Source organism: Triturus cristatus, chromosome 2_1 (assembly GCF_964204655.1).
Source record: "Triturus cristatus chromosome 2_1, aTriCri1.1, whole genome shotgun sequence".
In the NCBI taxonomy this organism is placed as follows: Eukaryota; Metazoa; Chordata; class Amphibia; order Caudata; family Salamandridae; genus Triturus; species Triturus cristatus.
Genome location: NC_140581.1, coordinates 1157123240 through 1158276672, shown reverse-complemented (window position 1 = coordinate 1158276672; position 1153433 = coordinate 1157123240). Strand labels below are relative to the sequence as shown.

Here is a 1153433-nt window from a genome sequence, read left to right as displayed (position 1 = left end):
AGATTGTTTGGTGACAGGATGACCTTGCCGCATTCACCCGTAGGCGACAAAGAGTTGGTCAGTTTTACGAATGGCAGCAGTTCTTTGAAGATAAAATTTGAGACATCTCTTGACATCCAAAGAATGAAGTGACTTTTCTGCAAAAGTTTGAGGATTAGGAAAAAATGTTTTTAAAACAACCAGCTGATTGAGGTGGAAATCAGATGGCACCTTAGGGATATAGGCCGGATTGGTGCGAAGCAGAACAGAGTCTTTAGTAAATTGAAGAAAAGGTGGGTTAATGGTAAATGCTTGCAAGTCACTGACCCGGCGTGAGGATGTAAGCGCCAGGAGAAGAGAAGTCTTCCAGGTGACATGTTTGAGGCTGACCTTATGTATTGGCTCGAATGGCGATTTCATGAGCTGCGCCAATACCATGTTTAGATGCCAAGGAGGAGGAGGCCGACGTATCGGAGGAAACATACGAAAAAGTCCTTTGAAGAATTGTTTCATTACTCTTGACGAGTAAAGGGAGTTCGAGCCATCTTGGCGGAATCGTGAGATTGCCGCTAAAAAGACTTTAAGGGTAGCATATGACAGGCCTGATTTTGCTAGGTGCAAAAAGAAAGGTAGTAGTTGTTCAGGCTTAGAATGGATAGGATGAATTTTGGCATCACTGCACCATGAACAAAAGCGTTTCCATTTGAGTTTGTAAGTCTTTACAGTAGAGGAAGCTCTAGCCTTTGCCAATACTTCTCTGCACTCCAAAGGGATGTCCATATTCACAAATTCAAAGTGCTCAGGTTCCAAGCTGCTAAGTGTAGAGACGCAGGATCGGGATGGCAAATTTGACCATGTTCCATGGTCAAGAGATTCGGAAGAGGACGAAGCATGATTGGTTCGCACTGAGACAGTAGCAGCAGCTCCGTGAACCATATTTGTCGAGGCCATCGGGGGGCTATTAGGATGAGCCGACAGGGTTTTCTCCTCATTATCCGTAAGACCTTGGGGACTAGAGGAATCGGTGGAAAGGCGTAAGCATACATTTTGGACCAGTTCATCAAAAAGGCATTCCCGCATGACTTTGGTTGGGGAAGCCAACTTGCGTAGAACTGGCATTTCCGGTTCAGATAGGTTGCGAAGAGATCCAGATTCGGGGGACCCCATAGCTGGAATATGCGATCCAGAATGGGTTGGTGCAATTCCCATTCGTGATTGGTCGTGGAGGATCGGCTTAGGGAATCCGCAAGGACGTTGGACGCTGCCGGAACATGGACTGCAGTGAGGGCGATGTGGTGTTGAATCGCCCACTTCCAAATCTTTTGGGCCTGAAGGGACAACAGAACGGACCTCGTGCCTCCTTGCTTGTTGATATAGTGTATGCACGTTGTGTTGTCAGTCGTGATCAATACCGTGCTTCCGTAAATGATGCTTCGGAAAGCTTTCAGAGCCAGAAAGATGGCCAGTAATTCTAACAGGTTGATGTGTCTTGTCTTTTGATGAACAGACCACCTGCCTTTCACAGTAAGACCCTGCAGGTGAGCGCCCCAACCTTCGAGAGAGGCGTCGGTGGTAAGGGTGAATTGTGGAGGGTCCGCCAGAAAAGGACGCCACGAGGAGACATGTTCTTCGTGAGTCCACCATAAAAGAGCCCTTTTTGAGGCGATGAGTGACTCTGACTAGGTCGTTGAAATTGCCTGAGACCTGAGCCCATTGCTTGTCCAGTTCTTCTTGGACAGGTCTAATCTTCAGGCGGCAGTGAGGGACTAGAGGAATGCAGGACGACAACATCCCTAGGAAACACTTCAACTGTCGGACAGAAACAAACTCTTTTAGATGGATAGAGGCCGCTAGATTGCGAAGACGTTGTCGTTCGTGCGACACAAAAGCTTTCCCTAGAGTTGTATACAGAATGGCTCCCAAGAACAGTCTGCTTTGAGCTGGGTGCAACTGAGATTTGTCTAAGTTGAGCGTGAGGCCCAGAGATTGGAACAGGGAGCTGCAGACCAGAGTTTGCGTTGACGCCAGTTCGAAGGACTTTGCCTTTAGAAGGCAGTCGTCTAGGTAGGGAAAGATTTGAATTCCCTGAAGGCGAAGGTAAGCTGCCACCGGTGCAAGGACTTTTGTGAACACTCGGGGAGCAGAACGAAGGCCGAATGGCAGGACTTTGAATTGCAAATCCCGTCCGGCAACCCTGAATCGGAGGAACTTTCTGTGTCTTGGCAATATGGGAAGATGAAAGTAAGCATCTTGGAGATCTAGCGTTGTCATGAATTCTCCGTGAGAGAGAAAAGGAAGGACCTCTTGTAGGGACAACATACGAAAAGTTTGTCTCTTTATATATTTGTTCAGGGCTCTCAAATCCAAAATGGGACGCCATTCTCCCGACTTCTTCTGAATAAGGAAGAACCTTGAGTAGAACCCCCTGCCTTTCTGTAGTTTTGGCACCACTTCGATCGCGCCCTCTCTCTATGATATGTTTAGCTGAATCAAAAGCTCTTTCAAATGTGCAGGAGGGGGACCTGCGCACAAGATCGAGAGCCCATTGATCTGTGGTGATTTGCGACCATTTGAAGAAGAAGCGGGAGATTCGACCTCCAAATTTTGGAGGAGTCCGTGAGTGAGGGTAAGGAGAGTCATGGTTTCTTTGAGGAATCCTTTCCTCTGTAGGAAGATTTGCCTCTGTATTGTCTGTAATTGGAGGAATTTTGCTGCCGATAAGATTGTTGGTTTTGCGAGGAATAGCGGCCTTGTCCTTGCCTGTACTGGTTGGAATTGCCTCGAAAGGAAGAAGAGGAACCACGACCTCTTGCGCCCCGAAATGGCTGTTTTTTGAATTGTAAAGACCCTAGAGCACGAGCTGTGTCAGTGTCCTTCTTGATTGCTTGAAGGGCATCATCTATATGCTGGCCGAAAAGGGATTCGCCGTCGTATGGCATGTCCAGGAACTTCGTTTGCACCTCTTGACGAAAGGACGTGGCCCGTAACCAGCCCTGACGCCGGAGGACTGCAGCGCCAGCCAAAAGAAGGAAGCCAGAAGAGGACACATCAATGGCGCAGTCTATAATTTCCGAAGAAATTCTTTCTCCCTCTTGGAGAATCTTCAAAGCCTCTTGTCTGGATGATTCGGGAATAAGATTGATCAGAGATGAAATGTCCGACCACATTTGGCGATCGTAGCGGCCTAAGATCGCCAAAGAATTGGCTGCTCGTACCGTTGCCGCCGCCATAGTGGAAAATTTTTTCCCTATACCATCCAGCCTTCGACCTTCGCGATCTGGAGGTGCCGACAAAGGAGATGAAGGATTTCTGGATCGGCGTTGGGCTGCCTGAGTGATGATGGAATCACGCTTTGTTTGCGAAGTCAAACAGGCAGGAGAATTTGGAGGAGCCTTGTACTTTGTCGATTCTAGGAAGGATGGCTGGAATCGAATTAGGGGTTTGCATTAATTTAAGGCCCTCTTGCCATAGGAAATCAATGATTGGAATGCAGCGGACCTGCTTTTGAGGTTGGTCCTTAAAGTCATATAAGAAACAATCCTCCTCTCTAGTTTTCATAGGGAGGTGAAATCTCTTAGCTGCTCTCTCCAGGAGCAAATGGAATCCACCAACGTCAACTGGGGGAGAATCCAAAGGAGCGGGATTAGCGGGAGAAGGAGTTTGGATCTGATAGTTGTCGGAAAGGAGGGAAGCATCATCCAGCTCACCTTCCTCTTTGTCAGCGTCATCATCCTGTTCCTTGATAACATCTTCAAGCGTGATAAGAGGAACCCCAAGACATTGTTCACTAGTCACCGGCGTCGGTGTGACTCCTGGTTCTCTATGAAACACAGATTGTTGGTGTCTGCGGTGTTGGAGTGGTATGCCCAGACAGTGGAAAACGGCGATTATAATCATCGAGCATATATTGCAAATTGGAAATCAGACTTAAAGGCAATTGTGCCATAGAAGGTTGCGGAAGTGGATGCGTGTCATAAGACGAGAAATCATCTTGTTGCAAATCCTCCTCATCATCTGTGTCCTGACATTTAATTAAGAGCTCGGAAGGACTGCGAGCAGCCCGAAATCTGTCATCCTCATATTCATCATTGTCAGATGAGAACAGTAACTCAGGAGGTTGCACAGGTGGTTTGAGTGGCATTAGGGTCTCCAGAGATGATTGCCGTTGTTGAAGTAGAGAGGTTGAAGCGTCTAAGGGTAGCAAATCCAGAATTGGAGCTGTAGCCGTCGTTGCTGAAATTCGCCGTTGAACTGCCGTCGACGACAAAGCCACCGCCGACTACGAAGCCACCGCCGACAACGAAGCCACCGCCGACGACGAAGCACCCCTCGACGTTGAAACACCCTTCGACGACGAAGCACTCGTCGACGACGTCTGCTTCTTCTTATGCTTGATACTCGTCGACGACGAAGTTAAAGGCAACGTCGACGAGATGGGTCTCACCCTCACAGATACCAGCGTCGACGGTGAAGACGCCGACGACATGATCATTGCTGGCTTCAGAGACAGATGCCGATGTCGTCGATGTAGGTGCGATGACGGCAGCTCTCGTCGACGGAGGAAGGCTTGATGAACTAGTCGACGAGAGAGGCAGTTTTTGAGGTAAAAACTGCGTAGACTGAGTCTTAGACGCCTGAGAATCAGATCTCAGGGGCGTCAAGGAAACAGAGAGACTCCTGTGGGGGGGAATCGCCCCTCTTGAAGTTGAAGGTTCTCCATGATGTTTCTTCACCATCTTAGGTCGAGGAGAAACTTTTTGAGAGTCAGAAGACCTCTTCAAAGAGGGAGCAGTTTGGATGGAAGACACACTTTCCACATCAGAAACAGGATTTTCTGAAGTCTTCAGCTTCTGTAGCCACAGAAGGAGACGCCCTTCTCTGTCCTTCAAAGTTTTCTGTGAGAAGGTTCTACAAATTTTACAGTCCTTTACCAAATGTTCAGGATACAAACAATAAATACATTTTTTGTGAGGATCTTCAGAATGAAGTCTCAGTTTACAACAGCTCCCACAAGGTCTGAAGAGGGATTTCTTGGTTGAAGACATCCTAGACTCAATCTTCTGTGAAATATGAGATGAAAAAACTGAGCAAGCTCAGGGAGACTCCCTTCACACGACGTGCGGTAGAAAATCTGAGAGCCTGAGTCTCTGGGGAGAGGGTTCTAGAGGGTGCGGACACCTGATTGGCTGGATTTGACCTAGAACAAAACGACAGTGATATGTTATAGAAGGGACAAGTTGTCTATCCATGAAAACTCTATGGTTTTTTCTTTCCTGTAGGCCTAATAGGCTTATGTTATTACTACATTGCTTGGTTATGTACCGTGGGACTCCCACTTCGACGACGGGGAATATTCAAGCATGTGAATCTATGAAAGACACCCCAATACTGGAGAAGTCGATTTCGGGTGCTGTAGGTGCCTTATGCCGCGTAGATCTTGTAGGGCCTGGAGGAGCCGATCGGAGTTGCGTCCGATCGGCCATGATAGTTGGCCACGCCCCATTTTTTTTGCTTTTTTTACACAGTGTTGGGTACTGTTGACTTATTTGTCAAGTTACTTGTATAACCAAGGATTATGGCTAGTCTCAGAATGACTGCTCAGCAGTCTGTTGGGATGCTTTTCGTGTATTCTTCTGACCATGATTATGAGTCCGACACTGTATCTGAGGCAGAGGAGGAAGGCCGGGATTCTGGTAGAGAATTTTCTGTCCAAGAGGAATCGTCTAATGATGAAGCTACTCTCAGTGTGGATGAAGCTACTCTCCGTGCAAATTAAGTACCCATTTTAGAGGAGGACACTGATTTGCCAATAGTGCAGCAAGAGGCATCTGGATTGCAGCCTGGGGCTGCAAGGCTTCCCATTGGAAGTGCTGGACTCTGGGTTGACCCAAAAGTGGTGCAGCTGGTGCTGCCCGTCTTTAGTGGTGTTGTAGCATGTAGAGTGAATTGTTAACACTTCTTGACTGTAAATTTCTTTCAGTTGTTTATGGACGATGCATTTTTGGCTGAGATTGTTGAGCAGACCAATTTGTATGCTGAACAGTATTTGAGGGATACCAGTGCCAGACTTAGGCCCCACTCGAGAGCTACCGGGTGGACTCCCACAAATCTGGATGAGCTTAAGAAGTTCTTGGGTTTAACTTTTTTGATGGGCCTGATTAGGAAGCCATCACTGTCTTCATATTTGTCTAATAATCCCTTGATGGCAACAGCTATATTTCCTGAAACCATGAGTTGCAATCGGTATTTGCTTCTTCAGACGTTGCATTTTGTTGATCATGCTTTTGCGTTGCCCTGAGATCACCCTGATTGTGACAGTCTTTTTAAGGTTAGGCCTGTCCTCGATCACTGTGTTGATAATGTTTTAATGTGCCCGGGGAAGAAAAAGCTGTGGATGAGTCTTGGGTCCTGTTTAAGGGCCTATTGGTTTTTAGGCAGTACATTCCTAGCAAGAGGGCACTTTATGGAATTAAGATGTATATGCTGTCTGAAAGTAGTACTGGATATGTCTATAATTTCAGGGTCTACACTGGTAGGAATTCCAGTATTGACCCCCCTGGTTGTCCGTCCACTTTCAGAGTTAGAGAAAATTGTGTGGGAACTGGGTAGAGGAATTTTTTAACAAAGATCACCATTTATATGTAGATAACTTTCACACTTGTGTGCCATTGTTCTAGGAATTGTTCAAAGTGGACACTGTTGCTTGTGGCACAATCTGCTCTAACCGTAAAAGTTACCCAAAAGAGCTGGTTTGTAAAAAACAAAAGCTTGTGAAGGGGACAGCGCAGTGCCTTGTGTAGTGATGAGCTTCTAGCTGTGAAAATTATCTGACAGGAGAAATGTCTATATGCTGACTACCATCCATGATGAAAGTACTTAACCTGTGACTGTTTGGGTCAGATTGCTAAAGTGCGCAAACCTGTGTGCATTTTAGACTACAATAAGAACATGGGTGGTGTAGATAGAGTAGATCAGAGGTTGGAATCTTACACTGCTGTTCGTAAGGCATACGTTTGGTATAATAAGTTGGATATCCATTTATTCCATTTAGCAAGCTACAATGCCTTTGTTGTATTTAAGGGTCGCTCTCCAGAGTCAAAGGTGACAATTGTTCAGTTTCAGCAGTCTTTGATAGGCAGCCTTGATTTACTGGAACAGGCAGGAGTTCCTAGAGAAGCAGTGGTGAAGGATGTGGCTAGATTGAAAGATTGCCACTTTCCTGATCTCCTTCCTCCCACGGTCTCAAAAGAATATTCCGATAAAAAATGTAGAGTCTGTACCCGAAGAGGTGTGCGGAAGGAGTCATAGGTACTACCCCTATTGTCCATCTAAACCTGGCTTCTTTGTGCCCACATGTTTTAAATTGTACATCACACAGCTGAGTTTTTGGTTGCAACAGTGAGCATAAAAATAAACTGACTGGTCTGTATCGTTTTGTATTTTTTGTTCAGATTTTATGATTGGCATAAGTGTGATGTATTTAGTTAGAGCTGTTGTGCTTATAGTTATAGATTTGTCTCTATTTCCACTTGGTTTGTGTTTTTTTTGTGCATAAAATATGTGATGGAGGTGTGTGTGGACTGACACTTGGCTGGCGGTGTGCGTGGACTAGCGGTTGGCTAGCAGTGTGCGTAGAATGGAACTTGACTGGCGGTGGGTGTGGACTGGCGCTGGGCTGGCGGTGTGCCTGGAATGGCGCTTGGCTGACGGTGTGCGTGGAGTGGCGCTTGGCTGGCGGTGTGCGTGGAGTGGCGCTTGGCTGGCGGTGTGCGTGGAGTGGCGCTTGGCTGGCGGTGTGCGTGGAGTGGCGCTTGGCTGGCGGTGTGCGTGGAGTGGCGCTTGGCTGGCGGTGTGCGTGGAGTGGCGCTTGGCTGGCGGTGTGCGTGGAGTGGCGCTTGGCTGGCGGTGTGCGTGGAGTGGCGCTTGGCTGGCGGATTGCGTGGTGTGGGCTTGCTGCTGGTCAATACACATACTGCTAGACAAACGTCAGTCCGCACACTCCATCAGCTGGTATGGATGCTCTGTCAGGCAGGTGGGCGCATGAAAGTGATGGGTCCTTGAGTGGCGCTGTCTGTTGATGCAAGTGTTTTAATGTGCCGGGGCCCACGGCTGGCAGTGTGAATGGTCTTGTATGTGTCCCGAATGAAAGGTATGTGAATGGCCTGTAAAGAGGTGCCTTGTCGTGGCTTTACAGTTTACGAGCTGCAAGTCATTGGTTCAGGTTTTTAATCTTTGAACTATTAACAGTGCACTTCCTTTGAGAAATCTCTTCTTACTAACATTTTAGATACTGAACCATCACCTAACCTCATGCCAAATCCAATCAGTATGTGTGTGTACTTCATAAATAGTTGGTTGTGAAGTATGGTTTCATTTTCTGGCTTTCTCTGCCAGGGTATACATTGTCTTTAGGGAAAATCTACCAAATTTGCGATATTTTCATGAAGTAGAAACCCAGGAGAGTACAGGGTGGTTTCCCTTTCGTGGATTCCAACAAGTGCCCTTGACAGGAAATGGCCCAAAACATATTGTGGAGGCATCAAAAATGATCACTCACAAAACGATCTGGTTTTGCAAGGGAGTCGCCTGCGTTTTTGGCCCTGGGCTCAGCAGCCATAAAGGGAAAACTACCAAACCCAGACATTTCTGAAAACTAGACACCTGGGGGAGTCCAAGGATGTGTGGCTTGCGTGGATTCCCAAACTTATCCCCACCCAGAATCCCCAGCAAACCTCAAATTTGGCTGAAAAAAAAAAATCTAATTTCTCACATTCCGAGAGGGGGTGTGGGGGGTTTAATTGCTGTGCCGGCACAAATTTCCTACCACCTAGCATTCCCCTTCGTCTTCAGAATAAAATTATACCTTACTTTAGGGGGTGTCCAATGCAAAGTCAAACTAAAACGTCTATAAACTAAATTACAGTGCTTCAAACTCGCTGTGCTATACCCTCAATCTATGTTTTTTACCTTTCCCAGTCACAGGGCCTTGGCCCACCCATACAAGCGAAGTATCATTTTACTCGAGAGAACAAGGGGAATGCTGGGTGGTATGAAATTTGTGACAGCACAGCAATTCCCTCCAGAAATAAGAAAATAGGATTCACTTGGCAAAATTTGAGGTTTGCTGGGGATTCTGGGTTGGAAAACATTGGGGAATCCACACATCCTTCGACCACCCCCCCCCTTGGTAGGTTTCCCTTTATGGCTGCAGAGCTTGGGGCCAAAAACGCAGGTGACCCCCTTGCAAAACCAGGTCGTTTTGTGAATGATCATTTTTGATGCCTCCACAATACGTTTTGTGCCATTTCCTGTCGCAGGCACTAGGCCTACCCACACAAGTGAGGTAGCATTTATACAGAGTGACTTAGGGGAAACACAGTATAGTAGAACAAGTGTTATTACCAATTCACTTTCTGCCTTCCAAATGTAAGACAATTTGTAAAAAAAAAAGATAAGAAAAAAAATTTTATTTTGAAAAAGGACCTCCAATTCACATGCTTGTATGGGAACTGTTGGAGATGGCCCTTTTTGCAGGGTTATCCCTAAACGTTTTGCTTTTTCCTGACCTGCTGTTGGTTTTAGGACTCTGGGCACTTAACCACAGCTGATCACTGCTAAAGTGCATATGCTCTCTGTGTAATTTGGTGTTTCCATGATTGCTTATTTGATTTGCTTGTCAGTCCCTAGTAAAGGGCACTGAGTGGGCCAGGGCCTGTAAATCAAATGCTTCTAGTGGGCCTGCAGCACTGATTGTGCCACCCACATGAGCAGCCCTGAAAAGGTAACTCAAACCTGCCACTGCAGAGTCTGCGCGCAGTTTGTAACTGCCATGTCGACTTGGCAAGTGTACCCACTTGCCAGGCCCTAACCTTCCCTTTTCTTACATGTCAGTCACCCCTAAAGTAAGTCCAAGGTACCCCTGTGGGCAGTGTGCAGTGCATGTGAAAGGTAGGACATGCCCTGGTGTGTGTGGCATATCAGGATAGTGAATTACTGCCAATTGTGCAGGGCTACCTGTTCCCATAGGACAAAATAGAGAGTTTGTTTATAACATCTTGTAAACATAACTGGCCCTGGGATCTAAGTAGACAAATAAAGTTTAGTATGCCTGAAGTCAGATTCTAAAAAAGCATCTTTGAGTGAAGGTAATTCTTACATTCTGTGTTTGAAAATACCACTTTTAGAAAGTAGGTATTTTCTTGCTCAGCCATCCAGTAGACCTCTGCTGGGGTTGTGGATGGACTGTCTGGCTTTTGGATGACAGGGGCTGGGGAGGAGCCGTGGCTCCAGATAGTCTAGGTGGGCCAGAAAAGGGCTGAATAGACCTGGGCTGCATTAAGAGTAGGGGGGAGGAGATTTCCTTTCACCTGAATGGGCCTAGTCTGCCTCTGACAATGCTGTCTCCACCTCCTGACAGAAAGCTAAACCAGAGAGGACAGAACTGGTTCTGGTTGGGCACAGACACTCTCTGCCTGAGAGAAGACACATGATTTTGGGCTATAAAATGTGGGTCCCAAACCCTTAAACTTTACAACTCTTTAGGACCAAGAAGACTGCCAAAAAAAAAAAAGAGCTGGAGAAGCTGTGAGGAGAAACTACCACTTTGCTGTGTGCTTTGCTGTGTTGAACTGCAGTGGCTGCTTCTGTCTTGGACAGTGAAGGGACTGGACTGGACTTTCTGCAATCTACTCTTGTGAGTTTCTCCAAGGGCTTGAGGTAGAGCTTGCCCCCGTTCAAGAAGTCTCAGTAACAGCAAAGACGTCCAAGTCCTTCTGCCCTCAGCACTGGGGACTGTCTGTTTTGTGCTGCAACAGAAGAAAAAGCAACCCAACGCCGTCTACGACGCCGCTGCCGACTCAGTGTCCTGAAGGCACCGCAGAGGGCACCGCCGCAACATCACACCACTACCCTGGTCTCACCAACGACGCCTGCTGATGCCACCACGAGCTGCTGCTTGCACAGCGACCTATGGGCTCCGCACTGCTTCATGATGGCACCTTGGTATCCCCGATGCCGCCGCTCCACACCGACAGATGCCGCTGCCTGCACCGTGGTTCGAGGACACCGCTGGTAAAGTTACAGGATGCACCGCCCTCATCCCGCACCGCAGCCTTGGCCTACCGACGCCAGTGCCATCGACTCCAGTTCGTCGGCCGACAACAGCACTTCAGCAATGAAGACGATGTCGCTTGCACCGTGACCTGCCAGCACCGCGACGAGCACTGCATCACTTTGCACCGTGACCCTGGTCTCACAGACGATGCCATCTGATGCCGCCACCGAGCCGCTGCTCGCACTGCGACCTGAGGGCATCGCACACCGAACCACTACACTTCGCACCGCAGCACCAGACGCCAGCGCTCCTGACTTCAAGTGCAAGGAGTTCAATCTGCAAAGCGTACGACTTCAAGGGTCCGACGACTCCTGCATCGACCTCCGGAACAGACGCCTGAGCACGCCGTGCCTTCAGAATCTCAACGAGAGGTTGCTGACGCCCTGCATTTCAAAAGGTACTGTTTTGCGGGTCTTCCAGACACCATAGCTGGCCCATGACACCGCGGTCAGCCAGAACTGTTTGGATTTGTTTGTTCACGACATTGTGATAGACCCAGAAAGAGTCATCGACTTCAAGTAATTGTTTTCCAAGGTTATTTTGATAACTGAAGATGTCTAAGCACTGTATTGTGGATTTTTATCATTTTTGGTCTTGTCTTAAGTATATAAAAATATTGGATATTTTTCTAAACTGGTGTGGTGTCCTTTTGTACTGCTTACACTGTATTACTGTTGGTTATGGTCAAATGCTTTACACACTGCCTCCAAGATAAGCCTGACTGCTCGAGCCAAGCTACCAAGGGGGTGAGCAGTGAGCAGGGGTTATTTTAGGAGAGTAACTCCCTTATCCTGACTAAAAGGAAGGGTCCTTACTTGGACAAAGGTACCTACCTCTGCCAACTAGAGACCCCCATTTCAAACAGGTACCCACAAATTTTGAGATGTGCAAATAACCACTGCTTCTAAACTCTATATTTTATTCCCATTTCAGAAATATATAGGTTTCCTTGGTACCTATTTTTGACTCTTTATATTTTTTTTTTGATAAACTAGTTTTTATTAGTTTACTTGATACAACAGAAAAACAGTGAGCCTGTCTAACTGTCAACATACAATAGCACCACTTGAGAGCTCGCCACCCCTCCGCCCCCCTCCCGGACACCCCCCCCACCCTCCCGCCCGGACCACTTGTCTATAATACATTGCCTAACCACTTCCCCCAGACCCTTCGGTACTTTTTGTGACAGCCCCGCGCCTGGTATAAAGTCCGCTCCTGTGCCGCACACCAGTCCACCCCCGCGCTCCACCTGGCCAAACTAGGCAGTTGTGTTTGTTTCCAGGCCGCTGCAATATCCCTTTTTGCCACCATTAACGCTGTTGTGAGAAACAGTTTCTCAGCTCGTGTGCCGTCTAGGCCGTCAGTGATGCCCAGTAGGGTGTGCTTAGGGTCATGGGGCACCTCCCACCCCAAGACCTCCGTGAGGTCGGCTTCTATGTCCCTCCAGTATCCCCCCAGCTCTGGGCAAGACCACACCATATGGATGAAATCGGCCGGGTCTAAGCCACAGCGGGGGCAGGCGGCGTCGGTTGAGAGGCCCGCACGGCACAGGCGGGCCGGCGTGAGGTAGGCCGTGTGGAGGTAGTAAATTTGAATAAGCCTCAGTTTGGCGGCGGCCGTCACCAGCCTGGGGGCCATAAGGGCGTCCCGCCAATCGCTCTCGTCCAGAGGACCCACCCACTCCTCCCAGCGCTCCTTCAGCCCTTCCCCGGGGGCGGGGGTATTGTTAATGAGAGAGCGATATATCCTGGATATACCCCCCTCCCCAGGTTACCCAGCACAACCTGAGCCTCCGGGGGGCTGTGGTCCGGCAGCCTAATGTCCAGCGGAGTGTACGTGTGTATAGCGTGTCGCAGTTGGAGGTACCGATAAAATTGGGATGAATGGAGGGAGAAGCGCGCCTGCAGTTCCGAGTACGAGCACATGCGTCCCCCTCGCCAAACATCTCCCAGCTGTGAGATGCCGAGCAAATCCCAGGACTTAAAGCCCTCCAGCCCCGCAACATCACGCAACCACGTCCCGTGCCAGAGGGGGGTAGCGCGAGTCAGCTTCCCAGTCCACTGGGTGTGGCGGAGCGCCGCTCACCAAGCCAGGAATATCGCCTTGGTGATGTCCGGGCAGGAGGTGGGCGCCGTACATGCGATCCTGAATACTGGAGAAACCCAGGTCTTCCAATTCCACTCTGTAGGCCGGATCAGACCATCCCCCCCCCGAACCAATCATGAAGGACCAGAAGGCGGGTGGCCAAGTAGTAAAGATAAAGGTTGGTCATGCCGAGCCCCCCATCAAAGGTGGGCAGGCGACATATGGACAGGGCCAACCGTGGCCTGCCCCCACCGCAGAGAAATCTGGTGGCCATCCCATCCAGTTTGCAAAACCACGGCCTTGGAAAGGACACAGGCGTGTTTTGCAATACATAAAGGAACCGGGGGAGAATCATCATCTTGTAGAGCGCCACCCTCCCCAGCGGATTGAGCGGGAGGGATTGCCAGCGCGCCAGATCCGCTTTGGCTTTTTTGACCAGGGGGGTAACGTTGAGTGCCCAGCTCAATTCCGGGAGAAGGGAGACCCAGATGCCCAGGTATTTAAAGGACAACCGGCGGAGGGGGAATAGTGTCCTGCCAGTCAAAACACTCCCGGGAGGGGTGCAGAGGCACAAGGACCGATTTTCGCGAGTTCAAACGGAGGCCAGAGGCGCGAGCAAAGCGGCCCAAGATGTGGAGTGCACGGGGACCCGAGCGCGCCGGGTCACCAAGATACAATAGGACGTCATCGGCGTAGAGGGCGATTTTGTCTGCCGCGAGGCCCGGCCATTCCCAGCCCCGAAGGAGTGGGTCCGCTCGGATCAGGGCAGCAAGGGGCTCCATGGCTAGCGCAAAGAGGAGGGGCGAGAGTGGACACCCCTGCCGCGTACCCCGGCCGATCCGAAACGGCCTCGACAGTGCCCCGTTAACCAACACCCTGGCGCGGGGACGCGCATAAAAGACCCGCACCATTGCAACAAACTTGGGGCCGTAACCCATGTGAGACAGGACATCGAACAGGTAGGGCCACCCCACCGAGTCGAAGGCTTTCTCGAAATCGGCAAGCAGGAGGGCGAGATAAGGAGATATGCGATGACGGTGCGCCAAGGCCACATGAAGGCGACGGAGACAGTGGCGAGTGCCTCAGTCCGGCATGAAGCCGCACTGGTCCGGGTGCACCGAGCACGACAAAAAGGGCCGGAACCGCTGGGCCAGGACCGCTGCGTAAAGCTTGATATCGGTGTTGATAAGGGAGATAGGTCGATAGGCCGACCTGTCAGTGGGCGGCGGTGTGGACTTGGGCAGAACCACAATCGTGGCTATGTCAGCCTCCGGAGGGAAGGAGCCTCTCTTGACCGCCTCCGCATAGAGGGCACCCAACCTTGGGACCAGATGGTCCCTGTAGGTGGCATAAAACTCCTGGGGGAAGCCGTCCGGGCCTGGGGTCTTCCCGGCGGACGTGCGCCCTATCGCGTCCCCGATCTCCTCAGGAGAAATGGGGCCCTCCAGACTCTCCCAATCACCCGACCGAAGTCGGGGAAGTCGTACGTCGCTAGCGGCAAGCAGGGAGGCCAGGGACAGGTCCGACGCCCGGGCTTGGTACAGCTGGGAATAGTACTGAGCAAAGGCATCTGCTATAGCCACGGAGGAAGACTGGAGCGCGCCACCGGAGTCGGTAACCGCCGAGATGATGCGCAACGCCCTGGGGTAAGTGGCCAACCGATGCAGAAGTGCACCATTCTTATCGCCCCATCCGTATACCCTCGCCACTGAGGAGTGCCAGAGGAGCTTGGCTGCGTCCAGCGACCGTTGGCGAATCTCCTCACGCAGGAGTCGCAGCTGCCGGGTCTCGGCCGGATCACCAGAGTCGGAAATAGTTTGTTCAAGGCGCAGCGCCCGGGCCTCACAGACGGTAAGCTGCCGCAACTGCGTCTGGCGATGCTTTACCACATGCGCCTTCGCGGCTCCCCTAACTGTGGCCTTGCAAGCCTCCCAAAGGGTACCCGCCGAGGAGACCGACCCGTCATTGTCACCAAAGTAATGCACCAATGCGGACCCCACCTCCTTACGGAGCGTCCCGTCCTGGAGGAACCATGCGTTGAAGCGCCACATCTGGCGGGCCGCACGGGGCGGGGGGCCCAGGCCTAGCAGGAGCGGAGAATGATCAGATATCCCCCTAGGGAGGATGCGAATGTCCTGGATGCCTACACAGTCGGCGGGGGGGACAAAGATTGCGTCAATGCGTGCGTGGGTGTGATGTGCAGCCGACGTGTGTGTATATTGCCGCGCGTGCGGGTGCCAGATCCGCCATATGTCGCACAGGCCCTGTGCCTCCGCCCAACTCGCCAGTTGCCTCGCCCACGGCGAGGGAGTCTGAGACCGGACCCGAGGAGTCTAGCTGTGGGGCAGAAACAGCATTGAAATCTCCCCCAATAACGATAGTGCCCAGCGGAAGAGTCGCCAGCCAGGACGCGACCTGAGATAATGTTGGAGACAGCCCGGAGGGCGGCGCGTAAAGCGACAAGAGGTGGAGCGGCCGGCCCTCAAGCAGGCCGCTAACGGTGATCCCCCTCCCGTGGGGGTCATGTATCACCAGAGTCGACAAAAAAGGGAGTGAACGGCGCATCAGGACGGCGACCCCCCCGCGACCCGCGCGAGAACCCGGAATGCCACACCCGGTCATACCCGAAGAGCGCCAGAAAGGGACATTTCTCGCCGAGCAGATGGGTTTCCTGAAGTAGGAGCACGTCCGCTCCCGCGCGCTGGGCATATTTAAGGACGGCGGTGCGCTTAAGCCTGTCTAGCAGTCCGTTCACATTCCAGGACAGGATGCGCACCTGGAGCTAGGTCATCCATGACGGCAGCGGGAAGGGAACGCACCGGGGACGAGACAGCCAGGGGACGCCGGGAAGGCACCCCATGACGCGGGTCTGTGTAAGAGTGGGCAAGGAGCACGCGGGCCCGGGGGACCACGGACCCCACGTTAGGGGAAGGCAGCGGACGGCGGCAGAAGGTGAGCGACGGCGGAGCGCGCATGTGTGGCTGCATGAAGTGGTGAGACGACACGCGCGGTGTGGTGCAGCATGAGAGGCTCAGTGAAAAACAAACCCAAACCAAAAAGAACATTCTCACAAGGAGGAACAACCAACAACCCCCAAACCCCAACCCTACACTTCAAGAACAGAAGCATCTGTCGCCCGAACATAACCAACAGTCACAAGACCCCAAGCTTGGTCGCTCGGGTATAAAGAGCGAGGTGGACCCCTCCTGGAGTACGGATTCCAATGTCTTGTCCTAGGCTGCTACAGGGGAGTGCGAGACTGGAGAGCCCCCCACCCCCACCACCAGGCAAGGTCGCCGCCCCCCCCTGGATATGGGAATCAAACAAAGTCATATAGTGGGGCTGCGGGAGAGGTCTGACAGGTCAATGTGTGCGTTAAGAGGGGTAAGAGACCCCTCCGGCCCAGGCGACAGTCGGTGCCGGGACCCCCCAGCCGCTTGAGAGGAGGCACCGGACGAGGCAGAGGAGTCCCTCACCAGTCCGCCAGAGACGCTCGCGGATCGGGTCTTGACCACGGCCGCGTCGTTGCAGGGAGCGCGTGCGCTTCCTGCGCCGCGGTAGCTGGGGCCCAACCGCGATGCGGTCCCGGGGTCCAGTGGTGGCCGACACCACACCGGGTTGGCGCAGAGGTCGTTCCTCGGTAAGCCAGGCCCAGGCTGCCCTGGGGGTGTCGAAGAACAGTGTCTTACCCTGGAAGACGATGCGCAGGCGGGCCGGGAACTGGAGCTGGTACTGGAGGCCCAGGGAGCGCAGCTTTTGCTTAACCTCCGTGTAGGAGCGGCGTTGTTCATGGACCTCCCGGGTGTAGTCCGGGAAGATCATGATGGTGTGATTCTTGAAAGTCAAAGGGCCGCTCACCCGCGCCTCCCGCAGGATAGCGTCTCGATCCCTAAAATTGAGGATCCGAAGAATAAAGGGGCGCGGGGTGGCTCCCACCGGAGGTTTGGCCGCCAGCGACCGGTGCGCCCTCTCCACCACGAACCAGGTAGACAAGCCGACCGCCGGCATCCAGGACTTAAACCATGCTTCTAGGAAGTCGTCCGCTCGGCCTGACTCGACCCCCTCCGGAAAGCCCACCAGGCGAAGGTTGTTGCGGCGGGCGCGATTTTCGGCATCCTCCGCCCGTCTATGCAGTTCTTTGGAGTGGGTCGTGAGCTCCCGTACCTGGTCCTGTAGGAGGCGAATGTCATCCTCCGCCGTGGAGATCCGGGACTCAGTTTCCGTGATGAGGGTCGTGGCATTGCGGAGGTCTTGCCGCAGGAGAGTAACGTCCACCTTCACTTCCCCCAACCATCCCCTCCAAAGAGGTGCGGGAGGCATCGATGGCCTGGAGGATGGTAGCCAAGTCCTTATTCTGGGGCGGCGCCTCCCCCCCCGCCTGCGCCCGGCGGTTCCGATTTCGCAAAGCGGTCAATCTTCGTCTGATGGGACGCCGCCGGCGGCCTGGGGCCTTTTTCCTTGCCCATATTGGGCCCAGGGAGCACGTCCTGTCCCCGTCAATGGAGGGCGCCGAATGCGACCCAGGTTTCACCCGCCAGATCAGGGCCAAGGCGCCACCGCCCCGCTGCAGGCCCCTCACTGTTGGCAGCGCCCGATGGGCCACCAGCCGAGTCGCAGCACACGGGCCGCTGAACTGCCGCCTCCCGCCCCCGTTGGCAGGGCCGACCCAGTCGATGGGGGAGCACCGCAGCCCCCCCGGTTCAAGGCCAGCAGCTGGTCTCCCCTTCGGCGCAGGGGTCAGAGGGAGCCCCCGTCAGCCCAAACACAGCGCCGTGGGTGACCGCGCCGGGCCAGATGTCCAAGGGGCAAGAAAAAGGGGGGGGGCAACACGATCCAGGCACTGGCGCCGAACAGGAGCAGTCCGGCGCGGCGTCTCCACAAGCCGCCACTAAGGATGTCCGGTTGATGGGAGGGGGGCAATACCTCTCAGGCACTGGCGTAGGGCAAGAGCAGTCCGGCCCAGCGTCCCTCACAGGCCGTCGCCGTGGGTGGCAGGCTGATGTTGTGGCCTCACGCCCGGAGGCCGGCCCCAGGGTCAAGCAGGACAGCGCAGCCTCGGGGATCCCCCCAACAGCAGCGGATCCCCCGTCGGGCTCCCGAGTCTGGAGGGCCAGTAGGAAGCCGCTTCACAGGTGGCGCCAGTCCGTGGGCTGCAGCGCAGGAAGGGAGCGATCGCCTCAGGTGGGTCTGCGCAGCTCGGGCCGATCCGCCCGTCGGACAGGCTCCACCGCCGAGAACCCAGGGAGCACCCCGTGTCACCTCCGGGGGGGCGCTCAGCCTCCGCCGCCCCCCCCCCCCCCCCCCCAACTCACCCGAGGCTGAAGACGGGCACCGGCTCCACGCCACCGGCGCCCCCAACCACAGGCCGGCCGCCGGCAGCCTCGCGGCCTTTACCCCTCGTGCTGCGCCGCGGGCGCTGGTAGAAGGCACCACCGGGCGAGGAACCAGCCGGGCGCGTCCCGTTCAGCGGCGCCGCTTCCGAACAGCGTATCTCGGTCCCCACGGCTCCGATCCAGCCAGAATTTGCATCGAGGGTAGGGTGGCAGTCCAGCACCAGTCGACAGAGCGCAGCCAGGACAGCTAGATCGGACGCCGGGCAGATGTGAGGGGTCCACCATCCAGGAGCCTCACCGCGGTGCGGCCATCTTGGCTAGCGCCACCTAGCGCTCCTGACTCTTTATATTTTACCAAACAAATTACTATATATACGGTACACAATGAAAAACCATTGCAAGACGCAGCTCCGTTATTGGCTCTGGGTTCCTAGGGTTGTTAGTGAACCTACAAGGGAGGGGTGAGAGGCCTGGCAGCGAAGGGGTTAAGAGCTGCAGTTCTAAATAGAAAAATGGATACGGAATGGATAGCTCTCACTCTGGTGGGGAACTATGGCTACCTTAAAGGGATGCTAAACTACTTTCCCCACCCAGGACAACCATTGGTTTGGAAACAGAAATTAGATGGTGTACGTGCTACCTTCAATGTACAAGTTGGACATTAGTAGCTTCATACAAAGGTGGCTTGATTAGCACAACTGTTGTGGAGTTTGATGGGCTCCACCATTCACCCATTCTTGTACATGTGAAACACAGGCACACATACGCCCTTCATGCATGTGCCAGACATCATGGAAGTAAAGGACCCCAGTTATGCATGACTGCAGAGATTTTGAATGGAGGGAACCAGGAGGCTATCTTGCCACAGGTGTACGGGTAAAAACATCTACGCAAAGCCCCCCCATCCCGGCTACTGAGTTTAGTGCTACTACGGTCACTCACTAGAAAGGGTGAAATGAAATGTGAGTGCCACTTCAACATCAAAGTGCGGCTCTGATATCTTAAAAGATAAAGAGGAGGATCTCCAGCAGCTGCATGATTTTCAATTCATTTTGGGACCGGGGGGGGGGGGGGGGGGGGGGGGGGGGGACACACTCACCAGGCTACCCAGAAAAGGTACAGCAGAAGGGCGACTGTTCAAGACACATGCAGAACTTTCATTCCAACATTCACCCTTTCAACACACAAAAGGCACTGGTGACTGTTTCAAATGCAGTACTTCAAGGGATGGGGGCCCTTTTCGTATTTCGGTAATCACAGTTCTGTTTTATAAGGACAAGCTCTTCAATCACAGTTTGCAGTCCTCCAGGAGAACTATGGCCATAGCACCATTTTGAGAGCAAAAGATATGTATGCCCAATTCGCACCAGTGGAAACTTAGGCATGATGCACAGCACATGGACACTATTCGCCTTAGCGAAGGCTGGAAATAGAGGTCATTGCCCTAACATCTCTTCCTGGTATTTCTACCTATGCTTCTTACTCGAGGCACTCATTCCATCCACAAATAACATGTAAAACCATAAACCTTCCTTGACAGCGTGTTCTTCAATTGGATCTCCAGCAGTTTGCAGCTTAAGGTATAGGAGAACGTATCAGTTGCAATCGCATGTTAAGGAAATCTGTTTTCCAAAGTCCAGTTAGGGTAAACTATGCATTTGTGTAAAGTAGGAAGGAATTTGATTTTGTTGACGTCCTCCAGTAACTAACAGAAATGGCACATAAATGCAAGAAATAAAATATACAAATTAAGCCACAAAGTTAAAAACTCACCTCATACATTTTTCCAATACTTCCTTTACAAATTGTGGTTTCGGCCTATCAAGGTCCTGAGTGACGCAATCTGACCTGCAAGACAAATACAATTCCAACTGTACTTTGTATTTTAAAGAAGAAAGGTTAACCTTGACCTGGAACCGTAACTGGCACATCACATTACTACTCATTATATAACTAGCTATTTAAGTGACAGAATGTAGGAAATATCCACTTATGATTTACATTTAAAAGGCAAAAAGAGCCCCCACACTTATTTAACTGCTAAACGTATGTAGCAGATACAACTAGTCAAGTTTTATGGTTGCATGGAAACCACCACAACTACTTTTCCTACGGATAAGTGGTGCTTGGGCAACATAAGGCTAAAGTAATCACCACTAAATAGAACAGAAGATACCACAATAAAGGCAGAATTTGATTTGTCAAAAGCAGTCTACACTTTGGGGTCTCAAATGCACCTTGGAAAATCTCTGCTGTTCATCTGTGACTTTATTCCAGTTTAGATCGATTTATTTGCTCCAATGAATTTAAAAATTCCAGCAGGCCCAAAAAAAGTGCATCATTTTTCTTTTAAGTGTCATCAGTATTGAGCTCTGATGCTTTAATAACACCCAAACTGATTGCTGGTAGGGCATGAACAATTTATCCAACGTCCTTTGGGAAGACAATCTACGCTTAGTTCCAATAAATGGAGTATCTTGCATTTATGATATGTGGAATATGTATTGATGCTTTTTGTTAATGTGTCAATCACATTCTGGCTGAATGGTAGGGACCCGATACATGCAGTGTGGTGGTTTCTCTTTGGAAAGGCTACTTTTGTCCAAGGTAGGCATGCAAGCCTGCAGCCGTTTTATCCATACCATTCCTGAAGCCTGCTCTACATGCAATTTTTTCTATTTGCTTGACTAGGTTCTTCTCAAAGGGAATTGGACCCATTCATTAGGTCTCGGCTGGACAGTGCATGCGCAGTCTCAAAGAGACGAGTTTACAATTCAGTGGGCTTCAGCCAGTCCATAGATTTATCCTTCGTTCCAGTTTGTCCAGAGCATAAATGCGTCATGTCTTCATATGTTTGGCCCTCTTCCAGAGCATGGACTAAGTACTTGTGTTTATCTGCTGCTTCCGTTTTAGGAGCTACTTTTTTCTTTGAGCACTCCACACGAGTGCTCATGTTTTCACTTGCTCTGTCTACTCCAATTCTCTTGAACTCTGTTGCTTCTTTTTCTTCACAGATCGGTTTTATTTATTCACCTCCTCACCCGCCCTTGAGCCGTTTCTCCATTTTGCAACTTGCTTATGGTGTTTCATTATTAAAAAAAGAACTGAAATAGAAACAGACATTCCAAAATTGTTATAAGGATGCTTCACAATGTATGCTGTTTATCAAGCCAGGAGGCACCCACATGTCTTTAACAGTTTCATTTTCACTTTCTCAGTTTACCCACCGCAACCCTTTCACTTAAACATAATGCCAGCTTCTGCCAGATGAGTTGCAACAGAGCACACTACAGCTCAAGCAGATAAAAACAGGTCTGCTGTTGGAGGCTGACCATGCACCCGGGTATTGACCAAGCCAAGGAGGAGCTGTGGGAGCGGGACTCGGGCAGTTCATGCTCAGGCACTTTCTTTCAGTTTCTTTAAGAGCTGCTCCTGGTGTACTCTTGCCCAAATATTTTATTTCACCCATACTGTTTTCTTCATTATTGCGCATTAAATCGCTTTCTAATATGGGAGTTCAGAAAACAGCGCAGGCTGGACATCGCGCTGAACAGCAGCTGTGCTGCTATTCAATGTGGTTAAATACATTGACTTGAGGAGACCTATTGGCTCTGCCAATGCTTGTTTTTCCTCTGTTGTTGCCAGGTTCCCAGGTAACAGGAATAGATGCAGGGCAGAGATCATTCCAAACTTGTGCGACCAGCCTCATGCTTCAGGGCTCAGAAAAAGGTGGACATCAGGAGGATGCAATTTTCCAGCATTGGTAGAGCGTTTGAACTTTTAAATGAGGCAAACCTGGTTGACTCTGGCTACCATTCTTACCCACCAGAAGATGATAACTACCCACTTGCATCTTGACCTATTATTCAATAGGCAGCCTGGACACCAGGGAGCCCTGCACACCTCACCAGGTGTGGAACCTCAACTGGGTTGCTAGTGTTCCTGTAGACTGGGCCCAAGTCTTGGAATCCTGCATGCTGCTTTACTGCTGTGAACCGAGGAAATATAAAGAGATAACCTGCTGGCAGTGTGATGGAGCAGGACATGTGACAGAAGGTACGGCGACCCTTTCAGAGGTGCAGGTGATAACATCCTGCCTGCTGTGGGGATGTGTGATCATCCACAATGGCTTCCTCGTGGGTGAACATGGTGTGTGAACAGTGATCTAGCCATCGCTTGGCTGCAGGAAAAGTGTGAGCATTCAGGTGAGGCAACCACCACCCCCCCCCCTCCCCCCCTTCCCACAATCATCTGATGAAATGAACATCTGTGGTGTAGGACTTATGGCTGAGAAAACGTTTAGCTCTCACTTATTACAACAATGAGAGGACAGCTGGCTGGATTAAGCAACAACTTATTGCAAAACGGTAACAGGAATGACCACATGAGTTGCAGATTTAACAACGAGCTCAGCACTAGCCATTATGACCGACCTCTTCCCAAGGAACCCTTAATCCCCATGGTATACCACACTGTTATAGGTGACCTGCCAAGGAAGACTGACTAATAAACCTAGTTGTTGCTATTATCCAAATTAATCACATTCAATTTACGGACCTCCACAGGATAAAAGGTTTAGTTATCCCTGCTGTGCTACAAACCTAGAGATCGCTCCATGAGTTAAATTGTGTGCCTATCGATATTCTGACTCAAAGCACTGGTCATGTACGAGTAGCTGTCTAATTGCTATATTTGTTATGCAGAACCAGGTTCTCGCTTGGCCACATTTTGCGATATTAGGCAAGTAAACTAAACTCTGGTGCCATTATTTCCTCATGTGTAAGCTTTGGTAACAGATGCTTATTCTTGTAAAACAATTTATGGGTTTATACTTTTGCGCATCATTAACAACGTGGAATATACATTTGCCTCACAATTTCACATCTGCAGACTGAATTAACACAATTGCTTATTTTTAGTACCTTAATAGTTTTACATTTGCGATACAAAAATACTGTAACAGGACCAAGAACAGAGGTCAAACATTTGCATGTCGGGTTTCCATTGTATAAGGTTTGATCTCGTTGTGAACACACAATAATCTAGATCACATACATTATTATTTGAGGGTTTCAAGCCCCACTTTAGCTTCACTTTCAATATAGGGCCCCAAAATATGGAGCCCAAGGGATCGAAATCCTTTTGTCACTCCGCTGGCCTTGCGCAGCAGTTTTTCCATCTCTGCACACAATGATCAATGCCCCTGGTCAATTTATCCAAGGGTGGGGCCCCAGCCTCCCTCCAATGTCAGGCTAGATCTCTCCTTGCAACCAGGCGGCCCATTTCCACAAGTGTGCAGAAAGCACAAGGCCCCTTCCCATAATGCCCAGCAGGGCAAGAGTGGAGGGTGAGCCAGAAGACTTTCCTCTTCTACTATGGATGCTGTCAGATGTTTTCCTAGTTTTGCTACCCCATTGGGGCTAGGAATATTTTCTGACTTTTAGATACTCTGCATAACACTGTACAGGAGAGGTTTCATGGCACTCACTAACATTTTTTAATTTTGTAAGAAAACCTTTTAACATTTCATTGAGCTAGAAATCAGTTATTGATTGAGCTTAATCAAGTTTAATAAATTGTATTTTGATTGATTTTGATTCTTTGGGTGGTGCTTTTACACAGGGACACATTGGCTCATGAAACTGAGCTGTGACATGGTCTCCGATTCAGTAACTGAGCGAGGTTTGACTTCGGAAAATTTTGGGGTATCCTTTTGTTCCCAAATAACCCCCAGCTACTAAACAATACATTTACATTTTATTGTAAAGAAAACCTACATAAAGTGGATACGTGAGTGCGAGGGATGGCAGGTAATAACGTCAGTGTTTATTTTCACTAATAAACAATACTGGTAATAGCATGAGAACAACAAGGGCACACACCTCTTCTGTAACCACTCCACCTACAGCTTCCTGCAACCAAACCAAAACATATCCACACATTCAACCTTCACTAATAATGTGCATTATCACACACCTCTACACATAGTAACAGAAAAAACCTGCATCAGAGAAAAAAACACGATAGTAATTACTTACTCCATAATATAATCCTGAAATTTAGACAGCATTTGCCTATGTTCCAGGCTGCACCCTGGATTCACACCACCTGAACTTTATTCATTATCCCCCAAAGTAAAAGAAGACTGAGTCATCATCATCCCTCACAATTGAACTTGCAATTTCATTTCCCTCACCAGTACTATTCCTTTCTCTAGTTCCACCTTTAATTGGTACCATTCCTTACTTCAGGCTTTAATACACCTAAAAACGCACTGGCATCATCCTTCTCGACCACATGGATGGTGGCATCCATTGTGCAATCCATCCATCCACATGGATGGTGGCACCCATTGTGCAAGAAGGCAGCTTCGCACCCTATCTTTCATTGATACTCAGGTGAGAGTCAACAATTTCCCTTCTTTCACCTTTACTGAACTGCTATAAGCATTGATCACTCTGGCAAAGGAATCCATGTGATATGATCAGGTCAGACTATTGCTTAAAAACGTACCACATCTCCAGTTATCTCTGACCTTACTACACTTCCCTCACACCATCTGTGTACTTCTTCATATGCTCTACACTTCAACTGCCTCCCTTATTGTCTGGTAGTCAACCATACCATCTTTCCCGCACTTCCTCTTCAATTAGCAAGGGAATCAGATTTGAACCTGGCTTCCCACCTCTTAGCACAAACAGATACATTTGTCACTGCATTCGGAGCTGCCCTGCATGTAACATTCCTTGAAAGCGGTTTCTCCAAACTATTCCACAGTTAAGGCCACCAGCTGGATGCACTGGTCTACCACCCTGTAAAACCTCTCAACCTCTGTTGAATTCCAGATTGTTAATGCCCTATATGATATAAATCAAACACTTTCTTCCTAAGCCCAAATGGCGTGATAAACTTGTGTCCTAGAGAAAGAATCCCATTTCCCAAAAGGTCGTCCTTCTTGAAATGTATGGCATGCTGTTAACCCCACTCTTAGCACCGTCCATTCTTCTGGCCACCCTATATTAATGTAATGTGCAACAGTTTTGATTACAAAATCTGTCTCCTTCAGACCTTCCTGGGACATGCTAAATCTTACTAAAATGCTTGTAATTTGGCTGGCACTCAAGCCTACCCTACAGTCATAGACCTACGCCCACTTGGTGATAGCATATCAATCAGTGGTTTGTGGACCAACCTTCAGAGTAAATATTCTAACACAAAGTAAACATTCTATAATCTTCTATTGCCAAACGCACAAGTAATTCTCTTTCTATAATTGACTAACTTCTCTGACATATGTAATGACCTGCAGTCATATGGTACCACCTACTCTTTACCATCCTCACCTGCATCAAAACCGCTCCTATCAAACCATTGCTAGAACTTACACTTACAAAACACTCCTTGCCAAATACAAAATATTTCAAACATGAAGCATTCAGTATTTCTCTACTTGGGCTAACTAAATGTTTCCCCTTGAGCTACCCTGCAGTTGAACTTTGCACACGTTAAGTAATACCTTCAGGGGTTCAATTTTAGATGTACAGTTCTCAACAAAATTAGAGTAAAGCCCTGCCAATACGAAATAAGATCAACTGTTCCTTTGTTTCTCGTGGTGGCACTTCCACATGACAGACGATGTAGTGACCTAAAAACTCTAGCTTTTGACAACAACTTGCATTCGTCCAATTGCAAAATTGGACCCAAGACAGCTCTCAAGATGCAATCACGCCCCTGACCTCTTGCACAAAATCACAACTAGTGGCACCCAAACTAAATATTCTACTGGCTCAATTATCTTCCTTCTGCATAAGTCTTCCATACGCTATGGGGTATATTTCTTACCTGAAGACTCACTAATAAGCATGCTCCTCTATTGTTATGCTAAGCTTTAATCCGTTAAACTCTAAATTCTACACTGAAACTCGTCTTTACCCATCCCTTAACCTTGACACAAAATCACCTCCTTTTCCCTATTTATGTTCTACTGTTTCAGTACGACAAATCTTTCTAGTCACAAAATATACAGGTGGAATTGCCCCATAATCTAGTGTGATCCCTAGTTCTTTATGCACAACACCAAAATGGACTCTCCCCTCTCTGAAATGCACACATTCCCTTTGGTTCTCCTTACTGAAATATTCAGCACTTCCCAAAATAGCATAATGAGCCAATCCTCTATTAATTCCCCATAGGCACACATCCGCAGAATGCAATATTCTCGCCTTCCACAATCTAATTCCAATGATCCTTCTTAAAATTGTGTTCTTGGCAACCATTACTCCCACCTTCTCCCCATCCATATTAATATTGCATGAAGACAGACCACCTTTTTGCCTACTATTGCGGTCTCCAATGTCCTGTACCATATTATGGGCCGCTTCATGATTAAACTATTCAGCCTCCACTGAGATTAAATCAACTTTGGTTGATGCACTCTTAAAAACTCTAATGAAGTGTCCTTTTCTTTGTACTTACTACAGTTTCGGTCAATGCAGGGAACCCCTTGAATTATCCATGTGCTATTGATTTCCACTCATGTAACAGTGAACAGGATTCCTCCTTGCCCCTCACTTGCTTACATATTCCCTGTTAGACACTGTTGGGTTTCTTGAATATAGCATTTACCTCAGCACCTGCTTCATCTTTTCTTGAACAAATCGCTCCAATTGTTCTTACCCTTAGCTGATACGGATTGTGTCATTTAGCTTCAGTTGAGATCCCACCCACAGATGTTACTGCACTTTCTTACGATTAGTAGTCATTAATTTGGTCATGATGCACCTGTTTGTAATTTAGATGTTTAAAATAGCACATCGCAGTTAACGACCTTAAAACTTCCACATTCACTGCTTTCATATTCTCCTTGTTAGCTTGAATAAAATGTATAATTTTTCATAACAGTTTTCCCTTTCTTTCCTTACTTACATCTGCCTTGAGGCAAATCGATTAACATATTGATGGTCCTGGGATCTCTAAAGGAGAACGATTCCTTTTCTCTTTAAGGTCAACCCCTCAAGCCATGTTTCTATTATGCGTTTACTTTGGAGTGTACAATCTAATCATTGGAGTACCAAGATACACCTAAAATACAAATTTCCTAACGCATGGGTGGTTCACAGATGTTTGTAAAAAGCGTGGTGGGGATATATTGCTCAACAGTCTACTAATATAAATAGCAATGATAAAAAAATAAATTAAATTACAAAGAGTAGGGATGATTGTCCCTGTAGGTTAAAGAAACTACAGGAGTAATGTAGGCTAAGCCTTCTATAACAATCAACTTGCTCTCCAATACCATGTACAGAATTTGAAATTGATGGCGCCCCCACATCAATCAGCAAAACTATGGCTTTAATGTCAGGCTAGACATGAAGAGATAGCCCTTGCTCTATTTCATAGTATCTCACAGCCGTTGCAGTTTCGTATGGAAGCCTAATCTGGATAAGAATTCCTTTTATGGCAACAAATGATCAACAGTAGACCATCTCAGAACCTAGATAACTATGTATGACTGACTAGGTCATCATAATGCAAGGGAAGATGACATCAGCAAGGACAGACATCAAAACCGTATGAATTCGGTTTTATTCTGCTGCATCAATACCCAAGCATTACCAAAACCGGTCATCTCCTAAGGAGCCAGACGGGCAGTGTGAGGAGGGGAAGCTCTGCAAGAAGTATGCCTGTGACCAGGACTCAAGGCCAAGACTTGCAAGTCTCCCTGCTGGGTGATGGGACATCACCTAGGAAATTCAAGACCACCTGCACTTGCCTACAAGAGCGTGACTTGTGAGGAAGAGGAGAGCACTGGACGGAGCGAGGTCCAGTGGGGAGCCCTGTTGAGTGGACTCCTTGTGCAAGGTGGGAGGAAAGGCTGCTGCAGCAATAGGGCCTTTGCCCATGTGCAGGACTGAGGTGGCGACGCTTGTACGCCAAGAGAGGGCCGCCATTAGGCTAGGGAGAATGAATATGCTACTTACCAGTATGCATCTGTTCTTGGCATGTAGGGCTGCTGACATTCATATCTGTGCATAGATCGCCGCCTAGTGTTGGGTCCGGATGTTTGCACGTTGTTGTCCTGGAAGAGTCTTCGAAGTATCCTTGGATAGGTGACTCCTCCCCTGGACTACAGTGCGCATGGGCATCCTCTCCATCCTCAGATTGTTTTTCGCCATTGTGGCAGTGATGGAGTAGATACAGAAAGTGATGACCATGCTTGCAATAATTCTGAGAGCTGCAGCTGCGACAGGCGCCGGGGAGGAGGGAGGGCGATATGAATGTCAGCAGCCCTACATGCCAAGAACAGATGCATACTGGTAAGTAGCATATTCAGTTCGAGGCATGTGGGCTGCTGAATTCATATCTGTGCATAGAATACATAGCAGTGCCCTCTATTGGCGGCGGCTACCCGTGCCAGCTGCAGCGGTCTGAAAAAGTGTTTTGAGAACAGCCTGTCCTACAGCTGCCTGCTGTTTTGACTGCACATCTACGCAATAGTGTTTTGTAAATGTGTGTGTAGTGGACCATGTGGCTGCTCTGCATATATCATGCAGGGGAATGTTTCCTAGGAAGGCCATGGAAGCCCCCAACTTGCGTGTTGAGTGGGCTCGTGGTGGAATAGTTAATGTGCGTTTTGCCTTTTGATAACAGATTTGAATACACTTAACTATCCATCTGGCTATCCCTGCTTTGGAGATGGCGTTACCTTTGTGGTGTGGGGCAAAGGCAACGAACAGTTGTTTTGTCTTCCTGAAGGGTTTAGTCCTGTCGATGTAGTACATGAGGGCCCTCCGTACATCTAGTGTATGTAATGCCCTCTCTGCAACAGTTTGTGGGTTTTGGAAGAAAACGGGCAGTTCAATAGTCTGGTTCATGTGGAACTGCGATATTACCTTGGGCATGAATTTGGGGTTGGTACGTAGTACGACCCTGTTGGCGTGAACCTGAATAAATGGCTCTTGAACGGTTAGTGCCTGGAGTTCACTAACTCTTCTTAGGGAAGTGATCGCTACCAGGAAGGCTACTTTCCAGGTAAGGAATTGAATCTCGCATGAGTGTAGAGGTTCAAAGGGTGGACCCATCAGGCGTGTGAGGACCAAGTTGAGGTTCCACATTGGAGCCGGTGGGTGACTAGGTGGAATGACTCGTTTGAGTCCTTCCAAGAATGCTTTGATGGCAGGCACTCTGAAGAGAGAGAGGTGCTGCCTGGTTTGCAGATAGGCTGATATTGCGGTCAAATGGACCCGTATAGAGGTGTACGCCAGATTGCATCGGTATAGGTGTAAGAGGTAACATATGATGTTGTGGATGGATGCGTCCAGCGGGTTAATGTCATTATTACCGCAATAAATGACGAACCGTTTCCATTTGGCTGCATAGCAAGCTCTTGTAGTGGGTCTCCTGGCCTCCTTGATGATGTCCATACAGTCAGGTGGCAGATTGAGATAGCCAAACTCTAGGACTTCAGGAGCCAGATCGCCAGGTTCAGCTGTTGCGGATCTGGGTGCTGAACCTCTCCATGGTTCTGCGTCAAATGCGCGGGTTTGATCCGCAGCCTTTGATGCGGTACCACGGAAAGTTCGAGGAAGGTGGTGTACCACGGCTGGCGTGCCCACGTGGGAGCAACTAGGACGAGTGTCAGGGAGTGTTGTCGGAGTTTGCGAGCCACCAGCGGTATCAACGGTGCTGGAGGAAAAGCGTACGCAAATTTGCCGGACCAGTTCATCCATATCGCATTGCCCTGCGACTGCGGGTGTGGGAATCTGGCGGCGAAGCTTTGGCATTTTGCGTTTTCGCTTGTCGCGAATAGGTCTATTTCTGGGTGACCCCACTGCTGGAAGTACGGTTGGAGTACCGATGGGTGTAACTCCCACTCGTGCATCTGGTGGCTGTGTCTGCTGAGCAGATCCGCCATCTGGTTGTCCTTGCCGGGGAGGTGTTCCGCCATGAGGAACATGTTCCTCTGAATGGCCCACTTCCACATGCTCTGAGCCAGATGAGACAACTGTGGAGAGTGTGTCCCTCCCTGCTTCTGTATGTAGTACATTGCGGTCATGTTGTCCGTCCGGATCAACACGACCTTGTTGCACAGATGTACTTTGAAAGCCTTCATGGCCAGGAAGATTGCCATCAGTTCCAGAAGGTTGATGTGCATCTTCTTCTGTTGTGTCGTCCATAGTCCCTGCACTGTGTAGTGGAGTACATGAGCTCCCCATCCCTGGAGAGACGCGTCCGCTGTCAGTACTATTTGTGGAACAGGCTCTTGGAACGGTCGGCCCTTGCAAAGGTTTTGTGGATTCCACCAATGCAGAGAGTTGTATGCCCGACCGCTCACCAACACTAGGTCTTTCAACTGTCCTTGAGCCTGATTCCACTGACGTGCTAGGCACTCCTGAAGTGGGCGCATATGTAATCTCGCGTGCGGGACTATGAAGATGCAGGAGGCCATCATGCCTATCAACTGCATAAACACTCGCGCTGGAAGCGAGTGGTTGGGTCTGAACTTGGAGATCAGCGCTTGTATGCCGTTGATCCTCACTAAATTTGGCTGAGCTGTGGCCGCCAGAGTGTCTATAGTCGCACCTAGGTACTGTTGTACGTGTGCGGGCTGGAGATGAGACTTTGGGTAATTTAGTGAGAATCCCAGACTGTGAAGAAGGTGAATGGTACGGGACACGTGGCTTGCACATTGCTGGGCCGATCTCGCTTGAACGAGCCAGTCGTCTAGGTAGGGGTAGACGTGTATGTGCTGTCTCCGTAAATGTGCCGCCACCGTAGCTAGGCACTTTGTGAAAACCCTGGGCGCTGTTGTCACGCCGAAGGGAAGGACTTTGAACTGATAGTGCTGCCCCTGAACAGTGAACCTGAGGTATTTTTTGTGTGAGGGGTGGATGGGTATGTGAAAATACGCATCCTTGAGGTCCAGTGATGCTAGGAAGTCTCCCTGCTGGAGAAGCGGAAGGACTTGCTGTAGAGTGAGCATGTGAAAGTGCTCCGAAAGAATGTACTGGTTCAGGGGTCTCAGGTCTAATATAGGCCTGAGCGACCCGTCCTTTTTTGGAATTAAGAAGTAGAGGGAGTAAACCCCCGTGCCCCGCTCGTGGACGGGTACGACCTCGATAGCGCCTTTTAGAAGCATACTTTCTACCTCTTGCTGTAAGAGCGTCAAGTGCTCTGAAGACATAGGACGGTTTCTTGGTGGTATTGTGGGTGGAGTGGAAGTTAACTCCAGACAGTAACCGTATTTTATAATATCTTTGACCCACCTGTCCGTGGTGATGGAGTTCCACGTGGACAGGAACCGTTGTAGCCTTCCCCCGACAGGTGTTATGTGGTCGGGAGGAAGGGAGAGGGCGTCACTGCTTGTTCTTGGGGGAGGACCTGGTGTTGCCGTAGCCACGTCCTCTGCCCTTGGTACTGGAGCCACGATAGCCACCTCGGGTGTTCTTATCGTAGGTGGTCTGCGTATTACCCTTGTTATATGTTTGTTGTGACCCCTGTCCTCTGCCTGCTCCCTTGTTTCCGGGGCGACGAAAGGAGCCGCTCCGAAAGGACTGAGTTTGTAGGGCGCCCATGGACTTTGCAGTGTCCGTGTCCTTTTTTATCTTCTCGAGGGTGGCGTCAACCTCAGGCCCGAACAAAAAGTCGGGGTTGACAGGCTGATTAAGGATATTGTTTTGTACCTCAGGCTTGAATCCTGAGATACGTAGCCAGGCGTGACGTCGTAGGATGACGCTAGTGTTGATGGCCCTGGCAGCCGTGTCAGCAGCGTCTAGTGCACATTTGATGGCAGCATTTGTGAGTAGCTGTCCCTCTCTGATAAGGATTTCTGCACCTTCTTTGTAGGGGTCAGGGAGGTGTTGAAGGAGTTGCTCCATTGTGTCATAGTGCGCCCTATCGTAGCGAGCGAGGAGCGCTTGAGTGTTAGCTATGCGCCATATGCTTGCAGCTTGTGCGGCAACTCGCTTGCCGGAGGTCTCCAGCACCTTGGACTCCTTGTCCGGGGGAGGAGCGTCACCCGTTGTCTGCGAGTGTGCCCTCTTGCGGGCATTCGCCACAACGATGGAGTCGAGTGGTAATTGTCCTCTGATGTAAGTAGGATCCCCAGGTGCTGATCTGTATTTCTTATCGATCCTGGGGTTTATCACTCGTGCCCTGGTGGGTTCCCTGAAAATGTCAGTGGCTGGCTTAAGGACCCCCTTCAACATTGGCAGAGTCTTTACATGTCTTTCTGAGGATGCAAAGGTGTCCATTAGAAAGTCATCTTCGATGATATCAGAGTGAAGCTGTACATCATGGTTGTTCGCCGCCCGTTCAATCAGAGCGTTGAACGCCGCAGTATCCTCTGTGGGTGACGTTTTTGCCCCATATAGTTGTGGGTCCTGTGCATCAAGAGGTGCACTGGGGTCTGCAGGGTCGCCCCAAGTTTGGTCAGGGTCCTGCTGGTCATCAGGGTCCGTGTCCACATGGTAGGGGACTTGTTCACCCATGTAGTCCTCCAATGCATCCGTGTCGGAGCGTGTGGGGGAGGCCCGGTGTGGATCCTGGTAGGGTGAATGAAAGGGTTCATACAGGAGAGGTTCTGTGTCCACAGGCAGCTTCCTCTTTAGCGGGATCCTGAAAGGTTCCAATGGCGGTTCCGAAGTTATCCTTCGGTCGTGGAGAATCATCCTGCCAGTGTCGGCGTCGATGACGCGTGACGGTGACGGCTCGACAGGCGTAACCGCAGTTTTGGTGGCCTGTGTCCTGAGTTGAAACGCCTTCGGGATTGTGGATGGAGGCAAGCCGAAGGTAATGCTGGTCGGCACCGACGAAACCGCTGGATCGATCGAACCCGACTGGTCCTGGAGGGCAGCCTTGGTTTTGCAGCCTGGCATTGCGCCAGGCCGTACTCGGGGCGCCTTAGAGGTCGTGGCCCCCGCCAGGGTCGTCGAGGCGGCTGCAGATATCTTCTGCGCCCGTGGTGCATCGAGCCGAGGTGCGGAGATCACCGTCGACGTCTTCGACACGTGAGGTTTCGGTGTCGTCGAGGGGGTGCTGCGAGGCGTAGCAGGCGGGACGGCCCTCGGTGTCGGTGGCGTCGACGCCGGTAACCGAGCAGGTTTTTCGGCGCCGATGGCCTTCTTCCGTTTGTCGACTCCCATGTCGCCCGTCTCGAGTTCGGCACCGAAGTCCCCCTTGGTGCGGTCGGTGCCGACACGGTGCGCCGGCGTCGAAGGTGTTGAAGGCCTCGATCCGACTAGCGCCACTTTCAGTTTCGGTTTCGTAGGAACCTGAGCAGCTTTCGGTTTCGGTTTCGTGGAAGGGAAACCAGCTGGCTTAAGCGGTAATGGCTGCCGCTGAACGTCCGAGGCCGGGCCCGAGGGCGGGGCCGAAGGACTGCGTGATAGGTCTCGGGTAAGGCCCGAAGGCGATCCCTCGACCGGAGCCATAGTCTGTGGCACTGGTGAATTCTCGGTTTGAACAGGTAGGCCTTGTTCATCATCGGAGCTACTCTCTTCGGCCCCTAAGGCCTCCTCGTCGTCTCCTACCTCGGTGTCGTCTTCACCTCTGTGGAAGAGTGACTCGTCGGCCTCGTCCGATCCGGGTTCTTGGTCGGAAACGGGACTGGAGGGTAAGACTTCTACTTCTTCGACGTCGTCCGCGTCGTCGAAGATGTCAGCTGGGGCCGGTGCCGCGTGCTGCGCTTCGAGCCTCGCCGCTCGACGATTCCGCAGAGTCTTCTTTGAACGGAACCGGGCACAGGCCATACATGTCGACTCGTCGTGGTCCGGCGAAAGGCATTTGTTGCACACCGGATGGACGTCGATGTGTGGGTACTTCGCATTACATACCGGACACCTTTTGAATGGCGTCCTCGATTCCATCGTCGAAGTAGTTGATGGACAGGTAAATGCGAACAAAGTCGGTGCTGGAAGTTAGTAAACTAACAGAGAGTATCGAAAACCGATCGATAAACAGTACCGACGCGAACTAAAGGCCTCGACAAAATTTTTTCCTAACTTGAGCTAAGATAGCACATCCGAACCCAATGGCGGAAAAAAACAATCTGAGGATGGAGAGGATGCCCATGCGCACTGTAGTCCAGGGGAGGAGTCACCTATCCAAGGATACTTCGAAGACTCTTCCAGGACAACAACGTGCAAACATCCGGACCCAACACTAGGCGGCGATCTATGCACAGATATGAATTCAGCAGCCCACATGCCTCGAACATATAATTCTGTGCGGTAAGGGGCAAAGCCTGCAAAGTAACTGAGGCGACTCATATCCTAGGAGGGGCCACAGTGGAACAGACTGCCGTGCTTTTAAGGGCTGAAGGAATACTCGTGCAGTGCTGATTGAACCAGACCACGTAGACTGCGAGGTGTGGTGACCTGTAGGTCATCAGGAGCAACGAGGACTGTGACTGTTCCGACTCCGTTTATCAAGTGAGGACTCTGTGGTAGCATCATCACCCAAGCTCAGGGTCGAGAACTAGAGCATCAAAATAACAACCCCCCCCCATCCCCCCACGTGAGCATGGAAACACTTACCAAGCAGGTGGAGTGCAGGAAACCTCTGATCACTGCTGAAGTACAACAGCGAGGGGGAGCGTGCCTGCCATGTGCAGCGACTGAGTGCACGTGCAGTCAACTCACCTGATCAGGAACTGCGCTCCAGTGAGCGCCCACGGGCAGGGTGCACTCCAGGACTCTGCACACTTGATTCCTACCAAAGCGGGTAAGACTTCTTTTGGGCCTATCGGCTCCTGCAGAACTTGCTGCTGAGAGCACCGATGTATTATGACACTTTTGACTTGAATGTAAGAATCAGAGTGGGGACATGGACTGTTAATATGGCATTCTGTGGATGTTGTCAACCGGGAATGGGGAATGACTACTATCGCTAAAGCAAGGAGTGAGTGGAACATGGTACTGCCATTGAAACACTAAAGCCTCAACCTCAAGGGGAATTGTTTTACTGTTTGTAAAAGTCATATTTCCTTAGCGATAGAAATAAAATAATTCTCTATTTGCATAAGTGAGTATTTGGATAGAAAACTGCTGGTGTGTGCATTTTCAGTTGCAAGCCTGTATTCACTAATCTTCATCTACCCCTCCGCCAGAGGAAGCCTTGGACTGCTTCAACACGTGTACCACTAAGTCACGTGCAGAAGGGGTACCAGCCACAGTTGCTCAGAATCCATAGTGGGCCGGGCCCTGAAGTAAAAAGCCTGAAACCCCACTGTTGGCCTAGTAGTTCCTGCGTGCCCAATGGCCATCTGAAAGGGGTTTTGACAGATATATATGGCTTACTATTCTGATTCAAATATGTGAATATTTGAAAGAATTGGTTACTTCCTGAAGGTCCAGTTCTCCACGTCGGAACCTTTCACATATGCCCATGCGACACTCCCCGTTCCCCATTCAGAAGCCCATTTATTGCACACTCTTCACACTAGTGCTTTGAAATCTGAGCTGTGGTGGCCTCTAAAGGGAGTAGAGAGATGACGCTTCCACCTCACTGGCTGACGTTTGGTTTGCTTCAAATGAGCTGCATGTGCTACTAAACAAGCACTGCTATTCAGGCCTCTGGCAAATGTAACACTATTTACTGCTATTTAAATATACCACGGATTCCCAGCCCGACTATGGGGAATGATTCAAGCACACAAATCAAATAACCAATGTTGGAGAACAACTTTTAAACCTTACATAATGAATATATGGCATTGAATGTCATTCGTATAGATGTGCTAGGCTGAGTTTGCACAACAAATTAAAGGCGATATTGCAATTTACAAAACATTTAGTGATTCATTAACTGAGTATTAAAAGGATTTTATATTGATAAGTAAAAATAAAAATAAGTTTCTTCTTCTATAAATATGTCAAGTAATCACTTACCAATCTTCCCAGCTCCAGCGAAATTGGAAGTTACTCAGATGGTGAGAAAACCAGTTAACCAACCTTAAAATAAAAAAATTGACAATTTTTAACAGTTTACTAAACCAAATAATCAAACATGTTTAACATACCAGAAAGCAATAAGGGATCATAAGTGCTATAGTAAAGTTCCACACTGAAACATGGCCACAATATGGAGAAAGAGTACTACTGAGCCAATCCACCAGAATAGTCCAGGATGAAAGGAGGAGAAATTAGCGAAATTCCAATTTGGGTTCTTAAGGAACAAAACTGAATTACACCATAAACTTTACAATAACACAGAAAACAAAGAATAACAACTAATTATTACACTTACTTTATGGAAATTCGAAATTGTGTTAAAGCAAAGGCATGTGAAGATAATTCATTTTGCTGTCTCAGTTCAACAACTAATTAAGCAAAAAGTTGTGCTAAAGAAATAGAAGATGTACTTATAAAGGTAAATATTTCTTGGGAGCTGTACAGTAAACCTATATATAGTTTTAAATATCACTCCGCATTTTGGAAGGACAATATTTTATCCACGATATGCTGGTAGAATACATTAGAATCTGAGGACTTCACAATCTTGCTAGGGGTAATTTAGGCCTCACAAGGTTATGGTAAGTGCTATATAAACACTGGTACAATACAATGGGCACACTAATGTGGGAAACATCCTTTACAACGACTGCGTTACAACGCAGTCCATTACCCCGCATTTGTTTATTCCGCGAAATCTTTTACAACACAGAGCTTTACACCGCAAACCAATACAACGCATTCCCCATTCCAACGCCCCGGTGGAGTTAGAATAGTAAATTGCATTGTAATAGACAATGCGTTGTAATGGACTGCGGTGTAAAGCTCTGCATTGTAAAAGATTTCGGGGAGTAAAAAACGTGGGGTAATGGCACACATTATAAATGCGTGCAGTGTAAAGGGTCATATTCCACTAATGTAGACCTCTGGCCGCAGGTCTCCTAGTCGCTTCAGGCACAGAATAAATATAGTCCGAGTGATGGTAGTAGCTTAAAACTTGCCTAAACACAATGGGATGGGATCAGATCTGGAAGCTGCCAACTGAATGCACCAAGCGTGTATGGAAAGAAAGGAAAAACAATTCCATGACTCTTCCCATGAATGCCATATGAGATGGCAGCATCCAGGAATGTACCCTGACTCTCCGTATCAAAAACTGTGCAGATATCCAGCAGAAAGAGCAAACCTGTGAGACAACCATCTGCAAACACTGCATTTAGAAAAATCACAATGTGTCAGACGGTGTACTTAAAATATTCCTACATTTCACCCATCTTTCACTAGGTCGTAGAAGTCAACCTGCTAGCTTATACTCAGGCGCCTAAATCTAGGAAACTTCTTAATAATTTTCCTTGAGAAACGGAAGAACAAGATTTCACAGTACGGGTCTTGTGCCCTGACAAAAATAGGATAGAAAATATAAACTGAAGCAGGGCAAAAGGACGAGTTATGTCACAAAGGGAGTGCCCTCTGGCAAATAGACCAATAGGCATTCAGTCAGCCTAGAACAAACACGCCGTAGAACATGCTATGCAGTGGCAGTAGGGATCCAAACACCCAAATATCAGGCCTTGTTTAAGTTTTTATTAATTGAACTCTCATGGAGTAACTAGGGATATTTTCTCCAAAAAGTGCATGATTAGCATGCGACACCACTGACTGCAGAACAATGAAACTGGCACAGCAAACCTCAGTCCGAAATATGGCATCAGGCAGACCTATGAAATCTCAACAACAGTGGAAAGCTATGGGGATGAATCTTGACCTACGGTATCGTTCTAACAATGAAATAATCACTTATCATTGTGTGTCTGACTGTATGTATAGCCAGCAGGTCAGCGAATGTATTCACAATCTCAATGTAAAAGGTACATTTAACATTTTATTCTTCATCAGGTTATGTCTTTATATAATTGACAAACAACCTCACATATATAGAAACACACACTGTACCCCATATAAAAATTCCATAAAGAAAATGTGGTTCCTTGTCCCTCGTTCTAAGCCTTTAAACCGGGGGGTTGGGATCTGCATGCAGGAAGGCAGAGTCAGAAGGACAAGTTGTAATGGGAAATAAAAGAATACACAGATGGCATAAGCCAAAAACATGGTCAACAGTTTTTTTGTCTGTTATGAAGCCACAGATGGGCACAGTGGACCTTGACAGGCTGTTAGGATCTTTAAGACACCTCTAGCCAAGACCTGGTGACTGAACCCTTGGACAGAGAGAAAGTAAGAGAGTGAAAGAGTAGTTATCGTTAAATAAAATCCTCACAGGTGAAGAATTACATTGAACTCAATCTGTCTTTTGGAAACTGCAAATTAACCCCTTCTGTGCCACGCCCTTTACCCCTCCTGTGCCGGGCGTTTTATTAGTGGGTGGGGTTCATGACGAGATAGTCTCGTCATGGGCACCGCGCGACCGTGCTCCATGACGAGACTATCTCGTCATGGGCACTGAAGAGGTTAAAGGCGCATGCTAAATGATCGAGAACAAAATTATTTTAAACCCAGTAGAATTCCTCTTTTCCCGTAATGAAATAATGCATTAGGTTACCTGTCAACAGCGGTTATGTTCATTGTGTCCATCCGCATGTACATCATCTCTGTTGCTTGTGCAAGCTGAAAAGATCACTTAAGGAAAACATGCCAGCAAGGGTAATAAAACAATTGTTAATAACACATTGTCGTAGGAGTGAGGGCCAAAAGACAAATACAAAGAAAAGTTGCGAATTCAAACAGACTGGAGTCTCAAAGGTATGGGTGACAAAAGCAACAATAGTAGTACTGAAGCAAGGGAGTAAGGACAGATAATGTGTAAAAATGTTTTTATTAGAACCTAATATTACAAATCTTCAGACACCATTTTATTCAAACCTGAACTGTGACAACTGTAGTGTCTAAATATAACAGACGGCTCATATAATGCTCACATCCCCATTTAAAATCGGACCAGCTTTTCCAAGAGCAAACGCCAGCCCTTTACTATTTCATTCATCATTGTTACTTCTAGAATTCCCTGAAGGGTTTTCGGTAACATCAAAAGTAAGTCCGTCATGGAGGATGAGGGTGAGGCTGACAGGACCGAATCCTGGAGACTGTTTCTCTCAGGGATAGCTTGGCTTCCTGTACTTGGAGTCCTGCTCGGTTGCGTTTTTTAGCCCATTTAAATTTTGCAGTACTTGGTGGTATGAGGCCCCACAGACGAAACTTAGACCCTGACTTTCATTTCCCAATTGCCCTGCATTCTCCGAAGTTTGCAAAGAAAAATGTTTTGGGGATGATGAAAGACGTGGTGCTGCTATTTGTAAGTCTTGGTTCAAGATGGAATGGTTTATTGACAGGGGATCCTCCATTTCTTCTTCTAGAGAGACTCCCATTCCTTTCTCTGTCCGGTGCTCTTCCTCAGTTTCCAGGTTTATTGCGTTCTCAGTCCAGTGCTCCTTCTCCGTTTCCAAGTTTATTATAGGTTGCTCTGCGATTTTATAGTGTTTCCCTACAAAGTCCTTTATGGATTTAGTGACTTCAGTGCTACCTTTCAGGTTAGGTATTGAGGTGCTACCATTTTGGGCTTGCAGATCTTGTTTAGTTGCTCTTTTATTTTTCCTCTTCTTTCGTAACTCCTTACTATTATCCTCGGGGTAGGCCTGGCTTTCCTGGTTCTCTTCCAGTGTCCTTGACCCCTCCCGTAACTCACTCCTCCCTGGGCTTTCTTCGAAAGCTTCCTTGCGTAGTTTTTGCTTCCTTTTCGGGGCCATCGTCCTTTTAATTTCAAAGCTACTTGGCTCAGATATTGCTTTGGGGCGTAATTCTGCCTTTGCCCCCTGCAATTATCCCCTGTATACTGCCAATTTACAGTTTTAAAGATGCCTAGATAGATCAGCGATGTCCCAAAAGCTCCGAACCGCCCGCACCAGGTGTTAGGGATAATCTGATACAGAGGATCTGTCACCTCACCTCTGGTGACGGAGGTTGACGGAGGGCCAAGTGGGGAGCCGAGCCGGTCCTGGCTCCCCTTCTGCGGCTTTGGCAGTGTTTCGGCGTTTTGCCACGTTCACGCTCACCACCGCGTTCACGCTCACCTACCGTGGGAAAACTAGAGCCTGCACGGTGGTTCAGTGGCTTGGAAGTGGTTTAGGAGGGGTGGACTGATTGAGTACAGCCTCTAGGGGAGAGGGGGAGGGGGGGGGCAGGAAAGCACGGGACCGGCCGGGCAGGGGGGCCAGGAAAGCACGGGACCGGCCGGGCAGAGGGCAGAAGGCCGACCTATGCCACAATCTTGATGGTTGCTGCCTTCTCTTGGGGCCAACCGCTAGTAACCCTCTCCCACCTCTCCCTGCACCTGCCCCTGTGTTGAGGAGACATGCGGGTGTATGGCCCCCACCGCTTTCACTGCTCCCGCTGGGCACAAGGGCCCCCCAGGGGGCCAGGGGGCCGACCGCCTCTACAGGGACTGGTGCAGGAGCCGGGTACAGGCTGGTCCCCAGCTCACCGGTTCGCTGTTGGTATGCGGCTGTGGTGAGGGCGGCTGCTTACGGTGGCGGCTGCTGCAGGCGCCGCGACTTCGGCTCAGATGGGGCTCCGCAGGTTCCGGCAGATTAGCGGCTAGCGGTGGCGGTTAGCAGCCAACCACCGTTACAGCTCTGCTCCTGCTCCCGCTCCTTGCTGCTTCAAAGCGTGTTGCAAAACGTGGACTGGACTCTCGGGGCATTCAGTGAGGAAGCCGTTTACAGGCGGGACTGCTGGGGAGAAGCAGTGTAGAGCTCTACTGTTCACCCTAGAGAAACACCACTAGCAGCAGATGGAACGCTTACAACACACACACAAACACTATACGAGCACTAGAAAGCCGAAGAGGAACTGTAGGAGTCGGGTACACTAACTTGGAGAAAGATTCAAGAACTAGGGGGGCTGGTGAGACGGGGGGACTATTTTGCATCTGAGCAGATGCATGGATTTAGCTGCAAGTCCCACTCTGAACAACGTTCCGAAGACCATATTAGAAGTTTATACCAGTAACAGATTGGAGCTTAAGTATTGGTTCATTTCCTAGCAAACTGAAAATGCTACCTTCATCTCATGAAAACAAGACACTTGGTCTGATGACGTTACATATAGGAAATATCATACACTTTGACACTATTATTGTCTAGAAAAGTAGATGATTATTAGTACATCCCTGCTATGCTGGAGTTTAGCATTGATAGTTAAGACAGGTGGTAGTAACATTATAGAGACTTATGGTCCAATTACAGCTGGGAATTGGAAAGAACTTAGATTTGGGATGGTTTAAGCGTAATTCATTTGAGCTTCGTGGATTTCTTTATATACAGGTAACCTGCATGACAAGATTTTCTTCAGAAGCGAAAACAGATTTGCCTATGACACAGATGATATACGTATTTTTAATTGAATGTGGTCACATTCAAATGAAAAAAAGCAGTTAAATGCGTGTGCATTGAAATGCTTTATGGCACTTATTAACTCACTGGGGGTTGCTTTCACAGACCTATGTGCACTATTGATTAAAAATAATAACCTCAAATGTATATTCTTCAGACTCTAAAAAGGTATTATTTTACCCTTAAAATCTGTTCTTAATCAGTTGACTCAGGGACTAATCTACTGAAGCACCCAAGTTTGAGCTGAAGGTCATAGCCTCAAATGTCTGACCCTTTCAGAAGCGTTCAAATTGTAGCCCCTTGAGTTACACTAATAAGCATCTTCTAATTGTGAATCGTGACTAGTTATAGATTGGAAGGAGGTGTGTTATGGATGTGCACACTATAAAATACAACCATTATGTCACACAAACCTAGGCCAAAGCAAGGTTTGAAGCACAAAGCTTTTTTGGGATTAAATAGAATACTTAAAACTATTCATTGATATAGTTATAATTTACAAAAGAAGGTAATTTGTCATACCTGTATTAAAATACAATTATAAAGAGTAAAAAAAAAAAAAAAAAAAAAAAAACTCGATCAGAACTTTAAATGAAAGCTTTTCAGCTACTCTGCACTAAATGGATTATGCTACTTACCCTGTAAGCATCTGTTCTTGGCACGTTGTGCTGTAGATTCACATGATGTGCATAAGTCCGTCATCTAGTGTTGGGCTCGGATGATTACAAGTCGTTTTTGTTCCAAGAAGTTTTTTTCTAGTCACGAGGCGGTGTGACTCCTCCTCTTGGTAATACTGTGCATGGTCATCAACTCCATTGCCGGATTGTTTTGTCGCAGATAGGTGAGAATTGAGTTGTACTATCAGTAACGTGATGTAAAATATGTAAACTGCAACCTACACAGGGCTTTTTTTCAGAGGAGGGAGGCACATGGGAATCTACAGCACTACATGCCAAGAACAGATGCTTACAGGAAAAGTACCAATCCGTTTGAGGTACGTGTGCTGTAAATACCCATGCTGTGCACAGACTGTAAAACAGTGCCTCTCCCTAGGTAGTGTTAATCCTGTAGGGGTTGCATCTGTTGGAAAAATAGTTTTTAATACAGCCTGGCCAACACTTGTCTTTTAAATGGCAAATACGTCCACAAATTAGTGTTTTGTAAATGTGTGTGGAGTACACCATGTTACTGCTTTGCAAATATCAGCAATTGGTATGTTCCCTAAAATGCCATAGAAGCCCTTATTTTGGAAGTAGAGTGAGCTTTAGGAGGAAAAGGTAAAAGCCTTTTAGCTTTAGCATAACAAGTTTGGGTACATTTCACTATCCATCTAGAAATCCCAGATTTGGAAATTGCATTTCCCATTTGAGAAGGTATGAAAACAATAAATAAATCTTTAGTCTTTCTGAATATTTTAGTCATGTCGATATAATACATGAAAGCTCTTTCAACATCTAAAGTATGTAAACTCTTCCTGCAACGGATTCAGGTTTCAGAAAGAAGACAGGTAACGCGATTGATTAATATGAAAACTGGACGCAACCTTTGGAAGAAATTTGGGGTATGTCCTAAGCGCTACTTTGTCTTTATGAAACTGGAAGAATGGCTCTTCTAAGGTTAATGCCTGAACTTCACTGACTCTTCGAAGTTAAGTGATAGCTATTAAAAGGCAACCAATCAAGAGAAATATTGCAGTTGGAAAGAGTGCAATGGCTCAAATGGAGGCCCCAAAGGTCTTGTTAGTACAATGTTTAAGCTCAATGCTGGTGCAGGTGGAAGCTATGGAGGTATGATTATTTTAAGTCCTTCCACAAAAGGCTCAATAACAGGTATTTAAATAAGGACAAGTGCTGTCTATTTTGCAAATATGCTGCAATAATTGCCAGGTGTAATCGCACTTAAGTATAAGATAACCCTGTGGTCTGCAAATGCAAAAAGTATCATATGCACTTGTGCATTTAGGGGTTTAACTGCATGTTGCTTGCTGATAGTATATAACCAATATTTTCTATTTAGCCACATAACATTGTCTTTTGCTAGGTTTGCGAGCTTCTATAACAATATCCATACATCTTAGTGTACCTTTTTTTCTGTGTGAGAAGGTCCGGGTTGAGGTGAAGATTCTCTTGTGGGACAAGATAACCATGGTTGGCGAGCCCAAGTTGGTGCTACTCGTATCACTGTAAGGGATGTTTGCCTGAGCTTTCTGACCCCTTATGGAAGTAGTGGGAGAGGAGGAAAGGCGTATGCAAATATCCCTGACCAGTTCCTCTATAGAGCATTGACTTTGGATTGGTGGTGTGGGTACCCGCTTGCAAAGTTTAGGCATTTTACGTTTTCTGGGGTTTCGAAAAGACCCATTTGTGGAAAACCCCATCTTTGAAAGTATGGTAGGAGGGCTTTGGGGTGGAGTTCCCATTCGTGGACTTGTTGCTGCGTCTTGCTTAGGAGATCCGCAAATTGATTGCTTCTTCCTAGAACATGTTCTGCCAGGAGATTAATGTTGTGATGTATCGCTAATCTCCATATTTTCTGTGCTAAACATGATAATTGGAGAGAATGCCCCCCGCCCTGTTTTTGTATACAATACATTGTTGTCATATCGTCTGTTCAAATTAGGACAACTTTGTATTGTAGATGAGGTAGGAATGCTTTCACTGCTAGGTGAACAGCTTACAGAACTAGGTAATTTATATGGAGACCATTGTTTTAGGGGCCCCTTAATGCCTGAATCGTAAGATTATGGAGATGAGCTCCCCAACCTATAAGGGAAGCATCTGCTGTCAGAATTATTTGGGAAACAGGGTCTTAAAACGACCACCCTTTGGATACATTCTGTAGATTCCACCACTACAGAGAATGAGGAGTGCAGTTGTCTACCAACATTAGATCCCGAAGGCGACCCTTTGACTGTGAGAGATATTCCTGAAGAGGTCTCAAGTGTAGTCTGGAATGTGGAACTATTGAAGTACAACATACCACCATGCCTAAAATTCTCATGAATATTTTCAGAGATTTGAGCTCCAGTTTTGAATTGTTGGATCAATGTTACAATGTTGTTTATTCGGTCTGCATTTTGATATGCCAAGGATAATTGTGAGTTGAGCATGGTCCCTAGATATAGATATAGAGTTGTATTGTGGAAAGTTGTAGATGTGACACTTGTATGATGATGGTGAACCCCAACTGATACAGTAAGGTTAGAGTTTGTTGTGTATGCTGTTTGCACAGATTGAGATTGTTTGCTTTTATCAGCCAGTCGTCGAGATATGGAAATATATGTATGTTTTGTCTGCACAGATGTGCTGCAACTACTGCTAGACATTTTGTGAATACCTTTGGAGTACCGGCAATTCCAAAGGAAAGAACTTTGATTTGGTAGTGGTGTCCCTGAAATAAAAATCTTAGATATTTTTTGTGTGCAGGATGGATGGGTATATGGAAGTAGGCATACTATTTATCTAGGGCTGTCATGAAATCGCCTTTTTGTAGTAATGGAATGAATTCTGGAAGGGTGAACATATGAAGTGTGCCAATAGGATGTAATGATTAAGTGGTCTGAGGTCAAGAATGGGTAGTAAAGTTACATCTTTTATGGGAATGAAGAAGCATAATGAATATACCTGTTACTCGATACTGTTTTTTGGGACTTGTTCTATTGGTCCTTTTATTAATAGAGCTGATATTTCCTGTTGTTGGAGATTGATGTTTTATTGATAATTTGTGTTTGCTAGGTGAAATATTTGGAGGAGTTGTAATAAGCCCCAGACAGTAACCATGTTGGGTTATAAACAACAACCATTGATCTGTTGTGATTGATCTCCATGTGGATAGAAAGTTTTGAAGACTACCCCGACCGTTGTTAAATGCTTGTGGGGAAAATGTTAAGAAGTCATTGTTTGGTAGTTGTGATGGGATTACCGGTATTATTCCAGCGATCTCTTCTTTTAAAATTGTTATGCCTGTTTGAGTCCCTGTAAAAAGTTTTGGCAGTAGAGGTTTGTCCTTGATTTTTATATGCTGGCCCGGTGTTGTCTGAGGAGGCAGATCTTGCAATTTATTTATAGCTGGTAGCTAAGAAATTAACCACGAAAAGTAGGTGTTTGAGCCCCCATTAATTTTGTGACCTCCATGTCTTTATTCGTTTTCAATGGCTGTGTCCACTTGAGGGCCGAAAAGATGCTCCTTATCAAATGGTGGATTAAAAATGCCCTGTTGCACTTCAGGTTGAAACCCTGAGACACGGAGCTATGCATGTCTACGTAATAGTAGACTGCTGTTTGTACCTCTAGCCGCTGTGTCTGGGGAACAGAGTGGACATTTTATTGGGTTATTTCTAATAAGCATTTCCTTATTTACAATTTCCTGCCCCCTTTTCCTGTGCTCTTCTGGGAGATGCTGGAGGAGCCCCTCCATTTCATCCTAGTGAGCTCTATTAAAGCGAGCTAACAGAGCCTGGCTGTTGGCTATACGCCACTGATTTGCTGATTGGGCAGCGACAAGTTTCTCAGAGGCATCAATTAACTTAGAAGGTGCATCTTCTGTTTAGGAATTTGCTATTTTTCTAGCATTAGATACTACTAGAGAGTCAGGAATTACCTGACCGCTAATGTATATAGGCTCAGAGGGAGCAGCTTTACATTTTTTGTCAATGTGTGGTGTTATCCCAGCTTTTATCTAAACAAGAGGAACCAGGAGCTTTTGATTAGGTCCAGCACACATACTCTCTTTATAAGATAGTTAAATAGTTCATAGGCAGTTCCTTTCTAAGGAACTGCACACCACCATATTTAGTTATCCTAGCTTTGACAGGATCTTAAAAAATGCCCTCTGCATGACGTAGCACACCCTTAAGGAGTGGTAGATATTGTGCCCCACCCTTTGAGGATTAGACTGGGTTTCCAAAAGGAAATCTTTCTCTATAGTATCTTTATACAAAGGTACTTGATGGAAAGCTGCTGCCTTTACTATTAAATCTTGGTATGCAGAGGCATCGTCAGGTGGTGATGCCCTTGTGGGAAAAGATCAGGGTCTGTATCTTCCTGTGACTCAATATCCTATTTATCCCAAGCATCCCCGGAGTGTATTTCTGGTGGCATGTCATCATCCTCCTCTATAATGGGTGGGCGATGGGATATATTTCCTACCTCAGATAGTTAGGGTGAGTGAGGTAGTCGGGTCGATGGTGGGGGAGGTGGTGGAAGTGAAATAGGAATGTGTACAGGACTAGTGACCACATCCCTTTTTCTAGGGAGGCTGTAAAGGAACATCTAAGGCCTCTTGAAATAATTGTTTCTTAGAAGGAGGCTTTACTGGCTGAAGAATTAATTTGTTTATTCCAGGCTGAATTTGGAGGTTGTTTTGCCTGAGATAGAGCCGTTCATGCATTATGTCTGAAATTGGTTCGGGTGGAGATTTCGATCCATAGGTGAAACATTTAGGAGGCGGGCGATATTTTGTTTTATGGTGCTATTGTACTTAGTTCAGAAGCACTATGCTTTTACTTTGGTACCGAAACAGATTACTGAGGGGTTGTGGGCCTCGATTAGGAGGAAGTGGAGGTCACTGCTGAAGGCCGAACTTTCAGAGAAGAGCCCAAGTGAGGGCCTTCTGAGTCCGTTTTTCGGTGTGCAACAAGGCATTTTTGCAGTGGCAGACCAGAAGCAGACTTTTCGGACAGTGCCGATGTTTTGGGCTCTGGATCAGGGGTAAATGTATTCACTGTCCGATGCTTCTGTGCCGGCTGGAGGATAGCCAAGTTTTGTTCGAAGTCAGACTCTGACTCATATACCGACAGGGATTTCTCTTGTGCAGCCAATGCTTCTTCCTCATCCTGTTGTCGACTGAAAATATCTGGTACATCGTCCACTTGTTTCCGATAAATCTCTTAGCATATGGCACGTCGCTCTAAGAGTTTTCTTCTATCGAAATGACCATGCTTCACAGCTTTCCTAGCAAGAGGGATAGATTACAGACTGAATGCTGGTAGGTATGAGGATATTTAGAATGACTGTTAGGACAGAAATGGAACCGTGTGCGTTCCATTAGCAGGTCATTCTCTGATAAAGACTTTGAAGTGAAAGAGGTCCGGCAGGGCGTGGGCTGTAGGTGAGTCGAAAACCCACTACGCAGAAGGGCAATAGCTCGGAACGGAAATGTAACTACAGGCTCAAGATAATACCGTCCAGTGAAAGAACTAGCTAACTGAAGCGAGCCTGAAAGCATCTCGAACCGGAGCGCGAGAGATTACATAAGAACCAGTTGGCAGAAAAAAAAAAAAAAAAAAATCAATCTGGCAATGGAGTCTATGACCACGAGCATTATTACCAAGAAAAGGAAGCAAACTTCTTGGAGCAAAAATAACATGTAAAGATCTGAGCTAAACACTAGTTAGCTGAGTTATGCACATGTAACTGAAGCACCCATGCCTCAAACAATGTTTCAGAAGATGAGCACTCAGGGAAGGTGACCGCATACCTAACATGAACTGCTAGGCAAATACACACTTTGAGAGAATGAGAAATTCAACCAAGGCATATCCTCCCCTTAAAAACAATACCCACAAAAAATGCCCATGTTCTTATTAAAAGATTTTGATGTACCCTACAGGAATCCTAAAAGATCCTGGAAAAATCGCCATACCCACAACTTATCATGGCATGCTTCATCATTGGTGATTTCCCACACCTCAATAGGTAAATATCACCCTTGTGGAATTAACCATTGCTAGGAATTCTTAAATAAATCAAAGCTGGATTACAGCAGGGACACACGCAAGTAGTAAAATATCTTGCAGTATACCCAAGGAGATATCCTTTAGTGTTGGGTACCCCAGATAGAATTAATTTGCCATATACTAATGATATCAGATAAGGTACTAGGACTAGTATATCTGGCAATTCAGGCCAGCATGTTTCAACTGTTAAGAAAGCCTTTAAAAGTCTTCAGCCTTTATCAGGGCTCTTATAATCCCTGCCTACCTACACACGCATACTAGGCACCAATAATGAAGCATAAAAGTCTGGAAATTAGACAGAAATTAGTGACCATCAGTCACAGTACCTTTTCCTGTGGCATCACCTGGATTCCTTAATTTATCACCCCAACAAGCTCAAGATTGAGAATTGTAGTTAATTTTGGCATCTAATTTTATGTATCACGGGTAATCTAGTACACAAGTCACCACTAAGATCCTGTTGCTCTTCAACATGCTACGGCAGTTTGATATTGATGAAAGCACCAGACACGTGCACAGTTTCAGAAACAGACAAACAAAAGGGATCCATGACAATTAGCTGGCGCAACCTTTCCAAATCGACTGCCGGCAACCTGCTGGGCTTACAAGTCATACCTTTGAAAAATAAGGAAATGGAAACAATTCACCCACATAAATGTAATTTACTGAGCAGCATACATCAGAAAAACGTTCCCAAATGATGGAAATGGGATAAGAAAGATAGAAATTCTGATACAGTGAGGTCTACAGACTAATGACATTCACATTTGTCCAAGGAAAATCCATAAAATGGATACAACTTGTGGCAAGGATCCAGGCTGCAGTTTGCAGAGCTCAATAAGTAGAGTTGTGTACATCACATCAATATGAGGTGGTAATGGAAGTTGAAACAACTCTGCAAAGATGACCTGCAAAAGAAAAAGTGAGAAGTAAATGCATAAACAAAAGGTTAAATCAAGTAATGGCTCTGGACAGCTTGTGCTGCCGCTTGTCAGGCCAAAACCAATTCAGTTAGAGATGGAGAATGAGTGAAAAACAACACGAGCAAGCAAGACAGCCAAGTGCAGAGGGGGAAGAAAGCAAGCACAGAGTTGGGCAGTGGGACACAAAGAGAGAAAGAAAAAGAAAAAGGATAAGGGGTTAAAGCTGGGAGGGGAGGATGAAAGGGGGGTTAGGAGGGAGAGGCAGTAATATGGAGATGGAATAGAAGTGAACAGAAGAGATACGAGGACCGAGAGAAAGAGGTGAGGCTGGTAGAGAGAGTTGGAGGGCCACAGACAGGAGAGGAACCAAGAGGTATGGAGTGGTGGGGCAGAAAAGAAAGAAAGGCGGAGCAGGGCTAACCGAGGGGAAGAGGGACAGAGAGAAAGCAAGAGGGGGTGGGAGGGAGAAAGGAGGCAAAAAGAGAAAAAGAGTCTGAGAGAGGGCGCCTAAAGATGGGGTCCGAGATAAGAAGCACAGAGGTGCAAAGAGGGAGGCAGGGATCAGATAGAGAAAAAGATAGAGTGTGAGAGAGGAAAGAGTAAAGATAGAATGTGCGCTATGGATAGGAGGCGAGCAGACAAGCAAGAAAAAGCACTCCGGTGAGCAAGAGATCAGGCAGGATGGAGGAAAAAGCAGTGAATCAATTAGTAGAGCATGGCATACTCAGTCATATGCAAATCACCACTGCCAAACCAGCAAGACTGGGGCACAATTGGTCAAAATCTGTTTTGCAACAATTTTCCATCAGGCGAACACACTGCTACCATACAAGGAAACGTTACTTACAATCCTAAATCTGGATTGTAGGAATCCTTACTTAACTCTTAAACATGAAATATTCCTGGGGGGCGCTAGAGTGCGCGCAAGCAGAATGGCCGCACTTATGTGAGGCTCCTGCTGCCTGGACAGGAAATCCTTCACTTATCCTGGTTATACCGCTGATCCTCCGATGGAACCTATATTCGAGCGCTGCCTGAACTGTCCCGCGGCTTTAGTGAAAGTTTGATGGTCCTGCAACCTGCTGCGCCAGAGTTATCGAAGGCACAAGATTGAGCGGGCGCGGAGCTAAGTGACGGCGGAACGCGAGGCCCGCAGGGACGATCTACGCTGGACCGCTGCGCACCACGAGGCAGGTGGGCCCTGACGGGAATCGGCTGCTGCAGCGCCCTGTGACATTGAGGAGCGGATCGCGGGGGCATTGTGCGACTGGGGTTCCCCCCCCCCCCTCCACTCCGAAGGGCACGACCCTGCTGGGAGGCACGGAACGAAGCAGCCTGCGACCTGCGCTGTGGTGAGCCGTCGGCGGCACAGGGCTGTCGAGCGTGCCGCCGGACACGGGTCCGCTGGACTTTTTGAGGCTGGGCTGAGTTGCAGGATGCCGTCACGCTGTGGGGTGAGGAGCCGAATGCGATTGTCTGCCTGAGGCCAAGCGATTAGCGGGAGGCCCCCCCCCCCCTCCCTACCTGCACGGACGGACCAGGAGCACGGGTACCTGGGAGGACTGGCGGCGGAGTCGGAGCCTTTGGTCAACGCCCATAGTGTTTCGGGGGTCCCGCTGGCTCAAGGGGCCAGTGGGTGGCGGCTCAGCCTGCATCGGCGCAGCGTGACTGTCCGGAGGAGCGGGGGCTCCATTTGAGCGGCTGAGAACTGGTGTGCCTTCCCGCTGCTGGATACCAAGAGTGAGGTTGTGCGAGCCCGCCTCCAGGGAAATACCGGGCGGTGGAACTGCGCCGGGGGTGGTGAGTGCTGCATTCGGGGGGCTCCCCCCCCTCCCCCGTGACTTTCTGCTTGAGGTGCCGCTTAGATGCCCTGGTGCAGCTCCCCTTGCTAATCTCTGCTGTCGATCGGAGGGTACTGGAGATTTGGGCATTCCCCCCCCCCCCCCCCCCCCGCTGCCCTGCTGCCTTGATTGCTGCGGTGGTGACGGGGAGACGATCAGTGTGGGACCGCGGTTTGCCCTTTGCCGCCACGCTTCCTCCTGGTGCCTATGGTCTGAGACGGCTGGCAACTCACTCTTGATGACCGTGATGAAGATCTACCTCCCTGCTTGTGATCTCTCCTTGGAAGTGCAGGTGTGATCCGTCCCATCACTTGGTGCTTGTTGCTGCGATCACGGTGGGCTGCAGTCGGGACCGCTGGCTCCTTCCATTTCCAAAAGGACCGTGGGATCCCCCCCCTTGCTGGCTGCTGTGGGTAAGTGCGCATCAGCCGAGATGGGTAAACAAGATAGTCGGCAGCCTAAACTCACGTTTGAGGCCCCAGCGGTGAAAAAGGGAGTGCGGGGTCCGCAGGAGGCGGGGGGCTCTCAAGGCCTGCCCGAGGCTGCCGCGAGTTCGGGCTCCAAGGCAGCGGACCTACAACAGATAATGCAGGAGATGCGTCAGGGCTTTGCTACCGTGGTGGATAAAGTTGATCGGCTGTCGTCCAGAATGGACGCCTTCGCACATAAACTGGATGTGCATGACAAACGCATTACGGAGGCAGAGGACCGAATATCTGATCATGATGACACTGCGGGCGCACATTCCACGCTGCTTTCACGAATGGACAATGTCTTAAAAGTTATCGCTGCGAAGAATGAGGAGTTAGAGGCCCGCAGCCGCCGCAACAACATTCGTGTGGTGGGTGTGCCGGAGTCCACCAACACGGGGCGCATGGAAGAGTATGTGGAAAAGATCCTCCTTGCATCCGTTGGGCCGGAGGCGTTCTCTAAGCAGTTCATTGTCGAGAGAGCACCGCTCTCTTGGACCACGGCCCAAACCCGGTGCCCCACCGCGGCCCATCATTGCGCGGCTCTTAAATTATCGAGATCGGGATGCAGCGTTGCGAGCTGCGCGCACGAACCAGACGCTCTACTGTGATGGTGTCCGCTTCACCGTCTATCCGGACTTCACGCCTGTCGTTCAGGACCAACGGCGTAAATTCTTAGAGGTCAAGAAGAAGCTGTGCCCTGCAAATTGATTATGCGTTGCTATATCCGGCAAAACTGAGAGTCACCCACCAAGCTAAGCAACACTTCTTTACAAATCCGCAACAAGTGGAGGATTTTTTGAAGGGTCTAAAGACTAAGCGGGCTGAGCGCTACGTTGGGGAAGAGGAAGAGCTTGAGGATGGACACTAATCACTGGGACACGGCTTCCTGATGCGAGGACTCCGAGCTATGGCGCTGCGATACTGTTCTTGCGGGAACCCACCAGGTGGACACATGGCGGTGATGGCGCCAAACTAACCGAACACATCATCAGTTGGATATAGGACAGTGGTTGGTAATGTACTCCAGGCACCACCCCCCCCCTTTTTTCTTTCCTCCCTTAAATGTGGTGGGAGATGGGAGATGGAGGGTGGATACGGGCGCACTCTGGAGGACTCCTGTGGGGTGTACCCCAGCGACTAGGTTGACAATGCTGCTTTTGTTGAGCTGGATGTTGGGCATTCTGGGAGGGGGGTGGGGAAGGGGTACTGGCAAGTTGGGGATGCTTCAGTGGGTGGGGGGGAGGGGTGGGTGTTGTTACGAGGACTATGTTCTTCACTGTTACCTCCTTAATTTCCGGGGCCACTGTACCCGGACAGTTAGATGTGCGTTGCTCGAGACTTATGTTGGGGGAACTGTTAGTTGTTGCTTACTGCGCCTGCGCTTGGATGAGGAGGATCATCGGTGGGGTGGGGAGAGATGGTAGAGGGCAGGATCTAGGCCCAACCTGGGCCGCGGCTCTGGCCTTCTGGGGGAGGGTGATATGCCTGGAGGTGGCCCCGGAGGTAGTGGGCGCGGCCCCCTCTACTGAGCTGGATAGCGCTGCTCGTCTGTGTCTAGCGGATCTGCTGTTGAGATGATCATACGAACCAAGTTAAGGACGTTTTGGTTGGGGGGGGGGGGGGGGGGGGGAAATGAGACTATTTAAAAATGTTTTCATGAAGTTGGGCGCGACTGCTACTACAGGGCTGCTACTATCAGATTCTGTGAGACTGTCTGTTGGAGAGGCGTGGGGAGGATTTCTTTTGATGCATGTCGTGCACGCCATTCACCACGTTAGTTCTGACAGGCATGTTTCTAAGGCAGAAGGACACACAGCACGTGGCTATTGTAATGTATGGGTAACACAGGTGTCGGGCATGAACACTCCGGTGAAAGATTTGGCAACTTCCTTGCTGTCGTACTGGGCCCCTTTCCACTTTCGCCATGGCTAGGGTAGACTCGGATTTAAATATAATGACCTGGAATGTTAGAGGCCTGGGAGACCCGCGAAAAAGGAGACAGATCCTCTCTTATCTTGACCGCCATACCATACACATAGCCTTTCTCCAGGAGACTCATTTTAGGCCGCAGGCTACTCACGCTTTTGCCACCAGGTGGGCGAAATATACAGTGTTTTCTTCCTACTCTTCATACTCTAGAGGAGTGGCAATACTGGTTAAAAACGGGACCCCCTTCGTTTTGGCCGTTACTCAGAGCGACGCCCGAGGACGGTATTGTTTGATGTGGGGTAGGCTAGGACATATGGCAGTAACCCTGGTCTGTTGCTATGGCCCCAACATAGACGACCCGCATTTCTTTACAGAGCTCACTGCGGCCATCATAGGCGTGGGGCCGCAGCGCCTCATCTGGGGAGGGGATTTTAATATTACGCTAGATCCAACTAGGGACAGGTCGCACCCGGCCCCACACCACTATACCAAGGCCCGGGCGAACTTGCTAGAGACTATAACCGAGCATAACTTGATCGACACGTGGAGATCCCTCCATGCTGTGGATCGGGAGGGCACACATTTCACGGCGCAAGCACGCTCCTGGGCCCGGCTTGACTATGTTCTTATACCTCCTCACTTTTATACGGCGCTGGATCTCGCGCACCATCTCCCAAGAACGTACTCTGACCATTCGCCTGTACGTATCACACTACGGGCCACGGACTTGGGCCCCCCCCTTAACCGCCTGGCGCTTGCAGCCCACGATGCTGATCGATACGGTGTTTCAGGAGGAATTACGGGAAGAAGGTCTGGATTTCTTTAAGCGCAACAAAGACTCCGTTAACGATGTAGAAACAATATGGGATGCATTTAAGGTGACTTTGAGGGGCATATGCATCGCCAAAGGGTCCGGTGTACTGAAGAGTATACTATCACGATTGCGAACGCTGGAGGCTGATCTTCGGGCGCTTGAGACATCATTGGCAAGCAACCCTAGCGACGGTACACTGGCGTGTATCCGCGAAAAAGTGACGGAATATTCTATCGAGGCAGCTAGGGAGGCGAAGTATAGGGGAAAGCACTGGATTGCCCGCCGCAATGGCGAGGGCGAACGGCCCGGGAAGGCCTTAGCGGCGACGATACGACTGACGCGGCCTCCTAACACTATCTTGGAAATTGAAGACATTGACGGCACAGTATATAGAGATACCGCGCAAATTCTTAATGCGTTCGTAACGCACTATCGGCACTTTTATACGTCGACTAGGTCCGGAGATCTCCAATTGCAAGACTACCTGGAGGAGGTGTCCCTTGGATGGCTCAGTGATGCGCATAGAGCATTTCTTAGCTCTCCTTTTGAGTTAGACGATGTACGCGAGGCTATTATGCAAATGCGTTCAGGCAAGGCCACGGGCCTAGATGGCATACCGATAGAGTTCTATAAGACATACATTGATTTTATGGCGCCGGTCCTCCGTGAGGTTTATGAAGATGCCCTTGAGGTGGGCCATTTGCCACCTTCCATGCGCATGGCCCTCATTACGTCCCTCCTTAAACCAGGTAAAGATGCAGAGAGATGTGACTCTTATCGGCCTCTTTCATTGCTTAACTGCGATGTAAAAATACTTGCAAAGTTGATTGCTACCCGTATTAATCTGCTACTCCCTAACCTGATATTGCCCGACCAAGCTGGGTTTGTGCCCGGCAGGGTGACGTCCCACAACCTGCGCACTTTCTTCTCGATCCTCAACTCGGTACATGAGGACCTGCCAATGGCTGCTGTCTTCCTCGACGCCTCGAAAGCCTTTGATTCGTTAGAATGGGATTATGTATTTCAGGTGCTGGAACGAATGGGTTTTCCAGGCATTTTTATCTCTTGGATTAGACTGCTGTATACCAATCCTTGTGCCAAGGCGCTGATAAATGGCAAACTTTCCGCGACGTTTCCCATCACCAGAGGCACTAGACAGGGTTGCCCCCTGTCACCCCTACTATTCGCGATAGCCATGGAGCCCCTTGCAGCCAAGTTACGCCAGCATCATAAAGACAAGGCGCTAAGATGTTTTCAGAGGCAGATATTGATATCTATGTATGCAGACATTACTTTGTATATACGGGACCCCCGGGATAACCTTGGGCCGATACTTAGGGAATTCATTCGATTTGGCATGCTCTCCGGCATTCAGATCAACTGGAGCAAATCCCGGGTTTTCCCTCTCACGACCTCTACTGTACGGTTTGACTTGGAGTACCCTCTTGCCTGGTGCGAAGGGGACTTTAAGTATTTAGGCATCCACATAGAAAGAGACAAGGAGGAACTAATACGGGCCAATTATGGCACAACGATGACTCGCATTACTGATTGCATAACTAGGTGGATTACGCTTCCCCTGTCAATGGCTGGACGTACGTCATTGATTAAAATGGTAATACTGCCTAAACTACTGTACCTATTCTTGAACATCCCCTTTTGCCCAGGTAGTTTCTTCTTTCGACGGCTACGATCGGAGCTCATTCGACTGGCTTGGGGCGGGAAGACACCCCGTCTAAAGTGGGAGGTCCTCACTAGGCCATATCATCAAGGCGGGTTTGGCGTCCCTGATTTTGAGTTGTACTTTCAGGCAGCGCAGGCACACTATGCCTATTTCTGGATACGGCAGCCTCGATATATGCCCCAACTAGCGGCTGAGCACTGGCTGGCGAATCCGGTCCCTATAGAAGGAGCCTTGTACACCCCAATGCGTGGGAAAGACATGGCGCCTACGACCGTGACGAGTACGGTGACTGCGTGGAATCGAATAGTGGACAAATTAGGGATGGCAATGCTGTACGCACCACTTTTGCCCCTTGTTTACCATCCCAACATGCTGTTGTTGCAGGAAGCAGGGTTTCGGAAATTAGTGCATACTATCCGCGTCACGACATGGGGGGACTTGTATCATGCTGGTAGATTCCGCTCTATGGAGCACCTATACGAGGCTATCCAACTCACTCCCCTTGACGTCTTTCTGTATCTTAGGCTCCGACAAGGAATTAGGGCACTAACGCCTGACTTTCCGCAGGAGCCACCGGAGGTGACACCACTACAGCGTACTTTATGGGTCAGTCGGCTCGCTTGTGGATGCTCCGCCGCTTGCGGCCCGGGCTAGATGGGACCTAGAATTGCAAGACCCACTGACGGACAAGCAATGGGAATTCTGCCTTCAGCAGACAGAGCGGATTTCCTCTAGTAGTCGGTTTAGAATAATACATTATAAGTACATCCACAGACTATATTACACTCCTGCCCGGCTGTGCAAATATAGACTCCGTGAGGATGACAGATGCGATAGATGCCATGCCCCTGGGGCAGATTTTCTCCACCTGGCGTGGGACTGTGCGGCGGTACGCCAATACTGGGACCAAGTGTTCACGGCACTTTCGGAGATGATTAATTCAGTGGTGGCGCCCTCCCCGGTCCTTGCCCTCCTGGGATACGTAGAGCCCATACAAGCTGCACACCGCAAATTCCTTGCACTTGCCTTCTTACTTGCGAAAAGACGAGTTGCCTGTCGGTGGGGCAGAGGCCGGGCCCCTAAATTTAAAGATTGGATGCGAGATCTTATTTACTGTCAAGAACAAATTAATACATATTCTGAACTCTTGCCAACTGCATCGCGACCGGCAGATGTTTGGGCTCCGCTGCACTGCTACCTGTTGAAGGGGGGTGGTCCTGGGGACGGTGGATCGCCCTTATAACCGGGACCTAGCATTTCCTTCATGAAGTACTGATCCTTTATTTAAAGGAGAGTTGGCCGTGGAGTGGGGCTCCAGGGCCGATGCGTGACGGGGAATTTCGCCCTTGCGAGCAGGGCATGCCGGACACCTGTTGTTGAGCCTTGGGGGGCCGGGTGGGGTGCTCCTCCGGGGACGAGGTGGAAGGCGGTAAGCGCCATAGTACTATTGGAATTAATGTCTAATCCTGCTAAGCTGACAGATTTGTGCTGTTCGGGCCAGATATGTGTTATTTATTCTCTGCCTTCTCTTGTATTGCTTCTGACTGTGCTGTGTACCCATTGCTGCATCTTGGCTTATTGCTGTGTATACGCTCAAATACTTTCAAAATAAATGTTCAAAAAAAAAAAAAAAATTAAGTATTCCTGCTCAAGTGTGGCGGCCCCAGACCACTCTTATTATCATAGTCAATCTTTAATCAAAGTCCGTAGTCTGGTGATAACTTCATAATGTCCAGGATAGGCCAGCTATTGTGCATTTTTCTTCTATTTACACTTCGAGGAGTAAAAGCATTTACACAGGCCTGTGCAGGAAAACGTGCTAGCTATGCACTAGGAGTGGAGAGGCATAGACTTTCTGCATTACCAACCCTTCTGTGAAGAACGTCCTCACTTTACTCCAGATAAGAAATCAGCCCCAGTCTCCCCTCATTTAATGGGACCTTGTTCAGGAAGAACCCCTGCACCAGTTGAACATCTGCACCAATACTGTGGAGCTGCTGGAATGGTTTCCTTTGCACTTTTGTAAACCCTGCTTGAGAAGTCACCATCTCATAATGTGTAAGTATTTGACTGTCTCTAAATAGAGGCCCCTGGGAATCCTGGACCATGAAACTGGAAGAATGAAACTTTGAACATGGCCTGACAAGTAAAACGTGGCTGCAACCCCTGCATTGACAGGGTCAGATATGTTCACTGCTTAAAGCCCAGAAAATGGCCCCTCAAGTTAATGCACCTACTGTAACGATATGCATGTAACCACTATTGTCAAGTGTCAAATTGACTCCACTTTAGGACTGCAGCTATTTTAATGTCCAACCTATTTTTTAGGATTGTAGTAAACTCTCCGATGTGTACAAGAAGCTGAAGAATTTTATGCTCTGTTTGAGTAATTTGCATTTTCTTTGATGCAGCCTCAAATTGTTGTCTTTACAGCTCTGAAGAACAAGTTACTAACCTTCGGTAACGATGTATCTGTAAGAAACATTAGTTAGTTAGATTCCTCACCTCAGAATATCCCCAGGCGTCAGACTGGATCCGGAAGATTTTTCGTCAGCAATACCCCTTGCGCGTCGCTAGGCGTCGTCTGTGGCTCCGCGTCCGTCGTCGGCGTCGTGCGCCGGGATGACGTCGTCGGAGTACTTAGACGCCGCCCTCGCGCGCTGACGTCAGTTCTTGTACATAGCCTTCCGCGCCAGGAACGCAGAGCCATGCAAAGACTGACACTGGTGCCAAAAATAAAATCTAGGGGCCTGAAAGGACAACCTTAACCCTAGATGTCAGTTCGCAGAACGGGGAGGATGGGTGGGTCGGTGAGGAATCTAACTAACTAATGTTTCTTACAGATACATCGTTACCGAAGGTTAGTAACTTGTTCATCTGAAAGAAACACGTTAGTTAGATTCCTCACCTCAGAATAGATACCCAAGCAATACCATCCCCGGTGGTGGGTCTGCGAACCAAGATCACACCAGAAAGTCCTGGAGGACAGAACGGCCAAAGAAGCCATCCCTCCGGACTTGGCTGTCAAGGCAGTAATGCCTGGCAAACGTGTGTAGCGAAGCCCACGTCGCCGCCTGACAGATGTCCTGCAAAGGGACTCCCCGTCCCAAGGCAGTAGTAGCCGCCGTGGCCCGAGTAGAATGGGCGCGCAGCCCAACAGGAGGGTCCTTTTGAGCCAAGGAATAGCAGATTTTTATACACAAAACGACCCACCGAGAGATGGTTCGTTTGTGCACAGCTTTCCCCTTCTTAGCGCCCACGTACCCAACAAAAAGCTGGTCGTCCACCCGGAACTGTTTTGTGCGGTCCAGATAAAAGGAGAGCGCACGTTTTGGGTCCAGACGGTGGAGCCTCTCTTCCTCCTTGGAAGGATGCGGAGGCGGAAAGAAGGTGGGCAAGGTGACAGACTGCCCAAGGTGAAATGGAGTCACCACTTTAGGAAGAAAGGAGGGACGAGGCCGAAGGACAACCTTGTCCGGATGAACAGATAGAAAAGGAGGCTTTGAAGATAAAGCCTGGAGCTCACTCACCCGTCTAGCCGAGGTGATGGCTACCAGAAAAGCAGTCTTTAGAGTTAGAAGACGAAGAGGGCAATTGTGAAGAGGCTCGAAGGGAGCGCACATCAGGAATGTCAAAACCAGATTCAAGTCCCACTGAGGCATTACAAAAGGGACAGGAGGGAACGTGTGTGTAATGCCTTTGAGAAAGCGTGTAACCACAGGGGACTTGAAAAGAGAAGGCTGATCAGGAAGCCGCAAGAAGGCGGAGATGGCAGCAAGATAACCTTTCAGGGTGCCCAGGGCAGAGCCCTGCCGGGCCAGAGAAAGAAGAAAGAGGAGAACCTCAGAAAGAGGGGCGGAAAGGGGATCCACAGCCTTTGCTGTGCACCATGCCACAAATTTGTTCCACCGGCAGGCGTATACCGACTTTGTGGAGGGACGCCTGGCTGCCAGAATGATATCACAGACTTCAGGAGGCAAGTCAAATGGCATCAACTGCCGCCGCTCAATCTCCACGCATGGAGGTGGAGGCTGGACAGGTTCGGGTGGAGGACCGTCCCCTGCTGCTGCGACAGAAGATCCTCCCGAAGGGGCAGACGTATCGGGGGATCGGTCAACAGACTGAGTAGCTCGGGATACCAGTATCTTCGTGCCCAATCCGGAGCCACCAAGATGACTTGGGCCCGGTCGCGCCTGATCTTCTTCAGCACTCTGGGCAGAAGTGGTATAGGCGGAAAGGCGTACAACAGACCGCAACTCCACTCGTGACGAAAAGCGTCGCCGAGCGAGTGCCGCCTTGGAAATTCCAACGCGCAGAACTGCTGACATTGCGCGTTCTCTTCGGTGGCGAATAGATCTAACCAAGGCTCTCCCCACTGCTGAAAGAGGCCTTGCACCACTTCGGAGTTCAGACGCCATTCGTGATCCATCATGCACCGGCGGCTGAGTTCGTCTGCTCTGGCGTTCAGAGAGCCCGCCAGATGTTGAACCACCAGGGTGACGCCCTGGTGTTCCAGCCATGTCCGGAGGCGCAGAGCCTGACAAAGGGTCCACGACCCCACCCCGCCCTGTTTGTTGCAGTACCACATGGCGGTGGTGTTGTCCGTGAACACCTGCACGACACTTCCCCTGACAGAGGGAAGGAAGGCTTTCAGTGCAAGCCGGATCGCTCTCAACTCCAACAGGTTGATGTGGAGACGAGACTCCGCCGGAGACCAGAGGCCTCTGATCTCCGCCTCTCCCATATGGCCACCCCATCCCAGGAGGGACGCATCCGTCACTACGACATGCGCCGGTTGGGGAAGGGAGAGGCTCTTGCCCTTGACCCACTCGCGGTCCGTGAGCCACCACTGCAACTGCTGTGCAGTACCCTCCGAGATCAAGACATGGTCGGACAGGTTGCCGTGATGCTGGGCCCACTGAAACTTCAGGTCCCACTGCAGAGCCCGCATGCGCCGCCTGGCGTGATGCACTAGTAGGATGCAGGAGGCCATCAGCCCCAGAAGCCGCAACACTAGCCTGACCGAAACCCGGGATAGAGGCCGAAAGATGGGAATCAGGGCCTGTATATCCCGGACCCGCTGTTCCGGAGGATGGACCCGGAACTGCGCCGAATCGAGAACCGCTCCGATGAAGAGGAGCTTCTGAGAGGGACTCAAGTGTGACTTCGGCACGTTGATGGAAAACCCCAGCAAATGCAGGAGATCCGCCGTAGTCTGGAGGTGGGAGACGACTGCCTGGGGCGAGCCCGCCTTCAACAACCAGTCGTCGAGATAGGGGAAGACTGGGACCCCTGATCTGCGCAGATGAGCTGCGACCACCGCCATCACTTTCGTGAACACCCGAGGGGCACTGGTGAGGCCGAAGGGGAGCACGGTAAACTGAAAGTGCTCTTGGCCCACCGTGAACCGCAGGTAACGCCGGTGGGCCGGCAGGACGGGGATATGGAAATATGCGTCCTGCAAGTCCAACGCTACCATCCAGTCTCCAGGGTCTAGGGCAGCTAAAACCTGAGCCAACGTTAGCATCTTGAACCTTTCCTTTCGGAGGAAGGCATTGACGTTCCGGAGGTCCAAGATAGGGCGCAGGCCCCCCTTGCCCTTCTTGGGAACCAGAAAGTAGTGGGAATAACAACCACGACCTACTTCTGGACTCGGAACGCGCTCGACGGCCCCCTTGGCCAAGAGAGCCGAAACTTCCTCGCGGAGAAGATCCAAATGATCCCCCGAGATACGGTGGTGCTGTGGTGGCATGGCTGGAGGGGTCGTCTCGAAGGGGAGGGAGTAGCCCCTTCGGACGAGTTGCAGCACCCACCTGTCCGATGTTATGGACCGCCAGTGGAGCAGGTGATGGCGAACTCTGCCGCCCACTGGCGTGGTATGGGCCTGAAAGCTCGGACTAGGAAGGCTTTGAGGCGGATGCTGCCGGGGTGGATGTGGGCTGACCACGTCGTCCTCCATTTCCGCCACGGCGGAAGCCACGTCCGCGACCGCGCGCAGGTTGGTTCTGCGGCTGGTGGCTTTGCGGACGTGAGGAGGCGCCCCTTCCTTGGCCACGAAAGGAGCGAAAAGCGGAGGTGTGCGCCCGCGGAGCCGAGAGGCCCAAGGACTTGGCCGTAGCCCGGGAGTCCTTAAAACGGTTCAGCGCACTGTCCGCCTTCTCACCAAACAGGCGAGTGCCATCAAAGGGCATGTCCAGGAGGGTGTTCTGGACATCCCCGAAAAATGACGTGGACCGCATCCAGGCGTGGCGGCGGAGCGCCACCGTGGTGGAAATCGCCCGACCTAGCGAGTCCGTGGTGTCAAGCCCACATCTTATGGCGTGCCGTGCTGCATCCCTCCCATCGGCCAAAGCCTGGGTAAGACGCGTCCGGACCTCCTCCGGACACAGGGGCAGCACGTCCTCCACCGTATCCCACAGGGAATGGGAATAACGGTCCAAGAGACAGGCGGTATTTAAGGACCGCAGGCCCAAACTAAGGGACGAGAACAGTTTCTTGCCAAACTGCTCGAGTCTCTTGGAATCCCGGTCCGGCGGAGCGGTCGGGAAGGAGGACTGGGAAGTAGAGGCCTGGATAACCAGACTCTCGGGGGTGGGGTGTTGGGACAGGAAACTGGGGTCGCCCGGAGCAGGGCGGTGGCGCCTGGCAACGTTCCTATCCACAGGAGGAACTGTGGAGGGCTTGGACCAGGTGCCCTGCAGAACGTCAGTGAGGGCCTCGTTGAACGGCAGCAGAGGCTCAGTGGAGCTTGCTGAGGTTTGAAGCACCTCAGTGAGGATGTTGGTCCTCACAGCCACGGCAGGCAACTCGAGCCCAAGGGCCTCAGCCGCCTTGCGCAGCACCACAGAAAATGCTGCACCCTCCTCCGAAGCCACGGTCGGAGGAGAAGTGAATCCAGCGTCTGGCGAGGTGTCCAGTCCGCTGGCCTCCCCCAGTTCATCTGCCCAGTCCTGAGAAAGCTGTGACTGAACAGCCAGAGGGTCCTCGAACCCCTCCCAGTCGCCCCCTTCTTCCGATTCCTGATAAACAGGAGGAATGATCGGAACCGGACTGTAGAGATGGTAGGTCTCAAGCGGCGTCGGATGGGGCGTCGGCGGACGCCGTGCCGGCGTCGGGTCCGGATGAGGGCTAAACCGGGGCATCGGCGTCACAGGCGTCGGCGTCGGTGGCGCCGGTGACGGCGTCGGTGGTTCAGGCGTCGGCGCCGGTGGAGGAGTGACAAGGTCAACCGGCGTCGACTGGGGCCCAGGCAAGGGCCCCGCGGGGACCTGCGGCGTCGAGACCGGAGTCGTCGACGGCGCCGGGGCCGGAGCCGCCGGCACGCGAGGTCGCCCAGTCGAGTCCGCGGGGCCCGAAGGCGCGCCAGCGGGCGTCGACGGCGGGGCCAGGCTCCTCATGGCCGAGAGGAAGGCACTGATCTCCGCCGGCGCCGCGTCAGCCCCAGGGACCGGAAGGTATGGGGGCGGACGCGGCACCTGCGGCTCCGCCGGAGCCGCGGGGGTGGAACCACTTGGACCCTCGGCCGAGTCGCGCGACCGGCGAGGGGAGTCCGAAGAGCGATGTCGCCGCTTCGACTTCTTAGAGTGTTTAGACTTACCCGACGACTTGGAGCCCGACGAGCGATGGTGGCGTCGGCTAGGGCTCCGCGAGCGATCCTTGGACCTCCTCCTGGACCGGGATCGCGCACGACGCGGAGCCGAGTGGCGAAGCTCCAGAAGCTTGCGGGACCGCTCCCGCCTAGCCTTCGAAGTCAGGGCCTGACAGTCGTTGCACGACTCCGCGTCGTGGTCGAGGCCTAAGCAGTAGAGGCACCGGCGGTGGTGATCGGTCACCGACATCAGTCGATGACAATCTTCACAAGCCTTGAACCCAGGCATCCTACCGGCACCAGATGTCGACAGACAAGGATCAAAAATGATCAAAAAGATTTAGTCAAAAAAGACTAAAAGGGGTAGCTCTCCCGGATCTGCGCTTACTGGCGCGGAAAAAAGAAGAACTGACGTCAGCGCGCGAGGGCGGCGTCTAAGTACTCCGACGACGTCATCCCGGCGCACGACGCCGACGACGGACGCGGAGCCACAGACGACGCCTAGCGACGCGCAAGGGGTATTGCTGACGAAAAATCTTCCGGATCCAGTCTGACGCCTGGGGATATTCTGAGGTGAGGAATCTAACTAACGTGTTTCTTTCAGATGTACTGCTTACAGCCTTCGAAGTGGCCTAGTGTCTTAATAGGATTACCACTGCTAACATTCAGCACTCATGAGGTCCACCAGCATTTCCCCACGGACATCATACAAAACTTTGTCTGCCTGGGAGAGACACCCAAAAGCTCATCCATATGTAAACAGGTTTGATAGCTGATATGATGTGCTACTCCTGCTTTATATGCTGCAGATGTCTCAGGTCTATGCCTGTGAAAACTGCTCTCGGATATTTGGATTATTCAATTAATGTGAATTGGACATTAGCTTCTCAATTACACCCTCTTACTCAAGCTTTTTGCTTTTGTATCCACTTCTAACCAAATATGGAAGAGAATGCAGAGAGGTCTTGAGGGTCTCAGCGAACACTGAAGCGGTAGTTATTTGAGGGTGAGACATCCTACATCTGTGAAGAGATTGGAATTTTTCCAGGATATCAATCAGGTCACTCAAGAATATGATGGGTACAAGATGGATTAAGTTGTAGTGCTTTAATTGTAATTTGAAGTGTTCCTGACCCAGTCTCAAATTAGAAGGCTGTGACCTCATTCTTGCCATGTAGGAATGCTGACTCAAAAATGGTTAACAGTGGACATATCTGCATGAGCAGATATGCCCCTGCGTTGGACAGTTCAATTAATGCCAGCACAAGTAACCAATGAAGCCATTTTAAGTACATGTGCTGGACACTGGTCAAAAATGAGCTCCTCAGCTAGATGGCTTCACTGGAACCAAATTCCTGTGATGAATTTATTAATACATGCACCCAGATGGCAACTTAGTGGTGCATCTTGAAAACCTACAAACTACTAGTGATCTGGCCGACTGCTTCTGACCAGCCTGCCATGACAGACGAGTCATAAATTTGAGAGCCCACGCTCTCAGCTCAGGAACAAAGCCTGCACTGGCAGGAGGCATTTACACCCCCTCCAACAGAACGAGCCATCAGTTAGAATTCCAAGGCAGAAAGCTTCAAAGAGCCCACCGCTTTGGTATGCAAACCTGCCTTCCCTTAGAGGTGAGAGGATGCCACCACCTTTGACCAGGGACCATTTGGCACCTGGATAGGCAGGTACATTTGTAGTGGGGCAAGCAGTCTTAGGCCTAACACAGAGGAATGCAAGACATTTATTACACACACACACATGAACAATAAAGGAGACACGACTCAAGGAGGAGATTCAGACCAATTTTATAAAATGATACTTTGTACTTTAAGATCCAGGTCTTTGTAATAAGGTAAGTAAGTTTTTAAATAAAAATACTTTTCACTCTCAAAACACAACACTTAGAAACTGTTTCACGCTGTTCAATGTTATCCAATGGGGGAAACAATATAGTGATTAAGCAGGTGAGTATCGAACTTACAGTTCCAGTCTTCAGAGCCAAAAGTGAGCAAGGGCCAGGGGTCAGAAAAATACCAAGACTGCACCACCAGCTGCTTAGGGGCGACCGGGTGCAGAGTTCAAAATCAGAGTTCGACCCAATGCTTTCCAATAGAGACAGGGGTGCCTGGAGCCACACTGCTTGCAGGTAAGTAAATCGGTTGCAGGAGCCAAGCTTTGGGGGTTAGCATAAGCACAAGGGGGGTTCGGGGCACAAGGCAATACCAAACATTCACCTCCAGCAGCACAGGGACGGCCGGGTGCACATTAGACGTTGGGCGCCCAATGCTTTTCAATGAGGCTTTTCCGGACGGCAAAGAGGCTGCAGGCGTGGCACAGGAGGTAGCAGGAGGAAGACCAACGATAGCAGAGGTAAGTTGGAATGTAGGGGGGTGTAGGAAGCTGGCTCTGTATATACTATACCAAAATGAGTATAGTGCACAGAGTCCAGTGGAACCCCAAGGGTAGGCAGAGGTATAAGTAGATAGCACCTTGCTCTATTTGTGGTAGTGTGGGTGAGCAGTAATGCTTAATCCGAGGGTAGTGGTAAGCATTTGTTGCACACGCTCAATCAGTAATTGATGTCACACTCAAAGACTGAACTTAGACCAATTTTGTTTGTATAAAAATATCAAGTTATTTTATTTCTAGAAACAAGCCAAGCCCGGCAAAGGTTAAGTGAAATAAATGCTTTGCAAAATCTTAAGCAGGTTCAAATGCAATTGATTGAAATACAGGTAAGTTAAAATGTCTAACTTTCAGGTTACTTTTTAAGTTACTTTTTTCTACTCGGTGTGATATGCCTAGACATCACACTGACATTTCCTAGAGAAAATGGTAAGTAAAATCAGTTTTACACAGTTGTAGTTTTTCAGGATTTCATACAAATCAACTACACACTTAGAACATTTTTCAAGGGAAAAAAAGTCAATGTATTTATGGAGAGAAATAAAGTCATCGGTTAACTGGTAAGTACTCAGTCTTTGGGGTTGAGTTTCTGGGGTTAAAACAAGGGTTCCCCCAGGGTCAAAGATGCACTCTCAAAGCACACTCAGCAGCACTAGGGCGCCCGGGTGCAGAGTGCCGAGGCTCAATGTTATCCAATGGGGGATATGGGGCCTCCGGTCGGTGGCTGCTCATGAGCAGGCCACAGTGTTGTGCGAGCAGAGCTCCTGGACTTTAGCTCAGGGCAAAGGGGGATCCAGTTTAGCACAAAAAGGTACACCCACAGCGGCACAGAGGCAGCCGGGTGCAGGGTGACATCAGGGAGTCCTAGAGGGGTCAACCATGGTGGACTAACTCTGGAGCACTGGGAGACCTCGCTGGGACCGGTGGGCCACTCAAACTCAGGCCGTAGACCGGTGCAGTGGTGGTTCCAGGCGTCGGGTTTCTTTGTCCACAGCAGGCTCAGAGTCTGTCTTGGGAGTTTTCTTTTGAACAGAGCTGCTGTTCACAGGAGATCCGGTCTTTGTTGAAGGCAGTCAGTCCTCCCAAGGGTCTAGTAGGTTGCTGGCTGCAGGACAGGTCGACTTTCGGGGCAGGATCTCTGGAAACTGCAGACGGGCAGGGGCCAAGTCAGTTCTTCTCGGCAGTCTCCTCTGCTGGGCGTCTTCTTATGTCCTTCTTTGGTTGCAGGAATCTGCCTTCTTGGTTCAGGGCTGGCCCCTAAATACTGTATTTAGGGGGCGGTTTAGGGGTCTCTAGGTCAGTAGCCAATGGGCTACTGAGCTTAGGATGACGACACCCTTTGTGTGCTCACCCCACATGGGGGAGTGGGCACAATCCTTAATCCTGATTGGGGAGTGCCTGCCATCTGTAAAATAGCGGGCACTGAAGAGTGGGCTTCACCTCGCCTTCCCCCCCCTGAGGGGTGGGGTTGGTAGAGACGGGCACATCTTCGGGGCTGGCTAATTTTTTCCACCTGTCTTCCCGCCTAAAAGGAGGAGAGACAGGAAGGGGGCCTGCTCCTGATAGCAGGAGAGGCTGGGAGGGGGGCGCATTACAAAGGCGGCAAGGTCTTTGAAGCACCCCTGCCACAGATGGCTCTTCCTGGCCTGGGGGAGGTGTGAACACCTTTGCCCAGGAAAGGCTTTGTTTCTGGGCTCAGGGATCGAAGGCTCCCACCCTATGGGTCCAGAAACATGTCTTGTGGTGGCAGGCAGTTGTGTACCAGTCAGGGAACTCACCACCGGCTGGTTGTTTTTCAGGGGGCATCTCCAAGATGCCCTTCGAGTGCATTTTTCATTTAATGGCACACTGGCATCAGTGTGGGTTTAATGTGCTGAGAAATTTGATACCAAACTTCCCAGTTTTCAGTAAAGCAATTATGGTGCTGTGGAGTTCATAACGACAAACTCCGAGCAACATTTACTCTTTAAGTCAATACTGCACTTACAATGTCTAATAATTGGTCTAGACAATGTAGGGGTACAGGGCTCATGCACCAGTACCCTCACAACTTGTATAGTGCACCCAGCTAGAGGGGTGGCTAACCTATGCCAGGGCAGTGGGTATTAGGCATGGCACACAGGCATGTGTGCCATGTTGACTTCACTTTGTTCTGCACCAAAACATGCAGCCTGCAATGCCAGTGAGTGTGTGTAAAGGTATAGGGCTTCTAAGGGTGGCACAATAAGTGCTGTAGCCTTTAGAGTCCTTCCCTGGCCACAGTGCCCTGGGTACCCATGGTACCTTTTACAAGGGACTGACATGTGACCAGAGGTGGTACCAAGATGGCCGACCGGTGAGGAGCTCCGGCCGGGGGCTCCCGGCCAGGCATAGGCTTTCTGGCTTAAATCCCCGGATTTCCACCATCCTCTGGGTATCAACCTACTCACCCGAGGTCCTGTTCTAATCTGCGGTCCTTGATGCTCCAATCTTTCGATTGTGAGCCAGAGATTCGAGAGAAACGCGTTTTGAGGCTTCCTCCCATGGAGTCTAGAGCAACGAAGGCCGATGCCCGGTGGAGCCGCCCAGTCAGCTATAGGAGAGTCTGACCCAGGTATCTCGCCACACCAGACACCTACCCAGCCGGGCATCTGGAACAGCTCCCCTCATCTCCGCTGCTAGTCTTCCTCTTCCCCGCCTTCTCTCTGAAGTCCCTGGCGACCAATAATCGGCGGAACACATTGCAGCACTGCCGGTGCCTCTTTGATCTCTCTGGATGGCCGCAGTGGAGCCGGACGGATGTTCTCCCCTCCTGGCTCTCCCCCTGCCTCCGGGCTCGATTGCCGATGCCCTTCCCTACTGTTAGCCCGCCTACCTCGCCTCCGCAAGACAACTGGGACGATTTGCAGTAACCCCCCCCCACGATTTGGGAGTTTAGCGGAGGTAAGACATTTCGGCACTGCTTTACGTGGCTATCTGAGCCTGTCACTCTTCCGTCCGTGCCGGAGAGGCACCCATTCTTATTCCAACTTTGCTGCCTCCTGTTCTCTGCTGCCCTGGCGCCTGCAACAGTTTTCCCTTCCCCGGTGGACAATGGATCGGACACTGCTGCCCCGACCTTTTGCACGTGGACGGCATGGCTGTGACTCGAAATTCGACTGCCCTCCCCCTCCTGACTATCTGGCTCCTTTCCCCATCTAGTTCCTCTCCGTGAAATCAGCTCTTGTTTTCTTTTGGACTTAGCCCCCTTGGCTTCTGGACTTGGACTCTTATGCGCCCGGCCATTTTGGGACTATCTTCTACTGCCACTCCTGTCCTTAAATGCCATCTTAGCAATCTTTGTCCTTTCCTCCGTCCCCGCTGGTCTCCTGCTGGGCGACTTCGATAGTCTCTCTTTTTCCACGGACCTGCTCCTCGTTTTATTGATATCTCTGGTCCCTTTTCGGTTTTTGTTTCCCTCTCATTTTCCTGTCCTTATCTGCTTTCCTTACCCTTCCCTTTCTGTTCTCCCCCTTTTTCTTTCTTTGCCTCTTAGGTTGGTCTGGTCTCTGATTATCTTCCACTTTTACTGTTATACCTCTGTTGTACGTTGCCTCATCATGTGTCATCTTATTGCCATCCGCGAGTATTCTCATGTCCTTAACACTTGTTTTTTTACTGTGTAACATTGTGTAATCGTATTGTAACCCTGTGTAACTTGCTTCGTGCTGATACTCTTGTAAAGCGCTCGGATACCTCGGGTCTAGCCAGCGCTATATAAAACTCAAATAAATAAAATAAATAAAAAGTGCCAATTGGGTACAAGGTACAGTTTTGGGAATGAACACAGGCCCTGGGAACCGGATTGCCAGGGACCCAGGGAACATCAAGTCAAGGTGCATCAGTAGTCTGGCAAAAAGTGTGTGTTTGGGGGGGGGGGGGGGAAGGTTTTACTGCAACAGAAACCCAGCTTCCTACAGGGGGTTGTAGAGGCACATTCTGTTCCGCTCACCAAGGCCCTTGGGCGTTGGGTGCAGGGGTTCCTTCAGACGTCGGAATCTTTTTAACGGAGCCGGTCGCAATCAGGGGGAGCCTCTGGATTCACACTGCAGTGCAGTCGTGGACGACGGGAGAGGTCAGCCAATGCTGGACACACTGTCAGGATCACCGGGAAGACTTCACTGCACAGGTGAGCCACTCGGGCCGTGGGCATCAGGTGCAGAGTGGGCTGAGGACCTGGATCCGATATCTTTGGAGTCTGTTTCTTCTGGACATGGCCGCTGTCCTCGGGAGACTGGAGTCTTCATTAAAGGCAACAGTCCTCCCAGGGGCTTTGGAGGTCGTTGTTGCAAGACAGGTCAAAGGGTCGTCAATGCTGGAGACAGGCTGTTAGGGTTACTTCTTTCTTCTTAGGTCATTGCAGATCTGAGGGTCAGGTTTGGGGGAGCCCCTCTGAATACTAAATTTAAGAGACGTTTTAGGGAAGTAGCAGGTAGGGCCAATAGGCACCATAAGTGAGGTGGCTACAACCTCTATTATGCCACCCTCCTGTGGGAGGGAGCATAGGCCTAGCCATGATTGGAGGAGTCCCCCCATCTTCAAGATGAAGGGGACTGAAAAGCGTGCTTCACCGCGCTGCCCCCCACCTTAGGGACGGGGCTGGCAGAGGTGGGCACACATTCCATCTTTTAATTTTCCAGCAGGTTTTCCCACCCAAGGTAGAGGTTTAGCAGCAGAGACTGGGGGTCACATTACAAAGGCGGCAAGCTTTTGAAGCTTCTACTCTTCAAGCACTGGCCCATCCTGGAGGAAGAGGCAGGACACCTCTGCTCAGGATGTTCATCGTTTCTGGTCCCAGAGAGCAGGGGCTCTCTACCCAGGGGTCAGGAAACATGCCTGGTGCTGGCTGGCTGCCTACAGCTCGTCAAAGACCACACCACGGTTGGTAGGTACTCAGGGGGCACCTCTGAGGTGCCCTCTGGGTACATTGTACAATAATTGAAAGGAGTAGTTTGGTACCAAACACTCCTATATTCAGTGACGCCATCATGATGTAGTGGAACAAGAGTTGTCGATTTCCCCCAGCCCATGTACTCTCTATGGCTTCCCTGACACTTGCAATATCAGGAAATGGTGCCCAATATATTAGGGGCATATCTGCTCATACAGATATGCCCTCGACTGTAGTATAGTGCACCCTGCCTTAGGACTATGAGGCCTGCTAGAGTTGTGATTTAAATATGCTGCCAGGTAGTGTTAGTTGGCATGGCACCCAAGCAGGGTACCCTGTTGACTTAGTTGCTTCCTCCCACACAGGGGCATGCAGGCTGCAAAGGCAGTGGCATGGTCCCAGTGTGGGGGTCCCAAGACAACCTCTTCAGCTCTCAGGCTCTAGGTAACCAGAGTACCATTTACTAGGGACTTACAGGTGGCAGAAGTACCAATTGGGCTTTTGTTTTAGGAAAGCAGCACCAGCACAGGGCACCTGCTTGGTTGGGACCCTGTGCACTACATTTGAAACTGCTTCAAAACCAGGTAAAACGTGGAGGGCTAACCATGCAAAAGAGCCACTTTCTCAGTCACTAACATTAAAAGTCTGCCATCTTGGTGATGGCAGAATTAGGAACGTTGACAGGGTTATGCCCAAATTACATAGGAAGTGGTCATATAGGAGGCACAGTTACCCCAGGGGTAAGTAGTCAATTGGTTACTACCCTCCCATCCCTACATCTAATATTTAGGGAACACACTGAAAGAAGGAGGAAACTGAAGAACCGCACAAGACAGAACAGAGGACAAGTGACTGACTTGATGTCAACCCTGCCAGCCTGCCTGCTGTCCCCAACCATTGTGCCGAAGGCAGCTCTTCCTGCAGCTGCCTGTGCCTCTAAAAGTCTGGGCGGACTCCCAGCCTTCACCCCAAGACCCAGGAACTCCTGTGGAGTAGCGGAGTTGTTGCCCCTGCATTCTGCAGGCACCCCAGAAGAGCTGCGAGGATTCTGGACCGCCGAAAACCAGACACCGGAAAGCACCACTGCACCCATGCCCCCTGCCAGAGCTAAGTGGGCCAAAGTTGCCAGCGTGCTCTCCAGAGCCCCCAGATTCAAAGCCCACCTTGGGTTTGCCAACTGTGGACTGCCTGATCCCCGCCTGCAGCCTCTTTGAACAAGCCCACCTCTACTGCGAGTGTCTCCAGTGACAAAAACCGAACACCTCTGCACCCGGCCCGAGGAGAAGAGGACCAAAGGGTATCCCCACATCCCTGAATATCGTAAGACCTTCCCCCCCCCCCAGTTGCTTGCAGCCTCTTTTTGACAGGACAGATCCCCATTGACTTCAACAGGGCACCCAATGCTGTATTGTAGCTCTGCACCCGGCGGCCCAAGTGCTGCACGAGGTGACCTGTTGGTGCTTGCTTGGACCCTGCTCCATACTTACCGTAAGAAGATTGGTCATGTAAGTCAATGTAAAGTACTGGTATGCAGTATATGCCTTTCGAACCATGGAATAACATTACCGCTTCATAAATTGCACGAAGTGTCGACTTTTGAACACTGTAAATATTTCTAACTCAAAACATACTTATGTGATTTTGATGAGCTGGATGCCTAAATTTATATAAAGATGCGTGTTTTTATAAATTGCTGGGAATCACCTTATGGAGTTGTGTACATTATTAATTGACTGTGTATGCAGCAGATGTCTAAAACTTCTCTCTGATAAGCCAAAGGCTGCTCGCCCACACTACCTGCTAAGAGAGCACCTTGACGTTGCTAGAGCAAGCCCCTGTTCACTTATAAGGGATACCTGGACTCTTTGCACAGTACAACTCTTTTTGGCACACTATTTAAAGAGCCAGCTTCCTACAAGGGGCATGTGCTGCGCACCTCATAAAAATGTATCTTGGTCATTTTGGGCTTCAGCAAAATATCACTGGCCATTACATCTATGCAGAGGCTGAAGTAGACGGGATCTATGAGGAACCACAAGTCCATGCTTGTTAATTTAACAAGAACAGTTTGCACACTTTGTTATTGTTTTTTTAGCCAGAGGAACCTCATATGCCCATATTTTTGATGCATTTTAACTGCTCCATCTAGGTCAATTTGTGATAATTTCCAGCACCTGTTTTAGACTCTTTAGCTGTGGTGGTCTTCGGACTTGTTTTGCTTGCTCTACATCACAAGGATGACCAAGACCTCCACGGTGCCACTGTCATTCGAACTCAAGGAATACTCTTTAGCATATTCTTCACCACCCCTGCATGTTTAGGCCTGGCCTCAATCAAGACAATGTCAAGCTGAATGTTCGGCAAACCCTGGCAGGGTGATTTACTTTCCCACACAAAGACTCCTGCCACCTGACTTGGCAAAACAGAAGATGAGAAAGCCACTCCTGCAGTAACCACATTAAGAAATTCCATGCAGAGCCCATGCCCTAATTAACGTATTCTATGCACCAGCCATCACAGCTTTGTGATCATTTCAATTGAATTGGGTCTATAGTGACCAGAGGTTCTTTCTCGATCGTCTGGAAGATGGATCAGATTGGAATGTGTGTTGCGCCTGTGGGCAAGATGTAACCCCTACCAGGTCAGACATGCTAAAGAGGATTATACCTCGCATGGATGAATCTCTGCCGACAGGTTCTTATCGACCTGAACCTCAATATCTTCTGGACATGCTTGTTTTTTAACCAGATTCAGTGGCTTGGCTGTAATGGTATATGTACATTTTGATTTGAATTAAACTACTTTGCTTGCCTGAGCACAAAATATTAATCATCAGTGTTGAGTTCAAGGCTAAAATGACACTGCGCGGTGCTCACAATGTTTTAGACACTGCCAGAGACGGAGGGAAGACTTTGCTGCTGGTTCTATTTCCCTAGAGAACAAAAACTAATTTGCTAGTCTAGCTGCCCATAACTTATATTTGAGCCCCAGGAGTGATGGGCCATATGCAGCTGAATAGGCTGAAGATGAGGAGGTGATGTGGGTGACGTGGAGTAAGAGACAAAGTGCGTGTGGAAGTGTGTGTATGGAAAGACAGAGTGTATGTTTGTGTGTGGGACAGATTGACTTTAGGTAGCTCAGCCAGGATTACAATGCTGTAGTACATATAGGAAATGTCTAGGGATTGGACTGCTAGCTGCATGTCAAACGGTTTGAGTTTCCTTAATTTGTTGAGTTGGTGATTGGCTACTCTGGTTGTTGCACTAATGTGGTCTAGCATATTTAGGGGTTTGTCCAAAGTCAGGCCTAAATATTTAGTAGAGTCCATAATGTGAGAGGCGCTGTTAGCTGTTTGAGTCAGTCTTGAATGGGGGCAGAGTGCTTTTGGGGAGCAATCAGGAGGAATTCAGTCTTGAGCGTATTTAGCATCAGGTGATTGTGAGTTAGCCAGTGCTGAGTTTACAAAAGAGCAGAGTGAAGAGTTTTGATATCATCGGGTGAAGAGATTTTCAAGTATAGTTGAGTATCATCAGCATACATGTGATACTGTATGTTCGAGCAGTTCAGAATTTAAGTGAGGGGTGGTTCCATGAATACGTTGAAGAGTGAGCGAGAGTGCGGTTCCTTGAGACACTCTAATTGATACCAGTGTACTGTTAGATAAGGAATGGTTGACTTTGAATCTTTGCGTTCTGTTTTTTTTTTTAATTAAACAAACTTTATTGGTGTCCACAAAATTACAACTTCCGTCATCATCAATACACTGCATAACAAGGTAATATCGACAGATGCTCCAAAGAGGCTTCAATCTAGTAAACCGCAAGACAGGTCTCTACAGATTACCAATGGACCAATCTAGCACGCGGCACCTGGGAGTAGACCATTTGTTGCAGCATCCCCCGTCCTGACATGTGGCCTCAGCTATCATGCCACTCCCCTCCCAGCCAGCAGTTCCTCAGGCAGTCCACTTCCGTGGAAGTGAGGAACCGCACCATACTAGTCTCGAAGAGCCACAATGTGTGGGTGCAACCCCGTGGGTCAACCAGTATCTTCAGTATTTACAATCGATGCCTCAGTGAATTTGCTATCTCCAAACCAATTTGAAAAACAATTACCCCCCTCCCACCTCCCAACCGAGTCCCCCAACCCAACCGCCCCCCCCCGTTGCCGGGTCACTGCAACACAAGGGTCGCTTCCCTACGCACTCACTCGGGGTCTTCGACGATCTCCCTCTCTCGACCTGGGGTCTATCTTTGCGTTCTGTTATGTAAGAATGCGCCAACCCAAGCTAACACTGGGCCGGATAACCCCATCCTATTTTCAAGGAAATCGATTAAGTTGTCATTTTTGACTGTGTCGACTGCTGAGGAGAGATCAAGAAGTATTAGTAAGCAGGGTTCTTTCTGGTCAAGTAAAATCAAGGCGCCATCTACAATGTGTGTTAAGGCGGTTTCAGTAATATGACCAGATTTAAAATCCGACTGGAATTGGTCCAGGAGAATAAACTATTCTATATGGTTACAGAGTTGTGTGTGAACGCATTTTTCTAGTAGTTTGGTTAAAGTCATGCTATTAGAAATAGGGCAGAAGTTGTTAGGATCAGATAAGACTGCACTAGGTTTCTTAGGGAGGAGTTGTAAGGTAGTAAAAGGGAGTGAATGTCAGCCTCCATTAGAAGATCAGTAAACCTATGGGGCCTGGATAGGTGGTTGGCATGTCGCCGTAATTTCCACTGTAAGCTCGAGTTTACTATGGACGAAGATCTATTCCGGCTGTGTTCAGCCAGCCATTGCAGGATGACAAGATGGGGTGGGTTTAGGGGTGGTTTTTAGGTTCTGGAGTTTCTCCAACTTCATACAGAAGTGTAACCAGTTCTAAAGGCCCTCTTTCACTGATTGAAGATCTTGTTTTAGGTCTGCCAGTTTATCATCAATGGATGGAGGGCTTAGAGGGAGGGTGGGTGATTATGGGGAGAACAGTGCATGGGCATCTTTAGAAGAGGGAGTGGAGGTATGCAATATGCATTCCTCAGCAGTAGGATGGCAAGTAATACGTGACGCAACAGGAAGTGAGGGGTGCCTAGTGGGCGGTGCACTGGAGTAGGATAGAGGCAGAGGAGCAGGAAGATGAGTATGCTTGGAATCAGCTATAGGTCTCTTATGCATAAGGGTGGAAGAAGCCCAAGGGTTCGGGCACGAGATGGATAAGTAAGGGGTCAAATGGGGAGGAGTCAAGGGGCAGGATGAAGAGGTAGGGGATGCAGTATGGGGATTTAACTTTAAAACCGGAACCATCAAATTGAAGGGATGTCTCAGTATGATCAGCCGGTCAGGGAAGGCAAGCACAGACCCTTCCTGTCGCTCACTAATGTTCGATGCCCCAACATTTATGTGCAGGCCTGAGGCAAGACCTAAGACTGGTGGAATTAAACATGGACCGGCCAATATCAATCGGGGCTGCTGTGCCGCAGCAGAAAGCAAGCTTGATCCAGCCTCCTTGGTGGGGTAGGAATTGTGGATCTTTGAGCCCCACAGCCGCGCCAGTCACCTGTATCCGGGCGGCAGCCTTGCGCCAGCAATGTGCTGTTGCGCCAGCACAGCCCCGGGCAACTGAAAGGTTTTGCTTACAGAGTGCAGCTGGTACAAAAGTCGGCTGTCAGCAGCAGCCCCTCCCCTGCACAAATCCATGAGGGCGAGCTCCGCACACCCACAACGATCAAGCGGGCAGCAACGCAGCAGACCGAGGCAAGCGTTCAGTCAACCAAGCCCACTCGGTCAGCAGAAGGGTAAAGGGAAGGAAGACCCGTGAGTCTGCAGGGCGCTACAAATCCAGCGGTTGCCTACAGAGTTGGGGCCACCAGTAATCCGCAACGAATCAGGAGAGTGAAGGCAGACCCATGATTCGATCCGCAGCAGGCGCAGACTCAAGAATTGTCAGCAGAGCTGGGGCCAACCGTCGCACGGATCCAGAAGGATTCTGTGCGGTCAGGGATCCAGACGGTGACCTCGAGAAAGCTCTTCCTCCGATGGTGACCTCAGGACAGCTCTTCTTCCGAGTGATCCTGGTGAGTAATCCAGAGTGATCCTGGGTGAGTAGAGGTCAGATTCAAACAATGTGATTCGCTCTGGTAGTCCCGTTAAAAAGGTTTACGTTGCAGAGTAGTTAATGCAAAAAACTCAGGATACCGGCCAAAGGCGTTCCGGTCCCCTCAGGGCTTGGAAGCTGAAGAAGTTCCTCAAAGAACACCCCCTTCACTGGGACTATGCCACTGCCCAGGCAGCTTGCATACGTCTGCGAGGTAGAAAACAACAGAGTGGCAAAATCCAACAAGTGTGTGATCAGAGCTGGAGGACCCAGTGGGCCGTGGAGAGGAGAGTTAGCACGCGTTGTGGGCACACAGACCTTGACGCATCTATCTGGCATCAACATCTGCAGAGAGCCATGGCAAACTAGTGACCACTGGGAGCTGCAGCAGGTAGAGTGTAGGAAGCTGGATTTTTATGTGGTAGTGCCAACGTAAAGGCACACCAGGCAAAAAGTACAGACGACCTATATTGGCTTAAAGGGCTAAAATTCATAATCCCAAGTGCTCTCTTTGTGGTAGTGTGGTTGAGCATTTTAGGCTTAACAGAGGGACGTGTCAAGCATTTTTTGTACACACGGTCAATAAATGAGACGCACTCAAGAGGAAACTCGAGACCAATTTAGAAAAATAAAAATTTTACACAATCTAAGACACCAAGATTTTTGGAAGCAGGTAAGCACTTTCAGAGTTATAGATTTTTGCAGTTCTAGAATAATACAGCCAAATAACGGTTATGAGGTATGAGCACCAAAAAAAAAGGTTTCAAAATGGTTTGCATCCTTCCGTTTTGTGGCTGCTTACAGGCAGGCCACTTGGTTGTGGGAACAAAGGTCCTGGACTTTAGCTCAGGGCAAATGAGGAAAAAGTAGCACCAAAGTTTCACCCTCAGCGGTACTAGAGTGCAGGGTGCTGTTTCGATGTTGGGTGCCCTGTTTTCAATGGGGAACCTCCGGTTTGCAAAGGCACCTCAGGCTTGGGGATGAAGGTCTCCTGAGGGTGCGACCACCAATTCAAAAGGTAAGTTGGGAAGTTAGGGGTTGGTTAGGCACCATTGGTTTGGCCACCCAAGGCTGTGGGGGTGCAGGGGTACTTTTGGGGTCAGATCCTATTACCAGCTCCTGGTCGCGGTTTGGGGGACCTTCTGAATTTAGGCTGCAGGTGTTGGCTGGAGGCTTGTCAGGGGTCGCCAGATCTCGAGTCAGGATCGCCGGGGTGACCTTGTGGTTTTTGCCCACTCGGGCCTTGGACGGCAGGTGCAGAGTGGGGTGATTCGCGGTGTCCGGCCGGAGCCAGAGGATGCAGGTGAACAAATCCGGTGTTTATGGGAGACAAAGTCTTTTTGGTTGAAGGCAGGCAGGTCATCTGGTGTTTTCAGGGTTGCTGGCTGCAGGACACACCGTGATTTCGCAGGAGTAGGTTCGAGGTGGAGACAGGCCGGTAGGGCTGGGGCCAAGTCAGTGGGCACGTTCCTCTTGTTAGCTGCCGCACGGCTGTTCCGTCCTTCTCCTTGTAATTTCTTCTTGTCTGAGGAAGCAAGGTTCAGGGGTGCCCCTAAATACTAGATTTAGGGTCGTTACAGGTAGGTAAAAGGCAGGGACCAACGGGTCCCTTCCCTGGGGTGGGTACACCCCCTATTATGCCACCCTCCAGTGGGAGGGGGGCATGAGCCTGTCCCTGGTTGGCCGAGTCCCCTCCATCTGCAAGATGGCAGGGACTGGGACTTGTGCTTCACCTCGCCTCCCCACCTCAGGGGTGGAGTTGGCAGAGGTGGGCACACCTCTCTTCCTCACTTGTTTTTCCCACCGGTTCTCCCACCCACAGTGTGGGTCAGAACCAGTGGGGACCAGTTGCTGAGAGCAGCAAGTGGCCTGGGGAAGCTCACAAAGGCGGCAATCCTTTGAAGGTTCCCCTTCGTGAACCCTGCTCATCCTGGGGGAGGAGGCTTGGCACCTCGTCCCAGCATGTACATTGTTTCAGGCCCCAGAGAGCAGCAGGCTCTCGACCCAGGGGTCCAGAAACATTTCTGATGGTGGCAGCTGAAAGCAGCCACTCAGCCTGGACACTCGTAGGTTAGTTTTCAGGGGGCATCTCCAAGATGTCCTCTGTATGCATTTTTCATGAAATCCCACACTGGCATCAGTGTGGGTTTAATGTGCTGAGATGTTTGATACCAAACTTCTGAGTTGTCAGTGTAGCCATTATGGGGCTGTGGAGTTCGTAATGACAAACTCCTAGCACCATATACTCCTAATGGCAGCACTGCACTTACAATGTCTAGCAATGGCATTAGACACTGTAGGGGTACAGGGCTCATGCACCTGTACCCTCACCACTGGTATAGTGCACCCAGCTAGAGGGGCGACTGATCTATGCCAGGGCAGTGGGTTGCAGGCATGGCACACAGATGTGTGCCATGTCGACTCTTCACTTTGTTGTGCACCAAAACACGCAGCCTGCAAAAGCAGAGTGTGAGTGGAAGGGTACAGGATCTCCAAGGGTGGCACAGTAAGTGCTGCAGCCCTTAGAGGCCTTCTCTGGTTCCAGTGCCCTGGGTACCTGTGGTACCATTTACCAGGGGCTGACCTGTGGCCAGAGATGCCAATTAGGTTTAGGCTTCAATGCTGTTTTAGGGAAAGAGCATAGGCCCTGGGTACCCGATTAGCAGGAGCCCAGGGCACACTCAGTCAAAGAACATCAGCAATTCAACAAAAAGTTGGGGCAACCATGCAGGAAGAGGGCTCTCTCACAGGCCCCAGTTCACTTTCAGTCAAAAAACGTCAGTACTTGGGCACAAAGTGAGGGTGACCACGTCAAAAAGGGGCCCTTTCCTACACAAGACGCACCCCCCCCACCTCTCGCCCCCAAACGACAGGGAATGAGACGAACCTTTCCCAAGAGTCTTCATTGTAGAACCTGGAAAGGCCATATGCACTGGCATGGTTCTTTAAACCAATTGGCATTTTAGTGAACTGAGAATCTCCATCTGGGGTGGAGAATGCAGATTTTTCTTTTGCTCCTGGGGTCTTACCAATCAGCCAGTACCATGAGGTTAAAAAATACTGAGAAATGTGGTTGCCTCTATCCATCAATGAGCTCGCCAGCCCTTGGAATGGGGTGGGCAACTGTCTTGGTGACAGCATAGAGACCTCTATAGTCCACACAAATCTTGACCTCTGGTTTACCTTCCTCGAAATGAGGTTTGGAGACTAAGACCACTGGGCTGGCCAAGATACTTTTCAGCATCTTGCTGACTTCAGCTCTGAAGCCTTTTGACTTGATCAGACTGTCTGTACCTAGGCTGTCCCCAGTGTCCACATCATGTGTACACCAGGTTGTCTGACCAGGGGTTTAAAAAAAAAAAAAAAAAAAAAAAGGAAAAAGGTACTACCCCAGCACTCAAATCATAAACTTCGGCGGACTGTAAATATTGCACCTCACTCCTTGTTTCACCAAATCAAGGTCCCATGCACTGCAATTCCTGTACCCGCCGTTGTTTGGTACAGCTGCCCAGCAGAAGGATAATATTCAAAATGGAATGGTGCACAAGGGAAGTGTTCTCCTCCAAATAATTGTTGACAGTATTGATAAATATTACTTTTTCTTTCTTTAAATACTGTCTGAACAATTATTTGGAGGAAATCACTTTCCCAGTGCACCATTCCATTTTGAATATTACTGCGCCAGAACTGGCCTGTAGCCAGTATACTGTTGGGCAGTGAGAGTGTCTGAGAAGCCAACTCCTTCAATAGACCCATCCATAGGGTTGTTGGCGAGGTGGTCAAAGAGAGGTTCACTCTTCTTCCTGACCTTCCTCAGTGACCACCAGCATGGTATTTCATAGCCCTCTCATGGAAAGCGTTTTAAGCAGTTGACATGGATGACTGAGGTCTCCCGCAACTGCCTGGCCAACCTGGTAGGCAACCTCTCATTTCCTCTCTAGGATAGGGTATGGGCATTTGTCCTGGAGGGCCCTGGGTGCCACAGGCTCCAAAACCCATACCTTCTGCCCTGGCTGAAACTCAAACCAGTGCAGACTTTTGATCAAACCATTGCTTCTGGAACTCTTGGTTTGCCTCAAGGTTTTTGGTTGCTTTACCCATGTACTCAGACATCCTTGAACGTAGGACAAGCACATAGTCCACGATATCCAACTTGGGCTCTTCTCTTTGAGAGATCTCTCCCAGCCTTCCTTAGCTAGACAAAGTGGTCCCCTCATAGGATGACCCAAGAGAAGTTCAAAGGTTCTCAAGCCCACTGCCTTCTGTGGCTCTTCTCTGTAGACAAAAAGCAGGCGTGGCAAAAGGACATCCCATCTCCTGAGTTTTTCCAGGGAGTCCCATGATCATACCTTTCATGGTCATGTCTTACCTCTCAACCAGACCATTGTTTGTGAGTAATATGGGGTAAAGAATTTATAAGTCACACCACATTCATTCCACATTGCCTTTAGGTAAGCAGACATGAAGTTAATACCTCGGTCTGAAGCCACCTCCTTAGGGAAAGTCACTAGTAAAAATACTCAAGCTGGCTCAGGAAACTACGGGAGCAGTGACACTCCCAAGGGGAACTGCCTCAGGATACTTGCTGGCATGATACACTACCACCAGAATAAATATGTTCCTTGATGCTGTTTGTTGGTCCCCTTGACCCTCAATGTTACTCCCTACCCTTTCAAAGGGAAACCCAACTACTGATAGTGGGATTAAGGGGGCCTTTGATTTGCTACTCACCTTGCCACTGGTTTCACAGGTAACATAGGAGCTGCAGAATCCCTTCACTTTGAGACATACGTGGCCAGTAGAAGTGGGTGACTAACCTATTCAAAGTCTTAGTCTGGTCAAGATGCCCAGCTGGGGGATGTCATGTGCTAAGGTAAGACAACTCTGTACTGTTGAGGCACTACCACTTTTAGTGGCATCAGGTTAGGGGTCTCTTGCATCTGCATAGAAGTCCCTCCTTCCAATACGTCCTGTGGAAGCTGATGACATCTCCCTTTTCCGCACCTTGTCTCAGGCTCTCAAGAGTGGGACAGGTCCTTGTCCCTGGCAAAGATCTTCCCTAGAGGGTCCTCCTGGGCCAAGGAGCTCTGCTGTGTAAGGCCCAAGTTGTTGGAGCTCGGTTCCCTAAAAGGGCTGACAGGTCTTTTTACTGAGGAGAGTGTCTCACTAGAAGCTGGTTCCCCAGCCTTCTTTCCTTTCCTCTTGGAGGATTGGGCAATTATTCCAGGCTCCAATATTTTTTTTCACCCTGGGCTTAGTTTTGTGCTCTAGTTTTCACACACACCCATTCATGTATTTCCAGCATGGCTTCTCGGGTTCTCATCTCTACCTCAGCGCACAAGTCTACAGAACTCCATTGATATGTGGCTTTTATCTGTAGTTGTCCAGGTTACTGAGCCCGACAGGGTATGCCCAGACGTGCGTCCCTTGCTCACTTTGCCAATGGATTCAAGGTAGCCTGGCTGATGAGGGCTGTTAGCCCGAAACCGGTCCCAGGATGTTTGTTTCCGGTCCAGGGAAGACATGGCTTGGCAGTTCGGGCTGGACTGTTCCCATGAGGCACAGGGTCAAAACTGATTTGCATATAGCTGTGTCTGAACTGGGGTGGCAAAGTGAGCTAAAGAATGCGGATGGATTCAACCCAGAACTGTGACTGGGGGTGAGTGTTTGAACAGTTTCAACACTCCGTCCATCAGCTTTGTGTTTACTGGGCCAGAAAGCCAGGAAAGCTATACCCACCCCGCAGAGACTAAAGTACATACAATGGGCTCTCTGATCTCGTCAGGGCACACCAAGGATCCCAGCTGGAGACTCAACTCCTGTGGGTGCTGCACTAGTCGGAGCCTTTTTGGGGCAAGAAGAGTCCCTAGTTCGGTGTCCATTCTGCTTACAGTTAAAACAACAAGCCTTTTTGGGATCCCAGTTTTTACCCTGGTACCTACCCTTTGATAGGGAAAAATCTCTGGGGCCACTCTCCCGAACAGGCTTTTGGGGCCTTTAGAAGGTTCTCTGGGTTTCCCCTTTGTGTTCCACATCTTTTCTTTGGGGAGGATTTGTAACCCCTTTCTTCTGGTCACCGCCACCATGGATCTTTCTGGACACCCTCTTTTTGACCCAGTGGTCAGCTTACTTCCCCAACTCTTGGAGAAGAGATCAAAAGTACACTAACTACTGATGCAATTTTACCAAAGTACAATTACCTAACAAGTGTTCCTTCATAATCAAATTATAAAGCCCATCATAGTCTTGCACCTTGCTACCTTTTAACGAGCCACCTAGCGTTTTGACTGAAGTTAACAAAATCAAACCAGGACTGACTCGAGGTTTTGCGAGTTTACCTGAATTTAATTCTGTACTCCTCAGTGGCGAAACCAACGCCCTCAATCAAGATATCCTTCATGATGTCATAAGACTAAACATCTACCTCAAGTGTCAGGAGTCCGTCCTTGCACTTTCTTGAGAATAGCTCCAAGAGTAGAGAGATCCAGTGTCTCTGGTGTAACTTCATCATCTTACAAGCCCTCTCAAAGGCTGTAAACCACTTTATGATATCACCCTCAACATATTTGGGAACACTCCCTTTGGACATTTTGGGATCAAAAGTTTCCTCTCTCTCCATATTTTGTTTGTTGCTGCCACCATTCATGAGTGCTAGACCCATCTCAGCCCTTTCTTTCCAAAGCCACAATTTTGGTTTCAAGGTCTGCGCTTCTGGCCTGTCTCTCAAGAATTGCTTCTTAATCATCATCTAACTTTTCTTTGAGACTCATTGTCATTGCCCCACTCCAGAGTCTGTGTTCACATCGAGGTAGTAGTGCTTCGTGAATGTGTGTCTACTCCTCAAGGTGGCTGCAAAACAGATGTCTTGTAGGGCTACACCAGCGTATAATGCTGCAGTCATAGCCATGCTCCTGGAGGAATACGCCCTCACTCTTCCCTAGAGCAGACGTTTGGCTTGTCTGTGGCAGAAGGTAATTTAGGTGGAGAGCCAACATAATATCCCAGGTTTGGACAGGGTTTCATCTCTTCCTGGCTGGCCAAAACAGTTGGTCTGATGAATGCTTGTCCTTTGTTTCGTCAATATAAAATCGAATACATCTGCGTACATCTAGCAAATGTATAGATTTTTCTGCTGACATATTCAGATTTAGGAAGAATTAACATATTATGATGGGTGGTTTCAAAAAGAAGTCAGTAGGGGCTTTTGATATGAATGCAGGGTTGGCCTGCAATATTGACTTTGTCCCCTGTACATTAGAGAAACAGTTCTTTTACAGTTAATGCCTGCATCTGTCCTACCTGCCTTGCCGATGAAATTGCTATGAAAAGCACAGTCTTGTAGGACATTAATTTTAGCTGTGCCTTGTGGATCAGCTCAAAGTAGTGGGTAGAATTAGCCAATTTCAAGACATTGATGAGTTCCCATGAGACTTGCGGTTCCATAGATCTAAAAAGTCCTTGTAAGGAAAAGCCACTTTTTGAATGTTCACCCCAACAATTCTGGACAGATGATGCTGGTTTTTCGACTGGGAGTGCACCCAGGCCTTTCAACCAGACCTCGGTGCCAGCGTTCTAACCCATTACAAAGTATATGTTGATTTGGCTATCCCCAATTGGCAGTGACTGACTTACTTGTAAGTCCCTAGTTTATGGTACCAAGGATACACAGGGCATGAAAGGCAGACTTTCCACCCAGGGCAGTAGCACTGATTGTGCCACCTTGTGTGTGACAGTACACAATGACTCCCAGCCTACCACTGCAGTCTGAAAGGACAGTTTTAAAACGGCTAGTTCGACTTTGTCATTTGGACCAATGGCAAAGCCCCCACTTCCATTAACAATATATTCAAGTCTCCCTTAAGTAAAGCTTACCTAGCCCTAAGGCAGGGAGCTGTAAATTATTATTAGGTTGGACATGTATAGTGCTGCTAATCCAGTGGCTAGTGACAACATCATCCACCACTTTCTGGGCATAAATATGGCACCCTGAACCTCAGATCAGGATGGAACTGGTAAAAACTAGCAAAGAAGGCCTGCCATGCTGACCCCTAGACTTGGCAAAGTGAGGCTGCACTGTGGGCTGGACAGCATCTGCCGAACCTTGGGCTAGCGAAGAGAGGATTGTGCCTGTGGCTTCTGCTTGGGGCAAGTCGCTCGCAAGCTCCAGACCAGAGAAGTGACTCCAACACCCCCTAGAACCAGCACCAGGGCCAGGGCCATCAAATCTAAAGTAGCCCAGCTCAGAAATTCAGCAGCCATTTCTTGAGAATGGACGCTGACCGCCACTGGGCGCCCCAAGAGACCGATCCTCTACGGGCAAAAGCTGAACCAGAGTCTGCTGGACCCAGGAGTACATTCGGAGTTCTGATGGGTCGCACAAGAGGGACACCAGTCTCCACAAAAGGATACCGCTGGGACTGCTGTGGACAAAGACTGGTACCCCAGCAGCAGCTGACCATCTACTGGCTCAAAGAGGAATTCAAGGAACTTTGACCCTTGGCTAAAATCACCCTGAACCATGTATCCAGGAGTAACCGCCAAGACATCCCCAGTCGACTGCACAGCACCCAGATTCCTCTTGACCATCCTTTACCTCCTGCATTCCTAGCATAAGGACCACTCCATTGAAGTCTATGGCGATTGTGCTGTAAAGAACTGGAGAACGCTTTGGTGGCTAAGTAACTGTCCAAATACTCCTTAATGGGCCCTCTGACCTTCTCCAAGTCGGATTTGGTAGCCCCAATCGGACCGGAGTAGCCGAACAGTTTCCATACTTTAGGTTATTAATGTAGGTTTGCGGTTGAACTGAGACTTACATTTTCGTTAAAAATCTATATCTCCGGAACCTTCTAGTGGATTTTGCTCATCTTGGTCTGTAAAAATTAAAACTTTAAAAAAAAATTATTATTAACAGGGGTCAGATTTTTTTCATGTCGATTGACTTTATTTTGCTGTTTGGTACGGTTAAATGCTTTACACTAGTTCCTTTCTTTAAGCACTGCTGCTCGAAGCCACAGATACCGAGGTTTTTCAAATAAGCCTGACTGGTTCCAAGACAGTTTGAGAATGAGCTATACGGCAAGATTGCACAACCATACAATATAACACACCCAAATCCTCACAGTCCTTTCATAAACTTTATTATTCTTTAGGAGTTTCTTCTGTTCTTCTAAATCTAGCTATGTCCCGCAGATGGACTCTTACTGAAGAGTATTTGAAACTACTTTAGGCTAGTCCTAACAAACATAGAAGTACCTGGTGAGGCATCATATAGTGTGAAATCCTTTGTTTTTGCACCACACACAAAAGCACTTCCACTTGGTGTTGTAGGTCTTCATGGTGGCTGGTGCCTGTGCCGCAATGTTTTACATTTCATTGGCAGATCCAAGTGACTGAACTCCAAGTGGTCAAAGTACCATGCTGTCAGGCTTGGCGACTTTAGGTCGTACTGGAGTAGCTCCCCATTCACCCAGGAGTGCAGTTTTGAGTGCGATTTTCAGTGGTGTCACCACAAGTGGAGAGCACTGCACAAGTTCGCTGTACAAGTACTGGTGTGGACCACTGGAGCAATACGAAAGAATCCGGGTACAGTGATCGGACTTCGGCCGTCCTCAAAACCCTGGGGATATGGTGGAAAGGTGTATGCAAAGACATTGATTCATTTGAGCAAAAATGCATTGCCTATTGTACCCAGCTGCCAAAATTTGCTGCTGTAGCACCAGCATTTCTTGTAGCTCTGGGTGGGGAACAAATCTAGTGTAGGGTGACTCTAGGTTAGGATGTAGTCGAATTGCTTTGGATGGAGTACACATTTGTGGCAGACTGACAGTGTTCGGCTGAGCACGGTCAGTGGCGCCCCAGCACATGATTAGCAAAAATATCAACTTAGTGAAAAATGGCCAAGTCCCTAAGCTGTTGCGCCTCTTGAGAGGGGTCGGGACCTTGTTCTACCTTGCTTGGCGATGTAAAACAATGACATTGTATTGTCCATCCTGATAATAATCGGTTGACCTGCCAGTCTTGGACGGAACAGTTGTAGGCCCAGTCATATGGTCCAAAGCTCCAGTACAGAGAGTAGCATCTTCCCTGCATCTGACCAGACACCTCTTAACAGCTCTTGTCGACAGTTCTTGCATTTGAGCAATCCAGCTGCCAATGGATGCATCTGTTGTGAGCATCACTATGTCCGATAGAGGATGGAAAGAGGCTTGATTTAAGATTTGTGGGAATCTACACCATAGTACCACCTGCTTCAGTCGTCTTGTAACGTGTACCGTGTTGTTTCATGAGCAGTCTGTTTCCATGGATTATGCTGCTCTTGTTGGTATGGTCTCATTCGGAGCCTGCAAAGAGTTTAAGACTTATGTAGGAAGATATCAGGCCCAGCAGAGACTTGTACCGCCTGAACGGGACTGACTTTCTGGTAGAGAAGTCCTTTGTCATGATTTGGAGCTTCCTTGCTTTGTCCTCTAAGGGAAAAGCCTTTCCCAATTGCATGTCTAGTATTGCTCCCTGGAACTGAAGTTTATGCTTTAGTTCGATAAAGGATATGTTGATGTTCAGTGTCAGTGCTAAGGTGTGAAACAGACTGATGCAGGCGGAATCTTCGCTTTGACACTTTTTCATCTAATTTCAAAATGCTATTAGGAGTAATAGAGTTAGTCAAATGTACTATGTTTAATTTGGTTGCATAAGAAAATGAAAATTGTTGCCTAAATGGGCATGTTTGCTTGTTGTGTATATATATTTTTTACATATGGCTGTATTTAATAATGTATTACAGCATCCACCAAATGAGAGGAGATATTCTACCGTATAAAAATAGAGAATTCCATCAAGCAGAAAATCTACCCGTTAAAGACTGATGCCAGAAACATTGAGAATATCAAGGATGCAAACAGCAGAATACTTCTAAAATTACATTTGGAAAGCAGCATGTAACAGCAGTTTGATGACTAATAGAAAAAATATAATTTGATTAAATATTGCTTCCTAGAAGAAAAGTAGCAAGCAAACCATATTCTGATACACTTTGAAGAAAGAAAAGCAAACAAAAGCTTTAGATTTCTTGAATAGGTCAATTCAAATTATTGTTTTCACCAGATCAGATAAAGTGTTACAAATATAATGGATGTTTAATACATACCTCGACTATATGATAGTTCAATGGAATCTTATTCTTCCCTGGATAACTCAGTAATTGTGCAGCACTAGAAAGAAAAATGGTACAAAAGGGTTTAATACGGATAAACGCAGAAGTTACTTACTTTCGGTAACGATATATCTGTAAGAAACATTAGTAGCGATAGATTCCTTACCTTAGAATTACCCCCAGGCGTCAGACTGGATCCGGAAAGTTTTGTTCAGTAGTACCCCTGCGCGTAGGTAGGCGTCGTCGTGCGGCTCCGCGTGCGTCATTGGCTTAGTTGTCGCCGAGATGACGTCGCTGGAGCTACTCAGATGCGCGCCGACATCAGTTCTGTACAGTTTTCGCGCCAGGAACGCAGAGCCATGCAAGATACTGACCACTGGTGCCTTGAAACTAGGGCCCTGAAAGGGAAGACCTTAACCCTAGAAATCAGTTCGCAGAACGGGGAGGATGGGTTGGTCGGTAAGGAATCTATCACTACTAATGTTTCTTACGGATTTATCGTTACCAAAGGCAAGTAACTTGTGCATCTGAAAGAAACACGTAGTGATAGATTCCTTACCTTAGAATAGATACCCGAGCAATACCAAGCCCGGTGGTGGATCTGTAAACTAACACCACACCAGGAAGTCCTGGAGAACAGAACAGCCAAAGAAGCAGTCTTTCCGGACTTCGCTATCCAGGCAGTAATGTTTGGTAAACGTGTGCAGCGAGGCCCACTTAGCTGCCTGACAGATGTCATGCAAGGGAACTCCCCGTCCCAAAGCAGTAGTGGTTGCCGTCGCCCTGGTAGAATGGGCATGTAGCCCCACCGGAGGCTCCTTTTTAGCCAAAGAATAACAAGCCTTAATGCACAGAACGACCCACCTAGAGATGGTCCGCTTGTGCACGGCCCGGCCTTTCTTGGCGCCCACGTAGCCAACAAAGAGCTGGTCATCCACCCGGAACTGTTGTGTGTGGTTGAGGTAGAATGAGAGCGCATGTTTTGGGTGGAGACGGCGGAGCCTCTTCTTCTTTTGAGGGATGCGGAGGCGGAAAGAAGGTAGGCAAAGTGATGGTCTGCCCGATGTGAAAGGCAGGGACAACCTTTGGCAGAAAAGATGGACAAATCCTTAGAACAACTTTGTCTGGATGGACAGAGAGAAAAGGAGGTTTAGAAGAAAGACTGGAGCTCACTCACTCTTCTGGCAGAGGTGATAGCCACCAGGAAAGCGGTCTTTAAAGTAAGAAGACGAAGAGGACAGTTGTGAAGTGGCTCAAAGGGAGCCCACATCAGATATGTCAGAACCAGATTCAAGTCCCACTGAGGCATTATGAAAGGAACAGGAGGGAAAAGAGGAATAATGCCCTTTAAGAATCTATTTACAACAGGGGACTTGAAAATGGTTAGGCTGATCTGGAAGCAGTAAAAAGGCTGAAATGGCCGAGAGATAGCCCTTGATAGTGCCCAGAGCAGAGCCCTGCCGGGCCAAAGAAAGGAGAGACAGAAGGACCTCTGAAAGAGGGGTAGAAAGGGGATCCACAGCCTTTCCTGTGCACCATGCCACAAATTGATTCCACCTGCAGCCGTAAACTGTTTTAGTGGAGGGACACCTGGCTGCCAAGATTACATCACATACTTCAGGAGGCAGGTCAAAAGATGTCAACTCCCGCTGCTCAATCTCCACGCAAGGAGGTGGAGGCTGGACAGGTTTGGGTGGAGGACCGTCCCCTGCTGCTGCGACAGAAGATCCTCCCGAAGAGGCAGAAGGATCGGGGGATCGATCGCCATGCTTAGTAGCTCGGGATACCAGTATCTTCGTGCCCAATCCAGAGCCACAAGGATGACTTGGGCACGGTCGCGCCGAATCTTCTTCTGCCCAGAGTGCTGAAGTAGTATAGGCGGAAAGGCATACAACAGACTGCAACTCCACTCACGACGAAAAGCATTGCAGAGAGAGTGCCACCTTGGAAATTCCAACGCGCAGAACTGATGACATTGAGCGTTCTCTTCGGTGGCGAATAGATCTAACAAAGGCTCTCCCCAGTCGGATCGGGGGATCAATAGCCATGCAGAGTAGCTCGGGATACCATACTCTTGGAGCCCAGGCCGGAGCCACAAGAAGGACTTGGGCCCGGTTGCGCTTGATCTTCTTTAGCACTCTGGGTAGAAGTGGTATAGGCGGAAAGGGGTATAGTAGACTGCAACTCCACTTGCGACAAAAGGCATCGCCTAGCGAGTGCCACCTTGGAAATTCCAACGCGCAGAACTGATGACATTGCGCGTTCTCTTCGGTGGCGAATAGCTTGAACCAAGGCTCTCCCCACTGCTGAAAGAGACCTTGCGCCACATCAGAGTGCAGACGCTATTCGTGATCAATCATGCACCTGCGGGTGAGCTCGTCTGCCCTGGCGTTCAAAGAACCTGCCAGGTGTTGCACCACCAGGGAAATGCCCTGATGTTCCAGCCATGTCCAGAGGTGCAGAGCCTATTGACATAGGGTCCATGACCCCACCCCGCCCTGTTTGTTGCAGTACCACATGGCGGTGGTGTTGTCTGTGAACACCTGCCCTACTCTCCCCTTGACAGAGGAAAGGAATGCCTTCAGTGCAAGTCGGATCGCCCGAAGCTCCAGAAGGTTGATATGGAGCCGGGACTCCGCCAGAGACCAGAGGCCTCTGATCTCCGCCTCTCCCATGTGGCCGCCCCATCCCAGAAGGGACACGTCCGTTACAACTGAGTGGTCCAGTTGGGGAAGGGAGAGGGATCTGCAATTGACCCAATCGCAATTCGTGAGCCACCACTGCAATTGTCGTGCAGTGCCCTCCGAGATCTGGACGTGATTAGACAGGTTGCCCTGATGCTGTGCCCACTGGAACTTCAGGTCCCACTGCAGAGCCTGCATATGCCATGTGGCATGATCCACTAACAGGATGCAGGAGGCTATCCGGCCCAGTAGCCTGAGGGTCAGCCTGACCTAAACCCGGGATAGAGGCTGAAAGATCGGAATCATAGCCTGAATATCCCAGACTCGCGGCTCGGGAGAATAAACCCGAAACTGCGCCGAGTCCAGAACCGCTCCGATGAAGAGGAGCTTCTGAGAGGGAATTCAGTGCGACTTCGGCACGTTGATGGAGAACCCCTGCGAATGCAGGAGGTCGGCCGTAGTCTGGAGGTCGGAGACGACTGCCTGGGCCAAGCCCGCCTTCAACAACCAGTCGTCGAGATAGGGGAAGACTGGCACCCCTGATCTGTGCAGATGAGCTGCGACCACCGCCATCACTTTCGTGAACACCCGAGGAGGGCTGGTAAGGCCAAAAAGGAGCACGGCAAATTGAAAGTGCTTGTGGCCTACCGTGAACCGCAGATAACGCCGGTGGGCCAGCAGGACGGGGATATGAAAGAAAGCGTCCTGCAAGTCCAATGCTACCATCCAGTCTTGCGGGTCTAGGGAAGACCAGACCTGAGCAAGAGTGAGCATCTTAAACTTCTCCTTCCGGAGAAAGCGACTGACGTTCCGAAGGTCTAAGATAGGACGCCGTGTCTGGTTCAGGGCTGAAACTGGGGTCGACGTCTGCGGTGGCACCGGACGACGTCGGAGGTGGTGCCAGAGGAGGGGGTCGACACCGGTGGAGGGGTTATGAGGTCAACCGGTGTCACCCAGGATCTGAGCCTGGATCCAGGGGGTCCTGCGGTGCCGGAGCCACCGGCGAGCACAGGGCAGGACCCCCAGTCATTCCTGCGGGGGCCGTAGGCGCACAACAGAGGCCAGACGGCCCAAAAAATCTGGTATGGCAGCAAGAAACTAGCACCTGAGCAGGCTTCGCCGACGGACCCGGAAAGGGCTGGTAGGCCGGCGAAGCCGCGGGGGTGGCACCACCCGCAGCCTCAGCCGCAAGGGGAAGCAGAGGAGCAACGACGCTTCTTCGACTTCTTTTTGGAATGCTTCGACCTACCTGACCCAGAGTGCGAAGACTTGGATCCAGAGAAACAATGGTGACGGCTTCGCGACCGGTCCCTTGACCGCCCACGGGACCAGGACCTTGAGTGGCACGGAGCCGACTGCCGGACTTGCACCAACTTTCGGGACCGCTCCCGCAAAGTCTTTGGCGCCATGGCCCGGCAGTCGGGGCACGACTTGGAGTCGTGGTCGTGCCCCAAGCAGTAGAGACACACGTTGTGTAGGTCCGTCACCGACATCATGAGGTAACAGTCTCCACAGTTCTTAAAGCCGGGCATCCCTACGACACCAGGAGTCGAGCGACTCGAAAAAAGTGAGACAAAAGGCCTCGAAAAAACTGAGTCAAAAAGTGACTGGGGTAACTTGCTCTTCCCGGATCTGCGCTTGCTGGCGCGGAAAAAGAAAGAATTGACTTCAGCGCGCGTGGGCGCGTCTAAGTAGCTCCAGCGACTTCATCTCTGCGACAACGATGCCAACGACGCACGCAAAGCCTGGGGGTAATTCTAAGGTAAGGAATCTATCACTACGTGTTTCTTTCAAATAGTAGACACAAGAGGTGCTTAAAGCCATGCAAAAGAAGTCTTTCAAGAATTCTATTAATAGGTCTACACCCATTTTCAAATCAAAGTTAAGAACTGAAGAGCAAGTCAAAGTATAATCAGACAGTTGCTACCTTCCATAAGATGAACTAAGCAGGAAGAAGCTGGCACTGGTATCCCTGCGCAATTTCCATCTCCACGCACTTGAGGGGGAAGCACCTTCTCAGCGCACACTCACAACATCTAGTATCTTTTGTTCTGGGAGACAGGCTCTCTCCAAGTCACTGACTGGCTTCAGGGACAAAGCAGATTAGTCTGTTTGGCCACAATGCTTTCACGGTTAGAGCCAAAAGACCCAGATAGGGCTGGGAGTGCAATATAATTCCCATAAGAACAAGTTACTTACCTTCGGTAACGATGTATCTGTAAGAAACATTAGTTAGTTAGATTCCTCACCTTAGAATATCCCCAGGCGTCAGGCTGGATCCGGAAGATTTTTCGTCAGCAATACCCCTTGCACGTCGCTAGGCGTCGTCTGCGGCTCGGCGTCCGTCGTCGGAGTCGTGCGCCGGAATGACGTCGGAGTACTTAGACGCCGCCCTCGCGCGCTGACGGTACATAGCTTTCCGCGCCAGGAACGCAGAGCCATGCAAGAGACCGACACTGGTGCCAAAAAAATCTAGGGCCCTGAAAGGGATAGCCTTAACCCTAGATGTCAGTTCGCAGAACGGGGAGGATGGGTGGGTCGGTGAGGAATCTAACTAACTAATGTTTCTTACAGATACATCGTTACCGAAGGTAAGTAACTTGTTCATCTGAAAGAAACAAGTTAGTTCGATTCCTCACCTTAGAATAGATACCCAAGCAATACCAACCCCGGTGGTCGGTCTGCGAACCAAGATCACACCAGAAAGTCCTGGAGGATAGAACGGCCAAAGAAGCCATCCCTCCGGACTTGGCTGTCTAGGCAATAATGCCTGGCAAACGTGTGCAGCGAAGCCCACGTCGCCGCCTGACAGATGTCCTGCAAAGGGACTCCCCGTCCCAAAGCAGTAGTAGCCGCCGTGGCCCGAGTAGAATGGGCTCGCAGCCCAACAGGAGGGTCCTTTTTTGCCAAGGAATAACAGATTTTTATACACAAAACTACCCACCCGGAGATGGTCCGTTTGTGCACAGCTTTTCCCTTCTTTGCACCCACGTAGCCAACGAAAAGCTGGTCGTCCACTCGGAACTGTTTTGTGCGGTCCAAATAAAAGGAGAGCGCACGTTTTGGGTCCAGACGGTGGAACCGCTCTTCCTCTTTGGAAGGATGCGGAAAGAAGGTGGGCAAGGTGACATATTGCCCAAGATGAAAGGGGGTCACCACTTTCGGTAGAAAGGAAGGACGAGGCTTAAGGACAACCTTGTCCGGATGAACAGATAGAAAAGGAGGCTTGGACGATAGAGCCTGGAGCTCACTCACCCGTCTAGCCGAGGTGATGGCTACCAGGGAAGCAGTCTTAAGAGTCAGAAGACGAAGAGGACAATTGTGAAGAGGCTCAAAGGGAGCGCACATCAGGAATGTTAAGACAAGATTCAAGTCCCACTGAGGCATTACGAAAGGGACAGGAGGGAACGTGTGAGTAATGCCTTTAAGAAAGCGTGACACTACAGGGGACTTGAAAAGAGAGGGCTGATCAGGAAGCCGTAAGAAGGCAGAGAGGGCAGCAAGATAACCTTTCAAGGTGCCCAGGGCAGAGCCCTGCCGGGCCAAAGAAAGAAGAAAGAGGAGAACCTCAGAAAGAGGGGCGGAAAGGGGATCCACAGCCTTTGCTGTGCACCATGCCACAAATTTGTTCCACCGGCAGGCGTATACCGTCTTCGTGGAGCGACGCCTGGCTGCCAGAATGACATCACAGACTTCAGGAGGCAAGTCAAATGGCACCAACTGCCGCCGCTCAATCTACACGCATGGAGGTGGAGGCTGGACAGGTTCGGGTGGAGGACCGTCCCCTGCTGCTGCGGCAGAAGATCCTACCGAAGGGGCAGACGTATCGGAGGATCGGTCAACATACTGAGTAGCTCGGGATACCAGTATCTTAGTGCCCAATCCGGAGCCACTAAGATGACTTGGGCCCGGTCGCGCCTGATCTTCTTCAGCACTCTGGGCAGAAGTGGTATAGGCCGAAAGGCGTACAACAGACCGCAACTCCACTCGCGACGAAAAGCGTCGCTGAGCGAGTGCCGCCTTGGAAATTCCAACGCGCAGAACTGCTGACATTGCGCGTTCTCGTCGGTGGCGAATAGATCTAACCAAGGCTCTCCCCACTGCTGAAAGAGACCTTGCGCCACCTCGGAGTTCAGACGCCATTCGTGATCCATCATGCACCGGCGGCTGAGTTAGTCTGCTCTGGCGTTCAGAGAGCCCGCCAGATGTTGAAACACCAGGGTGATGCCCTGGTGTTCCAGCCATGGCCAGAGGCGCAGAGCCTCCTGACAAAGGGTCCATGAACCAACCCCGCCCTGTTTGTTGCAATACCACATGGCGGTGGTGTTGTCCGTGAACACCTGCACGACACTTCCCCGGACAGAGGGAAGGAAAGCTTTCAGTGCAAGTCGGATCGCTCTCAGCTCCAACAAGTTGATGTGGAGGAGAGACTCCGCCGGAGACCAGAGGCCTCTGATCTCCGCCTCTCCCTTATGGCCACCCCATCCCAGGAGGGACGCATCTGCCACTACGACATGCTCCGGTAGGGGTAGGGAGAGGCTCCTGCCCGTGACCCAATCGCGGTCCGTGAGCCACCACTGCAACTGCTGTGCAGTGCCCTCCAAGATCAAGACATGGTCGGACAGGTTGCCGTGATGCTGGGCCCACTGAAACTTCAGGTCCCACTGCAGAGCCCGCATGCGCCGCCTGGCGTGATGCACTAGTAGGATGCAGGAGGCCATCAGCCCCAGAAGCCGCAACACTAGCCTGACCGAAACCCAGGATAGAGGCCGAAAGATGGGAATCGGGGCCTGTATATCCCAGACCCGCTGTTCCGGTGGATGAACCCGGAACTGCGCCGAATCGAGAACCACTCCGATGAAGAGGAGCTTCCGAGAGGGGCTCAGGTGTGACTTCGGCACGTTGATGGAAAACCCTAGCAAATGCAGGAGATCCGCCGTAGTCTGGAGGTGGGAGACGACTGTCTGGGGCGAGCCCGCCTTCAACAACCAGTCGTCGAGATAGGGGAAGACTGGAACCCCTGATCTGCGCAGATGAGCTGCGACCACCGCCATCACTTTCGTGAACACCCGAGGGGCACTGGCAAGGCCGAAGGGGAGCACGGTGAACTGAAAGTGGTCCTGACCCACCGTGAACCGCAGGTAACGCCGGTGGGCCGGCAGGACGGGGATATGGAAATATGCGTCCTGCAAGTCAAACGCTACCATCCAGTCTCCAGGGTCTAGGGCAGCTAGAACCTGAGCCAAAGTCAACATTTTGAACCTTTCCTTCCTGAGGAAGGCATTGACGTTCCTGAGGTCCAAGATAGGGCGTAGGCCTCCTTTGCCCTTCTTGGGAACCAGAAAGTAGTGGGAGTAACAACCACGACCTACTTCTGGGCTCGGAACGCGCTCGACGGCCTCCTTGGCCAAGAGGGCCAAAACTTACTCTTGTAGAAGATTCAAATGATCCTCCGAGATATGGTGGTGCTGCGGTGGCATGGCTGGAGGGGTCGTCTCGAAGGGGAGGGAATAGCCCCTTCAGACGATTTGCAGCACCCACCTGTCCGAAGTAATGGTACGCCAGTGGAGCAGGTGATGGCGAACCCGGCCTCCCACTGGCGAGGAATGGGCCTGAAAGCTCGGACTAGGAAGGCTTTGAGGCGGATGCTGCCGGGGTGGATGTGGACTGACCGCGTCGTCCTCCAGTACCGCCTCGGCGGAAACCACGTCCGCGACAGCGTGCAGGCTGGTTCTGCGGTCGGTGGCTAGGCGGACGTGAGGAGGTGCCCCTTCCTTGGCCACGAAAGGAGCGAAAAGCGGAAGTTTGTGGCCGCGGGCCGAGAGGCCCAAGGACGTGGCTGTAGCCCGGGAGTCCTTGAAGCGAGCCAGCGCACTGTCCGCTTTCTCACCAAAAAGGCGAGCGCCATCAAAAGGCATGTCCATGAGTGTGCTCTGGACATCCCCTGAAGAGGACGTGGACCGCAGCCAGGCGTGACGTCGAAGCGCCACCGTGGTAGAAATCACCCTACCCAGCGAGTCCGTAGTGTCGAGTCCACATCGGATTGCATGGCGCGCTGCATCTCTCCCATCGGCCAGAGCCGAGGAAAGCCGTGCGCGGGCCTCCTCCGGGCACAGTGGCAGCACGTCCTCCACCGTATCGCACAGAGAGTGGGAATAACGGTCCAAGAGACAGGTGGTGTTCAAAGACCGCAGGCCCAAACTGAGCGAGGAGAACAGCTTCTTACCGAACTGTTCCAGTCTCTTGGAATCCCGGTCCGGAGGAGCGGACGGGAAAGAGGATTGGGAGGTAGAGGCCTGGATAACCAGACTCTCGGGGGTGGGGTGTTGGGACAGAAAACTGGGGTCGCCTGGAGCAGGGCGGTGGCGCCTGGCAACGTTCCTATCCACAGGAGGGACTGTGGAGGGCTTGGACCAGGTGCCCTGCAGAACGTCAGTGAGGGCCTCATTGAATTGCAGCAGAGGCTCAGTGGAGCATGCGGCAGACTGAAGCACCTCAGTGAGGATGTTAGTCCTCACAGCCACGGCAGGCAGCTCAAGCCCAAGGGCCGCGGCCGCCTTGCGCAGCACCACAAAAAAAGCTGCACCCTCCTCCGAAGCCACAGTCGGAGGAGAGATGAATCCAGTGTCCGATGAGGTATCTAATCCACTGGCCTCCCCCAGTTCATCTGCCCAGTCCTGAGAAAGTTGCCCCTGAAGGGCCATAGGGTCCTCAGACCCCTCCCATTCGCCCCCGTCATCCGATTCCTGGTAAACAGGAGGAATGATCAGAGCCGGTCGATAGACAATATGTGTCTCTAGCGGCGTCGGATGCGGCGTCGGGCGGCGCCGCATCGGCGTCGGGACCGGACAGGGGCTGAACCGGGGATCGACGTCGACCGGAGTCTGCGTCGGGGGTGGTACCGGTGTCGTCGGCGTAACGAGGTCGACCGGCGTCGACGGGGGGCCCAGGCTCGGGCCCCTCGGGGGACCTGCGGGGCCGGGGCCGGAGCCTCCAACAGCGCCGGGGCCGGAGCCGCCAACGGCGCCGGGGCCGGAGCCGCCGGCACGCGAGGTCGCCCAGTCGAGTCCGCGGGGCCCGAAGGCGCGCCAGCGGGCGTCGACGGCGGGGCCAGGCTCCTCATGGCAGAGAGGAAGGCACTGACCTCCGCCGGCGTCGCGTCAGTCCCAGGGAGCGGCGGGTATGGAGACTTGCGCGGCGCCTGCGGCTCCCGCGGAGCCGCGGCGGTGGAACCACCCGGACCCTCGGCCGAGTCGCGCGACCGGCGAGGGGAGTCCGAAGAGCGGTGTCGCCTCTTGGAGTGCTTCGACTTACCCGAAGACTTCGAGCCAGACGAGCGACGATGTCAAGTGCGGCTCCGCGACAGATCCTTGGACCTCCTCCTGGACCGGGATCGAGAGGGGCGAGGAGCCGAGTGGCGAAGCTCGAGAAGCTTGCGGGACCGCTCCCGCCTAGCTTTCGAGGTCAGGGCCATACAATCGGAGCACGACTCCGCGTCGTGGTCGAGGCCCAAGCAGTACAGGCACCGGCGGTGATGATCGGTCACCGACATCAGTCGGTGACAGACGTCGCAGGCCTTGAAACCAGGCATCCTACCGGCACCAGGGTCGAGAAGTGTCGGAAAAGTTAGTCAAAAATTGACTAAAGTGGTATAGGCGGAAAAGCGTACAACAGACCGCAACTCCACTCGTGACGAAAGGCGTCCCCGAGCGAGTGCCGCCTTAGAAACTCCAACGCGCAGAACTGCGGACATTGCGCGTTCTCTTCGGTGGCGAATAGATCTAACCAAGGCTCTCCCCACTGCCGAAAGAGGCCTTGCGCTACGTCCGAGTTTAGACGCCATTCGTGATCCATCATGCACCGGCGGCTGAGTTAGTCTGCTCTGGCGTTCAGAAAGCCCGCCAGATGTTGAACCACCAGGGTGATGCCCTGGTGTTCCAGCCATGTCCAGAGGCGCAGAGCCTCCTGACAAACGGTCCACGACCCCACCCCGCCCCGTTTGTTGCAATACCACATGGCGGTGGTGTTGTCCGTGAACACCTGCACTACACTTCCCCGGACAACGGGAAGGAATGCCTTCAGTGCAAGTCGGATCGCTCTCCGCTCCAAAAGGTTGATATGGAGCAGAGTATCCGCCGGAGACCAGAGTTTTCTGATCTACGTCTCCCCCATGTGGCCCCCCATCCCAGGAGGGACACATCCGTCACTACTACGTGCTCCGGTTGGGGTAGGGAGAGGGATCTGCCGCTGACCCAATCGCGGTTTGTGAGCCACCACTGCAACTGCTTCGCAGTGCCCTCCGAGATCAAGACCTGGTCGGACAGATTGCCATGATGCTAGGCCCACTGAAACTTCAGGTCCCCCTGCAGAGCCCGCATTCGCCACCTGGCGTAATGCACCAACAGGATGCAGGAGGCCATCAGCCCCAGAAGTTGCAGCACCAACCTGGCCGAAACCCAGGATAGAGCCAGAAAGATGGGAATCTGAGCCTGAATATCCCGGACCCGCTGCTCTGGAGGATAGGCCCGGAACTGCGTCGAATCTAGAACCGCTCCGATGAAGAGGAGCTTCTGGGAGGGTCTAAGGTGTGACTTCGAGAACCCAGCAAATGCAGGAGGTCGGCCGTAGTCTGGAGGTAGGAAGACGACTGCCTGGGGCGAGCCCGCCTTCAACAGCCAGTCGTCGAGATAGGGGAAGACTGGAACCCCTGATCTGCGCAGATGAGCTGCGACCACCGCCATCACTTTCGTGAACACCCGAAGGGCACTGGTGAGGCCGAAGGGGAGCACGGTGAATTGAAAATGCTCCTGATCCACCGTGAACCGCAGGTAACGCCGGTGGGCCGGCAGGACAGGGATATGAAAATAAGCGTCCTGCAAGTCCAACGCTACCATCCAGTCTCCCGGATCTAGGGCAGCCAGACCCTGAGCTAAGGTGAGCATCTTGAACCGGAGGTCCAAGATAGGGCGTAGGCCCCCTTTGCCTTTCTTGGGAACCAGAAAGTAGTGGGAATAGCAACCACGACCTACTTCTGGACCAGGAACGCGCTCGACGGCCTCTTTGGCCAAGAGGGCCGTAACTTCTTCCCAGAGAAAATTCAAGTGATCCCCCGACATGCGGTGGTACTGTGGTGGCATGGCTGGAGGGGTCGTCTTGAAGGGGAGGGAGTAGCCCCTTCGGACTATTTGCAGCACCCACCTGTCTGACGTGATGGAACGCCAGTGGAGCAGGTGATGGCGTACTCTGCCGCCCACTGGCGTGGAATGGGCCTGAAAGCTCAGACTAGGAGGGCTTTGAGGCGGATGCTGCCGGGGTGTTCGTGGACTGGCCGGCACGTTGTCCTCCAGTACCGCCTCGGCAGAATCCACATCCACGACCGCGTGCAGGTTGGTTCTGCGGCCAGTGGCTAGGCGGACGTGAGGAGGCACCCCTTCCTTGGCCACAAAAGGGACGAAAGGTGGAAGTTTGCGGCCGCAGGGCCGAGAGACCCAAGGACTTGGCTGTAGCCCGGAAGTCCTTGAAACGAGCCAGCGCACTATCCGCCTTCTCGCCAAAATGGCGAGTGCCATCAAAGGGCATATCCATGAGGGTACTCTGGACATCCCCCCGAGAAAGACGTGGACCGTAGCCAGGCGTGGCGACGAAGCGACACCGTGGTCGAAATTGCCCGCCCCAGCGAGTCCGTGGTGTCTGGTCCACACCGTATGGCATGCCGTGCTGCATCTCGCCCATCAGCAAGCGCCTGGGTGAGCCGTGACCGGGCCTCCTCCGGACACAGGGGCAGCACGTCCTCCACCGCATCCCACAGAGAGTGGGAATAACAGTCCAAGAGGCAAGCGGTATTCAAGGACCGCAGACCCAAACTCAGGGAAGAGAATAGTTTCTTTCCGAACTGTTCCAGCCTCTTGGATTCCCGATCCAGAGGAGCGGACGGGAAGGAGGATTGGGAAGTAGAGTCCTGAATAACCAGACTCTCGGGAGTGGGGTGTTGGGACAGAAAACTGGGGTCGCCCGGAGCAGGGCGATGGCACCGGGCCACGTTCCGATCCACAGGAGGTACTGTGGAGGGCTTGGACCAGGTGCCCTGCAGAACGTCTACGAGTGCCTCATTGAACTGCAGCAGAGGCTCTGTGGAGCTTGCCGACGGTTGAAGAACTTCTGTGAGGACGTTCGTCTTCACGGCCACAGCAGGCAACTCCAGCCCAAGGGCAATCGGCCGCATTGCGCAGCACCACTGAAAAAGCTGCACCTTCCTCCGAGGCCACAGTCAGAGGTGAGATGAAACGAGCATCCGGGGAGGTGTCCAGACCACTGGCATCCCCCAGTTCGTCTGCCCAGTCCTGTGAAAGGTCGGCCTGTCTGGCCATAGGGTCCTCAGAGCCCTCCCATTCGCCCCCGTCATCCGATTCCTGATAAACAGGAGGAATAACCGGAGCCGGGCGGTAGATGAAATGCTCATGCATCGGCGTCTGATGCGGCGTCGACCGGCGCCGGGCCCAGACCGGGGCTAAACCGGGGGAACGTAGTCGTCCGGGGACGGCGCCGGGGGTGGAACCGGTGTCGGCGGAGTAGGCGTCGTGAGGTCGACCAGCGCCGGTAGAGATCCAGGCCTGGATCCCTCGGGGACCTGCGGCATCGGGACCGAAGTAGTCGACGGCGCCGGAGCCGCCGGCTCGCGAGGTCGCCCAGTCAAGCCCGCGGGGCCTGAAGGCGGAGCCAGGCCCCTCAAGACTGAGAGGAAGGCGCCGGAGTCGCGTCAGTCCCAGGGACCAGCGGGTATGGAGACGGACGCGGCTCCGACGGAGCCGTGGCGGTGGGACCACCTCGACCGAGTCGCGCAACCGGCGAGGGGGGTCCGAAGAGCGGTGTCACCTCTTGGACTTCGAGCGCTTCGGCTTACCCGAAGACTTCGAGCCCGACGAGCGATGATGGGGACTGCGGCTCCGCGACCGGTCCTTGGACCTCCTCCTGGACCGGGACCGTGAACGGCGCGGAGCCGAGTGCCGAAGCTCGAGAAGCTTACGGGACCGCTCCCGCCTAGCCTTCGAGGTCAAGGCCTGACAATCGAGGCACGACTCCGCATCGTGGTCGGGCCCCAGGCAGTAAGGGCACCAGCGATGGTGGTCCGTCACCGACATCAGTTGATGACAGGAGTCACAGGCCTTAAAACCAGGCATCCTACTGGCACCAGAGTCGAGAGAAGACCAAAAAGAGTCAAAAACGCTTAGTCAAAAAGTGACTAAGGGGTAAGCTCTTCCCGGATCAGCGCTGTCTGGCGCGGAAAAAAGAAGAACTGACGTCAGCGCGCGAGGGCGGCGTCTAAGTACTCCGACGACGTCATTCCAGCGTACGACGCCGACGACAGACGCGGAGCCGCAAGGGGTATTGCTGAAGAAACATCTTTCCGGATCCAGCCTGACGCCTGGGGATATTCTAAGGTGAGGAATCTAACTAACGTGTTTCTTTCCGATATGATTTTTAGACAATATTTTGCTATTTTAAAAGTTAACAGAAAATATTTCATAGAAAACAGTCAATGATTCCCTATGGAAGAAAATTCAAGTTGCAGGTATAGTATGTTCTTGTTACTTTTGTAATCCAGTACTGGGTGCCTAGACTCAGTACTGGGACCTTTATCCAAAACAGGTAAGTAATTAAGTTTTCACAATTTATACGATTTTTAAAGAATATTTAAAGTTTGCAGAAATCGACACTTACAAGAAAATTCACAGAAAAACAGTCAATGGTTTCCTATGGAAGAAAATTGGGTTACTGGTAAGTACGGTTGTGAATATTTTTCAGAGTCAGTGCTGGGTACCAAGATCCAGCACTGGGAGCTCACCTAATTGCAGGTGAGTATTTTCGTTTGTTACTCGGCTAATTTTTGGTGAATATTTTACGTTTTGAAAAGTCCACACTTAGAAGAAATTTCAGGAAAAACCAGTCAATGTTACCCTATGGAGAAAATTGAGTTATCTGCTTTAAGGTAAGTACTCGACTGGCAGAGTTAAGGTTCTAGGCATAGACTCAGGGGTCTCCCAGGGTCAGGTAGGTACAGTTGTTACACCCTCAGCGGCACAGGGGCAGCCGGTTGCAGAGGGAGTTAGGCCCAATGTTATCCTATGGGAGGCAGGGGGGCCTTGGTTGGTGGCTGCTGACTAGCAGGCCACGCGGCTGTGGGAGCTGGGCTCCTGGTCACTTGCTCAGGGCAAATGGGGAAGTAGATAGGTGTAGAGGTTACACTGCCAGGGCCACTCTGGCAGCTGGGTGCAGGGTGCTTTTGAGCCTTCGGGCGCTCAATTCATTTCAATGGGAAAGCTCCGGTTTAGAAAAAGACTGCAAGCTCGGGGACGAAGATTTTTCAGGTGCCACCACCACTTCAAGAGGTAAGTTGGGTAGTTGGAGGATAGGTAGGTACCTCGGAGTTGGGCACAGGGGGACGCGGGGCGCCGGGTGCAGGGGTGCCTTTTGGTGTCGGGAAATCTTACCCTCTGTTGAATGCGGTTGGGGGGGCACCTGGTTCTGAGGCTGCAGGCATCGTCAGGAGCGTCGAGGGAAGTCCTTGGGTGCCGGACTCTGGGTCACATTTGCCATGGGGTTGTCCTCGTGGTCTTTGTTCACTCCGGCACAGGCCAGGCTTGGCGGGTGCAGAGTCTGAAGGGTTTGCGGTTCCGGGCTGATGCCATGGATTAGAAGCAGATTTTGAGTAGAGCCTCTACTCATGGGAGTCCCAGGGGCTTAGAGCCAAAAGGTAGCCAGGTCCTCCGGGGTTTGTGAGGTTGCTGGCCACAAGAGATGCCGGGTTGGAGCAGGATCGAGGGTTGACAGGCCGGTAGGGCTGAGGCCAAAACAGTTGGTGTCTTCCTCCCCCTGTTGCGCCCCCCCCCCTTATCTATACCAAAGCCTGCTGTACCGGGTAATGATCTATTACCGTCTCCAAGTATGCCTTTTAATTCAGGCAAAAGCAAGTTAGTGAAAAGGAAAAGACAAGTAGTTTGAAGCCTAATAGACTGGGATCAGAAGAAGCAAACATTTGCAAGTTACTACTTTATTGGGTGGCCAGGAAAGGTAACCAGAGAACAGAAGATGTGGGACACTGCGCAGATGACAAAAGGAGGAGCTCAACCAGTGGGGCGTTTTTTAGTGAAATACCATACAAAGGACATTTCAGTGCTATCAGTCACCAAACAAGTGGGATAACTGTGGGAGAAAAGGATGTCAAAGAACCCTTCATCACTGATGCCACAAGACGTATCTTAAGTTTTCTTTACGAGTACCAGTGAGAGCAGAGAAGATGCATGAATGCTTACCATGACTTTCTTTCCTTCCAATGCGTTCGAATAATGCAGTGAAGATTTTCTTCTATGACAAATCTTTCAACAGAATGACTCCCAGGCATTACCGGACCCTAAAGAGGTTAAGAAATTAAATTATTTCTGAATATGTTGCTGTATTGTACAAAACAGGACAATTCACCAAATCCTTTATACATCAAGTCAATGAACTTCAATACATCAGTAAGAAACCGGCATATTTAAAGGACAACCTTCGGTTTAATGGAGGGCAGACTGTCTTCATTTAAGCAGATATATTTATCAACTTTCCAGCAAATCAAAAATCTTTATGCTACACTTCCTATTGGAGTAGAGTACGTTCCAATTTGAAAGAACAAGAACACTATACATGTGAGAGATCTGCTAAAAAACAGTAACACAAAGGTTAAAATTGCTCCATCAGTTTAGGTGCTTATACATTTTTTTAAACCAGCATCACTTACCTCAGGTGCGTCTGTATAATCAAACATTCTAAAAATGACTCTAGGCATTGGATATGAAGAACCTTCTGTGTGGGGAGGAGGAGTGAACGGAGGCAAGTTGTGTTGTAGTGCTTCACAAAGGATGCTGTCGAAAGCAAGGTATGGTCTCAGGATGTGCCTTTCCTGCCATCGGTCTTTTTTAAGTTTCTGAATTTGAGCCCAGAGACAATCTAAATACTAAAATATAGAAAATCAACACTTTAGTGGCAGTATAAACTTTAAAAATGATTTAATTTATTTCACTTTTGGTCACTTGATAATATCCTAATGGGGCACAATTGATCAGCAAGGTCGTGAGATACAACCAAAGTCAAAACTCTATTGTGGATAAGGTTTACTTCAAACGACAGATGACATTTTGGGGGATGGGATGAATGGGGGGGGGGGGGGGGGGTGGACAGTTCTCTGCTGCTAATTAGCTTATATGACCAACAGATGCCAGGTACTCAACATAGTACAAAGTTCAAGCCCATTTGCTCATCTTTCATTCAAGTTTGTGTCAGATTTTTATTAACTTCTTGCATCATCTCTCAACACAGGTTACATTAGGAGACCCACCCAAGATCAAGCCAATCCCCTCACAGACTTGCTTATCACTATGCACTTCAAAGTACAACATTTCAACTTGAGTCAAGGAGAACTTCATCCACCGCTATTGAAGGCACTACTCATTCCATGAGGAGGCAACATCCTCTAATGTGGCTTTAACACCCTCACCCTCTACATAAAACAATCATACATAGTCTCCTAGCCCTGTACAGCGCTTCATTGCTTTAGACCTAGGACTGCACTACAGAAATACCAATACACACTTATCCTCCTGCGGGGTATCTTTTACATATTTAGATGCATAGTTCAATAGCTTGCCCCGCATTCTCCTTTAGCCATCAACTTAAAACTCTTTGCCTGCTGTTAGATTTTTGCTGAAGGCATAATGTAGACAGAGTTCGGACGAAACCTACAATTTGTACAACTTGGACATCTCCGAGCACATTACAGCCCTTTTCATTTTACTTTCACAGCACAATAAAGGCTCTCGCCTTAACATTTATTACTGCTGTGCTCTCTAAATCATATTTTATTGCAATTCATTTTTCTCCTCAGAACTCGATTCGACAAATTGACCAGATTTAAGTAAAAATGGTTCAACTTGGTTGCTGAGCTTGCTTCCAGAACATTGCAGGCCATGACATCCACAACACACTGAGTACCGCTAATTATCAGATAATGATGCTGCGCTGACATTTGAATGGGTGCTGAAAACATTTCAACCAAAAGAACTTCAGACTTATTGAAGGTTCCAAGTTCTTGCTAGATGGATAGCCTAAAGAACGAAACTGTTACTTACCAGTAGGAGTAGTTTTGCAGTTTGAAGAGTTTTCTGGATTCACATGCGGGGCATTATTCCGCCATCTAGTGGTTAGGTAAGGAATAGTTTTTTTTGTTTGTTTTTTTTTTTTTCGCTTGGTGCGTCGTTGGCCACCATTTGGTAATAGGTCTCTACCTTGTGTGACATCAGACGGCGCCCCGGAAGTTCCTGTGCGTGGTAGCAATCTTCAGATTCTTTTTTCCCCTTTTTCTCTAGGGTATGTCTTAAATTCATGTTTTCTTTAGATGGTAGTTCTTTGGTTTCAGTTATGTTTTGTCTCACCTGTTAGCATTACTCCTTTGAGGCGAGGTGGGTAGCATGTGAATCCAGAACACTGTTCATGCTGCAACACTACTCTTACTAGTGAGCAATGTCCCCTATAATTTTTTTCCTCTGTGTGCAGCAGTGCATGGTCTCTGTACGCTGCAGCCAAGGTTATGTGCACCTGGAACCCGACCGCGCGTGTAGGTGCAGCAACAAATATCAGTGCACACTGTGTGAGTATTCATGTTAACCGCAGCACCAGTCATGCACTGCAATTAACATGAATACTTTCTCAGAGGCACACAATATGCCCCGCACAGGGCCGGCCTTCGCGCTGGTGGCGCCCTGTATCACAATGTTTATGGGAGCCCCCCCAATGACCACCTTTGCCAGAGATTCTCTCACTATTACCCTTTAACAGTGCAGCTCAAGTATCCATTACCACTCTATCTGCGATGCACTTAATTCGTTTTATAGCACCACTCATACCAGTGTAGGGTGTACTTTAATTGCAAACACATTAAACAGACAATCAAGCATAGGTATGTAAATCAGTCTGTAAGAAATGTTACATATGACAGAGGGCTGCAAGGTAAAGGAGTGACATGTCATTCATACTGGTAGGCAGTATAGTTTGAGTGCTTTGTCTGGAGAAGCACCAACTCTGAATTTATTGCGGCTGTCCCTCAGTCGTAGTTTTCTTAGACGACGGGGCTGCCTTTTGCGCCTTCGTTTCGTGGCCCTTGGTTTCCGACAATTGAGGGTTTTCTTACCTTGTCCGTCTTTTTCTCGGTCACGTTCTTTGCTGTCCGCCTCTTTTTCGGCGTCTGAGGATTTCAACACCTGACCCCCATGACTCGATTAAACAGGTACTCCCTGGTCGTCCTCGTCGCTAGAGAGGTCTAAATACCTCAAAGGCTGTTTCTGGCTTTGCAGCATGGCTAGGTAATAGTCCTCTTTCTGTTTTCGGCGTACCTTGAGTGTCTTCGACACGAACACCGCACAGGCCTCGCAGTCCTTATACTTGTGATCCCTCGTGCGGCAGAGGTTACAAACGTTGTGTGGATCGCGCTGTGGAAACTTCTGGTGGCACTTTGGGCAGAATTTAGAAGCATATTTTCCATGGCCCCTACCTTGCCCTCTGTTGATCCATTTGTGTAGTTGCTCCGTCGGGGTCCCCCGACGAAAAGAAGGTGTCAATCTATGGTTTTTTCACTCCAATTCTGTGATTCCTTCGGGCATTTCGTCCAAATCTTCAGAGTGTCTCCCGTTGCTTCCAGACCCAACAGAGGAAAAAATAATCTGAAGATGGCACAGGAACTTCCAGGGCGCCGTCTGACCTCACACAAGGGATGGATCTAGCATAAAATGGTGGTCAATGATGCCACAAGCGGAAAAATAAAAACGGACTATTCCGGATCCAACCACTAGATGGCAGAATAATGTTCAACATGTAAACCCAGAAGAAAATGCATGCTGCAAAACTTTGTCCAGGGATTAGATTACCATATCCAAAGCAAACATATACCGCAGAAAGACTATTTAAGGGCCAGGTCAATTCTAAACTTGTGTTATCAGTGAAGATCAGGTCGCTCTTCCTAGCTACTAATAAAAGGCTTTCAGAGGTAGAAACATTTTGCTTAACTCCATAACGTTTACATTGGAAGTCTTTTTTCTGGTAACTACGGACTATGGATTTCTAACTCACCAGTGGTGGTGTTCTAAAGGAAGAGTTACTTATCTTCGGTAACGATATATATGGTAAAGACACAGTCTAGCCGCAGATTCCTTAACTTAGAATATCTCCCCAGGCGCCAGACCTGATCCGGAAATTCTTTTTCCCCAGCAATACCTCTGAACGCCGGGAGGCAGCATCGCCCAGCTCCGCCCCAACGTCGTCCACGGAAGTGACGTTAATGGAGCCATATAAGCCCCTCCTGGCTTGCTGACGTCTGTTTTCTACAGGAAATGTTTACGCGCCACAACGCGGAGCCGTGCAAAAAACTGCGGAAGCATAGGAACAGTGTGTGTTAAAAAAAGAACAAAATGATTGAAAAAACACCCAGTACCCAGAGGGACTGAGGGGAGCTCATAGTACTTGCTGCGAGCCAGGTTCAACAAATTGGAAGCCGTGCCACACCTCGAGAGGGGCAACGACTGCGGCAAAAAAGATATGCCAAGCCAGGCACAGCATGTCACCACAGGAGGGAAATTAAAAGAACCGCAATATTGAAGCAACATGCTGCAAGACAAGTGACTAGAAACGAACAACCACTAGAAAGTTCACTACACACCCCCTCCAGAGATTGAAGGACTGTAGCACCAAAGAGAACCCAACTCAACAGATGCCAGAAAAAGGAGGCATAGGTGTGGGCGGTGAGAGGGAAATAAAAACAGAAAAAGAACTCCACGCATGAGGAGCACAGTTGGAACAACATGAGAAGGTAGTAAAAATTATAGACCTGAACCACCTTAAAGCGTGGACGGAGTGGAAAGCCAAATGTCTCGAAAACCAAACCACACCCCCTGCGCCAAAGGAAGGTGCGAGAACACGCCACCAACCAAATACTAGGACGGAGGGGAGTCCAAAGGGCCCCATGCAGAACAACACACCCTACCCCAGAGTGAGGTGCGAGAGCACACCTCCGGAAGACCAAGGCCACCAGAAAGTGGGGTCAGATGCAAAAACGCCCTAAGAAAAGGCCTTCGCAGAGCTGGGAGGATGGGCAGGCGTTAAGGAATCTGTAGCTAGACTGTGTCTCTACCAGATATATCGTTACCGAAGGAAAGTAACTCTTCCATCTGATAGACATCTAGCCGCAGATTCCTTAACTTAGAATAGATACCAAAGCCATACCCCATAAGAGGAGGGTTTGCAAAACAACTACCAAGTTCCAGAAGAACATATACGTCAAGAGGCTGACGAAAGACGGTGGGAACCGCAATGCCAGGGCAACTGACACGAGACCCAGGAAAACTCCGTAAGGAATATGAACAAGGGACGGCAAAGACACCAAAATCCGTTGAAGGACGGTGTGAGACCTCTCTCGTCCAGACAGGCGGAAGGAAATACAGAACTAGAAAGGTCAGTGCCAACGTAAAAAACAATGCAGTGACTCCGTCAAAGAAGGAGCCCAGCACCTGACCGTATGATCCAAGAGTAACAAAGCTCCAAAGAGGCAAAATAACATGACAACGGTAGAGCATACCGCCTGAATATACACCATAGTGGATGTCAAAAATGAAAACGGGACAGTCCGAAGACTGTCCGGTTAAGAACAGGAGCCGCAACAGGTGGCCCATGTGTGTAGAAAAAACATACATCAATTGTGTACTCCCTAGGAAATGTGACAACAGTGGCAGGGCCGAACCCAGAGTCTAGTGCCAACAGAGACATAAGAAGCACCATCGAGCAAAGCGCAGTAGGTAGGTGCAGCCAAACATACCGAAGGTACCACTGTGAGGGGATAACCTGAAAAGCCAGGAACACAGAGGACTCTATCCCGAAGGAGAGAGTGAGCAAGAAGGCCTGAAACTAGGGCATAAAAAGAACCTAGTATGCGAGCACCCCGTGGCATGTAGAACTTACGACAAACACTGAGACAGGAATGTTGCTACACCTACAGGAAGTGACGAAACCCTAAACAGGTGAGTTGTTCAAACGGTACCACTGTACCCGTGTGCGGCATAACAGTCACAAAACGCAGAAAAAGCAACAGTACTCCAAGGGTGAAGAAACCTGGTCTCCCATGAGGCAGGCGGAAACATAGACCAGGATACTGCCAGTAAAGGAGTGAGAGAAGTCACAGACAGAAGCCTGTTGCCAAAAGTCATACACCGCTGTAGACCGACACCATCTACCAACAAAGAGAATGTCGAGAAGAATACATGCACAGTAATGTTACCTAAAGAAGCAACTGTGCCAGAATGGGAGTAAGAACTCACACCCAGAAAAACAGCTGGTAGTGAGCCCATCACCAGTGCAAAAAATTTGAGTAAGAACCCATACCCCGAGAAACAGCCGGTGTGGATCACAGATTCGGTGGCAGAAAGTTATATACAAGAGCTACTCCTTGAAGAACTAAGAATTATGCATAGGGCAGGAGCGAACAAACCGGATCCCCTGTCCTGCAAGAAGCAAGGGACCGGAGACCTGGCTAGGGAAGTGGGGTAGGAGGCAACACACAGCCGAGACAGAACCGGCGGGAACTCCCCTTGCCCTAGGGAAGAACCCAGACAGGGCATGAGTCACAATAAAAGATGTAGAGCACAACCTGTGTGCACCAATATGGCAAGTATTCACAGAATATAGAAGAGACTGTTCTGGAACCTACCCCCCAGGGGCGCATATCAACCTGTAGACAAGCAAGACAGGCACAGCGAGGCTGCAAGAACACGCCAGGATAAAACAGGCGTGACAAAGCCCCAACGAAATAGCTGGGAAGGACTACTCTACTGAGGCGGGGATGTACTACGGATCAACCGTAGACAACCAATCGTAACCCCAATGGACATCGCCAAAGGAGATATCCTACAACGGTAGGTAGAGTCAACGTGCGGCAAAACTTCCTGGGTAAGGAAGAGAAACAATATAACCTCCAACAAATACCCCACATAGGGTAAGGCACAACCCTACAAAAGAAGGGTCCCTCGAGATAAACTCGTAAGCAGAAGCGCAAAAGAAAGGTAAACACAGCTTAACCAGCTGTACCAGAATAAGGAAATAACACGGCTGAACAGCCACACAACCCAGAACATCTGTAACTCACAACGGGTAACAGAAAAGAAAGGGACGGCACCGTCATAAAACAAAAAATCCTCCACAAGGATTAAAACCTGTGAAGACAATCAAGCATAGCCAGGAGGCGCCTGATCGCCGAATGAGCATGGGCGTCAAAAAGAGTGACCCCATCAAATGGTAGATCTCCAAGCCGCTCCTGAACATGCTCTGGGAAAATGCCATCGCGCAACCACGCATGGCGGCGCATGGCAACCGACCCGGCCATAGCCCGACCCACGGAGTCAGTAGTGTCCATGGCAGACCGAACCGAAAATTGCGCCATATCATGGCCATCACCGATCAAGCGGGCCAGATCGGCATGAGAGCTCTCCGGCAAAGAGGGGAGGAGCTGCTCGACAGAGTCCCAAAGGGCAAATGTGGGCTGAGCAAAAACACACTGTGTTGAGGGACAGGAGTCCCGAGCTGGCGGATGCAAACACATCGCGGCCACATGACTCCAACCAGCGAGACTCCCGAGTGGGAGGATGCAATAGAACAGGAGTGTTAGAGAGAGCTGCCTGAATCACAAGTCCTCCAGCCACAGGATGGAGGTTCAACAGGCGGGGTCATCGGGAGCCGGGCGATGGCATTGTGCCACAGCACGATCCACGGGGTCCCCCGAAGAGGGCCTTGCCCACGTCCAGAGAAGGATGTCAAATAATGACTCTGCAAATGGCAACATTGGCTCCATGTCTCCCGCGCCCTGTTGGAGAAGATCCAGCAAAGGCTCCGAAGGTCTAGAGACTGCATCCTCAAAATGGCTGCAGCCCTGACAAATGTCCCACTAGCCTTCGTAGCCCCGCAAGGCGGTGACAGCAAGTCATCAGTAGGTGATGGACGCAAGTTAATACGGGCACCTAATTGAGGCTCAGCAAAAGGAGGAGGCGGCCAATGCCCCACTGGTGCCCGCTCCGAGAGCGTTGAAAGGACTCCGGGGGTGGGGAATCCACTGGGACCACAACCTCCACCAATAAAGCCAGAGATGGTACCGGCGTCGAGCTCCAAAAAGGCCTCGACTGGCTGAGTGGAGCAAGCCCCCGCAACCTCCGAAAAGGCGCCGGCGGTCCGAGTCGAGCCGGCATCGGCGACCTCCGAAAAGGCGCCTGCGGTCCAAGTCGAGCCGGCATCGGCGACCTCCGAAAAGGCGCCGGCGGTCTGAGTCGAGCCGGCATCGGCGACCTCCGAAAAGGCGCCGACGGTCCGAGTCGAGCCGGCGACCTCCGAAAAGGCGCCGACGGTCCGAGTCGAGCCGGCATCGATGGTCTCTGAAAAAGCCCCGACCGGCCGGAGTCGGACCGCCGTCGACTCAACATTCCCCGCGGTGGAAACCTGCGGGGAGAGAGTGCGCCGAAGCGGTGTCATGCACCACGCCGCAGCCACCCCCAGCGACGCCGCTGTGCGACGGTGCTGTGGAAAGGCTAGATGTCGTGGGATGCCCCTCCGGGCCGCGTCCTGACGTTGCGGCGACTCTGGAGTTGGAGTCGGGGCACTCGGTCAGAGCGGATGGTAAACCCACCGGCGGAGTCCTGACCTGAGTCCGTACACCACCCCGGTGGGGCCCAGAGAAGCGAAAGGACTGCAGAGCCCTGCAGTAGTCCTCCATCTGAGGTCGAGTCGCCCCAGCACCCGGAAAAGGGGGGTATGCGGCGTCCGACTCCTGGGGGCCAGAGTCCAGCAAACACCTGGAGCCGCGGGCCCAAACGTGATGTCGACGTGAAGCCGACTACTTCCGCGAATTCAGTTTGTGCTTACCCGAGGTAGGCGATTGATGGCGACGGTCCCGGTACCTGTCCCGAACACAGGAATGTCCTCCTGTGAGGACTGGCGCCGCGTGGACACCTCTGCTGGAGAAGGAGATATGTGTCGCGAGGGGTCCGTTCGGGACATCTGGGTAGACAGCAGCTTCATGCGGCGTTCCCGCAGGGATTGCGGCCGCAGCTGGTGACAAGCGTCGCACTGCACAGAGTCACGGTGCTCGCACAAGCACCACATACAGATTTTGTGAGGGTCCTTCGCGGACATCTGTCGCGTGCAGGACCGGCACGGCTTGAAGCCCGCAGGCATCGAACACACTGTTCCTTGACGCAAAAAGGCAGCGAGGCGGCCTGAAGATAACAAAAATAGGCCAGAGGTATCACTTTCCCAGATCCACGTTAGGACGCGGAAAAGAAGAAAAACTGACGTCAGCACGCCGGGAGGGGCTTATATGGCTCCACTGACGTCACTTCCGTGGACGACGTCAGGAAGGAGCCAGGCAACACCGCCTTCAGGCGAGCAGAGGTATTGCTGGGGAAAAAAGATTTTTCGGATCCAGTCTGACGCCTGGGGAGATATTCTAAGTTAAGGAATCTGCGGCTAGAAGTCTCTATCAGATATCAGACTCGGATAAACCCAATTGGCACACACCGATAGTATAAATATTCAGTTTGTAATCACAAACTTTTCAGTTGAGGTATTCATTTAGATTTTAAACTCCAGGCATCAATTATTATTTCAAATCTTGAACTCCACTAGTCATTTATCTGAATATGTACAGGATATCAATTAGGGTTCCTAGTTGTGACTGAAGGGTGAACATTCCTCCCGGGTGTGCACCACTTCTGCTTTTTCGAACTTGAATAGACTGTTAATTATCAGATGAACGTTGAGGGAATTCCCGTCTTTTATCCTTCTTTTAGCTGTAACCCTAAAATCAGACATTTGGATACCTTCCAGCTCAGTCAGTGTAACAGCACACCAATCAGTTTTGTTCTAAATAGATCATGAATATAAAACGCTTATGTGTAGAGTTACTGGAACCTTACAGAGAATGATGGTCTAGCTCATAATCTCAGCACACAGTAAGATGTAAGCACATCTCATACATTAACAACCTGTAGGTGGCAGCAGAACACAGAACCATCATGATCAAGGCACTCTGGATCGTGACGGAGATATTAAAGATGTCTGATGGAAAGGTAATACATCAGAAGTAGTCCGAACAATAAGTGGGGAAAGAAATTAAGACTGGATATGGAATTCAGAAATGTGTACAATGAAAGACAAGTTTGATGTTTGAGGGTGGTAAATTTAGAAACTAGTAACTACTGCTAGAAAGAAGGAATACGTGGTAGGTGTTTGAAGTTCAGATGTCAGATTCTGAGTAATAGAACCAATGTAAGTTACAGACTGCAGAAAGAAAATACTGTGAGAAAGTGGTTCTGTATATACTGTTCCCTAATGGGTACAGGGTGTACAGAGTCCACAGTCCCCCAGAGGCTGATAGAGGTCAAAGTTAGGTATGACCTTACTCTCAAAAGTGGTAGCTTGGTCGAGCAGTAAGGCAGTGCCAGAGGACAGTGTAAAGCATTTATTGTACACACTCAGTCAGCAAATGGTTTCACACACTCAATAACTGAACTCTAGGCCAATGGTTTATATATATAACATATATGCTTGTTTTATTTTTAGAACCACAAAGGGGGTAAAAATATACTTTCTCAGAATGAGAGGTTGAATATAAATACTTTTGTCTTAAGCAATAAATTTGTGTAAACAGTCACAGTTGGTTGCAATAAACAATCCTATTTCCTAAACATAACAATGCATTGAGCTCAATGGTAAATTCAGGTTATTTGTAATAAATTACTTTTCAGATTCCTTTTGGAATTCCAGATCTGGCTCCTAGAACCAGCCTTGGGTCAGTATTCAGAATCAAGTGATGAAAGTCGACTTAATAACTAATGATTTTTAAATAATATTTAGCTATTTCAAAAGTTAGCACTTAGAAAATATTTCAAAGAAAACATTCAATGGATCTCTATGGCAAGAAATTCAAATTGCAGGTAGAGTACTTTATCGTTACTTTAGTAATCCAGGACTGGGTACCTAGACCCAGGACTGGGGTCCTTATCAAAAACAGGTAAGTAATTTCGTTTGCAGAAATGGTACGATTTTAAAAGAATATTTCAAATTTGCAAAAATAGACACTTAGAAGAAATTTCACAGAAAAGCAGACCATGGTTTCCTATGGGAGAAAAATGAGTTAGAGGTAAGTATAGTTGTGAACACTTTTCAGGGTCAGGGCTGGGCACCAAGATCCAGCACTGGGAGCTCACCTAGGAGCAGGTGAGTAAATTCGTTTTTGTCACTTGGCTGATTTTTGGTGAATTTTTGCAGTTTTGAAAAGTTCACACTTAGAAGATTTTTGAAGAAAAAGCCAGTCAATGTTACCCTATGAGAAAATGAAGTTAGCGGTTTAAGGGTAAGTACTCGACTGGCAGAGTTGAAATTCCGGGCATGGACTCAGGGGTCCCCCAGTGTCAGGTAGGTACAGTTGGTTCACCCTCAGCGGTTTTAGGACGGCCGGGTGCAGAGAGAGTTAGGCCCAATGTTATCCTATGAGGGATGGGGGGCCTTGGTTGGTGGCTGCTGTCTGGCAAGCCACGCGGCTGTGGGAGCTGGGCTACTGGTCACTTACTCAGGGCAAGTGGGTTAGTGTAGAGAGGGCACTGCCAGGGCCACTCGGGCGGCTGGATGCAGGGTGCTTTTGAGCCTTCGGGCGCTTAATGGAAATCAATGGGAATGTTCCGGTTTGGAAAAAGGCTGCAGGCTCGGGGACGAGGATGTTTCAGGTGCCACCACCACTTCGAGAGGTAAGTTGGGTAGTTGTAGGTTAGGTGGGTACCCCGGGATTGGGCACAGGGGGCCGCAGGGCGCCGGGTGCAGGGGTGCCTTTTGACGTCGGGAATCTTACCCTCTGGTTGATCGTGGTTGGGGTGGCACTTGATACTGAGGCTGCAGGCTTCTTCCGGGGTGTCGAGGGGGGTCCTTGGGTGCCGGACTCGGGGTCACAGTCGCCGTGGGGTCGTCCTCAGGGTATTTGTCCACTCCGGCACTGGCCAGGCTTGGCTGGTGCAGAGTGTGTTGGGTCCGCGGTTCCGGGCTGCTGCCAGGGGTTAAAAATCGGTTTCTTGAGTAGAGCCTCTACTCATGGGAGTCCCAGGGGCTTAGAGCCAAAAGGTAGCCAGGTCCTCCGGGGTTGGTGAGGTTGCTGGCCACGAGAGATGCCGCGCTGGTGCAGGTTCGAGAGTCGACAGGCCGGTAGGGCTGGGGCCTAAGCAGTTGGTGTCTTCTTCTCTTTTTAGCAGCTGCAGGGCAGGTCTTTGTTCTTCTTGCTCTTCTTGTAATTTTCTATCTGGAATCTCAGGAAGGAAAGTTCAGGGTGCCCCTAAATACTAGATTTAGGGGCGTTACAGGTAGGTGAAGGCCAGGGACCAATGGGTCCTTGTCCTGGGGTGGGTACACCCCCTATCCTGCCTCTCCTGTGGGAGGGGGGCAGTAGCCTAATCCTGATAGGGTAGGGCCTCCCATCTTCAAGATGGCGAGAGCCCGGAGATGTGCTTCACCTCGCCTCCCCCACCTGAGGGGTGGGGTAGGCAGGCTGGCACATCCCCCGTCCTTGTATGGGGTTTCCGGCCAAGCTTCCCGCCAGAGTGGGGGGTTGCAGTGGCCTGGGGAAACTCCAAATGGCGGCCTGCCTTTGAAGCTTCCCTTTGCTCATCCTGGGGGAGGAGATTTCTCACCTCACCCAGGATGTGCATTGTTGCAGGCCCGGGAGAGCAGGGGCTCTCCCACCCAGGGGTCCAGCAACGTGTCTGCTGTGTGGCAGCTTGGGCAGCCTCAGAGCAGACGTGGATTGTAAGTTAGCTGTAAGGGGGCATCTCTAAGATGCCCTCTGGGGTGCTTAGTACATTAAATCCTACACTGGCATCAGTGTGGGTTCAATGTGCTGAGAAGTTTGATACCAAACTTCCCAGGCTTCAGTGTTGCCAATATGGTGCTGTGGAGCTCGTGTTTGACAAGCTCTCAGCACCATGTACTCTTAAATGACAGCACTGCACTTAGTGCCCAGGAATGGACCCGGGTACTGTAGGGGCACAGGGCTCCTGCTCCTGTGCCCACACCATAGGCGTAATGCACCCAGCTAGAGGGGTGGCTGACATATGCCTTGGCAGTGTAGGTGATGGGCATGGTACACAGTGATGTGTGCCATGTCGACTCTTTGTTTTGTCCTGCACCCAGACACTCAGCCTGCAAGGGCAGTGTGTGTGTAAGGGTACAGGGCCTCTGAGGGTGGCACAATGAGTGCTGCAGCCCTTAGAGGCCTTCCCTGGCCACAAGGCCCTGGGTACCTAGGGTACCATTTACTAGGGGCTGACATGTGGCTAGGGTTTGCCAATTTGGAGTTTGTGTGGTTTAAGGAAGGAACATAGGCCCTGGGCACCTGATTGGCAGGAACCCAGGGTACACTCAATCGAAGTACATTCAGCAATTTAGCAAAAAGTGGGGGCATACCGTGCAAGAAAGATGGCACTTTCTCACAAATACTTCCACCACCTTTAGTACAACATTTAAGTTGAAAATTGTACAAGTGAAAGGGACCAAGGAGAATACAAAGAGGGAAATCGAAGTGACAGCCAAGCATGGTAAAGAAAATCATGTTAAACTTGAATATCAGGTGACGCTTAGTGATCAAAAGCAGAATAAAAAGGTGAGCAAAATGGGACTTTAGGTATATGTTGAATGAAAGAGCAATGGGCAAACCCTGACAGTCCAAATGGTGATTTCAGTTTAATCAGCTTGATGGAAATGAATGGTTACAGCCCAAGCTCTCTAGTCAAAGTACTGAGTATTAAAAGATGAAGTGAGCTGATGAGAATTTTAGCAGCGCAGTTGGTCTTCAGAAGCAGGCATTTTCTAATTAATAGTATGATGGATGGAAATCCATGAATAATAAGATGTCCGAGAACATATGTGTAGAAAGGAATATGCTACTTACCAGTATGCATCTGTTCTTGGCATGTAGAGCTGCAGATATACACACTGTGCATAAATCGCCATCTGGTGTTGGGCCCGGATGTTTGCACTGGATTTTGTTTTGGAAAGTCTTTGGAAGTCACGAGGTATGTGACTCCTCCTTTGGATCATAGTGCGCATGGGCATCGGCTCCATCCTCAGATTGTTTTTCGCCAGCAGGGAAATGATGGAGCTTAATAAGAAAGCAGGAAAGATGCCCATGTGTGGTGTATCTAAGTAAGAGAATACTGGAACAGATAAAGGTACCCGGGTCGGCGTTTGTAGATCTGCAGCTCTACAAGCCAAGAACAGATGCATACTGGTAAGTAGCATATTCCGTTCGAGGCATATGAGCTGCAGATTACACACTGTGCATAGATTGTATAGCAGTATCCCGTCCTAGCGGCGACCACCAGTATCTGTTGCAGTAGTTTGAAATAGTGTTTTGAGTACAGCCTGGCCCACACTAGCCTGTTTAGTTTGCATATCAACACAATAGTGTTTTGTGAATGTGTGCGGTGTACACCATGTAGCTGCTCTGCAGATATCATCTAAAGGAATGTTCCCTAAAAATGCCATTGAAGCCCCTATCCTGCGTGTAGAGTGGGCTTTAGGAGGAAGAGATAATGTACGTTTTGCCTTGTTGTAACAAATCTGTATGCATTTGACAATCCACCTAGCTATCCCAGATTTTGATATGGGGTCGCTTTGTGTGGTAGTGAGAAAGACACGAATAGTTGTTTGGTCTTACGAAAAGGTTTTTTTCTCTATGTAGTAAAGTAGTGCTCTTTTGACATCTAAGGTGTGAAGAGCTCTTCCTGCGACTGTTTGTGGCTGCGAGAAGAATACAGGCAGCTCTACAGATTGATTAAGATGGAAGGGAGAAATTACTTTAGGGAGGAATTTTGGATTAGTGCGAAGAACAACTTTATTAAGATGCATCTGCAGAAAGGGTTCTTGAAGGGTTAGTGCTTGTAGTTCACTAACTCTTCGTAGAGAAGTAATGGCTACGAGGAAAGCAGTTTTCTATGTTAAGAATTGTAGCTCACATTTATGTAGAGGCTCAAATGGAGGCCCAATTAGTCTTGTGAGAACGATGGTTAAATTTCACACAGGGGAAGGCGAAACTCTGGGGGGGAATTATTCTGGCCTCGTGCTCCGGTGAGAGGCAGAGGTTGCACACCTCATGTAAGTCGGTGTGGGGAAACTTCGACCCACACCGAGGACACTTTTTAAATGGCGTCCTTTCTATGAGCCGGAGATGAGGCCTGGGTAGGCCCGAAGGCCTTTGTCGACAACCGGAATCGAAGACTTCGAAGTTGAAGGGTCGCGTGTGGTTGGAAAACGCAATCGAAAGCAATACCGTCGAGAAGGGAAGGATTGCGCACCGAAAGAGAAAACCGTTAACGGTTCTGAACTGGAACGCGAGAACACATCCAAGCCCGATGGCGAAAAAAAACAATCTGTGGATGGAGCCGATGCCCATGCGCACTATGATCCAAAGGAGGAGTCGCATACCTCGTGACTTCCAAAGACTTTCCACGACAAAAACAAGTGCAAACATCGGGCCCAACACCAGATGGCGATCTATGCACAGTGTGTAATCTGCACCTCGAACAGTGGGTTTCTGTTGCAGTACCTTCCCACTTTACCAGATTTCTGATGCACTTTGACTTGATGTGCCCTGGGTCCCTGTCAATCAGGTTCCCATGGCCTGTGTTCTTTCCCAGGACTGTACCTTTGTGCCCCCAATTGGCACCGCTCTAGCCACATGTAAGTACCTTGTAAAAAGTATCAAGGGCACTGTGACCAGGGAAGGCCTCTACTAGCTGCAACACATTCTGCCTCCCTTAGAGGTCCTGTACCTTAACTAACACACACACACACACACACATTAACACACACACTAACACACATGCGTGTTTTGGTGCAGAGAAAAGTGAAGAGTCGACATGGCACACAACTGTGTGCTACGCCTGCTACCCACTGCTTGTGGTATAGTTAAGACACCCCTCTAGCTGGGTGCACTCTACCACTGGTAAGGATTCAGTTGCATGCGCACTGTACCCCTACAGTGTCCAAGTCCATTCTTAGACATTGTAAGTGCAGTAAAGACAGAGTATATGGTCTGGGAGTTTGTCATTAGGAACTCCACAGCACCGTTCTAGCTTTACTGAATTCTGGGAAGTTTGGTATCAAACATCTCAGCATAATAAACCCACACTGATGACAGAGCGGAATTTATTAGAGAATGCACTCAGAGGGCATCAGAGATGTACCCTGAAAAACAACCAGCCTTTGGTGGGTTCCCTTACTGGTAAACACCAGCCTGCCACCACGAGACCCGTACCTGGACCCCTGGGGTGGGAGCCTTCGCTCCCTGGTCCCAGAAACAAAGCCTTTCCTGGGCTGAGGTGGTCACACCTCCCTCAGGTAAGAAGAGCCATTTGTGGCAGGGGAGCTTCAAAGGCCTTGCCACCTTTGTAATGCAGCACCCAGCCACTCCTGCTTTCAGGAGCAGGCCCCCTTCCTGTTTCACCCCTTTTTTGGCTGGAAGACAGGCAGGAAAAAAACAGCTCAGTTGTGCCCACCTCGGTCAACCCCACCCCTCAGGTGGGGGGGAGGAGAGATAAGCCCACTATTCAGTTCCCGGACCTTTCAGATTGCAGGCACTCCACAGTCAATGCAAGAAATTGTGCCCACGTGGAGTGAGCACACCAAGGGTGTCACCACCCTAAGGCCAGTAGCCCATTGGCTACTGACCTTGAGACCCCTAAGCCCCCCCCACCTAAATACAGTATTTAGAGGGCAGCACTGAACACAGAGAGCAGATCTATTCAACCTACAAAGAATGAGGAAAAAAAGACGCCCAGCAGAGGAGACTGCACAGATGGACTGAATTGGCCCCAGCCCTACTAGCCCGTCTGCAGTTTCCAGAGATCATGTGCCAAAAGTCACCTTGTTCTGCAGCCAGCGACCTCCAGAACCCCTGGGAGGACTGACTGCCTTCCACAAAGACCAGATCTCCTGTGAACAGCAGCTCTGTTCAAAAGAATCTCCAAAGCAAGACTCCAAGCCTGCTGAAGACAAAGAAACCTGACGCCTGGAACCACCACTGCACTCGTCGCATACGGCCAGAGTTCGAGTGGCCCACCAGACCCAGTGAGGTTCCCCAGCGCTCCAGAGTCTCAGTCCCCCCAGAAACTCAACCCTCACGACAGTTTACTTGCCTGTAAAACTATAACCCCATTTTTCTCCATAGGATTGCATTGAGAAACTTAAGTGTTGAGGGTGTTTTTTATGGAAGCCTAAGAAACCGTGTTTTGATAAAAGCTGTTTAACTCACCTTTTATCCAGGAAAGGTCCCAGCGTGATATCTAGGTATATCACACGGAGTAGAAAAAGTAATCTGAAAAGTAACTTAAAAAGTAATCACAGGAGGAGCCTAGCGCGCAACCAAGATGGCCGCGTAGGTGCGAGGCTCCCGAGGACCTCTGCGACCTCCTACATTTATCCTGTCTTCCTCCTGATTCGGTTGAGGGGACTGTGTTGGTGAACCTGAGCCGAGGTGGTACCCGTTTTCCGTATTTCAATCGGACCCCGTGTGCCGTGCTGGGCATCGATTGAAGTTTGCGGCCTGCTCCTCTCCTGACCCCGGACTAGAGTTGGGGGGTGATCCAGTGGAGAAGTGAACAACAACGGCGGGACGAGCCTGGCGAGTCGCGTACCCCACACTTTAACTTTCGCTTTTGAGCCCTCTTGCCATTGTCGCGAGTGGGATCACGGCCCTTCTGTGTGTGGTGGTTGCCTCGCTGGGGGACCCTGCCTGCCCTGCGGGGACCTGCTCCGCCTTTCTGAGGTGACCTCTGGGGTCCTTGGCCTCGACTGTTCGCTCTCCGCGGTAGGACTCTTGGGTGTACGGGATACAGGACGATGGCGACGAAGCAGGATGGCGAGAGGCCAAAGGCCAAATCGACCCGGCGTGGCACTGCAACTCAAGCCAACATTATGGATCGCTATACCCTGCCGAAGGGTTCTCCCGGCGGGTCGCATAAGTCCCCTGAGTGCCCCGCAGATGACCCGGATTTGCAGACGGATCTGACTTTGCAGGACATCATGGGCGCCATCGCGGAGATGAAGACCTCGGTGGGTCAACAATTTGATACCCTGGCGTACAAACTCGACGCGGTTCTCATCGATGTTAACCTTGTCAGGACAGATCTTTCCAAGACAAATGACAGGGTGGATTCTTTGGCTCACACCGCGTCGGGCCTCGCGACTGAGGTGGCGGCCCTCCAGACGGAGGTACGTCGGCTCCGGCAGGCCAGTGCGCTCACGGATCGGCGACTGGAGGATTCCGAGAGTCGGGCCCGGAGGAACAACGTTCGCATTATCGGGGTGCCAGAGGGATTGGAGGATTCGGCGGCGGATCTCTTTGTGGAGGATCTGATTTCTAATCGTCTGCAGCCTCGAGGTTTGAGTAAATTCTTTGCGGTGGAGAGGGCCCATAGAGTTCCTGGTGGCAAGCCGAAGGTCGGAGCTCCCCCGCGGCCTCTTATTGCCCGTATCTTCAACTTTCGGGACAGGGATGCGATCTTACAAGCTTCTAGAGAGCAGGGGCCGCTTAAGCTGGAGAACGTGGAGGTGAACTTCTATCCTGACTTTACTCAAGCGGTCCAGAAGCAGAGGCTGGGTTTCATGGGCGTTAAGCGGCGGCTCCGAGATATGAACTTGAAATACGCCATGCTTTTCCCGGCCAGACTGCGCGTGGAGTCCGAGGGTTGCTCTCATTTCTTTGACCGTCCGGAGACGGCTGGGGACTGGTTGGACACTTTGCCTAGGGGACATGATCAAGAGGGTTTGGGGGCCGCGGGAGGAGAGTGCCCACTGGACCGGGCCAGCGGTATTGATACTGGGGCTAATTCCTGATGATGCCACCTTTCGGCTGTGCTCAGGGTTTCTTGACTGTCGTGCTTTGCTCCCCCTCCCGTGGAGGTTGTGGTGTGTCTCGAGGGGGTTCTCTTTCCTCCTCTAGGGAGTCTTTGTGGTTTAGTTCTTGCAGGGGCGACAGGCACACTGCAAGTTGGGGGGGCTGTTTGGGCTCATGCAGGGGTGCAGGGAGGGGGGAGTTTTGTTTGGAATGTTGGGTTGGGTATTGTTTGTTTGTACCACAAGGCAGACATATTGTGTTCTATTCAAGGTGCTCTCTGGGAGGGAACAGATTGGTTTTGGCTGTGATGGGGGGGTAGGGGACTGAGACTTCTTTCCTGGAATGTTAACGGACTGGGGGACAGGATAAAACTGGGGGGTGGTCCTGCAGTTCTTAAAACTGATTTCACCTGTGTTCTTGCAAGAAACACACCTTATTGGTAACTCCTTCTGTGCTATGAATAGGCGGGGCTATCGCCTTGTGGCCCATTCGGGCTTTACCTCTGGTTCGAGGGGTGTGGGCATTATGGTTAAAACCTCGCTCCCGTTGGAGGTTGACGAGGTGCTCCATGATGACAGGGGGCGATATACAGCTCTGGTGGGTAGATGGGAGGGTAAAGTAGTTGTTTTGGTTTCTGTTTATGTCCCACCGGGGTTGCAGACGACTACTTTTGCTGATTTGGGGCACCTTCTTCTTGGGCTGCCGGAGGGTATCTTAGTGGTTGGTGGGGATTTTAATGCTGTGGTCTCCGGAACTGAGGATCGTCACCCACCCAGGGATCTCCCCCGGGCCCAAATTTGGTTGTCTGGCCTCTTAGATACCCTGGGTCTGGTGGATTGTTGGCGGCTAAAACATCCTGCGCAAGTACAATACACCTTTCATTCCGGGGCTCATGGTAGTCTTTCGAGACTTGACTATGTTCTGATGCCAGCGGCACAGGCGGGGAGGGTCGGGGAGGTGCGGCATCTTGCTCGGGGTATTTCAGACCACTCCCCTCTCTTGTTGCACTTTGATATTGTCCCGGGGATGGAGGGGAGGGTGGTCCCGATCAACCCCTGGTACCTGCGTAATCCCGCGATTCGCTCAGATTTGATTAAATCCCTTGAGCAATATTTTGGAGATAATGTGGGATCAGTGTCGTCTGCTGTTTCTTTGTGGGAGGCGTTCAAAACGGTACTCCGGGGGGAGGCCCTGTCCCTCATTTCCCACTCCAAGAGGTGTGAGCGGGAGGAGGTGACCCGTATCGAGTCTGAGATAACTGAGTTGGAGGGGGACCTGGATTGTGGTGTCACGGACGACAAACTGCATGCTCTCAGGATCAAACAAGCGGACTACAAGGCCCTAGTCACCGAGGCGGCCAGGGGCCTGAGTAGGGAGCAGCAGGGGCGACTGTATGATATGGGTGATAAAGCTGGAAAACTGATCGCGTGGCTGGATAAAAAGGAGAGAGCGAGTCGAGTTGTTCCGCTGGTTGAGAGAGTGAAGGGTGTGTATGTTACTGATCCGTGTGAAATTGTTGATTGCTTCGCAGAGTATTTTCGCGGGGTGTATTCCCCGGTATCTTCTCGCTCGGAAGAGGATTCCCGCGACCTGCTTAAAGATATTGCGTTGCCTTCCCTTTCGGAGGAGGATAAATCGTTGATGGACGCGACTCCGACGTCTGAGGAGATCGCTCTGGCCATACGTTCAGTCGCCTCTGGCAAGGCCATGGGTCCTAATGGCCTTCCCATTGAATTGTACAAATTGCGGCCGGATACATTGGCGCCGCATCTTCGTGATATGTTCCTCGCGGCCCGGGCGGCGGGTTCCCTCCCGCTGGACCAGCGTCTAGCCACTATTGTGGTTATTCACAAGGAGGGGAGGCCGCGTGATCGGGTCACTTCTTACAGGCCCATTTCGCTTTTGAATGTGGAACCCAAAATTCTGGCCAAGGTGCTGGCTAATCGGCTGGTCAGCGTGGTGTGCGACCTGATCCATCAGGACCAGTCCGGTTTTATCCCTCATCGCAACACAGCGCTTAACCTGCGGCGTCTGCATGGGGTGCTCTCGAGGGTTCCGTTCATACGTGAGCCAGCCATTTTGGCGTCCCTGGACGCCACTATGGCATTCGACACGCTTGAGTGGCCATATATCTGGGCGACGCTGGAGAAGTTTGGGTTTGGCCCGGGATTCATTGGCTGGGTGAAATTGTTGTATTCCGGACCGCTAGCCCAGGTGGTGGTGAATGGTAGAGTGTCGGCTCCTTTTGAATTGGGTAGGGGCACGCGACAGGGTTGCCCGCTGTCGCCTCTCCTCTTTGCGCTCGCCTTGGAGCCCCTGGCGGAGTGGCTGCGGTGGCACCCTTCGATTCGTGGTCTCCGATGGACTCCTGAGTATGAGGATCGATTCTCTCTACGCGGACGATATTCTTTTGTATCTTGCTTCCCCGCGTGAATCGTTGATTGTGTTAGTGGATGTGCTGAATTCCTTTGGCTGCAACTCAGGCCTAGTCATCAACTGGGCTAAATCCTGTGTATATGTCCTCTCAGGGGAGGCCCCTATCCTCCCGCGGGGTTGTCCTATCCAGGTTGCTCAACAGGGATTTAAGTATCTGGGTATTTTTATTACCCTGGACTCTGCGGCCCGATACACACAGAACCTACTCCCCCCCCGCCAACGTTTGAAGGCGGATGTGGCGCGTTGGAGGCGCTTGCCGCTCTCGGCGCTCAGCCGGGCGGCGCTGTTTAAGATGTCGTTGCCACGGTTTTTATATGCCTTGCAAAACACGATGGATGTCGTTCCGGCTAGTTACTTTCAGGAGGTGGAGGGTCTGCAACGCCAACTGTTTTGGGATGGGAGGCCGCGGATCGCCCTCGCGAAGCTGACGCTCCCGTGGTACGATGGGGGGGTCGCCCTCCCCGACATCAAACGTTATTACTGGGCCTCCCAGCTGGCTGCGATAAACCACGGGCTTTATGGGCCCGCCCTTAATCCGGCTTTTGAAAAGGACAAATTGTTGTTGCCGGGTGGCGACTACAATCGTGCGCTCTACTCTAGATCGCTCGACGCACGTTTGACTGGTCCGACACGGGTCGCGGTACGGGTGTGGCATGCGGCAAACTCGGCGATGGGGTGGAAAGATCGGTTGACCCGGGCGACGCCACTGTATGCCTCTGAACGACTGGGTTGTTTGTGGACGACGAAAGGCTTCGAGAAGTGGGACACGATCGGCATTAGCAGGGTGGGCGATCTTTGGACGAAGGGGGGATTTAAAACGTTTGATGTGCTGAAAGCGGAATACCAGTTGCATGACAGGGAGTACTTCCGGTATGTACAGGTTCGCCACACGTTGTCTTCCGTGTTCCCGGAGGTCGCGTCCATCCCGGAGTGCTCCCCCCTTGGAGGATAGAGTGCTAGATGGGCATGTACCGGATGGCACTATCTCATTGATCTATAAAAAGCTCATCAACCTGGTCGCTTTGCGGGATTGATGCCCGCTCCTCTCCTGGCCCCCCCCCTGCCCCCTTTATCACACGAACATCTGTGTAATTGGCTGAGCTGTCGCTGTTGTCCCCCGCCCATGAGAGAGCAAGTCCCTATTCATGGAGTTCTTTTGCCTGGTATAAGTTTCTTTTTGTTGTTTTTTTTATAAAATAGTTAATAAGAAACCTTTCTGTAGTACTATGTTCAGTTGTGGGCGGCTGTAGCCGTTACGCGTGCAGCTTGCTCCGACTCTTGTGACTACTGTATTATTGTCTTACATTAGCGGCCGGCCCATGCGGTTGTAGGCCCATGACTGTGAATATTCGATGTGTAAATAAAGGTTTTAAAAAAAAAAAAAGCTCATCAACGATCGCTCGGGACTGCTTGCCGCCCTCCGTGAGGCATGGGTCGCTGATGGATTGGAGCTGGACGACGAGGATTGGGCATCTGCGGTGGCCTCCCCGAAAGAGGTGGCCATACCGGCCCGCCTTCGTTTCGTCCAGCTCAAAATACTCCACAGGGTTTACGTTACGGGACCGGGCCTGATGCGCATGGGATACGCGGTGGATGGGATGTGTAAGCGTGGGTGTGGCATGTTAGGGACCTTCCTCCACATTTTGTGGGAATGTCCGGAGGTGTCTCGACTCTGGCATGGTGTGCATGAGGTGTTGCAAGCGGTCACGCATGTTGCGCTGCTCCCCGAGGCTAGGAGGTGTCTGCTGAATGTGTGGGAGGCGACTGATTATACGGTGACGCAAACGTGGTGGGTGACATTGGGATATATGGTGGCCAAGCGTGACATAGCACAATTGTGGGGCTCCCAGAGGTCACCCACGATTTCGGTATGGAAGGAAAATATGGATTGGTGTATGTTCCGAGAAAAGGTTGTGTATGTGGCGAGAGGTAAGCCTGGGAAATGGGTAAAGGTGTGGGGCCCCTGGAACTCCTACCGCGGCGAGATCTGTACCCCGCCACTGACGCCCGACCTGGCGGCGGCCCTGTCTCCCTAGTCTGCACATTCTCTTGATTCTGTGTTACCGTAACCACTTTGTTTCTGCCACTGCCCTTCCCCCCCTCTTATTCTTGTAGGTTGGTAGAGCCCTCCCGAGGGGAGCACATACTGTTGCCTAGATTTTTGCCGCCTTGTGGGTTTGTTTCTCGTTTTTTCATTTAAAATGAAACCGCCATTTGGGATGGTTGGGCAATGTGGCCGCAAATGATTTTTGATCTGTGGGACTTTTTACTGCTTGCTGCTTGTGTTTATGAATATGTTTCATGGTCTCACTGTCTACTAGCGGCCGGCCTGAAGGTTGTAGGCCCATACTTGTATATCTCTTGAAATCTGTAATAAAGGTTTCCAAAAAAAAAGAAAAAAAAAGTTATCACAAAGTAATTGCAAAGTAACTAAAAAGTAATTTCAACTGTTTCTGAACATTTGACCTACCTGTAACTCCATTACATGAGAAAAGTATTATTTTACTTACCTGCACTAAGTCTGGCTTGATTCTAAAAATAAAATGCAACAAAGAAATATTTTTATACAAAACCAATTGGACAGAGTTCAGTCTGTGTGTGTGAAATCATTTCTTGCCGGAGTGTGTACAATAACTGCTTAACATTACCCTCTGATAAAATCTTACTGCCCACCCACACTACCACAAATACAGAGTAAGGTATTATCTACTTTTACCTCTGTAAGCCTTTAGGGATCCACTGGACTGTGCACACTATACCTTACTTTGGTATAGTATATACAGAGCCAGCTTTCAACAATATGCAAACGTTTCTGCTACAAACGTGAACTGCGACTAGGTATCTAAAGCAAATAAACGGAGTCATTAGTGTGAGGGAAGGAGATGGGGGGGGGATTCGGACTGCCAACTAGTCTTAGGCAAAAATATCCAGGACATGTTCTTGAGATATTGAGGGCAAGTAGTACTTTATGCTACAGTATTCTGTGAAATAGAAACCAATAAGTTTGGTAGAAATGTAAATTATGCCAGAAAAGTTTGCAATAATCAAAAATCCACATTAACAATAGCTCATCATTTTCACCTGCAGGAGACCGATTCACCAAGAAAACAAAGCTCATGGAGAAACATGTCCTGCTCGAGACAATTACATATTGGCATCTTGTTGACATTTTGATGTGAAGTATGTACATTGATGTAGAAGTCTTGTGGTGTTCCAAACTAAAAATTCTACTACACTTTTCCGATATAATTTGAATAAATGTTCATGAAATTTTTAAATAGTTTGCAAAACTACCTATTTTTGCACACCCCTAATTGGAAACCGTTTCACTATAGTTCAGCGCCAGGCAGTTTTCAGAAACAAGTCAATGTCTTTGAAAGCTAATAACTGGTTTAACTGATAGCGGTTTTGAAACATATCTTGATTTCACAAGAATCATCTCTACAATAACACTTATGCTCAAGCTCTAAATTCACCATGCAATTGACTACGCAGCCACATTTGATAATTTCAGTCTTGGGGTTGTAGAAAAATACCTATTGTTTCATCATGGGGAATGCATCAAAAAGATAACACAAAAGGGCAAAAAATCCCCAGTGTGTTTCAAACAACAACTGCATCTGATTGTTACCGCGCCGAAAAAAAGTTCTTGCACAATTAGTCGAATAGATTTATAAACACAATTACTCGAAGTTGAAATGAAAAACGACTAAGTCCGTGGGCTCGTCTCGTCATCACCAGTCTCTACCTGAAATCATTCTTTTTTCCATTAACCTCAACATCTGTAGCATATTTCAAAATGGGATTATAAATTGTATTGATTCAACGTGCTATCATAATTCATTCATTAAAAGCAAATTGCCATAGTGGCTCAGTAACATCAACTCTTCAAGTAGATAAACCATTCATAACCAATTACAGCTTCTACTGTAGTTGTAACCTGCTCCACGAGAAGGAAGTAGGAGTTTAAAAAAAGTTACCATAAGGCAAGGAATATACAGCTATTCATCCAATAAAATGTGCCATTTCTTTTAACCAGAATTAATATTTCCACCCCAATCATACAAGGTCACACTAGAGAAGTAAGAAAGAAGACAATGGGCCATTCTACTTCAATATTAACCCCTTGGCTTTAAACCTTGTCCTCCTATGATGCCATGTGCTTTTTGGGGTATTTGGGATACTTCGCCTCCATATCTTTTCCCCCCAAATATGATATCCATGCAAATGTGCATCCTTTTTCCACATCATGGGGATTCTAAGGGTACCCAAGGTTTGTGAATTCCCCTAGGGGGTACCAAGAAAATAGATAAAATATAGCTTTATTTTGGGGGGTTTGCGAATAGAAAGGCTGCGCAAGCAAGTGTCTAGGTTTCCTAAGAAATTGAATCCACGAAAGGTTGATTTTACTAAAATCACAAGCTGCCCCCCAGCAGCCCTCAGCATGTTTCTCCATCTATTATAAATAGAAACCCCAGAGGATAGGGTCCCCGGGGCAAAAATAGGCGGGGGGCAACTCATAGACCACCCTACCCTTTATTTTTTCGTCCCCGACAGATGGGGTACCCTGGGCTTAATAAGGCTCGGGTGGTGGGGGGCATGCTCCCTCCCCTTAGAATTTGGCCCCAGAGGATGGGCCCCTTTTAGGGTTCGGGACAGGGGCCATTCTGATCGCCTCCCCTTTTCATTGGAATTTGGCCACAGGGAATCGGTCCCGGGGGTCAAATAACGATAGAGGAGGCGTGGTACGCCCATCCCCTTAATTATTTAATTTGGTTCCAAGGGATGGGGTCCTAGGGGACAATCAGGCTTGGTAAGGAGGGCTGCAAGGCCTCACTCCCCCTTTTTATTGGTTTTGGCCTCTGATGGGGTCCCCAAGGCCTACTAAGGCTCAAGAAGAGGGGCCATGTGGCCTTTCACTCCCCTTTAAAATAACAGGCCCAGGGAGATGAGTCCCCGTGGCCCATGTATGCTCGGGGAGGAGGGATCACATCGCCCCCCCCCTCCCTTTTATGTATATGTTTTGGCTCCTGCAAGCCAGGCAAGTTCAAGTTCATTTCACGGTTTGAAACTCCTAGAAGGCCCACAAGAAACAAGAATACAAGGTACATATACAGCAAGTTAAAATAGGATCTCAAAACCGGAAGCTCCCTAGCACCCTCAACTGCATTCAATAAATATTCAAAAGATATATATTTTTTAAAGTAAAAAAATTAATGCAGAACTTTTCATTTGGCGGGTTGAGCAATAAATACATGGCGTCAGCAGTTGCACGAGAATCTTAAAACGCGGATTCTCAGTCACTTATGACGATATAACAGCAAGACAGGACATATAAAAACTTGTTTCAAATCCTGGCTTCCATATTTACAAAAGTGGCCTGTGTTTGACATAAAAAATACACAAGAGAACTTAAAGAACTGGGATCTCAAAACAGGATGCGCCCTGTGGCACCATCCAGAGCTATTCAAGACAAGTGCAAAAAAAAGTTTAAAACAGGAATACAAAACATTTCATTTGGAAGTTTGAGAATTAGATATACAGCCTCAGCAGTCGTACACACAGAGAATTCTAAAACGGAGAGTCTCAGCCACTTATGACGATATAGGAGCAAGGCAGGACATATAAAACCGGTTTCAAATCCTGGCTTCCATTTTTACAAAAGTGACATGTGCTTGACGTAGCATACCATTTTGATGTCAAAACATTCAGCAGAACAATATTTAGGGAAATTAGTACCCAGACGCATCAAACCCCATGGGCCATACTCTATGTCAAGTAATGCTGCAGTTTTTCAACAGTGGAGTTCATTGCTGTTTAAGATTATTTTTTGTCCCTCTAAAGGTCAAGATCCAAATGGAGACTTAAGAGAAGCCTGCTTGGGGGCGTGGCCAAGATGGCGACCACAGCAGACGCTCTGTTATGAGGAGGAGGAGGTTGGTGGTGGAGGAGGATGATGTACAGGGCTTGTAGCCTTGCCTTTGGTTTCTTTTTAGGAGGTACAGGTATGTTCAAGTCCTCCTGAAACGTCAACTGCCTTCTAGGAGGAGATGGGGCTATGATTTGCCCTGTGCATTCTTGAATATGGCTCTTCCTCCGTTTAATGTCCATGTTTTCAAGAATTGGCTCGACCTAAAGGCAAAGAAACCAACGAATGCTTCGAGGGTTTGAGATTGGTCAATTTCAGAATCGAGGCTTTAGATTATTTATTTTATGCCACTGAAGGAGATGGAGCAGGCTGCTGCGTCTGGTCCAAAGGCGAGGCCGAGACTAAAGAACGCTCTTAATCCGGTGTTGTCTGTGCCTAAGCAGAAGACTTTAGGTTTAGCTTTAATGGTAGTTTTTGGTGCCAGCCCTGAAGGCGGAGCATCCAAATTCTCTTTTCGGATCGAACCACTACGAGCCGGCAGTGGTTGTCAGACAACCTCTAGAAGTGGAAGGGGCAAGTATTTGGAACACTTTTTCGGATTAAGCAGGGTTCGGGGCACCAGTATTCACGCACTGCTCGAGCGGCAGAGTATATTTGAGCTCTTCCTCTACATCGGGGCCGGAGATCTCTTCAAAGGAAAACACCCCTTCCTCCTTTTCACTCAAAGGCTCTTCCTGGGCGTGCACCTCACCGAAGATGGCAGGAGTATCGTCCTCGCTGAGGCATGACATTTCCAGGGGACGCGCCTTTCGATCACATGGCATGGCACACAGTGAGTATGCCATAGCATGCTTTCACACATGGTTTGCTCCAGGTCAAGCAGCCTGGAATGGCAGTCTTTATGCAATTTGTATGGGGATCCCTTAGAGTGGCATAATACATGCTGCAGCTTTTAGGGACCCTCTTTAGTACCCATGCCCTAGGAACAATTTACTAGGGACTTACAGGGGTGGTAATTTGTGTGCTAATGGTAACACAATTAGACAACTTTACCTTGGTTTTAGGGAAAGACCACTGGGGCCTGGTGCCCATTTTGAGGGATCATACCCATTTCGAGTAAGGAGACTTTTTTTTGTGTTTTTTTTTTTACACTAGGTCACTGCTGCCCAGTCCCTAGAATATAGGACGTTAAAGGTCACCAGCGAAATAAAACACTAATTGCACAGTATACTACAGTGACAAGGAAAACATGGCTAATTGCCAAGCAACATGGCCAGACTGCTGCAGTTTAAACCTGCAGCCTGCCTTGCCAAGATAACCCTTTTGACACGGGAAAACATTTGTTTTATACATTAAGGGCACCCTTAAGGAGGCCTTATAACCCACAAGGTAGTGTGCCTAGTATTTAAAAGTGGGACATGTAAAAATATATTGTTACCATGTCCCTATAGTGACAAGACACCCCCAAAAGCTACTTTCACTGTGGAACACACTGGCTGTCCTAGGAGGAGAACTAGAATGCAGATTAATCGATTATTATTGCGAACTTTGGTTTGGGACAAGCTAGAGAAAATATTCCACTGCTATTTTTCATAGTTATTAAAAATCCAATTCAATTCTTATGTTAGATTTTTTATAAATATTTAGGGAAAGTAACTGTTAGAAAATTACTTTTCCCCTGCTTGTGGTTCCCTTGAGGCTAATTTGCATCAGTCTGCCAGCAGCTGCCATTGCCAGTGCTTGATATTAATGAGGTGTGAAAACTAACTGGTGATAGGCTGGGGTGGAGGAGAGGTATGCAACTCCTGTGAGCCCAGTAAGAGCAGCTGGGAGGGTTCAAGAATCAAATTTACTTAAGATGGACAAGGGTGAGGCTTGCTCATTCGAAGTAAAATGTAAGTGGAGCCTGAGGAAGGGAAGCCTTTGATCTTTGGGCCCTTGGTAGCCGATAAGTCACCAGGACATTAGCAGGGGGAGATGGTTTCAGAATCAGTTTGGTGTAGCTAAGGAGGAGAGGGCAGCACATTTCCCTAAAGAGATTTGTGGCTGGCCCACATGCTCCTTCAGGAGCAGGCGGCCTATATCCTCTTGGATTTCCCTTAGAACACTGCACAAGAGTTTTCAGGAAAGCAAACATAAGCTGAAAACATAGGAAGGGTTGTGCTACAGGAACGTTTTCTTCATTGGTTAAGGAGTGTCCAGGAGTCCAGCCCACAAGTGTGGCATCTCAGCTACAGCTCAAAACAACACTTTCCAGTCCTGTGGAAGACCAAAGAAGGGATGAATTTACTGGATGAAACCTCTGAGGAGACCTGAAGAGGTTCACCTGCCACTTTTACGGAGGACAAAGAAGTGGACTCGAAGGGTTCGAGAAAGCGGTCCAGTGTGGCTCCAAGGACTGGTCCTTTTTACTGGAATAACCAGTTGCAACTGGAAGAGGGCTGCACTCTGCTGGTGGCTTTAGCTGGAGTGAGTCCTAACTCAAGCGCTGTCCCTGAGGTCCTGGAAGCCTTAGTGGTATCTAGAGGGACCCATTTTGAAATCCCTTTAAAGTCTGGACATCACATTTTTTTATTTTTTACTTCTGGACCTCTGGGGACTAACCAATCTAGTCAATCCGCCCATAGCACGACCTCGCAGGGCAAGAAATTCTGGTTGGTCCCACTGAGCTTTTTGTCCCTGAAAATCTTGTTCAGTGGACCTGTGTGACAAGCCTATCTGACTTCAGTGAGACTTTCCAAGATATAGCATGCCCATTTGTCCTGCTGGAGGAATCTGAGCTCCACAAAATGAGATTAAGTCATACAGTAGAAATTTTGACCAATTGAAGGTGCAAAAAGTATCTGCCGGACTTGACTTTCCCGCCCTGAGCTTTTTGTTCTAAAACCAAAGGGTTCAGCAGGCCCTCGCCCAACGCCTACTCGACTTAAAAGGGATTTTTCCGGATACAGCCATGCTGCCTTGCCCCACTGAAGGATTTTGACACCTATTTTAGAAACCAAGTCAGAAAGTAAAACTTTAACAGGGACGAGCCTGCTTGGCATATCCAATACATGCTCCATCGTGGTTGGCCAGAAATCGCACCAAGGTCATGGTTACATGTAAACAGTACTTTCTATTGTCATTTTTGTCTTTTCCTGCCGCTTTTTCTCTTAAATCTTCAGATCTCCGATTCTCCTTACTGTATATTTGCTGATTTGTTATGTTGTTAGATTTTCTATACATTGAAATGGATTTTTATTGTGTTGCGTTTTTTACTTTAACTGTTTTGGTACTTCAAAATGATTACCACATTTTCTTTAAGTTGAGCTCGTCTGCTTTGTGGCCTAATTACCAGAGGTTGAGCTCAGGTTCAAATTACTAAACCTTGAGGAGGAGCTTAGCGCGTGATCAAGATGGCCGCGTGAGCCTAGAGCTCCCGAGACCCTCGCTCCCTCCGGCATCTATCCTGTCTATTATCCTGTACTTGATGCCCGGACTATTGGAGAGGATCTGCTGCTGAGGCGGGACCCGTTGTCCGGGTCGAAATCGCCCACCGGAGACCGAAGTTATACTGCCTGGAAGTTTGGGGCCCAATCCCCGCGCGGTGCCCGGGACTTGCGTTGGCACAGTGCCCGTGCCCTAATTGAACAACAGCGGCCTGGTCGGGGAGGAGTCGTCGGAGGTGGAGGGGTCTTCACTTTCACTTTCGATTTCGCCTTCCAGTCTCCAGGGCGCCCGGGACGGGGCGTGCGCGGCGCCAGCCACTGGTTGCATGCCCATTTACCCTGTACGGGCCAGGAGATTGTCTACACGGCAGATTGAGATGTCGACCAGGTCGGACGCCGAAAAGCTGAAGCCCAAGAACACCAGGCGGGGCACCTCCACCCAGACTAATACCATGGACCGCTATGCCCATCAGAGGGGGTCCCCGGGCGAATCGGGCCCGACGTCGGAGGCCTCGAAGGACGCGGCGTCCCCCTCCACAGAATTAACCCTGCAGGACATCATGGGGGCCATCGAAGGGATGAAGTCCTCGATTGGGCAGCAATTTGAGACCCTGGCACAAAAAGTAGATGCCATATCGATAGATGTCAACCTGGTTCGGGCCGACCTCGGCAAAACTAATGAGCGGGTTCAGTCCTTGGACCTCAAGACTGCCGGCCTCCTGGGCGATGTCTCCGGCCTCCAGCAGGAAGTCCGTACTCTCCGGGCAGCAAATGATCACTTCGCCCGCCGGTTGGAGGACTTCGAAGGCCGTGCTAGGCGCAACAACGTCCGCATCATTGGGGTCCCGGAAAATTCGGAGGAGCAGTCGGTGGACCTGTTCGTGGAGGACCTGGTGGTGAACCATCTGGCACCCAAAGGCCTTAGCAAGTTCTTCACCGTCGAAATAGGCCCATAGAGTTCCTGGCGGGATGTCCCAAGGTGGGGGCCCCACCAAGGCCGATTGTCGCCCGGATCTTTAATTTCAGGGATCGAGATGCCATATTACAAGCATCGAGGATGGCCGGCCCGCTGCCATTCCAGAACACTACTGTAAGCTTTTATCCGGACTTCACTCAGATGGTGCAAAAGCAGCGGCAAGGCTTCATGGCGGTCAAGAGAAGACTGCGTGAGATGGGACTAAAATATGCCATGCTCTTTCCTGCAAGGTTGCGGGTGGTGTTCGAAGAGCGAACTTTCTTTTTTGAGGCACCCGACATGGTCGGAGACTGGTTGGACACTCTTCCCCAAGGGCGGCATGGCGTGGAACGCTCTGGTGGCGCTGATGGTGCTGGTGACGAACATTGACCCGGGACTTAAGTACCACGACTCCGATCCCTCCGGGAGGTTGATAGTCCGGGGGGTGGCGGGGGCGGTAGGGGAGCTTTTCCTCCTCGGGGGTTCTTTCCGTAGACTAGTTTTATAAGGGGCGACAGGCACACTGCAAGTTGGGGGGCACTTTAGAGCTTACGCAGGGGTGCAGGGTGGGGGGTGGGTGGGGTTTGTTGTTGGGGTTGTTGTTGTTTTTGGTTCTGCAAGGCGTCATGATGCAAGCTCCTGTGGTTCGGGTCGGGTTCCACGTGGGTGGTGGTGGTCTCCTTACATGCTGGGATGGGGGGTAGGGGCCTCAAAATACTCAGTTGGAATGTGAATGGCCTGGGGGATCGTATTAAGCGTGGGATTGTACTGCAATTTCTGAAGAGATGTGCCCCTGATATTGTCCTCTTGCAAGAAACGCACTTGATTGGCAACACGTGCCATGCACTCAATCGTAAAGGCTATAAGTTTGTTGCGCATTCCGGATTCACCTCGGGTTCCAGAGGGGCGGGAATACTAGTCAGGTCCTCTCTCCCATTTGAGGTTGACTCTACTACTGTAGACGATAGGGGGCGCTTCGCGGCAGTAGCGGGACGGTGGGAGGGCAGGACGCTGGTCCTGGTGTCGGTTTATGTCCCCCCTGCATTGCAGCCCACTACCCTAGCGGACTTAGAGAGAACATTACTGGGTCTCCCAGAGGGCGTGTTGGTGGTGGGTGGTGACTTTAATGCGGTCGGCTCAGGCCTGCTTGACAGGCACCCGCAGAGGATTTCGGGGGGGGCTCAGAAGTGGCTTCCTGATTTCATAGACACCCTAGGGCTGGTTGATTGTTGGAGAATGTTGCATCCCACACAACGGCAGTACACTTTCCACTCAGGTGCGCATGGCAGTCTCTCCAGAATTGATTATGTCCTTACTTTGGCCGCACACGCTTCTAGTGTCGCTGAGGCCAGGCACATGGCACGAGGTATTTCTGACCATTCTCCGGTGTGGATCTGTATGGATGTTGCCAGAGGAGTGGGTGGTAGGGTGGCCCCAATTAACCCGTGGCATCTCAGAGACCCTGTGACTCGTAGTGCGGTACTTAAGGCGATCGACCGTTATTTTCAAGAAAACCTCGGTTCGGTCACGTCGGCGGTGTCCTTGTGGGAAGCATTCAAAACCGTGATTCGGGGTGAGGCCCTCTCCTTGATTACAGCGGCCAAGCGTCGGAGGGACGCGGAGGTCGCCCAGCTTGAGGCGGAGATCGCAGACCTAGGGCTGGCCCTGGAGGGTGAGGTCACGGAGGAGGCGCTGCACGAATTGAGCCTTAAGCAATCGGAGTACAGGGCCCTCGTGACTGACGCAGCCAAGGCTCTGAGTAGGGAACAGCGGGGCCGTCTGTACGACGTCGGGGACAAGGCCGGGAAATTGATCGCGTGGCTGGACAAGAAGGAGAGGGTCAATCGAGTGGTGCCGGACCTAGTGACGGAGGCTGGCGTCCTGGTCACGGAGCCGGAGGGCATAGTCCAGTGCTTTACGGATTACTTCCGCACGGTCTATACATCCGTGTCGGACAGGCCTGTGGAGGACTCATGTGCACTCCTGCGCGATCTCGCCCTGCCATGCCTCTCCGACGTGGACAGGGACGACCTTGATGGCGACATCACGGTCGATGAGATCGCGGGGGCGATCCGTTCTTTGCGTCCGGGCAAGGCCTCGGGTCCGAATGGCCTGCCCATTGAGCTCTACAAACTCCAGCCGGACAAGATCGCTCCGCATCTACGAGCCATGTTTGTGGAGGCGCGGGCGACGGGTTCCCTCCCGCTCGACCAGCGCCTGGCAACGATCGTGGTCATCCATAAAGATGGCAAGCCTAGAGACAGGTGCAGTTCATACCGGCCGATCTCGCTCCTTAACGCTGAGCCTAAGATCCTTGCTAAAATCCTCGCAAACCGGCTAGTCAGGGTGATCGGTGACCTGATCCACCCCGACCAATCTGGATTCATCCCACATCGGAATACTGCGTTGAATCTCAGGCGCATTCATGGTGTGATCGCAAGGGTCGGGACGATGCGGGAACCGGCCGTGGTGGCGGCGCTCGACGCAACGATGGCATTCGACACGGTTGAGTGGGCATATTTGTGGGCCGCGCTCGCGAAGTTCGGCTTCGGGCCTGGATTTGTGGGTTGGGTGAGGCTCTTATACGAAGGACCTCTCGCCAAAGTTGCGGTTAACGGGAGGGCCTCCAATCCCTTCGACTTGGGAAGGGGTACCAGGCAGGGTTGTCCCCTCTCGCCGCTGTTCGCTCTCGCCCTTGAGCCGCTAGCGGCATGGATACGGTGGCACCCAGACGTGAGGGGGATTCGCTGGTCCCCCGACCACGAGGACCGCATTTCCCTCTATGCCGACGACATTCTGCTCTATCTTACCTCACCCCGGAAGTCCCTTATAGTTGTCTGCGACATCTTGACTTCCTTCGGGAGGAACTCGGGGCTCACCATCAACTGGGGTAAGTCATATCTGTACGCCCTGTGTGGAGACGCTCCGGTTCCCCCGCGGAATTGCCCGATCCAGATCGCCCGGGAGGGCTTTCAGTATCTTGGGATCTATATTTCAGCCGACCCCACGGTGCGGTATGAGCGAAACCTGCTCCCTCCGTTGGCGCGCCTGCGGCGGGACGTGGCAGGCTGGAGGCGGCTGCCGCTTTCCCTCCTCGGTCGTGCGGCGCTCTTTAAAATGATGTCGCTTCCCCGCTTTCTCTACGCCCTGCAGAACACCCAGGAGCTGGTCCCGGCCAGTTACTTTCGGGAGGTTGAGAGTCTACAGCGTTCGCTGCTGTGGGACGGCCGCCCGCGTATAGCGATAGCAAAACTAACTCTCCCTTGGTATGACGGTGGTATCGCGCTTCCCGACATCCGGAGATACTATTGGGCCTCCCAACTGAGCGCAGTCAACCACGGAGTCTACGGTCCTGCGCTTAGCCCCGGCTTCGCTATGGACCGGTGGCTGTTGCGGGGTGGTGGCTACTATAGAGCACTTTATTCAAGGGCCCCAGCTGGATCCCTCACGGGGCCGACCGGGGTGGCGGTGCACGTGTGGAAGGCAGTCACGAACTCCCTGGGGTGGAAGGATAGACTCACACTGGCCACTCCGCTGTTTGACTCGGACATGCTGGGGAAACTCTGGCACTCTAAGGGTTTCGACAAATGGGACCTGATTGGTATCTCCAGGGTGGGGGACATGCTGGCCAAGGGGCGGATTAAGTCGTTTACAGAGCTGCAGACGGAATATGCGCTAGAGGGCACGGAATACTTCCGGTACGCGCAGGTACGTCATGCGCTGCGGTCGGTCCTCGTTGAGGGGGAGAAGGTGCCTGAATCCTCTCCGTTGGAGGACCGGATCTTGGATGGCCATGTGCCAGAGAGCACAATCTCTCTCATTTACAAGAAGCTGGTGAACGTCCGTACCGATCTCCTCCTGGGGGTGCGGGACCAGTGGACTAGAGACGGTCTTGAGCTGGACGATGAGGACTGGCAGTGCGCTGTCTCCTCCCCGAAAGAGGTTGCCATCCCCGCCAGGCTGCGGCTGGTCCAGCTTAAGATACTCCACAGAGTCTATGTCACTGGTCCCCGGTTGGTCCACATGGGTTTCTCCGAGGACGGGCTGTGTAAGAGGGGCTGCGGGATGGTGGGCACCTTTCTGCACATTATATGGGAGTGTGGTGTGATTGCGGAATTGTGGAAGCAGATTCATGTTGTGATGCAGGAGGTCACGGGTATTGTGTTGCACTCAGAGGCGCGGCGCTGTCTCTTGAACGTGTGGGGCCCTACAGACTACGATGCTGCGCAGACTCAATGGGTGACCCTTGGTAATATGGCGGCCAAGCGGGACATTGCACGATTGTGGGGATCCCCTAGCCCGCCCACCCTGGAGGCATGGAAGGATAACATGGACTGGTGCATGTTTCGGGAGAAAACAGTGTATTGTGCACGGGGGAGGCCCAAGAAATGGCACAAGGTGTGGGGGGGGTGGAACCAGTATAGGGGGTACATCTGCCTGCCTCCTGCCGCTGACCCACCTGAGGAGCACCTTTCCCCCTAGCCCCACTTCCGACTTGAGTTTTGCGGATGAAATCTGATAGAAAGTTAGTGCCTCTGCCTCTCCCTCCCCTCCACACTTGAGGGCTGATCTGATGGTGGATATGGGGCCGCCTCTTCGGTGGGATCTGGCGCGAACACATGATGTATATTGCCTTGCTTGTTATGTTTTCCTTAAAAATTGAAACCTTTTTCTCTCCTGCATGACAGCTGTAGAAGACTACATATGTTGATTGACGAGCTGCCGAACCTCCGGGTTGTCGGCTGAATAGCTGTGTATCTGAAATATCCGAATAAAGGTTTTTAAAAAAAAAAAAAAAAAAATTACTAAACCTTGTGTTAGACCTAACAAGTTGGTGACGGTATTACTGGTGATAGACTAGCAACCACCAATTTTATAATTCACTCTTACATTTTCACTTTACAATTATTTACTTTAGCAAAGGTGCAGCGGCTGCCCGGCCATGGATACCAGCTCCTCATATCTTAAGCCCACCCATGAAAACGCATGCAATGGTGTGCACTTAGGGGTACAGACTTCAAGTTTATTTTGCAATATAGCTTTAAAAAACTATTTGTAAATAAGACAAGCCTTGTCAAAGCCAACAGACTTATTGCCTTTGTCAATGTTAGTTTTAACCCAAATCTTTACATGAAAAGAAACACTGCTAGTATCTTCACCAGAGACAATCGCCACATTCCAGAGAAGAGGGTAGGTACAATTGTGAACAGAATATCAAATCATAGACAACAATTTCATATGGCATATGTTTTAAAGTCTCTCCAGGGCTACATGTATAAAATCGATTGCATTCAAGTTCAGGAAATTAAGTTCAAATCCACATGAGAAATTAAACATTTCAGAATCGAGATTTAAACATTACTTAACAGGTCTAAGCATGGTTTACCTCTTCTTGTGGATGGGGTTTATCTGCTGTCCAAACTTGCAACATCGATAAATGTATCTTCTGACGCCTCCTAGAGATGTAACAATAAGTGTAAAATGGACTAGCTAATACATCTTTCATGCCATTTGAGTCTTGACTAATGTGTAAAATAAACAAAAAAATGCTTTTTGTATACAATGCATCTATGAGGAAAACCATTTAATGTGAAAATGGAGTGCAGTTTTGCGATGTAAAACAATTTAACATGCAGTGGAAGTAGTACATAGACGGCGTAACTATGCATATCAGCCAATAGTATGATATAAGAGTAAGACTTCACTGTGCAGACCCAAGTCCAATATAAGTGTACTTTAAATAATTGGTAACAAAATATCAGCAAATCGCTCCACTGTCAAACCAGACCTACAAACAAAATAAGTGTACACCTATCCAAGGTCACACTTGAACAGGCAAGAAATGCAAGGCCCATGATAAACAAGGATATTAATGAAATTAGTGACTTTCATGACTGATAATATAAACCAACAGCACAAACGTCTTGCCATGGAGTAACTACGATCTCATATTTAACTGAATAAAGATGTTCAATGTCATGGCTAAAACAAGCATTTACAATGCAATGGTCTCGGCATTGTTAAAGTTAGAGCTGTTGGCATTGGTCATGACCTTCTTGTATGTTTTTGTTTTTAAAACATTTAAAGAAACGGCATTGTTATTTACAATGTCAATACCTTAATCACTCTCCAATGCGAGACCTATTGCATTTGCACCCGCACACAGAGCCACACACACAGAGCCACCCACACAGAGCCACCCACACATACAGAGCCACACACACAGAGCCACCTACACACACACAGAGCCACCTACACACACACAGAGCCACCTACACACAGGGCCACCTACACACACAGAGCCACTCATAGAGCAACCTACACACAGAGTTACCCCCACCACTCACATAGACCATTCTACACACAGTTACCCCCACACAGAGCCTCCCACACACACACACACACACAGAGCCTCCACACACACACACACACACAGAGCCTCCACACACACACACAGAGCCTCCACACACACACACAGAGCCTCCACACACACACACACACACAGAGCCTCCACACACACACACACACACACACACACACACACACACACACACACATACGCTACAGCCAGGGCTTTAAGAGGGCCAGGTCTCACCAGTGAAGAGCATCTGCAGTTTTTTAAATGGGGCCTCGAAACTGGTCTCTATCGGGCTCTGTTTTGTGCCCTGGCACCAGCGGTCCGTTTTTGTCACAGCAGGCACATTGACGTGCGTGCTCACTTCTCTCTAGTGGAGAAATTAGCTTTAGCGGTGTATCCTTTAAAGATTTCCCTTCTCTCGAAACTCAGGAGCAGCAACATCGTCGTGTTGTCGCCAGGGCTTAAAGTGGAAGCTTTTTCAATATTACATATAATAAGCCATAGTTGCTGCTTATTTATCTTGTGCAACTAAACCACTGACAAAGCCAATAGTCCTTACTTGTTGTAGGTCTGATGCTACTTGTTGTATCATATATCCGGATAAAATGACAGAAACAGCAAAATACAAGCCGGGCGGCATACTATGCTAAGCACAGATTTTCAATTTACGTGTTTAAGCCACGCCCTTAATTATATTTGCCACGCCCCTCTGAGCCCCCTCCCTTTTTCCATCCCACTTAAAGCCCTGGCTACAGCAATTCCGTTATGCAGTGAGAGTAACATAGCAAATGGATTACAACTTACAAGCATCTCTCCCGCCACCTCCGAATGTCTCCCGACCACGGTATTCTTCCACTCCCTTCGCTTCCCGCCTTACTGCCCCAACGCCCAATGTCTGTCCACACCTTCTACCCAAATCCTGAGTTGCAATTTTTTCGGAAAGTCATAAGGTTGAGGTGCGCAGAATGGACAGTGTCACCGGTATGAGTGGTAAAATCAATGTACGGGGAAAGGTGCATTGGACGATGCAATGATGGTCCCAGCAAAGGGGCGGGGGGGGGGGGGGGGGGGAGTTACAAAAATAAATAGCAAAATGTAAACTGCTGTGACAACCATCCTGGGTGGAGGGAGTCTGAGGATAAAGCGACAGCAGTGGGTGAGTAGGGCTTGTATACAAACTTTTTTGAACTGCGTACAATATTCCAATTAAAGTGGAGGGTATGATGAACCTCGACTTGAGCGCTTTCACAAAACCAGCTCCGTCCCGCCAAAATGTCAAACCGTGGGCAGATCTCTCATCGCGAACCCCCCGCCTCCGTCTAATAGGGGCCCTCATTCTTGGTGCAATTAAAAGTAACCGTAGTGGGGCATTTCGTCTCTGTCCGTGCGCTCTTTTCGGCGGTAGTTTTCTTCCTGGTTTGGTGGCACGCGGCACCCAGACAGGCAAAAAAAGCCCCCGCCTGCCCGCAGAAGGATCCGACATGTCCGCGGAATCCGCCGCCCCCACCGCTGACAGCCATGCATATGGCTTTCTCGGCTCCACTTCCGAGAAAACACAATCTAGGCACACGATGTAAGGAGGAAATAAAAGTCTACACGTCTACAGTGTGCTGTACCGGAAGAAACAGATGCACAGACAGCGTAAATAGAATCCAGTAGGGGAACCCCCCCCTAAGAGAGGCGGCCTACACCTCCCCTTTAAGTAAGAACGTCACAGATCACGGCACACGATAGGGTGTCACACTGCAAATAGAACATTTGTTGTCTTTAGAACGTGTAGTTAGTTGTACTTTTCTTCATGCCTTCCAGCGTTTAGATCGCCCGTTATGTATATACCTTTAGATCTCACGCTTGCTGTGTACACTGCCATTGGGACATACGGTTCCGCACATTTAGAACGTCTAAATCCCTTTGCTGCTTTTAGAACAATAGGGAATCGCCCTGAACACCGCCACCTTTCTCCGAGGTCAAGCAGAAATGCCTCAGAGAAACGCAGTGGCGTTTTCGGATTCGGGGGCGTGTTTTTCCTTTCTCTCGCCATTGGCTGGAATGTTTACATTCCAGAGGAGAGAAAGAATCGAAAAAACACGACCCCTAATCCGAAAAAAACGGGGCTTGTTTGGAGAGACAATGCTCTTCTCCAATGACTGACCAGTATTTTAGAGGCCAGCCAATAAAGAAGAGGTAAAAAAAAAAAAAGGGGCGGGTTAAAGCCCCACTCCAAAACATTAAATCTCGGAGCGAGACTGCGCAAGCGCAGCCTTCGAGCAGAGACCTAAAAAGCACGCATTAGCCTACAATACACTTACAAGAAACAAACACAATGGAAATAGATTTTTTTCAAATGAATGTGACGGTCACCTTGAATAGCACTCTATACAAAAACTCTACATACAGACAGATTTATGGCCACAGTAATCTGTATAGTATAAGTGGATTAATCATTCTGGCATTACAAGAATGCAGACTGCATTTTTTTGCCACACAACCTTTTTCTTTCAACTAGGTACTTTTTTCCTTGGCATCCAATATTTTAGGCATAACCAAATGTTATTTATATTGTTCAGCACCTTTGACTTCTTTTGAGGAATTTGGTGAAGTACCTAGTGAAAGGCTTTAGATGTGTGGCTTCGTACTTATGACTGCACTGTAACTTCTGCCCAGGTTACATCAAATAGTGTATTTGATAGTATACACATGGAGAAAAGTCAAAGTTTGGCAGGAGAACATGAAAGGGGTAAAAAAAAAAAAAAAAAAAAATCAAGCTTGGGTTAATGCTCGGTAAACATATGTAGGAAGCCGGCTTTCTATACAGCACACCAAAATGAGGTATACTGTGCAGAGACTCCAGTCAAGCCTTATTGGTTTACAGAGGCAAAAATTATAACCCCCAAATGCACTTGTATGAAGTTGGCCAAGTATATGATATATAATCACTAGGTGGTAATACCATGCACAAAGCAATCCGACAATAGTACTCCCCTTTGACCTTTATTTCTTTATGGAGGTAGAATAAATCTAGTACGGGTTCATACACAGTACATGAACAAGACTACACAGTATCAAAATTCCAATTGAATAATTTATTATTTATTTTGGCTTGTTATGCATGGTCGTTATTTTCCAAAATATTTTAGGATAGCTTAATTATTTGTTTAAAACACATTAGAATTGTATTTTTTTCAATTTTTCTACAAACACTTTTCTTTCTATAAAAAGCAAAGATATTTTAGTTACAATGCATGAACTCTGGACCCCTATTGAAAAAATAAATGTCCACAACACAACACTAAATGATTCACAATCTCACGCATTCATACTAAGCAAGCAAACACAGACAATCGTAACCACTATACATAATATAGTGGTTAGGATTGTTAAAGAAAGAAAAGTGTTTGTAGAAAAAAAGAAAAAAAAATACAATTGGAATTGTAATTCTGCAACTGTGTAGTCTTGTTCATGTACTGTGTATGAACCCATGCTAGATTTATTCTACCTTATAAAGAAATATAGGTCAAAGGGGAGTACTATTGTCGGATTGTTACAATTTTTATTCCCCTCTTTCTCCCTTACCTCATTTACCTTTCCAGAGGGGGCTTCCTTTCTTTGCAAATACCGTGCACAAAGTCCAGGGGTTCCCCAAAAGCGTACACGGTTCAATGTAAAACCCAAAGTGCTTTATTAGTGGTAGTGTGGGCGAGCAGCCTTAGGCCTTACACAGAGGAGTGCAAGACATTTAGTGTACAACAGTGATCAATAATGGACACATGACTCAACAAGGAGACCCAGTCCAATAAAAAAAAAAAAAAAAAAAAAAGATACATTGTTTGTACATTATTTTGAGACCCAGGTCTTCCTAATCCGCTAAGTACGTTTTTAATTAAAAATACTTTTTACTTTGAAAAATCGACACTGAAAAATGTTCACACTGTTCAATGTTATCCTATTGGGAAAATATAGCGGTTAAACAGTAAGTATTCAACTTACAATCTTAGTCTTCAGAGCCCCAAGCACGGGAGAGAGAGGGCCACAAAGCAGCACCAAACATACACCACCAGCGGCACAGGGGTGGCCAGGTGTAGGGTGCAAATTCGACGTTGGGCGCCCAATGCTTTTCAATAAGGATCTTCTTGACGGTAAAGAGGATTCAGGAGTGGCACCCAAGGTTGTAGGAAGAAGTTCGACAGCAGAGGTAGGTTGATATGTAGGGAGTCATAGGGGCATCGCCAATCCCGCTCACCAAGGCCCAGGGGGTTCGGGTGCAGGAGTGCCTTTGGAAGTAGGAGTCTTCATACCGGGGTCATAGGGGGAGCCTCTGGATTCACATTGAAGGCGCTGTCTTGAAGGGCAGGAGAGGTCAGCCAACGCTGGACACAAGTAAAGTCTCCCCGGCGAGCCTGACCTAAACAGGTTACCCACACAGACTCGGGCTGTGGATGTCTAGTTTAGAGTGGGCTAGGGACGCGGATCAGCCTGGCTCCTGAGTCTTTGGAGTGGTTTTCTTCTGGACAGGTCCACTGTCCACAGCAGATTGGAGTCTTCATTGAAGGCAGCAGCCCTCCCAGGGGCTTTGGAGGTCGCTGTTGCAAGACAGGTCGCAATGTCGAAGCTGGAGACAGGCCGGTATGGATGTGGCCAAGGCAGTTATCTTCTGGCTTCGCAGATCTGAGGTCCAGGTCTGGGGGAGCCACCTAAACACTCAATTTAGGAGGAGCTTAAGTGGAGTAGCAGGTAGGGCCAAAGGGCACCTTACCTGGGGTGCATCACCCTCTTATGCCAGCCTCCTGTGGGAGAGGACAGACCTAGCCCTGATTGGAGGGGTCCCCCCATCTTCAAGATGGCAGGGACAGAGTTGTGCTTCACCTCTCATACACCCTCTTAGGGATGGGGTGGCAGAGGTGGGCACACCCATCTTTTTTAATTTTCCAGTCAGTTTTCCAGCCCAAAGTGAGGTGTGTAAACTGGGGGCGGTCATCTGCTGCTGGCAGCAGAAGTCGGGGGTCGTATTACAAAGGCGGCAGGCCTTTGAAGCTTCCCTCTTCAAGCACAGGCCCATCCTGGGGGAGGTGGCGTGGCATGGCACCTCTGCCCAGGATGTGAACGGTTTCTGGTCCGAGAGAGCAGGATCGGTCTACCCAGAGGTCCAGGAACATGTCTGGTGGTGGCTGGCTGCAGACAGCCAGCTAGAGGCCACACCAGGGTTGGCAGGGATTCAGGGGCACTTTCGAGGTGCCCTCTGGGTACATGGTACAGTAAATCCCACACTGGCATCAGTCTGGATTTATTGGAAGGAGTAGCAAACACTCCTATATTCAGTAAAGCCATCATGGTGCTACAGAACTCTAGCTCCCAGCCCATATACTCTCTATGGCTTTACTGGCACTTACAATATTGGGAAATGGTTGAAGGAAAGTGCCCCTTTGTGCATGGTTGCCCCCCCCACCCCAATTTTTGCTTGATGTTGATGCTCTTGGACTAACCAGGGCCTACATTCTTTCCCTATATCTGTACTGTTGCACACCCAATTAGCAACTCTCTGGCCACATGTAAGTCCCTTATAAAAGGTACCATGGGTACCAAGGGAAATGTGACCAGGGACAGACACACACACAGACACACACACAGACAGACAGACAGACACACACAGACAGACAGACACACACAGACAGACAGACACACACAGACAGACACACACAGACAGACAGACACACACACAGACACACACAGACAGACAGACACACACAGACAGAGACACACACAGACAGACAGACACACAGACAGACACACAGACAGACAGACACACAGACACACACACAGACACACACACAGACACACACACAGACACACACACAGACACACACACAGACACACACACAGACACACACACAGACACACACACAGACACACACACAGACACACACACAGACACACACACACACACAGACACACACACAGACAGACACACACACAGACACACACAGACAGACACACAGACAGACACACAGACACACACACAGACACACACACAGACACACACACAGACACACACACAGACACACACACAGACAGACACACACACAGACACACACAGACACACACTGTTATTCTGAGAATAGCGTCCCCACTTTGCACTCCAGTTCAGCCTTACTGCTCACCCACACTACCAAAGAGAGTAAGGTATTATCTACTTTCACCTCTGCCTACCCCGTGGGAATCCACTGGACTCTGTGCACACTATACCTTACATTGGTATTGAATATGCTACTTACCAGTATGCATCTGTTCTTGGCATGTAGGGCTGCTGACATTCATATCTGTGCATAGATCGACGCCTAGTGTTGGGTCCGGATGTTTGCACGTTGTTGTCCTGGAAGAGTCTTGGAAGTATCCTGGGATAGGTGACTCCTCCCCTGGACTACAGTGCGCATGGGCATCCTCTCTATCCTCAGATTGTTTTTCGCCATTGTGGCAGTGATGGAGTAGATACAGAAAGTGATGACCATGCTTACAGTAATTCTGAGAGCTGCAGCTGCTACAGGCGCCGGGGAGGAGGGAGGGCGATATGATTGTCAGCAGCCCTACATGCCAAGAACAGATGCATACTGGTAAGTAGCATATTCAGTTAGAGGCATGTGGGCTGCTGAATTCATATCTGTGCATAGAATACATAGCAGTACCTCCTATTAGCGGCGGCTACCAGTGCCAGCTGCAGCGGTCTGAAAAAGAGTTTTGAGAACAGCCTGTCCTACAGCTGCCTGCTGTTTTGATTGCACATCAACACAATAGTGTTTGGTAAATGTGTGTGTAGTGGACCAGGTGGCTGCTCGACATATATCATGAAAAGGAATGTTTCCTAGGAAAGCCATGGAGGCCCCCAACTTACGTGTTGAGTGGGCTCGTGGGGGAATCGTTAATGTGCGTTTAGCCTTTTGGTAGCAAATTTGAATACATTTAACGATCCATCTGGCTATACCCGCTTTGGAGATAGCGTTACCTTTGTGGTGTGGGGCAAAGGCAACGAAAAGTTGTTTAGTCTTCCTAAAGACCTTAGTCCTGTCGATATAGTACATGAGGGCTCTCTTTACATCTAGTGTATGGAGTGCTCTTTCTGCGACAGTTTGTGGGTTTTGAAAGAAAACAGGCAGTTCAATAGTTTGATTCATGTGGAACTGCGAGATCACTTTGGGCATGAATTTGGGGTTGGTACGTAGTACGACCCTGTTGGCGTGAACCTGTATAAATGGCTCTTGAACGGTTAGTGCCTGGAGTTCACTAACTCTCCTCAAAGTAGTGATTGCTACTAGGAAAGCTACTTTCCAGGTGAAGAATTAAATCTCGCATGAGTGTAGAGGTTCGAAGGGTGGACCCATCAGGCGTGTGAGGACCAAGTTGAGGTTCCACATTGGCGCTGGTGGGTGGCTTGGAGGAATTACTCGTTTGAGTCCTTCCAAGAATGCTTTGATGGCTGGCACTCTGAATAAAGAGAGGTGCTGCCTGTTCTGGAGATAGGCTGATATTGCGGTCAAATGGACACGTATTGAGGTGTATGCCAGATTGCAACGGTATAGGTGTAAGAGGTAACCAATTATGTTTTGGATGGATGCGTCTAGCGGGTTAATGTCATTATTATTGCAATAAATGACGAATCTTTTCCATTTGGCTGCATAGCAAGCCCTGGTAGTGGGTCTCCTGGCCTCCTTAATGATGTCCATACAGTCAGGTGGGAGGTTTAGGTAGCCAAACTCTAGGACTTCAGGAGCCAGATTGCCAGGTTCAGCTGTTGCGGATCTGGGTGCTGAATCTCTCCATGGTTCTGCGTCAAATGCGCGGGTTTGAACCGCAGTCTTTGATGCGGCACCACGGAAAGTTCGAGAAAGGTGGTGTACCATGGCTGGCGTGCCCACGTTGGAGCAACCAGGACGAGTGTCAGTGAGTGTTGTCTGAGTTTGCGTGCCACCAGCGGTATCAGTGGTGCTGGGGGGAAAAGCGTACGCAAATCTGCCGGACCAGTTCATCCATATCGCATTGCCCTGCGACTGCGAATGTGGGAACCTGGCGGCAAAGCTTTGGCATTTTGCGTTTTCGCTTGTGGCGAATAGGTCTATGTCTGGATGACCCCACTGCTGGAAGTACGGTTGGAGTACTGATGGGTGTAACTCCCACTCGTGCATTTGGTGGCTGTGTCTGCTGAGCAGATCCGCCATCTGGTTATCCTTGCCGGGGAGGTGTTCCGCCATGAGGAACATGTTCCTCTGAATGGCCCACTTCCACATGCTCTGAGCCAGATGAGACAACTGTGGAGAGTGTGTTCCTCCCTGCTTCTGTATGTAGTACATGGCGGTCATGTTGTCCGTCCGGATCAACACGACTTTGTTGCACAGGTGTACTTTGAATGCTTTCATAGCCAGGAAGATTGCCATCAGTTCTAGAAGGTTGATGTGCATCTTCTTTTGTTGTGTGGTCCATAGTCCCTGCACTGTGTAATTGAGTACATGAGCTCCCCATCCCTGGAGAGACGCGTCCGCTGTCAGTAGTATCTGTGGAACAGGCTCTTGGAACGGTCGGCCCTTGCAAAGGTTTTTGTGGATTCCACCAATGCAGAGAGTTGTATGCCCGACCGCTCACCAACACTAGGTCTTTTAGTTTGCCTTGAGCCCGATTCCATTGACGTGCTAAGCACTCCTGAAGCCGGCGCATATGTAGTCTCGCGTGTGGGACTATGAAAATGCAGGAGGCCATCATGCCTATCAACTGCATGAACACTTGCGCGGGAAGGGAGTGTTGGGGTTTGAACTTGGAAATCAGCATTTGTATGCTGTTGATTCTCACTAAATTTGGCTGAGCTGTGGCCGCCAGAGTGTCTATGGGCGCACCTAGGTATTGTTGTACGTGTGCGGGTTGGAGATGGGATTTTGGGTAATTTAGTGAGAACCCCAGACTGTGAAGAAGGTGAATGGTGCGGGACATGTGGCTGGCACATTGCTGGGCTGACTTTCCTTGAACAAGCCAGTCGTCGAGGTAGGGGTAGACATGAATGTGTTGCCTCCGTAGATGTGCGGCCACAGTAGCCAGGCACTTTGTGAAAACTCTGGGCGCTGTTGTCACGCCGAAGGGAAGAACCTTGAATTGGTAGTGCTGCCCTTGAATAGTGAACCTGAGATATTTCCTGTGTGATGGGTGAATGGGTATGTGGAAATACGCATCTTTGAGGTCTAGCGTGGCTAGGAAGTCTCCCTGTTTGAGCAGTGGTAGGACTTGTTGCAGGGTGAGCATGTGGAAATGCTCCGAGAGAATGTAGCGGTGGAGGGGTCTCAGGTCTAGTATAGGTCTGAGTGACCCGTCCTTTTTCGGTATTAAAAAATACAGGGAGTACACCCCCGTACCTTGCTCGTGGACGGGTACGACTTCTATTGCGCCTTTTTGTAGCATACTTAGCACTTCCTGCTGTAATAGCGTTAAGTGCTCTGAGGACATAGGACAGTGTTTTGGCGGTATTGTGGGCGGAGTGGAGGTTAATTCTAGGCAGTAACCGTGTTTGATAATATCTTTGACCCACCTGTCCGTGGTGATGGAGTTCCACGTGGACAGGAACCTTTGTAGCCTTTCCCCGACAGGTGTTATGTGGTCGGAAGGGAGAGGGCGTCACGGTTTGTTCTTGGGGGAGGACCTGGTGTTGCCATATCCGCGTCCTCTGCCCTTTGTGCTTGAGCCACGATATCCACCCCGGGTGTTTTTATCGTAGGAACTTTGTGTGTTTCCTTTGTTGTAGGTTTGCTGTGACCCCTGTCCTCTACCTGCTCCTCTATTTCCGGGGCGACGAAAGGAGCCGCTCAGAAAGGTCTGCGTTTGGAGAGCCCCCATGGACTTTGCAGTGTCTGTGTCCTTTTTTATTTTTTCTAGGGTGGTGTCAACCTCTGGCCCGAATAAGTAGTCGGGGTTGACCGGCTGGTTGAGGATGTTATTTTGTACCTCAGGTTTGAATCCGGAGATTCGTAACCAGGCGTGTCGTCGTAACATGACGCTAGTGTTTATGGCTCTGGCAGCTGTATCTGCGGCATCCAGTGCACACTTAATGGATGCGTTCGTGAGGAGTTGTCCCTCCCTGATGAGGATCTCTGCTCCCTCCTTGTATTGGTCAGGGAGATGTTGGAGTAATGTTTCTAATGTGTCATAATGTGCGCGATCGTAGCGAGCTAGGAGCGCCTGAGTATTGGCAATACGCCATATGTTAGCTGCTTGGGCAGCAACCCGTTTGCCGGAGGTCTCTAGCACCTTGGACTCTTTGTCCGGGGAGGAGCATCCCCTGTTGTCTGCGAGTGCGCCCGTTTGCGAGCGTTCGCGACTACTATGGAATCCAGAGGCAATTGGCCTCTAATGTAGGTAGGGTCCCCAGGCGCCGACCTGTATTTCTTGTCGATCCTGGGGTTTATTACTCTTGCCCTGGTGGGTTCTTTGAAAATGTCCTTTGCTGGTTTGAGGACACCTTTCAACATGGGTAGAGTTTTGATATTCCTTTCTGAGGATGCAAAAGTATCCATGAGAAAATCGTCCTCGATGGTGTCAGAATGGAGTTGCACACCATGATTGGCCGCAGCGCGTTCAATGAGGGCGTTGAATGCGGCAGTGTCCTCTGTGGGAGACGTTTTTGCGCCATATAGCTGCGTGTCCTGCGTATCCATAGGTGCACCCGGGTCTACAGGGTCATCCCAAGCCTGGTCAGGGTCCTGTTGGTCTTGAGGGTCCATCTCCCCGGGGTAGGGGACGTGGTCACCCATGTAGTCCTCCAAAATGTCGGTTTCGGAGTGTGTTGGAGAGAAGGACAGTGGATGTTGGTAAGAGGTATGGAGAGGTTCGTAAAGAACTGGTTCCGAATCCACTGGCAGTTTTTCTTTAGCGGGATCCGGTAGGAGTCCAAAGCTGGCTCGGAAGTTATTCTCCTCTTGTGGAGCATCATTCTGCCGGTGTCGGCATCGATGATGTGCGATGGTGACGTCTCCACAGGAGAGCGTTCGGCAGGTGTGATCCTGGTGTGGGTGACACGTGTTCTGATTTCGAACAGTTTTGGGGCCGTGGATGGTGGTAGGCCAAAAGTGATGTTGCCCGGTGCCGGAGAAGCTTTTTGAGCTTTTTTCGGCTCGGAGCCTGACGTGTCCTGGAGGGCTGCCTTGTCTTTGATGCGTTGCAAGGACGCTGCAACTTGCCGCACCTGGAGCCCCGACGGTTCTTTGGCGCCGACCGGTTCTGTAGAGGCGGGCGTGGACTTTGTCGGCGCCACCGGGTCATCGAGTCGAGGAGAGGTAGTAGCTGTCGACGGCGTCGATGAGTGTGCCTTTGGTGCTGCTTTCGAAGCAGTGTGAGACGCAGCAGCCATTTTGACCTTTGTGGCCGGAGCAGATTGTGTCGGTGCCGGGAGCCAAGGCGGTTTGGCGGGACCGATGGTCTTTTTCCGTGTGCCGGCGCCGACGTCGGGTGCTGCAAGCTCGGCACCGAAGTCCCGTTTGGTGCGGTCGGTGCTGACGGGTTTGGCTGGCGTCGAAGGTGTGGTGGGCTTCGATCCGACCAGTGTCACTTTCAGTTTCGGTTTCTGATGAACCAATACGGCTTTCGGTTTCGATGAAGGGAAACCAGTCGTTTTGGGTAGTAATGGCTGCCGCTGAATGTCCGAGGCCGGGCCAGAGGGCGGGGCCGAAGAACCGCGGGATAGGTCTTGGGTAAGGCCCGAAGGCGATCCCTCGACCGGAGCCAGAGACTGACGCACTGGGATATCCTCAGTCTGTACGGGTAGGCCTTGCTCGTCACCGGAGCTACTCTCTTCGGCCCCTAAGGCCTCATTGTAGTCTCCTACCTCGGTGTCGGCTTCGTCTCTGTGAAAGAGTTGTTCTTCGACGTCTTCCGATCCGGAGTCGTGTTCGGAAGCGGGGCTGGAGGGTAGGTTCTCCACTTCTTCGACCTCTTCGTCCTCGGCGCTGAAGATGTTGGTCGGGGCCGGTGCCGCGTGCTGCGCTTCAAGTCTCACTGCTCGTCGATTCCGGAGATCCTTTTTGGATCGGAATCGGGCACAGGCCATACATGTGGACTCGTCGTGGTCCGGTGAAAGGCATTTGTTGCACACCGGGTGGACGTCGACATGGGGATATTTCGCATTGCATACAGGACACCGCTTGAATGGTGTCCTCGATTCCATCGTCGATGTCGGGTAAGATGCGAAAAAGTTGTTTTTGAAGTTAGTAAACTAACAAATAACTATCGATACCGATCGGGAACAGTACCGACGCGAACTAAAGGCCTTTTGCCCTGTAAAAAGTTTTTCCTAACTTGAGTCAAGATAAGCACATCCGAACCCAATGGCGGAAAAAAACTATCTGAGGATGGAGAGGATGCCCATGCGCACTGTAGTCCAGGGGAGGAGTCCCCTATCCCAGGATACTTCGAAGACTCTTCCAGGACAACAACGTGCAAACATCCGGACCCAACACTAGGCGGCGATCTATGCACAGATATGAATTCAGCAGCCCACATGCCTCGAACAGTATATACTGAGCCAGCTTCCTACAATGGTGCCCAATACTGTACGGCAATATCTGCTCATGCAGATACACTCACCTGTAGTATAGTGCTCCCTGCCTTAGGGCTGAGAAGCCTGCTAGAGGGGTGACTTACCTATGCTGTTAAGCAGTGCTAGCTGGCATGGCACACCAGCAGGGTGCCATGTTGACCGTTTTCTCCCTCAAGTGCATGCAGGCTGCAAGGGCAGTGGCATGCTCACAGTGAGGAGGTTTGGGGCTGCCAAGGGATCCTCCATCTCCCAGGCCCTAGGTAACCAGGGTGCCATTTACTAAGGACTTACAGGAGGCCGAAGTACCAAGTGGGGTTTGTTTTAAGGAAAGAACACTAGCACAGGGAAGGACAAATATAGGTTCCTTGTGGAATAAATCTAATACCTTGGTCATACGATTTTAGGGCAGGGTGTCGGAGCCAAAAAGGACTTGTTGGAGGGGCCTTCAGGTCTGCATCTGTTCCTCATGATAAAGACCGCCTATGGTCTTATGGGCTTGATAGAGTATTATGCAAAATGTCTTTACAATTTTGCATGCAATACTGAAGAATTCAAAATGTTGCTGCAGAAGGGGTGCACGTTTGTTTGAAGTGATGAAGGGCATTTGATGTGGTAAGGAAGAACATTTGTAAGGCACATATTCCTGCCCTGTTTGACACTCAACTCAACTCAAATCATTTTTTAACAGTAAATGCCAGTGCATGTGGGTTGGGGGCAGTCTTATCCCAGGTACATGCGGGTACTGAAAAAACATAGCTTTCATCTCGCGCTCTCCAACGGAATGTGAGAGCAAATAGTCTGTCAGAGTGAAGCTCTAGCAGCAGCCTAGTCTTTCGAACAGGTTAGGACCTTTTTAAGGGGGTTTTAACTTTTGCATTTGTGCAGACCATAAACCCTTGGTAAAAGTTTTGAGTCCTGGTGGAACTGGTAAGGGCTCCACAAGGCTGGCTTCTAGACTTCAGCAGTATCAGTACTTTGGAGGAACGCACAGGCTAACTTCCTTTCACACTTCTTTGGAATGTTCGGGGTAAATGGGCATGGTGTTTCTGCTTGGGAAGCGGAAGGGGCTGTGGCTTCAATGTGTGATGTGGAAGAGTGCATTGGTGGTTCGTTTTTGGCTGATGAGTGGTGTAAGTGCATGGATCTGGATTCAGTCCTTAAAAGTGTTGCGCGTATGGTGGTGCATGGTGAGCATAAGGAGAGCACAGTATCTCCTGCGGTGAGACCTCTGGTGAAAATTCAGGATGAGTTGACAGTGACTCAAAAGTTCTCATGATAAATTACAAACTGGTACCACCTGAGGGTTTGAGGCTCAAGGTCATTAAATTTGCCCATGAGGGCCATTTAGGGCAAACCATGACTAAGAAACACGAGAGTCAGAATTTTTGGTGACCAAGTATGGATGATCAGATCACGTCATGGGTGGTGGATTGTGAGGTATGTAGGGAGAGTCAAAAAAGGTTTAAGACTGATGTCCTCACAGCACAAGGAGGATTCTGGCACACCATGGATTACGATATGCTTGGATTTTATCGGACCTATGCACATGCTGGATGATGGAATGAGGAATGCCATTGTGTTGATGGACATACATTCCAAATGGTTGGTTGTCAAATTTATGTCTGATGTAACCACCAGAAGGATGGTGGAGCAGGGTGCGTTTCTGGGGGAAAGATTGCCTTGTGTCATCACTAATAATGGAACCTAACTCACCCAACATGAAATGAAATCTTTTCTAGATAAGTGCGATATCAACCACCATCGCACAGCACTCAACAACCCCCAAGCCAATGGCATGGTGGAGCAGGCCAATCGCTTAGTGATGGGTACCATTTCCTTGGCCCTCCAGAGTGGGAAAGCTGTCCGGGTAATGGTGGAAGATATGGTGAGGGCCCATATCACCACAGCACATTGTGGGACTGGGGTTTCTCCTTTTGAGAAAACGTGCAGGAGTAAGCCAGGCATTAAGTAGACTCCAGCGTAGCGAACAAGTTTTTGTCACAAGAAGAATGGTGGAGAGGAGGTAATGGTCGCGGCAAAGGGATGTGTGCGGGGGACCGGGTCACAATAAGGCATGGGAGACTGTGCAAAGGGTTGTCTACATTTTGGAGCCCATTCAAAGTCAAAGTAGTATTTGACAGTTATGTGCTTTTGGCCAATGGTAACAAGTAGAACAACCGCAAAGTGGCGTTGTACCAAAAAAAAGGGGGGGGGGGGGGGTTGTGGACAGTAAAGTGGCGAGGCATGTTTGTGTCGGGCCGCATGTGTGTCTGAACGAGTTAATGTGTGTAGGAAAGTAGATCTGCTTTTATGGTTCCCACCACTTTTTACCTGGTGTTAATCTGTTTCTGACTAGTCTGACTGGGATCCTGCTAATCAGGACCCCAGTCTCTGTGCTTTGCCCACTAAATTGGCTATGAAACGTACTTAGGTAGACCCCCAGAATAGCTACTGGTGTACTCTTATAAGTCCCTAGTATATGGTACCAAGGTACTCGGGGCACAGGTACACTAGGGGGTCTCCAATGGGCTGAAGCATGTATTATGCCACCCATGAGAGACCACTCAAATTGTGATTCCATGCATGCCATTGCAGCCTGTGTAAGCTGGTGCTAGCACCACTTACGACAGATATAGGTTTCCCTATATCGGAGGTCACTACACTTAAAACCTACAATTCACTACTAAGCAAGCCTTTCAATCCTGAAGGCAGGGTGCTCGGTTAGAAGTGTAACTGTGCCCCTGCATGAGCAGGGAACCCCTACAACCTTCGGAGTCCATTTTCCCGGGTTATAAGTGCATTAGCCATTACGACAGAGTGGCCATGCATTATTACGTGATGACCATCTCTAAACTGGCTGTAACGAACACCATCATATTTGGTATCAAACATGTTGGAATCACACTCCCACACCGTTTATGGTGTGGGAGGTACGATTCCATGCACTGTAAAGCTCCTCCGGGATGCCCTCAGGGCTCCCGGTACCAGTCTTTCAGAACAGGACAGCAAGCTAGTGCGGCTGCCGACCAGAGACATGTTTCTGCCCTCCTGCTGCTTAGCCAAGCATGAGCAGGGGAAGGCAGAACAATAGCTATCCTGTCAGACAGAGGTGTGATCACTTCCCAGACAGGATTTAGTGTATTGGGACAGGGTGGGGGCGCTTGCCGGTGCCACCGAGACTGCTTGAATGGTACATTTGGTGTCCTCTTTGCGTACTCCACTTCAAACCAGTTCAGGGAGCCGTTGGCTCCCGCTCTGGCACAAAACTGGAGAAACGACATGGGAGTATCCTCTCCACAGTCCAGCCCTGCCTCTGGGAGGGACCCCATAATCTTTCCAACCCTTTCCTTAGGGTACTTGAGGGCTTACCTGTGGGTGGGTCGCTAGATTTGCTGTGGGTTAAGATTCAGATCAAGACAACACTTCATCTTCATCAGGCTTGGCACTCTGGACTACTCTGGAGTTTGACTGGACACAGATACTGCAACTGGAAAGACTTCAGCTGCTCCTGGTCTCATTGTCCTGCAAGTCTGCTGCAATGTCTGTGCATGTGCTCAATACAGGATCCTTCCAAGGCCTATGGACATCCAAAACACCTGAAGGAACCTTAAAGTGAAGGAGTCACTTTCCTGCATCTGCAGGCACCCCAACAAACCGGACTGGTCTGCAGCTCCTGGGCTCCCACAGACTGCAAAAGGCTTAGCAACATAGATGGTGGTTCAACAACTCACTCGAGGCCTGCCCTGTCTTCACACCAAGTTCGAGGCCAGTATCCCTTGTCGGAGCCACCGGAACCAAACGCCTGTGCACTGCATCAACTTGCCATTGCCAAGGCTTGTTGGCTCTCTTCAACAGAGATCTTCAGGCTCCAAGAAGCTTTAGCCTCAAGCATCTCCTACGACCAGGATCTTCACCCGCAATGCATCTCTTGCATTGTGGGCCTGCATCTTTGGTGAGCTGCTCGAGGTCCTCTTGCAACCCCTTTGACTCCAGCTTGTGGGTCCTCTGGAGGGTCTTCTTTGATTCCAGTGGGCTCCCCTGATTGCTCGGGCCTACTTCGACTCCCCTGCTTGTGTTGAGTACCTTGGACCTGGCTGGTCCTAACTCTGCACCTTTTTCGCTTGCCATGTTTGCAGTTGCCAAGGTTTGTTGGTGCTCCCGACGGAAACCAACCCTTCAGCTCTAGTCATACGGCGTGGGACAGCTCGTGAACAGCTCCTGGTCTTCAACAGCGTCGCCTGGTCTACACAGCTGCAGCTCCAAGGTCAACTCTCCAGCATCTCCCGACATAAGTGTGCATTCGCCTCTTGTGCTGAAAAGATACACCACGGGGAAACTTCTATGTTCGGCAACTGCCAATCTCATCAAGGTAAATAGGTTCTGCAAGGTTCAACAAGGTGGGCCAGCCTTTTCAGTTAAGGCTGCACAGTTGTGGAACTGCTCTGAGATTGCTCCTTGACCTGTTGAAATTCAGGAAAGCCTTGAAGACCTGGTTGCTCCCCAAATAGATTTGCGGGGCACCATTCTCTGCCATTATCTTCCTTCCAGATAATTAAAGCTCTCAGAGCCAAGACACCAGTCTGGTCACAGTCGCTCTATAAATGCAACAAATAACTTAAATAAGTAAGTAAGTTTAAATGCCCAGTAGCACTGTAACATCTGGAGACCCAAATGTAATGCGACCATTATTACACCAGTTCTCTGTTTAGGGAGACCAGCTGCTTCCAGTGAAAAATTCTCCACGGTACAGGGTGAATAGGAAGCGGGAGGTGATGGCTTACCTTACCCTGATGGCAAAAACAGGATGCTAAAGCTTCCACGGACAACACTGGGTTTGACAACCTTCAATAGGCTCTCCTGTCCATCTAAGTGTTAGAAGTCAACACGCCAGTGCAGACTCCTCAGAATTCTTCTAAATGTCACCAGAATGCCAGATTGTATGGTGATGTAGAGGTTACATCTACTGGTTTTCACGTTGCACCCTGGTCAGTTTGGCTTGATGTCTATGTGGATCCTGCACTGGCTCTTCTCCAGGTTCAACATCACAGATCGCAGAACCATGGCTGGTGTTTGTCAATCGATGCTTCGCGTCACTCAACGCCTTATAATACTTAGAACAGAAGCAGGGTACTGGTGGAAAGCCAAAGCTCAATGAAGCATGCGTCACCTTCAAAAATTGCGAACCCCAGCCAAAATGAGCAAACAGCAAATTGTTTCCTTTTCCCTAGCTTCCTGTGCAAAATTGAAAGGTATGGGGGGGGCAGTCAACAAATGGATATTGTTTCGGTAGTACTAGTCCAGATAATACAAGCTGGCAGTTTGTGGACTTTATTTCCTAGGAACTCCTTAAGTAGCAGATATGTTGTTGCGATTGCTAGTTGTTAAGTGTTATTTCTGCATTTGAAAATTGAGACTTTGAGACCAGCTGAAGGTTAAATTATCTTGGTCAAGACAGCCATTACCAGATTTGTATCAAGCCATCCAATAACGTATGGTGCATGAGACACACTGGACGCGGTTCGTTTTCCATTTACTAGTTTCTTTTTTTTAAGTCAAGTGTTGATAAATGCTTACTAATCTGTTGATTATTACTTTACGTCTATATAGCTCTACACCTTACCATATATTTATTTTCTTCACAACTCTTCCTGGAACTTTAGGACTGCTCACGAATGACATCAAACATCTAGGAACCAAAATCACTAGTGTTCCTTACACTATACAAAAAAACTTCCACTCATTAGCAGAATTGTATGACATGGCAGCTTTACTTCTTTATCCTTTTGACTGCTCTCCCAAATTTCTTTCACACCATTTGTGCTTGTTTGGCTTGGCATAGAAAAGCACTGACGTTATTTATTCTCAGCTTCATGTTTCTAAAACCTGCAGTAATGAATTCTGTAGGTGTACTGCAATTTGAAGTTCAGCACACAAATGTACCAGACCATTCAATTCTTTAATAAAAAACATACAGGTTATCAAAAGAAATGCCATGAAGACTACAGGTGGAATGGATAAAAATAGCGAGAGTAGCCTGTATAAGGGTTTAGCGTTTGAAGAGGTCTCATCCCATCTTACATAGAGTTGAATAGATCAGAGGTACTCTAGAATATTTAAACAAATCAGAACATACTCTACAACTGCATCTTGGATATATTTTAGGACAGCAGCACAAATGTTTTTTTCTAAAAATACCAACAAGGATGCGCCTCTATCAAAACAGAGAGCATGAATTCTTACTTGAGATAGCTTTCAATTAGGGTGAATATACGATCCATTTCCACATCTTTCTTCTCATACAATTCCTTACCAACCCATGGCAAAGATGAAAGAACCGCAAACACATACCAGTCGCAACGAACCTATGGTCAAGATAAAATGTTTTAAGAGTAAGAACATAATTTGCTGCTGGACTACAGAAAAGCAAACAAGTACAATCAAAAAGCATGGAATCAATTTCGGAGAAAAACTCCTGCAATTCAGGTATTTTTTTATTTAAAAATAAGTATTCCAACTTCACTGCTTGGCACGATGGTACAAAAGACTGGTTACCTGAGGTATGTCTTCTTCTTGCGTCACGTTAATGAAGTTTTCAAACATGGCCACCAAGGAAGGTGCAGCAATTACGTGACAATTCACAAGATCTGATAGGAAACGAACCTGTTTTCAAATGAAATAAAAAGAAGGTATCAAATATTTTGTGTGACTATGGGAGAAAGTGGATTTCAGCTATTTGGATCACCCTGGATTTTTCAACAGGATGTACTAATAACATTTGAGTAGCACAAGGAACAAGCATTACCAAAGCCAATATGTAGGATTTCTGTACAATGCATCCACACACACAACATTCATCCACAGATCAAACAAATATGCAGACAATATTTAGACAAACTGATGCAAATACTCAATTTCTAGTTGCACTAATAAACAGAGCAAATGTAATGGTTGCCTCTAGAGAACATTACGCCGCTCTAAAGTTGCTTCAAAGTGAAAGTGTTTATAGGAAGGTGGGACGGCGGAAACAAGTAAAGGGAAGGAGGAAGGAGCCAAGTGAATAGAATGATCTTTAAGAGTTTCTATCTTCTGGGATGGACAGATCTTATTAGTCAACATTATGCATCTGGTTGGCAAGGAGTAGATAGAGAAAGGAGGTTGTAACAGACAGAAGTAGAAATCCATGAGGCAAGAGGCAAACCATGTGATGAATCGGGAACCATCAGGAAAATCATAGTGCAAGAGATTCGAGGCAACAGTAAATCCAGACATTCATACATAGACTGCCCCACACAACAAAGATTCAGGGAGACCGCATACAAGCAAAAATACAGACAGAATGCAGGTTAAGGATGTTGGGTGAATGGGTATCTGCTTGATGTCCACATAATCTTTAGGCTCTTTACTGAGCAAATAAAATGTGTAAAGTTGAAAAAGGATGATGTCAATAGAAATGTAATCATTGGTCTCTTTGCAAAGACCACTTACTGGCTGATTCAATACTTTAGTATCCTGTAGAGGACAATACAATGCTCTCCAAAGCCAATTTTGTCCCTGGCCACCTTGCTACAACCATACGCTAATGGAAATACAAATCAGTATCTTTATTCGTCTTATACTAAATTATGACACTCCGGTTTGCCAAAATGTTACTTGCACACCTAACACCATGCATGCAGTAAGGGCGTTCCCGTTACAAATCATTAGCATTGGTTTATAATAAGCAAACAGACTACAAATCCTGGAATGCAGCACCTGAAGTGAAATTCCATAGCCCTGGAGTAAATGATGAAGCTGGCAACACCACTGTGGTGTGCCATCATGACAATATTTGTATGGACCAAAATATAGCATTTCAGTTTATGCTTTGCTTTCAAATTTAATAAGATTAGGCAACTCAATTGAAAAGCAAAATAGAAGCATGTGCTCAGCATCCAGTACGTTTTTTTCTTGCTCACAACTGGTTTCATGCTGTCCATCTCTAATGGGATGAGGTTTGAACATACAAACCCCCACTTTTCTTACAGTAGATTTTATCCATAAAAGGCGAGACACTATTGAATTTTAAATTTTACAAAATTGAAAGTATGTTTATAATTTTATTCACGCAATCTCCAAAATGAAACATTGTTGCTTTCAACTTAAATTTGCATGCTGCATATACTGGACAAAGAAATTACTTCATGCTTTAAAATCTATGGACAAAAACTCTTTAGTGTATTTTAGCAAACTCTTTTCGCTCTTCACAGGGCTTCATGAATTTTTCCTATGGGCTGGCACTGTAAACAGTATTAAAATCTTGTCTGAAATAACAATGAGGAAATGACAATGTTCAAATGTTAAGTGTGCGTGGGAGGGGCGTGCAAAGAAACCAGTATTACTTACTAAAAATACAGCATCATGGTAATGATTGGCTTTTAAAGACTCTTTCAACTGCCGAATCATGGATTCGACGAATTCGCCTCCAAAGTTGTAGTTTCTTGCATTGAGCAACCCAACCAACGTTGTATAAACAGTCAACTTCTCAGGCAAAATCCGGCCACTGATTGAGAAATAAACGCATAATTAGATTACATCTTAATTATCAGTGAAGGTTCACAGGTTAACCCCAAGTGAATAGTTTGCCCACATCAATCTAAAATAGATTCTGAATTACACCTGTAGGTTAGTATACATAGTACCACTATCATTAGTGTATACACATTCTGCAATCCATTTCACAAATATGAGTTAATGATACAGTATTGCTAAAAATTGTAAGAACTTCATTGTTGGTGGACATCCAATAAGACTATTAAAAATGACGCAGAAAGCAGTTTCTTCCACTGCCTTGAAAACTCGGTTTAATAAACACATCTTGGACAGGTGGAGAGTTAGTTTGCAAAATGTTCAATATTTGTTTAAACTTCAAAACACTTTTACTTGTTTCAATGAAGAATAAATATTTCCTTTACAAAACTGCAGAGCTATCAAACAACATTTAGGAAAGGTTGATAGTCAACTTATTTTAAATAAGTGAGAAATACTGTGCCCCTCTCCACTGCAGAGGTTTCACATTTTGAGCATTCATCAAACTGTTGAGTGTTTTACATACACTGCGCAAAGGATCCTCAAGATCTTGCTCTTGAAGTTTGGTAGATCAGCTTCCAGAACACCAGCAAGACCTTCCAGGTTGCTCTCTAATGAAGAGGTACTCTAAGGGAAAAGAGTAATACAAAATCCCTATGAATGGACATATAATACTAGCCTTACGATGATTTCTCACAAAAGACTGTTAAAGTAGAGTTTGATTAAAGCATTTTTAGAGTTGTGCTTCCTCATCAGATCTTCCTAGGCATACTTCTCTTTTAAAGAGACATAAAACAGCATTTTAAAAGGTTATTCGCAGAAGTACCAAGCTACACAGTAATAGCACTTAGGCTTCCACCTCAAAACAGGCCCTCTTTAAAGTCAAATGGAATTAGAGGTGGAAAATCTTCAGGGTCATGCCAATCCCTAGGAATGTTGCAGCATTGTACTTCAATTGCCTATAAATAGCGTTTACCCCACTGACGGGCCACTGATGCAGAATTAGCTGACCGGTAGTTTGCTAGATCATGTGAGTTGCGTGGATGGGAGAGTGTCGAAATGCAGTGTGACCCATGCAGTAACCATTTTGGCACTCTTATGATTGAAAATCCAAGCGTACAACTGCAATCGTTTCATGGTATTTGTGCATGGAAAGGAATGAAATTGAGTGAGATACCTGCAGATGTTAAAATTGCCTACCATTCTTGAGATGGGAGTAAGTTTCACATCTTGATTTGTTTTGAGTAGCAGAGGAGGAACCTACAGGAATTTGCATGGATAACAGGCAGCCAGGTAAACACTCTGCAGAGTCCATCCAAAAGTCAGATAGAAGCAACATACAGGAACCCACCGGTAGACATGATAAATGTGGTTTACACTGCACGCAGAAGCGACAAGGAATAACCTTCTGGCATGCACTGGTTATTAAAAGTCGTTGTGAATGACTTGAAGATTCGACCCAAAATTAGAAGGGAAGCAACCTGCAGATATGCACTAGATACAGGCAGCCATGGTAATGATCTAAAGAGGCCACTTGGAATGAAGCAGTAACAGACAAGCACAGGAGAAATGCAGCTATGGAAAACGCTTCTTAAAAACTACCAATAACCAATAGAGGATTAACCCAATGACGTGGCCTGGATACAATCACCCAGGGCCCAAAGTGAATGAGTTGGTGAGCAGCTCCACAAACAAATTAAGCATGTGAGGGAAGGCAACAAACAAAATGTAACAAGTCACAAATCAAAAAGGCTTTAGCCTAATGGCCAGCTCTTTAAATTAATGTTACACACTTAACCACCAATAATTAACAGCGGTAGGTTGATTTCAGTATTGGCTCCAAATGCTAGAGTCCACCCAGGAGTGACAGGAGCAACCTACAGAAATGAACTGGAAACAGCGGAGGCGGAGCTTGCCTGGCTTCATGATGGCCGCAAGATAGACAGTAAAGCACTGCAATCTTCTGACCACTGTCTCCCGGTGCCTTCCTGTCACTAAAGATCCTTCAAAATCGGTCCCAGAGATCTTTCTCCCTGGGCGGTGATCCAGCGACGCCATACACAGTGCGGGGACGGCCCTGAGATCGGAGCTTGCAATAGACCGTGTGACACTGTGCTACGGTGAGGGGTCTGCTGATATTGCCCTGGGACTGCTGTAGGATCAGTGGCTGGATCTGCCTCGCCGGTGACTCCCCAGCCACTTGGTGAACTGCGGTGTTTGCCTGGCCTTGCCTGCTAACCTGTTGTTGCCAGGGATACCGTAGGCCTGCCTTCCCTCCAGACCTTGGTTCTGGCAGGGCCGACAGCGGAGGGCTCGGGTCGTGTGAAGGCTGGCGCCGTGGCTCCGGATGCCGGTTCCGTCTTGGGGGTAGCTGCCGGGGCCTGCAAGGCATGCAGCCTCCTCCCCCCCTCCCCCCCGACAGTAAGCTGCCGAGTGTGCGTGCACCTGGGCCGGCTTGTAGTGGGAGCCCCGCAGGGCTCGTGGTGGGAAGGGCCTGGGGTGGTTGCTGCACGCTCCTAATGCCTTGGGAGTTACCCAGCATAACAGTGGCCATTCTCCCTCGGAACGGAGGAGTCATTCCATTTGCTGTCCCCGGCCCCCATTGGGACAACTGAGCGCTGCGGCAGGGCCGAAGGGGTGAAGAGGCGGGGGCTGCCTTGGGTGCTGAAAGGGAGCATAGATCCCCAAAGACTGAGTTTGGTGCGCAGGTGTAGCGCAAAAGTCTCTTCATCTGTGGATATTTTGTGAGCCCAGCGTCTGTTTGGGGAGGCCGTTCTCGGACGCTAGCAGCACTCGCCGCAATGTTGCAGGGCCTGAGGAACACCAACACGGGTAAACCTGAAAAATCCCAAACTAAGCTGCACTTCAAGCCATGCAAATCAAGTAGAAAGATGGAACACGATAAAATGCCTCAGAATCGGGCTCGGAGGTGGAAATCGTGCTCGGAGGTGGGTGATTCACCCTCGTACTACGGCATAAAAGAAATAGTGGCAGCTATGCAAAGAAGTCTGAATAAAATAGATGGAAAAATTGACTCCCTTTCCTTCTGTATGGATAGGATGAAGGATTAAATTGAATGAAAGACTAGACAAGCATACTGAGCGTTTAGACATCGTGGAAAAAAGGGTCTCTGACGCTGAGGCAACCTTGAACTCTGCATCACTCTCCCACACTGTGTTGGACAAACAACTTAGGAGTCTGCAGGCTAAAGTGAAGGACTTGGAAGCCCGCTCAAGGCGGAACTAGTATCCCCAACATGGAGCTTTTTGTGAAACAATTGTTAACAACACTGCTGTGAAGAGACTTTTTCCAATATATTTGTAGTGGAGAGGGCACACCGCTCGCTGGCTTCTATAACCGGTGCCCGGAGTGCCACCACGTCAAATTATAGCGAGGCTCTTGAATTATAGGGATCAAGACAGCGCGCTCCGGAGGGCCCGGAAGCTGCAGGAACTACAATACGAAGGTATAGCTGTCTGGTGGATGAGGACTTACAGATGCAATCGCAGGCTAATAAAACAATTAGCATCTGCTTTGGTCTGGCAAGAGCCCTTCGACGAATTTTACCTCTCCTGCCTAGTGAGGCCAGACCTTCGGTGGTTAGGAGTATAATGCTGGGCAGACTGGACTATTGCAACTCCTTGTATTTGGGTGCTCCCCAATACATCCTGCAGGGGTTGCAAAGAGTCCAGTCCATGGCGGCCAAATTGGCCCTTGAGACAGCGCGGCTCGTCTGCTACTCTGGCTCTCAGGGACCTCCATAGGTTACCCATCACAGACCGGGTTAGCTTCAAGTCGCTATGCATGGTATACAGGGCTCTACACGACATGGGACCAATGGCTCTGCGAGAGAGATTCTCCTGGTATGTGCCCAGTAGATCTCTTCGATCTGCCAGTCAAAGTCTGGTCTCTGTTGGAAGAGTTAGGACGGCTAGGATGGGAGGAAGGGCCTTTGGTATAGCAGCGGCATGTCTGTGGAACAGGCTACCGCAAAACATCAGGCAAGCCAATTCCTTGATGGGCTTCAGGAAGGACCTTAAGACCTGGCTATTTGCCAGGACTATGAAGTAAGCCTCCTGATTAAGAGCTCAGTCATTCTCCACTGTCCCATTTTTATTCATCAGGTCTCTAAGCGCCAGGATACCCGATGGGTGACAGTCGCGCTATATAAGCATTTCATACAATACAATACAATACAACAGGATGTATCCTGCTAAGCTGATAGTTCGTGCAGACGGGAAGCCTCATATGTTCACAGACCCTGCGCAAGTACTGCTGTTCCTTAAGTGCAGAGACGCTGCAAAATCAAAGAAAGGCTCTGCTGGCCCGCAGGTGGGAGGTGTGAAACATACTGCGACAAGAGGAATGAAGTTCCCTCCACATGCTTCTAGGGGGGATCCAGGCGGGACTTGCTGTAAGGGCGGGGCGCATCCAGCCTCGATTCTCATTTGTATTGTTGGGACTACTAGGCCTGGTGATGGCATGCAGGAGACTATATTGCATTCCTCAACATGGCAGTTTGATTAAATTGTTGGAACCTATGTTAATGCGTACCATTCAGTCAACCAACCAACCAACCAACCAACCCCCCCCGGGAGGTCTGTCATGAATAACTGTCAGTAATTTGCTGAAAGATGTGTATAGCATTGGCCGGGTCCTACCTGGGGGAGATACAGAGCGATGGGCGGGGGATTTGAGAGACATTAAGCATGGAACTTTATACGTCATGTTAGTAATGTTGTTGCTTATACAGTCCATAATGCCAGGATGGGGTGAACCTCAAGTCAGGCGACATCTGCCCCGTGGTGTGTACCACAAGGGGTGTGCCTAGAGTTTCTTTTTTTTTGCTTCTTCCATTAAGAGATTGTTTTTCTCTCGCTCTTAGAGTGCATTATGCAGGAGGGAGGGAGGGAGGTTATATCGCCTATTGTGGGAAAGCGGCTCTGTATATACTGTTCCCAAATAGGTACAGGGTGTACAGAGTCCGCAGTCCCCAAGGGTTTGACAGAGGCTAAAGTTAGATATAACCTTACTCTCTAAAGTGGTAGCTTGGTCGAGCAGTAAGGCAGTATCAGAGGACAGTGTAAAGCATTTGTTGTACCCACTCAGTCAGCAAATGGTCTCACACACTCAATAACTGAACTCTAGGCCAATGGTTTATATATAAAAAAATATATGCTTGTTTTATTTTAGAACCAACCATTGGAATTAAAATAAACTCTCTCAGAATGAGATGCTTTATATAAATACTTTTGCAATATGTAATTGACTTTTGTAAACAGTTACAAGTGGTCGCAATAGGCAACACCATTTTAAACACAATAATACATTGAGTTCAATGGAAGTTTCATGTTATTTGCCACAGATTACTTTTAGGATTACTTTTGGAATTCCAGGACTGGATCCTAGATTCAGTCCTGGGTCAGTACTCAGAATCAAGTGGTGCAAGTCGACTTAATTACTGTAATGATTTTTAAACAATATTTAGCTATTTTGAAAGTTGACACTTAGAAAATATTTCAAAGAAAACAGTCAATGATTCCCTATGGAAGAAAATTCAGGTTACAGGTACAGTATGTTCTCGTTACTTTTGTAATCCAGTACTGGGTACCTAGACTCAGTTCTGGGACCTTTATCCAAAACAGGTAAGTAATTACGTTTTCAGATATTATACGATTTTTTAAGAATATTTAAAGATTGCAGAAATCGACACTTAGAAGAAATTTCACAGAAAAACAGTCAATGGTTTCCTATGGAAGAAAATTGAGTTCAGGGTAAGTACAGTTGTAAGTATTTTTCAGAGTCAGTGCTGGGCACCAAGATCCAGCACTGGGAGCTCACCTAAGAGCAGGTGAGTAATTTCGTTACTCGGCTGATTTTTGGTGAATATTTTAGGATTTGAAAAGTCCACAAATTTCAGGAAAAAGCCAGTCAATGTTACCCTATGAGGAAAATAGAGTTTGCGGTTGAAGGGTAAGTACTCGACTGGCAGGGTTGAGGTTCTGGGCATAGACTCAGGGGTCCCCCAGGGTCAGGTAGGTACAGTTGGTTCCCCCTCAGCGGCTCTAGGGCGGCCGGGTGCAGAGAGAGTTAGGCCCAATGTCATCCTATGAGGGATAGGGGGGCCTTGGTTGGTGGCTGCTGACTGGCAAGCCAAGCGGCTGTGGGAGCTGGGCTCCTGGTCACTTACTCAGGGCAAGTGGGGAAGTAGGTAGGTGTAGAGTTTTCACTGCCAGGGCCACTCGGGCAGCTGGGTGCAGAGTGCTTTTGAGCCTTCGGGGGCTCAATTGATTTCAATGGGAAATCTCCGGTTTAGAAAAAGACTGCAAGCTCTGGGACGAGGACTCTTCAGGTGCCGCCACCACCACTTCGAGAGGTAAGTTGGGTAGTTGGAGGATAGGTAGGTACCCCGGGATTGGGCACAGGGGGCCGTGGGGCACCGCGTGCAGGGGTGCCTTTTGGTGTCGGGAAATCTTACCCTATGTTGCTCGCGGTTGGGGGGGGCACCCTGTTTTGAGGCTGCAGGCTTCTTCAGGAGTGTCGAGGGAGGAGGTCCTTGGGTGCCGGACTCTGGGTCAGTCGCCGTGGGGTCGTCCTCAGGGTCTTTGTTCACTCCGGCACTGGCCAGGCTTGGCTGGTGCAGAGTGTGCTGGGTTCGCGGTTCCGGCCTGCTGTCAGGGATTAGAGATAGGTTTTGAGTAGAGCCTCTACTCTTGGGAGTCCCAGGGACTTAGAGCCAAAAGGTAGCCAGGTCCTCCGGGGTTTGTGAGGTTGCTGGCCACAAGAGATGCCAGGTTGGAGCAGGAGCAGGTTCGAGGGTCGACAGGCCGGTAGGGCTGGGGCCAAAGCAGTTGGTGTCTTCCTCTTTTTAGCAGCTGCAGGGCAGGCCTTCTTTCTTCTTGCTCTTCTTTGTAGTTTGGAATCTGGAATCTGGGGAAGAAAGGTTCAGAGTGCCCCTAAATACTAGATTTAGGGGTGTTACAGGTAGGTGAAGGGCAGGGGCCAATGAGTCCCTGTCCTGGGGTGGGTACACCCCCTATCCTGCCTCTCTCCTCTGGGAGGGGGGCAGGAGCCTAGTCCTGATTGGGCAGGGCTTCCCATCTTCAAGATGGCGAGAGCCCGGAGATGTGCTTCACCTCGCCTCCCCCACCTGAGGGGTGGGGTTGGCAGGCTGGCACATCCCCGGTCCTTATTTGGGGTTTCCGGCCAAGCCTTCCGCCAGAGTGGGGGGTTGCAGTGGACTGGGGAAGCTCACAGAGGCGGCATGCCTTTGAAGCTTCCCCCTGCCCATCCTGGGGGAGGAGATTTAGCACCTCGCCCAGGATGTGCATTGTTGCAGACCCAGGAGAGCAGGGGCTCTCATACCCAGGGGTCCAGCAACATGTCTGCTGTGTGGCAGCCTAGGCAGCCTCAGAACAGACATGGACTGTAGGTTTAGGTTTCAGGGGGCCTCTCTAAGATGCCCTCTGTGGTGCTTTGTACATTAAATCACACACTGGCATCAGTGCGGATTTAATGTGCTGAGCAGTTTGATATCAAACTTCTCAGTCTTCAGTGCTGCCATTATGGTGCTGTGGAGTTTGTGTTTGACAAGCTCCCAGCACCATATACTCTTGGCTGGCAGCACTGCACTTACAGGACCCAGGAATGGACCTGGGCACTGTAGGGGCACAGGGTTCCTGCCTCTGTGCCCACACCACTGGCATAGGGCACCCAGCTAGAGGGGTGGCTGATGTATGCCAGGGCAGTGTAGGTTGTGGGCATGGCACACAGGGATGTGTGCCATGTCGACTCTCTGTTTTGTCTTGTATCCAGACACTCAGCCTGCAAGAGCAGTGTGTGTGTGTTAGGGTACAGGGCCTCTAAGGGTGGCACAATGAGTGCTGCAGCCCTTAAGACCTTACCTGGTCACAAGGTCCTGGGTACCTAGGGTACCATTTACCAGGGGCTGACATGTGGCCAGGGTTTGCCAATTTGGGTTTTGGCTGTTAGGCAGTTTTTAGGGAAGGAACACAGGCCCTGGGCACCTGATTGGCAGGAGCCCAGGGCACGACAAGGAAAAGTGCATCAGCTATTAGGCAAAAAAGGGGGAAGGGGTTACTGCAACAGAAACCCACTTTCTTACACCTATGCACAGCTGGGGTTGGCATAGCGTGGGGGGGGGGGTTGGGTTTTTTGAGCTGTAAGACGGGTACATACATTGGCGAAGCTCCTGTCTTGATTGCTGGATTTATTTTAATATGCACATACATCATTTCAGATATAGTCCATGAACGATATGGCAGCCCTGGTGTCGGGTCCTAGTGGGGACAAGAAGGTACGATTTGTAAGATGGAATGAAAGGGGGTTCAACGAACACAGAAAGGTTCGGAAAGTTGAAGTGTACCTGAAGCAGCACTGTTTAGATGTTGCTTTGCTCCAGGAGACGCACATGCCGCGTAATAGTAGCATAAGTACTTCCAAGGCAAGACTTGCGCAGCAGGTTTTACCACCCATGCTAGAGGCGTTTTAACATGGGTTAACCCAAAGTCAGGGTTCACACTACTTCAAGCACAGGTAGATCCTAATGGGAGATGCATCATAGCGAAATGCCAAAAAGAGTCTAGTGCTAAAGCTAGTTAATGTGTACGATCATAATTATGATGACCCACAGTTATCGTTTGTTAGGCACCCGACTAATGCAGGATGTGAAAGCAACTCTACTATTAGGTGGAGACTTTAATTGCATCTTAGACCCTGACAGAGACCGCTCCAAGGGCCCCCCGCGTCGCCCCCAGCTGCACCCAGTGCCATTATTGATTTAATGGAAGATTTAGGCCTGCTTGATGTATGGAGGAGCGTTCGCCAGACACAGGGTGGGGGGAATTTACCCACTACTCTGCTCCTCATGACCCTCATACTCGCATTATTGGCTGATCTCCAGGTGCTTGCTTCCGAGCATTACTAATTGCACCCCACTTGCACATACATACTCAGACCACTCTCCTGTACAACTAGATATTAAGGTGCCCACTAGACAAGCTGCTTCATTTCTCTGGAGATTTCCCCCTTATTCACTGTTGGATCCAGTGTTCGCTGCCGAAATGGCGACATCGATAGATGTCTTTTTCGAAAAGAATGTCGGTTCAGTAGATAGTTTCGCCACTGTCTGGGAGGCTTTTACAGTCTACATTAGAATTTCCATGCATGCAGGAGTGCTCCGGGCCCTGAGGGATAGGTTACCGAAACTTAAACGAGAAATATCAACCCAAGAACACACTTTCCAGGAAACTGGAGATAAAAAATTATTGGGTGATATAAAGGTAGCTCTGAAAGAATTCCAGGAGGCCGCAGACAGTTAAGTGAAACATCTTAGCAAATACACCACGGCTAGAGCTTATGGGGAGGTGGAACGGCCTGGGGCCTTGTTGGTGGCACTGCTGCGACCCAAGAGAGAAGCAGACACGATATTAGAAAGTCACGATGAACAGGGACTCCCTCTTCACAAACACGCAGATAGGTTTAGCAGATACTACACGGAATTATGGCAAAGCAATCTCCAAACTTGAGGATGATATCACAAGATGGCTCAGACTACCTTTTTCCTTGATGGGATGCATTTCTATCATGAAAATGGTTGCCCTGCCTAGATTTTTGTTTTTACTTTTTAACATCCCTATGTTGCTGCCGTGCCACATATTTACCACCTTACTTACACTTATGACAAAAATAGCTTGGACTGGTAAGCAGCTTAGGGTTAAGTAGGATACGCTGACCTTACCTTACTTAGCGGGTGGCCTTGGGGCTCCGGAAATAAAAATATACTATCGTGTAGCACAAGACTTCATCCCGCATACCATCACTCCGCATTTTTCACAACGAAAATGCTATTATTCTGCGATACTATTACCCCGTAAACTTTCACTCCTAATATGACTTTAATATATATATATATATATATATATATATATATATATATATATATATATATAAATAATATGTACTGGCGGTCGCCAGTAGATAGTTATAGTTAGGACCGTGTTTCCATAGGAAATCTCAAAATTCTATTTTGAATAACTTTGGCGCCGGTTGACGAATCTTCGCGAAATTTTCAAAACTAATGGGGCGCTCCGCTCAGCTCCTACCCTGAAAGTCTCGGGGTGATTCGTCAAGCGGGGGCCGAGAAAAAAGGGGGGTCCCAAAACGCGTTTTCCGCATGCATTTTTCCATAGGACCTTTAGTCGAAGGTACAGCCCGAACGGCTGAACAGAATTACTTGAAATTTGGCAGAGAGGTAGTCCTCAGGTCAGGGAAGTGCCTTTTGCAGGTCTGGTGTCAATCTGTTCAGTATTTCCTGAGAAAATAGCATTTAAAAGCATATAAATATCTATACGCGCGCACCGTGCGTGCACGAACGAAATTCTGATTGGTTGTTAGATGTCAGTCAACATTCGAATCGGTCGAAATCAGGACGTGTCGGCCGCCATTTTGTCTCTCGCACTGAAAAGGAAAGGGGGGAAAAAAAGGTGGAAAACGTGAAAAGGGGGCAGGGAAGAGAGTTCCTGACCCCCCAGCCTTTGTCAGGGGGTCACAGAAGGACCCCCATGGGTGAAATAAACTTTTTTTTTTTTTATAAAAATCGCAGGGTGCAGATTTGGTGTCCAAGGGAGACAGCTGAAGACAGCACAGGTCCTCTGCGGTTCATTAGGTTGCTGGCTGCGGGCCACGCTGTTTTCTGAGAGCAGGGTCACTGGAGGAGACTGGCTGGTAGGGCTGGGGTCACGTCAGGTGATGTCCGCTCTACTGCTGCACAGCAATTCGATCCTTTGTAGGTCGTCGAATCTGGAGGGTGAAGGTTCAAGGGAGCCCTTAGATACTAAATATAAGGGAGTTACTGAGGTCAGGGAGCAGTAGCTAATGGCTACTGTCCCCTAGGGTGACCACACATTTCAGGTGCCCCCTCCTTTGGGGAGAGGGGCACATCCCTGTTCATAGTGTGTTTATTCTCCAATTGAGGACGGAGAATTTCTCAGAGATGGATTTACCTCAGCTCCTAGGGATGGGTCAGGCTGAAGTGGACACCCGTACTCTGCTTACTAATTTTCCCACCTGTCCTGCCTCCAGAAGTAGGGCCTGGACGGGGGGTGGGCATCTCCACTAGTTGGAGCTGCCCAAATTAGCACATGACAAGGTGAGAGCCTTTCAGGCTCACCGCCAAGTGTTGCTGTTCTTGCCAGGGTGAGGTGTGAAGCCACCCAGGGCAGGCTTTGTTCCTGGTCTCCGAGAGTACAAAGGCGCTCACCCCATGAGGTCAGAAACCTGTCTGGTGGTGGCTGGCGGGGACCAGTCAGCCAATACACTAGAAGCCAGTTGTTTTTAAGGGGGCATCTATAAGATGCCCTCTGAATGCATCTTATAATAAATACAACACTTGCATCAGGGTGGGTTTATTGTGCTGAAAAGTTTGGTACCAAAACTACCCAGTTTTCAGTACAGCCATCATGGAGTTTTGGGGTTCGTAATGACAAACTCCCAGCCCATGTACTCAAAATGGTTTCACTGCACTAACATGGTCTGTGAATGGCACAGACACTGTAGGGGCACACGTCTCATGCAGTTATGCATTACCCTGTGGGGCCTGCTAGAGGGTGACTTACCCATGCCACAGGCAGTATTGGTGGGCATGGCACACAGGATGTGTGCCATGTCAACTCTTCAGTTTGCTATGCACCAAAACACAGCTTGCAATGGCAGTGCGTGGGTGTTAAGGTGAAGGGTCTCTCAGGGTGGCATAATACATGCTGCAGCCCTTCAGAGGCCATCTCTGGTCACAGGGCCCTTGGTACCAGGGGCACCTTTTACAAGGGACTTGCATGTGGCCCAGAGGTGTGCCAATTGTGGAGAAAAATGTAAAGTTATTGGGAAAAACACTGGTGCTGGGGCCTGGTTATCAGGGTCCCAGCACACACTCAGTCAAGCTGGCATCCGGTATCTGGCAAAATGTTGGGGGGTAACCATACAAGAAGTGTCAACTTCCTACACAACCCTCCCGCCCCCAAAACGAAAGAGGACGACACTAACCTTAATCTAAGTGGAAGAACTTGGAAAGTACATTTGCATTGGCATGGGAAGTCCCAGGTCTGTGTTCCACTGTAAAGACCATTCCATGTAGGAAGATGGACCACCTCAACAGTTTGGGATTTTTACATTTCATTTGCATTAGCCATGTGAGAGGTCTGTGGTCACTTTGGGTTAGGAAGGGAGTCCCTAACCGGTAGGGCCTCAGCTTTTTCAGGGACCTAACCACAGCAAAGGCATCCTTCTCAATGGCACTCCAACGCTGTTTCCTGGGGAGTAGCCTCCAGCTTATAAAAGCAACAGGTTGGTCTTGGCTATCCTCATTGGTCTGTGATAGAACCACTCCTTTCCCTAGCTCAGAGACATCAGTTTGCACAATGAACTGCTTGGAGTAGTCTAGAACTTTGAGAATAGGTGCTGAGCACATTGTCCTTTTCAGGGTGTGAAAAGCCTTTTGACAACTAACTGTTCAGTTCACTTTCTTGGCAGGAAGTTCTGTGAGGGGTCAAGCCAAGGAAGGCCCAGACTTGGGTATGGCTTATTGGAGCCCCTAGTCCAGAACTGTCTGGATCTTGGGTTGCAAAGTTTGCACTTGGCCATCATGTACGAAGTGGCCCTAGTACACAACAGATGCCCTATCTGGCACTTGGAAGCCTTGATAGTTAGGCCTGTAAAACCTTCCCCAGGTGGACCAGGTAACCCTGCCAGGAGAAGCTACAGACAGAAATATCAAGATGTGGTGCACTAAAGGTCTCCAACCCATCAAGGACTTGATTAACCAACCTTTAGACTGCGGTAGGGGCATTCCTTAAACTAAAGGGCCTAAAAGTAAACTGATAATGCTCATCAGGTGTGACGAATGGGGTTTTCTTTTTGGCACCTGGGGCCATGCCAATCTGCCATTACCCTGCAGTCAAGTCAAAGGTGCTGAGAAATTTGGCTGCTCGTAATCTATCAGCTCATCAGCCCTAGGTATGGGGTGAGCATCTGTCTTAGTGACTGAGTCCTATAACACAGAACCTCATCCCTGGGGGTGAGGTTTGGGGACTAAGACCACTAGGCTGGCCCAAAAACTTTCAGAGGGTTCAATAACCCCAGACTCCACCATCTTGCTTACTTCAGCTTTGATGCTCTCCTTAACTTGGTTAGACTGCAGATAGATTTTTGTTTTGACAGGCAAGCTGTCCCCAGTGTTTACATCATGGGTACACCAATGTGTCTGGCCAGGGGTTAAGGAAAAGAGCTCAGCATTCTGTTGCAGGAAATGCCTACAGTCGGTCCGCTTCAGGGTAGTAAGGATTTCTGAATAGAATACTCCATCAACTGACCCATCTTTTGGAATGTACGAGAGGAGATCAGGGAGAGGCTCACTCTCCTGATCCTAATCAGTGACCAACAGCATGGAAACATCAACCCCGTCACAGAAAGGTTTCAGGCGGTTCACATGGATCACCCTCTTATTTATTTATTTTATTACAATGTTTTATAGAGAGCGAACATGACCCACGAGGGTATCCAAGCGTTTTACAATACACTGTTTATAGATAATAGATGATTGGGGTAATATATACATACATTCGCAAATCTGCATTCAATACAAAAGAGGTAGACAGTGGTATATGGATAGCATAGGTGGCCAATAGTCAAAGAATTAAAGTCCGAGGATGTGAATTTGTTCATTAGAAGCATTTTTACTTCTTTTTTGAAGGAGGTAAAGGAAGAGATTCTGCGTACATCTGGAGGTAAGGGTTTCCAAATCTTCGGAGCGATACCTGAACATGCTCTGCAACCAGTTCTCTTTTTGTGGAAGAATTGTGGTTTTAGTAGTAGTGAACTCACTTCGCGACTGTCTGCATCCTCCCGACTGGTCTAGTTTTTGTGCTAAGTAACTTAGGGTGTTGCTATGCAGGGCTTTATGGGTCATGCAGGCGATCTTTAGTTGTATTAGGGTGCCTGTTTAGTGCCCAGGTCTACCATGTACGTGAACTTACTTTTCTTCTCAGAGATAGGGTAAGGGTCACTCAATGTATCCTAGGAGGCCCTTGCTGCCACAGGTTTCAAAACCCACATCTTCAGCACTGGTTGGAACTTCACCAGTGCAGCTTTTTGGTCATACCACAGCTTCTGGAGCTGTTGGTTGGCCTCAAGGTTTTTGGATACCTTTTCTATGTACTCTGCCATCCTGTAACGGAGGGCTAGTACATAGTCCACCACAATTTGTTTAGGTTCATGGAGTGGCCTCTCCTAACCTTCTTACACAAGAGCAAGTGGTCCCCTTACAAGATGGCAAAACAGCGTTCATATGGGGGAAAACCCTACTCCCTTCCGAAGCATCTCCCTGTAAGCACAAAGCAGGCATGGTAAGAGGAAATCCCATTTCCTTTTGGCTTTATCAGGGAACCCCATGATCATGCCTTGCAATGTCTTGCTGAATCTCGCAACAACGCCATTGGTTTGTGAGTGGTAAGTGGTAGTGAAATTGCAGTTCACTCCACACTCATCCCACAAGTGTTTCAGGTATGCAGACATGAAGTTGGTACCTCTGTCTAACACAACCTCCTTCGGGAACCTTACTCTGGTTAAGACACCAATGTGGGCTTTGGCTACTGCAGGGGCTGTAGTAGACCCAAGGGGAAATTGCCTCAGGATACCTGGTAGCAAGATCAACTACTACCAGTATGTATTGGTTTCCTGATGCTGTGGGTTATTCTATTGGACACACTATGTCCACACCAACCCTTTCAATAGGTAACCACAACCACTGGCAGTGGAATTAAGGGGGCCTTTGGGTGTTCACCTGTTTTGCCACTGACCTGACAGGTGACACAGGAGTGGACATGCTCCTTTACTTTTAAGGACATCTGGGGCCAGTAGAAATGACTGGCAAGCCTTTCCCACTTCTTAGTCTGGCCCGGACAGGGGGGAAGGGGATGTCATGGGCAAATGCGAGTAGAAACTCTGTACAGCTGAGGCACTACCACTCTCCTAGTGACCCCAAATTTGGGGTGTCTGGTCTCAGTATACAGGAATGCCTCCTCCCAATAGTTCCTGTGGGGGCCACTGACATCTTTTACTGTGCATCAGCTTGCTGTTGCAGGCCTTCAAGAGTTGGACAGACCTGCTGTTCAAGGCACAACTGTTCCCTAGAAGGTCCCCTTGGCCCAGGAGCTCAACATGGTAAGGTTTAACTCCCATGGGCAGAGTTCCTTCTTGGGGTGAGAAGTCCTCTCCCTGAGTAGGGGTTGTGAGTTTTTTTGGTGTTCAGAAGCTGGTCCCCCAGTATTCTTACCTTATCGAAGGTTGGGCCATTTTTCCAGGCTCCAACACTTTTCACCCTGTGTGTGAGTTTGTGCTCTGGTCTTCATACAAACTATCTCAGGAATTTGCAAAATGGCTGCATGGGTTTTCAGCTCTACTTCAGTCCATGTGGAGGTCTCCAGGTCATTTCCAAGCAGACAGGCGGCTGGCAGTTTTGGAGAGACCGCTGCTTCAGGCCAGTAACCCCACAATCCCTCCACCGGACCCCTTCCAGTCTAATGTCACCATAGCCATGGAATGGTCTGTGGGGACACTGTCAGCGTTGGTGACTTGATAGGTTTTTCCAGTCAGACACTGTCCTGGGAAAACCAGTTATCTTTTACCAGAGTGACACTGGCACCTGTATCCCTCAGGGCTTCTATTCTAGTCCCATTCACTAAAGGGTCCTGTGAGCACTTTAAGTTAGGGGACAAGACAGCCAAAGTGGCCAACTCTCGCTCCCGTTCAGGGATTAAAACAGCTTAGTGTGAACCCGGATTTGCTCTAGGCGCACTGCTGATCCCATCTGGAGATTTGCCACACCAGTGCTAACTGGAGGTGGACTAGGTGCATTCTTGTTAGGACAAGCAGAATCTCCAGTATGGTGTCCTACCTTCCTACAGGTGCGACACCAGGCCTTTAGGGGGATCAAACTGTGTACCCTTATATTCATCATTGAGCTGCGACAAATTCTATGTCAGGACCGGAGGCGAGGATTATGCTATCCTTTCTTCACTTTATTGAATAGCAGCCATTTGTAGATAGTAAACAGACTACTATTCCCACGAACCATAGGGAATAAACAAGCAAAAAGCAATAGAGCTTGTCCATGGCCAGAGTGTCCCATCTTCTGTCCAATCACAGCTCCCCCCCACCCCCCCAGGGCTGACAGACCTCTGTCTCCGTCTACTCTTCCTTCGCTGCTTGCAGCCAAGATAAGTCATGCTTTTTGCCTCTGTGTATGATATTTGCGTTGTATTCGTTATCTGTAATTGTGCCGAGCGGCGATTCCGCTATTGTTATTCTACTTGTGTCTCACGGGGCGCGTTGCGCTGCGAGCTCTGCCTCAAGCGGTTTCCCTCACGGCTTGTGTGTTAGCGGCACACGTGCACCACTGTTTGTGGTGGGCGCACTCTCGCCGAGGTTCCCGCTGTTTTTTCAGATTCTGCGGTGTTTGCTTCTTTTCCTACAGGTTTGTTTTCAGTGTGGTGCCGCAGCTACTCGGCGGCCCGCGTCCAGCCGTGGGAGCGTCTGAGCTCCCTAGCCGCTGTGCATTGGTGCTGCGGTGACGTCTGTCAGCCACCAGAGGGCGCCTGTGTGCACGCTCGCCCGCGGCATGCGTGCCGGTCTCGGCGCATTCAATGCGCTGCAGAGTCCGAAGCCGCATCGTCGTGGGGGGTTTTCCTGGTCTTGCCTGCTCTAGACATTCTTGACCCGGGTCTGTTGTTGCCATTAGGCAGTTATTGATTTACGCCCCCTTGAACGCCCGAAGGTTATTTTCTGGGTCTGTAGTCTGCCATTAGGCAGCCTGTGGCAGTTTTCTGCCCTGGGGGTCAGTACTTTTTAGGCTTCTCAGCATTGAAAACACTCTTGTACATTTCTGAGTCAGTATTACAGAGACACTTGAGCAGCAAAGTCCTCTGACTGGGCTCCCTCGGAGAAGTTTGCCCAATACGTAGCCAGTCGGATCCGCTGCCCCTTGAGCCAGCTACCCGTAATTGTCTTCGGGCAGAGTACCCCCCGTACATCCCTTGAGGGGAAAGTGGCCGTCATGCCCGACATTGACCCTAGAATGGGAACTTTTCTGCAAAAATTTGTCAAAGACCCTAAGAAGGGCATCAACAGGTCTTGGCGGGATTGCCAAGACAAGCTGCTTGATATTTTGGGGCCAGTTACCAAAATACCTGATATGGCCGAGGAGGCTAAGGCCTCGGGTTCCCTGATTTCCCCAGACAATCTTTCCTCATGGGCCCAACTATTAGTGGTGTTTTTGGGAAACGCCAACTGTGCGATATCTGAGCAGCGCAGGTCTCTGCTCATTAAGGTTGATCACAAGTTGGGGGACCTGGCCGACTAGGAGGCGGGCGCCATTGCTCAGCGTGGCCTCTTTGGTGAGCCTTTCATCAAGGAACTCGGGAAGTTTGTCAATACCTTTACCTCCCTCATCAGGGCCCAATCTATCAGGAAGGTGTTTCGCCCTCAGGTTTTCCGAGGGGCCGGACGAGGTAGGGGCCGCTCGTCCGGCCGTCCCAACCAGCAAAGAGGTCAAGGATCCTCCGGGCAGTACCAAGAACAGGCCCGCTTCGGCAACTTTTACCCGACGTGTGGACGACGAGGCAAGAACAGAGGCAGTAGAGGTGGCGGCGCCTCCAGCTCTTGCAGTGAGTGTTCTCCCTTCTTCCCTTCTAAAAGTGGGGGGCCGTCTGGTGAGTTTTTCCCCGGTTTGGACTTCCATCACGGGGGGACGCTTGGCTTTTGCCAACCGTGCGGGGCTTTCACAGAGTTTCATGGGGAACCGCTACAGCCCGTACCACCGCGCGCGCTATGCTTCTCTGCTGGGGAGGCAGAGTTGGTCGACCAAGAGGTTCGTCTCTCCTTCCCAATGAGGCGATTGTAGAGTCTCTACCTCACCCAAGGGGATTTCTCAGCAACCACATCCTGGTGGACAAACCGGATGGGGGTCAGAGGCCGGTCATCAATTTGCGAGAGTTCAACGAGTGGCTAGTTTACGGCCTCTTCAAGATGGAGGGTATCCATCTGCTGCGCGATATTCTTCGCCCCAACGACTGGATGGTGCGCCTCCACCTCAAGGATACTTATCTCGCGATCCCAATCTTCCAACCTCACCGGCGGTTTCTACAGTTTTGTTGGCGGGACAAGGTGTACGAGTTTGCCACTCTTCCGTTCGGCCTGTCCTCCGCCCCTTGGTGTTTCACCAAGGTTCTTCGACCGGTTATCGAGCGCCTCTGTGCCCCGGGCATGCGGCTCATTGTCTACCTCAACGACATCCTCCTGATGGCGCAAGACCCCAGCACCCTCTCTCGTCCCCTCCAGTCGGCGGTCAACCTCCTTCAGAGCCTTGGGTTTGTGATCAACGAATCCAAAACCTTCACAGAAAGTGTTTTTTCTTGGATTTGGACTCCGTGGAGGCCACCCTCAGCCTTCCCTCCCGCAAGTTGACTCATTGTGGGCCTCCTTTCGGCTTCTATACAGGCTATATTTCCTGGTCCGCTCCACTACAGAGCTCTTCAACGGCACAAGACTACGCATCTGCGACGAGGCCGCTCTCATTCCCACAAAGTGAGTCTGTCAACGGATGCCACAGAAGAAATTCACTGGTGGCTCTCAAACATGGAAGCGTGGAATGGTCGAGCCATTTGCGGTTCCGCGCCAGATATTGTTATCGAGTCCGACGCGAGCAGGTCCGGTTGGGGCGCGAGGTGTGGCGACTTCTCCACGGGCAGTGTGTGGTCTCCGCAGGAGCAACGGTTACACATCACCTGTCTGGAGCTGCTGGCGGGGTAGTTTGCGATCCAGTGCTGGACCAAGGATTCGATCCGGTCCGGTATCCTTCTCAAAATGGACATCTCAGCGGTTCGCTATATAAATCATCTCAGAGGCACATGTTCCAAAGCCCTCTCAGACTTGGCGGCACATTTTTGGCAGTATTGCCAGGATCACCAGATCTTAGTGTCTGCAGAGCATCTTCCCGGTCAGGACAACCAAGTAGCAGACTTCCAATCCCATCATTTTCACAACATGAGCCTTTGGAAGCTACATCCGGGGGTGTTTGCGGATCTCAGTATCTGGGGTCCCTTCTCAGTAGACCTTTTTGCATCTCGCTTGGATCACCAGCTTCCCCGATTCTTCAGTTGGAAGCCGGATCCTCTGGCGGAGAAGACAGATGCGTTCCTGCAGAACTGGCAGGAGGAAGCAGGTTATGCCTTGATCACCCGGGTGTCAGCCCAGGTGCGGCGGCAACAAGCGAGCATGGTGCTCATTTCGCCAATTTGGAGGTCGCAAGTTTGGTTTACGGTTCTTCTGGAACTTACGTGGGATTTTCCAATCCCTCTCCCCCTTTTTCCGTCTCTCTTTCTCAGTCCGAACGGAGTTCCTCATCCGCTGATAGAGCAGGGCTCCCTATCCCTGACGGCATGGCGGATTACAGGAGACGATGGGCGCTCCCGGGCCTTTCAGGAGCAGCTGAAAAGTTCATGTCCAAGGCCTGGGCGGACAGTACTGTCAAAAGATATTGTTCCTCTTGTAAACGGTGGTGTTGTTGGTGTCTGCGACAGTGTCGATCCCGTGGCAGCGGATGCAACTTCCATCCTCAATTTTTTGGCTGCGTTAGCGGTGGAGGGCTTAGCCTATAGGACCGTCAATACCTTCCGCTCCGCCATCTCTGCCGGCCACTCCCTCGTGGACGGGTCCCTGGTCGGGGACCGTCCTCTGGTTTGTCACCTCCTTCGGGGCATTCGCCTTTCGCTGGCTCCTGAACCGCGGTATTGCCAGTTATGGGACGTTAACTGGGTCCTGAACCTATTTCTGTCTTGGCAGATTACTTTCTAGGAAGGAGCTTTCCACGAAGTTAGCCATGCTCCTCTGCTTGGTCTCACGCAGACGGGTCTCGGACGTCAGAGCTCTGGACGTGTCTGGTAGAATTTTTTCCCCTGCGGGGGTTACCTTTACTGTCCGTAGGCGCACCAAGTGTGGATATCCTACCCGGCTTTCTCGGACTCCCCGAAGCTATGAGTAGTGGCTTGTCTCAAGGCCTACGAGGAGATGGCAGAAGAATACCGTCCTCCCGGAGAGCGACAGCTCCTCTTTGAGCTAAAGAAGCCCTACAAGGCTGTGTCCTGCCCCACGATTGCCCGTTGGGTTTGTTTTGTGATGCAGGAGGCTGGTATAGACCTCCGTATGTTTGGTGCTCATTCCGCTAGAGGGGCAATGGCCTCAAAAGCATTTACCCTGGGAGCTCGTCTAGAAGACATTCTGAATGCTGCAGACTGGTCTACAGACTCTACCTTTAAGCAGTTTTACTTTAAACCCGTTATTGATATGGCTCATTTGGTTGTGAGCAGGCTTTCAAACGAGCATAATCCTCGCCTCCGGTCCTGACATAGAATGAAAAATGTCCTTGCTATTGTAACGGAAAGTTTCAATTCTATTAAGGACTCGGAGGCGAGGATTATCCCACCCAGGGTACAACTTCCTTGTTGGTCTTCCCTCCCTCATATTGAAGTAAGTAAAGCATTTTCTGTTCCTTGATGTTGACTGCCTTGTGCTTGAACTTAAGTGACTTTTTCCGCAGGTTTGATCCTTAGCTATTTCTGTCGCTCACGCTATGCCTTTGCTCCCTGCAGGCGATTCGAGCAAACAAGATTCATGAAGCGTCTTTGATGGCTGACCGAGCGATGAAAGAGGAAGAGTAGACAAAGACAGAGGACCGTCAGCCCTCGGGGGAACTGTGATTGGACAGAAGATGGGACACTCTGGCCATGGACAAGTTCTATTGATTTTTGCTTGTTTATTCCCTATGGTTCATAGGAATAGTAGTTTGTTCACTATCTACAAATGGCTGCTATTCGATAAAGTAAAGAAAGGATAGCATAATCCTTGCCTCCGAGTCCTTAATAGAATTGAAACTTTCCGTTACGATAGCTAGGAAATTTTTCATTCTAGGGCCCAACCTTCTGAACAGATTTTTTGGGCCTTTAGAAGTCTCTTGGTTTTTATCTTTTGGTGGGGTGGGGGTTGGGGGGGGTGGAGATCACACCCTTTCCCCAGGGAAGGTTTTCTAACCCCTTTCTTTTGGTCTCCCCCAGTGGAAGTTCTGGTCATCCTAGCCTTGACCCAATGGTCTGCATTCTTTCCCCAATTCTTGGGGAGATATTAGATCTAGGTCCACCAGACACTGATGCAACGTTTCGTTTTTGCAATTGCTTAATATGTGTTCTTTCACCATGAGATTATAAAGCCCAAAACATTCATGTACCTCACTTCCAGTTAATCAACCATCTAGTGTTTTGACTGATTAGTCTATGAAGTCAACCCAGGACAGGCTTGGGGTTTTGTGAGCCCCCCTGAATCTAATTCTATACTATTCAGTTGAGAGTCTAAAGCCCTCTAATCAGCGTGCCATTCATAAGGTCATAGGACTCAGCATCTGCCCCAGTGAGGGTCTAAATTCTGTTGCTGCAGTTATCAGAGAATAGCTCCCAAAGTAAGGCTCCCCAGTATGACTGTCACTTTCCTCATTCCACAAGCTCTCTTAAAGGCTGTAAACCATTTAGTGATATCTAAAATAAGTTTACCCCTAGCTGTAGTAAGTTTTACATTTCTAAAAATACTAAAAGGGACTAAACCAAGGTCCTAACAAGACTTTTAAAAACTTTGAAAAATTGTCAAAACAAAAATCAGAATCCAAGTACAATTTAGAAGTTCTGTCACATGATTAGGTATTGGCTGAGTAGTCCAACAAATGCAAAGATGTAGACCCCACCGCTGATCCAATGTAGGAAGCTGGCTCTGTACATACTATACCATAATCTGCATGGAGTCCAGTGAGCCCCAAAGGCATGGCAGAGGTTAAAGTAGATAATACCTTACTCTCAATTTAGTGCTAGCTGGGATGAGCAGTTAGGCTTATCCGAGAGTAGTGTGAATACACTTGGTGTACATACTCATACAAGGCAGAAACACACACTCAAGGACGACTCCAGGCCAAGGTTAGTAAAACAAATCTTACTTTTTTACTTTTTATTTCTAGGAACCAAGTTGAACTCCGTTAAAGACAAGTAGACTTTTGTGCAATACTTTCAATTACTGTCAGTTGGTTTTGTATAGTATCAAACAATAATTTGCATGTGCATGAAAAGCTTTTCAATACAGAAAGATACTTTGTATGCAGGATCACACTTAATACAATTCAATGAGAGACCAATGCAATCCTATGGGAAAAGACAGGTGACTAACTTACAGGTAAGTAAGCGGTTCTCAAGTTCAGTCTCCGGGGTTCGGGTCAACACTTGGCCAGGGTCTGACCAAGGTAGGTACTGCACAACCAGCCGCACTGGGACTGCCAGGTGCAGAGGTCACTGGGCTCAATGTTATCCTATGGAGGCAGGGGGAACCTCAAAGAGTTACCGGTTACAGGCGAGTCCCTGAGGTTCATGGACATGGGTCCTGGGGATTAAGATCAGCACTGGAGGGGCCACCAAAGAGCACAGAGACTGCACGACTAGCGGTGCTGGGGCAGTCTGGTGGAGTGCACAAAGCAGGTGTCGGGCCCTGTTAAAATCAATGGAAAGCCTTGGTAGGGGAGAACGGCTGCAGGCTTAGTTTCGGAGATCGGTCAAGGATTCCCACAACTGGAGAGGTAAGTTGGATAGTGGTGGGATGTCGGGACACCATCTGTTGGGCACACCAAGGCCGGGGGGGCTGCAGGTGCATCTTTCGAGGTAGGGTTCTCACCCCAGATCCGGTCACAGGCGGGGGCACCCTTCAGATTGAGGATGCTGGCGTCGAGGGGGAGGGCAGGAGAGGCCCTCGAACGCTGGATTGCAAGTCAGGATCACCGGGGAGACCTCACTGGGTAGATGGGCCACCTGGACTCAGGCCGTGGGCATCAAGTGCAGAGGGGTGCAAGTGCTGCGGATCCGGCTGGATCCGGAGTCTTTGTGTTGGTTTCTTGGCTGGACAAATCCGGTGTCCATGGGAGACAGGAGTCTTTGTTGAAGACAGCACAGGTCCACCAAGGTTCCTGGGGTTGCTGGCTGTAGGCCACGCTGATTTCTGAGGGCAGGGTCGCTGGCGGAGGAAACAGGCCGGTAAGGCTGGGTTCATGTCAGTTGCCTTCTCCACTGCTGAACGGCTCTTTGGTCGTTCTTCATAGGTCATTGAATTGGAGGGACAAGGTTCAGGGGAGTTCTCTAAATTTAAGGGCGTTACTGTGGTCGGAGGGCAGTAGCCAATGGCTACTGTCCCCTAGGGTGACCACACCCTTTGAGTGCCTCCTCCCTATGGGGAGAGGCGCACATCCCTGTTCTTATTGGGACCAATTCTCCAATTCAAGATGGAGAATTTCTAAGAGAAGGGTTGACCTCAGCTCCTGGCGACACTAGCAGTGTGCCCGGCTGAGTTGGACACTCCTACTCTGCTTACTAATTCTCCCACCTGTCTTGCCACCAAAAGTGGGCCTGGACAGGGGGAATGGGCATCCCTACTAGTAGGAGTTGCCCAAATCAACACACGACAAGGTGAGCGCCTTTGAGGCTCACCGTTAAATGTTGCTGTTCCTGCCAGGGGAAGGTGTAAAGCATCTCCACCCAGAGCAGGCCTTGTTCCTGGCCTCTGAGAGTACAAAGGCTCTCACCCCATGAGGTCAGAATCCTGTCTGGTGGTGACTGGCAGGGATCAGTCAGCCAATACACTAGAACTTGGTTGTTTTTAAGGGGGCACCTTTAAGCTGCATTCTGAATGCATTTTATAATAAGTCCAACACTGTCATCAGTGCAGGTTTATTATACTGAGACGTTTGGTAAACAAAAACTACAGTTTTCAGTAAAGCCATCATGGAGTTGTGGGGTTCCTAATGACAAACTCCAAGCCCATGTACTCAAAACGGCTCACTACACTTACGATGTCTGAAAATAGCACAAACACTGTAGGGGCACATTGCTCATGCAGCTATGCCCTCATCTGTGGTATGGTGCACCATGCCTTAGGGCTGTGAGGTCTGCTAGAGGGGTGACTTACCCATGCCACAGGCAGTGTTGGGGGGGCATGGCACACAGTGAGGTGTGTCATGTCAAGTTTGGTTTGCACCAAGGCATGCAGCCCGCAATGGCAATGTGTGGGTGTTAAAGTGAGGTATCTCAGAGGGTGGGATAATTCATGCTGCAGCCCTTTAGTGGCCCTCTCTGGTCACAGGGCCCTTGGTACCAGTGGTACATTTTACAAGGGACTTACATGTGGCCCAGAGGTGTGCCACTTGTGGAAACAAAGGGACAGTTTTGTGAAAGAACACTGGTGCAGAGGGCTGATTAGCAAGGTCCCAGCACACTCAGTTGAGCTGGCATCAGGTATCTGGCAACAAAGTTCGGGGGAAACCATGCAAAAAGGGGCACTTTCCTACAAGTAGATATTTAGATAAGCAACACATTCTTTAAATACTTTGTCAACACCCTTTTGGTTCTCTGCTCACCATCTATAATTTCTCTTGTATGGTTTACATTTCCAATAGGTCTACAATTTGCTGGATAATGAGGGATAAATTAAAATAAAGAATGTTACCTTCTCTCCCACTCTGCATATCAACGATTCAAGTCTATCTTCAATTTCAACTGGTTCAGATGTTCTTCTCCTTTTGTGTGGCTGCCCACCACCTTAGAAAAGGAACAAACACAAGGTTTAATTAGGTTAAGCAAGCTGTTCAAAATGTATTTAGACTATGGCACTGCACATTTAAACAAGTATTGGCAAAGCCAATAGGTCTCGCCTTTGGCACCGGTTTGCCTTGCCAATGGTTTTTAGTGATGTTGGACACTATGGGTAATCGCAAACATTTTCCTAGTGGCAAAACAGTAGTCTAGTGTGGCCAAGCACCTCATTAATACTAGCTGGGTGGTCGTCATTGGAGAGGTGGATGGAACATGGGTGTAGCTGGTGCAAAGAAGCTACAAGGTATAGATTGTAATTAGGAGATACTTTGAGAGTTTCATTCTATACTACCAATGAAATGATTCTCCTAGTTTGTAGAAGAGACAGTTTTGACAACACTTTGTTATGCTGTATCTCAGTCGCTATACAGCTATCGTACCCTTGCGTAAACCTGGGTTGATTGCTATTTCTACCATTAACAAGGAGAGTGTGTGAAGAAAGCAACTTGATTATTGAACCCAAATTAAATAGAACCTTAGGCCTCACAATTTCTTTGTTCCTTTATTCTCTTATCTGTAAAGAATTAGGAATAGTTAAGAACCAGCTCAGTTAAGCTAGCATGAGCTACAAACATTGAGAAAGACTGCCTGCTTTGTCAAGACTTGGCAATAAGTGTTGCTAATAAAAGCAGCATATTAGGTGGTTCATCTAATTGTTGATATATTCGTGCAAACACTTACATAACTGCTTTTAATTATCACTCTTTATATTCATTTTTGTGGAAAGTCCTCTGAATGTGTCCCTGCTCTGTTTTCAGTGGGTCATATTAACATCAGGTATAATGTTTTGTTGAGATGTGAATTAGAGATAATATAGTAATTTCCATATAGGCTTTACTGGTGGAAGTCTTTTTGGGTAGGTTAGTTAACCCGTAATTCTGATGTAAAACCTGAGAACTGTGCGGCAGATATTTGAGCAAATACTATTAAAGTTCATGTACGCTGCTTCTTCAAAATGTGCAGAGACAACAGGATTGTTAAAAGTGTACCAACAGTACTCACATGCAAATGACATTTCGCAATTGGTATGCACCAGTGGTGCCCTAACAATTTTCATAGGGGGGTTACAATTAATGTTACATTACTCAAGTCAAAGGGATTGTAATGAATATATTAGTCCCACAAGGAACAGAGTAGCAAATGTATTAAGCAAGAGGGAACTAAGAGTGTAGTATGTAGTTGGTGGTATATTTTTGACCACACTGGTGCAAATATAGTATAAAATATGGTGTTGTAGTGCACTATCATTTCCAGATAACATATTCCAATGAAATGCCTACTAAATTTGCAGAGACCTGCAGTTTTATTGATAAAACTATGCAGCGCACAGAGTTTATGAAGGTTTCATTTGCCCATCACTAACGGTATGAATTAATTTTGTTTCTATTAAAATCTGTTCATCACCCTTCAGAAGAGCAAAATATGTGCTTCATTTGCGTTTTCTTCACTGCTAATATATACTGAAATATTTGTACAGTACACTTACAGGCATTTAAATGTGTGCTAGGAAAAAATGGCACCCTCCAGGTCTTTCCTTTTACACTCCCTGTACCCATCAAGATTATCGCGTTGTCCACATTACAAAATCCTCTCATTTTGGAGTCAGAGAAAGAAAATTAAACAATCCCGATTTTAAAAGAAACAGCAATTTGTTAGATGGCTTGACGTTTGACCTCTGTCTTTGAGTGCACACCAAATGGGCCAAAAATAATACCAAAATTCAAAGGGCTTTTTATTTTTCATTTGCCTTTGAACTCCATCATGGTCACAGGCATTACTGACTGATTAACTCTCGTGTATATTCAGCCATGCGAAAAGATAATTCTCAGAGGAAAATAAAACTGAACAAAATGTGGAGAGAGACTTGAAGTGGATTGCTATGAAAGTGGTTTAAATATTGAATCATCCTTGCTGTCAAAAGTGTAGCAATGCACATACGATGTAGGACATCTTTTCAAAGAAATACAGTACATTAATTAGACCCACTGAGCTGCACCAGCTGCTCCCTGAACTGGCATACATGAAGACTCCTGAAAACACAAGCAACCTAAAGGTGTGCCTCGTGATTTAAACAATAAAACAAAAAATTAAGTACTCATGAAAGAATAAAAGGAACCAGTCAAGTAGCTATGCTTCAAATGAGAGACAAAGACATGCTGGTTGGCCTAAACAAAGACAGTGAAAAGAATGCAAGCAAATATAAGTTACAAACCAAAAAGTCAATGACAAGCAATGGGTGGAATCTAGGTAAGTCTAAAGCCTGCCCCCAAGAGGTCTTTAAACCAGACAGCTGCACTTTCTGGCAGTCTTCAAACTTCCCCCACCCCCACCCCCCAAAAAAATAAACGCATAGAATTGTGCAGAACACAAAAAGTGACTGGGTAGAGAAACATGTAACACACCAAATGTCAAGACCATCCCGCACTTGTATAGGGTGACACCATCAAAAAACTACAGCCCGGCAATGACAAACAAAGCATGGTTTGAATAAAAAGCTGAATTTTAATGAGCCTACATAGTTTATCATTAGTTCACTGGGAAAAAAAGTCAGATTTTGAACCCACTTAGAATTTTGTTTTGCCAGTATCTGGGCGCAGAGGACACCATTCCCTGGCAGGCAAATCCAAGTACTTTTTCCAAACAGTCCTAAATGTGCGTAATGGAGCTGGGGCTCAAAGGGGACTATGGAAAAACATGTAGATTTACCCTATTTATCCAGACAACTTAACACCACAAACTCAGTCCCAGGCACTCTGGAGTCCATCAAGGGTGGCCCTTCCTTACAGGCTATCTTCAACCTGCTACTACTGAATCAACAGCAAACATGGGCTAACTTCCAAGCCAAGGGTTTAGCCAATACGCAAAAGAGAATGAATGACTACACCTGATCATTATACAGATAACAAGAACCAAATGAAAGATCTGAAGAAACATTCTGCTGAAGTTATGGACATATCCACATGGATTGCCACATCCTTGGGAGAGTTGCACATACTGCTGATAATATATCTACTAAAATCAAGGTCATCAAAAAAATGCCATTGTGGAGGTACCCTGTGTCTAGTTGAGGTCAAGGAAGAAGAAAAAAAAAAGTCTTTGGCATTAGATCATTTGTCATCGAATTATTTGGACAGACCTTCCCAAAAGAGCATGTGAATGAGACTAGAGTGACGCGAAGAGGGTTTGCCACTTATCAATCAACTACATCCTAGTTTTGATAAATTCTCAGTTTTAGCATGCAGGACCGCGTTGCTCATTCAACTACCTTCCTAAACAGGTAGACACAAGTTGGGGGATAGAGGAGCTGAAACAATAGAAACATTTACATTCCTCTTTAAATTAGATGTTGGTAATGCCAATAAAAAAGGGTTATCACTATAGCACACAACTGAGAACCAATACTTTACAAGGAATGATCGGCTTTGTCAGCTATTATCAGGGAAATAGATATCGTGGTTTCACAGCTCTTTAGCAGGTAATGAAACCAAATAGATGTGCCTCCTCATTTTGTTCTCCACCCCCACCAACTGTATGCTACTTCCTGGTGGCATCCAAATTAGCCTAATACTCGGAGATTGAGAATTATGATCTTGTTGTTTCCAACAGTACCATCATAATGCTCAATTTGAAAGATGAAGGGGTGCACTGGACTTTTGATGGGTCATTACCACCCTGAAAATGGAAAGGATTGCTTCCTTTTAGGAAACAATCATAAAATTCTATGTAACAACTTTGGATCATCCTCATCATCCATCGTAGGTGAAATAAAGAAGACAGAAGGATTTTAAGGGGGCCAGACATGGCACGCATAATAAATAGCACAAAGATAAACAGGAAGAGCCTTTGATGTGCATAGTAAACACAGAAAAAGGATCCACCTCAGAGGCTACTTCTGTCATAGACTGCCTACTTGCATTCTCAGATTTCTTTTTTTTAATTTTTTTTTTTTTATGTCCTCATTCTGCTAATGTACGTATTGGCTATACTCCCATCCTTCTCTGGTAATCCAGGCCAGGTTGGAGTCATCCACTTAAGAAGAAAAGTCGTTTCCACTTACACCCTTCCCTGGAGTGCCCGTAACACGGAAGGGAACCGGACCGACGGCTTAACATTGGCTTAATCATTGGACCTCCGGCTTGGAGTCCAATCCACCAGCGCAACCCATATTTTCTCAACTGCTGGGATCACATATTAGGTCCTGTTTACACACATATATATATATATATATATATATATATATATCACTTTTTGTGCATTCCAGTGAAGTAGGTGGGACATCCGACTTCCATGATTTACAAATCTCCCGTCTTCCTAAAAGAATTACATAGAAAATAAACCTTGCATCTAGTCTACTCATGCCAATGGGATTGTCATGCCAAAGTCCAAAAATCACCAGGCGGGGACTTACCCTCACTAAGATACCTGTGACTTCAGTTAAAAACTTGCATACCTCCGACCAAAACTTCATAATGGCTGGGCATGTTAAAAACATGTGAAAATCATCCCCTGCGGAATCTCTGCATCTTGGGCATTCGTAATGTGACCCCGAGAGTTTTTCTAATCTCGCTAGGGACCAATAGACTCTGTAGGCAGTCAAGAGATGGTTGTATTTTTAAAATAGGCAGGTTTAACAGTCTCTCTAAGCATTGCGAAAGAACCCCTCTCAGATTTATATTCAGCATCTAGTCTCCCCAGAGCCTCTGAATATCCTTGTCCAAGTCATCTTCCGCGTTGACCTAAGTGTGATACCACAAGGCTATCTCCTTCTTAACCGTGCCAGTTTTTATTGCTTGGTCTAACCAGGTATCATCTTCCTCCTCGTTCCAGTCTTGACTCACCCACCACACAGCGAGCTGGTAATACTTGAATCTGGTTAGTTGGCCCCCTGTGATTAGATTCAGAGCTTCCCAACCAACTACCTCAGTTCCCATCTTCAAATCTCCCCAACAAGAGATACCTGCATTCCTTAAGGGGAGGCTGAGTGAGTCATTCAAACACTCCGGGGTCCCCGTTGACTCCCAGATCAGGGCCCTAGATGAATAATAGGGAATTTCTAATTCTTTCCGGATGAGGACCCATACTTTCAAAGCCCCCAATAAGATCTTCAATCTTACTTTTTTGAAAAACTTCGGGTCTCCAAACTTAAACAAAAATTGGTCTTGGCCCTCCCTCAGTTCACCAAGCATTGCCTCAAAAAGGATTCCTATGGCAGAACTATCTACTTTATTTAGGAGCATCCGACCGTTCTTAAAGAAAAAAGCCTGCCCACAAGTCATCAAATCAGCCAGGGCAAGCCCCCCCCCATTTCTCCAGTCTCCTCCTTAATCTTTTCCAAGATATGCGAGAACCTTTGGAGGCCCAGATGAAGCTACCCAACTTTGCTTGAAGTTTAACCATTTCCCTTTTGTCAAAAAATAATGGTATGGAGTTGAAAAGAATTGTAATTTTGGGTAAAATAACCATCTTGATAAGGTTAACCCTACCGTATAAATTTAGAGGGAGATTTGCCCATCTAACCAACAGTCTCCCTACTTCTTGGCTGATCTTTTTCCAGTTCACATTAGTGACTTCCGGCAATTTCTGCGTGACTATAATGCCAAGATAGCGCATGCTCGGTTTTGACTGCAATGGCCGCTTTGGTTGGTTCCATTCCATGATCTCAGTCTTATTTGTATTCACCCTATATCCTGATATCTTCCCAAATACTTCCGCTTTGGTCATTAATATAGGAATGGACAATTGTGGATTTAGGGTATAGAGTAAAAGATCGTCCGCATAGAGAGCTAATTTGATCTCAAAAATTCTATATCTAAAAGGAACGATGTTAGTATCCTTTCTAATCCAAGTTGCAAATGGTTCAATGTACATATTAAACAAAAGCGGGGACAGGGGACACCCCGGTCTTGTTCCACGCAATATATTAAACCACTCAGTTAGCTCTCCGTTTACGAGGCCCCTTGCTCTTGGTGAAGGGTACAAAAGTTGAACGGCCTTTATTATATTAATAGGAAATCCAAATCTCTTTAGGACCTCCCAAAGATATGGCCAGTGGACCCGATCGCCTTAGCGGCATCCACTGCCACGAGCCTTACAGGTAAATTACAAGTTTCCGCAATATCCACTACACCAAGCATTAAGAAAGTTAGCTCGTTGAGCTGCCTCCCAGGAATAAAGCCTCTCTGGTCGTTGTGTATGAGACACTTAATGATCTTAACTATCCTGGTGGCCAAAATCCCTGCGAAAACCTTATAAATCGGTATTCAACAATGAAATGGGCCGATAAGAATAGACCAAGAGAGGGTCCTTATTGGGTTTCAAAATCAATATTACTGTTGCCTCAGCCCAGGTTAAGGGAGGATCTTCCCCATCTCTTAATATTACATTAAAAAGCTCCTTGAGAGTTGGGATCACATTATCCAAGAAGCAAAGGTAAATCTCAATTGGGAGGCCATCCGGCCCAGCGGCCTTCCCTCTGGCCATTTTTAGGTCTCGCCTGAGACAGCGCTTTAGCGCTGCTCTGGCGAGACTTATAGTAAGCACTTTTGGAAGTGCAAACGAGTGCTTTCAGGCCGCCAACTACTGTGCATGTGTGCCGGGCACGCGCACCATTTGGCAGCCTGAAAGCACTCGTTGTCTTTCACTTTCGCGGCCGCTCGGCCGCTTTGATGTTTTATCGTGATCGCGATCACTTTCACATTCGCGGCCGTACGGCCGCTTCCCTTCCTGCTTTAATGCACTGTTAAAGCAGAATCCACGCGTCATAAAGCATGCCCGCCCCCACTCCCCCCTCCTCAGCTTCAGTGCGCTCTTGTTTTTTATGTTGTAGAGTGCATGTGCAGACTGCTCGTGTTGCACTGTCTGCGCTCGCCCATACACCTCCCACTCCGTTTGTTCCACCCCCTCCCTAGGTCCCTGGCGTCTCTCCCGCCGTGCTTTCACGCCCGCTCTGTTTATTCCAACTCCTCTGTGGCCTCTCTTCTGCCGTGATTTCACATCCTCCGAGTCCGGAAAACCATTATTCAGTTGCCGCGAATGCCAGTCTGTTGTGGCACACGCAATGTTCTTTTAATTAATATTGACATTGAGCACTTCTGAGAAGTGCCTGCACCTTTAAATCCTGGCTTGCGTGTAGCTGCTCTGCTTTCACCCCTCCCTTTTTCATTCCGGATGTGTCCAGGCACCCGGAAGCAGCAGCTCCTTGTCCTCCGGGTTGCCGATGAACATGGGGGAACTACTGGTTTAGACCGTGGCGGTGGAGGGGGCTCAGAGTGTTTGACCTACTGCCCCCTCTCGAGCCCTTCCAGCATTCGCCAAGTCATCTCTCCAGTGTGCAAGTCCGAGCACAGAATCCGGGAAAGCTTGGACCGGTTCCCAGCCCTCAAATCACACTCTCTCGAGTTGTATTTCCATCTGAGCTCCTGCGCTTCATGTTTTTGATGCTAACGCAGGGGATTCAGGTGCTTGTGTTACTTCCGCTGGTGCTAAACTGGTAACATGCCGAGTTGTGTACTACCCATTATTTAAGCATGGCCGGATATGCAGTTTGTGTAGCTAGATACACAAGCGGTTAATATAATGCTATTATAATAGGAGAATGGGTTCCCAATTGCACATTATAAAAAGCATGTCACCTCATAGTTCAATGACCATATACAGGCATGATGCTGACGAATGAGTGCTTGGTTAAGGGCATGGAAGTCTGAAGAGATTTACCAAAGTCTTATAAAATGGGTCTGGAAGAACCCAAGCAGTCTGGCTCAGACCTGCAGCCCCTCTCCTGCCCTCGTTTAAACCCCGCTAGTGTCTTCGTAGCGCTGCACAAGAGAACATCCTCGGCTTTCCAAAGTCTGTCACCCACCTCACTGCCATGTGTTTGACTTTTTCTGTACTCCCCCTTGCATTTATATGCCCCTACACACCGTGCTCTTTCTCATCTCCCCTTGACTTACTGCGTACTATTTCAAATATCTCTACTCACCTGTCCTCCACCCCCATCTTTTCATCCCCCTCCCGACCAGCTGCCCCAACCCCTTCCCTCCCACCAGCCTCTGCCCAGACACAGCCTGTTTGCACAGGTATCAAACGGCCATCGTGGCAATAAGTGCGACTGAACCTACCTGAAACTAGATTCCTACAAATACCCGCCACGCCTGGCTCTGCATGCAGTGCCTGGATGGGCGCCTTTCTTAAAGCAGCGCTAAGCATAGCATTTCATATATATGCGCATGTGTGTGTGATGTGTTTGTATATATATTGTACGTATTTACGTCTTTGGGAGTGTGAGGTAAATGCAATTGTGTGTGTGTGTAGTGGTAACGTGTTTAGTTGATGTGTTAGCATTAAGTGTGCATGTGTGTGTAAATGATTTCACTGGAACGAAACCCCGTTCTAATTTTTTCACAGCTGGCGAGGTGCAGAGAGCAGCACTTGGTGTGGGAAATAATTCCATTTGTGCGTCTCTGAACTGGTCGAAAGACCCCGGTCTGGAGTCTAGGCGCTGTGCTTTTTCCACGAGTGCTGCTAACGTCTGAATTTCAGTGCCGAAGATAGAAGGAAACGCGCGGGTCAAAGCCACAGGCCTATGAGATGTTAAACACCGAGATTCTTTCCTAATTTATCGCGAAACAGCGCAGTGACAGCCCCTTGATTCTCTTGCCTTCCTCTTTGTGCCCATTTTACGAGTGCACGGGTCATAGCACTTCTGCGGCAAGCACCCTCCAGCACCTCTGAAAACATACTTCAGCTTGTTGTGTTATTGTGCTGGTACACATTACCAGGCTAGGGTTTGAAATCGGCAATTTAAACATACATTGTGTGATCTTGACAACTGCTAGCAACAGCGGCAAATAAAGTATGGAACTCTCAGGGTTTGAGTTGGAAGTGACTAGTTAAAACTGCAGTCTTAGGCACAGATATCAATTTTTAGAGGCCCGCTCTACCATCCAAAGTTTGGACTCTTAACACCCGCAAACACCTCCCAATAACTTTGCTAAACATAACAGCTTGCGAGGGGGAGAGGATGTGGCCTAACAGCTAGAGCGGGTCGACCTCAAACCTGGGGAATTGGGTTTGGGTCTCGGCAGACACGCTCAACATCCTGTCATTCTGGGCAAATCACCGAATCTCCCCGTGCCTACCAAAAATGAATGTGTCTGTGTTAAACGTAACTAGTGCTCATGCAAAGCGCTCAAGTTTGGAACGGAGTAAACCGGTTCAAGACCCTGCGTCGGCTCCACATTGTGTGATTCTGGGCAAACCGCGTATTCTCCCAGAGCCTACACATATGCATTTGACCTCGTGTGAGTAGTTTGGTGCTCATGTAGAGCGCTCAGAAGCCCTTGGACCGAGTTCTCGCTATATAGAACAGAAAATAATAAATGTAAAGCATAGTCACTGCCTGTTGGATTGACCTTGTCCGTTTACAAACCTGGCCGTACCCTGGCTGGTAAACGGTGACAGCAGGAATGCACCAAGTATCATGACGGTACCAGACCAGAAAGGGGATCTGCAGGCAGCACTCTCGCAGACGCACATCCACAAAATGGTGCCTTACTTGCCTTTTAAACAAGCATTTGCAATGCAAATAGGTCTCGCATTTACGTGAGTAAGCTATTGGCATTGTAAATGACAATGCCTTTTATTTATGTTTTTAAAACGAAAACAAAAATAAAAGGCATTGTCATTTGCAATGTCAATAGCTCAAACTCTCGTAAATGCGAGACCTATTGCATTGCAAATGCTTGTTCTAAACTGCTGTCTGATCTCCTTCTCGGTTATCTCGACTACTAAAGTCGCCTTCTGATCCTCGCTTAGATATGGGAGTTTGATATCCTTAAAGAACCCTTCAATATTGTCTCTCCCTGGGGAGATATCTTCTTTGTACAATTGGCTCATATGTCTAGAGACTTCCAACCCAATTCTAGAATTAGTATCCACTACGTCGCCTGTCGTATGCTCTCTGAGACTTCTTATTTGATTTCGAACTTTATCAGCCATGACTTTCCATGCTAGCAAAGAACCGCTCTTCTTCCCATATGCAAAATGCTGTAATTTGCTGACCTTCCATCTGTCCAATAGTATCTTATCAAGGGCTCCTTGATATTCTGCTTGCAATAATTCTAATTGCTTCGTAAGGGAGGCCACGTTACTGGAGCTCTCAAATGAGGCCTTTTGTACCTCCCGCTCGGACAGCAGTGCCTATGGATCTTAAAAAAGCTTTAAAAGAATCCCATACGATTTGAACTTTTGCAGATCCGTTGTAGGCCTCAAAAAAGATCGCAGCCTCTTCTTTCATTTTAAGTGTAATCCCCTCATCTAGAAGGATTGTCCTGTCCAGGGTCCACCTTATTATACCCCTCTTAGTTTGGAGATTTAGTGATAGGAGGGCAGCCAAATGATCTGAAAGTATGGCAGGTACTGATCTAATAAAAAATAGTCGATCCGTGAATGGTGGCCGTACTTTTTGGTGAAAAAAGTAAAATCCCTCTTATCACCCATCTTGTGTCTCCAGATATCAATTAAGTTTAGCTCATTCATCATGGTTTGGAGTACTGCCATAGTTTTTGATGGGGTAACATATTAAGCTTTGGAGGATCTATCCAAACTTTTATTTAAGACTAAATTAAAATCACCTACAAAAATCACTGGGGTCATCTGGGGCACTAGATGACAACAGACATGATTCAAGTTTGATTAGTGCATCTGGGTTGTCCTCATTGGGCCCGTAATAATTAACAGCAACCACAGAGGTTCCTTGTATTCTTATCTTAGCTATTACCCACCTCCCAGAACAATCTGTCTGATGGCTTTCCAGTACGATACCCATGTTGCTTCTTATAAGAATAGCTACTCCCCTCATATTTCCACTTTGATCTGAACACAAAATATCCTGTACCCAGGCCCATTTTTTAAGAGCGTTTATACATTTGTGTTTCATTAAATGGGTTTCTTGCAATAAAATGACATTGGTCTCAATTTTCTTCAGAAACTCTATTACTCGAGCTAACTTCCTTGTAGACCTCAAACCATTTACATTCCAGGACACAAAGTGTACTAAATTCTTTTTCATCTGTCGATCATTGGAACCCATTTACTGCCTACCTCTTCAGAATTGAACTCATGTTGCGCCACCCTTTGTAAGTCCGCATATCCTAATGAAGACCACCAACCAAATAGCAGAGTAAGGACAATATTTTTTATTTTTCTCCCGAATGCTGCCAACCACCCGTGCCCTCATCCCCAGACCCCCAGGGGAACACCCCCCCCTATCTCCCAGCCAGAAGCCTTCTAGGTCTCACCGTGCGACAAAGAAAGAATCATGAAAGTGAGAAGAGAAACTAAAGAGAAAGGGCATAATAATGTCTATTATATGTACATTAGATACAGATTAGGTGTTTATATATTTTCTTTTGACATACTACTTCCGTATATAAACCATGTGAACATTTTATATACATCTATATACATTTTATGTCGCTATTCTGAGCTTCCCATCAGCTTTAACAAGGCATCGACTTCTACAGGTTCTCTAATTGTATACATTTTATTTCGCCACATTATCTTAAGCATGACAGGAAATTTCATCTGCACCTGGGCCCCCTTGGAGCGTAGTTCACTCATCTTTTCACCCAACGCCCACTGTCTCTGGGCAGTCCTTTTGCCTAGATCAAAGCGAATTTGATGAGTGACGTCCCCGAATTTCAACTGTCAATCTTTCAATGCACGCCCCAACACCAGCTCCTTAATTGAAAAATTTAAGAAAATTACTAGGATCCTTCTTGGAGCCTTCCTCCCTGGATGTAGCCTATAGGGGTCCCTGTGGACCCTTTGAAGTTCTTTTCCCCAATAAATATCGATTTTGTCCGGGAACAGATCTCTCAGTAACTTACATATAAACCTTTTAATGTCCGACCCTTCTGCATTTTCAATGACCCCCTGAATGCGGACAGTGTTTCGCCTCACATGCAGCTCAAGTTTTTCCAGATCCTCTTGTAAGGTTCTATTCTCTTCCTTAAGGCCCACTATTTCCTTAGAGTTCACTACAGTGGTCTCCCCGGTGCCTTCACCTCCTCCTCCTCCAATACTGCCGTATGCAAGGCGATCCCATCGATCTTTTGTTCGAGGATCCCACACTTTCCTTGATTCTCTTTCTGATTCTGCTCAGAGGTTTCGAACTTAAACAACATGTCTTGTCTCAAGCTAAGTAGAAGATCTGTCACCTGGGCCACTAGTGGGACCCCGTCCGGTGGGCTGTGTTCTGGCCTCTGACCTCCTTCAATTTCCGCGGGAGCCTCCCCCGTGAGGCCCCCCCACTTCATGAGTAGATTGTACAGTGGGTGTAGCATTCTCAAATTTCTGACTAGGATCAAAGCACCACAGTATGTTATAAAGATTTTAAATTGGAAGAAAAGATTGGGGACCTTGTTAGTAGCCACTGATTTATCTAGCAGTTTCATTACAAGTGGCATGTTTACTTTTGGTTACTTCTAATCACCATTATGGAGGTTGTTCCTAGTAAGTAGTGAGCAGCATTAATAATACAGAGGGAAAGTTGAGTGATCTCCTTGATATGTATTATTTTAAATTTAGTATAAGCATTACATATCTTGGTCCTTTAAATTCTAGGTCTTCTGACCAAACTGTGACCTACTCACATGGGACTGGCTACCCCCAAAGACAATGTGAGAGCTCACAGAGTGCATTAGGAGCATCCCAACAATAAGGCAGCCAGAAAGGACTTCAAACAACTCAATGAAATGCAGCTAGGAGTACTGGCTTCCCTGTCTTATCAATCATTAATGGAGTACTTAACCAGTTCTGTGCAAAGGACAGCTCTGTGCCGTCCTCTTCACCAGTCATGTGCTAAGGACCGCTCCAGGCCGTCCTTGAAACAGAGGCAGGAAATCCACAGCATCCGAAGCTTGTTTTTGCCCCTTTGAAACGGCGCACTGACAAGTCAGAGAAAATGTAAGTGAAAGGAGCTGATCGGCTCATTTCACTTTATCGGTGAGATCTCAGCCCCAAAGCACAGATTCAGACAGAAGAGGTTATTGGAAAGGGGAGAATCTCCCATTCCCAGCGGTACCTTTCCCTAGTGAATCCCCACTTGGGAATAGCCACAGGATGGCGATCCCCAAGCAATGATCTACCCACTAGATCACCACGGACTATTTTTTGAAGGGATAACTGCCCCCTTGCAATGGGCTAATGTTACCTCCTCACCCAGGCCCACAATGCCCCCCCCCCCCCCGAGGGGGGGCAGGCTGGAGGTTGGAAGGGGGGGGGGGGGGGGGAGGTCCACTAGACACAAGAGATTGCTTTTAGTTTGTTAAATTGATGTAGGTGGCCTTCTCAGGCATCGGGGACCAGTCCACACACCTACCGGAAAATAAGAAATACCAGCAGTCTTTCTGCTCAACGTGCGGGCAGATTGGAAAGGTTTTCTTCCAATCTACCCTCGGCAGGGGAAAGAAAGCCCATTAGACCACCAGGGAATGGTTGGGGGGGCGCGTGCAATGGGCTAGTGCTCCCCCTCCACTCCACCCCCCCCCCCAGTGGTGGGTGAGGTGGGGAGCAGAAAGCTCACTAGACACCGGTTTTCTTATCCACAATGCCCTGCATACCTCTAACTTTGCCTAAAATTCCAGAATCAGCAGGAATCCACAAAATTTGTTTCCCCAGTTGCCCTGATGTAAATGCTATCCCACTTGTGTAACTTAGCCTAGTGTCCCCGACAAGCACAAATCAAACCAAGTTCAATGAGAGTCGCTACGCAAGACTCCCATTGTCCTTGGCCTGTGGCATGAACTAGGCCTAACCACACAAGTGAGTTAGCTTTTATATCAGGACGAGTGGGAGAACTCTGAGTGGTAGGAATGTTTTGGATTTCAGCTGATTCCGGATGTTTACATCACAGAAATGCACAGCAAATGTGCAAGTTTAGGCAAAGTTTGAGGTTTGCAGGGCATTGTGGGTAAGAAAAATGTGTGGGATACCAGCCTGGACTCCCCTGGGTGTCTAGTTTTCAGAACTGTCGGTTTGGAAGATTTCCCAGGGTGGCTCTTGATACCCGGCCCAGAAAATGCTTATACCCCATTGCCAAATCAGATCATTTTTGCGACAGGGAATATTGAGGGCCTCACATTGTATTTGAGCCTTTCTTGCTGCGGGAACTAGGCCTACCAACAAGAGTAAGTAACCACTTTTATCAAAAGACTTGCTGGAATGCTGGAGGAAAGGAGGTTTGTGGCTACCTGCAGTTTCCAAAATTTTCGATCACAGAAAATTGAAGAAAATTGTTTTTTTTAGTCCAAGCTTGAGGTTTGCAATGGGTTCTGGGTAAAACAACTTGGCTAGAGCCACGCATGTCACTCCATCATGGATTCCCCTAGGTGTATAGTTTTGACAAATGTACTAGTTTGCTAGGCTTTCCTAGGAGACTGGCTGAGCTAGAGTCCAAAATCCACACCTACTCACTGTGCAAAAAACAGGTCTGTTTTGCGTGGAAAAATGGGACTTATCCATGTTGTGTTTTGGGCCATTTCTTGTCACATGACTGGTCCAACCCGCACAAGTGAGGTACAATTTTTATCAGAAGACATTTGGGAGCATAGAATAGTGGATATTTATTATTACCAATTGGATTTCGCTGTATTTGTGCCTTCCAAATGTAAGCCAGTGTATAAGAAAGAAGACATTTGAAAAAAATACCCTCTAAATCATATGCTCGTACGGGTACCCACAAATTCAGAGATGTACTGATAAGCACAACTCCTAATTCCATATCTTGTGCCCATTTCAGAGTTGCATAGGTTACTTTGATACCTATTTTCTACTCTACATATTTCCCCCATATGAATTGGTCTATACTCGGTACACAATAAAAAACATCAAGGTACTGTGCAGCTCAGTTTTTGGCTCTGCGCACCCAGTGTTCTTGGAGAACCTATAATCTCTATATATCCCCGCAACCAAAAGGGCCTAGTGAACAAAATGGTACATAGGGGGCTATGAGGAGAGCCAAAATATAGCAACATTTTGGGTAAAGGTGTGCCTTTTGACAATTGTTCATAAAATACACCATCCTATGGGGTACTGTAAGTCAGGCACCACTGTGATGTGACGCACGCTTATTAAATGTTTGTTCAATCATTTAATAACGTAACAAAACGTCGGTCCTAAAATGTGTACTCTTTATTTTTATTAACTGAATTTTAGTCTGTTAATCGTCAACTTAATCCTATTTATATTGGGAACTGACTGAGGCCATTTCTACACACAAGTGAGGTACCATTTTTATCAGGCGATTTAGGGTAACACAGAATTCTAGAGCAACTGTCATTACCTATTTACTTTTGATGCATTTCTGCCTACCAAATGTATGACAATGTGTAAAAAAGAAGTCATTTTGAAAAATTATCTACAATTCTCATGCTAGTATGGGTACTCACAATTTCAGAAATGTGCAGTTATTCACCGTTTCTAAACTCTATATTTTGTTCCAATTTCAGAAATACATAGGTGTCTTTCATACCAATTCTTCCATGTATATATTTTCCCAAATTAATTGCTATATACCCGGTACATAATGAAAAATCATTGCAAGACCCTGCTCAGTTATTGGCTCTGGGTTCGTAGGGGTTCTTGGTGAACCTACAAGTCCTATATATCCCCACAACCAGAAAGGTCCAGCGGATGTAACGGTATAATGCTTTCAAACAGCTGTCACAATTAGAAGTTACAGGTGAAAACGTTGGCACAAATGGCTGTTTTATTTCAACTAATTTTCAATTTTATCTATATTTAACTGTTAGTTTCTATAAAGAAACCTTGAAGGATCTACGCAAATGACCCCTTGCTGAATTTAGAATTGTGTCTACTTTTCTAAAATGTATAGCTTTCCAGGATCCATTATTGATTTCATACCCATTTCTACCATTAACTGAAAGAAGGTTGAAAGCACAAAAAAAATAGGCTATATCCCAGTAAAATGCCCAAACTGTGTAAAAAATGTTGGTTTTCTGACAAAAGTCTGTCAGTCCCTAAAAGCTGGGAAAATGGTGATTTCAGCCCCACAAACCCCTTGTTGATACCATTTGCAGGAAAAAAAAAAACTTTATTTGCAGCACCTTTTTCCAATTTTTCCCCCAAAAAACAAAATTCAGCTGCATTTTGGCTAATTTTTGGGTCCCCTCCAGGGAAATCCACAAACCCTGGGTACCTTTAGAATCCCCATGATGTTGGAAGAAAAGGACGCTAATTTGGCATGGATACCTTATGTGGTCAAAAAGTTAGAGAGGCTTAAGTGTGAACTACCCCAAATAGCCAGAAAAGGGCCCGGACTTGTGGGGGGGGGGGGGGGGGAGCAGTAAGAGCACACTGAATAAAGGAGACCAGACAAAAACACATAAAAGGATCGCTTAAACATTTTAAAAATATATAGAGCTGGGCGACATTGTCTAAAATTCATTCTACACAAGAGTGGCAATACAGATCTCTTCCTTTCCTCCCGATAAACTCTACAAAAGAATACAAAATTTAAATCCGCTTGGTTCTTGATATAGCTCTACATGCAAGGGGATCATCGAATAGATTGGCTTGCTCAACAGAATAAAGACTGTTCTTTATATATTCTAACCATTTAACCTTAGTTACACCATCAAGGTTTAGTGGATCTTTTAATACTTCATGTGTTAGCATTAAATCTTCCCTTCTCCATACCGAGTGCCACAAAAGTGGTGGAGCAATACGGATCAAGTCTGCTATAAAGAGAACATCCAGTTCCAGGGGACAGATATAAGAGGAACAAGCCTTAGGGAGGCCTAGCAAGCGCTTCCAAAAACAGACTTCAGTTTGTTGCAAAACTTAGGTACTGGCAGTTGCCCAGATAGCAGCCCCATAGGTTTTAAAGGAAATTACTTTTGCTTCATAGATATTTTTAATAATTACAACCACTGGCTTTGTTCCCAACCTTTTCGTAAATCTGGACAGTGCCCCTATGCTTCTTTCCATCATAAGCCTCCTGTTATCCACCATAGCTTGCTGGGTGTTTTTACAATCAAAGAGAACCACTAGATAGGAAAATGATTCCACCACTTCCAATTTTCTTTCTCCATTGTTCCATCTTGGGACTTTCCTTGGTCTCTCGCCTGCAACCAGCACAAATTATTTTGTTTCTTAACCACGTGTACGTCTCTATCAGATGCTGAAGTGCTTTGCTAGTCCGAGCCAACAAGACTGCATCATCTGCATAGAGAAGTACTGGCACGGAGTGTAATTAATTAGTGGGATGTCAATTGCAGATGTCACCAAAGCAGATTCCACACTATTGGTGTATAGCAAAAAAAGAAAAGGGGCGAGCACAAATCCCTGTTGGATCTTACAAGCTATCCCAAAGGAGCTAGTAGTTTCACCTGCTCTACCATACTGAACACAGGCCGAGGCACCGGCATACATTCCTCAAATAAAGTCAATAATAGGTTTCTCAATACCGAGCTCTTCCATAATAGACCATAGCTTGGTATGATTTACCAGGTCAAAGGCCACAGACAGGTCCATAAAGGCCATATAAAATTGAGCTCCCTTAACCGCAGTATATTTGGCAATAAGTAAATTTAAATTAAGGCACTGATCAATTGTCCCTTTTCGCTTTCGGAATCCATATTGGGAACGAGATAAAATGTTTTTTTCCTGGGCCAAGATTCGAGCCTGTTTAAAAGTAGACGGCCCATTAATTTCGCAGTGCTATCCAATAATGATATTGGTCTATAATTTATTGCCAGTGATCTATTCCCTTTTTAAAAAATTGGAATACTAATTGTTTTTTTCCAAGAGGAGGGAGAGCCTACCTTGGCTAAAGCGTTGAATACATTCGTAATCAGTGGGGCCCAGAGCTCGAAGTTGGTAAAAAAAATAAGTCAATAGGCACCCCCATCAGGGTCTGGTGCTCTAGAGTGATTAAACAGAGTTTTCAAACCTAGGAGGCAGGCGCGCAGCTTAGTGTTTGAGTAGCTGTGTATGCCGGAAGTAAGAACAGGGAGCGAGCCAGCCGCAGAAATGGAGACCTGACCCGGGGCTCCCGGGGACGGGAAGCGGGGTGTATTGCTGGGAAACGCCCTCCCTCCCCCGTTCCCCACCTATGAACAGACTAGCAGCCTGCTCCTCGACTACAGCCCTGGAGCTGCTGCCTCGCGCAGTGGGCGTCACACACGCGCTGAAGTGACGTTTGAGAAATTCCAAATACTGAGGGCACCAGATAGCAGCGGGGCTGCCGTAAGACCCAGAGTCGGAGAAATTTGAGGCACATCCACAACACGAGCAGTCTGAAGCAACAGCTTAAACCTGGCGATCAGCTCCTGCGCCGGCCAAGAGTCAGCACACAGGTGGGCCGAAAGCCAAAACCTGCGGAGACTTGGCCCACTGGTGCAAGCCCGGGCTCGGCCTGCAGGGGCCTCAGGGATAAGCGCCGTAACCTCAAGATTCACTTTTTTCCATGCGGCTGGGGGACAGCCTCCTCGAGTGTCCGGCACTCTAGCAGCGGGAGGACTGTGCCCTGGGTGCAGTATCCGAGCTGGTTGCTGCAGCAGGTGCGGAGGGCAGGTGTCGCCCGCACTGAACAGCTAGTGCTTGGGCCGGCAGTTCGGAAAGGCGAGACGGCCTCATAACAGAAGGGAGCTGTGGTGGTAGAGGGGAGGCACGAAGATACCCTGCGGGGCGCAGTCATTAGAATCAACTGGGAAGTGTGGAACCCCCTGCACATCTGAAGTGGAACAAGATAGCGGGAGACATAGAAGGTCCCTTGGAAGCCATATCTAGGGGACTCCATCCCCTTATGGCCATCGCGCCAGGAGGAGCCCACGTGACTTCCTTCCGCGCCGGAGGCACCTGAGAGCAGTCTCGGGCTCCCGTTTCCATGCCCGTCGGAGCCTGGAAGAGGCTGGGCTGGGCCATCCCTCTAAGCCCTAGTACCCGAGATCTCCTGAGTGCCGATACTTATTCTACATAAGGCACTGTACCTTTAGTTGTTCTTGGACCATTTGCTGGGGTTACTAAAATGGCCAAAAGGACGGGTATGACTAACCAACCCGGCAAAGGAACTGCAGGGACTCTTGACACATTTCAAACCAGGGCAGAGTCGGTCCTTAACCATGAGATCCATCTAGCAGAACGAAGGCTTTCACTGGGACCTCTTCTTTCCCAAAAGTGCTCCTCCCTAGGCAGTATTACAAGGGTGGATGAAACTTCATATCGTCCCCCAAACATCACCCAGGGATGTGGACTTCCTATAGCCCGACGCCCGGGACATATTATTTGGGGTCAAGGACAACAAGTTTTTATGTGTATTTTGTCCTTGGGACAAGTAGGCCCAGCCCCTTGGCTGCCAGTTTACAGTATCACATTATGGATCAGGGAAAGGCATTGACTGCAGTTAAGGTTGTGTCCATGTGTTAATGCTGTTCAAGCTTGTATTTATGGTTCATTAATACAAAGCCTTTATTATTAGGGTGAGTGCTCTTGGTAAATGTTGTAAGCTCAGACTGCAATACTGACAGTGGTTCCCGTATAAAAAGGTGTTCACACGTTTTCAATGTTTGCCAATATGAGGCAATGTATAATGCTCCCAGAATTATCTCCGATTAGATGCAAATATTTGCAGACGCTTGAAAGCAAGATTGATGATTTTGTTTTCAAAATAAAGTGTTCAGAAAAAAATACAAAAACATTTTCCTAAACTACTGTAAAATTTTAGGTGCCACTACTTTGTAGCATCATTTAGTAAAATGGGTTGATGTATGCTAGTATTTCTCAAAAATATTCATAATGGAAAGTCAGTGTAACCAGTTTTAACAAGACAACCAGTAATGTTTATTTTATTACTCCTAGGTTACCTTGGCCTCCACAACCAGAGTCAAGCAACACCATGAACAGTTCAACGTCTAACCTTCAGATAGCAAACTTAAGAAGGGGCACAGGGGATCATAATCCACCGGGATAGGCAAAACTTAGCGCAGTGATTAATTAGGGTCCCCCGGGCACTGGTCATCAGACGCTTCATCTCCCTCCTGCATCTTCTCCCCTTGTACTAGTTTTGGGGAACGTTCTGAACTTGAGGGAGGGTCAGTATGAATCTGCGGGTCAACTAACAGACAAATAACTACACTGGCTATCTCGTCATATCAAGCTCAGAGGGGGCCTCCCATTGAAAAATCAAATAATCATGGCACGAAGGGTAGGTTGGGTGGGGCCATCGAGGAAATTGCTGGAGGGTGACTTTGTGGTGATTAACTTTAATAACTCATATGCACCAATATATATTTTGGATCAACTACACAGTCGGCCCCCCAAGAGATACGCAGATCAAGAGTCTATCATTGGCTTATTTCTATAACCGCTCCCTACCCTGCCTTCAAATTCCCAGTATGAACCCACTGGGCGGCCCAGTCAGGGATATAACTGAGAGGGATAAGGTTGCAGCGGGGTCAGGAGTATGCACAGCAAACAGGTATGCCCCACTCTTGGATCTAGACCTTTGCGACGGACTAGCCCCTTTCGTATCCAAAGCGCCTCCGTATGAGCACCATTTATCTACTACCACCGCCCTTTCCCCCAGACAGAACGAGCCTGAGGGAAAGTACACTAACCTATTTAAAATAAGCACTTGAAATGTGGCAGGAATCTGCAAAAAGCTAGATAACGTACATTGGCAAAATCATTGTCAGGCAAATGATATCATCTGCTTCCGGGAAACATGGTCCGCGAAACACGTTTTCATTAACGGATACTCCTCTTTTCAAACCATGGCTTCGCCATCAACCGCTGGGAGACCAAAAGGGGGCCTCCTAACTTTAATACCCAATACATAAACATTAAAAATAAGGAAATTCGATGACGGGAGCCCTTTCTTTCACCTCCTTGTTTTTGAGTTTCTGAAAATGGGAATTTGGATATTTTATTTATGTTTTTTAATTGAAATCCATCTAAAACAATTTTTATCCATAAATACATCCATAAAATCCATTAAATATGTGAAAAATAATACAGAGTTGTTGAACAGCACTAATTTACTAAGAGGGAGTGAATCCGAAAATCAGTAGAGATACACAATATAAACATTTAAACCAGTATACAAAAGACAAAGAAAACAATATCCACTGCCAGTCATAAATACAAAATATACAATTGATTAAACCTTGAGTAGCTAAGCATATACCTAAAAAATCCAACGCGTATGTGGGAAATACTAAAACATCCTATATTCAACGATGTAACTGAATTACAAGAGGATATCAAATGTTGCATTATAAATTGAAATCCTGGTATCGTCAGATATAGATATAGATGTCAGACATAGTGAAACCACTTCCTAAAAAAGATACGTTAAATTTTGAGATCTTTAATCAAAATAGGCTGCCCAGAGTCCCCCAATTCGCAATGGATAGGCTTGTTCACTTTTTTTTTTTTTTTTTTTTTTAAACTTACTTCATTTTTCTAACCCATTTATATATATAGATGGAATAAGATCTGATCGGCATCTCTGAAGCAAAAGTGATCTAGCTACAGCCATTGCAATATGCAATAATTTGACAAGCTTGTCTGAAAGATGGAGGTCTGGGTCATAACCAAGTATAATAAACCAAGAATTAGATTCTATTGAAATACTGCATTCGAGTTCCAGATAATAAAAAATATCATTCCAAAAACTCTGAATCAAGGGGCATTGTAATACAATGTGTACCCAATTGGCTGAAGGATGGTCAAGGCAACGGAAACACTGCGCTTATTGGTTGGTATAAATCTTAGATAGAAAAAGTTGAGTTCTATAAAGTAGCCATTTGCTAAAAAATAACATCCTTCGCCAATTGGCTCCCCTTAATGTGCTGAAATTGATATTGCTAACTGCTGACCACATACTCACCGTGATTTCCATCTCCTCATGTTTAGCCCATTTCCTAATGGCCTTCCCCTCCAGATCAATACCTTTTATAGAGGCTAAACGCTTTTTCCATTCACCAGTTTTCTTAAATGCCATGTCTTCTAATAATTCATGTAAAAAGCATTTCCGGTCACTGATCTGGGCCAAATCAAGTTCTCAGGAACTTGCTAAAAATATTGTATGACCCAAGAAGAAGGAAGTCATTTACGATTAAATGGGACATTTCAGCAATGTTCAGCCATCTATCATTCCTTAAAAAAAAAAAACAATCTGAGATTTTCCGGAATCCAGCCTTGGCCCATCTTAGTGTAATTACGGATGGATCTCCAATCCCAGATAGTAAGATAGGGCCAGATAACAGAGTGGAGGAGTTGATTACGGGGATAGAATATCTTCTATAAAAGGCCTACTTTTTATGGAAAAACCACTGTTGACACTTATACCGTACTAATTTAGGCGATTTGACAATTGTTAATGGGCAGTGGATCTGATTTTCCTTGCAAATTAAATTCACACAGTTAATAAAAGACTAGAGTGTAGTTCCGGCTTAAATCTATTGTGCAAAATATGCAAAATAATAATCCCTCAAATTCGGGAGCGCTAATCCTCCATTCTCCAGTTCCTCATATAAAGTGCTAAGTGCAATTCGGGGGACCTTCTTTGCCCAGAGAAAGGCTGTTAACATAGACTATTTTGATAAAAAAAGGAGCTCATTAAAAAACAGGGAATCGCAGAGAAGAAGTAACTGAATAGCGGAAGGACAGACATTTAATCGGACCAAACCTCCCAAGGATGGTTAATGGAAGAGAGCTCCATCGAAGGAATAAATCCTGAACTTTTCGTAGAAGTAGGGCGAAATTTAAATCGTATAAGTCAACGATTTGTGCCAAGAAATAAACACCGAGATACCTCTTCGGTTTTGTATTTAAACAAGAAAGAATATCGGGGTGTAAATTAATACTTGCTCCACCACACCGTATAATTTGTCTTTTTTTTTTTTTTTTTTTTATTAATTTTATATCCACCTAGTGCCTCAAATTCCTCGTAGATCTTAAACGTTTTAGCTTGGTCCTCCTTCTCAGGCTTTATAAGAAGCATGATATCGTCGGCGTATAGTTTCAGTTTCGCCATAGTTGGTAGTGGAGGACAAATATCATTACTGTTCCTGATTGTGATCGCTAATGGCTCAATGAAAAAGGCGAATAGTACCAGAGAGAGAGGGCACCCTTGTCTGGTCCCCTGTTTAACCTTAACCTGGCCAACATCCGAGGTGTTAATGATTACGTTGGCTTCTGCATTCAGGTATTTGATTCACCCTGGTCAAAATGGTTTTATTGCTGGTAGGAAGCTCGGTACAAATACACACTATTTAACGGAAGCATTGGACTATTTTGAGATTCGAAAGATACCTGCTCCTTTTACACACCGAAAAGTCATTTGATTTAGTTGTCCAGGAGACCCTATTTTTTATTCTGCAAAATGTTGGCATACCTCCCAAAATTACTGGGTTGATTCAGAACTTATACCAGGATTTTGGATTTCGATACATTTTTATAATAATAACTTTGGCCCAAAAATGCACATGATCGTAAATGAGGTTAACACCTCAATTGAGGAGATGTCTAAATGCAATAAGCGGGATGAGGTATTTACCATAATTTGGAGGAGAGACTTTAACATCCATCCATGTAAACTTAATCAAAACAAACCATGTGGTTTGGTTGACTTGAAGGGTAATCCTGCCTCCCACTTTGCCCAAAGCACCTATGGTAATTGCCTTAATAGGACCCTATTTAGTAGAAATTTGGCCATTATCAACATGGGGGTACTTCAGTGGGTTCCCCTATGAAAACCTTTACCCGGGAGGCCTACGAGTCAACGATTGATTTTATACTAGTTTAGTCTATGGTCGAAGGTAGTTTTAGTAGTACAGACGCTAATTTTAATAGTGTTAGCAATCATGCTATTTTAGCTGGTATAATAACTCTGAACTCTAGTGAGAAGGCCACGTATTTGGTAGTTGATCGCCCTGTAGTGGCCAAAAAAAATGGTTATCAATTGAAATAATAAAAATCACTCAAACTAGTATGCAAAGGTGTCTGGGCTTATCCATAGCATCCTCAACTCTGGTCCTCTCATTTACGAATCTCTTGATGCATATAAAGGCGGCTGTTACCCATAACAGTAATGGAAAGAGCCCTACCCAAAAGGGATGGTTCTACTCCATCAGCAGCTAAGAAAGCCTTTACCACTGCTCTCAAAACTCAGCCACGTGATCAAACCCAGACGGCCCTACTGCGTACCCAGTTTAAAAATCGGCTAGAAGAAAAAGGGAGAGAACACTAAGGGAGGAAATTTGGGAAAGGCTCGCCCAAGCAATTATGTCAGGAGATAGCAGAGAGTTTTGGGGCATAATCATTCACCTTATTTCAAGACCCACAGGGACCCTTCGCTGGATACAAATGTTGGTGAGGAGGAGTGGATAGAGCACTTTGCTAATATCTTCTCGCCCGCTGAGCCCCCTGTCCTTTCCCCATCTGTCCCTCTGAACAAAAGGAAGGTATTATGATCATTCTCACTCATTGAGGTTAGGAGGGCCCTATTGTCATGCAGAACAGGACGTGCCACTGGTCTGGATGGGGTCCCAATAGACTTCTTCCAAGACAACCACGATCTCTGGGTTCCTTTACTGACCAACGTTTTCAACAACATAGCAATAGTAGGGCCCCCCCTCATGGAAGACAAGCATATTAGTTCCCATCTATAACATCCATTTGCAATGCAATAGGTCTCGCATTTACGCGAGTTTGAGCTGTTGACATTGCAAATAATAATGCCTTTTATTTTCGTTTTTAAAACAGAAATAAAAGGCAGTGTCATTTATAATGCCAATAGCTTAAACTCGTGTAAATGCGAGTCCTATTGCATTGCACATGCTTGTTCTCATTTGCTGGGTGTGCATGTGTATACTGTTAATGTTCCGCAGGCAATATTCTGTTCCTACTCTACTTTTAAAAATTGTAGGGATAGTATTCCTTAAATTAAATGTGAGTGGGCTAAGAAACAGATGGTGCCTGCTTACACTGAAAAACACCCAGCATGTTCCTCATGTTTCCCTTGGTCACGTCTCTTCCATTGCTACCGGTCTGCTCCATCAGCTCTCATGTCGCCCTCATGCTCTATCACCGCAGTCATGACAAACTACTACTGCTTGCCAGCTGCCCTCCTGCTTGCCTCCCCAGTCGTCCCAGGGGTCACCCAAGTTTCCCTTTCAGCACCACTCCCCATAAACCCTGGCTCTTGCCATCTATGTCCTCTTTTCAGGCCTCAATTCTCTCCCTTACAATTCTCGTGTGTCTACCACAGCCGACAGATCTCGCGTTACCCTGGAGTTTCCTGCATGCCCTCTCTAGGACTTGCGATAAAGCTCCTAATGTCCTCCATTTAGGAGGACAGTATTGGGACGCAGTGTAAATATTTATCGACTCACAGGTCCTCAAACAATCATCTGTGCTCTCTTATCGCTCTGGAGTACCTGAAATGGTCTTCCTCAATGTATGTCCTACCTCATATCTGCCTCTCCATGTCTCTACCAATCAGCTGCCCTTGTGCACTTATCACCTCATGTGTCCTGCAATATCTGGTATGTACATATAACCTACCATCCCACCCTTTCTCTCACCCCCATGTCTTTGAACCAATCCTCCATTACTCCCATGCCCTTTATTAGCCGCCTTCTTCACCCCTGTGCACCTACATCAGTTGATCCTCTTCTTGTTTACGGCCTCCTTATCTCCTCATTAGCTCCCAAACATCCTCACCTGCCATCCTCATTCCCTAATGAAATAAAGTGTAATGTTATCATATGTGCATAGGGTATTATTCAGTGTCCTTAGGCAACCCTGCATTAGGCACTACTTCGACTGCATTGGATATTCGTTATATTTAAGAAAACTGGCCCACGTGCACCAAGATGCCCGCATCAAGGAGAAAAGTCAGGGTTGACAAATTTCCTCTGTGCTTCAGGTGTGTACCTAAAATAGATCAGAGTTGCCTCATGGAGGGTGGACTTGGTGGCTGATTATACTGAAAGGGAGGTCCTCTAGACATGTGATAGATAAAAGAAATAATTGGTCTAGTAACCTGGGAGGTTGTAGGCTCTGTTGAGGCGAAGGCGCCATCTCTCATCAACTCCAGATTTTTTCTGTTCTATTATTATTTTTTCTATTACAATTCACTGATTTAATTCCGTTTACTTAAAAAAAAAAAACTCCATTGAGCGGGGTTGAGTGCCAGTTTTGGACATGGTGGGATTGCGCAGTGTCCAGAAGTGTCCATCACAGATGTTATGATGCAATCAGCAAGTTTCCTGGGAGTGGTGCAATCGGAGTTGGCAGAGCCTTGTGTCTGCCTCACAATGAATGTATTCTTTAAACTGGAAGGGTACCACGCCTTCGTGTCCTATTTCTGATCGATATACGAGTGACAGTGCAGCAATTGCTTAGCAATTGCGCATGATGCAACCTCGTTGATTTTCAATCTCAGACTTTCCTCGCCACAATAAATCACGTGGAGTTACCACGCCTGCTGGGTACAGTTAAGCTGCCGCCATACAAATGAGGCCTCGTCTTCGACACCGATATCTCACTGTGTCTTCACCATGTGACGCTTAATGTGATTTGAAAGTTGGAATAACTCGGAGATTATGCTAATAGACACTTCTGACAACAAACCGGGCCATGTGAGCGCGAACATTGCTTACAAATTGTCTGTTACGCAGAACTAATCGGGGAGAACAGTTTACCCAATATTTTGCGCACATGATTATGACCAGCTTTTGACGGGAAGCCATGGCTGAGCTGCATGGAGTGTTTATTAGGTGCTGCTAACCTCGTTAATAATAAAACAGCAAGCGCACCTCTGGCCAGCGTGCGTGTCTGGACACCGATGTGGGAAGCAGGGCCGCTGCTGAGCAGTGTGTGGCTGAATGAAACAAAATAGTGCTCAACGCCTACATATAGAGGACCATGTAGCGCCGCAAGCAAACAATCCAGTTGCAGAAGTAGACAGGGCGGTAACAAAAAAGCCTCATTTGCAATGGGAAGCCAGCGTTTTGCGTAAAACGGGAGGCCAGCCAATGAAAAAGATGGGCATGGCTTCAAACCCACTACAGAAATGTTATCGATTACAAGACGCCTCGCAGAGCGACGAGCGCATGCGCGCTCCAACGCTAAGCGAGACCTAAAAAGAGGGACAAGAGTAGCCCTAAAAATTATAGGCCTATCTCCCATCTGGATACCACTGCTAAACTCATGGGCGGTCTGCTTTTAGCTAGACTAGAGATTTGGGCAGATGATAAGAACATATTAATGCAGGCCCAGTATGGGTTCCAACAGGGTAGAGGAACTGTAGATTAGTGCCTCAACCTTTCACTGATCATTGACACATATACCAGGGCTAAGGGTGGGAAAATCTATCTCGCTTATATGGATATTTCAGCAGCGTTTGACTGAGTTTCCCACCCAAAGCTCTGGTACATCATGGAAGAGATGGGGATCGACCCCCCCCAATAATTGACTTTATCCGGTAATTGTACTTGGAGGCATCAGCATCAGTCAGATATGGAAAAAACAGGGAATGTACCCGCCCTTTTAAGATCTTAAGGGGGGTAAGACAGGGCTGTGTCGTGGCGCCGTTCTTATTTTCCATCTATACGAACCATCTGATCTCCCTGTGTCTGAGTCTATCCAGCTCCCAATTCTGGTGTATGCAGACGACGCAGTCCTTATCGTCAGAACAGGGATAGGGCTGCGTCGTCTAATCACCACTTATGCCGCCTTCATGGACTGTCTTGACATGAAGGTAAACCAGTCAAAATCATTTCTAATTTTTGCCCGGGGGGGGGGGGGGGGGGGGGTGTCCTTATCTTGTGGTACTCTTCGACAAGAACCAAATGTGGTCTAGATTAATTTATGCAAGGGACATGGGAGTGGAAGGTAGACTGGGAGCATTAAAAGCATTCATCTCCAGGATGGGCATGAAACCTTTGCCCACTGTTAAGCATATTTATCAAGCTAAAACGAAATCTGCAGCCACATACAGAGCTGGGGTCTTGCCGAACAACTCCAAATTATTGAAGATAAGTTTTTAAAATCCTTGGTCTCTCTTCCCCAGTCAACATCTAATTATATATTCCCTCTGGAGCAGAGCCTACAATATTACAGACTCAATTAGACTGGCGCCTTTGCTCCTGTGGTTCTCAATTTGGCGAAGGAAAATTCTCCCCTTAACTCAGAATATAATAAAAGATTGTCGTAGCCTAGACAATTATAAGAAAAATCAGATGGATTAACTACGTCGAGCGAGAATTGATAGAGTTGGGTTGAAAGTATTGTTTACAGACCCAATGTCTTCAAGGTTAATGTCTAGGCAAAAACTGGGCGACACTTATGCTGAAAGCCCAGTATACTCGTAGGGAGAATACCCACAGGAAGCAGTCTATTTTGGTTTATCAACCACATTAACCTATCTGGGAAGGTGGATTCCCCTACTTAGAGGAGGTCACAATACAGCACCATAAATTTATATGACTGCGGTTTCGGTTAAATCTGATCCCACTAATGTTGGTGTGTCCATCGAAAACATTTAACCATTCGAACCTGGTTAACTGCCCCTGTGACAAGTCCTCTGCCCAAACAGACCTTCATATACTGTTTTGTAGTCATTATCTTAAAGAAAGGCAAAAGTACATTGTACCGATTTTAGAGAGCCATCACTTTGTTCATGTAGCGTTGCACTATTTGTTCTTTTAAATCATTACCAGACCATCTAGTGTGCTTTTCACTAGCCTCATTTCTATAGGTTTGTAGAAAAATGTGGAAGTCCTTGGGATTATAAAAAATTAAGGGAAATATATATACACACACATACATATACATACACTGAAAAAACCATAGGTTTCACACACGTTATAGTTAGGAATTAGCATTTAAAAAACCTTGCAAATTCACTTACAAAACCATAGGTTTCACACATGTTATAGTTAGGTGGATATTTCACTCGTAAAAAAACCAATGAAATTCCGCCGTTATAGTTAGTTCAGATAACTATAACTCGCGCGCCCGCAATCCACTGCTCATGACGTCACATATTAAATCAATCATGACATGGTCAGTGGCATCACTCATGACATCACTGATGACATCATCCTTGTGATAGAGTGGCGGTCGCGCGAGTTATAGTTATCTGAACTAACTAGAACGGGGGAATTTCATTGGTTTTTTACGAGTGAAATATCCACCTAACTATAACATGTGTGAAACCTATGGTTTAAGTGAATTTGCAAGGTTTTTTAAATGCTAATTCCTAACTATAACGTGTGTGAAACCTATGGTTTTTTCAGTGAATTTGTACGTTTTTTTAAATGCTAATTTATTTATGTATTATTTTTTATATACATTTATTTTACAATAAACTACGTATAAAAAATTTTTGGGGTTTTTCACCGTGCGCGCACGGTGCGCGCACCCCCGCGATTTTTAAAAAAAAGAAAAATTACAAAAATTCTGCCTTCGGGGTCCTTCAGAGACCCCCTGACAAAGGCTAGGGGGTCAGGAACTCTACCCTGCCCCCTTTTCACGGCCACCTTCCTTTTTCACTCTCGCGCTGAAAACAAACAAAATGGCGGCCGACACTTCCGTTAGGGCGCTCGCACGGTGCGCGCTTATAGATATTTATATGCTTTTAAATGCTATTCTCTCAGGAACTACTGAACAGATTGACACCAGACCTGCAAAAGGCACATCCCTGACCTGAGGACTACCTCTCTGCCAAATTTCAAGTAATCTGTTCAGCCGTTCGGGCTGTACCTTCGACTAAAGGTCCTATGGAAAAATGCATGGGGAAAACGCGTTTTGGGACCCCCATTTTTTCTCGCCCCCCACTTGACGAATCACCCCGAGACTTTCAGGGTAGGAGCTGAACGGACCGCCCCATTAGTTTGAAAATTTCGCGAGGATTCGTCAACCGGCGCCAAAGTTATTCAAAATAGAATTTTCAGATTTCCTATGGAAACTCGGTCCTAACTATAACTATCTACTGGCAACCGCCAGTAGATTATATATATACATATCTCACAAAGAACCTCTCTGCTGGAGAAAGGGATGAGCCGCACACATTTCGGTAAATTTAAAAGGGTTTTATTTCATTTTGCAGCGCTGGCGTTTCCTGATGCATTTCGGTCACCATTGACCTTTTTCAAAGGGGGAAGCCACGGCATCTCGAAGGCTAAACAGCACACCAACCATAGTTGCTCCCTAAGATGTTTGCCCCCTAGTGGGCGCCTCAATAGGCTGACTGTCTCTCAAAGCATGTTGGTTTCCGTAGTGCGTGGTTAGCCCCATAATTTTTTCCCTTCAGTGGGCGATGCCGGTATGTTATGCTGCATTCTCACTTTACCGTAACCCCCATACATATACATTTTATCTACTGGCGGGCGCCAGTAGATAGTTATAGTTAGGACCGAGTTTCCATAGGAAATCTGAAAATTCTATTTTGAATAACTTTGGCGCCGGTTGACGAATCCTCGCGAAATTTTCAAAACTAATGGGGCGCTCCGCTCAGCTCCTACCCTGAAAGTCTCGGGGTGATTCGTCAAGCGGGGGCTGAGAAAAAAGGGGGGTCCCAAAACACGTTTTCCCCATAGGACCTTTAGTCGAAGGTACAGCCCGAACGGCTGAACAGAATTACTTGAAATTTGGCAAAGAGGTAGTCCTCAGGTCAGGCATGTGCCTTTTGCATATATGGTGTCAATCTGTTCAGTAGTTCCTGAGAAAATTACAGTTAAAACTACATACATATCTATAAGCGCGCACCGTGCGCGCACCCTAACGTGCGCAATTCTGATTGGTGGTTACATGTCAGTCAACATTCGAATCGGTCGAAATCAGGAAGTGTCGGCCGCCATTTTGTGTGTGACAGTGAAAAAGAAAGGTGGAGAACGTGAAAAGGGGGCAGGGTAGAGAGTTCCTGACCCCCTAGCCTTTGTCAGGGGGACCCTGAAGGACCCCCCAAAAAAAGAAAAAAAAAAAATCGAAAAAAAAAAAAAAAAATCGAAAAAATCGCGGGGTGCGCGCACGGTGAAAAACCTTAAAAAAAAAAAAACATTTTAAACGAGCCATTCCATATTACAGGATACAGTCAATCTATAACTATATACATGCGTAGTTTATTGTAAAATAAATATATAAAAAAATATAATACATAACTTAGCATTTAAAAAAACCTTACAAATTCACTTAAAAAAACCATAGGTTTCACACACGTTATAGTTAGGAATTAGCATTTAAAAAACCTTGCAAATTCACTTAAAAAACCATAGGTTTCACACATGTATATAGTTAACTGGACATTTCACTCGTAAAAAACCATTGAAATTACCCCGTTATAGTTAGTGCAGGCAACTATAGCTCAAGCGACCGCCACTCTTCACAAGGATGATGTCAACAGTGATGCCACTGACCATGTCATGAGTGATGTAATATGTGACGTCATGAGCAGTGGATTGCGGGCGCGCGAGTTATAGTTATCTGAACTAACTATAACGGGGAAATAGTAATAAGGAGTCTTATCTCTTCCAGTGAAAGGCGACGCTCGTTTATTTCGATCTCCTTACTAAGGACATCCGCTGCTCTGACCAACAAGCATTTGCAATGCAATAGGTCTGGCATTTGCGAGAGTTTTAGCTACTGGCATTGAAAATGACAATGCCTTTTATTTCGCAGTTTTGAAAACAAACACATAAATAAAAGGCAGTGTCATTTACAATGCCAATAGTTCAAACTATAGCATTGCAAATGGGTTTTTTTTTGTAGACACAGGAGATTAAGTGATTAAGTGGTTACCCAGCTCTAAAGTCGGCAGCTTTGGCTAGATTTATCCTTCATTCTGCTGGCGAGCTAGATGACACTGGAAGTCAGTTGTGAGCTCTCTACATTTTGAGTCATCAATAAAGGCTCCTACGTTGGTGTATCCTCTGATGTCTCGCCATGTTATTTCTGGGGAGAGCATGCACAGTACTTTGCCAACACTATGTTTTTCTCAATAAAGCTATTTACTGGTTAATGGTGAGGAGTGAATTTTCTTAATTTTTAACTTATGTCAGTAACTAAGCACTGTTAGTTTAGAATTATGTTAATGTTTGTATTTAAGAATACAATGAAAAACCGAATTAAATTGTGTTATTTACGAGCCTCAGATGCCAAGTCCTGCAGGACGGCAACCAATAGAAAGTAAAAACAATCTGGATCTGCAGCCTGCACTCGGGGGTCAACAGGAGAAGCGATGGGCGTGTGCATGAATCGGCTGACATTTTTACCAGCAACCAATGGGAGTCAACATACAGTGAGCCGATCCGAGCCTGTGCAGCCGTGTTGCCACCCCCACCCCAGCTTCCTGCTCTAGACGCTAATCAGGATTTTTAAAAAAATGATAGAAAGTAAAAAAATAAAAAAACAACGATTTGGGTGAGTTGCGCTCAAGATGACACGCGGCTGCCAATTATTTAATGTGAAAGAAAAAAGAGTTGGGCAAGTGGGCACGGCTCATGTTTTTACCAGCAACCAATGGGAGTTAACATACAGTCCGAGAATCCGAGCCTGTGCTGAAGCCATGTCGCCACCCCCACGCCCCACTTCTAGACGCTAATCAGGATTTATAAAAATTGAGCAGCTGGCATGATTGAAAGTTTAAAAAAAGGGAACTATTTGAAAAGTGCAAGGTGACATACCAGTATTTTATGAAACGAGGAGAAGCGACCGAAACATAAGTCGCTGCACAGTGCATTGCCTTTCACCACACTTACTGTGTGTCAAATGAGTGAGTGGTAGAGTCCGTTCTTCAATCCCCTGTAAGGCAGGCTGAGTGTAATTCACACACAGGGCTTGCCTTTAACTTCCCTTTGGCCATCATCCTGTGTAGACGATCGGTCACAAGACAGGTCAGGCGTTAGGGGTCGTGGCCCAGCCCAGCCTCTCCGGGCATGAACAGGCCCTGGCGTGGACCGGCCACGTCCCTGGGCGCGTTCCGCGCCGCAGGCAGGCAAGCAACGCACTTAAAAGCGTTCTCCGCTCACAGGGGGTGACAGGACGCGCAGTCCCCCTGCGCGGTCCTTTAACTGGTGTGGCTTCTCCCCTACTGGGGAAACAAACAAGCGTTGCGTGGCGTTGGCTGCTATAAATTTTGATTTCTACTTTGAAACCATCCTGGGCATCTCCAGTGGATTGAAGAAATGTTGGAGTCTAAATTGTCAGAGATTTAAACAAGAGAACAACGAGATGTAAATTTTATTTGGGAAGTACATTTAGGCACAGAGGACGTTCACCTTTCTAAGACTCTAGGTTTGACTTGTGTTAAATTGTACTGCAAGATGTTAAGGACAAGAAAATAGAAATGTCAACTAGTAATGATGTTAAAATACTATCAACAAAGCAAACGGATCCAAGAAAAATACAAAACTTTGGAACATCAGAGAAGAGGATAACGTGCTCATGAACCTCTTGCTACATCCAGTCTCGCTTTCTTGGCTTACCAAAGCAGCAAAAACAGTAAGGACATTTTTACAACGAAACAATCCATGATTTTCACCAAGAAATAAAAATTGAAAGGAACCGTTTATGGTCTAAATTGCAGTAATTACAACATAATAAAAGGCCCAATGGTACACCAGGTGAAAAGAAAATGCAACTCATCCTCAAGTCAACATGAGATACTAAGTACTGCGTTTACCTCCTCAAATGCTCCTCTTGGAAGACAAAGGAGGATCAAAGAAATAATCACAGAAAACAAATGTACAATCAGAGCCAAAAAACAATAATTCTGGTATGGCTAAACAATTTATAGAAAAAGGACATCTCATGACAACTAAGATTTCAAGTATAGGAAATTGCTCCTCCAGTGAAATACAGAAGCGAGAGACCAAAAGACAGTCTCAATGAGAAATATCAGGGATCAATAACCGCAACACTATGCTTCCAACAGATATGAACCATAAAGTGGAATTGGCATGCTTCCTTTACGAGTTTCTCACAATGGTTTAAATTATCATGACAATTAATCAATCATCTTTTCCGCATAAAATATGCACATATGTGGATTGTAATTTTTTGGGCTCAGCATTCAACTATTCAGGAATGTTTTGGTTTGACATTAGAATAGGTTCTCAATTTTTGACAATGTTTTTTTTTCTTTTTTACCATTGGACAACCGTGCAGTTTCTAATGAATTGTTGAGATGAACCGTTTGTGTTTTTAATGCACAGTTTCTCTTTAAACAAGCACCCTGAGGAAGAGTGAATTGCTCGAATTGTATAGAGGCATTTATTTTTTATACAAAATGTAGAGTAAATGAATTAAAAAAGGTTCACAATATATATTAGAGCAAGTTGACGATTAGCAGAGTGAAATTCAATTACAGCTGGAGGGTGGCAGTCTCTATACTGTATTTGTGGACTTAAGGGCAGCCTTTGACCTGGTTCCACGCGTTAAGCTCTGGGAAGTGCTGGCGAATGTTGGGGTGCCAGCTGATCTTTTGACAATGATCATCCGCCTCCACACTAACACCTATGCTCGTGTGAGGTGTGGTAGGCAGGGTGCTCTGTCAAATAAGATTCCCGTTGACAGAGGGGTAAGACAGGGGTGCGTACTCGCACCAACCCTGTTCTGCCTCTTTGTCAACGGTGTTATTGATCACCTCAACGGGGTCCCCAATTCGGATGTCCCAAAGCTGGCGAGAAGGAGGGTTCCGGCAATCATGTTTGCGGATGATACCCTCCTTCTCTCCAAGTCGCCGATGGGAATCCAGCGCGTGTTGGATGGTTTCGGGGTCTTTTGCAGAGAGCATGGATTGGAGATAAACACTTCAAAGACAAAATTTATGGCCTTCAATCCGCCCCCCAGGTTTCACCGCATCCCACGCATAGGGAATAACATACTTGAACGAGTCAACACCTTTGAATACCTTGGTGTTACCCTTAATGAGGAATTGGGGTGGGTTCCGCACCAGGAGAAAGTAAGGATGAAACTAGTGCAACATGTGGGTGGGATACTAAGGATGGTAGGGAAGAACAGGTCGACCCTCAAACCCATAGGCCCACCCCTCCATATTTACAGGGTGCAAGCCAGAGGAGCTGTCACATATGGTAGTGAATTATGGGGTCATAAAGTCTTGGATAGTCTGACAAAAGAGGAGAATAGATTTCTTAGGTGTCTAGTAGCTCTTCCTCCTAGTACACCCCTAGTGCCTCTAAGACTCGACCTAGGCATTAGACCCCTGGAAGAAGAATTGGCACTTCGCCCCGTGATCTATTGGCGTAGATTGTGGGCGGTGCCCGAACTGATTCATTACAGACAGGGCTTGCAGGAAGTCCTTAGCTTTCCAAACTCGGGGAACATTCCCTGGCTTAAATTTGTAAGGAACAGTCTGGTGGGCCTAGGTCTAGATGCACTTTGGAACGATCCTCAGGATGCCTGCCCCAGGCTCCCTAAAAAAGTTTTAACCAAATTGTATTATAATTCCAAGGCTCCCACGCTTCGACCTTCAAAATCTCTAGGGTCTTTAACGCACCAATTCCTTTATATGAAGAATACCTACAGCTTTGAATCAACCCTTGACAATGTTTACCCTGTAATAATTAGGAAGCTCTATTTGCAATGGAGGCACGGGTCCTTGCCAATTCGTGCACTTACTAGCCTTTGGTCTGTGTCGACACCCAGTATTTGCCCGGCATGCAGAGTAAGCGATGAAACTGAGCTGCATATTATATTTTTTTGTCCGGGCTATACTGAGGCACGCAGAAAATGGATCATTCCCGCTTGTAGGAATCTGGGTTTCACAAGGTGCCACGAAGCATTTAGAATTCTTAAAAGTGAAATGGCTGTTCACATCGTGTTTGCTGTGGCCAAATTTCTGGGGGCTTTATGGCACAAGCGGAAACGGTATTTAAAAATGTCATCATGATTCATCTTGCACTGTGTTAAATGGCACATGATTTTATGTAACCCGTAGATATCTAGTTGTGCGGCTGCACCAATGTTACATTTTTCTTCCCTTTTTTACTACTAATTTTAATTACCTAATGTACGGTTTTTAAATGCTTTTATATTCATTTTATGTACCTTTTATGGAGATTCTCCGAAATAAAGTTTTTCTTGACTTGACTTGAAATTCAATTAATATAATGAAACAGTATATCTTTTCAGGATTAACATTTTATTTTTGAGCGTTTATTGAATGATTTGACAAACTTTAACATAGGAGAGGTGTCATATCATTGTGGTGCATTTTCTACACCCCCATAAACATCCCAGCCTCTTACCATCTGACACCAACCTACATGTGCCTTCTGGTCAATTGCCTAAGAAACAAAAATGCAAATGGACAGGTTACCCACAGCTTACATGAGCACCGTCAGGGTACTTTAGTTGAAAGCAGAGACCCACCGACATTTTCCATTCATTACAATAAACACCAAGAAAGCCCTCAACCAGGCTAGGTAAAGCTTCCTTTTGGCAGCTTTAAATAATACAAGAACTTCTGTCTTGATAATTAAATAAGAACAGGCACTGTACCAATCACCACAAGCAGTTATATCTCTCTAAAGCAACAAACACTGCAGTCTCCATCCAATGTGGCGAAGATCAGAGTTGCCTTGTCTCCCTAACACCACATGGTCCAAACAATCTTATATGGTGCTTCTTTATTCACCTTTGATTCCCTTGGTACAATATTAGTTTTTATGGTTTTTTTCAACGATGTGCTGATAAACTGTGTCCCTAACACGGTTTTGAGTGAAATGGAGAAGCTTGCAATAAAGTCTGGTATGTACTCTGGTTACCAAATACAGGCAGATTACCCTAGTCAAGATCCAAAATATGAATATGTGGTCCCATGATAAGGGAATGTATCTAGCTTTTACAAAGATGTGCTTTTCCCCCAAAGAATTGCGGGCATAGGAAGCCAAGCATTAAACCTTTAACTCCCCTTTAAGTTTGGCGGCATTATATTGCCCAACTTACATTTCTGTTGCAGGGAAGCCACAGCATTCTGCTCCTTATTCACCAGGCCCAAGCCACCTTTCTGTAGTTTCACTAACTTCTTTATTTAAACGTATTTGTATTGCACACACTTCAAAATTGAATTGCTTTTAAACGCAGACGAGCTGAGGGAGAAAGAATGGCGGACATCTCGGAGCATGTCAATATTGTTGTGTCCTATGACGGTAGACAGCAGGAGCCAGGATGTATATTTAAGTCTTCTTTAATTCAGTTTCAGTCCAAGTTACATCAGTCTTGACTCCAGCGAGCCTAGTGTGGTACCAGCCCCACCAGGAGCCGTCTGCCTAGCTGCTCAGCCCATCTCTAACTGCCAACACTCATCCACTCAGACACCCAGGCATTCACGCATCACAGGCACACCAACATTCCATTACCATCTCTCACTCTGGCTGAGCAGCTAGAGGCAGAAGGGCTGGAGTACATGTAAATACAACTTAGTAGGGTATAACAAATATTCAGTTGTTTCCTGAAGGAGAGGAGGTTGTTGGGAGTCCTGCAAGTGAAGGGTGGAGGCGGATGATCATGTGGGGCACCCAAGACGGATCAGCATTGGGCAGTGGATTTAGGAAAGTGGAGGAATTAGCAGTTCGAGGCACGCACGGTCTGTATGGGGCATATATTTATTTTAAATTTTTCATTACAGGTTTGTGGGTGCTGCGCCACTTACGCATTTAAAAGGGAGAGCAAGCTGGTCTGAAGGGAGGCCTGGGAAATTATCTACAGTGGTGTGTTGGGCGTTTTTTTCCTTTCACTCCATGTATCAGACTGACTCTGCCATGCTGTGTTTTTTGGAGTCTGTTTATTTGGTAGGCAGTTGTACAGGGAGATTCAATAGTCCAAGCAAAAGTTAAAGAGAGCTTACCACAACAGTATGGTGCGTTTCAGGAATGAGAGGGAGTCTTTAACAGTTTCAGAGGCTGGAATGCTGGCCTACCCAATGCTCTATCCATTGAGTTTTAAAGCCGAGGTTGGCATCCCAGAGGGGCGGGACAGAACTGTGTATCATCGTATTTTATTACGATTTAATATACCCCCTATACCACCACTAAGTTAGATTTTAAAATGTGTTTAACATTTGTCCTGTATGGCGGGATATGTGGAGAGATTTTGAAACAACCAAGTGTTATAGATTTCTTAGTTAGGTAAATCTGCCAATGCCAGAAAACTGTGTTTTAACTCGCAGATTCAAATCCCAGCAAGACATATCAGCCTCTTCTCCTCAGGCCCAGAAAATGAGTAATACCGATTCAGGTTAATAAAAAAAAATATATGTTATTCAGTACCAAAATGCACAAATGGGATAGTTACACATAGATGTTATGTTATGCCACTGTCAGCGTTACAGCTTGCAAGGACCCAAGAAAAGAGTTGAATCTCAAAAAGTAGCATTTTCACACAACACTATCACTGTGGTTTATAATATAATTGTCTCTGAAAGGTATACATGTGTTAATTACACTAAAACCTTGCAACCCTTATACGATACTTCATGAGAAAAATGTCAAAACTGGTATGTTGTCTTTTGATATGGTTGAAGTCTCTGGGTCACAGAGCTTCGCTGGATGTGTCTTTGACGAATAAAATTTGTTTACAAAAAAAAAAACCTTGCAACCCATATGCCATCCTTCTCTGCAAGGAGGCATCAAAGGACAGCTAAGCAGACAAGACTTAAGCGAGGGTTCTACAGGGGCGTCACCACTGTGTGCCCTCACAGTGCAGTATGTCCTGCAACTATTCAAGCAGGGCACATCACAGCAGTGATGCAGATGCTCCACCTAAATCGCGCCAAACTCCCCTTAGGAAGAGTGGGGAATAGTACACTGGTTTCCCCTTCTACGTTTTTCTTCAGATGTGCCCAGCTACAGCTGCTGCTTGCATCGTTCTTTTAAATAAAATTTTTAGCCTGCTGGTTTACCAAGGAGTGTTAATGATGGATCATATCGCTGATAATGGGCTTATGTACATTTGAAAGCCTAGCTCTCCCCTTTCATCCACTGGGCTGTTTAATTCACAATTGCCTAGAAACAAAGAAGGCAAAAAGTCAAGCGCCAAGTATTATTTTGCATTTCGCAAGTTTGCCAAGTGGCACCACAGCATATGATACCATCAGCCAATCATGGCATATCAAACATCATGCTTCATTGTGGGGTTTTAGTTTCGCTTTTAACACTTTCATTAAGGACTCAAAATCCCACCTTCCAAAGTGCTGTTGGCTAAAATGCCAGAAGCGACTGAAGGTGTTATACATGACATGGAACCACTTGTCACTCATGTTTAAAAAAATTACTAAGTTGTCCAGCCATTTGAAAATCTTGTTTCACACATAAAACCAAAAGTAAATGTGCTTACATTGTCTGAAGCTTCACGCTTTCAATCATATCATAATAAAAGCAAGCACTGGCAATGCAAATCATTTTTCCTTTGTAAACTTTTATACTGAGCTTCACAACACAATGAAGGTAAAACATGAAAAGCAGCAGCGCAACTTCCCTAAAATAAACAAGTGAGGGACAGGTGGCAGTCATGTAAAGAACATCACACTATTCTTTCACACATACAAGACAGGGGCAACAAAGGTAGTACAAAACTAATAGAAGAAACAGACAAACCTCCTATGGAATTACCATATATTCATATACTATTATAACGTGTGTGTGGCTAACTACAAAGGTTTTTCTTGTGCCTCCCTACCACGATTAAAAACATGAGGGTATGCAAAAGGCCCAGCTTCTCTTTTCCCCACATGTTTCAACGTTTGAATATTGCCCCCAAGGCTCAGGCTTTTTCCTCAGTACTATATGTATCTCACTGCATATATTAGGAAACAGTCCATGGATCACAGAGCACCTTAATCCGCGTCAAGAATATGGGGGTTTGGGGAGGGGGTGCAAAATTCCTACGGCCCCACTCCATAAAGAAGTCCTAGAATGCACCATTGGTAGAGCCGTTGACATGTACAGCATGCTTCAAAGGGTGGGCCACTGAAAAATGGCTCGACTACGCTGTCAACCCACATTTGCAGCTGTGAAGAGAATGTGCCTTTAGACCATCTGCCACGCACCCAATCATCTTCTGGCTAATTAGCAGTGGAAAAGGGTAGTGCGAGTGAGGCAGTAAAGGTCACATCCCGTGATTCTTATTAGAATTAATGAACCACACTCCTAAAGGCAATTTCATTAATGGCTAAGAAGACAAGTCAGAGGTATTGTTTCTCCTCTATAAAAGTATATTGATATATGCTGGACAAGATTATGGTCGACCAAACAATATACAAGATAGATTTTTGTAAAATGCACATCCTTAACAGGTATTATTTCATGGTACTCTCAAATGTGAGGACAATGATAAAGGAGAAACCGTGAAGAAAACAAAATTGCTCACAGTGACAACGTTTGGAAAAGCTGGGAAGCCACGAGTTAAACCAAGGTTTTTGGGTCAGGGTACCGCTGCTACGTTTTGCATCCGGTTCTACAAAAGGAAGCTTCTGACTGATCTGAGCATTTTACGTAAGTGCATTCACAACATATTTAGCTTTTTCATAAATTGGGGCAGCAGCAGTGGGAATATTCCTTCATAGGTCTGGTTCACCTTAGGCAGAAAGAGTACAACCTTTTGCAATTACAGAACAGGTAAAATTCGGGCGGCTTTGCTTCCTCACAGAACAGGCATGGCAGTAGGAAAGCAAGCTTTCTTTACTCACAGAAGGACGCAAGTGCAATATTTAATTCCCTACTGAACATATCCAGAAGCGTAAACAAAAGAAAAAAAACTTTCAGCACTCGCAGAATATGTACAGTTAAGGAATGACAGACAAGTAGATTACAGACATCTCTGGAGCAGGTGCTCAAGTCTCAGAGTACTGTATAGGTGGATAAATAAAGGAACATTTGAGTTCTGACACGTCAAGGGAAAAGGGACACCACAGACATTTTCCAGGATTTACCATGGACCATATAATGCAAATGGTGCAGCTGAACCTATAGTGGAAGCATACAAAAATAAACTTTCTCCATCTAACTCGAAGTTATTTCATTTTGAAAAAAAACATGTTCGTTTACAGCTTATTGTTTATATTTTGAATTAGAAATATATGGGGCACCAAAATCTTACGTGTTTAGGGCCTCTAAAGCTCCATATGTAACCCCAGCCTCGGAGCGACACTCGTTCAGTGTTGATGGAGCAGGGGAAATACAAACAGTTTTTGTACCCCCTTCGAATTTAATGACCTCATAACTTTAAAAATACTTACTGTTTGAATGAATGTATTAATAATCAAATACACCTTTAATTAGACACCACACGCGGGGAAACTAACTGGCATTGCAAAAATCTAATTTATTTACAAATGTGAAATTAAGTTAACATAGGTTTGTGATTCGTGTAGAAAGTAGAAGTAAATTTGTATTTCGTTTGTAGTACAATTATATTGTGGCAAAGGATGCAAATGGTAAGTAAAATGGCATTAAATGTCGCTTATGCTAGGTAACACCTAATACGGGTCATTAGAACGGTAGGTGGTAAACAGAAGGGCTTATTTTCTATGTTTAATTTCTGCTATGTTGTTTTCATATTAGTACCGTTCGGGCCTGCTAGGCCTCGCCTGAAAATGGCTGCTGCAGAGATACGTGATTGCGTGCGCAGAATAAAGATGGCCTGCGTGCATGAGCAGAGTAAAAGTTCCAGTCAAGAGTGTATGGCCTATGCCCAGAGTTAGAGATGGCAAGGCCAGTCTGACCTAAAACAAGAGTTGTGCCAAGAGTTCAACATGAATGCACGGGAACGGATGGGAGACTTGAACTCCAGAAGATTAACTAATTCATGACTGCCCAATAATGTTGCAAATATTAGCAAAGTTAAAGAACATTTGGACTTGATGAATCACGAGAACTATTGAATGTATTGATGGTTTGCGGAACCGGTTCGAGCAAGGAGGACGATGAGGTGACCATCACCATCCCTCCAATGGACCAATCAGAATGAATGTAGCCCCTAAAAGGTTTCAATTTTGGTATAGCAAGTTAGTGTAAAGGGTATAAAAGAGTTGGCGCTTACAATGATGTGTTCGTGCACGCTTATTCTACATCGATCTATTCAACACGACACGCTGTCTGTTGAGACGATTTTCCTTTGGATGCTGAAAAAGACTGTCAATTGTGGACTTCGAACGTTGATGGGGAAAAGGAACGAGACCGTTGCGGAATTCTATCCTGGGAGGGAATACGTCCGAGGAGATTAGAGGGACAGTCAGTCAGTATTGGGAACCTATCCTGTGATCTTCGTTTCATGTTCTGGTGAACCATTCTCGTCATCGCCCTAAGGCCAAGGGTAATGAGTATTTTCCGTTTCTATGCAATCTTTACTTAAATGCTTATGAAAAGAATGTTTAGAATATTTGTCTAATAAAACTTTACTTATTCAATTTATTCAATGAATCTAGATAAAATGTCCTGCTAACTCAAAACGGAGTCTGTGGTTATTAGAATTAAAGTTATGATCAATAATTGTTAAATGGTTTTAATTGTGATTGAGCTGGACTTAATCGCCATCAACGGATTCCTACTAGTTGGTCCATCGACCAAAATAACGGAGTACCTTGATGTTTAGAACCGAAAATTCCAAAATCAAATGTATATAATGTGTACAGTTATTAGTTAGGTAAAAGGTTTTAACAAGGTACCCCGTATGTCTTGCAGCTCGTCTTCTTATCACTGATCCAGAAAACTGAGTGAATATGTGTTTCGGTGTCATGGGCCCCACAGAGGAACAAATGGTGTAAGGGTTTTCTCGGTTGGGGTCATAGGGAAAGGTTTTTATAATAGCCGCGCTGAATCAGTGTTAAGAGCCATAACTGAGATATTTGAATGAAAAAAAGAAAAAATCAGCAAGGGGGCGGGGCAGCAGTGAGACCTCTGCAAGCTTAATGGGGTGCAGTGAGTGATCCGCAAGCAAAAGTGGAGGTAAGGAGATGGTGTGGAAGCTACAAACATCCGAAGGGCAGCAAAGGTTTTTGTTGTAGTGTTGCTTTAATGTATTAGAGAAAGACATAGCTTTGGATACGAAGGAGCACGGTGAGGGCTCGGCAAGAAAATGGGGGTAGGTGAGAGGGTTGTGCTAGAAAGGGCAGTAAGGGGTTGACGAGACAGCGAGGGCTCTGCGCCGCAAGAAAAGGAACAAGCGCCTAGTAAGGGGTGCTCTTCAAGTGGTTAGAAGTCCGCTGCTAGAGAAATTTGTCTAACTCCGGACAGCGACCATCGCTATTGAACTCGGTGCTGCTACTCACCGTCACTGTCCTCGGCATGCCGTCTACGGGACATGATCACTGCTCTCAACTGCAGGTATGCGAAAACACAGGAGGTCCGCTGTGGTCTGGTGCTCTCACGTGCAACTGGAAATACCGCGCGCTGCCTTAGCTTACAGCACAAGTCACTCGGAGCGCGCGCAACAGTCAGGCCAGAGCAGGACTCTCCTGGGCAACAAACCCTTCAGCCGCCTCCTGCAGGAGAACACGCCCACTTTCGTTTATTTCCTTCCGGGGTCAGCGTGCGACAGGGCAAAGCATACCGGGATTGACATAAAAGACACATCCCGGATTTATGCAGCCAATATTTTAATAGTAGTCAGTCTTTGCTCTATTTAATGTTGTTGCTGAGATTGGACGACCTCAACGGAATTCGGGGAGATATTTAGTGGCATCACATTTTTTGCACCCGTGTGAATGTTCAGTGAAATATGTAGAACCTTGAGCCCACGTGAATATATTAGCTACAATTTCTACTTTGCACCTTCCGGGTTTCCCCGTTTGTGACACCAATGTCAATATCTTGTGTTTTATGCGGGTGATGTTAGTCCTGTACATTAATAGTTTTTTTGCCTTACTATAAAGTAAGTTAAGAAATCAGCCATCGTTGAATGGGTTAGTGTTCGGTTATAGAGCCAACACCTGTGGCACAAATCGAATCACAAACCGATTGACCATGTGGTAAGGCGCGGAGCAGTATTAGCTCCCCCGCATATAGTAATCAGAAGCGGCAGTTCTCCACGACTTTCACTTTATTCCGTTACGAAAACGACAACTACGTGTATTTTAAGGCGGAAGCACTACATGTAGTGCAACGATTTACATCTTCAGCTTTGATCACCTACGTTTACTCCCCTCATGCCATAGTTTACGAAGCTAAGTGGGGTTTTCCTCTTGCATTGAGTAGCAATCTTGAGTTTGCTGCCAATGTACATCTGCCTTATTTCTAAGATGGCGCCCGCTCTTTCACGCAAATGATGTGCTCCTGAGTCCTGCTTCCATTTCTCCGTCCACTTATGGATTTAAAATGGGAGAAGAACGCAGAGCCGGAGTATTTTTAATCCATCTGGGTTTGGAGAGCTCGCTTTGACAGTTGCTGTAAGGTATGAAAAAGTATGACCGGAATTTAATAAAAACCGAACAGGTACACAGTTGTGTGCGCACATTGTGTACTTTGCTGATGCTCTCGAGGTGTTGGAGTGTTGAAGCCTTGTTTGGGAAAGTATACAAAAAGTGATGGATGAAATGCTTCAATTAATATCAGCCACATGCAGTTACTCGAGGTCGTATCCCAGTCCATCATTATTTTGCCCTCCATGCCACTTCAGTTTGGTCCGAGCGATAAACAGATCAGTCCCAGACGTTGGTCCCATGCTCACTGTGACCAAGCTATACCTGTCTGTTGACTCCAAACAAGGGAAAGGGTCAAAACTGTTTTGCATATGGCTTGGTCCAAACTGACAATATGTGCAAAATAATGATGGACTTGGGTGCGTCCTTTGTAATTTCCATTGGCTATGATAAATTCAAGCATTCCATCCATTCCTTTTTAGGTCAAAGCCTACCAGTTTGCTAAAGACATCGTGGGAACTTTCAGAAATTTGACCTAGGAATGCATTCTGCCTGTTGCTTACCATTGGCTTTGTGGTTTGTAACTCACATTTTCTAGCTTTCTATTTGCTGGCTTTTATTTGCTTTAGGCTGTCCAGATTGAGTTTGTCCCTCCCTTTCCCAAATCTTGCTTACTGTACACTTCCACAAACTTGCTTTCTGTAAGCAGGCATTTAAATCTTGTTCTTATCACATTTGCTTTGCATTCAAAAATCGAGGTCAAAAGTCAGGCTCTCTTTCAGGGAGCTTGGTGTTTATTTTTATTTTTCAGACTTCAAAGTAATAGAATTTCTCAGACAATCCTTCTGACTAGCCATGTCGTTTTTTTGTTGCACACAACAAAGAAGACGAACTGTGCTGATGTTTTAAGAATATTTCAGAATTAATACAAATGAAGCACTTTTTTGTCATTCTGAAGTGTGGTGGAAACAATTTTTGAATACGATCAAAACACATCAATACTGTAGGTGATGACATTTGCACATATTATTTGTGTGCAGTAAAACTGTATTTCCATGCAAATGGAATAGTCATTTAAATTGAAAATGTATTGTCTATAATGGCAGCGTGCTACTACATCATTCATAGTCCACACTAGGCAACTCCACTTTATGCCATTCCACTGTACGCCCTTTCAATCTACGTCCCTCTGCAACACACCATGCCACTCAACTTCACATCATTCCAATCTATGCTACTCACTCCACGCCATTCCAATTTACGCCAACCACTCTACCCAACTCAATCTATCCCACTCCAATGTACCCTCAATCTACCCCACTTCTCTTTGCTACAATCTACCCCAATCTACTTCACTCTACCCCACTCCACCCAATCTACCCTACTCCACTCCAATGTACCCCACCCCAGTTTACTCACCCCACCCCAATCCACCAAACTCCAATCTACCCCACTTCAATTTAGCCCAATCTACCTAACTTAATTCCACTAAGATCTAATCTACCACTCTTCACTGCTGTCTAACCCACTCCACTCTACCGCTGTCTACCCCACACAACTCCAATCTACCCCACTTTAATCTCCCCCACTTTAACCCAATCTACCCCACTCGAATCCATTCTACCCCACTCTAACACAATCTACCAAACTCCACTTCACCCCAATCTACCCCACTCCACACAATCTACCCCATTCCAATTTACCCTTCTCCAATCCAAATTCCAATGCATAGTATCAAACTCCTCTCCAATCTACGCCACCATAAACTACCTCACTCCAATCTACCACACTCCAGTCCACCCTGTCTATCTCATTCCACTCCAATCTACCCCACTTCACTCTACTACTCTGCACTCCGCTGTACCCAAATCTACCTCACTCCAATCTACCCTATTCCACTCAAATATACCCCACTTCACCCCAATCCACCGCACTCCAATCTACCCTACTATAATCTACCCCTCCCCAATCTATCCCACCCCAACCTACCCAACTCCAATCGGCTGTTATGTACTCCACTTCAATCTACTCCACTCAAATCTACCCCACTCTACCCTAATCTACCCCACACCAGCCTACTGCAATCTACTCCATCCCACTCTACCCCACGTCAGTCTACCCCACACCAATCTACCCAATGCTACTTACCCCACTCCAATCTACCCCATTCCATTCCAAATCTATCCTACTCTAATCCACCGAATTTACCCCACTACACTCCACCACAATGTACCCCACTACACTCCCCTCTTGCCCTCTCTTCCCCAATCTCACTCCACTCCAATTTATGCAACCTAATTCCAACCCACTCCACTCTATCCAGTCTACCCACTCCAATCTACCCCACTTTACTCCAGCCAACCACACTTCATTCTACACTACCCAGTCTACCCCACTCCATACTGTTGTGTAGTTCCCACTAATCCCTAGGATCTGCACGTTTGTGGACAGCATAAACTTTGGGTGAGGTGTCTGGACTGACTCCAAGCAGCTACGTAGTATATGTTGGCCTAGAGACCAGCTAGTTCACAGCACCACCATAAGCCCCCCTAACCCAAACAAGGGGCGAAGGGTTTCTGGCAACCACTGAACATGTCAACCCTGACCCCTTAGGGATTGTGGGATACAGATCAGAACCTTTATGCTCAGTCACTTGTGCACTCTTGCCTTCAGAGAAATATACAGAGAATACACAGTGGGACGTTTTCAATATATTTATTGACCCGTTATTCTCGGATAGAATACATGTCCTGCGATAATCCTCCATGATGCTAAGACAGTGTATATATGCATAAACAACAGGAATTAGGGGGGGTCAAAGGGAAAAAGTTTATATACCAGCAAGATGAAGTTTCCCCATATACTGAGTAAACACAGAGGTCATCTCGGGTCTAAGAAGGTAGTGAACACAAAAGACCAAGGCAGGTGAATTGAATCCCCACAGGGATAATCCCGAAAGAGGACTGGAGCCCTCACTCACCAAAAGGTGACATGCTTCATCATCGGGTTCGTTCCTCCAGTGGAAAAACCTAGTTCCAAAGGGGGCTACAACCCCCTCACTAAGAGGGAGGAGTCCAGGGATTTTGTTCAGCGAGGATGAGGCTGTATGTACAAGGAGTAGTGTTCCTTACACTGTGAGTGAGGTGAAAGAGAGCATTGCTAGAGAATCAGTGGTGAGAAAACTAGTGGTGAAGTTAAAACTGGCTAGTGAGTACCAAAAAAGGCTTTACTGTGTAGGTTTCACTGTCAGGATTAAAAAGTGCATAAGGTAGAGTAGTGGAGATTCGACACTACTCTTCGCAATAGGTCGACATGTTTCAGCCCTTGGGATCTATACAAGGATCTGGGCTTTCTTCAGGACCGGGTGAAAGATAAAGCTACTGCTATGGTGTGCTCAAATTGAACAAAATAATAGTGATAATATACCGATGATACAGGTGTTCAGTATTTATTGGGTCCATCCAAATAGTTTGGATGACATCCTCACCTCAACCTGGATACAACTCAGGGAAGGGGGCCCCGCTCTGTCCGTCGGTACCCCGGGGCGGTCAATGAGTTGAGACCGGATCTTTGTATAGAGGGGGTTGTAGCCCCCTTTGGAACTAGGTTTTTCCACTGGAGGAACGAACCCGATGATGAAGCATGTCACCTTTTGGTGAGTGAGGGCTCCAGTCCTCTTTCGGGATTATCCCTGTGGGGATTCAATTCACCTGCCAGTGTATATATGCAGCCATATAATACGAAGTAGTAATCAGGCGTACTCCTACTATGCAATCCCTATGCTGTGTGTGTAGGTGTAGAGCCAAGAATCCCCCAATGATCCAACCCCATTACCTGGTGGGAAAGAATGTAGGACCCCGTCTTGTTCACGAATTGGACACCCCTCACGGAGATGTCAGGCAGCTGCTTGGCGAAGCCACAGCACGCAGCACCTTTCAATGTCAGCAGGAGTGTCTCCTCCCCCAACCTCCGGAAATGCTTTTTTATTTATAATACAAAGCATCCATGCGATGTACACGCAGATTAGCCATGTTATGGATATGTAGTTAGCCCTGTCACCCCATGGATGAAGACAGAATGGCATTTGTACATCGGGCGTAAAGGCCTTGTACTCGATGTTCAAGGCATTATGATAATGTTGCGCGCAGCCAGATGTATAAGCAAACCAATTTGAGAGAAACTAATCGAACACGGGCACGCACGCGAATATGTGTAAAAGGTCACAGCATTAATGTTATTGGACAGAAAGAGGACAATGTAAGAAAATATGCAGCGTTGCTACATAGGCCTGACTCGGGCACATAACATTACTACCACATGCCACTCAAATCTACCCCACTCCAGTCCAATCTAACCCACTCCACCCCACTGCACTACAATCTGCTCCACTACACCCCAAACTACGCTACTCCAGTCTACCCCATTCAATATGCCCACTCCAGTTTAGCCCACTCCACTCCCACCTACTCTACTCCAATCTTCTCCACTTCATTCCAGTCTACCCCACTCCTCTCCAATCTACCCCACTCCAAATTACCTCACTCATATCTTTCTCACTCCAGTCTACTCCACTCAACTCAAATCTTCCCCACTTCACTCCAGTCTACTCCTCCAATTTACCCTCTCCACTTCAGTCTACCCCAATCCACTCCAATCTAGCCCACTCTACTCTGCCCCAATCTACACTGCTCCACTCCAATCTACCCCAGCATTTCCACTCAACTCTACCCCACTCCAATCTACTTCACTCCAAGGTACCTCACTTTATCCCAATCGATCCCACTCCAATGTATCCCACCCCATCCCAATCTACCACATGCCACTCTAATCTACCCCACTCACTTCCAATTTACTCCAATCTAGCCCACTCCAGACTACCCCAATCTACTCCCATTCTATTCCATTCTACCCTGCTATAATCCACCCAATCAACCCCACTCCAATCTACCTGACTCCACTCCAGTCTACCCAACTCCACTTCAGTCTACGCAACTCCAGTCCAATCTACTGCACTCGACTCTACCACACTCCACTCCAATCTACCACAATATATCCCACTCCACTCTGCCCTAATCTACCCTACTCCTATCTACCCTACTCCTATCTACCCCACTCCAATCTACCCCACTCTAATTTACCCCAATCTACTTCACTCCACCCCACTCTAATCTACCCCAATCTACTCCGGTCCAGTCTACCCCACTCCACCCAAGTCTACCCCACTTCACCCTAATCTCCCTCTTCAATCTACCTTGCTAATCAGCCCAACTACCCTCTCCAATCTACCTCACTCCACCCCACTCCAATGTGCCCCAATCCACCCCACTCCACTCTACGTCAATCTGCCCCAGTTTACCCCATTCCATTCCACTCTACCCCACCCCACCCCATACCAGTAACCTTTATCCATACTGAACATCAGACACACTGGCATACAACGTGGCTAATATTCAATGCCAAAGTCAATAACTTTCGCATAGGCAAGACCTTTTGGCTTTGCCTATGCTTGATTGTATACTTTAGTGTGTTGCCTTACGTTTGATGGGAATGCCCAGATGTAGATTCTGTGCACACTGTCTCCTAACTAGACAGAAACCATCCTGGATTGCTTGTGTTCCAGTTCAGGGAGGACCTGGCCTGGCAGTTTGGGCCAGGCTGTTCCCATTGAAGCAGGGTCAAGATTGATTTGCATAAACCTGGGTCCAAACGGAGGTGGCATGGTGTGCAAAATACCAATGGACTGTGATGCGCCCTGAGGCCTGTGGCTGTACACACCGATCCCCGCTTTTACAGTGTCATTATTGAAAAATCTGTTTTCTAATGCACTTTCAATAATAACGTTTACAGACTGACTATTATTCCCCTGGACTTGTATTTTTTTGCAGTTGGATTAAAATCACAACACTCGACACTGAAGTGATTGCCTTCGCTCCGCACACTGTCTTCACAGTAAACATCCTACTGGGAGGTGCAGAGACCCATGAAGTGCCCCCTTCCACACTAGCGTCCATTTTGGGACATTCCTCCGACAATGAACAGAGAAGAGGAGGCAATGGACTCCAGTTTGAGGTTTCCTGATTTGGACCTGGATGCACCGAAGCCCCTGGTGCCAGCCAGCCTTCTGAAAGGAGAACTCGATGCGACAGTGAAAAAGAAGTATGCGTTTGCCAAGAAGAAGGTAACCATCATAGGTGCCAAGTTTTCACATTCGTTATTTTTGACATTTAGATAGTTTCCGTGTATGTATGAGTGACATTCTATTGGTAAATGTGCAACACTTCAAGTGACAATTTCTGACAAGTAAAACCAAACAACGGAGCTTCCAATAGGATGCCACACCACCAGTGACCAGCCGCACTATTAAGTGCCCCTGAGATGATCACGACCCTGGAGTCATATGTTAAGTTCTAATTTTTCTAGTGTCGACCTGACTCACCTGTGCCAAGAGTCGCCCATTGAATGTCTGCCAATCTCAGCCAGAGCATCTTCTTGCTAGGCTGGGGGCCACTGGTCTGAGGCAAAAACGCAGGGTCTTGACTGCCAGGACTGACCTTGGACAGTGCTCCAATAGTAGCTATAGCTGAGAGCTCTGCTAGTGTTCTAGGCTGCCTGCGACTGGGCAGAGCTTTTAAAACTGAAACTTATTTTAACAATGATTTAGCCGAAGCATCAGATCAACTCAGGGACCTAGGCGTAGCTCATTATTGCCTGCGGTAGCAGCAGACGAAAGCATGCTGGCGGCTTCGGTTAAGTTCCTCATACTTCACAGATCTGCCTGCTTGTCGCACTCGTAAGAGCTATAAATGCATGACTGAGCATTTCATTACTGTGAAATTGGCATCAGCACTAAAATGTGTTAGTCTAATTACTGATACGTGGTATTGACAGGACCAAACCATGTCAGACCTGTCTCTGCTCTTTGCTGGGGAACACCATCCTCATGGGGCAGAGCTTGGACTCTTGGACTTTTGGCAAGATCGAGGCACCCAGATGTTAAAAATCGAAATGCATACATTCTACATTCGTAATTTAAATTAACATTGATTTTATTTATAACCGCTGTCATTTCCTAAACCCTGCCAAGGTGAGCAACACAGATCAGCCTCCCATAATATCAGCAAAATGCTGAAATACTTGTAACTGAAGTGTTCCACTTCTGAACTTCCTCTCTTGTTTTCAACCTTGCCTCTGACCAGAGCCACCCAAGACCAATGTTTAAAGACCAGGTTACCAAAGTATCGAGAGTGCAGATAAAATCATAGTGACATCGTGGGTTGTGAACCAGTGTTCTACCTCACTTGTTCCTGGCCACTAAGGATGTCTGATGGAAATGCAGTAAGTGCAGTGGTTTCCTTCTGCACAGTTGGTGGTCCAGCGTTTTTATCCACACATCCAGGGATAAGAGCTGGGTTATATCAGGAATGTACTCGTGTTCCCATCATGGCAGGTCTGACAATTGTGATCTGACTGTCTGGAGGATATATTCTTGAAAGACTGGGCATTTTAATATGTTAGGGGTGGCAAGCCAACTCAATGCTTTTTTTCAGGATGATTTCTCCAACTAAGACAATGTTACCAAATGAACCTAAGTCAGGTTTGGTGGTCCCTGCCTATACTCTATTTTACTAAACCAGGGCTTCTTCGCATTTGACACCCTTGACTAAGACTGCTTTTAACTGTTTCATTAATACATGCAGGAGGGTCTACAAGTAGTACATTTCCAGTTTTCTTACACAAAGGCTTGCTCTATTTTGGAGTTTTTCTAAGTGACCTTTTCTACTAAATACTCGTGCAGCTGCTGATTGGCTGGGTCTGTTCTCTAGCGAAGTGGGGGTGAGAGTGATGGGAGACATTTAGTACTTGTTTTTGGATTGGAAATAGTTTTTGAGGGCATATTTATTTTGACTCTGTTAACAATGTGCCCTTGGCCATGCTGGTTTCTACTGTTAAAATTAAAACGATAAAAAAAATCTTAGTAAATATATGTATAGCCTTGATGGGTAGAAACAGGAAAATATTTTTAAAAAAAACATTTGCAAAACCCAATATATCTGGCCTTGGCAAGTTGGGACAATTTTTATTTTAATTGCATGCATATGCTAAAAGTGAAAAGAAAACAAAAATACCATTTGCCTACAATGTGAAACTATTGTAAAAGTAAATAAACCCTTGCATATAAATATAATTAAACAGTATGTGTGGTTCTAAGTAAGCAGATGTACATCGTACAGTTATAGAAACTCTTTTATTTTAATGCAAATTGCAGGAAAATAGGATTCCCATTGATGTACAGAAAATGCTCTATTTGCTTTGCATTATTTCTACCTGAATCAAGCAAGTATGAAAAAAATATCCCCCACTTTAAATCATGTCACAATTAGCTCAAAATGAGTAGACGAGTAAAGCGAACAGGGCAGATGTTTAGGGATAGCGCCTCTGGTCGATTTCTGACATTCCTTAATTTCCTTCCTTCTCTCCATCATTGCTTCAGTTTTTTTCCCTCTTTTGTTCCATTCTTCTGTCTTTTTCCATCTTGCTTTACTTTTTCTTTCAATTATTCCTGTACTTTTTGCCACTCCTCCCTCCTTCTGTCTTTTCCATCCAACCATTCATCCTTGTGTCTGTTCCATCCATCATCCATCCTTCTCCCCTGTCTTTCATTTTCAACATCATTCCTTCTCTCAATCCTTTTTTGTTTTATTCCCTCCTTTTCCATCCACCCTTCCTTCTCGCCATCCAGTCATTCTTTCCATTGCTCCATATTTTCTCTCTAGTGATGCAGCAGAAACGTTGGGGGATTTTTGTCTGCTCACTTTTCCACACCAACCACTATATAATAATCGGAAACGTAACTCTAATGATGGGCCCATGAATCATTACTACACTGTTAGCAATATCAAAAGGCCCTCTGATGAATCTTCGGTAGAGCTAAAAGGGACTAAATAAAGAAAGACGGAATGCTATTTCTCCATAAGGACCTATAATGAAGAAATATGCTAAACATCGGTCACAACAAACATTATCCAAAAACTTAGTAACTCAATAATAAAGACAAACACTATTCTTTTCTATTAGTTTTCTTGTTATTTCATAAAATGAAAGGTCAAGTACAATATAAAAATTAGAATGTAATTGTTCAGTTTATAAAGTACAAAATAGATTCACAATAATCAATACAATTCATTCATGAAACATCAGCACATCAGGTAAAGAGGAGTGAGAGAGAAAAAGAAACATCAGCGTAACAATTTTTCACTTACGAAATAGAAATACTAATGCACAGCGTGCAATTAATCTGAAAAGCTAACCCCATGGCCGTTAGAGAATAGCAAGAGCAGCACCAACGGCCGACGATGTGCAAAGTCTCTAGAAAGTCTCTTAGGATCAGCAGATATTGCCAGCCAGAGAATCAGTACGGCATGCAGCAACATGAACGCAGGACGAGTCCCCATTCATCTTAACGAGCCAAGGAACTCTTTCCCACAGGAATCTTTATAATACGCTACTTCCTTTCTTCTACTAAAATGTTGCTTTCTCTTTCTTCAGCAAGCCTCTCTATTGATTATTCATAGTGGTATGACAATCTTCCGATAAAGACTACTACTATTTTCTCCACACTCTTTGTCTAAATATTGTATATTATCCAAGAAAGGAAGAGGAAAAGAACCTGGCTACAAATGTATCTGGAATATTATAACAGTTGCATTCACCATCTACATCCCTTGCCTAGAAAGGAAAGAAACCTAGAAGACCTTTATAAACAGGCTAAATATCTACACTCTAAGGAAGCATTTGTCACATTTAAAGGACAGTAACACGGAAAGTACATCCTGACAATACTGAGGCCTACATTAGTTTAGCAAAGCTGAGAATAATTTGTAAAACCAATGCTACTTTCACGAAGAATAAAGCTGTTTCTTTTGTCCTTTATTTTTCTGCAGTTAAGAAGATAGAATAACATTCAGTTAACATTATTCACTTTATTTTAGCTAAGAAAAATCAACTATCGTGCCTTGTGCACCTTTCTCATGTTATACACTCTTGTGTTAAATTAGTAGTTTTGCGTATTGTTATTAAAATACATGCATTAGAGTGGATTTCATTGAGCAGATTTTATTTTCAAAAATCGTGCTCCATCACTAGCCATTCATCATTCCTTCTACCCACCCTTTCCTCCCTCGTCCCTTCTTCGTCCTCTCAATGCTTCTTTCCATCCTTCCATCTGTGCATTTATCAATTCATCTTCTCTCTAGCCCTCTTCATCCTCTCCCCTTATACTGCTAATGACCATATTTATGATCTTCTTAGAGCCCATGGGCATCCAATCAAAGTCAAAAGTGGCATAAATAAAAATATAAATGTTTCATTTTACGCAGAACTGCCAGTGACTCTCTCAAGCAGTTAATGTTGGGGTGGGGGGGGGGGGGGGGCAAACAACACCCCTGCCTTGAAAATATAGTCTAAACACTCAAGTATAACAAAAAAAAGTTAAAGAATGCAAAGGCATGCCAATAAGTCATGTCTCTGATACTAGGGTGCAGGCCTATTGACTTTGCCAATGCTTTTTGTTTTTCCAATGGCCACTGTGGAGTTTTTGTAAGCTTTAGGAAAATATTCATGATGGCTGACGTGCAGGACAAACACATCAGCCATCTTGGAATGGTTTTTCTTTGGCTTTAAGAAAAAAACATTTCAAGATAGCTGCATGTTTTCAGATAACCAACCGACATCTTGGAAGGATTTTAAAGCAAAATAAAAGCTATTCCAAGATGGCTACTGTGCAGGCACACATGCATGGGAAGCCATCTTGGAGTGGTTTGAACACTATTCACAAATTCCCACACACCAATACAGCGGGCAATTGAGTGAGTGAGTTGGAAAGGGCTAGCAGGCTCTAGGGTGTACTTATTAAATAAATAGAGCTGGGACTGTAAAGGAAATGGAGAGCAGAGAGATAAGGGAAAGGGGGGGGCACAATCGGGAACGGAGCATTGCGAGCGGATCGACACTCGGAGGCCCCTATAGACCACTCCCTGGTGGGGGGAGCCGAAGCAACATCCTGGCTGCGCGGGACTGGACCCTCACGGTGCGGACCCCCGATCCCACTAAATGCTGAGACCTGTGTCCCACGAGACACAGTGGAACGCAGGAGCGCATCGGTGACCCGGGTGGCTGGGGCAGACACCCTACAAGCTCGTCGCCGAGGTCGACTGAAACCGACATAGGACGCACTGAGGCTGTACCCGAGGAGCTCACTGCGGCTATCACCGAGGAGGGCTCACCGAGGGGGCCACTGGAGGAGCGCTTATCAGGCCTGTCAATGCTGTCATAGGAGAGACGCCCAAGTAGTCTGTTGCTGACTGTGGTCCCTGGAGGGGCATCCTGTGTGTCTGTCTCTGCTGTTGCCAGAGGAGCGCTCACTGGGGCTGCCACTGGAGGAGCGGCCATTGGATCTGCCGCTATTGACATAGGAGAGGCATCCGGGGAGTCGGTCGCTGACTACGACCATTGGAGGGGCGTTCCCGGTGTCCATCTCGGTTATTACTGGAGGGGGCGCTCACCGGGACTGTCATCGGAGTAGAACCCACTAAGGCCGTCACTGGAGGAGCATTCTCTGTCACTAGAGGTGCGCTCATTGGGACTGTGACCGCTATAATTGTAGAGACACCCAGGGAGTCAGTCACGGCTGTCACCAGAGGAGCGTTTTTTTCTAGGTCTATCTATGCTGGCGCCGGAGGAGCGCTCTCCGAGGATGTCACAGTGGAAGAGGACACGCTGGCTGTCGCGGCTGTTCCCAGTGTAGCGCTGTCTCTGCTTTCATCAGAGAGCTTATTCTGGGTCGGTCCGAGCTGTCACTGAAGGAGCGCGTACTGGGGTCGTCGCCAGGGAAGAGCTCACTGGGGGCCGGCGCTGCTCTTCCCAGCAGAGCGGGCTCCCTGCTTTCACCAGAGAGGCACCCGGAGAATCGATCACTGGTGGCTGTGATTTGAGGAGCGCTCTCTGAGTTGGCTGTCCCGGAGGAGCGTTCACTGAGACTGTAGGTGCTATCACGGAGGGGCAATCCCTGAGACTGACACTGTTATCCCCAGAGACGCAAGGTCACTGTTATCACCGGAAAAGCGCCCAGGGAGTCCGGCACAGACCGCTGTCACTGGAGAAGCATTCTCTCTGTCACCGGAGGAGCGCTACCGCCAGACCTCTATAAGGGGGAACGCGACTCAGGAGTCCACCGGCGAACATAGGCGGAAGACACGACAAACATGGGGCGACCGCGTGCAACGGGCACATCACAGGCCCCAGGACCCCTAAGAAAACCTCCCCGGTCCCCACCACCACACAATCGGAAGAGGAGCCCTCACACTCAAAGTCAATGTCGAACAAACTGGACAAAGTCCTTGCGGCAATTGAACACTCGAGAGTTACCATGGAAACCAAGTTCGGGGAGCTAGCCACAGACCTCAATCTGCTCCGGATACCGGCCCGTAAACCACCACCAGGATCACCGCCGCGTCCATTTCTCTTAAACCTGCTTCACTAGCAGGACAGAGACACCATCCTCCGAGCCGCAAGGCAACAGGGAACGCTCCGAGTAGAGGACAAACAAGTCATGTTATTCCCAGACTACTCACAAGCTGTACAACAGCAAAGGGCCACCTTCCTAGCAGTCAAACCATCCTGCGCCAAAAGAACATCCAATATGCCCTGCTGTTCCCAGCCCGTCTCAAAATCATCCATGACGGAAACACCCACTTTTTCTCAGACGCCGCGGAAGCTAGCAGCTGGGTAGAACAACGGCTCTCACACATGTACAATCCCAGGAAGGCACAGACCTATGGGCCGTCAGGCCGCCAGAGAAGACAACAGAAAAAGGTCACTCTTACACAACAGAACCCGCGGTCAAACTCATCCAAGTCCCAAACTAGCCACGCTTGCAGATTGGATATAGAACTGATCTATGACGGATAGCGGTGGAAGGGACAGACACCCCTGGGCACCACAAAACCCTAGTCAACAGGCGGGCAGCCGCAATGGCAGCGGCTAGCGGAGACGAACGACCACTTCCCCCAAGCAACGAACTAAAGTTAGCACATGAAGTGCAGTTTGGACGTATCGCCTCGAGCGATAGGTCCTGTGAGTTGGGACTGTTTCCCGGTGGTTCACCTTACTTTCCCCCCACTTCACATCCCCCCCCAGTACCCCCAGGGGAGCATATACACGGATTGGAGAAATGTAGTACATGTACAAGTGGCAGATATTCAGACGGGGGGAGGCACGAGGGGCGGAGGGGACACTAAGCCAGGAGAGACACCACCTAGACACCAGAGGACATGACAGGCAAGATCCCTAACACAGATTTGAAAGTCATTACATTAAATGTCAAGGGCATGCACACAGCAAACAAACGATACGCAATCTATGCCTACGCTAAACGACAACAAGCGCATATAGCTCTCCTACAGGAGGATGGCCTACTCAAAAAGTGGAGGGGTTTTATATGTGCCACAACATATTCTGCATTCTCCAGGGGTACCCTGATTTGGATTAGACCTGGGATTCCATTCAGAGAGCAATCAAGAGTAGTAGACAAAGAAGGATGATACTCCCTGATAGCGGGACTACTAGAGGGTAGACCGATCCTGGTCGGAAGCATATATGCCCCCAATGTAGAACAGGAGCTATATTGGAACCGCCTCACTGGAGTGCTAGCGCAATACACAACAATACCGTGGCTGTTGGGAGGAGATTATAACTGTACCCTGGACATCAGCCTGGATAGATCTCATCCCACTCCGGCGCAATCCCTCACACCGAAACAGACAGAACAATTTCGTAATTGGGTGAACCACTAGACACTAGCAGACGCCTGGCGAGAAAAGAACCCAAACGTTAAAATATACTCCTTTCACTCCGCCCCACATAATCTATGGGTGAGGCTAGATAGATTCCTCTGCTCCAAAGTACTACTCCCCCAAATACAACACACTGACTACCTGGGCAGAGTCCTGTCAGACCATGACGCACATACGGTAACCCTCAGGTGGCGACCACCCCACCCCCGTACCCACATGGAAGTTGCCTCGAGAATGCCTCACTGATCTGGTGTTCTGTCACACGCATGGTGACCACATCCGAGAATACTTCGCATTACATACAGGCACAGCCACATCTAGATTGATAGAATGGGACGCGTTTAAGGTCGAAGCCAGGGGACACTGCATTCAACAGATAGTGGGAGTGCGAAAAACACTAGAGCAATCACAGCAAACTGCGGAAACAAGATTCGCGGGCCTAACAAAAAGCATGGATAAAGGGGAAGCTACCCGGAGCAAGTAGCGGCGGCCAGATCAGTTTACGCGGAGACAATGAGAGACCTTCGCAAATATAACTTCCGGATCTGTGCCGCCCGGGTGCATAGGGAGGGAAATAGGGCGGGAACTGTCAGGTCCTCAGATCCTCGGAGACGTACGATGCTCTATGGGGTCCACCTCCTGATAGCTCAAAAGGCCTGATTTAAAATACAGACTCTATCGAGTGATCAGGTGAGGGAAGGAAAGGAAGGGAACAGCAGGGAGGGAGATCTGTAACGACAAAACACATAAGAATCAATATCTATACCCAATCTCTTATGTACTCCTTACAGTGATTAGCCCTCTCGATAATATATAGATATACTGTGCCCCTTTGTACCTGTAAAGAAAAAGAATGTTGACCTTGAGTTTGCAAGAGCCTCTGAGAAGCAAATGGCTTGATCTTGTTCTATAAATGGGAGAGCACAATTAATGCAGGTTCAACACGGCCATAGCAACACTGGTGAGAGTTAGGCAGAAATATATAGACAGACTATTCACAACCAGGGCGTACCTAGCATTCCACAGCCACCGGTTACTGGGGTAAGGAGCTAACTTCCACGGAGCTCAATCAGACCCTGATACACAAAGCGAGAAGTAGAAATGATATTAGCGTTATCCTCTTTGGATTTCGAGGACGCCCAATAGCTTGCCCGCCACTCAAAGAACAATTCTACTGTCACCAAGCCCTCAATGGCATATCCTGGTTTTTTCACTCTCAAAGCAAGTGCACCACCCGGTGCCTTAATCCAAATGCGAGGTAAAGAAAACCAAAAACGAATTCAATGTACATGCTGTCAGAGGTCAGGCGGCATTGAATTCATACAGCCCAATACTCCAGACAGCACACTCTTGTATCAACCAAAGAATTGTTTCCACCACCGTGGAGGGGACCTTTCCGGTCCGAAGAAGGTGGAAGCGTATAGCAAGCCTGCAAAAGTCGAACACGACTTCCTCCAACAGGCTTGCGAGTCGCCGCCTCAGAGCCACAAGAAAGTACCTGGAGTCCCCGTTTATACCAAGGGTAGATTCGAGACAGAATGGAGGAGGTAAACTCCCTCGGAACAGCAGCGTAAAAAAATGTCAGGTAGCGAGGCTACTGGTACCAGATAAAGCACAGGCGCTACCACTTCACACCAAATATCATACAGGACGTTTCCCAAGTGTTATACTGGTGCAACCGCACCCCTACCAGGTCTGACGTTTCCCAAGTGTTATACTGGTGCAACCGCACCCCTACCAGGTCTTGGCGTCTTCGTCCTCTCGACTGAGAATTAGCAGCGCCGCTCATCGGGAACCCGGAAGTATTTCTGGCGTTCCCGGCGAGCGTCCTGACGTCCGCGCTGGCGTCCTAATTGCGGGAATTATGGGAACTGTAGTTTTTACCGACGCGCCGAGACTGATCGAGACGTCAGTGTTCTACGGCGGCCTCGGTGATTCGTGACAGTACATCCCTCCCCCGAAGAACACTGACAGAGGCAAGGTTTCGTAGGGAATCTTTTATGGAAAAGGTTTGTGTATCGTGGTGCGTGTACTCCTGCTGCTGGTTCCCAGGAGTCTTCCTCGGATCCATACCCCTTCCACGCAACCAGATACCACAGCTTACCCCTGTGTATTTTAGAGTCTAAAATACCCCGTACCTCATATTCAGGTTCCTCATTGACCACTACGGGAACTGTTCCCTTCTTAGGGGCTGTTTGGGAAGGCTTCAGGAGTGAGACATGAAAAGCAGGATGGATACGGAGAGAAGAGGGTAAGGCTAGCTTGACCACAACAGGATTGACCAATTTAATCACTCGATAGGGTCCAATATACTTAGGATTAAATATACTGTATCGTTTGGATCTGATATGTCGAGTAGACAACCAAACGTAATCTCCTTTTTATACACCGGACCAGGTCGTCTATGTTTGTCCGCATATGCCTTGTATTTAAGTTTAGCATTGCTTAGTTCTTTTTGTACTTCCTTCAACGTTTTCTGTATACTGGAGATTCTGTCCTGTACTTCGGGTACTACCGTAGTCCCGACTGGCATCACTAGGGGGGTGAACCTTGGATTAAAACCATAGGAGCAAAAAAACGGGGAATGTCTGGTTGAGCTATGCACTGCACTGTTATATGCTGCCTCTGCCACCCATAGTTTGTCCACCCACTCTTCCGTTGTGACGTTTACATAACAGCGGAGGTACTGTTTTAGAGTTTGATTTACCCTCTCAGTTTACCCATCTGTCTGGGGGTGGAAGCTGGTCGAGATGTTTGGGACTATACCTAGCGCTGAGCACCATGCTCTCCAAAAGTTGGCAGTGTATTGGGACCCACTGTCTGACACTATATGTTTTGGCAACCCATGTAACCGCACTATATGAGTCAAAAGTAAGTGGGCCAACGTACTGGCATAGGGTATTGTTTTGCAGGCGACAAAATGGGCCATTTTTGTAAGGTAATCTACCACAACCATTATTGCTGCATGTCCTTTATCCACTGGCATCCCTACAATAAAATCTATGGAAATGTCTTCCCATGGTTGTATGGGAGTAGGCAGAGGGCGCAACAACCCGACTTGTTTAACGTGGCTGGTTTTCATTTGATTACAGACTTCGCATTCTTTTATCCATTTCAGGATGTCAGTTCTTAAAGAAGGCCACCAGAATTGCCTAGAGATCCTGTCAATTGTTTTGGTTACTCCATTGTGCCCGGCACTGGGAAGGGAATGACACCACTCAAATACTCGTTTGCGAAGTGTTATAATAGGTAGTAGTAGTTGCTTACCCCGAATAGGTAAACCATTTTTTACCTTCCACTCTTGGTTCTTCTTTAGCCAGTCTATCCATTTCTCAGTATGGATGTTTTTGGCCACACTCCGTAGAAATGCATCAGTGTAGGTAACTCCAATCAGATTACTCCAAGGTATGATGGCTCTTTTGGGATCAATTGTAGATGACGTTGCGGTGGTTTGCCGTGTCAAGGCATCGGCCTTTTTGTTATCCTTCCCTGGTCTGTATGTCACCACAAAATGGAAGCCAGCAAAAAACAAGGTCCATCGCAATTGTCTGGGAGTGAGGTGTCTAGCAGCAGTCATGAATTGGAGATTCCTGTGATCGGTGTAAACGGTAACAATGTGTCGAGCCCCTTGTAAATGGTGTCTCCAATCTGTGAACGCTTCCTTAATGGCAAGCAGCTCTTTTTCCGCAATGGTGTAATTGCATTCGGCGCTGTTCAGCTTCTTGGACATGAAGGCCACTGGATGTAGCTGTCCCGTTTCCTTATGCCTTTGTGAGAGCACTGCTCCTACCGCGGTATCTGAAGCGTCCGCTTCCACTGTGAATGGTCTCTCAGGATCAGCATGCATAAGGACAGGGGCCGATGCAAAAGCACGTTTCAGAGCATCAAACCCCTCCTGGGCAGAGTCTGTCCACTGGAAGACTGTCTTCTTTCTTAGTAGTTGGGTCAGGGGGGCCGCCAGGTCTGAAAAATGGTCGATGAATCGCCGATAAAAGTTGGCGAATCCAATAAAGCATTGAATATCACGGATGTTCAGGGGACGAGGCCATTCGAGTACCGCCTTCACTTTTCTTTCCGACATTTCCTGTCCTTCAGGTGTCAACATCACTCCTAAGAATTCAACGGAAGTTACGTTGAACTCACACTTGCTGATCTTGCAGTATAAGCTGTGTTTCTGGAGGGTCTTCAAAACAGTCTTTACGTGGTGAGCATGAATCTCTCTGCGCGATGAATAGATCAAGATATCATCTATATATACCACCACGTATTTATCCAAGTATTCCCTCAGTACATCATTCAAGAAGTATTGAAACGCAGCGGGAGCATTGCACAACCCGAAGGGCATAACAAGATATTCATATAAGCCAAATCTGGTCTTAAACGCGGTCTTCCACTCGTCTCCACTTCGCATGCGTACCAAATGGTAGGCCCCTTTTAAATCCAAACGCGTGTAGATTACTGCCTCCTTCACTTGTTCCAGCAATACATTAATTAGGGGCAACGGATATCTATTCTTGGTGGTTACTGCGTTTAAGGAGTGATAGTCCACACACGCGCGGAGCTCGCCGTTGGCCTTCGGGATAAAAAATAAAGGAGAGGCCGCGGGTGATTTGGAATCCCGTATAAATCCTAGCTTTAAGTACTTATCCAAGTACTCCCGCAGGGGCTGTGTTTCTGGTTCGGTCAAAGCATACACTCTACCGGTGGGGACTACGGCACCTGGTTCAAGATCGATTTGGCAGTCGTATGACCGATGTGGGGGTAGAATCTCTGCCTCCTTCTCGTCGAAAACCCCTGCATACTCCTTGTATTCCTCTGGAAGACTCACCTCATGTTCTTCAGCGGTGGCAATGTGGTGGCATCGCGCCAACGATGATGCTGGATTATCATGCTGTTGATTGCAGTGTCTTTCGCAATATTCCGAAGTGAATCGAAGGGTTCTTGCCTCCCAATCCACTAGGGGATTGTGAGTCCGTAGCCAGGGCAGTCCGAGTATCACCCCATATTGAGGGGCTTGGATGATGTTGAAATTCAGACGTTCTACGTGAGTAGTTCCGGTCCTTACCCTGAGGTCACCAGTATGACGACTGAGGGGTCCAGAAGTTAATGGTCTCCCATCGACTGCAAACACGGCTTCTGGTGATTCCTTATCCAGTAATGTGATCCCCATAGCGGCTGCCTGCTGTTGATCCATGAAACAGCCTGTTGCGCCTGAATCTACCATGGCTTGTACTAAGTGCCATCTGTCTTGTATTTCCACGTGTATATCTATATAGAGATGGTTGTGTCTGCTAGCTGAATTGTTGTCAAGAGAAGGGATGACGGCCTGGCTTGAAGGTGCCCCTTCCTTCTTCTTCAAGCTTGATAGTTTTCCGACGGTGGCCCAGTAATGGCTGCCGCTGTCTTTCGGTAATCCTCCCTCGTGGATTTTAAACGAAGAGTACATTCTTTGAGGAAGTGCCCCTTCCTGCCACAGTAGAGGCACAGCCCTTTCTTCCGTCTATAATCGCGCTCCTCTGACGTCAAGGATGCCCGCACTGCTCCTATTTCCATAGGTTCTGGTTTAGACCCAGAGGTACTGTAAGATGGACGAGCCGCTTCTACCCTATATGCAGGTCTATCTCTTTTCTTTTGTTCTCCCTTACGTTCACTCAGCCGATGATCTAATCTTAACACTAACTGAATAAGATCTTCACAAGAGTGAGGTTGCGGGTCGATTTGGGCCAACACATCCTTCATTTCTTCTTTTAGTCCCTGATGAAATATGGCCGCTTGTTTGACTTCAGGCCACTCTGTCTCAGTGACCAAGCGTCGGAAATCATTAAGATATGCTATCAGATCCCTATTACCTTGTTTTAAACTCAACAACTCTCGATCCGCAGAGAGAGTGGCCGCTCGGCGATTGAATGTTCTTTCGAATGCTGCCAGAAACGCCTCCCAGTCATACATCAAGGGGTCGTCCCGTTTAACTAGCGGAACCGCCCATTGTGCTGCATCTCCTATTAAATAAGATATTAAGAAGGCCACCCGGGACTGGTTGGTACCAAAGGCTTTTGGCCTACATGAGAAGTGCAATAATACTTGTGTGAGGAATATCTGAACCTTGCCCGGGTCCCCATTAAATCGTTCTGGAGAGGCTAACGGAATCGGGGTAGGGACTTCCACGACCACCGAAGGGAGAGCCGCCCCAGTAGGATCCCCTATGCTAAAAGGATTACGCTGCATCCGATCTACTTGTGCCTGAAGTGCTGCGGTCTCTACCCTGGACGCGCTTAACTCGCTCTGAACGACGGCCAAGGCGGCCATCACGTCTTCTAAGGTGGCCATGGCACCGTACGTCCGGGAGGATGTGTGAATCTTGGGCTGCTAATTCTGTCAGGTCCTCAGATCCTCGGAGACGTACGATGCTCTATGGGGTTCACCTCCTGATAGCTCAAAAGGCCTGATTTAAAATACAGACTCTATCGAGTGATCAGGTGAGGGAAGGAAAGGAAGGGAACAGCAGGGAGGGAGATCTGTAACGACAAAACACATAAGAATCAATATCTATACCCAATCTCTTATGTGCTCCTTACAGTGATTAGCCCTCTCGATAATATATAGATATACTGTGCCCCTTTGTACCTGTAAAGAAAAAGAATGTTGACCTTGAGTTTGCAAAGAGCCTCTGAGAAGCAAATGGCTTGATCTTGTTCTATAAATGGGAGAGCACAATTAATGCAGGTTCAACACGGCCATAGCAACACTGGTGAGAGTTAGGCAGAAATATATAGACAGACTATTCACAACCAGGGCGTACCTAGCATTCCACAGCCACCGGTTACTGGGGTAAGGAGCTAACTTCCACGGAGCTCAATCAGACCCTGATACACAAAGCGAGAAGTAGAAATGATATTAGCGTTATCCTCTTTGGATTTCGAGGACGCCCAATGGCTTGCCCGCCACTCAAAGAACAATTCTACTGTCACCAAGCCCTCAATGGCATATCCTGGTTTTTTCACTCTCAAAGCAAGTGCACCACCCGGTGCCTTAATCCAAATGCGAGGTAAAGAAAACCAAAAACTAATTCAATGTACGTGCTGTCAGAGGTCAGGCGGCATTGAATTCATACAGCCCAATACTCCAGACAGCACACTCTTGTATCAACCAAATAATTGTTTCCACCACCGTGGAGGGGACCTTTACGGTCCGAAGAAGGTGGAAGCGTATAGCAAGCCTGCAAAAGTCGAACACGACTTCCTCCAACAGGCTTGCGAGTCACCGCCTCAGAGCCACAAGAAAGTACCTGGAGTCCCCGTTTATACCAAGGGTAGATTCGAGACAGAATGGAGGAGGTAAACTCCCTCGGAACAGCAGCGTAAAAAAATGTCAGGTAGCGAGGCTACTGGTACCAGATAAAGCACAGGCGCTACCACTTCACACCAAATATCATACAGGACGTTTCCCAAGTGTTATACTGGTGCAACCGCACCCCTACCAGGTCTTGGCGTCTTCGTCCTCTCGACTGAGAATTAGCAGCGCCGCTCATCGGGAACCCGGAAGTATTTCTGGCGTTCCCGGTGAGCGTCCTGACGTCCGCGCTGGCGTCCTAATTGCGGGAATTATGGGAACTGTAGTTTTTACCGACGCGCCGAGACTGATAGAGACGTCAGTGTTCTACGGCGGCCTCGGTGATTCGTGACAGGAACACTCCTAGCCTGGCTTGCAAAACAAGACGCAGATATGAAACCAATCACCGAACTGGTGGACACGGCGGGCACCCCTAAACAGTCACAAGTGGATATACTACGCATCTTTCACGACTATTACACGGTAGTCTATCGGGCTCCGCCACCGTCCCAGTTCTTCCACTCACTGCCTCTACCCACCATTCCATCAGCGATGGGAAGGCGTTAGAGACAAAGATTAAACCCCCGGAAGTAACCCACGCAATCCGAGCACTGGCACGACGCAAAGCGCCGGGAATGGATGGCTTTCCCCTCGAATACTATACCACCTTCTCAGTCCAGCTGACCCCACAGCTCGTTTCCATGTATGAGGATACGCTACAAAGAGGCGAACTCCCGAGCTCACTTAGGGAATCTACCCTGGTGACCTTCCTCAAACCACATAGAGACCCTACACTCCCGTCCTCATATCGACCAATAACCCTGCTCAATGCAACCTGTAAAAATTTAGGCAAAATGTTGGCGTATCGATATATCCAAGTGCTCCCTCAGTTGATCCACCCTAACCAAAGCGGGTTTCGTCCCAGAATTAACGTTTCACAGAATATACGCAGACTCTTCCATATACAGGATAGAGCGACAGATCGATTCCCCCACGCCCCGCATGCCTAATTTTGGACCTTGAAAAGGCCTTCAATACATTACTATGGCTATACCTATTCGCCGTCCTCCGGAAAATATGTGTCGGACCAACCCTGATGGCATACACGCACCTCCTTTATGGGGGCCTCACAGCTAGGGTTAGAATCGGAAAATACATTTCGACCCCATTCCCGGTGGAGCGTGGGACTAGACAGGGGTGCCTCCTGTCCCCCCTCCTATTTGCCCTGGCAGTGGAGCCCCTGGCTATCCGCTTGCGTCAGGCGGGCGAGGCATGGGGCATTCCAATAGCAGACACAACACATTGCGTATCACTATACGCAGACGATCTTTTGATCTATGTGTGGGACATCATGAGCGACCTGACGCCGATATGGTTAATATTACAAGGCTTTGCAGAGGCCTCTGGCCTCAAAGTTAATTGGGACAAATCCACGATTTATCCACTCAGTCCCCACCTAGCTCCCTCGGAAGTATCGATAGGACTCCAGACACTCGGCTGGAATGCTGCGGCACCCAGGTATTTAGGAGTGAGACTGTATCACTCACCCGAGAACCTTTATGAGGGGAATCACCACAAGACTTTGGCGGGGCTACGTGCGGCGGGCGCCTTCTGGAAGATCTTACCCTTGGCCCCCCATAGGGCGTGTAGCCCTAGCAAAGATGATTATGGTACCCAGACTGCTTTACTCCTTCACTAATCTCCCTGTAATACCACCTCGCTCCTTTTTTCAAGAGCTAGACACATTACTCACAACATTAATATGGGGGGTGGCAGACACAGGGTGGCCTTACGTACACTTTACTGACCCACAACGCAAGGGGGTCTGGGAGCTCCTTCCTTCGAGGCTTATTTCTTAGCAGCTCAACTTCAGTGGCTATCTCATTGGACAGCCGAACGCCACATGGAGGAGACGATCTCCAACAATGGTCGTGTACCTCTTCCTGCCCTCTGGAGAATTCTGATGCCGGGTACCAAACCTATACGTAGCCACCCCCTACAGGTCTCAATAGCCCGCAAATGCATGATGCGTATCCACCATCTGTCAAGATATCAGCCCCTCTACTACCCATTACTCCCATTGGTAGGATTCCCCCAACGGGAGAAATATTACACTTCCAGGGCCCTCCAGATATGGACCGAACACAAAGTGACAGAGGTCGAGTCCCTGTTCGAGGACGGGCAGCTGAGAACATATGCCCAAATGAGGGAATGCTATGACCTTCCACCAGGACAATTCCTGATACACAATTAGTAGATGGCGCCCGACACTGCTGGGATCTCAATGAGGGAGAACCACCGACGCACCCGGTACTACACACTATTCTACGCATGGGTACAGGAAGAAACTTAGTCACCTGGCACTAGAAAGCGATCCAGGAATTGATCACAGCTCCCTTGCATGTCTTACGACAGAAATGGGAGGACAAGATGGAAAAAAGCATTGGGAGTACCCTAAAAAAGTTTCTACGAATGCACGATTCAAGAATATTCAATTCAACATTTTACATCGTGCATACTTAACACCCCACTGACTACACCGTTTTTACCCTGACACACATTTCACATGCCCTAGATGCCAGACTCCTGAGGCGAACTTTAAACATATGTTCTGGGACTGTCGCACGATTCAACCGTATTGGGATAGGGTGCACCAAACACCCCGGGCGACAGTCAAGCTCATGGCCATATCTACATGGGAGGCATGTGCCCTGGGAATCTTCCGCAGGCGGAAGACAGAAAAGGTACAATGACGGTTTGCATCCCTAGCCATTCTCTTAGCGAAGCATGGAATAGCCATGCATTGGAGGACCCCAACAGGACCCCCAGAAGCAGCCCGGATAGGTGCCATGAAAAAATGGGGGGCGGCAGAGGAAGAAACACTGAGAGACGAGGAGGTGAAGGCGATACATAAGCATCCCATCTCTATGGAATGAGCACAACTACTATTTCAATTTATTCAGGAAACGACACCAGAGGAATCACCCCCAGCCACACAATCTTAATCCCAAACTCCACCCTTGTCCCCCATGGCACAAACGCTGACCAACACGTGACAGTCGTTGGACTGTACACTAGGGCACCGCTAGCAAAATAACCCTGTCCTGAACAGACAACACGACACCCTGACTCCTCTCCCCCCTCTACAGACACCACGCCGTACTAACAGTGAACCAGAATCAGCCACATAATAGACCGTTACCACGATACAATCAGACAGCTCTCCACCCGTTCCCCCTAGTTAGCCGGACTGTTCGCATTGGGAATGCAATCATGGACACTACATGAGTGGGTTCACGGGGATAGGGATGGGGACTGAACATCAACCCATACTTCTGGGGCACGTACACAGATACCAAGGAATCTATCGCTGCATGTAAGGTCCAACTGAAGGGTACTCCCCATTTCATCTCGCTGTATCCTACCTGTGCTGCAAATTATATGATCGGATGGTTGTTTTGTGCTGCAATAATATCATCCAATTGCCTGTGCTTACCTATCAACATGTGTTAATAATGAAGAGTAACTATGTACCATGTAATGTAAAACTCCCAATAAAGAAATTTAAACAAAAAAAAGTAGGCACAACAGAAAAAAAATCGTTTATATATTTCAATTCAATTCAATCAAGCTTTATTCGGCAATTAAGTCATAAAAGCACATTTACAAACATTGCATAAAACAATTAATAAATTACCTAAAAAAAAATAAGATTACTATTAAATCTATAAACAACCGTCAAACAAGCTATTTTTTTAAAACAATGGGAAAAAAGCATAATTTGTAGGACCAGCCCGTAAGCACTTATATTACACAAGTATTAACATGGTGTAGCTAAGTGATTACACTACTTTGGTTGCCTTCATATAATAACTACTTCAGGTAAATTTAACTGAGTACAGTTTTGTTTTAGGGGGGGGGAAATTACAGCGTTCCTCAGAGCTTTTGACCTTATGCCCCAGGCCCACCCTAAAAATTTAGCCACGGCTATACAGATCGGGGGTGCGGAATCTGTGCACAGAATGCGAAGGGCTATAGCATATCTCCTGATACCCAGAATTCTACAGATTGGTTTTATCCATATTCCCCAGGGTGCTGCATACATTGGACAGAAAAATAATACATGTCCTACAGTTTCGCATTCTTCAACACATCTATAACATTTGTCGTTCTTGGTTCCTTGTACCCCCCATCTAGAGGTGAATTCTGCAACGGGTAGAGTACCCACCCGTATCTGGAAATATAGTTTACGATCTAAAGATTTTTCAATAGTATCCCAGTACTTCTCTAGGGAAGTATAGGCTTTTAAATCAAGAAAACGGCATGATAGAGGGGTGGAAAAGCCTTGAGAAATTTCCATCTTATAGACCCATTCCCAATTCATTATTTTCAACTTGTCTTTGGATGGGAAAACAGCATTTGCAGGGTCTTTCCAACGTTCAATCAAGCCTATACTACCCAAAAGAGATTTAATCCCATGTAACCAAGTTATTTTGTGGAACCTATCAGATTCTATTATATCCACGAAGCCACTCCTGTAATGGGCAAGTTCGTCTGTACACCATAGCCGACGCCAGTATAGTATTGGACGAAGCTTCACCAGATGTTCAAGTGTTTTTTTGCCAAGGTCCAATAGTAAAGGTCGCAATGGCGTGCTAGAAGGTAGATTTGTGATCTTGCGTAAAAACGCATTTTCTAGTACCTTCAGGCTATTCAAATTACCGAAGCCCCAGAGCTCAGCCCCATAGAGGCATGAGCTCAGGACCTTCGTCCCATAGATTTCTAAAGCTGGAGAGATTGGCTTTGTGAATGAAGTTTTGAATCTAGACAGAAGAGCACCTGATTTTTGTTTGTGTTGTAGCACGGCGCGATCTAACTGGCAGCCCCAGCGCATGTCTTTCTGTAGTGATATGCCCAGGTATGTAAATGAGGTGACCTCCTCCAGGGGTAGCTTATTCATATAAATTTTTCCTTTAAAGGATTTGTGGGCATTAAATGACATGAACTTCGTTTTTCCCGTGTTAACTTCCAAGCCCCTCGCTGTGCAAAATTCTTCAAAACACCCGAGGGCCTTTTGTAGGCCACTTGGGGTCTTGGAAATAATTAACGTGTCATCCGCGAACATGAGGATGGGAATGCGTACTCCTGCCAAGGCCGGCGCGTCGGTGGGGGTCAGTGAGAGATGACCGGCCAGCCCGTTGACAAAGAGCGAGAACAGGGTCGGCGCCAAAACGCACCCCTGCCGCACGCCTCTGCCAACCGGGAAGTCCTCTGTCACCTCCCCCACGCCCCCCCACCGCACCCGGGCAACATTTCCCTCATGTAATCGGATGATCACGGTAAGAAGTTCAGGTGCAATACCCATTTCCCTCAAAACCTGCCAGAGCCTTCTACGTGGTACCAGGTCGAAAGCTGCTTTTAAGTCCACAAACACCGCATAAAGGGCGCCATTCCCCAAAACCACCGTCTTCCAATATAAGTTGACAAAACGGAAAACTTGGTCTATTGTGCTTGTCCGGGATCGGAAACCTGCCTGCATTGGGCTTAAGATATCCCGATCTTCTATCCATGTTTGAATTTCGTGGAGGAACATGCGGCCTATGATCTATATATTTCAAAACAGTTGAAAATGTCACTGTCACTCATTGCTTAAATTGTATCTTGCTAAAATCCTTCCTAAGATTAGATCAACCAGCTCTTTGGATCAGAAACCCAGAAGGAACAAGTAACTCTAATGGTTAAATAGAATGGAACATTTCCTAGCCATCATAAAGAAAGGTTTCAGTCTATTATGGACACGAAGGTGAGGATTATGCTTTAACCTTGTCTTTTATTCCTCCAGCAGCATCATTTAGTAATCACAGAAAAAAATACAACCCCCAAAAACGGTAGGAAAAGTCAACATTCAAAATCAATTGTCATCTTAGCCACTTCTTAGGCCCCCCTCTTTCTTCGTACGACACCCTTTGTGGAATCGACACTTCTTTACTTATTCCATGTTCTGGTCATTTCCTAACATGCACAAGAAAAGTTATAATCAGGGCCATTAGAATTATATGCAGCTTTTTTTTGCATAGTTATGGATTTGCCGCATGTCCCACATAAAACGCCATCTGCTGCTTAATCCGCAGATTTTAACGAAAAAAATGAAGCTGAAGCGGGTCAAAAGTTACTACATACGTGGCAAAATTTGTTCACGTTCAGTGAAAGGCCCTTCGCAAAGGTTAACTGGTCATCTTTCAGTTCCTTATTTCTGCCTTTGGTTGTTTAAGTGGTACTAATGATGTGAAATCTTTGTCAGACTCAGTATTACCATGTCTAATAAGGAACAAGCATTGGCATAGCCAATAGGTCTAGCCTTTGGGACCGTATAAGTTTTTGCCAGAGCTATTGGCTTTACCAATACCTTTAGGCTATGTTGTGGAGCAGTATGGCTTCTGCGCAGCATGTTGAAAAGTTATAATAAAGTGTTATAAGCATTTATATCACCTTATATATAAGCAAGTAGACATTATGTACAACTGATTGACCCTAAAAAAAACATATAGAATGTCTTCTAGTTTGTCCTGGTGCTGAGGTGATGCTGTGCTGATGCTCAGGTGTTGCTGAGTTATACTGACATGGTGCGAAGGTGGTAGTGTGCTTGTGCGGAGCTGGTGCTGAGTGATGCTTTGATGGTGCTGTGCTGGTGCTAAGGTGATGCTGCAATGGTTTTATTACCTTTTGCATGTTTCCAATTTATAAAATGAAGGGTTGCAAAGCAGAGACAAATGATGCTCCGCTTCTACATCATTACGCATAACATGTATTTGTTGAAAGTGGAAAGACCACTTGGGAATTAATTAACATTATTTACTTGGGCCAAATGATGAGTTTCATAGCCTCTGGAGCAAGTTGAATTTATTCAAAATATTCCACAGTCTCTAACCGGGCACTTCATGCACAGCGCAGAGGAGCTCATCCCATTATCGGCCCTGATTGCTGGTGTACACATCCATTCCCATGGGGAGAATTTCATCTTGAGTTTCATAGGCATGTCTCCTATCTCCACGAAAGATGGATTGAGGGTAAATGTAACCTACCCCTGCATTTGCATCTGTCTGCCTAGGCACCGACCAGTGAGCAGTGCTAGGACAGGAAGCTTATTCCAGTGCGCCTCGTTACCCAGTGTCTCAAGCTGCGGGGTGGGGGAGGGGGCCGGGTAGTCGTGGCAGAATTAAGGCTGCAATGTTCACGGTCTACATGAGAAGCAGACCATCGGAGAAGCCCAGCTGAGAGTCTCACATCAAAAGTATAGTTTTGTATAAGGAGTCAGGGTGCATCTTACAGGAAATACGACATGTGTGTTCCTACATGAAAATATCTATAAATCGGTCAAAATGACAGCGCGCAAAACAAGCGTACAGAAAATTGTGTCATGTTTTTAACAAGCAAATGATTTATTATATGCGACTACCAATTGAGTCATTGCAGTTGCCGATAGTAAATAATCTTTCATTTGAATTTATCTTCAACCAAACCTTCTAAAAATATGATTTTTAGTGCAAAGTTTGGAGCCAATCTAACTGATGATGTGAAAGTCTATGTTGTGGATCCATGTTGATGATTGCCAATATTAGGGCTATAACTGCTGTCACAAAGGGCCCGAAAAGCTTTAGTGATGCAAGTAGGAGGCGGAAATCGAACAAGACAAAAGGAAAAGAAAAGCGGAAGAAAAGTGAAGAACCGGCAAGAAAGTGAAAGCGAGTGCGAGGAGGCAAATGTAAACAAGCACGGCCGCACGGCCACGCTAATTGAAAACAGATGACCCCTGCGCGACGCTGCTCGCTCCCGCAAGGTGGATGCCAGCACAAGTACGAGTGCTTGAAAAGAGCTGACCGATTCCAAAAGGTCATCTCCTAGGGCAGCGCATACGCGCTGCCTAAGCGAGACCTAAAAATGAGTGAAGTAATACTATAAAAAAATGTTCCCCATTACTCGGCATAATTTGGCTTTTCTTGGCACGTAATTTAGTGAACCCTCCTGCATCATTTGGTACTCCCTGCTGCATAATTCAAGTGGCCCTGGATATAAAAACTAAATCATAATGCCCTTCAATCCAAGATTCAATATAGTAGCATCATCAAGTAACTTCGTGTTGCACAAGAAACAGAAAAAACATTCCCCTTAAATATGTTACTTGCGATCGAACAGGGAATACAAATGTCCATACCTTACACGAACTCTTAATGTTTCCTTCAGCATAACACTGAGAGTAGGGAGGGTTCCTGATTCAGCCACAACTTGTGGATGGGATAATTGTCTACTCTGTGTCCTTAAAAAGAATTGAGGGGAGGAGCCTAGCCTGCAGCCGAGATGGCCGCCTAGCTCTTCGGCTCCGCCGACCCTTTCGCCCTTCGTCGATATCCTGGCAAGAATCCTGCGCCTCCGAGCCCTACGCTTACCTGCGCCACGTCCCTGACCACGATACTTTGACTCCGGTCGAAAACGGAGCTGCCCCGGCGGAGTTGGGCCCCGGTCTCCATTCCGGCCTTCCAGGCGGTCGCGGCCGGGCCATTGTTTAGTGGGGACGGCCGGCGGCGACAACGATAGCAGCGGCCGCTGTGGAGAGGGAGGAGCCGGTACACCGGACCTGGAGCGCGGCGCTGGGATTCTCACAGCAGCTTTTTTCATGCTCGGCTGCCCAGCGCGCCCCGCTCGCAACATTGTATCCAGCTCCCGTATACTGTATCCCGGCCCAGCTGGGAGAGGGCCGGGATCGCTTCTTTGTTGCAGCCTACAGCAGCGGACGCCATCTTCTGCATCGGAAGCCCTGGTCTCGCCGGTGGGTTTCCCTGCACCACAGATTCCCCTGTCCTTGAAGCCTTCCACGACCGGCTGCTTCCACGTTTCCTGCACCACCGGGGCCCCGCAGAGAGCTTATCACCCTCCAGATACTGATGGTTGGTGAAGGGGGCTTGTTTCCCGGGGCGCTCGATGGTTGCTTGCCTAAGATGGCGGACGCAACAGCACCCTCCATCCTTGATCCACCGCTGGGGCTTCGCGACATCCTGGCAGCACTGGAGGACCTGTGGTTGGCCTTCCGCGACTCTGCCACTGGTTTGGAGGACCGGTTTGATCGGACTTTTTCAGCTGGCCGTGATGATTCTCCAGTGCGGCATGTTAAGCCACATCTTCAGTCGACTGTCGGTGGATCACCCGAGTTGAGGTATGTGGCAGTGACGGGGGGACGTGTCCCAGTGCCCGCTGCGGTACTCCTCGGCTCTGCCCTGGAGGAGTCTGACAATCCTGCTCCCTTGGTATGGCCGGAGCTTGTGCCTCAGCCGCCGTTTTGCCCATCTCCTTTGTCCATTGGTGCCACGTCTCTGAGCGTCCTCCTGGACTTGCTCCCTGTACATCGGCCGGCCGCTACTCTGGGATTTATGCATCGTCCTGCTCCCTGTTGTGCTAGCCACCGCATAGCAGCGGCGCATTCTGTGGTCCTTTACTATCGAGCTTCGCTCCAGTTTGACTTGTCTCTTACCCCTCGATTGCTGCAACGGACTCCATGGTGGCCCATCCCGTCCAGGTTGGCTGTACTGCAATTGGACTCTGTTGGACTGCAGATTCGAAGGGGCCAAGGCTGAGGAAGGGGGTTTTTCTTGTTGCACATTGATACGTATATGGCTGGGACTGGGACTTGTGACTGTTGGAGGTACATGTAGCAGGGTGTTAGGTCGGGGCCTGGGGTTGGGTGACCGCGGGTAACGATTTTGCTTGTATTGAATAGATCCTTGGCCCTCCTCCGATCAACCGTGACTTTCTTTTTCTTTTTCTTCTCTTTCTCTTCTCCTACATTTCGGGTACTCTTTTGGGGCGACAGACACACTGCTAGGGGGGGTAGGCCGTAGCCTCTGCATGCGTGTAGGGTGGGGGGTATATTTCCTTGTTGGTTTTTTTTTTTTTTTTTTTCTATGGGCCTCCTTTTTCTTTCTTTCTTTTCTCTCTTTCTCTTCTCCCTTTCTACTCTTTACCTTTCTCGTTTGTTCTTTCCTTTCTTATTTCTTGGGTCGAGGGGAGGATTGGGAACTTGTGGGTAGTGCTTGGGGATCGTCATGTGATATGCTTCTTTTCTATCCTGATTTTATTGAGTGCGATTGATTACCTTACGGATAATGCTTGCTGACTCTTCTGATGATCGTTGCCCACTATAGTCCTAACTGTATTGCTCTGATTCGGATCCTTTCAGACCTGTTGCTATGGACTTATTTCAAAACTTTATAAAACTTAAACCTCATCATCCTGGCGCTCGGCGGCACAATTGTGTATAACGTAATCTGGTCTATTCGTGCTTGTACTGATATGCTGCTGAATCGTATAATTGCTTGCTGATGTGCCCTTTTTTGTCGAGGCCGGCCTGAGGGTTGTAGGCCCGTATTTGTCTGCACATACTGTTAAATAAAGGTTTTCCAAAAAAAAAAAAAAAAAAAAAAAGAATTGAAACTTTCCTTTGTTAGCTAGGCATTTTCTCATTCTATGCCAGGACTGGTGGTGAGAATTATTCAAGTTTGCATTTTACTTACCACTAAACAGGCTAAATCCACCACTGGTTTTAAATAAAACCTGTTAGAGGGCCAATCATCTGCATTTATGTCCTCTAACCTTGCTCTTACTGAAAACAACTTTGATGCCATAGCCCCCCCTGGTCAAGTGAGATCCAAGCAGGTTGATGGCAATACCTTCTTCATGCAAGATCCAGTGTACCTGCCTGGTAGTGGTAGGGGAGGACACCTGAAAACCTTTTTTTTTTGTTTTTTTTGTTTGAAACCGTTTATTACAGAATCCAAAAGATATACAAAGATGGGCCTACAACCTTCAGGCCGGCTGCTAGCAGACAGAAGGAGCATAGAATACAAACAGTAGAACACACGCTGCGGCAGAAGAGAGATCACAGGAGTTGAAAGAAGCGTTGGCAGCCACACCATCCGGACCCCACACAACGGTTTCATTTTTATATAAATAACGAAGAAACAAGTCCACAAGGCAACCCACAATCGGAAACAATAGCATGTGCTCCCCTGGGGGGGACCCTACCGATCCACAGGAATATCAAGGAGGGGGATAGGTCGGGACGGAGACAAAGTGAACTCAATGCCCAGAACCAGGAAGACAAGCAGGCTAAGGAGACGGGGCCGGAGACGGATCAGGCATCAGCGGCGGGGTACAGATTCCCCCACGGTAGGCGTTCCAGGGGCCCCATACTTTCACCCATTTCCCAGGCTTACCTCTCGCAACATACACCACCTTTTCCCGAAACATACACCAATCCATGTTGTCCTTCCACGCCGAGACAGTCGGTGACCTCTGGGAACCCCACAATTGCGCAATATCACGCTTGGCCACCATATATCCCAGAGTCACCCACCACGTCTGCGGCACTGAGTAGTCGGTTGGCTCCCACACATTCAGGAGACATCTCCTCGCCTCGGGCAGCAGCGGCACATGCGTACCTGCCTGCAAGACCTCGTGCACACCACGCCAGAATCGCGCCACCTCCGGGCATTCCCACAATATATGGAGAAAGGTCCCCAAAGAACCACACCCACGCTTACACAACCCGTCCACAGCATAGCCCATACGCATCAGACTCGGCCCCGTAACATAGACCCTATGGAGTATCTTGAGCTGGACGAACCGAAGGCGAGCCGGTATGGCCCCCTCTTTCGGGGAGGCCACCGCAGACACCCAGTCCTCGTCATCCAGCTCCAATCCATCAGCCCCCCACGCCTCACGAAGGCCAGTCAGCAGTCCCGAGCGATCATTGATGAGTTTTTTGTAAATTAATGAAATCGTGGCGTCCGGTACATGCCCATCTAGTACTCTATCCTCCAGAGGGGAGTACTCCGGGATGGAGGCAACGTCCGGGAATACGGAGCACAACGCATGACGGATCTGCATATATCGAAAGTACTCCCTGTCCTGCAACTGGAATTCCGTCTGCAGCACATCGAACGTTTTGAATCCCCCCCTCGTCCAGAGATCGCCCACCCTGCTGATGCCTATCATGTCCCACTTCTCAAAGCCCTTCGAGGTCCACAGGGAGCCCAGCCTCTCAGATGCGTATAGTGGCGTCGCCCGGGTCAAACGATCCTTCCACCCCATCGCCAAGTTAGCCGCGTGCCACACTCGCACCATGACCCGCGTGGGGCCCGTCAGACGTGCGTCGAGCGAGCTAGAATAAAGCGCCCGATTATAGTCGCCGCCCGGCAGTAACATTTTATCCATCTCAAAGGCCGGGTTTAGAGCGGGCCCGTAAAAGCCGTGATTTATCGCAGCCAGCTGGGAGGCCCAGTAATATCGCTTGATGTCTGGGAGGGCAACCCCCCCATCGTACCACGGGATGTCAGCTTCGCCAGGGCGATACGCGGTCAACCCTCCCAGAACAGGCGGCGCTGCAAACTCTCCACCTCGCGAAAGTAGCGCGCCGGGACAACGTCCATTGTGTTCTGTAAGGCGTACAGGAAACGTGGCAGCGACATCATCTTAAACAAAGCCGCCCGGCCGAGCGGCGAGAGCGGCAAGCGCCTCCAACGCGCGACATCATCCTTCAGGCGCTGGAGGGGGGGAAGCAAGTTCTGTTTATACCGGGCCTCCGCGTCCAGGGTAATGAAGATACCCAGGTACCTAAATCCCCGCGGGGCAATCTGGATAGGACAACCCCGCGGAAGGATAGGAGCCTCCCCAGAGAGGACATACACACAAGATTTAGCCCAATTGATGGCTAGGCCGGAGTTGAGGCCAAATGAGTGCAATACATCAACCAGCACTATCAGCGATTTACGCGGGGAAGCCAGGTACAAAAGAATATCATCAGCGTAAAGAGATACGCGGTCCTCATACTCGGGGGTCCATCGGAGACCACGGATAGAAGGATGCCACCGCAGCCACTCCGCCAGGGGCTCCAAGGCAAGCGCGAAGAGGAGCGGCGATAACGGGCAGCCCTGCCGCGTGCCCCTGGCCAGCTCAAACGGAGCCGACACTCTACCGTTTACAGTCACCTGCGCCAGCGGTCCGGAATACAACAATTTCCCCAACCGATGAATCCCGGGCCAAACCCAAACTTCGCCAGCGTCGCCCAAATATATGGCCACTCAAGTGTGTCAAACGCCATAGTGGCGTCCAGGGACGCCAAAATGGCCGGCTCCCGTATGAACGGGACACGCGCGAGCACCCCATGCAAGCGCCGCAGGTTGAGCGCAGTGTTGCGATGAGGGATAAAACCGGACTGATCCTGGTGAATCAGATCGCACACCACGCCAACCAGCCGATTGGCCAACACTGGCGAGAATTTTGGGTTCCGCATTCAGCAGCGAAATGGGCCTGTAGGACGTGACCCGGTCCCGCGGCCTCCCCTCCTTGTGAATAACCACGATAGTAGCCAGACGCTGGTCTAGCGGGAGGGAACCCGCCGAACGGGCCGCGAGGAACATAGCACGGAGATGCGGCGCCAGCGTATCCGGTCGCAGCTTGTACAATTCGATAGGAAGACCATTAGGACCCATGGCCTTGCTGGAAGCGACCGAACGTATGGCGAGGGCAATTTCCTCAGATGTTGGGGCGGCGTCCAACGACACTCTGTCCTCCTCCAAAAGGGAAGGCAGCGCGATTTCCCTGAGCAGGGCATGGGAATCCTCTTCCGAGCGGGAGGACACCGGGGAATACACCCCACGGAAATATTCAGCGAAGCAATCAACAATTTCTCCCGGTTCAGTGACACACACACCATCCAGTTTCTCAATCGACGGGACAACTCGACTCGCTCTCTCCTTTTTATCCAGCCACGCAATCAATTTCTCAGCCTTATCACCCACATCATACAGTCTCCCCTGTTGCTCTCTACTGAGGCCCCTGGCCGCCTCCGTGACGAGGGCGTTATAGGCCGCCTGCTTGAGTCGGAGAACATGTAACTTGTCATCCGTCATTCCCCATTCTAGGTCACCCTCCAACTCGGTTATCTCAGTTTCAACACGGGTCACCTCCTCCCGCTCGCGCTTCCGGGAATGGGAAATAAGGGACAGGGCCTCCCCCCGGAGTACCGTCTTGAACGCCTCCCACAGAGAGACCGCCGATGACACAGACCCCACATTATCGTCAAAATATCGCGTAAGGGATTTAACCAACTCTGCGCGAATGGTGGGGTCACGCAGGTACCAGGGATTGATCGGGACCACCCTGCCCTCCCCCCTCGGGAGAATGTCGAAGTGCAACAGGAGCGGGGAGTGGTCCGAAATACCCCGCGCCAAATGGCGCACCTCCCCGATCCTCCCCGCATGGGCCGCCGGCACCAGGACATAATCTAGCCTTGAGAGACTGCCATGGGCCCCGGAATGAAAGGTGTACTGTTTCTGTGTAGGGTGTTTCAAAGGCCAACAATCCACCAGCCCCAAGGTATCCAAGAGGCCAGACAACCACGCTTGGGCACGGGGGAGATCCTTAGGGGGGTGACGGTCCTCAATTCCGGAAACCACAGCGTTAAAATCCCCCCCCAACCACTAGAATCCCCTCCGGAAGGCCAAGGAGGAGGCGCCCCAGATCCGCAAAAGTAGTCGTTTGCAGCCCTGGCGGGACATAGACAGAAACAAAAACAATCACTCTGCCCTCCATTCTACCCACCAGAACCGTGTAACGTCCCCTGTCATCATGGAGCACCTCATCAACTTCCAACGGGAGCGAGGTTTTAGCCATAATGCCCACACCCCCTGAACCAGACGTGAAGCCCGAATGGGCCAGAAGGCGGTAGCCCCGTCGATTCATAGCACGAAAGGAGTTGCCAATGAGGTGTGTCTCCTGCAGAAAAACTATATCGGGTGAAATTTGTTTCAGGAACTGCAGGACCACACCCCGTTTTATCCTGTCCCCCAGTCCATTAACATTCCAGGACAATAGACTCAGTCCCCTACCCCCCATCATAGCCGAAAGCGATCAATCGTCCCCCCGAGAGCACTTTAGGAATAGCACAACAATACTTTTGCCTTGTGGTACAAATGAACAAAACCCCACCCCAACCCAACCGCCCCAACAAAACTCCCCCCTCCCTGCACCCCTGCATGAGCCCAGACAGCCCCCCCAACTTGCAGTGTGCCTGTCGCCCCTATATAATTGGAACTAGTTCGACCCCCTAGAGGAGGAAAGAGTACCCCCTCAAGACCCCGCACCGCCTCCAAAGGAGGGAAGACGAGTACAACAAACAAAAGACCCTAAGCTTGGCCGAAAGTGGCAGCATCATCCGGAGTGAGCCCCGGCATCAGTACCTCAGACCCGGTCCGGTGGGCCGTCTCCTCCCGCAGCCCCCCCCCCCCGCCCTCCCGATCATGACCCCCAGACAAAGTGTCCAGCCAGTCCCCGGCCGTTTCAGGACGGTCAAAAAAGTGAGTGCGACCATCCACCTCCACCCGCAGCCTGGCCGGGAAGAGCATGGCGTATTTTAAGTTCATGCCTCGAAGCCGCCGCTTGACGCCCAGGAAACTCAGTCTCTGCTTCTGGACCGCTTGGGTGAAGTCAGGATAAAAGTTCACCTCCATGTTCTCCAGCTTAATCGGCCCTTGCAGTCTGGAAGCTTGCAGAATCGCATCCCTGTCCCGAAAGTTAAAGATACGGGCAATAAGAGGCCGCGGAGGGGCTCCAACCTTCGGTCTGCCCCCGGGAACTCTATGGGCCCTCTCCACGGCAAAGAATTTACTCAGTCCTCGAGGCTGGAGATGGGTAGTGATCAGGTCCTCCACAAAGAGATCCGCCGCCGACTCCTCCTGTCCCTCGGGCACTCCGATGATGCGGATATTATTCCTCCGGGCCCGGCTCTCGGAGTCCTCCAGGCGCCGATCCATGAGCGCACTCGCCTGACGGAGCCGGTGCACCTCCGTTTGAAGGGCCGCCACCTCAGTCGTGAGGCCCGACGCGGTGTGGGCCAAAGAATCGACCCGGTCGTTAGTCTTGGAGAGATCAGCTCTCACAAGGTTGACATCAATGAGGACCGCGTCGATTTTGTGCGCTAAAGTGTCGAACTGCTGGCCCACCGAGGCCTTCATTTCAGCAATGGCGCTCATGACGTCTTGCAGAGACAGATCCGTGGGCAAATCCGGGGCATCCGGGGGGCACTCAGAGGACTTGTGCGATCCTTCGGGAGGGTGTAGCGGTCCATGATGTTGGCCTGATGTGCGGCGCCACGCCGGGTTGACTTGGCCTTTAACCGATCCCCATCCTGCTTTTTGGCCATCGTCGCGGGTCTCACACCCGCACCAGCCACGCAGTGGAGAGCAAGCAATCAAGGCCACGAGCTCCGGGGGGCCACCCCAGGACGGCAGAGCGGGCCGCAGCAGGCAGGCAGGCAGGGTCTCCCAGCGAGGCCACCCCAACACAAAGAGCGCCGTGATCCCACTTGCGAAAACGGCAAGGGGGCGCGAAAGTGAAAGAGAAAGTGTGGGGTACGCGACTCGCCAGGCCCAGCCCGCCGTTGTTGTTCACTTTGCCACTGGGTCGCCCCCAAACGCGAATCCGGGGTCAGGAGAGAAGTAGGCCGCAAATTTCAATCGGTGCTCACTCCGGCACCCGAGGTCCGATTCGAAAACGGGAAACGGGTACCACCTCGGCTCAGGCTCACCGACACAGTCCCCTCAACCGATGCAGGATGAAGACAGGATAAACGTAGGAGGTTGCGGAGGTCCTCGGGAGCCTCGCACCTACGCGGCCATCTTGGTTGCGCGCTAGGCTCCTCCTCCCTGAAAACCTTTTTAATGGAAATGAGAAGTTGTCTTTCACGCTGAGGTCTCAGTATGAAATTATCCTGGAGTATGACATTGGACTTCTACTCAAGTTGAAGGGGACTTCCTCTGGAGTGGACATTCTCTCCGTTAAATTTAAGGCCCTGACATTAGACACTCTTCTTCAGAACAGACATTAGACATTCTATTGCAAAACACCATGCATAGCTACATTGCCAGTTTACTTGACAGTTCCTTCCAAGTCAGATGCTGATTCTGAGGTGAAGAAAAGAAAAATGAATTAAAACTGTATTTATAGCCAGCAGAGTGAAGGATTGTGGACCAAGAGGCAAATAGAGGCAGCTACCCCTTCAGAGTTTTCAGACCATCTGGTGTTCACCCACCTGAGAACCATCTGTTACTGGAAGGTGACTTGCTGCGATGGCAAAGCATAAGGTAGTTACTCCCTTTTAAGCAAGACCGTATGTAGCCAGTTTCAACAGGAATGCTGTAGTATGCCCCAGCTCAAACCCCACGGGAACCAAGTGTCTTCCACCACCAACCGTGCCTTCTGTTCCTAGCTGATCTCTGACCGCTCCTTTTAGATGAGCTACACCACTTTCTCTGATAAACCTTGGATCTTCCAGCAACCCCTGTAACCCACCAGGCCATCAGATGTATACTGCCCTCTTTCACAAGATTGTGAAGGAGACCTCTGGATTCTACAGAATATGACAGCAGAGGGGGAGACAGACTGGAAAATCACATGAAAAGTTCAGTAGAACTTGTTCCTAAACCTGAGATTTCCAAAGAAAAGCGACAGTCACCACTTCAGCCATTTGTTTTCTGACGGGAGCCATCACTCTCATGATCATAGCAAACCGCGGTAACGCATGACCATTGATTCAAAGAGGTCAACTGTAAACAGTCCCCGTGTCTGATCCAGTTTGATGAAAACTTCCTCATGCAGCTACTATAAGCTTGAATCTTCTGTCTGTATATAAATCGCCACATCTTGCTCCCCTGCCAGTTGAGCTGGCTTTCAATTTTGTTACTAGGTCTGGGTCAGTGCAAAAGTGGCTTGGCCATCCCATGCCTCTATATGGACCAGCCACCATTGGCTCTCCTCCTTGGCCTCCTCAGAGAGGGGCACTATCTCTGTATAGGTGAGGCTGCTTCTTTGGTGAAAAGCCTACTGCCTTTGGAGTGGTCTATTGTGGCGTGGACCTGGAAAGATTGCCTGTACCGATGAAGAAAGCAGACCTACAAATCTTTCACTCTGCCTCTGAGGTTTTGAGTCCTTCTTAATCCTTGACAAATTTGTGCTATCTCTTTCGATGCAAATCTGAGGTTAGATTTGACTGAGTTTATGACAAGACTCATTATCAACTTATTTTCTTTGATAACAAAAGCAAATCCTTCCAAGAGTGAGATTGTCTTTGTGAGTTGGCTGGAGAGTGCCCTCAGACATTGATCCATCACTAGGATGTTGTCAGAATCCACTATGAGTTAAATGCTCAGAATGCTTCCACTGTTGGCTTCAGGACCTTAGTGAAGCACTAGGGGCCAATCTGCCATATCTGCTCTGGCCTTGCCAGTGGCCTCTTTTGACTTATTGTTCCAGTTTGGGGCCTTGATAAAAGAAGCGGAGGGATAAGCGCACCTTACCAGGACAGGCCTCGGCGAAAACCTTTTGGCCAAAGACCTTGATAGATGCTTGAGTTTGTTCCAATGAGGTGAAGGAGAAAACACATTTCCCCAATTATTTAATAAAGGAGTAGCTAAAAAGGCCCCCATTGGCTACTGAGTGCACATCAGGGAAGGCTAAGTCAGCTATTTTGGATCCACCTTTATGAGGAGGGATCTAGGAGGCCCTGTGGCTTTGGTGCAGTTTCATACCTACTGTGCCCAACCTGACAAAATCTCTGGGGATATTAGAGGACCAGACTTTCGGGCCTCCTCGGCCATGCCCAGAATTTTAGGAAGTGGTACTGCTAAAACCAATAACTTGTCCTGATAGAAACGCCAGGAGCGATCACTACCCCTTTTAAGGTCCTCAACATACGTAGCTAAGACAGTGGCCATCTTGGTGTTTATTTCTGGTGTTGGAGACCCCTTACCCTCGCGCTGAGATCTTACAGTTTCAGAGAGTAGGTAAATTACACCCGTTTTACAGATTAGGTTCTCTGACAGCTATAGTCATCATCTCTCAAACATAAGTTTTGAAACCTAATTCAAAATATACCTTGGGACTATTATAACATCCATGGTATGTAAAGAACTTTCTGCCAGAGAAGATGGATTGGCGTAGAAATTTGTAGAGAAATTGTTTTGTTTATGTGAAATTCAGAAATCAGTTTACAAAGAAAATAGGGGCCAGCCTTCAAGGAGACCTGGCTGCAATGGAAAAAAGTGAATGGTTGGCTTTGTTACATAGCATACATGTCTGGCTCATACTACAAATTGAATGTTCCAATAATAAGTATTGGCATCACTAGGTATAAATATGTTTTGACCTTGAAAAGATGAAAGGCTGAGCAATCTGTCAGAGTTTGAGTCTATTTGACCCTCTGGACTGCAGATATTTTCAGCAAATGTATTAACCATGATTAATAGCACTCATTCTAAAAAAGTATTTTTTAGAGACTGAGCCCTCACTGTTGTTGAGTGTGCTCTTTCAAGAAGGCGCTCCAACACAAGTAGTAGCATGAATCCTTTGCTAGGAGGCTGCCATCTAGAAAGAAATGAAATAGACTTGAGGAAGTTAAAGAAGGGAAAGCATGAAGTAAGAAGGATGATGGAGGTGAGGAAAGGAGGCCAAGAAAAATAGGAGGTACCAGTGAGGTGAAGGAATGAAGGAGAGGAAGAAGAGTAAGTTAGAGAAGAATTGAAAAAGCATGGGGCTGAGAAAGAAAAAAAGTAAAGCAGTGAACAAATAATTAAAGAGGTGAACAAAGGGAATGGGGGAATATTCAGGGATGGAAGTTATGTAGTAAAGTGGCTAAATTGCTTTTTAGTCTGGCTTCTAATCCTTGTTTGCCAATCTGCTCCTTTTGCGTACTTTGACAAACCTTTTTGGTCCAGATTATCAAATTTGCACTGCTAATACCCATAAATTAATATTCTGTGATTAAGGGAAGTTTGCACTACTGATGCCCATCATGTACCAATTCTGTGACAGGGAAGCTTACACTGCTGATGCCTATATGATTGCTGTTCTGATTATTACAGAGAAAATATTTTTTCTTTGCACAAATTGATTGACATAAACAATGAGTGTGCATTACCTTCTGAAGCACCTTGTACATCATTTAAAACGCATTTTGAGACTTTGTACCTTTCTGAAGTAGCTGTATAATTATCTCAGTAAGGATACATATAGAGCAAACAAAGCCTGTTCAAACGCATATTAAGTTCCTTATTCCCTGGCAAACAAGGCTGTTTGGTATTTTCTTAGTAAAAATTATATATTTCTTTAGAATGTTCCTGAAGAAAACTCTCTCGCCCTCGGTTGAGTCTGAAAAGTATTTTTTGCAAAAATCAGCACTCTGTGAGACACGTAGTGAACCAACAACGGGATCTCTCGACACAGGTAATGGAGACAAGCTCTCTAAAAGAAAGCAAAAATCAAATATGTACCCTAGCACAGATTTTTTCTAGAATCAATCGGATGCCTAAGGCCCTTATTATGATGGTGGTCGGTCAGACTGCCATCGTATCAGGCAGGTGACTGTCCGACAATGAGTCGGCAGTCATACCTGCCTTAGTAGGATAGGACCGCCGTGCAGGCAGTCGTAAAATACTTTTTCTATTGCGACTTGTGCTGCGACCCAGGAAAAGGGCCGCAGCACAAGCCACAGTAGAAAAAAACACTTTGTGCACATCCATGCACTGTTTGCCAGCTACCATGTGGTGCCGGGAACATGGTGCATGGAGGTGTGTGGGGGGCACTACATGTGCCCCCAGGCTTCTTAGAAGGGGCCCCCGGAGACCCTGCTTAGGGTCCCAAAGTCCGTTTCTGTCTGCCTTTTCATGTCTGTCTGACCACCTTGAAATGGCAGTCAGAAAGGGACATCCTAATACCTACGGCGGCGCCTGCGCAGGCACCCCCTCCACTGTAAAGATAGGAGTCCGACCACCGCCCTGACGGGATCTTGGATCCTGTCAGAGGCTGCAGTCTTTCCAACCAACCTGTGCACTCCGACCACCAGTATTATAACCCGGCAGTCGGACTGATGGCCTGAATGGCAGGCAGACCACCACCGATGGCCTGTCGATGGCGATCTGCCCGCAATCCTAATGAGGCCCTAAGTTCTCACCAAGAATATAAGCAGGTGCATTGATGAGATCAGATGAGAAATCGTAGACACTTCATAAGAAGCAATAATGTACACAGCTTTGACTGTGTATGTGGGATACAGTCTTTACAACGCACCTGTTTCCGCACAATACCTTTACTATTCATCCATTACAATGCATATGCCTTTACCACACAAAATGTTACCATACATATGCCTTTACAATAAAAATTTAAGTATTTTGCAGGTAATTGGCAAGGGTATTTTTAGGGTTAGGTTTGGTGAGGGTATTTGGGTGTCAAGGGTACTTTTAGGGTTTAGGGTGGGCAAGGTTATTAGGGGGTCAAGGGTATTTCTAGGGTTCAGGCTGGGTGAGGGTATTTGGGTGGCAAAGGTATTTTGGGAGTTGAGGGGGAGTAAAGGTAATCGTATGGCAGGGGTATTTTTAAGGTTTAGAGAGGGAAGAGGAATTTGGGTGACAATGGTGTATTTTAGGGTTTTGGGTGGGTGAGGGTATTTGGGTGGCAAGGGTATTTTAGGGTTTAAGGTTTAAGCTGGGTGAGTGTATTTCGGTGGCAAGGGTATTTTTAGGGTTTACGGTGGATAGGGGTATTAGGGTGACAAGGGTATTTTCAGGGTTAAGGTGGGGTCGATAAGGTAATATATAAAAATGTTTATGTATGTATGTGTATATACACACGTACATATATAAATATATATCCATGACAGTCCCACTTTACCAACAATGAAAGCAGGCACCAGTAGCCAGGAGTCAATGAAGGTATTTATTAGGCAGAGATGTGCGCTGGACAACGAGTTTCGGTGGACACAGCCACCTTGTTCACATATAAATATATATATATATATACATTGTATATATACATATGCGCACACATATATATATATATATATACACACACACACACACACACACACACATACATATATATACAAACAAATGCTGCTCCCAACTTCCTTAAAACAGCAGCGTTTGTATGGATCTGTAGGACCCCGCCGTGTGAACGCTGTCATAAGAGCTCAGGTAAGAGTGATTTCTGCTCTTTGGACTAGAATATTAATATATGTACATATATATGTTATATAGGCTTCATACCTGCGAAATACTTACATTTTCGTTGTAAAGGCATGTGTGGTAAAGGCATATGTATGGTAACATTTTACGCGGTAAAGGCATGTGTGGTAATGGCATGCGTGGTTCCTTCATACATCTGTGTCTGTTACATTTTTGGAAATCATGTTTTGGGTGCCAAGACACATCTTGTCTCACTTTGAATAGGGCACATCCGATGAGTAGGGTTAGCATGAGAAGAAAAAATGATGGTTAAATAGTACTGTAGTCAAGCATGCACTTTTTAATTTTACAATGTACAAAGCAGAAATAGTACTTTTCTTAGTCAATTCTTTTTCTTTCACAGGGATTTGCTCTGTTTGTCAAAGCCTTACAAAAAACACCAGCATTAATCGATTGCCAAAGTTCAACCGGAGGAAGAGTTCACTGGGAGTGTTGCAGCTTGGTGTTTAGTAACTTGACCAGCATTCACAAGCATGTAGCTGGCCAGCACATGTCTGAAATTCTGTGCCAAACAGCTTCCATTTTAGAGCAGTTTGTCTTAGCCGAAGAACATAAAACTGTTGACCCATCCATTTCACATGATGAGAAAATTGGGAGAGCACCCAGCGACTTCAAAATTCACGATTTGCTGCCAAATACTGCTGATATCAGCGTTGTTGACCTGACGAGGTAAGTGAAAGGGAAACGGTGCTTGAGAATTAATTGCAAATTAACTATTGGGAAATCATGATCTCTTCTATAGCTGGCTAAGATGTGGTATAGTTCTAGAAACTTATTTTGTATTATGGTATGTTATGTTATTTTAGAGGATTTGTATGTGCCTTCTGCCACCAGTATGGCTTTGCAGCATTGTGAGGGTTGGAAACCTCACACTCTGGTTCTAGTCTTCCTCCTCAGGAAAAATTCTGCTTTCCGATTATTGGAGTTTAATCATCAGTAGTGGAAATGTGGTTTGTATGCCACTTATATATGCATGATTTGTTTATATTTGGTTTAGACTGGGCTCCAATGATGTGTTTATGCAGAGATTTGTTATTAATTGTATACATTTTTATTAGATTTTCATTGCACAGAATGGAAAAGTATATTGGCAAACATATAATAAATAGTGGCTTAGATAAAGGTGCAATTTCTAAACTCATTTTCTGCAGTGTATTTAGTTTCATTTTTTAGTTTCCAAATTCCCCCTAGTCCTCCCTCTTTGTACCCACCCCAAAGTAACAGCAACTATGTCAGTTAGTTTAGAACGCATTAAACCTGCAGTGCCAACCACGAGTGGGATGAAGGACACCATCTACCTTGGATGCTTTATTCTGACGTTTTATTTAAGACTCCACAAGTTCAATCACACCACAGTCATTGAAAAGTAAACAGTATAGTATAGTGAACTACTCCCTCCTCGTAGCCGACCAAAGAATTTTTGGGGTCTATATCAAACATATATTGCCGAGCAGACTGAACAGCCTACGGTCCCACTCCCCGATGCTTTGGATGACCCATGATAGAGGCCAACGCAGTAGGATATTGTAGAGGTGGTCTCATCGATCATAAAGTGTGTCTTTAACCTGTGATAGATGGGCCAGCATTCAATATATAAAAACCTGTGATGGAAATGTACAATGATTGTCTTCACTATGACTGATGTTTAGTTAGATAAAAAATGAATTGCACCAATTTTGTTTTTGCAATCGTATAATACTAACGCGTAAATATCCGTGATCTGTATTTTGTAATGATACACTACTTACTGCTTCCAATGACACAGCGTGAAGAGATTGTTTGTCGCAATGTGCAACCAATAAAATAATTTTAAAGAAACGGTTTAGGGATCGCAATCTTGGTGGGAATGAGAGAGAGAGCGGAGGCTTCCTGAAACCTAGTGCAACAGCGGATCCCATATTGCCTCAAAGATATGTATTGGCCTGTCCTTTTCCTAAAGACTCTCTCCATTGCTATTATGTGCCAAAGTCTCGGGTGCCTGAGTGAGAGGAGGAGGATTTTTCTTCATTCAGTGAAGGCAAAGTAATTTTTTCAGCCTTTAAGCAGTTCCACATAAGTTCCAGAAGAGGAGAACGAAAGCACAGTAGAACCAAGGCAACATCTGAATATAAAGGTATTGGCAATATCATTTTCATGGCTACAAAGATTACCACCCAAAATGGTTTGATGTGAGGACGGTTCCACCAAATGTACTTAAAATCTTACAGAACGCCGGAGCCAGTCCAGCATAGCGGGCTTGTTAGTGAGTGTAATTTATTAAGCTTCACTGGGTAGGGATACCAGCAGAACACTATTTGGTAGTTTGCCTCTTTACCTAGCGTACTCCCTGAATTTTGAGTGACGACTTGCAATAACTGCTTCCACTGAGTTTCCTTTACATCTCTACTCAAGATCTTGTTGCATCCCAGTTTATAATGGCAAGGTGTAGTAGAGGGGACAGCCTCAAGTAAGTGGTTTTATGAAGTAGAGCCTATGCTCTTGGAGACATAAGGCGACTTAACACATTTTTTACATTGTTTTAGAGCACTGGTAGCCTCTGCTGTAACAGTAGGACTAGTTGAACATAGTGGAATTGCTCTTTGAAGTTGCATTTGCACACCTCATAGGATAGAACTTTACCCCCCCCCCCTTCCCCCCCCCGGTACACATACCTGATATCGTGAAGTAGCCCTCCTGATCTCATTTATCAACAGTTCCTGGGATCAACGCAGGTGTACAGACAGGCCTATAGTGGATAGGGAGGTGTGGTGAGGAAAAATAAGTCAAATTCAGTTGTTTCGCCAATGTGTACCAGACTGTACATATGGTCTTTATAGGGGTGCTGATATAGGTAGTCAAGTATCTGCCTGTAGGACTTGGCCTTTTTGGCTAAAGTTCCCTAAACGTTTTGCTTTCCCCCTAGACTGTTTTCCTGACATAGAGATGCCAATTTAGATGCTTGGGGTACTTTGCCACTGCTGATCAGTGTCAAAGTACAAGTGTTCCCTATGTAAAATGTAATGGTGATTGGTTGGCCATGATGGTATGTTTGCCTTACTAGTAAAATCCCTAGTGATGTGCACTATGTGTGCCAGGGCTAGTAATGCAAAGGCGTGCGGAGAAGGGAACTCAGGCCTGCAGTGTAGGGCCTGCGTGCAGAGTGCTAAGTTAGCATGTTGTCCTGACAAGTGCAACCACTTGTTAGGCCTGACTTTCCCTTTTACATACACATTGGGCACGCCTGTGGTAGGTCCCAGGTAGCCTCTGGGCAGGGTGCAGTGTAAGTAAAAGGCAGAACATATCCTGAGGTGCGTGCTATGTTCTGACAGTGAAAAACACTCCATTTCGTTTTTCACTGCTGAAAGGCCATCCTGTTTGTTAGCCTAGTTTCCTGTCAGTTTATAATGGAGAGGTGAAGTTTAGTATGTATGAACTCAGTGTCATAACACATCTTTCTGTGAAGGTGGTTTTGTCACTGTGTGTTCAGAAACCACTCTTTTAGAAAGTGGCTGTGTTTTGTGCTCTAGGCATTTCTGTGTGTCTCTGCTGAAATGTGGATTGTTTGTCTGGAACTGAAAGGTGAGAGGAGCTGGGAGAGAACTTGACCCAGGGAGGGGTTGAGATGGCACCAGGCTGCCCTGCATCTGGAGAGTAGGGGGAGGAGAAGCCCGGGAGGTGAAAAGGCCTGGGCTGGTGCTATAAACCAATTCACCCATCTCCTGCTGAGTGATTAAGGATCCAGACCCCCAGTATCAAAGGGAGAGAGGTGACACTGGGAGGGAGACACCCAGAACTGATTTAGGGAGGGGTCAGGGACCCCTGAGCACAAACGAACGTCAAAGACATTAAGGGGTATACCTGAGAGCTGAAGCCCCTGAATGTGGGAATGAAACAGATATGGATTGAGTCTGAAAAGGCTTGGACCCATTCTGTTGTCAAGAGGAACTTCTGCTAAAGAAAGAGCAACTGAAGAGACTGCTGTGGAAAGACCAATCCTTGCTTCGTGATCTGAGGCTGGTCTGCAGTTTGCTGTTCTAACTAAGGGAGAGGCTGTTGGGACGGTGCTTGGAGGCGCTGGATCCCAATGCTTGAACAAGACTGTGCTTTGTGCTGTGTCTTGTAACCCCAAGGGCCCGAGGTGAGCTGGCTCCCTGTTTGGAAATACAGGATCATAAAGGTTTCTGGAGAAGTCCCAAGCAACGCGGTGTGCGTGTGCTTTTGCAGCTTGAGACCCTCAGAAGTTGTGCCTTGTGACCATGGGCACGCAGGAGTAAGCTGAGTATCGGACGCGCTGGGTGTGTGTCGTGGTGCAGGCCAGGGCGTTGGTGAGGAGCGCCTGGTCGTGGTGTGCACGGGTAGACGAAGTGAGACTCGGAGGCTCAGAGTGCGTGTCGTGGTGCAGCCAGGGCGTTAGTGAAGAGCGCCTGTGCATTGTGTGCACCAAAAGAAGAAGTGAGTCTCGGACGCGCAGAGTGCATGTCGTGGTGCAGTCAGGGCGTTAGTGAAGAGCGCCTGGACATCGTGTGCACCGGGAGAAGAGGTGAGACTCGGACACGCAGAGTGCGTGTCGTGGTGCAGCCAGGGCATTGGTGAAGAGCGCCTGGACATCGTGTGCACCAGGAGAAGAGGAGAGACTCGGACGTGCAGGGTGCGTGTCGAGGTGCATCCAGGGCGTTAGTGAAGAGCGCCTGGGCATCGTGTGCACCAAAAGAAGAAGTGAGTCCCGAACGCGCAGTGCGTGTCGTGGTGCAGCCTGGGCGTTAGTGAAGAGCGCCTGGACATTGTGTGCACCGGGAAAAGAGGTGAGACTCGGACGCGCAAGGGTGTGTGTCGAGGTGCAAGCAGGGCTTTGGAGAAGAGCGCCGGGTCGTCGTGAGCACCAGAGAAGAGGCGAGTCTCGGACGCGCAGTGTGCATGTCAAAGTGCAACCCGAGGTGCTGGTGAGGAGTGCCTTGGTAGGGTGTGCACCGAATTTGAAGTAAAGTCTCCACAGCGCTGAGGGCGGATCTCGGTGTTGACTGAGACCGCCGGAAGGAAGGCCAAGTCATTGGGCCCTTGGAGTAAGCCAGACTGGCAGCCCCGGAGGAGCTGAGCTGCCGGTCCGAGTCCGCCGCACCCCGTGACGGAGTTCTAGATCAAGGCCCAAGTCGCTGACGTCGCAGAGGAGAGTGGGGTCGCACCCCCCCAGGTAACGTGGATAATCACCTGTGGTGGGGTGCAGGCCCGGAGGGACACTCTCTCGGCCTCTCGCTTCTGTCAGCTGCGTGAGCCGTTGCTTCAGCTCGGATCTCGGCCCGTGCTGACCCAAGGAGGGGCATACTGAGGCCGGAGTGGGAAGCAGTACTTTTTTGTCATCATTTGAACCTTAACGGGGGCACTGTTAACGGAGCACCTAAAACTATTGTATTACACTCTGCATTATTGTTGCTAACGAACTATCGAACTGTTGTATGACTCCTGACCTCATTTGTGCCTGACGAACTACATGCTTGGTGTGCTACGCACTGCGTTATTTTTCCCTTGCAGATTACCTGATTGTAACGTGGCGCATTGCATTATTTCTTCAGTGCACAGTATCTGATTATAACTTGGCACAGTGTATTATTTCTTCATTGCACCGTACAGGATTGTAGCTTGACGCATTGCTTTGTTTCTTCCTGGTACAGGGCATGCTGGTGGTGATACGCATTGCATTATTCCTTCAATTGCAAAGTACATGACTGTGGCGCCACGTATGGCATTGTTTCTCTGTTGCACAGTACAAGAGAATATCGTTACGCATTGCAGTATTTGTTTCCTTTTGCAACGTGTGTGATTCTAGCAATACGACTTGCCTAACCTTTTGGAAACAGTTAGAAGTGATCTTAACTGTTGGTTAGAAGCACTGGAAAGAATACTAGCCATTCTTATATGTTGATTTTGTATCGTGTGGTCGTATTGTATAATTTCTTATATAAAGATTATACTCATTTTATCAAAACTGGTGTGGAGTCTATTTGTGGTGACATCATTGGGTTACTGTGAGCGTGGTTGCACATACTGTACACTTGTGCCTTGGAGATAAGCCAGGCTGCTCGTGCCAAGCTACTAAGGGGGTGAGCAGGGCTATCTCAGACGGTGTCCTTACTTAGCCTAACGTTGAAGCGAGGGGTCGGGGACTCTCGTCGCCTCCAGCATTTGGTGGCGGCGGTAAGCGATAAGGACCCCCACTTCCAACACTGCCTTGCTTGGGTTTCCAAGCTAGATCCCAGACACCTGTCCCTACTGACCTGTACATGTGAGGCCACAATTTATCGGCCCCTATGGCAGGCCATTTTGAAAGGTCGCATAGCTATACCACTGTGTAATATGTCGGAAAATCGGGTATGGCCAGTGCTCTTTCAAGATTGGGTTGGCACAGGATTTTGTAAGCCAGTTTGACCTGGACTTTTTGCCAAACAAATTTGAGGATTGCCGCCTTAAGTTCAGTAAAGCACCCTGTATGGATCGAAACAGGCAAGTCTGGGAAAAGATGTAAGACTTTGGGAAATACATTAATTTTAACAGTGTGCATCATGCAATATCATGAAAGAAAGAGACATAGCCATCTCTTAAAATTGTTACAAAGGGAGGCAACAGTGGTTGACCTTATATAATTGTGACTGGTTTGGAGTGATGTGAACTCCAGGTATTTAATAGAGCAAGTTGGCCAGCAGAATGGAGTCTTGGTTTTTAACCCTCTATAGAGTTAGTCACATAGAGAATCTGTGGTTTTGTCAGATTAATCTTAAAGCTGATAACTTTTTCAAAATCTAAAGGACCAAAGTTTTGGAATGAATGTGCCTGCTGGTGTTAGAGACAGTAGGGCATCATCTACCAATAATGTTATTTTGTGCATATCTTAGCCAAGAAGGAAGCACCAATAATGTATGTTCAGAGGCATGCTGCAAAGGGCTCAAGGCTTACAGCAAAATTAGTGGTGACAGAAGGCAACCCAGATGTGTATTTGTTTCACTGTTCAAAATGAAAGAGAGCAGTAATCCGTCTTTTAGGCTGACCCTTAAGTAGGCACAATATAGCCCACCACAACTTTGAAGGTTGGCCTGAATCTGACCTTACGGAGTGTTTTAACAGGAAAACTCCTGTCATCCCGGTCAAATGCTTTTTCTGAATCCAACAAGACAAGTACTGTAGGTAGCACCGTCATTCTGGCCTTTTTGACCAGGTGCTCTTTACAGCACATGTTGTCTTATTGTCTGTCCTTGAAGAATCTGTACTGACCTGGTTGTATCAGGTCTGGAAGAAAGGCATCCAGTCTGGTCGCAATATGTTTTGTGAAAGAGAGTCTTAGTGAAAAGCTTGATGTCATCATTAATGGGCACCATAGTCTGTAATAGGAAACGGTTTGGGATTTTTACTTGACATTAGTATCTGGGAGATATTGGTTTCTCCCATTGTGAGTGTTCTTCTGCACCCACTTTTGCAAATCTGTAGAAGAGCTCAGGCATGCCTGGGATTAAGAGATTGGCAAAGTTTTTGTTTTGTTGTAGGGTAAATAAAGATTGCTCACACGAATTCCTGATGAGATGTCTATTTCATCACAAGTAACCCAAGACACAGCCAGCCACAGCCAACAACCAAACTGCCTTATTCAAACCCATAGAATGTGCCTATGTTATAGTGGCTCTTCACATGAACATTCCCCCACACACCATAGGCTACAAATCTCAAGCTTATCATAACACCCCCCCTTCCCAACAAAATACAAGAGCCTTACATGAATCTATATACAACATAATAAAACAAAGACATAAAAAAAACATACTACATAACTGCACACAAGTGATAACAACCACCCAGACACAAGCCCCAAGATAACTTTCTACAGCACTTAAAATCCCAACTAAGGATAAATTCCACCCACACTATCCCAAAACACAATCTCCCAAATAGGGGGGAGGTTTCCTTTACCTGCTCACTCTTTGGACCTGAACCCCATCAGAATCATCATCACCCCTCTCAGGAACTAAATCACACCAACTCCTATGTACGTTCTAAAACTCCTTATCTCCCAAGAGAAGCCGTGCTGATCAATTTTCTTCAACATCAGTTTTCACTTCCACCTCACCCTGTCGTTGATGTAAGGCAACTCTCCTCAGATTCAATGGTTGTCCATTTTCTAACTTGACAGAAATTCCTCTAACTACCCTCACTTTAGAAGATGCACTGAACTTGAAAAATACTTTTCCAATGCAACTAGGTTTAACTTTGACCCAGTCCTCAATAGCAGTGAAATGTCTGTGCTGGTTCCCCACACTCAAATTCTTAAGACAATCCTGATGCAACCATGAAAGCACTAACTCGGTGCCTGGCTGTCTACCATGCATCATTTCAAATGGGGTCTTTGCTGTGCTGGTATTGACCGTGGTGCGGTACGCCCACAGCATGTCTTTAACGGAGCTCTGCAAAGAAAACCCTGCTTTACAGGCCATCTGTATTGTGCCTTTCACCAAGGTGTTGATCCTTTCCACCAGACCATTTCCATAGAAATTGTACAAAGATGTACATACATGCTTTACAACAGCATTGTCCAGGAAAACCCTCATTTCTTCAGAAGTAAGTTGAGTGCTGTTATCCATTACTAAAACAGACAGAATACCTTCCCTTCTGAAAACTTCTCCGAAAATGGATATTGTAGACCTAGTGTTGACATTCCTCATGAAGACCACCTCTTCCCATTTTGATTTGGCATCCATCATCACAGATGCAAATTTCTCCTGTTCCGGAAGAAAAGTAAAAGGGCCAATGAAGTCCAAACAAACTTTCTCCCACACCACACCTGCCTCTGACACACGTTAACCCTCATCCACACCTCTCAGTCCCACTGTCAACCGCTTCTTGGAGTCCTTGTAAATTTTACACTGCTCCACCTAACTTTTTACCTGTCTGTCCATGATCACCCACCAAAATCTTTCACAGACTCTTTTTAGAGTTAACGTCTGACCCAGCTGACCCTCTGTTAGGTTCGGAACTCTTTCTTCTAACCTTTAGGTGTGAAGATGTCTCCCAGTTCTGAATCTTAAGGGTTCTGGACTGTCTGAGGTAGTGGATGACCCTTTCTGGTAGCCACAGTGCTGCTGACAATTCAACTTCAGAGCAGACAGTGCCTTCCACGAAGAAGTCCCCATGAGGAAAAAACCCCAAATGGAAAAACCTCTGATGGAAGCGGTGACTCCAGAATCCAGGCCACGGACATGTCAAGGAGGATAGTCAGCAAGGCTACGACAGACCTGGGAAGAAGAGGAGTATTGCAAAAGAAGGAGCACACAGGAATGAAATACCAAAATGTAGCAAATAATCACCACCAGGAACAAAGAGACACCACCAGGAACAAAGAGACACCAACAGGAGCGAAGAGACACCAACAGGAGTGAAGAGTGTTGCAATGCAAGGAAAATGAGAAATCCAGCCCCTTATATACCCAAGGACAGGAACTGACGCTAAAGGAAAAGGAGAACCACCATCTTGGTTTGGGAAGAAAAAGGAAAAAGGTTAGAAAAACCTCAATTTTGAAATGAATGTTGGAATGGTGAAAGAAAAACTGTTCCCAAGGCATTCTGGGAACCAGCCAGAGGAATTATGGGAAGAAGATACACGAAAATGGCCCCTAACCATGACTGCAGGTAACTCATTGTAAGGTCCCTCCAAGTTTCAGGTGAGCAGAGGGGGCTCATGCTGTATAATGGAAGAAGCTGCTGTTCCAAGAGTGGAACTTCAGTGTTTTAAATTGATAATAGCCACATTAGCAGGCCACTGCCTACACTGGCGGCGTGCCCCAAAAGAAGAGAGAAGTGCTGCAAGGCACGCTTTCGTGCCCAGAAAAGAAACGGCGGACTGCCGGCGTGCCCGGTCTTTAGAAATAGGTGCCGCGAACTGGGTCACAGCCCACGTCAGTGAGGCGGGAGTTGCAGCGTGCTGTGACCCTTTCTGCGGCGCAACACCCTTATGCGCTTAGTGCACTAACTGTGATCTAATCACACCAGGTGGCAAAAATATTTTGCCTCATCACCAGACATTCATCTTGAACAGACAGTTCATTCAGTACTTGATGAAAGGCTTTACCATATCCGGCAACATACTCTCTCTCTCCTCACTTCGCCTTTAATCAACTTCACCACCCTTTAAATAGTGTCAACCTGCTCCATAGCTCTAACCCACTCCTCCTTGGGGACACAACTCTCCAAAACTTCCATGGCATCATTCCCACTTGCTACCACCTCCTCCGTGGCAAATTCTGACACCTCAGCTGCTTAGTCTGGAAGCCTTGACAAACAATCCACAACTCTGTTCTTCCAACCTGGAACATGCTCCAATCTGCAATCATATTCTTGGAACGTAACTGCTAGCTTCGCCAACCTCCCTGAACAATCCTTTGTGCCTTCTGGCCCCGAAACTCTCATCAACAGCTTATGGTCTGTCCATAGAAGGACCGTAGTTCCCCAAATGAAAGTTCTAAAATAACCGGTTGCCCTAGGAGGAGCAATTTTGGCCTCATCGCCAAATTTGTTGTAGGGTAAATAAAGATTGCTCACACAAATCCCTGATAAGACATTTATTTAATCAGAGGTAACACAGGGCACAGCCAGCAACCGAGCTGCCTTTTTCAAACCCATAGAATAATTCCCAAAGCCATATGTCATAATGGCTCTTCACATGAACATTCCCCCACATGACTTAGACTACATATCTCAAGCTCATCGTAACCGTTTTTATATAGGCTCCCAGTGAAGCTGTCGTAGCAGTGCTTAATTTGAGCTGTTGGTTGCAAGTGAGACCCATGGCACTTATTTTTGGGGATTGGCCCTTTGTTTTCCTCATCAGACTGTCACCCATAGGAAGAGAGAGGAAAACACAGAGGGGAAAGAGAGGTGAAGTGAAAGATAAAACAATATTAAATGGAGAAAGGAGAGCTGAGAGATGTAACAGTGCATGCGAGGTATAGGAAGGGAGTGGACCTATATTCTCATTAAAAAAAAAAAACATTTTTATTGTCAACAGCCGTAACAGCCCTGGTGTAGCAGATGTCAACGTTTGAAATATCCAAATAAAACAGTTTAGGATCCGAGAATAACTGAACAAGTACCCAAGGAAATCGGCCCCTTCTTCCACACCCCAACTAATGGCGGGACGTATCTTACCATGCCCTGGCGATATCATGTTTCGCCAATGTAAGGCCAAGGAGTAGTAAATGACGCTTGTACCTGTTGCCCCATATTTCTTCAGTGATATGTAGCATGGCCAGTCGTGGTGAATATGGACTATCCCATCCCAACACTTCCGAAAGGCAAGTGACCACCCCCAGCCAGATTTCGAGAGCGCTGTGCATTGGCACACAGTATGTATGTGTGTGCTGTCTTCGATGAGGAGAGTCACATGTCAGTTCCTCCAGAGCCTGTGTCTAGTGAAATAGACCAAGTGGCGGTATTTAAGTTGTATGAGTCGTAGGCGTGCCGCGATAGCAGCGCCACGCGGGTACTCCAGCGCCACGCCCCAGTCATCATCATCTAGGGGGCCTAGGTCGTTTTGCCAGGCGTCACGTTTTCTGTCCAGTGTGGTGGGGCTATTAGTCACAAGAGTTCGGTATATCCTGGTGATTTTGTTGTTACCTAATTCCCCCATTATGGGGCATATGTATCAAATACCATTGTTGAGATTCTCAAATAGCGATTTTTTTAGGGAATCGCTATTTGAGAATCGCAAAACGGGATTTAATACAAAATTTGGAAATATTTTGCGATTCTTTGTCATTCCTTAATTGTGATTAGCAAATTGCGAATCGCAATTAAGGAATACCTTCCCATTCATTCCTATGGGCTAGGAGGCCCTTATGAATGAATGGGAAGACATTCTCAATTTGCGAATCGCAATTAGAGAATCACAAAATGAGAATGCAATTTCAAGGGTGCCAAGGTGTCAAAAGGACACCCTGTTGCACCCCTGAAATATGTATGTGTACACATGTGGCGCACATACATGCCCTACGGGCATGTATGTGCGCCACATGGCAAAAAAAATGTCAAAAATGGCAAAATGGCAAAAAAAAGTGAATTTTTCAAAGAAATCGCAAATTAGGTTTTTTGCGATTCCTTAATGCCAAATTGCACTTTTTCTGTGCTTCATACATTGCATTTAAAGAATCGCAATTTGCAATTCCTTAAATGCAATCGCAAAATAGAGAATCGCAAATTTTGTGATTCTCTCATTTGCGATGCCCTTTTGGGATGATACATTCCAAAAGGCCTTTTCCCGTTCGCAGACGGGCCGATTCTGAGAATCGGCCCGTTTGCAAACGGGAAAAGGGCTTGATACATATGCCCCAAAGACTTTAGCCTCGATAGGGTTAAATTCGGGTATGTCTTCTTTTCTTCTTTGGTGTGCAATGTAGGGGGAGAATGCATGGCGGAATTGGAGGTATTTATAAAACTGCGTCATATTCTTTTTGAAGCTCCGGGAAGGACTTTAAAGTCTGACAGTGCAGAACTACCCCAACCGTAGATATGCCAATGGCCTCCCGGCCCCCAAAGCCAGACAACATTGATAGCTGTGGTAGAAGGCCGTTGTGCCAAAGGGGAGTCTCCTTTGTCAGTCTACACCACCACCCGATCCTACGCTGGGTTTGCCTCCAAGTCACAAATACCGTCCTAGTTGCTGGCGGCAACATTTTGAGCGTCGGACCCGAATATAGGATCATATGCGATGACATAGTGTCCATAAACCAATGTTCGACCACATAAGCTGGATCTTGTCTGTCCCCATACCCCCAATCATTAAGGATAAGAACGTGTGAAGCAGGTCGGTACTTCCGCGTTGCCACACATGGCGCACAGCATTGGCCACGGGCAGGCTGTTTAGTATTGGACCTCGAAAAGGCCTTCGACTGCCTTGAATGGGGGTATCTGGTGGCAGCGTTGTCGCACTATGGATTAGGCCTCGGTTCCTCCAAATGGCGGCGCTTCTTTATAAGAACCCTGTGGTTCGGGTGAGAACCAGCCCATACATTTCTGATGCAATTCCAGTTGGCCGTGGTACCAGGCAAGGGTGCCCTCTCTCGCCTCTCCTTTTTGCTCTTGCCATAGAGCCTTTAGCGGCCACCCTACGGAAGGTTTTGACAGACGGCATCCCCATGGGCGACGCAACGCACCAGGTCTCCTTATATGTGGATGACCTCCTGGTCTTCATTAAAGATGTGGCGCACATCTCCGGGGACCTGGAGCGAGTCCTAACGGAATTTGCTGCGCTCTCCGGTTTGCGGGTGAACGCGGCCAAATTGTGCCTTTATCCGTTCCGCGCTGGTGCTCTGGATCCCCAGTATCACCTGGGGGGTATGCCTGTCAAGTGGCAGCCGGACACCTTCCGTTACCTGGGCATCCAAGTGTATAGGCAACCAGCTGACCTGGTGGAGGGCAATCTGGGCAGGGCGGTAACGGCGGTCAGAGCCCAGATGCGTTTTTGGGGTGCCCTCCCTCTCGCGGTCACAGGGCGCATTGCCTTAGTCAAAATGGTGGCTCTGCCCAGACTCCTCTACTATTTTGCTAACCTTGCCGGTCTACATCCCGGCATCCTTCTTTGCCACCCTGGAGCGCTCACTTCGGGACTTTGTGTGGGGTACTGCGCGCCACAGAGTGGCGCTATCCAAGTTATACCTTCCTACGGGTCAAGGGGGACTCGCGATGCCGTGCTTTGCGCACTATTACCTAGCAGCGCAGCTGCAGTGGGTGGCCAGGTGGTTGGCCGATAGGGAGAGGGACGATACGGCGTCCGCGGAGCCACCTCTCCCTCTGGCGGATATCATTGCGTCGTTCCACCCGACGGCCAGAGTGGTCAAGCCTGGGCCCCTCCTTGTGGCAGTGGCCTACAAATGCTATCGGCGTGCCCTTTACTTGACTCGGTCGAGTGTCCCTTACGCCCCCGCCATGCCGATTGAGGGTTCCACTAGCGGGCGGAGGATACTACGCTTGGCGGAACTTACAGAATGGCATGCGGTGGATATTTGCACATTGGGGGACCTCTACCGCGATGGTGCGCTTATCCCATTCGCCCAATTGGCGGAGGAGACGGGGTTCCAGTCGGCCAGTTTCTCCGTCACCGCTCGCTGATAACGACATTGACGAGCCGGTGGGGAGCTCTTCAGGAGGAACCGGCACAGCACCTCATGATGCAATACCTACATGTCATGGGACGGGGGAGCCACATGATACGTTGGTTCGCGGCCTCCCTGCGTACACAGGTGGCGACCGACCCGTCTCCATTGCGCCGTAAATGGGAAGTGGACTTGGATCGCCCCATGGCTGACAAGGAATGGAGTAATGCGCTACGGGGGCCAACACGGGTTCCCAGAAACATGCGGTTTCGCCAAATTCAATATTTTATACTACACAGAGCATATCTCACTCCTGACTCTATAAATCGATATTTCCATCGCGCGGATGCAGGCTGCCCGCGCTGCAAGGCTCTGGATGCTGGGCTGGTGCACATGTTGTGGAGCTGTCCGGCGCTAGAATCGTATTGGCGGACGGTGCATGGAGCGTTAAGTAAATGCGCCGGCCCACTGGCGCCGCGAGAGTGGCCGGCTTGCTTGCTGCACCTGTTTCGTAGAACTCCCCCCCCCCCCCCCCCCACGAAGGTTGCCTCTCAATTCTTCGACCTGGGTTTGGTGGTGGCGAAGCGGTTGCTCACCAAGCGCTGGAAGGCAGCTGAGCCCCCCCGAGCGCACGCATGGCAGAGTTCCCTGCTGGTGTGGGCGGGGGCGGAGAGTACGGCCCTTTTGCGGGAGGAAACGCTGGGCCTCAGGCGCACACCTATAGCGAACCAGTGGGGCACACATTTGCAGATCCTGATGCAGCTGGATGGGGACGCCCTGGGGCTCTGTGGGAGACGCGTTGTGGAGGCACTCCCTGAGGAGGGGGGGAGCGGAGGTGTGGCCCGGGGGTCCAGCATGGGTAATGTCGCGGAGGTCCTTGCTGAATCGGGGGCTTGTGGGTAAACTGAAAATTGCCATTAATGGAACTGTTTGTACCAGCGGGTGGGGAGCTGGTAGTGGGGGTCGGGTCGGGGGAGGAACCTTAGGGATCATATGGTAAAAGACCGAACCTGCTGCTGCTGTTATGCTGGGGCCTTTGTTGTTTTGCCTCTTTCTTCTTATTGTTTCATGGAACTGTTTAGATAAGGGTGTTGGTCCGGAGACCCATAGGATTCATCTTACTTAGCACACGGGTGCGGCGCTTGATCCTGTTGTTTACCATGCTCATGGCTGGTGGTGTATCATCAGAGTTGCTGACTCATTGCCTGTAAGGTAATTCATGTGTACTATGTGCTATGTCTATATTAACAAAATGCCAATAAACAGATTTCATAATAAGAAGGTGTGAAGCAGCATGGTATGCCTGGACGTCTGGAGTCGCCATACCGCCGCAGTATGTAGACTGAAAACACGTTCTTAGGGCCACCCGTGCTGAGCTCCCACCCCAGAGGAAGTGGCCGAGGATTGCATTCATTTGTCGAAACCCTCATTACATTTTAAGAAGTTCATTTTCTAGTAGCTCATTTTGGTTATGTATCAGTTTCTTCATGTTAGTCATGATTCCAATTCATTTGCCTCACAAAACCTGCTTTAAATGTGTCCCAAGAATTGGAGTGGTCCACTTCATCCAGGTTATTAATGTGATGGGTCTCTATCTCTCTCTCTTAGGACCGTGTCACTGAGTAACAAAGGATGCAGTATCCATTTTCTGAGTGATTGGGGCTCAGGGCTCCATGTTAAAGACTGTAATTGGTGCATGGTTAGAGATCAGTATCGGACACAAATTAGTGCCACACACAAGATACATTAAGTGTCAGCGAAGCACTATCCGGATCCCCATTACTGGCTTCTGGAATATTAGTTAGTTTTCCAATGCAGGCTAGTCCACGCACAATAAGTCTGTTAAAGTCTCGGCCTTGACCCCGCCCACCCCAGCCAAAGGCTTCTACCATTTCAGGTTTTTGCTGACTGTAAAAGTAGTTATGCTCAATGCCTGGCTATTCGTATATGCCAGAGGAAGTTAAGACTACAGTTACTTGCTGAGGATCTAAATTATTCTTTAAGTACTGACTTTTTGGTTTAGTGTGCTATGTATTGTTGTGGCAAGAGGGACATATATATTGTGATCCAACCCATCAAATTTTGTTATCTATGGAACATTGAGCCAGTAAATGCAAAAGAAATTGAAGTTCACTTTTGAAGGCTGTTTTGATCTGTAATTGACATCTAGAAAAGTTATTACAGATAACAATTATTCTTTTAATTTGATATCAATGTTAATTTTAAATATGCAATAACCACCCGGTTCCTGGTTCTGAAGGGTCAACTTTAGCTATTCTAAAGGTTCATCTTGTAACCATTCTTACATCAATGTTGCCTGATATCTGTTGTACCCTGTTATCCCGGATACTTTGCCACAAAGCGCATTACGCACTGTTCTGAAAAAGGGACACCCTTCTAACAGAATGCTAGGGGCTGGAGGGTCCAACCCCTAGCTTTCTGTTAGAAGGGTGTCAATACTCTGTACAAAAACGACCACAAGTACATATAAACAAACTGAAACCTACTGTATGTCACAAACTGTCACTCTTGAAATATAGGTTCTAGTTCACTTGGGACACCAAGCATATTTTTTGTTATACCTTGCTACACAACATGCATAAAAAGTAAAAAACCTTTGCATTTGTGGTTGTGTATGATTTTGATTCCCCCTCTGACAATCTGTTCCCATGAGCATATGCCATTGCTCTTTGTGATTATCAAATAATATGAATATGGTCCACAGGAACCACTGTTTCTTGTTGTATAATTGATAACCTGGTTTCTTGTGAGTAGGGTGACCCTTGTATTGAACATTCCTGGAATGCTAATCAGCAGGTCATCCAGTGGGAGGGAGTGTGTAGACACTCCACTCAAGTAGGCTTTGTTTCTGACCTTCTAAGGGCATAGTCCCTCACCCTTGAGAGTTAGAAACTTGTCTTTGGTGGCAGGCTGGCGTTAACCAGTCAGTCAGCACACCAGTGGTTGGTAGGGTTTTAGGGGTTACTTCTAAGGTGCCCTCTGTGTGTGTGTATTTATAAATTAAACACCGCAGAAGACACACAGATGATAGACGGAATGCAGAGCAAATCAAACATTCACTCCCAGTCAAGAGATCTGGGTTAAATCCATTGTTCTTTTATTCACCATGCCACCCCAGTTTAGACCCAGCCATGTGCAAATCAGTCTTGACCCTGTTCCTCATGGGAACAGTAATAATAAAAAAAAACAGGGAGTGACCCCACTGACCAAGAGACAGGGTACCACAGGTAAATCAAAAAGAAAAACTTCTCTTGGACCTAATTGTTTATAATAAGATCTTCACACATACCCAATCAACCATATTTTTATTGTATAAACAAGACCTAAATAGGTAAGGACAAGAACAAGGATGTAAACCCAAAATAACAACCACATGTACACAAAGACATAAACTTGTAAATTGTACTACAATCAAAATGTATTAAAAATATAAAAATATATTACAAAATACAATATTCGACAATGGGGAAATGTTAGAATTTAAAAATCACCATGAGAGAAAACAAACTGATATGTGAAACAGTTAAGTTCATCAAATAAAGGTTATTGCCAAACAGGAATCTAATATATTGTCACCATCAGTCTATTAATTCTTATTTGTCTTTTGACATGAGGCAGTTCCTGGATATAACCCAAAACAGGAGTGTGCGTCGACGCGTTTCAGTGGTAAAAGATTATTGCGGTACCACCTTCATCAGGACATTAAAAGATACTTGTTTCTCTCACAACCAGTGTTTACGTATTATTTGTAACACCTAATTAATAACAAGAAAAAAACATACTTAACTTCCAATTACTTCCCTATAATCAGTAATATCAATATTAAACACATTAATCTCAATTTTATTACCTTCACAATAATTACATAATGCATAGTAATACCAATAGGGTAATATTCTTCAAAAAACTAAATGATTCTAATTACAACAATCCTACAATCCATTGTCAATGTGTCAATCTGGCTGTTAATTGGGTTTAATGTCAAAACAAGAAGTTTTTTTGGGAGAATACAATTAATACTAAGGGGGGCGTTAACAACTCATATACTACAATCTAACGCAATATATCAGTCATACTCATACATCATACATACATTATTATACTTTTAAATTAATATGTACTTCCATGTAATACATACCGTTATCACATGGGAAATAAGATGCTAATGACATCACCTATCATATCGCCGATATAATTAAAATAGCGCGTAGCCCACCTACATCCAGCTATATTTTCGAATTCTCAATCGTTTCTGAGATTTTCGGTCTAGTGAGAAAATGGAATCATATATATTAATTGCCAGTTCTTATTTATGAACTAACAGTAAATGGGTAGGTTCATATTCATATTGAAAATATCCACTCACCTTCATATGTTTGAAAATAACTATTAATAAATTTGCCGATTAATTGTCAACAAATTGTTTTAAATGGAGTTACATTGGTAATCGTCACCAAGTGTGTTCCAAAATGGGGCCACGGGTTTCACACCTAAAATAATAATAATTACTTTTCATTATTATATTCCCATTATAGCGAAATCTACACATTTATAAATCTTGCTATAAAAAATCGAAGTGTAAAACACGTACATTATTTATTTTTCATCTATACTAAATGTTATAGTGCCGATCCATACTTTATAAAAAGAACCGTCCACCCCTATGTTCTTATCGTGGCACATTTATATGGTATTTATAAAAAGGTACTGCCCCTAATATAAAGTGCACTACCCTTATATATTAACAATCTTTCCGGATATAGACTAATGCCAAAGCCTTAATCGTTCTGTGAACGTTCAATTAACGTGATACAATTGTATTACTAGATATAGGAAGATATTTCTTCTTAAAAAAACTTTTTTTAATTGTGTCTAGAGAACAACTTCTGCAGAGGCATACATAATGCGGGCCAATACATCGCATGAATTTAAATATCCTCCCACGTTCTATATTGTCCGGTATCACCTGGTACTCCTTTTTAAAAGAACATTTATTCTGAATGAAAGAAAACGGAGGGGAGGAAAACTTCTATACAAGTGTACTAAATACATGCCTCTGGGTGGCGTGGATTTGAATATCATTTCATTTCGCAGTACGGTATGGCTTCCACAATCGAATTTATTTAGCCCCACGTTGGGAACCATTTGATTATAATCAACGTCCTAATGTTACTGTCCAAAAGGACCACAAAATAGTCCATACTTATCCTTAATGTTCAATATAAAGTTCGATACAAACACCTATTTCATTTTGGCATCAAACACATATTTTTATGGGTGAATTTACTGCTTACTCTTGAAAGACAGGACACACTTTAGCTACTTGTACGTACCTTAAAATACGATGCCCAAAGATAACCGCGTGTGATTCAATCCTCTGCTTTGCGTTTTATATCGGTGATGGAGGAGTCAAACGAGCTCTTACTTAACATTTATTTTATACCAAACATTTTCAAAATACAATTCAGCTGGGAGGCTTGCGTGACTACGGAGTTACGTTATTAAGATCGTTTCTTGCTTTTGTTAAAGTGTCCCGTTTCTTAAGGCGGCAACATCTAATACTAAAATACATGTGGGGTCCACTCGAGTTTTTTCGATGTCATTCTAGAAAGAAAAAGAAGGGAATTTTTCATCCAACTAATTACTTATAACTATATCTATTTTTTATTTCTAGTTTCAATAAATTAACCTACAATATCGAGAGAGAATACCAGCTGCCTACACAACAAGCATTTACAATGCAATGGTCTCGGCATTGTTAAAGTTAGAGCTATTGGCATTGCTCATAACCCCCACCACAAATCTTCAACACAACACTTAACCAGCACTCTTAACCCCCTTTATTCTCCCGATGTAGGTAGCAGTAGAACGAAAGCACCAGCTGGCAGTTATATATTAATATGGCACGAACTCGCCCGGAAGTTATTGGAGCGCTTTACATAACCCCGTATTTACATTACACATTCAGGCACGGGGAGATTTGGAGCGCCCCGCATGAGTGCCGGCTACGTTACACATTCAAGCACGGGGAAGGATGTGGACGCGACCCCGAGGGACGAACTCTGGCTTTGTAACGCCCTGAACGTCTCAGGATCGTTTAACAGACACGACAATGAGGACGCAACCACTTGTGAAGGGTTAGTTCTTTTAATGAAGGCAAATAAAATACAAAGAACAAACAAAAGTTATAGTCACTGGAATCCTCCAGGCTAAGTACGTTACCAGCCCACAGCACGGATGGTCCTAACCGTCCTCTGCATATACGCCGATCCCGGCGTATGCCAACAGAGGGCAGAAATGAAATGGCCGACAATGCCAATCGGTAGGCTGTGAGGGGCACGAAGAGTGTTGGGGAGAATCGAGGAGTCAGGGAAACACCCAGCCGGGGTCTCTACCTGAAGGGAGCAGCCGCTCAACCTCTTCCTCAGACTGCACCGGGACGCAGAGTCACCTCCTGGTGATGCGTCACCGATACCCCAATCACAAGCAAGAAGACTGAACCGAGAGCAGCCGCTCGATCGATCCTGTGGACTTCCGAGTCTGTAACGCGGCAAACACCTCCTGGTGTGCGTTACAGCTGGCAGTCCCTGTGTCTCTGGTCGGGCTGGGAGTTACGACTCCAACCAGCAAAAGCGCCACTGCGCTTGGACTCAGCCGAGTCAAAAAGCGAAGCTCAATGGTTGACCGGTAGAGCTTCCGGGTCCTTCACAGGTGACGATGGGGCAAGACACGGCCCAGGGAGTAACGACTCGACCTACCTCTGTTCTTGCCTTACTGGAGCACCACTCCGGAACACTGCTCTTCACGAAGCAGGTACGTCGGTGTAAACACAATATCCGACAGCCTTGTACCTCCCGGTTCCTCCCTTTATAGGGCGTGTTTTCCTTGAGTTATGTAACAGCTCTCCTGTTTACATAAGGGCGTGTTTCCCTTGAGTTATGTAACAGCTCTCCTGTTTACATAAGGGCGTGTTTCCCTTGAGTTATGTAACAGCTCTCCTGTTTACATAAGGGCGTGTTTCCCTTGAGTTATGTAACAGCTCTCCTGTTTACATAAGGGCGTGTTTCCCTTGTATGACAGGAATTCTTGACAGGCTTCCAGCACAAAAGTCGGCAGTCTAGCCGACGGACAAAGTAATGATATAGCGTGAACTCGCCCGGAAGGTATTGGAGCGCTTTACATGGCCCCGTATTTACATTACACATTCAGGCACGGGGAGATTTGGAGCGCCTTACATGGGTGCCGGTTACGCTACACATTCGGGGAAGGATGTGGACGCGACCCTCAACACAACACTTAACCAGCACTCTTAACCCCCTTTATTCTCCCGATGTAGGCAGCAGTAGAACGAAAGCACCAGCTGGCAGAGTTATATATTTATATGGCGCGAACTCGCCCGGAAGGAATTGGAGCGCTTTACATAGCACCGTATTTACCTTACACATTTCGGCACGGGGAGATTTGTAGCGCCTTACATGAGCGCCGGTTACGTCACCCATTCAGGCACGGGGAAGGATGTGGACGCGACTCCGAGGGGTGACCCCGAGGGACGAACTCTGGATTCCAGCACACGGCGAGGCAGAAAACAGGCACACCGGCAGCATCTGAATACAGAGAGGCTTACTCCCAGAAGAAAACAAGCACACCACTGCCTTTCTCCGAGGTGAAAGCAGAAATGCCTCGGAGAAAGGCAGCGGCGTTTTCGGATTCGGGGGTGTGTTTTTCTCGAACAGCACGCCCAGAGAAAAATCGACAAAAAACACGCCCCCGAATCGCAAAGAGACGGGGCTTGTTTGGAGAGACTAACCTCTTCTCCAATGGCTGACCAACATTTAAGAGGCCAGCCAATGGAGAAGAGGAGAGAAGAGGGGCGGGTTCAAGCCCCTCTTCTCCAAGTCATTAAATCTCGCGAGCGAGACTGCGCAAGCGCAGCCTTCGCTAGCCGAGACCTAAAAAGGATGTAGATAAGCCCAAAAAGAAAAATGGGTCAGGATTAAATATGCAGCCACTAACCAAGACTGACAGTGAAATGCTAAGAAATGAACATTCAAAAAAGCATGAAATCCATAGTATCAGTTTATTTTAATATAATAAATCAGGATAATAATCAATAACGGTCAATATTTTCACAAAATAGAGATATATACATCCCACACTAAACAAAAACAATCATACTAGCATTCATTCCCACAGCATACTCATATATTCACAATAAATGTATGAAAAAAGCGAAAATTGGATAACACATAAATTATATATGAACTTTAAATGAGTCACTAGTCGCTGTCTAATATATCCAACAGTGATTGCGTTAACAAACTAGGTGTCCAAGGAGCTTAGTTTTATCTAAGATCAATGTCAGTCAAGGTAGGGTTCAAATACAAAGTAATGGTAAGGGAACCAAATTAAATAAAACGAAGTGCACCAAGGTCAACCTTCACAAAAGTAGAATAAATTAACTACATATAGAGCAAGTTTCATGTATAAAATGACGTATTAAGGATCTAAACATTACCTAGATTGTTGTCTCCTTCATATTTTACCATGAATATTGATATAACAAAATAATAATGAAAAGAAAAAATAAAAAATATATAAAAAATATAAAAAAGAGGCAACAAAAGGGGAAATGAGGATATAACCCTATTGTACTAGTGTAAACAATCTTCTAATGAGAACAAGGAATATCTAACGCTACCGAATAAGGAGGCTGCCGGTACATCACCAATATCAGTAAACATAAGACCTGCCCCAGTCCATTAGTGATGATAATGAAAGTATTTTGTAAATATAACCTCCTGTTCATTATTCAATTAACCTAATCCAGTCCTCCTTTGTATTTAAACCTGTACGGATAGTATTCAATATTAAGATATACCATTGTTCCCGGTTCTTACGTTTCAATGTAAGGTCCCCTGATCTTTTATTACCTTCTATCTTTTCAATAATGAACCACTTAAAATCTGTGATAGTGTGGCCTTCCTTTAAGAAATGACTAACTAGAGGGGCATTTTCTTTTCGATTTTTAATGGCAGATTTGTGTTCTCCTAATCGAATGCGAAGCTCCTTAGATGTTTCACACACATATCCTCGGTTGCATGGACATAGAAGTAAATAAACCAGATTTTTACTCCTGCAATTATTTAATGTTTTTGCGGTCAGAGTGTGTTTATTGTAAACAACCTCCTTTCCCTCTATGCATTGTGCACCCATATTGCAATGACTGCATTTATAGTTACCTATGGCTTGGGTTCCTAGTAATGTCCTTTGATTTATCTTGGGCCCTTCTCTGTATGTATGTACAAGTTCTCTTCGCAAATTATTGTTGCGTTTGAACGCAAATAAAGGCCTATCCAATTTGATGGATTCCGTATCATTAAGGATGCTCCAACTTGAATTTATTATGTTTTTAATTTTGTAGCTTAGGTAGGAGTATTGACTAACAAAAACTAATTTTTGCTTCTCCTCCTGTTTTGATTTATTTGTGCCTCCAACTGTTAACATACATGGGAGATAAGTTTCCTCGGGTAACCTCTCTCCCTTAACTTTATCTTGAGGAACTCAGAACGTTTATAAAAGTCATTTGTAGAAGAGCAATTCCTCCTCAAGCGAAAGAACTGCCCGAATGGAATGTTGTCTCTTTGTGCTTTGGGATGGAAGCTCGAGTAATGTAAAAGAGTGTTTTTATCCGTTGGTTTCGGGAATAACTCAACCTCGAGCTTCCCATTTATCTCTTTAATTTTTAGATCTAAAAAATTTACACTTTGATTGCTGTATTCTGATGTGAATTTCAGATTAATATCTCCCAGATTCAACCATTCCAAGAATTCCTTCAAAAGGTCAACAGTGCCTTCCCAGATAAAAAAGATGTCATCAATGAATCTACTCCACTTCACCACATTCTCGTAAAATGTAGCAGACTCATTGAAGACATGGATCTCCTCAAATTGGCCAACATAGAGGCATGCCAGGCTCGGAGCACAGGCAGCCCCCATGCTGGTCCCCTTGCATTGGAGATATAAATCATTCTTGAAAAGAAATAAATTATGTTTCAATACCAACTTAGAACATGCTAGAATGAAATCAGCATGGGCACCCCTACATACTGTAGGGCCCAGGATGCCACTGATGACTCTAAGTGTGGCATCCTGGGGTATGTTGGTATACAATGCCTCTATGTCCAATGTAACTAGAAGTTGAGTATTGTTGTTGAACTCGCACCCTTCAATGGTAGTTATCATATGCGTTGAGTCCTTAATATAAGATTTTTGTTTCAAAACCAAAGGTTTTAAAAAGGAATCGACATATTTACTCAGTGGTTCGAGTGGAGAGTTAATACAACTCACAATGGGCCTAAGAGCTGGGTTTGTAACATCCTTATGGATCTTTGGCAATCCATATATCGCTGGAATAATTCCTCTATCGTTATTTAGGAACATAAATTCTTTGTTTGATATCCACTCCTGTTGTTTGGCTCTGGAAAGGAGCATTTTAATCTCTCTATTGAGTGAGTGCCACTCATTCATGGAGACCCTTTGGTAATGGTATTCCACCATGAGTAGTTCCATCACCCTTCTGTCATAATCCTGGGTGTCAAATACAACAATACCGCCCCCTTTATCAGCGGGTTTGATTGTTATATTAAAATCATTTTTAAGATCGGAGATAACATTTCTTTGTATATTGATGTTATGCATTATAGGAGGTTGGTGTTCCAAGATGTTATATATTTTTGTCTCTACCACTTGTTCAAATATTCCTACTTTACTGTCTACTTGACCAATATATGGAGTAAAGGTCGATTTAAGTTTAAGACCCGAAATATTGTTTTTTTCTTGATTTTAATTACACTGGTTGTGAGAGAAACAAGTATATTTTAATGTCCTGATGTAGGTGGTACCGCAATAATCTTTTACCACTGAAACGGGTCGACGCACACTCCTGTTTTGGGTTATATCCAGGAACTGCCTCGTGTCAAAAAAACAAATAAGAATGAATAGACTGATGGTGACAATATATTAGATTTCTGTTTGGCAATAACCTTTATTTGATGAACTTAAGTGTTTCACATATCATTTCGTTTTCTCTCATGGTGATTTTTAAATTCTTCGTTTAACATATATCCATTGTCGAATATTGTATTTTGTAATATATTTTTATATTTGTAATAAATTTTGATTGTAGTACAATTTACAAGTTTATGTCTTTGTGTACATGTGGTTGTTATTTTGGGTTTACATCCTTGTTCTTGTCCTTACCTATTTAGGTCTTGTTTATACAATAAAAATATGGTTGATTGGGTATGTGTGAAGATCTTATTATAAACAATTAGGTCCAAGAGAAGTTTTTCTTTTTGATTTACCTCATGGGAACAGTCCAGCCCGAACTGCCAAGCCAGGTCCTCCCTGGACCGGAAACAAGCATCCTGGGACAAGTTTCAGGGCATCACCCAAGCTAAATTCGACACTGGCACCAGTATGGGTTCATTAATGCGAAATGTTTGATGCCAAGCATCCCTACTTTCAGTGAAGCCATCAGGCAACTAGGGAACTCGGTTTCACCAGTGTCCAGCCCATGTTTTTAAAATAACTACCCTGATCACTTGCAATATCTAGTAATAGAACTAGACATCACAGGGGCATATCTGCTCATGCAGATATGTCCTCACATAAAATATAATGCACCCAGCCTTAGTTCTCAAAGGCCTGCTGTAGGGGCGTCATATATATTAGCTGGAATGACTTTGGCATGACACACAGGAGTCTCTAATGTTGTGTTTTCACTCATGGTTTGCACCATGACACGCACCCTGCAATAGCAGTCTGTGTGGAATTTGTATGTGGGTGTCTTAGTGTGGCATAAGATATGCTGCAGCCCTTAGGGACACTCTTTACTACCCCTGCCCTAGGTACCTGGAGTACCATTTACTAGGGACTTACAGGGGTGCTGAAGTCCTTTGCCAATTGTAGCACAATTAGACAACACCTTGTTTTAGGGCAGGAGCACTGGCATTGAGGTCTGGTTGCACTGTCGAAATCGAAATTCAGCATCTAGCAGCTAAAAAGGGGGTAAGATGTGTGGATGGGGGGGGAGGGTAATTGCAACAAAGGCCAGTTCTCTATACAACCTTTTAAAACGTTTTTTGTTTTTAAAAAACAAAGTCACAGCTTGGGCGTTTGTTTTTGAAGTTCAAAAAAACGAATGACCCCCTAAACTCTGGGAGTTTTCCCCCAAGGTGTATGGAGGGGCATTATGCTTTTTTTCCTGTCCCTTAACAGCAGGTTTTTTCTGGTGGTGATGGAGAGGGAAAGAATCCTTTATAACATTCACCCTAAATAGGGCAGATGGTGTACAGTCCTTCTTCTGTTAGGCCATTAGAAGTATTCTGTCGAAGGAGCTTAGAATACTGACAGTCTACCAAACTCTAAATGAGGCAGGCATACTATAACTTTGGTCGACATGAAACTGTGTTGCATTTGCAACAAAGTATCTTGCCTCCCCAAACTCTAAATAAGCCTCTCAGTTTTAAAAATTTACCACATCATATATTACCATCTGTAGACCTTTTTCAAGTACACATACCCTTTTCAAGTTTTTTGTAAGCCTGCAAACAGTTGTTTACCTTCACCATTTAAGTAATCGACTGCGAGCAACTCTCTCAGGATCTCTCAAAAAGAGGTTTCGGGATCCCGTGGGATGCCGATCTGAGTCATCTGGGTTATCTCACCCTTTTCCCCTCCAGAAGACTTATTTAAAGCATATTTGTCAAACTTTTTATCTAATGCATGACTGTTTCTACCCTTATTGTTGTTTTATGAAATCCAGCTGTGGCTGTCAAATAGCAGGGGTGAAGCATAGGCTGATAGCACTCTTATGTCGTCTCCAAGTCGCATTTGCTGGCAAGGGTGCATATCCAGCTCTCCAATGCAAAGATGGCATCCTAGCAGTGTCTGTACTGACCTCTGTGGACCACACTGTGCAGGAGGTCGGAAGTGTTCTCTTTCTTTTTCCAAAGTACTTGATCCCCAGTGAGCCCCATATGCCTGCCACTGTCTTTGTCCAATGCAGACATCCACCTCTCAGTCTAACAGCTCATCCAACGCATCTAAGGAAAAGGGAAAATTATCACAGTCACTCACACACCCAGAGCAGTCATTCCAACCCGTGGCTGAGTATAGCCATGCAACATGTCTCTAAACTGTATCTGCAAGCTTTCCGCACCTACTGCAGTGTAACCAGGTCACTACACACTCCACAGCTGTCATGTTCCGCTGCAGAAAATGAAAGACTGAGTACACAAGAAAGTGCCACACCATGGACAGTCTGCACCCATGTTGGGCCAAGTCTATGCAGCCACAGAATTGTTTTGGGGTTGGGGTAGAGGTTTGGTATCAACAAGTCAGGCCTTGACGCCGCTTACTCTAACTTGATTGGGCATAATTCGCCCCTTTTTCCTCCACCTCGCGTGGCAACTATTGGATCCCCTCCTTTCTGATTACGTAAGTTTTCACTTTCTGTTCTCTGTGTCACTTCCCCTTCCCAATCACGGGTCTCTTGACCACTATAGGGTAACACCCCTCTTCCCCCCCTCCTCATTTTACTTCTTATCTTAGGATTCACTACTCTTAATTTTCTCACTCTCCTCCTTCTACCCAACTCACCCTCCCCCGCGCCTTATTATTGGTAATTTTAACCCTTTCTCTCTCTTAAATTCTGCAACTATAATTCCTTACCTTCTCTCCCCTCCCTACTAGGCAACCCCCAGGTAATCTTGAAATCCTCCTGTCCTGAAGAGATCCCATTATTCGCACAGGGATCGAAACATCGTCGACAACCATTTCAAAACTCCGTTGTATTATTATTTGTAATGTTGGAGTATGAAATGCTTTACTGACATTTTGTTAATACTTACCTTCGTGCACCAAAAAGTCACCCTTTAATCACTTGCCTGGGTACCGGAAATCGGCTGATTTCCCTTTACCTTGCCACCAACTCACTCACTGTTCAATTTTTTCCTTACTATTTTATTGTAATTTACTATTATTCTTTGCATTTTTCTTAAACATAAAACCCAATTTTTCATTGTACTAATTGCGGTATGTCAATTTATTCTGCTTGAATGGGACCATTGTTCCTTACAAAAATGTACCTACCCTCGGTCCCGTCTTAATCCTAGGGTCTCCTTGTTTCTTTAACTCACACCATGGACAGTCAGCACCCATGTTGGGCCAAGTCTATGCAGCCACAGAATTGTTTTGGGGTTGGGGTTAGAGGTTTGGTATCCACTCCAGTTCAGTCTCTGCCCTCCACAGCCCTAATAATCTGATTCTAGTGGTCCTAGGTAGCGCTTTCATGGCAGCCACAGTAAACTGATGGATTGTTTTTTGACCGCCAGCATTACCATTCACTGTTGTCGCCGTAAAGGATCTGCCAACTCCAACCACCCAGATCTCCACACAGCTACTGTCCTTGTCTTTCGTCAGCTCAGACACTGTACTAGCTTCCCTGGTGTCCCGATTAGCTCATTACCAAGGGCCTGGCACACCTCCATGCGATCTCCATTCTGCATGCCTTTGGCATTCCAGAGTATGCTCTCTCGAACGTGGGTGGGAGTGGGCCTGGCACAATTGGTCTTCATAGCACTCACTGCTGTGACAAGAAATATTCTAGGAATACATCAGTCACATTCCCACCACTCCATCGAGGTCGGTTCAAGATGTTTAATTCAGTGGAAACACCTGTCAGCCAGGGAGCTCCTTACCAGGCGACCATCTTGATGCTCCCTCCTAGACCATGCCCTCTTACTGCGAAGAACCACCTTGCCTGCCTCCAAGACAATAAGAAATATATTTTTTTGTTATCACAATCTGGATTTGTTAAAGAAGCCTCAGCATTTACAAACTGTGATGTCTTGACTAGCTTTGCGTATAGGACATGCATGCTGTGATTCTTCCTTGAGGTTTAATATTGAGAAAGGCAATGTCAATGTGAAGAAAGATACACTTAAGTATAAAAATTAAATCGCATCTTTATTACCAAATTTGCCTGTTGTGAACTCCACGTCAACCCTGAGTCAGAAATACATAATCAGGCGGGCTCTGAGACCTAAGCTTGAGGTCACTGATTGATAGGTCACAGGTGGGGCGGCACGTAGCCGGCAGACAAATGCTCGAGCAGGAAATCCCAGATCAATCCCACAGATAGGGGGCAGCAACACAACAATGATCCAGGGAGATTGGCCCCAATAAAACACAAATGGCCAGAAGGGTGCACGCGCTCTCAAAACACCATAAAGTCAGATGCCACATAAGTTAGGAACATAAGCCAATCAGGACACAGCACACACACAGTACACACAGTGATATCACGCTCCCCATGCCGGACATCTGAACAAGTTACCCACTGGCTGCATTGTGTCCACGCTAGGTCGAGGCTCACCTGGATTCCCCATTGAATTATTTAATTTACGACTCCAAAGGCCACTGTTATTGTTCCTTATCAAAGAAGGATCGCCGGATCTGTTTATGGCATTCTATGAATTGTATATAAACCCATCCCAGATCGGTTGTAAATTGAGACAGTCCTCAGACCCTATGCCTGTAGCTGTTCTCTCGGCCGCAATGTTTAATTAAACGAACTGTTTCTGTTTTGCCAAATGCCTCTTGCCTCTTGTTTTTTAAAGGTATTTCATGTTCAGGCAACACAAGTACCATTGCACATTTTATTAATGCATTGGATATAATTTTCTTTAACTTCATATGTCAACCTTGATAGCGACTTCAGGAATTTATGATATAAATGCTTACTACCAAAGAGTACGCATCATGTTTAAAGCAATGTCCACATTCCTTAATTTTCTAAAATCAGATCACAGGTATGTCAATTTGTTAATTGTTTTATACAGTATAAATAATTGTTTATTATTGAATGCATCATTCTTTAGACATAGGCTTGTGTGTTTCCTAAAACATTCATTGCTTTTCAGTTAGACACAAATGTTTGTACTATATTTGAATACATTTTTTGCATTTTCATAGATAGATTGATTGCTAGATAGATATTACAATTGAAGGATTGTGATTGCAATGTCACTTCATGTAACATAACTTTCACATCACGTCCTGTTATCCACCTATATTTTTTCGACCTTTCACCTGCACGCTGCACTCAGTGTTGCACTAGCTATTAAGCACAGAGCAAACCATTGAAGGTGGAAAGACAATGGGTTGCTTTCAGGGCTGAATGGTTTAAGTGGTTTTGGAAACAACTAGCCCTGAGGGAGTAGAACTGAATTTTATCCAAGCAAATCTATAATTTGCAGCTAAGGAGATGTCTTTGGGAGCAATATCTGCAAATCTACAGGAAACCCACAAAAAAATGACCAAGAAAACCGTACACACAGATTTTTTGTTTATAGAGGAAAGAGGAGGAAATGCACCCCTTCAGGGTGTGGAGTCTATTGAGATGGGGGTTCGCAAGGGGATTTACCTGAAATAAATGAAACGAGCATGACAAACATAATCTCTGAAGTAGAGCTATGGGTTCTCAAAAAACACCCAATGTAGGTAATTGGGGTTTTGGTTGAGAGTGTTGAAGACCATGATCCACCAAAACTAGGCAACCTGTTGCCTAAGGCAGTCTTTGGGTCCAGAGGCTCAAAAATATCAATGCCTACCCTTTCAAAGGGTGTGCCAGCAAAAGGAAGGGCAACCCAGAGAGCCATCTGCTTTTCTCCTTTCTTCCCACTGGCTTGACAGGTAGGACAGGACCAACAGAACACATCTGAGGTAGTTTTCATCCGGGGCTAATGAAAGTGAATGACCAGTCTTTCAAAGTCTTGGTCTGCCCCAGATGTCCTGCCAGGGGTACATTATGAGCCAGTCCCAGGAAGAAGGTAGTATAGTACTGGGGGACCACCAACACACGGGTTGCCCCAGGCTCAGAACCTTAGGCTCACTATACAGGATATCATTCTCTCAGCAGATGAGGTTATCACCAGAGGTGTCTCCTTTTGCTTGGGCTTTGGCCTGGTGCGGAACGCCATCAGAAGTGAGGAACTCCTTCTGTGCTTGGCAGAACTCTCCCCTAGAGAGCCCTCCTTCAGTTTGCCAACTGGCCAATTCAGGTAGGTCTCCCAGGGCAGCAGTGTCTCCCCCATTAGGTTTCGGAGCATCCCCCTTGGGTTCCTCTTCTTCCCGCACCGTGGGAATCTCTAGGGATGGTTTCCCGGGCTCCCTGCCCCTCCTCTTCTTGGCAGGTTCCTGGGCCATTAATCCAGCCTCCAAGGCCTTGCAATTTTCCTCTCAGGAGGCATACTCACTCAGGCAACCCTAGCATCTCAAATGTGACCTCTCCTCCACCTCCTTTCAGATGGGGTGCTCCTCATAATTACCCAACAAACAATTTACAGGCATAGCTGAACTCATGGCTTCCTTCAAGGAACCTGAGACCCCTCCCCCCATTCAAAGGAAACCAGATGCACTGGGTAGTGCCTCTTGTGGATGTCAGAAGTAACCAATTGATGGACTAGAATGGGAAGTACCTGCTCTGAGGCAATCCAGATGACCCTCACAGTAGACATACTGGCTCATGTGTCTCTCAGAACCTCTGCCCATTAATGGTGACTAACTGCTTATACTTAGTATTATTAGGCATGTGAGTCTTGGGTTCAGTCTCTCTGTCTCTCAGGGACACGGAGGTGACCTCTGCATTACTGCCTGTAGTAACTGGGACAAACGCCTTCCTGTGCACTACATTTGCCATTTCTGGGGCCTTACGACCAGTGGGGGGGGGGGGGGGGGATTGCTTCCTTTTTGGACACTTGGAGGTTGCCCTTTGAGTGCCCATACCTGTAACACTCAAAGCACGTGAGGGTGAAGTGATCTGAAGGCTTCTTCACATGAAACCTTCCCTTCTTCTGGTCCATATTGGGCTGGGAACCCTTCCCCTGGAAACACTTTTGGGTGCCTTTTGAGAACTTAGTCTCCCCCCTCTTTCTTCTGTTGGGGGCACTCTACACCCTTGTGGTGATCTCCCCCATGTGGTTTCTTGGACACCCTGGTGCTGACCCAGAGATCAGCCTCCTTTGCAAGCTCTTGGGGTGAAGTAAGCTTGCTATCTATCAAGTGTTGGCTCAGCTCTGTAAAGCGAGTATTGAACATGCTCTCTCTCAAAATCAGATGAAACAACCCTTCATAATCAATCACTGTGCTGCCCTTCATCCAACGATTCAGTGCCTTACTGGAGTAATCAATAAAACCCAAGCAAGACTAGCTTGGCAGCTTGTGGCTGTCCCTAAACCTCATGTGTAATTTTTCTGGGGTGAACCCAAACTTGCTGGCAAGAATGGCGTTCATGTGCAATTTTTTATATGTACATTAGAAATTGTTTTTTTGCAGTTGCAAATGAGCCAATTCTATACGATGTCCCATTTCCAACCACAAAAAAGTTTTGTACATCTACCCTGTGGACTCCTTTGTCCCCATCCGAAACTGCGGTTTCTCTGCCACCATTCTTGCTCTTGTTCACGCATTTAAAAAAACAAAATATATTTTTATTTGCGCAAGATAAGATGCAACTAATACAGAAAAGATCATTTATACACCATTCATCAATCAGGTCCATGTCCAGTACGACAATCTTGAGATCAATTCATCAAGCCTATCACACTGTTTCAATGTATACGACCACATTAAATAAATGCATAGTTTCTAAATAGCAGCATCAAAACCATTTAACGTGTCAAAGTGCAATTATAAGAACATATACTGTAGTATTGATCAAAAAGCATTCTAATCCAAAATATAATCTTGATTTTTTTGCCTGTAACGGTATTAAAACTATAATAGTGCATTACTACAATTATACAGGAATATACAATACTGATCTTAGTCTAGCAGTCTACCTTAAATAAGGTCTTCGTTTCTTCGTAGCAGCAATAATATAATGAAAGTGCATTGATCTAATGGACTTTACCAATTGAAACTAAAATGATGCAAAAAAAAGCAGTTCTGTTGCAATATACAAACCTAATCATTTATAAGGATGCCATTGATATTCCACATTAAAAAAAGATCCTACTACATAGCAGCATTGAAACTACTGAAGTGCATAAAAATCCTTAAGTTAAAAGATAGTATGCCAACCACATCAATAATCGTACAGCTCGATCATATACAGTTCATTAAATATTCATCAACGATGAAGAAAAACATGTCCAGGTCGCCTTAAACCTACGAAGAGCACCCAGTCGTTTGGCTATACCTCCTCAAAGGCAAGGGTTCTAGACATCTTGTTCAACCATTGCCCTATTGTCGGTACCCTTGTTGTTTTCCAACTATGCAAAATCAATGACGTGGACACCGCTACTGATATTGAAATAAAGTATTGTTGTTATTTCTTTAGCTGATACACCTCAAGTGAGGAACTAACGAAGACCAACATAGGTGATGGAAAGATCGTAGTAGACATGCAAAGACTAATAACTTCAAAAACTTCATTCCACAAATGCTGTAAACTAGTACACGCAAAATAAAGTATGAGCCCATCAACCCGCACCATTCATCTTACACCTAAGCTGTCATACAGAGGAAGGTTAAACACTAACCTTACAGCCGGATACAGCAGGAACGATGGTTGAAGGGAATTAACCCATTCCCCTATATGGAGATACCCATGAGTGTGTGTGTGTGTGTGTGTGTGTGTGTGTGTGTGTGTGTGTGTATATATATATATATATATATATATATATATATATATATATATATCCAAAACAGAGTTACCCCATTTAGAAGAGCCACTTGTAGGTAGGTAAAATCTTCGTTTATTGTGCAAATTGTCAGCGCAGTGGAGGGAAACAAAGTCCAACTGTATTAGTGAGCCTGACGCGTTTCATGCTTCTCCAGCATTTCTTCAGAGGCTTTAGTGAACATTTCATGGAGCACCGGCTGATTAAATCTTGAACACCTGCCCCAGTGGGCGTTGGCTCTCCCAGAGCCTGCTGGTGTTTGTAGTTAAATTCGTTTTGCTCCAGTGAGCTGCTCAAATAAAAGTGTCAATGTTCATAGAAAATATTACCACAGTGGGTCTGGAAATCGTTCCACTGCCTCTGGGCTGCATATTCAAAAACCTGCACACACGACCTTCCTGTCCTCAGCGCTGCTTGCCAGGTGACTGCAGCTCGGTCCACTTCTATGTGGCAGGGCTCTTCCCCGACCGGGATTGGCCGTAAAAAATCCAAAACAGAGTTACCCCATTTAGAAGAGCCACTTGTAGGTAGGTAAAATCTTCGTTTATTGTGCAAATTGTCAGCGCAGTGGAGGGAAACAAAGTCCAACTGTATTAGTGAGCCTGACGCGTTTCATGCTTCTCCAGCATTTCTTCAGAGGCTTTAGTGAACATTTCATGGAGCACCGGCTGATTAAATCTTGAACACCTGCCCCAGTGGGCGTTGGCTCTCCCAGAGCCTGCTGGTGTTTGTAGTTAAATTCATTTTGCTCCAGTGAGCTGCTCAAATAAAAGTGTCAATGTTCAAAGAAAATATTACCACAGTGGGTCTGGAAATCGTTCCACTGCCTCTGGGCTGCATATTCAAAAACCTGCACACACGACCTTCCTGTCCTCAGCGCTGCTTGCCAGGTGACTGCAGCTCGGTCCACTTCTATGTGGCAGGGCTCTTCCCCGACCGGGATTGGCCGTAAAAAATCCAAAACAGAGTTACCCCATTTAGAAGAGCCACTTGTAGGTAGGTAAAATCTTCGTTTATTGTGCAAATTGTCAGCGCAGTGGAGGGAAACAAAGTCCAACTGTATTAGTGAGCCTGACGCGTTTCATGCTTCTCCAGCATTTCTTCAGAGGCTTTAGTGAACATTTCATGGAGCACCGGCTGATTAAATCTTGAACACCTGCCCCAGTGGGCGTTGGCTCTCCCAGAGCCTGCTGGTGTTTGTAGTTAAATTCGTTTTGCTCCAGTGAGCTGCTCAAATAAAAGTGTCAATGTTCAAAGAAAATATTACCACAGTGGGTCTGGAAATCGTTCCACTGCCTCTGGGCTGCATATTCAAAAACCTGCACACACGACCTTCCTGTCCTCAGCGCTGCTTGCCAGGTGACTGCAGCTCGGTCCACTTCTATGTGGCAGGGCTCTTCCCCGACCGGGATTGGCCGTAAAAAATCCAAAACCGAGTTACCCCATTTAGAAGAGCCACTTGTAGGTAGGTAAAATCTTCGTTTATTGTGCAAATTGTCAGCGCAGTGGAGGGAAACAAAGTCCAACTGTATTAGTGAGCCTGACGCGTTTCATGCTTCTCCAGCATTTCTTCAGAGGCTTTAGTGAACATTTCATGGAGCACCGGCTGATTAAATCTTGAACACCTGCCCCAGTGGGCGTTGGCTCTCCCAGAGCCTGCTGGTGTTTGTAGTTAAATTCGTTTTGCTCCAGTGAGCTGCTCAAATAAAAGTGTCAATGTTCAAAGAAAATATTACCACAGTGGGTCTGGAAATCGTTCCACTGCCTCTGGGCTGCATATTCAAAAACCTGCACACACGACCTTCCTGTCCTCAGCGCTGCTTGCCAGGTGACTGCAGCTCGGTCCACTTCTATGTGGCAGGGCTCTTCCCCGACCGGGATTGGCCGTAAAAAATCCAAAACAGAGTTACCCCATACAGTTGGACTTTGTTTCCCTCCACTGCGCTGACAATTTGCACAATAAACGAAGATTTTACCTACCTACAAGTGGCTCTTTTAAATGGGGTAACTCTGTTTTGGATTTTTTACGGCCAATCCCGGTCGGGGAAGAGCCCTGCCACATAGAAGTGGACCGAGCTGCAGTCACCTGGCAAGCAGCGCTGAGGACAGGAAGGTCGTGTGTGCAGGTTTTTGAAGATGCAGCCCAGAGGCAGTGGAACGATTTCCAGACCCACTGTGGTAATATTTTCTTTGAACATTGACACTTTTATTTGAGCAGCTCACTGGAGCAAAACGAATTTAACTACAAACACCAGCAGGCTCTGGGAGAGCCAACGCCCACTGGGGCAGGTGTTCAAGATTTAATCAGCCGGTGCTCCATGAAATGTTCACTAAAGCCTCTGAAGAAATGCTGGAGAAGCATGAAACGCGTCAGGCTCACTAATACAGTTGGACTTTGTTTCCCTCCACTGCGCTGACAATTTGCACAATAAACGAAGATTTTACCTACCTACAAGTGGCTCTTCTAAATGGGGTAACTCTGTTTTGGATATATATATATATATATATATATATATATCACACTCCACAGATAACACCACCATAGGCCAAAGGGAAAAAGGGACAAAAGAAACAATAACATTGCCGCTGCTTAGTACAGAATAGGGATGTCTTCGGAAGATGTAGACCTCTCTCCTACAAACCACCCGTCTGCCCTGTAAGTGAGAGATAATACACACATAAGAATATCCCCCTATATGTTAAACCACCCTATCCCTCTATGTGTCATGTACTTACTTATATTGCAGCTGTGCATCTCCCAACAGAAAAAGGCACAAAAGGAAAAAATAAATAAAGAAATAAATAAAATATACAGTTCAGTTCCACGATTGATTGAGGTACGTATCTTACTGCAGATAAACCTCTGGAAACGGTGAATGTTCCTTCCATATGGCTGCCCTGAGCCTTGTAGTACTTCTGGTATCACCAATCTGCTAAATGCCCAGCCTATCTCGCTCTCCTGAGCGTATTGGGCAAGGCTAATAGAACAACAAACAAATAACTGAAGCGCTTCAGCGCGGAAGCAACCTCACTCGGGAGGCTGTCAGGATGGGAGGAATAAGTGCTCAGCTCTTTTTCACTCTCCTGAGTTGTGTAGGCAGAGACTCGAACCAAATAGCTGAAGCGCTTCACTAGCGCGGATTCTCATATAACACAGGGTAGCTCCGCTACCACGAGGCGGCTTAGAAGCAGCAGTGTTTCGCCTCAGTTATGTTTACCGAGTGCAAAACGCTCGGTAGGTCTGATCGTTTTCTCCGTTTGCTCGATACTGACGAGCTCGTCACGGACACGCCTACCCAGGATGTAGAAAGGCCGTTCAAAGCTTCAAGGAATCTACCGCGCCACGGGCTCTTGAGACGCCGTACGATAGCGGTGCTCTGGGGAATAGTCTCATGAAAGAAAGTAGCCGTCCAGAAGACGGAATGTCATAAGTACACAAGGTCCAAAGTTCAGCAGTTTGTCGGATGCTGCTGCTTCGAGTGACAAGCCCCGAGCACAACAAAGGCGGGGCTTATGTACCCACAGTCAGGTGCTTTAACCAGCCTTCCCTGAAGGTTATGGGAGTTGTAGTTTACACTCAATCATTCATACAGTGTTCTGTGTAGGCGCTCTATGTGCCTATCTCCGCCTAGCCATGACATAAGCATTGGTAGGGGAGCAAGGGGAACTGCCTGTGCAGTCTATGAGACATGTAGTATGCCATGCACCTTGATAAAAAAGGCCATCCTTTTTAAAATTGCTGCTCTTAATGATCTATATCCTCTCTCACTAAGCAGCCAGCATTATTTAATATTAAATCTGCATCCTGTTTCTTTTTTTTTTTTTTTTTTTTTTTGAAAATTTTTATTGAACAATAAATCAATTACAAGCATGGGCCTACAACCACCAGGGCCGGCCGCTAGATTCAGAAAGGATCATACAGATGTTAAGGCAGTAGTCGACTCCCGGGGTCCAGCCCCGTACATGACTCCGGATAGTCCTAGGGAAGCAGGATACATAAGTTTAACATAAATAACAAATAAAAACAAAAGGCGAGGCGTAAGGGCAAAAATTGTGGGTCAGGCTACATCCGGGGGACTCTACTTCTGACCTTCAAATAGCTATTAAAAGGAAGGAGTAATGATAGGTCGGGGGGGGGGTCACGGGAGAGGAACGTCTATATTCGATTCTTCCAAAAGTCGCGAGGAACCATCAAGGGTCAGGGGGACAGGGCAATATCGGTGTCCACTAGGGGGGGGTCACAGATACCCCCACGATACGCGTTCCATTGCCCCCAGATTCTACCCCATGCCCCCGGTTTACCACGAGCCACATACACAGTCTTCTCCCTGAACATGCACCAGTCCATGTTCTCCTTCCATACGGACACAGTGGGAGGCCGCTGGGAACCCCAAAGCTGCGCTATATCTCTCTTGGCAATCATGTTACCCAGGGCCGCCCACCGAGTCTGAGCCGCGTTATAATCATTGGGCTCCCACACATTCAGGACACAGCGACGCACCTCCGGCAGCAGCACAACCCCGGTGACTTGTCCCATGACCACATGAACCCGGCGCCAGTATTCCGCCACCTCGCGACACTCCCAAAGGATATGGAGAAAGGTGGCACTGAGTCCACATCCCCGCTTACAGAGCCCGTCTTCAGAAAATCCCATCGAGACCAAACGGGGACCCGTCACATACACCCGGTGGAGAATCTTAAGTTGGACCAGGCGGAGACGGGCTGGAATGGCCACTTCCTTGGGGGACGACAGAGCGGACTGCCAGTCCTCGTCGTCCAGTTCCACCCCATCTCCCGTCCACGCCTCCCGGAGGCGCACCAAGAGGTCAGCCCGATTATTGATAAGTTTTTTATAAATTAATGAAATAGTACTGTCGGGGACATGACCATCGAGTATGCGGTCCTCGAGGGGCGAAGAAGCCGGGATATTGGTCCCCTCCCCAAAAACAGAGAGCAGGGCATGCTGGATCTGGGCGTAGCGGAAGAACTCCCTTTCCGTAAGTTCGTATTCGCTCTGGAGCGCCGCGAATGTTTTAACAGCACCCTTAATCCATAAGTCTCCCACTCTACTAATACCAATCGTGTCCCAACGTTCAAACCCCTTCGTTGTCCAGAGGCTTCCCAGACGGTCGGAGGCAAACAGAGGAGTAGCACATGTTAATCGCTCACTCCAGCCCAAGGCTACATTGGCCGCCTTCCAGATCCGTACCGCAATCTTAGTAGGGCCCGTAAGGGTCCGTCCAGCTGAGCTGGAGTAAAGTGCCCTGTTATAGTTTCCGCCGGGAAGCAGGAATCTATCCATCTCGTACGCCGGATTCAAGCCAGGCGCATACGTGGCATGGTTAATGGCCGACAGCTGTGAGGCCCAATAATACCTGCGAATGTCGGGAAGCGCGATGCCTCCGTCGTACCAGGGGAGAGTAAGCTTTGCCAGAGCGATACGCGCCCGTCCGTCCCACACCAGTCTCCTCTGCAGGCTCTCCACCTCCCGAAAGTAGGACACGGGAATAACATCGAAGGAGTTCTGAAGTGCATAGAGAAATCTGGGAAGGGACATCATTTTAAACAGTGCTGCCCGACCCAACGGGGACAAGGGCAGCCTACACCACCGAGCCGTGTCCTCCCTCAAACGACGAAGTGGAAGAAGGAGATTCTGCTCATAGCGAGCCACCGGGTCCATCGAGACGTATATTCCCAGGTATTTAAAGCCGGACAGAGATAATTGGATCGGAAGCCGAGGCGGCAAGAGAGGGGGGTCACCGGAGATAGGATAGACACAGGATTTAGACCAGTTGATCGTTAGACCCGAATTTCTCCCAAAGGAAGTCAGAACATCAAAGAGAACATTAAGCGACTGCCGCGGCGAGGTGAGATACAGGAGAATATCGTCCGCATACAACGAGACCCGATCCTCGAAACCCGGGGCCCACCGGATCCCTCTGAGCGAGGGCTCCCAGCGGAGCCAAGCAGCGAGCGGCTCCAGGGCAAGAGCAAAGAGCAGAGGGGACAACGGGCACCCCTGCCTCGTACCCCTACCGAGAGCGAAGGGCCGAGAGACCCGCCCATTAACTACCACCTGAGCCATGGGTCCCGTGTAAAGAAGCTTCACCCAGCCAAGAAATCCCTCCCCAAAGCCGAATTTGGTCAAGACAGCCCAGAGAAATGGCCACTCGATGGTGTCAAAGGCCATCGTGGCGTCTAAGGAAACCAGTACGGCTGGTTCGGAGAGGTACTCCGCCCTGGCGAGGGCGCCGTGAAGACGCCGCAAGTTAAGAGCGGTGTTACGGTGAGGGATGAAGCCGCATTGATCAGGATGAATCAAATCGCAGATGACGCTCAACAAACGATTGGCAAGGACTTTCGCCAGGATTTTAGGCTCTGCATTTAGCAGCGAAATAGGCCTGTAGGAGGCACAGCGATCTCGTGGCTTACCGTCCTTAGGGATCACGACTATCGTTGCCAGACGTTGGTCGTCAGGAAGGGAGCCTGCCTCAAGGGACTCTAGAAACATACGACGGAGGAAGGGCGCGAGTTTATCCGGGCGCAACTTATATAATTCGATAGGCAGCCCGTTGGGACCCATCGCCTTGCCCGAACGAAGGGACCGAATCGCCGTTGCAATTTCATCTACAGACAAGGGGGCGTCCAGCTGCTCACGGTCTTCGACAGACAGGCCGGGCAAAGCAATATCCCTCAGCAGAAGGCATGAGTCTTCTTCGTCCCTATCAGTCACCGGGGAGTACACGGCCCGGAGGTGGTCAGCGAAACATTCCACAATCTCACCAGGCTCAGTCACGCACACTCCATCCGAGACACACAGCTCCGGGACCACACGGTTCACTCTCTCCTTCCTATCCAGCCACGCAATCAACTTTCCCGCCTTGTCCCCGGCATCATACAATCGACCCTGCTGCTCCCTATACAACGTTTTGGCGGCGTCAGTGACAAGAGACCTGTATTCAAACTGTTTCAGACTGAGGGCATGGAGCCCGTCCGGAGTGACACCTGTCTCCAAGGCCGACTCCAGCCCCGAAATGTCAGTCTCCAGCTTCACCACTGCCTCACTCTTGAGCTTCTTAGCCGCCACTATCTGGGAGAGGGCGTGTCCGCGGATTACGGTTTTAAAGGCTTCCCACAGAGACATTGCGGACGACACCGACCCCTCGTTTTCAAGGAAGTATTGGTCCATAGCCTTAACCAGGCTGTCGCGAGTCATAGGGTCTCGCAGGTACCACGGGTTAATGGGAGCAATCCGCCCTGCCGACCGCGTCTCGGCGTCAAAGAGCAGCCACAGCGGGGAATGATCGGAAATACCCCGCGCCAGGTGCCTAACCTCCCGAATCCGACCAGTCTGTGCCGCGGGCATAAGGAAATAGTCTAACCTAGAAAGACTCCCATGCGCCCCAGAGTGAAAAGTGTACTGACATTGGGTCGGATGCATTAATCTCCAGCTATCTACCAGGCCGAAGGTCTCCAGCAGGCCACCAAGCCATGCCTGGGCAGCGGGGAGGGCCCTGGGTGGGTGACGATCGAGGTCACCCGAAACCACCGAATTAAAATCCCCGCCCATAAGCAAAAGACCATCCGGAAGTTCAAGCAGCATTCGACCCAAGTCAGCGAAGGTGGAGTTCTGGAGGCCCGGGGGGACGTAAACTGAGACCAGGGAAAGGGGCTGCCCCTCCCACCTCCCAGTCAGACACACATAGCGCCCTCTGTCATCCGAGACTACCCTAGTGATATCCAACGGAAGTGAGGATCGCAGGAGAATGCCCGCCCCCCTGGAACCAGTTGTGAAACCAGAGTGGGCCACGAGGCGGTATCCCCCCCTGTTCATTGCATGACAGACATTGCCCACCAGATGCGTCTCCTGGATAAACACCACATCAGGAGTGTGACGACGCAAATACTGCAGTACTATACCCCGTTTGATACGATCCCCCAACCCATTGACGTTCCATGACATCAGTCTCAACCCGTCCCCCCCCATCCCCTCCAATAGATCAAAGGCCCCCCAGTCAGTAGCACAGTTCCCGTATCTGGACAATAATCAATACCTCGCCCTGTGAACAAAAAACACACAGCAAAACAACCCCTCCCTCCCCCCAACCCCCCCCCCAAATCCAACTCCCCCCACCCTGCACCCCTGCGGGCCTGAAAACCCCCCCAACTTGCAGTGTGCCTGTCGCCCTACTAACCCCATTCTACGAAAAGACCCCGGAGGAGGAAAGGGACCCGTCCCCGCCCGCCCCCCACACAGGTCCTAGTGAGACAAAATGAATAAAAGAAATAAAACCCAGCTGAACAATGCAAAATGGCAAAATCAAGGACCAAAAGTCACTCCAAAGGGGGCCCGTCACCTTCGGCGCCCGCAGAGGGCCCGGGACGGTCACCTCTGTCCGGCAGCGAGTCCAGCCAGTCACTCACGGCCACAGGAGAGTCAAAAAAGGCAGTCCGATCCTCATGTTCCACTCGGAGTTTTGCAGGGTAGAGCATAGAGTACTTTAGGCCCAGTTCACGGAGACGGCGCTTCACCCCCTGGAATCCCATCCGCTGTTTCTGGACAAGTTGGGTAAAGTCCGGATAAAAATTAATGGATGAGTTCTCATGACGCACCGGGCCGTGGACCCGTGAGGCCTGCAGAATCGCATCTCGGTCTGTATAGTGGAACAGTTTGGCCACGATAGGCCTCGGGGGGGCCCCCGGCCGTGGCCGACCGCCCGGAACTCGATGGGCCCGCTCCACGGCAAAGAACTTACTTAGGCCTGCAGGGGCCAACTGTTGGAGGATGAGTTCCTCAACCAGGAGGTCAACCGGGCGGCTGTCGGAGGACTCCGGTACACCTATGACACGGATGTTGTTGCGTCGGGCCCGTCCCTCGAAGTCCTCCAGCCGCCGGGCCATCTGGTCGTTGACCGCCTTAATGTCACCAAGCGCGGCCTGCAGGTCCGACACATCCGTACCAAGGGTGGAGGTCCGCACATCGAGAGCCTGAACCCTCTCATTAGTTTTGGAGAGATCAGCCCGAATTAAGGTGACATCGATTGCCACCGTGTCGATTTTACGGGCCAGGGCCTCGTATTGCGTGGCGATGGTTTCCCTGATGCCATCAATGGCGCCCATGATGTCCTGCAGGGAGAGCTCCGGAGAGACGGTCGAGCCACCACCGACGGCATCCGGGGGGGGGCCGGTCGCTCCAGGGGACCCTCTGCCCTGAGTGTAGCGGTCCATGTTGTTGGCCTGGACCGGTCCCCCGCGGAGGGAGGCCTTAGTCTTACGCCCCTCAGGGCCCCCCTTGCCCCCCATGTGGTCACAGACACAGAAGGGGACCTCCGATCAAGAGTCGTAGGGGGCACCGGCACCGCAGACCAGCTTCTCACAGAGACCACAATGTAACGGTGCGGGGGGACCCGAGGCGACGGGCACTCTAGTAGCAGGTAGAGACAAGGCCTCGCGCAGAGGCCAAGGAAACACCCCGCCACATCAATTGCATTCGCAGGCCAGCCCCCTGAAGTCCGAAAGTGAAACCGAAAGTGGTAGAGCGGCCACTGGCACCGCACTGCAGCCGCTGTTGTTCAATTACGACACGGCTCCACGGTTCACCCTCGCCCCGGACACCTCCGTCGGGTGGGTCCCAAAAGTTCGAAGAACGACAACTCAGGATTCCCCGGTCCGATTCGAGTTCTGAAAAGAGATACGTGCTCAGCCGGTCTTCATCTGCCAGATTCTACAAACCACATCAGGATATTCTCAGGATAAATTCCGAGGAGCAGCAAGGGTCCGGGGAGCCCTGTGCTCACGCGACCATCTTGGATGCGCGCTAGGCTCCTCCTCCTGCATCCTGTTTCTTGAAAAACTTTTTGGAGTAGTTGTTTAATAATTTCTTGTTGACACTCTGGCGTAGCAAACAATACCAGTTCCCCGCTCCAACCATCTTATTTTTGTTGATCCGCCCGATTATCCACTGTGCAGACACACTCATCATCACATAGTTGTTATTGAGAAAGCTAGTCACCTGGTTAAAAATTAAGCATAAAGCTGCTATTTGACTGCCAAATTGCTGTACTATTGATTCCCATGCTATCAATCTCGTATGATAATAAAAATCATCCCCCAGTTGTTTAAAGCCAAGGTCTCTCCGCAACTGCAAGACTACCCAAGAAAGCTGTAGACCCCTAATCTCACTGTTTTGCATTGGAGTAAATGCATGACATGCTGCTATATCTTGTTCTTTGAAGAATAGCTGAATACGAGATGCTAAAGCCAGTAGAGCCTTATATCTTGTTTTCTTAGGAAGCTTCGCAGACTGCAGAAAAACTGGTAGTGTTATTGCACTTTCAGTTAACGTGATTTAAAAACAAATTGTCATGGTTTGATGATGTGCTGTTAATTGACCAGTGAGGCCTGATAATATGTTGAAAAATGTGGTAATGCAAAACCCCCTCTTATTGTGTCTAGTCGGAGAGTATCATTTTTTACTCTGACATTTTAATTAATGAAACTCCTCCCACTAATGACAGAAGAATCCAGCTGTCTTATAGCTTTGTTACTTTCAGAAGGGTATTTACATAATTTAGCAGAAACAATTGTGGATAATCACTTGTTACAAAAATTCCTAAATATCTAATGGGCCATTGCGGTGCGGACTGCAAACCAGACTGACAATGAGAAATCATTGAATCAAATAAAAACATTTCTGTTTTGGCCTGATTTACTCTTTACCCACCTACACATGTAAAACCCTGAATTTCATCTAACATGTTCTATATGTTAAAACCCTCTGCCTTCAAATACAAAATTATATCATCCGGAAATAGTTTAATTTTTGCCTTCCCACTTATAGGGGACAAAATCAGCAGATTGAAGCGGATTTTAACTGCAAGAGGTTAATTAAAAAGAGGATACAAAAGTAGGGATAGCGGGCATCCCTGTTGAGTGCCCCGCATGATCGAAACCACTCCAACCGCTTCCATATTAATAATAATTTTAGCTTTTGCCTCATTGTATTGTTCCTTCAGCATCGCAGTAAACTGAGACGGAAACTCACATTTCTTCAAAATAAAAGACAGAGTTTGCCAGTCAACAAGGTCAAAGACCTTTTCCACATCCATCATAAGTAAAGCAGCCTTGTCCTTGTTTACTGACAAGTAATCAATGGTTTGAGTAAAAAAAATAAGTATTGGCAGCAATAGACCTTTTCGTCAAGAACCCATTTTGGTCAACATGGACCACCAGTTGGGCACACAGAGCAAACCTAGTCGCCCACATTTTCATAAATAATGTATAAACCGTATTTTACAAACTTATGGGACTATAAGTGTTGGGATCTGTTGGATCCTTGTCTTTCTTAAGAAAGGTTTTTACTACTGACTCCTTAAATATCTTAGAGATGGGAATCCCAACCTTAATTTGATTAAAAAGATTTGTTAAAAAGGAAGTATCCCAGCTTGAAAAACCTTATACACCTCTGTAGGAATACCTTCGTTTCCACTAGCTTATGCGCTATATTTATTTTTAATGGGGTTGGCCACTTCCAGGAGCTCAATTTGCTTATTGAGGGCATTGCTATGTACCCTAGTATTTTGTGGTAGCTGCAAGGACCCAAAATAATATTAAACTCTTGCTTATCTATTGCCTGAGCTTTTGCATGGATTCTCTTAAAATGGTTAAGAAATATTCCAGCTATCCTCTCCTTCTTATTCTCAATGGTTCCCATATTTGGATCTCTTGCCTGGGTAATTACTTGCCTACTTTTCTGGGTTTTGGTGGTCCATGTCAAATCTTTACCTAAATGCTGACTTTATTCATATAGCTTTAGTTGATAAGGCTCCCTGCAATATCCTCTAATATAAAAAAGTCTCCTAATCGTTCCTTAGCCCTTATCAATTCCTGATGTAGTGTCATATCAGTTTGATCCCCTATCATTCTTGAATTCAATGAGTGCCGGGCACTCTACTGTGGTTTGTAAAATCTCAATCTTTTGTATATGCTGCTTATATAGGAAATTACCTGTCCCCGAAAAGCAGCCTTAAATCCTTCCCACACCATAAATATTGAGTCCTGAATAAAATGTTGCATTTCGTTAACCGAAGTTTGGTCCACAAGCAGAGATTTATCAAACTGCCATCTTGATTTACTTTTCCAGGGTACTCCTAGCACTATTACGCGATATTATAGAGTGATCTGAGAAGGAATTAGCTAATATCTGAGTCTCTCCTCTTTCTAATAACTTATCCACAAGAAAAAAATATAAGCGCAAGGCTGCCTTAAATCTAGAAGAGTATCATGTAAACTGGGAAAAACCTAGGTGGTCTACTTGCCACAGATCTATTAAGGCGAAATCCTCTTTTATTAATTTTTTAGTTTTCGGTTTTAATTTCTGCTTAGTTTTATATTGTGTCTAACCCTAGATCTTGTATATAATTAAAATCACCCCATAACTAATGATCCTTCCGAATTTATTAATAGATCATACATTTGCTCCAATGCATCAGTCTCATAAAAAATGGGGCCATAGTATTTTTAAAAAGTTAGAAATACCTCTGCAACCATAACCTTAATCCATATCCATCTGCCTTTCCTATCCCAGGTTACTTCCTTAACTTCACAATCTACTGTATTTGAGAATAATAATCCCCACCCCGCAATGCTATATTCGCCGAGGCATGAGTACTTCTTCAGCAAAAATAATTTGGGGCTGTTAGACTTAAAATGAGTTTCTTGCAAAAAATTACCTCCAGGGAAAAGGACTCTAGCCATTTCAGAAGAGCACCACTCTTCCGCATGTTCAGCAGGCCATTCACATTATACGTAATTATCTTTATATTCTGTGGCATTTCTTAAACTTAACCCTCAAACTTGCACCTTGTCTTCCCATGAATTCAACTTTCCCACCATTTAATCACTGCACTTGACCCATTTCAGAATCTTCCTTTGTTATCATCTCACTTCCCATTTTCCTCCTACTTTCACTAGCAATCATTACATGCTCTGCTCTCATCTTGCACCTTTTTATCTGCACAAACCCCCTTAATGCTTCCTCCCAAGACTGACCACTCCCTCTCCAACTCCATCTGAGGAAGAGGACGGCCCATGTCCCCCTCCCTCAGCCCACCCATGAAAATATGGTGCCCTGACCTGGCAACTGGCCACACTCTCACGCTGCCACCCCTTCAAGTTTTCCCCCATCATATCACTAGAACCAAAGGCAAGTGTAAAGTGCCACAAAGTGCTATTTTAACAAAGTGACTAGTGCTGAACAGAATATAAATATATCTACTACATAACCTCCAGCATTTCACCAGCTCCAAGACCATAAACTAAGTGCTACAACACACTATTAAGAAAAAAAGTGACTAGTGCTTAGCAGCATATCCAAGTGACTACAGCACGAAAAGTGACTAGTGTATAACACTCTTAACAATACAACATCTCAGTTCGTACTCTCTGATACCGTTTCAGATTTTGGCCTGATTTCACCCCTTCTCTCCTAATGATTACTTTCCTTTACTACCATCTGCAACACCTCTTGGACTTCCTCAAGAGTAACACAGAGATAAAATTGCCCATTGAATAAAACTTTTAGCTTAGATTGTTAGACAATAGGCGCCAGTTCCCTTACATTTCTAAACTGACCAATCAAACCTAGAAAATCCCTATGTTGGAGAGCTGCTAATGCCGACAAGTCTGAAAATACTATTACTTTTGACCCATCGGTTAGCAAAACAGATTTTTTTTCTGCATAGCTTTAGTTGGAATAGCCTCTCTTATGCGATAATCTGCAAAATTTACTATCATTGTCTGTGGATATTTAGCGCTAGCAGAACGCTGTGCAGGGACCCGATGAGCTCACGTTATAGTAATATCTGCAGGGACTTTCTCCAGAATATGTTCCTTTATCAATGTACATATACATCAACGTGTTTGCCTGTCCATTAATACATTCATTTTCCTCAGGGATTCCTATGAAGCACAAATTTGGTCTTCTTGCATAGTTCTCCATTTCATCTACTTTGATTTGTGAGGCCTGTAATTTTTTCTGAAGAGTGTTGATATCATTGTCCCAGCTAACAGAGCGATCTTCCAGATCAGATGCTCTGCTTATTCTCCTTGATTCACTCTGGAATTTGTTGCACCATTACCTCTATCTTAACCGACCTATGATGGACTGAGGCAATTTCCTGCACCTGGGAGGTTTTACATTCTCTGATTTTGGCTAGGATAGTTTCAAAAACTCACTGAAACTAATACATCAAAGGTTGACTTGAATTGACCAAGTCTTTATTTTGCAGCGCCCTTTGGATTACTGACAAGAATGCATGATTTTCAGCCTGATATATTTTGGTGCTAGAAGACTGTTCCTGACCCATCATACCAGGAATAAGATTTTCAGTGGTTTGCAGCAGTGAATCTGAGATTTCTTATACTCTACTGCTAAGCACTGACGCAACATTTCATCATCATTATTACATTTATACAGCCCACAGCTACCTCCAACAGTGGTGCCCTGGCGCTAACAGCGGATACAACAGATAAGAAAAGGGGAGTGGGGGGGGGTCTAAGGTAGGCCGAAAAGCCAGGTTTTCAAAGCCTTCCTAAACATAAGTTCTGACTCAGCCTTCCATAGGTGGTCAGGCATAGAGTTCCAAAGAGAAGCAGCTTTCTCTGAGAAAGCTCGACCCCCAATCCTGGCTTTTGCAAAGCGAGGAATCCGGAGCAATTCCTGGTGATTAGATCTCAAAGCCCTGGTCTGGCGGTATTTCTGGAGTCTCTGTTCAGGTATCCTGGACCAATTTCTCTATAAGCAAAGGACAGCTCCTTGAACTCTATTCTCCTTTTGATAAGTAGCCAATGGAGGCTACGCAGATGAGGGTAGATGTGGTGGCACGTTTCTAATGAGCCTACCCGCAGTGTTTTGAATAGTTTGCAGTTTCCTAATCAAGTAAGCTGGAAGACCCAGGTACAGGCTGTTCGCATAGTCAAGCTGAGACTGAACTAGTGCGCGGACCACAGTTTCCCGGCAATGCATAGTAAGGAGAAGAAGGAATCTCTGCAAGACTTTCAGTTTCCAGAAGCAAGATGAGGAAACTTGGCATATCTGCACCTAGCCGGAGAGGTTGGAATCAAATTTAAACCCGAGATTTATAGCTGAAACAACTGGGGTGGGTGGAGGATTTAGCTCTGCCGGCCACCAGAGTTCAGACCGTGGAGGAGAAGGTTGGTTGAAAAACCATACCTCTGTTTTATCGGTATATAATTTCAAGCAACTGTCTGTCATCCAATTCAATATGTTGATCAAACAGTGCTTAAAATTGTCGAATGATGCCTCTACATGTTCTCTAGAAGAGAACACCAGTTGAGTATCGTCAGCATATGAGACCACTCTCACACCGCATTGTTCGACTAACGATGCAAGGTGGGTAAGATAGACATTAAAAGTGTCGGGCTCAAAGCTGAACCCTGGGGAACTCTGCACAAGAGAGGAGTAGAAGAGGAGACCTAGGGGCGGAGAAATACTTGCTCAGACCGGGCCTTAAGAAATGAGTGGAACCAAGCTAGATTGGTTGCTGTCACTCCCAGATGCTCAAGTCTCTCCAGCAGAATCCGGTGCGATTCCGTGTCAAAAGCTGCAGACAAATCCAGCAGCACAAGCATTGCGCAGCTACACTGGTCTAATGTTTCACGTATAGTTTCTGCCACTTCCAGAAGAGATGTTTCTGTGCTGTAGCCTGATCTAAAGCCAGATTGGGAGTCATGGAGATGGTTGTTAGGCTCCAGGAAGTCAGATAACTGCTTCTGAACTTCCTTCTCAAGGATTTTGGCTGGTGCTGGCAGGAGAGAAATAGGCCTAAAATTCTTACGTTCTGCCGGATCCGCATCCTCTTCCTTGAGGATCGGCAGGACGTATGCCATTTTCCAAATGGAAGGATAACTGCACTTTTTCAGAGAAGAATTCCAGAAAGGGTTTAACCGGGGGTTGAGCCAAGGGGCCAACAGCTTTAAAAATCTAGCTGGGCAAGGGTCAAGGGGCGAGCCAGATTTAATTTTGTTCAGTTCTAACAGGAACTTCTGGGCAGAATGGGTGAAATTTGGACCATACATCGGAGTGATCGGGAGGGGGAAATGTCGTGGAAGGAGACCCCGTCAAGGTGAAAGAGGAGTAAATAGCCTGAACTTTCTCCCGGAAGAAGATAGATACATTTACGCATGGAGTAGCTGAAGGAGCAATGGTACTTTTCATGACTTGCGGCTTAATGAAGCCCTGAACAATCTTAAAGACTACTTTGACAGAGTTATCAGAAGACTTAATTTGATTGGCAACGTAGTCCCTGATGGTATTGCGTTTTAGCTCATGTATTTATTTTTGGGCTGCTTTGTAGGCGCACTTGGCCTCTGAATTGTAGGTTTTCCGCCAAGCACGCTCTAGCTTCTTACATAAGCTTTGCTGCTTTGTAGGCGCACTTGGCCTCTGAATTGTAGGTTTTCCGCCAAGCACGCTCTAGCTTCTTACATAAGCTTTACTCCAAGCTGAATTCTGTAGTGAACCAAGGGGCAGAGGGATTATTCCTGGCCAATTTCATAGTCTTAATTGGCTCAACTTTATCAAGGGCTGAGGTGACCCAGCAGTTGAAAGTAGATGCATCGTTGCTGGGGTCTCCCGTGAGCTGAGGAGGGACACTATGTAGTACTGGACCCATAGACTCAGGAGATACCTTCCTCCAATTTCTCCTTTTCTCATACGTAGGCCTGGCACTATTGTTCCAGAGAGTGCTGGTCAAACTGAAAGGGACTAGCCGGTGATCCAACCAGGTTAGAGGAATACGGACTTCTACTTTCAGTGTGGGATCATTCAAACAAATTGGATCCAGCGTGTGGCCAGCCATGTGGGTGGGCGCATATACCATTTGAGTCAGGTTTAACCTCTTGAGAGTGTCAGCCAGCAGAGAGGCCAAGGAACAGTTGTCATTGTCCATGTGGACATTAAAATCACCGAGGACTATAAAGTTGGCATGCCTCAGTGATAGATCTGCAATAATGTCACATAGCTCCAACAGATGGGCAGACAGCGAATCAGGAGGTCTATAAACCAGTATTCCAGCAATGGAGGACGTAGGAGAAGTTTTGATGCAGAAAGACAGCGCCTCGATTAATCCAGAGCTCTCAATTCTCTTGCACAAGATTTCCCAGCCATCTCTCAGGATAACAGCAAGCCCACCCCCCAATCTGTTGCCAGTGGATATCTTAAAACCCTCCGGTATAGCCAGCAGTATGTCAGGGTTGGTGCTCTCTCTTAACCAGGTTTCGATTAGGAACATAATATCCCAAGAATTCGACTCTAGAGTGAGCCAGATATCGTCCACGTGTTTGGGGAAAGAGCTGCAATTAATTAAACAAGCCCTAATGTTGGATTAAGAGGCTTTAGTAAGAGTTGGTGAGGATGTTGATGTTGTCGTACCAATGCTTTTTCTTCCCTTTATCAACCCTGATGAGAAGGAACATGACTTGCAATGTAGCTTCTGATCGTGTCACTCGGGCCCTACCGAGCAGAGATCAAAGCAGTCAGGTTCAGGGCACACAGCTGTGGTCAGATCGAGTAGCTGCTCCTTAGACCAGGTAATTCTGGCTGAGGGTCTGGAATGGGCAACATGACTGACCGCGATCCGGACATGGATGGGCACAGAAGAGCTTGTCTTTGACGTGCCAGCGGCGCGCCCGCTGCACGCATCCGTGTCGCAGCTCTCATTAAATAAGGAATCTTAAAGGTCAGGCGGTAAATCTAGACCACCAAAATGGTTCCTGTAGGTGTCCCACTCCTCGGGAGAAGGAAAGATGGCCGCTTGTGGGTGCGGGAGAGCTCAATGTCCTGATGATGTTTGATGATGACAAGTGATCTACTGTAGCAGGCGCTGTGCCAGAATCACATGCCAACGATACTCTTGCTTCTTCAAAACCTTCTGTCTATAAAAAATCATGCTCTCCGAGCCGTCTTTTCGATTTTTTTACAAATAGGAGGTAGTCCTTATGCTCTCTACCGACCTCTTTTATCAATTTTTCTTTTTTCTCGCTGATCATAGCTGTATCGAGTTGACAGTCCACCTCCCCAGATTCTCTACTATTCTGTTGCGGGTAATTGGAGCTACCATTCATGCTATCCATAACCAAGACAGAAGCAGCAGAAGCAATAGTACCTGGCAGAGGTGCGGTCATCATAGGGGCAGCTGATAGGGAGAGGTGCGGTCATCATAGGGGAGGCTGATGTAGCTGGAAAACACTGGAGATACCAACTCAATTGTATTACTACTGATGTGGTGCCTCTATTTGTAAGATTTCTTTCCTTTCTTGCAGCAAGTATGCATGTTTGCGCTGCCTTCCTTTTTGCCTTTTGATTTGCCGATGTGGTATTTATAGCTGGTGCACCCGCTTCCCTCAAGACCATTTGCTGCATACTCTTTTGTACTAAAAATTGTAAGAGGTTTTGTTTTTCAGCCGCAACTGTGCGCTCCTAGTAGTTAAGTAGTTAATGCACTTGACAAAGTAATAATCTTGTCAGAAAACACGAGAAAAGGAGAGGGTGGGCAGAGAACCTAAATGGGAACCCTCTACTGGGAAGGGCTAGCATGCTGCGACGGCTCCTCAACACAGAAGACCCTCCTTACTTCAGAGAGGCACCTGTTGGCTCCCCACCTCGTCCCTCCCTCTGATGTGAATCTTCATTGTCCGAATACTCTAGTGCGCGCATGGTCGCTTTATCAACACACTCCGTCCTGGGCTGCACTGTCACTCACCACGCCATAAAACGAGAATACAGTTGCTGCAGAGCTACAGAAAAGCTGCAGAAAGACTGCTGTAACAGCTACGATACTCTGTCGCATCTTGTGCCTCCCGCATCTGCTCCGGTGTTTCTAACCCGGAAGTCTTTTTTGGACGTGACCTCTGGTGAGGGATTGGCGCCCAAGAGTGCTCAGCAGTGAGCCATGTGGGCCGCTCCTTCACTGCCAACCCTCGTTTGCGCATTTTATGAGCCTACAGAATTTTCCTCTCTTTCAGGACTTGTTTCCTTTCCTCCAGGGCCCTGTCAGTCTCAACCTTTCTTTTCTCTGCAGCCCTCTGGACAGCTGACTCTTCCATTTTCAGTTTGGCCATCTGCAGCCCAAGCTCCTTTTCAGCTTGCTGTCCATCAGTTCCTCAGGGGACGGCTTTTGGGAAGACACACTACTCCCTGTTCTGACAAGGTACTCTGTCCCTGTGAGCAGGTTGTCCTCCTTTTCTTCAGGGTGCTGCAGCACAGGACCTTTGGCCTCGCCCTATTCCCCCTGCTCCTCTTCCAAGTCACTTCTGCCTCAAGGTCAACCTTTTCCCTTTCCTCTGAGGTAGCCTGCATACTCCTGATTTCATCAAAGGCTCTTAGGGCTACCTGGAGGTCCACCTTGGTGTCTTTTCTCCCCACATTCAGCCCGCTCTCCTTACAAAGCCTCTGCAGCTCTGCCGTGCTGAGGTTATCAGTGTTGATCTGCTCCATCTCCATTGTTACACAAAGGATGCGAGGCAAGACCTAAATTTGGAAAAAGGCCAAAAATGACCAAATCATAAACTAGGAAGAACTTTTAAAAAGAGGTTGAATCTGGTGTCAGATTATTTATGTGGTATTTGGATGTTAGATAAAATCACTGAGGGACACTGTAAAAACACAAGTAGTGGATCCCACCACTGAGCACCAGTGTGGGAAATTGGTCTTTTGGTAAAGAGAGGTGAAGACCCTTCTCAAGCATCAGCCACAATCCCTGTCAGGGTGAACCACAAAAGTCACTAAATTAACCTGTGCTCAACCCTCTGGTAGCTTGGCACAACAATAGTCAGGCTTAACAAGTATTTATGCAACACAAAAACAGTAATAGAGTGAAAACACAACGCAAGAAAAAACTAACATCAATTTTGGAAAATAGAGTACATTTTAATAAATAATACGAAACCAGAATTATGCAGATCCAATGAGTAGAACCAGAGGTATGCAATTTTGAATTTTAGTAAGTATAGCTCCTACCCACTGTCATCTGGTCGTGATAGACCTGGGAACAGACACAAGTTCAGGCCAACCGTGACGGAGCGATGGCCAGATATAGGGATCCGGTTAGTCCTGCTGAATAAGTTACCTTCTCAAAGTCTGGCGTTAAGAATCCAGTTTGCGATGGATCGCGCCATGAAGAGCAGGGAGAGCATTGTGGATAGTCATCTCTGTACCGCTCAGAGGAGGCCTGGCATCACAGACAGTCTTCGCTGTAGTGCTAAGATCTGGTCGTAGATGGTCGTTGCTGGAGCTTCACGTCTGCGGTCATCACAAGCTGTTGCTGGTGACCTTAGAGTCTGGTCCACCGGAGCTTCATGTTGGCGAACGCCACAAGCAGCAGAATCTCTGCGTGAACCAACCCATTTGCTGTCGCGAAGAGCCCAAAATGTCAGGATTTCTCCTTTTTTTCAGAGGAGTGAACTTGTGATAACAACTAAGGGTCAAGGACCTGGAGAGGCACTGATTAAGGATCAGGGACTCATTCTAACAGAGGCCAGCAGGGTGTCACAACAGGTGACGTTGCAGCAGGTCAGCTGGGCAGGTCAGCTGGGCAGGTGCAAGGAGGCTCCTGGAGCTTGTTGTGTCCCTGTAGCACACAACAGGGGGCCAGCTAACTAGCCCTTGGGGTCATTCAGGTGGTTGAGGGTTCAAGGAGTAGATCCAGTCTTCCTTCCACAGGCAGCAGAGCAACAGAACAGTCATTTTTCCAAAGGTCCAGAAGTGATATTATGACTGGTTCAAGAAGGTCACTATTTATATCTGGTGCCAGCTTTTAAAGTGGGGGTATTCCCTGTTTTACCCCATATCTAGGTCAGGAAAGTTCTGCCCTTCTCCTGTCAAGGCTCCCAGTAGGCTAGGTTGACAAAAGATTGATGTGATGTTCCTTGGTGTGTGTGCTGAAGGCAGCCCTTTGAAATGTAAGTGAGGCAGGGAACAACACCCCAACCACATACACAAAAACAAAGAGAGGCACACAAAAAGTTGCATATAATATGCAATCAACTACCAATCTTTCAGAGTCTTCAGTGTGGAGGATTCTTCTTTATTGATTCCACAAGATGAGGGATACACACAGCCTCAGCCAACGCGTTTCACCCCAGCCGGCTTCCTCAGGGCTAAATTAAGAACAGATCGCTCAAAAACCATGGACTGGTATCCGGTCTTCAATCTTCCGCTTGAAACTTAAAATGTCTTTGTCATCTTTAGACACTAGTCCAAGTCTTGGGCAAATTAATGCTTCAATGAACAGGAATAACTGTTTTTAGAAGATCTCTGGACACTCCTCAGAATACACCGAGCTCTGGCTGTCATCGCCTAACAAAACATACACAGTCCGATTGGCGTGTAGTCTGAACAACACCCCAACCATCCTGACAAGGAATACACAGTGGCCAACCGCTACGCTAATCACATTCATGTGACCCAGCATACTGGCCGAAGGCACACATGGCTAGGACAAGAATACTTTCTACAAGTGGCATTTACACAATTGTGGCTTAAAATCCGACTTGCGCATGAATAGGGTTTTAAATTACAATTAAATTGAGTGTAAACATTGTTTTCCAATCTGCTCCCAAAAGTAAGTTATCAATTATTTAATGTAATAAGTTAATCCAATGTTATGTAAGCCTTGCAGTTATGAAAAACGACTTTAGGAGTTTTCCAGTACTAGCACATGTAAAATATAAACCCACATATCCTACATTTTAAATACAATGAGCCCTCCCCTATGATACTTTAGGGTCTACATACCTGCCAACTCACGGTGCCACTGTGTGACACACAACATTGGCTCCCATCACACGGTCTCCCGGTGAGGAGCCGATATCACACGTTGACAGAGAAAATGAGCTGAAAACCACTGTAAATAGTGGTTTTCCAGCTCGCTTTCCGAGGCTTTGAACTGCTGACATCAATTAAGGGGTGTGCAAACACCCCAGGACATCGGCACCAGCCCCAGCAATCTCTGTTTTGGGGGGTGGAGGGGCTTGGGGGCGGGGTTCAAAAGTGCCTCCTAGGTACCTCTGGGCACAAGTCCCTGCCCCCTTCAAGGCCCCGCCCCTTCCTCACAAAGTGAGATTGTTCTTCAAGTTGGCAGGTATGGTTCTACATTAGGGATGACCTATATGTAATACAAAGGAAGGTTTAGGTCTGGCAGAAGATTTGTTTTGCAAGGTCGAAATGGCAGTTAACACTGCACTACAAGCTGCAGTGGCTGGCCTGATACATGTTTTAGAAGTCTGCTTTGGTGGGTGCCGCAGTAAGCCCCCAGGCCCACTAGTAGTATTTAGTTTACAGGCCCTGAGTACATTGCGTACCATTTACTAGGGACTTACAGGGAAATTAGACATTCCAAATAAGTGTGGGCCAATTGTATCCTGTTTAAGTGAGAGAACACATGCACTTTAGCACTAGTTAGCAGTGGTAAAATGCACAGACCTAAATCCAACAAAAATGAATTCAGCAAAACAGGAAGAGTGAAGGGAAACAAAATTAGAAGGGTGAAGGACAACAGTGTCAAGTCTAACATCCATGAAGTATTTTGGATAGTTTTATTGAATAATGTTTAAGGGTAGCATCTTTCTGAAGTGCCCAGATGGGACTGGGCTCCCTTGATGAAAAATGGGGCTGTTATTAAGACACTTTTGAGGACGGTTATTTTTGTCCAGTGTTTTGATATAAAAATATGTTTACAAACCATTTGAAGAAAGTATGCATAGGGCGAAAGTTGTTCTGAACTTTGATGAAGCTTTATGTTTTGCCTTCTGCTTTTTTCTCATTGTTATGTTGTGCTAGTGGGCCAGGTGAGGTGTTGCTATACTACTGCTATTGTGAGGTGAAGGACCCATCGCTGATATGTGTCTGGCAAAGGGCTCTCGGCCAACATCTGCATCTCACAGGCAAGGTGAGTTGTCATTTCCTCTTGTTATCTTTTCAACTTCAAGATATTACCACACTATTAAAGTATAATTTCGTCTGGTACTGCTCAGTCGGTTCAATTGCTTGGCAGCCTGTTTAACTGAGCTTTTTTGTGTAGATTGACTTAGGTCTCAATTCATAGTTTAGAGGTAATCCAGTTGAATCTCGATTATAACTCTGGGAAAACCGCACTTCGGCATTTCAACTTCTGGACATTTCACACAACAATCTAGGTGAGAAAAAGCCAAAAAAGATTCAGTTGCTGCGGGGAATTGGGTGCGCAAGTTCCCATTTCTAAGTCAATCCTCATTCTCTCACTTGGAATACTATAGAGTTCCTACTTTTTGACCTTGCTGATACCCGAGGTATGTGTAATTTGGGGGGTGAAACTACTGCTTTATTATTTGCTCCCTTCTTGGAATGTGGTCTCTTAGGTGTATTGTTTGCAGCAAGGTCAGTAATTTGTCGGTTTTGTATGTTTCACTGTAACTGTAAATTTTATGTAGCATTTGTGCTAAGTAGCAGGGCTTCCAAAAAGGCAGTCAAATAATACAGAGAATAGGAAAGTGTTAGACCTGCCAGTCCTTTGGCTGTTCCCTCCTCATTTTTTTTTTCCCTTTACCCTCACATTTTTCTGTCCACTAACTTCTTTTTGGTGTTGACGTAGAGGCTCTGGGCGCCCCATTCTCACTAACTGAGGGAGAGGCGCAAGGTGCTTCACTAAAAGGGAGGAAGGGAGAGAGTGTTTTCACAAAATGGTGGACTAAACTGTCACCTCAGAACCTGGACCATAGACTGTCATGAGGGGTTCCGGAACCTTCTGGACCACTCTGGCCAGTCAGGGCCCAGGTTATAAATAGAGGTGAGGTGGGTCGGCCATTTTAGGATATAGGTGTGCTGTGAGTTAGTCAGGAGTAAGGCATCTGAGTGGGGAGGTGGACGCACTAGAGAGGGAAATTGAAAGTTCTTAGGTTCTGCTTTACTTCCCTCCTCAGCTGATACCACCCTCGACCTCTTGACCTGACCCTGTCCACGGCCACAGACTCTGGGTTCACCTTTACCCCAGGCGCTCCTATCTAGTCAGGGTCGGGAGGCACCGTCCTTGGCTACGTCTTCTACGTCCCTGCAGTAGCCTGGGACTCTGGAGCCCAGAACTATTGACCGTCCCTTATTCATGACGGAGAGGAAGGTGACCTTGTTGTCGACCCTGGGAATTGGCTAACTGATTTGACTGCCTGGGTGTGCAGATCGCCTGCTTAATTTTAGCCACCCCCCATCTGGCAACCTTATCTGGGAACACTCACCGCCACAGCCTAGGGGTTAGAGGAGCATCCCTGATGTCACCTGGGGGAACTGTGAAGAGATCCGGGGCTCCAGTGGGCCGGTCGGTAAAGGTTCTTGATTTCGCCTCTCCCCGAGGTGATATTCCCCCGAGCACGTCAAGCCCTTGTCCCGTTTAGAGGGGATCTCGGCTCCTGTCTCCGTTGAGCTCCCCGTGAGGAGGACGCAAGGCGAAGATTATGCTGGACATTTTGCGGTTATCCAAGAGTGGGGGGAACCTATGCCAGTGGGTGTCCTGTTGGACCAGAATGCCGATCGTGTGGGGAAGCCACGCGTTATATTGACAAGACTAGCCAGAGTTGTAAGCCTACCTAAGACTGTACCCTATACATCGAAGTATAGCGCTTAGTGTACCCATCTAATTTCAAGCGCATTGGCAATGTTGAGTATAGCGCTCTATGTAACACCTTGTTTTCAATCACAGTGTATACTCTGGAAGAATATTGTTAGTGTAAAAGCCTGATTTCAAAGACATCGTAGGATTGAAGTATAGCGCTCTATGTAACACCTTGTTTTCAATCACAATGTATACTCTGGAAGAATACTGCTTAGTGTAAAAGCCTGATCTCAAAGACATCGTAGGATCTAAAAATAGCGCTTAATGTAATCGCCTGTCTTGCAGAGTATCGTGTAGACTAGATAACCATTTGATTGGTAGTGCTATGTACATGTTATGCAAAGCGCTACGAGTGGTGCTTTAATTCAAGGCGCCCAAGCGTTAAGGCGCCGGATTGAATTACCCTGTGATGCTAAATTATCTGCAAGTCTGGAGTAAAATAGCATTGCTAATTTGGAAAGAATGAAATGTTTTGAATCTGAAATGTAATGGATAAAAATTGATTGATTCACTTGATAAGGGAAGATAACATTTTTCTACCTTTTCTCAATGATCGGTGTAGTGTCATTTTTCTCTTTTAAGTGGCTTAGCGCTGGAGTGTGAAGTGAATGCGATGCAAGCACAACATGAAATTCTGGAGTAAAAGCCTTTTCTACCTAGGTCAAGCTACCCAAGGACACTAGGTCCAACAGAAAGTGCGCTGTTGTATTCTGATGCTGTCTTCATTAGCTGGCACCATTGTCATAGGATGAGATCAATAGAGTTTGCAGCTTACAAAGGAATCATGAAAAATGTTTTTACAAAAGTGAACGGGATGATCTCCATGCCACCCTTTTGTATTTGTATACAAAACAGTCATGGATGAAATAATTGAATTAATATCAGCCACTGGTGATCACTCGGGTCGCACCCTAATCCATCATTATCTTGCACACCATGCCACCTCAGTTTAGACCCAGCTATATGCAAATCAGTCTTGACCCTGCGCCAATAGGAATGGTGCAGCCTTAATTGTCAAGCCAGGTCCTCCCTAAACTGGAACGCAAGCAACTCAGGACCATCAATTGTTCTTTTTTGCATTTGTCACCCCGAGTGGGACTGGTATGCCCAGACGTGGGTCCCATGCTCTCTAAGCCAGTGGCTCCTGGCAGATGAGGGGTGATACCCAAAACCGGATGCTTGTTTCCGGTCCAGGAAGGACTTTGCCTGGCAGTTCGGATTGGACTGTTCCCATGGGGAGCAGGGTCAAAACTGATTTGCATATGACTGTATCCAAACTGAAATAAAAGGTGGTTTTAGGCCTAGATCTCTTACTATTTGGTGAGTATATGCCATTGTTCAGCACTCCGTACATTAATTGGAAATTCATAGGAGTAAGCTCTTGGAGAGGAATAAAATAACCTTGTTGATGGCTATGACTTCCCAGAAGTGGAGTGAACTAGGTTAGGTTCATGCCCCAAATTCCTGCTACCTCTTTCAGATGGTTAGCTAGCTCTATTCCTGCCAACACAATCTTACAATGCACTACATGGCAGGTGTTTAACATTTTCTTGCAGCTGTCCCAGGGACAGTGTGTATGTGGCTGGTGTGTGTTGCATGTTGCTTATCTGGAATCTGCAGAGAGCATCATAAGCAATCTATTATAGCACAGAGGGACATTAAGCAAGGAGGGCGTAACGTGAACTAATAAAAGATGCAAAGGAAAGCACTGGCACAGATGAAGATTGATAAAGACCACTTAAGCTTCCAGAGAGCAGTGGTTAGAAGGTAGTCACAAAAATAAAATGAGACCAGAATACCTATCACCTACAACACATTTTGTTCATGTTTTGATGATAGTAGAGGTCTAGTTGGTAACTAACCATTAGGAAAATCATATGCTTCAAAGAGCTGGAGGTATCTCCACTTTTGTACTGACTGTGTCCTGAATTAGGAGTCACAGAAACCGGGCTTAATGGCACGCTGCATTGTGGTTCCGTTCATTACCATCCAGCTGCTCAGGTTTCACAGTAAGGCTGGGCACATTGTTTGATTTGATTAGGAAGTATTTATTAGTCACTAAACCGTGGGAATGGATAGAAATGGGGTTCTTCAGGGCAATTTTAAAGATTCAGGCTAAACGCAAGTGGCAGTCTCTTTTGGGGTAATCTTTCCAAAACTAACTAATTATCATTGCAAACAAAGGGTGAAAGAGAAAGTGTGAGTTTAGGGAGACTGACGTGAAGCTAAAAACAAGGACTTAGGATGAAGGGTTCGGTATGTTAAAACGTTATTAGTTATTTTGCTGAAGATATTATCTAAATTGGCCAGATTCTGTTGTGAACAGCTGAATATTGGAGGGCTGTTTAAAGGGGGAGGCTGGGGAGCGGAAGGTGGGGACAGAGACAGTAGTCATTGTGAGAGAGATACCGGAGCTAGTAAAGTCGAGGCGCTGAAGGAGTTAATTCCCTTCGGTCCTTCTCCTCTGCAGGATGAGGAACTGCCCCTTCAAGGTCGTAACCAATGGGAGACCGCAACGCCGAGACCAGGGGCAGAGCCTCCAACAGAAAAAGTAAACCCGGAAGACGCCGGGGTGTGCGTGTTCGAGAGACTGGAGGTGGAAGGAATAGATCGAAGCACCCTGGAAGAACGAGGACGAGAAGCAGACGAAGGACTGGAGGAACGAGGACGAGAAGCAGACGAAGGACGGGAGAAACGAGGACGAGAAGCAGACGAAGGAATCGAGGGTCGAGGACAAGAAGCAGATGAGTCGTGCCCTCACGGAATAGAGACAGAAGCCACCGAGGGGGAGTTGTGGACGGAAGACTAGTGGACACCCCCGGAAGACGCAACAATGCCGCCGTAGCTCTGGAGAGTTGCGGCCCCCGCGGTACGTGGGTCGGGGCCGGGGCCACAAACCTAGAGAGAGGGGGGGGCGGGAAGCTATCGCAGAAGGGGAGGGAACGGAGGGAAACTCACGAGTGTGTTCTTTATCTCCCCTCACTACCCTCACATTCCCTTACTATTTTTCTGTTGTTTGGTCACTTACGTCGTATACCCTCACTTACCTGAACCAGCATTGAAAGCGAGGGGAACCCTCTTGTGGGGCTTAGTTCACATATTAAAACCAACACTCCTCTCGTGTCCCACAACGCTATCTGGACACCAGCGGGGAACCACCCTTCACCCACGTCGGGGGGGGGGGGCAATAAAACAGTGACGGTACCTTTCTAGAAGGTGATACAAAAGTACCGCGTACAGGACAAATGCAGTGACCGCCTTTTGTTCTCTTTTCTTTTGTGGGTTCCTGTCGCCGGGGTTGTACCATCACGTCTGAAGAAGACCACGAGCCAAGTTGCCGGCAAACGCCCTGGACACCAACCCAAAACTCTATTTATCATCGTCACCTACCTTCGAATGTACTGTCCCACTGTTTCCTATTGACTTGGCGAACTAAATGACGCCATCATTCAACCCTCTTTAAGGCCTCCTCGCTTTATTTTCCGTCCATCCCTCTCACAGTCATCCATTGCTTGCCATCATGTAGGTTATGCATCCGGTATAGGCGTTGCAAATGTAGCACCTTAGAAGAAAGCTATAGGGCAGAAGAATCATGCAATATATGTTTTGCAAGAGGCACGGATGAAGATCTGGGAGAATTGGAATGGCTAATCTTCAAGAGGTGTTCGCATATTGAGGCCATATCAGAACTCCTTAATAGCCTCTGACCATGAAAGGCAATGATTTTCATAAGAAAAGGTCAGTCCTTCGAAATAATGGGGCGTTTTCTTTTGAAATCTAGTTCCATAACCAAAATCCAGAATTAAGCAGTAACCTTAAACTGAACAAAATGTTTAAAAAATAGGGCGTACATATGGATATAGGCTATGGGTGAGAACAGAATGAATGCTTAAATATTATGTTGCAATTTCCTAATTAATACACATTATTGTGCTTCATCAGAGGCAGAAGACACATAGACTAGAATGGTTGGGTGTTAGAATGGGCAAAAAATAATGAATCAGAAATCAGTAATTGAAGCAGTCAATTAGAATTAAATATACGTGTGCCCTACTAAGCAAATGGAAGTTGAGTAAGGAACTACAAAACAGTGCATATAGTGTTTGGAGGGAAGCCCTTCCTAGACAGTCCCCTTTGCCTTATAACTGCGATCTGGCCTTTTTCAGTGGCTTGAAGTTGTACTTATGAACCTGCTTGTCTCGGTAAAGAGGACCCACACCCTATGGTTTCTCTTCTTCTCCTTTGATTTAGACCATCTGTTTCTTGAGCAATCTCCATTATAGAAAATATCTTTCGTGAAAAAATCCAAATTCCCTCTCCCATTAAAAAAAAAAAAAAGTTCTTTAAGACTAATATCTTAAGACTTGAAAAAAGAAAAATCTCACCTTCTTTTTGTAAATTTCATCTTCTTTCACCTTCCCAACAAACTGTCTCCCTATTCGCCACTCAACTTACGCAGTCTACACTGGCTGCCCATTTCTAGTCTCATTAAATTCAAGGCACTAAACTTCGCTTATAGAGCCTTCGAGCAAAGAGGCCCTCTATATTTAAAAAGAAGATTGTCTTCCTACCTTCAGGATAGATCATTGCACTCCGACGCGCCTAAACTTCTGTGTGTGTGCCCAGGGTTAACAAAGCAAGAAGAAGAGGTCGCTCCTTTTTCTATTTGACCCCCAAACACTGAAATTTCTTGCCTGAGGCCCTAAGTTTCGCACCTTCTCAACCAGTTTTTTGTAAACTACTGAAGACTTTTCTTTTTGAGGCGCAGACTTTCAGTTCTGGGGTTTGACTAGTCTTTCTCTGTTCCGCAATCAGGCCACTAGTGCTGGGATGCTTCTTCGGAAGCAGTCACACACTTTACAAATTCTATTGTATTGTATTGTAACAACTGCCACCACTCATTGAACTATTTCAGATATTGGTGTTATTCAGCAAAAATAGACACATTATGTAGCACCCACACCAACGGTGAGGTGGACACCAACATGGAGAGCAAGAGCTAGGCCTCTTTCGTCCCCTCCCACTTCTGCAATGGACCTAGACAGGCTAGAAGATGCATGCAGGAGTGCCACAACATGTACCTGACTTGCAATTCCTCCATGACTGCTGCCTATTGCTTGGATTGCCCAGTATCTATTGCTCCGCTATCTGCTTCGGTCACAAGAAAGGCGATTAATTGGTTGTTTAGGTGCGAGTGACGTAGGATCGGGACGGGGGACGCCAGACTCGAACAAGGAAGCGGAATCTCCTTTTAACACCAATCCCCGCTTTGCATGAATTGAAGCGCCACAACAGACTCCAGCAGCCAGCTGTGTGCAAGGACTACACTACCCAGGATCCCCGGGCCCACCTCGGAAGCAGCGTCACCGGATTAGCGCCCGGAGGCGCTTTAAGATCGTCATCATACCCGGCGGAGCGGGTGTCTTATAAACGTGGCTTTTTGCTGTCCCTGCTCGTACCTGGGGCCTGGCTGACATTGTCCCTGAGTGTCCTGTTGTTGCTCTGTCCTTCCCCCCGCCCTCCCGCCGCCGCGTGTTAATCCTTCGTGGCCGCAGCATGGAGGGAGGGCGTGCAAGGACTACACTACCCAGGATCCCCGGGCCCACCTCGGAAGCAGCGTCACCGGATTAGCGCCCGGAGGCGCTTTAAAATCGTCATCATACCCCGCGTCGCGGGATCGCGCGCGGGCAGCGCCGGGAGAAGCCCGGGACAAGGGCGGGACCGTCTGTGGCCGTCTGTGGCCGTCTGTGGCCGTCCGGGGCTGCTGGAGGCCGGGCCGGGCCCACCTTCTTAATCCTGGACTTAGCGCACTTGTTCCACTCCAGGTACTGTTACAGTTTTGTGTCGTTATTTGCCTAAAGTTATGGACTCGGATTAGGGCGGAGTCTGCTGGACATCATTTGAGGAAGCTCTCCCACGTATTCTTGGCTTGTTAGTGACTGGGACCCCCCGCTTTGATACCTGTCTGTTATCCTCATGTATTCCCCACTGCAATCTACTGTCTAAACTTTTGACAGGGCTTTGTTTTGAACTCATTTACGGACTGTTCTTACATTAGTAATGTCAACACGTTCAGGCAAAAGCTTGAGGGGGAGCGAGGGGGGCATGGTGGGCACCATGGACCAGTTTATCACCCGTGTGGCCAACGTCATCGACAAAGAAATCACCATGGCCGAGCGGCGGCTTTCTCGAAGCCCGTTTTGTGATAGACGATCTTCGATTGGCCCGATAGCTCGGATACCTTCCCTGGAGCGAGCAGTGGACCCGCTCCTTTTTGTCCCCCCTCCTTTGGACCATCCTCGAGTAGCGGCCTTGAGAGCCAACATAGAAGGGCTCGAAAACCTGACGGACACGGTACTTAATGTCCAAGACCATGTGGCGACCTGCCTTAGCAGTAATTAAGTCTGCCATTTCTTCTACACATCCGGCTGACCCCACCACTCTTCCAATGTCACCCCCCCCGGCGGCTATTGGGGTGCAGTCAGAAATACATCCAGCCTCCACTAAGAGGAGAAAATTTGACTCCCCACTAAAAAGCAGACCGACCAACACATGTAAGAACCAGAGGCGAGCAAGCGTTAGGAGGGGTGTTCCTAATAATGTAGTAAGGGGGACCTCAAGTCCTTTACAAGAGGAGATCGAAGAGGGCACTTTTGAGGGGCTTGTAACTATTGCTCCCAAAAACCAGACTGCTGGCAGTGTACCGACTCTCCCTCTAGATTCTCCCTTGATCACAAAAATGGAGGAAATAATGAAATCCCAACTCCTTCCAGTATTTGATAAAATTAGAGGGCTAACTGAGCGAATAGATAAAATGGAGCAGACAACCCTAGATAACCTTTTTCACTAAAATCATTTTTAAAACTGCAGTTAAGAATAAGGGATGATGGCCTAGGGGGGGGGTCTTGACAACCAGGTACTGTCCACTGTTCAACCTAGCTCAGTCACCATAGTTGATAATTTAGCAGTTGCTTTAGAAGCGACTAATCGTAATTTGTGCCCCTCTGTGTTGACGGTAGATACTTCCAGTAACCCTGGCCATTCTCTCTCTAAGTCTGCAGAGAAACTCAAGTCCTCTAGGGTTACAACTATTACTTCAGGCAAAAAGATGGCACGCCCTCCAGCCTCAGTTTGCACAGGCAGGGAAAATTCTGGTATTGTAGTTACTTCTCCAGTAGTTCACAATGTTCTTGAGACCCCAATTGTTAATCCAGTCGAAACGGTAAAGGGCCAGGTGCTGCAGCCAAGTGAGGGCCCTTCTTGTGGGAAGGATCTTAATATAAATCTCCCCCCTGACTGCCAGCCCTACGTAGTTGTGCTGACCGGGGTACCGGTGCTTAGCCCGGATAAGCGCGAGCCTTACACTGAATTATTTAACAAGACCTTATTCTGGCTCAAAGAGAATAGACCCTTGCCCGACTTTTGGGAGGGCCGGATCATCCATGTACGTAGAGTAGGCTGGATTGGCACTAGGAAAAAATTGATAAATGGGGATTGTATCATAGTGAACTTTGAAGACCCAAGGATTGTTAACTATATCTGCAGGGGACATACAAACGAAGTCAGCTTAGTAGGGAGCACGGCACAATAGGCACTTGCGACCTTAGTTATTTTAATCCCCCAACTTTGCCCGTGAGGCAAACTGGACTCCATATGTGGGAGGGCTGGGAGAGCAGACAATCCCGTGGCTGCACCTCTAAATTTAGTCTATTTAATAATAGCCTCAGCCAAGCGCAGGGCCGATTTTGGCAGAACTATTGACAGGTAATCTCCCCTACACGGGAACTGTATACTGAAGTTGCCAGGGAGTTACAAATTGATAGTTTACCCAACGAAGAGCGGCAGGTGAGCCCTTCCATTGTTATTCTCTCCCCTTTACCTACACCTTGGGGAGAAATACAGGTGGTGCCCCAGCGTTGTAGGGAGTCGCCCGTCGAAGACTCTCAAACCCCTCATGCTGTGGCTCTACCTGTTGGCGAAATAGACACCACCTTTGTCACTACCCCTACTATAAGAACATTAGATTCAGGGCAGGGAGGGTTGCCCCTGGAGGTGGTTAGCTGGAACATCGCCGGTCTAGTTCGGAATATAAATACCCCAGACTGGAATACATTTATCGAATCCTTTGGGATTTGCTTGTTCCAGGAAACTTGGTGCCTGGAACCACAGCACAAGCTGGGTTATACCACCTATTTTGTACCAGCTGTTCGTCCGAACAGAGGTAAGGGGCGACCCTCCGGTGGTCTATTAATTTGGGCAAGCATCTCCCTGCGGTATTCTATCAAATGCATAGCCACTTCTTCCCCAGACCTCCAGAGACTCTCAGTTAGAGGCCCGTGTGGAGGAGGAGGGCTCGAAATATTTAATATCTATGTCAGAGGCACTAGGGGTGGTTTACCTACTCTTTCCTCAACGGGTATTGACGAGGAACTCAAGAACTGTGGCCCAGATTCTTTTGTTTTACTAGCTGGGGATTTTAACTGCACATTTGAACCTCTTGATGTGGACGACATGTTGGGTATTAGTGACGATGATGTAAGGAGAGGCATCCCGCCGCTCTCAATTGCCCCAATCAAAAGGTGGTCTCAAAATGCAATTGACCTTAATGCCCTCTGTCTGGAGCACGGTCTTAGAGCAACCAATGGTAGATCCAAATCAGACCAATTGGGGGCTCATACGTTTAATAGAATTGGCCATTCCTCCAGGATTGACTATATTATGTTGAACTTTCGTTTGTGGTCTTTTCTGGTGGATATGGAGGTCCGGCCTTCCATTGACAGTGACCATAACCCCTTAGCTCTATCTTTGTCCCCTCTGTGGAAGGGCAGCCCTCCTCTGTCAATTCCCCATGTGTGGAAATCAACACATGAAGTGTGCCCCTCTAATTGTGGCAGGCGCCTGAAATGGAAGAACTTCATCGGCAATGAGGGTAAGATGCGGGAGGTACAATCTATACTAGCCAAATTCATACCCCGCCTGGATTCTCCCTCTTTCAGTGCGCTGGAGGTATCTGCAGTTTTTGTACAAACTACACAGGCTATAGGTGAGCTATTCATAGCCAACAATATGGGAAAGGGGGCTAATGAGAGAGGTGGTAGGAATGTTCCTGCTGGGTGGTTCTCAGCTGCATGTCGAGCAGCTAAATCGGAACTACTTAAGGCAGTTAAATCCAAGAATAGTGCCCTGGTTTGTACCGCAAGGGGCAACTATAGGAGAGCCTTAATAAAGGCTAAGGTTGACTGGGAAGATCAGTTTTGGTGGGACTTGAAGGCTGCAAGCTCTAGGAAAGATGCAAAGGGTTTTTGGGACCTATTAAGATCTAGGGAAAAACCAGTGGACTCAATGATTACATGTAACGTACCAGAGAGTGCGTGGGTTGACCACTTCTCCCAACTTTATCTAATGGTTCAGGAAGAGGGGGATAGTTCGAGAGCACGACACCCTCATGTTTCGTCCCAGCCTAAGGATTAGCTTCTATTCACATCTAAGGAAGTGGTAGGGGCGATTATTAGTCTGGTGCCCAATAAAGCAGCAGGTCCGGACGGTATACCTGGAGATTTGCTACGCTTCAACTCGGAAGAATGGGGAAAACTTCTCTGCCCTATTGAACTCCTGTCTTAAAGGGGCAATATTCCCGACCTCATGGAAGGGTGCTGAGGTCGTCCCAATTTTTAAGAAAGGCTGTCGGAATGACCCAGCCAACTACCGCCCAATAAGCCTTTTAGATACTTCACAAAAGGTGGCTGGGAAAGTGATCTTGACTAGGATATTGCAGTGGGTAGAGGAAAAGGGTATTCTTTCAGACTTCCAGGCAGGATTTAGATCGGGCACGGGGACAATAGAGCAATCCATTCGACTTTTGATGCTATATTGGAAAGTAGTTCTACTGGGCAAGGGCAGTCTGTATCTCGCTTTTGTAGATTTGCGGACTGCCTTTGACCTAGTTCCCCGCAGCCAACTATGGAGTGTGCTTGATGATCAGGGTATTCCACCCTATTTGTTGGGTTTGTTGATAAACCTCCATGCTGATAATTTCGCACAAATCAGGTGGGGTAATCGGGGACAAAAAACAGCACGCATACCTGTAAATAGAGGGGTTCGCCAGGGATGTGTTCTTGCTCCCACTCTGTTCTCATTGTATGTTAATGGAGTGGTGGAGCACCTGCTACAACATCCTGCAGATGCACCATCCCTGGCTGGCAGAAAAATACCTACCCTTCTATTTGCAGATGATACCCTCCTGATTTCTAAAACTCCGGCTGGTTCGCAGAGTTTATTAGCCAACTTTAAGTTTTTTTGCGATAAAAGAGGGTTGGTCATCAACACAGCGAAGACAAAGTACCTGGTCCTTAATTCCCCGAAAAAGTTGGCCAAACCTCCGACTCTGGATTCCGTCGCCCTTGAGAGAGTCTCAGAGTTCGACTACCTCGGTATCCATCTCTGTGACTCCATGACCTGGAAATGCCACCACCAAAAGATGTTGTTGATTCACAAGAGGGTGGTGGGTGCCCTCCTTAAGGAACATCGTGCTTCATCCCTGAAACCCATCGCTCCCGTTTTAGACATCTACAGGGCAAGGGGTGTTAGCGCTGCTCTATATGGGGCTGAACTGTGGGGGGTTCATAAGATGGTCTATTTATCCCGCTCTGAAAGCAAATTCCTTAAAGATTTAATGGGGCTCCCGTACAGTACCCCAACCCTTCCTTAGCTACTAGACACGGGAACCCGGTCAATTAGTGACCAGGCTAGGCTCCGCCCTCTTCTTTTATGGGCAAGAATCTGGAGAAAATCAGAACTATCCAGTTATGCAGATGGCCTAACCGACGTGTTGGGGTCACCAGGCTGGGCCAAGATTCCTTGGTTGAGGGAAGTCAAGCGTCTTCTTCTTAGCCTCGGACGTGGTGAGGACTGGTACAATAGAACTGCACCCCCCAAGTCTGAGTTGAAAAAGATCTATTGGAGCTGGGTAGCCGACAACAGAAGTAGTAATGCCAATCTGTGTAGGTCCGCCATGGATTTTTTTCTGATTAAGGATGTCCACTTCTGCGAACCTTACTTGGATATAATCTCAAACCGTAAGGATAGAGCACTTTACTTTCAATTTAGAATAGGCTTACTTCCGGTCGGTGAATTGACTTCCAAGTGGAAGGTTCCATCCCAGACAATTTCCTCTTGTCCTTTTTGTGTAAAAAGTTCTGAGTCCGTTGCCCATTTCCTGTTTGAATGTCAGGCCTATGCAGCCCCCCGGAGTAGATGGCTTAAGCCACTATGCAGAGTTTTGGGAACTAGACACTATTTAGAGGCTCTACGAATCTTAAAAAATGATCCACGGCCCCTCTTTGCTTGTGGTGTAGCCAAGTTCTTAGGATCGGCCTGGCGTATCAGATCATCTAGGCTTCTGTATCTTGTTTAATCTTTTTTTTAACCAAATACTTATAGCTTTTAGTTAATTTATTGGCACCTGTAGCAGTATGAAATGTTTTTTTACCTCTCCATGCTCTGGTTCCTTTTTACTATTTTAATGTATTTTACTGTTTTTCTGCTTTTTAAGATATATTTATATCGAAATAAAGCCTTCTTGACTGACTATTGCTGTTTAGGGATAGGCACTCTTTCTTAAGTTGTTTGCTAAGCCTCCCTGAAATAAAATATCACCCTTTAGTGCTATTTGAGAACCCAATTTCTAGTAATTGAGTACAACAGCAACATTTGATGATGTACTTAGTTTTAGCATCTTAGTCTGATATTTTAGAGCCTTACTCAAATGAACAGGGCTACAGTTTTCAAGTATTCTTTACCAACATCTTACCTCTTGAACTCTAAAGGTGTGATCAGGTATTTGGTGATAATATATATTTCACTTAGGAAAGAATGTATTAATTACTGCGGAGTGTTGAATCAGGAGGCTGACTCCTTCCTCATATTTAAGTTTCTTTAGGATTAGAACGAGATCACAAACTCTTCCAAATATCTTTAAATGTGTTGACAGATGCAATTGTGGCTACTAAGGATTTTTGTAGTCAGTCAATTTCGTGACATGGTGTTGCAGAAGAAATTCAGGTCACTTGACATGGCTAAAACACATTTGATAGGGGAAAGAAACGTAAATAATACCCTAGTAATCAACAGTTAGAAAAGGCATTGCCAGTAAATTTGTAATTTGTGAGGCTCCTGGTTTAGCGGTGAAATCAAACACAATTAATGCAAGGTTGGTAGTTTGATCAAGGACATTTATCAAGAAAAATTGACCTCAGGAGTTTTGCTTTGAAGGAAATAAAAATATCAGAGCTTCTTGAAGCCAGTTTCGGGGGTTGGAGGTGCACTACTGTTTTTTTTATCAGTGTATTTATTTACCTCTACCCTGTGACCAGCCCTTGCAGCCCATCCCCTCTATGCTAATAGGCAACCGTGGGTGAGGGGAAGGCTATGGGCACAAACAATGCTAGCATTGCAAGTATACCTGAGGAATATGATTGCTGTTGAGGCCTACTGGTCTAGGACCTAGCTTGGTGGTGTGGACCAGAGAATAGAGGACCACTCCAGTAGACCGCAGAAATTGTCTACCAGGCCCAAGGGGGTGCATTTCTCATACAGTGAGTACCACTGCATTAGATATGCTGAGAATATATTGAGGTTGGTGAAAAGAGTAGGCTTCAGAAACTTGGTCAAGCCTAAAAAATACAAGTATAGAACAGCTTTTTTGTTTGACATTTTTAACTTATATCGATGGTAGACAGAAACATCTAACCCCATCCATCTACATAGCAGTGAAATCTATATAAGCATTCTGCTGTGAGCATTGTTTCATATGTATTTAGTTAATATTCTGATAACCCTAAGAAAGATCATCTTGGTGTTCCTAAATGGAAAGTTGAACTGCCTAAAAAAATTGCCAACGGCCTGCGCTCTATAATTAAGGTGAAAACGTCTTATGGGGGTGACTTCTCTTTAGAGCTAAACGTTGGAAAAGTAAAAGTTATGTGCTTTGGTCAAAAATGAAAGAAAACACTCTGTTCCTATTTGAGGGCCTTGCTGTTCCTATTTGAAGGCTATCATCTTAAGAAAGTTGGATTCTGTGCCTGTCTGATGAGGAGATTGGCTAAAACTCTGCCTTGCCATCCTACCTAAACAGTTAAAGTTGAGAGTTTATTATTATTATTATTATTGATATTTGTTAAGCACAACAAATCACCCTTGAGAGGGTCTCTTGGTGCTGTTGCACCCACATAGGTCGGAAATAAAATTAACAGGGCCCAGGTTTTCAAGGATTTTTTAAATTGAACTGGAGCAGAACACACACGTAGATGCAAGGGTAGTTGGTTCCAGTATTGGGGACCAGGAATGAGAAAGAACGGCCTCTGTGCCTGACTGTGCGTATACGCTGCAGGCGAAACAAAAGTTGCTCACTAGACCTAAGGTTGTGTGTAGAAATGTAAGGCTGCAACTTGTTGTGCAGATACCGTGGGCCCTTCTGTGTACAGCTTTGTGTACCAGACAAAGAAACTTAAAGAGGGCACACTTTTTTATGGGTAGCCAGTGTAAAGATTTGAGCATGGGTTCCGAAGTTGCTCGGGTGGCTGGTTACAGACCAGGTGGGCAGCTGTGTTCTGTACATGCTGGAGTTTGGCTAAAAGTCCCGGATTCGTTTCTACCATTAAGGCATTACCATAATCCAGGTGACTAACAATGAGCTCCTATTGTCACTATAGCCAGGTTCCTATTAGTGTGTTACCTGTTGCAAACTGGCTAATATTGTCTGGTTGTAACATTTGGGGCATTTTTAACTCTAGTATTTTAATGATTCCAGGAACAAATTTGTAATGTCAGCCAGGAAATGGACCCTCAACTTTTCATATGAAATCTGAATGATCGCATGGGTCCAGTTCTCATATCACATTTATTAAAAGTGTCTTATAGTACAGAGCAGTGAACAGAATCTGCTCATCCTCCTCTCACACATGAATCCCTTTCCACCCTGGTTTAGTCTCCAGTAAACCAATATTGCCCTCCAAAGTGCTGCCACAATTTGCTTAATGCCACTCTATTGATTCTGTCAACCACAGACATTGTTGCAGAACACTCATGGAGGGCACAAATACTCCTCTTGCATAGAGATCTTGATCAAGCTGAGACTATTGGTGCAGCCTCCACTTACTGACAGTGCATGAGAATGGGAATTCTGGTTTTCCAGGCTAGATTGCTCTTTCAAGGCTCTGCCTGAGCTCCACAAGGCCTTCAGGTATCTGTGTTCCCTGCCATTGGGCCCCTTCCACAGACCTATGATCCTCTCTCAAATCAACATAGTCTTCCACACGCCCATGAAAGGTATACAAACCAAAGGATTTTTCCAGGATAAGGTTGAGCACCATGAAATCAACCTTAGTCTGCCGCTGTCTGTTAGCTTCTACCTACTGACCAAGGTTCTGCCAGATCTGGAAAGTTAAATATCTCTGACCTCACTGTTCCAGGTCTCTGACTACTACTCTACTTCTGGTCTCCCCTCACCAATGTGCAGACTTCATTGTCTCTAGATAGTGCTTCACAGTCCACAAGAAAATACTCAGGGTCTCCTCATACAGATGGCTTTCTATGGCACATTTGAACTCCATGAAGGTTGTAGGCACTTTTTAGGTGTTGCACTGACTGCTGAATTTGATCCATAGACCCATGTGTCTCTCTGTCCCAAACAAGGCTTTCCCAGTAAAGGCAAATTTTTCAAGACGCCGCAAGGATAAGCATCTCTTTGTAGGCAGAATGAAAATTTGCCTATCTATGTGTTGGTAAGTTTCAATTCTATTCAAGTCACGGAGGCGAAGATTATGCTTTTTTTATGCTTTCTTTCTACGCTTTTATATACATTATTTTAAAAAAGCAGCCATTTTAAACATTTCAAAATTACTTTTCCCATGAACATCAGGGAAAACAAACAGTTCATAAGTCATTCTTTAATGTCCACAGCGTGGTTCCAAACGTAGTCCTCTGTCACTGCTTGTACTCCCTCTTTCTTTGCCCGAATCACACCATAAGCTTGATTTCACGCAAGCTGTTTCGATCCGTCTTTTCCTGCAAAGACATGCATCGTCAGTAACCGTTCCAAACCCTCCTTTGTCAAAGCAGGTAACACTATAGCCATGACTGGATACAGAGACAGGGAACTTAAGAAACAACGACTGTAAGTTATACAACTGTAATCGTCACCATGGAAAACCAAACTACTTACTTTAAAATGCGGAGGGTCCGCATCTCGCTTGACGGTAAGGTGCGATAATACTCACCTCCACGTCCTTAATATAATTGAAGCTTACCATCACATAGCCTAGCAAATGTTCATTCATTGTGCGGACCAGGGGCGAAGAATATGCTAGTCCAAAGCTTACTCACCACCAATTAAGCCACTTCCACCACCAGCTTAAAACATAATTTCTTACAAGTAGAGTCTGAGGACCAATGTGCTGCATGCATTAAATCCTCTCTTTCTGCCCCTAGTCAGTAAGCTTTTGAAGCCATTGCTCAACTTGCGGAATGCGCCCAAACACTTCGGTATCTATGCCAGCTTCTTGTATCACCCTACGGACCCATCGGGCTATTGTAGGAGACAACACCGCTTTGTATGGTTTTCTCAATGGAATAAGAAACTGCTTTTCACCCAGAAGGACGACGATTGAGTAATTTCCCCATATGCTTTAAGGCAGCGCACAACACACAGTTTTGGGGAGTCTCTGAAACCTGGGTAAAATATTGTACGAGTATTTGACTTCGTAAATCTTATTATCGTAAAAACTACCCCACCCAAGGGAAATACCCTGGCTGTAATATCCAAGGCACGCACATCCGAAATCCACTCGCATGAAACAAGGCAGAGAAGCATCACTGGTTTAGCCGAAAGTTCTTTCTGCGATTAAAAATTCGATTCTGTTGCCATGACAGGAAAAGGTTCAGAACCAACTTCCCGTATCAAAGCACTGAATAGCGTGGTTCCAGAGGGAGAGAAATGTGAATGCCTATGAGGAACTGGCAAACAAAAGGATGTTCTCCCACCAGGGGCCCGTCAATGGTAATATATCAGCACCTGCACTACATCAGCGCCCATGGGATCCAAACCCCTTTGCAGACACCAATGTACCCACCCCATACAAGAAGAGCAGTATTGTTTGGTAGAACTGTCCGCCTACGCCCTGGACAGGAGGAATTCAGCATGTCACGAAAGGCCTGGGAGTGTCTAGCATTGCCTATAATCCACCACCCCATCAGCTGCAGAAATCCCTCTGTAACCAGCCGATGCAGCATTAGATCTGGATTCAACAGAATGTGAGGAAACAGGGGAGTTGGATTTGATAATCCCAAGAAAGTTCCAGAAGAACCGTAAACCACCTCAAATTGGAGGTTATCATGAGTACCTCCGCCCCTTGCCAGCGTACCTGAGCTGACGCCTGAGTGATAATTGAGAAGGGGGGGAAAAGCATAGCTCTTGGAGAAATGCATCTGTTGCTGTCGCCAGCGGGTTCGGTCTCCAGCTGAAGAACCATAGCAGCTGGTGATCGAGACGCGAACAGATCGATCGAGAAAAAGCCCCAGGTCTTGGCTAGCTTTTGGAAGACGTTAAGGTCCAGCTTCCATAGACTTGAGTCCTGGAGGTGTCTGAAGTGCCAATCCGCTACCTGGTTTGCTTGGCCCGGGAGGTACTCTGCCGTCACGGAGATCTGATTTTCCAGACAAAAGTTCCAGAAATCCTCTCCATGTCTGCCAGGGCGGAGATCTGGTACCTCCCACTGCTGAAACATTGGTAATTTTTAGCAGGACCCAAGACTATATTTGATCCTTGGTCCAGCACTGGACTGTGAACGATCCTGCCAGAAGCTCAAAAAATGTATGTGTAAGCTCAGTTCTTCTGGTGACCAACTTCCTCCGGTGGAGAAATCCTCACGACGGGCACCTCAGCCGGGTGTGCTGGTGTCCAATTCGATCACCAAGTCAGAAGCAGAATCGAAGAGGGCCCTCCCGTTCCATACTTCCATATGGGTAAGCCACCATCCTATTTCTTCCCAGACCTCGTCTGTCAGGGGCACAGAATAGGCTTATGTCAGATCCCTCCACATATGATGCACCTTTAGTCGCTGTAATGCCCGATAATGGAGTGACCCCTGGAAGATGCCTGGATCGTGGAAAGGAGGAGGCCCCCAGCTGGGTAATCTACCTGAGTGACGCGTAAGGCTTGGTTAGCATTTGGCGGAGTTTGTATCTAATATTTGCCATCTTCCGAGAAGGAAGGCTTAGGGACGCCTAGTAGAGTCTGTGACAAAGTCTAAGAAGGCTGCTGTTTGGATAAGGGAGAGACGCAACTTTTTCTCGTTGATTGCAAACCCTAGGCCTTGCAAGAGGTTGATCACTGTCTGGAGATGGGAGACCAGTTTCCTGGGACATTGAGCCATGAGCAGCATGTCATCCAGGTAGACAATTAGTCAGATTCCTTGTGCTCTGAGGAATTCTACCTCCAGTTTGAGGACGTTCATAAAACAGTACAGTGCTGACAACGGACCGAATGGGAGCGTGATAAACTCAAAGGTCTGGGACCACCACAGAAACTGCAGAAATCTGAGATGGGGGGGAAAACACCTGGACTGACAAGTATGCGTCCTTCAGATCCAGGTGCACCATCCAGTTTGACGGAAGCAACAAATCGCTGAGGAGATGAATGCCTTCCATCTAGAAGTGACTGTAAACCAGCCACTCATTTGTAGTCCCTGATATTGATAACAGTTTTGCCGCCTCCGTCAGTCTTGTCGACCAGAAAAATATTTTTAGAAAACCAGTGGGGTGCAACTCCGACTGACAGATAGCTCCTTGTGCATGAGGGGGAAGACCTCCTCTCCTATGAGCGCTGCATCGCGGGCAGAGAAACATATGGGCCTTGAGCGGGTAACCTGGTTAAGGTCAGCTGTAAAACTCTATGTAGAAGCCCTGCACTGTTTGTAACACCCATGCATCTGAGGTGATTGAAGACCAGGCCATAAGGGAGCCTGCCAGATGCGCCCCCATTCTTATCTGGGTAGACGGAAGGACACTTACTGTTTACGCTGGCGCCACTGGCCTGTCCCTTGTATTCACCATGACCATGGAAGCGTTGCCCTCTTGTCGGGTAGAAGTTGGTAAAGCACACGTTGTTCTGGTACTGACCATGCCCAGAGCCTTGTTATCAGGGAGGGATTTGGAAGAAGGGACGGCTGGTCGAGTGGCCCCTGCTACAACCGGCCCCCTGGAAAACTTGTGGGGTAGATATGTGGCTTATGTTGGATTGCGCTTTATCCAGTGATGTGAATGTTGCCATGAACTTGTGAAGTTCTTTCACAAAAGTGTTCCCAAATAACCTCCCTTGAGCTACTGCACCTGCCTCTGAGGTGGCAAGGTCCCCCACTTTGGGGTCTACTTTGATAAGCAAGGAGCAGCGGCGCTCTGTAGATAATGCACAGTTCTTGTTTCCCATGAAAATGATTGCGGGCTGCACCCAATTTGAGAGGACCTATGGGAGATGAGGGAACATGACACTTTAACCTCTTCTGTCATATCCAAGATTTTGGTCATAGGACCTATGGCATCCAAGAGCTTGTCTTGGCACTAGTGCCACGACCTGTCTATGCCCTTCTTTGGGTCTTTCATGTACTTTGCTAAGAAGGTGGCCATTTTGGAGTCTATATCGGGGGTGAGGGCCACCTTTCCCTGCAGGGTAAGCCGTGGACACTCTGCCTGGAGGCAATTTCGGGCATCCTTTTCCAAAGAATTGCAGAGACACCCCGCAGCAAACTTCACCACTGTGTCTCCCGGGGCCCACACCACTGATTTTGGATGGATAATATCATCCAGATCTATCGCATCTGAATTGTTGGTGGGCCAGAGGCATACAGTAGGGAGGGCACAAGTCCTAGGGACCACACACCATTAATTATCGTATGGCTTCGCTGCCCTGGAATGTGTCCCACATGAATCTTCAGTGCCTGAATTACAACACAACCCCATAGGATGTCAGTGCATGTTGCGCAAAATACAGACCCCCAGCGGGATCGTCAGAAAGAAAGAAAGATGCAGGTAAAATACAGACTCAGCACGCACTGGGCATAACCCTGAGCAGTGGGACAAGGGTGGACGATTCGCAGGCTCCGGCAATGTGCACTCAACTGCCTTGAATGGGAGAGAGAGAAGCGCTGCAAGCAGCCAGTGCCCTATAGTGAGACAAAGGCCACACCGCAATACATATGATAATGGGCCCAGTCACGTAAAGAGTGCCATAGTGGTCCCGCGACTGGAAGGGGAACTAAAAGGGAAAAACATTTACAAGTGGTGTGTTAGATCGTACACAATACGGTCTCAAATAACATTACATTGATGAAAAACTCATTCAAATTGCCTGAGAAAACCAGAGAAACAAAGAAGAGCACTTAACTGGCTGCTGAGCAGCGAAGAAAGAGGGAGTATAAGCAGCGACAGGGGCCTATGGGACATTAAATGCTGCCGACATTAAAGACGGACTTATGAACTGTTTGTGTTTCCTGTTGTTCATGGGAAAGGTAGTTTTGAAATGTTTAAAATGGCTGCTGTTTTGAAATAATGCTATTAAAGCGAAGGAAGAAAGCATAAAAAGCATAATCCTCGCCTCCGGTCCTGACATAGAATTTGAGATCTATGAGACCAAATAGCACATCTGGGGTGCTGCTACTGGCTACTCATCGAGCCATGTGCTTCTTTCAGGACAGGGTCACAAGAATGTGCGTTGGATCCATCTTCTGAGCAGATTGCTCTTTACACATGGGGTTTGAAGTCAGTTTATCCCACCATTATCTGTTCTCTAGTTGCTGCCTGTGGCCTCCCCCTACTGTGGAAGGTGCTTCTCTCATTCTGGAGAAAGACTCCACAGCCGGCAGTACTTGTGTTCAGCATAGACCTCAAGTACATCCTAGTTGGTTCCTCTGGATGCTGGTCTCTCTATTAACATGGATGCCTCTATCAAACCAGAGAACACTAGCACATGCTCTGAAGCACTTCCAGGCCGCTTTGTGGCAAATATTTCGTAACAAGCTAAGTTAGAGCTTCAGAAGACTTCTAGACACCTCAGGTGTGTTGGTCCCAACTACTGGCCACTGCCCACTGCCCACTGGCCAAGGCATCTTTTACAACCTAGTGATGGCTATCACTACAAGAGAACTCGATGGTGCCTATTCTCAAAGATAACTTTACACATAAGTAAATGTACTTCTGTAAAATTACTCTTACACTTTTTAGCATTTTTACTACTTTAGGCTATTCACCATTTTAGAGTCTGTTATTACAGAGTGCAAACTTACAATAACCTATCCACTAAAACAGGGGTTGAGTCAGTTTAACTGTCATATACGAGCATATAGTTACTACTAGTAGGGACTTTGTGACCGTATTTTATGTTCTGATTATTTAGTAAGACCGCATCAATGAGGGTGGAGATCTCTCTATGGTAAAGTTTAGCAAAATGTATAAAAGTTTAGTAATTTTTTTATTTTTAAAGTTACAATATTTTATATTAAATGTTGATGTATATTAATTTTATATATGTATTTTGAATGTAGAACACATTTTTTTTAAATGCTACCACACTATTAACTACATTTTGAAGTAAATATTAAATGTAAGTACATTAAATTAAAATGATTTTTAAAGGCTTATAAAAAATACCAATAGTAAAATGTTTATATTTATTTTCTGAAAGTTACGTAGAGATTTTTTTTTAAAGTCAAATTAGTTTTTCAATTTAAAAATGTATTCAAATATTGTATTATAAAATATTTTTTGTAATTTATATGTTATTTTTTAAACATTAAAATAATTGTGTATACATTTTTTAAATGTTCTATAAATTAATTTAATGTAACATTATTTACGGTGTTTTTTTAGGTCTCGGCTGCGAAGGCTGTGCTTGCGCAGTCTAGCTCCGAGATTTAATGACTTGGAGAAGAGGGGCTTGAACCCGCCCCTCTTCTCCCCTGTTCTCCATTGGCTGGCCTCTTGAATGCTGGCCAGCCATTGGAGAAGAGGTCAGTCATTCAGATCAGGCCCCGTCCTTTTCGGATCGGGGGGCGTGTTTTTTGCAAGAAGTCTCAAGGAGGAGTTAACAGCAAAACACCGAATCCGAAAAGGACGCTGCGTTTCTCCGAGGCATTTCTGCTCTGCCTCTGAGAAAGGCGGTGGTGTCTTCCGGTGCCCTCGGCTTGTTCCTCTTTACTTGTTTGTTGCGGGTGTTGAGCTGGCTCTAAGCAACACGTGGCGGTCAGTTCCGGGCTGTTTCGTTCTTCTGCAGGGCATCTTGCTTGGTCAAAGTCCTTATGCCCGGTGCTGCTGTTGGCAGATGTTTTGCCTGGAAAGTCTTGGTGAGGTGAGGGAGTGGATGGATATTCTGTCGCTGGCCACTGCCAGTGATCTTTGCTTTCCCTTTGTGCTGTGGTAGATCACGTGACCTCTGCCACTATAGGATTGTACCAGAGGACAAAATGCTACTTGACACTTGCAGGCTGTGGGACTAGCGTCAGTGCGATATAAGTGGAGCACAGGGCTTCCTGCGGTATCGGGGGCAGGGAGGAGCATGTGGTTTGTAGTCCTAGCAGGAGTCTACACCACAGTAGTGCCTTCCTACTTCGACACTGCATCCGCTCTTCAGATTCCCTCCCCCTCTCCCTGGCAACCTCAGCTCAGTCCCGCTCTGGCACCCTCCCTGCCTGCCCCACCCCTCTGCCCCTCCTCAGCGGCGGCATCGATCCACCCCGTGGTTGTGTGTGTCAGTGTTTGTGCTTTGTAGTGCAAACTCGTGGTTTGTAGGTAATTGTAATCTATTCTTCGCTTGAATTCGGAGTCTCCAAGTTGAGGAATGATCGCCATGCACTGGACTGAGCACACGGCGAACACTCCCTTCCAAATAGGGTCACTCCCTCCTTTTCACTCAACCGCTCAATGTTTATTTTTTTTCTCATTGGAAAAGAATGTCTCTCACCACAGTCTAAGTGGGAGAGGAGACCCCACCCTGACTAAGATCCTGGCTCCGTGGCATGCCTCCGCCCCAACCTCCCTTCATCCCCCTACACATCATGCCCAGCCCCCGAGGTGCCGCCCGCCATGTCTGCACGACACTCCGGGACTTGGCCCACCTCAAGACATGTGATCTGCAGGGCCTGTCCTAGGTGCCGTCCGTCCCCCTCGCCAACAACCCTAGAGGTGCATATTCTATCTCACCCCTCCCCCTCTCTCTCCACCAGTCCTTTGAAGTGCAGACCCAGCCTCCACTGCCCCGAATAGCTGGCAAGTGCCTCGATGCCACCTTCAATCAGCCTTGGCTTTTTATGCAACTTAACATTGCATCTTGTGAGGGAGAGATTTGCTTTAAATATAGTAAATAAGGCGTCAAAAACAGAACGCTAATTACTTTTGCAACTTGGGATGGGGAGATTTGCTTTAACTATAGTAAAAAAGGCGTCAAAAACAGAACGCAGAGTGCTGCTCGAACAAATCCAAGACCAACTGAAATTGCCACACATGGCATGGAGCCAACTTGGAACCATGCCAGCTCTACCTCTCTGCCGGCCTTCTGAGGTGGGTGCCTAGCACTGGCTGTCTCTTCTGCCCTTCCTCGGGTGGCTGTCCCCTCCCTCTCTACTGGCCCGGTGAGGTGTGCACTCAGCTGTGACTGGCTCCATTCTGCACCAGCTCTGGGAGGTGTAGGGCCCGCCTACATGTCCCCCATCCTCCTCTACCCCAGACCACGGAGGTGCAGGGAGCGCCTAGACGCCCCTCCTCTCCATCCACTCCAGCCCTTGAAGGAGCATACCCCGCCCCCACCCACTAAGATTCTGGGCCAGAGCCAGACTTGGCCATTTTATTTTCTTTAACATTTTCGGTCAGAAAACAAGCGTTCTCTGTGAGCCGGAACCTCTTAGATGCAACGAACTCGGGGAATAGGTTTCACACAAAACTGCTGTGTGTATGTAGCTGCATCTCTTAGCAGCGTTTCAGAGTTAGTACTGTTTGTTTAATTCAACATCAGCGCTTTGTATGGAGGATATATTTGTGTATTTTTCATAGTTGTAAACTCCACCGTGCTTTCAAGGCTGAGGGCATCTGGTTTGATTTCATGATTTGTTAAACGTATAGCTTGGTTAGCTCCATTTTTGGAAGCCCAGTTGCACATCTTCAAAGCCAACGAAAAAGTTATTAACTTGGGTTCTGAGACAGAATCACACATCAAATCCAGCCGTGACGCATTCTTTTGCATTGCAGACCAATGCACGTCTTGCGGAGTATGTCTTCTCTGCTGTGTTTTGTCTTTGTACCGAGGTGTCTGCGCGTGCACAGACGTCAGGGACGCGTCCTGCTGCGTCAGACCCCCAGGGGTCACTGAAGTTCAGAATGGATGTTTGCTCACTCCATGTCACCATGGACCCTGTCCCCAGCTCTCCACTTTCCACCTGTAAGTGTCTGCACGTCAAGACTGCAACACCCATAATTCACCCGTCAACACTCCCGATTTGATCAGGACACTCCCGGTGATTTAATCCCACTAACGTTTTTGTTTTGTTCAGCTTAAAATCACCCCACATGCAGAGCAAGCTAACGAGGATATTACATTGAGACAATTTTCGTTCGCTGATTTTCCACTTGGCGGTTCAAAAATGTTTGCATGTCTGACCTGCCAACCTCGATCATTTTTTGACCGTGTGAGAGAGGAGGCCTTTGATGAGGTAGGGCTTCCAACCAATCACTCTCCTCCCTCCCCAAAATACACAAAATAAGCTTTTTTGTTCAATAATATCTTTATTTAAAATTTTTACTATTGTTGCCTCCATTATTACAGCAGAGCAGAGGTATACATTTATGAAAGAGATAAACTAATCTCCCCACCCCCTAATGTACATGGAGTTGTTAAGAAGAGAAGTGGGAGTTAATAGAACAACTAGGAAAAGATGGCAAAAAAGCAAAAAAAAAACACAAAAAACTAAAATGGAATAAGGAGAATTGGGTGGCGATTTTATATTTTAATTTGAAGACAGAATTGTAGTTTATCTGATGTCTTCTCTGCGGAGAATAATTTGTCTTCACTTGTTATGGAAATGCCAGCGCCCACTAGCGAGCAGTGCAGTAGAGTTGTTCTGGGACTCTATGGATGTATCTTACACCTCCCCTGCACTGAGGACTCTGGGATAAAGAACATTGATTTCTTCCTACTGGAACTATTGCTGCCTGCCAAGAAGGATTACATACTGCCTTCCATAGCTGTACACTTCTGCCACCTTTCAAAAGTATTAGTTTATCAAGATGGCAGTGAGTGTCTAAAATCTCATGCCAAGCCATGTGCAGAAGGTATCTGGAAGCACCCAAATGCGGGTGGTGTACAAGTTGGGACTTTTTACAAGACGGGTAACCAACTTCAGCAATTTTAGCAAGGTGTGATGATTTAGCAACATTAATAAGTAAGGGATGACAAGAATCAGAAATTGAAAATACCACAAGCAGTAAAAACAAGCATTTACAATGCAACTGTCTCGGCATTGTTAAAGGTAGAGCTATTGGCATTGCTCATGACATTATTTTTGTTTATGTTTTTGTTTTTAAAACATGTAGAGAAACGGCATTGTTGTTTACAATGTCAATAGCTTAATCAGTGTGTGTGTAGGTGGCTCTGTGTGTGGGTGCAAATGCAATAGGTCTCGCATTTGAGAGTGATTAAGCTATTGACATTGTAAATAATAATGCTGTTTCTTTAAATGTTTTAAAAACAAAAACCTAAACAAAAATAATGTCATGAGCAATGCCAATAGCTCTAACTTTACCAATGCCGAGACCATTGCATTGTAAATGCTTGTTATTTAAGTGCCTACCTTCATCATTTTGATGGGATGTTGTTGAAGTATCTGTGAACAGCCAAGGGTGGTACTGGATTTAATCCATGTCTGAGCTGGAGTACAATTATTACTATTTTGGGTCTTATTGGGCTGGAGAATCTTTAGAAGTGCAGTTTGTAAGTAGGAAGGGGCTTACTCTTTTGTTGGTGGGTGCATGTCCTTCCATAACCCCCTTTCTATCCCTCCCTTAACCCCTTCATATCCCTCTCTTAACCCACTCCTTACTTCTCTCTAAACTCCTATCTATTCGTAAACATTCTCTATTTTCCATCTCCTGCTCATGTTCCTCCCACGTTTACACCGAAAACAAAGGCGTATCTGTGGGGAGATCTCCGCAGTCAGGGTGGAGATCGCCGCACAGAAAAGATAGGAGAGACTAAGGTGTAGAGTAGTACTATTGTAGTACTGCTGCACATACTACAGAATACAGTGTGTGAATAGGTGCCTCAGTCGCCTTCACGGCAGCTGTCACTTAAAGCTGGGCTTCGGACTTATGAAGCTGAAATATTTCTGAGGTGCTGGGTCTAATCCTCCATCTTCTGACCTTAGTGCCTCTCAAGCACAGTGAAAGGTCCAAAACTTGGCTCCTGTTGGTCAGGTAGCTATTTTTACCGTAATCGTGTGCAGCTCCACCCATATTTCCGATTATATAGCAAACTCAGAATATTATGCTTAGTTTTAATATGGATGGTCCAGTACGATGTCATGGTAACTTTTTTGATGATCAGCACATTTAAAAACCTTTACTAAAAACCTATGCCATGTCCCCTTTTTGTTCTCATTTTTCTCTAGGTGCGAATCGCTTCCGAGGGCATAAATGGAACAGTTGGTGGGAGCAAAGTAGCTACTGCACTATACATTGAAGCCATGCTTTCTCATCCACTATTTAAGGAACGAATGACTAAAGAGGATTGTAAGGTAAATAATATTTTGTTAATGGATCCCACAGGCAATATTGTGTGCCTCCCTGGAAGAAATTTATATAAATGCTTATTTCTTCTTATGGAAAGGAGTTGATAAAACATTAAGCATGGCATTCTGGTTCTAATTCGTGAAGTTACCGATAGCTGTTATTCCTTTGTTCAGTTTCCTGTAAGTTTCAAAGAGAACACGTGTCGTAATGAAGGTCCACGCTGGTAGGATGAAGTTCAAGAGGATTTATTGTAGTAAGTTACAAGTAGATAAGTTCCAACACAGAAGGTATTTGAGATCTGTAGAGCAGTCCCACCAGGAGCAGCCTGCCTGCTGCTCAGCCCATTCTCAACTGTCACTTCACCTCACAGGCTCCTAACATTCCGAAGCGCATCATCACTCCAACATTCCATGCAGCACACATCACAAACACACTGGCTGAACAGGAGGTGAAAATGGCACAACATTAACATGTACAGGATACTACATATCCCCCTTTCTTATACAACAGAAGCAATAGTACAATACCTGAATATGAAATAACAATAAGAACCCAATAAATGAATAACGGAGAGAAACACAGAAGCAACAGAAGAAGAAATGAAGATGAGGACAGATAGGAACGAACGAAGAGATAGGCGGAGGAAAACTAAGTGGAAGCAATGGGTAAGTATACACAAATTGAAATGACTCATACTCTCCAACAACCAAATACAAAAGAGAAGAAAACAGTAAAAAGGTGCAAGGAACAACAAGTTAGCAGAAAGACATAGACGCACCAAAGACTACCCCCAAACACACCCACTGGCCAGGCAGGCAAGCAAAGAAGGAAGGACAAGGCACAACATGACTTAAACACCAGCCTTATACACAAAGAAGAGAAGGACGGGTCTCCTCCTAAACCAGCAAGAAATAGAATGAATTTACAATGAGGGAAAGGCTGGGGATGAGGAAGAACGACAAACAGTAGTGGTCCAGAATCCAAGGATGAAAGAATTAGGAACATCACAAGGAGAACTGAACTGGTCAGAAAACAGAGAAGATGAGAAGGAAATGCAAGCAGTATAACTTATCCTCCAGCATATTCAAGTTGATAATGAAATAACAATATGAGAATAACGTTGAGTTTTCAAAATAGACAATGTAACATAGTAATAAACGATACATTGCAAGAACATACCAGCAAAGTCTTAGAGCAGACTGTAAATAACTTGTACCCCAAACGGGGATAGAATATGTAGGCGATGGGAATGAACCCAATAAGACACACCCTGTGTGAGGGTAACAGTGTACAAATGAATACGTGACTATGGGACTAAGGCCCATAAACTACCCCTGGCATGAGGGCGTAAGCTAATGTGAATGGGACTGAACCCAATAAGACACACCCTGTGTAAGGGTAACAGTGTACTTGAAGATGAGATTGAAACCCATGACCTACCCCAAGACGTGAGGGAGGTTGGCTACTGTAAATGGGACAGACACCCAGTTAGACACACCCTGTCTAATGGTAAACAACGTAAACATGTGTAAATGGGAGAAAAACCCATAATTTGCTAATGTAAAGTAAGAAAATGGGACTATAACCCATTGTGACAAATGTAAAGATGGTAAATGGGGCAAAAACCCAATGAGATCAATTTAACGTAAGCAAATGGGGCTGAATCCCATTGCCATCCCTCTGGTAGGGAAGAGATAAATTTAAAATGTGAAAATAGGGAAAAAGCCTGTAAACCATAAGGCATGTACCCAAAGTCATAGACCGTAAAGGGATGTGCCTAGAAGTCCCACTAAGCAAACCCGTGGCAAGTATAAACCACACAAGATTACATGTTATGGAGAACCCACCCCAGCTAGAGAGTTTTTTTTTTTTTTAGACATTTAAGCTTCGTTTCTTGTCGATAATTGGTGCAACCGTCTCCAAGCTTTGCTCTCCTTCACTTTAATGGTTGCGGCAGTCGAAGGTTGACATTTTAACAGGCAGTATCACAGCTGCTTGCTGTCTGTACTCTTTGTGCAGGAGATGACCTTTAAATGCAAGGTTAAACAGTTTGAAACCTTATACACTTCATGCATCCATAGCTTTTTACGTCGGTAGGACGTGCTGGCTCCAGGAAGCACCAGTACTCAGCTGTAGACAAATCACAAGAGAGAAACGAATCTGGAACCAACAACCGAATCATCTAGTCCAGTCCATCCTCTGCGGTGAATGATGAGTACAGCACCGCTCCCGTTAATGTGCCGGTCTCCGCTCCACGTTTAATCTACGCTTGACTTTTAAGGTCAGGGGCGAAAGGAAGCACAGCAAACATAAACCGAGACTGCGAGCTTCTGGACACCGGGATGAAGCAAAACATAGCGGGATGTACAAGGCACGGTGCCGGGTTGCTCCCGGCACGTTAAAGCGCTAAAAATAGTCACTTGGGCATTACATGGCGAAGGGGGTATCATCACAGAGGATCCTCAAAGGGGCCCGCGCGGCATCAAGCAATGAGGTAAAATATATGTGCACTGTTAAACTGCCAAAAAACAACGGTTTAACGGCCACTGTTAAGGCTGAACAAAGTAATGGATGAGGAGAAGACAAAAATGTCGAGTAACTCACCCTAGTTTGTGTGAAAAACACAGAAAGATAGTCCCCTCCATACACCTGTACCTTAGTCAACGCGAGTGATGTGGAGAGAAATGAATTACTGAAAAATGTAGATCGATTCCTCTACAGCCATATGCCTTCACTAAACACCTCAGTTACAAAATTTCAGTTTCTTCGGTATGAATGTTGAATGTGTTCAGGATCACACAATGTAGAAAGCATGTAAACGAAGATGGCAAAAAACGGAAGGCACTGCGTGACGAAGATTCCATATCACTTGACATTGTTAATTGTGAAGTTTGTCACACATCTCGAAAAGGTCTAGATATCATTCATCCCGCAAACTCCCTCAGGATGTAGACTGAATGATGTTTCATTCCAGTTCAATGCGACACGTAATATAAATATTTAGGTAATGTAGAATTCAGCTAGATCCTCCACAGAAATATGTACCTTTTTTTTCAGAAGACCTTCATGTTGAAAAGACAGCTGACTGTAAGTTGAAATGGGGGTACCACTGACTGGTGTGGAAAATCTAGAGTCCTTTAAAAGTGTCAATGAGCGCAGCACGCTTAGACTGGGGCTGTCTGATGGAAAGACACTGGTGGGGTTGCATGGCGTTGCTCTTCATTTTCACTTGTTTCTTGTAGACTTCATCGCGTTTCTGAGAGGAACTTCTTTCTTTCTTGTAGACGTCTTTGTTGTTCTGTTAAGAATTCCCTTGTATCTTCTTTCTAGTTTTCCTTTCCTGTGGATACTTCCTAATGTACTTTGTTTTGGCAGCATACGTAGGTTCTGTAGTTTGCTCCATCAGTTTGCTCCATCTTTAGGTCCTCCATTTCTTTCTGCCAGGTCCCTTAAATCTTGTTGTAGCACGTAGGTACTCGTTGCCAAATAAATGTAGTAATGAAAGTCCATGCTGGTAAGATGAAGTTCACGATGATTTATTCTAGTAAGTTACAAGTAGATAAGTTCCAATACAGAAGGTAGTTGAGTTCTGTAGAGCAGCCCCACCAGGAGCAGCCTGCCTGCTGCTCAGCCCATTCTCAACTGTCACTTCACCTCACAGGCTCCCAACATTCTGAAGCATATCATCACTCTAACATTCCATGCAGCACACATCACAAACACACTGGCTGAGCAGGAGGTGAAAATGGCACAACATTAACATGGACAGGATACTACAAAATGGAATTGACTTAAAGTCAAAATACAATACAAAACACCACTTCAACCAAAGAAAACTCTCAAGTTGGTGCATTGTACTGGGGCATCCTAATTAACAACCTTGAGATTAAATTGCTTGAATTCTGCCAGGCCAGGTCCTCCCTGGACTGAAAACAAGCATCCTAGGACTAGTTTCAGGGTATCATCCCTCATCAGCCAGGCTAGCTTGAATCCAGTGGCACAGTGAGCATGTCTGGGCATCTCCTTGGCCACTTAAGGCGAACATAGCGAACAAGATGATGGACTGAGTGCTGAAACTATTCAACCACTCACCCCCAAAAACGATGGATTTAGGCCCAGATCTCTGTACTGGGGTGAATGTATGACATTGTTCAGCATTCAGTCCATCGATTGTTATTTTTGCATTTGTAACCCTGAGTGGGACGGGTATACCCAGATGTGGGCTCCATGCTTACCATGCCACTGGAGTGAAGGTAGCCTGGCTGATGAGGTATGATACTCTGAAAATGGTCCCAGGATGTTTGTTCCCGGTCTAGGGAAGACCTGGCCTGATAGGGAGTATGAGCCAGAGACTTCTTCATTTTTATTCAGTCTTTTGGAAGAGATAAGATATTCGAATCCACTTTCTTCATTTTTAACTCTCGCTTGCAAGACAATTTGTTACTTTGCACGGGCCATAGAAGCTGCCCGTTACTTCTCATTGGTGATCTTCATTGTCACACTTATTTGCTGGCTTCTAATTGATGTGATGGCTTCTGTGCACTTTACAGTGATCACCTGAGTCTGTCCCTCTCCTGAAGCATGGGTGCTTTACTGGCGTCCTGCTAATGCCCTTCCACAGCACTACATTTTTCTTTTCGTTTACCACTCGTTGAGTATTCATGTTTACTAGATATCTCCATCTTTGTCACTCTCTCTCCATTTGCTTTCCACAAGCGCCCTCCTTGTTTCTTACTGCCACCACCTAACCCCCTTGTTTTGCCTTGAATCCCCTATGCCCTCTGTGTTGCTTCTTTTGTGTTGCTTTCACCAATCCGTGTGCTTTCCCCAGTCCACCCCCTTGGTCCATGTGTTTTTCCCTCCTTGCCGACCCTCCGTTGTCCATGTGCTTTCCCCCTTGCCCATCCTCCATTGTTCTTGTGCATTCCCAGCCTTGCCCACTCTGTTGTCTGTGTGGTTCTCCACAGCCCACCCTCCATTGTCCTCTCCCCTCAGCCCTTCTTGAATGTTGTCCCCCCCTTCCCTGTTACCTCGTTCCCTAAACTACTACCCCTGTTTTTTGTTTAAAACGCATAAGCACTTGCTGTATCATAGATTCTTTTTTTTAAATTGCATTAGCGCTGACAACGTCCCGCATTTTTATCATTATCATTTTTCGCTATTCTGGCCAGTATCCGCACTGCTCTACAACATGACTAAAATCATTGACAAAGCCTATAGATCCCAAAGGAGAGACCTATTGCCTTTGCCAATGCTTTTTTCTCTTTGAGCTTGGAGACCTGTCTCAGTGGTAGTAAACTATCCACACAAGCTATTATCACCAATGCTCATCTGACGATCTATATCCTTATTGTTGACTTCACTTTTTTCACACTTGCCCTTTTGATAATCAGTTTTTGATGCTCTCCACTGTGTACCTCCGTGACCAAGGGATACCTTCTATACTTCTTCCTTGCTCCCCTCCTCAGTTTTTTACTGGTTGCACTATTTTCACTATTTGTATAGCGCTCCTGCAATCGGAGAACTAGCAGGGTGCCTTAGAGCTGAACAACAGATGCATACAGTACCAACAACAGAGATCCAGGTTTGACAAGTTAGAGTCTTGGGGATAAATCCAAATGCATTTGTATTTGAGACCAAACCGTAAGAGATTGGTGTTGTCAGGACAACAACCGAGAGAGAGAGACAATTTGGGTGTCATAGCTGTTGGTTCTGGATTCCAGAAAGTTGTTGCAATTCTTGAAAAAGACTGTTGTTGGGCTTGGGTAGTTCTGACTTTAGGCACTTTTAGGTATATTGAGTCCTTTATTCTGTGTGGGATGCAGTGTTGGCAGGCAAACATAAAGGCTTCTTCAGGTATTAGTTTTTGTAAGTTAGTCTTCCAGTTCTAAATTTGACTCTTGCTTCTGTTGGTAGCCAGTGCAAGTACACAGGAGTGTGGTGATGTGGTCGAGCTTCCTTGTAGAAGCTAGGTCTGGGTCTGAAATGTAAGACTGTCTTGAATGGGTTGAGCATAGTTTAAGGCACTAGAGCAAGAATGGCTTTGCCAAAGGCCAAGCCTGAATTGAACAAAACCTGGGCAGCTGTTCACACATGGGAAATCTGCGGAAGAGGTTTAACATTTTTCAAGGACTGGATATTGTAATTGTAATTGTAAAATATTTGTAAAGCGCATGGTTACCAAAGGCATCCCAGCGCTAGAGGCCAAAGTTAATGAAATAAGTATCAGTTTATGGAAACAAAAAAGTTTTTAAACGTTTCCGGAAGACCAGGTGGTTAGTTTCGCACCGAATGTCTAGGGGGAGGATGTTCCATAGCCTAGCTACATTATATGAAAAAGGCGACCCCCTGCACGTACTTTCCTAATTCTGGGAACAGCTGCCAACCACTTATTGCAAAATGGTTACTTTTGCAATTCTTAGGTTGGACAATTGCCAGGACCTTTTGAATTTATTGCGATTATACATAAATTATGTACTAGCCAACAGGGGCTTTAACCAGCCTTCTTCTTCTGTTGCTCTTTTGTTGTAGTATTCACATTTTTCATCTGTCCACAAGAGCATGCGGCGTGGGACAGTGTGTCAACCCACTTTAGCTGTTGGCTAATTTCATTGTGAGTGATGTCAGTCTGCTCATTCACCAGTTAAACGTTCACAAGCAAAGCTGCTTTTTTAAAACCAATGCTTGTTTTTATTCGGAAATAAATGAAGAGAAATCTAGAGTGAATTCAGAACACCAATGCAGAGGCTAGGGAAGAGCAGAAGGCAGTTACTTTAGTTTGTCAAGGAGCCCTGGATCAAATTTGCTCACGTGTTTTAGGGAGTCAGAAAAGGAATTTGGTTTTATAGGGAGTTTGCTTCAGAACTTGGTAGCTGTCCAAGATGGGAGTTTGGTGAGGGCAATGTGTAGAGTAATGTTTTTTATGCAATATTATTTTACATATATTTACGTGTCATCCGTATATGGGCGTTCGGAGGCTCCCAATCTCTTGCAATAACAAATGTACAGTCCTGATGTGCAGATTAAACAAAGTGGGTGTCAGGATGAATGAGGTAGGCTGCAGGGCACTGCAGGCCTATCTCAGGAGTGACTGTCGATCTTTACCATCTAAGAAGACTTGGATTTAAATGCGCAAAGCAACTCAGATCTTCGGCACAAAAACTCAAGTGGCATTGCAAGGTAGCAACCAATCTTCTATGATAAACTTTTTTGAATGCCTCTGTTAGAACTGGGGGTCTCTAGTTGGCTGAGGTAGGTACCTTAGTCCAAATAGGGACCCTTGCTTCTAGTCAGGGTAAGAATGGACACACTCTAAGATAACCCCTGCTCACCCCCTGGTAGTTTAGCACAAGCAGCCAGGGTTATATCCAAGGCAATGTGTAAAGTATTTACAACCACACTCCCAGTAACACAGTGATAACACCACAAATGGACACAACACTGGTTTCATAAAAATAGCGGTATCTTTATAACAAGCATTGAAAATGCAACAGGTCTCGCCTTTGATGAAGTTAAAGCCATTTGCTTTGCTAATGGTATTTTATAGCAAAGCAAATGGTTTTAACTTAATGAAAGGCGAGACCTATTGCATTTTTCATGCTTGTTTAGACCTGGAAAGGGCTTAAAAGAGGTCCCTTCCGGTTTAAATTTCAGTTTGCTAGAATCGTCCGATCATTGACATTTCAAATTACAAATACCTTTGCAATTTATCAATTAACAAATCTCACCGTTCTGTGTAACAAATATAAAATATAGCATGTATGTAATAAACACTGCAAGAAATACCTAGAAAGACTACTTTGTGCGCATCACGCAGGTCGCTAGATTGCCCATGAAGAAAATGGGGTTAAACACCCAATGACCGGCACTTCCCTGGAAAAGCCCTGTTTACGAACAGTATTACAGACGACACCTCATTTGATAGGCTCTTTAAGACAATAGCACAAAAACAGGTCAGTCTCTGTGCTGGCCCTTTAACAGCCACTACACACATAGCATGTTCACTACAATTTCTCTCAGGCAGAAATCGATTTTTACACAGATCACATTACTTAAAACGCAAGGAAACCAATGCATACGTGGTCCCATTGCCTTAATTAGTGCTTGCCTAATGAGTTACAGGACACAGACAACAAACAGAAGAACGAATTAGGAAGGCACGGAGATGATTAACATGTATTTACTTCCCTAGAATGATATTACTGCGGAACCCTTGCAGGAGACTGCAAGGAGAACACGAATCCAGGCTCAAAGGATTTCGACAAATGAAATATTTCAGGGCTCTGAACGTTTATGTTGAGTTATGTTGACAGAGCAATCACGCTGACGTGACTCGCAAATGGAAAACATCGGTCTGAACACCTCAAATCTGCTGGCCTTCCAAGCCGCTGCACAGCTTTTAAGCGGTTCTGCACGGCCTGAAAACCACATTTTTATTTTCAATCCAAAACTATATCGGGACTATAAAAAATCCATTGCAATCCGTGTTCCGGTCAGAAAATTGCAGTCAGCATGCCTTAAAATGATTTTATAAATGCGCCAAATCTATTTAAATAAGCATTTAAACCATGTTCCCATAACAATAGATGTACCAACATGTCTTCAACCTTCAACAAAGGCCACCTAGAGCTGGAGGGGAAAAAAAAGCATTTACAATGCAATAGGTCCCATTGCATTGCAAATGCTTAAGTTTAAAACTGAACATGGCGTCGCTTGAAGGACACCACGCTCGTTTTTTTTTTACTTTAACACTCAGTGCAGTGTCCTTGAAGCGGGTGCTGCGCTCAATGTCAAAGTTAAAAAATATATAAATAAACAGAGCTTGGTGTCCTTGAAGCGGCCCCACGCTCGTTTCTTAAGTAAATAAAAAACAAACAAAACAGAGCGCTGTGTCCCTAGCAGGCGCAGCGCTCATTAAAGAAATAAGTAAACATACGATTTAGAGGACATAGCGAGAAATGAAAACAAAAGGAAATGGCGGGCGGCTGCGAAGCACCAAAGACACAAGCTAGGTTTGTAGAGCAGAGAAGTGCAGCTGTATAAAACAAGCACGCCCGATTGTTGACTGCAACACATTACACGAATGGGGAAAAAAGCGCGTAGCTAATAATTAAAGGAGTGTGTGTACTGCCGCGGGTAAGAGATCCAATCCCGCTAGGCGTGGCTAAAAGGAGACAGGGTGGCAACAAGGAGGGATTTTGTTATAAACCAAGAAATCCTAGGGTCTAATCACAAATCAATAGTAAATGTGAAACAAAAATACTCCTGGATTGAGGATGTATCTATAAACAACAATGGAGGTATGCTCATGGGGTCATCTAAGGGCAGATCCCTTTAATGACGTAATCCCTCACTCACCATAGGTGACATGCTTCATCATAGGGACTCTCCTCCCAAAGGAAACACCTAGTTCCTTTGAGGGCTACAACCCCCTCACTGTGGGCTTACTTTTGACAGTTCCCGTAGTCTTTCAGTGCTTTACATATATGACAATATATACTGCGTTGAAATTCATTGTGTATGTTTTTCATCCTTATAGGTATGGAGAAATCTATTCACTGAAAGACCAGAGATTGGTTTCTTATTCAAATATCCTTTAAAGTTACAATTATTTAGTTGTTTTTTCACGTTTTTTGAGAGCAGCAGCATTATTTGCTTAGGTCCTGAAGAAACCCTGATTTGATTTTGGATCACTATGGCTGAAACATGTCGACTATTTGTCATCACACCCTAGCGGTTTAAATCTATACCGTTGGGGAGGAGCCAAGATGGCGACCGGAGCAGACGCTTGAGCGCCCGGCTCCGTCGGCCCTTGGCCTCGGACTATTATCCTGATGCCCATCCTCGCCGATTCTCGAGGTGCAACGTGTGCGAAGACGCGCTGACCGCGCCGCCGCTTTCCCGGAGTCTCTGCCCGCCCGGATGCCGGAGTTCTGGGTGCTTTTGTTCTCTGCACTGGACCCCGGTGCCATTGTGGCCTTTGCCGGCCCCCTGGAAGCTCCGCAGTTACCGGTCCCGCTAGTGCAAACCTGAGCCCCGCGGTCCCGATCTCACCTCGCACCACGGATCGTCGCCGGTTGAGCCCGGGGAGGGACGGCCGGACACCTTCTGCACCCTGCGCCTGACGGACTGGAGCTGTGGGGTGGGCCCCGGTGCGGCGGGTCTCCTGCCCCGCTCTGAGGACCGCGCTGTGGGAGGCTGCTGACCCCCTTCTTCTATTGCCTAGCCGGCGGCAAAGAGAACCCGCGGGAGGGGAGGCGACTGTCGGCCTTCCCTGTTGCGGCGCAGACCTGAGGGGAATTGACTCCGTGCCACGACCCCCCCCCCCCTGGCCATTACACCGTACAGCGGTAAAACATGGCGTTGATTGCCTGCTCGCGGCTGGGGGGTGATGCTCTGGTCTCGCCCGCTGCCCATTTCGCCCTCCCTCTTCCGGACACCAGCTCCACGGTGCCGTCCCGGATTGCTGCCGATGTGGGGGCCCAGCTTCCGCTGACATGCGGCTCCGTTCTGGCTGTCCTGCGGGACTTTCGACTACACATGTGTGCTGGCCTGCAGGCGCTGAGTGAGCGGTTTGACTCCATACTGTCGGCTGCGGGTCGTGAGCGCTCTGTTTGTCATCACCAAGGCGTGGGTCTACCAGTGCTTTTGTCCTCTTGCGGGGACGCAACGGCGGTGTCACGCCTGCCGATCCCAGCCCCCGGATGACTCCGTTCCCTGTCCAAGATGGCCGCTCCTGAGCGCGCAGGCGCAACATGGTCAGGCGAGTTGAAAAGCCTGACTTCCGGTTTACTCGGAGCTTCGCGTTCCAGTGTGGCTCCTCAGGCTGTTGCGATACTTGTTCTCCAGCGTTCTGAGTTTTCCTGGACTACCTCGGTAGTCGCTTTTGTTCCTGTGTCCTTCGCCCATCCTCTTCCGAGGATTCCTCAGTTGCTCTATTTTTTAGCAACCCTCTTTGTCAGAGCTCTGACACCCGAGCCCAATTCCTCCGGCTCGGGGGCTCCTTTTTGTCCCGCGCCGTTTGGCGCCTTGTTCCTTTGCTCTGTCGAGCATACTTCAGCAGGCAGTAGTGTACTCCGCCCACCTTACCGGATCTTGTCTCGTGGGCCGGCCGGGTTTAACTGCTCCTGCACCCCTGTCCTTCCACGCTTCCACTCCCGTTTCGCTCCTTATCTGCCCCATACTCCAGAGACCCGCTTTCCTGCGCTTCCTTACTTGGAGAGCTGGCCATATTCACTACAGTTGGCGTTTGGGACTACATACAAGGCTCTTTTCTTCATAACTCAAGGTACTGTGCTGGGGGAGCATTGCGGGTGGGGGTGTTAGTTCCCCTATTACGAGCATTTCATCCTTATCCTGTTCCTTTTTATGATTTCATAGATCCTACTCAAGGAAGTGTCTCACATAACGTCAGGGGCAGTTCCAGTAAGCTTCTTAGGAATCCCTTTACAGCCTTCACAACCAGTCCACTAGGTAGGCGAGCCTCCTATTGGTAGCCAAGACAGATAGAGGGGGCTTTTAGGGAATTTCACCTCACTTATCTTATATTCTTTATGCCTTTTTCAGACGTCCGCTCTCTCAACACCACAGTGACAACCAAGAAGGCAGTTCTCTGGATGCTACCCTCCTTTCCTTGTTTTGTCTCCCCTCTTTCCCTCCTTACCCGTGTGTTCTAGGGTTTGATAGCCACACGGTGTGAGAAGGGACGGTTGGGAATTAGCTTCTACACCTCGCAACAGCAGCGTGGGAACTCGGTGGCGCTCCTGCAGAATCCTATCCGGTAAGAACCTGACAGAACGCGAAGCCTAAGTGGTTTGTTCTGCCCGGGCGCCATGGACTTACCTCAGGTTACAATGACGGACTTAGCTAACATGATAGGGAATTTGCAGTTAGAAACACAGGCCTTGACTGCTCGAGTAAATACCCTACAGAGAGAGAGACCTGGGGAGGGCGGTGCTAGGGGCTCAGCACAGGTTATACAAGTAACTACTCCTCCGTCCATTCCTCTTGCACCACCCGAAAGATTTTCAGGAGACTCTACAAAATGTGCCACTTTTATTAGCCAGTGTCAACTGCAATTCACATGTAAAGCACAATGTTTTCCTACAGACCAGGCAAAGGTGGCTTTTATGATTTCTTATCTAGGTGGTTCAGCAGCAAGATGGGCGATTCCGTTGATAGAACGGGACGACCCTTTATTACAGGACTACAGGGCATTCCAAAGAGAATTCAAAAAACTTTTTGACAAACACACTTATACCCAGTCCGCAGATACAGAGTTACTAGCTCTCAAACAAGGGACGACAGATTTGATTAGCTACATCACCTCATTTCAGAGGTTGGTGGTTGAGGCTGAGTGGCCAGAAGAAAAACGCAGTACTTTATTTTATCGGGGCCTTAGAGACGACATCAAAGATTCTTTATCACAGATTGTAGATCTCCCCAGGGATTGTAAAGAACTTATCGACCTAGCGGTCAAAATAGACCATCGTCTTCAAGAAAGAAGGCGGGAAAAAGGAAAGAGCGAGAGTAGAACAGTGATCCTTCGGGAGAAAAGAACAGAAGCCGCTTCTGCCGCTGACGAAGTGGAACCTATGCAGATAGGGACATTACGTGGGCCTTTAACCTCTGAAGAAAGACGCAGAAGGCGAGACAATCAGCTGTGTCTTTATTGTGGGAAGGCGGGTCATTTTCTCAGAAATTGTCCTACCAAACCAGTAGTAACCAAGAAGTCGGAAAACTAGAAAACCCGGGGCCTAGTGAGACCAGGACTCCGGGTTATTCTGGTTTAAGTGTCTCTTCAGCTAACCCTAGTATTGCTCACCCCAGTCATTTTTTTGTCGCTGCCAAATTAATCTGGAACCAAGGAAAGACAGAGATTCAAATCATGATAGATTCGGGCGCTTCAGGGAATTTTGTAGACAAGAACTGGGCTGAGGATCATGGTGTACAAGCTTATAACAAGGGTTACATAGAAAATGTCACCACGATTGATGGAAGCATCTTAAAATCCGGTCCCATCACACATCAGACGGAGGCCATACAAGTCCTCTTAGAGCCTAATCATACCGAAGTGATAGTATTTGACTTGATCCAATCCCCTCAGTTCCCGGTCTTGTTGGGCCTCCCTTGGTTGAGGTTGCATAACCCGTTGATAGATTGGAAAAAGGCAACAATCCAGTTCAATTCCGAATACTGTTTGGCTCATACGGTAATGTCTAGTCAGATCAGTAAGGTACCAAGGGTAGAGGAGGAGAACTCTTTACCACAGGAATATCAAGAATTGAAAGCCATTTTTAATGAGGAAGAGGCCACTAGTCTTCCCCCTCACCGACCGTATGATTGTCGGATTGAGCTACAGAACGGAGCCAAAATACCCTGTAGCAGGGTTTACTCCCTCACGGAGAAAGAAAACCTGTATTTAAGGGAAAACCTGGATTCCATGCTAGCCATGGGATTTATACGTCCTTCCCGCTCCCCAGCCTCATCTTCGCTGTTTTTCATACCGAAGCGGGAAGGGGGCTTACGATGTTGCATTGACTATAGGTCTCTGAACAAGATCACGATCAAAAATAGGTATCCTCTTCCGCTCATCTCCTCTCTCCTTGATCAGGTGAGAAGTGCCCAAATATTTACTAAACTAGATTTACGGGGTGCTTATCACTTGGTCAGGGTAGCTGAGGGAGATGAGTGGAAGACGGCCTTTTGTACGAAATATGGCCTCTATGAGTATCTTGTAATGCCCTTTGGGCTGTGTAATGCCCCCTCAGCATTCCAATTCTTTATAAATGAGGTTCTTAAGGAAATGCTGGAGGTCTACGTCATTGCCTATATTGATGACCTGCTTATCTACTCCTCTTCTCCACAAGAACATGTACACCACGTCAGAAATGTGTTGCAGCGACTTAGGGACAACCATCTCTACTGCAAACTTGAGAAATGTATGTTTCATGTCCAGGAGGTCCCCTTTTTGGGTTTCATTATAACTCCAACAGGGTTACGTATGGATCCCCACAAGGTTGAAGCTATCCATCGATGGTCCACTCCTCAAAAGGTGAAAGAGATACAAAGTTTCCTCGGCTTCGCCAATTTTTATAGGCGCTTTATCTCGGGTTTTTCCAAGACGATAGCGCCTATTACCAAACTACTGAAAAAAGGGGTTCCCTTTGTTTGGACAACAGAAGCCGAGACAGCATTTCAAACACTAAAGACAGCTTTCACCCAAGCACCGGTACTCCAACATCCGGATCCCAGGTATCCGTTCATAGTGGAGGTGGATGCATCGCAGGCCGCGGTGGGGGGGGTGCTATCCCAGGCAGACCACATTACAGGCGAATTACATCCAGTGGCATTTTTTTCTCATAAATTCACACCCGCGGAACTAAACTATGCAGTGGGAGACAAGGAACTGTTAGCCATTAAGAAGGCCTTTGAGGAGTGGCGTCAGTACCTGTTAGGAGCCAGACATACCGTTATGGTATTCACAGACCACCGCAACTTGCAATTTCTAAAATCAGCCAAGGCCCTATCCATGAGGCAATTAAGGTGGGCCCAATTCTTTAGTGAATATGATTTTACTATTCAATACAGAGCAGGCAGACAGAATGGTAAGGCTGATGCGTTGTCTCGGTTGGGATTTGAGATGCCTGAAGAACCGGTAAATCCACCCCACATCATACCACAACATAGAATAGTGGGAGGACTGTCAGAGGAGGATTTCTGCACCAAAGTAAGGACAGAACAACAGACAGGGAGCGGACAAGAGATGGTAGAATCAGTGGAACACGTTACCAGGAAGGGGTTCCTGTATGTACAGGAAGGCCTGGTTCTTCCTACTTTGGATTTGCAAAGACAGGCTCTAGAATGGTGTCATGCTCATCCTCTGGCCGGACACCCTGGAATAAAGAAAACTCTTGCCTCAGTCAGAAGATGGTTTTGGTGGCCAAATTTGGGAAAGGATGTAGAACTATTTGTGAAAACATGTCACGTGTGTGCCCAAAGTAAAACATCCAGACAGAGGCCCATGGGGTTACTCCAACCTCTCCCTACCCCCCCGATGCCGTGGCATACAGTGTCCATGGACTTCGTAGTAGAGTTACCCCTTACGACCAGTGGCCACACTACCTTATTGGTAGTCGTAGATCTATTCACCAAAATGGCCCATTTTGTTCCATTACCAGGCCTCCCTACGGCGGCTGAACTAGCTACGATATTCCTCCATCAGGTAGTCAAGTTACACGGGTTTCCCTCAGTGGTCATTTCCGACAGAGGCGCTCAGTTTGTTTCTCGGTTCTGGCGGAAAATGTGCTCCCTGCTACAAATAGAGGTCAGATTGTCCTCAAGTCATCATCCCCAAACCGATGGCCAGACTGAGAGAGTAAACCAGTGCTTCGAACAATACATAAGAAGCCAGTCACTACACTCCAGAACAGAATGGGACAAGATGGTATGGACGGCAGAGTATGCATACAACAACAGTCAACATGCATCCACAAAAAACACACCCTTCTACTGTTCTTACGGTTTCCACCCAAAGACCCTTCCTTCAGTGACCATCGCGGACTGTGTTGTCCCAGCGGTCAGTGACTTCATTCATCACATTCAAGATATACACAAGGTCACACGGGACAATTTAGACCAGGCTAAGGCACAGTATAAAAGAGGGGCGGATGCTCACAGACAGACAGAACCTTTGTATCAAACCGGGGACGAGGTATGGCTATCATCAAAATATATACCTCTAAGGGGTCCTTGTAAATTCAAACCTAAGTACCTTGGGCCTTATAAAATCAAAAGAGTAATCAACCCCGTAGCTATGGAACTGCAGTTGCCAGTGTCATTCAAGGTACACCCTGTCTTCCATGTTTCGTTGCTAAAGCCCATGGAACCTGAGACCCGGCTTCCCCCAAAACCTGCTCCAGTGTCCATAGAGGGAGAGGACGAATATGAAGTGGAAGCCATTATCGATTCACGAAGAAACAGAAGGCGATTGCAGTATCTGATACACTGGAAAGGCTATGGTATAGAGGAACGTACATGGGAACCCGCTAGTCAGGTGCACGCCCCTCGATTACTCCGTCTTTTCCATAGACGTCATCCTCACAAGCCTAAACCTGTGGGAGGGGTTCTAGGGGGAGTATACTGTCACGCCTGCCGATCCCAGCCCCCGGATGACTCCGTTCCCTGTCCAAGATGGCCGCTCCTGAGCGCGCAGGCGCAACATGGTCAGGCGAGTTGAAAAGCCTGACTTCCGGTTTACTCGGAGCTTCGCGTTCCAGTGTGGCTCCTCAGGCTGTTGCGATACTTGTTCTCCAGCGTTCTGAGTTTTCCTGGACTACCTCGGTAGTCGCTTTTGTTCCTGTGTCCTTCGCCCATCCTCTTCCGAGGATTCCTCAGTTGCTCTATTTTTTAGCAACCCTCTTTGTCAGAGCTCTGACACCCGAGCCCAATTCCTCCGGCTCGGGGGCTCCTTTTTGTCCCGCGCCGTTTGGCGCCTTGTTCCTTTGCTCTGTCGAGCATACTTCAGCAGGCAGTAGTGTACTCCGCCCACCTTACCGGATCTTGTCTCGTGGGCCGGCCGGGTTTAACTGCTCCTGCACCCCTGTCCTTCCACGCTTCCACTCCCGTTTCGCTCCTTATCTGCCCCATACTCCAGAGACCCGCTTTCCTGCGCTTCCTTACTTGGAGAGCTGGCCATATTCACTACAGTTGGCGTTTGGGACTACATACAAGGCTCCTTTCTTCATAACTCAAGGTACTGTGCTGGGGGAGCATTGCGGGTGGGGGTGTTAGTTCCCCTATTACGAGCATTTCATCCTTATCCTGTTCCTTTTTATGATTTCATAGATCCTACTCAAGGAAGTGTCTCACATAACGTCAGGGGCAGTTCCAGTAAGCTTCTTAGGAATCCCTTTACAGCCTTCACAACCAGTCCACTAGGTAGGCGAGCCTCCTATTGGTAGCCAAGACAGATAGAGGGGGCTTTTAGGGAATTTCACCTCACTTATCTTATATTCTTTATGCCTTTTTCAGACGTCCGCTCTCTCAACACCACAGTGACAACCAAGAAGGCAGTTCTCTGGATGCTACCCTCCTTTCCTTGTTTTGTCTCCCCTCTTTCCCTCCTTACCCGTGTGTTCTAGGGTTTGATAGCCACACGGTGTGAGAAGGGACGGTTGGGAATTAGCTTCTACACCTCGCAACAGCAGCGTGGGAACTCGGTGGCGCTCCTGCAGAATCCTATCCGGTAAGAACCTGACAGGCGGTGTATGATTGTGCTACACTGGTGCCTGCATCCGGCGTTCCCGGTACCCAGGATCAACCGCTCTCCAGCTCAACTGCGGATACTTTGTTCCCCTGGTCATGACTGCCTGCTTCATTGTTGCCTGCCTCACCGCATCCGCAAGAATATCCTGCTGAGCGATACCTAACAGCCTCGAAGAATCATCCGCGGTGGCCTACTGCTTCTTTTCTGTGGAACTCCTGTACTCTACTTGCCAGGTCTGGATTTTATGTGGTGCAAAGAGGGACCTCAATAGATGGTCGGCGGCCATTTCGTGATCCTACTTCACCATCTTCTCACAAGCGGCCATCTTGTCTTTGTCTGCCCGGGGTGCGGGGCCTTCATGTAGGGGCTGGTTTAATCCCAAGCCCGCGATCGGGCCAGGGCTAGAATGACTTATATCGCCATGGTTCATGGACGGGCTGGACTGGGACTGGAACTGTATGTATGTGTTGTGCGCACTCGTCGCGATTTGTCTTCCCTCGCTTAAATTGTTGTGACGCGTTATTTTCGCACGCAGTTTTTTGGCGTAGTGGGTTCTTAGTGTGTGGAGGCCATAGCTGGCTGATGGTTTGGGGCGCTCTGGTGTTCCGTGGGCTCCTCCCCGCCTTCTTTTCTGTCTTCTTATTTTCTTTACTCTATTCCTACTTTCTCTCTTGTCTATATTTCGGGTTCATTGGGCGACAGGCACTATGTCGGGGGGGGGGGCAGGCCGTAGCCTCCGCATTGGTGTAGGGTGGGGGGGTAATACTCTGTTCTTAATTAGTTCTATGGGCCTTTTTCTTTTATGTCTCTGCGCTATACTTGCTTCGATTCGGGGCCCGGGTGTGGGGTGGATTGAGTGGGGGCGGCTCTGGAGGGGTGCGTAATTGCTCAGGTGGCTATCCTGTTATATCACTGCACCGCCTCACTGCTTGAGATTTTACTTCCATTGTTGTTTTAATAATGCTGCTGCTCTCCCGTGTGGTGAAGCTATCTGGCGGACTCGAATCTCTTCTGTTCTTATCCTTTACTGACTTTTTTTCCCTGATAAAATTACCTTAAAAACTTAAAATTAACCTTCACTTCTCCTTCCCCTGGTGTCAAGGATCTCTCCAATATATTACTCATAACTCGTTGTTAATCTTGACCGTTGAAGCACAGGGGATGTAATGTTGGTATCAGTGCTCAACTGTATCGTGGCCGGCCTGACGGTTGTAGGCCCGTATTTGTTCTGTTAAGATGCACGAATAAAGGTTTTTAAAAAAAAAAAAAAAAAAAAAAAAATCTATACCGTTGGTGCACTGCTATTTTAATCCTGACATTAGGTATACCTTGATTAAAATTGTTGTTTGTTGCCTATTAGTCAGTTTTAACACTCACCCACACTGTTCTAGTTTATTCTTTGCGCTGCGTTCTCACACGTTAGACTCGTCATAGGTGGGTTTAGGATACCCAACATACTCCATTAAAACATCCCTGAGCTCCTCCCTCACAGTGAGGGGATTGTAGCCCTCAAAGGAACTAGGTGTTTCCTTTGGGAGGAGAGTCCCTATGATGAAGCATGTCACCTATGGTGAGTGAGGGATTACGTCCTTAAAGGGATCTGCCCTTAGATGACCCCATGAGCATACCTCCATTGTTGTTTATAGATACATCCTCAATCAAGGAGTATTTTTGTTTCACATTTACTATTGATTTGTGATTAGACCCTAGGATTTCTTGGTTTATAACATGTTTGATAGAGGATATAATTCGTAGTGGTCTATAAATCTGTCCCTTGAACCCTACTTCTTTGAACTGCTTTGTTGTTTGAGAACAAGGAGGGATTGACATGCCTTCGGTGCAATCATTGCACTGCCTTTGGCATAATTTGTGACGTCAAACAAAGCGCACGAATGAAAACTAAAGGCGGAGCTGGGACACGGCTTTGGGAATCGTATTGATTCCAAAAAGCCCTCGTATGACGAGAGCAGCGCATGCGCTGCTTACGTCAGGCCGAGACCTAAAAACAAACTCACAAGATGATGGTAAAATGCAAAAATTCAAGCAACGACCAGGCTTCAATGCAAGATATGGAGTGGGGAAAAAAAAAGAAGAAAAAAAATTGTAAAATTAAACTCTACACACCAGAATAGCATACATAATTGCTAATGTAATTTCGGCGCACATCGAGCGTGGCCTTTTATTTCTGAAATTTGGGGAAAAAAATATTGAAAACAACTTTTGAAAGAGCCTCTCAGCACGGTTAATGACCCAACTTCTCAGGGTCCGAGACTCGGCCAAAGAGACACACGTTCATTCATTGCTAGATCATAGCCACAGCTATGAACGCTCTGGAAAAAATCCTCCCATGAGCAACGTAGCGTTACTTCTAGCCTTGGTTTGCATTTTGAGATTAATACCATAAACACCAATAGACCCTGTACTGACAGGAGATTCGCGATGTTTTAAAGCTAAAAAATGGCTTTATTTTGGCAGTAGCCGCCTGAAATTGCCTCTGCTTCAATAGCAGTCAATGGGAGGAATATATTATACCGATTCTTTTTTTTTTTTTAAATCTCCCACTGTCCTTGTCTAAAATGTTGGCATGTATGTAATACTCAAATCTCTCTTGCTTATCCATAGATAAACGTGGCTAATAAAGGGTTGTTAAACTTTTTAATCCGAACTAATTCTAAACGATATCGTGTCTCAACCATATTTACACCAAATGTATGCGGTTCAGTAGTAGCATGAGAAACAAGCATTTGCAATGCAATAGGTCTCGCATTTACGGGAGTTTGAGCTATTGGCATTGTAATTGACAATGCGTTTTATTTATGTTTTACAAACAAAAACATAAATAAGAGGCATTGTCATTTACAGTGCCAATAGCTCAAACTTGCGTAATTGCGAGACCTATTGCATTGCAAATGCTTGTTAATTTGGAGTCTACCTTTCAGCTGAACATGCTTTCCGAGTATTTACATAAAAGACAGAGAGTGCTTCACAGTTAACCTCCCCCATGACCCTCCAGCTGGTCCGACATAATTGCCAGGCCTACTTTGGGGTTCCAGTTCGGCCCTGTTGTTGAGTATCCTACCCAGGGCTTTAAGTGGGATAAAAAAAAATGGGTGGGGGTGGGGGGCGGTGTTGCGCGGGGTCTATACGACTTGTATTTTGCGGTCTCTTTTGTCATTGCATCCAGGCATAATGATACAGCAAGTAACATGATACCTACAGCAAGTTAGGACTATTGGCTTTGTCAATCGTTGTTAGTTGCATAAGATAAATTTGCAGTAACTGTGGCTTGTATATAATATTGAAAAAGCATCCACTTGAAGCTCTAGTGACACCACGACAATGTTACTGCTCCTGAGTTTCAAAAAGAGACAACAATATAATCATGCAGTGGCTGAACTCGACAGATTAAGAAATATATCCCAAATTATATATAACAGTCGGTAGACGCATGCCTCTACAGTGTTCTCTTATATCTTGAAACCAGAATTGGTCAAGTTCGTATCCTTTCAAAGTTCCCTTTTCAAACAATCATTATCAACGCCAAGTCTGGCCCTGGCACGGTAGTGCGATTTGTGTTTAGTATTAATAAAATTTGACACTTCAGACAGCAGTTTCAGCAGAGAGGACAAAGAAGGAATGGGCATGGAATCCAAATACAGAAAGTGAAACTTCTCTATCAAGGGGAAACATCACTGCCAAAATTCAGAGCTTGGGAAAAAGCGACCAGCGAAATCACTTGATAGTTAATGTTCGGGGGGGGGGGGGTCTAAGCAAAAATTTCGGGGGGGGGGGGCTGAATCTTTAAACAGTAGGCAGAGTGGCGCTGATTTCGGGGGTGGGGGCTGAATCTAGGCAGAGTGGAGCTGCGGGGGTTCTTAGAAGGGGTGAACCAACAGCGAGGCCTCATTAACATGCAAATGGTCTTTTTAAAGACCTGTGAAGTGCTCAGGCGCGGCTTTGTGTCTGCCCAGGAAGCGGTCTCATCCCGGGCTGCCACACACGATGTGGGGGGGGGGGGGGCTGAAGCCCTTTGAGTTCAATGGGTGATGCGCGCCTGATCACAGGTAAATGCGGGAGAGAACGGGGTTGTTGAGCAGGGCCGGGCTGGCTTGCCCGGGCATCGGGCGTTTCCTGTAGCAAAAGTGCTTCACAGTTAACCTCCCCCATGACCCTCCAGCTGGTCCGACATAATTGCCAGGCCTACTTTGGGGTTCCAGTTTGGCCCTGTTGTTGAGTATCCTACCCAGGGCTTTAAGTGGGATAAAAAAAAATGGGTGGGGGTGGGGGGCGGTGTTGCGCGGGGTCTATACGACTTGTATTTTGCTGTCTCTTTTGTCATTGCATCCAGGCATAATGATACAGCAAGTAACATGATACCTACAACAAGTTAGGACTATTGGCTTTGTCAATCGTTGTTAGTTGTATAAGATAAATTAGCAGTAACTGTGGCTTGTATATAATATTGAAAAAGCATCCACTATCACTAGGAGGCCGCTCAGAGGGACAACGTGGTCTCGGTCGCCTGTAGCTCAATGCAAAAGGCACGTTAAAATTACATATGATGGAGCCATCTCAAAACGAGGAGTGAAGGGCGAAACCATGCATTGTACATGATAAGCACGTGTGGAATTCAGACGCCACAGCTTGAATGCAGACAGTGGGTGACCTTTCCTAACTGTGCCTCAATCCTAGTAAAAACTAGGCAAATAATTTTACACATACACATTTCACAACTGTCCCAAGTAATACAGATTATTTTACAAAAAAAAGTAGATGAACAGAAATAGAGACTAATCAAACAAAACAAAAAAAACAGAGAATTTACATTCTTTGGCGGATGGCCCCGCCCCCAGGGCCTATCGGGAAGCTACAGCTTGGTTTAAATGGGTGGGTGAGAGCGTGTCACAATGGTAACTAGGACAGCCCCAGAAACAGGCTTTGCTGCTGGAACACAAGGACAAACATCTAAAGATAAGCATCGCGATCACGATAAAACATCAAAGCGGCCGCGAAAGTGAAAGACAACGAGTGCTTTCAGGCTGCCAAATGGTGCGCGCGCCCGGCACACATGCACAGTAGTTGGCGGCCTGAAAGCACTCGTTTGCACTTCCAAAAGTGCTTACTTTAAGTCTCGCCAGAGCAGCGCTAAAGCGCTGTCTCAGGCGAGACCTAAAAAGGAATACAATGAGACCAAACGTTGGAAATCCAACATATGCGTATCCGTAATATTTTGCTTTGCCGGTTATTAGGCCAGCAATCACTTGCAGGTTCTTGCGGTATTAATGAGCAATTCGCAATCTCTAATGCAGTCCTAATGGAATGCTATGCAGTTCATAGTGTAGTAATAAGACAGTCCTTAATGCAAGAATCAGGCAGTTCGTAATGCAAGAATCAGGCAGTTCTTAATGCAAGAATAATGTGGTTCGTAATGCAAGAATCAGGCAGTTCGAAATGCAAGAATAATGCGGTTCGTGATGCAAGAATCAGGCAGTTCGTAATGCAAGAATAATGCGGTTCATAATGCAAGAATCAGGCAGTTCGTAATGCAAGAATAATGCGGTAAGCCAATCTGCGATATCAACTCGGGTAGCCCTAGGCCCTAACAGTAGAAACAGCGGTCGAAAGCTTAAAGGGGCAGCCCTGGTACTGCTGGGCAGGTACAGGCCACTCGGGGACTCAGTGCGTCTAACGTGGTGCAGCGGGAGATCGGAGCACTCCTGTACTCCTCCTGCATGCCTCCCCAGGCCACATACGCTTGCGGCTCCCAACCGGAGTCCAAGCCTTACCTGGAGGGGTGCAGCCTCCCTCTCTCTCTCCGCTCGTCGGACGTCCTGCTGGGCGATCCCGTTGCAGCTCTGTTGCTAGGCGACACTGTAGTCGGACGGGTTAATGCGCTTCCTTCTCCTTCGTTGACGATCTTGGGCAGATTCCTTTCGACGAACAACGATCACGATCCCTTTCACCTTGTAGCTTCCTTAGCTTCACGATATCCTTTAGCACGTTGCAGCTCGGGCCGTCGATCTTTCCTCACAACCTCCATTACTATAACAGCTCGGGCCACAAGCAGCAATACAGCAGCGTGGACAATGTTTCACTCTGCGGGGTCATGGGGCACCTCGTAAACAGCACCACGGACCGCACAGCAGTCTCAGGCGTGCAAAAAGCACACGCACACAGCGTCGCTGAGACACACTTGGAAACTTTTATGTTCATGAGTTTCCACAACAGGGGGCCAGCTCTCCTCGGGCCCTTGGAGACAAGTTACTTCAGGACACTGCACACAGCAAAGTCCTCTCAAGCAGGGGGACACAGCAAAGTCCCTTGTCCTCTCCTCAGTCAAATCAGCAAACTGCAGGCCAGCCCCAGAACACACAGCAAGGGCAGTCCTTCTCTTCAGTCTCTTCAGATGTTCTTCTTTGGCAGAGGTTCCTCTTGATCACAAAGTAGTTTCAATCCTTTTTCAGTATGGATTTCAGTCATGAGTTCAGGGGTTTCAGCTCTTACATTTACACCCCTAAATGCCTTTGAAGCCTTTGTGTTCAGGGGGCTCTGACCCCGGTCCAAATCAGGCCTGAGTGTGTTCTTGCCAGTGCACACCCTCTTCCTTTGATAGTCAGGGTCTGTGTCCCAGATGCTCAGCAGGAGGTTGAGCCATCGTTTGGGGGCAGCAACACAGCCCTCTTCACATCCAAGGGGCTACTCCTCCCCCCGCTTCAAACGCAGGCCAGCCTGTTGTTGTCTCACCTACTCCTCCCTGGGGTCAGGACACTTCCCAGACCCGGTCATATCCAAACCCAGACAGGCAATACACAACCAGGCAGAGGCACACAGGATGTTTTAAGACAAGAAACCCACCACTTCTAAAAGCGTGGTTTCTAAACACACAATTCAAAAACCATCTCCACAAAAAGATGTGTTATTAAATTCTGAGTTCAGGCACACTAAACTCCATCTTACGCCTATGGGAAGATATGCTAGAAACATGGGACACAGCATTCCCCATTCTGTCCTATGGGCCAGATGGCCTTGCAACAGTGAAAAACGAATTTGGCAGTATTTCACTGTCAGGACATGATACACACCTCAGTACATGTCCTACCTTTCACATACACTGCACCCTGCCCAGGGGGGTACCTTGGGACTACTATAGGGGTGTCTGATGTGCATAAAAAGGGAAGGTAAGGCCTGGCAAGTGGGTGCACTTATATCAAAAAGAGGGGACCAATGGGCTTTTTACAGGTCCAGCATACATGCCCAGGACAATGTACAACAAAGAGGGTATGCTGTTCCTAAAGTGGAGTCGGATACAAGGATAGGGAGATATGCCTGATTACCTCGTGGGGGTAACCCACCGAGGTGGGGAGGGAAATTCCTCCTTTTGGAACTAGGGTCCTCACACACCCAGTCAGCTAGGTGTCATGCTTCATCATTGGGCCTGCTCCTCGTCGGGTCGGCACTACAATACCCGACGGGCACCCAATGAAGGGCTCTTTAGCTGAGAACCCTTTGGTGCAGTGTGGGTGAGGGGCCTAGCTCGTGTGGATGTAGTGCAGAGGTGGGACAAGTGATTAAAACAGGTCAGTTAATCCTGGAGCAATTTTATTCTGGTAGGTAAACTGCCTGATTAAAAACTACTGAGTAGGGGATGTCTAGGGACTATGTGTCTAGATGTCTGCCCAATACTCTCAATAGGTCAACATGTTTCTTGCCTTCAGAGTCAGGAGGATCTGTGGCAGTGCTTCAGGACCAAAGTGATAATTAAAGCTATCTACACACCGTGGTGAGGTGAAACCTACCTCCCACGTCGTAACACCGTAGGTCAATACCTACGAGGTGGAGGAACCTAAATAAGTGAAAAGGAGAGCCAGAACAAAAGGTAAAAGCAGTGTACTCACAAGGACAGTGTATCTCATTTTCTCTCAGTTATTATATACATAAGTGACACAGTTGTGCAAATTATGGTGCAAACATCTCATATCAGGGGCCAAGGTGCAGCACCCAGAGTGGTTAAAAACATGACACTGGAAGATTTGTGTGCTCCTGGTGAACGCAGTAGCCGGGTATGTAGCCGCCATTGCTCACCTAAACGCTTTTTAAGTTGTGCCTCATCAGTATCCAGCGGGAACGTGGACAATACACCTTTGTGTGAGTGAGTGTGGGTGCACTTGCCAGGACAACAAGGCAGTTAACAAACTGCACGCAGGCACTGCAGTGGCAGGTATGAGATCTCTTCTTAGGGCTACTTGTGTGGGTGGCACAATTAGTGCTGCAGGCCCACTAGTAGCATTTGCATTACCAGCCCTGGCACACGTAGTGCACTTTACTAGGGACTTTACTAGTAAGGCAAACATACCAATTATGGACAACCAATTACCATAACACTTTATACAGGGAGCACTTGCACTTTGTCACTGATCAGCTGTGGCAAAGTCCCCAAAGCATCTAAGCCAGCAAAACGAAATCCATCACAGCATCACATATAGAAGAGGTAGAGGCAAAAAGTCAGGGGTAACCACGCCAAGAAATGCCAGGTCTAACAGCCTCTATGAGGTGCAAGAGGGATTAGGTGACAGGAGTTTCCCCTCCCCTATCCAGGATGCAATGCACATCATCTAGAAATTTGTAGTGGAGCCGACTCAGAAACCAGACTCTTAGTGAGCCGGGTGCTGCTTTTTGTTACGAAACCTGTGAGTTTTATGTATACTCATTTCGAACCAGGTTATGTTAGAGACCCGTCTATTTTTCGACAGAATAATGGTCCCTACCACCTCCTTACTTAAGTATGGCACCCTTTCTTAATATTGATGCTTCTCTCATGTACATGTGGAGAGCATCGTCAAGGTAAAAGTGCAAGCTGCATATGTGTTCTTGTTGCTATTCAGCCTTTCTTCTCTTACTGTCTCCCAGGCAAACCTGGGGTGCCGGGAATCATTGCCTGCGTCGATTTAGAACCCATCCATGTTACATTGCTGTGCAGCTTCAAAGGCAATAGGAAGACAGTGGGCGCAGTTTGTGAGGGGATGGGGAGACAGCCAAGATTGTTTTAGCTCTCTTTCTGGTAAGGCATTACTAAATCCAAATCTGAAGCAGGATTTGGGATTTGAACTATTGATAGGCAGGGAAACAGTGATAAAAGAACAGAGACAGAGAGAGGCATTGGGACAGAGACAGTGGGAGAGGAGGAGAAAGTAGTAGCGACAAAGAGAGACTGTGAAACAGACAACTCAATAGGGATAGACACAGAGGAAGAGAATAAGTGTGACAAGGACATACGGATTGAGAAACGGAAAAGGAAATGAAACAGAAAAAAACACCATGTACCTAGATCCACAGCAGCACACCTACCCACACATCCCAGCTTCATACATCCATAAACTGACCATCAGAGATCTACACAATCAACATCATAAGACCACACACTCACGCCATTTGGCAACACCCCCATTAGATGACCACACACGCACCATAAAATGCTATATGCCCTCATCATATGCCCACAGAACCACCATCCTTTACCCACACACTCCGGATCTGTGAACACACCCACCATCACACTGCCACACACCCACTATCATATATGACCACACAACTATCATACGCCCCATAGCCAGCATTTTAGAGCCTTACATCCAGCATCAGAAGACGACACACCCTTCTTCATACAGCCACACATCCTCATTCACATTATTTATATTCTTTCTTGTCATTTGTAAAGTGCTCCACTGCCTCCATAAATACATAATTAAATCAAGCAAAAACAGCAAGATATATTGACGTGCCAGCTGCCATGAGTAGCCCAGAAGTTGTGGATTTGCTGCATTGTATATGGAGTTCATGTGACAAGGGAACATGTGCCATTGTAATCAACCACCTGGCCTAAGCTTTGAGCATATTTTAAGTATCCTGCCACAAAAGAGTGCCTTTACTTTTCTTGAATTAGACAATGAGGGAACCAGTGCTATCACAACCCAGCTTCAATTTACTTAGATTGGCAAGACCGAATATGCATCTCGGGGTGCTAGATATCTCTGAGAGATGCAGACATATTCCTTCATGGGCATGTTTCCCACACTGTTCATATTCTAGAATGTGTATATGATGTATTGTGTAGTGTAAGAAAACTGTGCCAGAGCACCATCAAGCTTCACCTGGTTTAAAGTGCAGCTGCAAGAGAATTATTACGCATTTTTTTTAAAGGGTAATAAAACATTTTATTAAAGGTCTCTTGATAGAATATCCGCCAGTTTCTTCTCCTGGTGCCAATTTGTTTATCTGTACAAGTAAACCGTAACTATTGTTAAGCTGTAGTTCTGCTTTTTTCTATGTCGGTGGTTTAAGAGCACATTGTGTAGTTATTTTAAATTTTTATTATTATTCCACAGAGCAGCAAAGGAGGAGCTCATTGCTTTCCTGAACTTCGAGTAGGTGTGTTTCAAGAAATTGTGCCCATGGGAATTGATCCAGAAAAGGTCTCCTATAAAGAAACTGGTAAGTGCGGCTTGAATGTCATTACAACCTACAAGATGACAAATATTGCGAATCTTAGCTTTTCTATTTGCTGCTTGCACACATTCTACGTCAAACATTTGTGAAGAATATTTCCAATTAAAACAAAAAATCCCTATCATGGCCCTGAAAGTATCAGCCGGAAAGTCGCAGGCAGATGCAGTTATGTTTGCTAAACCACTTTAACAATTTCTTTTAGGAAGGATATTGCACATCCCTTAACAGGTTTTTCTTAATCTAACCTATTGTAATAGAAGCTTTGTGCTTCAAAACATGATCTGGTTTTCTTCTATAACCGGCAATGATGACAGGTTTTTTCTGACTTAAAGAATGTTCACCACTAATGGGAACATTACTTATGTGTGAGCAGAAATCAATCAATCAATCAATAATTAGCTTTAGTCGGAAGTATGATAACAACTGTAAAAGCATCTACAACATTACGTCAGAATATATAATTCATAAAAACAAATCAGATAATAATTATAAAGTTAAAATATGTCTTGTGTGAGCCTTCCTCAGCGTTTCTTTAAATTGTAAGTCACAGCAATACGGGATGAACCCTAATGCTGTCAACTAGATAAGGAAGACTGGGCTATTTATGACAAAAAGTGTGAAGCAGAAATAGAAACAGACAAACGTTTTCTGCAAAAATCTGTTTTCCTCGCTCTGTAAAGCCTTGCAATTTGAAAAGCCCCAAACCTCAGCACCATACATGGCAATGGGTACACATTGCGCTTTATAAATCTGCAAGAGATGCTTAAGAGAGCCACCCCCCGCAAGTTGGGGGAGGCTACACAAGGAGCCATTAGCCATTGCAAATTTCATGCTACGGTGCGCAATATTAGTAGTCCAAGACCCTACAACTGAAAAAATCACGGCAAGATATGGAAAATTGCTTGTCTGGCTCAAATGCTGCGAACCAATCGACATATTTGATATGTGAATAGCCTTTGGTCCGCATGAAATAATCTGAGATATTGTAAAATTTGTTGGCAAATCGAGTAGGGCGATAAAATCCACAAATGTCTGCACCAGATGCCGCAGTGCACTGGGTGTACGCGCCATGAGCACTGCGTCATCGGCATATATTAGTGTCGGTAGTGGCTTCCCCTTAATTTTTGGAATATCTTGTGTTGACTGTACCAAAAACGGATGAAGCTCGTTAATATAGAGAAAAAATAAAAAGGGCGCCTTCTGCATATCTCAGGGCATTGAGAGATTCTATGTGCTATATATAGCAGAAAAAGTGCACAGGTCCAAATATTTGAGTAAAACAGCGTTGTACTCTTTTACTGCTTGTCTACTAGGGAGTAAAGCAACCAAGGTGTGCTTTAGTGCACAATACTCGAAGATGTTTTCACAATGGTACAAAACGGAGAAAATAGATTTTGAAAATTTTGCTCAACTCACAAAGCACATTTATGGCTTATAAATCATTTTAAATGTACAATAGAGCTTGTAACAAATACATCCTTACATATGAATAACTCTCTAAAAACAATAGAGCCTGATTTGACTCTGTTTGAACAAGTTCATTACAATTTTGTTTTGATTTTGCAGTCAATACAAAAACACCATTCTTAAACAGTTGCACAATTAAGAACTTAGTATGAGAAGTTGGCCAGGTATATGATGTCTACTAATTAAAGTGGGTACCATACACCAGTCCAAACAACCCTTATGGTGATTTAAGAGGTCAAAAATAACCTTAAAAGCTAACCAAGTGGTAGCTGTGGAGATCAGCCTACAGGCTTAGTCTTGAAGGAATGTTAAGCAGCTTGTTTTACCAGAGTATGTATTATTATAAAACACTCTAAATACCTCACAGTATCTGCCACATGCAGATAAACACAAAGCACACAATACTGTAGCACAGAAACAATCGTAGGTAGCACTAATACACAGTGGGCTCCAGGGGGGGACCAAAGCATATACTAAAATAGTGGTATGAGAACCACGACTCAATCGTGATTCTTATCGCTTGGACCCCAAGAAACCACCCAAGGTGATGTAAGTAGGGACCCCACGGAGGACGGGTGCAATGTGAGAACACGAACGCGTGCAACCTACAATTCAATGGGAGACTCGCGGTAGCAATTTTAAAGTTTAAGGACCCTTCCCAGTGGATTGCGAGGAAGCTCTTTGGATCCCAGGAGGTTGGAGAGCCACCCCACCCATGGATACCGTAGTACCAGAGTTACCTATCCCAGGGAAGTCGGGTGGGCTGACGTGGTGTAGGAAACCACTGTCGTTCTCAATGGAGGAACAAAGCATTGGCCCGCATTGGATACATAAACAACAAGAGAAGAGAATTGCAGACCCCATACAGAAAATATGTTCCAGAACCATCCAGGCCAAGTCCATGTTCCGGAGTCTTGATGTATCTCAGTAGCTATTTTATGCATTTTGGTAATAACATCATAAACAGAAGGGGGGTGGTCAGGTATGAACACGCAGCAGCTACTACTGAAAATGTGACATGCTCCACCACGATCAGCTAGAATAACGTCTAGCACCATTCTGTTTTGCAAAGTCACAATTCTCGTAATTTGGAGTTCTTCTGTAATATTTCCAAGAGCCATTGCTGTCTGATTAGTCACAGCTTCTACTACACGGGTCAAGCGTCTGAACTTCCTACTATTTAAAGCCTCACCAACAAAGAAAAAGAGTCCCAATTTAAAGTCAACATATTGCTGTAATGCAGTGTCAGTTTGATCCACTTCATCATTATTTATAGTTCTTTTGAATCGGTTCAAGGAAATGTCATTAAACAGTTTTTGATCTTTATGATAAGATGCAGGTACTAAGAACACAGTAGGAAGCAAGAAGAGCACATAGCATATGCCAGACCATCCGATTGGTAGATGATAGTAACCTTTACTACCACAAATGAAGTAAGTGTTTTGTGAGGATAGAAAATTGCTATTGTTTGTTTCAGTAATGTTCAATACTGTAGTACAGTCACTTTTTCCCACTGGGATACTACCAAAACAGCTCACACAAAGATTTGCTCGGGCTCTAGTAACGGCGATAACAGAAGGCCCATTACCCTTGGCCGTTTGAGTGTTGGGGAAAACATAACGAGTGAAGGAATTTCCTTTGCGATACTCTTCAATTTCACATTCAGTTCCTTTGGCTTCTGTGTCCCCTTCCTCATCGGGGTAACAAACTTTATTAAGTTTTGCATTAAGTCCTCCTACATCAGCTAGAGTAATATTAGAAATTTCAGAGGCCCACAACAGTGTGAACCAGGCTCTACAGGAGCCACTATGCGAAAATGGCAAGGGAATGAAAGGCGTTATTCCCTTCTGATGAGCTGGCATCATTCCACATACCCAGCAGTTGGTAATGTTCGTAGCGTTATGCGTATGAAGCAACATTTGTATGAAAGTGTTATTGAGATACGACATTCAGTGCTTCTTCTCATGATAGGGAAGAGTGAAATAATAATGTTCAGTGGGGACAGGAGTAGTAGCAGTCAGTAAGTTTCGAGCCGCACCTACTTCCTCCACAACCCACATTATCGTAGCAATGATAACAGCAGTCGAAGTTAGTCCAGTAGCAAACATTGTGTCTTTGCTACAAATTTTTTCAGCATTTGATTTCTTCTCCTCAGGTATGTTCATCTCATCGGCAAACAATAGAACAGATGGTGCCCTAAGGTCCTGGGCAGGCGTTGGTTTCTTCACTAACGTTGAGACGAGTAGTCACTAAAAGGCTACCCCCTTTGTAGTCAGTCTTTAACCACTCAGGACAGTAGCTCTTTTTGCGATGAAATGTCTTTCTTCCTGGATCGAAGCAGATATCTAGATGTACCAGGGATCGTGTGGTCCGGGAAGACTTCCTCAGGTCCTTCAGTTGACGCAGCTCGCCCTTTCTCGGTAATCAGAATGTCACGGTGATCTTTCAGCCCAGTAGGTTCCACCAAGGCGAACTGAACTTTCTTGCAGTGTGTAACATGTACCCAGTTCTCCCTGTTGGTCACTCGCACTGCAGTTCTGGTAGCAAGGAGGACCTGCTCTGGGCCACGCCAGCGAGGTTCCAAGCAATTCACCCGCTAAAAGTCTTTGATCATCACCTAGTTGCGAGGGCGCAAATTGTGTCCATCACCTTGCGACCTGTCTGGAAGAGCTTCCCGTACCTGCTGATAAATAAAAGACAAGCTGTCAGTTAACTGGGACAAATAGTCACTCATCAGCACGTGGGGAACATCATGTATAGGGCAAGGCTTAGGGACCCCCCAAATATTTATGGACCTGCCAAAAACAATTTCATACAGCGTAAGGCCAGATCATGTATGTGGTATTGAGCAGTACCGGCAATATCAGGATGATCCCAAACTTGCATGAGTTGTTTTGCTATTGAGGATGCACCAACATGTGCCTGCCCATGTGCCATGTGAATCAAGGGATATAAGTAGGCTGTGGGTAACTTCCATTTGGTCAGATCTTTATTCCTCCAACAGCCCTCCTCATCCAGTGTTCCCTCCTTAGACCATTGATCTAGTTCATCAGCAGAGGCAGATTGTTGCATGTCCAGCACTTCCTGCCCGGCATCATGCCAACGTTCAGCTTGTGACTTCACCACATACATGGAGGTGATACTTCGCTGCATTGCGGTCTCATGGGCTGTGTGATCCGCAAATGCATTACCTGCTCCTATTTTATCAGTCACTTTCTTGTGTGCACTACATTTAACAATTGCCACTTTCTTAGGATGGGTTAGGGCAGTAAGAAGATTATGCACTAATTTTCCATGCACCATCTGTGTCCCATGTGAGGTGAGGAAACCCCTTTCTTCCCACAAGCGGCCAAAATTGTGTGCCACCCCTAATGCTGTCGGTAAAAATATTGACAAGTAAGTCTGTACTAAGCTCACATGCTTTTGTTATAGTGAGTGCAATCTGGAGTTCCTAATACTGGTGCAGAACAAAAGCTTGGTGTGACTGTTGGAAGGCATTCTGACATTCAGTAGTCCATGGGAAAGGCATCGGAGAGTCTTTAGTCAAAAAGGGCCAACAAAGGTTTAATAATGTGCGAAAAACTGGGGATCCACTGCCTACAAAAAGTAGTATAGTAAGGCCAATCAGTGCATGGGCATCCTTCTGAGTACAGGGCACAGAAGTATCTAAAATAGTCTGAATGCGATCTGATGTGAGTGCACGTCCCTCCTTAGACAAGAGGTGACCGAAATAGGTAACCTGCTGTCTACAAAATTGCAATTTCTTTCTAGAGACTTTGTGATTATGTGATGCAAAAAATGATAACAATAACAGTGTACCTTCTTCACATTGCTCAGGAGTATCTGGTCGCAGAAGTCTATTCAACTACACCAGAAATAGTAATAATCCCTAACTAGCTACCATAAATTAAATTCCTCTGAAGTCTGGAGTAAAGCAAAAAATGAGACATAGTATGAACATAGAAGTAGGACTGCAATTTTATCAGAGCCCCAAGCATAGAAAGACTTACTTATCCCTTGATTACAAATGAGTCAGATGGGAGTGATGTATTTTTACCAGTTGTGGTAAATACATCCTGTTAGCAGCTTTTAATTGGAAAATGGGGCATGACATGTAGAACTTGATGCTCACAACACCGAGTTTCACGTGCATGCGTTTGTTGCACATTTTCACAAAGCAAATTATGACAGGTTTGACCATGACAACATTTACCGGGGGAAAATTGCATGGCTAGCAGTAAAGAAAGTGGTGCTGAAAATGCCAATATGTGCAGTAACGACCACTACCATCCTATGTTCTTAGCGTCGCTGGCTTGATCTGCCCTGACCCTCGTGCTTCAAAAGTGCAAAGCCCGGCTGTATTGACTACTGACCAGCCCACCTCTCTTCAAAATCCGATCAAACATGGCCTGTTTGCCGACCCTTCTTGTTAGTGACAGCGTGAGGCCGATTCATCGACTGCTCTTTCAGAAAGGGTGTCTGAATCTTTGGTCCATGACTTCAAAGCACTAAATCAATTCAGACACCAAGCATGTCTTTCTACTAAGGATGCAAGGCCTCTTTCCTAAGTTTTTTCTGTAACATGGTGCAGGAGCCCACCCTATGCAGGGTCTTTGACGGTGTTTAGTATATCTTTATGTGAAGGAACAAAGCCGCTACCCATGTCTGTCTCTGATCTCCGGGCTTTGCCCTGCCCCCTTCCCAAACGGTTATTTGCTAATGAGTTTTTTTACGCCTCGCCCCCTGTGCCTCAATTAACATCTACCCAGTAACATTATTTTACACTTTCACAGTAGTGAAATGACTATCCTTGAGACTTGTGACATCATTTTTCCAAGCGATTCGATGCTCTCAAGGCGTATAAACACAATCCGCAGCCATGCAACACCAAAATTAGCAAATGAAGCATTACCACTGCTAAACAACACACATGCGCTTTTTCAGTACTGCTCTCCTGCATGTGATGGGTGAATTCATTTTCAAGGACCTGAAAAAAATATAAGTCCTACATGTATTAGCTACCAGGGGCCTTAGTCTGTAGAAATGCTACAAGTGTTAAATGATTACTTCTCAGAGATTACCACTAAACATGGTGGTACTTTTGGAGTCATTGGTATTTCTTTCAACCGGTAGTATGCTATTACTGTTAGTGGTAGAAATATCACAGCGAAAATTCAAATGTTCTGCAGTAAAAGAAGTATATATATATATTTTTTTACCTTTGTCGTAACTTTTTACCGCAGCAGAAAATGCCACAGGCTAACATAAAATAGTAGCAATTAAAAGGGCTGTGACAGGAATTGTGGCAAAATTTGTCATCACTAGAGTGTGTTGTTACCATACCTAGACCACTCTTCAGGTATAGGTGTCGCATTACGGTTTTACTCAGTTTAAGATTTGCTCAGAGCTGAACTTATTTTCGATTCTTCATACTGTCGTTTTAGACCGTCTTATTTTAATGCTGTGGTCAGACTGACAGTAATGCATTTACTGCTGGTTTTATCCCAGGAGAGTGTTTTTTTTTTCTTCTTAGCAGCAAGGGAAGTTCACTTATGAGATGGGTGGTATTTTAAAACAATCAGTATTTTGCATTTTCCACCAGTGTCCAAATAATGCTTCCTGTTGAGCGCCTAAGACACCTACTATGTAAATGACTATAATTACTGGCAATGCCAAGGACGTAAAGTGCAGAGTATAATACATCTCACGCTGCTTGAATGTATCACTATGGAGCATGTACCACACATAATACGAAGCAAGCCTTGCTTCTATCAATGGGCATTGTGCAGGTAAAAAAATAGAACAGTTACGTAAATCTACTGAAGTTTTATCTGCCTGGAGAACGCAACTTTCATCCTTCCAAATTAAAAAAACTGAGTACCATTAAATCAGGTAATAGTAACACCGTCGCACGGCTTAGCAAAGACAAAAGTACACTCAACAAATTATTATTATTCAAGTGCTACCAAGTATCCAGAGGAGAACATAACGGGCATACTTAGGCACAGCCTGTCCTAATAGGGAGCAGTAAGCCCAAGCAGCAACAAACTCAAAGGGTTTCAATTTTGTATATTACACAGAGGGAGAGGCCAATAACAAGAAGGGTCAAATGCACCGATGTAAACAAAGCAAGACAAATACAGGCTTTTATACTCACACAGAACATACACATACAAACACCTAAGCATACAGACAACATGCACAAGCACCCAGATGTATGTCAATCGTGCACAAAGTAGAATCCAACAAAAATATCCTAGCTAGCATATCGACTACCACAGTATTGTGAATGGAAGTATTTATAATCTAACTGAAATCAAAACGCTACATCTAATGGCCACCGTGAGTAGAGTTCTTTCTTTGTGTATTTGTTCCACAATGAACCGTACATTATGGGAGAAATATCATATTTACTATACATCTCCCTGTAAGGGGTCCCTTCTGGAGGGGCTGGCTGACTTTATTCAAAACTAATCTTGGTACCACAAGAGCAGCAACACCACTTACGGAGTGTGCTGAGAACAGGCATGTTTTACAAATCTATGTAAAATATTACTACTCCAATCAAATATTCCAAAAGGAGAAAAATCTCCACATTACCTGCCTTCAATTTTTGCAAAAAGTGAATAACAAATCCAAACCAAAAGCACTAGACCAAACAAATCAAGAGTGTCGCTTCAGCGACCTTACCAAACAGAAGTCTCCAACTCCCACCTGCCGTTCTCTAGCCGACCTAATGGTCACTGCAAAATTACGCCAAAGAAAACCCCAGTCGAGACCGGCCACCACCAGGAGAGTCAAATCGGAAAAACCGGAAAAGTCACGTCGGCCTGCAAAGTCAAGGGTCTCTTCATGCAGTGTGCATCCTCTGTAATATTTCGATTCTCCGTCAAGACCACTCCTTCGGACGGCCACGTCTCCGATGGGGTCCCACTTTGGGCGCTAACTGTGGAAGAGTGCCTAAAAGTGGGCACACTGGTGCATGGTTCTCCTCTTGTCCACGGGTCCAAAGACCAACAAAATATAGATCGGCACTGGAGTTGGAATAAATAACAAGTTTATTAATCACTCATGAGTGGGACCACGTCCACACAACACTCTCAAATGCTGCAGGAGGTAGTACACTGAATTCACAAACCATCGTCCCTTTTATACCGTTTTTCTGCAATGTAGGCATGTGAACAGAAATGGAAAGAACAGTTTTAGAAATAGCTATCAGCAAACAGGGGCAGATGAATAACCACTTGGTCAGCAAAGTGGGAGGGGGAGCAGAAATGCTTATGGCAGCAGTAAATGGTCGACAGTTAACATCTGAGACCAGGTGCACTGGCAGCTACTAACCCCCAGCACGTACATTGCTTTAGCTGAGTCAGGAAGTCAACTAAAATAGATAACACAAGCAGAGTGAAAAAGGTGAGCAGCAGAGGAGGGAGAATTATGAAGGAAACTAAGGTCCAGATGTAGGTGGCCAAATAGCAAGCGGTAACGCTGAAATTCGCAGAATTTCAGCGTTTGCGATCGCTATTTGGCTGCAAGCAATGTAGGTGAGTTTAAACCTACTAGCAAAATATGGAATCGCAAAATTGCGATTCCTTATTTTGCTCTTGCATTTAAGGAATCGGAAATTGCGATTCCTTAAATGCAATGTAAGTAGCACAAAAGAAAGTGCACTTTAGCCTTAAGGAATCGCTAACTACCACCAACTTCACGTTGGTGGTAATTAGCGATTTCCTTTAAAAAAGCACGTTTTTGCTTTTTTTAAAGTGCCATGTGGCACACATTCATGCCCTTAGGGCATGTATGTGCGCCACATGTGCACACATGCACATTTCAGGGGTGCAACAGGGTGTCCTTTCGACACCCTGGCACCCTTGAACAAGCGCCCGCTATTTGCCATTCTTTAATACCGAATCGCAAATAGTGAATATCTTCCCATTCATTCTTATGGGCCTCCTAGCCCATAGGAATGAATGGGTAGGTATTCCTTATTAGCTAATCTCAATTTGCGATTCGTTATTGAGGAATGTTAAGGAGTCACTAATATTTTAGTGATTCCTACCTACATTCAATTTTGCGAGTCCTTAATAGCGAATCAGTAAAATTCGCTATTAAGGATTCGCAAATTTGATTTTACCTACATCAGGCCCTAAATGGACACACAGCCCAAATGGCTGTCGCTTATGCTAAGTAAAATATTACACATTTCCACAGGTGTCGGGCTGGAGCACCAACAAGCCTTGGCAGCGGCAACTCACGAAGATGGTCAAGAGGAGTTACGGTTCAGACCAGCAAGGCCCAGGAGACTCGCCAAACACAGGGGAGTCAGGACAAGCCTGGAGCAACCAGGGGAGCCCAGGAAAAGCAGTGTTGACACTCAAGAGGACTCATAGGCCGGAGGCACAGGAGTCGCGAGGGGCCCTAAAGCAGAATTACAAAGCAACAGCCCACGGAGCACTCAGTGCGAGGAGGCCAAAGTTCTTTGGTGGAAATGGTGCCAGAAGTCGGGGCTACTCGGAGCCCAGTGTACTTGTTTTGGGAACGCCAACAAGCTTATGCACTTGCAAAAGTACGTGATGCTCAGGGGTACAGGTATTACAGTCCCCACAAGGGACTCCCACCTCAAATTTGGTGAGAGGGCAGCTCGGTCCTCGAGGGATATGAAACCCACCTGCTATGTGCTGGAGCCTTCGGAGTTCGCAGGAGCTCAGGATCAGCAGACCGGTCAGTTGTGTTACAGTGCTTGCTGTTGCAGGGGAGTGTCTCCTTCACTCCAGTTGAGATGTCTTCGGTTGTCCTTGATGCTCCACATGTCCTGCACAGAGCCTATATGGTGCACGGGCACAGACAATGCTATGGACGGAGTGGGAGACGAAGTTGGGCTCAAGCGAAGTCCAGCGAAGTCCAGAGTGTCAAGACGGTCGAAGGTCCGTGGTTTCTTGATCAGAATCTTGTCCACGTCGAATCTAGGGTCCTACAGCCAGGTAAAACCTTTTGTACCCACAGGAGAGGGTTGGACAGATTCAGGTGACCCTCCCAGGGGAGGGTCTGGACAGTGGGGAGGTTACTCACATGTCCTTTGTCCAGGTTCACACCAGAGCAGGAGCCAACGGCACCCAGGACTGGTTTGAACTGGACTATGCACAGGGACACCAAATGCGCCCCTCATGCAGACTTTCGGTCACTGGCATGCGAACCCACCCAGGCCTAATACACTAAACCCTGTCTGGGAGGTGGTCACACCTCCCTGTGACAGGATGCCTATTGTTCTGCCTTCCCTTGCTCAAGCTTAGTTCAGCAGTAGGAGGGCAGAAATGTGTCTCTGGTCGGCAGCAACCATTTTGGGCTGCCCGGGACTTGAAGTCTGGTACCGGTAACACCAGGGACCTCACAAAGCTAGTTTCTGAGGGGTGGAATCATACCTCCCACACCGGTTACCGGTGTGGAATGTCTGCCACCAAACACGATGGGGTTACTTTCAGCCATTTTAGAGTTGGTCATCACGCGGTCGCATATTGCCACTCTATATGTCGTAAATGGCTGTAGCACTAACAACCCGGGAGAATGGACTCCGTAGGCTGCAGGGGTGTCCTGCTGATGCAGTGGCACCCTCTCACTTAGAACAAAGCACCCTGCCTTCAGGATTGTCAAGGCCTGCTATAGGGGTGACTTATAGGTTTAAGTGTAGAGACCCTTAGATATAGTAAGCCTATATCTTAAGTAAGTGGTGCATGCACCAACTTACACAGGCTGCAATGGCAGGCCTGTAGATGCATTTTGCATGGCCTCTCGTGGGTGGCTTAATACATTCTTCAGGCCATGGGAGACCTCTTGAGTACCTATGCCCTGGGTACATGGGTACCATATACTAGGGACTGACAAGGGTACCCCAGTATCCAATCTGGAGTGTACCTAAGTACATGACATAACATTTTAGGGAGAAAGCAGATAGACTGGGGTCCTGATTAGCAGGATCCCAGTCAGACTAGTCAAAAACAGTGTAACATGAAGCAAAAAGTGGGGGAACCATAAGAAGCAGATCCTACTTTCCTACACTTAGTATATCAGATTTAGGTAAAAAGGCAGACATATAGTTGAAGTTTTGACTCCTATTCGTCCTAGGGGTTGTATTCAATAACGTCTCTATCCCAAAATTACATTGTCATGAAGATCTTGATCTCCGTGCCACTGGAATCAAGCTATCCGGGCTGAAGAGGGGTGAAACCCCGAAACCGGTCCTAGGATGCTTGGTTCCAGTCCAGGGAGGACCTGGCTTGGCAGTTCGGGCTGGACTGTTCCCATGAGGCACAGGGTCAAGACTGATTTGCATATGGCTGAGTTCAAACTGGAATGGCATGGTGAGCAAAAAAACGATGGATTTAGGACCAGATCTCTGTACTGGGGTGAATGTATGACATTGTTCTGCATTCTGTCCATCAACTGTTGTTTTTGCATTTGTCACCCCGAGTGTGACGGGTATGCTCAGACGTGAGTCCCGTGCTCTCCGTGCCACTGGAATCAAGCTATCCTGGCTGAAGAGGGGTGAAACCCCGAAACCGGTCCTAGAATGCTTGGTTCCAGTCCAGGGAGGACCTGGCTTGGCAGTTTGGGCTGGACTGTTCCCATGAGGCACAGGGTCAAGACTGATTTGCATATGGCTGAGTTCAAATTGGAATGGCATGGTGAGCAAAAAACCGATGGATTTAGGCCCAGATCTCTGTACTGGGATGAATGTATGACATTGTTCTGCATTCTGTCCATCAATAGTTCTTTTTGCATTGATCTTGAGCTATTGTCACCCTTTCCTACACCACCACCCATGTCAAGAATCAAACATCACGTTCATTCATTCAGTATGATACTGTCAATATCAAAAACATTTAAATTGTGACCTTAGTTATAAGTTTCTTAGTGGTCCTCAAATGTCTTGTGGTCTCACCGCTGTGGACTATTTCTTTTAGCCAGTCTTGTTATCTCTGGTGGGTGGAGTGCATGTTGTTGGACCTTTCTTCCACATCATTGCCACACAGCGTTCAGCCCACAAAAAGAGTAGGATCTCCACGCTGTGAACTTGTTTAGGGACGTCTGGTACATAAGCTGGTAGAAGCACTAACGGCGAGAATTCAGTGGGGGTTTGAAACATAACTGATATAATGTGTATTGTTTTCTGGCCATAGTCTTGAACGTCCGTGCATTTCCCGACTGGGTGAAAATCCTCAGTGCATGGGTGCAGACATCCATGGCATACAGGACTTGTGGCGTTATATTTATTTAATTGAACCATTGTGTAATTACTATTATTTATTCCTTTGAAATGTAAAGGTGTATGCTTATAATTCGTTGCTATGTTCGTAGTGTGTGCTTAGCAATACCTTCAGCAGATTTGTGAGCAAGTTGATTTTGCCCCCATTGGAATCCCTTTGTGTTCTTTAAACAGAGCAAAAACTGTGAAATCTCCTTTCTCCATGTTTTGCTCCGGGCACATTTTAGTTATGAGTAAATATTGTTTGCTCCTTTCCCCATTTACACAAGCAGCAAAAAAGCTGCACATGGATGTTCCCTGTTGTATTTGTGCACCATTGCAACCTGTTTGCATCATCCCTCTGTGCAAATGGTGAATTGTGGGACTTATTTTAAATTTACCTCTAACTGTGTTTATCGTGGGGGATAATTGCTATAGCACTTAAATAATTTACTCCACTTGCCTAAACTGTCTCCTTTTCCAAACTTTCCTCTAATGTGTCCATCTCTTCTCCACTTGACTGTATTATCTCCATCTCTTCTCTGCTGTAAATAAACACGCAACGCTACTCAAGTTGCGTAACGCACACTCCTTAGCAACCACCTCATTAACCATGTGCGCTATTTTACAGAGATTCGAATTTAGCAGATTACAGCCCTGTGGAGTTCGACCAGTACTCTGCACTACCCAGGTGCAGGCACCGGGGTGTGCAGGCAAAGAAGGGAACTGAGCCCTGCATGTCATCCATCTGATTTCTTTAAGCATTACCAAAGAGCACACGTCAATCCCAGCCAATCAGCTCTTATTTAACGCATATCTTAAAATATTTTTTTTAGTAAATGTAACTGTTTTATGCGTTAATTATAAATTTCAACAATTAGCTAGAATGAATACAATACACTTGCAATATACATAGATAGGACATATCACTCCATGTCAGCAAGACGTACTGTTAAAAAAACAGGTGTTGCCCCCCAGTAAAACAGCATCTAACTGACCTGGTTAAAATCCATATTTTGACAATTATTTTTCCTGTAAAGAAGTACACTGATCACAGAATTCTAGTCCACGTGTTAGATCACGCCCTTGGTTACAGCCTCCGATAAAGGTGCCCGAATTATGCCACATCCCCAGCAGGCACCTCGCTACCATTTTCATTGCAGTTAAAAGAATGGGTGCACTTGCAGTAAGTGATGGGAATGTACACCGCCAGCCAGAAAAGTTCCGCAATAAGTAACTGCTCAGGCCAGCAAGTGCTCCACATATCCAGCTTTGTAAATATAATTTTGTTCATAAATGATCTGTGTTAACAATGATGCCATTGATAATTTGTTGACTGCAGCTGATACAATGCAACCTAAGAAAAACACATTGAACCCCAGTGGAAAAATTGAGATTCTAAACTGCTTTCACATTTGTGACTTATTCAATTCATCTTTATTTCGGTTTAGCAAACCATAAAAGATACACATTAACAAATTACACATCGCTAGAAAAACACTTCATAACATAGTCTTTCAAAAAGGTACCGCTAGACCAATGCGTACATTTTTTAGAATCATATTTCTAATCGAGACCTTTGTTAGTCCTTAAAAGATAAATATCATTAAAACTCTGTTTAAAAGTTTTTTGTTTTTTTTAAAAAAAGGATCATGAGAACATTAAAACATTGAGGAGTTGCAACAAATGTCATTATAAAATACCAGCAACCAGACATATTATATCTGGATTCCTTATATAGACTTCCTGATCTTTAAAATACTATTAATCCAAAACAAAATATATATGCCCAATATAATGTTCCAACTAATTTTTCCTTATTAATACCATATAGCAAATATAATAATACTAATAGTATTCTTCATGTACTTAACGTGCAACTGCGAAAGACCAGTATGATTTTGGAATATTAAGTTAAAATTTCAAACCTTCCTTTCTTCATAGTAAACTTACTCCAAACAGGACCCTGCTAACACTAAAAACCACAGTTTGAGATGTGTCAGTTTTTAATATTCTTTCTGCCTTATTGATTTAGGAAGACATCTGTCACCAGAGGAGTTTCATAGGGAAGTAGAACAATATCTATCCCGCTCCGACCAAGCAGAAAACGACACCGTTCTACTGGACTGCAGAAACTTCTACGAAAGCAGAATAGTGAGTATTCTTTCTTTTGCTTTGAGGTTGTACACACGTTCCACCTTATTGTGGCAAGCATTGAACCCCAAGGTGTATAAGAGCATTTGTATTGCATCTTTACTAACTTGTAAATTTTGTCATGTTTTCTTATTGTTGTATCTGTCCCTTTAGAGGGGGTTTGCATTTCCACGTGTACTTGTATACACCAATTACCGTTGTCTGCCTACTGTGAGTGGTTTAATGTGCCGAACTAGAATAGAATCTAGCTAAACAAATACAACAGACGTATTATGTATTTTTGTTGCGCACAGAATCTGTTGAAAATAACATCTTTTTCAGTACCATGTCATTTTGGGTATGAAGTTGGACAATTCCTCCAGCGTAGAATTCGCAGAGCCTAAATCACACTATAGTGGCTGTTGATGTGTCTGTGATAAATGCAGCTGCTGTCCGAGTCCTTCAGATGTGCAGTGGTCTTCAAATGCTTGTGGTTTCTGTTCGTTGCTGACAGCAGGCTTTGATGGGCACCCTTCATCTGTTTTAATATTTTGATACCTGCCAGTTGTAGGAGATCAATTTATTTTTTAAATGTTGTCTTTTTTTGATGACGCTTAGATTTACTATTACACAAAACAATAAAATAACCATGTAATGAGGGTTAGTAACAAAGCCACATCATAATCATTCTCTACTGAATCTTATACAGTGTGCCTCATTCCCAATAAAGTTTTTTGATTATTTGCTTTCGATTTATTGTTCATCAACTTAATGAAATTGAATGTAGTAAAACCACACAATAGGTGCATAAGACATTAAGCAAAAACAGTTTCCACTGAGAACACATCTTTTAATATGTATACATTTATTATTGCTTCTAGCTGCTTTAGTTTTAAAAGAGCACTATAACATGAAGCATACTATATTATAACCAGTGAAATTAATTAGAACGTCGGTGTTGTCCAAGTTAGTGTACAATTAAGTGGTTCCCAACTTGTTACTTAATAGTTGAGATTTTACGTCTGAAGCCTCAAGTTGAGAGAGGACTTTTCTCCCATCTCAATTTTTTCATTTTGCTGTAGGCACCACACGTCTCCATGTGTGCTGGGAGAAAGGGTGAGGGTCAAGGAGGTGTTTGCGGCGTGCCACTTGGATTGACTTTAAAATCAGCACTGTAGTGTGTTGGAAAGAGACAATGTAATGTGGAAGCTCATTGTGTGGAGGCGGAAATGGTAGTGCCTCCTTAAACAGAATGTGTTTCTCGTTGACCCGACTCAGAAGATGGATGTATCCTGATAATAGTTGCTCAAACTGAAGAATCATCTCCCTGATCAGTTTGAGAACAAATAATCCTATCTATTTGAGTTTTTGCATTCACATTAATACTCAATGAGGCAAAGCTCTCAAATTTTCTTCCATGTTAGCAGTTTTATTTTGCCACCAGTGCTTTTTTCATAACTGTTTTTGTTTATTGCACTAGGGAAAGTTCCAGAACTGCATTGCTCCAGACATCAGAAAATTCAGCTACTTTCCCAACTATGTGGACCAAAACTTGGATCTCTTCAAGAACAAGAAGGTGCTGATGTATTGCACTGGAGGGATCCGCTGCGAGCGGGCCTCCTCCTACCTACGGTCTAAGGTGAGACATGTTGTCTGGGCTAGTACAAATGAGAAAAGTAATTTTTTTAATTCTTGAGATTTTCTGCATTTATCACGCCTTTTGGGTAGGTGGCTTTAGCAGTCACTTTGTAAATGACACCTAAAGTTTTAAATAAGCATTCTATTTATTTATTTCTAGTTAAAGTTTGCAATGTCTTCCCAGTGTGGTTCCACATATTAGGACTGTGCGGAGTCCCGCTACGTGGAACTCTGCAAAGTGAACAAAAAACCCTCCGCGCTAATCGTAGTTCCGCAAGCGGCCGGGTGCATTTGGTCATGTCGTTCGCGTTGATTTTCAGTGCCGGGTATTTGTCCCACCCTGTAAAATCAGTGCAAACAGCACCACGCGCAGCGCAAGAGGGCGCTGCTTCTTTTCTGCCGCCCGAGTAGATTTTCTACTCGAGCAGGAGCTTTCACAATGCGAATGGAAGGTTTCTTGAAGCGACCATTCGCAACTGCCCATGTTGAGAAATCCGACCGCCCACGTTGAGAGAGGAGGTGGATTTTCCTCACCTGCCAACCTGACGTTGACGAGCACAAGCGAAGAAGAGTTTTGGGTAATTCCAAGTGCTTTAAATGGTGGAAGCCCATAATTAGCGAATGTGCAGCCCTTATGAATCATGATTATGAAGTACAGGCATACATCAGAAATGTAAGTAGCATATATTTCAGCATGGAACTCACAATATTCAGAACAATAGCATGTGTAGGACTCGGGCCTTTCTGCTTTATGAAAATAGCTGTAAATTCTAGTTTTTTGTAAAGTGTGACTGTCAGCCAGAAGGGAATGCTGTCTCCTAATTTGAGTGTGTTTTAATCCAGAAGGAGAGATGTGTTTGCTCTCCATTTTCATGCCTGGTGATCCCAGGCTAATCACCTCGACTTTATATTTGTGTGTCATTGACTGCACTGTAAATTGCGAGCCTAGAGTATCTTCGATGGGATAGCATGATATGCCAATAAATGCAATTATTGTTCCTCACTTCTTTAGAAGTGCCCATATTCATGTGCTTTTCTTTCACTTGGAGATGGTAAACTGATGTAAATTGGTGAACAGAGATTGTAAGTGGATAAACCTGTACCTATCCTGTAGCCAATCCCTTTTTCTTTCATTCTCCTTGTTTTTTTAATATTAATTTACATGGCTCAGTGAATTGTTTTAGTTCTCTAGCAAGTAAATACGATCTTGACCCACAGCTTTATTGCGCCACAGATGGAGATAATGTAAAGTCACGCCGAAGAAAATAATGTCCAATGTCTAGCTACCATATAGGTTCACTGAGCTTTATGGTTACAACAAACCAAATACTTGAGTATCCATCTACTTTTAGGAATACATTTTGACAGCCCAGGGCATGATTTGTGCTTGCAGGAGTTGCTTGGTAAAAAGATCCTCTGAGACTTGGAAATATACTATGTGTAAAATGAATGGGCTAATGTTCCCAAATGGCTGATAGATGAATCATTTCCACTCACATAAAAACGTTCCCCACTGAAACACGGGTTTTTGCCTTGTGCACTACTGCTTAGACGCCTGTGATAAAATCCTGTGCAATTGCAGCCTGATCCATGCAGTAAGCCGATTTTCTGTTAACTATTTTAGGTATTTATTACTCTAAATTTACCTTATGTTGCTGACATCCTTGACACCGATTGTATTCATGTTAATAATGTCATTTCAACATCTTCGGCAAGTTCTTAAGTGTTTTACAATATCAATATTTATGATTCGTTTCAGAGCCTCTTAAATTCTGGGTTCAAGGTCATATCTTGTTTTTTTTTATTATTCCTTTCAGTCGGTCTTAAACTCTGATTTATTATGGATAATGCCATCTTGACAAAGATTCCTAAGCCTACCTAACCTGCAGGAGTTGTTGATTTATTTGTCATACCAAAGAGACGCGCCTGTTGTTCAAAAGTGTGAGTTGTTGAACTCTGGAAAGGTATATCAAACTGTCGAGTCAAATTCCTTTTTACCAACAGTAACTGATGGAAATGGGTTTACTCCATTATAAAACCCCCCTCAGAGAGGGATGTTCATTTAAAAAATGTACATATGTGCTTTCTGGACCTTCAACAGTGTCAGCTTCCATTTTTAAAGTGTGTAATACTCCAGAAGTGCATAGATTGCTTAAAGCCTGAGGACTTTGTTTTGCTGTACAAAATGTAACAGTGCTGTTGGGGTTCTCCCCCTTTGTGAAATAGGCAGAGTGCCAGGAAGTGTACCAGCTGAAGGGCGGCATCCACAAGTACCTTGAACAGTTCCCTGATGGTTACTACAGGGGCAAGCTCTTTGTTTTTGATGGGAGATACTCTATCTGTTCAAATGGGGACATCATTTCAGGTATGTTTCCCCAGTCTGACACAAGTCCTTCTCCAGTTCTCAGGATGCTAGTCGTGGTTTTTTTAACAGCAGTCTTTATAGTATGAGTCCAGTGAAACATCTCTGAGTTTGCTAGTTATGTAATAAAATAATCAAAGTTTACATTGTTTTTTAAGGATTTCATTCTAACTGGTCTGCACCCTCACGTGGTAATTTCACACCCACCAAATACTGTATACCTCCAGGTGTCCAATTACTACACCATTCTGGGTTTCTCTTCTCGTAATGAAGCATAACATGCATAACCGTCATTTGTGCATCCGATTTGTGCAAGTCTTACCTCTTGGATCCGTTTTCCCTTTCATATTACATCCGTGTTTTACATTATAGACATGTGCTAAATACATTGAAACTCCGAATCCCGATTTGGGCATAACATGAGTTTGTGTCAGATTTGGGGCATATCGCCCTGTCAAAATGAATTTCTCATAAAACAGTGGTTGGGAAGTTAATCCTCAAGAATTATTTAGGAAACCTGCCTTTTCTTGTGAGAAATTTTCAATATGTAAAAGTTCAACAAAGCTATTTAAAAGAAAATTAAAAATAAATATGGCTTCTGAATTCATAAAGTAAAAACATGAATCAATGGTGGGTGTCAAGAGCGAGGCAGCTGTCAAGCTCCCGTGATTTTCATATAGCACATTTAAGGAAAACCATTGCAATATATGTGAACATGAATAGTCTTGTTCTCAATATGAGATTCCACCATGTTAACTGGATAATTGTTTACAGTGTATTGTTATTTGTATTGTTATAATGCTAAGTTTTATATTTAGAATGTATTATTTTATTATCATATCCCTTTCTCCTCCTTAAATCTTTAATTTCTTCCTCAGTACTTCTTTATATGTCTTTGACATACTATTTCTATTTATTATTTGGATTACATATAATATATAGCCTAAATTATGTACATAATATTACATTATGACTTTAGAGATGCACAGTAACTGCAGTTTTACCTGCTCATCTGGTTGTGTTTTTTGTGTGGTCTATCGCTTTCTCTCTTACCCAGAATGTCGATACTGCAGAAGGCCGTGGGACCAGTATACCCTGTGTTCAACATCACGCTGCTGTCAGCTGGTGCTGGCCTGCTCCTCCTGCCAAGATAGAGGTTTCACAGCATGCTGCCGAGTCTGTCAGAAAAAAACACCTCTTTTGACTTCCACTTGCAATCCACTGGAGCAAGTATTGAAGGAGCAATGCGAATGCACTGACTTGCGGCCACAGGTGCCTATCGAACCTCTATAATCGGAAGCTGTATCACAGAGTGTAGGCCCCCAAGAGCACTAAGCTCTAATGACTTTGATAACCGTGATGCCTTTTGAGTCTTCCAGAAGAAATCTTGGTTTCAGGGCGCAACCTTATGTGACATTATCCTTGACATATTTTATTGGATCAAGTGTTTTACTATCTTTGATGTTTCTTAAAAATATATATTATTATTGCTATGTTGTGAAATAAACAAATTCCTCACATTCTTTTTTAAATGTTATTTTCTTCTTGACGAGATACCGTCAATCAATGCTGCCAAAGTCCAGTTGCCGGGAAGCAGAATTGAAGGCTTCATGATCTTTGCTGCAGTTGTTTATTTTCCTGCATCACTTTTCATGATCACACACAAGTAATAATTTCATCAGCCTCTTCTTTGGTGTATTGATGAACATAATTAAAGGTACTCATCTCTTGTTCTGCTTCAGTCTCAGGGATAGTAAGTTTCATATCGGAACACAGAGAGTTGGTTGCAGAGATACAGTTAAGGTATACCTTTCTAACTGTTACAAATAGATGCAAGACTTTCATGGCAGGTTACTAAGATATCTGCTGCTGCCCTTAGATAACCACTTCGACCTGCAGATGACCATGCCAAGCAGAAGTAATGAGTTGGATTGGTAATGAGTGTCCAGTGTCTTTTTTTCCCTTTTATCTCCTTCCCCTATTTCAACTACTGGTCCTCATATTCTCGTTGTATGTGAAGAGAGCACCACTCCTACTGGTTTCCGAGTACAAGGTTAGTGGTTTCTGACAGACAGCCCAGCCTATGGTATCATTCGACCTCAGCAACATATTCTGATTTTACTGTGTGGTGGATATTAGATGTTGTAACTACGTTAGAGCAGGATATCTATTTACTGAAGTTTGAGAAAAAGGTTCTACAGTCAGAATTAAAAGTAGCGAACCTAGAGATTGTTAATATTTTTAAAACAGAGAAGAAAGACACTAGTTAAATGCCATTTTTTGCAGAATCCAAGAGCACTCATTATTGGATATTACCGTCTCCCTTACAAGAAGGCAAGCTTTTTTGTACTTTTGTGTTTTGTGGTGACTCCAATCACCTCCCTAGTAACTCCAAAGAGGTTTTTTGAGATCCAAAGAAGTTTATATTATGTCTTAATCAATGTCAGTTATGTTTCTTCTGTAAACCTATGCCCTTCCTTGATGATCAAACTAAAGTATCTTTTGTTTTCCTATGCTTTGGTGTGAATGCAGCAAATTGGATTATTCTGTTAGTAAAGAGAAACAATCCTGTGATATATAATTTTCTGCCTAAGAAATTAGGCAGTATAAGAGGACCTAAATCCAAAAATTAGAAAGAAGACATGGACAGAGTTTGTTTATGTTGTGGAAGTTTCTGTCATTTGGTAAAAGATTGTAGAAGTAAAGATAGATTGTTTTAGAATCAAGAGTCTGTGACATTAACCACAGAGACGTAACAGATGTCAGTATACTAGATTCCATGACAATGAAAGGAGCTGCCTTGGCTGGTGTACAAATGAATTATGTTCCCAAACATGTAGTGAAGTCAGCTGTAGCTCATAAGATAATTCCCATGAAATAATATTTTTCGGAAAGCTAAGATAAGGTGGTTTCAGGGCTTTTCGATTTAGGAGCCTCGGGGAGTTCCCCCAATTATTGCATGGTCCTCTAATTAAGGAAAAGGATCTTAAAGGGGTCAAGGCAGTGGATTGTTCTATTCTATGCTTGGGTCCAGTACAGCTTTATACACACATAATTACTTTGGTCTGCTTTAATAACCATCATGTAAAGATTCACTTTGAAGTGATGGATGCTCCTCAATTGAAATCGATCTTAGGAATACCTTGGTTGACTGCATATCACCCTCGTATTGATAGGGCCGCAAGGACTGTGCAATTGAATTCTGATGATTGTCAGGTTAGTTGTTCGACTACCTGTAATTCAAAAGAGAGTTCTTACTAAAGTGCTTAAGCAGTACTAACATGAAAACCTGGCTAATGGTTTCATTAGGTTTCCCAGTCCCTTCTTCCCTGTTATTTTCTAGTCCCCAAAAAGGGGTAACTTGAGAACATGTATACCCTGTGGAGCCCTCAATAGATTCACAGTTAAGAATTATCACCCTTTGACAATAATATCTGTTCTGTTAGATCAGATCTGAAGCACAAAAATATTCACAAAGTTGGATCTTAATGGTCCTTCACATCTAGTCAGGGTCTGAGAGGGTGATGAATGGAAAACAGCATTCTGCACTAAAAACCTGATTTATGCTTTAAAATGTCCGCTGGCCCGTGGACATTTCAAGCATTGGCAGGAACCACCGTCACTGCAGTTCCTGCCAATTCATTGTTATTTGACGGACAGCTACATCAGGGTGGTTTTCTTTTTTTAAATAAAAAGCGAAAAATGCCCCCATCACTTTGGGAGTTTGCTCCCATGGTGGGAGATTGGGGGGGACGGGCATTCAGAATTTTTCTTATTCCCCCTACCGCCAGGTTTTTCCTGGCGGTGACGAGCATTGAAAAATTGCTATATGTCCGCCCATGTAAATTAGGTGGACAGACATACAACCAAACCTCCAACAGCCCATACTCCGTTGGGCCATTGAAAGAGCTTGACCATGGTGGAGACGGAGTAGTCCCTGCTGTCGTCAAACTATGGTCTACCCAAATCTAAATTGGGCAGGCTGACCACTATGTTGGCAGAAGGGAACTCGTTCGCCATTGTGAAAGAGTTCCCTCTCCCCAACATATAAATCTGGCCCTAAGTTTTGATTGTTTGAATACTGGCTTTTCACTCTTTTCGGGCTGTGTAGTGGTCTTGCTGCGTTTCAGTACTTGTTTGATGTGGTATTAAGAGGATTTTTTGATGTGTTCTCCATTGTCTGTCTAGATTACATTTTGGGTTATTCAAACTCCATGGTAACTCACATATCATGTTTAGGCAGTGTAGTGTAGTTCCTATATCCCTTATAGGCTCTGCGCATTGGAATAATATACACTATAGTTTTGACATAGGACTGAGGTCAGTATGTCTCTATTGAGGTACATTAAACTTAATTACTTGTGTGTACCACCTAACTCAGAGGTCACTAGAAACTTCTCGAATATACAAGAAGGGATTAGTTTCTGACAACCGCATAAACATGACAGCTTTGTTTCCCTTAGAGTCGAAACAACCTCAGAACTGTGGAAACAATAGATAACAGTTTCACTCAGTCAATCGTGCATGCTTAGTTTCTACATAGTTGCACAGAAATAGAGAGATGGGCGTTTCAATAAAAAGGGGTTTATTGAACAGTCTTATTTCTCATGCAAGAAATATGAACTGCTACAATCGTAAGACAGGCTGTGAAGTACAATATGTACAGAGTTAGCAGTAAGATAAAATACTACTGCAATAGCATGGTTTGGAGCTATGACATATATTTATCAAAATACATACATAAATAACATATGCTAAAATGTGACACTCATATGATGCTTCTAAATTGGTCTACCCCAGTGTACCTAACCTAAGTGTAGTATGAGGTAAGAAGTAGGTGCTGTTTTCTAAAGTATAATTGGCTATAGTTTTAGTTTTGCCAAGAGTTGCCAAAAGTTTCTTTAAGTTCTAGGCTGCTCCATACCTTAGAATGTATGAGGTTGGAATCTCTTTCCAGGACTCGATGTCTAACACCCCACAAGGGGAGTCAGAAACACTGTAGCTGGATTCTCTGCGAGGAGGATGACAGCGTCTGGTCAGTGCATCAGGCGGGAACTCGATCTCCTTCCGAACTTGCTGTGGCGAACAGCAAGTAGGCAGTCGAACTGGACCGTACCAAAACCGTGGTTTGCCAAGGCAAGTGAAGGTATATTTATACCCAGAAGGTGTTTAGGAATGCCTGTATTGACGTAAAAGTCGGGCATCGGAACGTCATGAATGAACCCCTAGGGAATCGATGTTCATGCATACTAAATGAGTTCTTGGAGAAATCAATATCCAAGCAAGGGAAATTCCTAAAGGCTTAAGAGTCTGGTTTTCCAAGAACTCGTTGTGACGTGGATTGACGGATGTAGGAGACCATGCCTGTATTTGGTTAGCATGGACAATGCCTAAATAAGGGGTGGATTTTCTATGCCTAAATAAGGGCAATATGAATTGTAACTATATAAGAGCATAAATCGGGAAACCTATACACGGAATCTAAATCTACACACATCACCCACTCCAGTTTCATATGAACGACATTACTAAATCCCAAACATACTAAACATATCTAAAAGAGAGTATCGTATGATTAGCTAAAACATGCTAAAACATATCTAAGAACATATGTCCTAAAAATGCATTACAAAACCATTGCTATGCATAAGGTGCGGTACATATTAAAAGCAATATTTCATTCTAAGCATATGTGTGCAATGGAAATGCTAAAAAGAATGAACCAGAAATATATACACATGATGAAATGGCTTGTTAATACAGAAGAAAAAAGGGTCCGAAACCATTTCATAGCAGGTTAACGCAGATCAATTGTTGATGTGACAAGGTGGCATAATGTCCCTGGAAGATTTTCAAAGAATTCTGTTCTCTATGAATAGTTCTACTATAAGCAGATTACTGTGCCAAAAAATGAAAAAATACAAACTTGGAGAAAAAAAAATCATAGGAAAAAGTTCCAAAGTTAATGCCTTGTCTTGAAAAGAATGAAGGCCAAATTCAGAGTATCATCGGAATACTGTGTGCCGGAATCAAAAGTCAGTGTGTGGGCCTGGAGAAAACATGAAATCTTCTAATCCTGTAGACAAAAAGTTGTCTACCGTTGTAGGTGAAAGTTGGAACACCTCGTTTAGAAGATTAACTGCACATAGATGTGAACTATCGCCTTCAGCATTGGTTGAATCAACAATGTTCGATTCGGATGATACCTGCGTGCCTGATGTTTCTTCTCGTACCTTAGCAGTAGCAATTTGCGTCTGTGAGATCTCAATGAATGCCGTCATCAGGATTGGTAGCTGCTGGGGACAACACAGAGCATGGGCCGTTACCGGGTCCAGCAGAGTATCGATATCTGTAGGCATGACTGATGGGAGTGTTAGACAGATGTCCAGCACGCATTCTTCACCGCAGAGCAGGCAGCGTAGAACAAGTAAGATGCAATCTTGCCAGATTGGTCTGAATGACAGAAACCATGTGGTGTTTAATTCTCGTAGACCAGGTAAACCCAAAATTTGGACGATGCGCTCACGACACTTCATCTCCAATAGAGCTCTCTCTATGGTGCCTGGAGTGACGCTGGTGATGTGGCTTGCCATATCGTACCAGTAGGAGCAAAAATAGGATCCCTGCAACGAGTGCTAAAAGGAGCGGCAGTCCGCCAAACACAGAGTGCACGAAGTTTGGAAATATGCTGAGGACTGCTTGAAAAGGTGCTAACAGTCCTGCACATACGTTCTTAAATACATGTATAATACCGCTCGTATCAGACATATTTAAGATACGACCTAACATTTCTGAGAAATGTACAGGGCAGTTTGTATACAAAATGGTATGTATCTTGGCAGAAGTCCTTGCGACTTGGAGATCATAGGTTTCTTTGGCCGAGGTCAGTGGCACAGTTTGTTGTAAAAGAATGGCTTTCATTCTGCTTAGAGTATCAATTTGTATAGAAGAGATGTTCAGTGAAGGCCATAAAGGCAACTCACTTATTGTGTCTATTTGTGGAAACAAGACTTGCATACAGCAAGTGACCCTGAATGTAACCGTAACTAGATATGGAATACCTGGCAACATGCCACAGCAGCTGTGATCATTCAACATAATGTAACTCCCATTAGAAAGTTGGCCAAAAATTGGATTAATCACTGCAGTCGGTGAACCTTGCAGGTGACAGGACAAGTTTTTAGTGGAACCATCACAGGCCCCGTGTAAGTTAATACCCTGACAAAGGAGAGAACCGCTTAGTGCGTTGTAGGAGAGTAGGATCTGCCTCTTATGTTGCCCCCACTTATTTTCTGATGTTTACACTGGTTTCTGGCTATAGTCTGACTGGGACCCTGCTAATCAGGGCCCCAGCCTCTCTGTTCTCTCTAAACAACTTGGAGTGCATATTAGGTGCACTAGTGATTGGATACTGTGGTACCTTATGAGCCCCTAGTATATGGTACCTTAGGTACCAAGGGCATAGGTACTTCACAGGCCTACCAGGGGCTGAAGCATGTATTATGCGACCCCTGGAAAGCAGACTAAATCTGACACCACAGGCCTACTACTACAGCCGGGGTGAGGTAGTGTTAGCACTCTTCACTGAGATATAGGTTCACTATATCTCTCATGCACACACATTTAAACCTATCAGTCACCCCTAAGGCAGGCCCTATCAATCCTGAGGGCAGGGTGCTTGGTTTCCTTGTGAGGGGGTGCCTCTGCCTGAGCAGGACCCCTCTGCAGCACTCAGAGTCTATTCTCTGCGGCTGTTTGTGAATGCGGTCAAACCATATACTCTTAAGTGCATTATAACCTCACGGTAAATGCAAACTCTGGGATGGCTGCATCAAAACATGTCATGTTTGGTGTCAAGCGCTTTGGAATCATACCCCCACACCAGTAACTGGTGTGGGAGTATGATCCCACCCTTCTAGAGGGATAGACATGTACCTACTGTGGAAACACGGTAGAATCCTGAAGAGCCCTGGCATCACAAAATGGATGCCACCGGTCACAGACACTGGGCTGCCCTCCTGCTGATGACCGAAACTCGCAGTGGAGGAGGCCCAACAATAGGCATCCTGTTACAGGGAGGTGTGGTCACTTCCCAGACAGCGTTTAGTGTATTGGGGCTGGGTGGGTGCACTCCTAGAGTGCTTTGAAGCCCTGCACTGGGGGAGCAGTAGGCTCCTCTGTGCATACACCAGTTCAAACCGGCTCAGGGGCTACCTGCCCCTGCTCTGGTGCGAAACTGGACAAAGGGAAGTGGGTGTAGCCACCCACTCCCCTGACCCTCCAATAGGTGGGGTCATAGAGCTATTCCCTCCCTTCCTTCTAGTATAAGTTAGGGAACCCTTGCCATTGCAAACTAGATATCCCTGGACGACACTCTGAAGAAGAATCCTGGACCTTCGACGTTCCACTACCTCTGAAAGACTGAAGAATCTCCCTTGGAGTCAAGGAGTGACTCCCCTGCTTGGCAGGCACCAAACTTTGCAATCAACGGTCGCAAACTTTCCCGCTCCCACCGGAGTCCGAAGTCCCTGCAGCCCAGGAAGAGGATTTCCTGACTTCTCCAAGGCCATCGTGAGTCCCCAGCAACGCTGAGGGAAGTGGACCCCACGAGTGAAGAGGAACGCAATCCCTGGATACCGTGCACTATTTTCGAGTGCAACCCCTTCACGATGTTCTACGAACTTGTGCTGTGGGCCACGTGTGGTCCAAGCCTCCAGCAGGATTCCCTCCGAAAATCAGAGGCCTACCCCGTCCAAGTGGCCGTGGGCCCCTGGTGAGTGAATCCTCCAGAGGCGTCTTCGCGATCCCTTGCCAGTTGGCTTGTGGGTCCCCTGAAGACTTTTCTACAGTTCCAAAGGGCTCCCCTTGTTGCTCCAGGCCTGCCCTGACTTACCCTCGCTGGGTGAGTCCCTCAGACCTTGCTGGTCTGCACCGCTGACTTTTTACACTTTCCACGAGACTTGCTGTTACCAAGACTTGTTGGCTCCAATCTGGTCACTGACACTGCAGTAAGCTGCAGACTTCGTGGGATACGCCGAATCCAGCTCCTGGTCGTCGTCGATGCCTCCTGGACCTCGTGGCTGAAGAGTCAAGACACCCGTGATCACCTGAAATCACCCAACGACTGTGGGCATCCATCTTCCTTGCCCCAGGTCACTGCCAAGTGACTTTGAACACTGTCCCGTCTGCTTTCAGGTCTTCCTTCTTCTGAATCCAGGCTTGGATTCCACCGGACACTTCTCCTGTCTTCACAAGCAGCAAGTCTTCTTTGGCTCCCATTGAAAATGACACCGCGACCCGACACCAAAAGACACCTATGTGTGAGAAAGTGCCATCTTTCTTGCATGGTATGCCCCCACTTTTTCCTAAATTGCTGAATGTACTTCGATTGAGTGTACCCTGGGTTCCTGCCAATCAGGTGCCCAGGGCCTATGTTCCTTCCTTAAACCACACAAACTCCAAATTGGCAAACCCTAGCCACATGTCAGCCCCTAGTAAATGGTACCCTAGGTACCCAGGGCCTTGTGACCAGGGAAGGCCTCTAAGGGCTGCAGCACTCATTGTGCCACCCTCAGAGGCCCTGTACCCTTACACACACACTGCCCTTGCAGGCTGAGTGTCTGGGTGCAGGACAAAACAAAGAGTCGACATGGCACACATCACTGTGTACCATGCCCATCACCTACACTGCCAAGGCATATGTCAGCCACCCCTCTAGCTGGGTGCATTACGCCTATGGTGTGGGCACAGGAGCAGGAGCCCTGTGCCCCTACAGTACCCGGGTCCATTCCTGGGCACTGTAAGTGCAGTGCTGTCATTTAAGAATACATGGTGCTGAGAGCTTGTCAAACACGAGCTCCACAGCACCATATTGGCAACACTGAAGCCTGGGAAGTTTGGTATCAAACTTCTCAGCACATTGAACCCACACTGATGCCAGTGTAGGATTTAATGTACTAAGCACCCCAGAGGGCATCTTAGAAGATGCCCCCTTACAGCTAACTTACAATCCACGTCTGCTCTGAGGCTGCCCAGGCTGCCACACAGCAGACACGTTGCTGGACCCCTGGGTGGGAGAGCCCCTGCTCTCCCGGGCCTGCAACAATGCACATCCTGGGTGAGGTGAGAAATCTCCTCCCCCAGGATGAGCAAAGGGAAGCTTCAAAGGCATGCCGCCATTTGGAGTTTCCCCAGGCCACTGCAACCCCCCACTCTGGCGGGAAGCTTGGCCGGAAACCCCATACAAGGACTGGGGATGTGCCAGCCTGCCCACCCCACCCCTCAGGTGGGGGAGGCGAGGTGAAGCACATCTCCGGGCTCTCGCCATCTTGAAGATGGGAGGCCCTACCCTATCAGGATTAGGCTACTGCCCCCCTCCCACAGGAGAGAGGCAGGATAGGGGGTGTACCCACCCCAGGACAAGGACCCATTGGTCCCTGGCCTTCACCTACCTGTAACGCCCCTAAATCTAGTATTTAGGGGCACCCTGAACCTTCCTTCCTTAGATTCCAGATAGAAAACGACAAGAAGAGCAAGAAGAACAAAGGCCTGCCCTGCAGCTGCTAAAAAGAGAAGAAGACACCAACTGCTTTGGCCCCAGCCCTACCGGCCTGTCGACTCTCGAACCTGCACCAGCGCGGCATCCCACGTGGCCAGCAACCTCACCAACCCCGGAGGACCTGGCTACCTTTTAGCTCTAAGCCCCTGGGACTCCCACGAGTAGAGGCTCTACTCAAGAAACCTATTTGCTATCCCTGGCACCAGCCCGGGACCGCGGACCCAACACACTCTGCACCAGCCAAGCCTGGCCAGTGCCGGAGTGGACAAAGACCCAGAGGACGACCCCACGGCGACTGTGACCCAGAGTCCGGCACCCAAGGACCCCCCTCGACATCCCGGAAGAAGCCTGCAGCCTCAGAACCAAGTGCCACCCCAGCCGCGATCAACCAGAGGGTAAGATTCCCGACGTCAAAAGGCACCCCTGCACCCGGCGCCCTGCGACCCCCTGTGCCCAATCCCGGGGTACCCACCTAACCTACAACTACCCAACTTACCTCTCGAAGTGGTGGTGGCACCTGAAACATCCTCGTCCCCGAGCCTGCAGCCTCTTTCCAAACCGGAACATTCCCATTGATTTCCATTGAGCGCCCTAAGGCTCAAAAGCACCCTGCACCCAGCCGCCCGAGTGGCCCTGGCAGTGCCCTCTCTACACTAACCTACTTCCCCACTTGCCCTGAGTAAGTGACCAGGATCCCAGCTCCCACAGCCGCGTGGCTTGCCAGACAGCAGCCACCAACCAAGGCCCCCCTATCCCTCATAGGATAACATTGGGCCCAACTCTCTCTGCACCCGGCCGTCCTGAAACCGCTGAGGGTGAACCAACTGTACCTACCTGACACTGGGGGACCCCTGAGTCCATGCCCGGAATTTCAACACTACCAGTCGAGTACTTACCCTTAAACCGCTAACTTCGTTTTCCTCATAGGGTAACATTGACTGACTTTTTCTTCAAAAATCTTCTAAGTGTGAACTTTTCAAAACTGCAAAAATTCACCAAAAATCAGCCAAGTGACAAAAACGAATTTACTCACCTGCTCCTAGGTGAGCTCCTAGTGCTGGGTCTTGGTGCCCAGCCCTGACTCTGAAAAGTGTTCACAACTATACTTACCTCTAACTCATTTTTCTCCCATAGGAAACCATTGTCTGCTTTTCTGTGAAATTTCTTCTAAGTGTCTACTTTTGCAAATTTGAAATATTCTTTTAAAATCGTACCATTTCTGCAAACGAAATTACTTACCTGCTTTTGATAAGGACCCCAGTCCTGGGTCTAGGCACCCAGTCCTGGATTACTAAAGTAACGATAAAGTACTCTACCTGCAATTTGAATTTCTTGCCATAGAGATCCATTGAATGTTTTCTGTGAAATATTTTCTAAGTGCTAACTTTTGAAATAGCTAAATATTATTTAAAAATCATTACAGTTATTAAGTCGACTTTCATCACTTGATTCTGAATACTGACCCCAGGCTGGTTCTAGGAGCCAGACCTGGAATTCCAAAAGTAATCTGAAAAGTAATTTATTACAAATAACCTGAATTTACCATTGAGCTCAATGCATTGTTATGTTTAGGAAATAGGATTGTTTATTGCAACCAACTGTGACTGTTTACACAAATTTATTGCCTAAGACAAAAGTATTTATATTCAACCTCTCATTCTGAGAAAGTATATTTTTACCCCCTTTTGTGGTTCTAAAAATAAAACAAGCATATATTTTATATATATAAACCATTGGCCTAGAGTTCAGTTATTGAGTGTGTGAAACCATTTGCTGACTGAGTGTGTACAATAAATGCTTTACACTGTCCTCTGGTACTGCCTTACTGCTCGACCAAGCTACCACTTTTGAGAGTAAGGTCATACCTAACTTTGACCTCTATCAGCCTCTGGGGGACTGTGGACTCTGTACACCCTGTACCTATTAGGGAACAGTATATACAGAGCCACTTTCTCACATTGGTGGCAGCGGTGGGATACAAACTTGCATTTGTTGGACTACTTGGTTACCATCTGATCACACGACAGAACTCTTAAAAATTGCCTTTAGAATTCTGATTGGTTTTTCCAAAATTACTAAAAGTCTTGCTAGGGCCTTGCTTAAGTCCCATTAGAATTTTAGAAAAATAAAAGTCACTATAGTCAGGGTAGAGGGTTAGAACTGTCAGGTTAGAATGTCTCAAACAAACCCAGCTATTAGTGATAATAATAACATGGACCTGGTGGAGGAGCTCGACCTCACACCTTACTTACACTTGTCTTTCAAGGAATTGAGGTCCTTATGTAAACTCACAAATTTACAAATGGGTCAGCATCCAACCAAACAAGGGCTCCAGGAGCTCCTGGCTGAGTATGCTCAAGACCACCCATCTGAACATGGTGATGGCCAGTCAGATGAGGAAAGGGAAACCGGGGAGGAGGACAGCAACCTCCCCATACTATTCCCTAGGGAGGAGATGGCACCCATACCCTCCAACTCAAGACATAGCATCTGGGCACCTAGAGACCACACAGGTGGCTCTGGTCCCAGAGACAACACTGGGGGACCCCCCAGTGAAGAGGACAGCCTTGTGAGGCTGGCCAAAAGAATAGATCTAGAGTCCAGGCTCCTGGCTCTAGAAAAGGAAAGGAGAGAGATGGGTTTAGCACCCATCAATGGTGTGGCAGCAATAATAAAAACAAGGATAGGGAGGAAACTTCTGACCTTAAAATCCCCAAAGGGATTGTCCCTAAATTTGAGGAAGGTGATGATATCACCAAATGGTTCACAGCCTTTGAGAGGGCTTGTGATATCAGGAAAGTAAAGAAACCTCTCTGGGGGGCACTCCTGTGGGAACTGTTCTCTGGTAACTGCAGGGACAGGCTTCTGACTCTCTCTGGACCAGAAGCAGGATCCTATGACCTCATGAAGAAAGCTCTGATTGAGGGATTTGGATTCACCACTGAGGAGTATAGAATTAGATTCAGGGGGGCTCACAAAACCCAGACCCAGTCCTGGATTGATTTTGTAGATTTCTCAGTGAAGACACTGGATGGTTGGTTAGCTGGACATGGTGTGCAGGATTTTACTGGATTGTACAATTTATTCATGAAGGAACATATTTTGAGTAACTGCACAAATGAAAAGTTGCATCAGCATTTGGTAGACCTAGGTCTAATTTCTCCCCAAGAATTGGGAAAGAGGGCAGACCACTGGGTCAAGACTAGGGTGACCAAGACAACCACTGGGGGTGACCAAAAGAAGGTGGTCACAAAACCTCCCCAGGGGAAAGGTGGTGAGAATCCCCAAGATAAAAAGTCTGAGTCTTCCAAAGGGCCCCAAAAACCTGTTCAGGTGGGTGGGACCCAAACTACTCCCTATGTGCCCCAACCATATAGGGGGAAGAACTTTGATCCCTTAAAGGCCTGGTGTAATACCTGTAAGAAGCAGGGACACCTAACTGTATCTTGCCCCCAAAACAAAGCCCCTAAGGCACCCAGTACAGCCACTCCTGGGGCAGCAAGTATACAAATGGGATCAGAGGTGTACCCTGAGCAAATCTGGGAACACACTGAAGCAAGTTTAGTCTCCTTGGGAGAAGTGGAGTTTGCCACTGTGGCTGTGTGGCCCCCCAACTTAAAGAAATACTTACAGTACCCCTGGGTAAATGGAACTAGGGTAGAAGCTCTGAGGGATACAGGTGCCAGTGTCACTATGGTGAAAGACACACTGGTTTCCCCTGAGCAATACTTGATTGGGAAGTCTTACCCAGTCACCAACGCTGACAGTGTCACCACTAGTCATCCCATGGCCATGGTAACATTAGGCTGGGGGGGGGTTACTGGCCTGAAACAGGTAGTGGTCTCTCCAAAGTTGCCAGCTGCATGCCTGCTTGGAAATGATCTGGAAACCTCAGCCTGGGCTGAAGTTGAGTTAAAGGCCCATGCAGCCATGCTGGGCATCCCTGAATTGGTGTGTGTGCAAACCAGAGCACAGAGCAAGAGGAAGGGTGAAAAAGTAGGTTTGGAGCCTGGAATAATGGCCCAACCAACCAAGAGGAAGGGTAAGGAGACTGGGGGACCAGCTTCTGTACAGCCAAACACTCAGAACCCCTCTCCCCCTGGAGAGGATGTAGATACCCCTGAGGGAACTGAGTCCATGGAGCTTGACCCTTACCAGGTTGAACTCTTGGGCCCAGGGGGACCCTCTAGGGAAGAGCTGTGCCAAGGCCAGCGAGACTGTCCCACTCTTGAAAGCCTGAGACAACAAGCTGCTTCAGAAGCCAGGGAAGATGTCAGTGGTACCCACAGAGCTTATTGGGAAGAGGGATTACTGTATGCTGAGGCAAGAGACCCCACTCCTGGAGCCACCAGGAGGGTGGTAGTACCACAGAAGTACAGGGAGTTCCTCCTAACTTTGGCTCATGACATCCCCCTAGCTGGACATCTGGGGCAATCCAAAACTTGGGAAAGGTTAGTGAGTCACTTTTACTGGCCCCAGATGCACCAAAAGGTGAAGGAGTTTGTCAGCTCCTGTGTTACCTGTCAGGCCAGTGGCAAGACAGGTGGCCACCCAAAGGCCCCCCTCATTCCACTACCAGTGGTGGGGGTCCCCTTTGAAAGGGTAGGTGTGGACATTGTGGGTCCACTTGAACCTCCCACAGCCTCAGGGAACAAATTCATTCTAGTAGTAGTGGATCATGCTACTAGGTACCCTGAAGCAATTCCACTTAGGACTACTACAGCTCCTGCAGTAGCCAAGGCCCTCCTGGGTGTCTTCACCAGGGTGGGTTTTCCTAAGGAGGTGGTTTCAGACAGAGGTTCCAACTTCATGTCTGCTTACCTAACACACATGTGGAAAGAGTGTGGAGTGCAGTACAAGTTTACTACACCCTACCACCCACAAACCAATGGCCTTGTTGAGAGGTTCAACAAGACATTGAAAGGTATGATCATGGGACTCCCTGAGAAACTCAAAAGGAGGTGGGATGTCCTGTTACCATGCTTGCTTTTCGCTTACAGGGAAGTGCCACAGAAGGGAGTAGGTTTCTCACCCTTTGAACTTCTGTTTGGCCATCCTGTAAGGGGACCACTGTGTCTTGTAAAAGAGGGCTGGGAGAGGCCTCTTCAGGAACCCAAACAGGACATAGTGGACTATGTGCTTGGCCTAAGGTCCAGAATGGCTGAGTATATGGAAAAGGCATCCAAGAACCTTGAGGCCAGCCAGGAGCTCCAGAAGCACTGGTATGACCAAAAAGCTGCACTGGTTGAATTTCAACCAGGGCAACAGGTGTGGGTTTTGGAGCCAGTGGCACCAAGGGCTCTCCAAGACAAATGGAGTGGCCCTTACCCTATCCTAGAGAGAGAGTGAGGTCACCGATCTAGTTGACCTGGGCACTAGCAGGACACCCAAAAGGGTCATCCATGTGAACCGCCTTAAACTCTACAATGATAGGGCTGACATCACCATGCTGATGGTGACTGATGAAGAACAGGAAGCAGAGAGTGAGCCACTCCCTGACCTCCTATCCTACAGCCCAAAAGATGGGTCAGTAGATGGTGTGATTTTCTCAGACACCCTCTCTGCCCAACAGCAGACTGACTGCAAGCAAGTCTTGCAACAATATGCTAGCCTCTTTTCCCTGACCCCTGGTCTGACAAGCTGGTGTACCCATGATGTGGACACTGGTGACAGTGCACCTGTCAAGAACAAAATCTATCGACAGTCAGATCAAGTCAAGGAAAGCATCAAAGCTGAGGTCAGCAAGATGCTGGAGTTAGGGGTCATTGAGCCTTCAGAGAGCCCCTGGGCTAGCCCAGTGGTTCTGGTCCCCAAACCTCATCAACAGGGTGAAAAGAGAGAGATGAGGTTCTGTGTGGACTATAGAGGGCTCAACTCTGTCACCAAGACAGATGCTCACCCTATCCCAAGAGCAGATGAACTGATAGACAAATTGGGGGCTGCCAAATTTCTCAGTACCTTTGACTTAACTGCAGGGTACTGGCAGATTGGCATGGCCCCAGGAGCAAAAGAAAAGACAGCATTCTCCACCCCTGATGGGCATTATCAGTTTACTGTGATGCCCTTTGGGTTAAAGAATGCCCCTGCCACCTTCCAGAGGTTGGTGAACCATGTCCTGGCTGGGTTGGAGTCCTTTAGTGCAGCTTATCTTGATGATATTGCTGTCTTTAGCTCCACCTGGCAGGATCACCTGATCCACCTTGGGAAGGTTTTAGAGGCTCTGCAGAGTGCAGGTCTCACTATCAAGGCGTCCAAATGCCAGATAGGGCAGGGCACTGTGGTGTACTTGGGCCACCTTGTAGGTGGAGGCCAGGTACAGCCCTTACAACCCAAAATCCAGGCCATCATGGACTGGATAGCTCCAACAACCCAGACCCAAGTCAGGGCATTCCTTGGCTTGACTGGGTACTACAGGAGGTTTGTGAAGGGGTATGGGTCCATTGTGACCCCCCTCACAGAACTCACCTCCAAGAAAATGCCCAAGAAAGTTAACTGGACAGTTAGTTGTCAAAAGGCTTTTGACACCCTAAAAGAAGCAATGTGCTCAGCACCAATTCTGAAAGCTCCAGATTATGCCAAGCAGTTCATAGTGCAGACTGATGCCTCTGAGCTAGGGATAGGAGCGGTCCTATCCCAGACCAATGATGAAGGCCAAGACCAACCTGTTGCTTTTATAAGCAGAAGACTACTCCCTAGAGAGCAGCGTTGGAGTGCCATTGAGAGGGAGGCCTTTGCTGTGGTTTGGTCCCTGAAGAAGCTGAGGCCATACTTGTTTGGCACTCACTTCCTAGTTCAAACTGACCACAGACCTCTCAGATGGCTAATGCAGATGAAAGGGGAAAATCCAAAACTACTGAGGTGGTCCATCTCCCTACAGGGAATGGACTTTGAAGTGGAACACAGACCAGGGACTGCCCATGCCAATGCAGATGGACTTTCCAGGTTCTTCCACTTAGACAATGAAGACTCCATAGGACAAGGTTAGTCTCATCACCTTTCGTTTGGGGGGGGGGGGTTGTGTGAGAAAGTGCCATCTTTCTTGCATGGTATGCCCCCACTTTTTGCTAAATTGCTGAATGTACTTCGATTGAGTGTACCCTGGGTTCCTGCCAATCAGGTGCCCAGGGCCTATGTTCCTTCCTTAAACCACACAAACTCCAAATTGGCAAACCCTAGCCACATGTCAGCCCCTAGTAAATGGTACCCTAGGTACCCAGGGCCTTGTGACCAGGGAAGGCCTCTAAGGGCTGCAGCACTCATTGTGCCACCCTCAGAGGCCCTGTACCCTTACACACACACTGCCCTTGCAGGCTGAGTGTCTGGGTGCAGGACAAAACAAAGAGTCGACATGGCACACATCACTGTGTACCATGCCCATCACCTACCAAGGCATATGTCAGCCACCCCTCTAGCTGGGTGCATTACGCCTATGGTGTGGGCACAGGAGCAGGAGCCCTGTGCCCCTACAGTACCCGGGTCCATTCCTGGGCACTGTAAGTGCAGTGCTGTCATTTAAGAATACATGGTGCTGAGAGCTTGTCAAACACGAGCTCCACAGCACCATATTGGCAACACTGAAGCCTGGGAAGTTTGGTATCAAACTTCTCAGCACATTGAACCCACACTGATGCCAGTGTAGGATTTAATGTACTAAGCACCCCAGAGGGCATCTTAGAAGATGCCCCCTTACAGCTAACTTACAATCCACGTCTGCTCTGAGGCTGCCCAGGCTGCCACACAGCAGACACGTTGCTGGACCCCTGGGTGGGAGAGCCCCTGCTCTCCCGGGCCTGCAACAATGCACATCCTGGGTGAGGTGAGAAATCTCCTCCCCCAGGATGAGCAAAGGGAAGCTTCAAAGGCATGCCGCCATTTGGAGTTTCCCCAGGCCACTGCAACCCCCCACTCTGGCGGGAAGCTTGGCCGGAAACCCCATACAAGGACAGGGGATGTGCCAGCCTGCCCACCCCACCCCTCAGGTGGGGGAGGCGAGGTGAAGCACATCTCCGGGCTCTCGCCATCTTGAAGATGGGAGGCCCTACGCTATCAGGATTAGGCTACTGCCCCCCTCCCACAGGAGAGAGGCAGGATAGGGGGTGTACCCACCCCAGGACAAGGACCCATTGGTCCCTGGCCTTCACCTACCTGTAACGCCCCTAAATCTAGTATTTAGGGGCACCCTGAACCTTCTTTCCTTAGATTCCAGATAGAAAACGACAAGAAGAGCAAGAAGAACAAAGGCCTGCCCTGCAGCTGCTAAAAAGAGAAGAAGACACCAACTGCTTTGGCCCCAGCCCTACCGGCCTGTCGACTCTCGAACCTGCACCAGCGCGGCATCCCACGTGGCCAGCAACCTCACCAACCCCGGAGGACCTGGCTACCTTTTAGCTCTAAGCCCCTGGGACTCCCACGAGTAGAGGCTCTACTCAAGAAACCTATTTGCTATCCCTGGCACCAGCCCGGGACCGCGGACCCAACACACTCTGCACCAGCCAAGCCTGGCCAGTGCCGGAGTGGACAAAGACCCAGAGGACGACCCCACGGCGACTGTGACCCAGAGTCCGGCACCCAAGGACCCCCCTCGACATCCCGGAAGAAGCCTGCAGCCTCAGAACCAAGTGCCACCCCAGCCGCGATCAACCAGAGGGTAAGATTCCCGACGTCAAAAGGCACCCCTGCACCCGGCGCCCTGCGACCCCCTGTGCCCAATCCCGGGGTACCCACCTAACCTACAACTACCCAACTTACCTCTCGAAGTGGTGGTGGCACCTGAAACATCCTCGTCCCCGAGCCTGCAGCCTCTTTCCAAACCGGAACATTCCCATTGATTTCCATTGAGCGCCCTAAGGCTCAAAAGCACCCTGCACCCAGCCGCCCGAGTGGCCCTGGCAGTGCCCTCTCTACACTAACCTACTTCCCCACTTGCCCTGAGTAAGTGACCAGGAGCCCAGCTCCCACAGCCGCGTGGCTTGCCAGACAGCAGCCACCAACCAAGGCCCCCCTATCCCTCATAGGATAACATTGGGCCCAACTCTCTCTGCACCCGGCCGTCCTGAAACCGCTGAGGGTGAACCAACTGTACCTACCTGACACTGGGGGACCCCTGAGTCCATGCCCGGAATTTCAACACTACCAGTCGAGTACTTACCCTTAAACCGCTAACTTCGTTTTCCTCATAGGGTAACATTGACTGACTTTTTCTTCAAAAATCTTCTAAGTGTGAACTTTTCAAAACTGCAAAAATTCACCAAAAATCAGCCAAGTGACAAAAACGAATTTACTCACCTGCTCCTAGGTGAGCTCCCAGTGCTGGATCTTGGTGCCCAGCCCTGACTCTGAAAAGTGTTCACAACTATACTTACCTCTAACTCATTTTTCTCCCATAGGAAACCATTGTCTGCTTTTCTGTGAAATTTCTTCTAAGTGTCTACTTTTGCAAATTTGAAATATTCTTTTAAAATCGTACCATTTCTGCAAACGAAATTACTTACCTGCTTTTGATAAGGACCCCAGTCCTGGGTCTAGGCACCCAGTCCTGGATTACTAAAGTAACGATAAAGTACTCTACCTGCAATTTGAATTTCTTGCCATAGAGATCCATTGAATGTTTTCTGTGAAATATTTTCTAAGTGCTAACTTTTGAAATAGCTAAATATTATTTAAAAATCATTACAGTTATTAAGTCGACTTTCATCACTTGATTCTGAATACTGACCCCAGGCTGGTTCTAGGAGCCAGACCTGGAATTCCAAAAGTAATCTGAAAAGTAATTTATTACAAATAACCTGAATTTACCATTGAGCTCAATGCATTGTTATGTTTAGGAAATAGGATTGTTTATTGCAACCAACTGTGACTGTTTACACAAATTTATTGCCTAAGACAAAAGTATTTATATTCAACCTCTCATTCTGAGAAAGTATATTTTTACCCCCTTTTGTGGTTCTAAAAATAAAACAAGCATATATTTTATATATATAAACCATTGGCCTAGAGTTCAGTTATTGAGTGTGTGAAACCATTTGCTGACTGAGTGTGTACAATAAATGCTTTACACTGTCCTCTGGTACTGCCTTACTGCTCGACCAAGCTACCACTTTTGAGAGTAAGGTCATACCTAACTTTGACCTCTATCAGCCTCTGCGGGACTGTGGACTCTGTACACCCTGTACCTATTAGGGAACAGTATATACAGAGCCACTTTCTCACACTATGCACCCGGCTTCCCTGGGTAAGGTAACTCCAGCACTACGGTGCTCATGTGGGTGTTGGCTCTAGAACGACTTACCCTGTAAGTGACTTGCTTGTAGACTCTCCCGAAGTATCCTAAAACTATAAATTTCCAATCGCGACTTGCTCCATTGAAGTCAATTGGGATCCGCGGCTGTGTTCTCACACTGCATGCGTCTCCCGTGGGTCCTTTACTTACCTGCCTAGGGTGGATTAGGGAGGCCCCAGCACTTCTGAAGGCCCTAGGCCTTGTCCGCTTGCAAGTCGTTATCTCTAAGTCTCTTTTTTACTATATGGTCTGGTACGCCCCTAGGGCCCCAGCCATATTTGTGCTTAACTTGTTGTGAAATGTTGATTTGTGCATATGTCCTTGACTTCTAATCTCATAAAGAGATTAGCAGAGAATTGTTAATAATAAATACATATATATTTTATATATATACCTGTGTGGTGTCCTTTCATTTAGTAATTCAAGAGATTATAAGGTAAAACAAGCTGCTTTACATTCCTCTAGACTTAGCCTGAAGGCTGCTCTCCACAGCTACCACTAGGATAGCTTTCTTTAAAAGGTTGTCTTAAACCTACTACCATAAGAGTCGAATTGTACTGGTGCAAGGTGTCCACTTTAACTAGTGAACAGCATATACCAGGCCAACTTCTCACATGCGTGTTCACAGTTTTCACCGCTAAGAAACACTTCACGTTCCCCACTCCAGCATCTATGTGTGTAAGGTAAATCCCAGGATGTCTTGATGTATTCTTTACCCAACCTTTCATATTTGCCTACTGGTATATGTTTTAGGCAATAATGAAAATGGAAAGTTGTAACAGGCAGAGTAATTTTACCATGTATGATCCACTCAGTAGCTGGTTTTTCTGCCACAGTGAATGGTCATTTTTACAGTGGCAGTCTGATCTGTTTATGAGGGAGATTGAATTCTGAAAACAGTGACGTAGTGTTGATTAAACGCCAAGGCACATAGCCTGCACGCAAGTTTTGTAGCGTCCAGCCCAATAGCATGATAGAACGTAGCTGAGACTGACCATTTTGCAACATGATCAAGTCCTGTTCCATGATGTCTATGACAGAAGACACAATGCTGTCCAATGAATATATTCTGGACGACAGAGTCGTTAACCCATTGTCTACCACAGAGATAGTTTTCTCTAAATTAATACGATCAATTTCTCGTATCTGTTCTGCAGTCTCTGCTTGGGTAACCTTCCATGCTTCATTATAAGCAGCGTAGATACCGGCATATATGAAACGTTGTTGATGCGGTTTTCTTGGTCCTAGCAAGAATTCCCTACGGTCTGTGCTTTCTTGAAGTAAAGTTAAGTGTTGTTTTACATCCTTCAGTGTAGCTTTCTGTAGCCAATCAAGGCAAAGTTTCCCTACACTGTATCTTGTTACTACCCCGAGGATTCTATCTTTGAACATAGCGTGGGTCTGGCCCTGTGTTTTGTTCAGGAATCGACCTTGACAGTTGTTTGTGTCTGTGGGCCAGAGCAACCATTTTTTCCATTCTGGGTCTGATCTGTTGTGATACAAAATATTATGTACGTCGACCTCCTTTTAAAGTACAACGTTTCTGGATTAGACAGATTGTAGCCTGAAAAATATGGAAATTTCATTGCAAAAGTTTTCGAACTACCCTTTGGAGCTATAGGACAATGGTACCATTGGTTATACATAAATACATTTCTAGGTGTTGCAGATTTATGCAAGAAATGATGACCATAGTGGTTATTACAATACATTTGTTCATAGTCTGATGAAACCTCTAAATAGTCATGATTTGTGAATACTGTAGACCTCTCTAGATCAGACATCATGTTAACAGTCTGGAAGTCCCAATCATCAGAAAAGGTACTAGAGGTAATAAAGTCACTCAATGAAATTTTAAATAAATGTGGAATCTTCAAAAGCTCTGACGGGCCAAAAATGTCATATTCAGTTCTGTCCCAAACTATACCCTCTGGTATAGGAACTGCTGTGATGTTCACTGCTGACAAGTCTCTTGCTTCATGATGGAATGATTTGTGTGGCTGGAGAAGTAAGTTCACTTTTTTACTTGCTGTGTCCATTTGAATATATCTTACATTTATCAGCATACCCAGATTTATTACCAGAGCTAGCCAAAGTAGAAAGAAGAATATTCCCAAAACAATCCATAGTTCAATCCATGGTGAAACCAGATAAGTCTTTTTCAGGAGATGAAAAAAGTCTGTTGCTTGTTCTTTGAAAGTTCTTTGTGCTGGCGTCGTTTCAGGTTCGCTGGGATCCTCAGAAAACGATTCATAGTTCATGAAATAGCCAGAGGCAGTTCTCTCAATGGTTGGAATTGCATCAGGATTTGTTGAATTTGCTGGAACCAGTTGATCACTTGTTACTTCGTTGTAGACATGTGTATCAGGATAAACTGTTATTTGGGTTTCAAGAGGGACGAGTTTCATAGCTTTGTTGCTTAGTCCTTCATTTCTCACTGCAGAATCCTCAAAGGTGATGAGTCTCTCAGTTTGAACCTCTTGGATTTGTAGCTAGAGGAGTGCGTCTGCTACATTGCCGGAGTCCACTTGGCCTACTTCTTAGTGTCGGGCACATAGTGTGGTTTGATCAGGTCGATGGACACCAATCTTTTCTCCTTTTTGCAGCAAGGGGCGGCAAAAGTACTGTTCTTGATCCGTGGATTGCTAGGACAGGTACAGGTTGTCTGTAAGAAGCCCCAAATTCCTTCTTGTCCGCGATCTTTTCTCTGACTGGATCACCAAGCTTTGGGATCCAGACAGGCCTTGCTTGGACAGCCGTTTTTTCCCCAGTGATGGTTAGCTTCAGGAGCACGTTGCTTTGTTTCGTTCTTAGTTCATTTAAGTCCTGTCAAACAGCCAAACGATCTTTGATATCAAACTTTTTATTTACCATCACTGTGCCTTGCATATCAAGGTCCGGAATCAGCATTCTAGTTCCAAATAGAACTTCATATGGAGTGACACCCCCTAGAGAACTTCTTGACAAGTTGTTAAGGGCGAGCTGGACCCCATAAAGGTGTTTGACCCACCCATCACCCGAACCTAATACCCTAGCTGTTATAGACTGCTTTATGTCCCGTTTTTTTCTTTCCACAACAGAATTTCCCTCAGGATGGAATGGAGAAGAATATCGCAATGCTACGCCCAAACTGGCCATGGCTTCTTTGTAAGCTCGAGAGCTAAACGTAGGACCCTGGTCAGAATGTAGTGTGCCAATTGCGTATGTGCCGATAAAGACTCGCAAATCTTTTATAACAGTTTGAGCGTCTGCCGAGCGCGGAGGCCACATCCATAGGAACCTTGATTTAGTGTTTGTGGGACTGCATTTGTCCAAAAGGATTCCTGCACGTAGATAATCTAATGCTGTCTAATAATGGTGTCTGAACTGGGCTGGCTATGTTATAGCCAGGTATCTGGTGGCGTTCTGTACTGCGATCTCTGTTGCAGTCTATGCAGTTATTGATGAAGATATGAATCAGTGTATTCATTCCTGGTCACCAGTACATCTCTTTTAGTTCTAAAATTGTTTTAGAGATCCCCTGATGTGTCAGACCCTCTCCCGGATGTGCTTCGTAAATCAAAGCTGCTCTACGTTCCATGTTTGGTATTACCCTAACCCCCACTCCAGGGATTCGAGCAAACGGAACGCTGTTCGCATCAATTATATGAGTATTTGAGTGGAATTTGTTTAGGTAACGCTGCACCGCTGCCTTTGCTTGAAACATTGACAGCCAGCATTATTTCACTGTCTATTTTCGTTTTTGAACGAGTGATTGCCACTACGGAAGCCGTTTGCACAGCCCCTTTTGCGGCTTCATCAGCCAATGAATCCCCTTCAACCTGAACGCCATCACGTTGATGACTCAGCGTGTTTATCACGTGAGTGTTTTGTAGTCCGTTTCGCAACTGAACTACCTGTTCCCAAAGCATTTTATGCTTGATTGTGCCACCTTTTGCATCTTTGAAACCATTTTGAAGCCAATTCTGTAAATATTCATTGTAAGATTGAACACAGTAAAAGGAATCGCACACTATGAGTGTGGGGAATTCGCGAACCGTGTTTTCAAGTGCCATCTTGAATGCTTGAAGTTCAGCTCGCTGAGCTGTACAATCTCCAAGAGATTGCGTTTTTGTGACCATTGGTCTGAATTTGCCATCGCGCATACGACCTTTAACAATCGCGCATGCTGCACTATAAGCTTGTTTGCTCTCCGTAGAGGGTTGTGCAGATCCGTCAGTATAAATTATAAATTCGTACTAATCAAGAGGGAGAATTTCAGTAGGCAGAGGACATTCGTCTTCGTATTGCAGGAATCCTTGTGTTTTCAAATAAGGATCAAAAACATATTCAACATCAGTTGCAGCAAGAGAATTCACCCATTGTATCCATCTAGGATGCAAAGCTTTTGCATTCAGAATGCTAGCTTTAGTAACTGCCTCTAAGGCTGGTACAGGAGTCACGACCATAATGCATTTCCCCTGTACTAGGGCTCTTTCATTTGCTACAGCGGTTTGAACTGCTGTCAGAATCTTTTCTGTAGAAGTGAATTTCATATCTGCTTGTGTATACAAGTGTAATTTGTATGCAATTGGTACTTTTTGACCTTCGTTAAAACTTAAGTAGGTGAATCCGCATTGACCTGAAATGATTCGGATCACTAAGTTGCGTATATTTATGCATGTTTGCAAGTGTCTTGTTGCTAACATGTCTGTTTAAAGTGCACGCAGAATTTCTGTGTGTTCTTGTGTCCAAGTTGTGGCTTTGAAATCAGGTTTGATTAATTCGTAGAGAGGTTTAACCCTCTCTGCATAGTTTAGAATGTATGTTCTTCCAAAATTCAGGAAACCTAGATTCGAGTGTAAGTTCTTCAGCGTTTTTGGAGGTTGGAGCAGCGCACACTTTTCTAAAAAGTTGGCTGCCAGGCTTTTTTCTTCACTTGATAGTTCATATCCAAGGAAAAGGACGTTGAGATGGGCAATTCTGGACTTTTTAAAGTTGAATTTGTAACCCTCAGAGGCGAAGCCTAATATAATGGTGTTCACCCTGTTCAAGTGTCTGTCCAGGTCATCGTCTGTCAGATATATATCATCGACATATGACAATGCCTCGTCATCATAAATTTGTAGTAACTCTGTTACTCTTGCTGAGAATAACCCCGGGCTGTTCTTGAACCCCTGTGGGAGTTGACAAAATTGATGCTGTGTCCCCATTATTGAGAAAGCGGTCAAATATCTACTTTCAGGTGCAATATTTTGACAAAAGAAACCATTTGAAATGTCTAATGTGGTTTTGTACCTTTTACGCACAATGTTATTCATTAATGCTGTACTGTGTGCATTTTGCACTGCAAATGTTTTACAACAAGAGTTTAGGTGTCTGTAATCCAAAATTAGACGATATGTATTGTCTGGTTTGGAGACAGGAAACAAAGGATTGTTCATTGATGAGGTGCATGTTTCAATCACCCCCTGGTATTCAAGATAATCTAAGATCTCCCTGACTTGTTTTTTAGCTTCTTGCTTAACTGGGTACTGCCTTTGTGCAGTTGGTTGATTTTTTTAGCTGGATTTTGTGGTGAGGTGAGTCCTCATCCCATCCTCCATGATTCTTATATAATGCTGGGGCCTGGGCCACTGCCCATTTCCTGGCATAAGTATATTTTAAATGTACTGGAACATGGTTAGAGAAGGCTGGCATAATGATGTCTTCGCCATGTGGGCACTCTCTGACAAATTCTGGTGGCCAGTCTTATACTGCTAGAAGTATATCATAACTAGGGCTCCCGGTTTTATGGTATTTATTTTTTTGCCATTTCCGTCTGTATTTATCCATATTTATTTTTTTGGCATTTTTTTCTGTTTTCATCCACATTTATTTTTGTCACAAGCAAAAGACGACGCTACAGCTAGTATTTTTCCACATTTATTTAAATTGACAATTTTATTCGTTTTCTAGTACAATATAGTCTATATTGTACTAGAAAACAAATAAAAAATTGGTTAAAAAAAAAAAGGGCAGGAAGTGTAGGGTGGAGAGAGGAGCGCGAGGTGGAAGCATAACTATAGAGCCTTTGGTGTTTGGTACCCCGGGGGCTTCTAACAAAAAACTCTGTTAATGAATCCTAGCTCTGTTGACAGGCCTCGAGACTGTCGTGCCTCCCCCTAGGCTCCTCCTCCTATGTTTCAGCCATTTTCTGTTGCATGGAGGCTGCTCAAGCTGGGTGTCAGCTGGTCGCCATGTTGTGTGCTGGTCCCTCAATTTGCCTTTTTTTTATCAGTAATCCGACCTGGTCTGCCTCATGCATTTTCTTTCGACCTCCGCATACAGTCGGTATGCGCAGTCGTAAGGGCGGTAGTGCCTGGTTTTGGTGTGACAGGTGCCGTGCCGCCTCATTGATAGTGTTTCCTCTCTAAGGGGCTGGTTTTGTTTGTAACGGATAGACGGTCACAAAGGATACATCACGTGTGCTTCTCCGGGCTTCGGCAGGGGTTCCTCCTAGGTTCCTAGGTCATTATTCCTATTTGAAATGTTTCTAAAAATGAATCATGCAGCTGTTCTACAAATTGAAATTGTCTTCCTTCCATCCAATAGCTGTCACTGAAAAATATGCCCCTTTGAAGAGAGACCGCTTTGTCTCTTTGTTTGAATTGAAAAACCCATGTCAGACCTCTGCAGTGGATTGGGGAGTCCTAGACCTGAAATGTACAGTTGCCATTGCAGGAACTCACTAGTCCTTGCTCGCCGGCGTTGCCGCATGGACAATCTTTGCTCTGTACCTTGCTGGCTGCACACATACAGCAGACAAGAAATACTGGCCCCCTAGAATTTCACAGAGCCACCTGGAGTACAGGTTCCGTATTTTGTCTTGTGGTGGTTATTCCTTTTAGCACCTACATTTACTTTTGTAGCATCTTTATAGTGTCTTTGGCCTAACACATGTTCCTTAAATCAGAAAATGTCAGCGGACACACATTAATAAAACCTAGGACTGGTTTCTTGGAGTTTTACTGCCCACATTTTTTTTTTCTGGTGCTTTAAACTTCTTTCCCTTTGGAACAGGTGAAAAAGGCATTATCTGTTATTTAAAAAAAGCCTCTTAAACGTTCATACGTGCTAACGTAGGCTTTCCATGATGTCATGTGCTCGCCTACAATACAGCATAGTAGATGATCTATTTTGTACAGTTTAGGATAAAAAGTGATAGATCTTGGATGGCCAATTAGTGGGCTGTGCTGCTTTGTCGTTCTCGCTCTCCTTCCTGCTTGACTATGTGTCCCTTACTGCTAAAGGCGACGCAACATCTCCAAAAGATTGTGCTTCAAATCAGACGGAGTTTCTTGCTGCGCCCGAGTACTTCACAGGTCTTTAAAAAGACCATTCACATGTTAATGAGGCTTTGTTGTTTATTTCACCCCTTCTTACCAGACTGCGGGCAGTGTCTACCCCCTGTGAGAGTTGCCTTTTACACGGGACACGGGTGGGAGCTACGTGCCCATATTTTTTTTTTAATTTAAACAGAAACAGTTGCGGTGCTGTTTGCGAAAGAAAAGAAACACAGCCCTGAGATGCCTGGTCTGAAAGGAAATGGGATGGGTGCTGTGAAGCCGGAGGACAGCAATCTTAACAACAACCCTTGTCAGGGCGCCTGACACCTGTAGAAAATGTAAATGTGGCAAATGGCTAATGATGAAATGGAAAGGCTGCATGGGAGCCATTTAGGCTTTAATTGACAGAGTGACATGAATTTTCACAATGCATTTAGCGCAGCTAGGAGCGCAAGTGCGGGAAGCATACTACCTCCCTGCAAGTGTGGGAAGCCTCTACTACAGTAGGCATCCCAAGTCCATTAGCCACACTTTGCTTTGTCTGTCTGTGTCCCTTTGTTCCTACCCGGTGCCCTGCTCTCCAAAGCCCTCGCCAGCACGAGACACTGTGACCCGCGAGTCACTGAACACAGGGCACCCCCACTCCGCGCTGCCAGCACAGAAGCCGTCCTGTTTATCATTCATTTAACTCTCCCAGTCTTGCTCCGTGCCGGGTGCCTTCCTTCATCCAGCACAGTCTGCCACGGGTACAAGCGCCTTCTCTTCCATTCCAAGTGCCCCGTCAGTAGCAAAATACCCGACGGCAGCATGGCAAAATTTGCTAGTATTTTGCCGTTTATAAATATAAATACAGACAAAGGAAATATAGATTTCCGTCTGTATTTATATGTATAAATCCGTAAAAACTGAAAACCGGGAGCCCTAATCATAACCCTTTGAAAGTCGCTCCCAAAAGAGTGCTTTCACTTTTCTTGGTATGTCTCCCTCCATCCGGAGTGTTATTTCATATAACCTATGCGGAGAACTAACCCTGGTATCTGCAGTTTCAACTTGAATGTCCTCATTCAAGTCCACTGTCTCCAGAAGCCCCTTCAGGTTCTGGCGAGCTACTGTAACTTCTGCTGCGCTGTCCAACATTGTCTGAGCCCATTCTCCGTTCTTTAGTTGTGTTCTTAGAATCCTGGGCATGTCTTATCTTCAGACCTGCTACCTTCTTTTTGGAGAATTGAGGTTTTGGTTTGTTTTTCTGAACGTGTTGATTGTCTTTGGACTTCACGCGTTCTTCTTTGTTCTCTGACCATCCTCTTCTTTCGGATGTCTGTGATGATATCTGAAAGGTACGAGAGGAACGTGTATCAGTATCTTGATACCTGTCAGGTTTTCCCAAATTATCCCTATTCCTGAGGTTATACCTCCTTTCAGAGGGCTCCTTTTGAGGAGACCTTCTTCGGGATTGAGAATCTTTCTCTTTTGAATGTTGTTTGTTATTTTCCCACTTCTTTTTAGAAGAGGAAGGATTGTTTTTAGTAAAGGCCTTTTCAGGACTTTCAGACAGTTGTGGTTTAACTGGTTTCCCTCCCAAACTGTCTCTACCTAATTCTTCATAGGATTTTTCAATTATTCTGGATAGTTCTTGTGGTTGTTCTGTTACATCAAATTCCCTTAATTTCTGGCGGATTGAGACTGATGCTGCTTCTCCTTTAATATTAGATAATATTATTGTTGAGACCTGGTCGAAATTTTTCAGTAATTTCATACCTAAATTCAGAGCAGGCTCTTCCCCCGTATTTGTTTTGAATTTGTTTCAGGACATCAGGTATTACCGCAATAGACGGAACACCATGTGTTTTAGTATAGATGGCAGCAAAGACTGTGCCCCAAGTGGTGCAGTCTTCCAGATGTGGTGTGATCCCCATTGGTAAACAGATTGTTAGGATTCTGTGTTTCTCATAAGGGCCAGTATTAGGAAATACCGCTTCGATTTGAGTAATTGTTTGAGCTATCCAGAATGGAATTTCTAGACGTTTTGTGGGCATTTTACCCATGACTGCGTGTAAAGTCTGGAGGATTTGTAGTTAATTCCCCTGATGAGGGGCTGGATTTTGAATGGTTAATGGTGGTTGGACTGTGAAAGTCCGCATGACATATTGAACTAATTGTCTGTAGATTTTGATTAGCTCCTTGAGTTGAGCTAGTAATTCTACATCTGACATTTCTTCAATGTCCGGATGTGGTGTGTAGTCGGCTAAAATCGGCCATGTTGCTCCTGGTCTACCTAGTGGACCGAGCCTGGTAATGCTGGTAATGTGATTGTAATGTTTTAGGGCGCCTATAAACCAGAGATCATGCTCCTGGTATGTTAGTGGAATTTCAATATCCTCGAAAGGAATATATTCCTCAGGTGGTTCATCTTCTTTGTAGAAGTGAAACGTTTTAGTTACTGGATTTGATTCTGGGAATACTGTCCATGAATAGAATACCTCTGTCTGGTGAGATTCATGTGCCTCTATAACAAAAACTGCCCTACCACCTCCTGGTGTTAGGCCATGTTTTATAAGTTTTAGAGTGATGCTCTCCTTAAATTTGGATGGATGTTTATAACATCCTCATCGGTTTCATTCAAACCTGTAGTATTAAAAGCTGCCAAGACTTGGTCAGCCGGAGCCTCTGTATCAGACATTTTTGTTTAATGAAAAATGTAAAACAAGTTTCAAGGAAACAAAGATAAGGTGCACAATATTTTGGAACACTGTGTCCTTCAACGTTGAACAAACCAAACCGCTAATACATAGGATTTTTGTCCTACTCAGCTATGGCGGATATTATCCCTATCCACTCCAGACGTCTTATGGAGTATTATGAGTCGGGGTCTCTGAGAAAAGCACGACTGAGTTACTTCAGTATCTAGCGTTGAATTAGTGCCTTACCAAACCGTTGGGCGCCATGTAGTGTAGTTCCTATATCCCTGATAGGCTCTGTGCATTGGAATAATATACACTATAGTTTTGACATAGGACTGAGGTCAGTATGTCTCTATCGAGTACATTAAACTTAATTACTTGTGTGTGCCAGCTAACTCAGAGGTCACTAGAAACCTCTCAAATATACAAGAAGGGATTAGTTTCTGACAACTGCATAAACATGACAACTTTGTTTCCCTTAGAGTCGGAACAATCTCAGAACCGTAGAAACAATAGATAACCGTTTCACTCAGTCATTCGTGCATGCTTCGTTTCTACAGAGTTGCACAGAAATAGAGAGACGGGCGTTTCAATAAAAAGAGGCTTATTGAACAGTCTTATTTCTCATGCAAGAGATATGAACTGCTACAATCGTAAGACAGGATACAAAGTACAATACGTACAGAGTTAGCAGTAAGATAAAATAATACTGCAATAGCATGGTTTCTAGCTATGATATATATTCGTAAAATACATACATACATAACACAGGCTAAAATGTGGATACTCATCTGATGCTACTAAATAGTTCTACCCCAGTGTACCTAACCTAAGTGTAGTACGAGGTAAGAAGTAGGTGCTGTTTTCTAAAGTATAGCTAGCTATAGTTTTAGTTTTGCCAAGAGTTGCCAAAAGTTTCTCTAAGTTCTAGTCTGCTCCATACCTTAGAATGTGTGAGGTTGGAATCTATTTCCGGGATTCCGCAAGGGGAGTCAGAAACACTGGAGCTGGATTCTCTGCGAGGAGAATGACAGCGTCTGGTCAGTGCATCAGGCGGGAACTCGATCTCCTTCTGAACTTGCTGTGGCGAACCGCAAGTAGGCAGTCGAACTGGACCGTACCGGAACCGTGGTTTGCCAAGGCAAGTGCAGGTATATTTATACCTTGAAGGTGTTTAGGAATGCCTGTATTGACGTAAAAGTCGGGCATCGGAACGTCATGAATGAACCCCTAAGGAATAGATGTTCATGCATACTAAATGAGTTCTTGGAGAAATCAATATCCAAGCAAGGGAAATTCCTAAAGGCTTAAGAGTCTGGTTTTCCAAGAACTCATTTTGACGTGGATTGACGGATGTAGGAGACCATGCCTGTATTTGGTTAGCATGGACAATGCCTAAATAAGGGCTGGATTTTCTATGCCTAAATAAGGGCAATATGAATTGTACCTATATAAGGGCATAAATCGGGAAACCTATATACGGAATCTAAATCTACACACAACAGCAGTTCTGTAACAACTGAGGGATCACTTTCTTTTTGCTAAGATGGATAAATGTATGTTCATAGCATGTGCTGCTGTAGATACACACGCTCTGCATACTCCTTACATCTTGTGTTCTGCTCTGATGCTTGCAAGTTTTTTTTCTTGAAGCACGGCTTTCACGTCATCGGATGCACTGTGACACGACTCTTTGAAGGCAGTGCGCATTTTTCCTGCTCCGGCATATACAAATGGGGTTCCGAAATTCGACATGTCCTTCACATATCTTCGGCCGTGCATGGTGTATCTTTGACACCCACTCTGACAAAAACATTTTCCGTCTGTGTTTCTTTATTTGATAGAGACATCTAGCCACAGATTCCTTAACTTGGAATTCTCCCCAGGCATCAGTGTGGATACGGACATTTTTCAGCAGTACCTCTGCGCGCCAGGGGACGGCGTCGTACGGCTCCGCGGTGACGTCATCTCCAAATATAACATCAGTGGAGCCATATAAGTACCCTCTGGCACGTGGACGTCAGTTTCTTCTTTTCCGCACTGCAGCGCGAATCTGGAGAAGCGATTTCTCTGGCCTTTTGTTTTTGGTCTACTTCGACACCTTTTTGCGTCTGGGGACGGTGTACCTATTCCTTCGGATTTTAAGACGTGCAAGGCCTGTACTCGACACATATCAGCTACGGATCCGCATTCCATCTGTATGTGGTGCTTAGGAGAGCACCACGATTCCGAGGAGTGTGACGCCTGTAAGAGGCTGAAGCCTAAGTCCTTGCGGGAAAGGCGGATGAAGTTGCTGACGGTACGGCTATCCTGATCAGAGTCCAGGCTACGTCTATCCCCTTCCCCCTCTGTAGTTCCTGCATGGGGCCGGTTAAGGAGCCATTCCCGTGGGCGTCACTCATCCAAGTCACGGAAATCCCACCAGAAGGGATCCAAATCACGGAGGTCTTCGGTCTTGCGAAGTCACGATGTCTTTGCTGGTTCCTCTTGGTCCATATAGAGGTCGTAGCACAGGAGTTGACCCTGAGCTTCCCCTCTTATCGTGGAGCGGGCGACTATGACCCAAATGCAGATAAACTTTCAGGCTCTGCAAACCTTTTTACGGTCAACACCTCTCCCTGGAGCGCCTTCGAGCCCCAAAGAAGTTGAAGGGACTCTGATCAGGAGCTCGCCGGCGGGTTCGCCCTTGGCGCTGGTCGTGGACCTCAACTCTGTACAGGAAGTCATTACGGCATTGGGACACAGCCGGTGTGGCTTACCGTAGTGACGTCGGTGGCGTCTGATTAGGTGGTAGACACCATTCGTGGTGCGCTTCGATACCACACTGCCCAACATCCATCGGCGCCAGAGATGCCGCTTATAGCCACAGCAGTTCCTGCACCATCCCCGCTACAAGTTGAGGGTGAAGCTGCTTATCTTGCCATTTCTCCAATGTTGCAGGAAGATGCTGCAGACACTGGTGACGTTGATCGCTTGGTTGGTCTTGGTCAAACTAAGGCAGGAGGTTCTTTGGCCTTTGGTGGAGATAGTAGTCTGCAACCATCTCCTAATTATGATCTGCTTTCTCAGCCACGAATGGCCACAGAGGCTAGTGCAGCTTTTGCTGTAGCTATTAAAAAAGCTGCTGGAATTTTACAATTGGAGCTTCCATCAGTGACTTTGTCATCTGATTCATTATTGGATCTACTTCATCAGGATCACTGGTGTTGATCCTTTGCTACCTAACGGAGAGTCTCTATATGATATTCTCCTAGATACTAGGGCAAGGCCGATGTTAGGCATCCCTGTCAAGCATGCTCTTTCGCATCGTCATCGTCCTGCTCCGGATGACCCTGCTTGTCTTTCTTGAAACACTACTGCTAAAGGGTTTGTTCTACAAACTGCTGCAGCTTTACCAAGTTTGGAGTTTTCTCCTTCGCTTCCACCAGGTAGAGAGTCTAGGTAGTTAGAGATGTATCTGGAATGTCTTTGCATCGACTAGTTCGGCCTTGAGGTTGTTGAACACATCTTGTGTCCTAGTAAGGGCTTCCTGTGCTCTGTGGGACTCTTGTCGACCCCCTGCTTCCTTCCCTTCCTGAAGGGGTCAGGGCTGAACTTTCTCAGCTTGTGCAGGATAGCTGTGAGATGGCGAGGTTTAATATTAAATCGGCAATGGACGCAACAGTTTCAATTAGCCGAGCTATGGCTCGATCAGTTGCTCTTCGTAGACACACTTGGTTGCGTGAGTCACGGTTTCCTGAAAATATTGGTGAGAGTTTAAAAGACTTGCCCTTTGATGGGGCCTGCTTATTTGACAGTTAAGCTGATTCTGCAGTGCAACGCCTCATTGCTGTCCTTTTGTAATTGGACCTTATCATTAGGTCTCGCTGAGACAGCGCAAGCTGTCTCTTTGAGACATTTTGTAAGTGGGCTTTCAAAAGTGCTACCCTCATGATTTGGCAGGCCTAAAGCTTGAGTGCACGATGGCGTGCACGTGCACAGCTGCTGCTCGCACTCCCTCCTCCCTTCTCCCCCTCCCTTTTCGTCAGCTTCAGGCTCCTTTGATGCTGACATTCCCCCCTCCCTTCTCGCCCAGCCCTTGTCACCTCGGCTTGTTTATTCGCGCGGTCGTGTCACTTTCACGACCTGCTCGGTTACTCCAGAGTGAGCAGTCCTGGCGAGGTGAAGGACCTCAGCAAACCGCTGCTCCAGAAGTCCAAGCTGTGAACCCCCTACTCTCAAGCCTCAGTGATATCTGTGAATTGGGGGGTGGGGGAGGACTTCACCTGGGCTTGGCGCTTTGATCTCTGATAATTTCACCTGCCCCACATTATGAAAATCGTTTTTTTTTTTATACAGGCTTACAATATCTTTTTCTCCAAAGTATGTTTTGGAATGTTTTATTTTATGTTGTGAGCCTTCTGAATGTTGTCCAAGTCAAAAACAGGACAACGTTTTTTGGAATTAAGGAATCTGGTGGCTTACCCAAATGTTTACTTGGTAAACCAACCGCGTGTTTACAGACCCTGGGCGCACAAAATTGAGTTGTACAAAGTAAGCGCACTGTGCTTAAGGTCACTCGTGGCCGCAAAAGGGGGGCGCGTTGGACTCCTTGGTGAGACAAATGCAATTAATAAAAGAAAATCACAAGTTATGTATCACACTTTCCTCTGTTCATTGTGGTGTCGCGCACACACGTCATTGCTCCCTCGTTCTTGATATGACTACTTTTAAGAGGATATTTTAATAAGCCCTGGTCGCAAACGCACCATTGTTGTCGATAGGAATACCGTCGTGATTATGGTTGCAGATTTATTCACTCTGTAAGTGGTACATGATTGGCGTAGGAACATACAAACTCCGCTACACCCAACCTGTGTCGAAGTATGGCACAGTGTAATAAAAGAATAGTATTTGCCCGCCGTTTTCAGTCATAAGTTATTTGCAACCGTTTTTGCCTGCTTTGACCGGAACGTGTAACGATGATATTTACAGCTAGGTAACCAGGCAGGAAGAACTGCGCGCCAAAGCAAAAGGTACATGAAACTGCTCTTCTCGGCATACTCTAATAAACCGTGCTGCCGTCGCTATGCTGTGCGTAAGGGCGTCTAGCAATGAGAAAATGTGAAATTAAAACCTCTGTGTGGTAAATGTTCGTTTTCAACGATTCTGCAGAGTACCTGGTCCATCTCCAGGACTCGTATAAACGGATCCCTTCAGTTAACGCTTCACATCCCTGTTTAACTCACCCGCGGTTCTTTTCAGTTTTCTGGGAGTGGGAGGTCCGTAATGGCTGTTTGATGGAGGGAGAGGGCAAAGGTTGGGGGTGTGTCCTCCCAAGTTCATGCAGTGCCCCGGCTTGGTTCTGGCAGGTCAGTGTGTGGGCTGTGTATTTTTTGGTCACTTGCTGGTCTGTTTTTAGCTCTGCGGTGTTGGTTTTATTGTTGGGTTCCCTGATATTAAATAACCCTCGCACTGCGCCTAACCGGTGGAACTTATTCTCCTACCCCCCGCCCCACTGGCGATCCCAAAGAACTTAGCCAACAAGGATGGTACAGTTGTGGTCGTTGTTGGCCGCAGTTTTATTATGGTTACATACATCTTGGCATGACTTCGGTCATATTGGGTTGTTTGCGAACTGCCATATCTTTGGACACAAAGCCGTGCCCCCCCATTCGTAGCTTGTTGTATCTCCAGTTCGTAAATGACCCGACCCCCCAAACAGTTCTGTTGTTGGTCCGTGGTATTCTTTCTTTGGTCCAATTACCACCGGGACCACCATTTGGTTGGTCACCCAAGCTTTCTGCGTGTAGGGAGGGGTAGCTTTTTCTCCCCCCGGAGTTAGGCCCCAACTCGCTACCTTTTGTGCCCTGCCGACAGGCCGGGTCTGGGCCGCGAGCGCCGTCTCCGTTTGCTACCCCTCTTTTGTTGGCCAGGCCACATCACCCTGCCGTGCGGCATCCCAAGGTGAGCGGCCCTCCTCCTACACACCGCCCTGTCGGTGTGTCTCGTTAGCCAACTATCGTACAGTTTTTCCGCAAACGCTCGTGTTGCTGTCCAGCACTGCGACACTGCTGCATCGTAGGTGTGGGTGGGTGGGGTTTGCAGGAAACCACGTTGGTGCGCCGCTCTCCCTGCTCCCCGAAGTTAGGAGCGCCTTGGGAGAGCGGTTCCTTATATTCCCCTTTTTCTTTCCCGCCGATCTGGGCATGCACCCCCATTGGGGGGTTTGTATCCTGCCTCGCCCCCCCATTGGACGCGGGAGGGTGGTAACCGCGAGGCTAGCTCGTGGGCAGGAGGGGCTACCGCTCGCCGCTTCCGGTCGCCGGAGGCGCCCAGAACCGGTTTTTCCGCCACCTTCGGCGCGGCGCGGGTTATGGCGCCGGCCCCTGAGCCTCTCCCCCCCTTCGGGGAGGAACGGCGGCCTCTGCAATAACCCTCGCACTGCGCCTAACCGGTGGAACATATTCTCCTACCCCCCGCCCCACTGGCGATTCCAAAGAACTTAGCCAACAAGGATGGTACAGTTGTGGTCGTTGTTGGCCGCAGTTTTATTATGGTTACATACATCTTGGCATGACTTCGGTCATATTGGGTTGTTTGCGAACTGCCATATCTTTGGACACAAAGCCGTGCCCCCCCATTCGTAGCTTGTTGTATCTCCAGTTCGTAAATGACCCGACCCCCCCAAACAGTTCTGTTGTTGGTCCTTGGTATTCTTTCTTTGGTCCAATTACCACCGGGACCACCATTTGGTTGGTCACCCAAGCTTTCTGCGTGTAGGGAGGGGTAGCTTTTTCTCCCCCCGGAGTTAGGCCCCAACTCGCTACCTTTTGTGCCCTGCCGACAGGCCGGGTCTGGGCCGCGAGCGCCGTCTCCGTTTGCTACCCCTCTTTTGTTGGCCAGGCCACATCACCCTGCCGTGCGGCATCCCAAGGTGAGCGGCCCTCCTCCTACACACCGCCCTGTCGGTGTGTCTCGTTAGCCAACCATCGTACAGTTTTTCCGCCACGCCGCAGGGAGGCTCACGTCTTCTTGCGGCTCCCCCCTACGCTCGTGCCCCCTTTTTTTTTTTTTCTTTTTATCTGCAACCTGCCAAGGCCATCGCGCCCCATAGGTTGCCCCAGAAGACCTTCATCCCTTCTTCTGATAGATGCACCCCGTCCTTGCCATATAGCTCCTGGTGGCCCGGATGTATCAAACCATGTCTGATTGACACCATGCCGTTGGTGCTGCAAAATTTATGCATAGCGATGTTCAGTTTCCTTCTGCTGTTCGACACCGCTTTGTGAGACTCTGCACCCCTCCAGTGCCCCCTGCTGATCATTTCGGACCATATGATGGTTGTCCCCCCGAAAGCTGCAGATGCCCTTATGAGGTCTTCCTGGATTGCGTGGCTTAAAGCTCTCCTCCCCATGCGTGCCAAGTCATTTCCCCCGAGGTGGATGATCAGTAAGTCTGGGTGCCAGGCTGCATCTGCCAGGAGATCTTCAAGTGTTGTCGTCAGCCTGCTCCATTTCATCCCTGGTTGTCCCAGCCACCGGATACACGTGCCTCTGGGCTTGTCTGCCATCCTGTGGCCTGTCTGCTGCCACCAAGTTCCCATCCTGGCAACAAATGAATGGCCCACTACCCACACCAGCCGGGGGCGCTCTCCTGTTGAACAATGGATTGCATGTCAGACAATCAGACAGTCATTGTATCAGTTTTTTTTTTGTTTTTTTTTGGGTTCCTTGTGGCGTGCCACCCTGCCGTGCGGCATCCCAAGGTGGCACGTTGCGCGCCACTGACCCTGCCGTGCGGCATCCCAAGGTGAGTGGCGCGACCCTTCCCGCAGGGTTCACAGCAGCTGTGGCCTGATATATGTTTTGGAAGCCCTGGACCGCCACCGACCAATTTCCTGAATTCTTGCCTCTGGCATCCCGTGCTGTGACGCCGCTGTTGCTGCGCTGATCCTGAATGAGTGAGGGGCGAATGCTCGCGAGGGCAACCCTGCCTTGTCCAGGGCCTGGCGCATCAATGTAGTAAATTGAAATCTGCTCAGGTTACTACCGTCCTGATGCTTGAACAGTGCTCCCCCGCCTGTTGGGCGCGCTTCCATATATTTCTGCAAGCAGCATACTGCGCATGACCTGTCGCTCAGTATGCACCTCAGCTGTACTACTGCGCCCTTTCCCTCCTGATCCGTTTTTGACCTTCGGAGCTTTATTTGCACTGAGGCTGGCCCGGGTTTGACGTCCTCCGCTTGGATGCAGCGCTCTGCCGGCCCCTGCCTCCTGGGAGCCACTAGCTCGCTAATGCGAAAAGCACCAAAGAATGCTACAGAGAACGCTGCTTGGAACAGGAGGAGTTCAAAGTTATCCTTTGTACACCAAGCCAAGGCTTCCAACAGACTGGCAAGTTTCTCAAAATCTATGGGCCTCCTGCCGTCAACCCTTTTTCCTTCGGCCCGCCTCCACCCTTTCATGGCTGCCTTGATGTACAGGGATGCAGTTGGGTCCTCCCCTGTATGGATTTTTGCATAATGGGCCATGGCTGCCAGGTGGGCCTGTGCCCAGGACCTCGTCTTTTTGTTGGCGAATGCCCATTGTATAAAGCGCTCTGCCGCCCTTCTTGTCCCCTCCCTGTCGGTCAGGGACTGGACGCCACCTATCTCCATCACTGTTGATGCATATTTTCTGTAGCGCCGAGCCGCCTCGGGCGTGAGGGCCTGGTTCACCAATATGGAGAGATCTACCCCCCAGGTCCCACAGTTGCGCTGGGAAAGGTGTCATATGTTCGTCCGCCCCTGGTGCCAGCTCCCTGAAACGGTCCATCTGTGACCTGGACAAGGCGTCTGCTACTGTGTTGTCCACCCCCGGGACATGGCGGGCCTTCACCTCCAGATTCCCTTCTAGCTGCAATTTAACCAACTGACGCATTAGCCTTAGGATGTTGGGGCACCTTGCCGCCCCCCTGTTAATGGCTTGCACCACCCCCTTGTTGTCAGACCATAGTGTTAGCTTCATGTCTTTTAGCTCACGTTTCCATATCGTCCGGGCCACCACAATGGGGAACAGCTCCAAAAAGGTTATGTTGCCTGTGAGACCTATTCTGTGCCATCTCTCCGGCCACTGCCTAGCACACCACCTCTTGCCAAGAATTGCCCCGAACCCTGCACTACCCGCTGCATCCGTAAATAGGGCTATCTGCTTGGCTGTTACCCAGCCCTCCCTCCATATGAGGATGCCGTTAAAGTCTGCGAGGAATTTGTCCCACATTATTAGGTCTTGCTTTACCCCCGTTCCCAGCCGTACGTGATGATGCTGATGTGTGAGGCCTGCGGTCAACTGTGTAAGTCGCCTTGCGAAAACCCTACCCACTGGTATGACCCTGGCGGCGAAGTTGAGCTTCCCAATTAGCCTCTGTAGCTCCCTGAGCGTTGCCTTGTTCTTGCCGCATAGGCCTCGCACTTCCGCCCTAAAGTCCTTTACCTTATCTGGAGGAAGCCTAGCCGTTCCAGACACGGAGTCCAGCTCTATGCCTAAGAATGTGAGTTGTGTAGAGGGGCCCACTGTTTCATCCGGCGCCAGGGGAATCCCTAGCGCCCCCGCCAGCTCTTCAAACGCTGCCAATGTGCTCCCACAGATTGGTGACTGGGGAGGACCCGTAAACATGAAGTCATCCAGGTAATGGAGCTTCCCCCCTTTCGGGTGCCTATCGTGCAGGGCCCATTCTACAAAGGTGGCGAACAGCTCAAAGTATGCACAAGATATGGCGCAGCCCATTGGCATGGCTTTATCAATGTAAAGGTCCCCTTCCCACTGGAATCCCAACAGATGAAAGCTGGAGGGGTGGACAGGTAACAGACGAAAAGCGGACTTGATGTCTGCTTTGGCCATGAGTGCCCCCCGCCCTGCCGCCTTTACCATGTCAATAGCATCATCCACGGATGCATAGCTCACCGAGCATGCCTCTGGGCTTAGCCCATCGTTCACTGAAGCCCCTTCAGGGAAAGAGAGATGGTGTATGAGCCTGAATTGTCCTGGCTCCCTTTTGGGAACGACCCCTAGGGGGGAGATCACCAGGCCTTTTTGCAGGTGCGGTGGTAGAGGGCCCTCTATCCTGCCTAAGGACTTCTCCTTCTCCAATTTCTTGGTGACCACCCCTGGGTGTTGCCTTGTGGATTTCAAGTTCTCTGCCCCCCCTAGGGGAGGTGTGCCCCTGAATGGTATCACGAAACCTTCTTCAAAACCTTTTACCAGTGTTGCTGCGTCTGCTCTGTTATGATATTTGTTTGCTAATTTACGCAGCTGATGTATGTTAATTGGGGACCTGGCTAGCTGGTAATCCTCCAGACCCCGTGCTTCCACCTTACTGTTTTCTTTTCTTGTCCTTTTTGTCCCTCTTCTGCTCTTGCTTGCCTCGACACCCAGCTGACGGGTGCCCGCCCCCGCAATTGGAACATGCGTGCAGGAACTTACATGCTGCACCCCACGTGCACTCCCCGGCATCAAATCTCCAGCAAATTGCAGGGGGGCCGTTAGATAAGGTTGGTTTCCCTGCGCTGGACCTGGGCTTATGAAACGCCTTCCCCTTCCCTCTATAGGAATTCCGAAAGGACTGGTCATTCTTTCCGGCCCATGCTTTTACCTCTTTTGCCACTAGCATCTTGTGTATAAACCCAGAGACGTCCTCCTCGTTCCATTCCATCTCTGGATGCCTCTGCATCTTCAGCCTAAAACCCTTGTCATATTCCAGCCATGCATCACCTGGGAATTGTCTCTGGGCCCAATGAATATTAGATTCGTGTAGCCATAAATCAGCTGCACAGCGCGGAAACTTTTCTACAATGATGCACGCCATAATTCTAAATGCATCCAACCAATTGTCAAAGTTTCGCTCCTTCCTGGCGCCGCGCCTCTCCCTCTTGTCCTCCTCCTTCCTATCGCAGGCTGTGAGGTCCAACCCTTCCATTTGCACCTCTAGCAATGAAAATATGTCTATAAACTCTTTACGCCATATCCTTTCTTTGACCGCCACCGGGATAAGACTTGCCAAACCCGTAGCTCTTGTGGTCAGGGACGCAGGGCCCGGGGATGGCCTGCTGTAGCCCTCCGCAGCTGGTGGCTCGCTCGCTGGGGCGCTTACGCCGCCCGTGTATCCCCATGCCGCCAGGGGTAACCCCGCATTGCCATGACTACTCTGCCCCCCTTGTTCCTGTAGTCTAGCTTGCCGCGCCCACCCGGGATCTATCTAGTGCCATGGCAAGCCGGACACGTCCTCTGCGCTCTGCGCCCCGGCTTCCCCGGCCCCCTGCCCAAAACCTTTAAGCAATAGCGGCGCCATTGATTTTACACATTGCAGGAAACCACGTTGGTGCGCCGCTCTCCCTGCTCCCCGAAGTTAGGAGCGCCTTGGGAGAGCGGTTCCTTATATTCCCCTTTTTCTTTCCCGCCGATCTGGGCATGCACCCCCATTGGGGGGTTTGTATCCTGCCTCGCCCCCCCATTGGACGCGGGGGGGGTGGTAGCCGCGAGGCTAGCTCGTGGGCAGGAGGGGCTACCGCTCGCCGCTTCCGGTCGCCGGAGGCGCCCAGAACCGGTTTTTCCGCCACCTTCGGCGCGGCGCAGGTTATGGCGCCGGCCCCTGAGCCTCTTCCCCCTCCTTCGGGGAGGAACGGCGGCCTCTGCAAATACACGTTGCCTGCAGCACCCGTGCAGTCTTCAGTGCCTTGTAAAACACATATACAGCCTTTTACAAGTTCAAAACTGGCCTAATTTGTAAACATGGGCCCCTTCTTCTTTATCCTTCTGGTTCACTAATGAGGGGCCACTTTTATTCTGGTGCTGGGACTATTTTCTGTCCCAGTCAGACCCTGCTCGTTCTTACAAAAATGAAGATTATGGCACATGTTGAGGTTTTTCAAAACCAGTTCTAACACCCTACCCCTTTCTCATTCACAAACGGATTTTTTTTACTGCTCCTGTAACTCAGGACATTGGGTAAAGCTGTGCACACTTACCATAAAAGCGCTTCAGTGTTTTCCTCCGGGGTATTAGGCACTATATACATGCAATGACAATTAATACAATACTCCATTTTTTTTCTACAAGAAAATATGTAGGCCACTTTTTGTATGTGTAACATTCTGGTATGTGCAAAAGTGGATCAGCGACATTTAAGGAGATTGTCCTGATCACTTTGAAGAATAAAAATGAAATACAACTGTTCAGTGATACAGGATCTGACATGATGATCTACTTGTTTGAAAGCGATGAGCCCGGGGCAGTTGACGTCACTCAATTAAAAACAATGAAAGCAGAAGGGTTTGAAACAAAACGTATTCATAATGTATGAGGTGTGGGTTTTTGCTTTCAGTGAAAATCACTTTAAAACTTTTGGACTTTGACCAGTAAATCAGTAAGATTTAGGTGTTTCTAACTCTGGAACTTTTTTCATAACAAAATCTACATCCCCCACCAATCCCTTTGTGTAAAAGCTTCTAGTGTAATTTTGAGTGACATTATCTCCTCATGTTTCAGGTGAAAACAACCACTGTAGTTTGAAAAAATACTTTCGGTTGAAAATAAGCATTTAGTTATACCAGTGTCTGTTCGTATTAATCCGTAGAGTGGGATTGTGCAATGCTGTGATAAGGCAGCTCAGTGGCCAAAGCGACCGACCAGACTCTTGGAGGCCAGAACTTCATATCCCGACAGCTCCTCGCATCCTTCACCGTGTACAAAGTCCATTGAAAAAATGACACTTGAACATGACAGGTAGATGAAGTAATTTACCCAGGATCATACACTTTAGTGTGGTGGAGAAACCGGATTACAAAACTGGTCTCTTGTTTGGATTGATTAACCATAACTCCTGGTGATACTCGCATGAATGTCTGGAGACAGTTGCGCTGTCCAGCCAGACCAGAAAAAATTGCTGAACAGTGTCTTTTTCCGTCATTTTTCTCGTTTCTCTACTTCTGTCATCATATTGTCTCCCTTGGGTATTTTATTATTTTCTCTTATCTATGCACACTCAACCCCTTAGGACACAGCTGGTCCAGGTGTTCACATTTTGATTAGCCTAACGTTTAAATCCCGTTTGGCCACGTCTGAATATTTCATAGTTGGCCTTTGCCGCCACCAGGCATTTTGTGAGGGCTCACCTGTTATCACTCAGTGACCGAAGCAGTGATCTCTCCAAAATTACAATGACCTGCTATTCTGAGAACTCCTGTCTTCTAACATAGCACATCTACCTATACCGTCTCGGCGATCACAGGGAAAACTATTTATGTCAAACTTTATCACACTTTATAGCATCAAACACATTTTTCCACATGCTCTTTTTAATGGGGGCAACAAGAGATTAATGCCGATTAAATAGCAAAAAGAAAATGTATCGAAATCTGCCAGAAATCTATGGTTTGTGTACTAGGCTAACGTGAAGTCTGGACGCTGTTTCACAGAATTCTGTTCTCTGCGCACTTTTTAATGTAGAGCTTTTCTCCTCCAAAGGATAAGCCACATCCCTTTAACCCTTTGACTGCCGGGGCGTCTTTGAATACGTATGCTACATCCTTGCAGTGTTTGGAGAGATCTCGAATAGACACTGGAGGGGCGCTTATGTCGACGATGTCTCTTTAAATGACACAAAGGCACATAGGCAACCTTTATAAAGTGTATGCGTGTCTCGACAAGGCTGTCGGGGAATTAATGCGCGTAAATGCCACACTCCGATTGAAGAAACACCTGCAAGAAAGACCCTAAGAAAATGTGTCTGTTTATTGGGATGCTGAACTCTGGACAGCCAACCGGCTTCCTTAGAATGCAGTCATACCTGCTAGTATGCGACCGCTCTGTCATCGCTCTCAGAACCCTTTTATCATTCGGATTGCTGGACAAGGCGCCACTGAACAGAACACACATTGAGCAGTGCGGCGGCTCTGGCAATTTCATTTGTTCGTAATATCCCCTCCCAGGAAGGCCAGTAACTACCATTATAGACTCGGTTTACATTCAATAACGTGACATGATAACCTGTTCAATGTTTGAAGTCCTCACTTGAAACTCATAGAATGCTTCAATCCACTGCTTCTTGAGAATAGGTGATAGACCTTTGACGTCGCAGGTATGACGTGTCACTTCGGGGTACGAGCACTCTTCTTGTGTTACTTCACTAGAGTGTAACCTACAATCTTGTGTCGTAGAGTTTTGGCCTAACTGGTGGACAGAACCGTGGCACCATCTGCCGGAGGATGTGATGGCAGTACGATTATCTGCCTCCTGAAAATGACCTGGGGAAGGGGGGGGGGGGGGGGTCGTGGTCGTTCCTCCCTCTCCTTCTTTGAAAGTTAGATAGGCCTGCGGCCTTCCACCAACCATGCCCTCCAGCAGCTGTTCCCTGCAGGAGACACCTTTCATCTACCCGGAAGTGGGGGCGGGGGAGGGCATTGTTCCTTTAATGCGAGCACATCAGCTGCCGCCCCCTTGAGCTGCCACATCGCCTTGGCTGGCAGCCAGTGTAGTAACTATATACAGCGCCCAAGCAAACCATTTCTGTGTGGCTTCTTAGTGTCTTTGACCCTCCAGGCAGCACTGACTTTATCCATGAGAGAGTTAAGGGAGGGGGCAGCGTCACTTACGAAACTTTTGTTGTCTAAGGATGGGGCGGCACAGCATTTATTTACGTTCTGATCTTTGTATTCAGACGTCAGAGAGGTGTGTGTGTCTCTTTAATGGAATGCTAAGACCAGTGGTCGAAGTGGGCGGGATCGGAGGGGCCCGACGTGCCCACACCTTTTAAATTTAAGGAAAATAGTTCCCCTACTTTCTGTTAAAAGATAACCGTCCCAGGAGGTTAATACCACGAGCTGAATTGCTTCTCCTGTGCTGTGAAACCAAAGGCGAGCAGACATCTAAACAAGCCTTCTTGCCAGGGTGCCTGCTTACCTGAACGAAAAAAATGTTCACAATGGGTCAATCTGCAAATGCAAAGGGGGCTTGGAAGCTGGCATTGGCTTTGATTAGTGGAATCACTTGACACATCCTGATGACCCAAATGTATTCTTTGTGGGTGTTGTTGGAAAGCAGTTACCAGCTGAGCTGGGAAGTATGTGCTTTTTAAAGGGGTTTAAAGGGGTGTTACGCCCCTAACTATTCTCCATTGCTCCAGCTAGGATTCAATTCCTGACTCTCTGGTTACAGACACAGACTTCTGCAGTGCATGAACTAATAGAGGTTTCACAAAGTCCGATAGTGCAGTTCCCACAGATTAATTTAACGTGCATTTATTTATTTTGGATTTAAACCGTGTTATTTTATATGTACATACCTGAAGGTGAAAGACTGAAAAAAGTTACAGAATATTGTGTTTTTTAGCTATGACTTTGACCCTGCCGCAAGCTTACTCGCCCGCCCCCCCCCCCCACCCTTGTGCACAGCATCACAGTTCCCTTACTTTTTAGGTCTCGCTGAGACAGCGCAAGCTGTCTCTTTGGGACATTTTGTATGTGGGCTTTCAAAAGTGCTACCCACATGATTTGGCAGGCCTAAAGCTTGAGTGCACGATGGCGTGCACGTGCACAGCTGCTGCTCGCACTCCCTCCTCCCTTCTCCCTCTCCCTTTTTGTCAGCTTCAGGCTCCTTTGATGCTGGCATTCCCCCCTCCCTTCTCGCCCAGCCCTTGTCACCTCCGCTTGTTTATTCGCACGGTCGTGTCACTTTCACGGCCAATGCTTGTTTTCATTTGCTCCCTGCCCCATGCATGCAGAGTCATCGGGTAGTTCACTGAGGAAGTGCGCTTTCATGACACTAAGCAGATGGCTTCAGAGGATTCTTTTCTAAGGGGCCGTCCGGGCTTTTAGGAGACAATTTCTCCCAACATAAAAACTTTGCAAAGCATGTCAAGAGCATTAATCTACCAGTAACTTCCCCATTCTACAGTCATTCATCTGTTATTTGATGTATTTTACCTACTTAGTTAATTGGTTCAGGAGGAAAAATATGAAAACGTCACCAGGAAAGGAAAAATAGGCACAGAGAATTATATTAATAAGTAATTCTCTCTGTCTATTTTTCCTTCCCTGGTGACGTTTTCATATGTTTTGCCTGAGCCAATTAACTGACAAAGTAAAATATATTCATGACCGAAAACCCTGTCACGTTGAATGAATCACGTCTCCCTCATCTCCCCTCTCTATGGTCCTTCTGTCTCCCTCGACACCTCCCTTTCTACCGTTCTCGCTCTTCTCCTGTTTCTCCATCAGCGTTTCTTTAATCTCTTAACATTCCTGCCCCTCATCTTCCCTCCCTCCCAGATGTGTATCCCCTTCCCATATCTCTTACTGTTGCACCCACGTCTCACTCAGCCCTTCTCTTTGTCCTCATCCTTCCTGTCTCGCACACCCTGCATTTTGTTATGCCCACTCTCTCCTTTATCCCACCCATCATTTCCCATTACCACCTGGCGCACCTCTCCCCCTCTCTGTCTTCATCTCCTTCTATTCCTCCATCATATCTCCCTCACTGTCTCACCCTGTTACTTTCCTTTGCACTGCTTCTCTGCAGTTACTACCCTGTGTGACAGACTCCGCAGTAGTAGGGTACTTCGTGCTCTCTCTCTCCCTGACACAGGTGTAAGAGGGCCCATGCCACTACCTGTGCAGGGTTGAAATAAGGGCCAAAAGTAAAGAGTACCAAGTCACGGCATCAGTTTACAGAGAAAGCAAAAAAAACGAGAAAATTCCAAAACAAGCATTTGCAATGCAAAAGGTCTTGCATTTGCTTGGACCTGCAGGGCATGTCTCTCTGCATTACCAGCCTGCTTAGGGCACAAGCATTTGCAATGAAATAGGTCTCGAATTTACGCGAGTTTGAGCTATTGGCAATGTAAATGACCATGCCTTTTATTTATATTTAGTTTTTTAAAACATAAACAAAAGGCATTGTCATTTACAATGTCAATAGCTTAAACTCGCGTAAATGCGAGACCTATTGCATTGCAAATGCTTGTTTTGTTTAGTTCTTAAGTATCCACGGCTGTGGTTCTTATGTTTAAGGGCTGCTTCTGGACAGTTTTGTAGTGCTGAGATATAAAGCACTACTTTTTGCATATAATGAGAACACTTGTCTCCTGATTTGACTTGTTAAATCTCTGGATGGTCATTACAGCTGGGTAGCTGGTTTATTCTTTCAGTTAACTCTGATAAAGATCTTAGTCTCAAGAGTTTATACCCCTTTTTGGGTATGTGACTTACTCTATGTGGAGTATTGGTTTGCTATTATATAGCTCTTCAGAAATACTACTTTGGTAGTCTATACAGCTTAGTGCTACTTGAACTTCGTGTTATGTTCTCTTAAGGACTAATATAGAGAGGTAAGAGTGCTCTTTTCCTCTTGTGATACCCTTTCCGAGGGTTCTGTAACATTTTTACACATCTGTTTTTTCTAAACCAGTGGATTACGTGCAGTTTTTCTCTTCTTAAGAGAACTACGTATTATTATTTATTATGAGTGCTTCAATTCTTCAGAGTTTATACTTCGCATTCTTTTGAATGCTATTTGCTTTTGAGTTCTTCCTTTATGGTAAAGGAACAGTGTCTTGTGTAGACATGATTATTATCCTCAAATACAGGCAATACCTATCCGTGCTCCACTTTGTGATGCGGTAAATTGGCAGACAAAGGTTTGTGATTGGTCCAACTTGTCTCAAGACCGACTTAAATTTGGTTGACATTTATCCATGAAAGTCTTGAAGACTATTTTTTTTTTTTTTTTTGAAAAACCTTTATTGCACCTAAAAATCAATACAAACATGGGCCTACAACCACCAGGGCCGGCCGCTAATATGTACATGGTCAACAACATCAAGGAAACAATGGGCCCCCTGGGGCTCAGCCGAATTGACAAAATATTGGGTGCACCTCAGAAGTTACCCGGATACATAAATTTTAGAAATACAAACAAAAAGGAAAAATAAATAGCACCAAAAGACAAGGCGGAAACCATCGAAAAAGAGGCGTCTAACCACGGCTGGGGGACCACACAGTACCAACTCCACCCTCGGGTGGTCAATGAGGATGATCAAGGGGGAGGTGGGGGGGACGGGAGAGCCATAACCATCTACAGGTGAAATGGAATAGTCCGGGAACCCCAGGATGAGGGGGACAAGGCAGCATCAGATGAGTCCACGAGGGGGGGTGTGCAGATGTTCCCACGGTACGCGTTCCACTGGGCCCAAATTCTACCCCATGCCCCTGGCTTACCCCGGGCCACATACACAGTCTTCTCTCTGCACATGCACCAGTCCATGTTCTTCTTCCATACTGACACGGTGGGAGGCCGCCGGGAACCCCAAAGCTGTGCGATGTCCCTCTTAGCTACCATGTTCCCAAGGGCCGCCCACCGAGTCTGAGCCGCATTATAATTGTTAGGCTCCCACACGTTCAGCACACATCGGCGAACCTCAGGCAACAGGGCGACCCCAGTGACACATTCCATGACAGCATGCACCCGGCGCCAATACTCCGCAACCTTACGGCACTCCCAGAGAACATGGAGAAAAGTGGCGCTGAGCCCACAGCCGCGCCTACAGAGCCCGTCTTCAGAAAAACCCATCAGAACTAAACGAGGGCCCGTCACGTAGACACGATGGAGAATTTTAAGCTGGACAAGACGGAGACGCGCGGGTATGGCCACCTCCTTAGGGGAGGACAGCGCAGACTGCCAGTCCTCGTCGTCCAGTTCCACCCCATCCCCGATCCACGCCTCCCGCAGACGCACGAGGAGATCCGCCCGAATGTTTATTAGTTTTTTATAGATAAGGGAAATAGTACTGTCGGGCAAGTGACCGTCGAGTATGCGGTCCTCGAGTGGCGAAGACACAGGGACTGCAGTCCCCGCCCCGATGGCCGAGAGCAAAGCGTGGCGAACCTGAACGTAGCGAAAGAACTCCCTCTCACTCAATTCGTATTCACTCTGCAGCGCAGCGAAGGATTTAACCGCACCCTTCACCCAAAGGTCACCCACTCTGCTGATGCCAATCGTGTCCCAACGCTCGAATCCCTTCGTCGTCCAGAGGCTTCCCAATCTTTCAGACGCAAACAAAGGGGTCGCGCCCGTCAAGCGATCATTCCAGCCCATGGCCACATTCGCAGCCTTCCACAAGCGTACTGCAATCTTAGTGGGACCGGTTAAGGTCCTCCCAGCCGATCGAGAGTAAAGCGCTCTGTTAAAGTTGCCGCCAGGCAACAAAAATCTATCCATGTCGAAAGCCGGATTCGGACCAGGTGAGTACGTTGCATGGTTAATAGCAGATAGCTGGGAAGCCCAGTAGTACCTCCTGATGTCCGGGAGCGCGATGCCCCCGTCGTACCAGGGGAGAGTCAGTTTTGCAAGAGCAATACGTGCACGACCGCCCCAGACAAGTCTCCTCTGTAAGCTCTCTACTTCCCGGAAGTAGGCCGCCGGAATAATATCAAAGGAGTTCTGAAGTGCATAAATAAATCGGGGAAGGGACATCATTTTAAAAAGTGCCGCACGACCGTGGGGAGACAAGGGAAGCTTACGCCAGCGGGCCACGTCTAACCTCAATCTCCGAAGTGGAGAGAGGAGATTATGCTCGTAGCGGACAGCAGGATCCAATGAGACGTACACCCCCAGGTACGTAAAGCCGGAGCTGGACGCCTTAATGGGAAAACGAGAGGGCAAGAGAGGAAAGCCACCGGATATAGCATAGACACAAGATTTGGACCAGTTAATGATCAAACCAGAGTTCTTACCGAAGGAAGTGAGGATGTCAAAGAGCACATTGAGTGACCTACGTGGTGAGGTGAGGTACAAGAGAATGTCGTCCGCGTACAACGAAACACGATCCTCGAAGCCAGGGGCCCACTGGATCCCTCTTAGCGACGGTTCCCAACGGAGCCAAGCAGCGAGCGGTTCCAAAGCTAACGCGAAGAGCAGGGGAGACAACGGACACCCCTGCCTAGTGCCCCTCCCAAGAACGAAGGGCCGGGAAACCCTCCCGTTAACGACCACCTGCGCCAGCGGGGCAGCGTATAAGAGTTTAACCCAATTAATAAATCCCGCCCCGAAGCCAAACTTTGCCAGGGCAGCCCAAAGATACGGCCATTCTATCGTATCAAAGACCATCGTGGCGTCCAAGGAAACCAAGATGGCCGGCTCTGAAAGATACTCCGCCCTTGCAAGTACGCCATGTAGGCGCCGCAAGTTAAGGGCCGTATTCCGGTGCGGGATAAAACCGGATTGGTCCGGATGCACCAGATCGCAAATAACAGTAAGCAGGCGGTTCGCAAGAACCTTGGCAAGGATTTTCGGCTCCGCGTTCAGCAGAGAAATAGGCCTATACGAGGCGCAACGGTCCCGAGGTTTACCGTCCTTGGGAATCGCGACTATAGTGGCCAGGCGTTGGTCATCAGGGAGAGAGCCGATTTCAAGCGACTCCGAGAACATACGACGGAGAAATGGCGCAAGTTTATCCGGTTGCAGTTTATAGAGTTCAATCGGGAGTCCGTTGGGGCCCATAGCCTTGCCTGAGCGAAGGGAACGGATCGCGGTTGCAATCTCGTCAACCGAAAGCGGGGCATCCATCTGCTCACGCTCCTCCACCGACAAGCAGGGCAAAGCAATATCCTTCAACAAGTGGTGAGTGTCAGCCTCATCTCTAGTAGACACCGGGGAGTACACAGCACAGAAGTAGTCCGCAAAACACTCCACAATCTCACCAGGATCAGTCACACTCACTCCCTCCGACGTCTGAAGCACGGGGACCACTCGATTCACTCTCTCCTTCTTATCAAGCCAAGCAATCAATTTACCTGCCTTATCCCCAGCATCATACAGTCTACCCTGCTGCTCCCTATACATTGTCCGAGCAGCATCCGTAACAAGGGACTTATATTCGAACTGCTTCAGGTTGAGGGCGTGGAGCCCGTCCTGAGTGACACCCGTCTCCAAGGCAGCCTCCAACCCCGATATCTCAGCCTCCAACGCAACCACCTCCCCGTTCTTAGCTTTCTTGGCCTCCACGATCAGGGATAGGGCATGTCCTCGGAGGACCGTTTTGAAGGCCTCCCACAGGGACACCGAGGACAAGACGGACCCCTCATTCTCCAGAAAATACTGATCAAGTGACTTAATGAGACCCTTGCGAATCTTGGGGTCACGCAAGTACCAGGGGTTAATGGGGGCGATCCGCCCGGCGGATCGCATCCCGGTATCGAAGAGGAGCCACAATGGGGAATGATCGGAAATGCCCCGGGCCAGGTGCTTAACCTCCCGGACCCGGGTGGTCTGGGCCGCGGGCATTAGAAAATAATCTAGTCTGGAGAGACTCCCGTGGGCCCCGGAGTGGAATGTGTACTGACTCCGTGTCGGATGTATCAACCTCCAGCAGTCCACCAGACCGAAAGTGTCCAAGAACCCGCCGAGCCACGCCTGGGCGGCCGAGAGGGCCCTGGGAGGGTAACGATCCAACTCGCCAGAAATCACGGAGTTAAAATCCCCACCCACAATCAGGAGACTATCAGGAAGTTCAAGTAACATGCGACCCACATCAGAGAAAGTGGAGGTCTGGAGGCCCGGGGGAACATAGACCGAAACCAATGAAAGAGTTTGCCCCTCCCACCGCCCAGTCAAAGACGCATAGCGCCCTCTATCATCAAGAGTAACTTTGTCAATCTCAAGCGGGAGGGAGGAGCGCAGCAAGATGCCCACCCCTCTGGAACCAGTGGTGAAGCCAGAGTGTGCGACCAGTCGGTAGCCCCCCCTGTTCATAGCATGACATACATTTCCCACCAAGTGCGTCTCCTGAAGAAATACCACATCAGGGGCCAATCGACGCAGATATTGCAACACAACCCCACGTTTGATACGGTCCCCCAATCCGTTGACGTTCCAAGACATCAGTTTCAACCCGTCCCCCCCCCATCCCAACACAAGAAGCTGGAGTCCCCGGGCACGCGGCCAGACACCTGAAACTGAAAGAAAACAATAACACCGCCTTGAAAAGACAAAACACACAACCCATCCACCACTGCCACCCTCCCACCCCCACACCATTGCCACCCCCCCCACCCTGCACCCTGCACCCCTGCGGACTATACAGCCCCCCCAACTTGCAGTGTGCCTGTCGCCCTAACAACCCCATGCTACAAGAAGACCCTAGAGGAGGAAAGGGACCCGTCCCCACCCGCACCCAGACGAATCATTAATAGGCAAAATATACAATTGAAGTAGAACCTGGATCAGCACAGAAGGAAATGTCAAAGTAAAGGGCGAAGAATTATTCCTGCAGAGGCCCACCGCCCTCGGCACCGCCAGTACGCCCAGTTCGGTCTCCCGGTTCCGGCAGGGAATCCAACCAGTCACTCGCTGTGGGGTTCAAAAAAGAGAGTCCGATCTTCATATTCCACACGAAGCCTGGCAGGGAAAAGCATAGAGTATTTGATGTCCAGATCTCGAAGACGGCGCTTCACCCCCTGAAAGCTCATTCTCTGTTTCTGAACGAGTTGGGTGAAGTCCGGGAAGAGGTTGACGGAGGAATTCTCATACTTAACAGGGCCGTGCACCCTCGAGGCCTGCAAGATCGCATCCCGGTCTCTGTAATGAAAAAGTTTTGCAATGATAGGCCTCGGGGGAGCGCCTGGTCGAGGCCTACCGCCCGGGACACGATGGGCACGCTCCACGGCGAAGAATTTGCTCAGGCCTGAAGGAGCAAGATGATTGAGGATGAGATCCTCGACCATAAGGTCCACCGGACGATTGTTGGAAGTCTCCGGTACACCTATGACACGGATATTATTGCGTCGTGCCCGTCCTTCGAAATCCTCCAGCCGCCGGGACATCGCGTCGTTTCCAGACTTTAGATCGCCAAGAGTTGCCTGGAGGTCTGATACATCCGTGACAAGAGTGGACGTCCTCAAGTCCAACGATTGAACCCTCTCGTTAGTCTTAGAGAGATCCGCCCGGATTAACGTAACATCAATGGCAACCGTGTCAATTTTACGGGCCAGAGCCTCGTACTGCTGGGCGATGGTCTCCCTTATGCCGTTGATGGCGCCCATAACGTCCTGCAGCGACAATTCCGTGGAGACGGACGGACCCCCACCTGAGTCCTCCGTGACGGCACCCGCCGGCCCGGGGGTCCCTTTACCCTGGGTATAGCGATCCATGATGTTACTCTGGACTGGTCCTCCACGCAGGGATGTCTTGGTCTTCCGTTTCTCGGGATCCCCCTTGCCCCCCATGTTGGGCGATGCTCACCGGTGGGGTCTGCCCGGACCGATAGCAAATGGGCACCAGCAGATCAGACACAGACTGTCCGGGAGCCCGCTCGGGAGAGTTGAGAAAAATGGGGCACAAATCAGTCCGGTACCAAGGCCGGAGGACGCCCCAGCCGTGCGAAGTAGCTCCTCGATCAGGACAAGCAGAAGTGCAAAAGCGAAACTGAAAGTGGGTGCGCGGTCATTGGCAATGCTCCGATGCCGTTGTTGTTCAACTACTCCCCGGCCCCACGGTTCACCAAAGCACCGGGCACAGCTTCCAGGTGGGCCTCCAAAATACAAGACGCTGTATTTCAGGTCGCCCCGGTCCGATTTTCGTTCTGAGAAGAGTTATGGATTCAGCCAAGGTTCATCTTCCAGAATCTGTCCACAAATCCAGGATAGTGTCAGGATAAGTTGCGAGGAGCGGCAAGGGTCCGTGGAGCCCTGTGCTCACGCGACCATCTTGGATGCGCGCGAAGCTCCTCCCCCCTGAAGACTATTTTTTGATAGGTTTTTCTTCTTCCTATGATGTTTTTGATATATGTGGTTCTGTCTGATCCACATTTCCTATCTTCTGGAGAGGATGTACTTGTTTATTTCAGCATTTCTTATTTAGTGAGGAATCATGACTGCTTTTTCTTGTGGTTTCAGTCTACCTGTTGACAGGCAGCATTTTTCCTAAGGCAAGTCACCTACAGTGATGAAGTGGTGTCGTAGTACCTCCCCCTTTTTTCTCTGGGTTATGTATTTTTGCAGAATCCCTCATTTCAGAGATAATATACATGATGATATACGGTGTATACATGATAAAATGTGCTGCTGTGTTTCTGATATTGTCTTGTATCACAGGTCTCGTATGCACCTGTTGTAGACGGTTTTATTTTATGAGATTTTTTCGAACTGCACTTTTAGGTGCGTCCCCTTCTTCAGTATTATTGAAAAGCATTTCTTGGAACTGGTTTCTCAGTTCTAATTTATTCTTCTATATACAGAGTATACATGACGGTATGCTTGCCTTGGTGTTTAAGCTTATTCTGAGCACGAAACAGCATTCAGTCTATTGGACTATGGCACTGAATGCTGTATGGAGGCAAGCTTTATACTTTCTAGCCTACTGAAAATAGTTATTGGCCAGTTAAAGTCTGTGAATTGCTGAATCAATTGGAGTATCTGGTGACACGAGTATGTTTGTATATATTTTTATGTCTATGTATGAATCTTGTGGCAAGATGTTATGCAATCGGTGCGTAGGATGAATATGGATATTCGTTTTGACCAAATTAAATTATTTATACCAAGGAGGTATTGTCGTTCATCTTTGCCTTGGGAAAATGAGTTCTGAAAGTCCTGTTTTGGGATTTTAGCAGGACAGTTCTTTTTCTAATTGTTTTTTGTCATGAACAATGCCGATTTTGTGACTTTTATCATGCATTTGACTCTTTTTGATCTTCTAGTTTTCTTTTTCCTTTGAGGGACAGGGGTTCATGTCTGTCTTCTGACTGATGGTTCTCAGGGGTTTTCAACCCTTTTCCTTCAAGGGTCGATTCTCTCGGACCTGTAATATTGTTTATAATTTATGTGTTCTGTGACAGTGATCATGGATTCTATTAAGAGCCAAGCTTTTTTTCTGCTATTCATATGTACACTTGGTCGGTTGTAGTTTGAATGGTTTGTTCTTTTTGAGAACTTTCGTAGGATTAGTTCACAGACCCTCCTCCAGTGGCGTATAGCTATGGTATTTAATTCAAAGTTAAGGAATCTGCGGCTAGATGTCTCTATCAGATGTAAAAGTTACTTACCTTTGGTAACGCTATATCTGGTAGAGACACAGTCTAGCCGCAGATTCCTTAACGCCCTGCCCATCCTCCCCGCTCGTCTGATGATTCTAGCGGTAAGGGTTATACCCTTTCAGTACTGGGTTTATATACCAGTGATCACTATCTCAATCTTTGTTGGGGCTAAACAAACTGCTTGGCCTGGCCACTGAGCTTTTGTTTAGATGTTGCAATACCATCCATTTCTGAATTTGTATTGTTAGTAGAGTGGGTGTGTGTGTTTTCTATTGCACTCTGGTTGACACCCCAGTGAGCAGTATGAATTTATTTGTGCTTTCTATGAAAGTCTTCTTGGTAGCATCATACTTGATGCTGGTACCGTCAATATACCACGTAATGGTGTGAATTACCAAACAGCTTAGTGTTGTTGTTGGTTTTGTTGGGCTACTGCCATGGCATTCATTACCATTGATGAATGGTTCATAGAGGGTATGGTCTTTTCCCTCATATGGGGGTTATTTACCAGGGCGCAGAGTTTCACGTAGCCCTGTGTTAAGTTAGTTTAATTAGGGATTTTCTTTAAATTCCATGTCTGGTATTATCATACCATTTGATGTGTATTTTTGTTTTTAATTGATGTTTCAAAGGGTTTTGATCTTATTAGGCACACTGTTTCCATAACCAGTTTCTATAGCGGCTCCGCATTCTGGCACATAAGGTTTCACAGAAGAAACTGATGTCCATGCGCTGGAGGGGACTTATATGGCTCCACTGACGTCATGGCCGGAGACTACGTCACCGCGGAGCCATACAACACTGTCCTTGGGCATGCAGAGGTACTGCTGAAAAATTTCTGGATCCAGACTGGTACCTGGGTAGAATTCAAAGTCAAGGAATCTGAGCTAGACTGTGTCTCTACCATATATAGCGTTACTGAAGGTAAGTAACTTTTACATTAGGAGACTGATGCCACCAATCGAAGCCCCGAACACCCAGGACCTCATGCTTTCCCCAGAGCCACATGCCCCTTTGGGTCAATCACTTCCATGCTGGTGAATGCAAAGTTCCACAAGGTAAGGAGACGGATACCCTTCCAATCCTACCCCCGGTGCCACATGAAAAACCCATGGTTGGTTAACCATAAGGTTTGTAATCTCTACCTCTCCCCGACCACAACAATGCCACTTGCGAAGCTTGTCTTTCTTTCAGTTCAAAGTAAACTCTATGGTACATAAGGAAGAGGCATTGAGTGCACTGAAAATGCACAAGCAGTCGGTAGTTGACAGGCCCAGCATCTTCAGCAAACGGGACCTCTTCGACCAGAGGAAGGGGAGGACACTAGCTCTTCCGGTATCCCACTCCATGAGCCATTTCCCAGCCCATAGGCATTCTTCTCCAGCGGCTTCGCCTTGGAGGAAGAAGAGGAGGTTTCCTTGACCTCCAAAGCCAGAGGACCTCGAATGAAGACCCCAACAGGCTTGTAAATACAGTTGGCTCTGACACCCACTCCAATCCTTCTTGAGGCCTCACGCCCAGACAGAGCACCGTTCCTGAGGGATTTGGGCATTGAGCTCCATCAATATAGCCTTCGTAGCCCCCTCTTTGTACGGGGGCCAGTTGGCACCGAACAAAGATCTCTGGTCCAAAAAAGGATTCGACCGAGGGTATTGACCCTTCTTGCCCATCGAGCCCCAAGACACCTGACAAGCCTCAACTTCACTCAAAGCCAAAGGCCCCTGCAATGCCGGCGCTGAAGCTGTTGTTGACCCAATGCCACCGTCAATGTTGAGAACAACCTCAAAGACCTAAGACTCAGAACAAACAGACCTCCAAAGGTCACAGGAGGAGCTTGATGCAAGGCAGAAGCATCTCTCCTGCTGGCAATGAGGCTGCCCCTGGATAGTATCACACACGCTGCTCAGCAGGGCCGCGGCTGGATGCCCTCTGCGTTCCTCTGCTGCAACTGTACGTTTTTTCTTTGGTCTTCCTCACATGTGCAGGGGGGAGGGGGAGATTTCGCAGACTTCTGGGTATCACAGCAATTTCTCATGACAATAGCATCATCCAGGTTACTATTCTTGTATTTTTTCCAGTGATCCCCTGTGGCATTCAGTGACCACACTTGCTCTTCATTCGAGCGATGGGCTCAAGAGAAGGTTCCTCTTCTTGGTGGCTCCCTCTGGTATGCGGGGTCGCTGGCTTGCACATGGGCAATGGTACAGTTGGCACAACAAATTACACAATGGCCCTCTCTGGCATACAGGGTCGCGGACTGACTTACCACACACGAGCATCGGGCCAATCGGTACAGTAAACTTCACGGTGGTCCCCTCTGGCATACGGGGTCAGCGACTTACACAGCTCACATGGGCAATGGTCTGATCGGCATGGCAATTGTCATGGCAGCCCCCTCTGGCATACAGGATTGCTGAATTAGACACCACACATTGGTAATTGCCCGATTGGCAAGATACATTTCACGGCGGCACCCTCTGGCAAATGGGGTCACCGACTTGAACCTGTACACGGGTAATGACCCAGTCGGGTAGCAGCCATGTCCTCATGCCTCATGTCCGGTATCCACACGCTAGGATCCCCCCCTGAACCTTGTTCTCCCCCGTGCTTTCCTCTTCCTCAGAGGGCTTACTGGTCTTGATAAGGAGGCAAACACTGGTGCTCCAGGCTACAGTCGTAGGTGGGCTTGGACGTTCCTGGTTGATGTCCCCTCAGCCAGCTGGATTCTTGCAAGCTTTAGACTTCAGTCCTGGTCACAGGCAGAAGTCTTTCAGAGTTTTCACTTCTCGCACAGCTTGTCTGGCGGCTTGACAGTTTAGGGGACCCAAAGCTCCCCTCCTTATATTCCATTTTCTGTCACCAAATGTGATTTAGGGTCTGAGTCTTTGAAGTTTGTGTTGGGGTCTCCTTCCTTTTGAAGTGCTCCCTCCTCTTCCCTGCCCTTCCTCCAGAAAGCAGTCTGTCACAACAGGATGGGCCACAACACATGGAGAGACTAGAGGCTCACACCTGGATGTCACCCACTGTGATATGTGTAGGTCACTCCAGGACTCCAGCCCTACTTTTTATGATTATTTTATCATCCCCATCTCCATCTTCATATGTGCACAAGCCTCTTTCCAGTGACCTCTCTCTGAATCAAATAGCACCCTTTGAAGTATTCAGGAAAGTCATGCTTTCCTTCTTCCAGTGTGTGTCCCACCCAGCTCACAACAATGCAGCAATCTCTGGTGGGATTCCTCTACCTCATCATGCTCCTCCAGACAGCCCTGGTTCTCTTAAAATGAAACCCAGAATCTTCCATGTATTATCATTCACAGGCACCCATACACCCAGGACATACACACTGCACAGCGCTACATACTAACTTGATGTAAATCAAGGGTGGGTTTAGCACACTGCAGCAGAACTTTACATGAGTGAGTCTTTAGGCCTCACTCCAATGACACTGGTAACAAGCATTGGCAAAGTTAATAGGTCGTGCCTATGCAAGTAATATTGACTTTGCCAATGTGTTTCTACCATGCTGTACACCAGCGTGGTTGCTGTTTAGCATGGCTAATGTTAGTGGCGTAGAGGTGAGTGGTGTGGAATGTCAAAGAGTGGACTGGCAAAGTGGACTGGTGTAGAGTGCAATTGGGCCATAGTGTTGCAGAGTATAGTGACATAGAGTTCAGTACCATAGAATTTCACAGCGTATGATGCAGCGTTGTGTAATGCAGTTGCATAGTTAGAGTATTGCATAGTAGAGTGCAGTGGTGAAGAGTTCAGTGGTGCAGTGTGGAATAGAGTGGCGTATAATACAGTGACGTATAGTGCACAGTAGTGTATAGTGGCATTGAGTGCAGTGGTGTAGAGTGGAGTGATGCAAAGTAAAGTGGCGTAGAGTGCATTGGCATAGAATGCATTTGTGCGTAGTAGAGTGACGTAGAGTGCAGTGTGGCATAGAGTACATTGGCATAGAGTGGTGTTGAGTAGAGTGCAGTGGTGCTGAGTACAGGCTGTAGAGTTCAGTAGCATAGACTAGAGTGCTACAGAGTAGAGTGTACTGGTGTAGAGTACGTACAGTACAGTGATCCAGAGGGCAGTGGCGTTGAGTGCAGCAGCATAGAATTCAACGGCGTACAATGCACCATTGTAAAATGCAGTGGAGTAGATTAGAGTGGTACATAGTGGAGTGCAGTGATTCAGACTGGAGAGGTGAAGTGTAAACTGGCTTATAGTAGAGTGGCATAGAGTGCAGTGATGTAGAGTAGAATGGCAGAGTGCGCAGTGGCGTAGAGTGCTACAGAATTGTGTGTCTTTTACAGAATGGAGTGGCATAGTGCAGAGTGATGCAGAGTGTAGTGGCGTAAAGTGCAGTGATGCACAGTAGAGTGGCTGAGAGTGCATGGGCATAGAGCACAGTAGTGCAGAGTAGCAGAGTAGAATGGCGTAGAGTAGTGTCATAGAGTGCAGTGGTGTAGAGTGGCGTTGAGAGCAGTGGCATAGAATACAGTGGTGCAGTGGTGTAGAGTGCAGTTTTGTAGAGTGCATTGGCATAGAGTGTAGTAGTTTACAGGGGTGTAGATTGCAGTGGCATTGAGTGAAGTGGCATAGAGTAGAGTGGCATACAGTGCATTGGTGTAGAGTGGATTGTCTCAAGTAGAGTAAAGTGGCATATAATGGAGTGCTGGGTAGAGTGCAGTGGCGTAGAGTGTAGTGGTATAGAGTGCAGTGACATAGAATGCAGTGGTGCCGAGTAAATTGAAGAGACTTTCAGTGGATTGGCGAGAGTGCAGGGGAGTAGAGTTGAATGTTACAGAGTGAGGTGCATTGGTGCAGAGTGTATTGGCATAGAGTGTAGTTGAGTAGAGTGCAGTGTTGCAGAGTGGCGTAAGTGTTGTACAAAGTAGATTGGAGTGGCCTAGACTAGAGTGGTGTAGGGTACTGTGATGAAGAGTGCAGTGGTATATAGTAGAGTACATTAGCATAGAGTAGGTTGGTACAGAGTAGAGTAGAGAGGCGTAGAGGGAAGTGGCGTAGAGTGCAGTATCATTGAGTGCAGTGGTGTTGAGTGGTGTAAACTGGAGTGGCGCAGAGTAGAGTGTTGTGGATTGGTGCAGAGTAGAGTGGGTGGCATAGAGTGGAGTATGCATGGTATGGTAGCAGACTGCCATTTCAGACAACACATTTTCAATTGAAATTACCACTACATTTGCACACAGATACAGTTTTACTAATAAAACTATGCAGCGCACAAACGATAATGTGTGGAAATGGCATCACATAGTGTAATAATTTGTTTTGATCATATTAAAGTATTTGTTTTCCAACACTTTTCAAAGTTAACAAAGAATGCGCTTCATTTCTGTTCCTAATTCGGATACATTCTGAAATACTGGCACAGTTTATTTACATGTTGCTGTGTGCTAAACCAAAACACTTTCCTACCCCCCAGTACCCATCAAGATTGTGTCACATAAATCCTCTCACTTTGAAGTCAGAGAAAGAAAACTAAACACCAAGCTCCCTCAGAAGACAGAGCCTGACATTTGACCTCTGTGTTTGAATGCACAGCAAATGTGAAAAGATAAGGACAAAATTTACAGGCCTGTGTAAAGAAAAGAGCACTTGTGGAAGAATACAAGGGGAGTTAGTGTGAAAAGGCTTTGCTGCTTGGGTGAACAAACTCACCCTAGACAGCCTAATAGAGCCAGCAAATAGAAAGTCATAAAATGTAAGTTACAAACTACTAAGCCAGTGGTAAGCAACAGGCAGAATGCATTCCCAGGGAAGCTTTCTGAATGTCCCAAGATGTCTTTAGCTAGGCTTCAATATGAAAATAGCCTGTTCACTTCTATTGATCACTGCACAGTATATTGCCACCACCGTGCTCGTTCTGCTCAAAAACGGGCAAAAGCATTCGCCTTTCACCACTATCGGGGTAGTGCTTTGGGTGCCCCTCCAGGTCCAACAAGACCGCAATCCGTGAGACAGGCCTATGTCATGGCCCACTCACATGGTCCGTGTTCACTCAGACAGCAAAAATCAGTATCAGGGATGCAGACATAGTTGCAGCTGGGGCACTCAGGGTAGGGGTACACGTCCATCACTATGAGAGGGGCCTTTACGTTCCAACAGAATGACTATGATGTTTAACTCCCCGGCGACCCAAATCTTGACCATTATCCCATCAGGACACCTCCCACAAAGGTGCCATTGCCAATCACAGGTTCATCCAGCGGGCAACGAATTTTCACCTGGTGAACATGCACATCCTAAGGGATGAAGACTATTTCCTCATCGAGATGTTGTCCTACTCAGAGCAGACAGTGCAGTGCAGTTCCTGCCCATAATAAAGAGCATACCCAAATCTGCCCTGGAGACATTCACGGAACCCATTATGGCCAGGGTAGTAACACAGAGGGTGGAGAAGTAGAAGTTCTCCCCGAGTGACCCTGTCTCCATCAGGGGTCATTGCCCACCCACCTCCCTGGTCAGGCACACCAGCCACAAGCAAGCTTATGCCCAAGCCTCAGTTGCACCTTGCTGCCCAATAAGAAAAGCAAGAAGCTGGACTCCGCTGGCAAGAGTGTGGCCATAGGGGCAGTCCCCACTGTGAATAGCCAACTCTGTGGAACTCCGCTTCCACTGCAATAGAGCCCAGTGGGAAGAGATGCAGGAATTGTTCAAGTTTTTCCCAGATGAGTTCTGTAAAAGGGGGGAGGGGATAATGCCATGGCGGCATGTTACCTAGGGGGGATAACACCAGCATCCTTAAAAGACCCCACAACTGGCTCTGTATGTCAGGGATTAAGTTAAAGGTCCAACAGCATCTCCTTAACCTGCCCTTTAATAGGAACACCTATTTGGGCCCCAAGTTGTTGAGATGCTGGAGAATATAAAGAAGGACACTGATATCATAAAACCGATGGATGCCACTCAAAACCTAGCTACCAGAGGCTCCCTTCGGAGGCAAAGGCACCTATGAGCTGGCAAGGCCACTTCCCTTGATCCCACCCATTGATAGCGGAAGCAGCAACAGGCCATCAGAAGGCACACCAGGGGTTCCCAGAGGGGTAATAAAAAACAAAGGCGAGGGGCGGTTCTAGCAAAGGAACAGTCACCTCAAAGCACTGACTTTCCCTACCTTCCCCCTGATAACACATCACCTGTCGGTAGGAGATTGCTAGTTTTCCTGTCTTGTATGGAGGAAATCAAATCAGATAAATCAGTACAAGCAGTGGTTCACCATGGCTACTGGCTAGGACTGTTCCACATCCTACCCCATACAATTACCTTCAGCTTAGAACATCTCAGCCTTCTAGAAGAGCTCCAGGAGCTCCTGTAAAAGGAGTCATAGAAAGAGTGCCCCCTCACCAAGGGGGGCAAGGACATGTACTCACTTTACTACCTCATCCCCAAGAAGGACAGCTTCAATCTTGGACTTAATGATGAACTCATCCTGTCAGAACATTTCCACATAACAACACTTCTGGATGTCATCCCCGTGCTGTGACAAGGTGACTTCGTAATGGCACTAGTCCTGAAAAATGCCTACTTTCACATTCCCATCCAGCACACCCACCAGCGCTAACTTCGCTTTGTAGTTAGTGGCCAACATTACCAAGTGCTTCCCTATGTGCTTACCACCATTCCAAGGGTCTTTACTAGCAGAGGTAGCAACACTCAGATGGAGGGAGAGGGGCATCCATGCTTTCCCCTACCTTGATTGTTGGCTGGTCAATTCCTAACCCACACCCAAGCTATGATCTCCCTACTTCACAGCCTGAGATTCACTATAAACGTCACCAAATCCCACCTACATCTTTTCCAGATTCAACCCATACTAGGATCAATACTCAATGCAGTCACAGGCAAATCCTACCCCAGTCTGCAGAGACTGTAGGCTTTCTAGCACCTTGTACCTTTTTTGCAAGCCAGTCAACTGAGTCTGAATTTTCATGTGCATCGTAGAGATGGACATCCTGCTTGAGTCTCATTAACCTATCATGTAGACCTGGTTAGCTGTAAAATGGAAGAGGTTTGGCTGTCTTTTATTACATCTCAAGTAACCTGGAACCTCTTAAACTCAGTGTTCCAGACATCATTTATTACCTTCTCAATCTCCAAAAGTCAGGCCTCGCCTACATTTCTGTACAACTACATCTACCGGCTGCATACATGCAAGACAGGGAATACTCCTTCTTTCATATCCTAGTAATCAAGGTCTTAATGGAAGGCCTCAAATGGGCCATCCCTTCCAGAGTACACCCCTGCCCCTGTATGGAATCTCACCTTGGTCCTTTTCAGAATTATGGGTCCCCTTGTTGATCCACTGTATTCTTACCAACTGCAGTTGCTCTCCTGGAAAGTAGCTATCCTCATAGCCATAACATATTTCATATGCATCAGTGAGTTTTAGGACCCCCAGCTGTAAGAACCTTTCATTCATATCCACAGGGACAGGGTCATTCTTAGAACCAACCCAAAGTTCCTCGCCAAAGTAGTTTTCTCCTTTTCGCCTCAATCATACAATAGAGCTGCCAGTCTTTCTTTCCCCCTCAACCAGGATCAGCAGCAAAAAGAGGGCTTTATTCTCTAGATGTTGAACACACACTCATGTTTTGTATAGACCGGACCAAGCCCTTTCTGCAGAGTTGACCAGTAGTTTCTAAACTTTGTGAAACCTCATAAAGGCCAGCCTATTTTTAAGTCCAGTATTGCCCGATGGATAGCGGAGTGCATTTACCACAAAGCCAAAAGAGTCCTCCATGTTGCACCCAGGGTACAATCTACATGCAAGCAACCAGCAACCATGGCCTTTTTAGGTAATATCCTGTTATCTGACATATGTAAGGCCACTTGGTCAAACCCACAGAGTTTCACTAAGCATTATTGTTTGGACACCTTAGCCTGCCAGCAGGCTGTAGTTGGCTAGACAGTCTTAAGGACTTTATTTTAGACATCTCCATCATCCACACGCTAGCCTTCGCTAGTAGACGGCACCTTTTACACTCTGTGAGGGCATGGGTTTCTAAAGCATCACATGCTACGAATAGAACATTTTACCTTGTAAGCATCTGTAACATGTAGTGCTGTAGATTTACATGTGCCCACCCTCCTCCCCGGAAGTGTATCTCTCTAATTGTAGATCTTTTCTTTTACTACTTAACTTACTTCCACAATACACATGGTGTGCCATACTGCTTTCCCTTGCCACTCCATACTTCCTGTCACCGCTGTGCAAAAAACAATCTAACGGAGCCAGTGCCCATGTGCATTGCCTACTAATGGTGGAGTCACAGTGCATGCTGTGACTCGAAAGGCTTTCTTCGCAGAAAAAACATCTTGCAAATATCTGAGCCCAGCCCCATATGGCAGGAGTATGCAGAGCATGTGAATCTACAGCACTACGCACTATGAACAGATGCTTACAGGATAAGTATAATTTTCCTTTCTACACAACTAGTATAGAGATTTTGGGGTACATAAACACACTATACGGCATTCAGTTAGATGAAAAAAAGTGTTAGCAATTGTTCAGTGGCCCACAGCAACTTCAGGTAAAACTATTCAAAGTTGTTTTGGGCTTTGTCAATTTTCTTAGGAGATTCATTCATCAGTTTTGTTTTAAATTATACGACCCATTACCAAGTTATTACAAAAGGGGGCAGTGTTTGGCCACAACAGGATGATCAGGCTTTTCGTTTCTTAAAACAGCATATTTTAAATGCTCCTATTTTTCAATATCCTAATGTAGAATAACCCTTTACCGTTGAAGCAAATGGTTGCTATCATGCTGTACCGTGTTTCATCTTGGGGAATTCACATGATATTCCTCTGGCAGGACACTTAGGGCAGAGGAAGACTTGGGACAGGCTTGTCCCTCACTTTCACTGGCCCCATATGTCTGAAGACACAAAGGAGTGTTGCTGCTCCTGAGCCACTTGCTAAGCCAGTACCAAGTCAGGTTACATCACAAAAGCCCCCTCAATTCCACTTCCAGTGGTTGGGTGTCCCTTTGAGAGGATTGATATTGCCATTGTTGGTCCAATGAACCCTCCAACAGCATCTGGGCACTGTTATTTTCTAGTGGTGGTGGATCAGGCCACTAGGTACCCAGAGGTCATTCCCCTTAGACCCACTACAGCTCCTGTAGTGGCAAGGGCCCTCCTGGGATTTTTTCCAGAGTGGGCTTTCCTAAGGAGGTTCTAACCTAACTGACAGAGGTACCAACTGCATGTAAAGTTACATAACTGCAATGTGGAAAGAGTGTGGAGTAAATTACAAATTTACCACACCCAGCCATCCTCACTGCAATGGGCTTGTTGAAAGGTTCAACAAGACCCTAACGGGTATGATCATGGGTCTCCCAGAAAAGCTCAGACAAAAATGGGATGGCCTACTTTCCTGCCTTCTCTTTGCCTTCAAAGAGGTTCCTCAGAACTGGGTTGGCTATAGCCCTTTTGAACTTAAGTTTGGACATCCAGTTATGGGTCCCTTGTGTCTGGTGAAAGAGGGATGGTAGTTACCTCTCATACCTCCAAAACAGGACATAGTGAACTATGTAGTTGGCCTGCGTTCTCGCATTGGCTTTGTACACGAAGAAGGCAAGCAAAAACCTGGAGGCCAGCCTAGAACTTCAAAAAGCTTGGCATGACCAAAAGGCTGTTGACCCAGCTGCTCTCCAAGACAAATGAAGTGGACCCCACACTATACTTGAGCAAAAGGGTGAGGTCACCTACCTGGTGGGCCTTGGTACTCCAAGATGTCCCCATAGGGTACTTCATGTGAACAGGCTAAAACCTTTTCTGGACAGGCCTAACATGGGTTTGCCATGGCAACTGATGAGGGGCAGGAGGAAGAGAGTGGCCCTCTCTCAGTTCTCCTCTCTCAGAACCCTGCTTATGAATCAGTAATGAAGTGGCCTTTGCAGGCAGCCTTACTGATCAAAAGCAGATTGCTTGCAGGAGAGTCCTCAATCAATTCAGGCATATGTTTTCTCTGACACCCAGACAAAGCACCTGGTGTACCCATGAAGTGGACACAGGTGAAAGTCTACATGTTAAGAATAAAATCTAAAGGCAGCCTGACCATGTCAGAGATTGCATCAGGATAGAGGTCCAAAAGATGCTGGAGTTGGGAGTAATTGAGCCCTCAGATAGCCCTTGGGCTAGCCCAGTAGTCCTAGTACCTAAACCTCACACCAAGGGTGGAAAGAGAGAAATTAAGTTTTGTGTAAACTACAGAGGTCTTATTACAGTCACTAGGACTAATGCTCATCCAATTCCCAGGGCAGATGAGCTTATTAACACTTTGGCCTCAGCCAGATTTTTGAGTACATTTGACCTGACTGTCAGTCAGTCAGTCAGTCAGTCAGTCAGTCAGTCAAATACTCTTTATTCGAATCGTTAGACTCATAAAAGACATTTAAAAAACAACAATACAAATATACAATCACAAAATACATGTGTAAACATTCAATTACAATTTTACGTAAAAATGAACGAAGCCTAAAAAATTCTGGGAGAATTGATTAATTGTTTAAAAACTGTTTAAAACCACACTTATTTCATTATTACCATTGAGGGGAGTTTGCTTTTTAATCCTAAGTGCTGCCACTAAAAAGCTTACCACACAAAAAATAATACGAGTAGACCCCAGATGTTGGAGATAAACCAAAGCAGGCCTAACCTGTATGCAGCCAGCCTCTTTCAATAATGGGACCAAATAACTTTTCCTTATATCCCTAAAACTCTCACAAAACATAATAAAATGTAAAGTGTCTTGTTGCGAGAATTTATCGCAGTTACAGGGGGGCCCTAGTTCAGGTTTTATCCAGGATGGGTGACTACCTAGGATCTGGTGGATCATATTAAACCTGAATTTAGTCAACAAAAACCTGTGCAAAGGTTTAGTGACAATTTTAAGGTAGGGCTCCAAAGAAGGGGAAGAGGTTAACATAAAATGAGCCCTAACTGCGGGTTTCTCCAGTTCCTTTGCCTCCCGCTCCAGTCTGGCCCTCTCCATGAATTTAATTTTAATCCACTTGACATCCTCCTTCTTGATAGAGGCAGGCAATTTAAAAAGGTCAATACGGCCTAGTTGATAAAAAGTTTTTTCCAGGTAGGACATCCATGCAATTTTATGGGCTCGGTCCAAACCTCTGACATCAGACAAAATGGCGTGGTTTAATGTTAACTCTGGGTTGAGCCAGGTTTTTAGCCAGAGAATCAGGGGGGCCAGTTTCAACCTATCCGTAAGATAATCCAGTCCCACCTCCGTGTGTAGGGCGAAGGTGGGAGAAGATTTGGGGAGAGAGAGAAGTTGTCTAATAAAACTATTCTCCACTCTTTGGATCCTGTCCAGCTGTGCATAACCTCACAAAGATGCGCCATAAGCGGCGATTTGTGGAAATATGGATTTTTATGGTCAGTTATGTCCCCTATCTTGGACCCCAACGGTTTCATGTATAAACCATAAGTACATGTATGTTTCCTCCAGTTCCAGTTATGAAGACGCAAACACATGTGCGTCCACCGTCAACATGTCCTCTTTCAGATCCGCCATGAATGGGTCGGATATTCCATTCCTAAGTATGAAAGGCCACCGGCTTTATATGGTTCATTTATCCCATTTTACAGTCCAGGCGAGTAGGCCCTGATTCTGCCATCAAGCCTTTTCTTGCCTTCTGCCTCTGAAAGCTCCAGTTTGAGTCCGCATCTGTATCCATGAACTTTGTCCTACTCCCTGCACGGCTAACGGTGCCTGACTCCAGCCTGTTGCCTGCCAAAAACTGTATTTCACCTTCAAGATTATCTGCTCTGCTCCGCTCCTATCCAATGCATTCCTGTCTAGTAGTTTAAGTAAACATTCTTCCAGCTACCGAGCAAAGGGCCCGGCTTCTCTGTCTTTATGCAAGTAATTCATAGCCCTGTTACTATGGAAGATTTCTGCCCTCGCATCTAGTGTAGACACTTAGACGCTTGTACACGCACTGACAGTCAGTATAGTCAGTATAGAATAAGATTCTATCCTAAGAGACCTTTCTTTTTGGATAACACAGTTCTTTAAACATAGGATATTAGATATGATTTGGGATTAGGTTGACATAACCCCAGACTTCTGTCTCCACATGAAGAGCTAAATGTCAAGTCCCCTTCACCCCCTAGTTGCACGTCAATCACACGTCATGCTGCTGCGCGCGCATCTCTGCCAAGTATTCCTGCTGACATTGCGAAATTCTTTCATGAAACCACCCATTTATGACATCATACCTGATGACGTTCTTTAGTTACGCCCAGTTACACCCACTTTAGTTACGCATGGATGTTTTATCTTAGTTATCAATTGTTACGCCTCCTGCATCTGTTTCACTGTAATGCCTATTGTATAAAAATGATTACTTGTCAATAAAGTATGGCTCTTCACTTCCTGAACCTTCGTGGTGATGGAATATGGAGTCCTCAATTCGAATTGATTTTGGAATAAAGCCCGTTCCGAACCTCTAATACCACGGATTCTGCCTCTTATTTTACTGAGCTATTATTATAAGATTTTCCGCATCAAATTAAGTTCCGGTAATTAAATTATTTACCACATATATGGCGCCCGAACAGGGACACTTTCTCATCTCACGCGCCGGAGGTGCGTTGCAGGCCCGGTCTCCTGTCACAGCTGGACGGACAACAACGCGTACCCACAGGATTTCCTGTATCTCCCTCCTGCCGAGCGGGGGTAACTGAGGCTGCGATCAACACCCAGGCGGTGAGAAGTGCGAAGTATCCCGACCAGAGCCTAGCTGAGAGAGCAAGATCCGAGGTATACAGAGGCCCACCAGTTCCGAAGTTCCGAAGTATCGAGTCGAGTCCAGTCCGGTCCGAGTCCAGTTCAGTTCAGTTCCGAGGCTTTCCGTTCCGAGCTACCCGGTGAGTACCATTGTCGGGAGGCGTTCTGACGTGCACATAGTTTGTGCCGGTCAAGACGGGTTTGGGTACACAAATCCGGTCTGCACTGTTTCAGCAGTGTATCTGTACTGTTTAGCAGTATATCAAGTATGTCTAGTATATAGTATCATGTTTAGTGACTAGTTCCCTAAATGGCCATCATTGTTGTTCATTAAATGTTAAATGTTAAAATGTTTTAAATACGTTCTGCATATTGTGGTGTGAATGACTGTTCATTATTGTGTTTTGTTGTATTAAACGTGTTCAGAATTAGGTATCAGATCAGATCAGTTCTCAAAATGCCGCTCTTTTCGAAATTAAGACAGATAAAAACTAGAAAAGGGGTACTCGAAGAAGCTGTTCCCATTCCTCCTAGGGACACTCCAGGGTACTTCATGTATCATAAACATGGCCTAGACGCCATATTATTTCTTGATTTATGGGTAGACTACACCAAGGAATTACCAGAAAGTCAGAGGTGGCCCGCAGCTGGGACCTGGGATGCAGATTGCATCATGAAAGTAGAGGAAGAATTATGGAAAAAGAAAGCTAGACAATCACAGAAAGACGCCATTGAATTATGGCGTAAAGAATCGTATAGACGTACAGAAAAAGCACGTAGACAGGAAGAGAAGAGTAAGGAGAATTCAAATAAAGTTCGAGAAAATCTATTAATTGAAGAAGGTACTCGAGTAAAGTCAGAACAAACAGACAGGCAAAGAAATGCCCTTATGAATGGTATGTATCCTCTCCTGGCCGAAGGATTACCTAAGGCTACTCCGGAGATACCAAAAGACTTGCCACCCCCATTGTTTCCGATAAAAGTACATCTCAAAGGGCATCCCAGAACCGCAGAAGATGTTTTCCTTTCCTCTTATTTAGACGACGCAGCTCCCGAGTATGCTAATGCTGCGCCACATAGACCGCCTGCAGAGGGGGTTCAACGCCAAGACCCTCTTCCGTCTGTACCTCCGCAACAGCAAACTCCGACACAAGTTCCGGCAAGCACATCTGCTTCTACATCTGTATCCACACCTATAGTTGCTATATCACGTTCAACGAATCCTTTCACATCCAGCACCCCAGGTGGGGCTACCGGAGGTGCATCGAACATTTTTTCCACGCCACCCAGAGTAAATAAACTTTCCTTTCAAGAATTAGCCCACCAACGTACGCCCAAACTAGTAACTCCCAACACGCTCAAGGAACTTCTAATAGATTGTAGATATGACCCTGTGCCCGGAAAAGGGGACGAAATGATACTGGCATCATTACGTATCCGACGAGCTGCAATATATTTAGGGAAGCTACCAGGAATGACTACACATTTAGAAAATATATATCACTTTGTCCAGTCAGGGCGAGATTCTGAGAGTATTAACAGAGCCATGGAGTACCAAAAAGTGGAAATACAGGGGGAACTGTTACGTTTCCTCATAAACTGTGTGATCAGAAATCAAGACCGACCAGGGGTAAATCCGGAAGAAATGCAAATTCTTACCACATGGAGTCAGAATATATCAGAGGGGAGACATGATAAACGATCATGTATAGTAGCTATGTGCCGAAAGATCCGCAAAGAGATAGAACGAATACACGAAGAAAGATTAGCAGTAGACGAACCTGAACAAACAGAGGACGAGGAAGAATTAGAACTGCCCACAGGACAGTTAGAAACCATGGCCTATGTAGGTAGAGGAAGATCTTGCAATAATACTAGATGCTTTACTGATCCGATACGTCCGATACGTCCAGATAATAGCAGAAATTTTCAAACTCCTATAATAAATATAAGGTCCCCCGAACATTCGTTCCAAGCCGCTGACAAATTACTCCGAGAACGAAGGGGTTATCATATACTCGATTCTATGGACGAGCAAGAATTAGCCAGGTCAGCCGTTCAGTGGGTTGATAGTCCCGGAAAATATAGTGATGATACATTAGCACACACGTTTTTGAACCTCGCCCCAGATGAACAACGTTTAGCGGGTATCTATATGATTCAACAACTCCTTATATTATATAAAAGCCAACACTCCGATCCTGGCCCCTTACCTGACATTTTGACTAAATTACTCACGAATAAATGGAGAGGTTCAGGTACTGAGCTAATTAGAGAAATACTAGAATCCAGAAAGCAGTACATTCTTTTTGTATGTCCCGAACATGTCTCACTGCCCATCAAGGAAAGAACGACGTATTATATGGATAGACAGAATCCCTTACGCGAAGTGCACCCGATAAAAGGTGAGGACAATCAGTTTAAACGTGTGTTTGTATACACACCCATATCCAAAATAGAACTATTAGAAATGAAGAAAGTGGTACCCAGTCATGACAAAGACCCAGCGGGTTTCCACCGTGAAATTAAAGATATGTTACTCATGGGAGAATATACCTATCCCGACATTATGACAATATTGAAGGTATTAATGCCTGCGGGCATTTACGAAAAACTCAAGGAAAAGGATTGGGAGGTGGGAGACCAGAAGATAGATTGGACAGCATTAGAAAACGAAGAAAAAGCTCGAGGTCCAGGTGCAGGGCTTGGGGAAAAGACCAAAACACTACCAGGTTTACTAGTACAGGTACTGCCACGTTTATTAACTACGAAAAAGGAAGACTGGGGTGCAATCTCAGCCTGTAAACAAAAACCAGATGAGGACACTAGTGATTTCTATGCCCGATTCGAAAAATGTTTTGATATAAATAGTGGAATAAAAGCAAGTAGCGAATCGTATCCACATCTATTTGTTACAAAATTAGTTGAAAATTCCTTGCCCCAAGTTAAGAATAGAGTATTGAAATTCGAGAGTACCTGGCAAGGTAACACTCCGTCACAGATGTTACAGATGCTACAGTACCATCACAATAGAATTAGAGAGGAACAAGAACATGAACAAAGACGCATGAAAGACACGAAAATGAAAATGCTAGTTTCCCAGACAGTTCCAGCTGACAGTCATAAAAAGGGTATGACACAGTCTAGTGTTTCAGCAGGTCCTGTAAAAGGGACATGCAACTATTGTAAACAGCCAGGCCATTATGTACACGATTGTCCAGTTTTAAAACATAATATCGCCACAGGTAATACAAAAGAAAGACCACGGCCCCTTAGACAGGATCAGAACCAACAAGGAGCTCCGCAGCATGCACAGTCCATGCCAGCTCCGCAACAGTCTATGCCAGCTCCACCACCGCAGCCTATTGCTGCCACGCAAACAACGACACGACAGATGTACCAGACCGCGCAGTATGACTATCCTGATTATCAACGATATTCATGAAGCAGCCTAGAGAGGGAAGTTGGCTTACCCCTTATCGAGGTCCCTGTAGATCAAGAAGGACCTTATGTACACAGTGAACTATTAGGCCAAGATAGAAAATTTTTACTTGATACAGGGGCAAGCCGAACAACTATAAAACGAAGTGAAGTTCCAGGGGCACCTCTCTCAGGCTCACAGAATATTTCCCTTGGCTTTTCAGGAAAACCTATCGTTAACGAAGTATCACAGCCTCTTCCACTTACGATTGGTCCCTTGACACGAACTACAGATTTATTGCTTACTAAATCATGTCCAGAAAACCTGTTAGGTATAAAAACTTTGAAAGCTCTAGGAGCTATAATATGTTGTTCTCCGGAAGGAGTAAGATTGTTTTTACGTGATTTCAAAGGGCACTATGTGTCCCGAGACATGGATCACCGACTGCAGACTTTACCCACACATTTATGGGCACAAGGCCCTACAGATGTTGGTTGCATGAACATTACACCGTATCGAGTCACACTAAAGGCAGGAGTGGTACTACCACGAATGCGACAATACAAGTTACCCTCAGATGCTGTAGTGGCTTTACTGCAAATCATTGACGAACTTATTACCCAAGGAGTGGTTATGGAAACTGACTCCAATGTATGTAATTCACCGATAATTCCGATTCTTAAACGAACTGATCCAACAGCCCCGCCAGTATATCGATTGGTTATTGATCTGCGCGAATTAAATAAATGTATTGTACCACAATACCCCGTAGTCCCAGACATTTCTTCATTACTGACAGCCATTGATTCTGAAGCAACATTCTTCACTGTAATTGATCTCAAGAATGCCTTTTTCAGCGTCCCAATAGATCCGGAAAGCCAATACTTGTTCGGATTTAGTTTAAATGGACGAAGCTTTAAATTCACACGCGCACCTCAAGGATTCACAGAAAGCCCCAGCATCTATAGCCAAGCACTGAAACGAGAACTTGACAGTATCCACATGCCAGTCAACACTGCCCTGCTTCAATATGTCGATGATCTGCTGATCACCGCTAGAAGCGAACCTGAATGTGAAAAAGCCTCACTGACGGTTTTACAATTTTTGGCCGAAAAGGGGCACAAGGTGTCCCCTTCTAAGCTGCAATTCTGTGTCCAGCGAGTTGTTTACCTTGGTCACTCGCTGTCCAAGGAGGGAAGGCAGCTTACACCCGATCGCATCCAGTTAATTGCTAACATGCCAATACCCAAGACACAAAAGGAGGTGCGGGCCTTTATAGGCCTCACTTCATATTGTAGGCAGTGGATCCCGCAGTATGCATTTCTAGCAAAACCACTCATTCAGTTGACAACACAGGAGGCAGCCACATCGACTGTTCTCCCTTGGACTCAGGAACATACACAAGCTTTTGAAAGCCTAAAGAAAGCTTTATGTCAAGCGCCTGTTTTAGCAACACCATGTTACAATAAACATTTTACACTCTTTGTTACAGAACGCGAAGGTACTGCCTTGTCAGTACTCACACAGGAACAAGCAGGATCACACAAACCGTGTGCTTATTTTTCTAGTACATTAGATCCCGTAGCTCAGGCTCTTCCTGCGTGCCTGAAATCAGTGGCAGCGACAGCTTTAGCAATACGACAAAGCGATGCCATAGTGTTAGGACACCAATTGACAGTACAAGTACCACATGCAGTAGAGGTTCTCTTGAACCGCACACAAACACAACACTTGACTATAGCACGACTCACTGGTTACGAATTAACATTGTTTCAGCCACATATAGAAATCAGACGTTGTAGTACATTGAATCCTGCCACACTGTTACCAGTAAACGGAACAGACCCACTTGCACATGATTGTATTGAAGTTATTACTATCACGACGAAACCCAGACAAGACTTGACAGACGTCCCATTGTCAGACCCAGACCTGACGTTGTATGTAGATGGTTCATGTATGAGAACAAGTACAGGAGAGCTAGTGGCCGCTTACGCAGTCACAACAGACACCGAAATCATTGAAACAAATCGCATAAATACCTTGTCCGCTCAAGCAGCAGAGCTCGTCGCTCTGACACAAGCCTGTATTCAAGCTACGAATAAAAAAGTCAACATATATACTGATTCACGTTATGCATTCGGAGTTGTACATGACTTCGGCGTGCTGTGGCGAGAGAGAGGTTATTTAACTTCTCACGGTGCCCACATTCAGCACGGACCCCTCATTCATGCCTTATTAGATGCAATACATCTACCCACTGCGATATCAATTATGAAATGTAAAGCTCATACGAAAGTTACTGATATCATTTCCCAAGGCAATGACCTAGCTGACAGAACAGCTAAACAGACTGCTCAAACTCAAATATCTGACATGACAAAGACAATAGTCCCGACACCAGCACATTGCATGACGGTTAAGGATCCCGCTCTTGACGTAATTGACATACAGACACATGCTACACCAGATGAAATAAAGAAATGGACTGAATTAGGAGGGATCCAAACGGATCAAGGATGGATGACGAAGGAAAAATCTGTGTGGTTCCTTCCTGATTCAATGGTCCAAGTTATCATTAACACTGTACATAGTCCAGCGCACCTAGGAGAAAAAGCTATGCTAGACAGCATTCAACACATTTGGTTCAACAAACATTTACGAGCAGCAGCTAAACAAAAAGTTCGTACCTGTATGATCTGTTGTCAGTTTAACCCAGGTAAAAGCATTCCCGTAGAACAAGGTGGATTTCAGCCTCCTGATCACTCTTTTGAAGTCCTCCAGATGGATTATATCCAGATGGAACGATGTCGAGGATTCAAATATGTTCTCGTAGTTGTCTGTGCTCTTTCCCGTTGGACAGAGGCATACCCGGTTTCAGATTACACTGCCCCGACTACTGCCAAACAGTTAGTTCGAGAATTCTTCCCACGGTACGGTTTACCACGTGTTGTCTACTCAGATAACGGCCAGCCGTTCTCATCCGAACTAATGAAACACGTTTCACTTTTGTTAGGCTATCAGTGGAAATTTCACTGTGTCCGACACCCAGAGGCAGCAGGTCTCGTGGAACGACATAATCAAACTCTGAAAATTAGATTGTCCAAAATATGTAGAGAGAAAGGTGTCGACTGGGTAGTAGCCTTACCAGTTGCACTCTTTTACATGAGAATGGTAGCGCACTCTCGAACAGGGCTATCCCCTTATGAGGTGGTCTTTGGTAGACCACCAAATATGTGGGGGACGCCTATACCACGCAAAATAACTGATGTTGACTGTAACATGCTGACAGATTACTTGGCTTCCTTGATGTCTGCACTACAATCTTGTCGTTCACAGGTAGCTGCAGCCTTTCCCGACAACACCGAGGTGAAACCCCATGACGTAATTCCAGGGGACTTGGTGTTAGTGAGGAACTTTGACCGGAAGTCTCAGCTGGATCCTAGGTGGAAATCGCCTCAACTCGTACTGTTAACCACGAGGACAGCCGTGAAGATCGAAGGTCGAAAAGGCTGGATACATTCAAGTCATATCAAGAAATTTCATGGACTACCGTCCGATGTAAATGACACACCTTGCGTGTCTTCACCGATTGACTCAAAGCTTCCTTTGGTTGAACTGAATGACAAGGAACAATACAGACTAAAACTAAGGTCTAACAAGTCAGACAATTTGATTGTTTAAGTCCTCTCCAAGGTGAATCGGTCGAATTTGTCCCTGACATGAATCCCCTAGACCTGAATAGAGAGAGACACCGAAGGAAGCGAATAAAACAACATGCGTACTATAAATCACTGCGTAGTCATTGCACAGTGACGTTATTAATTTTGTTTTTCTTATGTCTTTTAATAATCGCTGCAAGTATATTGTTGCACATATATTATCCTATTTCTAAACAAGTTTACAATGTTACTGCTGAACATTCTTTTAGTGAATTACCCCCGCATGAGTTGTCTTATAGATTTGCGCTGCGCAATAACACTTTTATTAGTATGTTACATCATTCCCATCAGGTTAGCAATGCTACAAATTGTTGGATATGTGGCCGACTCCCTCCCTATCAGAACTATAAGGGAATTCTGCCTCTCTTTCCATATCCGTTCACACACAATGGCTCCTGTGGAGCATGGTTTAGTCTAATTAATTCCCTAGATTCGAATTCTGCAGTTGATAAAGACAACTGGGTATGGGGAAACCTGAACTTAGTTTTACTCAAAGTCTGCTACCCTGACAAGAAGGGACTTCCCAAAAGAACAGGAACTGATCTAGAAAATGAAGTATATGGATTAGGGAATTTCACGCTCAATATCATGATCCTGAATATTGAATCCGAAGCTGCACCAATTTTGCCCGTCATGTCAGTATTTCCAGTTAAAGGTGAATTATGTGTAAGAAAGAATGGTTCCATACATATGGGCCATAGTAGATGCACCACTGTAATAGAATTCAGTGATCAAGGCAAGTCTACATTCAGAGCTTCTCGCCACTCCTACTTCATATGTGGTCAGACTGCATATATACGTCTGCCTCTAGATTGGGATGGTACCTGCTACATCGGATTCCTTTTGCCACCTGTTTTCCTAGCTCCCCCTGATTATCATAGAAATACTCATTTAGTACACAATAGAGAACGGAGAGATCTCCCAATAGTCGATTACACTGAGACAGCATGGGAAAAATACACAGATTTCAATAAAGGTCTCTTTCCCTATATAGGTACAGTTACCAATAGTAAGCTGATACGTAGATTAACCAGAACCCTTGAAGCAGTAGTAAATGAAACTATTTCCGCCTTAGGCAATTTAACAGAAGAGCAGTCTGCTATGCGGATTGTTGTGCTTCAAAATCGTCTTGTCCTTGACGTCATCCTGGCCGATAGGGGCGGAGCTTGTAGGGTCATCGGATCAAGCTGTTGCATTTTCATACCAGAAAATTCGCCATCTGTATATAAAGCCATAACTCGCCTTCATAAGATTGTAAGCCAGATACACCAGAATCCAGGCACCTGGACTTGGTCCGGTTGGTTTTGGAGTGTATTATCTACCTTTGGATGGAGGGTCCTATCCTTCCTAGGTATTGGCTTTCTTATACTATTCAGTTGCTGCTTATGCCTACAATGTGGACCAGCAATTTGTGGTCTGTGTGCCACATCGTGTATTCCACCACCAAGATTTCATTCATCCCGGAAGAAGAAAGAAGAGCAAATGATGCTATATGAACAGATCAACGGATTGATGAAGATTGATATCTCTTAAGGGCAAGTAGGGGACAAGGAGGGAATGTGGAAATATGGATTTTTATGGTCAGTTATGTCCCCTATCTTGGACCCCAACGGTTTCATGTATAAACCATAAGTACATGTATGTTTCCTCCAGTTCCAGTTATGAAGACGCAAACACATGTGCGTCCACCGTCAACATGTCCTCTTTCAGATCCGCCATGAATGGGTCGGATATTCCATTCCTAAGTATGAAAGGCCACCGGCTTTATATGGTTCATTTATCCCATTTTACAGTCCAGGCGAGTAGGCCCTGATTCTGCCATCAAGCCTTTTCTTGCCTTCTGCCTCTGAAAGCTCCAGTTTGAGTCCGCATCTGTATCCATGAACTTTGTCCTACTCCCTGCACGGCTAACGGTGCCTGACTCCAGCCTGTTGCCTGCCAAAAACTGTATTTCACCTTCAAGATTATCTGCTCTGCTCCGCTCCTATCCAATGCATTCCTGTCTAGTAGTTTAAGTAAACATTCTTCCAGCTACCGAGCAAAGGGCCCGGCTTCTCTGTCTTTATGCAAGTAATTCATAGCCCTGTTACTATGGAAGATTTCTGCCCTCGCATCTAGTGTAGACACTTAGACGCTTGTACACGCACTGACAGTCAGTATAGTCAGTATAGAATAAGATTCTATCCTAAGAGACCTTTCTTTTTGGATAACACAGTTCTTTAAACATAGGATATTAGATATGATTTGGGATTAGGTTGACATAACCCCAGACTTCTGTCTCCACATGAAGAGCTAAATGTCAAGTCCCCTTCACCCCCTAGTTGCACGTCAATCACACGTCATGCTGCTGCGCGCGCATCTCTGCCAAGTATTCCTGCTGACATTGCGAAATTCTTTCATGAAACCACCCATTTATGACATCATACCTGATGACGTTCTTTAGTTACGCCCAGTTACACCCACTTTAGTTACGCATGGATGTTTTATCTTAGTTATCAATTGTTACGCCTCCTGCATCTGTTTCACTGTAATGCCTATTGTATAAAAATGATTACTTGTCAATAAAGTATGGCTCTTCACTTCCTGAACCTTCGTGGTGATGGAATATGGAGTCCTCAATTCGAATTGATTTTGGAATAAAGCCCGTTCCGAACCTCTAATACCACGGATTCTGCCTCTTATTTTACTGAGCTATTATTATAAGATTTTCCGCATCAAATTAAGTTCCGGTAATTAAATTATTTACCACAGATTGATAGGCACTTAATATTATAGATTTTCAGGAGGGCCTCCATGGGCCGAGACCCTAATCTCCGTGAGAAGCCCATGAGGGCTGAAGAAGAGCGAGCCACAGACACACTCTTCACCTTAATCTGGGGGCCCCAAGATCCCTTATCATCAAAAAGGACGCCCAGATAAGGGAAGACCGTGACTCTAGAGACACGCTCCCCCTCGCAGAAAAACGACGTAAGTTTTTTTCTACTCCTGCAGTTGCCTACCACCATCATATGTGATTTTTTGGCATTAATTTTTAAATCTAGCTGACCCATAAACGCCCCAAATTGGTCCAAAACTCTTTGGAGCCCAACTCCCGTTCGTGCTAATGGGACTGCGTCGTCCGCGTATAGGAGTGCTGGTACCTGTATATCTCCCACACGCGGAACGTCCGTCCCCACATTCACTAGGCTATTTCCAAGTTCATTAATATAAATAGTAAAAAGAAGGGGAGCCAGGATACAACCTTGGCGAACCCCCCTCTCGGACTTGAAACGGTTTGTGCACCTGCCCTCCCTGGTTACCCTGACCATTGCAAACAGCTCCTGGTGCAAAGAAGCCATAAAACGAACAAGGGCTGGATCAACACCAAACTCCAATAAAATACCCCATAGCTTGGACCTGTTGACCATGTCGAAGGCCGAGGAGAGGTCCATGAAAGCCAAAAATAGAGACCCCTCCTTGGCCACCGTGTACTTGGAAATCAACAAATGGAGATTTAGGCATTGGTCAACAGTGCCTCTTTTTTCTCTGAAGCCATATTGGATATTTGCAAGACCCCCCTTAAGCTCGATATTTTCCCTCAATCTTTTCAATAAGACTCTGCCCAAGATCTTAATCGCAGAGTCAAGCAAAGAGATGGGTCTATAGCACCCCGGGTCATCTCTCTGCCCCTTCTTGAAAATCGGCACTATAATGGAAGTGGCCCAGGTTGAAGGAAGGGTGTTGCCATTTGCAGCACAAAAAATATCTGTTAAGATCTTTGCCCAAAATTTCGGGAAGTGGGAGTACAGGTCTGCGGGCACTCCATCGGGACCCAGAGCTTTGTTTCTCGAGGACTCTAAAATTGCATTCTCCACCTCCATACAGGAGAAGACGAGGGGGGCATACTCGGCAGCCACTGTGGGATTATGTGTCCCATCAGCGGCTATATTTCCATAAACTCCCTGGAAGTGAAGCATCCAATACGAATCAGAAATTACATTGTCCATAACCGTATTCTCGGATTCGGAGAAAAAAGGGTGGTTGATAATAGACCAAAAGTGACTGCTATCACGCAAAACATCCACATTAAGAAGGCTCTCCCATGCCTCTTGTTTAATTGCATTCTTCCTACTGGCAGTTATAGCCTTATACTCCTTCCTGAGATTAGCAATAAGGACCCTGTCTCTTGGGGAAGTTAGAAGTGCCTTCTTTAAGGCCCTATGGGCTTTAGAACAGTTTGAGTCAAACCATTTACGGTGATTGGAACCATACCTATGTGATGTGGTTGATAAGTCATGAGATATTTGGGCACATATGCTTTCAAAAGCCCCCATCTTGTCTGCATTGACAGCTGCTGGGTCCTGACAAACGGCTACACTAGCCTCAATTTTAGGAAAAAGATTATCGAAAAAAAATTCCGGGACAACCTTTGCCCACTTAATTCTTCTGCCTTGGTCCTTCGGTAGCAGGGCAATTTCCCCTCTCAGTGATGACACACCATTGGCCTTAAGATCACTCCAGATTAGCTCAAGTAACACCGGGTTGTGGTCACTATAGGGGGAGCTAATTACTCTATAGATCTCAGCCCTATATAAAATACCCGGGGTCAAGAATATATAATCAATTATTGAGTCATGGTCATGCCCCTTATATGTGCATGTGCGCTCCCCCCCCCCTCTGTATTCATAAATTCCATCATATTAAAATTGGCCAACAAAGCTTCAAGAGCCTCCCCTGCTTTTGTATGTTCAAAATGGGGAGCCAGAGAACCTGGTGGACCCTCGAAATCTTCAAAAAAGCAAGAATCGCCACAAGGATGTATATTAAAATCACCCATTAAAATTAGATCGAACAGAGTATCGTTATTCAGACTGAAACTATCCAAAAAAAATTCCAGTAGGGTAATATGGTCAGTACCGAATTCCCTATCCCAGGCATTATAAAAATTAATCAATAGCACCTTATGAGATGTAGAAACTGACCATTCCACAATTAAGAGGTTTGGAGAACCCGACTTGATCATTTTAAAATCACCTTTCAATGAGAGTGAAAAAAGGAAAATAAGGCCTCCTTTAGCTCTCCCCATGCTGCTAGTGATTGCCGGCACAACAAAGCTGGTATAGCCATCCATCCAAAACGTGGGGGAGGAATCCCATGACTCCTGCAGAGCTATAATATCATGTTTGGTAACAAAATCAACCCACGGTGGATCTGATCTTTTAGCTCTAATACCGGCTATGTTCCAGGAAATAAGTTTACAGGAAGGTAATTGGTCAGTCTTAGGGGAATCTTTTAGTTCTGATGTTGACGCTAAAGGTAACCGTCAATCAAGTTCCTCGATATCTGAGAGGGGAGAGAAACGGTTACTCATCACCAGTCTCGGGTCTGCAAGTACCGTTTGTACGGGCCTCAATGAGGAGCTGGTAATGGAAGCGTTTTGGCCCCCTTGAGCAAGGTGTGGGAGGTTACTTCTGGCCAAGCCACTCACTCCTGGCTTTAGGTTATAATCCCTACCCACCCTATCTCTGGGATACAAAGTCTGCTGAGATAGAAGAGGGCGATGAGTTATAACAGGGGGAGGGTAAAAGAAACCCAGCGGAACTGGCCTCATGCAACCTTGGTCCGCAATTGGGGACTGCTGGCTACTGGCAAATCAGGCTAGCTGAGGATGCCAAGCCAAAGACCGCATTCTCAACCCTTAGTGGACACTATCAATTTATTGTAATGCCCTTTGGTTTGAAGAATGCACCTGCCACATTCCAGGGGTTGTTGAACAAAGTTCTCACAAGGCTGGAAGCCTATAGGGCAGCAAATCTAGATGATACATCTGTCTTTAGCTCCACCTGGGAGAATCACCTGGTCCACCTCAAGAATGTTTTGGCGGCTCTGCAGAAAGTAGGCCTCACTATCAAGGCCACCAAGTGACAGATAGGGCAGAGCAAAGTTGTTTACTTGGGACACCTGGTAGGTGGAAGCCAAGTTCAACCACAACAGAGCAAAATCCAGACCATCAAGGAATGGATTGCTCCAACTACCCAGACTCGGGTCAGAGCTTTTTTGGGCCTGACTGGGTATTACAGAAGTTTTGTGAAGGGATTTGGGTCCACAGTGACTCACCTGAATGATCTGACCTCAAATAAAACACCAAAGAAACTTCAGTGGGCAGTAAGCTGTCAGAATGCATTGATGATCTCAAGCAGGCCATTTGCACTGCTCCCATTCTGCAAAGTCCTGACTACTCTAAAACTCTCATTGTCCAGACAGATGCATCTGAATTGGGGGTAGGGGCTGTGTTATCACAACTGAATACAGAGGGCCAGGATCAACCAGTAACCTTTATCAGCAGAAGGTTGACCCCCAGAGAGAAACGTTGGTCAGCTATTGAGAGGGAGGCCTTTGCTGTGATCTGGGCCCTGAAGGAGCTGGGTTCATACTTGTTTGGCACTCACTTCATTGTTCAGACAGACTACAAGCCCCTCTTACGGCGTAAACATGAAGAGTGAAAACCCCAAACTTTTTAGGTGGTCCATTCACCTACAGGGGATGGACTATACAGTGGAACATAGACTCTCCAGATATTTCCACTTAGAAAATGAAGACTCAATTGGGCAAGGTTAGTCTCATCTGCTTGCGTTTGGGGGGGGTGTGGGGTGTGTAGGAAAGTAGGATCTGCTTTTATGGTTACCCTCACTTTTTGTACAAAATACTGTCCAGAGGCCTGAAGGGTGGAGAGGATCTTCCACCCAAATGGAAGCAAAATGAAGGGGATACTACCTCCCAAATAAGTATCAACAATTCAAAAGAGTATCCCACCCAATAGAATACAACTAAACCAGGCTCAAATCGTGACCATGGGGCAGGAGCCAGGAGCCGCAGAAGCACCTAGTCGTAGCAGCAGTGTGTGGTGTGTGGCATCAGCATTTCTTGACAGCGTTTTCCTGGCATCAATAGCAGAATACAGTGAATTGTGAAATGATTTTAGCGATTCAGCATCCCTGTTGTCAAGCACAGCTTTGCATACCTCTGTTAGACAGAGTTGCTGATTCTTCATTGACACTGCTTAAAACAATCTCTGAAAATGTATCTATATTACATACAAGCTTCATCCTAAAATGTACAGCAGGTGAGGCACCATGCTGCCTGACCTTACAGAAAATGGTGGGTATGCCATGTGTGGCAGTATATAGATTAGCAGTTATAATTTCCCATGTTCTGTATTGTCCTTTCTCTGCTGCCATGGCTAGAGACAAGCACATGGTCATAATTCTAGGTTTGCCTAAAGTTTTTTGGGGGGATATACATTGCATCTATTTGGTGTGTTTTCTATGTTACCCAAACAGGGATTTTTTCCCAAATTATCGGGAAGGTTCCCTAATAATGAGGTAAGGAGAGGCTTCCTTCAGGGGAGGCACTTCGGGGTCATTAGGATGGTGGAAGGACCGCCACTGCCGGGCCAGTGATGGCGGTCCTTCCGCCATCACACAGGATATTCCCACCACCGAATTAGGATGGCAGTGGTAATCCAAATCTGTCCCCGGCGGACGGATAGTCCTTCCGCCGTGGTTCCGCAAGGCAGTTATTTACCGCCCGCCTTGCGAACCAAAACACAGGCCAGCATTGCGGCGGTAGGGATTAGGATATCCCTTTCCGCCTGTCTTTTCGTGGCGGTCATCCCACTGCGAAAACCCAGGCGTAGGCTGGATTCAGGGGCCCGTTGTGGGCCCCCTCTTTGTTGGGGTTGTGCACTGGAGGGGTACCCATGGTACCCCCTGCATTTCCCTGCACAGCGTGGCAAGCACCGCGTGGTGCCTGCCACGTAGTGCAGGGAAATGCACAGCATGGCATTTTAGCATTGCATACGGTGCTGCAGCCAGATGTGAAGTCTGTTTACTCTTTCTAGCTTGGAATTGAAATAGAGGGGACGGGACCGTCTTAGACCGCCTCCACGGACACCGGCTGCACGACTTGCTCAATTACTGTAGAGCTTTACTAGTAAGTGATCTCAAGATAGTCCGCGCATATTTCGGAGACGTTAACTAATTTAGCATGGGACGTATGTCCTTTCTCATAATATGTATCACAGTATGCCTAACGCTTGTTACCGTCTTTAATACAGGCACCTACCATAGTGCTTTTTGGGAGGACGCTCTGCAACATGGCTCCCTTTACAATTTACTAAGTAAGATTACTGGCTTTATTATCTTTATTTAAATTGAAATGTATGTCTTCCCACCTTTGCGTTTTTTGAAACATATTCAGAGTGGCTCCAACATATACTCTTGGGCGCTGCGTTTGTAAACAATTGTTTTTGGAACGGAAGTGTGTGTTTTTGTCTTGCTCTCAGGACTCGGTGACAGAGGGTCTTTTGCCTTATAGATTGTTCTCATTTATCGAAGGGGAATGTAGAAGTGCTTTCCCTCCCTATACCGTCTATTACCGACACAAGGACCTGTGTTTTAATAGCGTGACTCTTTCAGCTATCATACCGATTTGACTACGTTCAGAACAGAACTTCTGTGGGGGTAAGAACTGATTTTACTAATACTTTCGCTTAAAAAGGGTCCTGCCAATGATTTGAGCACATTGCATCTATTTTAAATACGCTATCAATGACTTTGTTCTTCGTATTTAATGTTGGTGAAACCTCTCCGAATTTTGTAACCTTATTTACAGGCCCTGGCGAACTTCTCGTTTTCACTTTGGCTACGCAGACTTCTGCGCGGGAGGGGCTTTCTGAAGGAGTAAACTACAATAAGCCATTATCGTGTACACTACTTCTGGCCTCACCATACTGTAGAATATTGGTCAGTTTTTTAAGAAATGAAATTATGCTGAATGGGCATGGATTAGCCCAAGACCCACATTGTTTCTTTCTCTTACTTCCCTCTCTACTAGATACGTTAACCAGGGTTCGGATTCTCTGACCCTGGATTTTTGGATTACTCAATAAACCCCCCACATAGGAATACAGACACAAGGTAAATGGATATCAGGGACGAGTTGGTGAAAGTTTCAGTGCTAAGAAACTTGTTGATGTTTGGTCTGTAATTAATCCTGTGTTCTTACATGGTTATTTCATATATATCTATTCCAGAATACGGATATACGCATATAACTCATCTTGATCGTTTCGGGACTTACCTTGCCCTAGAATTAGAACTTTACTTGGGACTACTATGGCTTGATACTACCCTTTATACCTATACAAGATTCGACAGAAGGTAAAACTGTAAGATTCTATATTGCTTGACCAAACAGATTAGAAAGCTTTCCAAAATCTTACTACGGGTTCCAAGGTTCTTACCTACTTACTTTAGTGACTATTGGACTTTTTGCTCATCTCACATACTCTGATTGGTGACATGGTGTTTTGGATCTATTTCTCCTGCTTTTGGCTTGACCTGAGTATTGGGCTCTTTGTGAATATTACTGTACCAATGCATGCTTGGACATTTCACTACTCTCGGTGGAATGGGTTCTTTCGTTGGGATTAACTCTGATACACGTGACTGGAGATAACAAACATGAACATGATCAAAGGAGTGAATTAGATTGATGATTCTTTATCCATACTTGGATTGTGTTTAAATGTTCTTTAATTTTACTTTAACAGCCTTGAAGAAGTTACACCGGTAACGAAACACGTGTCGGCTGTTCTGGGATTACTATCTTACTGAATTTCGAATACGCTTGCATGTTTCTTTGCTACTTGAAAAATTATGGCACGATACTGAAATGATGTACATTTCTTTGTACTCTGATTTTTGAAAGTTTTTGTACCATGTATGCTCATGAACCATTTCTGTAATGCTATTTGGAATCTTGAATCACATGTTAATTAAACCATGTATGTGCTATGATTGAACCTCATTGGTACAGTACCGTTTATTTTGGAATCATTGGGGGGAAGTTGTAACTGTCAATAAGGCTGCGTTAGATTGTTCACTTTTCACTATACTGCGTGACACACTAATTTGTTATTTGGAGTGCCGGGATAGTACCCTGTTGAAAAGGATATCCCCACCTCCTTTGGGGAGGAAAGAGCCGCCTGCCAGTCCATCTCGTCAAATGCTCCCAGTTCTGTCTCCCATTTAGCCTTAAGAGCTGAAAATGGATCTGGCTGATTGTTAATCACCTTCCGGTATGTCAGGGACGTAGCTCTCTTAGTCAGATGCTCCATGAGGAGTCTATCCTCCAGTGGCGAGGACTCCGCCAGTCGAGTCCCAGGCTGGACTGCCGCCCGGAGTGCATGTCTGATCTGTAGGTAGCGAAATCGTTCAGTGGCTGCCAGGTCATATTCAGCTTGCAAATGGGCAAACGTGACTATGTCACCTTTTTTCCAGAGATCACCGACCCTCGATATTCCAATTAGATCCCATTGTAGAAACCCCTTGGTAGTGCGCAGCACTCCCAGCTGCTTCGCGTCCCATAGTGGTGTGGCCTGAGTTATCTTCCCCTCCCAGCCAAGAGCACGGTGCGCCTCGAACCACACCCGCAGAGTATGTGCCGTTGGGCCCGTTAAGCAGCATTTCTTAGTGGGATTGTAGAGCGCTCCCATAACCCCTCCAGTCCCTAACAGTTGACGGTCCATACGGTAAGCCGGGTCGTCCCCTGGCACGTGAAGCCACTGGTTGATTACCATAAGTTGTGATGCCCAGTAGTATATCTTAATATTAGGGAGGGTGATACCCCCATCGTACCAGCCTTTGGTAAGCTTATGGAGCGCTATCCGTGGCGTCTTATCTTCCCACAATAAACTGGTCACTTCTGCGTTTATGGCGGTAAAGTATGTAGGAGCAATCGGGAAGGGTGTATTCTGAAGCAGGTAGAGAAATCTAGGAAGCGCCATCATTTTAAAAAGGGCGGGCCTCCCCAGCAGCGTCAGGGGCAGGGAACGCCAGTGCCTAACGTCGCTTCGAAACCGAACCAAGGGGCGTGTCAGGTTTTCCGCGACAAACTTCGCTCTGTCTGCTGTCACATATATGCCTAAGTATTTAAAACCGTCCTCTACCACCCGAATGTCACACCCCTCAGGGAGCCGCGGCGGGGAGCCCTGGAGTACATAGAGATAGGATTTCTCCCAGTTTATCGTGTATCCGGACACCCTCCCGTACGACGCGCAGATGTCCAGGAGACAGCATATCGAGCGCGCCGGCGAGGCCAAGTACAGTAGGACATCGTCCGCATATAGAGAGATGCGGTCCTCCCAGTCCATCGTCCACTTTAGGCCACGGATAACCGGGTCCTGTCGCACCCAGGCCGCGAGCGGCTCTAGCGCCAGCGCAAATAAGAGTGGGGAGAGGGGGCAGCCCTGTCGCGTACCCCGTCCAAACGGAAAGGCGTTCGAGATATGCCCATTTACGACCACCTGCGCCAGAGGCTTGGTATATAAAAGCTGGATCCAGGCGCATATCTTGGGGCCAAATCCCAGGTGGCAAAGAACAGCAAAGAGAAAGGGCCACTCCACCAAATCGAATGCCATACGCACGTCCAGCGAGAGAATGACTGCGTCCTCTTCTATCGAGGAGCGATGTGCGAGGACTCCATGCAACCGCCGTATGTTCAGGGCGGTATTTCGATTAGGCATGAATCCAGATTGGTCCGGGTGTATTACGGTAGCAAGGTGCAGCTGCAGCCTTGTTGCCAAGACTTTTGCAAGAATTTTGGCCTCGGCGTTCAGCAGTGAGATTGGGCGATAGGAGGTGCACTCGTACGGTGATTTATTAGGCTTGGGGATGGCTACTATGGTGGCCAGTCTCTGATCCCGGGGTAGAATCCCTTTCTCCAAACTGTCCGTGTACATACCCAATAGGTGCGGAACGATGTGAGTTGTGGCTTTCTTGTAGAATTCCACCGGAATTCCATTGAGTCCCAGCGCCTTCCCCGCGCGGAGGGCGGCTATCGCAAGTGTAATTTCCTCCGCAGTCAGGTCTTTTTCTAGGGCCGCCACCTCGGACGGGGTCAGCGTGGGCATGGCGATGTCTCTAAGGAACAATAATCGCAAAGGAAGTTCCTATAGTTCCTCAGAGAAGAAAAAGAAAGGGTAATGTCAACGCTAAGGCTTCAGGTGGATAAAACACACCGTACAGTCAGTGTGGAAAATCCTTATGTCGGATTTAAATGCCCTCACACACCCTTGCAGGTGTCATGCTTCATCATTTGGGCTACTCCTCGTCGGGCCGGCGGTGCAATGCCCGACGAGCTCCCTAAAAAGGGGCTCTTTGGCGGAGATCTTCAATCCGACTGCCGTATAGATGAAGTGCGGGTGTGGGGCCTAGTAAATGTAGATAAAGATCGGTGATGTTAAAATAGGGTGAGGAGTGCCATGTCGAAGTAAATTTTATTCAGATGGCCTCCTACCTTATTTAAAAGCGTGTATACAGAGCACTTATGTGAGCGTAATGTCTCCTATTAAAGTGGTATGTATATTGCAATAATGGGTCAACATGTTTCTCGCTATGAGTAATTTATACTCGCGATTCTTCAGGACCTATGGGTTTTTTTTTTTAAAGTATCTACATTACACAACCTGGTTGGTTGGGATTGTTGATCAATCTATGTATTGAATACCTGTTGGTACCGGGAGCTACCCTAGTCAGTCAATATCCTGGTATCAACAGTACTCGGTGGGTTGTACACGAAAATGACTTCCTCAAGACTAAGAGGATGTCTTCCTTTCGAGTACCGTGTTAGGACCTACCCTCTCCACCGAGTCCGGATGTCTCTAAGGAACGTCAGATTGTCCACAACGGTGAACGTGGCCTCCGGAGTATAAATCTTTTTGTAGTGCGTCGACAGGGCCTCCGCAATTTGCCGAGGTTCCGACGTAAAATCACCCGTTTCTAACTGGATCTGTGCCACCCATCTAGCCGCACGCTCCTTTTTCTCAAGCCAGGCTAACAGCCTACCCGCTTTATCCCCTAGTTCGTAGATCGTATGCTGAGTTGTAGCGTGTCTAGCCCTTGCCACCTCCCAAACATAGGACTTATATTCTTGTTGCGCCATGAGCATTCTATGTGTAGTGTCTTCATCTATGTGTGTTGCGTGGTCAGCCTCTGCCCTCGCCACCCCTTCTTCAAGTTCGCGTACCTGTGTTTGTTGGTTTTTCTTGTGGTCAGTCACCATCGAAATTGCCTGCCCTCGAAGGACCGTTTTGTACGCCTCCCACAGTGTCGTTGGGCTTGTCATTGAGTCCTTATTTTCTGCGAAATACTGTCTGGTGGTTACCAGAAGAGCGTTATTAATTTTGGGTACTTTGAGGTAACCAGGGTGAATTGGGAACACCCTACGCCTCTGTGGGGTAAAGGTTAGAGTATCTTTTAAGGGCATATTGATTAGGTCATTCTTGGCATGCGTGTGTGTGATTCAGGAGTTCTATAAATGTTTCTATGGTGTATAGTCATTATATCTTTCTTATCTATATTTTTTTCGATCTTTTTTCAAAATGTCGAGTGTTAAGGGTTTTAAATTGTTTAATTTAATGTTAAGGGTTTACGCCACCCTGTTAAAAGCACTAAGGTTTTAGATTATTTAGCTAGGCATAAAGCAGATATTTGTTTAATTCAAGAGACTCATGTAGATGATAAAGTTTTATACTATATGAATAAAAAATGGCTAGGGGCTGTTACTTCATCTCCTGCTCTCAATATGAAAAATGGGGTAGCAATTCTTTTTGCAAAAAAACGACATGTTCAGATTTTACATAAACGTTCTGATTCTGAAGGTCGTTTCATTATAGCCAATATAAAAAATTGACAATAAGGTGTTCCACCTAATTAATGTACATGGGCCTGCTAATGATGACCCTGATTTTTGGCCCAGATTTACTTCAGAGGTTCTAAAATTGGGTAATGTTCCTCTGATTATCAGAGGGGATTTTAATCTTGCATCTGACCTATTACTGTATAGAATATCCGAAGCTAAATTTCATCCTCCAAAAGCGTTTTTCTCTCTCAAATCTTTTTTTAATACTACCAAAATGGTTGATATATGGCGTCTGCATAATTTCACTGATAAACAGTTTACTTTTTTCTAATCCTCGTGATTCCTATTCGAGGTTGGATTCTTTATTAATTTCGCGTAATCTAATTTCCTCAATTTCTAATCCCACTATTTAGTATATAGATATTTCTGACCATGCTTTAATATCATGCATTTTATCTTGCGACTCCAGTCAACATAGTCAAGGCCACTGGCGTATAAATACCAATATTGTTCCTAACGACAAAAACAAACCTAAGCTTTTATCTGCTATTCAAGAGTATTTTTCATTCAACACTGAAGACTCCACGTCTACTACTAAACGATGGGATGCATATTAAGCATATATTAGAGGTGAAGCTATTTCCATTATCGCACTTGAAAATAAATTATTTAACACTAAAATTGAAGAATTGGGTAAACAGATAGCTAAATTTGAATGTCTGTATATTACCTCTAACAACCTCTAATATAAGGTAAAATTACAGAAACTTCGTTATGAACTGAACTCTATTTTAAGCAATAGAGCTGGAATACAAATCTCTAACAACAAAGCTAAATTTTGTTTTAGTGCTAATAAATCTGGTAGGCTTTTAGCTAATTATCTCCTTATTAAAAAATGACAAAAATCAAATTAATGCTATTCACTCTCCAAATGGTTCAATTGCTTTATCGCATGATGATATAATTAAGGAATTTCTGAAATATTATTCTGATACAGTTCTTTTTGATAATTTTTTGGAAGGCTGTGGTTAACCTAAAATCTCACAAACCAATAGAACTAAATTGAATCTCCCTATTACGGTAGAGGAAATCATTTCAGCGATCAAATCGCTATACTTGAAGAACTCTCCGGGTTCGGATTGTATTCCTGCAGAATTTTATAAGGAATTTTCTTCTCACTTTTCATTACACCTGCTTTCTTTGTTTTCGCATTTTAGTAATACACGGTCTACTTCAGGGTTGTTTACTGAAGCTCTGATTATTGTTCTCCCGAAACCAGATAAAGACCCTTCTCTGGTTACCAATTACCATCCTATTTCTTTGATAAATCAAGACTGTAAACTGTATGCTAAAATTATTGCGACCAGGTTAGCTTGTATACTTCCTTGTATTATTCATGTGGATCAGTCTGGCTTTATGAAAAAAGACACCCTCGACAAATAATATTAGACTATTATTCCAGTCAATTGATGCTGGAGCATTGTTGCCTTTTCCTGCTGGAATTCTAGCATTAGATGCAGAAAAGGCTTTTGATAAAAATTAATTGCCAATACCTTTTTCGCACCCTGTCTGATTTCAATTTTGTTTCCTTGTTAGAGGAACAGGGCAAGGCTGCTCATTGTCTCCATTACTTTTTAGGTCTCGCCTACGCAGCGCGCATGCGCTGCTTAGGCAAAAGTCCTTTAGCAATCGCTTCGGCTTTTCAGCCAAAAACGTGCACACGTTGCATTGCCTTCAATGGCAACGCGTGCACGTCTGGCGATATATGTTATCAATTAACACGCCTTGCTGCTCGCTCCCGCAAGGGAATTGCGCAGGCCCCCTCCTCTCCACCCTCCCTCTGCTGCTGCGAGGCGCACGCGCGCGCTTGTCCTTGTTGTTGCTTGTTTATTTTGCTCAAGGCAAGATTACAGCACCATGTCTGTCTACCAAGCGTTTCATTGGTGTCCCTCGTCAGCCAAGCGCAGGGAAGGCGAGTAACTATGGATTACACGATGCCTGTGAACCGAAGATTAACCGGTTGTAATCAGGCCAGTTCAAATACAAACCAATGTTTCTGGCTATGTTGTCACCATGAGATTATTTTCACCTAGTTGTACATAAATGTGTATGTAAAAGCTGTTTTTGTGAGTGAGTGAGTAGCAGAATGTGCGTGATGTTCTGTTAAGTGTATGTGTATGTGTATGTTTCTGCTCCTTCTACTATGAAGCACTTTCTGAAACTGGGCGACCTTCATGGTATTGGAATCTCCTCTGTCGGACTCAGAGTGACCTGTGGACGGATCTTGTGGTCTTTGGTTGTTTCATATTGTGTGACGTGAGTCAGACGAGCTAGTGGCCGGCAGTGTTGGAGTAGAACAATGTGTTGAGTGGTGGATTATACTGGAGAGCGGCTGGCTAGACCCTATATGGATCTGTATAGAGCATTATGTGCATGGATGCCTTTGTTTCTTTCTGCTAGAGGGGACGGTTGCCATGCTTAGCTTTATGTCTAGGGTATGTTTTGAGCCCTTTGTCCATTAAAGGTATGTGTTAGCGCCTATGGTGGCACGGACGACACCTCCTTGCCTAAACTTCTACAGTTGTGAATGAGGAGTAATCTCAATGGAGCAGCTGGTTTAGCACAAGAAGATGGATGCCCCATGTTTATAGATACTGAGGTTCGCATGCTGCATGAATTACTATTTGTCTCAGACGAGCACTGCAGTGTGAATGCCAGCATGGGTCCCCCTGCAGCAGCATGCTGCGAGGAATCCTGCCTCGTGTTAATCATTAGCTTCTGTAAAAAAAAAGCTGCTTGTTTTATAATAATTTATATGCTTCGTGGAAATGTGTGAAAATAAATGTTTAACTCTGCCGAGATTTATTTATCTCGTTCTGTTTCACGGCAGTAATTATTTATGACACATAATGGACGCCGCAAGGACAACACGCTATTTGCCCATGAACCCTTAACCCTGTGAGGAGGCGGGTGTTCAAGTGCACGAGCGCAATAACAGAGGCAGAAGGGTCCCGCAGCTCGGGACGCCACAAGGACTACACACTGCTTTTTTTGCACTGCACTTTACCCATGTCCCCTTGACCCTGTGAGGAGGCGGGTGTTCAAGCGCAGGAGCGCTATAACAGAGGCAGAAGGATCCCGAAGCGCAGGACGCCACAAGGATAACATGCTGCTTTTTTTGCACTGCACTTTACCCACAACCCCTTTACCCTGTGAGGAGGCGGGTGTTTGAGCGCAGGAGCACTATAACAGAGGTAGAAGGGCCCGTCTTAGCCTGTCATAGACTGGAGGAGGCCGGGCTGGGCCACCCCCCTTGGTTTCCCGTTGTTAGAGCCTTGCAGTTTGGTGAGTACTTAGTAGCCTCTTCATATAGCTGGATATCCAAAGAAAATCTGTTGACTTTGATCGTACCAGTGATTGACTGGTTCGTCTGTATGGTTTCAGAAACTGCAGGGGTGCGCGTACAGGGGCCCAGTTAATGAGAACACCTGGTCCTGTTCTCATCTCTAGCTGCCTTGGTCCGGGCGGAAGGCTGGGCGCTCAGCAGGAGCAGTGCAGTTCCGTCCCATGGAAGGGAGCCGGTGTTTTGTTTGTTCCGGTCGTGAAACAGTACTCATGAAAGTCGAATTCATACGCCTGGATACTGAATGTATTGAATGAGCCAGTGCAAACCGATGTGACAAACCTCGTCTGAACTGAAGCCAGATACCTTCGGATAGTACAGGTGGCGCTCTTTCGCGGCTGTGACCCTCCACGGAAAGTTTGGTGAACGTGGAGCTCCAGAGGTGGTTCCCTAATGAAAAGTGCAGACCGTCTAATGGTGGCCCCCTTTGATGGTACAAGGTGCAGCATTTGAATTTCGTCAGAGCAGAGCAGAGACGGCTTGGCTCAACGCGGTGAAGAGGAAGGAGTTTTCGGGACGTGCCTGTGTGCAGCCGTGGCTGGTGCAAAACACGCAATTGAAAGTGAGAGGCGAGTGGAGGAAGAAGGGACGGTGTGACCGGAAACAGGTGAGCCTGCCGAGGGGCATACTAGAGCATCTGAGTCAGGAGCTGGGTCTGAATAAGGAAACAATCATGCAACAAGGGAGAAGAGGCAAGCCAAGTGAACCCAGATCGCTACAAGAGAATTAAGGAAATCCCTTGTGGTTAACAATAACCAAACCAGGAAATCCCTGTCTACAGCAGTTTCAGACCAAAATACTTTCAGGGGACGCCCTTTTGTCTTTGCTCTCTCCTCCAGTTGGGATTCAGGCCAGCACCGACATTGTTCTACTGTCGCAGGGGTGAAAGCAGGACCGGGAGTGTAGCGTGTGAGAGAAACTACACTCCCCGGGGTCCTTAGCAGCAATTCGCGCCATCGTGCACGTTTAAAAGTGACCAGAGGCTCCCGTCCGTCCGAGCCAGGAGGAGGCAGGGCTGGGCCATCCCCCTTTTGCTGTGCAAGACACTTCGACATTCTGAGCGTTGGACAAACTGTAAGGATATCTTTATATTATATTTTTTTCTGGTAGTTTTGTTTGTAGAAGTTGGTGCCACATATTAAAGTATAGGTCATGACCACTAAACGTAAGGCTATAGGACAGAGGACTGGGGGAGTAGCGGGAACTCTGGATGCGTTCCTATCTAGGGCAGAGTCCGTGTTAACACATGAAATACACCTCACTGAAAAAAGGCTCTCTGGGCTCATATGCTGGACAAAGAAGATCATCTTTGGGGGCTATAACTTTGGCCAAATCCCCCCTGGCTGCTTCGCAAATTATGGATCGTTTAAGCATGGATACTATGGTTATAAGCCCGGTGGGGGAGTTAGCGGATGGAGTGGCTCGTAAACCAGGGCTACCTGAGGTGGACTACTCAGGCACTCTGGAATTTATTCAAAATTCTTGACAGAGTATATCGAAAGAACTGCTGGTTATTTCACCTGAGAAAACAGTTTTGCCTGTATCCCCTGTTACATCCTCACCACATACCTCAACTACACCTTGTGTGGCCCAATGTGACTCTGTTACTGGATCTAAAAGGGCTACTAGGGATGGGGAAAGTGTGGTATGCTCTACCAGATCTAGGTTGGGAGGGTATGGTGAGGGAGGAAATGGTGAGCCACCAGCAAAACGCACAAGGGGAAGTGTAACATTGAGGAATAAGGCTAAAACCATACCTAAACCCCAAGTTTTAGGGAGACGTGAGATTAATTCCCCGAAATCTAATGGTAATTTGTCTTGTTCTACAAACACTGGCCCCATACTATGGTGGACCTTGGAAGTAATCCTGATTCCTGGAAACAATTGGAGTCTTTAATATCTGCTCTCTTAGCGCCTTTTCTAAGTAAACTAGGGGAGATAGAAGAAAAGTTGTAAAAATTTTTAACATCTGGTAACGCCCCAGTTACCCAGGAGGTATGTGGGTGCCAATGTGTGGTTCGTGGGGTAGTTTAAGCTCCTGTGGACCCGGTAGTCCCAGAAGCCACTGGCTGTGTGGGGGGGGGTATTAATAGGGAATTGGTCCATAGAGCAGGATTTGACCTTACTGGTAATGCGAGTCTTGCCACGCCTCGTTCATTATGTGTATCATCTGCCCCTGGGGGGAATTCCGCACATCTGCGCACGGGAGTCCCGGGGTTAGGATGTGCGGTTAATTCCCTCAGTCCAGCTGACCAGATCCCGCACCAGCCACGGGGTCCTTCGAGACCCTTACTCATTGATCAGTCAGAGGCTAATGTGAGAGCTGGTAATCATCACAGAGAAGGCCCCTCTGTACTGAATGCTGTGAATATTAAGCACTCTGTAGATGTTTTAGATCTGCCCCCGGCCGCGTGTCCTTATGTTATGGTTCTGGCAGGTGTTCTCCCGCTTAGGGCAGACCAAACTGAATCTTGGATTCAACTCCGGAACAAAATTGTAGATTGGTTATCTAAACACAAGGGCTTTAGGGTGTCCATGAGCAACAATATTATCATGGTGCGCAGAGTTGGGTGGATGGGACGATCTTTAAAGAACTTTGAGGGGGACTAAGTGGTTATTCACTTTCGAAACCCTGCGGTTGTTCAGACCTTGTTAAGGGCACAGGAACCATGCCCTATGTTTGCCACTTCCATCTGGGCCTTGCTACAGGGACACTTTTATAAGCCTTCTGTGAAAACCTCAATGTTGACTGTTCCCTCAATTCCTCTGTTTAACAGGTTTCAGGCACTTTCTGATTTAGATACTCAAGACTGACTGCCGGTTAATAACGTAGTACCAGTTGTTTCAGATAACTTGGCGGAAATATCGAATGATGCAACACATGTCCCCTTGATTAGCTCATCGAATTCTATTGTGCCCTGTTCTGTTAACCACCAGATTTCATCAACTGGTATAGTAAAACTCAGTTCTACTTCTACAATAACCGATGGGGGCATAATAAAAGTTTTAACATGGAACATTGCTGGTTTAAGGGCAAAAAAGGGTGACACTAGCTGGGAACTCTTCCTTGCCACACATCATATTATAGCCCTTCAGGAAACGTGGGAGGCTAAGGAAACATATTATTTGGATGGATTTTTATCTTTTTGTAAATTTACTATACCATCTATTGTGGGCAGAGCAAGGGGGGCTACTATTGATGATTAACCTTAAGCTGTCTTATAAAGTAAAGTTGATAGAATCAAGTTCTCCCCACATCCTAGCAGTAGAACTGAAAGGGAAGAATTTGTCAACTTTTCTAGTGTTTAACTTCTACAATTCCTTCACTAGAAATGACGAGTTAGAGCATCTTAGAGCCCCTACTGTTTTCTTGGGTAAATATGGAGACAGCACTGAAACACAGTATGATACCATAGTCCTGGGTGATTTTAACATTCATTTTTGTCCTACTAATTGCCTAGCAAGTCTGGAGGAGGATTATGGCCCTCAGGGGCTAGCTCATTTTGAACACACCTCTTCCGGTTCCTTTTAAAAAGTGTTTTAGCAACTCATAATCTGATCTGCCCTGTGCAGTCGGCCAGATTAGACCCTGTACCTACATATGTTGGTCATGGCCGCCACAGCATAATTGATTATATTTTGGTCTCCTTTTCACTGATGCCGACACTAGGCACATTAAGTGCTACAAAAAATTGTTTTAGTGACCACAATCCACTGACACTGGACCTCAATATACACGCTGTAAATAGAGATAGGACATGACCCAGCTTACTAACACAAATATTGTGCTCATAGATCAAGCACGTAGAGTGAGGTGGGAGAGGATTACCCCTGATAGCTTTATTGATAGTCTAATGACCAACTGTGCACAGGAGTTTGGGACCTGTCTAGACCAGGACTGCCAACCACTATCTATCCTTGATGCCTTTGACCGAATTATAAAGCAGGTCGCTTTGAACTTAACTGTTCCTTGCAGACGGAGGCCCCCAAAATTTAAAAAATGGTTTGATGAAAGTTGTAAGAATACCCATAAGGAACTTATGTGGGAACTTAACCAAAAACCCAGGGAGGTCTCACGGGTTAAGAATGCAAGAAGGGTATATAAATTGGCAGTGGAAAGACGGAAAAGGCAATTAAGGGTGATGGCGTGGGAGGAGCTTAGTCAGGCTAGTGTCCTGGCCAACAGCTCTAGATTCTGGTCTGTTGTTAATAGACCATTGTTTGATGATATACCGAACTCTAGTAAAGACTGTTTAGTTCCTGCTGAGAGGTGGGTGCAACACTTTGGGAAAGTGTACAGTGATGTGACACCCGGAACTCCCGCAGGGTCAGCAGAAAGTGATCGCGTATGCCACCCTCTTGTTTTTACTATTGACAAAGTCAATAAGGGTATCACATCAACCTTAGGGGGGAAAGCTCCAGGTCCCGATGGAGTACCGGCTGACTTGTACAAGGCAGATCCTAAGCTATGGGCTAAGGTTCTAACTTACGTTTTTAATGCAGCGTGCCTGATTGGTTATCCCCTGTCTTGGGCCAAGGCGGATATTATACCAATTTTTTTAAGAAAGGAGCGAGGGATGATCCGGCCTGTTATAGGCCTATTTCACTCCTTGATTCCGCGGCAAAAATCATGGGGAAAGTTGTCCTGGCCCGGTTAACAGACTGGCTGGACCAAGCAAATATTATTTCCGATCTCCACTATGGTGCACACACGAAGAATGCATTAGCCAGAGCATCGGGGACCACTCTAGACTTTGCAAAAAGAATAGGCTCAAAACCAATCCCCGCACTTATAAAGATCTATAATGCTAAGTGTCTCTCTATGGCGACTTATGGGAGTGACATCTGGGGTTATACAGATGTCAGAGAAATTCAGGGGGTCGAAAATATTTTCTTCCGTAGATTGCTTTCGGTCCCTGCTTCTACGCCAGTTTTTAACATACACAAGGAATTAGGAGCAGGTTTTATTTCTGACCAAATTGCAGTTGCCCCGTTATTGCTTTGGTTGAGAATTTGGGCACAAGCTACCCCAAATCTTAATCCATTGGTCATTGGAGATTGTCTTACCCTGGAAAAGATGTTTAACATTCTTTGGCTTAGATACATTAAGGACCAGATGGAAATTCTTGGCCGTCCCGACTTATTTTTGAGTCCTCCGGCACTGAGTAAATCGGCCATTAGAGACCTCAAGCAGGAGTTCTTAGATAGACGAAGAGTACTAAGGGAGGAGAATGAGCTGAAAAAACCCATGGTGAGAAGTTTTGCTATATTGAGCCTGGGTCGGCAGACACAACCATATTTATCCTATATAAACAAACCATACCATCTTTTTGTCTTGATAAGATTTAGGATGAACATGGTTCCCTGGCTCCTTGCATTCCCCAAAGGATATTTCAAAGAGGAATCATTAAATCCTTGCCCTTGCGACAATTTCTCAGACCAGAATACTCTTCATATAATATTTTTCTGCGCATATTACAACTCTTTGCGCAGAAAATTTATTATTCCCTTGCTTAGAGGATGTAATTTTGAGAAAGTTAGGCCAGCGTTAGTATATTTACAAATGCTGGCCTCACCTATGGTCTGTTTTGGGGTAGCAAGTTTTATAATAGGTGCACTTAGGTGTAGGAATAGGCTATCTATGAATCTCCCTGTGGTCAGGGCTTTGAATCCTGTTACTTAAAAATGTATTTTTATGCTTTTTTATATGTAATGTTGGATAAGACTAATGCTGGGCTAACTGTATTATATATATGTATTCTATTTATTTATTTATTCCCAGGCCTAATTATGTGTTAGTGGTCTGTAATTCCATTTTTGTATGAACTGTGGCATTATTTGAAGGAGTGTACTTTGTCCTATTGTAGATAATGAATTTTGAGTGGGGCAGGACTCTATGAAGATTAATAATAATCATTTTATGGTTTTTATTGATTGTAGATTTGATTTGTCTTGTTTATTTTATGTACTTTGATGGCTATAATTAGCCGAATAAAGTAAATTTGACTCTGACTCTGACACATAATGCAACACTTCAATGGGCATGACAGCTACAGGGGAATATGGTTTTTGTCTGAATGTGAAATGTTGTGAATCCTCTCAGCAGACAGCGTGGCATTTAATGAGGTCGCAGACAGTCAGAAGCCTTAAAATGACATTTATTGCAGGGGAGGTTTACACGGCGCAAATGGGTATGGTGCAAATCAGCAGAGCTAATGGGCAACAGAACACTTACATTCTATGCTCCGGAAATTCATTTGCGTTTTGTCAAGTTCCGAAATACTTTGAAGAGATCATTCATCAATACATGCAGCCACCGGAAAATGCCTCCGTGGCAGTATGCCAGTCTGACTGTTAACACTTGTAAAACACCTTCTACCAGGGCACAAGTCCTAAACAAGCATTGGCATAGCCAATAGGTCTCGCCTTTGGCAACTTATAAGTGTTTAGTTATGCAGCACAATATCCTTGGTGCAACAACATCAACTGTTGCATGGCTAAGCACTTATAAGATCCTAAAGGCGAGACCTATTGGCTATGCCAATGCTTGTTCTTATTGCAATTGAACCCCTTATAATTGCTATTAGAAATTGCACAGAAATTAAAGGCCTTCAGCTAAACAAAGTCCCTATTAAAGCGTCAGCATATGCTGATGATATTCTTTTATATTATGCTAACCCTGAATCTTTCATTTCTCCATTATTGAATTTAATTGATGTTTAGGATTTCAGGTTATAAACGTAACACTAACAAAACAGAATTTGTTCCTTTAAATATTCACTGTTCACCTGATATGCTCACTAATAAAGATATTGTTTGGAAAAAAAGATAAACTTAAATACTTAGGTATATTATTTGCTAACAACAATCTTTGACTCTGAATTTTTAATCTACTTTGACGTATATTAAGGTTAAACTTCAAAAGTGGTCCTCCTTGTGTTTATCTTGGTGGGGAAGAATGGATGCAGTTAAAATGAATTTGGCTCCTACATTGTTTTATCTTTTTTCAATGATACCTATTCAACTCCCTCTTAAATGCTATAAGACTAAAGATAACTACTTGTCTAAATTTATTTGGAATAATAAATCGCCTCGGTTAAGTTACAAAAAATTAAAATTGTCTAAACTCAATGGAGGGTTTGGTTTACCGGATTTTCTAAAGTATTATAAAGCCTTTATTTTAAAACAAAGTATTTTATGGTTTCAACATTTAGATCATAATAAATCACCTGTATGGCTTTGTATTGAACAGAACCTAGTATCACCTTTTCCTCTAGCTGCTTTCCTTACAATGTCCAATTCTTCTGCTTTTTTGAAGAAATCAGTAATGTTGAAATCTACTAGACTGATTTTACACGATCTAGATACGGTTTCCCAATGTTCTATTTGTAACACATTGAACTTACCGCTGTGGTACAACCCACCATTAAAATTAGTTTGTCACACACATTTTTTTAATTCATCGATAAGAGTGGGCATTTTATTATTTTAAAGATATTTAAATAATAATGCCTTTTTAAGTTTTGAGGACTTGTAACAAAGATTTCATCTGCAACCATCAGATATTGTTAAATATGAATTGCTATGTAACTCTATTTTTGACTCCTTCCTGAATGGCATTTCTTCCATTGTCTCTTCTGATATAGAAGTGTATCTCCAAACAATTGCGTCTTCTTCCCATGTAATGTCATTATTATATAAAAAGTTAAATAATTCTGATGGAGGTAATATCAATTTTCTTTCTATCTTTTGGAATGCAGAATTAGATTTGTCTTTATCTTTGGACACACAGAAAAAGATTTGGTTGAATTCTCTTTCGGGTTGGTTGCCTGCATCATTATATCAAACTAATTATTTTATACTTTTTAATTGTTTATGGACTCCCTTCAAATTATATAATGCCAAACTTGTAATGTCTTCTACTTGTTGGAATTGTTCTTTAGATATAGGATCATTAAGACATATGTTATATGATTGTCATTTTGTTAAGAAGTTTTGGGATGAAGTTTGGCACAGGATTACTCGTGTATTGAATGTATTAGATACCTTATCATATAAAATAGTTATTTGCAAAGCCTCTTCTCTCACCACTAAAATGCCCCTGCTGAATAACAAACTTTTTGATTGCTTAATGTCCGCAGCTGTAAAGACAACTACTACTAGTTGGAAAGATTCACTTTCATTATCAGTGCATGCATGGTGGGCTTGGATAATTTTCGCAAGAAAGGGTGCTAATTTGACATTATCTGGTATTATTCATAATAATTAGAACTATCTAAATTTTGGAAAACCAATTGATGATTATGTAATGTTGAATCGTTTGTATGTCCTAGTTTAAGAATATCTATTTATGTTTAGGTTTAACTTTAGTTTAGTAGCTCTGTAAACTAATATTATAAATGTACACTGTTGTTCTTTTAGTTTTCATTGCAGTGATATGATTTTGTTTTGTAGATACTTTATAATATAATCTTGAATCTATTATTTATAAAGTAGAATGTTTATCTTTATCCATATTGTATTATTGGATTAACGTTTTTACCTTTTCGGAGCTCTTTTTTGTATGTTGTCTATTATCAAAAATAAAATATTTTGAACACAGAAGAGTCCTTTTTAGGTCTCGCCTGACCCAGCGCATGCACTGGTCTGGCGAGAGTTTTAGTGAGGGCTCAAAAAATGCTACCATGGCCAGCCTAGAGCTACAGTGCATGTACGCGGGTGTGAGCTTAGGAGCAGAGGCACCATATGGCAAACCTCATCATGCTCATTAAGCGCCCGCGATCAATTTCACTTTTGCCCGCGATATCTTTCGCGGCGCCCCTTTGATGTTCTCGTTCAAAGAACATCAAAGAACATGTTGTTGTGTTAATGCTAACCACCCACAACCACACCCACACAACCACAACCACACAACCATCCAACCACCCAACCACAACCACACCCACACAACCACAACCACACACACACAACCACACACACAACCACACAACCACAACCACACAACCACACACACACAACCACACACACAACCACACCAAATCACAACCATACCCACAACCATACCCACAACCATACCCACAACCACACACAACCACACACAACCACACACACAACCACACACACAACCACACCCACAACCACACACACACACACAACCACACACAACCACACACACAACCACACCCACAACCACACACACACCCCCAACCACACAACCACAACCACACACACAACCACACACAACCATACACAACCACACACAACCACACCCACACACAACCACACACACACAACCACACCCACCCACAAAAAACAACCACAATCACAACCACACACACAACCACACACACAACCACACATACAACCACACACACACAAAAAACAACCAAACACACAACCAAACACACAACCACACACACAACCACAAACACAGCCACACATACAACCACACACACAACCACACACAACCACTCACACACAACCACACACACACAACCACACACACACAACCACACACACACAACCACACACACACACACACAACCACACACAACCGCACACACACAACCACACACAAACACAACCACACCCAACCACAACCATACACACAACCACACACACACAACCACACCCAACTGCACACACAACCACACACACAACCACACACACACAACCACAAACACACAACCACACACACAACCACATACACACCATCACAACCACACACACAACCACACACACAACCACACACATTCACCACACACATTCACCACACACACAACCACACACACAACCACCCCCAACCACACACAACCACACACACACACAAAACCACCAACACGCACAACCACACACACACACCCAAAACCCCCAACACACACAACCACACACACAACCACACACACACACAACCACACACACAACCACACACAACCACACACAACCACACACAACCACACCTGCACCCACACACAACCACACACACAACCACAACCACACACACAACCACACACAACCACACATACAACCACACACAACCACACTCACAACCACACATATAACCACACATATAACCACACACACAACCACAATCACACACACAACCACACATACAACCCCACACACAACCCCACACACAACCCCACACACATGCACAACCACACACACACACACAACCACACACACAACCACACACACACACAACCACACACACAAACAACCACACACAACCACACACAACCACACCTGCACCCACACACAACCACAACCACACACACAACCACAACCACACACAACCACACACAACCACACATACAACCACACACACAACCACGCACAACCACACATATAACCACACACACAACCACACACACAACCACAACCACACACACAACCACACATACAACCACACACACAACCCCACACACAACCCCACACACATGCACAACCACACACACAACCACACACACACAACCACACACACAAACAACCACTTACACAACCACACACACACAACCACACACACACAACCACACACACACACACAACCACCCACACACAACCACACACACAACCACACACAACCACATACACCACACACACAACCACACACACCACACACACACAACCACACACACACACAACCACTCACACACAACCACACATCCACACACACAACCACACCCACAACTGCACCCACACACACACCCACACACACACAACCACACACACAACCACACAAACACAGCCACACACACACACACACACACACAGCCACACACACACAGCCACACCAAGCATTGGCATAGCCAATAGGTCTCGCCTTTGGGACCTTATAAGTGTTTAGCCACGCAACAGTTGATGTGGTTGCACCAAGGATATTGTGCTGCATAACTAAATACTTAGAAGGTCCCAAAAGCGAGACCTATTGGCTATGCCAATGCTTGTTTTAATTGTTTGGCCTAATCTTTGAAGGGTCAAATGTGAAAGAGGGCAAGCAAAATAAATAGTTTTTCCATTAGCAGTTCAAGCCTGAAGTGGAGGAGATGTTTACTAATTTCATGAAGAGCATCACCATTTATTTTATGGGACCTGCTGAGCAGCGATGCACCCAACATCCTCTTCCTCACATATACCTGGCTCTATCCCTCATTGGCTCCCGACATCGCCAAGGCAATCCCAGTGGGTTACAAGATTGCTCCACAGGACTGTCTTCACAAGCCAGAAGAAGGACTCACTATCATATACAAGGAATTCATCAAATGCACAACATCCACAGAGAGCGCCACCCATTCATAAAACACCTGCACTTCATGCTGCAAATCTCTGAAAACGTCACTGTGAATGGAACTCTCACCTACCGACCACGATCCACCTTTCTGATTGAATTGGCTGAGATATCCTGGTTGCAACGGACATATCCTGAAGCATCCATAGCATGGTACCTATGAGAAGAGGGAGGAGCGGTTCCTCTTTTAAGGCACTTATGAATCAGCTAAGCTTTTGAACAGAAGCATGTTCAGGTTTCTCAATACTGACAGCCTGAAGTCCACTCCAAACAGTTGCATGAGGGTGGTAATCTTTTCACTCTGATTAGGTGCACCTTTCACAAAAAGCCAACAAGCTCTTTGCCTTTCCCTGTTTTTGTTTGCAGCTCAGTACCTAGCATTGGTCGGGGGAGGTTCAATGGTAGGTGAACAGTTGTCTGTGGCTGTATGAACTTATGGTCGGCAGTGACACTTCTGATCACCTTGGCAACTCACATCAAATATTTTATATAATTGTCTATTCATTTGGACCTCAAGATGGGCGTTGGAGCTTTAATTCTTTAACGTGCAGTAGGGTGGGCACTTACATGGCTGTTTCTGGTCCTCAATGTAGCTCGGTGTTCCATACTTGTGGCCTTGGGGTGGGGAGAGATGTGGTCTGTGCTCAAAGTTATGGTCAGGTTCCCGGGACTATCTCTCTATCTCTCTGTTGGGTCCTCTAGTGGATACTTCTGGTATGGTTGTTTATGTATGCATCTGAGTGGGCCTTGCTCATCCTTCAGTTTAGCCGAGTAATCATGATTCTGCCGGGTCTTCATAGTCACAAGTGAGACCTCCAAAAAAATGAATGGGAATGGGTGATCATCAGGAATTCTTATGTTTAGCTGACTTTGATGGGGAATTAATACTGTGTATGAATGTAAAATCATATGAATAAAGGTTTTATGGATTATTTTGAAATGTTTTTCCCCTTAAACATGTTTTAATCAAATATGGCCTCAGATGTTTTTTCTCAAGGGGGCAAGATGGCGGCCGTGACTTCGGCCGAGTGAGGTAGCGTTTGCTCTGCTGGACCGCAACGGACCCCTGAATGATGGTTTTGCCCTGCAGCGCTAATATACGGCGAAATTGAAGATAAACGGAAAGAAAAACGATACGAACTTATGGCCCTCGTCTCTCACCTGGCTATTATCAGACTTGCTCTATCTTCGAAGCTGCAGTGGTTCTGGCGGGCTGCTCAGCACTCAAGCTTCCGCGCACCGTGGTCGGCGTCTCAGGTGCAGCTCCTCCCCTCCAAGTCCGGCGTTTCTCCTTCAGTCTTCCCCTTGATTTCGAAGATGCCACCGAAAGCTGCCTCTAAAGCAGCGGTCGCTGCTTTGAAGTCCCGCAGCTCTACACGCAATGCGCAGGACACAGACACGAAAGGCTCTGGGACCGTTTGCCAGAAAGGCCGAGTATCGAGCATGGACAAACTTTCTTCTTTGAATCCTGCAGCCACACCCGCCGTGTCTCTGTTGCCCGTTAAGGGGCAGACGCTGCCTGAGATGTTTGACAGGCTTGGAGCCAGAGAAAAGGTTCCGATGCTGAACACAGCTGCCAGCCTATCTGTTGTTACTCCGGGGGGTGCAGCGCTGACTTCTAACGGCTTGGTCGGTAAGGAGGGGGCAAAGCCGCAAGTGTCTAAAGATTTAATGCTCCCTCATGCTGAGGCTGGTATTGCCAATTCTGCTATATCACAGAATTTTCGATCCCGATTTTTAGCGGTCGGATTATGATAGTGATGCGGCTGACTGGCGACTCAGTGAGGCTTCAAAGGATATGATAGTAGACACGGTGCGCAAGGCCCCTGGGTCTAAGGCATCTCTTCAATATATTGAGCAAAATTTACAGGGCGACTGCCGAGAGGATCAGCCTCAACTCAACCTGCAGGATGCCCCAGGCAATAGTGAAGGGGACTCTTTTGATATTCCGGAGGAGGTCTCTTTGGTAACAATATATCGTACTATAATGTTGCACAGAGAAGCGACAAGGCAAGAAAACATGCGTACTCAAGGGGTTTGTCGCAAAATGCAGAATTCCCTGCGCCGTGTCATCAAGTCCTCCGCTGAGACCACCGCAAGGGTTGCAGAAGCTGAAGAACGAATTTCAGCTCTCGAAGATGCCGCAGCTACACAGAAAGATCTAGTCATGGAGGTTAAAGAACAACGCAAAGATATTCTATGGAAACTCTCCGACCTTGAGAACCGGGCCAGAAGGAATAATTTGCGCGTCTTGGGGATAGAGGAAAACAAGGAGGGCGATGATGTTCGAAAGTTCATTGTGGAGCTTTTCGCAGATGCTTTTCCAGAGGTCACCCAATGGGACTGGAATCTTCAGATTCAGAGAGCGCATCGTTTCCCATTCACCAAGAGAAAACAGTCCTCTGCTAGTGCTAATAATCCCTATCCTCGAGCCATTCTGGTGTGCTTTAATAACTTTCTCGCCCGTGAACGCATATTTGACCTAGCCAGACCTAATAAAAAGCGGTCTGCCAAGGGTTGTCAATTCTTTGTCCGTCCGGACTTCTGTGCAGAGACAGTTGACCGTCGCTGGCATTTACGCCAGCAAATCTCTTTGTTTCAGGCGAAGGGGGCCCAGGCGTTTTTGCTCTTTCCGGCAAAATTAAAAGTGATTTTCAAGGGCCAGACAAAGTTCTTATTGTCAGAGATATCCGCTAACTAATTTTTGGATTCAATGTAGCCAAACTGTCTTATGTTTTTTTTTTCACTTGCAATTGTGGGGCAGGTCTCATCCTATATTGTTTTTTTTTCTCTTTTAGGTCTTTTGGGGATGACCTGTTTTGTATACATGAATTCTTGAACTTTTTTCTTTTGCTAATGACATTCAGGATCATTCTCATCTCTTTCTGTAAGGGAGAAACTGTTGGTCCAGCGGAGTGTGGTGTGACGCTTACTCAACCATCACAAGGACTCCGGTCCTGTGCTCCGATTGGGGGGAGAGGGGTATGGGGGAGCAACGGGTGGGTGGGTAGGTTCAGCAGCGGTGGGGAGGGTGGCAGGGTGGGCCCATCGGGTGGTGTGGTGGTGGTGGGTGGAAGAGCTGGCTAGATTTACTGATACAGATTTTAGTAGGAATATTTCAAATGCATTTAAGATGTTGTCAACTCACTTATTTTTCAGGATGGATTGTAGTAACATATTCCATAAATGCTCAAATTGTCTGTCAAACCTATCGCTCTTTATTATAATCAATGGGAGGCCCTAGATTGACGTGTGCTACTTGGAATATTTGCGGACTGAATGACCCTAAGAAGCGTAGGATTTTTCATAAGATGTTACAGGTGATGCAGGTAGACCTAATCTGCCTGCAGGAAACCCATATTCCCTGGGGTAGCCGAGGCTATCTCAGATTCTTGGGTTATGATTTAGTGGCTTCCACCCGACAAACTTCTACCATCAGGGGTATTGCTGTCATTCTAAAAACCGGGGCTGGGCGGGTTAAAAGGATAAAGCAGGATAATTCAGGCAGATGGCTAGTCGCAGAATTGTTGGTTAACAATTGTCCGCTCTCTGTATGTTCAATATATGCATCTAATTTAGATGATCCGCAGGTCCTGAGGGATTTAAATTTAGAATTAGCTACATAGCCACACCCATTGATTTTTTGTGGGGACTTCAACATTAATATCCCTAGTCAGCTAGACATTACAAAGTATAGTGCATATGTCGGGCAGAAGCCCCAAGTTTACAAGGCGCGCCGTACTTTGCTTTCTGAACATGGGTTGGTAGACCTATGGCATTATAATCATCCAAATCAAGATGGGTTTACTTTTTATTCAATACCCCACAATAAAATGGTTCGTATTGATTTTGTTTTATGTCTACTGGAGTTGTAGGGTCTACCAAGATTCAAACCAATCCCCGGACCATATCTGATCACAACCCTATCATTTTTAGTTTTCCATGGGACCGTCCCGCTAATCAAATTAGATCATGGACCTTTGATAGGAAACTATTATTTGATAAATTATATCAGGAACGGTTGTTGGTTTGGATCCCAGAGTTTTTTTTAAATTAATAGCTCCACAGCATCGGTTGGCATTGTCTGGGATACTTTTAAAGCCGCCTTGCGTGGCGAAACTAAGAGAATTGCGTCCTATCGCTGGCAAATAGAACAACAGACTGTTAAAATTAGAGTAGCAGCGCTTCAACAAGCAGAGTTGGATTTAAGTACCAACATTCGTAGGGGGGAGGATGTAACAATAAGTCAGAAATCGGTTGCTTTAGCAAAGGCTAATCTTTTGGAGCCTTTCTATGAGGATATAGCAGCCAAGTATTTCCAATTCCGATCTTCAATGTATGAGGTGGGGGAAAGGGCTGGAAAGGTTCTAGCAAAACGCCTACAGCAAAGGGCAGTAGCTAGTCAAATTATTAGGGTCAAGGATCAGTCCGGCATTATTCAAGACTCACCTAGGGGCGTTGTAAATACTTTTGATGATTTTTATTCGATCTTATATATCGAGGAGTCAAATATAATTGAGCAGCAACAAACCCGGTTGGCGCAATTCCTTGAATCTCTCGATACTCAGAAGGTCACCGCCGATCAGAATCTAATTCTTGCAGAACCTATCAGCTGGGAAGAAATTGCGGCTGCTATAAAATCTCTTTCCAATGGTAAAGCAGCGGGGCCGGATCTTATCCATCTTGAATTCTATAAGACCTTTTCACATTTATTTAAGCGGCAGTTGCTAGAGGTTTTTCAACTTGCCCAGATACGGGGGTTATTCCTGATTCCTGGCGGCAGTCGACAATTGTTTTGTTCAAGAAGAAGGGTAAGGATGAATTAAACCCTGCATCATATCGGCCCATAGCGCTAATAAATACTGATAGCAAAATGTATTCAAGGATTTTAGCTTTTCGTTTAGCGCAAATAATTCTTCCCTTAGTTTCTATTCGCCAGCATGGGTTTATTCCTGGCAGGGATACGACTGACCACATTAGGTGGGTTATTGCCCTCCTAGATTGGGCTAAGGTGACAAATTCTCCCCTCGGGGTGATCCTGTTGGACGCAGAGAAGGCGTTCGACAGGGTCTCCTGGGGGTACCTATGGGCTGTTTTGCACTGGAAGGGTCTAGCGCCGGAATTTATTCAGGCTCTACAAGCTTTGTATATATCCCCAACTGCTAAAATACGTATTTCAGGGAATGAATCATCTTATTTTTCTATTAGCAGGGGCACCAGACAAGGATGGCCCTGCTCTCCCCTTCTTTTTGCCTTATTTATTGATCCTTTTTTGTCTTTGATAGAAAAATCCCAAAATATTTCTCCAATTACTGTTCAGGGAATTGAATATAAGGCACTGGCATATGCCGATGACATAGTGGTACTAACAGATAATGTCGCCGGCTCTTTTGCGGCATTGGAGATTCTGGCAGCCCAATTTGGTTCAATCTCGGGCTATAAGCTAAATATTGCAAAGAGGCAAATTCTACAAACATCGGCCATGCCAATATCCCAAGTCCCTATTAGTGCACAGGCAACATATTTGGGTATTCAGATCTCGGCTGATGTCGAGCAGATTTCGGATTTGAACTATTCTTCTGTTACTGATCTGCTCCACAATAAGCTAGAAAGACTTGATCATTTACATCTTTCTTTATTCGGGCGCTGTAATATTCTTAAAATGTTTGTTCTTCCTAAATTTTTATATTTATTTAGATCTATTCCACTTTTAATTTCTAATTCTACTTTAATAAGAGCTGAAAGGATCTGTCAAAGGTTCTTATGGGCGTATCGTAAGCCAAGAAGGGCCACCAAATGGACTTGTCTCCCGCAGGACCGTGGGGGTGGTCAGTTCCGAACTTAGCATATTACTATTGGGCAGCTATGATTCAACATTTCGTTCTTCCGCTATTAGGGGAGAGTGCCGAGATTCCGCTGCATTTGGTGCCATCAGTATATTCAATTGCATTAGGAGATGCCACAAAAGGAATACTAACACGCATTCTTGAGCCAAGCTATTTTAAAAAAAACAGATTTAAGGTGGCGTGGGCACTATTCGCGATTTGGCAAAAAGTGCGGCGTCATTTTCATATCCCTAAACTTAATTATTACACGCCATTAAATGCCTCTGGATTACTCCCAGTAATATTTCAAGAGGGGGTAGCCTCCATCTGGGCTTCTCAAGGTCTGAGGGATATTGGAGATTTGGCTGATTTTGGCCTGATGGCCTCCTTTTTGTCTTTAAAAGACAAGTTTCAACTACAGTCTAATCATTTTTTCAAATATTTACAACTTAGAAGTTTCCTCGATAAAAAACTCCTGTTGAACCCAACTTTGTTTGATAAAATTACAATTGTGGAATTAGTAAGAAGGAAAGTAAAAATCGGGATTTTATATCAGTCTTTTCTGTCTCAACTCCCAGATGACTTAGCCGATCATAATAATAAATGGGCGATTAAATTTGGAGTACCTTGTGTTGATTTAAAATTACCATTGACGTTAGCTAGGTCTGTTCTGGTTTCCGGTACTCTTCGCACCCAAAGTTATATGGCTATGTTCAATTTGTATTACACGCCTGCAAAACTGGTCAGATGGGGGGCTGTTAGTGGGGGTAAAAGCTCATTCTGTGCAAGATGCAAATTCCCATCTTCAGATTCTCTTCACATGTTCTATGACTGCCCTGAGTTGTCACTCTTTATCAATCAAATCGAAACCTTTCTCATGCAGATCACTCAATCCTCAATTAAAATTTCTGCAGAAATGGTAATTACTGGCTATCAATATTCCACGGCCCCTGAAAGATCAAGATATAGGCAGGCTTTCTTGTTTTTTGCAATGGTGAGACTCTGTATCACGTCTCTCTGGATAAATCCTGAACCTCCCACCTTCTGTCACTGGCAGGCCAGGATGTTGGCCTGGTTCAAATTAGAGACTTCTGTACAAAAGTTCAGAGGGAAGAGACGACGTTTAATTGCCTCTAAGAACTGGGCTCCTTTTGAAGAGTGGTTGACAAATTAATAATGTATTTCAGTTAATGTATCGTTTTCTATGTATATATTTCTGTTTGACTTTGGTTTTAGTGTTTAATTAACAATGTATTTCAGTTGTATAATTCTCTATGTATATATGTTTGTATGATTTTGGTTCCAGTGTTAATTTCTCTCCCACCACCATGGGATAAAACAAGAAAACAATAAAAAAAAAAAAAAAAAAAAGATGTTTTTCTCAAACCACAAAAAGGTCTTGTCGCAAGTTGTTGTGTTGATTGTCTTCTTTGCTCTCAGTCACCTCTCTGCTCAGAGGAGCCCCTGCTTATTTTGAGTTGCTGAGCAGTGGTAATGTTTTCTGAATCCATGAGGCAACTTTGCAGCTGGACTAGATTTTTTTCAGAGAAGACATATATATAGCTGTTCATAGCTGCAATATGTCAAACCCCAGCTCCTGCCAAATTTCATACAAACTCAAACACAACACCTCCATGCAACAGACTTTATCGTACATTATTCTATTTCATAACTTCAAAAGTAGAGACCCCTTTCAATACCTTATGTCTAAAAATGCTCCGGTCCAATCTAACTGCATCTTGAATTCCTCCTGTGGAAAGGATTGGTCAGTGTCCTCCTGGGCTAAATTGAATGTTTTCCCTTTCTGCATTCAACTTGTTAGGCTGTGTGACCAAGGCCTGAAGTCCATTGTCAGCAACCTCCTACTGCCTCCCAATACTGAGGTTAGGGAAGATCCATATACCGTGTTTGATGTGAATCTGCTGCTGCTTCTTGGCTGCTTTTTCTCAATCCTCCTTTAAGCTTTGCCAGAAATGTCACTCTTCTGCTCACTGCTTTCCCTGGACCTCTCACAGTGAGAGTAAAGACCTGCTAAAGCTCCACTTGCAAGGTAAGGTCCTCAAATTTCAAGTTCTCTGTACAGAAGATTCTGTACAAAGCCTCTCAGCTCATCACTCTCAAGATCAGAGCGCTCCCCCCTCCTTGAGCCTTGAAAAGCCCCGGGGATCCATCCCACACCAAAATGTATTAAAAGGGGAGGGGATGTGCTGCCGCCCCCTCCCCGAGCCAATAGTGGCCCCAGGCACCCCATCACTTGGGCCCTATGGTGAGTGCCCTCGTTCCACCTGGGGCATTTACAGTGCACAGCTTTGGGTGCCGCGAGGGGAGATTCATAGACTCTGTAGCCTGGAAGCTCCCCTGCATGCACCCATCCTGGGTTCAGCAGGAGCAGGATTCTTCTCTGGTCCTGCCAGGTGGGATCAATCTTAGTTTCCCTGCCTGTAACAGCGCAGGCAGTGAAGAGAACATATGCTCCCACCTGATGGAAGCATTTTTGCAGCTCCCGCCAGGTGGGACCATACAAGTCTTCCCTGCCTGCACTCTCACAGGTAGGTAAACAGTGTCCCTGGGGTGGGCTTCCCGGAACAAAAGCATTGAGCTGGCTCTGGGGATGAGGTCCCTGGGGTCTTCCTAGGACCGGGGAGGGAGGGGCCAAGTGCCCACCCTTTTAGGTAAATATGGCCCTGGGGGATGGGGTCCCTGGGGCCTTTGGAGGCTTGAGAAAGGAGACCCCAAGCAACTCCCTCTTTAGTTATGTTAAGGTCCAAGGGGATAAGGCCTCACAAGGCTCAGGAAGGGGGGTAGAACACTCCCTCCTGTTTATAAATGAAGTGGCCCCCAGGATATGGGGTCTCTGGGACAATAATTGGTTCTGGGAGGGGGTCCCATGCACACCCTCCTCCCCATCATGTAAAAAAAAAAATAGCTTGACCCCAGGCATTGACCCAGGCTGAGGGTCATTTAGATGTAAAAATACGGTGCAATTTTGTTTTTTTATGTGCAGTAAAACATGTTTTTGCCCCCGGAGTGGGTCCCTCGAGGACCCCTACAGGGTCTAGGGGGCAGGGTATCCCTACCGTGCTACCTTTGATTGTTTTTTTGTAAACTTTTTCAGGACAGGTGACTACGTCCCCAAGTCCTGTCATGGATGCTGCAAAATTTATTTTCATGTTGCAGCCAGCCAATCAGAGCGCTCGCTATGAGAAAGCCCCTCAGCCAATCAGAAGGCTTACATTTTTTTAATTCAGCCCAAATGTCCAGATAAACAAAGTCTGTAAACATTAATTTCTCAAAACTACTGATTGAATTTACACTACATCACAAAAAGCATGTTTTCGGGAACAAGATATTGCTTTCTGCCAAATTTGGTGTAATTCCATTCAGCCATGTTGAGAGTGATGTAATATGTGAGGTCATAAGCAGTGCATTGCGAGGGGTGTTGTGAGAAGTTGGCCTGGCATATGCTGTTCACTAGTTATAGTGAACACCTTGCACCAGTCCAATTCGACTCTTATGGTGATAGGTTAAAAGACAACCTTTAAAGAAAGCTATCCCAATGGTAGCTGTGGAGAGCAACCTTCAGGCTAAGTCTTGAAGGAGTGTTAAGCTTATTGTTTTACCATAGATAACCTCTTGAATAACCAAATGAAAGAGTAGTCCACACAGGTATATATTCAAAATATATGTATTTATTCTAAGAACAAATCCCACTAGTCTCTTTATGAGGCTAGAGGTAAAGATACAATTCAATAAAGCATTGGCAGTTACAATAAATAGCACTGGAATCACAGGGCCCCAGGGGGGGACCAAACCATATATCAAAAAAATGGTATAAGAACCACAACAGTTCTGCAGGCAGTGCCTAGGGCACTTAGGATCGCTGGCCCCTTACGAAACCACCCAAGGTAGTGAGGAAGGGGACCCACGGGGAACGTGTGCAGTAGTTAAACTAAGGCAGGAATCCCCGTTAAACCCTATGGGAATGTTGCGGTTTGAAAATGCAGGAATCTAGACACTTCAAGCAAGAGTTTGAGTTCAGGAGTTTTAAGTTAAGCTCTTGGAGGACCCACACCCACGATAGTACTGAGGTACCACTGTTACCTGCCCCGGGGAAGCCGGGTGCATAGGTCGTTTTCGGTGTCGGGTCGAAGTCTCGTTTTCTATGGGAAAACGTGAAGAACTGCTGCTGGAGAGAAGAGTCGTCGATGTCATGCAGGTTGAAGATGAAGATCTTGAAGAAGAGGACCTGAAAGCAGAGGGGACAGAGTCTGGGTCACTAGCCAGTGACCAGTGGCCTCAGGAGAGAGAGCCCTTCAATGTCGGGTGCTTCTGGGTCGAAGAAGTGCAGCTTGGATCAGCAGCCACGGAGTCCAGGAGGCGTCAAAGAAGGCCAGCTGCTGGAGGGCGACTGTCCCACGAAGGATGAAGGTAGCTGCGGTGTTAGTGTCCAGATTGGATCCACTAAGCCTTGGCAACCGCAACCCACGCAATGATGAAGAAACCGCTACGGTGCAGACCCTCAAGGTCTGGGCGAGGTCTCCAGCGAGGAGACTGAAGAGCAGACCTGGAGCAACCAGAAGAGCTTGTTTAAGTGAAGATTGACCTGCGCCAGGGCCCACCAGTCGAGAGACCAGGGACCGCGGGAGGCAGCAAAATAGCATGCGTAAAGGTACGCCCACGGGTCGCCGGAGCGGGCTGGAGTGTCGATCTTTGGCACAGGTGATGCTGAGAGGTTGGCCCACAGATAGGCCAAAGCACAACTTCCCCACTCGTCGGGTTTGTGTGCTGTGCAAGAGGTGGCCGGTGTCCTGGGGTATTGGGTATCTCGGCACCCACGTGGTCCACGGTGCTCAGCCTTGCTGTGCACACTCACTGGCCTCTGGGATGCTTGGGAACCCACCTCAGGGTAGGCAGAAGTCTTCGATGTCCGTAGGAGCAGCGGAATGCCAACCGGGTCAGTTGCAGTGTTTCAGGTGCCTACCAAGCAGGGGGGTAACTCCTTTACCCCAAGGGAGATTTCTTCCGTCAGCTGGGCAGCAGCTCGTCGAAGGTTCAAGTTTTAGAAGCAGAGTTCTTGTCCAAGATTAATCCGAAGCTTTGGGGACCCTGCACCCACCTTTATCCAAGAATTAGGGGAGTGACTAACCCAGGGGCCACCAATGGGAGTTCAGGTGGGAAAGGGTGGCTACACCCTCTTCCCTTTGTTGAGTTTCCCGCCAGAGCAGGGGACAGGATGCCCCTGAACCGGTTTGAAGCGGTGTATGCAGAAGTAGGCACCAAAAGGGGCCTATGTGCAAGTTTGAAAGGAATCCTAAAGTGCACCCACCCAGTTCCAATCCACATAGCCTGTCTGGGGAGGTGAGGACACCTCCCTGCAACAGGATCCCTATTTTCCAGCTGCCTTGGCAGGAGTTCTGCCCAGCAACAGGCAGCCAGAATTGTGTGGGTGGCTGGTAGCATCCATTTTGTACTACGTGTGCTCTTTTAAATTGGTGTTTAAAATCAACCGCTTTTACCATATCGCCCCTCTAGCAGGGTGGAATCATACCCCCCTCCAGTTACTGGAGTGGGGTTATGATTCCAAGGTGTTTGACACCAAACACGACATGGTTCTGTGCAGCCATTCTCAAGTTAGCATTCTACCGCGATAGATAATAATGCGCTTAAGAGTATATGGTATGGCTGCACTACAAACAACCTCGAAATCGTTTTAACGAAAGTTGCAGAGGGGCCCTACTCAGGTAAGGGTTCCCCCTCACACATATCTCAGCACCCTGCCTTGTAGTATTAGCAAGGCCTGCCTTAGGGGTAACTTATGAGGATATATGTGTTGTACTTAGGTGGGTTACAGGCTCCCTATATCCCTGTAAGGGGTGCAAGCACCACCTTACCCAGACTACAGTAGTGGTCTGGTGGTGTCAGTTTGTAAGGCGGTCCCAGGGGTGGCACAATAAGTGCTTCAGCCCCGGTAGGCCTCTGAGGGACTCATGCCCTGGGTACCTCGGGCACCATCTACAAGGGGCTCACATGGTGTCCTCAGTATCCAATTGGTATGTACCTAGGTTACTCACATCGGTTTAGAGAGGAAGCAGATAAGCTGGGGTCCTGGATAGCAGGGCCACAGCCTGGCTAGAGTAAAAAAACTGTCAAAACATCAGCAAAAAGTTGGGGGCAACTATGCAGTCGATGACAATCTCCTACACAACCCCCCCCCCCCCCCAACGCAGGGACATTAAACTAACCTTGACCAGTTGAGTCTTCATGTTCTAAGTGGAAATATCTGGAGAGGCCATCTGCATTGGCATGGTGTTGCTCCCAGGTCTATGTTCCACTGTATAGTCCATTCCCTGAAGGGAGATGGACCACCTGAGTAGTTTGGGGTTTTCACACTTCATCTGTTTTATCCATAGGAGGGGCTTTTGGTCGGTTTGAACAATGAAGTGAGTGCCAAACAAGTATGGCCTCAGCTTCTTCAAGGCCCAGACCACAGCAAAGGCCTCCCTCTCTATAGCTGACCAACGTTTCTCTCTGGGGGTCAACCTTCTGCTAATAAAAGCTACTGGTTGATCCTGGCCCTCTTCATTCAGTTGTGATAATACAGCACCTACCCCCACCTCAGATGCATCAGTTTGAACGATGAATTCTTTGGAGTAGTTGGGGCTTTCGAGCACTGGAGCAGAGCACAGCATGTGGCCTGTTTTAGGTCATCAAAAGCTTTCTGACAGCTGACAGTCCACTGAACTTTCTTGGGCATCCTCTTAGAGGTTACATCATTTAGGGGGGTCACAATGGATCCATATCCCTTTACAAATCTTCTGTAGTACACAGTCAGGCCTAAGAAAGCTCTGACCTGAGTCTGGGTGGTTGGAGCAACCCAGTCCATGATGGTCTGGATTTTGCTCTGCAGTGGTTGAACCTGGCCTCCCCCCACAAGGTGGCCCCGGTACACAACCTGACTCTGCCCTATTGGTAGCCTTGATAGTGAGTCCTGCCTTTTGCAGGGCTTCCAAAACTTTCCTCAGGTGGATCAGGTGATCCTCCCAGGTAGAGCTAAAGACAGCAATATCATCTAGATTTGCTGCACTAAAGTCATCCAGGCCTGTGAGGACTTGGTTCAACAACCTTTGAAAAGTGGCAGGTGCATTTTTCAAACCAAAGGGCATCACAATAAATTGATAATGCCCACCAGGGGTTGAAAATGCTGTTTTGGCTTTTGCAGATTCAGCTAACCTTTTCTGCCAGTAGCCAGCTGTCAGATCAAATGTGCTCAGATATTTGGTTGAGGCCAATTTATCTATGAGCTCATCTGCTCTGGGAATGGGATGTGCATCGGTCCTAGTGACTGCATTGAGTCCTCTGTAGTCTACACAAAACCTCATCTCTTTCTTGCCACCCTGGGTGTGAGGTTTGGGTACCAGGACTACTGGGCTAGGCCAAGGGCTATCTGAGGGCTCAATAACTCCCAATTCCAACATCTTTTGGACTTCTGTCCTTATGCAGTCCCTGACATGATCAGGTTGCCTGTAGATCTTATTCTTCACAGGCAGACTGTCCCCAGTGTCCACTTCATGAGTGCACCAGGTGGTCTGACTTGGAGTCAGTGAAAACATATGTCTGAATGACTGGAGAACTTGTCTGCAGTCAGGCTGTTGCTGGGCAGTGAGGCTGCCTGCCAAGGCTACACCATCTACTGACCCATCATCAGGGTTGTGAGAGAGCAGGTCTGGGAGAGGGTCACTCTCCTCCTCCTGTCCCTCATCAGTTGCCATGAGCAAGCCCATGTCAGCCCTGTCCACATATGGTTTCAGTCTATTTACATGAAGAACCCTGTGGGGACTTCTTGGAGTGCCAAGGTCCACCAAGTAGGTGACCTCTCCCATCTGTTCCAATATGGTATGGGGTCCACTCCATTTGTCTTGGAGAGCTGCTGGGGCCACTGGCTCCAACACCCATACCTTCTGTCCTGTCTGGTACACCACTAGTACAGCCTTTTGGTCATACCAGGCTTTCTGTAATTCCTGACTTGCCTCAAGGTTTTTTGTTGCCTTCTTCATGTACTCAGCCATCCTGGAGCGGAGACCAAGTACATAGTCCACAATATCCTGTTTAGGGGGTTTGAAAGGTAACTCCCGTCCCTCCTTCACTAGACAGAGTGGCCCTCTGACAGGGTGGCCAAACAAAAGTTCAAAAGGGCTGTAACCAACCCCCTTCTGTGGCACCTCCCTGTATGCAAAGAGAAGGCAGGGCAGAAGAACATCCCATTTTCGCCTGAGCTTTTCTGGGAGCCCTTTGATCATACCCTTGAGGGTCTTGTTAAACCTTTCAACAAGCCCATTGCATTGAGGATGATAAGGGGTGGTGAACTTGTAGTTGACACCACACTCCTTCCACATTGCCTTGAGGTAACTACTCATAAAGTGTGTACCTCTATCAGACAACACCTCCTTGGGGAAACCTACCCTGGAAAATATTCCCAGGAGGGCTCTTGCCACCACAGGTGCTGTGATGGTTCTACCACCAGAATAAACCTGTGCCCAGATGCTGTTTGTGGGTCAAGGGGACCAACAATGTCAATCCCTACCCTTTCAAAGGGAACCCCCACCACAGGTAGTGGTATCAGGGGGGCCTTTGTGGACTTACCGGCCTTGCCACTGGCCTGGCAGGTAATACAAGAGCTACAAAACCTCTTGCAGTCCTCACTCATTTGAGGCCAATGAAAGTGAGGGACAAGTCGGTCCCAAGTCTTATTTTGGCCTAGGTGTCCTGCCAAGGGAATATCATGGGCTATTGTGAGCAGGAAACCCCTAAACTTCTGAGGTATGACCGACCAACCTCCTGGCTGTACCAGGCTTGGGGTCTCTACCCTCAGAGTACAGGAGTCCATCATCCCAATATATTTTATGGGTTCCACTAGAATTCCCAGCAGTCTCAGCAGCAGCCTGCTGTCTAAGGGGTTCAAGAGTGGGGCAGCTTTGCTGCTCCAGGCTCAAGTCTGCCCTAGAAGGTCCCCCTGTCCCCAAGAACTCAACCTGATCAGGCTCAAGTTCATCTGAGACAGTTCCTTCTTCAGGGGTCAGATCCTCTTCTGCTACAAGAGTCTCTTCAGACTGATCCTGGGGGGAAGACACTGCCTTACCCCTGCTGCTCCTCCTCTTGGGAGGTGCTTGGTCCATTCTTCCAGGATCCAAGGCCTGTTCAGTTTCTGTCAGCTTAGCTTTTGACCTTGTCAGGGCAAACACTTCTGCAGGGATACCCAGCATTGCTGCATGGGTAGTCAGCTCCACCTCAGCCCATGCTGAGGTCTTCAAATCATTTCCTAGCAAACATTCTACTGGTAGGTCTGCACTTACCACAACCTTCTTTAGGCCAGTTACCCCTCCCCATGAGAAGTTAACAACTGCCAGAGCATGGTTAGTACTGACATTGCTCGCATTGGTCACTTGGTAGGTTTCTCCAAGTATGATTTGGCTAGAATCCACAAGGTACTTAGTCACCATGGTGACACCAGCCCCTGTGTCCCTGTATGCAAGAGACTCCCTCCAATGTATTCTAGGCTGTTGTTTTTATTTGCCCAGACCACTGGGACTCCCAAACAGGGACAGGTCCCCATCACAAACCAGCACAGCCTGAGTAGGTACTCTGACTAAGCCAGAGTCCTCTCCAGATCCCAGGGTCAACCCTACTAAATCCTTGTTCTGTGTACCACCACCTATAACTGGACTAGGGGGAACAGATGCCTTAGGGGCAGGTGTGGTGGTAGTTGTGAAGTCTTTGGCCTTGTTACAATCTGAAGTCCAATGGGTTTTCTGCTTACAGATTTTACACCATGGCTTCCTGGGCTGTTTAGCCTTGTTAGATTGGGAATTACCAGATGCTGCTATTTGGGGGCCTGTTGAAGACTTCTGGTCTTTTCCCTTTTCCCCACCCTTCTCAGAGGTGTTGGCATCTTCCTTTTTAGTTGCACCCCCCAAGGGACCCATTTGTCTGACTTCTTTCCCAATTCTTGGGGAGAGGTCAGATCTGAGTCCATCAGGTGCTGATGCAATAGCTGATTTTGACAGTTATTAAGAATCTGCTCCCTCATGATGAGATTGTATAACCCTTGATAATCATTTACCTTACTGCCATTTAACCAACCCTCCAGAGCCTTGGTAGCACAATCTACAAAGTCTACCCAATCTTGATTTGGTGCTTTCTGGGTATCTCTGAACTTTAACCTGTATTGATCGGTGGTTAGACCAAACCCATCTATCAAAGCATTTCTCAAGATATAGTAATCATCAACATCCTCTTCTCTAACAGAGAGGAGCTTGTCTCTTCCTTTATCAGCAAAGGAGAGCCATAAGATTGCTGCCCACTGCTCTACTGGGACCCTTTGGACTTTACAGGCCCTTTCAAGTGCAGTGATCCATTTGTGGATGTCATCCCCTGTCTGATAAGGGGGCACAATCTTATGCAGGTTTCTATTGTCAGGAGCTTTCTCTCTAACTCTAGGGGTATTATTACTGACACCAGGGGTCTCTAAACCCCATCTTTTTGAAGCTTTCTGAAGCTCCAGGGACTCCCTGTCTAATGCTAGCTGTTCTCTTCTGAGCTGAAGCTTGGCTTGCTCAAACTGGATCAGTCTGCATTTCCTCTCTTCAGAGGAAGCTCTTCTCTGAGAAGAGGCAGAGGTCCTTTTGGATCTCCCAGAATGGTCAGACCCCCCTGAGGGTGATCTGTGCCTACTGTATGGATCCACCACTCTCCCATTAGGGATGGAGGGAGTGCCCCTTGGGTCTCCACCTCCATGTAGTGAGTGGTTTGGTTCTTCCAGGTCGAGTTCATTGTCCTCTTCCTGGCCCTCATCAGAGTCCACCACCTGGGTGCCCTCTTCTGTGGGATGCCCACCCAACCTGTCTACCCCATCAGACACTAGAGTCTGCTTGAAGTCTGCAATGAGCAGTATTTCTCTGAGACGTTGTGTGTTGGCACCTTTGGTTGTCTTCAAATGTCTAGCAGTGCACATCTCCCTTAGCTCAGCAAAAGTGAGATTGTCATACCTGCTGACAGGGACCCTTTGGGGTCGTTCCAGGGCATTACTGGCTCCTGGTGCTGAATACATTTCTAGTGTAGTGGAGTGTTGCATCTACCTACACTAAGTGTGGCCTACTGAACTCTCTCTTGAGTTGTAGTCAAGGTGTGCTAAGCCCTCTACACACAACTCTAAGTTTAGTAGAACTTATTGTATTCTAAGCTGAATTTATATGTACCTTTAGTACCACAGTGGCTTTCACTTTAGAAATTCAATTTGTTATCTGGTAAAACAATGGCAAGCTTGAATCCAACCGCTGCACACCAATGTGAGAAGTTGGCCTGGCATATGCTGTTCACTAGTTATAGTGAACACCTTGCACCAGTCCAATTCGACTCTTATGGTGATAGGTTAAAAGACAACCTTTAAAGAAAGCTATCCTAGTGGTAGTTGTGGAGAGCAGCCTTCAGGCTAAGTCTTGAAGGAGTGTTAAGCTTATTGTTTTACCATAGATAACCTCTTGAATAACCAAATGAAAGAGTAGTCCACACAGGTATATATTCAAAATATATGTATTTATTCTAAGAACAAATCCCACTAGTCTCTTTATGAGGCTAGAGGTAAAGATACAATTCAATAAAGCATTGGCAGTTACAATAAATAGCACTGGAATCACAGGGCCCCAGGGGGGGACCAAACCATATATCAAAAAAATGGTATAAGAACCACGACAGTTCTGCAGGCAGTGCCTAGGGCACTTAGGATCGCTGGCCCCTTACGAAACCACCCAAGGTAGTGAGGAAGTGGACCCACGGGGAATGTGAGCAGTAGTTAAACTAAGGCAGGAATCCCCATTAAACCCTATGGGAAAGTCGCGGTTTGAAAATGCAGGAATCTAGACACTTCAAGCAAGAGTTCGAGTTCAGTTTTAAGTTAAGCTCTTGGAGGACCCACACCCACGATAGTACCGATCTACCACTGTTACCTGCCCCGGGGAAGCCGGGTGCATAGGTCGTTTTCGGTGTCGGGTCGAAGTCTCGTTTTCTATGGGAAAACGTGAAGAACTGCTGCGGGAGAGAAGAGTCGTCGATGTCGTGCAGGTTGAAGATGAAGATCTTGAAGAAGAGGACCTGAAAGCAGAGGGGACAGAGTCTGGGTCACTAGCCAGTGACCAGGGGCCTCAGGAGAGAGAGCTCTTCAATGTCGGGTGCTTCTGGGTCGAAGAAGTGCAGCTTGGATCAGCAGCCATGGAGTCCAGGAGGCGTCAAGGAAGGCCAGCTGCTGGAGGGCGACCGTCCCACTAAGGATGAAGGCCGCTGCGGTGTTAGTGTCCGGATTGGATCCACTAAGCCTTGGCAACCGCAACCCACGCAATGATGAAGAAACCGCTACGGTGCAGACCCTCAAGGTCTGGGCGAGGTCTCCAGCGAGGAGACTGAAGAGCAGACCTGGAGAAACCAGGGGAGCTTGTTAAAGTGAAGATTGACCTGCGCCAGGGCCCACCAGTCGAGAGACCAGGGACCGCAGGAGGCAGCAAAATGGCGTGCGTAAAGGTGCGCCCATGGGTCGCCGGAGCGGGCTGGAGCGTCGATCTTTGGCACAGGTGATGCTGAGAGGTTGGCCCAAAGATAGGCCAAAGCACAACTTCCCCACTCGTCGGGTTCGTGTGCTGTGCAAGAGGTGGCCGGTGTCCTGGGGTATTGGGTATCTCGGCACCCACGGGGTCCACGAAACTCAGCCTTGCTGTGCACACTCACTGGCCTCTGGGATGCTTGAGAACCCACCTCAGGGTAGGCAGAAGTCTTCGATGTCCGTAGGAGCAGCGGAGTGCCAACCGGGTCAGTTGCAGTGTTTCAGGTGCCTGCCAAGCAGGGGGGTAACTCCTTTACCCCAAGGGAGATTTCTTCTGTTAGCTGGGCAGCAGCTCGTCGAAGGTTCAAGTTTTAGAAGAAGAGTTCGTGTCCAAGATTAATCCGAAGCTCTGGGGACCCTGCACCCACCTTTATCCAAGAATTAGGGGAGTGACTAACCCAGGGGCCACCAATGGGAGTTCAGGCGAGAAAGGGGGGCTACACCCTCTCCCCTTTGTTGAGTTTCTCACCAGAGCAGGGGACAGGATGCCCCTGAACCGGTTTGAAGCGGTGTATGCAGAAGTAGGCACCAGAAGGGGCCTACGTGCAAGTTTGAAAGGAATCCTAAAGTGCACCCACCCAGTTCCAATCCACATAGCCTGTCTGGGGAGGTGAGGACACCTCCCTGCAACAGGATCCCTATTGTCCAGCTGCCTTGGCTGGAGTTCTGCCCAGCAACAGGCAGCCAGAATGGTGTGGGTGGCTGGTAGCATCCATTTTGTACTACGTGTGCTCTTTTAAATTGGTGTTTAAAATCAACCGCTTTTACCATATCACCCCTCTAGCAGGGTGGAATCATATCCCCCGTCCAGTTACTGGAGAGGGGGTATGATTCCAAGGTGTTTGACACCAAACACAACATGGTTCTGTGCAGCCATTCTCAAGTTAGCATTCTACCGCAATTGATTATAATGCGCTTAAGAGTATATGGTATGGCTGCACTACAAACAACCTCGAAATCGTTTTAGCGAAAGTTGCAGAGGGGCCCTACTCAGGTAGGGGGTCCCCCTCACACATATCTCAGCAGCCTGCCTTGTAGGATTAGCAAGGTCTGCCTTAGGGGTGACTTATGAGGATATATGTGTTGTACTTAGGTGGGATACAGGCTACCTATATCCCTGTAAGGGGTGCAAGCACCACCTTACCCAGACTACAGTAGTGGTCTGGTGGTGTCAGTTTGTATGGCGGTCCCAGGGGTGGCACAATAAGTGCTTCAGCCCCTGGTAGGCCTCTGAGGGACCCATGCCCTGGGTACCTAGGGTACCATCTACAAGGGGCTCACAGGGTGTCCTCAGTATCCAATTGGTAGGTACCTAGGGTACTCACATCGGTTTAGAGAGGAAGCAGATAGGCTGGGGTCCTGGATAGCAGGGCCACAGCCTAGCTAGAGTCAAAAAACAGTTAAAACATCAGCAAACTGTTGGGGGAAATCCAGCTGTGTGGGACTTCCTGGAGGTAACAAGAGTGGTTCATGGCCCCCCAAGGACCCTCAGCATCCAAGAGAACTTCAACCCCCAACTAGTAGTGCGCCAGGAGGTTTGTTGGTAGAGTGGTGGAGAAAGGGGGAGGGGTCCTGGATAGCAGAGCCACAGCCTGGCTAGAGTCAAAAAACAGTTAAAACATCAGCAAAAAGTTGGGGGCAACTATGCAGTCAATGCCAATCTCTTACAGGCGTAAGTTATAGTTAGCTCAGGTAACTATAACTGCTGAATGTCTCTGGTTTTCTACGAATGAAATGTGAGCCTAACTATAACGTCCCTGTAACCTTTCGTTTTTTCAGTGAATTTCTATGGCATTTATAACTCTATTTCCTAACTATAACGTCAGTGTATTCTTTGGGTTTTTTCAGTGAATTTCAATTTTTTTTTAAAACGACTTCCAAATTATAACAGCCTTGTAACCTTTGGTTTTTTTTTGTGAATTTCTATGGGTTTTTAACTACTAGGTGTGCTTTCAGAGTGGTGGAGAAAGGGGACGGGGCCTCTGATCAACTCTCAGCAATCCCACTCTCTAGGACTTTTGCTGGTAACAGGAGGGCTTTTTGGCCCCCACGGGCCCTTAGCATCCAAAGGGACTTCGGCCACCAACATGTAGTGCACCAGGAGGTGCATTTGCAGAGTGGTGTAGAAAGGGGAGGGGGCCTTGGATGATCTTTCAGCAATCCAGCTGTGTGGGACTTCCTGGAGGTAACAGGAGGGCTTGTTGGCCCCTAGGGACCCTCAGCAGCCAAGGGGTCTTCATCCCCCAACTAGTCGTGCTCCAGGATGTGCGTTTGCAGAGTGGTGGGAAAAAGAGGTGGGGCCTCCCACAAGCCCTCAGCAATTCTGCTGTGTGGGACATACTGCAGGTAACAGGAGGGGCTGTTGGCCCCAAGGACCCTCAGCATACAAAGGGACATCATCCGCCAATCAGTAGCGCACCAGGAGGCACGTTTGTATAGTGGTGAAGAAATGGGGCCGGGCCTCCGACGAGCTCTCAGCAATCCCGCTGTGTGGGACTTACTGGTGGTAACAGGAGGGGTTTGTGGCCCCTAAGGACCCTCAGCAGCCAAGGGGTCTTTATACCACAACTAGTCGTCCTCCAGGATGTGCGTTTGCAGAGTGGTGGAGAAAGGGGGTGGGGCCTCCCACAAGCTCTCAGCAATCCTGCTGTGTGGGACATACTGCAGGTAACAGGAGGGGTTGTTTGCCCCAAAGACCCTCAGCATACCAGGGGACATCATCCTCCAATCAGTAGTGCACCAGGAGGCACGTTTTCAGAGTGGTGGAGAAAGGGGGCAGGGTCTCCGACGAGCTACAAACAATCCAGCTGTGTGGGACTTACTGGAGGTAACAGGAGGGGTTCTTGCACCCCAAGGACCCCAGCATACATCCCCCAACCAGTAGTGTATCAGGAGGTGCGTTTGCAGAGTGGTAGAGAAAGGGGGCAGGCCACAGATGACGTCTCTGCAATCCTGCTGACCCTCACTAGCCAATGGAACTTTATCCCCCAACAAGATGTGTGCCAGGAGGCCCCTTTGCAGAGTGGTTAAGAAGGGGGGATGGGGCCCTTAGGCTACTTGTCCCGGGTACGGCTTTTTAAAAAACAATTTTAAGGGGAGGGGGGCCACGTGGCCCCTCTTCCTAGGCCTATTTTGGCCTCAAGTACCCCATCCCCCGGGGCTGGGCTTTTTTGCAGTAGGGAGGGGAGTGCCGCGTGGCCCCCCTTCCCCGTCCAATTTCGGCCCTAGGGACCCATCCCCAGAGACCTGGCCTATTCGTATTAGAGGAGGGGGGCCACAGGATCCCGCCCGAGGACCCCATCCCTCGTCCTTGTTTTAAAACATATTCTTATATTCTTAATAGAGGAGGGTGGCCATTGGGCCCCCATCCACCAGGGCCTGGCCTTTTAGAAATGGGGTCAGGGGCTGCCCAGTCCCCTAATTGGCCCAGGGACCCCATCCCCCAGGGCCTGGACATCTATCTGTAGGTGCCCCCAGGGGACCCACTCCCCACTGGGACCGCAGGGTAGCCTGAATGCTCTTGTGATCCTTGCTGGCTACCACCTCCTGCTGGAGTCAGCATTGCTTTCAGACATAGGAAACTGCTGGTAATTCAGCCCCCTGTGTGTGAAAGCAATTCATCTGTTTCCCTGATCGCTTGACAGCAAGCTGAGAAACAGATGAATGCTCCACTTCCAGCAAGCAAGAGCATTTCTCCGCTCTCGCTTCCTGGAAGTGGAGTATTTGCTGTGACTTGGCAGGAGCGGTAAAGCTCCCACCAAGCAACAGCAAACAGCTATGTCCCAGGGGTGGGCACCCCAGGACAATACAAGAGCCAGCCCTGACGGGTGGAGGTCCCCAGGGCAATGTATGTCTCTAGGAGGGGGGATGCACAGCCACCCTCCTTTCTTGGATTTGACCCTGGGAAGGTGATGACCACGGGCGGGCCAAGCGGGCCCGCCCGCATACATATTTTATAGTGCCCCGGGGAGGTGGAGGTCTCCGGGACTTTGGGTAGATCCGGTAGATCCGTCCGGCCACCCACATTAATTTCAAATAAAGTCCCAGAGAAGAGGCAGTCCAAGGGGCTGCGGGGGGGGGGGGGTGCGGTCCTTTCGCATTATTTTACTATTGTTTGCCCCAGGGAGGTGGTTTTACATTTTTTGTGGGATTCAGCTCAAGCATAATCTCAAGATGGCTACCAAAACTTCCTGGTTCAAGTGTTGGCAGCCAATCAGATTTCAACACAGGGACTGCAGAATCCGCAGAGGATCCATGTCCCTATATCTACAAATTTGGATTTCCCTTAATATTTCTAAAACACTGAACAGATTTACATCAAATCACACAAAGCACGATCTGTAGACCAAAAGGTAGCTTTCACCAAATTTGGTGTAATTCCATCCAGCGGTTCAGGCTGCATTCATGTCTAAAGGTCCTATTGGAATTAACATGGGGAAAATGCGCTTTGTGACCCCTTTTTTCTCAGGCCCCCACTTGGCGAACCACCCCGAAACTTTCCAGACAGCAGCTGAAGCAAAGACAATTTTTTTGTGAACATTTCATTAAGATATATCATATATTCAAACAAAAGGTTGCCACATGAAGATGCTGCTCACAAAGGGGTCACGCACACAATGCCTCAGACAGCAGGATTCACAGCATGCCATCCGCTCCCCAAATATAGTCATACGCGTTTCGAGCATACACATTGCTCTTGTTCACTGGCTGCCAAAACACGAAGACTGTTAGGAACAGCTGATTTATTTCAATAACAGGTCCTACCCACATGGGCGTTGGCATTCTGGTCCTAGTAGTCCTTGATACAGCCAAACAGACCTTTAACTGTTCCTTGAATAATTAAGCCAAGTGGACTCTGCTACCTCCGTGAATGTTAAAAATGTATTTTCCTGTTAGGTGGAGATCGTTTCTAGCACCACTGAAATTCTGCCCATATTTGCCGGAGGCTCAGGCCCCCTCCGTTCTCCACAGTACTCACAATTCGTAGCACTTTAAAGCCGCCTAAAGCACGGCAGAGCATCTTCGCGGCTGGACTGGCCGCTTTTTTATTCAAACACAGGTTGCCCCATGAAGATGCTGCTCACGAAGGGGTCATGCACACAATGCCTCAGGCAGCAGTATTCACAGCATGCCATCCGCTCCCCAAATATAGCCATACGCGTTTCGAGCATACACATTGCTCTTATTCACTGGCTGTCAAAACACGAAGAAAGCGGACTGCTAGGAGCAGCTGATTTATTTCAATAACCGGTCCCGCCCACATCGGTGTTGGCATTCTGGTCCTTGTAGTCCTTGATACAGTCAAACAGACCTTTAACTATTCCTTGAAAAATTAAGCCAAGTGGACTCCGCTACCTCCGTGAATGTTAAAAATGTATTTTTCTGTTAGGTGGAGATCGTTTCTAGCACCACTGAAATTCTGCCCATATTTACCGGAGACTCAGGCCCCCTCCATTCTCCACAGTACTCACAATTCGTAGCAATTGAGAGCCACCTAAAGCGCGGCAGAGCACGGAGGTAGCAGAGTCCACTTGGCTTAATTATTCAAGGAACAGTTAAATGTCTGTTTGGCTGTTAAAGTACGAACTCGTTTGGCTGTTGGTTTCACTTTTTATTGAATGCATGGCCCCCTAGTGGGCCTGTTCCACGTTCTTCTCACTGCTTGGCATCTTGGGATCTGTAGTCCTGTACTTTAATTTCAAACAGCCCAAGAAGAAGAGTCCTTGTGACTCGAAACGCGTCAGCAAGATTAACGGAATCCCGGAATGTTGGGGCGAATGCTGAAAGCAATCTGGACAGATGGAGAGCTGAGTGTGCCCTTCCAAAGCTTTTGGGCAATTTGTTGGACACATTCCTGCACGGCTGCCTTGAGCCGTGGGGAGGAGCACCATCCCTTGATACTAAGCGGGAGGCTGTGATCAGGAACTGGATCCTGGTTAGTTGCAGCGCAGGGAGCCAAATGATTACACTCGCAACAATTGACGGGACCTTACTAAAAGGAATAAATATGTTATACTGTGAAAAATAAAGTACATCCACTCAAGAAAAATTGTTTTAACTCGTTTTAGGACTACAGATCCCTAGATGCCAAGCGGTGAGAAGAACGCGGAACAGGCCCACTAGGGGGCCATGCATCCAATAAAAAGTGAAACAAACAGCCAAACGAGTTTGTACTTTAATTTCAAACAGCCCAAGAAGAAGAGTCCTTGTGACTCGAAACGCATCAGCAAGATTATGGAAATCCCGGAATGTTGGGGCGAATGCTGAAAGCAATCTGGACAGATGGCCAGCTGAGTGTGCCCTTCCAAAGCTTTCGGGCAATTTGTTGGACACATTACTGCACGGCTGCCTCGAGCCGTGGGGAGGAGCACCATCCCTTGATACTAAGCGGGAGGCTGTGATCGGGAACTGGATCCTGGATAGTTACAGCGCAGGGAGCCAAATGATTACACTCGCAACAACTGACGGGACCTTACTAAAAGGAATAAATATGTTATAATGTGAAAAATAAAGTACATCCACTCAGGAAAAATTGTTTTAACTCGTTTCAGGACTACAGATACCTAGATGCCAAGCGGTGAGAAGAACGCGGAACAGGCCCACTAGGAGGCCATGCATCCAATAAAAAGTGAAACCAACAGCCAAACGAATTCGTACTTTAATTTCAAACAGCCCAAGAAGAAGAGTCCTTGTGACTCGAAACGCATCGGCAAGATTATGGAAATCCCGGAATGTTGGGGAGAATGCTGAAAGCAATCTGGACAGATGGCGAGCTGAGTGTGCCCTTCCAAAGCTTTTGGGCAATTTGTTGGACACATTACTGCACGGCTGCCTGAAGCCGTGGGGAGGAGAACCATCCCTTGATACTAAGCGGGCGGCTTTGATCAGGAACTGGATCCTGGTTAGTTACAGCGCAGGAAGCCAAATGATTACACTTGCAACAACTGACGGGACCTTACTAAAAGGAATAAATATGTTATAATGTGAAAAATAATGTACATCCACTCAGGAAAAATTGTTTTAACTCGTTTCAGGACTACAGATCCCAAGATGCCAAGCGGTGAGAAGAATGCGGAACAGGCCCAATAGGGGGCCATGCATCCAATAAAAAGTTAAACCAACAGCCAAGCGAGTTCGTATATATCTCCAAGTCTGGGAACAGATGATTTTATTCCATAACTTTAAAGTGGCAGCGTGCATGTCAAGCCATTGTCCTTACGCGTTTCAGCTCAATCGTGAGCTATGGTGAAAGGTGAGGCAGGTTACAATTGTTGGATTATGTTATGTTCATTTAAATTATTGAGTGCGCGAATACTCGGAGGTGTTTTGGTGCTGAGACCAAAAGTATGCCCAGGTAATCGAGATCTAATTCTGTAACAGCCAGGTTTTAAGATTCTTTCTTAAAGGAGGAAAGCAAACTTTCTGACATATTATGCATTGGGAGCGTATTCCATAACTTGGCCATACCATTACCAATGCTAGGGCCCCCCCCATCTGCAGGTGCGAATCCTGGGAACCATCATGAGCCTAGCGTCAGTAGAGCGTAGCTGTCTACCAGGATGATACCAATGAAAAATATTTTTTAAGAATACGGGTCCCATGTTATTCAAGGGTTTATAAGCTAAGCATAGCGTTTTAAACTTGACGCGACTTGCTACAGGCAGCCAATGGAGTTTCTGAATTTCATTAGAAACTGACTCGTGTTTAGGCCAATTCAATAGGAGTCTTGCGGCTGCATTTTGTACCATCTGCAACTTTTTTAGATGTTTTAAAAAAACACGTGACTTAAGTACTAGTTGCAATATGTCACTACAATAACCAGCATGCAAGTTGAATCCGCCCTGCATGGGCCTGTGGCTCCCACAATGGAGGAATCGTCTGAAAGTAAGGTTTTCTGGGGTCTGGCCTGCTTGTCTCTATGCCATGAGTTGGATTTTCCCTGCATTTTGGCGAATTAGGCGAGTAAGTGAGAAAGAAGCAGCTTGTGACGCACCCACGGACCCTTCTGCTGCCTCTCCTGCAAGTTTGCCTGCATTCGGACCTGCACCACTCCAGCACCGACCAAGCCGAACTCCAGCAGCAACCACCTCAAGTGCATCCTGCTCATCACCCGCTCCGTCCGCAGACACGCCGTCGAGCTCTGGAACCTGCTCGACACCACAGCCCCAGACGTCGCCTTCCTCACGGAAACCTGGATGAATGCCTCCTCAGCACCCGACATCGCCATCGCCATCCCGGACGGCTACAAGATCACCCGGAGGGACCGCGTCAACCAGGCAGGAGGAGGCATCGCCATCATCCACAGGAACTCCATCCGCGTCACGACCAACACCGACGACACCCTCGCACCCGCCGAACACCTGCACTTCCAGATCCTCATCAACCCCAAGACCACCCTCAGAGGCACCCTCATCTACAGACCCCCGGGACCACGCACCCAATTCAGCGAAGACATTGCCGACTTCATCAGCCCGCACGCCCTCCCCTCCGCTGACTACATCCTCCTCGGGGACCTCAACTTCCACCTGGAGAACAACAACGACCGCAACACCACCACCCTACTGGACAACCTCGCCAACCTCGGTCTCAAGCAGCTGGTGACCACCCCCACCCACTACGCTGGACACACACTCGACCCCGTCTTCTCATCTAGCAAGGACGTCGCCTTCAGCCACGCCACCGGACTCCACTGGACGGACCACAGCTGCGTCCACTTCAGCTTCAGAAGGACCACGATCCACCACCACCAGCAACAGGCTGCACGCAGAAGCTGGAACAAGATCACAGCCGAACAGCTCGCGACTTCCCTGAACATGAACCCTCCCACCAGCGCAACGAACCCAAGCCAGGCGGCCACCAACCTCGCAAAGTGGATCAGCAACTGCGCAGACGACCTCGCCCCCCTGAAGACCCCACCTAGCAGACCCGGCAGCAAGAAAGCCCCATGGTTCACCGACGAACTGAAGAGCTCCAAGAAGAACTGCCGAGCCCTCGAGAAAGCCTGGCGCAGAGACCCAACACCGAACAACATGACTGCCCTCAAGCTCGCCACCCGAATACACCACCAACTGATCCACGCCACCAAGAAAACTGCCTTCAAGGAACGACTGGACAACAACGCCCACAACAGCAAGGAACTCTTCAACATAGTTAAAGAGCTCTCCAACCCCAACGCCGGAAACAACGACATCACCCCTTCGCAAGACCTCTGCAACTCCCTCGCCTCCTACTTCCACAACAAGATCGCGGACATACACAACAGCTTCAGCCCTCAACCGACGCACGCCACGACTGAACCACCGCCCTCCTCCACCATCCTCCGCGCCTGGACCCTGATCAGCACCGAAGACACTTTCCACACGATGAACTCCATCCACTCCGGATCTCCGACCGACCCCTGCCCTCACCACGTCTTCAACAAGGCCGACACTGTCATCGCACCTCACCTGCGGGACATCATCAACCCCTCCTTTGACACTGCCACCTTCCCGGAGAGCTGGAAGCACGCCGAACTCAGCGCCCTACTAAAGAAGCCATCAGCCGACCCCACCGACCTCAAGAACTACCGCCCTATCTCGCTGCTCCCGTTTCCTGCAAAAGTCATCGAGAAGACCGTCAACAAGCAGCTGGCCGCCTTCCTCGAGACAAACGGATCCCTCGACCTCTCGCAGTCTGGCTTCCGGGCCAACCACAGCACCGAGACCGCCCTGATCGCAGCTACCGATGACATCCGAGCCCTGCTCGACAACGGAGAAACAGCGGCCCTCATCTTCCTAGACCTCTCCGCGGCCTTCGACACAGTCTGCCACCGAACCCTAGTGCAGCGCCTCAGCAACGTCGGAATCCAGGAGAAGGCACTTGAATGGATCACCTCGTTCCTCGCCGGAAGGACACAGAGAGTCCGCCTCCCCCCGTTCAGATCAGAAGCCACCGAAGTCATCTGCGGCGTTCCTCAAGGCTCCTCGCTCAGCCCAACCCTCTTCAACGTCTACATGAGCCCCCTCGCAGCCATCGCACGCCAACACAACCTCAACATCATCTCCTATGCCGACGACACCCAGCTGATCCTCTCCCTCACCAACGACCCCGCCACCGCCAGAGCCAACCTACACGAAGGGATGACAGACGTAGCCAAGTGGATGATGAGCAGCCGCCTGAAACTGAACTCGGACAAGACGGAAGTCCTCATCCTGGGATCTTCACCCTCCGCCTGGGACGACTCCTGGTGGCCCCCCGCCCTGGGCAGCGCACCCAAACCAACAGACCACGCACGAAACCTGGGCTTCATCCTAGACTCCTCCCTCTCCATGACCAGACAAGTCAACGCCGTCTCCTCGTCATGCTTCAACATCCTGCGCATGCTACGCAAGATCTTCCGGTGGATCCCCAACGAGACTAGGAAGACGGTCACCCAGGCCCTTGTCACCAGCCGTCTGGACTACGGCAACTCTCTCTACGCCGGAACCACCGCCAAACTCCAGAAGAGACTCCAGCGGATCCAGAACGCCTCAGCACGACTCATCCTGGACATCCCCCGTCGCAGCCACATCTCCAGACACCTGAGAGATCTGCACTGGCTCCCGGTCAACAAGAGAATCACCTTCCGCCTCCTCACCCACGCACACAAGGCCCTACACAACCAAGGTCCAGGATACCTCAACAGCTGCCTCAACTTCTACGCTCCCTCACGCCAACTTCGATCGACCGACCACGCCCTCGCCGCCGTCCCCCGGATCCGAAGAGCCACCACAGGAGGAAGGTCCTTCTCCTACCTGGCCGCCAAGATGTGGAACTCCCTCCCGACCCACCTCCGCCTGACCCAGGGCCACCTCGCCTTCAGGAAGCAGCTCAAGACCTGGCTGTTCGAGCAGTAGCGGACCCCCCTCCCCCAGCGCCTTGAGACCCTCCGGGTGAGTAGTGCGCTATATAAATGCTGTGATTGATTGATTGATTGTCTTTTAGTTTGGGACCTTAATGATTTATAAAGAGACAATGTTTATTTGGCACATTACCCACAAATTGGATTTAATGAAATGCACGCAGTCACTTTATTTTACCTCACCAGCTTTGTAAATTAAATTTAAAATACGTGTGGTGTCAAGTATGGCATTTAACCTATATTTTGGAAGCACTGCAAGTATTCTGACATTGACATTCTATTTCAGGGGCATGCTGGTTGTTGTAGTGACATATTGCAGGTAGTACTTAAGTCACGTGGTTACCCAACAAATTGTAACTTGCTTCACCTGTGACCAAGGCTCACGATTGAGCTGAAATGCGTACGGACTATGGCTTGACATGCACGCTTCCACTTTAAAGTTATGGAATAAAAGCATCTGTTCCCAGACCTGGCTTCAACACCTTTCTTTCCGTTGAATTGACACGGACCCTCCATTTTCACTGCAAGTTGAAGCCACCCTGCAGGTTACCTTCCAGCGCAAAGTAAATCCCAGATCAACACTTTGCACCGGTTTTGTGTCAGTTTTGGTGCAAAGTGTTGCTAAATTTGGCCGCAAGTGTCGAATGCTTGCAGTACAGGTATTGCCGTTGATGGTAGTGAGCACCTGTGATGATCTGAGTTGTTACATCTCCTCAGGTGTTTCTGGAACTGACAGCACCTTGGTTACTAAGAATTCTACTAACTTACTGGTAGTGACAGTATGTAAGTTAAAAGGCTTGTATCGGTAGCTTTTGCTCCAATAATAACTAAGTGATTGATTTACATTTTGGAAGTCTGGTCGGCCTCCACCAGGGCGACGGTCGAAATGACTCCATTGCTTTGGCGGAGGCCCCGATGACGAAACTTGTAAATGTCAGTCTGGCCGGCGGACATGACGGAGCTGTACAGCAAAGTTACATTTGAAAAAAACATGAGGCGATGGGCAAAGGGAGAGAAGGGAGTGTGACAGGGACAAATATAAAAGGTGAAATTGACTGAGAAGTGTAAGGGAAGGAGACAGTAACATGGGCGTAATAATAAGATTTGAAAATGGGATATGTAGAGATGAACTGGAAAACGTAGATGTGGATGCTAAGATAGGACACAGATGTGGACAAAGAAGATAGTCAAAGGAAGAAAGGGGAAAGGGCAAAGAGACAGAGCAAAGCAGGACTCGGAGAGACAGGGTATGGCAACAGGCCAAGGGAGGTGGGAAATTTGAGACTTGTGGCATAGTCCTGAATGCTGCTTGACCTACCTGTCTATGCAGCTATTTGTATTCTGGTTAGCTATTCCCTGAAACATCTACTTTTGGAAGATGTGCGTGATGACTTCCTCGGGTAGGGCGAGTCCGTGATGTGACTCAGAGCTGGCTCCGGTCGCCATATTTGACCCTCTTATTACGCATCACATTCTGCCCCCTCTTCCTGGCCTTGTCAGCTTTGGGTGGCTTCCCGCCCAGTGTATTCGCTATGTGGGAGCCGGTTACTTGCGCCAATGTTGCTTGTTGAATAGTTACACTGAGTTTCTGAGGGGCCTGAGTGCGCACTTCTAATAGTGCTCAAGACCATACATAGATCAAGATGGTCTCTGTCTCCTCCTCAATGAAATTCGTTTCCCTCTTGAGCGCCTTAAAGACTGGCCATTCAGTCACAAGCCTCCATAGCTCAACCCTCCGTTAACTGCAGCTAGAGGGGAAAAGGCCCAGCTAAGGCTTCCTGTTATCTACGTGCTCATCATTTCACCCGTTACCTATCTGCACATTTATTATCACAAAGTAAAGATCCACATGTGACTAGATCAGTGTGGATTTTTCCTTTGTGTCATTTGTCACTGTGCACACATATAGGATGAAGTTCATAACCCTTTGTGACAGCCTTTTTTATGGTAGTGAAATCTGTGCATAGCTTTCTGACTGAAAATGTACATACTTTGAAATACGAGTGTGCACCTTCGGAGAAATATACGTGCATATGTTCAAAGCGTAGGCCTACAGGTGACTGCCGGTCTATCACCAGAGCTGTTCCGCACACATTCTTTCCTGAAATGTGCGCGCAATTACAGTAATTCTTTGGAAACATAACATAGATTTCAGCTAATGTGGCTTACTGAGGCTCTCACTAGGGTAGGTTCACTAACATTTTGTGCTGGTTTGCCTCACAAAGTGGTGTAAACCAGAGCAAAATGTTTATTTGGAATTTACTTTCCAGCTCAAAATTTCTTTTGCGCATGAAAGTGCTTGTAAGTAACTCAGCTTGACATTACGTCAAGGGGATGGTCAATCGGCGTTACATGGGTGTTCTTAAGCAAGCAGCCATGGTTTTTGACGGAAAGGTATATCAACTAACAACCCGTTTTTGAAGCAGGCATTAAAAGGACAAATGGTGTTATTTCTGCAAAGGTTTCTGGCGTGCATGTGTGCTGTACTGTACAGCACACATCCATATTGGGAAAAGTTTAAAAGTTTATCTAGGTATAGTATTTTGTGTTGAAAGTGTACCCTTTTAGGACAAACCCTACACTAGACATGACACAGATATATTTGCACAATGGTGCAAAGGTGTGTGTGTGGTGCTAGGTAGCCTAATTGAGTGCCACTGCTAGAAAGAAAGCGCGATAGTGCCCTATCTCAGCAGATATGGCACTCTACTACTCTCTTCCTAGTGCTGGAGCACAATACGGCCGCCTAACGCCAGACACACACTTTTGCACCACAGTGCAAAGGTGTCTGCATTATGTCTAGCATAAGTTTTGTGCTAGAAGGGTACCATCCAGTACAAAATACTTTGCCTAGACAAAGTTGGAAAAGCTAGGAGAAATAAAAACATTTCTGCTTTTTACACCTGCCTCAAAGAGGTGTTATTTTTTGGTACAAGACCCATTTTAGTATAGACAGGGTTTTCCTTCAAAAACCGTGGGTAGTTTCATTGGAAAGCCCATGTACCCCCCAGAAAATGACCCCCTGGCGCAAAAAATGCAAAGCAGCGCAAGTTTCTAGCTCAAACCATGTTTTGCACTAGAAAGTAAATTCCAAATAAACATTTTGCGTCGGTTTGCTAAAATGGTAATAAATCTGCCCCGAAATTTTAAATCCACATCTGTAAAGTGTGAGAAACTCATTCACTGAGAAATAACTAACAATGTAACACGGAAAGTTCTAGGCACATGGATTTTATTTTATTTTGAGCACCCCTGCATAGATACGTATATCCTTAGAGGTAAATCAGATCCTTACAGCAGCACTGAATTATATTGTTCAGAATAAATCTCACTATATGTATGCTTTCCTTTCAATAAGTTGTAATTTTGTGTGGCGTGCAATAGTTTGCGATCCAAAATTGTTTTTTTTTTAAATCACCTACATTGCTAAAAATATATATTCGCTTTCATTCTTTTGCACCTGATACATTTTTTAGGATCTGGTGCTTTTCAAAGTATTGTGCAACCGTTAGGATTTTTTCTTGGTATTTGCCTTTAAAAGCGGTTGTTTTTTAACACTTGTATACGTTCATTTGCACATAGAAATGCTCCTTTTTCAGATTCTTAACGCTAAAATCTATTTCAAGTTTTTTGACATTTGGAAACTGTCATTTGAATGATTAGTTAAAATACATATTGTTCAATACACACAAATGAGCACAAAAAGGCGCACATTTGGTTTCTGCTAGAAATCATATACAGTTGAAACCAATAAAGATGAGAGTTTGTGAAAAATGATCTTTAAGTTACGGAATTACTGCCAAGTGATGTGTCTGCCTGTCTCCTTTAAGGCCAGAAGTGGCCAGCTGGGTCTCCAGCACACCATGAAGAAACAGGTATATGTTTTCTGTACACATTTAAAAAAACAATACAACACGAAAAGGTGGTGACGTCCAATCGTCGTGGTGAGGTTCATAATATAGGATTTTAAAATGGCTAGAAACAGCTCTGAGGATATTGTTTGGGAGGGTTATTGTAGTGCTCGAGCTGCCATTTATTTTACGTGTGAGATGTCTGTCACGCTAAGAGAAAGCGCCTAGAAACACCTACAATAGCAGTTGAAAAACGATCAGGAAGTCCAGACCAAAGTGCTCGCATAGTCGTAGCCACCATCATCAGTCCACTTGCCAAGGACCCGTCTGCTCTTTGCTCTGCTTGATCTTCCCACTTCAGTTTCTTTTTTCCAGCACCATCTTTAGTGACCGCCACAGCACAAACCCTTGAACAGGGGGTCATGTGTCTGTTTTCTTTGGCTAGACCGTGGCTAGCTAGTTCCCTCTTGACGGGCCCTAAGCATTGCGTAACGTTTTAAGCCCCATTGCGTCGTTTTTTGGCTCTGTTGCTGTTGTTTGTGGCCACATGGGCACATTTCTTTCTGAAGCATCTGCAGCTCCCCTGAAGTGCCACCTCACATGATGAGAACATCTTTAGGTCCGTCATCTCCGCATGTGTTCATGAGGAGACTTTTGAGTGTCAGAGCAGGCTTTATACACTATTTGGCGAGAATCCCGAGCTGCTGTTCTTTGCCTTACATTTAGTATGTGTCTGAAAGCCACTTTGTCCCTTTTTGGGGCAATGTACCGAAACGTCAGAGCATTACAAGTGCATGGTCTCTTAGATTATAAAGGCTCCAGCTTCCAGGAACTCATCATTTGCATTGTAGCAATATTCGCCTGCCTTCAGCCCTTACAGAACCCTACGTATTTGGGGCAGCACAGCTCTTCTAGGTCCAAGAGAGCTCAATAGGAGGACACAGGCACCTCAGTGGCACCACAGAATCCTCCAGCACTTGCAAAAAGTCCAAGACTGGCTAGACCGGGTCTTGGAGTTCACCTCTTAAATGGTCCTTTTCTGTGGTTATATTGGCCTCTACAAAAAGATAACGACGGACTCTGAAAAGACTAGAAGGGAAACCGGCTGATGGAGTCTGGCATTTATATTGTTCAGATTTCGCAGTAGTCCTTTCCATCCCAGAAAGTTTAGATGGTTCGAGGATGTGGCTTACAAAGGTAACCATCTTTCAGAAGATTGCTGGATGGGCTTATGCAAAAGGTCCGATGCTCCATTCTATTCATACCTCAGTGGGATGGCTCCAACAAGGTAGAACCCTCTGAAAGTTCCATTTATGTGGTCCAACCTTGACTGCCCTGACCTGTCCCAGGGGAGGTTGGGTCTCCAGGCTACGACTCTTTCCTTGAGAAGAGAGGACTTGGAAACATGGTAATCAGAACCATAAGACAGAGTTGGGTGAGCCACGCATCCCTTATAAAAAAGATCGGCAGTCATCCCTTCAGATATTTCAGTCTACAAGCTTCAATGTGATTTACGCAGTTGTGCCTGCGGGATTCAGTGCTTGACAGATCTTTGGAGGTGGCTTTGTTGCACCAGTTTATTTTACATTAAGAGGCCAAGTGAGCCAATAATATGAGGAGGAAGGTTTAACAGAATGCAGCCCTTTGCCTCAACCAAGCTAATGCAACATCCATGCTAGTGCAATGCAACAAACACATGCAGCAAGGAGTGTGTGGACATCGCTGAATTAGAAACCTTAAGCCACCCCATCTCTGAAGCCCCACAAAGCAGCGCTAGTCCTTTCACTAGCAAAGTGCCGAATGAGAGGAAGGCTATGATGATGACTCCAGCGCCTCTTTCCCTTTTGTCTCACAGGCCTTAGCCCAAACCGACGTTGTGACTCTCTCTCCATGTTTTGTTCTGACATCCCCAGCAAAGGGCTTGACTTTAATATGTATTTTGTATAAGCATTCCGCCAAGATACATCTACAAGAGATGATAGCAGAAAATATCAGAGGGCCCTGAAAAGGTGATTCGTTTGTCATTGACCCAGTAATCTATGACTCAGCAGAAGCTGGTGACATCCCCACTCTTCAGATTGTGCTTTTCTGTGAAGCTGACATTATCCTCCCTAGTGATATTGCAGCAGGCACAGTTTAAGACAGATGTGCTACTGGGCAAGGGTTTCATTTCTCCTGAGAGGATGTCGACAGGACTGTCCTTTGGTCGAGCAAATAAATCTCTATTGGTTGGAGAAATGCAACCTCTTGGGTCCCCTTCAATCAGCCGTACCCAGAAATGTCTCTAAACTCGGACTCCTTGAATGCATACGCAGGATACTTTGAGGTACTAACAGGTTCAGAACCTAAGGTACCTGGCATAAAGAGTGCACAATATCAATATAATGCCCATCTTCATAGTGCTTAATGCATTCTTATGAAGGCAATAGGGAAAGAGGAGCCTAGTCTGTATGGACCCCGCCACTGTCATTGTTCACATCAACAAACATGGTGAGACCTAATGCTAGTTTCATTGCAAATTCCCTATGGGATATGAACTTATATTTTCGCGCTAGCAGTGCAGAATTGTTTATCCAATCCATTTGTTTGGAGTGCAGAACAATCTGGCAGAAAGGTTGTACGGGCTTGAGTCTTAATCCCCATGAGCAAGTGTTTCACAAGATGGTGGTGGACAGGATCTTAATTAATGCTGCTGCCAGGCGGCTCCTCCGCTAAGGCGGAGGAGCGTCGCCCCACTGCTAATTCAGCAGTGTACAAGGGAAAAATAAAATGATAATAACATAACGTTGTTATCATTTTATTTTTCTTTGTGGAGCACTGAGCCAGGTGGGGGCTCCTTGACGCCAAACAGAGTGAGGAGTGGTTTGCACTCCTCCAATTGCACATGACAGTTTGGCCCTTTAGGGCTAGCCAAACCGTCATGCGCACCTTGCATGTTCTCCATAGGGCTGTATTGCACAGCCCCGTGGAGAACATGCCCAGCCTCCCAGGCACAGCCTGAGCGTCCAAACTGGATGCTCAGACCAATCACAATGCTACTCCTACAGCGTTGTGATTGGCTGGGAGAGCCCGGAAGCCTGGGTGCTTCCTGTGCTTCTTGCAGATCGAGAGGAAGAGGAGGGAGGAGAGATGCGTGGCAGTGCGGCGGCGTAGGAAAAGGTAGGTTACTTTTTTTATTATCTTTTTTTTTTAATCGAACCCCCATGCCCCCTGCCTCCCTGCCCTACCACCACTGTTCCGAGTCGGCCGCCACTGTTTAGAGGACCTCAAGAGAAATGTGTCCACACCGAGTTACAAAGGGATACTATTCCTATGACAGGTATTCCTTCAGGACTCAATGGGAAGGTTCCTAAATACCTGACTTCTTATTCCCAATATTAAGTCTTTCATACACTAGTGTCTGAACGGAAATTCTGAATAATTCTCATTTGTTCCTAATGTCCAACCAGGTTCTGTAAGTCAAGTGGGGGAAGATCCTGCCAAGCTTTCTTACCCGTCAGGCCTTTTTTCTTTGCAGGCACCATATGCACTGCCTTTTCTGTTATCAATGAGAAGCATGTGCAGAGAGGTATTGCCTGAAAAAATACTTCAGCATCTGAGCAAACCCTCATGGTTTTGCTACTCCCTCCGCCATCTGCACCTGGCTATGCCTAGAGTATGTTCTCGTTCCCACGTATGGGCAAAAGGGGGCTGGGCACGCTGGAGTAGGACCACGTTATTCACAGGTATGACATATGTACCCCTAGTCCATCTACACCACCTTCATCCAAGAGACCATCTCACAACTCTTTCTATGGCATGATGTTCTACCAAGTTAGTGGGAGAGAAAAGGCACCGAAGAGCTAAGATCAAGCAGGGGTAGTGGATTCATGGCCAGCGATCTGCCCCATCTTCCTGACTGGCTTTCACTGCTGCAGCAGGTGCTTCCAGCACCCTCCTCTAATGGTGACAGAAATCCTTTGCTTTTGAAGAACAGAATTGGCTAGAAGTACAGAGATCTGCAGTCATTTGTACCCTCTTGTCATAGAAATTAATCCAGTTTTATAATTGGGAAAACAGTGTGGTGTTCCAAAAAAGAGCTTATTTTGGAGATTGTTAAATAGTGTTGCATGATTGGTCTTTCCTTCAGCTCTATCGCCACCTCTTAAAGCAAGGCACACTAGACTGACAAAAGACGAGTAGACAGATCCAGGACAAAACGTTGTCTTCAAGGAACGAATCATGAGCCATATTTTGAAAATCTTCAGCTACATTTGCTAGTTAAGTTAAACCTTTGCGGTGCACTAGGATGACACAAAAATGAACAGAGCCATGACAAATGTTTGGTGCTCCCACTTTGCTGCTAGGATTCCACAGTCTGGCACAAGCTATCGGTGCAAGGTGTCCTGTTCCAGGGCGCAGTTTCGTCACACCTCCAGTTGGGGCTACACCCCAATCCGGCACTTGGGATAGATGGGACCACTTAAGTCTGCAAGTCTTTTCTTCCTCACTGAAAAAATGGAAGATCACAGCATTTTAATTAGCATTCATATTAGCTTGTAGATTCATGCGTGTCATATGTGCCTGTAGTGTGTTACATTTTCTGGTGCTCATATGCAGTGACTGGCTTTAAAACAGCAATAATTTAGAGGGTATACGCATTTAATCTTCCATTTTCTGGTCCTCCTAATAGAAAGCATTGCCCTTGCTGGAGGACTGCCCAGTGCTATTTATATACAATAGAAACATAATCTACTGAGCAATGTTACATTGAGTTCTCCGATAGTTTTCTTTTTTTGCAATCATCCATTACAAAACCAGGGTCAACACTACTATCAATAAGTGATATTAATCTTTCTTAAATATGCATTTACACTAAAATACAGATGCAGAATATTAAGACCAATACGGTAGAAAGAATAGGAAGCAGTAACAGATAAAAAACAGAAGACGAAAGACATTCAAGCACAAAAGGAGTTGTGTTGAAAAGGAAATCCATTATAGAGCACACAGAGGAGAGTTTCTCCAGAGGTCCACCTTAGAAAGAGCGAGGCCAGATGCCAGCTCCGGGATTTGCATTGTGAGGACCATGGTTACATTTGACTAAAAAAATTCCATTCAATGCAATCTGTCACATCATTGTAGTTGTTTTTCATCTATCTTCTGGAATATTTGCCAAGTCATGCTCACCTGTAGAGAATTACTCCAATCGTCCACTTATCCAAGATCTTCCCACACACATATTACTATAGAAGTATTGTTTTCTAGATAAGTGCCGGTGCCCTTGAGTCATCTTCTTTTGTAGATGTATCAGGTGCAAAGTCATGTCTAGTAACTCTTTTTTTAAAGTCTTCCTATGTGTGTGTATTTCAGGTGCAAAAAGTGGGGTTTACCATTTAAAAGAAGCTATTAGTAAACATAGGAAAAAAATCGAATTGATGTGATGAAAATCTAGATAACAATGCTGTAGTGTGGTGGCTCTTCCCCATAGGGTGGGAAAAGGGAAATGATTGACCAGGCTGGTTATTAGTGAAATTCGTGCTGGGATCCTCATGGCCACTGATGATGCAATTTCATTCCTGTCTTTTGGTGGCAATTCATTTTGGATTTCTAATTAACAACAGAGAAATGATGCACATATTTCAGAACACCGTAAGGGTGGGTGTCTGTGCTTGCTGTGATAGTTTCCTGTCTCACCTACAGTTTCCTGTCTCACCTACCATTCCGCTGTTCGTACTCTGGGGTGGATCCTTTATCTTTTTGTGTCTTGCTTTGCTGAACAATAACTAGTCAGAGTCCAACAAGTTTCGCTCTGGCATAAACTCTATTGGAAAATCAGAATCTGATATAATAGTTGTGTATAGAAGCCAGATTCTTATTTGTGGTGATTAGCAAAGTGGTTTCCTCAACCCTTCACATTTAAAAGCTCACTGCTCCTGCTAATCTCTGTTTTACAATGGTGTGTACACAAATGTGGCATGTGTGCTCACAGTACAAGAAATGCACTTGGCATTTTTTCACTGCCACTGGCCTTTCCATGAATGTCCAGAACATCTAACTACTAGAAACTCCATAAATGTTCCCTGCCGTAGTTCACTTTACAACAAGGTACCTTTGCATCAGCTATTGTGCGCTTCAAGTGAGACATCAGCAAATGTTCTTACAGTGGCCTTCTTCAGGCACAATGAAGTGAAAATGTGACAACAATGTCTCACAATCCTTTTACGTCCTGAAAGACTTGCACTGGTTGCCTGCTTATGTGCAAATGCAGAATATCACATCACCGCTGATTCGTGCAATAGGTAGCCCAGGGAGAAATACCAGCCTCTTTATGGTTTCTCCAATTTTCAGAAAATAAGACATGTAGCAGGTGTTTTTTGGGTGGCATAAATCTTTGGATTTATCCATCATAATTGTGCACAAAAACAATTCACATCTGGTATTTCTAGGTGACGGTGTTTGAGATACTCGAGCCATGAGACCATTGGAACCATAACACAATGTCTTCCACCTTAACTACTGCACATCCCAGCTCTAACCAACTTAACATGTAGTTTGTAAAGTATCGACAAAACCACTCACCTCGGCTAAGTCATCTTCACCCTAGTGTTTCAGTTGCTCTTCATTTTTCTATTCACATTACCCACAAACTTAAAGTACAACTATAGACCACATATGTTTTTAAAATGATTACATTAACTACCATCTAACACTCATACCCACCAAAGCATCACACTGACCCGCCTTCCAAGTGCTGTAACATTCCTCTTGCCAACAGGCCTTGGCACCTAACAGAGCGCTTCCTTCTGCAGATTCCTCTATGTCTTACAGGTCACGGTCCCACCATCTTTATTATTCCTAGTCTTGCACTACCTCTCCATTGACGTCATTTAGGGGTCGCTGTATGCTTCTTGGCCTTCCCTAATTGAAGTGGTCTGCAACATTGTGTTTTCTTTTTTTAACTTGAGTGGCTAACGGCATCCAATAAAGTCGGCGTCTTTGCGAGTGAGTCCCAACTCATTTTAGCTTGGAGAAGGGAGTTTACCTTTTCTCTCTCACTACGGGGTTTTAGCGGGATAGTCCACAACAAGCACTTGTTGTGCATCCTTTCATACATCACTATTTGTTCCTTCTTTCCTTTTTCTACACCTCCTGACACTTATTTCATTTCTTCATGGTCTTGAAAGTCACTAATGATGAAAAACGTGAGCAAACTAGTGAGTACCTACCAGCAGCTCCCTTGGTGATGCTTACGTGAGGTACTTTCAGACCTTTCACACATTTTTTTTGTATACACTAACATGTGGGGGTACAAGTGGGGTGGATTGACAAACATTTCAATTTGGACACCAAGGTCCGGCTGCTAGTGGCATTCTTCATAAGCCAGCTTTTGGGCGTAGATTTCACTACCCTGCCCTTAGGACCCTTGGAAAGATAATGTGTCCGTGTACAATCAGGTCTTTTTTTGATATATTGATGTTATGAGTGGAGGGCGACCTGATTGGTAATTCCCTCTCATGCTCCTTATTGTGAATGACTGCATTGCGACCCCTAGCCTCAGCAGGGGCAAAATCAGTGCCAGGAACAGAAGCAGCTCGTCCTTATGGTCAGTGATCTGTGGGCTAGTGCTTACTGTCCCTGATGTCTTCCCAAACTGGAAAATCTTTTTTTTAATTTTTTTATTTAAAGCAGCACCAGCCCCTTTAATAAACATAGGCTGCTTTAAAATATATATACAAGCGTACAGACAGAGGTTTGTTGTTCCCTGCAAGCCCCCATTCCTGCATTTACAGCCGAACTCAGAGACTTGGGGTCACAAGTTGAGAATGGCCTAACATATATTGATGAGTCGGGTCATGTTGTGACCCCCTGTGAATGTACAACTCTCGATGCAACATATCAGTCCCTAGTAGGCATTGCAAATTGCATCCCCGTTCGCAAACCAGTTGGTGCGCAAATTTCACAACTCTGGTATGTGAATAGGAACAGTTTAGCAGGGCTAGGATCCGTTACCTTACTGTGTTCATGAATGGTGTGACACTGTGCCTCTGAATAGAACAGTGTGCTGCTTTTCAATATAATCCGGATTACACTGCAATGGCACTGCGCTTTGAGCTATGCTTGACAGTGCCCCCCCCCCCCACACACACACTTATGTCAAAGAAGTCATCAACTTTCCCTTTACCGTCGTGCAGGCATCCACATTTAAAGGGCAAGAAGGAAGTTCGTTTTATTGGAAGGAGTGTAGTAAAACATAATGTCTACCTAAAAGCCCTATTTAAAAAGAAAACCTAAAGTTGTGTTAATAACAAAATCAAAGGTTCATTTTGGGATAATACGTAAACATTTTGGGGTGGCTTTCCCTTTCAATCACCAGGTTCTGCCTTATTAACATATTTTTTTTTAATTTAGATGGGGTAAATAGATTTTATATTTCATATACCCATTACTATTGTGAGGTCTGAAAATACTAGAAGAATGTACTCTCATTTGTGAGAAAAGCATCTGATGTATTTGAACCGGAACCATCAAAAGATGTATACACGGCAAGCTATGGCTGCTCGCAAGTGCTACTTTGAAAACAGGTTTGTGAAAATGTGCACCTCTTCGTATGTTACAATTCCATGACGCCTATTTCAAGGTTTACTAGCCTCACATCATGTTGACATTTGTGAACCATTGGCTAAGTGCTCTCAAGACAAAGCGATTTTAAAACAGAGCTGTATCAGGCCGAGAAAAAGAAGAGACGCCAAAACGTAGCCATAGAGAAGATGACACAAATCTGAAGGAGAAACAACAGGCAGAAAATAAAGTTAAAAAGTAGAGCCAGGAGGTGGCAGTAGAGAGCACCGCCAGTGAGCCAATAATTGGTAAACTTGTGTTCAACAGACACGTAGAAAAATCTGTCTATACTTATACATCATCCCGTTGCAGAGTTGAAACTTTATGCCATGGACCGTCAGACCGGTGCATACGAGCTGTAAACAAGAACTAAATGAGAACACTTCTTGAACAAGGACGTGAAATGCCAATGTACATTATTACAAGAAAAATGTTATTTTTTTAAAAACACAGCACAAAACTGACACAAATACATATTTTTAAGCTTAAGTAAAATATATGTGCGATTTATTTCGAACACTGCAGCTACAACCTGCCCAGCCCAATTTAATTAGAGATAAGTAACTCAGGTATCAAGTTGGCCCAACGCTGTCAGCTAATATAGTACCTGAGCTGTAGATCACCAGGCTGCTGGGCTCATACTACCTTTATTCTCCTTTGAAGGCAACATGCAAACACTGGGCTGGCCAATCAGGTCACGAAGGTTAGTCCCAGCGCTCCAGCAGATGCCATTGTTGCCCCTGCGCACTGTGAACATAAACTATGCAGCAGTCCCTTGAGTGGTGGCCATTTTATGTCGGAGGCTGGGAGAGGAATAATTCAGGAAAAAAGACTTCATCCCTGTGGTCTTGGCGTTTCCGCAGGGCATGCTGGAGTGATGATGGAACAGGAACAAAGGGATGTTTGGGTCTGATATGGTGATGGTATTTATATACCTACTGGGTGATGGCCTGGCAATGAGTACTTTATATCCTGAAGCAACATTAACAATGGCAAAATGCAAACATCACGATTAATTCGATCGCCTAAAGCCCGAGCCCTTAAAATCACAAAACCAAGGGTGATTTATTTCCACTGGTTTGCATATGGTTGGCCCCATTCTAACTGTACCTGTCAGATAAAACACTGAATTGCAATGTTACTCTGGGATCAACAGTGACTGATATTGTTTCAAGCATTTATAGCCATCATGTATATCCATCACCTTGTAACTGTCATATTGGAGTATCCATACATTTAAAATAAATAAAGGCCACATAAGGGGGCAGTGTGGGCATATCCTGACCCCCAGGTGTAGGTGAGAGAACCCCAACTGCCCCCTACCATGTAGTTTATTAGTGCAAAAAACTAGGATTGTGTTGCAGGGCCAGGATTCTCCTCTCAGGTGCCCCAACAGGCACCGACTCCTGAGTTTTCGTGTTCCAAAGTCTGCGGTCTTGGTACTGAGGTTGCGGATTATGAAACTCGTTGACCTATGTTTGGTAAATTTCAATAGTCTGCGGTCTTGGTGCCAAGTTCAAGGACTAAATGAGAACACTTCTTGAACAAGGACGTGAAATGCCAATGTACATTATTACAAGAAAAATGTTATTTTTTTAAAACACAGCACAAAACTGACACAAATACATATTTTTAAGCTTAAGTAAAATATATGTGCGATTTATTTCGAACACTGCAGCTACAACCTGCCCAGCCCAATTTAATTAGAGATAAGTAACTCAGGTATCAAGTTGGCCCAACGCTGTCAGCTAATATAGTACCTGAGCTGTAGATCACCAGGCTGCTGGGCTCATACTACCTTTATTCTCCTTTGAAGGCAACATGCAAACACTGGGCTGGCCAATCAGGTCACGAAGGTTAGTCCCAGCGCTCCAGCAGATGCCATTGTTGCCCCTGCGCACTGTGAACATAAACTATGCAGCAGTCCCTTGAGTGGTGGCCATTTTATGTCGGAGGCTGGGAGAGGAATAATTCAGGAAAAAAGACTTCATCCCTGTGGTCTTGGCGTTTCCGCAGGGCATGCTGGAGTGATGATGGAACAGGAACAAAGGGATGTTTGGGTCTGATATGGTGATGGTATTTATATACCTACTGGGTGATGGCCTGGCAATGAGTACTTTATATCCTGAAGCAACATTAACAATGGCAAAATGCAAACATCACGATTAATTCGATCGCCTAAAGCCCGAGCCCTTAAAATCACAAAACCAAGGGTGATTTATTTCCACTGGTTTGCATATGGTTGGCCCCATTCTAACTGTACCTGTCAGATAAAACACTGAATTGCAATGTTACACTGGGATCAACAGTGACTGATATTGTTTCAAGCATTTATAGCCATCATGTATATCCATCACCTTGTAACTGTCATATTTGAGTATCCATACATTTAAAATAAATAAAGGCCACATAAGGGGGCAGCGTGGGCATATCCTGACCCCCAGGTGTAGGTGAGAGAACCCCAACTGCCCCCTACCATGTAGTTTATTAGTGCAAAAAACTAGGATTGTGTTGCAGGGCCAGGATTCTCCTCTCAGGTGCCCCAGCAGGCACCGACTCCTGAGTTTTCGTGTTCCAAAGTCTGTGGTCTTGGCACTGAGGTTGCGGATTATGAAACTCGTTGACCTATGTTTGGTAAATTTCAATAGTCTGCGGTCTTGGTGCCAAGTTCAAGGACTATGGGTGCCATTTTGTGTGTGTCGAGTTCACTGCAGTAAACTCAAGACCTGAGACTATTAAACTTGTGGATCCACGATGGGTCCTCTTAGATGTCCGCGTTCACTGTCCCGAAAGCATGGACTCTAAAACTCCTGGAACGTTGTTGGGTCACCTTCGATATCATTTGCTAGCCATTTTAGATGTATGGGGTCCACATACTTAAACTCCAGAGACTCGACATGCATAGCAATGAGGGTGGGATTTGTTCTGATGTCTGCGGACTTCCAGGCAAATCCATGGACTTTTGGGCATGTTTTAGAGCATTGTGTGCTTCTGGTTGGTTAAAGTTGTTATAATTCTTCACCATATCGAAAAGTGCCTGTTGCTCAGCAACAGGAGGCACAGCCACCATTTTGTGAAGAACAGGACACTTGTTCAGTTCACATACAGAAGCAGTGCTGCATTGGACACTGAGGAATGGGTAACATAGCTGAAGAGAAGCCTCCTGGAACTTCTTTTGAAGGTAAGGATGAGAAAAATATCTGTACTGGAGGAAGGATGAAGGAAGAAAAATACCTAAAGGCTCATTGCAAGAATATATTTTACATATTCTCCGGGGAAAAAGAAAAGAAAGGCCAGGAGGGTCACATAGAAGCAATGTGAGCAAAAATCCTTATCTCAGCATATTTGTACTTTTTTGCATGGAAGGCAGAACTAACATCTGATGTGGAGAGAAGACTCCCAGGACTGGCAATCAGAAGACTGAAAATAATTCCAAGAAATTCCATCAGTGCAAACAAACGTTTAAGGTTGTTAGGTCCTAACGTGCCACAACAGTTGCAAAAAAGGAAAAATACCGCCAAAACACTATATATAAAAAAAAAAGCCTAAAGCAACAAAAGGTTCTTTTTAAACCACCAACAAAACTTTAACCCCTTCGGTGCTCATGACGGAACGGTTCCGTCATGAGCCACGGTTGAGCTGTGCTCATGACGGAACCGTTCCGTCATGACCACGCCCGCGCAAGATTCCGTCAGCACAGCGGCGGAATCTGCGCAGCATGGAAGGGGTTAAAAGAAAGACTACCTCTGTTAACTCCAAGGACCTGAACGAGAGCCCACGACGGGTATGGCGGGCACCTATGACCAACCCTGCTGTGCAGTGGGGCTAGCTCTCATGGTAGGTTGGGAGTGGGGTCTGGTTATAGGCACATAAAGGCTGCACCCTAGTGTATAATTGCACCTTGGACATTTCATGCATTGACGGGAACCACCATTACAGCGCTCCTGCCAATGCATTGTCACTTTGCAGGACAAACATGACGGGCAGTATGTCAAAGTTATTTCTTTTCTTAGAAAGAAAATACCAAAGCAGGATTGTCTTTAAAAAAAAAAAAACACGTAGCCCGCCCCTTGTCATGGGAGTTTTCTTCCATGCTGAGTGCAGCATTGAATACTTTTCAGTGTCCCTAACTGCGAGGATTTTCCTGGCAGTGACAGGCATTGAAAAACATGTATGTGTCTGCCCAGCTAAATTGGGAGGGGGGAACATATAGCCAAACCTCCAACCGCACTTACTCTGTCGGACCGTTGGAGGAGTTTGACCACAACATTGAAATCAGGCAGGTGGACCATAGTTTTGGAAGGGAGAGAACTCTCTATTGCCACGGAGTTCCCTCTCCACAAAGATATAAATCAAGTCTGATATGTCAGTACACTCTAAACAGGGTGGTCAGGACATCACAAATCCTCCAAACTATGAATGATGACATTGGTTGGGCCACCTGTCCCTGACAATTGCACTAAATGTTCATGCAGCAAATTATCTGCTGTACTAACCACCCTTTAGAGAGCTTACTGTGTGAAATGTGTCAGCCGAACTGTGTGCCATTGTTTGCCTAAAGGTTTCTAACCAAACACATTTCTTACTTTAGAAAACATAAGAGGAGTGGTTCTGATGTGTCTGTTGTGTTTGGAGGTATTGAATGAAGTATGCTTCCGATACAAGAGTGACTGGCATCCTAGCAAATCAAAACCAGAGGGTAGAGTTGGTCTGGTTAACCGCTGGAAGTACCAACTCATATTCTAAAGGGCACTTTGATAAAAAAAATTCACCACAGATGTTTATTGGATGAAGGAAACTCAAGAGGTTGTTTTAGACACCAACCTGAGACCACAGGAATTTAACCGTATCCTGGATCAGTAGAGAGGAGGATTACAGATTCCCAAATCTGAAGGCATGCTACAGCAACTTTCGGAGGCTGTGCAAATAAGGATAATTTCTGCTTACTCGGGTGTACCTGGGGGAATGCAGTTGGTCCATGCCACAAAAAGCACATGCCCATAGAAGGGCTTCAAGGACCAAATAAATAAAGGGTCAGAGATGAAAGGAGAAAACTAATGTCTGAGCTAGCCCTGGAATCTCAACCAGGAGCCCATAGGGGAAAGTTATCAGCGGATATTTGGGTCAAAAATGGCAGATCCCCTTTCCCAGGGACTATGAACTAGGAGGAGGCATTAACTGATAGCAACTCCGCTAGTAAATCAGACAGCTGACAGTTCAGCATCACTTGCTTTTAAAAGAACTACTGGACAGATGAACGATACACTTGCCATAAATACAACAGACCACTTTGCCCACTGTATTGGAGGAGGAAAACCAATCCCTGAGCTGATTCATCTAGGAATATAAGTATCAAATTACGTACTTGATTCATTTAGCTGAGCCAGCTGTCTGGTGAATGACATATTATTCATCGGCCAAGTCAGGGAATTGATTGGGCAAAGCTATGTGGCATTACCTTAACCACTGGCTATTATGTTGAAGGCAACGGCGGATTATGTGGCATCTGCCATTCCATGTAGGCTACTGGCATACGAGCCTAGTAGATGAAGAACCAGCTGCTCAAGTTCAACAGTTGCAAGGAGAGATGGATAATCCTCCTCGTCCATTGATAGAAGTTCTTGCCTAAAATGCATGTCCTTCCATTCAAGCATGTGAAGGATGCCTGAGAACCAGTCCTGGGCAGGACTGACTTTGCCAATAAAGAGATCAAGCTGGTCTGTCTACAAGAGTAGACAAACGAAAGGCATAAATAGATGGGTGGAGTTTGGCCAAAAGCAAGATGGAAGACTCCCGTTTATATGCTCGGGCTGCCCAGCACCTTCCTGCTTATCAATTCAATAATCTTTATTCTCGATCATTTAGATCATCAAAGATATAACACATGGCATTTTTAAAATTTAAAAGTTTCAATACATATTACAATTTCATTTAGAAGTAAAATTCACAAGGGAAGTACCCATAAATCAAACATTAAACATCATAAAAGGGTAAACCAGTATCTTGCAACTTCATGCAATGCCCCCCTCTTTTAGAATGCGAGATCGAACATGCCACATGGCTGTTAAATACTTTGCCATAGCAAATACAATCGGAGGTGACAAGTCAGTTTTGAGGATTCTATATGCAGGGAGGTATTTCCTGAAACCCATATTTTTAAGAATAGGTAGGAGCCAATACCTCCTTGCTCTTTGGTAGGCTTTACAGAAAAAGACCACATGTAAATCACTCTCCTGGGAATGTGTGCAGGCTGGACACTGCTCTGTTATTAACCTTATAACCGCAGACCCTGGGACTTCTGGTGTCAGCTGAGTAGCGGCTAAGCCTCGGAATGTGTGGGGGCCTGAGCGGTGCCTTTTTGGAGCATATTCGGCCGGCGAGCACCCCAAACTGTGCAGGTGTTGTAATGCTGGACGCAGCCTAGTCTGCTTACGGGCCCGGCCGAGGTTCAACAGCACCCTTATAGCTGCTGCAGCGAGTGCCATTAGATCTTCGATCTGCATTGCCTCACAGACCCTGATAGATACTGAGATTTCAGCTGTAAGACGCATCCCAGCTGGTGGTCGCCTCGCAACACTATTTTGGGTCTGGAGGCCCCTACTGTTCACAGTACTTACTCACCGACGACTGGAGGTGGATGCGGTTCCTTCATCTATCTGCTCCAGACCATAACCACCTATCACACATATTGAAGGCATGATGACAGGGCCTCTTCCTAGCTGGAATGGCCAGCTAGGAACACACTCTATACTGACTGTCCCTGGGGGCAAGGAAGGACTACATATCTTTTTCTGTGCCCCATCATATTTAGTGTACCTCATTACTCTGTTGGAGACTTCCATGCCAGAATAAGCATTGATCTCGGTATACATCAGACAAGGTAATTGGCAGAATTCTACGCTGGTCCTGATACATACTATACTACAGTTAGGATCTTGGTCCTTATCACACGTGCTGGCCATTCTATCTCTTTTAGACATTTGTTAAGGTCTAGGTCTTACGCCTGCCCTGTCCTGTTCGGCTGGGCCTACCAGCAGTTCTGAATGTCAAAGGGGAAACCAGGGCATAATCTCCTCTTTACAGACTTTCTGCCAGCAAGGAAAATCACACTCCACCTTCCATGACCAACATCATTATGGAGAAGATAATGAGAGAGCTCACGGATATCAAATCAACTGTAGACTTGATGCATGCAGACAACAAATTTACATTTGCTGTCCTGAAAACTCTATGAAAGGATTTGAGCTCCTTCAATGAACAACTGGATGGCACAGCTCCTAAAATGGAGGCCACGGAGGAGTGGCTGACTGTTCTGGAGACCAATCCTGATGTTGGTAGTGAGGTGTGGAAGTGAAGGATCGCAGTTGAAGGAACAACATTTGTTTTCTATGAGTGCTGGAGGAGAAAGAAGAGAAGACTATGGACGGCTTTCTCACCACTTTTCTTCCAGAGCTCATGGGTTTTACCTTTATGTCCTAATTGGAATTCCATAGAGTGTGCAGAGTTCATATCAGGGGACACACATGCCAAAATACCCCAAGACCGATCGTCGCATGCTTTCATTGGCATCAACAAACCCACCAACTAATTAATCACTGCAGCATATGTCATAACACCCTATATAAAAAGATACCAGGATCCATATTGGAGCTGTATTTTCTCTTGAAGTGCATCAGAAGAAATTCCTAACACTGAGACTGAACCTTTGGAAGCTAGGCATGAGCTATGGCCTTCTGGAGCTGTCTACCATGTTGCTCATCCTAGATGGCAGATACACAGAATTAGAGGACCCAGATGATTTGGAACATTCTCTGTTCTCTCTTGACACAAAGGCTATGGACTCCTCAACACTAGTGAATAGACCACACATCATGGAGGGACAAGATCTGGCCTTTCCTCAAAATCAAGACCCTATCATTATTGACGCTTCCTCAGAATGTCAAAGATTGGACATTGTGCTGAAATGTTGGGGGAGAGAATGAGCAGAGATGGCATGAGCCAGGTTACCAGAGGCCGCAACAAATTGCACTCCCCATCAAACCCTGAGCATTTCAACCTCCACCTGATGTTTCTTGATGTTGACCTCTTATAATGGCCCTATATCATGTGTTATACCTTAGGGACTTTGTGAGAGGCTGGTCTGGTATATAATGTCTACTAATGTAAGTGGGCACCTTGCACCAGTCCAGACAACCCTTATGGTGATTTAAGAGGTCTTAGACAACCTTAGAAAGCTCTGTAAGTGGGAGTTGTGGACAGACGTCTTCAGGCTTAGTCCAGAAGGAGTGTAAAGCAGCTTGTTTTACCAGAAAGCAATCTTGTAGTATAGATTAAGTGAAAAAAAAACACCAAGTATTTGTAAATATATGTATTTATTATATAATACTCTCTAATATGTTCCAATATACCCAACACAGAGATAAACACAATGCACACAATACTTCAGCAAAGAAAAACAGTAAATAGCAGGAAATTCACAGTGAACCCCAGGGGGGAACAAACCATATACTAAGAAAGTGGTATAAGAACCACGACTCGGATCAAGACAGGGTCGAGAGAACACAGAAGTGCTGGGACCCAGAGGAACCACCAAAGGTAAGTAGATAGAGACCCCATGGAGAGGATGTGCAGTGTGGAAACACGACTGCGTGCTACGTACAACTCTATGTGCAAGTCGTGGTTGGATTTTTAAAGATTAAGGACCCTTCCCAGTGGACCCTGAAGAAACCACGTTGAAGCCAGAAGGTTGGAGAGCCACCCCACCTATGGATACCATACTACCCACGTTACCTACACCAGGGAAGCCAGATGCATACGTGTGAAGTGGTGTCGGAAACCGTAGCCAAACCCAATGGAGGACTTCAGGAAAGTGCTGTTGTGGAAGAAGTGTCTGGTGGAATACGAGGATGGATTCTTGATGAGAAGTACCTGCAAGCAAAGGGGACATAATCCATGTCACTCAGGAGTGACCAGGAGACTTGGAAGATGAATGCCCTCCGATGTCTGGTGTTGCACGATGGATGACGAGGATCTCGACTCTGCGGCTGTGAGGACCAGGCGATGCTGAGGAGGACCAGGAGCCATGCACAAGCTGTCCCACGGAGGATGGTGAGTGCTGAGGGGTCAGTGTCCGGTGGGAGCACCAACAAGCCTTGGTAAATGCAACCAACGCAGGAATCAAAGAAGGAGCAATGTCGGGAATCAGCAAGGTCCAGGGGACTCACCAACAGCACGGGAGTCAGGGCAGGCCCCGAGCAATCAGGGGAGCCCAAAATAAATAAGTGTTACCCTTGAGTGGACTCACAGGCCGGAGGGACTAGGGTTGCGAGAGGACCTCGAGCAGCTCACCAAAAGATGCAGGCCACGATGCACACAATGTGGTGTGGCTGATGATTCTGGTCACTGGAGGTGCTCGAGGTTGGGGTTACTTGGAGCCTGAAGATCTTCTTGGAAGGAAGCCAACAAGACTTTACAACTGCTAGTTGGACACAGTGCACCGGTGTTCGGTTATTGCAAGCCCCACGAGGGATAATGGCCTCAAACTTGGTGAGAGGGCAGGGCAGGCCTTGAGAGCTGTGGAAAACCACCCCCTGTGTTGAAGAGCCTACGGAGTTCAGAGGAGCTCAGGATCTGCAGACCGGTCGACTTAGTTACGGTGCCTGCAAATGCAAGAGAGTGACTCCTTCATTCCAAGGGAGATTTCTTCAAGTGTCTTTGATGCTTCACAGGCCTTGGAAGGTTCCCGTATGATGCACAGGCACAGACGATGCAGCAGATTGTAAGCAAGATGAAGTCAGGCCAACACGAAGTCCAGCGAAGTCCAGAGTGCCCAGACGGTAGAAATAGAAGTGGTGTCTGATCTGAATCTTATTCTACGACGTATCTAGGGACCTACACCCAGGTAAGCCCTTAAGCACCCTAGAGAAAGGGTTGGGAAGATTCAGGGGACCCTAATATGGTAGGGTCTGGACAGGGGGGAGGTTCCTCCCATGTCCTTGGTTCAGTTTCGCACCAGAGTGGGAGCCAACGGCTCCCAGAACTGGTTCGAACTGAACTATGCACAGGGACACCAAATGTGCCCCTCATGCAGACTTTCTGGCGCTGGCAAGCGCACCCACCCAGTCTCAACACACTAAATCCTGTCTGGGAGGTGGTCACACCTCCCTGTGACAGGATGCCTATTGTTCCACCTTCCTCTGATTGAGCTTGGCTCAGCAGCAGGAGGGCAGAAATATGTCTCTGGTCGGCAGCAACCATTTTGTGCTGTCCGGGTCTAGAAGGTTGGCACCGGGAACACTGAGAACCTAACGGAGGGCTCTTCCTGTGCTTGGAATCATACCTCCCACACCGTTTAAGGTATGGGGATATGATTCCAACATGTTTGATACCAAACATGTTAGGATTAGTTGCAGCCATTTTCGAGATGGTCATCGCGTAATTACGCGTAGCCCCTCTATAAAGTATATGGCTGCTTCACTGACAACCCGGGAAAATGGAGTTCGTAGGCTGCAGGGGTGTCCCACTCATGCAGTTGCACCCTCTCACTTAGAACCAAGCACCTTGCATTCAGTATTGCAAAGGCCTGCTATAGGGGTGAATTATAGGTTTTAAGTGCAGTGAACCGTAGATATATGAAACCTATAACTTTAGTAAGTGGTGCAAGCCCCAACTTGCACAGGCTGCAATGGCAGGCCTGTAATTCTATTTTGCATGGTCTCCCATGGGTGGCATAATGCATGCGTCAGCCCATGGGAGGCCTCTGGGGAACATATGCTCTGGGTACATGGGTACCATATACTAGGGACAGATAAGGATACCCCAGTATCCAATCTGGGATTGTACCTAGTTACCAACATAACAGTTTAGGGAGAAAGCAGATAGACTGAGGGAGTGCTGACCATGCCCTGATGCTCCTTGAACTAGATTGAGGACATCGCACCTTCTTCCAAACGCTGGAGAATGAATCTCTCACACTATAGAATGTCAGTGGATAAACAAAATTACGACCAACCTCCGTCAGTAATTAATGGTCCACTTCCTCATCTCAAGATCTTTGGGCAGCAGGGTAAGCTATCCTAAGAGGGAACATTATGAGGGACTCAGCAGTGTGAAAATGGGAGGCTTGCGAAAAAACAGGTACAACTGGAAGGAGAGGTGCGCAACATCATCAGGAGATATGGAAACCATCCTACACCCGGCCTATTACACCAAGTGGGGATGGCTAAGTATAGCCCGAACTCCTATTTCACAGCACAGGCTCAATTTGCTTTGTTGTGTCTAAAATGGTGCCAGTATGAGCAGGGGAAAAAGGCAGCCAGACCTCTGGCATTGCTATTACGCCAATGAGAGGCCGATCAAATCATTTCAGACATGCAAAATGAAACCGGGAGACTAGTAACACAACTTTTGGAGATTGCGGAGACATTTGCTCATTTCCTTGCTAACCTTTACCGCTCAGAGGCGCCCGATAATCTCCTATGTGAACAAGACTTCTTTAATAGCCTCTGGCTATGTACTTTGTCAGAGGCAGGCAGGTTGCTCTTACAGGGGGAGATAACAGATGATGAGATCTCAGAGCCCATTACGGATCTAACCAATAACAAAGCACTGGGGGACGACTACTTCCCGAAAAGATAAAAAAATAATTGATGGTGCCCCTACTTCATAAACTCTTTAAGGAGACTTAAGATTCTGGCATGTTGCATTATAAAACCAGACAAGGACCCCACACGCAGTGCAAGCTATTGTCTGATATTGCTTATCAACGCAGACATGAAGGTACATGTAAATGTCTTAGGGTCATCTCTAGCCTGATCCATGCCTCACAAGAGGGCTTCGTAACAGGTTGTTCATCTGCGTCTCTTAACTATTATTCTGTGGTACATATGCAATGATCCTGAAAATAAACTCTTACTTTCATTGGATACAGACAAAGCCTTTGATCGGGTTGAATAAGGGTATCGGTTCCACACGCTGAACAGAGCAGGAACTGGTCCCAACTTTCTGAAAACGATTTAATGGCTTTATACTCCTCCTACAGCACAGACTAACTGCTGGAGGCATGTATTGAGCACCTTACCTTTTCACAGGTGGTGCAAGACAAGGTTATCCACTGTCCTCCTTAATTTTTCTATTGGCCTTAGAACCCTTAGTGACTGCCATTTGCCAGTCTGTTCAAATTCAGGGCATTTTAACACCTGAGGGCTGCAGTAAAAAATACTGCTCTACGCTGATGATATCTTGTTGACTCTTAGTGACCTGGAAACTTCAATACCACACCTTATTTCATTTGCTGATGCTGTCTCTGTTTTTTTCTGGTTATAGCAATCAGTTGGACTAAAAGTGCGGCACTCCCATTGACAGCTAGCGGATGAAGGTCCACACTTAATAACTTTGGCTTTAGATGGAAGACCTCTGGGTTAAAAGTCCTAGGTATCCTTATCAACAAAGGTCTTGAAAATATGGAGACTGATCATTTCCAAGCTCTGATGACAAAGATGGAGTGTACATTTTTACGCTGGTCTGTCCTCCAGAGCTTTTTTTGGGGCAGAAGCTGGTTGATAAAGATAGTAACAGCAAACAGACGTAATTATGTTTTCGCCATGTTGCCCCTTACAGTCCACACAAATGTGTCCTGTACTTTAAATAAACAAATTAAGAGGTTTGTATGGGCCGGCAAAATACCTCATCTCAAATCGGCAAGAATACATGCAGATACTAGAACCGGAGGTCCGAGACTCCCTGATATGCACTGATTCTATCTTGTGCATCATCTCTCACAACTGGTCCTTTTCTTGGCACCTGCTGATGACCAACCAATCTTGGGGACCTGGGAATGCACATTGCTGTAGGCCCCATAGACCTGGGGATACCATATGATACTAAGGCCTCTAAGTCAGATTTTTGCCCCCTACTCTTAAGGTTATTTGGGTGATGTAGAAAGAGTCCCATAGGTTAGTGAGAATAGATGGCTTTATTCATAAGAATGCTCCATTTTGGTCTAATGAGGGCATGCCATCAGGCGAAATATAGTAAGATGGCCAGTCTGGGAAAAGAAGGGGATCCATATGTTTGACTATCTCCTTAATGGAGATGCTTCAATTACACTTTGCGCTGCCGCAATCACAATTATAGTGGTACTGGCAGATCGGGTACAGGGTAATTTGGGGCAGGATCCTATTCTCCTTTCCGAGTCTACCCTCTTAGAATACATCAGGGATTGGGCACTCTGTAGGATTACTGTATCCAACCTATACCCCATTCTTACTGACAATTTATACTAGAATGGTACATGTCTGGGGGTTAAATATTATTGGCAGGAATGACTGAGATTGCTTACAGAGACTAGAACTGGAAGGATATCATGGGGTACCCGATTGAAATATTCCTATTATAAGTTTATACATACCTGGTACTGGTCCCCTTATAAATGTAGGGCTAACCTACTACTGACTGATACATATTAGAGGTGCCCTTGAGAAGGCTGTAACCTCTATCATATAATGTGGTCCTGCCACCACCTGCCCCCATGTTGTCTAGCTATCTGGAGGACGCTCTTGATGGAGCAAGGTTTCGTATAAAAGAAACGTGCTTGTATGCAATCCTCTCAAATAACCTATAACATTGTAACCAACCTGTTCGTGAATACTAATTTTGCACCAACATTCTACATATTATATCCAGGGGACGCTTTCCTATGTGCCTCGCTAATTAATAACCTGAGTGTCCTAAAATGGCCGCCAAAAACGCGGGAACTCTTCTGTGCATGCATCTACTACATCTACGTAGTATGACGTCTTCTGTCGCTTGGGGGGAAATCTTTGCAGCTGCGCAATAGCTTTTAATATGGCTGCTTTAAAGTACTGCACTAACTCACATGCTGTGCTGAAACTAACTTATGCAAGTTTTACTAAACTATTAATGCAAAAGATTTATTAAGTAAATGGGGTTAGAGTAGAAATAAGTGGTATACAGTGAATTCATTTAAGTTTGTATTCTAACGTGTTCTTCTTTGACTTTATTAATAGTTCATATTTGAGCCTTGGAGGGTGACCGGGTCTCTGTTTCCTTGTGGCTTCTACGCATGCGCAACGTCCGCTTGTCCTAAAATAACTGAAGTTATTAACTGATTGCCAAACCCTAAGCCCAGCAAGGACATGGGAGGAACAACTCTTGAGCCTACGAGAGGAAGAAGACGCAACATTGTATTACAGACTTATCGATCCACATATGAAATGCTTGTGGAAATAAAGCTTGTGGGTATTAGAATTAAGGGGCGAGGAGCTAGACAATAGACTAAAGAAAATGTTACACTTAGTATGGTGTGATGTCATCACCCCACTGTTTGGCCCAATCAAATTGAGGGTGAACATGGAATTGAAACATTTGGGGGTGGATCATACATTTGAATTGGTATAACAGTGCTGAAAGTTATGCAGGACTGGAAGCACTAAGTTAGGGAATAATTTCTTGTATGTTAGTGAGAATAGTTGATAGCGAGGAGTTCGCTGGTGAAATGTTTGGTATTATATCGCCTAGAAAGGGTAATACTGAAGGAGTAGCAGGTTCTCTGATGCTTGTGTGAAGAGTAAAGCGGAAAGGTTTTACTCGTAGTGAGTGAAGAGTAAGCGGAAGGGTTTTACTCTCAGTGAAAGAAATTCTACTATTCTTTGAATTAGTGGGTCAGACACAATAGCAAATGTTTATACGTTGTTAATTAATGAAATAGTGTGAACATTTTGTGACAAAATACGTTTTCGCATTACCTTGTAACGGAGGGGTCAGTTGCGGGTGCTGCACTGACGTCACTGAGAGCCGCGCTGGGATTGGTTGAAACAGCGGGCGCATTGTTGATGCAAAAATTGTAAAGGAGGGGTCAGTAGTAAGGAGTGATACTGATGTCACAGAAAAGCAGCGCAAGCATTGGCTGAGCAAGCGAGCAGAGTAAAAGTTGATTGGTCTTCAGACTAGAAACGTGCTGGTATTGGAAATTTTTTAGAGTTAAAGCAAGCGTCTGATTGGTTGACAAAATAGAAATCCCAAGAATAATAATAGATTGTGGAGTTTGTATGTACGATACAACTTTAACGGGGACTTGACCAGATAGAAGATTTATAGGGTTTGCTTACGAGCAGTACCTTCACAAGCACGCAATGTACGGAGAAAAGAGAAAAATGACATTTATGCAAAAGGTTAAGAATTATTTTAAAAAGGACAAACCCATTAAGAGTAGAGAGGGGATTCTCATTCCTCCTCCAAATATACCTGCATCATACATGATGGTGGAGAGAGGCTATCATACTTGTGTATGGTTAGAAAATTGGGTAGAATACACCAGAGATGATGGAATATTAGCATTTCCTGAGTACGGACGTTTTAATGGAAGAATATTGTACAATTTAAGAACACGGATGAATAAGTTAGAACCCAGACCTAGATTGACTCAATATGAGGCTTTAGAAGAATGGGAAATGGAAGCCTTTGAACGTGATAGGCCCCGAAGTAACAGGACCTTAAGCAAATATTACCCGAAATTTCCCAGAGAGACTAGAGATAGTCAAATGAAACAATGGAGACAGGCCATGGTGGCAGAAGGTTTATATCCTGTGTTAACATCAGAAGAACAGACAGGAGGTAAATGTACAGAGAAAACCAAACACTTAACCATGTTAGGTAGTGGAGAAACAGAAGAGGGATACCTAGAAGACATATTGATGAAAAGTCCTCCACCTTATAATGATGGATTTAATAGAATGGCCCCTAGTGCCCCGATGATAGGAACACCTTTGTTTCCCCAGATAATACATGACACTGCAGACAGGGTACTTCAAGAAAAGGAAAGGGAAGCAATAAATAAAAATAGAGTTGAATTGATTCAGAGAATAGCTCAGATAAACGCACATCCCGAAGCATTGACCATACCAGTAACCATAGGTCCTGTAGTCCCATTGTATGGTGAAAAATCAAACTGTCCTAAAGTTCCTGTAATGCCTACCCCAAGCATAGAACCTAGAAAAGAAAAGATAATAATAGATGATCAAGCAAGTGAATGTGAATCAGTAATATCATTGATGGATTTGCCCATAAGAGAACCAATGATGGAAACTCCGAAGAGAAATTTGCCCAGTTGTTCAAAGGAAGTTAGATTAGAAACATCATCAGGAACTAGAAGTGCCACCATAGTAACCCCAGAAGGTATAGATAGATGGTCTCAAGAAATAGAGAAGCCAAAGTCTCAGCCAAAAATATTAGACATTTTTAAATTGAGAGTAGAATTGGAAGAAATGGTTGATGGTAATGTGGGTCTAGACAGATTAAACACATACAGTGAGGAAGAATTACTGTTTATTTGTAGAAGCATTACACGAAATACAAAGGTATTCCATGAGAAACTGACAAATTTGGCATTGGAAATGGGAATTGACATAGGGAAATCAAACTATATAGAGCAGAATTTTCTGATAAGGATTTGGAAAACTTGAATGTGTCTGGAAGAAAGTTGCAGATCAGGGAATTGTTATTTCTGTTGCAAAAGTGGGGAGATCTTGAAAGATGGAAAGTTAGATGGGCAAAGAAAAAGGAAGAAGCACAGGTAAATCGAACGACATCTGAATATGCCATGAGAGAAACAGAAAAGGCTGAGAGGTTGTATCCAATGAGAGAAGTACCCGGAGGGGGGTACGTACATGTACCATGGAATAGACAGGATATTTTGTCATTTACAAATTATTTCCCAAAATTGAGAGAGAAACCAGTGGAGTGGTACAGACAAGTTGAGAGGTTTGTGAAAGTTTCAAAGGTTTTATTAAAGGATTTGGATGGTCTGTTTGACATAGTGGTACCTGCAGATTTGTGGACAGCGTGTAAAATTACTGTAGATTGGCCAAGTGAGGAGTATCCAAGAGATTCAAAGACAGGAGCTCCGTCAGAAGATGTAATGAAAAAATATCATCAAGTAATAACTTTCCTAAAAAGTAAAATTCCCCCAAAGGAAACGGATTGGGTAAAAATAGACAGAACAACCCAAGAAAAGAATGAGTCTGTACATGCCTACTACGAACGTTGTTTACAGGTGTTCAAACAGTATAGTGGGTTTGAAAACTTTGAGAACAAAGACATGACTCATTTTGTGTAACGATTTGTGTCTGGGCTGAGATTGAATATATCTCAAATGATTAAGCAGCATATGCTGTGTTGGCAATTGAAGCCCATCGATGAGATTTTAAAATATGCTAAATATTGTAGGGACAAAATTGATAACAAATGAAAAGCCCTAGGAGAAAAAGTAATGTGGGCTCAAGTCAAATTAGCTGAACAACAAGAGCTCCAATTAAATAAACAGTCAGAAAATCAAGGAAGAGCACAAGGCCAAGGTGACAATAATGGGGGAAAACCTCAGGGAAGGTTGAATCGGGAAGAGGCAAAGAAAAAGTTTCCCTGTCAAGGGTGCGGGAAGTTGGGGCATTGGAAGAGCAAGTGTAAAGCTATACAAGTTAATAATACCCCGAACCAAAATTTAAATCCACAGACGAGGAATGAGGTATTAATGAGTCATCAGCAACAGGGTATAGATCAATTGCCACCTGCACCTAAATCAAATTTTGTGAGTCAAGCAAAATACAGTGTGGACGCCGGATTTCCAGAAGGAAGTGGTAAGAAACATTTTGTAACATCACAGTTTCTTTTGCAGGACCCACTAATTGATTATGATCAGGAATGACGGTGCCTGAGGGGGGAGGAAGGGGAGTGCGTACTTGGCGCATCCCTACCGGTAGATCAGTCAGGTCCAAATGTAGAAGGAAAAGTGGAAGGAAATGATATCAGTTTTCTGTTGGACACTGGTGCTACCAGGTCTACTGTGAGAATAGCAGACATTCCTAACCTGCCCCTCTCGGGAGAAGACATCCAAGTTCTAGGTGTTTCAAACAAACGAATTAGAACCCCGATCACAGAACCAATGGAGGTGCGAATTGGAACTTTTAAAGAAATGCCTAAATTTGTGGTCTGTGACTCAAGCCCTGTAAATCTGCTTGGAAGGGACTTACTGTGCAAAATGAATTGCACCATATTTTGCACACCGGATGGTGTTGCAATACAAACCCCAGATGAGGATGGAGTTTACAAGTTCATGTTAGCTAAACAGGGAATAGAAGTAAATGAATTATATTCGATGATGACACAAAATGAATTACCTGCAGAAGTCAAACTGACAGTAAATGCAGAAATATGGGATTTTACTGGGAAAAAAATAGGATTAATGGCAAATGTAAATCCCATAAAAGTGACAGTGAAAGAAGGTGCTGTTTATCAAAATATCTGACATTACAAAATGAGTCCAGAAGTACAGGCAGGTGTTGTAGCAGAGATAGAGTGATTGTTTGAACAAGGTATCCGGAAAGAAATAATGAGTAGCCCTTGTAACTCACCTATAATTGGCATTAAGAAACCTAACGGAAAATATAGGGTGGTTCAAGAGCTTAGGAAAATTAATAAGATTGTTGTACCATGCTGCCCAGTGGTGCCTAATCCAGCTGTGATTCTTTATCAGATACCATGGAAAGCAGGATGGTTCACAGTAATCGATTTAGGTCATGCATTCTTTTCTATTCCATTGCATCCAGAAAGCAAGTTTTTATTCTCGTTCAAATTTGAAGAGTATGTTTACGTCTTGAATCGTGTGCCTCAAGGGTACACTGAAAGTCCTTCAATCTTTAATCAAATTCTTAAAAGAAGCCTTGAATCTCTTGTATTACCCAGAGAGTCAGTCATGGTGCAATATATTGACAACTTATTGGTGGCGTCAATTACACGGGATGACTATGTTGCCGATTCAATTGCACTACTAAATCATTTGGCAAAGGGTGGACATAAAGTGTCCCCTGAAAAACTTCCATTTTGCAAAAATTCAGTCAAATACTTAGGACATCAAATAGAAAGAGGAATTAGAAGAGTGACCTCTGAAAGTATCAAAATAATAAGACAAATGCAGTTACCACAAACCCAAAAAGAAATAAGAATGTTCCTTGGAGTTGTAGGGTATTGTAGGCAGTGGATTGCAGGGTTTGCTTTACTAGCCAAACCCCGATACAAATGACCAGAAACAGAGTGAAAGATCCTATAGAATGGGATGAGGAAAGTATAGGATCTTTTAGAAAGTTGCGGAGTGTTTGTGTGAAGCACCTGCTTTAGGCATGCCAGACTATTAAAAAGAATGTGCATTATTCTGCTGTGAGCAGGGTAATTGTGCACTTTCAGTTCTGACACAGAGACATGGATTAATGAGAAGGCCAGTGGCATATTTTTCTGCTACCTTGGATCCTGTGGCCTGTGCGTTACCAGGTTGCCTGAAAGCCTTTGCAGCAACTTGTGTAAGCATAGAACAGAGTGAGTCAATTGTGATGGGACACCCTGTCAAGGTGTATGTTCCTCATGCAGTGGTGATTTTACTAACCAGAACCCGAACGCAGTATCTTACTCCCAGTAGGCTGACAAAATATGAAAGAATAATACTGGGAGCTGAAAACGTGACTATAGTGAAATGTATTGTTCTCACCCCAGCCACTTTACTACCCGATCTTTACAAAGAAGTAGTAAAAGATGAGGTTGAGCATGAATGTCTGGATGTGAGTGAACTTAGCACCAAACCACGTCCTGACATACAAGAGGAACCCTTGAAAAACGCTGAGCATGAGCTGTTTGTAGACAGCTCATGCATGCAACATCAGGAGGGAGGATTGAGTGCTGCTTATGCTGTATGTACATTAACTGGAATAGTCGAAGCATCCTATTTACCAGAGGTCAGATCTGCACAAGTAGCTGAATTGATCACTTTAATTAAAGCATGCAAAATTGGGAAAAATTGGAGAGTAACCATATTCATGGACAGTCAATATGGTTATGGGGTTGTGCATGATTTTAGCCAACTATGGATGCAGAGGGATTTCCTGACTTCCTCAGGGACCCCCATTAAAAATTGAATTTTCATGAAAGAATTACTTGAGGCAATTCAATTACCAAAAGAGGTGGCCTTGGTTAAGTGTGCTGCTCACCAATCAGGAGATGACTATGTAACAGCCGGTAATCAATATGCTGACCAGGTGGCCCAACACTGTGCAAGGCATAAAATTGCCTTAAACAAGCAGATCGAAACTTGTGGAATCAGCTGCCAACTTATACTACTTGCAGGAGTGGGAACCTGGGAGGAGGTAAAGGATTTGCAGGATGCAGTAGACATAAGAGAGAAGGAAGAGTGGGTGAAAATAGGATGTCAAAGAAGGGCAGAAGATGGTGTGTGGGTTTGTTATGATGGCAGACCAGTCATGCCAGACAGTATGCTTGCACCAATGGCTAGAATGTACCATGGAGACACATGTGGGCAGAGATGCAATGATTCGACTTTTTAGACAAGATTGGTTTAACGCGAAGTTCAGGAATGTAGCAGACAGCCTTTGCCAAAGAAGTTTAATATGTCAACAAATGAACCCTGGTAGGAGAACTGTGGTCTGTATGGGAAAGATTGGAAAGGCAGAGGGTCCTTTTGTGAGACTTCAATTAGATTTCATTCAACTGCCTGCTTGTCGAGGGCTGAAATATGTACTTGTCATAGTTTGTTTATTTTCAAAGTGGGTGGAAGCATAACCAACCCGAAGAAATGACAGCTTGACAGTGGCCAAACTTTTATTAAGAGAACTAATTCCTAGATTTGGTTTTCCAGTAACGATTGAATCAGATAGAGGGTCTCATTTTAATAATGAAATAATTCGACTAATCTGTGAAGCATTCAAAGTTGAACAAAAATTGCACTGCGCTTACCGTCCAGAGGCTTTTGGGGTGGTAGAACAATTGAATGGCACAATCAAGTCAAGACTCGTAAAGGTGTGTGCATCCACCCCACTGGAATGGCCTGATGCTTTACCTCTTGTTCTAATGGGACTCAGAAGTATTCCAGACAAAAATACTGGATTGAGTCCCCATGAAATACTCATGGGAAGAACAATGAGACAAGCATGTGTACCAGGACACAAGCTGTTGAATATAACTGATGACTTGGTTTTGGAGTATTGCAAAGAGTTGGCTGACAGAGTGCGTTCTATCTCTCATCAGGTTGGGGAAGACGCTTTCAACAGACAGCTGAGCCAATCGCATGATCTGAATCCCGTGACTGGGTAGTTGTGAAGAATCACACTCGAGAATCGTGCCTAGCACCAAGGTGGGACAAACCGCATCATGTTATATTAACTACCTCAACAGCTGTAAAGTGTGCAGGATTGCCTAATTGGATCCATGCAAGTCAGTCAAAAAGGGTACCAGCTCCTGAAGAAGAAGAGTTTCAGTTGAATTGAGAAATTGATGGTGCTGAAGGTTGTGCAGCTGAAGAACTTCCTATTGAAGATCCTGAGGTAGCTGCCCAAGAACAACCGAGCACTTATAAGGACGACTGGATCCCAGTGGTGGACATACCTGAAGTACTTATAAGAACTAGGAGTCAAACACAGTTAGACAGACAGGAGAAGGGTGAGGACCAGACAGGAATAGAAGAACTCGCTCAGGAAAATAGGGAAACGACTGTTAAGGAGCCTGAGCAGGAACAGTTAAGAATCACTGGAAGCAATAATGACAGTAGTGGACTAACCAGATATAAAAAAGTTATTTTTTCTGAAATAGTAGGTGATATATTTGGTGCATTGATACCTTCAGTGGGGGTTTCTGCTGAATTCTCGAAAAATCTGTCAATTGTCAACAGTAGTTGACCGGTTATCTACTGATACTGCTGGAGGATTTTTACTGATCAATACAGAATTAGTTGCTGTTAGATCTATGGTTTTACAAAATTGACTTGCCCTTGACATCTTATTGGCAAAAGAGGGTGGAGTCTGTAAAATGCTGAAAGCGTAACATTGTTGCACGTATATACCTGACAAAAGTGTAGAGATTGGAAGATATATTAAAAATATTACACATTTGGAAGAGGAACTGAAACCACTGGAGGTTGACAGTGTATGGAAGGAAATAACAAATAGTTTTTCGACAATCAGTAATTGGTTTTCTAACATAGGTAAAAGTATCTTAGGTCAAATATTATTGCCAATCATGGGCATAACTTTAATAGTTTTGATGATAATGTGTAGCCGCAAATGCAGTGGGAAAAGAAAGAGGTAAGAAGTGAGTGAGAAGGGTAGGAAAAGAAAATTAGAAGAAATACGACTAGAAGAATTGAAAGGGAATATCTACAAAAGAATGAAAGGATCACAATTTAAGAAAGATAAAGGAAGGAATAAAATATTTGAAGACATCGAATGCTAAAGTTGGCATCTGATTTAATAGAATTTAGTGATGGCTTAAAATGCCATCAGAGAGGAGATTGATGGAGCAAGGTTTTGTATAAAAGAAACTTGCTCGTATGCAATCCTCTCAAATAACCTATAACATTGTAACCAACCTGTTTGCACCAACATTCTACATATTATATCCAGGGGACGCTTTCCTATGTGCCTCACTAATGAATAACCCAAGTGTCCTAAAATGGCCACCAAAAATGCGGGAACTCTTCTGCGCATGCGTCTACTACATCTATGCATTATGATGTCTTCTGTCGCTTGGGGGGAAATCTCTGCAGCTGCGCAATAGCTTTTAATATGGCTGCTTTAAAGTAATGCACTAAAGCACATGCTGTGCTGAAACTAACTTATGTAAGTTTTACTAAACTATTAATGCAAAAGATTTATTAAATGGGGTTAGAGTAGAAATAAGTGGTATACAGTGAATTCATTTAAGTTTGTATTCTAACGTGTTCTTCTTTGACTTTATTAATAGTTCATATTTGGGCCTTGGAGGGTGACCGCGTCTCTGTTTCCTTGTGGCTTCTATGCATGCGCAACGTCTGCTTGTCCTAAAACAACTGAAGTTATTGATTGACTGCCAAACCCTAAGCCCCGCAAGGACATGGGAAGAACAACTCTTGACCCTACGAGAGGAAGAAGACGCAGCATTGTATTACAGACTTATCGATCCACATATGAAATGCTTGTGGGAATAAAGCTTGTGGGTATTAAAATTAAGGGGCGGGGAGCTAGACAATAGACTAAAGAAAATATTACACTTAGTATGATGTGATGTCCTCACCCCACTGTCAAATTGCGGGTGAACATGGAATTGAAACATTTGCGGGTGGATCATACATTTGAATTGGTATAACAGAGGTACATTCTAGATAGATAGACACACTTGATGCTGAGATGCTGAATGCTATGCTGAGATGCTGCCCGATTTTGCTGCAATCTGACTGAAGAATCCAACACTAGGGAAATTCGCGGAACAACCGAGGAGGCACATCTAGGAAGGGGCCCGGATGAGCCCGACCCGGAGAGAGTAGCACCAGAGAGGGGTGTAACGCTGGCGATACACTAGAGGAGGTCACCTTTCCTGTCCTAAATCTGTCTTGAATCTTTGACACTCTGATGTCGGGGTCCTCACACCATTCTAGGTAAATATAATTTGTGGTGTAAATGCTCCGTGCTTGCTCTCTATTCTGTCTCTCCTCAGGTACTGTCATGGCAAGAATGTAATTGATGCAACTGGTTATAAGATAACTGTACTATTTTTCCTGATGGAGAATTCTGGCATTTCCATGTGTGTTCTGATTTGATTCACAAAATTATTAATTCAGATAAACTTTAAAAAACTCCTTCTGAGTCTGTGGTTCTTTGAATAAAAGATAAATGTATCATATTATTTCCTCCCTATTATAATCTACTACTAGATCTTTTGAATGTGCATTTACTCAGGAGACAGGAATGGTAAGAATACTGGTGTAAAGGTTTCCTAGGGGAAAATAAAATTGATGACCAGCAGATATTTGCTAGCTCATTGAGTGTATGAATGTATAAGGGGCCAAATGAGTGTTGTGTGTATGAATGTGTAGAGCTGGTAAACTCCGCTGCATCACTCTGCAATACTAACTCTATTCCTTTGATAGCTTCCTCCAACCTAGCCTTTTTACGTGACTTCATGGACATTGAGGACATCAACTCCCACTGGCAGAGATGACTGTTGAGAGCCCTTATGACTGCTATGATATGTACATTGCTACATCGGTGTTCCCCGCAGTTGCCTACACACCAGGAAAGGGCGACTGAACTGTACTGGCTGGCCACTAATAAGAGGCACATATATATGATTCAGGATCAAATGGAATCATTTGATAATGTCTCGCAACCTTTTCTCCGTCTTTAGGAACATTAGAGTGATATACCAATGACGGATCTTACACATACAGATATATGATCATAAACAAGGAATTCTGAATCCATAGATGTATTTACGTTTTTTAGTGTCCTGGTCAGATATGTAGCAGACCTGTTCATGACTGACGGCTCATAGGCCTCGAAGATAAAGTCAAAGACTGCTTGGTTAAACTCTAACCCATAAGATGAGTAGAGATGCTTGCTTTGGGTGTCTCGCTGAGCAACCCACATTCAGGGAGTCGAGGGGGATATTATCCTTCTACAGTTACACTTCCTGCTAGCAGAGCTCTGGTGAGTTAGTGCTTACTACTTTCCAACATGAAAAAGGCTGCATGAGTTGTTTTTCGTTTGCTTAAATTTTATAATTCTTTTTGTTTAAAAAAGTTAGCATTGAAAAGTCTTGTAGTGGTTTGGGCATGTTTCAAGACCACTTTGAACCTGATCACTGGTTGGAAAGCATTTACAATTATTAAGATCACAACAAAATTATGTTAAGGTATGCATTGAATGTGCTTCATTGTGTGCTTATGGAGAGGTTGAGGCAGCATCGCCACAGATGTGGGGTATGTCCCTAGGGCACTGGTTTGTTGTCCTCTGGTTAGAGGTTATTCATCTTAATCTCCAATTTTAAATAAAAAAACTCTTGAAACCAATGATCCACTGGTCTTCTTTTATTTTCCAATTAATTCTTAGTAATGTTCATATGTTGACATCATACATGTAGTTTCAGCACTACTTTTCCCAGCACGCATTTCATATATCCCATTGCATTTCAGCCATGCCAGGCCTTCATCTGGGGATATTCTAGAAATAATGAAAAACCATGGAGAGGTCCCCATGATGTGTTCACCATCCAAACTTGTATGAGTCTGTCATTGTTGGACCCGGCCCTTCTGGCAGGTTCACCCCCGAGACTTTTTGCTTTTTATTGGTAACTTGGTGTAGTGATTTTGGGTTTCTGCGCACTTTACCGCTGTGTCCCAGGGTAAAGTGCGTGCGTGTTGTGAGGTTGGCCTGCCTCCCATAGGAATGCATGGGGGAATGTATGTGTCCTGGTAGTTCCTGATGCGTGGGGTGTGCAGGCCCGTGTTTGGTATGTGCGGAGTCGTGTGATTGAATGCTGCGCGATGATGTGTGCGGCGTGCATGTACCTAGTGTGGAAGTGCCACTTCTAGAAGTGGGCACTTCAGTGTGCAGTATGAAATGTGTGGCTTGTCTGGCGATTGGCTGGTGGAGGTCATGTGACGGACTAGGGAAATCCCCAGAGTCAGGAGGAGTCACCCAGTGGTGAATGGGAGTTAAGCATACTGATGGCTGGGGAGGAGTATACCTGGGTCCTGAATAGGACAGGGCTTTCCCCACACACTTCTGGCGCCGGCCCCTGTGGTGCGTCTAATGACCCTAGCCCTGCCAGTGAATAGGGAGAGGGGCTGAGCAAAACAAAGTGCTCAGGAACCTGTTGGAACTGGTTCGCCCCTTCCCTGCACCTTCAGACAAAGACTTTTTACTGTATAAAAAGGGGCTGTGTCCCCTTACAATTTGTTCTCTTGCAGGATCCACTTGAGGGGGGGGGGGCCTGCTGCTGCTGGGCGCCAGGAGAGACCGCCACTGGGGACTGCCTCCCTGCTGGAGGGCCCTGTGTGCTGGCTCTGGGCCCAGCCTTTGCCCCCCTGTTCTTGGAGGACTTTCTGCTGGACCCTTTTTGACTTGTAGCGCCTGGGAGCGCTTTTGGGACTTTAGAGCGCTGGGCGCGCTGTTTTGCTGTATAGAGCTGTGAGCGCTCTGATTCTGATAGCGGGTGCCCACCCCGCGATTTTGCCGGTGTCCGCCAGGTTCGGCGGGTGCCCACCCCGCCGTTGTGCTCAGTTGGCGAGGGAGCCTACCCCTCTCATTGCCGAGGAATTCACCGCCGCGGCCGGGCTTCAGCCGGAAGTCAGGCAGCTGAGGGCGGGCCTCCGGGACAACCGGAACTTAGGGAAGGAGGGCGGGAGCCTACCCCGCCTCCTACTGCAGCGTCGCGGCTGCTCCGAGCCCCGGAGCAGGCAGGAGCCTACCCTGCGCCCCGGGGCACTCTGCCCGAAAGTAAAGATCCAGGCGGGAGTCCACCCCGCGCTGGACCGAAGAGAGAAGTGCGGCAGGACCTGGTGCGGAGGGGGCGCGAGGCACATTGTCGGTGCCTGCCCCTCCGCGTTAAGGAGAAACCTCGGAGTCCTTCCCCGGAGCAGAGAGAGAGGACACTACGCGGGAGTCCCCAGAGCAACGGCCCGGTGAGTGTAGAGGGGCTGGGGGACTCCGCGCCTGTGCTGGGGGTGCGGGGCCAGTGTCCATAGAGCCCGTGTGGCTCCAACGTGGTGGCAGTGTCCACGAGCCCTGTGAGGCTCCCCCGAAGCGCATTTTCTGGTGATCAGAGCCCCGAGGCTCCAACGAAGGGGCCAAATATTTGTGCAGAGCCACGAAGGCTCTAGGGGGCATTCTTTTTAGCTAGAGCCCAGAGAGGCTCCCCACGAGAGCGACAGATTTGTGTTCGCAGGGCACAGTGGTGCCCACGCTCAGTTCAACAGCTGCCCAGCACTTTGTGGGCAGCTGCAACGTTTAGGTGGGGATCCTCACGCTTTTGGCTGGCGCAGCTGGCGCAGCCTGACTGACACAGAGCGTCCTAGCCTGGACAAGGCCAGTTGGCCTAGGGACTGCCACAGGTGGTGGCGTATGTGAGTTCTTGCACTATTGTTCCTTTCCTTGCACCTCTGAATGTGTGTTTATGCATCATGTGCATTGCTTTACACCTCTGAATGTGTTTTTATGCATCATGTGTTTTCCTTCCCTACACCTCTGAATGTGATGCATCATGTGTAACGTTCTATTACCCCTACAGGTATTGTGATACTTAGGTGGTTGTTTGCTTTCTCCTAGGACAGGTGGTGCTAGTGAGGTCCTAGTTCCCTGCGCAGTATTCTCATAAGGTGGTTAGGGTTGCGTAGGTGGTACTTACCTGATACCAGTAAGTACGGGTTGTGTGCTATACATGTTATTTTTGTGCTACAGTAATTTTATATTTTTGTGCTAAGTTCTAAAAGTGCTAATTTTGGACAGTGGTCCAGGTGGCCCTGTCCCCTGTACATATAATCCCTTGTAAATTCTGCCCGTGCCTGTTGGCACATTGTAAAGTGTGTGTTTTTATCTAATGTGTTTTACTATAATACAAAGGCTATTTTTATAGAATACCTTGTGGGGAGTTTCTTTGGTGGTGGGCCTTGGGTGTTGTTGCTGGGTGCGCGCGCAAACGCTTTACACACCGCCTCAGAGATAAGCCTGACTGCTCGTGCCAAGCTACCAAGGGGGTGAGCAGGGGTTATCTTTGGCGTGTAACTTCCTTGCCCTGACTAGAGTGGTGGTTTCTGCCTGGCTTTGGCGCAAGCCCTAGCCAACCAGAAATCCCAGTTCTAACATTGGTGATCAGCGGTGGGATTTGGACTTGCGTTTGCGCTGTACCGCAGCAGCGACTGGCTACACCACAAAACTCTGCATTAGATAAACCACATTTTAGGGATTATTGTTTTGAAGTTCCATTATTTCCTCTCCTAAAGGTGTCCTTTGTGAATTATGTACTCCTGTGTTAGCTCAGACACTCAGGTTCCTTGTGTTAAACTCTTCTCGAGAACGTCCGCCAAAATGGAGCCTGCTTTTAATTTCTGTGGTCTGTTTAGATACAGTAGGTTGGAGTTGGTAAGGTTCTGTGAAGAGAGGGACATAGAGGTGGGTGAGTCAGATACCCAGTCCAAACTGAGGGACAACCTGATCCTATGGCAAAAGGATGAGTGGGAGCGAGAGCGCAGTGAGGAAGATAGGGCCCGGGCCGCACGCCGAGAGGGTGGTGGGTCTGAGGGGAGCCCTGAGGAATCTGAAGAGGAGGAGGATTACCTGACAGGGACGCCAGTAGAAAGTGAAGACCCCATAGATAGGGAGTCCCTTGCTGGGTCCAGTGTCAGGAGCAGCACCCCATCCCTTTCCCTGTCCCCAGAGGAGTGGATAGATAGGAGGGAAGAGAGGGAGCATCAGCTGGCCATGGAGAAGCTCAGGTTAGAGCATGCCAGGGCGATGGCGCAGCTGGGGGTGGAGAAGAAAAAGTGTGAGACCGAGAGGGTCTTAGCGGAGGAGAGGATGGTGGAGGCTGAGAGGGCTTTCGCCAGGGAGAGATTAGCTCTGGAGGGTAAGTTGTCCCCAGAGCGCAGTTGTGGTTTTCTGGATTCGCCAGGGAGGGTAGAGTCCAGTGGTGGCAGCGATAGAGAGACCAGTGCAGAGAGACCCATTCCCAGTTCACCCAGTCTGGTACCTGTTTCCCAGGAGGAGGAGTTAAGGTTGACATTCAGGGGCGGTAGGAAACTGTCTCACCAGTCCTGGGAGGAGTTTGTGGAGGCATGTGAGAATGCACTGTTTGATTGGGTAAGAGTTCCCGCAGGATATGATTATGACAAACTGTGTGATCTGGTTCTCAAAGAACACCTGCTCAGTTGTTGTGTGCCGGGGTTGCGCCAGCACCTGTTGAGGTGTGGATTGTCTGGGCCATTTGAGCTTGCGGAGGAAGCAGACCGTTGGGAGGGTTGAGGTATTCAAGATATTACTGGTACTTTTCCACATATATGGTTTTGTATACTGTACTGATTTTTTTTTTTGCAAAAACAATTTTTATTGCATAATTCAAGTACAATAGCCATCTGCAATGACCAGCATATCATTGGTCTTCTCCTAGTAATATTCTCCAGTGCATAGTACAGTGCAGACCACTTCCAACTATCAATGCTTTGCCCCCCAACATTCCCCAAACACAAATATTCCCTCCCCCCACCCGCATGTCAGTGTGCCATAGTCGTAGGTACCATGAGAAGTCCATCTCGTGATTGGCCGTGGGAGCGGCCACGAGCCACTCTCCACCCCCACGATCAGGCGCCAAGCAGCAAGGAGAAGAGGAGCCCTCCCGCCCCCACGTGTGACCCGTCAGTAGCCTTTCCACCGCTACTCTGCTGCATGCTGCTCCTGTGCGTCAGTGCCCTCCTCTGCTTCTGTGCCCCACCCTCGGAGGTCCACCACTAATGCTTCCCATGCATGTGCCATGGCTAATGCTTTTTCATCATTTCCCCGCAGCGCTAGCTGCAGCCTGAGTGTACTCTCGCTACCCGCCCATTTTGTGAAGGTAGTTCTCCACCTCTCAAAGCTGGGGCCAGTTCTCGATTTCCAATGCAGGGTAATTTCTCTTTTAGCCATCACCAGCCCTAGGTCGCAAAACTTGCTCGTGACTTTCGTGCGCGGAGTGTGGGGGAACCACAGCAGCAGGCAAACTCCCATTTCCACCCCCAATTCCCGCCCCATTACGTGGGTCAAGCAATCAATGACCTCCCCCCAATAATCGCAGAGGCCGCCACAGGACCAAAACATGTGCTTAAAGTCGGCCCCCTCCTCCCCACAGCGAGGGCACTGCGGAGCGGGACCCCCAAAGTATTGAAATAATTTAGCTGGCGTCAAATAAGCCCTATGCAAGATAAAGTACTGCACCAATTGAAACCTGGCATTACGTGTGCTCTTCCAGGCCCGTCTCTGTAACCTGGGCCACGTCAAGTCCGGGATGGGCTTCCCGATGTCCAATTCCCATTTATCCTTCAGCGCACTCAAAGGGGCTAGGTGTTCCATCGCCATTCTCTGATAGAGGCATGTAACGGCCTTGACCGTGCCCGCCGCCATGACCACATACTGACAGCCGGCAGCCGTCTGCGGTTCAGAGAGTCCCGTGTTCCAGTGCTTTTGTTGGGCTGCCACCAGGGCTGCGTGGAGTAGGTAGTCTCCCCTCGGGATCCCGAAGGAATCCTGCAGTCCCTGGAATGGCTGGAGCGCTCCATTGAGGTACAGGTCCCCCACCATCTGTAGCCCTAGGTCTTCCCACTGAGCCAGCCCCGACCAGTCCCCTCCGTGGGGGAGGGCCGTGCACATGCCCAATGGGATCTCCGGGGCGTAGGGGTGACCAGTGCCGACCCTCCGCAAGCTGCGGTTCCAACACAACCGGAGCGTCCGCTCCTCAAGCGTCAGTTGCGACAACTCTAGTCGCTGCTGGAAGACAATAAAAGAAAGGACATGCCGCGGGATCACCCTGCCCTGCGGGTCTTCGGGACCTCTAAACTCCCTTGCCACCGCCTGCGTTAGCCATTGCAGCTGGGCCGCCAAATAATACCACTCGAAGTCGGGCACAGCAAGCCCTCCCTCTGCTCTGGGCCGTCGTAGCGTGGCCAGCGCCACCCGCCGCCTGCCAGATCCCCAGATAAAACCCGTGATCATGGCTGTGAGCCTGCGGAAGAACGACACCGGCACCCAAATAGGGAGCGTACGGAAAAAATACAACAATCGCGGGAGCGCCACCATCTTTAGTAGCGCTACCCTCCCAGCTGCCGAAAGAGGCAGGGTGCTCCAGAATCTAATACTGCCCGCTAGACCTCTAATCGCCCTCCCAACATTCCCCTCCAACAGATCTTGCTGGGTGCGGTAGATATGCACTCCCAGGTACGGCAGACAGCGAGCTTCACAGCGGATAGCCCCGAGGGCGGGGGGGGTCTCCTCCCATTGTGTAACAGGGTATACACAAGTCTTGCCCCAGTTGACCTTCAAGCCCGACAAGTGACCGAAGTCCCTCAGTAACGCTTTGGCACCCTGTAAGGCCCCTTCCGCGTCAGCCAGGAAGAGCAGTAGATCGTCTGCATAGAGGGAAATATAATGGGTTTCCCCCCGCAGTAACAGCCCAGCATATGCGCGTCCCAGTCGGGCATGGGCCGCCAGGGGCTCAACCGCCAGGGCGAACAGCAAAGGTGATAACGAGCAACCCTGCCTCGTACCCCTTCTCACCGGGTAGGAGGCCGATATCGTAGTCCCCGTTCGCACCCTGGCCACCGAGTTAGCGTAAAGCAACCTCGTCCAGCGCACGAACCCATCCCCCAAGCCGAACTCCTGCAAGACCCTAAACAGGTAAGGCCACTCCACGCTATCGAAGGCTTTCTCCATGTCTACTGACAGCGTCAGAGCGGCCGGGTAATCTAGACAACCTACTTCCATAACCCGCAATAGTCTCCGGATACACGTCGACGTGTTCCGTCGGGGGATGAACCCAGCCTGATCAGGGTGTATCAAGGAGGGCATATGTGCCAACAATCGCGTGGCCAGGATTTTGCTCAGGATCTTATAGTCCACGGTGAGCATGGAGAGTGGGCGATACGCTGTCCTGGCACTCGGGTCCCCTCCCTTCTTCAGGAGCCGTATAATCAGCGCCTCACGTGTTGAGGCAGGCAACTGACCCTCCTTCCAGGCCTCCCGGTAGACCGACTGTAACTGTGGGGCAAGTTGGTCCGTATAGGCCGCATAAAACTCCACTGGGAGCCCATCTGTGCCCGGGGTCTTCTTGTGCGCCATGTGCTTGATCGCCACACGGATCTCGCCTAGCGAGATATCCCCCCCCAGCACCTCCTGGAGAGTGGGGTCCAGTTTTGGCAAGTGGGCCGCCGTCAGAAAGTCCTCCAGTTCCCCAGGGGCGTCGTGTAGGGTATTAGTATAAAGGGCGGCATAATACGCCAAGAACTGACCATTAATCTCCCTCTGAGAGTGCACCGTCACCCCCTCCCCGGTGGTCAGCGAAAGTATGGGAGAGCCGCGCGCATCTGGATTCGCCAACCAGGCCAAAAGCGACCCGACTTTGTCCCTCTCTGCATGCGCCCTGGCAAGGTATGCCTTATAGTCAAAGCAGCGGAGCCGCTCTACCTGCACTGCCACCTGTTCACGCGCCACAACCACCTCATCCTGGGATTGCTCCCCCAAGTGCTGTGCTCTCTCCGTGCCGCGCAGCGCGGCCTCCGCCTTCTCTATATCTCCTAATAACGTTTTCCGGACCCCGGCCGTGGAGGAGATACATATCCCTCTAATAACCGCCTTGAACGAGTCCCATTCCCACGCCCTCTTGGACGCTGTCCCCGAGTTCTCTGTAAAATAATTTGTGATGCCATCCCGGACCTCCGCATGGAAGACCGAGTCCTCCAGCATCCGCGGGTTCAGGCGCCAGGTGGGTATCGTCTGACGCAGCCTACTCCAGTGCACTATAATCAGACATGGGTTGTGGTCCGATATGGTTCTCGCCAAGTATTCGCTATGGCGAGTCAGAGCCTGTATGCCCGGAGAGCATAATATGCCATCCAGACGCACATGCAGCTCATGCGGGGCAGAGTAAAAAGAGTAGTCCCTCTCCAGTGGGTGGTGCTCCCTCCATGTGTCCACCAGCCCCCACGCAGTCTGCCAGTCCCGCCTACTTCTGGCCATCCGATGTATTGCGGATTGAGTCAGGGGCGGGTGAGAACGATCTAAGTGGACATCAGTGATGGAGTTAAAGTCCCCCCCAAGTATGGTCGGCCCCTTCAAATACTCCGCTAAGGTGCCCGAAACACGCGTGAAGAAGGCCGCTTGCTCTATATTTGGGGCATAAAGGCTGCATAGCGTCACGTCTCTCCCATCCAGCCGGCCCTGCACTGCCACAAACCGTCCCTCCGGGTCCACCTGCGAGGCGAGGGGCTGAAAAGGAAGACCCGCTCTAACCCAGATAAGGGTGCCCCTTGCAAATTTGGAATAGGTGGTGTAAAACAACTGACCCCGCCAGCGCCTGTGGAGTGCCCGCCCCTCCACCCGGTCCAAATGGGTCTCCTGTAGAAAAGCCACCTGCACTCCTCTGCGCACTAAATAAGCATGGACTTTGCAACGTTTCGTCATGGAGGTGAGCCCCCTCACATTCCAGGTTATACACTTCAACTCAGGGGGGGTAGCCATCACATCGTGCAATATGTACTATCCAACCACTCCCCATCCTAGGCACACTGACATCACCCCACCCTTTCGCAATTCCCCAACAACCCCCAGTCCCTCCCGCCCCCAGAACAGGTTCCCAACCGTAGTTACCCATCCAAATACAATACAATTAACCAACTTCTCTGATAGCCACCAGAGCCTCACAACTAGTGTGAGTGAGGGGAGGGAGGCCGGGGCCGGACGGGTGCAGAAAGTGTTCCCAACAGAAGTCCCAGCCCAGTCTCCACCGCGCCTCCCCAGACCTATCCCGCCCCCGGTGCCCCCGCCCTAGCCCACCCCCGACCCCGCAATCAAGGAGAGTCTGGCAGTCCCCCAAAGATCCATGGCAGTCCCATCCCCAGCGCAGAGTCAGCAGTGCAGCAGTTTGCACCTCCAGCCCCCAGCTAGCCTCCTTACTGTCAGCGGCACTTCAGGAACAGTTCAAGTGTCCAACATGTCGTCCGCTGTCCCAGGTGTGACATGTGGCAGCTCCGTCACCTCGTCCTCTTCCTCCGCCTCATCACTACGTTGAGTGTCAGACCCCTTGTGGGAGTCCGGCTCCCCAGCAGGGGCGATTACAAGTGCGCCGGAGATGGCGGAGACCGCCTGCAATGCCGCTTTCCGCTCCAGCTCCGTCTGTGACGCCAGGGTGGAGCCCCTTCCAGTCGGCCGAGTCTTGGTACGCCGGCTTCGGCGAGGTTTCGGCGAAGCCCTCCGTGATTCCCGTCCAGCGGAGTGTGCCCCTGTCCCGGGTCTGTGCAGCTCCAACCAGTCCCACGCGGCGGCCGGGTCGTTGAAAAAGAATGTCTTGCCGCCCAGCATGATCCGCAGATGCGCAGGAAACAACAGCGCATATTGGATACCCTCGTCCCTGAGTGCCTTTTTGATCGCCAGGAACGATGACCGATGTCGCTGGACCTCGAGGGGGTAGTCTGGGTAGATAGAGACCGACGCGTTTTCCACCCGGTAGGGACCCTGAGTCCTGGCCTTCTGGAGTATAATGTCCCGGTCTCTGAAGTGCAGTAGACGCGCAACCACCGGACGCGGCGGTCTCCCCGGGTCCAAGGGGCGGGCCGGGACCCTGTGCGCCCGCTCCAGCGTGTAGAACGGCGTTAGCCCCTCCGGCGCAACCACTTCTCGCAGCCAAGTCTCTAAGTAGGCCAGCATGTCGGTCCCTTCGATTTTTTCGGGCAGCCCCACCACCCGTATGTTATTGCGGCGATTACGTCCCTCCGCGTCCTCAGCCCTCTTCTCCAGCAGCTGCACTCTCCGTTTCAGATCATCCACGGCAGCCTCCGAGGCTTTCTGGGTTGGCGCCAGCTGTTCCAGCGTGACCTCCGTCTGCTTGACTCGGTCGGCCAGCTTCCGGTGATCCCCCCGCAGCAACCCCAGGTCCGTGGAGACTTGCGCTATGTCGCTCTGCAGCGCAATCCTCGTGTCCGAGATGGCTTGTAGGATCCGATCCATCTGTTTTTGCTGTAGGCCCCCTGACGGGTCCCCCGTCTCGTCGCCATCGCGCTCGCCAGACGTGTCCCCGGTCGGGGCAGCGGCTCCCTGCCTCGGGCGTGTCTTTCCCATCGCACCGCTCGGTGGCGGTACGTCCGGGGTCCCGCTACCCCAACCTCCTGTCGTTCGCGCTACGCCGGAGAGGGCCTCCACTCCGCGGTGGCCTGCGGACGGCAGCACTTCAAACCCGCTCCGCGGCCCGGCTGAGCTCACCGCCGGCCCGAGTGGCCCCTTCAGCCACCAGGGGTCCCCCACCGACCCAGCACAGGGGGCAGGGGGAGGCCAGTCCACCCTCCGCACCTCACACAGGCAGGCTCACCAGTCCGCCCTAGCCACAGGTCCACAGCTCTCCAGGAGGGCCGGCCACCAGACTGGTCGTTTCTGCTCCAGGCGCCACCACGCAGCTCCCGCCGCTCCGGCCCAGCCGTTCCACCAACCAGCGCCCTGCAGTGGGCCGCGCTCTTCGTCCCGCGGTCCGGGGGCCGTCCACGACCACAGGGTCCGCCGCAAGGGCTCCGGGGCTGCCTACCGATCCTCGGTCCCGGTGTCCACACTCCGCTGTCGTGCCTCAGGCGCCACCATCACCGCAGCGATGCCTACGGGCCTCCGACGTTGGCCCTGCACTTCCGGTGGTCTCCGCCGGCGATCCTGCACTTCCGGTCGGCACCTCTGATACGCCGCTCCGCTGCTCCGTCCGCGGGTACAGGCCTCCCAAAATGGCCGGCGGCAGCCCAATCAGCCGCCGTTCCGCGGCGTCAGTCCAGCCGCAGCGGCCCCCGGCCGGCCGCAACACAGTGGAGGGAGTCGGGGGCGGCCAGGTCCGGCCCCCGGGATACTCGCGGCAGGTCCGGGCGTCAATAAACAGGATAACAGCCGGGCTGGGTGCGGAGCTCTCGGCTCACGCGTCCATCGCCATCGGCCTCCAAGCCACGCCCCCTTGTATACTGTACTGATAATGTATAAAAGTGTGTTACTGTCAAGGAGCCAGCAGTCTTCCTCGGCGCACCTGATGGGTGAGGATCGACGAGGCTCCTCTATATAGAGTTTTGTGGTGGCTAATAAACGTTTGAACCTTCCACGTTGCCAACTGCTCCTTCTTACCTAATATTGCGGGCCAATGGTAAGTGTGGCCCTTGGGATAATTATTTGGACACAACAGGGTGCCCAAGGTTCTGATGAGGTATGGGAGAGTGCTTCCAACAGCAGTGGCTCAGGGATCCTCCCGTCTTGGATGGGGGTAGAGGTTCAGAGTAGCCCAGCTAGGTCCCAGAGTAGTGAGAGGGGTGTAGGGGCTCACGGCCTATCTCCGCAGAGTAGCAGTGAGCGGGTGACTTTGAGTCCCCAGAGGCCCGAAACCCAGTCTCAGAGCCTGGATGGTTTCTTCAGGGAACACCAGGTAGGGGGCCTAGGCTGTCCTGTTAGGCCACTTGAGGAGGATCGCCCAGTGTATGGAGAACCTGGAGTCTCTGTAAGTAGAGCTCCAGTGGTTCTGGTGTCAGGCAGTACCGCTCCGGTAGGGAGGGTACAGAAGTCCGGCGAGAGGAGTGGCATGGGGCTGTGTTCCCCGGTGGAGGAGCCAGTGGGTCAGCGACCAGCCGGTAGGGCTGAGTCTCCTAGAAATGACCATGGCGACCACACGTCTGTCCTGGGGGATCTTCGCACACTGTCAGGTGGACAGGGGACGGGAGATCTGCGCCAGGCAGACTGTCATGCAACATATGAGGCATATGTTACTCTTGGGGGGATACTGTGTGAGTCCCCAGAAGTCCTGGAGTGCCAGGCAAGTATTCCACCGAAGGTTCTAGACCAGAGGTTGGGAGACCAGTTCTCAGGGAGAGGTCCTGAGCTGGTGGGAAAGTTGATTTCTGAGGGTGCCTCTCAGAGGAGGAGAGGACGGAACCCTAGAAGGAGAGGTAGGGGGAGGAGAGCCTCACCCGTGACTGTTGGTCAGCTTGAGGGTACAGACCCTGGGCTGGAGGATCAGTGGATGTTTAGAACAGCCCTGATGAGGGGAAGAGTGGAAAATGGTCACTATGTGCCAGGGGTTACTACCCCCCACTCTGTGGTTAGGCAAGGACCAGTGGCGCCTAGATGGCCTAGGGCCTGGTCCTGGCCGCGGACAACTGAGGAGTACCAGTGGGGTAGCCCAGTTGGTCCGCCAAGTTCTTTTAGAAAGAATTCCATGGGTTCAGAGTGGCGTAAAACCGGAGAGTGTCCCTGCCGTTGTGGGCCTGCGTCTGTGTTTTGTCGCCCAAAGCAGGGAAGACCTTCACGGTGGTGATTGGTCTACCCTGCGTTTTGGCTGGAAGGGGGTTGTGTTGGACCCGGCCCTTCTGGCAGGTTCACCCCCGAGACTTTTTGCTTTTTATTGGTAACTTGGTGTAGTGATTTTGGGTTTCTGCGCACTTTACCGCTGTGTCCCAGGGTAAAGTGCGTGCGTGTTGTGAGGTTGGCCTGCCTCCCATAGGAATGCATGGGGGAATGTATGTGTCCTGGTAGTTCCTGATGCGTGGGGTGTGCAGGCCCGTGTTTGGTATGTGCGGACTCGTGTGATTAAATGCTGCGCGATGATGTGTGCGGCGTGCATGTACCTAGTGTGGAAGTGCCACTTCTAGAAGTGGGCACTTCAGTGTGCAGTATGAAATGTGTGGCTTGTCTGGCGATTGGCTAGTGGAGGTCATGTGACGGACTAGGGAAATCCCCAGAGCCAGGAGGAGTCACCCAGTGGTGAATGGGAGTTTAGCATACTGATGGCTGGGGAGGAGTATACCTGGGTCCTGAATAGGACAGGGCTTTCCCCACACACTGCTGGTGCCGGCCCCTGTGGTGCGTCTAATGACCCTAGCCCTGTCAGTGAATAGGGAGAGGGGCTGAGCAAAACAAAGTGCTCAGGAACCTGTTGGAACTGGTTTGCCCCTTCCCTGCACCTTCAGACAAAGACTTTTTACTGTATAAAAAGGGGCTGTGTCCCCTTACAATTTGTTCTCTTGCAGGATCCACTTGAGGGGGGGGGCCTGCTGCTGCTGGGCGCCGGAAGAGACCGCCACTGGGGACTGCCTCCCTGCTGGAGGGCCCTGTGTGCTGGCTCTGGGCCCAGCCTTTGCCCCCCTGTTCTTGGAGGACTTTCTGCTGGACCCTTTTTGACTTGTAACGCCTGGGAGCGCTTTTGGGACTTTAGAGCGCTGGGCGCGCTGTTTTGCTGTATAGCGCTGTGAGCGCTCTGATTCTGATAGCGGGTGCCCACCCCGCGATTTTGCCGGTGTCCGCCAGGTTCGGCGGGTGCCCACCCCGCCGTTGTGCTCAGTTGGCGAGGGAGCCTACCCCTCTCATTGCCGAGGAATTCACCCCCGCGGCCGGGCTTCAGCCGGAAGTCAGGCGGCTGAGGGCGGGCCTCCGGGACAACCGGAACTTAGGGAAGGAGGGCGGGAGCCTACCCCGCCTCCTACTGCAGCGTCGCGGCTGCTCCGAGCCCCGGAGCAGGCAGGAGCCTACCCTGCGCCCCGGGGCACTCTGCCCGAAAGTAAAGATCCAGGCGGGAGTCCACCCCGCGCTGGACCGAAGAGAGAAGTGCGGCAGGACCTGGTGCGGAGGGGGCGCGAGGCACATTGTCGGTGCCTGCCCCTCCGCGTTAAGGAGAAACCTCGGAGTCCTTCCCCGGAGCAGAGAGAGAGGAGACTACGCGGGAGTCCCCAGAGCAACGGCCCGGTGAGTGTAGAGGGGCTGGGGGACTCCGCGCCTGTGCTGGGGGTGCGGGGCCAGTGTCCATAGAGCCCGTGTGGCTCCAACGTGGTGGCAGTGTCCACGAGCCCTGTGAGGCTCCCCCGAAGCGCATTTTCTGGTGATCAGAGCCCCGAGGCTCCAACGAAGGGGCCAAATATTTGTGCAGAGCCACGAAGGCTCTAGGGGGCATTCTTTTTAGCTAGAGCCCAGAGAGGCTCCCCACGAGAGCGACAGATTTGTGTTCGCAGGGCACAGTGGTGCCCACGCTCAGTTCAACAGCTACCCAGCACTTTGTGGGCAGCTGCAACGTTTAGGTGGGGATCCTTATGCTTTTGGCTGGCGCAGCTGGCGCAGCCTGACTGACACAGAGCGTCCTAGCCTGGACAAGGCCAGTTGGCCTAGGGACTGCCACAGGTGGTGGCGTATGTGAGTTCTTGCATTATTGTTCCTTTCCTTGCACCTCTGAATGTGTGTTTATGCATCATGTGCATTGCTTTACACCTCTGAATGTGTTTTTATGCATCATGTGTTTTCCTTCCCTACACCTCTGAATGTGATGCATCATGTGTAACGTTCTATTACCCCTACAGGTATTGTGATACTTAGGTGGTTGTTTGCTTTCTCCTAGTACAGGTGGTGCTAGTGAGGTCCTAGTTCCCTGCGCAGTATTCTCCTAAGGTGGTTAGGGTTGCGTAGGTGGTACTTACCTGATACCAGTAAGTACGGGTTGTGTGCTATACATGTTATTTTTGTGCTACAGTAATTTTATATTTTTGTGCTAAGTTCTAAAAGTGCTAATTTCGGACAGTGGTCCAGGTGTCCCTGTCCCCTGTACATATAATCCCTTGTAAATTCTGCCCGTGCCTGTTGGCACATTGTAAAGTGTGTGTTTTTATCTAATGTGTTTTACTATAATACAAAGGCTATTTTTATAGAATACCTTGTGGGGAGTTTCTTTTGTGGTGGGCCTTGGGTGTTGTTGCTGGGTGCGTGCGCAAACTCTTTACACACCGCCTCAGAGATAAGCCTGACTGCTCGTGCCAAGCTACCAAGGGGGTGAGCAGGGGTTATCTTTGGTGTGTAACTTCCTTGCCCTGACTAGAGTGGTGGTTTCTGCCTTGCTTTGGCGCAAGCACTAGCCAACCAGAAATCCCAGTTCTAACAGTCATGACTAAGATTTGATGCATGGGCCACCAACTTGGACATGTCATTATGGATTGGTGGACTTGGACAAACGTGTACTGGCTGTGCAGTAGCAGACCAAGTGCTTCTCTACATGGAGCTCAAAGGACCTCATATAGCATGGTATGGGATCTGCCCTAACAAGGGAGGCCTGTGGTCTCAGAAGCATCTCAGACCACCTAACAACAAACTGCATCGCAGAAAGAGCACCCGATCTTCTTGAAGGATATTACTGTTTCTAGTGAAGCAAAGGCACTCATCAGGCATGTGTCCAGAGTGCCTCCCTTCATATGATGCCTTTTTGATGGTATTGTAGAGGACTAAGGAAAGTTCCATCAGAACCTACAATTAAAGAGGGCCCTGAGAAATTGGGCCGGATTTGACGCAGTCACATCCCTGGAAATAACTCTTACCTGGCAGTTATTCGGATAGCAGCAATGGGCCACGTGCAGCTGCGCAAGTGCCCTAATAGAGCTAAAATGTTGGTAAACTCTCACGTAGCTACCCTTTAGGCAGCCATCTGCACTGATAATGCTTGTCCACCACGTTGAACCGGAGGAAGTCCAAGTGTTCCCGAAGGACAGGCATATGACAGTAGGTCTCCTGCAGAACACAGAACATCCACAGAACACAAACAACTATTGTTTTTAAAAAACTGGTAGGACCTGCATTAGAATTAGCATCTTGATTGTTTTAAAAGAGGAGAATGCGATTAAACAGTTCGAGTTTACATTTTTAATTAGTTGATGTTTAGTTTCACGACAACCCATGTTAGACAATAAAAATAACAAAGAGAAATAAAACAACCGTGTGTGCTGAGACTTTTCCCAAAAATGTGGGTGGCTAGCTGAACTGCAGATAGTTATCTATATTTATCACGGAGCCAGATTAAATAATCTTAGATATGGTTCTATTCCTACTTACCCAAGTCATTGTTATTCATCATTGCATTTGATGCCCGAAGTCGTGGGCCTTGCTGTGTAAAATGATATCCAAATTTCAGGAGTGATGTGTTTTTTTCCAGCATGCTTGCAATTTCCATTTCCACCTTGTTGCCCAGCGGTTGGCTCTTTGTGCAGAAACAGAAAAGAAGAGTCATATGAGTCATCATGCAGTGTATTCTGGTGCCAGGCAGATGAGAGGACACGGAGTGAGCTCAGGGCCGGACTGGCCGTACAAGGCATCGGTGTTTCTCTGCGAGTCTGGAAGGGTGGGGGCCAGTTTTGTTACAGGGGACGAGTTTTGCAGCAGTGCTGCAACATCAGCCCCAGTAACCAAAGCAGCAGGCGAGCATAATCCACTCACTTTCGTTTCCAGCCCTGGGGCCACAAAGTGCTTCACACTTGCACTTCCCCCACCCCCAACTAGGCTTGTAGTGGTCAGGCTCGCTCCCTACACTCCGTGCGCGGGCTGGTCTGACAACATTGCCAGGGCTGCTTTGTGTTCTCAGTTTGGCCCTGTGTGTGCTCAGTCGGAACACCATGTGTTTGGAATGAGATGGTTTGAGTGGTGCCCACTTTTATTTTCACAGTTATTAGAAAGATTAACATCTTCGTGGAGACGAATAATGTCCCGGGAATTATATAAGGGATAAAGAACCCCCTGCGGTACATTATAAGGATATTTCAAGTCACCAAGGAGTTCCATAACCATATAGAGGAACAAGGCCGAAGGCCGAGTTCCTTTATAAGGTTATGGAACTCCAGGTGACATGCAATAGTATCATACACGCCAGGGGGTCAGACCATCACCTTTGCCACAGACCTCTTGAAACCTTGGTGTGTATTTCTGTCATCTAAAACACCGAGCATGTTTGCAAACATGAAGACTAAAAATAAAACCGCTAGTGAAAAATTAGCCACATCAAAAACCTGTTAGATATTTGTTGCTAACAGATATACGAAATAGTTTAATACTAGCCAGATTAAAACAAAAAAAAAGCTGCAATAGTTCGGCATATGTAGAAACATGCAGAATGATTTCTCTAAGGAGTCCAAAAAATAAACATGTTCTCTCTGCTTGTCATTGTAAGCTATTAAAATAAAGCAGAAGAAAGAAAAGTAATGTTTCGTTTTATGCAGCGTGACATGACCTGCCTTTCAGCTCGGCTGCTGGCGCGGGCAGCAGGCCTTGTGACCGTAGAACTCAACTGAAATAACTTAAAATAGTCGCATTCTGATGTCTCATTGAGTGCGTCACAAGCCGCTGATTATAATGAAATTAAAGACTGCTGTTCACACAGGGATTATAGAATCCAATGTATTATAGCATCACAGCATGTTGGAATCAAATGAGTAATCCAAGTATTGTGTTAAACTGTAATTTGTAGCGTAAATAGTTCTGTGTAATTTCTATTGTACACAATTCTTAATTTGATTGCGATGCTTTGCAGCTCACGTGTGTTTACGTTTGTGCCGCCTCTTCCATTCCATCAGCTGCTGTCCTTGTGCTCCAGAGCTTTGTTTTAGAGAACATTGGAAGTTGCTGGAGTGGAAGGACCAAGTCAGGATGTGATCTCTTATGCTGCACTTTGGTGTTTCAATTTACAATAAATACTTTTTGGATTACTATGGATTCGTAATTTACACCAAGGAGTTTATCGTGAACAAGGGAATATGGCTCAGAACAGAGCTCTGCGTGTTTTCAAATAAATCTGTATTTCTCTAAACTCATGCACAGCATCGTAACTGTAGGAGGTAGTTCATAGGCTGTGCTGTCTGCATTTCATGCACTAGTTAAGAGATTTTCTGAACTAATGTTTGTGCTGTAGACATTCGATCACGTTCGGAACAAGCACTGAAAAAGCAATACGTCTGGCCTTGAAATGCTGGCGCATTTGATTTTCTTTTACATTTATTAAAGCAAACGTATGCCAAGAAACAAGAAAGCATGCTGACACCTAAATATGACCATCATATGCTTACAAAAACATGTTATTTTTAAAAAGCATTCAGTTTTTGTGGTTGCTTTCATACATTTGCATACTTTTTTGTATACTCTTTTGTATACTTTAGTGTGGCTGTTTTACTAGCAATTTTTTTTTAACAAAAACTTTCAATTGCGCCTTGCATTTTATTCATTTTATTATTTTTTGCATGCCACAAGAATAAATTACCATCTAACCAAGCACTCAAATCACAGACAGCTAAAATGTTACAATATCACTTTAAAGTCTTTATAATTGCAGCTTTAAAAAGGAGACAGGAAATGAATCACCAGCTATCTGGAAACCGGAAAGGCAGATAAAATAAATAACAATAATCCAAAGATATTATTTAAAAAAAAAAAATGATAGAAAACACACTTTGAACCAGCTTTGTCACTGATGAGAAGGGAACTATTGTTATACAGATTTGAACAATGTGTACGAGTTCAGGGCAGTTACTAATGCCCTAATTTACGGGATTTGGCATAGGGCAGCGCTGCAAGTCCTCTTGTGGCGCTGCCCTACACCCGTGTGAAAGAGTAGGAATGCACTGTATTTATGAAATATGGTGCCTTCCTGTCCTTTCCTCCTGTGTTGGCGCACAATTTGGGCCTACAGCTAATGCAGGCAACCTTGCATCATGGTGCAAGGGTGTCTGCGTTGCATGCAGGATTGTTTTTATGCAGGAAGGGGCACCTTCCCGAACAAAAACAATCCAGAGAGATGTTTTCCTCTTTTATGTGTGCTGCAGAATGCAGCACACATGGCAAGAGGAAACAACGAGGATAAATAAAAATATTCTCATCATTACACCTGCTCTGGGGAGGTGTAAGGTTTTGGCACTGCCCCAGGCTTCTGTGATTAAGTAAATCTATGGCAGTGTCAAAATCCATGGGTGTTGCATTGGAAAACCCAATGCAACGCCCATGGAACGCCTCCTTGGCACAGACTAAGGCAATGCAGTGATTTGCGCTGTCTTACTCCATATCTATGAGGCCATGCAAAGCCACACAAAGTGGCTTTGCTTGGCCTCATAGATATGATTGAGAGGCTTGCGCCGCCGGAATGTCAAAAAAGCGATGCTCCGGCGGTGCAAGCCTCTCATAAATAAGCCCCTCTTAGTGTGAGGGGAGCAAGTGGGTAAAGTGGGCTGACCCATTGTGTTTGCTGTGGTGGGTGTGACCAAAATGTGAATGACAATTTAACAGAACAATGGATCAGCCTGCTGACCAATAGTCCCTCTATGTATATATATTATATATAATGTTTTTGGAAAAATAATAATCTGGCAAGGCAGCTAAAGCTATCTCAAAGGCCAGACCTACAAATTTGTAAAACATGGTTCAGCAAGAGTGCCGACTTTCTTGGTAAAGCGGTACAAAAGGGGGTGGTGATGGACGGAGCATCAGAACCAATCAAACACTCACACCCAGTCAACAGATCTGGGTTTGATCCATCACCGTTCTTTAGCCCACTCTGCCACCCCAGTTCAGACATGGCCATATGCAAATCAGTCCGACCCTGTGCCTCATGGGAACAGTCCAGCCCGAACTGCCAAGCCATGCCTTCCCTGGACCGGAAACAAGCTTCCTAGGACCGGTTTCTGGCATTTCCGCCGTCTTCAGCCAGGCTTGCTTGAATCCAGTGGCAAAGTGAGCAAGGACTCATGTCTGAGCATACCCTGCCAACTTATGGCAAACAAAGCGGTACAAAAGGGGGTGGTGATGGACGGAGCATCAGAACCAATCAAACACTCACACCCAGTCAACAGATCTGGGTTTGATCCATCACCGTTCTTTAGCCCACTCTGCCACCCCAGTTCAGACATGGCCATATGCAAATCAGTCTGACCCTGTGCCTCATGGGAACAGTCCAGCCCGAACTGCCAAGCCATGCCTTCCCTGGACCGGAAATAAGCTTCCTAGGACCGGTTTCTAGCATTTCAGCCGTCTTCAGCCAGGCTTGCTTGAATCCAGTGGCAAAGTGAGCAAGGGACTCACGTCTGAGCATATCCTGCCAACTTATGGCGAACAAAGCGGTACAAAAGGGGGTGGTGATGGACGGAGCATCAGAACCAATCAAACACTCACACCCAGTCAACAGATCTGGGTTTGATCCATCACCGTTCTTTAGCCCACTCTGCCACCCCAGTTCAGACATGGCCATATGCAAATCAGTCTGACCCTGTGCCTCATGGGAACAGTCCAGCCCGAACTGCCAAGCCATGCCTTCCCTGGACCGGAAACAAGCTTCCTAGGACCGGTTTCTGGCATTTCAGCCGTCTTCAGCCAGGCTTGCTTGAATCCAGTGGCAAAGTGAGCAAGGGACTCACGTCTGAGCATACCCTGCCAACTTATGGCGAACAAAGCGGTACAAAAGGGGGTGGTGATGGATGGAGCATCAGAACCAATCAAACACTCACACCCAGTCAACAGATCTGGGTTTGATCCATCACCGTTCTTTAGCCCACTCTGCCACCCCAGTTCAGACATGGCCATATGCACATCAGTCTGACCCTGTACCTCATGGGAACAGTCCAGCCCGAACTGCCAAGCCATGCCTTCCCTGGACCGGAAACAAGCTTCCTAGGACCGGTTTCTGGCATTTCAGCCGTCTTCAGCCAGGCTTGCTTGAATCCAGTGGCAAAGTGAGCAAGGGACTCACGTCTGAGCATACCCTGCCAACTTATGGCGAACAAAGCGGTACAAAAGGGGGTGGTGATGGACGGAGCATCAGAACCAATCAAACACTCATACCCAGTCAACAGATCTGGGTTTGATCCATCACCGTTCTTTAGCCCACTCTGCCACCCCAGTTCAGACATGGCCATATGCAAATCAGTCAGACCCTGTGCCTCATGGGAACAGTCCAGCCCGAACTGCCAAGCCATGCCTTCCCTGGACCGGAAACAAGCTTCCTAGGACCGGTTTCTGGCATTTCAGCTGTCTTCAGCCAGGCTTGCTTGAATCCAGTGGCAAAGTGAGCAAGGGACTCACGTCTGAGCATAGCCTGCCAACTTATGGCGAACAAAGCGGTACAAAAGGGGGTGGTGATGGACGCAGCATCAGAACCAATCAAACACTCACACCCAGTCAACAGATCTGGGTTTGATCCATCACCGTTCTTTAGCCCACTCTGCCACCCCAGTTCAGATATGGCCATATGCAAATCAGTCTGACCCTGTGCCTCATGGGAACAGTCCAGCCCGAACTGCCAAGCCATGCCTTCCCTGGACCGGAAACAAGCTTCCTAGGACCGGTTTCTGGCATTTCAGCCGTCTTCAGCCAGGCTTGCTTGAATCCAGTGGCAAAGTGAGCAAGGGACTCACGTCTGAGCATACCCTGCCAACTTATAACTAACAAAGCGGTACAAAAGGGGGTGGATTCAAGCAAGCCTGGCTGAAGACGGCTGAAATGCCAGAAACCGGTCCTAGGAAGCTTGTTTCCGGTCCAGGGAAGGCATGGCTTGGCAGTTCGGGCTGGACTGTTCCCATGAGGCACAGGGTCAGACTGATTTGCATATGGCCATATCTGAACAGGCGTGGCAGAGTGGGCTAAAGAACGGTGATGGATCAAACCCAGATCTGTTGACTGGGTGTGAGTGTTTGATTGGTTCTGATGCTCCGTCCATCACCACCCCCTTTTGTACCGCTTTGTTTGCCATAAGTTGGCAGGGTATGCGCAGACGTGAGTCCCTTGCTCACTTTGCCACTGGATTCAAGCAAACCTGGCTGAAGACGGCTAAAATGCCAGAAACCGGTCCTAGGAAGCTTGTTTCCGGTCCAGGGAAGGCATGGCTTGGCAGTTCGGGCTGGACTGTTCCCATGAGGCACAGGGTCAGACTGATTTGCATATGGCCATATCTGAACTGGGGTGGCAGAGTGGGCAAAAGAACGGCGATGGATCAAACCCAGATCTGTTGACTGGGTGTGAGTGTTTGATTGGTTCTGATGCTCCGTCCATCACCACCCCCTTTTGTACCGCTTTGTTTGCCATAAGTTGGCAGGGTATGCTCAGACGTGAGTCCCTTGCTCACTTTCCCACTGGATTCAAGCAAGCCTGGCTGAAGACGGCTGAAATGCCAGAAACCGGTCCTAGGAAGCTTGTTTCCGGTCCAGGGAAGGCATGGCTTGGCAGTTCGGGCTGGACTGTTCCCATGAGGCACAGGGTCAGACTGATTTGCATATGGCCATATCTGAACTGGGGTGGCAGAGTGGGCTAAAGAACGGTGATGGATCAAACCCAGATCTGTTGACTGGGTGTGAGTGTTTGATTGGTTCTGATGCTCCGTCCATCACCACCCCCTTTTGTACCGCTTTGTTTGCCATAAGTTGGCAGGGTATGCTCAGACGTGAGTCCCTTGCTCACTTTGCCACTGGATTCAAGCAAGCCTAGCTGAAGACGGCTGAAATGCCAGAAACCGGTCCTAGGAAGCTTGTTTCCGGTCCAGGGAAGGCATGGCTTGGCAGTTCGGGCTGGACTGTTCCCATGAGGCACAGGGTCAGACTGATTTGCATATGGCCATATCTGAACTGGGGTGGCAGAGTGGGCTAAAAAACGGTGATGGATCAAACCCAGATCTGTTGACTGGGTGTGAGTGTTTGATTGGTTCTGATGCTCCGTCCATCACCACCCCCTTTTGTACCGCTTTGTTTGCCATAAATTGGCAGGGTATGCTCAGACGTGAGTCCCTTGCTCACTTTGCCACTGGATTCAAGCAAGCCTGTCTGAAGACGGCTGAAATGCCAGAAACCGGTCCTAGGAAGCTTGTTTCCGGTCCAGGGAAGGCATGGCTTGGCAGTCCGGGCTGGACTGTTCCCATGAGGCACAGGGTCAGACTGATTTGCATATGGCCATATATGAACTGGGGTGGCAGAGTGGGCTAAAGAACGGTGATGGATCAAACCCAGATCTGTTGACTGGGTGTGAGTGTTTGATTGGTTCTGATGCTCCGTCCATCACCACCCCCTTTTGTACCGCTTTGTTTGCCATAAGTTGGCAGGGTATGCTCAGACGTGAGTACCTTGCTTACTTTGCCACTGGATTCAAGCAAGCCTGGCTGAAGACGGCTGAAATGCCAGAAACCGGTCCTAGGAAGCTTGTTTCCGGTCCAGGGAAGGCATGGCTTGGCAGTTCGGGCTGGACTGTTCCCATGAGGCACAGGGTCAGACTGATTTACATATGGCCATATATGAACTGGGGTGGCAGAGTGGGCTAAAGAACGGTGATGGATCAAACCCAGATCTGTTGACTGGGTGTGAGTGTTTGATTGGTTCTGATGCTCCGTCCATCACCACCCCCTTTTGTACCGCTTTGTTTGCCATAAGTTGGCAGGGTATGCTCAGACGTGAGTACCTTGCTCACTTTGCCACTGGATTCAAGCAAGCCTGGCTAAAGACGGCTGAAATGCCAGAAACCGGTCCTAGGAAGCTTGTTTCCGGTCCAGGGAAGGCATGGCTTGGCAGTTCGGGCTGGACTGTTCCCATGAGGCACAGAGTCAGACTGATTTGCATATGGCCATATATGAACTGGGGTGGCAGAGTGGGCTAAAGAACGGTGATGGATCAAACCCAGATCTGTTGACTGGGTGTGAGTGTTTGATTGGTTCTGATGCTCCGTCCATCACCACCCACTTTTGTACCGCTTTGTTTGCCATAAGTTGGCAGGGTATGCTCAGACGTGAGTCCCTTGCTCACTTTGCCACTGGATTCAAGCAAGCCTGTCTGAAGACGGCTGAAATGCCAGAAACCGGTCCTAGGAAGCTTGTTTCCAGTCCAGGGAAGGCATGGCTTGGCAGTTCGGGCTGGACTGTTCCCATGAGGCACAGGGTCAGACTGATTTGCATATGGCCATATCTGAACTGGGGTGGCAGAGTGGGCTAAAGAACGGTGATGGATCAAACCCAGATCTGTTGACTGGGTGTGAGTGTTTGATTGGTTCTGATGCTCCGTCCATCACCACCCCCTTTTGTACCGCTTTGTTTGCCATAAGTTGGCAGGGTATGCTCAGACGTGAGTCCCTTGCTCACTTTGCCACTGGATTCAAGCAAGCCTGTCTGAAGACGGCTGAAATGCCAGAAACCGGTCCTAGGAAGCTTGTTTCCGGTCCAGGGAAGGCATGGCTTGGCAGTTCGGGCTGGACTGTTCCCATGAGGCACAGGGTCAGACTGATTTGCATATGGTCATGTCTGAACTGGGGTGGCAGAGTGGGCTAAAGAACGGTGATGGATCAAACCCAGATCTGTTGACTGGGTGTGAGTGTTTGATTGGTTCTGATGCTCCGTCCATCACCACCCCCTTTTGTACCGCTTTGTTTGCCATAAATTGGCAGGGTATGCTCAGACGTGAGTCCCTTGCTCACTTTGCCACTGGATTCAAGCAAGCCTGGCTGAAGACGGCTGAAATGCCAGAAACCGGTCCTAGGAAGCTTGTTTCCGGTCCAGGGAAGGCATGGCTTGGCAGTTCGGGCTGGACTGTTCCCATGAGGCACAGGGTCAGACTGATTTGCATATGGTCATGTCTGAACTGGGGTGGCAGAGTGGGCTAAAGAACGGTGATGGATCAAACCCAGATCTGTTTACTGGGTGTGAGTGTTTGATTGGTTCTGATGCTCCGTCCATCACCACCCCCTTTTGTATGACTTTCTTGGTAAGGCAGACGTCAGTGCATATACTCCTGTGTGCGGTCTTAAGCTCCCTCTAAAAAATGCACCACAGCATTGAATAGTTGGATGGATGCACCATTTGAAGGGATCATTCTGTTGATTTATAGTGCTATGACACCCTGTTTAGTTGCATTTTAGAAAAATGTGAAATAAAGAATTTCTTGTCACAGAGGATGCTGACGGAAGACTCTTTCAAGCTCTAATGGTCTGTGCATATCATATGTCTTATTTTTTAGAACAAAATGTCCTTAAAAAGTTATGAAGGAAGTCAAGGAAGAACATATATCCACATTTTGTTTTTAAGATTAGAAAAACTCATAAAATGTCCCACAAAAAAGGAAGAAGAAGAATATGTGTGCCGGGTAGATTTTGAAAATTTGCTACGAGATAGATATGGGCCGTTAATATTTTATTAACAAATATCAACCAACATAATTAAAATATGGACCGGTCATGAACAGGGTACAACTTTTCCCAACCACAGATTCCAATTCCTTACTTCAAACAGGTAACTACAAAATCTACAAAAACACCTACCTTCGAAAACCAGAACTTCTCTGGCCAACGAGTTTGTGCCCATCTAGCGGCACTCTAATGATGCAGGGAGTGGATTCAGCTATGTACAAAAAACAATCTTTATGATAACTACCTGTCCCAAGAGATTGGCATTAGCGTAGCCATATATCGACTACAAAAACATTTCTGTACTTTTAAAATGCTCTCTTCTCTTCTTGTACCACAGTGAGGTTATGCCTTCTTAACAGCATGTCCCAGTAGGCATGGAAATCGGATGTTATTCAACACCCCCTCGAACTTGAAAACTCTGTTGTGTACATGCCTTTTCACTGCGAAGAGAGACCACAGCTTTCCTCGCCACATCTTTATCGGTGGAGAGGGGTCAGCAAATTCCTCATCTGGGCAATAGACAATCTGGCGGTAAGCAGTGAGCGTGAAATTAGCTTTCCCATGGTTGTGGTCAAAAGGAAGATATTATTTTCACCTTGATCACTCAACAAGAATACTAGCGGTTGAAGTAGCAGGGTTCCTCTGATGATGGATGTTTTATGTGAGAGGTTTTCTCGCCATCATTTCCAATGTGGGTTCAGGATCACCAGGCATGAAGCAATGTGCCACTCTCCCCTACATCCCTTCCAGCAAGAGTTGTGACCTCCAAACATTGCCTATACCCTGGTGAGGGAAAGGTACCATCTAGTCATGACCTCAAAGGCATTTTCTCTATGGTGTATACATACAAAAGATGCAGCAACCCTCTTCCAAATTACCAGGCAGGTCTCGTCCGTTATTTCCATCTCTAGATCTCTAGGCCTAAATTCCTGGATATATTGACATAGCCAGGTAATGCCCCTACGCCTCAGTCTAGGCCTTGTGAGGAAACAGGAAAAAGAAAGTTATACGAGTCATCATGTAGTGAATTTTGGACAGATTCATATGATAGCACATGGACTGTGCTCAGTCAGAGCACCATGTGCTGCAGGTATTGGGAATAGGATGGTTTGAGTGTTGCCTACTTTTATTTTCGAAGTTATTAGAAACAATAAAGTCCTTGTGGTCACGAATAATGGTCCATGAATTAAAGCATGATAGCATGTAGAAATCAATAGAGTAACCCAAGCAGTCTATTCTGAACTAGGGCAACAGGCCCACAAAAGAGCTGTGCACATTTTTATAGAAATCTATATGAGTTAGTTGCATAGGCTGTGCTGTCTGAATTTCCCGCGGTGACTCAGAGATTTTCTAAGCTAATACATGCAAGAGTATGCGAATGTAGAGAGGTTTTTTTCTGCTCACATGTTATTATGTAACACCTGAATTAGACTATGGTCCTCTGTCCTAGTCAAGTCAAGACTGACGCTGATTGCTTCCCATGTAAAAAGGTTGTTTTCAAAGAGATCATCTAGCAGTGGTAGACTAGTCTGGTTCCAGTTGTAGAAACCTGGATCTATCAAACCTGGTTGAAAATAAGTGTTATGTGTTAATGCAGTCATTGAGAAGGGATAGGATGTGAAGCCCTCACTGCCTGTTGACAGAATTGTAACAGGTTTGATATAGCCTGAAGAAATGTGTGTGTTTTAGGTTGAGCTCTGGAGGGAGCCATAGCATGTGGTGGCCATCTTCAGAGCGGCTGCATGGTTTTCCGAGCTCCGCTTACGAATCAGCATTTTTAGTGACATATTCCAGTCAATTGACCACTATCACTGTCTGTTCCACTCCTGGGGCTTCTCTGTATTTATATTGCTCCTGTTGGCAGACTCCTGACGGCATTGTGGGCTTTGGTGGGGTCCGGCTCATGGAGCCCAGTGGAGACGTGTATTCATGGGTCCCAACCTTGGCCATTCCCACTTGAATTATGTTTTTATTTACACAGCTGCAGGTATTTCTGGACCGCCTTGGTCCTCAAACATCTTGGAGATGTGCTGAAGCAACTTCAGATATTCCTTTAGAGACATGATACAGTAGAACGGCACCAGTGTATTGTATATCTAGGTTCAATCCTTATGGGATTTCATAATTTCAATAGAGCAATGAAACAATCTTTTTGAGGTATTTTATTGACAATAGGTATACAGAAGGTACTCTGATGGAAAGTCAAACGTTAGTTCTCAAACCTTTAGTCCACATGCCTTTACTCTGTTGACTTTACTCCTCAAGCCTTTACTCCACAGTTTCATTTAAAATAACAATAAGTGCCTTTACAACCAGAGTCTTTACTCCTCACAATTATATTTTTAGCTCGTGTTTTTTTTGCTTTCTTAATATTATATCTATATGTATATATTCACTGGAAAAATCAAAGGTTAAAGTAACTTTGTAGTTAGGAATTGTGATAATATCTTACTTTACATTAGAAACACCCTGGAAACTCAATGAAAAAAACACAGGCTAAAGGGATATTATAGTTAGGTGAAAAGGTCAGATAAAACATACCATTTTAAATTAAGAAAACCATTGAAATTCAACCGTTATCTCAAGTAACTATAACTCATGCCCTAAAGTAACTATAACTCACTCCCCTACCATTCATTTCAGATGTTGCATCGATGTTATCAATGATCTCATAGAAGATGTCATGAATGATGTAATGTATAAGTAGTTAGCAGTGCATGGCAAGGGCGCTAAAGTCTACAGCCTAGCGCGGCGTGAGGTTTGGCGCAGGTCTTGGTCTTGGGTTTAGGGCATGGTGTTGCTCTCCTGAGCAGGATGTCCTGGGTTGTTGTGCTCAGACTTCCTGCATTTCAAAGGGTATCCTCAGTGCTTGCCCACCTCCTTCGTGACCTCTAAGGGCATCCTGCCCTGCCACTGGCAAATGCATTCAAACATAGCAAAGGGGGAAAGTTAGGCAAAGGGGACACTCCCCACCCACAGGCTGGCACTGGGGATAAAAGTGACACCTTCAGGACCTTTCATCAGAACACTCTTGTCCCTGTGGAAGATTCAGAAGAAGGACTGTCCTGCTGTTTGATAAGAAAGATTGGCTCTCTAGAAGTGGCTTCAAGGGTCAGGTGGGTGACAGCGACACAACAAGTTCTGGAGGCCTACCTGCAACTGTCCAGTTGACCAGCACCAACATGACCTACCTGGACCTGCCTGAGCCCTGCTGCTGGCCTCTGCTGGAGAGGCACCAGGATGTGCCCTGCAGGTTTTGGAGCCTTGACTGACATCAGAGTGTACTCTTCCTGAACACCAGGTGAAAAATACAGCAGTTTGGGCTCCTCACAACCGCGTCATGAACTCTTTGCGCTGAACAACTGGGACAACTGCCAATACGAAGCTCCTGCAAGACCTGTATGTTGCGTCAACAGTGACTGCCTGTGACAACCTCGAACATGAAGCTCCAGCGACGGCCGTCTCTCAGCGCCAAAACAGTGACCGTCCGCGACACCCGACCTATTCATCGCACTGACAATGACCTCCTTGGGGCCCCCATCAACATAAATAGCAGCTCCTTGCATGGACCTATGAAGGTAACTCTTCAGTAAAATGAACCTAGTCCCTGTATCCAACCTGCATTCCACTACTGTTGGCCTGAGCTTGTGACTTTCACTAGAAGAATCTACACCAGGCTAGAAAATTAGAAAACGTAATGTAATAAATAAAACAAAACCAAAACGACAAAAATTCAAGAAGTAGAACTTGAGATTTTAATTTTTAAAGAATAAACTGTAAAATAGCGCATACAAGCAATAATCACTTACTTGTGTTATTTGGTCATGCTGGACCGCGAAAAAGTCAGAAGTTCAGGCTGATCGTGATGGAGCGCAGGCCGGATACAGAGATCCAGTTGGGCCTGCTAAACAAAAGTACCTTCATCCTGACTGCGTCAATGAAGGTGTAGCTGAGCGATGCATCAGTGTTCCCAGGCAGTAGGGGTGATGAGTCGATTTTCTCCAAGCAACAGCGGTGATTCCAAAGGTGATGTGCTGGTTCCAGCATGTGTCCAGCCTGTGACAAGGTGCTTGGTTTCTCTACGCAGTAGAGGTGATATGTCGATCTTCTCCACACAGTGGGGGCGATGCGTTGGCTCCAAAGTGGCGGTTCCGAAGGCAATGCACTGGTACCAAGGGCGATATGTCGGTCCTGTTTCCGTAACAGCGGTGATGCGTCGATTCTGCTCATGCCACAGAGGATACGTCTGATGGAGCAAACACCTTAGGCCAACTTCCAAGGGTCCAGGACTGGGGTGGCACCACGTGGCAGGGCAGACTCACAGATTGCAAAGTCCAGGTGTGGGAGCAGGCGGGATGAAGTCTTTTATGTCCCTGAGACTTCAAATCAGGAGGCAAGTCATCAATCCAGACTCACAACAGGGGGGTATGCAGTCCTTTGTGTGTGGACAGGACTCCGCCTATTCATGTGTAAGTGTGAGACCGTACCCAGCTCCTCCCTCCCATCTCCCAGGATGGCCCATCAAGTCACTCCTAAGCTCCTTGTGGCTGTCTAGAGGGAATACACAACCCCAAGTGTCACTCAACCCAGCCTGAACAGAGACAGGCAGCAGGCACCAAATGGCTAAAGTAAGAAAAAGCCAACTTTCTTAAAGTGGTATTTTTAGAATTGCAATTTAAAATCCGACTTCACCATACGTTCTGATTTTAAATTGTGATTCCAGAGACACCAGACTAGGAGGTCTTATGTCTTACCAATTGGAAGTTACACTTATGAAATGTAATACATAATCCCAATGTTATCGTATGGGAGAGATAGGCCTTACAGTAATGAAAAACTAATTTAAAAGTTTTTCGCTACCAGGACATGTAAAACTTAAAAGTGCATGACCTACTTTTTAAATACACTGCATCCTGCCGTTGGACTGTCCAGGGCCTACCTTAGGGGTAAGTTATATGTATAAAAAGGGAAGATTTAGGCCTGGCAAGAGGTTTATCTTGCCAGATTGAAATGGCAGTGTAGCTGCACACACAGCTGCACACACAGGCTCTGCAATGGCAGACCTGAGACATGATTAGAGGGCTACTTAAGAGGGTGGCACAAGCAATGCTGCAGGCCCACTAGTCGCATTTAATTTACAGCCCCTTGGCACATGTACTGCCCTTTACTAGGGACTTGTAAGTAAATTAAATTGGCCTCTTGGGTATGAGCACACATTACCATGTTTAGAGGAGACAGCAAATGCACTTTAGCACTGGTTAGCAGTGGTAAAGCGCTCAGAGTTCTAAGGCAAGAAAAAACAAAGTCAGCCAAAAGGAGGAGAAAGGCAAAAGGTTTGGGAGTGACCCTGCAAAGAGGGCCATTTTCCAGCAGTGCTGTTTTCAAATTGAATTTTTGTCATTTTGGTGTCATTTTATTTATACAATTATACTCTATTTTTCTAAATTGGTTTGGGATATTTCTTGTGTGGTGTTTTCACTTTATTACTAGTTGAGTCCTGCATAAATACTTAGCACATTGCCTCTAATTTAAGCCTGCCTGCTGCTGTACCAAGCTACCAGAAGATTAAGCACAGCTTATTTAGTGACTTTTGTGGTTCACCATGACAAGGATTGTTTATTATTTAAATGGGGCTTCCCCCCCTTTCAACTAATAATCCAATTTCTTACCCTGCCCTTGGTGGGGGCGTGGCCCCAAAATTACCTGTTTTACAGAGTGCTTTTTTGGGCGGTTCCACCTTAACCTCACTTTAAAAAAAAAAAAATCTTACCTCCCTTTGCCTCCATCTACTCCTGAACCCTTAAAAACCCTTACCTTTACTCACCCCTTAACCACAAAAGCACCCTAACCCCTTTACTAATACCCAGCCCTTACCCTGAAATCACCCTTACACACCATTTAGCCCTAAAATAATCCGTACCCCCTTTACCTCTCCCCAGTCCTTACCCCTAAAAAATACATGTGAAGTAAAGCATGCAGAGTAAAAACTGCAGAGTAAAGCTCACATACCAATGTGATGTATGAAAGCAAAGTACCTTTTTACATTGCTTTGGTACAGACTGTTTATTTATATTTTCAGTTTCCATATAGTGAAGTGAATAAAGATGCAATGGGTAGAGCTTTGTATTCAAAGACATTGAGACTGCGAGCGTGAGAATTTCTGGGAGAAAACCAATAGCAAGCAGGAGGGTTTCAAAATCTATTTCAGGGAAAAAGGTTCAAACGACAGTGTGGGTAAATTTATGAATGCTGTGAGACCATTAAAGGTGGTGGCAAATTGGTGTATTAGTAAATACATTAGTTCTGGCAATGAATAACTTTTGATAAAGAGGAAGTTGTGGTGCTTACATCTCAATAACTATAGTGAAAGCAAAACCTGCAAATATCAACCAAGCGTGAAATATGCAAGGAGGTGACTAGATAGGGGCTAGTGTGAAGGATGGCAAGAAAGGCAGATGATTTTGAGCTATTTAAGTGGAGTGAGATGACTGGTTATTAAAGAGGAAAACATGTTTCGGATTTGGAAGTGAAAACCCGTCAATTCCACCCACCATGCACTTCACAAGACCTCAAACATGGCATCACAGATTACATCGGTGAACATCGCTGATGACATCACTGTCAATATCACAGATCACATCATTATTGATATGATCAATGCCCTTGGTCCAGAGTCTGTATTTTTTTTTTTTTTTTTGTTTTTTTTTGAAAACCTTTATTTCGAAATTCAGGACACAGCTATTCAGCCGACAGCCCGAAGGTTCGGCAGCATTGCAAGTTAAATACAGTAATGTGTCCCCGATACGATACGATGAGTAATGCAAAGGTCCAATTTTAAATAAACACAGAAAAAACACACAACAAACCCCAGCAAGGCAGAACATTGAAATCCCATGGCGAAAGCCCTCAGGGGAGGCAGGACCCCACTCATCTACTAAGTATAAGACTGTGTGCGGAGGAAGAAGGGGGACAGCAGAGGCCCAGAACGGTTACCAAAACCAAATTGTGCTGGAAGGTAGGTCAGGGGGAAAGCTGTGCCTCGGGAGGTTCCAGGTCCGGGGCAAGACATATTCCCCCCCTGTATTGGTTCCACCGCCCCCAGATGGCATGCCACTTCCGGGGGCGACCTCTAGAGCAGTAGACCGTCTTCTCCCTAAACATGCTCCAATCCATGTTCTCCTTCCACGCGGTCAGTGTAGGGGGTCCCGAGGAGCCCCACAATCGCGCGATATCCCTTTTAGCTACCATGTTACCCAGAGTCACCCATTGGGTCTGCGCCTCATCGAGATCAGTGGGCCCCCAGACGTTCAGGAGGCAACACCGCGCCTCCGGCTGTACCACAATGCCCGTCACCTCCCCCATAACTGCATGGACTCTCCTCCAGAACTCCACAATGACACTACATTCCCAAATAATGTGCAGGAAAGTACCCACCATACCACATCCCCTTCTGCACAGGCCATCCTCCGAGAATCCCATGTGGACCAGCCTTGGCCCGGTAACATACACCCGGTGCAGTATTTTAAGCTGCACCAGCCTCAGACGCGACGGGATCGCAACCTCCTTAGGCGAAGAAACCGCTGACTGCCAGTCCTCATTATCCAACTCGAGGCCATCCCTGGTCCACTGTTCTCTCAGCCCCAATAGCAAGTCTGCCCGGACGTTTATCAACTTCTTATATATGAGCGAAATCGTGCTCTCGGGCATATGACCATCAAGGACTCGGTCCTCAAGGGGAGAGGACTCCGGCACCTTCTCACCCTCCACGAGGACTGATCGGAGGGCGTGACGCAGCTGGATATACCTAAAATACTCTGAAGGCCCTAGCTCAAACTCAGTCTGCAACTCCTCGAAAGACTTCACCCTCCCCTTATACAGCACATCCCCCACCTTGGATATACCTATCAGATCCCACTTATCAAAGCCCTTCGTATGCCAGAGTCTTCCCAACCTTTCCGATTCAAACAGTGGGGTAGCGAGGGTTAGCCTATCCTTCCAGCCCAGCGAGTCGGTCGCCATCTTCCATACGCGCACCGCCACACCTGTGGGCCCCGTGAGGGACGAGTCTAGGGACCGCGAATACAACGCCCTGTAGTAGTTGCCGCCGCGCAGCAGCCACCTATCCATGGCATACCCAGGGCTGAGGGCAGGGCCGTAAAACCCATGGTTGATCGCGCTCAGCTGCGTGGCCCAATAGTACCGTCGGATGTCTGGGAGCGCAATGCCCCCATCGTACCATGGGAGCGTCAACTTTGAAATAGCTATTCGCGGCCGCCCGTCCCACAGCAACGTCCTTTGGAGGCCTTCGACCTCCCGAAAGTATTTGGCCGGTACCCAGTCCAAGGTGTTCTGGAGGGCGTAGAGGAAGCGGGGAAGAGACATCATTTTGAACAGGGCCGCACGTCCAACAAGGGAGAGCGGCAGCCTCCGCCAACCTTCAACATCTCGCCTCAAACGTGCCAAGGGGGGGAGCAGGTTCCTCTCATAGCGCACAACAGGATCCATGGATATAAAAATCCCCAAATACACAAAACCTTGCTGGGCAACCTGTATCGAACATGTTCTAGGGATCGGTGGGACCTCGCCACTAAGAACGTACAAGTACGATTTGCCCCAATTAATCACCAGCCCCGAGTTCCTACCGAACGATGCGAGTACGTCACAAACCACTATAAGTGATTTCTTTGGTGAGGCAAGATACAGCAGGATATCATCGGCATAAAGCGAAATACGGTCCTCGTGATCAGGCGACCACCGAAGGCCCCGTATATCCGGGTGCCAACGTATCCACGCAGCCAACGGTTCAAGGGCGAGGGCGAACAACAGAGGCGACAGGGGGCAGCCCTGCCGAGTACCCCTACCAAGCTGAAACGGAGTAGATGCCCGACCATTCACCACAACATTCGCTAGTGGCCCCTCGTACAGCAACCGGACCCAACTCACAAACCCGCGACCGAAACCAAACTTGGCCAGCACGGCCCATAAATATGCCCACTCCACCGTGTCAAAGGCCATCGTGGCATCAAGAGATGCCACGACAGCCGGTTCACGTAGCGTGCCCGCCCTGGCGATGACGCCATGAAGACGCCTAAGGTTCAATGCTGTGTTTCGGTGCGGGATAAAGCCAGATTGATCCGGGTGGACCAGATCGCCAAGTACCCTAATCAGACGGGTAGCCAGGAGTTTGGCCAGAATTTTCGGCTCGGCGTTGAGGAGTGAAATGGGCCGATAGGAGGCGCATCTATCTCGGGGTTTACCCTCTTTGTGTATGACCACGATCGACGCCAGGCGCTGATCCAACGGAAGGATCCCATCTCCCCGCGCCTCCAAAAACATGGCGCGCAGGTGAGGGGCGACCCTATCCGGGAACAGTTTGTACAGATCGATCGGCAGTCCGTTCGGTCCAGAGGCCTTACCCGAATTCAACGCGCGAATCGCCCCCGCCACCTCGTCAACCGTGATGTCGCCATCCAAATCGTCCCTATCTATGTCAGAGAGGCAGGGCAACTCGATATCACGGAGGAGATCAGACGAGTCTTCGGGCGGCCTGTCCGACACAGAGGAATAAACCCTATGAAAATACTCCGCGAAACACTCCACAATCCCTTAAGGTTCCACAATCGCCTCTCCCCCCTCTCCAATCAATTCTGGCACCACTCTATTGACCCGTTCCTTCCTGTCCAGCCACGCCAGGAGTTTCCCTGCCTTATCTCCAACATCATACAGACGGCCCTGTTGTTCCCTGCTGAGGGTCTTGGCGGCGTCCGTCACCAGGTCCCTATACTCCGCCTGCTTCAAGCAAAGCTCATGCAATGAGGACTCTGTGACCTCCTCCTCCATATCCCCCTCAAGGGCCGCAATCTCCTCCTCCACTTGCCGCACTTCGCAATCCCTCCGATTCTTGGCAGTCACCACCAGGGAGAGGGCCTCCCCCCGAAGCACGGTCTTAAAAGCTTCCCACAGCGAGATCGCCGAGTCCACGGTTCCCAGATTGTCCTTAAAGTAATTATCTACCTTCTTTACCAGGGCGCTGCGCATCTTGGGGTCTCGGAAATACCATGGGTTAATGGGGGCCACCCTCCCTCCTCCCTCCCGACCGAGATCCAGCCGGATCCACACTGGCGAGTGATCAGAGATACCACGTGCCATGTGCCGCGCCTCGGATATCAACGAGGCATGTGCGGCCAGAGTGAGCAGGTAGTCAATCTTGGAGAGGCTACCATGCGCACCGGAGTGAAACGTGTATTGACTCTGTGTGGGGTGCCGGAGCCTCCAGCAGTCTATCAGGCCAAACGTGTCTAGGAGGTCTGGAAGCCATTTCTGAGCCCCCCCTGTGTCCCTGGGCGGGTATCTATCCAGCAGTCCGGAACCCACAGCGTTGAAATCCCCTCCCACTACCAGCATGCCCCCCGGGAGAGTCAGCAAAGCCCTGCCCAATTCAGCAAATGTGGCGGCCTGCAGGGCCGGCGGGACATAAACCGAAACCAAAACCAGAGTCCTTCCTTCCCACCGCCCCGCCACCGCCACAAACCTCCCCCTATCGTCAACAATGGTGGAGTCCACCTCAAAAGGCAGCGATGCTCTAACGAGGATGCCCACACCCCTGGACCCAGAAGAGAATCCCGAGTGTGCAATGAATTTATACCCCTTCCTATTCAGGGCATAGCACGTATTGCCTATGAGATGCGTCTCCTGCAGCAGTACAACGTCTGGCATTGAACGTTTCAGAAATTGCAAAACAATCCCCCTCTTAATGCGATCCCCCAAACCATTAACATTCCAGCTTATAACAGTTAGGCCTCTACCCCCCATCCTCAAACGGAAAGAGGCCCACCCCACACCCGAGGCGCCACCATGGAACAGCCCTGAGGATAATCATCATGCCTTGCAGAAATAAACCCCCCAACAACAAACTCAAACTCCCCATAACTCCCCCCACCCTGCACCAGCTTAAAAAGCCCCCCCAACTTGCAGTGTGCCTGTCGCCCTACAAAAACAAAAATCTACAAAAAGTACCCTAAGGGAGGAAAAGAGCACCCCTCGTCCTCCCGCAACCCTCCACAGTTACTGCACTCTGTTCAAATCTTCAAATATGGTCAAATCAAGTCAGGCCGGCTTTGAGGTATCAGCCCTGTCCATCCCGGCCACTGTCTCCATGCTCAGCTGTGTCGTCCCCGGTCCGTCGCCGGGGCAAAGCGTCCAGCCATTCGTCGGCCATAACAGGAGAGTCAAAAAAGAATGTCCGATCTTCATGCACCACCCGTAGTCTGGCGGGGAAAAGCGTGGCATACTTTAGGTCCCGCTCCCGAAGTCTTCGCTTCACCCCCAGGAAGCTCTGTCTCTGTCTCTGCACCTGCTGGGTGAAGTCCGGATAAAAATTCACCGACGCATTCTGGAAGGGAACTGGGCCCGTCACCCTCGAAGCTTGCAGGATAGCGTCCCGATCTCGAAAATGAAAGAGCCGGGCGACAATCGGCCGCGGCGGGGCACCCGCCTTGGGCCGTCCGCCCGGCACCCTATGGGCCCTTTCCACCGCAAAAAACTTCCCAAGGCCCTTAGGCTTCAGATGATTGAGGACCAAATCTTCCACCAGCAGGTCCACCGAAGCCTCATCCGAGGACTCCGGGACCCCGATGACGCGCACGTTGTTGCGCCTGGACCGGCTCTCGAAGTCCTCCAGCCGGCGGGCGGCGAGGTCACTCTCGGCCCTCAGCTTCCGGACCTCGTTCTGCAGATCCGCGACCTCATCAGTGAGGCTCGTGGTCCTGTGGTCCAGGTCCTTAACGCGTTCGTTTGTCTTGCCCAGGTCCGAGCGGATCAAGTTGACATCCACCAGGATGGCGTCCACCTTATGCGCCAGGGCCTCGAATTGCCTCCCCATCGAGGTCTGCATCCCATCAAGCGCGCCCATGACATCCTGCAGGGAGAGCTCCGGTGTCCCAGGCGAGTCCTCCTTCTGGGCATCCGGCGCCTGGCTCGATCCACTCGGCGATGTCTTCAGGAGGGCGTAGCGGTCCATACTGTTGACTTGGGAATACGTTCCCCGCCTGGTGGACTTAGTCTTCAGCCGATCTCCTTCTGCCTTGCCCGACATAATGGACTCCAGGCAGTCCAATGCAGTGAAGACCGTCCCCTCTCAGAGAGAGGTATAAAGAGTGAGCAGGTCCGCCTTGTGCTGCCAAAGTAGCCCACCGAGCGTCCCCGGGGTTATAAAGCCACCCAGAGCACTACAGTGTCCGGGCAGACAAAGGGAACGAAACCGAAAGTGAAAGAGCGAGGGCCTCCGTCCGACAGTTCACACCTCACCAGGCCGTTGTTGATCAACTAGGAGTCGGGCATCCTGCCAACTCTAGCCCCTGGCATCTCCGGGAGTTAGGCCGCAATCTTTCGCCAGTCATAAGTCCGGTTCCCGATGGGCGATCCAACCGCGGGTAGCATCAATCGCCTCCCTGACAACTCAGCAACACGGTGCCATGCATACCATCAGGATTAGGGACAGGATAGTCGACGGAGGGCGCGAGGGTCTCGGGAGCTCTAAGCTCACGCGGCCATCTTGGTCAAGCGCTAGGCTCCTCTCCCTGTATTTTTAATAAAAAACATACATGGCCATATAGTTCTCAAATCTAATTTAGGCAAAATCTAATTTAGGCAAACAATCTTCTTCTCCTTTTTATGAGTTTTGATAATCTTAAAAAGAAAAAGTAATTTTTCTGCCTTTTTTATTTCTTCATGACTTTACAAGCAGATTTTGTCCTAAAAAATAAAACACCTGTAGAGACTATGAGAGTTTGCAAGGGTCTTTCCTGGAAATCCACTGTGGCACAATGTTAGTTATTTATTTCACATTTTTATAACTGAACCGGAAGGGTGTTGGCGTACTGAACATCAGTAGCAAGAGCCCTTCATGCTGTGCACTCACCCCCAACTACTGCAAAATTCAAACTCACTTGACTCTAGGGAAAGTGATGCTGGCCACAGAACCTTATTGAAGCTGAATCCCAGCACCTAGAGTGCACTGGGCATAGCCAAAGACCTTACCCAGTGGGTTGGTCTCAGGGCAGAATGGAGTGGACCCATGTCCTTTGCACAAGAACAAAGCGCACTAAGTATGGCCCTTGGCCTTGCGCATTGTCTTTCTTGAGCACAGAGTGTGGCCTCTGGCCATATGCTATTCCCAGTAAACAGGTCTTTGGAGCACAGTCTGCTATGGCCACCAATTAGTTTAGCACAGTGTGCATGAGTGCACAACTTTACCTTTATCAAGTCCAGACAGATTATGAAAATGTAGCACAATGATCTTCCTGGTAACATATGGGGATGTTTACTAATGTTTCATGTAACGCAGGGCAGCAAACAAAGCTGCTGTTCTGCTTTGCGTGGAAGGGAGACAGCAGAAATGCATCATATCTACTGAGATATGGTGCATTTCTGCTGTATTCCAACGCTGGCGCACGGTGCTGCCTAGCACCAATGCAGGCACCTTTGCACCATGGTGCACGGGTGCCTGCTTTACAGACAGGATTGCTCTTGTGCCGGAAGTGATACCTTCAATCCTTAAAGGCATTTTCCTCTTTCTAATGTTTGCTGCAGAATGCAGCATGCATAGAAAGAGGAAGTAATATGCTGCAGAATGCAGCATGCATAGAGGAAGTAAAGAGGAGAAACACAAATATTTCTCGCTGTTATGCCTGGTTCAGCGAGGCACATCATTGTGGCACAATACTAGGTTTACTCATCTTGGTATGTCTGTGATTTGGTAAATCTGGGATTGTGTCAAAATCCATGGGTGGATGTATGAAAATGCCCATACTCCACCCATGGTATCCATCCCTGAAGCAAAGTAATGCAAAATCTGATTTGCGTGAGTCGTAGCTGTGTCAAAAAAGTGGCACATCCACAACGTAAAATATTAGTGAATCTTGCCCTTAAGATCTAAGGAAACAAAATAGCTACCATCAGTTGCAGGTAACTGTTTTGTTACCATGTGCCAGATGTATGTAGGTAAATGTTTGCGATTACCACATAGCAAATTTTTGCGATTCGCTATTTGGTAATCACAAATAGCAATGTACAAATGTGTGTTTAACAAATTTTGCGATTCCCAGTGGGTCGCAAACAGACCTACCTCATTAATATTCATGAGGTAGGTCATGGTTTGTGACACATTGGGAATCGCAAAAATCACAAGGATGCAGCCTGGTTTCCTTAAATGAAAATGGAATGCGTTCCAAAAAGAAAAGTGAAAAATGTTCTTTTCATTCTTTAAGAGCAGGCAGTGGTCCGTAGGAATCTCTTGGGACCCCTTCTCATTTGCGAATGGGTCACCACTTACTTGAAGTAGGTGGTAAAATGATAATGTTCTGCGACCGCATTTCAGTTCAAAACATTCACACATACCACTGATACCACTGCGATTTGGTATTCGAAAGGGATGCCCTAACCACTCCCCTTCCTAATACCGAATCGCAAACCCAATTTGTGATGTTGTAATAGGTTACCAAATCGCAAATAGGGCTTTGTACATTAAAATATAATTTTTTGCAGTCGCGAATCGGGCTCTTTGCAACCTCAACCTTTGTACATCTGGCTCCATAATTTCTAATATCGAACATATTCAACAGATTTTCCACACAACTACAGAGTTAGAAACATTCTTGGCGGACTCCATTTGAAGTAATAAAGTCTGCACAAGGAAGCCATATGCGTATGAGAGTCACCATTTTAAAACCATAGAATCTGTCTTAGGATGCTACATGCACGAGGTAGACACCATCTTAAAATTACATATATTCATAGAAGACCATTTTTTCTCTTTTCTGAGCATACCAGGGGTCAAATAAATTGGGACACTATGACTAGTTTTTAAAAAACAGGATGTTCTTTAACTACTAGTAAACCTTTTTTCTTTTCTTTCTTATCTCTAATGTATTGATTGCATTTATTTGTTTTTAATTATAGAGAACACATTATATTATAAATGAAAGTATGAGGCCATGAAGAAGCCATCAAAAGGATCACGAAATGTATACTGTCCAATATAAATGGTAACGTAAAAATTATCAATGCAAAACAATGACATATACTGAAGCTACATTGAATTTATTTGGAGAAAGTGAACTAGATTTATATCTTAGGCTTTGCTGCTCCTTGATCTATCTGCAGCTTTTGACACTGTGTCCCACCCCAGACGTGGGACCCGTGCTCACTACGCCACTGGAGTCAAGCTATCCTGGCTGATGACGGCTGATAGCCAGAAACCGGTCCTAGGATGCTTGATTCCGGTCCAGGGAAGACATGGCTTGGCAGTTCGGGCTGGACTGTTCCCATGAGGCACAGGGTCAAGACTGATTTGCATATGGCCATGTCTGAACTGGGGTGGTGTAGTGGGCAAAAGAACGATGGATTTAACCCAGATCTCTTGACTGGGGGAGAATGTCTGCATTGTCAGCATTCCGTCCATCATTTGTTTGTTGTAACGCTTTTCGCCCTAAGTGGGATGGGTATTCCCAGACGTGGGACCCGTGCTCACTACGCCACTGGAGTCAAGCTATCCTGGCTGATGACGGCTGATAGCCAGAAACCGGTCCTAGGATGCTTGATTCCGGTCCAGGGAAGACATGGCTTGGCAGTTCGGGCTGGACTGTTCCCATGAGGCACAGGGTCAAGACTGATTTGCATATGGCCATGTCTAAACTGGGGTGGTGTAGTGGGCAAAAGAACGATGGATTTAACCCAGATCTCTTGACTGGGGGAGAATGTCTGCATTGTCAGCATTCCGTCCATCATTTGTTTGTTGTCCCACCCCATTCTATTACAACAATTGGGAATTATTGATGTCCGTGGCTCTGCATTGGCCCGTAGTCAAGCAGTCTGGATGGCTCCCCATTCCTCTGAACCCAATCCTCTTGAGTTTAGAGTCCCCCATGGCTCAGCGTTGAGTCCTATATTGGTCAATGGATATATGACACCTCTTGTGGGGCTGATCAAATCTTTCAGCGTGCAGGTGGTGTCATAAACAGACAACATTAAAATTATCCTCACGCTTGATTGGAACACTCTCAAAGCCTTAAATAATTATCAAGTCATGCCTTTCAGCTGTGTTCCATTGGATGCACCTGAGCAATCTTCAGTGTAACACCAGCAAAACGGAGATTCTGTTATTTTGTTCTCCTCCACTGGTGTGGGATGGCTTATGCTGACCCAGTCAGGTCCCACTGGCACCCCATCTTCTGTAGTAAGGAATATGTTGATGAAATTCAATAACATGACCTCATTTGGGGCTTAGTTCAATAGCGTTGTGGCCGTCTGCCATGGTCTTCTAAAATCACTAAAGAAACTTTTGTATCTGCTAATTGTGCAGTATCAGAAAATTATTGTCCATGCATTGGTCACAGCAGGATTGGACTATGCAAATAATCTGCTCTGGGGCCTTCCTGCATACCATTCGAGAAGACTACAGTTAGTTAAGAACACCGCAGTTCAGCTTGGATTCAATGTATCAACAAGCATTTACAATGCAATGGTCTCGGCATTGGTAAAGTTAGAGCTTTTGGCATTGCTCATGACATTATTTTTGTTTATGTTTTTGTTTTTAAAACATTTAAAGAAACGGCATTGTTATTTACAATGTCAATAGCTTAATCACTCTCAAATGCGAGACCTATTGCATTTGCACCCACACACAGATTAAGCTATTGACATTGTAAATAACAATGCCGTTTCTTTACATGTTTTAAAAACATAAACAAAAATAATGTCATGAGCAATGCCAATAGCTCTAACTTTAACAATGCCGAGACCGTTGCATTGTAAATGCTTGTTGTTGTGCCTGCTGGGAATTCACAGAGGGATTCTAAGCAGGCGAGGCCCGTTTACAGCTGCCGAGGTCTCCTTTGTGAGTGCGAAAACGAGGTAATTGCCACACAACCCACTTTTGATCCCTGTACAAACTTTTGTTTGTAATGGGCACTTCTATTCAGGACTCAATGTACTGAAACCCTAGAGACACCTAATGCACGGATTACAAATGCCTCTGTAATTATAATCCTGCACAAACCCCTGTTTGCCGTTGGTGCTGCAGTTACCAGTGGGTCAGAGCTTATTACTGGGTTTAATAAAGTCTGCGTACCCCATTTAAATATTGGCATGTCGAATCTGCTGACATTTATCGAAGGGAAAAGGCCCTGTAAATACCCCAACAAGCAGATTTTGGCGCGATTGGCGCCAGAATTCACAGGTTATGTCCCGTAATGAGGGCTAAACTCGAAAGAACGAATATTTACTTAGCGAGACTTTGGATGATATTTGAGGTTTCTAGTGAGGCTGCAATCTCATGGCCCTACAAGCAGCAACTACTAGCCACACTCGCCTACATGGGACACATGGGTCAAATGCATTCCTGTTCTCTTTCACTATTCATAACCTCCTACCTAACCTGTGGAGATTTTGGAGTATCACATGGAGCTGTTTTGTCTGAACATGCAGAGTGAGTGCTGGCATCTGAAGAGGAGAGGGCTTTTTTCCCTCTCTAAGGGTGCTATACTTTCTGGTGCATATACTTACTGCACGTCTAAGGTACATAGCTTTAAAGAGAGAGTGGTCCATACAAAGTACGGTGTTCTTCCCTTCGCTAGAGTTTGATCAGACACCGTGTGCTCTAGGGTCAGACAAGCCCGGAAAGTGGGGCTGCTGACACTTTGGTTTGGTGTTTTTATAGCAGCGCGCGACATTGGGGTAAAAGCACGTGCCCGTTCCTTCTCTTGAAGCTGTCCAGAAAAGCTGGCGTAGCTTGCGCGATAGAAGCGACATAGAGAGCCCCCCTACGAGGGGCAGTTTGCTTCTATGATCTGTGATGAAACAACCCTTCAAGGCGGTGGTGGCCAGCTCCTGCCGTCCCTGTAGCGAAGGGAGGGGCTGCAGCGCCCGACCACATTTGTTTGTGAGGAGTGGATGGCTCTTCTGAGGTGGGGCGCACTTAGGCCCTTTACGTGTGCAGCATGAGTAGGGACAGAAAGCAATTTCAAAGAAGGCCATTTATAACCGGGAAAGGCAGCGCAGCCCGTTTTTTTCTGGTCCATCCATAAGTAAATAGAGAACACGAGCTTACAATGGCTTTCTGTTGTGCGAAAGCTCGACTATTTTGAATAAAAGGGAACAATAGGATTTAGAAGCTGCTCTGGCACTTAAGAGTTTCTCATTTTCTGAAGAGCCGCCCTCCAGTGTGCTGCGTATATGCATCTTGCTATGCAAACCATTGCTCTACTTTCTTGCACCCACAGCAGCTATCCTCTACACTGCTGGTTTGGGGGGGGCTCCCTGACCCTACCTGGGTATGGCCCTGTTAGAGAGCAATTTTGAAGGGGTTACCCGCAAAAGTACATCTTACATGGGTAATATTTCACGTTTTTTAACGTTCAATCTCCTGCTACCTCGGAGCTCTCTCAAAGTGGTTTCAGGACATCATGTTTGAATGAAAAAACACACCAAACAAAAGGAACACTACATGCGCTGTTGTATTTTGTTTTCGCAGTTTATATACACAAAAATATGTGGATTAATTGTGAGAGCTATATGTCCACAGGTCCCGTAGGTTACCATTTCTGGGCGGTCAAGTTACCCTTTCTTATCCGTAAGACAATACCCACTTCCAGAGATATTTCACTCATGGGCAAATATTAGGGTAGTTCAGACCTCCGCTTCCCATATATACCAAGAGTATTCCCAATCTTAATGTTAAGGAATGCATTTGTTGGAGGCCTTCGGGGAGAACGGGCGTTTAATGCGTTAAAATTAGTGGAGTAGATAAAAGTTACCTCTCTCCATGTTGATCACCACTAGATGCCGAAATAGGAACAACCTCAAACTTTCATATGACGCAGGCCCTGCACCCGTATCTTTAATAACTGTCACCATTGTCGGTGGTTCTTACTTTATCACCTTTAAAAGATGTAAATCTTAGCGCAGCCTGCCCGCAGCCTGCCCTTATCTGAACCTCATAAACAGGGTAGGCCGGTCACTGCTCAGGGCGCTCACTGGGCTGTCCCAGGGCTCAGAGGGTGATTAAGTCGGGAGTAAGCTCCTTCTTGACAGATAGAATGCATTCTGCTGCCAACCATGCACTGCCTTCGACTAATTGCAGCATGTAGCAATGTAAGTGGATGCTCAGGTGACTAAACACAGTCTGCCGTCACATTCTATAAAACGCACAGTGCGGCACTATGCAAGATACGCCCTTGTGCGACACGTGCATTGTTTGCTGGAGCGATGAGTCCGTTTATATTTAGCAAGTTTCAGAGGTAATACGAGCGCCTGTTGGGGAGGCTTCATTCCCATGTTATGACCAGCACGCCTCCCGCTCGAGGTGTGCCCCTCCCTCTCCTCCTCACCGCCCCCACCCCCGTTTTCCTTTTCTCATGACCTATACAGTGCTTCAATTCTTTGTGGAAAGTCTCAACATACATTTGTGTCAATAGCAGACCTGTTTTACTGTGAGCAGGCAGCTTGTGAAATCTCCCCTAGGACCACCTAATGTTTGCAGTCGGCTGCGAAATTCTCCCCCAATACAGATCTTTTTTCCTTTCTCTCGGCTCGATTTAACAAGATCCCGTGGAACGGCGACAGAACCAGGACAGACTGAAATAAAAACGTGACTCACAAAAACGCAAGGGCTGTGGAATCAATCCATCTTTGTCGTAAGGTACCCACACATATCTGCACATACAAGCCGCTCCAACCTGATCGACGTTGGTGCTGTTGAGTAGGTCGCTCCCGCCTTTGCCCTGTAGCATGGCCTCGGCTTCTTCCAGGTCGCCTCCTGCGCAAGCTGCCAGAAATTCGGCGGCTCCATCGAAGCGAACTGCCCGCGCCTGTCCGCGGGGCTCAGCCGCCTCCTGGTTAGTGCAAGAGGCAGTCCAATGCCACAGCTGCTCCCGCCGCCGCTCCTTGGCTTGCGCCGCCGCCCCCTCCGCCATCTTGTGCCTGGCACAGCCCCGCCCCTCCCCCTGCTAGATCTTTTCCGTCTTTTTTTCTCCAACTGACCGGGCAGGCGCGATGGCATTAACGCACGAGTGGGAAATACACACATAACCAAGTGTAAGAGGAGTGGCGCAGCGGCCAGGACAGGGTGAGGAGAGGTGAGGAGACCAGAGCAGCAGCCGGACGAAGGGGGAGCGGACGAGCACACGACCGCCTTTCTCCGAGGCACAGCAGAAAATGCCTCGGAGAAAGGGAGCGTCCTTTTCGGATTTGGGGGCGTGTTTTGCTGTTGTCTCCTCCCTGAGACTTCTCGCAAAAAACACGCCCCCCGATCCGAAAAGGACAGGGCATAATCGGAGTGACTGGACCTCTTCTCCAGTGGCTGGCCAGCATTTAAGAGGCCAGCCAATGGAGAACAGGAGAAAAGAGGGGCGGGTGCAAGCCCCTCTTCTTAAAGTCATTAAATCTCGCGAGCGAGACTGCGCAAGCGCAGCCATCGCTAGCCGAGACCTAAAAAGGAGTCCTATCCAGCAGCATCTGAAAGAGCTGCATTGTCACCTCATGTAGGAGAGAGTCCTGTTTAAAGGGCTCATGCTGACTCACAGAGCCTTCACCAAAAGGGGCCATGGTATCTGAGGAACAGGAGCAGACTATATATTTCGGCTCGATCCTTATGCTCCTCGGACGCTCTGCTGGCGGTGGTCCCCAGAAATAAAAGGGAAACATGGGGTGGTTCCTCCTTTTCATTCCTTGCCGCCTCCGCCTGGAATTCACCCCAATTGCAACTGCGGGAGATGAAGAATTAGCAGACCTTTAAACGCCTTCTTAAGACCTGGTTATTCAATAGAGCATTTAAGTAATTATGTGTCAGCTCTGATAATCACTAAACCTAGTAGCGGCGGGACACTCTTGGAGTAGCTGTGCCCCTATAAACTTGATGATTAATTGAATGATTGATTGAATACCAAAGGCCTCCTTTCATTCTTATTGTGGCTTGAATATGTGCTCAGCAGTCACAACATTTCTATCTGACTATTCATTGACCTGAATTTGCACCTTTGCCTAGATGACTAGATCATGGTCAACAAAACGATCATGTATGCCAGGATAATTTATTGCATTTGTTTAATCAAAGGATTAAACTTCCAGTGCCATAACATTTATAATTAAAGCTGTCATCATGCGTTAGTCTCCATCAACCACAACACAATTCAATACTGTTCACTGTACCCTGGCAATTGTTTATCATAATCAGCTGTGTCGGATATCACCACAGCGTATATTTCTGCCACCCATAGCATCAAATCTAACTGCACACTACTAAGACCTAAGCAGATGGTATGCCCTATGTAAGTGTACTAATTTATTCATTCTTAGAATATGTCATCAGTGACATCATGCATAGATCTATTATGGGAAAATAAATATTGGTATATATTTTCTCAATCTGAATATAGAAACTGTTTCCAACTGGATCCCTGCCATCGAGCCTTGGATCAAACAACATAATGTGCATCGCCACTTGCTGCTTTGGAACTTGTTATTTTCACAGTTTAAAAGCCAGGATATTCATCCTCAGAAAATCCTAATAATTCGGCTACCGCCAACAAATGCGTATGCGGCTTAACCTTCCGCAAGCTTAATTGAGGCAGTCTCTAATTATTCAGGCTTGTACCCTTACTGTCCTGATGATGATCCTACTATTTTTTAAATAGGATCGAAACGTCATCGACTAATGTAAACAGTTTGCACATTAATCGAATCTGATAAAAAAAGTGTATTTACTGTTTCCTCAAGCTTGTTCGAAATTGTGTTCAATATTCCACAAGCTACCCTTTCTTGCCTGATATGTTCCTGTCCTGAAGTGTACTTGTCATGTGTTTATGTAGGATGCAGGATTGTGTCCCACTGTATTGATGTGTTTATACTTTTGGTTTGGAAATTTTTGAATGATTAAATTGACTGTCCGGCTGGACACTCTTAATATAGCACTGATAGGAGTCTATATTTATCCTTATGACGATACTTCTCTTTTTAAGGACCATTGTTCTAATACGCAACTAAGACCTAAGCAGATGGTATGCCCTATGTAAGTGTACTAATGTATTCATTCTTCGAATATGTCATCAGTGACATCATGCATAGATCTATTATGGGAAAATAAATATTGGTAAATATTTTCTCAATCTGAATATAGAAATTGTTTCCAACTGGATCAGAAAACTCCCCTGTGAGTGCAACCTTCTCCCCAGATTATATCTTTTCCATATTTGATGTTTTCTGTTGAGTAGGACTGTGGTATGTTTACCAGAAGATTGTTAGTTCATTGAACACTGACTGTTATAGAGGACACTCTCTAGTTTGTGCTTGTTATCAATCCGCAGATGATAGGGAGCGCGGTTTTGTTTCGGTTTTGCACGATGAATCAGTCTGCATCTTACCTGGTTGTCAATTCTCAGTTCTTCCAGCGACGTGTTGTACTGAAGAGCCTCGATCAACGCCAGAACGCCCATCCCGCTGATGAAGTTTGACTCAACATTCAGGCTCTTCAAGGAGCTGTTAACTTTAAGCATGTCTGCCAGTGCCTTAAATGACATAAGGAAAATGCAGTCATCACATTGTCAACATATCTAGGCTTCTATATATTTTAGTAAGAGGTGGACCTCTCTGAACTTTGACAAATTCAGTCTTGTACAACTTTTTATGTCAACAGTGGCAGTACAAACCATTCTCTGAAAGCAGGGGACTGCAGCGGTTCCGGTAGCACACGCTGTACATTGCATAGGAGTAACTTGTTTTCTTTGAACTCTTTACTCAGGAGGATAACCACTCTGCTACTGCATTTTATCTGTTTGTAAATGTATGTGGAGTTAGTCTCCTTGCAGCATTGACTTCATACATTGCTCCTCTACTTGTCCTTTTCCGCTCTTCATAACTTTACTGGCTCTCTTCACTTTACAACCAATCAATGTAGTTTATTGCTTAGTTTAAAACATACTGTGTACTAATTACAACAGTATATTGCCCTTTTGAAACAAAGTAGCTGGAATAAAATTCAAAACATGGCAATTACGACTTGCAGAGTGTTACATTTAGTCAACATTATTGTGGTATGCTTCGGAATTGTAAAATCCGGTAAATAGATCAACAATCACTATCACAATTTCGTCAAAATAATTGTATATACATTTTGCAACAAGCTCTCTGAATTTCTCCACGCAGTGCACTCTAAACATTTCATTTATATTTCATCATTAATGCAATTTGATAGGTCATATTTTTTAGAAATAAACACACATAATGCCAGAATGTAACAAGTAAACAGATTTCTTCTATCCTCAATTAAATGTTTACATGTGCACCTGTCGTTCCAACAGCTTTATTTTTGTGGCACAGATGAGGGATCTCATCAACAGAAAGCGCGGCTGAGAGCCCACCTCTCACTAAGCGCATTTACGGAGCTTCTCATCTTTGCAGCTGGTGGCGGCAGGTTAATTAGAGGTTTGGCTTCCTTTATAAAGAATACGTTTCGGGGCTTAAAGCTTTGCTCGGAAGCCCGTGCCTGGCACTATTGAATGTCACTGTGCCAAATCTCAAGAGGGCACAGTCTTGATTCCATCTCACGCCTGTTTAATCCGCCATTAGACAGGCACTCCCTGCCCCTTTCTCTCTCTTACAGATTAATGCTTTCTCCTGTCACAATGTTTACTTCTTCCTCTTCCTCGTTCGTTCCCCTTTATGTATGAGTTCCCAAAAACGAGTGCTGATGGGGCCCACCTGTAACTCACAGGTCAAAATAAGCACTGAATAGAGGACTAGTGCGGAGGGCTCATGCACGCACACTCACTCACTGAGTCCTACCCATCCATAAGTGCACACACTTCTCCCATCTAGTCACAAGCACACACGTGCGCACATACCCACATGCATCCACCGTGCGCACATACACCTATCCATTCAGAAGCACACCTGTACTCATACTCACACCCCTGTGACAAGTTCATACACGCGCACTCTTGTGCCTGGCAAGCCTTGGCGCAGGAAACGCGGCTCCTAGGCATTAGCGCATATAAAGCGACTGGCTGCCTGACCCTGACATGGTGAGTGTCGGTCAGGCAGACCTCTGCTCAGCCTGATAGACACTCATCATGCTTTGGAAAAGGGGGTGAGGTGTCTCACGGAGGCACTGACAAGCCGCCACTGTTGGTACTCCTATTATTCACACTGACAAAAATAATTCCATCAACAACTGTGTCTTTTCCAAGTCACTTTAAATCATCACTTTAATTTGAGCTATTTCTACCCTTGAATATTCTATTTTGGTCCCACAAAAAAAAATGTCTACCTGCTACGAAGTTCACCTCTGATTGAACCTTTTCTCTCCTGGCACCTTTTGCTCTATTTCTCTGCCTTTCAAAATAGGTTTCTCAGCCTGACAACATGCATATATGCTCTAACCAGTTTACCTTTACGATTTCACTCAACTTATTTCAGTACCATAATGGCAGTTTTTTTTTTTTTTTACTTTTCTACAATAAAGGATAGAAGTAGCTATATTCTGCCCTTTGATATTGCCTGTTTGTCATTAATGTTATCCAGACTCCTCTCCATTCGCAATGCTGGCTGCACAAGACATTCTCGAAATAATACCACATCTTTTCAAGACTGGCACTCTTGAAGTGCTGTCTGTGATTAGCTATGTGCTGACCCGAGTGGTGCTCTTTCTGTGACATGGATGCTTCTGTTTTGGCAAGCTATTTCTACATGGGTTTCTATGGCAGGCAACCATAATACACTTGTGCCACCATTAACACATTTGATGGTGTTAATATGGTAATTTCGTTGCATCAGACTCACATTAACAAAAAATAAAGTTTGTGAAGGGGCACTATTATCTGAAAAATGTATTTCCAATTAGTGTGGGCTTCAAATATTTGGTGTATAATTCCTATACTAAACCAATCGATGAACGCCATTCCCTCCTCAGCTAATCTGCAACACACGGTTCTAACCATATAACCTCATTCCCAAGGAATTACCCTAGTGACGTAGAGCCCTGTATACGTTTCACAAAACTGTTGCTCCCCGGAGAGTAATTGTGACAGCACCTGCAAAGAAATTACATTTTGCCAATCACTGTAAATATGCACATCTGTTCTTCTATAAGTAAATATGGACACCCTATGAAACGCATACTCTTCACATTTGAAGTGATTCTTAAGGCACACATGACTTACAAAAGCAACAGGATCATTGCTCCTTGTTCCTACTAAGCTTAATTTTTTGACATAGCTGTTTTTCTTCATTGATTCTGCATAGGCTTTTAACGTTGGTATTGGAATGTTCTGTAAGAAGAGACAGGAAATACAGAATAATGACAGCATACCAAAATGTGCCAGAACGTTTCACACCATACAGTCACAACAAAACAATCTGTTTTCTTCAAACGGAGAAACATTTGATTATCTGTATAACCCATGTGTAAATAAGTAGCTTTTTTTAGAATGAGCTGTGCAAATATTTTAGCTAGCTCTATGGCGTGAGTATGTCATTACCCAGTCTTTTCTGGGACCGTTTTGGGACTAAACGCAGTCCAAATGATTAATTAGGAGATTTAAAAAAAATATATATTTTATTATGTTTTTCAGAAAGACTTAGAAAATGAAATGTACAATGACTGTTTCTCACTCGTTGCTCCATTTTCTGCATTACACAGCAGTATTAACTTATCTTAATCACAAAATGTATATGAAAACGTGAAAAAAGGACTTAAAATACTGAACCCTGTGGGCATATTTTGACCATGTAATAATATGCCTAGTGACTTTATGTACTAAAGTAGCTAGGGGAAAATCCAATATTCCTAGGTCCCTTCGGAATCATTCAAGAATTTTACACTGATTTAAGGAAACAATGAATGGGAGAGCCCACGAGCATTAGCATCAATATGAACATTAAACGATAAGCTGAGCAGAAACTGATGACCGCATGCAATTAAAAAGATTTAGGGCCTTATTAAAAGTTTGGCTTGGCGGTCCGACCACCGTATTACGAGGCGGTCGGTTTGGCTTTGCGAAGACCACCGCTTGACCGCCGAGACTGCCGACCGCTGGGTTCACGGTCGGAGACAGGCAGCCACCATAGAGCAGTACAGGGAAATGGCACCGCCATCTGTATTACGAGTTGCCTGTTCACAAGCAGACTGTGGGGGTCAAACCGCCTGTTTCAAGGTGGCGGTGATGAAGGATTTTAGATGCATACTTACCCCTTTATTCTTCTTCCAGGTAGATTCCTTCATGGATGCCTTTCTCCAGGTCCCCCTTCACAGCAGGATATTGAAGCCAAGGATTACAACCCTGTTTGCAGTACATGTGAGTCCTTTTCGAACCATATACCCATTGCCAGGACTGCCCACATGAGCTGAACCCCAGTAATGGGTATATGGAATTTTTCCACCTATATCATGAATATGTGTGCATCCAACACATCTGCAGTCGAAATGCACATCCCATCATTGATATATTTGTGAAAAGTACTTACCACCGCTGCAAGATCCATGCCTCCAAATCGCCGGCTTCATGGTCAACTCATAATACAGTGGTCTTTGGACCGTCAGTGCCGTGGCCTGCTGGCCGGGACGTATGCGGTCCTGCAGTAGTCGGACCGCCAAACTCGTAATAAGGCCCTTAGTCTAAGGAAGTGGATAGTGGTGCAGTGCACACTTGGGGTGAAAAAGTGCAGATATAAATATTTGGTATCCAGGCTCTTGGTTACAATCTGAACAAAATTCTGTCCAAAAAGCTAATTACATCAACATTTAGAGCCAGATTCATCAGGACTATTGTTAACAAGCATATTGATACAACGTGCCATATAGGCCGTGCCAAAAAACAGATTTTGTCTAATGGCAGCCTCTAAACCGGTATTTGAACAAAACAACTGATTAAAAATTTCGGGAGGCATAAATATCGAAAAATAAATATTGTGATGCACAAATATCATTGACAAGAATATAATTTTTGAGGTAAGTAAATCTTTTTTAACAATATCAATGTTTTTAATATCGTTTTCTATAATATAGTGGTAAAAAGTATAGTTTTAAAATTATTTGAATGTATTTTAGTTGATATATTTATTTTATGTGTTACTATTGTTTATATAAAAGTTTTTTTTTAAAAATAGTTTGTAATTTTAAGTAATTTTTTATAGCAATTTATAGTGTTGTAACAGGTTGTTGGGGGATAGGGTGGGAAGTAAATTAAGCAATAATTAACAATTAATATTAATAAATTATTTAATTGATTTATATTTCTTACTTATTTTGCTTGTATTTTAGTTGCAGGCTGTTAGGTTTGTAGGGGTCTAGGGTGGGAACATAAGTAATAATTAATTAATAATTTAAGAACAATTTCGAAATAATAATTTAATGAATTTTTAACTATGTAAAATATGGAATACTGAATTATTGTGCTAACATTTTAGTTGCAGGATGCTAGGTTTGTAGGGATATAGGGCGATAAGTTATTTAATCAGTAATTAAGTTATGATTCAATATTATTTGTAAATCCATTATTTCATTGAATTTTAAATATTTAAGTTATGGACTTTTGAATTATTTTAATGATATTGTAGTTGCAGGCTGTTAAGTGTGTAGGGGTCGAAGCTGGAAAGTTAATTAAGTTATAGTTAATTAACAATCAATTATTAATTGTTAACTCATTAGTTCTTTGATTTTAAATATGGAAAATATGTAATACTTATTTTTAAAGTTAAGTTTTCCGGGCGGGCTACTAGGATTATAGGGTTATAGCGTGGAAAGTTAATCAATTAATAACTGAATAACACGTATTTAATATTTGATAATTAATTACTTTAATGAATAGTAAAATGATGATTTTTTTATTACATATATATTTATGTTAATCAATAATGTTTATGTTAAGAGTTTAATATTTTTCTACATTCATGGTGTTACTTATATATGTAATGTGTTTGAAGTGAAGTACTTTCCTCACTCTTGTTTAGACTGTAGTAGGAGATAATAATATTAACAACCTCTTTGTAATTTGACACTTTTCCTACTGTTGTACTGTATGGAGTGGGATTAGTACATTTTACCCCTCTGAAAGCCAATAATTCCTCTGCTGTTGCAGAGACTGGAGTGGGAATTGTTAATTTTACCCCTCAAAAGTCCAAGGGGCATATTATCAAGAACGGCGTTATAATTATCGCCGCTTTAGCGGCAGGAAACTGCTGCTAAAGCGGCGATAATGGGCTTGATAATATGCCCTTGAGAATTCCAATAGAAGCCCATGTTCTGGTGTGAACCTGGGCTTCTATTGGAATTCTCAAGGGCATATTATCAAGCCTATTATCGCCGCTTTAGCTGCAGTTTCCTGCCGCTAAACCGCAGATAATTTTAACGCCGTATTTGATAATATGCCCCGAACACTTTCCCTACTGTTGTACTGACTGGAGTGGGAAAAGTAAATTTCACCCTTCCGAAATCAAACTTTTTCCCTCTGTTGTACAGACTGGAGTGGGAATAGTAAATTTTACCCCTCCATAGTCCAACATTTTCCCTTCTATTGTGGTGTCTGGAGCTTGAATAGTAAATCTCACCCCTTTGAAATTCAACGCTTTCCATACTGTTGCACAGACTGGAGCGAGAATAGTACATTTTAAGCCTCCAAAGTCCAACACTTTCCTTACTTTTGTTCTGTTTGGAGTGGGAATCGTATATTTCATATTCCTAGATTCCAATAGTTTTAATAAAGTTGGTTGGATATGGTTTATAGCATTAATCATCGTTCTATTTTTTACACTTAATTATTTGATAATATTTTAACATTTATTTGAATATTTATAGTATTTTTTGTAAATTGGAGGTTTCAATTTTAATATTCTAGCTATTGTTTACATTAATTCATATATTTTATCCTATTACATTTCTTACATTTTCTATGGTTTTATTATGTGTATATATATATATATATATATATATATATTTTTTTTTTTTTTTTTTTTTTTTTTTTTCAAGAATACCAATTATTGAGACAGGCGAAACAGAGACCGGCTGCAAGGACACACCCGCCGCAAAAAGAAAAAAGAGACGGAGAACAAGAAGAAGCGGGAAAGGAAAAAGCAGGAACAGCAGGATACATGGTGACGAGGAGCAGACGTGGGGGGAAAAGGAAGTAACAATGAATAAGCAAACAGTTATCAATTTATCATCAAGAGAACTAAAGATGGAAGAAGAAAAAGTATTAGAATTGGGACTTTCATTCTGCCCCACTAGCCAATTTGATTATGCGAATGTGCGTATCGATCTGTACAAATATGTAAGAAAATTAAAGCTGATGAAAATGCACCTCCTACACCCAGGAAAATCACAATCTACAGCCGTGAAAGAAGTGTTGGAAGGAGAAGAGATCATTACGAGCAGGGAAATAGATCTGGAACAAGCCCTACACGAACTTGAATGCGAAAGCACATTGTTGAGTCAGCATGATATTGTGAGGACATTACAGGAAGCAGGAATCACACAAGTAGGTGCTCCCAGCAATCTAGAAGTAAAATCGAGATTTATTCCACAAATGGCATATGACACAATAGATGCCTTCCATGACTCTATGATCAGTGACCTTAAAAAATTACAGACAAAGGGACCGAATCTGAGCAAAGAAAACATCACGAAAGCCCAATGGAAGACAATTATGGATTTGAAAAATGATGAAAATTTAATTATCAAACCCTCGGACAAGGGAGGTAATATCGTACTAATGGACAGGAAGCTATATCAAAAGGAAGCATGGCGACAACTTTCAGATAAGGAATGCTATAACATTGTTACTCGGTCAACATATGAGCAAAGCATAACCGACTTCCATGAGATTCTGAAGAAATGGCATAGTAAAGGGATTTTAAGGGACACAGACTACAAATTTGTTATGTGTGAGTCACCAGAAATTCCCACCTTTTATCACTTGCCAAAGGTGCACAAATGTCAAATGAATCCACCAGGGAGACCAATAGTATCCTCTCTGAATAGCCTATTGGAAAATGTATCCATCTATATTGATTGCTTCTTAAATCCACTAGTCCGAGATTTGAGTTCCTATATTAAGGATACAAAGGACTTTCTTCGTGCTATCTCGAACATTCAATGGGAACAGGACATGTGGCTTGTGACGCTAGACGTCACCAGCTTATATACAAGTATTGAACATCACAAGGGACTGAAAGCAATTGAGTTCTTTCTAAAAAAGCGACATGCAAAATATTATGAGCACAATGCTATGATCATGGAATTTGCAGAATTTTGTTTGAAAAATAATATTTTCATGTTTGCAGGAGAAATGTACCACCAACAGCAAGGGACTGCGATGGGCACGTGCTTCGCCCCCAGCTACGCGAATTTATTCGTGGGCTGGTGGGAGAAGCACGTGGCCTGGGCAGGGGAAAACGAGAAATGGCTAGATAAAATTGCATTATGGGTCCGCTACATAGATGACCTCTTCATTATTTGGAAGGGGACACACGAGGAGGTGAGTCTCTATGTGGCGGCCCTAAATAAGAACGAGTGCAATCTGAAATTCACTGAGTGTATTAGTAAGACCCAGGTACCCTATTTAGACTTAACAGTCTATATTGAGGATGATAAGATTCAGACAACACTGTATCGGAAACCTACAGCTGGAAACAGTACATTACATGCAAAGAGTTTCCATCCGAGCAGTGTGATAGAGGGGGTCCCATATGGAGAACTTGTCCGAATAAGGAGAAATTGTACCATTGACAAGGATTTTATCAAAGCCAAAAATGAAGCTTTCTGTAGGCTGAGGAAAAGAGGGTACAAGGAAAGGATATTGAACAGGGCGGAGAAGAAAGGGGAACATCTGATAAGACAGGAGTTGGTAATGGGAGAACGTAAGTCCCGCAACACAGAGAACAGCAACACAATGAGAATGATAACCGAATATTCGGCTCAATCATCAGAAGTTGTACAGATTTTCCGGAGGAATTGGAAAATATTAAAAACAGATGTAGTGATAGGGACACATATCCCTAAAACCCCACAGATAACCTATAGAAAAGGTCCAGCCCTGAAAGATCACCTCGTAAGGAGCCACTTCCCCAAAAATCCCAAGAGAAAGGATCAGATAACAGGGTTCTTCCCTTGCATGAATTGCAAGGCGTGTAGAAATGGAACAAAGGTGAAAGAATTCTCAATTCCAGGTAGAACCACAAAAAGAAAAATCAATAAACTAATGAACTGTAATACTGAATTTGCAGTATACTGCCTGTCCTGTCCCTGTGAACTCAAATATGTAGGGAGTACTATTCATCCCGCTAAAAAGAGAATTTTGGAGCACATGCGTGCTATAAAAAATCATGATGCAAATTATCCAGTGGCACGCCACTTTAACGAGTTCCACAAGTCCAACCCGAACCTTTTGAGGTTCTTCTGTCTCGACCACATTCCCAAAGATGAGAGGGGTGGGGACAGAACCAAGAAGCTCAGAAGACTCGAATCGAGATACATACTGGAGTTACAAACTAAAAGCCCCTCTGGTCTAAACAATGAAGAAGAGCTCTGGGTTCACATTACTTAAAGTTAACAATCATGAGATCAGTATCACCCCAATTCCTTCTCTGTGAAAGGTTCGGTAGGAAATGAAGGGAACATAAATAGGGGAGACATAAAACAGATAGAGGTGCTAAAACTATAGTGTTTATAGGAAAAGAAAAAGCATTTAGCAACTATGATAGTAACCTCTGTGTGTGCATGGCCCATTCAGGGCTACAATTTCATATATGTATATATGTACTTTATGGCTTACAATGATTATTGAATGAAACTAAACAAATAGAGGTGCTGGAACTATAGTGGTTATGAAAAAGAAAAAGCATTTGGCAACCATGTTAGTAACCTCTGATTATGCATGCCCATGCAGGGCTATAATTTCACAGATGTATATATGCACTTTATGAATTACAATGATCATTAAATGTGGATATTTATTTGGTATATAATTATGACACGTTACAAGATGTCTGCCGATACAAGAGATCTTGTAGAATGAATTCCCTTTTTGATTTCCATGAAATGAAATAGTGATCCCCTCTCTCTATGTCTATGAAACTTTATGAATTTATTTAAAAAGACAAAGAAAAGTCAACCTTACCGACATTGACAAAGGCGTGTAGCCGAAACGCGTCTGTCGGGTGTTTGTTTGTGTTCTGCTGCCGAATAAACCTGAAGAAATTCAAACCCATGGAGTGCGCCTCATTTATGATCCAAGACAGGGTCATCGACAAGGAATATATATATATATATATATATATATATATATATATATATATATATATATATGTTTTTCAAAGGCTCTGCAATGGAAAAGCACTCGACAGCAGGTAAGAAGAATTTCTTCATTTATTCGCATTTTGAAGGTGGCTTAAGACCGTCATTTTGACAGCTCAGCTTGCACCCTTTCGAATCGGGAATTCACTCGCGGGTGGGTGCCCTCAATGTGGCGATGCACTCCACAGAAAATCAAAGCTCCAACTTCCTCCAGTCGCAAAGGAAATAGGCACTCACGGGAGACGCTTAGAAGATGTTTTTTATTCCGGTAAAACAAACAGACGCGTTTCGGCGAATTGCCTTCCTCGGTGTTTGCTCGCACACCGGGAGACCGCCATTTTAAGTGCATGCAAAAACTGTCATCGTGAAACATCAATCATAGAAAGCGGACTTGCATATTAGTAGATAAACGTCCGCCATTGCTAAATTTGCAATTTTAACTTTATCGAATGATAAATACATATCAAATCACAACCTAAGTCGTAAAATAAATTTGAAGACAAGTTATATACATGTTCACACGCACTTGGGCTATTTAACAAGATTACGCCATATATTGGCTGCGGCATCCACGTAACATCGCCACAAACGGGTTGTCAAATCAATTTTAGAAAACCCGTCGTAAATAGACGGACAAGGCTATAGTTATAAATCATTGCTTAGATTATGTTCACACTGTATGACGGTACCTTACAGCTTGAATGCCCTGGGTCGTAATTCCAATTGGAAATAAACATAGGAACCTCGATCTAATGCGTGGCTAAAATGTGAACCATGATTTGGCCATGTATTGGCTAGCAGCGCCACCTCATCACTAAATAATTATAAGTGTACCCAGTTGCTATCACATTATCTTACTTTTCATTTCGCCGTGTATCGGCTATTATGTACCATCCTAAATGCTCATAAGATACAGTGGTTAAAACCTTTTTCATAGTCCGATAACAATTACATAACAATTGTCAAGTTAGTTGGTTGGAGACAACTCTACTCACAATATTGACAAAAAGTACAGATCCTATAATTGTATATTATTGCTTATTGTTATTCTCATGTACCCAGATGTGATGCCAGTTCTTCCCCACTATTCAGGCCTTTCGGAAATTTGGTTTGGCAATCTACTATGTACCGTGATTCTAATCTTCGTAGCTGTCTTAATCTATCTCCTCCTCTCACATTGTCTGGTACAAGATCCAAACCATAAAATCTTAATAGATTTCGATTGCTGGAATGTTTCTCGGCGTAGTTCCTTGCTACAGGATATGCTGTATCTTTGTTAGCAATGGCCCTTTGATGCTCCAATACCCTGATCTTTAATGGGTGTATGGTACTTCCTATGTACCATAGATTACAGGGACATATTAGGCAGTACACTACATATGGGGTGCTGCAGGTAATGAATTTCTTGATGATTTTAGTTGTCTGTGTGCCGGGTAAATCGAACGAGAGAACTCGTCTGCTATTAGAGCACGCTTTGCACTTCCCGCAGGGAAAGAAACCTTTCATATCCTTGAGGGTTCTAACCCCAGAAGATGCTGCCTCAAGATGACTGTGCACTAATTGATCTCTCAGAGACCTGGCCTTTCTGAATGTCACTTGTGGGTATCCTGGAATATCATCACTTAATACTGGATCAGTTTTTAAGATGTGCCAGTTTTTTCTCAGTACGCGTTTCAATTGGTTCGCTTCTGCTGAGTAGGTAGTAATCATCCTAAATTTCCCTTGATCGACATTCCCTGACTCATTAACTGACTTCTTTTTGCTGACCAACAGGTTCTTTCTAGGGATGCTTTTCACCTTATTCAGTGTATTATACAGTAGTGTGGGATTGTAGCCCCTTAAGGTGAACCTCTGTATGCATTCTTGTGCTGACACTTTGAAATCACACGGACGTGTGCTGTTGCGTTTAAGACGCAATAGTTCCCCATATGGGATGCTTTGAATCAGTTGTGGCGGATGATTACTTGTGGCAAACAGGGTAGAGTTGCCTGCGGTGTCTTTGCGATGTAGTGTGGTGTGTAACTGTTCTTCCATTACAAATACTTTTAGGTCCAGATAGTCCACTGCCACTGGACTGACTACACCTGAGAATTGCAAATTAAGCTGATTGTCATTCAGATTCCTGATGAAACCATTGGCAGATTCGATACTGCCCTGCCACACTATGAATAGATCGTCTATATAACGATACCATTCAACTACTTTCCCTGTTAAATTTGCACAGTCATATGTTTTTGGCACCTGCTCCTCCCACCAGCCTACGAAAAGATTCGCATAGCTGGGGGCGAAGCAGGTGCCCATCGCTGTCCCTGATACTTGTTTGAAATAGCTGTCCTCAAACAGAAATATATTGTTCATCAAACAGAATTCCGTGAACTGTAAAATCATTTCATTGTGTGCAGCAAACCTCAGCTGTCTTCTGTTTAAAAAATACTGCAATGCTTTTAAACCATCCTGATGATCAATGCAAGTGTAAAGGCTGGTGATATCTAGCACCACCATTAAATAACTTGAATTCCAGTTAATTAAGGAAATTTTGCCCAAAAGGTCTTTAGTGTCTCTTATATATGATTTCAATTCCACCACAAATGGAAAGAGAAAATGATCAATGAACATGGACATATGTTCTGTTAAACTGCCCTGTGACGAGACTATAGGTCTTCCGGGAGGGCGGGCTGCATCCTTGTGTATCTTCGGGATGTGATAAAACGTTGCTGTCACCGGATTAGGACATATATATACACACACATATATATATACACACACATATATTACCTACTGGCGGTCGCCAGTAGGTAGTTATAGTTAGGACCCTGTTTCCATAGGAAAACCGCAACATTCTATTTGGAATAACTTTGGCGCCGGTCGACGAATCCTTGCGAAATTTTCAAAACTAATGGGGCGCTCCGCTCCGCTCCTACCCTGAAAGTCTCGGGGGGATTCGTCAAGCGGGGCCTGAGAAAAAAGGGGGGTCCCAAAATGCGTTTTTCCCATGCATTTTTCCATAGGACCTTTAGACACAGCTACAGCCCGAACGGCTGAACAGAGTTACTTGAAATTTGGCAGAGAGGTAGTCTACAGGTCAAGGAAGTGCCTTTTGTAGGTCTGGTGTAAATCTGTTCAGTAGTTCCTGAGAAAATTGCATTTAAATCAATATATATATCTGTGGCAGCTTATGGTGAGCTTACCGTGCGCTTACGGTAAGCTTACCGTACGCGTACGGCGCCGTGCGCGAGCGCGATTCTGATTGGCTGTTAGATCTTAGTAAACATTCGAATCGGTCGAAACCAGGAAGCGGCGGCCGCCATTTTCTCTCTCGCACTCTGAGGGGGGGAGGAAAATCAAAGGTGGAAAACATTAAAAGGGGCTGGTTAGACAGCTCCCAACCACCTCGCCTTAATTAAGGGGTCCCAAAACCACCACCAAGGTAAATAATTCAATTTTAAATTTTTTCGAAAAAACGGCGATTACGCTTACCGTACGCGTACGGTAAAAAATAATTAAAAAAACAAAATTATCCACATTTTCCCCCACCCCGTGTGCAATTGGGCCCGAAGGGCACCATTTGTGCATGGCATATATGCACTTAAATGGACAGTTAATATTTAACATTTCACAACGAAGCGCATAATATGTCCTCCGTGTGCGGACGGTGCGCGAAGCGCATCGTGCGTACATGGCCCATCCAGCGTAACGCGGGCACGCGGTGCGCGTAGTGCACCGCGTGCCCACCGTGCGTGCACGGCACTAACTGCGTAAAGTAAGCGCGCGGTGCGCGAAGCGCACCGTGCGCGCACGGAACGAACTGCGTTAAGTGGGCGCGCACGCCACGAACGGCGTAAAGTAACTTAGCATTTAAAAAAACGTACAAATTCACTGAAAAAACCATAGGTTTCACACACGTTATAGTTAGGAATTAGCATTTAAAAAACCTTGCAAATTCAATGAAAAAACCATAGGTTTCACACATGTTCTAGTTAGCTGGACATTTTACGCATAAAAAACCAATGAAATTCCCCCGTTATAGTTAGTGCAGGCAACTATAACTCACGCGACCGCAATCCTCTGCTGATGACATATGTGTCTTTATGAAAAAAAAATATTTGTAATATATGTATAGCTAAAATTTAATGGAAGAAGACATGGGCAAATAAGTGTCTAAATACAGTATTAGCATCAGCAGAGGATTGCGGTCGTGTGAGTTATAGTTGCCTGCACTAACTATAACGGGGGAATTTCATTGGTTTTTTATGAGTAAAATGTCCAGCTAACTAGAACATGTGTGAAACCTATGGTTTTTTCATTGAATATATATATATAGTTATAGTTAGGACCTATTTTCGATAGGAAATCCGCAACATTCTATTTTGAATAACGTTGGCGTCGATTGATGAATCTTCGCTAAATTTGCAAACTTTTGGCCAGCTCCGGTCCGCTCCTATCCTGAAAATTCCACGGTGATTCGTCAAGCGGGGGCCGAGAAAAAAGGGGGGTCCCAAAACGCGTTTTCCTCATGCATTTTCCCATAGGACCTGTAGACGCAGCTACAGCCCGAAGTGCTGAACGGAATTACACCAAATTTGGCAAAGAGGTAGTCCTCAGTTCAGACTCGTGCCTTTTGCTTAAATGGTGTAAATCCGTTCAGTAGTTCCTGAGAAAATCAAAAGTAAAATCACATATATATCTGGGCGGAACCTAACCACACATCTCATCGTGAGATCTGATTGGCTGTCAGCAATTCATCCAAGAAGTGTTGGCAGCCATCATGGGACCAATATACATGATAGCACCTCATTAAAAAGCATTGCAGTTAATAGAAGGTTTTAAGACTTTAGTTACATTATAAAGCATTTGTTGATGGTACCATACTCATTTTAGGAATTGTGGTGTGTTCTAAGGTGATTTAACCATGTGAAAAAGCCTTCTGCTGTGATATCATGAATCATGTTTGAGAGAAAACTATTTTCTCATGCTTTTCCCACAGAGGTTTGGAAGGTGATCTGTAAGCTAAACTGAGAGCATATTTTCTGTAAATTAACATCTTTCTCAGTCATGTGAGAATGAAGTCTGACATTCTCAGTAAAACATGTATATCCAACAAGGGCAGAGACTGTCAGTTGATTCCTTTGTGTTCTACTGCAGCTTCCCAGAGTGTTCTAAAGAACAACTAGAGCGCTAACAGTCCTACTTATGACAAACGTATGGCACACCTGAAGCCATCTTGGTTGGAATAAAGTGGTAACTCTTAAAACATTTAATTTAAAAAGGAACAAAATGAGGGGGTTCATTTTGCCGTAGAAAGTATGATTAGTGCTGCAGAAAGAAAAATTAGGCATATTTTGAGTGACTTCTCAAATCCTCTTCTATTTCATTAAAAGATACTGACATGCAGACTGAAACATGCACTTTCAATACCAGCAGCAGACTTCCCTGGTGAGCAGTAGCTTTACTACAGTGATCTAATAAGCAACTAGAGTGCTAACATTCAGAATTTATGGCAAATGTGTGACACATTTGAATGCCTTCTTGATGGAATCAAAGTAAAAAACTGAAAGTATTTCCTACTGAGGAGACTGTAGTAAATGAGGAAATTAGGAAACATCATAACAAATAAGTCTCCCAAAATGGCCACCAGGGACAAAAGAGCCCAAATGTAGCCCAAATATCACCCAGATGTAGCCCAAGTATAGCCCAATGACAGAATGTCCCAGAGTGTTCTAACGAACAACTAGAGCGCTAACAGTCTTACTTATGACAAAAGTATGGCACACCTGAAGCCATCTTGATTGGAATAAAGTGGTAACACTTAAAACATTTAATTTACAAAGGAACAAAATGAGGGGGTTCATTTTGCCATAGAAATTATGATTAGTGCTGCAGAAAGAAAAATTAGGGCACATTTTGACTTCTCAAATCCTCTTCTATTTCATAAAAAAATTCTGACATGCAGACTGAAACATGCACTTTGAATACCAGCAGCAGACTTCCCTGGTGAGCAGTAGCTTTACTACAGTGATCCAATAAGCAACTAGAGTGCTAACATTCAGAATTTATGGCAAATGTGTGACACATCTGAATGCCTTCTTGATGGAACCAAAGTAAAAAACTGAAAATATTTCCTACTGAGGAGACTGCAGTAAATGAGGAAATTAGGAAACTTCATAACAAATAAATCTCCCAAGATGGCCACCAGAGACAAAAGAGCCCAAATGTAGCCCAAATATCACCCAGATGTAGCCCAAGTATAGCCCAATGACAGAATGTCCCAGAGTGTTCTAATGAACAACTAGAGCGCTAACATTCTTACTTATGACAAACGTATGGCACACCTGAAGCCATCTTGATTGGAATAAAGTGGTAACACTTAAAACATTTAATTTAAAAAGGAACACAATGAGGGGGTTCATTTTGCCATAGAAATTATGATTAGTGCTGAAGAAAGAAAAATTAGGGCACATTTTGAGTGACTTCTCAAATCCTCTTCTATTTCATTAAAAAATTCTGATATGCAGACTGAAACATGCACTTTTAATACCAGCAGCAGACTTCCGTGGTGAGCAGTAGCTTTACTACAGTGATCTAATGAGCAACTAGAGTGCTAACATTCAGAATTTATGGCAAATGTGTGACATATCTGAATACCTTCTTGATGGAATCAAAGTAAAAAACTGAAAGCATTTCCTACTGAGGAGACTGCAGTAAATGAGGAAATTAGGAAACTTCATAACAAATAAATCTCCCAAGATGGCCACCAGAGACAAAAGAGCCCAAATGCAGCACAAATATCAGCCAGATGTAGCCCACATGTAGCCCATGACAGAAGTGTGCAAAACACTTCTTTTTTGTGTATTTGCAGTTTTATATAATGCAGACTTGTCAGGTATTGGAGTGCTTTACATGAGCATTGGTTACATCACACAAGATCAAATTCATTTTGGTTGTAGACATGGGGAGAGTAAGTGATTTGACCAGAATCACAGAATGTTGAGCTGAAGCAGAAACTCCAACCTGGTTCCCCAGTTGCAAAGTCTGCAGCTCTGGAAGTAACACCACATCCTCTCCCCTAGGTGCAACATTTAATCAAGTGGTCAACTGGATAAAAAAACATAAAGATTACAAATAATTTAAAAGTTCTTTGTCGCTATTTGAAAATTCAGAAAATATGTCCTCATTTTAGTTTTTTAGAGCACTAACCATCATTTTGATGCATATATGTAATTTCTAAAGGAAATACTCTAGGTATTACAGTTTTGATTACCTCAAGATGACGTCAGGCGTTCCACACTTTTGTAATAAATATAGAATGTTAGCAATCTAGTTGTTCATTGGGATACTGTTGAGAGGCAGAGGCCAGGGGCACGGACTCTGAAAATTGAAGGCAGGTAGGAGAGTGCAGATGCAACAATTTGACCATACTCGGCAGGCAGGAAGGGCAGTGGCAGCACAACAGACTATGGAGGGCAGTGGAAAGGAGGGCAGGGGCAACAAACCAACAATACAGGACTGCAAGAGAGGCTGTGGCAATATAATAGACCATTGTTGGCAGAAGGAAGAGGCAGTGGTAGTACAACCATACATGCCAACAGACCCGTTTCAGCCAGGAAACGTCCAATGTTTTTAAGCTCAAATGGGCTTTATTTGATCTGTCTCCTATCTACAATCTCCTCTTTTTCAATGTAACTCAAAGGGCAAAATCAATACCCCAGTTTTTTTTCAAAATCTCCCTCTTACCAAGTTCAAAATGTTCGCAAGTATGGTACATTGAATCATGGTAGGCAGGAGGAATTGGGGTAGGGACATGGACTTGGATAAAAGAGGACAGTAGGGACATGGAGAGTTGCACCAAACTGACCTTACAGGGCAGGCATCAGGGTTTGCAGCAGCACAATACACCACACAGCGCATGCGGGACGGGAGTGCAGCACAACAATCCATAGAAAGCAATAGGGAGGGGACAGGACCATGCACATGGTCAACAGAGAACAGAGGGGAAAGAGGCAATGGTAGCTAGCTGACCATAATGGACAGGCAGGAGAGAAAGCTGCAGCATAACAGACCATAAAGGGCAGGAGGGACGGATCAGGGGCATTACAGCGGCATTACAATGGAACAGACGAGCCAGGAGGGAGGGAATAGGGGTCTGCACATGGAAACAGAGGGCTGGGGGCAAGAGCGCAGGGCAGGAGCAGCAAGATGACCATGGAGGTCAGGCAGGATGGGCACTAGAAACAAGACACACCATGGAGAGCAACAATGAGACTATGATGGCATACACACAGACCATGGAGGGAAGGTGGGAGGGGGTCAGGGGCAGCTAGCTGACCACACAGGGAGGGTGGGAGGGGCCATGGCAGCACAGAAGACCATGCATGGCAAGCGGGAGGGTTAGTGGCAGCACAATGGCTATGATGGGCAAGAAGGAGGGTGCAGGGGCATGCACAAAGGACCATGGAGGATAGAAGGGAGGGTCAGGACCTGGGCACAGACAAGAGAGTTCAGGAGAAGGGGCCTCACAACAGACCGCGCGGGGCAGGCAGGAGGAGTAATTGCAGCACAACAGACCAGGGAGGGCAGAAGGGTGTGGCAGTAAAATGGACCATGGCGGACAGGGGGAAAGGGATAGGGGCATGGCATGTGGACAGGCAGGGTGGAGGTGGCAGGGACAGGTTACAGTCATCTGACAATGCTAGGCAGGTGGGAGGGGAGTGGCAGCTCAACAGAACACTCAGAGTAGATAGGAGTGGCAGGTCCATGGAACATGGTGGGCAAAAAGGATGGAGCAGGGGCATGCACAAAGACATCGGAGGGCAGGGGGAAGGAGAATAGGGGCAGCAAGCTAAGCACAGAGGCTAAGCAGGAGGTCAATGATGGGCCATAGAATTGGGCAATGGAGGGCAGGAGTGGACTGGTACATCATGCTAAATGGAGGGCAGTGGCAGCACATCAGACCATGCATGGCAGGAGGGAGGAGGCTAGTCCATGGATTCAGACAACAGAGGATAGGGAGGAGGTGGATGGGGCAGCAAGCTAACTGTTCAGAGAAGGTGGGTATTAGGAACGTTATTGTTTTTAAAATGTGTGTCTGTGCGAACTACTCAAAATATGAACAAGTATGCAGCATAATCTCACTTTTATTCAGGAAGAAGAGGACGTTTGTGACTGTGACTCCGGGCTCACTTGGCAGAAACACCCCCTGACCCTCCACCCCCCATCGCAAAATGTAATGCCCGTGAAAAGGGTAGGTGGAAGCAGTGTTATATAGAATATAATCCTGAGAGCACGATTGAAAATGAAAACTAGATATAGTATATGGTATACACTATGCACCAAAAAGTGTGATATAAGATGAACCGGGGCGTTAAATATAATATGCAATACATTGTGCGCAATGACAGATTCATTGGAGAGCGCGAGATAGCACAGGCACTAGCGCGTGCTATGCGATATGCGCCTTGGAGTGTAATATGCACAGGGCAGTGTTGTGTAACCTAACTAGTCTCTAAAGTTGTAATATAAAATATGAGCTGGGGAGTGTAACGTTGCATATGCACTGTGACATAGATATGGATCCCAGATTGTAATATGTATGGCATAGCGCTGTGCGTTATAACATAGTTTAAATGCAACAATATCTCAGCAGGGATTATTGAGATTACTTATAATTGTATGTACAGGACATTACAATCAATGAACAAAAGACAAGAGGCTTCAAGTAATTCAATTAATGCGCCCATAGGCGTCATGTATTTTGAGAAGATCAGAAAATATACAAAATAGTTGTTAGAGCACTGTTAGGTCTAAATACCAAGGCAACCCTAAAAGGAAAGTGTACAAAGTGCTCGTGACAGTGAAGTGACGGCGCAAGTGACAACGTGAAAAACCACAGCAAAAGGCGCAAGAAAAATTTACAATATATATGCAAGATAAAAGGTTCAAACATCAGGTTATTCAATTATTCAATTGATAGTTTTCATTATGTTAAAGAACCAAGAGGTCAAGGGGCGCCAAAGGAGTTTGAGCTGGTGGGCAGAGGTCGACGGCGTTTCGATCCTATTTAATTAGGATCATCTTCAGGACCAGGGTCGCCTATTCAAGGGGTGCGCGTGAAATGAAGCGCTGGCGTGGAAGAGGAATCAATGAAGATGTGAAGGCTGGCCACGAAGTGGTCGCAATTCAAGTTGAACTATACGTCAGAGGTAATTAAGCCAAAGGGTCTCGCTTGGAGTAGCGAGGCGGGGGAAACGAATGGTTGGCGCAAGGATGCGCTTCAGGACAATGCCTAGTTAGCGGGTCAAGGAATCGGACGCCGGAATAAATCCAAGGTATGAGGAGCACCGGGCCGCCACAGTCGTGTGCGGTCTACGATCAATGCCTGGAGTGAAAGCCGCATAGCCGTGATAACATAGGCATCGAGGAAGGCACGTTAGATGGGGCAATATAACCCGTGCGAAGTGAAGTGTGTCATAACATATTCACGGGGTGGTGTTACAGTGTACATGGGCTAGAGAGTGTCATAGCATACGCACTAGCTGGTGGAATACAACACAGAGGTGTGAGGCACTCGGCGGTCACTGGTGGGTGTAACACAGCATTGGGCTCAGCCAGGAGCACGCTGTGACTCTCAAGTGAGGTTTGTCTCCTTTCCAGAGAGTAAAATAAAAAGTATTACACATCCGGTGGTGGATGTGTGTTTTATTAACCGTGAGGTGGGTTTCTTGCATAGTTTGGTCGAATTTTTGTCGAATCCCCTTTGAATGGCTTGGTGTGCGTGTATATTAAATGTGCCCGTCAATAGCTACCCATGTTTGTATAAATAAACGACAAGGGTGTCTACTTGGAGAGTACCCACCGGTGGGGGCGCCGGGATTAGGCACGGTAGGGCGTCAGACACGTCAGAGCTTCACTAGGAGTGTAAATACATTCCATGTGGATTCATTCTATGCATAGTCGCCTTTTAATGAATATCACGCAAATCGTCATGGTGATAGGTACATACGGTTTGTCCAGCATGTCCTAGGTTTTTCTATAAATATTTGTTTTTTAAAAATAATAAAAAACAAAGGCCGGCCCCGGGGGATGGGGTCCCCGGGGCCATAAGTGGCCTGAGGAGGGGGGCAACGCAGCCCCCTCCTAAAGAATAAAAAAAAAAAAGGCCATGACGCGGGGGTTGGGGTCCCCGGGGCCGATTAAGGCCTTGGGAGGGCCAAATTAATTTTTTTCAACAAAAAAAATTAGGGTGCAGGCCCTGGGGGATGGGGTCCCCAGTGCCAGTAAATTAGAAAAAGAAGGGGGCCCACACAGCCCTCCTTCTTAAAATAATAAAATAAATAAAAGACCCGCATCGCGCCGGTGGCCACGCCCTCACCTTGCAGCACTCTGCAAACGCGCCCCCTGGCGAGTTGTAAGTTGGGGAATTAATTCCCCTTCAATACTGAGGGTCCCTGAGGGCCAACTAGCCCAACAGGTATCTCCAGTATGCGCCAGGGAGCTGCGTTGCAGACAGGTGTTCTGAGGCCACGCCCCTTTTTACACCTCTATGCAACGCAGCTCTGTGGCGCTTACTGGAGGTACCTAGTGGGCTAGTTTGACCCTAGGGACCCTTAGGATTCAAGGGGACTTAATCTCTCAACTTAGAACGGCCACAGGGCGTGTTTACACAGTGGTGAAGGGAGGGGACGGGGCCTGAGGTGACGTGTGCAAACACACCCTGTGGCGCGTTTTAAGTTGGGGAAATAATTTCCTTTCAATCCTGAGGGACCCTGGGGGACAACTAGCCCACCAGGTGCTTCCAGTAAGCGCCACTGCTTTGCGTTGCAGAGAGGTGGTGCAGGCCGTGCCCCTTTTTACACCTCTCTGCAATGGCGCTTACTGGACGTACCTAGTGGGCTATTTTGCCCCTAGGGATCCTCAGGATTCAAGGGGACTTAATCTCCCAACTTAAAAAACGGCCACAGGGCGTGTTTACACAGTGGGGAAGGGAGGGGACGGGGCCTGAGGTGATGTGTGCAAACACGACCTATCGCGCGTTTTAAGTTGGGGAAATAATTCCCCATCAATCCTGAGGGCCCCTGGGGGCTAACTAGCCCACCAGGTGCTTCCAGTAAGCGCCACTGAGCTGCGTTGCAGAGAGGTGGTCCAGGCCGTGCCACTTTTTACACCTCTCTGCAACGCAGCTCTGTGGCGCTTACTGGAGGTACCTAGTGGGCTAGTTGGACCCTAGGGACACTCAGGATTCAAATGAACTTAATCTCCCAACTAAAAACGGCCACAGGGCGTGTTTACACAGTGGTGAAGGGAGGGGACGGGGCCTGAGTTAACGTGTGCAAACAAGCCCGGTGGCGCGTTTTAAGTTGGGGAAATAATTCCCCTTCAATCCTGAAGGACCCTGGGGGCCAACTAGCCCACCATGTGCTTCCAGTAAGCGCCACTGCGCTGCGTTGCAGAGAGGTGGTCTAGGCCATGCCCCTTTTTACATCTCTCTGCAACGCAGCTCTGTGGCGCTTACTGGAGGTACCTAGTGGTCTAGTTGGACCCTAGGGACCCTCAGGATTCAAGGGGACTTAATCTCCCAACTTAAAACGGCCACAAGGCGTGTTTACACAGTGGGGAAGTGAGGGGACGGGGCCTGAGGTGACGTGTGCAAACACGCCCTGTGGCGCATTTTAAGAGGTAGTTTTAATCCCCTGCACTATTATATACTAGGGGCTTATAGAGGAGGTCATGCTGATCACAGGGGCACCCCAACGCATAGTGTTCCCTAGTGTATGTAGGTGTTTTCACTGTATTCTGAGTGTCTTTTAACATAGCACTGGCTTTAGGACTGGTTTGTCAGACTCAGTTACCACCAGTATCCGTCTGAAAAAGTTGAGGGTACAGGATGATTTTGCAACAAGGCTTCTTTCTGCTCTTCTGTTTATTCTTTCTGCATGTTATCCTTCTTCCTGCACTTTTCTTCGTCTTTGAGGACTTCTGTTGCTTCTTTCTGCATTTCTTTTTTTTCTTTCTGTGCATTTTTTCTTCTTTCTTCACATGTCCTATCTCTGTAGGCATAGTTAGAAATTAGCATTTAAAAAACCTTTGAAATTCACTGAAAAAACCATAGGTTTCAGGCACGTTATAGTTAGGAATTAGCATTTAAAAAACCTTATAAATTCACTGAAAAAACCATAGGTTTCAGGGGCGTTATAGTTAGCTGGACTTTTCACTCGTACAAAACCATTGAAATTCCCCCGTTATAGTTAGTTCAGCTAACTATAACTCGCGCGCCCGCAATGCACTGCTGATCACGTCACATATTACATCACTCATGACATGGTCAGTGACATCACTCATGACATCACTCATGACATCTCAAATGACATCACTGATGACATCATCCTTAAGATAGAGTGGCAGACCTCCTCTCCCCTAATATAACCTTTGATACACACATTCAAAAATAGAAACTACAATTTTCAAAACAATGGACATACCAATATCAGTTAGAACAACCTATTCAGTAATTCTAAGATCCACATACACATCCACTCATTCATCAACAGTCCTATACAGTCACTCATACATGTACTCACTCATCATATGTACTCATACACCTATACATCCTGTTACACAACGCCACTCATCCATTGAGTTATTCACACACATAGTCACTCATGCTAATAAAGAATCAAACATCCATTTACTTGCATATACAGTTATACACACACCACCACACTTAATTCCACAGAAACTTACACATACTTAGTCTTTTAAACAATCACTTATAGAAACACATACTTATTCATACAGGAACTCTTTCAATCTCTCACTCTCACATATACTCACTTATATACACCAATAGTCACATATACTAGTTTAAAACATATGTAGTTACTCATAAAGACACTATTGAGACAGTCATTCACTCACTAACACACCCATGCACACACTCATCCACCCATACAGTCCTGCACACATGCTGTCTTCAACACATACAAACAGTGAGTCACTCATTCATGCACCTATGCACTACGTAATACCCCCCACCGAACCATACAGACACTCAGACACTCATATTGATACTCAAAAAAACAACTAATAACCTATATAGACACTCATGTAGCTACTCACCAACCCATGCAGCCACTTGTACACAAAGTGAGAGACTGATACAGATATTTACATATTTAAACATTATTCACTAAGATACACTTAATCAGTCAGTTATACAATCAATTTTTCAAAAACAAATCATCCATTTAGACACTTATATACCCATTTATTCTTCCATCGACCTTGAGATATACATATATAAAACATATGTAATTTTCAGAAAAACACACATTCACTGGATGATGTCATCAGTGATGCCATCAGTGATGTCATTTGAGATGTCATCAGTGATGTAATGAGTGATGTCACTGACCATGTCATGAGTGATGTAATATGTGACGTCATCAGCAGTGCATTGCGGGCGCGCGAGTTATAGTTAGCTGAACTAACTATAACGGGGGAATTTCAATGGTTTTGTACGAGTGAAAAGTCCAGCTAACTATGACGCCCCTGAAACCTATGGTTTTTTCAGTGAATATATATATATAGGAAGGGGACAATGGTTCCTAACACGCGTATGGCGATGAACTTTGTATGAAAATAATGCCCTGTGTCTGCCTAAGCTGTCACCAATAAAGATTCGAGGAAGCATCGTATCTGCGGTCTTACTCTTGGGGGCAACTCTTTGGATTGGATATTAGCGGCTGTGCCCAGCCGCGAGTAAGGCCCACCGCAGGGATGCGGGCTCGGGATGTGGTCTGAATCGGCTGCATCACTTTTCCGGGATATGCGCTCGAGGTGCCAGCTTTTAAAAATGTGCAGCGGAGGTGAGCAGGACTTTCGTCAACCCACTGGGGATTTTATCAAATTGAACAAACTGCACCTTACCGAGCACTCACATGAGGATAATTTATTCCGACACTACCAGGTCCAGAATGCCAAAGGTTTTGGCTCCGCCCACTGGGGCTGTCCTGGGATTTAAATGCGTGCAGGAACAGCAGAGTAATGTTTGCAGAATCGAGCCACTGAGGAAGGGGACAATGGTTCCTGAAACGCGTATGGCGATGAACTTTGTATGAAAATAATGCCCTGTGTCTGCCTAAGCTGTCACCAATAAAGATTCGAGGAAGCATCGTATCTGCGGTCTTACTCTTGGGGGCAACTCTTTGGATTGGATATTAGCGGCTGTGCCCAGCCGCGAGTAAGGCCCACCGCAGGGATGCGGGCTCGGGATGTGGTCTGAATCGGCTGCATCACTTTTCCGGGATATGCGCTCGAGGTGCCAGCTTTTAAAAATGTGCAGCGGAGGTGAGCAGGACTTTCATCAACCCACTGGGGATTTTATCAAATTGAACAAACTGCACCTTACCGAGCACTCACATGAGGATAATTTATTCCGACACTACCAGGTCCAGAATGCCAAAGGTTTTGGCTCCGCCCACTGGGGCTGTCCTGGGATTTAAATGCGTGCAGGAACAGCAGAGTAATGTTTGCAGAATCGAGCCACTGAGGAAGGGGACAATGGTTCCTGAAACGCGTATGGCGATTAACTTTGTATGAAAATAATGCCCTGTGTCTGCCTAAGCTGTCACCAATAAAGATTCGAGGAAGCATCGTATCTGCGGTCTTACTCTTGGGGGCAACTCTTTGGATTGGATATTAGCAGCTGTGCCCAGCCGCGAGTAAGGCCCACCGCAGGGATGCGGGCTCGGGATGTGGTCTGAATCGGCTGCATCACTTTTCCGGGATATGCGCTCGAGGTGCCAGCTTTTAAAAATGTGCGGCGGAGGTGAGCAGGACTTTCATCAACCCACTGGGGATTTTATCAAATTGAACAAACTGCACCTTACCGAGCACTCACATGAGGATAATTTATTCCGACACTACCAGGTCCAGAATGCCAAAGGTTTTGGCTCCGCCCACTGGGGCTGTCCTGGGATTTAAATGCGTGCAGGAACAGCAGAGTAATGTTTGCAGAATCGAGCCACTGAGGAAGGGGACAATGGTTCCTGAAACGCGTATGGCGATGAACTTTGTATGAAAATAATGCCCTGTGTCTGCCTAAGCTATCACCAATAAAGATTTGAGGAAGCATCGTCTCTGCGGTCTTACTCTTGGGGGCAACTCTTTGGATTGGATATATATATATATATATATATATATATATATATATATATGAATATATATATATATATATTATCTACTGGCGGTCGCCAGTAGATAGTTATAGTTAGGACCGTGTTTCCATAGGAAATCCGCAACATTCTATTTGGAATAACTTTTGAGCGAAATTTTCAAAATAGGTGGGGCGCTCCGCTCCTTCCCTGAAAGTCTCGGGGGGATTCGTCAGGCGGGGGCTGAGAAAAAGGGGGGGTCCCAAAACGCGTTTTCCCCATGCATTTTCCCATAGGACCTTTAGTCCGCGCTACAGCCCGAACGGCTGAACAGAAAACCTTGAAATTTGGCAGAGAGGTAGTCCTCAGGTCAGGGATGTGCCTTTTGCAGGTCTGGTGTAAATCTGTTCAGTATTTTCTGAGAAAATAGCATTTAAAAGCATATATATATTTATAGGCGCGCACCGTGCGCGTACGGTAAGCGCACCCTGCCGTGCACGAGCGCAATTCTGATTGGTTGTTAGATCTTAGTAAACATTCGAATCGGTCGAAACCAGGAAGTGTCGGCCGCCATTTTGTCTCTCGCAGTCCGAGGGAGGTGAAAAATAAAGGTGGAGAACATGAAAAGGGGGCAGGGTGGACAGTTCCTGACCCCCTAGCCATTGTCAGGGGGTCCCCAAAGGACCCCCAAGGGCCATAAATGTTTTTAATATTTTTACGAAAAAAACGCGGAGTGCGCTTACCGTGCGCGCACGGTAGAAACGTGAAAATTACGCGAACGGTGTAACGCACCGTGCGCCCACAGAGCGCGCACGGTACGCGCACGGTGAAAAACCTTTAAAAAAATTTTTAAAATAATAAATACATAACTTAGCATTTAAAAAACCATACAAATTCACTGAAAAAACCATAGGTTTCACACACGTTATAGTTAGGAATTAGCATTTAAAAAACCTTGCAAATTCACTTAAAAAACCATAGGTTTCACACATGTTATAGTTAGCTGGACATTTCCCTCGTAAAAAACCAATGAAATTCCCCCGTTATAGTTAGTAAAGAGAACTATAACTCACGCGACCGCAATCCACTGCTGATGACGTCAGATATTACATCACTGATGACATATGTGTCTTTCTGTAAAATAAATATTTATTAAATATGTATAGCTAAAGGTTAAAGGAAAGAAAAATGGGTAAATAAGTGAATAAATACAGTGATGTAATATCTGACGTCATCAGCAGTGGATTGCGGTCGCGTGAGTTATAGTTCTCTTTACTAACTATAACGGGGGAAAGGTTTTTTACGAGGGAAATGTCCAGCTAACTATAACATGTGTGAAACCTATGGTTTTTTAAGTGAATATATATATTGGATTAAATAAAGGAGCATGACCCACTCGCTGCAGTCTGGACCTACAAAAGGTAATGCTAAATAGCAAATCAACTGACAGCTGTGGAAGGGATTTGATGTAGGAGCAATCCCTGCATTAATCGCTCTGGGGACGTGAGCTCTTGAAAGAGAACGATAATATCCAGCATTGTGCTTTTAAAATCGTAATCTCCGTGACTGAGACACCATGAAATAGATATTTTTGCACCGGCACAGTGCAAAGAGCGTGTTATGAACTGCCTTTAGAACGTGAACTAATTCCGTGCATTACCAGCAAGCAGATATGTGACCAGGATGCATTGTGGGATGTGTATTTTTAATCAGTCACGTGATGTCAGATACTTTAAAAAATGCGTGGACACATGCACTTGGTGATTCAGCTTCCTGTCCGTGAACAAGGCTAAACGCTGAAACATGTTGGAGAAATGGAAGCCTAATTGTGCAGCATATTTCTGAATAAAGCTGCTGTCCCCAGAAACGGGCCTCTTTGTTTGTTTCATTGGCGTGATGAGGTGATGGGCTGCTCCGTGCCTGTCTGCAGAGGCCGCCCTGAAGGGTCAGAGGCTCCTTATTCGGAGGTTTCTTGGTTTGGATATATTTTAAAAAATATAATATATATATATATATATATATGTTGTCCTTTTTGTCAGTGATTCTAGCGATGCTGAATCCAAAATGGAAACAGACTCCACTTATTTTGTGCCAGATTTCTTTATTCTTGATTGTGATGTGCTGCCATGACCCGTTTCGGCCTCGCAGGGCCTTGATCACATGGTTACTCATCATTTTCTCCCAACATTTAAAGTGCTCAGTGCGCAAAAAGGTGAAGACAGACTACTGGTCTGAACATTATTTAGACAAGCATACGCTGCATATTTAAACATTGGTCCTACACTTTCACTACCATGTGCAAATTATGCAAATAATCTGTATAAATATATTTTAATTTAGGTATACATGGTACATAATGCAAACCAATTAATTAACACATTAAAACACATCAATGTGGGTAATCTAAAAGCAGTCATAAAACATCAAGTTTCCTACTCTGCTAAGAACTCCCAACATATATATGTGTAAAAAGTGCCATAAGAATTGCTGCAATTTCATTCTACCACCGTTTAGAACCCCTAACATGATCATGTGCAAATGCTGCAACAAAAAAAATAAGGCGAATACAGCCCCTGTTGGCATCTATCCCGCTGTGCGTACTGTAAAAAATGTAAAGTGCAATGTGCCTATGTGTAAACAAAGTGCTTGCATATGAATTAATCATATGCCTAAAAAGTGCATTGTGCCTAAAATGCAATCAATTAGGGGAAGGATGATTACTCATCCACTCATATCCATAAGAAAGAAAAGAAAAAAAGGGAAAAAAATGTATTGTTCATAATACGTGGTTGGGTGGTATGGCGACCTATAGTACATGTAAAAATCCTACTGATTCTTAATCAGTCATGGAAATGTATATCTACTATTTTAATATAGGAGCAGTCCGATTAATATTTTTAGAACCAGGTATATAAATACTCCGTTGTGTTTAATCCTTGGGGACTTTTGCTATCCAGCTCCAAAATATACTTAGTTTCTAATTTGCTCAGACTAGCCTCTCTGTTGCCACCTCTTCTTTGTGGGAGAATGCAATCAATAACAAAATATTTTAAGTGGGCCAGATTTTTGTCATGGACTTCACTGAAATGGCGGGCCACCGGATAGGTTATATCTGAGTTTGTTATTGCTCGTAGGTGCTGGAGAATTTTCTTGTGGGCCGGCAGTTTCGTACTGCTCACGTACTGCAGCCCACAGGAGCACTTCAGCACGTAAACAGCAAACTCAGTTTTGCACGTAAGATGTTTGTCAATATTGTGGGGTTTGTCACTAAAAGGTGTACTGAAGGACGTTTTGCTGGTGCCGAACTTACATGCTCTGCAGGTTGTGCATATTACAAATCCCTTGCTACCTGATAGCCAACTGGTACCAGTTTTAATTTCGGGACTGCTGCTGACCAGAAAATCGCTAGTGCTGGGAGCTTTTCTGTACATGATCAGAGGGGACTGAGCCAAAGTATCACCTAAGACTGGATCATTGCGGACAAGGTGCCAATTATTTTTGATAATCCTAACAAGACTATCTTTCTGTTTATTAAACGTCATGATATGTCTGGGATTGCCTGCCACTTGTCCTGCAATTTGTGTTTGTTTGGCCTTGGTACAAGAAGGTTTGAAAAGTGGATCTTCCCTGGGTATCATTCTAGTGCGGTAGATGGCTTTATCAATATTTGCACTAGTGTAGCCTCTGGCTAGGAACCTGACCTTTCACTCCTGCTGGGCTTCTATGAGGTCATGTTCCTTTCTGCAGATCCTGCGTATCCGCAGCATTTCACCATAGGGAATGCTGTATATGGTGTGTTTTTGATGGAAGCTGGTTGAGTGTAAAATGGTGTTACCTGCTGTTGATTTACGGTGTAACTTGGTATTTAAGTTACCCTCACTTATGTAGAACTCAACATCCAAAAAACAAACAGATTTCGCAATGATAGTGTGTGTAAGGTGCAGGTTTATATTGTTGTCATTGAGTTTCAAGACAAAGTCTTCTGCTTCACGTGAGTCACCCCAATAGATTATAAATAAGTCGTCAATATAACGTACCCATTTAATAAAATGATTGGCTTTGAAATGAGCATATACAGTGGCTACAATTTTCTCTTCCCACCACCCCATATGAAAGCAGGCGTAGCTAGGAGAAAAGCTAGCCCCCATAGCTACGCCTCTGTTCTGATGGTACACCTGTTGTTGAAACAGAAAATAATTACTTTCCAAACAAAATCTTGTGAGGTCAACAATCATTTTGTTGTGCATATGTAGTTCTAATGGCCTGGTGCCCAAGAAGTTTTCTAATGCTCTTAGGCCATCACTATGATTGATGGAAGTATATAAGTTTGATACATCCATTCTTAACAATAGGTAATCATCACGTCATTGCACCTCCTGTATTTGTCTCAAGAAATCTGTTGTGTCCTGTACGTATGACGGCAACATTTTTACTAGGTCTTGCAAAAAAGAGTCAATATACCTCAACACATTCTCCAGTAGGCTTTGTTTAGCCGATATTATAGGCCTTCCTGGAGATTTCAACTTGTCCTTATGTATTTTTGGTATGAAATATATAACAGGTAGCATGGGGTAGTTTTTTTTCAAAAACCTTTATTCCTCCTGATTGATCATACCCAAACTTTTCCAAGCCAAAAGTTTAGAAAATAAATCGTTTTGTGTTGTTGTAACGATTTGTTTGTTTGCCAGTTTATAACAGCTCCTGTCCCCAAATTGTTTAATGGCTTCTTCCAGATATTGCTGTTTTGGCCAAAGGACAACGTTGCCCACTTTATTGGAATTTCGAACCACTACTGTGTCATTCTTTTGAAGTTTTTGAATCAGTTGTTTATATTTAGAGTGATGTGTGCTCAATTTTTTGCTATTTAGCTGACTCTTGCCATATAATGTCTTGATTTCTTTAGTGACTTGTTCGTTAAAAATGTCAATATTGTCTCTGGGCATGATAGGTACAAAAGTTGACTTCTGTTTAAAACCTGATTGTATTGTGGCCATGATGTTTGTTTGTTGCCCCTCCATAAATGTCTGTGTCGACTCAAGCTGTTCTTGGCTTTCTGTATCACGTTCAAGGGCTTGAAGGTTACGAAGCAAAGTAATATCAGAAGCAGCTAGTTAAATGACGTTGCTTGGTGACGCTCTATTTGACGTAATTTCAACTTGTTTGTTCTGCTTTAGGAGATTTTGTAGTTTTAGCATGCATATATACTTGTAAATATCCACTTGTGTTTGTGGGTAGACAAAGTTGTGTTCAGGACAATATGACAGTCCGAATGCCAGTAATTGTTGTTCAGCCTGGGTCAGGACTACAGTGGATAGATTGACAATTGTATTTGCGTTTATTGATGGTTGTATTATTTGTGTTGCCAATTTCTGTTTGTTGGTCTCTTGTTCCCTCGTGTTTTGGAGCCTTCGCCGCCTTCTCTCATGGCATCTTGCATTTCTCCTTTGTTTTGTCTGGATTGTTTATTCCTGGGGCGCAACGTCTGATGCCTCTGTTCTCGTAAAAAAAATGAGTATATATATATATATATATATATATATATATATATATATATATATACACATACATATCCTGAGGAACCACTGCACAGCGGCTATGTTGTTTCAACAAAATGGAGCACGGAGAGCTCAAGGCGACACGTTTCGGCTTCGCTAAAGCCTTTGTCAATCGAATTGGCACCCAAACTGAGTGAGTATATATAACACTTTCCCCACAGGTGCAGGGTAGACATAGAAAAAATACTCACGTGTAACAGAAATGCAATGATGTTGCTCTGTTTGTAAAGTGTAACTGTTTTCTAGGTATACACAATGGCATCATTAAAACAGAATCAACATTTGCACCATTTACAATATCTGGACAATACATGAAATAACTAAATATCTGCAAGTTAGAATCTATTGTGAAACAACCTGCCTCTCTCCGTGTCATATACTTGTCAATTTCACCTGCCCAAATGGGAGCATTTAAAAAATATGCACACAGGGCCACCAATCGCTCAGAAACTTGTGCCTAAAAACATCAGGTAAATAAACGTGCTGCAAAATGTCACTGCATTGTTATCGCAAGACTACCCCTTAAAATCTGGCATTTTCAGAAGAGCTGGGTCACAGGTTAATTGTTATACGATCTGTGTTCTATGCCGTGAGAGCAGAGATAATTAATGCACAATTATTTTCGCATGGACCAAATTGATGTCCTCTGGAGGCATTGGGGCATAGTAATAAGCAACAGCACAACGAGGCCAAAATAAACACACATTGCGATATTTCAACATGAATACTGGCCAGCAGGTGCGCGCTTATGTCCCCACAACACTACAACTCCCATAAGGCAACTCGGCAGACTGATAAGTTACAGAAGGAGAGAGATTTTCGCATTAGTAAATTTACAATAAAAACATTAATATAATGTATAATGAATATTTTTCAACTATGTTACACTATATATGTATCTATGTATATACATTACCTACTGGCGGTCGCCACTAGGTAGTTATAGTTAGGACCTAGTTTCCATAGGAAAATAGTCTTTTGTTTTCCCAATATCTTTGGCACCGGTTGACGAATCTTTGCAAAAGTTTCTAAACTATCGGGGCGCTACGGTCAGCTCCTGTCTTGAAAGTTTCAGGGTGATTCATCAAGCGGGGGCCAAGAAAAAACGGGGGTCCAAAAACGTGTTTTCTCCATGTTATTTTCCGTAGGAAACTTTAGACACGGCTACAGCGCGAACTGCTGAACGGAATTACACCAAATTTTGCAAAAAGGTAGTTCTTGGTTCAGAAAGAGTCCTTTTTGTTAAATAGTGTAAATCTGTTCAGTAGTTCCTGAGAAATTAAAAAAATAGAGGTTGTAAAATCCATTTCCCATAGGAAACTTTAGCCAAGGCTACAGCCGAACTGCTGAACGGAACGGAATTATACCAAATTTGGGAAAAAGGTAGTGCTTGGTTCAGAAAGCGTCCTTATTCAGGTCTCTTCTACGCAGCACGCATGCGCTGCATAGGAGGAGACCTCTTGGAATCAATTCACTTTTTAGGCCAAAAACGTGCACGCATTGCATTGCTTTCAATGGCAATGCGTGCAGGGACCTTCAGGATTCAAGGGGACTTAATAGGGATGTCATAGTTAGAAATTAGCATTTAAAAAACCATTGAAATTCACTGAAAAAACCCTAGGTTTCAGGTATGTTATAGTTACAAATTAGTATTTAAGAAACCTTAGAAATTCACTGAAAAAACATAGGTTTCAGGGACGTTATAGTTAGCGGGACATTTTACTCTTACAAACCATAGAAATTCCACCGTTATACTTAGTTCAGCTAACTATAACTCGCGCACCTGCAATGCACTGCTCATGACGTCACATATTACACCATTCATGACATGAAATGTCCAGCTAACTAGAACGTATATATATATATATATATATATATATATATAGATCTGCACTCAGGAGTCTTAAATTCAGGTTGCTTTATTTCTTATGCAGAGCCAGGTGAAGGCAGACTGGCTTTGCATAAGAAATAAAGGAACCTGAATTTATCTTTGACATCTAAGTGGGAAGGGGGTTCGTGTGATGGATGTCCTGTATGTGGTACAGACAAGGAAACTATTGGACACTTTTTATTTGTCTGCAAGTTTTACGCGGTCCCAAGGCGTAACTGGTTGTCTCCGATGTGTAAAAATCTAGGAACAACCAGTGGCATAGTGGCCCTGCGTATAATACGTACTAATACTTTGCCATGGATTACAGTAGCCACTGCAAAATATTTAGGCTGGGCGTGGACAATCAGACAGAGATTGCTAGCCGTTTGACTACTCTCATGATTTAGGAGAGACTGCTAGTCCTTTGACTATTCTCTCTTATGTTTTATGTTTTAAAAAAATACTTTTTAACTCTTTACCGCCTAAGAAAAACATGTTATAGGGTCATGTATAAGATATGTGTATGCTTTGTATCTATCGACCTTAATTTAATTCCTTTTTAATCATGTATGAAATTGTTATTGTAAAATGTTTTTTGCTTTTATGAATAATATTCGAATAAAGCATACTTTGACGTGAATTTAAGACTCCTGAGTGCAGCGTACGTGTTTGGCAAATAATAATCCTAGGCCATTGGTTTGGCCTCATATTTAAACCCACTGTTGAGTGTGTCGTACTGGAACCACATTGTTATATATATCCAACCAAAATTTCTTCTTGCCATTCTCGTTGTAATGAAAGAACTAAGCAGCACCACAGGGCTCAATTCATAATTTATTTCAGCATTTCTGCAGTATTTACAGAGGTAGTCTACGCGTTTCAGCGTTAGCCTTCCACAGGACCATAGAGTATTACCCTTTGTTTATCCCTATGGTAATTTTATCCTTCCTCCAAAATCTGAATATGGTTTTGCTGTATTTTTTCCAAGATCTAGTTTCTCACAAGAAGGCCTTTTTCGCTGCTTGGATGTTCACAGAACAAATACATTCTGATTTAAGAAGGTGGGAACAATGCTTAAATCATTTGGACTAGCATATACGAGTCTCCAGTTATTCATTTCCTCAAGGAGAGGAGTAAAAATGGTCATTGACCTGGAATCTCTTACCCCATATGGTTTAGTGAAGGTCACCAAGAGAGGTGGTGCCATCTCAGGCTGCGGAGTAGATATATGTTGGTTCTGTGGTGGCCCCTGCACATTCTCTTGGTTCACTATCACATGCAAGATCTTTGGGGCACGGTTTACCATTTTCCTTTCTTTCCTCTATGTCACATTGCTAAATTGGCCCATTAAATTCACTGGCGACACACACTCGTTATGGCTCAAGTGTTTTTTTCTTTGTTGAGCATGTTGCATCCTATGACTTGTTTTGCTATTTCCTCATATTGATAAGGGTTGTAACAAGGAAGAACGGGGAAAGGGTACCATTTCCTTTACTTACTGCTAATTCTCACTAATGCTGCTAATTCTTCATTCTACTCCAGCCCTCTCTTCCTCGTTACTGTACTTATGTCCCACCCCTAGTGCCACCAGGGGGGCAAACTCATTTAGACAGCTATTGTAGTAAGCACAAAGTGGAAGTGGTGTTTCACTTGCTTAGACTATCCTCAGGGTAAGGGACTGAAAATTGTGTTAAAGGAGAAGAGTTGTCTATCCGAGATAAAGATGTAGCTTATATTAGTAAGTACTGGGAAAATGAAGAGGTGAATCTACTCAATGATGTTTCTTCCAGTTTGGAAGAAGCACATCTGAAAACTATGTTAAATAGGAACAAATTACTTGATTCTAATTCATAATTAGGCGAACCTATTTGAGCGATTTGCATTGCCTTTCCTGGGTCAGTTATTGAATGATCACATTTTGCCCGTGCAAATGGGGTCTCATTTTTATTCAATAAATAATTTCCATCCATTCGAAGCTTAAGTATGTGTAGTGTATGTACATGCAGTATAAATTACACATGTAGATCTTTTGTGAATATCCCCCATTTTGCAGAGGTAGAATCTTTAAGATTTTGTAAGGGGGCAATATATTTGCAAGCATAAAAACATTGTACATAAGGTCCTTAGTCTTACAATTATTTTGAGCATTTCCAGCTTCATTGTGAAAATACATTTGCACTGTCAGATTTAAGGCATGGTCTATCTCTCAATCGATTTCCAAGACAGACCATTTTTGACAGGCATTGTGCCTTCTTTTTAGCATAAATATGTAAGCATTACAAACAAATTCCTAGTTCTGTAGTGACTGTCCCATCAAGACACTCAGAGAAAGAGCATTATAAGGACATGTTCGTAATTCATTGGAGGATGAGTTTCAAAGTGCTGAAACACTAAACTGTTTTATACCCATTAATGTTATTTTTATAAACATTTATTTAACATTTTATGTAGTAGAACAATACAGTCACCCGTACAGTCATCCGTGGCAATCAGGTGGCATATCATAGATTGAGCATAACAGTCAGTAGAACAACACTACAGGCATGAAGCAAAGCCACCAGCAGTCCTCTTGGCTCAACCTAGATGGAAAAAACAATTCAATGTGTTGAAGCTCAACAATCACATTATCAGGTGGGAACATACCACTCAACACCAGTTGTGGCTCCTCTGCTAAGGCGGAGGAGCATCGACCCATTGCTCACTGAGCAGTTCAAAACGGAAAAATAAAATTATAATAACTCAACGTCATTATCATTTTATGTAACCATACTGGCTCAGTTGGCTGGGGGGTGCGGATGGACTGAAGAGAGCTGTGGGAGAAGTGGTAGGCACTTCCTAAGTGCGCATTACATTTTGGCAGGCCGTCTCGGGCCGGCCAAACAGTTGTGCGCACTTTGCATGTTCTCCACCCAGGCTGCATTACAGCCTAGGTGGTGAACATGCACAGCCTCCTAGACCCTCTCTGAGCACTGAACCACGGTGCTCAGATGAATCACAATGCTGCTGCAAGACAGTGTTGTGATTGGTCAGGGGAGTCTGGGAGGCCGGCTAGCTGCATCCAGGTAAGTGTTTTTTTAATCCCCCCCAACCCCCCACGCCCATCCGGTAGCAGCCACTACTGCTCAACACCCCATCTCGTACATAAGTTTGTGTCCCATAGAAGGAATCACCTCAAGTTCAGACCGTCTTTTGCTCAGCCAACCCCGACTTTCAGAGTAGGTACGAAAAGGCTCCAAAATGTCTTTGGTATTACTTGAATAGGTTTCATCATTGCATAGCATTCTGCAGAGTCATTGCAAAGGGATGTATCTCATATTGAGTCTTTAGTAGAAATAGGAGGGGGGGCCTACAGCCAGGACATGACAACCCTACGTTTAGCCAGAAGTAGCAGTACGGCAGTCCGTCTCCACAGAGGCTTCGGTACATCCACCATACAGCCCAGCAAACCCACCATTGGAGAGAGGTGCAGAAGGTGTCTTGTAATGTCCAAAAGTAGATTGCCAACCTTCTGCCAGAATGCAAATATACTTGGGCATTGCCAGGCCAGATGAAGAAGCCCAGCCAGGCTGGAAAAGCATCTCCGACAATTAGTATTTATGGCTATATCAAGTTTACCGCATAATCTCTGGGGAGTAGTACAAATTATTCATTTAAAATGTCGAAGCTTATGTCTGTAATTCAGTGATCCAATTTTTACTTGGGAGCAACAGAACATCTAGGTTCTCTCAGGTATCCCTTGTCCAAAGTCCTTTTCCCACGGTCGCATAGCTGGTAGGTTAGCAACGTCAATCGTATTAGAGAACTGCCTGTAAAGTTTGGATACACATCCAGCAGAGGAGCACGAGCTAATGACATGTGTCAGTGGGGGGGAACTCGGGAGGAGCAAGTGGAAAAGTAGGAAGGGACACTCTTGCTGTCTGCTTGTGTTGGAAAAAACTCAGGGGTTAATTTATGAGCTTTGTGATGCACTGTAGTGCAGCAAGTCACCTTGCTGCACTGCGTGACTGGGAAAGGGCAGGTATGTGCCATATTTCATGGAATATCAAGCATTCCTGTCCTTTCCCATGCGCTGGCACACAATGGGCTGCCTAGCGCCATCGCAGGCACTCTTGCACCATGGTGCAAGAGTGTCTACATTGCATGCAGGATTGTTTTTGTGCAGGTCTGTTTGGTTCTGGACCACGCTGCCACTGTGCGTTATGGGTAGGGTGGCTCTAAGCAAAATGGCCCTCTATCCCTGCTGCCTTTATTCAAATTAATTTAAAACAGCATTTATTGAGCGCATAGCTACCCGAAGGCATCCCAACGCTGGCAGCAAGACAGAGAGGAGCTAAGTCGTTTAAAGAGGGGCATTTTGGAACAGGGAAGTGACGAGACTCTGACCGAAGATGTACAGGAAGAGTATTCAAGAGTATGACTATGTTGTACGTGAAGGACTTTCCTCCACATCTCACCCTTTTAACTTTGGGGATTATGGCTAGATTTAAATTAGCTGAGTTTATGGGGGGTAGAAGGTGGTGAGAGAATCATTTGTTGATGGGCCCTTAACCCATAAGGTTTTATGGGCTATGCACGGAGAGTTCAACTTTATTCTATCTGAGATTGGAAGCCAATGTAAGGTCTTCAAAGCTGGCTTAGTCGACTGAGTTTGAGGCGTACCAAGCAGTAGCCGAGCAGCACAGTTCTGAACGACTTGGCGTTTCCTTATCGTTGAGTTAGGAGCTCTCAAATAAAGGGAGTTTCCATAGTCCAAACAAGAGAGGACCAAGGCCTGGACCATGATTCTTCTTGCTGTCATGAGAAGGAGGTGTAGGTCTTTCCGCAGGAGTCTGAGAATGCAATAGCAGGCCCAAGCCAGCATCACTGCTTGGTGGTCGAATTTAAAGGATTTGTCCAGACAAACAACTAGGCGTTTGATTTTAGTATTTGGAGTAGGAGCAGGGCCAAGGCAAGTTGGCCAAGCTAGTTGAGGATCCATACTCAGAGAGTTGTCCAGGAGCATTAGCTCTGTTTTTCCTCTATTAAGTTTACAACAGAAGTGGTCCATCCATGATGCCACTTTCTATAAGCAAGCTTCCAGGTCGGATGGAGTGCTCTGGTGGTGGTTGAGAGCAACCACCAACTGTGTTTCATCAGCATATCTGATGATTTTGATCCCTTATGGCAAAATAATGTCTGCGAGCCGTTACATGTATATATTGAATGATATGGGGCTCAGGGATGAGCCCTGAGGCACTCCGCAGCTGAGCGATAGGCTCTTAGATACTGAATCTCCTGCACATTCCTGGAATGATCTACCATCTAAGTAAGACTTAAGCCAGGTAATAGCACCACCAGAAAGTCCGACCATGCTAAATCTGTTTAAAATAATATCAAAATTGACAATGTTGAATGCAGAGCTTAGATCGAGGAGGATGATGGTTGCTGCTCCTCCTAGATCAATAATTCTCTTGTATTCTTCAGCCATGGGCAGCAGAGCAGTTTCTGTTCCATGTTGAGGATGGAACCCAGTCTGTGAGTAGTGCAGGAGTTAGTGAGTTTCTAAGAAATCGGAGAGGATCCTGTTCACATACTTCTCTAGGATCTTCCAGATTCTAGGGGGCAAGGAGATAGGGTGGTAGTTACCTAGGACATCAGGGTTTAGGCTAGGCTTTTTAAGCAGAGCCTTCGCCATGGCATGCTTCCAGGGGGCTGAGACTAAGCCAGAAGAAATAGATAGGTTCATCACCTCTAATATAAGTGGAAACACTACTTCTTTGACTTTGCGTAGGAAGTGTGGGGATGCTGGGTCGAGAGGAGAGCTAGATTTCATTTGGAAACACATTTCCGACAGAGTATCCAAATTCATGGCGGGAAATTCCTCCAGTGAATGCTCAGTGGTGAGAGGGGACTTCTCTATAACTAGAGGGTCAGTGGGGCATGTGGAGCCAGAAAAAGCATTATAGATGTCTTGAATTTTTCCGCTGAAGAATTATGCAAGTTCATTGCAGCAGGCAGACGAGACAATTTGTTGTGTGTCTGAGGGTGGAAGCTCTAGGAGGTTCTTTGCAATGCAGAAGATTTCCCGAGGAGTGTTAGTTGCTGAGTTAAGTTTTCCTTTATAGTAAAGTGCTTGTGCTTTCTTTGTTTCCAACATGTGTTTCGCAATGTTTATCAAATTGGATCCCTTGAACATTGAACAATATTTTTATACACTACAGAGCTGGAATAAGAAAGCCAGCAATCAGGATGAAACTCGGTCTGGTCATGGCTGCCCAGGCAGAGGAAAATGGCAGCCGCCAGTCTAATTGCACCCAGCTCCTGGGTCACCTGAGGACCCCCACTCTCCTGACCGCACCGACAACAGCAAGCGGCAGCCAAGAAGGCCGGAGTCGCACAGCTGGGGTGCAGCTACCCGCCAAGACCATCAGGGCAGCCACCATGACGCACCGGGCTCATAACCTGGAGATGGCCCAGGCTGCCAGGCTCCATAGCACATCTTCCGTCCCTGAGTTGCGACATCCGGGGCTCGCTCCCATCCAACTGAGGGAGTGGACACCGCTGGAAAGCAGATATATCTGCTATTGCTGCGTTCTCATTGTGAGACTTTTAAGGTCAATAGCGGCAATTTGGGCAGGGGCAAGAGGCTTATGCAGCAATCCTGGCTTGTGGTCGTCCACCCACCTCACCGAGGTCATCTTTAAGTTACATTTTCCTACGTGTGTTGTTCTGTTCATTCATCATACTCATTCAAAAATAAATTACCTTGATATTATTGAGATTGACTTCCTCGAGGTCAGGCTCATTGTTCTTTACTTGTTCGAGTGTTTCATCTACGTCTGTGGAATTCGGTTCTTCGTCAGGAACATGTTTATATTGAGTAGGCTTAATAACACCTGCAAGACAAGAACAGGTGTGCACAAGTGCACAATATATGACAGTACTTAAAGACATTAGCTTAAGCAGCAAGCGTTTCATATGTCACATCCTAGAGTTTTTGTGTGTAATGTATTTGACTACTACACTCCAAACCTTTAGAATGACACTCAATCAATCAATCAATCAGGTGGTTTATTTAGCATGCTACTCACCCGTGAGGGTCTCAAGGCGCTGGGGGGGGCGGCTCCGGATCACTTGAAGAGCCAGGTCTTGAGGACCTTCCTGAACATGTGCAGGGTCGGGGAGCGTCTGATGTTCACAGGGAGCTTGTTCCAGGTTTTGGCTGAGATGTATGAGAAAGCTCTCCCGCCGGTTCTGTTTCTGCGGATGCGGGGGACCTCTGCCAGGGTGAGGTCGGCGGAGCGGAGGTTCCTCTTGGGTACGTGGAAGGATACTCTCTCGTTGAGGTATTTGGGTCCGATGTTGTGGAGGGATTTGTAGGCGTGGGGGAGGAGTTTGAAGGTGACCCTCTTCTTGATGGGGAGCCAGTGGAGGCCTTGTAGGTGTTGGGTCATGTGTACATAGCGTGGTGTCCCGAGGACGAGTCTGGCTGCGGCGTTCTGGATGGTCTGGAGTCTGTGCAGAAGAGTTTTGTTGATTTCGGAATAGAGAATGTTGCCGTAGTCCAGTCTGCTGGTGATGAGTGCGTGGGTGACAGTCCTTCTGCAGTCGGGGGGGGGATCCATTTGAAAGTCTTAAGGAGGGTGAAAAGGCAGTTGAAACTAGTGGAGGCGACGGTGTTGATCTGGCGGTTCATGGAGAGGGAGGAGTCAAAGCTGATGCCGAGGTTCTGAGCGTGGTCTGTGGGGGTGGGTGGGCTCCCGAGGGTGGAGGGCCACCAGGTGTTGTCCCAGGCGGAGGTGCAGGGCCCGAGGATGAGGACCTCGGTCTTCTCTGAGTTTAGCTTCAGGCAGCTGTCCTTCATCCAGGCTACCACGTTCTTCATACCTTCCTGGAAACAAAGTCTGGTGTCTTCGGGATTCTTCGTAAGCGAGAGGATGAGCTGGGTGTCGTCGGCGTAGGATATGATGCTGAGCCAATGCTGTCTGACCTTGGCGGCGAGGGGGGCACTGTAGATGTTGAAGAGCATGGGGCTGAGTGATGATCCCTGGGGTACTCCGTAGTTCATTTCCGTGGGTTTGGAGAGGAAGGGGGAGTTGGATCCAGTCGAAGGCGGCTCCTTGTATTCCCGCGTCGTACAGTCTGGCTGCGAGAGTGCGATGTGAAACGTGTCCAAGGCTGCGGTAAGGTCTAGAAGGATGAGGGCCGTGGTGTGTCCCTGGTCGAGTAGCATGCGGATGTCATCAGTGGCGGCGAGGAGGGCGGTCTCGGCGCTGTGGTTGCTGCGGAATCCTGACTGGTAGGCGTTACGGATGGCGTTCTCTTCTATGAAGGCAGTCAGCTGTGCGTTTACGAGTCTCTCAGTGACTTTGGCCTCAAAAAAGAGGAGAGAGATGGGCCGGTAGTTTTTCAGGTCTGTTGGGTCGGCCGATGGTTTCTTGAGGAGGGGTTGAACCTCCGCTCGTTTCCAGTCGTCTGGGCAGATGCCTGATCTGAGGAAGGCGTTGATGGTGCGTCCTAGTTCGGGTGCAATGACAGCGGAGGCCCTGTGGAAGATGTGTGGCGAGCAGGGGTCCGTTGGGGCTCCTGAGTGGGTTTTCTTCATGGTTGCTATGATGAGTTTGACGGTAGCGGGTTCCCAGGACATGATGGTCGGCTTATCGGCGGCGGTGGGTAGGGGGGTGGTGATCGTCATTGGTTCGCTGAAGTTGTCGTAGAGGGCCTTGATTTTCAGATGGAAGTAGGAGCTGAACTTGTCGCAGAGTTCCTGGGAAGGTGTGATGTCTGTGGCTTCGCAGGTGAGTTTTGCGAACTGCTGTATGACGTTGAACAGTTCCTTGGCATTGGATGCGTTGGTCTGGACTTATGAAGGTCCGTTTGGTGTCTCTTATGCGCTGGTGGAATTCCTTCAGGGCACTCTTGTTGTCGTTCCGTGCTTCCGTGGTTTTCAGGTTTCGCCAGGTTTTCTCTAGGCGTCTGCAGGAGCGTCTGGCTTCTTGAAGTTCTGTGGTGAACCAGGCGGCTTTCAGCGGGCGTTGTTTGGTGGGGGGGGACAGAGGGGTGCAAGCTTGTCGGCGCAGCGGGAGACCCAGCGGTGAAATTCTCTGGCAGTGTTGGTCTCGGTCGCGGCGATGGGGGGGTATTGACACACTCACAGTATGTTTTTAAATGCGATGGGCAGTTCCACTGCAAAAACTTGTGGAGACTCGGAGAGATTCTATTTTTTCATTTTGGAACTTTCTTCAACTACAAGTTGGGTCAAAGTTGACAGAGGTTCAGTTGAATGGCCGAAAGCTGTTTGGACACATTTTGATCGAAGCTGAAATTAATTTTATTTTGTGGGAGTACCCGACAGTGCTGCCTAGTATGACCTCAGTGTGTCGCTGGCCCTGTGGTTTTCACAGAGTGGGGCCTTTACTCTCTTGGTATAGCAAGGGAGCGTCGATCTCAGTCCTTTCTTTTAGTGTGCAAAATCCTGTATTCAGGTACTTATTCTATACAATACAATACGTGTTTGTAACTCAATATCCATCTCACTTCAACAGTCTCTAATTTTGTGCACCAGTTGGCCTTGGTACATTTCTAAGCGTAATGAGTGTCAGTTAATAGTGAAGTGCAATACACGTAAGTAACAATATAACACAAATAAAAATCACGAGTAAATAATGTACGCACAGTCATTAGTATTTTAAACAAATACGTTGCTTAATAAATATATGCATACTTCCCCATAACTTCCTAAGTGGATACATAATTACTGCATTCCTAAAGAGTTGTTGAAAAATAATCGATATTCCCCTGCTAATACTTGCAATTGCTTAAATAAATAATGTATTCAGTTTAGTCTCAGACTAAATAAAGACAAGTTCATTCTGTTTCTCACCAAGACATTTTAGTAGCTTTTTGCACCAGAGATGTCCGTGCAGAAAGCATCGAGGATGGAAATGTTTTCATGTGTAGTGCTTAAATTGAGCGGTGGTTGCATGTCGGGCCCGCTGGCACAATTTTTGGGAGACCGGGAACTATTTTTAATCGCTAGATTTGACCGAGAGCAAGAGAAACAAACACAGCAATCCGGGAAAGGAGGTGGAAGAGTAAGACGGAAAAATGGTAACTAAACAAGTAAGCGGGGATAAAAAAAGCCTGCAAGAGTGAGCTAAAGAGAGGTGAAATCGAGACTATGCAGCTTAGGGGCTCGATTCACAAAGGTAAACGTAGACCTGAAGTCTACGTTTAGACCTGAACTGTAAACTTACACTTCAGGTCTAAAGTTGGACTTTAGGTCTAAACTTAAACTTCACGGGCAGTATTACAGATGACTGACTGCGCCGGCGCTAATTGTAGCTGTGCACCAGAGTATGTTTGTGTTTATGTGCGTTTGCGTCTGTGCACTAATACAATATGCACACAGACGCAAACGCACATAAACACAGAGTTCAAAGTCTGCGCCAAGATCACGGTGCATTACAGACCGATTCTCTGTAATGCCATCGGGCGCATAGTCTAGCGCACAGCGACAATTAGCGCCGGAGCAGTCATCTGTAATACATCCCCTGGTCTAAACTTAGACTTCAGGTCTAAACGTAGACTTTTTCAGGTCTAAACCTAGACTGCAGGTCTAAAGTTACACTTTAGGGCTAAACGTAGTCTTCAGGTCTAAATTTAGACTTGAAGTCTAAGGTATACCTTTGAGAATTGGGTTCTTGGTATCCAGCACCTGAACATTTGACACCAGTGTGATTTTGGGCCCCGGCACATATTCTTTCACAATTTAAACACTCCATTCATCAGTTGTAATCCCAATGGAGCCAGTAATTCGCCTTATTGGCTGCATCAAGATTGCAAGCCCACCTTTAATCAGATCACACAATGTCATTTCCTAGGACCCAAGATGATAAGAACCCGTCTGTCTAATAGGAAGAGTCTTTATGTAATCAAACTGCTTTAAATATCCAAGACTGGCTAATATTACATTTGTGAGAGAGTCACCAGTGAAAATGAGGTTAACGAATTACACCTAAAGCACTTAAAAAAATTATATTCTTGGTCTGCTACTTGTGAGCCTAATAAGCAAGTAATACTAATTCCAAAGAGTGATTAGTTTAGCACGAAAACACAAGCATACCTCACAAAACCAGCTTCAATTTCTGGTGAGACTTATTTTCAGAGGGTTTAGCATTCAAGTCAGTTTTTGAACACTGTAATTTGTCTACTCTAAGGTCAAGTCATACATAAGGTGCATCGTCACTGTTTACTCTTACAGAATAACTAAAAACAAATATCGTTAGTCACGTAAAGGTGACTATTTTTAGTACTCACTGTGTAGACCTTCTTTGTTGACTATAGTGCTGCTTGCCAGAGCCTCGTAATACTGTTGGTTGCTCATCAAGGTATGCATGCCAAGAATAGCTTGGGACAGAGAAAGAAGAGGGTTAGGGCAGAGTTAGGAGAAATGTAACTACTACCACAGAAAAGATAGCCTTTGAAAACAAAACGTACATGTAGAGTAGGCTATTGAAAACCAGCAGCGGCTCCTCTTAGGCATGGGGGCTCCGCCCTCTTTATTTTTTGCCCATTTACAAATTCAGATTTGTCACTGCAGGCTTACAAATGCACTGAATGTGCATGTACAAATTTGCCTTACACCTGCAAAAAACATTTGCCGTGCTGACAATCTCACAGCTCTGAAGTCTGTGGGATCATCAGCCCAGCAAAACCATAGCTTTGGGGCAAAACTTCACCCCAAGAAAGTGGTGCTAAAGTAAGCCCCGGGCGCAGAAGCGTGAAGCCCTGCAGCGCCAGGTGCTACACGTCTATCAGGGACTGGAGAGCGATCTTACTGTAATGACGTGAGCCCTGGGCCCACACACTATGGGAATATAAGGTACACCGACACATAGGTATGGTACTGGCAAATGGCTCATGGCATGCACGCCTGGCCTCTTATTGGCAGGGTCACCTGGCCGGTGATGCCTGTGATAGATGGGTGTGGGGTTAGTGTGGAAGCCAGCCCTCAGAGAGTGGCTGGTGGCACAGTCCTTGGCAAACACTAGCCCGAGTGCAGCAGGACTGTGCATCTCTTCTAAACTTTATTGGAAAAAAACAAAATAGTCCAACCTGTGGAAAACAGTGAACAACACAACAAAACACCATTGAATCTCTTCAGGCAGTCCGTAGGACGTGATGAGTGGACAGGTGAAGCTGGAAGCATCTGGCCTCACAGCATGCATCCAGAGTTTAACCAGATGACCCTGGGACCGAAATGCGGTGTGGATAGAGTCCGGATCTCGCAATCACATGTCTGTGGGGTTACAGTTCACCTGGGTGATGTTGTTCGGTCCCGCCTTGTCTCACTGTGTAAGAGTCTATTTACATAGTGCACTTTGGGGGTGCATCTAGAATGTTGAAGGACTGTGCCTCAGAGGTTTCTTTAGAGGTGCCCTGGCTTCATGAAAGGCAAACCCGCCAAGACGGGGACGACAGTGCAGTAGTAGGACGTCTCCCTCTGAGGCCTCGGTGCCTCCCGGTACCTGTCCTTGGAGCAGCTTCAGACTCATCTCTCATGCCGGGACCCCTCACATAGGACTTCCGTTGAGACCCTTGCCCCTTGGCTACCAGGGGACTGTGTGGGCAGTGCAGGGCCTCACTTAGGCTAAGCGAAGGAGTTGCTGTGGAACTCCCAATAGAGCCACATCCGCATCACTAGTGCAATCCCAAGGGTAGGAGATGCAATAGTTGGGTGAGCTCTCCTCTGCAGGACTCAGGTGTACATGGGGTCTAACAGATGGTCTCTGGGTGATGAGTCTCCCATGGCGCCAGGAATGCCTCATTGGTCTCCCGATGTTTTGCAGGCGTTCGGCTTCACTCTGGGGGTGCAGTGCTCCTTAGGTGGTTCTGGTGATGCACCTGGTAACGGTCACAATTTTAACATCTAACAACTTGGGCTACATGTGGTGATGTCTTGCTTGGAGTGAGGATGACTGGAGGGACTCCGTAGCCGCTTGCAGTTCTTCTACTTTGGCATGTGCAGTTGCTAGGAAGGGTGCCATCTATGTCAAGCAGCCGGTGACAGGTGGCTGGACGGTTGCACTGTGAAACATGGGGCAGATACACCATTCGCGCATGCAGGCAGCTTACATTCAGTACTCCCGCTGAGCTGCCGCCAGTGATGTCGCTGCACCCCAGTGCCTGGCTTGCATTGATGGATGCCCTCTCCGATAGTGACACAAGTCCTCGGTCTTGTCGCTCTTCTCCCTTTCTCCTGCACGCCTGTGGTCGTCGAGATCTTCTGTGTGACAGGTCTGTCACATACCTTTCTCTCCTCTTCTCCTTCACACTGTGGCATCCTGCCACTCTCTTCTCCTCTACAAATCCTTTGCAATATGGCGTCATGTCACGCTCTTCTCTACTTCTGACCAGGTTCCTCACAGTGATGTGGCGTCATGCCACATGTCGTATGCTTGCTCCACATGGACATCTCACTGGTTGTGTCTGGTTCATAGCACTGTGTCTATTCTTTGCAGTGGACCTGTCGCAGGTCTTTCCTATTGGTAGGACTTGCCTCTCCTCTCTTCACTGAATTCTCACAGTTACGGTCCCTTCCTCAGGGATCTTCTTGGTGCTCCACTTTCTCGGAGGAGGGTCATCTTCTTTTCACCTCCACTCAAGGGTGTAGTGCTTGAGCCTCGAGGCTGCACCGTTGTGGTGATTGGTCCTGTTGAAGTTCAGGCGTGCTTGGTAGGGTCGGTTACTCCATTTCACATTCGCACGGATGAGCCAATGGTGGCCATTCGTTGCTGGGGTGGCCAGCTGGTGCTACCTCTGTCATTCAACTTTACTTCTCGTTCTCAAGAGCTCCTGCCCGCGCTGTCCGATTTTTAGGTGCGGCCCTCTGTGCAGCTCTGATCTCATGATCTCGGTCTCTCACCTTACGCAGGATGCGTTCTTGTTAGCGGGTGCCCCATCATACAGTGGTGGGGCTAATAGTTTCTCTGTGGGTGCCCCTGCTGTCACCTTGCATGCCTGTTTTTCTCTCTTGCAATGGTGGCTTTTCACCACTAGGGGGCTTGCTTCACTCTCTTCTCGCTTGCGGTGGTGGCTGATAGGCGCTCGGGGTGCGTGCCTGCTCCCCATGTGGCCTCCGCTCTCTGGCCAATGCACAATCAGCCTTCTCAGGGAGTAAAGGAACTCAGGGCCTTGTGGGGGTAAGCACCGTTCTTTGCTGCTGTGCTTCTTATCTTCTTCTTTGGGCACTGCTTTCTTAGGCTTGGCTGCCCTTGGCTTCACTGTACTCTTGGCAGCTTCCTTGGCTGGGGTTGCTTTGTGCTTCTTGGGGCTATGTCTCTGCAGTGGTTCGCAGTCCTTCTCCTTCAAAAGAATAGGCAGCTCAAAGGCCTTGCCGAGACACAAATTACTCTTCTTATCCAGTGGTGGCACTGGCAGCACATGCCCCCTAGGTGGCGCTGCATCCACCTCTACTCTGAGGTCGTGGCAGCTTTCCTCAGCTGTGGGACGTGCATCACTCACTTGCTGAGAGGGGAGGCTACCCTCTGGAGTATGTGCAACTAAGCAAAGTGAGAGGGGCTTTGAGGAGCTGTTACTCATGGCCGGTGACTTTGCCATTTGCAGCAACTGTTTTTTTTTCTAATTTTAAAAACCGCCGGTATGCGAAGCCTCTCCTCCAGGCACTCAGGGCCGGTTGCGGTGAAAATACATGGCCGCTAGATGGCACTTCAGGCATTGCAGGACTACAGGGAGCTGTGGAGCGCCGAGTGAGGTCCCTCCCTCTAATCAGGGCGTTGCTCTCACAGCACAAGAGCAGCATCTTGTTTGGTCAAATTAATTCAAGGCTCCAGTTACCTGTTTCTGTGGAGGTCCATAGCAGAGGACATCGCGTTCACCAGGTAAGATCTTATTATTTTTTTTGCACTTACCCGCCCCCCTCTCCTTGTAGATGCCAGGTGCTACTGACTGCAGAGTGAGACAGCAAGCAGTGTACAGTCTGGGTGCAAAGCTTGGCACAACAGGTTAGTTTTCAGCACATTAAACACCCCCACCCACCCAACACCCCCTCCAGTGTACTTGTCTCATGAGCGAAGTAGTAAAGGACAAAACATACTGTTTTAACTAAGAGGAAACCAGTAAGCCACTCGAGCCAGGCAAACTACAAGTCCTCTCCTTACCAACGGGTGCCATGCAGTTAAATATATTTTGTTTTTATCTGTGATGTGCCTGGCAGGCATTGCAACCCGTGCGCTGTGTAGAAATGTTTTAATAACTTTTAAACAATTTGCACTTGAAATATTTTTGTTAACATTTGCACACAATGCAGCAGATCATGGATTGTGCTGTGAGTGTGCAGATTCGCTCGTTCACAGAAAATGCAGCTACCGCTCACGTAGCCTTGCTTCTGTTCCAAATCCTCTGAGTTCATGGGCTGTTTCGATTTTGTGAATTCCAAGTCAAAACGGTCGGCCAAAAAAACATGCACACTTTAAACATATGTGTATAGACAGCCCACCCTCCTCCCTGCTGCTGTCACTCCACCACACCCGCAGCGACAGTGAAGCTGCTGTGGCACCTGGACAATGTAACCCCTAGAAAAATAAATGGGCAGGCCAATACATTGATGACTCAGTGTATGAATCACGTGAGCCCGCCACTCACCACTCCTGCACCTGCCGATGCAGTGCCCGCAAGGACTGTTCGCAAGGACTGTTGTGGTGTTGGCTGGTGCACTCTTGATGCGTCTCTCATTAGGGCATTGTAGGAGGCAGACAGGTCTCTATGAATTCCCCACACTCATCGTGTGCGATTCGTTCTACTATGTCCAGTCTTACAATGAATACCTCCACTACTGGGGTCAGAATGGGTTTAGAGATTCAAAAGGTTGCACAATAAAGCACAAGTTGCTTTGGGAACAAGTGGCAGAGTTTAAAAAAGGCTTGCTGTATTTTTTAGTGCCAGTACTAGGGCTTTTAGTTCTGCCAGCTATGCCGTGCAATCTCCTAGATACTGCGTCTGAGTATTGCGAGGACAGAACTTGCTGGCCCACATACGTCCTTTTACAATCGCACATGCAGTGCTGTATTGCTGTTTACTTCCTACGGCTGGCTGAGCAGATCCGTCCGTGTAAATTATGTATTCATATTGATCTAGAAGCATTATTTCATTTGGAAGAGGATATTCTTGTTCGTACTGCAGGAACGCTTGTGTTTTTAATGTAGAGTCAAACTTGTAGTCTACATCTGTTGCAGTGAGAGAAGTAGCCTACTGTATCCATCTTGGATGCAGTGCTTTTGCATTAGGGATGCTTGCTTTCGTAACAGCCTCTAAAGTTGGTACTGGAGTCACAACAATTATTTATTTCCACTGAGATAGTGCCCTTTCTCTCACTACATCAGTCTGTACTGCTGTCAGTATCTTTTCAGTTGATGCAAAGTGCATTTCAGCGTTTGTGTACAAATGAGATTTGTATGCAATGGGTACAGTTTTGCCTTCATTGAAGGTTAGGTAAGTGTTCGCAGATTGACCCGCGATTCCACGGATCACCAAGTTCGTGGTGTTTACACATGTGAAAATGAGTTTGGAGTAGGCTTTTCCCTTCACTTGATAACTCATATACCAAAAATAGGACATTGAAGTGGCCAATTTTTGATTTTTTAAAGTTAAATTTGTAGCCCACAGCGGCGAACCCCAATATTATGTTGTTTACTCTGTACAAGTGATCCAATAATTTATCGTCCGTCAGATAAATATGATCTACATAGGACAATGCCTTCTCATCACAAGTAACTGTGTTAATCTTGCTGAGAATAACCCGGGGCTATTTTTATACCTTTGGGGAAGTCTGCAGAATTGGCGCTGAGAACCGAGTGCTGAAAATACTGTCAAATGTCTGCTTTCAGGCACTATATTTTGGCAGAAAAATCCATTTGAGATATCTAATGCTGTTTTGTATTTTTTCCGCACAATGTTATTCATTAATGCAGCACTGTGTGCATTCTGTACCGCAAATGTCTTTGTGCATGTATTTAATACCTGTAGACGGTATTAATTGTCGGATTTCATTACAGGAAACAAAGGGATTATTCATAGGGGAGGTGCAATTCTCAATTACACCTATTCAAGCTGATCTAAGATCTCCCTGACTTGTTTATTTGCCTCTTGTTTTATTGGATACTGCTTCTGTGGTATAGGAGTAGTTTTAACTGGGATTTCATGGTGAGGTGACTCAGAATCCCACCCTACATGATTGCAGTAAAGTGGGGGAGCTAGCACTAATGCCCACTCCTGCGCGTATGTATGTTTGAGCGACTCTGGAACAAGGTTGGAGAAAGCTGGTAAAATTACCTCGTCCCCCTTTGGGCAATCCATGATGAACTCAGGTGGCTAATCTCTTTCAGCCAAAAGAATATTGTATCCAAAAGTCAGGTTCTCAAAATGTAACATATATTAAAAAACATAAACAATACAAAATAAATACATCACATACATTTAAAATATATACTAAAATACATAACAGTAGTTAAAAAAATCGATATTTCAAACAACTAAATTTTTGCAAACGATATTTCTTACCTTAAATTCGATATTCGTGACCACAATATTCTTGCTGTCGATATTTCTGTGTCACGATATTTTCAACTCGATATTTGTGTAAGTCGAAATTTTCAACTCAATATTCTGTCTGAATACCGATACCTGGCAGTAATCAAGCGTACTCCTATGATGCAACGCTATCTAAGGGGTCGAGGCTCCAAATCGGATTCAGGTTTGCCAAATCTGATTCGGAACTCTTGTTGCCGAACGAATCGTGCACAGTTCCCAACGACTGATTACAATGCCCATAAACTGGTACGGCTGTTCGAATCGGTTCCGCTAGGCATTCGGCTAGGTCGAGTCTTTCGGAGCCGAATCATACAGCTCTATGGGCTCATTTTCCGAGCGAGCCATTACCATGACCCATTCGAACAGCCGTTCTAAATCGGTTTCTCTAGAACGAATCAGCTGCCAGAATCTGTCTTTCCGACAATGTAGAGTGTGGCAGGCACAGTGGGGTGCCTGCCACAGGGTGCAAGGTTTTCTCCAGCCACCCCTTACTCCAATGGGAGCCTGTGTTCTTCTTCGGAACACAGGCTCCCATTGAAAAGTCAATGGGAGTCCCGCCGAATGGTATCCTCAAGCATCCGGATACATCCAAATCGCTCGCTTAGACTCACCCGATCCGAGTCGTCCGGGAAGCATTCAGAGACCAATTCGGTAGGAATGCTTTCCAGACGAGTTCATAATCGGTCCCTAAGAGTACCTAGCATATATGCAGGTGTAAAGCCAAGAATACCCTAGGAAAGAGCCAACCCATTACCTGATAGGAGAGAACGAAGGACCCCGTCTTGGCCATCGAGTTAGACACCCCGCAAGGGATGTCAGACCACTGAGTACTGGACCTTCTGCAGGCCAGGACCTCAGCATCTAGTGTCAGCGTGAAAGCTTCTCCTCTAGTTCCCCAGTGACACTGTGGTTCTTTTATACCCACAAATACAGTCAATCAGGGGTTCTACCTAGATATGTAAGGGCTTGCCATTATGTATAGTGGACCTGTCGTCCAAGGATGACGTTAGCGGTGACTTTTGTACAGAGTTATTATACAGAAGATGGTAATCCTCCTGTGAACGTCCTTGGCAGGGGATTAAGATATCATTCTAGGAATCCTCATGCATAATAAATGAGGCTAGTTTCGGAGAAAACTGATCAACATTTATTCAGCACATAACTAGGTAAATGGTCAGCGCCAGAACTGTTATGAGGAGCAAGGTATAACGAATGTAGGTAAAAGGTCCTGTAGCTACCTAGGCCTCTATTGGGGTACATTGGGGCTCATAACAACATCTTGTTTCAAAATGTGTATTTTTATATCATTTTTTAAATGTATTCAGCAGAGTATACACTACACTACACTGCTGTATACTAATTTAACTGAGCTAATTTGCAGCCTTAGCTGCAGAAACGAAATAGTGAACATTACAGCACCATTTACCTTCTGTTCTTGGCATTGCCTTTGCCACCTCTGAGGCCAGGGATCACGAAGGCAGTGCCAGAGGTCACAAGGAGCATGCCAGTGATATCCATGTCCACAGCCTCCTGATCCCCTTCTCCCGGACGCATCAGCCCTATCCCCCATTTACCAACGGCTCAGAAGAGGTCGTAAATGCTAGCAGAATAGTCCCTTGAATCAAGGATAGCCATGTTGAAAAGGATATGGTAGTCCTGGGTCTGCATGGTTAGTCATTATTTCGGTGACTCGCACTTGTAACAGCACAATCCAGGGGAGGAATTATTGACTCTTGTAATTCCAGGACCCCTGCAGTATGCAATGCTTAATCGGCCCCACACTGGCGGCTAATCTGCTCTGATTGTCTTCACATGAAGACAAAGTTCGCACACAGGCCCTCGTTTACAGAAGACTGAGAGAGTAATACAAATTTTGTTAAATATGTGATGGTCGTATTTCCATCCATTTAAAATGATATTATAATTTAAAGTCATGTGGAATTATTGCATTGTAAAATGTGATAATGCCACTTAGAGCACGGGAAAGTCATGCCTGTTAGCAACAGCAGAACGCTGGTGCTAACTTTGTAACTTTAAATGCTGGAAAACATGTGGAATCCCAACTTTTGCACATTTGTTCCGAAGTAATGCTAAATTTGCTGTACTATCATGTTTACCAGTTGAGGTAATTACAAAATTGTGGTGATACTGTGAATATACCAACCTTCTCTAACTCAGAGCCCCCCTGTGAACCTGTGAATATGTTCTGCCCAATGAAGGCAGTAGTATGGTACCTGAATATCGAGTTTCATTCAACCATAATATCATGGCCAGACTATTATGACTGTGAATTCAAAAATGTGAGATATAATATTGATGGAAGGAATGTCATTTTTGTATGTATTGAAAGAATATTTGAAATATTGTTTACTAAACTACAGTTGTATTTGCTATAGTTAGTTTTAAGGTTGTATATTGATTGTGTATTAATAGAATATGATTTTTTTTTAAATATATCTTCAATTATTTGTTATGTTATTGTATGGTTGTCGCATTTATTTATTTCTATTTCGATGGGTTGTGGTTTATTTGGATATTAGGATGGTAGGTGATTTATTTAAATGTATTTGAAAAATGTAATAATTTACTTTTATTTGTTGAAATTAGATTTTAATATGCCTTATTTTTTATGTAAACATTTATTTTGGGGTTTGCAATTATTTTATTTATTTCTTGGGTTATGGAGTTTATTGGAGGGTTCAGTTGATAGTGTTTTAATGATATGTATTCTTATTTAACGTTTTTAGGGGTACAAATGTAATTTGAGAGTTTTTTTTGTTTTATTAAATAGGGCTACCTTTTTATGCATGTTTATTTCGGTGGTTAGTGTTGTCAGTTTGAACAATTTTAAAAATAATAAGCCACTTTTTAAAGAAACTGGCAAGCTTCATGACAAAACCACTTTAGGGTAACGATAGGCCAAAAGTGTCACACCCTATACTGAAACTGCGATTTGAGAAACGTGGGCTATGTCTTCTTAATTGCAAATTGCCATGTTAAGGAACACGCCACTGCTCTGCAGTTCCAAGGTAATGTGCAGGTAATGCTGACCACGGGTGCAGCTGAATCTCAAAGATGGGAAGCCTTATGATGGAGAAGGAGTAGTTTCTTTTCTGTAACTCCAGTTCTGTAGTAGGGGTATCTCTGTTATAGTCATAATCTAGTGAATAGTCCCGCCCATGTGCGTGGACCCCGGAGCAATAAAAATAATCTCTTAAATTGTCAAGCCATTCAGACCTGCATCTACACTTAAGAGAGGATTCAAAGACAGATAATGCAGCCTATATCCACAGGCTACACTGTCCAGTACTTCAACTAGAAAATTCCACCAACATCCACAAACAGCACTGCGTGCCCAGCTTTTTCCACAGAGAAAAACCTGCCTCTACCAGCAAAAGCCTCTGGAATGATAGAGAGGGAGGAATGGACAGACAAGCCCCATAGGCTGCCATTATGTGGCTCAGAACAGGATACTGTGCCTTTAAGAAAACTTTCCAGAACTTTTCCAGTATCCCAGAATGCACAGCAGGTCCCTTTTACTTTCAGTTCTTTTTGAAGGCGTAACACGCCAGACCTGTAGCATTCCTTACATTAACATTTATCTCTCCACCGGGGCGGAGGGCGGGCGCTTATGACTATACCAGAGATACCCCTACTACAGAACTGGAGTTACAGAAAAGAAACTACTCCTTCTGTAGTAGGGGATCTCTGTGTATAGTCATAATCTAGTGAATAGAATGGCAAGCCCATCCCCACACCAAAACGGCGGTGGAGAAGACTACAAAATAATACCACTACTGTGTGAAAAAATTTCGCAGCGAAGCCTGCCCAACCTGAGCATCTGCCCTGGCATCCGTGTCCAGACAGTAATGCTCAGCAAAGGTATGGACCGACCTCCAAGTGGCCGCCTTGCAGATTTCTGCAATCGGAACATTACGCAGCAAAGCAGTCGTGGCAGCTTTGCCCCTGGTGGAATGAGCCTTAGGTTTACCCCCTAAGGTCTTATTAGCCTTTTGGTAACACAATTGTATACAGGACACAATCCACCGAGAGATGGACTGTTTGGAGGTAGCAAGACCGGTCCTGACTGATCCATAATTGATAAACAATTGGTCTGACCTATGAATATCTTTGGTCTTATCAAGATAAAACTTCAACACCCTCCTAACGTCCAGGGAATGTAGAGACCTTTCCGCTGGAGAAGAGGGATTCTGAAAAAACTTAGGTAAAGTTATGGTCTGGTTGACATGAAAATCAGATATAACCTTAGGAAGAAATTTAGGGTGAGTACGCATAACAACCTTAGCAGCATGAAATACCGTATAAGGTTCTTGGCAACACAACGCCTGAAGTTCACTCACCCTGCGGGCCGATGTAATGGCCACTAGGAACGCCGCCTTCCAAGACAGGTACTGCAACGAAGACTTGTGAATAGGTTCAAAAGGCTCCTTCATCAATCTGGACAGCACCACATTCAATTCCCATGAAGGCGAGGGAAGTCTGCCAGGAGGGAACACTTTCTTCAAGCCTTCCAAAAAATCCTTGATTTGGTAGATTCAAATGGCCATATTGCACTATCTCAGGATCCATGCCGCCAAACTCAAAGACGGGAGGTTGGGGTGCACCATCTGCCCCCCGAACTTCGTGAGAAGGTCCGGCCTGCACGGCAGCCGAATGTGAGGAAGGAGAGACCAGTGAAGCAGGTCCGTGAATCACCACTGTCTGGGCCATTCCGGGGCAATCAGGATCATCCGCGCCCCGGACTGGGACAGCTTGATGAGCACCGCCGGAATCAGGGGAATGGGTGGAAAAGCGTACAGAAAGCTGTTCGACTAGTCGATCCATAGCGCATTCCCCAGCGTCCCCCGCTGGTAGTACCTGGATGCGAAGTCTCGCATTTGCTGTTTTCGGCGGTGGCGAACAGATCTACGTCTGGAGTCCCCCACCTTGCGAAGACGTCCCCTAGTACTTCGTCGTTTATGACCCATTCATGGTTTTCCTGAATCAGTCTGCTCAGTGCGTCCGCCTGAACATTCTGCACACCTGGCAGATGCGTAGCCGTAATCGTCAGTCCTCGGGCCAGAAGCCAGTGCCAGATCGACTGCGCCTCCTGCGACAGAGTGCGTTATCTCGACCCCCCCTGCTTGTTGATGTAATACGTCGTGGTTGTATTGTCCGTCTGTACAAGCAGCGAGTTGGTCTGGAAGGACGGATGGAAGGCCTTCAATGCCAAGTAAACGGCTCTGAGTTCCAGGAAATTTATGTGGTACATCGACTCCAACGGGGACCACTTTCCTTGTATCTGTAAGTCTCCAGAATGCGCTCCCCAGCCTTGGAGAGACGCATCCGTCACGATACTCGTCGTGGGAATGTCCTTGTGGAAGGGAACCCCCCTGAGGAGATTTTCCGCCGAACACCACCACTTCAGCGACTGAAGAGCATGCAGAGACAGCCGTATCTTGTCGTCCCAAGAACCTGTCCTCTGATCCCACTGATCCTCCAAGCACTCCTGCAGTGGTCTCATGTGCAGCCGTGCGTGAGGCGTGAGGAAGATACATGAGGCCATCGATCCCAGCAGCGAAGACACCTTCCTCACTGTCGTCGATGGAGCGGTCATAAGAGCCTGAGCCTTCCGAAGAAGTGATAACCGTCTCTCCTCCGAAGGCGACACCCTTGCTGACAGCGTATTGATGGAGGCCCCCAAGTACTGTATGCAGTGGACCGGAGTCGGGACAGACTTGGACATGTTGACGTGCAACCCCAGCTTGTTCAAGAGAACGCACGTCTTCTGGAAGTGCGCTTGTGCTTCCGAGAAGGAGAAGGCCTTGATCAACCAATCGTCCAGGTACGGGTAGACAAACACCTTGTTCCTCCGCAGGTGTGCAGCTACCACTGCCATGCACTTCGAGAAGGTCCTGGGCGCAGACTTTAGCCCAAATGGCAGTACTGTGTATTGATAATGATTGGCGCCGACTTGGAATCGCAGGAACTTCCTGTGCTTCTGTGCAATGGGCACATGGAAGTACGCATCCTGTAGGTCTATGGCACATAGCCAGTCTCCCCGTTGCAGCTGAGGGTAAATCTGATGCAACGATAGCATGCGGAATTTCTCTCTGCGAATCCATTTGTTTGCTTGCCGCAAATCCAGAATGGGCCTGAACTCGTTCTTGTCCTTCTTGCGAACCAGGAAGAACCGAGAGTACAGACCTCTTCCCCTTTGAGACAGAGGTACGTCTTCCACCGCCTTTTCCCTCAACAGGATGTCTGCCTCCGCCTGGAGCTCTCGCAGTTGATACTGTGAGCTTACCGGCGGAATCGCTGGAGGCGGGCTGATGAACCGAAGACTGTATCCATTGCAAACAACATTCAGCACCCACTTGTCCTGAGTAATTTTTCTCCACTCTGCCAGAAAAAATTGAACGCTTCCCCCCACTGGAGTGGGTAACGGCTGCAGGGGAAGTAATCGCTCAGGGCCGAGACCCAGCCGGGCCCTTGGTCGCTGTAGCGGACTGCTGGCCTCCTCTACCCTTCTGGCGCTTCTGGAAGGGTTTCCGGAACTGCTGCTGCTGTTGTTGCTGCTGTCCCGAGGCCTGCCCACGCCCTCTGCCTGCAGCCCCGAACCGTCTCTGGAACGGGCGCTTTTTCTTCTCAGGCTTCTCTAACCCGACAGCCGTCAGGGTCTCTGCCTCCGTCTTCATGCGGGCCATTTCGTCGTCCGCATGCTTGCCGAACAGGGTTTCCCCCGAGAAAGGCAGGTTGGCCACTCTTTGTTGTGCCTCCGGTTTGAGTGAGGTAAGGCGAAGCCAAGCGTGACGCCGTTGGTTGATGCCATGACAATATCCATGTGCCGCTAATAGAGACACATCTGCCGCCGCGCTGATAATCTGATTTGACACCAGCATCCCCTCACGCAAAGTCTCTAGAAAATCCTCCTTCTTGTCGCGAGGCAGCAGCTCCGCGTACTGCTGGAGAGACTCCCATAGGGCACGGTCGTAGCGCCCCAACAGAGCCCCGGCACTTGCCGCCTTCATGGTGGTAGAAGCCGTCCCACAGACCTTTCTGCCCGCCGAGTCTAGCCAACGGCTATCCTTATCAGGCGGTACTGTCGAGGAAGGAGTGGTAGCATGCTGCTTCCTTGCCGCCGTCACAATGACCGAGTCTGGTTTCGGGTCCATCCTCAGAAAGGTCGGGTCCGATTCCGGCGCCCGATACTTCTTCAGGAGCCTTGAGGGGGCTGGTTTCGTCACCGCCGGAGTGAGGAACAACTCCGTAGCGGGCTCTACCAATCCTGGCACTAGTGGCAGCAGGGGGCGAGGCAGGTGCTTCTTGTGCAGCGTCTCGAAGATCACGGACGTCGTAGGTGTTGGCACTGTCACCGTGATCCCTAGCTTGGCCATACCCCTCTGTAGCACCTCCTGGAAGGAGACTATATCGTCGACAGGCGATACCCTCGTCCCTGGCGAGTCCGACAGCGTCGGCGAGTAGTCCCTGGCAGACGATTGGGTGCGGGATCTGGCTCTGTGCCTCCTGCGGCGTCGCCCAGATGTCGATGACGATCGTCCACGGCTCTGTGATCTTCCTCTCCGTCCGGAGCGGGAGCGTGATCTGTTTGGCTTCGGCCGTTCAGCCAGCCTCGCAGGCGACGGTGGCTTAACCTGGTGCCGCGGCCTCGGAGTTCTCTTCGGCGGCGTCGGATACCTAGGCAACGACACCGACCGTGGCGGGGCCACAGGTGGGCCCGACGGTGTGTGAGGCGGAATGGTATGAGGAGGAGGAGGAGGAGGAGGAGGTGGAGGCGGTGGCGTAGGGATCCGTGGTGAGGGCTCCCTTGGCAAAGGAGGAAAGGGTGGCGACCTAGGCTTAGGAGGTGTATACACCACTGAATACACCGAGCCCGGTGACTCCGATCTCTTCTTTTGTGACCCCGAGGGACTCCTGGCGTCAAGACTCCTCCTGCGCTGCCTCGGTGTCGATGAACGCCTCCTCGACGGCGAACGCCTCCTCGACGGCGAACGCCTGTGACAGGTCCTCTTTGCCGACGGCGAACGGCGAACTCGCCTCGCGCCTACGCCGGGACTGTTCTCGACGCCGATGATTCGACGGGGAAGTCGACGGTGTCAACGAAGATGATGATGTCGTCGACGGCGGACTGCTCAGCTCCCTCGACGTCGAGCGTCGACGCCGTTTCTCCCCAGAGCCCTGGGGAGACGGTGAACAGACTGCAGCCATCCCCCTCGACGCCGTAGTCGACGCAATCGACGGAGAATGGGGACGTTTGCTGGGCTTCCTGCCCCCGGAGAGCCCCCCAGGGGCCTCAGGATGGGCAGAATCAGCCCGTCCTGACCCACCTTGTGCCCTCAGCCTTCTGTCCTCCAGGCCTTGGAGCCTGATCTTCATCCTTTCTCTCAGGGTCCTGGCTGAGAAAGATTGGCAAATGTCACACTCCTCTGGAACATGGGACTGGGGAAGGCAGACGATACACACCCTGTGTGGGTCCGACTTAGCCTTCTTTCTCTCGCACTCTGGGCACTTGTCAAACAAGCCAGGCATGTTGACAACACAGAGCACACATAAGAAGGAAGGCAACAAGGTACATAATAAGCACTTGAAAAGTGAACAAATCCAAATAAACCCTTGAAAAGGGAGAGCTCAATGCTCCAGGGTCCTGCTAGTAGGAGCCGGAAAAAAGAACTGAAAGTAAAAGGGACCTGCTGTGCATTCTGGGATACTGGAAAAGTTCTGGAAAGTTTTCTTAAAGGCACAGTATCCTGTTCTGAGCCACATAATGGCAGCCTATGGGGCTTGTCTGTCCATTCCTCCCTCTCTATCATTCCAGAGGCGTTTGCTGGTAGAGGCAGGTTTTTCTCTGTGGAAAAAGCTGGGCAGGCAGTGCTGTTTGTGGATGTTGGTGGAATTTTCTAGTTGAAGTACTGGACAGTGTAGCCTGTGGATATAGGCTGCATTATCTGTCTTTGAATCCTCTCTTAAGTGTAGATGCAGGTCTGCATGGCTTGACAACTTAAAAAAATATTTTTATTGCTCCGGGGTCCACGCACATGGGCGGGACTATTCACTAGATTATGACTATACACAGAGATCCCCTACTACAGAAGCTGCTGTCACTCACCAATATTTGCAGGTCAGCCGAGTAGTCCCAGTGTTATGTGTGACACCTTCAGCCAAAGCACGTTTTACATCAACCACAATTCACAGTCTGGGATTCTTTACTTTGTATTTTATTTGCACCCTCATATTTGTAGGGTTTTTTCCAATTTGAAATCCAGTAGGCTCGTTTTGCCTCATTACCTGATTTACCTTTGCAAGCCGGGATTTGTAGTTTCTTCTTTCCCATTATATGAATAGGTGTTGCAGTTTCACTTTTCTCATTTGCATGCATTTAAGTGACCCAACGTGCAACATGACATTTGTTACAAATGTCAGGAATGTCAGAAAGAGTGTATGTGACATGGGAACAGCTGCTAACTGAAACACCTTCAGCTGCCACCATGTGACCGTGGGCAGTTATGGAATGGAAATAAGGCGCTGGGACAATCAATTTTTTTCCTGGCATCACAATTATAGCAGCAATCGTGCCCAGAGTCATGTGTGACACAGCTTCATCTATTCCTGGCTTTTTTGGCCAACACCAACAGTACTTTGTATACTGGGTCTTTGAACACATACATTTAATGTAAAAAGTGAAATTACAACTCCCAGAATGAAAGTCTGCCGGCTCGAATTTCAGGACTGACTGAAGGGTATTGCATATCACACAGGTCCACTCAGCAGTTATGCACATAATGTAATGAAGTAACGAAGCTGAGATTAATTCCTAGTCTTCTTCTGTACCCAGTCACCAGTTTAGCAACTAAGCCACTCTGCTTTATAATAAAATACGAGGATTTATCAATGCACTTCCTGTTTTCGTTTAAAAGTCTATAATCCAGTTAGTTCTCAAATATCACAGTAGGGGAACATTTTTTTCCAACTGGGCCCGGTCATATGAGAGACCTTTGGCCAGTTCTACTTTGTTTAGAAGACTTACTATTTTAAAAGTGGAACTGTGTTAAAAATTGGGATGTAGGTTGACTGGGATATGACCCCTAGTCAAGCAGCAACCACAATCCTAGTCAGGGTAAGAAGCAGGCAAACCATAAATTAACCTGTGCTCACTCTCTGGTAGCATGGCACTGAGCAGTCAGCAGGGCCGGACTGGGAACCAAAACCAACCCTGGCAAAGTGCTCAGCCCCCACCCCCACACCCTGGGGGTGGGGGTGCCGCCGAGCTCTTTGCCAGGGCCGGTTTTTGGCCGATTTTGTTACAGGGCCGATTTTGCACCTATGCTGCAAAAACGGCCCTGTAACAAAAACGGCCCCCAGGGGCCCAAAACCGGCCCCCACCCGTGCGGGCACCGGGGGATTGCCAGTGCCCACTATGGGCAGTCCGGCCCTGGCAGTCAGGCTTCACTTAGAAAGTAGCAAAAGAATGGGGCAACCTGTATTCAAACAAGGGTAATTAAACTATGGATAAACAAGTGTTCTACAAGGAAATAATTTTGAGAATGATTTGACAAAAAGAGGTTCAGTCATGGATTTCAAATATATGAAAGAATACATCAAAAAAATTTGTAACAACTGAAGAAACACGTTCAACCAAAGATGCAGATGTTTTTGTTTTGTATTTGAACAATTGGATTCAAGAGACTGATCATCATGCTGTAGACAAACAAAAGGTGCTCCAAGTGACGCCGCAGTGAGAAGTGGAAATCAGTGAGCCTTAACAAATAATGGAAAAAGTATAGATAACTATTTACAGTATGTACAAATGGCCAATACTCATGGACTTTAAGACTAAAACAATAACAAAGACAATGATCAGAGCATTTGAGTTTGAGTATCCAACAGTGAATGATATGGGCAGGCCTATGAAATGTCGATGATTCAACCCCTAATTAGACATATCATCCGGGGTCTTCATCGGGACAGACATTTGGTAGTCACCTACAGAGTAAGATTTACAGAAGGTGAGTCTCAACTCAGTGGGAAGTCTGACTGGGCAAATGGAAGCCACAGGGCAAAGACACCTTGATCTGACCATCAAAACAGAGAATGGGATACTGTATACATCGTTATTCAGGAAACTGAACGAAAGGAATTCGCTTCTGATGCACTCTAGCCACCATCACAGGGAACTATGCAATAACCTTACCTATTGTCAGTTCCTTAGGGTACGTAGAAATTGCTACAAGAAGGAGGATTTCTTCTGAGAATCTGATTTTCTGCCTAGCTGAAAGGGGATACCCCTCACGGTTATTAAAAAAAGAACCAAAACAAGAGCATGGTATACCTATAAGAAAACATTTACTCACCCCCAAAACACACACTGAGACTGAAGGTCGCATGATCTTTGTAACCACCTTCAACACTGATAGCAATGCCTACAAAGCATAAGTTTCAAGCATTGGCACTTGGTGCTGATCCTTGCAGTGGGGGCAATGCACCGGTCCTGATCCGCGCAGTAGCGATGATGCGTCATTTATGATGAGTGAAGAGCTGTGATGCAGAGATTTGTCATCACAGTTGAGGATGCTGTCAACTGAGATGCAGGGACTTGTGCAGTAGTGGACCTGAAGGTGATGCATTGGAGCCGATCCAAGCAGAACAAGCAATGTGCTGGTTCTTGTCACGCAACAAGAGCCCAGCGCCGGCTCTGATCTATGCAACAGGAGTGATGCACTGGTTCCGGTCCACGCAATGGTGCTGATGCGCCAGTTCAACAGAGGATGCATGGATTTTGGTGACGCAAGCACCTTAGGCCTTACTTCCAAGGGTCCAGGACAGGGGTGGACCCACTTGGCAGGGCAGACTCACAGATGGCAGAGTCCAGGTGCAGAAGCAGGTAAACTGTAAGTCTTTTATGTCCCTGAAACTTCAGATCAGAAGGCCAGCCATCTATCCCTTGGAGTCACTCTGGATTCAAGTAATGCAGGTCCAGTCCCTCTCACCCAGGCAGGAGTGCAACAGGTCAGCAGGTCAGCACAGCAAAGCAGGAGTTGAACAAAGCAGCGGTCCAGCAGAGTGGCAGTCCCTTCAGCAGCATAGCAGCCCTTCTTCCTGGCAGAGTCTTCACAGGCCCAGAAGTGTACTGAAGTGGTAGTGTTTGAGATCCAGTACATATACCCAGTTGAACTTTTAAAGTAGGGGAGACTTCAAAGACATGTCTTTGAATTTCACAGAGATTTCCCTTCCTGCCATTGCTCCTGACTCACTACAGGGGAGTATGCAGCCCTTTGTGTGGAATGGGTATGCCCAGATGTGGGTCTCTTGCTCACTGTGCCACTGGATTCAAGCTAGCCTGGGTGATGAGGGGTAATACCCCAAAACCCACCCCAGGATGCTTGTTTCCGGTCCAGATAGGACCTGGCTTGGCAGTTCGTGTTGGACTGTTCCCTCTGAGGAGCAGGGTCAAGACTGATTTGCATATGCCTGGATCAAACCTGGGGTGGCATGGTGAGCAAAAGAACGATGGATTTAACCCAGATCTCTTGACGGGGGTGAATGTATGATTTATGAAGCATTTTGTCCATCATTTGTTTGTGTGGGGACAGGACACAGCTTATTCGTGTGTGAGTGAGACTTGGTCCAGCTTCTCCTTCCTATCAAGTCAGGCCTAATCTCCCAATGTGTGTGGCTGTCTAGGGGGAATACACAAAGTCCAGCTGTCATCCTCCCCAGACATGCATCAGAGACAGGCAGCAGGCACCAAATGGCTAAAGTAAAAAAATGCCAACTTTCTAAAAGAGAATAAAACTAAAGCAATGTGTTCTAGTCAGGATTTGCTCAACCTAATACACTCAGAAGTGAGTGTGCATTAACAATTAATTCACTCCTAAATTACTTAATAGAGAATAACAACTGAAATAACTCTACAATGCATAAACAACATGCTTTAGGTACAATTTCCAATCTTCAAATGGTGAAAAACAAATGTGATCTCGTTCTTCTTGATATGCTTCTTTTTATTGGCGCTTCTGAAAAAGTTCCAAGTTAAAAATGAAATGAATTCCAAAAAGTCCATGTGATAAATCGAAAACAGTAAAATCAAACTCTTGCTTCAATCCCAATGCATTTCGGGTGGTATCATCACCCTTCTTCAGGGGCAATCTACAAATAAAATTAATCACTTTCAAAAAGTTGCTACAACCAAAATTGTTAATTCTAAACTCAAATAATGAAACTGGTAAATTAAGGCCCATTAATTTCCAGGAGGATTGAAAGCTACCACATGAGTCAATAGAAAGTTGATAATTGGCCACTGGAGTGAAGTTAGTGCACTGAAAGTCAAAGCCCGAGCCAGCAAAGGACCAAAGAATGCCGCCTCACCAAGTGCTCAACACGTTAGAAATCAGTGTACTCCGTACCCTTCAAAAAACGATACCTACCTATTAAAAACGCCGATGCAAACCTGGGTCTAAACCCAGGACTGTTTTCCTACCAAAATGATACTGCCCTGAAAAATAAAAATAAAAATGAATATAATCTAATCGTGTCCATGTAGTACCAATAAATTAGACTCAGTGCAGAAGCGAATAGTGGTAAGCACTCACCGAGCGTCGAGGACGCCGACAATATCAAGCTTTCTGCTTCTTAACAATGGAGAATACAGTTTCTGATAACGTGCTGTCAATCTGGTATCAAACCCATAAAAAGACTCAACTCTGGTGAAATCCAGAACACCGTGGATATGTGTTGAAAAAGTACCTGAAAAAATGTGGGGTGAATTAAAAGGATGCGTGAAGCCATCCTGGAGTCTAACTTCATTCTTGTTATGAAAAAACCTAGCCTGGATTTACTTACGGTGCGCGTCTCGAAAATATCACTTCTCTCCAAGCGTCTGAATGGAATCACCTGGTTACTGCTGCCGGCATAAAAATCCGCTCGGCTGCTACCAACAGCTACGTGCTACGTCAGTGTCATGAAAATAAAAATAAAAAACGGCCTATGTGTAGCGTCGGCCATATTAGTACAGAGTGTGGTTTCACGAAAATCAAAGGAATTGTAAGACGCGTAAAACGTACGTCTCGGTGCACTAAGATACCATGAAAATGTTGCTCTTAAAAAGGTAAAAGGTTAATAAAGTGAGAAATAGAAAAGTGAAAAATAGAAAAATAAAAAAGTAAACCAATGGCAATTTGTGTCACAGAGCCTATGGGTACGAACAGTCCTGTTGTCTAGTGAAGGAAACTACATCAACTAGAAAACAGAAATTCACTGTGTTGCAATCGATGTTGACGATGCGAAAGGTGACATGTACAATAAAAATACTTTAGTTACACAGGAATCACAATACTAAGATCATGATGTTTAACAATTGTAGAATTTGCAACTCGTGTAACAGATTTCCTGCTTTAAGTATTAAATATAAGATGACTCCAATATTCATCATTAATGTCTGGATCATTTGCTAATGTCAGGTGCTGGAGTACCACTGAAATAACATAACGATATTAACTCATCCCACCTTATAAAAGTGTGTGTAGTTTGTACATATATTGATTAGCTAAATTGTAATGGGGGAATGTCATACCACTTGCCTTCATGGCTGACACATTGCTAGAATGGTGTTATAATGTATGAGAATCCCACTGTACAATTGAAGTTAACAATCAATACATTGTGTAACCCTTGTTGATGAATTTGATGAATAAAGCTTCAATTCATGTAGTATAACACTGTTAGAAACTGGCTGGATGACATCACTCTGTTCATAACTACAAAAAATTAACAGATTCAAAACAGTAAAAAAGGCAAATACTAGACAGATGCAACACATTCCTTAAATTGCTCCACTATATACATTGCTATACTGAATTCACAAATTCAAACCAGTGGTATTGAAATAAAAATACATACAAGGCAGGTTAAACAAGCTATCTGGACAAAGAATCAAAACGGTGATGCTAAAAGATAAATAACGATGCGGTACTGTGAGTGGCTACTAAGGACTTTTGCGAGTACCAGGGGTGGCCTTCCTCCCTGATAACTCAAAACGGTCATTCAAACCTTTAGGCTTCATGGTGTCCAGATGCCTGATCCAAAATGTTTCCCTCTGGGTGATAAACTTAGACATATCCCTGTCCTGATGTTCCTGGACAACTTCTATCGCACTGAATCTAAGTTGTGCTATGGTGTGATGTGCTTCTACCCAATGGTTAGCAAGAGGGGAGCTCAGTGTTCTAGTACGAACCCTACTTTTGTGCTCTGTGATGCGTGTACGTAAAGACCTTTCGGTCTTCCCAACATAATACAGGCCACACGGGCACCGTATTATGTAAATGACGTTGTGTGTATTGCAATTGGCTGAAAAATTAAGTCTAATCTGTTTGCCTGACCAAGGGTGTGCAATGTGTGTACCAGTAATCACATTATTGCAATGAGAACAATTGTAACATCTCATCATGCCTTTGTGTTGTTGAGATTCTTGGGTATCTCGTTTCTTTACCAACTCTTTGAGTTTGCTGGACCGCTTATATGCAAAAATCGGTCTGTCGTTGAAAAGATTGCCAAAGTCGGGCTCTGTTTGACTTTTTTAATAGCAGGAGATTGGGTCGAGAAGGTAGAGACAAAAACTTCCCTTTTCTCTGGTGGTTTCACTCTCTTTTCCAAAAGTACTGATCTCGGGAACCCCTATAATCTGGCTACTGAATCTTCCACAATGTCTCTCGGATACCCCCGTGTCAAAAAATCTTGTTTAGTATTTTCAAGAGTTACTGCCAGTTGTGCTGGATCGTAAGTAATGCATTTAATTCTCAAAAATTGAGAAAAAGGCAGATGTCTTTTCAAAGATGCCGGGTGAATCTGTTGTAAAGTAATGTGTTATTCCGATCAGTGGATTTAAAAAAAATCTTAGTGGTAATCTTAGAATCCTGTAGTTCAATGCTTACATCCAAATATGAAATTGAATGTCTGTCTAAAGTAAATGTGAACTGTATCCTGGGGTTAAGTTCATTGAGTGCAATGAACTTTCTCTCAAGATCTTGTCTCTCTCCACGCCACATAATGAAGATATCATTAATATACCTACGGTATATGATGAGACGGTCAGTCCATGATGTGTCGTTCAGAACATACTCCCGTTCAAACTTCATCATGAAGATGTTTGCATAGCTGGGAGCCCCCGAAAAACCCATGGATGTACCATTGGTTTGAAGGAAATAGCTCTCCTTCCATTTAAAATAGCTGTTAAAGAGGCAGAACTGTAATAGTTCAAGGAGAAAAACTTTATTGGCAGGAATATCCCCCTGCTGTAGCAGGGCCCTCTGAATGGCTTCAATACCCTCAGCATGAGGTATAGAAGTGTATAGGGATACTACATCCACTGTGCCTAACCATATTGTTTCTCCGACGGGTAAAATGAGATCATCTAGTAGCTTCAAAAAATGAGTTGTGTCCTGCACGTAAGTGGGTCCTGATTGCACAAAAGGTTGCAAGAAAGTATCCAGGTAGTGGCCCAAAGGATCATGAATGGAATTACAACCTGACACTATGGGACGGAATGGAGGATTCTGAAGATTTTTGTGAATTTTAGGTAACATGTATATGAATGGCCTACGTGGAAACTTCATGTACAGAAAATCTAATGTCTTAGTGTTGATCCAACCCATGTCCTTGGCGTGCGTCAATATGTGTAACAAGGTTGCTTGAAATTCAGAGGTAGGGTCCCGATTGAGTGGTATGTATGTGGACTCGTCAGATAGCATCTCATTCACTTTGGTCTCGTAAAAGTTGCGGTCCATGATAACCAAGGCACCCCCCTTATCAGCTGGGAGGTACACTAATGACTCATTGTTTCTCAAAGTTTTGAGAGCTCTTTTGTCCGAAGGTGTTAGATTGTGGTACTTTTTGGATGGAGTAGGTAAAAGTGAAAGATCTCTTTTCACTAGAGTCTCAAAAGTATCAAGAACCTTGTGAGATGCAGGGGAAATGAAGGTGCTTTTAGGTTTAAATTCCGTGTATTCCAAATCTGAACATGCTGTGCTCATAGAATTCTGATTAGAGAAAAAATATCGTAATCTGAGCTTCCTCATGAACTTATAAAGTTCTATTTCTGTGTGGAATGGTGTGGTGTGAAATGTAGGCACAAAGGAAGTTCCCTTGTTAAGTATCGCTATCTGTGCTCTCGACAAGGTAGCAGACGAGATGTTCACCACTAGTGCTTTTTCTGTCTCCTGCCTGAGCTGGTTTGTTTAAGCTTTCCACTACCTCTACGGGTTTTGTGATGCCTGACTCGGATGTAGGTTGTCCCATTGGTGGATTGTTGGTGGCTGGACTGGTTTCCAAAAAAGAAACCTTGGTACCCGAGGTGGATGGAGCTTCTGAAAATGTGGGACCAACTGTAGATGGTACTGGTGGTCTGTTTAAACGAGTATCACTGATAGAAGCTACACTCTCTTCAGATGAGGCATTACCGGGTTTTTGGTACGTGCGTTTCTGCGCATATACCTCAGCCCAGGAATATACCTCGTCAAGCCTATAATCAATAGTGTCACGCCTGAACTTCCGTACCTTGCGCTCACCGAGAGGGAAACATTTTGGATCAGGCATCTCGACACCATGAAGCCTAAAGGTTTGAATGACCGTTTGGAGTTATCTTGTTTTCTATAGGACAGAAGTTTGTGACATTGGATTGCTCATATGTTGTAGTCGAGTCAGGGGAGAAGGCCACCCCTGGTACTCGCAAAAGTCCTTAGTAGCCACTCACAGTACCGCATCGTTATTTATCTTTTAGCATCACCGTTTTGATTCTTTGTCCAGATAGCTTGTTTCACCTGCCTTGCATGTATTTTTAATCTTAATACCACTGGTTTGAATTTGTGAATTCAGTATAGCAATGTATATAGTGGGGCAATTTAAGGAATGTGGTGCATCTGTCTAGTATTTGCCTTTTTTACTGTTTTGAATCTGTTCATTGTTTGTAGTTATGAACAGAGTGATGTCATCCAGCCAGTTTCTAACAGTGTTATACTACATGAATTGAAGCTTTATTCATCAAATTCATCAACAAGGGTTACACAATGTATTGATTGTTAACTTCAATTGTACAGTGGGATTCTCATACATTATAACACCATTCTAGCAATGTGACAGCCATGAAGGCAAGTGGTATGACATTGCCCCATTACAATTTAGCTAATCAATACATGTACAAACTACACACGTTTTTATAAGGTGGGATGAGTTGTACATGTCACCTTTCACATCGTCAACATCTCGTCTTGGTTGCAACATAGTGAATTTCTGTTTTCGAGTTGATGTAGTATCCTTCACTAGACAACAGGAATGTTCGTAGCCATAGGCTCTGTGACACAAATTGTCATTGGTTTACTTTTTTATTTTTCTATTTTTCACTTTTCTATTTCTCACTTTATTAACTTTTCACCTTTTTAAGAGCAACATTTTCATGGTATCTTAGTGCACTGAGACATACATTTTACGTGTCTTACAATTCCTTTGATTTTCACTAAACAACACTCTGTACTAATATGGCCGACGCTATTTTGTGTAAGAGACATCTCACATAGGCCGTTTTTTATTTTTATTTTCGTGACACTGACGTAGCACGTAGCCGTTGGTAGCAGCCGAGCGGATTTTTATACCGGCAGCAGTAACCAGGTGATTCCATTCAGACGCTTGGAGAGAAGTGATATTTTCGAGACGCGCACCGTAAGTAAATTCAGGCTAGGTTTTTTCATAACAAGAATGAAGTTAGACTCGGGATAGCTTCACGCATCCTTTTAATTCACCCCACATTTTTTCATGTACTTTTTCAACACATATCCACGGTGTTCTGGATTTCCCCAGAGTTGAGTCTTTTTATGGGTTTGATACCAGATTGACAGCACGTTATCAGAAACTGCATTCTCCATTGTTAAGAAGCAGCAAGCTTGATATTGTCGGCGTCCTCGACGGTCGGTGAGTGCTTACCACTATTCGGTTCTGCACTGAGTCTAATTTATTGGTACTACATGGACACGATTAGATTATATTCATTTTTATTTTTATTTATCAGGGCAGTATCATTTTGGTAGGAAAACAGCCCTGGGTTTAGACCCAGGTTTGCATTGGCGTTTTTAATAGGTAGATATCGCTTTTTGAAGGGTACGGAGTACACTGATTTCTAACGTGTTGTGCACTTGGTGAGGCGGCATTCCTTGGTCCTTTGTGCGCTCGGGCTTTGACTTTCAGTGCACTAACTTCACTCCAGTGGCCAATTATCAACTTCCTATTGACTCATGTGGTAGCTTTCAATCCTCCTGGAAATTAATGGGCCTTGCTTTACCAGTTTCATTATTTGAGTTTAGAGTTAACAATTTTGGCTGTAGCAACTTTTTGAAAGTGATTAATTTTATTTGTAGATTGCCCCTGAAGAAGGGTGATGATACCACCCAAAATGCATTGGGATTGAAGCAAGAGTTCGATTTTACTGTTTTCGATTTATCACATGGACTTTTTGGAATTCATTTCATTTTGAACTTGGAACTTTATCAGAAGCGCCAATAAAAAGAATCATATCAAGAAGAACGAGATCACATTTGTTTTTCACCATTTGAAGATTTGAAATTGTACCTACAGCATGTTGTTTATGCATTGTAGAGTTATTTCAGTTGTTTTTCTCTATTAAGTAATTTAGGAGTGAATTAATTGTTAATGCATACTCACTTCTGAGTGTATTAGGTTGTGCAAATCCTGACTAGAACACATTGCTCTAGTTTTATTCTCTTACATGACATAGTGGCCGGGTAGAACCACTTCAGGTATTGCACACCAAGAAAGAATAATCACAGAATAATCATAGCAGATCAGGTTCAGTTGGATTAAGAGGTTAACTAGAGTGCACGCTTGGCCGTTAATGTCAGCTAACTTTCTAAAAGAGGCATTTTCAGGTTTGCAGTTGAAAATCTAACTTCACCATAAATTGCGATTTTAAATTGTGATTCCAGAGACACCGAGTTTGAAAAGTCTGTCTCTTCACAATTAGGAATTACACTTAAAAAGTGTAATAAGGTAATCCCAATGTTATCCTGCGGGGAGATAGGCCTTGCAGTAGTGACAAACAAATTTCACTACCAGGACATGTAAAACTTAAAAGTACATGTACTGCCTTTTAAATACAATGCACCCTGCCCTGTGGGTTGTCCAGGGCTTATGTTAGGGGTGACTTATATGTACAAAAAGGAATAGTTTGGGCCTGGCAAGAGGTCTATTTTGTCAGGCTGTAAAGGCAGTGTAAACTACAGACACAGGCTCTGCAATGGCAGGCCTGAACCATGGTTAGAGGGCTACTTAAGTGAGCGGTACATTAAGTGCTGCAGTCCCACTAGTAGCATTTAATTTACAGGCCCTGGGCACATGTAGTGCACTCCACTTGGGACTTATACGTAAATTAAATATGCCAATTAGGGATGAGCCAATATTATTTAGGAGTGAGAGTGCAAGCACTTTATAACTGGTCAGCAGTGGTAGGTTTTATGACGGAACAACGACTCCCTAAACCATGCATGCATTAACAATGCGGTCTTAACAACAATTGCATCTTTCACAGGCATGCCTTTACAATGAATTTCATTGTAAAGGCATGATTGGTAAAGGCATATGCATGATAAAGAGCTCACCCCAGCTTCTCCCACCCTGAGCGCTAAAACTGGCCCCTCAGCCCTGAAAACTGCCCCTCCATGCCGCCCTGAGCCTAAAACTCGGCCACCAGCCCTAAAACCTACCCACAGCCCTAAAAACTACCCTTACCTACCCACCTCTTGGCCCCAGCCTTACTTAACAAGCCGCGTCCCGGTCCTTCCTGTCCCAATCCTTCCTGTTCCTCTCCCTCCCTACCTGCATATGCATGGTTAAGGCAAGCGTTGTTCTGCTCGTATGAAAACGTCACGTGTGGTTAAGCCCGCATTGTCAATGACGTTTCTTGCAGTGGTAGAGTGCACAGAGTCCTATAGCCAGCAAAAACGAGGTCAGAAAAGTGGAAGAGATAGGCAAAATGTTAGGGGGGAGACAACCCTAAGGTTGTCAGGTCTAACAAACTGCATGTTCAAGAATGCCAAAATGTGTGGGCTAAAATGCTAGGATCAGTCAGGATACGACCTTGTGCCTTTTGGGAGCAGGTTCCATAGGCTGCCATTTGCTCAATCTCCTCCCAATTCCTAACTATCACACAACTAATTGGTAAATCATGCCTCCTTAGAAAAGAGTCTGTTCTAGGAATTGCCGGGGTAGGAAGGTAGTCATTTATTTGCCTTGAATCTGACAGCTTAAACTTATTTGCCAGGTGTCCCAGTATCAAGTGTGGCCACCATCAGCAAGTACAGGCTTTTCAGCCACCAACCCTGGTTATGCTGGGACATTTAACCCCGTGCTCTTGGTAAGGAGTGAAGACTAGCCAAATGTGTCACACGTGACATAAGGAGAATTGGCAGCTCAGTTGGATTTACTCATTTAGCTTGTCTTTGTTAGAAATGGGATCTCTGGTTGGCTAAGGCTTGCGCCACAGCCAGGCAGAGACCACCACTCTAACTTTGGTGGTCAGCGGTGAGGATAGGACTTGTGTTTGCGCAGGACCGCAGCGACAGCTGGTTGCACTACAAACTCTACATTTAGATAATCACAAGTTTGGGGATTATTGTTGCTGATTTTGTTTTCTCCTTAAAAGTGTTCTTTTTTGGAAATGTGTTTTCTTGTTGCACTATGAGTTGGGGGTCCTGCCAAGGACAGAAACCAGAGAATCTGAAGGAGGAGACTGCCCCTATGCTGAGTGTTGTGGGGTTGGCCTGCAGTGGTTAATTAATTGGCAAGGAGACACTAGCTCTGGAGGGTAGATAATCCCCTGGGTGCAGTTTTAGTTTTCTGGATTCCCCAGTAGGGTGGGATCCAGTGGAGGAAGTCCCAGTCCCAGTTCCCAGAGGATAGTACCTGGTTCCTGGTTAAGAGGGGGACAGGTTGAGATTCTGGGGCAGTAAGATACGGTCTCACCAGTCTTGGGGGGTGTATGTGGATGAGTGGTGTGTTGCACTGAATGATTGGGTGTGAGTTCTCTGAACCCAGGGAGCTTACACGGGAGGCAGACATCTGGCTGCGTGTTAGAGGATCTGTGGAAGCATTTGGGAGTGATCCTCAAAGGAGTGGCTTAGGTATCTTCCGGACCTGCATGGTGGAAGAGGTTCAGAGTAGCCCAGCTAGGTCCCAGTGTAGTGGGAGGGGTGTAGGGGCTCACGTCCTGTCTCTGCGGAGAAGGAGTGAGTGTGGGGCTGCGTGTCCCAAGGTGCCCGAAACCCAGTCTCAGGGCCTGATGGTTCCTTAGGTGAACACCAGGTTGGGGGCCTAGGCTGTACCAGTGGGTCATTTGAGGGGGATCTCCCAGTGTCTAGAGAACGTGGAGTGTCTGTAAGCAGGACTCCAGTGGTTCTGGTGGCTGGCAGTGCCACTCCTAAGTGGAGGGTGCAGAAGTCCAGATTGAGGGGTGAGAGGGGGAAAATGTCCCCAGTGGAGGAACCAGTGGGTCAGGGGCCAGCCATAAGGGCTGAGTCTCCTAGCAGTGACCATGGTAACGCCACTTCTGTCCTGGGAGATCTTCACGCACTGTCAGATGGACAGGAGGTCACGAGATCTGCGCCAAGCAGACTGTCACACAACACATGAGAGGTGTGTTACCCTCTGGGGGGGGCATGCGTGCTCCCCAAGAAGTCCTGGTGCACCAGGCGGGTGCTCAGCCACAGGGTTCCGTCCCTGGGTTGGGAGGCCTGGTTCAAGGTATGCCTGACCTGGAGGGAAGGACAACTGTAATCAGTGTCCTGACCGGTTTTGCCTTCTAGGGGTACCACTTCAGTTGGTAGGGTGCAGTGCTCTGGAAGGGTGTGCAGAGGGAGGGAGTCCTCGCCACTGACCCCGGTGCAGCCTGAGGGGTTAGATCCCAGGTGGGTAGACCAGTTGCTGGAGGGAGGTCCTGAACTGGTGGAAGAGTTGTGTTCGGAGGTTGCCTCTCATAGGAGGAGAGTGCGGAACCCCAGGTGGAAGAATCAGTGACAGTTTGGAACTACACTGAGAGGGAGAGTTGAGAATGGCTATTATGTGCCAGAGGTTACTGCCCCCCACTCTGTGGATTGGCAAGGGCCAGAGATCTCTGGATGGCCTAGGGCCTGGTCCTGGCCATGGACAGCTAGGAAGTACCAATGGGGTAGCCTAGTTGGGCCTGAGAGTTTTTTTTACAGAGGGAACCAAATGGGTTCAGAGTGGCGTAGAACCGGAGGGTGTCCCTGCAGTGCGGGCCCACGTCCGTGTTCTATCGCCCAAAGCAGGGAAGCCCATCAAGGTAGTGATTGGTCTACCCTGCGTTTTGGCTGGAAGGGGTTGTGTTGGACTTGGCCCTTTTGGCAGGTTCACCCCTAAACTTTTTGCCTTTTCTCTGACATGGTGTTGGTGGTTTTAATCCTCTGGGCACTTTAGCACTGTGAAAAGTGAGTGCGCTCTCTGTGTTACATTAGTAAGGTTGGCCTGCACTCCCATAGGAATGCATTGGGGATTCCCTGATTAAGTGTGTCAGTGGTAATTTCTGGAATGGGAGGAGCAGAGTGGTCGAGTTTAGTATGTATGGAATTGTAATAATAAATGCAGCGCAATGGTTGGTGCAGATTTATTATAGCTAGTTGGGAAATGCCACTTTTAGAAATTGCCATTTCGGTGAGCTATGTGTCTGCCTGCCTGATGTGAATGGCATGTCTGGCTTGTGAATGACAGGGGCTGGGAGGTGTGTGGCTCCAGGAGGGGCAGGGTGAGTCGGCACTAGGCTGAATGGGAAACCTGTGCTGGGAGTAGTGGGAGGAGTAATCCCCTGACTCTGAATAGGACTGTGCCCAGCCTGTACAATGCTGGCTCCGCTCCCTGTGGTGTGTCTGATCACCTATCCCCCACCTGACAAAGGGGAAGAGGAACTTCGAAAACAAAGTGCGCCAAATCCCCCCTGAACCAGTTGCATCTGGTTCCCCAAGCCCTGCGCTGCAAACAAAGGAGGGAAGTGGTATAAATACTGGGGCTGTGACCCCATGAAAATGTTCTGTTCAGTGCTTGGGTGATGTTCCTGATGCTGCTGAGGCGTGCAGCTGCTGGGGCCCAGGAGGAACCGCCATGAGGGCTTGCCTCCCTGGGCCCATCATTGCCTCTTCATCTCTAAGGACCTTTTATGGCTCTTGCGCCCTGTGAGCGCTGAAATTCGGCTCCTGGAGGAGCACTAGAGCTTCACAGCGCCGAGCCGCTTGCTGCCCTGAGGGAATCCCCAGCGTAGGGATTCCCCCAAAATTGCTGGAATCGAGCGGGAGCCCACCCCGCTTTATGATTATTTTAAAATGCGGGTGCCCACCCCGCTTATGCTGTGTCTAAAACGGGAGCCTACCCCGTACTGCCCGAGATAAATCACCGCCGCGGCCCGAGAAGCACCAAAACCGGAAGTCAGGTGTGTTTGCCTGGCCTGGGGCGGAGCCTATGGCCGGAAGCGAGGTGAAACTCGGCGGCGGGCCTAGAGGAGGACGGTAGCCTACCCCACCTCCACGAGCTCTGATGCGAAGTCCCGGGTCCCAGGAGGGGGCCCTGGTGAAGTGAGGAAAGAAGGGAGCCTTGCGGGCTCCATTTCCACCCCCCTCCTCGTCTTGGGTTCGCCCGTCCGGAGCCTAGCAGACTCCACGTAGAAGTCCCTGTCCCAGAAGGGGGACCGGGCGAAGAGAAGCGCCGGAGGAGAGAGAGTCCCCAAAGAGTGGGGGCTCTCCTGATGCACGCATGCTGAGAGAAGACACCGGAGGTGTCCGGCCGCAGTCCCGGTGAGTGGGGGGGCTCCTTCATTATGGTGGTGCCGTCCTGGCACATTACCAGTGCTGGTGGATTCTGAGCGGCCCCGCCTGGCAGCGGGCCGCTCCATCATGGGGGCAAGTTTATTTAAAAGCCCCGTTGGGGCCCAGAGGGCACCGTGGTGCCGGGTCTCTTTGTGGTTAGGGTCACAGCTGCCCCGCCTGACAGTGGGCAGCTGCAACGATGGGCATGTGTTTTGGAAGTCTCTGAGTGGGACAGAGGAGGCACAGTGGTGCCAGGCCGTCTTTGCATCACAGCTGCACGGCAATTAGCGTCATCTGCAATGGTTAGGCCAACAGTTCTTTGGGGGCATTTTTGTATGAGATAGGAGTGAGATACACTGCTCTGCCCCAGCGCAATTGCGTGCTTTTGGATATTGCTGCATTGGCAGCCGCCCTGACATTTGGACATAGGGCATTTGAGCCGTCTGAGAAGGCCAGTTGGCCAGGGGAACTGTGGGAGATTGATAGGGCGCCAGGCCCTACTGTGATTTATGTGGTGCTGGGAAATGTGATTTATGCACAGTGATTTATGCCTCTAGTATTTATAGTTAGGTGGTTATTCCATAATCTAAGAGTTCTGTTTATGTGCTACCGCATAATGTATTCATGCTGTGAGGTTATTGTCTAATGCGTTTAGACTTATGAGATGATTGCATAATGTATTTATGCTGTGAGGGTATTGTCTAATGCGTTTAGACTTTTGAGATGATTGCATAATGTATTTATGCTGTGAGGTTATTATCTAATGCGTTTAGATTTATGAGATGATTGCATAATGTGTTTATGCTGGTGAGGTTGGCGCAGAATGTATTTCACGCCTAATGTGATGCTGCTTACATAATATGATTTATGTTGCAGGAGATGATACTAAGTACAGTGTTTACCAGTAATTACTGATTGTGTTCTAAGTTTATGATATGTTCGACATTTATCATGTGAACTTGTGATGGTTCTGACAGTGGCCCAATTAACCCTGTCAGGTGTATATAATCCCCTGTAAATATTGCCTAGTGCCAGTTGGCACGGTGTATATTATGTGATTACTATTCTATGTGTTTATTATACTATAAAGGCTATTTTTGATATAACCTTGTGTGGAGTTTCTTTTGTAGTGTGCCTAGTGGGTTGCTGCTGTGTGTGTGTGGTGCGCAAACGCTTTACACATTGCCTCTGGGATAAGCCTGACTGCTCGTGCCAAGCTACCAAGGGGGTGAGCAAGGGTTACCTTCAGCGTGTAACTCCCTTGCCCTGACTAGAGTGGTGGTTTCTGCCTGGCTTTGGCGCAAGCCTTAGCCAACCAGAAATGCCATTTCTAACAGTCTTGTACAGCAATCTGAAATTAAATATATTGCTTGTAGGCAAAACAACTTGTTGGGGCTTTTGTATTGATAACCAGTAAGAAATTATGCTCAGTAGTACTTAGAATTTTCGCATTATTCTCCGAATTGTAACTATTCCAAGCCTGCACAAACATTAAGCTAAACAATGCGTTGCAGATTTCTGAATCATTGTATTACTTTTATGTTCTACCTATTTTATCCTCATGAAAGAATACTAAAAATGGTAATTGTGTTAATTTTCTGATTATACTTTGTAACACAGAGTACCATAGTATAGATTGGACCTTAATCGCCTGGTTATTGTCACTGAATGTTTTTTTCAAAGTATGGTTCTGTTTGCCAAAAAGCCTTTTCATTTTGAAACGTCAGCAGAAAGACGTCCTCGGTCACAGCAGTGGAACAGAAGCGCATGCGTAGTTAGGTCGAAGAGGAGGATGACCTTCTTTGAAGCCTTGTCGTGGGAGGAGGGCACGAGGCTCTCACAAGAATGAGGACTGGAGCTGACTCAGCTACTTCATAAGTCCCTTTCAAATGTAACAGCATTTTCCCCTAAGTACTTGGACAAATTGCTGTTATCTCCTTTTTATTTTTTTGAAACGGGCACAGCGTTGTAAAAGCATGATGGAAAGTTAATGTAAAGAATCCTACCTGCAATGTCACAGAGCTCTGCGTCGGACGCATTGGCCAGGGCTTCCTCCAGTTCTGGCTCCAGAGTCACATTTTCAAACACTGGGTCGACTGGCGGCTGTTTGGGGATCCAGGCCTTACCTGAAAACAGAACCAAAAGGACAGGGTGAACCCCAACTTCCTCCTGGTTGGCGGCGACTAGTACCCAGGCCACTCCAGGGAAAAGAGCTGAACTAGTCTTGAGTAGTGGGCACTTAACTGCTCCTGTATTTCTCTACATAGTTACATTAAAGTGTAAATATGCAATTTTACATTTACAGGGTAATTTAGACTCAAGCGTTAGGGATATAATGGAAACAAAGGGTATTCGCGCAGATTTTACCAATAGTACTAATTTACTAACATTCCCAATGACCAAAATGTTACAATTAAGAGTTAAAACAGTTTAGAAATTGCCCTAAATAACCTATTCCTGTAAGCAAAGAGATTTCTCCAAGTGAACTAGTCTTTTATACATGGAGACAAAAATAAGAAAAGTTAAGGTATGTTCGCACCATATAAATAACCAATCGCCTGGAAATCCTTCAGTTTAAGCGCAAACAATAAAATTTACTTTTTTCCTACCTTTCCAAGAACAATACAAAAGGGACTTCTATCGATCCCTAAATAAAATGAGCTGCTGTATGGAAAACTTAGAGGTAAACCTGTGACATGTAAAATTTCTAATTCCTCAATGCAGCAGGTCTTTGTTCTACCAGGCGGAGACACCGGTGACGAGCTATGACATCCATGGTGGGGTCTAGAAAGCGGTAACAGTTTGTAGCCAGTAAGTCTTATTTTCAGATTCATATCCGGTAGCTAACCTTACACAACGCCAAAACTCACCTTGGAGCTCCTCATCGCAGACGTCAGCCGCACAGTTATGCTCAGATCCTGTGGGAATGTTTGGCTATGCTACCTCAATTGAACCCTATTACAATTGGGACCTAGTGGTAACCCGGAAACAATTATAGGCTATATGAGAGATTTATAATAACATTTATAAGCATGTTCAACCCTACATCAGATAACGCATGGCAGCCACTTCAGAGCACATTCTTCGCCGGAAACACATCTTAAACTCTTAACTTCTACCCTTTAAACAAAGTTTAAAAAAAACTCCACAGTAAAAGTTGTATTTTGGCGTTGCACCAGAAACAAATCCTATTCTGCTTTAGCCAGAGTTGGAACAGCACCAGTAGGCGATGCTTCGACTGTCCATCCAGTGGGCCTTTTGCCAATCACAGAGCTTCCCATACTTTCAGATACACGCAATAAAGGATTCAATGGAAGACAGTTTCTTGAAATCCTACTGCAGAAGAAACACGCAGGTTATGAGCACTGTCTGGTCTCTCTTAAATATTTTCAGATCGCTCATGTACACATCCACACAAAGAAGCCGATACACAAGTTTTGTACACCTACATTGATGCTCAAAAAGTGCCTTTGTGGGCACAAAAGGTAATTAGTGATTCGCAGAATCTCGATCTACGGACATTTACTCCTGCGGATGGACCCTGACCATACAAGACCTGCAAGTTTGGCGTTTTTTCCGTACAGGGTGTTGTAGGGTAGAGGTAGGTACCTGGTTGTTCTCAGCAGATGGGCAGGAGGGTTGTCATTGAGAAGGCAGTGAAGGCCCACAGATACTCCCATTTAGAGTGTGGTCTAAATCAAATAAAATACCATGAAGTGGCCTCCGCAGGCAACCAAAGGCTCAAATTCAGGCCCGCACTCGTGCGTCCATGAGATCCTGGGCCCGATTTACAAGGGTCAATGTACACGTTTTTGCAAGTTTACGAGTTTTCCTGCTCACCAAGGTGTTTTGCGAGTAGTATCTTAACGGCTGTGAAATCTCTGCACTCCTGACGTATAAAAAGACAGGACTGTCCTATCTATCTATGTGTGGCACTTCCACCATGAGTGAAACTCTGCAGACGTAAAGATACTACTTGTAAAATACCTTTGTAGATAGGAAAGCATCGTAAACTTACACAAAAGTCTGGTTTCCCTTTTTGAACCAGGCCCATTGTCTTCAATTGTCTGCCGTGCATCACCCCATAGTGTGTTATGCAATATTGCGTAGGTTGGTATGCAGAAAGTTTACATTTTCTGCTGGGGTGGTTTCAGAGTGATGAGAGTGGTTTTAGATATGTGATTTGCAAGGTTCAAATGCATCCCTACATCTTAGCTAACACTGGGATGACCAGATATTCCAGTCAGCCTTTATATGTCGATAACTACATACATGTATAGCAGGGAGCAGAGAAATTAATGGACAAGAAGAACATAAATCCAAATGTGGAAATATGAGAGTTCAAAAATGGAGAAACAAATACTGAATATTGGATTATCCTTTAGCCTGGTAGGCCATCAATGATGTAGAGATCTTGATTGGCCTTTATATGTACATGGAAGTGGCGGAGCAAATATGGCATCAGAATAACAGCGAGTCTGCAGACCTCTAATGAATCGTCTCCTGAATGAAGGTATCTGAGAATGGCAAGTGAGAGACTACGGAGGCCTGTGAAGGACAGTGTGGCACCTGGATACACGGGCAGAGCTGGGGCACCCTATGGTGCTTGCAGGTATTATTAGGGATGACGGCCCTGGAACTGACTAGTCACCAAGCCTTGAGCACTCTGGAGCTTGCCGGGAAGGATTATTGGTGGAAAACACGCGCACCATATACAACGTCTACATTGTAGGTAGTCTTGAAAGACAACAGGACCTGGGGTAGGGTGAGGACTTGAGTTTAATTATTCATCTGATACGCGCACCATATAGCTAAACAATGGCCCTTTTAGAAGGGAGTGGGAGCAACACAGTGCATAACTGTTTTCTACCTGTTAACCTAAGGAAATTAGCATTCGGAGATACTCAGGGCGCCAATGATGCCTCACTTTTTGTGGCGCTACGTTGGCTCAGGAGCCTGCTCCGTATTTACCAGGCAGCACTAAGCAACTTCTTTTTGCATAATTCTGCCTCGTAAATATTGTTCCCTTTAAACTTAAAGCAGCTTTCTGCGTTAAATGGGTGTGCAATGTGTATTGCTGTGGGCGTTCCCTGCAACATACATGCTTTTTTGACACTGCCCCAGATTTACGAGAAATCGTAACTCTGAGGCAGCAAAAAAACTTACGCCTCCCAGGGGAAGCGTAAGGGAGGCACAACGAGGAGAAATATCTGTATTTCTCCTCGTTTTTCCTTTTTCTCTGTGTTCTACATCCTGCAGCACGCATAGACACATAGAAAGAAGAAAACGCCTCTTGTAATTGTTTTTGTGCAGGAAGGCTTCCCTTCCTGCTCAAAAATAATCATCCTTGCAAAGCAAGCACCCTTGCACCATTGGTGCAAAGGTGCCTGCGTTGGTGCATAGCTGCCCATTGTGCAACAGCGCAGAAGGGAAAAGGACAGGAATTCGCTGATGCATCGCATTCCTGCCCTTTTATTTTGCCATAGGGCAGCGCAGCAGGAAGGAATGCAAAGCTGCCCTAAGGGCAAAAACTCATTAATGAGGACCTGAATCCTTCAATAAATCCCAGAAAGAGGGGTCAAGGCAGATTTCTTTGCACTTACGAAAATCACTGGAAGTTGGCAGGAAGATGAAGGAGAGAAGATTCAGTTCTCTTTCGACTTTCCTGAAGGCTGCTCTCTTTTAGAAGCAGAGTGACGCATCTACCTGGAACTAACGGCTAGAGTGGTCAACCGCAAAGGTGGAGAACCGGTTTCCAGTCTCGGCAGGGACGCTTAACATCCTGTGATTCTGGACAAATTACTTAATCTACCTGTGCCTAACAAAAACAAATGAATGCGTTCGTCTGTAACGCAACTAGTGCTCATGTAAAGCGCTCTGAGACCTTCTGGTCGAGTTTGCACTATATAAAACTCCCCCCCCCCCCCCCCCAAAAAAAAACCTTACGTTTGACTAGTTATGAGAGACAGTCCTGGCACTAGAGGCTATCTGGATAAACCTGTGCCTACTGCAGCTGACAGTGGCAAACAGAGCTGAAAGGTGATCACAGACCTTTAGCCAGTGGCGGCTCCTCCGCTATGGCAGAGGAACGTTGCCCCACTGCTTTGCAGCAGTGACATAAAGGAAAAATAAAATGAGAATAACTTGGTGTTCTCATTTTATTTTCTCCTGCTGCAGTGTCTTTGCATGGCGGGCGTGGCTGTTTACAGAGCAGGGGGAGGAGTGGTGGGCACACTAAGTACACATGACTGGCTGGCCGCCGTGGGACGCCCAAACAGTCATGCGCACTTTGCATGTTCTCCACCCAGGCTGCATTACAGCCTTGGTGGAGAACATGCCGAGGCTCCCATTCCCTGGTTAAGCACCGAACCATGGCACTCAGATCATTCACAACGCTGCATTGCAGCATTGTGATTGGTCAGGGGAGCGTGGGTGCTTCTTCCTGTTCCCGTCCGAGTCCGTCACGGCATATGGTACTTTTTTTATTTTTTAACACTCCCTTACGCCCCCGCCCGACACCCCCAATCCATGCCAGCTGCCACTGCTTGCGGTGGAAACAAAACCAACAGAGTGTAACAGATAGGAGAGTGAAAATCCTGTAAATAGGCCATTACAAAAGACCTTCGAGTACCGAGTGACGTGAAGGGTAATGATCAAAGCAATTATATGAAGTTAGACATTCCTCTGTAGGTAACAGTTCAAGATTTAAAGAGATGTTACTGTCTCTTCAATTATTGAGAGTTGGCGGTGGGATGTGATATTTATTGGCTTCGCTTTCATGGATAGCTCCAGGATTCACAATCTGAGGGCTGACATGGAGAAATTGGATGGATGGGACTGATTGTGACCCAAAGGGACAAATTGACATGTTAGTAAACTGTGAATTCCTCTTGATATTTTTGACAACGTTATGCAATGATTTAAGCTTTTGATGCTTCTTGTGAGGCTTTGTGTACTTGTCCGTTTTTCGAAATACAATAAAATCCTAGCATCAAAAATAAGTACAAACATAAATTGAAATTGCATAAATTGTTTAAATTGCACCTAAAGAATATACAATAATGAGTAATAATTTATCACAACTCTGGAAGAAGAATAAGGGAAGACGTTAGAAACATTAATGGAATTGAAAACAGAAATTATGATGGGTAATTTTGTACAGGGTCCAATTATGAACAAAAATTAGAATCAATGTACAATAGAATAAATATGACAGATTTAGAAATGAGTGAGCTGCAAACTCTCCAATTATTAACCAAATTAAAAACAAATGTACATTGGAAACTTTGGATGGGGATCTAAAGGGACAATGTGAACAAAACAGACTACAATAACACCACAGAGAGCAGTTTGATTGTGGACTGGAGTTTCAATAAAAAATGCCCCGAATTGTCCCATGACAACACAATAGCTAAACACCAGGAAATATGTTGAACGATCTACAGAATATAGTCATGAGGAATGCCGAAGAAATAAAATTATACAGGAAAAATAGGGAAAAACAAGAAAGACATTCTGAAAAATCTTGAAATAAATCAAGGGATTGCTATTAAGCCGTCAGACCAGAGGGTGAGACAGTCATAACGTACTGTGATGAATATCCGAAAGAAGAAAATAGGCACATGGAAAACAACACCTGTTGTTAAGTACTTAACCAAGATTTGCCCACCAATAAAAGGAAGAATTCCTCTGTATATACATAAACAGGGAATATGAAGATGTAATATATTTAGCAATGCAACAGCCTGTACCTTCAACTTAATATTTCTTATAAAAGATTAATGAAGTTAAATTTACCAACCAGACCTATCATCACTTCAGTTCATTCATTACATGACAGCATTTCCATTTTTTTGGACATCTTTTAGTTTTGCTTTGTTGACACTATCTCCTCTTTCATTAAGGAGACTACTGACTTCTTGTGAAAAACTAAACACATCACCTGGCAGGGCACCTATAAACCAGTCACACTAAATGTGGCATTGCACATAGTGAGAAACAAATAATGGCATTTGAAGACATTTTCAGAACACCACCAGTCAGCCTCCAGGAACCAACCGATATGTTAACAACAATGATGTGAAATTATGAGCCACGCAAAAAGTATATGTTTAATGCTCTTCAATATCTTCAAAATCAGGACATGGTCATGCGCATCTCCTTAGCTCCCACCAATGCACATTTCTTCATGGTTTGGTGGAAGAAAGAGGTGGCCTATATCAACTCCCATTGTACCGCGCAGCGGTAGCGCCGTAGACGCGCCGAAGAGGCGCCAAAGAGAAGCCAGTCTGCGCCAGTCCGCGTCCAGACGCTTCCAGCTTCCGGTCCTAGCCGTTAACATGGTAGGAAACTTCCTTTCATATAGTACCTCCTCACTGTACGCACTGCGCCCTACCTGCAACCCATTATGCATACACTCAGTCCTTCCTACAAATTCGAAGGCCCACTGTAAAACATGTGATTGGGGCATTCTTACCCCAAATACAGGGAAACATTCCTTCAAGCAGAAATGGAGGATGTTCCTCCTCAATTGCCGATCCCTGCCGAAACACTATGCTGAGCTGGCCATGTTGATAGAGGAGCTCAATCCTGATGTCCTCTTCTTAACAGAGACATGGCTTCAGCTAGAAACCGATCCTGCAACAGTTTGGGCCATCCCCCAAGGTTATACTCTTAAACGATTGGATCGCAAGACTGGCAGAGGTGGAGGGTTGGCCATTATCTATAGGGACAACTTTAGATGCCGGGTCACTCCCTCCTCCACGCCAGCGTGCGAGAACTTACGTTTCACTCTTGAGTTCTCCCCTTCCACCACTTTCACTGGTATTTTAGTCTATCGACCACCTGGCACCCTTAACAACTTCATCACAAACATGATGGATATAGTTGCCAGCCTAGTGCTCACCTCGGCAAATTTCACCCTGCTGGGTGATCTGAATTTACACCTAGACGATCCGCTTGACTCAATAGCCAACAGTTTTCGAACTAACTTTCAGTCCATTGACCTGTCCCAGAAAGTTTTCAATCAACGCACATCAAGGGGCATCTTCTAGATCACATTTACAGTAATCTAGATAGCCTAACCGTCGAGGCTCCTGTACCACTACCTTGGACCGATCACTTTTTAGTACCCTTTACATGGTCCACATGCACTCCCCCCACTTTACGAATTCACAATAAGCATTGGGGAAGAAAATGGGCCTCTCTCCCACTTCCCAAGTGGAAACTAGCTCTCACAGAACATCTACCCCCGAAGGTGGCCAATCCCAATACAGCCACTGTCAATTTTGATAACTTGATTTCCAGTTCCCTTGACCTAGTCCTGCCAAAGGAACCCCTGCACTTAATAAACAGAGCTAAAGTTGCTCCCTGGTACTCCCCGGTTCTTAGGACTATGAAACAATCCTGTTGCAAATTAGAGAGAGCCTGGAGACAAGAATACTCACAATCAAAGAAAGCTGAGTACAGAGCCGCAATAAAGCTCTACAAAAACCAAATAAAATCTGCACAAGCCCATTTCTATGAAGCCAAAATCAACCTAGCTGCAAACTCCCCTAAAGAAGTCTTTAAAATAGCCAAATCTTTAATCTCCCCCCCTCCTCCTGAGCGTCTGTCATCCGACGGCGCGCAAACCCGTTGTAATAATTTAGCCACCTTCTTCTCTCAGAAGATCCAGGCCATTTATTCTTCATTTTCTACTGGCAATGGTGACACGATGTGCACCACCACTACAGATTCTGACCTCTTGGTTCCCAGCTCACTGGACAAATTCCCCCTCCTAGATCCCGTCACTTTAGATAGAATGCTTCTTAATGTTACCTCGGGATCTCCTAATGACCCAGCTCCTCCGCAGACTCTCAATAAGGTGATGGATGTCATCCGCCCAGTCATCTTGGATGTCCTTAATGCCTCCATCTCCTCTAAATCTGTCCCAGTACCCTGGAAGTGTGCGATGGTTAGGGCCCTTTTGAAAAAGCCCACCTTGGACCAGAACAACTTGGCCAACTTTCGCCCCATCTCCTTACTGCCCTGGATGAGCAAACTGCTTGAAAGGCACATCAATAATATCTTAGTAGACTACTTAGAATCAAGTAATCTGCTATGTGCCTCTCAGAGAGGTTTCCGCCCTCAGCATGGAACTGAAACTGCTCTCCTAGCGGTGACGGAAGAAACTAGATCGGTGCTGGATCGGGGAGGAAAAGCAGCCATCATATTACTCGACCTCAGTGCCGCGTTCGACACTGTTAACCATGCCACACTACTACATCGTTTGAAAGGCGTGGGCGTGTCGGGCGCGGCCCTGGAATGGCTGACCTCCTTCCTGGACGAGCGTTTCTTCCAGGTGTTTGAGGGTGAGGTAGTCTCCCCTAAGCAACCACTTAGCTGTGGGGTTCCCCAGGGCTCGTCCTTGAGCCCCACCCTTTTTAATGTCTATATGCGACCTCTAGCGGAGATAGTCCAGTCTTTTGGTGTGCGTATTGTCACCTACGCGGACGACACCCAACTGGTGGTCTCTCTGGACCACACCGAGGAGTCGTGCAACACCTTGGGCCTCTGTCTAGAGGCCGTTGCTAAGTGGATGCAGTCCTCCTGTCTCAAACTTAATGGGGACAAGACGGAGATTATGTTATTGGGCAACTCCCCCCCGTCCACGCTGGCTTCCATTTGGCCCACTTGCCTCGGTGCTCCTCCTCCTCCTAAACCTCAGATAAAGAGCCTTGGAATCTGGCTCGATAAAGCGCTGGACTTTTCGATCCAGGCTACCAAAACTGCCTCTACGTGCGTCGGTCTAATGAAAATGCTCCGTAAAGTCCTCCCTCTGCTTCCTTTCCAGGCGAGGAGAATCATGGTTCAGGCCCTGATACTCTCCCGCCTGGACTATGGAAATGCTCTATACCTAGGTGCTCCGGCATCAGTCACCAATAGGCTTCAAATCACACAAAACTGTGCCGCTCGATTACTATTTAACATCCCCCGTTGGCAGTCAGCTAAGAAAGCTTTAAAAGAACTGCACTGGCTCCCAATGGCCGCCAGAGCTCAGTTTAAGGCTATGTGCATTGTGCACAAATCCTTCCATCGTACAGGCCCTGCCATTCTGTTCCCCTTAGTTATGCCTTACGCTCCATCTAGAGCCCTTCGCTCTGGTTCACTGCACCTAGCAACTACAACAAAAATCAACAAAGCCCGATGGGGTGGCCGTTCCTTCTCCCATACCGCAGCGAGACTCTGGAATTCCCTCCCCGTAGCTCTCAGAGAAAATAATAACCGGTTGGCATTTAGGAAGGCTTTGAAAACCCACCTGTTCACAAAAGCGTGTTAGTCTCACCCTGCGGCCCGCCACAGTGATCAATTAAAGCGCTGCGAGGCCTCCGAGTAGTTACGCGCTATATAAATATAATTTTTCATTTCATTTCATATCATTGCCTGTGCAGAAGCAAAGCAGGATGTCATGGTGTGAAAAATTGGGTTGTTGGTTGACTGAGTGGTCAAGCAGCACCAACTAGAATCCTTACCTGGGTGAGGCACAAGCCAACCCTAAATTAAACTGTGCTCAACCCTTTGGTAGTTGTGCATAGAGCAGTCAGGCTTAACTTAGAGGCAATATGTAAAGAATTTGTGCAACACTTCAAACAGTAATACAGTGAATACACAACACAAAAAGGATCACATGCCAAATTAGACAAATAGAGTAAAAATTCATAAATAAATCAAGACCAAAACGACAAAAAGTCCAATCATTATTACTGGAGTTATGATTTTAGTGAAAATAGTGGCAAAAACAACAACGCTCCAGCTAGGGATATCTGGTCGTCCTGGACTGGGTCAAAGTCACACTTTCAGGGTCACCACAATGCAGCATGGATCTGCACCAGGTTAGGATTTCTGAAGTTTACCTTCCCAACTTTGTGTCAAGAGTCCCATTCACGATGGACATACTCCCTGCTCCTTGCAGCCCGTGAGGAGCAGTGGGTATGTCGCGGGAGGCTGATGGTTTAGCGTGAAGAGTAGGCCAGGCGTCATGGGTGTCATCACTGGACCTTCGCATTGGCAGTCTTCATCTAGTAGCTGATGTTGTAGTGCAAGGAGAAGACTGCTGGACGTTTGCATTGAATTGTGGTACGAGTGGCAAGCTCTTGGTGCGAATGGGCCCGGTTGCAGTTGCGAAGAGCCCAAAAGCTTGAATACAGTTCCCTGAGCCACACCAAGGGTCCAGAACCTAAAGCACACTACTTGGGGGTCAAAAACCCACTGTAGCTGGATCCAGGGTTTGATGCAGGATGTCAGGAAGACTTATATCGCCCTGAGGCTCAGATCAAGAGGGCAGCAGACTTGCCCTGGGAGTCACTCTGGTTTCAAGGGTGAAGTTGCAGATCCAGGTCTCTTCTCAATGAGGCATGAGGGTAGCAGGCAGCATGTCAGCACAGCAGGGTAGCAGTTCCTTCAGAGCAGCAGTCCAGCAGAGTGGCAGGCCTTTCAGCAGCACAGCAGTCCTTTTTCTTGGCAGAGTATCCACAGGTCCAGAAGTGTACTGAAGAGTTGGTGTCTGAGGTCCAGTATTTATACACAGTTGTGCCTTTGAAATGGGGAAGAAGCTTCTAGAGGTTTTCATTTGAAGTCCCTAGGAATCCTACCTTCCCTGCCCTGGTTCCAGACTAACTACAGGGGGTATGAAGCCCTTGGTGTGGAAGCGAGACACAGCCTATCAAGTGTAAGTAGGGCTGTGCCCAGCTCCTGCCTCCCATCCTTCCAGTGATGGCCCATCCAGGCACACCTAAGCTCTCAATTGTGTGTGACAGTCTAGAAGGAATACACAAAGTCCAACTATTAGCTATACCCAGTCGTGTGACTCAATGATAGGCAACAGGTACTAAATGGCTAAGGCAGGAAAATGTTAAGTTTCTAAAAGTAACATTTTCAAAATTGTAATTTAAAATTCGACTTCACCATAAGTTAGGATTTCTCATTACAATTTCAATGGCATCAAATATGTACTGGTTACCTGCTCCCAAATGGAAACTATGGCTTATTAAATGTAATAAATTAACTCTAATGTTATGCTATGGGAGAGGTAGGCCTTCCAGCAATTAAAATTGAATTTAAGTGTTTTTCACTACCAAGACTTGTAAAACTTAAAAGTACATGTCCTACCTTTTAAATGCACTGCACCCTGCCTTCTGGGCTGTCCAGTACCTGCTCTAGGGGTGACATATGAATAAACAGGGAAGGTTTGTGCCTGGCAAAAGGTTTATTTTGCCAGGTCAAAATGGTAGTTTAAAACTAAATGCACATGCGGGAGTGGTAGGCCTGGGACATGTTTACAGGGGCTACTTTAAGTAAGTGTTGCAATCAGGGCTGCAGGCCCACTAGTAGCATTTAATTTGCAGGCCCTAGACACAGGTTGCACCACTTTACTAGGGACTTACAAGTAAACTAAATATGCCAATTGGGTGTAAGCAAATTCTACCATGTTTTAAGGAGAGAGTAAAAGCACTTAAGCACTGGTTAGCAGTGGTAATGTGCACAGAGACCTGAGCAAAAACGAATTCAGCAAAAAGTGGAGGGTAAGTACAACACGTTTTGGGGTAACCCTGGAGAGAGGGCTAGGTCCAACGCATGGAGAAAGTGATACCATAGACTGATTTCATAAAAGACCTGGTCACAATTTGGGTTGAAACAGTGGAAATTGGGTAGTCCTTTATTTGAAGATTACATACAAATGTTTGCAATGTGAAATTTACTTACTGCGTCAGCAAAAATGAAGTAAGCTACCTAGATGTGAACGTGAAAGTGGTGGTGACTATCTGATTTACATCTTTGAGTGCCTGTGCCAAAATAAATATCTTGGCAGTACAACTAAAATGGAAGAACATAAAATTCTGCACCTTGGGCTACGAAAAACACAGATTGATTCTATCCCATAGCCACACATTTTGCTGAATACCATGATGGAAATGCAAGTTAGTTTCCATACTGAGGCATTAAACGTGAAGAAATGTGATAGAGGTCAGTGATAGGACAGAAAATTGAGCCCTTGGGAATTCTGAAACATACTTAAAGTAAGGAGTGAATATCCCTGTGAACCCAACCCTTACAGCACCTTTGTTTAAATGATATTATATAGATTAACATATATGTTATGTTATGAGTATTTATGTAGCACTTTACACACTCCCTGTGAGTCCTATAGAGCTTTTATGAGTCATCTGATTACATTGTTTATTATATAGTGCTTCAGACCGCTGATGAGGTTGTGAAGCGCTCCAATTTTCATTGAGTTCCTGGGCATCCTTTGGAGTGCATGGCTGAACGTGTATTGTTTTTTGATTCACATTCACCTATATGGTATGTGCTAACTGTGGTGTGTAACGTTTGACTGTATAGCAGATACATTGTGCATTGAGTGTTGCTACTTATAAGCATGTGTGTTGCAGAAAAGTGTGAGAGCAGACACAACTCCTTATGCAAAGACATACAAGGTACAACAAGACCTGTACTTTTTTTTTATACCATATCTTCTAATTATATTACCAATAACATTTTTCTTATACCTATATTAAAGGCACCACATTATCTTAGACAGGTGCTCTTCAAAATAAGGTATCTAATTAACTCTCCGCTCACTTATCACTCGGGTGGCTCACCATTCTCACTCTTTACTAAAAAAAAGTCCATCCTCATTTTCTAATAACAGGGAAACTAGTTGCCAGTCCTGAGGAGACCCCAAAACTGGCAAGGGACGAAAAGTGTCAACACCTCTAGCCTGGTGCATTAGGTAAAAATATCTCAGTGGAACAGAATGGACTACTATGATGCCATCTAGCTTCCCCAAAGAATAGTGCCAACATCTCCTTAAGGCTCATACTCTCTAATCTAAGCCTTCAGTTAAAATGAGATTTGGTCTGTCTTTTTACCTAGGGAAAGGGTTTGGCAACAGTTGGTTGACAGTATGTATCCTAGAAAAAAATCCCATAAATAAAGAGATATCTTGGGTTCCAACTATGTTGGAGCCTTGGCTCAATAGACTACATTGGCAGATGTGTGCTAACAAAGGGGCAGTAGTAGTTGTGCTTGTAGATGTTGTTGTTTTGAGAACATAAAAAATAATAAACCCAACAACCTATTATCATGACAAATAAAGTAAACCTAACAAACACACTACAGTGATTAGTGAATAGCGCTGTGTCTTTATGGCACGCTAGAGGATGAACGTCTTAAGTAAATGAGGCAACAATCAGCATATAAAATGTTGTTGTGTCAGCAAAGTTAATATATGCTAGAAGGAACACTGGCTCTCTTGTCATATCAGCAGTCTAACAAAAGAACTAAGTGAACTCCATCACAAAGGCCTATGAGAAGAACACATATGGGACAATGTAATCACTCTCAAAATGCCATGGCCTTGACTGACGCCCATCAAAGCCATGGAAAACTATGAAAAACATATGAAAGCATATAGCTGAAGTGGGTAACCCAAAGCCCACCCTCTCTCTCTCTCTGTACTTCTTCTAAATCTAAGGGCATAGTTACAAGAACTGACACATTGGTAGCAGTGTGTCAAATTTCTTGCACTTGCGTCAGATGCCCTTATGGGTCCATGGATGCACTGTATTCATAATACAGGGCTCCATGGTGCAAGGAACCATGGATGCGTCAAATACTGATGCATCTGTGGGCCCAAATGTGGTGCATCGCTGTAGTTGGTCATAAGACTGACAGAACTACAGCAATGTGTCAAAAAACAGAGACAATTCCCATTGTAAAGCCACTGTGTCAATTCTTATGACTGGTTTGAACAGGCATAGGAATTTTGACACATTCAAGGCTTAGAGTGACACAATTGTGTGTGACAGTCTAGAAGGAATACACAAAGTCCAACTATTAGCTATACCCAGTCGTATGACTCAATGATAGGCAACAGGTACTAAATGGCTAAGGCAGGAAAATGTTAAGTTTCTAAAAGTAACATTTTCAAAATTGTAATTTAAAATTCGACTTCACCATAAGTTAGGATTTCTCATTACAATTTCAAGGGCATCAAATATGTACTGGTTACCTGCTCCCAAATGGAAACTATGGCTTATTAAATGTAATAAATTAACTCTAATGTTATGCTATGGGAGAGGTAGGCCTTCCAGCAATTAAAATTGAATTTAAGTGTTTTTCACTACCAAGACTTGTAAAACTTAAAAGTACATGTCCTACCTTTTAAATGCACTGCACCCTGCCTTCTGGGCTGTCCAGTACCTGCTCTAGGGGTGACATATGAATAAACAGGGAAGGTTTGTGCCTGGCAAAAGGTTTATTTTGCCAAGTCAAAATGGTAGTTTAAAACTGAATGCACATGCGGGAGTGGTAGGCCTGGGACATGTTTACAGGGGCTACTTTAAGTAAGTGTTGCAATCAGGGCTGCAGGCCCACTAGTAGCATTTAATTTGCAGGCCCTAGACACAGGTTGCACCACTTTACTAGGGACTTACAAGTAAACTAAATATGCCAATTGGGTGTAAGCAAATTCTACCATGTTTTAAGGAGAGAGTAAAAGCACTTAAGCACTGGTTAGCAGTGGTAATGTGCACAGAGACCTGAGCAAAAACGAATTCAGCAAAAAGTGGAGGGTAAGTACAACACGTTTTTGGGGTAACCCTGGAGAGAGGGCTAGGTCCAACGCATGGAGAAAGTGATACCATAGACTGATTTCATAAAATACCTGGTCACAATTGGGGTTGAAACAGTGGAAATTGGGTAGTCCTTTATTTGAAGATTACATACAAATGTTTGCAATGTGAAATTTACTTACTGCGTCAGCAAAAATGAAGTAAGCTACCTAGATGTGAACGTGAAAGTGGTGGTGACTATCTGATTTACATCTTTGAGTGCCTGTGCCAAAATAAATATCTTGGCAGTACAACTAAAATGGTAGAACATAAAATTCTGCACCTTGGGCTACAAAAAACACAGATTGATTCTATCCCATAGCCACACATTTTGCTGAATACCATGATGGAAATGCAAGTTAGTTTCCATACTGAGGCATTAAACGTGAAGAAATGTGATAGAGGTCAGTGATAGGACAGAAAATTGAGCCCTTGGGAATTCTGAAACATACTTAAAGTAAGGAGTGAATATCCCTGTGAACCCAACCCTTACAGCACCTTTGTTTAAATGATATTATATAGATTAACATATATGTTATGTTATGAGTATTTATGTAGCACTTTACACACTCCCTGTGAGTCCTATAGAGCTTTTATGAGTCATCTGATTACATTGTTTATTATATAGTGCTTCAGACCGCTGATGAGGTTGTGAAGCGCTCCAATTTTCATTGAGTTCCTGGGCATCCTTTGGAGTGCATGGCTGAACGTGTATTGTTTTTTGATTCACATTCACCTATATGGTATGTGCTAACTGTGGTGTGTAACGTTTGACTGTATAGCAGATACATTGTGCATTGAGTGTTGCTACTTATAAGCATGTGTGTTGCAGAAAAGTGTGAGAGCAGACACAACTCCTTATGCAAAGACATACAAGGTACAACAAGACCTGTACTTTTTTTTTATACCATATCTTCTTATTATATTACCAATAACATTTTTCTTATACCTATATTAAAGGCACCACATTATCTTAGACAGGTGCTCTTCAAAATAAGGTATCTAATTAACTCTCCGCTCACTTATCACTCGGGTGGCTCACCATTCTCACTCTTTACTAAAAAAAAGTCCATCCTCATTTTCTAATAACAGGGAAACTAGTTGCCAGTCCTGAGGAGACCCCAAAACTGGCAAGGGACGAAAAGTGTCAACACCTCTAGCCTGGTGCATTAGGTAAAAATATCTCAGTGGAACAGAATGGACTACTATGATGCCATCTAGCTTCCCCAAAGAATAGTGCCAACATCTCCTTAAGGCTCATACTCTCTAATCTAAGCCTTCAGTTAAAATGAGATTTGGTCTGTCTTTTTACCTAGGGAAAGGGTTTGGCAACAGTTGGTTGACAGTATGTATCCTAGAAAAAAATCCCATAAATAAAGAGATATCTTGGGTTCCAACTATGTTGGAGCCTTGGCTCAATAGACTACATTGGCAGATGTGTGCTAACAAAGGGGCAGTAGTAGTTGTGCTTGTAGATGTTGTTGTTTTGAGAAAATAAAAAAAAATAAACCCAACAACCTATTATCATGACAAATAAAGTAAACCTAACAAACACACTACAGTGATTAGTGAATAGCGCTGTGTCTTTATGGCACGCTAGAGGATGAACGTCTTAAGTAAATGAGGCAACAATCAGCATATAAAATGTTGTTGTGTCAGCAAAGTTAATATATGCTAGAAGGAACACTGGCTCTCTTGTCATATCAGCAGTCTAACAAAAGAACTAAGTGAACTCCATCACAAAGGCCTATGAGAAGAACACATATGGGACAATGTAATCACTCTCAAAATGCCATGGCCTTGACTGACGCCCATCAAAGCCATGGAAAACTATGAAAAACATATGAAAGCATATAGCTGAAGTGGGTAACCCAAAGCCCACCCTCTCTCTCTCTCTGTACTTCTTCTAAATCTAAGGGCATAGTTACAAGAACTGACACATTGGTAGCAGTGTGTCAAATTTCTTGCACTTGCGTCAGATGCCCTTATGGGTCCATGGATGCACTGTATTCATAATACAGGGCTCCATGGTGCAAGGAACCATGGATGCGTCAAATACTGATGCATCTGTGGGCCCAAATGTGGTGCATCGCTGTAGTTGGTCATAAGACTGACAGAACTACAGCAATGTGTCAAAAAACAGAGACAATTCCCATTGTAAAGCCACTGTGTCAATTCTTATGACTGGTTTGAACAGGCATAGGAATTTTGACACATTCAAGGCTTAGAGTGACAGAATAGAAACTTGTAAATGTCACTGTGTCAGTGTTAGAAATGGGGGTCTCTAGTTGGCAGGTTGTTACCCTGTCCAAGTAAGGACCCTTCTTCCTAGTCAGGATAAGGGAGTTACACTTCTAAAATAACCCCAGCTCACTCCCTTGGTAGCTTGGCACGAGCCGTCAGGCTTATCTCAGAGCCAGTGTGTAAAACATTTGCACACAACTAGCAATAATGCAGTGAAAACACTACAAAAGGACATCACACCAGTTTTAGAAAAAATGCCAATATTCATCTGTGTAAAACAAGACCAAAAAGATAGAAATCCAACATACAGTTACTCAAAATACTCATAAAGCAAAAATAGACTTTAAAAACAGTTCCTTGAAGTTGATAGTTCCGCCCCGGGCTATCACGGCGTTGTTAACAAACAAATCCAACAGTTCTGGCTGACCGTGGCGTCGCAGGCCACCTACGGCGTCCGGAAGACCCGCAAAACAGTACCTTTAGAAATGCCGGTGACGGCAGGCATCAGTTCGGGAGGTCGGTGCAGGAGTCTTTGGGCCCTTGAAGTCACACGAGTTTCAGGTCGTACTCCGTGCGGTTAAAGTTGCTAGGGATGACGGGTCATGGTGCAAGCAGTGGCTCGGTAGCGGTGTCCAGCGGTGTTGGTGAGACCAGCGCTGCGGTGCAAAGTGGGGCGGTGCTTGTTGCGGTGCTAGCACGTCACGGCGCAGGCAGCAGCATTGACGTTGCAGAACCACTGTCATCGGTTGATGAACTGGAGTCGATGGTGCCGATGTCAGTGGGCCAAGGCTGCGATGTGGGACGGGGCGGTGCATCACGTAACTTACGAGCGGTACCCCCAAACCACAGTGCAGGCAGCGGGGTCAATGTCAGCTTGAAGCAGTGTTGTTGGTGAGACCAGGACTGTGGTGCGAAGCGGGACGGTGCTCCGTGTTCTCCATAAGCGATGTCTACAGGTCACGGTGCAGGCAGTGGCATCGGTGATGGCGCTGCTTCGTCGTAGGGGATACACGGCAGCAGTCAGAAGCGAGGCGGTGCTATGCCCATAGGTCACGGTGCAAGCAGTGGCTCGGTGGTGTCGTCGAACAGTTACGTCGGTGAGAGCAGGGTTGCTCTGCGAAGTGCAGCAGTGCCATCTGTGGTGCCTTCGGGTCACGGAGCCAGCAGCGGCATAGTTGACAGCGTTTGGTTGCTTTTTTTTGTGTTGCAGCACAAAACACACAGTTTCCAGTGCTGGTAGCAGATGAACTTGAGGTCTTTGCTGTTCCTAAGACTTCTTGAACAGAGAGTAAGCTCTACCTCAAGCCCTTGTAGAAACTCAGGGAAATAGGAGGCAGAAAGTCCAGTCAGGTTCTTTTACTGCCCAAGACAGAAGCAGCCACTGCAGGTCAACACAGCAAAGTGATAGTCTCTCCTCACAGCTTCTCCAGCTCTTCTTCTTGGCAGGTTTCTTGATCCAAAAGAGTTATAAAGTTCTGGGGTCTGGGACCCAATATTTATAGCACATTTCCCTTTGAAGTTGGCACACACAAAGTTCCAGTGGCATACATAAACCAGATCTGCCTGGCTCAGGCCAGATTCACTCCAGGATGGGGAGGCAGCTTTGTTGAAGGCAGCCACAGTTCATTCAGGTGCAAGTGGCAACTCCTCCCACTACTCTAAATGTAGCCAGGTCTATTCAGCCTGGATATGAGTCACTCAGGAAATGCAGGGCAACCCTCAACCCCCCCCCTTGTGTCTGTCTATTGCACATCCCTGCTCCTGTCACTCTGAACCCAGACAGGGATTACACAAAAGGCAGAGGCACACAGGATGGTTAGACAAGAAAATACCCACTTTCTAAAAGTGGTATTTGCAAACAAGTATTATTAAAAGCATCTGTACTAAAAGATGCATTTTTAAATCCTGAGTTCAGGAATACTGAACTCTATTTTCCTATCTTCTCCCACTGGCAAGCTACCTTGGTAAAGTGTCACCACGCAGCTGACATTTTAACCTATGGGAGAGATAGCCTTTGAACAGTGAAAACGAAATACACAGTATTTCACTACAAGGACATGCAAAAACACACCACTATATGTCCTACCTTGTAAATACACTGCAATCTGCCCATGGGGATACCTTGGGCCTACCTTAGCAGTGACTTAGATGTAAGAAAAGGGAAGGGCCTGGTAAGTGGATGCACGTGCCAGGTTGACATGGCAGTAAAAATACTGTGCGTTGACACTGCAGTGGCAGGTCTGAGACACCTTTGAAAAGTTACTTTTGAGGGAGGCACATCCAGGGCTGCAGGCTCACTATTAGCATTTGATTTACAGGCCCTGGCCATACACAGTGCACTGTACCAGGGACTTAGTAGTAAATCAAATAAGCCAATTATAGAAACAGCAATCCATAAACACAATTTTCATGGAGAGCATATGCACTTTAGCACTGAATAGCAGTAGTAAAGGGTCCAGAGTCCTAAAACAACAAAAATAAGGTCAAAAACAGGAGGCCAAAAAGCAAACGTCTGGGGGTGAACCCGCTGAAAAACCCAAGTCTAACAGTCAGTTCTAAGTGGCTTTCTATGAGGGAACGCCTACCCTGCATACATTAAACACAGCACCCAATGCGAATATGGGGCAATGTGTAGCATCGAATACGCCGTTGCTGCATCAAAAAAAATTATGCAGTGGCGGTGCAAGCTTCTTGTAAATATGCCCTCCACTTTGTAGAAGAGCTGGTGACATAAGGTCAGGAGCCTAAGCCGTCTATAGCAAGACCTAAAAAAAGCAAACAAAAACATATGCAGTTGGCTAATCTAATGGTTGAACTATGTGAGTTGGCAGGATGTATGGTGTGACTTCATAACGGATGCTTCAAGGTGAGCTAAGAAGAAGCAGAACCGCTGTGAGAATCACGTTCAGATTGGATGGTGGAGCACTGTTAAGGCACATGTTTCAGATTTATTTTTAGCACCTCTAATGGCGCAAACTGCAGTTTTAAGAGCTATATAAAGAGCAAGCTATTGTTTTTATCATAACTGTTAACCAGCAGAACCTGAACACCGACTGCATGTCCTCATAAAATGTTTTTCTTTAACCGAGCTCAGGATGTGTTTGTGTTATTAAACTACTGTAATTACTGGCAACCCACGAGTATTTCACTTTCAAGGGACAGGGAGAAAAGCTGTCTGCAGCAGATGACATATTACAGGTGTCAGTGTTTTGATCCCAGCTGCTAATGCACAGCACCCACCAGTGCAACAGACACCCTCACATTGGAATGCTACACAACATCTTAAGTACAGCCTTTGACACGGGTAAGATCACCACCCCCAAAGCAACAAAAAGAACTGCCAGAGCTGCTGACTATGAAAACTGGGAAGTCAGGTTGAGTAAACTGGGAAGTAAGGTTGAGTAAATTGGGAAGTCAGGTTGGAGTCTCAGCGTCTGCTGGGTATCTTCTAAACACCCTGTGATTCTGGTAAAATCACTTTCCTCTTGCCCCCCCAAACTGACTTTGTGTAATGTAGTATGGTACTTATGTAAAGTGCTTTACTACCTATGGGCCAAGTTTGAGCTATATAAAACTGCAACAAACAAAACCAACACTGAACATGAAAGGAAGCTAAAAGTGGGCATCAAAACTTTTCACATATGGAAAGCATGTTCTTTCAAGCACGTCCGCCCCAGAAACAAGCATTGGGAATGCCAATAGGTCTGGTTTATGAATGAAAGTGCCTTTTGTATCACTGATGGGTTTGGACACTCAATAAGTCATCATACATGCTCTCTGTCACTCATCTTTACACTCATGCATCCATTCACCAATTCACCTGCTCATTCTTGCATTCACCCTCTGACAAAACTACAACGAAATACACATGGACTCAACAACATATGCAAGATAAATTAAAAGAATACAAGGAGAAAAATGTAAAATATGTTGCCATCCAAACACTGTAGGCCTATGCTTGCAAAAACAAAACTAAACAGAGCAGCAGCGGGTGACCGACTTGCAAAGTATTGTAAATAATCTATTGTTTTAAATATCAAGCATGGCCACCACATTGAGCGCCAACATGCTGGCCATCTTGTAATGGTAAAACAAAGATACACTATGGACAACAGCCTTTCATAATGGTATCCCTGTTTAGTGGAAGTCGCCACGTGGGATGCGGCGCACAGCTTATGAAATGAGCAGCAAGCAAGAGGCCCGTTAGCATGCCTGCAGAGCTGTAGTATCTTCATAAGAAACTTTAATATAAAAAGAGTAGAAGCAAAGAAAGGAAAGGGAAACTATGAAAGGAGAAAATTGAAAAATAAAGGACAGGCTAACCAGCTCTGACACTGAAGCATACTCATTTTCAGGTGGATATATACACATGATCAGAAAATGCTGCTATTCACAGGGCAAACGAGCAAATGACAGATGCGGACTGAACCATTACCACATGCAGTTCGCTGTCATGGATATAACAGAGTATAAAGGACACTCAGGACCAATGTCAGAAAAGATCTGACCTAAAGGCTCTCTTGGTATCTATAAGGATACAATAGATATATTTACATTTATGGATGTATGTATGCATTATTTAATGATTGTTTTAATGACAAAATCCAGCTAACAACATTCAAAGATATTTTTATTAGAAGATCCTGGAAGACAGGTAAGAAGAGATACTAACAAGAATGATTACAATGCAAATCTTCTCCCCCTTAGGGTTTGTCAGGGGCTGTAACCAACATACAATTCTTTCCCTGCAAAGGTAGCCTGTGACATTAGTGGCCATAAAATACCCATCTGTGGGCTTTAATAGAGAGAAATAACATTTCAGCCTTAAATGCCTATCGACTTTAACATATGCTTTTCACAATCAAAATGTCAAACCTAGTGTGTTTACCATAATATTTCATAATAAACAGATCAGACTTAACGCATCCCATATATTCTTTTTTCCTAGTGAACCAATTAAGTCTCCTACTGTTATCATGAGTTGTCACCATTACCAACTGAGGGCTCTGGAACTGAACAAAAGGTTACCCACAAGGCAGCCACTGGGCATAGTCCTAAAATGACATAATATACAAAATTACAGTTGGCCAAGCAAAATATTATCCCTCCTAGGAGGGCCTAACGAGGATTCCGAATGCAAAGCTTCTATACTCACGGTTTGAGAGTGTACCCAGCGCCAAAACCTTTGCCTAATATGGTAATCAGTGATATTCTATGTAACAAAATACCTATCTGTAGGCTTTAATACAGAGTAATACCAATATACCCTTAAATACCTATTGACTTTAACATATGCTTTACACAATAAATATGCCAGGCCTACATCCTTTATCGTAACCTTTCATAATTAACAGATCAGGCCTTCAGCCATGCCCATTTACCATATCCAACTCAGTCCAGGGTTGCCTTTAGTGCTGCACTCTGAAGTTTAATGTTAATGGTTGGCCCTCCTATCATTTGTGCTGCTGCTAAAGAAAACTAAGCACCGGAAATGATCTGGTTATCTAAGACACTTTAATAGTATTGCGTCGTGTGTGCAGCTGAAAATTCAAGGTATGGCAGCTGGATAAATTAACAAAATGATCACAGCTGTGTGGAGGGCAAGCACTTTTTTGTGGCAGCACCCAACTTCTGCCCAATCAAGCGTATACTCCTAGCTACCAAGATGTGGGCGGTGCAACAACCCTTCTTCTGGTAGTGATTCTTAAAGTTCTTCTTTAGTTGGATCACACACATAATGTCTGGCAACAGCTGCACTGTCAAGATAGACCTATAAATGGCCTGAATTAAACTTCATTAAAAAGAAGCCCTTCTTGGGCACTGAACTGCTTGAAATTATGCCATGCTTAATTTGAAAAAAGTAAAGGCCCAAGGTCTTTCAAAGCAGCCTGACGCTGATGTGGCTAAATTTCAAGATTGCCCAGTTTTGATTACACTTCATGCCTCTTTCTTCTACCACCCTACACATTCTGACTCTTCATATCACCAATCTTGCAGGCTCTATTTGATCCCTGCTACCTACCTTTTCACTGTTTTCTACCTTTCTCTCTATTCTTTCTCACTTTGCTTTACTCCTGATCTCGCACAAGTTTGATGATGAAAAAGAAGTCCTGGTGTCTAAAAGTGAGCCTTAGTGATGATTACTTGTATAAAATGAGCAACTGTCTAATTGCTGCATTCAAAGGAGTCTGTGCTGCCTTCAAATGTGGTGTAGTAAGAATACCAAGGACCCTAAGACTATCAAGAATATCCCCCTTCATCCTCAGTATCGGTACTAAAAGTCATAATGTGGTACAGTGGACCCCTCATTCCCTAGATTCCGATGCCACTTCACCTGCTGAACTAATAATTGTTACACCTTTGCCCCTCCCCTTAACTTTAAAGGAACGTTATACACTAAAAAACTAACTGTGCTAGCTTATTTTGTGACATGCTACAAGCTGGGCTCTTCTTCCTCCTGCCATAATTGTGAAGATGAGTGGGGACTTGATTGCATTTAGTATGCAGGTTTGAGAACGCAGTGTCCTGGTTTGGTGGCCAGGGATTGGTCCAGGGAGTGCAGACATGTTAATATTTTGGAACACTCAAGAGGATAATTTACAGTCCGGAATCAGTAGAAATTTATTTTCTCAATTTCTTGCATATGAGTAGAGAAATGGAACACTAAAATATCTTCACTTTGTCTTAAAAAATCTTTAATCTCTCGCCAAAATCAGGAGCGTTGGCATCATAGGCATCAGTTCGACAAAATGACAGGTATAGCAGAAGTGACATCACCTAACCTCACTTGGACCCAATGATGTTGCAGAAATTGACATCTTGTGACATTTGACACCGAAGCCTCGCAGAAAGTGGTGTCACTGTAAAATCAAGTATTTAAATCATTGGAGTAGGCAAAGGAGATATGAAGTAAGTTTATTCCAGAGAATGAAAGGTCCCATCCATCAAGCAGCTGGAGTCAGGTGCAAATTACTATTACCAAGCTCACAAGGTTCCATTACCATGGAGCTACTCAAAAGGTAACAATGTGATGCATGACAGAAATTGGAAACTGTAATAGGACAACATAAGTAAAAGACATAAGCACAATATTACACATCCTCCCTCTATATAATACGAAACAAAAAAAAAGATAATAAGTTATAAGCATATTAACCCTTCATTACAAAGTCTTTGAACCTTGAAGGTTTTATTCTAGCTCTCACACTATTCTCCCTTTGAGGTGCAGAAGGGCGTGTGGGAGGACAGGCAGCATTAGTTGGATTGACCACAGACCCATTATTCAAGAAAGAACTGTTTTTGATAACCACAACGCTGTTGAGATTCCAAATGCGAGAATCTTCAGTCTTAATTGCATTGGTTAACAATTTGACAACTTTGTGTTGTCTTTGAAATAAACCTGAAGCTTTACGTCCCATGGGAGCTCTGATCATATCTGATCATAACCAAATCACCAACATTGACAATAGCGGTTTTAAAAGCTTTCCTAGTATCATCATTTTGTTTCCGTGCCATAACTTCTTTAGCCTCTTTGACCTCCTTGGTCTTACACTGATCCTGTGAAGACAAACTCTCTCTCTTGGATTCAACATTATTACCCAAAAAGGTGCTACCAGAGTAGTAGGATGTCGCCTTCTCAGTAAATCAAAAGGTATACATCCAGTGGTTGCATATGGGGTGATCCTATATATCTCAACCTTTTTGTTTACCTCTTCTTTCCAGTCCAACCCATTTTGTTTTGATATGGCAATAGTTTCTTTTAGGACACGAATAAAGCGTTCCACTATACCATTAGTTTTCGGATGATAAAGTGAACAACGTTTGTGACTGATGGAACAGCGTTGCAAAAACTCCTCCATTTCATAACACACAAACTGCACCCCATTATCTGTCAACAAAAAACCAGGAAGACCTTCACGTGTAAAAATCTCTTTCAGAAAAGAAATAACATGTTTGGTGTCAATGTTTTTAGTAAATTTGATTTCAGGCCACCTAGAGAGCATATCTATAAGAACAAATACATAGGTCTCACAACCATTACTATAAACAGGACCTACAATGTCCAGAGCAAGTTCTTCCCATGGACCTTTAGGGCGCTCTCTGATGATCATGGGTTGAACCCTGGGTTTGAGACATTTTTCACTTATGGTACATGGTATGCACTCTCTAACTAATCGTTCAACTTGGAGATCCATACCTGGCCACTAGTAATTGAGTCTTAGTCTCTCTTTAGTTTTAGGCATACCCTGGTGCCCTTGATGAGCAAACTCAATTAACTCACCGCGAAATACCATGGGAGGAATCAACCTTGATCCTCTGAAGATCAAACCACCAGCTTCAGACAGCTCATCCCTAACATTCCAAAACTTTTCTAAGTTAACTTGAATTTTTTTATTCCACCCTTTTTTGATTATGCCACAAAGTCCTTGTAGCTCCTCATCAGACTTACACTCCTCTCGCCACTTGCTTTCATTTATTCCATCATTCTCAATGTTACATACCCATTCACTCAGCTCTTGGTCTTCATAATCCATATTGTCCTCATTGGAGTGTACAAGTCTTGAGAGGGTATCAGCAATGCAGTTGCGAGCCCCTGGTAAATACTCTACATTGAAATCATAACCTTGAAGAGCCACAACCCACTTGGAAATTTTGCTCGATATAGCATCAACACCTTTTTTTATTAAAAACTTCACACAGAGGCTTGTGGTCCGTACGCACACTGAATTAGGTCCCCCAAAGAAGATTTTTGAGTTTTTTAGAGGACCAGTGTACTGCCAGAGCTTCCCTTTCAATTACTGAGTAACGTAATTCTGCCCCCTTTAAACTCCTAGAGAGAAACATAATCACATTCACGGTGTCACCCTTTTCTTGCTGTAAGACAGCTCCTTAGGCCCTTCATACTAGCATCAGTAAATAAGACTGAGTTCAACGAGGGATCAAAACTTCTCAACTTGGGAGTTTTCTTAAGTGAATCTTTCAAATCAATAAATTCAGCTTCACATTGTTCTGACCAGATAAAGTCAACTCCTTTACACAGCAGTGTCCGCATGTTCACACATTTTTCAGCAAACCCTTTGACAAATTTACTGTAGTACTCAGCCATACCAAGAAATTTCATTAATTCTTCTATATTTGTTGGTAAGGCCAAATTTTGTATGGCTTCAATTAACTCAATCTTAGGTTCGACACCATTCCCAGTGATCGTGTACCCGAGATAATCAATAGAGGATCGCCTGAATTTACACTTGTCTAACCTGACAGTGAGATTATGTTGACTGAATCTCTCTAACACTTGTCTTACTCTTAAATCATGTTCTTTTTCATCTTTACCAAAAATTAAAACATCGTCTTGATAAATGTTAACACTAAGTTGATCCCGCAAGACTTTCTCTAGAGCTCTTTGGAACACCGAAGCTGCCGATACCAACCCAAACGGTAACCTAACAAATGTGAAGGTTCCGAAAGGGGTAACAAAGGCAGTGTAGTCCTTAGAGTCAGCATCTAACTTAATCTGATGATAAGCAGATTTAAGATCCACCGTTGAAAATACTTTGGCATCCTTCAACAACATGAGCATATCTGATATTTTAGGAAGGGGATATCTATCCACAATGACTTGTTTATTTAGAGCTCTCAAGTCTATGCATAGACGCAGACTACCATCAGATTTGCGTGCTGCGACGACTGGTGCCAACCATTGAGTCCCTTCAACCTCTTCAATAATACCTTTTGACTTTAATTTTTCTAACTGGTTTTTCATCTCATCCCTCACAGAAAAGGGAACACCACAAACTTTGCTTGTCACTGGTACAGCCCCAGATACTAACTTTATCTTATGTACATAATCACAAAGGCAACCAAGTTTGCTACTGAAAACATTGGGAAATGATGTTTTAAGTTCGAAGTATAAGCATCACCCACATCTTGTGTGTCAATTACATTCAATTGAAAATTCTTTTTCAATAAAATAGGAGGATTGCTGTTTGGGTCCAACATAACACCTAGGTCCTTCTGGTGAAACCAGCTTAAAATGCTGTCACCTTTGTGAGAAACATAGACCTTCCCAGAGATGAACCTCCCTTTGTACTAAGTCAACCCTTGAAAATAACCTAAGAGCTTTATTGGTTCACCACCATAAGCAAAAGGCTTGATGTCCGCTCTTAAAATTTTAACTTTATCTTTTAGGTTATGTGAATAGAAATGTCTTGAAACAACGGTTATTTTTGCTCCAGAGTCAAACAGCACGCGAGTGCCCTTACCTTCAACCATCACCTCATCAAAAGGACCTTTTTTACTGTTGTCGGATATTTGTGAAACTATTTGCCCACAGTCAAAATCTGAATCAGAATCACCGTCAGAGTAGGTACTTTGAGAAACTAAATTTACTTTCGCTATAGCTTTCTTTGCTCGGCAAGCAGCAGTGAAATGACCAACTTTTTTACAATTAGTGCATGTAGCTGTCAGCGCAGGACACTTCTTGTCATTCGCCAAATGACCAAGATTCCCACATCGAAAGCATTTAGGTTGGAAGTTAGATTTTTGAAAAGAGCGAGAGACATTCGTTTCTGAGTTAGTCTTCCTTTGAAGACATCTTTACCTCATGTACAACTTCACTCTTATTTTCACGTTTAGTGATGATTTCAAAACATTTCTGCGAATGTTCAATTTATTTGGCAATGGTAATCACCTCTTCCAATGAAGGGTCATCTTTTTGCCAAATATCATCCCTAACGTTTTGTATGTTACACCCTAACATGAATTGATCTTACAAGAGGACCCTAATTTTCTTAAGGCTGTAATATAATTCACAACAGTCTCACCCTCATTTTGATTTCTACAACCAAAATGATATCTTTCTAGGATCGTGCTTACCTTCGGCAAGTAATGTCTATCTAACTTTAAAATACATATCTCAGATTCATTTAGACTAGTATCATCAATATCCGGAAGATGGTCAAAAACCTCTTGTCCTTCGGACCCAAGGCAATGTAGAAGAAGTGCAGTTCTTCTATCCGCACTAAGATTAGTTCCACATACCTTTGCATACCTCTCGAAAAACTTCTTCCATTTTTGCCATCGGATGGGTGGATCACCGGGTGATGACAAAATAAAGGTGGAGTAGCACCATTCTGCATAGTAAAATAGTAAATAGGTGTTCTAATTACACTACAGATATTCTTCCTTAAATAGAGGTGCTAGGATTAAAGCTGAGATTATGTGTGAGTAAACTTTGTACATATTGTGACATTAGTCAGTTATTTTGCCCAAGATATTCTATAATGAGAATCAGACAGTAAAGTACCAACAAAATAAGAATTCTCAAATATAAAGTTTCACGAAATGTCAAGTCAAGTAATTAAGCACAAAAAATAATCAAGGTCAATAAACAAATATGCATTGACTAATACCGGTTAAGTATCTTCAGAAGTTCCGGTTTCAACGACGCGCTGAAAACAGAACGAGTTACATAACCTAGGCCGAAAATGTAACAGGTCAAAAACAAACAAGAAAATGGCCGCCACATTACGCGCGTTGCGTACTGCGTAACGTGACGTCGTGAGGTTAAATCTTGAAGTCCGGATGTTGAACCGCAAGCGTCCTGATGGCTGTCGAAATGCAGCTTTCGGAGAAGCGAGGTTGCGATTCCAAGTTCCAAGTAAGATCGTTAAGACTCCTTGTTATTTTCTAAACTGTATACGTTGTAATGCAAAATGGCAAGATTTTAGTATGTTGTCTGTCCTAAGTCGTTTTAGCAGATACAGAGACGTATATCACACTCAATGACACCGCAAAGGTGAAAACGCAGGCAGGACACAGCGCACCTTAAAATGTAAAAGTTAGCGCTTCTAAAACCTAACAAGATTTTAGTATGTCGTCTGTGGTATGTCGTTCTTGCAGATGTAAAGGCGTAGATCACACTCTGTGCCACCACAAACCTGAAAACGCAAGTAGGACACAATGTATTTTAAACCATGGAAGTTAGCTCTTCAAAAACATGTCCCAGTACATCACAGGTAAGCAAAGTCCTGGTTTGTTAATAAACGTAATAACAGTCTCATGTGAGGACCGAGTAAAAATCACAGAGAGAAAGGTTGACCCCAGTCTTGTGAGTCTACTCCGTAAAGCACTGAAAATACTCGGGAGCGCTCAGAACAAGATACGCTAGGAGTAACCGAGAAGAGCCCACATCGAAGCCTCCCAACCCCACAGAAAGTTTTAAAAGGTGAGGCATGTGGCGAATGCTCAGTTTCTCTTTTGTAGATTTAAACACTCACGTGAAAAGTTGACTGAAGAATGTAACAGTTCTTCATGGAGTGAAAGAAGTTTAAAATCCTTTCTCCAGGTTTAAACGCGATGTTGAGACCAATCTTGCTTCATCTGGAAATTCTGGGTAGGTCCCAGTAACTCGTCGCCAGTGTAAAATCAAGTATTTAAATCATTGGAGTAGGCAAAGGAAATATGAAGTAAGTTTATTCCAGAGAATGAAAGGTCCCATCCATCAAGCAGCTGGAGTCAGGTGCAACTGACTATTACCAAGCTCACAAGGTTCCATTACCATGGAGCTAGTCAAAAGGTAACAATGTGATGCATGACAGAAATAGGAAACTGTAATAGGACAACATAAGTAAAAGACATAAGCACAATATTACAGTCACCTTACCTGAACTCCGATGACATCACAATAACTAACATTACTGAAGTTAAGAGACTCTAAACAGAACAATAATATAATTTAAAAAGTCATAAATACAGATAAATGTCCATTTTATATACCCCTACATTTTAAATGGGATGCAGACATGATAGGAATATTACACATCTCAATTTTTCATTTCATGAAAAATTAGGCGTTTATTGGAAGAGGAAAAAATAGTGCCCTTAAAACACAAAATAACACTAGGAAGCAAAATTATGTATTTCTCAAACTGTCATGATTTAATATCTTCAGCATAAATGTATTGGAAAATTACAGAATAACACACAAAAAATTATAAAAATATTATTGGTTTTGTATAACTATATTTCTTTATGTATACCAATGTGAAAGATGTTATTGCTTTGTTAATATATTTTGGTTAGCAGCACTTGTAAGGCAATTTGATTCAGAACTTTATTCAACATATTTAAACAGCCATAAACGTGGTTACAGGAATAAAGCAAACAGATAAAATTAAAACCTGTAGTCACAATCCTAAACAGTACCTAATCTAAACAAATAACTTCTGCCTTAGTCATTGCTTACAGTTACTAGACATCAAATCAAGTTAATAATTCTACAGTCGTCTAACATTTAAGACATTATACTTTTTCGAGCCTTGGTTGCTTTCAGGATAAAAAGTGCAACGTTAAAACAGACCCTGCATTCATACTAGTCAAGTATAAATTTCAGGGTGGCAATATGTGATCTGATGTTCCGATCTACCAAAACGGGTTTTAGATAAAACCTTCTAAAATTCGAATAGAAATCACAAAATAACATAAAATGAGCTGTACTTTGCTTGCTCCGCCCATCAAAGAGACAGGGAATCGTATCTGGAGGATAGGATTTAATTATAGGGAAGGTCACCAAAGGATGGACAGTCCCAAATCTGAATCTAGTTAATACAAAACAATACAATAAATTATTAATCCTAAATAAATAGCTTTGACAACCCTCTTCCAGCAAAAGCAACATGTAAAACATAACAGTTGGCTTTACCACTTCAGATCTCATACCAGTTTCCCTTTGATAATTCATAAAGGTATCTTTAATAGACAATTTGGATAAAGAGTTCACCTGAGAAGGATTGGACCGGATTGGCATCTTAAACAGACTGCTTAACATTGAATTGATTTAGCCTAATTAAGGAATACTCAGGGCTTTGTCCAAGGACAATCTAATATAATTGATTTGGTGAAGCTGGTCTCATCTTTAATCCAAATAGCGTGCGAGAGCAGCAAGGGACGTAGCATGAGCAGGTCCTCTAAATACTAAAGCCCAACCTCCCGGTGAGCAATCTCCGTAGAAGCTGATATACATAAACATAGTAAACATTTTAAAAAACAGTTTTCTTCGACCTGCAATGATTTGTTATTAAAAAAAAAACACCAGCCCCTTAGGTAGCGGTAGCAACTACTCTAGCCTTGTAAATCACTACCATATCTCTGGTTTGGTTGACTGCCCAATTTTGCTTAGAACCTAAATATCCAATGGGCACTTCTACCTATTTTAGCTCTAACATTAGTTATGTCATGCAGCCATGACCCATTTCTTGCATATGTAATGCCTAAATAGCAGAAGGTGTTAACAGTGGCTACTAGGGTATCGTCAAGGTAGAAGGATCTACATTTTTTGGCTTTTCACCGCATATCATGGTAAATGTTTTAGTTTTATTCACCACTAATTTCCTTGCAGAGATACATTTTCCAAATATGTTCATTAATCTCTGTAGGCCAACCAGTAACCTAGAGATTAAAACAGCGTTGTCTGCATATAATAGCACTGGTATAGGACTCCCGGTGACTCGTAGGGCATCTGCTTGGACCACCTGAAGGGCAGGACACCCCCACGCCGCACAGCCCTCCAGCTGTAGGCGAGCCTGTGCCCCAGCACCTCAGGTCCGCCCTTGACCTCGATGCCGCCTCGCTGCTGCTCGATCTTCCTTCCGTTTTTGCCCTCATGTGCTTCTGTTTTGCTTTGTTTTTGTATTACACTGTAACTCTCTATTTTTTGCTTCGTTTTTGTATTACACTGTAACTCTCTATTTTTTCACTAGGTTAGCGATTTTGCCGCTTGTTCCCCTGGTGTGACCCCCCCTCCGCTCCCCGCTTCCTGCCGCTGTTACATCGCGGCCCGCCCCCTTTTCTTTCTGTGTCCTCCCCGCTCCCGCCTCCCAGCTGCTCCTCCCTCCCACTTCGCCTTGAATGGAGACCGCGCGTACGCGCAGCGATCACGCGCAGCGGGTGCGCCGATTGTGTGCCGAAGGTGCGCTAAAGGCAAGCCCGTCTACGCCCGTCCGCGCCTGGACCGCGCCCAGCGCCAGAACCCCTGATCCTCATCAGCGCACCCGACGAACCTACGACGCCGCAACCCTCCTCGCTCTCAATGCCGGCCGGAACCCCGTCTGCTACCGAGCCACCCCGAAATGCACCCACGGGCCCTTCACCTGCCAACTCTGCAAATGCACCTGCCTCCGAACCTGCACCGCATCCGCCAAGCCGAGCACCAGCAACAACCACCTCAAGTGCATCCTGCTCAACAACCGCTCCATCCACAGGCACGCCGTCGAACTCTGGAACCTCCTCGACTCAACATCTCCAGACGTCGCCTTCCTCACTGAAACATGGATGAACGCCTCCTCAGCACCCGACATCGCCATAGCTATCCCGGAGGGTTACAAGATCATCCGGAGGGACCGCGTCAACCAAACTGGAGGAGGCATCGCCATCGTCCATAAGAACACCATCCGCATCACGACCAACTCCGACGACACCCTCACTGCAGCCGAGCACCTACACTTCCAGATAAACACCGACCCCAAGACCACCCTCAGAGACACTCTCATCTACAGACCCCCGGGACCTCGCACACAATTCAGCGAAGCCATCGCCGACTTCATCAGTCAGGACGCCCTCACCTCCACAGACTTCATCCTCCTAGGGGACCTCAACTTCCACCTGGAGAACAACAAGGACTGCAACACCGCCGCCCTACTGGAGAACCTCGCCAACCTAAGACTCAAGCAACTGGTGAACACCCCCACCCACTACGCCGGCCACACGCTCGACCCCATCTTCTCCTCCAGCAAGCACATCTCCTTCAGCCAATCAACCGGACTACACTGGACAGACCACAGCTGCGTCCACTTCAGCTTCAGGAGAACCACGACTCACCACCATCCGCAACAGGTTCCCCGCAGAAGCTGGAGCAAGATCACCACCGACCAGCTCACCACCGCCCTCAGCCAGAACCCGCCCACCAACACGACATACCCCAACAAAGCAGCCCGCAACCTCACACAGTGGCTCATCAACTGCGCCGACGAACTCGCACCACTGAAGAATCCTCCAAGCAGACCCGGCAGCAGAAAAGCCTTGTGGTTTACCAACGAACTCAAGAACTCCAAGAAAACCTGCCGCACCCTCGAGAAAGCCTGGCGCCACGACCAGACGGCAGAACACATGATCGCCCTCAATAACGCCCCCCGAAAACACCACCAGCTGATCGGCACCACCAAGAAGGCAACATTCAAAGAACGTCTGGACAACAACACCCACAACAGCAAGGAACTCTTCAGCATCGTCAAAGAGCTCTCCAACCCCAGCGCCTGCAACAACGACATCACACCCTCACAAGACCTCTGCGACTCACTCGCCTCATTCTTCCACCGCAAGATCGCCGATATACACAACAACTTCGGCGCGCAGACCACGAACCCAACCACCGAACCAACGCCCCCCACCACCACCATCTGCACCTGGACCCCGATCAACACTGAAGACACCACCCGCCTGATGAACTCCTTCCACTTCGGCTCCCCTACCGACCCTTGCCCACACCACATCTTCAACAAAGCCGACTCCATCATCGCACCCCAACTCTGGAACATCATCAACAGCTCCTTCGCATCCGCCACCTTCCCGGAGAGCTGGAAACATGCCGAGCTGAGCGCCCTCCTGAAGAAACCCACCACGGACCCCACGGACCTCAAGAACTTCCACCCCATCGCGCTCCTCCCCTTTCCAGCCAAAGTCATCGAGAAGACCATCAACAGACAACTCTCCGCCTTCCTCGAGGCCAACGGATCCCTCGACCCCTCACAGTCCGGCTTCCGAGCAAACCACAGCACCGAGACCGCCCTCATCGCAGCCACCGACGACATCAGGTCCCTGCTCGACAACGGGGAAACTGCCGCCCTCATCCTCCTGGACCTCTCAGCAGCCTTTGATACCGTATGCCACCGCACCCTGATACAGCGCCTCAGCAACACCGGAATCCAAGGAGCGGCCCTGGAGTGGATCATCTCGTTCCTCGACGGAAGAACGCAGAGAGTCCGCCTCCCCCCGTTCCGCTCCTCGGCCACCGAAGTCATCTGCGGCATTCCGCAAGGATCCTCACTCAGCCCCACCCTCTTCAACGTCTACATGAGCCCTCTCGCAGCCATCGCACGCCAACACAACCTCAACATCATCTCCTACGCCGATGACACCCAGCTGATCCTCTCCCTCACCAACGACCCCGCCTCCGCCAAAGCCAACCTCCAGGAAGGAATGAAAGACGTCGCGGAATGGATGAAGATCAGCAGGCTTAAACCGAACTCAGACAAGACGGAAGTCTTCATCCTCGGACCATCTCCCACCGCCTGGGACGACTCCTGGTGGCCCCCCGCCCTGGGAACCGCACCCAAGCCAACGGACCACGCTCGTAACCTAGGCTTCATCCTGGACTCCTCCCTCACGATGACAAAGCAAGTCAACGCCGTCTCCTCATCCTGCTTCAACACCCTGCGCATGCTCCGAAAGATCTTCCGATGGATCCCCACCGATACCAGGAAGACCGTTACCCAGGCCCTCGTCACCAGCCGTCTGGACTACGGGAACACCCTCTACGCTGGAACCACAGCCAAACTACAGAAAAGACTCCAGCGCATTCAGAACGCCTCAGCACGACTCATCCTGGACATCCCCCGCCACAGCCACATCTCTGCCCACCTGAAAGACCTGCACTGGCTCCCCGTCAGCAAGAGGATCACGTTCAGACTCCTCACCCATGCTCACAAAGCTCTCCACAACACGGGCCCGAAGTACCTCAACAGCCGACTTGCATTCTACACACCCACCCGCCAACTCCGCTCCGCCAGCCTCGCCCTCGCCTCCGTCCCGCGAATCCACAAATCCGCAAATCCACAGTCGGAGGAAGATCCTTCTCCTACCTGGCGGCCAAGACATGGAACTCCCTCCCCACCTACCTACGGCTGACCCTGGACCATCTCTCCTTCAGGAAACAACTCAAGACCTGGCTGTCCGAGCAGTAGCGTCCCCCCCCCAACCCCCCCTCAGCGCCTTGAGACCCTTACGGGTGAGTAGCACGCTATACAAATTTTGTTGATTGATTGATTGATTAATAAACAAGGAAAACAATAGGGGGCAAGGACGCAACCTTCCTGAATGGTTCTTTTCACATTGAAATTCGGGGTGCTCTCACCAGGGTGTCCAAACCGAGCCCTATTTGTTAATATCTCGTACAGCCTGGCCAAGAAACAAATAATTGGTCTAGGGGCACCAAGGGCAAGCCAGGTTGGCCAAATGATGGAATGATCATCTAAGTCAAATGAGCTGCTTAGATATGCAAAGCAAAGGTACAATGTGACACCTTTAACATAAGAATATTTACCGATTAGCAGAACCAAGGTCACGCATTGCTTTAGAGTCCCCAGCCCTTGTCTGAAACCAAACTGTATCAGTGAAAGGATCGAGTGTTCAGATGCCTTTTCCTCTAATCTCTGGATTGGGTTGATATATCATCACTTTCACCGAGGAATCTAAAAGTGATATCGGGCGATCGTTTTTCGGTTCAGATTACCCTTTTTGAAAATAGGTATAATGGTGGAGGTACCCCATGATGATGGAATCATATTGGTTGCATCTGCGTTAAATACCCTGGTGAGAATGTGGCCCCCAAAGTCTATGGCTGTTTTAAAGACATCCACTGGAACCCCATCAGGGCCTGGTACTTTCACCCCTTCACTTTCTTTCAGGGCTAACAAAACCTCATCGATGGTAATATTCAATGGAAGAGCAGTCCAGCAAATGGCACCTCACTGTGTTTATGCCCATGCACCAAAGCGGGCTGTTTGAAAATATCTGAAAAGTGCGCCACCCAGGCATCACAAGGAACATGAGAGATAACCTATGGTATTGAGTCACTCCTTAGAAGTGATGAATTAACTGTATCCCAGAAAAGTTATTATCTGAGGTTTATGCAGCCTGAGACAATTTAAGAAAAGCTTCCTCTTGAAGCTCTTTTCGTCTGGGCAGAAAGGGCCAGTTTATAATTAAATAGAAGCGTTTTAATCATCCTATAATCTCTGGGTGAACAGCGAACTGCCAGTTTCAATTGCTGGGAGGCATTGGTACATGCACGATCAAACCAGCCTTTACATTTTCAGTGTATAGGATTACAAGTATGGGTCAGTAGACAATTAATAGAGCAAGTAATATGGGTTAAACTGACCAATAACTGGTATGGGGTAACTTCATCAAAAAGACAGTAAGTGATATCAACATGACTCCTAGAAACTATATCATGTAATAATCTGGGGGGATACTTGCCAGCACACTTCAATTCAATTCAATACAACTTTATTCGATTAAAATCATTAATCATAAAAGCAGAGAATACACAGTGCATAAAAAGACAATAGACATAGCTACATTAACAATTGATTCCTTGGTTTAAAAGTAAATTTTAAAAATGCCTTAACAGAAGCTATGACATAGGCTGAGTCTAACATTTGTAGGGCTAAAAGTGCAGGTCGGCACTGCCTAAAACCAAAGGATTTCAAAACTGTCAGAATCCATCTTTTTCTGGGAATGGTATAGAATTTACATAGAAAGACAACATGTAATGTGGATTGGGTTGACATATCATCACATGGACATTTACACAGAGATTTAGACTAATCGTTACAAGCAGGGAAACTTGATAATCTATGAATAATTCCCAAGCGGAAACGGACTAACAAAAACCTGTCAAAATCTCCAACAACAGTTGTTATATACGGTTGGATTGAAGAATGAACGGAGATCAACTGGTGTGCCTGAACAGAAATCTTCTTCAGTTCCGTAGCCAGTCTACAGTCATTTAAATAGTCCAAGCACAATTTTTTCAAGTCCTTTCTCGCAATCAGGGACAAGGAGGTAGGGTCATCATAAAATTCACAATGGTCCAGCTTACAGAAAAACGATTTAATGTAGGTTAGCCATCTAATCCTTGACGCTCCTTCCAATTTTAAAAGATCTATAATAATAGTACGATTCAAGGCCAGATTTTCCGAGGTCCAAATCCTATGCCATTCAAGTAATGGTTGTATTTTAATAGTGTCTTCTAAGTAACCCATTCCCAGCTCTGCATGACATATGTAAGTTGAAGTAGAATCTGGGACTGCCAGTAAGAACCGTAAAAATTTATTTTCCACCGTCTGCAGGGAGGTAACATCAACGATCCCCCAAACACCTGCGCCATAAGGGGCAACAGAGACGCATTTTGCGTTGTAAATTTTTAACAACTCAGACGGGGGCCTCCTACCCAATTTCTTGCAAAAATTATGAAGGGCAGTCACGTTTCAGGCAAACAGGGCCCTCCTGGCTTTTACAGCTTGTTGCCAACTTAATTTATTATCAAATAATATGCCCAGATAAGCAAACGATTTGGTGTGTTCTATAGGCTTATCATAAACGAACATTGTCTTTAAACCCCTGCTGTTACCACTGCCACTAGTCATAGCGAAAGTTTTAGAGACATCGATAGTAAGCCCCAAGTTGGACATAAATTTCTCAAATGAAGAAATTACTCGTTGTAGGGCAAGTGGGGTACGAGCCATTAACACGGCATCATCAGCATATAATAGTGCCGGAATGGTTTTTGAATCTATTTGGGGTAGGTCGCTACAATTTTGAATTAAGTATTTTTCTAGGCCGTTAATATATAGGTTAAAAAGGAAAGGAGCGAGAACACAACCCTGTCTCACTCCTTTACCTATCTTAAAATCAGCTGTACATTGGCCCTCCACCCCATATCTTACCCTAGCCTTAGCCCCTGCATAAAGCTGTCTAAGAAAAGCAACTAAAACAGTGTCCACACCAAGCTCATCTAAAATTTCCCATAGCTTTGCGTGTACAACGCAATCGAAGGCTGATGACAAGTCAACAAATGTTAGATATAAGTTACCCCTTTTTGCCACCGTGTATTTATTAATTAAAAGATTTAGATTGATACTCTGGTCCACAGTCCCCATTCCCTTGCGAAAACCATATTGAATGTCACATAATATTCCAAGGTCCTCGGCCCAATCTTGTAATTTGTTTAAAATAACTCTACCGGCAATTTTCATAGAGGAATCTAACAAGGAGATGGGTCGATAGCAAGCCGGGTTAGCTCTGTCTCCTTTCTTAAAAATGGGAACTAAAATAGAGACTAGCCAGGTTGGAGAAAGACTGTACTCCAGATGCATTAAAAAGTGAAGTTAAAAGTGGTCCCCATAATTCAAGATTAGATTTAGAGATCAGCAGGGATACCATCCGGGCCTGGTGCCTTGCCCCATTGACTAGTCATTATGGCCTCATTTACTTCCTGAAGCTCGAAGACCAAATGCTTTTGAGTTTCTAGTCCCTGGGGCAATGGCTCAATTACTGGTGGCCCTGAGAGGTCCGAAGCGACGATGGGGCAGTCATAGAGATGTGTGTAATGACTAATCCAGTCATGTTCAGAAATTGCAATCTCTATATTAGCTCTATCTGAATTAATCAAGAAGGGAGCATTAACAGCCTTCCAAAAGGCTGCCGAGTCTTTCGACGAGGCTGCCTCCTGTAGTGCTAACCACATTAACTTTTTTAACTCATATTTCCTGTTTTTCAGGGCAATTTTGTAATCCCTTCTGGCATTGCTGATATTAAGTGAATTTTTGATTTCGGCATGGTGCACATGCTTGAACTTTGAATAAGCTTGAGTGCACGAATGGGCTAACCATCCAAGCTTCGTGGATTTGCTTTTATTGGTTTCAACAAAGAGGGCCGACTTAATAGTTGCAGCAATTATTGAAAAGTTCTTCACAATGTCACTGCGATCGCCCTCTTCATTTAAGCAATACATAATGTTGCTATAGCAATCTCTGACTATTTTGCTCAAGAGTTCTTCATGGTTCACGCGTTCCCATCTTAATGCATAGCCGTTCTGCCTGCTGAGTTTAATGTTGTTAATATCATTAATATTTCTGCCCCTCATTTTAGCGGTTTGGCATTGCATCGTCAGACTTATACTTAGTGGGAAGTGATCACTTAGAGCTAGGTCATGTGTATGAAACTTATTGACTCTAGAAGAGTGCCTGTTGTACATCAAAATGAAATCTATTATGGACGAAGCACCACGACCATTAAAAGTTGGAGAGAAATCTGTTGTGGGTGTTGTTAACATATTAGAAAAACCCAAATCATATGTTAGTAAAATATCATTAAGTAGATCCCCTTGAACCGTATGCGCAAAGTGCGGGAGGCAATCTTCATCATTAAAATCATACGTTAGACCACATATCCCTTTACCTATGTGTTCACATAAAGAACAATTAAAATCTCCCCCCGACAAGATAACTACGTCCTTGTCCGTTGAATCCTGGAACCTCTCTAATCTATCCAATAAAGTTTTCAAAGTACTTAAAAAGAGATGCTGTGGAACATTGTTATAGAAATTGACAATAATCACCTTCACATGTGGATCACAAGTTAAGCCAATGACTTGATAGTACACTTCATCACAAAAATTACATTTATCGTAGTTCACAAGATTTGAGATGTAAGTACAAAGGCCTCCCTTTGCTCTACCACTAGGAGACGGAACTGCTGGAGTAAAGAAAGTTCTATATCCTGCCAGATGGTCAATGTCTACTAACCAGGTTTCTTGTAGACAAAGGATGTCAAAATTCCCAATAAAATCCAACCATATATCATTAAGCATCTTCGCACCCAGCTCCCAGAGTTATTAACGGTGACAGTGAATACAAGGGGATTTGGGGATCTATGGTGTTCGTATTACTATCCTTAGGAAGGATTTTGGGTGTCATAGGATCAGAACTAAATCTGTCAATACCAGCAGGGAGAGAAGGCCTAATACAAGCCTTACAGCATCTCTTCACCCTGGTCGCATTATGAGCACTGGATCGCATGAAATTGACTGCAGGTTGTACCGTACACGTTTCATAAATTATAGTAAGTGGCCCACCCCCAGAATCTTCAACCAGATTACCCCCTGACTTGACCAGTCTGCTGCGTCAATCTACCTCTTCTAAAGAAGGTAGATGCTCAAAACGATTATATGTTTGTATGGAGTATTTAAAGCCATAATCTGTAGTTGAGGTTCTTGATTCCGGGGCACTAGGTTTATAAAAAAAAGCCCAAAGGAACCACACCAATGTTGCCTGGGGCCAATGAGTGATAATCCATGCTACCCAGTATCCAGCGAACAAATTGCGGTGTCTTGAAATTCAAGACCACGCAATCACCAGGAAAAACTTTGGTGTCTCTTCCCACCCAGCTCACCCTTCTTACCATTTTAAACTCCGTAAACAACCTATCAGTTTCGCCCACCCTAGATCCCAACCAAGCTAAAGACTTGTTTCTTAACACCTGCCATGGTTCGTGCAAATCACCTCTCAGTTTTGGGACATTAGTTAATATAACTGTATATGGCGTAGCAGCAGGTGGTAGGTCCAAGAAAGAGACAGGTGATGCATGAACTGGGTTTGCAGGTAGTATGGCATTATATCGATTCCATCATCAACGTGACAATCTGCCGCAGTTTGTCTGGAGAGTAAGTAGCTTGTAGAACTACCCTGAGATGGAGGTGCATGGTCGTTGAAGTGTCTAAAATTTGACTGGGTACTCCCTAGCTTTAATGAGGGTTTGACCTGATCCTTATTTGTCTTAGGTTTGGGAACACTAGGGATAGGTAATGGCGCTTCGGTGGTTATTGAAGGTTTCGAATGTTTAGATAATATCTCTTTGATCACGCCAAGCCTTGTAATAATGTTACTTAGGGAGTCTCTGAGGAACATATCCATTGCCTCGATTTTGGTTTGTATAGCCAGTACTTTGGAATGTGGTAGAACATGAGTGGGGGTTGACACCGCACCACAGCTCCCTTTTTTCAGTTTGGGGGGGGGGTTTATGAATTCCCTTGTTACCAGATTTCTGCAAGGTAACCTTGGCCCTAAATGTTGGTTCTACCGTTACCTCTGAAGTAGAAATCGGATTTTTGGGTCGTTTAGTGGGTGGCTGAAACTCAGCATCCTGATCAGTGAAGGAGATATGATCTGAGATATCTAAAATACACCCGTTACTAACGGCAATGGGATCATCTGTTAATTGCTTATTGTGGTTTGAGGATGGATCCCCCGAGCAAGTTGTGGCAACCGTGCTATCGCGAGAGATTGCTTCTTCGACAGACACAATTTGCTCCTCCAAGGCTCCCATAGCACCCATTAGATAATTTAGAATAGAAACACATGGTCCCTCCCCAGCTTTCGTCTGCTTCTTAAGCTGTGAATTTGTGGCTTTTCTTTTTACCATTATAGCAGAATAAAGGGGGAAAAGCGAGAGGGGCAGTAAATTAGACAATGCAGGAAGAGGATACCAGTAAGAAGTCACAGTTGGATAGATAGCGGTACCAAACCGGGTGTGTTTAAAGATAATTGGGTAAATGATAAAATACGTAAGTCACTGGCCACAATCAATTGAACGTGCGCCTCAAGACCACATCAAAGGAGAAACTTCAAACATACACGCAGTCAAACAGGTAATAACCTAAAGGGCAACAGGCACTTATCTCTCACAATTGGTTTAGCGATGGACGGAGAACCAAAGTTTGTGGCCCAGCCCAGCCTATTCCTGGCTATGACGGGCTAAGACGGGCCCGTCTTGGCCCGGTCTTCGCCCGGGCCGAGCCCGCGTGCGTCCCGCGCTGCGGGACCTCGCCGCCGGTAATGAGGGCTCCGCAAGGGACCGGATACAAAGTGCGCTGTGCAGGTCCTGAATGCCCAGGGGCTGTGCAAAATGTGCTGCTCTTCCTCCAACTCTCCGAGGTCTCCCGCGCTGTGGGACCTCGCCACCGGAAATGAGGGTTCCGCAAGGGACCGGATACAAAGTGCGCTGTGCAGGTCCTGAATGGCCAGGGGCTGTGCAAAATGTGCTGCTCTTCCTCCAACTCTCCGAGGTCTCCCGCGCTGCGGGACCTCGCCGCCGGTAATGAGGGCTCCGCAAGGGACCGGATACAAAGTGCGCTGTGCAGGTCCTGAATGCCCAGGGGCTGTGCAAAATGTGCTGCTCTTCCTCCAACTCTCCGAGGTCTCCCCAGCACACTTAATACGTAACCAATTTGGTAGAGTAGGGATAATATTATTAATAATTCTAAATGGGACTTCACACTTTCTCCTCCAGAAGAAAAATATATGATAAAGTTATATTTGCTTAATACCGACTGAACAACACTAGGGGTACCACACAAGTTACTAGCATAGGCGGAAATCATAATGTGGTCAATGACGGTTGATGCATTTCTTCCAGTAAAAGTTGGAATCTGACCTCCATTGTCATCACACTCACATTTAAGTAACTGTAAATCAAACTTGGTGATCATAAGAATCAATGTACCCCCATACTCGTTATGACAAATGTGTGTATATCCGGACTCATCCTGGTTGGTTACCCCACAGACCCTGGTAGCCGACATTGGGTAGGCTTTGATATTAAAATCACCTGCCCATGTGAGTACAAAACTAGTACGAATAGAAGGTAAAAGCGTATTCAGACCACATTCAAGTGCAGAGACCACTTTGCTACAGGCGGAGTCAAGTACATTATTATACAAACTGACCAATACCAGATTTGTAAGGCATTATCACTCACTACAGCACATAGGTGAGATTTGTATTCAAAAAAATGTTTTTCTATGTGTTTTAAAATATTAAAAATCAGCAACATCTTGTTTAAAAATGTGTATTTTTTTTTTACTCAGAAGAGCATATATTTCAGTGCTCTCTACTTATTTGTTTTACTGATCTAAGAGTTGAACGCCTCAGGTTGAATCCGGAGCAGCAGAAAGTAAACACTGCACATCTCCACACAATTCAACTTCTGTTCTGCTCTTGGCATTGCCTTTGTCACCTCTGACGCAAGGGGCCGCAAAAGGCAGTGCTAGTGGTCGCAAAGGGCAAGACAGGGGTCGCAGCTTCGATCCCTGGACATCCCTAAATGACATCCATGATTGGCATATAAGGGGGTGTGCACAGGATGAACCTGGTGTGAGTAGCATACTGTTTGGCTGCCTGATCAGAGGAGTGCCTGCAGGGCGTGGTTATACATCTGGGTGACTTACATAGATTCATTGGAGTTTCTCAATATTTTCAACAGTGGCAGCTGCAAGGCCATGTAGGGTACACATGCTTGAGTATTCAACATCCACTAAGAGACAGGGATGCTCATTGTAATGTGAAAGTAAGGCATGTGTCTAATGTATGCATTTATTTGTAACTTGGCTTTGATGCTCCAAATATTATGCCTTACTTTAGGCGTATACTTGTATAACAAATCTGAAGCAATAGATGAAAAACTGGGCCATAAACAGTCAGCTGAAAAGACAGTGATTGGTTTCCAGGTGTAACTCTAATGGAGACCGTTCCAGTGTTTGGCTGCCAAATAAAAGAAGGACCTTGATGCAATTTCGTGATAGCTGGAATACATACTAAGGAGGCTGTAGAACATTGGAGGGTACGGGTGGGAGTATAAGGTGTGATTTGCTCTTGAATAAAAAGATGGTTTTTTTTTCTGTAGTGAATAATGGACCAAGGAAAGGGCCTTGAAGAAGGAGGATTTTCGTACCAGTAGACTATGGATGGCACATAAATGGAAAGGTCTGTAAGATTGCAGTGGAGGGCTCAGTAGTGATCTAGCAGCAATATTGTTAATAAATTGCAGTTCTTACTAGTAGAAACTTTGGATAACCTTGATAGAATGAGGTGCAATAGTGCGTACAGGAAGTGACGGGAGCTTGAATAACTGCTTTTTGACAGTTTACTGGAAGTGGAATGACCTGATGCACCATGCTAATGGACGAGGAGGAATACTTTGTTGATTTGATCTGAGTTGGATAGTTTGCTGTCAAAGATAAATCCAAGGGGCCTCATTTATGAGGTTTTAGCACAGGACAGTGCCGCAAGGAATCTTTCTGCGCTGCCCTATGTTAAAACAAACGGGGAGGAATGCGCCTATCTATGAGATATGGTGCATTCCTGTCCTTTTCCCCTGCGCTGGCGCACAATGGGTTGCCATGCGCCAAAGCAGGTACCCTTGCGCCATGGTGCAAGGGTGCCTGTGTTGCGGGGCTGATTGATTTTGTGCAGGAAGGGGCACCTTCTTGCACAAAATCAATCAATTCAGTCGATTTCCTCTTTCAATGTGTGCTGCAGACCTAGGCCCGTATTATTTCTCTTCTTTTTCTTCGTTGTGGGTGACTATTGCTCCCAACCCTGGAACAGTTACCCCCGCTCAAAATATTATGAAGACATACAATGTCTTGATCTGTCTCTACATATAATAGCATTCCGAGCCAGATGCCTCACATGAATCCCTTTAAATGACAATATAATGCCTGCTTGACTAAAAGCAGATGGTAAACAGTTTTTCCTTAAGAACCCAAGAGATGTTTCTTCCACATTAGAAAGAGAGAAAATAATGAGGTTAAACAACATGAATTATCTATTTCCATAGGATATCATAAAACTCATATACCATGGAATGGCCTTCTAATTGTAAGACACATTAATGGTCACAGAATATGTTTTACTCAACAAAATGTTAAAGTTTCATTTTCAATCGGAGCACATTTTAAATGTTAATTTTGTGACAAAGTTACCGCGAGCAGTTTTATGCATCCCGAGAAATATCAGCAACTCATTATACGTCAAGAATGGCTTATTCCTAGGTATTCAATAACAGATCCCAGATCAGGGACAACCAGGTAGAGCAGGCCATCCAAACCAGAAGTATTAGCTACATTAAAGTGTACATCAAAGAAATGACCCAAGTAGATCCTAAGCCTAATTCAAGGTGCTTTCGCTCAAGTAGGGGAGCAGTTTTCAGCCCCAAGGGCACTCCCATATAGAGGATCTTTGATGGTGTGGGTGATTTTGTTTCAGTGCACAATTATATTGAGTCCGTCTAGCGCAAAAAGAGGAAGGACTTTTCCTTCACACGCTTTCTTCATGTGCATCACTCAGTAATCACTGTCCTTACTACAAAATTTAATTGTTGGGTCGTAAAGTTTTTGACTTAGTAGAAAAAAAGACACACACGATTTTATGACTGCCGAAACATTTTATTGACAATTATGAACTGATATAAACCAAACTTGTAAAACTGAGGAAATCTCGCATAATGAATTTTTAACAATTTTTTAGCAATATTTTTATTGTTTTGTAAAGATTTTAATTAATCATGTACAAATAAAATAAATTATTACTTATTACGTACACTGTCCTTACTGGCTCAGGAGCCTATTTTAGCAGGACATATGCCGCCATTTACCTTGTCCGATATAAAGAGTCCCAAGAGAGCATCCTGTCTATCAGCACACACAAGTTTCTTTTTTGAGTTGGCTCTGAAGAAATTACTGAAAGAGAAGGAGCTTTAGTTGGTGGGCATTCCGAATGAACATCAGAGATTTGGAAGGAGCAAATGTATGTATTTGGGGGCAACTGTGTGTTTGAAAGATCTGGAAGTCTCCGGTATTTGATTTTAAAATGCACCCCAGATGGAGAAAATCCTTCCTGGAGTTGGAAAAGGCTACTCTTGTTTGGTATCCAATACCATTCTAATGGCTCCTCTTAAGAGTATCAAAGATCCAGGGAGAAAAAATGAGAATCCTAGGAGAAAAAGGTCAGTCTACGTAAATACATAGTAGCCTCCTCCACACACCAACGGCAGCGGTCTAGACAGGACCACACTCATCATCAGTGGTGGTCAAGAAACCTATGGACTGTGCCAATTTCCAGTGAGTCGTGATTGCTCTTGATTAGTGCTTTAGCAAAATAGGATAACTCCATTAGGGCAAAGAGAACTTTGGAGATGACGTTTGGTGCTGCATTCAAGATGAAGGCTAATCTTTTATTGAGGCATTAGCCGCTTTTGTAGTTTGTTATTATGACTTGAACAGTCTATGCAGACAGTTCTGGAAGAATTAGTGCTATCCATTGTCAGTTTTTGAGAATTGCTGTTTCAGACTGACTGAGACCTGCATCAGACAGGCACTGGGTCTTTAGCACTGCTAAGTGGAGAAATTAAGGTTCCGATGTACTATCCCCCAATCACAAACCAGTGAGGTGCAGTTTGCACGCCAATTGACTTACAAATGAGAATGCAATACTTATGGGAACTAAGTATGAATAGGTCGCCTCACATATTGTCCATTTGCAGGGCACCCAAAACAAACTGCCTAATGAATGTTAGGCAGATCCCAGTTTGTGATCCCCAATGATGGACTGCAAATGCAGGGATGGAGGCCTGCAAGGGACAGCAGGCCCCTGTCTCCGCATTCCCAAATGGGAAACATTTTTTGGCAGTTGGATAGTAGCTCGTGTCCATTAAAGTGACCTGCGCTACTTTAAAAAACAGAATAAAAATCCTGTTTAGGAAGACATCGGAGAGAGGAGCAGCGGTCTGCTGGACACTCGCACCCAAGGCTACCATTACGATTCCCAAAGGGGAAACTGTTCCATTGGGAGAGCTTCATCTCTATGATTCTGACATTTTTGAGGTCACAAACCATTGATGCATTTCTCTCCGGATTTAAGATAGGAGGGAGACACCCCTTTCTCGGCTCCTCCTATTTGCAATTCGAACAGGGTCAAAAAAGCCCTTTAACAAATCGGAAAACACTTTTCAGACTTGTAAAAAAAACTTTTGTAAACAGTAAAAAACTTGCGATTTTGTGAATCGCAGAGTCTGCGACCACAAAATACCTTTGTACATCAGACCCTTAATGTGACATATGTATTTTCCAATGAGAGGCTACATTATAATGGTTGTATGACGGAACCCCACATGCATTTACCTCCCATGCCTTTACAACGCAGTCACTACCTTGACTGCGATGTTATCACGCATTACTTTACCGCACAAGTCATTACAATGACCTACCTTAGGGGGGGGCTGGACCTTGGAATAGAATAAATTACTATTTCAACTCCAGTCTACGCATCAGAAGGGAAGGTGTTGGACTTAAAATCCAACACCAGCCCAACAACTCGCCCCAGAAATCAAGTTGTTATAATGACCTACGGGTTAAGGAATGCGTGGTAATTTTGCAGCGGGGGTAGTGACTGCGTTGTAAAGGCAGGTCGTTGTTCTGACTGAGGGGTAAAGGATGTTTCCCTACAATACTATGTCTGTGCTATTTGCTGCCCTCTAATTTGGTGACAAATTGTCAACAAAACCTATTTTGGTTAGGCAGTGATGGTAACAAAGTGTGCTTTTCTTCCTTCGTTTATTTATTTTACATTTTTAAAAACTGTAGCTCTTCCAATATGATATAAGCGCACTGTACATAGAACAACTTGAGGGATGGGTTATCTCTTTAAAATGAATGCAAAGAGCAAACGAACACTGAATAAAAAACAAGGAAATTGTCAGGTATGAGAAAGCAAAACAAAGAGAGATGAAAGAGGCCACAAACAAATGTATGGGGGAGAATAAAAAGCGGAGAACTGTGGATAGATTAAAGGTAGGACAGACGGGATCAGCAGGCGTAGGAAGAAGGGGAGGGAGGGAAAGGAAGCATCATCGGAGATAAAGGATGGCAAATTGAATGATTCATGGGTGAGGTAGCTGCACTGATGGAGGCTGGGAAGCACAAGACGCTGACGGGTTAAGCTTGAAACAAAGACCCATGTAGTCCTGCAGGACCATATACATGTTTTTTACCAGGTGCAGAGCCAGGTTCAATGCCTCTTATTTCATCTAGCAAAGAGTTCCCTGGAGTCAGGACTGCTCGAGGGGATTGGAAGCCCTCATGTACCATGATATTTGAATTGTTTCATCTCCAGTCAGGGTGTTTTTGCTCCTGTGCTCTTTTACACCAACGGACATTGTCAGGGAAGAGTGATGTAGTTGTCTGGTGCTCAGTTCTGCTGGCTATAAATACAACACAATGGATGTAATTCTCGTGCCCAGGGACAGCCAACATAGTTGTCCAAGGACAGGAGTGATGGGGTCTATTATTTTAGATTGAGCCGAGCCTGGCTGTGGAGTGTGGAAACACTTTGAGTGGCTCTAGGCCGACTTGTGTCGCTCCCTCAAAGGTGACCTTCCAACAGGTGATGCAGCGGGTATACATGCACCACAAGGCAGACGTCTAAAGGGTGAGAAGTGGGTTTGGATTATTTTTAGAGATTGAAATAACAGTCTCCAAGCAAACACCACAAGCTTTGGGGACTACCTGGGACCCCTTGTAATGTTTTAGGTAAACAGAGCACCTGGAATTCACCTTACATGCAAGAACAACCAGAAATGTGCAACTCACGCACTCTTTTTCACCAGATTATGAGATGGTGTAGTCATTGTTTAAAAATAATAATGAAATGAAGAACATTTATCATAAAGCTGGAGTTGTTTTAAAGAGGACAGTCAGGCCCAGATCAACACCAGCTGCATCTCTGAAAACATTTACGTGTCTGACAACAGAGTGTAATTATAGCCAAACAATAGGAGGAGTACACCCTGGAGGTACCTCAATGCCTCCGTAATAAAGAGAGAGGTGCACCAAAAGGACTGATTAGTCCTTTCTTATAAGACCCCTCACTCACCAGTTGGTGACATGCTTCATCATCGGGGTCCCACCCGGATAGCCAAATGCCATCCGGGTGTGCTGCGACACCAGATTACAGTGGAGCTGGTATTTTCTTTTTTGTGCAAGTGAAAAGAAGTGGTTTAAAAATTGGCCAGTTTTAACTCTCTGTGGATAAAACTCTTTATTCTGGAGCAACTGGACAATGTTAAAAATTCAGGGGATACCATGCGAGGTTAAATTGGCCTGAGGTATCAAAAGGTGAAGTGAAAGATAGAAAATAAAAGTGGTCTACATGTTTCAACCTCATGGAGGATTCTCCAGGTTTTCGTCAGGACCAGTGGTAGTAACCAGGGCGGTCTACACACGCTAAGGTGTACCCTACCCTTGGTTACTGTGAAACCCCACCTTGTACTCACAGTGGTGATAGATGCTTTCTTGAAATTCTAGAAAGGAAAAGCCTGTGAAGACAAAAGAACAATATACGCAAAGCATAGTCAATTACATACATGACGTTATTAAAGTGCTCCTCTCATTCAACATCCGGTGCTCAAGGATGTGGGGGAAACAGCGGATGTATCAGATGACTCTCAAACCGGTCATGCTTAATGTACCATTTAGAATCTGTGGCACCATAGGGCTAAAGATAAGTCCAACATGTAATTAAAAAGGGCTGGAATCCGCCCGTGATCAATTAATACAACCCACTCAAACAGAAGTGTGTGTGTGTGCACTCTCACAGAATATACTGGGGTGCACAAATCCAGAGACGAGTGGTCACAGAACTACCAAAAGCAGATGTTACACTCGTCATTCATCAAATACACACTGACTGTTTCCAATTGCTTTAACGTGGGTGTCTGCGCTCTCACTCGGCTAAGTGAGTGTATGTAAAAAACATAAAAGAGCATACTCGGTGGATACTGTGTAAAACACAAGCGAGACACAAACAGGTGTAGAAAAACAGAGGGGAAGGCGGGGACGCGAGGCTTACTTGCGGCGCTAGATTAGCGTGCCTCATGGGTGCCGGGGTCAGGTAGCTCGTTCCTACCACGATCTGGGAATGAGAACGAGGGAGGTGAGAAAAAGGCGTGGGGTGGGGGGCAGACTTAGCGGTGCCCACCCGCATCAAGTCTGTAAACTTACTGTGTGTGGAACAAAAACGGCTGTTGTGCCTAATCCAAGACCCGCATCGGCGCCCCGAGGAACAGTGAAGCACTCAAGAGAGGTTTGGATGAGACTAATTGGACATTTCGGACACCTAAGAACTTCATTCTGGAATGCGCCAGACTGGCGCTGAAGAGAAACTTTTTCAAATTTGAGGGAACGCACTACCTCCAAACAGGGGGTACTTCGATGGGAAGCACTTTTGCCCCTAGTGTGGCAGGACTTTATGTTTTTGATTTTGAGAACAAATTCATGCTTAAGGAACAGAACCCATTCTCAACTTACATCATTTTCTGAAAAAAGATACATCGATGATGTCCTTGCCATCTGGCAAGGACCGGAAGATACTCTCTCTGAGTTTTTTTTAGTGGATCAACACTTGTGATCAGAACCTGAGGTTCACCCACACTAAAGATCATAACCCCATGGTCTTTCTGGATGTCGTGATCACTAAGGAAAATGATCGCCTTGAAACAAGAACCCACTACAAACCAACAGCGAAGAATAACTTACTTAGATTTGAAAATCTGCCCTATGGCAAATATTTAAGACTATGCCGGAATTGCAGTAAGATCACTGACTACCGCAAGCAGGCGATGGATCTCACGAGAAAATTGACTGAAAGAGGCTACCCTGAAGGAATCCTCACAAAGTGCCAGAAAAGAGGGCGCAACCAACCCAGAGCAGCGCTTCTGGAGGACAAAATAAGATCAGAAGATGAGATACCACTGACCTGCGTAACGACATACAGCACGGCATCGAATTTGGTCACTAAATCTATCAACAAACATTGGACTATCCTGAACACAGGAAATCTGAATTGGGAGAAACCGCTTTTTTTGTTCATAAAATCAAGAAGCATAAAAGACTCTGTAGTGAGCACACGCCCAAAAGGAACCACCCAAGACAAACCAGCAACTGTCCTAAATGCATGGGGCCTACCGGACATCACTGGACATTTTAAATGTGAAAATTGCAGCGTCAGTCATCTTACAGACAACGCAAAGACACTGGCGCTAGAACCCGGGAAAGTGTGGACTTTACGAGCACACACCAATTGCAACAGTTCCAATGTTATCTACAGGATCGTGTGCCCTTGTAACCTTCAGTATGTGGGAATGACCGGTCATGCTTAATGTACCATTTAGAATCTGTGGCACCATAGGGCTAAAGATAAGTCCAACATGTAATTAAAAAGGGCTGGAATCCGCCCGTGATCAATTAATACAACCCACTCAAACAGAAGTGTGTGTGTGTGCATAATCAAACAAAGAATCTGTGAACATCGCAGCACGAGCAGGTGCAAAAAATCAATTACAAAACTCACCGAACACTTTCTCCAGATGAACCATACAACTAATGATATGAGGTGGACCATCATAGAGCAAATAAAAACAGGAGACAGATTACAACAGCGTTTATTCGAGAAAGAACAACATTGGATTTACAGGCTTTCCACTCACAAAAATGGATTGGATGATAACATTCCGTGGAATTCTGTTCTGTCTAAATAGACTGCTTTTACTTTAATTTTCTGATCCAGTGATCAGAAATACTACCAACAATGTCTATGTCTGGCTGTACTGTATGATAAGTTCCAGCAGAATGCTATGGATGTAAGGCACTCCTAACGTGTGTCCTTGATGGATGTGTAATTCTCTCACTTCCCTATGTACCTGATTGAATGTGATTTCCCCACCTTTTTCCTCTCTATATTTTATTTGAATTTTGCCCGCCTTATTCAAGGTATCCACCATTTTCTAGTAGTTGCTGGGTTCCCAGGACATTTGTCCTCTCCCCTCCGCCTGTCATCTTCCATTGTTTGGGTCTCTTAAATATTCTTTATCTTTAATAAATTTCTTTATTTTTAGAGTGCCTGCCTCACTATTGGCTTTGTTCCCCACCTTACTGAGTTCCATGGCTCTTGGCCCCAGTGTCACGTTGCGAATAGCCTCAGTGTCCTTAGCAGCCGAGTGCGCGATGCTTAGCCTCCTTTAACTTCAACGTATAGGAGCGCACCTTTTACTTTGGCCGCCATGCCCCTAGACGCATCAGACACTACCATTCTTCAACGCCCTACTTTCTCCTCCGGCTACCACGCCCTCTGAACGTGAGCGTCAGTGACTACCACGGGCGCCTTGCTTAACAACCATGAGTGCGTATGTCACTTAGTGACCCACGCGCACCCTTCGGCCATGCCCCAGCACGTCGCCAACCCGGATACACACAGTATTTATCCACACGCCGACTTTGCTACAGTGTTCCTCGGGGCGCCGATGCGGGTCTTGGATTAGGCACAACAGCCGTTTTTGTTCCACACACAGTAATTTTACAGACTCGATGCGGGTGGGCACCGCTCAGTCTGCCCCCCACCCCACGCCTTTTTCTCACCTCCCTCGCTCTCATTACCAGATCGTGGTAGGAACGAGCTCCCTGACCCCGGCACCCATGAGGCACGGTAATCTAGCGGCGCAAGTAATCTAGTGCCGCAAGTAAGCCTCGCGCCCCCGCCTTCCCCTCTGTTTTTCTACACCTCTTTGTGTCTCGCTTGTGTTTTACACAGTATCCACCGAGTATGCTCTTTTATGTTTTTTACATACACTCACTTAGCCGTGTGAGAGCGCCGACACCCACGTTAAAGCAATTGGAAACAGTATGTATTTGATGAATGACGAGTGTAACATCTGCTTTTGGTAGCTCTGTGACCGCTCGTCTCCGGATTTGTGCACCCCAGTATATTCTGTGAGAGTGCACATGCACACACTTCTGTTTGAGTGGGTTGTATCAATTGATCATGGGTGGATTTCAGGCCTTTTTAATTACATGTTGGACTTATCTTTAGCCCTATGGTGCAACAGGTTCTAAATGGTACATTAAGCATGACCGGTTTGAGAGTCATCTGATACATCCAATGTTTTCCCTACATCCTGGAGCACCGGATGTTGAATGAGAGGAGCACTTTAATAATGTCATGTATGTAATTGACTATGCTTTGCGTATATTGTTCTTTTGTCTTCACAGGCTTTCCCTTTCTAGAATTTCAAGAAAGGATCTATCCCCACTGTGAGTACAAGGTGGGGCTTCACTGTAACCAAGGGTAGGGTACACCTTAGCGTGTGTAGACCGCCCTGGTTACTACCACTGGTCCTGACGAAAACCTGGAGAAACCTCCACGAGGTTGAAATATGTAGACCACTTTTATTTTCTATCTTTCACTTCACCTTTTGATATCTCAGGCCAATTTAACCTCGCATGGTATCCCCTGAATTTTTAACATTGTCCAGTTTCTCCAGAATAAAGAGTTTTATCCACAGAGAGTTAAAACTGGCCAGTTTTTAAACCACTTCTTTTCACTTGCACAAAAAAGAAAATACCAGCTCCGCTGTAATCAGGTGTCGCAGCACACCCGGATGGCATTCGGCTATCCGGGTGGGACCCCGATGATGAAGCATGTCACCAACTGGTGAGTGAGTGGTCTTCTAAGAAAGGACTAATCAGTCCTTTTGGTGCACCTCTCTCTTTATTACAGAGGCATTGAGGTACCTCCAGGGTGTACTCCTCCTATTGTTTGGCTATATTGATTAAGGGGACCAGGAGTATTCCCATGCAGAATACCCTTTCTCTCTCATTGTTTTTTCTAACAGAGTGTAATTCCCAGTAGGAATCGTTCACATCTGTTGTGTTTGAAACTTTTCTGGGCTCATTTTGTTATCCTTCCACATGAAGGGTATAACATTTTTCACGGGATGTAATTTCCAGTGGTACAGCAAGTGCAGGGACACCAGAGCTGAAAGTCCTTAGGGGCCCACTGACCCTGAATATTGCTGTATTTCATAATTCAAGTAGCAGCCAGGGCCCATTCCCTTCCTTGCACTGGGACCCATGTAATGCTGACGACACTACTGTGTACTCAAAGTTTTTGATACCCATGGTAAGTGCTGGTGGAGTCTGAGAACAGTGTTCAGTGTATGCAGTGCTTAATTTGAGATGATGGTTGGCGGTGGGGGTCACCGGCACTCATTTTTGGGGACCACCAGTTATTTTTCCTCATCAGACATTTACAGAGAGCAAGAGAGGGAAAAATACACAATGGAGGGAGAAGGAAAGACAAAAATCCGTCAGCAAATGAGGAAGCAGTAACCTGCAAGAGTGATAGGGCATAAGTGGACTCTGCACCATGTCCAGGGTTTATTGTTCTGTACCAGAGTCAGGTGCAAAGCAGTGGGATCTGATCCAGGATCCAGGGCTGCCCAATCGGGTGTATGTCAGATGTATATCAGATGATAAATATAAATATTGCATCCTAAATATTGATACAAAAATATCATCCTATTGGGTTCAGATTTTCTATTATTAATTCAAAAATGGTGATAATTCCACTGCGAATAGATTTTCTAACATTAATTCCAAAGAAAGGTGATCATTTTGTAAACAATTGTTGGAACACAAGATTGTTAGTTCATGATAGTTTTCTTCTAAAAGGGGCAGGGAATGTTTAGTTGTGGATTAAAGAAACAGGAGGTGGATCTACAACTATGCAGCTTTGGTATTTGTGGGGCTCAGGCTGACATTTAATTGTACAGGCCGCAGGCTGCTGAGTAATGCTTTAGGCACTGGTCCTCATTCTTTAACAAATTAAGCCCTGTAGTGTGTGGTAGGAGCTCACAGTACTTCCTCTGTGTGTCATTGTCAACAAATGGCCGCTCAGTGAAGTGGCACAAGTATGAACACAGCGGGTGGACCCTGGGAATCTAAAGCCCTCTCCACTATCATCCTTCTCATTAAACACGTCCTCATGACGCATAGGGTAAAGGTCACTCTTTAAATTATGGACGTTACCATACGTGTATGCCTTTATATGTCATATGGAAATTGGTACTGGTGGTCTACTTGTCTGACCTTAGATCACCCAAATTTTATTTGAATTAGTATTCTTCTATAACCAACGGCATCCTCACACTGTATAAACAACTAATGCAGAGAATTTTACAAGAAACTGTTTAAATACATAAACATATCAATAATTTCAATAAAGCTTTATTGTCGGTTAAAAACCAAAAAAGCAGTAACACATGGAGAAAAAAAAATACAGCATTTCCAGGCTACCACCAAATAAATTCATATGTAGATAAAATACAAATAAAAAATTAAAAATATGATTAAAAGAGCCGAATAGCCCTATGCACTACGAGCATGGGTTGTAGAAAAGAAATCAGTCCGTAAAGAAAATAGTAGATCTAAAAAGACAGAGATACAGCGGGTACATGCAATTTGATTTTTAGCACTGCGAGCATTCCAGATGGCCCATAGGAATCTCGAAGTCGCAAAAACTATTACAAAAGTAGTGTCATATTTAAGTAATCTATACACCTCCCTGTAGTCTCTAAGGCCCAGCAATTTGCAAAGAGGAATAATCCACTTGACTCTGCTCCTAGCGTAGAGCGGACAGAAGAGCAGAACATGCAGATCTGTTTCTACGCACCTTTCACAACCAACACAAAGACTAGAGGCCACAGGGGAGGCTGACCAATTAGATGACGCTGCCCGGAGAGGGAGTGTCCCATGTCTCAATTGGATGTAAAGCTTCTTAGCCAAGAGAGGTTGGATGTCATCTAGACATTTCTCAAAATGATAATGGTCCTTGGCCTCCAGGAACCTATTGGTCAGCATGCCCAGGGAGGATTTAGTGATCACAAGTTCCAAACGATGATTGTTAAGTGTGACAGCCCACTCTCTTCTAGAGAGGGAGTGGCATGTCCACTCTGGGGCGTCCCAAATATCTACCCTTCCCAAAGACTGGCATGTGTTTTTAATATGCTGGAGCCAGGGAATTTTCCCAGCCCCCCTTAAAGAGAGTAGGTCCCTTAGATCGTCTCTGTAGCTTAGCAGCTCTGGTATAGACCAGAGCCATCTCCGGTATAACAAAGGGCGGCTCGAAATGACCCCCTGAATGGGGGGTAAACCCAAGTCAAGGCGTAGGGGAAGCAGGGGTGTACTCTGTGGTAAGCTCAATAAGCGTCTGATAAAGGTATTCTCGGTGCTTGTCAGGGAAGTGGCAGACAGGTGACCCCATAGCTCCACCCCATAAAGCGCCCCTCCTCTAGCCTGGGTCTTACATATTTCTAGGGGCGGGCCAACTGATTTAAATGGGGACCCAGTGTGCACTTTAAGAATGCCACCACTAGATTGTGCCAACTTCATGTTTGCTTTGGCTACCTGGGGCCCCCACCCCATCCGATCACTCAGAGTAACACCCAAATAATCAAAAGTAGAGACCTTTTCCAACGCCACGCCGTCCAAATGTGGATGCGAGCAGCTGGAGATTTTGGCATTGAAGGCCATAAATTTAGTTTTTGCCAAATTGATCTCCAGGTTCCTCGACTTGCAAAAGAGGCAAAAAGCCTCCAATGTTCGCTGTAAACCCATGGACGTTTTTGATAGAAGTAGGGTGTCATCAGCGAACATCAGGGCTGGGATCTTCCGGTCAGCCAGACTAGGGGAGTCCAGGTCCCTAGCTCCCAAAAGATGGTCAATTAATCCGTTAATGAACAGGGAGAAAAGAGTAGGGGCCAGCACACACCCCTGCCTCACACCCCGTTCAACCGGAAAAGGGGCCGAGAGCTCCCCGCTGCGTCCATACCTTACCCTCGCAAAGGTTCTGTGGTGTAATCGTTTAAAAAGATTACATAGATATGTAGGAGCCCCCAACTCCCTCAAAATAGCCCAGAGCTTATCCCTTTGCACCAAGTCGAAAGCAGATTTGAGATCCACAAAAATTAGATACAAGCTGCCGCCCCTCAAAATGTTACCGTTTTCCAAAAAACCAGCTGAAGTCTGAACAGTTGGTCAATGGTGGAGACCTTACTACGAAACCCTGCTTGAAGGGGGGTCGGATTTGATGATCATCAATCCAACTTTGTAGCCTTGTTAATAGAATGCGAGAGAACAATTTCTGCAAAACATCAATAAGGCTAATAGGGCGGTAATTAGCCGGATCAAGAGGAGAGGCTTTTTTATGACTAGGAATGATCTCAGCCCCCAACCAAGTTCCAGGGATTTCCATGCCGTTTAAAATTGCATTTAAAAATAGCCAAATATAAGGGACCCAGACTTTCTGTTCGCACAAAAATAGGTCACCAGGAATTCTGTCCAACCCGGGTGCTTTTCCAGGGGCCAGATTTTTAAGTGCCATTTTGATTTCATAGATAGAGAAAGAGAGGAGCTCGTCCCCGCCCAGGGATGTTAAAGGGAGCGAACTCCCATATTGGGAGCCTGGATGCACCACCAAGTCTTTCGTGAAAGAATACAGGGGCTTGAAATGTGCTAGCCAGACCTCTTCGCTCAGGTTCGGTGAGAAAGCTGGTGGCCCCTCCAGCGAGCCTGTTCTCACCAAATTCCAAAACTCAGTGAAATCACGCCGGTCCAAGGCATCTTTTATGTTTGCCCATCTTTGTTCTTCCCACTCAAGCTTAGCTGACACTATTAAAGCTTTGTAGGCGGTTCTAGCCTCTCTCACATTCGAGACGGGGCCGGTTTTGACCAGTCCAACCAATTCTCTTTTCGCCTGTCTACAGGCTTTGTTAAACCAATGGCCCTCTTTATTTAATTGTGGTCTATTAGTTGCTGGGACATAAAAGTATTCTGCGAGTTTGCTTATTAAACTGGAATGAATACGATCCAAATCCTGAAAGAAGGATGGATCGTAATTCCCAGTAGGGAGATCAAAAGCCTCCGCAAGTTTGGAAACTACACAGGAATAGAGCTCGGCCACCATACCAGGATTGGACACAAACTTAGCCCATCTAATACGTCTGCCGCCTGCCACTGAGACCAGGTTCGTAGAAACAGAGATCTCCGACTCCTCCCTACCATGGGAATGGCCCAGGCTGTGTTTTAATTCCAGAGAGAGGAGATTATGGTCACTATCAACCCTCTGGATGACACGGAAGGCCCTTATTTGGGCCCAGAGTTCTACGTTGACTAATATATAGTCAATAATAGAGCTCTTCCCAACTCAATTAAATGTAAAATTCCCTGGGACATCGGGAGGGATTCTGCCATTGCAGGCCCTAAGAGCGTGGACTGCCAGGAGCTTATTTAACTGCAATGCTATTGGTGTTAAGCCCCTGGCTGGATACGCCTGGCACTCCTGGATCTGCCAGATAGTATCCTTGTCCTGAGTGACTGAGGGAAGCCCTGCCAGGGGTTCAAGGTGGCAATTAAAGTCACCCCCTATAATTCTGTGGGAAGTTGATAAAGACCCTGATAGAAGCTCATCAAGGGCTTCTAACATGGATAACCCCTGCTCTATGGGAGGGCGGCGTAAATATAGATTGGCAACCAGCATTGAAGAGCCATCCATAAAATTAAGAATGACAGTAAGGAGGTCTGGGGATTGGGAATCAACAACTTTCACCAAGCATCCAAGAGACAAGGATACCCAAATGCACAAGCCACCCGACGGTCTGCCTCCGGGACCCTGGACTGCTGGTAAATGAAAAGTTGCAAAGCCCACCCTGTTGGGGGGGGTACAGCATCCAGGTTTCTTGGAACAGGCATAGGTCATATTGATCCACCAGTTCCCCCCAGTCAGGGTCAGCTAGTTTTTGAGTCAAGCCCGCAACATTCCAGGAGCTCACTAAAGGGCCTGAAGAAGCCAGAGCTTGGGGGCTGGGGGGAAGAGAGATAGGCGAGTGCTCTATAGAATGGACTGAGAAAGCCAGAGCTTGGGGGCTAGGGGGAAGAGAGATAGGCGAGGGCTCTATAGAATGGACAGAAGAAGGTCCCCCCAGAGTCCAGCTAGAAGTTAGTGTTACATTGATAGTTGGAAGAGATGCTGATACTGATTCCCCACCTGCCTCAAGATCTGCTACTACCAAAGCCTCTAAAACATCCACGATGCCCCCCAAGACTAAAGGGGCAGGTGAATTGAGCCTGGAAGGTTGAAGAAGTCAATCTACACAACCTAAACAGGAATAGCGATTAGCTAGAGAAACACGGAAGTCACCCACCCGAGAGTCCCTAGAGTGGTAATTTGATCTTGGCCTCCCAGATGTAGTATCCCTGATATAGAAGTAACCCAGGGGTAATGGTATAATCTCGCCCTTATCACCAGAGTCACCCCAGTCGAGGATGTGCTTGACCACTCCAGGGTCCCTGAAGTTGACAATCACACATTCCCCTCCTATGTCTTTCACTCTGGTACCTACCCAGGTCACTCTTCTAACTGTGAGAATTTCGCCCTGGCATGTTTTTGTTAGTGGCCTATAGCGATTTAACCAATGGATTGTTTTATTCTTTAATTCAGTGTGTGATTCGCTGCGGTCACCCAGCAGCGGAGGGATACCAGTTAGTACCACCACATATGGAGATGCCTCAGGGGGCAACTGAGGGAAAAGAGCTGATCGACAAACACCAACATTTAGAGGATTGGTGTGTGACCCTAAGGGCTCCCGGCCCCCTCCCCTCTGCGAGTTGCTGTTAAGTTTGCAGGAAGGGGGGGGGGGCGGGATAAGGGGAGCGACATTGTCCGAAGTTGCCCCAGAACCAGTGTCAAGTCTAAGATTTAGAGTATTGGAGGTACCGGCCGGGATATGCACTGGTAACAGGCTCGACTGATTAATAGTGCTTGGCCCTTGTTTAGAACTAGAATCAGGTGCCTGGTGAACGAGGTTGTCAGCCACCGAAGGATGATAATCGTTCCTGAATGGCGGTGGCAAACAATCTCCACCCTTGCACTTGGTGTTAATCAAAGAAACAATTTTGTCAAGTCTGCTTAGTAAAGTTTTAAACTGAGAATTGACAATCTGTTCAATTTGAGCTTGTAGGTCAATCAAAAGGTGGGAGACCCAAATTGGGGGGACCAGAGTTGTGAGGGGGGCACCTAAGTTGCTCTGAACAGTGGCCAGGGGAAGAGGAATAGCCTTAGTTGGATTTCTTTTTACTTTAGATTTTTTTTTCCTAGGGCAGGGCTTAGGGGCCTTTATAACCACTTTATTTGCTTTAGAGCTACATTCACTAGTCGGGATGGCGCAATCAGCCACAATTTGTGCAGGAGAAACTTGACCTATCTGGGCACACGGAAGCGCTGCATAGGAGGGGGCTACCATTGAGTCGGATGAAATACATGTAACTAGAGAGTCATTGCCAGGTAACACATCCAATGGAATAACAGGAGTGATGGAAAGACGCCTTTCGGTATTCTTGATGGCTGTGGCCACTACCCCTATGGTTTTTTGCAGCATTTTATCTATGGCTGTTAAACTTGGTAGGTGTGTAACTGGGGCTGGGTTCTGTCTAGTGCATGGTCGAGAAGTAGAGGGATATGATTTACCCATGGCTTGACAGCTAAAATTACAATTTTTTTTTTTTTTTAAAGTTAAAAATACAAAAGGCAAGTAGGGAGTAGGGAAACGTCTAGTGGTCCCGGAGATTGCAGATAGAAAAAGCTGTTCACCCAAGCTCAAAGTTCAATCAACTCGATGCATTTCTCCGTGCCCTAACATGCCATGAAGTGTCTTAAAATAATAATGGAATGGAAAAAACAATACCAATACAGGGTCCCAGTACAGGAGCAGAAACGTCAGGAGGGTGCGCCCGGCCCGGCCTCCTTCGGCCTGTGACGGCCTAGGACGGTCCCGCCCTTGTCCCAGGCTTATCCCGCGCGCGTCCCGTGGGACGAGGATCCACATGAAGCTTTAGCGCCTCCTGGCGCGCGGAAGCAGCGTCAGCGTCGTCGTCCAGGTGAGCGCTGCTGCTGGGAAATGTAGGCGATTGTGCTGACCACAGCGGAGGAAAGCCCGGCTGGGGGGGAAGCCACAGGGGGGACGGCGGAGCCAAGCCCGGCCAGGATCAGGGGTTTCCACAAAGAAAGAGTTCCACAAAGGGCCTCGGCCCCACACGAAGTTTTAGCGCCTCCTGGCGCGCGGAAGCAGCGTCAGCGTCGTCGTCCAGGTGAGCGCTGCTGCTGGGAAATGTAGGCGATTGTGCTGACCACAGCGGAGTTAAGCCCGGCTGGGGGGGAAGCCACAGGGGGGATGGTGGAGCCAAGCCCGGCCAGGATCAGGGGTTTCCACAAAGAAAGAGTTCCACAAAGGGCCTCGGCCCCACACGAAGCTTTAGCGCCTCCTGGCGTGCGGAAGCAGCATCAGCGTCGTCGTCCAGGTGAGCGCTGCTGATGGGAAATGTAGGCGATTGTGCTGACCACAGCGGAGTTAAGCCCGGCTGGGGGGGAAGCCACAGGGGGGACGGCGGAGCCAAGCCCGGCCAGGATCAGGGGTTTCCACAAAGAAAGAGTTCCACAAAGGGCCTCGGCCCCACACGAAGCTTTAGCACCTCCTGGCGCGCGGAAGCAGCGTCAGCGTCGTCGTCCAGGTGAGCGCTGCTGCTGGGAAATGTAGGCGATTGTGCTGACCCCAGCGGAGTTAAGCCCGGCTGGGGAGGAAGCCACAGGGGGGACGGCGGAGCCAAGCCCGGCCAGGATCAGGGGTTTCCACAAAGAAAGAGTTCCACAAAGGGCCTCGGCCCCACACGAAGCTTTAGCGCCTCCTGGTGCGTGGAAGCAGCGTCAGCGTCGTCGTCCAGGTGAGCGCTGCTGCTGGGAAATGTAGGCGATTGTGCTGACCACAGCGGAGGAAAGCCCGGTTGGGGGGGAGGCCACAGGGGGGACGGCGGAGCCAAGCCCGGCCAGGATCAGGGGTTTTCACAAAGAAAGAGTTCCACAAAGGGCCTCGGCCCCACACAAAGCTTTAGCGCCTCCTGGCGCGCGGAAGCAGCATCAGCGTCGTCGTCCAGGTGAGCGCTGCTGCTGGGAAATGTAGGCGATTGTGCTGACCACAGCGGAGGAAAGCCCGGCTGGGGGGGAAGCCACAGGGGGGACGGCGGAGCCAAGCCCGGCCAGGATCAGGGGTTTCCACAAAGAAAGAGTTCCACAAAGGGCCTCGGCCCCACACGAAGCTTTAGCGCCTCCTGGCGTGCGGAAGCAGCGTCAGCGGCGTCGTCCAGGTGAGCACTGCTGCTGGGAAATGTAGGGGATTGTGCTGACCACAGCGGCGACAGACAGGCTAGGAGAGACATTGCTGTAAATATTAGAGAGAAGATGAGGGCAAAAGACGCTACAATCAAAGAAAAGGGGGATGCTTGAAGAGAGAAAAGAATATGGAATCGAACAACATACAGTGTGAGAGGCTGGAATAGATTAAAGTATAGCCTAGAGGAAGGGAAGAGGAGAAACAGAATGCGTGAAAGAGTGAGAGTCTGAGATTACTCTCTGTACTAAGAATGTACTAAGAATGTAGTATGAAATAGACACTAATCTCTCCTGATGCTGTGCTGCTTCCCTGGGGACTGAGGCAACTGCACACTCCACGCTCCGACTCTAAGGGTCTCGTAAAAACAGTTCTCACAGGGATGTCTCGCCTTTCTCGGGATAAGAAGAGCAACTCTTATAGACAGTGACTAGATCTTGTGATACGATGTGTGAGATGAACTATTCTGTGTCCATCTGTGGGTACACTGAATAGTTGGGAAGGTATGGTACCAGACTATCATGAGGGGAGAGGATATGGCCTTACGACAAGAGCTGCCGGCTTTGGAGATAGGGAACTAGGTTCAAGTCTTGGCCTTGGTGCAACATCCTGTGATTTTGAGCAAACTATTTAACCTCCCTGTGCAAAAAGAAATAAAAAACCTGACCTGGTGTAATGCAACTGGTGCTCATGGAACATTCTCCAATGCCCCTGGACAAAGGTTGTGTGAAATAAAAATGCAAACAAAACCGACCATGAACTAACAATATTGTGCTCCAAGAATTGTTTACAAAAGTATCAACATTTTTGGAATATTAGTGAATCTATACCCAGTGGGACCATCACCCTATTGGAATTAATAATAGAACATCTAAACCCACTAGGATGATGTTTTTGGAAACAATATTTAGGATGCAATATTTATATTTTTGGCAACGATATTCTGACATACAACCTATTGGACATGCCCTGGATCCTGACTCAGATCCCAGTGCTGTGCACCTGGCTCTGGAACAGAACTATAAACCCTGGACATGGTGCCACTTATGCCCCACTTATGCCCTATCATGCCTATCCAGGTCAGTACCTTTAATAGCAAGAAGCGACAAGTTGTCACCTCCTGCACCCAAGGAGAACCAGGGATCTTAGTACCAATGAGCTCCTTTTTATCTCCAGCATTAACCTGCATTGCAGGGCTCGGGAAAAGGGAGTCTGACCCAGTGCTAGCTCTTCAAGCCTTTGGATCCAAATTAGGTTAGTCCCTTCTCGTGGGTAGCTCCATCCAAGGCTAGGGTCCTCTAAGCAAAATAGTCCTTTATTAAAGGGGGGCAAGCAGGAGCCCAACTTGCCGCCTCCTCGTCTTCAGCCCTACTTTGCAGATCTGCAGATTCCATGCCTACTTACTCTGTTGCTTCTGCTGGTAAGTTTTACATCCTACACACACAGCCAATCTCCTGCAGGTGCACAACTATTCAGCCTCCTGAAGGCATTACCACTTACACTTAGACTTCAGCATGCATTCGTCAGTCATCCCTCCCAGTCACTCAAAGAAGTGGTGATGTTCCTCAACCCATCAGGGTAGAAATGCCGTGGCACCCTTTGGAGCATCTGCAGGAATCCGTATACTTAAGATATCGTCCCTAGAATAATCATCACTCTTAGCTTTCAAGAAGAGGGTGCTACAGACACAAAAGTCCATTTACCCTGTCTAACATGTAGACAAGGCCAACTACCTATGGTCTGAGGTAATAACTCTATAATAGCAATCTGTTTTGTCTAGATGTAGTTAATATATCATGCTACACCTCGGAATTGAATTACAGCTGATGCCAGACAAGCTTTAGAAATCCTTTTTTATTATATTTATTTTATCAGTACCAAAAATAAATCAAGCACATTAACAAATGGCACTCAACTGCATTATTTCAAGGATCATCCACTCACAGAATGCCAGTCGATATTTAACATATAGTAGCAGAGTTATACAATATTTTACTAATAATATACATTTATTGGGTTATAATGATCAGAGAACTTATTATATAATTGGCGTTACATTGTCCTTACTGATGTGAGTTCACTTCTGGGTTTAATTCACATGGATTAAGTATCGACATATGCAGTGGTCAGTTCCACACCTGCTCCGATAAGGCATCCTGCCATTACATTCTAATCAGTCTGTATTGTAGTGTATTGTAATTGAATTTATATAGCGCTTACTACACCTGACAATGGATGGAAATACTTTCGGCAAGTAGCACGCTAATCCGGAACCCAATATCGATTAGTGGTGGATTAGTATAGTAAAATCTGAGTTAATTTGAGGGGTGGACATGTGAGTCTGTTAGTTGGATTAAAAAGGATAATGAGGGGATAGAAGAGGTAAGAGTGCAGAAAGTGCTTATTGGGAGATCATAGTAGTAAGATGAGGTTTGGGACGAGTATAAGGAGAGATGGTGGAGGGAGAATCTCCAGAAATGGATTAGGAAGATCTTAGTAGTAAAATTAGTTTTGGGATGAGTCAAAGGTGGGATAGGTGAGGGAGGAATATAGATGGGTTGTTTGGGAGATCATAGTAATAAAATGGGGTTTGGGGTGATCCAAGAAGGGATAGAGAAGAGAAGAGTCTATTTCGGAGGTCATAGTAGTATGATGAGGTCTGGGCAGAGGGTGGAGGCAGAGGATATATTGAGAGAGGTATGGGGTGAAATATAGGGTAGTGCATTGGAGACAACATGGCTAAAACACATTCGCAAAGACAATATCTTTTGCATAGGAGAGACCTAGTGGCTTTGCCAGTGCTTGTTTTAATTTCATTTTATGGTCCACTTGTATTACGGCGAGAGCATCAGCCATTTTTACTTCACTCTCAATTGTGCCATTTTAGAGGTGCTAAATTGGAAGTACTTTCTCCGGTCTGTAGTTATATCCTAATTCTGCACTCAGCTGTGATCCATTTAAAAAGTCTAACTCACACAATTTCAGCCCTAGCACACTGAGCCTCTTCTGTTGACATGCAATTATTTTTTACCAGAGTTAAACCAAGCTCTATTACTTTATACATATTTCAATCTCATTGTCTGCATGCTACTGGGCCAAGCAAACATAGATTAGGGCTTGGGACGATATTTTTTGTACCACAACTTGCCAACATCTATGGATCCTCCTGCATGCCCAACACATGCATAAGTATGTACCAACTGACCTTTTACATTTGGAGTAGTTAGCGCTGTTTTCTGTTGTGCTGCTGCTTGTGCATGCATTGGGTTTCAGATACGGTCCATGAATGCATTCATAATGAAATCATTTAATCCTGACATTTCTGGTTATTATTTTATGTGAGCCTAGCATTTCTGGTTACCTTTCATGTGGGGTGTACCAACTTCTTCATTTTACCACCTAGTTCACATTTCACCATGTATCTTTCAGGTAGGACATTCTAGTAGTGTGAATCAATCACTATAACCTTTATTCGGCTGAAGCCATAAAAACAAAATATAAATCTACAGTATATCGAAAGAGACATAAAGTATAAAATATCAACAGAATAAAAACCAGCAACAGAAAACAAAATCTTCATGATCAGTGCACAAAGAATGCCAGCATGAGAGACATATAAGTTCATAGTGCTTCCTGATAATAAAAGCCCCTTATAAAATTTTAAATTGTATAATAAGTTTCAAGTATATTTATTTATGCTCAGCTAATAAAAGCCATTACAAATTTATAAAACAAATAAAACTGAGAAAAGGGAAAAATCACTTAGGCCTGTTGCCCAAGTTGTAACATAGCATTCAGTTCAGTAATAAAGTGCAAGTTGTAAATGGCTATCACAATATAGGATTGCTTGATAGTACAAAGAAGGTGGTGGACACTGCCGTGGCATTAGTTATAAAAGCATTAAAACGACAATTTAATCTTTATTAAAAGAAATTAATTCAGGGTTCAGTCAATATGTTGCCCTAATAGTTTAAAAAAGATCTCAGTCAGCTTTTTCTCCCATTATGGTGAGACCTAAAGTGCCGGTACATCGAGACGTGAGCTCATTCCATGCTCTTGCTAAGACAATTTTGCCCTGGTCTTTCTTACGTTTTTAGCATGAAGCCCTGAAATCAAAATTATAGTCTTTAGATGGTTGAGTGCGCTTTTAGTTAGTGCTCGCCTTTGTTGCATGTGTAGCGGAACTTTGTGCATTTATAGGTAATCAAAGTGCAGATGAAACTAGTGAATATGATTTTAGGTTCCAGAAGTAACCGATGGAGTGAAGACTCTTAGGATTTTGTCAGCTTTGCTTAGAAAGTTGACCGGGCCGCAGGTGGCTTGAGGGTGAGGGTCAGTGAGCAGAAAATCTATGGCTGTTTGAATTGTGCGGGTCCCTTGTTTGATCCATGCTTGATGGAGAAGCTTCCAGTGATCGTCAATTAAAGCTGGGCAGATTCAGAGAAGTTGATCCAAATTCTCCAAAGGTTGACCGCATAGCCGACACTCATTCGACACTGGATGCGGTAAAAGATTCAAGGATGGGAAATTTCCCTTCCTGATGTGGCAATACTTGATTTTGGAATGCGCTGTGAAAGTTTCTGTGAGATATGTTTGCATCTTGCTTTTGTTATAACTTCTCTGTATGAGACTGGCGTGCTTTCTGGCCATCAGGACCCGGAGGTCTTGCAGAAATAATGGTTTTTCAGTTGCTCTTTTGAACGCCTTCTTAAAATTTTGGTGTGGGAAGTTTTGGATCCAGTGAGTGGTAGCTGTTTTCAATTTTAGTGCATCAGGCAAGGAGATGGTCCAAGGGTTTTGAGGGACTAGATATTTTGTTTCGGATGCCTCTTGCCAGATTAGATTTTTCAGGGTTCCTAACTTGGCAGCAAGCGTGGCATGTAGATATTTGAGGGTGCAGGCCTTTTGTGCCAGGACTTGATCATGTAACATGAATTCCAGTCGAATCTGGGCAGCTGCGGAGTAATTTGGGAGTTTGAAAAATGCCCTAAACACCTGACTGAGATTTGTTTAGAAAAGAGCCCCGCTTGCGCAGGAAGGCTTCCGAGCCGTAGGCTAGAGTGGGAATTAGTTTGGCTTTTACTATGTTCAGCAAGGGTTCTAGAGTGGGAGCCTTTGTGTGTTTAAAGATGGTTTGAAATGCGAATTGCAGTGTGCAGCCTTTGGTTTAAGTGAATTCTCGTGGGTTAAATGCCCTCCCTTATGATCGAGCCAACATCCAAGATACTTGTATCTGGGGGCTCTGGACAATCGGCGTTGGTTAAAGTACCATGTTCCGGGTTTTTCCTTTTCCGTCCAAAGATAACAACGTTGGTCTTCGCGAAATTCACTGTCATGCTGTTCATGGCGCTGTTTGCTTAGAGACATTATCACAGTGACAAGGAGGTAAAATCATGTTGCCAAGGACATTGTAGGGAGAAGGCAAACTTAAAGTGCAGCATGCGTAATCTAGAAAGGGTCATATAAAAGATGGGTAAGGTTCACAATCCAGGCTACGCAAGATTCCAGACTCCTTGTTGCTGATACTGATCAGTATCTTACAATTGATTCCTTACACTAGGCCCTCTCCATCCTCAAATTCATACAGCAATTTAGATAACGCTGTTTGACTACTTCTTTATGTTTAACCGTGATCTTGTGTGAATTTCTGTATAATTCTGGGAGGCCTAGGATCTCAAACATTTTCCTCAAATAGGAGAACTAAGGAATCTGGTCTACCCTATCCACAGGCAGGCAATCAGAAATACAAGTTTAAAAAAGAGTCCGGGGATCCCTAACTCTATATCCATATTAATAAGGGAGTGACCCCATTTGAATCCTCCAGGTACGGAATCTCCAGTTCCTTGTGACATATAAATGGGGCAGTAGCACCAGCGACTGACAATAGTCTACGTGTAAAACGGTTTTCAGCGTGCTGGTGGATCCCTGTATTGCAATAACCCCATACCACTGCACAATATACCCCTGTCGAGGATCATTTACTTTTGTATAGGCTTAACATATCTTTGATTGGTTTGTGCCTTAGTCTGCGTGCAAATCTAAATCTAGCCTCAATGTTCATGCTAAAATGTTGGAATCTTAGGGTTATAAACGAGGTCCAGCTAAAAGATGAGCTAAAAAGAATTTCCAAATAATTAAAACAATCTTTTCTAAATGTGTCCGCCCCCCCCCCCCATTTCAAAACATGTAGACTGTGTGCTTGGGCAGCCACAGGCCATAATATACCACTTTGAATGGTTTACCTGCAGATCCAGGCATTCCATATAAATAAAAACAAATCCAATAAGACCTGTTGGCCATTTAGTATGCGGGCAGGAAGCATAACATCGCCCCCATGTAATAAAATGGGTATTGATTGCATTGCCATACGTGGTGTATCTTTCCCTGTATCCTCTAGATAATTGTTGATCTCATTTATATAAAGAAGGAAAAGAAAGGGAGTCAAAATACACCCCTGTCTTATGCCATGTGTATGGCTAATATAGGGGGAACAATTCCCTGAAGGGCCATAACGGACCCTTACCATTAGATTCTGATGAACACGCCTTATGAGGATGAGGAGTTCTTTTTCAATGCCCATCTTTCCCATTAAGTCCCATAACTTCGAGTGGTTCACTTAATTGAATACGCTTGATAGATCAAGAAGGGCCAGACGTAAAGCTCCCCCTTTGGCCCTAACATATTTGGTAGAGGTTTAGGCACTGATCAAAAATAGGGACAACTTTACCTATCCTCCAGGATACTGGACTAGTGCCTGACACCGTGGATCTAAAAACTTTGTTAGCAAGGAAACCCACGGATTAGTGTTTGTTTTAAAATTAACCACTGGGACACTGTCAGGGCCAGGTGCCCTCCCCGGAAACACATTTCCAATGGCTAGAGTCACTTCTTAGATGCCAATCGGGATCGGTAGACTTTGTGGGTTTTGATAAATCAAACAGTGACCCGTTCCTGTATTAAAGGAGTTTTAAAAAAATCGAAAAATGGGAGACCCAGGAATCAACTGTGTCAGTCAGTCAAAATCACTTTATTCGGTTAATTTTAAAACCATAAAAGTATACTACATAAAAATGTAGGAGAACCATTAAAAACATCTAAATATTTCATTAGGAACATAATCTTAAGCACCAAAAACATCAGAATAAAAATAATTTGCCGTCATTACAAAGGGTTGTGTGCCAACATATTTCTCCCACATATTTCTTTTAAAACATGATCCTATATACCAAAAACCTCAGAATAAAATCATTAGCCATCATTACTGTACAAGAACCAACTCTAAACCACTTCAGAAACACCTTTTTTCCTTTGCCTAGCCACAGCAACTAAAAATCTGGGAATATTAAAACATTCCCATGGGTTATTTAGCATATAGGTATTAAAAAAACGTTTGCGAACATAATAATAATAGCCGCAAAACATTATAAAGTGCAAAGTGTTCTGGGTGGAGAAATTATTGCAAGGGCCCAAATCTTTCATCTTACATCAACACTGTGGTTCTGCCAAAACAAAGTGCAAAAGGTTAAATCTAACTTTTGTTAGAAGGAAGCGGTGGTAAGGATTTGTTATTTCAGTTAGGTACGGTTCTAATGCTGCAGATGTTTTCAGTAAAGTATGTGCTCGTACTGTGGGTTTCAAGAGCTCTCTAGCCTCTCTCTCTACTTGCATCATACATATAAAATGGGTTTTCACCCACAACAGGTCTCACTAGCCTGTCGGTGGAGTCAAATATTGCAGGCTGCCCTAATTTCACTGTCAACTCTTAATATATCTAAAGATAAGCAATCCCGAGCGATCTTACGATTCAGTTCTGGGTTAGTCCAAATCGTAATCCACCGCAAAAGTGAGGCCATACCAATCAGATCTGATACAAAACCAACACCCAATTCCTGATAAATGATATAAGAAGGTGTTGATTGCGGGACCGAGAGTACATTTCTAAAAAACGTATTCTCCACTATTTGGAGTTCTTCAGCTTCCTTATAGCACCAAATATCAGACCCATATTTAGCAATAGCGGTACACTTGGCTCTATATATATTTGAAATCGCTTGAATGGGTTTGGCCGCTAGTCTATGTGCGAATTCATGGACCGCTACTGACGCTCTCTCCATGGCATTACTTTTTGCTTTTTTTGGGGTGCTCAAGTACCCCTTTCATCGAACAGTACCCCTAGATAGGAAAAAGAGATACCCTTGTAATTTCATTTGCTTCACAGATATGAGTTTCAGATCTTTTGATCTTGGTCCCATAACCATTGTGTGTGATTTAGAGAAATTGTCACTTAGGTCTAGTGATCTCATGAAATCAGAAAGAGTCTAGGAGACACTGAATGCCAATTGCTGTCTGTGCTAGTAATAAAGCGCCAGAAAATAACACCCAGAAAATACTCTATGAAAAAGAACAAAGATGGGTGTACCACCTTGGGACATACCATAACGGACTGAATGATAATATCCCATGGGCAACCATTTTATAGGTGGTTAAACCCACCACTCTATAGGTGGCAAAACCCATCATTGACATTTTCTGTATGAGTGGGGTGACTGACCGAACATCTATCTCTCTTTTCCACAATCACACTCTCCCTGTTTATGCAATCTCAAACATCTTATTCACTTTTGCCCCCCCTGGTTTTACCCAGTCTTTTCTCAGATAATCTTTTGTGTAATAATTGCCACACTGCTCTGGGTCTTATATTATGGCTAGTTTTTCACATTTATTTAAATTTATATTGTCGAACATCTAGTCTGATTACCACCTTTTTAAATGTCCTGCTTGTCAATCGTTGCAGCGTTTTCTGTGGCATTTCTAACTAAATAAGATGCAACTCCAGGGTTATAATCTTTGTTTCCCACTATGCACGAACAGTCTTCATGTTTTCGTGTCATTTGGGAGGCGGACTTGTTCCTGCCTCCGTACACTGCCTCGTAGCAACCAGTGAGGGCACCTCCAGCCACTTCCTCATAGCAACCAGTGAGATCGCTTTCAGCGGGAAGCCTCCATTGAATCGATTTTCCAGCGTCATATTGACGCTTCTTTAGATGCCTCTTACTGATTGGCTCAGCCCTGTAGCCAGGACTCTACGTAACCAGCAACCAGTGAGGGGGCTCCCAGCCACAACGGCAAGCCTCCACTGATTCAACGTTCCAGCGTCATAATGACGTCTCTTCAGATGCCTCGTACCGATTGGCTCAGTCCCATTACTGGCCCCTGCAACCAGGACACCACATGACGTTTCACGTGTCTACGCCCTGATCCTTACGTGGCGTTATATCTCGTCTTCGGACTTCCGACTCTCTATCGTCGGGGTCCGCTTAGACAAGGGTGAACGTACGTCCAGAACGGGTGCCTGGCGTTGCAGGCGTAAGTTATTTCTTCGATCAACAGCTAAGTACTTTTCTTTGCCATGATATATCTCGGCACTTATTTCCTTATTGTTTTTGTTACTTCTGTTTCTTGTCTAGGGTGTGCCATTTCGCCACCACCCCCCTCCCGTGACCCATGGTGCTCAGAACTTTTGCACCTCTTGTAAGAATATTACGCTTTTTCTTGCATCAATACCTTACCACGTAGTGTACTTTGATATTTGGTCACTTTTGTGTTGGCCGATTTTCACTTGCTAGTATATACGTTACTTGGGTATTTCGATCTCCCATGAATCAGAGAGGGATCGTTTTTACATTTTAGCATTCAGTTGGCAGTCCTTGTTAGTTGCACGAGTTCACGGATAGCAACACCGGATTTCTGGTCATTACTATCATAAGTGCACCTCGAAGAGCACGTTTGCATGTCTCTAAATTGTGACATCTTCAGAAGCATACTGACGCATATTTGTTTGTCTCTTGTGTTTCTCTATGTTGTACGTTTCCGTTTGTCACAATGAACCTTTTTTCAGAATAAACTCGGTTCCTCTCTATACATGACGGAATCTATTTTGAGTGTTTTTTGATGTTTTTAATACTTATAAACCCTTGGTTAGGGTGGGCCTCAGCGAGCTCATACCGCCGGGTTCTCACATCTACACCTTTGGTCCTGATGAAAGCCTGATTAACATTCATGTAGGCAGAAACATGTTGACGGCACTTTCAGGGGTAATACATGAACTTTTAATTCTAGTTCTATATCCCACACATTTTTTTTTACCTATGTCTGATTGGCAAAATCAATAAAGTTCTTTTTGACACAATTTGGACATTTTTAAATTTCACCTAATTCACTTTTCACTCAAACACTTTTTTTACCAGCTCCGCAGTAATCAGCACACTAGGGTGGCAATCGGCCACTCCTGGTGGGGCCCAATGATGAAGCATGTCACCAACCAGGTTGGTGAGTGAGGGCTTTTTTAAGAAACCAAATGGTTCTTTTCAAACAGTGTTAATCTAACGTGATTACCTGCAAGTTTGCTCTTTCGCTTTGACACTAATTTGATACACTCCTTTGTTGATTGCTTGTGCTAGTAATAAAGCGCCATCCACATATAAAAGCGTGGGTATTGATCAACCCCCTGCACGGGGAATATCTTTACAGGCTGTAGACAGGGACGGGTCTAGATTGTTAATGTATAACGTAAGTAATAGGGAACTTAGATACATCCCTGTCTAACTCCTCTTGTTATACAAATATACTGTGTACATTTGCCCCTTTGGTCATATCTCACCATGGCAGAAAGGTCCCTATGCAGGTCAGAAAGAAGATTAACAATATTCTGGTCAATTCCTATGTTAGTTAATAATACCCATAGTTTGGATTTGTTTACTCGGTCAAAAGCAGAGGACAGATCCATAAAGGCCAGAGGTAGTGTTCCCTTGTTACAGGTAATATATTTTCCTGCTATCAAATGTAAATTTAGACACTGATCTGTTGTACCCCTGCCTTTCATGAACCCATACTGTAAGTTTAACCATACCTTGTTCTCATCTAACCAGTCCGTTAGTTTTTTTTTTAAGGATCACTCTCCCCATTACTTTTACTGCTGAATCAATCAGCGATATGGGACTATAACATCGTGGATCCTCTCTCTGCCCCTTCTTAAAAACTGGTTTAATAATAGACTGTGACCAAGACCTTGGCAGACCATGCAAACAGGCCACATTAAAAACATGTGTCAATAATTAGGACCATAGTGTCACATTTAACTTATAAAGATCGGCCAGGACACCATTCGGTCCGGGGGCTTTATTACTTGTCATTTGTATTATAACCTCACTTACTTCGTCTCCATTAAAAACCAAGGCGTATTTCCCTTCATCTGAAGGAAAGGGGGTTGAGGTGCCGGTATCGACCTGGTCACCATATATGTGTTTAAAATGGCTGAACCACTGATCTTCAGGTATAATGCAATCCAATGGGCAGTTGCTATCGCCCGTAACAAATGGCTTGTTGACAATTTCCCAAAACCTAGCACAATTTTTGATAACATCTACAGACTGCAGGTCATTCAAGGCTTTGTTTTTCACTTCTATTTTATGACTTTTTAATATTTGCTTTTATTTTTCCTGAGTATGACTATTTGGCCCTTATCTTGGGGAACTTGCTTCAATGCATAAAACAAATTTTGGTGGGCATCTGTGCAGTTATGATCAAACCAGCTCTCGCCCCCCTCCTTGTCTTTCCCGATGGGCTTTGTCAGAGCACTAGCCACCCGTTGACAGATCCGGTCATAGGCTATTAAGATTGCTTCCTCCTTGTTTGTACTATCTAGGCAAGATCTAATATCGTCCCTGGAAATTTTTAATAAATCATTGAGGAACTGTTCCGGGACTACCTTGCTTCACTTGAGCCTATGACCCTGGTCTTTTAACTTAACATCATCTCTTGTGTCACCCACCCCTAGCAGTATGATTTCCTCAGTACCCCAGGAGACCATTTAGCTGCGTAAGATGCAACCTCGGGTAACAAGCTTGTCGTAATAAAAATATAATCGATTGTGGAGCTTACACCTCTTCCATTAAATGAGGTGATACAGTCCTTGGCTTTATTAGTACTCAGGTATAAAAGATCAAGATCAGTCAGAATGTCCTTTAGCAACCCTCCTTGCTGTGTATGCTCAAAGTGCAAATTTGAGCAAATCTCGGGGCCAAGACTGTCTAGGCAATCCTTGGCAATCCTTCGGGCACAAATGTATATTAAAATCCCCTAAAATTATCACAGAATAAAGAGTGTTTTACTTATCTTTATATGACTCTAGAAAACATTTAAACCATACAAATTTTCATTTGCAGAGTTTCTCTCAAAAGAATTGTAGAAATCCACAATTAATAATTCGGGCGCATTTGCCGGTGTTATTTGAACCGCTAGACAATTGCAGGAACCTGTGTCGAGCTTACAATGTATACCCGACTTATTTAAAGAAATTAACGTCAGTAAACCACCCTTAGCTCTACCTGCAGAGGAAGGCTGTGCAGGTTCAAAGTAGCTCAAATAACCATCCACCCAAAGAGTGTTATTGGTCTCCAAAGTTTCTTGCAGACCCACCACATCATGCTCCCTGAACATGCTTGCCCATCTTGCATCATCTCTTTTGTTTGTTAAGCCCGCTAAGTTCCAACTAAGAACATTTAGAAATTAATTTGAGCTAACTGTTTTCTTATTAATGAGGCAAGGCTTATTAGTTCTTGAATTAGCTTTAATCTTTGTTAGTGACAAGTGATGTGATACGAGTCAATCATTGTTAGCCAGCTCACTTAGCGGGGTGGATCTATTTGTTGTTTCTATTCTAATTTCAGAACCCGTCCTCCCCATCAGAGACCCCTCCCCTTTGTGGAAAAGCTGCTCTACATAGATCTCTGTGATCTCCATCCTGGATTACATCCTTAGGGGGATAAAAGAAGCCAAGGGGCAGTACTCTAATATCCCCTGGGCCCCAATTCGGGCCTCCATTAAACAACCTCCCTGCGGTGTCAGCCTTATCAAAGTTGATAATACTGCAGTCACCCTCTACTAGTTTAGGTCTCCAACATACCCATCCCACCCGCCTAGCCATGATGATATGAGGGCACACCAATGCCCCACTATCTGACAAGTTTTTACTCAATAATTTTGTTTTACTGATGAGCGATGAGGTAGATCCAGTTGTTTCATCTTCTCTCAGTGGTACCCCTATTAATACAGCAACCAATGGAGTAGCCTCAGGGGGTAGGTGTAATCTGCAACTGCTACCAACTTTGCGTATTGATGTTTTGCGACACACTAAATGAGATGGGTTCTCCAACTGAGGACGGGGATGAGCTTCCAAGTGAGTTGAACTAATTACCGTCATCCCGGTTCAAGAACCTTTCTGGGCTTGGCCTTGTCAAGGTTAGACACACCAGGAGCTGACAACTATCACAGTCCCCTCCAGCTGACCCCACTTTATGTCTACTTGAGATGGTATTTAACAAGTTATTTGCAGCGTGAGTGTTATTTTCCACACATCTAGTTTTAAGGTCCGCCAAAAAAGTCTCTATTTGGGACAAATTTCCCCATTAGCCCTTCTTCTGTAGTCTCGACCAGTTTAGCTAAGTTCTTGTAAAGCGTCGCGAGCAGGTATTTAAGGCGCAACTGGATAAGGTCGCCCGCAACTGTTTTTATGGATGGATGCAGCAAATGATCATGATTCAGAGGCTTTTCCAGAGCCTGCCTTGATGCCTCTTTTCTTCCTTTTTTTAGCGGGGGCTATTCTTATAGGGGAAGGTGTATCCACTGCCGGGTTACCCCCCTCTATTGGTGAGGGTTCCATAGTTCTAATGAAGCAATATCTTGCATCAGGGTACCCCGCTCGTTATCTTGGTCAACTACCCCCCCCCCCCAAGTGTACATTCACCCGGGACCCAGTAGGTAACATATTTGATACGTTTTTTTTGATCACCAGACCTAACTTTTCCTCTGCACTTTGGATCTCCTCAGTCAGGACTCCCACAGCTGTTGGTCAATATGATATGAGAGAGGCACAGTTCGAGGCACTTTTGCCTTTTCCGTATTGGAGTTACACTGTAATTTGCGCTTACCTACAGTCACTTCCAGATGGCAGATGAAAGAGGGATGGCCCAGCTCAGCCTCTGCTAGACGTTGAGGGGTGCAGACGGGCCCGCCCATGCGCGCCCCGTGCTGCAGGAGAGCAGAGCTGGACTTGAGGCATTGGGAGGACTGACGTCACCTCCCACGCCCAAAGCACTGCCTGCTGGGAGACCGAGTACTTCCCCAGCCAAAGGAGAAGAGCCGCTGCAGGGGCCTCAGACGGCGCTTCAAGGTATCATGCGCTACGTGGGAGCGGAGCTGGACTTGAGGCATCGGGAGGACTGACGTCACCTCCCGCGTCACGAGCCCTGCCTGCTGGGAGACTGAGTCCCACCCCAGCCAAAGGAGAAGAGCTGCTGCAGGGGCCTCGGACGGCCCTTCAAGCTATCCTACGCTGCGGGAGAGCGGAGCTGGACTTGAAGCGTCTGGAGGACGGATGTCACCTCCCGCACCCAGATCACTGCCTGCTGGGGGACCGAGTCCCTCCTTAGCAAAAGGAGAAGAGCTGCTGCAGGGGCCTTGGAGAGCGCTTCAAGGTATCCCACGCTGTGGGAGAGTAAAGCTGGACTTGAGGTGTCAGGAGGACTGACGTCAGATTCCGTGCCTCAAGCACTGCCTGCTGGGGTACCGAGTTCCACCTCAGCCAAAGGAGAAGAGCTGCAGCAGGGGCCTCGGACGGCCCTTCAAAGTATCAACTGTGATTAGGGATTCAACTTTTGGGGAATCTAGCTTGGAAAAGAAAGGCTGATTTACTACTTCACAGAACTTTGTATTGTCCCTAGTCCTCCCCCGCCCTATGAGGTCTTCCCACGCTTTATTCCTTATTTCACTTTTACTCCCCTCTAAGATGGTTTTACATGGCCTTCTTGCATTCATAACCTCTTGTACTGAGCGAGGGCAGGATTTGAGAGCCACAACAACTGTTTATGGGTAGCTGAACAGCCCGTATTAAACCATCAGTGGGAAGGAACTCTCTGTGGGTCCTAGTGAAGGTTAAATTGTCCAATATAGACCTACAAATGTCCTTAGACCCAACATCTGTTATCAAGCCCTATCACCTCAGTTAGACAGGTTAAAATAGAGGCAATGTTTTCAATCACAATATCTTGGTTAAATACAATAGTATCAATCTTATTCCATTTTATCCTTAATGCCTTATTCTTGGAATAAGTTATCCAGTACTTATTTTTAAGGCCTTTAGATATGGTTTAGGAATTCAGCCTGATAATGAGAGGATTATGGTCACTTGCACATTTACTAACCACTTCAAATCAAATCAAACAAGCTTTATTCAATTTTAGACATATAAAATCATAAAAGCAGACAATTTAAAAACACCTCATCACACTTCTAAGAAATACATAGATATATATAAAAATATGTAGGTACATAAATCAATTCATTTTACATTAACTGTTTCCAATGTATCATATTAAAAATATTAAGAAACATTTGGGATCTATACAAAAAAATAATCCATTTTAAATTCAACATTACCCGTGTAATACTCTCAGAGATCTAAGCATTTAGTATTTTCCTTGCTCTCAGTATGCTTTTTAGGAAACCCACCACGGTTCCAATACAATAAACATTATTCATCATCTGTAAATACAGAAAAGCAGGGCGGCATTGCCTTCATTCCCCGTTTTAATAGAGGTCCAATCCATCTACGTCGCTCTTTTGTGTAAAACTTGTAGAATAAGATCGCGTGGATAGTTGTTTGTGAGGAGATGTTATCACAGGGACACAGACATAGTTCCCTTGACCAATTATTCGTGCCTGGGTGGCTAATCAAGCGGTGGAAAATCCCAAATATAAAATGTGTTAGCACGTACCTATCGTATCACCCTGTACAGCACAGTAGGTACGGTTGGATACTGTATGTGGTAATTGTCATTTGATGCTGGACCACAGTAGGTTTATTCATTTCCAGTGCCAACCTGTTCTCCTACAAAAAGATCATACAAACTTTTTGGAATTCCTTCCGATGTATGGAATTCATTACTTCAGGCGTGGAAAAATAATCTGAATGCCCAATATCATGCAGGAAGTTTTTTACATATTTTAACCAAGTAATCTCACTGGCATGATCTAGTTTCATTACATCGGTTAGGATTTCCTTATTTAGTCCCGTGCTGGTAGAGGTCCAAATTTTATGCCAGAGCAGTACTGGTTGTACCTTAATTAAATCTGAAATGTATGATACTTCTAGCTCGCTGTGGCAATTATAAACTGGGGTGCTAGCAGGGACTGCCAGGATAAATCTTAAAAAGACGTTTTCAACATGTTGAATTGGTGCACAGTCCTGAAATCCCCATATACCTGCCCCAAAGGTAGCTTTGCTCACGCATTTAGCCTGATAGATTTTCATGAGAATTTCAGGGGGCCTTTTGTCCAGTTTTTTGGTGAAATTAATTAAGGCCGCAGTAGACTTCATGAACAGAAGGCTTCTAGTCTTAATTGCCTGAGCCCAGGACCCAGTGCGGTTAAATGATACGCCCAGATATGTGAAGGAATTGATAGGTTCTACCCTGCTTCCCCCAGCTTCAAAGCTTCTATACTTGTGTTTCCCTTTCCCACAAGTCATTATAAAACTTTTCTTTGCATTCATTTTTAAGTCCAAATTGTCCATATAACTAGTGTAAAAAGTGACAGCCCTTTGTAGACCAATCTGGGTACGTGCCATAAGTACTGCATCGTCCGCATAAAGAAGGGAGACTATCGGACGCTTGTTAACATATGGTGGGTCCCTGGCATTTGACACCAGCTCCTGTTCCAGGGCGTTGGTTTAAAGAGTAAACAGGAGTGGTGCCAAAACGCAGCCTTGCCTCACTCCCCTCTCCACTTTGAACGAAGTGGTACATTCTCCCTTAAGTCCATAACGGACTTTGGCTGTTGCACCACAGTACAGCTGTCTTAAAAATTGAATTAATGTTGGGTCGACCTTAAGATCACTGAGAATACCCCACAATTTGCTGTGTATAACACAGTCAAAAGCAGCTGTAAGGTCGACAAATGGCAAATAAATTTCTCCAATTTGGCCTGCGTATACTTTCCAATTAAAATACTGAGATTAAGAGCCTGCTCGTTGATTGCTAGACCAGATCTAAAACCATACTGTACATCACTTAAAATATGGTTTTCTTCTGCCTATGATTGCAGCCGATCTAGAACAATCCTTCCTGCTACCTTCATGAGAGAATCTAATAAAGATATCGGGCGGTAGCAGGTGGAATTTTCCCGATCCCCCTTTTTAAAAATTGGGACAATTATCGATGCATACCATGTATCTGTAAAACCTTTTGCACAACATGCTTGTAAAACCCGTGTTAAAATTGGGGACCACAACTGTGGGATTGCCTTAGAAAAATCAATTTGCACCCCATCCAGGCCTGGGGCCTTGCCACTCTTACTTGCATTTAAAGCCTTTGTTACATCTTCCAGAGTGATATAAAAGTCAATAGGCAGAAAATCCTGGTGGTCCCCCTCGGGCTCTCGCCTACATTCTAATTCCCTCTCTGTACCACTCTGTAGGGTGTAGAAATTTGAGAAAAAATCCACCTACATTTTTTCCTCTATTGCTACCTCTATAGAAGGCGCATCTGGCTTAGTGATTAAAAAAAGGCGCGTTCACGGCCTGCCAGAATAGGGAGCTGTCTTTGCTCAGTGAAGCTTCATTAATAATCTCCTAGGCCTTCTCTTTCATTTTGTTTTTCCTAGCTTTCCTAGCTTCGTTATACAACTTCCTACATTTCCTAATTTCCTCCTCATATCTTACTGTCTTATGTAGGGCTTCTTTTAAATTAGTGTGGGTTTTTGAACAGTTTTTATCAAACCATCCCTTTGTGCAATTACGAGTACCTTTGCTTTCAGCTTGCAGCAGGTTTTTAACGACCTTAGTAATATGGTTGAAAGCAGTCAGGGTGTTATCGTGCGATATATTATCGTTTAGGCATGTTAAGATTGAATCATACACCTTGGTGACAATTTGTTTACTCAACTCCGAGTCTAAGCTAGACCTTCGTAGGGCGTATCCATTTTGTCGTCCTATTGCTACATTTTGAACCCATGCTACTCGATTGCAATGTTTCTTTACTGCAATGGTTGGAATGGTTATGTTTACACTTAAGGGCAGGTGGTCGCTCATTGCATTGCGATGGATATTATAGCCAGTGACATAACTTGCATATTGATTTGGCACAATTATAAAATCTATTGTGGATTAAGCACCTCTACCCATAAAGTTGTATCCGAAATCCACCCTGGGTGAACATAGTTCGTGCAGGAATAGGATCTCATTAAACATCTCATCCCTCTCTGAGTGAGAAAAATGAATCGCCGGGTCTTCCTTCTCAGTTGTTAAACCACATTTTCCTAGCCCAGCCAATGGACATAAACCAACATTAAAATCATCGCCCCAATAGGAATTATTTCAATCTCTCCTTTTGATTTTATTTCACTAATATCCTGGCTAAGCCTCTTCAATATATCACCCAGTGCCCTTTTTCAGCATTGTTATAAAAATTAATTACGGCCGGTGTACATTTAACATCCATATGAATCAATACAATCTGGTAATACATTTCAGAGCTAATCATTTCTATCTTTGAAGCCCCAACCAGATTTGAAACATAAACGCAAATTCCACCCTTAGGACTACTGCTCAATGAACGAATTGCTGGAGTATGCAATGGACTGAAGCCGTTTATGTGTTCTTCATTGATCACTCAGGTTTCTTGTACACACATGATGTCAAAAATATTTATAAAGTCTTTCCAGGCTATATGGTTCGCTTTATTCTTGAGGCCTGCTATGTTCCAGAAAAGAACTCTAAGGTTTTTTGTTTTTGGGTGAGTTAGCTCAGGGACAGGATCAAGCTGATTTATTGATTCAGACCCAGTTTGCGGAGCTAGGTTAGGGGCCCGACACCGCCCATTTCAATATAATCCCTGTTAGTGGGATCAAGCCCAGGTATTTCTTCGCCTTTAGAGTTACTGTCCCCCCCTTCCATTAGTTCAACCCTGATTGGAGTATTCCAGGAAGCTACACAAGAAGTTTTGGTGCAAGAGATGTCATCATGCCCTGTTGAGTCTAATCTAATAGGTAGTCAATCATTCTCATCTAGGGTCAATAAGGGACTGTATCTATTTGATGTCTCCAAGTTGAAAAGAGAGCTGTCTTTAAACTGCCTAGGTGGACGGTAACTATTTGGTCATGTTGGACGCATAAGTTGGTAAAAGAAACCCAAAGGGAGAACATTTATGTTTGTGTTGCTGAGGTCAGGGTCCTGTGTTCTTAGTAAAACTTCCCTAACCAGTGATGGAGATCCTAATGAGAGGACAACGCAATCACCTTGGAAGAGTTTATTACTATTTCCCACCCAGCCAATTCTCCTCACCATCTTGAATTCTCTAAAAAGGGCAGTAGTCAGACCTGTTCTGTTTCCAAGCCAATAAATAGTTTTGTTTTTTAGGGCAGTCCAGGTTTCCTTCTCAGCTAGTGTAGAAGGAGGAACATTGGCCAAAATAACAGTATAGGGTGTAGCCGGCGGCGGCAGGTTTAGGGTCTGTGGGCTGCATGCGTCCTCTGGGGTGTTGCTATATGTTGGGTTCGTTCTTGTGGTTTTCTTGCCCACCCGTCTCTCACCCGCCTAGTTACCCAACCTTCCTGTTTCAATTTTTCTACACACATCCCTCTCATTTAAGGTGGTGTTCTTCGGGGTTACTGTTACTTTGGGATATGTTCCAGGCCCCACACCCCTTTCTCTTTCCCCTGGTTGTCCCTTTGCTATTAAAGTAGTTGCTTTTGGGTCTACGCTCTCACTCTGTGTGATAGTACTAAATGACTTCTTAAGTTGCATATTCCCATCTTGAATAGCCGTATTCTGAGTTGCAAGGACTTTCTCTATTCCTGCTTCTATTTTATCCAGCCTACCAGTAAGAGTGTTAATAGACTGTGTAACACACTCAGTTAGATGTTTTATCTCCATGGACAAATTTACAGTCTCAACTGGGGGTGCATTGCATTTATCTTTTGCACGTGCTGTATTAGTGGAACCTACTTTCGTCTGGGTTTTATTCTTAGGGCCCTGTGATTTTCCCTGTAATTTTCTTGTGTGAGTCTTAGTTAGTCTGGGGGTAAGTTGAGATGCAAGTATTCCATTTGGTGGAGAATCAAGTATTTCTAAACTTGGTGATTTGCAAGATTTCTTGTAAGGGGGTAAATGATCAATATCAGAGTCACCAGTCACCATCGGGAATAGTCTGAATACATCAATTTTTTGTCTGCTCAGTAGATGTTTTGCCCGGAATATTTATATCAACAACCCCTGTATCCACTATCGTAATAGCTTTGTCCTTTGGTCTAGTGCCCAATGAGTCCATGTTTAGTGTTTTTCTACAGAGGTTATCTGTCTTTCAATATCACCAACTGCCCCAGTTAAGTAGTTAAGCAAGGTCATGAAGACTTTTCTGTGTTTGCTTGATGATTTAGATACATGGCTTGCTGTTTGCTTTCTTTTCCCCATTTTCAGTATTGAGAAAATTAATTTGTGCCCTCTAAAACTACCAATATTCAGAGGATTTAATACGCTAACTTCCCCACTCAAGGTATAAAATACAACGTGTATTCAGCAGGTTCAAAAACACAATATACCTTTTGAGTCCTTACCAATTTACAAAGCAAAGTGCAGTGTGCAATGTTTGCAATAACACAGGCCGTAAGTGCAAAGTGCTAGAACTAACAAAACCTAGCCTCGAAGTGAAAAAGTGCAACATGCTTTATGTTATTAGCAGCAAAGGACGTATAAACAGGATACCGACAATAAAGTGCGGTGTGCAATGTCCCAATTAGAGTAAAAACGGGTCCAAAATAGTCCGATCAGTCCAAGCTGAATAAAGTATTTTTTATTAACCTTTGCCCAGTCAGCTTGGTCACAGTGTGTACAGGTTTCCCAAATCAATTTTGAGGGCAAATACCAGCTGCAAGTAATATGGCATTCAATATGTAAGTCACAGTACCTCTCAGCTGGCTTCTGGTGGAGAACACAAACCTCGGCCCTAGAGGTTAGAGGGGTGGCCCTGCCCTGCCTCTTCCTGGCAATGACGGCAAGGACGGGCAAGGACGGGCCCGCCATTGGCTTCACCCGGGCATGGCCCGCACGAGTCTCAAGCCACGGGGGTAGAGGCAGTGCTTTGAGCGCGATGGAAGCTCAGGCGCCTCCCCCCTCACTCGTGGCACCTGCGGATGGCTCGTTGCACCCTGGGAGATGTAGTCTCCAACCAGGGTGTAGCAGTGACAGTGCGGCTTTCTGGGGTCCCTGGGACTTTTGTCCCACCAGGGCAAGGACAGTGTGATGGCAGACAGCAACGCGGGCACAAGGACTCAACAGGCTCCCCAAGAAAAACAGCAGCAGGAACACCTGTAGCACTTGAAGTGACAGTGCTGCCACTGCCATGTATTTCTCTTGCCCTTGACTTGTTTATTCTAGTTTCCCTGAACTAAAATGCGATATACCAAACCAACTCTCCATGCTCTTGAAACGTCTTGATGTGCCCAATGTGTGAAGTGGTGTTGCACTGTGCCAAGGGACGCCCAGGTGAGAGTGATGTTTCTCCTGCCTGTGATTTAGAAATACTAACCACTTAAAAATCTAGGAGTGCGTGAGAAAGCTCAGTCGAGTTGTTACCCAAGAATGTTGGGATATGGGCATTGTTGTAATCACTAGAGGGTAACTGTTCCTATAAAAAGAAGATAGGCAACCAATTCTGGTTGGAAAGTAGTGTCAGTGTGGTCTCCAAACAAGCAGCCAGTTGGTTCTAGATGAAGGTGGTGGAATTACTCCTTTTGGAAATAGTGGTCTCACACACCCTTGCAAGTGTAATGCTTCATCATCGGGCTTAGCTCCTCTTGGGGGTGGTGCTGCTGTCCCCCACGGGCCCTGCGAGAGGGCTATTTATCGGAGATCTTTTTAAGGAGGTGCTGCAGTTGTACATGTGGGTGTGTGGTCCTAAAAAGGTGAATTGGTGAATTAAAATTACCCTCACGGTACCCAGAAATAAGTTTAATTCGGGGGTCCAGAAGATAAGGTTTAAAAACAGTGGAAAGGAGCCCTTCCTGTAAGCAAATATAGCGGAAGGGATGAGTGTGTTCCTGCTGCTCTCAATCTGCTGCTCTCAATCCAAAAAAGTGAGAGGAAAAGTGCAAGTTAGGTCAACATGTTTCATGCATCATGTGGGTCCCTAATGGATCCTAGTGCACTTCGTCAGGACCTTGAAGTGAAAGAAGGAAAGAGGGAATCAGGGAAAGACACCCTATAATCCCCCGGTACCTACAGTAAGGTATAGTGCGACTAAGCGCTGGATGGAACATCTCAATCGCGTTCCTTACTCCCAACCTGGTGAAGGAAAAAAGGAGATATACAGAACACAAACAAATATGTAAAACACATAAAAACAATTTAGTGGCATTCACAGAAAGTAGAATGCTGTCATGGTGGTATAAATATCCATACAGATTTTAAAGCATGCTCAGCATGACATGCCCTGATGATCATACTCATACATACATTTGTATGCGTGACAGGAAACTGCACACAATACTAAAAATTGCATATATCTCATCACCTGTCCCTGTGAGAAGAGGTATGTGGGGATGACGACTAGACCCGTCAAAATTTGTAGAGGAGAACATAGGAGTACGATACATTGCAGGAAAACAAGTACTAGACTACTGAGCCATTTTCTAAAAAATAACCATACCCCAGACAGCCTCAGGTGGACAATTATTGAATCCAATCCCCACTGGTCAACAAGCACACTGTTTAGGCAGTACCAACGCTGGGTTTTTCGACTGAAGAGCAATATAGGGGGCCTAAATGATGACATACCGTGGGCAGAACTGATGACCTAGGTCTGCATTACCAAACAAAATGTTTTAGGGGACCACTGCAGGTACCAACACTTGTATAGGCTTTCAGCATAGGGCTCATACACCTGTCATCCAATCCTTCACCACCCGGGACTATACCAGAGCCCAATCACTATGAGATCCCATCCTTAAGGTTATGACACCCACTATGCCTTAGATATGACCCAACATCCGGGATAAGGGATCACAGAGCGCGACTAGAAGTGTCCACGATTCACATAAGACAGTATTACTCATGTATGTATCCCTTCATGGTTTCCCTAGAGGTCACCATTAAGATTATTATTTCGAATTACACTAGGAACATGGTTACCCTGTCCAGTATCCATCAATATTAATTCTGTACACCATCGGGCATACTCATGTGCCCATTTGTGCGGCCCCTTTACAGCATGGCCGCCACTGTGCTAGTATTCCCCGATTAAGAGGATAATCCGTCCTAATACACACAATGGCCAAGTGTTCCATAACAGACACGATGATCCAGTGTTCTGTAACATTAACTCATTATTCAAGCAGGGAATCGGGGGGCCCCCACTTCTGTGGCTCCATTCCAGCATGGCCGCCCACGTACTAGTATTCTGCTTCCACAAGCGTGATTCACCATAATTATAAAAGACACGAATTCCCAGAGCTCTGCAACATTTACTTCACATCCTAGCAGGGATCACTCCTGTCCCCATCTGTACTGCCTCATTCTAGCATGGCTGCCACAATGCTACTATTCCTCCAACACTAGTGTGACGTTTACACGCCCTGCCCTTTGACCGAATATGCCCCCACCGCCACTCCCGTTTCCGGAAGTGAGCGTGCTATAAAAAGGCGAGCCGCTCCCCTCCTATTACCGGCGATCCACAGCGGTGGGGCAGGTAATGGGTTGCAATCGAAGAGGCACATAGTGAGTATGTTCTTGCTGCTCCCGACCAGGGATTCAGGTACTTTGAGACCACATGCGCGAGAAACACCACAAGCACACAACTTTCTTGAACTTTTGCCACATCCACAGATGTCCCTCTTCATAACCGCAGTGATTGCTGGCGAGGGCAATCCTTTTGACTAGAGAGGTATATGGTCACGGATGCTTGAAAATGTATTGTTTGTGTCGGAATGCATTTCACTGTTTTTACGATAAAGAGTCTAACACCATCGAGACACTAGAGATAGCCTTGTATACTTTTGTTAAAGTTAACGGACTGTTACAAGCACGATGGCAGTGATGCCTTGACTCTATTTTTCACATGATGAAAATCGGCTTTTTAAGTACCCTGGGTAATACACTTTTGTTATGTGCATGCACCAAACCAGTCACCTCTGGCATTGCCAGATTAAGGTGACACACTGCCTGTGGGAATTTTTCTGCACCAGCCGCAATTGTGTGCAGTTTCCTGTCATGCATACAAATGTTTGAGTATGATCATCAGGGCAAGTCATGCTGAGCATGCTTTAAAATCTGCGTGGATATTTATACCACCGTGACTGCATTCTACTTTCTGTGAATGCCACTAATTTTTTTTAAGGTGTTTTACATATTTGTTTGTGTTCTGTATGTCTCCTTTTTTCCTTCACCAGGTTGGGAGTATGGAACGCCATTGAGACGTTCCATCCAGCGCTTAGACGCACTATACCTTAGCACTATACCTTACTGTAGGTACTGGGGGATTATAGGGTGCCTTTCCCTGATTCCCTTTTTCCTTCTTTCACTTCACGGACCTGGCGAAGCACACTAGGATAACATTAGGGACCCACATGATGCACAAAACATGTTGACCTAACTCGCACTTTTCCACTCACTTTTTTGTATTGAAAGCAGCAGGAACACACTCATCCCTCCGCTATATTTGCATACAGGAGGGGCTTCTATCCACTGTTTTTAATCCTTAACTTCCGGACCCCTGAATTAAACTTATTTCTGGGTACCGTGAGGGTAATTTTAATTCACCAATTCACCTTTTTAGGCCCACACACCCACATGCACAACTGCAGCACCTCCTTAAAAAGAACTCCGATAAAGTGCCCTCTTGCAGGGCCCATGGGGGACAGCAGCGCCACCCCCACGAGGAGCTCAGCCCGATGATGAAGCATGACACTCGCAAGGGTGTGTGAGGGCACTATTTCCAAACAGAGTAATTCCCTCACCTTCTTCTAGACCCAACCGGCTGCTTGTTTGGAGACCACAGTGACACTACTATCCAACCAGAATTGGTTGCCTAATTTCTTTTTCTAGGAACAGTTACCCTCTAGTGAGTACGACGTGAATCCTTGGGAGCACTGGTACTGGACGTACTCTTTTCTAATTAGCTCCCCGTCCCCCCCTCTCTACGTTGTGTTGCATATGGGCATTGTTCCCACAAAACATCTCCCTGGAATGAAAGAAATTATATTTCACTGTTTAGTGCCTCACCGTAGACTGCATGCTTAAAATGAGTAACATTATCATTCTTTGGATTCATAAAAACACACACTATTGCCAATATGTTAACATAAAGTAGTATGAAAATCCCCAACCAATAATGTATAGACAATGCGATTTGTTTTCTGGTGAACGTCTTCTAAAATCCCATCAAAGTGGTCTATCGCATCACTCGAGTTCTGCTTAAAGATATTCTTATAGAAATTGATAAGCATAATGTCAGGTTCAGCGGAGAAACATAAAAGAGTAATAAAAAAATAAGGAGAACAACAGAGTTCTGAGGCCTGAAATGCCGTAATTTGAACTGAGAAAAACTAGCAATGCCACCCTTTGCTCTTCCCACCTTTGAGGGCAGGGCTCCTTGGACAAAAGCACAGTACACATCAATATAAAACCTTTCTGTCATCCATGTTTCTTGGCAGCAGATAATTTCAAAGGCACTAATAAATACAACCCAATGAGGATTTGTAAGTTTTGAGCAGGCTCCTGAAATGTTCCAAGAAATAAGGCTAAGGCCATTCCGTACTAGACTAGAGTCTTGAACTGTGACCAGCTTTTATCATCTTGCAATTGATGAGTTCCAAATATCGGAAGGTCAGCTTCAATATCTTGTGCTGAAGACAACTTTCTTTTTTTTTTATAAATCTTGTTATTAAACATACACCGGTTTCAATAAACAATACAGAGGTATCAATCAAATTATACATTGTAGAGAGGCACAGGACGAGAGTTTTCATATCCTTGCAGTGTAGAAGAGGGGAATGTCACGGGGTTAGGGAGTCATCTTGTTCAGCACATCGGGGCGGCACACAAATCTCTCCACGGTACATATTCCAGGGACTCCATATACGGGACCATTTTTTGGGGCATTCACTAGCCAAATATACAGTTTTCTCAAATTCAAATTTATTTATTATGTTTTGGCTCTCGAGAGGGCCACATAAACGTATACAATACACAACAACAAATACACAAAAAAATACAAGAATTTAAAAACAAAATTCAACCCGTCATAGCTATACATCAGAAAATCAATCTAACAAAGCCGGACAGACAAAATATCACCAGGGATATTAATAAATAGCTAAAAATCCTTTAAAAAAGTTAAAAGTATAAGAACAGAACATTTCGTTCGGAGGACAATAAAGTGCATGAAGGAAATCCTTTAAAGTGACAATGCTAAGGCGGATACAAATTACTTTTAGCCATCGATTGCGCAAATTACGAAACATAGGACAAATCAATAATACATGCATACAGTCCTGGGTGTTCAGTTTACATAAATTGCACAAAGCAGAAGTGCCATGCCATTTGGATAACAGTAGATTAAGTGGAATTAAATCACAGCGTAACAAAAACCAAAACCTACGTATCCCATGCGGTAGATTCCATAGGGCATAGGGTTGTGGCTGTTTCAACCTATAGGAGGAGATGAGAGGTTCCACATTCCTTTTATCACCAACTGATTTTTTATCGGAGAGGAAACAAAACTCCCACGAAGCCTCCTTGAGGACATGTTTTAACTGCGTGGAGGAGTAGGAGAATAGAACACCTTCATCAAGTTTCAGTATCTTTACAGCCCTTCTAAAGTTGCTTACGAGTTTAGAGAACTCTTTAAAATTGCCCAAAAGTTCATTTTTGAGGAGAACTCGCAGGGTGCCATCTCGCGCTCTAGCCAAACTGGCCACCCATCTTATTAGGGCGCATAGACCCTGAACCCAGGAACTCCTGAGTCCAAAGTCAAGCCTACAGGCGGCTAGTGGGCAAGCATTGTTTAGAATCGAGAGGGATCTTAAGAGTTTCCCCTCAATCTTATGGCAGAAGTCCCAGTTTTTCACCTCTATTAATTCAATACCATACAAGATAGTTGCGGGGATTTTTACTCTAAAAACTTCTAGAAGACTGGAAAAGTGTCTTTTCCCCGTTGCCTGGTATAAGGACTTTAACCCATTGCCATGGGCAAGAGCTTTGCGGGAGCAGTGCTCTATATGGAGTTTCTCACTCATATTGGCCGAAAATATTTTTCCCAAAAAAGTATAGGAAGTTACGACCTCCAATCTATGCCCTCCAATAGCCCAACCGTAATTTGTCGAGCGGCACTTCTTCTTACCAGCTATACACATCACTTTACTTTTGGTAATATTAATCTTCATGTAATGCTCACCAGCGAAGGCCTGTAGAGCCTGTAGCCGATTTGCAAGACCAATTGGAGTCAAGTCAAGAATCAGAACATCATCGGCATACATCAGGCAGGATATTGGAGTCCCTCCTATCATCGGGGCAATCCCCTCACTGGCAGACACGGCAGCAGGGAGGTCAGCCGTATATAAGGAGAACAAAAGGGGTGCCAATAAGCAGCCTTGTTTAAGGCCATTCCGAGATGGTATTTTGGCCGAAAGCCCCCTTTCGCCCCCCATTAAGACCCTGCACCAGGTCTCAGTGTGCAGAGCCCGCACCAGTTCCAACAGGGGGGTAGGGACACCAAGCGTCGCCAGTTTTCTCCACAGCGTTCCACGATCTACTTTATCGAACGCTGTGGAGAAATCAATGAAGGCGGCATATACCACTCCTCCTCTCACCTGGACATATTTATCTGTGATCACCTGAAGGGCGGTCAGGTTATCTAGCGTACCATGCTCCCTTCGGAAACCAGTCTGTTCAAACGGCAAAATATTGCCGTCCTCGACCCAATCAGAAAGAGATCTAAGGAGACATTTCGCAAAGACCTTTCCGATGGAGTCGAGGAGTGCAATCAGGCGGTAATTACTAGGGCTATCCCTTATACCCTTTTTAAAGATAGGGACCAAAATACTTCCTCTCCAGGACGCAGGAACAAATTTGGAGAGATGGCACGCCTTAAACAAGGGGTACAAAATTTTGCTCCAACTTAAGGGATCTTGTTTGAGGACCGTCATAGGAAGCTCATCCGGTCCCATGGCCCCAGAGGGCCGCATATTTTTTATAGCCGTCTCGATTTCCTTCTCTGAGGGAAGGAAAACCAGGTCTTCAGGGGCAGCATATATGGAATTATCAATACCTGTGGTCCCGTTCCCTGCATAGAGCTCTCGGATATGAGAGGACCATACCTCTTCTGGTATAGGAATGGGGGTGGGGGTATGGCGCGTACCGCATCCCTTCCCAATTATTGCCCAAAAGTCTTTAATATTACCATGTACAGCAGATTCCCTTAGTTTAATCCAGACTTCATCCTCCCTTTCCTTTTTAATTTTTTGCTTGAGTCTGCTTCTCTTTCTTTTTAACCTGGCAATTTCTTTCCCACGTTCCAGAACCCTTTCTAAATACTGTTCGCGAACTAGTTTATTTATTTCCCTATTCAGGGTACGCAATGTATTGGGGACTACCTCTCCTTTCCTAGGGGGAACAGTTTTTTTTGCGTACAATAAAATCTTTCGCATAAATTCTTCAAAATAAACAAATTCGCTACCATTCCACTCGTTTATTACCATTAGGGTATCGGCCAATAGGTCCTGCACCCCATTAATGGCGGCAACGTTCCAGAAGCACCTTCCAGAAGAGGCATGGAAGGTAGCCTCGTTGCCATTAAGCGACCAAGACGCCGTATTCAAAGAATTTAAAGACATTGTTAAAAACAATATACTATGATCGCTGAGTGACGTAGGTATAATCTTTAGGTCCAGAATATGGGGAAACAGGCCATAGTCTGCTATAGCATAGTCCAAAATTGACGACCCAAAGGGGGATTTATGAGTATAATTAGCGGGGACGTCAGATGGAAATCTTCCATTTAAAATAATACCATCCCCAATCGCTAATTCTTTTAACAAAATCTTCCCTCTTTTATTTGTCACCAAGTTCTCAGGGAAAAGCGTCTGGGGAATAAAGTGAACCTCTTCCTTAACTTTATTCCTGAAGAGTTTCAGACTAGCATTTGAAATTTTGCAATTTAAATCACCTACAAGCAAAATTACAGGGGAAGATGGGGAATTTTTTATCTGTTCAATATATCGGAGAACCTGCTGCAAACTATCATTAAAACGCTCCTCAGGGGGTATATACACATTAAAAATTACCATAGGATATTTTTCACCATTATGGAACAGATTTTCTAGAGTTATTGTGTGGAAAAGTCTACTAGGATCAATATAATGGGAGAATCTCCATTGCACTTTATTTGACAATAAGCAGGCAATCCCCCCCCTGGCATGCCCTTTCTTAGAGGGCGCAGCTGGTACTTCCAGGACATAAAAATCTTTTGGTGGAGTTAGCATATCAATGCACCATGTTTCCTGAATGCACAATACATCCGCACCCACAGAAGATAAAAAAGCAAGTTTCTCTGGGCAACTGTGGAATCCAGCCGCATTCCAGGAAATTATTTTTAATGCGGTGTTAAAGATGGTGAAACAATTTGGGGTTATCCTTTGTTTTTGTTGATAATGCACTATGGAGCCAATTCCACCGGTTATTATCATCTATGAGTGAAGAGTTCTCAGTTAGTGGAAGTGGCTTCACGTGCGAAACTGAGCGTTTTCCCCTAGAAACCCACATTTTTAGGTCTCTAAGGGGAGAGGTTACCCCGTTTTGCTCACCACCCCCAAACCCCTGGTTACATAAAAGATTTGGCTTGCCTGGGTTGGAGATAGGGAGAATGTCAATGCCTAGGCGCTGAAAATTTTCAGCTTGTTCTAGTATCAAGTTTGTTATAATAGGCGAATAAAATTTCACCCGTATACTCAATACCCTACTTCCACCCAACAGAGACACCAGTTCTATGTCTCTAGATTGAATATGGTAGAGACTTTCAACCTCACTAAAACGTTTGAGAAGCCAAGCTCTATTTAACAAAAGGTCAGTATCAAATAAAGGTACAAAATCTAATACACGTACGTCCACCGGGGCCTTAGTGATATTTACAGATCGGGCCGGAGGACAGTAATTTTCCGACTCTAGTGTTACAGCAAAGGGGGGGGCCAAAGGGTTAAGAGCCCCAGATGGATAAGAAATTGGCACTCCTAATGCGCTCCGTGAAGGAGAGCATGGGGGAGAGCCCCCTACTTGCGGTATGGCTTCCTGAGTAAACAGACTACGTTGTTCGTTTTCCCCCTCTACAGAGGTTAAACTAGTTAAGTTCAAATCAATGTCCACCTTTAAGGAAGTAGAAGAGGGCTCCACATTGATTTCATCATTCTCCCTTGCCGCTGAAATATTTTGGAAAATAATCCTCCGCTGCTTTTTCTTTCTGTATTTTCGAATTGGTTTCCTCTTGTTACCTTTATTAATTTTTTGTTTACCATTTTTTCCCCTTTCTTCTTTTACCTCCAGTTTATCGTCCAGGGATTCTTTTCCGCACTCAGGCACAAAAATAGGAAACAACTCCTGGACCACTTTAGGGCCAGGCAAAGGTTTATCCTCCTCCTCTATCTCCAGAACTGTGTTTTTGATGCAGTTGGGAGCTGAAGTAAGAGGCATATCCTTGTGAGGTTCCAGAGTAGGCGATTCAACCTTCCTATCCAGTTCCCCTCTAGTATCTCCGGTTTTCCCCTCGGACAAGTAATGCTCAGACTTGGGGGGAGAGGCCTTCCTCATATCAGGCGATTTCTGCAGCAATGTCTTTAAAATTTGAGTGACTGATTCAAGAATACAGTCCGAGCTGCCTACAAATTTCCCCAAAAGCAGTAAGATTGAGGCGAGGAGTTGTTCCATAGCGATCATGAACTCAGAGATCGGCTTTTCTCGTACTTCCGCAGTGCAGCTATTATCCAAGAGATTAAGGTCAGGGCTCCTGGAAATATTTAACAAGTCGGATATTTCATGGCCATTTAACGAAGGGGTGCTACTATACAACAGTAACCCCGATGGGGTGGCGCCCGCTGAAGCTTGAAACTGCTCCAAAGACTCCACTTTAGCTGGGCTTACGTAGCGTCCCCAAAGTTCCAGGTCATTAGATAGTGCAGATAAGTCACCCCCCGGCCTATCATTCATAGGTGACTGAGGGATCGGTGGTATATGCACTGGATCACCTACGGTCATCATTTTCCCCTCTGTGGAGTCCCGTAAGGGAGACCCCCCTACCATTGATTGTGGGGCCCCATGCTGTACCAAAGGCGGTTGGGGGTCTATGATGGCTGGTGAATGAAATTCCAGAGCTTTAGTATCTGATCTTTCTGGCGTGACAAGTTTGGATTTTTTTTGACCAGCTAGATCCCAAAGTTCAGGTAGTTGGCATTGACCTTTCAACGGTGGGTTATTCACTGATTTGTTTCTTGTACGGGTGGTAGTTATTTTTCGGCCAGGTTTTTCTCCCACTACCCTTCCTGAGCGTAGGGTTTTAGACATTTTCCACACTATTTTCCACAGTAATAGACTTAATCAAAAAAAAAAAAAAAAAATGTAAATAAGTAAAACTGGTAAGAAATCTGGAGTGACGTCAGTCCCTGACCGGCCAAGTAAGTCCGAGATACAGTATAGCTATGATAGTACACAAATCATTCACAAACCTACGAAAGCGGACACAAGTTCAATGTGGCAGTAAGAAAATGTAAATGACCGGGCCCAGCCCAGCCTACCTCGGTCACAGAGGGCCACAGAGGGCCCGGCGTCGCCCGCGCGCGTCCCGCGATGCGCGGTCTTCCAGCGATAATGAAGGCAGGTGAGGGGGGCGTGGCGGCGAGATGTAGCTGGCCAGTAATCAGTTCTCAATTCTCAGAGGGGTGCCCTGGGCCCAGACCGCCCCCACCTCGTCCTCACTCGCGTTAGCTGTTATGTGGAGTGATGCACTGTGGGTATAGTAGTCCTCCCGGTGGGTGCACGTCGAGGTGACTTCCTGCAATGTGGTCACTTGTTCATCGCATCAACACTGCAACGTTTTCCGCTAGGGAGGTTAGTTTGGTTTGTATTTGTGCCCCGCCGCTATCACTCTATGTGCCACTCCTCCTCGGCTCCGCGGTAGCTGTCTCCTCTTGCTCTCCTCCTCCCTTCTGTTTTCGTGTTTGACCAAACGGGTCCAAGCGAGGTCCGGGCAGCTCTTCCACAACCGCGACCCTCGCAGGTTTTTCCTCCGCTCTACCCCGCCGCTCCTCTGCTCACCTCGTGTCGCTCCTCTCGGTTGCAGGGAGACCGGGAGTTGACAGTAACGGCAACGGCAGCGGTGGTGGCAGGGAATCGCACCGCACAGGCACCAGCGGTCCGGCAGTCCGCTGGCTCGTCGACTCCGCAGCAATGTCTGCTTGGGTTGTTAGTTGTGGCGCCTACCACCGAGCACAGTGCGCCGTGCTATGTGCTGTCGTCCGTGTGGAGGGGCAGCTGCCGATGGAGTCCAATTAGATGGTGCCTTAGGAACTCTGGGGCCACACTGCGCTGCCGCTGCCCGCCTCCTGTTGCTGCAGCTCACAAGTGAACGAGGCAGGACAAATGGGTGGTTTGGCCGGTCTGGCCAGGCAGGGCAGCCTAGCCTAATTAGACTAGTTAGTAGAAGCAGCACTCGACAGCGGCCCCCTCAGCTGACTCGTCCGACTCGTGGCCAGCACACTACTCTCTGTACTCCGGCAGCGTCGTGGGACCCCCGGTTCACTGGCACCGGCGGGAGCATCAGCGGGAGTCAGCGGGAGACTCAGCAAGGGAAAGAGCCGATCGGGGCCGAACAGTTTCAGCGTCCTCCTGCTCGCGTCCTCCCGCTCCGCTCTGCGCCGCAGCTTGTGCAAAAACGTGGCTTCTGGATTCTGGATTCTGGATTCTGGATACAATTGCGGTTTGCACAGTTTTCTCTATATACATACACCAATCAAGGTCTCTTTCCCAAGCTTCAAGAGTGGGCGATTGGGCTGCTCCCCATAATTATGCGATGTTTCTTTTAGCAAATCTTGAACCCTAGTGTGGCCCACTGAGTCTGGTGAGTATTCAGATCTGTGATTTCCCTTATATTCAAGAGGCACCTACGTACCTCTGGGCGAAGATGGTCCTGCAGCACGGCATTGATTGTGCCATGGACTTTGCTCCAATAAGAGCTAATACATTTACACTCCCAGATGATATGCATGAATGTCCCCATATGGCCACAGCGCCGCTTACATTCTCCATTCTCGGATCTTCCCATAAGCACCAATCGGGGCCCATGTATATATTCTGTGGAGGATTTTAACCTGCACCAACCTGAGGAGCGCTGGAATGGCTACCACTCTAGTGGAGGACACTGCCTCTTGCCAGTCCTCGTCATCTATTTCCACCCCATCTCGCCTCCACTTCTCCTGCAATGATTGGAAGGGATATGCCATGTTATGAATTAGTTTCTTGTAGATTAAGGAGATCGTTTTTTTCGGGCAGGTGACCATCTAAGAGTGCCTGCCAGCTCGTACTCCGTCTGTAGTGTGTGGAAGGATTTGACCCCTCCCTCTCCCCAAATGTCTTTAATATGGTTAAATGCCAATAAGGTCCCACCTATCAAACCCCTTTGATTTCAATAGATTGCCCAGTTTCTCAGAGTCCCAAAGTGGGGTGGCCAAGGTCAATTTCTGCCCCCATCCGAGATAATTAGTGGCGTCATGCCAAATGCGGACGGCGTGGTTGGTGGGAACCGTCAAGGTGTTTCTTTTGGGTCGTGACTATAATGCCCTGTTATAGGTGCCTCCGGGAAGGAGCCATCTATCCATGGCTTAGCCGTGGTCATCAATACGGCCGTACGTTCCATGATTGATGGCCGCTAAATGTGCAGCCCAGTAATATTTTTTAATATCTGGGAGGCTAATGCCCCCATCGTACCAGTTTAATGTCAATGTATTGAGGGCAATGCGAGGTTTGCCATCCCACAACAAGTCCCTCTGGAGACCTTCGACTTCTTTAAAGTAGTGAGCCGGTACAGGGTCTAGAGTATTCTGTAATATGTAGAGGAACCTAGGCAGGAACATCATCTTGAATAGGGCGGGGGAGTAACTTCCAGCTGGCAATGTCTGTTTTAAGCTTACACAGGGGCGGAAGAAGATTTTGAACATAACGGACTGTAGGGTCAAGAGAGATAAAAATTCCCTAATATTTAAAGCCTGCAGTGTTAATTTGTATAGGGCAGTTCCTCGGGGAGTGGGTGGATCTCCCCATAGGGCGAACAATTGGGACTTATTCCAGTTGACCGTAAAGCCGGAGAATCTGCCAAACACAGATAGGATATCCAATACTACTATGAGGGACTAGGTGGGAGAAGCGAAATAGAGCAAAATGTAATCTGCATAAAGCGAGATGCGATCTTCTAAGTCTGGGGACCATTGCAGACCTCGTATCATAGGATCCTGTCGGATCCAGGCTGCCAATGGTTCCAGGGCTAGGGCGAAGAGAAGTGGTGAAAGTGGGCAGCTCTGACGAATGCCTCGACCAAGTGGGAATGTTGCTGATGATTTATTGTTGACCACCACTTGGGCCAAGGGCTCCTGGTATAAGAGTCGTATCCATTGAACGTACTTCAGGCCAAACCCCATTTTGGCCAGGCCCGCCCAGAGGTAAGGCCATTCAATAGTGTCAAATGCCATGGTAGCATCTAAGGATATGATACCAGCTGGTTCTTGGATAGTGTGTGCCCTATCCAAAACCCCGTGGACTCTGCACAGGTTTAAAGCTGTATTTCTGTGTGGCATAAAGCCAGATCGATCGGGGTGAACTAAGTTATTAATTATTTTGATTAGGCGATTGGCTAGAAGTTTGGCCAGGACTTTAGGCTCAGCGTTTAAAAGAGAAATTGGCCTGTAGGAGGTGCAGTCAGTGTTGGGTTTTCCCTATTTATGTATGGTGACTGTGGTGACTATTCTCTGCTCCCTGGGCAGTACTCAAATTTCTCTGGATTCTTCGAACATGGTTTTTAGGTAATGTGCAAGTTTATCTGCTCATAATTTGTATAACTCAATGGGGATACCATTGGGACCAAGGGCTTGTCCTGAATTTAAAGAACGGATTGCTTGAGCTATCTCTTCTGTTGATAAGTCACTATCCATGAAATCTAGGTCTTCTGGGGAGAGATTGGGGAGCTTAATGTCTCGTAACAATTCCCGAGAGTCCTCTTCAGTGCATGTTGTGACGGTTTGGAAGTGGCTGGCGAATCGATCAACTATGTCTTGTGGTTCTGTGAGAACAGCGTCCTTGTCACCCCTGAGCTCTGGGACCAGTCTACTTGCCCATTCCCTCCTGTCTAGCCATGCTATGAGTTTCCCTGCTTTATCTCCCAGTTCATAAACCCTACCCTGCCGCTCCCTACTCAATGGCTTGGCCCTGTCCGTGACTAGCGCCTTGTAGTCATGTTGGACTCAGTAAGTGGATCTTCTCCGGTGTCACTCCGGATTCTAGGTCACTTTCCAACCTATAAATTTCGGCCTCAGTGTCTAGGACCTCTTTCTGTTTATCTTTCTTCAGCCCTGAAATTAACGATAAAGCCTGATCCTGAATTACAGTCTTGAATGCTTCCAACAAGGATTAGGAAGAGGACACGGACCCCACATTATCAAAAAAGTAATCGTCTGTGGCTTTGATAAGGGTTCTGTGGATTGTCGGATCACGCAGGTACCAAGGGTTAATTGGCGCTATTCTTCCCACTTTGGTCTGGTTAAGGATTATGTGAACCCATACTGGCGAGTGGTCGGATATGCCCCTAGCAAGGTGCTTAATCTCGTGTATGTAGGCGGCTTGTGCCGCAGGTACCAAGCAATAGTACAGGCGGGGGAGGCTATGGTGCGCCCCCGAATGAAAGGTGTGTTGTATTTGAACTGGATGGTTTGTTCTCCACCCATCTACCAGTCCCATGGTTTCGAGAAAGTCAGGCAGCCATCTAGAAGATGGTCCCATTTCCCTAGGAGGGTAGCGGTCTAGGGTGAGGGAAACCACTGCATTAAAATCGCCCCAGAGGACTAAAAGGCCATTCGGAATGGTGAGCAGGACTGAGCCCAGGTCCGCAAAGGTGGTACCCTGCAGGCCTGGAGGGACATATACAGACATGAATGTAGTGGGCCAGCTCTCCCAAGTGCCCGAGAGCCCAACATATCTACCCCGAGTGTCTGTCAATGTGGAGCTTATGGCAAGGGGGAATGTGTTCTTCACCATGATAAATCCTGCATGTGCAACCATCTTGTACCCCCCTATGTGCAGTGCCTTACATAGATTTCCGATCAGGTGCATCTCTTGGAGCATGACAATGTCTGGGGCCTGTCTCTTAATGTACTGGAGAATTACACTACATTTAATTTTGTCCCCGAGACCGTTAACATTCCAACACAATATTTTAACATTCTTATCCCCCATTGGACTATCTATACAGTTCGTGATTGCCCGAGTCTTCTGTGATACAGTTAAATCCAAATACCGATGTGAAAAACATAATAATACAACAATACAATTTCCCCACCCAACAAACCCCCTCCCTGCTGCCCTGCACTCTGGGCGTGAACCTGCCCATATTAAACTTGCAGAGTGCCTGTCGCCCTATTAGTTGTAAATGAAGGACGTGGCTACCCGCTTTCCCATCCCCCCCTTTTGATGCACACAGAATAAAGAGTCCCCAACATGAGTTCCGCACCAAAGTTCAGCGAGGTAGTCTTAGAGCGGGGAGGCGTCTTCCCGGAGACCACCCCCGCCGCAGCCCGTTAGCTGTCCAGCCGACCTCGACATCTGGGTGGCGCCGGAAGCCTCTCGTATCCAGGTCATCTTTGTCAGCCGTGGGCCTGCGAGGTGAGGTCACCCCCAGCAGTACAGTCACGTGAGGCCCCCTCCGTCTGAAACTCAAGACAGTCTGCTGCCTCCTCCCGTCGTTCAAAGAACCAGATTTTCCCTTCAGCTTCCACTTGAAGTCGTGCTGGAAATAGCATAGAGTATTTCAGACCCTTGTTTCTAAGTTTCTGTTTCACCGCTGTAAAGGACCGTCTTTGACGCTGCACTTGCTGTGTGAAATCAGGGAAAAAGGAAATATCTGCATTCTCAAAGCAAAGTGGGGTTCCCGCTCTGGTGTTTTGGAGGATCACATCTCTGTCTCGGTAATTTAACACTCTCACCAGCATTGGGCGCAGAGGGGCTCCCGGCTTGGGACGACCACCAGGGACCCTATGCGCCCCTTCGACAACAAAAAACGTACTTAGGCCTTTGGGTTTTAGGTGTTGCAGGATGAGGTCTTTGACAAAAAGGTCAGGGGCCTGCCCCTCTGCTTTCTCCGACACACCCAAAATGCTCAAATTATTTTGGCGTAGGCGCCCTTCATAATCATCTAGTCTGAGGTCAATGGCTTTGCGAAATGTTTTCAGGTCTTGCAGTTGACCCTGGAGCTGGGCGACGTCATCTACGAGGCTGGCAGTGGTGAGCTCCACCTGCTAGACTTTCCCATTGAGTTTGGTACGATTGGCTTGGATCAGATTAACTTCAATCGCAATAGTGTCCATTTTATGTTCCAAAGCGATTGGCCAGTGGTGATGGCCTTCATGACGTCTTTTAAGGACAGTTCCTGGTCCTCCCGTCCCTGTTCGCCAGTGGAACTACCACCCGACTGTCAGCTCTGGAGCATGTCTTTAGGTATGGTATAACGGTCCAACCTGTTTGCCTGTACTGCTTTGGGACCCTTTGCGCCAGACGCTTTGCTTCTTTCTGTGGCCATCATGGCTTTCCAGCAATCTGTCTCCAAACAACGTGCCTCTGTGACTGGTATTAGTTATAAGCTGCTACAGCACACCAGCAGACCGAATCTATGTCCGCCTACCACCAGTTGTGCCTGGGCAGCGTGGATCAGTGAAGCTGCTCAAGGTCCTCCGGCATATTGGGTTGGCCCGCAGGCAAAGGCTGAAGAGGGTGATTATGGGCACCTACAGCACTGCACAGGAAACATACCACTTTCTCCCAGCGTCGATGGAGCCACCATTTATGTGGAGAGCAGGCTTGAGATGCCAGGGTATGTTCTGGCCTTTACAGCAGGATCGCGGGGTAGCGGCCTCACTCGCTTTTCTCCTGGCCTCAGCGCGGTATGTGGGAAGTGTCCACCCCGCCACCCCCGGCACGGCCCCAAGAAGGGTCACTGTAGCCTGTCTTCCTGATTAGGCAGTTGGTGAAGAGAGAGGGAGGGCTCTTGTTCAGGCCCTCGTTGCTGTGTCCACTACACCTGGCACCCCTGGTCCCACCTCACTGTCAGTACTCTCCAGGGAAGGTAGGCAGCCACTAGTCCACTACCAGGCACAATCATCGGAGCAGCCGCTGCAGCTTTTGTTCATTTGATCACGAGCTGCATTTCCTGAGCCGCAATCAGAGCAGGTTCTCTCCCGCTGAGACCACCAGATTTATAGTTTTGGGGGGCCTCCGCACGCAACGCGATTTTGAAGCGGGGCTCTGCTGGGGTCATAGGCCACGCATCGACCCCCTCACGGCGGCAGGCTGGCAAAATCCAGTCCCCAGCTCCATGGCCCGTGTAGGCCCACCAATTCCGGGACCGATATCTCCGCACTCAAGAGGCCGGCGGAGACGGGAGTCAGACCGCGAAGGTCCGCTGGCATTAAAGTGCGTTTCCCACCTCAGGGGATCAGGATGGTGAAGCAGGATAGTCGGGGAGGAATAGGGCTCACAGAGTCACAGACTCAAGCACTCATTTCCCTCCGGGTCTCGGACATGCCCCCCGAAGACAGCTTTCTTAACCCAGTGTTTGAGGGATTCCCCTGTGTCAAAGATTTAAGATCTGCAAAAAGAACAATCGATTGAAAGAATGCTAAACAATGTCATGCATTCACCCCAGTACAGAGATCTGGGCCTAAATCCATAAATGTTTTGCTCCCCATGCCATTCCAGTTTAGACCCAGCCATATGTAAATCAGCCTTGTCCCTGTTCCCAATGGGAACAGTCCAGCCCGAACTGCCAGGCCAGGTCCTCCCTGGATGGGAAACAAGCATCCTAAGACCGGTTTTGGGATATCATCCCTCACCAGCCAGGCTAGTTTGACTCCAGTGACATGGAGGGCATGGAACCCACGTCTGGGCATACCCATCCCACTTGGGCCGACAAATGCAAAAAGAACAATTGATGGACAGAATTCTGAACAATATCATACATTCACCCCAATACAAATTTCTGGGCCTAAATCCATCATTCTTTTGCTCCCCATGCCATTCCATTTTAGACCCAGCAATATGCAAAGCAGTCTTGACCGTGTTCCACATGGGAACAGTCCAGCCCGAACTGTCAGGCCAGGTACTCCCTGGATTGGAAACAAGTATCATAGGACCGGCTTCGGGATATCACCCCTCATCAGCCAGGCTAGCTTGACTCCAGTGGCCTGGAAAGCACGGACCCACATCACGGTATACCCACCACATTTGGGGTGACAAATGCAAAAAGAACAATTGATGGACAGAAAGCTGAACTCTTGACTGGTGTGAATGTTTGATTTGCTCTGCATTCCATCCATAATCTGTGTGTCTAAAGATTTAACATCAGCATCCCCTACAGACTGAAACACTGGCAAAGTGAACTTATCCTGCAAAGGGAGTCATTCAATCGCTTCCATCTCTTCCATAATATCATATCAGTTTGTCACTGAAAGATTGTAAGGATCCTTCATATTTTCATGCACAGTTATTCCTCTCTGTTTAAAAACATGATTGGTTGGTGAAGGGTAAACAGCCCTGTAGAAAAAACCTAGATGGAGGGCCCATATGCCCTCTCGATTTTTAGCCAGGTAATTTAAACAATAAAGGAGAATATTTACAAGCTTTGGGACTGATAGAGCACGATTGTGCTCTTCAATTGTAGGGGTGCATTATAATCATGAGTAGTTTGCACCTGCATATATTCTTTTGTTGTGCTAACATGTGGTTAATAGAATGTGAAATGTAATAACGTGTAAAGTAAGGTGATAGAGGGATTTCCTGCAATGTGGAGACATTTACATTGTAATTGTGTTCTAAATGGTGAAGTCTTAATGCTAGTTTTACAAGTGACTAATGAGAATCTGATTCACTGACAGGTAATGCATTGATTTAAACGTGCACAATAATAATGTTCAATCTGACTCATCTGCTCCATCTGCATTAAAAATAGGCCTTCAGGAAATTTTTAGTTGGATGTCAGCTAATCAACTTAAATTAAATGGGGAGAAAACAGAGGTCCTCCTCTTAGGGAATAGTAAAGATCTCTGGAGTGATCCCCATTGGCCATCGTCATTAGGTAAACTTCCACCTCCAGCCTCTCAGGTCAGAAACATTGGGGTCATCATAGATGACAGTCTATCTATGACTCAGCAAGCCAACAAAGTGGCAGGCATATGTTTTACCATTCTTAAATGGCTTTGCAAAATTGTCTGGATGTTACCACCTACTACCCAGAAGACCGTAGTCAATGCCTTAGTGACATCTCGGCTTGATTACGGTAACATCTTGTACCTGGGCTCAAACAAAGCAGTAATAAGACGTCTGCAACTGGTGCAAAACGCTGCTGCCAGACTGCTTTGCAGAATCCCTAGATCCGCTAGGATCACCAAACATCTTAGGGACCTGCATTGGCTCAGGGTTGAAAACGGATTCGTTTCAAAACCCTGACCTACCTATTTAAAATCAAAGCTGGCACTGCCCCCAAATACCTACAGGACCTTGCTAAGCCCTACCTCCCCAATCGCAGTCTTCGTTCTTGCACTGCTGCGAACTTTGCGGTACCGAGGTTCAAACGGGCTAGAATAGGCGGGAGATCATTTTCCTATTTGGGCCCAACTCTGTGGAACACATTACCCATTCATATACGCAAGGAGGAAAGCTATATGAATTTTAGAAAAAGTGTAAAAACCTGGTTGTTCGACAAATAAGTGCTTTAAATGCTCTCTATCCAGTTGTGTTTTGTGTTTTGCTGGTCCGGCGCCGGGAAACCCTTTGTGGGTAGCTGTGCGCCTTACAAGTGTTATAAAATAAATAAAATAAATAAAATATATGCGTGTTTAATGATGTTTCGTGGTGATTCTTCTGTTAGCCAATTTTCTGTAGGCCTCGTGTATTTTTCCCTGGCTCTCATAATGGAAGCATATATAATGTTCATGTGCATGTAGAATCTTTTCTTTCACATGTTTCTGTTGCAGGTGGAGAAACGAATCTTTGTTAGTTAGAAAAACACTTTTGTTTTAGAAGTTAGGCTTCGGGAGGAGAGGATACATTTGAACAAGTGGTGCTCACTGGAGAAGGCCTGGAAATTAAGGTCATCGAGCCAGAGGCTGGGAGGATCGAAGCCACCTGGAAAGTTACCTACTAGGAGGTGTCTAGCTGGATGGGATGACCACGTGATGTGAAGATGGGTGTGTCCTAGGATTTTGATGTTGAAAATAGGGACAGTGCCCTTGGAATTGAGGGGGTAGAGGAGATCTGATGGAGAGAGAAGGAGCATCTTAGAACGAGCTATTTAGCTTTATGCTGTTTGACCCATTTAATGTGAGTGCACTTCTCAGGACGTCTTCCCACGCTGACACCGTTTCCTGAACTTGCCTGGGGAAATGCTAAGTAGGGATGTCACGTCAGGGGTAGTGTAGGGACAGACTAATGCTTTTTACTTACGAACCTCAAATGAAGAATAACCTTGGTGTGGCAGCAGTCATTACATGCGTCCTAATTCTAGAAATAGTTATCCTTTGTATGCTTCATCATTTGAACTTTGCTCGTAGGTTTGGCTTTGTATCAGTTCCAACGTATTTCTACACCCTGTATGTCCAGTTGTTCTTGGCTTTGTAATAAACGAACTAAACGTAGAACCTTGAGTCAGTGATCCTTCGGAGTCATGATTTTTTGAGATCGTGCAATCTAATTGGACAAGATATGTCTCCCCTACACACTGTTAACCAGGAACCAACGATGTGTTGACCAGGGGTTCCCGAGTAAATCTGAAATGTGGAACCCAGTCCATTCAGGTCTCTAATGTTTATGACCACGCATTCACCATTTGATTTTTTGTTAGATCAGCCAATAACCCTACTCTGGGGCTGAAAATAATTTTAATGTGCAAGCCCCCATGATGGCCAGATTTACAGCGTAACCAGTGAGCAGTGTTGCGTTTTAGAGCCTTGTTATCCTCCTCTGTCCCACGGGTAATTGGAGGAACATTTTCTATCACCATCACAGAAAGGTTGCAGTCAGGTGGAAACTGCATGGACTCTGTATGCATATATTTTGATTAGAGTTCAGATTTTTAGTATACATATCTTTTGTACATAGCAAGTCGTGCAATCCCTTTTGTCCCCCGGTCTCCGTTGCATGTCTGCACCTCCTGGTGGGTGATCATTTGCGACAGCGCTAGCCCAATCAATAAGAAACATAGTCATGTTCCCTTTGCCTTTGTGGGAGTCTTGCACCTCAATAGTTAGCATTGTGCTGTTGATAATAGATTACTCGCTTCTTCGGGACTAGCAATTACCTAAAATCTTCTGTTCACTATGGGAATCAAGGGCATGGGTGCTTCCTCCAGCTGATATTTCACCATGACCTTAGTCTTGGATTCAAGCTTAATGCAAAAGCCATTCATTAAAGCTTCAATTTTGGTTTGAAACTAGTTTAAATTAGCCACAACGGAGTGGTGGGTATCCTTTGTAATCCCATCCTGACTAGTCCTTAGTTTGGCTCCTTCTAGCATTTCAATCCCATTTCCTTTTCCATTTACTCTTCCCAACACAGGAGCACTTTCCACTAGAGCTGATTTCCTCAAGAGTCTGGCCTTAGTGTCCCTTCTCTTTTTTTATTTTTTTTTAATTAAAGTTTTATATAACAAGTTAACATATCAGTACAGCGTACATTTCAATATACACATATTGTTTGCATTATATACATGTATAACATGTGCATACATTTTGATACTTTCGCTCTTAAGAGAAACATCAACAAAGGAACTGTGATCCCCTAATCAGAGTATATGGCTGCACAAAACTTCTTCAATTTAGATCTTGACATGATTGCCACATACCACCCTGCCAGTGTTGAGCTCCTTCCCACAATTGGGAACATACTGTATGATCAGTCTTCTTTTCCCCTATTTGCGGATAACAAATATGACACGTATGTGGCCCAAAAGTCTTTTCGACTTGATGCTTCAGGCAGTTCTTCTGCATATGTTTCGAGTTGTGTTTTACAGTAGGCTAAGTCTCGTATCCACTCTGTCTGTTTTGGTACCTTCTTCCCACCCCAGCAAATAGATATTCTGCATTAGGCCAACAATAGAGCTACGGTCACAAATTTGCATTGTGCGCTTGGTATGGACTTGAGGAGACCTAGTAAACAGACATCTGGGGAGCACCAAATTCTAACTCCCACCATTTCCGTCATTATCTGTGTTATCTGTTTCCAGTATTGCGCTATTGGGCTGCAAGTCCATGCAAAATGGAGGAAATCTGCCTCCCCCCACATCTTTTACATTTCGAGTCTTGACTTATCCCATATTTATATAGTTGCTGGGGGGTACAGTAGGCCTGCTATAAGTATTTAAAATGAATAATTTTTAAGTTACAATTTGAGGTGAGTTTATCTAGAAGCCTGCAACATGACTCCCAGTCCTCTGGCGCTATGTATCTAAGGCTGAGTTCCACCTCTCCCTTGCAGTATCAGTTAGGGCCTTACATTCCTTCTGAGTTGCTTTATATAGTTTAGTTATCAGGTTTTTCCTGTCGGCACACACTAACATGGTCTGCAGCGCATCAGTTCAGGTGGCGCCTGGGGGAATCAGGGATATAATGCTTTCATTGCCAGCCTCAATTTATGATATACAAATTTCTGCATCAGGGTTCCACTTTGGCTACCAATGAACTTGTCTATCAACATGAACTCTACTGCAGGGAAAGCATCTCCCCGTGTTCGGATCTCTGCCTCCTGTAGTATTATCAGTGCCCGTTTCTCCAGAAACTGATATTGAAGGGTGATGCAGCAAGGGCTATTTGGCAGCGTATATTGGGGTCTTATTTGCCTGTGATATGAGTGTGTGCCATGCTCTTATTGTGCTATCTAGTGGACTTGCAGTTTTGAGGTTCGTTATTGGACGCTCATGCATTAGAATTGCATTGAGGGGTATAAGGTATGCATCATCTGATTCTATTGCTGTGTGTGCAATGTATTTTTGGGGTTAATACCAGTAGTGGGCAAAGTGGGTATGGGCACATAGATAGTATTGGTATAAATCTTGGGCATTAAACCTCCCCTGCTGGGGTTAGTGGGAACACCATTGATTTGTTCCAATTAATGGTCAACCCAGAGTGCCACTCGAATTTAATGTATTCCCTTAACATCGGTTCCAGGTGTGTGCCCGGATCTCTAATGTAGACCACCATGTCATCCGCATATAGTGAGATCGTGAGAGGCCGTTGCTGGAATCCTAGGGCTGCATAGGAATGTTTTTGTCGTAGGACGCAGGCCAGAGGTTCTAGCGCGAGAGCAACTAAAATCGGGGACAGTGGGCAGCCCTGTCTTGTTACTGTTCATATGTTTACAGGCTCTGATATTATACCATTGACCCAGACCCTGACGACCGAGTTCGTGTACAGCAATTGGATCCAGTTCAAGAATGCTTGCGGCATTCCCATTCTGGCCAAGACTGTGAACATGTACGGCCATTGCATGGAATCAACCGCCTTGGCGGCGTCTAAAATAATTGCTGCTGCAGGCAGCGAGGGGTCTATTTGATGCATAACCGCGAATAATGTACGGAGGTTATGTGTGGTAGACCGCGAGGGTATGAAGCCTGCTTGGTCGGGTAGTACTAAGGCTTGTAATAGCAGATGAATCTTTGATGCGATGACCTTTGCCAGAATCTTCACGTCCGTATTAATTAGAGACAGCGGACTGTAGGAGTCCACCTCCTCGGGTTCCTTACTGGGTTTCAACAGTTTTATTAATAGTGCTTCGCTTAGGGAGGGGTGTACGCCTCTTGATACATAGCTAGTAAATGGGGTATCAGCAGATCTGGGAAGGCTTTGTAGAAATCACTTGGTCTCCCATTGCTTCCAGGCGACTTAACACTAGGCAAGGAGTGAATAGCATCACCCACCTCCTCTTCTGTTAGTGGCTGCACCAGGAACTCTCTTTGCCCCGGCGACATCCATGCCAGTGTTATGTCGTTTAAATATGCGTTTATCTTGCACGTGTTGGCAGAATGCTGGCCCCCATACAGGTCTGCATAATACTCCATGAAGGTTTCAAGTATGTCCTGGGAGTCATGTAGTCGCGTGCCATCTTGCGTGCTAAGGGTTTGGATGTGGGGAACATCACGTGGCCCTTTTATCTTAGTGGCTAGGCTGCGCCCCGGTCTCCCTTCCTCCTCGTATGCACTTGCCACCCATCTTTTTGATAGAAAGTGGATCTCTTGATCCCCTGTCTCTGTGTACTCTTGAAGATGCATTTTAATGTCTGCCAGTGTTTGAGGTTTAGGATAGGCTTTGTATGCCCTCTCGAACGTCCGGAGCTGCTTTTCTAGTTGGGTCATCAGAGCATGTAGTGACGATAGGACACCAGCTCTGAGGCCAATGCATGTGCCCCGTAGGGTGACATTGAAGGCTTCCCATAGTACCTCCGCTGAGTCCACCGAACCCTCATTCTCCCCGAAGTATTGTGTAATGGCTGTCCTTATCCTATCCCTATAAACCACATCTGAAAGGGCTGAGGCCTGCAATCTCCACTGGAATGGTCGTGGAGTGTCAGTGGGCAGGGTTAATGACAATAGCACTTGCTTGACCCCTCTTACCCAGCTGTTCACTTTATGAGTTACCAGCCAGTAGTCAAGTCGAGACCATATATTGTGTGCGGTCAACATATATATTCTCTCTGTTTTCCCGGGGTTCCTAAGCCGCCAGATGTCAGTGAGTTCCCTTTCAGTCATTCCCTCTTTGAGTACTCTGCTTGCTTGTTTGATCGGATTCACTTGAGTTGCAGACCTATCCATTGCTGGGTCCATTGGGAAATTGAAATCCCCGCCATATAATCATAGAAGGTTGTAGTTTATATAGTCTACTATATATAGTGGTAAAAAGCTCTGGTTCGTCTACATTGTGGCCATATAGATTTAAAAGGGTAAGTGTTGTGCCTCTGCAGTTTCCTTGCAATATAACGAATCTCCCTTGGTCGTCAGTTTCGGAGTGTAAAGTTATGAAGGGAATTCCTTTGCGAACCAGGGTGAGTACCCCCCTAGAGTAAGAGGAGTATGAGGATGCTGTTTTGTAGTGTGCCCATCGCGTGCCGATATGTGTCGCTGTTTGTGGTGTGAGTTGCGACTCCTGAATGAGCGCTATATCAATCTGGTGCCGGTCAAGGTATGCCAAGACCTGCCTGACTTTTTTGTGGTTGTTACTAACATTCCAAGTGACTAGGTTAAGTGTTTGCGTTCTATTGGTCATTTATAGGTCCCGTTGCTGTGTTGGGTTGTATGGGTGGTGTTGCTCAAATCTGGTTGTCTTCAAGTGGGCCGTAGTATAGAAATAGGTGTACTCGGGGTGACAATAACACATCAACAGGAATAGCCCCTCCCACTCGGGCGAAAAGAATGTGCCAAAGCCATACGCCACACAACACAAGTACCTTTAGACAACAAAATGTCATACGTTCGCCAAGGACTGTGGCATGAATTAAACATTTAAATTAGGTGGGGTCTACCCTCTTTGGGGGGACGCTAGATCACTTTACCCTCCTTTGGAACGAAGGGGGCCGGGAATGTTGTAATGGGACCCGAGCCTTCTGTCCCAGTCCTTTATTTGGGGATGGGTAGCATATATACCTCTGAAACACGCACTCACTCTGCATTTCTGCGGTGTAGCTGGGAATTTTAACATATTTCCACTTAGCAGTGTTTATATAGTACGCCCATAGTCCCCCCTAATGTCACTTACCTTCCTTGTTTGCCGGTGCCTCCGCCGTCCGCTCCATCCATCTCTTCCTGCTTCTGGGACAGGCTTCCAGACTGCACTGCGGCCAATCACGACGCTGCAGGAATTCAGCATCAGGATTGGCCTGAGCACTACAACTTGGCGCTCCCAGGCAGACCAGAAGCCTGTGCCTGCTTTCGCCCAGCCCCAGCAACGCAGCTGGGGCTGGAGAAAGATTCACTGTGCACGAGGTGTTTGGCAGGCCTGAAACGGCTGGCCAAACACCTGAGGTGCAGTGAAAAGAGAAGGGAGTGCACTAGCACTCCCCCACCACAGTGTCATCCCCCTGGACCCAGCACCATGACTCGTCAGAGTTCTGGGGCAGGTCCAGGGAGATTAAAATAAAACGATATTAAAACGGTTTTAAATCCCATTTTATTATCATTTTATTTGCGGCTGGTGGCAGGGGGTGGCGGTGCTCCTCTGCCCTAATGAAGGGGCCACTGCTGCCCGGTCCACTCCCTGACTCCAGGGAAGCTGAGTGAAGTAGTCCCGGTCCCTGCTCTTGCAGGTGATAAAGTGCTGCTGTTTTGGCGCGTCCTTTGTAGTGTCAATGGACATACATTGTTGTATTGAATTTACCACCTTCTCGGCAATTTCAAAGGGTTTAGCATATAAATTTGTTGCTGTTTTCTGAAGTCTTGCCCTATTTTCTGAACTGTAGTTTCTAGTCATGCAAGGGTGAGAAAAATAAAATTGCCTATATCCCATTTATTGCAAAATTCTGCCAACCCCGCAACTGTTCTTCATAAATACGTTTTATAAGATGTGGCGCTGTTCTCTCCTATGTTTACAAGATAAATTTAGGTAAGTCAGAGCAGATTATCGTTCTTAAAATCATCAACTGCAGTATATATATATATATATTATATTTCAAAGTGCTCTGCAGCGAAGAAGCACTCGACAGCAGCAGGTACGTAAACATACTTTATTCAATGCTTGGAGGTGGCATTTCATCCGTTATTCACCTCCTTTCACCAACGCGTTTCAGAGCTGTCCGCTCCTTCCTCTTGGGTGTGATGGCTGCTTGCGGTAATGAACGGCTTTCTCACAGTCTCATGTGCTCATTTCTTTAGTAGTACTGGTCGCTTGGTAGCGTGATTTAGTCACTATGCATCATGGGACTTGTGGTTTATTAAATTGCCAATTTTAGCCCACAGTGGGTTCCGCGCTTGAGCCAATATTTAAAAGGGAACTTACAGTGATTAGTGAATTCACTGTGATACACAAGCACTCCAGTGTGCCCCGGCATGATCTGCTGCCCCTCATATTTTCAGCGACCAGTACTACTAAAGAAATGAGCACATGAGACTGTGAGAAAGCCGTTCATTACCGCAAGCAGCCATCACACCCAAGAGGAAGGAGCGGACAGCTCTGAAAAGCGTTGGTGAAAGGAGGTGAATAACGGATGAAATGCCACCTTCAAGCATTGAATAAAGTATGTTTACGTACCTGCTGCTGTCGAGTGCTTCTTCGCTGCAGAGCACTTTGAAATATAATAATTAACGCGAAGGCTTCGGTCGCAGAAGGAACACCACCTGGATAGTGAAGCGGGAGCCGCTGAAGAATGGGGCCGTTACAACAGGAACTTTTCAAGTTGTAGAAACGGCACAGCAGCGCTGAAAATATGAGGGGCAGCAGATCATGCCGGGGCACACTGGAGTGCTTGTGCATCACAGTGAATTCACTAATCACTGTAAGTTCCCTTTTAAATATTGGCTCAAGCGCGGAACCCACTGTGGGCTAAAATTGGCAGTTTAATAAACCACAAGTCCCATGGTGCATAGTGACTAAATCACGCTACCAAGCGACCAGTACTACTAAAGAAATGAGCACATGAGACTGTGAGAAAGCCGTTCATTACCGCAAGCAGCCATCACACCCAAGAGGAAGGAGCGGACAGCTCTGAAACGCGTTGGTGAAAGGAGGTGAATAACGGATGAAATGCCACCTTCAAGCATTGAATAAAGTATATTTACGTACCTGCTGCTGTCGAGTGCTTCTTCGCTGCAGAGCACTTTGAAATATAATATATATATATATATGTATGTATCATACTTGCTCGGTCGGACACTCCCGATCCGAGTCGTCGGAAACCATTCCTAAATCGATTCAGTCGGAATGATTTCCTAACCGCATCGGAATCGGGCCCTAAGCGCCAATGTTGGTCAACTCGTTATGGTAGTTCGGGATCTAAGTACGATTTCAGGCCAACCATGTTGGAGCATGGGTTTGATACACCAGCCTGGTTCAGGCTCGGTCAGAGGTTTTGTCTTAGGGCCTGATTAATACTTTGGAAGATAGGATACTCTGTTTCAAAAGTGATAGATATCCTGTTGGCTGATTTACTAATGCCATTAGATGTAATGTAATTGTAATAAGACGGACAGGATAACTGTCAGGTTTGTGACAGAATATTTTATCCGCCAACGTATTAAATCAGGTCCATAGTCTAAAAGATGGAGTCAAAATTCTTCAGCGGGGCAAGTCAGCAGACTGTATCTTCAGACTGATCCATAACATCAGATAGGCATTGGATGAGGTCGCACTGACGTTGGTTTTGATGGGAAAAGCTCAGAGTGGGAAAATTAGAATTTCACACCCAGGGAAGTCCTACTTTTGGCACATGCTCCAGGTCAAGATTTTTACCTTCAGACATAGTCTTTTTTTTGGAGCTTGGAATACTCCAGCAGGGCAAGGCTGCGGGTTGTGTCCAACGAGGCCTCCACAAGGCCAGAAACCTGCTCACTGAGGTCCCACTGAAACGGATTTGCTGCTGCTGAAAAGTTCCAAGTAGGTTAAACCTTTTTTTTAAGCTCTATCACAGATTGCAGCAGTGGCAATAAACAAACCGCATCAACCCACCCTCTTCTTGTAGCAATGACCAAATGAAAATAATAGGTGGGTGCCAACACAGATGACACTCCTGCTGCAGCAAAGTGTGAAACATGGAAACTACAATGTAATTACCAAGTATTATATGCTACAGTAAGCTGGAGCACACCACTGTAAACAAATCCGCTACAAGTAATTACACTAGATTAGCCAAAAGTTTAACAATTTAGAAAATATCAATATTTATTACATTACTTTGTTGCATAGAGAATGCTATCCTTATTAAAAGTAAAACAAAAAGCAGTTATACCATTAAATAATATTGAACAAAACAAGAGAATCCTATGGACAGGTAAGAAAACATGCCCATAATCATGGCAATAAAGTGCCAAATTACACAGTTCCAGGCAACATATAGATAATTCAAAGAACAAAATACACAGTAGGCAACAGCTGGTTATTTCTTATGACATACGATGGGTAATGTAGCCAACACGTGTTTTGTCTAGAAGAGACTTACTCAGGTATTATGGTCATAATGTTTATGCAGCTTAGAAGAGCTGGCTGAAAAGTAACCATGGTGCAATAAAACTGCACACATTAGTATGGGTATAAGTGTAACTCCTTATTTTCAAATAGCGCAGTCAAAAGAATAACTAGTAGGCCCTTTATATCTAAGGTCTACTGCGCCACCAGCCACAGGTGCAGTTTATAGAAGGTACCAATGTCGGAATCCACAAAGGGTTGTGCTGCAATTCAACAGGTGTTTCTTAAGCTCAGCGACATCGAGCTTTGGGTGAATTGGCTTGAGAGCTTTGTCCCTATCCACTGGAATTCTTGAAGTTCAAAAAGTTTTTAAGTCCCAGGTTTTCATAGGTGATAGGAGAGGTCTAGTTAGACACAGCCAAGGGTCTCAAGAACAGCACTTGGGGCTAAGACTCCCTTCAACAGAGACCACCAGCAGGGTCCAGGTCAGGTCCATTTGGTACTGGTCAGCAAGCACTTCTTGAAAAGGGACTCCTGCAGTTTGTTGTGGCACTGTAGCTTACACAGGAGATATGCCAACTCATCCTTGGAGTCCACTGCTTTGTCCTGGGTACCAGTGAGAGCAGGTCCAGCCCTTCATGTCTCCTAAGTCTCAAACAGCAGATGCAATCCTTCTTCTGTTTTTCCACAGGTACAGAGTGTTCTGAAAAAGGCGTCTTGGTGTGACACATTTATGCCTGGCACTAACGTGTGTGGGGGTAACTTCTGACACCACTCTAAGCAATAGGGTAATAGTTCCCAGGGGGAACCCTACCCACCTTTGCAGTAGTTATCGTGTGCCCTTCTGCAAACAATCCCACAGTGCCCTCCAATCACTAAACACAAGTTGGTGAAAAACGTCTCCCCTTGTGCTTACCCAGAGGTGTGGTCAGGGTAATGAGCAGCTCCTCCTCTGTGGTCACAACAAACCATTTTTGGGCAACTCTCCTCCCACTGGGTGTGGTGCCTTCCTTACCAGGAGAACAAAAGAAAGGGCCTGTCCAGATGTCTTCTAATATCTGCTTGTGACAGGGTAGGACCCTTTGACATTTTATCTTTACATGTCTGCATATCCTACTTTTAAATACCCTTCAGCCTGACTTGTGGACTACAAAGCCTATATAGGGGTGACGTATTAACATTTTAAAGGGAGGTTTTCTCCTAGCAAAAGTGTTTATTTTGAGAGGTTGGGCTGCAGGTTTAGTGTGCAGCTGCCAGGCTGCAGTGACAGGTCTGAAGTTACGTTTGCCTGCTCACACTAGTGAATGGCAAAGGAGTCCTGTGATCTTTAGGCGACATTTAACTTTCCATGCCAAGGGTGTATTTTTGGCCACCATATACCATGGACTTATTGGAAAGTTAAATAGGCCAATTAGGGTTCAGCCGATTTCAGCATGTTGTAAGTGGTTAAAGCACATGCACTGGGCACTAGACAGCAGCATTCCTGTGTGGAGATTCTAAAAAGCAGCAGCAAAAGTCAGCAAAAAATGTGGTGACCATGCAAAAAGGATAATTTTCTAACAGACATAGTCTTAATTCCTTTCCATGGAAGCAATGATAGTGCACTTAATACAATAGGCAATTGTATTTTCAATGTATCGTAATCCTCCTCTGGTTGATCAAAGAAGTGTTTCTTCCCTTTTACATCAATATGCAGTCGAGCTGGGGGTAGTAGTAAGGAAAGACTTTTTGTACTAATTTCTGCTTGACTTTGTCAAAGGTTTTAATTACTTTACGTTCGGAAGGAAATCAATAGTCAGGGTAAAATTCTATCTGGTTTGCATTATATTAAATGTCTTCCTACCTGCACAGGATTAGACAACAGTTTTAGTTTGTCACTATACTTTTATACTATTAAACAACAAAAGAGTATGGGAAAAATACTACAAAGGAGGGAGTGAAGCCAATACAAAAAAATCAATCAGATTTGTAAAAAGAGCCCTAACTCACCAACCTGGTTGGTGACATGCTTCATCATTGGGCTCCCACCAGGGAGGTCTAATACCTCCCCGGTGTGCTACTACGCCTGTTTACAGCGGAGCTGGTGATTGAATGTGATGTGTGAGTGCAGAAGAATGTGCAAAGTGAGATAAAAAATTTCAAGGTTTTAAACCAAAATTCTTATTGGGGTAAACCCGGCATTAGTTAAAAAAGGGATTGTAATAACTAAATACCAGATCTGGTTAGTTATCCCTTATAGTGAAAGAAATATATACAAAATGGTCAACATGTTTCTGCCTTTTTAGCGTGTTCACCAGGCATTCGTCAGGACCCTACTGCCCCGGTGGTATGCACACGCTAAGGTGCACCTAACCGTTGGCAGTAATCCCGTAGATCTACGGGATACAAGATAGGGGGAACCCTAGGTGTTCCGGCGGGTGCAGCGCTTTGATGAAAGTGTGACTACAAGTGTGCACCCCCTTCCTGGATCTATAATGTGAGGCTGATTATAGCTTTGACCACATTGTCTTCAGAAATCCTGAAGTTTTCCGGTATCAAAAACCGTGAGTTTTTTAAGTATTACTGCCAACGGTTGAGTGCACCTTAGCGTGTGCATACCACCGGGGCAGTAGGGTCCTGATGAATGCCTGGTGAACACGCTTAAAAGGCAGAAGCATGTTGACCATTTTGTATATATTTCTTTCACTATAAGGGATAACTAACCAGATCTGCTATTTAGTTATTACAATCCCTTTTTTAACTAATGCTGGGTTTACCCCAATAAAGAACTTTGGTTTAAAACCTTGACATTTTTTATGTCACTTTGCACATTCTTCTGCACTCACACATCACATTCAATCACCAGCTCCGCTGTAAACAGGCGTAGTAGCACACCGGGGAGGTATTAGACCTCCCTGGTGGGAGCCCAATGATGAAGCATGTCACCAACCAGGTTGGTGAGTGAGGGCTCTTTTTACAAATCTGATTGATTTTTTTGTATTGGCTTCACTCCCTCCTTTGTAGTATTTTTCCCATACTCTTTTGTTGTTTAATAGTATTCTCCTAGGGGGACCAAGAGTGTGTTTGACCCTCTCTCTCTTGCTGTTTGATTCTTTTCACTATACTTTTATAGTCAGATCATAATCATTTTGGTGGTGTTCCCAGAGGCAAGCGCTGCTTTCGTCTTTTGTATGCTCTGTCAACTCTCATTGTGTCTTGATCAGTGAATAAGCTGGAAATAAAGTCTTCAAGGAAAAGTTATATGTTGTGCATCTCTGGTTCCCTCTGATAGTCCGAGCAGGCATTTATTAAGGCTTCTTTGCCTACTTATGAGGACTTTGAGTTTCTCCTATTTCTTTTTCACAGTGGTTTGCAATTCAACTATTTGTCTGGAGTGATCCGGGTGTCATCTTCTTCCTCATATACCCTGTTTATCACATTAGATATTTGCTCCCATTATTTTGTCTATATCTTGCCTTAAATAGGGTGGACAGATAGCAGTTTGGCGCACAGAGATCTCCTTCGTGTTAGCTAAAGTAAACCCTTTCCATTGAACACTAAATCAATTCCTTAGTCTGGGCCCAGCAGAAAATGAGGAAGACTCTATGTGTTTATAACTACCTTCACAGAAACAGAAAGTTATTCTTTGTTGGCGTCTCATTTAAATCCCACTGCCTCTCTGCTGAGAAAGAAAGATTCAGTCAGGAGTAACATCTTTAAATTGTTCTTTATTGAACACATGCCTCTGGATTACAAGTACTTTTTCGGAGACAGTAAAGGAACTTCTTTCTGCATTCAGCATGCATCCTCCTACCATGCTCCTCATTACCAAACTTTGGATAATGTGTAGGTGCTGTCCTCTCACAGATAGGCGCATCCTTCTCCTGCTTTCTATTTAAAAATATATTCTTTCATCCTGAACCCTTACCATTAGCCCACATGCTTCCCAGGGTCTGATTTGATAAGGCTTGCCAATCCTACACTCTTCCTAGTTGTTTTTCTGTCTGCCCAAGAAAGGGGTATGATAGAAGAATATTGTGGTCAGATCATCATCTGAAATTTAAAAAAATACCGTAATATTGTTTACAAAAATATCACCCCTTTGGAGTTAATAGTAGAAAATCTTAACATAATAGGCCAATATTTTTGTAAATGATATTTAGGATGCAAAAGACATGTAATATGATTCTTCTTTAGACATTCTGAAATACAATCCCATGGAATTGCCTGCTTTGACGGAGTTCAATCTGATAGATTCCTTCCAGTGGGAGCACAGCAGGGGTGACTGGTGTTAATGGGCAAAAGGGATGTTGCCCTGCAACCCTTGGGGGAGAGGCAAGAATAGGGAAATAAACATAGAGCAGCTAAAAGAATTACTGCTCCGAGACAGTGCTTAATCTCCTGGGTGAACTCTAGTGAACTTTGCAGATGTCCTACTATGCAAGTGCCAGCCGGGCAAGGATTTTTTGACCTGCAGGCACAAGCTACAGCAGTGACATCATAGGAGAGGGAGTGCTGAATTAGAAGCCATGGATCACGTTGCTATTGCGGCCCATGAACAGTGGCCCAGGGAGGAGTTACAAAGTTCCATTCACTTCAATGGCTGGGGGTGGGGCAGACCATGAGGACAAGAATGGAGTGGGTGGCAACAATCTGTTGTTTGTACAGACGGGCAGGCTGTAGAAGGGATGCAGGGGGCTGCTCTCCTGGCAGTAACACATGTTTAGTACTGCATTTGCTTTCACTTTGGAAAAAACATTATGGAGCTGAGCACGACAGAGTGCTCCTTATCTTGACTGTAGAAGCCCAAGAGAGGGAGGAAACCAGCTGTCGACAACAATTGAACTAGTGGGCTAAGGGCCCGATTCCGATCTCGCTAGGAAAGCCCCCCCCGTACGACTCGGATGCGGAGGGCTTTCCTAGCGAATTGCACTGTGCGAGTTTGACTGAACGAGTATGATGCAGCCGTATGCTGACGGACTCAGTTCGCTCAGACTCCCATTGAACTCTATGGTAGCCTGTATACCGATGCGTACACAGGCTCCCATAGAAAGGGGGTGGGTGGGGAAAAGTGTACACCCTGTGGTGGGCACCCCATGTTGCCAGCCACACTGTGCATGCTTAGATTGGGGGGACCCATGCGGACCCCCCTGTGACCGAATCGGAGGGCTCTAGGTGAAGAGGGGCCCTGCTCTGGCCCCCGAAGTCCGATTCCGGCAGCCATTTCGTCTCGCTGAGACCGTGTCGATACGGCTGTCCAAATAGTGCATCATACTCGCTCGTTCGAAAGCCGTGTCCGTTGCGCAGCACGATTTGGCTCCAGGCGAGTCGGATGGACAGATTCGGGTTCTGAAACAATTCGGTCAGCAAGATTTTCGCATCGTACTTGGTCATTCGGAATGGGGGAGGATTAGGACAGAAACAGTGGCTGCGAATCGGATTTGGTTGTTCCAGATTCTGTCAGGAGCCCTTCCGACCGAGATGGGAATCGAGCCCAAAGAAGTAATTGTGCAGTTTTTTGCCTACATCAGTGGCATCATCAACCTCCCCCCACCCCCGCTTTAGCAGTTACAGTAGGGTGTGGTTCTTGATGGGCCTCTTCTGCCTGCAGCTCTGCAGACAGAGGCTCCTAATTAACTTGGGAGGGTGAGTGGGTGAAAGTAAGGATGGATGGATGAAAGGATGAAATGGTAGATGGATAGATGCATAGATGAATGAGTGAAATAATGGATGTAAGAATGGAAGAGTGAAAGGGAAAGAGCATGTATCAGCCACCAAGCATGCCACAGAGCTAGCAGAATCCATTCTCACGCAAAACATAGAAATAGCATTCATCACAGAAACTTGGCTAAATTATTCCTCCCGACCACTCCTGGACACTCTCGTCCCCTCGGGCTTTGCAATCACCAACAAAGATAGAAAAGACCAAAGAGGAGGTGGCATAGCAATCATCCACAGAGACAATATTTCCATGACCATCCACAGAGACAATATTTCCGTGACTGAAACATACTCCTGCAACTATAACACCTTTGAATGCCTAACCGTCAACATCAACACTAGCAACAAAAAAACACTAATCTGCCACCTTATCTACCACCCCCCAGGCAACACTACCCCATTCACTGAACACCTGTCTGACCTGGTTGCCCACTGCTCCCTCTGAGATGCAAATAACTTAATTCTGGGCAACCTCAACTTACACTGGAATGAAAAAAACAACCTGCTAACCCAGAACCTGAATGAGCTACTATACAATAACAACCTTACCCAACACTGCACAGAGGAAAATCACAACAAAGGAGCAATCCTAGATGCCATTATCGCCAAACGCGATACTGTCACGATAAACCACACTCTGCCCGTGGATTGGTCAGATCATCACTTAATCCTCTTCCAACTCACTCAACCGATCATTTTCCAACCACCCACCCAAGACCATCCCAAATGGACCAGAAACTTCACTCAGATCCACATGACTGACCTGGAAGAAAGGGTTAACTCCCTCCTCACTACTTCCGCGGATGATCTATCCACTACAGAACTCACTGCCCACTACAACACTACCTTGTCATCCATTCTAGACCAAGTAACCCCCCTGAAACTAAAAAAAAACCAGGAACATCCCATTGAGATCCTGGTTCAACACGGACATTAACAACGAAAGGAGAGAACTCAGAGCTACAGAAAGGCTATGGAGAAACAACCCCTCCACAAGCCTTCTCGAACAACTCAAAGCAGCTCGAAGGAAGTACAAAAAACACATCTGAAGTGAAAAATCCACCTTTTACTGATCTGGCCTGGACAACGCAAAAAACAGACCCAACGAACTGTTTAAAATCATCAAGCAGCAAACCTCCAAGCCCTCCGGATCCTCTATTCAAGCCTACAAGTAATTGTGCGAAAATTTCGCCAACTTCTTCTAAGAAACAGTCACCAAAATTGAGCTCTCACTAGATACCAACATCAACCCCGCCTACAAAAGCCTACCTCCAGTGAGTATAGAAAGCACGTGCTTGCACCCCAAGAAAACATGGAAGTCCTTCAACCCCATCCCGGAAGCCGAGATCCTCAAGCTAACCTCCACCTCCAATCCGGCCTCTCACGTCCTTGACCCTATACCAACCCAATTGACTAAAACTCTCCATAGCACCATTCTGGTGCAGGATCATCAACAGGTCCCTGAGAACCGGCATCATACCTGAATGCCTCAAAGTCGGACAAGTCACGTCACTACAAAAAAAACAGGCCTTGACTGCAAGGACCTGAACAACTTCAGACCCGTCTCTAATCTCCCCCTCCTATCCAAAATCCTCGAAAAATGTGTCCTCTCTCAACTGACCCAGCACATGGACAACATCAACCTTCTTGATCCCCACCAATCGGGGTTCAGAAAAGGCTATAGCACAGAGACCGTGATCCTCATCATCACAGATGACATCCAGAAATCACTTGATACCGATCAATGCTGCCTACTCATTCTCCTGGACCTGTCGGCAGCCTTTGACACGGTCGATCACCAACTACTCATCAAGGCCCTACAAGAAAGGGTAGGTGCTGATGAGGTGGTCCTTCAATGGTTCTCCTCCTTCCTACACAACCGTTCGCAAAGGATAAAAATCAAAAACTTTGCCTCCGACCTACACCCCGTCACCAGGGGCGTACCCCAAGGTTCAGTGCTCTCACCACAACTGTTCAACATATACATGGAACCCCTCACCACCATACTTAAAAATGGCAACATCCCCTTCCACCTATATGCAGATGACACCCAGATCTATCTCGAAACCTCCTCCCTAGATGACATCCTCAGACTAAATGACTCTCTAAAAGAAATCCAACACTGACTATCTCTTAATCACCTAAAACTCAATCACAACAAAACTGAGATCCTCCTCATCTCCAACAAAATAGAGAACCCTCAAATTACAGAATGGCTCAAAGCGATGGATGCTCTCAACGGTAATCTTACTCTGGCAAACTCCGTAAAATCACTAGGAATCACCCTAGACCCTAAACTCGACATGGCCAATCACATTAAAAACTCTGCAAAGATTGCCTTCCTCAATCTGAAGCTACTCAACAAAATTAAACCATTCATCCCCACCAATGATCTCAAACAAGCCACCCAACCACTGGTGCTATCCAGACACGACTATGGGAACGCAACCCTCACCGGTACAACAAAATCCCACCTAGCTCCCCTAAAAACAACCCTCAATGCAGCAGCCAGAATGGTCACTGGAATCAGGAAATACGATCAAATTTCACCAGCGCTAAGAGAACTAAAATGGCTCCCAGTCAAACAGCGTGCTAATTTCAGAACTGCCTGCCTCACGCACAAAGCCCTACACACAGGAAAACCGGAATACCTGGCCGCCAAACTCAAGAACGCTGGTCAGACAAGAAACCTCAGGAGCTCTACTTCTCATCCCTATGAAAACACACTAGCAAAAAACTGCTGCAAGGTCCTCCGCCGGAAACGCGCCAAAAATCTGGAACTCCATCCCAGCAGATATCAGAACTATCTCGTCCTTCACAAAATTCAAAAAACACCTAAAAATTATCTTCCTCAACCGCTCCCTCCCAAATGGATAACCGCCGCCTTAACGCAAACCCCGACTCCATTGCTCTCTGACTCTGTATCACAAAGACCACTTAAGTTCAACCCAAGACGATGTGCAATCCACAAGGTTACCTCAGTACTCACCACTACCTCAATACTGCACAACACACTTGGACTTCCGAACCATGATGTATAACAATGCTCTATTATATAACTCTTGCGATGAACTGTTGTAAAGCGCTCAGATACCCCCGGGTCCGGCCAGCGCTATATAAAACTCCTTAAATAAAATAAAATAAATGTATGAGTGAAAGGGAGGGTGGATGGAGTGAAAGGAACAGTTGATGGATGATTCAAAGAAAGGATGGATGGATGGTAGAATAAGTGAAAAGATGGATGAATGGATGAGTGGAAGGGTGGATGGATGGATGGAGTAAAAGTACAGATGAGCGAAAAGATGGATGAGTGTAAGGATATATGTAAAGACAGATGAGTAAAACAATGGATAGATGAGAGAAAGGCAGGGTAGATGGATGTCTGGATGAAAGGATGGATGGATGAGTGAAAGGGTGAATTGTTGGATGGATGAATAGATGATTGAGTGAGTGAGGGAAAGGATGGATGACTGAGTTAAAGGGTAAATGGAGGGATGTATGAATGGATGGATGGATTGGATGAAGGGTGGATGGATGGAGTGAAACGATGGATAGATGGCGCGAAAGGGTGGATGTTTGAGCGAAAAGATGGATGGATGATTGAAAGGATGGATGAATGGGATGAGGTATGGATAAGTGAAAGGATGAATGATTGAGTGGATGGATAGATTTGATGGATAGGAGTCCCTGGACTTGTGGCGGCTCTCCTTTATGGGCTCCACAGATACACTACACCCTCCTTGTTTGGTGGTCCATTTTTATTATTCACTCGATATAATAAAAATAAAATGTAGACCCAGCACTGTGAGCATGTCTATGTGACTATGTGTGTGAGTTAAAGTGAGAGAGAGTTATGGAGTGAGTCAGAGTGGGTGAGAATGAGTGACAGTCAGGATGAGTATGTGTGAGAATGAATTCAGTGAGGGAGGGAGAATGACAGTGAGTGTAACTGGGTGTTACTGTGTGTAAGACACAGTAAGATTGGGTAATTCAGAATGAGATAAATGAGTGGGACTGAGTGAGACAGAATGGATTAGAGTAGAATAAGTGAGACTGCATGAATTATTGAGACCAAGTGAGACTGAGTGAGGCAAAGTGAGACAGTTAACTTAATGTAAGAAAGAGTGAAAGACTTCTTCAAAAAAAAGCTCTTTTGAATTTGAGCCAAGCATTACGCCTCACCTCTTTTAAAAGTTACCAGCCGCCACTGGAGCACAGATAAATATTGCCAGCCCAGCGTAATGAAGATTAGCAGTAACTAGTCCAAACATTTTGGAAATGGATTTAGCTTTAATCCTTTCGTTTACATTTTTTCCCATCAATTTCTTCAGAAAACTCACCCTAAGTTAAAAAATATGTACAGTAGAGCCGACTTATCAGAAACTTTACACCTGAAAGCAGAAAAGGGGTACACTACCTCTTTTTTCTCCTGTATAGGGCACCAAGTCTTCTTTATCTTTCTCTTCTTTGGCTTGTTTTTCTAAGTGGTCCAAGAGGTCATCGCGTTTAAACGGGCCTGTTGGTGTTTTGTGTGTCTGATCCTTTTGCCTCATTCCAGCAGGTAATAAAGCATTCTGAGAAAGAACATAGAACAAGTCAATGAAAATAGTAAAATGATTTTTAAAAGGGATATGGTAATCACGGTTAATTTAAATTATTTCTTATCTGCACATTAAATTGGAAAGATTTTTAAGTACTATTTTTTGTGTCATTAAGCAAAACACTCCCAGTGAATGAGAAAGCGGTGGCCCAAGGGATAGGAACAAAAGCAGCAGCAGCAAGCTTTTTTCTTCCATGGGTCTGGTTTACATGGTAAACATTAAGTAAATGTTATTGCTCGATTAATTAAATCATTACACGTTCACATCATTTTTGTAATACAATACATTATTTAAAAATCTTATTAAAATGGAAAAAAGTAAAGGCCATTTAAATAGTGCCAGTTTGTGTTTGGCCAGCTAATCTGGCCTTTCCATTTGCGAATAAAATGTTTCTACAATAAGACAGTTATCAATCTAAGGCGCACTATCTGGTGATGATCAGTCCATTGAGTCAAGCTTATAAATTGCTATGCACATACATATTACAAGCTTGGAGATCAACTGGCTGCGTTCGCCATTCAGATTCTGCATTAGCGCCCGTCTCCATGTGCGTACCTCCAGTGCTTTTAGGTGTGGTCATAGAAGTAATAGGCATGCTTCTAGTAGCTACAGACAGGCGCATAGCATATAAAACATCTAATATGAATTCATTTTTGTCACCATGGAGGCTACATGCTTTGAGTGACCAACTCTGCTCGTTTTGGGGTTAGGACTTTAGTAGGGAAACCATGTATTCTGTGAGATGGAAACTTCAGTTTAAGATATTCAAAAAAATGAATGCCGAAGTAAGTTTGCTGCCATTTTACATGGTTGTGTGCCCGAATATGTTAACCCCTGAGCAAAGAAATATACATTTGCGATAGAAAATCCTAATCACAGTAACAGATTTGGATATTTACCCTTGCAAATGCAATTTGTGAATATGGAAATTTTTCCATTAAGACATTTTTGGAAAAGTAGATGAATATTCAAGAACAATAGGTTTGTGGGGTTACACATTCCGGTTTACAGATGCTGTACTAATCAGAACATGCTCCCAAACGCATTCCTCTCAAAGGCAAGAGGATACATGTGTCCAAGGTGGAAAATGGGAAGGATCCATATTTAAGGGGGATGGTACAAAGTGGATCCTCTATTGGGAAATATATTTTCCAGATGGATGAACCAGAACAAGTTGGAATGTGATAAAGCGCATTTGTTATACATCTCTCCATGCTTAAATGAGGTGCACATAAGAACTTCTAGAAGAATTAGATTGGAAAGATTACTATATCCATTGCGTAAGATTATGAATTCCTAAGGGGAACCCTATGTGAGCAAACAGCTGCGTTTTGTCACTGCCCTTTGTGAATGAGGGACTTTGCCTATGGTTCAAGCCAAGTCCTATGTAGTATAGACCAACTATCTGGATCAGTTAGCAACCATGCAGAGTTCAGTAGGAAATGAGTTGGTGGATTAAGTTCAGAGGTGATTGTCGACCTAACCAAAGAAGCACTGAAAATGCAATACCTTTGTTGAATAGTATAAGTTTTATTGTGGTCACAGGCACAGCCAAATGTAGGTCGAGAAGAGGTAAGTGGAGGGTGCAGAGAGAAAAGTGAGTGCTGTAATTGTTCTTTGGTACTAGGAAGTTAGAGGATGAAGAACAGGAGGATGAAGAACAGAATGTATGAGAAGAAGGACATTAGAAGAGGGGACTGTACAGCCCTGCATATATGTAAAACTCACATAATTCCACACTTCCGTGTCTGGAGTATTATCTGTGTGATCATGGAATTGCTGCACTTGCCATCATCTGCTACACAATTTGCAGGAAATAATTAAAAAATGGTTCTAGAACACATAGATCAAATGTTACCACATACTCTGGCCACAATTACTCTGTTGATTGGTGTGGTCAGGAATTTACGAGACGTGAGAGCATGCATCTGCTATGTTTTATTCTCTTGCAGAACATTTGGTTTTAAACCTTAAGGATGCCCCCAGGTTTGTTGCAGAAGCCCTGCAACAGCTTCTGGCATGCCCGAGTGTCTGCTAGTGAGACACATGCACAATTAATATGCAATCCACTACACTATTCTAACTTGATTTTTCGTGTTAGACATACGTGCTCTCGGAGATCTTAAAGTTTGAACACAGCGTGAACCTAAAATTGAAGACAGGTTTAAAGCGTGCTTGAGAACCGTCAAATAAAAGACGAACAGCTAGTACTGCAATAACTGTGTGCATGCAGACTTAGTTTTGCTGAGTGCAATATTGCAAATGACCTATACAAACTTTTTCATTGTGGTAGGGGGACAGTATAGTAAATACATTGATCATCATGCACTTTCATGAATGACAAGAACACTACAATGGTTGGTGAAAAACATTTGGTATAGGTATAGTTTCCTTAAAGTGCTACAATCCATTTTGCATCATTGTCTGTTAAAATGTAAAAATAATACGATAGTACCACAAAATATGCCACATCATTTTTCTTTATTGCATGAATTGCATAATTTGCCCCTTGCAGCTGCATAATTGACCTTTCAATTGCCGCATGATTTACTTACCATGGCCAAATAATTTGATTCCCTGTTTTTTGTTTGAATTTTTTTATTAGGGTTTTGCATACAATATTCCATAATATACATCAAATATTTCACCGATGAACCACCTTTTGTATCATTGTAAAGTATAGTTCCGGTTTACAAAGGGCGATTGCACTAGTTGTCCAGTCCCCGGAACCCCTTGACATAGCTGAGATCGTAAATCTACTACTGGTTTGTTCCAGTGGACTGTAGTGTGTTCTGTTGCGACTGTACCGATGTGTCACATGATAGATAGGGTTAGCACATTCTCCCCGCTCCTGTCTGTGTACCGCTTCCCCTATAATGTACGTGATCATCTATTCCGTTTAGCGAATATATCGGCTTTAGAACTGCCGATGGAAATTTAACTATGAACTGTGGGAAGGAGAGGAAAAAAGGAAAGGGGGGAAAAAATGAAGAAGAAGAGGGGGGGGTACATATATGGTGGGCAAGGATAATCGGTCGCGGCGGGTGGTGTGCTAACTGATTGTATGTCCGTCGGATGCGTCCTGGGGTGATCTTGGGGGGAATTGAGCCGTCGTAGGGGCGAGCAATAAACTCGGGGGGCCTCGTCTATCTCTCCTTATTGGTCCTTCTACTTGCCTATTGTACCGCTATCATTGGGTCCTGTGCGGTGGGGGATAGGGAGGGGGTGTGGAGTGGGGGCTGCGTCATTTCTTGCGTCTCCCCATTTGCCCGTTCCTGCTTGAAGTGAATTAGGAGCTGCGCCCATTCCATGGATATTGGATGTTTACGTGTGCCCTTTACCTCTTCCTCTTGTAGTGTCTCTTCCTCTGCTGCCCCCCACTTGAGTAGTGCCCCCGCCCAAGCTGCCTCCGAGGGCCCAGTAGGGGCCCTCCAATGCATAGCTATATTCCTCTTTGCTAAGAGAATGGCGAGGGATGCAAATTTCCATTGTAATTTTGCAGTTTTCTTTTTCTGGGAGATCCCCAGAGCGCACGCCTCCCACGTGGAAATGTTCGGGAGATTGACCGTTGTTCGGAGTGCATGGTGTACCCTGTCCCAATACCGTTGTATGGAGGGGCAAGCCCAAAACATGTGTTTAAAGTCTGCTTCTGGTGCCTGACAGCGGGGGCACGTGAATTGCGTATCGGGGTAAAACCGGTGAAGCTTATCCGGTGTAAGATACGCTCGATGCAGGATATTGAACTGTATGTTTTTGAATCGCGCGTTCCTGGATACCTTTTTGGGAAATTCCAGAGCTTGGCGCCATTCCGTGTCAAGGAATGCGCGGCCCGCGTCGTCCTCCCACGCCCTGCGGAGCCCATCCAGGGAGACATCTGTCAATTCCCGAATCGCTTTGTAGTGCCACGTGATTAGGTGTCTACCTGTCCCCATGCGCAGTATCGTGTGCAACACTGGATGTTGCGGGGGTTCCCCGTCCCGAAGGTTCCAGTGTTGGCTACCACTGTCTAAGATTTGTCTGTGCCGTAGAAACTGTCCGCGTGGGAGGTCATACCACTCGACCATCTGGGCATAGGTCCCATAAATTGATTCCCTGTTGATGCATATTTTTGGAGTGAAGAAATGGCTGAAGCAGTAGCAAGGGAGAGAGAGGGTCAAGGAGGAGAGAGCCAGTGCAGTTGGAAAGAGAGAGGGGAAGCAAGTGTAGTAGGAGCCAGGTTGAGATAGAGGGAGCACAGTAGTAGGGGATCATAGAAATACAGAACCAATATGGGGGAGAAGTAATGAAGAAAAGGGGCATTTCAATCTTTAGCAGGGGTAGTGTTTTGCTAAAATATCGGGTTATTAAGCTGCATTTACATCAGCTATCTAGCTGTCATGATGGTCAGTAGATGGAGAGTTAAAAACAGCAAACCTACTCTTCTTTGTTTATGCTCACTTTTAACAATATGATTGGTAATCACTATTCTGAATTCAGTATGCGATTAGGTTGATATTCTTAACCTCAGTATTTTGACATTCAACCACAGAGGCAGAAAAAACAGGATTAACTACTACTACCATATACAACAAGGTGGTTCATATGGTAACCTATTTCAATTTGATAAATTGCACCACGACAGCTACTTCACTGCCTTTTTTCCACAAAATATCCCACAAAAAGATGGCTGATGCAATTATTTACGTCAACCACGTCAGCTTAAAGCACCAAACAGAGTTGGTAGTTTTACCGGCCTTCTTTCACTGAAGGCACCACAACTGTTATTTACCTTCCAATAAGGTATGGGTTTATTTGGGAGCTACAAATATAGTTGGTTTGTTATGTCTAATGCAGTCTCTGGCATGGGTCACTAGCACCTACGTAAATCCAAGTAATTAAAATTTAATTTCAGCACAATGGTCTCTTGCATGCTGTGGAGATAATGAGAGCCTGGGTGTGGGAACCCACATCAACATTTATCCCGTCTTCACCACCATATACTCTTCTGATGAACACTAAAACACTCAGGTAGATATCCCCCACATCTATTATGGCAGTCTCTTAAAATCCCTGGCCTAGATGTACAAAAAGTTTGCACTAGGTTTTTGTCACAAAAGAGATACAAATGTTCACAAAATGTTATTTTTGGATTTACTTTCCAGCGTAGAACTTGTTTTCTGCTGGAAAGTTGCTTGAAAGTAAAACAAAGTAACGCTTTGAGCTACTATGCGTAAAGCGGGTGTTCCATGTACATGAGCATTCCCATGCAACCACACATTGTTTTTATGCAAATCTACTAACAATAGTAGACAAGGTTTTGCACCTAAAATAATACCACTATTAAGCAGCTGTAAAAAGGAGAAATGCTTTTATTTCGCCTAAATTTCCCCACTTTCTATGAGTGCTGTACTGGGCAGCACACATCCGAAGTGGGGAAAGTTTTAATGTTAGTCTAAGCATAGTATTTCGTACTGTAAGGGCACGCTTCCAGTACAAAACCATTGCTAGATGTGATACTATGGTAAAAAGGTGTGTGCTTGGTGCTAGTCATCCAGCGTGGGCGCCATAAGTATGGAGAGAGCAGGATTGTGCCATATCCTAGTAAATGTGCTGCTTTCCTACTCTCTGTCTCACACCCCCTAGACCTAAAATGTGTGGTTGCTGTGCTGCGTTGTGTGACACTTTTGTAAATCTGTTCCTTTGTGTGATATCACCAGTGAGATGATGTAAGCCTCATTCTAAGCAGGAGTTAAATATAGGACACATTTCCTGCCATTCAGCGATGAAAGCATTAAATTAAGCTGCAGGTTGCACATTTGAAGCTAAAAACACACCAACTGCGTTTTACCGATCAAAGCTTGCACCAAGTAAGAAAACATTGAGGCCCAGATTTGCTATGCACTTGCATTGCCGTTGCATCATGCAAGTCGACACAAGGCACTGCAAATTCTTAAGTGACATTTACAAACCAACACCAATCGAGATTAGCATGGCTTTGCGTTGCTTTTCAGCTGCAGAGTAACAAAATGCAGTGACGTGCATTGCCTTGCATTACTCTGAGTTGGAAAGGTGTTACATGGGTGGAGCATGGGCCTTCCCATTCATTCACCCATGCATTTGCCAAAAACCCATATTTACTAAAGTCAGTAAACAGGGTTTGCACCAAAATGGTGCGCCCACCCAAGAGAGGCATAATAAGAAGAAATATCTTTATTTCCCTATGTTTCTTCCTCTTTGTGAGTGTGCTGCAAAATGCAGCGCGCATATATAGAGTAATAGTCCTCTAAGGATTGTTTTTGTGCAGGAAGAGATTACTGTGTTGGCTCGAGACAGTCATAGGTGCGCCAGCACAGGTAGAGAGCATATTTCTTCTCACTTTTAAGTAAAGCAGCAAAGCAAGTTCCCTTGCTGTGTTGCGTTGCATTAAATTATAGTAAATCTGACCCTAAAGGTTTTTTGTTTGTTCCATTGGTAAACATGCGCTTTTAAAAAATCATGTTACATTGCATGACATACCACCGTGAAGGGCTTGGTGAGGGAGGCAGCAGCATCACTAATTCTTCAGATGACTTAGGGCCTGGTTTAGATTTTGGTGGACGGGTTACTCCTTCACAACAGTGACGGATATTCTGTCTACCGAAATATAAATCTCACAATATCGTATGGGATTTATATTTTGAACGGAATATCATAGGGAACACTGGCAACCAACACAGAGATCTCTCATGAACCTATTTAGATGAACAGTAACATGTCACCTGTACCGATGGCGTGTTCATGCAGCGTGAGGCATCTGGTACCGAAGTAAGGAGTAGCCGCTGAACTGCTCTTGCATAATTAAAAGTAAAACTACCAAAACACAGCAACAAGTTGCAGAATTATTAGTCATTATGATACACGATTTGTGTGTATTTTTTATATTTTTGTTGTTATTACCTATAAACTACAGACGATAAATAATGGCCCATTGACCCATGCATTAAAACGCCTCTTATGTAGGTTACATTGACACCCAGACCTCAGATCAGCAAACTCTGAAACTGGGAGTGCCTCTGAACTGCTATACAACTAGTTTCATGACCTGAATCTGCACTTGGAGAATATTTCAGCCACCTTTCATGTTGCAGTCTCTGTGGTATATCTCGGTGGGCGAAAGACAGCTGATATTTATGCAAGTTATAAAAAAAGATTAATAGGCTTTTGCAGCAGACTAAACACAATCCGTGCATATTGATAAGACTAAATCTTGCTGTTCCACTGCCACCTGGGACTTAGTGGAAACAAAAAAGGATATACACCTTTTCATACAAAGGCTAAAAACATACTCCCTTCCAAAGACAAACCTAGTACAACCACTATAGTGTACAGGGGAACAACAGTCCAGGCCCCAGGATTCTACAGCCATGATTATCTTCACTACTCGTAAAGATGAAGGAATAAAGCAAATAAACACAGCATCACATAAGATCCTTGTTTTCTCTTTATTTCTGCACATATTTTGGGGGATGTTCCTCAGTTCCATGTCGAGAAAGGCTCCAATTAGCTATTGTGCTAAAATATTCATATTAAGGAGGAAGGTAACCGACATTCATCACAAGGACTGTGTGAAAACATAAGTCCAGGTAAGATATACGCTAGCCCGCATAAATAGTTTTTCAGTAAACTTTAGAAAGAGACTGAGACAGGACTACGGAAAGCGGGCTGGAGGATGAAGGATGGAGACTCGACAATGATAATTCATCCAGTGGCTTTGTCTGATTATGTTGGGAGTGAGGTAGGAAGTGCCGCCCAGGAGCTCCTGATACAAATTCCATTTCCTCAGCTTCAAATAATCCTCACCCTAATTCATAAGCCCATCGAAAGATGACTGTTTGAAACAGGGTCTCTAGTTGGCAGTGCTTTGCACCCTGTTCAAGAAGGGACCCTAGTTGGTGTCACACAGCTAGGATAACCCCTGCTCACCTCCTTGGTAGCTTGGCATGAGCAATCAGGCTTATGTCAGAGGTAATGTGCAAAGTATTTGTACATACACACTACACAGCAACACATTGAAAATACTACAAAAGGAGTCCACACCAGTTTAAACTTCCGAATATTCATCCTAATAAAACAAGACCAAAACGACAAAAATCCAACATACGCAAGTGAAAATATCACTTTAAAAGGTTAAGCAAATTAAGTCCATAGAAATCAATGGATGCATTAGTTTTAGCACAAGTACCTTAGATGCGTCAAAATCAAAGATGGTGCCAGGCACAGGGGAGGTGAGGTACCGGAAAAACCAAGCGATGAGTTGGTTCCTTTACTGACAGGGGATGCGATGCATCAGTTCCTTTCTGACAGGGGAGGTGATGCGTCGGTTTCTTACTGCAAGGTAGGGGAAGTGATTAATTGGTTCCTTACTAGCAGGGGAGGTGATGTGTCAGTTCCTTAATGGCAGGGGAGGTGATGCATTGGTTTCTGGACAAGCATTCCCGGTTCTTTACTGCTGTGGTGTTGATGAAGAATCGGCGTTGACGGACTATGATTTGAAAATCCGGACGTGACAGCGGCGATGCAGGTCTGCGTCGATTCCACAGCCGCGAAGCTGGTGCTGTGTCGATTCCTCAGCCATGTAGCAGGCACTGCATCAGTCTTTTGCAGCGATGCATCGATAAAACAGATGCTGGGAGTTGGTGCATGGATTTTCTCCTTAAGATCACCAGGTTACACTTCCAAGGGCCCAGGAACTGGATTTGGCACAACTTGGCAAGTCAAGACTCTCAGCAGAAGAGTCCAGGCACTAGTAGGTGAAGTCTTTTATGGCCCTGAGACTTCTTAACAGGAAGCAAGCATGCACAAGCCCTTGGAGAACCTTGGAAGCAGGATGTAGAACGCAAAGTCCAGTCCTTTCACTCCGATAACAGAAGCAGCAAGCAGCAGGGCATAACAACAAAGCAACAGTCAGAGTGGCAGTCCCTCCTACAGCATCCAATTCTTCTTCCTGGCAGAATGTTCTCAGTCCAGAAGTTTTCTGATTTTGGGGTGTCAGAGGTCCAATACCTTTCTGCCATTGAAGTAGGCAAACTTCAAAGGACTGTCTTTGTACTGCACAACACCCTGCCTTTCCCTGACCTAGTTCAAGACACACTACAGGGGTGTGGAGACGGCTTTATGTGAGGACAGGCACAGCTCTATTCAGGTGTCAGTGACAACTCCTCCCACCACTCTAGATCAGGGAGGTCCATCAGGAAATGCAAGGCACACCTCAACTCCCTTTGTGTGACTGTCTAGAGTGAATGCACAAGAGCCCAACTGTCAGCCAACCCAAACATGTATTTTACAGACAGGCAGAGGTACAGAATGGTTAAGGAAGAAAATGGCCAATTTCTAGAAATGGCATTTTCAACCACGCAATTTAAAGACCAACTTCACCAAAAGATGTGTTTTTAAATTGTGAGTTCAGGGACCCTCTGTTCTAAATCTCTATATTCTCCCAATTGGAAATTACACTTAAAAGCTATTTTAAGGAAATCGGCACGTTACCCTATGGGTGAAATAGCCGTTTTCACTTTTAGGACATGTAAAATATTATGGATACAGCTAAATACACCACATTATGGTGAATGCGCAGTCCCCCGGGCAGCCGCAAAATTGTGCTTCCCTGGAGGTAGAGCATTTATGTGAAAACGGAGTGTCTGCTTTGAAGTGGCTCCGTGTTTTCACAGTGCAGGGGGCAACCTGCCTGTACTTTTAAAGGGGATTAGAGATTCCCTTGCAGGTGGGTACCGTCAGTGACTGTACCCACCTACAAGGGGATTTCTGATGCGTCCATAGGTCTTCCTTCACCCCTCCAGAGGGCTGCCATCAGGGGGAACACTGACAGTGCTATATTGTGTGAATGTCTGTATCAGTCAGTCAGCTGGTGTCAGAGTGGTTGTATGGGTGTGTGAGTGGGTACATGAGTGACTGCATGGGTGAGTGATTGGTTGTCTGAGTACTTGTATGGCTATCTTAGTGTCCGTCTGTGTGGATGGGTGAGGGGGTGTGTGACTGCCTGTATGGATTAGTGAGTGGGTGAGTTAGTGGCTGTAAGGGTTAGTGATTGTGTGTGTGAGGGGCTGGATGGGTGAGTGAGTGGATGTGTCAGTGGTATGTGGGTGAGTAACTGGGTATGTGAATGGCAGTATAGGTGAGTGATGGGGTATACAAGTGAGTTTTTGGGTGAGTGAGTGAATGTGAGAGTGGCTGTACGGGTGAGTGTGTGCTGGTGTCAGCAACTGTATAGGTGAGTGAGTATGTGCTAGTATCTGTACGAGTAATTAAGTGTTGTGTGTGTAACTGTATGGGTGAGTAAGTGGCTGTGTGACTCACTGTATGGGTGTGTGAGTAGGTGTGTGTAGCTCTATGGGTGACTGACTGTATGTCAGTGGCTGTATGGGTATATGAGTAGATATGTCAGTGGCTGTATCAGTGAGTGAGTGGGTGTATAAGTGGATGTATAGGTGAATGTATAGGTGAGTGAGTGGATGTGTGTGTAGATCTATGAATCAGTGAGTGGGTGGGCAAGTACTGGTATAGGTCTGAGTATGGGTTTGTGAATGGTTGTGAGGGAGTGGGTATTCAAAATGTTCTATGGGGGTGTGAGTGGTTGCATTAGTCATTTTCTGGATGATATCATCATCAAGGTTATCAGTGCTATCATTTGAGATGTAATCAGTGATGCCACTGACCACGTCATGAGAGATGTAATATGTGAGGTCATAAGCAGTGCATTGTGGGGGTACGACTTGAAGTTAACTCAGCTAACTATAACTGCTGAATTTCACTGGTTTTGTATGAGTGAAACCTGAGCCTAACTATAATGTCTCTGTAGCCTTTGTTTTTTTTCAGTGAATTTCCAAGGTTTTTATGTGGGTTCCCTGTGGACCACCCCCACCCCCAAGAGGCCTAGGGGGTAAGGGTGTTTCTAACCTTCCCCTTTTTATTTTGTTTTCAGTTTTTATCTGTGACTTGTTCGACTGAGTCACAAGATGGCTACCATCACTTCCTGGTTTGAAGTGTTGGCAGCTAATCAGATCTCACCACGAGATTGGGAGGGGTCGCGGATCCACCTTTATATACAACTGGAAATGTCTTTAAATAACTCAGCAGCTACTGAACGGATTTACACCATTTAACAAACAAAGTCACTTTCTGCACCAACAGCTACCTTTCTGCCAAATTTAGTGTAATTCCGTTCAGCAGTTCGGGCTGTAGCCTTGTCTAAAATTTCCTATGGAAATTAAAATGGGGAAAACATGTTTGGGGACCCCCTTTTTCTCAGCCCCCACTTGATGGATCACCCAGACATTTTCAAGACAGCAGCTGAATTGAGAGTCAAACTAGTTTTGAAGATTTTGCGAGGATTGGTCGAACTACGCCAACGTTATTGGCAAATCCATTTTTTTTCTTCCTATGGAAACCACATCCTAACTATAATTACCTACTGTGACCTCTAGTAGATAATATATTCACTGAAAACAACAAAGATTACAGGGACATTATAGCTGAACTTGGCTTCACTAGGACAAAACCAGTGAAATTCAGCAGTTATAGTTACCTGTGCTAACTATAACGTATGCCCTTGCAATGCACTGCTTATGACCTCACATATTACATCACTCAAGACATCATTGAGGACATTTCAAATGACTTCACTGATGACATCATCAGTGAGTGTGTTTTGTTAACATTTCTGGGATTTAAAGATATATACTAAGCGACAGCATAAGTTAAATTACTATTCTTTCTGTACTACTATTGAGTAACACTGTTTTTAACATATGTCATCTGAGTGGCTTTGTGACTGTCTGTTTCAGTGTGTAAGTGTGTGTCTGAGTGCTGTAAGGTTGTGAGTGGCTGTATGTATAGGGCTGCAATCAAATGAAAGAAAATTAGATTTGTAAAGCGCTCTAAAACCCTGAGGTGTCTAGGCACTGATCTAGGTCTGTCAGTGGGCATGTGCCTGGCTGTATGAGTCTGTGAATGGGGTTGTGAGTGCTTTTCTGGGAGTATGAGTGGTTGCATGGGTGTGTGTGTGGGCGTGTGAGTGAGTGGTTGTATGGGTGTGCGAGTGGTCGTATTGGTGTGTGAATGGTTGCACTGGTGTGTGAGTAGGTGTCTGAGTAGCTGTGGGGGGTGTGAGTGGCTGTGTAAGGGGTTTATGGATGTGTGAGTGACTGTATGGGTGAGTGGGTGTGTGAGTAGTTGTTTGGGTGTATAAGTGGATGTTGAGTGTTTGTATGGTCTGAGTGGGTTTGTGGGTGTGTGAGCAGTTGTGTAGGTATATGCATGGTTGTATGGGTCTGTAAGAGGATGTGTGAGTGGCTGTGTGGGTATGTGAGTGGTTACATGGGTGTGTGAGTGGTTGTGTGGGTATGTGAGTGTTTCTGTGGATGATGTCACCAGTGATGTTGTTTGAGATGTTATCAGTGATGTCACTGACCATGTCATTAGGGATGTAATATTTGAGATCATAAGCAGAGCATTGCAAGGGCGTATGTTATAGTTATTGCAGGAAATTATAACTACTGAATTTAATTGGTTTTGTATGAGTTAAATCTGAGTTTAACTATAACATCGCTGTAACCTTTGGTTTATACAGTGCATTGCTGAACGTTCTTTTTATTCTATTTCCTAAGTATAATGTCCCTATAACCTTAGGCTATTTAAGTGAATTTCTAAGGTATTTATAAATCTATTTCCTAAACATTATGTCCCAGTAACCTTTGTTTTTTTCAGTGAATTTCTACTTTAAAAAACAAATTCTATTTCCTAACTATAACATCCCTGTAACCTTTTATATTTTCAGTGAAAAAAAAATATATATATGTGGGTGGGAGAGTGTGTGAGTGGCTATTTTGATGATTGAGTGGTTGTTTCAATGGCTCTATGGGTTGGTGAGTGGGTGTGTTAGTGGCAGTATAGATACGTTAGTGGTAGTTTAAATGGATGTATCGGTAAGTGAGTGTGTGAGTGGTTGTCTTGCACAGTAAGTGTCTGTGTGACTGGCTGTACAGGTGAGTGGGTGTGTGACTGCTTGTATGGATGAGTGAATGGGTAAGTAAGTGGTTAACTGGATCAGTCAATGGATATATGAGTAGCTGTATGGGTCAGTGAGTGGCTGTGAGTAGCTGTATGGGTGATTGAGTGTTAAAATGAGTGGCTGTATGGGTGAGTGAGTGGTTGTGTAAGTGGCTATATTTGTATGTGAGTGGCTCTATAGGTGAGTGAGTGGGTAAGTGAGTGGTTTTATGGCTGAGTGAGTGGATGTATAAGTGGCTTTATGGATGGGTGATTTGACTGTGTTAGTGGCTGTATGAGTGAGTGAGAGGGTATGTGTGAGTCATTGAATGGGTCTGTGAATGGGTATGTGAGCGATTATGTGAGTGTGCGAGTTGATGTATGAGAGGTTGTATGGAGGTGTGAGTGGGTATGTGACTGGTTCTGTGAATGATGTAATCAGTGATGCCATTTGAGATATTATCAGTGATGTCACTAACCATGTCATAAGTGATTTAAATTGTGATGTCATCATTGTGGGGGTATAAGTTATAGTTAGCTCAGGCAACTATAACTGCTGAATTTCACTGGTTTTGTATGAGTGAAAACTAAGTCTAACTATAAGGTCCCTGTAACCTTTGTTTTTTCTGTGAATTTCTAAGGTTCTTTTAAATTCTCTTTCCTAGCTATAACATCCATGTAACCTTTGTTTTTTTCAGAGAATTTCTACGGTTTTCTAAATTCTATTTCCTAACTATAAGGACCCTGTAACTTTTATTTTTTTAATTGAATTGCTAAGGTTTTTAAATTTTATTTCTTAACTGTAACCTGTAACTTTTGAGAGTGAGTGCGTGAGTAACTACATGAGAGTTTTAGTGGATGTGTGAGGGTTTCAATGGGTGTGCAAGTGTCTGAGTGGGTCTGTGAGAGGGACATATGTGTCTCACTGTGTGTGTGAGTGGGTGGGTGTGTGGGTGTCTGAGTAGGTGTGTGAGTGTCTGAGTGGGTGTCTCAATTGGGTGTGAGTAGGTATGAAATTGTCTGAGTCGGTTTGTGAGTGCCTCCATGAGTGTATGAGTCAGTCTGTGAGTTTGTGTATGAGTGCCTGAGTGGTTCTGTGAGTCTCTAAGTGGGTCTGTGAGTGGGTGTGTGAGTCGCTCAATGGGTCTGTGAGTGGGTGCATAAGTGTCTGTCTGAATGGGTGTGTCAGTGGGCATGTGACTGCCTCCATAAGTGAGTCAGTCTGTGAGGGAGTGCAAGAGTGTCTAAATGGATCTGTAAGTCGAAGCATGTGTCTCTAAGTGAATCATGAATGGGTGTGTGAGTGAGGACATGATTCTCTGAATGGGTCTTGAGTAAGCACATGAGTCTCTGAGTGAGTCTGTGAGTAAGTTCAGAAGTCTCTTAGTGGGTCTGTGAGTGAGTGCATGAATCTCTGAGTGGGCCTGTGATTGAGTGTGTGAGTCTCTAAGTGGGTATGTGAGTGAATGTGTGAGTCTCTGAGTGGATCTGTGACTGGGTGCATGAGTGTATAAATGGGTGTGTGAGTGGCTGTGTGAGTGTCTCAGTAGGTCTGTGAGTGCATGCATCAGTCTGCATATGGGTCTGTGAGTTAGTCCATGAGTTTCTCAGTGGGTCTGTGAGTGAGTGCTAGAGTCTCTGAGTGGGTCTGTGAATGGATGCATGAGTATTAGTGGGTCTGTGTGTGGGTGTATGAGTCTTTGAATGGGTCTGTGAGTGCCTGAGTAGGTCTGTGATTGGGTGCATGAGTCTGAGTGGGTTTGTAAGGGGGTGTACCATTGGGTCTATGAGTGGGTGTGCGTGAATCTCTGAGTGGGTCTATGCATGGGTGTGTGAGTGTCTGAGTGCCCTCTGTTTAGCTCCCTTCTGCTTTGTTTTGCCTTTCCTGCTCATTTTTCTGTCCTCTGCTTTGCCCTCTTCTGCTCTGTTTTGCTGTTCCTGCTCATTTTTGTACCCTGTGTTTTGCCTTTTCTGCTCATTTATCTGCACTGTTTTGCCTTTCCTGCTTGTTTTTCTGTCCTCTGTTTTACCTTTTCTGCAAGCATTCCTGCCCTCTGTTTTGCCATTTGCGTCTCCCTCTAAAATAGGGGAGGGGCTGTAGTAATTTCAATGGGGGAGGGGGCTGCATGGCCACTTTCGTCCTTGGGGACCCCATCTCTCAGGGTCCACCATAATTAAATGGGAGAGGGGGGCCACATGGCCCCCTGGGGCCCAGGCCACAAACAAATGGATGAGGGGGCTGCATGGCCCCATTCCCCCACTGTTATTGCACACAGGGAGTTGCTTGAAATGCAGATACCCGTGTGCAAGATTTGAGCAATAATTTCACCTCTTTCCCTGCCCACATGCCTGTGGGCAGGGAAAGAGATGAAACCTTGGCTACCAGTGGGCGGGAATACTTTGACAGCTCCCGCCCGCTCAAACTGGAGTGTTTGCTTTTACTTGGCGGGAGCTGTTAAAGCTACCATCAAGAAAAGGCAAACAGCTATCTCCTGAGGGTGGCCGCCTCGGGAGATAGCTGAAGCTGGCACTGGGGTGTGGCGGTCCCCAGGGCCATATATGGCTTCAGGAGGGGGGCTGGGCTGCCCCTCCTATAATTTATAAGGGCCTGCCCCGGGCGGTGGGGGTCCCCAGGGCTGAGAATGGCCGAGGAGTGGGGATGCGTGCCCCTTCCTTAAAAAAAAAGAAAGCCCTGGGGAGGTGGTGGTCCCAGGGGCGATCCCCACGGCCCCCCATATTATTATTTTAAGGTTGCCCTGTGAATGTGGTGGTCCCCGGGGCACAGAGAGGTCTGCTCGGACACCGCTACATTTTAACAGTAGCCCCAGGGAGGTAGTGGTCCCAGGACCTGGGGAGGTCTGCACGCCACCCTGCATATTTGGAAAATGTAGCATGGGAAGGTGGTGATCCCGGGGCTCGTGGGGGTCGGCGCACCCCCGGCATATTTGTAAAATGTAGCCCTGGGGAGGTGGTGGTCCCTGTGGATTTTAAATATTAATTATTAAAGAGAGCCTGCCTCCGGGACCTGGCCCACCCAGAAGGATTAAAGGCAAGCACGGGAGACTGTGCTTGTGTTCTTTTAAATTCACAGTGAAATTCGCGAATATTTAGCGAAAATTGCTGTGAATTTTAAAAAAAATGCTTTTTTGTCCTGTATTGGGGTATTTCTTCCCCGTACACTTCTCTTTTTTTCACGTTTTATTTGTTACTCAGCTTCAGCCAAGTCCCAAGATGGCTGCAAATACTTCCTGGTTGAAGTGTTGGCAGCCAATCAGAGGTCTGCAGATCTCTGCACAAGGTCATCATTATTTGTGACATTGTAGCGATCGTAGATATACAAATTTGGATTTCCTTCAATTTCTCAACAAAAACTGAATGGATTTACACCAAATAACTGAAAGTGTTATCTGTGTAACCAAATCTAACTTTCTGCTAAATTCGGTGTAATTCCGTCCAGCAGTTCGTGCTGTAGTCATGTTCAAAGCTCCTATGGGAATTAACATGGGAAAAACACTTCTCTTTTACCGTGCCTGCTTAATGCATTGTCCCGAAACTTTTCGCGCACCTAACTTGACACTTTTTTGGGGTAATGTTGTGATGATTCATCAAACGGCGCCAAAGATATAAATCAAAAAATGCTTATCCATGAAATTTTCAAAACTAGTACACACCTCTCTGGAAAGTTTAGGGATGATCCATCAAGTGGGGGCCAAGAAAAAAGGGGGGTCTCAAACCGCATTTTCCCCATACGTTTTCCGATAGTGATTTTGAACACAACTACAGCCCGAACCACAGGATGGAATTACACCAACTTTGGCTGAAAACTAGCTCTTGGTCTAGAAAGAGGCCTTTTGAGATTTGGTGTTAATCTGTTAAGTAGTTTTTGAGTTATTACAGAAAATAGAAAATTGTATATCTAGAGATGCAGACCCAGCCGGGTCCCAAATAAAAACTTTAAAAAAGAAGTAAGAGGGTAAAAATACCTTGAGCCCCTAGGCCTGGTGGTGGGGGTCCCACAGGGACCAAACGGGGGGGGCAAAATCATTGCCACAAATTCATGCTGGATCTGCGAATTTACGGCAACATTTTTTTTACAAACTAGCGCAGTCTCTCATGCTTGTTTAAAGTTGAGCCAAGTCCCGGGGGCTAATTTAAATATAAAGTTGGAGAAAGGGGCCATACTCAGCCCCCCTTCCACGGCTGTTTACAACCTAGGGGAGTCCAAAAATAAAATACCTGGGGAGGGGGGGGGTGACTGGGCCCTTTACAATCCCCAGGGACCACCACCTTCCAGGACCAAGCTGATTTATCCAAAAGGGGGAGGGTTCCACATAGCCCCCTACCGGGCCATTACGGGCTTGGGGACCACCACCTCTGAGGGGTTTGGCCACATTTTGAATGGGGAGGAGTGCCGCGCTGCCTCCCTCCCAGGGACAACAACCTCCCTGAGCAACGCCTTGTAGCAACAAATTATGGGGGCCAAGCGGCACCCCTCCCGGAGCTATTAATGGCCCTGGGTACTGCCACCACCAGACCGTCTCCCTATGTGCCCACCCTTGGGACATAGCTGTTTGCTATCACTTGGCAAGAGCTTTGACAGCTCCAACCAAGTAGGAGCAAACAGTAAATCTGTTTTCCTGCGCGCTGTCAAGCGGGCAGGAAAACAGATAAAAGAAAGAATTGCTCTGGCACGCAGGGAGCAGCATTGTTTGCTGCTTCCTGCGTGCGGGAGCAATGCTGGCTCCTGCTGGAGGTAGGGACCCAACAGAGACCACAGGCGTACTGTGTCTCCCTCTGCTGCACATTTTGTGCTTAAATGTGGACTCTTCTTAGATAAACGGGCAGGTGAAGTTCCGTTCCGTTTAGTTGAATTAGAGAGAGCCTTTAAAGCCCAAATACCAAGGGAGCCTGGGGCGATCCTCCTGGGCCTCAAATGCAAAGGTGGAAATCCCACAATTCACTGAGGGGGAAACAGTTGGAAGTCACTCCAACAGTAGCAACCCAAGCAATCCTGGCGAGAGAGTAAGCAAAAGTCAATGACCAGGAAAACTGGCTTGTTAGATTATGGGACACACTGGCCATGGAGACATGGGCGTCCGCAGGGGGGTCGGGGAGCGAGAGGGGGGCACTTGGGCCCCCAGGATTTTCAACTTGCCCTTTGATTACTATACCCCTGCCCTTTGACATTGTCAAAAAGGGTCGGAGGATGGATAAGGGGCAGTTCCTGCCCTAGGGCTTTGACTCTCTGACATTTTGGCCCCCTAAGTGAATATATACAAACTACACAGTATTGTTGGAATCCAATTAGCGCAACTGCGAGTTAGCCTTCCCTGTGGGCACGATAACTGCTCTGAAGGGGTGGGGCGGGGCACCAATGTGATATACACACACATGGGTAGCACAGACAGTGCAGGGTGGCTAGGCTACAAACTGTGCATGTCGGATTTGACGGCTGCCTTTGTCCAGCCAACCAGACATGGGCACTAGAGGCTTCTTCCTATTTATAGTAAGTGGGGGTTGCTAAAAGCTGCAGACCCCAGTCTCCTAATGAGCAGTGAGTTTTCCCACTCAAGCAAATCCTGGCTGGTGCTGCTCTCATGCTGTATAACAGCAAGGGAGCAGCGTCTGGATTGACTGTGCGACGCATGCTTGGGCAGCCTGTCTTTCCCTCTTCCCCCTCTCAGCGAGCTGGAGCCTGTCAGACCACCTCTGTGACCTATGCTCCTATGGTGAGTTGAGCAGCCTTTGATCAATTGTCACGAAGATCAGAGTAGTACTGCGGAGTCAAATGGACAGTCAGACCCAGTAATTATGGCGCCATTCGCTAGTATCAAGAAGAGAAACAAATGCCTCCTCAGGTGGCTCCTTTAATGAGTAGCAGTCGTGACTTTATTAACAAGAATAACTCACTGTTGTGTCCCAAATGGCTCAATTAGGGCATACGGTGGCGCAAATCAGTCAGCGTTTCCATCTAAAGGCTACTGAGTAAACCTAGCCCCATGCCACTAATTCTCATTAAGTGGTTGGTATTGGCAGCTAAAAGTCAGAAACGTAATGAGGTCTGTCCATAGGTGCGAAGCGAGGGGCTTGCATAGAAGAGCCACATTATACAAAATGGCGTTGTTACTATACACACGTGTAGATAGTGGTACACAAGAGAGGTGCACATTAGTGAGTTATGGGAGGTGGCACAAGTGCCATGTGCCGTTAGACCAGCAGATATACCTCCTTAGTCCCACTGCTAAAGTTGACTATGCATTGCGCCCAAGGAGCTCAACTTGCCACCACTGTTTTGTCTAAAAACGACCATAAAATGGCATCTTAACTCCTCTGCCATTTAAGCAAAAAGGTTCACATCATTCACAACTTACCCTGTGCCCCTTAACATAAGTGAAACTGCTATTCTCATAACATAAATAACAAGAGAGTAACAAGACCCAGCACATGATGTAGTCAGATATGATAACATCGCCAGCATGTGACACTTTGTTTCACCCTGTGCACATTATATTTGTGGTCGGTTTGTATTGTGCTGGCATTTGTAAAACACCTTGCTCTGTATTATAGTAATCATTCAAGTCGGAGCTTCTCACAGTAGCTTCCTTGCCCTAATTGGTGCAAGTCCTAGCACGGATGTGAGGGTGGTAGGATGAACTGCTGTTGGGCCACCCATTTTGGAATAATTATTTTAGGAATGAGGGGAAGAGTGGAGCTCTGGTTATCTTGCTGCAACTTTATCCTGCCTGTGTATGATTGTGAAAGACAAGAAGGAAGGGAAGCAATTTATTAAACAGTTAATAGTTCAATTGTTTTTTCCTGTTCGCTTTAGAACTTGAGAGTGTCCTCGGTACAGTTCACTCTGCGTTTCTACGCAGTAATATATTTATGCAGCAGGAAAATGTCATGTATAATTTTAGTTCCCAGAGTGACAGAAAATGAAAATGACTAAGGGTCAGATGTATTAAGGGTTTTCCCGTTCGCAAACAGCCATTGCAAAATAAGGAAGCGCAAAATTTGTGATTCCCTGTTTTGCAAATGCATTTAAGGAATCGCAAATTGCGATTCCTCAAATGCAATACTGGAAGCACCCAAAATTTGCGATCTGGCATCAAAGAATCGCAAATTACCACTAACTTCAAGTTGGTGGTAATTTGCGATTTCCTAGAAAAATGCATGTATGTGCACCACATGTGCACACATGCATATTTCAGGGGTGCAACAGGGTGTCCTTTTGGCACCCTTGCACCCTTGAAATTGCATGCGCAATTTGCAAGTACCTATTGGGTACTCGCAAATTGCGCATGCAATTCCCCTTCATTTCTATAGGCCTCTTGACCCATAGAAATGAATGGGAAGCCATTCCTTATTTGCAAGTTGCAATTTGCGAGTCGCAAATAAGGAATGCGTAGGAATCGCTATTTAAATTGCAAAACCTACATACATTGCATTTTGAGAGTCCTTAACAGCAAATCGGTAAAATTCACTATTTAGGACTCACAAGATACAATGAAGATAGATCTGCTCCTAAATGACTTGCTACTTTAGCATCAGCATTAACAGTTTAATTAAAAATACAGACCATGAGTCACCCTACCCCCTTTCTCCACCATCGAGCGATGCTTTACAGGGAAAGGTCTTCTTCAAGTATGCTGTATCATTTTAATATTAATGGTAAAGTCGCATGCAGAGATTGCGTTGTAATCTTTCACTGCTGTATCTCATTTTGCAAATGAACAGATACCTATTTCAAAGAAACACATAAAGCATACACACAAGCTTCTACCTCTGCAGTTTACCAGTCACCGGAGGATTAGAGAAATAATTAATGTTTCGTGAATAGAAGCCCGAAGTGCACACATGATGTGTGAGGATCGGCAGACGTTGCGCCTGCATGGCCTACAACTCCCAGAATGCCCAGGGAGTGAAAGCAGAGCAGCGTCTGTAATAGGAAGTTACTTGCACGTCGTGTTGTGCGTGATTCCGGCTTCGATCCCGTCATTCATCATCACCGGGGCTTCTACCAAAGAAGCAAGAAGACGCATGGAGGCGTCCTATTTTACCGGCCCGTATTCCGGACTGGAAGGGTTTTTCCGGCACCGCAGCGGAGAAGAGAGGCGGAGGACTCTATTTCAGCCTCCCCCTTCTGCCGTTGCCTTCGTTCTCACAGCGGACGCTCCTGTTTCCGGAACTCCCGTCTGAGAAGGGAGTGGTCGTCACCTTATCCCGTCGTGGAGCTTCCAGGTAGGAGCTGCACTGTTGCTTTTGGTCTCGAGGCTAACGCGCACGGACCAGGAGCCGTTAACCCCCCCATCGCCTGGTGTTAATACACTATTGCCTGGAAGCGAGTTGCATTGGAGCTTGGTGTCGCTTGTTAATGCTCTGGGAACTTTATACTGTGGGGTCAAGCTTTTTTTTCCGTGACACTTTAAGTTCATAGTATGTAGGAGATTCCCAGCTTTTCTTTTCATGACTTTTGAACCCACAGGTTAGTGAGTGTTCCCAAGCGGAAGTGCATTACTTATGACAGTTGAATCTTCGCAGGACAGCACAAGGACCCTGTATTATTTCACATAGTTATCCGGCATGACCTTAGATTCAACAAATAAAACTTTATTAGTTAGGGCTGAGGACTTAACGGGACAATTCTGTTTCCAAGGAAGAGAGTTCTGTGATTACAAAGCGCTTCAAGCTTTTTGGATTATTCCTACAGCCTATTATCACTCAGTGTAGGTGTGTAGGGGAATCAGTAGAGGTGGCTTTGGTTGTGTTGGAGGTGCATCTGGTGGTCTAATGGTGACATGCTTATTTCCTCTTTCCTAGTTTCCGGTATGAGGTAATACCGTGTTGTCTGAAGGAAGACAGAGTCTCCTTGTTGGATATATTGCCCAAGGTAACTGGTCCTACTAGCGAGGCATTATGAGAGTAGTGTTGCATGCATTCGTGTAATTCATGATGTGTTATTTGTATTTCAGGTTCTACACCCTGCTGTCCCCATCCTTTCCTTCCCTCACTTGATTGTTCCAATACTCTGTGCAGTTATTGTAGGAGTTGGGGAGATCAAGGGGTGGACCCCTTAGTGCATCGCTCGGACCCTGAGGAATACCCGTCTTCGGACAGGATCGTTACATGATGTGTGTCCTTCTGTAGCCAATAGGTTGTGATACTCAAACCAAGTGGGTTTTGGTGTTGGACACCTATATGTGCTGGTGAGCGTTCAGCACTTTATTTAGTTGTAAGTGACACCACAGTCATTAGCCTTATTTGACATTAACATTTTTAATCCTGTGAGAAGAACCGTGGTGGCGCAAACAAGATCCCTAAGGATATCAGAGCGCTTTACAAAAAGGATGGAAGGAAGGACATAAAAGCAATGTCGACATCAAGTAAGAATACAAAAACAGGAAAAATTGCATAATTACAAGGCAAATTAGACAGGAAGAGTAATACAATAAACAGGTATATAGCAGGCTACGCAGGGAGGCACACTATGCGGTAAGGGAGAGCAGCATCAAATGTTGGTACAACGGATGTAGGATCAATGGCTTTGAGCAGGTGAAACTAGCCCAATTAAGGTAAGAATTTATTAATTAGGAATCTTTTGGATTCCAGTTTGAAAGCAGTCGTTGAGGAGATTCTGCGTACTTCCGGTGGAAGAGAGTTCCATATCTTTGGGGCAGTGCCGGAGAAGGCTCGGTGACAAGTTATTTTTACTAAGGATGAGTGGTTTTAGGAGGAAAGTGTTAGCGCTTCTTGAGGCTCTACCACCACAGGATAATTCAAGCTTTTGCGCTAGGTACCTGGGAGTTTTGAGATGCAGAGTTTTGTGCCCCAGAACTGCAATCTTTAAAAGAATTCGAGCTTCGGAGGGCAACCATTTAAGTGATTTTAGAACTGGGGATATGTGCTCATTTCGTTTGGTACCAGTCACCAATCTAGCCGCAGCGTTCAGTGATGCCCTTAGTGGAGCCAGGGTGTATTTGGGAAGGCCACAGAGCGTAGCGCTGCCGTAGTCAAGCCTCGGCAAGACAAGCGCTTGGACCACCTGCTTGAAATCGGTTTGTGGAAAGAATGGTTTGATATTTCTAAGTGTCCTCATCAAGCTATTAGCTTTCTTACACACATTGCTGATGTGATTTTTCATATTCAGGTGCTTGTCCAGGGTGATTCCGAGGGATTTGGCAGAGTCTATGATGAGTATAGTGTGGGTAAGTGCTGGGGTTGTGGCAGGATAAGGAGGTGCACCTTGAAAGTAAAAGGCCACTTGTGTTGGCAGCTGTGGCACCTGCCTTACTAGTCTAGGCATAAGATACTGGGCGGTGATCCGTCTGGGTGTTCATGACAGATCTTAAGTTAACCCTCAATTTCAAAACCCTGAGCAAGTGATAACTTTAATAAAGTCACCGCTTATGGCATTTGTAGGGCACTGGAATTATGAGATTATGCGACGCGGCAGTTTTTGCATAGTTATATATCTGCTGCATAATCTGCAGATTTTAATTAAAAAATGTTTTTCTAGCTCACACAGTTCAAAAGTTACTGAAAACGTAGCAATGTGTTGCCATGCAGTGGAAGGCTCTTTGCACAGGTTGAATGGTCACCTTTCAGTTACTTGTTGCTATATTTGGTTGTTAAACTGTTACTAATGAGGCGTAATGAAAGCACAGACAGTGCTAACGTGCAAAAATTACAAATGATGAAGTAATGCTATCACAAAATGTGCTGCATTATGAATAAGCAGCTACCTACATCATTATCATATGAAATCTCTCTATTTTTGTCATAACTACACTTTTACAATTGCCTTATAACCTTCTTGCTTTTTCAGATTGGTTTGAAAATAGACCATTTGCCCACTATTTATTTCAAAATGTTCTTGGGGGAGAACTAGGGTAGGGGCATAGTGGTCAGGCTCGCTCGCTATGCTCGCTTGCCACATATCACTCATCCTGAACGTTTACACCCCACCACTTTCAAATGTCACCATCCACTGGATGGCATTAAAATGTTGCCCCCCTAAAAAAATGTCTGCTGACCACCATGCATGGAGAAGATCATACTAATGGTCAAACACATGCTATATACAGGACACAGGGAACTCACCTGTCCATGCTATTTGAGTGTGATGTGACTCTTACCCGGAGAACAATCACAAATGCTACAACAGCCCACAAAAAAATGGAAGAGAGTAAGATATTCTGAAGTTTCAAAACTATAAAAAGGACTTTGAGATACATCAATCTAAAATGAGTAGAGTTTGTTGGTGAGGGGTGGGAGTTTGCTTTCTATGCTTGGTCACCTGGTGCAATGTGGAGTAGGATTTTAATTATTTTGTTGAGATGAGTTTGGTTCCCATTCAAGCTCTCTAGATTTTGAAAACATTGGCAATGCCATCCGCTATATGTGACAAAATGTACTTTGACAGATTTCCATCCAAATATACGGAAAAGAAAAATCTGAAATAACAAAATACAATAATGCAATTGAAGCTTCGGCAGGATTTGGGTGCCATCTACCTAATTAAAGAATGGTAGACAAAATGGATAACTGGAATTTTTAATTCGGTGTAGCTATTAAAAATAAATTGATAACAGCATCCCTTGTGGAACAGCAGAACTCATGGACTCAAGCTGAAATGAGAAAAGAGGCAATGCACACAATTGAGAATCACGTGGCAAAAGAAATTGCAGCTATTCAAAGCCAAGTCCATAGTGCCAGTCGCCTGCCGGTAAGTTCCAGAATGTTACGAATAATTGTGTCAAAGGCTTTGGAAAGGTCCAATATCAACTGGGCAACCAGTTTCAGTCTTTCAGTTATGTCCAGAAAGACTGAATTACTTAGGATAATAATGTCAACAGCATGCGAATAACATCAGTTATGTCCAGAAAGGCTGATTTACTTGGGATAACCCTTACTGTAGTAGTTCTGCAAGGTAAAAGATTTTGGAGATCACCTGAAACTTATCCAGACCTCGTGGGCTCCTGAGCAGCTTTTTTAAGAAAGACTTCACAACTGCATTTTTCAGAAGCAAATGGATCCTATAAAGATCCAGAGACAGGATGAAACCCTCAGTGAAACAACATCTACAGAAGGGTTGCTGAGTATTTATGTGAAAATGCTCACAGAATTGAAACAACCCTATTAAAGGATTGGGGTATGGCTTGCAGATGAAGCCCCTTTCATTCTGTCACTTTCCCGATACTCTGAGCAGCCCCTGAATCATCCCACATTGGAGGCAGTCTTTTCAGGGACCACAACATCTGCTCCCCCACTTCCTTGCTGGCAATAGTTGACAATTATGATTCAGTGGACATCATTTCTACGCACAGGGCTCTAGTCACCTCTTTGGTATGTACAGAAGTCACCTTCTGACCATGGATAATGCATTGTAAGTTAATCTGAGACATTTCTGCTGGTTCTGGGTCAAGAACAATTAACAGCATCCTGAGGAGGTCGTATTATGTGTACGCAACTCACAGAGCTCACTGCAGAAGAAGTCAATGCATTATCAATGGCTAGCATTCTCTCTATTTAGAAGCACTAAATACAGTGCATGGGACAATGACTGTTAGAGAGGTATGGAAGGATCCATAGTAATTTAGGACATTGTGCACACTGCAAAAAAAGGAGCTTATAATGTAAAACATGCAAACCCCAGCTCCCCTCACAGCAAGCCACTTTGGTTTTCATTCCTGTATAGGCAACATTCTTCACTTTTTTCTGCTACACCTTTTCAATCTCTTGCTCACCAGCATGGTAATGGATGGCCGTGCTGGAGTAAATGCACTAATCCTGCTATAATATAAAAAAGGAAACAGCTGCCGTTCTTCAAAATAATAATTTTGACCCTCTTGGACAGAGTAGGTAATGCACATTGACACACAGGTTACAGTGGGTGAATGTGGCTGATAAATTCATTAACATGCACTCACTTTACCCAGCGGTGTTACTTGTTCTGGTCCATGTCCAGCACCGCAGTTAACGAGTGAGGTGAACAAGTGACACGAACAAGTGATGAGTGAGAAGGATGATTCCTGGTATGTAAGAAAGAAAATTTGACTGGGTGGTACGTGTGATGGGATGATAACTGAGAATGACGACTAAGGATGGCGAATGATGAGTAAGTAGGATAAATGGGGAGGATCATTGTGTTGGAGAGGAAAGAGAAAAGAGGAGAATGCCTGGTATAGACAACTTAGGTTAAGTATTGATGCACAATATGTATGAATTATCAGGACAAATGTTGTGCTAGAATGACAAGTGAGGCGGATGAGTAGGGATGTCCAAAAAGGGATGCTGTGTTTGTTGAGTTTATTTAAACACTTTGAATAAATGGAGACCGCGGCAGTAATTTCAAGTTTGGCAGGAGAGGAGAATTGCAGCAACGGCAGAGGTTCTTCCACCTGCCAAGCTCACTGTTGTCCTGCCCAATTTAGAACTGGGAAACTGCTGAAAAACACGTGGAGTCCACTCAGCGTTCAGCTCTGCCGCAAGCGTGCCCATCACACAGGTGTTGGCATTTTTGGCCTAGAGATCCCGTACAGGCAGCCATGGATCTGTAAATATGACAGGCTGTCCTTTGCAGAGGAATGCAGAGTCCAGGGCCTCTGCCAACCCGGGAGGCTGCAGTTTCACCCGCCAGACCTTAAATGACCCTGTGAATCGTTTTCTGTTCATATCATCATTTTCGTAACGAAAAATTGCAATTCCAGCTGTGCAAGTTTGAAAGTTACTTACATCAGGATCTAATTCGACCAGTTCATCTTCGAGCTTTCGGATCTCTTCTTCCGTTAGGTTCCCTAGGATTTCGTCCTCATCGAGGTCACGGTATTTTTCTAATTCCTGTCTGTAAGACATGTTTAGAAAAGTCTTCGTTTCAACTAAAATGTTTTTGTAATATCGAAGTGACCTAGAGGGAAAACAGAAAAGGGGTCGTGTGAGAATTACTCATCTAGAACATAATCTAGAAAGCTTTGCTGCCCAGGATTTTCAGGTCTGCAGAACAGAGTACAGAATGTACTACCTCATTTTGGGGCACGAACGTGCTGACAACGCTTACAATTACACATATATTATTATTACAGAGAACACAAAATATAACGAGAGGCAGTAATCTAGTTGTGATCTTTTAGAAAGTAAAAACAAATCCCCACTGCTAACCATTAGCAATATTTTTCCAAACAAAGAAGGCACAATATTTCAGACCCAATAATATGAAGAAAACAATTTCTTACAAGTGCTTCGTCGTATTTCCAGCAAAAACCCTGAAGAAGAAGTAATCTTGATCACATCTGAGATTAATATAGGAGTGCATCATGCTGAAGCATAGCCAGCACTCATATATTCTGTTGTAATTAATGGACTACAAGAAGTGAAGTATTGCATACTGAAAGCATTTTATTCGAAATATATATGCTTAGAACGTGATTATTAAAGTTACGTGACAATTTACATATTAACTTGACAGAAACATTTCTGTATACATACGCATCCCTGGCCGTAGGGCGCACTGGGCCACTGCTTCCTTCTCCTCTCTCCTCCCCTCCTCCTCTGGCTCTCCCCTTCCTCCGCCGCCCTCCCCCTCGGCGCATTCTCCACCAGGCGGACGACCGCACCCAATTAGCTACATATTTGATGCCCACTGACATGCTCAACCGACAAGTACACTTTGACCTGTGCCTACATACAGTGATCGACATTTAGTTCTTCTTTTTCATGTTATTTCACTTTGTTATTCATGTATAATTCAATGATGGAATTGATCTCTGTAATAATAACGGGTTTTCCTGTTGGTCCTATGATTCATGCAACTGTTAGTAAATGTACTATGTCACGGAAATGTGAGGCGGCACGATTAACAGAGTGAACTTTCTTTCGGGATTCTCCTGGTATCCCGCCTACGTCATTCCAATTATTGTCATTATAATATCAATGTTGGATTATGTCGTAATGCAGATGCTAAGATTATTATTTCGTCAACAACAAAAAAATCATTTATAAAAATAAGAAAAAAAACTTGACAGGAGAATTTAACATCAAATGTCTTATTGTGAGATTTTTAACTAGGGTGTGTGCAACTATTAATTGACAGGTTCATATGTATGACCAGAGTTATTCATGCGAAAGTATAACTATAATGTAATTTTCATAGTTGGTTGCAAAGCAATACCAAAGGGGATCATCAGTTGACTGGGGGTGAGTGTTTGATTTGCTCAAACGCTCCGTCCATCATCCCCTTTGGTATCGCTTTGTTCGCCCTAAGTTGGCAGGGTATGCCCAGACGTGGGTCCCTTGCTCACTTTGCACCTGGATTCAAGATAGCCTGGCTGATGAGGGTTATGAACCCGAAACCGGTCCCAGGTGCTTGTTTCCGGTCCAGGGAAGACATGGTTTGGCAGTTCAGGCTGGACTGTTCCCATGAGGCACAGGGTCAGACTGATTTGCATATGGCCATGTCTGAACTGGGGTGGTGGAGTGAGCCAAAGAATGATGATGGATTAAACCCAGATCAGTTGACTGGGGGCGAGTGTTTGATTTGCTCAAACGCTCCATCCATCATCCCCTTTGGTATCGCTAAGTGATATAAGGTACATGTTCAAATCAAAATTGGCCCTGTGGTACAAGACTGTAATGATGAAAAATGCTAAATGTGGTATTGCCCTGTCACTGTTCTGCTGGATGTCAACAATAAAAAGATGTTAAAAAAAAAAGTCCATGTCAGTTTCATTTGCTGTAGTAGTCAACCACAGCAAAATGCATGGATTCAGGCACCTCATAAATGGGCCCAATCAAGTCCCCCTGAGCTTCTGCCAATGTCCCCTCAGGGAGAGAAACAGGAAACAGAGGACATACATGTGTTCTGAGAGTTTTATCTGCTACACATCTGACATTCTTGGACAAATAGCCCTATATCCCGATCCATGGCTGGCCACCACTAACACATTCCTAACCTCTTCTTCGAACCAGTCATGCTGAGATTTTCCCTAATGAGCCAAAGCAATAAGACTAGGTCTTGATTTGAAGGGAACCACAAAAATATTTTTCTTGGAATTACCTCATTTTCAATAGATGACTCTTCTTTCACCGTTCAATAGGGTCTGAGATTAGCATTTACATTTTTTTTCCTTTAGGCCAACCCCTTACAATATGTATTAATTCACCTGAATACTCTGAATCCTGTGCAAAGGCAGACATCCACTAAGCCTTACACAAATAACTTTCTCAAAATGGCTAATTCATTAAAAATGCAACCTCTGCATCCTTATTAGATTCTTCTTTCTATAAATACTTTATTTTGGTCATAGACCATAAAAGTCACAGGTCAATAGTACAATACTTAACATCGAATATAAATATAATATTAAAAATATCACTAAAAGTACATAACAGCACGCATAAATATGAAAAAAAAATAAGTAAGACATGCCCCAGCCACCTGAGCTAATCATTAGAAGCATTTGAGAGACAAATTAGATTCACATTAATCGAAATTAGCAGTAGTGATTTCACATGTCAACCATGAAAGGTAATCAGCCGGTACATTTGATATAACAGGAATACGATATCGCAAATTTATGCTAATTTCACAATACGTTTGAGACTTTGTCTGAACCCCTCTTACTTAAGATGCTCACTAAGGATTTGTGGTCAATTTTGTTTAAGAATGGTTTCCCTCACAGAAAACTTTAACATTTTGCAACAGCCCACACACACCAACAATTCACACTCAATAGTAGAATGCTTGGATTCATATCCCCTCAATTTTTGTGAAGCAAAAGCAAAGAGATTCTCAGGATCTCAGAACAGCTCATAACCAGACGTGGCTTGCGACAACTATAACTACACAAGGTAAAGACTCATTAAAGGATCAGAGTTGGACTGGCCAAAAGGGCCATCATTCAGAGCCTGATGGGCTGGTCTTAAAGTTTTTTTACTGTTAATTTCCCTGATATTATGAAAATCATTGCCTGCAGGAAGCTCAAATGCATTCAGTCTTCCATAACTTACAAAACATCAATACAGTGTATATGTATAATTTCAACACTGTCCCAATTTTTAAACATTTGCCCCTTTTTTAGTAATCTGATTTACTAATGGGGGCTACTTTTGTTTTTGTTCCCAGGTTTATTTTCTGTCCCAGTCTGACCATGGAAAGCATTTAAGGAAATGTGCTCAATGTAACTCTTCCTTTAAGAAAAGCATATTATCAGAGCAATTCTTATATCCAACAACGACTACATCTCTATTGGTGAAATGGTGCATGGATTCCAGTGTCATTCTTTATGAACTTTGAATAAAATTCATACAATCCTAAGAAGGATAAAAGCTCTTGTTTGTTAGATGGTTCGGGTGTCAGAACAATGCTGGAAATCAAACTGGGTTTCAGTATGATGCCCCTAGAACTTATAACATAACCCAACTATTCTACTTTGTTGTTGAAAAGCTTGGATTTTTCCTTCTTGAGGGTCAAACCACTAGTCTGGAATCACTTGTAAAATGTTCAAATTACTTTCTTGGCCTTTAGAAAAGATTAGAATGTCATTCTGGAAGGCTGTGACTCTTTCCATGCCAGAGAACAGCTTATTATCCTTTATAAAATAGCAGAAGCCACGTTAAGACCGAATGGCATCAGGCTAAATCTGTAAGCCCCACAAGGAGTGATAAAGGCAGTTAAGTCACATGAATTGTTGTGAAATTCAGCCTGATGATAGACGGAAGTGAAGTCAATGGTCGAAAATGTCTTGACCTTGCCCTATGTGGCCACTATTCTGTGTAAGTGGGGCAAACCTTGCCTCTCAACCACCACCTGGCAGCTCAATTGTCTCAAGTTGATACATAGTCGGATATCTCCACTTTTTTCTTTGCCACCATGAGAGGAGATAACCAAGTAGAAGCTGGTTCATTCACCTCTTAATTTATCATTTATTTTATACATTTTCAAAGTCTTTGTTTGCAGATAAAGGAATGTTGCAAATTTTCTGCCTCATTGCCACAGGATGGTCCTTGAGTCTGATGTGTCACTGGTAACCCTTAAATAGGCCCAATTACTTTCAGAAAATGATTTCATACTCTTGCAAGACACCTTCCAGATTGCTGTTAGAAATGCTAAAACTATATGGTGCCTTGAATGGATAATTAACATATGCAATTTCTGCTGCTCAATCTACCCTAGAATGCGGTCTCCCCAGTCTACCGCATTAACCTTAGCAGTGGCTGATCTTTCCCCAAATGACAGGTCAGTCATGAAACAACTTCCAAGGCAATTATGTGTCCACCATAAGTACCTGGTGTGATGCGGCACACCCGCAGTTTTCTTATGAGATTATAGTAATGTGAGACCTTGTGTCTACCAGGAACTTGACGCCACATTGATTTAGCTGAATTGTACACTTTGTTTGTTCATGGGTCTTACGCTTATCAAGCAAGGCAACCAATAAAAGAAGATCTTCCAAATTCTTCTCAATTTATTCATCGTAACCCTCATTTTTCACTGCAAGCACCCTCATGGGTCGGGCATTAGCATAACAGACCTTGGAGAAATGGTCCCTTTTGCCACAACTGCAATACTTTTTGCCCAACGCAGGACATTGCTTGAAGGAATCCAGGTGGCTTATAGGATGATAGCTGTAGAACTGATTGCAGTAGGTCTCATCCTGCCTGCGACCAGCAGTTCTATTATTTGTTATGACATTGTCATGCCTGGCTTGTGCATTGGCTCGTATAACATTTACCTCACTGCCTAGACTTTCTGACTACAAGGTTTACCTTATTGTCTCAACTCTCTGGTTTCTTAATAAGTTTCACACCCCTGGCATAATGTTGGCTATTTTTAATAGTGCTAATTACTTTATAGAGAGTTGAATTCTTGTGGCATTGCAACCTCTCCTGTACCTTTATGCAAGTTGTGCGCATAACAATCTTATTACGGATCATCTCATCAGAGTTGTTGAACATACACGTTGCAGCTCACATTTGAAATGTTGCCAATATGCTTCTGCAGATTCACCAGGAACTTGACAACTATGGTAGATATAAAGAATAGTGTAGTGGGGCTCCATGAGAATGCTGATGCTCGTATCTAAGTATTCACTCAGTTTTTTAACTTCAACATAAACATCCAAGTTATCCTCATCCACCCCTTCTGGCTTCATAATTGGTAGTGATTGTCAAAGAAACACCTCCCTTCAGTCCCCAAACAGTTGTGCACTTAAGCTTCCTTGCACCTGGCCCTTTACTGTGTACTGTCAATGGCAACCAAATACATCTCAAAACTTTTAATCCATTGGCTCCATCTCTGTTTTAAAGTACCTTGCACTTCCCAAAACGTTGCAGGCATTGACACAGCATTAATTACACCTGTCATAGTTAATTAATTAGGAAAAGCTTATGGCCGCTGTGCAGTTGCTGAAAATAATAACAATATAAACTGTGCAGCATTTTCCAATGTGAGTTAATAACAGCTTGGTAGCAGGGAATATTAATCAAGCTACAAACCCCAAAGATGGAGCTAGAGAACTTCAGGAACACACACTTCAATAATAGTACCTGCAGGAAAATGTGGGCGTTACAGGATCCTCAAGGTCAGCCCACAAGGGAGCAATAAGTGTCTACTGATGAAAAGTCCCAACTCCAGGTGTGGCTGCGAGATAAGTGGTGAAGCAGGAGCTGTACAGCTGCACAGATGGCTTCACCAGGGCATGGCTGTGGGGCAGAGCAAGCAACAAGGACGGCCCATGGTAGGAGCGGCAACACAGAGACTAAGGCATCCAATGAAGTGTTACGCAAGTAGACTGCGTGTGACAGAGCCAAGGGCAGCGTCAGTCACAATGCCCAGAACAGGGGCCAATGAGCCCACAAGGAAGAGTGGAGGGTGGAAAGAGAAGATTTGGTATCCCACACTCATCGCCACCAAAACCTGTAGTAGTAAACAGGCTGCGGTAAGCAGGAAAGTTCTTTATTCTGTCTACAGTTATGGTGCACCACAGAAGAAATGGCTCAAAATCTCAGTCAACATTCTAATCACTGTTTGGAAGGTTACTCGTGCGCACACACACAAAGAAGGGAGGAATGGGCTGAGATGAAAAACAACAAGGATACATATGCCACAATTACATTCTGCAAGATGCAATATCAAAGGTACAAAAGAAGGATTGAACACATCAACGTGAGAAACCTTTTGCATGTTTGGATTACTATTTCAATCTTTCAGTGCCAATAACATTCCTTAGTCACCTTTAATGTGGTTCTATTGATGAGTTTTGGTTTTTCACAGAAATTCACAAACCATTCTCATTAAGCGCATTTTCTCTTAATGCAATTTTTAAAGTCTTTGGGCCTCACTCACAAAGGTAAACTTACAGGTATTTTATGAGTAGTATCCTTACGACTGCGGAGTCTCCGCACATATAAAGGTTGGGCATTCCTATCTATTTGTGTGCGGGGACGCTACATGTGAAGATTCTACTAGTAAAATACCTTTGTGAATCAGGCCCTTTATATTTTACTAGCTAGGTAATACTTCCTTCATTCGATTAATTAAAATCATTATGAAAATCTTAAAACCCTGCGAACAGTACAGTATAGAATATTTCTAAGGAGATATCAAAATAGGACAGAACAGTGTTGTAAAATATTCTGCAAACATTTTAAAATTAAACAAAGAAGCAGACCTTAGCTCAAAAGCTAAAAGTAAATCTACCAATTAAAGTGCTCATTTAATCTCATAATACAATTTTTCATCAAAGAGAATTATGCAAACATTCCTAAATAATGTCTTAGTGGTGTTCCCCCTAAATGCTGTGAAACTAAAAATTCACTGTCCCCCTGTGCTCTATCATTGAGTTAATTATCACACAAATGAAACACTGCACACTTTAAGAGAAAACAGACCTAATTTTTTTCTATTAGGAGCACACTCTATATGTAAAAGATTCCTCAATTTCCATTTTGCAGAAAATCAATTATGAAAACAATTCATAGAGTGCCGACTATTAACTAATTCAGCATTAACTTATTCAGCATTTGCCAGTCAATTAATGTATTCAGTCTGCAAATTAATTGACTATCTTCTTCCTGCAGGCACTCCAATAGGGCTGCTTCTTTAGTTCGTGAGCCCAGTCTAAAAAAACAAGGACATGGACATTTTCTGCGTAACTCAGCAATGAAAACCACATCTTCTACAACATTTACAACTCTTGTAGCTTAATGCCCTAAAATCATATTTCAAAGATGCAAGTGGGACCAAGAGGGTTCGATGTATTAGATAATTCAGCATTATCATTATCTATCTATCTCTCTATCTACCTATCTAGATAGGTGACTGTGACATTCAGTAGCCAAAGGAACTTCGACCCCCAACAAGTAGTGGGCCAGGAGGCGTGTTTGCAGAGTGGTAGAGAAAGGGGCGGGCCAAGAAGACCTCTCAGCAATCCCGCAGTGTGGGACTTATTGAAGGTAACAGGAGGGGTAGTTGGTCCACAAGGACTTTCTTGGGGCCCAACAACTCCTCCCGTTATCTCCAGTAAGTCCCACACAGCGCGACTGCTTAGAGATCTTCGGAGGCCATGCCCCCTTTCTCCACCACACTGCAAACGCGCCTCCTGGGGCGCTGATGGTTGGGGGATGAACTCCCCTTGGCTCCAGAGGGTCCTTGAGGCCAACAAGCGCTCCTGTTACCTCCAGTAAGGCCCACACAGCTTGATTGCTGAGAGGTCTTCAGTGGCCATACCCCCTTTCTCCACCTCTCTACAAACGTATCTCCTGGCTCTCTAATGGTTGGGAGATGAAGTACCATTGGGTCCAGAGGGTCACTGGGGGCCAACAATACCTCCTGTTACCTCCAGGAAGGCCCATACAGTGAGATTGCTGAGAGGTCTTTGGAAGCCATGCCCCCTTTCTCTACCACTCTGCAAACGCACCTCCTAGAGCACTACTGGTTAGGGGAAGAAGTCCACTTTAGCCCTGAGGTCCTCAGGATGCAAGGGGACTTCATCCCCCAACCAGCAGTGCTCCAGGAAGCATGTTTGCAGAGTGATGGTGAAAGGGGGCAGGCCTCTCGAGACCTCTAGCATTCCCACTGTGTGGGATTTGCTGGAGGTAAGAGGGGGGCTTGATGGCCCCCAAGGAGCTTCAGCATCCCAGGGGACTTCATCTCCCAACCAGCAGTGTGCCAGGTGGCGTGTTTGCAGAGTGGTGGAGAAAGGGGGCGGGCCACGACAACTTGCCAGTCTTCTTTTCATTATTTATTTTGTAATTTATATATGCGGTGGGGGGCCGCATGCCACTCCTCCTTGGGCCGATTTCGCCCCCGGGGACCCGCTCTCCCGGGGCCCAGCCTTTATTTTTTAATTTAAAGAAAAAGGGGAGGGGGCCGCACACCGGTCCTTCCCGGTCGATTTCAGCATGGGAGACCCGAGGGCCTGGCATCTTCATTGGAGATCGCGGAGATCTTTGAGGCCTCCGTGGTGCGGGCCTCCTGCAGGGGAGACCCAGGGAGTTGCTAAACATGCAGCTCCCTGGATCTCAAAAGCAATTTGTCTGTTTTCCTGCTCGCTTGACAGCAGGCAGGGAAACAGAAACATGTTCCACTTTCAGCGAGCAAGAGCATTTTTCTGAACTCGCTTGCTGAAAGGGGAGCGTTTGCTGTGGCTTGGTGGAAAGCTCCCGGACATTGCAGGAGCCAGCCCTGGGGGGTGGCGGTCCCCCCAGGGCCATCTACAGCTCCAGAAGGGGGGCTGCACGGGCCCCCTCCAATGTTTACTTTAGCCGAGGGGAGGTGGCGGTCCCCGGGGATCTGTAATGGACCCCCTTATTTTTTTTTTAAACAATGTATGTGCTTGCAGGTGGTGGCGGTCCCTGGGACCATACTGCCGCCCCCACATTTTTGTTTTTTTAAACGTGTGACCCGGTGAGGTGGCGGTACCTGGAGCAGCCGGGTGCTGAGTGGCCCACTGCATTTGTATGGTTCATTGCTCTGGGAAGGTGGTAGACAGCGGGGCCGCGGGGGAGCTGAGTGGGCTCCCATATTTCTCTTGTTTACTGCCCCAGGGAGGTGGTGGCCTCTGTGGCTTTGTATAAGCCTAGGAGGGTGGCCCCATCCGCCTCCTTTATTTTTAGCATGCTTCTGGAATTTGGCCCACCCAGGGGCTTTTTATTTTTTTTGCCACAAACCCACCCACAAATCTGTGGCAAATTTTAAATAAAAAAACGCTTTTAGCCCCCTGCGGGATCCCTGTTGGACCCTCCACCATATCTGGGGTGTAAGGGTATTCCTACACTGCCTCCTTTTCATAATGTTTTACTTTTTTATGGCACTTGGCTTCAAGCCAAGTCCAAAGATGACTGCCAACACTTCCTGGTTGAAATGTTGGCAGTCAATCAAATTTTACGTAGGATAGGCGAGTCCACTGCAAGGACTCGCATCTCCAGATATCTATATTTTTTTTAACTGTATTAGCTCTGAAACCACTGAATGGATTTATACCAAATCTAGCTTTCTGCCAAATTTGGTGTAATTCCGTTCAGCAGTTCAGGCTGTAGTTGTGTTCAAAAAAAGAATAATTCCTATAAACCCCCCTTTTTTCTCGGCCCCGGCTTGACAGATCACCCCGAAACTTTCAAATATTGGGTCTGTGTATGGCAGTTGCAATTCTTAACCTTACGCATTTTCCGTCTCAAGCAAGTAATCTTTGTGTGTGGCAGCTAACAGCACTGTTGCTTTTACTTTTTTTACCCGAGTGCATTGTGTAACACAGAGGACTTTCCTTGACACAAAATTTGAATATTGGTGCATTTTGGGTAATGTGGTCTTATCGATGGGCCACTGACCACTGGGACTTTATTTACCTCACCTGTGAACAAGGCGCATGCGCGCCAAAACGCGTAAGGTTAAGAGTTGCAACTGCCATACACAGACCCAAAAAAGTGTCAGCATGAGAGGATGTCGCATCTGTGGGCTCTTCATTTTTCGTATTGTTTCTAACAGGATTCTCCGTTGCTGTCTAAAAAGCCTGCCCTGCAGAGTTGGCGGCCCCGGTAAAATGGAGAAACTGGTGTTCATTTAATGGAGGGGCATGACTCGCTTGTTAACCACACCAACGAAAATGGACTTCCGTGATGATTGGGTGTTGGCTAACATAAAGGGAGACGAAGGAGGTGTTCCCTCTTTCTGACAGACTACGATTTTCCGTCTCAAGCAAGTAATCTTTGTGTGTGGCAGCTAACAGCACTGTTGCTTTTACTTTTTTTTACCCGAGTGCATCGTGTAACACAGAGGACTTTCCTTGCCACAAAATTTGAATATGATGCATTTTGGGTAATGTGGTCTTATCGATGGGCCACTGACCACTGGGACTTTATTTAACTCACCTGTGAACAAGGCGCATGCGCGCCGAAATGCGTAAGGTTAAGAGTTGCAACTGCCATACACAGACCCAATAAAGTGTCAGCATGAGAGGATGTCGCATCTGTGGGCTCTTCATTTTTCGTATTGTTTCTAACAGGATTCTCCGTTCCTGTCTAAAGAGCCGGCCCTGCAGAGTTGGCGGCCCCGGTAAAATGGAGAAACTGGTGTTTATATATATGACAAACTCAGTGGCAATGATCTAAACCTTAAGTTCACTTGCACTACCAGTATGAAGTCTATTGTATTTCTTGACTTGGAACTGTACATCAATATTAACAAAGTACATTCACGAACATTTAGAAAGCCAACATCTGGAAATGCTATTCTGCATGCCCAAAGTTTTCACCCCATCAATCTCATTGAAAGTATCCCCTATGCTGAATGTTTGCGGATGAAGCGAAACTGCAGCACCCAAGAGAGTCTAAAAGATTCCATAGAGAATCTGTGTATGAGACTCAACAATAGAGGATATAAGACACAAGTCTTGGAGAAAGCAAAACAGAAGTGTGCAGCCACCACCAGGGAAGATCTCATTTTTAAAAACTATGAGAACAAGATAGGTCAAAGGAAATCCGTAGAACAGACACCCAGGTTGATTACAGGGTATAATAAATACCATGCCAACCTGCGTAAAATCTTGTATAGGCATTGGCCGATAGTGCGCTGTGACCCCACCATAGGCCCCTCCTGTGCCAAGCTTCCTCAACTAACTTTCAGAAGAGTCAAATCCATGAAACAGGAACTGGTATCCAGTGCTCCTGAGCAGGACAAGGGTGTCAGTTGGCTCAAGTCTCAGAAAGGTTTTTTCAAACGCACCAAGAGTAAAGCCTGCAAACATGGAATAAACACCAAAACAATCTCCACTCCCCTAAGAAAGACTCCGCTCGAGATCAGGGAGAATTACACCTGCAAAACTGATTTCGCAGTATATGTGCTACGTTGCACGTGCAATAAAATGTACTTGGGAAGCACTATTCATCCCGTACACATCAGGATACTGCAACATCTAAGGGCCATCAGTAATGATGACCCAATGTATCCTGTGGCCCGCCATATAAACACATCACATGGTGGCAAAGCGGAGGACTTAACCTATTTTGTTATTGATAGTGTGAAAAAGAACATCAGGGAAGGCAATAGACAACTAGCACTCCGGAGATTAGAATCCAAATATATAATTTTGTTGGATTGCAAAATTCCGAATGGCATGAATGCTGATAAGGCAATGAGCGTACACCTCTAACTACCTGCCAGGTTATAAAATTGTAAAAAATTGCAAAAATTAAGAATTAAAAATCACTAAACTAAGATAATGGTAACTGCCTACTTTAGGCCCTTGAACCAATTCCACCCCCTTTTTTTCTGACTCACTCTTTTCTTTACATAAAATTTTTTTTACGTTTCAATATTGACACATGTAATTTATATTTTTTTGTTCTGACACCCTTTTTCAAAATACACCTTCAGATCACTCATCATAGAGAGCACTATTAATTAACAGACCCATTAAACACCAATGAAACTGAATTGAGAGAGGGTATGACCATATGATAGAAACTCCAATACTCCTGCCCACTTGAGCACAATGAACTTATGAATTCATTAGCGCGCACCATTTCAAATCCATCCATATGCCCATAAACTATCTCACGCACGTGTGGTACTTTGAGGCAATTAGTATCACCATTTCACTGATATTAATGGTAGAGACTTTTTTGATGGATTAACATCTTTGTAGCTCGCAACTCATCTAATACAGATAATGTATTGTATTTTATTCTTCTGGAATGTTTAGAAAGTTTCCGAAATTTTCGTTGTATCCGATTGCGGTAAAGATGTAATTTACATCCTATATTGTTTGATTTTTGCAAAAAGTGGCAAGTGGTGTCTGTTTTCCAAGGAATTGGGAGTCAGAACATGCACTGTTTGCGGAAACTTTTCTATGTCTTTCACTAATCCTTTGGTTGCTATGGCAACCACTTTGGTTTGTATATATATCCAAAAAAAAGCTGCTGCCAGCATTGAGGCGCCTCGCACTTCGTGTTTGAATACCCTTTATTGGAGCTTTCACAGGGATAAAACAGCGTGAAGCCAAACTTGTACTTCAGCCTTTGTTTTCTTTTCCATACGCGTTTCGGGAGCGATCTCCCTTGATCACTGGCACAGGCAGCATTGAGGCACGGCAACAGTGTTCACAGCGCAGCTGCGCTGCTTTAAATATTTCCGCCGAATAGGCGTGGGCAACAAGTGCATGATGATAACTTGAGTTCTCTCTTAGTGATATCGGCCTCAATGCTGGGAGCAGCTTTTTTTGGGATATATTTCGGTCTTGCTCGGACCGAGAGGTGCCCCACGGCGGACGAGCCGGTCTACAACGTAAAAGATGAAGAGACGCTGCAGGAACTCCGTGTCAAGTAAGAGTTTGAAATTTCAGGGTTGTGAATGGGGTGCAAGTACGAACTACCCACTGTGGAACTTTTAATGATTTATGGGGACTAACTGCAACATCACAAAGGGAGAACTCCAGTTACCATCATGCACTTGTTGCCCACGCCCATTCGGCGGAAATATTTAAATCAGCGCAGCTGCGCCGTGAACACTGTTGCCGTGCCTCAATGCTGCCTGTGCCAGTGATCAAGGGAGATCGCTCCCGAAACGCGTATGGAAAAGAAAACAAAGGCTGAAGTACAAGTTTGGTTGCACGCTGTTTTATCCCTGTGAAAGCTCCAATAAAGGGTATTCAAACACGAAGTGCGAGGCGCCTCAATGCTGGGAGCAGCCTTTTTTTGGGGATGTATTTCGGTCTTGCTCGGACCGAGAGGTGCCCCACGGCGGAAGAGCCGGTCCACAACGTAAAAGATGAAGAGACGCTGCAGGAACTCTGTGTCAAGTTGGAGTTTGAAATTTCATGGTTGTGAATGGGGTGCAAGTACAAACTACCCACTGTGGAACTTTTAATGATTTATGGGGACTCACGGCAACATCACTAAGAGAGAACTCCAGTTACCATCATGCACTTGTTGCCCACGCCCATTCGGCGGAAATATTTAAATCAGCGAAGCTGCGCTGTGAACACTGTTGCCGTGCCTCAATGCTGCCTGTGCCAGTGATCAAGGGAGATCTCTCCCGAAACGCGTATGGAAAAGAAAACAAAGGCTGAAGTACAAGTTTGGCTGCACGCTGTTTTATCCCTGTGAAAGCTCCAATAAAGGGTATTCAAACACGAAGTGCGAGGTGCCTCAATGCTGGGAGCAGCTTTTTTTGGGATATATTTCGGTCTTGCTCGGACCAAGAGGTGCCCCACGGCGGAAGAGCTGGTCCACAACGTAAAAGATAAAGAGACGCTGCAGGAACTCCGTGTCAAGTTGGAGTTTGAAATTTCAGGGTTGTGAATGGGGTGCAAGTACGAACTACCCACTGTGGAACTTTTAATGATTTATGGGGACTCACGGCAACATCACTAAGAGAGAACTCCAGTTACCATCATGCACTTGTTGCCCACGCCCATTCGGCGGAAATATTTAAATCAGCGCAGCTGCGCTGTGAACACTGTTGCCATGCCTCAATGCTGCCTGTGCCAGTGATCAAGGGAGATCGCTCCCGAAACGTGTATGGAAAAGAAAACAAAGGCTGAAGTACAAGTTTGGCTGCACGCTGTTTTATCCCTGTGAAAGCTCCAATAAAGGGTATTTAAACACGAAGTGCGAGGCGCCTCAATGCTGGGAGTAGCTTTTTTTTGGGAGATATATATATATATATATATATTATCTACTGGCGGTCACCAGTAGATAGTTATAGTTAGGACCTATTTTCCATAGGAAATCCGCAACATTCTATTGGGAATATCTTTGGCACCGGTTGACGAATCTTCGCGAAATTGTCCAAACTTTTGGCCAGCTCCGCTCCACTCCTATCCTGAAAATTTCACGGTGATTCGTCAAGCGGGTGCCGAGAAAAAAGGGGGGTCCCAAAACGCATTTTCCCCATGCATTTTCCCATAGGACCTGTTGACGCAGCTACAGCCCGAACTGCTGAACGGAATTACACCAAATTTGGCAGAGAGATAGTCCTCAGTTCAGACTCATGCCTTTTGCTTAAATGGTGTAAATCCGTTCAGTAGTTCCTGAGAAAATTAGGGTAAAAAAGTTAGTGATATCGGGGCGGAGCCTAACCACACATCTCCTCGTGAGATCTGATTAGCTGTCAGTTCTTCATCCAAGAAGTGTTGGCAGCCATCTTGGGACCAATATACATGATAGCACCTCATTAAAAAGCATTGCAGTTAATAGAAGGTTTTAAGACTTTAGTTACATTATAAATCATTTGTTGATGGTACCATACTCATTTTAGGAATTGTGGTGTGTTCTAAGGTGATTTTATCATGTGAAAAAGCCTTCTGCTGGGATATCATGAATCATGTTTGAGAGAAAACTATGTTCTCATGCTTTTCCCACAGAGGTTTGGAAGGTGATCTGTAAGCTAAACTGAGGGCATAATTTCTGTAAATTCACATTATCTTTCTCAGTCATGTGAGAATGAAGTCTGACATTCTCAGTAAAACATGTACATCCAACAAGGGCAGAGACTGTCAGTTGATTCCTTTGTATTCTACTGCAGCTTCCCAGAGTGTTCCAAAGAACAACTAGAGTGCTAACAGTCCTACTTATGATAAACGTATGGCACACCTGAAGCCATCTTGATTGGAATAAAGTGGTAACACTTAAAACATTTAATTTGCAAAGGAACAAAATGAGGGGGTTCATTTTGCCATAGAAATTATGATTAGTGCTGCAGAAAGAGAAATTAGGGCACATTTTGACTTCTCAAATCCTCTTCTGTCATTAAAAAATTCTGACATGTAGACTGAAACATGCACTTTGAATACCAGCAGCAGACTTCCCTGGTGAGCATTAGCTTTACTACAGTGATCTAATGAGGAACTAGAGTGCTACCATTCAGAATTTATGGCAAATGTGTCACATCTGAATGCCTTCTTGATGGAACCAAAGTAAACAAGCATTGAAAATGCAATAGGTCTCGTTTAAGTTAAAGCAATTTTGTTTGTAATGAGGTGGCTTTTTAACGTTGCTTGTATTAGTGTTTTTCAAACTTTCATGTACATAACATGCATATGTATGTATACATATATGTATATGTATGCATGCATTTATATTTATATAGATATGCAGATTATATATATGTTTATATATGTATGTATATATACACATACATATATATAAATGCATATGCATATATATATGCATATATATGTGCATATGTGTGCGTGTAGAGAGAGGTTGAGAGAGGTAGAGAGGAAGAGGTATAGAGATAGAGAGGTAGAGAGGTAGAGGTAGAGAGATAGAGAGAGGTAGAGAGAGGTAGAGAGTAGAGGATGAGTAATAGAGAGTAGAGAGTAGAGAGTGAATAGTAGAGAGTAGTAGAGAGTAGTAGAGTGAGTAGTAGAGAGTAGTAGAGAGTGAGTAGTAGAGAGTAGTAGAGAGTGAGTATCAGAGAGTGAGTAGTTGAGAGTGAGTAGTAGAGAGTGAGTAGTGGAGCTACAGAGCAGCTCTGCTGATCGGGTTCTCTGTCTCTACAACAGCTCTGCTGACCTGGTTCTCTGGCTCTAAAGCAGCTCTGCTGACCCGGTTCTATGGCTCTGAAGCAGTTCTGCTGACATTGTTCTCTGGCTCTAGAGCATCTCTGCTGACCTAGTTCTCTCCCTCTAGAGCAGCTCTACTGACCTGGTTTCTCTGGCTCTACAGCAGCTCTGCTGACCTGGTTCTCTGGCTCTAGAGCAGCTCTGCTGACCCGGTTCTTAGGCTCTAGAGCAGCTCTGCTGACCTGGTTCTTAGGCTCTAGAGCAGGTCTGCTGACCTGGTTCTCTGGCTCTAAAGCAGCTCTGCTGACCTGGTTCTATGGCTCTAGAGCCGCTCTGCTGACCTGGTTCTCTGGCTCTAAAGCAAATCTCTGCTGACCTGGTTCTCTGGCTCTAAAGCAGCTCTGCTGGCCTGGTTCTCTGGCTCTAAAGCAGCTCTGCTGACATGGTTCTCTCCCTCTAAAGCAGCTCTGCTGACCTGGTTTCTCTGGCTCTACAGCAGCTCTGCTGACCTGGTTGTCTGGCTCTAGAGCAGCTCTGCTGACCTAGTTCTTCAGCTCTAGAGCAGCTCTGCTGACCTGGTTCTCTGGCTCTACAGCAGCTCTGCTGACCTGGTTTTCTACACTCACGATGCACGCACCCGACTTCGCGAAAATATATTTAAAAATAATATAAGTTTATTATAAGTACAACTATATTATTTTTATGAATATCTTACATAATCTCTTGCCCTAATATGTATATTAAAGACACATACACATCATTTTGGAACATACATTTTTTTGTGGGTGTTGCGCACCCAGCGCGCCCCAGCACCTATATAATGTCATGCGGGACCCGCAACCGCGCAAATATCTCGTACCGTAATGTGCATGTGTTGCAAATGCGGGGGAGCAGGAGTCGCGGACTGGTCGCATACCAATCGCGCACATCACGTGATATTAAATGTATATGATGTAACTGAAAAACACGCAGCCGTCGCACACCATACACAGATCCTTCATGACTTTTCTAAAATGGCGGCTAGAATGCGCGCACCCACCGTGATGTGTACGCTTTGAATGCGCGACTCCAAAAAAAATTTGCATTTGTTTAAAGAAAATTATATAAATATATTAAAATAATAAAATGAAAACAAGAAAATAATCAATATTTCAGTTTTAATCTTTTTTTGTTGCAATTTTCAGAAAAATATATGTTATTTAATTAATAACATATTTATAAATAAACAGTTAAAAAACTGTAGAAAATAAGTTAAAACAAAAGGTATAACTACTATCACACTTAAAAGTTAGCATTTAAACAACCTCTGAAATTCACTGAAAAAAAACATAGGTTTCAGAGACGTTATAGTTAGAAATTAGCATTTAAAAAAGCTTTGAAATTCACTGAAAAAACCCTGGTGATTTTTTCCTTAATTTAAAAAGGAAGGTTGGTTCAGAGTTGATCACGTGCCTTGACCTAGAAGCCGGGAATGTGGAAGTATTAGAGGCGTACTCTGCAATCTGTTCACAGATTTTAATAGATCTTCGGTGTCCTGTTAAAGTAAAGGATAAGGCCGAGTTGGGATGGTTTGACAAAAACTGCTCACTGGCAAACAGAAAGTTGAGAGCAGCTTTGAACTGCAAACCAGTGAATCGGCCCATTGTAGCCCAGCTTAGGAAAGAATATACTAAAACTCTGGAGCTTAGGAAAAAAGAGATCCGGGAGGATGCCTGGGACGAACTATCTTCCGTTGACGTCCTCCGTAATAGTGCGAAGTTCTGGTCTGTGGTTAATAAACCATTTTTCCGTGATCCCTGCAATGACCAATTAGATTGCGGTATATGTCATGAATGATGCAATATGTGACATCATCAGCAGTGCATTGCGGGCGCGCGAGTTATAGTTAGCAGAACTAACTATAACGGAGGAATTTCTATGGTTTTGTACTAGTGAAATGGCCAGCTAACTATAACACCCCTGAAACCTATGGTTTTTTCTTTGAATTCCTAAGGTTTTTTAAATGCTAATTTCTAAGTATAACATCTCTGAAACCTATGGTTTTTTCAGTGAATATATATATATATACATATATATATATATATATATATATATATATATATATATATATATTCACTGAAAAAACCATAGGTTTCACACACGTTATAGTTAGGAATTAGCATTTAAAAAACCTTGCAAATTCACTGAAAAAACCATAGGTTTCACACATGTTATAGTTAGCGGAAATTTTACTGATAAAAAACCAATGAAATTCCCGCGTTATAGTTAGTGCAGGCAACTATAACTCACGCGACCGCAATCCTCTGCTGATGCTAATACTGTATTTAGACACTTATTTGCCCATGTCTTCTTCCATAAATTTTTAGCTATACATATATTACAAATATTTTTTTTTCATAAAGACACATATGTCATCAGCAGAAGATTGCGGTCGCGTGAGTTATAGTTGCCTGCACTAACTATAACGCGGGAATTTCATTGGTTTTTTATCAGTAAAATTTCCGCTAACTATAACATGTGTGAAACCTATGGTTTTTTCAGTGAATTTGCAAGGTTTTTTAAATGCTAATTCCTAACTATAACGTGTGTGAAACCTATTGTTTTTTCAGTGAATTTGTACGGTTTTTTAAATGCTAAGTTACTTTACGCCATTCGTGGCGTGAGCGCGCCCACTTAACGCAGTTCGTTCCGTGCGCGCATGGTGCGCTTCGTGCACCGTGCGCGCACAGTGAGCACGCAGTGCGCTTCGCGCACCGCGCGCCCACTTTACGCAGTTAGTGCCGTGCACGCACGGTGGGCACGCGGTGCGCTACGTGCACCGTGTGCCCACATTACGCTAGATGGGCCGTGTACGCACGATGCGCTTCGCACACCGTGCGCACATGGAGGACATATGATGCGCTTCGTTGTGAAAGGTAATATTTCAATTTTTCACATATGTGATATTCCATGCACAAATGGTGCCCTTCGGGCACCATTTGCACATGGGGTGGGGAGAGTATGGATGATTTTTTTTTTTTTAAACTTTTTACCGTACGCGTACGGTAAGCGTAATCGGCGAAATTATCGAAAAAATTAAAATTCCGTTTTTGGCCTTGGGGGATCTACTTGGCTAGGTGCTTAGGAGCTGTCTAAACAGCCCCTTTACATGTTTTTGTCCTTTGTTTTTTAATCCCCACTCAGAGTGCGAGAGAGAAAATGGCGGCCGCCGCTTCCTGGTTTCGACCGATTCGAATGTTTACTAAGATCTAACAGCCAATCAGAATCGCGCTCGCGCACGTCACCGTACGCGTACGGTAAGCGCACCGTAAGCGCACCGTAAGCTGGCTCAGATATATATATTGATTTAAAGGCTATTTTCTCAGAATCTACTGAACAGATTTACACCAAACCTACAAAAGGCACTTCCTTGACCTGTAGACTACCTCTCTGCCAAATTTCAAGGAACTCTGTTCAGCCGTTCGGGCTGTAGCTGTGTCTAAAGGTCCTATGGAAAAATGCATGGGAAAAACGCGTTTTGGGACCCCCCTTTTATCTCAGCCCCCGCTTGACGAATCCCCCCGAGACTTTCAGGGTAGGAGCGGAGCGTAGCGCCCCACCTATTTTGAAAATTTCGCGAGGATTCGTCGACCGGCGCCAAAGTTATTCAAAATAGAAAGTTGCGGTTTTCCTATGGAAACAGGGTCCTAACTATACCTACCTACTGGCGACCGCCAGTAGGTAATATATATATATATATATATATATATATATATATATATATATATATATATGTATTCACTGAAAAAACAAAGATTAAAGTAATGTTATAGTTAGGTGAATGACAACATTACCATTTTGAACTAAAAAAAACACAGAAATTCACCAGTTATAGTTAGCAGCACTGTAGGAGAGTGGCATCGACTGCATAGTTGCCCCCAACTTTTTGCTGATGTTTTGACTGTTTTATGACACTAGCCAGGCTGTGGCCCTGCTATCCAGGACCCCAGAATATCTGCTTCCTCTCTTAAACGATGTGAGTACCCTAGGTACAAGACAATTGGATACTGTGGATACCCTGACAGTCCCTTGTAGATGGTACCCTAGGTACCCAGGGCATGGGTCCCTCAATAGGCTTACCAGGGCTGCAGCACTTATTGTGCCACCCTGGGACAGCCATACAAATTGACACCACCAGACCACTGCTGTAGTCTGGGTAAGGTGGTGCTAGCACCCCTTACAGGGATATAGGTACCCTATATCCCACCCCATTACAACACATATACTCTCATAGGTCACCCCTATAGCAGGCCTTGGTAATCCTACAAGGCAGGGTGCTGAGGTATGTGTGAGGGGGGACCCCTACCTGAGTAGGGCCCCTCTGCAACCTTCGTAAAACCATTGCTGGGTTGTTTGTAGTGTAGCCATACCATATACTCTTAACCGCATTTATAAGTCTTTCGCGATAACGCGATAACTTGAGAATGGCTACACAGAACCATATCGTGTTTGATGTCAAACATGTAGGAATCATACCCCCAGTCCAGCCATGGGCATGAGGGCACGATTCCCCCCTGCTAGAGGGCGATATGGGAAAAGCCGCAGAATTTAGACACCAATTTAAAAGTGCACTCGTAGTACAAAATGGATGCTATCAGCCACCCACACGACTCTGGCTGCCTGTTGCTGGGGAAAGTCCCAGCCTCGGCAGCTGGACAATAGGGATCCTGTTGCAGAGAGGTGCCAGCACCTCCCCAGACAGACTATGTGGATTGGAACTGGGTGGGTGCACCTTGGGATGCCTTTCAGAGTTGCACGTAGGCAGCTACAGCGCCTACATTCTGCATACACCGCCTGGAACCGGTTCAGGGGCATCCTGCCCCTCACCCAGGCGGGAAACACACAAAGGGAAAAGGGTGTAGCCACCCTTTCCCGCCTCACCTCTCATTGGTGGACACTACTCTGGACACTCCCCTAATCTGGGGGATAAAGGTGAATAACGTGGCCCCAGAGCCTCAGATTATTCTTGGACTTTACAGACTTGACCTTTGACGATCTGCTGCCCAGCTGACTGAAGAAATCTCCCTTGGGGTAAAGGAGTTACCCCCCTGCTTGGCAGGCACCTGAAACACTGCAAGTGACCCGGTTGGAACTTTGCTGCTCCTACGGACTTCATCGACTCCCAGCGCCCTTGAGGTTGGTTTCCTGAGCATCCCAGAGGCCAGTGAGTGTGCACAGCAAGGCTGAGCACCGTGGACCGCATGGGTGCCGAGATCCCCAATACCCCAGGACACCGGCCACCTATTGCATAGCACACGACCCTGACCAGTGGGGAAGTTGTGCTTTGGCCCAAATTTGAGCCAACCTCTCAGCAGCAATTGTGCCAAAGACCAGCACCCTAGCTCACTCCGGTGGCCCGTGGGCTCCCTTTTACGCACGCCAAATTGCTGCCTTCCGCGGTCCCTTGTCTCTTGACTTGTGGGCCCTGGCAGAGGACAATCTTAACTTCTAAGAGTTCCCCTGGTTGCTCCAGGCCTGCTCTACAGTCTCCTTGAAGGAGACCTCTCACAGACCTCGTGGGTTTGCACCAGTAGCTGATGTGTTTATCTTGCGTGGGTTGCGGTTGCCAAGGCTTAGTGGATCCAATCCAGTCACTAACACCGCAGCGACCCTCATCTGATGTGGGACAGTCGCCCTCCAGAAGCTGGCCTTCCTTGAAGCCTCCCGGAGCCCGTGGCTGCAGATCCAAGCTACACCTATTTCCACTTGAAGCACCCGACATTGAAGGGCTCTTTCCTTTGAGCTCCCTGGTCACTGTGCCGTGACCCTGACTCTGTCCCCTCTGCTTTCAGGTTCTTCTCTACAAGATCTACAACTTCAATCTTCACGGCATCATCGACGCTTTTGGCTAGCAGCAGTTTTGTACATTTTCCCATGGAAAATCAGCCCGCGGCCCGACATCGAAAACGACCTATGCACCCGGCTTCCCTAGGGCAGGTAACAGTGGTACCTCGGTACTCTCGTGGTAGTGGGCTCTCCAAAAGCTTAACTCCAAGTTTTCACCTTTGAACTCCTGCTAGAAGTGTCTTTAATCTGTTTAAATCAAACCGCGATATTCTCCATAGACTATAATAGAGATCCCGATAGCAGCTATTTCCACTCCGTGGGTCCCCTTCCTCATAACCTGGGGTGGATTCTTAAGGGGCCAGCGATCCTAAATGCCCTAGGCATTGTCTGTAGAATTGTCGTGGTTCTTATACCACTTTTTTAATATATGGTTTGGTCCCCCCCTGGGGCCCTATGATTTCAGTGCTATTTATTTGTATCTATCAATGCTTGTTTGAATTGTAACTTTGCCTCAGCCTCATAAAGAGACCTGTGGGATTCTGTTTAGAATAAATACATATATTTTATATATATACCTGTGTGGACTACTCTTTCATTTGTTTATTCAAGAGGTTATCTATGGTAAAACAATTAGCTTAACACTCCTTCAAGACTTAGCCTGAAGGCTGCTCTCCACAGCTACCACTAGGATAGCTTTCTTTAAAGGTTGTCTTTAACCTATCACCATAAGAGTCGAATTGGACTGGTACAAGGTGTCCCCTATAACTAGAGGACAGCATATGCCAGGCCAACTTCTCACAAGCACTAACTACAACATGCTTCCCCGCCATACCCAGCCTATGACCTCATATATGACATCACTCATGAAATGTTCCATGACATCATTTATAACATCACTGATAACAGCACCCAATGAGTGTGATAGTTTGTTTTATTGTTTATAGTGGGTTTTTGGTTCAAAACGTTAATGGTGTAATTGACAAATTCACCTAACTATAACGTTACTTTAAACTTTGGTTTTTCTGTGAATTTCGAAGATTTTTTTAAAAATGAAAACAGATATTTTTTTCACACCTAACTATAATGTTACTTTAACCTTAGTTTTTTTCAGTGAATTCTAGTTTTTTTTTTTTACATAAAGTAATACTTAAGTAGCATACCTAAATGAACCCCTCTAACACGCATGGCCTTCATAATTGTGCAGTGGGAGGTTGGCTGCAGGGTCTGGCCTGCGGCTATGCTCTGCTGCCAACCCCCCTATACAGCCAACCACACGCGCAGTGGGATTTTGCCCAAAGGGCCTTGCCCAGGGGACCCCATCCCCCTGGGCCGTTTTTTTTTTTATTAAAGGAGATGGGGGTCTAGGCCCACTTCCCAGAGTCTTGTTAGCCCTTGGGGACCTCTGCAGGGTCATTTCTGAAGATAAAAATGAGGGAGGCTGTGTGACTCCCCTCCCCAAGCCTCTTTAGGCCTGGAAACCTCATCCTCCAGAGCAGTGTATTTTTTTTTAAGAGGAGGGGGGCGTTTGGCCCCCTCCCTGAGCCGTTATTGGTCTTTGGGACTCCACTGCTACCTATTTAAGTAAAGGGGAGGAGGGCTGGGTAGGGCCTGGCATGCTTTTTAGTGGGAGGAGGGCACGCAGCCTCCCTTCCCGGGCCAGCTTCGGCCCTGGGGACTACACCCTTTGGAGCCCAGCACAATTAAAGGTGAGCACCCACTATAGTGTCATTGGGGCCACAAGGGGAGACACAAGGCCTGCGTGGCCCCAGCAAGCTTCCTGCATACAGCAGAAGCCAGCATTGCTCTCACCCATAAGGAGCAGCTAGTAATGCACTGCAGGAAGGGAAACAGATAAAAAGTCCACTCCCGGTGAGTGGGAGCATTCTTGAAGCGCCTTCCCTTTGGGAGCGGACTTGGTGTTTGCTCCCGCATCTTTAATAATGTTGGCCATGTTGATGTTGGTAATTATTCCTTACTCGGGTCATTGATGATGGCATAGTTGTTAATCCCTAGACCCTAGCAATCTAGTCCCATCCTTCCACTGTTAATCTTACCATTTTACCTCCTAATAAATTGATTGATGCATCGCTGCAATTTCTCTATATTTCCCTGTCCGTTTAAGAGTTAAAAGACTACCAAATCTTTAGAAATTTCTTTGACTTGATTATTTCTTTTGGCATATATTGATTCTATAAATCTAACACGCTCCATTTTAGCCTTCCAATAGACCAACATATGTATATCTGCAGACTTCCAATGATGACAAAAAAGACATTGAGTAATTGAAATCGAGGCTAAAATGAACTTACACACTGGGCTTGATAAATCTTTATTGGTTCTTATATACGAAAATAGCATGGTAAAAGAGTCAGGAATGAGATTAGTTCCTAGACTAAAGCATAAAACAGGAAACAGCTCTTCCCAAAAAACACAAAGACATGGACACTTGCTTTTTATATGTCACCAATTCCCCCAATTAATTATTGGAGCATGTAATGAGATTTTGTAGATCGCTTTAGGAGTGTAATACAGCTGCTACCTTGAAAATAACTCCACCCTTCTCAGGTTAGCTGCTCTAAAAATCGTATAAAAAATTGTAAAACTACACCTGCAGCACCCTGGCCTTGCGTGGGTGTAGTTTTACGACTGTTTGGGATTCACAGATGCTTTCTGGTTATGCTCAGAAAACTAGCCAGTCGTAGAAAAGATTCGTGAAGTACTTGTTCCCCTTTCACTACACCCCCAGAATTCGGGGTTATTCTATTCCCCTTCGCCCAATGGAAAGGGATTTACGCCTACCCTTAGCAGAAGTGAAATACTGACCACTTTCATTAAGCGTTTGGCGAGGAGTTCGTGTGAAAACCCACAACTGGTTGTGGGTGTTAATAAACTTTAAAAGCAAACAAAACTTTCGAAAGCCCACTCCCCGCCAGTGGCGTAGGATTTACTCCTGTGTAATATTGCACCATTACGATTGAGTAAAAAGAGTTCCGATGGCAAGCCCTTAGCAGCCGGAATCTCAGCCATCTGTGCAGGTGCGTCAGACTTACAAACGCATATGGCTTTTGGAACCGGGCAGGAAGCGTTTAAAAGGGCACAATACTGCCGGGTATCATGCCACACCTGTTTTTCAGTGCCTCTCTCGAGCCTGGATGATCAAGTGGCAATCTGCATTTCGGGCCCAGTCCTCAGTATGCCCTTGACAGGCGGGTAGGCGGCACCACACCACCCCCAAACGGGTTATTTCGTAGCTTACTCTGTAAACTGCACACTACAGTCAACGGTCAATAGGATGGCTATTATGAAATACGGATTGGGGGGCGGGGGGCAGGCTGCGAAAGGCATTTATGCTGCTACTTGGCAGCATGAACGCGTTTCACAGCCACCCCTTCTCACTCCCTCAGTCCTTCTTCCACAATAGACAACCTATTTCCGGCGATGCACCACCCTCCCTCAACACTTCACAAAGAGCAAACAATCCCCGCAGCTGTCATAGCGGTCACTGTGTTGTTCAATCACGTGTTAAAGGATCACCTTTCAGAGAACACAACAGGTGCAGAGACATCATAACTCACCAATTGTTTGAATGCTAAGACGACAGGTTATGACGCGTTAGATCCCAGTCAGAGTTTCCATACCAGCCAGAAGCCAGCTGGTGGCGCTGAACAGGGCTCGAGCCCCGAAGCAGCTCGCGGAGGGACACCGGATAAACATAGTACTCATTTTATTCCACTAGACTTCCCGCACAAAGAAAAGAAAAGGGGGCATCAGAAACATTGCACAGGTGGATTAAATAAACTTCCACAGCGTTTAGACTGCTTTTCCTTAAATAAAGCGATCTTCTTTCAGCAGCGCGTGGTGTCTTTTATGAGGCGATATGATAAGGTAGACGAGAGCTCGCACCCAACGGAAAACGTCACTTCCTGGGTACTTTTGCTTTTTGTTTTAATAAAGACAGCACTGCTCTGGAAAAGCTCATGGATTCCCACATGGAGCTGGCTCGATTAGGAATTTTGAGTCAAGAAGAAACAAAGGGCCTTTGAAAGTACTTTCATATTTCACTATACTAATTCACCACTAATCCTTTATGGGTTCCAGAGTAGCGTGCTATTCGCCGAAAAAGCACTTCAACACCTCATCAGGGGTACCAAGCACTATATAAATGGAAACCTTTTCCCTCCTCTATTTCTCCACTATCCTTCTCAATCCAAATAACAGACTTACATATCCACCGCTCAAATTACTTTAATATTTTACTATACTGATTCACCACCAATACTTTATGGGTTCAAGAGTAGCGTGCCACTCGCCAAAAAAGCACTCTGATGCCTCAAATGGGATAGTATAAACCAAAACTGGGTTCTGGCTCGAAAAAAGCTCAGCTGGACTGAGCCCAATTAACAAAACCAACGAAACATACTTTTCAGACTGAGAATTATTAGACAACAGTTCCTTTTATAACTCCTAAGATGAAAGGTAAAACGTGAAAGGAGGGCTTTAAGAATTGCCTTTTACTCAGAAAAACATGTATTATTTATTTATCATTTTTCTCATTTGTGCGCTCAACAATTATTCATTGCGCATTTGCATTTTACAAAATACGACACAATATACATCCAAATACAAAAAACAGAACAAAACAATAGTATTAATCCCCTAGAGGTTTTACACTACATTCATTCATCAAAACATTCTTGGCCTATCCATTCATACAAACAATCGACATACAATAGACAAAGCGGTCCTAATGACACCTCTTCTTTTGAAATGAATTATTCTCCAAACTCTATATATGTTCTGACATTTTCTCTTTTTTTCTGTATCCACAATGAAAGAACTAAAAGAACATTTGGAACAGAGCTTTTCAAATGGATGTAAAAAGGACCGAACTGGTCGACGCGTTTCGAACCTCTATCTTTATGAGGTTCTCCTCAGGACCAATCAATTTCTTAGAAAAGTATGTCAATGTCGAGCCTTAACCTTCATTAACCTTCAATAGCTCAAACAGCTTGCACTGGGGCCTTCGACGTGAATCTGTTGTCTTAATGGGGCAGCCGAATCCCAATTGGGAGACGGCTGTCTCCTTAGTCGGCTCCCTCGCTGAACAAAACCTCTTTTCTTCCTATGTAAGTTGGCTGGGTGCGTAGTTGTATCTCTTTGGAGTCCCGTGCCCCAGTGCAAGCTGTTTGAGCTATTGAAGGTTAATGAAGGTTAAGGCTCGACATTGACATACTTTTCTAAGAAATTGATTGGTCCTGAGGAGAACCTCATAAAGATAGAGGTTCGAAACGCGTCGACCAGTTCGGTCCTTTTTACATCCATTTGAAAAGCTCTGTTCCAAATGTTCTTTTAGTTCTTTCATTGTGGATACAGAAAAAAAGAGAAAATGTCAGAACATATATAGAGTTTGGAGAATAATTCATTTCAAAAGAAGAGGTGTCATTAGGACCGCTTTGTCTATTGTATGTCGATTGTTTGTATGAATGGATAGGCCAAGAATGTTTTGATGAATGAATGTAGTGTAAAACCTCTAGGGGATTAATACTATTGTTTTGTTCTGTTTTTTGTATTTGGATGTATATTGTGTCGTATTTTGTAAAATGCAAATGCGCAATGAATAATTGTTGAGCGCACAAATGAGAAAAATGATAAATAAATAATAAATGTTTTTCTGAGTAAAAGGCAATTCTTAAAGCCCTCCTTTCACGTTTTACCTTTCATGTTAGGAGTTATAAAAGGAACTGTTGTCTAATAATTCTCAGTCTGGACAGTATGTTTCGTTGGTTTTGTCAAATGGGATAGTAAGCGCTTTATAATTGCAAATACAATTGCATTATGAGCCCTATCCAGTGGTCGAAGTGTATTAAACAAGCATTTGTAGTGCAATAGGTCTCACTTTTACAAGAGTTTGAGCTACTGACATTGTACATGACAATGTCTTTTATTTATGTGTCTTGAAAACCTGCAAGCGGTGCGTAAAGACGCCCTTTGTCCTTATAGTCGATGCTTAAGAGAAGCAAGGCTGGCAGTAACTGTGCCTCTTTCTGCCAGCCTTGCTTCTCGTAAGCAAGAACTATCAGTGCAAAGTGCGTTTTTACTCACCTCTTGCAGGTTTACAAAACATATAAAACAGAGACATTGTCATTTACAATGCCAATAGCCCAAACTCTCGCAAATGCGAGACCTTTTGCATTGCAAATACTTGTTTGTTTTTTTGGCATGGGGAGGTCAAATCACAGCGTCTGGTCAACTTCCTGTGATTCTGGGCAAATCACTTAATCTGCCCCTGCAATAAAAACTGTATGCTTTCAGATGTAAAACTTCTGCATCACGTGTAAAGTGCTTTAATGTCCCCAGGCTAAGTTCGCTCTATATAAAGCAAAACACATACTAAGTACGTCCACGCTTTAAATGGTAGAAGAAAATGCTGATTCAAATGTCTTTCTCAAAGCCACACTATCACAACACATGCTATCTGTTATATTATAAATAACAGACAACGATCTGTCCGAGTAAAATAAAGGCTAGATGGTCACCCTAGCTCCAAGCTACTTAACTGAAAACATGCAGCGCTTTCGGGTGTTTGATATAGAAGGCAGTATTGCTGCTGCTTGTGTTCCTTCATCAACACGGACAGCAAGCGTTTCCAATCTAGAGGCACGCTTGCATGCGAGTACTCTGTTCTAGTAGTGATAGCTGCCGTTAAATTAAATATGGCGGCCATTATGGAGCGGGTTATTTGCCCTGCAGAAAAGACGAACTTGAGCCCAGCTGAAGTAATTAGAAAAAAAAGTTCCAAGTATCATATCACAAGTAAACTTCTTTTCATTTGAAGAACATTGTCATTAGCTAATCAAAAATAAACATTACACACAAAAACAAATGATTTCTGCCCTGTAATAGAAAAAGCCACTGTAGACTATATGAGTGTAAGAAAGCAGCGCACATGCCTGCCATTCGAAGATAGTCGCCAGGCAGGTGAACGCTGGAGGGATTTTTCTTCATTTATTTAATGCGTTTTTATATAGCGCGGACTTTACCCGAAGGTGTCAGAGCGCTTCACAATAGCAGCAGTAATGATACATAAGGAGCAAAAATACAAGTGAGCATGTTACAAAATCAAACGGTACGTTACATGAGGCAATAGTGACAATTGTGCAAGTATCAAGGGCAAACAAAATACAAGAGGTAGCAAACGATACGTTACAAACGGAAAAAGTGATGTGTGCAGGTTACAAGAGCATACAAAGTACACCTAGAGGTAAAAAGTAAAAAAAAAAAAAAAATTGCAATAAATGGCCGACACTCAGAACACTAAAACAGAAGTTACGTTACATGAGGCAGTGGTGGCCATAGTGCATGTATCAAAAGCAAACAAGATACAAGAGGTAGCATACGATACGTTACAAAAGGAGAAAGTGACATGTGTGCATGTTACAAAAGCGATCAAAATACAAGTAAAAGTATAATACTGCAATATATGGGTCTCCCTTGCCATGCTCACTGGTTTCAATGCTTTATTACACATTTGCTCTTTAGCCTCTGCCCTGCTATTTGCTGTAGCTTTTTTTATTCCAGTGTAGGGGCTTAACATGCTAGTGCCTGAAATGTGCGCACTGGAGAAATCTTTGGGGCTGAGGTAGGGTCACAAGTATAGCTCGCAAGTAGACCATGGTACGGTGAGATTGTTCACAGGGTTCTGTGTCAGGTGGTTTGGAGGAAGAGCTCGCAAATCACAGTTGTTATGCTTATGCTTATGCATTCAGGCATGTGTTGGTGGACGATGAGAGGGGCAGCTCTGGAGGCTACAGGTCGATAGGAGTAGGAAGCTGTGGCTTAGGCAATCAAGAGGCAGGCAGCGGCACAGGATTTTTTTTAAACGATGCTAGTAGCTAATGAACACACCAGCCCTCCTTACATGTGGTGGACCGGTCACCTATTAAAAACATATATAGTAGTTCTGAAAGCGATGAAAATGGCTGCTGTATATGCATAAAAAGTAGTTGGGCGGTGCGCTTGGAGTAGGGTTAAAAAAAGGAAGCTGCAAGACATATGCATGCCGTTGACCTATTGGGAGACCTAAAAATGGAGCAACATGGTGCCAGCAAATGACAAGCTTTTGGGCAGGGCTGTAAGCCCAGAAGTAGATACAGCATGTCTCGGTTTGATACAGCACATGCGCTGCATCTAGAGCTGATACCTAAAAAAGTATGGAACTGTGATGCTGTGCGCAATGGGGGCAGCATGAGTGAGCTAGGGGGCGTGGTCAAAGGCATGGATGAAAAAACAAAATATTTTGTAACTTTTTACGGTCTTTCACCTTCGGGTAACTACATATAAAATAACGCACAATTTGAATGAAAATTAAAAGCAAGTTATGTTAATCAGCTGGAAATGCACTATCATAGTGTGAAACCTCCATTAGTTAATGCACTGCACCAGAGAGCCACAGAATTCAATCCTAGGTGGCGCAGTGGAGAACAGTGACTTCCGTAAGTTTAGTGCTATGAGGTCCCAGTCTGTGACAGAAAGCACTGTGAACTCATAGGTCATTATTTTCAACTTGCATTGCATTACAGTATAAGATGGGCTGCTACAAAATACGCAAAATGGTTTAAGACAAAAACGGCTTCCAAAATATAGGTTATAGTAATACCCAAACTGTATATAGTGCAATTTTTTCTTTATAACTGTCTTTCTGAAAGCACACACTTCTTAGCTTAGCTAGTAGCTACCTTACAATACTTCTAAAAAAACATAAATGTGTGCCATCATGAAGCTTCAAGTGATTCCATCATTTAAAGCAAATACCAGTTTTAAAGCACCCTTTATTTTTGAAGATTGACCATTTGTGCACATTTACATTTCTTTCAGGCAAGCTGTTTTCACAGCACATGGAACTCCCTGCCTTACACTTTTCCTGAAGCATTTCAACTGTTGGAATTAACCGTCCTGGGATGATAACCGTTTCACAAAAAGTAGGGGAACCACTAGAGTTTGTCTAAAATTTAAAAAGTATGAGCACGTCGTGCCTCTCAGACCTCTCCCACTTCGACCACTGGCCTTTTCATAGAAATATCTGCTCTAGAAATCAGAAGTAAACCATCCAAAGGACTTGTGAACAAGTAGGCTGCTTGCAGCGCTATGCAAACTTTGCATTGTGCTCTGAGTAGCCCGGAGGCGTAATGCAGACCACTGCACCCCCTTCAGCGCATGGGGATCCAACCTTTCAGTGAACCCCAGACCTTCAGGAAGACGCCATTCAACCCAAGGGCAATGAATATCTGTGAGATATGGAAGATTCAGGGGCCCCTCACCACATTATGCAAGGGAGCCCCATCATTTTACGTTATGCCACTGGATCAGCTTCACCTTACTTAAATCCACCCCAGTGCAAAGGGACTGTTTGCTGTGAACATCAAACCGCAAATCTCAATAATTATAACGGGATGAAATCTGCTTTGTGCCTCTTTTTCAATCATTGACAATGCTCAAAGACCTTCATGAGACATCAGACCTCCATCCCGGCATTCAGATTCACAATGTGCAGAAAATGCAAACCTTTTCCCTTAAATGGACATACCTTGCTAAGCCACAAAAAGTGTACATGGTGAGTGAAAAAATCAGGGTGGGGGAGGGTAGCAAGCAGCAGCTCATGCCATCAAAAGTGACATTTGATTTGTGCAAAAGTTATGTCTGTAGTCAGATACTTGGTACCATGCTATCACCGGTACATCAGTGATGTCATTCCATCTCTGCCAGCACCATGTAACACCAGAAGCCGGAAAAGAGCAGAACAGCAGACAGGTAGCACAAGGAGGAGAGTAACATCATCTAAAGCAAATAATCAGTTCACAGAAGGAGGATACAGTAGGCCAAAGGACCAGCCAACAACAAGGTTACCACCGCCGCAGGCCAAGATAGCAAATAAGGACGATCACTTAGTTACACATTAAGAATCAGGGCCACACATTGGGATAAGACTGTGGGGCAGTATGTTTTTTTAAGTTGCCTACCACCTTATCACTAGTGTTGCTCTCTCTCTTTTTTTTTCTCCCAAGAAGCAGAGACTTTCTTAGACACTGGTTGCTTTTTAGTGAAGTGAAGAGAGTGCGCTGCTTCTGAACCTGGCACTCTGGGCATCTAGGAAAGCAAGGGAAGTCATGCTTGATTCCGGTCCAGGGAAGACATGGCTTGGCAGTTCGGGCTGGACTGTTCCCATGAGGCACAGGGTCAAGACTGATTTGCATATGGCCATGTCTGAACTGGGGTGGTGTAGTGGGCAAAAGAATGATGGATTTAACCCAGATCTCTTGACTGGGGGAGAATGTCTGCATTGTCAGCATTCCGTCAATCATTTGTTTGTTGTAACGCTTTTCGCCCTAAGTGGGATGGGTATTCCCAGACGTGGGACCCGTGCTCACTACGCCCCTGGAGTCAAGCTATCCTGGCTGATGACGGCTGATAGCCAGAAACCGGTCCTAGGATGCTTGATTCCGGTCCAGGGAAGACATGGCTTGGCAGTTCGGGCTGGACTGTTCCCATGAGGCACAGGGTCAAGACTGATTTGCATATGGCCATGTCTGAACTGGGGTGGTGTAGTGGGCAAAAGAATGATGGATTTAACCCAGATCTCTTGACTGGGGGAGAATGTCTGCATTGTCAGCATTCCGTCCATCATTTGTTTGTTGTAACGCTTTTTGCCCTAAGTGGGATGGGTATTCCCAGACGTGGGACCCGTGCTCACTACGCCACTGGAGTCAAGCTATCCTGGCTGATGACGGCTGATAGCCAGAAACCGGTCCTAGGATGCTTGATTCCGGTCCAGGGAAGACATGGCTTGGCAGTTCGGGCTGGACTGTTCCCATGAGGCACAGGGTCAAGACTGATTTGCATATGGCCATGTCTGAACTGGGGTGGTGTAGTGGGCAAAAGAACGATGGATTTAACCCAGATCTCTTGACTGGGGGAGAATGTCTGCATTGTCAGCATTCCGTCCATCATTTGTTTGTTGTAACGCTTTTCGCCCTAAGTGGGATGGGTATTCCCAGACGTGGGACCCGTGCTCACTACGCCACTGGAGTCAAGCTATCCTGGCTGATGACGGCTGATAGCCAGAAACCGGTCCTAGGATGCTTGATTCCGGTCCAGGGAAGACATGGCTTGGCAGTTCGGGCTGGACTGTTCCCATGAGGCACAGGGTCAAGACTGATTTGCATATGGCCATGTCTGAACTGGGGTGGTGTAGTGGGCAAAAGAACGATGGATTTAACCCAGATCTCTTGACTGGGGGAGAATGTCTGCATTGTCAGCATTCCGTCCATCATTTGTTTGTTGTAACGCTTTTCGCCCTAAGTGGGATGGGTATTCCCAGACGTGGGACCCGTGCTCACTACGCCACTGGAGTCAAGCTATCCTGGCTGATGACGGCTGATAGCCAGAAACCGGTCCTAGGATGCTTGATTCCGGTCCAGGGAAGACATGGCTTGGCAGTTCGGGCTGGACTGTTCCCATGAGGCACAGGGTCAAGACTGATTTGCATATGGCCATGTCTGAAGTGGGGTGGTGTAGTGGGCAAAAGAGCGATGGATTTAACCCAGATCTCTTGACTGGGGGAGAATGTCTGCATTGTCAGCATTCCGTCCATCATTTGTTTGTTGTAACGCTTTTCGCCCTAAGTGGGATGGGTATTCCCAGACGTGGGACCCGTGCTCACTACGCCACTGGAGTCAAGCTATCCTGGCTGATGACGGCTGATAGCCAGAAACCGGTCCTAGGATGCTTGATTCCGGTCCAGGGAAGACATGGCTTGGCAGTTCGGGCTGGACTGTTCCCATGAGGCACAGGGTCAAGACTGATTTGCATATGGCCATGTCTGAACTGGGGTGGTGTAGTGGGCAAAAGAACGATGGATTTAACCCAGATCTCTTGACTGGGGTAGAATGTCTGCATTGTCAGCATTCCGTCCATCATTTGTTTGTTGTAACGCTTTTTGCCCTAAGTGGGATGGGTATTCCCAGACGTGGGACCCGTGCTCACTACGCCACTGGAGTCAAGCTATCCTGGCTGATGACGGCTGATAGCCAGAAACCGGTCCTAGGATGCTTGATTCCGGTCCAGGGAAGACATGGCTTGGCAGTTCGGGCTGGACTGTTCCCATGAGGCACAGGGTCAAGACTGATTTGCATATGGCCATGTCTGAACTGGGGTGGTGTAGTGGGCAAAAGAACGATGGATTTAACCCAGATCTCTTGACTGGGGGAGAATGTCTGCATTGTCAGCATTCCGTCCATCATTTGTTTGTTGTAACGCTTTTCGCCCTAAGTGGGATGGGTATTCCCAGACGTGGGACCCGTGCTCACTACGCCACTGGAGTCAAGCTATCCTGGCTGATGACGGCTGATAGCCAGAAACCGGTCCTAGGATGCTTGATTCCGGTCCAGGGAAGACATGGCTTGGCAGTTCGGGCTGGACTGTTCCCATGAGGCACAGGGTCAAGACTGATTTGCATATGGCCATGTCTGAACTGGGGTGGTGTAGTGGGCAAAAGAACGATGGATTTAACCCAGATCTCTTGACTGGGGTAGAATGTCTGCATTGTCAGCATTCCGTCCATCATTTGTTTGTTGTAACGCTTTTTGCCCTAAGTGGGATGGGTATTCCCAGACGTGGGACCCGTGCTCACTACGCCACTGGAGTCAAGCTATCCTGGCTGATGACGGCTGATAGCCAGAAACCGGTCCTAGGATGCTTGATTCCGGTCCAGGGAAGACATGGCTTGGCAGTTCGGGCTGGACTGTTCCCATGAGGCACAGGGTCAAGACTGATTTGCATATGGCCATGTCTGAACTGGGGTGGTGTAGTGGGCAAAAGAACGATGGATTTAACCCAGATCTCTTGACTGGGGGAGAATGTCTGCATTGTCAGCATTCCGTCCATCATTTGTTTGTTGTAACGCTTTTCGCCCTAAGTGGGATGGGTATTCCCAGACGTGGGACCCGTGCTCACTACGCCACTGGAGTCAAGCTATCCTGGCTGATGACGGCTGATAGCCAGAAACCGGTCCTAGGATGCTTGATTCCGGTCCAGGGAAGACATGGCTTGGCAGTTCGGGCTGGACTGTTCCCATGAGGCACAGGGTCAAGACTGATTTGCATATGGCCATGTCTGAACTGGGGTGGTGTAGTGGGCAAAAGAACGATGGATTTAACCCAGATCTCTTGACTGGGGGAGAATGTCTGCATTGTCAGCATTCCGTCCATCATTTGTTTGTTGTAACGCTTTTCGCCCTAAGTGGGATGGGTATTCCCAGACGTGGGACCCGTGCTCACTACGCCACTGGAGTCAAGCTATCCTGGCTGATGACGGCTGATAGCCAGAAACCGGTCCTAGGATGCTTGATTCCGGTCCAGGGAAGACATGGCTTGGCAGTTCGGGCTGGACTGTTCCCATGAGGCACAGGGTCAAGACTGATTTGCATATGGCCATGTCTGAAGTGGGGTGGTGTAGTGGGCAAAAGAGCGATGGATTTAACCCAGATCTCTTGACTGGGGGAGAATGTCTGCATTGTCAGCATTCCGTCCATCATTTGTTTGTTGTAACGCTTTTCGCCCTAAGTGGGATGGGTATTCCCAGACGTGGGACCCGTGCTCACTACGCCACTGGAGTCAAGCTATCCTGGCTGATGACGGCTGATAGCCAGAAACCGGTCCTAGGATGCTTGATTCCGGTCCAGGGAAGACATGGCTTGGCAGTTCGGGCTGGACTGTTCCCATGAGGCACAGGGTCAAGACTGATTTGCATATGGCCATGTCTGAACTGGGTGGTGTAGTGGGCAAAAGAACGATGGATTTAACCCAGATCTCTTGACTGGGGGAGAATGTCTGCATTGTCAGCATTCCGTCCATCATTTGTTTGTTGTAACGCTTTTCGCCCTAAGTGGGATGGGTATTCCCAGACGTGGAACCCGTGCTCACTACGCCACTGGAGTCAAGCTATCCTGGCTGATGACGGCTGATAGCCAGAAACCGGTTCTAGGATGCTTGATTCCGGTCCAGGGAAGACATGGCTTGGCAGTTCGGGCTGGACTGTTCCCATGAGGCACAGGGTCAAGACTGATTTGCATATGGCCATGTCTGAACTGGGGTGGTGTAGTGGGCAAAAGAATGATGGATTTAACCCAGATCTCTTGACTGGGGGAGAATGTCTGCATTGTCAGCATTCCGTCCATCATTTGTTTGTTGTAACGCTTTTCGCCCTAAGTGGGATGGGTATTCCCAGACGTGGGACCCGTGCTCACTACGCCACTGGAGTCAAGCTATCCTGGCTGATGACGGCTGATAGCCAGAAACCGGTCCTAGGATGCTTGATTCCGGTCCAAGGAAGACATGGCTTGGCAGTTCGGGCTGGACTGTTCCCATGAGGCACAGGGTCAAGACTGATTTGCATATGGCCATGTCTGAACTGGGGTGGTGTAGTGGGCAAAAGAACGATGGATTTAACCCAGATCTCTTGACTGGGGGAGAATGTCTGCATTGTCAGCATTCCGTCCATCATTTGTTTGTTGTAACGCTTTTCGCCCTAAGTGGGATGGGTATTCCCAGACGTGGGACCCGTGCTCACTACGCCACTGGAGTCAAGCTATCCTGGCTGATGACGGCTGATAGCCAGAAACCGGTCCTAGGATGCTTGATTCCGGTCCAGGGAAGACATGGCTTGGCAGTTCGGGCTGGACTGTTCCCATGAGGCACAGGGTCAAGACTGATTTGCATATGGCCATGTCTGAACTGGGGTGGTGTAGTGGGCAAAAGAACGATGGATTTAACCCAGATCTCTTGACTGGGGGAGAATGTCTGCATTGTCAGCATTCCGTCCATCATTTGTTTGTTGTAACGCTTTTCGCCCTAAGTGGGATGGGTATTCCCAGACGTGGGACCCGTGCTCACTACGCCACTGGAGTCAAGCTATCCTGGCTGATGACGGCTGATAGCCAGAAACCGGTCCTAGGATGCTTGATTCCGGTCCAGGGAAGACATGGCTTGGCAGTTCGGGCTGGACTGTTCCCATGAGGCACAGGGTCAAGACTGATTTGCATATGGCCATGTCTGACCTGGGGTGGTGTAGTGGGCAAAAGAACGATGGATTTAACCCAGATCTCTTGACTGGGGGAGAATGTCTGCATTGTCAGCATTCCGTCCATCATTTGTTTGTTGTAACGTGAATGTATTTGCAGCAGATTTATATGCCCACCCGAACTGCATGTGTGCATACATTCGAAAATATGAATATGAGCTCTCAGCAACGTAACGGCTAGCCTTCAGTTAAGTTTGCACTTTTTGAAAAAGCAAATTAGGTTTTAAAGCCGTTCTTGAATGCTGGCTACGGGTTAACACTCAGTGAGATCAGAGAAATAATGGTCAACATTGATGAAACTGTATTGATTCATAATAATGTAATTAAGAGTTTTCTGGTGAGAATGTACAATGACAGAAATCATTTTTGCCAGTCTAACAAAAAGAATGAGTCACTTATGGTGTTCTCAGCTGATTTGACTCCTGAAGTTCTTGCTGCCAAAATAAGACCAAAGGATTCAGTAAAATCATCTCGAACCATTTTAAGACATTTCCTGAAAGATTTCGATTTTGGACTTAATGACACATTTTGTGATGCTCCAGAGCTCTGCAAATCATGGAAGTCAATAAGAATGCCTGTTGTTGTCTTAACATTTTTTACATCATAGTTTAATATCAGCAAAACAAAACTGTTACAAACTAAAGTTCTTGAGTTTAGAACAGAGGCCGACAACATTGAGGATGGCTTTGAAGATATAAACGAAGAAGTGCAAGACAATACCATGAACCAAAAGGTTTATGCTGTGCAAATGTACTGTCGTTTCCAAATCATGTTTTATGACTTACATCATGACAAAAAGAAAACTCCGCTACACATGATGACTGCCCATGCAATCCATGACAAGTGCAAAAGTAGATAGCTAATCACTTCAATTAATAGGATTGGTGTATTAACAAGTTATAATGACATAGTATGGAGCAGGAACTTGTTAGAAGCTCATACTGAAACATCTTGTGAATCGACAGCACACCACTTCCAAGTCACTTTACCAGGAAAGGATTTACAATTGTTGCTCTAGATAATTTTGTCTGGAACATCTAGCACACATGATACTGCCATTGTGCTTTTTCAAGACTGTTCCAATGAAGTAGCTGCTGGAAAACAAGCTATGTCAGCTGTAGGCATAAAAAACGAAGCTGCAAACTTATAACACAACTGCTTCGCCAAAGTGTGTAAAATTCCGACAAGCTATCAACACGTCCCAGTCTACCAGAAAGTTTCAAAGTAGCTGAGGATGTGGATCTTCTTCGACCTGATGCTGCGGTCCACAAAGCTAATTTCACTGAATTTACCATATCGCTTATTGACTGTGGATTGAAGGATGAAGAAAAGCCAGCAATTAAGGATCTTATCTCCCAAAATAACATCCCACTGAAGAAGGTTAGGTTTTTACCAGTTAATACCATCTCCAGTCACAAACTATGCAACAGTATACACAGCTTTAAAAATTTCCAAAATGTGCGTGCTCAGCTTGAAGACCAGACTAGCTAGCCAATTTTCTGTGATGAAGGTGTTTTCCGTATTGTAATTGATTTTTCTTTTTTGGAGCCGTCCAGTAGAATTTCATGATCTTTATCCAATGAAGGGCATTTTCCACATGAAAAAAGTTGTGTTGAGGTGTGCAGGAAGTTATCTCAGTGGATGGGGCATAGACAATGTGCTTATTGAGGCTGAAATCTTTGGAAGCAAAACAGTCCAGTCAGTACGAGGGGAACTCATTATGTTTGTTTGTGACAAGTTATGCTCATCATATCTGAGTCTATAGAAACATTGGGTTGGAATGCTTTCCGGAACAAGAATGACAAGTTAGGTTTTGCATATCATATCTCAGAAGTGAACGAGGCACAGGGTGCACTTCATTCAAAAGACATAATACAAAGCCAGGCAATGTTCAATACACTTGGATCAAAATCAGAAAACCAATTTTGTAGAGTTTGTCAAAGAATGTGAAGAAATAAATCAGACATTTGCAAGTAATGGTGGAATGCTTTACACATGATAGCTCTAGTGAAATACTTGCTACATGCTGATCTGGAAGGTGGTTGGGAGCTGCACGTGAAGACTGTGGAGTAACTGATTACTGTGTTTTGCAAATTTGATTGCATAAACTACCTGTGATATTGGTCCTGGTATTTGGAAAGAATGAAGAAGTTAGAGGTGGAAAAACCATACCTCTACAGAAAATTAATCCAAAGACATTTTGTGGTGAAATACAGAGAGGGAAGGTTCAATTCTGTAGCCCCAGATATGAAATTGTAACAGATGATCCAGAGATCATAAAAAGCTCCAAAGGAATTGTTGGTCAGACACGTAAAAGTGAATATGTTGATCAATGGCAGCTAGTTTACCATGAAGTGCTTTCTATTTGCACTGTTTTCAGAGAGAGGACAAATTCTAAATTAATTGACAATCGTGAAACTGTTCCTCACCACAAACTTGTGGGAAAGAGAGGGGAACATTTTAATAAACATGTTGACAGCCTTCTTTATTTCATGCAGCAGCAAGGAAACCAGCCACTAAAAAACTGGTTACAAAAAACAACTTTCACAAGCTCATAGAGAGATGGATGAAGCAAAAGAAAGGGGTGAATTTATCAAGGAAATTCTGTTGCACTTTCTTCCAACAAACGCATTATTTGATAGAGATGCTGCAACCAAACAAGTGACGCACAAAATCAGACAAAAGCTTGGAAAAAAACATTCACCTGAAGAATTTCAATTAGAAAAGGTGTCCACACTGAAATCTGTTGTTGTGGACTATATGTCACAATTGCAAATTGTCAAGATTTCATCCTTGCAAAACTTCAGAGAGAACGTTCAGACTGTTATACAGATATCAAAGTCAGTGTGCACCTTGTAAGAACTGCACATTGTCTTTGACAGTTATCTTAAACTATCTGTCAAAGAATGTGAGAGAATGAGACTAATGTATACAAGTGGAACAATTGACCTTGCCTGCATCAAAAATTCACACCTATACCTGTGCAACTTGATAAATTCTGGTCATCAACATCGAACAAGATGAACTTGGAGATGTTAACTCGCCAAGTGGAATGATTGTCAATGAGGAGTTGGTGCCTGCAGAGATATATAAAAAAAGCATGGGCCATATTGTTTAAGAACTTAACAGGAAATTGTAGGAAGCTAACCTTTGTGTTGTGCCACATGTATAGTGGGCTGTTTGAAATGGTTCAGATTGAGTCACTGTACTGTCAAATGACACAAATGTTATTATTGTGCTACTTAGATTTGTTGCATTGCTCATACGTCAAAGATTGTCACAGTTATGGATACGTTTTGGAACAGGTGAGAAAAGACACTTAATGCCGCTTCAAATTCTGTACAAGAAACTTGACCAAGAGGTCCCCAGTGTTCTTATCAAGGCACATATTCTTACGAACGATGACACTATGAGCAAAATTGGAACCTGCTGAACCTGTCAAGTTGATAAAAGGATTTGCTGGGATAGAAGAAGAATGTGACTTCAAAGACATAAACAAATATCTTGTCGGTATGTGGAAAGCAAGTACTGAATGTCACACATTTGACGATCTTCGGTACGGTGAGTTCAAGTGATCAGTCTCGCTAAGTGACCTTCCACCGACGTCATTTTCTTTACATAAACACATTAAAAGAGAGTGCTACTTGATCAGAAGATGTGTAAATGTTTTGGATTATGCATACGTAGAAAAAGACCTGTGTGAATTTGGTTGGGAAAATATTAATGGGATGCTAAAACCTACAAAATATCTAAAACCCTCTACCCTCAGAACTGTACTTAAATGTACTAGCAAAACCTGTGCTACAAAAAGATGTCCCTGTTGATATGGTCTTCTCAAATGTTCAACATTCTGCAAAGGTGCCATTAGTGATTGTCGAAACAAATAAAGTGAAATATGAAAATGTGTTTAAAACAGGATTGATAAAATGTTTTATTTCATATGCAGATCATAAACATTGCTTGGTGTATACATAAAAGGATTTAAAACCATTATTGTTTCTTTCATGTCTATATATGTCTCTTCTTCCTCTATTATAGCTGCCGAATGGAAAATGGTGGAAGGGTTGCTTCGACTACAGCTAAAGTACCTAAGGAATGGCAGTGTGCTTTAGTATCTCCGTTATTTGAAAAACCTACGGCAAATTCACAGGCTCTTTCTAATTAAAGACTAATTTCACTGTTGCCATCACTTGCAAAAGCTCTAGAAAGTTTTATTGATAAACAACTTTCAGCCTTTCTTGAAGATAACCACATCTTGGACCCCTCACAATCAGGTTATAGAGAGCTCCAAAGCACTGAGACAGCGTTGCTGGCTATGTTTGATAGCATCAGGCTCTCCGTAGATGCAGGAACCCCGGATAGATTTGTTAGCAACTTTTGACACGGTATCCCATTCCAATCCAAATTCGCAGGCTCCATGAGTCTGGGCTTTATGGCAGGGCGTTACACTGGCTCATGAGCTTCCTTGCCAGTCGTACCCAACGAGTCTGCATGGACTCTTATAAGTCTCGACTGATGCATATGAAAAAGGGAGTGCCTTAGGGATGGTGCATGAGGCCAACTTTGTTTAACATCTATGTAGCCCCGGTGGCCCATATCGTGAGAGCCTGTGTTGTGGAGATCGTGTCATATGCTGATGATACTCAACTTCTTATCTCCTTCAGCCTGACCCAGACGAGGTTTTGCAAATTACAGGAGGGAAATTGCTGCATGGATGATTAACAACTGTTTCCAGTTAAACAGCGATAAGACAGAGGTCATGTTGTTTGGCAAAGCGTCTGAGATATGGTCTGCAGAATGATAGCCTTCAGAACTTGGCTCCGCTCTCTCTCCCAAGCAGGTCAGGAAAAAATCTTGAAGTGAAGTTAGACCATTCTCTTTCTATGAAAGATCAAGTTAATGTCACCTGTGGCCTCTGATTTGCCACCAATAGGCTCTTCAAAAAAGCCCTCCCGTGGCTTCCAGACACTGTCAGAATAACTCTTGTCTAGGTCCTTATCACCAGCCACCTAGAATATGGGAACGCCTTGCTGACATCAGTAAACGACACCTTGCTGCCCAAACTGCAGGTGGTCCAGAATATCGCTGCATGGCTAATATGTAACCTTCCGCCATGCTCTCCTTCCTCTCCAATTCTCAGGAAGCTTCACTGGCTGCAGATTAAAACGTGTGTTATTTTTAAACTATGTTGTCTGACACATAAGGCACTTCACAAGTCTCAACCTGCCTATTTTTCCACTAGACTATACCCCTACCTGCCTCCGAGATGTTTAAGATCTTCGGATAAGGCACTTATGGTGATCCCACGCATTTGTACACTAAGATATGGGGCAGATCTTTCTCTTACACAGCCCCGCATCATTGGAAGAAACTCCCCCTGAGTCTTCGTTCTTGCTCAGACTTCGCCGCCTTGTAGAAGGGTTAGAAGACCTGGTTGTTTTAAAACATCCTATCCTTTTTTGAGCAGCGCAGCGCCGAGATACTCCTCTGGGAGTGAGTTGTGCACGATACCAAATGTTCAAATATAATATAATATTTGAGGAGTTATTTTCTGTCTCTATAAGACTACTTGACACCTATGTTTTGACACCAAAATTAAGTATATAGGTCTCATGGTTCCTAATATATTACATCATCACTACAACACATCTAACATTTTTAAAAATGTTGTCCAGAAAAATTCAGGCCGGATCAGCGATGTCTACCAATGCTGAATTATTTCTCTAATGATCTAAAAAAATAAATCAAAAATGAAAATATCTGGACAACTATTTGTTTATGGAGGTTTGTCAGGGGGCCAGGATTAATTTTGAGGAGGAGTTCCACGCTATCAGTTATTACAGAAAAGATAGAATCTTTCCCAATGTTTCTAAGCCTTCTAAGCTACAGCATTTAAAAAAAAACTGATTTACATTACACTGATATCTTTTACCAACACTACTTTTTAGTGTGATTAATTTTGCACAACATTTCTGCTTTTATTCTTCATGTCTGCAACCATATTATCTCTTTTGTGTTAAAGATCGAGGCACCAAGGATTTAAGCATGGTATGGGAAGCGTGATAGTGTGAACATGTATTATAAGGAATAAAATACAGTCATACATTAAAAGAAAATAGGAACTCACCCCGAAGCTCCACAGCCTTCTAAAGCAGCCCAGCATTTGACCTTGTTTGTCTACGTGGTCCCGGAACTCCTCAGTGATTTGCAATCCCCTTATAATGTACAAAAGTGGGTAACTTATCCTATATATCTTTACACTCTATTGTACACGTGGAGCCTCAGAGTGACCTTATGCACCAGAAACGTTTTCAGGCAGGGTAAAGTAGACTTTTGGCCCAGCCTTTCATGGGCCCCCTGATATAGCCAGCTCGGTTCTGCAGAAAGTCTTTCCCTTTAATAATTCTTAAATAGATTAAATACCATTTTCCTTTAATTTATTTTTACATGGGTGATGTGTGAGAGTCTATTACAGACATTTTGCAGAGAAAGAGTGCTATGTTTCATGCAACATCCATATTTTTTTTTTTTTTTAATCCAAACAGAATCGCACATATGAAATTGGGAGGTTTATCACAGAGATTATTTGCAGTAATATTAGTGAGCAGCTGCTGTGTTTCAATATTGAAAACACACATCACTATCCCTGACTTTTAGATGTAACCACATTTAGAATTCGGACTAGTGTGTCTGTACACTGTCAGTGACCTGGCCGAAAAGGGCATAAAAGAGCTCAAATTGGAACATAAATTCAAAGCTGTTGCGAACAGGGGCCCTCAACATTCGTTTGGCCTGGGGCCCCCACAGTCCTTAAGATGTCCCTGTTATGCACGTATATCAACAATTGCTAACAGGAGGTGCGCCTCGTGTTGCTTCCAGCAGGAGGCTGAAATATTTCAGCACAACTGGGAACTACTTCTTTGCTGTCAACAATTTAGTGTAGAGAGAATGTCCACGCTTTCAGAAAGGACAATAGTGTATATTCCTTTCACAGTGTGCGAGCCTCAAGGGGGTGCCCGAAAAGGCCTGGAATACTCTACCTGGGCCGTGTCCGTCGATCTGTCACTCACTCTGAGAGTTCCAGAAGGGCAGTCAATTTATTTCAGTGAAGTGTTAGGGAGGAGAATCTCCACTGGCCCTTGGGATGAAGGTAGAAGCAAGGGCCAGTTTCAGTTGGTTCCTACTCTATGGTGAGTGAGTGTCTTCGGTTAGCTCTACCTAACTGCACCCCTAGGCAAGTTTTATATAAACTTTGACAGAATTAGAATGGATTTCTTATGGGGGCATTATCTTCCGGTCTTCTGTTTATGCATCGTTTCTAAGGGGCTCTTGGATTTCTCAGCTAGCAGCTGCTGCTGGCATTATATCAATGCTTTGAAGAGCTTAACACGTGCACATATGATGAAAGGGCGTCTTGGATTATGTTTCCTCGCCTTGGACCAGTCTGGTCACATTAGGTGATATTAGTAGGAATGCCCGCTTCTCCTTTTCTCCATTTGTATCCCTTCAAAAAGGCCGAATCAATTAATTTGTATTTCATCATGACCACAGGCATTGCTACGTGAAACTACACACAGCGCAAAACCTCGTGAAGTGCTGTTTTTAGTCAAGATTTGTGCCAACTTTAATTTAGAAATTTCAGAAGGTGCCGCAAGTGCACAGATGAGTACCTTGGCAAGATGAGCTGACTTGCACATAGAGGAGCACACCAAATTGCATCTACCTCCTAACGGCAGTGTAATTTATAATCTTACTGAAAGGAAAGGTAGCGGTCGATTTTTTCAATAGTCAATGTGCGTTTTCCAGGAAGGGTCCAAAAATTATGAACCAAATTGGAGACTGATCAAAACAGAGCTTGAATCCAGGTATTTAAGCTGAGTTACAATACCTTTATTCTTTTCAGAAAGCTGTAGAACCTGTTATCATTATTTCATTCATAGTTGGTGTGTCCCTCCGAATTCTTAAGATAATGCTTTCCCTGTATGTTTCAGGTGTTGAAATGGGGAGCTAGGCGAGGAGTCTTCAATCGCCATGGTTAGAGTAGTGATAGATAAAGCCAAAAGGGTTGGCGATGGGGGCAGCCCTGTTAGGTGCAATGCTCAGCATCAGATCCAGAACAGGAGCGTTTCCATAGCACTTTGCAAGACCTGCACTAAAAGGTAGTGGTCCAGAGCTTTAAACATATACAATCTGCCACATTCATCTCAGCTTTATCACAGCTTTGTCTATGATTTTATACATTTCTGTGAGCTTAATCGTAAAACACGGGGACTCAGAGGTATTGCCCATTCATTTTGATGACACAAACAGCAATAAAAAACCATTAATAGCCGACACCAGTATCGATTTTTGATACTTACTCATGGTAGCAAATTGTATAACGCAGTTTTAAGTATCTGAAATGACTGAGGACCTATTCTTGTCTCATCTAAAATGCATTTGATTTCTTCCTTTGACTGATTATCTTTTGTCACTCCCCATCATATTGTACTGACTGCTTTTCTACCCAGCTGTAGCAGACGCTTGGCAGTGAAGTCAGACTGCCCCAGGAGGATCCGCCAAGAGCTATATACTGCAGCATCTAATCTCTTCTAGTGTAGTTCTAATACGTTCCTAATTTTCAATGTATTTTTATTCTAAATTCTAATGCATTGTCTAATGATACCCTGCTCAACTATAATACATTTACTTTTAAACCTATAATCTCTTCTAGTGGAAGCCCAGCAGCGGGCGAATCCTGTCCAGAGATGGACATAGTTTTCCATCTGAAGTAATCGCACAGTATACTGAAGTTGTGACTGTTCCTTTAACGTCTGAAGGGCGTTCTTAATAGGATAGATCAGCCCTAAAAATAGCTTTCAAAGCATTCCACACTGCACATATCTTCATATTGCCTATATTCGTAGCAGCATAGAGACTGAATTCGGTCCATATCCAACTAGAAGTTTTTTCAAATATGAACAAGTAGGATTAAATGTCCAGCATAAGGGAGTCACACTTACATCTCTGTAGGAAGGCTGATGATAAATTATTGCATGGTCAGTAACCACGACTGGGCCAGTCTGAGAAGGACAACCCCTGGCACTTGAAACTAAGAAATAATCCATACATGGGTATATTTTATGGGGCCAATTTCTTGCAGAATAACTGTTCTTGCTGCTGTACAAAGTGAAGATTTACTTAATACACTATGGGCATGCCTATCACATGACAGATTTCGGGGGAGATTTATGAAAAAGTCGTGACAGGGAGTGAGCAGGAGAGCACCACAATACACACAGCTTAGTGCCGCAGCGCTAGGGTGTGTTCATGAGTTCAGCTTAGGTTTTGTACAGGAAAGGTACCCTTCCTGTACAATATACTATGCTCGACACAAGGGAAAGCTTTTCCCACTTTGCATGCATGCTTCACAGTGCAGCACGCATGCAAAGTCGGAAAAGGAAGGAGAAATGATAAAAGCATTTCTCCTTCCTTGCGCCTAGTTGAAAAGGGCAGTTTTCTCACGCTAAACCCAATATACTGGTTTTAGTAAATTGGGTTTAGCGTGAGAAACCTTGGGTGGTTGCATGGGAACGCCCATGCACCACCCTTGATGCGCCCCACGGCGCAAAGTAACATGAAGCAGCGCAATGCGCTACTTCGCATTACTTTTACGTTATTTCCAGCGCCGAACAAGTTTAGCGTTGGAAGGTAAATTACAAAAAAAAGATTTTACGTCATTTGGCGACACTTTTGTGACGCAAACACGACGGACAAGCTTAGAAAATCCCCCCTTCGTGTCATATGGAAATCCCTGCACCAGGTTATAGGACAAGAGAAGGTAGCAAGTTCAGCTGCAATCCGTATGCGAGCATAGCCATACTCTGTGTTCGGGCCATAAACAGAGCAGACTCAAAAAGTTAGATTATTGATAGTACAGTGAATTATAACCCATCTGCCTGAGGGATCAATGGATGATCTAGACAAATGAGTCCCATTATTGTCAGTCATCTGGTATTGATCGCCTTAGAATTAGTCTAGAACTTTACTATCCAAACTGCTTCAGTAATGCACTTTGTTGATATGGCATATGGGTCTCATGAATATTTGACTTGACACATTTTAACATTGATTTGTAATATAACTGACCTTTTACTAAGATTGGGGTAAAATCAATTTCAGAAAGGTTGGAGAGTAATTTGAATGTGGTGTATTTAACTTAAGAGGTACCATCCCGCATCCCATATCCTTGATTGATCCAATGTTGGGGCTATTCAAGCAATCTCAAACACCCTCTGAATACTGGCATTGCTCAACGTGCTGCTTTTCATGCAAGGGTATTGTACCAGAATACTGAGATTTTAAATGACCGGCCAAAATATTGAGTACCAAGATATCTTATATAGTATACATCGTACATATAGATAAACATAGACTTACTGTTCTTAACCCAACAAATATGAACCTTGACAATGTGATGTATATCATTTTTAAGATACATAGAGGTGGAGTTAAGAATAGTAAATCCATACCTACCTATACATTCCTACCTTCAGATTATTGTTAATAAATATTTTAGGGTACAATATTTTGGCAGGTAGACATTTTTCACCTCAATATTCTGTTATAAAACGAGCTGGAGTTTTACCTCAGTAGGAATTTGGAAATTAAGTACTACAGATAAGCCAGATGTTCACATATATGCAATTTGTAGGGCAGAGTGGCACATGTGCCATGCCTCCAGATTTCACGTGAAAACATGTTCCGTCATGAGATCTCCTCCTTTGAAGCTAGACATGTGAGCAAATCAGGGACGGACTCTAACATTGTGCATCCACAGCCACACAGAGAACCAAGAAAGTATAGTGAGTGCATGGTGGTCATGGCATGCAAATAAAAACAATTAGTTCAAAAGCTGTTTTATTTTACTTAATTGCCTGCACAGCACCTATGAGCATTTATGGCTCTGCAGCAGCAACATCAGCGCATATTTTAGGAGCCAACTGTAAATTTCCCTCGCTTCCTGTGTCTAGTCCCGGACCCATGGAAAGAAAGCCACACGCGTGAATAATGTCCTTCCTAGTTCACTCCAATCGAGGAGTAAACTTGCTAACACAAGGACAGGAATATATCGAGGCACACTGAGGCCTAGCTGCTCACACAGCTGGAGGCTTTTTATGAATGCAAAACAACATCTACTATTATTTGACATTTTCTGATATTAGTGTTGATTGAAGAATACTGCTCATTTGCTTCAATGGCAAGGGGGAATACATGATAGCTCGTAACGTCCAAAGAAAAAAAATGGAAACCAAATGGAAGACAAAACCGAGCATTGGCTAAGCCAATAGGTCTCGCTTATGCAAGTGAAATTGACTTTGCCAATATGTTTTAGCAATGTTGTACCGCAGAATGGCCAAAAGTTAGTGGGGTAAAGGATACTTGCATGGAGTGTTGTAAAGTGGAGTACAGTGGAGTGTTATGGAGGGGCGTAGAGTGGCGTACAGTAGAGTTGAGTGGCGTGGAGACTAGTGAAGTGGAGTGTCATGGAGTAGCGCACAGTGTTGTGAAGTGTCGTGGAGAGAGTAGAGTGTCGTAGAGTGGAAGGGCATAGAACTGATTGTTGTAGAGTGGAATACAGTGTCAGCGTTGAGGAGAATTTTTGTAGAGTGGAGTGGCATAGTGTTGTGGAGTGGAGTAGAGCAGAGCAGAGTATCGTAGAGGGTGTTGCGTAGAGTGGAGTAGAGTGATGTAAAGTAGTGGTAGAGAATGGAGTATATTGTCATAGCGTGGAGTGACATGGAGTGGTATGAAGTGGCGTGGAGTACTGTGTCATAGAATGGAGTGGAGGAAAGTGGCATGGAATGGCATAGAGAGAGTTGTGTAGCGCGTTATAGAGTGGAGTAGTGTTATAGAATGGCATAGAGTGCTGTAGAGTGAAGTGGCATAGAGTAGAGTAGGGTGTCAGTGCAGCACAGTTTAATGGAGTAGAGCATCATAATGTGGAGTATCGTGGAGTAGAGTGTCATAGAGTGAAGTGTAGGAGAGGGGCCTAGAGTGAAGTGGCGTAAAGAACAGTGGTGAAAAGTAAATTGGCGTAGAGTGCAGTGCCCTAGAATGCATTGGTTTTGAGTATAGTGGTGTAGAGTACATTGGCATAGAGTGTAGTGACTTAGAGCAGCATAGAGTGCAGTGGCATAGAGTAGAGCAGTGCAGAGTAGATTACAGTGATATAGAGTGAAGTGGCATAGAGAGGAGTGGTGCAGTGTGGAGTGCAGTGATATAGAGTACAGTGGCGTAGGGTGTAGTGGCATAGAGTGTAGTAGAGTGACATAGAGTTTAGTGATGCAGAGTATAGTGCAGTGGTATAGAGTGCAGTCATGCAGAATAGAGAGCCATTCCTCTTCTTCTATTCGAACTCAGTCTACTTCAGTTATGACATACCCCCGAATTTCCTATGAGAACAGACAGAGCCCCCTGTGCATATGCAGTATTCTTTAAAGAACATGAGAAATACACTTTGCCTGCATTATTGGAAGGTCCTGCTGCTCCTATTTGCGTCTCATACAGGAAGATGGACTCAGCTAACTATTTCCATTTCCAGTCAGTTACTAAGGATTGTATGATATCTAGACAAGTCGCACGCAGGGATGCATTTAGTGGAAGGTTTCATGTCAATAAGGTAGCTGTGGTTTACATGGTCGACATGCTCAATCTAGGAGAACAAACAAGGGAAGACAGTGATTCTCTAAAGAATAAAGTCAACTACCAGATTAGGGCATGGTGAGGCTGCCTTTCCCTTGTTCCTGCTGATATAGTAGATGTATCTAGAATATCAAAGGAGGGGAATTGTATGACACAATCAAGCTAACTCTAGTAGATCATAATTTAGTAGATGTACTAATTTCCCAGGAGGCAGGTTATTACTCCCTCTTTCCCTGAGAATTCAATTTAAATTACATCCTTCTCCTATTGTCACATTGGCACGCAAGGCCTGGTTAAAGAAACACCATTTTACAGGCTCACATTCTTAAGTTGCCTTCCCTCCCTAAACACAAATACATTTTAACACATATTCATTCTCAAACTCAGTTTTGCTTACACTACCACTTCGTAGGCACTCTATGAAAACATCTTTAACTTTCTGTACAAGGGACTGGTATATTTGGCAGCTCGGCGACAGAGCTATCACAAAAGTATAAACAATAGCGGCCTGGCTGGGGCTTTGGCATGGTAATACGGAGGATGTTACTTCCTTGTGGAGTCAGGGTTGCCATGTTCTGAGGTTGTACAATCCATTTGTTACTTGAACCAGGTTAGGGGTACAAATGGTACACTGTGAGCTAGCAGGACGTAGGCCAACACATCCAGACAGCGTGCAGGGAATCAGTCTCACACAGTTCAGATGGTTATGTTGTCCAACAAATGCACAGTTTTACTTGAGAAATTATAAGCTGTACGACATGGCGCCACCAACGTTCTAGCTTGGGTTCTTTTTTAATGGATCGCCTGAGTAGATATATTTTGTATACCCAAAGACCCCTACTCACCTCTTAACCGGAGACATCTGTGATGTTAGGGAAAAATCCTCCTCAGCTAAGTAGGTAAACTCTTTGTATTGGCTGTAGGTTGTTCAAGCATAAACTTTTCAAAGGATCTTCCCATAGAGATACCCTCTGATTCCACATATTCGAATATCTGAAGACGAACCAGCAATTAACGTACAAGCTAACTACATTCATGCGATTATACAAATGCTGTTGCAAGGTGGGCTGCCCTAGATGGGTGGAGACATTGCCTTCATGGTTGAGGCCCACAAAGCATTCAGGACAGAGTTATTCTATTCATGGGTTACAATACCAGCAGCTAATACAACCAAACAACTGTTTCACACATACAGTGCAGATACAGTTACTAACAACTACACAGCTTATGAAGCACTAGAAATACCACTAACTTACCAAGAACATCAAAATTGGTTTGAAGGAGCCCTACCACATACTTGCAATAATGTTAGACTAGGTCCCCTTAGTAATGAAGCAGCAACATGGCCAGTCTCAGTTAGTTACACACCATATCCAGAAATAGAAATTCTGACAGCTCCAGAGCTACATATGCTATGTACAGATCTGGTTAAAACATATAGATGCCATGAGAACAATGAAAATAAATTCGGCAAGAGCAGCTCAAGCTGCACAACCACAATTGGCTACACCTGGAATTAATCCACAAACAATCAATGTTGCAGTGGGTAAAATTCCCATCAGACAGGAGGAAATTTCGTTCTGGATTGCACAAAAAACAAACCAGCCTGAAGCAGTGTTTACCCATACAGGACCTCAGGAAAAGCACATCATTCTCACCAAATGTCTGCCAATGGGGCACGGTCTTTGCTGCAGTATATACCAGAACACATGGTACACCCTCATTAACTATTTTGCCAGAGGTGTTTAAACAGATCCAAAATGAGTACCGGGCAGCTGTTGCCCAGGATCTGGGGATGAAACTGATGGGCAACTTTGCTGCACTATCCACAATTATGTAAAGTAACATTAAAGGGGAAGCAGCAGCGTTGGTGGAACCCCAACGACTCACAAACTTGAACAGGAGCACGAGTTGCCAAAGATTATTGCAGAAACCTATGGAACAGTAGGTAGAGATCATTTGTGAGCAAGACCTACTAAACCACAAATTAAGAGTAATTTTGAAACGGATAACTCGAAGCAGGCATCAGATTCTTCATCTAAGAAATAGTGGGATAATAAGAAACATAAAGAAAAGACTAAATCGTGGGGCGATCTCCTCAACAGGAGGCCACTCAAAAGCGCTATAATCTGCGTAACCGTGATAATATTAAAACACCTGACAGGTATCAGGATACTAATACACGTTCATCTTGTTCCTTTCAGGAGTCATCTAAAAAACGCTCGGACAGAGGTGGATGATCAGAGCACAGATCAGAGGAGTATGTGAAACCGAAGGACTCACAACGCTCTTCTCACTACATAATAAAAAAGGAAGACAAACCTAAACAGTCCAAGCCTCAATTCAAAAAGAAGAATGTTGCTTGCTACTTCTGAGTAGGGAGTGGGCTCTGACCATGCTGGACAGAGCGGCAGAAGTCGCAATAGTTCGCTGGAGCCTGATGGATTGTCTGGCGGCAGTAGCGTTGAGTAGCTATGTCCTGGTGGAAACACTGGACACGAGAGTGAGTGTCCTGCATCGATTATATGAGATACAACTCCAAATGGAAGGAGACATACAAAGATACATTAATGTTCTCTTTGGGGAGAACTTGTCATTTGGCTATGATACTTGCTTGGCCGAAAAGGATTGGCCACCAGAATTTATGAAGGATTGCCCCGAGGGAGAAACAGTAATTTTACCTGCCTTTTCCGACCTTATCCTAGATGCAGTTAAACCTCCACATGCCAGGGAGTGGGCTTTAGTGCTACCTCTTCACTATACCACAACCATGTGAGGTGGGATGACAATTCCCCTTACCATGTAATACTAGTGAGGTCAACCCCACAACCTCAAAGATAATGCCCCATTAAAAGTTAGAGAGATACTCACACAACTTGAACACCAAGGCGTAATAGAAAGTTGCACCTCTGCTATGAATACCATTTATATTGTGTAGTGTTAGATTACAGACACTTGAACACACCTACACCGTCATTCACAGTCATTCACAGTACAAAACACACACAGTGCGGCACAATGAATAACAAAGTGCGGAAAAAATACAAAACAACTTTAGACATTTCCGAAGGATTTTTTCTGCCAAAACATAGTGCCTGAAAGCAGGTACTTGACCGCATTTAGCGCGCTCAGGTCTCAAATGCACTTCAAAAAAGGGGGTTACCCAAATAAATAACCCTCCGGCATCTGGGTAAATGAACACAATTATATAAAGATAATGCCTCGGGATGAATAATGTAAAATACAATAGGCTGACGAGATAGTTCAGTTATCTCTTCCTCTGAGTTATATTTTCTCCGAAAATTTTATACTATGTTTAACACAAAAGTCAAAGGCAGTTCCACAAAAAAGTAAATTAACTTTTTAAGCTGATTTTTTTGTGTGTATTTATTATACACTTTTCATAATCCACATAATTATATACAGATTTTTTTTATATATATATACAAACATTTACAATATAATTTGAAGACACTCGTGTGAATTTAAAAACATTGTAAAATAAGTAAAGAGTACTTCAATAAGGTTGAGGTTTGAATAATAGATCTCAAAGTGTCTCTTGAAGACTGATCTTCCGTTTAAAGGAATGCTTTGGTGAAATAATTTTAGGAGCATCCTGATTAAATAATAGGGCATTGTGAAAAGGTGTAAATATATATGTTTGTTTTATGTGTATGTAAATATTGTAAATGTTTGTATATATATATATATATATATATATATATATATATATATACATATATAAAAGATCTGTATATAATTATGTGGATTATGAAAAGTGTATAATAATTGTATTTTACATTATTCATACCGAGGCATTATCTTTATATAATTCAGCTCTCAAAAACAGTTCTGTCAATTAACTCAGAGGTATAAGAACAGCTCAGGGTTGTTTTCTGCCCGAGTTACAGAGCTTTTGCAGAATATAATGACCAGGCATTGTCCTATGTTGATGACATATACTTTTTTTTTTAACTGTTTTATTTGGCATTTCTTAAAGAATACAACATGAAGGTTGCAGCCTCCAAATTACAAATAACAATTATAGTAGAGAAAAAAGAGGGGGGAGGGATTGGACTAGAGGAGGGGGACCAAAACAGGGTAGAAATGCACATTCATGAAGGTAGAGCAGTTGGGTGGCCTTTTGGCATTATCACATCAGCACATCTCCCTGAGACCAAGGATACAGAGACATCAGTAAAATCTAGTGGGAGGGTATACAAAGTTGTTCCAACTGGTGGACAAGCTAAAATTATGAAGAGAGCAGTTCTCCAGCCTCACCCCTCTCAAGGGGCTTTAGGTAAACCTGGGGCTGGGAAGGAAGCTGTTGGGTAGTACGGCACGTAATCTGAGCAGGTTGGATGGGCCATGGTATGCGGGTCATCTTCCAGCACTGGTGAGGCGGGAGTGTCTCTGTATCTAAGGTAAGTTAGTAGTGGGAACAAGATATCCCTTGGGCAAGATTTTAGTGCCATCAGGTCCCAGTATGTGGACAATTGTTCTTGGCAGTAGAAATGCATTGTGCAGCCACTCAGTGGTCTTGGGTGCACTCTGTCTGCCCTAGTGCATGTCCACCTGTCATTTGGCCAGTAGCAGGAGCATAGGTGTGAGGTGTCGGAGGCCGGGGGGACATCTTTGACATAACCAAGGAGCGCAGACAGCTGAGTTTATGGGAGTGGATGGCTCGTTATCTGGTATAGGATGGAATGCACCTCAGACCAATAACCCGCCAACTGTGGGCTCTCCCAAGCAAGATGAAGAAACGAGGCTCATGGGGCCGAGCAGAGAGTGCAGGCCGCCTCATTCACCAGACCCATACTCAGTAATTGCAGCGGTGTGCGGTATAGCTATTGCAAGAATTTGAAATGGACAAGGCGCAGTTGGTAGGTGACAGAGCTGCAGTATGGCCTCAGCAGTATGACCACTGTGCATCTGTGATGGGACATTCAATGTCAAAGTCTCATGCATCACATGATGCTGGTGTCTGCACCAGCACCTTAACTTGCTTGATTCTGTGTATAATCAAGTAACTAGTTTACGAGATGAGGCATTTGTGAGCAGGTATTCGAGTGCGTGAAGGACAGGCGGGCGCATGGAACGTGGGATACATTGCGCAACATGTGGCGTGCACTTGATGGTATGGCAGGAAATCTAGCGCAGTAGGGCTGGGGGGTCCACCAATGAAAAGGGGGGCAAAAGTTGACCATTTGGATAAATATCTACAATGTGTAGAGTCTGCACCTGCAAGCGCGTGCTCTGGCTCTGACATCTTAGAGAGCCTGTATCTAGGGGTCAGTGCAATAGGAACAGAGGAAGCATAAAGGAATGGCAAGCAGGTGTGGTGCCGCACACCATTCGAAGCCCAGGGTACGCACCCCACTGTGTTCCCCTCCACTAGCGCAGGCCTAAAGGGCTGATATAGCGAGTGGACAGCAGACATGGGCTAAAGCCAGTAGTGCAGGTATTGTGCCTGAGCGCATAGAGTGTATAGAATCATGATCAATGCATTGAGGCCTCCCTGCTGAAATGGGAGCGTGAGCATCTCCCACATGATCCACAGCTGTTTTCAAGACCAGGCCAGCGCCACCAGATTGGAGCGCAGTCTCCAGACAAATTGTGAGGTGAGAGGGATTGGGATATTAAGAGATAGATAAAGAAATTTGGGAAGTACACCAAGTGTAAAGGGTGATATTGTACACATACATGGAGACCAAAATCCTGCAGGCCATGAAGTTAAGCCCCCTGTGTGCATGGTGTTGCCATAGCTGGGCCATTAGCGGCTCAATTCCAATCGCAAAAAGAATTGCAGATAAGCACAGTCTGGCTGTCGTGAGGGTGTATAGGAGCCAGATCTGGTTCACAAATCGCGGGCTGAGGCCAAGGTATGTCAGCGGGGGGAAAGAAATGCCCACTCCAGTGAGTTTAGCGCCTTCGTGGCATACAGGAGGTCAGCTACCACAGTCAGCTGAGGGCCAAAGGAGTGCATGAGAAAAAACATTGTGCGCCTGGGGCAAACCATGAATGGTCCGAGTGAATGATGTCTGGTAACAGCGAAAGCAGGCAGTTCGCTAGTAGATTGGCAAATATTTTAGTGTCCATGTTGATCATGAACAGCAGCCGGTATGAATCACAGCAGTTCGTCGGCTTGTCTGTTTTAAGTACTGTGATGATAACCACCTCGCGGAGGGACGGCGGCAGTTTCCTGACTTCAAGGCATTGTCATACATTGCTAGGAGATGTGGGATCAAGAGGCCAGTGTAGGAATGTAAGATCTGCTTCTTATTGTTACCCCCACTTTTTGCCTGGTGTTACACTATTTTGACTAGTCTGACTGGGATCCTGCTAATCAGGACCCCAGTCTATCTGCTTTCTCCTTGAAATTTTATGCCATGTACTTTGGTACACTCCAGATTGGATACTGGGGTACCCTAATAAGTCCCTACTGCATGGTACACATGTACCCAGAGCATAGGTACCCCAGATGCCTCCCATGGGCTGATGCATGTAATATGCCACCAATGAGAGGCCATGCAAAATGGAACTACAGGCCTGCCATTGCAGCTCGTGTAAGCTGGTGCTTGCACCACTTACTTTAGAGATATGGTCACTATATCTATAGGTAAGTACACTTAAAACTTATAAGTCACCCCTATAGCAGGCCTTAACAATCCTGAAGGCAGGGTGCTAGGTTTTATGTGAGAGGGTGCCCCTGCATGAGCAGAGCCCCTCTGCAGCCTTTGGAGACCATTCTCCCGGGTTGTCTGTGACTCAGCCAGACATATAGGTAGAAGTGCATTATAACCTCACAGTAAATGCTATCTCAAAAACGTCTGAAACAAAACATGTCGTGTTTGGTAGCAAACACTTTGGAATCATACCTCCACACCGGTAACCAGTGTGGGAGGTATGATTCCACCCTTCTGAAGGGAGCTTCGTGGGGTCACTGGTCTTTCCGGTGCCAGCCTTCTCGAACCTGGTCAGCACAAAATGGATGCTGCTGACCAGAGACACATTTCTGCCCTCCTGCTGCTGAGCCAAGCTCGAGCAGAGAAAGGCAGCACAATAGGCATCCTGTTACAGGGAGGTGTGACCGCCTCTCAGACAGGATTTAGTGTATTGGGGCTGGGTGGGTGTACTTCTTAAGTGCCTGAAAGTCTGCACCTGGGGCACATTTGATGTCCCTGTGCATAGTCCAGCTCAAAACCAGTTCTGGGAGCCGTTGGATCCTGCTCTGTCATGAAACTAGACAAAGGACATGGGAGTAACCTCCCCTCTGTCCTGACCCACCCCTAGGAGGGTCCCCCGATTCTGTCCATCCCTCTCCCATGGATACATAAGGGCTGACCTGGCTGGGTTCCAAAGTTCCTTGAGTTTGATCTGCCCTCTCACTGAGTTTGAAGCCAGTATCCCTCGTGGGAACCGCATAACCTGAACCCCTGTGCACCATGTATTTTTGCAAGTGCATATGCTTGTTGGCAATTTCTGAGCTTGTGCATTGGACTCCATGTAGTCCTGACCATGAGCAGTATTTCCAACAAAGAACTCCAGCCTCCTCGCACCGAGTGCTCCGTGAGCTGGTACTTTGTGATCTTGCTTGAGGTCCCCTCGTGACTCCTGGTCATTCGGCCTGTGGGTCCACTTGAGGATCATCTTGATTTCTATTGGCCTTCCTTAGTTGCTCCAGATGTGCCTTGACTCCCCATTGCTTGGTGAGTCTCCTGGACCTTGCTGGTCCACACCATTCCCTGCTTGATCTTCCTGCGTGGTTTGCTGTTGCCAAGTCTTGTTGGTGCTCCAGCCGGACATTGACCCCTCAGCACTCGACATCCTTCGTGGGACAACTCACATTCGGCTCCTGGTTGTCCTCGACATTTCCTGGACCTCGTTGCGGCAGAGTCAAGCATTCCTTCTTCGCACCTGAAGCACCCTACATCAGCAGGCAATGGTCTACCGAGCCCCTGGTGACCCTAAAGTGACCCAGACTCTGTCCCCTTTGCTTTCAGGTTTCTTCCATGATGAATCCACCCTTGGATTCCTTCAGACACTTTCTTCCTACCCGGCAGCAGCTCTTCTTTGAAGCCCTCCACTGGAAACGACAGCAGTTTCCGACACCACTCCAGACCTATGCACCCGGCTCCTCTGGGATAGGTAACTCGGGTACTCTGGTATCCATGGGTGGGGTGGCTCTCCAATCTTCTAAGTTCCAAAGGTTTCCTCGAAGTCCACCGAGAAGGGTCCTTAAACTTTAAAATTTTAACGGCGACTTCCCCATAGAATTGTACAGGGACCCGCCTTCGTGTTAGCGCACTGCACCCGTCCTCCGTGGGGTCCCATTCTCCTCCCCTTGGGTGGTTCCCTGGGGTCTAACCGATTCTACGTGTTGTTGACACTGTCTCGACTCCAGTCGTGGTTCTTATGCCACTATTTTAGTATATGGTTTGGTCTCCCCCTGAAGCCCACTGTGTATTGTGCTACTTACAAATGTTTCTTTGCAAAAGTATTGTGTGCTTTGTGTTGTATCCTCGTGTAGAGGATACCAGAGAGTGGTATACAAATAAATAAATATTTTTATAACTACTGTGTGGTTCTCCTTTCATTTAGTTAATACTAAAAGGTGATATTCTGGTAAAACAAGCTGCTTTACATTCCTTCAATATTGAGCCTGAAGGCTGCTCTCCACAACTACCACTAGGGTAGCTTTCTATAGGTTATCTTTTGACCTCATACATCATAAGTGTCGTTTGGACTGGTGCAAGGTGCCCACTTTAATTAGTGGTATATACCAGGCCAACTTCTCGCAGCCAGCAATCTCCTTGTAGAAAGATGTAGTCAGAACATCCAGACGGGCGCCTTGTCGCTAGGGAGGATCCGTATGACCTGGAGCACCTCCTCCTCTATGAAGGCCATCAGTTCCTGCCCGCTTGGCACAGTGGTAGCACTGTAGAGGTGGGTGTAGAAGGTAGTCATGCTTTGGAGCAGGCCAGCTGGGGAAGACTGCCACTCCTGCTGCTCATCCAACAGCCCGACTATTTATTGCAAAGCGCGTGGCCTAGGGAAAGGATTGGCCAGTGTCTTTCTGGGGCGGTCTCCTTCGCCATAGCGGTGTGCCGTCACCTCCCAGTTCAGACATTTAATTTTTAGCAGGGCCTACTCTTCATTTTCTGATAGCTTCTCACAGATGCTCGCCATGACTGACCCTCTCTTAGTGGCAAAGTATTTCAATTCGAGGGATCTGAGTTCTCTCTTGAGCTTGGCCAACTGCGCACGAATGGCTTTCAAAATGCCCATTTGTTTAGCAATGCATATGGCCTGAAAAACCACTTTAAATGCTTCCCACAGCGTCAATGGAGACAAGATGGATCCTGTGTTAGTGGCGAAGTAGTCAATGATAGCGATGCAGACCTCGTCCCTAAGAAACTGCATTGCGAAGCGCACTGGGTGCCAGTCACCATGTAAAGGCCTGCAACAATGATAGGGGCAAAGAAAGCTCCAATAGCAATGAGGCGTGGTCAAAAAGCATGTGGGGTAGGTGTGACACTGAGGTGGTCCAAGTGAGGGCATCTTAGGTGAGTAGCCAATAATCAATTGGCATCCACGTGTCACGTGCAGCAGTGTACACAAGTGCCCTACTCTGCGCAAATGTCACAGCTTCCAAATATCTGTCATGCAGTTATCAATCATCAAGGTATGAAGCTGAGCAGCTGCATTAGGGTGTGATCTGCGCAAAGCACCAGAATGATCCACGGCAGGGTCAAGTACTACATTAAAATCACCACACCATATCCCTGCGCCTTTGCCTAGGCTAGCTATCAGCTTCTATACGTTAGGAAAGAATTCCGGGTATCAACATTTGGTGTATATTGAGGCAATAATGACCTGGGGCCATATTATATATTAGGGTGCACTTTCCCTGTTTGTGCCTGGTGCACCTTAAAAGAGGTCCGCCAGGCTCAAACAGAGAATGTGTGCCCTAATACGTAGAATGCGCTGCCCCCAGGGCAGCCGCAAACTAATCTTGCCCTGGGGGCAGCGCATTCAAGTGAAATAAGTAGAGGCTTTCAAACAGTCGCTCCGTGTTTCACGGTGCAGACGGCAACCCGCCTGCACTTTGAAGGGAGATTAGAGCTCCCCTTGCAGGCGGGTTCATCAGTGACTACATCCGCCTGCAAGTGGCTATCTGGGGGGTCTATAGGACCTGCTTTACCCTCTGCAGAGGGCTGCTCTCAAGGGGCGTACTGACAGTGCGCCACCTTTTAGGTGGTGCAGTGTCAGTGCGCCACATTACAGCTTCTTTGCTTGTATGCCCTGTCTGCAATATGGCGCGGGCACTGAGGCAAAGGGATTCCCTCATTTGCATGGGCCACGCCCTCATGTAAATGAGGGAATTCCCCCTGCAGATAGCGCTGGCGCTTTTTGTGCGCTAGAGCTATAGGTATCACAAAAGGGGTCACACAAGCATCTGTGGACCTTTCTGTAATACCAAAGTGCCCCAGGGGAGCACAAAGTGGGCGTAAATGCCCGTTGCGCCCCAGGGGACTCTCTGTTATATGGCCCCAGGTGACTATGGAGAATGCCTGTAAGTAGGACGTACCGCCCATCCGCATTTAGGCAGCGGCCATCTTGCTGCCGGGCTCTCGGGCGCACCTCCTTTGATGACATATACTTGAGGTATGATGACCTTTCAACTCACTTGGCCAGAGTAGATTGCATAGTGTTGGGATTTGCTCACAAGGGCTATCAATTAAATTTAGAAAAATGTCAAATAGCCCACCTCAATGTCCTTTTAGAAAACGAGTTGTCAAGTGAAGGCAAAAGCCTAACAACACATTTCCTTAAGAAGTGTGTGTTTCTACAACTAGCAAACACATAAAAAAAACTCCAATCAATACTGATCTTTCTGAACTTTGGCAGAACATACACTCCAGGCTATGCAGAGTGGGTAAAACGGTTCTACGCCTTGATGCGTTCAGACATTGGACAACTGAACACACACAAAAACTAAGTTAAGTGCAAGCTGACATGCTAGCTTCCAAACACTTACACACACGTTTAAACACTACCAACCTGGTGATCCATAACATTTTGGGTGCATCTGGGTATACCTACGTTACATTCAACGAAGGAGACACTGTACCAATTGCATATGCATATAAATCACATTTATTCACCAATGATGGGATGCGTTTTGTACCGACAGAAATGATTCTGATGGTTGGAACAGACTGCTGTAGTGAGAGAAAGATCTTTGGCTCAGGGGAAACACATTATTGTCTTGACTCCAGTGCCAGCCCTTGAGGCTGACACAAAGACCAGCGTTTCTAACGCTAAGGCTTTACATCCATGTTTGATACAATGGGCCAACTATCTCACCACTACAGATGTGGACTACAGATTTTACTCTACACTACAAACACAAGCATACCTTCAATATGAAAATTAATATCCTCTCCCTAATGAAGTCATGACTCTCGATCAGAATGATTACATCATTTATACTGACAGTTCTGAACAGCCTGCCATAGGGACAAAACACCAGTATTCTCCAGCGTGCACCACTGTTACGGATAGAATGGAGGATGGTAAATTCTGCCCCCTCACAAGGCCTACACACAGTCCCTAGGTGATTACACAGCAGAGCTGTCGGAACTTAGAGCTCTAATTTTGGCACTCGAGAATACGGATCTCAGATTCCCCACACTCACAGTGGGTGATTCGTATTACTATGTCCAGTCATACGAGTAATTGCACTAGTGGAGTAGATTTAGAGATTCCAAAGGGTACACTATAAACACACAAAACACGTTGGGCACAGGTGGCAAAACTTAGAGTGTTTGTCACAGACTCATGTAATGCACACACTGAGTCATCAACATGTGGTAATACACGTTGCAGGAAATTCTATGGCTGACGAAGCAGTGCAAACTGCTGCAGTGGCTGCAATTACTTGTTCTAGTATAAGGATAGATCGAGACATCATGGTGGCTGTCAACGCAGTGCTTGAAGGCATCCACCTGCAGAAAGGCTTTCCAACACAATACTCCTGCCAGTTAAGTGTGCAAAATATTCCATTTGCTCAGATTCCTGGAATGGGGGATTGAGTGATACTTAATTCAGATTGCAGGTTAGGATTAAACTTCGCAGCACATGAGGGTCTAGCATCTGCTAACACAGCGGTGGCAGCTACAATTTCATTTTTGCAGCAATGCTATTAGTGGCCAGGTCTCTACAAACAGACTAAGGATTTGTCCTTATATGTGATATCTGCCAGCAGATAAAGGGTTACATCATGCAGCAACCACCACATTGCTCTCAGATAAGCCTCTCGCTTGTGTTACATGAATCACTGTGACCCTCTACAATCAACCGGGGTTTACGAATACATCTTGGTAGCTGTGGATTCCTGCTCTAGCTTTCTATGGGTTTGGCCACAGTGATCGGCCGACATCCAAATTGTTATAAAAGATCTGCAAGTCTTTATCGGAACATACAACATAGCCACATTCCATTCGGACCAGGTTCCGGCGTTTGCCTCCAAGGCTTACAGAGACAGCATGGGAAAATGGGTGTGGCTGTAAGGTACTCCTCCCCCCATCATCCTGAGGGCAATGTGGTAGTGGAGAGGAAGAACCAAGAATTAAAGCAGTCTTTAACAGCAAGGGTTTTAGGTTTAGGTCGCAGTTGGGTTCATCACCTGTACGGGGTCCACAGAGCCCTAAGCAATCTGCCTAGATATTCCCTGGGTGGTTGGACTTCCTATGAAGTCCTGTTTGAGGTTAAGAAGTGGGTTCCCGATCTCAACAGTCCCTGTTCAATAGTGGCAGAAACACCATTTGACATCAATGTATGTTTGGTTGTTTTACAGGATCCAAACAACTTTCGAGAATCTCCAGCAGAAACGTTACCCCACTAGAGAAGTGAAGGAAGTACCAGCGACTCCTGGTTGGATCTCCAAGGTTGGTTGGTGAACTAGTTTAGGAGAAGATTGTGGACAAAAAGTAATTTGGGCCATCTTAAAGAGCGCCTGTTCCTGTCCTAGCAACTGAAGGTATGAGAACTGTACTACTACTGCCCCTTGCTGGTTGCAAAAACAAGGGATTTCTGTCAATAGATATTGTCAAACGACACTATGTGGCCATTTCCACACAGTAGGCCAAGAGGGCTCCTTGGTAGGTACCTGACTCCTCACACTACCCTATAGGAAGTCCTTATGGAAGCTTTGATCAAGCCTCCTCTCCACTCCAGGAGGCAGCTAATACTTCTTTCTGTATCATCAACAATATCCTTCCAAACATCATGCACAGAAAAAACTGATTTCTATTCGGCAAACAGACAAAGATGGTATCTACAGAAACGTACCACCTCTTGAATCTACTACCAGTTCTACACAGCCAACAGAGCTGCCAAGAATAGCCTCCCGCCATGCCACTTCATTGGCTATGATGACTTCTCTTCGGATTCATCTGACCCACCACCACTAACGCCCCAAGGTAGACTGTGTGAATATTACATGTGGCTGAAAAAGACATACTTTATCCCTCCTTGGATATACATTTGGATTACAATTTCGTTACTTTTACTCTTCATTTGGATTGGTTTTGTGAGTCTTTTTCTTGATTCTGAGCGATTATATATCCCAGAACGCTCTGCTGTTGAACTGGTGAACTTGGTTTTTAACACCCCATTCTTCATCACACAAAGTGCGAAGAGTCCTTTTTCTGCTATTCCAGTTCCTGATGGAATTGTTTGGAAAAAGGTATCCTGTGATATATTCGGACCAACTGAATTATTTGAAATTCTATATTTGTTTAAACTTTCTTTGCATGACTTTATCACTCCTAGTACTAGCTCTGATGATTGGGACATTGATAAAGTGCATGAAATTCTAGATGATATGCAGAATTAAACTGTTTTTAATGGTAACAAGATGTAGGAGGGCATGGCTAATTATGATGAAATGTTCTGTTTTCACCATTTTGGTTACCATTTCCTTGATAAAGCAAGTACTTTATGTGCAGTATTAATTACACACAATGGGAACACTGCCCTACACCACCACAGAGTAGCTCAAAAGTATTTGCACAGAAGTTTGCATATTTTTCTGTTCACAATCCAGCTGAACCAGAGTCTCAATATTATAAGCGCACACACTCAAGTGCTCAGAAAACAATGCTTACTGACATCAAGCTGGTTTATACTGCATCTTTCATTTCCTAGCAGTTTTTACAAGGGCTGGACAATGTTGATTTGAAATCAATTTGGGGAGCTAAAGAGTGTCAGGTTCAGGGGAACGAGGCTTTATTTAGAGCATGCCTTATACCACAACAAATGATTTTCCTGAACAAGACTGTGCTGCAAACTTCTTGCTTTGGTCTGACCAAGACAAAAGATTTAAATGCACCACACATTCCCACATCTGCATGATTTTAGAACTGGCAACAATTCACAAATAACACAGAGGAAACGTTAGACACCAATCTCAGTAGCTCATACAATTCTTCAGGTACCAATAAAAAGGGATGGTTAGTGTGACTGTTATACATCAACAGATGTCAGGCTAGTTTTCGGGATGACACCTGCTGGTTTAGGATCAATAGGCCCGACCCACGAAATGATGCCTAGATTGGCTAAAAATCGTATTATTGTCTCAGGTGAATCAACTCTTCATCCTTCCTTCTGATGACATGGGATTACAGGACTTTACATTAAGTCCTCGAAGACCACATCAAAAGAGATTTCGGTATGCAATATACAAACAAGTGTAGAAGATTTCACAGCAGGAAGCTGCTGAATGATTGCGCGGAATTGACAGGGCAAATTTAGAAAGGGTCTGGCAGTAGTAAATAATGCTATGACTACTCTATCCACTAGGATTTACTCTCTGGGCAACATAGTGCCATCTGCAATTGACATCATACAGAGTGGCATGTCTTCTTTACAACATGGGCAGTCAGAGCTTAGGGCTATAATGTTACTGAATAGGACTCGGCAGACATTTTGGGCTGGTCGCATTTCATGGAAATACCTTAATGCCACTAGTTTGTTTCTGCCAAATAACCTCATGAAACAACAAACAATCATGGCCAAAAAGGATACAACATATATCATGTTACACATAGAGAAGTTAGAGATATTGCCATTTACTGTTGCTGAAACACTTTCCGCGGATTGGATAATCCACGGGTTTAGATCTCTGCCAATTTCACCATTTCACTTCCAATACTGCTTACAACACCATCAAGTGGACAGATATGAGGCAACCATGAGTCATGGATCTTACCTTTCAAATACCAATGTCAGAATAGGGAAACTGAGGTTTTTCTTAGTGGTACTGACTGTGAAGGCAGGTAATGCATCTAAGGCAAACTTGTGATGCTATTTGAAAGGTTTGCCGGCTGCTGTGATCCGTCTGTTGTAGCTCACCGTAGAGCACTGACAGCCCGGGGGCGACATGCCCGTAGGAGACGGGCGTAAGGAACTACATATCCCAGCGCGCTTTGCGAGATGACGCTCCGACGTCATCGCGCACGGCGCGAAGACGATGAAAAGGAACTTCCGGCATCAAGCGGGTGCCGGTTATTTTGGATTTCCAGGTTCGAGTACGGACGAGATCGAGTGCGGACGATAGTGGCGTTCTGGTAGGGGTGCTTCGCACCAGCCTTGACTTCCCGCTGCCTTTGTCGCGCACTAGTGTGTGTGTGGTTTTCCCCAGTCCGTGCTAAAAGTCCGAGGGTGAAACAGAACCGCTGCGGTTCCGTTGGACGCCTTTCCAAGGCATTGCGGGATCGCCCGAGCGGTGAGACATTTGCACTGTGTTTATGATAAATTGCATACCAGCGACTCCAAGGATTTGAGCCGTTCCTATTTTCCTCCTGTCAGAGGGAAGCCTTCCCGGAGAACGATAGTAGGCCCACCCGCTTGGGTTCTCTTTAGTTCACGCTATCCCAGGAGCATGGGAGTAGCGCTCTAAGTTTGTACAGAAACTGGTGACGGAGCTGCAGGCACCGAACAGGGCTTAAGCTTCGCTGCACCTCAATTGTTTATTTGTATTCCAACAGGGGCGGAGAGGACTTCTGACATACGTCCTTCCCCTCCCCCTGTTATACCCGAGGTTCAGGAATTGTGGTAGGTCCGTTTGTTCTGGGGGTAAAGGAGAAGGAGGGGAAAAGCAAGTAGGGGTATCTTGTGGCTAAACCATGTCCTTTCTATAGGTCACGAACTGCTTTGTTCCTCGGCTCTCCAGGTCTCCCAGTCAGGAGTGCTTTCTTTCCTTTACAGGTACAGCAGGGGAAATAGGGGAAACATTGGGTACGGGAGTCTAGGGGTTGTCCTAACCATATTGCCTTGTGCTTTCTCTTTCAGATCTCCCTCCCCGCAGTCCCCTTCCTTTCCTTCCCTCGCCTGATCACCCTTTTGTGTCTGTCATATACATACCAGACCAAGGGGCTATCGGGAGGTGGACCCCTTACAGCATCGTGCGACCCTGAGGACGTTGGACTGCGACAAAATAACCGGCCCACGAATAGCAGTCCTCCCAGTCGCACGGTGGGATGGCCACCTTAGAGGACGTGTTGGCTGCTTTGGCCCTGTTACAGGCCGAGGTAGTCACCTCTAGAACAGAAACTGCCACACTACAGGCGCAGGTAGACCGCTTGGAGCGTAACCCCTTTGACGCTGGCACCCCCCGCGCTATCCCAGCTGCTCCTGTGGTGGTAGAAATCCCCACGCCTGTTCCGTTAGCCACCCCCGAAAGATATAGCGGGGATAGCGGGAAATTACAGGTCTTTCTCACACAGGTAATGCTACATTTCACCTGTAAGGCCAGGGCATTTAACACCAACCATTCGAAAGTCGCCTTCTTGCTCTCCTATTTATCCGGGGACGCTGCACAATGGGCCGTTCCATTGGTGAGAAGAGACGATCATATCTTGTATGATTGGAACGCCTTTTTGATAGAATTTGAGAAGACCTTTAATCGACGAGCGGCCACGCTCTCGGCCGACAGAGATCTCCTGGAGTTGCGTCAGGGCAATCGGGACATCATCTCCTATCTCAACGATTTTAGGAGACTGATTACGGAAACCGAGTGGCCTGAAGGGAAACATGCGGCAATCTTCCACCAGGGTCTGAGTGAAGACATGAAAGATGTGTTGGCTCAGATCGACCCGCAACCCTCCTCCTGTGAAGCTCTCATTAGTTTGGTCCTAAGGCTGGACCATCGCATGAGCGAACGTAAAGGGGAGCACCGAAAGAGGGAGAAACCCGTGCCAAGCGTGGACTACTCTCGATCTACGAACTCCGGGGTACAGAACAAGACAGAGCCCATGGAAATAGGCGCTGTTCGTTCCCCGCTATCGGCGGAAGAAAGAGACTACCGGAGAAAGCGAGGGCTGTGCCTGTACTGTGGTCGAAAGGGTCATTTCATACGAGAATGCAGCCTAAGGCCGAATGTCCCCCGTCCAGAACAAAAGGCCGCGGTAACCCGCACAAACGGCTCCACTGCGGGAAACGACTCTGCTTAAAGGAGGAGGAAGGGAGTCCTTTGAGCGCAATGTACATCCCTTCTTTGGAGGACCTACACCTACACAACAAAAACCACTTCTATGTCGAAGTACACATCCTGGTGGACGAGGAGTGGATTCCGGTTAGTGCATTGGTGGATTCGGGGGCCACGGGGTGTTTTATGGATCAAGCCCAGGTGGTAAGGCTAGGGATCACCTTGCAAGAGAAAGACAAGCCTGAGATGGTGTTCGCCGTAGATGGGAAGATGTTGGAGTCCGGTCCGGTGAGATATCATACCGAGCCCTTAACGATGAGACAGGGGACTGAGCATCAGGAACTTCTTTCCTTCAATGTCATACCGGCACCCCATTATGGATTAATCCTGGGGTTGCCGTGGCTACGTCTCCACAACCCTCTCATCAATTGGCAGGAGAAGACCATATTATATACCTCAGGCTACTGCTTGGTTAATTGCAACGGCTCACCCAAGAACCCAGCCTCATCGTTGGCTATCTGCTATCAAGTAGCGACTGCAGTAGAACACGCAGTCAACTTACCAGACGCATACAAGGAATACGAGGACGTCTTTAATGAGGACATGGCAGAAGTCTTACCACCGCATCGGTCGTACGATTGTCAAATCGACCTGATCCCCGGAGCGGTCATTCCAGCTGGACGCGTATATGCCCTAACGGAGCCCGAAAATAAACACCTCAGGGAGTATTTGGATAAATACTTGAGCTTGGGCTTTATACGAGTGTCGAAATCTCCCGCTGCATCGCCTCTTTTTTATCCCTAAGGCGAACGGCGAGCTGCGCGCGTGTGTGGATTTCAGGGCCTTGAACGCCGTTACGGTGAAGAACCGGTATCCCCTTCCATTAATCAATGTCTTGCTGGAGCAGGTCAAAGAGGCAGTGATATACACACGTCTTGACCTAAAGGGGGCATACCATCTGGTCCGTATGAGGAGAGGAGACGAGTGGAAGACCGCGTTTAAAACGCGCTTCGGTCTCTATGAATATTTGGTTATGCCGTTTGGGCTGTGTAACGCCCCAGCGGCGTTTCAGTTCTTCTTAAATGATGTCCTTCGTGAACACCTTGACCGCTTCGTCGTCGTATATATAGACGACATCCTGATCTACTCTACGGACACCAAAGATCATCCACAACATGTTAAGACCATTCTGCAAACCCTGCGACGACATCACTTATTCTGCAAGATCAGTAAATGTGAATTTGGGGTAACATCGGTAGAATTCCTAGGAGTAAACCTCACCCCTTGGGGTCAGGAAATGTCGGAAAGAAAAGTATTGGCCGTAAAGGAATGGCCAACCCCACGTAACCTTAGGGATGTGCAGTGTTTCCTGGGGTTTGCAAATTTTTATCGTCGTTTTATCGACTGCTTTTCGGAAGTGGCAAGCCCTCTCACGCAACTGCTGCGTAAACAGTCGACGTTTCAGTGGACTGAAAAAGCCCAAAAAGGATTCGAAGAGCTAAAGGAAGCCTTTTCGACAGCCCCGGTGTTGGCCCATGCTCACCCGGAATACCCCTTCATTGTGGAGGCGGACGCTTCCGACACAGCGGTGGGAGCAGTCTTGTCACAAAGACATTGCGAGACAGGACGTTTACATCCGGTGGCCTACATGTCCAGAAAACTGAACCCCGCTGAATGCAACTACAATATTGCAGAAAAGGAGCTGCTAGCCATCAAGAATGCCTTCAGTGAATGGAGGCATCACTTGATGGGCGCCAGACATGTAGTTACGGTCTACACGGACCATAGAAATTTACAGTTTATGACTGCAGCCAGACACCTCACACCCCGTCAAATGAGGTGGACACTCTTTTTCGCAGGGTACAACTTTCTTGTCACTTACAGACCCGGAAAGGATAACAAGAAAGCAGACGCGTTATCCCGGCAAGCATCCCAAGACATCACCTCAGCTGATACTACAGGAGCCATAATCAGCCCAGAACACGTAATTGGGGCGACTTGCACGGATCCATTCTTAAGGAGCGTATCACAGAACGTGCGGACACCAAAGTGGAAGAACTGGCTGAAAGACAATCCTGATTGGAAACTAGTACAGGGGCTACCGATACGAGGAAAACAACTGCTCCTGCCCATCAGATCATTAAGACTACAAGCGTTCAAATGGTGCCATCAACTGCCCTGTGCAGGTCACAACGGCAGGGAAAAAACTCTTGACAGAATCTGGTGGCCGTCGGTTCGGAAGGATGTGATCACATGGGTCCAGGAATGCGGGGTTTGCAATCAAATGAAGGCTTCCCATACCAAACAAGCAGGTTTATTGCAACCTCTTCCCACACCCGACCTCCCTTGGGAGAACATCTCGGTAGACTTTATTGTGGGCATGCCGCGTGATAAGGGATGCACAGTGATCACGGTGGTGGTGGATTATTTGACGAAGATGGCGCTCTTCGTCGCCTGTAAAGCTCTGCCCTCGTCAGGCCAGTTGGCGCACTTGCTCTTGGAGAACGTGGTACGCTTACACGGATTGCCTAGAAAGATTATTTCCGATAGAGGCGGCCAGTTCACTGCCCATTTCTGGAAGGCCTGGTGTTCAGCCTTGGGAATCGAATCCAACATATCCACCAGCTTCCACCCGCAGACGGATGGGCAGACAGAGTGGGTTAACCAAACCCTTAAGCAATACCTTAGGTGTTACTCCAACGCTTCTGATAACGAGTGGGTAGATTTCCTATGGTTGGCGGAGGTAGCATATAACAGCGCTACGCACACGTCCACCAAACTTACACCTTTTTATTGCTCTTATGGGTTCCATCCTTGGTTTTCCCCTTTCCTGAATCCAGCGCAGGTTACCAAGATCCCCGAGGCGCAGAGTAGGATAGAACGCATACAGGCAAACTTACTCGTAGCAAAGAGCAATCTAAGGGCTGCGAAGCGCAACTACAAGGCATCCGCGGACAAGCACAGAAGGTCAGGGCCTGTCTATAAAGTAGGTGACTACGTGTGGTTGTCCACAAGACACATACGTTTTAAACGCTTCAGCGTTTTTAATCCCAAATTCATCGGTCCATATCGGGTGCTTAAATTGGTAAACCCTGTGGTAGTGAAGCTATCCCTGCCTTCAACGTTACGCATCCATCCTGCATTTCATGTATCCCTAGTGAAGCCCGCACGGGTAGAGCCCAATCGAAAGCCTGCACCAGTGGTGGTACATAGCGAGGCAGAGTACGAGGTGAGGGGTGTGCTGGACTCCAAGATTTTCCGCAACAGGTTGTGGTATCTCCTTGCGTGGGAGGGATACGGGGAGGAGGAAAATTCTTGGGAACCTGCCTCCCAGGTCCACGCTCCTAAACTCGTTGCCCTGTTCCACAAGAAACATCCCACGAAAGCGTGCTTATGTCAGTGCTCTTCGGGGGAGGGATGTACTGTTGTAGCTCACCGTAGAGCACTGACAGCCCGGGGGCGACATGCCCGTAGGAGACGGGCGTAAGGAACTACATATCCCAGCGCGCTTTGCGAGATGACGCTCCGACGTCATCGCGCACGGCGCGAAGACGATGAAAAGGAACTTCCGGCATCAAGCGGGTGCCGGTTATTTTGGATTTCCAGGTTCGAGTACGGACGAGATCGAGTGCGGACGATAGTGGCGTTCTGGTAGGGGTGCTTCGCACCAGCCTTGACTTCCCGCTGCCTTTGTCGCGCACTAGTGTGTGTGTGGTTTTCCCCAGTCCGTGCTAAAAGTCCGAGGGTGAAACAGAACCGCTGCAGTTCCGTTGGACGCCTTTCCAAGGCATTGCAGGATCGCCCGAGCGGTGAGACATTTGCACTGTGTTTATGATAAATTGCATACCAGCGACTCCAAGGATTTGAGCCGTTCCTATTTTCCTCCTGTCAGAGGGAAGCCTTCCCGGAGAACGATAGTAGGCCCACCCGCTGGGGTTCTCTTTAGTTCACGCTATCCCAGGAGCATGGGAGTAGCGCTCTAAGTTTGTACAGAAACTGGTGACGGAGCTGCAGGCACCGAACAGGGCTTAAGCTTCGCTGCACCTCAATTGTTTATTTGTATTCCAACAGGGGCGGAGAGGACTTCTGACATACGTCCTTCCCCTCCCCCTGTTATACCCGAGGTTCAGGAATTGTGGTAGGTCCGTTTGTTCTGGGGGTAAAGGAGAAGGAGGGGAAAAGCAAGTAGGGGTATCTTGTGGCTAAACCATGTCCTTTCTATAGGTCACGAACTGCTTTGTTCCTCGGCTCTCCAGGTCTCCCAGTCAGGAGTGCTTTCTTTCCTTTACAGGTACAGCAGGGGAAATAGGGGAAACATTGGGTACGGGAGTCTAGGGGTTGTCCTAACCATATTGCCTTGTGCTTTCTCTTTCAGATCTCCCTCCCCGCAGTCCCCTTCCTTTCCTTCCCTCGCCTGATCACCCTTTTGTGTCTGTCATATACATACCAGACCAAGGGGCTATCGGGAGGTGGACCCCTTACAGCATCGTGCGACCCTGAGGACGTTGGACTGCGACACCGTCTAGCTTTCAGATTACTCTAGAATGGAAGTTATTTGATGCTGAATGATCAAGGCTGCTGTGGGATGAGATCGGGCATTGCCTATCTGGTAACGGTCTCTGCGTTGTGGCCTTTTGTACACAAGTACTGTTTCCACCTGCTCGTACAGTTAGGGATGCAACGCTTTGGCCTTCGATAAAGCCTACAAATGTGCACTTTGATGCTTTAAGCAGACTGAAAGCGTTATTGTTCCAAAAACATGTGACCTTAACATCTGCAAAGGAGACATTTGATCTTCAATTTGCAAGGTCCGCTTCTGAGATACTGCTGCTACTCCACACTAACTGCCCACACAATTTTGGGGAGCTTGTGCACCATATTTTTAACATGTCTAATACAGCGGGAGTAGCACACTTTTAAAGACAATTAGTTCTGGGTTGGTCATCACCTTTCAGGCAGTCTTTGGAGTAATTCCATCATTCATACACTCCATGCTTGGGAGCATCTTTGGAGGCTTAACGCTTGTCCTGTTCTAAGGTGTTAGGACTGTGCTTTAATTTTTCTGCTGTGCAATGGATGTCCCATCATGAGGTCAAATGTGGATAGCACTATCACAAGTGCTCCTGTATCATGAATGCATGATACAGTGCTTTGTCGCACCCTTGCTTCAGGAACTTAATGACCAATGGCTCTTGTCCTTTTGGTCTGTTTAGCTACACTGCATGCAGCCCATTTTTTGGTGTCTGTTGTGCACTTTCGAGTGTGCCCCGGACATATGCTTGGTTCAATCTCCGGACACTGACTGACTGGTAGGTCCCATAATGACTCACCCGTACAATTGTCCTTCATGCATGCCATTGCTCCTAGATGCATACTTTGAACCCTCCTGGGGTGCTTCGGCTCCTGGTGCTCTGGATCCTGGCTTGTCTTCTTCAGGATTCAACATCGCTGTTCCTCCCTTGGGAGACGCTGAGGGGGATGGACTGGGACATGTTTGTTCTATGGATTGATGCATTGGATGCCTTTTGGAACATCGCCTGAGGTTGCTTGGAACAGCAATGTTTTAGTCTACTCCTCAGAACACATAAACGATCTGGCAGTTTCGATGTGGGAACATTTTAATTCATACTTATCTTTACCATCCTAAATTGTTTTTAAGTATCACAAAGTTTACAACTTGCATTTAAATTTGCCTTTTTATGATTTTAAATGTGGCTTTTAGTGTGCTATTACCATCAAACTAGCATAGGGACTTTTTATATTTTTGGGGGGGGTTTTATGCCTTTATATAAAGGTTACAACAAACAAATGATGGACGGAATGCTGACAATGCAGACATTCTCCCCCAGTCAAGAGATCTGGGTTAAATCTATCGTTCTTTTGCCCACTACGCCACCCCAGTTCAGACATGGCCATATGCAAATCAGTCTTGACCCTGTGCCTAATGGGAACAGTCCAGCCCGAACTGCCAAGCCATGTCTTCCCTGGACCGGAATCAAGCATCCTAGGACCGGTTTCTGGCTATCAGCCGTCATCAGCCAGGATAGCTTGACTCCAGTGGCGTAGTGAGCACGGGACCCACGTCTGGGCATACCCATCCCACTTAGGGCGAAAAGCGTTACAACAAACAAATGATGGACGGAATGCTGACAGGTATGCCCAGATGTTGGTCCTGGGCTCACTGTGCCACTGGAATCAAGTTATCCTGGCTGAAGAGGGGTGAAACCCCGAAACCGGTCCTAGGATGCTTGTTTCCAGTCCAGGGAGGACCTGGCTTGGCAGTTCGGGCTGGACTGTTCCCATGAGGCACAGGGTCAAGACTGATTTGCATATGGCTGGGTTCAAACTGGAATGGCATGGTGAGCAAAAAAACGATGGATTAAGGCCCAGATCTCTGTACTGGGGTGAATGTATGACATTGTTCTGCATTCTGTCCATCAATTGTTGTTTTTGCATTTATATAAAGGTTAAGCATTATAATTAGATAGCTTTGCTTTCAGTCATCTCATGTCCAAAGAGTGGGTCTCTCATGAGTTCACGAGGCCTAGTTAAGGAAATGCCATTTTACTTTCTCACATTCTTAAGTTGCCTTCTCTCCCTAAAAGCGATGAGATTTGACACATATTCATTTGCGTGCACATGTATGATAATATTCCTCAAATTCAATTTTGCTAACACTACCACTTCGTGGACACTTTCCCAAAACACCTTGAACATTTTGTACAAGGGCTAAGTTCATCATGCAAGATGTTGTTATTTGTTTTGGCCACTTGGGGACAGAGCTACTACATTAGAATAAACAATGATGGCCTGGTTGGGACTTCAGTATGGTGATATGGGTGGTGTTATTATATATATGACATGAAGCATTTGTTTAGACAAAGGAGCATTTTGCTGGCACTGAGAGGTTGGTCCGTGCTGGAATTCCAGCTCAGCTGATTCCTGTTAACCTCCTGCGATGGATGCTGTCTGGCTCTACACAGACGGACAGCTTGATGACACTAAACTACAGGCAACGGGGAGGCAGGTCACCCTACAGAGATATAGTAGGTTCACTCATCCTAGACAATATAGGTTAGGAAGTGGTAGGTAGGAGTACCCTATATTACAGTACTTGTATGTAAGCATATATTCTCTGTAATAAGCAAAATGGTTGGACTGTTTCTTTTACACTATTCTTGTGATGCTAATCACATTATTCTGTTTCCTTCTATTGATTATTGCAGCACAAGTATTTTACACAAGAATCACAATGCTTCAATAAATATTGTAACTCTTTACCATGTATTTCTTGTGTATCTCTCTGGGTATGCATAAGTAACTAAGCGAAAGGGTTCTAGATCTGTTACCACAATTTCCTTAGGGAGTCAGGGTTGTCATGTTTTTAGGTTGCACAATCCATTTGTTACCTCGCCAGGTTAGGGGTACAGGTGGTGCACTGAGAGCTAGCAGACCTTAGACCAACATATCCAGCCGGAGTACAGGGAATGAGTCTCACATACTTCTAATGGTTAAGTGGTCCAACAAATGCACAGTTTTACTTGACACAGTATAGGCCGCATGACACTGTCCCTTGATCCTGTGTTTCAAATTTATCATAAGCTAAATTCAATGACTTGCCCCTTAGACTTGGCACATCTTCTGTAAATTTAAGTCCCTCTGCTTCTGCACTAAAGCAAAATGGTTGACTCTCTCTTATTCCTGCTGTTTCCCCTTCCCACAATTTAAATAAATGCTCTCCAGGAATGATTGCTAGTTACCCAAAAGCTTGTCTCACTGTAGCAACTATACGTCAGTCAGTACTTCAAATTCTGGGGAGTTTGAATGCTCCAGATGAGGTTATAGAGATAGTAATAAGCATGCTCTCTTCTGGTTCTTGTTGTCTCCCACAGGAGCCAGCTGAGGAACAGTCCTTTAAATTGCTATCCTAAACTTTGCGGGATTAGACTCCAAGTTCAGTGACTTGGAGTGACTCGAAATGATAGATGAATATCATGTATTAATGTTCCAAGGAAGATGGGCTCCTGAACCTATTCACAGAATGGGTTACACTGCTTACTTTATTGGTGCATGTCCTTACGCATTGGGGAGAGCTACAGGAGGGCTTATTATTTGGGTCAAGATTCCGCTGAACTGTAATATAAAACTTTTGCATACTGACTCTTCTGATATATTAGGCCTGAATGTTTCTGGTCTTAGTGGTCTGAGCATTAATCTTTATTCAGTTTACAACAGTCCTCTCCCTCGTAATAAGGAGTCCCTAACAATTACTCTTCTTGAGTTCCATCTTTGTAATTTAAGATCTGAGCTACACCTTTTAATTGGCGGTGATTTCTTTTGCCACCTTTGAGTCGCTAAAGAGTGTGTATGTGTGTGTATATCAAGGCTTGTCGCCGAAACGCGTTGTGTGAAATAAACACTTGGACCCTGATACGTGGTTGTTTTGCCAGTTTCTACCGAGAGCGTGCGTGATATTTCTTTCTTGGATTTGGATATATATATATATATATATATATATATATATATATATATATATATATTACCTACTGGCGGTCGCCAGTAGGTAGTTATAGTTAGGACCCTGTTTCCATAGGAAATCCGCAACATTCTATTTTGAATAACTTTGGCGCCGGTCGACGAATCCTCGCGAATTTCTCAAAATAGGTGGGGCGCTACGCTCCGCTCCTTCCCTGAAAGTCTCGGGGGGATTCGTCAAGCGGGGGCTGAGATAAAAGGGGGGTCCCAAAACGCGTTTTTCCCATGCATTTTTCCATAGGACCTTTAGACAGGGCTACAGCCCGAACGGCTGAACAGAATTACTAGAAATTTGGCAGAGAGGTAGTCCTCAGGTCAAGGAAGTGCCTTTTGTAGGTTTGGTGTAAATCTGTTCAGTAGATTCTGAGAAAATAGCCTTTAAATCAATATATATATCTGAGCCAGCTTACGGTACGCTTACCGTAAGCTTACCGTACGCGTACGGTGGCGTGCACGAGCGCGATTCTGATTGGCTGTTAGATCTTAGTAAACATTCGAATCGGCCGAAACCAGGAAGCGGCGGCCGCCATTTTGTGTATTTCACTCCGGTAAAAAAGAGTGATATCTTGAAAAGGGGGCAAGGGAGAGAGTTACAGACCCCCTAACATTTGTAAGGGGGTAAAAGAAGGACAGAAAATTACAAAGGAAACATTTATTGATTTTAAAAAAAATCACGGGGTACGCGTACGGTAAGCTTACGGTAAGCGTACGGTAAAAAAAAAAAAAAAAAAAAAAATGAAATTCAGATTTAAGTGTTTAGATATTAGGGGGCTCTAAAAAGAGCCGTTGTGTTTATTAAGTGATTTTTTTGTGGTACCTACAAGTAAGTACCGATGCAGAGTCTAAGGTTCAAGAGGAAGACTCTGTTCCCTTCATCATTGAAGTGCACACCATCTCCTCTATAAATGTCTTGCATGTCGTAACGCAAGTTGTTGTGGTAAATGGAACCCATACCATAGTCACGGAGGAAAGCAGAAACAGATTTGTTGACGTGCTTTCTTGCTTTGTCAATCTGCGGACAGAAATGATTGGACCAGTTCCATTTTTGCCTTTGGCATATGTTAGAAAACACAAAGGCAGTTTTAGGGAAAAGTGAAAACAGTTGTGCAAAGGTGTCCTTCATAAGCATTTCCAGACCTACCCCAGTCAAAGTGCCTAGGTCATTGCCACCACAGTGCACTATTGTGAGGTCAGGGTGTTGGATTTGCATGAAGGATTTCACCAATGGCATCAATTGGTGCCACTTTAACCCTCTCTGACCAATCCATTTAATGTCTACATTTGGCAAAGCAAGGTCTCTCACCATACCTGTTTTCTCTGCAAACTTTTCACTCCAGAAGACATAGCTGTGCCCTACAATCCACACTGTGAACATCTTCAAAGGAGAACTGGATGCACTCAGGAGGTGTCTTTCAGTAGAATGGCAATATGAAAAGAAAGACAGTTTGGAAATGGAGGCATACATATTTTTTTCAAAACAAAAAGAACTGATTGGCTGTTTCATACCATTCTAGAATAAAAACTAGGCTGTATGTGTAAATTAATAGAAGCATGTTTTGTATTGGTACAAAAAAATGTGTTACCAAAGAACAGTACTATGGATTTGCTGTTAGGTTTGAAAAGTCAAGCACTCTTGCTCTGTGGAATTGAAACATTGTGTGGCGAACTTCTGACCTAACTCCACACAGCAGTGTTCCATGAGCTGTTGCTATGGTAGCAGGCAGAAGTCAAGTTGGGGGAAGGGTACTAGGCAGAAGTCAAGTTGGGGGCAGGGTACTTTTGGAAAAGGGTTGGTTTTCAACCAATAGAAATGTGTGATTACATTTGAAAAAAAGGGGGAAGCACTGAGATTTGAAACTTACATGTATATGTGTGGAAAAATAGAGGGAAAGTTTGCCATTATCTGGTTCTGCTGAGAGGAGAGAGGTGTAGAGAACAGAGATCCTGGCTCTGATAATCTGCTGTTTGAGTGCCACATTTCTTTCACAACTAACTAATTTAAAAGGTGAGGTTAGAGTTTGAGAGGGGATGTATATGGTAAATTAAGAAATGAAAAATAGAAATGTAATTCTTTTTGTTGAAGTTGCGTTTATTATTTTCTGTTTTGGGAGAAATTTAAATGTGAGGAACATGTAAAATAATATGGACTATGTTTTCACGATAAATTAAGGTGTATTGGTATAAAAAATGAATAGTTTAAGGGTTTGAGGTTGGACTCAGTAATGCAAATACATTCAGCATCACTAAGGCTGGTTGCCCTTGGTGGAATGTAGGCAGTCACCCAGGTTACACATGTTGGGAAATATAGGCAGAGATTTATTGTGTACAACTCTGGTGATTTCACAGTTGCATTAGTAGGAAAAAGGGGGAGCGATTTTTTGGTGCAGAAGCAGACTCTTAGCACACACCCAGCTCCTTTCCATGTATAATCATGCACAGTATTTACAAGCGAGTGGGTTTTGAGGTTTCAGTCTGTAATGCAAAGACATTCAGCATCACTAAGGCTGGTTGCCCTTGCTGGAGTGTAGGCAGTCACCCAGGATACACATGGTGGTGGTCTGAAAAAGCAGTCTGGACATGTGCATTTAAAAAAATCTGAAAAGTGGATTCATAATGTGTCAGTCTGTAAAAGTGATTATCACTTGCCAAAAAAAAGAGCAGTAAGTGTGCATTCAAATTGGCAAAGAAATTTCGTTTTGTGACTAATGTGAAAACATGACTCTGTGTGCAAATAGGAATTACAGGCAGAGATTTATTGCGTTTTGCTCTGGTGATTTCACAGTTGCATTAGTAGGAAAAAGGGGGAGCGATTTTTTGGTGCAGAAGCAGACTCTTAGCACACACCCAGCTCCTTTCCATGTATAATCATGCACAGTATTTACAAGCGAGTGGGTTTTGAGGTTTCAGTCTGTAATGCAAAGACATTCAGCATCACTAAGGCTGGTTGCCCTTGCTGGAGTGTAGGCAGTCACCCAGGATACACATGGTGGTGGTCTGAAAAAGCAGTCTGGACATGGGCTTTTTTAAAAATCTGAAAAGTGGATTCATAATGTGTCAGTCTGTAAAAGTGATTATCACTTGCCAAAAAAAAAGAGCAGTAAGTGTGCATTCAAATTGGCAAAGAAATTTCGTTTTGTGACTAATGTGAAAACATGACTCTGTGTGCAAATAGGAATTACAGGCAGAGATTTATTGCGTTTTGCTCTGGTGATTTCACAGTTGCATTAGTAGGAAAAAGGGGGAGCGATTTTTTGGAGCAGAAGCAGACTCTTAGCACACACCCAGCTCCTTTCCATGTATAATCATGCACGGTATTTACAAGCGAGTGGGTTTTGAGGTTTCAGTCTGTAATGCAAAGACATTCAGCATCACTAAGGCTGGTTGCCCTTGCTGGAGTGTAGGCAGTCACCCAGGATACACATGGTGGTGGTCTGAAAAAGCAGTCTGGACATGGGCTTTTTAAAAAAATCTGAAAAGTGGATTCATAATGTGTCAGTCTGTAAAAGTGATTATCACTTGCCAAAAAAAAAGAGCAGTAAGTGTGCATTCAGATTGGCAAAGAAATTTCGTTTTGTGACTAATGTGAAAACATGACTCTGTGTGCAAATAGGAATTACAGGCAGAGATTTATTGCGTTTTGCTCTGGTGATTTCACAGTTGCATTAGTAGGAAAAAGGGGGAGCGATTTTTTGGTGCAGAAGCAGACTCTTAGCACACACCCAGCTCCTTTCCATGTATAATCATGCACAGTATTTACAAGCGAGTGGGTTTTGAGGTTTCAGTCTGTAATGCAAAGACATTCAGCATCACTAAGGCTGGTTGCCCTTGCTGGAGTGTAGGCAGTCACCCAGGATACACATGGTGGTGGTCTGAAAAAGCAGTCTGGACATGTGCATTTAAAAAAATCTGAAAAGTGGATTCATAATGTGTCAGTCTGTAAAAGTGATTATCACTTGCCAAAAAAAAGAGCAGTAAGTGTGCATTCAAATTGGCAAAGAAATTTCGTTTTGTGACTAATGTGAAAACATGACTCTGTGTGCAAATAGGAATTACAGGCAGAGATTTATTGCGTTTTGCTCTGGTGATTTCACAGTTGCATTAGTAGGAAAAAGGGGGAGCGATTTTTTGGTGCAGAAGCAGACTCTTAGCACACACCCAGCTCCTTTCCATGTATAATCATGCACAGTATTTACAAGCAAGTGGGTTTTGAGGTTTCAGTCTGTAATGCAAAGACATTCAGCATCACTAAGGCTGGTTGCCCTTGCTGGAGTGTAGGCAGTCACCCAGGATACACATGGTGGTGGTCTGAAAAAGCAGTTTGGACATGTGCATTTAAAAAAATCTGACAAGTGGATTCATAATGTGTCAGTCTGTAAAAGTGATTATCACTTGCCAAAAAAAAAGAGCAGTAAGTGTGCATTCAAATTGGCAAAGAAATTTCGTTTTGTGACTAATGTGAAAACATGACTCTGTGTGCAAATAGGAATTACAGGCAGAGATTTATTGCGTTTTGCTCTGGTGATTTCACAGTTGCATTAGTAGGAAAAAGGGGGAGCGATTTTTTGGTGCAGAAGCAGACTCTTAGCACACACCCAGCTCCTTTCCATGTATAATCATGCACAGTATTTACAAGCGAGTGGGTTTTGAGGTTTCAGTCTGTAATGCAAAGACATTCAGCATCACTAAGGCTGGTTGCCCTTGCTGGAGTGTAGGCAGTCACCCAGGATACACATGGTGGTGGTCTGAAAAAGCAGTTTGGACATGTGCATTTAAAAAAATCTGACAAGTGGATTCATAATGTGTCAGTCTGTAAAAGTGATTATCACTTGCCAAAAAAAAAGAGCAGTAAGTGTGCATTCAAATTGGCAAAGAAATTTCGTTTTGTGACTATTGTGAAAAGAAATGTAGTAATATATTTAAATACAATAAAGGAATTTTTTTTTAGTTTTTTTCAGGTATTGCTGAAGAGCAGTGAACAAAATTTAAGATGCCTACAAAATCCAGAGTTCAAAAAACTCACAAAAAAAACCTATATTTGAAGACAACTGGAGGACCAAAGTTAGTAGAAGATGCTCATGTTGGGAAAAAGAAAAAAATCTTCTGGTAAGCAGAAAAAACAATTTCTAAAAAATATATTCAAAAGAATGAAAAATGTACAAAATGTCTGTACTGGAAAGAATGTAATGAAAAGAAAAGGACAGGAAAAAATTGAGAATTTAGTTAATGCAAATATACCTTCTGCAACTGAAAAGATTTACATAAATAGAAAAACAGCGTTTAAAGAGATACGTAGAAAAATGTTTCAGAGAAGAGTTATGTCCAATTTGATAAAGGATGTGAAGAAATATAAGCAAAAGAGTAAGTTTTATAAAAGAAAAAAAGAAATTGAAGCCATTGCAGCAAAGGCATTAGAATTAAAAAGGAAACTATTCATTTTAATTTTGAATAGGATGCGTACATTAGACAAAATGGTTAATGTACTGAAATCACATAGCAAAAGGAAAAGAGTAGTGAACAGAACAAACTTTTGTAAAGTGTTTTTAGGAAAGTGGATGCATAGTTCAAGTAGTGAACCTTTTTTTAATGAAGAGAGCTATTTTCAAAGTAATAGTTTGCTGCATGCAGTTGACACCAGAGGTCGTGCTTACGAAGTAAAAAATGGTTGCATAATGGAGAAGGAGATAATGGTTCCAAGAGATGAGGTACAAGTGATGGCGGATGAGGCTATGGGGAGACGTCCTAAAGCCCCAGTGTACACTTGGAATTGTAGTAGTATTTGCACTGTGCGTCAGGAATCTATTGACAAATTTCGTGAGTTTCTAAGAGAATTTAGTAAAAAAAGTATAAAACAGAAGATTAAGGTGCTTCAAAGTCTAGATCCGTGCAGAGTGAGAGAGAATACTGGTTTGCAGGGTCATTCTCTGGCTTGTCTATCTAGGAAAGTGTGTAATAGTGTTTTCCATCATTTTAGGATGTTGGCTGTTCATCATACTGAAATGAGAAAGTTTGTGAGACGGTTGTATTTTGCTAAAAGTCCAGCAATAAAGTTAGATGAATTGAATAGGGCTCTGTTCCGTGGAACGGTATCAGATGTAGAGAAGGTTGTTGATGAAATTCAGTTTTGTTACTTTGGTCCTGAACAAAACAGTGCAGAGAAGGACACAGTAAATGAGGAAGAAGTGGAAGAGAATGTAGAACCCTCTGTAAGTAAGACATTTAATGATCACATAACAAAATTTGCAATAATCTCTAATGAAAGACCAAATATTACTTGTATTTGTTGCCGCAGAACTCATTATAGAAAACAAACCAGGTATGTTGATCTCTACAGAAAGAGTGAAAATGAAGATAATTATAAGTGGAAGGATTTTGCCACATATATATTTCTTGAAAATTGTTTTGAATTGGGTGAAGTACAGCGTATTTGTAAATACTGTTACAACAAGTTAGAGGAAAATAGAATGCCGACCAGAGCAGTACATAATAATTTAGAATTGGATGCTATTCCTGCTGAACTTTCTGAATTAAATACATATGAGTCTATACTCATTCAATGTGTTCATCCGTTCCAGACCATAGTACGTATGGAGCCCAAAACTGGTAAATTACCTCCTTCTGATTTACTGAGAGGTTTAAAAGGTAGAGTGGTGTATTTGCCCTTGGATTTGAAAAAAAATATGGAAACTATTGATGCGGATACTTTGGAAACTGAACCATTAATTATTCTGGTTAATGGTGTACCTACAAAGAATAAGAAGATTTGGCAGGAGCTGGTAGATGTACGGAAAGTACAAAGAGCAAATTTGTATTTGAAAAAGAATAACAAATGGTATGAATCAATTTATATAGAAGAAGAAGAAGAAGAAGATTTACAAGAAGACACAGAAACACCAACTGGACAAATTGAAAAAGTGGACAAGTCAAAGGAAGAAGAAATTTATGAACATTTTAGCATACATCCTCTTCATTCAAAAGAAGTTATGGGAGACAATATTGATCTCTTTCAGATGAAGAAAGCAAAAGGAAGTCCCGTGAGTGTATGGGAGGAGAGCTTGGAAGCTCGATGTTTTCCCCAGCTGTTTCCTAAAGGAAAAGGAGGACGATACGATGAACGTCCGGAACAGATTCCAGCTTCTGAGTATCGGACTACAAGACTATATGCTGAAGATCCCAGATTTCGACAAAGTATTCCTTATTTGTTCCATCTTTTATTTGAAAGCGACTTGTCTGCACTGTCTTATGCAGTAAATCACATTTTAAAAAGTGGAGTACATTTACAAAATGTGTCTGCTAAGGATTTTATGGAGAAAGTGCAGCACCGAGATGATCATTTGGAAACACAACTGATCAATCTGATGGCTTGTCAGCGTGGGACAAATGAATATTGGTACCGACGCCATGGTGAATTAAAATGCATGTTACGGAATTTAGGAACACCAACATGGTTCGTTACCCTAAGCTGTGCGGAGTACGCTTGGGATGATTTACTGGATTTTCCACGAGAGGCAAATTCAAACATTAAAAACATCGAATACAAGACAGCAGGAGAACTGTGCTCATTGGATCCGGTTAATGTTTGCAGATATTTCAATCATAGATTTGAGGCTATGATGTCCTTCATCTGCAATAAAAAAAATCCACCTCTTGGAGAAGTAGTAGATTTCTTTTGGAGAAAAGAGTACCAGGCAAGAGGTGCTCCTCATATTCATATGCTGTTGTGGATCAAGGATGCCCCAAAGTTTGGAACAGATACTGATGAAGCAGTGTTATCTTACATTGAAGAATATGCAACATGTGCTATACCAAAAAGCACAGAAGAGAAAAAGTTAAAGGAGCAAGTTTTACGTTTCCAAAGTCATCGGTGTGGAAAATACTGTCGACGGAAATACAAGAGCAAAGATAAATACTACACTAAATGTCGATTTGGATTTCCTAGACCTGTTCTTTCAAATGGAAGAGTAAACAGTTTTATGTCAGCTGTGAGACATACTATCACAAGAAAATCACCTAAGAATACCTACAACCTTAAAAGAAAAGAAGAATCAAAAAATATAAATGACTACAACCCAGTCATTTTATCCATGTGGAACGCTAACATGGATATACAGTATGTAGCTGACAATTCCATTGCTGTTGCTCGATATGTAACATCTTACATTACAAAATCAGAAAAAACAGAATTGAAGGAAATGTGGGAAGAGATTTCTCACGAGAAGACTGTCAGTAAGAAGCTGTACAGTTTCAGTTTGAAGATGTTATCGCATCGAGAAATTGGATCCTACGAATGTTCAGATAGGTTATCTTCTGCAAGTCTCTACTCGAAGTCAAGAAGAATAATTTGGGCAAGTTTAGGCCTTGCAGCAATGAGAAATCGGGTACTAAAATCTGTTGGAGAAATTGAATATTTGGCCGAGAATGACCCAGAAAGTACAGATATTTTGAAATCAAACATGTTGGACACATATTATCCCAAGAGAAGTCAACATCTGGAGAACATGTGTCTCTATGAAGTGCTGCAGAACTACATTTATTCACGGAAAGCCGCAGAAGACATCAACAATGGAAAATATAAAGTCATTGGTGAGGAAGGATGTTTGGTGAAGCAAACAAAAGGAAGTTTGATAAATCACAGGAAGCTGAGTTGCGACACTACTGACAAGAAGGAATTTTACTACTTGGCTCTTTTACAGTTGTTTAAACCATGGCGTACAGAGGATGAACTACTGGGAGAATTTCAAAGCTATGAAGATTCTTTTAATGCTTGCAAAGACAGCATACAATGCAGTACATTCTCAAGTTATCTGCAAATGTTAAATGAAGAAATTGAACAGGAAACTACAATTGCAGCAGAAATAGCTAGAGACAGTTCTCAGGACAGCCAAAGTTCAGAAACACTCAGTCAAGATCCCCTAGGACAACCAATCGTTGAAAATGAAGCATCAATAGCCATGAATGAAGTGGAAACGGCTATGAATCAAGCTCAAGAAGAATTTATAGACTTACAAAATTTGGAAAGACAACTGAATGAAGAGCAGCAACAAATTTATGAAGAGATCAGAAACAAAATTGATCACGGATTTCTACATGAAAAAAAAGAGTGCTCATGCACATCATTTCATCCAATCAGGATGTATGTAAGCGGACAAGCTGGAACTGGAAAAAGTTTCCTAATTAAAGTCACCAGAAGCTACCTACAGCAAAAAACGGATTCTACTTTGTCTTGTGTGGTTACTGCTCCAACTGGGTTAGCAGCATATAACATAAAAGGAATCACTTTACATCGTTTGCTAATGTTACCAGTGGAGCATGAGAACAAAATACAATACAACAAGCTAACTGGAGAAGCATCCTTGGAAGTTTCAAGAGTCTTGAAGAAGATGCAAGTTCTCATTATTGATGAGGTGAGCATGGTTTCAAACTTAATGCTTGCCTTTGTGCATTTAAGAATGCAGCAAATTCTGAAGACAGACTATGACATGTTATTTGGTGGAAAACACGTCATAGTTTTTGGAGATCTTTTGCAAATTACTCCAGTTAAAGGACAACCAGTGTTTAATACTGTGACACATGAAGACACAAAGAAGTCATTGGGAAGCATCGGAAATACAAATATTTGGTCCTTCTTTGAGTACAAGGAACTTACTACTAATATGAGGCAAGCAAGCGATGAAGAATATGGAAGTATTCTGAAAGATATCAGAATTGGACTACTCACAGAAGTTGGCAAAAAAGCATTACAGAGTCGGCTGCTACATAATTTATTTCCAAAGGAAGAAATAGTTGCAGAGAAGATATACAAGAACATTGCAGAAAAGAAAAGTATCATCTGCTTAATGCCAACTCTACGTGAATGCTCAATATTCAATGAGGAGCTTTTGAAATTGGAAAAGGAAGAGATCAGGAAATTAGAAGCAGTGGACAAAATAGAGGATGGAAGAATTACTGTCACAGTAACAGGCACACTGAAAAATAAATTGGATTCACTAGAGAAGAACATTTCCAAAACAGCTGGATTAGAAAAAAATCTATATGTTTGCATGAACTGTAGAGTATTTTTAAGGAGAAATTTGGATGTTGAAAAAGGTTTAGTTAATGGAGCTATGGGAAGAGTTGTGGGTTTTATTAATTATCAGAAAAAAGATGGAATTGAATGTTTAAAAATAAAATTTGATCAGATAGAAGAAGTTAAAGACATTTGTCGTTGTTCAGTTCGTTTCATGCTTGTGAAAGACTTATATGTACGTAGGAAGCAGTTTCCGTTTTCGCTAGCATATGCTGTAACTATTCACAAGTCTCAAGGATTGACTGTAGATTGTGCATTTGTGAACATTGGTTCAACTGTGTTCAAAGAAGGTATGGCATATGTTGCTTTGTCACGAGTGAAAACATTATCAGGTTTATTCATGATAGACTTTGATGACTCAAAAGTTAGTGCTGATACAAATTGTGTAAAGGAGTATAATAGATTAAGAAGAAGCTATGCTCCTCATTTAGGTCAGTATCCTGTGTTGGAGAAACGTGTAGTTTCTCGTAAAAGGAGAAATGAGAATATCTGTGATGAAGATGTACAGAGGAGGAAAAAAAGAGGAGTGATGTAATTGCAAGCAAAAAGAGTAAGGAAAAAGAAGAACAGGTTGTAGGATGTCATTTTGAAAATAGCTCTGGTGTCAACTGCTACGCAAATGTAGTGCTGAATGTTGCATTTTATCTGGAAAGTTTGCAAGAGCAGATAATAGTAAATCAGGGAAAAAGATTCTGTTCAGAGCTGAGTCTCCTTTTTCAAAAGCTGAGTAATGATAAAACTCAAATAGAAAGTGCTACTGAAATTAGAAAACTTTTAGATGTATGTTCAGGACGAACACAGTTTTCTCAAAATGAACAGCAAGATGCACACAAATTTTTGATGTTTTTTCTTCAGGTACTGGAAGAAGAAGAAGTTGCAATTGATAATTTATTTGGTCTCTCTTATAAATGGGAACATAGTTGTGAAAACTGTTATAATATATGTGGCTCTAATGTTGATAATGAAAGGTTTATTTTTTTGACATTGCCAGAGACTAAAACAGTCACTTTTGCTAAATTAGTTAAAGATGCTAATCATAGCATGCAATGCGGTGAGTGTCAATCTGACATGTTTTCAACATTAATTTTAAAGGAATACGGACAGTATGTAATTTTAATGATGCAACGATGTAGAGCTGATGGTTCAAAATTGGATACTTTAATAAAGAAGTTTACAGGACAGCAATTATCAATTTCAGGAAAAACTTTTGTAACTGTTGCAATAATTTTCCATGAAGGACCTACTGTTACTTCTGGACATTACACAGTTTATCTTAAATGTGAAAAAGGCTGGACACTGTGTAATGATTCCCAATTGGTTTTTAAGCAACGTTTGCCTTTTGATTTAGCAAATTCCTATCTAATCTTCCTGAAACCTAAATTTTAGAGAGACTTGGCAAGATCTGGACAAAACAATTTTACCATTTGATTGGATTACCATTGGAATTTTCAAAAATAAAGATTTTTTAAATTATCATTTGGCCTAATGGAAAGATAACCAATTGTAATGTGGACTTTTTTAATTTTTAATGAAACTTTGGAAAACCAAAAATTTAGAGAAAATCGGTAACATCTGCACAATTAAAATTTTGGAATGTTATTGGAGTGCCATTGGAAATTTATTCAAAAAAGATTTTTTAAATTACTATTTGGCCATGTGGAAAGGTAACCAATTCTATTGTGGACTTAATATATTATTAATAAATCTTTCGGGAACCAATATGTTACAGAGAATCGGTGAGATCTGTACAAATAAAACTTTAGAATTTTATTGGATTACCATTGGAAATTTAATCAAAAAAGAATTTTAAAATTACTATTTGGCCTAAAGGAAATGGAACCAGATGTAATGTGGAGTTATTTGAGATATAATATTGTGATTATACTTCTGAAACAAACATATCAGACGGTATTTTAAAGAAATAAGTATTGGTATTAGATGATATTTTTTTAGAATATTATGCATTTCTATAATGTTAAGTTTAAGTAAAAAGAGATTCTGGGCTTTTTTAATACAATCTTTGAGATTGTTATTTTTTTTTGCCCGCTGTAAAATGATGAATGCAATTGCTTTCACAATTTATAGTGAAATGCAATATATTCTGAAAACAGCAAAAATAAGGCAAAAATATTTTTTGATAAATATGTAAATATGTGTACTGTATTATAAAATATTTTAAAAATATTAATACTTTTTTCTTTTTTTTCAGATTGATATAGAAAATTTTCGAAAACTAGAACCATTTTTAAAGCAATTTTTTTAAAAAACAAATGAATAAATATTTTTTTGAGTGGGTATGGTAAGTCAATAATAATAATTGTAGTCTCTCAAGGACCTTGTAATGTGATAATTGATTTTTAGTGTTTTTTAAAAAACAAAAAAAAAAAATTACGCGCACCGTACGCGTACGGTAAAAAAAAAAAAAAAAAGTTTTTAAAAACATATATAAAAAAAAGATGAAAGATAAGGTTGGCTCTTAAAAGAGCCGTTGTGTTCATGCAGGGACAGAGGAAAGAAAGATTGGGAATATTAGACGGTACGACAAGTGTGCTGATCTATTTTACTGTTCACCAGGGAAACACTGGTCTCCCTATAAGTAATTAGATCGTGACAATGGGCGCACCGTACTTCAACCCTCGCAAATCGAGGGTTAATTTCCAGAGGGCCAGCAAAAGGAGATGCTCCCCCCACAGATGAAGGGCTCACCTGACCTGCAGAAGAAGGACTCAGCCCTGCAGATGATGGTCCAGGCTGAGCTGCTGTGGATGTGCTTGGTTGACTTACTGAAGGGTTACCTCCAGTAAGTCGAGCATGTGTCCTTTTGTGTACATCCTTGAGGTGCCTCATCATGGTATGATTCCCAAAGGAATACTTCCTGTCAGGATTACCTCTTGAAAGTACACGCTGACACAGCTTGCAAGTCACTAAGGGTGCATTTACCTTTTGCTGGCCTTCAGGAAAAGTAAAATAATCCCATACATAAGAGGTCTTTTGTTTCCTCGCTCTCTGCCTCAAGGTAGTGCTGCTAGTGCTAGCCTCACTCTCAGAAGGGCTCTGCTGTTCTGCCATCGTATCACAAAGACAACCCAGCTCCTTCTCCTAAGGGATCACAAGCAGAAATGAGGGGAATGGGTGTGGTGTAGGAGAGTTCTAGAACTGAAAGAAGTTTCAACCAATCAAAAGTTGTGTTTCATGATCACATGACCTACCGTACGCTTACGGTACGCTTACGGTGCGCTTACGGCAAAAGTACGCATGCGCGTAAAAAAGACACGCGCTTGCGCGCATGCGCATAACAGTCACTACCCGACACTTCCGCGTAACGTGCGCGTGTAGCGTACACGCGTACGCGTCCCACGCGGAGTACGCGCGGCTACGCAAATTGCGTAACTATACGCAAACAGCGTAGAAAAATTACAGACGTTGCGTAAACCGTACGCTTACCGTAAGCTTACGGTACGCGTACCAAAAAAAAAAAAAAAATGTATTGCTAATAAATTTTACATGTTTATTTAATAAAATATATTTAAAAAAACATATTATAGAATTTTAAAAATTTAACCATAGTCTTTAAAAAAGGATAGAAAATTAAAATAAAAATATGTAAAAAAAAAAAAAAGAAAGAAAAAAAAATTAGCATTTAAAAAACCTTGCAAATTCACTGAAAAAACCATGGGTTAAACACACGTTATAGTTAGGAATTAGCATTTTAAAAACCTTGCAAATTCACTGAAAAAACCATGGGTTTCACACACGTTATAGTTAGGAATTAGCATTTAAAAAACCTTAGAAATTCAATGAAAAAACCAAAGGTTTCACACATGTTATAGTTAGCTGGACATTTCACTCGTAAAAAACCAATGAAATTCCCCCGTTATAGTTAGTTCAGCTAACTATAACTCGCGCGCCCGCAATGTACTACTGATGACGTCACATATTACATCACTCATGACATGGTCAGTGACATCACTCATGACATCACTGATGACATCTCAAATGACATCACTGATGACATCATCCTTGTGACAGAGTGGTAGACCTCCTCTCACCCTAATATAACCTTTGATACACACATTTAAAAATAGATACTAAAATTATCAAAACAATGGACATACCAATAACAGTAACAACAACCTATTCAGTATTTCTAAGATCAACATACACATCCACTCATCCACCAACAGTCCTATACAGTCACTCATACATGTACTCACTCATCATATGTACTCATACACGTATACATCCTGTTACACAATGCCACTCATCCATAGAGGTACTCACACACATAGTCACTCATGCTAATAAAGAAACAAACATCAATTTACTTGCATATACAGTTATACACACACCAGCACACTTACCTTAACAGAAACTTACACATACTTAGTCTTTTTAACAATCACTTATAGAAACACATACTTATTCATACAGGAACTCTTTCAATCTCTCACTCTCACATATACTCACTTATATACACCAATAGTCACATATACTAGTTTAAAACATATGTAGTTACTCATAAGGACACTATTGAGACAGTCATTCACTCACTAACACATCCATGCATACAGTCATCCACCCATACAGTCCTGCACACATGCTGTCTTCAACACATACAAAGAGTGAGTCACTCATTCATGCACCTATGCACTACATAATACCCCCCACTGAACCATACAGACACTCAGACACTCATAGTGATACTCAAAAAACCAACTAATAACCTCTATAGACACTCATGTAGCTACTCACCAACCCATGCAGCCACTTATACACAAAGTGAGAGACTGATACAGATATTTACATATTTAAACATTACTCAGTAAGCCATGTATTCAATAAGATACACTTAATCAGTCAGAAATACAATCAATTTTTCAAAAACAAATCATCCACTTAGACACTTATATACCCATTGATTCTTCCATCGACCTTGAGATATACATATATAAAACATATTTAATTTTCAGAAAAACACACATTCACTGGATGATGTCATCAGTGATGTCATTTGAGATGTCATCAGTGATGTCATGAGTGATGTCACTGACCATGTCATGAGTGATGTAATATGTGACGTCATCAGTAGTACATTGCGGGCGCGTGAGTTATAGTTAGCTGAACTAACTATAACGGGGGAATTTCATTGGTTTTTTACGAGTGAAATGTCCAGCTAACTATAACATGTGTGAAACCTTTGGTTTTTTCATTGAATTTATATATATATATATATATATATATATATATATATTCACTGAAAAAACCATGGGTTTCACACACGTTATAGTTACGAATTAGCATTTAAAAAACCATGCAAATTCACTTAAAAAACTATAGGTTTCACACATGTTATTGTTAGCTGGACATTTCACTCGTAAAAAACCATTGAAATTCCCCCGTTATAGTTAGTGCTGGCAACTATAACTTACGCGACCGCAATCCTCTGCTGATGACGTCAGATATTACATCACTGTATTTAGACACTTATTTACCCATGTCTTCTTCCATTAATCTTTAGCCATACATATATTACAAATATTTATTTTTCAGAAAGACACATATGTCATCAGTGAAGTAATATCTGACGTCATCAGCAGAGGATTGCGGTCGCGTGAGTTATAGTTGCCAGCACTAACTATAACAGGGGAATTTCAATGGTTTTTTACGAGTGAAATGTCCAGCTAACTATAACATGTGTGAAACCTATGGTTTTTTAAGTGAATTTGCATGGTTTTTTAAATGCTAATTCGTAACTATAACGTGTGTGAAACCCATGGTTTTTTCAGTGAATTTCAAAGGTTTTTTAAATGCTAAATTATGTATGTATTTTTTTAATGAAATTTTCAGCTTGCGCGCAGCGTGCGCGCACGGTGCACGAACTTCGCAAAAAAAATTTCCCTGGGTTTCCTGTGCGCGCACGGGGCGCGAACTTCACGGATTTTTTTTCGTTTGTACAGTGCGCGCAGGGTGCACGCACTCCGCGATTTTTCAAATAAAATCTTTTTTTTGCCCTTGGGGGTCCTTCTGGGACCCCCTGACAAAGGCTAGGGGGTCAGGAACTGTCCACCCTGCCCCCTTTTCACGTTCTCCACCTTTGTTTTTCACCCCCTCAGAATGCGAGAGACAAAATGGCGGCCGACACTTCCTGGTTTCGACCGATTCGAATGTTTACCGACATCTAACAACCAATCAGAATTGCGCACGTGCACGGCAGGGTGCGCGCACCCAGCACGCACGGTGCGCGCGTATAGATATTTATATTGATTTAAATGCTATTTTCTCAGGAAATACTGAACAGATTTACACGAGACCTTCAAAAGGCACTTCCTTGACCTTATGGCTACCTCTCTGCCAAATTTCACGTAATTCTGTTCAGCCGTTCGGGCTGTAGCTGCGACTAAAGATCCTATGGAAAAATGCATGGGGAAAACGCGTTTTGGGACCCCCCCTTTTTCTCGGCCCCCACTTGACGAATCACCCCGAGACTTTCAGGGTAGGAGCTGAACGGAGCGCCCCACCTATTTTGAAAATTTTGCGAGGATTCGTCAACCGGCGCCAAAGTTATTCAAAATAGAATTTTCAGATTTCCTATGGAAAATAGGTTGTAACTATAACTATCTACTGGTGACCGCCAGTAGATAATATATATATCCAACTCAATTGTTTTGCCTTCATCAACCTCCGTGTGGTGATGAAGAAAGCACGAAATTATCTGCAAGTAGGCGAAAATAATTTTTATTTCTCAAATGAAGTCAGTCATCACGCATTTCGGCCGATAAAACGGCCTTGATCACATGCGGAAATGCGTTGCAGGGAATTGTTTTGTACCACCCCTATGTGTCACATCATCCCCCATAGACATAAAAAATAGACTTTAAAAAATTCATTTGCATTACTAATTGGCGAAAACAGCACATTTTGATTTCTTATAACATAAATAGCGCCGGCCGGCAATATCATAAATATAGGATAAGACTTGATAAAATAAGGAACATCTCGATTATTGAACATTAGAGCATATTAGGGCACATGTATATAAGTGCATAAGTGCATAACTACTACAGATCAATATATTTCACATGATATTAAAAACCGGATTGAGGGAATCTAAAAAATCATTTCTGATGATGTAGAGGGAACCATCTTAACTTGATTGCCTGTTTGCATAAATGCAGCATCTAATGATATAATGTATGTCCCGGTTTGCCCATTTCTCAAGGTAATCTATTGTTTTTTAAATCACTCCCAAATGTCATGTTCTATTGTACCTATAGTCTTACTCATCATATCTTTGCTATATACATTATAATTTATAGACTAATACACCTAAAGTGACTAATGCTTAATAGCTGATAGTTATGTGCAAACAATGCAAATAAAGTGCTAAGTGACCAATGCATTATAGCCGATAGCTATGTGCAAATAACGCAAAAATAAAGTGCTATACGCTATCCAATATTAATACAGTACATGAAAATATTTACAATAAATATATACAAAACACATCTAAGAAAATATTTTTGGGGTTTCATATTTTAGTAATAAAAAAATATATATGATCAGCAGATGGTAATGTAAACAAATATTCCGAGGCTATAATTATCTCCTTATAACCTTTATAGCATCTTATTCTTTCTCAAAAGAAAACAGTTGTAATGTTTACGCTGGACCTAATGTGTATGTACTAACTCCCAAAGAATGCCAAGGGACAAAAACCTAATTATAGGAAATTGTGGAGGTCCTCTGTGGTGTTCAAACCTGTTGGGGCCTTGCTGTCGAATTCCATAACCATGCGTGTTTCTAGTTGCTTTAGCATGAGCTCTCTATTGCCACCACGTCGTGGGGCAGGGATGGCATCAACTACAAAGTATTTTAGACAGTTGAGGTTATTGTCATGCACTGTCTTAAAGTGCCGAGCAACAGGGTAATTGGCATCGTTGTTAACTATGGCACGCAAGTGTTGTAAAATGCGCACATGCACCTGTAACTTAGTACTACAAATGTAGTTCAGACCGCATGTGAGAACATACACTGCGAATTCGGTGCGACAAGTGAAGTAACCCTTTATTTGTCTTTTACTGGGACTGAATGGTACCGTGTAATGAGTTGTGTTTTTCCCAAATTTACAAGCCCTACATGATGAGCACTTGAAAAACCCTTGTTTTGGTTTCAACCATGTGGAGCGGGAGACAGTTTCCGGGCTACTTTTAACCAACTCAGTTTTCATGGATTTGGCACGTATGAAAGTGAGTGTTGGCATAGTTGGTAAACTAGGTGCCAACACTCCATCCGTAAGTAAAATGGGCTAATTTTTATTCTCTATTGCCCTCACTTGTCTCTGTTGTCTACTGTAAGTTTTAATTAGTTTCATCTGTGTTGGCCTGACCGTCTGACGCTAATATCTGAGTCATGTTGTATGTATAGTTGTTCTGATTCAGCAGGGATTCTCTAGTTCGCAATTTGGCTTTCTTGTTAGCTTCAGTTAGAATTCTTTCCTTGTATCCCCTTTGTCTAAATCTTTGTAGTGAAGCTTGTGTGCACTTGAGCAGTTCTTCGTCTGTACTACAGATCCTTTTTAATCTTAGTAGCTCACCATAGGAATGCTTGTAATTTAAATGCTTAGGGTGCGAACTCCTGGCGTGTAGCATAGAGTTTCCAGATGTGGGTTTTCTGTGCCATGTTGTTTCTAACTTTCCCTCTGCTACATATACAGTAGTGTCTAAAAAATCGACTCTTAGGTGGCTTATGTGCGATGTAAATTTAAAATTTGCATTGTTGACATTAATATCCGCAATGAAAGTTTCTGCACTTATTTGATCCCCTGTCCATACTATAAAGACTCACAAAAAAATACCGTATTGGAAAAGATATCAAAGGTTAATTACAAAAGTGCACAGAAAAAACACACCTTCAAAAGTATTAGTTTTTAAAGATGAGAACCCTCACTCACCATGATGGTGACATGCTTCATCATTGGGTCCCCTCTTGCACACAGTGTCCGCAAGGTACACTGTGTGGGCTACTACTCTCCCTTAGGAGAGGAGCTGAGGTGTTTTTTCACTCCAATGTGAGTCTGTGAATGAGGGGCAGTGTGCAAATAATATCAAATGTGATTTAAAACCATCTCTCTATGGAGAAAAATTATTTATTAGCTCTCCCTTAGGGATGGATCTTAAAATAAGGGGTGTGACGATAGGGATAAAATATTTCCTATCTGACTAGGTCAGGTCAACATGTTTCTGCCAAACTGATATGAATTCATGGCATTCATCAGGACCATTGTCTTGTCACTCTGCTTAAAAATAATAATGAAAAACCATACTCATAATTCGTAGGTGTTGATAGACCAACATTAATTTGGTCTTCTTACTGTGAACACAAGAAAAAACAAGCTTTAATATCTCAAATGTTATCATATACCTAACGTGTCTGTCACCCAGTGTATATGAAATCCGTGCCAAATAACACCCCAGTGGCACACACACCAAACTATAATGAAAACGTAATTCTCACCATAAAGCAGATCAATACCTGCCAATACCTTTCATTGGTCCTTATGTTAGCGGGTATCTAAGAATATAAAAATAAAAGTATACATCCTGTCACCATAATCAAACACAGCATATCATACTATGTGGCAACGCAATATAGCAACATACTGTACTCGAGATCAAGTAGATTTCAGTATGGGGGTTGACCAATAAAAAACGAAACGAATGAAAGTCCATCCTCTCGTTTACTCAACATAGACAGCACATGTTTCCATTAAAATTTGGTAGGTTTTGGCTCTTTTGCAACCGATCAATGGCCAAACAAGCATTTACATATTTTTTTCATTTCTCTTAAACGTCAAGAGACACATACACCTCACATGTGTGCGTTCTCCCACTCTAAAAAGCCCAAGCTATAAGGCGAACCAACCAGAGCCTTAAGCCCGTTTCTCTGGCTATAATTTACTCGTGCAATCGGTTCGTAACTCAAAGATCACCATCTCGGACACAGGAGTGTATAAAAATTCACAAATTGCTATTGTGTGGTACATGTTCTGTCTGTCCTTTTACTCAAAAAGTGACACAGCTTGACCTAGGTCTTGAAACACCTTGGACATTACATACACATACCAACTGTAACACCAGTGGGGTCATTTATATGATCACTTGTCCATGTCCATTGGTATATATTGGAATGACCACTAGGAAGGTCAAACAAAGGATGATTGAACATCGGAGTGCGTTTCGATGTAAAAAAAACTAACACCTGCATGACTAGACACTTTGTTGACAAGTCACATACGGAAGATGACTTTACATGGGTAATTATTGATAAACCTAAGTACCATGTCAACATGGGCCCTTTAGAGAGAGTTCTGTTACTCAGGGAACAGAGGTGGGTGTTCCGCTTGAAAAGCCATATTAATGGTCTGAATGAAGATATACCGTGGAATATACTGTGAACTTGACACTTTGACAATCATTTTGTCTTAAAAAATGTTCCACGTGTTGTCTCTTCACATGGCTGCGTTATATCTCAATACCCTGCTGCCCCTTAAAAGTATTGTAAAGTCTAGATTCATATTACAACTATGGTACAAAATCCCCTTTTATTATGCCTCTATTGATTTTAGTAAGCATTTAAGCAAGAAACAAGATGATTTACCTTATTCTGTTTACTGATATGTGACTAGGCGAAGTATTCTGCAGGCAGTATATGTTTTCTGCATTTGAAAACTAAGATTGAATCCTGATCGTGGTTCTTTTTATCCAATCTAGTTACATTGAAATGGTTCTGTAAAGAGTTAACGAACTACAGATCCCATAATGCATTGGATGTAGCTGGTAATAACAGCTAAGCGGAATGCCGCTGCAGGTTTTTTTTTTCGATACCAGTTTTCTATGCCGAGCTTATAGGTATCATGGTGAGCTTTAGAAATTGGACAGGGATCGCTATGTATAAATATTTGCTGCTGTTACGATCAGTGAATAAGTCCACTTCGCGTTCTTACTTTTACTTTCATTGAAGAGGTCCGTGTAACCGGAAGCAATTCTGTATACTTCCGGGTTGCATTGCCGTGACAAAAGTAATCATCATTTAAAAGAGGGGCGCTTGACTCGATTTCGTCGGCTCCATTTGGGAGAAGTTGGCGGCGTAACTCGGTGAGCAATTTGTGAATTTTTATACACTCCTGTGTCCGAGATGGTGATCTTTGAGTTACAAACCGATTGCACGAGTAAATTATAGCCAGAGAAACGGGCTTAACGCTCTGGTTGGTTCGCCTTATAGCTTGGGCTTTTTAGAGTGGGAGAACGCACACGTGTGAGGTGTATTTTTCTCTTGACGTTTAAGAGAAATGAAAAAATATGTAAATGCTTGTTTGGCCATTGATCGGTTGCAAAAGAGCCAAAACCTACCAAATTTTAATGGAAACATGTGCTGTCTATGTTGAGTAAACGAGAGGATGGACTTTCATTCGTTTTTTTTTTTATTGGTCAACCCCCATACTGAAATCTACTTGATCTCGAGTACAGTATGTTGCTATATTGCGTTGCCACATAGTATGATATGCTGTGTTTGATTATGGTGACAGGATGTATACTTTTATTTTTATATTCTTAGATACCCGCTAACATAAGGACCAATGAAAGGTATTGGCAGGTATTGATCTGCTTTATGGTGAGAATTACGTTTTCATTATAGTTTGGTGTGTGTGCCACTGGGGTGTTATTTGGCACGGATTTCACATACACTGGGTGACAGGCACGTTAGGTATATGATAATATTTGAGATATTAAAGCTTGTTTTTTCTTGTGTTCACAGTAAGAAGACCAAATTGATGTTGGTCTATCAACACCTACGAATTATGAGTATGGTTTTTCATTATTATTTTTAAGCAGAGTGACAAGACAATGGTCCTGATGAATGCCATGAATTCATATCAGTTTGGCAGAAACATGTTGACCTGACCTAGTCAGATAGGAAATATTTTATCCCTATCGTCACACTCCTGATTTTAAGATCCATCCCTAAGGGAGAGCTAATAAATAATTTTTCTCCATAGAGAGATGGTTTTAAATCACATTTGCTATTATTTGCACTCTGCCCCTCATTCACAGACTTACATTGGAGAGAAAAAACACCTCAGCTCCTCTCCTAAGGGAGAGTAGTAGCCCACACAGTGTACCTTGCGGACACTGTGTGCAAGAGGGGACCCAATGATGAAGCATGTCACCCTCATGGTGAGTGAGGGTTCTCGTCTTTAAAAACTAATACTTTTGAAGGTGTGTTTTTTCTGTGCACTTTTGTAATTAACCTTTGATATCTTTTCCAATACGGTATTTTTTTGTGAGTTTAGATATAGGAGTAATACCGTGTTTGCATAAACTCTCCTCATTGACCTTGTTGTGAGATACATACTATAAAGACGTCATCTATATAGCGAAACCAATGTGCTACATCGGTGTTGAATACATTTGCCTGAGTTCCTCTTAGGGCCTGTTCCTCCCACCAGCCAACATGCAAACAAATATATATATATATATATATATATATATATATAAAATTCACTTAAAAAACCATAGGTTTCACACATGTTATAGTTAGCTGGACATTTCACTTGTAAAAAACCAATGAAATTCCCCCGTTATAGTTAGTTCAGGTAACTATAACTCACGCGACCGCAGTCCACTGCTGATGACGTCAGATATCATATCACTGTATTTAGACACTTATTTACCCATTTATTCTTCCATTAACCTTTAGATATACATATATAAAAAATATTTATTTTACAGAAAGACACATATTCACTGGATGATGTCATCAGTGATGTAATATCTGACGTCATCAGCAGTGGATTGCGGTGGCGTGAGTTATAGTTACCTGAACTAACTATAACGGGGGAATTTCATTGGTTTTTTACGAGTGAAATGTCCAGTTAACTATAACATGTGTGAAACCTATGGTTTTTTAGGTGAATTTGCAAGGTTTTTTAAATGCTAATTCCTAACTATAACGTGTGTGAAACCTATGGTTTTTTTAAGTGAATTTGCAAGGTCTTTTAAATGCTAATTCCTAACTATAACGTGTGTGAAACCCTATGGTTTTTTTAGTGAATTTCAAAGGTTTTTTAAATGCTAATTTATGTATGTATTATATTTTTTTTAATATATATATATTTTTTTGAATTTGGATAAAGTTGAACAGCATAGTTAATATCTTCTATAAAATTATAAACAGTTTTAATGTTTTTTTTATGGGTTTTTCACCGTGCGCGCACCACAGGATTTTTTGCAAATGCACCGTGCACGCACGGTGCGCGCACCTCGCGATTTAAAAAAAAAATAAAAATGTTTTTTCACCCTTCGGGGTCCTTCAGGGACCCCCTGACAAAGGCTAGGGGGTCAGAAACTCTCTACCCTGCCCCCTTTTCACGTTCTTATATATTTTTTTATTTTTTTAAGGGTTTATTACCGTGCGCGCACCGTGCGCACATCCCGCGATTTAAAAAAAAAAAAAATGTTTTTTCACCCTTCAGGGGCCTTCAGGGACCCCCTGAGAAAGGCTAGGGGGTCAGAAACTCTCTACCCTACCCCCTTTTCACGTTCTTATATATTTTTTAAGGGTTTTTTACCGTGCGCGCACCGTGCGCACACCCCGCGATTTAAAAAAAAAAAATAATGGTTTTTTCGCCCTTCGGGGTCCTTCTGTGACCCCCTGACAAAGGCTAGGGGGTCAGGAAGTCTCCACCCTGCCCCCTTTTCACGTTCTCCACCTTTCCTTTTCAGTGCGACAGACAAAATGGCGTCCGACACTTCCTGATTTCGACCGATTCGAATGTTGACAGACATCTAACAACCAATCAGAATTACGCTCGCGCACGGCATCGTGCGCGCACGGTGCGCGCCTATAGATATTTATGTACATTTATCTGCAATTTTTTCAGGAAATACTGAACAGATTGACACCAGATATGCAAAAGGCACTTCCTTGACCTGAGGACTACCTCTTTGCCAAATTTCAAGTAATTCTGTTCAGCCGTTCGGGCTGTACCTTCGACTAAAGGTCCTATGGGAAAATGCATGGGGAAAATGCGTTTTGGGACCCCCCCTTTTTTCTCGGCTCCCGCTTGACGAATCACCCCGAGACTTTCAGGGTAGGAGCTGAGCGGAGCGCCCCATTAGTTTTGAAAATTTCGCGAGGATTCGTCAACCGGCGCCAAAGGTATTCAAAATAGAATTTTGAGATTTCCTATGGAAACACGGTCCTAACTATAACTATCTACTGGCGACCGCCAGTCTCGGGGTGATTCGTCAAGCGGGGGCTGAGAAAAAAGGAGGGTCCCAAAACGTGTTTTCCCCATGTATTTCTTTCGCCAAACATATAACATTTATAGGCACTTCCCCTGTACAGTCATTATGTACCTTGATAGATTCTGCAGCTTCTATAATTAAACCTGAAATGTAGTAGGGATCTTTCTAGCGGGGGCCTGAACATTTCCAAATAAGCCACATGCAATGTAACTATCTACCTTAAGGAAACACATTTGGTCGGAAGTTATCGAAAAAGAAAAGAACCCCGGCCAAGAGCCCCCTCGCAGGGCCCGTTGGGCATTGCTGAGCCGGCTCAACGAGAAGCTACCCGTTGATGAAGCATGACACCCCTTGGTGTGTGTGAGGGCCCTTGCTCCTAAAAGGAGCACTCCGCCTCGTCTCCTCTTGGTAAAACCTTCATCTTCTCATAGGAACTGCATACCTCTTTTTGACAAAGCTATGCACTTAGGCCTTGATTTACTAAGATTTCACTGCAACACAGCACAGCAAGGGAAATTGCGTGAAAGGGAGAGAGCATAACTGCCCCTTATTTACAAATATATAGTACCCTTTTGCACTCTACTAGCGCCGGTGCACTTGTGTCTGCCTAGCTCCAATGAATACCGTCCTGCACAAAAACTATCCTTTGAGGCTATTTCCTCTTTGTATGTGTGCTATAGAATGCATCACACATGCAAAGAGGGAAAACGAAGACAAATATTTCTCCTGGTTTCACCAGCCTCGGATAGGCGTGCCATTGTGGCGCAGACCCATGTTTACAGGTTTTGTAAATATGGGTTTGCATCAAAATACATAGGTGGGTGCACGGGAACGCCCTTGCTCCACCCATATAATGCCTACCTGATGCAACATAACCCAAGGCAGCACTATGCGCTGTATATCTTTTTTTTACAAACCCAAGCAAATTGGGCTTGAATGGTTTTCTAAATCTCAAAATTGATTCTGTGTCAGGGCTGCAGTGAAAAGTGATGCGCCTCGACTTAAAATCTTAGTTAATCTGGGCCAAATTCGCCTCCCCTGTGCTGATTGGGCAGATATCTGATACGGCTGTTTTTCATTCACAGTCCACATGGCCATAACTAGTACCGACTATCCCACAGTTAAAATACACAATATAGTGCACATCCCCTCTTATTTGCCAGATCTGCTGCCCCTTGTGGAGCACCAACGCAGGGTAAATCCTCATACTACAGACCCCATCACCAATTCTTACAAAAGGAAGCTGAGATCAAATGATTTAACCTTCTAAGGAGGAGCTCACATGGGAAAACCCAAAATGTGTTATCCTTATTCTATCACTGAGAAAATAAAAGTGACAAATGGATAGTTAATTGGTGAATGCTGCGCTATACAAAAATGTGTTACATAACATAACTTGCTCTAAAACAGTATGATGTTGAAACGTACAATGAAAAATAGGATGGCAATACTCGGCACCAGATTTACTAATATTTTGCGTGGGTGCTCGTGTCATGCTAAGCAGTGCAAAGCAGCACAAAAGGCAGCACCATTCAACTTTCACACGCAAAAACATATTTTTTGTGAAAGTTGATGCTCAGCGCCAGTACTTAATTGTTGGCACCGGCACTTAGGACAATGTGCCACATTAGCTCGGCTTGAATAATTTAGAGATGACCACAAAAACAGTTGTTTATTAAAAATGACCAATTCCTGCTGCCTAAGCCATTCTTGCAGTTTTGGGGGCCTGGAATAGTTTGAATTAGCACACTTGTAGAGTGTGATGGTTAGTAGTCATGTTGGTACTGTCATTGGCACCACTGAAAGGGGCAATGGGCGATGCAAGCTGCAGTGGCCTCCTGACAAGGACCCTGGCACTTAGGAGCTTATTTACAAGAGGCCTGCGCTGCCAGTCTGTCACTTTTTTGGACGCTCCAGTGGCGCAGGCCTCTCAGTCATATCTATGAGGTGATGCAAAGCCACCCCTGGCTTTGCATGGCCTCATCGATATGGAGTAAACAAGACAGCACAAAGCGCTGCATTGCTTTAGTCCGCACCACTGAGGCGTTCCATGCGCATTACAATGGGTGTGCCCATGCAACACTCAGGGATTTTGATGCTGCCCTAGATTTTCAAAATCACCTAAACCTGGCACAGCGCTAAAACCTTACGCCTCCCCAGAGCAGGAGTAATGAAGAGAAATATTTTCATTTCACCTCATTTTTTTCCTCTTTCCATGTATGCCCATTCCTGCATCCAAAACAATCCTGCCAACAATGCTGACACCCTTGCACCATGGACTAAGGGTATCTGCGCATTGGCGCTAGGCACCAAATTGCTCACCGGCACTGGCTGAAAGGACAGGAACGCACTGTATCTCATAAATATGGTGCATTCATGCCCTTTCAAATTGGTATAGGGCAGTGCAGCAAAAAAACTTGCGAAGCTGCCCCACGCCAGTTTTTTGTAAATAAAGCCCTTATGTTTTTTTTACAAATCAAGCACTGCATCCCACCTGGCTTTGAATGAAATCCTAATGTCAAATAAAAAAAGACTCAAACAATGAACCAACAGAATATTGACAGATATTCCCAAGTGTAACGTGTAATTTCTGTAAAACTGCGCACTTTCTATGCCTTGCCTTTGGCTTGTTGTCTGCGCGTTGAAGTCTGATTTTCAGTGGGGGCGTACCTCAAGTACAAATGTCATATGGGACACCAGGGGCTGAAAAACAAGTGTGCCCTGTGACATCATCAACATGTTAATATTTGTAAATATGATGCTGTGTAATGTTACCTTAACCCCTTCAGCGCTGCGCGGATTCCTCCGCGGTGCTGAAGGGTTCGAGCGCGGGCGGGGCCATGACGGAACGGTTCCGTCATGAGCACAGCTCAACCGATGCTCATGACGGAACCGTTCCGTCATGAGCATGGAAGGGGTTAAATGTAGTAATGACTATTGATAACACCTGAAAATAAAACCCCAGGAGCTGTACATGCACTAACAAAAATCTTAGCTTGCATCGGGGATGATTTAGACCCTGGGGAACGTTCCACCATGGTATCTGCCCCTTGCAAGAGGACAGTCCAGCCAATTTAGAGATCCCCGCTTTCCTGGCATGGATCTCTGTGCAGTGAAAGGAGATGCCACTTCTGCTATTCCCCTCACAGCACTGCAGGTTAGCCGAGCAGGAAGCACGTTCAAAGTGGTAGTTTAGAAATATTTGTATTTACAGAAAACAAACTTTTAGGGCCTGATTCCGATGCGGTTAGGAAGGCCTCCTAACGGTATTTGCTCCGTCCGAATTGGAAACATGTCTTTCCGTCCAACCGAGTATGATGCGAATTAGGTGTTAGGAATATCCCAATATGAAACCGACAGCATTTGGATGACCAAGCTGTACGGAGCAGACTCGTACGTCTCTACGGACCGCATTTCTGAACTACCGATTACAATGCTGGATTTGGACAGCCTTTCTGAAACATGCCGTCTGACTCAAATTGGCAGTCGGAATCAGACTTTGGGGGCCCCTAGCAGGCCCCCCTGCAACCGGAGCCTTCCTAATTGAGCCCTTTAGGGTACCCATGGGTCTCCCCTTAACAGCCATGCACAGTGGGGCGGGCACCAGGCAGTGCCCGCCAAAGGGTGCTCGATTTTCCCCAGCCACCCTTTTCTTCAATGGGAGCCTATGCATTCGGTCGGAACATAGGATCCCATTGAAGTCAATGGGAGTCCGACCGAATCGTATCTGGAAGCATCTGGATTCCCAAGCTGATTCGGTCTGGAAGATTTCCAAATCGCATCAGAATCAGGCCCAAAGTGTTCTTAGCAGGTAGCTCTCATTCCAAGCAGATTAAAATCGGAATGGGTTGCAAATTGCAGACCTGGTAAATTCTGAACCCCGTGCTTTCAGCTATTATTGGGTGCACAACTTAAACCTGAGTTACCATGCTAATTGTGAGCATCTCAGAATGATGCTCAACTCGCCTGGTTGGTGTATGTCTACCGGTGCAGTACCTATGGCACGTCGCAGTACCCAGTGATGAGCTTAGAGCCCTAACAGCCTCACATAGTACTGCACTTAAGCCCTGCAGTCCTTCCTGTATCCTTTTAAACGGGCAATTTAGGACAATCGATTGTTGTTTCTAAAGAACATTGCCCGGAATAAAAACGAATGGTATGAATATCACTGAAAGACATACTTAACCTGGAGATGGGGTCACTTAGAAAAAGATCCTTTGTAATTCTAAAAGGATTTTGCTTCCAAATTTCGGATGTTGTACGATAACACCAATTCTTATGAGGAAATATGACATTAAGCCAAATAAGAAAAGCAAAGCAATGGACTCTTTGCATAAACTGTTAAATCTGTCAATGTCCCTGTGTAGACACATACTTGGCCATGGCACCCTGTATTTGAAGGCTCGTGCGCAGCTTGCCAGTTCTTTTCGCTTTTTAGTCCTTAACGAAAACAATTCATTATTTTAAGACGTATGAAGTGAAAATGTTTTGCCGCCAGCCGAAGGCAGTACTTGACGGGTTCTTGGCCCCCCATTAAAGCACAGCTGATGTGAGCAGAACATTTACCGATCGGCTGCACTATCAGTGGTATGTATTGTGAAATGGCACTGGCTTGTTGGTAGCGCAACTGATTATTACTGTTTATTACTGTTTATTTGGGCTATTTGATGTAGGCCAGACCTATCTCTAAGGAGCATATTGGAGCAGTAGCACATTAAAGCAAACAGTTTATTATAACAGAAGCATCTCAAACAGAAGGTGCTGCGTAGAGCACTGCAAGGTGTGTTGTGTGACTCGATTAAAGAAACAGGTGTTAGTAACTGGGAATGTCAGATACTTACATTGCACAGTTACACGTATTTATATTACACTACATGGGGCTTATTTACAAGCCCCTCGCGCCACCTGTGCGTCACTTTTTGTGATGCACCGGAGGTGCATTTTACTGCCCCATATTTACAAGGACAGGAAAAGCCACAGTCCTTGTAAATATTGCCCCTTTACACGCAGCACTTTGCATGAAAGGGGCGTTCCAGGGGTGTTGCACCCCTGGAACTTGACTCATTTCCAGGTTTACGAGAAACAATAAACCTGGAATTCCGTCGAATGCTATGCCTCCCCAGGGGAGGCGTAGGGAGGTGCAACGAGAAGAAATGTATTCATTTCTCCTCGTTTTTTTCTACTTTCTATGCATGCTGCATTCACAGAACACATAGAACGAGGAAATCACGTCTGTTGATTGTTTATGTACAGGAAGGTGTGCCTTCCTGCACCTAAACAATTATTGAAAAAATGACAATTTGCAAGTTCTATGTGTGCTAATGCAGCACACATAGAAATTTAGAAACGCCATTTCAGATTGTTTATGTGCAGGAAGGGAACCCTTCCTGCACATAAACAATCACTCTCATGACGCAGGCATCCTTGGTGCAAGGATGCCTGCGTCAGTGTATGGCAGTCCATTGTGCACCATCGCAGCGGAGAGCACGGTAATTCAATATATTATTGTAAATATGTCGCATCCTGTGCTTTGAAAGTGCTGCAGCGTGGCGCAGCCAAAGGACTTACGGTGCTGTTGCACTTTCTTGTAAATGAGGCCCCACATATTTAAAATTCTATGCACAGTAAGATGAAGTGATTTGCTTAAACCGACACATTTTGTAGTAAAGTGCCAAAGTTAAGAATAAAGCTTAAAGAAACTTGGGCCTCATGTACTATTACTTTGTTCGTAAAAGTGGTTGTAAATTGCAAAAGTACTTTTTGCGAATGGAATAGTATTTTGTGAACTGACCTATAAACAAATAGGTCAGTTCGTGAAAACTGAATCATAGTGGAACACAGAAGATCTTCCTAAATAATATTCATTAGGTAGGTCGCAACTTGTCATCCCTGCGATTGGCCTCAGTCACATGAACGGCAGCCTGCAAGGGTCAGCACACCACCATGGCTGTGATCCGTTTATATATAGAATTTTTTTTTAATGCAGCTCATTTTCCATAAAGAAAACGGGAGTGAATTTAGGACAATGCATTTTTTTGTTTTCAAAAGGTTTCGCTGAGAGTTGGCAGTGGTCTGCTTTCTTGCAGTGCGAGAAGCAGAAACATAAAATGGTATTTATAATACGATTATGTTTCTGCTTCTCGCACTGCAAGAAAGAAGTGGGGCGACGCTCCTCTGCCCTCATTGAGGAGCCACCCCTGTAACTTTTCAATGTTTTGGGATACATCAGGGTCTGAATCACTATTTGGAAGCAACGCCCAAAACACACCCCTTCCACATAGTGACTCGGAATCTATTTTTAAACTCATTGACTGGTTCGGATAACCTTTTCTGAATCGTTAAATGCGCTTAGTGTATTTGAAAAAGGGAGTTAGAGTTCACAAACTCTCTGATACACCAAATAAGATGGTTTACGAAGGCTAAAATCATTTGCATGAGAGTCCCCTTTTTACTAAGTCAGTGACAAAACTACTATACTGTTTCACACAGAGGCTGTTGGAATCTTTTACATCTCTTCATCTGGCTAATACTCTTTATTTGGGTAAAAGGCTAAACATAATTTCAAGCAGATAACATCAGAACAAAAACATATTTTTAGAACACTTAATTTCGAATAATTACTGAAACTTGGTTTGTCAGACTACAGATTTCTATATTTTCTTGGCAATCTGTAAGATGCCACACAAGCAATAGCTCCTTCATTCAGGTCAGTTTTTTTGCACAGGGTCAAATCAGTACAATCTGCCACACCAGAGTACCCCTTCTGTACACTGCTTATCAATGAATTAATCAATGAGGATTTATAAAGCGTGGCTAATCACCTGAAAGGGGTAGACTTATCAGGAGATTGTGTCCCAAGGAGAGCACATGCTCAGTTCTGCCCCATCACATCGTGACTTACAAGCAAAGTGTATCTCAACAGAGTGCCTACTGAATGGCAACAGCTACTTCCATCGCATTGGCACACTTAGACACGTTACTAATCTCATCCAGCAACTGAGAATCCCAAGCTCAAGGTCCATCTCGAACAATATCTCAGAGGAAATACAGAAAGTACAGTGAATCCAAATGTCAAAGTTTACCTCCCCTTGGCATATGAAAAGTAACACATTGAAGTAGTTGTCCTTCTGGAAACTAGACAAGCAAGAAATACTACAAATCATATCCTGATGCTCCATTACATGATACTCTAATAGAGGCTTATGCCCAAGGCATCCCTCTACTAAATATTTTTTTTTAAATCAACTCCTCCCTGGAGGAGAGTAACTTCAGTCCCTCACTCGAACATCAAACCCCAGAGACCTACAGAATCTTAGACCAGTTGCCAGGTTTCCCTTCCTGGTGAACACTTTTGTGAAAGCAGTTTCAATGACCTACTAAACATATTTAAATATGGATTACACCCTAAATGTACCACTAAAATGGAAACACTACAAACACTGGACAGCGTTCCCCACATTCTAGAGAAAGAGGACACCAGCCTCCTTCTGCTGCTTGAGCTGTTAGCGGCATTCAACATAATTCACCACAACACTCTTTGAATTCTTGGATGTGGTTCGAAGAAGTGGCTCCAACCCTCCTCACATAAAGGCCCCAAAAAACAGATGGACTCCCTTATACATCAACAACACTCATGTCTAAACCGTGGTCAATGCTTAGACCATATCTTTTCAGCCACTACATGGAGCCACTAGGTGTTATGCTCAGATTAAATGGCATCAATAGTTCTCATATACTGATGATATTTAGCTATAGCTCAGAGTCTCACCACTTTTAAACTTTTCGTGCCTTGATAACTTTCTTTAAATCTAATTAATTGGATGAATCAGTTCTCTCTAAAATTGAATCAAACATAATCAGAATTTCACTTACTTTAATGACTTTCCTTCTACAGCGCAAAACTGGTTTAAACAGCCCTCAGTTAGATTTCACTCCCTCATTGGTCCCCTTTGCCAAGACACTTTTATTCTGTATTGATAAAAATCTATTATTCCACATGTCTCCGAACTTACAAAAACATATTCTATTGATTACATCTGCTTAGAAAGTCAAACATTTCTTTCCTTTTGCAGGTTTCAGGGCACCAGGTGAAACACCATTGATCTCTCATCTCAGCAGGAAAAATGCATGGCTATCCCTCCTCCCCAAATCTACAATGCCTCCTCTGAGAGCCATTCTTCATGTTGCCGCATGGCTCATCACTGGGGCTCAAAAGTCAGACCACATTACCACACCCTAATCACCTTTAAAATAGCCTGCAGCACACAAAAGTCACTGCACATCGCGCATCCATCTATTTAAAGGGTAAGATCCAAATTTCAGGAGGTGAAAGAGATACCAGAAGCATACCAGTTTTAGGAAGTCCAAAAAGTATAAAAAACAAACTCTCAATTAGATCTTCTCATGCCAAGCTCCGAGGCTATGGAACCACTCACCAGAAAACCTCCAACAGAATACCGACCTACAATCCTTCCAGAAAGGGCTGAAGATCAACCTCTTCTGAAACCTTTTAAAAGACCAGGTTGTTACTTACTATGTTTTCTATGTAACACCCATCGCTATATCTATGAAGAATCGTTAACTCATCCTTTTCTTAGCGGTACAGATCTCTGCTGCCCATGGACTAAAGGCACAGATTAAACATGTAAATTAGTTCGCATGGGATTACTCTTACAAATGCAAATCATATCTCTCTTTTATGGAATTCTCAAATAATCCTGTGGGTACTCCTGGAAAAACAGCAAATATCCCCTTTTTTCAGCATTATTCACATGTGTAAAATGTAGGTGTCAGAACCCCTTTCAGAGGGCCACGAGACACGCAGGAGTTACTGGGCCCATCTGTGGGGGTTTAGGACTTTTACTACAAGTGCCCCAGGGCCCGACCTCCTATGGATATTGGGGAACCGGGCCAATTACCCCTTCTGTACTTGTTTTTCAGTGGTAAATGTGAAGAGCAGTCTAAGGCTCCCTTGGGGTGGGAGTGTATATACCAATCAGAGGATACAGCTCATAACTCAAATCAATGTCCAATCAAATACTACTTATATAACTAAAAGAAGTATTTTATTTATAACTCTACTCATTCAAAGGAATATCAAGCATTCACAGACAACAGCACATTTCCCCCTTAAAGTCAGGTCTCTAGGGCTCCATTGGAAGTCCCACCCGTTCCTTACAATATGATCATGGTTTTTCCCCATTCGCTGGTAGCTGCATCTAGGAAATTCTTACTAGCAGTCTTTATCTCAAGAGTCCACTCTGACTCTTTGAATACAGTCAAAAGTGTCATAGCGTCGAATCGCTTTCAGCAACAAGTCCCTCAGGGCCCGGTAGGCCGGTAACAAGTCTTACCAGATCAATCAGAGAGGAAGAGTGCATCGTCTCTGAGTGTTCCCCCATCCACAGGAACACTCAAAAGTTAAAGGCCTGCTCAGGTGAGTCAGCAGCACACAGACTTAGTGGCGGCTCACTGACAGAATATCGCCACCTAAAATATCGCCAAACCACAATATCAAGTTGTAAATATTGATGTCAAAAATATCAGCATCCTGTATTTATAATGGTACCTACAAAGATATAGAAAAAAATATTGATGTCATAAATATAGATGTACAAAATATTGTGTATATAACAGTGAAGGGCAACAAGTCCGGAACAGATGAGTAACGACAAATCGCCCCAAGACAACACCATCAAGGAGTGTCGTATCCCCTTTAAAAAGCTAAGGGCTGAGGCACAGCCAAGAGACCCCAATCCAGAGGACTGCAGAGGAGTCAGAAACCCCAAGCAATGAAAAAAGGGAGAAGATTATGAGTAGGCCCCACACTGAAATAACCAGGGTGCAAGGATGCAAAAGTACACATGAACCTACCCTCCAATTACCAGAAAAGAAGGAGTGGAACAAATAAACAGAACGAAGCATCCCGCCAGGGAGGAAGAGAAAGAGGGCACCCGCAGAAGACAAAGCCACCCAGAGGGAGGCGAGTACAGAAGACCAAGCTGAAGGCTCCTCGCAGAACGGGGAGGAAGGGTGGGCCGTGAAGGAATCTGCGGTTAGAATCGTCTCTACCAGATACATCGTTACCGAAGGTAAGTAATTCGTACATCTGATAGAGACTACTAGCTGCAGATTCCTTAATGTGGAATAGATACCCTAGCCATACCCAGAGGGGAGGAGGGCTGCGAGAGAACCTCACCAGCTTGGAAGAACACAGGGCCCCAACAGGGGATGTGTCATGGGGACAGGAAGGACGGCCCAGCCCCCTCCAAGCAGAAGTAAGCAAGAACAATGAGAAGGGAAGGCCAGGATACCACAAGCCTACCCGAGGAGCAAAGGGCGTCTGCCAGAAAACCCGGAGGGACAGACAGCACCAAGTTAGTACCAAAGGAAGAAAAGAACCACCTGCAAATCCAAGGAGAAGAGGTGGAACGGAGGCAGAGCCCGCCTCAGGAGAACACACACAGCGAAGGGGACAGCTGAACGGGTGTCAGCCCCGAGGCAGGGAACAAGGCAGAACCGGCCCGACAGCCGATAAGCGCATACGTGAGAAGGAAGACACAGACGTGCAAAGCTCCAGCAAAGCAAGGGACAGGAGCACACGGTTACACGCCGAGGCCCACGGAGGTGGACCATAACTACCAGGCGTGCGCAGCAGGCAGCTGGTAAATACTATGAAGTAGCATTCCCAGAACAAGCAGAGCGCAAGACGAAGACAGAGGCAAGGGAACCCCAGAACAAGCCCCAAAGAAGGACCGTACCAGTGGCACAACCCAGCCCACGAAGAGAAGTGTGCCCGGCCAGTAGATAAAGAGGAGAAGAACCCCCCAAGAAGCAGCCGGGGGGGCGGAACGAAACGGCCCCCGGGAAGTGAGACATATGTAGTACAGACCTAAAGCCGTCAACCAGAACACAGGAGAACACCAGGAATAACCTAGCCCCCCGGGAATACAAGGCAGAGGCCCAGGCCGAAACATCGGATAATAAGGTGGAAACACCAAGACACAACGCCGTAGACGGCGTGACAAAATCGGTCTGGCGATCCAGAGGCTGAGGAGGGAAGGCAAAACGCACAGAAGCAGATATCCCGCAGGAACAAAGGGTAAAATGTACGACAGGCAAGCCCTGCAGAAGAAGGATAGAAACATCATTGGATACTGAGCATGGCATTACCTAGAGCAGCGCAAGCTGCACTAAGGCGGAAGAAAAAGGACCGCACCAAGCGGTATACAGTGACGCCAGGAAACGCGAGGAACCCGAGAAGGTATTCCCAAATGCCCAGCTTAGGACAGAGCTATACAATAGCCTACAAGTACCCCACCTAGGGTATGACACGTCCCAAAACAAAACAGGGGAACACCTCTTAGGGAAACCCGCAGCAGAGGTCAAGAACATAAAAGACCTGTGGATATCACCCCAGGCGGCTTACCAGCCAAAAAAATACACAGATGGTCCTGAGGACCTATACGGCTTAACTAACAGCCAAAAATCACTCACCACAAACGCTGAAGGGCTGAACCAGCAGCCAAAAGAACAGAGGGGCCAACTTAAGGACCCTGAAAGCATTCCAAGCCACACACAGCACACAGACGGGCCAACCGAAACACTAGGCCCCAAAGAGAAAGGTGGGATAAATGCCTCCCATAAGACACCCGAGGACCGACAAGCCGAAGCTTACGGAGGGGGAGGAGGACGGAGCCCCGCAAGGAGTCGTTGAATAGCAGAGTCCGCATGGGTGTTAAATAACAGAATCCCATCAAAAGGCAGGTCAAGAAGACGCTCCTGAATATTCTCCAGAAAGACGCTATCCCGCAACCAAGCATGGCGGCGGAGGGCCACAGAACTCGCAATAGCGCGGGTGAGAGAATCAGAGACATCCAAGGCTGAATGGAAAATAAATGCAGCTAACTCCCGACCATCCTGCACATGGTGCCGCAGATCAGCTTGGGCTCCTTCATGGGAGGTGCGAGACCTAAGGGACTCAGCGGAATCCCACAGGTCGGAGGTAGCCCTGGCCAACACACAAAGTGTGTTGAGCGCGCGCAGAGCAGCACTAGTGGGAGCGAAAATGTTACGCCCCCAGGAGTCCAACCACCGGGCCTCCCATGACGGAGGGAGCAACACCGAAGGCAAGGAAGGAAAAGCAGTCTGCAGGACAGGGCCCTGGGCAGATGCGTGGGAAAAAAGGCAGACTGGATCGTGCGGGGTAGGACGGTGGCGGTGAAGGAGCGGCTGAGGCACCAGATCCCCCGTAGTAGGATGCCCCCAGGCCCCCAGAAGAGAGTTGTGGAGCGAAGCTTCAAATGGAAGAAGCGGCTCCCCTCCACCAGAGCCCTGGTGGAGAACCTCTAACAAGGGGTCCGTTGGGAGTGAAGCGACCGGGTTGCCCAAATGCAAAATGCCGGTGGCCGTGGAGATGGCCCAGACAAAGGCTACACTCGCCTCCGTAGGGCGTCGTGGGGGGGAAAGCAACTCTTCCGTGGGCGAAGGCTGCAAACTAAGCCGCCCGTCCCAGTGCCCTGCTGGAGGAAGACACGGCCAGCCCCTGTAGAATGGAAAACCCATGGACGAGTGAGGGGCCTGTGGGGCCTCCGGAGAAGGCAGAGAAGCCTGCGGGGCAATCAACTGCAAGGTGCGGAAGAGTGGGTCCGGGGGCTGTGGATGTGGAGACGGTGTAGAACCCACCCTGGAAGCCGCCAGGGAAAATGCAACGATGCGGCGTCCAGTCTCCGGTGAAGAGGAGATAAGGAGATGACAATCCTCCGGAGAGGACGGGACATCCAGAGAAGAGTCGACGATCCTACGTCGGGACGGCGCCGGGGAGTCCGCCATGGGCACCGGTGTGTCCTCGATCAGCGCCGAAGTGTCCACCAGGGGTGCCGAGTCGACCTCCACCACCACGTGCCTCATCGCAGAAGGGGGCGAGGTCGGAGCCAAAACGGCCAATGAACGGTGCCGAAAAGGCACCGGCTCGACCTCCGATGAGGCAGCCGCCTGTGCAAAGGACCGAGAGGGATTGGGGGAGGCGCCCCGGGTCCCGGCCTCCACCCGTGGCGCCGCCGCCAGGGTCAGGGAGGAAAGCCGTTGACGCCCGACAGGCGTCGGCTCGGCCTTCGGTAAGACAGCCTCCTGCCCAGAGGACCGAGGGGGACTCGGGGGCGAGCCGTGAGTCCTGGTAACCTCCTGCGACACCACAGGGAACAGTGTGGGATTTTGCAGCAAGGCAGGGACGCCGTGGGTCGAAGAGGGGAACCCCTTAGGGCCACACCTCGATGACACCACACCTCCAAAACCTGAAGCCAAACTCGTCGGCCCCCGGCGAGTCCACAGAGCTCCCCGCGCATGGCGAGGGATCCTCTGACGTCTCAGGAAGAGGAGGGGGGCCCAAAGAAGCCTGCAGAGCCGTAGCATAGGCCTTCATTTGGGACCTTGTCGCCCCAATGCCAGGAAACGGCGGATAGGGTGGCAACGGGCGAGGGCGCACGTCCCGAGAGGAACCCGTGCCCTCTACAGAATGAGGAAAGGGACTCGGTGGCAAGCTGCACAACTTACCGGTGGACGAGCAATGCCCGTGGTGCCTCGGTAAAGGACGATGCTGCAGCCGGAATCGGCGGCTTCTGGACCCTTCCAAGGTAGGGGACGAACGCTGTGACGAGACTGATCTGGACAAGCGGGCCGAAAGCAATTTCATCCAGGGCTCCCGCCGGGACTTCGGCTTGAGATGCTGACAAGCGTCGCAGTCCATAGAATCATGGTGCTCGCCCAAACACCACATACAAATAGGGTGAGGGTCCGTCGCCGACATCTGACGTGCACAAGAAGCACACGTCTTGAAACCCGAAGGCATTGCACACTGTTCCCAATGCAAAGGCGTTAAAAGAGGCCTGAAAACAGGTCAAGGGAACTCACTCCGGATCCGCGTTGCACGCGGAAAAGAAGGAAACTGACGTCAGCGCGCCAGGGTGGGACTTATGTGACCTCGTTGATATCACGTCCGCGGACGACATCAGGGCGGGGTCGCGTGGTACAGCCCCCGGCACGCAGAGATGCTGTGGCAAAAAAATTGCCATATCCAGTCTCACACCTGGGGATAATTCTACGTTAAGGAATATGCGGCTACTAGTCTCTTTCAGATAAAATATTTACTGCACCTATTCCAGCCAATACAACACCAACAAAACTGTTAAAGAGCAGAGGGGTAAAATGTAATATTCCCATTCCAGTCAGTGTAACAGTGGGGAAAGTGTTGGATTGTAGAGGGGTAAATATTGCTATTCCCACTCTAATGAGCGCAACAGTAGGGAAAGTTTTGGATAGCGGAGGGGTAAAATGTACTATTTCCACTCCAGTGAGTGCACAGTAGAGAAAGTGTTGGATAGCGGAGGGGTAAAAATTACTATTTCCAATCCAGTGATTGCAACAGTAGGGAAAGTGTTGAATACTGAAGGGATAGCATTTACTATTCCCACTCCAGTCAGTGCAACAGTAGGGAAAGTGTTGGGGGGGAGGGATAAGATTTACTATTCCCACTCCAGTGAGTGCGACAGTTGGGAAAGTGCTGGATAGCGGAAGGGTACAATGTCTATTCCCACTCTAGTGAGTGCAACAGTAGGGAAAGTGTTGGGTAGTTGAGGGATAACATTTACTATTCCCACTCCAGTCAGTGCAACAGTAGGGAAAGTGTTGGATAGTGGAGGGATAAAATGTACTATTCCCACTCCAGTCAGTGCAACAGTAGGGAAAGTGTTGGATAGCGGAGCGGTAAAAATTACTATGACCACTCCAGTGAGTGCAACAGTAGGGAAAGTGTTGGATAGCGGAGGGATAAAATGTACTATTCCCACTACAGTCAGTTAAAAATTAAAAGCAAACAAAATATCATCAACAAAATAAAAATATTTTTTTAAAGTAAAAAAATATACATATATATAAATATGTTAAAAAATTAAAATAAAAACGTATTTAATATTATAACTTGAAAATAAAATAAAAACATATTATAATGTTAAGTACATATCACAAATACCTACAAATATTGTATTAAATAAAATAAAAATATATAATTTTCAAACAGTAATTATTACATACATTTAGTTTATATTCTTCCTACCCTATAACAACACACAATTCACAACGCACATTTAAAATAAATATAAACATTACTTACATAATTAACATAATTATCAATTAAACAAATATTAACTTTTAAAAAATACATAAAAATGTATTACCTTCCCACCCTTTACCGCTATAATCCCCACAACCCACGAACAAAAAAATAAACAATTACCCTAATTAATTATCAATTAGTTAATATTAATTTTCAACTAATTATTAATTAATTAAAAATAAATTACTTCCCACCCGTTACCCCTAAAACCCCACAACCCACAACTTAAATTAATTACACAATTTCCATATTATATTGTCAATTGATTAATAAATATTAACAACTAATTATGAATTACTTAAAAATAAATAACTTCCCACCTTTTACTCCTATAAACCCGAACCCCCACCCCCCAAAAATATAATTAAACAATTAACAAAATTAATGATCGATTATTTATTATCAACTATTATTTAATTAAAAAATAAATTACTTCCCACCCTTAACCCCTACATACCCCACAGCCGCACCTAAAATTAATTACACAACTCCCATAATTAATTATCAATTAATTAACAACTAATTAATTAAAAATAAATTACTTCCCACCTTATACCCCTATAAACCCCACAACCAGCACACGTAGAAAGAGGAAACACCTCTAAGGACTGTTTTTGTGCAAGAAGGTGTACCTTCCTGCACAAAAACAATCCTGCATACAACGCAGGCACCAATCACCATGGCGCAAGGGTGCCTGCAGTGGCGCTAGGCAGCACACAGTGTGCCAGTGCAAACAGAGTGCAGAAATTATTTGAATACTTACAAAGCGCACAAATGCCCAGGGGTGTCTAGGCGTTAATACCAGAAAATCCAGTAAGGTTGCTGATAAAACTGAAGATGACAATTTTAGCTGGTAAAGAGCCAGGTTTTAAGGGATTTTCTGAAGTATAACATTGTTGGGCTGTTCTTTATGCCGGCTGGGAGCGAGTTCCATGTTTTAACCATCGCTAACAAGAAGCTTGTTCCACCCCAAAGTGTTTTCTTAAACCGGGGGAGTTGTAGGAGTTTGCTATGTGCGGATCTTAGGTGTCTGGAAGGCACGTACCAGATCAGATGGTTCTCAAGTAATAAGGGCCAGAACTGTGCAATGCCTTAAATGCTAGGCATTGGGATTTAAATTTGATCCTCTTGTCCACTGGGAGCCAGTGCAAGGTTCTCAAGCAGTGGGAGAGTGGCTGAAACTTCTGGATATCCAGCAGCAGTTTAGCTGCCACATGTTGGTGATGCTGTATCTTTTGTAGATACTGCTTATGGATACCCATGTACAAGGCATTACCATATTCCAATCTGGACAAGGTTAGTGCTGGCACAAGTAAGTAAGTAAGTAAATAATCTTTATTCGGTTATAATCATTAATAACCATAAAAGTAGATACACATAGATTGAACTTACAAATACAGTAAAAACAATTTCCAATATACAAACTATATCAGATACATAGCAGTATAGTGATACACCAATCTATACACCTCCAAATTAAATTCATCCAAGGTTTACTCTATGTTTAAAAATACACTTTAAGAAGGTGCTAACAGTTTTTGAAATTAAAGCATTATTCAAAAATTGCAAATGAAGCATAGCGGGGCGGCATCTATTGAAACCGAGGGCTCTCAGCAGGGGTATTAACCATAATTTACGATGTGCAGTGTAGTACTTACAGAAGAGGACTGTATGCAGTGTTGATTGTTGTGATATTTCATCACAAGGGCACGGCATTAACGAGTCATCACAATTATTTCTTCTGGGAAAGGCTATCAGCCTATGGAAAGAATTCAATCTAAAGCGTACTAGAAGGAAACGCTCAAATTGTGGCTCGACGTACGTCAAGTATGGTTCCATATCCAAGGTAGTCATCACTGCCAAGGAATGTTGGACAGATGGTTTGTTTATCTCCCTGCTCAACCGGAGTTCTTCCATGTGAGACAAAGCCTTTGTTTTGAGATCTTTCTTTGAGATCTCAGCAATTGATTCGGGGTTTAGATAATATTTGTCTAAACCCAGATCTGTAAGGAGGTTTTTTACGTATAACAACCATTCTATTTTTTTCACATGTTCCAGAGACATACAATCTGTCACTATCTCTTTCGTAAGTGAATTTTTTGTTGCTGTCCAAATACGTCGCCACAACATAAGGGGTTGGATTTTTGCCAGATCCTCAATGTGGGGCATTCCAAGCTCAGCGTGGCAGGCATAGGTAGAGACACGCTTGGATGCCATCAGGAGAAATCTCATAAACTTATTTTCTGCTGTCTGTAGTGAGGTTGTGTTTTTGTGCCCCCACAACCCCGCTCCATAAAGTGCGGTGGATTGACACTTTGCTTTATAAATACAAAGGAGCTCTACTGGTGTCTTCCCCAGCTTTTGAGAAAATTTTATGAGAGCGATTATTGCTCGCAATAATTGATGTTTGCGAGCATCAATAGCCGCTTTCCAATTAAGTTTATCGTCTATCATTATCCCAAGATATGAGTATTGGGAAGTCTGTTCTAACCTCTCTTTATCAAGGGATATGGTCCTTCCCCCTTTCTGTCCCTTGCCTGCCCTCATTACATAAGTTTTTTTTATGTTTATTTTTAGATCCAACCTGCCCATAAACCTAGCATATCTTCCCAGTGCTTCTTGCAATTCCCGCGGGGTGCGTGCCAAAATCACTGCATCGTCCGCGTAAAGGAGCGCGGGGACTAGACGATTTTTCACTCGAGGGAGGTCCTGGCAACCCCTCAGCATCTCTACCTCAAGACCATTAGTGTAGAGGGAGAACAAAAAGGGGGCCAGGACACAACCCTGTCTAACACCCCACTCCACCTTAAATGATTCTGATAATTCTCCCCGTGTTCCAAAGCGAACCCTAGAGGAAGCATCAGAATATAACGCGCGAAGGAGATTTACAAGGATAGGATCGATACCTATATCCGTAAGGACTGCCCAGAGTTTTGAATGGGAAACGCAGTCGAAGGCTGCAGATAGGTCAACATAGACCATATAGAGCCTTCCTTGCTTTGCCGACACATATTTTCCCATTATTAGGGCTAGGTTCAGAGCCTGTTCCGTGGTTCCAAAACCCTCTCTGAAACCATATTGGATATCGGATAGTATTTTTTGATCATCAGCCCATTCCTGTAAACGTTGGAGAAGGACTCTCCCCAATACTTTTCCAAGCGAGTCCAATAATGAAATTGGGCGATAGCAGGTCACCTCCTCCCTGTTTCCCTTCTTAAAAATGGGGACCATGATCGAATGGGTCCAGGTTTCCATTAGTCCACACTTCATAGCAGCATCAAAAACCCTCTTTAAAATTGGGGCCCACAGGTCTAAATTAAATTTTAAAAAATCGACTGGCACGCAGTCAGGACCCGGAGCTTTTCCGCATTTACTCATTTTAACGTCATTTGTGACTTCAGTAATTCCAAAATTTATAGGTATAGGGAATAGATTACCTTGTGAGTTCTGATTAATTTCCTCTGGTAATTCAACTCCTGGTAATTTACCGAAGACTTTGGAGAAATGATTAACCCATGCTGGGCCTTCTATTGTTACTTCTATTGTTGGCTGGTCATTTACATCTACCAGAAAGGGTGTCTTGACCATCTTCCAAAACTCCGCACTATTTTTATTCCTGGCGGACTCATATAATTGATCCCAGAGTGCTTTTTTTATTTCCTGTTTTCTTATTTTACAGGCTAATCTATAGGACCTTCTTAGGGAGCGAATCTCCTCTTTGTTTCTAACGGAGTTCGTCAGGGTTTTTTTTAAAGCTTTATGAGCCAAGGTGCAGTCTCGATTAAACCATCCTTTCTTCCCACCCTTACTCCCTTTCTTCTTGTATTTTAAACAATCATTTACTTTCTCCAAGATTTTACTGAAGTTTTTCAGAACTTCCTTCTCGCCTATATCCTCCTCTAGACACTTCATTACAGCGGGGAGTACCGCAAGTACCACCTTCTTTGTCAAGTCTGCTGGCTCTATCTTGCCCCAACCTATGGCGTAGCCATTGATTTTTGTTAGGTTTAAATTATTCTGTGCAAGTGCAGTCATCAGCAGATGAGGGGTTAAATTTCCCAAATCCACCACTAGATCAAAAACCAGGGCCACATGATCGCTTAACGTGTTAACGATTAATCTGAATTTCTGCGCCTTACCCGCAAGGGCGGCTGATACCAGTATATAATCAATCGTTGACTCCCATCCCCTGCCCACATAGGTTGGCTGTAGTTGTCCAGTGCTAATATCAGTTTTATTTAATATCACTAATCCTAGTTCTGACAGAAGCTCATTTAAGAAATCACCTACCCTAGAATGACTGAAATGGGTGGTATAGATTTCTGTTTCCTCCGCTATGCCGCAGATCTTACTATTTTCCACGGCACACGGATGATGGTTAAAATCGCCTCCCCAAACAATACTTGGGGCCTCTAACCCTTGCATTTTCTTTTGGAGAGAGGAAAGCTTGTTCCGAAGGACCCCGAAGATATTTACTCTCTCAGTATCGGGCAGATTATCATAGGTATTGACCAGGAAGATAGTCTTTTTCTTTGGAAACGATAACCTCAGGATCTGGTAGTTAGGCTGTAGGCTAAGTTCCTTGACTTCTAGTCCTGGTATAGTGTTTTTTATATATATCGTTAGGCCACCCTTAGCCCTGCCATGTGAGCCTGCAACTGCTGGAGAGAAATATGTTTTATATCCTGTCATGTGCATTTCTTTGGTGGTCCATGTCTCCTGCAGGGCTATCACATGATAGTCCTGCAGAAAGTCCATTGCACTTCCATCCAATATTTTTGTGCGTAAACCCGCTATATTCCAGGACATGATTTGAAGTGTTAAAGCGTCCTTTCTAGGGTCACAAACTTTATTAGCACTGACTATTTCTTCTACGGGTAAGGTCTCCCGGACTCCCAGGGGACAATTTCCCGAATCTAAGGATCCGCTACAGGAACTATTCCCATGAACAGTAATATCTGCTCCTCCAATGAGGGGCAAATTAGGCAATTGTAAGTAATTACTGTTTTCAATTTCTTGCCTTTCTGTGTCTACGCTCGGGTTAGCTACCTCTTTGGGCGTGTTGGGTTCTGGAGAGATGGATTTTTGAAGCGGGGCCTCAACTTCGATGAGTCAGTCTACACTTTCCAGGTCAAAAAGTGGAAGAAAGTGATTAGAAGTGGGCACGCTATAGTCCTGATAAGGATAGGGATTCACTTTGTGGAGTGGTGCAATGGGCCTTTGATGATAATAGTGGGCATTGTTCTGTGGTCCCCTAGAGAAAGGAGGATTGGGTATGTAATTGCAAGGGTGAGGAAGGGAAGGTTGATAATTGAGTTCCTTCCAACCTATAAGATGGTCTTTTACAGGAAACGGTTTTAATTGGGAAATCAATTCTCGTGGATAAAAATAGTTAACATAGTGGGTAAGAATACCGTCCCCCCCTCTAGCTTCGTACCAGTCACTAATATATCTGACTGCTCTGTGATCCCTAAAATTTATAATTATGACATCCCCCTTCCTGTCTTTTGGTCTTGATCCCACCCAAGACGTGCGTCTTACCATTAAAATTTCTCCATTTATGTGCGCTGGGAGGGGTCTGTTTTGTTTCAACCAATATATAGTTTTGTTTCTTAGGGCATAGTAGTCCTCCCTTGTTCCTTCTGGGAGTTGCGGTACTCCAGTCATAATGATAGTATATGGTGCTGATTCTGGGGGTAAATCCACTCTTCTACTCAGGAGAGTGGAGAGAGGCTGATTAGAATCCTCACCATTTCCGTTCTCCTGTCTATTTTTCACAGAGATATTATTAGTAACCATAGAGGTTTTTTTCCCTACTACTTTTTCAACGTTTCCAGTCTCATCAATTTTAGTGTTATCAGCCATCTTTATTTGTCTTCCTGATTCTTTACCACAGGAGTTAATGGGACCTTTGCCTGTAATTTCTTTGGATGACTTTACCAGGGATTTTTTACCCAAAACAGTGTGACTATTCGTTACGGTGCCACTGGTTGATGGTTGTTGTAAGGGCCGGGTGGGAGAAGCATCTGAGTCAAGCGGGATGTTTTGCCTCTGAGCCCTAACTAATTCGGTTAAGACTACATTATTCTCTTGCTGCTGTTTACCCAGATCATCAAGGTGCAGGGTCATTAGTCTAGTCCTCTCTAAGAGAGGAAGTAGTAGGGACTTAACCATGATCTCCATTTTATTAAGTAGTTCACCCACAAAATCCTGACCAGATGCAAACCCTGTGGTAGTAGTAATTACAGGTGGATTAGTTATTTCCGTAGACTCTAAGGATGTCAACTTTTTCGGTTGCGATTTTGCTTTCTCCTTTTTTATCCTAGATGATATGATGGGGGAACCTCGCCTCTTTCTTATGTTAGACCTAGGGTCAGAAGGCCCTAAACTCAATGGGGGCGATATGTCCAAGTTCGGCGAGTCTGATAGGCCAGAAATGGTTGAACTCGATGTATGAACAGGGTTAAGGATCACAGGAGAACAGTTAGTTTCGGTATTCATTCCTTCCCGTTCAAACATGGAGTAGGAGCCAGGAACACTTATCTCCTTCGCTGCCACCCCAGGGAAAAGTGCATTCCCAATTCTACCCAAAGAAGATCGTTTACCCGTTAACAAATCTAATGAGAGACGCTTCTCTGTGTCCGCAATCTCCTTTTCCAAGACTGTAGTCACGCGTTTAAAGAAATGATCAATAGTGCCGGTTACCAGGCCTTTAGATGTATTTACCAATAGGGTGCGAGATTTCCCAGAGCCTGAGGACATTTTCACAGACCGTGGTAAAAGGAAGCCCTAGATGAAATATCGACAATGGCCGTATGATATGGTTATGACAACAAATTTAGGAATACACAATTGGCAAGTATAAAAAAATAGTTAAGGGGGTGGCCCGTCCCGTCCTCAATCGTCCTCGGACGGCCACAGACGGCCCGCCCTTTGCCCGGGCTTAGCCCCGGTCTGCGCCCCGCTCGCGTCCCGCGTACGCGGAAGTCAGTGTTAGATATATAACCTGAGGAGGAGGGGCCGGGAAGAGGCACCAGGTGCGCGGCGGATTTGCGTTGCAGGGCAGCCTGGGCCTCGCAGTCCCGGGACGGATATTCAGTTCCAAAGTATATAGCGCTAGGGGAACTCTTCTTTCAGTCTTTTAAAAGCTCCAATTAAAACTCCATTAAAAAGGGATTCCAGTCACTCCTCCGTGGTGTCTCCTCAGCGTTCACCAACAGCCACAGTTCACGACTACGAGCGGCTCCCGCGAAGCGGGGGCCGCGAGTCGTTTTCACAAGTCAGGCAACGAGGGGAGGGGCCGGGAAGAGGCACCAGGTGCGCTGCGGATTTGCGTTGCAGGGCAGCCTGGGCCTCGCAGTCCCGGGACGGATATTCAGTTCCAAAGTATATAGCGCTAGGGGAACTCTTCTTTCAGTCTTTTAAAAGCTCCAATTAAAACTCCATTAAAAAGGGATTCCAGTCACTCCTCCGTGGTGTCTCCTCAGCGTTCACCAACAGCCACAGTTCACGACTACGAGCGGCACAAGTTTTTTTAGGGTGTCAAGCGGAATGAAGGGGCAAACTTTCCTAATTATCTTTAAGATGAAAAAGATAGTTGAAGTTCGGGTACTAATCTGGTTTTTGAAGGTTAGATTGTTATCAACGATAACCCTATATTTTTAATCTTCTGTACTGAAACTGGAAGGTCTCCCAAACTGGAAGGCCGCAATCTGGGTGACCAAAAAGAGGTGTCTGTACCTAACAGGAGAACCTCCATCTTTCTGCCATTCAATTTAACCCGTTCCGTGCTCATGACGGAACCACTCCGTCATGAGCCACGGGTGCGCTGTGCTCATGACGGAGTGGTTCCGTCATGCTGCGGCCGTTGGCGGCCGCTCCGCCCACGCGGCGCTAATTCCCCGCCTGTGCGGGCGATTAGCGCAGTGGGCGGAGACGTGACGGAACCACTTCGTCATGAGCACAGCTCACCCGTGACTCATGACGGAGTGGTTCCGTCACGAGCATGGCGGCACCGTAACTGCCCCCAAACCCCCCCAGCGCCGCGGCGGAATTCCTGCCGCGGCGAAGGGGTTAAGGCAGTTGGAACTCATCCAGTGGTTGACCTGGGTCATGCAGCAATTAAAACGATCTGCTGTCTCTTCAACCTTACTGGAAACTGACACTACTAGCTGGGTGTCGTCATCTTAGTCATAGGGGAAATGTAGAGATTGAACAGCGAAGGGCTTAGGGACAAGCCCTCAGGCCCCCACAAGGGAGTGTGACTTGTTTGGAGGAGAAAGCTCCATACTCAAGTGATTGAACCCTATCAGAGAGAAAAGATGTCAGCAACTTAAGGGCGGTGCCTCTGATTCCTAATTCTGATAGCCTGTTGGATAGTATTACATGGTTCACTGTATCAAAGGCTGCTGACAGATCTAGCAGAATCAGGGCGGTCTCCCACCAGCGGCCAGAATTGCTCTTAGTTCTTCAGCAGCCATGATCAGAGCTGTGTCAGTGCCTCCCCCCCCCGGAAACCGTATTGAAATTGATCAAGAAGTTCCGTGGAGGAAATGAACGCCATGAGCTGTGAGTTGCACCATATGTTGGCAAAATTGCACCATATGTTGGAAAATATGGTGCATTCCTGCTCTCTCCATTTGACACAGTGCAGCAAGTTGTCTTGCTGCATTGCACTGCTTCCAATAATGATAAATCTGGGCCCTTGTCACAAAATATTGGCTTCAATTTGTGCACTGCAAAATGCGCACTTACTTTGTCCATGAAATTCTGAAACTAAGAGTATGAAAAAGCTGTGATTCACCTGAGTAATGGTAAAAAGAAACACCAGTTTTTATATCATGTCTAATCATAATATTGTTGCACTACAACTAGCCAAAGAATGCCAGCTAATACTCATTTATAAATAAGCAGAAAGGAAAGGTGTTCACTCTGCCATTTTAGAATGTATTTCTTAATTTAACAATCTCCATAACAAATTTAAAACCCTGAACTGATTATGTGAATTTCTTGATTCCCAGACTGAAACACATTCTTCCAACAATAGACTAAACAGAAGAATCAAGCAAACTTCCAAACTATAAGCCATTTGATCCGTAATACAAATTAACTCACAAGCTCCTGCATGTATACTGAAGAAGACCTTCCAGACGCTAATCTTTGGCTGAAAGAATTGTCTCCTTTTAGGCTGCAAACGATGGTCGGCAAAACAGTTCCTAAAGTGCTTCTATCAGATCTGTTAATGGCCTATTGTCTTTGATTTACGGTTTCTCTATAAATGAGCATGTTCGCTATACTCATGCGGAAAATCGCCATGTTACATAGTTTTCCCCGTGGTGTTGCTATTTTTTATCATGGCTGTCTACTTATTGTTCAGTGCTTAATCTGAGCCAGTGGTTTCCGATGCACAGCACTGGCACTTAATTGTCAGCATCCGGAAAATCGCCATGTTACATAGTTTTCCCCGTGGTGTTGCTATTTTTTATCATGGCTGTCTACTTATTGTTCAGTGCTTAATCTGAGCCAGTGGTTTCCGATGCACAGCACTGGCACTTAATTGTCAGCATCAGCTCTTATGACAGTCTGCCACATGGTGGCGCTGGTTGTCTAATTTAGAAATGAGCACAGCAACCGTTTATTAATTCACTATGCATTAAAAACCACTGCTTGCCGCCCAAGCCATTCTTATAGCTTTAGGGGGTGGAATAGTCTGAATTGTCACACTAGTAGGAGTGTGATGGTCAGTAGTTGTATCAGTACTATCATAGGCAGTTCTGGCTGGGCAATGGGAGGTGCAAGCTGCAGTGCCCTGTTGGTGAGGGCCCTGGCACTAATTTGTTATCAAATTAAGCACTGCTTCTGTTCAATCAGTGCTAGTGCTAGGCATCGGCAGTGTGGGCAGCTGTCAAGGGCCCAGCGCTCAGGTCGAAAACATGGGGCCTCGTCTTCCGAGTGAAAGGCCACACCATCTATCTGCACACACGCTCCCCGAGGGCCCCCTCCACCTTCTGATCACATCACAAATGTATTTTTCAAGCAAGGTGTCTTGACCTCGTTGGTCCAAAGCCATAGTGGCATTAATGGGGGTTGCAGGGGTGGGGGAAAGGAAACAGTGGTGGGGAAGTGGGCAGGATCAACCAGTCAACAATTGTGTTTGCTCACAACGTTCGGGGCGGGAAAGCGCCTATCTTAAAAACCTGCCCTGAAACCTTGTCTACCCTTTCTGTTGTGGATTGCCAGCCAACAGAAGGCACCTTTATTTCAAGGACCAGCCGGGCATTATCATGTGAGGAGCGGTGAGTAGGGGGAGGAGGTAACAGCCAGATCAGATTGCCATGGCAGCAGTATTTAGCAAAGCCCAATTAAGCACTCCCCCCTGGGCCTTCAAGCGCTGGACCAGACTGCAAGGTCCAGGTATGGCGCCCCTATCCCTGGGCCTTGCAGTCAATATCCAGTGCTGTGAGGCCCAGGGTAGAGGGACCCCCTCTCCTAGGCCTCCGAGTGATTCTTAGCAGCCAAGTGGTTAAGTGAGTCATTCTATGCCACAAGGCCATTGAATATTTAGACATACTTCGATGTTTGTGCCATGTCCCGGTTTCTATTTTATTGAAAATCAGGATGCTGCACCTTATCTGTGCTACCATAGCAGTACCTTATTGTTTATTTCTCTTTGCACTACCAGCGATCATGAGGAACCAACGTGTGTGTGCGTTTGCACAGATTGGGAAAACATTTTTATTATACCACAGTTAAAATATGTACTTTGTCAATGTTTGTCTCTTTGCTTCCATGCTTTCACTTACTTTAACTACGTAGAAGTTATTATTGTCACCCCTCGCAAGCCAAGCAGTGAACAGCGCTGACCAGGCTGCAAGGTCCAGGAGAGGAGCCCCCTTCACTGGGCCATGCAGCCCTTATCCTGGACTGTGATGCCCTGGGCAGGGGGCCCGTTCTCCGTGGCTTCCTGGTGCTACACTATGGCTGTGAAACCCAGGGCTTGACATTTCCTCCCCTGGGCCCAGGGCTCGAGTCGGGGTACCACGCGGGTGGACGGCGTCCCCCCACTTATTTTACCAGGTTTTTCCGGGTGGACGCCGTCCCCCCTGCCCAAAAGCTGGACAGCATTGTGTGAGCAGAGAGCCCGGGTGGGAGGGAAGTTTCCCGTAAATTACCAAAGATATGCTAATATTTGTAATTGGAGACTTTAAGAGGCACCGGTGGTGTGTGCAGGCTGGAGTGATTGGGAGGCGGAGCGAGCAGGCGTTGGCGGTTAACGCTTGGAATGTGTGTCCTTCTGTATCTTGTGCACTTTTGAGCACTTCGTTGTGCAACTGGGGCACCCCCTCGGGGGAGTGGGGGGGAGGGGGGATTGCAAAGGACATCGAGGAACAGACCAGGGGTAGCAGTGCTGTGAAATGCCCCGTCATCTAAAGGCATATGAATACTCATGAGATTCCTGTTGTGACGTCACTTCCGGTGACAGCGTCCCCCCACTTCTTTTTTTAGGACTTGTGCCCTGCCTGGGCCTCACAGCACTTGGAGTAGTTTAATGGACCTGGAGACCAGGTTACAAGTCCTGGTGTCAGTTCAAAATCCTGTGATTCTGGGCAATTCACTTAAATCTTCCCATGTTGTAAAACCCAAAAAATCTGACCTTTTGTAATGTAATTGGTACTTCTGTAAAGTGCTCCAAAGCTGTTGTGCCGATTTTACGCTATATAAAACAGAAAAAACTGGAAATACAACACAATGTCACAGTCACCTCACATCCTGGCACTGCGCATCATGCATGACTTCCAAGTTTTCTGATTGCCTATGTGTCGCCCCCTCCACTCCCCCCCCAACTTTAGAAACCACAGCACGGGTGAGTTTTTGATGGGCCTCTTTTGTGTGCAACTCTCAAAGGCTCATAATTAACATGAATGGGTGGATGGGTGAGTATGGATGGATGGATGAGTGGAAGGGTGGATAAATGGATGATGAGAGAAAGGATGGATGGATGAGTGAGTGGAAGGATGGATAGATAAGTGAAATGGTAAATGGATGGATGGGTGGATGGAGGAGTGGAAGGGTGGATGGATTTATGAAAGAATGGATGGCTGAGTGAAAGAGTGGATAACAGATGAGTGAAAGGCAGGATGGATGGAGTGAAAGGGTAGATGGAGCGAAGGAGTAAAAGAATGGATTGATGAGTGAAATGATGAATTAGAGGCTGGACCGATGAATGGATGAGTGAAAGGGTGAATGGATGGACAGTTGAGTGAAAGGGTGGATGTAAGGATAGAAGAGTGAAAGAATAAATGGATGACTGACAGGGAGGGTGGATAGATGAAAGGATGGATGTACGAGTGAAAGAGTGAATGGATAGATGGATGAGTGAAAGGGTGGATGGATGATGAGAGAAAGGATGGATGAGTGAAAGGGTCAATGGATGAATAAATGGGTGGAAGGAAGATGGATTAGTGAAAGGATGGATGGCTGAGTGAAAGGGTGGATAGATGAGGGAACGAGTGGATGGATGAATGATTGACAGGATCAATGTGTGGAACGTTGAGTGAAAGGATGGATACAAGGGTGGATGAATGAAAGTATGGATGGATGAGTGAGTGAAAGGGAGGGTGGAGAGATGGAAGAAATTATATATGGATCAGTGAAAGGGTGACTGGATGGATGGATGAGTGAATGGGTGGGTAGATGAGTAAGTGAAAGGATGGCTGGATGGAAGAAAGGGTAAATGAATGGATGAGTGGATAGTTGGGTGGAAGGTTGGATGGGTGAGTGAGAGGATGGATGATGTAATGAAAGGGTGGATGGATGAGCGAAAGGGTGGATGGATGAGCGAAAGGATGGCTGGATGATTGAATGGATTGAATGGATGGATGGATGATTGAGAGGATGTATGAATGATTGAAATGGTGGAGGGATGGATGAGTAGATTTATGGATGATGGATAGGTTTGGAGATGGATGGAAAGGATTTGCTACAGCTGGGCAGACGGATGGATGGACAGATGGATTGAATGGTGAAAGACTGATTGATGGATGATAGAATTAATGGATGTCAGAATGTAAAAGTAAAATAGTGGATGGAAGTGTGACTGGACAGATGCGTGGATAGAATAGACAACAGAGCACTCTGGGAAGGGCCTCGATGACTTACTACACTTGCTTGGGCCAGAAGAGCTTTGGTTCAAAGTGGGGGGTGTATTTTAATTTTCTGGCTCCTTCCTAGCCTATGGGTGACGTTTTTGCATTTGCTGTGTTTTTATGTGTGACATCTCTACATCATTCATATGCCATTTTGAGTGACACCCAACTGCTATTTGAATGCAAGACTAGTAACTGTACATTTTAGCATGTTTTGTTTTATGTGTATGGCTCTGGAGTGATCCTCATAGTGCCATGAGCAGTGCTTGAGATGTATATTATTATTGTAGCAATAGGGAAGGTGCCCAAAACAAAATGTGTAATAGTGTATCCTCACTGCCTTCTTTAAGAAGTTGCAGGGAAAGACACCTTTGTGACTTCTGTCAGTCGATGCAGCTCTCGGCTAAGCCTAAACAAAGTCTAACTCCCTAGTTTATGTTCCTCTTGCTGACACACCCATGCGTTCCCTATAGTGGGTCTGTCACAGCAATCCCACCCTTAGTTCACCACCAAAGCAAGAGCTCTTTAGTAACATCCCCGCAGCAGTGCGATGCAAGAACTTAATGACTCCAAGAGTATATAAGACCCATTCTCCCGGGATGATTAAGGGGACGGCTTCCAGTTTTTAGCTAAGAAAATGAGCTGTTCCCCAGTAGTCTTGAGGAAAAACCTAATTGCTGATATTGTTTCTCAGTCCAGATGTTACAAAGGCCTAAACTCCCATCTCATAGCATCAACAGGAATAAACAGCACTAGTATACTGCTGCTGCAACAAGCAAACACTTGTGTGAATACACTCACACCAAAGCTGTCCACTGCCTTATCCTCACAAATGGCTTCACTAATGCTTCCAAAATAAGTGCATCATCAAACTTTCTTTTCTGTCACAGTAAAAGGCATTTATTTGAAAATTGAAAATTTCACAAGCACAGATTTAAACCAGAGGAGGTCTCGAGTTTCTTCTTTATACCTCATGTAAGTAGCTCATTCTGCTGTTATTTCCTTGCATTCTGGAACTTGCCTTTTCATTTTCCATCATACATGCAGCAGTTCAAGTTCCAAATGAAAGGACTAGGCCACTTCAACAATGCCAAAGAAGATTAATAGTCCTGTGAAGCCACAGTCTGTGATGTCACTACTTGTGATGTGACATACAAATTAAAGGGGCTCACGTTTTGCCTTTCCCCAGGGTCCCATCAGTCCTAGGGCTGGCCCTCTGTTCAATATGCTAATAAACAACACTGCATTGTGCTTCATGTCACTTGTAAAGAGGTAACAACGCAATCGGTATCTTCCTACTATCTAAAGGCAGAACTCTGGCATTCGGCATCCCCGTGTATGTTAACAATGAGCATAATTCCACCCTGAAATCACTGAGCAGTATTCTGTAACTGGGCAGCCTGCAAGTACAATGAATCAGTGCACTGGCACAGGGAAGATCACCCTTTTGGACGATTAAGAAAAACTTGGCACAGGGATGACCCAGCACCATTATATTTGTTCAGCATTCGGGCGTGAGGCAGGCAAATTGCATAAATAGGTAGCAATTTGGCACTAGGCTGTGGGTTCTTCTAAATAGGAGTTGAATTGACACTGCATACCCCCTGCACAATTTTATATTTTCCAGAAATAACTAAGACATTTGACACGGCTCAAATATGCAGCATCAGTGGCATTCATGAACAGCTACGATGAAAAATTGCTCAGCACCGCTGGAATGATGAAGTAGCTGGCCCTGCAATAACAGAGTAGCCATCTTTTATGAATTTAAAGCATGATTTAACGAAATTGACCCGCCGCAGAGACATTTCTAAGCAACATTCCTGACGTAAATGACCAGCCCACTGTCACATTTTGTGAAACCACTGTCATGTACAGTAACATTGCCATACATTACCAATGTTACTGACATAACAGTGAAGCACAACGGCCATCTTTGAATGGCACACCTGCCATGGGGAATCAATAAATAAACACCATTAAAAAACACCAATCGAACAGTGTAATTGCCATAATGGAACAACGCAGTGGCATAATTTAGAATCCCCTCGCCCTAGTGCGATTAGGAAGCCACAACGTGTAATTGTGCCTGGCTGGGCATTATTGATAGAAATGTGCAATATCAAATAATTTATTCGCCTAAAATCAAACATTTGACAGCAGCAATTCTGATTTTATTTTACTCTCTGTCTTTAACTGGCAGTGGTACAATGCTTAAAAATGAGGTTATTTGTTCTTGGCGTGGAATTTAAATATTGGAATTTTTCTGCAGGGTAGAAATACAAACTAGGCACTGTTTCTCCAGTAACGTAAACATTTGCCTGCAGTACATCTTGTACTTCTATGGGCAAACACACAAAGTTTCTCATTCACACATACAGGTTTTTGTTGCTGCAAATCATTAACTTACCCGGGCACTATGGCAAAAGCACTGTCTCTAAACTGATGTTTTTTTGTCCACATAATTGTAATAAGCATTAGCAATACAATAGGTCACGCATTTTTTAGAGTTAGAGCTATCGGCGTTGTAATGTTTTTTACTTATGTGTTTTGGAGTGAAGTGGATGTATCTGATGGCTATTGTGTATGTTACAATGCAACTAAAATGAAGGAATCTGGGAAATTGAATGGGCGAGATGTGCCAGGCTCAGATTGCAGCTCTCCAAGACACAGTTGATAAACACCTTTTGTCTTTTAGAATACCTTTCCCGGGGAAACAAAAAACTAATTCAAAAAGAGAGGCTTGTCAGCGGTAACAGGCTGGTTTACTGTGCCATTTTTATTTTACTATTTAAGATGACAGTGCTATGGGTTTTAAAATGCAGTAATATACAGATCCGAGCACCAAAATATAAGTTGATCACAGCTAAAGATGCAACAATGATAACTTTTAAAATGCATTAGCACGCCTACAACAGTACTAAAGTACGGATCCCAGTACGGATGTATGTCATTACATCGCATAGTAATACTACGCATGCCATTGCAACGTGGGTATTACTATGCGATATCAATGACAACGACATGCCATTACATCGCAAACTTTTACCACAAGTATGTTTTTACCACGCATGCCATTACAACGCAAAGGCATGCGTGGTAAAGCTATACTCGTGGTTAAAGTTTGCAAGGTAAGTGACTACCCTACCCCTACACAACCCTCCCCCGACCCCCAGTCCTCTCCCTACAATAATACTACACTACCCTGCACGACCCCATGACACTACACTAAAACACTACACTACACACTACACTACCCTAAACCCTAACCTAAAACACTACACTACACAAACACTACTACACTACCCTAAACCCTAAAACACTACACTACCCTAAACCCTAAAACACTACACTACACAAACACTACAACACTACCCTAAACCCTAAAACACTACACTACACCAACACTACTACACTACCGTAAACCCTAAACCACTACACTACACAAACATTACTACACTACCCTAAACCCTAAAACACTACACTACCCAAACACTACAACACTACCCTAAACCACTACACTACTCAAACACTACTACACTACCCTAAACACTAAAACACTACACTACCCTAACCCCTCAAACACTACACAAACACTACCCTAAGCCCTAAACCACCACACTACACAAACACTACTACACTACCCTAATACACTACACTAAACAAACACTACAAAACTACACTACAAAAACAAACACACTAAAACGTTACAAAAAACCACACAACACAAACATTACAACACTACATTTACACTACCCTAAACCCTACAAAAGTAACCCCCTCCCCAAGCGCAAACCCCTTACCTCTCTCCTCTCCAGCATCGCCGTCTCTGCAACCCCCTTACCTCTCTCCTCTCCAGCATCGCTGTCTCTGCTCCCGGTTCCTGCTTCCTCCTTCCTCCTTGGTGCACGTCGTTATGAGGAAACAGCCTCAGTTTCCTCACAACGACTTGGATAGCTGCCGCCGACATTACACATTACATCGCATGCGTTGTAAAAGCGCATGCGATGTAATGGTATGCGTGATTTTTACCACGCGTTGTAACATCGCATGCGTTGTAACGCATGCAATGTAATGGCAACGCGTGGTAAAAACCACGTTGTAATGGTTGTTCCCCCACAGTACAATATGACCTATTAGTTTTTAAGAAGAACCTGTGTCTCTTGGCACAATATAACGGCGGGTGGAGTCATCCAATTCAATGGTACCCATTTTACTGAAAGGCGAGCTGACACACCAGGATTTAAGTTCGTACCCTCAGGGTAAAACACAGATGCAGGTGCATTCTTCTGATTCAGCGGCTAGGCCCACTAAAAGTGCAAGTCCGTGACGATGAAAAAAACAATCACCGGCACTTTTTAGAAAAAAGCAGGTACTCTGTTTCAGAGTACCTGCACTTTTATTCTTCCATTTCAAGCACTGACGTTAGACTTCACACACAACACACAGAGGGGGTGAATCTGGCACAACATACAGAGCTGCCAACTTTAGGATTGGAGACACTAGTTTGAATCTCCGCGTCAGCCGTCCCGATCATACCAAATTAAATACTAACTAAAATTAAACAATATCACAACAAAATAGGAAATAAATGCCATAGTAAATGGTTGAACTTGCTGTCAGGTACTGTATGAGTCGAGGAATGTGCTGTGTAATGAGGAAGTGTTGCATTGCGATGGGATGGCGAACCAAAGGATAGGCTGCATGCCCAGAGGGGAAGGAAGGGCCATCGCATGCAGGAAGGAGCATCACCACGTTGAGATGGACTGCGGACGACCAAAATAAACAATTTGTGAAATCGCAATGGGGCGGGAACAGACACAACAAGCATTTGCAATGCAATAGGTCTCGCAATTGTGAGATTTAGAGCTATTGGCATTGTAAATGACAAGGCCTTTTAATTACGTTTTAAAAACAAAAACATAAATAAAAGAAATTGTCATTTACAATGCCAAGAGCTCAAACTCGCCTAAATGCGAGACCTATTGCATTGCAAATGCTTGTTGAGATAAGCTTTTAAAACACCTCCTACGCAGCGTGCCTGGCTGTCTCTGGGGACCCAGCTGATAACCTGTGAAAATCATATGCTTCAATTAGCCAGGAGCAAAAAGGTACAGAAGTAAACCCGTTAACCCAGTTGAGACCGGGTAATTTATTATAACAGTGAAAACAATGTCTCAACAGGTAAATCAAGCGAGGGGACTGATTTAGATAGTGTATCAATCACATAGCACAGGGAAGAAAACAAGGGAGACCAAAGGAAGGTGAAAAGATTGTTATTTGCATATAGAAGTACAGAATTACAACTAAATTGCAGTAATCATAACAATCAATTGTGCACTGGAAGGTGTTGTGGTGAATAAACGGCGCATTGACACAAGTGATTACAAAAAACAACGTAGCCAGGAGGCAGCCGAGGCGATGTGAAGGCATCAGGAGGGGTGTGACGAGGAGGGAGTGGGCGGAGGGAGAGGGGTCAAAGCATGACAAGGAATGGGAGGACGTAATCTGCAGGAGGAGCTGGCTGTGTTATTTATTTAGCCTATTACAGATGGTCTTGTACACGTGAGATCCACGCAACTATGCAAGGGCATTTTACATTCCTGCTAAGAAAATACGGAAACCAAAAAATGGTCACCAGAAGAGACTATCTCTTTTCTGTCAAAATTTGCACTGGTACAAACTTGCATGCACGCATATGTTGGCATTTGTGCAGCCCGATTTTAGCTGGTGGTACAACACACCGATGTAAACAGGGGTTTGGGGAAAACTCGAGACCACAAATATCATGCAGTGAAAGGAGGATCATGGTAAAGTATTCTCAGCATTGGGCCTGAAGGGGCAGTGGCAACTGTGAGGCTCTTTTATGATGGCAAATGAGGCGCTATGTGAATAGCTGCATCTTTTCTGAAAGATGGCTTTGGCCTGTCCAGATGGGCCGTCGGAAAAATGGACAGGGCGGTAACAAAAAAGCCCGATATCCAATCACGCGCCACCGTTTACCATAAACGATGACGCAAGCCAATGGGAAAGAGGAACAGGGCTTCAAGTTCCTTTCGAAAATGTATTGATTCCAAAAGGCCCTCACATGGCAAGAGCAGCGCGTGCGCGCTGCTAACCCCAGGCGAGACCTAAAAAGGAGGGACAAACACCAATTAAAAGCCAGCATTTCAGAATGCCACAGGTAACAACCAATGGCAACTGATGGGCATGCAAAAGCCCATAGAATAGACAACAACATGTCTTGTAGCAGCGCAAACTCTGTAAGCTCGACCTAAAAATAAGTTGGAAAACACACCGTTTGAACCCAAACTTTTTTCTATGTGAAAAAAATGAAGTATTCAGACTTCTGTATAACATGTTTAATTTGAAGGTCTGATGCCTAAAAGCATAGAATACAGTGAAATAAATTAAAATTTGTGTGCTGCTGGCATTTTGTAATTTGGCTCATGTGAGGATCTGGGTGTACTATATGATATGGCTGTGGGGCCTTATTAAGGAGTACGTTTGCAGAGACCTTTATGGGTCCAGTAAGGGTTATTTACTTAACCTTAAGTCCAACCTTTTGGTAGCTATGGCACAGAGCAGCAAGGCTTAGCAAAGGAACAATGTGTAAAGCATTTAACAGCACCAAACAACAGAATAAGAAAATCCTCGAACAAAAAAAGACACAACAACAATTTTTAAAAATAGAGCATATTTTTATGAATTTTTTGAGATCCTAATCATTAAAAGCCACCATAGGGAGATATAGATTTTGGAACTTTTTATAACTTTTGAATGCAATCACAAACAAGCATAGGAAAACATAAAGTTTGAAAAAACTTGAAAAGTTTGTAAAAGTTAGTGAGTGTTCCAAATCCAAAAGAAATGAGATCTAAGGGGCTAGAAAGAATACGTGGGACAGTTACCTGCCCACAAGAGCATTTTTAGAGTGGGTTTCAAATTTTACAGGACAACCGCCATTGACTTTTATGGAGTGTGGATGTGAGGGATGCAGGCTTGAAGATGCTCATTGATGCTCATGATGCTGTGTGGTCCTCAGGGTAAAGTCCAGTCGAGTCCTCAGTCCACAGGTGAGTGGGGGCGACTCCATCCACAGATCTCAGTGACCCACTAAGTACTCTATGCAGGGTTCCAAAGGCTGCCAAAGGCTGCCAATGCAGACCTTGCTCTTTTGCAGCATAGTGGTCACGGTGCAAATCTTTGGTGGGGGCTGGTGTCCACCTTGGGTGACAAATCCAGTCACAACCAACACTCACGGGTACAGCAGACAGGGGTGCACATTTTAGTAATTTCCGAATTGTCCTTTGGGGTGCCCGGCGTCCGGTAACGGAAACACATCTGCGGTGTATAACAGAGATGCGACTTGGGCTCTTTCAGCTTTAGTATTCCCAGTGCTGGTCTGGGAGGTCAGCCAACTGACCCTTGGAGTCTCAACTTTGGACTGGGGCTGGGAGTCAACTTTTACCCAAGCTAGGCCCACAGAACAGGTTCCAAACTCCCCTAGCCCAAAGTGCAGCAGGCACAATCACTCTAATGTCACAGCCTCTCTTTGTGCACTTCCAATGGGTGCAAAGTTGTCTTCTTCTTATCCTTGTTCCAAATCGAGTGAGTACTGAAGTCTCGTGTGCCAGGGGTGCCTATTATATCCCAGTGAAAGTGTCCAAGGGGACAACGTGGTCACTAGTCGATGAGCTAGTAGGTCCTCTCCTATCTGGTGACACAGTTCCGATGATGTATGGCACTTGGATATCCCAGAGTGTAACTTGCACATCACAAACAACATGGCTGAAGTCTTCCTCAAGTGTAAGGACCTTAGTAGCCCACTTCTGGGGGTATGGCTACCAGGGGCTGCATGCCTATGGAAAACTAGTTCTGAAACCTGTTTTCCCTTCTTTGGCCCTGGCTCTACCTTGTCTTGGGGAAACAAAAGGCTTTCTACATGGGAGTGTTGTTGCAGTGGCCCTTAAAAGGCAGCATCACCCTTTGATGCTTGCCTTTTGGGCTAACACTCTTTGCATCCCGTTCTGTGGGAGGTGGTCAGGGTCACCCCTATAATGTGGAAACAGCCTTTTTTCCTGTACTGGGAGTTGTTCACATGTCACACCAGGCAGGCAGGAGAAACATGTGCCTCTGCAAGGTCATTGGACCAGCTGGGTTAAGGAATGGCAACTTTCGCAAAAGTGGCCATCATTAAATTTGACAGAAATGTCAACCATACCATTGAGTCACATTTCATGTCCCTTTTCACTTGACATCCAACATGACATAGTTACGTAGACCTTGTCAGAAATTACATGCATTGGAATGCCAACCGTTAATCCTAGAATTACCTTATAAGGCTACCTAAATATCCCCAGCAACCACTAAAAAACACTTTATGGTTTTGCTGTACTGAAAAATCCAAATTGTATGTCTGTCTTAACAATATACAGCTCCTTGCCAAAGGGCTTCATAGGATGGCCTTAGAGGAGATTTATGTAGATTGTTAAGGGGTTTGTGCACTTTGACAATAATAGTAATGGCAAAGTCATGTGTGCAATGCATGCACAGCCTTGAATATGACTCTTTACTACGTGAGTCATTACATTGCGTGCCTTCACAACGCGGTCATTACATGTAACTACTACGCAAGTAATTACATCGACTTGCAGTAGATAGTGCCGTAACATAAGGAATGTATAATTTACTATTCCAACTCCAGCCTACGCAACAGTAGGGAAGGTGTTGGAATAGTAAACTATACTATTGCTTATGTTAGAGCGCCATCTACTGCAAGTCGATGTAGTGACTTGCGTAGTAACGGCATTGCGTGGTAACAATGCGGTCGTTGTAACAACCGCGTTGTAATTACATCGCGGTCTAATGACCGCGATGTAAAGGTTGTTTTCCCAGACTCTTCAGTCTGCAATGGTCATGTTTTCACTCTGTTACATACAAAGTGGCACAACCAGTGGTGCAGCTCTTGTATGCACAGCCAGCCTTACATGCCCTGGATACCTGGGTATCATATCCTAGGGACTTATAAGTAAGTCAGCACATGCCTATTGGGGTCATCCAATTAAACATACCATTTTGAAAAGGAAAGAACACTGTCACTGTGGTCTCAACAGCAGGCCTCAGTGCACTCTCAAAGTCGAAAACCAGCAGCAATTAGTCCAAAATGGGAGGAAAAGTTGGGGGGATCCAGCAAAAAGCCTGTTTTCTGACAGCTCACATTCAGAAATGCATTTGTATGCATAAATTAATATACATAGCTATGCACAACAGAACGCTGGACAATGGGTGAGAACCCAGGTGTACGATTCAAGGTCATTAGAGGAGAGGGGCAGGGAACCTGAGTGTTTCCACCTGTGGGTGGGTAGTGTTCCTTGAAGAGATAAAGCTTCTGATCATTTATTGACTTCAGGATGGTTGCAGTAATTCTGATATTGATGGAGATGCTGGTCTATATCCTCTGAGTTTACATGGAGTGAGCATGTATTATGCTTTTCATTTCTTGCACAGTTTCCTCTCCAGTCTAACAATGTCCTGGCTCCTGATATGCTGCTATCCATCTAACGGGGTTTGTTTGTTGGGCAGGTAAGACTTTCTGATGACCTTCTAGTTAAAGATGTGGTTACGTTTCTTCAAGTCCTTGATAAGACAAGCAGTGGACTGTAGGATGCCTTGGCGGGATGCCAGAGTGGTGTTGGTAAGGACTTTGAGCAGAGCATTGCGTACATGCAGCTACCAAGTCATGAGTGTCTATGTAGACTCAACCTGAAGATCTGCATACATTTAACACCACTTTTTTTCAGCTTTTTTATAAGTGGAGTTGCTGCAACAGATTTTAAACCATATCACAGATAACATCATCAGGTTTTATTGGTGATTGAGACCATCACACCCATACAGGTGGATGTTGTATGCTGTGGCTTCTACCACTGTCTTCAATTCCAAAACTCGACAGGACCTAAAATTGTCTATGTTTATTGGTTTTTAATACCACTTGCCCATATTTATCAAGGCATTGCGTCACCCTTGCACCACACAGGGGGGCGCAAGAGTGACACAAAACCAAGGTGAATTTTATCAAGCCACGCAATGCCACCTTGCATTGCTTGATAAATCTAGAGTAATGCAAGGCAATGTAAATCACTACCTTGAGTTACTCCGCGGCAGGAAGTCGTTCCATGGGTGGAGTGTGGGTGTTTGCCCTCAACCACCAATGGATTTTGGCTCATTTCCGGATTTACCATTACTGGTAGACCTGGAAATGCATCAAAATGCTAGACTTTCCCAAATGAGGCGAACGAGGAGAAATATCTTTATATCTCCTTGTTTTTTCCTCTTTCTGCATGTGCTGCATTCTGCAGAACACGTAGAAAGAGAAGAATGCCTCTCAGGATTATTTTTGTGCAAGAAGATGTCCCTTCCTGCAGAAAAAGCAATTTTGGCTACAAAGCAGGCACCCTTGCAATATGACGTAAGGGGCCTGTGTTGGCGCTAGGCAGTCAAATGTGCTCCAGCTTTGGGAAAGGACAGGATTGCGCCGTATAATAAATACGGCGCATTCCTGCCTTTCACACAGCAAGGTGGCTTGCAGCGTTGCGCTAAGTGAATGAATGATAAATCTGCCACTTAGTTTGGCCCCTGTCACTTTTTGTAACTTTCGACTGGACTTTTGGTAAATTCACCACAAGCACTTTCTCCTGCAACACAGCATTTCTTCTCAAACCACCTTGCCAATGGCTGACCATTGATACCTTATGGGAACCCTTGTTTGCCTCTGAATGACTAGAGTGTGGGATTAGCCAAACTGAATGGCTCTTTACTCCATTATATGTGATAGCTTTGAATGTTTAGAGCAGGCTTCTTCAATGAGTAGCTCGTGAGCTACTAGTAGCTCTGTAGCTACTTGTAAGTAGCTCTCCTGTGTCCAGCCCAGCCTACTAAATTGGAACAATTTGCTAGGTTGAATTATTATATGCATTCGAAAATGGAAATGCATATATTTGAGACAAAAACGTGTGTACTTTCACAACACGCAAGCTGGTGTTTGGAAAAAAATGGTTGGATTATCAAAATATATTTAAACTGATATTTGAGTGATAAACTGAAAGGCGTTGGGGATTCCTTTTAGCATGATTAGTAACTTGGTACCAGAAGCATTGCCGGTAAGGCAGAGCCAGAGCTGTATATACAATTCTGAAGCATTCCAAGTTAATAAAACCTTTTCACACTAATGCTGGCAACCTTGCCGAATGAACTGAGGTGATCACTGCTGGTAATATGTATGGAGTAGCCATCTTGTCTGATGTGGTCCCTATTATCACACTAATAATATTAGCAGCTTGTTATATTTTCATTGAACACAAGTAGCTCTTATTACATAAAAGGTTGGAGACCCCTGGTTTAGGGGCTCATGTTAAATATACCTTGGTTTACTTTTGGCTCCTAGTCCAGATCTGTCGACTGATAATTGTCAACCACTTGACATACGTACAAATATGTTTGTGCCTGCCCTGTAGATTCGAAAGGACACAGACATTTCAATTGTGTAGCAACCTTTTTTGCAGAAAAGTGTTGCTAGGAAGGTTCTGAAATGCACTGCTGAATTTACAGTGTCTATGTATAACAATAATGAATAGCAGAAATGCAATTTGTTCTTTACGTCTATACTGCTTTGTATGTTCGGTACAGCAAAATAGCCTGCAAGCATTTAAAATGTTCTTATCAGTACAGATTTCACTCTTAGAAACAAGTACTGAGAAAGCCACTAGGTCCAGCTTTTTATCAGTAAAAGTCCCTGCTAATGTATGGGTCTGTGTGTGTGTCGGTTGCATGGATGGCAATATGGCTACCTTTGTTTCAATTTCTTTTCATACTCAACGCATCTCTAGACAGATTTAGCTGCCTACTAAACCTTTTCTTACCAATTCCTTAAAATACACATGGAGTGGGCTTTGGCTTTGCCACGAGAAATATTTTGCTCTCACCACAGAGTGCTTGCATTGCAGTGCCTTTGTATGTGGATGCGTGCCTGCATGTACACCTCCATTTCATATGTGCCAAATGAGTGATAAGGGATGTATTGATCTTGGCTTTTACTATTCTCTTCCACAAATTGCACAGAAAAAACTATTAGGGGATTGTTGACGTGTACTACAGTTCAGAATATGTAGAGTGCAAGTCTGACCACATGCTTTGTAACCAAGAAGAAAAGAAGCCTAAGATAGATATATTGCACTTTCTGCTTTGTTACAACGTGAGCAAGGAATAGTGGGGCATGTTTACAAGCCCCTATCACCACTGAAGCGTCATTTTTTTTTACGCTTCGGTGGCGTAGCACCATTTTCAATATTTACAAGTTGGCGCTAAGGCACTTAGAATGGTTTAACGCCACCTTGTACATATGCCCCTTTCCACCACAGTCCTCTGCAGCAAAGGAGCCTGCAATGGGTATTACTCTGGGTGTTCCACCGCAACACCCATTGCTTTTTGACACTGTCCCAGATTTACAAGGAGGTGTAAGTCTGTGGCAGTGCCAAAAACTAAAGCCATGCAAGAACAGGCGTTAGAATGGTGTACGAAGAGAAATGCTTTTCTTTCTATTTGTTTTTTTTTAATGTGTGTTGCATTCTGAGCAAAAAGCAATTAATGATTGATTATGTGCAGGCAGGTGTCCTTCAATTAAATAATGATGATTTGCTACTTCTATGTGTGCTGCAAAATGCAGCACACTTAGAAGTAACACACAACCATTATGGATTGTTTATGTGCAAAAAGGGAAAATGCTTTTTAAAAATGTCGGAGCGAGGTGCTGACAATTTTGGTGCAGCTCCATGCTCCGACATTATTTTACAAATATGCCCCAGTGTTTGCAGCCAGTGCCAAAATCCACTGATGTGGTGCTTTTGTAGAGAATAGCAGTGCACACTCATAATAGCATGTGTTTGGCCACATATACACCCCTGCACTGCCTCAGAGCAGCACACAAGTATTTTAGAGTCCCTAATTTAGTGTACAATGCACATACTTCATCACTGATGTAAAGTTTAGATGTATGAGGAACAGAAACTTTTTCACCCTCATTTCCACCTGTTATGGAGCAGAAAGTGGTCTTAGACACTTGGAGATTTAAGATAATTCCCGGGATTATTTTGTCACCCCCTTGAAGATAGGAGCAAGTATCAAACCACGCCATGAGGGGGGACTACAGTGCTACAATATGGTCGAGAGGAGCTAGTTGGGTGGCCCAGTATTTGGATCCTCCTTATAAATAACTGGTGGTATACCGCCTGGGCCTGGTGCCCCCTCTCTGCGGCCTTTGGCAAATTGTTTCTGGACTAGAGCATCAGTGATGAAACACCAGGGCATTACCTGGTCACAGCTCTTTGAAAGATGTTCTGGGGGTTTGCTAGCCTCCAAACCTTCCCCCTGAGTAAGGAACCGATCCGGTTGCAACTATTTGTTAAAGTGATCATACATGAAATTATGCCAGGCTGGCTCTGAGATTTTGTAGGAAGCCACGTTTGGAAGCATACCACTGAGTCCATTTACAGTTCGCCAAAATTCGCAGAGTTGTTTGACCTGATGTCATACAATAGTTTTGTCCAGATGACTTCCATATCTCCCTTTGATTTTTCCTTTTCACTGCCTTTAGATGTCTTCTAGCCTCCCTTAAATTATATATTATTTTTGGGTCCATTGATGACATTTTGAGGCTTCTCCACTTCTGGTTGATATTTTTTATGGCACTACTTACTAGACAATTGGTTCCCCCTCCTAGTGTGGAATACACATTTTGTGTCTTAAAGTTCGTTATGTTTCTTGGTACAGGCTTTGCGTGTTGGCGTGCCAATTTTTAAGTGAACCTTGCCCAGCAAGAAACTAAGTCTCCCTCTAGCTTGTAAGTGTTGGCCAGTAGTAGTTTGGCTTCTGAGACCAGGCTTGAAAGGGAGACAGTGGCACACTTAATGCATTTGAGGTTGATTGTGCGACCTTCAAATCCTAGTTTGGCTTCTGAGACCAGGCTTGAAAGGGAGTCGGTGGTATACTTAATGTGTTTGAGGTTCATTCGCAATCACCAACTGTGTGCCAAAGAACAGTACATACTCGCCCTTCAGACACAAATGTAAACATGCTAGGAATTATTATAACAAATGTTGCACAGTGATGATGTTGGTCAGGCGCCCTGTAGACACTAATGGGTGTGGAACAGGCAACAGCTTCATCAAGTCAATTCATACAGCTACTGTTTTGATGCATTTAACCGCACCTAATGATGGCATTAGCATCGTGATAATATCGAGGTTAGGGTTATGGCCATTGTGAGAGCTCTCAGTATGTTTAACATCAAGTAGGAGGCGACTCGTGGTACCTCCCAATGACAATTTAAGGAGCAAAAATGAATACATTTTATTCACACAAGCCAGCATTATGGACATGGTGTTCCATGTTTCATATCTTAGTTCCACCAAGTCAAAACACAAATGACCCAGAAAAAGTTATGTTCCTTTCAATAGTATTAGGTTGCAGGGCCGACAGTCACAAACAGGATCTGTTCAGATATTCGTTATGGCTCTGGGTAATTCAAGGTCTAGCTGATATCCTGTCTCGCCAATGGATTCAGTTGAAATTGGTCTGTTGTGTGCTGATCAACACTTCTAAAATTCCAGTTGTCAGCCAAATATGTCATCAGCTGGATCCAAGTAGGGCATCATGGGCCCCAACCAAGTGGTGTGTGTAATTGCATGAGAATGTAATCCAAACCCCAATACCCATACGATGCAATAGCCATCAAATAGTACTAAGAATCACAACGACATGCCTTAAGGAAAGCTGCATAGGAATTTAAAGTCCAACGCTTTCTCCACTGTTGCACAGACTGGAGTTGGAATAGTAAATTATACCAATGCTATGTCCAGCACTTTCCCTAAGGCATGTCATTGTAACGAGATGCATGGTAAAGGAATGCATGGTAAAAATGCATTCGTTGTAAAACCTGTGTAGTAACAGCATGCGAAGTAAAGTCATGCGTTGTTCCAACATACTCCACTCCGGTTCACCATCCGACCCCTGCCCGCACCACATCTTCAACAAAGCAAGCTCCACCATTGCACCCCATATCCGCAAGATCATCAACAGCTCCTTCGAGACCGCCACCTTCCCGGAGAGCTGGAAGCACGCCGAGATCAACCCTACTCAAGAAGCCCAAATCTGACCCCAAGGATCTCAAGAACCTCCGGCCCATCTCCCTCCTCCCGTTCCTGGCAAAAGTCATCGAGAAGATCGTCAACAGGCAACTGACCGCCTTCCTCGAAAAGAACAACATCCTGAACCCATCCAATCCAGATTCTGCAGTAACCACAGCACCGAAACAGCGCTCATCACCGCCACCGACGACATCAGGGCCATAATGGACAATGGAGAAACCGAGGCCCTCATCCTCCTGGACCTCTCGGCTGCAAAGCACTGGACTGGACTGGACCACCTCGTTCCTCACCGGCAGAACCCAGAGTGTCCGCCTCTCCCCATTCCGATCTAAAGACACCAAGATCATCTGCAGCGTACCCCAAGGATCATCCCTCAGCCCGACGCTCTTCAACATCAACATGGCACCGCTCGCCGACGACACCCAGCTGACCCTCTCCATCACCAAGGCCACCGCCACCGCCAAAAGCAACCTACACGAAGGAATGAAGGCCATCGCCGAATGGATGACGAACAGCCGCCTGAAACGGAACTCAGACAGACAGAGGTCCTCATCATCGGATCCACTCCCTCCGCCTGAGATGACTGATGGTGGCCGGCCGCACAGGGAGCTGCACCGATGCCCACTACCCACGCACGCAACCTTGGAGTCATCCTGGACTCCGCATTGTCAATGACCCAGCAAGTGAACGTTGTTTCCTCCTCCTGCTTTAACACTCTCCGCATGCTCTGCAAGATCTACTGATGGATCCCCACCGGTACCAGAAGGACAGTCACCCAGGCCCTCGTCAGCAGCAGACTGGACTTCGACAACGCTCTCTACGCAGGAATCTCAGCCAAACTCCAGACACGACTACAACGCATACAGAACGCCTCTGCACGCCTCATTCTCGACATCCCCGCCACAGCCACATCACAGCCCACCTGAAAGACCTGCACTGGCTCCCCGTCAACAAGAGGATCACCTTCAAGCTCCTCACCCACGCGCACAAAGCTCTCCACAACACCAGACCAGCGTACCTCAACGAACAATTCACCTTCTACACCCCGAACCGCCATTTTCGCTCCGCTGACCTTGCCCTCGCCACGGTCCCCCGCATTCGCTCAGAGACTGCCAGCGGCAGATCGTTCTCTCACCTAGCCGCAAAAACCTGGAACACCCTCCCCATCCGCCTACGGCAGACCCAGGACCTGCTGATCTTCAGGAGACTCCTCAAGACCTGGCTGTTTGAGCAGTAGCAGCACCCCCGCCCCCCAGCGCCTAGTGCGCTCTACAAATGGATTGATTGATTGACAACCGGGGGCTGTGGGATAGGTAAGTGTGGTTTTGGGGTGGGATCAAGGAATGTTAAAGCCAGTGTGCATGGAGCTGCAGCCCTCTTTGCCTTTCTCCTTCAGCCCTGGGTGGCTGTGATAGAGGTTTTTTCCTCTCTCCTTACTCTTTCCATGTTAGTAGGTGCATTAGCCATGGTACTGACTTTGATAAGTCAGCCAGGATGTTCGTTCAGGTGGTTTGCTTACATTGCCTCTGGTAGGATGGGTCTGCATATTGAGCAAGGCAGCATGGGGTTTCCTTTTACAGAGTATCTTGCAGGTTGGCTTCACCACGGAGGAGCCAAACCAGCTCCAAGGGCACTGAGTGAGAGCACTAACCTGTAAACTCTGTGAAGGAAACATATGGAGAGGAGTAACAGGGACAGGAATACGAAGGGCAAAGACAGGTGCCATTGAGGATGGGTAGATTCATCCAGGTTGGCATCCACAGGCAGGTAGTACTTAAAGTGGGGTAGGATTATTGTGGGTGGGGAGTGATATGTTTGGCTGGGGTTTCAGATTGGCAGGATGTCAGGCATTTTGCGAGGATTTGTATTTGATACATGCAGACCTGTTCTGTTAAAGCAGTCTATCTATCACACTTATTTAGCCAAGTCTATCCTGATTTTCCGCCATGAAGTGGAACCGTTGATCATTTCGTTAAAGGGCTGAATACCGAAATAAACTGTTTCGACTAACCACTCTTGGAAAAAAGTGAATCCTTCTTGAGGCACATAGCGGTAACATTAAACGGTGTTTCTGATCAGTGTAGTGACGTCACATTGTTCCAGTGTTGCATTAGCAATTAAAGCTAAATCATACATAATTGCAATTATTTTTAACAGTGTAAATCTGCCATAAATCTTCAGCAGCCCAGTCACGACACTCTTTTCCATTCCTCATATAAACAAGAACATGTTCTATTTAAAAAACAAACGAGTTAAGAGCTCTGGTGCCGAATCACTTTGCATGTATTGTCATAACACAACGCTATTCATAACAACTTACAACAGTTTGTATGTTAGCTGGATGTCACATGCACCACTCTACTTCGGCTTGGCATTAATATGCGCTAAAAATAACTTTACCTACGAAGGATTTCTCTTTAGTCTCTGTTTTGTGAAGGCAATGGTCACACAGAACGTTGACGCAAGCGTGTGTGTACTGTGTGCGTGTTAAATATGAATTGATTGTCAATATGAGGCTAATTCAACTGCATGAGTGCATTTGAGAAAAAACGAACTATTGACTGTAATTATCATATGGGATATAACCCCCCACTTTCCACAGCTAACCAACATGCAGCCAGACTATTTCGCTTTTGCCAGGACAAGTGGGTTTAGCTTAGACTGGTGAGTTCATGTTAAATAAATTACAGACCTTCGGTACTGCCAACAGGTTCTGATTGCCCAGGGGCCTTTGAGAATGGCCACAGCAGAAGAGCAAAATATGGCTTCTGTTGTCATCGTTTTTCTGGTGTTTTATGTGGCAGCTCTTCCATTAGGGCGGAGGAGCGTCGCCTCACTACTTTCTCCCAGTGCGAGAAGCAGAAACATGAAATGGTTAAACTACCATTTTATGTTTCTGCTTCTCGCACTGCGAGAAAGCAGAAGGGTATGCCTGGTTGGGGGCAGGCGGGTGGCGGGCCTGTTGGGGAGGAGTGACTTTCCCACTGTTGCGGGCCCTGACTGTTTGATCGGCCCTCTGGGGCCGATCAAACAAGTCATGCGCACTCTCCCTTTTCTCCATTTAGGCTGCAGACTACATGGAGGAAATGATTTCCCCACAGGCGCCCGGCTGGGCGCTGTCCACACCAATCACAATGCTGCCTTTGCAGCATTGTGATTGACTGAGGGGAGGGAGGCTGCCTGCTCCCTGTTCAGCAAGAGAGCAGGAAAACGGGACCCGGCCAGGAGCGGCAACTTCGCGGGACCCGGAAAGGTAAGTTTCTTTAAAAAAATATATTATAGAACCCTCCCTTCCCCCCACACAAACCCCCCACCTGCCCCCCCACCCACGAGTCTTGACAGCAGCGACTGGTTTTATCGCAGCACCTGCTCATACATCTGGGCGGTCTTGGGTCTACGCAGACTGACAATATGAAGTGTCTTGTGCTGATATTGCAGACTTTATCTTCCAAGATTGTCAGTCCACCAACTTCCATGAGCTCTGAAATTCATGCCCTTAAAAGTGATTGAGCTCACAGTGAAGTGAGGTAAAACAAACCTCACTCAGAAGGTAGGGTGAAGATGGTGGTGTGAACGGTTTCAACCCTGACAAGCCTCTCATACACATTGGTGTAGCTACGTGCACCTCCCCCCCAAGCCACTACCAGCACCCTTCCAGAGCATCTCAAACAATTTGCCTCCTTAACCGTGGTATGTTGTTGGCATCCCTATAACCATTGGATTTTTAGTGTATATATATTATATATTCACCAGCGAAATACTTACAATTTCGTTGTTAAGGCATGCATGGTAAAGGCATTTGTGTGGTAAAATGTTGTGTGGTAAAATGTTGAGTGGTATAGACATGCGTTGTAAAGGCATATGCATTGTAATGAATGCATGGCAAAGGTATTGTGTGGTAATGGCTGCGTTGTAAAGGCTGTTTATAGTACTAAACATAAGTAAAGTATAAAATACTACCAAAGTATTAAGATCTAGATTTTCAAGGTAGAGATGTGGAGTTAAAAATAGTAAAGCTATCCACTGCATAACCTGATATAAAATGTCGAACATCAGTATTTGTATTATGTGCTTATTACTGTGTTGGGCGTCTTTTGGCTGTTGACAATAAAATTTTGCTGTGAAAAAAAATAGTTAATCTATATTTTTTTCAATCCTTTTTTATTCCACTAGATTTACCAACAGAACAAGGCAATACAGCTGGAATACAGTGAAATTTCCAGAGAGCAGTACTTAAGTTGTGCAGGTGGTTTCCAGTGCTGGGCACCAGCACTTAATTATCAACACCAACACTTTTGACAGTCTGTCACATGATGGCACTGCTTATCTAATTCAGGGATGAGTGCAATCAAAGTTGTTTATTGATTCAATATACATTGAAAATTACTAATACCTGCTGACTAAGTCATTCTGATAGCTTTGGGGGCCTGTAATAATCTCAACTGTCAATCTTCTAGGAGTGTGTTGGTTAGGAGTTGTGCGGGTACTGACATTGGGAGGGCTGGCAGGGGCAATGGGTGGTGCACGCTGCAGTGGTCTTCTGATGAGGGCCCTGGCACTTATTTATTTTTTTACAAATTAAAGCACTGCCAAAGAGTACAATCAAGAATCAGCTGCAGATGTCTTGAATACTAGTTATGACATAGGACTGTAACTTCAAATCACAAACAATCAAATAGAACAAGTGAAGAAAAGAAACAAACGTAAAATGAAACGGGGAAAAATAAGGTGGAAGACATTCAGATATATTGAGTTGCAACAATAATTTTGCCTTGGGTGCATAATAAAACTAACAGGATGACAGCCAACTTTAATTGAACAATTGTAAATGTGGCCTCCTACTTAGATATGCAATTTGTATTGAGTGTGCCGCGGACAGGGTTTAGAATATGAAGCACATAGAGATACACTGATGCACAGGTATGGTATGGCACTGACCTGTGGTGGAAGGGAACAAGGAAGAAGACGATGCAGCTGGCAGTCTGATCGAGTCAACTGCATTCTCATTGCTTCCATGACTGTGCTCAGGGGTATATTATAGGGCTTGCCTCACTGTCGGAGCAAAGGATTCAAAGGGATTTCTCGGTATCTTTTTTAGGCAGGTTCAGTATCATTGTATCCCAGTTAGTTATTTGGGTATGACCATGTCGTAGCCTGTTGTTGGTTTGTTATCACACAGCACTCTGCTTACAATCATTTATGTAACTCCCTATTCCATTGTTCGCATGTAGGAGGGTCGACAGCCTTCCACTTATGAGCCAAGAGTCTTCTGCCCCGTACTAGAGATAAACTTGGTCACATATTTTTGTTTATTAGGATGAAGCACTAAACCCAACAAAACAGTTCTGGGGATTGCTCTACTTGTTTATTGATTATGCTTTGAGCTGTGCTTTCAACATGCTCTCAGAATGGTTGTATTTTAGTACATTACTAAAATATGTAGGTCTGATTTACTGTCTCAACATCTTAGGCAACTGTCTGGGACGTTGCAAAATATTCTATTTAGCCAGGCAGGAGTCAGGTATGTGCGACAGATGAGCTTGTGGTGTATTTATTTAAACCGGGCATTTTTTGATACCGTTTTAGGGTAGGCTGTACCTTTGCCCTACTTCTGCTCTGATATGTTGCCATTCAAAGGAAGCTTCCATGTAGATTTCAAGTCACAGAAGTCCGGTTTGGTTCTGTGTATCAAAGTGGTATATATTCTAGTGACGCCTTTTTGGACTTGCCGATCTCAAGCAAGGTATTGAGCATTGCGTGGCCAAATGATTTTAACAATGCTGCTTATTTAATTCAACAGCAGAAATTGCCCTGCTGGAATGGGATGTTCCTGCAGGAAAGTTTTGAAGGAGTGGCATGCTGTATCATCATATAAGTAATGACTTTTTTTAGGTTTTGCCTGCACTGTGCTTGTGAAATTTATTGTATTTAAGATAAATCTTGAAATGGGGTTATATCCTGCCCTCTTGCTTTTCATTGGTTCCTCTGCTTGCCACTTTTCCTACATTTCTATTGACGGTAGCATGCTATTTCCTGTTGTTCCTCATGTGTTTCCTCATGTGCTCTCTTATCGATGTCACGGGGCCCAAGTACTGGTTCCATCCAATTTTATGAAACTTTTTTTATGTTTTATGTCTTTTTATGTTTTGTCTTTGCTCCCCGCCCCTTTCTTTCACTCAATATCAGACGCCCATAACTGCTCTTGTCCACAGGGTCCTGCGTGAGTGATTATACACATTTTTAGTTGCTCGGACCTCCAAATTCAAAACATGGCTTGGAATTCTTGTTTCACTCGGCTTCCAAATGATTGGCTATATTGCACTGAGGCGCTGCTTTTTGTTTATATTCGTGCTCCTAATTGAGTGATTAAACACATTTTTAGTCAGGTTCAATTGTGATATGGGTGTCTGGGCACCACGGTTTGGTGCATACGTGGCTGGAAATGGGCTTCAGGTCTTTATAAGTTGCAGGCTACAGGTCTTTACAAATGCCGTGACTTTGTGATGGGCGTGACTTTTTTGTGACGTCTTTTCTTGGCAAAACCGTTTATCAGATGGTACTCTTTTACTTTATGCACATGTGTGCTACACGAGGTGGATCACGCTCTAGTTGACTATCGGGGCATGGCCGATGAGTACTTCTATCATGGAAGACTTGAAGTCAGGTGCTTTTCATTACTGTTCGCCGAACTTCACTGCTGTTGATGTCATGCACTCTGATGAACACGTATAAGTGGCAGTATGTGTTTTCTCACATGCATCCGGGGGCTTAGATGTGTCCCGGGGGCTCAGACATGCACCAGCTTCTTACCTTAGGGTCCAATAATATTGCTTAAGCAGATTTAATGCTCACATTAACCCCTTAGAACAGGTAGAAAACAGCTCCTTGTCCACTACCTCCCAGTGACTCCTCAGCCTGCTCCCCCAAGAGGCACAAGCATCTTCATCCTCTGGGCTTAGGATATCAGGTGGGACCTTTCATGTGCAACGCGCTGCACCTCCCGGTGCGCTCTTATCTCACATGCCTCAGTCAGTGATTTGATGTTGTGGGCGATTTCTCCCACAGATCTGTTACATAAAGCTGTAGGTTGTTAGAGTGGTGACTTCACTGCGCCCAATAGGCATTTTAAAGTTTAGATGCCTAGCAACCGTGAAGCCTAAAGCTAAGAACAGTCCTATGCTTGTGAAGATACCAGCACATACTGTTCCACAGAGGGAGCGAATGCTCTGAACTTGTTTGCTTGCAACTCTTAGATGCCCAGCTCTGTGCTTGAGTTTGCATCACGAACGCACTCTGCAGCACTGCCAGACCAGATATCAAGAGGCACTGCAGCTATTGTTTCATCTGCCCACTGCCACCGTCCCAGCCGTGCCATCCTTGATCTCGCAGCTTACCCTCAAACCAGCTGCTCGAGTGATTACAGACACATTCAACTTCCCAGATCCCATTTCATTACGGTTGTACTTTGAGATCACCATGTGTCATGTATGTATGTTTAGGGACTTATTTAGCAGGAACATACCTGGTTAGCAATGGAGTGCTGTACATTCATTGGGGCACCCGAGAGCCAATGCCAGATGGTGTACATGAAAAAGGGATTTGCATATTTAAAATGTATGATTACATTACTTTTCACTTCATCATTAAAATTGCACTGCTTCGCACACATTTAACTGTATTGTCCCTAAAACTCTGAAGGTAGCACACCCCACTGCCTAATTTAGTACTCGCCATGCCTCTTGCGCTCATCATAGTGACGGTGGACAGCTGTGAATAATATTGGGATGAATGACATCTTCAGCTTTATTTCTCTGCCGTGCTGCAGGGGATTTCTCTGAATTGTACGTACACGCTTTACCCATTAACCATTCTACCCAACCACCAGAAATGCCCCCCTCGAATGTATTTGCGCATGTGGGTGTTGTGTTTATATAAAATCTTACTCCCACCAAAATTGATTTAGGAATTAAACAAAGGGGAACTCCGGTGTATTTATTAATTCTGAAAACTCTTACCTCAGCATCCTCCATAGGGCTCTTTAGACAAAGCTGAGGTGTAGATATACGGTGAAACTGCTTATGCTGGTGGTGATGGATAGAACTGCGCTCCTCGCCCCACTTTCTTCTATGATAATCTGCAACCCTGAAGCCACGGGTCACCCATAACTGGGAGCGTCAGTGGTAGGTCCTTCTGGTGGCCGATTTTTCGTATTGCTAGCCTGCACTGCCCTCATAGCTACTCCACTGCTTTGGTTGATTCATAAACCTGGGACCGGTGTTTAGTTAACTTGGTGGTAACTCACGATGTCTTAATCGCTGGTTTACGTGCTGTGTTTTATTTTTCTGGTTATGCATTGTGCATTTTCTGAAGTGATACTCCCTTCAAGAACTTAATCTTGATTTCTTCTGTGTATTGGAGTGATACAAGGCTGGTAGCCCGCTCTAAAATTTCTAATCACCTGAAAATAGACCACGTTTCAATTTTGTACTGAGCACAATACTGCTGCAGAAGCAAATTCTGATTTTTTTCAGTACTCTTACAGGTCTTTAGATCTGATCCATGTCACATTTTTGGATAAAAAAAGATTTAATAATAATCACATAGGCGAAACCTAATGTATTTGCCAATGCTTGTTTCCCCTGTTTGCTCCACCTAACTTTTCTCTATCTAATCACTTTTTTTTCTCCTTCTAATCACTTGTTTTTCTCCATCTAATCACTTGTTGTTCTCCATCTAATGACTCCTTTTTCTCCTTCTAATCACTCGTTCTTCTCCTTTTAATCACTTGTTTTTCTCCATCTAGTCACTCATTTTTCCACTGTTTTATCTCCACTTAATTGCTCGTTTTCACACTGTATTATCGGCTTTCTTTAACCGCTTGTTTTTCCTGCCTCAATGCAATTTCTCCCTCCCGCTTTCCACCTCTCCCTAACCCCACTCAGCGCCCCGCCCCCTCCCAGGACCTACTTAATGGAGGCTGCAGCACGGCAGACCTGAGGGTGCGCCACAGGCAAGCCTATCTCTGTCCGTCCGCACCTGGACCGCGCCCAGTATCAGGAACCCTGGCTCTCCCACTACCCACATCTACACCAGAACCTAGTTGATAGCCCTGAACCCCGGACCTTGAAACAACCACTGCAGCCACGCTTCTCCTTGCTCAACAGAAGGACCGATCGCCTGTCGTTATTGTCTCTTCTCCTGTACTCCACACATGCACCCGCACCCGCCACCACCACGCCAACCATGACTGGGCCAGGACAACTGCACTGCCTCCTGCTCAACACCTCAATGACCCCAAGAATGCCAACACAGCCAGCCTCCTTAAATGCATGAACAACCTCAGCCTCAACCACAAAGTCACCAACCCCACTCACAAAGCCAGATACACCCTCGACCCCATTTTCACAGCCAGAGTCAGATAAAACCATGTCAACAAGCTTACCTGGACGGACCACTTAATCATCCACTTCAGCATAACAGCAGTCAGCACTACAGCCACCAACCCACATAGCACCACACACAGGAGCTGCAACAAAATATCCTAAACTCAGTGGATGAAGCCTACAACACCTTCCACCCTAACACAACCACCGACCTCGAAGAGGCTGTCAAGAACTTCAACACCTGTGGCATCTAATCGGCATTTCTAAGGTTGGGGATCTTTGGAAGACGGGAGGTGTAATCACCTTTTCCAAATTACAAAAGGAATATGACCCGGCCAGCACTGAATATTTCAGGTATATGCAGACTAAACATGCACTGCAGACGACAATAGTCGGGGGAGAGTCGCCACCTGAATCCTCCCCACTAGAAGATAGAATCTTGGATGAATACATGCCAGAGAAAGCCATTACTCTAATTTATAAGAAACTAATTACCAATATGTCTAATCCCCTTCTCCGTCTTCGATCCAAATGGGACCGCGATGTGGCAGGAATGGACGATGAAGAGTGGCTAGAGGCCCTCGCGTCTCCCAGAGAGGTGGCTATCTCATCCAGGTTGCGACTGATACAATTAAAAGTGTTTCGCAGGATCTATCTTGCGGGCCCGGCAATGGTGAAGATGGGCTACAGACTTGAGCCGGGATGCATGAGAAAGTGTGGGCATGAGGGAACCTTTATACACACACTCTGGGAATGTACAAATATACAGAGGTACTGGTCCGGAATTACAAAATGTATAGCAGAAGTGAGGATTGTGAGATTGACTATAATATCAAATTGTGCCTTCTTAATATATGGGGTCCCACTGATCTGAATACTAAAGATAAAATATGGGTGACTCTTGGTATGACTATTGGAAAACGGAACATAGCAAGACTGTGGGGAAAGCAAGAACCACCAACCATCATGGAGTGGGAGAATGACCCGGACTGGTGTATGTTGACAGAGAGGACAGTTTATGAGTCTAGAGGGTTTCCAAATAAATGGCCGCAGATCTGGGAGAAGTGTAATAACTACAGGGGAGATATATGTGAACCCCCGGGATAGAAAAACATAGATGACCCTTTGCAGGATACTAGACCGTCTGGTCGATATCTTAACTTGGCGATATAGGTATTTGATGTATCTTCTGATAAATTCAACAATGAGTGCTCTCGTTTGCTTTATTTGTAACATGTCTAAGATGTATACCTGTCATCAATAAAAATAAATATTAAAAAAAGAACTTCAACACCTGAATCACCGACTGCACCAGCAGAATCACCCCCATCAAGTCCACCAAACTTAGGAGACCCACCAACCATACCAGTTGGTACACCACAGAACTGAGAACCATGAAATGCATTTGCAAGCGGCTTGAGAGGAATTGGCATTCTAGCAAGGATCCAACTGCCCATGACACCCTCAAGACTGTGCTCAACCACTACCACCAACTCTGGAAAGAGACAAAAGAAAATGCCCTGACCAACCGCCTCAAAGCCAGCGCTAACCACACCAAAGAACTCTTCAGCACCGTCAAGGAGTTCTCCACCACCTCAGCAACCACAAACATCATCACCCCTTCCCAAGATCTCTGCGACACCCTGGCGGACTTCTTCCGAAACAAGATCTCCACCATCTACAAACACATTAAACTCCATCCCACCAGCATCCTTAGCCCCTTCGCCTCCACAACGCCTTCCCCAACCACTGAATCACCGCATGGGACCAGCTCACCGTGCAGAGTAAAAGACACACAATTGATGGACGGAATGCAGAACAAATCAAAACATTCACCCCCAGTCAAGAAATCTGGGTTAAATCCATCATTCTTTTGCTCACCATGCCACCCCAGTTTAGACCTAGCCATATGCAAATCAGTCTTGACCCTGTGCCCCATGGGAACAGTCCAGCCTGAACAGCCAAGCCAGGTCCTCCCTGGACCGGAAACAAGCATCCTAGGACCGGTTTCGGGGTTTCACCCCTCTTCAGCCAGGATTGCTTGATTCCAGTGGCACAGTGATCCCAGGACCCACGTCTGGGCATACCTGGCGCACTTAGGGCGAGAAAGCAAAAGACACACAATTGATGGACGGAATGCAGAACAAATCAAAATATTCACCCCCAGTCAAGAGATATGGGTTAAATCTATAATTCTTTTGCTCACCATGCCACCCCAGTTTAGACCTGGTCTTATGCAAATCAGTCTTGACCCTGTGCCTCATGGGAACAGTCCAGCCAGAACTGCCAAGCCAGGTCCTCCCTGGACCGGAAACGAGCATCCTAGGACCAGTTTCGGGGTTTCACCCCTCTTCAGCCAGGATAACTTGATTCCAGTGGCACAGTGAGCCCAGGACCAACATCTGGGCATACCTGGCGCACTTAGGGCGAGAAAGCAAAGGAACCGCAATTGATGGACGGAATGCAGAACAAATCAAAACATTCACCCCCAGTCAAGAGATCTGGGTTAACTCCTTCATTCTTTTGCTCCCCATGCCACCCCAGTCTAGACCTGGCCATATGCAAATCAGTCTTGACCCTGTGCCTCATGGGAACAGTCCAGCCCGAAATGCCAAGCCAGGTCCTCCCTAGACCGGAAACAAGCATCCTAGGACCGGTTTCGGGGTTTCATCCCTCTTCAGCCAGGGTAGCTTGATTCCAGTGGCACAGTTAGCCCAGGACCCACGTCTGGGCATACCTAGCGCACTTAGGGCGAGAAAGCAAAAGACAAACAATTGATGGACGGAATGCAGAACAAATCAAAATATTCACCCCCAGTCAAGAGATCTGGGTTAACTCCATCATTCTTTTGCTCACCATGCCACCCCAGTTTAGACCTGGCCATATGCAAAACAGTCTTGATCCTGTGCCTCATGGGAACAGTCCAGCCCGAACTGCCAAGCAATGTCCTCCCTAGACCGGAAACAAGCATCCTAGGACCGGTTTCGGGGTTTCATCCCTATTCAGCCAGGATAGCTTGATTCCAGTGGCACAGTTAGCCCAGGACCTAAGTCTGGGCATACCTGGCGCACTTAGGGCGAGAAAGCAATAGACAAACAATTGATGGACGGAATGCAGAACAACTCAAAACATTCACCCAGACAAGAGATCTGGGTTAAATCCATCATTCTTTTGCTCACCATGCCACCCCAGTTTAGACCTGGCCATATGCAAATCAGTCTTGACCCTGTGCCTCATGGGAACAGTCCAGCCTGAACTGCCAAGCCAGGTCCTCCCTGGACCGGAAACAAGCATCCTAGGACCGGTTTCGGGGTTTCACCCCTCTTCAGCAAGGATAGCTTGATTCCAGTGGCACAGTGAGCCCAGGACCCACGTCTGGCATACCTGGCACACTTAGGTTGAGAAAGCAAAAGACACTATTGATGGACGGAATGCAGAACAAATCAAAACATTCACTCCCAAGTCAAGAGATCTGGGCTAAATCCATCATTCTTTTGCTCACCATGCCACCCCAGTTTAGACGTGGGCATCATGCACTCTGTCCACTCAGGAGCACCAACAGACTCCTGTCCCCATTACATGTTCAATCAATGAAGCAAGACTATCTGCAATGAGCTCACCACCATCTTCAACACATCCATTACAATAGCCACCTTCCCAAAGGAATGGAAACACGTGGAAGTCAAAACCCCCGCTCAAGAAACTGCCCGCAGAGCCAAACAAGCTCAAGAACAACTGGTCCATCTCCATGCTCCCTTTTCCCACCAATGTCCTCGAAAAGGCCATAAACCGCCAACTCATGGACTACTTGGAGAACATTGACTTTCTGGAACTATAGCAATCTGGATTGCGCTCAAACCACAGCACAGAAACTACCCTAATCGCAGCCACCGATTACATCAGGACTCTCCTAGACCAAGGAGAAATGGCCCAACTGATCCTCCTCGACCTCTCAGCAGCTTTCAACACCATGTCCCACTAAACCCTGATCAAGAGGCTCTATCAGATCGGGATCCAAGAGGACACCTTCAAATGGATCATTTCCTTCCTCACCGGAACAACCCAGAGAGTCCACCTTCCACCTCGGATCCCAAGAACATCATTTGCCACATCTCTCAAGGGTCATCCCTCAGTCCCACCCTATTCAACACCTACATGACCCCCCTGACCAACATCATCAGAACTCATGGATTCAACATCATATCATACGCAGACGGCACCCAACTTACCCTCTATCTATCCGCAAACACATCTACCACGAGGGCCAACTTGTGCGAAACCAGCGCCATCCACTGGATGCAAAACAACTACCTTAAACTTAACACTGCCGAAATGGAGGTACTTATCTTCGTGAACAAGATCTCCCTGTGGAACTCCTGTGGTGTTCAGAACTAGGACCCTCACCCACACCAACAGACCGCGCCCATCACCTCAACATCATTCTAGGCAGCAAACTCACCATGAAAACCAGATCAATGCAGTATCCACAGCCTGATTTCTCAGTCAGCACCAGGTCCACTCTTACCTAAGCCCTTGTCACCAGCCGTCTGGACTAAGCAACACTCTCTACGCAGAAATCACCACACACCTGCTAAAGAGACTACAGGCCATATAGAACATAGCGGCCAGACTTATTCTCGACCTCCCCAGGCAGAACCACGTCACCCCACACCTCAGGAAACAACTCTGGCTACCTGTCCACAAGAGGCACCTATTCAAGGTGCTAACCCACGCCTACAAAGCCCTGCACAATCAAGGACCAGCATACATCAACCACCGCCTGATCTTCCACCAACCCTTCAGACACCTGAGCTCTGCCTCCCTCTCCCTTGTCCATACCCCCGCATCTGCCGAAGCAAGAGTAATGGACGTTCATTCTCCTACTTGGCCGCAAAGACTTGGAACAGCTTCCCCCTTCACCTCTGGACCTCACTCTCCCTGCAGGTTTTCAGAAAGGAACTCAAGACCTGGTTGTTTAATTGATTCCACCCGAGCAGCTGAACCCGCAGCACCTGGATACCCATGCAGGTGATTAGCAGTGCTATAAAATCCTGTTTGATTGATTGATTGATTGATTGATTGATTGATAAGTCACCTAACCTGATTATACCAGATGCTGCCCCGATTAGTCTGTTGGAGGCCAAGTTACCCAGCTGAGCTCAGGAATACATCATAGAGGTAAATTAGGGGTATATTAAACTTTTGTGTTTGTTTTCATCAGAACTCCATGCCAGCACTGATATGGCACCTCTGGGAGAGTGTTACCCATCAGTTTGGGAGCCAATGCTGCAATCAGAGCAGTAAGAAGTGATTTGACTCCCAGGGCGTCTCAAACTCTGTTATGGCATGGTCCTTCAGCTAGTGTGCCAGCCCTATAGATAAAGGAAGCTAAGTAATACGGATGTATCCTTCCCATAACTGATAATGGCAGTTTTCACCAGAAAGTTGCAAATGCACTAGCACTCGAGAGGGGCGTGGCAACATTTCCATGTATTAAGTCTGAATTCTGGTGGTACATTATGATCCCAACATATTTAAAAGCTGTGCACTCCTACCCCAGGGGCAACTGGCAGCAGTTTATCTATGTCCCCGTTTTCCAGGGCTTTCAGCAGGAACAGACAGAATTTAGCATTATTTATATGTAGTCCTGATACTGCACCAAAGTTTTTCAACGCCTATAGGGCGCAGGAAAAATGAGCTAGCCCTAGGTAAGGTGTGATTATGATCTCATAGATTGCACCACTCACAACATGTTCAAGGACATTATTGATTACATCACTCATAACACCCCAAATGACATCATTGATACCAACACTGGGCATGGTGGGGCAAAAGTTCTAATTAGCTTGGTGAACTTTAAATGGTAAATTTCAGTGGGTTTTTTGTGTGTAAAATGTTACATTTTTGCTGACATTTTCACCTAACTATAACGTTACTTTAACCTTTGTAGCTTTCAGTGAACAAACTCTTTGCCAAACTCTTTTGCCAATCCCCTGCCGTGCATGGCCAAAGTGTGAGTAAACATCTAGCCGACTCTCAGCGGCTGGGAGCTTAAAAATGCTCCTGTCAGCCTGGAGTCGACTTTTGATCTGTTTCTGTGCCCACACTGATGTGGGCAGGGAAATAGAGCAAAATATTGCTCCCACTCAGAGGGAGCAGCATTAGTAGCTGCTCCCTATGCACAGGAGTAATGCCTGCTTCCGTTGCATGCAGAGAGCTGGTTGGGCCACAGGGGCCTTGGGGCTCCCCAGCAGACCCTAACAAATGTATGGTGGGTACCCTGGGTGGGCACACACCTTTCTTAATGCGGGCCTCGGAGATGGGGTCCCTGAGGCCAGAAAAGGCTCAGGAAGGGGGGTCCCATGGCATTGTATAATTATGCCCTGGGGGTAGGTAGGCTTCCCGGGGTATTTAGAGGTTCAAGGAGGGGAGCACCTGCCCCCTTCCAATTTTGACAATTTTTTGTCCTTGGGGGATGGGGTCCCCAGGGACAAAAAAGTCTTGAAGAGGGGGGCTACACAGGACCCCTTTCCTTTTATTGTTAAAAGAGAGACCTGGGAGATGGTAACCTCATGGCCCTACAATTCTCGGTGGGGAGAGCAATGCCCCCCCTTTCATCAGAAAAAGGCTCTGGGGAATGGGGTCCCCAGGGCCTAAAAGGCTCGGAGCGTGGGGCAATGCAGCCCCCTGCCCCTTTAATTAAAATAAACAGCACTGGGGAATGGGGTATCCCAGGGCCTACAAGGCTAGGGGAGTAGGGCTACATGGACCCCACTCTTTTCATTTTGACAAAGGGCCGTGAGTGATGGGGTTCCAAGGGCCTAACCAGGCTCAGGGAGGAGGAGGGGGAGCACGTGGTCCCACTCCCCTTTATTTTAAGTAGTTTTCCTGGGGAAAGGAGTCCCCAGGGCCTCACAAGGCTCAAGGAGGGGGACCAAATGATGCCCCTTACCTTTCATTAAAACAAGCATTTGCAATGCAATATGTCTCACATTTACGCGAGTTTGAGCTATTGACATTGCAAATGACAATGCATTTTGTTTTTGTTTTTGTTTTTAAAACATAAATAAAAGGCATTGTTATTTACAATGCCAATAGCTTAAAGTCACATAAACGCGAAACCTATGGCTGTATGTAGCACGTTGGGTGAGGTGAGTGCGGTTTGACGCGTGGCGGAAGCACAGTGTGCCGAGTGTTTTTTGCTCATAAACATGATATGCTGAGAGAGCGAGAACAGACACAGTCTTGTAAGCAGATAGTAATGATTTTTGCACTGTTGTGAATTCCGAAGTACACTCAGGAGAGTAAAAAGGCTCCGAGGCAATGTTAAACCGAAAGAGCCCAGAGGGTCCTCTCTCGAGGGTCGGGGAAAGACAAATGTTCCCTTTTGGTGGGGTCTCTGGTCAGCACCATTGCTCAATTGTCACCATGACGCGGTCTTTAGCACGCCAAAGCAGTTGCAAACTGTGCAAATCGGAGGTGATGGAGAGATAGGTGGGAGGGGGAAGCGGTTGATTAGGACGGGCAGTTTAAAGTTTTATCTGAAGACAAAGCTCCATTAGTAACTGATACACTGTGTATGAATCGCTTCCAACCACAGAAGCTACGAAGCATCAATACTGCATGATAACAATCTCATCACTGAGACGCTGCAGCCAGCTGGGCAGAAACACACACGTCATAAAATATATCGTCTTCACAGGGCTCTGGACTGCTCAGCTCAAGTCCTTTAATCGGTGAACTCTGGAACAATAGCACGACAAAAACACCCAAGTGCTACGTGACAAACACCAAACAAATATCACATTTCGGCATTGAGGAAACGTACACCCTGCCAGCGACATTTTTTCAGAGCTCTCTAACACAAGAGCAGGACAAACTAAATTAGAGGGAAAACAGAGGCCTCGCTGTGACAATTCAGAACATTAATCTTTGGAGAAACGAGTCTTCGCGAGATACAATGTGGATTGTAGAGCATACAGTAGCACTTGTGAAAGAACAGCGCTCTTAAAAAAGTAACGTATGCCCCCTATATTGAAAGGGAAAGCGTGAAGTGTGGTGAGCCTTGTCTAGATAGTAACTTGTAAACAACAACAACAAGCTGTCGCAAGTGCACGAATGAAAAAAAAGTGCTCACCCAGTAATTGGAGGAGACAGTAAAACGTCGCAAGCAAACAATCCAGTCCGGTGGGCCGTCCGACAAGGAGACAGGGCGGTAACCTAAAAGCCTCCTTTTCAATGGGAAGCCAGCATTTAGCATAAACGCTTACGCGACCCAATAAAAATGATGGATGGGGTTTAAACAGAACTTCTAGAAAATCCCAACTACAAGAAGCCTCGCAACGCTGCAACACTAGGCGAGACCTAAAAAGGCGGTAGGGGATGTGGACCCCAAGCCCTAAAAAGGCTATGGGGTCCCGGGACTCAAAAAGGCTCGAGGAGGAGGCCACGTGCCCGCTTCCCCTTTCATTTAATGTAAAAAAGGTCCTGGGGGATGGTGTCCCCAGGACCTAAGAAGGCTCGGGAGGGGTGTTGCATGGCCCTTCCCTTTTATTTTAAGGAGTGGCCCTGAGGGGTGGTGTCCCCAGGGCCTAACAAGGCACAGAGTGGGGGGCCACGTGGCCTGCCTCCCCTTTCATTAGTAAAGGTCCTGGGGGATAGGGTCTCCAGGTCCCAACAAGGATCGGGAGAGGGGCATGTGGATCCTTCCCCTTTAAAAAACATATGGTCATGTGGCCAACTCCCTGCAGCTTGGTCGTGCATGGCAGGAGGTTGGCTTTATGTATGTTAATAAAATATTACTTTACATTAAAAAACTCTAGAAATTCAGTGACAAAATCAAAGGTTAAAGAAAATTTATAGTTAGGTGTGATAAAAAGTTATTTTTTCGTTTCTTTTAAAAAAAACTTCGAAATTCACAGAAAAAAATAAAGGTTAAAGTAACATTATAGTACGGTGAATTGGTCAGTGACAACGTTAAACTTTTGAACGAAAAAAACACAGAAATTCACCAGTTATAGTTAGCAGAGCTAACTATAACTTGATCCATTGCCATGCACTACTTATGACCTTGAATATTATTTCAGTCATGACTGTTCTATGACATAATCTATGACATCCCTGATGACATCATCCAAGCTTCTTTTGTACACATAGCTCTATAAACTGGTATAGCATTAGAGTTCTGAAAGTAAGTACAAAATAGCTCAGAGCAATATGAGGCCTCATTAATGTCATCACAGTAATAACTCCCTTAGGTGTAGAAACCATGGGTTATGAGCCACATTGACTCTATACCATACATTTCACAGGAAGCGTAGTTCATTTTAACAATCAACCACAAATATATGGGAAACCTTCATTGCATGCTGTGTTCAATCTGTATACAACTGTTCAGAGAAAGCCAAGTCCCTAAAACTACTGAACATCTGTTCCAAAACGAATGCCCTACTATGGACAGCTTTAATCTGTATCAAGCCCCTGACAGTCACCAAAGATAAATGAAGCTGATATGAGTAGAGAAGTGGGTGCTGTAAACAGTATTCACTCTATTTGCTTAAAATTAGTATATATCAAAACAATCCCCTTTCAGGCTTAGAGTGATGCATAAAATAAGCAAAAAAAGAAGCAGAGAGCTCTGGGTAGTTCTCAAGTTTATGTGAGAAGCAGCTCCTGTATAGAACACCTTCAACACCAGCAACACTCTAAATTTGCTCACCTCAAATGTCTGCTTTTCTATCAGTCTTTAAGCGTAGGATTAGAATAGTGTCATCCACGCCGAGATAGGAAGGGACAAAGTCTTTTGGCATTTCTACAGCAAAGTTTTTAAGCATAGGACTAGCATAGTGCTATAAATAAAATGTAAATGCCAGCATTTGTAAAGCGCACAGCTACCTCCGGAGAGGTGTTCAGGCGCTGAAGGCCATCGGGAATATTAAGTGAGCTATTGCCCAGAGTCACATGGTGCTGGGCTAACCCGCCAGGGATCGAACCGTGAACCCTGTGGTCCGGAGTCAGGCACCCTGGCCGCTGCGTCACACCTCTTCCACCCGCCCATGCCCAGCTGTAAAATGACCAAAGCCATTTACCGAATCAATCAAGCTTTATTTCGACATGTAATGTCATAAAAGCACAATACTTATAAAAAACACAATTACATAAAAACAGTACATTTAAAACATGTCGTAAAAAGGATCTGAATACATAGTAGACAATAAATAATTAAAAAGGAATTAAACTTAGCAGCTTTGATGAAAAAAGAGAGATTAACTAGAGCAAATCAACCTCTGCCTGATCAGCCATGCCCATCCTAAAAATTTGGCCACTCCGCAAATTATAGTGGTATTGGTTGTAGAATTAAGGATTCTCAGGGCCGTAAAGCTGTCCCTTGTCCCAAGCTGCAGGCAAGCAGGCCTGAGCCACTTCATTCTTGGGGACGCATAGGCTGGGCAGACAAAAAGAAAATGGGAAATATTTTCAACAACGCCTAAACAGGTAGGGCAATCAGGGAGCGTCTTATGCGGGGGATTCCACTTGCTGGTGCTATCGCGGAGGGGAAGAGTCCCGAACCTGAACTGAATGAAAAGCGTTCTGTCTCTGGGCTTAGAAATAAAGTCCAGATATGGTTCTAGGAAAGGGACAAGCTTGTGTTGGTGAAATGCCTCTGTGAGCCTACCATGATTGGGGTCACTATGGGTCCGGGCATCAATCCATGCCCAATATGCTTTTTTAATTGCATCCTTAGACATCGGTGTCCCCAGAACCCGGTCAAATGCGAGACCTGTTGCGACCAAGAGCTTCTTAATTTTTGTCAACCACTCGATCTTGTGAGCTCCCGGTAAATTCATGACCTCCCTGAGGCCATCGGCATAATAAGAGAGCTCAGGGGTACGCCACAACCGCGCCCAGTGTAACAAAGGACGAAGAGTGACTAGGTCTCTAATAGAGCGCCTTCCAAGGTCGCTCAATAGAGGACTAGTCGGTGTGCCCCTCGGGAGTGATAGAAGGTCTCTAAAAAACTTGTTCTCATTGGTTACTAGGGTATCTACGCAGCAAAAGCCCCATAATTCTGCGCCATATAGGGCGCTGCCTACCGCCTTTGCAGCATAGATATCCAAAGCTGGGGCGATAGGTTTAGTGGTGGAGGCGCGAAATTCCTTCCCCAGGCTACCTATAGCCCGCCTATAGTTAAGTGTCATTTTGTCAATATGGGGCTGCCACTTGAGCCTATCAGTGACTCTAATCCCCAGGTAGTCAAACTCATTAACACGCTCAAGTGGTTTTCCATCTAGGGTCAGGGTGGACCGGAAGGATCTAGTAGGGTTGAAGTAAAGGAGTTTGGTTTTGGAGGTGTTGATGACAAGGCCTCTCAGCTCACAGAACAAAAAGAAGCGGTCTAAGAGCTTCTGTAGTCCTGCAGGTGTTTTTGAAATTAGAAGAGTGTCGTCCGCAAAAAGAAGGGCAGGGACTTTGTCGCCCGCCAATGTGGGGACGTCAGCTTCAATTTCGAGCAAGTAAGATACTACACCATTCACGAAAAGGGTGAAGAGCGTAGGTGCCAACACACAGCCTTGGCGAACCCCTCTATTAACCGGGATTTTATCGGTTTTTTGATCCTGAGTTCCCCATCTGATGCGGGCAAAATTGTTAGTATGCATCCGGATGAGAAGATTCAGGATGTAAGGGGGGATCCCCAGCTCCTCCAAAATCAACCACAGGCGATCACGAGGAACCAGGTCAAAGGCGGTCTTAAGATCGATGAACGCCAGATATAAGGCGCCCTTGCCAATAATGACCACCTTCCAATAGAGTAGCACCAGCCTAAATGCTTGATCGATTGTGCTAGTGCAGGCCCTAAAGCCTGCTTGGAACTGTGTCATGATGCCTTTTTCGTCTACCCAGGAGTGGATTCTCTCCAGGAGGACCCTACCGACCAATTTCTGACCAGCGTCTATTAGACTAATTGGGTGATAGTTCGCTGGGTCACCCCTTGAGCCCTTTTTAAAGATGGGAATTACTTCTGCTCCCCTCCAAGAATCGGGCACCGGGGAGCCGTCCAGGAGATTATTAATAAAAATTGCAAAATACGTTGCCCATCCGTCAACATTTGCTTTATAAAGGTCACCCGGGATGCCATCTGGACCCGGGGCCTTTCCAGAAACAATTTTATTAATGGCAGTCTCTACCTCTTTCTTCTCGATCTTGTCGAATAGGGATTGTTCAATGGGAGTGGCTATGGACCTCAAATAGATACCCTGATCCTCCTCAGGCCCCACCCCTACATAAAGGTTCCTAATGTGGTCAAACCATTCCCTGTCCGTAATGTGGTTGGGGATTTTGTCCTGGTCATACATAGAAGATTTTCTCAAGATGGACCAGAAAAGCTCGCCATTTTTAGAGTGGCTTGCAGATTTTAAAGCATCCCAGCGCTGCTCATCCCAGTCTTTTCTTGCAGTAACAAGTGCCTGTCTATAAAACTGCCTCGCTTCCCTGACCGCACCTGGAATATTAGATTTAATTGCAAGGATCAGGGTATTTTTTTTTAATCTACAATCCTTGTTGAACCATTCGTTTTCTGACTTAAATTTTGGTGTTGTTTTTTTCCTATGGTCAAGAAACAAGGTACCAATCGAGGCCATGGTATCCTCGAAGGTTTTGGTGTAGCCAGGCATATCATTCGATGCTATGGAGAGCCTGGCAGTATATTCGACAAGGATTCTTCCCAGGGCAGCAAGTTTTGTGTTAGACAGGACAAATTTAGACCACCTGAGGAATCTGTTGCAGTTAGAGGGGTGGAGTATCTTGGTGAGCATCTGCAATCCATGTAAAGGAGTTTGATCATGGCTAAGGCAAAGCTCTCTCATGCTAAGTGATAACGGGTTGTGGTCGCTGCTGGTTGAGGGGGTTATTATCATATCAGCAACAGATTTCCAGCCTCTCCTGTCAATCAGGATGTAATCGATTCTGCTTTGACAGGCGACCCTATTGAAGGTGTTAGCACCCCCCAGGTCGGAGGCTGTGCGCCCGTTCGCAGCTCTTAGACCAAATTCTAAGGCCAATGCGTTTAATTCGATCACGACCGGGGACCATCTCTTTACAGGGTTAAGCGATAATAAGGGAATGCCCCATCTAGTGTCCTCGTCGTGAGTTCCCAGGATATCATCTATAGCAAGTGGTTCAAAAGAGCAGTTGAGATCGCCAGCCACTAGTAAGAGAGAATCAGGAGGGCAGGTAGAAAGCATACCTGAGAGAGATGTAATGGTGGGAGACTTAGCACCCCCAAGTGTTCCGCGAGCATAGACATTGAAAACTTCCCAAGAATGGCCATTCTTTGGACCCTTAATGGAGAGTCTCATTATGTCTGGCGTGGAACAACTATTATGTATGATCTTGAGATTGAGGTGTGCCCTGACCCAAACCGTGAGTCCGCCGGAAGGACAGCCACGCCCAATTGTGATTGCTGGCTCAAAAAAGCAACAGTACCCTGTCTTATACAGTGGCTCTACACTCCAGGTTTCCTGAAACATGCATATGTCATGTTCCTCAATTAGTTCACTCCAATCTGGAAGAGTGAGCTTATTGCGTAAACCTGCCACGTTCCAGGAAAGAAGCTTGATATATCCAAGAGGTTTTTCTTGAAGGATAGGGGTACTTGGCAGGTGGTCTTCATGACTGGGGATGGGCCTCCTCGGTAGATCCATTGGAGTAGATGGGTCCGTACCTAGGAATACTGATGGAATAGTAGGACCTAGTACAGAAGAACCTGGGCGACTCGGCAGAAGGAAATCCTAGGCAAAGAGTTATTTTCTCCATTTCACTTAGTTGTCTATCGGATAAGTTAATGATTGTTCTATTCACCATATCCATCATGCTGTTTCCTTGGAGCTTCTGGTGCTGGTTCCCCCATGTGAAGCTGAATAAATGGAGTACTGTCAGTATTCTTTTCCATGTCACGAGAGTGCGATATATATAACATCGAGCAGATAACTCTGGAAACAATCTACGATAAAACATTTTAATCATCTGGGGTAGCTTCCCATTCCATATAATGCATCAGGGCACATATGCATGTTGGTCATTTATATGCAAGGACACATCGCTATATTTCTTAGCAGATGCAAGGTATGATCTTCCAGCATTAGAATATCAAAATACTAACACCTTGCCCAATTAACAGATCGCAGTTTTACTGGCTACACAACGAAGCATCATTTTTAGCAACAGGCCATCTTTCTCTTCTGTTTGTTGAAAGATACACCAGCACAATTTCCATGTCTGTTTGTTTACCGTTAGAGCTACTAGTTGCCAATCTCTGGGCTCTCACTACCAAAACATGATGATCAGCTGCATTTCCCAGGGCAACTTCCTACAGGAAATGCTAGACCTCCAACTGTAAGTCACTTTCTCCATCGAAATTTGGCAGACCCAGGTTTCGAAGTTTGATGGTCTTGGCCTCGTTCGGCAACATCTTCACCTTTAAGCACCAGGAAAGGACAGGAAGGTGCTGTATAATGTTAAATATGCCACATTCATGCCCTTTCACGCAGCAGAGCTAGGTGGCTTGCTGCACTGTGCTGCGTGAAAGTTTGTTAAATCTGCCCATTTGTGAATTGCCCTTGGACATCTCCTTTTCAGTAACACTGAGCGCACGCTGTGGGGGTGGGCAGACAGCCCATCTCTTCAGTGGAAGGAGTGCAGTCTTGGACTTACATTTTGAGCATTGCTCCAGGCCAATTGACTAAAAAGGTCTATCCCTCTTCTTCCTGCAAAATGATGATTCAAGGCAGCCATCTGTACCTGGCGTTACAATGAGTTCTAGAGGGAGTGGGAAGTCTAAGGAGCAATGCACGGGGACATGCTGGAAGAACGAAACACAGCAATCCTTACTATCACTAAACCCTATGGAGTGTCCTACAGCCGCAGAGACTACACATATCTACGGGGAATTCTAACATGGGTACCCCACCTCACAAGTACCCAGGTTTTCTCATGCACACTCCACATGCAATCAGTGGTAATGAGGGCACCTAGCCATGGCATACAACGTGAAATTACCAGGGAGAGCAAGTAAGCAGCCTCCTGGGGCTCAGGTAAGAAGGTCTGCAATCCACTACTGTAGTCAGCTGCTACCAACCATTAGTGGGTCATGGTTTGATCAAGGGTTCTAGCCACTCACATTAAAAGGAGCACCACTGTTGGCTGACGCCAAGCACTCAACCGAGTCTGGCACTCTGAGAACACCATGCCAAAATCAGATACCAGTAGACTTGTGCCATGAATCTCCTGCATCAAAAACATACCGGATCAAAAAACATTAAAGTGAGAAGCAATTTGTCACCTGGACAAAGCGGTAGGGGCTTTCAAGCCTACAGCCTTCTATATACAAAGCATAGTAGGAGAGAAGCAGCTAGAAGTGTTACATGAAAATAGCTCAAAACAACACATAACGCTGTTTCAACAAGCAAAACAAACACACCTCAGTGCCAGAATTCTTGGGCTTATCACTACTTATTACTTGCTTGGTCTCTCATTTACGTGAATAACTGGTTTAAATTCGAAATATTATGGGTTCCCTTTCACACAACCTATTTGATGTTGCCACTAACTGTAGAGTTTATGGAGGTTCTTTGAGTGTGACAATTGCGAAAAAGTTCTAATTTTGGTATTCCAAAATAACTTTTCCATGGAATAAAACTGCCATAAAAGCACATATCTGCCATGCATTCTGATGATTTTGTAGGTAGGTGTAGAGCTTTGTGTTTAACGAGTTTACATCCCTGCTCTTCTTAGTGCTGTGGTTCTGGGTATTTTGGTGTCATTAGTGTTCTGTATGTTGGCTCTATGTGGGACATTTTGGGAAAGCTCGGTGTGCCAGGGCACCGAGCACAGCAACATCTTGATCCCAAAGGAGTATGCGTGATGTACTTAGCACCGCTGCCTCTTTTTGACAATAATAAACCAGTTTACCGCCTAGCTCGAGTCACCCCTTTAGGCATTCCTAGCCACATCACGGCATTAGACTCTTAAAAATACTCTTTTTAAATTGTTATTGTGCACTGTTGCAAAATATGTTCTTAAACAATAAATATATTGTATTAAGCAGTAATATATACACGTCTCTTCTTGAAATTTCACAGATGGTGTTTTAAAGTTCCCTCACATCTAGAGTTTTTATGTGGATGCATTCCAAAATATAACGTGGGCTGTGAGGGACATGGTATCCCTGTGCTAAGTAAAACACTAAACGTACAGGTCTTAATGTTTAATAAGAACCGGAAATGTATTTCAATTTGGGCGACAACAAACGTGCTTTCATAAAATGTAAGAATACCATCGTTGGGTACCGAGGGGCAGAATTAAAGGAAATGACGCATCTGCATAGATGCGTCAGTTTCCTTGCGCCAGTGCCAAATGTCCTTGCACCTCCATGGATGCGCTGTATTTACAATACAGTGCTTGATGGCGCTAGGATTAACAGATGCGTCAGAAATACTGACGCATCTGTTGGCACAAAAGTGACGCATTCAATCAATCAATCAGGGAATTTTTAAGCGTGCTACTCACCCACGAGCGTCTCAAGGCGCTGGGGTGGGGGGTGCAGCTCCGGGTCAGCCGAAAAGCCAGGTCTTGTTGCTCTTCCTGAAGGTTAGACGGGTAGGGGCGCGTCATATGCTGACTGGGAGCTTGTTCCAGGCCCTGGATGCGATGTAGGAACAGACTCTTCCACCTGCTCTGGTTCTGAGGAAGCGTGGGGTTTCTACTAGGGTGAGGTCGGCGAAGCACAGGTTTCTCTTAGGTATGTGGGAAGAGACTCTTTCGTTGAGGTATTTGTGTACGATCTTGTGGATGGATTTGTAGGCGTGGGTCAGCAGCTTGAAGGTTACTCTCTTCTCGACGGGGAGCCAGGGGAGGTCTTGCAGGTGATGGGTCAGGTGCACTCGTCGAGGGATGCTGAGGATGAGTCTGGCTGCGGTGTTCTGGATGGGCTGGTGTTTGGGTAGCAGGGATTTGTTGATTCCAGCCTAGAGGGTGTTTCTGTAGTCCAGTCTGCTAGTTATGAGTGCGTGGGTGACGCCTTTACTGGCTTCGGGTGGGATACACTTGAAGGTCTTGTGGAGGATGCAGAGGGTGTTAAAGTAGGTGGAGGCGACGGCATTGTTCTGGTGATTCATGGTGAGGAAGGAGCTGAGAATGATGCCAAGGTTTCAGGTGTGTCCGTGGAGGTGGGTGGGTTTCCGAGGGTGGAGGGCCACCAGGTGTTGTCCCAGGCAGTGGAGGAGGGCACGAGGACCTCTGTCTTCTCTGAGTTGAGTTTTAGGCAGCTGCTCCTCATCCAGGCTGCGACATCCTTCATTCCTTCCGGGAAGCTGAGTCTGGTGTCTTCGGGGTTGTTCGTGAGGAAGAGGATGAGCTAGGTGTCGTCGGCATAGGATACTATGCTTAGTCCGTGCTGTCTGATAATGGCGGCGAGGAGGGCCATGTAGATGTTGAAGAGCGCAGGGCTAAGCGAAGATCCTTGGGGTACTCCGCAATTGGTCCCTGTGGGTTCAGAGGGGAAGGGTGGGAGTGTGATCCTTTGGGTTCTGCCGATGAGAAAAGGAGCGGATCCAGTTGAGGGTGGTTCCCCGTATGACGGCTTTGTGGAGTCTGTCTGAGAGAGTCTGGCTGGGAGAGTGTGATGGGAGACGGTGTCGAAGGCTGCGGAGAGGTCTACTAGGTTGAGGGCCACACTGTGGCTCTGGTCGAGGAGTGTGTGGATGTCGTCGATGGGGGCAAGGGGGGCGGTCTCGGTACTGTGGTTTTGCGGAAGCCAGACTGGGAGGAGTCGAGGATGGCGTTCTCTTCGATGAAGGTTGTCAACTGGGCGTTGGCGATTTTCTCAATGACCTTGGCTGTGAAGGGAAGGAGAGAGATGGGACGGTAGTTTTTCAGGCCTGTCGGGTCAGCCAAGGGTTTCTTGAGGAGGGGCTTGACTTCTACTCACTTCCAGTCATCTGGGAAGAATCCGGATTCGAAGCTGGCGTTGAAAATGCAGCGTATCTCGGGTGCTAAGGCAGCGGCGGCTCTGTGGAAGATGTGCGGCGGGCAGGGGTCTGTGGGGGGCTCCGGAGTGGGTGTTCAGCATTGTTGTGTGGCGTCTTTGGTGGTGACTGGTGTCCAGGCGGTGATAGTGGGTTGGCTGTCATCGCTGGAGGGACAGGGGGTTTCTGGAGTCTGTTTGCTGAAATGGTCATAGAGGGCCTTGATTTTCAGGTGGAAGTAGGCACCGAGGTCGTCACAGAGGTCTTGGGAGGGAGTGATGTCCTTGGCTTCGCTGGGGGGTTTGGTGAGTTGCTGGATGTTGTTGAAGAATTCCTTCCAGTTGTTGGAGTTGGAGAGAATTTTGTTCCGGATGAAGGTCTTTCTGGTGGATCTTATGAGTTGGTGATATTCTGTCATGGCGTTCTTGTAGGTGGTCCGGTCTTCGGTGGTTTTGCTGTTTCTCCATCATTTTTCGAGACATCTGCAGGAGTGTCTGGCTTCTTTTTTTTTTTTAACTTTATTTTCAAGTATTTCACATGTAGTAACAGAATATACTTAAGGATACACCGTCATACGCCATATCATAGCATGAATAGTAAAAGTGATCAAAGTCAGCACAGGTTAGCAAATTAACTTCAGGGATACACATGCATCAGTATGTTACAATTGAAAGAAAAGTTGCCCCTCTTCATCCTCTAGATGTTAAGCAATTGCAATATCTTTGAGGTTCATCACATGCGCCAGTAACATTGCGTATGCATTCCAACATTCTTAGAGCGTAGCATTGGCTAGTGATTGATGACTGGAGTAAAGCACTAGTATAACTTAAGGGTCTATTCCATCAACCCACTCCCTCCGGGACAATGCCATTCTCCACCTGTGAATCTGACGCTTGTCTCAGTGCTGTCACATAATCCCTGTACGGCCCCCATATGTCTTTGGGACATGAAGAGCTGGGCATAATGCTGCAATAAACATCACTATTTACGTTGCAATATGCCAGGCTACGTAACCACCTCTGCAGAGTGGGGGCATGCCTACTTCCCCCACAGCAAGGCTATCTCCCTTTTGGCCAGCAATAGTCCAATAGATGCAAATCTTCTCACTTTTCGGGGAAAATTGACCGTATAGCCTAGTAGGGCCACTTCTGAAGTTGGATTTAGTGTTCAACCCATCATATTGCCTAGTGTTGCGTGTATCTGCACCCAATAATGGTGTAATTTGGGGCATGTCCACGTAAGGTGAGCGAAGTCAGCATATGGGGCGGTGCATTTCGGGCAGGCGTGTGGTCTGGTAGGGTAGATACTATGAGTCATTGCAGGGGTGCAATACATACGGCGTAAAAATTTGAAGTGTAATAGCTTGTGTTTACTGTTGAGGGAGACGTCCCTCATAACAGCGCAACATTTTGTCCATTGTTCGTCTGCCATAGTGCAGCCCAGATCGTGTTCCCATGCATTCCGCACTTTGTCATCTTTGAGCTGTCGGGTTCCAGAACAGAGTTTGTATAGTTTAGAAATGAGATGTGTGCCTGACTCATTTTCAATAATCGATGTTAGTGGGGCAAAGGGTTCTGGTTCTACTGGGTAAGTGGGCAGCACAGTGCCGAGCGAATACGCCCTAGCACAAAGGAGTCCATAAACGTGCGTGGGTGGAATTGAGTATCCTCAGTGATCGAAAAAATATGCCCAGCGGGGTAGAAGTCTCCCATTTTTGTAATGTTACATTTGTCACAAGTGTGCTGCACCAGCTTTTCCCGCGTGATTGGAAGCCAAGGGGGGTTGGGGAGGGGCCAAGCAGAAGAGTATAACTTGGGAGCGCCCATTAGTCTCTGTAATTTATCCTATGCCCAGCTTGTGGTAGAGACTGTCTGAATGTCATACGGATCTCTAGGCACGCCTTCGGGCAGTACAGTAGCCAGTTTGTCAGGCAATACAAAACCGGCCTCAGGTCACAAAAATGGGATTCTTGCGTCGGGGTGATACCATGCATAAGCATAGCAGCATTGGGACACTAAATAGTATAATTGGGGATCGGGAACCCCATATCCCCCTCTCTCGTATGGCAGGGTAAGTACCTGCCAGCAGACATGCGCTCTGTTGCCCCCCCACACCAGTCTTATGAGGAGCGTGCATAATGTAAAAAAAAAAAGCTATTGGTGGAGGGTACTGGGATATTATTAAAAAGATACAAAAATGTAGGTAGAATCACCATTTTAAGAATCGCCACCCTACCAGCTATTGATAAAGGCAGACGGAGCCGGTGCTCTATCCGAGCTTCTAATGTGCGGATTGCACGTCCATAGTTCAGGCAAAGCATTTGTGCAGTGTCTAAGTGGATGTGTATGCCCAAGTATTTTACCGAGTCCACGCACCATTCTAAAGGAAAGCTGCAGTCCCATTGTATCGAGCTCGTCGTTAATGGAAAAATCACAGATTTGTGCCAATTAATACCCAATCCGGAAAAGCGACTAAATCTGAGAATTTCTCAGATGAGGGGCTCTAGGTTTGTCTGGGGGTTGTGAACGTATAGGATGGTGTTGTCTGCATATAGAGAGACTAGTAGTGGTCCTGTGCGAAACTGTAAGCCTCTTGTAAATGGCGTTCTTGAAAGTGGCGAATCAACGGGTCCATGGCTAAAATGAACAAAAGAGGGGAAAGGGGACAGCCCTGCCGGGTGCCTCGGGACAGTGAAAAGGGCTGGGAAAGCGTGCCATTTAATCGAAGTCTGGCCAATGGCCGGCAATATAGCAGTGCCGTGATGGCTATGAAGCCCATAGGCATGCCCATACAGCGCATGATCGAAATTATGAACGGCCATTCAAGGGAATCAAAGGCTTTTTCCTCATCAAAGAGGAAAGCGGCAGCTGGGACGTTTGGGTTAATTCTATGTATTACAGCGAATAGTGTCCTGAGGTTCAAAGAGGTGGAGCGATGAGGGACGATGCCCAACTGTGCCGGGGATATAATGAATTCCATTAATTCGGACAATCTATTAGTGATAATCTGAGCCAATATTTTGTAATCTATATTTTAACAATGAAAGGGGCCGATACAAGTTACAAAGGGATGGGTCTTTGCCGGGATTGGGGATAAGAATAATGACCCCCATCTCGTAGTGTGGGGGGCAGCACCTGTCTCTCCAGCGCCTCGGCGTACACCTCGATCAATTGTGGAGCTAGCAAGTCTTTATAAGCCTTATAACAGTCCCTTGTGAAACCATCTAGGCCGGTGGCGGACGATCCCTTGAGAACTTCAATAGTGCCAAGAACATCAGCCTCCGAAATGGATTCTGCTAAAAAATCTTGCATATCCTTTTCCAAGTATACTAGCGCAATTTCTGACAGGTAGTTTTCCTGTGCTCTATTATCGTTCCCCAGTTTAGATGTGTAAAGGCCTGTGAAGTAGTTTAAAAACTCATAGCAAATAGTTGTGGTGTAGGATAGCGTTTGGTTCGCAGGTGTTCATATGTCAGTTATGTAGGACCTACTGTATGGCGGGCGTAACATTTGTGCTAGCACCTGACCAGGTCATTTCACCTCGCCATATTGTCTAGCGTCTGATATTTACCCAGATATAAGAGTTCTCTATCTGCAGCTTCTCGAAATTCAACCAGTAGATAAAGTATTTTACCCTCCACTTCTGGTTCAGAGGAATGCACGAGCGAGGCCTCTAGGCTCGAAAGGTCATGCTCAATACGTGCTAGTGTATTACACAAATCTTTTAGCACCCCGGCATGTTTGGAAATGCAGACCCCTCTTATGTACGCTTTGAAGCCCTCCCAAAGGACTGCGTGTGTGTCAACCGAGCCGGCATTGATGGAGCAGTAATCTTCGATTGCTTCGCGTATCTCTGCGTTAAAAAGTTCATCATATAGGGTTCAGCTTGGGAATCGCCATTGTCGTTCAAAGCCTTCAGGTCGAGGGACATGCAGGCAAAGCTGTATTGGGGCATGATCCGAGTAGGTCCGTGGTAGTGTCATCTGTGAATGGAACCAACCAGCCACACCCGGGGATACCAGCCAGAGATCGATCCTAGTCCAAGTGTTATAATGGCCTGAGCAATGTGTGTATTTCGTTGATGTGGGATTGTGGATGCGCCAAATGTCCAGTAGGGGGAGCTGATCGCAAATATCTAACATTGCGCAGCGCGCACGTGGCTTGGTGTCCGGAGAATTGGAGGTGCTATCTAAATTTGGGTTCATTAGTAAGTTACATTCCCCTCCAATCAGGAGCAGGCTGGGTTCCAATCTCGCTAGTTGAGCGTGCAGGGAGTGAAATAAGTTAGGGAAGTCTGTGTTTGGGCCGTATATGCATACCAAAGTTGTGTGGTGTCCCATGAGTGTACCCGTGACAATTATGTTTCGGCCCTCCGCGTCTCCAATTACCTATCCTAGACTGAAGGGTACTCGTCTGTGTATAAGGATAGCTACCCCTCTAGCATAATTACTGTAGTTCGCAAAGTATCTATGCGTTCCCCAATTGGCAGCAAGACGGGTCGTGTCTGAGGTAGATAAGTGTGTCTCCTGTAAATAAGCGATGTCCACAGCATGGCGCATCATATAGTTCACCACCTTTCGTTTCTTGCGATTGTCATTCAGGCCTCGGACATTCCAGGACATTAAAGATAAGGTAGAGGGGCCTTCAATATTACCTAACCGTGCTATAAGAACCACTCAGTAAGTGTGACAATAAGAAAGTGTATCAAACGCATAGTAACAGTGACAGTGACCATTGCAGTACACAACTGAAACTTTGTACATGCATAGAGATTCTACCCCCCTCCTACCCCCTCCCAGCCTCACCCCCGCCCAAGCGAGGCATAATCCCAATATAGCGCTTAACCTAAGGTACCTATTAACTGTACGCTGAGGTGTAGAAACCCAGAAGGGGTACAGTCTCATAAACAAGATCGAATCAAAGGTGTACACCTCGGGGTGGCAACGCCACCTCAGTCAGCCAACAATTTGAAACAATCTAGCTGCTTAATATACATTATCCTAGGAGCAATATGTAAACATGAGAAATCAGACAATAGCAGTAAAATCAACCAGTTCCGGAGCTGGAGAACAGTTCAGCACTTGCATCAGAGCCACTGTGTGGGGGAGAGGGCATCCCACTCCACAACCCAGACTCGTTGTTTGTTTGCTGATAAGTGTGGCAGAATTCTTGCGCCTCCGTTGGTGTATCGGAGATGCGGGCGCGACCTCCTATGTCCACTTTCAGACTGGCGGGGTAGAGCATACCATATTTTAAACCCAGATTTCTAAGCGTGGCCTTCACTCCATTAAATTTCCGACGGGCCTCATGTACCATTATAGTGAAGTCCGGCTAGAAGGGGACTTTGGAGCCTTGCCATATGGTGTCTCCCCGTTCTCTAGCCAAGCGCAGCACTGAGTCTCGATCGTGGAAGTTCATGACTCTGTCAATGATGGGTCGAGGGGGACAACCAGGATTTGGTCTGGGCCCGAGGGATCGGTGTGCTCACTCTATCACAAATCCCTGTGTGAAGGACTCTTTTCCAAAAATGTCTGCTAGCAACGACTCTACAAATAGATCCATCCGACCCGCAGTCTCTGGAACCCCTAATATGTGAATATTATTGCGCCTTCTGCGTGATTCAAGGTCCTCGTTCTTTATAGCGGCTTCCTTGAGGATGCGCTCAGTACGTTCCAGTCGTTTCAAGGACTGCGCCGTTCCATCTTAGATGTCAGAGATGCGGGCTTCGGCAACGACTAAGCGCTGGTCATGTGCTTGAAGTTTGACCCCCATGTCTGCAAAATTTGTATCCAGTGCATCAAATCGCCCATCCAAGTCCTTGAAACCCGCCCTCATTTCCTGAAGCATTGACGCCGACAGTGTGAGGGGGTCATCATCACATTCCGTTCTCTGTGCACTCTCTGCCATTGTAGTGGTCTCTTCTGTAGGTTTGTCTCCAGGTTTTACGAAGGGCAGAGTCGTCTGTTTGGGGTCTTTCCGGCCCATGCCTCAGTATTGCGTTGCGATGGAGGGACAGCTCAGCGTGGATTCCAAACTATGTACGCCACCCGTGGTAGCTCCTTTAAGCTGCAGTTCGTGGCACTGGAGGGGAAGTTATGGCGGTTGTGACACAAGGCACCGGCGACCTCTGTGTTTACAGAGGAGTGAGACCTAACGGTATGGTAGGCTCCGTGTCACAGTCAGCAATGGCTGGCCCTGTCAGGCGCTTGTCGCAAAGAGGATCCACACTCTGGGGGTCCACAGCAGAGAAAGCAGCAGACGTGTAGGTGAGTGGCCAAAGCCCTCGATGCAGCCCGGTACTTTGTGTGCTCTGGTTTGAGGTCCGACGTGCGGCGGTAGTGCTGTATGCGCAACCCGCGGCAGCTCCCCCAATCAAAAGCGCGCGGCACTGGAGGGGAAGCTATGGCATCTGTCTCGCAGGGTTCAGGTGACCTCTGAGTCAGTGGAAGAGAGAAATCTAGCAGGGCTTTAAGCCATGTGTCGCAGTTTGCCACTTCCAGCCCTGGCTAGCGCTTGTTATACAAAGGGTCGTCACTCAGAGAGAACGCTTTAGTGGAGTAAGTAGGCGTGCAATTGTGTTGCCTGAGCCCTTTATCAAGTCCTGCACATTGCATGTTCTGATTTGGACTCTGGTGTATAGTGGTGTTCAATGCGCCATGAGGGCAGACGTGTGCTGCATTCACAAGTGTCCCTGGCTGCAGTGGTCAATCGGTGGGGGTCAAATGGAGCCGGAATGGGCTCCCGCCGTGGGCCGAGGTCGTGCGTCTCAGGGAGCCAGCAAATGGGGCAGTCACTGATCATGCGATAGCCTGGAGGCAGGGGAGCGGGGACCACGCCACAGCAGCCCACAGCCGAGCGCAGGGGGTCGATGCCCTGACCTCCCCCTGCAGGTAGAACCGCACGGGCCATGTCCCCCATATGGCCTATTTGGAACGCGGTAGATGGCGGTTGCAACTGGACACTGCCTAGCGGTGCAGCGGCCTAGCCAGTCCTCCACACCGAATGGGGAGGGGGAGCCAGAACCACCCGGCACAACGCCACAGCAACGGGCCCCCGCTCACTGCTTGTGTCGTCGGGCGCCTCCTCACTCCGCAGCCCGATCATGGTTGCCGGGTCTCGATCTTCGATCTCCGCCCCTCTGCAGCATCAATCAATCAATCAATCATAGGCATTTGTATAGCGCACTGCTCACCCGGAGGGTCTCAAGGCGCTGGGGGGGGGGGGAAACGCTACTGCTCGAACAGCCAGGTCTTGAGTTGCTTCCTGAAGGCGAGATGGTCTTGCGTTGTCCGGAGGTGGATGGGGAGGGAGTTCCATGTCTTGGCTGCCAGGTAGGAGAAGGATCTTCCTCCGGCGGTGGCTCTGCGGATGCGGGGGACGGTGGCGAGAGCGAGGCTGGCGGAGCGGAGCTGGCGGGTGGGCTTGTGGAAGGTCAGGCGGCTGTTGAGGAACTTGGGGCCCAGGTCATGGAGGGCCTTGTGTGCGTGGGTGAGGAGTCGGAACGTGATTCTTTTGTTGACGGGGAGCCAGTGCAGGTCTCTCAGGTGTCCGGAGATGTGGCTGTGTCGGGGGATGTCCAGGATGAGTCGTGCTGAGGCGTTCTGGATCCGTTGGAGTTTCTTCTGGAGTTTGGCGGCGGTGCCGGCGTAGAGGGCGTTCCCGCAGTCCAGCCGACTGGTGACAAGGGCCTGGGTGACCGTCTTCCTGGTCTCGGTGGGGATCCACCGGAAGATCTTCCGAAGCATGCGCATGCAGCATGAAACGACTCCCAGTGTATCTCGGCGATGGCGCCGCCTCCAGAGACCGGAGTCCATCCGCTTGATGCAGGATCGCTGCGCGCATTCAGTGGCGCTCAGTACCGGTGCATATTGTCCCTATTTCGGCAGGATAATGTAGGATATGGTTGGCTGGCCGACAGAGCTTCAACTGCAAGCGGCCATTTTGGATGCCTGCGTGGCAATGCCCCGCAGTGTCTGGCTTCTTGGAGGTCAGAGGTGAACCACGTGGCCTTCAGGGGGCATTGTCTGTCGGGGTTGCGGAAGGGTGCAAGTTTGTCTGCGCAGCTGGTGATCCAGCGGTGTAGTTCCTCAGCTGCAGAGTTGCCGTTGGTCGTGGAAGAGGGGGATCGTGGACAAGGGTGGAGTTGGGGTGCTCCTCTGTGACCTTGCTCCAATTCCTTTGTGGCAGGCACGGAGTGAGCATGTGAGCGGTGGTGGTGTTAAAAGAGAAGTGTACGCAGTGATGGGCTGTCCAGAAGGGCTGCGAGGACTGGCTGAAGCAGATGTTGGTCCCTCCGACGAAGATGGGGTCGAAGGTGTGTCCTGCCTAATGGGTGGGGGTGGTGACAAGCTGCTTCAGTCCGAGGTTGGCGACGTTGTCCAGGAGGGCGGTGGTGAAAATTCAGGTCCCCGATGAGTATGTAGTCCGTGGTGGTGATGGTGTGTGGTGCAATGGGGTCGGCAATAGTGGTGATAAAAGAGGCACGAGGCCCTGGTGGTCTGTAGGCGAGGGTGCTGTGAAGAGTGGTTCTAGGGCTGATCTCAGTAGCGGCCCGTGGTGGGAGTGCTGCCGGCGCTGACGCCGGGCGAATTCCGTAGCGCGCGCTGCATTGCCAAATGCGATGCAGCCCGTGCAACGAAATTCGTTTTATTTATTTATATATTTACCTACCTCTAATCGGCCGTAATCCGTAGTTTACTATCCCCCATCCTGCCCCTCCCCCGCCCACGTCAGTGCCCGACAGTACTCCCACCACGAGCCGCTACTGGCTGGTCTGGATCTGGAAGTGGAGGTGTTCGTGGTGGAAAGGGAGTCGCTAGGTGGAGAGTCGGAGGGAGCTCTTGTGTGCGATGGTGAGTCCTCCTCCTGGGCAATGGGGGCAGTTCTTCCTCTGGATCTTGTATCCATCGGGGATGGCGGTGGGGATGTCTGGGGCGGAGAAAGTGTTGGTCCGGGTTTACGTGAAGAAGGCGACGTCTGGTGAGAGGGTGTCGAGGAGGTCCCAGATCTCTACGGCATGTCTGTGCAGGGAGCGCACCTTAAGGAGGATGTACTCTATGGCTTTGGTGGTCAGGGCGTTGGTGCGGCGGTCAAGGGAGGTGCTGTGGATGGTGAAGGGTTGTCGGCAGTGTCGGCAGGAGAACTGGCCGTGGGTGGTCTTTGGTGTAGACTGTTGGCAGTTGTTGTTTCTTCAGAATTTGAGTGTGAGGAGGGTAGCAGAGTCATAGCGGAGGGTGGGTCGGAGATTCAGGGTCCCTGACGCTGGGCGTGGTCGGGTCGCGGATGGGCTCAGATAAGCTTGCCTTCGGAGTGCCAGCGGCACGGCAGCACAGCAGCCACCATTAAATAGGGGAGGGGGAAGGAAGTGCAGGTAGGAGGTAGGAGCGGGAAACGGCAGGGGGGAGGGGGCAGCAGCGGCGGGAAAAAGGGCGGCAAAGGGGCACGGAGGAAAAGGACAACTGGAGAAAAAGTGAAAAAGGCACTAAACAAGACGGCAGAATACAAAGTGGCACAAAACAAGAAGGCGGAATACAAAGTGGCACAATAACAATAAAAGAGAGGCACAATACAAAAAGGCACAATATTGGGGGAACAGTACAAAGAGCGGACTTGAACCCTGCCTACACTGAGAGCGGCACTACAGCAGCAGAAGCACCACAGCGGAGCTGCAGGGGGGGGAGAGCAGGTCTCTGAGCATTGTTGGAGTTGCTCATGACAGAAGACGCAACTCCAGCAATGTGCCACAACAGATAGGTGAGTTCCATACAAAAGGCCCTGCGTCATTCCTTACGCCTGGTCTGAGCAAGTGTAGGGATTTTGACTCAGTGAAGGTGTAGAGTGACGCAGTGAAATGTTGTAAATTTCACTGCGTCAGTTCTACATGGCTTTTTCTGTGGGAATGCCCACCCAGCATACATTATACCTGGCGCAGCTATAATGTGATGCAGGGCTTTACAACGTGACGCATCCCCCTAGATGCGTCACGTTGTAAATTGGCTGCATTATTTGTGCCGCCGTTGCGTCCAAAAAAGTGACGCAATGGCGGCGCAAGGGGCTTGTAAATCTGCCCCCGAGTTGTTACGTTTTGAGACACGTTTATAAACACATTCATGTTGTTAAAAAACCTGTAATGTGTTGTGGGACTCAGACAGAATCTCACCTGTAGGAAATCAAATGCCAGTCTCAGCAGTACCATGTTGAGGTGCCCTAGCCCCATGACCTAAGCACCCCTTACAGGGACAGGCCAGACATGCCCTAGTGCTGGCAGTGTTTTGGATTTATTCTGTACTAGGGTCGGGTCGCTGAAGCCACTGACATTTAACATACAAGTGGTTTTCAGACGGACCTCCACACATGGAAATAATCTCCAATTAAATGCATCGTATAGAAATTGACCTCATACATATTCACTGAGGATGTCCTGCAAAGTTGACTGGATTTTCATATTTGGGGTCTACACATCCCTAATGTGCAACCAACACCGACTGCGCCATGTGTTTTTAGATCAGACTTGCCAGCATAGCAGTGTGCAAGACCTGTTGTTTACAATATACAGAGAGCAAGCATTCTGTCATCCCCCTTCAGTCATTGCTTTGAGATGTCAAACGCATCTTTGATCAATCCAGAGGAGTGTGCACTCCATAAGTCATGCTGCTGGGTGTTTGGTGGTCATTCTGCCTCCTATGTAGTGGTGTGCAATTGCAGTGCATGTTGGACTTTTTCTAGAGCTGTAAATTATACACAATCACACCATCTGTCACATTTGATGATTTATCCCATAAGTGCACTACATGCAAAAGGCAATCACATGTTATTAGGTCGAAGCCTACCAGACAGCGCTGCTGTCTGATTTGCACAGACTTCTTGTGGACATTGTGAAAGCTTCCCTGGAAATGCATTCCACCCACTGGTGACCATTACCATTCTGGTATGTAGCTCACATTTGCTTATTTTCTATTTGTTGGCTTTGTTTATTTAGGCTGTCCAACATGCCCTTATCCCTCCCAAGAACCACAGCCTGTTCACTCCTTGTATTCCTCCATGAGTGCTCGCTTTCTATAAACAGGCCTTTTACATTTTGTTCTTATCTTGTAACATTTGCTGTGCATGCAAACACAGAGGTCAAAATTGAGGCTCTGTCTTCAGAGGGAGCTTGGTGTTTACTTTTCTTTCTCTGACTTCAAAGTAAGATGGTGTATGTGACAATCCTGTTGTGAGATGAAAGGGTGTAAGATGTTATTTTTCCTAGTACACAACAAAATGTAAATGTTTGTAAATGGACCGTGCAACTATTCCAGAATATATCAGAATAAGGAAAGCACATAGTAAGCATTTTTTTGTAATTCTGAAGATTGGCGTAAACGAATATTTTAATACAATCAAAAAAAGAAATACACTTGCTGATGCCATTTTTACACATTATTATTTGTGCACTACATAGTTTTGTCAGTAAAACTGTTATGTCTGGGCAAATGTAACTGTCATTTCAATTGAAAATGTGTTGTATGTCTTGGAAGTACACTACTAAACTATGCATACTCCACTCTACTACACTCTACACCAGTCCACTGTACAACACTCTAAGCCATGACACACTATGACACCCAACTCCCCTCTACACTACGCCACTCCACTCTACGCCACTCCATTCTACACAGCTCCACTCTACACGACTCTACCATACTCCACTCTACGATACTTAACTCTACAACACTCCACTTTATGCCACTCTATTACACTCTAAGCAATTTCACTCTAGGACACTCTATTCTACACCACTCCACTCTATGCAGCTCCACTCTACGATACTCCACTCTATGACACTCTATTCCACTCCACTCTATGCCACTTTACTCTAGGCCACTCTGCAATACTTAACTCTACAACACTTCAATCTGCTCTACTCGAATCCATGATACTCCTCTCAGTGACTCTACTCCACTCTATGACACTTTACTCCATTCCATCTATAGCACTCTACTCCACTCTATGCTACTACACTCTAGGCTACTTCACTCTAGGCCACTCCACTTTATCACACTCGATGCTACGACAGTTTAAGCCACTCCGCTCTATGCTACTCCACGCCACTCTACTCTATGACACTCCACTCCATTCTACTCTACTCCATGACACTCTGCTCCCCTCCACTCTATACTCAACTCTACGCCACTCTACGACACTCCACCCTGCTCTACTCTAATCCACGGCACTCTGCGCCCCTCCACTTTACACCCTTCAACTCTACAACACAACGCTCTACTCTTCTCCACTGTATGACACAACACTTCACTCTATGCCCCTCCACTCCATGCCACTCTACTCCACACCGCTCCACTCTATGACACTCTATTCTACTCCACTCTATGACACTCCACTTTACTCTACTTCCCTCTATGACACTCCATTCCACTCCACGGCACTCTACTTCATGATACTCCACTCCACGGCACTCTACTTCATGATACTCCACTCTACACCACTCTAGTTCAATCCACTCCACAACACTTTACTGTACACCACTCCACTGTACACCACTCCATTCAGTGGCGTAACGAATGTTGAGGGGGCTCCCCTGCAAGGTATGTGGAGGGGCCCCCTCCGAGCTCAATCAGTATCTCTCCGGCCGAAGTGCTGTGCACAGGGAGCCCCCTGGAGCTTGGGGCACCGCGGGTGCTGTGGGGGCCTGTGTTACGCCCGACTCCATTTTACACCACCCCACTCTGTGACACTCTACTCCACTCAATGCTTTGCCACTCGACGCCTGTGCACTCTACATCACTCCAGTCCAAGGCCACTCTGCTCCACTCTATGCCACTCTTTGTCACTTAACTCTACTCCACTCTGCGCCTTTCCACTCTATGACACAACATTTGGCTCTTTGCCACTGCACTCTACGCCACTCCTCTCTACTCTCGCCAGAGGTAGGTGAAGCAAGAGTTTTACCGGGAGAGCCAATTCAGAACCGAACCAAGGGCCTGGCTCAGATCTTAGAGTCCATGCACAAGCCCTAAAAAAGTTTGTTAAGTAAATCACACAAAAACATCACATAAAATAAGATATAACCACTTCAAAATTCAAGAATGTGTTTTTCCTTTACATGGGAAGCTTTGACATTAATAAATCACATTATAGCACTGCACTGAGAAGTACTTACTTAAAGTGATATTTTTAAACATGAACCAATAGTGCACTAAGAAGCAAGACAATTGTCACGTGAACACTGTATGTGTCCCAGATAATTATAGTGCAACATTATAGTCTATTAAATCAAGCACAATAGATTTTTGTTTAACTGGTATTCTGATCTCACATATTTAAAAGTGTTTTCATGCATAATAGTGATGAAAAAATAGCTTTGTTGACATAAAATATGTGCCTCAGATCACACTATTTAAGCAGGGAAGCTACAGTTTATCCAGGTTTTCTGGCTCCACTTCACACAAATCAGCCAGGAAATGGGTTATGTCAAGAATTTGGTTTTACCTCTTTGTGCATTTTTCTGCAGTTTTTATATAGCGTGAACTCGACCAGAAGGTATTGGAGTGCTTTACATGAGTGTTGCTTATATTACACAAGGTCACATGCATTGTTTATAGGCAGGGGAAGATTAAGTAATTTGCCCAGAAACCCAGAATGTTGAGCCGACACATTGGTTTAAAACCTGGTCGGCAGTTCTAGCTGTAACGCCACATCCTGGGTAGAGAGAGGCAGGCAGACAGAAGCCACATGAAAGCTCGGCTTGTTATGGACTCGAGGTTCCAACAGGACCTTAAACGGAGTCAGAGACGGGCTTAAGGCTCGAGCCTGGCTCAAGCTTTTCAGTGGCTCGCCTACCTCTACTCTATGCTTCTACACTCTTCGCCACTCCACTTCAATCTACGACACTCAATGCCATTGTACTCCACTCTATGCCACTCTACTCCACTCCTGTCCACTCTACACTGTGCCACTCTACATCACTACACTCTATGTCACTCTACTCTATGGTACTCCACTCTATGCCACTCTAGTCCACTCCACACTGTGCCACTTTAGTCCACACTACGCCAATGCACTCTATGACACTTTACTCCACTCTACAACACTTTCCTTCACTCTATGCAACTCCACTTTGACACTTTACTCCATTCTACGCAGCAGCACTCTACTCTTCCCACACTCCAATCTTTGACACTTTACTCCACTCTATGGTTTGCCACTCTATGCCCCTCCCCTCTACATCACTCCACTCTATGACACTCTACGCCTCTTCACTCTAGGCCACTCTACTCGATGATACTCCACTTTACAACACTCTACTCCACTCCACAACAGTCTACGCCACTCCACTCTGTGACACTAAATGACACTCCACTCTAGCCAACTCCACTCTACGCCACTCCACTATACGACATTCCACTCCACAACACTTTACTCTGCTCTGTGCTAAGCCACTCTACTCCAGGCTATGCCACTCTACATCACTCCACTCCATGACACTCCAGCACCTCTATATAGGCAAAACCTATTGGCTTTTCCAATGCTTGTTACTTTCTCCACTTGATGCAAGACACATTGGTTCAATATATGCCAAAACAAATGAATAGCTTAGGATGAAAAAGGACCATCCCTCTTATACTTTCCGTTAGAGGAACAACCTTTTGTCGTCCTTGGCAACGACCCAGCCACTGCTGAGGTTGAGTGCCCCCTCTGACTGCCAGTAGACTTTGCTGAAATACAAGCTCAAAGCATGAAACAGCTTTGGCAAATCCAGCTGGTCTGGATTAAAACTGAAAATACAAGCCAGACCTATTGGCTTTGCTAATGCTTGTTATTAGATGACATAGAAACTTCACTTAACCTTCCATAAAGTGAGCAACTGGTGCACATGGACAAAGAAGTGCACGGTTGGGGTGTAGTTGCAGGTCAAAGGGCTGGAATCAATTATTTCCCTTGTAACGGGTCTCCCAGACACCCTTAAACCAGGATGGTGCTGCAGTGAAAGAAATTGTATTTGTCTTCGAAATGTAGTGGATAAATGAATTGCTGTGTTATGTGAAGGGCTTATAATGTGCACACCATGGTGAGATTACATGAACTTTGCCCACGCGCAAAAATGCAGCACATGTTATTTTCCACCATGTAGGTCCTGATGTAATAGGTGAGAAGAGAAAAAGGGACTTTATTTCATTCCATTGCCTGCGCATCTTTCTATCACGACAAAAAGAGGCAACCAAGACTGAATCAATTGGTAAATGTACACAACGTTCTGTGTGCTTATAGATTATTTTAAGCATGTAATATATTTTTATAATACATCAGAATCTTAAATCATGAATAACATCGCGAAAAAATTGAAAATCATATGTTGCACTATGCATGCTGAACTGGTAATAAAATACAGAACAAATTTTATTTCCCAAATCTAAATTAATCTTTCACATTTTTAAAAGTGGAATAAACTGCATTTTTTCCATATCTTATACTAAATATGAAATATAAGAGATAGTTCAGTTTTGTTTGACTGATTGCAAAAAAGCACCTGCTCCATTTTGCAATGTGGCTAAAAAACCTGAATTCAAGAGCACTTACTGTAAAAATGTGAAAGCTTTGTTCGATGCCTCTGAACAGGACTTCAAATTGTATTACTTTGGTTTTCAAACTTCGAGTTTGTAGACTCCGGTAAAAAATAAACTATATTACACTAGAACATTCCACCCCCGCACATCCTGCCTGCAGCCTGTTTACCGAGGAATTTCGCGCATTATCAGGGTAAAGAAGACAGACGCGATTACTGGGAAACAGATACCTTTAGCATCAGAAATTCCAAGGACAAGACCAGAATAGCCATGCAATCTACATGCTGAGGTACTCAAAGCCAGAAAGAACACAGACTTCTCATAAAAGTCATAAATGGTGGGCATACACACTTATCCCCCTGTACGACGAAGGTCGAGAATCGGGTTTTAAAAGAGGGAAGTGGAGAAGAATGATAGAGGGAAGTGGAGAAGAGTGATAGAGGGAGGTGGAAAACGATAGAGATGAGAGAAGAGAGTGAACAAGAGAAAACATAAGGGGAAAGGAAGAGAAGGGGGGAGAGAGAGAAAGAGGAGAGAAAAGTCACAGGGGTTGGTGTTGTGTAGGGTGGGCTCCACTAGGTGCATACGATAAAACACCGAGATGAAGTTTGTTGGCAAAAACAGCAAACTATATTATAAGTGCTACATTAAACAAATACGAAGAGTAGAAAGACGGGTGAAGAGAGGAAAGACAGGTGAGGCGAGCTAGATCTGCTTGCCACGTATCTGAGGGTTGATCGAACAGTTGAACAGTTCAGATTTAAGCTGGTTTATAAAGTCTTGGAGACCTGTGATGCGGTTAAATTAAAAGGTAAGGGCAGTTGCCCAAAGATTTTCTTAGGAGCTGAACTTGAAAGTTGGCGAATATTAGAACTGCCTAGTTTTAATTCCTTCTCATGCCTCTTTCTTCTACGACCCTACGCTTCCTATCTCTATGTCCCACTCCGGTAAAAAAATTTAGGCCTGCGTTCTCACATTTTACACTTTTCCTACATTTCTCTTCCCTTCTACCTTTTCTACATTGATCTGACGATAAAAAATAACCCAACGTTCCCTAAACTGAGAGCCAGTGACAACCACCGGCACAAATTATGCACAGTTGTGGTGTGCCTGGCCTGGATCCATGTTTGCTCACGACCCAGAGAGCAACTGCTCTCCTCGGGTATAGTTTTTTCTGTTTAGGGGTACTCGTGATTTTGCCAGTCAGACAGACAATGAGTTTATTCACGCTCCAATCATACACCCGAAACTTAAATTTATGACTTCTACCCACTGACTAAATAAAGGTCAGCAATGTTTTTCCCCAGTAGCCAAAGATGAGGGATTCTCACCAGCATCAACTGGGCACTGGGCTTCAACACTGGATTTTGATAGCACCATGGAAAGATGTTGGGTAAACACAACCCCCTGCCCTAGCGGACGTATCTGTGTGTGTTTAACTCTCGCCCCACACCCCAAACACAAACAGGTCGGGTCGGGCTTGTCTAATACACGCTGAGCAGCATCCCCATCGCGCCCTGCGGGTGGTTTGGACCTCAGCCTGCCGCTCCTCATCCGGGCTCCCTGCGCCCCTCCTCGCGCCATCCTCGCGCACTCCCATCACCGCTCTATTTATAGAGGGAGCCGCCGAGCTTTGTCCCACTTGGTGACAGCTGAATATTTTGACCAGATATGGTTTCCATTCTGCGACCGAAGCGGCACCCCAGCATCACAGAAGATGCGTCCCGCAGACAGTGGGGTTGGGCAAACAACAACAGAAACCTGACGGGGGGGTAGAACCGGCGCCACTTACCCCGGGAGCTCTGAGGTGTGGATGAGACCGGGCTGAGCGGACGAACTGTTGCACTGGCTCCTCGAGAAGTTGCTGCAAGCTGAGCGTCGATGCTGCTGCTCCTGCAGTGCCAGCGCCGAGGGGATGGACTGTGCTGGGAGGGGCGGACGGGGCTCTCACTCCCTCTCTTTCCATCTCTCTGGACAGCTCTCCTCTAGGCCCGGGCACAGCTGCTGCCACTCACTGCTGGAAAGTCCCACCCAGCTTCAGTATCTTCATACACCGTGGCAGGGTCACTTTACTGCACCACTCGAACTCCTTTACTAACAATCTTTATATACTGCTCCGTGCTGCTGCTCCGCGTCGTTAAACAGCTAGGATGACAGTTTGACAGGGGAGTGTGAGCCAGGTGTGCAGGCGAGGCAGCTCGTGCAGTGTAGGCCTGGGGCTCTGGGATGGTTTCTGCGCCGGGGGTAATGACTCCGTGTCGCTTCCACGGTTCTGCGTGGTTGCTTTGCAGACCCCGGGAACGAGAACAGCGGATGCACGAGACGAGACTGCAGTGTCTAGTTCGTGTGCAAGCAACAAGCTCGAGCTGAAGTGGCTGCCAACCAGCAATGCAAGCGTTGACTGTTTAAATCGCTTTGAACAGCGGTAAGGGTCTCATCCCGAAGGTTGTCTCGGTGCCCAGTAGGCAGCAACAAGTAGCTCTCTTATACGTCACCGGATATGGATTCTTATACATTTATTTAACCCCAGACGCCAAGCTAGCCTGGCCATTTTGTCCACTTCCTTGAAAACGTTGCCTCTAATCGTTGTCTTTCTGTGTTCCATAGGAACAAGTTAATTGCCTTCGGTAACATTCTTTCTGGTGGATACTGGATCCAACCACAAACTATGTGCAAGTGCACCTGATGCCAGAACTAGGGCTTGATTCCAAGCGTCCCAATCCAGGAGATTTCGGGATTTGCCACGCTCGGTGGTCCTGGGGGGAATAGGAGGAGGGAGTGAAGATGGTGGGGCGCTACGCTGAGGTACTCTTCAAGCAGAAAACTATAAAGCCATCAGTTGCTTTTAAAGAGGGGGAATTACGGGGAGTGCAGAATGGGGCAAGGGCTGTGTGCAAAAAAACAAACACTAAGAAGCTCTCAAATGCCAAACACTGATTTATTTGCACATAGCACACTATGTAGGGAAGTGTGTGCACACTGCCTTTACAACATCAGCCTCAGCAACAATCTAATGTATTTCAATCATCATTTCAATGTGGTTAAAAATAATATTGTGGAAGGTTAACAGACTTTACAGCTGTCAGAAAAAAAAATTTCTGCAATGTCTAAAGCCAGGACCTTTATATTGTAGGCTTGTTGGAAACTCATTTGACTTCAAGCTACATATAATTTTCTGGAAATTTTGCATGCAAGGCACTTTGGGTTACTGCACAGGGTTTTAACATTAACACAACTGTAATTCTTATTTTCAACATGCAGGTTAAGGTTGCTAGAATTGGTAGAGAGCCAAATGGGTGATTGATAAAACTGAAATGGACGCATTACACCAGAAGATTCAAGATTTGTTTCTTTTATGGACCTAATTCAACTGAGTCGGGCATTTAGTCTATACTAATTCTAAAATTGGTCAGTTTTACAGCTCCATGTGATTGGATTTAGGATTTTAATCTAGTCATTGGCCCTCCCATAAGAAAGACCAATCCGGGCTTGAGACAATGTCTAAGGGAATACTTGGCTGAGGTGATTAGTCCTCAACAAACCACACAAGAGCTCTCGGGTCTATTAAGAGAAGGCAGGAAGACAAAAAGGCTGACTAGGAAGAAGGCGTCCCTTTAAAGGACGGTTTCCCTCCCCTACCAGAGGTGGCATGCTTAATCATCGGGAATCCTCCTCGCATCACAAGACCTAGTCATGATGCAGGCTACAACCCCCTCACTGCGATGGAGGTGCTCAGGGATGTTTAAGTATAAGAGGGGTTATTACTAAAACCCAATGCGAGCTAACAGAGTGTCGTGAGGGGTGTAGTGCTGGTAGAAAGGTGGATTAAAACTACCTACAGGGTTTACCACATCATTTGTATTCTGGCTACCTTGTGCTAGGATTAAAAACAAGACGTACGACCGAAACCATTAGATCCTATCGTACTGGGCTTAGATCGATGTGTTTCAGCCAATGACCTAGAGAGTGTAGCGGCCTTCTTCAGGATATTAAATAAGCTACTGCTGTAAGAGTGATATATACAGGGGTATGCAACAATTATACATCAAGGCATTGAGCCTGTATATTGAATTATGATACAAAACCAGTGACTCAAGGGAAGCAAGATGGTGGATTCACCAGGCGTACCTGTAGGGGGACATTAACAACATACCAAGCAGTTTATGAGGTAGAAAGAGCTTGAAGCAGAGCAGCCAATTTGTGAAAATGGGAGTCATAAAGATGTCAAGTAAGAATATTACACAAACAAGTATTGTACAGAACACACAATTGAGAGAGGACAAGGGTAAGGCACCGTACTTTCCTTCATGAACAGTAGACAGTACAAAATTGTACAGTGTCAGTGATAGACAAAGAAAAAAGGGTGTATCTAGAGCTTCATAGCATGGGCCCGCTTTGGAGCGGAGACCTGAGAATCCTAACTTATGGGGGAAGTCATCCTTAATGGAAGAGAAAACCTCACACACTTAGTGTCATGCTTCATCATAGGAATCCTCTCCCCAACCTGGTAGGACAATGCTACCCGGGCAGACTCAACCTCCTCGAAGACTGACTAGTTAGGAGGGAGTTCTTGCATACATCTTACTGGACAACTCCATAGAACAGGGGATCCAGATGAAAACTTTAAAAAATACCTTAGAGTTCCCAGGGGAATATTATCTTTATTCATGGAAAGCTAGGTAAGATTAAAAACGAAAAAACCATTTGGGTCACTGAGTATTATGTCTCACCCCCAAATTATTGCCAACATGTTTCTGCCCACTATCATTAGCCTAGACGGTCTGGGGCATTCGTCAGGGCAATGGATCCCAATGAAAATTACCTTTACTAGGTTCCAGTTGGAACTCATTAGATAGAGGTATAGTGGATTCCTAATTAAGTCCTACCATAATTACCTTCCTGTAGTTGGAACACGTGTTCTTGTTACCCTATAGTCAGGGTGCTACCATCCTCAAGGTCACAGAGAGGGCGGGGTCCTTTATAGTCAAACATTCATCAAAAGGTACCTCCCTGCCATCAGAATGCAGAGCGGGAGAGAGATAGGTACAATGGCCGGGAGGCACCCGTATCCGACGAACATTCCTGTCCCCGCCAATGTGTGTGGACAACCCTCTTGCACTGTAGAAGTGAGTTTAATTTTGATACGGCTAGTATGCCTTTTTCTTTGTTCTCACAAGCGGAGTATCCGGTCATTAATATTATTCTGACTTACCAGTCACGCGGTTTGGTATATGAGACTGCCAGGATTGGGATCACAATTCGGCCCAGGCGCCCCTTAAAAAATTGACCCATATTCCTGGATTTCACCCATTTATAAAAAAGCATCTGGCTAGTCTCATTGGGCTCATTTTTAGAGAAATGTTTGATAAATTACATATCTTAAAGCTCATAGAGCCAGAATCATTGGTGAAAGCTAGAAGCACTACGTTTTGGCTGGGCAAGTGTGGTGAAATAAAGTGGCCCTAAGGTCACAACTCCTGATGTGGCTTTGTTTGCCACCTGGACATTTTTTAACCAGCATTACTGGTATTTTAATGTCCTGGTCGTAGGAAAATGAAGAGAAGCCCCTAATGTTGGTATTGTCTCCTCTGATCAATATGTACTTTAAACAATAAACATACAGTGAACAGAGTTTAAATTGTGGTCTTAAGCTGTTTTAATGATCCATGACAGATAGTTAAAACTAAACAAAGGAAGAAAAGCCATGTCAAGAAGGAATAGGGATCATTTTTATTATAATATAAAGAATCCTCTTTTATTATTATTCAACCTTTGCAGACTCTTAAAACATGAGCAAACAGAAGATTATTTTTTATTGTAGTTTTAGCGTGAAGTGGGCCCAAGGGCAGAGATTATATGAGAACCAGTCACATTAAAAAAGAACATTTAAAAAAAAAAAAAAATTAGGCCTTTTTGTTTTAGACCTTGGGCAGTTGTCATTTGCCCAGAATCACAGGATGTTGAGCTGAGGCTGGGACTCGAACTTATTTCTAAATTCAGCAGCTCTGATCCTAACATTACACCCTCTAAAGTTTTCTCTCTGAGAAAGATGCCTCACAGCGAGGCCTATGTAAACATATACCCCCCTCTACCAAGGCCTGAAAGACTCTGGCACTGAGGTGCCAACAACAGGCCCCCAGAGGGCTCCTGCACTTACTCTTCCCCCTCCCCAGCCAAGTATAGCCTCTGGGCGATGGCCTAGCAGGGGCCGGGTGAAGTAAAGCACAGAGCTGCTGCTGCTCCAGGGCAGCTGAGGCGATAACGGACTAACGGCCGTATAACCTGCTACCAGCCAGGTGCCTCAGTTTAACAGCACAGCAGGGAAGTGAGGCATTGCTTCTGAGTGTCTGGCCCGGCCCCACGGGGGCCAAGCTAATGTCTGCAGTGGGCAGAATACTGACGGAGTGACGTTGATGCAAGCTACCCCCTGCGAGCCTGCCTGCCCATGATGCTGACCCCACATTATAGTGGCTGGGCTGGGAAAAGACAGTAAGGCTCTGTGGGCCGGTTGATAGAGTTCACAAAAACTGACCCACAGGTGACCCTGAGGCACCAGCTCATCGGCCAATGCCCGCCTTCCAAATCTGATGCTGGAGGCTGCGTGTTACGGTGCATTTCATATGCCTGTTTTTTGTGTCCTTAGCGTGCCTTAGTCGTTTATTATATCTACAATGGGGCAGATTTATGAGCCCCTTGCGCCACTTTTGCGTCACTTTTAACATGGGAAAATTGACGCAAAAGTGGCGCAAGGGGCTCATAAATCTGCCCCAATATGTCTCGGTAACGCATCTTGTGAGCACAGCACTTAGCCTGCAAGTAATTGTTTTACATATCTTCCGACAATGTGCATGGCCAATCTTTCTACGTTTTAGAGGAGAGTCGGTTTTCACTCCTGCTCTTTGCATTCCCACCAAGCGGAGTGTTTCTTGGCGGTCCCCTTTGTTCCGTATACACTGAGCAATCCGCTCCTGACAATTACGGTGTCTGTTTCTTGAGACTGTCACGGCTCATGCAGCATACCCGTGTCCTGATTCTTAGTGAACCCACCTCCCTTTCCAGCAATATGTATCGGCAATGCACTGCATATATGTCATAACATAGCACCTGCCTGCAAGGTTACATCACCCCACGAGTATATGTTCCGCTGGCACTATTTGTAGTCCATTATTGTACAATAGTTATTACGGTGTGGCCTTTTTACATGTCCTAAATACATTTTTGGGACATTATTTCGGAGCAATATGTTAATTTTTGGATATGCAGATATACATGCCTTAATCACTTTTGAGGCTGTAATTTTGATGCTAGACTACTCTTTATGACATTTCCAGTGTCAGTACTGTACCTCACCCTACTTTTCAGAATGAGTCCCATGTGCTTTGTTGTAGTAACAGCACACATATATGAGCCAGGGACATTACTACACCCTGCTGCTTACCTTTTAACTCTTCGTAGTGAAGCATGGAGGAGGCTAAGAATCATCCTTAACTCCCAGTGAGGGCTTCACAATTGCTAACTAAACTTTATGATACTCTCCAGTATGGATATTCATGTAACGTGCTTTTATGACTAATCTGTCGAATAAAGCTTGTTTGGATTGGATTGGATAGCAGACACACTGAGGCACACTCTCTCTGACTGGAGCAAAATGAACACAGAGGGAGGATTGCCCCCCCTGGAATTGAGATGCTTTTACCATACATATGAGTTGACTTGGTCTCGGCTTTTTATTATGCTTGTTGCTCTAAATTTGCTCTAAATTTGTACCTACATTAACATCACAACCTTTATTGAACAGGTTGGAGATGCATTTGTCCCTAAAGCACTTAGGCTAACGACAGCTGGGGCACTGTACCTGACTTTTGCAGGGGAGTTCTTCATATACAAGACAACCTATTCATGGTTTCATAGTAATTCCTAAGCACTGTGTAACACCCTTCATGACAGGGATCCTTGAGGGTGTTAATTGGGAATGTCTCTCTTCTATACAATACTTGTTTGTGTAAGATTCTTACGGACATCTTTATAACTCAGTTTGACAAATTGGCTGCTCTGCTTCACGCTATTTCTACCTCATAAACTGTTTAGTATGTTGTTTATGTCCCCCTACAGGTATCACCTGTGAATCCAATATCTTGCTTGTCTTGGGTCACTGGTTTTGTATCATAATTCAATATACAGGCTCAATGCTTTGATGTATAATTTTTCACACCCCTGTATATATCATTCTCACAGCAGTAACTTATTTAAGATCCTGAAGAAAGCTGCAACACTCTCTAGGTCATTGGCTGAAACATGTCGATCTAAGCCCAGTACGTTAGGATCCAATGGTTTTGGTCGTACGTCTTGTTTTTAATCCTAGCACAAGGTAGCCAGAATAAAAATGATGTGGTAAACCCTGTAGCTAGTTTTAATCCACCTCGCTACCAGCACTACACCCCTCACAACACCCTGTGAGCTCGAATTGGATTTTAGTATTAACCTCTCTTATACTAAAACATCCTGCAGCTCCTTCCTTGCAAAGGGGGGTTATAGCCGACATCATGACTAGGTCTCATGATGCGAGGAGAATTCGAGAACAATATTCCTTCTATTCAGATAAACACAATTCTTACTACAGAATCAATTACTTTCTAATTTCACAATCACTCATCCATCAGTCACATGTGATATGATATAATCATATAAAGAAACATCCAGCCAGGATGCCAAGATTCCTCTTCCAGAATCCAAGGTCTCCACACCAGTGGCAAGCAAAAAACTCCATTATTCAGAGTACCTAACTATGGTTTGCGACAAGAAAGTGGGGGAGTTCTACAAGACTGCCAGGAAAATCTATCTTGAGCCTGCTTTGAGGGAGAGAATCGACCGACTGCTGATGAGGCCCATTGGAGGTGCTATTGCATGAGAAGGTTGCTGCTCAGAACAAGGGGGTCTGCAAAGGAGACAAGGTGGAGCAAACTGAGGATATCCACTGCAATTCCAGGAAAGGCTATTCACTGATCTACCCAGGGTGCTAAGGATCGCATCTATGTGCATCTTCCATCAAAGTGATCGACTGCAGAAAAGCATCAGAGTGCTAGAATTACCATGGGCACATTTGTCAGTCCCTTCACTAAAGAATCAGCTTGCTAGAGGAGATGTGACACCTAGGGAGAGGGCTTATATTTGTCCGAAGAACGTATCACTGCAACTTATCACTGATGGGTTTTGCAATTGGACCAGAGAAAATACCCAAGCTGAAAGAACCATCAAACTATGATCCAGTTGCAACCTCCTTCTCAACTGGTGCTGGCACTGTCCCTGCTCACAAGATCCAGTGCACACTGGCATTCTAGTTGGGGCCTACAACCATATTGAGGTGGTCCGGGGACAAGGCGATGCCATTCCTGCCTTTGTAGAGCGCACTGTCTCCCACAGACCAACAGAGACAGTAGGTGCTACCTACCCCATTGAGACTAAACAAACTAAAAGGCGCTAAGCAAGGGAATAATACAGAAGGGGAGAGGAACTCAACTGGCAGGGAGTAGTCACCAGCATCAGAAAAGTCCATATCAGTCTCCACCGGCAATGCTGGGCTTCACTACCCTGGGGTCAAGTGCTAAAAGAGTGTCCTTGGTGCTCGGTTTGTGTGCACAATAGTAATGTAAAGCCCCAATAATAACAGTAGTAAAAATACTCTGATTGTCACAATCTGAGCCCAGCAGCCCTCTATTGCCATGTGACTCTGAAAACGTTGCCACATTAGCAGCAAGTAGGGACAGATGGTTAGATCCCATTCAAATACATGCTGATAGAGTTTAACCAAACAAGTTTTATCACACATAGCCTTGGCAGATGGCAAATGGGAAGAAGCAAGCCCGAAAAGCCTCCCCCTATATAAGCTGAAGGAGTTGTGTTTGGGCAGGGGGTGTGGAAATCAAAGTACCAAGGATAGGCAGATCCTTATAGATTTCATGATGGACCAACATGAGAAACACCTCATGGGGGGCGTTGGGTAGAAGGCAGCACAAAATATAGGGACAGGCACTCAGAGTCCCCTTGTGCAACCTTCCCCCAAACTTTCCCCCTAGATTGCTCTACAGAGTTTCCTGGAGAGAGTGTCCTTGGCCATCTCTAGGCTAAACATGCCCCCTGGCTTTATTCCCTTAAATAGGTTCATTTTTACTGAGACCCTGAAACTGGAGTTTGTACTCTAGAAGGCTAAGAAAAAGTAAAAGCAAAAGGATAGTACGTTTAAGAGGAAGAAACTCTGTTTATCCCACCACAAAGAAAAGGCGATGTGAAGGGATAGATAGAATTAATGGTCTCTGAAAGAGAGGACAGAGGTACAGGAGAGGCAGAAGAAAAAGAGAAATAGGGAATCGGAGAAGGAGCAGATATCCCTAGAAAAAAGGAAACTCAGATTAGCAGTAACAAAACGGTTAGCTCTTAGAAGATTAATCGCCTCTAAATCCAAGGAATCCACCACTGACTTACCAAAGGAGCTGATACATGCATATGTGCCAGGCACATACCTTCTTATGTGGTACTGAGGTTGCATGAGAAGCATAGAGTCTGAACAAAATTTTAGCAACTCTACTGCATAGATTTCCTTTTGAAGGTACAGAGACCATTGGATGAATGCCTGAAACTGACAATCTGAACTATAAATGTATTGAGGCAGCTCTAATTAGATAGTTACGGCTGAAGCCAGTCCAGTACTTGCAGAGATTGTGGATAAACAAGAAGACAGATAAGTTTGAGAACTGGATCTATGACATATTGAGCGACTGGAATGAGTGGGTGAGAGGCTTAGTAGCAAAGGATTACCAGTTCCTCAGCCAACTGATGGAGCAGAGCGACTCAGGTAGGAGCACTCTATCCCACTCTAACAGTACTTCTCTAACTAATCGAAAGAGATCCAGAGAAGCTTGCTGTGTTAGCTGATAAGTCGTTTTGGTGACCTTAATGGTCCCAACGTAAAAAGGAAAAGCTAGAATGGTTATCATGGGTTTCAGATCAGATAAAAACCTAGGAAGAACTGGATTCCTACTCAGAGACAAAAGGAAAATGGAGGGGAACAGATCATCCTCTGTCAAAGGTAGTGATCTGCTTAAGATGATTCTGGAAATGTCATTACTAGAAGAATAGTCAGGTTAAGGATCCAAAATCATTTTCAGATTGATTCGTCATTACGTCTGTACAGATACCCCTCCCTGATGAATCCTTTCCCATGCTCTTCCTTCCTAGTCCTAGTGTTTATAGTACCTCTTCCTTGTCGGTAAGTGATTATTCCAGTTATTGGCCTTACTTGTCGTTCTTCATGCTCCTCCCTTCCACTTTGTTTGCCCCCTGCTGTTCCTGCTTCTATTTCCATTTTCTTTGGTTGTTGTTAGTTTATATAGATATATATATCATTGCCTTATTTTCGGTCTCCGTCGATATTTCTGTTTCTGTCCATATGTTGGTCGTCTCCTTGTTCGCGCCTCCTCGCCTCTACATACTGTTTTTTCTACACTTTATGTGTACATTTTCAACTTTGAATGAAGCCTTTCAGCTTTTTGTCAGCTTCTCCTGTTTCTTGCTCCCTCTCCCTCATTTATCCTTTCCCTTTATTTCATGTTTGGCATTGTGTACTTATCTTACAGTGACATATATAATGTTTTTGTTTTCTCATTTTGGTGATTTTCTATTCTACTATTGTTTCCTTTTCCCCGTTCTTTTCTCTATGACCTGTGGCTTCTTCTCCCCTTTTTCTTTTTTCAATATATAATTTCTGAATATTTTCTTCTTTTTCTCATTTTCTATTCTTTGCTCTTTTTGTATCCTTTTTCCTTACATGTTCTTATGGCACAATTACTTATCTGTTGATTTCAAATGTTTGCATGTTGAATTCTCAATTTTATTAATTTTTAGAATTCTCTTGGTGTTGCCTTTTCCCTTTTTCTTCTCATGATGACTAATAATGTTCGTATTGTCACCTGGAATGTGAAGGGTTTACGTAACCCCATCAAGAAACAAAGGGTAATTACCCATCTTTCCAGACTGCATTGTAAAATTGCGATGTTACAAGAAATTCACCTTAATGATAAAGATATTAACTCCCTTAAAAAACAATGGGTTGGTCATGTGTATTGTTCCCCAGCTAAAGATAATGGTGTGGTGACATTATTTCATAAGTCCCTTTCCCTCACTATAGAAAAGGAGTCGAGGGATGCAGAAGGACGATGGCTTTATGGCCCTACTGGTATAGATTCAAAGTTTTGGCAATCCATGTCACATACTCTCCACTCATGTACTGATTCCAACCTTTTAGTGGGTGGGGACTGCAATCAGGTCATGGACCCCTTCACCGATAGGAAATCTACCTCTAGATTTCTCCCCAATAAAATGCAAAAAGCCTTTCTGAACGCCATTAGTTCGAGAGGTTTGGTAGACACCTGGAGGATATATAATACGGATTGTTTGGAATTTACTTTTTACTCTCCAGCACATAACTCTACTTCCAGAATCGATTATATTTTTCTGAGCCCACACCTTCTCCCTAACTTACATCATACGGAAATTGGATCCATACTGATTTCCGATTATGCTCCTATCTTTGTTAATTTAGATCTCCCTTCTGTACCTGCCAAACCTTGTAGATGACGCTTTAATAATTATCTACTCAAAGATCCTATTTTCATTGGGCACTTCAAGGATTTTTTGTCAGAATTCTTTCTCTTCAGTGCCAGTCCGGATATATCTTTTCACACTATTTGGGACGCCTTTAAAGGGACGGCCAGAGGATTTATTATTGATTATGTGTCTGTTAAGAAGAAAGTTAAGGAGTCTGCTTCCTTATTATCCTCCATTAAGCAGCTGAAACATACGTATTTCTCTCCTAATGATGAGGCTACTCTTAAGAAATTGGTCTAAGCAAAATTGAATTTTAATAGGAAATCAACGGAGGAATCTTCCGGAAGTTACTAAAAATTATTCCAAATTTTAAGGCGGTCGCAAAAGAGCCGGTTAATTGCTGGCAAACTAATTGAAGGTTAAATCTCAAAGATATAAAATAGTCAATATCATCGACGATAACGGTGTTAATCATTTCAAAGATGAGGAAATATTGAAATATTTTACTGATTTCTCTAAGACTTTATATACTACTAAATCTTCCCCTCTTACGCTGCTTTGGATGCATTCTTTGATTCATTGCCTCCACGCTCCTCCCCTTCCCCCGACTGTTCTATTTTAGATAAAGACTTGTCCCTCTCTGAGATTAAGTTTGCCCTAGCTAAGTTACCTAAGGATAAGGCCCCTGGCCCGGATGGCTTTACTGCTGAATTCTATTCTTGTTTCTCACAGACTCTTCTTACCCATCTTCTATCTCTTTTTCAGCACTTTAGTTTATATCTCACAATGAAGCTCGTGGCTCATTTCTTGAAGCCATTATTTGTCTAATCCCCCAAAAAGATAAAGATCCCTCATCCTGTGCCAATTATCGCCCTATTTCCTTAATTAATTTGGATTGTAAGATTTTTGCCAAGGTGCTGGCCCTTCGTATCAATCAGGTAATTTCGGATTTGATTGGCTCTGAACAGACGGAGTTTGTTAAGGGAAGGACATTGGCAGACAATTCCAGAAGTTTTCTAAATATCATCCGTCTTGCATCTAAGAGTTCCTCCCCTGTTGCAGCCATAACACTCGATGCTGAGAAAGCTTTTGATCGCATTCATTGGCTTTTTATGATGCGCGCACTTAAATGGCATGGTTTTGGTCCCGCTATCCTATTCTTTATGAGTTTGTTATATTCTTCCCCAACCACCTCAGTTTTTGTTAATGGATCTCAATCTTCTTATTTTACTCTCCAACGGAGTACCTGTCAAGGATGCCCTCTTTCGGCCTTGCTCTTTATCCTATCGCTTGAACCTTTTCTCCATTCTCTGCAACATTCCCACGCCTTTCGGGGTTTTACACATAAGGCAACTGAAATCAAGTTTACTGCTTATGCGGATGACATTATAATGTATATCTCTGATCCCCTTACTTCTTTGCCTGCCTTTACAGATCTTTTATCTTCCTACGCCTCCTTGTGAGGATATAAGTTAAACTTCTCCAAGTCCGAAGTGCTTCCATTAAACAAATACTGTTTAAAAAGTATGTTCGATGGAACAGATTTCAAACGGAACATTAATAGCATTTCTTGTCTGGGGATCAAATACTCTTCTTCAATTGTTAGAACTGTTCAGCTTAATTTGGAAGATGTTTTATTAAAAGTGACCTGCATGGCAGAGTAATGGTCTCCCTTATTTTTGTCTTGGTGGGGTAGACTGGACTCAATCAAAATGATGCTTCCTGTTATCAATTTTTATTTGTCCATGTTACCTGTGAAACTTCCATTAACATTTTTCAAAACTCTTGAAGGTGTTTAGAGTAAATGCCTCAGGAATAACCGGAGAGCTCGCATCTCTTTGTCCTTCCTGTCTGCTCCTAAGGACCAGGGGGTGTTAATTTCCCCAATTTTCGCCGGCATCACTCCTCCTTTTTAATTCGTCAAATGCTGCCCTATCTATCTTCCTCGGAAGAACCCCCTGTATCGGTCTGGCATAGATTGGAGAAATCCTTGGTTCAGCCGTTTTCTTTTTCTTCGTTAGCCAATTTCACTCATCCTCCTCGCTCATTTAATTCCCCAACCATTTTTAAATTTATCTCAACCTTTAATCCGGTCGTTGGCAGATCTCTTACACCTTTACAAATGTTCCTAGATTCACATCCCTGGAATAACAAATTCAATTAAGCTTTCCAACCGCACTCTTTTTTGGAAAGATTGGGTAGCGAAAGAGATCATTCAGGTTAAACATTTAGTACTGGGTACTCATTTAATATCGTCTCTGGAAGTTCAGTCTAAATTTTGCCTGCCTGCCTCTTCACTTCTTAGGTATGACTCTGTGATTGCTTTTAACTCATCAGTTTTCACTTCTCTCTGGATCTCCCTCCTCCTCATCAGACCCCCCATTAGAACCACTTTCGACTTCTCTTTCAGTTTGGGCCTCTCATATCTACAAATATCTTCATTTCTCTCTTTCCAATCGCCCTAAGAGTAAAATTGAACTCTTATGGGGATCAGATGTGCAGCGTACCCTCTCTGTACACGTATGGAACTCTCTTTGGACACGAATACACCACACCTCTTGCACTGATAGCATCACCCAAACACTTTATTATTTGTATCATAGGTTGTTTTTAACCCCATTATCCCTCTCCAAGTACAGTTCCGACTTGTCCCCCAACTGCTGGTCCTGTAAAAACACCCCAGGCTCATTCCAACACTCATTTTTAGGTCGAGCATTTGAGACCTATTATAATTTCTCTTGTGCGCTTAAAACCATCCCCCTGCTCTTGATTCGTTTGTTTCAGTGTCCTTTAAAAATCCTAGCTTGCTAGGGGCCAATCCTGCGTCTTTATCCCTCCTTTTCCTCTTCCGTTCTTCCCACGCAGCATGGACTAAGTTCTGTCTCATTACACAATGGTTCTTCATATGTTCTTTGGAGGACTATTTTTTTTCTTGGTTTCCTAGTCTGTTACTGTTTGCCTGTGTTGAGCTTTGGCACCATCACTGCTTATATGTAAATGAAGCATTCCTCCCTCCCATCTAATCCTAATTCCACAGTTGTGTTAGTGCTGCCTCCCAAGTAGTGCCTCCCGCTCTGTTTATTGTATATATTTAGCCTTTTTTAACTTTTCAATATCCACAGCAGTTGGGCTTCCGTTTGGTAGGATATTTGCTTTGTTTGGGCTTTCTTTTGAATGGAATTAGGCTTGTTTTTCTGTGCATAGGCAGAGCTGCAATCATAGTAGAGGCATGGTACATAGAAGAGTCCTCGGAGAACCAGAGGCAGCCACATCAAGAACCAGAGGCAACCATATCAGTTGCAGCCCAGCCAGTCTGTCAACATCAGCTGAATTGGAGCAGATATGTGTTTTCTGCTGGAAGGTCAGGCCTCGGTAGGCAGTGCTGGGGGTGCAGCCGGGACAATAGCATTGCAGATTTGTTTTATACACGGGTGCCACTCTTGATCACGATGCCCGCTTAATTTCATATTCACAGGTGCCACACATGATCACGGCGCCCTCACCTAGTTTTTCATGTAAATAAACATGGCAACCGGCCTCCTGGGAGGCTTGGCTTACAGGAGAGGTAAGAGTTCACCCTGATGCTTAGGTTTTTATTGGCCAATATTATCTCCCTCGAGGTTTGACAGCCACATTATCCCACTGCCAGTAGGCACTCAAGCTGACTTTCGTTGCCACCTCTAGCATGACTGCCCACCGTGACCGGCCTCGGCGGCCATCTTGTAAGTAGCAAATAGAGCCGAGCGGGAAGGTCGCGCACAGATGTCTCTTATTTGGACAGCTTATTTCCCACTGTCTGGCTATAGACGGGGAGACGACGGTCCATGTAGACATCTTCATGCAGGAGCCTGGCACGTCTGATCACCTATTCACTCCTGTAGAATGCTGTTACATGCCGCCAGGCACTCTGCTAGGCAAACTGAGAAGCAGGAACGTCAACTCAGGACAAGAGTCCAGGACACAACTGCAGAGAGATGAGATGCCTATCACGGAGGTGGCACATGGCAATCTGATATTGTAAGTAACATCAATATCGGTTTGTGATATAATCGGTAATCAGTGTTGATGGTGGCGACTGTTTTTAATTAATGTATGTGATGAGGTGTGAACCAGTGTTTTTATTCCTTCATTATCACTTGAGTTACTAATAGGTGGCCCCCTAGACACAGGAGAATACAGCCCCTGCTACACTCCTCTGTGTACAAACCCAGAGTCTGTGCCCTGGCATTCCGTGATTCGTATGTCATGACCTTGTTAGCGTGTCTGGATTCCAGTGCTCCCTTTCTTCCATACAGTTTACCAAACCGCTGTATGGTCCAAGTGCTCTAGGAGTTTACTGAATGCGCAATCACCTCTGGTAAAAGTGTAGTTCCGATTGTTTGTAAAGATCTGTTTTGTTGCGAAACTATTAAACAGAACTTTTTTTTAAGTGCAGTTCAAACTAAGACTTTATTTTCGCTGATGGCGTAGTAGAGATTTCAGAGTCAAGACTGGGAGAACAAGCATTTGCAATGCAATAGGTCTCCCATTTATGCGAGTTTGAGCTATTGGCATTGTAAATGACAATGTCTTTTATTTATGTTTTGGTTTTTAAAACCTAAATAAAAGGCATTTTCATTTACAATGCTAATAGCTTAAACTCTCGCAAATGCGAGACCTATTGCATTGCAAATGCTTGTTTCTTTGCCCTAGCATGTCCTCTTTTTGGACCAAGGTATGTAAATCAATCTCCTCCATTTACTCTATCAATTTTCCCTTTGATATCTACTCCATATTTTTGGGAAGTAATTCTGTAAATTGGTTAGGTGCTCACAAGATGGGCAAGTTTGTGGATTTGTTAATTGTTATTGCCTGTCAGGTTATTACCTCTAACTGGAAGGATGCCACTAAGGTTTATTTTTCAGCTTGATGGAATCTTCTCTGTTATCACCATAGGCTGGACAGAGATTCTGCCACCACATCCCAACAACTCCTCTCACCAACTATTTATCCTCATCTGCATTACCAAACAATAAGCGTTCCTTTGTCTTTCAGCTGCCATGAGTATTACATTACATTTCTCTTATACTGTTTTTATTTGATAATGTATTGTTCCTACCTGGTTATCAGAAATGTATAATGTTTGTTATCAGATATTTATTTATTACAAACCCCCTCTCTAGTGTTCCTCACATAATTGTCTGGCAGCAGCTGCGCTGTCAAGCCAGAACAGAAGCCCTAGGTGGCAACATTTAAATAAACCTATTTTCAATTGTACCGGTTTTCTCACAATCAGTAAGCCAAAGTACGTAGATCAGTCCTCTGAAACATACCACCACTCCAAAAATCTTTCTTCTCCTCTCTTGTCTTACTGCTCCATAAGTGTTTTGAAGTAAAAGGTGTTTTATAAATGTAGGAAAGTCCTCTTTTTGTATGGTCACTCCCCACACACTCTTTTTTTGTTGATGGTTATGACTCTTAAAGTGCATAGGAACCTGATGCCTAGGCCCCAGTGCCACTGCTCTCTCCTTAAAACTGATAGGAGTGAATTGTTAGCCCCAATTGGCGAAGACTTTAATCCCCTCATAAGTCCCTAGTATATGGTACCAGTGGGACCCAGGGCATGGGTGTTAAAGAGGTCACCAGGGCCTGAAGCACTGTATGTGTCATCCTGAGTGACCCAAGTAAACGACTGACAGCAGGCCTGCCATTGCAAACCGCAAGAGCAGTGAAAACTGCTCGAACTCGACTTTGTCCTCACGATGTGTGGCAAAATCAATGCACTATTTTTAATATATTCCCATCACCCGTAAGGAAGGCCTCCTAAGCCCAGAAGGCAGGGTGCATTATATTAAAGGTATGGACACATAAGTGAAAGCTTATGTGTCCCTATAGTGGCCTTTACCATTAAAGGCTACTATAAGTGATAGATGGTCCATAGGTTAACATGAGCTGGCACCCGGGCAAACCCGAGTGTTGGCAGCTTCAATATGGTACCACCTAAATATGTCATGCTTGTTATCAAAAAACATACCTCATCACCCCCAGTACGAATCTCTTGTTGAGGACGATGTGGCATGCAGCCAGGTGGCTACATCAGAGGTAGCCCATCTGGTTGCCCCAGCCTTTCCTGTGCCTGGCTGCCAGCTAACAGCTGTTTCTGCCAAGACAGGAATCTGACCCTCTGCCAGGAGGTGTGAACTCCCAGGAGTCAGAAGCAAAGGCCTGGATGGGAAGGAGGTCACACTTTCCTCTCTGACAGAATGGCTAGGAAGTGGCACATCAAGGCAGTGAGCTTCAAAGGCTGCACCGTCTGTAACTACAGCCAGGCTACCAACTAATGGAGGAAACAGCCCTCCCCCGGCACCCAGGCAGGTGGGAAAATTAGGTATTTAGGAGGTGTTCACCCCCAGAAGGCTAGCCACACATCTAAGGTGGGCTACCTGGTCTCTACAGCTAAGGAAGTCTTTCGTCATTATTAAAAGTAGTAGAATAGAGGGTTCTGGGTAGAAAAGGTGATCTACACCCCGGTTAAAGTCACCTCATGGGGTGATTAGCCTCTGGGGCTACTAACCTATTGGCCACTTGCACCCACACCCCTAATGCCCCTAAATCTAGGATGTAAGGGCTACCCGACACCAAAACCTCAGTCCTCATCTGACTTGCAATAAACAACACAAGAAGAGACCAGAGTCTGCGACAACGGTAGCTACATAAACCGAAAGCGTGATATTCTACATCTGTGGCAACCTTCCTGGAACTGCCTGACTGCGACTCGTCCTGTGACAAAGATAGGTTCCCTGGACAGAGGGACCCCTTTGAGAGTCAAAGGGATCACCAGACTCCCTGGGACTAGTAGCACTAGTCCCCTGCACACCGCAGGTAAAAACAATGTACAGGAACCAAAGAATCCCTGGACTTCAGTCCCTCCGAGGGATTGCCCAGAAGTAGATGGTCCAGTACATTGTGGGAAACAAAGTCCTGACCTCCACGAGCTATCAGGCGGCTACCATGTTCCTCCAGATGTCGAAATTACTTTCTGCTGTGCTTACCACTGCTAAGGCTTGTTGGTTGCCAGTCCATCAACCATCCCCTTTACTCAACGCTGCACATCAAGGGAACTCTGCATAACCTTCATACAACGACAGCAGTAGCTTTGTTGTTGACTTTTTGCATTCTGTTCTCCACCAGCACCATGTAAATAGTAAAACCAGCTCTCCTGCCGCTCCCGCTTCATCACCAAGGACAGCCAGGAAAAGTCTGCACCCAGGCTTCTCAAGCCAGGTAAAATTGAACTGACTCTTGTGGCTTGGTCCTGGGACCCGCATCACCTTTCCCCTCCTTGGGTACCACGCAACTCGACCTGCAAGTGACCGATTGTCACTAGTGCTTTTTCCAATTTACCATAATGATAAAGTTTTGCAGTACTGTTTTGCACTGATTTAATATTGCTTCTAAAATCCATAACACTGGTAAAACTTATAATGTTTACTTCATTTTGGTGTCTAAAATTATAGAAAATCCGCTTCATTTTTATAAATTGCTATCAGATTTCTTTCAAGTTGTGCCGATTACTTATCGTCCACGTTGGTACTCAGAAATGTGTTGTAAATAGGTTCAGGTAGACAGCAGGACACTTCTTAGTTGTTACATGTTAAGTTTATTCAGTTACAGCAGAGCAACACACCTCGCCAGCTGACCAGACCCCAACTGACAAGTGTGGAACCTCCACGTACAACATAGAATGTACACAGGCATTCTGGGAGGCTTAGTAGGTGGAAACATAGAGACAGGTGTAGTGGCCATGTTGGGAGGAGAACTAGTTTACTACAAAATGTTTAATACATGTTCCTCTAATAAAGCCTGATTACTCTTTTCCACTCTACCAGGACTGAGCTAAAGGTTTATTATTGTGAATCCAAGGACCATCTTTGGGGTATTGTGAGAGTACTGCATGGTGAAGCCTAACAAGCTTAACCACATAATACTCCACCTTCCTACAATAAATGTACAGTATATGCTGCCACCTAAATCTGTCATTGTTATGTGTTTTTAAAAAGAAATATGTAACTAAATTGTCAAGTCAAACAGTGTCCAGGAATGTGTAGTATTGCTTCATATCAGAAGACTACATTATAACATCTTAAATTGGGAATGCAAGAAACCTCCAAATTTGAAACTTGTAGGCAAAAAAAAGAGCAGATAATACAAGTCTGTCTCACAATGGCACCAACAGCAATTGTACAAGGGATGAGGGCATCTTAGCTACCATTTAAGACGAGGCACCTCAGACACCCCTTCATATCAAATGCCTGACCCAAAAGTCTCCACACTCAAGTAAGAGCAAGTTTCGAGGCAACAGGCAGAAGTGTCCTGCCCAGAACAGTACCTGTTGTAATAATACCACAGACCACATGACGACTGGAGGTTTGAGAAGATGTAGCACCAGTGAACACCCACAGACATGACACAGCTTTTTGGAGTAAAAAGGAATCTAAAAGTTAAGTGTTAAGAGCATGGGGGGGAGAGGCCAAGTCGGCAACCAAAATGGATGCATGGCATTGAAGCTCCGGCGCCCGATGCCCTCTAAGTGAAGGAAACGGCATGATCCGGTAGTTTTTGCATTAGGAACTGCCGCAGAAACCACACACGACATTGCGGCGGTGGCAGAGCTGGGGCGAAGAAATCCTGTGCAAGCACCCCCACGGACCTTGGATTGTCACAGTAGCAGAGGGCAGAGACGTGGGGAGGCCCGGCATGCCTCGGAGGCCCCGTGGTGACAGAGTCCACGGGTGAGCCTGAGGCCGGAGCTGCGGTGCTCTGCTGGGCCCCCCGCCTGCCAGAGCCACCCGGCCGGACAGGAAAGGAGAAAGTTCGTGCCATGGTGGGTGGACTGACCGAGGGAGCATCAACCAACACCGGGGGCCGGGTGAGTGTGGAGGGCCAGGTTGCGGCATACAGGGCCCGAGAAACGTAATTGCAACGGGTTAGAAGGCCCACATAGCTTAAGGCCGCTGCTGCTTCAGCCCCTCCCCCTCTGAGGCTCGACGGATGGCTCCGTAGATCCCCCGCTGCACCGGGAAGCACTAGAGAAGGCCCAGCAAAAATAACCACAGCCAAGGCCCAGCGAACAGATTTACCCGGCCTAGAGGAGCCACCATCTTCCCCACCTCCAAGACTAGCAACACTTTTGCAGCCCCCCCGATATATGGGGATTGCACAGGCGCACTTCACCACCCTAGATGGCGAGACACAAGACCGGTACCAGAGACACCTGCAGGTGAGGGCCACAAACAGAACCCTATAATGTTGGGGAAGGGCCCCCCACACGTTGCATAGCACCACAAAGTAGACCCACTAGGCCGGGGGTGTGACCTAAATGATACGGGAGGACCAATAGCACCTTGAACCTGGGAGGAGACCCCCGCCGATCTGGGATTACTGGTATGTGGCAAGGGCAGTAGGCCTGGGGGACTATATGCAGCTGGGCACTTCCACATGCGACTGGGAATGCAGCCATAACACCGGGGCCTAGCACATTTGCCCAATCAGGCTGAATCAGGCACTACATCCTTGTGCTTGACCCAACACCATCTCCGTTGGACTCCACCCCCTGGATTACACCCACCGAACTGTACAAGCATGCCTACACCTTTCTGAAGAGCAACAGACTCACACAACTCTCAGGGGTAGTGTCCTCAGATAATAACTGCCGTGGATGCCCTGCGCAGGAGAAACACCACTCCTTTCAACATCCCTTCCTACTGCGGGAACTCTAACAGTATAGTCATGACGATCCCGACTAACCACTCTTCCACAATGCGAGAATTGGTTGTGAGGACCCCAAACCGCGCAAACTGACTTTTGATAAACAGGGCATGTCGGAACATACGCCAATAGTCTTGATAGGGGGGATGGATCGGAGATGGATGAACAGCCACATGCGATGGAGGGCGCTGCAACATAATGGCGGGGCTCTGTGCGGGGTTCCACGCAATAGATTCCAGATTTGATTCTCTAACTGCCAGCCAGACTAGAAAGAATGGGGGAGCTCCTGGAGGGGCAAAGGACCAGACTCGATGAGGAAGAGAGACGCATCTCCACCCATGAGGACCAAGCCAGAGACTCGATGTGCCGGTTGGAACAAAGGAACAAATGGAACGCCTCCTCAAGACTGTAGCCATAAAGAATGAAGACCTAGAGTCTAAGTCCCGGAGAAATAACATTTGCATTCTTGGCCTGTCGGAATCCACAAACATCAGGGGACCTGAGCCATTTTTTGAATCTATGCTAACCGAACTGTTCGGAGCTGATAATTTCTCCAAAACTTTCATCGTGGAGAGAGCACACCAATCTCTCGGCCCCCATCCCCTCCAGGTGTCTCCCCACAGCCCATAATTGCCCGCATACTCAATGATAGTGATCGCGATAGGGTCCTCCGCTTGGCCCGGGAAAACATGCCAGTGCAATACCAGGGAGCCGTGCTGTCTTTTTATCCAGACCACACGGTTGCAGTCCAAGAAGCTCATGGTAAATTTGTGGAGGCAAAATGCCAGCTCCGTGCACTGGGCCTGAAATACGCCATGCTGTACCCAGCTAGGTTGCAGGTGATGGTGGGCGATAAACCTCGGTTCTTCAATAGCTCTGGCGACGTCCTGGCTTTCTGCAAACAGCATCAAAGTGCAACCCGTAGGAGCCTGGCCCGGTCCTCTAGACACTCCTCTCCTGACTGACAGCTGGCTGCGAGCTCCGAATTATTCACCACTGAATGAAGGCTTCCTACTCCTGAAGACCCCAAACTATTATGATTTTCAATGCATGAATGGGATTGAGAAAAGAACTGTGGCTTTTCCATATGCTATACATGTTTCCTTATATCTATTCTGCAGAATGTTTAGTTTAAGTAACGGGCATCGGATGTCCGAGGTGTTGTCCGCCTCCTTCGGATGACTCCGACTAGTTTACCTTTGGGTTTTTCCTTTTTCTTCTTTGTGTGGGGATGGAGGATATTCACCGGAACTTTGCGCCCGGGTGTGGGAGGGGGTGGGGGTTGTTGTTTTTCATTGGGGTTTTATTAATGGTATTTTTGTTCCCTTGGTTTTTAATGTCCTTTACACATTTTTCTTTCTGTAGTCTTCCCCTTCCACACGTTGTATGGATACAATGTTTAGCTGGTGGTACACGCACATGCTCCTCCCCCCTTATGACCATGACCTCGGACCCCATAGTTGAGGCAAAACTACTCACCTGGAACTTGAGAGGGCTTAACAACCCCCGGAAATGCAAATTAGTACTTGCGTATCTCCAGAGGCACAACGTTAAAATAGCATTTCTACAAGAAACCCATCTTCCATTACAGAAGACCTCTCCGTTTGCCTCCTCATGGGAACCCCATAGATACTTTGCAAGTTACAGTACCTACTCCAGCGGAGTATGCATCCTTATTCATCGTACCCTCCCCTTCACACACAAGCACACAATATCCGATGCACAGGGGAGATATCTGTTGGTGGTGGGAACGTTGATGGGTAAAATGGTTATATTTCTCAATATTTATGCGCCCAACACAGACACCCCTGCCTTTTTTTTACTGAACTTCACACTATGCTTAAATGCTACGAATATGACACACTCTTTCTTGTAGGGTATCTGAACCTTTGGTTAGACCCCAGACGCGACTCCACTAACCCAGCGCATGCTACCAAACCCCACGCCCACCGAGCAATACGGGACCTTATACAATCTTTGACTCTGCATGATATGTAGCGATCGCGCCATCCAGATTTCCCGGGATACACCTTCCATTCGGCCCCACACTCCACTCAGACATGCATAGAGTATTGGCTCACTGATGCACTCAGTTGTCAATTGACTAAGGGTATAGAAACGCTGCCCGCATGCTATCAGACCATGCGCCGGTACTCCTTCACTTGAGCATTCCACACTCCCCCGGGTGGGAACGGAGATGGTCCTTTCCAGTGCCGGCCCTGCTGGATGCGTTGTTTAGGTCTGAACTGCAAGAGGCAATCATTGAATATTTCACCCTGAACATGGGCTCAGTGGCTAAGTATGCGACACTGTCTGACGCCTTTAAGGCGTATGTCCGCGGTATTTGCATATCTAAGCAGGCAGGAGTTCTGTGCTCAATACAGCCAGCATTGCCAGGATTGAGACAGATTTGTCACGGTTGGACACTTCCTCAAGTACACCAAACACCTCAAATCGACGCAATGCCCTTATACTTGTGTTCAACGAGCACGCAGACAGGGAGGCAATCCTACTGGGCAAGCACCAAGCAGTGTGTCGATATGGAGAGGGGGAGCGCCCGGTAGGACATTGGCGCGGCCGGTGTGGCCTCCTCATGGAGCTGGGCATATAGCAGCAATACGGCGGACAGACGACTCCATAGCCACTGACGATGTGGACATACTGTCAGAGCTGGTCGCTTATTATCGGCCCTTGTATGCAACCAAGCTCCCCAAAGATTCTACACAACATTTAGCTTACCTGGAGGAGGTTGCAATGGTGTGGCTTACTACTGGACAGGCGCAGTTCCTCGGTGAACCCTTCATTGTGGAGGAGATCACTTAGGCAATAGACGCTTTGGAGGGAACAAAGGCACCGCCCCTTATCAGGGATATTCTGCAAGACATATAAAGAAGCTTTAGTGCCACAGTTACTCGAGGTGTACGCTGAAGCACTTGAAGATGGCGTACTCACCCCCTTCCATGCGGGAGGCAGCTGTATCCCTCCTGTTAAACCCCGGTGAGGAGCATTCTAACTGAGCCTCCTATCGCCCCATTTCCCTCATACATTTTGAAAAAAAATCACGGCAAAAATGCTCTCCACCAGACTGTCATTACTCCTGGACCAAATACTTTCACCGGTGCAGTCCGGCTTTATTCCGCATCGGTGTACCGCCATGAATCTCCGGACCTTTTGTTTCAGTAATTAACAGGATAGAGCCGAGTGTCCCCGCAGCGATAGCCCTTCTCGATGCGGAGAAGGCCTTCAACTGTTTGGAGTAGTCATTTCTCATTGCCACACTTCGCAAACTTGGCATCCCAGCCAACTTTATTGCCTTGGTCGCGCTGCTATACTCATCTCCCATGGTCCGGCACCGGGTGAATGTTTTACTGTCTCTCCCAAATCCAATTTCACGTGACACCCACCAGGGCTGTCCTTTGACTCCCCAACTATTTATAGTGCCCATGGACTCCTTAATCTGGCATTTTTAAGAAAAACACATGTTTCGTGGCCTCCAGTTTCAATCAGGACCCTTGCTGATGTCTATGTATGCAGACGACATCCTGCTCTTTATTAGACAACCCAGCCTTAACCTACAACTGTTAATTGATTAAATCTGTTGTTTTGGTGACATGTCCGGGTTGCGAATTAACTGGGGCAAATTGGAGATATTTCCGAATACTGGCTTGGACACCTCAGGGGAGGCCGAGCGGCATCTCAGATGGGCGGGGAATACCACCAAATATCTCAGCATTATTCTACATAGAAATAAGGAACAAGTTATCCACCTCAACTACAGACCAGCCGTAGAGCAACTTACCTCTCAGATTGAAAGGTGGGTATAATTACCGATAACTATGGCTGGAAGCATTGCCCTCATCAAAATGAATTTCCTCCCCCGGTTCTTATATTTATTTGTTAATATACCTATCCCACTCACAAAAGCATTTTTCGCACAGCTGCAGGGCCTGCTTACCCGCCTGGTCTGTGCGGGGCATAGACCATGAGTAGCATGGGACACCCTTACACTTCCTTATGAATGGGAAGGGTTTGCCGTCCCTGATTTCCATCTCTATTACCTGGTTGCACAGGCTCAATTTGCCTGACACTGGTTTCATCCAGAAGCTCGTATACCATACACTAAGCCTGAACGGGATTTGGCTGCCTCTACACCATTAGGGGCATTATTCCCCTTGGGTATACTGCTTGACCCAAATGACATACAGTCCCTGTCTACCACCTGCTGGGCTTGGCGTAGACTTAGTCAACTATTAGGCATTGGCTCATTATATTTACCTGATCTCCTATTGCAACAAAACCCGATTCTGCCACTCACTTCTGAGACGGTGGTACAATGCACTCTCAATAAACTGAAGCTATGCACCATCGGTTCAATATTCCCAGACAGATGGGCTATAACCCTAGCAGGCGTGTCCGCACACTCTGACATGTCCCATATGGATACATTTGTATTACTCGGAACACTTCACTTGACCACCACTTCCTTCCCGTCTCCACCTGTTGAGTTCACACCACTAGCACTGCTTATAACCGACAAAGAGGGAGACCACTTAGTCACCAAGCTGTATCGGGTGTGTATGGAGCTTAAACAGGTTTGGGACAGGGGAGCAAGTCATCATTGGGAGGAGGACCTGGGCCAGCCACTGACTGACAAAGAATGGGCCTGCTTTCATGAACAAATAAAGAGGGTATCCCCCAACCATAGACATAAACTGCTCCATTTCACGTTTATACACCGGATTTACATCACCCCACGACAACTGACCAAATATGACCTCTCCAAATCGACCAACTTCCCCAAATGTATTTATTTATTTATTTGTTTAAGCAATTTGTGGAACGCGCAAATACCCTTGGGTGTCTCGGCGCTGCGGACTGTGTAGAAGATGGAGCCAAAGGTGGGGTGCCTATTGATTAAAAAGCCAAGTTTTTATCAGCTTCCTGAAGGCAAATAGAGTTGGGCAGGATTTGATATGCCGAGGAAGGGTGTTCCATAGTTTGGCAGTGGCGACAGTGAATCTTCTGTCACCCCAGGAAACTTTTTTTGTGCAAAGGATCTTCAACAGGTTGGCCGTTGATGAGCGCAAGGTTCTATTGGGAGTATATCCGCACGAGGCTTTCTTCAGGAAGTCAGGTCCAGTTTTATGGATGGCCCTGAAGGCAATGCAAAGAGCTTTGAATTTAATTTGGCTTATTATAGGTAGCCAATGAAGTTTTCAAACTACTGATGAGATTGGTCGATACTTGGGGGTGCCTGTTATCATTCTAGCGGCCGAGTTCTGCACCATCTCAGTCTGTTAGTGACCTTTTTCTGAGCGTTGATAAAAAGGCCATTACATTAATCAATTTTTGACATTACTAGGGTGCTAATAAGGGTTTTTCCAGCATTGGGTGGAAGAAAGGTAGGAGTTTTTTATCATCCTTAGAGTGTAGAAGGATGACGAGACGACTGCAGTGGCATGTGAAGTGAAAGCCAGTTTGTCGTCGAACATGACACCTAGATTTCTAACTTTCGATACCGGGGGAGGCGGTGGTCCCAGATCGGTGGGCCACCAGATGGAGGACCAGACAGGATAGAGCTTACTAAAGATCAAAACCTCAGTTTTGTCCGAATTTAACTTTAGGCAATTATTGCCCATCCAGGTACTGATGGCAAGCATTCCACTTTGGAATCTGGACACAGTTGCTCCTCCGTCATTGTGGATTGCTAGCACCAATTGTGTGTTGTCAGCGTAGGAGGTATTACCCATCCCGTGTGTTTTGATGACTCTGGCCAGGTCCGACACATAGATGTTAAAAAGTGTCGGACTCAAGGATGAACCTTGTGGCACACCACACGGGAGGGTAAAAGGGGTGGACTTGTAATCGCTGAGACTCACTAATTGTGTGCGGTTAGAGAGAAAGGAGGCCAGTACCTCTTTGGCCTTCAGTTTGATGCCGATGTTTGAGACACGATCGATCAGGGTAGAGTGATCGACCGTGTCAAAGGCTGCTGACAAATCTAGCAGCACTAGCACAGCTGTACCACCTTGGTCTAAGATTGCTGTAATTTCATCTGCTGCTTTGATGAGGGCAGTTTCTGTGCCATGGCCTTTCCTAAAGCCGAATTGCGTCTCATCCAGGAGGTTATTGTCTTCGATGTAGAGGGCCAATTATGAGTTAATTAATTTCTTAAATATTTTGTCTGGGAAAGGAAGGTTTGCAATAGGTCTGTAATTTTTTGTTTCTAAAGGGTCGAGGTGCTGCTTTTTCAGTAGCGGCTTGATGATAGCATTTTTCCATGTAACGGGGTAGGTACCAGTGTTAAACATGGCATTGCAGATGTCTGTTAGGTTTGGGGCCAGAATGTCAGGAATCAGTTTTAAAACAGCAGAAGGGCAAGGGTCAGTGGGGGAACCTGACTTGATGGTTAAAATGAGGTCCTTGATCTGTTTTGGTGAGACTTGGCTAAAAGTTGAAAAGGAAGGGGTGTTTTCTTCGTTGTCAGGAGTGACAGTCGAATAGTCAGATTTAGGTTGGGCCGCGAAGTTGACGTATATATTGCTGACTTTTTCTAGGAAGGAGTTTGCCAGGGCATTGCAAAGGTCTTGGGTGGGAGCTATTGGAGGGATTATTGCAGTCCCCGATAGTTTAGTGACTACTTGAAAAAGCTGCTTAGTGGAGTTTTGGGCCAATTCTATCTGATTGAGGTCGTATTTGCTTTTCTCCAGGATAATGAGATGCTTATATTTGGAGATTGCTTCCTTATAAAGGGTTTTGTCGGTGATATTGTAGTCTCTGCGCCAATGTCTCTCGAGGTTCCTGCAACGTTGTTTTTCAAGCTTGAGAGCCTCAGAGAACCAGGGGGCTGATGGGGTGGTTCTATTTTTTGAGATGTTTTTCAATGGTACTAGGAGGCTGAAGGCATTATTAATTGTCAAGATACAATGGTTCTGTCGGGAGAAATACAATTGCTTTGGAACGTTCACAATATAAATACATTACGTGTAACAAATATCCATAATTTAAAAGAAGGGAAGGAAAATTCAAGAAACACACCCAAACGAAGATTTCAATCAATATGTTTAAAGGAATAACGAATAAGCTAGGCTACAGTGATACAATTGAAAGAATTGTGAAGAAGGAGTGACATGTAAAGGTGAATACAAACAGTACACTTGATATAACAAATAGAGTAGAGGTTTAAGGGGATACAATTTTTTGATGAAGTCTATATAATTATTCACATACGCCTCATAATCATGTATGAGTTAGTTTTTGAACTGAAACGTTGTGTAGACTCCTAATATGCGTCGACGCTTCGACCCTATGTAAGGTGCAATGTGAACGTTCCAAAGCAATTGTATTTCTCCCGACAGAACCATAGTATCTTGACAATATATATACCCAGGTTCTGAGGGACACAGGGTCACCCCATTACTTTGTATAATTAAAGGCATTACTAAGCCATTTGGAATAATTAGATGAGGTAAGTAGAGGGTCTGGTGTGGGGTCGTAGTTGGTGGAAGACAGGAGATGCTGATCCAGGCAGCTCTAAGCTTTAAATTAAGTAGGTGGGGTGGGGATAATATGTGGAGGGCGGCTTTTTTTTGCCTGAATATTGAACAGGACTGCCCAGTGGTCAGTCCATGTTAGGGGTATGGTTTTTATTAGTGATATTTGGGTGTTGCTGGTTAAGAGCCCGTTGAGCGTATGACCGGCTGAGTGAGTGGGGCTGGTCACCAACTGGAGTTGATCCACTGCCTCCAGTTCTGCAATGAGTGTTGAAGTGTCATTGTCGTCAAGGGTTTCTAGGTGGAAATTGAAATCACCCAAGAAGGTAAAGTCAGGTTCTCCTGCTAAAGTTTCCAGAAAGCTACCTAAGGCAGAGAGGAACTCAGCTCGAGGGCCTGGGGGAAGATAAAGAAGGGTTCCTTTGAAGGTTTGTGAATAATTAAGTGTTATGGTAAACGTCACGGCTTCACAGGTCGTGGTGGGGATTGTCTCTGTCCTAACTAAGTATTTATCTCGGTATATAATTGCTAGTCCTCGTCCTTTTTTTGTGGTTCTGTCCTGTCTAAATATGCAGTACCCTTCCGGGGTTGCAGTGCAAAAATCAGGACAAGATGATGGGTCTCCCCAGGTTTCTGTAATGAATAATATGTCTAAATTTTTGTCTGATATGAAGTCTGCCATTTCGTATTTATGTTTGGGGAGTGAACGGGAGTTTATGAGTGCTAAATGCACATGATCATGATTCGTGTGCAAGGATTGAGCCAAAGGAGCTCCTGATTTGATGTAAGTATTCAGCTTAAATGAGCAATTGGGGCAGCTGAAAAAAGAATTACTGGATAATGAGCATGTGTGAAGGCGAGGACAAGTGTATGTTTTAGTGGCAAGGCGGATATTTTTTAGCTTGGTACTGGAGTGGGTTATCGTTGTGTCGTGTATTGCCAGGGTTCGTGGCCCTGGGCCCGGTCCAGGCGCGGACGGGCACAGACGGGCTTGCCTTAGGGGCACCTTCAAATGCCAGGCTCCCGATGCAGACTTTGCACACATGACATGGGCATGCCCCCCGATAGCTGCATATTGGACAGACGCATTCCAGACACTTTCTGACGTGGTTTCCATGCCGCTCCTCCCCTCTCCAAAACTCGCCCTGCTGGGAATAGTCAATGATATAAAACTTTGCTACCGCAGGTTCATTGCCATAGCATTGCTGCTAGTGAAAAGAGAAATCGCGCTACTTTGGGGTGCCAAACAAAGCCCTATGAAAGCAGCATTGCTCTGAAGCATGTCATATTGTGATATGCAAACCGAAGTATATGCAACACTCCAGCCCCAACTTCACGACCCAAAGACATATGGCACGTTTACCACTGTTATCTGCAGCAGACACAGCAGTCCTCCCTAGATCCCTCTCCCATGCACCAGCTGATACCAATGGGATTTGCGCCCGCTACTCCCCCACACCCAGATGCTACACCAGCACCCTAGTGCTATACGCATTCCTAATCATATCAGATATGGTACCAACTACCCATGAGCTGATCAACACCTCAACGACCGATACAGAGAAAAGCTGCCGCACCCCCCTAGCATATTGAACGTAGTAAGATGCACAGAGCATACGGGTGGAACCTTACCCCCTTTCTTTTCCTTCCCTACCCCTTTTCTTTTTCCCGCTAATAATTAATCCTCGGTTTAAGTTTCTATTATGTTGGACACTTATGCCTGAACAGTGAAAACTCATGTAAGAAAACACTTGACAATGGGAATGTAACTAGGTTTATGTTTAGAATCTTTTTCAATAAAATCATTATAATTTTTTTTTTTTAAAGTGTTAAGAGCATGACATCCAGGTTGTACACATGGAGCGTCTCCGCTTGGTTGTCACCCCATAGGCCAGTCTGCCTCTGTTTGCCAACATGCCTACAGAGGAGCTACCTGAAGACCAGAGGAAAAGAGTTGCTGCCAATAAAAGAATATTCGCCCCTCAGCCACTCCAGCTGTTCCCTTCAATCTACAAGTGGGTTTCATAAGAGCCGACAAGATGCAAATTAGGTTTTTAATCATGGGTAAATGGGTCAAAGCCAGCGCCTTGCCACACGTCCAAACACCATGCCAATAGCAGGCGGTTATTGAGGAAGAGAGTTTAATTAGCACGGACAGTCGGACACGTACTTACACACGCACGTCTCGCTCGAAAATCAAACTTCAATAACATTACCTACCTCGCCCATCTTCCTTGCCACAGTCCATACTTCATGAGCACCGTTATGTCTCGTGCACCGCATTCATCTGCAAAACTAAAAGAAACAATCACAATAATGCCCACATCAATAAGGCCCCCACACATAGTACTGTGAAACTAGGGATATTTAGGCGGAGCCACAGCAGAACACTATCTGTTTTTTTAGGTCGAGCATCAGCGCATGCGGTGTCTGCAAGACCTGCTGTAATCGTTACAAGGAGTGTAATCCCACCTGGCTGCTTGCCATTGGTTTACTCCTCCATCACTCTGTTTGTTGGCTTCTGATTGGTTGGCAGTCCCGTAACATCACTTCCGGTTTTCTCTCAGGAGCACCGGCCAAGTACAGTTTTGTTACGCTGTAGTTGTATGTATGCTCCTTTGAGGACTACTTCTTTTATTTCCATGTGGGCATAACTTTTCTCCACACGGGCGCTGCTCTTCATGTTTCAGCAGGGCGCCCGTTTCTACATCCGTTTCTACTTATTTTCTTTATTGTTAAGGTACAGAAGTTGCCTCCACACAAGGCCGTCATTCTCATTGCTAATCACATCAAATGGTAACTTGATGTTTCAGCAATAAAAAACAGCGTTATATAAGCCAAACAAGGTAAGTTTCTATGTGAAAAAAGTTCTTTTGGGTACCGCCTGGGAACATGAAATTTGATTTTAGAAATAACAGAGCATTGTTTTTAGCGATAATAGAGCATTTTTTAAAGAGTACTTTTGTTTTGTACTTTTCTAAGTCACCACCTCTTAACAGGTCATAGAGGCTTGTGGTGCCTGTGTGGGATGTGAGAGATGAGGAGGAGCCTGCTGCTGGTGCTGCTAGTTCAAGACGCACTAGCAGCGCTGAAGCATCAATGGCACAGGGCAGTACGAATTAGACGGAGACAAAGGCAGTGCAGGGCCAGTGTCCCATCGTTTTCAGCTCCCCCTCTGCCCCCCCTCCTTGCATGTGCGGAGAACACCAAAATCCACCGTCCCTTTCACTTCACTTCATGCACATTAACACGCACGCAATGTACCGTGCAAATGCTAGCAATCTGCACACACTCTTTCTTGCACACAGTTGCCCATTCGGTGCCACACACAACCACGCACAGTCATTCATACCAAGGACTCTCATACAAATCATCACATGTGTCCTTTTACACTCCCATCGCCATAGCAGCTAAAAATAAGGCCAAAAAACAACACAAAGGAAACAGTAGAGGAGGTTGCGACTGCAATCAAATCCTGAATAACACGTGACTGCTCATCACCATCATAGTGGCAGTGGTGCTTCGTATGTGCTGTCCCCTCCTTCATCCCTCATTTCTCCACACAAATCCCACCAAAACCCACGGTGATTAACCATCCCTATTTTTCATGGACTCTCTCTAAGAATGCCTTTATATGAAGCTATTGTCTGTAAATGTTGTTATTTTGGGTGACTACCAATGAAACGGTGTGTTTCACCCTCCAATGGTCGCCCAAGACTTTTTAGGTCTCGCCTGAGCCAGCGCTTTAGCGCTGCTCTCGCGAGAGCTTTTGTAAATGGGGGATCTGGAAGTGCAAATGAGTGCTTTCAGGCCTCCAAATACAGTGCATGTGCACCGGGCGCGCGCACCATTTGGCAGCCTGCACACCATTTGCTTTCACTTTCGCGGCCGCACGGCCGCTTTGATGTTTGATCGCGATCACTTTCACTTTCACTTTCGCGGCCGCTTGTTATTTTTCAATATATCAACTGCCAGGCTGCTCACTGAGCCAGTTTCCAAACACCGGGACTCTGTTACTATTGTTGAATTTCAAGATATCAGAATGCTTGCAGGGCAAGTGGGGGCGCCCTGGTGTCTCTCACCTAATACCCACGGAAAGCGCAACGGACAAGCCAATACAAACAGCGCAGTTCTCCGTCCTGTGTGCTGCTTCTCAGGGACGAAATCTGGCTTTTTGGGGTGAGTTTAAAGGGGTGGGTAGAACCGAATAGAAAAATATTTTTGTTGAATTCTTCATTGGCAGACAAGTCTGACAAGGGCTCTGGGCGACGTCACTCCTGCTGTCTGGGGGTCGGCCGCGTGCCCACCAACCTGGGACTTGGCACTTGCTTTGTTAGAAATAACACGGACCCCTGAGCTGTGTCTGCGCAGCGTTGTCGTGCCACTCACATTCATTACAAATGAGGTATTTCGCTTGTGCACCGTTATTGCAGACTTATCAGTGCAGAATACATACACGACTTTCAGTGGCAACATAATTCGCGGCAGGCCACACTTCTGCCCTCCACTTAAAGGCATGATTTCGTATGACGTGGCCCTGGAGTATGCCAGCACCACATAATATATTCTTTAGCGCTCACTTTTCAGAAGTGCGCAATATCTGTCTCAGGTCACAAGCTCATTCACTACGCTCTGCTGCGAGCATGACCCACATAGTGGGCATTTTTCAAAAGCCCCGCACTGCGCGGGGATTCAACAAGTCGCTCCAGAGTCTTCATTCACAAGCATAGCACAACGTGTGTTTGATTATAAGTGCGTCTTGCTGTGCATCTTTCACCAGCACGCCCATTTTGTCTCCACTTACAAGCAGGGCACAAGTCCTAAACAAGCCCCGAGTCTCTAGTAACACTCGGAGAACATAAACTATGTTAATTCCCCGCAGAGTTTAGTCACAGTTAAGCGCTCTGGGTGAGTTTGTTTGACTTTCACCTCTGTTGCTGCTGCCCGGGTCCAGGGACCCCTGAGCCTGAGAAAAGAAAAGCCGAAATGCGCCTTCATTGCCCTCTCGGATTAACAGGCTGTGTCAAGTTTACGTGTTAACGGTTTAGCAAAACAACCATATTGTTTGAAAATAAACAGCAAAGGTGCTCCGACCTGTCCTAATTACGTGGCCGTCTCCTCCACACACAATCTGGCTTCAGTAATCCGATCTCATGCACACCATAATGTTCTACGTGCTCTTGCTACAATAAAAATGTTAATTTAAAACACCCTTATCTGCAATCTGCTCTTAGTATTGTTGCCAAATGTAAATACTTTTACCTGGGGACAAGTGGATCCTTTGCAATGCAATAGGTCTCGCATTTGCGAGAGTTTCACCTATTGGCATTGTAAATGTCAATGCGTTTTATTTAAATGTTTGTTTTAAAGCATAAATAAAAGGCTTTGTCATTTACAATGCCAATAGCTTAAACTCTAGCAAATTATTGCATTTTTTTTACCACGCGAGTTTAAGTTATTGGTATTGTAAATGACAATGCCTTATATTTATGTTTCAAAAACGAAAACATAAATAAAAGGCATTGTCATTTACAATGTCAATAGCTCAAACTCGCGAACTGCGAGACCTATTGCATTGCAAATGCTTGTTATGAAGAGCTACTAGGATTGGCTTGAAACCAATAAGCCAATCCTAGTGCTCTCTGCTCTACTGTAGGATTAATATGGGTGAATGAAAACAGCTTTGGTCACCCAGCCGTAGGTTGCTTTAGCTCCCACAAAGCACGCTTTCAGAGTTTTCGTAAAGTGTTTACAGTGTCCTGCACTTTTAAAACTGCAACTCCGTATGCAACCGGTCACCAAATCAGCCATGGGCTCCATTACCCCCTTCAATCAACTTCTCAAAGGTAAGTGGAATAATTGTGCTTTTCATGTTTTGAAGTTTTACAGTTGTGTTTAGTTTCAGTATAATGAAGTTTATCTACGGTCACAGTGTTTTCACTCTTTCTCTCCGTCTCCACATGTGTTCTCGTTCCTTTGCTCTATCTATCTTTCTTTTTTTTCCTATATCTCGCAGCTGGTTTCCATTCCCAATGCAATAGGTCTCGCATTTACGTGAGTTTGATTTAATGGCATTGTAAATGTCAATCTCATTTATTTACGTTTTTTAAAACATAAATAAAAGGCATTGTCTTTTACAATGCTAATAGCTAAAAACTCTCGCAAATGCGCGACCTATTGCCTTGGAAATGCTTGTTTCTTCTGTGAACTCGTACGTCTCGTTCAGCCATAATTCAGGTAAGATGCATTTATCTTATTTTTAGGTCTCGCATAGGCAGCACATGCGCTGCCTCTACGAGGCATCAAGTAGTCAGTATTAATGGTGAAACTCCACCCATTGTGTTTATATTTGTTTTTTAGCTTGCCATTGGTTAAATCTGGCATTGCTCTTTTTATGTAGCTCATTGATTGGCTGGTGGTCCGAAACGTCACTTCCGTTTTGCTTCCGTTTTGCAGGAAGCAGCACCGACCAACTACAGTTTAGTTCTGCTGGCTGTTATCTATTAATTTAGGAACTACTTGTTTTTTTATTCGCGCTCAGCGCACCATGCCCGCTTTCACTTTCAAAGCAGGGACAATGGCGGCCGTCGTCATGACTGTGCACCATCCCTCGCGCTCTCTCTTACAGTAACTCCCCTTCTTCTTTCTGAAACTACTTTGCCGCCCGTCCCGCCCCATGCCGTGCCTTTCATTTGCATTTCTTAAGTGCACCGCAGGGATTTTGGGCTCAATGGTGTCTGTGTCCCTCTTGCTCTAGCCCCGCCCTACACTCCTCATGGCGTGCCTTTTATTTGCATTCATTAACTGGGCCGCAGGGATTTTAGGCTTGAGGGTGTCTGTGCTGTTTTAGCCCCGCCCTTCCATTTCCCATGTTGGCCAAACCCTCCCTTAGTCCGTCCTCGCCTCTGCAGCACACATGGCGCTGTGTCTCCTCCGGTTGCACTGATACACATTGCTCCTGTAACTGCCCCACACCTGCCGTCACCACTTTCACTCTCGCAGGGGAAAAGGTGTGTGTTTATTTATTTAAATTGTGTTTGTGTTTTCAGCGGTTAAGGGCTTGCAAACTAACAAGGATCAGCTGAAAAAACAAGCACTTGCAGCTTCTGTTTTCAACCAATCCTCGCCCTTCCCCCTAGCCCCTCGCTCCCACTTTACTTTGTTTTAAGCAACCAAGCCGAGCATAGTCTTTAATTTACCCTTGCCGCTTCGTCGGGATTACAGAAAAAGTGGCAAAAGCAGTCTGTTTCAGTTTGCTACTGCTACCTCTTTGTGCAGACCCTACTCGCACATTCATCCGCCCGATGACGATAAAATGAGTAACTTTAAAATATGTAATAGTAATGATAAAGAGTGGCTGGTTTACTTAGAGCCCCATGCAGAATCCTGCATTAATACCCCAAACAGTGCTCAATTTGTGATTCAATGAGTACCAGTGCCCACATTTCTGCTCAGAAGAAAGGGAAGCTTAGAAATACTGCTGCATCTCGTACGTTAGTGCCTACGTGTCTTTCGACCCCCCCCATCACTCCGCCCCCAAACCTATGCTATGGAAGGCGTGGAGAGGCACAGAAATACTTTCCCATGCAATATGGTTAACTGTAAGCTCTTCCGTTTCCCAGAATCAACTTTGTGATATTTGCGTTTTGTGCATCAAAATATTGCTGTAAGCTATGTTTTAAATGCCATTGTTTCACCCTTGTTGTCCTGAGTGAGGAATGCAGCATCGTAAAGGAGACCCCTCATGCAAGGCCGTCTTTAATTAGAAGAGTCGGCGGAGTGCAGCGCTAACAGCCAGGCTCAGAAAGCATCGCTCGGCTGGATTAAACAACTTTAAAATGCCCCTCACCTAGCACGGCCCATTATGAGTGGATGTTACTTCCCACGAGGGGGTGTCCGCGTGAATCAGATTCCTGGGACTTAATTTTAATGCAACTTCTCGTCTATTGATTAATTAAGCCTTTTACTCATTAGCAGTGACATTACATTTTGAGACATTCATTGCTTTAAGTAATTCCTGGCAGTGGGTCTGCTCATCTTTGGCGCTTTTGCCGTCGGATTACAGGCCGTCAACCTGGAGTCCAACGTGGTGGAGCTCTGGGTGGAAGGTATGATGTGACCCTTATTTTTCTAGCCAATCTGCTCCCCGATATAGCCGTGCTCCCCCTTAGAGTCAGCAGGCAGCTGCAGTGGTCTACGGGCCTACAAAGGACCTCCACACGCTCGGAGAGGGTTGACTGGCAGCTGAGTCTTGGGGTGCTCAGGGCTCCCTTTTTATTATGCTTGTTTTGCTCTGGTACGCCATCTTGTCAGAGCCTGCACTGCCCCCAGAACCGCTATCTGCAGCCAGCCCTCCTGCCTGTGTGTGGTCCTGTTTTTTTGGACGGCTTTCAACTTTTAGAGCGAATGGCGGCTTGGGGGGCACCCGAGCACGGCGAGGTCTGCCCCCGGGCAGATTGGGAAGGGGGAGGGTGGGGGCCATTTTGTATATTTTGGGCTACATTGGGACCAGCCCAATTGTAGTCCAATATTTGTAATTATAGCCCAAGGGGTATATAGGTGCTTTTCGCGCCTCCCCAGCCACCATTTTAGGTTTGGTGACCTGGTGGCTGGGAGCGCTTCACAGTGCAGTTTTTGTTTGGCTTGTTAGTGTACTTTTGGTGTGTTGAGGTACATTTATTAGTGCTTGTAGTTATGGCTGGTGGTGACTGTCGCGTACTTGAAGCTTTGAGGCTGCTTCGCGAGGCCGGGAGGATGGATCTGATGAACCCGGCGGTGTCTCTGGCCCTGCGCCCGGTGAGGCGCGCTTCGGCCGGGGTGGCGGCCGCCGTCACGGCCTGCTCGCCCCCTCATAGGGTGGGTAGGGTTGAGGTGAGCGGGGAGGCTCGCGCGTATACCAGGAGCGCAGCCCCGACTTTGAGAGCGGAGGGGGTTGCGGGAGGGTCAGGGAGTGGGATTGAGGCCCCAGCTTCGCGGCGGGCGAGCGCGTCACGCGTCTCCCCATCGGGAGGGAAGGTGGCTGGGGGCCGCTCCAATGCAAGAGGAGCGGCCCCAGGGGAGGAACAGAGTTTGTTGCATTCGGGCGAGGGCCGCTCGGGTAGTGGAGCGGCCCCGCCTCCTAATGTTGTGCGGGGGAGCACGGGCAGCGTGCAACCTGTGTGCGCTGCCCTGACGGCAGGGAAGGTGGACGGGGGCCGCTCGTGAAGCGGAGCGGCCCCGTGTGATGCAGCTGAGTCTGGGTCGGCGGGCAGCGTGCAAACGGAGCGCGCTGCCCGGAATGTGGGGCATGATAGCGAGGGCCGCCCAGAGGGTGGAGCGGCCCGCTAAAACACGCAGCATTTGGGCAGGCGGGCGCGTGCGGAAGGAGCGGGCTGCCCAGAACGCTTTAGGGCAGCAGGGCGAAGGAGATTTAGCAGCAGGTGTTGGGAGAGGATATGTGGTGAGCAATAGGTGGCGGAGCGTGTTGCGTGGCTCACTTTCGCGCTCACAAATGGAGAGGGGCCACTCGCAAGTGAGAAGAGCGGCCCCGGTTAGGGCAGAAGGTGGGGGGTTGGTTCTTGAGGCTGGGGACAGTGCAGGGAGCCAAGTTGTGTTAGAGACACAGTTGGCAGCGGTGGGGGGGGAGAGGGGGTAGGGTACCGGCGGGTGGGGTGCAGGGACAGGCGGGCCTGGAGGGGGTGAGGGGGGCCTCTGGGGGGTGGGGGGTGCGGCAGACGGGGGGAGTCACCTCTTCTTATAGTCTGACGGCAGTGAAAGGGATTGGGAGGGTTTGGACATTTTTCCTTCGTGGTCGGAAGGGGTTTCTGGGGTATGGGGGCAGGGGAGTGGGGTGGGTTATGGTTGGGGGCGGTAGGGCGGGCTTGGGCTGCGAGTAAGAGGGGGTGGGATGGGAGTCAGAAGAGAGGTAGGCCCACCACACCAGACCATCCCTTTTTGATACAGGCGGTGGAGCAACGACCGGACCATCGCGGGGTGCCAGACTTGGTAGGGCTGGGAGCGGCCCCATGGCACCAAGTAGAAGGGAGGGTGGAGCCTCAGGCGGCGTACCCAGTACCGGCGCGGGACCCAGGCACGGCTGGCAGAAGTAGGCCCGGGACGGGCTCGCCGGCCCCGACACCCACGGGTACTCAACGGCCCGGGGGGCAACGCAGACGATGGAGCGGTGCTGAGGACGAGTGTTCTTTTTCTCGCAGGGTTCATTCTGCGCCACCAGTGGGGAGTGCTGGGGGCGTGAGACAGGAGGAGCTAGACTATGAGGAGGATAGTATGGAGGAAGGGGAAGTGCGAGATGTGGACTTAGGGGGAGAGGGGGGCCGAGTAATGTTGTGTCTAGTATTTTCCAGGTGTCACGACGCCAGGCGCTGCCCACGGGTCGGACATCGCGATGGGAAGACAGCTCGGCCCCTCGACCAGGACGCAGGGTGGATCGACGGTCGGAGACCTTGGCGCCAGGTAAAATCTCTTTGCCCGGGCGGCCGGTGATGGTGTCAGTGGATGTGGGTGGGGTGGAGAGGGAGGAGGGGGTGGGGGGTAGGTTGAACAAGGGTGCTTATGTGGTGGATGTTGGGGTAGGAACTGAGGATTCAGGTAAGCGTGCGGTTGGAGGGTCAGGTAAGACAGTTAGAGACGTGGAGAGCATGACAGACAAGAAGGTGACGGTAAAAAGTCAGGCGGGGAAGGGGAAACTAAATTGGAGAGTAAGGAGGTGAAGATAAAACGTTTACCATACATGGGTGTCACCAAGCCTTTGGGCGCTCATCTAATGTTGTCTACTAAAGAACGGATTTGGAAAGGGAAATATGTTGAGATGCTTAAACTCCTCCATAGAGAGGTAAGGGCAAAAGAGGGTTCTAAAGAAGAGGAATTTGAGTTGGCTAAAAGGCCTAAGGTGCCGTTGACGATTGAGAACTGGACGGCTGCGTTTCTCATTTACGCTAGTGTGTATTGTGAAAAATTTCCGGACAGGTCGGTGGCCATGTTTAAATACCTGGATGTGATCCGGAAGGCGCAGATTACGGGGGGCGGCTACGCCTGGGCACAGTATGATGAAGAGTTCCGGGCACGCATGGGGTGGGACCGAGAGGAAAAATGGGGAGAACTTGAGGCAGATTTGTGGCAGCATACGATGGGTCTGGCTGGGTCTGGGAAAACCATCTTTACAGCCAGTGGGCTCCCGCTGGTGTATCGGCCCTTTCGGGGGGCACCACCCGTGGAGGGGTGGGGGGAACAGGCAGGGGTCAGTCGGGGGCAAAAGGGGCCTGCTGGGATTATAACAAAGGATTCTGCACACGGGAGTACTGCCGTTTCTGGCACGATTGCTCCGGTTGTGGTGGACGACACTCGTTGGTCAACTGTTGGGGTGGCCAGGGGCAGTTGCAGGGTTCACAGTAGTGGCAGTCGGGAGGTTTTAAGGCAGGGGGTCAGCAGCAGCAACAGCAGCAGGGAGTGGGGTGAGGGGCTAAGGGGCCTGGGCCAAAGGGCTCGTACTCCGGTTAATGTGGCTAATTTGTTAGTAGCCTTGCGGGGGTATCCAGAGAGGGAGGCTGCAGAGCGGTTGCGTCTGGGGTTTCTGGAGGGTTTCAGACTGGGTTACGGGGGTCCTAGGGTGAGGAGATGGGCAGACAATCTAAAATCGGTGAGAGAGCACTCTCAGGTAGTGCAAGACAAGCTCGATAAGGAGGTGCGTGAGGGCTGCATTCAGGAATGGCCTTTGCCTAATTTGATTGTGTCACCCATTGGAGTGGTGCCTAAAAAGGAGCAGGGGCAGTTTCGCCTAATTCAACATTTGTCATGGCCTGAAGGCGGTTCAGTGAATGATTTCATCGATGAAAGGGAGGCAGCAGTATCCTATTCATCTGTTGACGTTGCCATGTCACTGGCAACAGCGATGATGGCAAAGTTCGACATAATGTTGGCTTTCCGGTTGCTTCCAGTTCACCCTGATGACTGGGATCTTTCGGGCATTCAATTAGGCGGTCACTGGTACGTGGACAAAGTGTTGCCGATGGGCTGCTCTATGTCATGCGCACTTTTTGAGTGTTTCAGCACTTTCTACAATGGTTCTTTACGGAACGGACGGGTCACCAAGAAGTTACGCACTACCTGGATGACTTCTTTTTTGTAGGCACCTCAGGCTCCACGGACTGCCAGACAGCCCTGGACAGTTTCAATGAGATCATGAGGGAATTAGGCATGCCGTTGGCACCTGAGAAGACTATGGGCCTAGCACAGCACTTTCCTTTTTGGGAATTGAATTGGATTCCAGGTTGATGGAGGCACGCCTTCCTGCAGACAAAAATCTGCAAATGTTGGGGCTGCTGGAAATCATGTTGGCAAAACAAAAGGTCACGGTGAAAGACATTCAAGTATTGCTGGGTCACCTCAATTTTGCCTGTCGGGTGGTCAGAGTAGGGCGGACTTTTTGTAGGCGACTGTGTAGGGCGTTGGCGGGGCAGAGGCCTCCGCATCATCATGTACGTCTGTCTGCCGGGGTGCAAGAGGACTTGAGGATGTGGCAGTTTTTCTTGCAACAATTTAACGGCATACCTTTGATGAGGGAAGCAGACATGGTGTGGGATGTCCAGATGTTTTCAGATGCAGCAGGTAGTACTGGTTTTGGCCTTTACTGGCAAGGGAGGTGGTGTGCAGAACATTGGCCTGAGGAGTGGCTGGAAGGAGGCAGGAGCATAGCCTTTTTGGAGTTTTTTTCCCTGGTGGTAGCAATTTCGCTTTGGGGGGAGCTTTTGGCGCACAAGAAGATCACCTTCCGAATTGATAATATGGCGGTGGTGCACATTGTCAATCGCCAGTCTGCATGAGATGAACAGGTTCTGAAGTTGTTGAGGGTTTTCATGTTGGGGTGTTTGAAGCATGATATTGCTTTTCGCGCGGCGCATGTGCCAGGTGCGGATGCTTTGTCTCGTTCGCAGTGGTGGAGATTCCGTGGGCTCGCCAAGGACGCGGACAGGACCCCGACCAGAATGCCGCACCAGCTTTGGTACGTAGGCAACACAGGATGTTGCAGCTGGTTCTAGGTTCCCTAGCCCACTCCACGAAAGCAGCATATAAGGCAGCATGGGAGGAGTTTTTGCGCTCTGGTGCATGGCGGCGGGCCTCCTTGGTGGCTAGGCAGGAGGATGTTATTCAGTTTATCTTGGACTTGGTTAAAAAGGGTCTTACGAAAGTGACGATAGCCGGCAAGTGAGCGGGGATTGCTTTCGTCGGGAAGTTATTGTGGGGCTATGCCCCCTCCGCGGGGGAACTTGGGGCACGTATTTTGGAGGGTTGGGCGCGGGAATGTAGGCGCGCATCCCGGGTGCGGAAGCCTTTTTCATGGGAGCTGTTGCAGGGGGTGATTGGGGTTTTGCCTGGTTTTTGTTATGACGCTGGGGAAGTGATACTTTTCTCCACACTGATTCCCTGGATGTTTTTCGGGGTCTTTCGGGTCTCGGAGTTATTGGGGCCCAAAGCAGATCGGGGATTGTCTTGGAGGGAAGTTTCGTTTAGCACCAACAGCGTTCACATATGACTGAGGAAGGCTAAGACGGATCAGGGGAAAATGGGTTTCTTTGAACAAGGAGCTGACTCCGCAGATTTGTCCTTTTCAGTGGGGTCTGAGGTGGAGGTCTTTTGCTGGGGCTTCGGGGGTTTGGTCTTTGGGCATGGGGATGGGCTGTGTGTTAAGGCGTCGCAGCTTTTAGCCGTACTGCGGAAAGCTTTGGACAGGCTGGGGATCGACGGGAAGGATTTTGGGACGCATTCATTTTGTATTGGCGCAGCTTCAGAAGCTCACTCTAGAGGCTGGGAGCGAGGGGACATCATGAAGTTGGGCAGGTGGTCTTCGGACTGTTATCAACGTTATGTGTGCAGCTATAGGGGGGGTTATAGCGCGTTTGTTCTTCATTTTCCTGTTGTTCATTCATGTTTCTCGTTGCAGGTACGGTGATGGGTCCCCTCGCCAGGGAGATGTTCATTTGGATTGTCGGCCATTCTTTTGTGAAACGGGCGCAATTTCAGGCCCGCTCAAGCTATTTTGGGGAATGTTTGGGGTTCAATAAAGATCTTTTTTCTGTGGGTTGGCGTGGCAGGGGTGGTATGCGGTGGAATGAGCTATTACAGGTTCTCAAAGGGATTTTGGTGGCTGGTAGGTGCCCAGATGTGTTGGTACTTCACTTAGGCGAAAACGACATGGTTCGGGAGACGGGTTTGGCACTCATGCGTTGCATGAAAAAGGATTTGGCTTTGGTTAAAGCTCGGTGGGCTGGTTGTTCTATTGTCTGGACAGAGTTTGTTCCTCGTAGGGTATGGAGGGCGGCCGTTAACCCTGGTGCGGTGGATAAGGCCAGGCGTAAGTTGAACACGGAAATGGTGAGATTTTGTCACCAGACAGGGATTTGCAGGATCGCTCATAAAGATATTAGGTACGACACGCCGGAATTTTTCAGGGGCAACGGGGTTCATTTATCCCGGCTGGGGATGGATTTGTACCTATTGGAATTGAGAGAAGTATTGGCTAGGTTACTGGGTGTTTATAGGCGTTGAGAACGGAGTTGTTGGGGGCGCAGAAAAAGGGGGAGGCGGTGTCTCCGCCTACACTCCTGCCTTTTTCTGGGTGGCGGGGTGGTTGACAGTTGGCCGGGATTGGCTGTGGTTTTTTGTTCTATGTTGGTAGTTTGTGAGCAGGAGCAGGGAAAGGGTAACCAGGTAGGATAAGTTTAGATTAGAGGTTGGTTAGTTACAGTAGCACGAAGGCAGGTAGGGATTAGGGTCAGGGGAGTTTAGGATTTGGAGATGCTACATTTGGTAGGAGTGGGTAAGAGTATGGTTATGGAATGTTATGTTGTATTTTGTGGGGTGGGGAGATCTGATGTGGGGATCGTAGGGGTGGGGGGAGGAACAAGGGGTCAGGAAATTCTTGTATAGCGAGGTTCTTAGTTTTGGAAGGCAGTTGGCAAGGGTTGACATTTGTGAAATGCACCTGTTTCAATAGAGGAATTTGTTTAAATAAACTTGTATCTTTCTGTTCTTTGATTTCTTACCTCTCACGCATGGTAATCCCGATTTGATAACCATGTAAGTGTTCACTCGATTTACGATAGCTTGGTAGTTGTCACTGGTGTTGGTAGTTGTCACAAGTGTATTTGGTGTATTGCTTTGTTTACATAAAACAGTCTCTATTGGTGTTGTGGGGGAACAGGCTTTAAATCTTGATTATACTTGTGAGCAGTTTAGGTCTATTGTTGTCCGGTCTTCTGGAGCTGTGTGGTAATGTATCTACGCTTGTTTGTGGTGCGTTCATACCGCATTATAACATAGACCCTCTGTAACCATTTAACACCATTTTTGTTTACTGATGAGAATATGTGCAAAACTTACAATGACGTTGCCTAAAGTCAGTCCTCCCTACACACTAAATCTAGGGGTGGCCAGCATACGGAAACGTTACATAATTTTACTTGGATTTAGGCTGCATTCTTTCTGTGTAACTGAACTGTTTTTTCTATTAAAAGAAGGCAATTCTGTTGGTCAGGTGACTGTTTAAGATCTTTATTTCTGGCTTTGAGGTAACAAGAACGTCAATTTACAGTTTAACATGAGATACATAATTATCTGGACTGCATGCAGTGCAATGTGTTGGGATTTTTTTTGCTAGCCAAGTAATGCTCTCCATTTTGTGCTAAAGGGTCTCTTAACATGTAGCTCGTCAAGGCTGTCTCGTGTTTTTAAGTGTCAGAATTGTCGCCGTTCGAAAGCGGCCTTGTAACAACACATCCTGGGGTACTTGTGCCCACCCCCTCCCCCCCTCACTGGCGGTAACTATCTCCATCATTGGTGCCCACTTCCTCAGGTGTAGAAGAGAAGCTTGGAGTGCACGCATAAGTGCAAGGCCTTCATTTATAATAGTAGTTTGTTTGAAGCCTAGCACATCACAAATTCAGATGTGCCCCTTCTTACATAGAGAACAAGCATTTGCAATGCAATAGGTCTCGCATTTACGCAAATTAAAGGTATTAGCATTGTAAATAACAATGCCTTTTATTTATGTTTTAAAAACCAAAACATAAATAAAAGGCATTGCCATTTACAATGGCAATAGCTCAAACTTGCGTAAATGCGAGACCTATTGCATTGCAAATGCTTGTTATTTGTTTATGTTGTATTTGTGCTTGTGGTTGGCTATAGCGGCTGCATTAAGCATTCCACCTTGGTCATACACTGCATGCTGTCTCCCCTGCTGAGCGATTTGGATGCAGCCGCTGCCCCTTGTGGCTCTTGCGGGTGATCGCTGCTGAGCACGGTCACAATGTTTCTTTCCGCCGCTCTATTTTGGTAGGGAGTGGTCTGAATGGCATTCTGGGCACAGTTCGGCATATTTTATCAGGACCACTTGCCCTTTCCATGATGGCGATGATCCCATGATACTGAGCTGTTGTGGAGACATTGCTAAGCAAAGCTCTAATGCGGGGAATGATTGGCGATGATTTATTTTAATTTTTTTCAAAACTCTTTTTATTGAGTCAGCAGATATAGGAATTACAGGCATTACAAAGTAATTAAATCATACAAATGTCCATATATTGAATGATGAGCAGGTGACTGTTATATAACTGTTACAAAACCATTTTGGTCCGTAAACGACAGCCCCAAACATTTTCAAACTCTGTGTCATATTGTCGTGTGGTGACCCCCAATCCCCCCTTTCCTCTCGGGAGAATGAGTCACTATACACGAGGTTCGGGATAGGTTTGAGTTTTTTATTCCTGGTCGAGGCACAATTATGCGCAACCATCCATGATAGGGTCTTCTCAGTCTCCCTCCTCTCTTCCCCGAGGTCCCTTTCCGACGTCGTGCGCTCGCTCCACGTCTCTCCGGGTTGGTTATGTAGGAAGGGAAGGAGACAAAACAAAAGATATACACGGATGAGGTGAGGATCGTATAACCAGAGGGGAGAAGGACTAAGGGAGTGTGAGAACACCGGGGCCGTCACCACGTTGTATTCACCAAAAACAAAACTTAATGAATACTCGTAGAGGAGTGTGAGGGGAGAAAGGCGAAGTAAGAGCTTCCTCAAAGATTGTACGCTCACACCCCCGTGATCTCCCCTTCTCCCACTAGTGAGTCCCTCCCCGTGAAAAGGTAATTCCCAGGAGTCGGTCCCGTACCTTTCCCAGCCACGCTCCTCCGGGAACGTGGCGGGGCGACTCGCGTTGTCGTTGGCCTCCTGGCTCTCGGTTCCTCCCTCCGACTCGCCTCTCGTCAATCCGGGCACCGTCCTGCGCTCTTCTCGCTTCGGCTACCCCCTCCTCTCCACCGGTTCTTACCCTCCACTCCTGATCTTCCACCGCACCTCCGACACTCCTCGCTCTCCACTCTTCCACGTCCTCCGCCGCTCCAACACTCTTCGCTCTCCACTCTTCCACATCCTCCGCCGCTCTAACACTCCTCGCTCTACACTCTTCCACGTCCTCCGCCGCTCCAACACTCCTCGCTCTCCACTCTTCCGCTCCGCTACTCCACTGATCCTCACGTTCTCGCTCTCCTCCTTCGACTCTCCCTCCGGCTTTCGCCCCGTTGTCCTCGTCCGGGTGAGCTTTACTACAGAACCGGTCTCCCGATTGGTCCACGGCCGCTGACGTCGATCCTGCCGTTCCCACCTTCTTAAAGTTCCAGTCCCGCACAGCGGAGTCGGCAACGTCCTGTGGTCGGGGTGGAAACGAAGATTCGTTAATGTCTCCACCCCGACCCTCCTCGTCAGTGGCGGTGTGACAAATCCCCCCCCTTGGAATACCCCGATCGGGGGAATATGGATAGCGGGAGAGGTAGTCAGCATTCCCCTGCAAAGTCCCCTTCCGATGACGGACTTCAAACCGGTAGGGCTGCAGAGTCAGAAACCAACGTAAGATGCGGTCGTTGTGACCCCGGTTGCGTTGTAACCAGGTGAGGGGGGCATGGTCGGTGTAAAGGATGAAAGATCTTCCTTCCAGATAATACCGTAATTTCTCCACCCCCCATTTTACTGCTAGGCATTCCTTTTCTACTGTGGAGTATGCTTGTTCCCTAGGGAAGAGTTTACGGCTCATGTAGAGAAGTGGTCGCTCCTCTCCCTCCTCGTCTATCTGTGAGAGCACTGCTCCCATTCCCAACCCGAGGCATCTGTTTGGAGTACGAATTGTTTGGAAAAGTCCGGGGTCATTAGCACCGGGGCTGTGGTAAGGGTGGTCTGGAGGGCTCGAAATGCCTTTTTTTCCTGCTCTGTTGGGGCCCGTAACCGGGGTGAAGGATGTGTTTTTTTCAGGAGCTCTGTAAGGGGAGCAGCTAAGTCCGCAAACTGTGCGATGAACCTTCGGTAGTACCCTACCAACCCTAAAAAGGCTCGCAGATCCCTTTTAGTCCGTGGATACTGGACGGCTAGTATAGCTGCTACTTTTTCCGATTGTGGGGCGATGTGACCGTCACCCAGGATATACCCCAGGTACCGGACCTTTCGGAAAGCTATTCGTGTCTTCTTGGCGTTAACATGAAGAGAGGCTCGTCTAAGGCTGTTACAGATCTCTTCTAGGTGTATTAGATGGTCTTCCCAAGTTTTACTAAAGACCACAATATCGTCCAAATAAGCAGCGGCGTATTTGAGGTGGGGTGTCAGGAGAGTGTCCATGGCTCTCTGAAACGTGGCGGGAGCTCCATGTAAGCCAAAAGAGAGTTCTGTGAAATGGTAATGACCCGAAGGGGTGGAGAAGGCGTTTTTTTCTTGGTCCTGGGGGGACAGGGGAATCTGCCAATACCCCTTAGTGAGGTCAATCGTTGTTATAAAACGGGCTTCCCCAAGACGTTCAACTAGTTCGTCCACTCGAGGGAGGGGGTAGGCGTCCTGCTTGGACACCCGGTTTACTGCTCTGAAGTCTATACAAAACCGGATGCTGCCATCCGGTTTTGGCACGAGGACCACGGGAGAGCACCAGTTGCTTTGAAAAGGGACGATTACTTGAGCTTTCAACATACGGGACACTTCCTCTTGAAAAGCCACCCTTCGGGCTTCGGGAATGCGATAGGGTTTTTGTTTAACTACCACTCCTGGAGGAGTGGAAATCTTGTGTTCCGCAAGGTGGGTTCTTCCGGGTTGGTCAGAAAAGATATCTGAGTATTTCAATAAGAGAGACCGTACCTGTTCCCTTTGGGGGGTCGTGAGATCAGGATTTATGGGAGTCTCATTGACGGTGTGGGGTATGTACGAGGCCACCGACACCGTATGGGTTGTAGCAGGAGGAGGTCCCAACCATTTTTTCAAGATGTTAATATGATACTTTTGAGTTTTCCTTTCTGAGAGTTGTAGGACGTAGGTGGTTTTCCCTATTTTCCGGAGGACTTGAAAGGGACCCTGCCACTCCTTCTTCAACTTGTCGGAAGAGGTAGGTAATAGTACCAGTGCCCAATCCCCTACATCTAACACCCTCCACTTCGTGCCCTTGTCGTAGAAGGTTTTCTGTCTGACTTGACTTACAGCCAATTGACTCTGAGCCAACGAGCGTAACTTATGTAGTCTGGTTTGTAGTTGTTGGGTATAGTCGAGGAGGGCTTTGGCTTCTTGCAGTCCCTCCTTTTCCCAACTATCCTTTGTTATTTCTAGTAGGGTCCTGGGCTTACGGCCAAATAGTAGTTCGAAGGGAGAAGCTCCTAGGCTGGCCTGGTGTTGGCTACGTAAGACAAACAGGGCCAGGGGAAGTAATTGGTCCCACTGTTTACCATCCCCAGACAGGAGTTTCTTTAGCGTAAGCTTAAGGCTGCCGTTGTACCGTTCTACCAACCCGTCTGTTTGAGGATGGTAAACGGATGTTTTTATGTGTTTAATATGCAATTGGTCGCAGACCTGTTTCATTAACCTAGATACAAAAGGGGTTCCCTGATCGGTAATAATTTCACGAGGGAACCCCATTCGGGAAAACTCCTCTACCAACTTTTGGGCGATAGCACTGGAGGTAGCAGCTTGAAGGGGGAAGGCCTCCGGATACCGGGTAGCATAATCTAGGATTACTAAGGCGTATTGGTGTCCCCGCCCTGATTTGGGTAAGGGCCCTATTAAGTCCATACCCAGTCTATCGAAGGGAGTGCCTATAATGGGTAGAGGTTGCAATGGGACGGGAGGAGGGATGTAGGGATTGCGACGTTGACACACTTGACATTCTTGGCAATATTTTTGTATTTGTGCATAAACCCCTGGCCAAAAAAAATGCTGCAATATAGACTGCCCCGTTTTCTCTGCCCCTGAATGACCAGCTAGTAGATGGGCATGAGCGAAGAAAAGGATCTGGTCCCGGAATTCTAGGGGGACCAATAGTTGGGGTACCGCTTCCGGTTTAGCTACTCTATATAGCAAACCGTTCTGCTCGATAAACGTGGGATAGACCCGGTTTTGAGGGTCTCGGGTCTCTCGAGCTTTCTGCCACGCATGAGTGAGACTGTAATCATTCAGTTGGGCGGTTCGGAAATGTGTGTCTCTTGCCCAGGGTTCAGGGGTAAGGAAAACATCATGGTTGGAAGATCGTAGAGTGTTTTGTAACAAGGTAGGAAAACAGGGATTGTCCACCCCTATGATCAGTTGTTCGGGAAGAAATTCCAAAACCCCTACTATCACTTCGGATTGTACTCCGAAGTCGGTCCCCAGGGTTATTTTGGCTACCGGCTATTCCTTTACATCCCCGTGAATACATCTGATATGGACTGTTCGACCGGGTAGAAGGCAGGAAGTACTAATCAGTTCCTGTTTTACTACGGAGTGCCTGCAACCTGAGTCCAGGAGAGCCCTTATTGTTCTTCCGTTAAGGTATACACTTACGTAGAATACCGGCCTCGTTTCTTGGGCGAAGAGAATAGACCGGGGTACATAGCTCACGTCCATCGGCTCTTCTTCTCTCACCTCTTTTCTTCCTACAATACCGAGCTATGTGGCCCCACAATCGTAACATTGGGGACCAGAGTTATTCGGGCTGCCCACACGAGCCATACGGGGAGGAGGAGGCAAAGGTTTCAAAAGCTTCCGATCGGTTTTTCCAGAGAGACCACTCCGGTTGTTTTTTTCCGGTTCCCTAATGGGGGGGCGGTCGTCCCTGAGCCCGGGCAAATGAGGTTGCCATCTCGATGGCCTGGTCCTGGGTTAGCCCAGCGTGTTGTCGGAGCCAACGCTGTGTTGCATAGGGGAGTGCTTCCAAAAATTGCTCCAGATAAATTTTGTTCATCACCTCCTCTAAATTGCCTTCTTGGGGCTTAAGCCATAAGTCCGCTGCCCCTTTCAGTTTGTAGAACAGGGTTTTTGGTAATTCGCCCGGTACTCCCCTCTCCTGACGAAAGCGCAAGCGATGTGTTTCATCGTCCACTCCCAGCCTATCTAGAACGTACTGCTTCACTAAGGTATAGGTGGAAGTCCCGTCTTTGTTTATCGTTTGATATGCCGCTTGGGCTTCGCCGGTCAAGAGAGGGGCTAGGTAGAAGGGCCATCGTTCTCCCGGCCACGCACTCGCCCTTGCAGCTCGTTCAAAATTCAGGAAAAATGCCAAGGGGTCGTCTCCGGGCACAAGTTTTTGTAATGGGACTACGGTCCCAGGTGGGTTGCTCGCCCTCCCCTGTCCCAACGTGGCTAGTAGTTGCGCATGTCCTTCAGCCAGTTTTATCATTGTGTCTGCCTGATTCTGTAAGGCGGACGTAAACACCGCCCGGTCTGCCTCTGCTTGACTTGAGGTTTTCTCCACCGCCCACTCCAGTTTCGCCTGGCCTTCCTTCATTTGGTGGATCAGGGCCTCCATCCTGTATCAGAGGGGGTTCGCAATCTCCTATCTGGCTCGCCAATTGTCGTGTGGTGACCCCCAATCCCCCCTTTCCTCTCGGGAGAATGAGTCACTATACACGAGGTTCGGGATAGGTTTGAGTTTTTTTATTCCTGGTCGAGGCACAATTATGCGCAACCATCCATGATAGGTTCTTCTCAGTCTCCCTCCTCTCTTCCCCGAGGTCCCTTTCCGACGTCGTGCGCTCGCTCCACGTCTCTCCGGGTTGGTTATGTAGGAAGGGAAGGAGACAAAACAAAAAATATACACGGATGAGGTGAGGATCGTATAACCAGAGGGGAGAAGGACTAAGGGAGTGTGGGAACACCGGGGCCGTCACCACGTTGTATTCACCAAAAACAAAACTTAATGAATACTCGTAGAGGAGTGTGAGGGGAGAAAGGCGAAGTAAGAGCTTCCTCAAAGATTGTATGCTCACACCCCCGTGATCTCCCCCTTCTCCCACTAGTGAGTCCCTCCCCGTGAAAAGGTAATTCCCAGGAGTCGGTCCCGTACCTTTCCCAGCCACGCTCCTCCGGGAACGTGGTGGGGCGACTCGCATTGTCGTTGGCCTCCTGGCTCTCGGTTCCTCCCTCCGACTCGCCTCTCGTCAATCCGGGCACCGTCCTGCGCTCTCCTCGCTTCGGCTACCCCCTCCTCTCCACTGGTTCTTACCCTCCGCTCCTGATCTTCCACCGCACCTCCGACACTCCTCGCTCTCCACTCTTCCACGTCCTCCGCCGCTCCAACACTCTTCGCTCTCCACTCTTCCACGTCCTCCGCCGCTCCAACACTCCTCGCTCTACACTCTTCCACGTCCTCCGCCGCTCCAACACTCCTCGCTCTCCACTCCTCCGCTCCGCTACTTCACTGATCCTCACGTTCTTGCTCTCCTCCTTCGACTCTCCCTCCGGCTTTCGCCCCATTGTCCTCTTCCGGGTGAGCTTTACTACAGAACCGGTCTCCCGATTGGTCCACGGCCGCTGACGTCGATCCTGCCGTTCCCACCTTCTTAAAGTTCCAGTCCCGCACAGCGGAGTCGGCAACGTCCTGTGATCGGTGTGGAAACGAAGATTCGTTAATGTCTCCACCCCGACCCTCCTCGTCAGTGGCGGTGTGACACATATATATATTGGCGATTAAATTTAATCAGCCTTTCTTTCCAGGTGACCTCAATTGAAGCCATGGAGAGAAAGTGAGCTTGTAAGCTTAAGCATATGGCCTAATCTAGCTCTGATGAAGGGAGTCCTGGGCCTTCTTTACCCCTTGATGATCGTCTTGGTGATATTTATCTACTCCAATCTTTGATCAGTAAGGCGATAGAGGCGGCTTTTGTTGCAAGGGAACAACCAGCGCCCAAAGTTTCCAGAGTGTTTCCTGCCTATGACCCAGACGCTGACCTATCTGAGGAGGAAAAGCAGAGAGGTTGCTTTATGCAAGGGTAAGATCTGAAAAAGAACCTTGCACATATAAGAGAGAACCTTTCATTTCCTGATACCTCGGCCCAGAGCGAGGAGGAAGATTTTTTGGGCAATATGCGAGAATTGAGCCAGAATCTCTTCCTGTTCATAAGGCGGCCCATGGTCTGCTGTCCGGAGAATGGGCTGATGTTGAGAAGGTGGGGTTTTCTCAGTTTCTGACCAGCAAATACTTTATGTTTAAAGTTTCTGAAGAATTTCCCACTTCTGTTAAAGTGGTTTTCCTGATGTCAGAACTGTCTTCCAGGGGTATGATTATTTTAGAGGAGGCTTCCCCTGCAGACAAAGTGGATAGAAATGTGGAAGGAGCCATTAAGAGATCCTTTTCGGCTTCCAATTTTGCAATTGGGGATCCCACTTATGCTACCTATACTGTACAGTCTCTTATGCATGACTTTAGGGCTCTGGCTGAGGAGCTACAGCAGGGGGACAATGGGACTGAGCAGCTCTCTATTACGGACATTCAGGTCAGATTCCTTTCCGACATTTCTTTGACTCTCTTTTAGCAGCTGCTGCAGCTTCAGGGCCGGCTATTTGAGCACATCAACACATATGGATGAGATCCTGGAAAACAGCTAATGCACAGAAAAGCCTGTTGCCCATCTTCTGTTGTCTGGCAGGAGTTGGCTGCAGTGCTCAGAGCCCTTCTGTCATTTTCTCCTCAAATTGTGAAGAAAGCAGTCCAAATAAGAACGGACAATCAGGTCCTGCATCAATCACCTTGAGGGTACATGGGTTCCTCAGTTGACTGTTCTGGAGGAACAGATAGGGTTATGGGCAGAGGCGAACATTCTCTCCCTAATAGCGATTTATTTTCCAGGGAAGGAGAATATGCATGGCGATCGCTTGGGCTGGACTTTTCCCTCCTTTCTCTTGCTGGCCCTGTCTCCTCAGATATTTCAGAAGATGACAGTTCACTTCAGATCCCCATGGCTGGTCCTGTTTGCATCTCCACAGGATGCACTTTTGCCTCTGTTTTGTTCCCTTCTTCTGTGCCAGGAGACCTGGGAGTTGACACAATGAGTTTTCGATGGCCAGGGCTCTCCTCTATGCCTCCCTTTCCGCTAAACAGCAAAGCTCTCTCAAAGATCCAAGAAGATGGGGGAGGATCCTTCTGGTGGTCCCTTATTGGAGAACACCACTTTGGTTCCTGTTGCTGTTGCAACTAGCGGTTCAGTCCCCTTGGATTTTCCCATACCTTCTGCAGCTACTGAAGTCCTCCCTTCACTGCCTTTATCTGGGGATTTGGACATTGAAAAGCAGAGATTGGATTCTTTAGGTTGATCTTTAAATATTGCAGCCTCAATTCAGAATTCTAGGAAGGGAAGTACGCTCAAGGTCTTTGTGAGACATTGGTTTAATTTTACTAAATGGTGTGCTGATAATGGGTCTATCCCTACGTCCTGTGAGAAGGGTAAGGTACTTGAATTTCTTAGAGATGGATTTTATTATGGTTAGCTGTCTCCACTCTGAGGAGCAATTGGGCAGAAATCAAGGCTATTCGGGGCCTTTCCCTTGTACTTTTTGACCCTTTGGCTAGTTGGCTTTTAAAAAGCTTTAATTTCAGAAAACCTGTGATTCATTCCCTAGTTCCCCCACTGGATCTCCTGTTGGTTCTCTCTGCTTTACAAGAACCTAATTTTGAACCCCTTTCCTCAGTATCCTTGAGATATTTAACTCTGAAAGGTTTTTTTCTTGTCGACATCACTTCAGGGCGACGGTTGGGGGAAAATGGGGGTCTTCTTTTCCACAAACCTTTTTTACATTTCTTTCCAGTTAAGGTTGTGCTGAGACCTGACCCTTCCTTTCTCCTCAAAGTTTCTTCCTCTTTTTATTTATCTCAAGACTTGGATCTCCTTTCTTTCTTTCCTTTTTGATCCCCAGAGAAAGAAATAGCTTTGAATTCCTTGGATTTAGTTTGAGCTCTTACAATTTATTTGCAAAGAACTGCCTCATTTCGGAAAGTGGATTTCTTATTTCTCACTTTCGGGATGCGGTGTAAAGGCCATAAGCCTACCATTCCTACGCTTAGCAGGTGGAATAAAACAGTGATTGCTTAGGGTTACATAAGGGCAGGTCTTCCGCTTCCCTCACAGGCTCAGGGATAATCCACTAGGGCGGTCTCTTCCTCATGGGCAGTGTTTAAAGGGGCTTCGCTCAAAGACATTTGCGCAGCAGCCACTTGGTCTGACCGCCATACTTTAATTTCCCATTACGTTTAAAGAGTAAGCTTATTAATAATAAAGCAAAACTACAACAAAACTAAATACATAATGAGAGAGGAGAAGGGGGAAAGTCTGAACAAAAGAGCACTTTAGGTCTTAAAAAGAAATACTAAAATATATATGATAATAAAGTAAACAAAGTCGAGGAGGTTGCAAAACTTCTTGGGTGTCAGGAGTAGGAAGAAAATAAGTCTTCACAGAGTTATCAAGGAATTGCGTACCAGGTGTCCACAAGTCTTTTAGCTTTAAAATAAGAGATAAAGGTTGTATTAACCAAACGGTGGTTGTGACATACTGCATACCACCACGCTTTGGCCAACAGCTGCGTAGAGTCTTTCCAATTTTGGGTGACTTACTGAAAAGCAATTGCTAATCAAAGATCCAATATTCTATTATTAAAATAACTATTTGTCCAAACATCAGAGACACTTCCCAAAAATACATTACAGATAGAAAATGGAACATTGGAATGAAAAATAAGATCAATTTGACGCCAGACTTGTAACCAAAAAACAGCAACATGGGGACAAATAAATAATAAATGTTTTAAATCAGCTGATTGGGTGTAGGAAAGTAGGATCTGCTTTTTTTAAATGTATTTATTTATTTATTTAATTTATTTATTGCATTTTAGAACATTGTACAACATACATCGATTATTCTATCGCAGTTGATGTGACTTATAGAAAGTGCATATGAACAGTCAAACAGGTCACCCCCCCCCCCCCCCCCCCCCAACAAGGTGAGACATCCCTTTATCATTGCTGAGGTAGTTGTGGCAAGGTTCAATCTCAAAGAACTGACAATAAGTGCACAATTGCACATGGATGCACGGTCCCACAAATAATATAGGAAGAGTCGGAAATAGGCCTTAATAACAGTGACAGCAGCATGAAACAGCTCCCTTCAGGCGGCAGTCTGCTCATCTCCCCCCTCCGGCTCGCCCATCTCTTTCCCAACTAAGCATTGCTGATATAGGCCCCAAAAGCCTTTTTGGCGACACTGCGGGGGAAGAAGTTTGTTATATGCGTCAGATTGTGTATTGCAGTATAGCATATCCGAGTTCCAATCACAAATAAATGGTATGGGGCACTTAGCCCAGCACATTGCAACCCTTTGCTTGGTCAATAGCAATCCCATAGCAACTAGTTTCCTGCATTTGGCCTGGAGATCCCTGTCGTATCCCAGTAATGCAACTAAAGGACTGGGCGTTAGGAGTTGTCCCACAATCTCGCTCAGTACTGACAATACTTCCTCCCAAAAGGCCAAGATCTCAGGACAGGCCCACGCCACATGAAGGAATCCAGCTTCCTGCTCTGCGCCTCTGTCACATTAAGCATTCTCTCTCAGTTCATATTGCGCTAGCCTGCGGGGGGGTATAATACACTATATTAAGATATTTGAAATGGATCAGACAGTGCCTACCATTCAGGGACACCCGCTAGTGGACTCGCAACAGTACATCCAGCACCTATTGTCAATAACTGTGTCCAGATCACCTTGCCATTCCGTCCTGGCTCTGTGGGGCTGTAATTTCCGAGGTTCCTGGGCCAGGGAATAGAGAACATTGAGAAGTTTCACTGTAGAATTAGCTTTAATAATGTAAGTGAGGGGGGTGTGGCCTGCAGCCAAGGAAGATGGCCGCACACTAGGAGAGCTGCGCTAGCAGATCGCAGCAAACCACCCGAAATCCGTCATCATCCATAATTAAAAGGACACCTACCGGCTTGTGCTGTGGAAAAGTGGCGGACAGCAGTCGGAGACGTTCGGAACCGACCACGAGAGTCCTGCAGCAGCTGTTTGGTGGCCTGGGCTGCGCATCCTGCAGTAAGGAAATGGCGCCCGCTGCAGCGGAGTGCCGTTATTAAGTGAGCGCGAATGGTGGCAAGGACTGGGATGCTGCGCCACAGAGGAGTGCTGCGAGCGGCTACCGGCCCTTGTGGTTGTGGAGCTTTGGCGATCCATTGTTGTGAGCACCAGGAGCGGAGTACAAGTGTTTGCCGGCCGCTGGTCCGACTGCCCGGGCTGTGATTCCTGCGGGGAGAAAATGGCGCCCGCCGCCGCAAAGCTCCGCTGACAGTAAAGACCGCGATCGGCAGCGGGGCCAGTGGAGATGTGAGCGGGCGGCTGCAGCGCGGTGCAACTGACACCGAAGAATGCCGCGGACGGGGGGGGGGCTGAGGCTGGCCCCGAGGAGAGCCCCGTGGGCGCGAGAATTGGGTGGTCCTGGTAGCTGCCGCCCACCGAAGGACTGGGGCTCGCTAGCGGACCTGCGGCCTGGGGCACGGAGTCAGGCGCAGCAGGGACAGGAGCGCCGTGACTGGCCTGGCGGAACTGAGGCCCAACGGTGAGCAGTGTCTGTTGGTACTGCGGGCAGATTAGGGCGGAGAACGGCAGCAGCGACTGCCGGGCCTGGAGTGGCGGGCCTGGCCGTGGCCTCGGCTCCCACAGACCCAGTGAGTGTGAAGCCGGCTGCGATCGCCCCCAGACTGGGGTAATGTGGAGCACGAGAGGCGCCCCCCAGTATTGGATCCTTGTTTGACTCGGGCCCTACCCTGGTCAGGGGCATGCCCTGAGAGTGCAGCGGGGTTGCGCCCGGCGCTTGTGGAGGGCCGCAGAGGGGGCTGAGGCTTGTCCAGCTGGCGTCCCTGAGTCTCCATAAGGCCTATATTGGACTGGACTGGAATTGCGAGCGGGGCTCAGTGAAGGACAGCATTGTCCTCGGCGGATTCGGACAGAGGAGGAGTTAAACAAGCGGTGTACACCGGGGCTCCGGGGGGCCCCGGCGGCGACTGGGCCAGAAGTGTAATCCAGCCTGGGAGAAGTGAGGGTGAGGCCCTAGAAGCTGCCAGGGAAATGTTGCGGGTTGCTCGGACATTACTTGAACTAGGAGCCTGTCGTGGGACCGGGGGCTTCCTCCCGACCTGGGAGCCAAACGCGTCCGGGACGCCGGCCACGCAACAAGAGGCTAGAGTACACTGTGGGAGGCGGGGGAGTCTGGGCGGCCCAGACAACCAGTTGACCGCTTTGACTGCTCCTGCAAGGCTTCAGTCATGGGACGTAACAGGCTGACAGCGGAAGGCCAAACAAATCAAATCGACAAGTACACTGTCGCAATGGGCAGAGAGGAGGGCCACCAAGGAGCGAGCCACCAGAGCGGGGCGGAGGATGACGGGCCTGACCCCTCGCTTAGAAACATCATGATGGCCATAAAGGACATGCGCTGCACTAAGGAACCCAAGTTGGACTCAGTCACGGAGGAGGTCAACTTGCTCAGCGTAGACTTCGGAAAGATGTCAAAGTGGCGGAGGCGGAGAGTGGCATTGGAAGCCTACAGACCAAAATGAAGAGGCTTGAGGAGCAGGTGGCCTCACTTACCAAAAATCAAACGAACATTGTGGCACGCCTAGAAGATCAAGAAGGTCGGGCACGACGCAATAATATCCGCATCGTGGGGGTCCCGGAGGGTTTGGAAGGCCCATCCGTGGACTGCTTCGTGGAGGACCTGATCCTTAAACATCTGAAGCCGAAACGTTTCTCTAACTTCTTCTCGGTGGAAAGGGCCCACCGTGCGTTGGGGAAGGACCAAGCCTGGAGCCCCCCCATGCACCATTATTGCCCAGATCCTGAACTATAGGGATCGAGACGCCATCCTGCAGGCATCGAGAGTGTCCGGAGATTTGCTGTTGGAAAACGCCACCATTCGTTTCTTCCCGGACTTCACGTTGCACGTTCAACGGCTACGCAGATCCTTCGAGGGGGTCAAGAGAGCCCTTCGAGACCCAGGAGTGAAGTACATGGTGTTGTACCCGGCGCGACTTAAAATACTGGATGGCGAGAAGGCATATTTCTTTGATTCCCCGGCAGAGGCGCATGACTAGATGGAGGGCTGGCGGTCCGTGGGCCGTCAGAGTGGTCCGCGACGATCAACCCATAATCGCATTGGCCAAGAAGTCCAGAATAAACGCACGCCACCACAAGAGACCCGAGAGAGCGAGCAGACTTCAATAAAGTGACTATTGTAGTGAAGGGTTGCACGGGGTGATTGCTCAGTGAAGAGTGGGGGGGCGGCATGCTACCTGGGTCCTGGTATCTCCCAGGGTGCCGGGCAGGTCGCTCCGAGACTGTGGGTCTATTCAAAGTTGCAAGGTTGAGGCCTAATAGTTATCATCTGTGCAGGCAGAAGGATTCAGCATTAATTGTTGGGGCGGGGGGGTGGGCCTCGAGTGGAGAGGTAGGTTCCTTTGAGTTGCTCCGACAATGGGATGTGCACTCCGGCATCCAGGTATGACGCTTTCTGTGGACTGCAGGCTTACGTTCCCTCGTTTGGTTGACATGGGGATGATGTGGCGACAGGCACTCTGCAAGTTTAATTGGTGGGTGGTTGGGGGCCCACTTGGCAGGGAGACAGGGAGGGGAGTTTGGACTAGGGAGGGGAGGTTTGGTTTGGGGGAAGTTTATGTTTAGCTCATGGCAACTCAAATTCAAGTGTATGGTTGTTTCATCAGGGGGTCATGCAAGGGATGAGGATAGATCCGAGATATCACGGGACCATGTATGGGAATGGGTGATCAGGCACAGATAAGGATCTGGACGTGGAACGTTAATGGTTTGGGCAATAGGGTTAAGAGGACATTGGTGCTGCAGCACGTGAAGCGCCACTCCCCAGACGTAGTGCTCCTACAGGAGACACATCTTTGGGGGAACAGATGCAAGGCCTTGGACCGATTTGGTTACAGGATGGTGGCCCACTCGGGGTTCACGTCCGGATCCAGGGGAGTGGGGATTCTCGTCCGCAATGCCCTGCCCGTGGTCATCACCGGCACATGGACGGAGGACTCGGGATGTGTGGCGTCGGTGGCAGCTAGATGGGAGGGGCGAACAATAGTTCTTAGCTCGTGTTATATCCCAACTGGCCTGCATGCCCTGACGTTTAAAAAACTGGGTTCACACTTGATGGACCTTCCCCAGGGAACACTCATACTGGGAGGGGACACAAATGCGGTCATGGATGCCGAATTTGATCGCTCAGGGGTGAGGCAGGGTAATAAGGGAGAAATGGGCCTAAGGGACTTCGTTACAGCAATGGGTCTTAGTGACATATGGCGCACGCATTACCCCTCCCAAAGGCACTACACATTCTACTCCGCCAGACATGGGTCCTTTTCCAGATTAGATCACATTTTCACATGGGGAGACCAGCTGGGGGATTTTGCGGAACCCTGCATTATGGCCCAGGGAATCTCCGACCACTCCCCGGTGGGTGTGGTCCTCAAAGGGGCAACAACCGTCAGGGCGGCCTTCCCTAGGATAGATCCATGGCGCCTTAGAGATGACTCCATAACTGACAAGTTAAGGGAATGTTCTCAACAATACTTTGCTGAGAATCGGGGCTCGGTTGACTCCCAGCTAACCCTGTGGGAAGCGTATAAAACGGTCCTGAGGGGCCAGGCCCAAGCGCTGATTGGAGCCCAGAAGAAGGAGGAATCGCTACAGATTCGGCAGCTGGAAAGGGAAATCGAGGATCTGGAGCGACGGGCCTGCGAGACTCCCTCGCCGGACCTCTGCCACAATCTCGCCCTTAAGCAAAAGGAACTTCGGTCGCTGGCTGTGGGTGAGGCCCGGGCCTACTCCCTCGCCACGCAGCATCAGATTTACGACGCGGGTGACAAGTGCATTAAACTGTTGGAGTGGCTCGAACGCCGAGATAGGGAGCGATCCTGGGTGGAGGAGGTGAGGGATGGGTCGGGGTCCTTGGCGACTACCGGCGTTGCCATAGCGGAGGCCTTTGCGTCATACTATGAGAGGGTCTACACACCGGTCTGCACCAGGACGGAACTTGACTGCGAGGAGTTCCTACGCGACTTCGCGTTGCCCACACTGTCTCAGGAACAAACAGACTATCGTGAGTCCGATCTCACGGGGGCGTAGCTGGGTGAAGCCCTCAACTCCCTTCAGGCAGGGAAAGCGCAGGGTCCCAACGGGCTCCCTGTGAAAATATATAAGAGACAAGCCAGCGTGGTCATTGACCCTCTACGGCAAATGTTCCTCGAGGCCCGGGAAGTGGGGAAGCTCCTGCCGGATCAGCGAGAAGCTACGATTGTTGTCATCCATAAGACTGGGAAACCAGCTGACCAGTGTTCGTCCTACCGGCCCATCTCGCTGCTCAATGTGGAGGCCAAGGTTTTGGCCAAAGCCTTGGCGACGAGGCTGATGTCGGTTCTACCAGACCTGATCCATGTAGACCAGTCAGGTTTCATGCCCCATAGGAGCACTCGGCACAATTTGAGACGGCTATATGGGGTCCTGTACATGACGGAGGTGGTGGGTAGCACTCAAACGGCCTTGATGGCACTAGACGCCTCAATGGCCTTCGATAGTATAGAATGGCCATATTTGTTCATGATTCTCCAGAGGCTGGGCTTTGGCCCGGTTTTCTGTAGCTGGGTGCGATTGTTGTATGAACAGCCGATAGCGAGGGTGAGGGTTAATGGAGCGATGTCCCGAGCATTTCCCCTGCGCAGGGGGACCAGGCAGGGGTGTCCCCTGTCCCCTTTTCTTTTCGCCCTGGCTCTTGAGCCGCTTGCGCACTGTATCATGGGGAACAGGTCTTTCTGGGGCCTGGCACTTAATGATGATTGGGAGGAGCGTATATCTTTATACGCAGATGATATCGTCCTATATATGGCCAGACCCTATCACTCGATAGCGCAGGCGCTTCATCTTTTTGACTTGTTTGGTAGCTACTCTGGCTACACAATCAATTGGACCAAATCCCTCATTTATCCCCTCTCAGGCCCGCCACGAAGGATCCCGAGGTGCTGTTCGGTCGTGATAGCGACAGATGGATTCAGGTACCTAGGGGTGTATGTCACCAGGGACAGGGCGGAGTTTTTCACCAAAAATCTTGAACCCCATTTGGCGCGGCTGGCATCGGATGTGACCCATTGGAGGTCCTTGCCTCTCTCCCTCATGGGGCGTGCTGCGCTATTCAAAATGTTGGCACTACCTAGACTCCTGTATGTCTTGCAAAATACACCCTACCCGGTTCCAAGCGGGGTGTTCAGGCGTTTATCTCAGGCTGTGCGAACGTTGCTATGGGAGGGTGGAAGCCCAAGGATAGTGATGCGAAAGCTTACGAGAGGAGTGTACGACGCGGGGCTGGCCCTCCCGGATGTCCAATTGTACTATTGGGCCTCCCAGCTGCAAGTGGTCAATGATTGGGTTTATGCGCCGGGTTCAGAACCAGCTTATCGAGTTGATAGGTATGTTATGCCGGGAGGCAATTGCGAGCCATTTCTCTACTAGCAAAGGTTGCGCGGGGATCTGCCCTCGCACACGGGGGTGGTACTCCAATGCTGGCGGGAGGCCAATACATTTCTGGGGTGGGCAGGTACCCTAACAGGTAGGACCCCCCTATGACTAAGGGACCATCTAACAGAAGTAAAGGGGCTAGTAGGCTTCAAGGGCTGGAAATTAATTGGGATTGAATACCTGGGCGACGTATGGAAAAGAGATGCCCCTAGATCCTTCGAATATCTCAAGCAAGAATACCAATTACACGACTCCCAGCATTATCATTACCTGCGCCTCATACACGCCCTGCGCTTGCACATACACTCAGACATTTCCAATCCAGAATATTCTCCCATGGAGGACAGGCTCCTTCTTGATCCCATCCTTGAAAGGCCACCGTCCACTATCTACCGTAAACTCATAAATAATATGCCTGACCCACTGGTGGCCCTGAGGGAGAGATGGGAGGGAGATATCGGCCACCTGGAGGTAGAAGACTGGCAGGACACCCTACAAAGCACCCGCGAAATTGCTATCCGGATAAGGTTCCGCCTCGTACAACTAAAAAGTTTGCATCAGGTGTATTTATTTATTTATTTAAGAATTTATAGAGCGCCTGGTGACCCGGAGGCATCCCCACGCTATAACCTGCAAGGTTGGCAAGAGGGAAAAGGAAGAAGAAAGGCTTTTTATTTGGGGAAAAGCAGAGTTTTAAGTTGCTTGCGAAAACACAGATAGCAGGATTCCAAACGCAAGCTACGGGGAAGCAGATTCCAGCGGGTGGCTGCCTTTACCGAGAAGCGACGACCTCCGGTACGTGCCCTCCTAAACTTGGGGATGTTCGCCAGTCGCTCATTGTCCGAGCGCAGAGATCTTAAGGCTTTGTACGGGGTGACCATGTCTCCCAGGATCGAGGGGCCTTGTCCATTGAGAAGCTGGTGGGCGATGCACATAGCCTTAAACTCGATCCTCTCTCGCACTGGCAACCAGTGGAGTGCCTTAAGTGCTGGTCTGGCGGATGATCTGGGGGGGAGGCCCATCAGCATCCGAGCAGCTGCATTTTGGATTCGTTGCAGCTTGCCCAGAGTAGCTTCAGGGGCTCCTAAGTAGACAGCATTGCTGTAATCGAGTCGTGCAAGAACCAGTCCTTGAACCAGGAGTTTCCTGGAAAGAGGGGGAGCAGAGGAAGGATCTTGCGGACTGACCTCATAAGTCCGAAACAGGTTCCGGCTGTTTTGGTAGCTTGGGTTTTCATGGATAGGTCTGGTTCAAGCCATACCCCCAGACTCTTAATTTCTTTTCTGGGGGCGGGTACCTCACCCATGGTATCGGGCCAAACGGATGGTGGAATTGTTGACCATTTCTTGCCCATCAGCATGACTTCTGTTTTGGACCCGTTGAGTTTGAGTGAAGAGTCGCACATCCAGAGGTGGATTTTCTGGAGGCAGTGCAGAAGATTATCAGGGCATTGGTCTAGATGTGAGAGCGAGACGACCAATTGCGTGTCGTCCGCGTAGCTCACAATCTTAATGCCGAAGGGGGCAACTATATCCTCCAAAGGGGCCATGTAGGCATTAAAAAGAGTAGGACTCAGTGAGGAGCCCTGGGGAACCCCACTTGACAGAGGAAGGGAGTCAGAACGGGAGCTGCCATCCCAGACCTGAAACGAGCCCGACAGGAAGGACTTTAGCCGGGCCAGCGCTGTGCCCCCGAGTCCTGCCCTGGCCAGCCGATGGAGCAAGACACGGTGGTTCACCGTGTCAAAGGCTGCACTAAGGTCCAGGAGGATCACTGCCACTGATCCCCCTGAATCCAAAATGCATCTTGCCTCCTCGATGACAGCGAGGAGGGCGGTGTCTGTGCCTTGGCCAGGGCGAAACCCCGTTTGGGACCGTCGCAGCAGATTGTTCGATTCCAGGAACTGGGACAACTGAGTGTTGACTAGTTTTTCGGCAATTTTGCTGATGCCCGGAAGGAGCGAGATTGGTCTATAATTGGCCAGGTCGGCGGGGTCCAGTTGGGGTTTTTTAAGAAGGGCTTTGATTACCGCTCCCCTCCAGCTAAGAGGAACGATGCCTTGGGAAAGAGAGGCATTGATCAACTCCAAAACTGAAGGGACAATCGCAGGGGCGACTGTTTTAAGAAGCCTCATGGGGGCAGGATCAAGGGGGGAGCCACTTTTCATCATGGTCAGAGCCCTATCAACTTCGTCCGAAGTCGATTGCTTTGCAGAATATCTCCGTGGGGTCTATTCCCCGGTGTCCTCCCGCTCGGAAGAGGATTCCCATGCCCTGCTCAGGGATATAGCGCTGCCTTCCCTTTTGGAGGAGGACAGAGTGTCGTTGGACGCCGCCCCAACCTCTGAAGAAATTGCTCTCGCCATACGCTCGGTTGCTTCCGGCAAGGCCATGGGTCCCAATGGTCTTCCCATCGAATTGTACAAGCTGCGACCGGATACGCTGGCGCCGCATCTCCGTGCGATGTTCGGCGGGTTCCCTCCCGCTAGACCAGCGTCTGGCTACTATCGTGGTCATCCACAAGGAGGGGAGGCCGCGGGACCGGGTCACGTCCTACCGGCCTATTTCGCTGCTGAATGCGGAGCCCAAAATTCTCGCCAAGGTGTTGGCCAATCGGCTGGTTGGCGTGGTGTGCGATTTGATTCACCAGGATCAGTCCGGCTTTATCCCCCATCGCAACACTGCGCTTAACCTGCGGCGCTTGCATGGGGTGCTCACGCGTGTCCCGTTCATACGGGAACCGGCCATCTTGGCATCCCTGGACGCCACTATGGCGTTTGACACACTTGAGTGGCCATATATTTGGGCGACACTGGCGAAGTTTGGGTTTGGCCCGGGATTCATCGGTTGGGTGAAATTGTTGTACTCGGGACCGCTAGCGCAGGTGGTTGTGAACGGTAGAGTGTTGGCTCCGTTTGAGCTGGGCAGGGGCACGCGGCAGGGCTGCCCATTATCACCGCTCCTCTTCGCGCTTGCCCTGGAGCCCCTGGCGGAGTGGCTGCGGTGGGAACCTTCTATTCGTGGTCTCCGATGGACTCCCGAGTATGAGGACCGCATATCTCTTTACGCTGATGATATTCTTCTGTACCTGGCCTCCCCACGTAAATCACTGATAGTACTGGTTGATGTATTGCACTCATTTGGCCTCAACTCCGGCCTGGTCATCAACTGGGCTAAATCGTGTGTATATGTCCTCTCTGGGGAGGATCCTATCCTCCCGCGGGGTTGTCCTATTCAGATCGCCCCGCGGGGATTTAGGTACCTGGGTGTCTTCATTACCCTGGACGCGGAGGCCCGATATAGCCAGAACTTGCTTCCCCCCCTCCAGCGCCTGAAGGAGGACGTCGCGCGTTGGAAGCGCTTGCCGCTCTCGCCGCTCGGCCGGGCGGCATTGTTTAAGATGATGTCGCTGCCACGTTTCCTGTATGCTTTGCAGAATACAATGGACGTTGTCCCGGCGCGCTACTTTCGCGAGGTGGAGAGTTTGCAGCGCCGACTGTTCTGGGAGGGTCGGCCGCGTATCGCCCTGGCGAAGCTGACGCTCCCGTGGTACGACGGGGGGGTTGCCCTCCCAGATATCAAGCGATATTACTGGGCCTCCCAGCTGGCTGCGATCAATCACGGCCTTTACGGGCCCACCCTAAACCCGGCCTTTGAGATGGATAAAATGTTACTGCCGGGCGGTGACTATAATCGGGCGCTTTATTCTAGCTCGCATGACGCGCGGCTGACGGGCCCCACGGGGGTCATGGTACGGGTGTGGCACACGGCTAACGTGGCGATGGGGTGGAAGGACCGCTTGACCCGGGCGACGCCACTATACGCATCTGAGCGGCTGGGCTCCCTGTGGACCTCGAAGGGCTTTGAGAAGTGGGACATGATAGGCATCAGCAGGGTGGGCGATCTCTGGACGAGGGGGGGATTTAAAACGTTCGAGGTGCTACAGACAGAATTCCAGCTGCAGGACAGGGAGTACTTTCGTTATATGCAGATCCGTCATGCGTTGTGCTCCGTATTTCCGGACGTTGCCTCCATCCCGGAGTGCTCCCCTCTGGAGGATAGAGTGCTAGATGGGCATGTCCCGGACGGCACGATTTCATTGATTTACAAAAAGCTCATCAATGACCGTTCGGGACTGCTGACCGGCCTTCGTGAGGCGTGGGGGGCTGATGGATTGGAGCTGGATGACGAGGACTGGGTGTCTGCGGTGGCCTCCCCGAAAGAGGTGGCCATACCGGCTCGCCTTCGCTTCGTCCAGCTCAAGATACTCCACAGAGTCTATGTTACGGGGCCGAGTCTGATGCGTATGGGCTATGCTGTGGACGGGTTGTGTAAGCGTGGGTGTGGTTCTTTGGGGACTTTTCTCCATATTCTGTGGGAATGCCCGGAGGTGGTGCGATTCTGGCGTGGTGTGCATGAGGTTTTGCAGGTAGTTACGCATGTGCCGCTGTTGCCTGAGGCGAGGAGATGTCTTTTGAATGTATGGGAGCCAACCGACTACTCAGTGCCGCAGACGTGGTGGGCGACTCTGGGTTATATGGTGGCCAAACGTGACATTGCGCAACTGTGGGGTTCCCAGAGGTCGCCGACTGTCTCGGCGTGGAAGGACAACATGGATTGGTGTATGTTTCGGGAAAAGGTGGTGTATGTTGCGAGAGGTAAGCCTGGGACGTGGGTGAAAGTATGGGGCCCCTGGAACGCTTACCGTGGGGGAATCTGTACTCCGCCGCTACTGCCGGATCCGTCACCGGCTCCGTCTCCTTAGCCTGTTTGTCTTCCCGGTTCTGGGCAATGAGTTTACTTAGTCCCCGTTCTGACCTATTCCCCCCCTCGATATTCCTATGAATCAGTGGGGTCCCCCCCCCTAGGGGAGCACATGCTGTTGTTTCCGACTGTGGGTTGCCTTGTGGACTTGCTTTTTTTGTTGTTATTTATATAAAAATGAAACCGTTATGTGGGGTCCGGAAGGTGTGGCTGCCAACGCCTCTTACAACTCCTGTGAATTCCCTTTTGCCGCAGCGTGCGTTCTATTCTCTGTATTACATGCTCCTCCTGTTTGCTAGCGGCCGGCCTGAAGGTTGTAGGCCCATCTTTGTATATTTTTTGGAGTCTGTAATAAACGGTTTCAAAAAAAACAAAAAAAAAAAAAAAAAACTTCGTCCGATGTAACCGCCCTAAAGGCATTAAGCAGCGGGCGAGGGGCGCCTACCGGACAGGTGTCATTCATCACATTGTCCCAGCAAGGTAGCTGACTAGGCTGCGGGAGTGAATCTAGGATGTGGGAAATTTTAGAGTCGAAGAATTTGGCTAATTCTTTGCTCCTGTCTGGACGGGCCACGGTCAGTGGTGGGGGTTCAGGAACCTTTAGAAGTTCTTTGACAATGAGATAGGATTCTCTTGCGGAATTAGCGGCATTTTTTATCCTATCGTCATAGTAGGAGGCTTTAGAAATTTTCAGAGCAGATTTGTATGCTCTCACAGTCCTCCGGTATACATCTTTATTGGAGTGAAGCCAATCCTTCCTCCACAATCGCTCAGCTTTTTTACATTCCTTCCGGAGGGCTCTGAGTTCTGAATTGAACCAGGGGGCTAAACTTGTCTTTCCGCTCTTGTCTTCGCGGGTTTTAATAGGTATAATGGAGTCAAGTGAGTCGGAAATCCACTTCCTGAAGTTACTATCAGCTGTAACAGGGTCCCCGGAGGGGGCGGGGGTCGTTGATTCTAGAGCATTGGCCCAGTCTTTGATAGAGAGTCTGGACCATGCCCTATCCCGAGTGTAAGTGGTGGGCTTGGGGGGCTTCCTAAGTTCTCCTGGCCAAAAAAGGGGGACCAGAAAATGGTCTGTCCAGGGGAGGGGGCAAGAGGGTCTAGCCTGAAGGGTACTGACATTTGTAAAGACAGGGTCGAGCAGGTGGCCCTTAATATGGGTGGCTCCGATATTGGTCAGTTGGAGACCATAGGCAGCTAAGTCCGAAATCAGGTCAGCAGCCCCTGTGTCAAGGGGATCATCAAAGTGGATATTGAGGTCCCCTAGAACAGTGAAGTTGGGTGTAGAGTGGGAAAGAGCTGATGTGAAATCTAGTAGAGCGCTGGCAAAGGGGCCGAAATGGCCGGGAGGACGGTACACCAGAAGACCTGTCAGCGTGGTTGTCGGGGCTAGATGGATGGTAAAAAGGCAGCTCTCTGAGTCCTTGATGTGAGCATCGCTAATTCTGCATGAGAAGTGATCTCTGTGCAGAATGGCAAGTCCGCCCCCTCTACCACAGGGGCGCGCTTGGGACTGGATAAGGAAGCCCGGGGGCAGAGCCAAGACCACATCCGAGTCCGAGAGCGGCGTGAGCCATGTTTCTGTAAGAAACAGGATGTCTAGGTCATGGTCCACGAGCAGATGGTTAATAAGCAGGGCATGCCTGGGGAGCGACCTGCAGTTCAGTTCTGCTAATTTCAGACCAGAGTGTGCGAATGGTGCTTGTGTCAGTTGTAATTTGGCCGGGGGGCAAATGGCACAGTTTGTAAAATATCCGCCTGAGGCGTGAACATAAGTACATTGTGTGTTTTTTATGGCACGTCGCGAGTAACTCACCCGGTCGGTGAGCCCGTCCGGCATAGATTCTGGCCCTGAGCCCGGTCGTGCGCGGACGGGCGCAGACGGGCTTGCCTTAGGCACGCCTTTGTCGCGCCCGCTGCGCTCGTCCGCTGCGCGTCCTGAACATACACCTAATTTATGCTACTTCCGGTGCGGGACGAGGGGGCGTGGCCTCGGAAGGGGGCGTGGCCTCCGGTTTCAGCGCGCTGGCGCCAAACAATGTTCTGGGGCGATCTAGCTGCAGCAATGGATCGGCTGCTTTGGACCACCGAGACAACAGAAAGCGTGAGTGATTCCTTTTTAAAATATTACACACAGTTTAAAATGACACAAAATGATTAAAAGAGAACTAGCACACAGCCTCACTCCCGGCTTCCGCCTCAGGAGCACAACAAACAAGCAGTTACCTGGCGACTTAACTCGGCGTCTTAAGTACGGTTTGTGAGAGGGGGCGTGGCCTCGGAAGGGGGCGTGGCCTCCGGTTTCAGCGCACTGGCGCCAAACAATGTTCTGGGGCGATCTAGCTGCAGCAATGGATCGGCTGCTTTGGACCACCGAGACAACAGAAAGCGTGAGTAATTCCTTTTTAAAATATTACACACAGTTTAAAATGACACAAAATGATTAAAAGAGAACTAGCACACAGCCTCACTCCCGGCTTCCGCCTCAGGAGCACAACAAACAAGCAGTTACCTGGCGCCTTAACTCGGCGTCTTAAGTACGGTTTGTGAGAGGGGGCGTGGCCTCGGAAGGGGGCGTGGCCTCCGGTTTCAGCACACTGGCGCCAAACAATGTTCTGGGGCGATCTAGCTGCAGCAATGGATCGGCTGCTTTGGACCACCGAGACAACAGAAAGCGTGAGTAATTCCTTTTTAAAATATTACACACAGTTTAAAATGACACAAAATGATTAAAAGAGAACTAGCACACCGCCTCACTCCCGGCTTCCGCCTCAGGAGCACAACAAACAAGCAGTTACCTGGCGCCTTAACTCGGCGTCTTAAGTACGGTTTGTGAGAGGGGGCGTGGCCTCGGAAGGGGGCGTGGCCTCCGGTTTCAGCGCGCTGGCGCCAAACAATGTTCTGGGGCGATCTAGCTGCAGCAATGGATCGGCTGCTTTGGACCACCGAGACTCCAGAAAGCGTGAGTAATTCCTTTTTAAAATATTACACACAGTTTAAAATGACACAAAATGATTAAAAGAGAACTAGCACACAGCCTCACTCCCGGCTTCCGCCTCAGGAGCACAACAAACCAGCAGTATTACCCGCAAACTCATCTATCCGCATGGGGTAAGAGCTTGTCCCCGTTATGTGTGAGGGGAGGCCAGGGGGAGGGGACATTCTACCATATCCTCTGGGAATGCCCGAATATAGTACCCTTTTGGACAAAAGTAGCAAACACAATGGCAGCAGTGGTGGGTTCGCAGGTCCCGGTGGAGCCTAGGTGGCTTCTACTCATGATCAAAGGACCCACAGATTGGTCCAGATATCACGAGATCTGGCAATGCAGCCGGTGTGGCAAAGCGCAATATTGCCAGTTGCTGGGGGGCGCAGGTGCCCCCACAATGGGACCAATGGCTCAGGGATCTGGACTGGTGTCAGAGGGCAGAGGAAACCATATACAAGTCCGATGGCTGCGCGAAAAAATGGAAGAAGATATGGGGGCCTTGGCGGAGGTATCGAGCAGCACGGGGTGGGGAGGGGGATGGAGGTCAAGTGTAATCACACCATTGTACTGTCATGACGGCTTGCGACTGTACCATGCACAGGGGTTATCCTTCATGCCTTGTGAACACTGTTGTATACTGAATGAGAACATGAGCAAAGTTAATAAAAAGATTTATAAAAAAAAAAAAAATCTAAGTGAGAGCTGGGAACTCCACCGGTTCCTGCATAGCTTTCCCCAGCTGCCGTCACCATGCATGTCGAATTCTGAGATATTGGAATTTATTCAATGGAGAGAGTCCTTGCCAGCCCTCAGTGCAGTCCTCCCAGCCACGGAGAGTCTCATCCTGGTGAAAGTCACCCAACGTGTGTATCCCTATGTGTGCCATAGCTTTGAGGACAGCCCGCTTCCTGCTCGTCGGGAGCCAACTGCACCAGTCTAAAGGAGTGCGCAGGGAGTACATGAGCGCTCCCGCCTGTAAGTCTAGCAGTCTGCCTCAGCCGTTTATTGTGGAGTTTAGGGGATCCACTACCCCGTGTCTACGGATGTGGGGGGGGTAAAGAGGTACTGTGGGAGGGTCAAGGGGCCTGCTGCGTTCCGCTCCAGAAACAAATGTGGGCGATTGAAAGGGCTGTGCAGCCATCTGTATGCATGCGACGCCTCTGCAGCCCTGTAATAAAGTTCTAAGTCCGGCGCCTCCAGTCCGCCAGCCATGTATGGAAGTGTCAATGTATCCCATTTGACTCAGTCCGCCAGCCATGTTTGGAAGTGTCAATGTATCCCATTTGACTCTTGGCTGTTTTCCGGCCCAGGCCAATGTAATCAATAGTTTGTGAAGGAAACCAAAAAGAGAGCATGGGAGTAATATCAGGATATTTAGTAATAGGAAGAGGAACCTGGGCAGGATGACCATCTTCATTAAGGAAATGCACCCTATCAGAGAGAGATGTAGTTTGATCCACCTTTTGATGTCGTCCTCTAATTTAGAAATGGCCTTCCCGTAGTTCTCCGCTATGACAACAACTGGGTCGGTATGTATTTGAACCCCCAAGTAACAAATTGGGTCTGTACTCCATTGCTTGGGGAAGTCTAACGCAGCTGGGGTAATCACTGGGATAAGAGGAAATACCAGCAATTTGGACCATTTAATGCGAAGTCCCGACATACTCCCTAATTGAACCACCTCCGCCTGGACTGGGCCGAGGTTGTTCATTAGGTCACCAACATACAGCAGGGTATCTGATGGCTTTCCCTGTTTCAGTAGCATGATGATCAGTGCTTCTCTCATGGAGGGGGCATAATGCTGACTTAGGCCATATGTTCATACAAGGTCATGAGGTGCGGGACAAACAGATCTTGGAATGTCTTATAGAAGGAGAGTAAGCCCGTCTATGCCGGGGGCACTGCCAATTCCCATGGAGTTGATGGCCATCTTGACCTCCCCTGGGGAAAGGGGAGACATGAGGTACCCTCTAAGCGCATTTGATAACCAGGTCATCTGTATGTGTTCCAGAAAGTCTTGTATAGCATCTACATCAGGGGGAGCCTGGGAAGTGTACAGTTGCGAATAGTATCTAAGAAATCGACTTGTTATGTCCTGACTGCTATGCAATGGCTGACCTCCCTCATCTAGTATTTCGGAGATAGTGTCCACTTCGTGCTTGGGACGCCTCAGTGCTGCCAATGTGGTCCCTGGGCGGTCTCCCTCACTGTAAACCCTGGCCGTAGCATACTTGCCCAGGTGTTTAACCTCCCTATCTGCTGTGTCCTGGTACTCTTCTAGACCGGCCTTAATGTCACACTATATATTGATGTCCCATGCCACCTGAAACTTTTGCTCTAAAGATTAAATGTCCTGCTCAAGTTTAGTCAGTCGGTTCCTCAATGATCTGAGCACTCCAAAGTGTTTAGCTATAATCATACCCCTGATATACACTTTAAAAGCCTCCTAGATGGTAGTGAAGCTGTCAACTGACTCCATATTTTTCTCAAAGTATGTCTCAATGTCTGTGGAGATTTCTGTCACAAAGACTGGATCAAGAAGAGAGTAGGGAAAGAACCTCCAAAGAAAAGCTGGCGCCTGCCTAGCTGGGCAATGCAAATCTAGTTGTAGAAGAGAATGGTCATAGAGAGTGCACGGGTGGAGAAAGTATTTCGGGATCTGGCCAATAAGGCCCTTGAACTCAAGCCAGTAGTCGATTCTTGTGTGGGTGTCATGCGGCACAGAGTAGTGAGTGAACCCAACGATGTCAGAGTAGAGGAGTCAGATGGTGGTTAATACTGACCTTTCGCTTTGATTTAGAACACACAAATATGTAAATCTATGCTACATTCTCTGTGTTCTAGGGGCCTATTTCAAGCCTATCACTTCTATATACGGGGTTAGAAGTAAGTCTTCACGATCCTTCCTTTTAATGCCATTTGTCGTGCATGGTTTACATATTCTTTTTTAGCTTTTTGGATATTGGTTTTATATTGATTAGGGAACTACCTTGTTATCCATGACCACATTGAATTATGTCCTTTTTCACGCTTGTTGTTGCATATAAATTGACTTTAGATTCTTAAAATACTTTTCTTGGGAACCTTACTACTTTCCCATTATATATTCTTTTCCCATTTTTTGTTCATGCCCAGGTTTACAATTACCTACTCTCTATGAAACTTTATGTCCCTGAATAATGTCCCTCGTCGGCTGACCTGAAAAGGGGACGCGATTTATACGAGGTACTAGCAGAGTACATTATAAATGAAATAGAAACGTTTCCAGTTACGTGTTTGATGGGGAGGAAATATTTTCCCCACTTTCTCTTCTTCTTAATATACAATGGGAAAAAAATTAAAATCGTTTTTCTTTTTCCTTTCACAAGAACGTTAAAGGACCACTTGCCCAATACTGGAGGCTGGATATATCCTCTCTTGGATTTATTTTGATTGGATGTGGATGTTCTGAAATAGATCTCAGCAACTGTACCTACCAGGTGTTTATAACTTACTAGATTCGGGCTCACTTTGCCCACATTGGATTCGTCAGTATGGGTATATATGCACTCACTAATCATTGCCATACTTTCTCTCTAGGATCCCCTTTTTGGGACTACTTCTTAACTCACTGTATTGGGCTTAATAGAGTCTTCAATTTTACAAACATAAGGTAGTTATCTCTTCAATAATTCTTTCATAGTCTTTTAAACATGCTATACTAGTGCGTACATCCCAAAAGCAAGTTTGGGGTTGTTTAAACTCTATTCGACACTTTTTTCCATCTGTTCAGTTCTGCTTCTTATTCTCTACATACATCTTAGAATTTTTTTCTGATTTGAAAATGTCACTAATTTGGGAACTTAGGCTAACTCTTTGATTATTCATGTTTTTTCTTTGACTTTCCTCCAACACAAGTTTCTGTTTCATTCTTTATGATTCAATTGTTCAATGCATATTTATTTCTTGGGCTATAAGGTGATCCATCACATTTAGTAGACCCAAAAGAAAGATAATTTTTACTGTTTTGAGATTCTCATGCGCATACTAACATCGTTTTGCAGCCTTGAAGAAGTTAAGTTTGTAACGAAACACGTGTCGGCCGCCATCTTCTCATACCAACTAAGAAGGTTCAAGAATGAGACCTCTACGTGTTGATCTATAAACAGTAAGGCGAAATACAAAATTATTTCTGTCATTGGTCTATTTGTACACTGTATACCTGAATACCACGTATAGTATGAAACTCTGTTAATGAGAAATAAATAGGAGTTCTTCTTTTGCATAATTGATCTTCTCAAATTGTCTTTTTCCTGTGAGTTGTTATACTGAATTTTGGATCAGGAGCTTTGTTTTACCATACATGAATGGAAATATGTAATTTAATGAGTGCCGAGGTACAACTATTGTGTAAAGGTACAGAGCACCCTCCACCCCAGCCCCACCAGTGTCCTTGATGCAGCACTAACCTCTGTTGTAGAGCGAAGTTGTGTGCGTCCGCCGAGGCCTCGGCGAACCTGTCCAGGCACCTGAAGTTTCACAGTCTGTCTGCACCAGCGCTCTCCCAGCCACTAGGTCCAAGTTCAGACCGCAGTGTAGGAGGTGTACCCCCTCCACTCGGTGCAATCTTCTTTGATGGGGGGACCGGGGCACTCGTCGCCACTGCTTCATATGCCGGTACCCCCTCAGCTCTGTGTCCAAACCCCCTGACTCGGGAGAGCCCGGTCTCAGAACTGCCCCGGCCTTCCCCTGCCACAGTCCGCGAAACCCCACCATGGGCAACCACATCAACCACAGCAGAGACTGCAGTACAACAGTGCGCCAGATGCAGCAGTCCGCCCATCCACAGTGCTACAGGCCAGCTCAGAATCTACTTGTCTCTCCGGACGCAAAGAGGGTCCACAAGGGGCACAGCCGGAGCTCGTCTCGGCGCCGGAGGCAGCACGGGCAGTCATCCCAGCACAGGCCACAGCAAGGCCACATTCATCAGCAGCGCAGCGGCACCGTACCAATCCAGGCAGCCCTTGTCTCTCTGCCCCGTCCCGGGGCAAGCAGGCAGGTCCGACAATGCTCACCTGTGTGCTCCGTGAAGGGCCATCCCCCGACACAGGCCCAGCACTCCAAAACCGCTGCACCGGGCCTGCGAGTCCTCGAAGGAGCATGCAAGCTGGCTAGGCCGCACCCAGGCCCCAAAGCAGCACAGGAGCGTGTATCAGCACACCAGGACCCCGGGGAAGCCCGCCACCGCACCCATTGAATCAGCCTCGGTTCGGGAGATGGGGACTGTGGACTCAGTGACGAGGGCACCAGGGATTGCAGAGGATTGTGAAAGATAATGAGCCGGTAGCGCGCGGAGCGGCGCTAGTGCGTGGCCTTCTTGGAGCCCGGCAAGCTCCGCCCCCCAAGTAGGATCTGCTTTTATTGTTACCCCCTCTCTTTGCCTTGTGTTTTGCTGTTTCTGACTAGTCTGACTGGAATACTGCTAATGAGGACCCCAGTCTCTGTGCTTTCTCCCCTAAATTGGCTATTGTAAGTACTTAGGTACACCCCATATTGGCTACTTGTGCATCCTTATAAGTCCCTAGTATATGGTACCAAGGTACCCATGGCATAGATACACCAGGGGTCCACCATGGCTGAAGCATGTATTATGCCACCCATGGTAGACCATTCAGACTGTGACTACAGGCCTGCCATTGCAGCCTGTGTAAGCTGGTGCTATCTGAGGTCACAGCACTTAAAATCTATAAGTCACCCCTCAGGCAGACCTTTCAATCCTGAAGGCAGGGTGCTCGGTTCTAAGAGTGAAGGTGTCCCTCCATGAGCAAAACTCCCCTACAACTTTTGGAGTCCATTCTCCCAGATTGTAAGTGCGTCAGCCATTAGGATATATAGAGTGGCCATGCGTCATTATGCAATGACCATATCTAAATTGGCTGTAACGAACCCTGTCATGTTTGGTATCAAACATGTTGGAATCATACCTCCCACACCATAAAAGGTGTGGGATTTAGGATTCCATGCACCGTAAAGCTCCTTCGGGAGGCCCTCAGTGCTCCCCGTACCAGTCTTCCAGAACCGGACAGCAACCTAGGGCTGCTGCCGACCAGAGACATGTTTTTGCCCTCCTGCTGCTGATCCAAGCTCGAGCAGAGGAAGACATAAGAATAGATATCCTTTCACAGGGAAGTTGTGACCACCTCGTCGGAACCACAGGAACCAAACCCCTGGGCACCCCGTCAACTTGCCATTGCCAAGGCTTGTTGGCTCTCTTCACAAGAGATCTTTGGGCTCCAAAAAGCTCCAGCCTCAAGCACCTTCCACAGGCAAGATCTTCATCCTCACCACATTCCTTCCAACGTGGGTCTGTATCTTTGGTGTGCTGCTCGAGGTCCTCTTGTGACTCGTGCCTCTGGCCTGTGGGTCCTCTCGAGGGTCTTCTTTGACTCCAGTGGGCTCCCCTGATTGCTGAGGGCCTACTCTTACTCCCCCTTTGTGGTGAGTCCCCTGGACCTTGCTGGTCCGAACTCTGAACCTTTTTTCACTTGCCACATTGCTTGCAGTTGACAAGGCCTGTTGGCTATCCAGATGGACACTGGCCCCTGAACTCTCAACATCCAACGTGGGACAGCTCATGAACAGCCCCTTGTCTTCCTCAGTGTCACCTGGTCCACACAGCTGTAGCTCCAAGGTCATCAACAACTCTACTGCATCACCCGACATCGGTGAGCATTCGTCTTCCATGCCACCTTGTCACTCCTCCAATCAATCAATCAATCAATCAAGGAATTGTAAGTGTGCTACTCACCCATGAGGGTCTTAAGGCGCTGAGAGGGGGGTCCGCAGATCTGTTTAGCTGAAGAACCAGGTCTTGAGGATCTTCCTGAAGGTGTTCAAGTAGGGGGTAGTCTGATGTCTGCCAGTAGCTCGTTCCAGGTCTTGGCTGTAATGTGAGAGAAGGATCTTCCGCCTGCACTGGCTCTGTGGATGTGCGGGGTTTCGGCCAGTGCGAGGTTGGATGATCGGAGGTTTCTTTTGGGTACGTGGAAGTTGATTCTGTCGTTGAGGTATTTGGGTCCGTTGTTGTGTAGGCATTTGTAGGCGTGAGTAGGGATTTTGAAAGTGATGCTTTTCTCCACGGGGAGCCAGTGGAGACTTTGTAGGTGTTGGCTGATGTGTTCGAGTCGGGGGATGTCGAGGACAAGTCTGACGGTGGTGTTCTTTATTGTCTGGAGTTTGCAGAGTAGGGACTTGTTGATGCCGGTGTAGAGTGCGTTTCCATAGTCCAGTGTGCTGGTGATGAGTGCGTGGGTGACTGTCTTCCTTGACTCAGGGGATCCACTTGAAGGTCATGCGGAGGTTGCGGAGGGTGTTGAAGCAGCTGGAGGTGATGGCGTTGACCTGCCGCTTCATGGTGAGTGATGAGTTGAGTACGATGCTGAGGTTCTTGGCGTGGTCTGAGGGGGAAGGTGGGCTTCCGAGGGTAGTCGTCCACCAGGTGCTGTCTCATGCAGAAGGGGTGGTACCGAGGACGAGGACTTCTGTCTTCTCGGCGTTGAGCTTCAGGCAGCTGTTGGTCATCCAGACTGCGACGTCTTGCATTTCTTTCTGGAAAGAGAGTTTGGCAGTGGTGGGATCTTTCGAGAGGGAGAGGATGAGCTGGGTGTCGTCGGCGTAGGATATGATGCTGAGGCCGTGTTGTCAGACGATGGCTGTGAGGGGGGCCATGTAGATGTTGAAGAGGATGGGGCTCAGTGATGAACTCTGTGGGACTCCGCAGGTGATTTTCTTGGGGTCGGAGAGGAAGGGTGGGAGTCTGATCCTTTGGCTTCTTCCAGTGAGGAATGATCGGATCCAGTCCAGGGCTGTTCCTTGTATGCCTGTGTCGTGTAGTCTGGTGACTAGTGTGCGGTGGGAGACGGTGTCGTGGGCCGCTGATAGGTCGAATAGGATGAGGGCTGCGGAGTGGCCTTGGTCCTGGAGGGTGCGGATGTCATCTGTGGCGGCGAGTAGGGTGGTCTCTGTGCTGTGGTTGCTTCTGAATCCGGATTAGGACGGGTCGAGGATGGCATTCTCTTCAATGAATCGTGTCAGTTTCCTGTTGACTGTTTTCTCTGCAACTTTGGCTGCAAAGGGGAGGAGCGAAATGGGCCGATAGTTCTTGAGGTCGGTGGGGTCAGCTGTGGGCTTCTTGAGCAGAGGTCTGACTTCTGCGCGCTTCCAGTTGTCTGGGAAGGTGCCTGTTTTAAAGGTGGTGTTGATGGTGCATTATAGTTTGGGTGCGAGTGCGGCTGTGGCTCTGTGGTAGATGTGAGTGGGGCAGGGGTCAGTGGGGGCCCTCGAGTAGATGCTTTTCATGGTAAATGCAGTGTCTTCGGCAGTGATCGGTGTCCAGTTGAAGATGGTGGGCTGGCTGGTGTTTCTGGGGTCGCGGGAGGCCGTCTGTGGCACCTCGTGGATGGTCGATGAAGTTGTTGTATAGGTTTTTGATCTTGAGGTGGAAATAGGTCCCAAGCTTGTTGCAGAGGTCTTGGGATCGGGTGATATCTGTGGCTTCGCTGTGTGGGTTGGTGAATTCTTGAATGACACTGAATAGTTCCTTGGGGTTTGTGGAGTTGGCCAGGATTTTGTTGTGGCATAGACTCTGTCCCCTCTGCTTGCAGGTACTTCACATCTTGAATTTCCCTTTGGGTTCCACCGGACACTTTCCCCTTCTACACCAGCTGCATCTTCCTGAAATCCACCATTGAGTTTGATGGCGGTTTCTGACACCACTTCGCACCTATGCACCCGGCTTCCCCTGGGGTAGGTATCCTGGTTTCTAGGGTATCCATGGGTGGGGAACCTCTCCAACCTTCTGTCTTCCACAGGGTTCCTTCAGAGTCCACTGGAAAGGGTCATTCTTCTTTAAAATTGCAACTGCGACTTACCCATTGACTTGAATTGAGCACGCAGTCATGTTCCCACTCTGCACATGGCCTCCATAGGGTTCCTGGTTACTTACCTCGGGTGGTTCCTTGGGTCCCCAGCACTTCTACATCTTCTGGGTATAGTCTTGACTTGAGTCTTGGTTCACATCCCACTATTTTAGTATATGCTTTGGTCTCCCCTGGGGGCCACTGTGTATTTGTGCTACTTACCTGTTTTATTTGCAAAGTATTGTGTGCATTGTGTTATATCTCTGGATAGGAGCTATGTGTATGTGTTAGTGAGTGTCTTATAATAAATACATATTTTTATAAATACACTATGTGGTTCTTTTTCGCTTAATCTTTACCAATAAGATTACGTTCTGGTAAATCAAGCAGCTTTACACTCCTTGTGGACTAAGCCTGAAGGTTGCTCTCCACAGCTACCATTTAGAGAGCTTTTAAAGTTGTCTAAGACCACTAAAATCCACTATAAGGATTAGTGAAGGGTGCTACACTTACATAAGTGAGCACCATATACTAAGCCTGCCTCCTACATTGGTGGCAGCGGTGGGATTCAAGCCCGCATTGTTTTACCAGCTAATATTATTGTGGATTAATTGAAAAGCTATCACTAACATTAGGCACATATAATACAGTAATATAGTAAGTTCTACTGAATGTAGGGTTGGGTAGTTAAGGGTCTAGAACAACCCTTCCTCCACCTCAGAGAGTTTAGTTTCCACTAGGGTAGGTAGGTGCAACACCGCACTATACCTAGAGCCATGTCTTTAGTTTGGGATACCAGTGCACTCCAGCATACTAAGTACAGTAGTCTAAAGTTCCAGGAACTAAGGACCCTGTGTAGCCTTAGGAAGACAAAGACAGGTGGAAACCCCACCATTAAGCTGCTCTTAGAGCTGCTGCACCAGGATGACAAAAGTCCTGGAGGGGCAGAACTGGATACTGTGGGTGGGGATACACTTGAAGAGGGAATACCAGTGGTCCCCCCTAGTGACCTCAATTCAGAGCATGGGCAGGAGGAATCAAATGAGTCCACCCTGCTGTCTTGCTTTCGCCCCTCAGATAATACAGAATCTTCCACGCAGTAGCTCAAACCCACAGGGCAAAGCAGGAGACATAACAGAGCACCTTTAGAAATGGGTTTTATTTTACAAAATGCAAAGACTCTCTTTCTTTGAATAAGGCTTGGGGTTTTATTTTACACAAAGCTCTCTAATAGAAAAGCTTTCCCAGATGCCAAATGCACAACATTCAAATACACAAAGAGATATATATTTATTTTTATGCAAGCAATAACAACACACTTGGTGAATGCAACACTTAAATACATGAGTAATACCATCAATAAACAAGCTGCAAATAATATGAGATAATACTGAAGAAAATATAGTATGCTGGACCTCCTGCAAGAGATCAGAAATATATATACACTGAATACATCAAATGATTACTTTGGATGTGTACCTCAACTCACTCACACATCACACAGAAAACACCTCAAATGATCAAAGCCACTGGCCAAACATCACAATGGCAATAATCAAAGCTCAAGCACCTCAAATGACCACAGCCACTGGAACCACGCATCACAATGGCACTAGTCAAAACTCGATACTTCACCTGGTGCAAACATTGCATCTTAGCCTACTTCTGACCGGGGTAATTAAACAGCCGGGGTTAGGAGCCTCAGAAACCAGGGTTACACACTCCGAAGTAGACGCGTCTGTCCCCGTTCGGATTCCAAAATCCCAGTTTCTAAGTCAACAACCCTCAGCTTTATAATCTCAAAACTCGCACTAGAAGGTTTGAGAGAAACCTCCCCTCGCGCCAGAGGAATCTTACCAGAACTGGCCAGCTTCCAAGCAAGCATTCCCTGGCTGGAAGGAGTTCCCACGTTCCCTTCTCCAATCTCACATGTTCCAGTCTTTATCTTGATGAAGCTCACAAAGCCTTCCGGGTACATTAAACAATCTCTCACAAAACAATCCTTTCCAACGTGATTAACCCAAACAACTTGCAAGCGCTGCTGTGCACGCAGAAAAGCTCAAGCAGCTCAAGCAAGGCAGAGTCAGAAAACAGGATGACATGAGGCCATGTCAAAGCCAATAGTAAGAACTTCATAACTCTACCAATGTACAACACAATGCACATTTGTGAACACACTGCTTATAGATTCATATACTTCATCTCTCAGTGTCCTATAGTATCACATACTTCATCTCTCAATGTACAACACCAAGCACATTTGTGCATCACTGCACTTCGAAACCAAAAAGTGCACTCCACACCTCTCTCTCCCTCTCCTGCTTTCAAATGCACATCCCACACGTTCTGTTCTTGGCAAGGCTGTCCTAATTCGTGACAGCTCCCACAGAAAGACAGCAAGATTAAAAGAAAGAAACATTTTAAGAGAAACAGGCATATGCAGGACGTGGTACATTAAGGCTAGGATAAAATAACACACCAAAGTCAATTAAAATAATGGTAGTCAAAGGTCATCACAGGGTGTCAGACCACAAGAGTGCCTCTAGCACTACACCTGCCAACCTATGACTCCTCAGAGAATAGTGCAGATGGGACAGAGGAAATTCCCTTTGTTCTCCCTGGGAGGGTCCAGAGAAGACCAAGGAGGTCTAGGTCCTCCTCTGTAGAATACAATGCTTCAGTCACTTCCATAGGGACCTCCATATCTAGTAAGAGGGACAACTCTTTGGAAAGGGAATACCAAATGCTCAAATTTGAGAAAGTCAGACTTAGGCTGAGGAGAGATCAGTTGGCCCTTGACAAAGAGTCCCTGGAAGTACAGAAGACTAGGAAGAAATTGGGACTAGAGTCCCATGGTGGCAGCAACAGTGTCCCTAGAATCAGAGAAACTTCTATTGACAATAGGAATCTGAGCAGAATAGTCCCTCCTTACCAGGAGGGGATGCCATTCATAAATGGATCACTGCTTTGGAGAGGGCCTGCAAAGTTCAGAGGGTCCCTCAAGAGCAGTGGTGTAGGAAGGTGGAATCTGACTATATGGTTGCCCCCAACTTTTTGCCTGTATTTGGACTGGTTTTTGACTAGTCTGGCTGGGATCCTGCTATCCAGGACCCCAGCCTATCTGCTTCCTCCTTAAAACTGATGTGAGTACCCTAGGTACCTTCCAATTGGATACACAGGACACCCTATCAGCCCCTTGTAGATGGTACCCTAGGTGCCCAGGGCATGGGTCCCTCAGAGGCCTACCAGGGGCTGCAGCACTTATTGTGCCACCCCTGGGACAGCCATACCAAATGACACCACCAGACCACTACTGTAGTCTGGGTAAGGTGGTGCTTGCACTCCTTACAGGGATATAGGTATCCTGTATCCCACTTAATACAACACATATATCCTCATAGGTCACCCCTAAAGCAGGCCTTGCTAATCCTACAAGGCAGGGTGCTGAGATATGTGTGAGGGGGGACCCCTACCTGAGTAGGGCCCCTCTGCAACCTTCGTAAAATCATTGCTGGGTTGTTTGTAGTGTAGCCATACCATATACTCTTAACCGCATTATAAGTATATCACAATAGCGTGATAACTTGAGAATGGCTACACAGAACCATATCGTGTTTGGTGTCAAACATGTAGGAATCATACCCCCAATCCAGCCATGGGACTGAGGGCATGATTCCCCCCTGCTAGAGGGGCGATATGGGAAAAGCGGCAGAATTTAGACATCAATTTAAAAGTGCACACGTAGTACAAAATGTATGCTACCCGCCACCCACACGACTCTGGCTGCCTGTTGCTGGGCAGAACTCCAGTCACGGCAGCTGGACAATAGGGATCCTGTTGCAGGGAGGTGTTCCCACCTCCCCAGACAGACTATGTGGATTGGAACTGGGTGGGTGCACCATAGGATGCCTTTCAGAGTTGCACGTAGGCTTCCCCAGTGCCTACATTCTGCATACACTGCCTGAAACCGGTTCAGGGGCATCCTGTCCCCTGCCCAGGCGGGAAACACACAAAGGGGAGAGGGTGTAGCCACCCTTTTCCCGCCTGACCTCTCATTGGTGGGCTCTGATCTGGACACTCCCCTAATCTTTGGATAAAGGTGAATACTGGGTCCCCAGAGCCTCAGAGTATTCTTGAACTTCACAGTCTTGACCTTCGACTTGCTGCCGCACAGCTACCTGAAGAAATCTCCCTTGGGGTAAAGGAGTTACCCCCCTGCTTGGCAGGCACCTGAAACACTGCAAGTGACCCGGTTGAAACCTCGCTGCTCCTACGGACATCGATGACTTTCCTACCTTGAGGTGGGTTTCCAAGCATCTCAGAGGCCAGTGAGTGTGCACAGCAAAGCTCTGCACGGTGGACCCCATGGGTGCCGAGATCCCCAATACCCCAGGAAACCGGCCACCACTTGCCAAGCACCCGACCCCGACAAGTGGGGAAGTTGTGCTTTGGCCCATTATTGAGCCAACCTCTCAGCATCATCTGTGCCAAAGATCGACGCCCTAGCCCGCTCCGGTGACCCGTGGGCGCATCTTTACGCACGCCATATTGCTGCCTCCCACGGTCCCTTGTCTCTCGACTTGTGGGCCCTAGCGGAGGTCAATCTTCGATTCCAAGAGTTCCCCTGGTTGCTCCAGGCCTGCTCTTCAGTCTCCTTGCTGGAGACCTTGCTCAGACCTCGTGGGTCTGCACCAGTAGCAGTTTTGTGTTTCTTGCGTGGGTTGCGGTTTGCAAGGCTTAGTGGATTCAATCCAGACACTAACACTGCAGCAACCCTCATCCTTTGTGGGACAGTCGCCCTCCAGAAGCTGACCTTCCTTGACACCTCCTGGATCCCGTGGCTGACGATCCAAGCTACACCTCTTCCACCTGGAAGCACCTGACATTGAAGGGCTCCTTCTCTTGAGCCCCCTGGTCACTGTGCCGTGACCCAGACTCTGTCCCCTCTGCTTTCAGGTCCTTCTCTACAAGATATACATTTTCATTCTTCAGGACAACGACGACGCTTTTGGCTAGCAGCAGTTCTTCACGTTTTGCCATTGCAAATCAGCCCACGACCCGACAGTGGTACCTCGGTACTCTCGTGGGTGTGGGCCCTTCAAAAGCTTAACTCTAAAGTGTTGATCTTGAACTCCTGCTAGAAGTGTTTTTAAACTTGTAAAATTCAACCGCGACATTCTCCATAGGCTGTAATAGAGATCCCGACAGTAACTTTAGTCACTGCACGTGTCTCCCGTGGGTCCCCTTCCTCACTACCTTGGGTGGTTTCACAAGGGGCCAGCGACCCTAAATGCCCTAGGCATTGTCTGTAGAATTGTCGTGGTTCTTATACCACTTTTTTGATATATGGTTTGGTCCCCCCCCTGGGGCCCGTGATTCCAGTGCTATTTATTGTAACTATCAATGCTTGTTTGAATTGTATCTTCACCTCTAGCCTCATAAAGAGACTAGTGGGGTTATTCCTAGAATAAATACATATATTTTATATATATACCTGTGTGGACTACACTTTCATTTGGTTATGCAAGAGGTTATCTATGGTAAAACAATAAGCTTAACACTCCTTCAAGACTTAGCCTGAAGGCTGCTCTCCACAGCTACCACTAGGATAGCTTTCTTTAAAGGTTGTCTTTAACCTATCACCATAAGAGTCGAATTGGACTGGTACAAGGTGTCCCCTATAACTAGAGGACAGCATATGCCAGGCCAACTTCTCACAAGTGGGCAGCTATCCTGTGGCTCTCCTGTGCTAACAAAGGTAGAGATAAGCTTCTTGTTGTTAGAGGAGAGGATGCTGACAATTACTCAGTACTGAATAGTGCTCTCATAGATGGGTTTGGCTTAACCACTGAACAGTATAGGACTAAGTTCAGAGACACCCAGAAGGCACACAACCCATGACTGGGTAGACTTTGAGTACAGTGCTATCAAGGCTCTGGAAGGCTGGCTTCATGGAATCAAGGCACGGGACTATGAAGTATTATACAATTTGATAATGAGGGACCACATCCTTAATAATTGCCAGAACCAACTTTTGCACCAGTACCTGGTGGACTCTGATCTAACCTCTCCCCAATAATTGGGAAAGAAGGCAGACAAATGTGTCCGTACCAGTGTCAAGCAGAAAAACCATGGTAATGAAGGTGACCAGAAGTAAGATTCTTCTAAATCCTAGGATAAGGGTGGGGACAAGGGTAAAGATAAAAAAAAGAGTCTTCACAGGGGCCCCAAAAACCTGCATCTGTGGGTGAGTCCCAAAATTCCAAGAAAGGCAAAAAGAACCATTGGTGTTATTTATGAAGGTTAAAGACCCATTGGACAAGGGATGCTTATTGTCCAAAGGCCAAGGAAACCTCTACTACCACTGCCCTAAGGTACCTGCTCCCCCTAGCAAACATAAAAGTGCTAATACAGCAGCCAAGAGATTAGTGGGGTTAACCTTGGGTTCTGAGATTGGTTCTGACTTAGTCAGAACTCCAGCTCAGGCTGTTCTAGTCTGTGATGGTGGCATTGCCTTACCACCCTACTGGCAAGTCCCAATAACTTGGTCAAGTACAGACAACAACCTTTGATCAATGGTAAAGAGGCAATGGCTTACAGGGACACAGGGGGCAGTGTCACCATGGTGACAGATAAACTTGTGTACCCTGAACAGATCATACTTGGACAAGTGTGCCAAGTCACCAATGCTAGCAATGTCAGGACTGACCACTCCTTGGCAGTTGGGAATATCAGCTGGGGAGGGATAAATGGACCTAAGAGGGTTGTGGTGTCTCCAGACTTACCTGTGGATTATCTGTTGAGCAATGATCTAGAAACTTTAGCCTGGTCTGAGGTAGAGTTCAGGACTCATTCATAGGTGATGGCATCTCTACCAGTGTCTTTTCTGTCACCAGGGCTCAGGGCAAACAGCTCAGCACTGAAGGGGCACTGGACCCTGGAAAATGGACAAGGTGCCTACTAAGAGAACGAGCAGGAAGGGTAAAGCTTTATCCTCCTCTCAAACTCCCAGTGAAGATCAGCCTCCTGAGGGAGAGGATCTCAGTCCCTGTGAAGGAACTCTCCCAGAGGAACTTGGGCCTAACCAGGCTTAGTTCTGGGGGGGCAGGGAGAGAGGCTTCCAGGGCAGACTTGAGTTTGGAGCAGCAGACCTGCCCCTCTCTTTAACCCCTCAGACACCAAGTTGCTGCAAAGGAAGCAGGGAGCATCAGTGCATCCCATAGGATCTATTGGGAAGATGGGCTTCTGTACTCTGAGGGTAGAGACCCCAAGCCTAGTGACACAAGGAGGTTGGTGATACCCCAGCAGTTCAGATGTTTTCTTCTCTCACTATCACATGATATTCCTCTGGCAGCACACTTAGGGCTTAGCAGGACTTGGGACAGACGTGTCCCTCATTTTCACTGTCCAATATGTCTGAAGACACCAAGAAGTTTTTCTGCTCCTGTGTCACTTGCAAAGCCAGTGGTAAGTCAGGTGGCACTACAAATGCTCCCTTAATCCCCCTTCCAGTGGTTGGGGTCCCCTTTGAAAGGGTAGAGATTGATATTGTTGGTCCATTGAACCCTCCAACTGCATGTGGGCACAGTTACATAATAGTGGTAGTGTACCATGCTTCTAGGTACCCAGAGGCTATTCCCCTTAGAACCACTACAGCCCCTATAGTGGCCAGGGCCCTCCTGGGAATCTTTTCCAGGGTGGGCTTCCCAAAGGATGTCTTAACAGACAGAGGTACAAACTTCATGTCTAGTTATATTACTGCTATGTGGAAAGAGTGTGGAGTAAACTACAAGTTTACCACACCCTACCACACACAGTGCAATGGGCTTGTTGAAAGTTTCAACAAGACCCTAAAGGGTATGATTATGGGACTTCTAGAAAAGCTTAGGCAAAAATGGGATGTCTTACTACCCTGCCTTCTCTTTGCCTATATTGAGGTTCCTCAGAAGGGGGTTGGCTACAGCCCATTTGAACTTCTGGTTGGACATCCAGTTAGGGGTCCATTGTGTCTAGTTAAGGAAGGCTGGGGGCAACCTCTCAAACCTCCTAAATAGGACATTGCGGACTATGTCCTTGGCCTGCGTTCACGTATGGTTGAGTACAAGAAGAAGGCTAGCAAAACCCTGGAGGCCTGCCAAGAACTCCAACAAGCTTGGCATGACCAAAAGGCTGTCCTAACTGTTTACCAGCCAGGGGAGAAAGTGTGGGTGTTGGAGCCTCTAGCCCCAGCAGCGATCCAAGACAAGTGGAGTGGCTCCCACACTATCCTTGAACAAAAAGGTGAGGTCACCTACTTGGTGGACCTAGGTACTCCAAGAAGTCCCCACTGTGAGACTTTGGCCTAGCATTTGCTGTCCACTAGTTAAAGTGGGCACCTTGCACCAGTCCAAACAACCCTTATTGATGATAGGTTGGAAGACAACCTTTATTGAAAGCTATCTTAGTGGTAGCTATGGAGAGCAGCCTTCAGGCTCAGTCTTGAAGGTCTGTAAAGCAGCTTGGTTTACCAGATTATAACCTCTTGAATTACTAAATGAAAGGAGAACCACACAAGGTATATATAAAATATATGTATTTATTTCTAAACACTCACTGCTAATCCCTTTATGAGATTAGAGTCCAAGATACACAATAATACTGTTCTAAAACAATAGTAAATAGCACAATATACAATGGGCCCTAGGGGCGGACTAAACCATATATTAATAAAGTAGTATAAGAACCACGACATGACTAGACACAGTGCCTAGAGCACGTAGAACTGCTGGAACCCCACGGAACCACCCAAGGTAGTGACACAGGAGACCCACGGGGGACGCATACAGTGTGAGAACACAGGCGCGAGCCCCGTACTATTCTATGGGAAAGTCCCGGTTAGAATTATAGAAGTTAAGGACACTTAGGAGAGGACTTTGAGGACCTTTAGACTTAAGGTGTTCTAGGGCCAGCACCCACGGGAGCACCATAGTACATGAGTTACCTCACCCAGGGAAGCTGGGTGCATAGGTGTCAAATGCTGTCGGGAATCGTCGTTGATTTCAATGGCGATATGCTGCAAAGTGCTGCTGCCGGGAAGAAGAAAAGTGTACGGTGTGATCCAAGCCTGGATCAAAGATCAGAAGAACCTGAAATCAGAGGGGACAGAGTCTGGGTCACTTGCCAGTGACCAGGGGGACGATAGACGAATGCCCACCGATGTCGGGTGCTTCAGGTGCGAAGAGGTGAAGCTTAACTCTGCAGCCACGAGGACCAGGTGGCGTCGACAACAACCAGGAGCTGCATTCGAGCTGTTTCACAAAGGATGTCTAGTGCTGCGGTGTCGGTGCCTGGATTGGACCCAACAAGCCTTGGCAACAGCAACCCACGCAGGAAGAGAAAAGATGCTTTGGTGCAGAACAGCAAGGTCCTGGGGACTCCCCAAGCGATGGAGAGTAGGGCATGTCTGGAGCAACCAGGGAAGCCCAATTAGAAGTAAAGTTGCCTTCACAGAGACCCACCAGTTGACAGACTAGGGATTGCGAAGGGACCTCGAGAGAAAACACAAAGGGCCAGCTCACGGAACATTCGTGGAGTGTAGGCGGGCAATCTTCGGTGCAAATGCTGCTCGGGGTCAGGGCAACAAATAACCCAAAGTTCAGCTGCAGGAGTCATTGTAAAGTTGATGCTTCTGCAAAGTGAAGTGGTGTCCAGGGGTTCGGGTTGCACGGTCGCCACGAGGGATACGGGCCTCACACTTGCTGTGGGCACTGTTCGACCTCTAAGACCACGGAAACCCACCTCCTGTGTTGGAAAATTCTTCGGAGTCCGGCGGGAGCTTCGGGGATGCAAAACGGTCAGATGCGTCTTTGGTGCCTGCCTTGCAGGGGAGTAACTCCTTTACTCCAAGGGAGATTCTTCAGTTATCTAGTTCAATGTAGATCGTCGAAGTTCCAGGATTCAGCATCAGAGTTTCGTCCAGGTGTAATCTAAAGTTCTGTAGTCAGGGGTTCCTTCTTTATACCCAAGGAAGGGGTTGGACATACTCTGGGGACCCACCTAGGGGAGGGTCAGGAAAGAGGGGTGGCTACACCCATTTCCTTTGTCCAGTTTTGCGCCAGAGCAGGGGCTGACAGCCCCTCCAACCGGTTTGAGCTGGACTATGCACAGGGACACCAAATGTGCCCCCAGTGCAGACTTCAAAGCACTCTTGGAGTGCACCCACCCAGCGCCAATCCACTAAAGCCTGTCTGGGAGGTGATAACACCTCCCTGTGACAGGAAACCTATTGTCCGGGCCTTCCCTGCCGGAGTTTCGTCCAGCAGCAGGAGGGCAAACTCGTGTCTGTGGCTGGCAGCATCCATTTTGTGATGCCAGGGCTCTGTTAGCTGGTACCGGGTATACCGGTGCTGTCATGTCTCTCCCTCTAGAAGGGTGGGTTCATAAACCCACACCAGTTACTGGTGTGGGGGTATGAATCCAAGGTGTTTGATATCAAACACAACATGTTTCCGTGCAGCCATCCCAAAGTTAGCATTTACCGTTTAGTTATAATGCACTTAAGAGTATATGGTTTGGCTGCATCACAAACAACACCGGAATAAAGGCTCCAAAGGCTGCAGAGGGGTTCTGCTCATGCATGGGCACCCTCTAACCTAAAACCCAGCACCCTGCCTTCAGGATTGACAAGGCCTGCCATAGGGGTGACTGATAGGTTTATATGTGCAGTGAGATGGAGAGATATAGTGAACCTATATCTCAGTAAGGGGTGCATGCACCACCTTACACAGGCTGCTGTAGCAGTCCTGTGGTGTCATTTTGAATGGCTTCACAGGGGTGGCATAATACATGCTTAAGCTCCTGGTAGGCCTCTGGGGTACCTATGCCCTGGGAACATAGTATACCATATACTAGGTACTTATAAGGGTACCCCAGAATCCAATCTGGAGTGTACCAAAAGTACTGGTAATCCATTTAGAGAGGAAGCAGCTAGGCTGGGGTCCTGGGTAGCAGGGCCCCAGCCAGACTAAAGTCGAAAAACAGTGAAACATCAGCAGAAAGTGGGGGTAACTATAAGAAGCAGATGCTACTCTCCTACACCCACAGGGTACTTCATGTGAACCGCCAGAAACCTTTTGTGGGCATGGGCTGGCTCATGGCAACTGATGAAGGACAGGAGGAAGAGAGTGACCCTCTCCCCGATCTCCTCTCTCAGAACCCTGATGATGGGTCAGTAGATGAAGTAACCTTGGCAGGCAGCCTCACTGAGCAGCCTCACTGAGCAGCAAGCTGATTGCAGACACGTCCTCAATCAGTACAGACATATGTTCTCTCTGACACCCAGTCAGACCACCTGGTGAACCCATGAAGTAGACACAGGTCACAGCCTGCCTGTAAAGAGTAAAATCTACAGACAGCCTGACCATGTCAGAGATTGAACCAGGACAAAAGTCCAAAAGATGCTGGAACTGGGGGTCATTGAGCCTTCAGATAGCCCCTGGGCTAGCCCAGTAGTCTTTGTGCCAAAACCTCATACCAAGGGTGGAAAACGAGAGATGAGGTTTTGTGTAGACTACAGAGGCCTCAATGCAGTCACTAGCACTGATGCCCATCCTATTCCAAGAGCAGATGAGCTCATAGATAGTTTGGCCTCAGCCACAGTACATTTGAACTGACTGCTGGCTACTGGCAAATCAGACTATCTGAGGATGCCAAGCCAAAAACAGCATTTTCAACCCTTATAAGTCATTGTGATGCCTTTTGGTCTGAAAAATGCACTGGCCACATTTCCGAGGTTGGTGAACAACATTCTCACAGGCCTGGAAGACTACAGTGCAGCATATCTAGATGATATAGCTGTCTTTAGCTCCACCTGGGACAATCACCTGGTCCACCTCAGAAATGTTCTGGAGGCCCGGCAAAAGGCAGGCCTCACTATCGAGGCCACCAAGTGCCAGATAGGGCAGAGCAAGGTTGTGTACATGGGGCACCTGGTGGGTGGAGGACAGGTTCAACCATTGGAGAGCAAAATCCAGACCATTGTGGATTGGATTACTCCCACTAACCAGACTCAGGTCAGAGCTTTCATGGGCCTGACTGGGTATTACAGAAGATTTGTCAAGGTATTTGGGTCCATTATAAATGAAGAAAAGGGATTGTGTTGTGTTAGCTGCGGGAGAAGACTTTCTAATTTTAATCCAAATTTGTCTTGAAGAAGAGAAAGGCAAAGTGATATCAAGATCTTTTTCACATGATAATTCAATATTAGACTTGGGTCTGATACTGGAGACACCCCGTAAATGAGTGTAAATGAAGGAAGCCTTAGGATGTGTGTGTAAAAAGAACAGTCAAAGGTTTAAACAATAGAGCGGAAGGAAAGGAAAGTGTTTTGAAATGATTATACACTCGAGAGATGGATTCCTGTAGTAGCACACATCTGTTCCGAAAGGTAAATGGTAAGTTGAAAAGTATCTGAGCTTGAGGAAAGAGAATAGTAGAATCCTGTTGAAACAATTGGTTGACCCATATTAGGCCTTTAATTCTCTAGGCTTGCCAGTAGATAGATCTTCCCTTTATTTGAATAAAACTATTTTTCCAGATAGTAGTTCGGCAAATAAGAAATGATAGCAGCTATTAAGTTTCATGTGCTCTTACAGACAGGAGTGGACAATTTATGAGGCTTTCTTGTAAAGGATAAGTATTCTTGAAAGGAAAAAGGATATAGGAAAGCACATTTCAGATCAACCCATAATGGAGTGTGGCAAGGTGAGTAGTTAATCCAATGAGCAGTTTGACGTAATAAGAAGGATTTGTGATACTGAAAGAAATCTGGGAAATTTACTCCACCTTCGGTCTTGGGAAGCTTTAAATTAAGTAAGGGCAAACAAGGGTTTTTTTTATTCCACAGAAAGGAAGATAAGATAGAATACATTATTGTGAAAAATGTAATAGGAATCTTAAGGGGATGTTTGAAAGAGTAAAAAGAATAATGGGAACCAGCATCATCTTAATAGTGTCAAGCCAGCTCCACCAAGAGAAGTAAAGAGGGTGTCATCTAGTAGTCAAAGAAGTTAATCTATGAATACAAGCATCCATATTAATAGAAGAAGAGAGAAGCTGAGTGAACTAAAGGCCGAAAAATTTCAGTTGTTTAGATTGCCATGTAAAATTTGACAGAGAGGAATCCTGCTTGAAAGTGAATTTATTGAGAGGTAAAACTTCACATTTATCAATATTTAATTTATAGCCTAAAACAGATGCATAAGAAGAAACTTCTGAAGAGAAGGCAGGAAAAGAGGAATGAGGTTGGGATGGAAATAATAAAATATTGTCTGCATTAGTTGCTAATTTAACTTGCTGAGAATTACAAGTAAACCCATGAATATTTATGTTTTGTCTAATCCTAGATGGAAAAGGTTCTAGCACCAAGTGAAAAAGAAAGGGATACAAAGGACATCCATGACGGCCCCCCCTATGAAGAGAGACATAGGAAGACGTCATCCTGTTAGCACTTATAGCTGCTTGTTGAGAGGTATATGAAAGAGAAATGAGGGATATACTTTGTGAAGCAAAACCAAACCAGGCAAGCGTATGAAACATGAAAGACAAATTCATACAGTCAAAAGCCTTCTTGGCTTCTAAGGCAATCACTGTCATAGATTCAAACACACTAGATGATTTGGAAATAATTAAAAAAATAAGCAAGTGTTATCCGAGAGATACCTCCCCTTGACAAAACCCGATTGCTCCTTTCCTAGAAGGTCGGAGAGAAATGGTTCTAACCTAAAAGCCAATGCTTTAGAGAAAGTCTTATAGTCCAAATTAACAAAAGAAATGAGCCTATCATTTTTGAAGTCATGGAAATCTTTCCCTTCCTTTGGAATTAGACAAATAAGAGCATTTAAAAAGAGCCTGAAGAGGAGACAGATTTAACAAAAGAATGAATACGCGTATGCAATATAGGAAGGAGAGACTTAGAAAAGTAAATATAGAATTCTGAAGTGAAGCTATCCAGTCCAGGAGCTTTATCTTTTTTGAGAGAGAGTAGTGGAAGATGGAGTTCAGATTGCATAACATCTGTTTCCAGAGAAGAAAAGTCAATCTGAGGAAAATTTGGTTGTTGAATAGAAGATAAATAATCCAAATTATTAGACTCTGGTGTATAGAGGACCTTATGACATTTCTGAAATTGAGCTAGAGTATCAGAATCTCTATGACGAGTAAGGTCATTATCATCAATAATTGAATAAATAAATCATTTGTTTTGTTTAATTTTAAGGTAGTTTGCCAGAAGTTTTCAAGATTTGTTTTTGCCCCCTGTCACGATCGACTATGTTCCTCAGGAGCAGTACCCTCAAGAGGCCCACCTTCTGGGAGCTCCGACTCAGATTATGTAAACATAGAGTATCAGAATGGGCAAATGAGGGAAAGGGTAATTAGGGAGGATACTGTGGGGAGGGAGTCCTGTAATAGAGGATTCACAATGTTGAGTTTTATATTATACGAATAACTTATAGTACAGTCTCTTTTCCAACTATCAAATTTAAATTATTAACTAGAACAAAGAATTACCTCTAAAGAAAAAATACGTGATTCCAAACATATAAGCTGCTGACACTTTTGTAGATATCATGACAATCGGCTCAAAGATTTCTATGATTTCTAAATGTTCTAAAGTTTCAACAGAATGATATTAATCCAACCAGCTCTCACTTTTTTGATTGGTAAATGAAGGCAAGTGTTCAGCTTTTACCAAAAAGTGTTGGGTGGAAAATGCGGAGAATAATAGTCAAATGAGTCACAATCCGAGTTCAGAATTGGGACTCCGCTTTTACTCAATGACACACAACCCGCTGATCTCCTCTGGATTCCGTGTGTCAACTAGGAAAAGGACCGAAGACTCCTAACTGATCTCTACGACCACAGCAAGATTCTGATGTTCAATCCGGAAATGAGAGTCGGAACTTCAACGAAGACTCGAGACCTCTTGTCACTGCGACATCCGGAATAAACTACGTTAGTAGTGAGTGCGTGGCCGGTTTTAATGGCTTGTGGCGGCCAACGGCATTTGCGAACGACTAGCATTAACGCCTGAAACTGAACAATGACAGGGTTAGAAAAAAAAGTTTGCGCAAACCATAAAAATACCCTGTTCTTCAGTTCAGGGATTCCTGACAGTTTTAATATTCACTGCCATACCGTGTTATGCATCTTGTTGAGGGGCAATACAGTTCCATGTTTCATTGTCTTATTGATTTTCTTTGGTACAGAGAGGTGTTATTATTAAAGTATCATAACAACATATGTCTTTCACTTATTATACCATAGTATGAAGGTTTTCTATGTGTCCCAATAATATACCATATTAAACGTGCATGGCAACCTGATAACTTACTTTCAGATTTTGGTGTGCCACATATTGGGAATAGGTGCCCAAGTTTTGTGTTCCAACCACTAACTTTCATGATATCAGGGGATATCAATCAGGACAGTCCTCCCCTTCAAAAATAGTACCACTGAATTTACACAGGTGCTGAAGGGTGAGACGTGTGACATTTTTTGAGTAAACGAGGAGCATGTATGGCTTCTTTTGGTTCCTAGGAGTTTTCTTCCGGACCACATCCTCTCCATGATACTAAATACCAAATGGTTCCTTTTTTCCGTTTGCTATCCAGAATTGCTCTTATTTCATATTCTGTTTGATCGCTAATTACAATTGGTGTTGCTTTGGGTTTGATCCTGGCTTTAGCTGGTTTCAATAATGAGGTGTGGAACACAGGATACATTTTCATGCTCTTCTGCATTTTGAGTTTAAAGGAGACTGGATTGATCTTTGTTAACACCTCAAAAGGCCCTATGAAACCTGGATGAAATATCCATCTCTCTTTGAAATGTGTATTTTTTGTAGATAACCAAACCTTGTCGTCTGGTTGGTAATTGGGACTTGGTATTCTTTTTTTATCTGCGAAATGTTTGTAAACAGTTTTGGCCTTCCTTACATTAGTACGAAGTTGGTGTAAGAGGTATGACATTTTTTGTAGTTGTGTTTTCACTTGTGGTAATGGAGATTCAGTTTGTGATATTAATAACGGTGTGAAATAAGGATGAAAACCATGATTGCATAGAAAGGAGACATTTTAGTGGCAGTATGGATAGGATTGTTATAGGCAAATTCAGCTTCCCATAGAAAGGCTGCCCAAGAGTCATGATTCAGTGATAGGTAACAACGTAAGTATTGTTTCAAATGTTGATTTATTGGTTCAGTTTGTCAGTCTGACTCTGGGTGAAAGCTGGTATATAAATTACTACATATTTTTAATGCATGACACCAAGCCTTCCATAATTGTGAAGTAAATTGTGAGACTCGATCTGACGTGATAGTACAAGGTAGTCCGTGGAGACACACTATATGTTGACATAGAAGTTCTACCAATTTGGAAGCGGTCGGCAAAGATGGACATGCTACAGGGGCCGCACAGTAGTGTTGCTCTGCCGGCCGCCGAAACTATCCTTTCACAATCCTGCTCCTACCGGGCTGTTTCTCGCTGATGTGGTGACGATCGCTGACGCCGGGGTGACCCGGCGGTGGGCTTACTGGCATCGGAGCTCCTCTCGGATGTGGTGAGCGATTGGCGGAGTACTCTGGCTGCGACCGTAATGGCGGCCGCGATGTGGTGAAGACCCCCTGAGAGCTCCTGGCAGCAACCGCAGCATCGGTGACAGCGATCTGGGAGCCTGAGGAGCCGCGAGGACATCAGCGGCTGAACAGTAAGGCACGTGGTGGTCTGCAGGTGAGAGCCGACGACACGGAGGAAGCGGTGAGCACGGGCGGACGCTGGGACGCGGGCGGCGCTCTGGGCTACGCAAGCGGCCGGTGTCGGCCTTTGATCGCGAGGGCTGGGCTCCGCGTGCGGTGAGACCCATGCTACAGACTGCTGGGGCCAGAGTGGTATCGTGACGCGGGAGCGGACCCCGAAGCTTCTCATACCTGAAAGTCCCCCTTAGACTCAGAGTGCTAGCTGGCCTTAATCCTGCCTATGGGTGGCGTAGGAGACTGTTTGTCATCGATGCCATCGGCTGTGTGAGTCACGCGCTGGAACACTTCCTGCGGGGGGGTTCTCTTGCCCCTTTTGTGCAATACCTGCGCCCAAGTGTTGGATTCGGACTGAGGCATAGTGGGAGCACGGTCCCTATCTGCTGCGGAGGAGGAGAGCAAGGGACACCGCATTCTCCATGTTGCAGGACATTGGAAATAGGGGGCACAGTGACATAGTTACTTGCCTTTGAGTTACGGGGGCGTTCCATTGTGTGGAGAGTGACAGCGGGGTGCAGGGCTGGCGCCGAAAACGCTTTGGCATCAACTTTACGATACGTGGCCCACCTTGGGTGTGGCACGTGTTCGGCTCCCTCTGCACCCGGCATAGGTGGTGGCGCTTCTCATCTGGGCAGGGCTCTGTCTCCTTAGTGCATCATGGGCAAGCCTGATAGGACTCAATCTCGGCTAACGTTCGAGCTGCGTAAGGGTGGTAAATCTTCGCAGACTGCAGCCTCTGACTCGGAGTTGGAGTCGTCAGATCAGGCCCCCACAGCGCTGGAAAAGTCATTGTCTGCTATGCAGGCCAGCCTTCAAGCCATTGACGGCAAGATTGAGGCCCTCAACGGCAGGATGGACCATTTCTCTGCGAAACTAGACAAACATGCGGCGCGGATTGGAGAGGCGGAGCAGCGCATATCAGATGCTGAAGATGGCCTTCAACAACTTGCTGCGAAAAACTCGGACATCACGAAACTTCTGGCTGTCATAAAGGCAAAGAACGAGGACATCGAAGCGCGCTCGCGGCGCAATAACGTGCGTATTTTGGGCCTGCCGGAATCGACCAATGTGGGGCGCCTAGAGGACTATGTGGAGACTCTCCTACGGGACATTTGTGACGCTGACAGTTTCTCATCAATGTTTGTGGTGGAACGCGCACATAGATCCCTGGCGGCGCGCCCGCCACCTGGAGCCCCCCCAAGCCCAATCATCACCAGGTTATTGAATTTTAGGGATAGAGACACCGTGCTGCGCATCACCCGCCAGAAGGGCGCAATCACCTATCAGGGAAATGTGTTATCATTCTATCCGGATTTCACGGCTACAGTACAGGCGGCACGTAAAGGGTTTCAGGGCGTTAAGAAGCTGCTTATGAAAGACCAAGTTCCATACGCCATGCTTTATCCAGCGCGACTGCGCATTGGCGAGACTGATCACGCCAAGATCTTTACGAACCCGACGAGGGCAATGGAATACGCCAGATCCCTCTGCCGCCGGCGGGGCTCTCCAGCTCCCACATCGGACATTGGCGACTGAGTTGTAAGGAGCCTGGGGTTTTGATTGCTATCTCCAAGGGCACATGTTTGCTTATTAACGTTCTATGTTGTATAACAGAGTTGAATAGCATGGCCGCGTTATGGCATGGGTGGACTGCACTGGGTCCACGTGGTGCCTCCGGGGGGGAAACCTCTGTCTCTGTTGTTTTATATCAAGTGTATGTGTTAGTGTGCTGCACAGCTGGTTAGGAGTGAGTTGTTGCCTCATTCGCGGAGATGGGTGTGCTCCATATTTCCGGGGGGCTATGCCTCATGTGTCTCCTGTTTAAGATGTGAGTCGACGCGCCCGGTGTAGACCGGCGCGTATTCGCCCGCAGGATCGACGGGATAACTATTGGGTGGGAGACCATCATATCTTCTCGGCGGCCCCCTCCCTACTCGATCGGGGAGTGGACTTTGCCACTACGTCACCCAATGGGTATACCCCACTTGATGCATGTCATCATCTTGGTTCTGTTGGGAGGGGTTATAATGATGGGAATTGTCTTTGGCAAATTGGGGTTGCTAAAGTGGGTGGGGGGAGGGGGTGTTGTTCTGCTTTATTTTTTAAGTTGTAGGTACAGTGGTCAGACTTTAAATCGAGAATGTGGTATTTATCATTATTGGTGCATCCTGATTGCAATTCAGCATTCGGAGAACTGGTTGACCTGCCTGTATAGATAATAGGGGAAAGGTATAACTGCATAACTTGGAATATTCGCGGTTTAAACACCCCCAAAAAAGTCAGACAGGTGTTAGCGCACTTAGATAGGCACGCTGTGCAGATTGCTCTTTTACAGGAGACACACTTGCGCAAGCAAGCAGAAGACAGGATAGCGCACACAGATGGGCATCTTTCTGATTGGCCTCTTCGTTCTCCACCTATTCCAGGAGCGTGCTTATCCTTATTAAAAAGGGACTATCATTTCAGCCGATACATACCTGTACAGACACTGAGGGTCGGTGGGCCATGGTACAAGGCAAGTTGGGGATGGCATTAGTGACATTAGTAAACATGTATGGCCCTGTGGTGGATGATCCGACACCCTTTCTGCAAATGTTCAATGTTCTGCGTGAATGGCCTGAATCTGCAGTCCTATGGGGAGGTGACCTAAATACCCATCTTAATCCACAAGTGGATAAGTCCAACCCTTCAGGTGCGCGCACGATTAAGGTTAGCCAGTGTATAAGGGATGCCATGGTGGAAATGGGGTTGATTGACGTCTGGCGCTTACGTAACAAGGGGACATTGGAAGGTACACATGTCACACCTGCGTTTAATAGTTGGTCTAGACTAGACTATTGGCTGCTGAACAACGAGGCTAATGGGTGGGTGGAGGGGGTCCATACGATCCCACGTACATTATCCGACCATAATCCTGTTATCCTTACCATCTGCATTCCCATAAATCCACATCGTCCTTAAACATGGCGGTTTAGGGCGGAAGCATTACTTGATCCGATATATAACGATGCCATCAGAACAGCTATTGTACAATACTTCCAAGTGAATGTGGGCTCAGTGGATAGTCAGGCCATGCTGTGGGAAGCATTTAAAGTGACTATAAGGGGGGCGTGCATAGGTACCACAGCGGGGATCCTAAAGGACATTAGAGGTCAGTTAACCAAAACGGAACGAGCTTTGGAGGTGCTTGAGAGACAATATTCGCAATCGCCATCCTCAGACATGCTGGCGCGCATACATGAAGCCCTAGCAGAATATAACAAACTAGCTGACACTGAGACGCGATACATAGGCAGAAGGCGTGTGGCCCGAGCGTATGGTGAAGGGGGGAGACCGGGCAGAAATCTGGCTGAAAAGTTGCTTGCTAGGACAGACAGTCCCTTAATTGTCCACGTTATTGACATTCACGGCGCGGCGCACTACACACCACATGCAATAATGGATCAATTTCATATTGGCGAAGATCTTAGCCGCAAAAATCCAGCCTTTGATGCCTCTTCTGGTTCTCCCGGACCAATCTGGGTTTATTCCAGAGCGTTCCACTTCCCATAATTTGCGCACTATTTTTGCAATGTTCCACGTTCTAACCCCAACTTATCTGCTGCTGCGGTCATGCTAGATGCCGCTAAGGCATTTGACTCCATAGAATGGAAGTATATGTTCCACATATTGCACAGAATGGGATTTCTCTTTATTTTGACACGCTGGATACAGGTCTTATATACGGACGCTTCAGCGAGAGTGCGAGTGGGTGGACTTACGTCAGAACCCTTTAGTATTGAATGCGGTACCAGACAGGGCTGTCCCCTGTCCCCCCTCCTTTTTGCTCTTGTTCTGGAACCTTTGGCTTGTAAAATCTGGCAATGTCATAGAGCGGCTGCTCTTAATTTTAATCGCCGTCCGGTAGGGATCTCCATGTACGCGGACGATATGGTCCTGTTCGTCCGTGACCCTCAGATTCATCTATCTCCGATCATACGGGATATATATATTAAATTTGGTCTTTTTTCTGGACTACAGATTAACTGGGAAAAATCGGTCATTATTCCGCTAACGCGGATTACGTCTCCGCCCCAGTTAGAATACCCATTACTATGGTCTGAAGATCCAGTTAAATATCTGGGCGTTTGGGTGCACCGCGATCCTGATATTGTGATCAAAGAGAACTACGGCCAAGCATACAACACTTTGGTGCACCAAGTGGATAGATGGTCCCACCTTCCATTATCCCTGGCGGATCGAATTGCAGTAATTAAAATGGTCATACTACCTAGGTTTCTGTACCTGTTTTGTAACATTCCAATAAAGCTGACCAAGCACTTTTTCAAAACAGTGCAAACTCAATTATTGCGATTAGTATGGGGGGATAAGCAGCCTAGAATTAGTTGGCTCACATTAACGCTTGCATATGACAAAGCTGGTTTCGCTGCTCCCGATTTGTATGTCTACTACCTCTGCACACAGGCCCAATATGCTCATTATTGGTTTAGGTCTCATGACTACATTCCACACGTGGCAGTAGAAGACGGGGATGCCTACCCTGTATCTCTGCTGAGCATCCTCACACACACACGTAGGCAGACGCCCAGAGCAGAGATTAACACGATTGATACCACGGTTGCGGCTTGGCAGGCGATTGGCAAGCGTGCGCATAAATTACCATAATATGCTCCTGCGTTACCGCTCGCTGGACACGCGGCTTTTTCGGTTACTCAGGAAAGAGGGCCCATAACTGAGTTGAAGGAAGCCAGCATAACGCATATGAGCGATCTTTACCCGGGGGGTAGATATCTCGCGGATGAGGACCTCCAGTACATACAAAACCCTACTCCGCTTTTTCAGTACACCTGCTACCGATTGAAGCGCGCGGTACAGGAACATTATGCTGAGTTCCCTGTGGAGCCAGATACACTTAAGTCGCTTCAGTTGTTACTGGTAGCCCCAACCAAGAAAAAACGAATTACTAAGTTATACAAAGCAGTACAGGATGAAACGGTTCGTGGACCAGACAAAAGCCTGGAGATATGGAATGCCATAGTGACTCCCCCGATTAATGTAAAAGAATGGGAACAGATTTGCATGCTAACGGGTCGCCTGACCCCGAATGGGAATTTGAGAATTATTCATTTTAAATTCCTTCATCAGGTGTACCAAACACCTGTTAGGCTACGTAAAATGGGACTTCGGGACACTGATCAGTGCCGCCGATGTGGGCGGGACGGTGCTGATTTCCTCCATCTTGCATGGCAGTGTGCTCCAGTGTTCCACTACTGGGAGAATGTTACCACACGCATACATACTATGACAGGTCAAATGTTACAGGGCATGCCTTTGGTATGCCTTCTTGGACATGTCCCTCACCTGAAGGCCGTCATGGGGAGGTTTGTGTGCGTGTGGCCCTCTTGCTTGCGAAGAGGCGAGTGCTGTTCACGTGGGAAAGCAAAATGGCTCCGAAAGTTGATGACTGGGTTAAGGATTTGGTGTACTCCCATGAGCAGTTGGACCTTTATGCTGAGGAGTTGCCAACGACATCTAGACCCAGGGACATTTGGGCCCCGTTGAGAGACTATTTGCTAGCCCAGTCTGATAATGATCCTATGTGATGTTGTATGGTATGATAAAATATGATTGATGTACCTCACTAACACCCGAAATGGACAAGTCTCCAGCATGTAAAGGATAAACCAGATGCACATGTAACATATTCTGACCATGAAAATGTACCTGATATGGATTATTGATTTTGTTTTTCCTGTTTTATTTGTATTTCTTTTTTTTTTTTCTCTGGTTCTGCTATTTTGGTGTTTATTATCCACAGTGCTGTTTGGTCAAATGGTCAAATGTTACAGGGCATGCCTTTGGTATGCCTTCTTGGACATGTCCCTCACCTGAAGGCCGTCATGGGGAGGTTTGTGTGCGTGTGGCCCTCTTGCTTGCCAAGAGGCGAGTGCTGTTCACGTGGGAAAGCAAAATGGCTCCGAAAGTTGATAACTGGGTTAAGGATTTGGTGTACTCCCATGAGCAGTTGGACCTTTATGCTGAGGAGTTGCCAACGACATCTAGACCCAGGGACATTTGGGCCCCGTTGAGAGGCTATTTGCTAGCCCAGTCTGATAATGATCCTATGTGATGTTGTATGGTATGATAAAATATGATTGATGTACCTCACTAACACCCGAAATGGACAAGTCTCCAGCATGTAAAGGATAAACCAGATGCACATGTAACATATTCTGACCATGAAAATGTACCTGATATGGATTATTGATTTTGTTTTTCCTGTTTTATTTGTATTTCTTTTTTTTTTCTCTCTGGTTCTGCTATTTTGGTGTTTATTATGCACAGTGCTGTTTGGTATATATATATACTCAATTATTGCGATTAGTTCCAGCTAAGTTGCGGGTGGAGGTGGATGGCCGCACGCACTTTTTTGATCGTCCCGAAGCAGCCGGGGACTGGTTGGACTCTTTGCCCGGGGATCGGGGCCGGGGGGGTGGGGGGGGCGCGGTTGGAGGGGAGGGCTCGCCGGATCAGGACTGAGGGACTAATAGTAGGCCTCGCTCTGGACAACATTATCGTCACTTTTGACTGTTCGTGTAAGTTCCCCTCCTGTGGAGGTAGTACGGGGTCTCCTGGGGGCTCTCCCTCCTCCTCTGGGGGACTAGTTAGTTTAATCATTTATGGGGCGACAGGCACACTGCACTTTGGGGGGGCTGTTTGGGCTCATGCAGGGGTGCAGGGAGGGGGGAGTTTTGTTGGGATGGGTGGGTTGGGGTGGGGTGTTGTTTGTTTTTACCGCAAGGCAAACCCTTTATTGTATTGGTGTTTTTAAGGTGCTCTCAGGGGGACGAATGATGGCTTCTGTACGTGATGGGGGGTAGGGACCTGACTTTATTGTCTTGGAACGTTAATGGACTGGGGGATAGGATCAAGCGAGGTGTGGTCCTGCAGTATCTGAAACGAACTTCGCCAGATGTGGTCTTTCTGCAGGAGACACACCTTATTGGTAATTCCTTTTGTGCCATGAATCGGCGTGGCTATCGTTTGGTGGCTCACTCGGGCTTCACGTCGGGCTCACGGGGGGTGGGCATCATGGTGAAGAACTCGCTCCCGTTGGAAATAGACGAGGTGCGCCATGATGAGAGGGGACGCTACACTGTCTTAGTGGGGAGACTGGAGGGCAAAGTAGTTGTCTTTGTATCAGTGTACGTCCCACCGGGGTTACAGTCTACCACTTTTGCAGACCTGGGGCGCCTCCTTCTTGACCTTCCGGGGGGGCTTCTGGTGGTTGGGGGGGACTTCAATGCGGTGGTTTCTGGGACCGTGGATCGCCACCCCCCTAGGGACCTCCCCCGGGCGCAGGCGTGGCTGTCCGGCTTTCTAGATACACTGGGATTGGTGGACTGCTGGCGCTTAAAACATCCCACGCAGCTGCAGTACACTTTCCACTCGGGTGCCCATGGTAGCCTCTCTCGGCTTGATTATGTCCTTGTCCCTGCGGCCTATGTGGGGAGGGTAGGAGAGGTACGCCATTTGGCGCGGGGTATTTCAGATCACTCCCCGCTCCTGTTGCACTTTGATGTCTTCCCGAGGGGGGAGGGCAGGGTAGCTCCAATCAACGCCTGGTACCTGCGCGACCCCACCATTCGCGCTGATTTGATTAAATCCTTGCAGCGGTATTTTGATGAGAATGTGGGGTCCGTCCCTTCGGCTATCTCCCTGTGGGAAGCCTTCAAGACAGTTCTTAGAGGGGAGGCCCTCTCCTTTATCTCCCATGCCCGGAGGCGCGAGCAGGAGGAGGTGACCCGGGTGGAGGCCGAAATTGCTGAATTGGAGGGTGATCTAGAGGGTGGGGTGACGGATGCTGCATTACATGTCCTACAAATTAAGCAGGCGGCCTACAGGGCCCTCGTCACGGAGGCGGCCAGGGGCCTCAGTAGAGAGCAACAGGGGCGACTGTATGATGTGGGTGATAAGGCTGGTAAACTGCTTGCGTGGTTGGATAAGAAGGAGAGAGCGAGTCGTGTGGTCCCGCTGATTGAGAGGATGGATGGTGTGCGTGTCACCGAGCCAGAAGACATTGTCTCTTGTTTCGCGGATTATTTCCGCGATGTGTATTCCCCGGTTTCTCCCTGCTCGGAGGAGGATTCCCATGCCCTGCTTAGGGATATCGCGCTGCCTTCCCTTTCGGTGGAGGACAGGGTGTCGTTAGATGCCGCTCCCACCTCCGACGAAATTGCCCTCGCCATACGCTCGGTCGCATCCGGCAAGGCCATGGGCCCGAACGGCATCCCTATCGAGTTGTATAAGCTGCGACCGGATGTACTGGCACCCATCTCCGCGCGATGTTCCTGGCGGCCCACTCGCTGGGCTCCCTCCCGCCGGACCAGCGTCTGGCTACAATCGTGGTGATCCACAAGGAAGGGAGACCCCGGGACCGGGTTACATCCTATCGGCCCATCTCGCTCTTGAATGCAGAGCCCAAAATCCTCGCCAAGGTGCTAGCCAACCGGCTGGTCGGCGTGGTGGGCGATCTGGTCCACCAAGACCAGTCCGGCTTTATTCCCCATCGCAACACGGCCCTCAATCTGCGGCGCTTGCACGGGGTGCTCGCGCGTGTCCCGTTTGTGCGGGAGCCGGCCGTATTGGCGTCCCTAGACGCCACCATGGCGTTTGACACGCTCGAGTGGCCATACATTTGGGCGATGCTGGCGAAGTTTGGATTTGGCCCGGGGTTCATCAGCTGGGTCAAATTGTTGTATTCGGGCCCTTTGGCGCAGGTGGTGGTGAATGGAAGAGTATCGGTCCCATTCGAGCTGGGACGGGGCACGCGACAGGGCTGCCCCTTGTCGCCGCTCCTGTTCGCGCTGGCCTTGGAACCCCTGGCGGAGTGGCTGCGGTGGCACCCTTCCATCCGTGGTCTCCGTTGGACCCCCGAGTATGAGGACCGCGTGTCCCTATACGCTGACGATATCCTTTTGTACCTAGCCTCCCCGCGTAAATCACTGATTGTCCTGGTTGATGTTTTGCGCTCATTCGGCCGCAACTCAGGCCTTGTCATCAACTGGGCTAAATCATGTGTGTATGTGCTTTCCGGGGAGGCTCCCGTCCTCCCGCGGGGCTGTCCGATCCAGATTGCCTCTCAGGGGTTTCGGTACCTGGGTGTTTATATTACTCTGGACCCGGAGGCCCGCTACGAGCGGAATTTGCTTCCCCCCCTCCAGCGCTTGAAGGAGGACGTCGCGCGTTGGCGGCGCCTGCCGCTTTCGCCGCTCGGCCGGGCGGCATTGTTTAAGATGATGTCGTTGCCACGCTTCCTGTACGCTCTCCAGAACACTATGGATTTAGTCCCAGCGCGCTACTTCCGTGAGGTGGAGAGTCTACAGCGCCGCCTGTTCTGGGACGGGAGGCCGTGTATTGCCCTGGCGAAGTTGACGCTCCCATGGTACGACGGGGGGATTGCCCTCCCGGATATTAAACGGTATTACTGGGCCTCCCAGCTAGCTGCAATTAACCATGGCCTTTACGGGCCCGCCTTAAACCCGGCATTTGAAATGGACAAGATGCTCCTGCCTGGTGGCGACTATAATCGAGCGCTCTACTCTGGCGCGCCCGGCCCCCGCCTAACGGGACCTACGCGTGTCATGGTGCGAGTATGGCACGCGGCTAACGCAGCTATGGGGTGGAAGGACCGTTTGACCCGGGCATCACCGTTGTACGCGTCTGAGAGATTGGGCTCCCTGTGGACCTCGAAGGGCTTCGAGAGGTGGGACACGATAGGCATCAGTAAAGTGGGGGATCTCTGGACGAGGGGGGGATTTAAAACATTCGAGACGCTGCAGACGGAGTTTCAGCTGCAGGGCAGTGAATACTTTCGGTACTTGCAGGTCCGTCACGCACTGGGCTCCGTCTTCCCAGACGTCGCCTCCATCCCGGAGTCTTCCCCCCTGGAGGATAGGGTGCTGGACGGCCACGTTCCGGACAGCACGATCTCCCTTATTTACAAAAAATTGATTAATGACCGATCGGGCTTGCTGACTGGCCTCCGCGAGGCTTGGGTTGCCGATGGGCTGGAGTTGGACGACGAGGACTGGATTTCCGCGGTGGCCTCTCCGAAGGAGGTGGCCATACCGGCTCGCCTTCGCTTCGTCCAGCTTAAGATACTCCACCGGGTTTACATGACGGGGCCAAGGCTTCTGCGAATGGGCTATGCTGAGGATGGGTTGTGTAAGCGTGGGTGTGGTGCTTTGGCTACTTTTTTGCATATTTTGTGGGAATGCCTGAAGGTGGAGCGATTCTGGCGTGGTGTGCATGAGGTCCTGCGAGTGGTTACGCATGTCGCGCTGCTGCCTGAAGCGAGGAGATGCCTGCTGAATGTGTGGGAACCAACTGACTACTCGGTTCCGCAGACGCGATGGGTGACTCTGGGATATATGATTGCTAAGCGTGACATTGCTCAACTGTGGGGATCCCAGAGGCCCCCGGCGGTGTCGGCCTGGAAAGAACACATGGATTGGTGCATGTTCCGAGAAAAGGTGGTGTATGTGGCGAGGGGTAAGCCTGGGGCATGGGTGAAAGTATGGGGCCCCTGGAACGCCTACCGCGGGGGTATCTGCACGCCACCACTGCTGCCTGCTGCCTCACCAACCCCGTCCCCTTAGTTGACTCCTTTCCCCAGCCCCGGGCACAGAGTTCCCCCAGTCCTCGATCTGTTCCCCTTCCCCTCTTTAGACTCCTGTGGATGGCTGGGGTCCCCCATTCGGGGAGCACGTGCTGTTACTTTCGATTGCGGGTTGCCTTGCGGGTGTGATTTTTCGTGTTGTTTGTATAAAATGAAACCGTATTGTGGGGTCAGAGTGATGTGGCCCACGACGTTGATACCTCCTGATTCTGCTTCTCTGCAAGGCCAAGTGTTTTTGAACGTATGTCATATGCTCCTGTCATTCTGGCGGCCGGCCGGAAGGTTGTAGGCCCATACTTGTATATTCTTGAGATTGCAATAAACGGTTTAAAAAAAAAATAAAATAAAAAAAAAAAAAATTATTGCGATTAGTATGGGGGGATAAGCAGCCTAGAATTAGTTGGCTCACATTAACGCTTGCATATGACAAAACTGGTTTCGCTGCTCCCGATTTGTATGTCTACTACCTCTGCACACAGGCCCAATATGCTCATTATTGGTTTAGGTCTCATGACTACATTCCACACGTGGCAGTAGAAGACGGGGATGCCTACCCTGTATCTCTGCTGAGCATCCTCACACACACACGTAGACAGACGCCCAGAGCAGAGATTAACACGATTGATACCACGGTTGCGGCTTGGCAGGCGATTGGCAAGCGTGCGCATAAACTACCTTTATATGCTCCTGCGTTATGCACAGTGCTGTTTGGTATATATATATGCGCTGTAAAAGATGTAGAAACTTTAATTAAAAAAAAGATGGACATGCAACAAAGTGCGCCATTTTTGAAAGCTGATCCACTGTGACCAATATAATGTCTTGGTAGATCTGCAATGAAGTCATCTTAACACTTGACGTAGGGATATACAATATATTGTCTTGGAAAGGTTATGCCTTGAGAATGGACCATTTTTTATCCCTTTGTTGCCATGCTACCAGTCACTTTAGTGGCATTTTTAGTCTAATTGTCTCCAAAAACTGAGTAGAAATAGTGCATCCGACAATTTGAGATGGTGGTATTATTGGTGGAGGATTTGTTTTAATTAAGAAGGAGGTATCCTCCATATATCGTGATAGGGTATCAGCTTTGGTGTTATTACTCCCTGGCCGATAAGTGATTGTAAAGTCAAATTCAGCAAAATACAGTGTCCATCATAATTAGCGAGGTGTTAAGGCTCTGGCACACAGTAAAAATTGCAAATTCCTATGGTCTGTATAGACTGTGACAGGAAATCTTGCACTCAATAATCAATTTCACCATTCTTTAAAGGCTAGGCGAATAGCTAAGAGCTCTTTCGCAGCTACCGTATAATGAATCTCAGCAGGTACCAGCTTTCTCGACAAGTATGCCACAGGTTGTAAAGAATTGTTGGCTGAATGTTTTTGGGATAGGACAGCACCAATGGCAGTTTCAGAAGCATCTGCTTCAACAATGAAGGGTTGAGTAACATCTGGATGTTTAATACTAGAGCAGACATGAAGGCTTGTTTTAAAACTTGAAATGCTTGATCCGTTTCCTCATTCCAGAGAAAACGCACACCTTTTTGTGGCTAGCGGATTAATGGAGCTGCTTTGGAAGAAAATGGTTAATGAAGCGCCTGTAAAAATTGGCAAACCCTAGGAATCGCTGGATGTCTTTTACAGAGGCTGGTTTTGGCCATTCTTGGATTGCTTGCACCTTTCGATAAGCCATAGTTATTCCTTGGGGTGATAATATGAATCCTAAAAATTCTACTGTGGATACGTGGAATTCACACTTTGATAATTTACAAAATAAGCTGTGTTGTTGTAAGGTCTCCAAAATAGTTTTTACATGATGCTCATGTTCAGACTGTGATACGGAATATATTAAAATATCGTCAATATAGACTACAACAAATTTGTCTAGAAATTTGTGTAGTAACTCATTAACAAAAAACTGAAACGCCGCAGGCGAGTTACACAGAACGAACAGCATTACACAATACACAAATAGACCATAATGGGTCTTGAAGGCTGTTTTCCATTCATCACCTGAACGTATACGTACAAGATGATACGCACCTCACAGGTCCAATTTGGTATATATGGTGGCAGAACGAACCTGGTCAAGAAGCACTGGTGTTCATGGTAACGGGTACCGATTCTTAACAGTGATGGCATTTAAGGCTCTATAATCACTACACGGGCACAATTCACCATTCGACTTTGGGACGAAAAAGAGGGGCGCTGAGGCTGGGGATTTAGAGGGGCGGTTGAAGCCATTATTTAGGTACTTATCTAAATATTCACGGAGATGTAAATTTTCTTGCTCAGTTAAAGCATAAATTCTGCCACATGGAATCTTAGCCCCTGAAACAATTCGATTTCACAGTCATAGGTTGGTGTGGTGGTAATCTGTCTGCATTGGTTTCATTGAACACGTCCCGATAAGATTCATATCTCTGGGGTAAAATGGTGTTTTGTTCAGCTGCCGTTGCTATAGAGTAAAAAACAGCATGTTGGTCATTCTTTAGTTCTGAAGAGTCTATGGCACTGGCTATAAAATGAGATGGAGTTTCCTGATTAGCATGTTTTTGGGCTATGCACTCTTATTTAAATTTTTCAGAATCAAATGAAATACTCCTTTTTACCCAATCTATGGTGGGATTGTGGGTGGTTAGCCATGGCATACCTAAAATTACTCCAAATAGGGGTGCGATGATAACGTCAAAGCGTATTAGTTCCACATGTGACTGTTCCTGATTTTGACAAGCCATAACAGTCGTTTTTGTTGTGTGGGTTATGGGCCCCGATGTTAATGAAATGCCATCAACCACCCTCACTGTCTCTAGTCTTTTCTTAACTTGAATGGGTATTTTTAATTGTGTGCAAAAGGTAGAATCAATAAAATTGCCAGTGGCACCAGAATCTACCATAACTACCACTTGTTCTGTTATTTATGCCTCTTGAAATACGACGTGTAAAGATAAATGAGGAACAGCTGTCTGTAGGGTATTAGCAATAGATTGTTCAGGAGTTACAAAAGATATACTTGAGGAAGTCTCCTGTTTGTTCCTCGAGTCAACTAGTTTCCCTGCTTTTCGATTGTCTCTGGTGTGTTTCAAATTCCAAAAGTTTTTGGGTGCACTACATATTCTTTTACAAAGTGACCTTTCTTGCCACAGTAAAGACATAGTCAATTTTTCCGTCGCAGTTCTTTTTCTTCAGGAGTAAGAGGTTTTTGTAAACCCCCTATATCCATTTGTTTAGACTGATCTTGATTCACGGATGAAACTCGGTCTCTTGGTTTACTGAATGTATGAAATTCTGGTCTTTTCTTATCTCCCTTTCTATTCACAAGACGGTGATTTAACCTTAACTTAAGGGTGATTAGTTCTTCACAACTCCGAGGTTGTGGGTCAATGGAGGCTAATCAATATTTCAATTTGTCCATTAACCCCTGATAATATAGTGCAGCCCTTTTATTCTCTGGCCAGTTAGTCTATTAAATTGGGTCAAGTAAAGAACCAGGTCTTTATTACCTTGACGAAGTTCAAGTATTTCACAGTCTGCTGACGCAGTTATAGTTCTTCGGTCAAATACACATTCAAATTCTGCCTTGAAGTCTCGCCAATTATACAACAAAGGGTCATCAGCATTTACTAACGGAACAGCCACATAGCGGCGTCTCCACTTAAATATGATAACAGAAAAGCTATGCGGGACTGGGCATCGGGAGATGCCTTAGGTCTAACCATAAAATGAAGTTGTATTTGTGTTAAAAAGGTCTGAAATTTCCCAGGATCCCCAGCAAAACGTTCTGGGGAGGCCAAAGGTATAGTAGGATGCATGGTAACAGACACTTTAGGTATTGGTGCGTGAGAAACTATTGGTGCGGGAGTAGTTGGTATAGATTACTTAGGTATTTGTCTCTGTAATTGTGGTACCTGATTGGATAAGGTCGCATTTTCTATACGGGCAGCAGATAAATCTTTTTGCATATCACTAATCATTTTACACAAATCCTCCATGGTTGCCATCTCGGCGGTACTGCTCGGAAGGAATGCAATTCGTGGGTGCATTGTTCTCTGTCACGATCCACTATGTTCCTCAGGAGCAGTACCCTCAAGAGCCCCACCTTCTGACAGCTCCAACTCTGATTATGTAAACAGAGATTATCAGAATGGCCAGATGAGAGGAAGGGTAATTAGAGAGAGTACTGCGGGGAGGGAGACCTGTAATAGAGTATTCATGATGTTGAGTTTTCCAAGTATCAAACCTAAATTATTAACTAGAACAAAGGATTACCTGTAAAGAAAAAAAATGTGATTCCAAACATATGAGATGCTGACACTATCGTAGATATCTTGACAATCGGACCAAAGATTTCTATGATTTCCAAATGGTCTAAAGTTTCAACAGAATGGTATTAATCCAGCCAGTTCTCACTTTTTCGATTGATAAATGAAGGCAAGTGTTCAGCTTTTACCAAAAAGTGTTGCGTGGAAAATGCAGAGAATAATAAAGTCAAATGAGTCACACCCGAGTTCAGAATTGTGACTCTGCTTTTACACAACACAGAACCCGCTGATCTCCACTGGATTCTGCATGTCAACTAGGAAAAGGACCGAAGACTCCTACCTGATCACTATGAACACAGCGAGATTCTGTTGTTCAATCCGGAAATGAAAGTCAGAACTCCAACGAAGACTTGAGACCTCCAGTCACTGCGACACCAGGAATAATCTGCGTTCGTAGAGAAGGCATAGCCGGTGTTCATGGCTTGTGGCGGCCGACGTCCTTGGCTATGCACGACTAGCGTTAACGCCTGAAACTGAACAATGACAGGGTTAGAAACAAAAGTTAGCGCAAACCATGAAATACCCTGTGCTTCAGTTAAGGGATTCCTGACAGTTTTAATATTCACTGCCATACCACGTTATGCATCTTATTGAGGGGAAATACAGCTCCATGCTACATTGTCTTACTGATTTTACTTGGTCCAGAGAGGTAATGTTATTAAAGTATTATAACAACATATGTCTTTCACTTATTATACCATGGTATGGAGGTTTTCTATGTATCCCAATAATATACCATATTAAACGTGCATGGAAACCTGATAACTTACTTTCAGATTTGGGTGTGTCACATATTGGTAATAGGTGCCCTAGTTTTGTGTTCCCACCACTAGCTTTCATGTTAAATGTTAAATGTGAAAAGGTTTTATGAAGCGCGACAGCTGCCTCAGCTAAGAGGCGTCCCGCGCTAAGCAACAAAAGAGCAGTACGCACAAAACCCTAAAAGACTACAAGGAAGGGAACAAGAATGTCTTAATAGCTTTCCTGAAGTGGAAATGATTAGTAAGCCCCCGAATGTGGGCCGGCAGAGAGTTCCACAAAATGGCAGCTCTATTCTGGAAAGAGCGCCCACCTGCGCGGGCTTTTCACACCCGGGGGATCACTACCAAACATTGTCCCATAGATCGAAGTGATCGTGTAGGAGTATAAGGTAGAAGAAGATCAGACAGAATTTGGGGGGATGCCAGTTTCAGAATTTTAAAGGCAATACACAATGCCTTAAACTCAATTCACCTGGCTACAGGTAACCAGTGAAGGCGACGAATAGCACTAGTCACTGAACAAGTTCTGCGCAAGCCCAAAAGAGATCTTGCGGCCGCATTCTGGACTCTCTATAGCCTCTGAATTTCAGATTTATTTGCTCCTAAATACAGCGAGCAAGCATAATCAAGCCTTGACAAAATCAGGGCCTGAATAATGATCTGCCTGGTCGTAGCATCAAAGAAGGCCACAATAGATTTGAGCCCGCGCAACAAACCGAAGCAAGTTCCTGCCACCTTCTTCGTCTGAATCTGAAAATTAAGTGAGTTGTCCATCCAAACCCCCAGGTTCTTCACTACAGGCTTAGGGGTAGGTGCCGTACCTAGGCTCCCAGGCCACCACAGTTCACTCCAGCAGTCATGGTTCCCTCCCACGAACAACACCTCAGACTTGTTGGTATTCAGTTGAAGGCATCAGGGGACATAGAACATGACACCCTCATCATATTTAGCACTGGGTTTTAGTAAATAAGATGCAGCATTGTCAGTAGAGACCGTATTAAACATGCACTTGGCATTAATCAGCTGCTGTAATGAGTATTGTGAATGAGCGGTGCTTCCATGCACTGAGCCTGCTCTGTAGACTCGTTAACCTCCTCCCTTCCTCCACACATAAAACCCTGGTACAAGCATTGGTCCTAAGCCGCCTGGACTACAGCAATGCCCTGCTGATCTCAGCAAAGGAAACCTCCTTGAGCAGGCTGCAAGTAGTCCAGAATACGGCAGCCCGTTTAGTAACCAGTGCCCCCCCAGAACAGCCTCATTCCTCCTTCTCCGCAAATTACACTGGCTGCCCATACGTAAAAGAATTAAATTCAAGGTCAACTGCATGGTGTTTAAAGCCTTAAAAAAAATGGGACCCAGATATCTGTCGGACAAATTGGTCAGATACACGCCCTTGCGAACCCTCCAGTCAGGAGGCAAGGATCTCCTTATCGTACTGCGCATTAAGCAAACTAGATTAGGAGGCAAAGCCTTTTCTTACCTAGCCCCTCAACTCTGGAACCAACTACCCATGGACATTCGTCAATGCACAAACTACATGTCCTTTAGGAAAAAACGAAAAACTTCACTGTTCTGATCCACCTACTCTGCTGTTCCCGAACGCCGACACAGCGCGGAGATACCCCAACCGGGGTGATTCATGCGCTTTATAAATGATATAAATAAATAAATAAATACATAATAGGAATGTTCCAGGCTCTTTATTTCATTGAGAATTCTTTTAGATTGAATGTGAGAGGATCCCCTTTTCATGGAGACGAAAGTGATTATGAAATCTCTGGCTGAAGCCTTAAACGCATCCCATACAGCATGAAAAGGGATACGCTCAGTCTGATTTAAAAGAAAAAATTCCTGGGAAAAGGTAGTAGTAGAAGAAGGGAAAGTGTCATCCAATAGGAGGGAATTGTTAAAACTTCATTGGTGAAGTGAGGTAGATGGGTGAAAATATCCAAACGCATGGAAACTGGTGCATGGTCAGA

At 46.2% G+C, this 1153433-nt stretch overlaps 3 protein-coding genes and 1 long non-coding RNA gene across 7 annotated transcripts in view; 2 read left to right on the top strand and 2 right to left on the bottom strand.

The window, feature by feature from the left end:
- Nucleotides 1-231601, bottom strand: part of NCBP1 (nuclear cap binding protein subunit 1) — a 614484-nt gene extending 382883 nt beyond the window's left edge. The window contains exons 1-14 of the mRNA XM_085636602.1: nt 231368-231601; nt 187901-187992; nt 163779-163879; nt 163070-163226; nt 161240-161347; nt 160928-161049; nt 141160-141229; nt 104867-105082; nt 104400-104497; nt 88400-88463; nt 49397-49507; nt 39019-39083; nt 36399-36461; nt 20284-20358 (exon numbers count right to left, since the gene is read on the bottom strand). Coding sequence (XP_085492728.1) covers nt 20284-20358; nt 36399-36461; nt 39019-39083; nt 49397-49507; nt 88400-88463; nt 104400-104497; nt 104867-105082; nt 141160-141229; nt 160928-161049; nt 161240-161347; nt 163070-163226; nt 163779-163879; nt 187901-187992; nt 231368-231401 — 1376 coding nt within the window. The 5' untranslated portion in view covers nt 231402-231601. The remainder of the gene's footprint in view (nt 1-20283; nt 20359-36398; nt 36462-39018; nt 39084-49396; nt 49508-88399; nt 88464-104399; nt 104498-104866; nt 105083-141159; nt 141230-160927; nt 161050-161239; nt 161348-163069; nt 163227-163778; nt 163880-187900; nt 187993-231367) is intronic.
- A 753-nt stretch (nt 231602-232354) lies between these two features.
- TSTD2 (thiosulfate sulfurtransferase like domain containing 2) lies at nt 232355-408236 on the top strand. The gene is made up of 10 exons (XM_085636601.1): nt 232355-232488; nt 238342-238634; nt 276106-276431; nt 332487-332595; nt 359988-360113; nt 387757-387862; nt 402619-402737; nt 404197-404355; nt 406581-406719; nt 407774-408236. Exons 2-10 carry the CDS (start codon nt 238488-238490, stop codon nt 408007-408009), a joined length of 1467 nt encoding a protein of 488 aa, XP_085492727.1. The 5' UTR covers nt 232355-232488; nt 238342-238487; the 3' UTR covers nt 408010-408236.
- Nucleotides 408237-544436: 136200 nt separating this feature from the next.
- Nucleotides 544437-1041554, bottom strand: TMOD1 (tropomodulin 1). Of its 4 annotated transcripts, none has more exons than XM_085636598.1 (11): nt 1041364-1041491; nt 852788-852959; nt 825847-826003; nt 703560-703679; nt 670382-670471; nt 665828-665958; nt 628387-628494; nt 625591-625734; nt 594107-594251; nt 553965-554029; nt 544437-549561 (listed from the first exon to the last, which is right to left on the bottom strand). In XM_085636598.1, exons 2-10 carry the CDS (start codon nt 852905-852907, stop codon nt 553965-553967), a joined length of 1080 nt encoding a protein of 359 aa, XP_085492724.1. In that variant the 5' UTR covers nt 852908-852959; nt 1041364-1041491; the 3' UTR covers nt 544437-549561. The 4 variants fall into 4 exon arrangements, with proteins under 4 accessions (XP_085492724.1, XP_085492723.1, XP_085492725.1 ...); XM_085636599.1 differs by having other exon boundaries at nt 548241-549561; nt 553971-554029; XM_085636597.1 differs by lacking the exon at nt 553965-554029 and having other exon boundaries at nt 1041364-1041554.
- Nucleotides 1041555-1113575: 72021 nt separating this feature from the next.
- Nucleotides 1113576-1151250, top strand: LOC146866502 (uncharacterized). The gene is made up of 3 exons (XR_014976812.1): nt 1113576-1113650; nt 1114042-1114145; nt 1150911-1151250. It is a non-coding gene; the product is annotated as an uncharacterized LOC146866502 (long non-coding RNA).
- The last annotated feature ends 2183 nt before the right edge of the window (nt 1151251-1153433 follow it).

What these genes read in the sequence shown, in the direction of transcription:
- TSTD2 (XM_085636601.1), top strand. Translation starts at nt 238,488, where the DNA reads ATGAACAGAGAAGAGGAGGCAATGGACTCCAGTTTGAGGTTTCCTGAT. An exon ending in ATCTGCATCTCACAGGCAAG is followed by an intron (nt 332,596 to 359,987) that starts GTGAGTTGTCAT and finishes ATTTTTCTCTAG; the next exon opens with GTGCGAATCGCTTCCGAGGG. An exon ending in AAATGGGGACATCATTTCAG is followed by an intron (nt 406,720 to 407,773) that starts GTATGTTTCCCC and finishes TCTCTTACCCAG; the next exon opens with AATGTCGATACTGCAGAAGG.
- TMOD1 (XM_085636597.1), bottom strand. Translation starts at nt 852,907, where the DNA reads ATGTCTTACAGACAGGAATTAGAAAAATACCGTGACCTCGATGAGGAC. An exon ending in TGGTCGAATTAGATCCTGAT is followed by an intron (nt 826,004 to 852,787) that starts GTAAGTAACTTT and finishes GTTCTTTCTCAG; the next exon opens with AATGCTTTATTACCTGCTGG. An exon ending in GCAATGATCCTGTTGCTTTT is followed by an intron (nt 625,735 to 628,386) that starts GTAAGTCATGTG and finishes ATGTCATTTAAG; the next exon opens with GCACTGGCAGACATGCTTAA.